Source organism: Saimiri boliviensis, chromosome 2 (genome assembly GCF_048565385.1).
Source record: "Saimiri boliviensis isolate mSaiBol1 chromosome 2, mSaiBol1.pri, whole genome shotgun sequence".
Lineage (NCBI taxonomy): Eukaryota > Metazoa > Chordata > Mammalia > Primates > Cebidae > Saimiri > Saimiri boliviensis.
In genome coordinates, this window is record NC_133450.1 from 54,763,212 (window position 1) to 55,916,644 (window position 1,153,433).

Here is a 1,153,433-nt window from a genome sequence, read left to right on the forward strand (position 1 = left end):
TATGTTGCCCAGACTGGCCTTGAATTCCTCCTGCTTTGGCCTCCCAAAGTATTGGGATTATAGGTATGAGCCACTATGCCCAGCCAGTGTGGGCATTTTAATGTGTGTGAGAATCTTCTATTATATTGCTCATAATAGACAACAGTAATTAACAACAGGTTTCATAGAATAATAACTAATGAACCTTTATTGTGTACTTACATTTGGTTGGCATTATGCATTAGCACACTCTATATTCATTGTTTCTCTTTCAGTCTTCTTAACAGCACTATGAACATAGGTACTAGAATTATCTGAAGAGGCAACTGAAGTTCAGAAAAGTGAAGTATGTTGATTAGGTTAAAACAAACTGCTCTAACACAATCCTGAAATCTCACCAAAGGGAAGATTATTTCTTTATCATGTAAAGGTTATTTTGTAATCATGTAAAATTCTATTGGCAGCACCAGTGGGGGTGGAGGTTTTCCATTTCATGCACTGATAGAGACCCTGCTGTCTTTAACACATGACTTCCAGGTTACCCTGGACATTCCTATCAAGCCAGCAGCCAGCACAGTTGAGAGACTGGAGGGCTGTGCAGTTTCTACAATCCAACCCTGGAACTGTTATAATTTCCAATCACATTTCAGTGGCAAGAGCTCAATCATGTGGTCACTGCTAACTCCAGGAAGGCTAGGAAAGAGAGTCTAGTTGTATCTTCAGAAGGAAGAGAAAAGGATTGGTAAACAGCTCACTAATTGCTGCCATGTGAGGTACTTACTAGAGATCACACACCCAGTAAGTGACAGAGCCAGGATTTGAATACAGTCAGTCGGGTTCTAAAGCTGACCATCTTAACCATAGGTCTATGCCTCCACATTGCAGAGGACTAAAAGTTTATAAACTACCTCCCTTAGTTATTAGCTTATAAAGCAGCAGATTCATTGTGTTTGAAAATGAGATATTCAACCTTTTGCTTTTACTTACTTTCAAAAAGGATGTTTTAACATTCTCTGCCAGAGTGATAAGTTCATTATAATTGATAAGCGTACACTGATACATCATAATCACCCAAAGTTCATAGTTTACATCAGAATTAATTCTTGGGGTTGTACATCACATGAGTTTGGGCAAATGTGTAATGATGTATATCTATTATTGTAGTAACTTCTGTACTCAATCTATTAATCTTCCCCCCAATTTGATAATGGGGAGGCTTTGCATGTGTGGGGGCAGGAGGTACACAGGAAATTTCTATGTTCCACCCATTTTTGTTATGAATCTAAAACTTCTCCAAAAATACAAAGTATTTCTTTAAAAAAAAATCTCAGTGAAATTTGTCTTTCTCAAGACTTAACAAAAACTAAACTTTTAATAGTAGATGTTATCTACTGTTATATTTGCTGATATATTTAGAATTTTCTATCCATTGTTCTATAACTCCAAGTTTGAAGAATACTGCTGATAGATTCTATTAATACGTAATTATTTACATTTATTAAATACCATATGTGTAACATTTTTTAAAAAAGGTTTTACTTTTTTTTCAAGTCAGATTCAAAATGAAAGGAGAAGCTGAGGTATAGCCAAGGCTAAATACTCAAGAGTGGGAAAAACATTCAAGAATTATAACTAGGATGAGCTATGTGGGGAAAAATGCTTTCAATAGTAATGTGATAGATTTTAAAATTATGTATGCAAGAAGATCAGTAGGCTATAAACTGATGACAAAGAAAAGTTAGCACATGTTCTATCAAGAACAGTATTCAAATGAGAAATAGCAGATCAAACATAAAGAAGGAACTGGAAGTGAGTGAGATGCAAAACAGCTGTGAGAGTCCAGTTCCTTGTTGTACAGAATGAGTTGCAGGACATTTGCTTCATAAAGATGGAGTGGGCATACACATTTACCTTCCATTACTCCCCAGATTCAACTAAAATAAAAAAATAGAAGTACCAAAAGGAATAAACCTATAATTGGGGAATTGGGGTTCATAAAATGAGAGATTTTAATAAGTATCTGGAAGAAGAAAAGTAGTTTACAGTGAGTTGGCAGATGAGAGGCAGGGATAAACAATAGTCTAGCATGAGTTTCAGGGGATGAGGGAGCCACCTGCCCAGTGGAGGAGGCTTTGAGTTGAGAGTCAGCAGGTCCTATGGAAGGCACATGTGAGTAATAGAACCAAAAACGGGGACAGAGGAATGTGGGGAGACAAGTACCTATATTGAAGATTCATCTGTTGACAAATTTGTTAATATTTAGTTGGGCATGGTGACAGGCACCTGTAATCTCTGCTACTCAGGGGGCTGAGACATGAGAATTACTTGAACTCAAGAGGCAGAGGTTGCAGTGAGCCAATATTGTGCCACTGCACTTCAGCCTGAGAGACAGAGCAAGACTCCAACTCGATAAAAACAAAAACAAAAAACGTGTCACTATTAAAGGCAAAATGGACTTGACACAAGGTGGGATGTAGAAGGGAGGAGGAAAGGTGGGGAGTCAAAACAGGATGTCAACTTTTGTGTAAAATGAAATACAGACTTAAATGTTATTTTATGTTATAGTGGTTATCAATAAGAAAAACTTTTAAAAATTAAAACAGAGAGGAATGAGCTAGTATAAACAAAATCCTTGTCTTTCATATTAGGAAGTCTATTAAAATTGCTTTCACTGATAAATTAAGAAATAGCAATGTTTCTTCATTTTATCTAACAAATTATTTAGAGGAGACAACTTCCAGAAGAATAAAAATAAAAATCAGAGTTTGCCATGGATACTCCATTTACCCTGATGTGATTATTATGCATTGTATATGTATATGTATCACATAGATGTGTATTAAAATATCCCAGGCACCCCATAAATATAGGCATCCTGAAAATAAAAATACCCAGTTACTTCTGCACAAATTGAAGTAGGGTTCAGTTCACACTGGATCTTCTTTCCTACTGCAATAGAATAACCAGACATGAGTATTTTTGTTAAGCTTCAATTAAAGTCTATTCTTACCACTTTGAAAATAATAAAAATAAGGAAGGTACAAGCTCTGAGCTGTAGTTGCCATTCCCTCAGCATGGAAGTGGGAAAAGGAGTTAAAAACAGAAACACGAAAAGCAAAACACTGTGAAAGAAATTCAATAATAAAACTTTTCATCTGGGGGAAAAAAAGAGTTCACCTTTGGGTAATGCCACTAGGAGTGGAGAGAAAATAGTTGATTGTAAGGTCTTCTGTACTGCATGACTTTATTCATGTATTATCTTGATGAGAAGTCAGTCAGTTCAACTCTCTAGATTATCTTACTTTAATAGTACATAATATTTTCTGAGATCCTATGAGAATGTGGATTTCTGGCCCTACTTGCAGATACTATAATTTAGCAGGGATTATATGTGGTCCATGGGCCATGCATTAGGATCCATGTTCTAAACTGTGAGAAATTATATCCATGTCACTGCCAACATCATAGACCTGAGAGCACCCTCTCCTCTCATTCTCACCACACTTTTTTGAAATGTGGTGTTCAAGTCTGGCTACTGACTTCCTGGAGTTAGAAGGGTCTTCAGGGAAAGGTCTGATGACCTGTGCCCAGAGATGAGCCTGAGAAGATGACTCCACCTTAGGGCCTTCCCTACACTTGTAGACTGAGCCTTCAGTTATAAGTACAGGGACAGTCTTGTCTGTGCCCCCTGAGAGCCACTCCACTGCACATGACCACAGTCACTTTCCTCATTTATAATGAGAAGGTGACTGCCACTTGGAGTAGACATTTGGATTGCCCTGACACATACTTTCATCTTCTGACAAAACCATTTAGAGAACCAAAGTAAATCTAGAAATGAGCTTTGTAGATGTGGAGTTAGAGTTTATTGGATGAAGAAAATGTTTCCAAGAGTATGACTCTGCTGGCCTGCCCATCTCCATAGCATAGATATGCCTAGTAGACCAGTACTTCCCAACTTTAGCTGCGCATCACATTCACAAAAGGAGCTTTTCAAAAGTACCAGCATGGGCTCCCCTTCAGATTAATTGAATCAGAATCTCTGAAGATGGGGCCCAGGCATGGGCATTTTTGTGAAGCTCCCCAGAATAGCATAATATCCAGCCAGAGAGAGGATGGTGGTATACAGGAGTCACAGGGAATGCTCACTGAGTTGTCTAGGCCTCCCTTCCCCCAACCCACGTGGGAGATAAACTAATATGTATTCCAGGGAAAGGCCTAAATGCGTGTGGCACCACTTGGGTGTTTAGTTCCTTAATATAATAGGTCCAAAAACTCAATGTTGTCTGTCATAGAAGTAAAACCTTGCTTCATATACATAAATTCAGTTAATTATCACAGCAGTCCTATGAGATAGGTACTGTTCTTATCTATATTTCATAGATGTGGAAGCTGAGAAAACAGACGCTAAGCAACTTGTCTAAAGTCAAACAATTGTCAAGTAGGAGTGCTGGAATATGAATTCAGGTGACCACAGTCTGGAGTCTCAAACATTCTGTTCTATTTCTTTACAATCACTGAATCTGACACTTCCCTGCTTTTCATTTTGGCAGATGGCCTTGATTCTTACTTCTTGAGAAAACCAAGACAATCAGAGATGAACTCCCTGCTCCCACAACCACATCTACCAGCCTACTAAATCCCTGACTCTATCTTCTATTGTACCCTAGATCTCATCTCCTCTTGTCAGCTCAGGGATGCTGTGCAAGCACTTAAACCACCTCTTCTCCATCAGTTATTTCCTTAATTGGCTCTTTCTCGCTAGCTGTATACATATTAGTTGTTACATATTTGTTGTAATGTCTCTCTGGGAGAAAAGTGTCTTCCTTGATTGCACATCTCTCTCTAATTGCCACCTCGTTTTTCTTTTCTCCTATACAGCATAGTTCCTCCAAAAGCGTGGTCTGTACTTGTCCTCACTTCTTTGTTCGTTCTCCTCCAATCAAACTTTAGAGCTCCTCTCCCCGCTGTACACAGGCTGATTAGAACAGTGCTTATCCAGTGCTCCACTCTGAGTCATACTCTCCACCTATCAGCAGCATAAGTCAGTGTTAATAACCTCACCTGGAAATTCCAGGGCTCTCTCTCAGTTGGCTCCTCCTACCTAACTGGCCATCTGTTCTTTCTCAGTTTCATTGCCAGTTGCCTTCACCCCTTTTTTCTAAGCATTGGCATGCCCTGGACCTAAGTCCTAGATTTCTTCTCCTTTTATAGTCATTCCATAGGTTTTCTTATCGAGAAAGCTAGTGTTACTCAAATTTATATTTCTGCATGTCTTTATGATCACAGGATAGGAAAATATTTCTTAAACAGAACATGAAATGTGCCAACCTTAAAGGGAAGGAAATGAACAAGTTAAACTGTATTAAAATTTAGACTGTAAATCAAAAGATACTTTTCACAGTTAAGCCATAGAGTCAGAGATATTTATAATGCATTTATCTGACAAAAGACCTGTATCTATATGATATAAACAACTCCCACAGATAATAAGAAAAAGATAAACAAAGAAATAGAAAAATGGATGAAGGGCTGGAACAGTCCAGCTCTCCTCCCCAAACTCAAGACTTGAATATACAACTACATATTCATGATCTCCATTGACTAGGTGTCTTATATTTAATGCACCCAAAACAATTTCTGCTTCCTCCTCTGTCACAACCTGCTTCTTCTCCAGTAAATGGTAACTCCAGGTGCCAGTTACACAGGCCAAAACCCATGGTGTCATCCTCGGTTATATTCTCTCTTATATCTCATGTCCAACCTATGTGAATTATCTATTGCAACAAATATCACACTTCAGTTTCTGTGGGTCAGGAATCTGAGCATGGCTTAGCTGAATCTCAGGCTCAGGGTCTCATTTAGACTGTAAATCTACAATCCTGGCATTGGCCAGGGATAGTCACCTCAAGGTTTGATAAGGGAGGATCACTTCCAAGCTCACACACGTGGCTGTGTATCAATACTTATATTGAGGTATTTTAGCCATTTTGAGTTGATTTTTGTCTTTGATGTAAAAATAGGGTCCAATTTCATTCTTTTGCATGTGAAAAACCTAGTTTTCCCAGTTCCATTTATTGAAGAGACTATCGTTTCCTCAGTTTGTCTTTTGGTGCCATTAGTTGACCATATATGTTTTGATTTATTTCTGGGCTCTCCATTCTGTTCCATTGGTTTGTTTGTTCTTATGCCAGTGCCACAGTGTTTTGTTTATTATAGCTTTGTAGGATAATTTTATATCAGGAATTGTAATGTCTCCAACTTTTTTTTCCTTTCTCAGAATTGTTTTGGCTAGTCTTTTATGTGTCCGTGCAAATTTTAGGACTTTTTTTCTATTTCTGGGAAGAATGTTATTGGGATTTTGATAGGGATTGCATTGAATCTGTATATTGCCTTTGATAGTATGGATATTTTAACAATATTAATTCTTCTAATCCATAAGCACAGGAGCTCTTCCCATTTATTTGTGTCTTATTCAACAATTTTGTTCATCCATGTTTTATGATTTTCAGTGTACATATCTTTCACCTCCTTAGTTAAATTTACCCTAGGTATTTTATTTTGTTTTTTGCTTTGGTAAATGGGATTTCTTTATTTCTTTTTCAGTTGAGGTTGTTATTCATGTATAAAAATGCTACTGATTTTTATATGTTGATTTTGTGTCTTATAAGTTTACCGAATTAATAGTTTTACTTTTTCCTTTCTGATTTAGATGTTCTTCCTTCCTTCCCTCTCTCCCTCTGCCTTCCCTTCCCTCCCCTCCCTCCTCCCTCCCTTTTCTTCTCCTCCCTCCCCTTCCCTCCCCTCCTTCCCTCTTCTCTTCTCTTCCCTCTCCTCCTTCCTTCTCTTCTCTTCCTTTCTCTCCCCTCCCCTCCCCTCCTCTTCTCTTTCTCTCCTTTCTTTCTCTTTTTTTTTGTCTGATACACTTTATTAGATATAAAAATAATTATCCCTGCTCTCTTTTGGTTACCATTTGCATAGAGTATCTTCTTGTATCCCTTCTCTTTTGGTCTGTGTGTGTCATTAAAGGTTAAGTGAGCATTTTTCAGGCAGTATGTAGTTGGACCTTATTTTTTTTTAACCATTCAGACACTCTATATCTTTTTTCTTTTCTTTTGAGACAGAGTTTTGCTCTTGTTGCCCAGGCTGGAGTGCAGTGGCATGTTCTTGGCTCATGGCAACTTCCACCTCCTGGGTTCTGCCTCAGCCTCCCAAGTAGCTGGGAACTACAGACGCCTGCCACCACTCCTAATTCTTGTGTGTGTGTGTGTGTGTGTGTGTGTGTATTTTTAGTAGAGACAGGTTTTCACTGTGTTGACCAGGCTGGTCTAGAACTCCTGACCTTGTGATTCACCCAACTCAGCCTCCCAAAGTGCTGGTATTACAGGCGTCAATCACCAAGCTGGGCCCTCTATAATCAATTTACATTCAAATTTATTATTGATAGGTAAGAACTTACTACCTACATTTTCTTATTTGTTTTCTGGTTGTTTTATAGCTCCTCTGATCCTTTCTTCCTTTCTTGTTGTCTACCTTTGTGAATTGATAATATTCTTTAGTACTAAGCTTTGATATCTTTCTTGTTCTTGTTTGCTTAACTGCTGTAGTTTTTTGTTTTCTGGTTATTATGAGGCTTACAGAAAACATAATTATAATCTACTGTTTTAAACTGATAATTTTTGTCACATACAAAAATCTCTAGACTTATTTTTCTTCACCATTTATGTTTTTGATGGGTCAACAAAAAGAATCAAACTCTATAAAGTATTTGAAGAGATTTATTCTAAGCCAAATATGAGTGACCAGTGGCTCATGCACAGCCTTCAGAAGATCCTGAAAACATGTGCCCAAGGTGGTTAGGCTTCAGCTTGGTTTCTGCATTTTAGGGAGACATAAGACATCAACCAATACTTATAAGATGTACATTGGTTTTATCTGTAAAAGCAGGACAACTCCAAGCAGGGGGCTTCCAAGTCATAGGTGGATTCAAAGATTTTCTGATTGGCAATTGGCTGAAAAAGTTATTATCTAAAGACCTGGAATCAATAGAAAGGAATGTCTGGATTAAGAGAAGAGGTTGTGGAGACCAAGGTTTTATTATGCAAGTGAAGCCACCTGGTAGCAGGCTTTAGAGCTCTTATCAGACCTAAAAAGGTGCCAGACTCAGTTAATTCTCTCGTGGATCAGGGAAAAGACATAGAAAGAAATGTTTATATGAACATTCCTCTATAAAGTATATAATGAAAATGTACTTTTTGTTGTCTACATAAAGTATATTTTCCTTACAAAAGACAGTTTGGCAAGGCCATTTCAGAATATATCAAATAAATATTATTTGGGGCAAAATACTTTGATTTTCTGTAGGGTCTGCTATCTGTCATGTGATGCTATACTAGAGTCAGGCTGAAATTTGGTGTCTTATTGCTATGAAGAGTCTGCTTTGTCAGTCTTAACATGCGTTTTAATGTTAATGCTTGTCAGCTGTGCCTGAATTCCAAAAGGGAGAAGGGAATAATGAGGCATGTCTCACCCTGCCTCCGATCATGGCCTTGAAATACTAGTTAGCTAGTTTTACAGCTTAACTTTGGAATGCCATTGGAATGAGGCATGTCTCACCCTGCTTCCCATCATGGCCATGAAAAACTAGTTAACTGGTGTTTCAGGTAAACTTTGGAATGCCATTGGCCAAGAGGAGGGTCCACTAGTTGGTTGGGGGCTTTGAATTGTATTTTTGATTTACAGATGTCACAATTTACATCTTTCATATTGTGTATCCCTTAATGACTATCATAATTATTTTTTACTGTGTCAACTTTTAACCTCCATACTGGAGGTATGTATGATTTAAACACTGCCATTACAGCATCTGAGTGTTTTGAATATGACTGTTTACCTCTACCAGTGAATTGTATACTTTCATGTATATTCATGAGTAATTTCATCCTTTTATTTCTGCTTAAATAACTCTTTCAAGCATTTGTTATAAGGCAGGTATAATGGCAATGAATTTCCCTGGCTTTTTCTTGTCTTTGAAAGTCTTTATTTTCTTTCATTTCTGAAGTACAGGTTTGCTGGGTATAATATTCTTGGTTAGCAAGTTTTTTTCTTTCATTTTTCTCTCATAATTTTGAATATATCATCCATTCTCTTCTGGGTTTCAAAGTTACTGTGAAATCCACTGATAATCTAATGGGGATTCACTTATATGTGACACTTTTTTCTTGCTGCTTTAAAAATTATCTCTGTTTTGACTTTTGACAGTTTGATTATAATGTACCTCAGAAAGGACTTCTTTGAATTGAATCTACTTGGGGACATTTGAGCTTCATCAATCTGGATGTTCATATTTCTCCCAAGACTCGAGATATTTTCAGCAATTATTTCATTAAATAAGCTTTCCCAACCTTTTTCCTGTCTCTTTTCTTTCTGAAACTCCCATAATGTAGAATTTGTTTAATTGTGTCCCATAAGTTCCATAGGCCATCTTCACTCTTTTTTATTCTCTGTTTTCTCCTGAGTCATTTTGAATGATCTAAGTTTACAGATTCTCCTCTGCTTGATCTAGTTTGCTACTGAAGCTCTCTATTGTATTTTTTATCTAATTGATTAAATTCTTCAGCTCTAAGATTTCTGTTTGGTTCTTTTGTATGATATTGGTATTGTTTGGATGTGTATCCCTGCTCATATCTCATATTGAAATGTAACCTCCAGTTTTGGAGGTGGTTATGGGTAGGAGGTGATTGGATCATGAAGGCAGATTTCTCTTAAGTGGTTTAGCACCATCTCTTTTGGTACTGTCTTCATGATAGCAAGTGAGTTCTCATTAGATCTGGTCATTTAACAGTGTATAGCACCTCTCCCCTCATTTTCTTGCTTCTGCTTTTACTATGTGATGTGTCTGTTCCCCTTTCCCTTCTGCAATGATTGTAAGCTTCCTGAAGTCTCCCCAGAAGCAGATGCTGCTGTGTTTCCTGTGCAGCCTTCAGAACCATAAACCAGTTAAGCCTCTTTTCTTTATAAGTTACCCAGTCTTGGTTATTTCTTTACAGCAATGCAAGAAAGACAAATACAGATATCTGTCTCTTAGTTGAATTTTTCATTCAGATCATGTGTTGTGTTCCTGATTTAATTGAATTGTCTGTGTTCCCTTGTATCTCATTGAATTTCTTTAAGATTATTATTTTGAATTTGTTTTCAGGCATTGTGTGAATTTCTTGGGTCAGTTGCTGGAGACTTATTGTGTACTTTTGGTGGTGTCATGTTTCCTTGTTTTTTCATGTGTCTTGTGTCCCTGCATTGATGTTTGCTCATCTAGTAGTGCAGTTGCCTATTCCAAACTTAACAGAGTGGCTTTTGTAAGGGAAGATTTTTACCTTCAGAGGGCCTAACGGAGTCACTTGGGCAGAGTGTGGTGGTTCTGGCTCTGTGTGGGTTAGTGGTGTGGTCTCTGTGTAGCTTCTTCAGTTGTTATTAATGTTAACAATAACTGTGAGTGACTCAAATGGCCTAGGCTGCAGGATTTTGTGGCAGTGATCATGGCTGAGTAGGTTATTAGGGCAAGGCTTTAGGGATCCTTTCTTCTTGTTTTCCTCATAATTGGAAATCTTAGCTGAAGGGATTTCTTGGTATTGGATCTGGCAGACTCACAGGCAGCCACAGCAGCACTGCAATCCATGGTATAGGTGTTCTAAATGACTGTGGAGCTGAGATCCTCGTCTCAAGGTCTTATGAAACCACTGTATCACCTGGGACTTGCAGTACAGGTTCACTCTCCAAGCCAAGTTGATGCAGTTCTTTCACTAAGCCAAGGTCTGTACCTCTGAGCCACACCCCAGCAGCTTGGGTCCAGAGGCCTGAGACATAGCTGTAGTTCTGACCTGGGGATCCAGGGCATATCACTGGCACAGTTCTGGTGAAGAAGGGCTATGCTTAGGAAGCTTGGGCCCTGAGGAGCAGGGAACAGTTTCAGTTTGGAACCTGGAACTAACAGGGCACAGGGTTGGCTCAGGATCAGAGAAACGAGGTACTAGGTAGTGGTGACTCTGGGCCCTGGGATGGTGGGACACAGCATTAGCCCAGGCTCTGTGAGACCAGGTATAGCAGCAGCAAGGACTAAGGAATGGCAAGATGTTGCTGTGTCTTGGGCCCCAGGAGGAGGGGAGCAGTACAGCAATGACCACTCCCTGGAGAGGTGGGGTACCTCATTAGTTGGGACTGTGGTGGGACTAATCTAGTTCCGTGTAGGTGGGGTGCTTTGGCTGCAGAATGGAGAGCAGGGTGGTACATCCCAGCCAAGTCTCTGATTTCCTGAGATGTGACACATTGCATCTTCTCAGCTCCAGAAAGCACAGCTACATGGCTCAGCAGTACCTCCTTTTGTGCTCGAAAGTACAACTGTTCCACTCTGCAGGATGCCTGTGGTCCCTGGGGGTGGGGCACTGCTTCACTGTGGCAACAGGTCAGGGGTGTGGCTGCTCCAGTAGTTCAGTGTTCCAGGTCCCCAGGGATGGGGCACTGCTTCAGCTTGGCCGTAAAAAGAAGATGCACCAATGACTGGGGTGGGTGAAAAGGAGGTCTGCAGTAGCTTGGCCCTAGCGGGTAGGGGATAGCAGCAGCTCAGCTTTGGGATGGTGAGCTATTGGTTGGGCATGGTTCAGTGATAGTTGAGCTTCAGGGATGGAGACCTGTGGTGGCTGCTTGCCTCCAGAGCAGGACACACTGTAGCAGTGGCTCTAGTTCCAAGATGGCACAGAGTAGAAGCAGCATGGGCCACAGTGGGGCAGGGCACAGTGTTGGCTCTTTCTCTGGGGTTAGCTCAGTGTGCAGACTCCAGGGACCCCCTCAGATCCTGTGAGGACTACTAGAGTCTACAGGAGTAAAGACTTGAGGTGCTCACAGTGGTAATGGGGGATGCTGGGGTCCTCTTGCTTACCTTTTCCCTGTAAGGAGTCCCTACTTCTGAGCTGATTCCACCTGGGGAGATGGGGTGGCAGAAGCAAGGTGTTTCCTTCCCTTCTCTAGGTGGCCATCCTGGGATTTGGTGCTTTATATTATTTCCCCGTTTCTTTGCTGTTCTCTGGTGCTCTCCTTTAGTTATTTTGGTCCAAATGTAGTTTATTTCTTGTTTTGTGGGGGGGTTTTGTTAAGTAGGGGAGAGCCCTTAGAGTTTCTATTTGGCCATCTTGCTTACATCCCAATGCTAATTTTTAAAGGAGTTCATATTTAGAAATGTTTAGAACAATGCCTCGCATATAGTAATGACCATTTAGTGTTTGTAAATAAATTAATATTTTTATTTTTTCCAGTATGTTAATTTTCTTAACTTTCCCTCACTCTGGAAAAACTCCCACTTTCTGTTGCCCCAGCAGTTCTGTTTAGTAAAATCACCCATCAGGCAGAGTGAGGGCAGTAAAACCTCATGAGCTGCAGCCTCAGCTGAGACCTGTGCAGATCATCAGTTCTTTAGTTGTCTCTCAGTAATGCCTGTCCTATGCCCAGTAGTTATCTCAGTCCTTCACTGCTCATGTCAAGGGCTTTGCCTTACCATGTCCTCTCTCACATTGAGTAGATGTTCTTACCTCTTATTGGACAGAAAAAAAAGGAGGTCTGGTGTATACAACATCTACTTTTAGATCCCTGCAGCTATAACTTTTTCATTTATATTCATTCTTACTCTTTTCTTTCTCCTAAGGACTCTTATCTCATCTAGGATCCTTGCAAATGCCTTACTCTCCAGCATCTTCAGCCTTTCCTGTTCTCTGCTTTTTCTGCTCATCCTGTAGGTGTGAGAGGCAGTAAAGCACAGGACTATGCAGGTACCCTTGTACCCTGAATTTTTGGGTACAGACCCTGGCGTTGCTGCTTCCTAACTCTGTGACCTTGGACAAATTACTTTGTTTAATAACTTCACTGTTGCTCACCTTCCTTTTCTGTAAAATAGGGAGAACAATGTATCTGTCTCATAGGGTACTTGGAAGGATTGTATGAATTAGTTAATGGAAAACGCATGGAACAGTGCCTGGCATGCAGCAAGTTCTCAATAATTGCATATTATTGTAAGACATTCCAATAAAAAAAAAACTCTCATACATATGTCTTCTCTTAGCAACTCCTTTATCTCTCTTCCCATCACATTCAAGATTCTTGTAAAAAATATACAGCCCTTGGTATTTCCCCATTGCTCTAGTGCTTACTTTTTTTCCTCTTTGTCAAATGCATTTCTCAACTCTCCCATTAAGCTACTTTTGCTTATAGCTTATAAAAACCAATTTGTTTGTGTGTGCATGTGTGCATATTCTTATATTGACCATTCTGGGGCATCTGACATTAAACCACATCTTCATTCTTTTTTTTTTTGAGACGGAGTTTCACTCTTGTTACCCAGGCTGGAGTGCAATGGCGCGATCTCAGCTCACCGCAACCTCGGCCTCCTGGGTTCAGGCAATTCTCCTGCCTCAGCCTCATGAGCATCTGGGACTACAGGCACGCGCCACCATGCCCAGCTAATTTTTTGTATTTTTAGTAGAGATGGAGTTACACCGTATTGACCAGGATGGTCTCGATCTCTTGACCTCGTGATCCACCTGGCTCAGCCTCCCAAAGTGCTGGGATTACAGGCTTGAGCCACTAAGTCTCTCTCATGGCCTTCCAAAATACCATTTTCTTTTCTCTCTCTTATCTTTCTGGCCCAATCTTCCTGTCTTTTTCTATGCTTCTCTTATATGGTTGTTATTCTCAGGGCTGTCATTAACCCTGCCTTCTTTTTACTTTACCTTTCATTTGTATAAATTTATGGGATACAAGTGTAATTTGGTAGTTGGATAGATTGTGTAGTGGTGAAGTCAGGGCTTTTATGGTGTTTATCACCCAAATAATGTACAATGTACGCAGTAAGAAATCTCTCACCATCCACCCGCCTCCTACTTCCTCACCTTTCTGAGACTCACTCTCTATCACTGGACACTCCACATCCATGTGAACCCTGCCTTCTTTGCAGAGTATCCATTATAATCTTACATAATCGTACCCACATCCCCTTTGTCCAGTTACATGAGAGGACTATCAAACTGAACTTTGAATTCCAGACTCATCTGTCCCAAGGCCTACTTACAATTTTACTTAGTTGTAGAATTGTAAAATTAGTTACAGGCTCCTTAAAATTTCTCATATCCAAACTTATACTATTCATCTTCCCACCAAACATATTTCCCCTTATTTATTCCATATACAAATAAATAGCACCACCATCCACCTGTTGCCAAAGCCAGAAAATGGAATGCCATCCTCCACAACACCTTACTCACACTACCTTGATACCTAGGTGATCTTAAAGTCTTGAAGATTCTGCTTCCTTGTTGCTTCTAAAATCTGTTTCTACCACTCTACTTCTACTGTCTTTTAGCTAATCTCACAATATTCAATATTTCTTGCCAGGATTCTTGCAGTTCCCTCCTGTTAACTCTCCCCACTTACACTCCAGCTGTGCCAGTCTACACTTTACAATTCTGCAGAGATGTCTTTTTAACATGCAAATATGCTTATATTATTTCTTTGCTTACACATTCCAATAACCCTCTGAATAAAACTCTCAAGTTGCTTAGACTGACACAAGGCTCTCATGAATGTGTCCCTGCCTGCCTTTCTGCCTCTCCCTTCAAGCATTCCCTTTTGTAAATCCTATGCACTTCTTTGAACACATCGTTTTCTGTCTCTTCTTTTTTTCTTTTTTTTGAGATGGGGTCTTACAACATTGCCCAGGCTGGTCTCAAACTCCTGGGCTCAAGCGATCCTCTCACCTCAACCTCCTGAGTAGCTGGGACCACAAGCACGTACCACCATGCCCTGTGATTCTTTACCTTCCTGGCTTTGCCTAGAATATCTTTTTCTGGTTCTCTGATTGAATTATACTCACCCCTAAGATTTAGCTAAGCATTATTTTCTCCTGGAAGCCTTCCCTGACCACTTCTAACTTGTGTTAAATATCCCTTTGATTCAGTTAGAAATTAGTTGCAGCTAACAATCTATTTAGCTAACTTTTTTAAAAGGCAGGGAGTGGGGAGGATTAGGTGCTTCTAAATTACTGGAAGGGTTAGAGGAGCAGGCCGTAGGCTGGGTTTCCAGTAGTGACTCCAGAATTAACACTGCAGAATTGAGTCACCAAGAGATCACTGCCTCTGCCATGATTAGGAAGTCAGAAAAGAAAAAAATATGACCACAATTCTTAGCTCTAGGTCCATACTGCCTCTGCCATGATCCATGTCAGCATAGTATCCAGGAAGCCAGGGGCCAAACAGTGGCACCACTGTCCCTGAAAAATCAAAAACCTCCACAACCATGCTTGTCAGTCGAAACAGTGCAGTAGTGATAGGTGGCCTCTCCCTCATAGTAGCCACACACATGTTCCAAGTCTTTCAGTCTTTGCTTCTGTTTGGCAGAGGCTAGGTCCATGAGCGGAAATGGAGCTGCAAGGAAACTATGAAGTGTAGTCTTTAGTTTTTCAGTCCAGAGAAGCAGAAAGGCATACTAGAAGGAGGTTGCAATAAAGTACAGGGATCCAGTACATGTGTCTGCCTCCACTTCTTTATGCTCTCATCCCATCATGCACACCTTCCATAATATTACCTACCCCTCATGTTCTACTACCTGTCTCATTACCTGTCCCTCTTGTTTGACTAGAATGTAACCTGTTTGAAGACAAAAACTATTCTTATTCATCTCTAAATTGTACCTGGCATATATTAGGTTCTCAGCAAATGCCCATTAAATGAATGAATGAACAAGAAATTTTGCCATTATCTTAGAATTCTATTTTAATCCAACAACCAGCAACTCTTATTAATTCCATCCCCAAAACAGCCTGCCAACAAGTTTGCATCATCTCACCTATTGCAATCATTTCATTATAAACTTTTATAATTTTGTTCCATGCTGTGGTATAAACTCTATCACCAAATGCCACTGATTTTAGGGAGGTTTTCTCTGTTTCCTGCTCTTAATACCATCATCCCCTCCCCATCACTCCACATCTGACCAGCAGTTACTTTCATGATCCTCTCAAGTTTTAGAGCAATGGTTGTTACCCTGTGTTGCACGGGGCCTGGGTCTCCATGTGGTGTTTCTGGGGCCTTTAAACGGAATAGAGGGAGGCTGAGCAGGTGAGGTTCTGACCCCACCTTACCCACTTTCAACCAGAGCAGCTCTGCTTCAGTCTGATTTGTGTATAGTATTCCCATAAGACTGTGAGAAAGTTTATATTGCTATGGGAAAAATTTTAAAAACACTTTAAAAAGCAGTTCCAAAGGACTTTGTATGTGGATATAGCAGTCATCTTCTTGTATTAAGTTTAATTATGTATGTCTGCTATACTGCATCATTTTGAATCTCCTATGTTTAACTTGATAGAGGTATCCAATAAGCATTTGTTCTTTTTGATTGAAGAGATAAGATTTAAAGAAGACGTTACGGTAGGCATCAACTTCATGCAGAGTTTTAAGGGAGAAGCAGGCTAGACTTTTTCTATTTCCCAAGAAAAACAAAAAGTGAGACCCAAAGGGTGTGTTACAGGGATGAATGTTTTAGATCCATCTGAACAACTTTCAGTTTGACCCAAGCAGCCATGGACTGCCTTGTAAAAGCCTCCCTGACAGTGAAATCATTTGCCCGGAGTGACCCAGAAGTGATCTCTGTGGGGTTGGCCGTACCCTCAGAAGACCCGTTGATTTTTGTACCTCCTGATCTCCTGTTTTCATTGCAAGTATTCCACACTGAAACTCCGGATGGCTCAGTATCTGAATTTTTTGAGACTATATTATCAGCAATATTTTTTTAACCTGGAAAATGAATTGGTTTGATGCTTTTATTTTATTGAATTGGTTGTTGTCTGCTTCTAACTAAAGAAAGTCCCCTAACGCTATTTTAGAAAGCCAGTCCCAGAACTGAAGTACTGTCAGATGGGGGAGCCAAGGCAGTTGCCAAAGCAATGTTGGCGTCTTTTGGTCACAGATTTGCTAGGGCAGCACATTTATAGGAAAATTTATAGCTTCTACTCCTTAGGAATAAATGAGAATTCACTTGACTGAGGTAATGAATTATGGGAGCTTCTGTAATTGTTGTCTCTGAGTGGTCAGCAGCTACTTGTCAGCAGCATTAGAAGTCAAGGGTTTACTCTGCTGCCTATTTTACCTTATGCTTTACTGCACTTTGATTGAGTCTTCCCACTTGGAGGTTGGGTAAAAGTACATTTTATTCCCAGAACAACTAACTTTTTAGTATAAACCAAAAAGATTGCTGATTTATTTCCCTGTCTTAGAATCTTTTTTGTGGTGTGTTTTCGAACATACTGGCAGGGGAGACTATCAATGACCCTGGAGTTGCCATGGTTCTCAGAGAATTTTGACACAATATACTTAGAAATGTTGAAAGAATTTACTTTCTGCTGAACCAAGTACCCATCTTTCCTGAAAATGTTTTATAAGATTGAAAAGTACCAGATGTAGCTTGATAATTCTGTTTCATTAATATTATTCTAAATAATTCCAGAAGACATGGCTAATTCCTCAGGGAAGAATAGTTAGCATAATTAATTGTATTTCTATTCACCTTTCTATTTCCAGAGGTGGTTGTTTAATTAAAGACTTGTAACATAATATTTTTCTTTATAGGGAAGACTGTTTGATTTCACGAATCTCATATATTATGCTAAGGAAACATAGTCAACAAATAAACTTTGAAGAACATGTCTTCATATCAAGACAGGCTATCCTCCTTGATCAGTTAGCCATAGAATAGAAACCAAAACAGAAGTATAATGTATGAATTATATTATAGATATTAGCTAACCTGGAAATTCATACTAAATACATGGCTTGCATACAGCACTGTGTAGTTAGTGATAGTCAGAATCATTTATTCTGTAGCTTAGTCTGTCCTGTATCACTTAGCACCTCGCACATATATGCACACATTCTGTGTTTGCTGCCCAGTCCTGTTATGTCATCCTGTTACTTATTTGAAACACCAGCTCCTAGAATGGGTATTCTTTCTCATTCAACCATTGTCCTGTAGCTAAAGATCCTCTGTCAAATTCTGGTGAAATCACTAGATGAGATGTCTCATTTTCTTAAATGCGATGCTTCATTAGCAATATAGTTTAGTTACTCAGCATTTGCAACATGATGAATAAGAAAGGAGTTTATTTGATTGTCCATGGCTTAAACTGACAGGATTAAAAACCCAGATAGAATGTGTTATAAGCATATGGCCCCTTTTCATGACTAATCACTTGAGATATGTAAATGGTGTCACCATAGAAGCAGCAGAAGGAAATATAAAAATATGTGATATAAGTATGTTTCAGAGGAGGAATAACCAATTATATTATACAGGATCAGTCCTAAAAGAATCAAACATCTTACGTATATGTGACGAAGGAACAAACAGTGCTTTATTTTATATGCTCAAATAAGTTCCAAACCAAAGTCCAGGATTAAATGGACTGTCATGAGGGATACAAAATGCTTAGTATAGACACCATCTTTGATGCAAATGTCACAGTTCTAAAAATCACTTGGTAGCGCTGGGCAGCCTTTGAAATTTGGTTCACATGTCACACTTGTCAGTATACTATCGGTTCTGCCACAGGCTTAAAATTGGTTCTTTCTTGGTTCATTTGGGGTTTGGGGGAGGGAATGAAAAATTTGTTGCTCATTCATTATATGTACAAGGCAACATCTGTTCCCTGCTAATGTTTTGGCTGCAGTTCTGCCATTAGAGTATGTTAAGTAACCATAGAAATGAACTTTCTGGTTGAAATTACTAAACCAAAGGTGAAAATAGGTAGGCACATTACTTGGGCTAATGTTCAGCTGGGATGTAACAGCTGGTGAAACACTAAGCCTTTTCATATTGTTTGGTAAATTGTTATGATCCTGATGCCTCCAAGTAAAATCTGCCCTGGCTGTCCCAGCTGCTCCCATGTGACCCTCTAGATTTTACTATAATCCAGCCACTAAAGGGATAATGCCTAGTACAGCAAGGACTCCAGGATCTTGCTGGAGCATTATGTTCAATATTTTGAATAGCACCTCTGCATATTACCAAACTTTCTGGAAAAGAGACTTCCAATAAAAGACTAGAATGTTTCTACCCCTCAATATTGAACAGTATAGAATTATCCATTCAAGTTCCTAACAGGAAAGGGATGCACACTGAAATTAAGATAATCTGATCAAAGTCTATTTATGAGGGAACTATTTACAAGATGTTCGAGTGCAGGTGCGTGTGTGGGTGGGGCAGGGAGAACCACAGGGGTAGCTCAGTAACCCAGGGCTAAGAGCAGCAAAGCTGCCCTTACTCGGTGCTAGTGGATGGAGGAGGGGTGGCTGTAATCTAGCGAAGGCTGCCTTGAGAGAAGTGACAATCAACCTGAATCAACTCTAAAGGCCAGGATTGCGATTAGCTATGGACAACTCGGAGGCCTGTTTCCTTTAAGGTCCACCATTGGCACAACCCAGTGGGAAGCTAAGAAGTAGGATAGCCCATTGACATGGTCTACAGGTTGTACCTCTTGGGGCAGTGCTCAGAGTGAAGAGGTTGGAGAATGGACCTGGGTGGGCAAAGGGAAGACACCCAGCTCACCATCCAATTATTGCCCTTCTCTTGTGGAATTTTTAAAAATAGTTCATATCCCACATGAAGTGCTCTACATTTCACAAGGATGAAATATTCAAGATTTAGCTCATTTCTTTAGGTGTATCACATTGGATTAGGATATGCATCTTTTTGTTTTGTTAACTAAGTTCATTATCCATGTTATACTTAATACCAAGCCAAATGCATTTCTCTCAAATTGATTTTTCACAATCAGATTTACACCAAGTTTTGATATTAACATGCTAAAGAACAAATATGTATGGAATTGTTCAGCAGAGATTCCTGAAAATAAAGTGACAGAAACTGACAGATGTAATTACTCCTGTAGTAGGGCAGTGTAATTATTTATTCTCCATAAGATTAAATTGAGTCCTTGTGATGTCTGCAAGTGTGAAAATACATCTCTGGGTAAAAACATACTATCTGTCTTGGAGAGATCACAGTTATTTCTGACCATACTAACTCATGTTTCTTCCCCATACCAGAACAGATGCTTACTATTTACATATTGAAAGATCAAGAGATAGATTATAGGCCAAAGAGAAGCTGTGCTGCTTTTTGCCTTTGTTCCTTTCTAGCCCCACCTTCAAAATGTTGAGCATCCAGCAGCCTTGGTCAGAATAGATTTGTGCTGCCTGCTACTTGGTGCCAGGTTCCAGTTATCCATTGCCACGTACACTCCTTTGGCACCTTTAGACTATCAGGGAACGACAGGGTAGTGGAGCACATGTGTGGCTAGCTAGCAGCAGGAGAAATGGCTTTCAAGATGTGGAACAGAAAAAATCCTATGGCGCTAATGACATAGCTAATTTGGGAATATTGCCACTGCCTTAATCCATTAAGGACCCTGAGGCATACTAAGGTGTTTGGACCAGTTACACCCAGGAGTAACATTCTTATCCCTACTGCTGGTGACAGGAGAGAGCTGAGTTCTAGATTCCAGTTAGGCAAATCATGTAATTTCTCACAAGATGGCTATCATATTTGACTTAAGAGTTTTGTGACGGCTGCTCAGCACTCTGGTGGCCTGCCCTGGCCAGTGGACACTTTTCTTTTAGCCAAGATCCTGGAATACCATTTCTACTCCTTTGTCAACTACACCTTTTGCACTCAGGGTGCTGTGAGCTCTCCTTTGTACTGTACTAAGGAAATTATAATGTCCTCACCTCTTAGGATAAAACCTAGTGCAAATATACACAGCTTTGGATTTTGAGAAGTGTTTCATCCCAGTGGAAGAGGAAAGGAAATGAGTTTTAAAATTCTCTGAAAACTGAGTTGTTTTTTGTTTAAGTGTATGCTTCAATTGGGTTGCAAGAAACTTGGATAATGAAAAAGTTACAGATAATTCTAAATCACCAAACATTAGTTAAAGGCCTACTGAGTGCCCAGCACTACACCAGGTACTAAAACATGATAGAATGTGATATCTACCTTGGCCTCAAGAGACCTGTGGTCTGATAGGAGAGCACATTTAGACTTAGGAGCACCAGGAGTACAGAGTAGGGAGTGTTTAGCTGTTAGAAGGAGAGTGACAACAGGGAAGACACCACTTTTTAGAAGAGGTGACACCTGAGCTAGACTTTGAAGGATAAATTCTTAGCAGAGGAAACAACCTAGGGAAAGGTATGGAGTATGAAAAACGCACGGTCAGTCTGGAGAAGGCATGGTTGAGGCCAATAGGTCTGGTGAGAAGCAAAGACTGTCCTGGGGATCCTGGTGCTAGGAGTTTGGACTTTACCCATTATGCAATGGGGAGGTCATTATAAGGTCTTAAACCAGGCAGGGACATGGTCAGTTGTACATGAATCATCAGCCTCGTGTGCAGGAGATTAACTAAATATTATTGTTCCAAACATTTGTATCGGACCTTAGCATACACTAAATAGCTTTCCAATGCACTTTAAATTAATAGTGAAATTAATTGTATGTCAGTCAACAGACAGAAACCACATCAATTATTTTTAACAGAGAGGATTTAATATAAAGAATTGCTAACTCAGTGTGGAAGAACTGAAAAGACAAAGAGTACATTAAAGTTTTCATGTTGGTAGTAACTGAAGGACAGCCCTAGGACTAGGGGGACATGGGAAGAGGCCAGAATTAGTAAAACTTCAAAAGTTTCTGGGGATGGGAGGATGGTGATGGGGGTTTGTACGCTATGAAGTTTGTGAATATTAGAAAGACTTCAAACTATAATCAACTGTTGCTACTGAATGAACTGCCTCTGCCAGGGCGAAGAAGTAGGCTGTGGAGGCAGTGACAAGTAGGAAGCAACCAGAAAGCAAACGAGAAAAAGCGGGTCCCTTCTCCCTTTTCCAGCCTTGCTCTTTTTGTCTAGCACTCCTTGACAAAGCCTACTCTGGAGCCACCATGCCAGAGTCCCAGCCCAGAGCCACAAGTCAAAACATAGAAGTTTAGAGATGAGAGATTATAGTTTCATAACTAGCACAATTGCCATTCCCAGGGTGAGTATCAGTGGATTACAAAAAACAGGACAGGCATCCTAGAAACTAAAGATGTCCTAAGATCTACTGCATAAGACTTATTCGCATCCCACCTCACAAGACTGTTGTCTTGCAGAGCATGGAACTTTAGGTGTAAGACAGGAATGGGCCCGGCACATCAAAAGGTGAGCAGTGTCATCTTGGGTCTACAACCTCGTGCCTCTCTTCTCAGTCGTCTTGGATTATCTGAGGCATATATATCATTGATAGAAAAATCTTTACCTCCTTTAGTTCTTCTATTCCATTAATGTCCCTGCAGGTACTTTGCTTAGAGCCTGCTTTGTGTAGGCCTTTGTACTTGTTTGTAGAGTTTAACCCAGGTGTCATGGGGTCATATGGATTAAGCATTTGGTTATGTGCTGCTTGCGTTTTTCTCCAGTTGAGTTCTGTACCTAAGTCTTGTCATACCTAGGTGGCAGTCTTTTTGAGGGCAGGTCTGTCTGGTGAGAAAGCACAGATTTAGAGTTGACAACACAAAGCTCAAATCCCAGTTCTGTCCTTACTAAATTAGTAAATGTCACTTAACTAAAGTCAGCAAGTGACTTAATCTCCCTAAGTTGTAGTTCCTCATCTGCAAAATGGTGGACAGTATCTATTTTTGTTAGGTTGCGCTAGTGAAGTGAAATGATATCATAACATAGAATCTGGTACTTAACAAGTGTTAAATGATGAACTTACCTTTTCCTTTCTTTATTTTCCATCTCTGTAACATATCCTTTTATACCAAGAATGCAGTTCTATTGGTGACCTGACTTACCAAATAGAGTAGTTTTTTCTCTCCTTTTAGGAGAGAAACTGAAATATCTTTATACAATGTCCCTTCTCAACAGGCACCTAGAACATTGGGTACACCAATAACACTTTAAAAATATATATATAATGACTGGAAGTTATTTCTAAAGAGGAAGGTCATCTTCAGTGTACGTAGACACGAGCTGCCGGATATTCTGTCAGAACAATAGCTATTCAATGTGTTAGTTTCAAAGCTGGCACCGACAAGCTAGTATTTCAGTGTTACTACCATACAAACAAATATCGAGCAAAATTTCCATGACCCAATAGATTGGTGTAAACAACTCACTGCAAGAACTTTTTACATGTAAACCTATGTCATTCATTCAAATGTTCTGTGCTTGCAGGGAGTTTTGTAAGTACCGCTTAAGAATTAATGATTTTTTAACAAAACAAAACAAAAACAAATGCTCATCAACCCCTACCCTTGTGATTGTGTTTTGCTGCAGACTATATGAGGTAAATAACTCAGTTCCTTCTACCATAGCTGTAGACGGGAGATATAGCCATCAGATAACATGGTCTGATGGGAAAATCCTTTAAAGGCATTGAAACATTAACAGGCTGCCCAAAGCATGCGGGCTGCCAGAGGTCCTGACTCCTGGGCCAAAGAATAATGACAGGCTTTCTATTTTTAAATAGTAGTTAGCGTTTGATAGCGGTTAATATTTGCAGTGACCTTTACAGCTATTGTTATTAGTTATTCCTCTCAGCAGCTCTTTGAACAAAATGACACAACTATTTTTACTCAGCTCCCCCAACTCCTTCTCCTTCCACTGCACTCACAGGATCAGTGGGATTCTCAGCACATCGTGATGACATTTGCTAAGGTGTAGGCTCCATTTCCTCACGAGCAGTGATCTCAGTGATAAAGAATCTTTTCAAGTCATAACAATATTAAATATGGTGTGTTTTAATATATTCCATGTGAGTCAGATCATGTCACTTCTCTGCTTAAAACCCTGCAATCATTCCCCATCTCACTCAGTGGAAAGCCAGCATCTTTACAGTGGCCTGGAAGACCTGTATAATCAACCCCTCCTTCACTGCTTGCACCGACCTCTCACTCCTCATCCCATCCCCAACCCTGCCCTAGTCACATAGGCCTCCTTGTAGCAACTCCAGCCACACAGACTCTTGTCTTAGGCCTTTGCACTGGGTGTTTCTTCTGCCTGAAATGTTCTTCCTTCACACCTGGCTGCCTCTGATGCCTTCAGTTTTTACTTAGATGTCATCTTTTCAATAAGGTCTCCCTGCCAACCTAATGTAACAATGCAGCTGTGATCAAGTACTTATTGCCTCTTAATGTACTATATCATTTATGCAGTTACTATGTTTACTGTTTATTTTCTCTCCTCTCACAAGACTGTAAAATCTGCAAAAGCAGAGATATTTGTTCATTTAGTTCACATCTATATATAGACTAAGCACCTAGAACAATACATGTAGAAGGCATGTAGTAAATATGTTTTAGATGAACAAATACTATTTCTCTAAAGGTTGTTGTAATAGGTTTGACCTGTAGACTTATAATGTGTCTCAATATGTGGTTTATCATTATATTCCTTAGCAGTAGTTCCTAAGCTTGTTTTCCAACTGTAGAAAACAGTTCATTTTGATAGTAATTCTGTAGAGGTTAAATGAAGCACACAAGTTCTTAAGGTTGGAAGGAAGTGCTGCAGCATACAAATGGATTTGGTAGATGTTCCAGTCCAACCACCTATCTATTCTAATCCCACAATTGCATCCCCATGGGCATTGCATCTCTCTATCTTTACAGAAAAGGAGAAGAGGACAGAGGTAAAAGAATAGGTGAGGCAGGAGGATCATGAGGTCAAGAGATCAAGGCTATCCTGGCCAACATGGTGAAACCCTGTCTCCACTAAAAATACAAAAAAATTAGCTGGGCATGGTGGCACACGCCTGTAGTCCCAGCTACTCAGGAGGCTGGAGGTTGAGGCAGGAGAATTTCTTGGACCTGGAAGGCGGAGGTTGCAGTGAGCCAAGGTTGCACCACTGCACTCCAGCCTGGTGCCCAGTGACAGAGTGAGACTCTGTCTCAAAAAATAATAATAATAAAAGAATAGGTTCTGTGATCAGGAGGCCCTATCATGTAATTCTTGTTTCACCATGCCTACTGTGTGACCTTGAACAAGATACTTTAGCCTCTTTCAGCCTCAGTTTCCACATCTGTAAAACAGTGATAAAAACAACTGCTATCTCATAGCTGTTTTTTTAACTAACATTTTTAAATTGTGGTAAAATACATATAAAATGTACCATCTTACTCAATTTTAAGTAAACAGTCTAGTAATATGATGTACATTCATAATTTTGTGCAATCATTACCACCATCCGTCTCCATAACTTTCATCTAGTAACATGGAAACTCTGTACCTGCTAAACAATAACTCCCATTTCTGCCTCATCCCAGCCACTGGCAATCACTATTCTACCTTCTGTCTTTATGGTTTAAAAAAAATTGTTTTTTTTTTTTATATTTTATTGCACTTTAGGTTCTAAGGTACATGTGAAGAACATGCAGGATTGTTGCATAGGTACATACATAGCAATGTGATTTGCTGTCTCCATCCCTGTTACCTATGTCTGGCATCTCTCCCCATGTTATCCCTCCTCATGTCCCTACCCCACACTGTCCCTCCCCTAGTCCCCCACAAGAGACCCCAGGGTGTGATGCTCCCCTCCCTGTGTCCATGTGTTCTCATTGTTCAACACCCACCTATGAGTGAGAACATGTGGTGTTTTATTTTGTACTCTTGTGCCAGTTTGCTGAGAATTATGGTTTCCAGGTTCATCCACGTCCCTACAAAGGATATCGTTTTTTATGGCTGCATAGTATTCCATGATGTATATGTGCCACATTTTCTTTATCCAGTCTATCATTGATGGCATTTGGGTTGGTTCCAGGTCTTTACTATTGTAAACAGTGCTGCAGTGAACATATGTGTGCATGTGTCTTTATAACAGAACGATTTATAATCCTTTGGATATATACCCAGTAATGGGATTGCTGGGTCAAATGGAATTTCCATTTCTAGATCCTTAAGGAATCGCCACACTGTCTTCCACAATGGTTGAACTAATTTACACTCCCATCTACAGTGTAAAAGTGTTCCTATTTCTCCACATCCTCTCCAGCATCTGTTGTCTCCAGAATTTTTTAATGATTGCCATTCTAACTGGCGTGAGATGGTTTCTCAATGTAGCTTTGATTTGCATTTGTCTAATGACCAGTAATGATGAGCATCTTTTCATATGTTTGTTGGCCTCATATATGTCTTCTTTTGAAAAGTGTCTGTTTATATCCTTTGCCCACTTTTGAATGGCTGTGTTTGTTTGTTTTTTTCTTGTAAATCTGTTTTAGTTATTTGTAGATTCTGGATATTAGCCCTTTGTCAGAGGGGTAGATAGCAAACATTTTTTCCCATTCTGTTTGTTGCTGGTTCACTTTAATGATTGTTTCTTTTGCTGTGCAGAAACTCTGGAGTTTAATTAGATCCCATTTTTTAATTTTGGCTTTTGTTGCCAATGCTTTTGGTGTTTTGGTCATGAAGTCCTTGCCTATGCCTATGTCCTGAATGGTTTTGCCTAGATTTTCTTCTAGGGTTTTTATGGTGTTAGGTCTTATGTTTAAGTCTTTAATCCATCTGGAGTTAATTTTAGTGTAAGGTGTCAGGAAGGGGTCCAGTTTCTGCTTTGTGCACATGGCTAGCCAGTTTTCCCAACACCATTTATGAAACTGGAAATCTTTTCCCCATTGCTTGTTTTTGTCAGGTTTGTCAAAGATCAGGTGGTTGTAGATGTGTGGCATTGCCCCCGAGGCCTCTGTTCTGTTCCATTGGTCTATATCTCTGTTTTGGTACCAGTACCATGCTGTTTTGATTACTTTAGCCTTGTCGTATAGTTTGAAGTCAGATAGTGTGATATCTCTGGCTTTGTTCTTTTTGCTTAGAATTGACTTGGCTATGTGGACTCTCTTTTGGTTCCATATGAAATTTAAAGTGTTTTTTTCTGGTTGTGTGAAGAGGGTCATAGGTAGCTTGATGGGGCTGGCATTGAATCTATAAATTACTGTGGGGAGCATGGCCATTTTCACAATATTGAGTCTTCCTAACCATAAGCAAGGAATGTTTTTCCATCTATTTGTGTCCTCTCTTATTTCCTTGAACAGTGGTTAGTAGTTCTCCTTGAAGAGGTCCTTTACATCCATTGTTAATTGTATTCCTAGGTATTTTATTCTCTTTGTAGAAATTGTAAATGGCAGTTCTTTCTTGATTTACCTGTCTTTAAGTCTGTTATTGGTGTATAGGAATGCTTGTGGTTTCTGCACATCAATTTTGTATCCTGAGATTGTGCTGAAGTTGCTTATCAGTTTCAGGAGATTTTGGGCTGAGGCGATGGGGTCTTCTAAATATACAGTCATGTTGTCTGCAAATAGAGACAATTTGATTTCCTCCTTTCCCAATTGAATACTCTTTCTTTCTTTCTTTCTTTTTCTTTTCTTTTTTTTTTTTTTTTTGTCTGATTGCTCTGGGTAGAACTTCCAATACTATATTCAATAGGAGTGGTGAAAGAGGGCATCCTTGTCTAGTGCCAGATTTCAAAGGGAATGCTTCCAGTTTTTGCCCATTCAATATGATATTGGCTGTGGGTTTGTCATAAATAGCTTTTATTATTTTGAGATACATTCCTTCAATACCTAGTTTATTGAGAGTTTTTAGCATAAAGGACTGTTGAATTTTGTCAAGGCCTTCTCTGCATCTATTGAGATAATCATGTGGTTTTGTCTTTGGTTCTGTTTATGTGGTGAATTATGTTTATAGACTTGCATATGTTGAACCAGCCTTGCATCCCCGGGATGAAGCATACTTGATCGTGATGGATAAGCTTTTTGATGTGCTATTGCAATTGGTTTGCCAGTATTTAATTGAAGATTTTTGCATCTATGTTCATCATGGATATTGGCCTGAAGTTTTCTTTCTTGTTGCATCTCTGCTGGGTTTTGATATCAGGATGCTCTTGGTTTCCTAAAATGATTTGGGAAGGATTCCCTCTTTTTGTATTGTTTGGAATAGATTCAGAAGGAGTGGTACCAGCTCTTCTTTGTATGTCTGGTAGAATTTGGCTGTGAACCCATCTGGACTTGGGCTTTTTTTGGGTGATAGGCTCTTAATTGGTGCCTCAACTTCAGACCTTGTTATTGGTCTATTCAGGGTTTCAGCTTCTTCCTGGTTTAGGCTTGGGAGAGTGTAAGTGTCCATGAATTTATCCATTTCTTGCAGTTTTACTGGTTTATGTGCATAGAGTAGTTTGTAGTAATCTCTGATGGTGGTTTGTATTTCTGTGGATTCGGTGGTGATATCCCCTTTATCACTTTTTATTGCATCTATTTGATTCTCTTCCCTTTTATTTTTTATTAATCTGGCTAGCAGTCTATTTTGTTGATCTTTTCAAAAAATCAGCTCCTGGATTTATTGATTTTTTTGAAGAGTTTTTTTGTGTCTCTATCTCCTTCTGTTCTGCTCTGATCTTAGTTATTTCTTGTCTTCTGCTAGCTTTAGAGTTTGTTTGATCTTGCTCCTCTAGCTCTTTCAATTTTGATGACAGGGCATTGATTTTAGATCTTTCCTCACTTCTCATGTGGGCATTTATTGCTATAAATTTTCCTCAACACAGTGCTTTAAATGTGTCCCAGAGATTCTGGTACGGGTACATTGTGTCTTCATTCTGGTTGGTTTCAAAGAACATCTTTATTTCTGCCTTCATTTCATTGTTTATCCAGTCGACATTCAAGAGCCAGTTGTTTAGTTTCCATGAAGTTTTGTGGTTTTGAGTTAGTTTCTTAATCTTGAGTTCTAAATTGATTGCACTGTGGTCTGAGAGACTGTTTTATTTCCATTCTTTTGCATTTGCTGAGGAGTGATTTACTTCCAATTATGTGGTCAATTTTAGAGTAGGTTTGATTTGGTGCTGAGATGAATGTATATTCTGTAGATTTGGGGTGGAGAGTTCTGTAAATGTCTATTGGATTTGCTTGTTCCAGGTCTGAGTTCAAGTCCTGGATATCCTTGTTAATTTTCTGTCTCGTTGATGTGTCTAATATTGACAGTGGAGTGTTAAAGTCTCCCACTATTATTCTGTGGGAGTCTAAGTCTCTTTGTAGGTCATTAAGAACTTGCTTTATGTATCTAGGTGTTCCTCTATTGGATGTGTGTATATTTAGGATCCTTAGCTCTTCTTGTTGCATTGATCCTTTTACTATTATGTAATGTCCTTCGTCTCTTTTGATATTTGTTGGTTTAAAGTCTATTTTATCAGAGACCAGAATTGCAACTCCTGCATTTTTTTGCTCTCCATTTGCTTGGTAAATCTTCCTCCATCCCTTTATTTTGAGACTATGTGTATCTTCGCATGTGAGATGGGTTTCCTGGATACGGCACACCAATGGGTTTTGACTTTTTATCCAATTTACCAGTATGTGTCTTTTGATTGGAGCATTTAGCCCATTTACATTTAAGGTTAATATTGTTATGTGTGAATTTGATCCTGCCATTTTGGTGCTGGCTGGTTGTTTTGCCTATTAGTTGATGCAGTTTCTTCATTGTGTTGATGCTCTTTACCATTTGGTACATTTTTGGAGTGGCTGGTACTGGTCGTTCCTTTCTATGTTTAGTGCTTCTTTCAGGAACTCTTGTAAGGCAGGCCTGGTGGTGATAAAATCTCTGAGCAATTGCTTGTTTGTAAAGCATTTTGTTTATCCTTTGCTTATGAAGCTTAGTTTGGCTGGATATGAAATTCTGGGTTGAAAGTTCTTTTCTTTAAGGATGTTGAATATGGGCCCCCCCCACTCTCTTCTGGCTTCTAGGGTTTCTGCCAAGAGGTCCGCTGTTAGTGTGATGGACTTCCCTTTGTGGGTAACCTAACCTTTCTCTTGGGCTGCACTTAGCATTTTTTCCTTCATTTCATCACTGATAAATCTGCTGATTATGTGCGTTGGGGTTGCTTTTCTTGAGGAATACATTTGTAGTGTTCTCTGTATTTCCTGGACTTGAATATTGGCATGGCTTGCTAGGTTGGGGAAGTTCTCCTAGGTAATACCCTTAAGAGTGTTTTCCAGCTTCGATTCATTCTCTCCATCACATTCAGGTACACCTATCAAATGTAGATTAGGTCTTTTCACATAATCCCATATTTCTTGGAGGCTTTGTTTATTTTTTTTACTCTTTTTGCTCTAATCTTGCCTTCTCGTTTTATTTCATTGAGTTGATCTTCAATCTCTGATATCCTTTCTTCTGCTTGGCCCATTTGGCTATTGAAACTTGTGTATGCTTTGTGAAGCTCTTGTGTTATGTTTTTCAGCTCCATAAATTCATTTATATTTTTCTCTAAGCTATTTATTCTTGTTAGCATTTCATCAAAGCTTTTTTCAAGGTTCTATGTTTCTTTGCATTGGCTTAGAACATGTTCTTTCAGCTCAGAGAAGTTTGTTATTATCCCCTTTCTTTCTCTTTTTTTTTTTGACACGGAGTTTCGCTCTTGTTACCCAGGCTGGAGTGCAATGGCGCGATCTTGGCTCACCGCAACCTCCGCCTCCTGGGCTCAGGCAATTCTCCTGCCTCAGCCTCCTAAGTAGCTGGGATTACAGGCACGCGCCACCACACCCAGCTAGTTTTTTGTATTTTTAGTAGAGACGGGGTTTCACCATGTTGACCAGGATGGTCTCGATCTCTTGACCTCGTGATCCACCCGCCTCAGCCTCCCAAAGTGCTGGATTACAGGCTTGAGCCACCACGCCCAGCTCTATTATCCCCTTTCTGAAGCATGTTTCTGTCAATTCATCAGACTCATTCTCTATCCAGCCTTGTTCCCTTGCTGGTGAGGAATTGTGATCCCTTGGAGGAGGAGGGGTGTTCTGGTTTTGGGTGTTTTCATCCTTTTTGCACTGGTAGCTTCCCATCTTTGTGGATTTATCTACCTGTGGTCTTTGTAGTTGTTGACTTTCAAATGGGGTCTCTGAGTAGACATCCTTTTTGTTGTTGATGAAGTTCTTTCTTTCTGTTTTTTAGTCTTCCTTCTAACAGTTAGGCCCCTCTGCTGTAGGACTGCTGGAGGTCCACTCCAGACCCTGCTTGCCTGGGGATCATCTGAAGTGGATGCAGAACAGTAAGAGTTTCTGCCAGTTTCTTCTCCTGTTATCTTTGTCCCAGAAGGATACCTGCCAGATGTCAGCCTGAGCTCTCCTTTATGAGGTGTCTTTTTGGTTATATGGGGATCAGGGAGCTGCTTGAGAAGACAGTCTTTCCCTTATGGGAGCTCAAGTGCTGATCTCTGAGCTCCGTTGTTCCATTCAGAGCAGCTGGGCAGGTACATTTAAGTCTGCTGCAGCAGAACTCATAACACCTTTTTTCTCCAGGTGCTCTGTCCCTGGAAGGTGGGGCTTCATTTTAAGTTCCTGACATGCTGCTGCTTTTTTTCAGAGATGCCCTGCCCAGCAAAGAGGTAGCCTACTCAGAGTGCCAGCAGAGGCATTGCTGAGCTGCCGTGGGCTCCGGCCAGTTGCTGTGTGAACTTCTTTGTGGTTTTGTTTATAGAGGTATAGTTAGAACTGCTTCAGTAATGGTGGAGTGTTTCTGTAATGGCAGACTGTCTCTGTTATGGCAAACTGCCTCAGTAATGGCAGATTGCCTCAGTAGTGGTAGACTGCCTCAGTAATGGCGGACACCCTTCTCCCTACAGCTGGACCATCCTGGATCCCACTGGGCTTGCTGTGAAACTCTCTATCCAGAGCGTTTCAGATTGCTGGTCTTTGTCGGGGTGGGATCTGCCAAGCCAGATCACCTGGCTCCCTGTTTCAGCCCCCTTTTTTTTTCTGTTGGAATGGGTGACTCTGTCTCCCAGGCACCAGTTGAAACAGCACCCAGATTTGTGTGAGTTTTTGCATGGAGACCCACTGAGCCAGCTGAAACAGCTGTGTTGGAGACTTGTGGTGCTTTTCCACCTGGGAATCTCCTGGTCTGTAGGCAGTAAAAATTCATTTGAAGATGCAGTGATCACTCACCCTCTGCATTCTCTCTGGGAACTGCACTCCAGAGCTGTTCCTATTTGGAAATCTTGGATTGTCCTGTCTTTATGATTTTGTTTACTCTGAGTATCTCACATACATAGAAAATAGAGTCTTTCTATGACTGGCTCATTTCACTTAGCAGAATGACTTCCAAGTTTCTCCTTTTTGTAGGATATGTCAGAATTTCCCTCCTCTTTGAGGTTGAATAGTATTCCTTTGTATATATATGCCATATTTTGTTTATCCATTTATCTATCCATATACATGGGACCAGCCTCCTCACATCCCTGATATTCTTAATCCTGCTGGTAACCCTGGATCATCAGTCTAGACTGTCTCTTGTAATGTCTCATAGTGAGTTTCCTCTTTGGAAGTTTTGGTGTCCTTTTCTCCCCCCGGCTTCTTGTGGGATCTATCCTAACCCATCAGGAAGATCTAATAATAATGTCTTCCCCAAGGAGGCTCCTTGACCTCCCTGCAATTAGTCCATGTTTCATCAGAGACCAGCTCTGCATAACAGGGACATTGGAGGGGCAGGCTTTGTCAGGCCACACGTAACTTCTACTAGACTCTCCCCTCCAAGGTAACAGAGTATAAATATCTTATAGCATCATAAGTAAGAGTGGCCACTTAATGACTCTTCACCAAATCGGGAGGATTTGTGTCCACTGAGACAGAAAAGTAACTGTCATTACCCAGCTAATTAATTTCAGGTTGCTTCCTACCAGATACTGTGTTACACTCTGTTCACTGGGTCTGGTTCTATATTTTTTTTTAAGTGATGGGATCTTGCTGTGTTGCCCAGGCTAGAGTGCAGTGGTAAGGGCATAGCTCACTAACTCCTGGGCTTAGGTGATCTTCTTGCTTCTGCCTTCCAAGTAGCTAGGACTTGGAAGGCACATGCCATAGTAACTGGCTAATTGAATTTTTTTTTTTAAGTGAAGAGGTCTCTCTGTGTTGCCCAGGCTGGTATCAAACTCCTGGCCTCAAGTGATTCTCCTACCTTGAACTTCCAAATTGGTGGGATTACAGGCATGAACCAACTCACCCAGCCTCTTTCTACTTCCTGATGTCAGTTGGAACCTCTTCTTTCTTTACCAAATAAATACCCACTGGCCTCAGATTGTTTTATTCTCTACTGGTTCCCCAGTTTACTCACTGGGTAATCTTAGTCACATTTTTAACAATCACAGTTGATGTTTATTGGCCTTACTATTTGCCCAGTACTGTGCTAAGTGCTGTAATATAGTCTAATATATTAACAAGTATAGCCTTTAAACAATCCCATCTACAAAAAGGGTAACTCAGACTTAGGAAGGCTTAGTAGTATACCTAAGGTCACATATCTGTTAGGATTTGAACACAGGCTCTCGGGCTCCAGAACCCAAAGTGATGCAATACTGTATCTCTAACTCAAAGTTGTAGAACAGATTCTTATCTCAGACTCTTGCGGTAAGGATTAGATGCAGTAAAGTATGAAAAGTGATTAGCACTGGCTCTGTAAGTGTTCAAAAAATGTTCATTTGCCACCCTTTTCCTTCTATTCAAGTGAGCATCTCATATCTTAAATACTGCACATTTTTAAAGTGCCTGACACAAAGTGGGTGCTCAGTGGGTGGTAACTACTCCCATTATTACAGTCTGTGCTTTGAAGTCCCCTCCCAGTCCTGACTGTTCTCCTCTAATTCAGTTGGATTTTTTTTTTTCTTTCTTTTTTTGAGACAAGTTCTCACTCTGTTATCCAGACTGGAGTGCAGTGGTGTGATCATGGCTCAGTACAGTCTCAAACTCCTGGGCTCAAGAGATCCTCCCACCTCAGCCTTTTAAATAGCCACCATGCTCAGCAATTTTTTTTTTTATTCTTTGTAGAAACAGGATCTCATTGTGTTACCCAAGCTGGTCCTGAACTCCTGGCCTCAAGTGATCCTCTGCCTCAGTCTCCCAGAATGCTGGGATCTGAGATCCAATCTAAGATCCAAATCAGGCATGAGCCACCACACCCAGCCTCAGTTGGATCTTAGATGTTGGTGGCCAGAACTGCACATGCTATACCAGGTGGGCTTGCATAAAGTGTAGTGGAAGGGGCCAATCACCTCCCTCCCCAAGGCACTGTGTCCTATTACCTAAGGCTTAGGAGACATTACAATTTTAGCTAGTCCATTTACACTGTCAGTATTGAAATTGTGGTCAATCAAATCCTTGACATCTCTTTACTGAAGCTGTTGCTTGTCCACACCTCACATGGCCTGCCTTTGATTTTTTTTTAGGAAAAAAAAAAGAGACATCTTTAAAAATATCCTCTTTTTTTTTTTTCTGATTAAATACTACAAGTTTGTTGTGGAAACTTTAAAAATGCAGAAAATTACAAAGAAGGAAATCAAAATCACCATGAATAGCATGATCCAGAGATAACCTCTATTAATATCTGCATATATATACTTCTAATATGGTATGTGTTTCTTTCTTACAAAATTAGGATCATGCTGTTTGCCATTCAAAATGTATTCTGAGCCTGACACTTTCCACCATTTTTTCCCAATGTAAGCTACCTCTATCTTTTTCTTAAACTATTGTAAAACTACTAAACTACTATCCCCTAAAATTGGTTTCCCTGCTTCCTTCTTAACTCCACTACACTGTATTCTCCAAAAAATAACCATGTGATCCTTTAAAATCATGATTCTCTCTTGCTTAGAGCCATCCAGTGGCTTCCCATATCACATAAAGTGAAACCCCAGTTGCTGCTTACTCTGGCCTGCAGGGTCCTGTGTGATGGTCCTTCTCCTGCTTCTTTCTTCGTTTCCTTCTGTTCTCCCCTTTGCTTACCTCCTCCATCTCCAGGGCTTTTTTCCAGTTCAAGCCCTTTCCTGTTGAGAACCTTTGCTCTTCCCAGGGCTACGTGGCTCAGTCCATTTCAGTCCCTGATGCTATACCGTCTCTCAGGGACCACCTTCCCCAAACAGTACCTCTGCCTCCATCATTCTTCTCTCCCTTTCCCTGATTCATTTTCCTTATTACAGTAATTAAATATTCTTCTGTAACATGACTCTATTTTTATTTATGTATGTATTTATTTGCTTGCTTATTCGTACCCTGTGATCTACATTTTCCTATTCTCCCACCCGTGGCCACTGGTGATGACTGTTCTACTCTCTGCCTCTATGTATTTGACCTTTTTTGGTTTTTTTTAGGTGGAGTCTTACTCTGTCGCCCAGGCTGGAGTGCAATTGTGCCATCTCGGCTCATTGCAACCTCTGCCTCCTGGGTTCAAGCGATTCTCCTGCCTTAACCTCCTGAGTAGCTGGAAGTACAGGCACCTGCCACCATGCCTGGCTAATTTTTATATTTTTATTAGAGACAGGGTTTTATCATATTGGTCAGGCTGATCTTGAACTTTTGACCTTCCAAAGTGCTGGGATTACAGGCATGAGCCACCACACTCAGCCGTATTTGATTTTTTTAAGATTCCACATATAAGTGAGATAATACAATATTCTCTCTTTGTGTTTGGCTTATTTCACTTAGCATAATTTCCTTTTTATGTTCTCACAAATGGCTGGATCTCCTTTTTTAATGGTGACAAATAGCCCATTGTATATATATACACATCACAATTTCTGTTTTTATTCATCTGTTGAAGGACAACTTTAGTTGTTCCATATCTTGACTGTTGTGAATAGTGCATTGAACATAAGAGCACAGTTATCTTTATGAGGTGGTGATTTCATTTCCTTTGGTTATATACCCAAAAGAGGATGCCAGGTCATATTATAGTTCTATCTTTAATTTATTTAGGAACTTCCATACTGTTTTCCACAATGGCTGCACCAATCTACATTCCCACCACATTGCACAGTGGTTCCTTTTCTCCATACCCTCGTCAACACTAATCTCTTGTCATCTTATAATTACCGACCTAACAGGTGTGAAATAGCTCATTGTGATTTCGATTTGCATTTCCCTATGATTAGTTATATTGAGTACCTTTTCATATACCTGTTGGCCATTTTTAAACTTTGTTTGGAGAAATGTCTATTCAGGTCCTTTGCCTATATTTTAATCTGGTTATTGATTTTTTTTTTTTTTTTTTTTTTTTGCTGTTGAGTTGTGAGTGTTCCTTATATATTTTGGATATTAACCCCTTATCAAATACATGGTTTGCAAATATTTTTCTCCCAGCCTGTAGGCTGCCTTTTCATTTAGATTGTTTCCTTTGCTGTGTAGAGCTTTTTAGTTTGATGTAGTCCACTTGTTATTTTTGCTTTTGTTGCCTGTAACATGATTTTAATGGCTGTAATATTCTACTATATGTATGTACTGTAAGTCTCCTGTTGTTAGACTTTTAGGTTGTTTTCCTTTTGGGGTAGTATAAGTTATAGTCAATATTTTATTTTTATAGCTTTCATCTTGTGAGATTCCATCATTTTAGCCTGACAGAAGTAGTTGGGATCCTATTTATAATGATAATTTCTATAATCAGGTACTGTTTTAAATGCTTTACATACTAATTTAATCTACCTCATTTAGTGAGATATATACAATTATTATCCCCATTTTCCAGATGGGGAAATTGAGTCCAAGAGTATAAGTATCGTCTTTAACATCACAAAACTAGTAAGTGGTAGAGTTGAGATTCAAACAGGTCTCTACTTCCCTCCTCCACCTCACCAGCTGCCTCCTGAGCTTTCTCCCAGCAGATGTCAGCAAACTTCCTTTGTCTTGCAGGTCAGTACTGTTTTTTGTATAGAGAAGCACTGAAGACCAAGTCATGTACTGTTCAAATCTTTGTAGAGAATAATATTATCCTGTTCTCCAATCCTTTTGGGGGATTATAGTTGAGCTCCTCTGAATGTCCCTTATTGTATTATCATGGAGCTTGTATTTCTCTACCTTGTCCATGAAGAAAGTGTGCAGGCTTGTTTGTTACCGTTTTCTAACTGGACAATGGAACAGTTACTACCTGAGGAACCCTGTCAGAGAGGAGATGAGGTTAGTCTGACCAGCATTCATCCTCCTGGGTCAACATAAGTTGTCTAACCTGTGCTAGAATTTTGCTAAAAGTCCCTGTTAATAAAATTGAGACATTTGCCCCTCTGCAAGTTTCTGTAAGGTCTGCCATGCTTCATAAAGTCTCATATATTATAATATTTCTATTTTTTCAGATAATGTCAGATATTATAAATGGATTCCTGTTATTTTAGGGTCCTAGGGCTGCTTACTTTACTGTTCCTGTTGCAGTGAGTATTGGGGTGTATGTACAAACGGTGCTGAGATGTAATTCGTCTAAGCCTGGAGACCTAAATGCAGCAGCCAGGTTCTCTCCTCCTATCTACTCACTATCACTGACTTTAATTTCCTCTTGGCTGTGTTTTTGCTCTTCTTTCTGGCTCGAAGGTCATTCCTGATAAAGATGGAAGCAAACTAAGAATTGAGTAATTCTGTTTTCACTGTATCATCTCTAAGTTAACTGTGTCATCTGCCCCAAGCAGTAGGCCAACTCTCTTGTTCTTTTTCTTGTTCCGAACCCACCCCAGTGGCTCTTATTGTTATTTTATGTATGCATTCTCCTGTGCCTCAGCATCCTATTTCCATGACTTGATTCTTTCTTTTTATGCCATTCCTTTTTATCTGCTGTTGGCAGCAAATTCCTCCTTCCTGCCTTTGTGAGTTTCCTTGTAAAATTTAAGCTCATTGGAGACAGTGATTTCTTTGGATAGTTCCCTCCCTTCCTCCTCTCCAGTAGGAATTAAATTAGGTGGAGCCTCCAATCTTTCTAGAATCAAGTTCTACATGATTAGAGTCTCTGACTGTGGAATCAAAGAGCATCTAGCCTCATGCCTTACACATAGGAAGTCCGCGATAAGGTAGCAATAGTAACAACCATAATAACCTTTCTTGAGTATTTGCCCGTAATTGTAAACCATACTAGGGGCTTTCTATATGTGATCTCATTTAATTCTTACTATTGACTTATAAGGTAGGTCTTATTATTCATGTACAGATGAGTAAATTGAGATCTGGAGAGGTGACATTTGCATAGCCGTAAGGACAGCACCAAGAGCCTGACTCAGGTCTGTCCAGATTCCTGAGCATGTACTTTAACCTTCACATTCTGCTGCCCTCTGAGATTTAATTCACTGAATCACCTTCTTTCCTCTGGACTTGTAGAGTTCTGCATTCCTACAGTCTCAGGAACATAGATGGCTCACATTTACTTCCTTGGCTCTTGAGAATCATATGGTGACAAGATCCTTTTCTGTCTAAGTGCCAGTCACTTCCATTATGTTATCCACCTAGTTCATATTCAATGGCCAAAAATAGATCCAAGCAGTAGCTCTCTTACAACATCCTTGTCCCTCTGTAACATGAAATTGTCAGTAGAGCAAGGCCTGAGTGAATTGGATGCTCTGCTTCTGACAGAGTTGGGGCTCCTAACAGACCTCTGGATTGTTCTTCCGTCATCCCTCAGCCTGCAGAGAACACAGCCTGATGATGGGAGTGACAGGTATGCCTAATGTGTGGGCCCAGGGCCAACCAGTCTCTTTTTGCCCCCTACCCACTGAGCTTTTTGTGCTCTAGGAATATTATGGGGGGCTTGAAGGTTTTTCTTTAACTACAATTTACATTCCACCTATTCTCAAAAAGAATGTAAAGTCATTTACAATAAAACATGTCTAAAACAAGACAGTTAAAACATATTTTAAAAAGAAAGGCAGATGGGGAGAGGTCGGAAATCACTTGGTTTGAATCCCTGACAAGAAATTATAGCACATGAATGTATTTTTGATCAGTTCCCAATCCAAATGTCTGGGTATATAGGAATAGGGAAAGAACTCTGCAGAAGGGGTGAACCTAGAACCTCATGGGCTCCACCCTATACCTGGAGTGAAAATCAAGTGGCATCATGCCTAGCAATGCCTGTAAAAATATTCATTCATGCTATCTGGTCTCAGGAAGCCTTGGGGAATGCAGCAGTGGAACCACCACATGAGTTAACTCTAAGTTTAGTGTAGCCAGTTTGCCCAAGGGTCAGAGCCAAGATAATTTATCATTGTCACAGACTAAAGACCTCCATAAATTTGTCTTCAAATTTTAAGACCTAAGTCACATATTATACAGATAGAACTCACACAACCCATTTATCTCTCTGTTACAATTTTTAAGGACAAAAATGGTATAAATCATAATGGAACTTGTAAAATTATCACACTTGTTTCAAGAGATGCTATGCTATGGTTTTTCTGTTAGACAGGATTCCAGTAGGAAATGGATGAGTGAAGAATGAGTGAATGAAGGAAGGAGTGTCCACATGGTCTCATGACACCAGTGAATCAGTTTCGTACTAGCTGTGACACAAACAGTTCATTCAGTAGAGTTGGGCGTGACTTCTGGCCGTACTTCCTGTTGTGATGTAGGCTGATACTGGGGGAGCTCTGAGTCAGAACTGCAGCCAGCAACATGACTCAGGGCATCGGGGTCAGGGCAGGGGAGCTCAGGCACTCCTCTGACCCTTGTCTAGATGTGCACCTACAACTCCCTTGATAGGTTTACATATGACCAACTTCATTTGATAGATGGAAAAACAGAGAAGGAATATTGGTGATGGAGGGTTGGGTTATGAATTTCTACGTCATTCGAGATGTAACAAACACAGTGACCAGATGAATCAGAAGGAAGATTCCTTGAGGTCCCTGGCAGGGATATTTCCTCTTACCTTCAATTCTATGGGGCATTTCTGTAGTTTGTTGAATGGAATCAAAGTGTTAAGGCAACCTAGAAACTAAATACTCACCAGGTTCAGTTAAAAGAAAACAAAAAATGAAATATCAGGCAACAGATTTAACTAAAACTATTCTCTTAATTCTTTCTGTTTTCTTAATGTGGAGGTTTTAAGTATATAGGTATTCATGGGAGAAATAGGCAAATACTGATACTCGCTTAGCTATAGGAAGTCATTAAAGATGGGAATGATTAGGATAGGGAAATGGCATTGGTAAGTCTGGATGTGGCTATTTTTTGTTAGCTTGATAGAATTTGATAGGCAATGATTTTTAAACTGTCTTGTAAGGGTGGGTTAAAACGTATAATTTAAAATCCTTGGGGTGATATTATACTAAAACCCAGTCTCCACAAGTGATTTTATAAGTTTACTCAATGTATCAAGTATTTGTTGATCACCTGGTTGTTTACCATCCATCCATTCATCTATCCACCTATTCATCCACCCATCCATCTACCATTTATGCATACACTACTTATTCAGCAGTGTTATGGGCTGAATTGTCTCCACCACCAACCCAAATTCATATGTTGAAGTCCTAGCCCTCAGTACCTCATAATGTGACTATATTTGGAGATACATCTATAAAGTTAATTGAAGTGAGGTAATTAGGGTGGGCTCTAATCCAATTTTACTGGTATACTTATAAGAAGGGGAAACTTGGACAGATGTGTATAGAGAGAATACAAGAAGACACAGACAGAATATGGCCTTTTACAAGCCCAGGAGAGAGGTCTTAGAAGAAATTAACCCTGCTGACACCTTGATCTCAGGCTTCTAGCCTCCAAACTTGTAAGAAAATAAATCTCTGTTGTTTAAGCCACTCAGTCTGCAGTATTTGGTTATGGTAGCTCTAGCAAACTAATATATGTATTTCCAATATGCCAGTGTACTGAGCTAGATATAAATGAAGTATCTTCTCTGCCTTCAAATAGCTTCCAGCATGGTAGGCACAAAACACTGCTAAGTGTTGGGGAAACTATTAAGCTACAGTGATGAGTCAAACCCTTAGTTTTGTGAACACTAATATTCTATAAAACCAGCCCTTGCCCTTTTTGGTTTCTATGGGGCTACAATTGGCATGTGCCTCTATTTTATTTTGAATTCTGACCAAAAGAATGTTTTTGAGGACATTGGTTGGGAGTTAAGTAAAATTTATATCAGCCACAAGAAACTAAAACCTGAAGAGGCATGAGAGGTTGTGTTTTACTTTTTAATTCATACAGCATGATTTAGGTATAAAACAGCCTTCAGAGTATTTTTGCTGCTTTCAACTCATCAAAAAACTCATTTTCGCAGTAAAATCCTATCTTTGTGGCAGATCCATTTATTCCCGGATCACACAGCTTCAGCTGATCTCCAGAGTAAGCAGAAGATATAGCAATGACAGCTGGCAGCCTGGCCCACTTAGATTCTGTTTGTGCAACTGCTGATAATATGGAGCTGCTAACCTAGGAAACAAATCATGGCTTGAACCAAGGTGGAGGACACAGAACAGGGCCCTGTGGCTTTTGGAGTAGAAGTAGTCACACAAGTCAACAAACAGCATGAAACAAAATCATAAAAACAGAATTTTGAGCACTCTAACGGACTGGGGATGTTATCTGGCCAAAGCCCTCATTTTGTAGATTTGGAGCCAGACACACAGGTAAAATGTTAAGTGGCTTGCCTAAAGTTAAAAAAAAAAAAAAAAAAAAAAATCTAGCTAGTAACAGATATGGGATGAAGATTCTTGTCTCTCGCTTTGAGTACAGCTGTCTTTTCTGCCACTGTAGGTTTGGGTTTGGGAAATTAGTAGCCCAGAGCTGATTCTCACACAAACAGTGTGTCCTGTAATTCAGATATGTTATTACTGAATAGAGAGTGTTGTCTATTCTTAGTGTTGGTCTGAACTGCTGGGCTTCCTATCTGTGTTGGAAACTAAGTCAAGCAAGTATAGCCCTCTTTTTCCATTAAAAAACAGAGCTGTTTATCCCTTACCCCCCTTCCGCCCCCTCTGCTCAGGTGACAGGTACACCAAAATCTCAGAAATCATTACTAAAGAACTTATTCATGTAACCAAACACCACCTGTTCTCCAAAAATCTATTTAAATTTAAAATATAGAGCTGTTTAATGTAACAAAGTTGGTAGGAATGCAAAGAGAAAATGAATGCCTTTTGGGTACCAACTGTGTGGCAGGCACTGTGCTGGCCCTTCACAGCAACTATGAGGAAACTGAGGGTTGAAGAGGTTGTATCTCTTGTTTAAGATCTCACAGTACCAATTGACAGTTTCAGCATTTGTTCTATTCCAGAGCCTACAAGTCTTCCACCAATCTGTGTTCTTTCCCTCTGCATAATTAATAATTGTTATATTATAAGGCTAAACTAAATTTATATCAAGATATCCCAGAGAGTTATATCTTACTTGTTAATCATTAACTTTTCCCAACCAGACACTTAATGCAGCACTAGTTCCATCTTAAGGCTAAAACAGAACACTGTGAATGATGATTTTGAACCTCTTTTGGCCAGAAATTTGTCCAGAGATCTAAACCATTGACAGCTTTGCATAAAAACCTGTTGGAGGCAGCTCTCACTGACCATATAAGTGATTCACCATCTCCATGGGGTCCTCTTTTCTTGATTATCAGCTTTGACTTTATTTACAGCTGAAGTGTGGTTTCCTTTTATGAAGATCATTTTTTATTCCAGAAAGACCTTGGTTACTATGTTCTAGTCTCATGGTCAGAAAGCTGAGTGCTTCGATGTAAAGCATTTTGCTTTTCTTTCATGGCCAAATAAAAGAGAAAGACCACAGTTATACATAGTGTGCCAGTCTGGCTCACTCAGATTATGTTTGTGAAATTCCCTTTTCTATAGCGCTAATATTTACTCAGCACTGATGTCCCAGGCACCATACTAAGCTCTTTCTATGGATGGTATCTCTTAAGACTCAGAATAACCTTTTGTTTATAAACTGACACCTAGGAGGGTCAAACAACTCAGCCTGGTTCATTCTGCCATCAAGAAGCAAAGCTGAGCTTCAAACCCAGGCTGTCTGTGCAAACCCCTGAGCTTTCAAACCACTGTACAAGCTAACTCCCAACTCTTTATTTCTTTGTGCATTTCTCTAGTCAGGAGGTTTTTCTCCACCTGCCCATTTATCTTCCGTAATTCTTGCTCTTGTGACAGATGATTTCCAAGATCCCTTCGAGTACTGAGATTCCATGACTGATATAATTTTTAATGTATGCAGTTTGATTAATTCGCACTAATGCCCAAGTTCATTCATAATGTTAATTTATTTATAAGGTTCCAACAATTTTTTAGTTTACTTACAGATCTTCTTCTGATGTTAAAGGAATCATGCTACTTTTCCTAGAATAATATTTAAATTGCCAGTTTTAAAAACATAAGGTTTAAAAACACATCTGAAAGGGTTTCACCATGCATGCAACACACTAGTTTTCCACATGGACCAAAATGGTCATTTTAAGCCCCTGCTCTCTCAGTTGTCTTTCCCAAGTCTCACAGATGCAGTGCTAATTGCATGCAGCTTCAGGTCCTTTATAAGATGAGGTAACGATTTCAGTGTCTTGGGCTTGAGTGCTTCATTTGTTAGACATGCCAGGCCTGGAATTGGTGTCAGCTCGTCAGGATGCTGAATCCATATGGAGAACAACTCATCTGAATGTTGGGAAGCTTCCTGGAGAAATTCCTGCTGTGTTCCGCTTAGGTGCAGTGTGAGAGCCAATGGTGTGACCAGTTCCTTAGCTAGGATGCCTCTTGGTCAGACTTGGCAGCACTGGGTGATGGCTCTTTTGGACCAGTGCAGGCATTTGAGTCTTTCTAGTCAGGCTGTACTTGTTGAAGAATTCCAGAAGTGACGTTTATTCACAGACTTGCTACTTGGGCTAGCTCCAAGTGTCTGAGTGGCTTTTCGCAGCTGAGGGCAGACTGCACTTGGGACACATCTAAAATTCATTCTGACTGGATTGAGAAAATAAGGAGACCAAAAAGAAAAGAAATGGCAGGTTTCAGCAATCACATCTGTAACGGAGGAGCCACGGGATATAACTTTGGAGAATATCTTGACCTGACCTTGCTTTGCAGCTTGTCTATATTTCTAGTCTTTAGAGTCAGGGAAGCCTGAATTCCCACCAAGCTCTGCTCTTAATGGCTGTGTGATAATGAAGATATCACTTGATCTTCCTGAGCCTCAGTTTCCTCTTCTGAAAATTGGGATGATATATCTTCCTTGTAGGTCTGTTGTGAGAAAAACATGTGATGATCCTGCCAAAGCTCTCTAGGCATGCTGTGCTCAGCCATGTGGCCAATGCAGTCAGCAGCTACACGATGCTATTTTTACTGCTTTCTTTCCCTCCATCCTCAACAGGACACACTCCTCTAAAAAAATAAGGTTCATGCAAACTAACATTTTAAGAGCATTTATACAGATGTGCACAATGCAATGCATATGTCTTGATGAGGTTTTGTTACATTGTATTTTAAATATACTTAGGCATATTTAGAAAAGTACCCCAGAACAGGTTGTTTCATAAAGACAATAATTTCTGAATTATTTTCATTTAAGCTTTTTATATACTGTGTATTCACAAAATGAGAGCCCCTCCCCTACTCACCGTACCCTCGGAGCTCCCCAGAGGAACAGCAGCCAGGAGTAAGCAGTACTTGCCTCCTGGCCTTCGGGTGTTTCCCCTAAAGGCTAGCTCGTTTAAGGGCTACTCTTTGTAGCCCTGTTTCTTCTTTCATGATGAGAAGAAACAAGCCCAGGCTGACAGTTGGCCAAGACGTGAAGTAGAATGTTGAAGCTGAAGAGTCGAAATGGGTCTGTGTCAGAGGACTAGCAGAGGGGAAGGGACTGTCCTCCAGGGAGCTGAGGAGTGAGAGTGGTCCTCACCTCTATCCAGCGATCAGGCTCCCCAAGTAAATCCATGTGAAGCATGAGAACAGTGGCCAGCACTTGCTAAGTGAGGAATGTTAAGAATCATTATCAGCCGGGCGCGGTGGCTCAAGCCTGTAATCTCAGCACTTTGGGAGGCCGAGGCGAGTGGATCACGAGGTCGAGAGATTGAGACCATCCTGGTCAGCATGGTGAAACCGTGTCTCTACTAAAAATACAAAACACTAGCTGGGCATGGTGGCGCGTGCCTGTAATCCCAGCTACTCAGGAGGCTGAGACAGGAGAATTGCCTGAGCCCAGGAGGCGGAGGTTGCGGTGAGCCGAGATCGCGCCATTGCACTCCAGCCTGGGTAACAAGAGCGAAACTCCGTCTCAAAGAAAAAAAAAAAAAGAATCATTATCATTACTGCTACTATTATTGTTACAGGCTTGTTCCAAGACTGAGTTTTGGCTCAGCTTGTCTAAATGTCTTCCATCTTATGGAATCAAGGGGTAGATTTTGGAACTACTAGTTCCACAGCCAAAGAAGGAGCAATCCAGCAACGTAGGCACTGATTCCGCAAGCCGTCTCAGAGCCTCTGTGTAGTCCTTACTCTCCCTAAATCGCCATGACTAGCTGGCTCCAGTTAAGCCTTTCTAATTTACCTGGACTGTTGCTGTGTCCCGTGCATGGCTGCAGGGATGAGCACCTTGTTGTGTGTTCCTCCTCTGGGCTGACTGAAATGGTTTGCAGCCAGACTGCTACGCTAAACGGTCTGGCATTTAGTCCTCAGAAATCTGATTTAGAGAACGTACACATTGCATCACAATCTAGATTTAAGAGGAAAGTTTTGGATAGAGTAACCCAGACCCAAGCCTGGGTAATTTAAAGCCTGGGTGAAATGGGGCAGAAAGAACCCAGAATATACAGGTCTGAATCTTGGCTGGGGAGATGTGGAAGACTGGAGGCGCCAGACGGCTGGCCTCCCTCCAAGTGTTTACCATGCTGGTGCCATGGGGCTGGAGCTGCGCAGCCCATGTGCTCATTCTCTCCCTTCTCTCCTCCTCCTCTTCCCCTTCCACCTTTCCCCATCCTCCTCATGTTTTCTATAGACTAGAAAAACTCAGGAACTACTGACCCAGAGGGAAGGCAAGGGGAGATATGAGAAAGGAATCAAAGGCTGCCTTGGCGAAGGACGCTGTGGGTTTACAGTGGATGATCTCTCTGCCTGTGAGATAAAACGGCTGGCTCTGTACTTTGAACCCCAGCCTCACCCAGCTCTGCCTAGGTGTGGCCCTTACTCTCTGAAAGCCTTACTTAGGAGAGAGGACAGGACAGTGTGAGGCTTGGATCTCCAGGAAATAAGAGTCTTTGGGCAGCCATTGATACTGAGTCAGAGAATAGGGTGTGCTGTTTCCTATGTGCTGTTTCTTCCCTGCCCCACTCCCCACCAGTTTGTCCTGTGGTACCCAGGGTGCCTGCACTGCTCGGATGCCACAAGCCTTGCCAGGGGCCTCCTGAGAGGTTTCTGAGGCTTGCAGCCAGGTGGTCCCATTAGTCTGCATGTTTTCAGGTCCCCCTTCCAGAGGAGAAAGCATCTGCTGCTGGGACTGATTGTAGCTCCTCACGGATGTCCCTGCCACCAGGAAATTGTTGTTCAGCCTGAGGTTGCTTTCCCTTCCCGAAGCACGATCTCACATGCAGTCCTGAGCCCTGAGCCCAGTCTAGCTTTTGAGACAGAAGATTTTGTGCTTTTATAAACCAACAGTACTGCAGGTGCTGCACAAGGGAAATGTCTCCCTTATTTCTTTCCCTCCTGGGATGCCTAAGTATCAAACTAGGAGTTACCTTAATAGGGTAAAAGGAGGGTGTGGCTGTTTTACTTCCTCTTGTCAGCAGCCAAGTGTGTCTGAGGACAGAGAGGGTGCCAGAGGCCAGGTGCGTGGTGGGCAGGCACTGCTCTGGATCACCCACGGGGTGCTCTGGCTTCCCTGAGACTTTCACAGGCAGGCTGCCGCAAGGCACCCAGATGCCAGTTGTCTTCCCGCAACCTAATCGTGCACAGCTGCTCCAGGGCCACACTTAGGATCTCTTTCCAGGGACCCTTGTAGTCTGTCCCAGGGGCATGGCAAAGGAGGGCCTTTCATCCAGGGGTCTCACACTCACAGAGACTTCACATTTGGATTTTTAAAAATTTATCTCCAAAGATATACTAATAAAACCGAAAGATGGAAATGATTGTCAGCTTTAAACTTATGCCTGATTTTGGTACCAGGCCCATGAAGTTGTAAAATTAATCCTCCTATTATCTTGTGAATAGGATGGTTATATTACCTGTGGTTTTTTTTTTTTTTTAAAGCTTACACGTGTTACAACCTCAATTTATTATATGTAAACTTCTAAAATAGAGTATATCACAATTTTTGAAACTCTATTTGGGCATTTCTTCATTTTAATATACCTGAAGCCTCAGAGAATGGAAGTGTCCCTGGTCTTTGTCCTCCAAGCAGCCCCCAGGCCACTCCCCTCTTGATGGACTGTGGAGGGAGGCTGTTCCCTTTCCACATTGTCATCTAAACTTCAGAAAAATCTCAGGTGCAATTGCCTGTTTCATTACAGCAGCCAGCCTATAATAAAAGAGGCCATCTAAGCTTAGGCACACCCAGTTCAGCCCCTTTCTTACTTCATTTTACACACTGTTTTCTCCTCCCACAGGAAGGCGTCTCTCTGCCGGTCCCAAAGCTACAGGCTGTCCACCGTAGGGGAAATGGCCAACTAATACTCTTGAGCTCTTCACTCTGAGGCAGTAAGGCTTAACCGTGGCTGCACATTGGAATCAAGTGGAGAGTTTTCCAAAACTCTGATGCCTGGGTTCTACCCCCAGAGAATCTGATTTACTTGACCTAGGTTGTGGCCTGGGCACTGGAATTTTTTAAAGCACCCCATATGATTTTAATACGCTGCCAAGTTTCAGAAACAGTGCCCTAAGACGCTGGTTCTCAAACATTAGAATTCATCAGAATAATGTCCTTGTTGGGAGGGGCTTGTTAAAACATAGATTGCTGGACACTGTTTCTGATTCAGAGTTTCTGGATGGTACCTGGTAGTTTGCATTTCTAATAAGTTATCAGGTGATGTGATGCTGCCGTTCTGGGGATCGTGTATTTAGAACAGTTGTCCTAAATGATGGACAGCTAGGGAGGTGGTCTGGGAAGAAAAATGTGAGTGGATGCATGAAAATATAGTTATTTCTTATTCTCAGTCTCTGCAGTTGGCTTCAGAGGCAGGGACACCCGTAAGTTACAGCAGTTACAGAGTATATTGGTCACCAGAGCTATCACTGTGCAGCGATCCAAGCTGGGATAGAGCTGAGCCCCAGCAGCTGGACCCTGGTTGGTGGGGTAAGGCATGGTCTGAAACAGTCTGGGGCTACAGATCAGCTCTGTCCAGTGAGAATTTAATATAGGTCACAATTGTGAGTCACTTACATAATTCCATATAACCATATTAAAAAAACTAGAAACAGATGAGATTAATTTTAATTATCTATATTGTTAACTTGACCCTCCAAAATCTTATTTTAACAGTTATCAACATAAACAATTATTAATGAGATATGTGGCATTCCTTTTTCACGTTGTCTTTGGAATCATACATGTGTTTTACTCTTACAGCATATCTCACTTCACACCAGCCACATTTCAATGTCCACATGTAGACAGTGCCAGCCTGGATAGACCTAAGTACTGGGGCCATCTGCCCCTGAAGTAGGACTGATCACAAAGGTCCTCACTTCTTGCAGCAGCACGTGGCCCCTCCTTCCACACCTGTCATTGCTCCTGGAATCTGTTCTCAGCGTCTGAGAATCTCTCTGTCGTTCTTTACCGTCGATGCTCTGGACAGCACAGATGATTAAATGGGTTTAATCAGGTCTGCAGAGCTTGTTCCCTCATGTCTGTTCATCTGAGGTCAGAATCCGAGAGGTTTTCATAGCCACTCCCACTCTTTCCTGACTTCACCATATAGAGATGAGTACCGGGTTTTTGTTGGAGAGAAATGGATGTCTGAAGTGGATTGAGGAAGAGAGTGAGGGGAAAGCTGTGGCTGGACTGAGCAGTAGAACCAGGATGGAGTTTCTTTCAAATGCTGCAAGCAAGAATAACACCGATACTTCTGGTGCCTACCCTTGCCAAAGGAGCCCAGAGCCCTGTGAGGTTTGTGACAGGACCAGCACAACAGTCACTGTGCTCTTCCAGCAGTATGCCTACCTCTCTCCAGTTAAACTCATTAAACACACAAGTATTGAATGCCCACTGGTAAGGCAGTGAGCTGTAATTATTGGAACTACACGTTTTGGTATCAGTCAATCCTGAGTTCAAATCCCCACTTTTGCAATACGTTCTTAAGCAGGTATTTAATCTCTAAGCTGTGGTTTCTTCATTTGCAAAATGTGGCTAATACCTACATAGTAAACTCCTGTAAAGATAAAGGGAAGTGATATATGTCCTTTCTTAACAGTGCCTGGCACACTCAGTGAAGTCATTCAATGAATGGTAGTAGGCTGGGACTAGGTGAGGTGAGCAAAGTGCCTCGGGTGTAGAATTTAGGGAGGCACCGACTCTCACCGTTGTGTGGGCGGCAGTGTCTGGTGCTGTCAGCACCATCATCATTGTTGCAGTTGTGTAATTACACTGTGGTAAGTGTCATGAGCATTCGTGAGCTATATAAGGTGTGGCCTTTTCTCTCAAGGAGCATAGGGTGCCTGAGGGAAGAGACAGCATGTATACAAACAAACCAAGATGGGCAGATGTGATGATTTCCTCGAGAGAGGGAGGAGATGCTGCTTCCACCAAGAGATTCAGAGACTATATCCTTGAAGAATGGACAAGATAACTATAGGCATAGATTGGAAGGAATGACAATTTATAGAGGGAATGGCTTAATCAAAGCTGTGGAGGCAAAAATCTACTCAGGGAATATAGAACGGTTGTTATACTGATGCATAGACACAGCTATAAGGGAATGTTAAGAGTCTGGTTGTAACCCAGTTGTATAGGGCTTTAAATACCAGGCAAGGCATTTAGACTGTATTTGGTTAAAAAAAAAAAATGTTGGGGGAGGTGTAGATGGCATCCCGGGAAGGAGGGACCAGAAAATGAGGAATACCTTTTCCTTTTGAGACAGAGAGGTTTTTGAGAGTCAGAATTTATTGCCATTGCCCTGACAAACACAAGGCTTCATGCACTGAGGCACATGAAACTTGTAAATTGTGTCATCTATTACTACCCCTTCTTGATCCAGTTCCCCTAGCGTAACCCCTATTACTAGTGTTTTATATATTCTTTCAGATTTCCCTCCATACATCGACAATATATGGATTCAAACTTTTTAACCAAAATTATATCGTGCTATATTTACTGTTCTGCCATTTACTTTTTTAAGTGTCATAAAATATATGTAACATAAAATTTACCATTTTAACCATCTTTAAGAGTATAGTTCAGTGGCATTAAGTACATTTCCAATGTTCTGCAACCATCACCACTATCCATGTCCACAACTTTTTTCGTTTTCCCAAACTGAAACTCGTACCTATTAAAACACCAATTCCATATTCTCCTCTCCCGCTAGCCCGTGACAATCACCATTCACTTTCTGTTTTCTATTGATTTCATTATTTTAAGTACTTCATATATGGACTTGCACAGTATTTGTTTGTAACTGGCTTATTTAGCATATTGTCTTCAAGGTTCATCCATGTTGTGGGATGTGTCAGAATTTCCTTTCTTTTCATGGTTGAATAATATTCCATTGCATGTGTATATCACATTTTGTTTACTTGTGTATCCATCATCAGACACTAGAGTTGTGTCTGCCTTTTGGCAATTATATGCTGTTTACTTTTAAATAATATATTGTGGACATTTTTCCATGTGAATTCCTGTAGATCACCTCATTCTTCTTAATGGTTAATATTTTGTTGTATGACAGTGACTAGGATAGAATCACAATACCAGCTAGTGGGATGGCAGGGGTTTGAACCCAGTTTTTTTTTCTGGCTCCAAAAGCTGAGTGTTTTTCACCACTCCAGGAGACATGAGGGGATGTGTACATTTTGAACCATCACATGGCTGGCATGGTGTTATGCATGTATAAAATAATGTGCTACAATTTAATTACATTTTGAGAGGCTTCTGATAAGTGAAGGGATGAGTGTGTGTGAGGCCACTGATTTTAGAGTCCCTACTCTGTGTACTACCATAACACAGTCATCATGAGCGTCTATACTGCTGGCCTGGCCACCTCTCAGGGTAGCTCTGGAAGGTCTTCCTTCCAGAGGACCATGGAGTTCATCTGGCTCAGCCCTTTTTTTTTTAGGAAAGGAGGAAACTGGAGCCTGAGAGATGAGCCCCAGGGCTATGTGGGAGTTTCCCTCAGCCTCCACTGAGAGGTGCGGCTGCTAAGTCCTATAAGAAGATGCTCCACACTATTATCATTCTGATTTTACTGACTCATAGTTACTCTGTTGATGCTGGAAACTCTGCCCAAGTACATGGTTTTTATTGTTTATTTCTCTTGTATACATGTATTCTTCCAGCAGCCAACCTGGGATTATTAAAAGATATTTATGTTTTCTGTTCAATTCTACTTCCTTGTTTTCCTCCTAGGAATGGAAAATCAATCTGAGTGTCATTAACAGCATATTCCCTGAAGAAGATTGCTGATGACAGTAGATTTGTCACCCAACTCAGTGTCTTTTCCTAAGCAATTGGAATTCATTCTATGGGGAACGAAACCTAGTGCAGTTTCCCTGCCTGAACCCAGGCCTTTCACTAACCTGCCAAGTTTTCATTCCATTGTCTCACTGTCATTGGCTGATCTGATTTCTACGTTGATTAATTAGTTTCAAGCCCCTTCATATTGACCTAATAAAATTGGCTTGTTTAATTTGTATCAGGAAATTTCTGAGAATGTTCTATGTAGACTCTGATAAGGTACTTTTTTTTTTTTAATGTCCTGCTGGAGACTCCCCTAGGAGGGAGAGCTTGTCCTTCCTGCTATCTCTTGAATTACACAAAGCAAACGCCAAAAGGATGGCGGGATGCTTCCTGCTGCTAGGGCTGAATGCTTTCACAACAAGCAGATCTGCCTGTTCATGGGCCAGTTTTTTATGTCCTCTCACCAGAAGCATATGAGAATGCCACCTTTCCACCTCTAGAGGTTGTCTGAACTGCTGCTAAGTGTCAAAACATAGCCGTCCAAGGCCAGGACAAAGCTACAGCCACGCCACCAGCTCCAGTCTCATGCCACTTGATTTATAAATGCCTTTTTTTAAATTGGCTGTTGTCCCCTCATCCCCTCAGGAGAGGTTGGAGTGAAAGTCTCTAAGTTGAGTGTTTGCTCTTCTGTTACAAGGAGAAATGGATGGAATGGATGGGAAGAACAATACAAATGGCCTAAAGGCGAGCAGAGGACTCGGCAGAGGCCAGCCCCATCCGGCCCGATTCAGGCACTCAGTAAGCTCAGTAAGACGCCTTCTGGGGCACAGTTGCTCACTGGCTGGGATGAGAATTCTCATAACTACTTTTCCCAATCGGCAGCTGCCAGGATGCAGGGAGCTTGTTTATTTAACACTATGAGACCACTGGATCCAACTAATCTCTATTTGCATGTCTCCCCTAAAATAGCTTTCATAAAAATGTGTAAACATGCTTTGAGGATCTTCTTAAAATTCCCTCAAAGCCTCCTGTGACAGCCTTCCGCCTGAGCTGGGGCTGTGGAGGTGGTGGCTGAGGCGCCCCCCTCCGTGGGAGGCTCCTCATACATCTCTGTCAGGAAAGGCAAGAGCCGCAGCCAGAAACAAGCTCTCCCGACGACAAAGCAGCCTTCCTGCATGCAAGGCGGGGCCCTGAGAGCTGCTGTGCAAGCTGCAGCATTTGGCTGATTCATTTGTCTTCGTTAATGTTGCTTATAGTGGAGGTCTTTGTCACATATATGATGATGTGAGATTCGATTCTCTCAAATGTGTAAACACAGAACTCTAGTTCGAGGCTCTGAGCAGGCAGCAGCTTGAAGCAGCTTTTCTGCTGTTGGGGGGATGGCTTATGTGATCAGCCCCTAGGGATGGGGCTGCACTGTTGGGGACTAGTTCTTGCAGTGATAGGGGAAGAGCTGCCTGGCTCTTCCATCCCCTGCCTCAGGACTTGCCTCTCCCTCCAGTCCCCTCACAGAGTACATCCTCCTCCCTAAGTCCCTCCCCTCCACACCACCTGCCCCAGGCTCCCTGAACATTACCACCTTAATGTCTCCTCTCTTCATTTCTTCCTGTTTCCCTTTCCAGGGTCCCACCTTCATCTCAGGCAGCCATCATCCCATGGCTGGATTCCTGCAACAGCCTCCTAATCATACTTCCTCCGGTCTTGTTTCCCTCTAACCTGTTCGACACCCTGCTGATATCTTAATCTCTAAAATGCATATCAGTTTGAGTCACCCCCTTTCTCTAGGAAAAGATCAAACTGTTTAACAGAAAGGCCTAGGAGACCCTTCGGGACTAGGCCCCCAGAATCATTTCAAGCGCTCCTCCACCAATGTGCTCATTCTTCTACCCCCCATTTTTCTCCCTGTTTCAGGGTTATGCTTTGTCACAGGATTACAAAACAATTCTAATTTGTGCCTAATATCTCAGGGCTTTTAGATAAAGCAATTTTTAAGATTTTGAATTCACCCACTCCACTGTTTCTCAGATTAAAACCAGAACTTGGGAAGCTGGACCAAGTGAATGTCCAAGTGACTGCTTTACTAGGCATCATTCTGCAGTTTTCTTTTTGAGCAGTCATACTCAGGCCACTTTAGTGCAAGAAAAAGAAGTCATTACCAGAGGAAAGAAAGAAGGGGCACTAATGAAAGGATGTGTATGTGTGGAACCCAGAGAAGTCTGGCTTCAGGAAGGGCAAAACCAGACAATACTAGCGCCCAGTTGCACCCTGCCCCCTTGGCCGCTTTGCCTCCATCCTCCTTGCTTTCTCGGGACCAGCATCCTCTGTTTACTCATCTTGTACACATCCAGAATAGCTGCCACATGCCAGGGTCTACATGAACTTCTAAATTAGCACCCACCACCCACTACAGCTTCCTATTGTCTAAGAATGGAGTGGTGCTGAGTCATCTCTCTGTGGATTGGTTGTCCTTGGCTCAGAACTCCTTCCCACTCTCTTCCCCCATAGCTTGGACCCAAGCCGGGGGCTACAAAGGTCCTCTGCCTTCTCATTAGGCTGGGAGTGGGGCAGCTTCTTAGTGGGAGGCTACAGTGGTTTGTCAGGGCTGATGTAACAAAGTACCAGACACTGGGTGGCTTGAACAACAGAAATGTATTGTCTCAGTGCTGCAGGTTAGAAGTCCGAAATCAAGGTGTCAGCAGGATTGTTTCCTTGTGAGAGCTGTGAGGGAACATTTGTTCTATATCATTCCCCTAGCTTCTTGGAGCTTCAGATGTTCCTAAGCTTATAGATGGCATTCTCCCTGTATCTTCATATTGTCTTCTTTCTATATGTGCCTATAACTGTTTTTAAATTCTTTTTTTTAAGGACACCGTAATATAGGATTAGGGGTCACACTAATAACCTCATCTTAAATAGGGTCATCTGCAAAGACCCTGTTTCCAAATAAGGTCACATTCACTGGTACTCGAGGTTAGGACTTTAGCATCTTTTGGGAAACAGAGTTCAGCTCATAAGAGAGTCTAAGGACAGGGCCAACAGACATCTCTCTAGTTCCTCTCCTGGGAGTCTGCAGGAGTTCGGTGGTTGAACCCACATTGCTAGTCCTTTAGACATGGCTGGACACTAGATGCTAGAGTCCACCGTGAGTAGAAAGAAACATTAGGTTCAAATCCAGGCTCTTATTGCAGACACAAAGAACCTTAAAAACTACTAGTTAACACATTCCACTGCACCTGTGGCCAGGAATGTAGTCTTTCTGTTTTGAAAGACCTGTAGGGAAAGATCATTTATACCAAGGATTGGTCTATAACCCTGAAAGCAAATGTGAACCTGGTCGATAATTACACTAGATGGATTGTACTGTATACCACTGTTGTGCAATGTCAAAACATATTCTCATATATTTTTTTATCCTAACAATAATTGTGTGAAGTAGGAAAAGTAGATTTTTGTTATCCTCTCTCTCTATGCCTCCATTTGCTCATCTGTGAAAAGAGGATAATAATGATATCTACTCAGAGGATTGTTGCACAAGTCAACAGCATTAATACTGTGAAGCACTGGGACCTGAATGCACCGCAGAGCTGGGGCTGGCCCTGACAGCTCAGGGGCAGGAAGATCAAATGTGAAGCCAGAAAGGAGATACCTTTCCATTCCTGTCCCCTAGTCCTGTCTTAACACCCTGGAGTTACTTGGAGTTAAAGGCTCATATAATGCTGTTTCTTTAAACTGTGTTTTCACTTATTTTATTTCCTGTCAAAGCCACAGTCATACCTTATCTTATTGCCCTTTACTTTATTGTACTTCACAGTAGATATTGCCTGCCTCAGTCTCCTGAGTAGCTGTGACTGCAGGCATGTGCCATCACCCTGACTAATTTTTGTATTTTTAGTAGAGACAGGTTTCACATGTTGGCTAGGCTGGTCTCGAACTCCGGACCTCAGGTGATCTGCCCCTCTCGGCCTCCTAAAGTGCTGGGATTATAGGTGTGAGCCACCATGCCCAGCCAAGAGTGGCTTCTTATGGATGAACAAAGAAAAGAGTTTCTTGGGATGGAAACTACTCCTGGTAAAGAGGCTGTGATCATTGTTGAAATGAAAGCAAACTATTTAGAATATTACATAAACTTAGTTGATACAGCAGTGACAAGGTTTGAGAGGATTTACTCCAATTTTGAAAGAAGTTCTATTGTAAGTGCTACCAAACAGCATCACATGCTGCAGAGAGATCTTTCCTGAAAGGAAGAGTCAATTAATGTGACAAACTTCATCACTGTCTTATTTTAAGAAATTTCCACAGTCATCCCAACGTTTAGTATCCACCACCCCGATGAGTCAGCAACCATCAATATCAAGGCAGGACCCTCCACCAGCAAAAAGATTATGGTTCACTGAAGGTTCAGATGATTGTTAACATGTTTTAGCAATAAGATATTTTTTAATTTAAGATATGTACATTTTTAGATATAATGCTGTTACACTGAATAGACTACATTATAGTGTAACGATAACTTTTATATGCACTGGGAAACCAAAAAATTTGCTTTTTGCAATATTTGCTTTACTATGGTTATCTGGAACAAAACCCACAGTATCTCTGAGGTATGCCTGTATTTGTTTTTTACCAAAATTAGGAAAATATAAATAATATGCAACTCTTTAGTTATGCCTGTATCTGAAGGGCATGCAATGCTGTCCTTTACTCATGGAAAAACATACACCCACATGTGAGTGTGTGCACACACAGCTGCCTCTTAGAAGACACAGGGATCTGGAAAATGGCACAAAGTGTTTCTTTAGTTGTCCATCAAGGCTTTCAGTCAATATGTCAAGCCCTTCACTCTCATTTTCCTCCTACATCTCCTGTCCTGCCACCTCTTGGAGATTTTTTTCTCTTCCCTCCTTGCAGCCTCTTAGCTCCATTCTAGAGTGTGTTGGATTGGGTTATTCAGAGGCTACCTCTTAAAAAAGCAATCATGTAAAAGTGATGTATTAGGTAGCATTTCCAGGCAAATTTGCTGGTGGAGTGGGATCGAGAGATGAAGTATGGTGTGATATCAAGCAGAGTCCCACAGAGGCATCTTCGAGACAGAAGACTCTGTACATCAGAGTCATCATCATTGGGAAGGGGTGAACAAAGGTGCTGATGTCATTTACGCCCCTGCAGCCAACAGTTATTTGTTGTTTAGGGTGACTCCTAGCTTCCTCCTCCACATGGAAATTCCCAGACACTTCAGCTCTCTGTGTAGGCCTAAAGGTGGTCCTTTAACAGGAGAACAGGGGCTGTCTTTTGGGAGGGAAGGCACAGCCAAAGTTTGTGTGCGAGGGGAAGGAGATCTGCTCAACTGCGTGTTTGATGAATCCCAAAGGTTCTGCATCCTGATGCCATCCAGTAAGGGATGGCATAAAGTCTCTCCCGTGCACGGCTGAGGGAGTGTTTAGATCCTTAGACTGGAGAATCTACAAAACAAACATGCCTTTCTGCTACTCACGTGTGTATGCTGTTTCTCCTGGCAAATCTTTGATGTTTTTTGGGTTAAACAGGGTCCGTTTTTTAATTTGTTTTAGAAAACTCAGAGGAGGAAAAGAAATGACCAAAGTGAAGATGAGAGAAAACCCTACAAGTCCACAAACATAAACATACTTTAGTTCCACCGTCTTGATTGTTACATAAAATCAAGGATTGATGAGCCTTATTTTCATGCCAACTAAAAACATGTCTCCGGTCCATGAGCCGACAGTCTCTGCCCTCCTTGGAACAGTTCCTGATTTAGCATCCAGTGCCCACCCCCTCACCGTGTCCTAAGATTCTCACCCCACATCTTGCTTTTTCTTTCACTCTTTCATGGTTTCCTCTCTGTCCACAACTGGCCTTAATTTCTTTACTTCCTTCTTTTTTCTTCTTTGAAAGACATGGGTTGAATAATCAGGAAGAGATGCTGAGAGAGGGGGCTCCAACACCAAGTCTGGATTATTTTCAGAACCAGGGTTTTATGTGAGGTGAGAAGAGACATGGTGAGGTAACCTTCAATGGCAGGAATAAAAAAATATGCAAATGAATGAAAGCAGGGGTCACCAAGCCCCCGGCCATGGGACCAGTTTCTAGGTCTGTCTGGAACTGGGCTGCAGAGCAGGAGATGAGTGGCAAATGAGTGAGCATTCCTGCCTAAGCTCCGCCTCCTCTCAGGTCAGCGGTGGCATTAGACTCTCACAGGAGCAGAACCCTATTGTGAGCTGTGCATGCAAATGGAGCTAGGTTGCCTTCTTCTTTTGAGAATCTAATGCCTGATGATCTGAGGTGAAACAGTTTCATTCCCAAACCATTCCCCACTGCCACCACTCCCTGTCTGTGGAAAAGCTGTCTTCCAGTCCCTGGTGCCAAATGGTTGGGGCCCATTGAATGAAAGGGAATGGGGAGGTACAGAAAGAGTCTGCTGTCCAGGCCCAGCAAGTCAGGGTGATTTCTGAAGAAAAGATATATTCACCCTAAAGAGGAAGATGGGGTTTTGGCCTCAAGAAGACAGGATGGTAGAGAAGGAAGTGCTTGGCAGGGAGGAGGCTGCTGGCAGCCAGACCTGTGGCAGGGAATTGGGCCACTCACCTTTGGTGCCTGTTGGCAGAAAGGCAAGGTACTTCCTAATGGAGATGGATGAAGCTGGAACTCAGAGAGATAATGAACTGAAACAGGATTCCTCTCTGAACTGAAAGTCAGGGCTGGCAATAATGAAAGCAGTTGTCTCTGCTGAACCCAGAAGCTCCATTATGCATGGGACTCTGTGAAATTAGGCCTTCCTTGTAGAACAACAGATTTTAAGGAGAAGAATCTGTGCTTACACTGCTGTTAAGCTGAGCTAAGAAAAGTCAAGCAATAGCCTTCCAACTCAACAGATTAATCCTGCAAGCTAGGTGCTTGGAAATCTCTAAGAGGCTTGAAGCCTTCTCAAATCTTCTGGCAACCTCTGAAAGGGAACAGGTGCAAAATTCCTCTGTCGTGAATAGGATTAAGCTGTCACTGGCAACTGACAACTCCAAGGTTGTTTCTCTGAGTGGAGAGACATCCTTAAGTTGGAAGCTTGCAAGGTTATGGGGCAAACAAAAAGAGACAGAATTTCAGGCATAAGCACTTCGGTTGGAATCTAGAGAGATGTTATCTGGGCTGGCGGTGGTATCAAAATATCCCATACTTTAAGGCACATTAAAAAAGGGACTGAATGAATGTTTATCTTTTTCTTGAAACGGCATCTTGTTTTGTCACCCAGAATGGAGTACAGTGGTGGGATCTCAGCTCACTGCCTCCTCCCCCTCCCAGGTTCAAGTGATTCTTCTGCCTCAGCCTCCTGAGTAGATGGGATTACAGTTATTTGTTACCACACCTAGCTAATTTTTAGATTTTCAATAGGGACAGCATTTCACTATATTGGCCAGGCTGATCTCAAACTCCTGACTTCAGGTGATCCGCCCACCTTGGCCTCCCAAAGTGCTGGGATTATAGGTGTGAGCCATTGTGCCCGGCCAGGAATGTTTATCTTATGACAAGGTCAGATAACAAATCTATGACCCTGGTCTCCCAGTCTAACTCCCAATATCACTAACGTTTCTACTATGCAGAACAAGAGAAGTGTGATCTGGATAGAGAGAGTTGCTTTTGAGAAATGAATGTTTTATTGACTTTTAAAAATTGATATTTATCTGTTGTTTTTTTTTTTTTTGAGACAGTCTTGCTTTGTTGCCAAGGTGGACTGCCATGGCACAATCTTGGCTCACTGTAACTTCCCCCTCCCAGGTTCAAATGATTCTCTGTCTCAGCCTCCTGAGTACCTGGGACTACAGGTGTGCACCATCATGCCCGGCTAACTTGTATTTTTTTGTAGAGACAGGGTTTTGCCATGTTAGCCAGGCTAGTCACAAACTCCCAGCCTAGAGTGATCCACCCACTTCGGCCTCCCAAAGTGCTGGAATTACAGGTGTGAGCCACCATGCCCCACCTGTACAGCATTTGGTATTTGTATTGTCATTCACTAAATTTCTAACTCCTGCCTTGCATGAATGCCAATAATATGTATAGTTTAGAAAATTCTGTATGTGTTGAATTTTTGTAAGTCAATCATAATTTTAATCCGTAAAGGGTGGTAGTAACACCATACATTTATAAATTACTTTCAAAATTTATGAAACATTTTAGTATATAGGATTTCAGTTTTCACAATGTCTTTGTGAGGAGATATTGTCATCTCTATTTACCAGATGAGGAAACTAAGACTCACAGGGATTAAGTGATGTGCTCAACCAGCTGCTGCATCCTGGCTTGTGTTTAGAAATATGTTCCCCTGACTGTAAATCTTATTTTTGTGTTTATTCTGTACCCATTAATTAAATTCCTTCATAGAGTAAATGATCATTCTGCCAAGTTAATTTTTCTGGGGTGTGTGTGTGTGTAATGTCAACAGATATTTATTTTTATTTACTAAGTTGTAAGGTGGCATATATATGCATAATGTACCCCATAATGGTCAATATACAATGTAAACTAAGACTGAAATGATTATCATCCTCATATTATGGGCTAAAAAAAATGAATAGTGAGGTTAAGTGGATTTCCTAACTCGTTGGTGAAATGTTGGTATCAGCACTGGGTATTTTAAGCCTCCTGTTTAGCACATAAAGCATCCCTGTATTTTCATGTTTTCCTTTGATAAGCTGGTTATCATAATGCCCGTAAGAATTCCTCCTGTACAGGCATAATGTTTGAGCTTAAACAAGAGTCAGGGACAGATCCAGGTTACACAGTTTGGCAGACCAATTTTAAGAAAAAGAATACAGAACTCGTGATGAATCTGAAGGTTAAACTTCCTTAGCTTCACCGTGAATCCACTTCTGCCCAAACCTGGCAGGACTCTCTAGCAGCCCTCTTTCTAGCAGTCACCACATTCCAGATCCCAGAGTCACACTGCCCCAATGGGCAGGAATAAATTGACTTTTGTTTTCCCTCATCAATGGGGACACGCCCTGGAGAGGTGGGGTGAAGCCCCAATTGAGGCAAAGATATTGACAGTAGCTAGCCATTTGAAATGTATTCAAGTCTCTAAGATCAGATAAATTTACTTTCCAGAGAACCAACATAATTTAAAGATACGACTGAATCTGGAGACAACAGATCCTGGAGAGGATGTGGAGAAATAGGAATGCCTTTACACTGTTGGTGGGAGTGTAAATTAGTGCAACTATTGTGGAAGACAGTGTGGCATTCCTGAAGGATCTAGAAATAGAAATACCATTTGACCCAGCAATCCCATTACTGAGTATATACCCAAAGGATTATAAATCGTTCTGTTATAAAGACACATGCACACGTATGTTCATTGCAGCACTGCTTACAATAGCAAAGACTTGGAACCAACTCAAATGCCCATCAAGTATAGACTGGATAAAGAAAATGTGGGACATAGATACCATGGAATACTATGCAGCCATAAAAAGGATGAGTTCATGTCCTTTGCAGGGACATGGATGAATCTGGAAACCATCATTCTCAGCAAACTGACACAAGAACAGAAAACCGAACACTGCCTGTTCTCACTTATAAGCGGGTGTTGAACAATGAGAACACTTGGACACAGGGAGAGGAAGATCACACACTGGGGTCTGTTGGGGGTGGGGGCTAGGGGAGAGATAGCAGAGGGTAGGGAGGTTGGGGAGGATAACATTTGGAGAAATACCTAATGTAGGTGACGGGGGGATGGAGGCAGCAAACCACCATGGCATGTGTATACCTATGAAACAATCCTGCAAAATCTGTATATGTACCCCCAAACTTAAAGTATAATAATTTTTTAAAAAGATATGACTAAAGAACTACTTTTAACAGTCTTTGAACAAGTTACCAAGGAATCAATATCCATAGATCAGGGAGGAGATTGTTACCTCACATTTCAAAGGTAGATTCTGGAAATTACAGGCTGATAATCTTCAGATTAGCCACCAGCAAAGTTCTAGAATGGGTTATCAAACAGTTCACTAAAATACGTGAAAAGGGGAGACATGATTATTATGTTCTAATATCGATGCACCAAAAATAAATGATCACAAATTAACTTCATTTTTACTTTTTATTGAAATTTTGTGTTAGTTTGTTTGCATTGCTATAAAGGAATGCTTGAGGTTGGGTAATTTGTAAAGAAAAGAAGTTTATGTTGGCTCATAGTTCTGCAGACTGCACAAGAAGTGTGGTACTAACATATGCTTCTGGTGAGACCTCAGGAAGCTTCCAATCATGGCAGAAGGTGAAGAGGAGCCATATGTCATGTGATGAGAGAGGGAGCAAGAAGTGAGGAGAGGTGCCATACTTTTTTTTTTTTTTTTTTTTTTGAGACAGAGTCTCACTCTGCCACCCAGCCTGGAGTGCAGTGACATGATGTCAACTCACTGCACCCTCTGTTTTCTGGGTTCAAGCGATTCTCCTGCCTCAGCCTCATGAGTAGCTGGGATTACAGGTATGTGCCGCCATGCCCAGCTAATTTTTGTATTTTTTAGTAGAGACAGGGTTTTACCATGGTGGCCAGGCTGGTCTCAATCTCCTGACTTCAAGTGATCAACCTCCCTCGGCCTCCCAAAGTGCTGGGATTACAGGCATGAGCCACTGCATCCGGCCGCTTACTCTTTTAAACAACCAGATGGCATGTGAGGTTGTAGAGTGAGATTCACTCTTTACTCTGGGGAGGACACGAAGCTATTCTTGAAGGATCTGCCCCCATGACCCAAACACCTCCCACTAGGCCTCACCTCCAACACTGAGGTCACATTTCAACATGAGATTTGGAGGGGATATACATCCAAACCATATTAAATATTAAACCCAAAGATCGGGGGATACATTTGGGTTATAAGAGGCTATTGGACAGAATCATTTATGATATGTTTATAGACAAGTCGGAGAAACGTGTTCTGAATTATGGAATAGTTAAGTAGATTGGTTTGGCTGACAGAGTGAGGTGGATTAGTGCTGAAGTAGAAAGAAGAATTGCTCATTTCTTTTCAGCATTTGTCAGGGAAAATGGAGATACAAAGATGAATAAGACAGGGCTCCTGCCATCAGGAGTTCAGCAGGGAAAAAATATATATAAACAATAGTTATGATTATCATGGAGAGAGCTGCACCAGAGATATGTGAGGAATATGAGATGACAGAAGGAGAGCCACTGCGGTGAGGGCTGGGAGACCTTTATGGCAATTAGCGATGTCCAACTGTTGCAGACTTGCATATGAAGTGTGAGGGTTTCAAGTAGAGATGAGATTACTGTCTTCTTGGGGAAGAACATTGAACTAGATGGAGCACATTTCAGGTTCCCTTCAAATGCTTAGGCCTGAATTTGCTCATGGTTAAGCCACAGCAGCTGGTCTCTGCCTACCCATGCCTACTTAGAGTTCTGATCATAGGAATCCATAGCCAGATTGGTGGAACCGAATGGTGGATAATGGAGTCTGCTTGGAGATCACAACCACATCAAGATTAGGCAGGGACTGAAAGCTTGTTAGCTTATTCAGATTATGGGGATCCTCATAAAAGGGAATATATTTGGCTATTGAAAAAATTACAAGCTAAAGCATCCCAGGAATTAAGAGAAACTTTCTGTCAAGCAAACAAAAGCTGACAAAATGGGTGAGAGGCTCTCCATTCAGAGGGATTATATTTATGTTTGCAGAGTGCTAAAACTCTCCATACACTCTTGATTTCAAGGCTTTTTCAAGCCATTGAAAAGACTGATTCTGCTTTTCTCAAGAACAAGGTGAGTTATTTAGCATTTATAAGCAATATTTCTGTAATGCCACTTCAGGGTTTGAAAATAACCTGGATGAGGCACATGCTAAATCTGAAAATCCTAATAATGTCAACCTTGTTTCCTGTGCAGAGCACGGTTTAAAATGAAATATTAAGTTGTTGAGTCATTTACGTACCAGGAAACAATTCACATTAGACTGGGAAGAATTTATTAGGAAAACACATCTCAATCCCTCAACATAGGAGCCTCATTTCACTGTGCACAGCAGTCACCAACAGAGTTCTATGAGTGTATCACCTGCAAGTGGCATGGCCTAAATTCTGACTAGGAATCTTTTCCCCACCCCAAAGTCACTGTAACAAGATAGCCACACATCTTCAAAATTCTTTATAAATGGATCTCCCTAGGGGCTCACCCTTTCTCAGATTGGCACCCGCCTCTGAGGACAAAAACTAGGCATGTGGTGTGAGTGAAGCCCTTTTCAGGAGGCCAGCTCCTAATTACGCACAGCCCTTTCTCCAGTGTTCTCAGCCTCAAAGCCCGGCAAGCACAATTAACTCATGTTGCAGGGCTCCGGATAATGCTGGTCATTTAATGTGGCTGAATATCACAGCCAGGGCCTTCCTGTTTCCAAACCAGTCAATAGAGTTGTGGGCTCTTGAGTGTGTTTCACAGCCTTTTGCCATCCCCATGGAAAACAAAGACAAGTTTGATGTGTGTGCCCTGAATACTTAGCATAAGATGCTGCAGTCTAGCCATTTACTCTGTATGGGAATGGAAGATTGTGGTATTTAGACAAATTAGGGTAGAGCTCAGTTTGCTAGGCAGCACCATGCCTCTGTATTCACAGGTCTCAACGTGACTAGAAGGATCTTTAGTCACAAAATATTATCTGTTCCCCTACATAAACACACAGCTATCATACTTCAGTTCCTTCAGAAACTTAAAAATATTTGTTGAATTTAACCATCCATTTTTGTACCCTGGTATTTCATGTTTTATTTGTAAAACCACTTGTGTTATTTAAAATTTAATGAAACAGTATTAAAGAATCCAGAAGCAGCATAATAAAACACCAGTACATCCAGACTGTGATTCCATGCTCTGAGAAATGGGTGATGTATAAATCTCTTGTCTTCTTTCTATTCAAGGAACAAACTGCCCTGCTAATCTGCACATATGAAAACCCAGCTGAGATAGGCCTTAGCCCCTTGGCTCTCAGTAATAGAAGGGAATACTGATTTGTACATAGGCAGCCTCTTCATTTTATCCATAACAGCTTGGCAGTCAGATTATTCCTACGTTTTGGTTGAAAAAGAAATACTATGGATAGCAATGGAGCATGTGGAACCAATGGACGGGAGCATACTGTGAGTGAGCATCCAATACGTTTCTCTCTCTTCCCTCTTCCTCCCCACCCTCCATTTGTAAGCAACGTGATCTCAAACATCATAGGCAGGCAGGAATGCAAACCTACAGGGATCTTACAAAAGATGTATCCTCATGCTCTTACCCAGGTTAGGTCTACCAAGTACACAGCACTTCGAGGCATATACTTAGCTAATTCAGCTCCCTCTGTCTCCATGCCACACTCCTACCCTTATTCCATTTAACTCATTTTCTCTACTGACTTCTAGTTAAGTGATAGGCATCTTTAAGTCTGCTTATATCCCCTTTTTGGAACAAAGTGGAGAATAGATGAATGGATAGACAGATAAATCGATAGAGACAGATAACTACATTACATTTACTATTTATGGCATAAAGGTACTTTAAATAAATAGAAACCAAGGTGACTTTCCTACCAAATGATCAAGCCACACTAAATCTTTCAGTTCTTTTAAGGTAGTACTCTTTTCTCATTCTCCGTAGTCCCCCTAACTAGCTAACTCATCAAAGTTTTTTTTTAAGAAACATTGATTCTGGGAAAACTTTCATAGTCTCCCAGGACTGGGTTAGGTGCCCTCATCATGTGCTCCCATGCCATGCTACCCCCAGCCACAGCATCCTCACGCCAGTCTGTACTGTAAATGCTTGTATACATACCGGTGCTCAAAGAGGGATGCTTCAAGAAGAAAGAGATGCTGCAGATGGCTGTGCCTAGTGTCATGGCAACTTCTGTATTCAGCACAGACATCCTCTGGACCACAGCTGCAGACATGGGAGCCGCCCCACATCAAAGCTGGGTGAGAAGAGACTCTCAGCTGTGATGACACTGGCTTAGGACATGCAGTAATGTAAGTAGAACCTAAAGTTCAGGTGCTTCGCAGGGAGCAAGGACTGTACCAGTGGTTGCCAGGGAAGAATTATTTTTTAAAAATATGCCAGCCTTTGACTGCCTACTCTAATATCTCATGGCTCTCCTTTCACACTTTCTTCCAGTGGTGTTTCATTGTGGTCTTAACAACCTTGACATCAACACTTACTTTAGAAGAGAAGGAGCCACTCTTCAAGTATGTGCTCAGGGAGACTAACCATTTCCTGTGCAACAACATTCCCAGCTAAGCTTTTGGTCTGGAGAACTTGGGGCCTCCTTGCCATGATTTATCATTCTGGTGTCATTCCCGGACAGCCTGTCTGCTCCCCTGGTTCAGTTTTTCTTCATCATTTCAAGGCTGTTTGCTCAGCCTTTGCTGTAGCTGTTGCAATTGTGTTTTGGATCTTATCTCCTGGCAAGCTGTAGGGCTTGGCTGAGGAAGCTGCCAGAGGCTGAGCCCAGCAGAGGGGAGCTCCCAGAGCTCATGAGGAAGGGGAGGAGCTTGGGAAGGGACTCTGAGACACGCTTGTGCTTTCTGAGCTGGGAAGATAATTCATCGAGCAAACAGCTTAGATGCTCTTTTGGAGCATTACCAGTGATGAGGGTCACCAACATGGTGTGGCTTCCTGCCAGGCTCTCCTTAATTCTTCCTTCCTCCTCAGATTTTCATAGTGTTGTCACCTCCCAACAATAATTGTAGTTCTCTCCAAATTGTGCTTCATTTGAAGTGAACCCCAAAGCAGCCTTGAGGGCAGGGTGTAGCTGGCAGCTGGGCCTTCCGCCTCCCAAGGTTCTGGCTCCCTTTAGGGCCTTGGGAGTCAGAAGGCCCATCCACTTGCTGAGTTCTGCCTCCACCCACTTCCCCTACCCATATCCTGAGCCTGCCAGCAGCTGAGATAGCAGAAAGAACAAGAAGAAGAAAGGGCTTTGGCTTGAACATCTGGAAACCTAGGAGTCCAGAATTGTCTCTTACACTGACTTCTCCTGTGTTGCCTACTTTATAGGAACAGAGCCACCAGCCTCCATCTTTGCCTAGGATGAATGGATTTAGCATTATTGGTTATGCTTGATATGTTAAGCTATTTACATATTCTGTTAATTCTCAGGACAACCCTTAAGTGAGTAGTAGTATCTCAAATGTACAGTTGCTGAGAAACTGTAATTTAAGTGATTTACAGTTGCTCAGAAAGTGAAAGTAAGCACCTAAGGCTGCACAGCTAGTAAGTGCTGAAGCGGAAATTGAGGTCTTCTTATCTTCAAACCCGGACTTTCTTGCTCTAGACTGGATTTCAGATCCAGAGCTAGGGCTCTTCCTTGAGTTCGGCTGAAATTGCCCTGAACTCACCTAACAACCTGCACAGAAAAGCTGGAGCCAACCTGATGATCTCAGCCAGCCCAGCAGACTCCTCGCAGGTTCCCTCCTCATCTTCCTTAGATGACCTCCCACTGGCTTTGTCCTGCCTACCCTCTGGCTCAGCCACAGCTAATGGGTTACATTGTGTGTATCAACACTAACCACCCAGTAGTGACTGCATGAAATACGGTATTGACAAGGAGTCCAAGGTTAAGCATCAGTTTGGTGGGAGAGAGTAGGCTAGACTTGATTAGCAGTGTCCTCACGGCCTTGGAAGGGAGAGGGCCTATATACACGCTGGGAATTTTCTCTCTCTGTACCAGCAATAAGCTTGTTTCCTTGGCCTTATGTCAAGTTTCAGTGTTTTTTTTTTTTAAATCTTTATTCAGCTCACACACTTTCCCCGTGGATGTGCAGTATCATTTTTTTCCCTGATAAGAGTAGCATATTTAAAAGTATACATTTACATTTTGTCATAATTATCCTCCTCCATACAGCAATTTTTGGAGGAAGGGTACTGTTTTTGCCACTGAGTTCTGTAGAAATCTTGGAAACAGGTCCTAGAAACATATTCACTCACTAAGTCTTTATTGAGTGGTTACTATGTGCCAGGCACTTTTAGGCACTGAAGATACCAAAATGAAAATGACATTGACTCTCCTTGCAAGAAGCCCATGTTCTATTCTGGAAAAACCGCATGTTAACCACCAACTATAGATATGACATGAAGCTTTATCACTTTCTCTAAGGGAAGCCTCCATGATGTTCCTAGAACTGGAGAACAGTTCTAAGAACATCATGGAGGCTTGAGTCATAGAAGCCTGACAGGGCCGATTCTGTAAGTCCCAGGGTGGGAAAGAGGTCAGTGATTTCTCTAGTTCTCAGGGGGATCCCCCCAAAATGGGGAAACAGACATTGCATGCAACCAGAAGAAAAAGAAAGGGTTTAGGAAAGGGGATGGAGACAGAAGAGGAAGATTCTGGGCGGGATCCTTTCATATCCAAAAATTCTGCAATTTCAAGAATTGCCTTCATTCTCGGAAAAAAAAAAAAAAGAGAGAGAGAGAGAGAGGTATCCGGTTTTATTCTTCTGCATTAAAAAAAAAAAAAAAAAGAAAGTTTCAATATATGTTGTTGGAAGTAAGTTGTTACTGTTGTTACTCTATATTTTTTTATTTGTAACAAACATAATGAGATAATTGGTCCTTTAGGATGCTCTTCTAGGCATCTGAACAGTATCTGAAGGCATGTCATGAGGAAATGAGGCACGGTATGGTGCAGGCTTACCTGTGCATCATTGGTGAAATACATTTGAAAGTGGTCAGGCAGTGAGGGATGAGAATATGTGGCTACCCTGATTTGTAGTAGCTCGTGAAGTTTATTTAGGAAATCTCAGAGAGACTGCATTTAATTCCTGTGATTTTCTGGTAGCGTTCTTAGAAAAAAAAAAAAAAAGAACTGGAGAACAGTTCTTACCAACTTTCATTTTCTGAAGAAGTTAAGCTGTTGAAGGAAGAACTACTTCCTCCAGGTTATTATCCTATCAGTGATTCTCATTTCCCAGTGTTGAAGATCCCATAGTGCCTTTAAAATGCTTTCAGGCAAAAACTGCCAAACTGGGCTAATAAATCCGACGGTGGTAGCAACAGGCTTTTTGGCAACAATTCTCAGAACAATCCTGTTCATCCTGTTCAGCCTCCACAGATTCTAGTGCTCAGTACTTGGCCACCTACCATGGCTCCTGGACCACCTTTCCCTGGGCTTGAGACCTTCAGGCTATGCCCCCTGTTCCTAGGGCAACCTTACTTCCCGGCCTTCAGATTGGGAGCTTCCTCCCAAGACAGCACTTGGTGCTTTTTCATGTGGATTCCACGGTTAATGCTGCTGCTGACTCCTCAATGCTGCCTTCTGAGACCAAGCTTGACATCCCATTATTAACCTGGGTTGCCCAAATTTCATTTCTGGTAAGAGCCATTGCACCAGAATGGGTCACCCATGCAGTTGCCAAATGGTGCCAGAGTGTGGGGAAATGCCTGAATTAATTTGGCGGTGTCCAGGTATTTCACATTTGCTTTCGTTGTGATTCTGGGCTGAATTTCAGTTCTCATCAACATGTTTGGCAATACAGAGACACAGCCTTGGCCTAGAGAAGGCTTAAGCCATCTGTTCTTTTAAGTGATAGAAAGGATGAGACAGAATTAGCTAGAACCAAGAAAATACAAGCAATGCTTTCTGACGAGTGTGACCCTGGTAGAAATTTTGCTTTGTGTGCTTATACAGAGATCCATAAAACTGTTGAATGTAAGGATCAGAAATCTATGGTCAGAGACAGAATGTAAGTTAATGTTTACCAGAGTCTGAGGAAAGGGGAGGATGAGTGCAGAGTTTTATTTGCATCGGGGGGCGGTGGGGGGCAGTGGGGAAGGTGAGGAAACTGTTCTAAAATTAGATGGTAGTAATGGCTGTACAACTCTGTGAATATACTAAAAACCACTGAATTGAACACTTTTAAAGGGTGAATTTTATGCTATGTGAAGTATTTCTCAATGAAGTTATTATTTTAAAAAAGAAATCTATGATCTATAGCAAAAAAAAAAAACCAAACAAAACCCTAATTCACATTTGACAAACACTTGTTCAGCATCTACTATGCACCAGGCTTTGTCTGAAGCATGAGAGGCATTCAGAAATAAGACAAACAAGTTTATAGCTCCAGAGATGCACTGAAATTCTCCTTGCCCACATCTAAGACTTACCTGGAAATGTGTCAGTTTAGAGACAAATGTGGGGATATCCCCCCAGCCACAGTTTTTGCCTTTGAACTTGCTAACAGAGAGACACTGCCTACTTTTGGCAACCCTGCAACCCTTGCATCTCCAGGGAGTGTTTCACTGATGAGCTGGCTTATCTCAGTGGTTACTTGATAATCACAGAAAAGAGCTGGCTGCAATGAATCTTCTTGTGAGAGTCATCCAAGCTTTTCTCTGGCTCTCCATAATGCAGAAATTCAGTAGAGAGAACTCTAAAATGAGATGTCCTCCTGAGTGGATAGCACTCCTGCGAAGTGGAATTGCCTGGTAGTTTCAAGCTTCTTAGCCATTGGACCTAATTTTCATCTTCATTTTGAGGGGTTGAGTCTGCTTGAGTGGCAGTCTTAACCTGGACACAATGAGGCCCTACTTTTACTTCCTGTCTGGGAGACTGGATCTGTCGTTGCAGTGGCAATGTGTTATTTGCATAAAATTGTTCTCAACCATGGGACCTAACCATACCTCCATCATGACCAAAATTAAAAGAGCTTGGAAGAATCCTGCTCTCCACAGGTTAATACTTTCTAGCTTCCAGAAATGTCCAACATCTGTTCTTCAACCTTCTCTCCAACCAGAGCAAGGCCAGGCCTTGAATGACTCCATTAAATATAACCCAGTTGTTCAACACCCACCTTTCTCCTGAGGAACAAAATCAATTGCAACCAGATGAGAATTTCCATATGTGCCAAATGAGCCTTCAGGCAGGAGAACAAAGAGACAGTGTTGAAAAGATGTCACCCAGTAGGAAGACAGGCAGGAGTCCACACTCTGGAGGCCCACTGGTGTAAACCACTCTGAGATATGTGGTTTTTCTCCAGGGAAGAAAAAACTATACAGGCAAGCACAGTCCTAGTGTTGCATTTGGAAACTCCAGGGGCAGAGAGGAGGGGCCAGTGGGAGGACAGGAATACTTAGGGCATCTAGAAACAAGACTCTTCCAATTTGGAAGCTATATGAGAAGCCGGATTGGGACTTGTGATGCCTTCTATAAGGACTTGGGCTAAGTGGGGAAGTTTGCTTGGCTGAGGCAATACAAACAAGACAGTTCATTTTTATTTTGGATAAAGTGAAACTTCAGCTTAAAAAAATCTCACAGAGCCCATCTCACAGCTAAACACAGAAAAGCACTGTTGACTGTAGCCATACACCCTCAGGAATTGTGTCTTGAAAGTCACAATAAGTGGTAGTTTGAAGGTCATGAACAGGTTCTGTCCAGCTGTCTTAACAGGTGGAGAAAAACAGGTGAGCAGAAGAGGAAGTGTTTAAAATAACAAGGGGGCTTTTTAAATAGAACTATAAAACTGGGTGGCAAACCTAGTCCAAGGGTTAAAAACAAGCTTTTCTCCCAAAGTTTCTATGGCAACTAGATAAAATCTACAGCAAGAGTGTAGTTAATGAAATATTTCTTCTAGACCAACATGTAGCAGTAAGTAATGAAAGCTGGCTTTGTGCAAGCTCCAGTACAGGTTACATTTTTAGCTGCTGCTTTTTTATTTTCCTGGCCAGAATTGGAAATGGAGTTTGGTGAGACTCCATTTACTATGGGCCCTGATTTATCTTTCTCATAGCATAGAGTCTTTAAAGCTGGGGCAGAAACGCTGGTCTTGATCCAAATCACTTGGGATGGAGAGAAACCTTCTCCCTCCCTCTTTCCCCATCCTCAGCAACAGTTTGGATTCATTTGACACAACTTGGAGTGTTAATTTGGACATTTAGAATGAATGCTTAGGACTAACTAATTTTATCTGTACACAAAGAATAAACACAATCTGTTGAGGTTAGTGGGAGCTGTTCATGTCGTACATGACTGAGAAGCAGTGGGAATACTTGATATAGAGGCCTTAGAGGTATTTAACTCAGCCAGTTACAAGCAGTAGGACTTGGGGCAAATTATTTAAGCTTTCTGTGTCTCAGTTTCCCATAAAAAGAGCCTCAGGATGGAATCCAACTAAAAGTGGATTTAAGGATTAAAAGAGATTATAATTTTAAGGAAGAATAAAATGTGCCTAGCTCTGTCTGGTATAGAGTAGGTATTCAATAAATACATACTGAATCTGATTAAATTCTTTTGGCTGTAAACTACTTTTGGGTTCTAGAGAAGTTTCACTATATTTCTCACCAAGAAGATTGAACCCCAAGTCTTTTCTTTTTAGGGTGGCTTATCAGAGAACAATTTCAAAGTATTAGATCATTCTACATGTGGAACATAAAATTAGAGAAATAAAAGTAGCAGTGCTTTTTTGACATTTGTTGTGTGTGAGACAATGTTCTAGGCACTTTATATCCATTTGCTTATACTCCTTATAAAACCCTATGAGGCAAGCAATATTATTGTCACTGTTTAGCAGGTAAGGAAATTGAGGCATAGAGAGGTGAAAACTCTAGATAAAGTCCTGGATTGTTTAAGTTGCCACCACCACTACCACTGTCATTATTGGCACTAACATTTCATGAATCTGTCATAGTGCTAAGCATGTTATGTGCATTACTTCATTTCATGCTCATAATTTGGTATCACCATTTTATAGCTGAGGACAAGAAAGCTTGTTATACTAAGTAATTAGGCCAAGATCTAAAAGCTAGTAAATGGTAGAGTCATGATTCAACATAAACAATTATGCCACAATGAAATAAAGACAGTTTTACATTTTCTTTCAGATCCTTGTGCTTTTTATTTCTTTTCTTGTGTTATTACACTGGTTACAATCTCTATGTCCAATGATGCCTAGAAATGATAAGAATGGACATTCTTGCCTTGTTTCTGTTCTCTACAGGGAAAGCAGCCGGTATTTCACTACTCAGTATAACATTTGTTTTAGGTTATTATGGATGTTTTTTATTATACTCAGGAAAGTTTCCTTGTAGTTCTTATTTGCTGAAAAATTCTACCACATAAGGTTGCAGAATTTGTCAAGTGTTTCGGCTGTTCTATTGAGAGGATGATATGGCTTTTCTCTTTTATTCTGTTAAAGTGATGAATTTAAGTGATTGATTTTAAATATTGTACCAATTTTAATTCTGGCATCAACCTACTTGACCATGATGTATTATCCTTTCTATATTGCTGCATTTGGTGTGCTAACATTTTATTATGAATTTTTGTGTTTATGTTTATGAGAGAGGTTGGTCTGAAATTTTCTTTTCCTTTATATTTTTGTTGCATATTGGTTTCATGGTTTTCTGGTCTCATAAGAGGTGTTAGGAGTGTCAATCAGAGTTCCACCAGAAAAAGAACCATAGGACATATGTATATATGTATAATACATGTATATACAAGTGTATGTGTGTTTGTGTGTCTGTCTGTCTCCTTGTATAGCTAGGCAGATGGACAGACAGAAAGATAGGTAGACTATAAGAAATTGGCTTATCCAATTGTGAGTATTGGCTAGTCAAGTCAAAAATTTGTATGGGAGGTCATCAGAAAGGGCAGGCTGGAAACTCTCAGGAAGGAGCTGAAGCTTCAGTCCACTGGCAGAGTTTTTCATCCTCAGAGGAACCTCAGTTCTGCTCTTAAGGTCTTTCAACTGCTTAGGTTAGGCCTACCCAAATTATTGAGGATAATCTCCTTTATTTGAAGGCAATTGTCTGAAGATGTTAAACCCACAAAACATCTTCAGAGCAATACTTACATTAGTGTTTGATTGAATAATTGGAAACTATTATTTAGTAGAGTTGGCACATAAAACACCATCACAGTCTACCCTTTGTCAGCTTAGCACCCATAACATCTTAAACCCTACTCAGTTTCCAAATAAAGACAACAGCAAAGCCACACTTCCTTCTAACATTATGCAACTATCATTCATATATATATATATATATATATATATATATATATATATATAGGTTTTTATGGATGTTCTTTATCACACATCCATTATGCAACTATCATATATATATATGATAGTTACATAAGGTTAGAAGGAAGTATGTTAGTATATATTATCAGATATATATATATCTGATAATCCACAGATCTTCCTCCAGTAAAGATGCCTTGAGTGATGTTCACTCTTCTCCATGATATCCAATAATTTAAATACTGTGGTGTAATGTTAACTATTTCTAATACATGTTATATTATATGATCTGAGGCTAAGAGAGGGAAGAAAACAAAAATATTTGAAATATATATCAAATTAGATATATGTATACACATTTATTATAACAAAATAAGAAAGAGATATAACAATTACAATCCTTATTTCTACAACTTGTCACATAGTCATAGCTGTTATTTATGACTACCTTCTTCCATGACCATTTCCATATTGCTTTAACCTGTAGCAAGCACTTCAGCTGGTTGTAGTCTTTGCCTGGTTAAGTGACCCAAACACTCATTCCTGAAGGAACTGGGACATCAGCAGTCCTGCTTGGGTTGGGTTGTTGTGGTTTTCCACAATCTCATGGAATGGTAGTTGTCTTAGCTGAGGCTGCTAAATCAAAATACCATAAACTGGGTAACTTAACAGAAATTTATTTCTCACATTTCTGGAGGCTGAGAAGTCTAAGGCTGATCTGCTTCCTGTTGAGGATCTTGTCTTGATTTGCAGATAGACACTTTCTCACTGTACCTTCACATGGCTGAGAGAGAGAGAGATCATCTCTCTTGTGTCTCTTCTTATAAAAGCTTTAATTCCATTTCTGAGGGCTCCACCTTCATGACCTAATTACCTCCCAAGTGTCTACCTCCCAATACATTACCTCAGGGATTATGAACATAGGAATTTTAGGGGAACACAAACATTCAGTCTATAGCAGTAGTACTAAGAGACATCCTAAAGGAGCTCCTTTATTCTAGACATGTTCTTCCTTGCCTCAATAGTGTAGCACCAGTTCAATTACTCCTTGATAGTCAGGACCAGTAATCCCTGTCAGCACAGTAATCATCTTCTTTGCCTGTTGATTCAGAGTTATGAGGAGCTCAAAGTGGCCAGATGGCAGTCATAACTTCCAGTTCAATTAAATCATTCTGTGTTTTCTAGTAGAAACATTTCTAACTTTGAAAACAAGATTTTTAGACCAGCGGACCATAGGGTCACAAGAATGGGAAGCAAAAATTTTGCAAGTAGAGCTATAGAGGTAATAGTGACTGATGCTATTTCCTCCCATTTATTCCCATTGATTCCTGGACCTATGAATTTTGACTGTTGGAGAAGGAGCACCACACATTGCATGCTGATTAAAAGTATATACAGCCTCCTGGAAGACATTACCACAGTCCTGCAAGATATTGCCACCTAGCTGGCACCATAACTGAGTTTTCAAGAGGCAATTCTGCCATTCTATCAATCCAAATGCTTCAGAATCATAGATGCTTCAGAATCATAGAGAACATAGAAATACTGGTGAATTAAAAAAAAAAAAAAAAAAGACTGGTGAATTCCATAAACTTAGGCCCATTGCTGTCACAGTATCCTTAGGGTGTCACTTTGCCAGCTGGAAACCCCTGTGGCTGGTGGCATCTCTGCTTGGGTTTTGCTCATGTCCCTGTACTCATTCTGCCCACTTGGCCTGGAAGGCTGTACTGGCTTGCACTACTGGCCCAGATCCTGTGCTTGCCCAGGGTGAGCCAGGCATGGAATGATGGGTGTGTGAGTGAGTAAGCACAGGGTCCAGCCACTGTGCACAGCCAGGCGTGCCTGCTGAGGTAGGGCGGGCAGCTCCAGGCACCAACACAGGTGCCCAGCTCTGTGGTGCCCAGGCTGTGGCTGGACCAGGCATACCATAGGCAGCTTCTGCTGCAGGCACTGGGCAATGTGGTGACACCCAAAAGCTCAGAGATGCCAGAAATCTCAGAACCCCAAAGAGGGTGTTATAGCATGTCATATCCCAAGCTTGGGAAGCCCCGAGATCTGGGCCCCCAGAAAGGGCTGCAGCTCTTCTCTCCTTGCTGCCTGCAGTGCAGTGAGTGGTGCAGGGGTGTGTTTGGGGGAGGCGGGAGTATTTCAGCCCTTTTGTATTATTGCTCCTTTAGTCCTGCTCAGCCCCTGTCCCCACTCCAGCCCACAGCTCCTGGAGTGGCCTGGCCCCACCACTGCTTCCTGTCATTTGGAGTGGCCACCCAGCACTGGTCAAGGGTGGGGGAGTATTACAGCAACTCTGGCTTAGGAAACCCTGAGATCTTGGCCCCAGAAGGGCTGCTACTCTTTACTCCAGCAGTCCAGGAGCATGTCACTGCCTGCAGCTCAGCTAGCCAGCAAGGAATGTGTTACTACCACTTTCACTCCCACTGTTCAGTCAGTCCTGAGCTCTTGTCCCATGTCCAGGAAGAATGAGGTTATGCAGACAACTGGTGGGTGAGGAAGGTGGAAGGAGCTTTACCGACAGAACAGCTCTCAGGAGACCTCAGTTGATAGCTCCTTCCCAAAGGCAGGTCATCCCTAGAAATGTCTGAGTCTGGCTGAGTTTGGGGTTTTAATATTCTCATAATGGAGGAAGTGCATGCTGATTGGTCCATGGGTAGCCATGGGTGGGCCTGGAAAAAGCACTATTCATTTGGCCTACAGGAATCAATGAAGTTCTCACCTGGGTGATAGACTCCACCAGAAACTGGCAGCCCAGCCCCCATGCTTTAGCTGTCCCTGGCTTGAAGGTGGGGTTTCACCAGGGACCTGCTCCTTCTGACCTAGGAACCTGTCTGCCTCCCACCACCAATAACATGCCATCTGTAGTGCCTAGGCTGTCCATGCTGAAGGGGCACTCACAGGCCTGTGCTGAGCTGCCCTCAGCACCCCCCAAGTCCCTCCCTGGGCTCATCAGCACCCAAAGATTCAGAAGGGGCTAAGGCAGCAAGGTGGGGGGGCAGGCTGGAGTGTCAGTGCCACCCCAAGTGCACACACACCCAGCTGGGTCAGGACAGTGCTCAGGCTTGGCTACAACTGTGCTCTGTACCAGAGTAAGCACCCTGAGTTGGGAGAGGCCAGGGAGCAGGAGCAGGCACCTTCAAACCCGCAGGGCCAGGGAGCTTCCTGGGTCCCCAAGAGCACAGGGATTCTTGGGTCATAGGCCCCAGCTGGGCAGCTGCAGCTGCACCCAGGAGCATGGGTTCTTGCCCCACCAACTTGGTAGGGTGTGGGGCTCCTCCTGGGATCGTCTGTTCCTGGCCCTTGCCAGTTCCACAGAGTGCACAGCCCTGGTCCATGCCTTCCCTGCTGCAGCTGGCATCTCCACAGTGGCCCTTCCAGATCAGCCACGACAGTCATCATTGCCACACTTAATTTGTTGTGAAGTGAGTTTCTTGTTTAGAAGCAATGCTGTGTAGAATACCATGATGGTGGATAAGTAATTCTTGTAAGACCATGGAGGATAGTTTTGGCAGAAGCACTGCACACAAGTAAAGCAAATCCATATCCAGAGTATTTATTCTGATAAGAAGAAATCGCTGCTCCTTCCATGGTGGAAGTGACCTAATGTAGTCGATTTGTCACCAAGTAGCTGGTTGCTCACCCCAGGAAATGGTGCCATATCAGGGACTCTGCTGCTAGCCAGTTGAGTACTCAGTGGTAACTGTATCCAGATTAGCCTTGGTGAATAGAAATGCATGTTGCTGATTCCATGCATAACCTCTTTCTCTGCTATCATGGCCACTTTGTTCATGAACTCTTTGAGCAATGGCATGAGTGGTTGGGAAAAGAGACTGACTTGCATACACAGAAAGGGTCATCCTATGTCCTTAATTATTAAAAATCTTCTCTGCTGAGGTCATCCTTCAGTGAACATTCATGTGGGACATAAATATCTTCACTTTCTCTGCCCATTCAGAGAAGACTACCCCTTTATCTCTTCCTCAGACTTTTCTTGTCACCAATTTTTCGTTCATGTTACTTCTAAATCCCTTACCATCCAGTCAAATCATTTGCTGTAGCTCATGAATCAGTATAGACTCATATCTCTAACCATTTCTTCTAAACAAAATGAACAACCAGGTGCACTGCTTGAAGTTCTGCCTACTGGGAGAATTCCCTTCACCACTATTTTTCAGTAATGTCACAGAGGGGGCCTGTAGTGCTACAGCTGTCTACTCTCAGGTGGTGCTTGCATTTCATGCAGAACAATCTGTAAGCCAGTCCTGAGTTTTCCCTGTCTCAGTCAACTTACTGTAGGGAACTCTCCATGAGGTCATAGAGGTGGGATGGGAGACAGAAGGTCATGTAGCAGGCATTGTGGGCATTGGCATTTGCACCACTTCTTCACATAACTTACTTGTGCCTTACTCAAGCCTGACCTCGTATATACCACTTCCATTTGATGATGGAGTGCTGTTGATCATATCCAACTTCATGGCTTGGTGGGTCAGATAACTCCCAGTTCATACTGGGAAGCTCAGTTTGCATAGATAGTAACATGGTGGCCCATGCTTAAGCATTCAGTCTCTACTAAGGCCCTCAAAACAGTTTTTCTCTCTTTTGAGAAAAACTGTTTCTCAAAGAGAGAGAGTAGTTATCTATTGGAGACTTGTGAAGAAATAGGAAGGTTTTTAAGTTGTTAGTGGAAGTGTAAATTAGTTCAACCATTGTGGAAGACAGTGTGACGATTCCTCAAGAATCTAGAACCAGAAATACCATTTGACCCAGCAATCCTATTGCTGGGTATATAGCCAAAGGATAATAAATCATTCTGCTATAAAGATACATGTACACATATGTTTACTGCAGCACTATTCACAATAGCAAAGACTTGGAGCCAACCCAAATGCCCATCAGTAATAGAGTGGATAAAGAAAATGTGGCAAGGCTTTGCTCCAAATTTTTGTTCCTTTTTTCTTTCCTTTACTGTAAGTTCTGGGATACATGTGCAGAATGTGCAGGTTTGTTACATAAGTGTACATGTGCCATAGTGGTTTGCTGCACCCATCAACCTGTCATCTACATTAGATATTTTTCCTAATACTATCTCTATCTCTCCCCTATCCCCCTACCCCCTGACAGGCCCTAGTGTGTGATGTTCCCCTCCCTATGTCCATGTGTTCTCACTGTTCAACTTCCACTTATGAGTGAGAACATGTGGCATTTGGTTTTCTGTTCCTGTGTTAGTTGGCTAAGAATGATGGTTTCCAGATTCATCCATGTCCCTGCAAAGGACATGAACTCATCCTTTTTATGACTGCATAGTATTTTATGGTGTATATGTGCCACGTTTTCTTTATCCAGCCTATCACTGATGGTCATTTGGGTGGGTTCCAGGTCTTTGCTATTGTGAAGAGTGCTGCAATAAACATACGTGTGCATGTGTCTTTATAGTAGAATGATTTATAATCTTTTGGTATATATCCAGTGGGATTGCTGGCACAAATGGTATTTCTGGTTCTAGATCTTTGAGGAATTGCCACACTGTATTTCACAATGAGTGAAATAATTTACACTCTCACCAACAGTGTAAAAACGTTTCTGTTTCTCCACATCCTCTCCAGTATCTGTTGTTTCCTGACTTTTTAATGATCATGATTCTAACTGGCGTGAAATGGTATCTCATTTGATTTACATTTCTCCAATGACCAGTGATGATGAGCTTTCTTTCATATGTTTGTTGGTCTCATAAATGTCTTTTGGTAAGTGTCTGTTCATATCCTTTGCCCACTTTTTGATGGGATTGTTTTTTTCTTGTAAATTTACTTAAGTTGCTTGTAGATTCTGGATATTAGCCTTTTGTCAGATGGATAGATTGCAAAAATTTTCTCCCATTCTGTAGGTTACCTTTTTACTCTGATGATCATTTATTTTGCTGGGCAGAAGCTCTTTAGTTTAATTATATCCCATTTGTCAATTTTGGCTTTTGTTGCAATTGCTTTTGATGTTTTATTCATGAAGTGTTTTCCCATGCCTATGTCCTGAATGGTATTGCCTAGGTTTTCTTCTAGGGTTTTTATGATTTTAGGTCTTACATTTAAGTCATTAATCCATCTTGAGTTAATTTTTGTATATAAAGTGTAAGAAAGGTGTCCAGTTTCAGTTTTCTGCATATGGCTAACCAGTTTTCCCAATGCCATTTATAATATAGGGAATCCTTTCCCGTTGCTTGTTTTTGTCAGGTTTGTCAAAGATCAGATGGTTGTAGATGTGTGGCATTATTTCTGAGTCCTATATTTTGTTCCATTTGTCTATTTATTTGTTTTGGTACCAGTACCATGCTGTTTTGGTACTGTAGCCTTGTAGTATAGTTTGAAGTCAGGTAGCATGATGCCTCCAGCTTTGTTCTTTTTGCTTAGGCTTGTCTTGGCTATTCAGGCTCTCTTTTGGTTCCATATGAAGTTTAAGGTGGTTTTTTCCAGTTTTGTAAAGAAGGTCAATGATACCTTGATGGGGATGGCATTGAATCTATAAGTTGCTTTGGGCAATATGGCCATTTTCATAAGAATGATTCTTCCTATCCATGAGCATGGAATATTTTTCCATTTGTGTCCTCTCTTATTTCCTTGAGCTGTGGTTTGTAGTTCTCCCTGAAGAGTTCCTTCACATCCCTTGTAAGTTGTATTCCTAGATATTTTATTCTCTTTGTAGCAATTGTGAATGGGAGTTCACTCATGTTTTGGCTGTCTATTATTTGTGCATAGAAATGCTTATGATTTTTGCACATCGATTTTGTATCCTGAGACTTTGCTGAAGTTGCTTATCAGCTTAAGGAGATTTTGGGGTGAGACTATGGGATTTTCTAAATATACAAATCATGTCATCTGCAAACAAAGACAATTTGACTTCCTTTCTTTCTATTTGAATACATTTTATTTCTTTCTCTTCCCTGGTTGCCCTGGCCAGAACTTCCCGTACCGTGTTGAATAGGAGTGGTGAGGGGGGGCATTCTTGTCTTGTGAGGGTTTTCAAAGGGAATGCTTCCAGGTTTTTCTCATTCAGTATGGTATTGGCTGTGGGTTTGTCATAAATAGGTCTTATTATTTTGAGATACATTCCATCAATATCTAGTTTATTGACAGTTTTTAGCATGAAGGGATGGTGAATTTTATCAAAGGCCTTTTCTGCATCTATTGAGATAATCATGTGGTTTTTGTCACTGGTTCTGTTTATGTGATGGATCATGTTTATTGATTTGCATATGTTGAACCAGCCTTGCATCCCAGGGATGAAGCCAACTTGATCATGGTGGATAAGCTTTTCAATGTGCTGCTGGATTCAATTTGCCAGTATTTTATTGAGGGTTTTCGCATCAATGTTCATCACGAATATTGGTCTGGAATTTCCTCTTTTTATTGCGTCTCTGCCATGTTTTGGTATGAGGATAATGCTGGCCTTATAAAATGAGTTAGGGAGAAGTCCCTCTTTTTCTATTGTTTGGAAGTTTCAGAAGGAATGGTACCAGCTCCTCTTTGTACCTCTGGTAGGATTTGACTGTGAATCCATCTGGTCCTGGGCTTTTTTGGTTGGTAGGCTATTAATTACTGCTTCAATTTCAGACCTTGTTATTGGTCTATTCAGGGAATCAACTTCTTCCTGGTTTAGTCTTGGGAGGATGCATGTGTCCAGGAATTTATTCATTTCTTCTAGATTTTCTAGTTTATTTTCATACAGGTGTTTATAGTATTCTTGGAGGGTAGTTTATATTTTGGGGGGATCAGTGGTGATATCCCCTTTATCATTTTTTATTGTGTCTATTTTATTCTTCTCTATTTTCTTCTTTTTTAGTCTGGCTAGTAATCTATCTATCTATTTTGTTAGTCTTTTTAAAAAACCAGCTCTTGGATTCACTGACTTTTTGAAGGGGTTTCATGTCTCTATCTCCTTCAATTCTGCTCTAATCTTAGTTATTTCTTGTCATCGGCTAGCTTTTGAATTTGTTTGTTCTTGCTTCTCTAGTTCTTTTAATTTTGATGTTATGGTGTTGATTTTAGATCTTTCCAGCTTTCTGATGTGGGCATTTAGTGCTATAAACTTCCCCTTAAGCACTGTTTTTACTGTGCCCCAGAGGTTCTGGTATGTTTTATCTTTGTTCTCATGAGTTTCAAATAACTTATTTATTTCTGCCTTAATTTCTTTATGTACTCAGTAGTCATTCAGGAGCAGGTTGTTCAGTTTCCATGTAGTTGTGCAGTACTTGAGTGAGTTTCTTAATCCTGAGTTCTAATTTGATTGCACTGTGGTCTGAGAGACTGTTTGTTATGACTTCTGTTCTTTTGCATTTGCCGAGGAGTGTTTTACTTCCAATTATATGGTCAATTTTAGATTAAGTGCAATATGGTTCTGAGAAGAATGTATCTTCTCTTGATTTGGGGTGGAGAGTTCTGTAGATGTCTATTAGGTTTGCTTGGTCCAGAGCTGAGTTCACATTCTGAATATCATTGTTAATTTTGTGTCTTGTTCATCTGTATAATATGGACAGTGGGATGTTAATGTCTCCCACTATTATTGTGTGGGAGTCTAAGTCTCTTTGTAGGTCTCTATGAACTTGCTTTATGAATCTGGGTGTTCCTGTATTGAGTGCATGTATATTTAGGATAGTTAGCTCTTCTTGTTGCATTGATCCTGTCACCATTATGTAATGCCCTTATTTGTCTCTTTTGATCTTTGTTGGTTTAAAGTCTGTTCTATCAGAGACTAAGTTTGCAACCCCAGCTTCTTTTTGCTTTCCATTTGCTTGGTAAATATGCCTCCATCCCTTTATGTTGAGCGTATGTGTGTATTTGTACGTGAGATGGGTCTCCTGAATACAGCACACGAATAGGTCTGGACTCTATCCAATTTGCCAGTCTGTTTCTTTTAATTGGGGCATTTAGCCCATTTATATTTAAGGTGAATATTGTTATGAGTGAATTTGATCCTGTTATTATGATGCTAGCTGATTAGTTTGCCCATTAGTTAATGCAGTTTCTTCATAGTGTCAGTGGTCTTTACAATTTGCTATGCTTTTGCAGTGGCTGGTACCAGTTTTTTCCTTCCATATTTAGTGCTTTCTCCAAGAGCTCTTGTAATGCAGGCCTGGTAGTGACAAAATCTCTTAGCATTTGCTTGTCTGTAAAGAATTTTATTTCTCCTTTACTTATGAAGCTTAAATTGGCTAGATATGAAATTCTGGGTTGAAAATTCTTTTCTTTAATAATGTTGAATATTGGCCTCTACTCTCCTGGCTCTTAGGGTTTCTGCAGAGAGATCCACTGTTAGTCTGATGAGCTTCCCTTTGTAGGTAACCCAACTTTTCTCTCTGGCTGCCCTTAACATTTTTTCCTTCTATTTAACCTTTGTGAATCTGACGAACATGTGTCTTGGGGTTACTCTTCTTAAGGAGTATCTTAGTGGTGTTCTCTGTATTTCCTTAATTTGAATGTTGGCCTGTTTTGCTAGGTTGGAGAACTTCTGGATAATATCCTGAAGAGTGTTTTCTAACTTGGTTTCATTCTCCCTGTCACTTTCAGGTAAACCAATCAAAAGTGTGTTTGGTCTTTTCACGTAGTCCTGTAATTTTTGGAGTCTTTGTTCATTCCCTTCATTCTTTTTTCTCTAATCTTGTCTTCATACTTTATTTCATTAGTTGATCTTCAGTTTCTAATGTCCTTTTTTCTAGTTGATTAATTCAGCTGTTGATACTTGAGTATGCTTCATGAAGTTCTCATGCTGTGTTTATCAGCTTCATCAGATCATTTATGTTCTTCCCTAAACTGGTTATTCTAGTTAGCAATTCTTCTAATGTTTTTTCAAAGTTCCTAGCTTCCTTGCATAGTGTTAGAACGTGCTTTTTTAGATTGGGGGAGTTTGTTATTACCCACCTTCTGGAGCCTACTTCTGTCAATTCATCAAACTCATTGTCTGCCTGGTTTTGTTCCCTTGCTGGTGAGGAGTTGTGATCCTTGGGAGGAGAAGAGGCATTCTGGATTTTGGAATTTTCAGCCTTTTGCACTGTTTTTTCCTCATCTTTGTGGATTTATCTACCTTTGCTTTTTAATGTTAGTAACCTTTGGATGTGGTTTTTGTGTGGACATACTTTTTGTTGATGTTCATGTTATCCCTTTCTGTTTGTTTTCCTTCTAACAGTCAGGCCCCTCTGCTTGCAGGTCTGCTGGAGTCTGCTGGAGGTTCACTCCAGACCCTGTTTTCCTGGGTATTACCAGTGGAGGCCGCAGAACAGCAAAGATTGCTGCTTGCTTCTTTCTCTGGAAGCTTTGTACCAGAGGGGCACCTGCCAGATGCCAGCTAGATCTCTCCTGTATGAGGTGTCTGTCAACCCCTGCTGGGAGGTGCCTCCTTGTCAGGAGACACAGGGTCAGGGACCTGCTTGAGGAGGCAGTCTGTCCCTTAGCAAAGCTCAAGTGCTGGCTGGGAGATCTAGTGTTCTCTTCAGAGCTGGCAGGCAGGAATGTTTATGTCTGCTGAAGCTGTGCCCGCAGCTGCCCCTTCCCCCGGATGTTCTGTCCCAGGAAGATGGGAGTTTATCTAAAGCCCCTAACTGGGCCTGCTGCCATTCTTTCAGAGATGTCCTGGCCAGAGAGGAGGAATGTAGGGAGGCAGTCTGGCTACAACAGTTTTGCTGAGCTGTGGTGGGTTCCACCCAGTTTGAACTTCCTTTTGGCTTTGTTTACACTATGAGGGGAAAACTGCCTACTCAAGCTTCAGTAATGGCAGATGCCCTTTCCCCCACCAAGCTTGTTTGTCCCAGTCCAACTTCAGACTATTGTGCTGGCAACAAGAATTTCAAGACAGTGGATATTAGCTTGCTAGCTCCATGTGGGTGGGATCCACTTAGCTAAACCACTTGGCTCTCTGACTTCAGCCCCTTTTCTAGGGGAGTGAATGGTTCTGTCTTGCTGGTGTTCCAGGCACCACTGGGGTATAAAAAAAACTCCTGCAGCTAGCTCAGTATTTGCCCAAACAGCCACCCAGTTTTGTGCTTGAAACCTCGGGCTCTGGTGATATAGGCTCCCAAGGTATCTCCTGGCCTGCAGGTTGCTTAGACTGTGGGAAAAGTATAGTATCTGGGTTGGAATGCACCATTTCTCATGGCACAGTCTCTCACAGCTTCTCTTGCCTCAGGGAGAGAGTTCTTTGACTCCTTGTGCTTCCCAAGTGAGGGAAGCCTCACCTTGCTTCGGCTTGCTTTCTGTGGGCTGCACACACTGTCTATCTATTCCCAATGAGATGAGCTGGGTACCTCAGTTGGAAATGCAGAAATCACCTGCTTTGTGTGTTGATCTTGCTGGGAGCTGCAGACCAGAGCTATTTCTATTCGGCCATCTTCTCTTCTTTTCATAATCCTGCTCTGAAGTTTTAAGATTCTGTTGTAATTCACCTATATGGGGCTGTCAAAGACCCCAAACAGCATCTCTATCAGCCATTGACACTTTGAGCACCATTAGATCTGCTAGATCATATGGCCTAACTGGCAGAGCAGCTTACACAGTGACCTGGACCACTACACAGCCTTCTTTTGTTCTGATCCCACTGAAAACTAGCTGCTCTTTAGTTTCAGTCAGTAAATAGGTTAAAGTAGTGCACGGAAATGAGTAATATGTTGCCTGCATGATCCAAAGAGACCCACTAGGTATTATGCTTCTGTTGCAGTTGTAGGAGGGGCTAGATGCAACAAATTTCTTTCACCTTTCATGGGATATCTCTCAGCATGCCCCACACTATTAGAAATTTCAGTGAGGTGGAAGGTCCCTGAATTTTTGTCAGATTTATTTCCACGTTCTGACACTCAAATGTCTCACCATTAAGTCTAGAGTAGTTGCTATTTCTTGCTCAGTAGATCCAGTGAGTATAATGTCATCAATGTAATGAACTGATGTGATATCATTTGGAAGGGAAAGATAATCACATTATGTACTAAATTATGACACGGGTCTGGAGAATTGATATATCCCTGAGATAGGACAGTGAAGGTACATTGCTTACCATTCCAGTTGAAAGCAAACTGCTTCTGGTTGTCCTTATTGACAGGAATAGAGAAAAAGGCATTTGCCCGTTCAATAGCTGCATACCAGGTACCAGTGGTTAATTTGCTTAAACAATGAAACTACATCTGGAATAGCTGCTGCAATTAGAATCACCATCTGGTTAAGATTACAGTAATTGAGTATCATTATCTAATATTCATCTGATTTCTATACAGCCAAATAGGCAAGTTGAATGGAGATGTGGTAGGAATCATTACTCTGCATCTTTAAAGTCCTTGATAGTTGTAATACAGCTTTCTCAAAGATTTAAGAGAAATTTTTGTAAAAAATTTCATGCCCTACCTGGGCCTTAGGTTTCCTTTGTGGAAAAGTTTTAAATTACAAATTCAATTTCTTTAATAGGCACAGAACTAGTAAAATTTTTCTTTTTGTTTTTGTTTTTCTTTTGGCAATTGGGGTTTTTAAAAAGAAATTTTTCCAGTACTTCTAAATTGCCAAATGTATTAGCATGAAAATTTTGTCATACTACATTATCTTTAAATGTCTTTAAGATCTACAGTGCTATCTCTCTTCTATTCTTTTTTTGTTATTGCTGTTGTTACTTTTTAAATTTTTTTTCAAATTTTTTTTTCAATTTTTTTTTTTTTTTTTTTTTTTTTTTTTTTTGATACAGGATCTCACTCTGTCGCCCAGGCTGGAGTGCAGTGGCATGATCTTAGCTCACTACAACCTCCACCTCCTGGGTTCAAGAGATTGTCCTGCCTCAGCCTCCTGATTAATTGGGATTACAGACTCCTACCACCACACCTGGCTAGTTATTTTGTATTTTCAGTAGAGATGGAGTTTCCCCGTGTTGGCCACACTGATTTCAAACTCCTGACCTCAAGTGCTCCATCCTCCTGGGCCTCCCAAAGTGTTAGGATTACAGGCGTGAGCCACCACACCTGGCTGTTGTTGTTACTTCTTTCTGTTTCTTTTTTTCTCTCTCTTTCATTCTTAATTTGAATTCTTTTTATTTTCTCATTTTTTTCTTTATCAATTGTGTTAGGGTATTATTACTTTTACTAACCTTTTCTAAGAACCAATTTTGGCTTTATTAATTTTATTGTTTCTTTGCTTTCTATTTCATTGATTGTTTTTTTCTTGTTTCTCTGTTTCAAATTACTTTGGTTTAGCTAACTCCTTTTTTCTCTCTTTAAAAGGTGAAAACAGATTTTTGAATTTAATTCATTCTTATTTTCTGTGTAAGCTAAATTTAAGGCTATAAATTTCCTTCTATGCACTGCCTTATCTGCATCGTGCAAATTTTGATGTGTTGTATATCATAATTATTCACTTTGGAACATTTTTAAATGTTCTTTGTGACTTTTTCTTTGACTCTGTGAGTTACTTTAAAGTGTGTTGTTTCATTTCAAAATATTTAGGCATTTTTCCAGGTAATATTCTTCTAAAAGCTTCTAACTGAATTCCATTATAGTTGCAGAACATGCTCTGTAACATAGATTCCAATCTTTTGTATTTATTGAGAGTTATTTTATGACCCATCATATGGTCTTTCAAAGTGAACATTACATGAACTATTGAGAAAACATGTATTTTTAGTTGTGTGGACTGGTTTCCCAATTGCAATTGGGTTAAGTTAGTTTTGTTGAAGTTATTTTTATCCATTCTGATTTCTGTATCTAGTTGCTCTACACTGAGAGAAGGGCATTAAAATATCCAACCATGATCACCTATTTCTGCCTTTAGTTCTGCTTATTGTTGCTTCAAGTATTTTGAAGCTCTGTAATTGGATAAATACACATGTAGAATTTATATGTCTTTCTGATTAGAACAACGTTTTTATCATTAAGGAGTGTCCTTTTTTATCTCCTCACCTTTCCTGATATTAATAAACCACAATTGTTTTCTTATGATTACTCTTTATGTATCTATCTTTCTCTATCCATTCACTTTTAGCCTATCTCTGTCTTTATATTTCAGGTTGATCTTTTATGGATAATATATAGTTGGGTCTCACTTTTTTTTCAACTTTTGTGTAGGATTCAGAGGATACATGTGTCATTGTGTTCCATGGATATATTACATGATGCTGAAGTTTGGGGTGCAGATGATCCCATTTCCCAAGTACTGAGTATGGTATCCAGTAGCTAGTTTTAAGCCCACACCCAACTCCCTCCCCTCTCTAGTAGTCCCTAGTGTCTGCTGTTCTCATCTGTACATCTATGTGTACTCATTGTTTAGCTCCTACTTGTAAGTAAGAACATGCAGTATTCGGTTTTCTGTTCCTGCATTAATTCACTTAGGATAATGGTCCTCTATTTACGACTATGTTGCTGCAAAGGACATGATTTCATTGTTTTTTTTTGTGTGGCTGTGTAGTAGTCCATAATGTATATGTACCACATTTTGTTTATCCAGTTTACCATTGATGGGTACTTAGGTTGATTCCATATCTTTGCTATTGTGAATAGCACTGCAATGAATGCATGAGTACATATGTCTTTTTGGTAGAATGATTTGTTTTCCTTCGGGTATATACCGAGTAATGGGACTGCTGGGTCAAAAGGTAGCTCTGTTTTAAGTTATCTGAGAAACCTGACAACACAGTAAAATGTTAGCCTGTAGTACTCTTTTTGCGTTGTGCCTCTGCCAGATTTTGGTTATCAGGATGATGCTGGCTTCACAGAATAAGTTAGAGAAGAGCTTCTCCTCCTCCATTTTTGGGTATAGTTTCAGTAGGATTGGTAACAGTTCTTTGTACATCTGGTAGAATTTTGCTGTGAACTCGTCTGGTCCAGAGGTTTTTTTGGTTAGTAGGTTTTTTAAGTTACTGATTCAGTTTTAAAACTTGTTATTGGTCTGTTCAGGTTTTCACTTTGTTCCCGGAAGGTTGTGTGTTTCCAGGAATGTATCCATTTCCCCTACATTTTCAAATTTGTCTGTATAGAGTTGTTTATAATAGTCTCTGGAGATCTTCTTTATTTCTATGGGATCAGTTGTAATGTCATCATTGTCATTTCTGATTGCTCTTATTTGGATCTTCTCTTTTTCTTTTTTTGTTAATCTAGCTAGTGGTCTAAATCTTGTTTATTCTTTCAAGAATCAACTTTTGGTTTCATTGATGATTTGTATGGATTTTTGCATCTCAATTTCATTCAGTTCTTGTTTTAGTTATTTTCTTCTGGTAGCTTTAGAATTGTTTTATTTTTTTCTAGTTCTTCTAAGTACAATGTTAGGTTATTAATTTGAGATCTTTCTAACTTCTCGATGATGGCATTTAGCACCATAAACTTTCCTCTTAATACTGTTTTAGCTGCATTCCAAAGATTTTTGGTAAGTTGTGTATTGTGTCAAAGAATTTTTTGATTTCTGCCTAAATTTAAGTTTTCACTCATGAGTTATTCAGGAGCAAGTTATTTAATTTCCATGTTCTTGTGTAGTTTTGAGAGATCTTCTTGGTATTGATTTCTATTTTTATTACACTGTGGTTTGAGAGTGTGCTGGGTATGATTTCAATATTTTTTAATTTATTGAGACTTGCTTTATGACTGAACATGTGGTCAATCTTAGAATATATTCTGTGTGCTGATAAGAAGAATGCATATTTTGTGGTTGTTGGGTTGGAGTCTGTAGATGTCCATTAGGTCTGATATGGCTTGGCTGTGTCCCCAACGAAATCTCATCTTGAATAGTAGTTCCCATAATCCCCACATGTCGTGGGAGAGACCAGGTGGGAGACAATTTAATCATGGCAGCAGTTTCCCCTATACCGTGCCCATGATAGTCAGTTCTTATGAGATCTGGTGGTTTTTATAAGGGGCTTCCCCCTTCACTCAGCTCTCATCTCTCTCCTGCCACCCTGTGAAGAGATGCCTTCTGCCGTGATTGTAAGTTTCATGAGGCATCCCCAGCCATGTAGAACTGTGAGTCGTTTAAACTTCTTTTCTTTATATATTGCCCAGTCTCAGGTGTGTCTTCATAGCAGCATAAGAATGGACTAATACGGTAAATTGGTATGGTAGAGAATGGGGTGCTGCTATAAAGATGCCCAAAAATGTAAAAGCAACTTTGGAACTGGGTAATAGTCAGAGGTTGGAACACTCAGAAGAAGAGGGGAAATTGTGGGAAAGTATGGAAGCTTTCTAGATACTTGTTGAATGGTTTTGACCAAAATGCTGACAGTGATAGGGACAATGAAGTCCAGGCTAAAGTGGTCTTAGATGGAAAAGAGGAACTTGTTGAGAACCGGAGTAAAGGTGACTCTTGCTATGATTTTGCAAAGATACTGGTGGTATTTTGCCCCTGCTCTAGAGATCTGTGGAACTTTGAACTTGAGAAAGGTGATTTAGAGTATCTGGCAGAAGAAATTTCTAAGCAGCAAAGCATTCAGAGGAAGCAGAGCATAAAATTTCAAAAATTTGAACCCTATGATACAATAGAAAACAAAAACCCATTTTCTGGGGAGAAAGTCAAGCCTGCTGCAGAAATTTGCATAAGTAATGAAACAAGTGAGATGTGTGATATGTGAGATTTGATCCTGTAGTCATGTTGTTAGCTGGTTGTTTTGTAGATTTTATTGTATATTGCTTTATATTGTCTGTGGGCTCTGTGCTTAAGTGTGTTTTTGTGGTAGCAGGTATCAATCTTTCACTTCCATGTTTAGTACTCCTGTAAGGACCTCTTGTGAGACTGGTCTGGTGATAATGAATTCTTTTTGTATTTGCTTGCCTGAGAAGGATTGTATTTTTCCTTTGCTTATGAAGCTTAGTTTGGTGGAATATGAAATTCTTGATTGCAATTGCTTTTCTTTGAAGATGCTGAAAACAGGTCCCCAGCCTCTTCTGTGTGTAAGGTTTCTGCTGAGAGGTCTTCTGCTAGCCTGATGGGGTTCCCTCAGTGAGTGATCTGACCTTTTTCTCAAGCTGCCTTTAAGAATTGTTTCTTGGCCAGGCACTGTGGCTCACAACTGTAATGCCACCACTTTGGGAGGCCAAGGCAGGTGGATCACAAGGTCAAGAGACTGAGACCATCTTGGCCAACATGGTGAAACCCTATCTCTACTAAAAATACCAAAATTAGCCAAGCATGGTGTTGTGTGCTTGTAGTCCCAGCTACTCAGGAGGCTGAGGCAGAAGAATCGCTTGAATCAGGAGGCAGAGGTTGCAGTGAGTAGAGATTGTGCCACTGCACTCCACCCTAGCAACAGAGCAAGACTCTGTCTCCAAAAAAAGACTTTTTTCTTTTGTGTTCACCTTGGTGAATCTCATGACCTATGCGTTAGTGATGGTTGTTTTGCATATTATCTCACAGAGGTTCTCTGTATTTCTTGAATTTGCATATCAACCTCTTCAGCAAAATTGGGAGATTTTTCATGGACTTTGTCCTCAAAAATGTTTTCCAAATTGCTTACTCTCTCTCCTTCTTCTCAAGAATGCCAGTGAGTCATAGATTTGTGCACTTTACATAATCTCAAATTTCTCAGAGGTTTTGTTCATTTTTAAAAAATTCTTTTTTTTTTAAAAATTTTTGTCTGGACTGAGTTGATTCAAAGACCCAGTCTTCAACCTCTGAGATTCCTTCCTCAGCTTAGTCAGTTCTACTGTTAATGCTTCTGACTGTATTATGAAATTATTATTGTGAATTTTTCATTTCCAGCAGTTTAGTTTAGTTCTTTCTTAAAATGGCTATTTCATCTTTTGGTTCTTGGATTGTTTTTACTGTATTATTTGGATTCTATATCGGTTCTCAACTTTCTTCTGGATCTTGATGAGCTACCTTGCCATTTAGATTCTGAATTCTATATCTGACAGTTAGTCATTTCTTTTTTCTTTCTTTCTTTCTTTTTTCCTTTTTTTTTTTTTTTTTTTGAGATGGAATCTCAATCTGGAGTGCTATGGCACAGTCTTGACTCACTGCAACATCTGCCTCCAGAGTTTAGCAATTCTCCTGCCTCAGCCTCCCGAGAATCTGGGACTGACTACAGGTGCGTGCTACCACACCCAGCTGATTTTTGTATTTTTAGTAGAAAATACAAAAATCACTATGTTTCACTATGTTGGCCAGGCTGATCTTGAGCTCCTGACCTTGTGATCTGTCCACCTCAGCCTCCCAAAATGCTGGGAGGACAAGTGTGAGCCACCAGTCATTTCAATCTGGTTAAGAACCATTGCTGGGGGGGGGGGCTAGAGTGCTCATTTGGTGATAAGGAGACAGCTTGGCTTTTTGAATTACCAGAGTTCTTGTGCTGGTTCTTTCTCATCTGAGAGGGCTGTTCCTTTAACTGTGGTATAAGTTGAATATAGTTAGTTGTTTTCATTTCTGGTTGCTTTCAGAGGGCCAAGGCTCTGTACAGGATCTTTATTTGTGCCTGGATTCTTGCTTTAGGTTCACAGGTGCTATATATTGTCAAAATATTTTTGGTGTTTTAATTAGGGCTGTGATCTAGTATGGTAGATGGCATTTAAGAGTGATGGCTAGGAGGCAGGCCCCTAGCCATGTGGCTCTTTTGTATTTTGGCACATTTGCTGTAGTGCACTGTGGTGAGGCAGAGGAGAGAGGTGACTCCGTCACTGGGTTCACTCCTGGGCTTTGGAGTAGCCCCCTCTAATCACTGGAACCACATCTGTATTTCTTTTGTTAGACATTCTGGGTCACAGGGCTCTCTTGGGGAAAGGCCATGGCTGACAGCCAGCCTACCCTCTTCCTGGGCTGGCCCTGTCAAGGAAGGCATACCCTGGTCCTGCACCAGTCCAAGATCCCAAGCGTCTAACCTCTCTCAGTGTTCTGAGAGTGAAGGCTCTTTCCCCACTTGGGCACCACCAAGCCAGTGGGTCTCACCTGGCTAGTAGTAGTGGGGGACAAGATGCACAGTTTGCCATCCAGGAAGTTCCCTGGGGAACATAGAGCTGTGCCCATCTGTAGAATTCAGGTTGGGGTGGAACTCCCTGAACCCACACTGGAAGTCCAATTCAGAAAGACTTGCCTGACTAGGCACAGTGGGGGAAGGGGAGTCACAAGATTTGCCACCAGGGTGTTTCTCAGGGAACACAGAGCTGTGCCCACCCATAGAGTTTAAGCAGGGGGCACAGTTGCTGGGCTGGAAGCTGAATGGAGCCTTCTCTGGCAAGGAGGAGTGGGGCAGTCTGACTGCTTTTCCAACACCATGACTGTAGCCTCCATTGGCATTATGGCAGCTGGTGTTGGGCTGCTCAGAGATTCAGGGCCTGTGGGGCTCCCTGTGGTCTTGAGCAGTGCCTCTGCAAAAACTCCAGGTGGCTGTCTCTGTCAGCCTGGAGACTGAGAGGAGGTTGTCAAAGGGCTTCTTCCATTCCTAGAATTGCAAATGTTCCAATGGGAAGTGCGGATCCCCCAGGAACTCTTACTGTTTCACTCTTTCCATGTGTTAGGGAGCTTCTCCTAACTCTCCACTAGTCCCAGGTGAGTAGCTGCTCAGAGTATTTAGTTCATTTACATGTAACATAATTATTGGTTTTAAGTATACTGTCCCATTTTTTTTTTATCTTTAGCAGTGGCATTTATTTTCTGTTCCTGTTTGTCACTTTCAGACTCCTTTTAAGTTAATAATGGAATGCTTTTTAATATTCCATTTCAATTCTCCTACTGACTTTTTACTTTTTAAAGCTGTGTGTTTGTGTGTGTGTGTGTGTTGTTGTTTTTGTTGTTGTTGTTTTTATTGTTTGGTTTAGTGATTGCTCCGGGAATTACAATATGAATCCTTAATTTTCACAGTCTCTTTGGAGTAATATTGTACCACTTCATGTAAAATGTGAGAATCTTATCAGAGTAAAATTCCATTTTTCATGCTGCTATCCTTTGTACTATTCTTGTCATATATTTTGCATCCACCTCGGATATAAACTCTATGATAAAATTATTTATTTTTTGTTTTAAATAGTCTGTGGCCTTTCAAATAAGTCAAGGGAAAATGTTAAACGATGATATTTTTTATTTACCCATATATTTATAGCTATTAGTGTTCTTTATTCCTTCCTACAGATTTAAATTTCCATCTGATATCATTTCTCTTTAGCCTAAAAAACTTTCTTTAGCATTTTTTATTAGTACATATTTGCTGGTATCCAATTCTTTCCATTCTTATTTATAAAATTTATTTCAGTCTTATTTATGGGGAATATTTTTGCATGGTATAAAATTCTGAGTTGATAATGTTTCTTTTTTCTGTACTCTATGGATAGCATTCCATTGTCTGTTGGCCTCTAATATTTTTTATGAGAAGTTGGTAATCATAGGTATAATTTCCCCCCATATGTAATTGTCTTAGTCAGTTTAGGCTGCTATAGCAAATTACCATAGACTGGATGACTTAAATAACAGACATTTATTTTTCATATTTCTGGAGGCTAGGAAGTCTAAGATCAAGGCTCTGGCAAATCTAGTATCTGGTGAGGGCCCACTTGGTTGCAGGTGCTGACTTCTCATTTTATCCTCACGTGGCAGAAAAAGAGCAAGCTAGCTCTCTGGCTTCTTCTTATAAAGACACTAATCTCCTCCATCAGGGCTCCACCCTCATGTCTAATGATCTCAAAAAAAACCAAAAAACAAAAAACCAAAAAAAAAAACCATGTACAAATACTGCCACGCTAGAGATTAGATTTTAACCTATAAATTTGGGGGGGAGACACAAACATCCCATCCATAACAGTAATATATCTCTTTTTTCCTTGGCTGCTTTTAATATTGTCTCTTTATCTTTGGATTTTAGAGTTTGACTATGATGTTCCCAGATGTAGTTCTCTTTTCATCCTGTTTGGAGTTTCTGAGTTTCTTAAATCTGTAGTTTGATACTAGACACCAGATTTGGAGAAATTTTGGCTATTATTTCTTCAAATTTTTTTTCCTCCTCCATTATTTCTATCAATTTCCCATGGAACTCCAGTTATATTAGATGTGATTGCCCCATAGACCAGTGAGGTCAGTTCATTTTTAAAGCCTATCCTTTATTTGCAAATTGGATGACTTATATTTGTCTTTCTTCAAGTATATTTATCATTTAATCTGAAGTCTCTAATCTGCTGCTAAACTCATCTGGTAAAATTTTCATTTCATATATGTACTTTCAGTTTTTGAATTTTCATTTTCTGTTTCCATGCTGACAGTTCACATCTGTATACTCATTTTGACTATTTTTTACTTTAAGTCTTCGATCCTATTTGTAGTCACTGCTTTAAAGTCATAGTCTAATAATTCCCACATCTGGATCATCTTGGATTCTGTTCCTATTTTTTTCTTCATTTCTTTAATTTGGGTAGAGCTTTCTGTTTCTTTGTGTGTCTAGTAAAATTTATTGTAGCCTGAACATTGTAGGTGATACATTATAGGAATGCTAGGTTATGTGTTCAGTATTGAATTTTATTGTGGATTGTTAAATCACTGGTAGATTCTTTTTGGTTCTGTCAGCCTCACTTTGGTTCTACATTAGGGGAGGTCTATTTTGATTTTGATTTAGTCCAAGGTATGTTCTTTCTCTGTGATGCAGTCCTTACTCCTAAGGTTCCTATTTCTAAAATAGAGACATTCTTGTGGCACCATTTTTCTGCAATGTTGACTGAATTCTAGACTGGAAACTCCAGTATCTTCCAGCACCATACAGCCTCTGGTATTACCGTTTACCTTTCAACCTTGCGGCAGTTGATCTCTGCCAAGCCTCGTGAAGATTTGACCTGTTCAAGGACCCATGGTGCATTCTCCTTCAGACTTTTGAGACTTCCCCTCTGCACAATTTGCACAATTGCTTCTCTAGCACCCAGGATCACAAATTACAAGTGTTTTAGCAGCCTGGAATTTCTGCCTCATCTGTTCACTCTGCTTTGATTTCATTTCCTTATGCTGTGGCAAGAATATGTCCCAGGCAGAAAGCAGGGGCAATATTGGAGCTTACCTCATGCTTCCCTTCTTTCAAGAATTACAGTCCTATGCTGCTAATATGGTTTAGATCTGTGTTCTCACCAAATATCATGTGAAATGTAATCCCCAGTATTGGAGGTGGGGCCCAGCAGGAGGTATTTTGATCATGGGAGCAGATCCCTCATGAATGGCTTTGCTTCATTCCCTTGGTGGTGAATGAGTTCACATGAGATCTGATTGTTTAAAAGTGTGCGGCATCTCCCACTCTCTCTTTCTCTTACTCCACTCAAACCATGTGAGCTGTGTGCTCCCCCTTCACCTTCTATCATGATTGTAAGCTTCCTGAGGCCTCCCCATAAGCAAATGCTGATGCCGTGCTTTCTGTACAGCCTACAAAACTGTGAGTCAATTAAGCCTTTTTTTAAAATAAATTATCCAGTCTCAGGTATTTCTTTATAGCAACGTAAGAGTGGTCTACACAGAAAATTGGTACTGAGGAATAGAGAATTGCTGTGAGGATACCTACAAATATGGAAGCAGCTTTAGAACTGGGTAATGAGCAAAGATTGGAAGAGTTTGGAGGGCTCAGCAGAAGATGGGAAGATAACGGAAAGTTTGGAACTTCTTAGAGACTGGCTAAATGGTTGTGACCAAAATCCTCATAGTGACATGGACAATGAAGGCCAGGCTGATGAGGTACCAGATGGAGATGAGAAACTTATTTGTGAATGGGAGCAAAGGTTATATGTGTTATGTCTCAGCAAAGTGCTTGGCTGCATTCCGTTCATGCTCCAGGGATCTGTGGAAGTTTAAACTTAAGAGTGGTGATTTAGAGTATCTGGCAGTGGAAACGTCTAAGCAGCCTGAAGAACTGTGAGCCAATTAAACCTCTTATAAATTATTCAGTCTCTGTGTTTCTTTTAGCAATGCAAGAACAGCCTAATACAGATGCCTGTTTTTCTTTTTCCAAAACAATTGCCTCATATATTTTGTTCATCGTTATAGTTTATTTCAGGGGAAAGAAAAGTCAGGTATAAGTTACTCTGTCATTGGGGGAAGCTAAAGTCTCTGAACACATTATCTTAAAACCGTTTTTGAAATGTGGTTAAACATACATACACATTTGCTTGTATGTGATGCTTGCCAATGAGAAGACCAAACTTCTATGAAGAAAAATATGGTTATCTGTGATCTTTAATAAATGTTTTTAAAATATTGCAATTGAAAATGTAACACCATTAATTCACTCATCAAATAGCTAAATAATGTCTACATTTTGTATTTATTATATGCCAAAGAAAGGTAAAATTGATTCAAGAGATATTCTTGATAACCCATTTATAAGGCTCTGAAAGTGGCATAAAGAAAACAAGGCAGAGCCTAAGATCAAGAGGCCTCTGTTTTATCAGGAAAGATAGGTCACACATACAAAATGAGTTAAATACAAAAGCAAGGCAGAATATGATTATATGGTAAGACTGGTTGGAATAAATAAATGAGGCAAAACTGACTTAATTTCCCCTTCTAGCTGGAGGGGTACCTTTGCATCATATGCGATTCACCACACACACCCAAGTTATAAGAGCTGGACTAAAATTGAATACCTAACCCCAAGGGTACCAATCTATAGATAGAGCTTAACCAGTGAGATTTCCCACTAAGGATTTGAATTAAGAGGCTCAGAGACTGCAGTCAGTTGGTAGTAGATGTTTGGCCAGTAATATCATGGCAAGCTGGCAATGGAAGGGGCACTAGGTAAAGCCTACGTCATGGCCAACTTGTGGCTATAGAGGAGTAAGAACCATAGTAGTGAGCCGTCTGCAGAGAGACTCAGGTAGATACACCAAGAGAAAGAGAAATATTCCAGAGGCAGAGGGAAAACTATAGAATCCTACCTGATAATTTTACAGTTAAGTCTTCTTTGTGCTTCTAATATTAAATTCCTATAATAGTCTATAGTATCCTTTCAATAACTCTCTTTTTACTTGAGATGGCTTTAGTGTTTGTTTTTCCTCCCATATAGTGAAATACACTAACTAGAATCACCGTTTAGATGAAGAGTGCTGTAGGAGTTCAGCCAAGATAGAAATTATTCCAGGCTATACAAGTCAAAGATGGCTTCATGGAGATCAAACTGAAGGTTTATCTCAAAGAAAAGCTAGTTTGAGTGGAGTAGTGTGTGGGTAGCTTTTGCATGCCTCAAAAATGCCCTTTGTAGTCCATATTACACAGCTTTAAAAATAAACCACTAACTTAAATTTTGCACTATGCTCCCATCAATCATTGATGATTTCTCCTTCATTTACTTTCTATGTGAAAGAGTGAACCATCTAGTTCAGGCATCCCCAAACTTTTTACACAGGGAGCCAGTTCACTGTCCCTCTGACCGTTGGAGGGCCGCCACATACAGTGCTCCTCTCACTGACCACCAATGAAAGAGGTGCCCCTTCCTGAAGTGCGGTGGGGGGCCGGACAAATGACCTCAGGGGGCCGCATGCAGCCCGCGGGGCCGTAGTTTGGGGATGCCTGATAGTTCTTTGAGAGGTGTCAAGGTTTCAGTCTGCTTTGTTTTACTCTGCTTTGGTTTTGTATGTGACACTTTAGGCAACAGTCAAAAGCTACAGTCAAAGCTACAGTGAAAAGTTACAGAAAAGCTATTAAAACTCCATGGAATTATTTTTATTTTCACTCCATCCTGGCTGGTCCTCCTGTATTTACTATGTACTTGTAAAATTTAGAATCATTTAGGGTAGCACTGTCACAAAATGAGCATTAGAACACTAGGTTTTGATTCCAGCTTGGATAATTGCTTTCCCGCTTCCCAGAATTTTGACTCACTTTCCCCATCTGTAAAGAGAGTGAGTATTGAAGTTCTTAGTCCTTGCTTCATATTAGAATAACGTGTCACTATGGGAACTAATGAGATCATGTTCATAAGATTATTTGATTTCTTCATTGTGGTAAAACATCAGGGATTACAAATCCACCCAGCAATTGTTGTCATAATAATTACAGTAAGCAATAAAAAAGTAAAACAGGATCCGACTTTCAAGATGGCCGCCTAAGAACAGCTCAGGACTTCAGCTCCCAGTGAAAGTGCAGAGGGTGAGTGGACGCCGCATTTCCAGATGAACTCTTATTGCCCACAGACCAGGAGATACCCAGGCAGAGGGGTCGCCAGCGTCGCAGTCCCAGCCGGTGCGGCTGTTTTGGCCCCCGCGGGGCTGATTCCGCCCGCGCGGCTGCTGTGACCACTCCCTGTTGCTGCGGTTCTCCGTACAAAAGCCACTGGTCTGGGAGCCCTCTTAGCTGGCGAGCAGAGCCTTGAGACGGCAGAATAGCCCATTCATCTGAAATAGCGAGTCAGGCCAGGAGATTCCTAGGCAAAAAATCCGCCAGGAGCCGGCGCCGCGGTTCGAGCCGACTCCGTGAGTCGCAGCACGGGAGATCCCGGCGCCTTTTCAACAAGCGACCGGAACGCGGGGTCGGGGTCGTTCAACTTAAAAGAAAAGACTCTGAGTCAGGGAGCCAGGTGATCAGGCTCGGTTGGTCCCACCCCTCCACCCCCAACAACAACGAAAACAAAAACAGTAATTGGAAACCCTCTGGGTTGAGCCCTTCAAACCAAGCACAGCTGAACCGGGACGGGTCCAGCTCCGTGGGGGAGGGGCTTCCGCCATTACTGAGACTCTCCACCGCTACAGCCGAGGCAACCCGCCGTTGCCGAGGCAACCTGCCACAACAGAGAGAGTCCGCCATAACAGAGGCGGGGCCACCATTGCCCAGACAGTTCTAACTACGCCCATATAAAAAGGACTGCAGGGAAGAGCTCAGGGCAGCTGGGCGGAGCCCACAGCAGCTCAGCAAAGCCCCTGCGGGCAGGCAGAGGCTAGGCGTGCTGCTAGCTGGGCGGGTCCGACCTGAAAAAAAAAATCAAAAAAGGCAGTAGTGCAACGGAAACTCATAAAGCTCCAACTCCCTGGGACAGAGACAGACAACAGGTGGATAAACCCACAAAAATGGGTAGAAACCAGCGTAAAAAGGATGAAAACTCCCGAAACCAGAACACCTCTCCTCCTAAAAGTGATCACAACTCCTCACCAGCAAGGGAACCAGACCGGATGGAGAAGGAGGGTGATGAAATGACAGAATCAGACTTCAGAAGGTGGGTAGTAAGAAACTACAATGAGCTAAAAGAACATGTTCTAACCCATCGCAAAGAAAATAGAAACCTTGAAAAAAGATTGGACGAACTGCTGACGAGAATGGACAGCATAGAGAGGAGAATAAGTGAATTGATGGAGCTGAAAAACGCAATACGAGAACTTCGTGAAGCATGCACAAGCTTCAACAGCCGAATTGACCAAGCAGAAGAAAGGATATCAGAGGTCGAAGACCAACTCAATGAAATAAAAAGAGAAGGCAAGAACAGAGAAAAAAGCGCAAAAAGGAATGAACAAAATCTTCAAGAAATGTGGGACTATGTGAAAAGACCTAATCTACGTCTGATAGGTGTACCTGAATGTGATGAAGAGAATGAATCCAAGCTGGAAAATACTCTTCAGGATATTATCCAGGAAAACTTCCCTAACCTAGCAAGGCAGGCCAATATTCAAATCCAGGAAATACAGAGAACACCACAAAGATATTCCTCAAGAAGAGCAACCCCAAGGCACATAATCGTCAGATTCACCAGGGTTGAAATGAAAGAGAAAATGCTAAGGGCAGCCAGAGAGAAAGGTCGGGTTACCCACAAAGGGAAGCCCATTAGACTCACAGCAGATCTCTCAGCAGAAACCCTACAAGCCAGAAGAGACTGGGGGCCAATATTCAACATCCTTAAAGAAAAGAACTTTCAACCCAGAATCTCCTATCCAGCCAAACTCAGCTTCATAAGTGAAGGAAAAATAAAATCCTTTGTGAACAAGCAAGCACTCAGAGATTTCATCACCACCAAACCTGCTCTACAAGAACTCCTGAAAGAGGCTCTACACTTATAAAGGAACAACCAGTACCAGCCACTCCAAAAACACACCAAATGGTAAAAAAGCAGCAACACAATCAAGAATCTGCATCAACTAACCAACAAAACAGCCAGGTAGCATCAAAATGACAGCATCAAATTCACACATAACAATACTATCCCTAAATGTCAATGGACTAAATGCCCCAATCAAAAGACACAGACTGGCAAATTGGATAAAAAGCCAAAACCCATCAGTGTGCTGTATCCAGGAAACCCATCTTACATGCAAGGATACACAAAGGCTCAAAATAAAGGGATGGAGGAAGATCTACCAAGCAAATGGAGAGCAAAAAAAGGCAGGAGTTGCAATTCTCATCTCTGATAAAATAGACTTTAAAGCAACAAAGATCAAAAGAGACAAAGAAGGACATTACATAATGGTAAAAGGATCACTGCAACAAGAAGAACTAATGATCCTAAATATATACGCACCCAATACAGGAGCACCCAGATACATAAGGCAAGTTCTTAATGACTTACAAAGAGACTTAGACTCCCACACAATAATAGTGGGAGACTTTAACACCCCATTGTCAATATTAGACAGATCAACCAGACAGAAAATCAACAAGGATATCCAGGACCTGAATACAGACCTGGAACGAGCAAACCTAATAGACATTTACAGAACTCTCCACCCCAAATCCACAGAATATACATTCTTCTCAGCACCACATCACACCTACTCTAAAATTGACCACATAATTGGCAATAAATCACTCCTCAGCAAATGCAAAAGAACAGAAATCATAACAAACAGTCTCTCAGACCACAGTGCAATCGAGTTAGAACTCAGAATGCAGAAACTAACTCAGAACCGCACAGCTTCATGGAAACTGAACAACTTGCTCTTGAATGTTGACTGGATAAACAATGAAATGAAGGCAGAAATAAAGATGTTCTTCGAAACCAATGAGAACGAAGACACAACATACCAGAATCTCTGGGACACATTTAAAGCAGTCTCTAGAGGAAAATATATAGCAATGAGTGCCCACATGAGAAGAAAGGAGAGATCTAAAATTGACACCCTATCATCAAAATTGAAAGAGCTAGAGGAGCAAGATCAAAAAAACTCAAAACCTAGCAGAAGACAGGAAATAACTAAGATCAGAGCAGAACTGAAGGAAATAGAGACACAAAAAACTCTTCAAAAAATCAATAAATCCAGGAGCTGGTTTTTTGAAAAGATCAACAAAATAGACAGACCACTAGCCAGATTAATAAAAAAGAAAAGAGAGAATAACCAAATTGATGCAATAAAAAACGATAAAGGGGATATCACCACAGATTCCACAGAAATCCAAACCATCATCAGAGATTATTACAAACAACTCTATGCACATAAACTAGTAAACCTGGAAGAAATGGATAAATTCCTGGACACCTGCAACCTCCCAAGCCTAAACCTGGAAGAAGCCGAAACCCTGAATAGACCAATAACATGGTCTGAAGTCGAGGCAGCAATAAAGAGCCTACCACCCAAAAAAAGCCCAGGTCCAGATGGGTTCACAGCTGAATTCTACCAGACATACAAGGAGGAGCTGATACCATTCCTTCTGAAACTATTCCAGACAATCCAAAAAGAGGGAATCCTTCCCAAATCATTTTACGAGACAAACATCATCCTGATACCAAAACCCGGCAGAGACTCAACAAGAAAAGAAAATTTCAGGCCAATATCCATGATGAACATAGATGCAAAAATCTTCAATAAAATACTGGCAAACCGATTGCAACAGCATATCAAAAAGCTCATCCACCATGATCAAGTAGGATTCATCCCGGGGATGCAAGGCTGGTTCAACATACGCAAGTCCATAAACGTAATTCACCACATAAACAGAACCAAAGACAAAAACCACATGATTATCTCGATTGATGCAGAGAAGGCTTTTGACAAAATTCAACAACCCTTTATGCTAAAAACCCTCAATAAACTAGGTATTGACGGAACGTATCTCAAAACAATAAAAGCTATTTACGACAAACCAACAGCCAATATCATACTGAATGGGCAAAAACTGGAAGCATTCCCTTTGAAATCTGGCACTAGACAAGGATGCCCTCTCTCACCACTCCTATTCAATATAGTACTGGAAGTTCTAGCCAGAGCAATCAGGCAAGAAAAAGAAATAAAGGGTATCCAAATTGGAAAGGAGGAAATCAAATTGTCTCTATTTGCAGATGACATGATTGTATATCTGGAAGACCCCATCATCTCAGCCCAAAATCTCCTGAAACTGATAAACAACTTCAGCAAAGTCTCAGGATACAAAATCAACGTGCAAAAATCACAAGCATTCCTATACACCAGTAATAGACTTCAAGAGAGCCAAATCAAGAACGAACTGCCATTCACAATTGCTACAAAGAGAATAAAGTACCTAGGAATACAACTAACAAGGAACGTAAAGGACCTCTTCAAGGAGAACTACAAGCCATTGCTCAACGAAATAAGAGAGGATACAAACAGATGGAGAAACATTCCATGTTCATGGTTAGGAAGAATCAACATCGTGAAAATGGCCATACTGCCCAAAGTAATTTACAGATTCAACGCTATTCCCATCAAGCTACCAATGACCTTCTTCACAGAACTGGAAAAAAACACCTTAAACTTCATATGGAACCAAAAGAGAGCCCGCATAGCCAAGTCAATTCTAAGCAAAAAGAACAAAGCGGGAGGCATCACACTACCGGACTTCAAACTATACTACAAGGCTACAGTAATCAAAACAGCATGGTACTGGTACCAAAACAGAGATATAGACCAATGGAACAGAACAGAGGCCTCACAGGAAATACAACATACCCACAACCATCTGATCTTCGACAAACCTGACAAAAACAAGCAATGGGGAAAGGACTCCCTGTTTAATAAATGGTGTTGGGAAAACTGGCTAGCCATGTGCAGAAAGCAGAAACAGGACCCCTTCCTGACACCTTACACCAAAATTAACTCCAGATGGATTAAAGACTTAAACATCAGACCTAATACCATAAAAACCTTAGAAGAAAATCTAGGCAAAACCATTCAGGACATAGGTGTAGGCAAGGACTTCATGACCAAAACGCCAAAAGCAATGGCAACAAAAGCCAAAATAGACAAATGGGACCTAATCAAACTCCACAGCTTCTGCACGGCAAAAGAAACAGTCATTAGAGTGAATCGGCAACCAACAGAATGGGGAAAAAATTTTTGCAGTCTACCCATCTGACAAGGGGCTGATATCCAGAATTTACAAAGAACTAAAGCAGATCTACAAGAAAAAAACAAACAAGCCCATTCAAAAATGGGCAAAGGATATGAACAGATACTTTACAAAAGAAGACATACAGGAGGCCAACAAACATATGAAAAAATGCTCATCATCACTGGTCATCAGAGAAATGTAAATCAAAACCACATTGAGATACCATCTCACACCAGTTAGAATGGCGATCATTAAAAAATCGGGAAACAACAGATGCTGGAGAGGATGTGGAGAAATAGGAACACATTTACACTGTTGGTGGGAATGTAAATTAATTCAACCATTGTGGAAGACAGTGTGGCGATTCCTCAAGGACCTAAAAATAGAAATCCCATTTGACCCAGCAATCCCATTACTGGGTATATATCCAAAGGATTATAAATCATTCTACTACAAGGACACGTGCACACGAATGTTCATTGCAGCACTGTTTACAATAGCAAAGACCTGGAACCAACCCAAATGCCCAAAGATGATAGACTGGATAGGGAAAACGTGGTACATATACACCATGGAATATTATGCAGCCATCAAAAACGATGAGTTCACGTCCTTTATAGGGACATGGATGAACCTGGAAACCATCATTCTCAGCAAACTGACACAAGAGCAGAAAATCAAACACCGTATATTCTCGCTCATAGGCGGGTGTTGAACAATGAGAACACATGGACACAGGGAGGGGAGCACTACACACTGGGGTCCGTTGGGGGGAAATGGGGGAGGGGTGGGGGGTGGGGAGGTGGGAAGAGATAGCATGGGGAGAAATGACAGATACAGGTGAGGGGACGGAAGGCAGCAAAGCACACTGCCATGTGTGTACCTATGCAACAATCTTGCATGTTCATCACATGTACCCCAAAACCTAAAATGCAATAAAAAATAAAAATAAAAAATAAAAAATAAAACAGTGGTGGTTTTCTACTTTTTCTGTAATTATAAAGAAGATTGGGAAGGGAGAAGGAAGGGTTGAGAAATGAAAACTGGACTTGCTTTGAATGAGATAGCATCTGACTTTCCTTTGGAGTTAGATGCAGACAAGCAGAATCTCTGAAGGAATAATTTCCTAATCCTTTACCCTGCATCACCACAACCTTCTCACTGTCTTCTTTGAGAGAGCACCAGTGAAAACAGCTCTGTCCTTAACTAATGCTTTTCTATTTGTTGGGATAAATGGTGACATTTGGTGTAATGGTAGTGCAGGTTGGTTTGAACAATTGCTTGCTGTGAAGAGATCCTGAAGTAGAAGGCAGAAACTGTAAGCAACACAAGATAGGAACTGTATGAAATTTGCAATGCCCAAAGAAATAAGGGCTTCATTTTGCAGGTTTTGGATGGTCTGTGTTTATGTACAGAGAGCATTCTGACATGTGTTGGCAGAAATATAAGGCAAGGCTGCATGAGTGATAATGTTCCTGGAAGAGAAAAACTAGGAACTAGAAGGCAACCAACTATCATAAAAGTAATTAATTGTTTTACTTTTTAATGGTCTGGCAAGATTGCCTTTTAAAAAAATGAATCATACAAATGGGACCGTGATGTCAGACAGACTGTCCATTGAGACTTAAGAGACTAGTACCTGCTATAAATTATTGTAATGAGTTCATTTTTAAAATGTTTTATGAGATTGAGAAGTGTAGTGTCAAATTATTTTTCTTAAATCTCTCATTGCTTTAAATGCCTTCCAGAGTACATTTCAGGGTAACATTTCCTTTCAGAAATCCCTTCCAAGTTTAGTGGCTGTTGTTTTACCAATCAGGTCTTTCTCCAAGGATGGTTTTAGTGCACGATTTTTCATGACTCAGCTTAAAACGAACAAGACCTCATTGTTGGCTTTCTTGTTTTCGCACCAGCATTATTGACAAGATCTGCATAACTCTTGGAGAAAGGTCTGTTGTCTAACCAAGCTACTATGGAAACCTGATCCAGGCCATTTAGAAGCCTGATGCCTTTTCCTCTTGAATTTGTGAAGAAGTTTGAGGCTGGTCAAACTTCCCTTAGAAAATATTCATCAAGGCAGAGGGGCACAGCTTGTTCTCTGCATTTCACTTTTCATCTTAAATAAGCTTTGCAAATAGACTCACTGGCCTGGGTGAAGGGGGCACTGCCCGTGAGGGCATGATAAAGCATGAAGATTTCACTGATTGTTTTCCTTATGTTCTGCCTGGGCAGGAGCAGGGAGGAGTAACAGCTTGGCTTCTTTTCTTTTCTTTTTCTTTAAGTACATTCACAAAAGTGATAGTTGGCAAAAAAAAATTGTAGACGCCTGCTGTACATCAGTAAATAATTCTATATTCATTAGAACTGTTGAAGTTTTACCTCAAACCTGCAAATTCTAAAGAGAAGCCCAGAACTGTAGTCTACACTCCACTTTCCCATGAGAATCTTTCTCCCTCCACCCCTTTCCTTAAATACCAAATTGAAAAAGGACAGAACGCTTGCGGAAGATGAAGAAGGAGTCCATGCGTTACCTTGGGAGCCTGCTCTGCCTTCTAGAGAGAGAAGCACTAGGAATGCCCTAAACTCTGTCTGGTCAGAGGCTTTGCTCAATAAATTCTTCAGGCTATTTCCTTTCCTTGTTTATTGCCAAGTCTTCTGAGGTCTTAAAGGGTAGAGGGAGACTTCACTGGCAGTATCTTCAGGTATAAATCTCATCTCAGTAAAACAAGGCTTGCACAATTTATAATGTGGCTATTCATCACTATTTATGATTCATATGTACTTAACACTTTATGATGATTCTGACCACAGCCATCTCTCATGGAACATATGCCAGAGGAGAAGAGCCTTGGGGATGTCTCCTGTTAACACTGCCAGGATTCCTTACTGGAACTGAGTGTCTGTGACTGAGCAATGGCCTCCTTCCTGAGGTTGAGGTGCATCATGTGCCTGTGGTGTGCTTGGGTACAGAAACTGAGGAGATCACAGGTTTTTCACAGTTTTCTTTCATCCTTCCTAGAGGTGATGATAATATGACCCCACCGTTATCTGGGGTAAATGTGTTAACTCACAGACTCTACTGCTAATTCTTGTCAATATTTCAAACTCCTTTTCCAGCCAGATCTTTTATGCAAGATGGAAAATTACTGCTATTGAGGTTTGTCTTTCTCCACTTCTTTGCTCAAGTTATGCAGATCTTGTCAATAATGCTGGTGCAAAAACAAAGCCAATGAAAGAGTTTGAATAGTCTAATGCTGGATTATCCTCTCTCAGTGAGCAGGAACTGCAGTTGTTTCTGTACCAGAGGGTACAGTTGTCTCTGGAGTGCAGTTTGGGCTTTCTCAGATTTCCCTGAGGAAGAGGAAGTTTTCCTCACTGTTTCCTTTATAGTTTCCTCTGTAGACTAAGCCATTGGCACAAAGACTTCGAGAAGGTGGTCAGATTCCTGGCAGACTCAATGAGAGGCAGATTCTGGGTCTAGGGAAAAAACTGTTGTATTATAAAATATTAGATCATTAACTATCAATCACCAAATTTTATTGGGTGCCTATCAGGCACTGTTTTAGATGCTTGGGATACATCATTGAACAAAAGAGACAAAAATTCCTACCCTCCTGGTGCTGTCATTTGAATGGGAACAAACAATAAAAACACAATAAATAAATGAGTAATAAAGCAAGGGATATTGGAATATTGGGAGGGTACAGTTCTGACCGTAAGCAGCACTGATTAACCAGAGTGGCCAAGATAGATCTCATCGAAGAGTGAAATTTGAGGAAAGACTTGAAGGAGGTGAGGAAGTTAACCTCAGAGATATCTAGAGGGAGAGCGTCCAGATGTAAGGGACAGACCAGACAAAGGCCCTAGACAAGAGACTGCTGGTGCATTTGAGGACAGCAAAGAGGCGCTATAGCTGGAGCACAGTGAGCAATGGGGAGGGTAACAGGAGAGGAGGTCAAAGGCAGTGGGATGGGACAGAGCAGGTAGAGAGTTGTGAGCCATCGTAAGGACCTTGGCTTTCACTCTGCATGAGATGGTCAGCCACTGGACAGTTTGCGCAGAGGAGTGATGTGATCTGACCTTTTTAAAGGGTCATTCTAGCTGCTATACTAAGAATAGGCTCTGGGAGAATGAAGGTGGAAGCAGAGAGACCAGTTAGAAGGATGAGGCAATAATCAAAGTGAGAGATGATAGAGTTCCTCAGAGCAGAGTCGTAGGAATGGCAGAGGAGAAAGAAAGGGAGGACTCTGGATATGTTGTTAAAGGTAAATCCAAAAGGATTTCCTGACTGATGAGTGAGTGAATCAATGGCTTCTAGTTTCAGACAGTACTATGATAAGCTTGAGCAGGAGGAAAAAATCTCAGTGTCCAGTGCTAGCCAAGCCCCATTCCTCCGTTGGCCCTAGGGAGCAAGAGTAGAAACAGCAACAGATCCATGACTGGTCTGGCTCTACTTGGGACTGACCCATCCTGGACTTCTGGCTTGTCTCATTGACTGCTTGGCCCCAGACACCTTCAGAATGATAAAATATTAAATTTACACTCTACAGTTTATTTCTCTCTCTCTGTCTCTCTCTCTCTCTCTCTCTCTCTCTCTCACACACACACACACACACACACACACACACACACACACACACACACGTAGCACCTGTTTTGTGCCAACTGCCGATCTGGAAGCTGAGAATAAGAGACTTGCAATCACGCACTGGTTTATTCAGTGGTGCTTAGTGCTTCGTGATGATCTCGTTCAATTTCTCCCAACAACTATTTGAGGTACAGACTCTTTTCATCCATTTTACAGATGAGGAAACTGGGACTTAGAAAAAGTAAATAGTTTTCCAAGGTCACACAGGTAGGAAAGCGTGTATGATTTGAATCTAGGTGTGGGTGACCCAGGCTCCATGCTCAAAATCAGAAGTTGGCAACCTCTTTCTGTAAACCGACAGAAAATGTGTTTAGGCTTTGTGGACCATGTAATCTCTGTCCCAGCTACTCTGTCATTGTGCTAAAGCAGTCATAGGCAATATATAAACCAATGAGAATGGCTGTGTTCCAGTAAAACACTTTATTTACGGACACTGAAATTAAAATTTCATATAATTTTTGTTACAAAATATTATTTTTTTATTATTTCCAACTATTTAAAAGTGCAAACACCCTTCTTAGATCATAGCTCATTAAAAAACAGAAAGTGAGCTGCCCTTGGCCCTGGACCATAGTTGTCAATCCCTGCTCTAGAAGATAAAGTCCCTTACCTGATAAGTTTAAAACCAGAATTTTCCACACAACATGTGTCACCTAGATTTTGATCGTGATAACACTGAGATTTAGAGATGAGGAAGCTGATGCCCAGAGGGCCTATCACTTGTGAGAGCCGCAGAATGGGAGTGAATGGCAGGTCTGCTGAATGCACCTGTGGGCTTCCAGGGGTCATTGCCCTGTCTCCCATTGTTGCTTGCTTTCTGCAGAGCACTGAAGACAACAGCCAGGAACATCATCAGGGTCCATACTGGCCCTCAGTGTGCTTAGCTCAGAATCCCCCACTATACACTCTTGAGACCAGAAAGGAAAACAAATCCTGGGCTTGAGAGGAAATTTAAAGAGGACATGTAAGGGATTAATCATACACCTTTCAAGAGACAGTTCCCAACATCTGAGCCGAACAAAATAATTGTCTCCTGTAAGGCTCTTTGCTTTAAATACAGCTGTCTCAGTGTATTCCTTCTCCCAAGCTCAGACAGTCCTCCTAAGTGGGAAGACAAGCATGCCTCTTAGATATGGCATTTCTGACCCATTGTATCTGTGACAGCCTCTCAGCCCAGGAATGATGCAGGACCTGCCACATCAGCTGTACTTGTCAGATTCCTTCGAGAATCTGCCCGTGAAGCCCCAGACAAAAAGAGCATCCATGTGATACTTGGTTCCACATTAGCTATAAGACTTTAACACATATTATAATTTTAAAAGCACTTTTGAGCGAAACTAATCGATTTAAAACATCAATCAAACAAATGTAAAAAATGCAGTGAGCCTCCTATAGCCTTTAAAGGAAAATGTAGGAGTTGAAAGAGCATCCCGGAGAAAGAGGAGGAGGATGTTATGTGGAGGTCAATGGCCTGCTCCTTTTAGAAGTTGTCCCTCAAGTGATCTCTGAATGAGGAGCAGACCACATGCTGTCTGTGCCACAGCACAGGTGAGTGGACCCAGGCAAAGCAGCTGCCCATCAGGTGAGAATCTAGAGACTAGGAACCACCAGCTAGGCCTGTAGAGATGATCTGAGATCACTGGTTCCTTTTTTGGTAAACTGAGACTGAGAGAGCCAATAGAGAGGTGATGAGGCAGACTCAAAGCTGGGACTGTCATGTGGCATGGTACAAGCTGAAGTTCAAGGAAACAGGCAGCCAACAAGAGGAGAAGGTGTGCAATGTGATAATGGCACAGTGTTGGAAGCAAGATCTTCCCCACCCTTCCATTGAAGCCCTGGTGGCTCTCTCTAGATCCTGCCTCCAGGATGCCCAGCCCTACCCAGGAGGCTGTCAACGTTTCTTTTGTTTTGCTTTGTTTTTGTTTTTTTCTGTTTCTTTGTTTCTCTCTCTCTCTCTCTCTCTCTCTCTCTCTCTCTTTGTGTGTGTGTGTGTGTGTGTGTGTGTGTGTGTGTGTGTATGTGTGTATTTTGAGATGGAGTCTCACTCTGTGGCCCAGGCTGGAGTACAGTGGCACCATCTCAGCTCACTGCAACCTGGCACCATCTCACTTTACTGCAATCTCTGCATCCTGGTTTCAAGCGATTCTGCCTCAGCCACTGGAGCAGCTGGGATTACAGGTGCGCATCGCCACATCCAGCTAATTTTTGTATTTTTAGTAGAGGTGGGGTTTCACCATGTTGGCCAGGTTGGTCTAGAACTTCTGACCTCAAGTGAGCCAACCCCCTTGGCCTCCCAAAGTGCTGGGATTACAGGCATGAGCTGTCATGCCTGGACTCTGTGTGTATGTGTCTGTGGTTTTTTTTTTTTTTTTTTTTTTTTTTTTGGAGTCGGAGTTTCTCTCTGTCTCCCATCCTAGAGTGCAATGGCACAATCTCAGCTCACTGCAACCTCTGCTTTCCAGGTTCAAGTGATTCTCCTGCCTCAGCCTCCTGAGTAGCTAGAATTACAGGCACCTGCTACCATGCCTGGCTAATTTTTTGTATTACAGACCATGTTGACCAGGCTGATCTTGAACTCCTGACCTCAAGTGATCTACCTGCCTCGGTCTCCCAAAGTGCTGAGATTACAGGTGTGGGCCACTGCACCCGCTGATATTCCTATTCTTGGATTTATGTAAGATTCTTCCTATTAAGTTGAATCCCCTTTACCTGAGCTTGCTTGAGTGAGTGTTTCTATTAACTAGAGGAATCATGACTAAAACACCTGTTCAATCATTTGTTCATTCACTCAGTCAATATTTGTTGCTAAACTCTGGGTATCCAGCAATGAATAAGACAAAGTCGCTGCTCCTATGGAGCTCACACTTTAGTGGGAGGATGAAGATGTTAAATAAACAGGTGAATAGATACTATATCAGTCACTGGTAAGTATGATGAAAGAATGTGGGGAATTGGTGAGGATGAAGGAAATGACAAGTTCTCACTGATGAGGTGACATTTCAACAGAGATCTTAGGAAGTGGAGGAGCCAATCCCACAAATACATAGGATAAACATTCCAGGCCCAAAACATAGTGAATGCAAAAAGAGACACATGATTTCATGTGTCTGAGCACCAGCCAGGGCACCCATGTGGCTGGGCTGGGCTGAGTGAGTGAAGGTAAAAGCAGTGGAAGATACATCAGAGAAGGTGTAGTAGGTTTCTGATTATTATTATTCATTCAACAACCTTTCCTGGCAACAACCTACTGTGTGCCAAGTATCCTGACAGTTACTGGAGCTGGGAATTAGGATACAAGTATATTCTGTCTTCAAAGGCTCTAAATTTCACTCCAGCCTGTGACACTAAAATAATCTACACCTTGTAGTTTGTACTTGGAAAATGAAACAAGTGCATTAGGAGAGATAAAGCAATTGAATGATTCACTTACTTCCTGGGGCCAGTATGTCACAGGGAAAAAAAAATTACAGAATTGCAGAATTGAAATGAGATGTTATAGTTTTCTTGATCACTTCAGCCCCTGCCTTTGTGAGGGAGTGTCCTCAAGTTGCCCAGAAGTACAGCCCTCTCTCCTTTGCTTTGAAGTATCCAAATGAGGAATTTCCATAGCTTTCTCTGGAAGTGCCTTGTACAAACCCAACACATTGAACCTGTGCAATTCTGCCTGAAAATATAAAGGCTTTCTCCCACAATCTTGTGCTACTACCAAAAATGTCACCAGGTGACCCAGTTCCTTCATTCAAATGTTATTTTTAGTGAATGTCAGATACAGGAAGAGTATCATTATGAAGCTGAGAACAAATCCCCTGCATGTGCCTCCTCTTTTCATCAGCACCGCCCGTGGGGGAAAAGACTGACATTTGGCCAGTCTTATACAAGAAGATGATATCCAGCTAGAACCCAAAATAGTTGTGCTTCAGCCAAAGGATGACTCTGTCTTTTCTCTTACAAAGAAAATGAAAACTGTCCCTAAATTAAGTTCCTAAATGCATAATAACTCTTCTAAGTAATGGACTTGAATGCAATTTATCTTTCCCCAGAGACAGAAATACCACTAATAACTATAATTTGGATACAACTGCTTCTCAGATTTACAATCAATCTTAACAGATTGTATTTGTTTCTATGAAAAGTCTAGACTTTGACCTGTGATCCCATAAAGAAAATGCATGAAAATGGAATATTACCAAATCTCCCACTGTGTTCTTGTGATAGACAAATCGCTGGTCACTTGTCTGCTGTTCTGCTATTGGTGGCTGTGTGTGTGTGTGTGTGTGTCTACACACAGGACACGTGAGAGTATTTGTGTGTATGTGTGTCTGTGTGTTTGTGTGTATGAGAGAGACTCTGTATATGTAGGGTTTGAAGCATCTACATTAGAAATCTGTCTTCTACTCATCCTAGTGAATTTCCCTTTTCTATTCCTTTGCTCTTGCAAGCTAAGAAAGGCAAAAAGAAAGTTTGCTCAATTGTCAGAAACACAGATTCTTGCCATCTGTTTGCCAGGGTACAAAAAATGAAATTGCTCAAGTTAACACTTTGGATTTGACGAAGGCAATTTGTTTCTTTGGATAAAGTACATGGTAAATTCGATTAGAGCATAGGTTCAATCCCTTATGTGCCATCAGCTTAACAGTCAGTATTTTTACCACCTGAACTTCAGCCAGCTGTCCTCTAAATGTTTGCTGTTGGTCACATATAGGAAGCCACATTGAGTTTGGCTTCATGAAAATTATGAGGAAATTGATCCAAGGTCTGGCTCTTCCAATGGGAAATACTGTCTATATGACATAACAATTAAGTAACACAAGAATGCCAACACCAGTGTTTATGTAATTTTCAGTATGATTATTTTTATACCCAGCAGAGCCTAATGGTATAAAAGATCTTGAGCTTCCAAGTCAAATAATTTTTAATTCAAAATCCTTCTTCACTTCTTACTATCTGTGGTCACCTTGGACAAATTAATGGGCCTCTCTAAGCCTCAACTTTCTGTTAAATAGAGGTTTCGTAAGACTTGGTGTATTATTATAAGGATTATATGAAATGATGCACTTAAAGCTCTTGCCATAATATCCCCTCATGGTAATAAATATTGGCTGTTGACCTCCAGTATTATTTGCTTCTGTGGATAGTAACATGCTCACTACATCAGGTTGTTGTGAGCTTTAAATGAGATAATCCTAGCAAAGAGCTAAGCACAGTGCCTAACCCATAGAACAAGCTCATAAATGCTGGCCACGATGGCAGTGATGGTGATGACAGTGACCAGAGAGGCGAAGTAACTGTCCCAAATTCACACAGCTGGCTAGTAGATGAACAGGAAATAGAATCTGAGTCTAATGTCGCGTCTGCTATACTATCCCTCTGTGTTAAAGTGTCAGCTAAGAACTGGTAGTGAAAATAATTCTACCTGAATCTTAATTTTTTAAAACTCAGAACCAGCAGACAACTTCTTTTTTGTTATTTTAATTTTTATGGATACATAATAGTTGTACATATATATGGAATATATGTGATGTTTTGAGAAAATCATATGATGCATAATGATTAAATCAGGGTAACTGGGATATCCATCATCTCAAGCATTTATCATTTCTTTGTCTTAGGAACATTCCAATTCTAATGGGAATGGTAGGAATATTCCAATTATTCTAGTTATTTTGAAATATACAATAAATTACTATTAACTATAGTCACCTATTGTGCTACTAGATATTATTCCTTCTACTTAACTGTATTTTTGTACCCATTAACTTCCCTTCCTAGCCTCTGATAGCCACTGTTCTATTCACCATCTCCATGAGATCAGTTATTTTAGCTTTCACATGTGAGAAAGGACATGCAACATTGTCTTTCTGTGCCTGCCTTATTTTACTTAACATCATGTCCTCCAGTCCCATCTATGTTGCTGCAAATGACAAGACTTCATTCTTTCTATGGTGGAATAATATTCCATTGTGTATATATACCACATTTTCTTTATCCATTCATCCATTGATGGATGTTTAGGTTCTAGGCTATTATGAATAGTGCTGCAATAAACTTGGGAGTACAGGTATCTCTTCAATAGACTGATTTTCTTTCTTTGGGATGTGCACCTAGCAGTGGCATTGCTGGATCATATAGTTGTTCTATTTTTAGTTTTTGAAGGGACCTTCATACTGTTTTCCATAGTGGCTATACTAATTTGCATTTCTACCAACAGCATACCAAAAATATTTACCTTTCTTTGCATCCTCCACAGCATTTGTTATTTTCTGTCTTTTTGATAACAGTCATTTTAACTGCAGTGAGATGATAACACATTATGGTTTTGATTTGCATTTCCCAGATGATTAGTGATATTGAGCATTTTTTCCATATACCTGTTGGCCATTTGTATGTCTTCTTTTGAGAAATGCAGACAACCTCTTAATATTTGAAGTGATTGCTTCTCTTTACTTTGGGGAATCCAGGTTTTTCTAGAACCACATTTCCAATGATAGTCTGTTTCCCGTACCTTCCTTCATATCATAAATTAACTACCTTTTCAATTTTCAAGAAACTTTATCATTTCTAGAAAGTTATTGAGTAGCAGAGCAGTAGAGAACAACAGAGCCATGTTAAGATGAGGTTCAAAATGACAAATTTGTCTCTGTCATCAACTCCAGGGTCACTTATAAGTAGCAGATATTACAGACTGTAAGTATGCCACTGTTAAATCCTCAAATGCCAGAGGTCTATTCTCCCCATTTATCTTCCATGATATTGTTCTAGGAAAAATCTTAGGGGAATTTGGAGAAAAGCCTGAAATAATTTTAAAGAATGTTAACTTTAAACTATCTCTTGGTATTCAAGTTTCCCATCAGTTTAAATTTAATCAAATTCCTTTTTAAAGGTTTAAATAAAGAGATATGATAAAGGACACTTATTATCATAGTCAATGGTGGGGAGAGAGTTACTGTTTTAATCACAGTAATCCATCATAGTGGTTGAGATGGTTGGAGATGGAAAAAGCACATTTCTTCAGTGATCGAAAAGATTTTTTTTAACATAACTCATTTGAAGTTTTAGATGTTGTCATAACTTCTTATCATATTTATTTATACCAATTATTACTTTGGATTCAAGATAAGCCCTTTTCAAAAGCCATTCTAACCTATACTAAACTGGGCCTTGCAAAAGACAATAATAGATTTCCTAAGTGACAATCCTGGGTCTAAATGTCTCAGAGATTATGGGAATAATTAAACAGCTTTCTCATCTTCTTGTTTTTCTCTTCCTAGCACAACCTTTTATTTTTCATAATAGTGGAAATTATTGAAGACATTATAAACAATGGGAGAGGAGGATAATGAGAAGGCTTGAAAGAAAAAAACAAGTCTCTCTCTCTCTCTTTTTTAAGTTCCAGGATACATGTACAGGATGTGCAGTTTTGTTACATAGTTAAATATAGTTAGCCATGGTGGTTTGCTGCACCTATCAACCTGTCACCTAGCATTAAGCCCAGCATGCATTAGCTTAGCTACTTTTTTCCTGATGCTCTCCCTCCCTCTGATGCCCTCCAAAGAAAAAACAAGTCTTGAGCAATATCAGACACCAATGAAGTAGGTCATTCCTTACCATGATTAGATGCCAGTGGGATCAAACAAAACCCATCCCTTATGTGCAGGGTATACTCCATGCTAACCAAACATTCCTGGAGTTGGGGGAGAGGGGAAAGGAGGAGGTGGTATCTCTGGCTCTTGGTTCCTGCTTCAAGCAAAATAGTTTATGGATCATCTAACCATCATGTGTGCAGTCTTTGCTCATTGGATGTTTCCCTCACATGAAACTCAGCACTTTTCACTGTCTGCCACTAAGCAAATAAAGCAATGGAAAGGCCTCACTTGAGACCTTTGTGTGTGTGGCAGACTTCATATAATTATGGGAAAATGGAGGTATTTATGTCCCTGAAACATAAACAATTTAAAACTGGTTTCAGTACATGCCTGAGTTTAAATATCCATTCCTGTTTCCTGAAGTGTTGTTTAACCTTCTCACTCTTCCTTTTCTCTTGGATTCCCGACCTCAGGTGATCCACCTGCCTTGGCCTCCAAAGTGCTTGGATTACAAGCATGAGCCATCATGCCCAGCCCACTCTTCCTTTTCTCTTCTCTCAAAAAGACCAGTCCCTTCTATTTTCATATGTATAACCATTTAGCTTTTCCTTTGTTCTGCTGTCTCCTTCCAGATGATGTATTTTGTCTATCCAAAGGGCCCATTGATATGTTTTTTTATGCATTCATTTCTTTCAACAAGTATTTTTTGAGCACCTACTATGTGCCCAATGCTTTGCTAGACACTGGGTATTCAAAGAACTCCCTACCTTTATGGAACTTACCAGTTAGTTCTCTTCATCAAAGGAGTTCTAGTAGCAAGAGTTATTTTAGTAATACTTCTTAAACCTCGCTACATTATAAATTGGCATCTGAACTTCGTAATTTATCATAGCATCTAATATTCTGTTATCACAATTTTTAAATGTGTTAAGCCCTCATGGGAATATGGCAGTGGGCTATTCATGTCCCAAGTAAGTTTCTTTATTTTAAAACCAACAAAGGGAGAACCGGATCCAGAATAGATATTTAAGATACTAAGCCCAGAGATTATTACAAACCCTCCCTGAAGACCTGGTCACAGGCATAGCTCCTGACCTCAGGAGCCATCATGAAGAAGGAGAAGGTAAAAGAGCCCAGTCATCACTGCTTAGCCTCCTTCTTTGGAAAAAAAAATACAAAAGAAATACCCACAATGTTCCTAAGAGTATAGGTCAAAATAAACAGTGCATTGTGGAGGCATGAAAACAGCATTCTTTAAACATGCTTAGGCTTTACATTAGAGATTCCCGAGACACACAAGAGTGGAACAAGTGTGAGGGCCAGAAGTTTGAATTAGCTCAATGGGAGCTCTTTCTCTTCTGTTACAAGTGCCATGCAGGTGCAACTGAAAGGGATCAATTGGGGACAGCTAGAGACATGCAAAATTAGAGTCTAAGCCAGGAGACTGTGGTACTTGGAACTGGAAAAGAAGGCCAGCAGTCAATGGGCAGATTGTGCTGACTTCTTATCAGGCCTCACAAGCTAAATAGTGCAGGACTTGTCCAATATGCAGATGGGGTAAGAGCAGATTCTTGTTTTCTACTAATGGCCTCATAACTGCTGTCAAGTAAGAAGCAATAGCAACAGACAGACAGTGAGGATCTATTTAGAGAAGGAGTGGAAGGGCTCGTTTGGCCCAGTGTCATGCAACTAACCCTTCAGCCGCATGCATGGGTCAGGCCTGTCCACCAGGAGCCCAGCTGCTGCGCAGCCTCAGAACACTGACATGGCAGGTAGTCTTTGTTACATGGAGCAGGATATGCTTCTCCGGTGTTTCTGCTCATGTATCCCACCTGCAGGAGCAAGGAAATCCAACTGTCTGGAAGCCTGGAACTTAGCAGAAGAGTTACTTCAGTGGGAAAATCTGGGTGTACTCTATGCCCCCTGCCCCTGACTTTTTTTGAGACCGAGTCTCGCTCTGTCATCCAGGCTGGAGTACAGTGGTGCGACCTTTGCCTCCCAGGTTCAAGCAGTTCTCCTGTCTCAGCCTCCTCAGTAGCTGGGACTACAGGCATGCACCACCATGCCTAGCTAATTTTTGTATTTTTAGTAGCGACATATTGGTTAGGCTGGTCTTGAACTCCTGACCTCAGGTGATCCATCTGCCTCAGCCTCCCAAAGTGCTGGGATTAAAGGCATAAGCCACCGTGACTGGCCCAGACTCCACTTTTGTGTTAAAAATACATTAGCATGCTATACTTTACTCCATAATATATTGTTTTTAAATATAAAAGGATTTAATTCACCAATTAAGTCACTTTATATGTATCAACCCCTGAATTCAACTTTTTCCCTGAGGAAAAAGTTGTATTTCAGGAAAATGGACTTGTTTACCCCTTGGCTACCAGTACCTGACACACGGCTACATATTCTCAAGAGGGGGCAGTGCTGCGCTCTGATTTGAGAAGCAGAGCATCATGGAAATGAGTAGTGCTACCAATAGAAATGTGGTCTTGTGTCTGTGGGGAGAAGGATGCAGTCGGTCTAATGAGTCGTCGCTCTATTTCTGCCACCACCACTGCTCCTCCTTTCCATCCTGTGTGCTCATAGTGGGGTCATTTGGATGGCAGTACCTGCCAATTCTCAGTCGTTTAGATATGATAAACAATTACGAGGCTACCTCCTTAATAGATTGAAAAGCTGCACATTATTGAAAACCTACTTGTCTCAGTTTTTCACAGACAGAATCAACACAGCCTCTGTTCTCTCTGGATAGAACAACACAGAACGTTCTGAGACAGAAAAGATCAAAAGCATTTGGTCACCAACTCCTTCCTTTTTCATTTTGGCGTGGAAATAATGACCATAAAAGAAGATGGGTAGTTTCCATCTTTCCTAAAATAGGATAAAAACTGAGAAAAAAGTAAAGTAAATCAAGCAGGAAACTAATCCCTTCTCAACTTCATAATATGACCACCTTGGTTCAGGTAATCCATGTGAGATAGATCTGGGAGACTCCAGTTGTTTCTAAAAAGCCATGTCTTCAAAGTAAAACAGAACCTAGAGACAGGTATCAGGTAAAATTCTAGCCTATTCCTAAATTAACCTAAATGACTCAGACACAAGTGAGATTTTGCCCAAATGGCCTAATTACCCAATTTCCCATGTCAACTGAGATGACCACAGACTGCTTGCCCAAAATGAAGAATGTGAATGCAACTATTTGAAACATACCATGGCCAGAAGAATAATTGGCCAATTCCCTGAAAAACTTAGTTACAGAAGAAAAGAATTACGAATGTGTTTCTCATTCCATTACTTTTGTCCTCTCTAGTTTGAAATGCCACTTGAACCCCCTGGCAAATTCTAGGAGGCATTCCACCACAAGGCTGAGGATTCATGTGGGAATTTCCAATTTGAGAGGAAATAATAACACCCACCAAAGCTGAAGACAAATGGCTATCATTTAACCTATAGGTTTGCCTATAGGCTGATTCATGGAAGACTTGCTCTTTTAAATGAAGCGAGAGACATAGCTCAGGAGGGGATTGCCTCATTTTGAAATGCTCACCAGCAGGGGTAAGGACTAGCAGGTGAAAACACTGTCAGGAATGCTGGCATGCCAAAATCCATAGAAAATCAGAACTCAGCAATCAAACTTGAAATCACTTCTGAAATTACAGCCTTAAAATCAAGAAGAGAGTTCACATGCTGTGTTTTGGAAGTTGCCAATTGGACACTCTATTGGAATTTGGGGTATAAAGGAGGCTTCCAGGCCATGCAGCCTGTTCAGGATTAAGTGAGTAGGGCTAAGACTTCACAGGGTAAATAGTTCCTACTCACCCAAAAGGTAGATGGGCAGGTATCAACTTTCCTTTTTATTTTTCTTTAATCTTTTTCCTTTTGCAAAGCTAAGCCTCAAAGGGTAAATCTCAGAATTGCCAAGGTACCAGAAATGAGATTCTATTGACCTAACTTGACATCGTACCCAGGGAAAGCCCATACTGAAAACCTAGGGCCGCAGATCAAGATTGTAAGGGATGCATTCTGAGAGCAGAACTGTTCTGAGTGTGTATAAATGATGTGCTAGTCTAACAGGCCAGTGAGGAGAAACTAGTCACGGAGTCTTAGAAACCATTGACTGGCTGGACGGAGAAGAGAGACCTGGATGCCTGCCCCCACTCCTTCCATAGCTCCAGTCTGCATCCTCTTACTTGGGGCTTGGGCAACATTGCTGATGGACACCTGTATGCCCTCCCACCTTTGTTCCCCACGTCCAGCAGCTCGGGCACCTGAGAGCAAATCTGGCACCTGGGAGCACCTCCTGCCTCTGCCCACCAACTTCCAGAGGGATTGAACTAATCAGCGAATTCCCACTGGCTTGTTAATGATTCACTGTGTGGCTTGTTCCAGGAGATACAAGGCAAAGAATCTCTAATGACAGCATTTCACAGGTGCTGCTGAGCCTGGGAAGCAGTGTTGTTTGGGGATAGGGCCTTTTCATCTCCCCGCAGTCTCTACCACTTTCTCTGACTCGGAGATGGTCTGCTCACACTCCCACACTCAGCTTCACACTTTCTGTTCTGACGTGGGTTTGGGCATCTGCTTCCCTGACCTAGTCTTGCCTGGCGGGCTTCTGTCTAGGATGAGGGAAAAGGAACGGAGTGCCTTTTCTGTAGGCACCTGCACGTCCTAGGAGCTTAGGAAGTCTGTGCAAAGGTAAACAGTTACATAAGGAAAGAAAGACTTACTTTAGTCCTGGGTCTTGTGTGGGGCCTGCAATAGCACATGGAATATTAAAAAATAATGTGGGGATTACTGCCATCTCTTCCCTGTTTGTTCTTCTGAGTCATGCTCTAGTTTAAGCACAAAAAAGACCATGACCTTTCTCTTCATTTTACCTTAAACAGCAGCTGGTGCTTAACGGAAAATTTTGAGAAAGTTGTTGTTATGAACCAATTCAATGGCTCAAGCATTTCCTGCAAAGCCTCTTTTCTGGAGAAAGAGGATTTCAGGGTAAAAAAGCTGGCCTGATGGGAGGATGAGTTGGGAGGTAGAGGGAAGAGTTAGAGTGGCCGAGGGAGCAGGAACAAGCTCCCTGTTGTCGCTGTGGCTCTCAGATTTTCCTTGAGATTTTTCTGGGCTTTTAACTTAAAGACATGCTCATTTTGAAAGAGAATTTTTCTTTCTTAAGGATATTTTGGGCTGCAGGCAGGGCAAGAAATTTCAAGCCCAGACACTGAAGGGGGAGTGAGGGTCTCCTGGCTGTGCTAATGACCTACTAGGGAAAGAAACAGTTCTATTTTCTTCCCTAATGTGGAGGTGATAATTCCTGCCTGGATCAGTCTTATAAAAATGTTTGGAAGATTATGTGGTTGATGTTTGGGTGATAATCTATACCAAATGTTTAAGAAACATGAAGTTAATTCTTAATCTGAAATTTTTTTGTTGTGATTCTCTTCCCCATGGCAGGTCCATGATGCTGTGTATTAGAATGTGTTAGAAAAGGGCAGCAGGAACAGGTCTCATTACCTATTTAGTTATTTTTCAAAGCCTTCCTCAAGGCTAATGAATGAGTAAAGACTGTAAAGGAATATACTGTACAGAAGATAGACCCTAACTAATCTCCTCCTCTGATGAGGCTGGAGAGGACAAAAGGAACTTGTATTAAAGCAAGAGAGTTATAGGTTAGACATAATGAAGAACTTGCTGATTATGAGCATTTTATGTTGCTGAGCAGGGCAGGCAAAACCATAATCCTGGCTGTGGCCAGTATAGAAAGCAGTGATACCAGCCAAATTTCACAGACAAAAATAAAAGGCTATAGTATCTGAATAAGTTAGGTCTGCTTTCTGGCATAAGCAGACTTTAGCACTCTAATCTGTGGGTGTGACAATTATTTTAGAGTCTCTCTCTAGAAAAATCACTTTTGGAAGCTAGAGCCTTTCCTATCACTATGAAAGTAAACTCCCTCACAGTTCTAGAAAGACTACAGATTTTTTAACTCAAGAGGGTTTTCTTTCTCTCTCTCTCTCTCTCTTTTTTTTTCTTACTTTTAACCTTTTTATTTGGTCTGTTAAACCACCAGGGACACAGATTCTTCCCAAAGGGCTATTTCTTCTTTTCATTTATTGAGACTACCAGGTCATATCACTTGTTTTCGATTAACTCAGAGCTATTTAAAGCTGCTTTTAGGCCATTAATTGCTTTACTAGATGCCTGCTCTTCCAAGTTACCCTCCTCTTTTCAGCCTGGCCACTGCCCCCCACCCTTCTTTCCTCTTATATTGTCCCCGGTCCCTCCTGACTGTCTGCAACCCCTTTTGTTTTTCCTGTCCCTTATCTTCTCCTAATAGCTCACTCCCTCCCTCTCCCCGCCACCCCCTCACCTTGGATCTTGCTTTGTGACCCAGGCTGGAGTGCAGTGGCATGATCATAGCTCACTGCAGCCTCCAACTCCTGGGCCCAAGTGATCCTCCTACCTCAGTCTCCTGAGTAGCTGGGACTACAGCCACACACTACCGCACCAGCTAATTTTTAAATTTATCTTTATTTTTATAGAGATAGGGTTTCACTCTGTTGCCCAGGCTGGTCTTGAGCAATCCTCCTGCCTTAGCCTCGCAAAGTACTGGTGATTACAAGCATGAGCCAACATGCCCAGTCTCGCTCTCTTTCTTTTTTCTTTCTTCTCTCTTTCTCTTCCTTCCTCCCTTCCCTTCCCCTCCCTTCCTTCTTCCTTTCCCTTCCCCTCTTCCCTCCCTCCCTTTCTCCATTCCTTTTTCCTTTCTTCCTTTCTCTCTCTCTCTGTGTCACTTTCTCTCTCCTTGTTTTTTCTTTCTTTTTCCGTTATAAACCATGTTCTCTGCACCTTCCAGAGCCATGGCTGGAAAAATTAGATTGCCTCTTGGAATCTGCAGTAGAATGTCTGGTTGAAAATCACTTCTGGGAAAGCCAGGAAAGCCAGAACAGGCCTTCAGATTTGTTTATTCATTCAACAAATATTTATTGTGCAGCATTTATGTGCAGACCCCTGAGATTAAAGTTATTGGCAACCTATAAGGCGGAAGAGAAATAGTTTTACTGATTTGACATAAAGGCTTAATGGAAGATTAAGGGTTGTCTTAAATAACCTTGTTTTATTCCCTGGTCCTATGTTCATAATCACTGATTATTGCTATAAAACAAAGTGCCCTCAGAGAACTTTTACAAATGTAAACATCTTAATGGTCATACTGGTTTGCCTTGAATGTCACTAGATTGTGAATGGTAGTTTTATTTTTCCAGCTGAGGACCCCTTTGGCATTGCAGTGTCTGGCTCTTTCAAATTCTTTCTGAGGAATTGGTTTCTAGATAATTGTAATCAATCGTTTCCTATGGGTAAACCCTTCTCAATTAATGAGCTCATTGTCCCATCAGGTGAAAATGCAGCAGCACAATTAATATTTTGGGGATAAAAACAAATTGCTGTTTGCTGAATACTGAGCCTTGAGTCCTGTTTTAGAGCTGGGTATGCAGTGCAAGACCAAATGTAATTATTTTCGTGAGAACTGACAGACTTTACTTCAAATCAACTACACTTCATTAAAACTGTGATAACAGTCTGCAAAGCAGCATAGAAACATTGCAGCTGTGGGCTCTGAGAGAGAAGGAAAGAATCCTTATATTGTTCAAGTATGACACAATGTGTTTGTAATGGAGTCACTCCATCCCAGATATATTCGGATTCAATGCACTGATTCTCCTCCCCTGCCACTCGGGTTCACTTAATGGTGAAAAGGGGGCAGCAGCCAAAGCAGCTGATTTTCTTACTTGCTTTAGATTGTACAAAATCGAGCCACCCGAGTTGGGGATGCAAGGGTGCAGAAGGATAAGAAGGGTAAGTCCCTCTGAAGAAGAGTCTGGTACCAAGACCAGCAGCAATTTGGGCAGGTCATGTGCAGCCAAGACGTGGAGGCGGGAAATGTGTGTCGAGACTCAATGGGCTTCATGAAGGTAGAGGTGATGACCACCCTTTGTGACTGCATGAGTCACTCTGCCCTTGGACTGGGGATTTGAGGCCTGAGGCCACTCAGAGACCATCTCTTCCAGGAAGCCTTTTTTAACTTCCCAGAGTGTGAGATGACCTTTCTGTGCTGCTCAGGTGCCTTGTACACACTCCTCTACAGTTCTTACCACCTGCCAAAATTGTCTACTTTTTCACAGTGGTTGGCACCGTGGTCTTTGGGGGAAAAGGTAGTGTGGCTTTGTCACTAATTAGCTGTGTGACCTTGGGCAAGTCACATAACCTATCTGAACCTCAGCTTCCATACAATAATAATATTTAATAGACTGGATGTGGGAATTAAAATGAGGTAGTAAAAGGCCTGATATATACTAATCCTTACTATCATCATCATTAATTATATCATATTTTCTGCTTATCATAAGTTTCTCAAATGCAGGGTTCATGTTATTTATCTTCATCTACTAAGAGTTCAGCACATAGATGCTCTCAATAAAGGTCTGTTCAATGGAGTTCACATCAGTGCCTGCTAGATCTTAGTAAGAGGATAGATGTGCCTCTTGGGAAGATGATTGCCCTGGAGAAAGCTAACAGTCAACAGTGACTCAGACATAGTCACCTCCTCTCCTGCCTGTTCACAGTGGTCCATGAGAAGTGATAACAATGGCCTTTCCTGTGAGAAGTTAGAATAGGAAAGACTTCTTGATCAGAAGATGATATGACAAATTCAAAGAGTCTTTCACTAGATACAAGCTCCAAGGCACACCTGGGGTGTGTCCATTTAGAAGGATGTGACTGTTCAGGCATATCTCCCAGGAAAAGCTTCCTGATAGAGCCCAGCATCATGTGTGTAGAAAATGTTGCTGTGTGTTAACTTTCTAGCCTTCTCCATCTGCACTGCCATTAGCAGGCTTCCAGTGGTGGTGGCGGTTCTCTGATTACCTTGGCCACCTACAGTGTGCCTGTGTGTGCTGTGCACTCACGCGGGACCTCACTCCTAGTGAGAGTTATTAGAAGCTGAGGGCGCTTCTGAGGGAGGATTTCTTTGTATAAACAGCCAAATTTGCTCATATCTGAGATGTACAGGTGTGGTACAACATAGATAATTTTCCAGGCTCCTTTTTAGACCTTTGAAGGCAGGAAATAATTGGGGTGTGTGTGTTTGTGTGTGATGAGAGAGAGAGAGAGAAAATAAGAAGAGAAGAGAGGCTCACGGTATTTCTAACCAAACAGTTTCCACAATAGTGTTGCCCCTCTTAAGAGTAGCATAGTTTGCGAAATGAAGAGCTATGTTGTGACTCAGAAATATTTCAGACAGCAGTGTTTCTACCAATTCATCAGAGATGTTATTAAGTCAGAGAATGACTAAAATCTGGTGAAAGAAGGTAAAATAAAAACTTCTTTCAGTATCCTTTCTCAAGGAGTGAGACTGACTTGCCTTTGGAACACTGAACTTCAAAATTAAAGGGGGAGACATTCGTGTAACATGTTAGCCAAAATACATTTAAGGAGAAAGCTTCATTATGAGTAAGGAATAGAAGGGAAAATGCCAGTATGCATTTAGATGTCTGGGCAGTGGTCCAGAATCTGCTACTCACTAATGTGTGACCTTGGCCGAGTCACTGCATTTCTTTGGACATCAGTTTTTGCATCTGGCAAATCTCCTCCAGCTCTGATATTGTAACTTATTGAAGCACAGAAGTACATCCAAATGAAATGATAAGTAAGTCATAGCTATGTTCTTTCCCTCTTTGTACATTGGAATTGTGACCATGTGTTAGTCCATGTTTATCAATGTCTAAACAAATATTCAGATGGGCTGTATGTCAATTCTCTTTCCAAAATTTCCTACAATGAAAATTTCTCTATCATTAAAAAAAAGGAAAGATCCCCAGATCATGGCATCTAATTCAAGAGGTAATTTTTACCACTACTTCTTTCATCCAGTTCTTTATTAAGCATGTTTAATACGAACTGTGTGCCCAGTGCTGTTGAAAGGAAGATGGCAATAAGACCACTGCATTTAAGAAACCACCACAGAATCATGGCCTCATAAAACAATATTAGCAGCATCTTGGCATCTATCCCAGGATTGGACCTGCACATACATTTTGAAGTGAGCATTTACATGAGTATTTTAGCTAAAGGCAGCTAAAAGTCCAGGACACACCTACCTGCAGCAGCATATAAAATGCTTTCTTCAATAGTGTGTCAGCCAGGTTTGTATTGACTAACTTAAATCATGGCTGACATAAAATTCCATTTCCTTTGTCCAGGGGACAACAGAAATGCAAAGGGGAAGTTCCCACCCAAAGTCTAAAATGACAGGGCCTGAGATCCATGATAACTTGTAGGGAACAATAAGATCTCCTTTGTGTTGGGACCATCCATTGTGTTTCATCTCCTAAGAGGCGGTGATGGCAGGTGATGACTGGCACCTGGGCTTGAAGGGTGTCCATTGCACATTTTCCTGTAGACCTTTCTCGGCTTCCCTGATCTCTGTGTATCACAAAGACCCAAATATTTTCACTTGAGTGGTACCAAAAACCCATGAGGGAGTGATTATAAAAGTGGGAACACTAGGAAAGGATGTTACGCAAATACAAAAGCTTTGTAAACATTTAATAGGAGTTTTTAAAAAACATGGCTTCCAACTTAAACCTATATGTCACTCACTTGCTACTGAGAGAGAGAGTGTGTGTGTAAGAGATAGTTTCTCTGTTTTCTTTTCCTAAGAATTAGGAAGCTCTAGGGTTAGGCCAGAGCTGAGGGTCAGATATGATTGGTGGGAGGATTTAGGGCAGTAGTGTATCCCTAAAAGAGTCATTGACTGGTGTACATGGCAAATCAATATACAGAGACACTTGATTGCAGCAGAGAAAGAGGTTGAATTGTAGGGTCACTGAATGACGAGATGGTAGACAGCCTCAAATCCATCTTCCCTGGGAATTTGGGGTTTGGGTTTTTAGGAGCTTGGGAGTGGGCTGAAATATGGAGATTGCTGAGTGGTCGAAGAATGCAGAGTGGCATCATGGAACAGGGAGATGAAGAAGCCGTGTTCCCATGCTGATCCCATTCCTGAAGTTCCTGAGGACTCATAAACTAGGACTACTAAGGACTGGGGTTCTACTGAAACTGCCCACACAGGGTTGACAAGAATTGTATGCTGGGTTCTGGACAGAAATGTAGTAAGACCCTATGGGAGTCTTCAAACTGGTGCTGGAATTCAGATCTGAAAAAAAAATCTTAAGTGATCCTTCAACAAAAGCCTTATGAGTCTAATGTTAGAGATCCTGTCTGTGGGAACAATGGGGATGCAAATTAATTTTCAAACAGTCTTATGACCCTGATGTCAGAAATCCTATCTATAGAGACAATGAGAATGCAAATGGTCATTATCTAGTGACTTTTACTGGAAGTGGCCCACAGTACAGCCTGATTGATGCTTAATTATAACTATATTTCTGTCCACAACCTACCATGCAATTCTTATCAACCCTGTGGGGGCAGTTTCAGTAGCACCCCATCCCTCAGCAGTTCTGGTTTATAAAAGTCCTCAGGAATCTCCCATATAAAAAATTTGTATGATGTCCTCTAGCAAACTGAAGGAGATTGGAGGGAAAAAGATACATCAAATGCTACATTGCAAGAGCTGTGCAATTCCTGGGAGAAAATTTATCCTAGGGGAAGAAAAATTCTGGCACAACAAGCTGGGCTTAGCAATAGGACTTAAGGATCAAAAGGAGTAATGACCCTTGGTTCAGCACAAAGGCTGTTATTTGAATCCACCCTGGCCCAATTATCTTTGTGTTATATGCTAGCCCTGGAGAGAAGAAAAAAAAAATTGGCAATGCTGTGTTACCAAAGTTTGTAACACTGTGGAACCCAAACAACTCCAGTGCAGGAGCAGGCCTCTCCCTTGCCATAGCATGATGCAAGAGAGAACACTATTTTCTTTCTTTGTAGATGTAAGCTACATGACCAAGGCACTTAGCAAGGCTGGCCTCTAGAGCAGAGCACTGGCAGCAGCAGAGGATCAAGCTGGAGGGGCCAAGGCTGGCAGTGTAGAAGCAGGACAATGTAGAGGCATTGTCACTGTAAGCATAGGCCTAGAAGGAATCTTAAACACTTTTGAGACATCCCCTGAGGCTTCCAAGATTACCTACTGGGTGAGGGGCTATGGAGAAGGAGTAATACAGATGGAGTCCTATGAGCTAGCAAAACTCCATAATAAGGACAAAATTGCTTCATTGATTTCTATATCCTGGAGACAGTTGGGTCACACTCCTATGGAAGTGTGCTTTTGAGAGGTATTTCCAACACTTATGTTTCACTTCAGATATTTTCAGCCTCACTTGTCTTGTTCTAGCTGCTAGAGCAATGACCAGATCTGCATGGGCTAACACTGTCTAGCTCCATAACTACACTGTAAACCCTTCATCTTTTTCCTGGGCTTTCCAGATGACACAAAGACTTAGGACTCCACTTGGTGTCCAGGTATGAGCAACAACTTAGAAATGGAAGACAGTTAACAATCTTGTGGATTAAACCTTTGACCAGTGGGAAAGAAGAGCTGTGGAGCAATCTGTCCCTCTTTTTTCCCCCCATCCCAAGATATAAGACAGTCCTCGAGAGGTAATTTATACTGTTTCTTAGAGGATGGTCCCCCAGATGGAGCAAGAAGATATGGAGAAGAGACATATTGCTCAGCCTTTGAGACTGGATGTAAATTGTGCAGATCTTTGTGTATAATATTAATGATTACTAAAGAGTATCCACCACAGAGGAGGATTTCAACAACCAAGGGCACAGATGCCTGATCTGGTGAAGATAAGCAAGTGTCTCTCCTCAACTTCCCCAGCATTTGTGCAGCAATCTCATAAGCAGAGTGACCAAGGTAGCAAGGTTGTAGCCTATGCAGGAGCCCAGAAGTATGGGCTGCTTCTCATCAAGGCTGCTGATACCATCCCCACCATCACTGCCAGAAGTACAGACTGACACTGATTCCTTAACATGATGCTATTCTTCAGTAAGACCAGCCATTTCATGACCAGGAGGTTATGTTTTATTCCTTCTACTCTAATGGGCAGCAATTCATCTTTACTGGAATTGATACCTATTTTACATATCAGTTCTTTGTTTTCCTTTCCCATAGTGTCTCCACCAGCATAATCATCTAAAGCCTTTCACAGTGCCTGATAAATATAGGTGTGGTAGCCTTCAACAACATTACCTGTGAACAGGAGACCCATTTTACAGCAACAGCAAAAGAGTTGTGAAAATAGGCACATAACTATAACATCTACCATGGACCTCACCAACCAGAAGCAACAGTCTAATAGAATGGTGGAATGGCCTATTGAAAGCTCAGCCAAGACTCCAGCTCAAGGAAAATAGCCCACAGAGTTGGAGCACTCTCCTTTGCGCATGCAATATATGTGTAGAACTAACAGTTGATATATGGGCCCCAGTAGTTAGAATACATGGCTCTGAAAAAAAACGCATGGCTTTGCTCATCATTACTCAGTGACCTTCTTATGGAATTTGTGTTTTCCATTCCTACAAACAGAATTTTCCAGGTTTAGAAGCACATGTTCCCAGAGATCAGTAAGGTTTATGGAACTTAAAACTGCGACTGCCATTGGTTTACTTTGAACTCCTCATACTGGCGAATCAGCAAGCAAAGAGAGTTTCTGTCCTTAACAGCACATGACCTCTAGGAGCTATGGTTGCTCTGCACAATGTAAGCAGGGGAAACTATGTCTGGAATCCACCTGATTCACAAGGATGTGTTTTGTTGTATCCATAGAAAATAGGTACTTGTTGCAATTACAGACCAGGGACAAAGCAATACCGACCTCAGGCCTTTTGATGATGTAGGTGTTGATCATATTACTGGGCAAGCAGTGCAGATCAATGACAAACTGCTGACCAAGGGTGATAGAAATCTAAAACGGGAGGAAGAAGTGAGGAATGGCAAATGCCAATTATGGCCTTAGGATCAGCTATAATGGAGGGACTGCATCTTACTTCACTAATCCTTTTACCTTTAACCTTTGTGGAAATTCAACTACCACCATCTTGAAGGAGACTCTGTGACAGATTATACTCATACTTCCTCCTTCAGGGAAAAAAGGCCATCTTCTTCTCAGAAAAATAGAGGCTCCAGAATGTACCAAGTGAACCAGATAATGGAGGGCATGAGCAGGCTGCATGGTGTGAGGGGTAGGCTCATTAGACTGTTCTCCCTCACCACTTTAGACCTCTCAGCTTCACTCATCCCTTGTTCCAGCTGTCACCTCAGCAAGCAGCCTCCCAAAGCCACAACCAGATGGCACATTACCTCATGCTCACCCCATGCACTCTTACCTGTTACTCTTAGACTTCTCTGTTTGATAACAAGGCATAGAAATTCACAACAACCTTCACTCATGTACAATCTGGGAGTGCAGGAGAATGGACCCATTAGAATGAGCCTTTGACCAATGGGATATGGGAGCAGAAGATAAATTCTTCCCCTTTTTTCACCCAAAGAGACATTCCTGAGATATTGTTTACGTGGCTTCATTGAAGATAACTCTGTGATATCAAACAATGAGTTATGCTTAGTGGTAGCCAGTTAAATACACTTCCTTGTACCTGTATTGGTTTTATCTTCTTCTCTGTCTCATATTATTTATCCTTCCCTCCTGGTCCTTAATGTATGCTCTCTAACAAAATTGTGGCACATAACCCCTTGCCTCAGACTCTACTTTTTGAAGAAACCAGCTAAGAAAAAGGTGTCTCTAAAGAAAGAAAAATAGACAAATTGTGCAAAAATGAAAATAGCCAGGCACAGTGGCTCACGCCTGTAATCCCAGTACTTTGAGAGGCTAAGACAGGAGGATTGCTGGAGCCTAGGAGATCGAGACCAGTCTGGGCAACAAAGTGAGACCCCACCTCTACAACAGATTAAAAAAATAATCAGGTGTGGTGGCACATGCCTGTAGTCCCAGCTACTCAGGAGGCTGAAGCTGCAGGATTGCTTAAGCCAGGGAAATCAAGGCTGCAGGGATCTGTGGTCACAACATTGCACTCCAGCCTGGGCAACAGAGCAAGACTCTGTCTCAAAAAAGGAGGAAAGAAAATATTCCCCTCCATAGAGGGAAAGTAATCCAGTCAAAGTTTAAACCTAACCATAGATGAACAGCCCATGGTCCACAGCATCCCCTGTGGAATAAGATTTGGGCTTAAGTCCTTAGTATCAAGTAGCAAGAACGACAGAAAGGCAGTTTAAGAGCCTTCTTAAAGTGCTGCAGGATACCTTCATTGCAGCTTCAGAAATTCTAAATACGGAATTCAAGAGCGGCAAACACTAATGTCAGGATTTAGTTTGGCCCAGAGTGACCTTGTAAAGAAGGTGAAGTTGATCCTAACGGCTCTGCAGATCTCCTTTCAGCGTCCCCCATCCCTCCCCTAAGACTTTGGGTGCTATGTTCTCTTTTCCCTCTCCTTTATTCCATACTTTTTAGCTCTATATTATTTGGAAGTGATCACTTAAATTGATTTGCAGTTGAGTATTAATGACTAATTGAGTAGTTTTCTAATCTGGTAGTTTTCCAAGAATGCCAAGAGGTTTTTACAGAATAAGCCCTTAACTCAAAACACTGTTTCTAATAGTGGAATACCTAGCATCAACAGTTGGCTAATTGAGACAGATTTGAGGGTTCTTTAAACAAATAACACACACAATTATTACTTTTCATTTATGTCTAGGACTTAGTCCAAGCTGTTTTATTTCTGTGTCCTTTCAGATAATGATTTTTACCTATTAGAAGAAAGGGCAAGACAAAGCAAACCTTAATTCAGTTTTTTCCCACCATATTATTATGACATTTTTTGTAGTAAAGTTGGAAATTAAAACGATTTTACATGCACAGCCTTATATTTATTGCCTAGATTTTTTCATTAATATATTTCTATATTTGCTTTATCACATATCTACGTATCTATGCCTCTTTATCCACCTAATAATCCATCTTTTTTATAGATTTCAAAGCAAATTGCAGGCATCAGCATTCTTCTCTAAATACTTCCCTGACTTGATTTTCCTCTTAGATTGTGTGCATGTCAGGACAAAGCAAAGAATTCAGCAACTGCTGCTTTCAACTCATTCACTACTTTAGAAATCAAGACAAAGTGAAAGACATGGATAAAATGAATTCAAGCCTCTCCTGTTTTTTCTCTAGCAAGTAGGTGACCAAAGCTATGAATGTTTCCTGAAAACTAAAGTCCTGACTTGTCATCTTCATACTGAAAAGGCCCCAAACATAATACTTCTTGTGGAACCACATGCTGTATTTAAACCAGCTCTCAACTGTTTAAATACTCAAATCGTTTTGTTGGTGTCTTTGTGTTTATAGATAAGTGTTTGAAGCTATAAATCATATCTTTACGTACAAAGTTTGAGTCAAACCAACACAAGTTGTCTGATTGCATTCCTGACCCACATGGACATCCGTTGTATATAAAACAAGTTGCCCATCTTGATCCTTTCTAATTTGTGATCTCCCTAACAGGGCATCAGCCATGGGGGTTGTGGCTTCTCCACAAGCCATCTCTTATCAAGTTCAGCACCAGTGGTCTCTCATATCCACCTGGCATAACTCTACTTACAACCACACAGTCAAACATTTAATTGTTTAATTGTTTTTCATAGAATGATTCTGTCTCTCCCGGAGTCTAAGCTCTAGGAGGGAGTGAGGAAGGCAGGAAGCATGTCTTCTGAGTCTTCTTCTACATCCAGTGCTCAAGGGCTGGGCACAGTATGAGGCACACACCTAAGACTTTATAGGTCTTAAAGCATTTTTACAGACATGTTCTCATTTAAACTTTATGTATAGTAGACTACTTGGCCTACTTGCTTCCAAAAAACTGGCTCTGGGTTCTTTGAAAGTGTTTCTCCCGGGATACGTGATTGTGGCAGTTAATATCAGCCAGAATACTTTTCTGACAAGTCCCCAGGCAATCATCATGAGCAGGGACTTAGAGACAGGGCTTTTCTGTGTCAGAGCCAGAATTCAGAAATGCTCTGCTTTTCTTGGTTAAAAGAGAGCCAGGGTTTTTTTCTTTTCAGCACCCGTTTGCGCTGACCTCTTTTTCTGGCTTCTCAGTAAAAGGAATAAGGACTCAGGAAGCGCTGGGGGGAAAAGGATTGTTTAGCTAGAGGGAGGGCTTAGGCAAGGCTAACACTGTGGGCTGGAAAAACCACCAACGAGCTTCCATTTCTTTTTCTGATTGTTCTAAAAACCCAGGTTACTGTCCAACCCTGAGTCACCTCACAGTACACAGAAATATATCGATTAAGTACATTGAGTTAAACTGTTCCTGGCTCAGGAAGCCCAGCCAGGGAATTATCAGGCACATAGGGTGCCCAACCATTAGGTCAATTCATTAACCAGCACCCTAATAACCTAAATTATTGATGTCAGCTTGGACCCCAAAATGGTCCATTCTCTTCTGAGAATGAGGCCCATGGCAATATGCTGATCCTTTCATTTGACATCGTGTGGGTGCTTAGTTAAATAATAAATACATTGATATGCTTAAAAAATAAGAACAGATTCAGGCAATAAATGAATGTACCTTTCTTCTAAATTTCTCTAGATAAACTTTTTTGTCATTCTGAATTTTATGTGATAGAAAACCATCTACAGGTCTACACTGGAAATACTGAAAATAATTTTATTGAAGCCTGATAATGGGTGAAAATTACTGGATCTCATGGTTCATTCCTGACCTGACCTGGATTTAATTATAGAACCTAGGTAGGCTATGAAGTGATCCTCTCTTCATTATCCTTGTTTTTTTTTTTTTTTTTTTTTTTTTTTTTTTTTACTGTAATTCGTAAAGGTTTCAGTGAAGAACAGAATGACAGAAATCCTTAGGGACTTATCATCTAACCTATATATAGAAACAGAAAAGTAAGGCACCCAGAAAGAATCCAATTGTCTAGAGGAAATTGTCCCAGAGTTCCTACTTTTGTAATTCTTCCTTCCTCTATCATTCTACAAGATCATTGTCTTCAACATTTTTCAGAACAGTCTGCCCAGGCATGATCTGGAAAACAAAGAAGCATGGAGAACAAACTTTGCCATAAGAAACATAAGTGCACTGGGGGGCATGGGTGGAGTAGCTTTGCTGTGATCTTGGCAAGAAAGCACTTGGGATCAATCCTCCCCTCCATACCCACACATGGTGGCCTTGGATTCCTAGCAGAGTCTGTGAGCCATGGCACCTGGAGATTGAATATGTTATAGTCTCACCAGTGCACCACAATGTTGCAGTCTTTCTTTGCGAGGTATCACCTGGAGTTCTTTGTCTCACAACCAAGAGAATTAAGGAGCAAGGACACAAAGGGTGATGTTGGAGCAAAACTTTAATAAGTGAAAGAATAAAGCTCTCCACTGCGGAGATAGGGCCTGGAAGAGGGTTGCTGCTTTTACATTTGAATGTAAAAGCTTTTATAAGAAACTGATGATGGTTGGGTGTCTCATTTGCATAAAAGGTAGCTCCACCCTGTCTTCCTAGTGGACATGCAGGCCCTTAGCTTGAGTTACTCTATATTGCTTTGTTCCCTTTACTGAGCATGTGTTAGGGGACAGGGTTTTCCATTGCTGGCATGTCTGGGCAAGTCACCTGTGTAGCCTGTCTTATCCGTGCAGCTGTGGGCATGTCTTAGGCAAGCCCCCCTGTGCAAGTTCCCTTATCTGTGCCTGCAGCTTGAATTTTCAGGCTGTTCTTTTGTTTGAAAGAATTCAGCTGAGGACTAACCCTAACTGCCTGCTTGACCAGTTTCTTACTTTTTCCTCTCTCAAGGAGACCCCCATAGCAGCCTCAGACATGACCTCTGGGTTGCCAGATTGGGACCCCTGCCTCCCAATAAGATGCTTACATACTGCAGCCAGCCCTATGGGAGCCAAAAAGGCCTGCAACTAGATCCTGCTCAGTTGAAGTAGGACGAGGGCTTAATTACACACCCTCCTCCATTAAACCCTGATTTCTACACATGAGGCTGTGATCAGGACCACAGTCTATATAAGAGAGAGCTCCCAGGGCAGATTAAAGAAAATCAGTCTAAACCTCTAGGAGAATAGGAGGCTTCTCCTAGAGGAGGAAGGAGTACATGGTGAACAAAGCCAACAAAGCAGCTAGAGTCGAAGAAGGCAGGGCTTAAAACCTGGCTTAATAATGACAAGATGACTGAGTTCAGTGGCTCATGCCTATTATCCCCCATTTTAGGACTCTGTGGTGAAAGGATTGCTTGAGTCCAGGAGTTTGAGACCAGGCTGGACAACATAGTGAGACCTCATCTCTACAAAAAAATAAAATAAAAATTAGCTGGGCATGGTAGCTCACACTGTAATCTCAGCTACTTGGGAAGCTGAGGTGGGAGATCACCTGAGCCCGGAAGGTGGAGACTGCAGTGAGCTGTGAGCATGCCACTATATCTTGGGTGACAGAGTGAGACCTTGTCTCAAATAAATATATATTAGATGGGATTGTTCAGCAGCTAGTAACAGAAAATCCACTATATTTACAATTTGTTTTCTTAAGAAAATCTTGAGGTAGGTGGTCCCAGGGCTGAGCCAGCATCTCTGCAATGCAGGGACACTGAGTCAGAGCCATTGCAATTCTCTTGCTCTTCCCCTTTTGATCACAAAATGATTGCCATAACTCCAGCCATCCTACCTCACAAAGCCGTTTCCAAAAGCAGGAAGCAGAATGCTCATCACATGCCTTCTTTTCTTTTACTAATTATAATAGTAACTAACATTTTCTTAGCATTTACTGTATGCCAGGTGCTATCCTGAGCACTTTGTAGGTATTCATTTAATTCTATAGCCGATTAAAAAAAACAAAGATACAAAAAATTAGCTAGGCATGGTGGCATGTGTCTGTAATCCCAGCTACTCAGGAGGCTGAGGCAGGAGAATTGCCTGAACCCAGGAGGCGGAAGTTGCGGTGAGCCGAGATCGCGCCATTGCACTCCAGCCTGGGTAACAAGAGTGAAACTCCGTCTCAAAAACAACAACAACAACAATAACAACAACAACAGAAAAAAGCACAGAAAGGAGAATTAACTTTCTCAGTACTACACAGATAAGAAGAGGTGGAACTGGGACTTTGGCAATTCAGCTTCAGAGCCCTTACAGTGCCAAACCACCTCTCCATTAGGGAAGAAGAGGTTTCCCAGAAGCACCTCAACAGACCTTACCTTATGTGTCATTGTTTAGACCTGGGTCACATGAATGCCAGACAGCAAGGGAGGCTGAGGGAATACAAGTAACTGCCTATTTCAAGCTTACGGAAGATGAGGGCTGTGAAGGTCAGTTGAGTAGCCAACGAATAGTGTCCACCATGGTTACAAAAGAAGCAGTGGACCTTGTTACAAGGGAAAGATCCTGTTGCACTAAGGACCCTTAAGTGAAAGGCCTAGATCACTGGGCTATTTGGCTCACTGCCTTTGAGAGAAAAACCAAGATTCTACTCACAACCAGTTAGAAGTAATGAAAATGCCAGCAGCCTCGTAGTCTTATCTTCCATGCAGTTACTGGAGTATCTATGTATAAGCAGTTCTTATTAAATTATTCATCCTGATTTAATGGGAAGGAAATCAGATGCAACAGGTATGGTTCTTTGTGCTTGTTGAATGGCTTTAAAACAAGCTTTCAGATACTGGTTGCCATAGAGGAAGGCAGCAGGAGGACAAATCAGCGACATTTTAAGCTAATTACCAAAATGTTACAATACCTGTCAAATAGGGACATTTTGTTCCAGTGCCAGTGGTCGTGGAATAAAATGCTAGGAAGGAAAGAGGAGTATTACATAAGCAATTTGTTCTGCATACGCTCAAAAAAAGCCTCTCAGTTACCTGACACAGTTACATTCAGAGTGTTATTGTACCTGCTTATAAACTTGGGTTGAATCTCATTTTGTAAGCTTAAAGAAACTTCCAAATTGCTACATTAGACCCAAAGCTCATTAAACTTGAAGCCTATTGCTATAATATACTAAAACATATTGTATTTCCTGGGTTTAAAATTCACTTGCACAAAGCAAATGTTAGGTGTACAATTCATTCGCAAATGACATGTTGGGGGATGGAGGAAGAAGTGGGCGCCAAGGGATGTGCTTGGCTTGTTCCAACACATTAGAGCCAGAGAAAGTAAATGATGCTGCACCCTTCTGCAATGACTGTATTTCACTGCAACACAATATCTTAATAAAATATGGCACATTTTTCAAATGTTTAGGTGGTTATGTCAGAGGCATGTGAATCAGAGCAACTCCACCTTAAACAGGAGGTGGGTAAAAAGGCTGAAACCTATTGGGCTGCATTCCAAGATGGTTGAGGCATTCTAAGTCACAGGATGAGATAGGAGGTCAGCACAAAACACAGGTCATAAAGACCTTGCTGAGAAAACAGGTTGCAGTAAAGGAGCCGGCCAAAAGGCACCAAAACCAAAATGGCGATGAGAGTGACCTCTGGTCATCCTCACTGCTATATTTCTACCAGTGCCATGACAGTTTACAAATGCCATGGCATTGTCAGGAAGTTGCCCTGTATGGTCCAAAAAGAGGAGGCATGAATAATCCACCCCTTGTTTGGCATATCATCAAGAAATAACCATGAAAATGGGCAACCAGCAGCCCTCAGGGCTGCTCTGTCTGTGGAGTAGCCATTCTTTTATTCCTTTACTTTCTTAATAAACATGCTTTCACTTTGCACTGTGGAGTCACCCTGAATTCCTTCTTGGCAAGATCCAGAAACCCTCTCTTGGGGTCTGGATTGGGACCCCTTTCCTGTAACAGTTATCTTTTGCAAAAATTGCAAGGTTGTTCATTTTTGCCCCAAATTTTCTTTCTCTTTTTTGGTCAAGAGTTCATTGTGGTAGCATTAACAGTTAAGAAATGCTGTAAAATGAGCAGAGTTTTAAACTGCCATTGTCTATTCAGACAATAACTGAAGGTACCTTGAAGACCGTCTGTACCTAGAAGACACAGAGCTCACAAAGCAAACCTATCCAGCTCTGTTTTCTCTCCTAGGCTCTGGTGAGCTATCACCTCCACTGTCACTAATTTCCCTGAGACTCAGTTTTCTCATCTGCAAAATAGGCATCCATAATCCTATGGACTCCATGATCTCTGAAGCTTGTGATCTCCAGGACCTTTGAAGTTCTGAAGTTCTAACATTCAATGATGCTATACACTGAGTCAGGATTTAACTAAGTTTTCAAATTTTACTGACATGCTTTTCTATATGTTGCTTAGAATGTGTAACAAAGAGATAAAACACTATATAATTTTAAAAATCTTCATTCAAGAAATAGACTATGAAAAGGATAAATGTTTTGTGTGGCTAAGACTTTTCTTCTTCCTACTATTTTCTGTATCCTTACTGATAAATAATGCTAATATGTGAAACCCTTTCAAGGCATGGAAATAGGCTTGTTCAGTTGGATGTTAAAATGGCATTTTTCGTACATTATGCTTTATGAATGGAAGGTTAATGAAATTGTGCATGTCTCAGTTTTCACTCTGCAGGTTATTTTGTAATAGGGACGAGACTGTCCTTCCTTTAATTTCCTATTTTATTAAATTAAATGCATTTCAAAGAAAGGGCCATTTTATCCCACTATTCTGTCTTTTTTACTAGCAAAATGGCATGCTAAATGCTTTTTCCTGTTGATTCTTTTAAAAGTCTGGTTTCCAGTGAATTTGATATAAGCACATATTTTCGACATAGAAGAAAAAACTATGAATTTATTTGAGTCAGAAGACCACCTTAAACTGAGAGAGGAGCTTCCTTTTGGACTTTAAACATATCCCTTATCTCAATGGTTCTCACCTAGGGGGCTATTTGCACTGGGTAGGACAACACTCAGTCTGTATGATGGTCCCATGCATTGTATGGGATGAGCATCCCTGACTCCTACCCACTAATAATTGCCGGAAGCACTCCCTAATCATTGTGACCACCATCCCAGTTCCACACAGATTTCCAAATGCAATTATATGAAAGAGTCCAAATTGGGAGAGTCCCTCTCAAGGAAAGAGGTCTAAGAATAAGAGGTTGATTTTCAAAAGCCTAAAGAGACTCTATGTGTATATGTGGAGAAATGTGGCTTCAAACATTCCAGCCCACATCTCCAGTTAATGCATTTTGACCATGTCATTGCTCCCTGTATGATGACACTTACATGAAGAGAAAAATCATAAGAGTGGACATTTGAGAATCACATGATTTATAGCAAATCAAACACTTCTTCTAGACCTAAGAATGGAACCTCTTGTCATGTTACTTTACGGAAAATGGAGACTAGTTTCTCTTTCACACTCTGTAGAATAGATTGTGGTTGACCATAAAATGATTCTTCAGAAGTAAAGATCCTGCATAGGAAACCACACAGGAGAAGGAGTGGATTTTGTTTTCATGTTCCAGATCCCTCTGTGGCAGCAGGGTTTTGAGTCCCAATAAAATTTAACATCCAGGTATTGGGGGCTAAAGAAGACAGACATGCCCTTGGGCCCTGGCAATGTAAAAGAGGAATAAATCATGTTTCCCGTCTTTGAGGCTCACAGTTGTGCCTGGGAGACTGACACTCAGATAACCAGGATGTAAAATAATCAACACCACCAAGGGGGTCTCTGTATGGTGTATGGGGATCTGGTGAAGGATGAAATCAGGTGATTTCACCCAGGCATAGGGGCATGTTATGGGAGGGGGAGGGCAGAGACTGACAGATCCAGGGAAAGCTTCTGAGAGAAGGTATCCATTGAGTTGGGCCTTGAAGGATAGATGGGCATTTGTGGGAGTGATGGGATAGGGAATAGCATTCCAACCAGAGAACAGCAGATGTGTGATCACAAAAGTGTGAAAGAGAATAGAGAAAATTCAGTGTGATGGGACACTGGTGGAAGGTAGTGGAGAGGAAGGTAGAAGATGAGTAAGGGCAGCAGGCTCAGAAGTCAGGGCTTTATATTACACCTAGAAGGGAACCAATTTAGAGTTTTAAACAAGAAAGCAAAATAACCAATTTATGTGGGGATAAGAACTCTGGTAGAAATGTGGAAGTTGGGTAGATGCAGACAAACTTTGGCCAGGATACCAGTTAAGTGAGAGTGACTTGCATACTTCACTTCGTTTTTCCTTTTTCAGATAGGGTAAAAAGGTATATACTTCATGTTTAAGCACTCATCCTAAGAAGATTTAGGAAACCAAGCAAATCCATAGCAAATTGAAGGCAGATAATAAATTCGAAGATTTTCACCAATGAAATGTTTAATGATTTACCCTATTCCTCATATTCTGAGTGCCAGCTCCAAGCACTGTTCCTTTCTGAACAAAGAGCCATAGATGCATTTTCTTATACCACGTCACCAGGTTTATATGCTATATATCCCCACTGTTGTAGTCACAGCTGGTTGACTCAGATTTACACTGGTAAGAAAAGTAGCAATTGATATCCTGGTTGGATTAGTTCTGGGTTCTGACCAATGACAGGTGCCCTTTATTGTTTGTATAAGGTCTATCTAACAGTTAGATCCTCTCAGAGCATCTGAGCATAAGACATCAACAGAGACTCACAGAAAACACAATGGCAAAGAAGCCAGGATACACAAAAAGAAAAGTTCACAGAAGTTATGGGTAAGAAGAAACCTGGAAATGCTGAGAAAAGCAGAGAGGCTGGTCAGAAGCAGCAGGAAAGAAAGATGCTGAGCCAGTGAGGAGTTGAGTCCTGTGGATGGGGCAGCCAATGTCCCTCCAGACAGGTGCTCTTGAGCTTCCAGGACTGTTGTTCCACAATTAGAGCCCTTCACGTCACCTGTGCAATGTTCTGATGCCAAGAAACTGGCTGTTTGGCTGCTCACATTTTTTTTCCTGCTCTTTCTTATTTTCTGTGTCTCTAAAAAAAAAATTCAAATTAACTGAGATAACTTGTGTACTATCTCTTGAAAACCAAAGGAAACTGATGCATGTCACTGAGTGAGATAGCAGCATTGCTTCATAGTTAATAATGAAAACAGACCAAGTGCAGTGTCTCATGCCTATAATCCTAGCACTTTGGGAGGCCAAGGCGGGAGGATCAGTTAAGGACAGAAGTTCAAGACCAGCCTAGGCAACATAACAAGACCCCCATCTCTACAAAAAATTTAAAAATGTAGCTAGACATGGTGATGTATGTCTATAGTTCCAGCTTCTTAGGAGAGTGAGGCAGGAGGATGACTTGAGCCCAGGAGTTCAAGAGTACAGTGAGCTATGATTACCCCATTGCACTCCAGCCTGTGTGACAGAGTGAGACCTCGTCTCTAATAATAATAATAGTAAACAGCCACCATTTACTGAGTGCTTATTATGTGCCAGGTATTGTGACAAGAGTTATACGTACATGATCTCATTTAAACCCATGACAACCCTGTGAGACAGATTCTTCTATTATCATCATTTTACAGATGAGGAGACGGAGTCAGAGAAGTGAAATAACGTGCCCACATTCACAGGGCTAGTCAGTGGCAAACTGGGATCTGAATACAGGTCCTCCGGGCTCTAGAACAGGCATTCCTGACAACTGTACCTGGCAGATGACTAGATGCTCCCCTGCAGTGGTGCTTCACCTTCCACAGAACGTAGTTGTTGCTGGGAAGTCTCTACCTAGCTGGTCATTCCATTTACCAACCCTCCTTGCTTCCAGGGGGAGCCATGTGACTAGTTTTTGCCAGCGGAATATGTGTTTTGGTTTTGAGGGTCACCTGTGGGCTGAGAATGCTTGTTCCACAACTTTCTCTTTTGCTAGCTCAATGCCGAGACCACAAGTCTCCAGAGAACAATAGAAGCACATTGTGGAAAGGCTCATGTCCCTGAGTCACAACAGAAGAAAACTCCTGAACAAGAGCACCTGGATTGTATTATCACATGAGCTAGAAATAAACTGGAATTTGGTGGTCTATTTGTTCCCTCAGTTTAACTACTACAGCAACATTGCCTCCCTTTCTTGCCTTGGGAGCTGAGAGCAGCAAACAGCCTTAAAGCTCGAAGCTGTGGTGCTCTGGTAGGTTACCCAATGAGTCGCTGAAACATTGTGGAAACTATCTCAGCTTGCACTGTGTTCCCAAACCAAGAGTAGCTCCCTCTTTTCATTCAGCCTAACAGAAAAACCAGGCATCATAAACACACAGTATGTTTGTAAACACATTGTACTCATGCCTTCCCCAAATCCTTGAAAACTCAGGAGGAAAAAAATCAACAGAGCACTGAGCCTCGTAACACCTCTCATCTGTTAGAAGCCTTCTCCATTCTAGTCCAATTTATATTTAGATGTTATTTCCCATTTTACACCCCCGCCTGCCGAATCGCAGCCACCTTTGGTGTGAAACATGGCACCTGTTTAATGGGCTCACAAGAGATGACACAGCTGTTTTCAGTAGTAAGCTAAAGAGTAACACACCTGGGAAAAGGCAGCATAACTGGAAAGGAGAAAAGCGAGGAATTTGGAGAGTTTGCCTATAGTGACATGTTGCTCAGTTTTGGCCTATGTCAATGATATGGGCAACTGGGATTGATCCTACCGGGACCCTCAAAGGACACAGAATGCATCGCTGAGTTATCTGCCTGTAGAAGAGGAGAAAGCTTTTACCCATTAGCTTTCATCCTCTTCTGGCCAAGAGTTGCCCTGTAGGGTGTTAAGACCCTTCCACTTCCAGGTTACACATTCCTGAAGGCCGGTTCCACTAGGTATATTATGCTCAGGTGTCAAAGAGTCCCCCATTAAGGAAAGACAGGATATGAGGTGGGTCAGCAGTAGTGTCTGATACAGACCTCAATGCTAGAAAATGCAGATGATTTAAATTCAATACCTTCTAATGCTGATGTACAATGTCACTGTCAACACACGACTGTTCACGTGGCCTGGGTAAAGACACGGTCTCAGGAAATGGGAGATTTGCCTCTAGTTTTGAAATTTCTGCTGCTGGTTACTTAAGCAAACCATTTAATATCTGGGCCTCTTACCTCTAAAATAGGTACATTAGGCTAATTCATGATTTCCCTAAGTATGTTAAACAGTACACTAATGTTGCAGAATGTTAATTAACAGATATAGCTGGGAAGAAGGGGTTTTTATGGCCAAATAAGATGGGTATATGGAGCTAAAAATAAGTTATACAAATTCCTTCCCTCAAGGATATCTTAGTCTTTTTAATATATAACTACACAAATCCTTTATTTGCAAAACATCTCACAGAAGTAGGTTGTTGTTTGTTTTGCTAATATTTATTGAGCATATACTATTTATCAGGCATCATGCTAGGAACATTTCATACATTAGTTCATTTGTGTATTTTAAAAATATTTGTTGAACTCTGCTGTGTACACCTCATTGTTCCTGGCATAGGGTATACCTCCATGAAAAAGATAAAGTTCTTGATTTTTACCTTGAGAGTGAGGTAGAGGAAAGACAGACAAAAAACAAGTCAACAAATACATGAAAAAAAAATTGACATACATCATCTTATTCTCACAACAACTAGCAAGACAGGGACTGTTTTTATCATGCTTATTTTATAAATAATGAGACTAAGGATTAGAGAGGGTACCTTATTTAAAATCAGAGTTGGAAGTGCCAGAGCTAGGACAATATCTACATTAAAGTTTACAAATGTTTTTGACATCATGTTCATGGAATTGGATTAATCAGTATCCTAGGTCCACTGCATACCTTGTCATTGATCCATCTAAAGCTCGTGCCCATAACCAATATGGTCTCAATCACTCGGATCTATGTCACTTCCACCATCCTGAAGGCTAGTACTCTGCATAATATCAGTTGAGAAACAATGTCCCAGAGAGTCTGGAGAAAGGACCTCTGGCTCTAATAGGACAGTCAGTCGCAAAAGATTTTAATCATACACAGGCTGGAGAACCGGAACTCAAATGATTGAGAAGTGATGGAGTTGCAAAGTACCACATAATATCTTGTAAATTATGCCTCTCAACAATTCCAAATAGTCTTACACCATTATTTTCCTCTTACCATAACAATGAAATTTTTTCTAGAAACAGTAAAAGACGTTTGTGGAAGTTCTTGCAACTTGAACAGTCTAAAGAGTGACTTGTCAGTGATAAGCTGATTTTAAAAGCATAAACTTTATCTAGACATCTCCCTTTGAAGAATATAAAAAAATCCAGGGCCCAATTTTGATGATCCTTTGGTCTGTGTTATCACTAGCAGAAATAATAAAGTAGGGAAAGGAGGATTGTAATTTCTGCATATGGCCTATTGAAATGGTCAGGATTGTTGAATGTTAGAACAAAATAGCCTTTGAAGGTATAAACCATTTGTATGAAGATATGCTTTCATAAATGCTTTGTTATATTTTAGCATTGGAAGACTCCTTTTAAAACTCAATCTAGATTTAATTTGACTTTAAAACTTTCCAACCAGAAGGAACTCGGGAGTGTTATAGCTTATGTAATATTCCTACAAAAGAGAGAAACATTTTACACACACACACGCACGCCATTATTTTTCTTTCCACTTCCACTGACTGACTGTTGGCTGGGTCGTATTCTTTAGGCACACATTAGGGAAATGGAAAAAAAAAAAAAAAAGAGCAAGAGTCAATGTACTGACCAACCACTATAGACCATGTGCTTTTAAATATATCATCTTGTTTAATAGAGCTGAGGCAGGAATCATGTATCTTTGATTTCTGACTGAGATACAATGAGGCTGACTTAAAATATGTTACAGGCCTTGCTGGGAGAATGTCAAAAGCCAGCATTTTTATGACTTGCCACTAGCTCCTAATGCAAACCTCAGAAACTAGTTCCCTGCTTCCCTATAAGAAAACATTGAAATCTGTGTCCACCTATTTTTTAAAACATAGGTTTCATCAAACACAGAGTAAGTATATACTATTCAAGAAGACGATCAATGGATCTAAATAGAGCATAACAGAAGACTAATTGTCGATTATTGCAAAAAAAAATAGCAAGGTATATGGATAGTGAAATAGAAAAACACATTATAGAGCAAAGGCCATCTCATTTAGTCTTTGAAATAATTGACTCAGGATTTCCAGGCTCTGAGTAAGAGAGAGTAAGCATCAGAGTCTTAGTTCTCATCTGGAACAAGAAGACCATTTGCTACCTCTACAAAAATTCTTTGGATACTCACCCAAGCCAGAAAGAAGAGGACAAATCCTTGCAAAGGAAACATTTATTCTACTAGAATAAAATCAGAATTAGTCCCAGCACATTGAGAGACTAAGACAGGAGGAACATTTGAGACCAAGAGTTTAATACTAGCCTGGCAAACAGAGCAAGACCCCAACTCTACAAACATATTTTAAAATTAGCCAGGCATGATAGCACATGCCCAGAGTCCTAGCTACTTGGAAGGCTGAGGCAGGAGGACCACTGGAGCTCAGGTTTGAGGGTGCAGTGAACTATGATCATGCCACTGCACTCTTGCCTGGGTGACAATAGCGAGACCCTGCCTCTAAAACAGCAACAAACAAATACATGATAAAATCAGAATGAGAACCACTTTTCAGCCATGACTGGGATAATAGAGATTTGATATTCTCTATTTTAAAGAAGATTTAGTCCAACTAGGCCACCTATGCGTTGATCCTTTCTACCGCATTGCCACTAAGCTTAGGCCTCCCCAGGGTAAGACACCTACTTCTAGTCTGAAACAGCCTACATTTTCATCAGGATAACATAAACAGAACTCTTCCCACTCTAAAAGTCTCCCTTGGTCATTAAAAAGAACTAAAGGAACTACCTGTGACCGTTGCAGGTAGCTAATTTTTCCTTCATCGATTCATCAAACATATGGAATAGCTGCCATGTCTCTGCTAGGCCTTGGGAATACCAAAGTGGATTAATCCTTATCCTCATAGAGTTTCAGTTTAGTGTGAGTGATGGATAAAATCATAGGAAACCAGAGCCTGGTGGTTAATGGGGGGATGTCTGGGAACTCAGAGGGAAATGCCTAAGAAGACCTTAGGAAGTTAGTGATAGCTCCTACAAGTTGCCAAGCAACAATGACTTGTGATGATTCAGAATGGAGTAAAATTTTCCCCTTTATGCATGTTGTTTTTTGGTGTCCAAGTGCACAGAAACCCCTTTTAGAAGCTACTAGATTTTTCTCCCTGAATACCACCACCCTGTGCTATGATGAGTTGGATGACTAGCCCAAGGACTTGTTGGTGGCCCCTTGCTTACCTTCACTTAATCTTACAGATCATATTGGTGGCATGCTGCTCTGACTCCTTTTCTAGGCTTGTTACAAAGCAGTCCTGGACACAGGTCCAGTTGAAAAGTATGACCTTCATCATTGTCTTTTAACCAAAACACATCAGCTTTGTGTCTTTTATTATGCCAGAAGCCTGCACTAATCAAATATAACATTTTTGTCCTTCCTTTCATTTTCTAGTGCTATCATTCTTTTGCTACTTGGTTACCTACTTATTCAGAAGGAAGTTTTTAATCCATGACAGCAGGAGTGGTGGTATAAAATGAGCTGATTGTAAAAGATTTACTAAAAGAATAATATAAAAGCATTTAATATTAATGCAATAAAAATGGAGTCTATTATGTGCCAAGTATAGGGAATTTAAATTTGGGATACATAATTTAACATATATGCAAATAAATGAATGTATGGTTGGATGGATGGAAGAACAGTCAGATAAGGTAAGCGCCTCAGCCCTCTAGAATCTCACCAGAAGGAAAATAATTCCCACTCCTCTTGGGATATATGCCATAACTACAGTTGCCATGTTGTCTAAATCAAGACTGCCAAGTACTGGCATGCTTATATGGATGCGCTGACAGGATATTTAAAACTGAAGTTGCCAGAGAGCTAGGTCTGAAGTTCATTCTATCGGTAACACAGAACAAAACAAAATCTTAACAGAAGAAACTAATTCTTACCAGGAAAAGAGTGGTCTTTACAAAGAAGTTGCTGCTCTGTGGGTTGTCTCTGAATGGTGAGCAGGATTATTCCTTTGAACCAAGAAGGGCAGAGCATTGAGACAAACACTGAGCAAGGGCATGGACCTCAAAACACGTGTTACCTAGTGGACTAGAGGTTGTGGGGGTGTGCCCTGAGGCGCTGGGAGCCAAAACTCCAGAGAGGGGTTAGGGCTAGTCTGAAGGAGTTTTTGCTCTGTGGAGAATGAAGAGCCATAGGTGAAGTGGTGCTTTAAACCTAAAATGGGAAGAAGCTTACTTAACAATGCCTGTTTAACTCCAGCAGCCTACAACCCAGGTCTTCTAGTTCAATTCCAGATTTGAACATTAGAGCTGCAAGGAAGCTTGGATGTGATCTAGTGTGCAGTTCAATGCCCCTCATCTCCAAATGAGAAAACTTAATGATTTAAATGAGTCACCTAACTACTTAAATGACCTGCACATTACTCAGTGATAAAACCAAATTCCTGCTTTTGCCACTCACTATCTCTGTAGCTTTAGGCAAATTACTTAACCTCTCCAAGTCTTAATTTTCTCATTCACAAGATGAAAGGCTATTTTGATAATTCTGTGATAATGCATGTAAAGTGCTTAGTCTGACAAATGTCTGACAGAAAATTAATATTAAAAAACATTAACAGCAAAATAGTAACTACAATATTATTGAAGTTCCCTGATTCTATCCAATGTTCTTTTATGTAGTGCCCAAACCTAGCTGAACAGCTGAGTCACATGGGATGTTCTGAATTTCCTGGCCTATCCCAGACCAGCTGAATCTGAATCTTGACATGGTTGGGGAATCCGAACTTTTAGAAAGCTCCCTAGAACAAGCTCTAATTATTGTTCTCTAATAAGAACAATAATTAGAAACAACTGTCCATATTTACTGCTGTTCAAATTTTATTTTCTTAGTCTTTAAATGAAAACATGAAACTGATCCAGTGGTTAGTCCTTGAAATGTAGATGTAGGTACAGAAGCTAGTGGTGGAGGAAGAGGTATTTTATCTAACGTTGGCATCCCAGGAGGTTAGAAACACACATGTCTATGCTCAAAAGAAAGGGAAGATTGGATGCCAAGATTGGGAAATGAGATATTTGTCATTGGTAGAAATGATTAATTATGCCCAATTGTATGTAGTTTTGCACATACATTTGCATGCTTCTTAATATAACATATGTAAATACATCTCTAATAGCATGACTTGTTTGCCAATGTTAAATGCTAACTGTAAATAATTTTTATTTTCTGTAGTGTTTAGGAAACTTCAATATGGCACTTGCTGGCAGACGGTTTCTGTCTTCAGGATTTAGCAACATATTAAGTAATCATTACAAAAATATTTTTCACTTGCCATTAACAAAAGCAGTCTAGACAACAATTTGTGATTTTCTATAGAACAGAGGATAGGTAAGACAGAAAAATTTAAGTCTATGGAAATTTTTTAAAACATCACCTTCAGTTTCCATTTTATTTTCCCCTACTAATTTTTGGCTAATGCAGAGTAAAACAGATCATTCGAAGTTTCACACTTTTTTTTTTAAAATTTTTAAGACAGGGTTTTGCTCTGTTGACTAGGCTGAAGTGCAATGGCACCGTATTAGCTCACTGCAACCTCCACCTCCCAGGTTCAAGCGATTATCCTGACTCAGCCTCCTGAGTAGCTGGGACTACAGGCAAGCACCACCATGCCTGGCTTTTTTTTTTTTTTTTTTTTTTGAGATGAAGTCTCACTCTGTCGCCCATGCTGGAGTGCAGTGGTGGGACAATCTTGGCTCACTGCAACCTCTGCCTCCCGGGTTCAAGCTATTCTCTTGCCCCAGCCTCCTCCCAAGTAGTTGGGATTACAGGCGCACACCATCATGCCCAGATAATTTTTGTTTTGTTTTTTTGGAGAGGCAGGGTTTCACCATGTTGGCCAGGTGGGTCTCAAACTCCTGACTTCATGATCCACCCGACTTGGCTTCTCAAAATGCTGGGATTACAGGCATGAGCCACCGCGCCTGGCCTCACCCTTTCTTTTAAAATTCTCTTTGTCTTTTCTGGTGATGTCATCAACGGCCAATAAATAAATAAATAGTAGAAGGAATAACCGAGGGAAAATAACTAGGGCCCTAAGTAGTCAGTGCCTAGAAATACTGATCTCTTAATATCCACCTGTTGATGTCCTGCACCCGTCTCTTGTTCTCTCTCAATCTGTATAAGAATGTTAGAAACTCTTGTTTGACATGCAGATTCCTAGACTCTGCCTATAGAGTTTCTGATGCAGTATATCTAGGGGTGGACCTAGGAATCAGTACTAATAACAATCCCCTTCACTCCCCCAAGCAACCCTATTCTTTTCTTATAAATAGTTCTCAGGATATACTTTGAGAAACATTCCCCTGATTAATGTGGAGCCTTGAAACTCAGTGTGGTTCCTGGGTCAGCAGCATCAATAACAGTATCACCTGAGAGTTTTGTTAGGGCTGTAGAATTTCAGGACCATCCCATGCCTGTCAGTCAGAATCTGCATTCCTAGGCACCTTCAAGTTTAGAAAGCACAGATCTAGAGGAGGCATCTTCTTCCCTCTTTGCATACATGAACATATCAGGTTTTCCCCCCACAGCATTCTCCTCTTAAATTGCCTAGGATTGCTTAGATCAGCTGTTCTCATGGTGGTCCCCAGATCTACTGGGTCAGAAACTCTTAGGGGAGGACCCAGCAATGTGTGTTCTAGCATGCCCTCCAGTCCAGGTGATTCTGTTGGATACTAAAGTGTGAGAATCACTGGCACAGTAAATACTATTGGCCTGCATTTAAAAACAGAGTTCACTAGAATACTCTGTATATTCTGGTGTGAATAACAAACAGGTCAATGCCCCCAGATATAGAACGAATCACATGAACTCTTGCTTCATATTGTCAATCGCCAGAATCAGTATATCCTACACTATCTCTACCTACTGCTTCACTGGTGAAGAGCATGCCTTGTCAAATGAAAGTGTACAAGGCAATCATCTCTTGTAGTAATTAATGAAATGCCAGGATCTGAGAGCCACGGGGCACATACGTCCTATATAATGGTATTAAGGATAAGTAGCTCAGGCTGTTGAGGTTTCAAATGAAAAATAACTTCCTCACCCAAATATCTGGGAGGTTATAAGTTAGTATTCTTCACTTCCTGGAGACTGACCTTACAGGAACATGGTGAGTGAAAACTCCAAGGTTGGATGCTCTTCCTCAGAAGAGAGACCCTGAGCGTGAACTGAGAGCATGTGGTGGAAAAGTCAGGGAAAATATGACTGGACTTCTGAGCAAATCAGTTTCAGCTGAGTACATCCGTCTTCTTTTCACTGTTTCTTGGACTTCCCAATAGATTATTACTCAACTCCTAACCTAATACTAACTAGCTCTAAATTAGAAGTTTTAATTATCTCTACGCACCTCTTTCCACATCATCTGTCTTGGGCTCTGTCTGCTTCTGTGTCTCTCCCCTTTGTCTCTGCATCTCTCTGTCTCTTGATCACCGTCTACGTCCTCTGAATCGATTTCTTTCTCCCTCCCTATTCCAATCTCCTTAATGAAACATCCAGCATACCTCCCAGGGGATAGGGGTCAGCAGGATTTTAAAAGGGATGAAAGCAAAGAGGCTGCCAGTAAATTTTTGTTGATACTGTTGATTACTTTTTCTGATGCTGGAGAGTTCTGTGTTATCCAGCTATTTGCTCCTTTTTAAAAATTTGTGTGTGTTTGTCATAGATTATCATGCTATTTCTCGATGGAACTGGAGTACTAGTTTGTCAAAATGTCAGCATAAAAACCAAAAGTCAAGCAACTCTGCTGCCATAAGACTGTAAATTTGCAGTCAGTTAAGAAATTTCCTCTAATTCAAAGTGCAAGCCCAGCTGAAAGCACTTTTTAGTAATTGTGACTGAATGAGTGTAAAGCACAGGGCACAGTAAATGGGTGTGTGTCATGATATAAGGACACACTAGACACAAGCCGTGTACCTTCTGTAATGTCCTTATCTGTCTCCTCTTCCCAGCAACACCCCCGACCCCAATCCCCAGCATCCTACCCGAATCAGTTCACAGGGAGACCAGCCCAGAAGTTAGCCCAGTGTGTGTGCACTGTGATCTTGTGCCTTGTTAAATTTCTTGGTGTTAATAATTGGGGCCATTACTTATTCCATGACTCCAGCAGCTATCAGGAAATATCTAAAATATTAAATCAGGTTCATATTGCTAATTTCATTTGTTGAAACTCACATCTATCCCCCTTTTATTCTTTTTGAATGTAAATAATGATGTATCCCGGAATAATTTTCTTCTTCAAGTCTTAATTATAGTTTGGTTGAAAAACTGAAGCATTTAACATTGTAAATATTTGGTAAATAAGCTTAAGAGAAAATTTATGAAAATTCTCATCATAACGTCTTGGATATAAGTGCAAAGAGATGAAGCACAAGGAGAAAGGCCTCTGCCTCCTTAGACTGTTAAGTCTTTTTGCAATACATACAGCAGTGGAATCACAAAAGAAAAGATTTCCTCAAATCTAATTATCAAAAAACAATTCATCTTGCTTGAGTATCTCAATCAATGTAGCCCTGAAGCCACTTTCTCACTTCACCTTCCTGTCTAGGGTATGGATTTTTGTGTGTGTGTTATCATTTAGTGAAACCTCTTAGCATATGGTGGCGGGGGCGGGGATGCTGTTTTGGTAATCTTATGTTTTATTTTTTAATGACCTACTTCTCTGCAGCAGCTTTAGTGGAGTGCTTTAAGCTTGGTTTGATTTTTTTTGTGAGTCTTTTACTCTGTGGCAGTGACTCAGCTGGGATAGAGCCAAGATGTTTACATGATGGGGTTTGGGGGTTTCGGGGGGGATGCTGCAGCCTCAGCTTTTGCTGCTTTTGCAGAGAGCTTACAAATTGTAGGCACTCAGAATAAGTGGTATCATTAGTGGGCGTTAAATGCCTTAAGGGTATGGGAGTGATTTAGAACTCTGGGATTCCACAGAGAGAAGATAGGGGCTCAGGTGTCAGAGGGAACTGGATCCAGAAGTAGCACTGAAATGTGACCTTGGGTAAATCACTTGACCTTGATTCTTCACCACTAAAAGAAGGGGAATATACTTTATTGAAATGCTGCAATTTATCAGGACAGTAGTTGCCAAGCACATGGACATCTTTTCATTTTAAGAGACTTATTTTAGGTTGAGTTTTGCAAAAGATTATTTAACCTAAGCAGCTTCACATCTAAAATTTTGTATGACTTGTGTGTGTCATAGAGGACTTCAGCTCCTAACTGAAGAGGTCAATAACAGAATAATTATTGCATTATCCTAAAAAGGAAAGATGGGCTCAGCTTTTTGGAAATTTAGTCCTTGAAGTCCAAAGCTAAAATTGGGTGAATGATTTAATCAATCAGTAATTTGCAGTCTAGGTCAAAAGATCATGCACACATTAGGATTTACATCAAATGTGAAGCCCCTTGGTGAATCAATGAAACAAAACACAAGCACTCAACAAAGTTCCTCCTATGTAGTCACTGGGTTATCCGCTGCTGGTTTTCCAGAACTTTAGCTGTAGTTCTTGCCCTCATTTACATTTTAGACAAGCACTCAATAGAACTTTCTATAGTGAAGGCAATTCTGGATAGTAGTGCTATCCAAATAGCTGATACCAGCCATGGGAGCACTTGAAATGTGGCTAGTGCAACTGAGAAAGGGCTTTTTTTTTTTAAAAAGACAGTCTTGCCCTGTCACCTAGGCTGGAGTGCAGTGGTGCAATCTCAGCTCACTGTAACTTCCCCCTCCCAGATTAAAGTGATTCTCCTGCCTCAGCCTCCTGAGTAGCTAGGATTACAGGTACCCACCCCACGTCTGGCTAATTTTTATATTTTTAGTGGAGCTGAGGTTTCACCATGTTGGTCAGGCTGAGCTCAGGTGATCTGCCTACCTCGGCCTCCCAAAGAGCTGGGATGAGCCACTGCACCCAGCAAGAAAGTACATTTTTAATTTATTTCATTTTAATTAATTTAAATTTAAATAACTACATGAGGCTACTGACTACTTTATTGGATGACCATTTTAATCAAAGACAAAATTAATGCCCATTAAATTGTTTGTGACCACTTGGAAGTATATGAAGCAATGTCGTTTTGGATGGAGGGGAACTTGAGCTAAACCTTGCAGGACAGGGCAAGACAGAAGGTATCTTAAAGAGAAGGGAGGATATTCTGGGCTGAGGGAATAATACGCCAGTGATCCTGAGGTAAAAAGAGCCTGGTGCTGTTACTGAACAGTTAGGAAATCACCTTGATGGAAGCTGAAGGTTCTTGCTACACCTGAAGAAGGAAGAAGACTTGGAGCTGGGTTGTGGGATTGATGAAACACTTATTATGTACCAGGTACTTCACAGGTATAATATAATTTAATCCTCCTAAACAACTGATGCAGTAGTTACTACTATTATCCTTATTTTATTCTCTGGAAACAGATAAGTAATTTCCCAAGATCCTACAACTAAAGGGAGCCAAGCTTTAGAACCCAGGCAGCTTTCCTCCAGATGCCATGCTCCTTCACCACCTCACTTCACTACAGTGGTTGAGAATTTAGACTCTGGAATTATCCAACCTCTGTCTCTATTAGCTTGTGACCATGGGCATCTATAAATTGAAGACAAAAAACGTACAACATTTAAGGTTGCTGTGTTAGAGATGCATAAGATACTGCATGTAGAATACCTGGCAGTGCCTAGCACATATAAGAGCTCAATAAATCTTTGTTTAATCTTATTACTATCTCAGAAATAGACTCAAATGGCAGCAAAGAAATTAGGGAATGCTTGAGAAGGCCTTTGGCAACAATTGCAGCTTCTTGAACTGATGAATTGATATGTGGAAACCATTATAAAGGATAAAGAACAGGAGGGAAAATGGAAGGGAAACTGGAATCCAAGAGTCTCCAAGAGGCAGTTGCCATCTTCACTAGGTCTGGAGGTTCACATTCAATATGTGAAGGGAATGCAACTTTATTTTCCCTGTAGAAACAAAAATAATATCTATTGTTTGGGAATCATTTAAAAATTCCATAAAAGGACAAGGAAGAAAATTAAAATAATGAATAATATCATCTCTAAGAGATAAACACCATCCGTTTTTTGGCATATAAACTTTTACGTTTGTAAAAGTTTTGGAAATTTGTAAAATTTGTGCTAATCTGTGTGTGCGCTAATTCACTTTTTAAGTTTACTGTATTTACTAATTCACACTTTTAGGGTACCATTCTATGAGTTTAGACAAACACACATATGCTGTCATGTAAGCACCAGCACAGTCAAGATACGGAAAAGTTCTATAACCCTTAAAAAATTCCTTTCACTGCCCTTGTAGTCAACTCTTTCTCTTATTCCTACCTTCAGCCCGCTGGTGGCCACCAATCTATTTTCTGTTCCTGTAACTGCCTTTTCTGGAATGTCACATAAGTGGAATTATATAGGATGTAGCCCTTTGAGTCTGGCTTATTTCACTTAGCATAAGGCATTTGAGATCCATCTATGCTATTGCACATGTAAGTAGTTCATTTCTTTTTATTGCTGAGTAATATTTCATTGTATACATGTTCCACAGCTTGTTTCCATTTGTCAATTGAAGAACATTTGCGTTGTCTCCAGTTTTTAGCAATTATGAATAAAGCCACTATGACAATAAAGTAAAGAATTTGTTTGGACCTAAGTTTTTCTCTTGAGTAATAGGAATGTGATTTCTATATCATATGTTAAGTACATGTTTAATTTTATAAGAAAATGTCAAACTGTTTTTCAGAGTAGCTGTACCATCTATATCCCACCAGCAAGTATAGGGTTTCAGTTGTTCCACACCCTGACCAACACTTGATATGCTCATTTTTTGAAAAACAATTCTAATAGGTATGTAGGTATATAATATGGTAGTTTTAATTGCACTTCCCCCAATAACTAATATCATTGAACATCTTTACATGTGTTCATTTATCTTCAGAGAAAATTTTATTATTTCCAATCCATATGTATTTTTTTTCTTACCTTACTTAATTGGCTAGGACCTTCAGTATCATGTTGAATAGAAGTGGTGGGAGTCTTTATCTGGTTTCTTTTCTTGAGGGGAAAGCATTTAGTCTTTCACCATTCAGTATGAGGTTAGCTGTAGGTTTTTTTGTAAACATCTTTTATTAATCGGTGAAGGTTACATAATTTCCCTTCATTTTCTAGTTTGCTGAGAGTATCATAAAGAGATGTAGAATTTTCTCAAATGCTTTTGTATGAATATTGAGATGATCATGTGATTTTTCTTTAGTCTGTTGATATGGCTGATTATATTAATTAATTTTTCAGTGTTAAACCAGGTTTGCATTCCCAGGTTAAATCCCACTTAGCCATGATATATTGCCCTTCTATATGTTGCTGTATTTGACTTGTATATCTTTCAAAACAAGCAGCATTTTTTCAAAACAAAAACAGAATGGTGCTATACATACTGATTTGTAATCTCTTTTTGAAAAATCATATTTTTAATCTAAAATTTATAATTTTAAGAAAAGCTCTTTCTGGTTATGCCAGTAGATTTATTTCTTCACTGTGTTTTCTTATAGTAGGGGAGTAGATAGTTATTATGCATATTTTGGTTCAGGTTCATGAAATTCAAAAACTGGAATGATAAATTTTCAACCCCCACTCACCAACTCTTCTAATTAGCTGATAAACTCTGAAATAATTTGTGTCTTTGACAAAATGTGAAGAGGTAACTGCTCTGAGTTTTGAAGGTCATTATAAATGCTAAGAGCAAAGGGATGAGCACCAATCTTCAAAATCCAGGCACTCACCAGATGTGTGGCAAGTCCAAAATCTGTCTTATAATGATAACCTTAAGTAATAACCTTAAATATACATCAGATAGCTCTGATATTTGTAAAGAAAGTTTTCTTTATTCCATTAAAAAATACTATATAGATAGATACAGTTGTGTGTGTACACGTACACACACACACACACACACACACACACACGGAGAGCAGCATCAACAATCTTTTGAAAACTGTTATTTTGAAACATTTTTTACTGTGAGGTGTTTCTTCCTGGACAAGTAATCTTTTCTTTTCTTTTTATATAGAAATATGAGTGTTCCCTACTCCAGAAACATGCATTCAAGATTGATTCTCTCTAGGTACCCACTTAAGGCTTATGTTTAGAATTCCAGCAGTCTAATTTTTTTTTACTCACAACTTTTACTTTAGAAAAGGCAGTCTATTTACTCTTCACATCCTCACACGGAAATGGATGTTGCCTTATTTTATGTGAGCCAAGCTCAAGATAATGATAAATCTTGCCAGAGGCCTCAAGGATACTAAGCATGAACTCCGGGAAAAAAATTTTTTGTTTGTTTTGTTTTTGGAGGGTGTCCCTCATTCCCAGCCTTGGGTTAAGATGATTCTGGGTTTCTCAAAATGTTTGTACGAGAGGATGAACTTCAATGTTTGTATCACTTCCCCTGTTTTATACTCTCCTCGCATAGACCACAGCTGAGAGTCTTAGAGAAAAGGCGCTTTCGGCAAGTGCAAAGTGGTATTGTCATGTTGCTACTGGAGCTGTCTGTGAAAGCCAAGAAAATAGGACAGAATCAAAAGGAAGTAAAATAAGTCATAGTGAAACCTTCTCCCTCAGAGGAAGGAAAGCAAACATTGAAATATTGCTTTTTTCCTGGCTACTTATTAAAGGGGAAATTTGCCTACTGTGCTGGAAGAGTCTTTTATTCATTGTTTTGTTGATGGGAAGTCTCCAACTTGAAGTTTGTTTTTGTCTGTGTAGCCCATTCTGTTTCTTAAGGTGAACTTTACTGAGATAGGTATTGAACACATTCAGCATTTCTCTGATTAGAAAATATGTTGATTTGCCTTAATCGTTCAATAATTTAAACTAGACCCAATTTCCTGAAACAGTTTAAATGTTTGCTGCAAATTAATTCACATTTCTGAAATATCTGAAGTCATTATTTATATGAGAATCTTATTTTACTTCTAATATGGCTCAGTTTGTTTGAAACAAGGTGCTATTTAGATCTTTTGTAAAACTTACATTGGTCACTTTCAGAAATGTTTAGGTTCAGGGTATTGTAAATTAATCAACGAATATAAAAAACTCGAGTTTATAGGTATAGAATTGTAGTGCCACATTATGCAATTAAATACCCCACATTCTATTTTCATAAGTCCAAGGTCATTGGTCTAAATTACAATTATATGATTTCTGTTATGATTGCTAGTGATTGCTATAATTTGACTAATTATTGCCTAAACAATGAAAGTTGGCTGGGACTCAAATTGCAACAAATGCTTTTTTATGTGAGAAGAACAAGGAAACTGAATGCTTTTTTCTTCCGTCATTCATTCGTAGGGGCTACAATTAATCATAAATATTGCACAGGACCAGGGCACGGAAAGTAGAAAGCTTCCCTTATTTTCCAGGATCATCTTTCTTGAACGAGATGGAAGGCAACCCTCTAGAGAAAAATAAATGATCATGTTTAGAGAAACATCATTTTGACTAATTGGAAGGATAGTGGGAAAATCCCATAGGAAATGGTCCAGGGTCTATGACTTTTATAGTCAATTCTCTTCTTATGCAGGGCAAATATTGCATTTAAATTGAGGGTACCATCTGCCTAACCTCCTAAACTGACCACAGGTTCAAAAGCAACCACTGCCAGATAAGGAAATAGTAAAATATTTCATGAAATATAGGATGAACTTGTGTCTAACAATAAGAATGTGATCACAAACGAGGATGCTATCTTTTGAAAAGGCACATGCAACTTTTAGGCAATTTAATATATAATTTCTAAAACCTTCTTAACCTTCCTTTTCAGCCTTTTTCAGTCATTTCTTTGTCTATTTTGACTGAAAGCTTTAAATGAATAGATGGTAAGATAAATTGGTCATTATCACTTTTCAAGGCTTGAAATCTGCATGATTGCAGATAACAGAACTCCAAAATTCAGAAGAGAAAGGTTATGGAAGAAAATAGTGTTTACTATTTAGCTTTGCCCCTAAGATGTTAGGAATTACACAGGGTTGCTGGGATTCCTTAGCATCTCTACTCAGGCTGAAAAACACTGGTCCTTAAAGGTTAGACATGAACTGTAAGGTCACCACTGCTGAAGGGGTGCTGCTGGGATAACCAAGCTCACTGGTCAGATTTGGCAAGAAGTTTCTTCTAGGCACCTCCAGGCAGTGAGATTTTCACAGTCAGAGTCATATGAATGAGAATTCTATTTGTCTTAAGGCCAATTCCCCCAAATTTTAGGTAGAGAGTTTCCCTGTCTTTCCTACCCCTTTGCAAGCAGCTTACAACTTGAAATGTGTTCACAGAGGCTGTAATTCCATCCCCCTGAAATTTGGAACTTCATTGCTAGAGAAATAACTATCAAAAAGGTAACAGATTGAATAGGGCAAGTAAAGCTTCAATGATAATTTAATGTTACAAAATTAATAGTATGACTTCTGAAGTACTGAATGAAATAAACTGCCTTTAGTAAAGCACAATGTAGCATAAACTAAAAATATAAGTTTCTTATTTAAATCTCCTTTAAACATTATATGATGCTTACCTTGGAGATTGTCTCATTTACTTGGCAACTAATGATGTGTAGGCAGAGATAAGCTAACTATTGTACAGCTGGACTTATGTAAACAGAAGAGGAATTTCCTTTCTATCCTTCACTCTTGGAAGGTAGTATATCTTACTTTTTAAGTGTGTCAGATCTGGAACCCAGCTGCCTGGGTTAAATTCTGATTCTGGGCTGGGTGTGATGGCACATGTCTATAATCTCAGCACTTTGGGAGGCCAAGAAGGCAGGATCCCTTGAGCCCAGAAGTTCAAGACCAGCCTGGCTAATATAGGGATAGCCCTGTCTCTACAAAAAAATTTTAAAATTAGATGGGTGTGGTGGCAAGTGCCTGTAGTCCCAGCTACTTGGGCAGCTGAGGCAGGAGGTTCACTTGAACCCAGAGAATTGAGGCTGCAGTGAGCCAAGATCATGCCTCTGATTCCAGCCTGTGTGGAAGAACAGGACCTTGCCTCAAAAAAAAAAAAAAAAAAAAAAAGCTGATTCTGCTGTTACCATGTTACCAGATGTGAATCCTTAGACAAGCTACTTAACCTCTTTGGGCCTCAGTTTCCTTCTCTGTAAAACAGAATATATACTTATTCTTAGCTCAAAGGATTACCATTAGGATTAATCAAGATCATTCATGTCAAACATTTTGATAAATTTTAGCTGCCATTATAATTAATTCATTTTTTCTACTTTGATAGTCCTTCTGGCCTTTCAGACACCAGAATTACTTAGAATTATTCCTTAGAATTACTTAGTCTACCAATTTACACTTTAGGTATAAAATAGACACATTACCAGCAAAGGCTTGTCTCTCTGTGTTTCCCTCAGCATTGATAGGATATCCTTAGACCATAATTATACCCCAAATTGTTTAAGTGGGCCAGAGTCTCTAAGAAATTAGGTAATTAAATGCAAATTTTGCAGGCCAAGTTGCATTCCAATGATTTCTGAAAGTCATAATTATAGAAGTCCTTGGTCCACTGAGGGCATACTCATCTAATTTGTCTTGGTAAAGAGAGCTCTGCAGTCCCACCAGCTCCTTTCAGGCTCACAGAACTGTTTTCTCTCTTTAGAAGATGCAGAAAAATGTGAAGGAGGAAGGTGCTTAAGCATCTACAGAGCCTGGTGCCTTGCTGGTCTTTGATGGCTTGTCAGTGGTTCGGTTCTCATGTTTCATATTTTGGGTTGTGTGTGAATTAGAGGTTATTGGCTGGAATTTTTTTTAAGTCAGGAAAACATTCAGTTGCTTTGATTTTTTAAGGCTTAGAATTCATGGATATTATTAAAGATTAATATACATATTTTAAAAATTGTTTTTCTTAGAATTGTTGACCTAAGACAGCAATCTTTTCATTTTAACTTCTGAGCTTACCTTGCAAGTAAATAGACTATAGCAATATCGTACTCCTTAGCTGCAGCAGAAAACATTTTATCTTTCATAGATGCTGCAAAATCATAAACTGAAGAAGTCAAAGTCAATTTATGAATTCTCCAAGATCTTGCTAAAGAAATCACTAGAAAATACATCGAAAAATATATTTTTTATCCCTGTGATACATGCAAAATAATCTCGGTATACTTCCCTAAATGACTTTACTATGCTATACAGGCTATGTGAGATTATGAATGCATTGAGTTTACTTAATAGAATGCTTTTGGGAATGTGGTATAATTGAAAGCATTGAATATAAAACTGGCATTGATGGAGTTGAAAAGTTCCTTTTTAAATAAGAGCTGTTAAATTATACTGCAAAATGTTGGAGAAAATATTATACACTCTCTAAATGTGAAATTAATGTTTTCCTCAACATTGCTATAAGTAGTGCATCTTAACTTCATAATTGAGTGAATTGTTTCTTTCATTTCTGGTAATTCAGATTTCCTATGTAAAAATACATCTTTTTATTGTCTCTTTTGGCAGCCATATTCTGCTGCCAAATTAGGATGTTTGAAGAAGCAAATTAGTGCCTCCTGGGAAGGTATTAATAAGTCACACAGCAAAGAGGAATATTTCAAGGGAGGTAAATATATATACAATTTTCTGAAGGTGCAGCAAGTTCACTTTGTGGTTTTCCTCATTGAGTTAGAACTACATATTTTTGGCATCAGTGGCCTGCCTTCTGCTTTATAACTTGTGACTTCATTTGTGTGACTCATTTCACTAAGTTGGTTTCCATGGACATTAACCACCCAATATGCCATATTGTGAGCATTTTTATCTAGCATATAAATGAGCAGTTCTTAACCTGTGTTTTTAATATCCAGGAGTGTATTAATATAAATTAAGAGGAGAGGTATCTTTAGTTTTTTTTAAACAAGCTCAAAATAGCTTTAAACTTCAAGATGATATTGAAAATTAGAATGAATGATTATGCAAAAACTTGATTTTTTTGCCTTTAAAAATTATTTTATGCAGGATTTTTTTTTTTATTTCTTAAGATGACCAAAAACTTGATTTTTAAGATTTGAAATACTATATACTTGAAACATTCTTAGTTACAGATGCAGCTACCTGATTGAGGAAATCCATTGCTAAGCAAAAAAAAAAAAGAATTGCCTTTATGATATAGTTTAAGCTTTATCTGCTTTCATCTTCGGATTCCCATTTCCTTCTCCCAAACCTACGATATTTGGAAGCACTTTGTTGATATTACAAATTTATAAAGAAAGTAGATTCTGCTTCTTACATGTTACCGTTGAAATGTTTAGACTCTATGAATTGTTATCATTTAAAAATTTGGCTTACTTCAGCTGAATAAAATCATAGGTGTGTGAAACACTTCATTTTACATGTGAGAAAGCAAAAAGCCCACAAAATTTAAAGAAATTATTTGAGTTTTCCCAACTGGTTAGCAACAGAGTTTTACCTAGAATCCTAGGCTTCTGTCTACCAGTGTTGTACTTTTTCCAGCTACGCTAGACTATCTCATTGGCAGAGCTTCATATATGTTAGAATGAAGTGGCTGAGACAAAGGAATGGTAAATTGAGAATTGGCAATTTGGAGTAAAATTGAAGTATGATCAGAGGATCACCTCTGTTAATCATATGGATGCCTTTTGAAAATTTAGATTCCTAGACTCTTCCTAGATTCCCAGACAGACTGAATCTCAGTCTCCAAGGGTGGGATCCAGGAACATGCTGTTTAAACAAGCTCCCTAGATAACTTTTATGTACACTAAGGTTTGCATTTGATAGGCTAATTATATCCTATGTATTCCTCTAGGATGTTATTTAGTATGTTTTAAACTGATGTACTAATATTTTCCCATTTGGAGACGAGATTCTAAGGACTGGTGCAGAGGAGACCTACGGTGAAAGTGAAGGGTATTGAATCTGGATTCCAATCCAGGCTAGCCTTGCTATGTGGGCCTGGGCAAGGTACTAAACATTCTAAGTCTTTAACTTTTCTTCTTTAAAATAACTATAATGCCACCCTTGCAGAACTGCTGAGAGATCATAGAAATAAAATACGATGCAGGCACTGGGCCTGGCCTAGTAAAAGCATGCTACTACTAATTACTGTCATTACCTAAGCTAATATAACTGTTATTTTCCTCTTTCCTTACCTTGAAAAGTAGAAATACACTGAATTCTTCATTGTTCATTGTTTCAGACCTAGTGGATTATTTCTGTTGTTCCCTTCTGCTCCTCACCTCTGTGGCTTCCTGCCTACCTCTCGGCCATTTCATTGTTCATTAGACGCCTCCACTAGAAGAAGGAAAGAGAAAATAAGAAGTGCAATTCATAACACTTATTTTCTTCGTTTGTTATTACTCTTGGTAAAAGATTTGATTTGAAGTGATGAGGCTGAATCACTGGCCAAAATAACATTTTTGTGTTTTCTAAGATCTTAATTTACCCACTTTTTAGACAGTTTCCATTCTGGCTCTTATAATGAAATATCCTTGCTTAAAAACAGTAATTTTAATCAACATTGCATGAGAAAAAAATATACTAAATGAATCATTTTGAATCTTGTTTCCTTCCTTAATTTTTAGGGGAAGTGAGAAGATTTGGTTGAACAAAGCTCATTAAGATCCTACAGAGATGGAATCTGAGTATGAAGTAGGTCAAATTTAATCTCCCTGATAATGCCCTTCAGGCATTGCTGACATGGGCTTCTTACTCAGCAGAGGTGGGTTGTGTGTGAATGGATTCCTAGACTGCAGCATGGGCTCTAACCTAATGAGAAGGTGCCTGCACAAGGGCTACAGCTACAAGTCCTGATTTTCATGTAAAATGCCCTCAGCTCCTTCAAATCTTCAGATTTTTCCTCAGGTAAAGCTTTGTGTCCTAGGTACTTGGTATTAGGCATCTGCCAGTTGGAAAGTAAGAGAGCCACATCTGCAACTGCAAGAATTGGGAGACTCCAGAGTCAGTAACAACCCAAAGGATCACACAAAGGTGAGTGTGGCAAGAGGGAAAATTTTTCTTAACCTCTGGCATTCTGGTTTGTAGCCAGACTCTGGCAGGAGGGTGCAGGCAGGGACTGGGGGCTATCTAGAGGGTGCGTCTTTTGTCCTCTCACTTTTCTCCTGTTGCCAGTACTGGGTCCTGAAAGAATGTCTGACACATGCCCTCAGGTTGACTGACAATCTGATGTGTGGCATGACCAATGCAATAGAATAGCAGCTTCCTGAGGACAGGTCTTTTTGTCTGCTTTATCCACTGCATTTGGAACTGGGTCTAGCCTGGAATAGGTACCCAATAAATATTTATTGAATAAACAGATGAAGTAAACATCAGGGTTAAAAGATACTCGTTGAAAGAAAGGAAGAGGGGGAAAATTGAAAGAGGGAAATCATATCATGGAATGATATTTGCCTGATTGAGCCAATCTGAAGAAAATGCCCTTTTCAGATAAAAGAAGATATTTCTTTGTGCAAAGGCATATGGAATTCCTGCTACAGCTACACCCTCCAAACAAGGTGTTAGGGTCTACTCCTGGTAGTACTAATGCTGGTGGATTTGAAAAGTAATAGTAATGATAATGATGGTGAGTAACCAAAATAGCAACAGGAGCAATTAACAGTTACATAGCACTTACACAATGTGGACTATCTTCCCCAATCTATTTGTGAAACTTGATGAATGATAATAAGTGTGATGGCAATTTGCCACAGGAATGTGAAACTTGATATACTGTGGTCTCAAGGGCATTCAGTTACAGGAATGTGTTCTTGCAAACAGGTCCTAAGGGCAGTGGGCTAGTATGGTTTCCCTAAATAGACACTGTGTGTATATGTGCATGCAAATGCTTTGTGTGTGTGTGTGTGTGTGTGTGTGTGTGTGTGTGTGTATAAATGCACAAAGCCTATTCAAAATCATTTCGGTAGTAACTTTGACTCTGGGAATTGGGGTGCTAGGTAAAGCTAAGTGTAATTTTTACCCGAATACTACATCCTTTTATTCAAATCACAGTTTTCTGGGAAGTTTCCAAAACTATGAATGCAAATGACATATTCATCTGTAGAAATTCCCCTTTTAGGAGGATGGCAATATGCCAACAAAGATGAAATATAAAGCACATTTTTAAAAAGAGTTTTAACTAGTCTTGTGTTTTATAGATCTGCTATGTGACCCTTACTTTATCACATCCGTTTGCTGCTTTAATACTTTGGCTTTTGAAGACAATTTATTTAAATTCAGTGTAGGCAAACTGGAATGAATGGAACCATTAAACTGGAGTGTCCTTGAACATGTTCTCTGTGGAAAGGCCATGGGACTGTGGAGGTAGACAGACTTGGGTGGTTTAGATTTCAGCTCAGCTAGTGATCACATATAGGACCATAGATCACTTTCTTAATGATCAGATTGCTCCTCTGCAAAATGGAGAAAGAAATAACTTCTTGGGGTTGTTGTGAGGGTCAACTGGAATCATATATGTATAAATGATTAGCAAAATAACATGGAATGTATAAAGTGTGAACATAATTAAACAAAGCTTGCCTTATTACCTAGTTTTATTTGCCCTCTCAGCATCCTGCACAGTATGGACAGCCTGAATACCTGGACATCTCCAGAACTAGGATCTCAGGTAGCATACAGGTAAACTTTGTATGCTAGCCAGCTCTCGACATTGCCATAACAATTATTTACAGATATGTGCATACTCACACACACAAATACACACACCCACACTTTAACATTTTTTTAATTTAAGTTCCAGGATATATGTATGCACAGGACATGCAGGTTTGTTACATAGGTAAATGTGTGCCATGGTGGTTTGCTGCACCTATCAACCCATCACCTATTTCTTAAGCCCCACATGCATTAGCTGTTTATCCTGATGCTCTCCCTCCCCCTGCTCCACTGACAGGCCCCAGTGTGTGTTGTGCCCTTCCCTGTGTTCATGTGTTCTCACTGTTCAGCTCCCACTTATAATCTGTGGGATTACACACACACACACAGACACACACACACACACACATTTTTTATTCTACTTGATTAGTTTTTTGCAGGCTTGAAGATAAAGCCCAAGCTCCTTGTTGAAGCCTGAAAAATCTTCCACATCCAGCTTTTGATCTATTCATTTTTTACAGATCCTGAACTGTTTCTTCAACCTTGCTGTGCTCTTTTACACCTCTGTGCCTTAGAATATATATATACATATACATATACATATACATATATATATATATATATATATATATATATATTTTTTTTTTGAGATGGAGTTTTGTTCTTGTTGCCCAGGCTGGAGTGCAATGGTGTGATCTCAGCTCACTACAACTTCCACCTCCAGGTTCAAGCTATTCTCCTGCCTCAGCCTCCCGAGTAGCTAGGATTACAGGCATGGGCCATGACGCCCAGCTAATTTTGCATTTTTAGTAGAGACAGGGTTTCTCCATGTTGGTCAGGCTGGTCTTGAACTCCTGACATAGGGTGATCTGTCCACCTCGGCCTCCCAAAGTGCTGGGATTACAGGCATGAGCCATCACTCCCGGCCTAGCATATCTTTTTTTGACAACCTGGAATACTCTTCTCTTCTCCACCCATTGAATATCTACTATTTCTTTTTTCAAAGTAAAGCTCAAATATGGGATCCTCTGTAAAGCATCTCTGGACTGCCTGGAAGCCAAGTCCCCTTTAGGCCTTTCTGGCTCCCTTAGCTCTTTTGTTTATATCTCTATTAAAACAGCATCTTGTAGTAATTAAAATACAAACACACAGAGCAATGCCACCCTATGGATATGTGATCTTGGGCAAGTACTTAACCTCTGTTGACTTTATTGTCCTCATTTGTAAGAGGGAGACAATATTAATAACCACCTAAACAGAACTGTTTCATGTATTAAATAAAATAATCCATGTAAAACACATAGTACAGTGTCTAGAAGATGGCAACTGTGGTGACTGCTCAATAGTACCTCTACTATCGTATAATAAACTCTTTGTAGATCTATCTTTGTTAGGCTGTGAGATATTTCATTTTTATACATACAATATCTAGCATAAAGCCCAGAACACAGGAGACGTTTAATATATGTTTGTTGTAAGGAAAGAAGAAAGCAGGCAAGGTACCTTTCATCTATATTTAAAAAGAAGAAAAAATGTTAAACTACATTATATTTAGGAGACAGGTTCATTAACTGTCCTTTCTTTCACCTTTTAGTTAATACTCTTAGCTCTTCACTTTTACCAGCTATAAAATGCCAGCCCCAACTTCCAAAAAAGCTTATAAGATATAATATGCAAGCAATTACAGGGCCTTAAGGCCTCTGGATACTTCTTGGCTATAGAAACTATACCAGTACTGCTCCCCAAAAGGAAGAAAAATTATCTCCCATTTTAAAGATGCATGTAAACTGTGAAATTAAAGAATGTTGGTAAAATGGAGACCAGATAGGCCATCTGTGTGTCTGTTTTACATTGCTGTAAAGGAATATCTGAGATTGCATAATTTATAAAGAATGGTTTATTTGACTCATGGTTCTGCAGACTATACAAGAAGCATGGGACCAGCATCTACTCAACTTCTGGTGAGGCCTTAGGAAGCTTTTACTCTTAATGGAAGGCAAGAAAAGCTAGCATGTCATATGGTGAGAAAGGGAGCAAGAAAAAAGGAAGAGAGAGGTATCAGAATCTTGACAATCAGATATTACATGAACTAATAAAACAAGAACTCACTTATTACAGCAGTGAGAGCACTATGCCATTCAGGAGGGATCCTCCCCCATGACCCAAACACCTCCCACTTGGCCCCACCTCCAATGTTGGAGATTACATTACGACATGAGATTTGGAGAGGACAAATACTCAAACTATATCATCATTTGATAGCATTTCTAGAGTCCTCTGTTTTCCATATAGAGTATCAGTGTTTTTGTCTTCAGGAAAATTTAGTTACCCAATTATCAATTCATTTCTATTCTTAGTTAATTATTAATAAAATGATACTATTGTCTTCTTATACTTGAAGTATAAAATTAAATGATTAAAACGAATACTGTATTTCCTTGCAATGAACTATAGCAGCCTCTTTCTGTCTGTCTAAAAGTGAGCTTTAACAATGTGCTCTAGTTCAGGAGCAAGTGTTGACAAACCAATTAATCAAGCCAAGTTTATAGTTTACATCCTAATAGTACCTCTGATTATTTGTTAGATGCTTGGAAATTTTTTAACACAATTTATGATTTTTGAAATTCAATTTCCTCATTTGCCAAAAGAAGGTAAAAATACTTATGTGAAGGTATGAAGGTTAAGTGTGAAGGCTAAGTGAATAATGAACATAAACCATCTTAGGTTCAGAGCAACTGGTGCTATTAATAATAATAAAAAAAAATCTAACTTGGTGTGTGGCATGCCCAATAAATATTATTCTGTTTCTCCTCAAGATTTTGTTTATGACAGCATGTTTATTCAGATTTACCTGTTTACATATGTGACTACCCCACTGCAGTGTAAAATCATCTAAGGCAGAGATTATGTTATACTCATCTTCGAATTCCCAGCACCCAGTGTACTACTTGATGCATAATAGATATATAAGACATATTTATGGAAAGAAGGAAGGCAGGAAGACAGGCTAGGAGGTGATATGGTTTGGCTGTGTCTCCACCCAAATTTCATCTTGAATTATAACTCCCACAATTCCCATGTGTCATGGGAGAAACCTGGTGGGAGGTGATTGAATTATGGGGGCAGGTTTTTCCTGCGCTGTTCTCTTGATAGTAAATGAGTCTCATTAGATCTGATGGTTTTGAAAACGGGAGTTTCCCTGCACATTCTCTCCCTCTGCCTGCTGCCATCTATCTAAGACATGACTCGCTCCTCCTTGCCTTCTGCCATCATTGTGAGGCCTCCCCAGCCATGTGGATCTGTGAGTTCTCCATTAAACCTCTTTCTTTCTCTTCCAAGTCCCAGGTATGTCTTTACCAGCAGCATGAAAATGGACTAATACTCACAATGTTGTCTGGGCTGGCATTGAACTCTTGGCCTCAAGCGATCCTCCTGCCTTGGCCTTCCAAAGTGCTGGGACTAATACAAGAGGGGGAAAAAAAAAAGGGAGGAAATGAGGGAATTAAGTACTAGGTACAATTGGGAACCATGGAATAAAAATCCCTACATAAGTTATTATAGTTTAGTTATTTATGTTTTATCATATTAATTCTAATAATTCTAAGAAATGACCAACTTTATATGATATATAGTTGTATACTCCTTTACAATTATGAATGAAAAAAACTGTTATATGTCTCCTTTTGTTTTATGCAAATATACATGAACAAGCATTACTGAATGAAACTTGCTTGTCAAAAATGTAACATATGTGAGATGGGGCCATGATTTTGATGGTATGTGTCATTTATGTCAGCAAAATGAGAGAAGTGTCACTAAGTTTCAGGGCTCTTACATGGCACTTAGAAAACTCCGCAGTATGCAATCTACTTCTTCTGTAACCTAGTCAAGGTGATTTACCACAGGTAAAATGCATGTGTTTTATGACTTTTCAGTGACATACTTGACACATAATACAAAATGATACAATCTGTATCGTATAAAGTTGCAATGCATACCAATCAGAGATGTTATGCTTTTGGGTTACCTAATTCAGTGTTTGAAAATAGCTTACCCGGCAGGTACGAAGGTAGTGAATTATCTCAATTAATTGTTCACTGTCAGTTACAGATCGAACTCCTTGTTCTACTCTTGCCCTGTTCTTCTCACTACTGCACTTGACTAGTCTTAAAAAAAAAAAAAAAAAAAAAAAAAAAGAAAGAAAGAAAGAAAAAAAGAAAATAGCTTACCCGATAGCAAGAAAAGAACAAGAAGCTGCTACCAAGATAGTTTTCAACCTTTTCCAACAGACTTCTAGTACCCCTTCCCTAATGTGTACTATGGACCCTAACTTTCTTTGTGTTAGGCTTTTTGTTACTTCTGTTCTGTTTTGTTAAGAGTGCATGCGTGTGTGTGTGTGTGTGTGTGTGTATGTGTATGTGTATGCGTAGAGACAGTGTCTCACGATATTGTCCAGGCTGATGTTGAACTCTTAGCCTCAAGCAATCCTCCCACCTTGGCCTCCCAAAGTGCAGGGGCCAGTTTGGGTTTTTTTTTTTTAACAGATTTTAGGGCAGAGTTCAGGGCTACAGAGCTCTGGCCTATACCCTGATGAGTTATTGAATCTAAACGAGACTCTATTTATGCATTTCCATTTATCAGTTTGTTACTGATATTTTTTTATTTGAGACAGGGTCTCACTCTGTCACCCAAGCTGAAGTGCAGTGGCACAATCACACCTCACTGTGGCCTCTACCTCCCAGGCTTGACTGATCCTCCTGCCTCAATCTTTGGAGTAGCTGGGACTACAGGTGCAAGCCACCATGTCTGGTAATGTTGTCCTTTTCTCTTGATTAATAATTGATGCATACTGGTTTGATGTGTTTTGTTTTTTCTTTCTTTCTTTTTTTTTTTAAGACAGGGTCTTGCTCTGTTCCTCAGGCTGAAGTGCAGTGGTGCAATCATGACTCCCAACCTTAGTTTTTGTTTGTTTGTTTGTTTTATGGTTTTTAATTTTAAACAAGTTTTAATCATAAAAATTTAAACAGCATAAAAGCCTGTTACAAATTCCTCTTTGCCATCTCCTTACCCCTTTTTCTTGCACTCTATCCACTTTCCTCTACAAATGTGCATCCATCCAAACCTTTTCCCATATATTACATTTATAGATATGAGTACATATACATATAATTACTCACATAAATGGTTAAAGGACATAACAATTTTTTGAGTGCCTGAACTGTCTATTGCAACACTTAGTAACAATGGCCCTTTGTTTTGTTATTCTTCCCTGTTTAATAGGAGGTTGAAATTCCACTCTGGTTTAACTGATCCCTCAAATACATTGAGATGTCATCATAAAGAAACTTTAGCTTCATAAAGAAGGAAGACAAAGGAAAAATTGTGCCACTTCTGTTAATTTAATCAGAAAGTTTTAGTGATGTCTTATTACTTGGGTTTTTATCATAATGATTTGTTTTAATGCTGAGTTCAGTTTCAGTTTTATATTTATTCTATCTTGTACTACATCCAAGGATAATTTAACTATTCAAATGAAGTAGTCCCTTAAAATATTATTCCATGGCATGGATTTGAGGGTGACAGGCAAAAATGGAATTTCAGTAGATTAGAAAATTTCAGCTTCAGTTCCACTGAAGCTCCGTGACATGATTGCTGCTAAACTTAATGTATATTTTCTGGGTTTTTTTTTTTTTATTGTTGTTTGATTGGTTGTTTTTTGCTTTTGAGATGAAGTCTTGCTCTGTTGCCCAGGCTGGAGTGCAATGGTACAATCTTAGCTCACTGCAACCTTCACCTCCTGGGTTCAAGTGATTCTCCTGCCTCAGTCTCCTAAGTAACTGGAATTACAGATGCGCACCCCTGTGCCATGCTAATTTTTTGAATTTTCGTAGAGACAGGATTTCACTATGTTGGCCAGACTTGTCTTGAACTCCTGAGCTCAGGCAATCCGCCACCTTGGCCTCCCAAAGTGCTGGGATTACAGACATGAGCCTTTTTTTAAAAAAATGACCAAATGCTTGCATTATTTCATTTCTAATAGATGAAGAGAGACATCTAAAAAGTCTGAAGTTTAAAGTGTTGAAAAAATGAGAAATTCAGGCTACAAGTATAGGGGTCATGTTTTGAATTCTATTTTTAAATGGCTATGGAGTTTTCTAAGAATGGGGTGTATTGCAACCTCTCACATGGGAAGTTATAACTAATGTTCAAAGGGGACTAAGGAACTAGGTCCATATAGTTTTGGAAAAATATTGGATGATGACTTAAACTGTAGGCCATTTGGCCATGCTTCCTGGACTTCCTCCTGTATTATCCCTGTATCCTCTCCTACCTAACCTGTCTGCTTTAGTCATAAATGCAAATCAATCTTCTTTATCACTTTTATCGTTAGGCCTGTGCTACAGCTTCAAAAATCAGAAAATTTTAAAATAGAAAAGGAGTCTTTGGAGACCACTAATTTCTTTCTCTGGCCTGAAGCAATAAAACTGTGTTCTGAAGTTCAGTGCAATCACAGTTCGTCTTTCCAAATGCTTCCTACTAAGTTTCTTTCTTTTACCTTTTTTTTTTTTTTTTTTTTTTCATTAAAAAAGGATGGATACGCTGGGCATGGTGGCTCATGCCTGTAATCCCAGCACTTTGGGAGGCCAAGGCAAGTAGATCATGAGGTCAGGAGTTTGAGACCAGCCTGGCCAGCATAGTGAAACCCCCATCTCTACTGAAAATACAAAAATTAGCTGGGCATGGTGGTAGGCACCTGTAACCTCAGCTACTCAGGAGGCTGAGGCAGGAGAATCGCTTGAACCCAGAAGGTGGAGGTTGCAGTGAGCCAAGATCACAGCACTGCACTCCAGCCTGGGCAGCAAGAGCAAAACTCCGTCTAAAAAAAAAAAGAAGGATAGATAATGAGAACAGAATGAAATTAAATCAAAACTAACAACTGTATATACCGCTCTGTATACCCTCTGGAGAAGTGCCTGTCCCTTGGCCCTTCCCTACTCTGTTCAATCTGATGACTCTTTCTCCTCCTTCAGAGTCTGGCTAGTCTTCACCTCCTCAGGGAGGCCTTCCTCAGTGCACCTTCATGCCCAGGAAAAGTGTCCTAGCATGATTCTCACTATAGTTTGAAGTTTTCCTCTTTGCCTGTCACATTAAATGACAAGGATAGGAGATTTGTCTCTATCTTAACATCTTCAGCACCAAGCACAACATCCAACAGTCAGTAAATGTTGGTTAAAGAAATGGATGAATGAACAACTGACTGAATAAACTAATTGGACAAATTGTTAATTCTTAGATGTCATACATGTATTTCAACCTAAAGGAAGAAGAATGGTTTAGAGATCCCCATCTGAATCTATATTAAAGCTATAGTCATTTTACTTATATATCTTTTTAAGACTTTGTATAGAGGGGAATAACCATTACCTTGGAAAATGACTTCTGCATGATCTACCATTGCTGATGGGCTAAAAGGCATCATGACAGCAATTGTCCATCCTTCATTTGGTAATTTGCTGTATTCCCCCTCAGCCCATAGAATTGATTTTAGAGGCTTATTGCAGTGTCCTCTGATCAATTGGGCTGGGCCTAACTGATGTTTAAAAATGGAAATTTTCTGAGGCATCTATACCAGGAAGCATTTCAAAATTTGTGTGTGATTGTGTTTAGGTTTGATTGTCCTTTTTATTTGTTAAGATTACTGTAAGAATGATAAGGTCTGTATCAGAACTAAATATGTTGTGAAAACTGCTAAACAGTGACATTTGGAAAACATGGATAAGTGTGTGTGCTTTTGAAAGGTAATTAAAGTAAAACAGGATTAGCAAAAACTTGGGGTTCAAGATTAGCATAGAAATTAATTTCTGAACAAGCAGGTTGTCTCATTTCATTTAATTGCTTCCTGTGTGATTATATAAAGCTGAAGTTAATTTCTGAACTTTTCTCTTTTAGCCTTAAAAACTATAGTAGCGTTTCTCAACTAAAGAGTTGGAAAGTTTTATTTGTGTTTATATCTAGAATCCCATTTGGCTTCCTCTTCATGGTGCAGTGGCCAATCAAGGGCCTATTTATACCCTTGTGAGTTTCTAATGAGTTTCTTCTGACCCTACTTATCTCATGCAGCACTTTTCAGTTTGTATCTGAACCATCCCTATTCAGTATATTTTTGAAGAAAATCCTCCTCTGCTGATTCTGCCAAGCAATCCTGGGAAAGCTTCTTGAAGAGACTGCTCAGCAGACTTAAATCGGCAAGTGCTTAATCGGTATGCAAAGCCTGCTCCTCTGGTTTGGAGAGTCAGTTTCCATAAATGCATCTATCTCCACACAAGAGTGAGTGTAAAGGGGGCTGACCCCATATAGGACCTACAATGTGGTCCAGTCTTTCTACTTCATTCAGAAATGAGATAACATAAAAAGAAGGGCAGGCTGAGGTGACAAATGTCTCAATGCCATACTCACTGGCTTGGTGGAATTGTTCTAGGTTTAAGTTCCTCATTTCTTAGGCTCTAGTTTTCTCCTTGCCATGGCCAGCTAAACCCCTGGACCTTTATCATGCTTATCTTAGCTTGACGTGACTTCTTAGCTTCCTAATGCAGTGTATTATACCTTAGTGTGAAATATAAACACACTAAGCCTTTGTTAAACTGGTACTGGTTTATTCCGAACAGTAGTTCCATTGCTCCAAATTGAAAGCTACTCTTCTTCCCTGTACATTGAGTGCTTTTAAAATACTGGCTATCCCAAATTTCTGAGTAAAAATCTCTTCACTTCTAGACTCCCAGTATTTTAAAACAAAATATGCTTTCCTGTTAGGTTTTACAGTGACACAGCAAATGTATTCCTGTGGGTGCCTGACTATCCACTGAGGGTTCAAAATGATCAAGAAAAAGAAGAAATCTGTGCATGGCATTTAGATATTAAATATGTATGTTTGTGTATAAAGTTACATTCAATTTGTATATAAACTCACTTTGAGAAAAACATGGTAAGAAAGATAAAATAAATGCTAGTGATAACTATGGAATCATATTGCTGAAGGAAAGTAAACATATGAAATAGGTCTGTAAACATTAGAATTAAATGCAACTTGATATTTTTAAATTAAAAAGTATAATAATTTCTTGAAATTTACTAAGAAAGCACTTATTAGAATTTTGTGAACTAATTCACTCTCAAAATTTTCCTGCAAATGCTATTTACATAAGTAATAATAATATTAAATCAATATTTTAAGGTATAGTTCAACTTCAGTGTTTAAAAAACATAGACAACCCTGATACAGCAACATTATAATATTTTAATACATTTTAATCAAATAGCATAAGCTAGAAAATACTGTTAATAATAATCAGTAATTATGAAAATATTAATTTTAGAGAAGAAAATCACCAATTATTATTTAAATTTATTACTGTGAAGAGGATAAACAAATACTTTTAGCATTCTTTGCAGAAATCACATCCTAATGAGAGCCCTGTTCTGATCTCTGTCACTGACTTTCGGTGTGATCCTTTGGACAGACTTCAATGTTTCCATCTAAAATATAAGGATAAAAATGTTGAAACCCAATTTTAAGGTGTACTGACTGTTATGGTCCGATGTTTGTGTCCCATCAAAGTTCCTATGTAGACTTAAGTAGTGGGTCCTTTTGGAGGTGATTAGTTCATGAGGGTGGAATCCTCACAAATGGGATTAATCCCTTTTAAAAGAGATCCAAGGGAGCTTGTTTGACCCTTCTGCCATGTAAGGACATAGTGAGAAGGTGCCATCTATGAGGAATGAGCCCACATCAGACACCAAATCTGCTGGCATACTGATCTGGGACTCCCCTGCCTCTAGAATTGTAGAGAATAATCTGTTAATAATTATCCAGTCAATGGTATTTTTGTTAATAGTAGCCCAAATGGACTAAGACATTGCCTAAATGAAAAATAAAAGATAAAGCATCATTTAAGAATAGTCATGTTTGGCCAGGCGAGATGGTTTATGCCTATAATCCCAGCACTTTCAGAGGCCGAGGCAGGCAGATTACCTGAGGTCAGGAATTTGAGACTAGCCTGGCCAACATGGTGAAACTGTTTCTCTACTAAAAATACAAAAATTAGCCAGGCATGGTGGTGCATGCCTGTAATCCCAGCTACTCATGAGGCTGAGGAAGGAGAATCTCCTGAACCCTGGAGGCAGAGGTTGCAGTGGCCTGAGATCACGCTGCTGCCCTCCAGCCTGGGCAACAGAGCGAGACTCAATCTCAAAAAAAAAGAATAGTCATGCTTAATATTTATGGGTTCACTTAAATTAATGGGTTCACTAAGCATGAATGTATAGGAGTATTGATAGATTTTTAATAAGAAATCTCCTAGCATGAAAAACATTAATATTGGCACATATTGATGTTTACATCCATATATAACATTTAAATTCACTTGTGTGTGGTTGCTAAATAAAGGGCTTGGTATAATCAAAGAATTTTTAGAGCTCAAAGGATTCTGAAAGAGCAGCTAGTCCATTCAACCTCCTTATTTTATGTATGAGAAAATTAAGATTCAGAGAGAAGATACATTCATATGTGTTTAGGGAGTTACTGCAGATCCAGGTCTCCTCAGCTCTGGTTATTTCTAACCTGTTGATCCAGATCCCTGAGACTTTTGCTAGCAATCCTTATATATGCCTACCAAGCATTGGAGACTTAACATATAGTGTCCCAAAGACACTATTTTTCAAATGTACCTAAATGTCACTAGAGTGAACAAAATCTGCTCATTTGTAAAATAAGAAATTTGTGGGTTTTTTGTCATTTTGTATTTGTCCTATATTTTGTCAAAATACAAAATTTCACATGGTAACTACTGAAATTTCTTGAAGTGAATATGAAAAGTTTGGTAGCTATGGCACAGCATCCCTTCTCTTGACTATTTATTCAACTTTGGATGATTCAAAATGCCACAAATAGTGTAGGTTTTTTAAAAAAAAGTTACAAATGTGGAATGGGATGATTACTTAGTCCCTCATTTATTACTATTATTTATCATTATTATTATTAACTATGGGAACAGAGGACCTGTAGTACTGTTGCAAAGGTGAATCTGAGACCAAGAACTCAGACAACCCAATGAAATGTTATAATATGACAAGTACTTTGATATCAGTATGTACAATGTGTCACTACAGCACTATTTACCATGAGCTCACACCAAGTGAAAGGTAATGTCCTTGTTTTATAGGCATGTTAAGATACAAACATTTGATTTTAATGGGATTTTTCACTTAAGTGTCTATCATAGGAACATACACCATCTTTTATCCTGACTTACCAGCAGCACACCTGATTTTCTCTGACTTTTTAAAAACACCTCTGCAGAAGCCTACAAAACACTAAGGAATCTAATTTTTATACTTAGCACTGTCAGGACATTCTTTTCTCTTTAACTTTATGGCATGTAAGCTCATTTTCTTTTGTTCATCAGAGTATCCTTTATATGCTTAAAAATAGTTTTCTTTTCCTCAAGCAAAAGAATTCAATTTGCTTGAGTTCTTATAGAACATATTTCCCACAAATTACTGTACTCGGAAGTATTTGTATTAAATTGTGTTCAATTCTGGGTGTGGTGTCTCACACCTGTAATCTCAGCACTTGGGAGACAAAGGCTCAAGGATCACTTGAGCTCAGGAGTTCAAGACCAGCCTCAGCAACGTAGTGAGACCTTCATCTCTACAAAAAATTTAAAAATTAGTCAGGTATGGTGGTACACGCCTGTGGTTTCAGCTATTTGGGAAGCTGAGGTGGGAGAATCACTTGAGCCCAGGAGGTCCAGGTACAGTGAGCTCTAATTGTGCCACTGCACTTCAGCCTGGGCAACAGAGGAAGACTTTGTCTCAAAAATAATAAAAATAAATTGTGTTCAGTGAAGAGACAGTGAGCAGCAGCACATCACCACAACAAAACATCCTGCCACGAACCTGCACAAAGACAGAAATGGAAAAACATGCCAAGGCTTTTTCCTAGATGAAACAAGGACCAGAATAAAACATTTATTACCATTCAGTAAACCAATTAGACATTCACAATCGGAATGTTCTCAGTATCTCCTCTGCTATTATATTCTGTGGATTCCATGCTTACCTTGATGTACATGCCTCATACCCATTAATATTCATGAGTTTCACTAGAACATCAGAAGAGACTGACTCCCATGTGGGGAGCTGCCACTAGCAGAATTTCTCAGGAAACAGGATGCCACAGGAGTAATGATACATTGAAATATAGCCAGAGTTTTCTTTTTTCCTAATTAAAAAAATGTTTTTAATTGACAAGGTCTCATTCTGTTGCCAAGGCTGAATCTCAGTGGTATAATCATAGTTCACTGTAGCCTTGAACTTGTGGGCTCAAGAGATCCCTCTACCTCAAACTCCTGTGTAGCTGGGACTATAGGCATACACCACAGTACCCAGATGATTTTATTTATTTATTTTTTGGTAGAGATGAGGAGTCTCACTTTGTTGCCCAGGTTGGTCTCAAACTCCTTGCCTCAAGCAGTCCTCCCACTTTGGTCTTCTGAAGTGCCAGAATGATAGATATGATCCACCACACCCAGCCAAGGTCTTCTTTAAGGCTTTCTCCCCATAGCAGAATATGTCCCTCCATTTCTCTTTGCATTGATTGAGACAGAGTCTTACTCAGTCACCCAGGTTGGAATGCAGTGGCACTATCATGGCTCACTGCAGCCTCGACCTCCCTGGACTCAGGTGATTCTCCTGCCTCAGCCTCTCAGGTAGCTAGGACTACAGGTGTGTACCACCACACTTGAATAATTTTTGAATTTTTTATACAGACAGGGTTTTACCATGTTGCCCAGGCTGGTCTTAAACTGCTGGGCTCAAGAGATTCTCCCACCTCAGCCTACAAAAGTGCTGGAATTACAGGTGTGAGCCACCAAAACTGGCCTCTCCTTGCATTTAGTGTTTAGAGTTCAGATAAATTGTTGCACTTAAAAGAAAAACAGGCCGAGTACGGTGGCTCACACCTGTAATCCCAGCACTTTGGGAGGCTGAGGTAGACAGATCATCTGAGGTCAGGAGTTCGAGATCAGCCTGGCCAACATGGTGAAACCCTATCTCTACTAAAAATAAAAAAATTAGCCGGGCATGGTGGTGTACACCTGTAGTCCCAGGTACTCAGGAGGCTGAGGCAGGAGAATTGCTTGAATCTGGGAGGCGGAGGTTGCAGTGAGCTGAGTTCATTCCACTGTACTCCAGCCTGGGTGACAGAATAAGACTCTGTGACACACACACACACACACACACACACACACACACTAAATAAAAACAGATTTTTAGGCTAAAAGTTTGGGAATATAGAAACACAGTTTTTGTGTAAACAGTTTGAGAAATAGCACATATTACTAAAGAATTATGAATATTATTTTTATTAAGTCAACCAATACATGTACATGTGTTGATATTTTTAATTCTGGAATTTCCTAAAGTCATTTAAAAAGGTTGATGTTTTAAGTGTTTGACTGTATTACTATTTTTATTTTCTATACTAATATTACCACTGATTCTACTGCTACAACTGTACTATTAACACTACCAGGAAGACTTGTGGATAAAATCTGTGTTTTACTCATCTTAAAACACCTTCCCTCATAACTTTTCTTAGAATGTTCTGCTAAACATTTAGTTACACTGAAAGAAATTGAAACAGTATATGAAGGAGGGATGGCTTTTAGGAAACGGAATTTGTGGAATGCTCTTATTTTAGATGAGTTGCAGACTTTCAAATTCCACAGGAACCCAAATAAAAACAGTTATATGCTAGTTAAAACAATATTTCACTCAGTCTCAGAATGGCCTCTATGTCATTTGGTGGCATGGCGCTAACCCTAATGACTACAGAAAACAAAACCATGAGATTACAAATCTGAAAGTAGAAAAGAAAAACAACAGAGTTGATTCAAAGCGCTTCTAACATTCAGAATGTGAGTTTTAAAAACACACTAATAAGTAATTTGAGCAAGTTAGTTGGTCAGTTTGTTAAAGTATTATTTTCCATTCAAGTTTGTCACTCTCCAAGACTCTACTATCTATCTATCTATCTATCTGTCTATCTATCTATCTATCTATCTATCTATCTATCTACCTACCTACCTACCTACCTATCATCTATCTATCTTTTTTATGCTTGTCATATTTAAATGAGAAATTATAAATGATGACGCTATTATACTGTAACAGAAATGTAATCTATTGGCCAGTTTCTCGGTTAAGATCCAATCCTAGAACACGAAAATGAGCTTGCTGCAGGCAAATACATACTGTGCTCAAATACTTGTTTGAGCATAGTATTTGGCACACAGTGGATGCAAACTGGTAATTGTTGAATGAGAGAATGTCTCAAAGTAGTATTCTAAAGAGAAAGTCTACCTAGAATTCCAAACTCATGTTAATTGTATTCTACCAATCATTGTAATTTTAGGAATGTTTTAAATGAGAAGACATGATTAACATGTGCAGCATTAAAAAATACACTCTTTTAAAATTTAAAAAAGTATAAAGATGTATAAGAATGCAAAATGAATATAAAAGAAAACATATAAGGTAAATGTATTTTAAAGAAAATTACCCAGAGATAGCCACTGTTAATATTTTGATTTATTTCCTTTCTGGCTATTTAACCTTTTTGTTTTGTTTTGAGACACTCCCATCACCCAGACTGGAATGCAGTGGCGTGATCTCAGCTCACTGCAGCCTCAACCTCCTGGCTCAATCCATCTTCTTACCCAGCCTCCTGAGTTGCTGGGAGTACAGGCACATACCACCAGTCCTGACTAATTTTTATATTTTTTTGTAGAGATGAGGATTTGCTGTGTTTCCCAGGCCATACTTGTTTTTAATATTTGTATAAATTTGGGACCATACTGAATGTCCAGAATATATAAAACCACAAGTAGATCTCATATATAAAATAATGCAGAATAAACTAAAACTAATTACCCTGTGACCAGTTTATACTTAATACATAGCACTGTAAATTAAGAACTCTCAACAAAATTAAAGTAAAAACTAAAACAAAATAAGATTTGGATCGATGTGATAGAACTAGGGGGGACAGGAGTGTTTCTGGAGCTCTAGATTGTCAGTATTCCTAAAGTGTTTCTACTTTGTAAGAAGATTCCACTTTCAAATGAGGACATTTTTTCTTTTCTTTTTCTTTCTTTCTTTTTTTTTTTTAACTTGTGTTTTGATTTATTTTTTTCCACTGTTTTGCTGTGCATTTCCCTATGGATATTTAAAAATGTAAGGCAGTATTTATAATGCATTTTCTTTATTTATTTATTTATTTATTTATTTATTTTTTTGAGACGGAGTTTCGCTCTTGTTGCCCAGGCTGGAGTGCAATGGCGCGATCTCGGCTCACCGCAACCTCCGCCTCCTGGGTTCAGGCAATTCTCCTGCCTCAGCCTCCTGAGTAGCTGGGATTACAGGCACACGCCACCATGCCCAGCTAATTTTTAGTATTTTTAGTAGAGACAGGGTTTCACCATGTTGACCAGGATGGTCTCGATCTCTCGACCTCGTGATCCACCCGCCTCGGCCTCCCAAAGTGCTGGGATTACAGGCTTGAGCCACCGCGCCCGGCACATTTTCTTATTTATTTATTTATTTATTGCATTTTATGTTTTGGGGTACATGTGAACATGCAAGATTGTTGCATAGATACACACAGGGCAGTGTGATTTGCTGCCTTCCTCCCCTTCACCTATATCTGACATTTCTCCCCATGCTCTCTCCCCACCTCCCCACCTCCACCCCTCCCCCATTTCCCCCCAACAGACCCCAGTGTGTAGTGCTCCATTCCCTGTGTCCATGTGTTCTTATTGTTCAACGCCCACCTATGAGTGAGAATATGTGGTGTTTGATTGTCTGCTCTTGTGTCAGTTTGCTGAGAATGATGGTTTCCAGGTTCATCCATGTCCCTACAAAGGACACGAACTCATCGTTTTTTATGGCTGCATAACATTCCATGGTGTATATGTACCACATTTTCCCTGTCCAGTCTATCATCGATGGGCACTTGGGTTGGTTCCAGGTCTTTGCTATTGTAAACAGTGCTGCTATGAACATTCATGTGCATGTGTCCTTATAGTAGAATGATTTATAATCCTTTGGATATATACCCAGTAATGGGATTGCTGGGTCAAATGGAATTTCTATTTCTAGGTCCTTAAGGAATTGCCACACTGTCTTCCACAACGGTTGAACTAATTTACAGTCTCACCAACAGTGTAAAAGTGTTCCTATTTCTCCACATCCTCTCCAGCATCTGTTGTCTCCAGATTTTTTAATGATTGCCATTCGAACTGGCATGAGATGGTATCTCAATGTAGTTTTGATTTGCATTTCTCTAATGACCAGTGATGATGAGCATTTTTTCATATATTTGTTGGCCTCCTGTATCTCTTCTTTTGTAAAGTGTCTGTTCATATCCTTCACCCACTTTTAAATGGGCTTGTTTGTTTTTTTCTTGTAAACCTGTTTTAGTTCTTTGTAAGTTCTGGATATCAGCCCTTTGTCAGATGGGTAGACTGCAAAAAATTTTTCCCATTCTGTTTGTTGCTGATTAACTCTAATGACTGTTTCTTTTGCCATGCAGAAGCTGTGGAGTTTGATTAGGTCCCATTTGTCTATTTTGGCTTTTGTTGCCAATGCTTTTAGTGTTTTGGTCATGAAGTCCTTGCCTGCGCCTATGTCCTGAATGGTTTTGCCTAGATTTTCTTCTAAGATTTTTATGGTTTTAGGTCTTATGTTTAAATCTTTAATCCATCTAGAGTTAATTTTAGTGTAACGTGTCAGGAAGGGGCCCAGTTTCTGCTTTCTGCACATGGCTAGCCGGTTTTCCCAACACCATCTATGAAACAGGGAATCCTTTCCCCATTGCTTGTTTTTGTCAAGTTTGTCAAAAATCGGATGGTTGTAGATATGTTGTGTTTCCTCCAAGGCCTCTGTTCTGTTCCATTGGTCCATATCTCTGTTTTGGTACCAGCACCATGCTGTTTTGATTACTGTAGCCTTGTAGTATAGTTTGAAGTCCGGTAGTGTGATGCCTCCTGCTTTGTTGTTTTTGCTTAGAATTGACTTGGCTATGCAGGTTCCATATGAAGCTATTTGGTTCCATATGAAGTTTAAGGTGCTTTTTCTCCAGTTCTGTAAAGAAAGTCATTGGTAGCTTGATGGGAATAGCGTTGAATCTGTAAATTACTTTGGGCAGTATGACCATTTTCATGATATTGATTCTTCTTAGACATGAGCATGGAATGTTTTTCCATCTGTTTGTGTCCTCTCTTATTTCGTTGAGCAGTGGCTTGTAGTTCTCCTTGAAGAGGTCCTTTACATTCCTTGTTAGTTGTATTCCTAGGTATTTTATTCTCTTCGTAGCAATTGTGAATGGCAGTTCATTCTTGATTTGGCTCTCTTTAAGTCTGTTACTGGTGTATAGGAATGCTTGTGGTTTCTGCACATTAATTTTGTATCCTGAGATTGTACTGAAGTTGCTTATCAGTTTCAGGAGATTTTGGGCTGAGACGATGGCATCTTCTAGATATACAATCATGTCACCTGCAAATAGAGACAATTTGATTTCCTTCTTTCAAATGAGGACTTTTTTCTTAGTAACTTACAGAGTATTTATTCTCTGAGTTTTAGGTGAGATTGATAGACAAGGGTTCTCACTAAATTGCAGGTGTACAAAATGGCATCTGATCAAAAAATACCTTTGCAAATACTTATTGTAATGATTTAGCTAAAAAAGCTTATCTGAATGGTGGATTGCAACAGTTGATTACACTGAGTTAACTGATGAAGTGACTGGTAGAGAAGTGGGGTAGGGTGAAGAGTTTTACTCTCAGGTAAGTTCAAAGAATTGTCAGTAGCCTATTCCATTATGAAGCAAACATACAGAACACTGTCAAAGCCAGAGCTCTTTTATTAGAATTAGGATGACACTTGGGATGCTAAACACAATAATATGAACCTGCGGGCCACACTGTGGATGTACACACAGTAAATCAGAAGTGAGTATCCAAACTGCGGTAACCTCTTTTCTTTCTAATCCCTAAATCATTGTGGCACATGACTTCTTTGGGGCCAAGAAGTTGCCTTGCACTGCAAAATATTAAAAGGCATGGCATTATTTTGAGGTATCAAATGAAAAGATTACTTTGAACTACTACTAAATTTATATTCTCTTGGCTTAAAAGAGTTAACTCACTTTCAGAGACATTTACTAACTGAAAATGAATTAGGCATCAAGGAGAAGAAGGCTAGTGGTAGTCATTCACTTTTGATTGATATGCCTCAAAAGTTCTGCTCAAGGCTCATGTTAATGCGATGAAGAACCCAATTATAAGTGGATCAGGTAGCATATTGCTTACTGTTTAATAGTTCTTAACCTAGATTTTCTGATAGAATGAATGCACTACTTCTACAACAAAATCAAATAGGATAACTAGCGTGAAGCTATCCTGTTTGAGGAAGGAAAGATAACAGAAAGTCTTAAGAACTGCGTGTTATCAGTGAAGTAGAATGACTGTGAGATGCCCTCATAGAGAGCATTTTACTCAATGACCTTGTATCTATCTTTAATAACTTTTTGCAGTTTGGGAAAAAGAAGTACTGCTAATACAAGCAATGATTCTTGGGAAGTGGTACAAGGAAAATATTCAAATAAAGTCATCAGTGGGGCACAGTGGCTCAAGCCTGTAATCCCAGCACTTTGGGAGACTGAGGTGGGCAGATCACTTGAGGTCAGAAGTTTGAGACCAATCTGGCCAACATGGTGAAACCCTGTCTCTACTAAAAATACAAAAATTAGCCAGCGTGGTGGTGTGCACCTGTAATCCCAGCTACTCAGGAGGCTGAGACAGGTGAATCACTTGAACCTGAGAGATGGAGGTTGAAGTGAGCTGAGATTGCACCACTGCACTCCAGCCTGGGCAACACAGTGAGACTCTATCTCAAAAAATTTTTTAAAAATTAAAAAATAAGTCATAATTGCATTAAGAAAAAAAATGAAGGATTTGTTTAAAGAATTCAATCAATTTACAATTCAAGGAAGCCCAGCTCAACTTCCCAATTTTGAACTGGGCAAAAGATTTGGATAGATACCTTATGGAAAAAGAGATACCAATGGCTAATAGTCATATAAAAAGATGCCAAACATCATTTGTCATATAGGGAAATATGAATTTGAACTACAATGAGAGGCTGGGTGCTGTGGCTTACACCTGTAGTCCTGGTACTTCAGGAGGCTGAGGTGGGAGGATCACTTGAGGCCAGGAGGTCAAGACCAACTTGGGCAACATAAGCAAGACCTTGTCTCTACACAAAAACAATTTTTTTTTTAAAGTTAGCCAGATGTGGCAGCACATGCCTATAGTCCTAGCTACTCAGTAGACCAAGGTGAGAAGACCATGTGAGCCCAGGAGTTTGAGGCTGCAGTGAGCTATGATCATGCCACTGCACACCAGCCTGGGCAACAGAGGGAGACCCTGTCTCTAAGATAGATAGATAGATAGACAGATAGATAGATAGATGATAGAACTACAATGAGATACCACTGCATATCCACTAGAATGGCTAACATAAAAAAGACAACAACAAGTCTTGGCCATATTATATTATAGATGATAGAAGAAGTAGGTCCTTTATACATTGCTGGTGGTAATATAAAATGATGCAGCTATTTTGAAAAAATGTTTGGCATCTTCTTATAAGGTTAAACATAAATTGACTATATGATCCATCAATTCTACCTGTAAGTATCTACTCAAGAGAAATTAAAACATATGTACACAAATATTTGGTTGCTCATAGCAACATTATCCATAATTGCCAAAAAATGGAAATAAGCTAAACATCAGTTGAGTGGTGAATGGATAAACAAACTATTTATCCATGCAATGGACTACTATTCAGCAGTGAAAAGGAAGAAACCACTGAAGCATCCTAAAACATACATTAACTTAAACGTATTATGCTAAGTAAAATAAGCCAAATCCAAAAGATCATGTATTGTATGATTCAATTTATATGAAATGTCCAGAATAGGCAAATCTCTCGAGACAGCAAGAGTAGTGGTTGCCTGGGGCTAAGGATAAAAATGGGACTAGCTGTAAATACGCATAAGGGAAAAAAGATACAACCTGAATAGATTACTAAACAGGGTTATATAGGGGGCCCAGGATGGGCTGTTGGATGCTCTGGATTGTACTGTGGGGCAGGGTGGGGATGCAAAGTGATGATTAAATTTTGAAAATTTAAAGAACCATGGGTTAGAAAGTACAAGGCAACCTTTTAGCAAGGAAGGTGCAAAATCACAAGCCTTATAATGTGAATGGGACAGGCATGTTATGGGAAATCCAGAGATCCAAACCTAATGAAATAGACTTTAGGAATGAGATTTAGATGAATATCGATTTACTTGGGTTCCATGCATATGGCGTTAAAAAATTATCTTTGTGGAGGGGGATGGGGTAAGGGCCATAGACAAAACCAAACTTGGAGCAAAAAGTAATAGTTTTGTTACAGGTGTGGTGGTGGGTATGGGTGAGTGTTAAATTTAGGGTAATCCAGGAAGAAGGGAAGCCTGGTCTTTGGGCAAAATCACTTCAAACTAAATAATGTTAGAGCAGCAAAGGGACCATTTTGTGGATGAGGAAACTAGCCCAGGGAGATTCAGTAACTTCTGAAGATCACACAGTATTTGCATTTGAAGAAAATGCAGAAGTGTGAATTGGCAAAACAAGTATTTGCCATCTATTGTAGCTTAAAATAATAGGGATAACTAACAGAGACTTAACTGTGAAGTGAACACCTTATTGTTGGTTTCAGAACCTGAGATAAAATTCAGATTTCTTGACTCCCCAGTTCAGTGGTCTTTCCACTACAGACTACTGTATACATAATAATTCCTTTGCAGGAATTATTATAAAAGGAATAAAATAATAATTATATAAAAATAAAAATATTATAAAAGGAATAAAATAATTCCTCATAAATAATTGCTTCCTTTTAAATTTAATTTTATAAAAATTTAATTTATAGGATACATATAGCTCTTTATCAGCTTTTGCTATATCACTTTTACATTTAGCATGTTTGTAAAATCTCAGAATAACTGTAGTAAGACAGTTTTAACTTTTCTTTACGCTGGTAATTGATTGTGCTCTGCTAAGGAGAATGTAGTAGAGGAGGAGCACTATTGAAGAAATGCCACAACCATTAGTTACCAATGTGGTGGAATTCAAGGGTAATTTAAGTGTCAGCAAATCTAGATGGGACACATTTTATCATAAACCTTGTGGTCCAAAAGGGAAAGACTAAAGCAGATGGAAAGATCAGCTCAGCTTTATTAGCACTGGAGAAAACTACCTATTGTCTGTATCTGAAAGCTTTTTAACACAGTCACAGTGAGGCCACCTACAATATAGGCAATGCTACTGATTGGCACATTTACATAATTAAAAATAAAAGGAGAGTCATTAAATATAATAAAATGTGTGTTTTTGCTTGGTATGTTTTGCTGTGAAAGAACTTTTTAAAAAGTCATTAAAGGCAAAAGAATTCAGTGGCAAGAAGATGTTTGCATAGATTATTTCATTCCAGGCAGTATCACAGATTGCTGCAAACGGAACTGGGCAATACCTAAGAGGCCCAAGAGATAATTAAGAAAGAAGGAAAAGAAGACAGAGAATTAAAAAGTAAAAAGAAAGGAAGAAGGAAGAAACACCTAAAGTAGGAGTAAGAGGGAAAAAAAGAGAGAAGAAAAGAGAAGGATAAAAGAGAAAATAGAGATACACATGGTAGGCCCGCAGTTTCTTCAAGACAATTTACTTTATCCTGCTTAACACAATGTCTCTTTGTCTTTCTCAATTTTCAACCCCACTGTAATTCAAATTTTTATTGTACAAGAAATACTATGTTCATTGTAGAAAATTGAAAACACGGAGAAAAAAGTAAGCATTAGCTATGATCTCACCATCTAGTTAAAATCTATTGACATATTGGTCAATAATACTGTCATCTTGTTTTCAGACATTTTCTTTTTATAAGGATCATACAGCTTGTATTGTTTTGTACCTTTTTTTCACATAAATATTAAAACTATTTTTCTACCTCAATAAATACATGTTTCTAAAATATCATTTTAAATAATTGCTTCCTTCTAAATTTAATTTTATAAGAATTTAATTTATAGGATATATATAGCTCTTTGTAAGTTTTTGCTGCATCTCTTTTACATTATTATCATGTTTGGAAAGTCTCAGAATAACTAATGTAAATATTTTTTGTGGCACAGCATAAAAAACATTATTTAATGTCTATTTCTGTAAGTATCAGAACCAGAAAAAAATGATGTATGTGATATAGGCCTGTCCTGGGTTGTGCTGAAGAGGAGTAAGAAGCCTACTTGGAGAAAGCAGGTGAGTACTCTTATTTATCACTGTATAACAGATCTATATGAAAGAAGGTATGTGTCCATCTAAAGAATCACATTGTAGTTTGAGACATACAGAAGTACAGATGCACCTCGACTTACGATGGTGTTACTTCCAAATAAACACATCATACATTGAAAATACTGTAAAGTCAAAAATGCATTTAATTCACCTAACCTACCAAACATCATAGTTTAGCCTACCCTAACTTAAACATACTCAGAACACTTACATTAGCCTACAGTCAGGCAAAATCATCTAACACAAAATCTATTTTACAATAAAATGTTGAACATTTCATGTAATGTATTGAATAGTGTCCTGAAAGTGAAAAACAAAAATGGTTGTATGTGTGCTTAAAGTACAGTTTGTACCAAATGCTGTTACTATTGCTTTTATACCATCATAAAGACAAAACATCTTAAGTTGGACCGTAGTAAGTCAGGGACCATCTGTATTTTAAAGTATGTATGTATTTATTGAACTAGAAAAATAGCTATAATTTTGCCTTTTTAAAGAAAATGCAAAGTGTGAATTGGCAAACAAGTATTTACCATCTATTGCAGTTTGAAATAATAGGGAAAACTGACAGAGACTTAATTGCAAAGTGATTAGCCTTCTTATTGTTGGTTTTAGGAATTATACTGTACCAGTTCTTTAGAATGTTTCCAGATGTTTCAGACCCATAGTTATTTGTTATTAGTCACTCACATTTACCTACTAGAGAGATGTTATGTGGAGATGTGTCGATTGTACTTGAGGAAGGACATCTAACTCAACTTTCACAGGTAAATTCAGTGATACCTTTAAGTGATTTCTGTTTTCCAAAGTGATTATCTCAGCTGGTATTTCAAAATATAATCGAAAGCCTTCTGTTAGCAACAAATCCACAGAAATCCATAAAACCTTTCATGTTATTATTATCAAACATTTTATTCAACTTTCTACTAATGATCTTCCAGTTATATAGAGCCAAACATTCATTTTGTTATTCCTACCTCGAGAGACTCACAATCTAAATTTGGTCTAAAGAGAGTGGGAAATTCACAAAAAGTATGTTCTTGAGGTTAAATAGTCAAACAATACAAGTTCTTGTTTCCCATTGTAATGATTTACAAATGACAGTGGTAACAATCTCAAAGAGAAAATTCAAATCCTTCAGATACCAACCCTTGCAATTATTTTTTAGCTTTGGGGTTAACTTTATTGGGGTTGATTAAATTCAAGCTGTGATCTTTCATAAAAACTCAATAGAGGGTCCAGATGGCCCAACAATACCTCCTTTTGTGAGAGGAAATAACTTGAAGATTTTTGTCTAATTAAAGTATTTGTGATGGTGGGATCTGAATGAATTGTTTTTCCTTTAAAATGAGTCTGCATTACAAATAATCTTTACAAAATACTAATTATTTAAAAATAGTGTGCTGCTTTCACTGTTTCAGTTATGGCCCAGGACTAGAGCTCCATGAGCCTGGCATTTTGAAGCTAGACTCTGATACCACTTTGGGATTTCGGTCTGAAAATACAGTTTTAGGAAATCAACAGAACAAGGCTCTGTGGAACAAAATGCCAAGAAGTCCATGCACTACTTTCCTCCTGTTCCAGTCCCATGCTCACAATTACCTTAACTCTTGTCAAAATATTTTCTACAGTAACAGCCAAGACATAATTAGCACCTTTTCTTCATGTTGAAAATATCATTGGTAAACATATAAGAAATTTGGGGAAAGCTCTTAAACACCTTAACTCAGCAAGTGGCTACTGGGGATTGATACACCATTATTTGCCTACCTGAAGGATTAACATCCCATCTTATCCTGCCTTCTTCCAAGTAGCCCAGTTTTATGAGATAGAAAAAGAGAAGTCTAGGCAGGAGATGGGGATAAGGTAAAGAGTGGAAACACAGTTGGAAATTAAGCAAATAGCTTACAAGTGTTTTGGCTATTTAGTGATTTACATCATTATTCTCCATCCTCTTTGTGTATTTTGTCTGTAATCAAGGTGGTATTCTGAGATAGTTTGTTCTCCAAAAGCCTGTCCTGTAATAGATAGGCAAAAGTATTGGAAATTCTGTCATGAGTGGAAAGACCCTTTATTTGGTTTTTCATATGTTCTTGGTTAAGACTGCAGAAGCCAAAGTTGTTATGATTGAAGATTTCCAGCAGGGGGTGTAGCCGCCTCCATAGGGTAAGTTCTTTTGAAGCCACATCATATGAAACATTTGAATACTGCAGTATTACCACTAATGGTAGAAGCTGGAATTATGGTAACATTTTTTATGACTGTCATGTCTTTTGATTGTAAAAGACCATGCATATTAATACTTTATTAGGATGTGATGAAGAACTAGAGATTTATGAAGAAAATTTTAATTAAAAACCTAAACTGACAAATCTTATTCTAATTTTTTCAAAGTAAACGAGGAACAAAGCTTCTAGTGATTTTAATTACCCAAAACAGCAGTACACATGCTTAACTTTTTTATTCTAGATACGAAAAGTAGTTTATTTGAGAGGGCTTGGTAATATTCCATTTCTCTCCCATATTTGTGTGTGTGTGTGTGTGTCTGCGTGTGTAAATAGTAAGTTCCCTATTTTCTTAAAAATTCTCCTTTTGAGTAGGGAAGGTGAGTGTTTTAAAGCTTTTTCTCTGAAGTCATGGCTCCTAATAAATTTTTATAGAAGCCATCTTAAATCTTTTCTCCTCCTGCTCTTTAATGCCTTTTATAGATAAATACGCATTATTAGCCACAGAATTGTGGCCTCAAATTCCCATGTCAGATTTTTATTGATACAGAAAACTCTGCTTTTTGAGAAGAGTAAATTACATACAATAACTTATTTGTACTGGTAAGCACCTTTAGACTATTAATATTAGTAAGAAACAAAGTCCTAAATTTCCAAGCTCCCTAAATCGAGATAAAGAACTAAAAATAATGTCGACTATAATGGAAATCATGACTTTTTTTTTTTTAACCATCTTCTGGTGTCTTCATTATGAGAAAATGAGATTTCAAGTCTTCTCTGCCTCTAATATCATGTCCTATAACTGAATATTACAACTTTTTAATGTTTTCTTTAAAAGCCCTGATATATTTGGCTTTGGTTTATGTTGATACATGTTCATGGTTATTAAAATTTCTGATTATTTGGGACATAATTTTTAAGGTATCTTTAAGGTATACACTCTATAGTACTTAACATTTTATTCAGGTTATGACTTTGAACTGGCTTCATGTATTCCTAAGGGCTTTTAGTACAAAGATAAAAACATGCGTTGGAATGCATTAACTTTCCAAGCTATGTAAGTGGTGTAGATACCTATGACATTAGTACCATATTTTGATGGTTAGACTACCCATCAAATTCCCTTCTCTCCTTTTTTACTTCTTTTTCTCCCTTCTGTTTACTTTCATTGTTAAAGTTTCCTTCCGCATCCTTCCTTCCTACCTACAATTTGTAACTGAAAGAAAGAAGTACCTACAGACCTTACTTAACCTACTCTTAACCTACTTGGTAGGCAGCATTCAGATTCAAGCAAGCGACTTGAGTAAGGGATTATAGTCATGGCTTTTAGAAATTAGGGAGCAAGAGACATATAGAAAAATTAGAAATGTCTCTTTTGCCTTTATCTATTAAGTTTACCTTTGAGAAATATGAAGAGGGGCAGGAGGATGGAAAAATGAACAGAACTTCTGCTGGAATATTGTGACAGATTTACTGAAAAATATTTTCTAACAGATTTTTACCAACAGGCAGTTTTTGTTTTCTTTACTAACAGACCGTAAATGTACTTCTGGTTGGCAGCAGCTGCATCATTATAACACTAAAAAGCAACGTTGGCTAACTTCAGTACCTTATGTGACATAAAGAATAACTTGAATTTAAAATACTTTTTATATGTTAACTTAACTGACAATAAACTATTCTCAATGCAGGAAATAAATCTTTCCCCAAAGAGGAATTCCCCCTCAATTACTTTCTTTTAGACCTAACAAATTGGAATAGATGTGGTTTTGCTCATTCTCTTATCTGCTGGCAACTATTTTAAGTCTCCTGTGTAATGCAGATTCCGATGACCTCGGGAAAGTCACAGGACCTCAGTTTCTTCAATGGTAAAAGCAAAGGCAGCCGTTTCCACCGTCCTTTCTCTCTGTACCATTCAGCGTCAGTGTCCTCGTGAGAAACACACCCAAAGCCCAGTGTGCTCAACCCCCAAATTTATGAAATTTCTAGAAGTCTCAAAAAAGTAAATATGTTTAAGGCAGTATAATAAAAACCAGGTGGCCGACAGTTCCTAAAGTTGGGCTCTTCTGGGCCACCCTGAAACCCGCCCCAAGTCTTGGCTTCTCGCTCCACGTCTTGGCTTCTCAGTCCACTTCCACAGAACCTAGTGAATCAGGGGCCTGCATCCCCGTGCCGCGCCGACAGAGAAATGGACTCCTCGTTCCCGTGGAGTTTCGTCTTCTGGGTGAGTGTGGCACCAGGTCCTGGGCGGGTGATGTCTGTAGTTGGTGAGCGATCCTCAGCCAGAAAACTGGCTGCACACAGGCGCAGACAAGCGAACGTGTCCCTGCGAACAAGCTTGGGCGCTTGTTTTCTTCCTTTGCATTCTCTAATGCTCAGAGACTACAAGGGGATTTATCGAGAAGCATTCGGTGCCCCTGCCCAGTTTGGAACGGCTAGCACAATATCAGGTTCCTTTGCAGTACAGTGGCTTGCTCTCAATTACCACCAGAAACCGGAACAGAAGGAAGGGAGAAAGCAGACGAGGTTCAGGGACGGCGGCGCTCCGGGCAGCACGGCAGCAGCTTTCAAAGCCGGGAGGATGGCACTGAAGAGGAGCGGAATACGGAGAAAGAGGGAAGCTGAGGAAAAATACTCACGCCAATGGGTAAAAGGGAAAAGGTGAGAAGGAATGGAGTAGGAGAGGGAACCAATGGGTGGGAGAGGCGGAGGAAGAAGGGGGAGGGGCAGAAGCCAATGGGGGAGCGGAGGGGAGGAGGGGGACACGGAGGGGAGGAGGGAGCGGGGACGCGAGCGAGGACGCGGCCTCGCGCGCTCGCTCCCCTCCCTCCGGCGGGATCGCTTGCGCCTTCCCAGGCTCCCGGGAGACGAGGGCAGGGGCGGGCCGTGCCGGGCGCGCGGCGCGGGAGGCGTCGCGAGGTGAGGGGGCGGGGGCGGAGGATTGTGGGGCGGGCGACGCGGGTGCGCGCGCGCGCGCGCGCGTCCCGTCCAGGCTGCGCCGCCGCTCCGCCCCCGGTCGGGTGTGTGGCTGCGCGCGCCGGGAGAGATGCTGAGGTAAAGTTCGGGAGAGAGGGAGAGAAATCCGTCAGCGCGAGGGAGCCCGAGTGGCCGCCATTACTGAGCCCGGCGCGGCGGCGGGCGCTGGGGAAGGGGGGAGGGACGGGGCCGCCGCTGGTGGCGGGGAGGGAGGGAGGGTGGGTGAGCAGGCTGCTGGAGCCGTGGGGCTCAGGGTTTCGGGGCGTGTGTGTCGGGGAGGGCGGGGGGAGGTGGCTGAAGGGACGCGCGGTTCGGTGAGCGCGCCGGGGAAGAGAGGCGAGCAGAGAGTGGAGGAGGAGGTGGCGGCGGCGGGAGCGCTCCCCAGGAATGTCGCTGCCGCCGCCACCGCCGGGGCCGCTGCCGTTGAGGAGGAGACGGAGGAGACCGACGTTGTTAGGTAGGACCTTGAGGCCCCCGCTCCTCCGAGCCTGCCCGCCCCCTCCCGGACGGGGACCCTCCCGCCTCTAGCTGCCCCGCTCAGTCGCCGCCGCCGGTTGTAACCAGTTGAAGGGGCTGGGGCCCCGCGGCCGCCGAGGGGAGCCTGGCGCCGCGCTAGGTTTTCGCAGGCCAGGCGGGCAGCAGCTGCCGCGTTAGGGATACGGTCGGCGTGAAGGGCAGAGAGGCCGGGGGAGGGGTGCTTTCTCCACAGGTGACGGGGCCGGGGTCGGCAAAGGCCTAGTGCTGGCCTCGGATGGCCGGCCCCGCCAGGCGTCCGCTCTCGCCCGCCGCCCTCACTTGCCCGGGTCTCGAGTGGTCCGTGGGGAAGGGAGGTGGCGGTGTCAGTTGGCCGGGTTGCTGCTGTTAACGAGTTCCACCTGGAAGGGGGGACAAGGGGCGGGTGCAGATTCGCGGAAACACAGTCTCGGTTGCAAACTTAAACGCCTTTTAGGAGGATCGGCCCTTTCACTTTCCCTCGTCTCCCCGACTCCTCCCTGGGTTCTCTTCACCAATTTTCCATCTGTTCTTGAAGCTTGGAGTAAGATATGAGAAGTTGGGCTGCGCAACCGGAGCCCAGAGTCCTGTGGGTTAACTGCGACTGGGTTGAGGATTTGATACTGAGTTTTCGCTAGAATAACGTCCAGATTCTTCTTCTCTTTCCACTGAAGAAAAGTATCGGGGTGGGGGTGGGGAGCCGCGCGGGAGCGCGCGCGCACTTATCCACACAGAAATACTCCCTCTCCCTCCCTCTACAGCGTTATTAGAAATGCAAGTGAGCTGGAGGCTCGGGGTGTAGCTGAGGCTGAAAGGTGCACGGAAGTAAGGGCAAACTGTTATTAGGACGTTTAGTAAAATTCCGAGAAAGTTGTAGAGTAGACGGTTATACTTCTACCATGTGATAGAAATTCGGCTTTGACCATTGCTTAATAAATGGGAATAAATATTTTGAGACAGAGCAAGATAGGCATATAGATGGGTTTGTGCTCACAATTTTAAGTTTAAATTCTCATCGATCTTTTGCTTTTTCCTTTGTGATGGGTAGGAAACGGAATTTTTTTTTTAATGTTCAAGTGTGAAACAGTAAAATGCTTCTCTGTAGTTAGTAGTATTGTATTTGCTTATGTTGCCTTCTACAGGTGTGTGTGGGCGGGGGGTGGGAGTGCAGGGGAGGGCGGGTTTGTCAGTTCCACTTAAATCCAGAACCAGTATTCAGTTAGAACAGAATGTTAGGTGGTGGTTATCCGCATGAAAGATCTCGTTCACTTCATGGGAGATTGCTCTACATTTCCATTTAAAATGGTTCTCCTAACAAAAATTTTATCTAGATGCAATGATTAGACATTTGGAATAATGTTTGGTTTAAAAATATGTTAATGAAACGTTTTGCTGTCAATTACAGTTTATTTGTACTGTAATACGATAAAACAGTATTCTTATTCAGTGTTTGTAGATGAACATGCTTACCGTGTAGGTAACCTACTAGACAGTTTCCTGAGTAAGATTTTGCTTTCATTTTAAATTCCTTTCTCATTTTTTCCTTTCATCTAACCTTTGTATAATTGGCCTCCATTACTTTTATCTATAGTACAAAAAGAATGGTAAGTGCGGGTCACCAAAAACTTGCAAAGGCACTGGAGCAGGTTTATGACTAAACACACTGGAGTGAAAGGCTGCGCATACCTATGCTTTTAACTTTCAAGAGATAGCACTATTGATCTAATTGACTTAAAACAGAATTAGACCGTTCAGATGATTAAATAACTATTGATTTGGTTGTCTTGTTTAGGCTACATTTTAAAACTCAGATCAGCATGTCTTATTTTGTCATTCTTTGTACATTAATTATTAAGAGCACTGGGGAGTGAGGTGGGTTACACTTTGATGTAAGAATTGTGGCAGAATTCTGTTACCTTTGTCAGTTTTGTAGTGTCCCTCATTTAAACAACTTTATCCATTTTTAAAATGCGTTGCAAAATTACCTTAATTCTGTCACCTGATACTTATCCTAAATGTTTTGAAAATCGTCTCCCTTTCTTGTGTTTGAAAAGCATATTAGTACAGTCATTTTTTTAGAGACTGTAGTTAAGATTATTTAAGGAATTAATATTGAAGTTAAGATTATTTAAGGATGTATTTGCATTCCTGTTTTGGATTTGAAGTTGTGATAACAGCTTATAATAAGTTTTCTAACTTACTTTTTTAATTGAAGAAAAAGTTATGTCTTATAAAGACTTTACTAAACTTTTCCAACATTAGCAGGATGTAAGATGAGTGTTGCCTTTTAGTGGTCATTTCTTAAATATGAAATGGCATAATTAGAGATTTTCTTGGTAGTTACAGAATAAGTTTTGTCACAACTGTAGCTTCCATAGATACTATTTTAAGAACTATGTCTTTGGGTATAGTCCACAGTTTTTTCTTTGCCTACCAAGAAGGTGTGCAGTAATATAGTTGACTGAAGAAGCATTGTAGTGTTCTAACGATGTGTTCCTAAAATATATTTGTAATATATATTTCAAGTACCCCAAAGGAATTTAATTTCTAAGAGAACTGTGAAGAAACATCAATAAAGTGATTCATCATTCAGTAATTTGAGTAATCAAGCTCTTAAGTGCAGACTATTGTCGATCATTTTGTTGAAGTAGGAAAAACTGTGTTAGAAATTAAGAGAGATACTTCTATGCTAAAAATTTTAAGTATGAATTTTAATTGGTTTTCAAACTCTGCTCCTTGGATTCCTATAGTTTTTTTTCCTAGATGCCTTGAGACTTGCTATGATAACCCACCCTCCCAAACCAGGACAGCTTCTATTTTTATGTATTGTATGTATTGTATTTAAGTATAAGAATTCTAAAAATAACTAATGGGTACTAGGCTTAATACCTGGGTGACAACAAACATCCATGATAGGAGTTTACCTTTATAATAAACCTGCACATGGACCCCTGAACTTAAAAAAAAAAAAGTCCTCTTTTTAAAAAATTTCATCTGCATTAAAATTTTTTTAAGTCTCTACTTTGTTATTCGTTAGTTAAGATTACCTTTATTTAGCACATACTATGTGCCTAGCCCTGGAAATACCAAGATAAATCATAGATAGATATAATAGCTCAAGCTGTACAAAGGAGTAAATAGTTAAAAAGTACAAAGACGTGCAGAAAAAGAGAATGCCTGTTTTTCTCTGGACCTCTGGGAATCTTTCACAGAAGAAACATTTTAATTTGACTTTTAACTGCAAGTAGGAATTTAAATGTAAGAGAGACCAAAAAAGATCATCTTTTTTTTTTTTTTTTTGCTGTGTTTTGGAAGCTGTCTACAATACTTTAGCTTTGCAGTGAAATGAAACGGATTGTTAATGTTTAGTCATATATGTATGTTTTACTTCTTAGAATTACTACTTGGGAAAAAGAGCATAACTTTGTAATTTCATGGTTAAAATATGACTATTATGTCACTTGCTTAAGCGAGTCTCAAGCTTTTCATCATGAAGAGTTAATGGTAAAAATGGATATTCATTTTTCTAATGTTAGATTAGATTTAGCCTATTATCCCTGACCAGTATTTTATTGAGCAGCTAGGCACTGTGAGTGATATAAAAAGTGTAAATTATTGCCCCCTTGAAAGATCTTATAACTTCTGTGGAGAGACTGCAAGCATGACACTTTAAGAATCTGAGCTGGCCGGGCGCGGTGGCTCAAGCCTGTAATCCCAGCACTTTGGGAGGCCGAGGCGGGTGGATCACGAGGTCGAGAGATCGAGACCATCCTGGTCAACATGGTGAAACCCCGTCTCTACTAAAAATACAAAAAATTAGCTGGGCATGGTGGCACGTGCCTGTAATCCCAGCTACTCAGGAGGCTGAGGCAGGAGAATTGCCTGAACCCAGGAGGCGGAGGTTGCGGTGAGCCAAGATCGCGCCATTGCACTCCAGCCTGGGTAACAAGAGTGAAACTCCGTCTCAAAAAAAAAAAAAAAAAAAAAAAAAAAAGAATCTGAGCTATATATACTGATTTAAAAGTTAGTATAAAGGAATTTAGCTAAAGGAAGTATTACCTGGAAGTAGCATACAATTGGGATAGTGAAGGAAAAAAAAAACATTTAGGAAAATTAATGACAGTGTGGATTAAAAGCACAGGTAAGTAGAGGACGGATTAACAGGTGGGGAGAAAACATAAGATAAAAATGTAAGAGCATCAGTTTTGTGCCTTATGAGCCAGAGTGAAAGATTTGGGGAAGGTATTAATGCAAGAGTGATAGAAGGGGTGATGTGGAAATAAACATGTAATACTGGCATAAGTTTGTCTAGTTACTGTATTTGGCTTGTCAAACAGCCTTGGAAAAACTCTTACCTTGGCTTCTGATATGGCATGATTTGTTCATTTTCTTCTTGTTGATCATTTTCTTTTACTGATTCAGAATTGTGTGATTCTTTTTATACTTACCTTTTCAGAGCCATAGTGATACGTCTTTTTTTTTTAGATAACTATTAAAAAAAATAACATCACTATAATCTAGAGCAGCGATCCCCAACCTATTTGGTACCAGGGGCTGGTTTTGTGGAAGACAGTTTTTTCATGGAAGTAGGGGTGTGGTTTTGGGATGAAACTGTTCCACTTCAGATCATCAGGCATTAATTAGGTTCTCAAAGGGAGCAAAGAACCTACAGTTTTGGCTCCTCTGAAAATCTGTTGCTGCTGTGGAGGCAGAGCTCAGGCCCTAATTCTCCCGTTCCAGCCCACCTCTCACCTCCTGCTATGTGGCCTGGTTCCTAACAGGCCACAGATAGGTACCAGTGTGGGGTTGGGGACCCCTGATCCAGAGAATTTAAGATCTGGATTTCTACTCTTCTGTATTAACCAAGTATCTAATTCTTTTCTTTAGAAAATAAGAATATTTACCAAATGGTCTCATAGGTAATTTTCTGAAGTTTATGATGCTGAAATTTATGTTACTAATCCTGACTTTGCATTGTTTCATTACTGAAGTTTCATTTGTCTTTGGAAATAACACCTGTAACACTCGAAAGTCAGATGAACCACCATCTGTTGCTAAAACTGATTTTTTTTCATTAAGAAACACTGGCTTAATGTGTTGTCTTTTATTTCTTATGTCCAGTAGCCAGTTACCAAGCTCTCTTTGTCTTTTATTGCTCTTTTATTTATTTTTATTTCTTTATTTTTTTGAGATGGCATCTTGCTCTGTCGCACAGGCTAGAGTGCAGTGGCATGATCTTGGCTCACTGCAACCTCCGCCTTCTGGGTTCAAGCGATTCTTCTCTCTCAGCCTCCTGAGTAGTTGGGATTACAGGTGTGTGCCATCATGCCCGGTTAATATTTGTATTTTTAGTAGAGATGGCGTTTCACCATGTTGGCAGGGCCGGTCTCAAACTTGTTACCTCAAGTGATCCGCCTGCCTCAGCCTCCCGAAGTGCTGGGATTACAGCCATGAGCCACTGTGCCCTGCTGGATTGCATTTTTAAATTCTGTGATAGTTCAGGTGCTTTTAGCCTGCAGTATTTGTCTGTCTTTTGGCCTTTGTGCCCAATATTATATTCCTCTTCTGGACTAATCTGTAGTGGCTTCTCTATTGCTTATGACAAAGTCTAACTCTTATTTTCCCTTTAGACCTAAGTCATAGCTTATATGTTCAAAACAGTGTTTGTTTCCAACATGGCTGCTATGCTCGACCATTCTACCATAATCCTATACCTGGAGAGACTTCTTTACAATCTAAATCTAGTCTGTTTTTTAAGGTTCATTCAAATCCTCCCTCTTTATTGAAACCATTTATCTGTTTCAGGGGTCTGCAAACTATGGCATCTGGGCCAAATCTTGCCTGCTGTCTATTTTTGTAAAATAACTTTCTGCATTTTGAAATGGTTGGAGGTAGGGAATTAAAAGAATAATACTTTGTGATATGTGAAAATTATATGAAATTCAAATTTTCCTAAATAAAGTTTTACTGTAACATAATCATGATCATTCATTGAAGTATAGTCTGTGACTGCTTTTGCAGTATGACAGCAGAGTTGAGTAGTGTGGCAGATACTGTGCAGCATGCAAAGCCTAAAATATTTACTGCCTGGCCCTTTACAGAAAAGGCTTTCCAAATTCTGATTTATTTCAACTTGTACTTTCATTTCTTTGAATTGCTGTTGCGTTTATCAGTACCATGGTATAGCCCTGTTGCATTTATCAGTACCATGGTATAGCACATTGCCTTTATCTCCTCAGTTATAGTACTATAAAGTTTCTTAAGAATATAGTATGGAAAGTGCTTTTCAGTCTTTTAAAAAAAAATCTTAATCTGTGCTTTCTTTTTAAAGCTTATACCTCTTGCTGAGATTCTTACTCAGTCAGGTGCTCTCATTATTTTAAAAATTAAGGCTTTCCTAAAGTTTGTGTAATGAAAATGATGGTTCATCTACTATATAGCATTATAATATTGAATATCAAATTACGCCCTTCACGGTTTTCCAAGGTGTAGAGAAAAGGACCCAGGCACTGGAAGGGAGGTGAACTACCAAGCCATACTTTTGGTTGGCAGACTTCCCTATGTGTACTTTTATACCTTCAAAATATCTAACAAAGTTAAGCTGATAGTAGCTAAGTACAGCAAATGAATAGTTATGGGTTGTTTACCTAGGTTGATGAACATGACCTTTGGTCCTTCTATTTTCCATACAGAAATGAAAGAATTTAGAATGACTTGCACACCAAGTCCTCTGGGACATAATGCGCTATCGGAGATGAGTGTAGATTAAATAATAGGGTAGGCAGTTCATGTGTTTGGGAGAAGTTTTGGTCACTGGTTTTTCACGTATTTTCAGCAGTGAAGTTTTTTTTAAAACAAATTGAATTATTAGAAGATAAGAATGGGTAAAAGTACAATTATGTTCGCTGCGTGGATTTGCGGAGTCCCAGAGTACTGTCTGCTTGGCAGCACTTCATTCAAACCTTTAGGTGTACTGTTTATATACCCGTCATGTGTGTTAATGATCACATTATAATCTTGGGGAAAAAAACTGGACTTTTTACGTCTGTTTTGCTGTACTAGACGTAATGGGCCCAAAGAAATACGTGATTTTTGTTAATTGTGTTTACAAATGTGACTTCAGGATTACCTAGTGGTTTAGAAGCTGAGTATTCTGAGTCTGGAGATTGATTCATTTATTCATCAAATATTTACTGAGCACTCACTGTGTGTCAGGCACTGTTGCTGGAGATACAATTCCCAAACAAAATCCCAGTGCTTCTAGGTTATTTAGTCACTAAAGTGTTCAAATTTTTCGTAGGTTCTCTCTTCATTTGCCTGATTGTAGTCTTGTTTCAAGGCCAATTCATAGGAATAATGACTTTTTAGGGCTCATTTCAGCATAAAGATTGTGTGCTTTGTGGTATAAACTTTGGTTCAAAGATGAAGTATTATTTTGAGTTCAGGACTTTGACACCACAACATAGTGAGACTCTCATCTCTACAACAAATTTAAAAACTAGCTATGTGTGGTGGTGCACGTCTGTAGTCCCAGCCGCTTAGAAGGCTGAGGAAGGTGGATCGTTTGAGCCCAGGTGTTTGAGGCTGCATTAAGCTGTGATCCCACTACTACACTCCAAACTGGGCAACAGAATGAGACCCTGTTTTTTAAAAAAGAGAAAAGATTGTGGAATATGACTTACTCTCCTACAAGTATTGTTGAATTACTTAGCTATTTTACGTGTGTCACAGTGACTTTTTGATTTCTTCTCACTTTTCACAGCATTGATAAATTTTCCAGAATTAGCAACATTAAGAAAAGGTAGGCTGGGAGGTGGCTCACGCCTGTAATTCCCATATCTTTGGAGGCTGATGGAAGAGGATTGCTTGAGCCTAGGAGTTTGAGACCAGCCTGGGGAACATAAGGTGACCCCTCTCTACAAAATAATTTTAAAAATACTAGTGGAAGTGGTGTTGCATACCTGTAGTCCTAACTAGTCAGGAGACTGAGATGAGAGGATCACCTGAGCCCAGGAGTTCAAGGGTGCAGTGAGCTATGATCTTGCCACTTCAATCCAGCCCAGATGACAGGTTAAGAGACCTATCTCAAAAACAAAAAACAGAAAAGTAATGCATTAGCATTACACTCTATTCATCTTTTTTTTTTTTTTTTTCTGTTGGGGTTGAACAAATTATTCATTGTTTAGTGTGCAGTTGATTTTTTTATTCGTAAACTGATTTAGACAAGTTTGCCTAAGACTGTAGAATATATGATCATCTTTGGGCTTTGTTCTTGTTTCTTTTGAATACTTGTTTACATAAGGGATATTTATTTGATTTAAAGAAGATAGAGCATGTAATTACAAAGTTTCTTCCTTGTAATTAGGTCTTAGAAATGTAATTTCTTATAATAAATTTTGTGATTTTACAAAAGTCTTTAAACAGCCAAAAATTTTGAATTAACTATATTTGGGGTTAATTTGACTTTTGAAAAAAATTTTTTTAAGATGTCATAAATAAAAATTAGAGTGTTATGCTGGCTAAATGCATTATTATACATTATAGTTAGCTTTCATTCTGATGATTGCATTTTTCACTAAATATTTGAATTTAAATTAGGATTCATGCATTAATTAGTAGCTGTTATGTGGGAGGCACTGTTGTAGGCTTTGATATGCTGGTGAAATAAAGATTTGTGCCTTGTGGCTCTTTTATTAAGAGTGGGATGCAGAGACAGATAGAGTTAATAACATAAATAAGATGTGTAGTAAGTTAGGAGAGTAAAGAGTTAGCAATGGGGGTCTCCGGGGTTATTGTGAAAAGTTAAGTAAAAAGGCAAGAACATGTCTTAGCATGTTTTCCCCAGTGTGATTGAAGCAGAATGAGAAGGGGAGAGAATAGTATAAGGGTAGGCCAGAGAGGTGAGAGAGGGTTGGAGAAGATGTTGTAGTAGGCCATTGAAAGGACTTGCCTTGTACTTTTAGCAGTATTCTAGAGTTTTAAACAAAAAAATGGGAAGCTTTGATTTATGTTTTAAAAGGAATACTCTGGCCGCTCTGATATGAATAGACTGGGAAAAGGGAGCAGGAGTGAAGCATAGGAGTTAGTTTAGAAGATTTTGGTGCAATCTTGGGACAGAGATATTGATGAGGGAGAACAGTAAAAGTAGAAAAAAACTGAAAAGTTATGGATATATTTTGAAGATAGGACCATTAGGAATTTCCTGGCATGGTGTAATAATTTAAAAACCTAAAATATTTTTAAATATATACCTTTTATTAATGCATCAGTTTTGTGAAAAGGTACAAGTTTTAATTTGTTCTGGTTTACTGATAGTATATATTTTTTAGGTTCCTTGTAGAACTTTTTTTTTTCTTGATTTGCAAAGGAGGATGCAGTGTTGAAATGGTCTAGTAAAATATCTTAGGAAACTTAGTTGTGAAGATAGTTTCATTTTGACACAATTTTAATTTCTGTAAGGATACTTAACTATTTCATTGAAATATTAGTGTATAAGATAATCTTAAAGGCAGAGTGAGAGACTGCATTGCAGACTTAAAAGTAGCACTATTGCTTAACAAGGTAAAGATTAGGCATGAAGAGATTTTTTTTTTCCTAACCTTATAATTTCTAGTAAGTTATTGCTACTTTTATCTTGGTTTCTTCATCAGTAAAAATAAATACGGTGCTGGATATTATATGAACAAGTTACGTAAAAGTAAGCTTAGGTCAAAAATAGAAAAGATGTGCATGATTGACGTAGATATTAAGCCTATTTGAAAGGAATTTTTAAATTAAACAGCCTACTTAACGATTGAAGACATTGGCCATTAGTTTATTAGTGAGAACATGAAAAAAATGATGATTTTTTGTTGTTGTTGTTCTTAGCACTGAAAAAAAAAATTCCTTGGTTAATAGAGGACAGTTTTGATCTGGATGTTAGGGGCCAATGGATAATTCATGTATATATAAACTATCCTGGTGTTTGAAATGAAATTCCCTTAAAACCACAGCCAACTTCACATGAGATCTTTTGTCCCTTGAGGTGGTAATACCATAGTCATCCAAACAAATAGCCAAATCGTTTTGAGGGTTAGGTGACAACAATTTTTCCCCCCTATTCTGGGCCTTCTCAAACTTTTTTAAATTTGAAACTCTCCTTTCCCCCACCCCCTGTCCCCCGCTTCCCCAAACCAAAGCCTCCTGAGTTAAATAAAGCTATAAATCAGATAAGGAAGACACTCCTCTGGTGAGAGTTGGAAGGACTCTTCCAGTACCCTTCCCACCTCTAGGTGGAAGAATTTTTCTGTCACAGTTTGAAAATCACTGTATAGTGACTCATGACGTAAGCTCTGGAGTTGATTTCAAAATACCAGCGGGTAGTCTGCCTAACAGCCTTGTTAGAAGGATAAGAATGTTCCTCCCTGTATCTAATGGGCATTTTACTGTTAATTGTTGTGGAAACCATAAAAGTCATGTGAAACCACCTTATTTTTAATTTGAACTTTAACATTTAAGATTCAAACTGCCACTGTCAAATAGGATGTGTTGAAGCCTTAGTATTTTAACCTCATTCCAGTTTTATTTCACTCAAATAAAAACCCTTACAGTTTTCAGTGACCCAATGGCACTGAAAAGGTGATGACTTTATGCCTCCACTCTTCATTTAAGACCCTTTTCTTTCTGAAACTTAAAAAATGTATTTTATGGTAGAGTGTTTTCATTTCTACTCTACCTTTTTATCTTATATAGAGCACATCTCAGTATTTTGGGGTTTATGCTGTTGAAGAGCAGAAGTGAGTCTTAATGAATAATAGGATTCAGAACTACATTATGTGTATAAGCATATATAAGAAATTAATAAAGATGTGGTTGTTAGGGTAAGGATTAGGTTTGTAATTGAAAATTTTGTACGATTCTCAAGTCCTCACTATATCGTATCGTTACTCTTCTGTTAACCAGTCCGTATTTCTTAAACTGGAAAACAAGGGACAGTTTTACTTTTACACATCTTTGAATTGCTCTTAGTTTTCAGAATAGATGTTTATTTAATAAAGAGTTATATTTCATTATGTAACTGAAGTGTTTTTACTGTACTGTAAAAATTCCCCACGGTAATACCAGATAAATGTTCTTTCAATGTACCTTTTAAAGCATATCGTCTGCAGATTTTGCTTTAATAAAAAAGAATAGATCTTGTATTCTCTTGTGTTTTCAATGTTTTCCATAATTGTTAGCTATGGAATCATTGTGCTATTTTCATGTACTAAGTTCCCTTTCTATCACTCTGTATATAACTTTGTTGTCCAGTTAATGTACTGTGTTTTGTTCTCTGTAAATATCTATAAATAAAGTATTAACTTTATCTTTTACACAGTTTAGGCGAAGAATGTTAAATTTGATGCTGTGTACAAATTTTCAATTTGGCCAGATTATAAAAATTTTGCTTAATTAAAAAAAAGTTAATAGGATTGGATATGACTGCCCTAGTTTCCTTTACTGCATATATACACTGCTGCCACATAAATGTTTGTACGTCACAAGTCTCATCACATTATTTTTCGTAAATCTTCAACAGCTTTCCATGGTTCCAAGAATCAAATAAAGAACTGGAACTAATATTTGTTAAGCCCTTCACTAGGCACTTCACATTTTAAAAAATGATTTATAGAAAAAGCTCTATTTTATAGATGAGGGAACTATGTCTTAAGAGGTTTAGGGCTTAGCTAGGAAATGATGGGAATCGGATTTTGAAATTAGTTCTGTTTACACATGGTTTTTACATCCTTGTATTTCTGCTTCAATATAGTAATATGTATGGCAAAAGTGAACCTAATATATGTTTTTGTTTGACTGTCAGATGGCTATTAAAGTTAATATTTAGTTGATGTTGATGGAATAAACTTCTAAAATATGAGAATAAATCTGAAATTTTATTTAAAAAATGTATTATAATTTTACTGGAAATACTAGTCAAGATTTTAAATTAAGAACAGCCTATCTTTACCATTAGTATAACATATTTGATGTAGTTGAAACAGATACTTGCTTGAAACAAGTCAGTGGACCAGCAGTTATTTGTGGGAGAGGGGAGGAAGTAGTCCCTTCTTACTTATCTTAGATTTTTTTGTTCCTTATTTTATTTGGATTGAAGATACTTTTCATATGTACTAATGTACATTTCTAGAGATTTGTTTCCCATATTATGAAATTTGGAGGTGGTAGAAATGATGTAGTGCTTTTAATTTGGCCTCAAAAGAATGTGAAGAATCTCTAAAAACTTTTTTTAAATGACTTATTTATTGCTTACATGAAAATAAATAATCAAAATTAAATTTTATGCAATTCTTAAAAGTTATTTTGTGTTGCTGGTATATCAAATATTTCTAAAAGATTGACTCAGGTAAATCATTTTAAAATTATTTAGCTTGGTGCTACTCAAAATGTGGTTCTTGTGTCCTTTGTAACTATTTTGAGAGGAAATATATCCAGAAATTAAGAGCATTCAGGAACAGTTTGGCAATTTTATGTTTCTTGAATCTAATTAAAAAATCAAGGCTTGGATGTAAAAATAAATTTCATTATATTTTGCAATTGGTCTTGTAGGTTTGAAATAAAATTTGGTCCTTAGAGAGTTTAAGAGGCAGTGATCCATGTAAATGCTGTCATTAGTCATATTAACTGTTCACTTATTTCTGTTTTCTCTGTTTAAGTATTTAAATGTTTTTGTTTTGAGGCGTAACATTTGATAGATTTTAAAAACAAGACTGGTGAAATTTATTTAAAAAATTTTTATGTTGTAAAATCTTGTCAAGTTTTAACGAAATTCTGTTTTAAGGAATATGTTTTGAGGAACCCTCAAATAGAAATAGCAGGTAATAGAAGAAGCAGGTTGTTTTGTATTTTTAAGTTGTGAGAGAGTTGCAAGGCAACTAATACATTTTAGTTATCACCAGCATAGCCTCCAGTGACAGAAGGCAGGAAAATTAAGGGAGTAGAAAGGACTAGCTGTTTCTTCAAACTCATAGGAAGGGGTAATTAGAAGCAAAATGCACATTTGGTTTAATAGAGGTTTATTTTAAGGTTTGTGAGATATTACATTAGATTTTGTATTTTTTAGGTTTGTCTTACATTTTGAGGTCATCTTGTATTTATAACAGTAAATCATAAACTGTTCATGTAGTTATGTCTTAAAATATACATATCATTATTAACTTGCATGGTGCTTTGTTGAAAACATCTTTCTTTGTAATTCAGTGTATGTAATTTGCGATTATGATTTGTTCTTTTTTCCCCTCTTTCTAGGAAGATGATCCCTATGATCTTGAAGATGTTTCTGCACAGAAATGAGGGAAATACAAAGAACCAAATACAGTTCTGAAATTTGGGATCTGTATTTTGAGATGATTTTGTTTTCAGAATGAGAAGCGTATCTAGTTACCTTTATGAATGTAGAGACAAGAGAAGAGAGTTATGATGGCAAAAAACAAAGAGCCTCGTCCCCCGTCCTATACTATCAGTGTAGTTGGACTCTCTGGGACTGAAAAAGACAAAGGTAACTGTGGTGTTGGAAAGTCTTGTTTGTGCAATAGATTTGTACGCTCAAAAGCAGATGAATATTATCCAGAGCATACTTCTGTGCTTAGCACCATTGACTTTGGAGGACGAGTAGTAAACAATGATCACTTTTTGTACTGGGGTGACATAACACAAAATGGTGAAGATGGAGTAGAATGCAAAATTCATGTCATTGAACAAACAGAGTTCATTGATGACCAGACTTTCTTGCCTCATCGGAGTACGAATTTGCAACCATATATAAAACGTGCAGCTGCATCTAAACTGCAGTCAGCAGAAAAACTAATGTACATTTGCACTGATCAACTAGGTTTAGAACAAGACTTTGAACAGAAGCAGATGCCTGAAGGGAAGCTCAATGTAGATGGATTTTTATTATGCATTGACGTAAGTCAGGGATGCAATAGGAAGTTTGATGATCAACTTAAATTTGTGAATAACCTTTTTGTCCAGTTATCAAAATCAAAAAAACCTGTAATAATAGCGGCAACTAAATGTGATGAATGTGTGGATCATTATCTTAGAGAAGTTCAGGCATTTGCTTCAAACAAAAAGAATCTTCTTGTAGTGGAAACATCAGCACGATTTAATGTCAACATTGAAACATGTTTCACTGCACTGGTACAAATGTTGGATAAAACTCGTAGCAAGCCTAAAATTATTCCCTATTTGGATGCTTATAAAACACAGAGACAACTTGTTGTCACAGCAACAGATAAGTTTGAAAAACTTGTACAGACTGTGAGAGATTATCATGCAACTTGGAAAACTGTTAGTAATAAATTAAAAAATCATCCCGATTACGAAGAATACATCAACTTAGAGGGAACAAGAAAGGCCAGAAATACATTCTCTAAACATATAGAACAACTTAAACAGGAACATATAAGAAAAAGGAGAGAAGAGTATATAAATACTTTACCAAGAGCTTTTAATACTCTTTTGCCAAATCTAGAAGAGATTGAACATTTGAATTGGTCAGAAGCTTTGAAGTTAATGGAAAAGAGAGCAGATTTCCAGTTATGTTTTGTGGTGCTAGAAAAAACACCTTGGGATGAAACTGACCATATAGACAAAATTAATGATAGGCGGATTCCATTTGACCTCCTGAGCACTTTAGAAGCTGAAAAAGTCTATCAGAACCATGTACAACATCTTATATCTGAGAAGAGGAGGGTAGAAATGAAGGAAAAATTCAAAAAGACTTTGGAAAAAATTCAGTTCATTTCACCTGGGCAGCCGTGGGAGGAAGTTATGTGCTTTGTTATGGAGGATGAAGCCTTCAAATATATCACTGAAGCTGATAGCAAAGAGGTATATGGTAGGCATCAGCGAGAAATAGTTGAAAAAGCCAAAGAAGAGTTTCAAGAAATGCTTTTTGAGCATTCCGAACTTTTTTATGATTTAGATCTTAATGCAACACCTAGTTCAGATAAAATGAGTGAAATTCATACAGTTCTGAGTGAAGAACCTAGATATAAAGCTTTACAGAAACTTGCACCTGATAGAGAATCTCTTCTACTTAAGCATATAGGATTTGTTTATCATCCCACTAAAGAAACATGTCTTAGTGGCCAAAATTGTACTGACATTAAAGTGGAGCAGTTACTTGCTAGTAGTCTTTTACAGTTGGATCGTGGCCGCTTAAGATTATATCATGATAGTACCAATATAGATAAAGTTAACCTTTTCATTTTAGGGAAGGATGGCCTTGCCCAAGAACTAGCAAATGAGATAAGGACACAATCCACTGATGACGAGTATGCCTTAGATGGAAAAATTTATGAACTTGATCTTCGGCCGGTTGATGCCAAATCGCCTTACTTTTTGAGTCAATTATGGACTGCCGCCTTTAAACCACATGGGTGCTTCTGTGTGTTTAATTCCATTGAGTCATTGAGTTTTATTGGGGAATTTATTGGGAAAATAAGAACTGAAGCTTCTCAGATCAGAAAAGATAAATACATGGCTAATCTTCCATTTACATTAATTTTGGCTAATCAGAGAGATTCTGTTAGTAAGAATCTACCAATTCTCAGGCACCAAGGGCAGCAGTTGGCAAACAAGTTACAATGTCCTTTTGTAGATGTACCTACTGGGACATATCCTCGTAAATTTAATGAAACTCAAATAAAGCAAGCTCTAAGAGGAGTATTGGAATCAGTTAAACACAATTTGGATGTGGTGAGCCCGGTTCCTGCCAATAAGGACATAGCAGAAGCTGACTTGAGAATTGTCATGTGTGCCATGTGTGGAGATCCATTTAGTGTGGATCTTATTCTTTCACCCTTCCTTGATTCTCATTCTTGCAGTGCTGCTCAAGCTGGACAGAATAATTCCCTAATGCTTGATAAAATCATTGGTGAAAAAAGGAGACGAATACAGATCACAATATTATCATACCACTCTTCAATTGGAGTAAGAAAAGATGAACTAGTTCATGGGTATATATTAGTTTACTCTGCAAAACGGAAAGCATCAATGGGAATGCTTCGAGCATTTCTATCAGAAGTTCAAGACACCATTCCTGTACAGCTGGTGGCAGTTACTGACAGCCAAGCAGATTTTTTTGAAAATGAGGCTATCAAAGAGTTAATGACTGAAGGAGAACACATTGCAACTGAGATCACTGCTAAATTTACAGCATTGTATTCTTTATCTCAGTATCATAGGCAAACTGAGGTCTTTACTTTGTTTTTTAGTGATGTTCTAGAGAAAAAAAACATGATAGAAAATTCTTACTTGTCTGATAATACAAGGGATTCAACCCATCAAAGTGAAGATGTTTTTCTACCATCTCCCAGAGATTGTTTTCCCTATAACAACTACCCTGATTCAGATGATGACACAGAAGCACCACCTCCTTATAGTCCAATTGGGGATGATGTACAGTTGCTTCCAACACCTAGTGACCGTTCCAGATATAAATTAGATTTGGAAGGAAATGAATATCCTATTCATAGTACCCCAAACTGTCATGACCATGAACGCAACCATAAAGTGCCTCCACCTATTAAACCTAAACCAGTTGTACCTAAGACAAATGTGAAAAAACTGGATCCAAACCTTTTAAAAACAATTGAAGCTGGTATTGGTAAAAACCCAAGAAAGCAGACTTCCCGGGTGCCTTTGGCACATCCTGAAGACATGGATCCTTCAGATAACTATGCGGAACCCATTGATACAATTTTCAAACAGAAGGGCTATTCTGATGAGATTTATGTTGTCCCAGATGATAGTCAAAATCGTATTAAAATTCGAAACTCATTTGTAAATAACACTCAAGGAGATGAAGAAAATGGGTTTTCTGATAGAACCTCAAAAAGTCATGGGGAACGGAGGCCTTCAAAATACAAATATAAATCTAAAACCTTGTTTAGTAAAGCCAAGTCATACTATAGAAGAACACATTCAGATGCAAGTGATGATGAGGCTTTCACCACTTCTAAAACAAAAAGAAAAGGAAGACATCGTGGAAGTGAAGAAGATCCACTTCTTTCTCCTGTTGAAACTTGGAAAGGTGGCATTGATAATCCTGCAATCACTTCTGACCAGGAGTTAGATGATAAGAAGATAAAGAAGAAAACCCACAAAGTGAAAGAAGATAAAAAGGTAAGGTTAATTTATGGTCAGTGATGTTTATAAAAATGCTTGTTGTTTTTTAAAATGTTGACATCAGTGTTAGAATTTAGTATCATTTGTTCCATATAACTTGTAGCCCTTTTTAATTTTCTGAATATTTTGTGGAGATAAGTTATTTTTGTACTTTGTTGGGGTAGAGTTTGATTTCATATTCTTCAGCATAAAAAGTCTGGTTGAATGGTTTTTCTTTTTACAGAAACCCAGATATGAAGTGATTTGGTTCTTAATTTTTCCATTTGTAATCATCCTATTTTTCTGTTTTTCTCTTCTGACCTACCAGTTTTGCAGTATTAATTTGATACCTGTCTCACTCAAGGATACTAATAATACGATAAAATTATGACAGTTTATAGTCTTGGATATTTATTAACTTTCTCAGGCAGCTTCTTTGTGGATAGTGGTTTAGTGACTGAAAAGGTATACAGAAAGGTTTCTGAAATTTGAATTGCAGAATTCTAACCAGATAGCAAACATTCTTTCATTTTTTACATTTTCAGTAGGTATTAATCCATCTGATGGTAGTAAGCATTTGAAACCTAAATATAAATGCTGTTTAAGTTGTATTTAATAATTTTAACTTTTATTGGATATTTTTCATGGGGTATTTCAGCAACTTCACTTTTTTTTTTTTTCAGCAACTTCACTTTTAATACTGTTTAATTGTACACAAACTTTTATTCAAGGATTTTATGGTCTTATGATAGCATTCAGTAGGCTTTTATGCTAATGTATTGGTAATTTCTTCATAGGTTAAGTCCATAATCTTGTAGATTACCAATATTTATTTTCTACAGCTGACTGCTATTTATCAGACCCAATTAAAGATATTTTGAGTAAGCTTATTCTGGGTAATTTTCCTACATACAGTAACTGCCCACTGTAGTTGGATAGACTCTGCTTTATTTTCTTAAGTTTGAGTATTACCTTTTTTTGTCTTTAGCAAATTTTCTGGATGAGGCATGTAAACTTTTAAAGTAATGCTAATCTAGACTTAACAGCACATACTCAAGTCATAACATGCTGCTCCCTGGAATCTCTTCACACTTATCCTGTTATCACTAGTCCCATCTATACATTTTATCACTGACAGAAAACTTTAATATTTTGATCTTAATTGGTTTAAATTTTTAAAACTGCTTAATATAACACAGGCTATCCATTTTTAAATTGCTTTTATTTTTGTGTTATTTTTCCATTTTTGTTCACAGGCCTAATTGCTATTGTAACTTTTTATTTTGATGTAATTTCAGTGAAAGTTGGAAGAATAGTAAAAGGGGAATCCATATATTTTTTACCTAGATTTACGAGTTTTCTACATTTTACCCCACTTGATGGAGCGCTCTGTGTGTGTGTGTGTGTGTGTGTGTGTGTGTGTGTGTTTTCATGTCTATTGCTTTTTTTTTTTTTAAGCCCTCTGAGATTAAGCTGGAGATATTGGACTCATTTTGCTATTAAATATTTTATCGTGTGTTTCCTAAGAACAGGAACATTCTCCTTAATAGCAGTAGTACAGTCATATTTTTTCGTATTGCTGCATAGTCTTTCTAATTACAGTATTTGTATAATTTTATATACTTTTAGTCAGGAGGCAGATGTAAAGAGTTACAGAGAGCATATCAAAAATCAAGGCTAAAAGGTGATTATTTGAAAAGACTAAAAAATAGAATAGACAAACCTCTGGTAAAAAAGGAAAAGGCATAAATAAACACTGAATAAAAAGAATCTAATTACAGACAGATCAGATTAAAAGATGAAAGAGAATACTATCAACAATTCTGTGCCACAAATTTGAAAGTTTAAACAAAATGAACAAAGTCCTGGAAAAATGTAATTTAAGCAAAAATGCTTTGAATAATCCTGTAAGTATTAAATAAATTGTGAAGTAGTAAATTTTCTCACCAAGGAAATACTAGTCCCAGACAGTTTTGCAGATTTTTCAAGAAACAGGTCATTCCAGTGTTAAAGTTGTTTCAGAGAATCGGTCATTCCAGTGTTAAAGTTGTTTCAGAGAATAGAAGACAAGGGAATACATTCTTAAATTTATTCTCTAAGTCATCTATCCTTAATTCTGAAACCAGACAAGAATAGCTTAAAAAAGGAAAATTATAGGCCTATTTTACTTATGAGTGTATGTACCAAAGTCTTAAATGAAATACAGGTCTACAGACCCTTAAGCACAATTTTGAAATCGTCTAACCTGAAAACCAAAGATTTCGGAACTTAGCAATGTAACCTGATTTGGCCTATTCTCATTGATGGGAAAACCTGACTTGAATGGATATAAGTCTGCTTACAATCATTGTTTACAGTGAACATCTACACAGTTCACTGTGAATGTGTTTGAATACTGGAGACTGACCCTCGGCTTACTAAGGTTGTTACAAAATACAGTTTTTGCACCATGCATTATTGCTAGTGACTAGAAGTGTTTGATTTCTGAAACAGCTTATTCCTAGGGTGTAAATAAGGGATTTGTGGCCTGTAATAGCAGAAAAACATTGAACAGTATGGAAAGGAAAATCATATCCATGTTCGATTTATATCATATGTGCAAAGGGTAGCTCTTAATAGAAAAAGCTCTACATGTAGTTTACCTCATCAACAAACTAAATGAGAAAAATACTATAGTGGCAATAGATGCAGAAGAAGCACTTGATAAAATTTAGCAATTCATGGGAAATTTAATAAATTAAGAACAAGTAAGAACTTTCTTGAAAATACATGTGTACACAGATAAAATTTATAGTAAACATCTGTCATCCTAAATGGGGAAATAAATTCTCTTTTTAATAAAAAACAAGACAGATAAAACATCACCACTTCAATTCAGTGTTATATGGAGATCCTACTCAAAAGATAAGAAAAAGAAAAGCATGAGTGTTGGAAAGGAAGAAACAAAATTATCATTATTAGCTCATAATGATGATTATGAATGTAAAAGCCAAAAAGGATTAGTATTAATAAAGTAGTATTTATCTACTGATAAACTATTAGAATTAAGAAACTAACTTGATACAAGATCAGTAATAAAAAATAGGTTGCATTTCTATGCATTAGCAACAGATAACTAGCAAAAGTAATTATAGAAGACATCATTTACAAAAACATGGCAGTTTATCAAGTTCCTAGGAATAATTAATACATGTGTAACTTCTCTGAAAAGTACAAAATGTTACTGAAAGACATTTAAAAGACCTAAATAAATGACAGAGCTGTTTCCTTCCTGTCCATGAATATGGGATATCATAGAGAAGTCACTGTTGTTCAGACTGGGCTCCACATTCAGTGTTGTTTCATTGGAAGTTTCAAAAGTTTTTAAGAAATATTGCATGCTGGTTTGATAAATGAAAGAGTAAAAGACTTATTAATAGAATAGCATGGACACCTCTGAAGAAGAAAGGCAGGTTGGAATGGTGGTGTGTGTGCTCATTCTATCATAGAAAACTTTAAGACATTGTGATGTTGGGACAGAGATAGGCATATTGAACAACAGAATAAAGTCTGGAAACAAACAGACCTCTGGTTTATAGCCATCTTTTGAACATATTAGCCACATGGGTCTACTGAACACTTGAAATGTGGCTAGTTTGAATTCAGATGTGCTAGTCTAAATGGTGAGGAAAGGCCTTCTTGAAAAGTCATTTTTAGTCACATCTGATAGCTAAATAGTTAACTAAGCGGTTGGTGGCATAGAATGGAGAGTACTTAATGCTGAATAAATAGTATGTACGCATGGTAGGAGGGGAACATAGTATGTTCTTAAAGGAGTTCAATGTGTTTAGTCATTGATCTAGGGCAGACATTGATAAACTTTCTGTAAAGGGCCTGATAGTAAATATTTCAGGCTTTGAGGGTCATACAGTCTGTTGTAACTGGTCATGTCTGTTGTATTGTGAAGGCAGCCATAGACCATATGTAAACTGATGAACATAGCTATGTTATAATAAACCATTTTCAAAAAAGATGACAGGCTGGATTTGCCCCCCAGGCCATATAATTTGCTAACTCTCTAGGGGGAAGAGTAGTGTAAGGAGAGATGAGAGACTTGTTACCTATGTTAGAAATTCTTGTTATTTAATTTAAGAGTAATTTGAACATAGAGAGTGAGTAGATTTGTTTCTTGTGGTCACTTAGTTAACGGTATGAAGAATGGTTTGAGTGAGGGCTAGAGAGACTGTGGAAGACTATTTAGTATATTACAGTAATCTTAGTGAACCATGATGAAAACTTGAAACAGTTGGAGTTGGGAGGGAGAGTGGTGACAATGGAGAATGGAGTGGATATGAGAGATACTTAAAATGCATAAGGCGTGCTGCATATAGGGGGAGGTAAGGTTAATGAATAAGATGGGAAAAATGTCTCCTAGGTTTCTAGCTTGTTAGGTTTCTAGCTTGTTCAGCTTCATGAGTTAGGATGCTGTTCAAGAGACAGAGCATTAGAAATTTGCCAAGTTTGGAATTGGGGAGTGGAAATTACAACTTTGGTTTTAGAGTTAAAGTGGAGATGTCAGTCAGGTAGGCAGTTATGGGTCTTCAGCAGAGGTCTGAATTGAAGATACATAGGAGACAGCGAACTAAAAATGGTAATAGATGAAATCTCCTAGAGAGTGAATATAGACACTTGCTTAACACAGACCTTTGAGGATCTGTTAATATTGAATGGCCAAATAGCAGAGAGATGATCCTTAAAAACAGTAGACAGAATAAACCATTTACCCTTTCTTAGCTGATTCCCTCACCTATAAATTAGGAATTATAATACTTTCCTTGGAGTTGTGGTAGACATTAGAAATGAGTGTTGTGTCTAACAGAGCAGTGCTCAATAAATAGTATTATAATGTGTATCAGGCCTGAAATATCTTAATATACTTAGCCTGTATCTCAGCACAGTTTTTTGCCCCATTTGCTGGATTCATTTTCTTGACTCATTTTTAAGTTAAATACTCGGGTAATTTTTCGTTTTAAGTTTATGCGCTTCGCTTGAGTCATAGTTTAGGAATCTTTTCTCAGACTCTTTGAAACCTGGATAATAACCATAGCTTTTGGGCATTAGTAGCATCTAAGGAAGATTCAGATATGTTGCTCTTAAACTGAGCTTCATTGTCATTCTTACTAGTCAGAAGCCTTTAGTTTTGGCTGTCTTTTGTTTTATACCCAAAGGAAGTTAGTGTTAGTTACGGTAACAAAACCTCTAAGATGTTTGTGATTGCAACTGGCAATGAGGATTATTTTTTAAAATCATGACCCATTATACACACAAATATTTCTACATAATTGAAATGCAATTTCATAAGATAATACTTAACTTTATTATACATTGTGCCCTCTGTATCCATGGGGTTCACATTCACAGATTCCAGAAACTGCAGATTGAAAAATTCATGAAAAAAACTACCAAAAATAACAATACAATAACAGAAATGGATGTTTATGAGATATAATCTCACTCTGTTGCCCATGCTGGAGTGCACTGGTACCCCCAGAGCTCACTGCAGTCTCAAACTCCTGAGCTCAAGTGATCATCCTGCCTCAGCCTCCTGAGTAGCCAGGACTACCGATATTAGTAGTAATAATGCCCAGCTAATTTTTTGTTGTTGTAGAGATGGGGGTCTCACTATATTGCCTAGGCTGATCTAAACTCCTGGCCTCAAGCCATCCTCTACCTTGGCCTCCCAAGCTACTAGGACTACATGTGTGTGCCGCCATGCCTGGCTTGATAATACAAATTTAAAAAACAGTGTAGCAACTGTTTACACAGCATTTATACTGTTTTAGGTATTATAAGTAATCTAGAGATGATTTAAGTATATGCAAGGATAGGCATAGATAATATGCAACTACTATACCATTTTATATAAGGGACTTGAGTGTCCTCGGATTTTAGTGCCCACAGAGGTCCTGAAAGCAATCCCCTTTGGATGCTGTGAGACAAATGTGTATGTTTTAATTTTCTAGTCTATTACAGTAAAAAAAAGAACTTTTTTGCTTCTTAAAATCTACTGAATTAGTAACCTGCTAGTATTTGAAAAGCAGCCCTTTAAAAGAACTGCTTGAAATTTTCTGAGAAAATTTGACTTGTATTATTAAAATTGCCAATTTTTAACACATTCAGTGAATGTGTTAAACACTTGTGTTTAAGCTGGTTTGATTTTTCTTCAGTATCTATTTTGTCCATTTTAATTTTAGCTTGATTCAGATAAATAGTAAAATATTTGGTGAATTTTATGGTGTGTTAGTGTAAATGGGTGTTCTGTTATGTTTTTCGAGGCCCTGAATATTTTACTCCTCTTTATATTAGCAATTACCAACTTGCATTCCTTTGAGTCAGTGTTTTTTTCTTTGTATTTTACTGCTTCCTTTTTATCTAAATCCACCATCAATTAGTGTCTCAAAAGATTTTGCTGCTTTAGCCATTGTAATGGGGTTTGGAGACTGGCAGAAGAATGAAACCAAAATAAGTACATTTTCTTAAAAAACCGAAGATAGATATTAATATGTATGTATAGAGTCACAAGGTATTAATTTGATATTAGCAAATCATGACTTGATACCATGCCATTATATTAATGTAGTAAATCTTAGGTTTAGCATTATTTGACTTCTGATTTCTACACCCTCACTCTGTAAATTGTTCATTCAAGATATAAAAGTAATGAAATATATGAAAATGTTTCGGTTGTTGTTTGTCTATATCAGAATGCATAAGTTATGAGAAAAACATGCTTTTTGTTTTTTTAGTGTGTATCATTTAACCTCTTGATAATCGTTAGATTGACTATTAGTGTTCATATCTGAGAGAAATAAGGTTTTCTAAATAATTTTAATGAAGGCAAAAAAAAAAAATTGGATGTAAAAAGCTTACTGTATAGAAAGAGCAGGCCAGGTGTATGGCTCACAGGTGCAATCCCAGCGCTTTGGGAGGGCGAGGCAGGTGGATCACCTGAGGGTAGGAGTTCAAGAGCAGCCTGGCCAACATGGTCAGTCCTCTACTAAAAATGCAAAAATTAGTCAGGCGTGGTGGTGTGTGTCTGTAATCCCAGCTAACTTGGGAGACTGAGGCAGGAGGATTGTTTGAACCCAGAAGGTGGAGGTTTCATTGAGCAAAGATCATGCCATTGCACTTCTTCCAGCCTGGGTGACAGAGCGAGACCTCTAAAAAAAAATTTAAAAATTAAAAACTTACTATAGGAAGAACAATATTTACAGATCTGATGGGGTAGGCTTATACCTTGTTTAATGAGCAAAGATTCTTTCTTCAACAAAGTCTTGAACTGCTTGATAGTTTTAGATTTTCTTTTTTGTACCTATTTTCTTGGTTAATTTCTTCAGAGTTGATATGGAATATTCATTTTATCCATGGTTACCTTGAAAACATCCCCTTAGAATAGAAAGTGAGAGTCACCTTTGTATAGGAAGTGTGTTTAGAAGAATGATAAATGAGAAAGCTTCTTTTCTAGACCCTTCAACCAGCATCTTTTCTAGTATGCCTTGAGTTAGGTTCTGCATCTATTCCTAACCAGTACAGTCTGTCCAGGGGAGTAGAACTGTGCAATTGAATTTAGATCTGATCAGTCTGGGCAACATAGTGGGACACTATCCCTACAAAAATTTAAAACTTCAGCTAGGCATGGTGATAAGCCCTGGAGGATCACTTGAACCCAAAAGTTTGAGATTGCAGCGAACTGTAACTGTATCACTGCGTTCCAACCTGTGCAATACAGCAAGACCCTATCTTAAAAAAAGAAAAGAAAAATGAGTTTTGGTTTGTGCCTTTATCCAGAGAGCTCTGGGTGAAATTCTTTTTCTTTGAAATTAAAGTAATTTCTAAGGTGGGAAAAACACACAGGCAAGATTTGTATCTTGTTTATAGTTGATCTCCGTGGCCTACTCTGTGTTGTACTGTGATCAGTTGAAGTCAGCATAAAGGTATGGCCTTTGTTTTTGTAGTGGTGATGAAAAGAACTGTTCATGGGTTTGTTTAATAATTACAATTTCTTTTGACTCAAGAAAACTGTCATTTTATTCAACAAGCGTTTTGGTAAATGCAAGCGTTTTGGTAAATGCCTGCTATGCCTGAACACTGTTAGAAACTAATACGGGATGACTTGGTCATTCATTGGCTCTGCTTTCAAGAAATTCAGTCCAGTAAAATTGATTTTGATGAAAATTAAATATGTTTTATATTTTCAACAAGGTTTAGGAAAACTTCTGGTTCTTTCTCATATCTCAGCTTTCCTGAAAACAATTTATTTAGGCTTTCTTTATTTCTATTGCTTTCTTCCAGGCTAACTGGCTAACTTGGTCCACCTGATTAACTAGATCTATGGTGTTTCTATAATTTCTCATAAAGTTAAAATTTTGTTTCTTCAGTAGTATTTTGGTGCTGGCTACACCAATTTATAACATGGATATATAGTGCAGGTATTTCTGGCAGTATTTTACTATTTGTCTTTTCTTTGAATTCTGTGTTGTACATTGAGCATGATTTATTGCTTTTCAAATTCAGAAATATAATTAGATGGTTAATTTTTAAAGTATATTTCTGATTTATATATTTTGTTTAGACTTAATTTAAAAGATTATGTCGGTGACATACATTTTTACTAAATTAAATTTGTCAAATTTCTTCAGTGTGGCTTTCTATACAAACTTTTTCTTAGTGTTTATAGCAGCATACTGAATATTTAGCAAAAGCTAGCATAGTACAAATTATTGAAGTTACTCATTTTTGCAGCAGATTAATAGTAATTCTTAAATATGTATCAAGGATGCACTTCTATAACATAGATCAGGCGTCCCCAGACTTTTTACACAGGGGGCCAGTTCACTGTCCCTCAGACCGTTAGAGGGCCGCTACATACTGTGCTCCTCTCACTGACCACCAATGAAAGATGTGCCCCTTCCTGAAGTGTGGCGGAGGGCCGGATAAATGGCCTCAGGGGGCTGCAGTTTGGGGATGCCTGACATAGATAATTGTATTCTTATATTAATGGACAGTTGTTACTATTGCAAGACTATAGGTAAATTTATAGGTTTGCCAGTTTATGTACACCCAAATTTTGTATACTACAAAATGTGTCAGTCCTACAAGAGGTATTTTACAGTAGATACACTTTTATGATTTCTTGCTCTGTAATGTTTTTCTGTCATCTCAGCTAATGTTTGGAGTACTCAAGTAAATAGGGCTTAATCTGTGACTTTTAAAGAAAAACTCTGGAGCATAAGAGAGTTGCTGTTTAAAAAGTTATAATAATTTCCAGTGTTTAGAATCCTTACAACAAAATATAAGGATATGACAAAAGAGATTTTATGATTGTATCTTAGTCAACATAAAGGGTACGACTTGCATGCATTGTGTAACATAATTGTTTTGAACTTTTTGGAGATTGTTCTTACCCTTTGAAGATCTGAGAAAAGATCTGGATATTTTCCCTAGAAAAATGCACATGCACAGAATTTTACGGGAGTTTTAACAGTTTCAAATACGTCCTAAAGGCCTGTGGACCCCAGTTTAAGAAACTCCTGTTGTAAGATGAGAGGGAGGAGGAAGATACTGAAATTTGGGGAAGCTGGGAAAACCCACTCCTTCATTTAAATAGCGAGTTGCTTTGCTAGAACTTTCTCCAAGTGACTCCAGGTTTATTTTTTGTTAGGTTGTTAATGGCATTAATAAAATATCTGCCACATATATATGTTGAAATTCTTTTTAGGAAGATGTTATCTTAGAGAATAAAGGTTCCTGAGTCAAGGTTGTAATTAGTTTGCTTGATAAGTATATACAAAAACCTAGACTACATTTATTTACTCGCTGTTATTTTTTATTTCCTCTTTTCATCGATGTTAGCATAAAGAGTGTGAGAGAGTCTTCACAAAGTATGTTTTCCAAAGTATGTTTGGACTTTGAGCCAGCACTTACAGCTTTTATAGGCTTAAAAGGGGGATTAAATAAGCCTTTAGAGTGCTGGGTCCCCTAAAGGCTTCTTTCTTACCACCTGTGTGTTAAACCATAATGTAGTGCTGCTTCTCATTGCCTACTCACTTTATATTGTAGTTTTTTTGTTTTACTCACTATGTCAGAGGTCCCCAAACTACGGCTGCATGCGGCCCCCTGAGGCCATTTATCCAGCCCCCGCCCTCCGCCGCACTTCAGGAAGGGGCACCTCTTTCATTCTTTCATTGGTGGTCAGTGAGAGGAGCACAGTATGTGGCGGCCCTCCCAACGATCTGAGGGACTGTGAACTGGCCCCCTGTGTAAAAAGTTTGGGGACGCCTGCACTATGTTACAACCTTTTGTAGGGCAATTATCGTTATCATTCACCTTTGTATAACCTGCAGTAGTGTTTCTCAGTCTTGAGTCATGTGTGGACCTTTTTTAAAGTAAAAATTCTCAGACTTTTCAGCAATATATCTGTAGCCATTTTCCAAACTTGAGTTATTGGTCCTTGTTTTTACCAGTCTACCACAATGGCTATCAAACAGGGTCAGTTTTGCCCTCCAGGAAGCAAATGGCAATGGCTAGAGACATTTTTGTGATCACTACTGTAGGTAGGAGGTTGCTACTAGCGTCTGATGGGTAGAAGCCAGGGTTACTGCTAAACATTGCAGATTTCACAGACCATCTCCCACAACAAAGGATTATACAGCTCAAAGTGCCAATAATCCTGAAGTTGAGAAACCCTGGTGTAGGAAAATAATGTCTTTAAGAAAATATGAAGTTCTAGAAGTCAGTCATATAAGGCATGTTTGTATCTGTTCAATAAGAAAGGCAGGGTTTTCCTTACAGTTCATAGTGTTTTCTTTCCTAGCATCACCATGATTTGGTAGGAATTTATTTTCAGGAGTATGTTAGCTGTGGGCCAGAGCTGCATGCTGTTGTCATTTATCATACTCAACTGTATATCATTCTTTATTCTGCTATAAAATATGTTGCTTCCATTCCATTTTCATAATCCTAGTTGAGGTTGTCGTTACTTCTTACCTGCATTATCACAAAGACTTATTTTTAAATAAATATTTTATTTTGAGCTAATTGTAGATTCACATGCTATAGTTTAAAAAAAAAAAAAAAGGCGGAGAGACCCATGTACTCTTTGCCCATTTTCCCACAGTAGTAACTTCCTGCAAAACTGTAGTACAGTGTCACAACCAGGACATCAGATCAACGTGACGTTAATATGATCTACAGATCTCCTTCAGATTTTCCTAGTTGTGCTGATTTGTACATGTATATATTTCGTTCTTTGCAGTTTTTCATGTGTATAAGTTTATGTGTCCCCCACCATAGTCAAGATGTAAAACAATTCCATCACTAGCAAATTACTTGTTTTGTCTTTTTATAACTACATGATTTTTTTTTCTCCTCACCCATCCCTAACTCCTGACAGCCACTAATCTGTTTTTCATTTATGTAATTTTGTCATTTCAAGAATGTTATATAAACGAAATCACAAGGCATATAACTTTCTGGGATTGACTTTCATTTAGAATAATGCCCTTGAGAGTCACTCAAGTTGTTGCATGTATCAACAGTTTGTTCTTTTTATTGCCGAATAATATTCCATAATATGGATATAGTTATTTAACCTGTTGAAGGACGTCAGGTTGTTCCAGTTTTTGTCCATCTTGAATAAAGTTGCCATGAACATTCAAATACAGTTTTTCATATGAACCTAAGTTCATGTGTCTGAGATAAAAGTTGTCATGTGTCTGAGATAAAAGCCCAAGATTGCAGTTTCTGGGTTGGATAATAATCTCGTACTTAGTCTTATAAGAAATTGCCAAACGGTTTTCCTTAGTGGGTATACTATTTTAAATCCCTACTAGCAATGTATGATGGATCCAGTTTTCTCCACATCCTCACCTATATTTGTGGTGCAGTAAATTTTTAATTAAATTTCTGTGTTCCATTCACCATTTTTTTCAAACTGTTATTTTTATTATTATTAGTTTTTTTTTTAAGATGGAGTCTCGCTCTGTCGCCCAGGCTGAATTGCAGTGGCATGACCTTGGCTCACTGCAACCTCTGCCTCCTGGGTTCAAGCGATTCTTCTGCCTCAACCTCCCAAGTAGGTGGGATTACAGGCACACACACCACACCCAGCTAAGTTTTGATCTTTAATAGAGACGGGGTTTCACCATGTTGGTCAGACAGGTCTCGAACTCCTGACCTCGTAATCCACCCACCTCAGCCCCCCAAAGTGCTGGGATCTCAGGTGTGAGCCAGGGTGCATGGCCCCACCAACTGTTGTTTATGTTGCTTTCTTGAGGGTAATGTTAAAATAGAAGTGTCTGATCCCTCTCCCTACGAAGTGTATTTGTAACTTCTGTATAAAGTTCAAATTCCTCAGTTAGGCATCTAAAGCCATTTGCAACGTGGCCCTTGCCAAACTTTTTATCCTTACTCATTCACACACATATTCTTAAGTTCCAGGTATGTCAAAACAGATAGAAAATAGTAGCTGGCTCAGAGCTGTTGTGAAGGTTAAGATTTTGCACATAGTATTAGCCACTGCCTAATATATAGTAAGCAGTAAATAAATGGCAATTTCTGGTGATTTCTTAGTCTTCATCCTGACATACAGTAGGCACTCAAATGTTTAGATGAGTAAATGACTTACAGCCTAGATCCTTTTTTAACTTTCCAGAATGTCCCTGACCTCATCCCTTCATATATAAGTTCCACCCTTTGAATCCAGGTTTAAGTCTTATATTTAGTTATTTTGACATTTAACCACATACTATTTCATTTGTGCTATTAATAAAATGACTGGTAGGTGTTTTTTCATTATATCAGATTATATGTTCCTCAAGGACATTAAATCCCACTGATTTTAATATCCTTTACAGTAACCTAACATGCTATGCACATAGTAATTTCTCAGTTCTTACAGACTATTGAAAGTACACCACCCTTTTTCCAAGTGAATTCACATAGAGTTAGCTATTCTTCCTCTAACTTGATGATGTGAGTAATCATTATTTTATATGAATCCTGATTAGGTTAGAATGCTTAAGCTTAGACATACCTGTCTAATAACTCCTGCAGGAATTAAGAAATAGGTAAATGAAACTGTTACCATAAATGGTACATAAACCAATAGTACTTTGTATATTAACAGAAATCTTATATGGTAAAGGCTTTCCTCTGGTGCCTGTCTTTAGTTGCTTGCTTCTGTCAACGTTTACTGAGTGTCTACCACGTGCTGGATATTGTGCCTATTACAGGTAACAAAAAGAAATAGGAACAGATTTTTGGAAGTTGTACCAATAGGGCTTGTGATGACATTTGCTGTGCAGAGTAAAGGAAAAAGGACAATCAAGGTTGGACTCTTAGATTTATGGTTTGAACACTTGTGTAGATTTATTAAGATAGCAAAGACTAAGGGTGAAAGAATTCAGACTAGAAAGAATAAAGACATCTGTTCTGTGCTTTTTATGTTTAAAATATATATGTTGACATGCAAGTGGAAGTGACAAAATCTAAAAATTAGATGTATGAGTCTGGTACTCAGAGGAAGAGTTATCAGTATGTATAAATGATTTAAAGTTTTGGGAGTAGATAAATTCACATAAGGGCAGAGTACAGCTAGAGAAGAAGAGAGAGCTCAGGACTGAGTTTGGGTGAAAGAGTTGTTGGTAGATGAGACTGAAAAGGAAATCCTTAGTGGAAAAAGAGAAAAGCCACTGAAGAGTATGATATGGGAGCCAACAGAGCAAGTGTTTAAGGAGTAAGTTCAAGAAAGAATGTTGCTGAGAGCTCAAGGATGAAGAAAAAAGTTTCTTATTCATTTCATATTACCCGATCTTGACAAGCAGTTTAAGGGACGGTTGGGAAAGCCAGATGGAAGTGGGTTGAAGAGTGAATGTGATGGGGAAAGTAGAGACAATGGATGTAGATGACATATTCAAGAAGCTTTGCTGTGAAAGGAAGCAAGAATTGAGTCAGTAACTAGAAGACAATGTGGGATCAAAGGAGGGTTTTTGTGTTTGTTTTTAAAGATGAGAGAGATTGGAGAGTATTTATATGTTCCAAGAATGATGCAGGAGAGGGACACATTGATGCTATAGGAGAAAAGTGATGGGGAATAGGAGTGATTCTGGAGGAAGAAAGAGAGGAAGGAGAATCAGGATTTAGGTGATGTGTATAATAACTGTACTGTGTTTATTATAGAGGGAAAAGATGAAATAGAGTAGGGTTATAGTTAGATTAGTCCTGGCAGTAAAAGAGGGAGTTCATATTTTTTCTACTTCTCAGTTAAATGTGATTTCAGGCTATTATGAAGGGAGGGGAAAGTAGGTAGTGCATGTATTACTTGGGTTTTTAAAATACTCTAGCAGAATATGAGAGAAATCTTAAAATTTATCGAGTTTATGTGTGAATCTATTAAGTTAACCTTCATTCAGTGCTTATACTTAATTTGGGCATACTTGAGCTGACAAAGTAAAGGAGATTCTTTAAAATTTTTGACTGTTTGTTTCCATCCATGTTTACTTATTTCTGCTATAGTTTGTTACTCCTTGATAGATTGAATTCTAGATCTTTGTCAAGTGAGTCTGTTTGTATGGTTAAAGGCCTTTTGCCTTAACAAACTCCAATGTTAACATTGCTCTTTTAAAATATATGTATATGTTACTTTTGCCTATTGATTTTTAATTCTTTGGAGTTCTTTGTTTAAATGGCACATGGTTGGTTGAGTTTACTTTTTCACCAAGCCTGAGAATCTTTTTGTTATATCTGATCCTGTTACATATATATTTATTTTATAAATTTTGGCTTGCTTGTTCTTGTTCTTTAGTTTGTTTTTTTTTTCCAGTGGCCAAAAAAAAGGGAAGGAGCTATTAATTTATGTGCTTCATATTTTTATCTTTAAATATATTGCACTCCTATTTCAGTTTATCATCCCTACTTCACCTTCCAAATAGTACATCATTGTACCTGTCGTGCATAATTACATTATCTCTCACATCTCATTCCTCCTCATCCTTTATATACAGTAGGTTGAGGCTTTTGGTTCTGGCCTGTTACCAAATTATTTTTACATTTTATAGCTTTACCTACAAAATTATAAATTATATTAGCCCTACCCTACCACTGTTAATTAGAATTAGTTTTACAATATTCAGTGTTTACTCTTACATTTTTCATAACATAAATTCTCCAGTGTAAGTTTTTTTAATTGATGATGTGTCATGTAGTTAAGATTTTTCAGGAGTTTGAGACTGCTATAATTTAAATATAATTATTACATATCTGTAAGCTTTTAAAAAAATGTTATAAATTGCGAGTTATACACACCTGAATGACATATTGGCTAAGAATTCTTGAACTCTTACGTTTCCCATTAATATTCCTGTAGATGAATCTTCTGGCTTCCAGTTTTCCAGAGAACTCTGAGGCTGTCCTGCTATTTTTCCCCCCATTGTTGGTCACTTGTTTCTTCTGCTTAGATGCTTTTAAGAGTCTTCATAGCTTACGAAGTTCAGCATGATTTGCCCCTTACTTGGTGATTCACTCTTATTCGTTGTTCGTTTTTCCTAGTACATAGTAAGGTTGTTTAATCTACAAATTAAGCTCATTATTTTAGAAGAGACCTCCAGTATCTCTTTCTGGACCATTTTGTACTAATTTACCATTTGTACTGATTTCATAGTGTTCCAGACGTTTGAGGTATATTTATGAACAGAGCAGATAAAAATTCCTGCCCTTGTGTGGAGAGCTTAAATTACAGCAAGGGGAGAACAACAACAACAACAAAAATGATACATTGATACATGAGTAATTACATAGTGTTGTAGGACGAAGAAGCAGAGTAAAAGGAACAGAGTACTGGGAGGGGCTGGGAAAGACAGTAGTAGGATTGCTTTTTTTAAAAAAATAATTTATTTTTTGAGATGCGATATTGCTTTGTTGCCCAGGCTAGAATTTAAACTCCTGGGCTCAAGCTGTCCTTCCATCTCAGCCTCCCAAGTACCTGGGACTGGATTACAGTTTTTAATAGGGTGTTCAGTATAGGCCTCATTGAGAAGGTAAAGGGAAAGGCCAGTACAAACGTGCTAAGGCAGGAGCATTCCTGGCATATTAAAATAGCAAAGAAACCATGTGACTTGAAGGGAGTAAGTGATGAGGGAAATTAGGTCAAAATATAAAGGAGCAGAGTCCAAAGCGTGCAAATTGTGTATGTCTTTTCAAGGAGCCAGCTTGCTCTCTGTGGCCAGTAGGGAATGATGGTAGAAGTAGGGGATATTAAGCAGTTGATGCAATAATCCATGTATGTGAAATGATGATAGCTTTATGGGCCAGGGAGTTAACTTCTATGAAGAGGGTAAAGAGTAGACAGATTTTATGTCTATCTATTTGCTTAACAGTTCGAAGTAGGGTATGAGAGAAAAAGAAGAAAGATCGAAGATGATTGAAGATTTTTATTCCAAGCAACTGAAAGGAGAGAATCCCAAAAACTGAGATGGAAAAGGCTGCAGATAGATTACATTTCAAGGAAAACCTGAGAGGTTTTTCTTAAACTTTCAACTGTTGTTTGGATGTTTTATGTTAGTTTAGGCTTCAGAAGAAGGAGCTGAGCTGGAAATAATAATTTAGCTTATCAGCATATAGATGATGTTACCATGAGGGTGAGTATAGTTGGAGAAAAGAGGACAATCAGGCCTGGCACAGTGGCACAACCTGTAATCCTAGCACTTTAGGGGACCAAGGCAGGAGGATTACTTAAGGCCAAGGTGTTTGAGGCTATAGTGAGCTGTAATCGTGCCACTGCACTATAGCCTGAATACACAGCAAGATGCTGTCTCAAACAGGAGCAGCAAAAGACAGACTGATTAGGATATTCACAACATTACAGTGTTGAGGAGGAGGGACTAGAAAAACAGACTAAAAAGGGAAGAGCAAGTGAAGTGAGATAATAGGGGTGGTGTCTTTCGTAGTGCCTTGAAGAAGTGACTGCTGAAAGGTCAAGATGAGAACTGAAAGCTAGTTATGGAAAACAATCTTTGGTGACTTTAATAAGAGCAGATTCATTTAGTGGAGTTTTGAGGGTGATAACTAATTTGAGCATATTTAGAAATGAATGGAAGGAGAGGAATTGGTGACATCTTACATAGATTACTTCTACATAGTTTGTCTGCAAAAGGTAGTAAAAGATTGAGACTTTTTAAAATGAGAGCAAAACCCAGTCTTTTGTGACGTATTTAATAGAAATGATATCGTAGGCAGAGAAACTGGTGGTCTTTTCCATTTTATTTTGATCTTTTTAATCATATTCAATCTTTTATTTACTACTTCTAAAAAGGTTTTTGTTTCTGTGATGGATTTTTTTCTTTCAGTTTGTTTACATTTCATCTCCTGTTGTCATGTTTCTTCTTTGATTTTTTTTTTTTTAATTTCTCAAGAATCACATGTAAGAAAATAGAGATCCAATTTTCTTGTTTCCAGAATTGGTTCTTTGAGAGCCTAGTCAACTGTATTTAAGTTTTGTTCAATTTTTGGTTACTGGTGAAGCATTTGAGGTGGTGGTGGTGTTTTTTTTTTATGTTACTATAATATTTATTTGAAGATGTTACTTAGGTGACCCCTTGTGTTGCTGATATTGCTAAAGAAGGAAGAGCAGTTTCTGGAAAGGGCTGTTTTCTTCCTAGTCCTATTTACTTATACAAATGACAGTTTTTAATATGTTGGACACTTATGTAATTGCTGAATGGAATGTTTTTTGCACTGTGATGTGCTTTTGAAGGTAGGAAATCTGCTTAAGTGGCTGGAAAAAAGACTGCAGCCATTTGCATTTAAGTAGAAGTTCAGATATGAATGAATAAAAAATTGGATTTTCATATATCAGAATTTGTTTTCCACTGGCACAATTATTTAATTGTAGGTACCATTTCTAACTAAAGGTTTATCAAAAACTAGATATAAACAGAATACCATGCTACTAATTTTTCTTTTGCACTTCAGAACTTTGATGGCATTTTCTAGCAGTTGTAATCATCTAGTCTTAGATACTTGATGAAATAGGTTTCTAGTTATATAATTCATTTTGGGTTGTCTTAACCAAAGGGTGCATATCAGAATTTTGTGGAGAGTTTTTCAAAAATCACCTGCTTTAAAAGAGCACCTTGAAGTGATTTTATGATGATTAAGAACTATGACTTACAGAAAAAAGGAATTGTATACACTTTTGTTCATTATAAAAGCTAGTATAGGGGTATCTAATCCCAAACTATTTTTCTGCATAGAATTTTCCTTTGTGACAGTGTCATTAATTAGTGGAAAAAATAGAAGTCACGTGGGCTCCCCTCCCCTTGTTATGTATATGGATTGTAACTTGACTGTCAGAGCAGTTCTGTGCTTCTAAAGTATCTCTTTTGAGTTGGCCAGAAATTCCTTACTATAGGCTGCTTAGCCTTTCATTACATTGGATTGCTGGCTCTGAATCCTTGGTGTAACTGCAGATTTAAGTAATTTGCCCTTATAACTTTATGGACCTTGAGACATATTTACTGGCATAAGCCAGATAATCTATCATTTTGCTTTCCTGTTACAACCCCCTAATTTTAATTAAGTATTCAGGGCTGTCTGGATTAGGTTTAGATTTCACTTTTTCCTCTTTCCTATGACCCCATGGATAGGGATAGACTTATTCCAGAATCATTGGAAAGTTTAAATTGACTCCTAAATGCTAGTACTAAAAAGAGGATGATTTAAGAGGAGATTGGAACATGTAAGGCTGGCTAGCTAGTTTGCTTTTCTTAAAACTTTATATTCCTCAGATAGTATTGCAGACTGTTAGATCTCTTCCTTCCTTTTGTTCCCACCATAGTCTAGTCATTGCTATTTTCATTAATCTACCTAAGTGTCATCTCTTTCACCACTGCATTTATCTCCAAACAGAAAACATATTTGCTTGTTTTCATTTTTCTAATCAAATGATAATGCAGCTAATAGTAAGCAGGCTGCAAAGCACCTTTGTGTTCCTGAGAAAAAAAATAACTCAGCAACCATACCCCTACCTCAGCTTTGAGGTTACAGTCTCTTCATTTCCACTTCCTTGTACATTTTTCTGTTTTATTGATGGTGGAAGTGGAGGGATAATTTAAGGAATAAAGATCGACACCACTTGACTTGGCACTTGGCTTGTTAAGTCTTGAGCCAGAAACAAACACTCCAGTGCCCCCTTGATAACATTCCAGACACTAGTTGTATTTGGTCTAATCTGCGTTATACAGAGTTGCATGTAATCTATATTACCAGAGAATGATAGTATAAGAGGACTTAGAAGTTAGATTTCATGAGCTCTTGAGAGTTTGCTGGGTGGAATGACCTGAAATCGAAAGGATTTTATTATTTAAGATATCCAGAGACTCAGAAGACTACATTGAATTATCCATTCAAAAGAAGGACTTCTAGAAATAATGAGAAAGTAAGATGAAGACCATTGTTTTCAGGCATTGAAAGCCTTGCCTGTGCTCCTTCCCATGCCCACACATGCATATTTTTCTGATTAAAAATGATACATTGTCCAATTTGTAACCCCTTAATGATACTTAGGACAAGTAATAGATTTGTGATTTATGCCAGAGAAAATAAAAATTTGTAGATAAGAGGAAACTGAAAAACGAATCAAGTCTGTCAATAAAAGTGCCCTAATATCCTTTGAATTTCTGACAACTTTCCCATCTTTGTATACTTCAGAAATTCTCAATGGGATGTGCACAGTAGAGTCATCTGTTGGAATCCTTGCTATACCCTACTTTAGAAGAGTCAATCAGAATCTCCTCAGTAGTTTGAGTCCCAAAAATACTTCCTTAAATTTATGAGATGTTCACTCTTTGGTTAATAATCATTTTCCCTTTAATGCTACCTTGAAACTAAACTGTGACAATACGTATTTAATTTTGTTTTTTACTGTTGTGAAAACGTTTTGTAAATTACTTGAGAATGTTATCCTAACATTTAAGAAAGCGTCAGTAGGTAGGAAGAAAATGGAAAATTAAGAAGGGACAATTAATGGAACTAATGGTTCATGGAGTTACATAACATCATTATATAATCAGTAATTAGAGCTCTTATGTTCTTACAAATATAGACACAAACTCACTTGGACCTGCCTCAAAGACCAAATGAAATTAATATATGACACCTAAACTGAATCAAGTATTGTTTACTCCTAGTTTGTTCCTTGTGTTGGCATTGAAAAGTGATATTTTCTATTCTCTCCTGACCTATCAAGTTTTCTGTTACTTTCCAAAGAGAACATTTTTTTCCTCGTAAGCCATTTTTTTCTGTTCACTTATGTCTCCAATCAAGTTGCTACTTCTGGCAGAATTTATTTATTGAGTCATCGGTGGATATTTAGGTTGGATGTGGCTTTAAAATTTTTCTTTTGATCCAAACTGTGTGTTTACATTGCTTAAACTATTATTCTGAAAGAAAATAATTTTAATAGTGTTAACTTAAATATGTTTTCTTATAACAGAAAAAGAAAACTAAGAACTTCAATCCACCAACACGTAGAAATTGGGAAAGTAATTACTTTGGGATGCCCCTCCAGGATCTGGTTACAGCTGAGAAGCCCGTACCACTGTTTGTTGAGAAATGTGTGGAATTTATTGAAGATACAGGTAGGATAGAAGAAAAATCATTGCAAGAGATTGAAGTTTCACTTTTGCTACACCAACAGTCTGTCAAATGTTTGTGATTTGTTAAAAGTAAATTTTGAAAGCGGTATATAGTTCTCATTAGGATTGTCTTATATTAACTCCATCTGCTATTTGAAAGCAGTTTTTGTTGTTGAACAACAATGCTTGTATTGGACTTCTCTTGAAGTAATAAAGTTGAATACAAAAATGTTAAACTTACCTTATTCTGGAATTCAGAATAACTTTATTAAGTTATGCTGTTAAATGAAGAGATACAGTTATGGTTTAAATAATTTTTAAGTTTTCAATATTTTTAAGTTCAATACTGTTTATTTGCATTACCCATTTTATACATGGATTTTTCTTTTAAAACTTACAGCAATAGTTGTAAAAGGCAACTTGTTCTATTTGTGATGTTACTATTCAACAGTTCGAGCTTGACATGATTTATATGATTTGAGTTGTATTTTTAAGGAATGCATAGATAGCCTCACTGTTTTCAGCACAAGCATGCTCTTATGTCTACTTTGCCTAATGTAATCCCTTCAAACAAACAAACAAAAAAATAGGCAAGTTAGAGGTGGGAAATAGTGACAGAAAATTGTTGTTTTTGAGTGCATTTAAAATGAACATGAGTTAAGTATGAAACCTTGGTGAATGAATGTACTACACATTTTAATGTTTTAAAAACATGAGCTAAGTCAGTTTTGGCTTTATTTGTTACTAATGATCCCTTGATAGATAAGCATTATTTAAAAAACGAAGTAGGATACTCCTGTCCTTGCTAAAAAATCATGCTCATTTTTACTCACATGTACACCCTGCCCTTCAGTCTATCAGCTAAGTTGTATACATACTGAGTTGTCTATTTGGTGAGGAGTGTTGACTTTCAGTTTTAATAAGAAGGTAGAATGCACGGTGGCTCATACCTGTAATCCCAGCACTTCGGGAGGCCATGGTGGGCAGATAACAAGGTCAAGAGATCGAGACTATCCTGACTAACATGGTGAAACCCCGTTGCTACTAACAATTGAGCGTGGTGGCGTGTGCCTGTAGTCCCAGCTACTCAGGAGGCTGAGGCAGGAGAATCACTTGAACCCAGGAGGTGAAGGTTCCAGTGAGCTGAGATCATGTTACCGCACTCCAGCCTGGTGACAGAGCGAGACTCCATCTCAAAAAAAAAAAAAAAGGAAATTCCGTTATCCACTAGTGATGTAGTTGAAATAGCATGTGTCTTCTGCCTTCAGTTAATTAGTGTTGATGTATACAGGCTACATTTGGATATGCTCTTTATCGTTTATTTTTGCTTTCCACAAATACTTGAGAAGTGTTATTAGATGAATTAAAGATTCTGTCTGTCTTTAATGTAACAAATGCAAAGGTTATTAAAATATTAATTTCCTGCTTTGGACTTAAAGAATTATCATTTTCTTTAGGATTATAATTAGGCCTGTGGCTACAACTGAACAATTAGAAAATACTCTCCTTTAGTGATTGAAAAGCAATAATAAAATAATGATCAATTAGCATTTTGTACATTTATTATTTAAATTTTCCATTTCTTGAATATTTCATAGTAGAGTGATTTGGTTGGAGGAAAATAAATGAATTTCAAAGAGAGAATAAAATGCAGGTTTAGTCTAATTCTTAACACAACTTGAATTAGTTTAGGTCAACCCTCAGGTGACATATATTTAAATGCTTTGATAGAAAGATAATGTAGATCATAAAATCGAGTAAAAGATTAATCTAGTTCTTCTGTTGTCATTGTAGTAGTTTGCTTGATTTTATTGCTGATTTTAAAAGTTACCAAGCAGTTTTAGCCGAAATTCCTAATTGCCTATGAGCTTAATTTACAACTCTCAAAATGGACTATAGCATAACCTTCTTAATATTTAAGGTTCAACTTGTAAATATATTGCAGATAGCCATTATTTTTAAATTGTGATATTTTGCTGTTTATAGAACCTTAGAAAAGTGTTGTAAATGATTAGTAATTGTGTTGTTACAATCAGTTCTCTTGTTCAAAAGACTAAACTTTTTAAAACAATCCTGAAGAATATATTGATAGTTTTTAAAATTAGGTTTATTGTTATAATTTACATACAGTAAAATTCGCTAATTTGAATTGTATAGTATGAATTTGATAATCCATAGTTTTATAACTGCTACCACAATCAAGATTTAAGTTATTTTCATCACCTCAAAAGGCATCTAGTCTTTTATTACTAAGTATACAATTAGCTGTTGGATTTTTGTAGATGAATTTTATTTGGTTGAGAAAGTACTGTAACATTCCTAGTTTGCTGAGTTTGTATGCAAAATAGGTGTTGATTTTGTCATGTGATTTTCTGCATCTGTTGAGGCGATCTTATGATTCCTTTTTTACTGTGGAGGGTGAATTACATTAGTTGATTTTCACATGTTAAACTAACCTTGCATTCCTAGAATAAATACCACTTGGTCATGTTTCATCCTTTTTATGTATTGCTGGATTTAGTTTTCTAAAATGTTAAGGATTTTTGCATACTGAAGTATTTTAGTCTGCAGTTTTCTTGCAGTGTCTTTGTCTGGTTGGTATCAGAGTAGAAAGCTGGCATCATAGATTGAGTTTATTTACTAGAAGAGTTTGTGTAGAATTGGTAATATTTATTTCTTTAATTTTAGTAGAATTCCATCAATGAAACAATTTTGACCTGGAATTTTGTTTGTGAGGAGGTTTTTAACTTAAATTTATTTAGTAGATATAGGGCTATTCAGATTTTTTATTTCTTCTTGAGAACCGTTGGTTGTGTCTTTTGAGGAATTTGTTCATTACATCTAAGTTGACCAAAGGATTTTAATAAAATTCCTTATTATCCTTTTAGTGCCTTGTAGCATCTGTAGTGATGTCTTTCTTTCCGAAATTGTCTTTTGTTATAGTCGAGGTTTCTTAATTTTACTGATCAAAGAACCAGCTTTTGCTTTTATTGATTTTCCTTTTTTTCCATATTTTAATTCGTTGAATTCTACTTCTTCTTTCTTCTTTCATTTCTCTGAAGTTTCTTAAAATAGAAGCCTAGATCACTGTGTTAGACCAGTTTTCTGCTGTAAATATTTAATGATTCAGATTTTCCTCTAAGCATTGTTTTAGCTGTATTCCATAGATACTGATATGTTGTGCTCCACTTTTAATTTAAAATAATTTGTAATTTCCCTTTTTTAAATTTAACCAATCGGTTATTAGATTTCTAAATATTTGGTGGTTTTCCACATCTTTTTTGTTAATTTCTAGTTTAATTCTTTTGCACTTGAAAAAGAGTTTGATTCCAGGTTAGTATACTTGTTTTACAGCCTGGAATATGGTCTCTTTTGAAGAATCTCATGAGACCTTGAACTGAATGTTTATTATATTATAGTGTGAAGGGTTTTATAAATGTCAGCTAGATCAATTCTTTGAGAGTATTGGTCAAGTCTTGTGTATCCTATTTTTCTTGTTTACTTTTTTAAATTAAAGAATACTGTTGAAATTTGCAATAATGATTATAGATTTTTGTTTCTCCTTTCAGTTCTATTAAATTTTGCATCATGTATTTTGAAGATCATTTCATACACATTAGGATTATGGTTTTATTGTTTTTTTTTGTTTTTTTTTGTTTTTCTTTTTCTTTTTCTAAAAAGAAGATTCTCTGACACTCAGGCTGGAGTGCAGAGGTGTAATCTCAGCTCACTGCAACTTCTACCTCCCAGTCTTCGGTGATCCTCCCAACTCAGCCTCCCAAGAACTACAGGAGTATGCCACCACACCCAGCCAACTTTTCTGCTTTTAGTAAGAGACAGGGTTTTGGCATTTTGCCCAGCCTCATCCCAGCTCAGCCCCTCAGTGTGCTGGTGGGATTATAGGTGTGAGCCACCATGCTTGGCCAGGATTATCTTATGAACTGACCTATTATCATTTTAAAGCATTTTTTTTTTAATGCTTTGTCATATTCTTTGTTCTGAAGTCTACTTTGCCTGGTATTAATATAGCCAATGTTTTTTCCTTTGAGTAGTGTTCATGGTATATCTTTTTCTTTGCTTATTTATGGTTTTATATATCTTCATTTCTAATGTGGTATACATCTTCATAGTTTACTTTCAAGTAATATACCACTTTAATGTGTTTTATAAGAATCTTAGAACGGTATACTTCCCCCATGCCTTGTTGTATTGTTATATATTTTAAATCTATAATGTTTTAAAATCACAAGACATGTTTATAATTTTTGCTTTAAACAGATTGGTGTCCTTGTTTTTGAAAGATTCTTTCTTAGATTAGAATTCTCTTTTATGTAATAGCTTTATTGAAATATAATTCACATTATACAATACACCTATTTAAAGTGTATAGTTTATTCACAGAGTTGTGCCAGCATCAACACAATCAATTTTAGAACATTTTAATCATCCCAAGAAGAAATACTATACCGATTATGCAGTCACTTCCTATTTCCCACTCTCACTCCCCATTAACTTTTTGCTTTTATAGACTTTCCTATTCTTGGATATTTCATAGAAATTGAGTCATATATAATGTGGTCTTTTGTGACTGGCTTCTTTCATTTAACAAAGTTTTCAAGTCATTCATATTGTAGCATCTATCAGCATTTAATTTCTTTTTATTGCTGAATAATTTTCCATTGATGGACACTTGGTTTGTTTCTACTTTTTAACTCTTGTGAAGAGTGCTGTTGTGAACATTACTGTCAGAGTTTGTATATAGACATGTTTTCACCTCTTGGGTATATACTTAGAGTGGAATTGTTGGATCTATGTTTAGCCTTTTAAGGAACTGCCAGACTGGTTTATTATTATTAAGTTCTGGGGTACATGTGCAGAACATACAGGTTTGTTACATAGGTATACATGTGCCATGGTGGTTTGCTGCATCCATCCTGTCACTTACATTAGATGTTTCTCCTGATGTTATCCCTCCCCTACCCCCCACCCCCCTGTTATCCCTCCCCTAGCCCCCGTCCCCCGACAAGCCCTACTGTATGATGTTCCCCTCCCTGTGTCCATGTGTTCTTAATTGTTCAACACCTACTTAAGTGAGAATATGAAGTGTTTGGTTTTCTGTTCTTGTGTCAGTTTGCTGAGAATGATGGTTTCTAGCTTCATCCATTCCTTGCAAAGGACATGAACTCATCCTTTTTTATGGCTACATAGTATTCCTATTCCATGGTGTATATGTGCCACAGTTCCTTAAAGAGGTGGCACCATTTGACATTCCCATCGGCAAAGTGAGTTCCAATTTTTCCACAGTTTGCCAACGTTTATTTTTCTCTTGTTGATTATCGCCATATAAGCAGTGATGTGAAATGTATCTCATAGGATTTTGATTTGCATTTCCCTGATGACTAATGATGCAGAACATCTTTTTAAGTGCTTATTGGCTTTTTGTATACATCTTTGAAGAAATATCTATTTAGATCCTTTGCCCACTTTTTAGCTGGGTTGTCTTACTGTTGAATTTAAGGGCTATTTGTATATTTTGGAGACAAATTGTTTTCAAATATGATTTGCTAAAATTTTCCCCATTCTTTGGGTAGTTTTTTTTTAATACAATTTCTTGATAATATGCTTCGAAACAAAGTTTTCAGTTTTGATGAAGTACATTTTGTCTATTTCTAAAATTTATAATGGTGTGCATGGTGTCATGTCTCAGAAGGTTTTTGTCTAATCTAAGGGCACAAAGATTTATTCCATATATCTCCTAAGAGTTTTATGGTTTTAGCCCATACGTTTAGGTCTACTATCCATTTTTACTTAATTTTTGTGTGTGGTTTGAGGAAAGGTTCTAGCTTGATTCTTTTGTACGTGAAAAGACTATTCTACTGAATTGCCTCAGCACAATTGTTCAAAATCAGTTGACCATAAATGTGGAGGTTTATTTCTGGACTGACTTACATTCTATTGATCTATATGTCTATCTATGTATGCTATTATTTGTCTGTTTTCATTATTTTTGTAGTAAGTTTTGAAATCGAGAAGTGTGACTATTTCAACTTGTTCTTCTGGGTACAGAGTTTTAGGCTGACGGTTTGTTTTCTTCCTTTTCATTCATCTCCGTAAAGACTGCTTGTTATGATATCTCATCATACCTAATGAGTTGTTTGCTATAATTCTTAATCTGTATTCTTCTGAATGTGATTTATTTTCTTTTCTCCCTCAACCCCCAACTACTTTAAGTTTATTCTCTCTAGTTTTAAGCAATTTTATTAAAAATAAAATTATTACTTAATTTTAATAATCTTAGAATATGTGTTTTAAAAACTATTTCTGCTTGAGGTTTCTGGAATATCTTAGCTCTTAGTTTATAATTTTCAAATTTGGAAAATTTGGAGCCATTATTTCTTGAAGTATTATTTTCTCTTCTCCCATTTCCCACTTCTTACTCATGTATTAGACCTCTAGGAGTTGTTTAAAACTTCTTTTCCTGTATGACCAAATGTAGAAATGCCATTTGAGTTTTCTTTTTATATATTCATTTCTGTACCCATTATATCGATAGTCTCCTGTGTATATATATGTCTTTGGATATCTAAGATTTATAATAGCTGTTTTAAGGTTTTTGGTTTACTCATTCTGTCATATATCGTTTCTGGGTCTCTTTTTTTTCTCGTATGGGCTGTGTTTTTCTACTTGCTTTGATTTGATGTCAGAATTCTGAATTGTACATTATTTAGTCTTCTGAATTTTTACTGGGTGATGTTTCTAGTGTTTCTTTAAAGAATGTTAGATTTGCTTGGTGCTTCTGCTTGGCTGGTGGAGAAAAAAAAAGTTACAAGTATTTGATTTTTTTTTTTCATGTGTTAAGTATTTTGTGAGTTAGTTGGTCCTTTCTAAGCTGCATTGTAAGTTTGTTATGGCAGTTCTAAAGCAGCCTTTGTTATGATACTTGTATACTTACAGTAAAGCTTGAGATTTGACCCTGTGCCCCATATGTTGAAAGATATTCTGAGAATAAAACTTAAACTATTCGCAGCTCTTGGCCTCAGGAAGTTTTCTCTCATACGTGTGCAGTATTCAGCCAAAGACCCCAGAGCCTCTTCTGCATATCTGATACTCTTTCTCTGTGTATTTCTTCATCTTTTTGGTGTTCTACCCCACAAATTTTAGCCTTCTCAGCTTTTCTGAACTCTTAGCTCTCCTCAGCTCTTGTAGACCATTGTAATCTATTGGGATTCCACCTTCCATCACTACCACCTCAAAACTCTACAGGCTCTGCGTTGGAGCATTCAAACTGCTTTCCTCATTTGCTGCTTTTTCAATCATGGATCGTGGTTTTGAACTGTAATTGATGTTCCTGTTCAGTGATCAATGTTCAGTGTCTGGAAACTGGTGTTTTTCGAGTTTTTGGTTTTTTACTGTGGGAGGGCAGTTTCCATAGCAGTTAATCAGGGCATCGTGGTGGAAGCAGATGTCCCTATTTTTATAAGAATACTATCTTAATAAGTTGTACTAGGTTCCATTTGGGAAGTGATTCTTGAAATATTAATATAAGTTAAAATAGACAGGAGGAGTATGGAAGAGAGAGACTGAAGAGAAAGGGAATAGGTCTTTTTGAGGAGTTAATACGGATGATAAACCTGATAGATGTGGGGTAGAAAGAGGGCTCAGAAGTGCCTCTCAGATTGCTGTATTAGGGTGACTGTAGATGGTATTCCCTTAATGAAAATAGAAATTATAATATGAAATGGCAGTTTCTTAGTGAATTCATGTTTGGACATGTTAAATCTTCAGAGGTGCCTATGGAACATATAAAAGCCTGATACTCAGTTGTATATATGGCTGTGGATCTCTGGAAAGTGGTTTGGTCTTTAGATATGATTTTGGAAATTGTCAGTGTCAAGATACTAATGTAAGCTATATGTTGATATAATTCAGGGTAAATATCTAGTGTGGGAAGAAAAGTTCACAATGCAAACAGGCTATACAAGAGTGGAGCCCTAAAACACTACAGAGAAGAAAAATTTTAAGAGAGAAGGGTGATTTTCAACATTTGAATGAGAATGATTTTTTTGCATTGCCTTTTCTCAGGTGTAATTCATAAATAACATAAAACTAACCATTTTGAAGTGTACAATTCAGTGGCAGGTAGTATATTCACAGTGTTGTGTAACCACCACCTCATCCAGTTCCAAAACATTTTCATTTCTTCAAAGAAAACCCTGTACACATTAAGCAGTTACTTATTTCCGCCTTACTCTAGTCCCTGGCAGTAGCTAATCTGCTCTGTGAATTTACTAATTCTGTATATTTCATATCAGTAGAATCATACAAAGTATGACCTTTTGTTCTGCTTCTTAGCATTATTGTTTTGAGGTTCATCTGTGTTGCAACATGTATCATTATGTGTGTATACATACATACATATACACACAACATATTCTGCTTATTCAGTCATTGTTTGGTGGACATTCAGGTTGTTTCCACTTTTTGGCTATTGTGAACCGTCTGCTGTGAACACTTGTGTACAACTATTCAAGTACCAGTTTGCAGTTATTTTGGGTATCTTTCTAGGGAGTAGAATACTGGATTATATATAGTAATTCTGTGTTTAACTTTCTGAGGAACTTTCAGTTGTTTCCACAGTGTATGCACCATTTTACTTCCCACCAGCAATGTGCAAGGGTTCAAATGTCTCCACATTTTTTTTTTTATTGCATTTTAGGTTTTGGGGTACATGTGATGAACATGCAAGATTGTTGCATAGGTACACACATGGCAGTGTGCTTTGCTGCCTTCCGTCCCCTCACCTGTATCTGTCATTTCTCCCCATGCTATCTCTTCCCACCTCCCCACCCCCCGCCCCTCCCCCATTCCCCCCAACGGACCCCAGTGTGTAGTGCTCCCTTCCCTGTGTCCATATGTTCTCATTGTTCAACACCCGCCTATGAGTGAGAATATACGGTGTTTGATTTTCTGCTCTTGTGTCAGTTTGCTGAGAATGATGGTTTCCAGGTTCATCCATGTCCCTACAAAGGACGTGAACTCATCGTTTTTGATGGCTGCGTAATATTCCATGGTGTATATGTACCACATTTTCCCTATCCAGTCTATCATCGTTGGGCATTTGGGTTGGTTCCAGGTCTTTGCTATTGTAAACAGTGCTGCAATGAACATTCGTGTGCACGTGTCCTTGTAGTAGAATGATTTATAATCCTTTGGATATATACCCAGTAATGGGATTGCTGGGTCAAATGGGATTTCTATTTTTAGGTCCTTAAGGAATCGCCACACTGTCTTCCACAATGGTTGAATTAATTTACATTCCCACCAACAGTGTAAAAGTGTTCCTATTTCTCCACATCCTCTCCAGCATCTGTTGTTTCCTGATTTTTTAATGATCGCCATTCTAACTGGTGTGAGATGGTATCTCAATGTGGTTTTGATTTGCATTTCTCTGATGACCAGTGATGATGAGCATTTTTTCATATGTTTGTTGGCCTCCTGTATGTCTTCTTTTGTAAAGTATCTGTTCATATCCTTCGCGCATTTTTGAATGGGCTTGTTTGTTTTTTTCTTGTAGATCTGCTTTAGTTCTTTGTAAATTCTGGATATCAGCCCCTTGTCAGATGGGTAGGCTGCAAAAATTTTTTCCCATTCTGTTGGTTGCCGATTCACTCTACTGACTGTTTCTTTTGCCGTGCAGAAGCTGTGGAGTTTGATTAGGTCCCATTTGTCTATTTTGGCTTTTGTTGCCATTGCTTTTGGCGTTTTGGTCATGAAGTCCTTGCCTACACCTATGTCCTGAATGGTTTTGCCTAGATTTTCTTCTATGGTTTTTATGGTATTAGGTCTGATGTTTAAGTCTTTAATCCATCTGGAGTTAATTTTGATGTAAGGTGTCAGGAAGGTGTCCTGTTTCTGCTTTCTGCACATGGCAAGCCAGTTTTCCCAACACCATTTATTAAACAGTGAGTCCTTTCCCCATTGCTTGTTTTTGTCAGGTTTGTCGAAGATCAGATGGTTGTGGGTATGTTGTATTTCCTCTGAGGCCTCTGTTCTGTTCCATTGGTCTATATCTCTGTTTTGGTACCAGTACCATGCTGTTTTGATTACTGTAGCCTTGTAGTATAGTTTGAAGTCCGGTAGTGTGATGCCTCCTGCTTTGTTCTTTTTGCTTAGAATTGACTTGGCTATGCGGGCTCTCTTTTGGTTCCATATGAAGTTTAAGGTGTTTTTTTCCAGTTCTGTGAAGAAGGTCATTGGTAGCTTGATGGGAATAGCGTTGAATCTGTAAATTACTTTGGGCAGTATGGCCATTTTCACGATGTTGATTCTTCCTAACCATGAACATGGAATGTTTCTCCATCTGTTTGTATCCTCTCTTATTTCGTTGAGCAATGGCTTGTAGTTCTCCTTGAAGAGGTCCTTTACGTTCCTTGTTAGTTGTATTCCTAGGTACTTTATTCTCTTTGTAGCAATTGTGAATGGCAGTTCGTTCTTGATTTGGCTCTCTTGAAGTCTATTACTGGTGTATAGGAATGCTTGTGATTTTTGCACATTGATTTTGTATCCTGAGACTTTGCTGAAGTTGTTTATCAGTTTCAGGAGATTTTGGGCTGAGATGATGGGGTCTTCCAGATATATAATCATGTAATCTGCAAATAGAGACAATTTGATTTCCTCCTTTCCAATTTGGATACCCTTTATTTCTTTTTCTTGCCTGATTGCTCTGGCTAGAACTTCCAGTACTATATTGAATAGGAGTGGTGAGAGAGGGCACCCTTGTCTCGTGCCAGATTTCAAAGGGAATGCTTCCAGTTTTTGCCCATTCAGTATGATATTGGCTGTTGGTTTGTCGTAAATAGCTTTTATTGTTTTGAGATACATCCCGTCAATACCTAGTTTATTGAGGGTTTTTAGCATAAAGGGTTGTTGAATTTTGTCAAAAGCCTTCTCTGCATCAATTGAGATAATCATGTGGTTTTTGTCTTTGGTTCTGTTTATGTGGTGAATTATGTTTATGGATTTGCGTATGTTGAACCAGCCTTGCATCCCCGGGATGAATCCTACTTGATCATGGTGGATGAGCTTTTTGATATGCTGTTGCAATCGGTTTGCCAGAATTTTATTGAAGATTTTTGCATCTATGTTCATCATGGATATTGGCCTGAAATTTTCTTTTCTTGTTGAGTCTCTGCCGGGTTTTGGTATCAGGATGATGTTTGTCTCGTAAAATGATTTGGGAAGGATTCCCTCTTTTTGGATTGTCTGGAATAGTTTCAGAAGGAATGGTATCAGCTCCTCTTTGTATGTCTGGTAGAATTCAGCTGTGAACCCATCTGGACCTGGGCTTTTTTTGGGTGGTAGGCTCTTTATTGCTGCCTCGACTTCAGACCATGTTATTGGTCTATTCAGGGTTTCGGCTTCTTCCAGGTTTAGGCTTGGGAGGTTGCAGGTGTCCAGGAATTTATCCATTTCTTCCAGGTTTACTAGTTTATGTGCATAGAGTTGTTTGTAATAATCTCTGATGATGGTTTGGATTTCTGTGGAATCTGTGGTGATATCCCCTTTATCGTTTTTTATTGCATCAATTTGGTTATTCTCTCTTTTCTTTTTTATTAATCTGGCTAGTGGTCTGTCTATTTTGTTGATCTTTTCAAAAAACCAGCTCTTGGTTTTATTGATTTTTTGAAGAGTTTTTTGTGTCTCTATTTCCTTCAGTTCTGCTCTGATCTTAGTTATTTCCTGTCTTCTGCTAGGTTTTGAGTTTTTTTGATCTTGCTCCTCTAGCTCTTTCAATTTTGATGATAGGGTGTCAATTTTAGATCTCTCCTTTCTTCTCATGTGGACACTCATTGCTATATATTTTCCTCTAGAGACTGCTTTAAATGTGTCCCAGAGATTCTGGTATGTTGTGTCTTCGTTCTCATTGGTTTCGAAGAACATCTTTATTTCTGCCTTCATTTCATTGTTTATCCAGTCAACATTCAAGAGCAAGTTATTCAGTTTCCATGAAGCTGTGCGGTTCTGAGTTAGTTTCTGCATTCTGAGTTCTAACTCGATTGCACTGTGGTCTGAGAGACTGTTTGTTATGATTTCTGTTCTTTTGCATTTGCTGAGGAGTGATTTATTGCCAATTATGTGGTCAATTTTAGAGTAGGTGTGATGTGGTGCTGAGAAGAATGTATATTCTGTGGATTTGGGGTGGAGAGTTCTGTAAATGTCTATTAGGTTTGCTTGTTCCAGGTCTGTATTCAGGTCCTGGATATCCTTGTTGATTTTCTGTCTGGTTGATCTGTCTAATATTGACAATGGGGTGTTAAAGTCTCCCACTATTATTGTGTGGGAGTCTAAGTCTCTTTGTAAGTCATTGAGAACTTGCCTTATGTATCTGGGTGCTCCTGTCTTGGGTGCGTATATATTTAGGATCGTTAGCTCTTCTTGTTGCAGTGATCCTTTTACCATTATGTAATGTCCTTCTTTGTCTCTTTTGATCTTTGTTGCTTTAAAGTCTATTTTATCAGAGATGAGAATTGCAACTCCTGCCTTTTTTTGCTCTCCATTTGCTTGGTAGATCTTCCTCCATCCCTTTATATTGAGCCTTTGTGTATCCTTGCATGTAAGATGGGTTTCCTGGATACAGCACACTGATGAGTTTTGGCTTTTTATCCAATTTGCCAGTCTGTGTCTTTTGTTTGGGGCATTTAGTCCATTGACATTTAGGGATAGTATTGTTATGTGTGAATTTGATACTGTCATTTTGATGCTACTTGGCTGTTTTGTTGGTTAGTTGATGCAGATTCTTGATTGTGTTGCTGCTCTTTTACCATTTGGTGTGTTTTTGGAGTGGCTGGTACTGGTTGTTCCTTTATATGTGTAGAGCCTCTTTCAGGAGTTGTAGGGCAGGTTTGGTGGTGATGAAATCTCTGCGTGCTTGCTTGTTCACAAAGGATTTTATTTTTCCTTCACTTATGAAGCTTAGTTTGGCTGGATAGGAGATTCTGGGTTGAAAGTTCTTTTCTTTGAGGATGTTGAATATTGGCCCCCAATCTCTTCTGGCTTGTAGGGTTTCTGCTGAGAGATCTGCTGTGAGTCTAATGGGCTTCCCTTTGTGGGTAACCCAACCTTCCTCTCTGGCTGCCCTTAGCATTTTCTCTTTCATTTCAACCCTGGTGAATCTGACGATTATGTGCCTTGGGGTTGCTCTTCTTGAGGAATATCTTTGTGGTGTTCTCTGTATTTCCTGGATTTGAATATTGGTCTGCCTTGCTAGGTTGGGGAAGTTTTCCTGGATAACATCCTGAAGAGTATTTTCCAGCTTGGATTCATTCTCTTCATCACATTCAGGTACACCTATCAGACGTAGATTAGGTCTTTTCACATAGTCCCACATTTCTTGAAGATTTTGTTCATTCCTTTTTGCACTTTTTTCTCTGTTCTTGCCTTCTCTTTTTATTTCATTGAGTTGATCTTCGACCTCTGATATCCTTTCTTCTGCTTGGTCAATTCGGCTGTTGAAGCTTGTGCATGCTTCACGAAGTTCTCGTGTTGCGTTTTTCAGCTCCATCAATTCACTTATACTCCTCTCTATGCTGTCCATTCTCGTTAGCAGTTCGTCCAATCTTTTTTGAAGGTTCCTCTTTTCTTTGTGTTCGGTTAGAACATGTTCTTTTAGCTCACTGTAGTTTCTTACTACCCACCTTCTGAAGTCTGATTCTGTCATTTCATCACCCTCCTTCTCCATCCAGTCTGGTTCCCTTGCTGGTGAGAGTTGTGATCCCTTTTAGGAGGAGAGGTGTTCTGGTTTCGTGAGTTTTCATCCTTTTTGCGCTGGTTTCTTCCCATTTTTGTGGGTTTATCCACCTGTTGTCTGTCTATGTCCCAGGGAGTTGGAGCTTTATGAGTTTCCGTTGCACTACTGCCTTTTTTGATTTTTCTTTCAGGTCTGACCCGCCTAGCTAGCAGCAGGCCTAGCCACTGCCTGCCCGCAGGGGCTTTGCTGAGCTGCTGTGGGCTCCGCCCAGCTGCCCTGAGCTCTTCCCTGTAGTCCTTTTTATATGGGCGTAGTTAGAACTGTCTTGGCAATGGTGGCCCCGCCTCTGTTATGGCGGACTCTCTGGACTCTCTCTGTTGTGGCAGGTTGCCTTGGCAATGGCGGGTTGCCTCGGCAGCGGCAGCCTGCCTCGGAAGTGGTGGAGAGTCTCAGTAATGGCGGAAGCCCCTCCCCCACGGAGCCGGACCGTCCCGGTTCAGCTGTGCTTGGTTTGTCAAAGATCAGATAGTTGTAGATGTGTGGTGTTGCCTCCAAGGCCTCTGCTGTGTTCTATTGGTCTGTGTCTGTTTTGGTACCAGTACCATGCTGTTTTGATTACTGTAGCCTTGTAGTATAGTTTGAAGTCCAGTAGCATGGTGCCTCCAGCTTTGTTCTTTTTGCTTAGAATTGACTAGACTATGCGGGCTCTCTTTTGGTTCCATGTGAAGCTTAAGGTGGTTTTTTCCAGTTTTTTGAAGAAGGTCATTGTTGGCTTGATGGGGATAGCATTGAATCTGTAAATTACTTTGGGCAATATGGCCATTTTCACAATATTGATTCTTCCTAACCATGAGCATGGAATGTTTCTCCATCTGTTTGTGTCCTCTCTTATTTCGTCGAGCAGTGGCTTGTAGTTCTCCTTGAAGAGGTCCTTTACGTTCTTTGTTAGTTGTATTCCTAGGTATTTTATTCTCTTTGTAGCAATTGTAAATGGCAGTTTGTTCTTAATTTGGCTCTCTTTAAGTCTGTTATTGGTGTATAGGAATGTTTGTGATTTTTGTACATTGATTTTGTATCCTGAGACTTTGCTGAAGTTGCTTATCAGTTTCAGGAGATTTGGGCTAAGACAATGGGGTCTTCTAAATATACAATCATGTCATCTGCAAATAGAGACAGTTTGACTTTCTCCTTTCCTAATTAAATACCCTTTATTTCTTTTTCTTGCCTGATTTCTCTGGCTAGAACTTCCAATACTGTATTGAATAGGAGTGGTGAGAGAGGGCATCCTTGTCTAGTACCAGATTTCAAAGGGAATGCTTCCAGTTTTTGCCCATTCAGTATGATATTGGCTGTTGATTTGTCGTAAATAGCTTTTATTATTTTACGATACTTTCCATCAATACCTAGTTTTTGAGGGTTTTTAACATAAAGCGCTGTTGAATTTTGTCAAAGGTCTTCTCTGAATCTATTGAGATAATATGGTTTTTGTCTTTGGTTCTCTTTGTGATTTTTTAAAAAAAATCTTTTGATTTAAAGTCTTTGCCTACTAAGTGCAACAACTGGGCTTCATTGTGGACAGTTTCTCTGAATTTCTTTTTTTCCTGTAATAAACTCTACCCTCTTGTTTCTTTATATGCCTCTTTTTTGTCGAAAATAAAGACACTTAAAATATTACAATATGGCAGCCCTGAAAAATGAGATTCTTTACCCTCACCAGGGTCTGCTTTTGCTGTGTGTCGATTTTGTTGTTTGCTTGTTTAGAGACTTCTGTAAACTATTTTTGTAAAGTCTGCATTTTTTGTCATTTGTTGCCACTGAAGTCAGTTCTGTTCACTTGGTGGTGATTTGTTGGTGTCTTTAAATAACACTTTCCAAGTCTTGTGGGTGAAACAAAGGCAAGCCCTTGTACTTTTCCTTCAGAGACCAACAGACAGGTTGAAATCCACGACGACAGTTCTTTGAGAATAAGGTTCATATTGCTCTGTCTGGCATCTGTAACCTGCACCCACAGTGCAGACTACTGTCCTCATAATTGTCACTAATCTGGGGTATAGGGAATGGCAGGTAATTTAAACCTTCTTTCTTCACCAAGACTACAGTTGGCTTAATTTTTTTAGTGGATTCCAGAGTTCTGCAAACATTGATTCCTACCCTTTTGGCAGCTCATTAGTCACTTTTGTTGGGGGACTGAGCCCTCTTCTCTACCACCTTTGATGACATCATGCCCCATGGACATGTTTATCAAATTTGTGGATTATTTACACACCTTGCGTCTCTGTTAACCTTTGTAATCTATTAAATGACTTAAATAATTATTGCAACCTGAAGGTGAAAGGGAACAGGCAGTGAAACCCTGGTTTTATATGTTAGCAACTCAAACAGAACTTAGGCCATTCTGAAACTTCAGATAACAGTAATATTCTGGGTTACTTAAGGTATAGTGACCTTTTCTAATGAAAGGGAAAAACGATGGTTAAAATACAACATTTTAAGTTACTAAAATTTTATATTTAGTTTGGGAATATTTGGATAGGTTTATAATCCCTTTATTGCTTGGAGGTTCAGGATAGATACTTTGGGTGATTTAAGGCCACATAAAACTTAGATAATTCACATCTGTATAATTTAGTCTATGTTTTTGTTTTTTCAAATCACTGTTAATGGTGAGTAAAGGGCAAGGTTTTAGTGTGGATAGGGCCTTATAGTTTCCATTTAACAAATAATAAGTGTTTATCACGATGGAAGGGGTTTCCCAATGTCAGCATTATTGACATGTGAGACGATTTAATTATTTGCTGTTAGAGGCTGTCCTGTGCATTCTAGGATGATGTTTAACATCGTCCTGTCCTCTGCTGTTAGATGGCCCTCCTCCAGTTTTGACAACCAAAAGTGTCTCTAGGCATTACCAAGTGTTCCCTGAGGTGCAGTATGCCTCCAGCTGAGAACCTCTGCACTGTGTGAAGAACCCTGGGAATGTAAAGGTACTGCTGTGACTTTTACTGAGTGGTAATAGAGCTATAGATAAAGTGCTACAAGAGTTCAAAGGAAAAAAAAATTGCTTCTAATTGGAGATAGCAGGGAATGTGTCAATGAGGAAGAAATGTTTTAATAAGAAGTTTTCATTCTTATTACTTAATGTGAAAGAATACATACACAAAGTCAGGATAAATATTATATAGAGAACAGTGAGGTATAGTTATTTTGTAGGTAAGATTACAGGTGTGATCTACCGTGCCTGGCTTTAAATTGGGTAATTCTTAAAGATTTATATTCAAGTTCAGTTTTTTTGTTTGTTTGTTTGTTTGTTTTGTTCATCTTTATCTCACTGTTGGGCACATTTGGTGAGTTGTGTCTGTCACTGTGTTTCTTCTAAAATTTCCATTTATTTATTTATTTTGAGAATAGGTTTCACTCTGTTGCCCAGGTTAGAGTGCAGTGGTGTGATCGCGGCTCACTGCACCCTATGCTTCTTGGGTTCAGGTGATTCTCCTGCCTCAGCTTCCCAAGCAGCTGAGATTATACGCACCTACCACCACACCCAGCTAATTTTTGTATTTTTAGTAGAGGTGGGGTTTCACCATGTTGGCTAGGCTGATCTCGAACTCCTGACCTCAAGTGATCTACCCATCTCAGCCTCCCAAAGTGCTAGGATTGCAGGTGGGAGCCACCACTCCTGGTCTAAAATTTCCATTTAGGCTGAAACTTCCAGTTTTTTCATGTTTGTGTTTATAATTGTTCATTGAAGTATTTTATAACAGCTGCTTTAAAGTCCTGTTCAATAATTCCATAACGGCCACCTTTGTGTTTCGTGTCTGTTAAATGTCATTTATCATTCAAGTTGACTTTTTTTTTTTTTTTTTGGTTTTTGATGTGAGGGATTTTGGTTTTATTACTGTATCATAGACACTATGGATATCATGTTCTGAGACTTTTGAATATTACTTAAATCTCTTTTAGCAGGCCTCCTCTGACATTACACCTGAAGGTGTAAGGGAGAGGGTCTGCAGTGTGGGAGTGGAAGTTCAGACTCCCTGTTGGCTTCCACTGGCCTTCACTAATAATAGCATGGTGGGGTAGGTAAGGCATCTCTTTTTGTTGTTGTTGAGACAGTGTCTCACTTTTGTCACCCAGGCTGGAGTGCAGTAGCATAATCTTGGCTCACTGCAACCTCTGCCTCCCAGGTTCAAGCAATTCTCCTGCCTCAGCCTCCCAAGTAGCTGGAATTATAGGCACCCACAACCACATCCAGCTAATTTTATTTTATTTTATTTTTTGCTGGGGGGTAGAGACAAGGTTTTACTGTGTTGACCAGGCTGGTCTCGAACTCCTGACCTCAGGTGATCCACCCAGCTCGCCCTCCCGAAGGGCTGGGATTACAGGCATGAGTCACTGTGCTTGGCTGGTAGGGCATTTCTTACCTGGGATTGGTGATAGAAGTTTAGACTCTCCACTCAGCTGCTGCTGACAGTTGAGAAAGGGTAAATAGCTCCTTGTTACTGAGTAGCAGAAGTAGAAGTCTAGGCTTCCAAGTTGGCCTCCACTGACAAGAGTGAGGAGGGATTCCATGCTTTGTGGCTTAAGTAGGTCAATTACAGTTAAAAAGCGTTTTTTGTCTTGCTAGTCTATACCTCTTCTAATCCTTTCACTAGGGAAAGCAAACTTTTCTTATTGCTGTTGTTGTTAAGTTTTTTGTTTTTGTTAGTTTGAGATGTTTCGTTGTTGTTGTTCATTAGTATTTCTGGTTTGCAGGCCTCTCTAGTGCCCAGTCATGATATGAGCGTCTCCCTGACCCCCCAAAAATGAGGGAACTAACTGTCATGTCTTTCCTACTAGGTCATTAGCCTTGTCCACCTTCTCTCCACCATTCACAGACTACTTAGGTTTGATTTTTTTACATGTTGGGTTCAGGATTTTTAGCTGTATTTAGTGGGAGAGTAGGAAGAAATAAGTCTATTCATTTTGTCTGGAGCTGAATGTCCTAAATGGTTTAAAATAGAAAGTAGTCCATTAAGAACTTGCTTTTTTTAAATGCTCAAAAAATATTATCTTAAAAATATTTTACCCCTATAAATTTGTAACTGAGGTATACGTAAGATTAAGTGCATTCGTTATTATAGGTAATTTATGGGGTTTTTTTGTTTGGTTGGTTGGGTGTTTTTTGGGAGACAGGTCTTGATCTCTTGCCTTGACCTTTCAGGCTCAGGTGATCCCCCTGCCTCAGCCTCCCGAGTAACTGGGCTACAGGTACCACCATGCTCAGCTAAGTTTTTGTTTATTGTTTGTGTTTTTGCCCAGGCTGGGTTCAAACTCCTGGACCAAGCAGTTGTCCCACCGCAGCCTCCCAAAGTGTTGGGATTATAAGCATGAGCCACTGCACCCAGCCATGTATATGTGTTTATTAAAGTATGTATATTTCTTCATTCTCTTAGGGTTATGTACCGAAGGACTCTACCGTGTTAGCGGGAACAAAACTGACCAAGACAATATTCAAAAGCAGTTTGATCAGGGTAAGAAGATAATTACGTGAAATAAAATTGTTGTTTTATGTTTCCCTTATTAGAATTCATGGTTGGAAGATTGATTTTCATTTGAAAACTTCCTAAGGATATGGATGTTGAAGAGAGAGGGTTTCAAAGTGGGATTAGAAGCATTAAGTCTAATAGATATCACAATAAAGGTACAGAACAGCTAGGGAAAGTCTATTGTTTTTACACTAGCAAGGAAGTCACTGATTACTTTAGAGCCTTTGAATTAAGGGGCGTCGGTACTAGGGACTTATAAGAGGAAGTAGATGATATGAAACTTTTAAAATACATTTGCAATAGAAGAAAAGATTGAAAACAAAAGACAGTTGAATCATGAAAATACAATACTATATGTGTTTTTAATGTAAATATGAAGACAGAAAAGGATTTAGTAAATAAGAAAGGAGGTACTAGAAAAGCAGGCATTCATTATTGAAGCAAAGTCCATCAGGCCCAGAAGGAATGGAATGCAGTAGAATAGATTTTGTTTTTGAAATAATGAGAAACTAAAAAAATTAAAAAACAAAATAAAAAAAGAAATAATGAGAAACTGTCTTTTACCAAGACTGAAGGGAATACTGTAAAATATTTTGATGTAAGATTAGATATTTTATGGCCCAGATACTCTTAGTTTCTTTCCAAATTTCATATTCCTAATACATTAAACTATTACACAAATAAGAGACTGTGAATGTACCTATATAAATCTGTTAGATTTAGAAAAGCAATAATTTGACTTATAATTGACATCTTAGCCATTAGGGATAAAAAAGACGAATTTTCTACTTATATTAAAGTGCATTCTATATACAATTAAAGATTTAAATGTAAAAAATGAAAACCGTAAGTACTAGGGAGAAAAATGAGTGAATATTTTTATAGTCTTGGAGTAGAGAAAAGCCTAAACTTGATATGAAACCTAAAAAGCATGAACTAGATGATAGACTGGACTATGTACATGTTAAAATTTTATAAAAAATGTAAAAATTCTGTATCACAGTGTGGCTAAAACAGGGTGTGACATACCTAGCTTAAGTAATTCACATCAGAAGAGAGCAACCAATAAATAAATGAAAATATGCTTAGCCTCTATTAATTATAAAAATTAAAACAAAAAGATTATATTTATTCATTTTATTAGAATGAAGAGAATTGTTAGTAGAGCATGGGTAAACATGTATCTTGTACACTGTTGGTTGTAGGTGCCTTTGAGAGGCAGTTGTAAATATCAAGATTCAGATAGCTTTGCTAGACAAATTTCACTTCTCAGAATTTGTTACAGAAGTTTTTGCATAAATATGCCAAGATATACTTACAAGACTCTTCCTTGCAGTATTGTTAGTTTTTTTTAAAAAGGGTTTTGGTGGAATACCACTCAGTTTTAATAAGTAGAATGAATACTAAGAAGCCATGTAAAATAAAGATGATTGTCTCTTGAAATGGCAAAACGTCAGTTGTTGAGTAATGCGTGTCTGAGTGTATACAGCAATGCATCTTGTTGCCAAAGAGTATTGTATAGTCTGGTATCCCATTTTTTAAAAATTTGGCCAGGCATGGTGTCTTACACCTGTAATTCTAGCACTTTGAGAGGCAGAGGTGGGTGAATTGCCTGAGCTCAGGAGTTGAGGATCAGCCTGGGCAACATAGTGAAACCCTATCTCTAGTAAAATGCAAAAAATTAGCCAGCCTTGGTGGTGCACGCCTGTAATCCCAGTGACTTACGAGGCTGAAGTGGGAGAATCACTTGAACCTAGGAGGCGGAGGTTTCAGTGAAATGAGGTCATACCACTGCACTCCAGCCTGGGTGACAGAGCGAGACACCATCTCAAAAAAAAGAAAAAATATATATAGAGAGAGAAAGAGTGTATGTGTTTAAAAAACTGTTTAGACTTAATGATATTAAGTTCATAGAACAGGCATCCCCAAACTTTTTACACAGGGGGCCAGTTCACTGTCCCTCAGACCGTTGGAGGGCTGCCACATACTGTGCTCCTCTCACTGACCACCAATGAAGGAGGTGCCCCTTCCTGAAGTGCGGCGGGGGGGCCAGATAAATGGCCTCGGGGCCACAGTTTGGGGACGCCTGTCAAAGAATTTCACTTCCAATAATGAATGCATGGTTGTAGTTAATACCAAGGCTCTTGCATTTGATTTTGTTTTTTCTGGTCCTGCCACTATTTTTGTGCCCCTGGCAAATTAATCTTTCTAAATCTCAGTTTCTTCATATCTAGTATGGGAGTGATGAGAGTAACTATGAGGATAATGAGGTAATGCATATGAAGGGTTTTCTGTCCAAGCACCATATTAATATGTTCATTGGTTAGCTATTACCACAAAGAATGTAGCCTAAGGAAACAAGCTTATATGTATTAAAGCATAGTGTCATATCATTTTTATATTATTGTAATATATTTAAATGAAATCTAAATGTTCTGTAATAGAATATTATGTAAATTATATAATCTAAGGAAATATTTTACAGCCATTAAAATTGTTTATACAGGACAAAATGTTAATAATTGGTTTGGCAATTTTTTTAATGAGCAGAAAAGGGCTGAAAGGAAACATGCTAACATGTAAACATTTCTCTCTAGGTGACGGGAAAATTTTTTTTCTTTTCCCTGATCTATATTTTTATATTCAAATGACTTACTGATAGGAAATTAACCTTATGATACACCTTTAGTATGTTCCATTCTTGATTTTTTTTTTTAGTCAGAACTTCACTAACTACTTCAATTTAAACCATTTTACATAAAATTTTAAACTGTTCAGTTAAAAGGTGCTAATTTAAATTTATACAAATTGAGTATCCCTTATTCAAAATTCTTGGGGCCCAGAAGTAGTTTGGATTTTGGATTTTTTTCAAATTTTGGAATATGTCCATTTTACTTAGCAGTTATCATCCCAGATACAAAATGGACCAGTGAACAAGTTTCGGATCAACCCATATGCATATTTCTTTTGTCTCTCTAGTTACATATGGCCTCTTTTTTTTTTTTTCGGTCCCAAAGAGACAGGGTCTCACTATGTTGCCCAGGCTGAACTTAAACTTCTGGACTCAAGTGATTCTCTCGCCTTAGTTTCCTGAGTAGCTGGGACTATAAGTACTCATCATTTGCCTCTTGCGGCCTCTTTTAAATAGCTATATATACAAACAAAGATAGGTATTGGTAAAGTTCCCCAATATACTAATAAGCCTAGCAGCATTTTTTTTTTTAGTAACAGAAAAGGCTTCTTGCTTGGTTGTCTTTTCCCTGATCTCTGTAGTTTGTCAGCCTAAAAAGAAAAGTGGGGCCTGGTACGGTGGCTCACCCCTGTAATTTTAGCAATTTGAGACGCCAAGACAGGTGAGTCACCTGAGGTCAGGAGTGCGAGACCAGCCTGGGCAACAATGGTGAAACCCTGTCTCTAATAAAAATACAAAAAATTAGCTGGGCATGGTAGTGGGTGCCTGTAATCCCAGCTACTTGGGAGGCTGAGGCTGTAGAATCACTTGAACCTGGAATGTGGAGGTTGCAATGAGGTGAGATCGCACCACTGCAGTCCAGCTTGGGCAACAAGAGTGAAAGTTCCTCCCAAAAGAAAAAGGAAAAAGAAAAGTGGCCAAGACTTAAATTTATCTTTTGATTGAGAAGTAACCGTTAAACTTACTTTTATAATAAAGTTTTATTATATAATTTATTTAATTTTTGTCTTGTAGATCATAATATCAATCTCGTGTCAATGGAAGTAACAGTAAATGCTGTAGCTGGAGCTCTTAAAGCTTTCTTTGCAGATCTGCCAGATCCTTTAATTCCATATTCTCTTCATCCAGAGCTATTGGAAGCAGCAAGTAAGTATAAACTTCCTTTTTATGAGAGGGATGATAATGACAGTTTTGGATATTGATTGCTAAGTGTTAAAATTGTCATGTACTAGAATATGTAGCAAATAAAAATTAGCTTACCAGAACTCTATTTCTTAAAGGTATTTTCCTCTAAATTTAAATCAGAATCCCTGGAGATTGCCTCCAAGAATACTCTGTTTTACCTAGCCACCTAGGTGACTTAAATGCTCCTAGAGGTTAGAAAATCATTGTACTAGAAGTTTGATGTTTGTGTTTTTAATTCAAACTTGAGGACATTGTAAGAAAATTAAACAAATCCTTCAAATTATAAGTCAAAGAAATTTACTTTGGCCTTGTCTTAACTGTTTTGTGTTGCTGTAACAGAATACTACAGACTGCATAATTTATAAAGTAATTTATTTCTTACAGTTCTAGAGGCTGGTAAGTTCAGGATCAAGGAGGCCTCATCTGGTGAGGGCCTTTTATCAGGAACTCATTCCCAAAATAGCCAACTCACTCTAGAGATAACAGCATTAATCCATTCATGAAGACAAAATCCTCATGATGTAGTCACTTAAAGATCCCATCTCTCAACACTGTTGCCTTGGGGATTAAGTTTCCCACACAAGAACTTTGGGGAACACATTCAAACCATAGCAGACCACATGTTGTAAGTCATTTGGGGAAAGAACATGAATACTTATTTATTATTTATTCCTACTTTGGCATCATTCATTTAGATGTTTCCAGTAAACAGATAGTCATTTACCTGGAAAATGAGACCTAAAGTCTGTTTGGGCATCGGTTTCATCCACATGATTTCTCAGTGGCAAAAACTTAAGGTAGTTGCTGAATACTTCACTCTCCTATTTCCTTTTGGTTGCAAGTCTTCAGGTTCTTTTAAGTGAGACTACTTCACTTAGTTTCATTATAGTTCTGATTATGTTACAGTTCTCAGTGATTTTTTTTGTTAATTCAGTATATTGTCATAAGGTATAGTTGCCTTACACATACACTCAGGTAAAGTGGGAAAATGATTTAATCGATAGCTTAGATTTTCTTAGCTATTGACCATTAATAGGAACCTCAGAACTTTCCTACTTAGGAAATTTTTGAGGGCTGATTTAGAAATAATATGTAACAAATGAGATTTTGTTAGTAGTACTCAGTTATGTTATCATCATGATGTGGGGTATACACACTGGTCTCCAAAATAAGGAAAAGGAGGAAAACACTCTATCTCATTTATTTCAGTGTCCCATTTCAGTTACTGTGTTTCATAATTGCATAGATTTGGAGAGTAACTAAGTTAAATACTTACCCTGCCTGTAAAGGAAAATCTTTTATAAGCAAAATGGATTACAAGTAATTGTAGTATAGACAAACCTATGGCCCAAGGGCCATATTTAGGATATTGCCAGTTTGTGGCAGACTTTTGAGCTGAGAATTGGTTTTACACCAAGAAAAAAAGAAAATTTTATGACACATTAAAATTATATGGAATTCAAATTTCAGAAGTTTTATTGGAATATAGCCACTCCCATTTGTTGCATGTTTATTACTGCTTTTGTGCTGCAGCACAGGGTTGAGTAAGTGTGCCCATAAAGCCTGCAGTAGTTACTCTCTGTAGCATGACTGTTAAGAGCCTAACAGATTTGTAAGTAGTTAATTCTGAATCAATATTTAGTTATGTAAATTGCCAGTATACCATTTCTCATTTTGTTAGTGCTGAGTCACTTTGATCTTCAGTGATTAGCTTTCCTTATTAAAAAGCTATAGTAATAAACAATAACATTAATAGAAATAATGTTAGTTGAAATGATTTCTTAATTTAGATAATTTAGCAGATTCTTTAGAACAGGGCTTCCCAACCCCTAGGCCACACAGCCTGGCTTGTTAGGAACCACATCACACAGCAAGAGGTGAGCAGGTGGGTGAGTGAAGCCAACCTCGACCTCCTGTCAAATCAGGAGCGGCATAGGAGTAGGAACCCTACCTACTGTGAAGTGTACATGCAAGGGATCTAGGTTGTACACTTCCTATGAGAATCTAATTATAAATGTAATACACTTGAATCATCCTAAAACCATCTCCCCACCCATCTGTGGAAAAACTGTCTTCCACGAAACTGGTTCCTGGTGCCAAAAAGGTTGGGGACTGCTGCCTTAGAACATGTTACGTGATTTTGCTTACCTGTCTTAATATGCTTCAAACACATTTTTGATTGTTATAGTAAATACAGCAGGAAGCTTTATCAGATATTTTTGATAAAAATTATTCACTGTTTTAATTCTACAGAAATCCTGGATAAAACAGAACGTCTTCATGCCTTGAAAGAAATTGTTAAGAAATTTCATCCTGTAAACTATGATGTATTCAGATACGTGATAACACATCTAAACAGGTATTTTTCTTTTTTGGGGGTTTTTTTTGGCAAATAAACTGCACTACACATTTCAAACATGTAAACTTTATAAATTGGATAATTAACAGAAAAGAGGACTCAGACTAAGCATACAGTTGAATTTTAGTTTTCTAATTTATATCTAAAAAGATGTGATTAGTTTTGTACATGTAATGATTATATAAATAGTATGTGTGGCAAGTATATTTTCTTTTTTTACCACATTCTCTGTAGGATCTTAGAATTTTAGTTATGAAATGACACTTTGATAATTAACCAGATCAACCTATTTGGAATTGGAAAAGGGTTTGGTTTGAAAAATTGCTAGTTCTGTGACCTTGGGCAAATTACGTATTCTTGCTAAGTCTCAATTGTCTAATTGTAAAGATGAGAATAACAACACTTCACAAAGTTGTTCTGAGGACTAAATGGAATTATTAGTATTTATACTAATTTTTTCAAAAGTCTCCTCTTCATAGTATTTTCTACTGGCATTTTAATGAACTGTAGTTTAAGTTTTTTTCTAACTAATAGTATCAACACCGAAACCAAGTACATTTTAGCCTGTACCTCTTAAAAGAGGATTAACCAATGTTTAAAGCTTACTATTACTAGCAATGTACTATAAAATTGTGTTAACATTTCTTACAACGTTTCCCTGAGAAAATACCAGCATACATAATACTGTAGTATAGTTAGTGGAATTTTCATTTTTGAAAAGTACAATGCTGTATGAGAGGTTGGTGGTGTGGCAACAGATGTGCACAGGGTACTATAAATAGGAGACCTTGTCCAATATGGATTGTAGGGATGGTTTATTGTCTAACTGAAAGAAGAGTGTCTGACTTCATCGGCAAAGGGCTAAGCATGTTCAAAGAATCAGTACTGGTCACCATCAGCATTATTTTTACATACTGACTATTCCAGAAGGGCTCTAATGTCACAGCAGTTAACAATACAGCCAGAAGCATATTTGATGCATTGAGGAACAGCAGAGGCCTCTGTGACTGGAACAGAGTGAAGGATGGGCAGAGTAAAAGATAAGGGTCAGTATGGGAAGAGGGACAGAACTATTCAGAGTGTGGTCCATACCACCAACCAGTCATACAGCATTGTACTTTTTTTAAAAGGAAATTTCACTACAATATTATATATGCTGGTATTTTCGTAGGGAAAGGTTATAAGAAATGTTAACAATTTTATACTATATTGATAGTAAACAGTATAGCTATAAACATTGGTTAATATTCCTTAAAATTGTGTATTAACAAGATAAAGAGATTGCTTCAGAATGCAAAATGTAAATCACATATCCCTAAGTATACTGTTGAGTTCAGCTGACATTTTATTGGGCAGGGAAAGGCAGGCTTTCTTTTTTTCTTTTTTTCTTTTTTCTTTGAGATGAAGTCTCATTCTGTCACCCAGGCTGGAGTGTAACCTCTGCCTAAAGTGATCCTCCTGCCCCAGCCTCGCGAGTAGCTGGGACCACAGACAGGTGCCACCACACACGGCTTATTTTTGTATTTTTGTTTGAGACGGGGTTTCGCCATGTTGCCCAGAACTCCTGAGCTCAAGCGATCTGTGGGCCTCAACCTCCCAAAGTGCTAGGGAGGGGAAGGCTTTCTTAATGGAAGAAGCATAGTATGATTCTCTCTGTTACTCTGAGTGGTATGGGATACTGGAGAGTAGAACAATGGAATATATAATCAGACTTAAATTTTAGAAAGAACATTCAAGCAGACTGTAATTGGATAATACCAGGCACTGTGCTAAGTGCTTAGGGACACAGCAGTGAAGCAAATACTCATGAGTTTACATTCTAGTATGGGAGAAAAACAAATATAAATGTATAATGGATGACTGGCAAATCAAAAAGGTTGTAAAAATTAATGGGTGTTATTATTCTTCAGTATATTCTCTTTTACTCTTCACATCCAGTGAGTGTCAAATCAGTTTTTTCTCCTAATTATTTTTCTACTTTATTTCCCTTGCCACTGCTTTAGTTCAAGCTTTATCATTTCTCATTTAGGGGCCTCCAGTTTAGTTGTAATGGAGTTCTTTCTCTGCCAACTTTCTCTTCTGATCTTCCCTTGATCCTGACGCTAGAATGATCTTTGTAAAAGATCTTTCTGTAAAGATCACATCTGATTAGATAGCACCCTATTTCCTTAAGATAAAATCCAAATTATTTAATACTGAGTGATCTGGTTCTGACTTCGTTTACATCTCTTTACCTTTTCCCCTACACAACAAGTAAGCTCTGCTATATTAAACTAATAACAGTTAACCAGAAGTTTCTCCACAGTAAGCTGTTTTAACAAGCCCTCCAGGAAGTTCTGATACACACTAACCACTGTTTTTACCGAATTTCCCTTTCTTCCTACCATTCTTCTCATGCCTGTCATCCTTGACTCAATTGAAACATTACCTCTTTCAGGAAACCTTTCCTAGCCACCCTCATCTTTAACTGATTTAGTACCCCTTTTTTGTACTTTCTGACTCTTTAGTTAGACCTGATGCCCATACCCTTACATCTTTCAACTTTATAGGTATTTGCAGAAACTAGCACTTGTGTACTACATAGAAACACCAAACTGGGCCTAGTAGTCACTTTGCATCTTTAAACAAAAAGTTATTTTTATTCTGAATATTCTAATTTAGTCTTTTAACAAATAGCTATGACTTTTATCATATAATACATGTTTGTAAGCCACATACTTGACCTTAGATGAGCAACTTCTGTATTTGCGGGTTTTCTATTGCTTTCAAGTGAAAAATTTTTTGAACCATAAAACGTAAGATTTTTCATGCTTCCCTGCATGCTTTCTTTTGGCAGGGGGCAGGGGGTGGAGACAGAGTCTTGCTTTGTCGCCCAGACTGGAGTGCGGTGGCATAATCTCCACTCACTGCAACCTCTGCCTCCTGGGTTCAAGAGATTCTCCTGCCTCAGCCTCCTGAGTAGCTGGGATTACAGGTGCGCACCACCATGCCTGGCTAATTTTTGTGTTTTTAGGAGAGACAGGGTTTCACCACTTCTGGCCAGGCTGAGCTCGAACTCCTGACCTCAGGCAGTCCACCTGACTTGGCCTCCCAAAATGCTGGAATTATAAGCATGAGTCACCATGCGTGGTTCCTGCATACTTCTGATTGTGGTCTTTATGTGTGAGATGAAGGGGCTGGATAAACTCACTAAGATCCTTCTCAGTGTAATAATTTGTAATTATAGTCCAAGATTTGCCTCTTATGTTTCTTGTTTATTAAAGATAATGGTAGAAATTCTTTCTCAGGTTTAAAGGACTAGATGTAAATCGGTTCATAAATGTATAACCACTTATAAATTGTTAGTCCATAAGAATTTTAAGGTGGCAAGTGTTAGAAACTCAGAGTTATCCTTCAGATGAAATTGATAAACAAGATACTGAAAGATTTAAAAAATTGTTCTGGCCAGGCACTGTGGCTCACACCTGACATGGGTGGATCACTTGATGTCAGGACTTTGAGACCAAGGCCAACATGATGAAACCCCATCACCACTAAAAATACAAAAGTTAACTGGGCATGGTGGTTAGCACGTGTAATCCTAGCTACTCTGGAGGCCGGGGCGGGAGAATTGCTTGAATTGCCAGGAGGGGTAGATTTCAGTGAGCAGAAATCATGCTGTTGCACTTTAGCCAGGCTGATAGAGCAAGACTTGGTGTCAAAAAAAAGAAAAAAGAAAAAAAAAAAAAGATTGTCTTATGGAATGCCGACAACCAGTTGTTGGTTTTTGTTTTTGTTTAAGTTAAAAATTATTGGCTGGGTGTGGTGGCTCACTCCTGTAATCCCAACACTTTGGGAGGCTGGAGGATCACTTGAGACCAGGATTTGAGACCAGTCTGAGCAACTAGACTCAATTCAAAGCAAGGGAGGGAGGGAGGGAAAGAGTGGAAGAGGGAGGAAAGAGAGAGAGGGGAAGAAAGGAGGGAGGGAGGGAGGGAAGGAATGGAGAAGAGAGAGGGAGGGAAAGAAAGAAGGGAGAGAGGGATGGGACAAAAGGAAGGAGAGAAAGAAAGGAAGGAAGGAGAGAAAGAGAGAAAGGAAGGAAGGAGGGAAGGGAGGGCAGGAAGGAAGGAAGGAAAGGTAGGAAGGAAAATTAGCCTGATACTAGTGTTAAATACCTATGATAGTAATTTTTCCAAAGCTGGTTGAGAGAGATGGCTTACTCCGGTTTATCTTTTCATCTCCCACAGTAGTCAAAGAAGTTGCATATACGATTAGAGTTTGTTGTTTCTGTTTCCAGAAATTCATTAAAATCTGTCACATCAGGAAAAGTTTTTTACATACGAATTAAAGATGCTTCCTTGCGTAAATTTTTAAATCCCATGTTTGAAGTAGGATAAAAGGTAACACTAAATTTGAGATCATATCTAGCTCTGGAATTCTGTGATTGTAATGAGTTTTGATTTCTAAATGTTTTTTCCTTTCATAATTTCAGGGTTAGTCAGCAAAATAAAATCAACCTAATGACAGCAGACAACTTATCCATCTGTTTTTGGCCAACTTTGATGAGACCTGATTTTGAAAATCGAGAGTTTCTGTCTACTACTAAGATTCATCAGTCTGTTGTTGAAACATTCATTCAACAGTGTCAGTTTTTCTTTTACAATGGAGAAATTGTAGAAACAACCAACATTGTGGCTCCACCACCACCTTCGAATCCAGGACAGTTGGTGGAACCAATGGTACCACTTCAGTTGCCGCCACCATTGCAACCTCAGCTGATACAACCACAATTACAAACGGATCCTCTTGGTATTATATGAGTAGGAATTGATTGCAAACAGGCTGGATTTGGACAAAAAGCAAATCTAGACATGCATGTTTCAGGGTTCAAGTAGTATACTTCATGTTTCATACAGATAATTCACATTCAAAATGATGACATTTTCTCTTTGAACTAGATGGTATTCCTTATTCACTTACATTACAAATCTAAGAACATGTGAAAAGCATGACTGGAGAGGTTTAATTTTTATAAACAAAAATAGCTATAAAATACAAAGCTGCTGCTGCATGCAACCTTATTGCAATCAGTATATCATTCCTGTGGCAATTTCTGTCACATTATATTGTGAATAAAATTTTTCTATAGAAATTAAATGATTTAAAAACTCACCTATATGAAACATTTAATGCTTTTCAGCCTGCTTTCTGGCTGATTTTGTTATTTGATGTGCTAATTTGGGCAACTTAATTTACCTTCTGGCAGTCAGTGTAGATAACTAAAAGCCCAGTTAAGCATTTAAAATTTCAGGCTACTGAGGCCATGCTTGGGATGTTGTTTGAAAGAACGGAAAAATACACTTGACATATTTCACATTTCTGTACCTTCATCTTTACTTCCAAATAAACCTGTGGTTGATTTGATGAGGGATAAATGAACCTAATTCTTTTATACACATACCAAGGACATGCTTGTGGCTAAAGTAAGTTGATGATGTTGTGCAAAGGATAGTTGTCACCAACTCGTTTCTTTATGGTCCATAATGAGATAAACATTTTGTATACTGTTAATTCTGTAAACAGATGCATGTTCAAAAGATCTATGATGGTCTTGTAATCTTAATCTAATATATTTTAGATATTTTAATTTTTTCCCTCTTGGGGAATACGTTTAGTATAGTGTAGAAAATACTTCATGACATTTTCATATAAGGTTATATAACTTTTCATACATAAACATGAAATTTGTTGTAGAAAATTCTTTAAACCAAACATTTAAATCTAGAACTTCAATTTAATTTGTTCCTTGAATCTATTTTTATGTGGCCCTTAAAAACATATCCAAAAAACCCATTGCTAATACAGCAATAAAAATACTTTGGGTACTGACAGACTCTTTGGAGTGTTTATATTACAAATTTGTATTCATGTTCTTTTCTGTGATGTGTTGTACTAAAATCTAAAACGGCTTTTGCACCATTTTTAAGCCAATTTTTTTCCTTTGATGTTGGTACCAGAATTACTATAAATGACTGCTGCTTTTGGGGGTAAACATTTTGTTAGTGCAGATAAAACCAGAACACTAAATTGTGGATAAAATTTTCAGAATAGGTGGCACAGGTAAATTTTGCTAGGTTATATTTTGTGTAGTAAAGAAAAAAATCTTTGGTCAATGTTATAATCTTAATTGAGACTACAATTTTAATATTATCTTACATGTATTATAGTAAATAGATGATTTTCAGATTCAAGGCTCCTAAGAGTTTGATTTGCTCCATTTTTTTCTAAAATAAATATTGTCTTTCCCAACCATTATGTTCTAGGTATTGTACTTCCAATTTTAACTTCAGAACGAAGATGTTGACGTGCACCAAGCTGCTGTTGAAGTACATGTATATTATAAATTATCTTATTTGTGTTATACTCTTACATGTTATCTTTTCTAAGAAAACAAAGTCCCTATTATTCCTATTGCAAAGCACACAGGAATTAAGAAAATACAGTAATTTAAAAAAAATCCGGTAAATGTAGTATTCTTAACCTGTTCTATATTACTTATGCCTATTGTCTATATAGCTTTAATTTATAGTTGTCAGTTTAACTATTGGCATGTCTGGCAAAGAAAATTAAACTTTAAGAGTTTTATAAACTGTTTCTAGGTTGCTAAAGAATTTATTTTTCTACTATATATGGTATAGACAAAGCATCAAACTATGTACAGGAAAAAAGCCTGACTATTTCTATTGGAAGTAGGCTGAAAAAGAGAATTTTCAAAACTGTTCATGTCTTCAGTTCATTCTGTCATAACTTTGCTATTGTAATATGTGAATACCAGTTTATTTAAGCTGTTCTTTTATACTGTATTAATTTAATGTTCATCTGCATTTATTACCATTTTTGTTATTAAAACTAGCATTTACCATTTTTCACATTAACCCACCTTGCACCTTCCCCCAAACTTACCTCCACTTTTCTATGCATTCTATCATTGATTGGATACACTTCATAGTGAGTCATTTAAATATTCTACATTTGGTTCAGTTAACCAGTAGGTAACAGTTATTGAAAATTAAAGTACAGTTTAAAGCTCAGTCTGTTACACTGAATTGATTGTGTTTGTTTTTGCCAAGGGTTTAGATATGTTTTTAAATACTAGAAACATCTAAAAACAGAATAACATAATTAAACTTTTTTCTGGTAAGTGACTGGAAGGTTTCACTGTTTAGGGACCTGTCATGTGAGACTTCTTAAAGGTTTAAAAGACTAGTAGGATAGTCTCATAATTGTGCATAAACATCAAGGCATTATATTTTACAATACTGAATAAAATTTCATCTACACACATGTTGCCATTGTTTCATTTAAGGTTCAGTGCTTATAGTTAATACAATATTGGACCTAACAGGATCTAGATTAGCAATATAAAGAAGCATAGTGGTACTCTGTTTCACATTTTCAGTAGATTTATTAGAAGTCAAATTCTATTCAACAGACACTTACTAGGATATACAACTAATTTAAGATAAAATTCCAGGCACAGTGTATTTTCTTTTGAAATGGTATATGTTAGTAGTGCATCTTCCCCTTAACATTTACTGTGTAAATACTGCAGGTAACAGCAATCTAAGTTAGCCAAAAAGCAGCTTTTTTTCATACTGTATGTAAATAATGTAGACCTGTTTTTTTGTTTCGTTTTGTTTTGTTTTGTTTTTGAGGTACTGGAATCTAATTAATAATATCTCTTAGATATAAACAAAAGGGAACAATTGGAATAAGAATTTAGGCCTTAGCTTCCATGGTGATTTTTAGTTTTTTATACAGTAATAATTGTGATGCTATTTGTCAACTGGATATAAATATATATATAATTTTAAAAAGTCAAAAGTGCTTTTGTTTCTTTGTTTATAATTAATGTAATTTTTGTGCTTCACCCACAGGATGCTGCAGTAAATTAAATATCAGTGAAGCTTCTGATGTATAAAGAATGCTATGAATAAAACATTAAGAAGCTGTGTAATTTTAAGTTATAGTTGCCTCTATTTTTACCATTTCATTGGTAAAAATTAGCTAATTTTTTCAAGTAAAATATGAAAAATAAAAATGCAAATTTATCAATATGGAAATTTTATTAAGAAGATGTATTATTGAGTTTTCACTGTATCTGGAAAGGAGATTCAAAATTTTTTCTCGGGATGTATGTAGGTGAAAATTCAATTTTTTTTAATTGTTAGGAAAACAAGGTAATGCACGAATTTGTAAGACTCAAATTTTACCTGGATCTGATTTTTGAGCTGTGGCTAGACATTCTTTTGAGCCACTGGAAATATTTTGAAGACTTTTAGTTATAGCAGAGCTGCTAATATTAAAGAATGTATGTCTTCTCTTCATGGTTTGTGATTATGAATCCAAATTTTATGCTATATGTTGTCAATTTGTGGATCTGGTGAGGTCTGTTTGACTTGAATCTTTGTGTTGTCTTGAATTTAATAGTTTTAAGTTACTTAAATTCTTAGACTTAATAGTCTCTAATTTGTTTCAGTGCATATGGAACATGCTTCATTTTTTTTTTATTGTATTAGAACTCTTGAGGCCTTTTCAGGTTATCAAATATCTGAAAGTATAATTTTCTAAGATTTAATAACGGAAGGTACTATTCAAAATCATTTTCTCATGATAGCATCTTTACATAGTATGTAAAGCATTAATATAATATATTCCAACATCCAGTTATTTGATGTGATCCAAGCACCCTGGTCTTTTCAAAGCAGTTAAAATATAATTAACTCTGGGAGTCTCCACTAGTCAGTTGAACTTTGTCATTGTCCTATTTGCATGACTCCATTTTTTTCCTTCACTGTGAATTTTCTTTGTCGGGGGAGAGAGGTGGGGAGAGCCACAGAATCTCATATTCACATCTTATTTAATTGTGTTATATTAGTCTTTTGTGGAAATTCTGTAGGCAGTTAGAATTGAAAAACTAACCAATGTTAATTAGCATTTTAGTTATTACTAAATGCATAGAATTATAATACTTGAAATTAATTTGGTGCTGGCAGTTCTGGTTTAGTCATTGTTACCAGTACTTAGTAGTATTAAGACCTGCAGTGTATGCACGTTTTGAGTAGCTGTCAAAGAATTGTAGTTGAGAAACACCTTGTTTATTCTCACAATTCAGATTTTCTATTCAATTTTGTCTCAAGTAGTAAAAGTTGTTGTGTACAATTTAATAATGGCCCTCCTGTTCTAGTTTCCCTAATAGTTAAGATTTTCTTAGCGTTTTAACCTATTTTTTCAAGTTTATTTTTGTATTAGATTTTATTTGAATAAGTGATGTGGGTTTAGTAATTGACTTATCTGTTCATTGCTCCACTAATTCATACAGATTAGTTTTAATTGTGTATCTGTATTTGCTCGCCAGATCATTTTCTTGGGACCTTGAACTGTGAATGTTTTGTCCTAACCATTTAATATTTTTTAGGTACTTCCTGCAAGTTCTTGAACTACTTTACCAGCTTTAACTTTGGAGCTCTTAGTTTCTTTTCTCCAGATTCTTGGTATTTTATTTTATCCAAATAAACATTTAGCTGTTCTAAGAAGAAGACTTCTTTTTAATTCCCTAAAATAAGTAAAATCAGAAGCAGTACACACTATTATACTGTTATTATTTGTGTAGGACTTGGGTTATTTTTAAGTGTGTAGGTGAAAGGATAAAAAAATACCTATCAGAATGTAGTCTTTAGATACCCTTCTTGGAAATTTTACTTCAAGATTTTTCATTCGTTGGCAATCACAGGCATAGCTGCCAAAACTTTTTTGGTTTATAATATTTGAAGTGAGAGAAACCATTACCAGCAATGTACTTTTAAAATACAAACTAAAACCAGGCATAGTGGCTCATGCTTGTAATCCCAGCATTTTGGGAGGGTGAGGTGGGCACATCACTTGAGGTCTGGGGTTTGAGACCAGTCGGCCAATATGGCAAGACCCCGTATCTACTAAAAATATAAAATCTAGCCCAGCATGGTGTGGGTGCTTATAGTTCCAGCTACTCAGGAGGCTGAGGCATGAAAATCGCTTGCACCTGGTTAGGGGAGGTGACACTGAACCAAAATGAAACCACTTCATTCCAGCCTGGGAGATAAAGGGAGACCCCTGTCTCAAAAAAATACCCACTAAAATGTTTTATCCGGTACTTTATAATTACAAAGTGACTATTGTGTAAAATTTTTATGGCATTAGCAGACTTTTTGGGGGGAAAGACAGTGTCTTTGGCTTTGCAGGCCATATGATCTCTGTGGCACTTAACTCCGTTGTAGTGCACAAACAGCCATAATGCAGAAATGAAAGGAATATGACTGTTCCAATAAAACTGTCTATAAAAAACTAGCAGCAGATCAGATTTGGTCCACAGACATTATTGACTGATCCTGGTATAGATTGTTAGTAAAATTAGCTTCTCCAACTTTTATCTATGGAATATTTTATGATAGATTAACTCAATATAGGTTGGAGTAAAATTTTACACAGAATAATTACCGTCTGTTCCTTTTATTCTTGTTTCCAATGGAAATTCTCTTTTAGTTTACTTAGTACTAAGTAAATGAGAGCTACGTGAAATGGTTATTTTAAAAGCTCTTATTAAAAACTGCATCTGAAAGGTAGGACTGGTGATACAGTTATACACATCAGAACTGATTTGTTTTCAACAGCCTTATTAAGGATAACTTAATGATTTTTCCAGGCAGTAATTACATCTCCGCATTCTATACATCATGACCACATAGTATTTCAATAAATTATGGCATAGATTAATGAAGTTATTAACACTTAACAAAATCATGTCCATAATTAATCTAAAAGTATGTGATCATTATTTAATGGGTGGTCTCTCCAATGTTGTAGGCTTCACTCACCAGGCAAATTCCTTTGGAGAATGCATATAGAAGGGAAACTATGTGTACTGATGGTTAGCAGGCCTTTATTCAGAAGATAAATTTGAAAGAGAATTCATAATGGAGAGAAACATAAATTTGGTAATTGTGGGAAGTTCTTCCAAGTCACACCTCAGTGAATGTCGGCGAACATCCCAGAGAAAGAAATTTTATAATGCTCCCAACTTCGAATGATTTGACTCAAGGTTTTTCCAACTTTACAATGGTGAGAAAGCCATATACACTCAGTGCACTGCTTGACTTACAATGGGTTTATCAGGACTTGGTCTAATCATAAAGTGAGGAATATATATGTGTTAAATATTGCAGGGGAAAGGGTCAGTAGAAGATTACATATCTGTACCATAATGCTTGTGCTATAGAGACCTATGAATGTATTAAAATGGCTTTCACCTATAAATTGGTCTCATTGCACATCAGAGCATTCACACTGGCAAGTCACAATTCATTGTACACCAGAATGTCATACTGAAGACAGCAGACTCTCACATAGTGTGGAAAGGCTGTCAACCGCAAATTAAACTTGCTTATTGAATGGTAGCCATCCTCTATAATGGCCCCAAATGATCCTAGCTCCTAGTTAACTACTTGCATGGTCCCCTACTTCAGTGTACCAAAATTGGTTATGACCTCAAGCATTTTTTGTGAATACTTAAATGGAATTTAAAAGAAGCCAAAATTGTTTATGCATGTTTTTTTGTTTGTTTGTTTGTTTTTTAACCACAGCTCCCAGATACTTACACCTGTCTCAGACGACCTTTACTTGCAGAAAGCCAAATTCCTATGTAGTTAGAATATAAGTGGCTTACAGCAACAAGAAGGGATTTCCACTTACAGTAATGTAAGATGATTTGGACCAACCCTCCAACCGAAGGCATCTAGACAAAATGGAGAAAATGGTTTCCCCCAAAAAATCCATTTGAAGGCCATTAGAAAGCTAGTGAGACAGCACAAAGTTACGACCAGAAGTTGGGAGAGAACACCCAGGATAGATGAGCATGTTTTGGGGGCCATTTTCTCCTTGGGTTTTTTGGAGAATGCTGGAGGAGCTATCCCAGAGGATCACAGCACATCTGATGGCGTCCTACAGACATAAGTGAATAGGAATTGGAGTTCTTTTAAAGCTTTAAAGTGTTTCTACAGTTTTGCAAATTGGATGTTTACCACAAAATAAGGCATGTGTGGAGACAAGACAACATGAATCAAAGACAATACCGATTTTAAAATATGCTTACTTAGTCCAACGAGATAAAAGTCAAAATGAAGAATTTAACATATCTGGAAAATACAGAAAAGTTGCCAATATTTAAGAACCAAACATAATATGAGCTGAAATCAGGAACTCATTATTGTGATGGATTACTTAAAGCTGAAGATAGAATTCTTGAACTGAAAGACTGGCGAGAAGAAAATAGAACAAGAAATGAAAGAACATAAAATATAGAAGATAAGAAATGTTTATCATAAATTTCACATTCCAGCAAAACAGAGTAAGGCAGAAGTAATATATTAATAGATAATTAGATCTTTCCATAGCTGTCAAGATAAGCAACTGATCTGGGGAGACTTCTGAATGAATCCCAAGCAAGAAAGAAAAATCCATACCTAAGCATATTATAATAAAACTGAAAAATAGGAAAAAAAAGTTTAAAAGCAACCAGAGAGAAATTATCTTCAAAATTGTACCTTCACTGAAAGATACTTAATAACAGAAACCAAAAAATAATGAAGTGGTGTCTTTACCTAGAATTTAATGCCTAACAAAAATAATCTTTAACATATGGACACAGGAAGGGGAGCATCACACACTAGGGTCTGTTGGGGGGAAATAGGGGAGGGACAGCGGGGAGTGGGGAGTTGGAGAGAGAGAGTTTGGGGAGAAATGCCAGATACAGGTGAAAGGGAGGAAGGCAGCAAATCACACTGCCCTGTGTGTACCTATGCAACTATCTTGTATGTTCTTGACATGTACCCCAAAACCTAGAATGCAACAAAATATATATATATAAATTTTAAAAATGTAAAATAAAAGATGTTTTTAAGAAAAGTAGAAAATTCTGCAATGAAATACTAAATTATGCCTTTATAAATCCGAGGGTTTATTAGGAATAAGAGATTTTCAGGCAAGAGAACTACCCCCAGGTGGAATGTTGATATTTAAAAATGAATAAAAAGCAACAGAAATGGCAAATATGTGGTTAAATCTAAGTGTTAATGTTAAAAACAATTTCTTATGGATTTAAATATATAATGAATTAAAGTATCTAAATCAGAAGAGATGTAACTAGTTCATGTTCAAAAGTCTTTAGGAAGGTATTAAAAGGAAAAAATAGTTGGTTTAACTTCAAAAATCAATCATTGTAACTCATCACATTTACAGAATAAGGAGAAAGTATGGTGCTGACAGACAAAAGCATTTTATTAAAAAATTACACAGATACTAGTAAACTGGTATTGCCATACCATTATGACACAGAGTCGAATACCTCATAATAGTGAAGCAAAAAGCATCACTAGTGATAGAGAATATTTGATAATGATGAAAGTATCAACTAAGGAGGAAGAAACAGCAGTTCTAAATTTGTAGCATCTGATAACAGCATTAAAATAAATAAAGCAAAAACTGAAATACAAGATGAGAGAAAAGTCCACATAGGAGATTAACACATCTCATGACTGGAACAAGCAATTTTTAAAAAGTCAGTAATGATATAAAAGATTTAAACCAGACAGCAAACATGACATAATGGATTTATATTAGACAATGCATTTCCATGATTTGTAGCAATAATGATAATTGTAGCAATTTCCATTAAAAAAATTACAAAATTGATCATATTCTGAACCACAAAAAAATTGAATAGTTTGAGATCTGCACAGTTCTCTGGTCATGTTAGAATTAAGATAAAAATCAGTCACAAGAAGATAAAATTCCCAATGTTTGGAAATCAGGCATCAAACAGAAAATGAAAAATAGAAATGCTTGGAACTAAAAGATAGTGAAAACAATCTTGTGTGAGTTAAAATTGTGGGAGGTAGCTATAGCCATGCTTAGGAGAATGCATGGCTTTGAATGCATATATTAGGAAATCTGAAAAAATTATCAGAAAATAAAGATGAAGGAAATAGAAAATAAATGTACAGAATAAAGACATCACCCTTACTTTTGAAAAGAAAAATAAGGAGAGTTACCTATATTGTTACCTACGACAGCATAATAAATGGTACTGGAGCTTATGGCAGTCCCCAATAAAATGACATAGATTTGAGTTGTGTAGCAGTCTGTGCCATCTGCAGCTGAGAATTATATACCTTTTGAAAAACAGTTATTGGCATGTTTCTTTCTGTCCCCTGGAAAACACAGCATGAACATGGGCTATCAAGTGACCATGAGCTAGAACTACCTATGATGAGCTTAGTTCCTTCAAATTCATTAAGTCATAATTTCAGATAGATCGAGCAACAGTCTATCAGAAGACTGAAATTTTATTTATTGCATTTTAGGTTTTGGGGTACATGTGAAGAACATGCAAGATTGTTGCATAGGTACACACATGGCAGTGTGATTTGTTAAGACTGAAATATTAATCTGTGACTGGGCAATTGCAGGGACACAGAACCCAATTAAACTGCATGAGCAAGTAGTTTGGACCCCCATCTCATCAATCACTGTTGCACTAGTGCCTCTTCCTCAGCTCAAAACCACATCCGTGGGGCAGACTTGGAAGTGCACTGTTCAGATCTCCTTTTGAGAAAAAGCTGCTTACTGGATTGCAGTCAGTTGCAGTCTTCAGCTGCAGCCCTTTCAGAATCCACTGTGACATTTAAACTCAAGACATACTATACCTGAGCACCTATAGCCAATAATCAAGCATGGGGTGGGAGTGGGACAGGTATTAAGATCTCAACATTTTTGCCCACCATGGTCTTGTTTTTGGGAAATTCTTATGCTTAAATTCCTTTTGGATTGGCCAAGATTTTCTCAGAGCTGCACTGAGAAATCTCTCCAATCCTCTCTTTCCCACTATCACATGTATCAGTCTTGCATTGTTATCTAAAGGATTTTGCTAACTATTCCTGCTTCCTCTTACTTTTATTTTTCACAGACATTTTCACAGATACATTTCTTGTACCTCTTACTCTACCTTGGTGTCTGCTTCTCTGTACTAGGAGTGTTCTGAGAAAGCAGGTGCTAAAATGAGGCTTTGGGGGCATGGATCACTTACCACCCACCTGGCAAGGAAGACCCTATTTTGAGTGGTATGTTGGATATGAACAGATCCTAGCATAAGATGGCAGGCCACTTTCACCCATGGTGACTTGGGAAAATGTTCCAGTGGAGAATGCCATGTTGGATTTAATGACTCTAGTGTTTGAAAGATACATAGAAAACAAAGCATACTAGTTCAATGAGACTGGCAGGCTATTATAGACAATTGGCCCTACAAAACGATAGTGAGAAGCTGAATATGGATAACAAACAAAGGCTAAGAGCCTTTAGCAATTTACAAAGAGACTAGTCTCCCACAGTGAAAGAGTGGACACAGCTAAGAAGTAAATTCAGGATTTAATACTTAGGATCACAGACTTTCAAAGGAAATTAAATGCTCAACCAAATAAAAATCTGTTATGCTAAGGCCAGCATCCTGGTTGTTAATGACAGGAAACCCAGAAAATAGAATGGAGACATCTGGATGGATGACCAAAGAATTGTGGCTGTGCAGATTCCCTGAACTCACAGAGGTGACAGAGGTATCTCAACCTTCCTGATTAAGAATTAATGTTCTGCCTTTGCAAGAAGACACCACAAAAATATTACCCCTGTAAAGCAACAGGTATTCTCCTCAGAAGCAGCTCCCACCTCCTGTCAGTTGTCAGGCCAATAGCCAGTGTCACATCTCTGCACTACCTGGCTAGGGACTTGTGGGCCTGAAAGAGGACAGATTATACCCCAAAAGAGCTGCAAAAATTACCTTGCACGTACAAGCAAGAGCTAGGTGAGTACCTTTAGCTGTGTGCTTTATATAAAGGAAGCTAGATCATAAAACTGGATAAGCAGTAATTCATTGACAGGGCACTCTGTAGCAATATGGGATTTAATACTCTGGCAGGCCCCAGGGGATGGGGCAAACTAAGGTTGGCTGTTAGAAGCCCAAAGAAAGCAATAACCCACAGTGAGCAAAATTGAAATGCCTGAGTTGCCATGGCAGACAGTGGAGGAAATGATTAAAAGGTTGAGGAGCATAAACATGCTGGAAAAGATTATTTATGTAAGGCCAGACCCGCAAAAAGAATGTTTCACGAGAGGGTCCAGAGAACACATTATTCACCTGGGCCTAATTCTCCATCAGACACAGTAGGCACAGTGCCTAGGACCCACAGCAATTTAGGGGTCCACAAAAATGTTTCCTTTTAAAATCAGAAGAAAAAAACAACTTTTAGATTAAAGAAAATGCTTTAATATATAATACTAGTATTTTTATATTTATATGAGTAAAAATATAATTTTTAATACTTTACTATTTTTAATAAAGTATTAAAGATAATATTTTTAATTGTTATATTTATTATTTTAAATATAATAATTATATTATTTTTAATAAAGTATTAAAATTATATTTTTACTGGTATAAATACAAAAATTAATATAAATACAATAAATATAAATACAAAAATAAATATAAATACAATAAAGAACTACATTATGATTTTCATGGGTCCATGATGCAGTTTTTCATTGTGAGCTGAGAATGATGATAGAGATGATCACAGCATTGTGTTCATTAATAGCAATAGGAACAATGGTGCTGCAAAGCAGGTGGCACACTAAATTACCAAAGGCACAGGCCATAATTATTATAATAACCTACAAAGTTGGAGGAATAGCCACAAAGCGTGACCTGTAGGGAATTGTGGAGACAGTTAATAGAATATGGGATCCCTAGGGCAAAAGGGATGGACATTCAATATTGGTACTGTTTAAGGTCTCAAATTTTATTATTGTTATTTTTGTATATCTATTTTTTTTATTATACTTTAAGTTCTGGGGTCATGTGCAGATCTTGCAGGATTGTTACATAGGTGTACACATGCCATTATGGTTTGCTGCCTCCATACCCCTGTCACCTACATTAGGTTTTTCTCCCAGTGTTATCCCTCCCCAATATCCCATACCCCTGCTATCCCTGCCCTAGCCCTCCACACCCCAACAGACTCCAGTGTATGATGTTCCCCTCCTTGTGTCCCTGTGTTCTCATTGTTCAGCACCCACCTATGAATGAGAACATACAGTGTTTGGTTTTCTCTTCTTGTGTCAGTTTGCTGAGAATGATGGTTTCCAGCTTCATCTATCTTCCTGCAAAGGATATGAACTCATTGTTTTTTTACTGCTGCATAGTATTCCATGGTGTATATATGCCACATTTTCTTTATCCAGTCTATCATTGATGGGCATTTGGGTTGGTTCCAGGTCTTTGCTATTGTAAACAGTGCTACAATGAACATACCTGTGCATGTGTCTTTATAATAGAACGATTTATAATCCTCTGGGTATATACTCAGTAATGGGATTGCTGGGTTAAACGGTATTTCTATTTCTAGATCCTTGAGGAATCACCACATTGTCTTCCACAATGGTTGAACTAATTTACACTTCCACCAACAGTGTAAAAGTGTTCCTACTTCTCCACATCTTCTCCAGCATCTGTTGTCTCCAGATTTTTTTTTTTTTTTTTTTTTTTTGAGACGGAGTTTCGCTCTTGTTACTCAGGCTGGAGTGCAATGGCGCGATCTCTGCTCACCACAACCTCCGCCTCCTGGGTTCAAGCAATTCTCCTGCCTCAGACTCCGTAGTAGCTGGGACTACAGGTGCGCGCCACCATGCCCAGCTAATTTTCATATTTTTTTAGTAGAGACGGGGTTTCACCTAGTTGACCAGGATGGTCTCGATCTCTTGACCTCATGATCCACCCACCTCGGCCTCCCAAAGTGCCGGGACTATAGGCATGAGCCACCGTGCCTGGCCCAGATTTTTTAATGATCACCATTTTAACTGGCATGAAATGGTATCTCAAGGTGGTTTTGATTTGCATTTTTCTAATGACCAGCATTTTTTCATGTTTTTTGGCCACATAAATGTCTTCTTTTGAAAAGTATCTGTTCATATCCTTTGCTTTTGATGGGATTCTTTCTTGTAAATTTGTTTTAGTTCTTTAAAGATTCTGGATATTAGCCCTTTGTCAGATGGGTAGCTTGCAAAAATTTTTTCCCATTCTGTTGGTTGACAGTTCACTCTAATGATTGTTTCTTTTGCTGTGCAGAAACTCTTAAGTTTAAGTAGATCCCATTTGTCTACTTTGGCTTTTGTTGCCATTGCTTTTGGTGTTTTAGTCATGAAGTCCTTGCCTATGCCTATGTCCTGAATAGTATTGCCTACATTTTCTTCTAGGGTTTTTATGGTGTTAGGTCTTATGTTTAAATCTTTAATCTACCTGGAGTTAATTTTTGAATAAGGTGTCAGGAAGGGGTCCAGTTTCAGCTTTCTGCACATGGCTAGCCAGTTTTCCCAATACCATTTATGAAATAGGGAATCCTTTCCCCATTGCTTGTTTTTGTCAGGTTTGTCAAAGATCAGATGGTTGTAGATGTGTGGTGTTAATTCCGAGGCCTCTGATCTATTCCATTGGTCTATATCTCTGTTTTGGTACCAGTACCATGGTGTTTTGATTACTGTAGCCTTTTAGTATAGTTTGAAGTCAGGTAGCATGATGCCTCCAGCTTTGTTCTTTTTGCTTAGGATTGTCTTGGCTATTTGTGCTCTCTTTAGGTTCCATATGAAGTTTAAGGTGGTTTTTTCCAGTTCTGTGAAGAAGGTCAATGGTAGCTTCTTCACAGAACTGGAAGAAGGGGGAAGAAGATGGGGATGGCATTGAATCTATAAGTCGCTTTGGGCAATATGGCGATTTTCACAATATTGATTCTTCCTAACCATGAGCATGTTTTTCCATTTGTGTCCTTTCTTATTACCTTGAGCAGTGGTTTATAGTTCTCCTTGAAGAGGTCCTTCACATCCTTTGTTAGTTGTATTCCTAGGTATTTTATTCTCTTTGTAGCAATTGTGAATGGGAGTTTGCTCATGATTTGGCTTTCTGTTTGTCTGTTATTGGTGTATAGGAATGCTTGTGATTTTTGCACATTGATTTTGTATCCTGAGAGTTTGCTGAAGTTGCTTATCAACTTAAGGAGATTTTGGGCTGAGACAATGGGGTCTTCTAAATATACAATCATGTCATCTGCAAATAGAGACGATTTGACTTCCTCTTTTCCTAATTGAATATGCTTTATTTATTTTTCTTCCCTGATTGCTCTGGTTAGAACTTCCAATACTATATTGAATAGTAGTGGTGAGAGAGGGCATCCTTGTCTAGTGCCAGTTTTTAAGTGGAATGCTTCTAATTTTTGCCCATTCAGTATGATATTGGCTGTGGGTTTGTTGTAAATAGCTTTTATTGTTTTGAGATACATCCCATCAATACCTAGTTTATTGAGATATTTGTTGGTTTGAAGTCCGTTTTATCAGAGACTAGGATTACAATCCCTGCTTTTTTTGCTTTCTATTTGCCTGGTAAATCTTCCTCCATCCCTTTATTTTGAGTGTATGTGTGTCTTTACATGTGAAATGGGTCTCCTGAATACAGCACACCAAAAAATTGGTCTTGATTTTTTATCCAATTTGCCAGTCTGTGTCTTTTGATTGGGGCATTAGCCTGTTTACATTTAAGGATAATATTGTTATGTGTGAATTTGATCCTGCCATTTCGATACTAGCTGGTTGTTTTGCCCATTCATTGACACAGTTTCTTCTTTGTGTCGATGGTCTTTGTGGCTGCCCAAATTTGTACTGGAAACCCATGGCATTGGCTGAAATGGCTGCTCAGATTTGTGCTGGAAACCCACGGCACTTGATGGTCTAGTGGTAATCTCCTGGTCTGTGGTCTGTAAAGACCATGGGCAAAGCACAATATCTGAACTGGAGCACTGAAGTGGCTGGAAAAGTCCCTGATGGCCTCCATTGGGTAGGTGTGGGGTTTCTCTGGCCCATTGCACTTCCTGGGTGGGGCAGCATCCTATCCTGCCTCAGTTTGCCCTCCTTGGGCTACACTCATTGTCCAACCAGTCCCATTGAGATGAACCTGGTGCCTCAGTTGGAAATGTAGAGATCACTCGCCTTCTGCATCACTCTTGCTGGGAACTGCGCTCCAGAGCTGTTCCTATTCGGCTGTCTTGGCAGTAGTCCTTATGATGATGATGTTGATGATGATGATGATGACTATTTTTGAGACAGAGTCTCACTCTGTCACCCAGGCTGGAGTGCAGTGGTGCGATCTCAGCTCACTCTAACCTCTGCCTGCTGGGTTCAAGTTATTCTTGTGCCTCAGCCTCCTGAGTAGTTGAGAATCCAGGTGTGCGTCACCATGCCTAATTTTTGTATCTTTAGTAGAGATGGGGTTTCACCATACTGACCAAGCTGGTCTCAAACTCCTGGCCTCAAGTTATCTGCTTGCCTCAGCCTCCCAGATCGCTGGGATTATAGGCATGAAGCACTATGCCCAGCCAAACATCTGAAATTTTAAAAAGAGCAAGTGTGGAGAAGAAAGAGGCCAAGGGTAACTGCTGCAATAAAAGTTAAAATCTCTTGCTCAGTTCCCTAACCTGAGCCAGTGTTCAGACTCAGCCAATTGAAAAGGTGAACAGTTGCTGGTGTTCTCTTTCTTGTGGCATTTGTATTATACAAACTTGGTGTAGAGAGGAGGGCAGAGCTCCAGCCTGCTGAACCTCTACCAGTTAAGATGGTGTCGGGTTAGGTTACAACTAGTTACTGTCCTGGGAAAATCACTTTTACAGAGATGCCCTTCCAAGTGGTTTTAAAATTTATCCTTCTAATGAAGTTTTTAGCTATGTTGACTAAATTTACAAATAAACTTGTTTATCCAAAAAAAAAGAAAGAAAGAAAGAAAGAAAAAAAGCTGAACAAGTCTCAAGGAAAGATCATGCAACACTCCAGCAAATATATACTGTAAGATTTTTCTAGGCCTTTTCCAAAGTGATCTAGGCCTTCAGATGCTTATATACTTGGGACAGAGGAGTATATTACATTTTGAGGAATATTGGACATAGGGACTGAGTTGGTGTTCAATACCTGGAAACCCAAAGTATTATCAACACCCATTTATTGAAATGGAGATATCTAGGGGCCAAGTAATACATGGATTCCTGGCCAAAATCCAGCTTATAGTGGGTTCATTGTTTCCACAAACCCATCCCATGGTTATTTGACCAGTTCTAAGTGTTGAAGCAACCTCCACATGGTCATTGCCTGTTGGGGGAAGAGCCATTATAGTGGGGATGGCCAAGTGGAAACCTATGATATTATCTTCAAGACCCAGCCAAGAACATAAGCCAGAAACATTACATCTCACAGACAGGGGCGGCAGAGATTAGTGCTACCCATAAAATGCAAAGACTGCAGAGGGAGTAGTGTCTGCCATATCTCTGTTTAATTCACTAGTCTGGGTCCTGAAGAAATGATATGGATCCTGGATAATGATTATAAACCTGTAAGCTCAGCCAAGTGGTAGCACTAATCACAGATGCAATGACAGACATGATATCATTGACAGAACAGATTAATGAGGCCTCAGGTACATGTTACACGGTCACTGATTTGGCAAGTAAGAGAATACATTTCAATTAGGAAAGAAAATCAGAAACAGTTTGACATCATGTGGAGCAGACAACAATATTCATTTATAGTTTTGCCTCATAACTTATGCTAACTCTCCTATCATAATATGTTTTGAAGAGATAGGAGTGTCTAAGCATTCCATGGAACATCACTTTGATCTATTAAATTGTTGATATGCTCATCAGGCAGAATGATCAAGAGGTAGCTAGCATTCTGGAGTCCTTGATAAGACAATGCACTCCAGAGATGGAGGGAAAGTCCTATGAAGATCAGGGAGCTGCCACGTTAGTAGAGCTTTTAGGGGGGTCAGTGGTCAGGCACATGCCAGGAGAGACCCTCTAAAATATGAAAGATGTGCTGCATCTTGCATCCCCTTCTGTAAATAAGGAAACAGCACCTCACAGGCTTCTTCAGGCCTCGAAAGCAACACATTCTACCTCAGGCTTTTTCAGCTTTGGTGCTACTGGCATTTTGGGCCAGATAGTTCTTTGTGTAGAGAGTCATCCTGTGCATTGTAGAATGGGATGTTGTCTCAGTCTGTGTTGTGTTGCTATAACAAAAATACCTGAGACTGGGTAATTTATAAAGAGAAGAGGTTTATTTAGCTTGTGGTTCTTTAGGCTGGGAAGTTTAAGGGGCATGGTGCTGGAATCTGCTCAGCTTTTGGTGAGGGGCTTCACATTGTGTCATAACATGGGTGGAAAGTCAAAGGGGAAGTGGACACATGCAAAGAGGCCCTTGTGGGAACCAGCCCATGAGATGAATGAGAACACATGTGAAGAAGCAAAAACTGGCTCTTGTGGGAACTAATCCATTCCCTTCAGAACTAATCCAGTCTTTCCACAGCAAGAACTTAGTCAGTCCCCCGAGAATGGCACCAAGACATTCATGAGGATTCATCCTTACACCTCCCACTAGTCTCCACCTCCCAACTTTGTTACATTGGCAATTAAATTTCAACATGAGGTTTTGCAGGGACAAACCACATCCAAACCATAGAAGACGTTTAGCAGCATCCTCAGCCTCTACCCAAATTTATGCCAATAGCTCTCCCTCTACCTCAGTCATAAAAATAAAAAATGGCCCCAGACTTTGCCAGATGTCTCTTGGGGAACAAAATTATGTCTGGTTTAGAATCAGTATTCCACACCTAGGAATTCTGCTTTGACCCATATACCAAGTGACGGGAAGGCTGCCAGATTTCAGGGTGGTCCAGACAGGAAAAGAACTCTGCAGAAGGTCAGGGGTTTTAGTACAAGCAACTCTACTGCCTGGACCATATAATCCAGCTGACCCTAAGGTGTTTTAAGTGTCAGTAATGGAAAGATATAATGTAGAAATCATGGAAAGCCCCATGGGGACAATTACAATGAAGGCCCCTGGGGTTCTGGAGGAAGCCTACACCAGCTGCAGTGGAGATTCTTATGGCTTTGAAAAACAGTTCCTGGTATGTTCCTGGACCCTAACAGAAAGGAACATTGGCCATGTGTCTGGAGTGGCCCATAATGACTGGGTTTTGTTAGACCCATCAATTCACAAAAATAGGCAGGCCCAGCAGCAATCCATTGTAAGATGGAAATCATGCATCTGGGATTGCATCTATACAGGACTACCCAGCACGAGTAAGCTATTTAGGTTGGTGCAAAAGTAATTGCAGCTTTCACCATTAGCTGGGAGTGTTGGTGTGCCCCCATAATCACAATTACTCCGGAGGCTGAGGCAGGAGGATTGCTTAAACCTGGGAGGTAGAGGTTGCAATGAGCCAAGATCATGGCACTACACCCTGGGCAGGAGAGCAAGATTGTCTCAAAAAAAGAAAAAGAAAAAGAAAAGTAATGGTGAAAACTGTCTTTTTCTATACCCAGAATCTCAGCAGCACCACTATCTGAGGACTTAGGAGTGCTAGGTCAATAAACATGAAATCCCATATAACATAGCATCCAGTGAAAGAGGTGCAGGAATGCACCCATGACCAGGGACCCACTAGTTCTATCACTTATCACATCATCCAGAAGCTACAGGCCTAACAGGCTTTTCCTGCCTACTCTTGCACCCTCTTTTTATCTTTCACAGAGTTACCCCCAATCAATACCTTGCATTTCCAACTCTTTCTTGGTGTCCACTTCCTAGAAACCTCACACTAACATAGGCTGCTTAAGGAGGACCCACGTAACCAGAGCATGGAATAGGAAAAAAAAATCTAGGCTTGTTTCATAAGTGGGCTGTCTTTGTATGTAGGTACAAACCAATAGTGAATGGAAACTTCCTTTCAGCTTCGCTTAGGAGTGGCATTTATAGGTAGCAGTGAGAGGAAATCCTCTTGGTGGGCAGAGGTTCAGATAGGTGGTTTACCTGGTTATCCATTTTCATAAAAGAAGTGGCTCAAGTTCAGCATATATACAGACCCATGGGCAATGACAAATGATCAAGAATTAAAATATTAGGAACACAGATGCCTGGGGCAGAGAATTGTGGATGGACTTATTGAAGTGAACACAAAATGTGAAGATCTTTGTATTGGGTGTTGATGTCCATCAGAGTGCATATGCCATGGAAGAGGCACTGAACAACCAATTAGACAGAATGATTTGACTGGTTAACATCCGCCAGGCTCTGACATTGGCCACTCCAGTCTGGCACAATGGACACACAAACAGAATTGCTGTGATGGCGGTGCTGGAGGCTGTTCATGGGTCTGACCACACATGATCCCAATTATCAAGTTTGATGTAATTACCACCTCTTCCAAATGTCCTTCCTGTCCAGTCTTCTAGCCACAGAGTCCCCATTCCCATTTTTCAAGGAGATCATCTCTCAAAAAGACCAATCAACTACTTTGTAGCATATTGATTATTTTGTATCACTCTGAAAGGGGTAGTGACTCATTTTGATTAGAAAAGACACATTTTCTTAGAATGGATTCACTGAGTGATACAGAGTGTTTGATCCACCTGTTGTTAGAATGCATGAGTTCAGAAACCTTGGTGTTATTCCTAGTGATCTTGGGGAGTTTGTGCTTCCTATTTCTATAACTTTGGGCTCTGTGAATTTAGAGGTTGTGTTTCCCAAAGAGGAATGCTTACATTGTTGAAATGTGAGCTATGGCTACCACCAGTGACCATGTTTCAGTGCCAAGTGATCCAGCAGACAAGAAAATTAATCCCTATCCTGACAGAGAAAGGAGAGCGGCTCTTATACAGTGAGATCTGGAAGGAATATGTTTGGCACTCAAGAGATCTACCCGGGTGTCTCTTGGTACTCCTTTTTTAGTAACACCTGAGTACTAGTACTACCTGAGGTGCTATCTCAGGGTGAGGGCAATCTGCAGTGGAATGTAGATGAGAAAGACTATGATGATAATTTGTGGCTTCAAGAATGGCTGTAGTTACAAATACTACAGTCCCCCTGCTAATCTTCTTATAAGTTTTCCCCAGAAAAAGAAGCCCTCTGCAAAGGAAGAATAGATGCTCTTAGAACTTACCAGAAAATATGGTCTGAACTGTGAAAGTGTGGGCTGTGGTGGATACCATGCCACACTGCCCACATCCCCATTGTAGCAGTGATGCCGAGCAACAAGATTTCACCTTCACTCCAACTTGGGATAATACTGAAGGGCCATGTTGGTTTCAGACCTCCTGGTGCAGTTGGCTGAGGCCTGTGTTGTGATTGCATCATTACCCACCTCCTCCCTCTGTTCAATCCTGCTTTCTTCTTTTTCATCATTGGCAACGGCATCCTGGAGCTGGTTTGTACTGGATTATGGGAGCCGATTGTTAATTTTGCCAGCTGGTTGATGTCAAGTTGGCAGCTTAAAATCAGTCATGGTATTTATACCATGGCCATCAGCAAGCCCTGCAAATCAGCAAAACCAACATGCCGCTGCACACAGGTGTTGATCACAAGAGCACTCCATAGTAAAATTCCTATATGCTAATCAGTGTCTGGGTCTGCAATCCAGGGAATCTGTTTTCTGACACAAATATTCAGGTGGTAATGGATCTTTATATCAACAACCTCATACATAGCAATGAGGCACAAGAAGAGGTCCTTGATTGAATGGACAAATTCAAATCAGAATTTGTTAGTAAGAAGGCAAAGTGGTTTGCAAAATCAGCAAGACAAACTCATTCTGGTTTGCCCAAGACTTCCTTGGATTTAGCGTGGAAAGTCCCACATTCCAGGAAGATCCCACATCCTTGCGGTCCCAGGTAAACTGGGACTGTTGGTCACCCTAGTACATAAGTAAGAACCTAGAGCAGGGAAAGCAAAGCCTCAGGTGTGGGACTGATTGCTAAGTAGGGCAGGTGTTTTGAGGTAGCAAGGAAAAGATGCATTTGGAGAGACTAGGGATGGCTGTAGGTAGTAGTCTGATCAAATGGGCCTAGACTTCTAAGAAGAATGCATGTGGGCATGGGGCTGGGTTCAAGGTCAGGACTCTAGTACCCTAGAGTATTAGCAAGGGTAAGATAAGGGCCAAGTGAAGGAGTAGTAGAGCAGGAAATTGAAAAAAAAAATGACACATTGCAGCCTTTTAGATACTGGAACTAGAATTCAGGCAATGGCTTAATCACAAGGAACTATATGTGAGCCTAATGTCTAGAAGCCATGGATAGTTTGAGGTAGGACAATATCCTAAACTGGGTCGATTCAGAGCTGCTTGAGTCTGGAGCAAAGCTGAACTTATAGGAGAAACTAAATGGCCCTGGCTTTAGATTTTTTTTTTTTTTTTTTTTTTTTTTTTTTTTTTTTTTTTGAGACGGAGTTTCGCTCTTGCTGCCCAGGCTGGAGTGCAACGGCGCGATCTCGGCTCACCGCAACCTCCGCCTCCTGGGTTCAGGCAATTCTCCTGCCTCAGCCTCCTGAGTAGCTGGGATTACAGGCACGCGCCACCATGCCCAGCTAATTTTTAGTATTTTTAGTAGAGATGGGGTTTCACCATGTTGACCAGGATGGTCTCGATCTCTTGATCTCGTGATCCACCCGCCTCGGCCTCCCAAAGTGCAGGGATTACAGGCTTCAGCCACCGCGCCCGGCCCTGGCTTTAGATTTTAGATAGCTTTGGTAACTGCAAATAAGTACTGAAGTTCTTTTTCACAACGTCCAGAGATCTAAGTGTACCTATTCTATGAGAGTGGAAACTGAGACCCTGTCTTAAGTAATAAGTCCAGAGTCTGAGACTCAAGTTTGTACAGAATACAATTCATGTCATAAATCCAAATGCATCATCTATTGCAGTGAGGCCATGGCCAAATCAGAATGAATTCTCAATGTTGTAATCAGCAACAAGGCACGCTATCTCTTTACAACAATCTTCTCTCCAACAGGAAACACCAGCCAGGCTGGAGGCTTGGAAGACATTTCCTTCATCATCTTTGTTCTTATTCTCCCTTTTTAAGCTTTCCCAACTCCTTGCTAACAGAATATTTCAAATTTTGACACCTGGCATTTTAATTTTCATTTTCCCAGTCTAGAATAATAACTCTGGTCAAATGCAAGTAACATTTGTAAGTATCAATATTCAAAAGCATTTTATAATATTATGGCTAAATTGATTATTATTCTCTATATTGAACGATAGTCTCTTGAGTCAGAAATTTATTTTGTCTTGGTAGTAATAAAACTCAGGATTGTTCTGGGATAGCAAAGAGTGAAACTAACTAACCAATGACAGTGGATGTAGAAAGTGGCTCATAATTAATGCATTAAGTTTGTGTTCTTCCCTCTACCCATATACTAGACTCTATTGTGGGGAGGAAGTCTGCACAGTAAGATGTTGGACTGTCATAGAGAGAAAAGAAACATTAAGGATCTCCAATATTTCACCGCAAGAGAGCTGAGTCCAGAGACATAACTGCTTTAAGCAGCTATCACCAGGTTAGTGTGTCTCTCACTTCATAAATTGAAAATGATTGCATTGTCCCTATGGAACATTGCTGCACATTGTTCTTGGGGTATTTACTACTATTGCGGCAGCACATTTTAGTTTAAAGAGGCTTTTGTGGGCTCCTTCAGTAAGACTTTCTCTTTTATAAGGTATTCTGAGCACCCCAAAACTCCCCTACAAACAAATTTGAACACTGGAAACTGCCTACTGTATGTTCAGGTATGTGTGTGAAGTATGTGTTGAGGGCTGTCAGCCACAGGAGACAATCTTACTCCCTGGCTCATATACTAGGCAAGAAACCCAAATCTTTCTACCAGTTCACACAAAACAAAAAATGCAAAATTCCTGGAAACTGAAACTTTTGTCCAAATAATAGGATTACTAAATATGTGATGTTTAGAATTTCCTAGGCAAGATCCTATGAGAAGGATCCACTTAGAAACATGTTCATCTCCACCAAGACTGAGAAGTGGCAGGGACAAGAACTTATGTAGAACATCTACAGGCTAAACACTTTCTCTTCTGAGTTTAGTAATCCTATCAACAATGCTATCTTCATACAACCATGCAAAATACGTGGTGGGTGTCAACCCTGGTTTTTCTAACGTCAAAACCCATGTTTTGCACAGCCGCATCCACTTCTCCAATCATTTGATTCGTTAATTGGGTAGAGGTGATAGAAACCTCAGTCATGTGATAATGTCTACAATGCTACGAATTCTTACTGCATCAGGAAGTGACAGGTAAGCCTGCAAAGGTGATATTGCTTCAGTTTTGATGAAATTGGAAAAGAAGTCCAACTCTAAAAATAAATTAAGGCTGAAACTTTTGAATTTCTGAGGTTGCACAAAATAATGAAAAGAAAACGAGCAGTAGGATATTCTTTCACTAAGAACACTAATATAATTCTTATATTGCTTTTCATGGTTGAGGGGGTGGGCGCTGATATTTAGCCCTTTCCCACCTCACTCTCAGATAATATTTGGGGTGTGTGTGTGTGTGTGTGTGTGTTTGAGACAGAGCCTTGCTCTGTCGCCCAGGCTGGAGCCCAGTGGCGAGATCTCGGCTCACTACAACCTCCGCCTCCCGAGTTCAAATGATTCTCCTGCATCAGCCTCCTGAGTAGCTAGGATTACAGGTATGTGCCACCATGCCTGCTAATTTTTTTTTTTTTTTTTTGTATTTTTAGTAGAGACAGACTTTCACCATATTGACCAGCCTGCTCTTGAAGTCCTGATCTGTGATCCCCTGCCTCCCGCCTGCTTCAGCCTCCCAAAGTGCTGGGATTACAGGTGTGAGCCACTGCGTTCGTCTTTCAATACCCTAAGAGAGGCTTACAGTAAATTTGAGAATTCAGTCAATCCTTTTTCTCAGAAATTATTCAAACAATCTTAGAAGATCATCTAAGTGATAACTGAAGATCTCTTCTTTGGTGTGAGCCTGAACATTCTTAAGTGAACTTCCAATTTACACCATTCTGTAGTCATGTCAATCTGATATGATTAAGAATCTTTTTTCCGAAATATTCACCTCAGCCACAGGAGAGAATCTTATCCCTGGCCCACAAACTGGGCAAGAAACTCAAATCTTTCTGCTAGTTCACACGAAGCTGCAACTTTCATTTCGATCAAGATTCAAAAGTTCCGAAAGTATACTTTGACATTATGACCCAGTGTGCATATGTGCACACACACCTATACACTCATACATACAACACATATGTGAAAGTTTCCTTCATCTAGGGAAGAAAATAGTCCTTCATCTAAGTTTTCAAATTTTTTGGCACAAAATTTTTCATAATAATTTGTATTATTGCTAAATCTGCAATGCACTCCCTTATATTCTAAACATGATTATCTGTGGCTGAGCACAGTAGCTCATGCCTATAATCCCAGCACTTTGGGAGGCTGAGGCAGGCAGATCACGTGAGGTGAGGAGTTCAAGACCAGCTTTGCCAACATGGTGAAACCCCATCTCTACTAAATATACAAAAATTAGCCAGGTGTGGTGGTGGGCGCCTGTAATCTCAACTGCTTGGGAGGCTGAGGCAGAATCGCTTGAACCCAGGGGGCAGAAGTTGCAGTGAGCTGAGGTTGCACCACTGCACTCCAGCCTGAAAAAAAAGGAGAAAAAATTATTTGTGCCTATTCTCTCTTTTTGTCTCACCAAAACTGTGCTGATGTTATTAATGTTTCTATTTATCTATTTACTCATTTTTAGACCAGCGTCTTTTTCTGAGCTCAGGATATAGTGCAGTTGACTCAAATTCCTGACTTCAAGTGATCCTCCCACCTTAACCTCCCAAAGTGCTTGGATTACAGGTGTCAGCCCTCATGCTCAGCCTATTAATGTTTTTAAAAACTCGACCTTTCACTTTCTAGGTTCTTGCTACTGTGTCTTTGTTTTCATTTAATTATTTTCTGCTTTTACCTTATCATTTCCCTCCTACTGGCTTCCAGGTTGTCATGTTATTTTTCTAATTCCTCAAGTTGTTTGCTTAAACAATTAATTTTTAGTTCTTCTATTTTCTTTAATATGCACTTAAAATAAGTCTTCCTGTGGGTAGCACACTAGCTGTATCTCATAAATTTTGACATAAGTGTTTTAAGTCATTATTTTAAAATATTTTCTAATTTTGTATTTGTTGGAAGCATTTTAATGTTTTGTGTACAGAAAATTTGTAGTTATATTTTTTTGCGGTTTGTACTTTAATATTTTAGAGATCACAGTGTTTTTAATATCAGTTCTTTGAAATTAGTTGAGATATATTTTGCGTATGTGGTCACTTTTCTTTCCACGGGCACTTGGGAAGATATGAGATGTCTAATTCTTGGATGCAGTGGTCTATACATGTTCATTATACTAAGTTCATTCAATTGTGATATTCTTCCATCTTTGATACTTTTACAGATTTTTTTGGTCTGTTGCTAGCAATTACCAAGATAAGTCTGCTAAAGTTTTCGTGTAATTACAGAACTGGAGTTTGCCAGTTGCTCCTTCAGTTTTTTCAGTTTTTACTTTATGTAATTTGAAGTCCTTTTGTTAGGTACATAAAAGGTCATAATTGTTAAACCTTCTTGGTAGATAATAATATTATCCTATAATGTCTTTCCATAGACCTGTGTCTGACTTTCGGCACAAAATCTGTTTTGTTCATTATTAAGTTCTACTGCTTTCTTTTGGTTAACATTTGCTAGGTATGTCTTTGTTCACCCTTTACTTTCAACCATAGTGTGTCCTCAAACTTTAGATGCTGCTTGTGTAAATGGCATAGAGATGAATTGTTTTTTAACCAAGGGTAACAGTTTTTTTGTGTTTGGATTAAAAGTCTTGTTTATATGTTCTGTAATCATTTATGTGCTTGAATTTATATTTATCATTTCCTTTTATGCTCTCCACTTGTTCCATGTTCTCTCTCTCCCTCTTTGTCTTTCTTCTTTTCTCGCTTTCTTTTGGCTTTGACTGAATTTTTGTTATTGTTTTTTTTCCCTCCTTTATTAATTGTAAATTTTTGCACTCTATGTCTATTCTTTTGTGTTATTCTTGGAATTTTAACATTTTCTTAACAAATTCCAAAGTTTGTCAATACATTTATCCTTTTCTTGATCATTATAAAAGCTTAGAGTTATAATCTATAACTCTGATCATCCCCATCTCCACCTATATATTATTGTTTTCCAGTGTTTTGGCTTTAATTTATAATCTTGTACGGTAATCCATATTTTGTTTATCCATTAATCTGTCTATGAACACTTAGCCTACTTCCAAATCTTGGCTATTGTGAACAGTGCTGCAATAAACATGAGAGTTCAGCTATCTCTTTGATATACAGATTTCCTTTCTTTTGGGTATATACCTAGGAGTGGGATTGCTGGGTTGTATGGTAGCTCTATTTTTAGTTTTTTGGGGGAACATTCAAACTGTTCTCCATTGTAGTTGTATGAATTTACATTCCCACCAACAGGATACAAGAGTTCCCTTTTCTTCACATCCTCACCAGCATGTATTATTGCCTGTCTTTTGAATATAAGACATTTTGACTGGGGTAAGATGATATCTCATTGTAGTTTTGATTTGGATTTCTCTGATGATCAGTGATGATGAGCACTTTTTAATATAACTGTTTGACATTTTTATATCTTCTTTTGAGAAATGTCTATTCAGGTCTTTTGCTGATTTTTAATTGGATTATTGGGATTTTTTTCTGGTAGTGTTGTTTGAACTCCTTAATATTCTAGTTACTAATTTCTTTCAGATGGATAGTTTGCAAATATCTTCTCCCATTCTGTGGATTGTGTCTTCACTTTGTTTATCGCTTCCTTTGCTGTGAAGAAGCTTTTTAACCTGATTTGATCCCATTTGTCCATTTTTTCTTTAGCTCTCTGTGCTTGTGGGACAGAAGACCCATTCAAGAAATCTTTGTTCAGTTCAGTGTCATGGAGAGTGTCCCAAATGTTTTCTCATAGTTGTTTTATAGTTTGAGGTCTTAGATTTAAGTCTTCAATCCATTTGGGTTTGATTTTTATGTACTGTGAGAGACAGGGGTAAGTTTCATTCATTTACATGTGGATATCTAATATTCTCAGCACCATTTATTGAAGAGACTGTCCTTTCCCCAATGTATGTTTTTAGCATATTTGTCAAAAATGAGTTCACTGTAGATGTATGTATTTTTCTCTGGTTCTCTATTCTGTTCCATTGATCTGTCTGTTTTTGTACCAGTTCTATGCTGTTTTGGTGATGATAGCTCTGTAGTATAATTTAAAGTCAGGTAATATAAATTCTCTGCTTTTATTGTTTTTGCCTAGGATAGATTTAGCTATTCTGAGTTTTTTTGTGTGTATGTGTGGTTTCATATAAATTTTGTGATTTTTTTTCTATTTCTGCAAACAATGCCATTTACCAATTTTGATAGGGATTGCATTAAATCTGTAGATTGATTTGGGTAGTATGATCATTTTTAACAATACTGATTTTTTCCATTCATGAACATGGACTATCTTACCAATTTTATGTGCCTTTTTCAATTTCTTGCATTGTGTTTTATAGTTTTCATTGTAGAGCTTTTTCACTTTTTTGGTTAATTTAATTCCTAGCTCTTTTATTTTATTTATATCCATTGTAAATTGGATTACTTTATTTCTATTTCAGATTGTTTGCTGTTGGCATATAGAAAGGCTACTGATTTTGCATGTTGATTTTGTGTCCTGCAACTTTACTGGATTTATTCACCAGTTCTAATAGTTTTTTTTTTTTTTTTTTTTTTTTTTTTTTTTTTTTTTTTTTGCTGGAGTCTTTAGGTTTTTCCAAATATAAGGTCACCTCATCCACAAACAAGAATAATTTGACTTCTTCCTTCCCAGTTTTGATGACTTTTATTTCATTCTCTTGTCTGATTGATCTAGGTAGGACTTTCAGTATCATGTTGAATAATAGTGGTGAAAATGGACATATTTGTCAGTTCTAGATCTTAGAAGAAAGGATTTTACTTTCTCTCCATTCAATATGATACTAACTGTAGGTCTGTCATATATGGCTGTGGTATATTCCTTCTATATCCAGGGATCTTTTTAAGGGTTTTTATCATAAAGGGATGTTGAATTTTATTAAATGCTTTTGTGGTATCAATTGAAATGATCACATGGTTTTTGTCCTTCATTCTGTTGCTATAAAGTATCACATTAATTAATTTGCATATGTTGAACCATCCTTAGATCCTAGGAATAAACTCCACTTGGTTATAATGAATGAGCTTTGTAGTGTGTTGTTGAATTCAGTTTGCTAGAGTTTTGCTGAGAATATGTGCATCAATATTTATCGTTGATATTGGCCTACAGTTTTCTTTTTTTGATGTGTTTTGGTTTTGACATTGGTGTAACACTGGCCTTGAAGATTCAAGTTTTGAAATTCTTTTAGTCCATTCTGCCAATTATATATTTGAAGTGGAACATTTAATCAACTATATTCAGGTTTAATATTGATATGTGAAGCTTTAATCCTGTCATAATGTTATTATCTAGTTGCTTCCTAGAATCTTTGTTTCCTTTTTTTCTTTCTGTTTATCTTTGTGGTTTGATGGAATTCTCTTGTGTTGATATATGATTTCTTTCTCAACCTCCTTTGTAAAATTGTTTTGTAAGACCTGTGAGTTTTATACTTTAATTTTTTTTTTAAATTAGAGTCAGAGTTTAACTCTGTCACCAAGGCTGGAGTGCAATTGTGAGATCCTAATTCACTGCAGCCTTGAACTCCTGGACTTAAGGGATCCTCCTACTTCGGCCTCAGGACTAAGTAAGATCACAGGCACAAACTATGATGCTCAGCTAATTTTTTTTAGAGATGGGGTCTCACTGTGTTGCTTAGGCCGGTCTTGAGCTACTGGGTTTAATCAATCTTTCAACCTCTGACTCCCAAAGTGTTGGTATTACAGGCGTGAGCCACCACAACCAAGCTTCATTTTTTTTTTTTTTTTTTGGCAGTGAATTTTGAAGATAATATATCATTATTTTTTACTTCTATTGAAAGTGATAATAAGTTGGCTGTCCTAATAATGCTTCCTTTGTAGATAATCTGTCTTCGTTATTTGTTCTTAATATTATTTTTGTCTTTGGTATTCTATTTGTTTCAGTATGATGTGTCAAAGCAAGTATTTCTTTTCATTTATACTGCTTTAAGTTTCTTAAGTTTGTGGAACATCAGTTTTTAATCATGTCTTTAAATATTGTCTTTTTTCCTGTTCTATCTAGTTTTGTCTATTGTTATAGACTAAATTTTGGCAATAGGCTTTTAGGAAGATATAATAATTAAGGTTAAATGAAGACATAAGAGTGGGGCCTCATCCAATAGCACGGGTGACCTTATAAGACGAATAAGAGAGAACAGAGTATGCTTGTGCTCACTCTCCCTCCAATCCCTCCACATGAACAGAGGAAAGGCCAGGTGAGGGCACAATGAGAAGACAGCTTGTTGATACTCTAGAGAAGCCTCACCAGAAACCAGCCTCCTTGACAGCACCTTGATCTTGGACTTCTAGCTTTTGGAACTATGAGAACATTTCTGTTGTTTAAAACACCCAGTCTGTGGCATTTCATTATGGCAATCCTAGCAGACTAATATACCTATATTCTAAAAATGTATTTTTGACTTGTCACTTTATTCTCCAGGTTGTATAACCTCTCTTTTATATAAGTTTCAATATCTTTGTGCTACATTCTGTGTACTTTTTTCATTCTAATTTCTATTTTAGTAATTCTCTTTTTAATTATAGACAATTTGATATTTTAATCTAATCATTGAGTGTCTGATCTTAGTTTCACATCTTATTTCTAGATGTTGTCTTTAATTTTTTTTTTACTAGATCTATTTACTTGATAATTTTTTATTGTCTGTTGTTCCTTGGGCATAGCCTTGATACCCACTTAATTTTTCAAACATAGTCACTGTCAACCTGGCAGCACTTTAAACTGAAAAGTTAGTTTATCTAATATGAATTCAGTCCTGGAACCCATACTCAAGAGAACATTTTTTTTCCCCATTCTATTTATAAATAAGGCTAAGATTGACATGTTTTCTAATCATCTTCTACTATGTGGTGAGAGTTTCCCCCAATTTCATCCTTACACTAAAATGATGCCTTTTAGAATCTCAGATTATGCCAAGGTTTTATTTTGACTTCCCACATTCTACAAGCCTTCAGTTTTGTCTCCTGACTCTTACATGCAGTTGGTTAAAACCAAAAGCTTCATTCCACCAGAGACTGCCAGATGCTTCAGGCATATATCATCTTCAATGTTCATTATCTGTCTGGAGGTAACTTTCTTGCCAGATCATCTCTGCATTCATAGAAACTTTTAAATAATACTTATGTATCTTTCCCCCCATGGTGTTTTGTTCTAAGAGAATTCCTCAGGGTATCTGGTTCTCATATTGCCAAAACAGAAGTCTAATTTTATATGATTAGCAGTCAATACCCTCTCATATTCTGCTTCCGAGATGTTCAGTTTAATTATACTATTAAACACCTCACTAAAAATTCAGATTTGTGAGTTAATAATCTCCAGGCATGGCTAAATATTAACAATGGAGCCTTGTTTAAGTTAGGAATGTGACAGATCAAGTCTGCAGTTAATACTTGCATTTGTAATGTGTAATTCTAGTAAATGCCAACTTTGTTCCAGGTACAATGCTAGGAATTCGAGAAATTTTTTAAAAGACATGATCCCCAAGATCCTCATGATCTAGAGAGGGAGATGGACCAATAAAGAGAAAATTACAGTTCAGTATTGTTTCCCCGGGGGGTGAGGAAGCTCAGAAAAAGTCACATAACCCACACTCCAGTAAAAGTGAGAGGACTCTCTTAGAGGGCCTGGTTGCACAAAAAGTTGCTGCCAGCAACGTAATTAACAAAATCTGATTTGGCCAATTGATTAGGATAAGTTGTATTTGAGGCCAACTTCTTGTTTTCCTTTCTGCAGAGACGGAGTCTCTCTGTCACCCAGGCTGGAGTGCAGTGGACAATCTTGGCTCACTGCAACCTCTGCCTCTCGGGTTCAATGATTCTCCTGCCTCAGCCTCCAGAGTAGCTGGGACTACAGGCATGTGCCACCATGCCCAGCTATTTTTTTACATTTTTAGTAGAGATGGGGTTTCACCATGTTAGCCAGGATGGTCTTGATTTCCTGACCTCGTGATCCGCCTGCCTTAGTCTCCCAAAGTGCTGGGATTAGAAGTGTGAGCCACAGTGCCCAGCCGAAGCATCCTATTTTATCGTGTGTGTGTGTGTGTGTGTGTGTGTGTGTGTGTGTGTGTGTGTGTATGCAACATGTTACAGAAGCTTCTTATCTTAGCTATAGCTTGTGGTCACAAATGTTACTCTTTTCCTACATCAGACTTCCTGCAAACACATGCAACATATGATAACCATAGGCCTAGAAAAAGAGAGATGGATGTATCCATCACATTTTTACTCTTACTAGAAGAAATAGGTTAGAGCAGATGGCCTTGTGGTGCAGTGTGGATAGGAACATCTTTTTAAGTGAAGAATAAAAGATATTTATTCTAGTGAACAGACAGTTTGGCTTTTCAGTAAAGCATTTAGATACATATTTAATATTCTGACAATTAAAAATTATTTTGCTGCTGTCCCTGACTTCTGTACATGGACAAATCATACCCATAGATCATATACACCCACTGGTCCATGACCCAGAAAAAAATTTACAAAACTTAGAGAAACTTCTTCAAAAGAGTTATGTTCCAAAGCAATAGTAATAGATTCTTTAGTGTTTGTGGATGCTCATCTCATTTCAGGACATTATAATGGAGAGATCAGTTGGTGAAGAAAGATGAATCAGCAGTAATTGTTTGATAACATGCTTGCCTAAAACTTCCCAGAGAGAGTTCCAATATATTGTTTTAAAATTTCAATTCAGTAAACATTTATTAAACACCTGTTGTGTGCAAAGACCCACAGAAAATCGGAAGGCAAGTAACACTCATCCTCTAATCTCATATTTGCAATTAGAAGAACAAGATTAATAGAGAAATGACTAGATATATAAGTAAGATAAATAGAAAAGTACAAAATGTTTATGTGGATGATGCTGTTTATGACAATAGATAGCTTTAATTTTTCACAATGAACATTGTAATCAAAGTTTAACACATATATAGAAAACTGCACAAATCAGAAGTATATAGCTTGATGAATTATTGAAGAATAAACACACAAACACACCAGTATAACTACCACATAGTTAAATAGATTGAATATTACAATTCCTGAAGCCCACCTTATGCCTAGTCATTTTCTACACTCCTCATTAAAAGATAATGGCTATTCTGATTTCCAACAGAGTAGACTATTTTTGCACAGTAGACTAGTTTTGGAACGTCATAAAAATGGGGCAGAAAGAGTCTTTTGTGTTTGGCTTCTTTTACTCAATGTTATGTTTGTATGATTCATCTATGTTGTTGTGGTATTGTATACTTTTTTTTTTTTTTGAGATGGAGTCTCACTCTTTCGCCATGCTGGTGTGCAGTGGCACTATCTTGGCTCACTGCAACCTCTGCCTCACAGGTTCAAGCGATTCTCCTGCCTCAGCCTCCCGAGTAGCTAGAACTACAGGCATGTACCACTACACCCAGCTAATTTTTGCATTTTTAGTAGAGACAGGGTTTCACCATGGTGGTCAGGTTGGTCTTGATCTCCTGACCTCATGATCTGCTTGCCTCAGCTTCCTAAAGTGCTAGGATTACAGGCATGAGCCACCGTTCCTGGCCTGTATACATATTTCTTAATTAATTTATTAATTCTCTTTCTGAAGACATGATACTTGGGTTATTAGGAACAATGCTTCTATGAATAAACATCTGTAAATGTAAATGTGGGTTGCTGGATCACAGAGTATGTGTACATTCAGCTTTAACAGATACTGACAGTTTTCAAAGTGGTTGCATCAATTTATACTTACTGCAATTGTATGAAAATTAGAATACTCTACATCTCTGCCAACCCTGGGTTACCAGTATTTTAAGATAGTTTTAATATGCATTTCACTTATGACCAGTGACAATGAAACTTTTTCATACGTGTACTGGCCATTTGGATATCTTCTTCTGTAAAGTGCCTAATCAGGTGTTTTGCCTACTTTTCTATTCAGTTGTCTTTTTCTTACCAATTTGCTAGAATTCTTTATATCTGAACCCTTTGTTGGTTATATGTATTACAAATATCTTCTACTCTTGAGTTTGCCTTTCCATCTTAATGGTGATTTTTTTTTTGAAGGAACATAAATTCCCAATTTTAATGTAGCTAATCTTTTCCTTATCAATAGTTAATACTTTTTGCTTTCAGTCTAAGGAAACATTCCCTACTTCAAAGTCACTAAGATATTTTCTTATGTTATGATAATCTAGAAGCTTTATTACCTTTTATCTTTAGATACACATTCTATTTGGAAATGACTTTCAAGTGTTGCATGAGGTATCAATCAAAATTTCTACAGATACAGAGGTGAGCCAATATTGTTTTTGTTTGTTTGTTTGCTTTTTGAGACGGAGGCTTGCTCTGTCACCTAGGCTGGAGTGCAGTTGCCCCATTTCAGCTCACCACAACCTCTGCTTCCAGGGTCCAAGTGATTCTCCTGCCTTAGCCTTCCGAATAGCTGGGATTACAGGCATGTGCCACTACACCCTGCTGATTTTTTTGTATTTTTAGTAGAAACAGGGTTTCACCATGTTGGCCAGGCTTGTGTTGAACTCCTGACCTCGGGTGATCCACCCACTTCAGCTTCCCAAAGTGCTGGGATTACAGGTGTGAGCCACCGTACCTGGCCGCTAATATTGTTTATTGAAGGAACTGCCCTTTCCCCGTTGCCCTTCAGTGCTATCTTGTCATAAATCAGGTGGCTTTTTGGTTCTATTAATCTATTTGTCTATCTTTTGTGCCAATACCAAGTGGTCTTAATAAAGAATGTATAGCTTTTTGAGAGACAAAGGAAAGGAGATGTATCCCAGGGTGGTGTAACAAAGGCAAGAGAAAGAGTAGATTTGCCCTGTCATCCAGTCTCCATCCCACCTCCTAAGGAACCTGGCTCCATCAGTGATCTCCCCTTATTCCTGAATCTTCAGTCTCTGCTCTACTTTTTGCCGTCAGCATATAAGCATGCTCAAGTTTCTCTGCCGTCACCACCACCACCACCACCACCACCAAAGGTCTCTTTTACTTTATATCTGTTTCTACAGCTTTCATTTCCTTCATGACCAGGCTTATTGAAAGAATGATTTCATTTTCACTTTCTATCTCTCATTAACTGAACATCCCACCTTTATGATTTGCGCCTCCAGCTTGTACTTCCACCCATTCCCCTAGTCAAGGTCATCAGTAATTAAGTCTTACGTCCAACCAAAGGAACTAGGGAACCACAAGTAACTTACCCAGAGCTACACTAGTAAACGGCACACTGAGATTCAAATCCATGTATGTCCTGCTGCAAAGCATGTGTTTCTAACAACTCCAAAGGTTTAAGGGCCTTGTGATCTACCAAAAGGGGGTCATTTATTGACCATGTTTCTCAGAATGATGAGAAAGGACCAAGGAGGATAAAACATTCTATGATGATTTCAGACATCATCATGTGTGCCTTCCAAGGAGGGCAACCTGGAGTTATTTTCTCAGTTTAGAGTGTGACACATTTCAACTGGAAAACATGGAGCAAGATCTGATTAATGGGCATTTTCATGCGTCTGCCATCAGCTTCAAACTCTGCTTTAAAAAGACACAAGTGATTGCTTTTCATGTGATTACCAACATGCTGAATATGTTTTCATAAAATAGAGGAAAAAAACCCAACTCAGCCTTCCTGTATAAATTGTAGGGGTCCATTTTCATTTTCATTGTTATATAAGGGGCCATTTTGACTCTTAATTTTCTTTTTGTTCAGGTGACTGTGCAGCCTGAGTGTCCGTCTCTGTTCAATTGCTTGCCTTCACTTGAACACCTGTTTTATGGTTTCTCAAGAGCTACCATCACTGTCATCATTTTGCAAGGCAAATGAAATAAATATAGATTTTCATCATGTATAGAATCAGCTAACAATCAGCAACAGTTTCTCTTCCATGAGTTCTGTGGCACAGAAGGGATGATAGAAGATTAGCCCAGAAAGGACAACTCAGCACTCTGGCTTAACTTCAGTTCTACTAGTAAGCCACTAGGCTGACGATGTTGCCTTCTGGTAACGTCTCTGTTTCTAAGCAGGCAATGACTAATGATGCTTGTCACCTGTTGTCTTCCATGAAATGCTCATAGAGTTTAACTAATAAAAGATAACACCATTTTTCAAAATGGTATAAACCATAGTAGAAATTAAAATAGGAAATAATCTCACCAATATTTTGCCTTGCACCAATTTGCTTGGCTTTGAGAAAGCTGGTTTTATTATGAGATTTGAGATCTTAGTCAAGATTACTACAATTTTAGCTTTTCAATGAAGTTAAACATAGCTAAAATTTTAATGTCTGGAATCTCTGTTTCTACTTCCATGTGAACCAATATAAATATTAAAAGATCAAAAGCAACAATACTATTGAGTGGTAATAGATGCATAAGCTGGTGAAATAGTGTGGGACAACTGTATGTCTCTCAAACAATTCTAATGTGCTAGGTGCTAATAAGACTTCTAGAGTCTGAAACCTTTATTCTCTATACTATGCATGTTATGAATGAGGGGTTGGTATGTAGTCTGATTTTCATGAGCTATCTCAAGCCAGTAGGTTTTAAATACCTCTAGTCACAAGTATAACTCTCTAAATACTTGAGCCCTGAAGAAAAAGTGAGGGTTCCCAGTGAAATTGAGGGATGATATTGGATCTTAACACTGTGGTGTGCTTTAGTTAAATACACAGTCCATATGCTCTTAATTTGTGTGTAATGATCTGGTGAATTGTCAATCTGTCCTTTTTATTTATTTTTTATTTATTTTTTTTTTTTTGAGACGGAGTTTCGCTCTTGTTACCCAGGCTGGAGTGCAATGGCGCGATCTCGGCTCACTGCAACCTCTGCCTCCTGGGTTCAGGCAATTCTCCTGCCTCAGCCTCCTGAGTAGCTGGGATTACAGGCATGCGCCACGATGCCCAGCTAAGTTTTTGTATTTTTAGTAGAGACGGGGTTTCACCATGTTGACCAGGATGGTCTCGATCTCTTGACCTCGTGATCCACCCGCCTCGGCCTCCCAAAGTGCTGGGATTACAGGCTTGAGCCACCGCGCCCGGCTAATCTGTCCTTTTTAAAAAAGCATGTAAGAAAATAAGATGTACATAAATGTGCACTGGTAAAATATGGCCTCATGTTCTCATTCTGAGACTGTTTTTATTGCACAGTGAGAATAAAAGTAGAGTTGATCTTTGAAATCAATGGCACTAAGTATAACATTACAAGCAAATATGTGATTCACACACCCTCAGAAATGAGTAAAATATGATCAAATGTTTCATTTTCTAAATATTTTATTTTCTTCAATGTATTTTTCACCAACTGAAATTATCTCATATTTATTTGTATCTTTTTTTTTTTTTTTTCAGACAGAGTCTGGCTCTGTTGCCCAGGCTGGAGTGCTGTGGTGCTATCTTGGCTCACTGCAGCCTCTGCCTCCCAGGTTCAAGCTATTCTCGAGCCTCAGCCTCCTGAGTAACTGGGTTTACAGGTGTGCACCACTGAGCCCTATTTTTTTGCGTTTTTAGTAGAGATAGGGATTCACCATGTTGGCCAGGTTGGTCTTGAACTCCTAACCTCAGGTGATTCACCCATCTCGGCTTCCCAAAACGTTGGGACTACAGGCATGAGCCACTGTGCTGGGTCTATTTGTATACTTTTAAATTATCTGTCTATTCCATACTCAAGTGAAACTCCATGAGGCACGGGGTGTAGTATCTTGGTCATTGCTGAACCCCTGGTGCCTAGAATATTGCCTGACATATAAATAGGTGCTCAGTAAATACTTATTAAATAAAGGAATTAATATGAAATAAAAAGCCTTCCATGAACTACTTTAGAAGTTTATTTATATGTTTCTTGACTTGACTGACGCCTCCACAGACACAATGTCTACCAGCTTAGCTAAATGTTTTCCAATGATGGGATCAATACACGTTCAGTGAAGGGGTACAGGTAGAGTATAAAGTTCCAAAAACCGTGGTACTCTGATTAGAAACAGTAAATCCTTTGGCATCATTAGACTTCAGCAACAGATTTGTTTTTTGTTTTTGATGCTTTCTTCTTTTTGTTTAAGCATGCTTTTTTGGTGATATAATTTATAATGGTGAGATGCACAGATCTCAAGTATATAGTTGATGTGTTTTGACAAATGAATATACCCAACACCCACATGTAACCTACATGCTGATCCAGATATACAGCTTTAAGTCATTTCAGAAAGTTCCTCTGTACCATTTTCTAGTCAATTCATTTCCCCCCTCCCTTTTAAGCAATTGCTGTTCTGTTCTGTGAAATCCATCCATGTTGTGCATACCACGAATGTGTTTCTTTTTATTGCTGAGTATCATTCCCTTCTATCAATATATCACAATTTATTCATTCTCCTGTTGATGGACATTTAGCTTGTTTCCAGATTGAGACTATTAGAAATAAAGCAGTTGTAAACGTTAATATGTGAATCTTTGTGGACATGTGTCTTAATTTATCCTGGACAAATATGTAGGAGTAGAATTGCTAGGGCACAGTGTCAGTGTATGTTTATCTTTATAAAAACATGCCAAATAGTTCTTCAAAAGTTTTACCATTTTACAAGCCTACCAACAATGTATGAAAGTTCTAGTTATTCCATGTAATTTACAGTATTTGGTATTATCAGTCTTTTAAATTTTAGCCATTCTAGCAGGTGTTGTATTCATTGCACTAACTAGCAGTTTCCTGATGATTAATGACGTTATCTTTTCATTTTCTTCTTAACCATTTGTGTATTTTTGATAAAGTGTCTGTTTAAGACTTTTGGCCTTATTTTCTTTGGGTTCTGCTTTTTATTGTTGAGTTGTGAAAGTTCCTGATTTATTCTTGATATAGTTCCTTTTTCTGATATTTGATTATGATTTTCTCCAAGTCTCTAGCTTGCCTTTTTTTCTTTTTTGTGGGGTATCTTTTAATGAGCAGAGTTTGAAGTTTTGTGTGAAGTCAATTTACTAACTTTTTAATGGTTTCTGCTTTCTGTGTCTTGTCTTAGAAATCTTTGCTAAGCCCTAAGTTGCACAATTATTTTCCTATGTTTTCTTTTAGAATTTCCATCTCAAATTAATTTTTGTGCATTTACAAAAAAAGGTGAACAGTTTTATCTATCTTTGTAGAAGCTCTCAGAAATGCTGGGAGACTATGTAACTATACTGGGATCCTGTAATGAAAACTATTTTAGTAAAACAAAAGTTTATTGCCTAAAATAAAGGTGATTTTGATTGATGAAACTGCATTCAAAAAATCAAATTATTATTTAGTCACTTTGAGAACTGAACAGTAAGTCAATTCTGAATCATTTGTATTAATGGAGACTAACGTGGGTACAGATGATGTGTAGGATAATTTCATTATTGTTGTTTATAGTTGCAGGGTTTTTTCCTTTGTTTTTATTTCTATGACAATTATATTACCTTTGATTTCATGTGTAAGCATCAGTGGTTTGAAGAAGGTAGCCCAGAAACATTTTGGAAATCTGAGATTGGCCTTCATAATCTAGAACACCTAGACTTGACTGAAGTTTTCCTTTTTTATTATGTATTGATTGAATTTCAAATCAGTTCATAAAGGTTTTGTTGGGGAGAGATAGCATGGGGAGAAATGCCAGATATAGGTGATTGGGAGGAAGGCAGCAAATCACACTGCTATGTGTGTACCTATGCAACAATCTTGCATGTTCTTCACATGTACCCCAAAACCTAAAATGCAATGCAATAAAATAAATAAAAATAAAAAAGACTTTCCTTGTAAAACGTGTATTTGGTTATCTTTAATGTTAAATTAAATCACAGAATAATAGAAAAAGCTTGAGATTAGGATTTTGAAGTTCCTTAGTTTGAACGTTGTCTTTCTTCTAACCTCCTTTTATAACCAGTATGCATTTAAGCAAGGTACATAATTCTTTTGAGCATCAGTTTCTGCAGCTGTAGAATGAGTAATAACTAGGTCAGAAGTATTGCAAATACTGAATGCAATCTTGTATGTAAAATACCTGTCAAGTATTTGATGTTTCATAAATATTACACCTTTCTGCCACAGTTTCTATTTCTAATTCTTGAGTAATTCCAGGAATTAAAATTTTCTGTATCAGCCTATACAGTGTTCCTCAGGCTAGGATCTAGAACCTGTTGGAGTCTTCAGACAGATTCTTAAGGGTTAGAGGGTTATCTAGAGGATTTTTAGAAAGAAATTGTTTTTATTGAGATGATCATCTTAAAATATTAAAATAGGCAGTGTCTAAAACATCTGAATATTCACCTTATAGCTAAATATTGCCATGAGATTTCAATATGAATCTGCATTGTTTGCCATGTCATCTTACTTAGCTAAAGGACCGTCAATGTGACAGTGTTTGTAACTGGCTGCTCTTAGGTTGGCATGTACTGCTATCTAAATGACAGCAATGGCTAGTTTCTGCTACTGTGTTACTATGCTTACATTGAATTACTTGTTAATGAAGTCAAAATTTCTTTTTCTCAGTGATGATGCACACATGAATAACATTTTCAATTACAAAGACTTTAGTTTCTTATTGTTTGTGAAACCAATACTTTGGTTTGTGAAATCAATACTTTGATTTCACATGATGAAAATAACATACGATTGAGTAATGTATTACTTTGTAGGGGCTAATAAGAAATGAACAGAGACAGACTGAATAATGGGTAAGTGATGTATTTGCACCAAGCAAAAGCCAAATGCTTTCAGACATGTACCAATAAAGGTATAACAGTAATTTGAATATTCTAAGATGAAAACAGAACAGAAATAATAATAAAATTTGATTTATGATTAATTTTGAAATGGTGTAAATGAGTGACTTTCAATATCTACTAATCATCTTTATGAAATTCTGCCCTCTCAAGCCTCATTCAAATGGCAGACATGGTGCTGAGCCTGTTTGAAAAACCACAAGCTGTGTGATGACTGTGTCAGAATTGTTTCACTACAGAAACCTGTCTACCCTGTTTTGAGAGTGAGAGGGAATGTTTGAGGACACAGACTATCCCCATTAATCTTTTTGTCTTTTGCCAACTATTGTTGCAGTATTGGCCAAATAGAGTCCCACACAGATATAAATAAAACACAATGAGAAGCATTGTTTCTTCTTTACCTTCAGTGGTCTAACTATAAATTCAAGGCTGAAACTTTTAAAATAGCTTAAAAATAGTACTAATAATTAAAACTAATTTCAGATAATCTTTCCTATTCCAAATTTTGGCAAAATTTGATTGGATATATAGTTAGTGGTGATTCAAATTATATTGTTATACTAACTCCATGTCGAATTAAGTGACACAGCTTTAGGCTGGGCATGGTGGCTTACACCTGTAATCCCAGCACTTTGGGAAGCCAAGGTGAGCAGGTCACTTGAAGCCAGGGGTTTGAGACCAGCATGGCCACCATGGTGAAACCCTGTCTCTACTAAAAATACAAAAATCAGTGGGGTGTGGTGGTGCATGCCCAGCATGGCCACCATGGTGAAACTTTGTCTCTACTAAAAATACAAAAATCAGTGGGGTGTGGTGGTGCATGCCTGTAATCTCAGCTATTCGAGAGGCTGAAGCAGGAGAATTGCCAGAGGCTTGGAGGTAGAGGTTGCAGTGAGCCTGGGTGACAGAACAAGACTCTGTCTCCAAAAAAATAATAATAATAATAATAAAAGACACTGCTAATATGTTGGCAAACTCAACAGTGTTGATATAGTTTCAGCCAAATGCATTATCTACTGCAATAAATTAATAATACTGTTAATTTGAATTTTACTGATTTGTACTTTTGTGTCAAATTTGTAAATCTTCTTTTGTTTTAGAGCTGTATAACAGGTAAAAGAAAAAGGAGTTTATGGTATTTTGTGTTTATATTTATTTAAAGAACAATAGAAGGAATTTAAGGAACACTGGAGACCTTGGGAGAATTTTGTGCTTTAAAAGAGGACATATATAAATCACCTGTGAAAAATTCCATTCTAGCTCTTTCAACATTGCATTTTTCAGTAATACCATGACTCTAAAATTAAGTTTTCTTATTATTTCTTCTTTCAACATTGCCTTTTTCAGTAATACCATGACTCTAAAATTAAGTTTTCTTATTATTTCTGTACACATCTGAACATTTAAAACCACTTACTTCATTTTTTCCTTTAAGAGACAGAGTTCTCACTCTGTTACCCAGGCTGGAGTGTTGTAGCTTGATCATAGCTCACTGCAGCATTGAACTCCTGGGCTCAAGCTATCCTCCTGCCTCAGCCTCCCAAATAGCTAGGACTACAGGAGCATGCCACTGGGCTCAGTATGTATATGTTGTGTGTGTGTGTGTGTGTGTGTGTGTGTGTGTAGAGGGGGGGAGGGGCTGGTGTTTCACTAAGTTGCTCAGATGGTCTTGAACACTTGGCCTCAAGGGGTCTCCTCCCATCTTGGCCTCCCAAAACACTGGGACCTCACCAGGCCTACAACCATTTATAAAGATATTTTTCCCAATGGATTTATCTCCTGCCAATCTTCAACCATTGTTTTTTTTTTTCTTGTATGTGCTAAGTCTTTTCCCTCTTTTTAGAATGGAAAGGGGTTGAGTGGTCATCTGTGAGTGCAGCCTAACTCTGAAGGCGCATATAGGTTGTAGGGACATCAAGTTCATGACTCTGTAACTCAGAACATCTTTCTAACTATAGATTCTTCTAACAATGTATTCTAGATTCTTCCAACCGTGTATTCTTTAATTAGTTGTAAAGTTTTTAAGAGATTAGTTGTAAAGTTTTTAAAAGAGAACATGAAAGAATTTTGATGTACTTCTTCAAAACAATGAAATTGAACATCAATTTACTGCTTCCTAATAGCTTTGAAGTCACAAAGCAGAAATAGGTTATTGGAAGGACAGGGCGTTAGAAAAAATATACCAAAGCACATTTTGTTTGTAATCGGGCAATTTAACTCAACAGGAATATCATTTTTGCCTAATTATTTTGAGTGAGGAAAGAACGTAGTGTTTTATTATTTTTCAAAAGCTGTTCAAGAAAAGAATTATAACCACAAACACAGAATAAGACAGGTTTAGCAGTGATTCCTGTCTTTCCTTTCTGTTCCTTTTTCTGGTTCTGGATCAGCAATACCAGGAACCCTTAAATGATTTCACACTATTTTGGTACATTAGAAAATTGGATACCAATTAAAGTTTTTCTCAAAATTACTGATTTTTTAGCAGGTTTTTACATCAAAGTATTGTTACAGGAAGGGGTAAAAGGACCATATGAAGGAGAAAAAGCAGCAAAACTCCAGCTATTGGTAAATGTGCCATATTCCTCATTCAAGGTGCCGTTTTAATACAACACCGGCAAACATTTGCCCTTCACTTACTTCAATAAATGAAATACTGTAACCAAATAAATACCAGAGGCTTTGATCTTTGGGCCCTCATCTCACAACGGTCAGGTATATGAACAATATGATTTTTGCTGTAGTTAAAAATCAGAATATTTAGCACTAACAGCGTATTTCTTGCTAGTAGGTCTGTCCCGTACGTTTGGATCCTAATGGGGTTAGGATTAGAGTGCCAGGAGGTAATGGGTCGTACAATAATGCTTCACCAGTTCTCTAAGTGAACTATTGTTAATTCCTCAAATCCACCTGTCAGCCGGTTTTTCAGCGTTCCGGGGCGAAAGTAGCGGTCAGGGGAAGACACCTGTGAAGAGGCGTGGCTACTTCAGCGCCGAAAGGAAGACACCTGTGAAGGGGCGTGGCTGAAGAGCCCTGACCTCCGAGGCGCCTGCGTAGAAAGGTGTACCATCTGGAGGCCAGGGGAAGTGGGGGAGGCGGGGGTGGCCGTCTTGTGCTAGGTGCTCAGCCCCCAACCCGACCGGCTGGAAAGAGTCGCGGAGATGCCAGCGGAGTCCACGGCAACCTCGAATGTGGTGCTGACCGCTCCAGAACTGAGTGGTTGAATCGTTGGAAGGTCTCTCTCGGAGGGCTGAACTCTGGTCTCACTTCAGAAAAGTCTGTTGGCACAGGCCCCAATGTCACCAGCGAAATATCGGTGAAACCTTCCTTGTATTGGGGCGGACCCCTACTCGACCCAGGGCCCTAGTGACCTAGCGGGCCAACCACCTCCTCAGCTCCCACAGTGACTTCGGAGAGACGCCAAGTGCTCCACTGCAGCCGCGAGGGCTGCAGGCTCCCGGCATGCTCTGCGGGCTGAGCTCCGCGGCCCAAAAACTCAAAGCCCGGGGCCTGGGTCCCTCGCGGGGCCCCTTACCCAAGGTGCCCCGGGCGCTCATTTGCATGTCCCACCCAACAAGTAAACCTCACAGGTCAGTCGTGGCCGCCTACGGCCTGGCGGTCAGAGCACCAAACGTACAAGCCTGGTAATGAGGTTCCGTTGCATGAAATTTCCCTAAAGGCTCCAAGGTGTATAGGAAAGCGCACGGTTCGGTCACCGTAAGTAAAGCAGGCGAGAGCGTTCCGGTGCCTTATAAGGCCTGTGGACGGAGGTCTAGACGTGCTCGCTTCGGCAGCACATATACTAAAATTGGAACGATACAGAGAAGATTAGCATGGCCCCTGCGCAAGGATGACACGCAAATTCGTGAAGCGTTCCATATTTTGCGCGGTTCACGAAGGTCGCTGGACTCAACACAGCGGAGTTTGGAGCGGTTGCTAGAAATCTCTTCTGTTCCTGCGCTTTCCTGCCCGCGGCCTCGGCTGCGTGGACACCTACGATGCCTTCTTGGCCTCCCACCAGTCCCGTCGCCCAGTGGGCGCCCTTCCTCGACAGCCTCCACCTTCAAGGCGCCCAGCCATTCGCGTTACCAGTAAGTTAGCTAGGTGATCCTCGCATCTGTGTCCAAATACTTGTTTTTATTGATTAAAATCTGCTTTCAGTTTGGGCAATGAACATTCCTCATAATCAAATTTCCCGTCACACAATCTGTCCGATTTATGTAAACTGGCCTTTCTAAGTACTTCTTAGAGGCTACATGAAAACAGAAGACTCGTGAAAACAGATCATCCAAATGGGCTTGCTGCGTCTGCCCAGTACTCAAATGGGTCCTAGAACTCTTGAATCCATAGGCAAAGACCAACAGTGATCTCCAATAATACCAGCCCTTAGTCACATTCCTTTCCTCTGTGCAGCTCGCAGTCTAAGAAAAAAGAGGGTGTAAGCAACTCCGCTCTAAGATGACGAAGAATGGCACAAAGTAGGCGCAAGAAATGAGCTCTAATGTTTCCTTCCTCTAGTAGAGATTTATTAATTTAGAAAAGATTTAGTGAGGATTCGTTGAACAATTCTTGTGCCAGGTGGTCTTCTACTGAACAAAAGCCAGACAAACTGGGGCTCTGGAGTTTGTGTTGTTGGGGGAGACAAGACCGTAAGTCTATTTCAGAATGAAAAGTTCTATTGAGGCACAACGGCCGGGCGTGGTGGTTTAGGCCTGTAATCCAAGCACTTTGGAGGCCAAGGCGGGTGGATCACCTGAGGTCGGGAGTTCAAGAACAGCCTGACCAACATGGTGAAACCCCGTCTTTATAAAAAAAAAAAAAAAAAAGGCACAAGATGATCGACCTTTTTCCATTTCCAAAATGCATATTAACGATGTATTTGCACACAACATTCCAAGTGTGACTGTGCTCCGTTCGCAGGTCATAGATCTCCTTAGACAAATATTTTTGTAATGAAAATCGCAATTTCGTTATTGGGTGTCGCCGTTTTTGCTTAACCTATTTCTTTAGTGGTAAATTTCTTCGCAGGCTGCGCAAAATATGGAACGCTTCACGAATTTGCGTGTCATCCTTGCGCAGGGGCCATGCTAATCTTCTCTGTATCGTTCCAATTTTAGTATATGTGCTGCCGAAGCGAGCACGTCTGGACCTCCGTCCACAGGCCTTATAAGGCACCGGAACGCTCTCGCCTGCTTTACTTACGGTGACCGAACCGTGCGCTTTCCTATACACCTTGGAGCCTTTAGGGAAATTTCATGCAACGGAACCTCATCACGAGGCTTGCACGTTTGGTGCTCTGACCGCCAGGCCGTAGGCGGCCGCGACTGACCTGTGAGGTTTACTTGTTGGGTGGGACATGCAAATGAGCGCCCGGGGCACCTTGGGTAAGGAGCCCCGCGCGGGACCCAGGCCAGGTGCTTTGAGTTCTGGAGCCCACGAGCTCAGCCCGCGGAGCATGCCGGGGGCTACCCGCGCTGCGGCCGTCTCAGAGCGCGCTGGCGGGGTTCAGCGCCCAGGCGAGCTGGAGACGCCCTGACAGAGAGGCTGCCGCGGCACCGAGAGGGCCGGCCCGGGGTCGGCGTGACAGCTTTAGAACAGGTCGTTTCACCATAAACTTCCTCTAATGAGTAATTTTTATAAAAATGTAATTAACGGACCATTATCACACCTAAAAAAGTTAAGGTAATTCCTTCATGACACCTAATAGTCCGTCTACTTTCAAGTTTCCTTATTTCAGAAATTCCTTACTATAGTCGAATCGTCATGGAGCTCCAAACAAGGTCCCACGTTGTGTTCGGTTGCTAGGACCCCTGGTCTCGGTTGTCCTCTAATTGCCCGCGCCTCGTTTTTCTTCTTGTTATTCATATGTTGAGGGATATTTGCCCTGTGGAATGTCACAAATCTTGGATTTGGCTCATTACTTACTGATGGTGTCGTTTAACCTGTTTCTCTAGCCTCTGTGTTTCTTGAAAATTTACAGTTAAGCGTAATGGCCTCATTAGATTCTGGTTCAGTTGTGCTGTGTTTTTGTTTTGAAGCTCGCACGGCTTCAGAGTGGTAGGGGGTGTGCTGACTGCACCTCAGCACGAGTCGTGTGTCCGCTGACTGTCCCGGTGTGAGTGATGCCTACCCCTGAGCCGTGGATGCAGGTGGGGTCAGCAGTCTGACCCCTCACACTATAAAGTCTCCCAGAAATCTTTCCTTTAATGGTTTTAGAATATGTCCGTGAACGGTATCCAGTTAGACGTTCTGGTGGTTTGTTTTGAATGGACACATTATAATTGTACATATTTATGGGGTGCAGTTTGATGTTTCAATACGTATTTATGTTGTATAACGATCCAGTAGGTAGTGTATCACCACCCCATGCATTTATCCGTTCTCTGTGATAAGAACATTCAATAGCCTCTCTTCTAGTTATTTTGTGGCATACAAAATTTCACCGTTTAACCATCCTTACCCTAGTGTGCAATAGAACATCAGAATTTTTTTCCCTCTTCTTTAATTGTAACTTTGTACCCTAACCAATGTTTATAAACAAACATTGTGAGTTTGTGAGTTATAAGGTTTACTTGTGAGTTTACTTGTGAGTTATAAGGATGTAACCCCAGGGCCTATGGTGGCCAATTTCTGTATCACATGGAAGACTGAGAGAATAATAAGATCAGGGAAAGAAGTTAGGAAAGAGCGTTGATGTCATTTGAGTCTCTGGATCATCTGATAACATTACCAGGTGCTTTCCATAGTTGTTTGGTTACTTGTTCTAATAAATTATTTTTAGGATAGATTAAAATTGTTTTAGCCAAAATGCAATTATGCGATCTTAAACATTTTTGCGTTTAGTATGTCTTCACACTGCACACTTGAGACATTAAAACACTATTGACTTCTGCTAAACTAAAAAACATTTAAGATCCTATATTTGCATTTTGACAAAAATATTTAAGCTCCTGTATTTGCATTTTGACAAAAACAACTCTTGTATCATGATTAAGTATATATGAATTTCCAATCATGTTTTTTTTTTAAGAAGAAACAGTGTTCTTTATCACATCTTTATAGGAAATTTATGAGGTACGTGGCTGTTTAATTAAATAATATTTTGTATGATTTGACTCATTTGAGAAGGATGAGTGTTTTTTTTTTTGAGATGGAGTCTCTCTGTCACCTAGGCTGGAGTGCAGTGGCACCATCTTGGCTCAGTTAAACCTCCGCCTTCCGGGTTCAAGTTCTTCTCCTGCCTCAGCTTCCAGAGGGAGCTGGGACTACAGGTGCATGCCACCACACCCTGGCTAATTTTTCTTTTGGTAGAGATGGGGTTTTGCCATGTTGGCCAGGCTGGTCTCGATCTCTTGACCTCATATCCACCCGCTTGGCCTCCTAAAGTGCTAGGATTACAGGCGTGAGCCACCGCGCCCCTTCTGCCATAAGTCTTAATAGGAATTATTAACAAATTGGTTTTAAGAAATTTATTTAAAGGATTTTTTCAATGAGAAGTTTTATTTTTATATTCTGGAACATTTTAACTCGTCAGTAAACATAGTAAGTTCAAGTATTTACATTAACTGAAATAAAACAACTACCTTTTCTTTGTGATATGTAAAACTGGTGAATTTTGCAGTCAGTGACATTTTAGATCAAAAGAGATGCATCTTATTTTTCAGTAAAGGGAACTGAGGCTGAGGTAGGTGTAGTTTATACACTTATATAAACTACACTTATGCACTTATATAAAGCGTATATATACTTTTACACTTACATAAACTACACTTATGTCAGTGTATTTTAATACACTGATTAAACTACAGTGTATTTTAATCCCTGGGCAAGATTGGCACTGGTCCTACCATCTTCTGATGCCAAATTCATTGCTATTTTTACTGCACCACTTGTAGTATTATTAGGTCATACTATTTGCAGTAAACTACAAAGAAAAAGATAAAGACCTCAAGCCTGCCATTTTACAATAATATTTCTGAGTTCTGCTCATTTGACTGCAACGACTGAACAGCACACACTAAGTAGAAAGTTGACCTTGTTCTTTTTCTTTTTACTCACAGAAAGGGCACATTCGATGATGTGACACAATTGAAAGTCAAAAACCACAGGTCATTTCCTCTTCATGAATTTTGCTCTAATTAAAAAGAAGAAGAAACTCATCCTAAATCCTCACATCCTCTTTAGCAAGGAACAGAGGAGTCATTTAGAACCACAGCATCAATGACCAGCGTCACCTGATGTGCAGTTGGTGAACAAAGGTTATCAACCCGGGCTGCAGGTTGCAATCACAAGAGCTTTTAAAAACACCAGTGACTGAGTCCTCCCCTGGAGATTCTGCCTTTGTTATTTTTGTTGTTTTTAGATAGGGTCTTCACTCGGCTTCACTTGGTTACTTAGGCTGATCTGGAACTCCTGGGTTCAAGTGATCTGCCTGCCTCAGCTTCTCAAGTAGCTGGGATTACAGGTGCTCACCACTGTGTCTGGCAAGAGATTCTGATTTAATTGTCCTGAGTGTGGCCAGGGTGTCTGTGAGATCTCTCTTTGCATTCTCTCTCTCTCTCTGTGTCTCTCTCTGTGTCTCTCTCTCTGTCTCTCTCTCTCTCTGTCTGTTTCTCTGTCTCTCTCTCTCCTCTCTCTCCTCTCTCTCCATGCCTCCTGTGAGCTCTTAGCCTTTACAAGATCTTTGGGCTTGTCAGCACCCTTCTTTCTTTCCTGTTTTCCATCAGACACGCTGTTTATCAGGTGAAGCTTGTTTCAAGTTCCCCACCAGGCTCCTTTCTTTGCTACTACCTTCCTTTTATGGCCATACTACGTTTCTTCATAATGTGCTCACTGGCTCCCCAAGACCCTTTCTAAATGTCCCATTTACAATTCCAAGGATGTTTAAAGACTCACCAGTCCGGGTTTTATTTCTTCAGGGCTCTGCTAACTCCACAAACTAAAATATACTTCAACAGTGTTTCTCAAGCTTTCTTAGTGATAGATTCCCAGACTCAACTTCTTAAAGTTTCCAGAGGATTGGCCTATGCCTGTGTGTTCAAAGGATCGTCTGGCATATCAACCATATGACCAATCTGTGTTTTAATAGCTACTTTTTTTTTTTGTTTTTTTTGAGACAGAGTTTTGCTCTTGTTACCCAGGCTGGAGTGCAATGGCGCGATCTCGGCTCACCGCAGCCTCTGCCTCCTGGGTTCAGGCAATTCTCCTGCCTCAGCCTCCTGAGTAGCTGGGATTACAGGCACGCACCACCATGCCCAGCTAATTTTTTAATTTTTAGTAGGGACAGGGTTTCACCATGTTGACCAGGATGGTCTCGCTTTCTTAACTTTGTGATCCACCCGTCTCGGCCTCCCAAAGTGCCGGGATTACAGGCTTGAGCTACCGTGCCCGGCCAATAGCTGCTTTTAATGAAATGAGAAAGTCACTCTGATAAAGCTGATGTGAGATATTTTGGTGCTTGGAGCCCTTTCACAGCAACCAGTTCCCTAATTTTCATGTTTTCTTTTATGGTAGGGAAAAAACCATGTCAGAGATGAACTTCTTAATTTCTTGTAATTACTACACATTTACCTCTATATACACTCATCCTCTTTTCTGGTATCAGAGAAGAGATGTTATTTGTATGGAAAAAACTTGTGCCCATTTGGAAAACTGGATTGTCTGGAAAAACCAAAAGCTGATTCCCATTCAATGGAAACTATTTTACAACTCTGTAAATTGCAGATAACTGATGGCAGTTAATAATTCCTATTTATAGCTGTCCAGATTCTCTCCTGACCAGACGTTCAATTCACTTCTCTTCACCACTGTGGAAGAACCCAGTTTTTCTCCTATTTGCACATTGAATCTTTTTTTCCATATAATTTTTTTATTTCTCTTTTGAATTAGTTGTAACATCTACCATGTTTCTACATTGATTCATGATAAATAAAATGTTTAACGTGCTCATTTTAATCTGTATGAGAGGCATGATTTTACCTGCTTTTTAAGGAATTTTCTTTTTGGCTGAGTGCGGTGGCTCACGCTTATAATCCCAGCACTTTGGGAGGCTGAGGCTGGCGGATCACCTGAGGTCTAGAGTTCAAGACCAGCCTGAGTAACATGGAAAAACCCCATCTCTACGAAAAAGACAAAATTAGTCAGGTATGGTGTTGAATGCCTTTAATCTCAGCTACTCAGGAAGCTGAGGCAGAAGAATCGCTTGAACCCGGGAGGAGGAGGCGGTTGTTGCACTGAGCTGAGATTGTGCCATTGCACTCCAGCCTGGGCAAGAAGAGCGAGACTCCATCTCAAAAAAAAAAAAAAAATTAATTAATTAAAAATTGTCTTTTAAAAAGTTTGGAGGTCTTCCACTGAGTTGTCTGTGGATTCATCTAACAAAACTGGATATACTTTTCACCACAGAAGTTTGTGGGCTGCTTAAAGCCCAGACACATTTTTTTTCTTGGCTCCCAAATGATAATAGAACTCTGCTGACTCTTGTTTTTCTAATTTTAATATTTTTCTCTATGAAGTTTGTGGTTTGTCTTTGCTTTGCTTCCAGCCAGTACATCTGCAGTACTGGCTGGAAGCAATGATTGGGAATTTCATGTCAGAGTCTGATCATTTGGTAAACTCTGTGAATGGATTAATATTTATAAAGATCTGGTCTTTGTTGGGTGAGAGACTATAGATAAATTAGTTTATTAGTCTTGTTTGTATACCTTTTGTCCATTTTGGGCTCAAATCAATTAAGAATATTGTGCCCACCAAGAAGAAGAATAGTTCTTTGATATCTGAATTGGTAAATTTTTTGTGCTTCTGTGTTTATTGACCTATGAGTGAAATTTTAGAATTGAAGCTATAACCTCTATGTCTGAGTGTCTGTAATTCAGAAAAGTCTTTATCTCTCATTATATGAGTGTGTATTGGTTTCCTAAATCCAGAGGGTGTTAATAACTTAGATTATAAAATCTCCTACATTAAAGGAGTCTGGTTCTGATTGGCTTAAGACAAGGGTCCCCAAGCGCAGGCTATGGACTGGTACCTGTCTGTGACCTGTTTGGAACTGTCTGCACAGCAGGAGGTTAACAGATGGCAGTCGAGCATTACAACCTGAGCTCTGCCTCCTGGCAGATCAGCGGCAGCATTAGACTCTCATAGAAGTACAAACCCTATTGTGAACTACGCATGGGAAGGATCTAGGTTGGACCCTCCTTATGGGAATCTAATCCATGATGATCTGAGGTGGAACGGGTTCATCCCCAAGCCATCTACCCTGCCAACCCAAGGGAAAAATTATCTTCCAGGAAACCAGTCCCTGGTGCCAAAAAGGTTGGAGACTGCTGGTTTAAGAGATGTATAAATGCTTACATATGCATAGGAGGCCAGTAATTCCCAGAAAATAAGAAATAGAATTTCTAAAAATTTGAATGTGCTAGATTTAAAAAGTATTCTGAAAGCAGCCAGCTTAGGAACATTTTAAGAATTCAGATTCACATAATTTAGGTAAATCTTTGGTAAACTAGACTGTTTTATTAATTTGGTTTAGTAAAAACAGCGATGTCTTCTTTGATTTATCAGTGTTATCATATATAATACAAGTATACTTGGGTATGTTATTCTAAGTGTATGCAGGTTTACTGATCAAATAAACTAGCATTACTTCTGCTTAATGCTTGCTTATGAAAAATGTAAATTTGTGTTTGACTAAAGTGCACACTTGCTTTGGTGAACTTCTTTTTGTTAGTCATGGTCTGTAGTATGTCGGATTGAGGCAAGTTTTCAAGATTGAGGTAAAGTCTTGGATCCATTTTAAATTGGGCTAATTAATGGAAAAATCAGTGCATACGTAGATAAATTCTAAGTAATAACTAAAACACTAGTTATTAAGCATAATTATAGCTTAACTTCTGCTTTTTATTTTTATATGCTATAGACAGGCTGCCTCTTTGGGTCATATTAAGGAACATGTTTATTTTTGCCACTTTGAGAAGTTGTATTAGGGATATTAGCTACTGTAGAAAGTTGTTTTATGCATATTGATGAGCTCTGCTAATCTGATAAAATGCTGGGGTGTGATAGTTCACAATTCTCCAACCCCCCATTTTTCTCTGCAAAATAGAAGTTACTTTGGTTAAAAGTGATAGTTATTATAATTGGTTGACTAAGAAACAGTTATTTCAAAGAACTATAACTCTGTATGTGCTTCTGTCTTTTTCAGGAAAGAAGTGGTTTTGTCATAAAGTAGCAGCATGAAAATTTTTCATATTATTTTCTTTTAATCTTTGTCGTATTTGCAGTATGGTCTTCTCTTTCATTTCTGATGTTGGCATTTTGTATTTTCTCTCTTATTTTCTTGATCCATCTGAGTAGACATTTATCAGTTTTTTTACATTTTTTGAAAAGCTAGTTTTTGGGTTTTTTTGAAACCCAAAATAGAATTGTTCATTTTCTGTTGATTTCTGCTCTTTTTTATTTCCTTCCTTTTGTTTACTTTTGGTTTAATTTCCCCTTCTTTCTTTAGTTTTTTACGGTAGAAGTTTAGATTGTTAATGTTAGACCTTTTTTCTTTCCTAATACAAACATTTAAAGCCATACGTTTCTTTCTAGGCACTGCTTTAGCTGTATCCTACAAATTTTATTGTGCTGTGTTTATATTTAAAAATATAAACTTGTTGATAATGTTCAAATCATGCATATCCTTACTGATTTTCTGTACTTCTTTCATCAGTTATTCAGAGAGGACTGTTTCAATTTCCAGCTGTAATTTCAGAGTTCTCAATCTGAACTTTCAGTTCCGATGCTTTTTTTCTTCATGTATTTTGAATTTCTCATGTTATATACATATTTAGGATTGCCATGTTTTCCTGATGAATTGATTCTATTATCATTATGAAATGATCCTCAACATTCACAACTACTAAGAGTATTCAAATGGATTTTCAATGATTTATAAAAACAGATTTAAAGCAGAAACACTTGTACTTTGCCAAGTCACATTCCCTTTTTCCTGCTTCACTTTTTTCATGGCAGCTCTTTCCATCACACACATATTTATTTGTTTGCTTGCTCTCTGTCTTCCCCAAGTAGAATAACACTTCGAAAGAGCAGGACTTCGTCTGTTCTGTTTATTGCTATATTCCAGCTGTGTACAACAATGCCTGCCACAAAGTCTGACCTCAGTGCTTTCTGAATAAATGAATGTGTAATAAAGTCACACAATCGTAACAACATGTTTCCATGACTCTGCCTCACTTACTTCATGGTAAGGCAGCTTCTGCTTGCATGGGGGCGATTTCAGAAATAGCTTCTACACCGTGGTGTCTTCTCATGCTGTTCTTCAGTGCACCCAGTATCACAACAATGTTGTCTTGGGTTCTCAGGATCTCAGGAAGCTATTAATGAGACAATTCTTTTTAATCTTAGCCACTTCTACTCTAGCTAGGTTTATTCCTGAATCATTCTACAACAGTGGATGAGTTTGTCTGAGTGACAAACACACTTCCCCTAGGCTCCCATTATGAGCATCCACTTACTTCTTCCTCCAGAGGCTGTACAGGCCATCATACACGATTGCCTCAATGGGCCAGCCTTCACTGCTTCTAGGAAAGGCTCTGTATATTCCTGGGTTGTAAAGGTGGGTAGGAGTTAAATTCTCATGCTAAAACCCAAGTTGTGTAAAGCTTTTACATTTCATATCTCTTTATTGATGCTGTGGTTTCACTTCCACTATCAACTCTGTTCATTCACACAGCTGAAGGTTTTTGTTTCCCACAAGTCTAAGCTTCAATCTACCAAAAAGACTTTGGCTGCCCCTGTTGTAGTATTTGATAGTGTTAAATGCAAGTAAAACATTTATATCAAATCTTCCTCTCCAATTATTTTTCAAGAGGGGAAAAAATATCTTTTTAATTAATTGTGTGTTTTGTGTGTCATGGAATGATATTAGGTCTAATGGTCAGAGTTCCAACCCAGTTCCAGCCTTTCGACAACCCACATTCTCTTGTGAAATGGAGATGATAACGTCTACCCTGCTTGCCTTTTAGGGTTGACAGAAAGATCTGTGAGAAATGCTTGGGAAAGTGCCTTGCACATTGCAAAGCATGGCAGCTGTATAAGTTGCTGTTGTGGTGGTGAAAAGCTTTTCACTTTTAAGATTTGTGATGATTGAATTTTTAAAATCTTATTTATTTATTTTTGAGATGGAGTCTTGCTCTGTCACCAGGCTGGAGTGCACTGGCACGATCTCAGCTCGCTGTCACCGCCGCCTCCCGGGTCCAAGCAATTCTCCTGCCTCAGTCTCCTGAGTAGCTGGGGCTACACGTATGTCACCACACCCAGCTAATTTTTCCATTTTTAGTAGAGACAGATTTTCACCACGTTGGCCAGAATGGTCTTGATCTCTTGACCTCGTGATTCACCCACCCTGGCCTCCCAAAGTGCTGGGGATTACAGGTGTGAGCCACTGCGCCTGGCCAGATTTTAAAAATTCATTAATTCAAGAAGAACATTTGGGCATTTGTATTAGAGACCTTCATTACATCCTGAAGAGCACTTGCCTACAATTCTTAAGCTGAGGAATACAACCCAGTAGTTAGCTGTTGTCTTGAAAATTATGACCAGTTAAAAACAACACTGGAAAGGAAAAAGTGTAACTTTAAGGGACAGCAGACGTAGGGCCAGTCACTTTTACCCCGCCAAAGCTTAGAATATTAGGTATTATCTGTTTAAACATGTTTCTTAATTTTTTTAACACAAAAGTTTTGTACACTTGAGTCCTCTTTGTTAAATACATGATGAAAATGAGAGAGGTAAGATCTGCCGTCCCTTTGAGGGAATTAAGACTTAAATGTCTTGCTACTTATGCCTACTATTAGCCAGTTGATTTTTGTTATTGTCTAGAGTATTGGCAGGCTCAAACTGTATTCTTGGTCATCTGTTAAGGTTCCAGTATAATCACAAAGTACTTCAGAGGGGGGAAATAATCCCCAACATTCAACTATCCAATAATGTTTCCACTAGAAATGTCTTCATTCTTGTGATACTGTATAATACTGGTTCATGCTAAGTTTATAAACTACTTGTTTTCTATATCCTTTGTTGGCTACTCCACCCGTGATCTATAACCACTGAGACTCCCAGCCTTAGTGCTTGGATCCTGCTTCCACTTCAGTAACCTTGGGTGAGCTTAGGCATTTGGGATTTGGTCTATAGAGTGTGCATACGTGCATCTCTGGTTCAATAGAGGATACACTCCAGTAGATGCCCCTTTTGTGAATTCATGTGATCTAGATTCCTGGGCCCCAACACTGGGAACTGTGATTTAGTAGGTCTGGAAAGGAAGCCTGGAATCTGTATTTGAGTAGGTACCCAGGGGATTCTGGTGCAGGGCTCTGTGGGCTACCCTTTGTGAATCACCGTGTTCTCCAACTGCTTGCCCAGTTTTTAATCTGCTTTTTTCTTGTCTTTTTTCGTACATTCGAGGAGCCTACAACTGACTAACCTTCCACAAGTCAATACAGGTTTCTTTTCCCTTGTCACCTTGCCTGGACCAAAGCTTTGAAAATGTAGTCATCTTCTTTCTCCTCCATCCTGCCTTCCTCCTTTCTTCTCCTCCTCTTCCTCCTCTCTCATCTAATTATTCACAAAGTCTAATTGGTTCCTCTTCTTCAGGCTTCATTCACATTACATCTCATTCTTTTGGCCTTCTAAATGCCCATCCCCACCAGTTTCATACCTAACTATCCAAAAGTCTTCTAGCTTTAAGGCTGGGCGTGATAGCTTATGCTTATAATCCTAGCACTTTGGGAGGCTGAGGTGGATAGGTTGCCTGAGCTCATGAGTTGGAGACCAGCCTAGGCAACATGGTGAAATCCCATCTCTACTAAAATACAGAAAGCCAGGCTTAGTGACGTGCACCTGTATAATCCCACCTACTCGGGAGGCTGAGGCATAAGAATTGCTTGAAACCGGAAGGCAGAGGTTGAAGTGAGTTGAGATTGTGCCACTGCATTCCAGCCTGGGTGACAGAACAAGACTGTGTCTCTAAAAAGAAAAAGAAAAATCGATGATAGACTGGACAGGGAAAATGTGGTACATATACACCATGGAATACTATGCAGCCATAAAAAACGATGAGTTTGTGTCCTTTGTAGGGACATGGATGAACCTGGAAACCATCATTCTCAGCAAACTGACACAAGAACAGAAAATCAAACACCACATGTTCTCACTCATAGGTGGGTGTTGAACAATGAGAACACATGGACACAGGGAGGGGAGCATCATACACTGGGGTCTGTTGGGGGGACATAGGGGAGGGACAGTAGGGGGGTGGGGAGTTGGGGAGAGATAGCATGGGGAGAAATGTCAGATATAGGTGATGGGGAGGAAGGCAGCAAATCACACTGCCATATGTGTACCTATGCAACAATCTTGTATGTTCTTCACATGTACCCCCAAACCTAAAATGCAATTAAAAAAAAAGAAAAAAAGGCCAGGCCAGGTTTGGTGGCTCATGCTTGTAATCTGAGCACTTTGGGAGGCCAAGATGGGTGGATCACAAGGTCAGGAGTTCAAGATCAGCCTGGCCAACACGGTGAAAACCCATCTCTACTAGAAATACAAAAATTAGCTGGGCATGGTGGCAGGTGCTTATAATTCCAGCTACTCAGGAGGCTAAGGCAGGAGAATTACTTGAACTGGGAAGGTGGAGGTTGCAGTGAGCTGAGATCACGCCACTGCACTCCAGCTTTGGTGACAGAGCAAGACACTGTCTCGAAAAACAAACAAAAAGCCCATCAAAACAGAAGCCTTCTAGCTTCTCTCTTCTTCCTGTAATCCTTTTTGTGCATAATTGTCTGTCACATGTACAAAAACCATTTTCACCATGTCACTCATCTATTTAAGAAACAGTAGTGATTCTCTGCCTTCCACATTAGAATTTTGTTTTCTATCAACTGCACTCCTCATTACTCCAAAATAATGCCTCCAGTCCATCGTTTGCACACATTTTCTTTACTCCTGCCTTTGATTATATATTCTCAAAATATATTCATTAGAAACTTCAATTGTCATAGAACTTACTTTGGTATAGGAGAATTTTGCTGTATTGACTACATTATTATAAATCTCTTCCCATAAGCAACAAGTAGAGTTGAGTTGAAATAGAAGGTAAACCAAATGGACTGCTGCTGATTAGAGGAGGACCTTACGTTCTTCTGTTTTGTCACCGAGTTAAACTGCCCTTGGTGGTTTCCTTAGACTAAATTAGATTTCTTTTGTTCAATGTACTTTCACCTTGAACTTTTAAAGGGAACGGAGTACCTTTTAAAACATTATCTATTGGTAAAATTTTTCAGTAGATACATAGTCAATTTACAGATTGTTTTGAACAACTTAAAAAATATTTCCCGTTCTGAGCCATTCTTATTTAGTTAAACTGAATCTATAATAATAAGACAACGCTTTGGCCTATTTTGAATTTTAGGAACAATTATCCAGAAATTCAGGAGAGATAACTGATCACTGTTATAACAGATGCTTTATTCTTCTTATTCCGGTCCTTTCATATCCCTGGTAGCCATGCAGAAATTCCTGTTGGAAACTATTTAAATACTTGGTAAATCAACATATGTTTCTTCTCAAAGCACTTATCATTGAGATTGACTGTTGTTTCCCTCCTCAAGAAAGACAGTTCTTAACTTTTTTTTTTTTTTTTTTTTTTTTTTTAAATCACAGCTGCTATGGTTTGAATGCGTCCATAGCTAACGTGATGCTATTAAGGGTGAGATCTTTAAGAGGTGATTAGGTCATGAGGGCTCCATCCCTTGTGAATGGGATTAGTGCCTTTATAAAAAGGCTTCAAGGAGGGCTTAACATTGTACCATATGAGGACACAACATTCAAGATGCCATCTTAGAAGCAGAGACCAGACTGTTCTAGACAACTGAACCTGCCGATGCCTTGATCTTAGACTTTGCAGCCTCCAGAACGGTGACAGAATAAATCGCTCTTCTTTATAGATTACCCAGTCTTAGGTATTTTGTTATAGTAGCACAAAACATATGAAGACAATAGCATAAGACCCCTAAGGTATATGTGTCTTCCACAATCAAAGAGATATACTGAATCAGTTGTTCTCAAAGGATCTCTCCTTTTTCTCCTCTCTGGGTAAGGTGGGCAGTGTATATATTATTTGAGTAAGTCCCTCAGGTGGTTCTGAAACCCTCACCTTTTCTCTAACAGCTTTCAAATCTTTTAACTGCTGCTGCTTTAACCAAAATTTGTTGGTTTATCAGTTTCTGAAATATTTGTGGTAAAATTTACCACTTTATTTATAGTTCTGAAAAAGTTGCCATTGTAACTCTTATTTTTGCTTTGTGTAATGAGGTACTTATAAGTTCAAGATTGTTATATTTTGTGGGTATATCTTTTTATTTTTATATAGTTTACTTTTTATTTTTTAATGTCGTTTACTTCTTTATCCATATTAACACGTTTGCATTAACTTTTATATTGTATTAATATTGCTAAGTATGTTTCCTTTTGGTTAATATTTGCTTGGAATACTTTCATTCTTCTGTTTATTTTCCAATCTTCAGTGCGATTTTTCAAAATGATGTTTTTCATAAATGGCATTATTTGGATCTTAAAAATTAAACCAATCTCATTTCATTTAAAAATACATAGGTTTAATCTGGGGGTTGGCAACTTTTTTCTGACAGGCAGTAAATATTTTAGGCTCTGCAGGTCATATAGTATCTGTTAAGGGTATTCAAAAGCAGCCTCAGACCAAATGAATAAATGGGCATGGCTAGATTTGCTCTGCCAGCTATAGTTTGCCAACCCCTGGCTTAATCCATTTACATTTTTGTGATTGTTGATATATTGACTTATTTTGTGTTTTCTGTTTACCATTTATATTACTTAAGGCAGTGTTAGCTGAGGTTGCAGATTAATCCAGAGACCTCAGTGGCTCAGCACACTGAAGATTAGATTTTATATTATAAATAATTATATTTAATATTTACATATTTTATAATACTTATATAGTTTATAAAATAATTATACTTTATATATCCATTATAAAATATAAAACAGTTTTTTTATCATATGAAATCCAATGAGTGGCACAGATAGGATAGATGGCCTGCCCCTTGCAGTCATTCAGGAACCCAGGCTCCTTCCTTCCATCTAGTGGCTCTGTCACATAATGTGTGGGTTTCATAATCACCATTGAAAGGGAAAAAGGTAGTGGAGTAGATACACCTGCTTCTTTAACTACATCAGCCTGGAAGTCATTTATGTCACCTCTCACATTTCATAGATGAGAAGTAGTCACATGGTCCCACCTAGATGCAAGGGGGACCTAGGGAATAAAGTTAATGTGATAGCTACTTCCCAATGACACTTCATCATGTGGTAGAGGAACACAGACCTTTGACAGACATCTGGACACTTCTACCACAATCACCCTTTCTTCTTGCTGCTTTTTTTCCTTTTCTACCTTCTGTAGGATTGATCTTTTTCTCTCTCTCTCTATTCCCCTTTATTCCCTCTGTTGGCTTGGAATATATATGATGTATTTTTCTTGTTTAAGTAGGTGCCCTTACAGTCTTAACACATATTTAATTTTTGAACTGCCGAAAAGGCCTGTGTTTATTCAGTACATCTCTTCTACTATGGATAAGAAAAGAATCTATTGATTCCTCCCTTCCCCCTGTACAGATACTCCACATATTTTTCTTCTTATTGTCTAGGGTTTTATTTTACCTTTTAAAAATATACAAAAAAATCCCCCAAAATAGTTATTTTTATGGTTAGGGATTAAATATACCACTATTATATTTTTGTCAATTTCTCTGCTCATTGTCCTCTGGATTGTTTCTTCCTGAAATACATTCTTCAGTTTTTAAATGTTTTTTCAGTGAGAGTCTGTGGGTAGTAAACTCTCTTAGTCTATTATACCTAATAGCTACATATAGAATTCAAGTTAGATAATTATTTTCTCTCAGTATGTGGGAGATATTACTCCATTTTCTTTTGGTATTGATTGTAGCTGATGATAAATCCATTGTCAGTCTAATTGACATTCCTTCATAGGAATTTGTCTTTTCTTTAGTGGTTTTTACAATGTTTTGTAGTTTGACAACACACTATAGTTGTGGATTTATTTTTATTGATTCACCTTGCTTTACAGAATACATTTTCAAAATGTGGATGCTTGTGTTTCTTCAGTTCTTACAGATTATTAGCCATCCTTTGAATACTGCTTTTCTTTGAATTCTGTTTTTCTGTGATTGATTTTATTTTGAAGTGTATCTATATATTCTTCATGTCTCTTAACTGCCCAGTCATAATTTTTTGTCCTTCTCAGTAGTATACTCAGCATAGTTTTTCAATTTTCTAATCTTTTTTTGAGAGTGTACAGACTAGAGGTGACCTCATTCATTAAGCTTTTTAGTTTCTGTATTTTTCATTTATTTTATTTTCCATCTACCTCTTCTAATTTCATTTGTGCATGTTTTCATTTCACCTTTTAAATGAATATTATTCCTTCCATTATCTCTGTGAAGATCCTGAAAATATATAAACCCTTTTTAGATTATTATTTCCATTGCATTTGCTGTGCTGGCTGACATTCATTGTTTTTTTTTTTTTTTTTTTCATATAGAGAGTGTCCCTCTTTCCCTCTTTCTTCACTCATTCCTTCCTAAATGGTTGTCTCCCCCCTAGTCGCCCTGGAATGTCAGCTCAGAACCAGGTATTATATTTGTAGTAGGGACTGAATATGTCACAAGTCCAGTCCCTGCATTTGTGGCAGCTTGCCCAGGACAAGTTATTTTAATATCGGGACTGTGACAGTTTCCTTCTGTCTCCCTTTGTTTGCAGCTTCACAGGAGGCTTAACATTCGGCAGCAGCTGTAGTAGCTCTTATGTCACTGGTGGGGTGGAGGGGAGACAGTGGTCTAGTCCTGATTTCTCGTAGTGAGCTTGGCTCAGGGTCCTCCACCATGTGTGAAATTTCCCATGAATCCTGAAGAGCTGAAATCAGTTGGGTCCAAAGAGATCCTAATCTTGATTTAGAGCCTACCTTTTATGTATCTATTCACATATTTTCTGTTCTTTATGTTTGGAGTAGTGGTAGGATGGGTATAGTCCCATTCCTCTTCTTTTAGAATCCATTAGATCCTGATTTGAGTAACTTTCCCTATTTGTTTTTTCATATATCATTGTTGGATCCCCAAATGTATCCCAGAATAAGCAAGCATGAGTTGTTCTTGATAATATTCCTCAGGTATACATGGTGGTGTGACTGAGCTGATGATCGATATGTGTTGGGCCTCAGTGGCTGTATCAAAGTATGGCTAGGACATGCCTGTCTTGCGTGAGTCCTGGAAGGGCCACCGTGTCCCCTTTACTCTTGCTCCTCCAACACCCTCTTCTCTCAGCTAGCATGGCACAGACTAATGCCCCAGAGGAGTCTGCAGAAGAATATGAGAAGGCTGCTTTTGGGTTGGGCTGATCCAGATATGAGACCTGTTGTCTCTTTCAACACTGCCTTGATCCTAATTTATTTCTAGTTCATGAACTATGGAATGGGGCAACTCTGCATGGCTGTGTGTTGTGCACTGTTCTGGAGTATAGAAAGCTGTGGGGGCTAAAATCCAGCTAGAGCTCCATCCAAGCTGTGCACACATGGTGTTGTGTGCACCCAGAGCAAGGGCCTTTTTTGTTGTTGTTTTGGAGAAGGAGTCTTGCTCTGTCACACAGGCTGAAGTGCAGTCGTGTGATCTTGGCTCACAGAAACCTCCGCATCCCCAGTTCAAGCAATTTTCCTGCCTCGGTCTTCCGAGTAGCTGGGACTACAAGCGCATGCCACCATGCCTGGCTAATTTTTTGTATTTTGATAGAGACAGAGTTTCACCTTGTTGCCCAGGCTGGTCTCATATTCCTGAGCTTGGGCAATTTGCCCACTTCGGCCTCCCAAAGTGCTAGGATTACAGGTGTGAGCCACTACACCCGGCCCAGAATGAGGCCTTCTAATTCACACAAAGACATCAATTAGACAAGTGTGGCCATCCAAGGACACATTGCCTGCCTCTTCCCAGGTCTCCCTTTACCTCAGTTAAAATGGTCAGGCTGTAAACCTCTTGTTTGTCACCCTTAGAGACAAGAGTGTTGTTGAACCCTGTACTAGGGATACTTTCCCACTGGGGTAAAGGATTATTAGGGTCTGGCAGTAGGGTCAAGCCACCCTACTGACTGCTGGAAGAAGTGTCAGAAGCTGGGCTTCATTTATTTCTTCAGTGCAGAGCTGACAGGTGAGGTGCCAGCTACCCCTTAATTGGGTTAGACTTCAGACATTTTATCCAACTAATGACATCTTCAAATTGCCAAGTATTCAGATAAGCTTTGATCTTTATTCCCTCTAGGAGTCAGTTGTTCATGCACAATGCCACTGACACTTTGGACCTGGATCTAATTCCTGCCTTTATCTCTTTTGACTTGTCGTGCAACTTCTTCTGGCCGTAAAAATATTAGACATTGGCACCAGGGAAGTAGTTGCTAGAAATTCAGCCCTTGGTATAGAGAAAGTCATGGTAAATATCACTTTGCAGTCCTGCCTTGAAACTCAGTATTAAATAATATTGTAGCCTGATTCCTCGTCAAAGAACCCTTCTATGCTAGTGGTTAAGATAGCATAAAAGCATGTGGTTTCCAGAACCAAATGCACATTTACTTTCATTTTTTTAAAAGCTGATCTTTAGCATCCTTGCTACTTTTTATAATTGCCAGAGCTCATCAGAGAATTCCTTCCGGGAGGTTTAGGAGATGACAGAAGGAAGGAGTGGCTCATTTGCAAGCAAGAGGAAAAATAGTAATTATGAGGACACAAGAAGCTAGAGAAAGAAAATCAAGGGAAAGAAACTGGGAACAAATTTAATCAATACAAGGGTTTCATGTAGTGGTTGGTAGATCTGAGTTGAGAGTCTCAGTTCAAGAATATCTTGTACCAGACACTGTCCTTGAAACCAGCTTATAGGGACAAGGAGATGAGATTCAGGGACCACTAGGAATCTACCTTATATAACTGGGGTGGGGGTAGGGGGACATCAGCCTAGCAAGACTAGTGTTTAGAGTTGTGAGGGCTTTTGATGAACTTGTCTTTGCAGAAGCATTTTATTTGGCTAAAAAGATTTTACCAGCAGGGTGGGGGATAGGGGAAAGCACTGATACTTGGAGTAGGACAATTTTTGTGTGGGAAGCTGTTTTCAGCTAGTCACAGAACAAATGCTATAGTCTATATATGCCTTCCATAATTACCATGAAGAAAATATCAAACATGGGCTGTCGAATGCAGGAGAGCAGTGGTGGATACAGTTCCTGGAGAATTAGATGGGCATGGGCCCTGACATTATGGAAGTTGCCAAATTACCTGTAAAATAGAATCTCAGGTATCCGTTTCTACTGAGATCACAGAAATCAAATATAGAGATATGAATGCTCTTGGTACTGTGGGGGAGATGGAGAAATTATGCATAAGAACTAGGGGGCAAAGAGTGTGTTCTTATGACCACTACATTTAGAGAGCAGAAAGGGGAAGTTTGTTGGCATATTACAGACTCTGTAATGAGGTTGGAATTTGGGACCCACCAGAAAGTAAAGTTTTCATGAATGTGCCATTTGAGATGTTGAAAACCTGGAGTCTGGGAGAACTTTCCTACATGGTATTCATGGTTTATTCTACATCTGTTCCTATTGGCTTCTACTTTTCTGTCTACATAAGCATCCATTCCTTCTTTCCTACCCCTACCATTTTACCACCTATTCACAATAATCCTTCCCCACCATCATCAAAAGAGCTTCTGCAATCTACCTCCTCTAAGGTAACTTTCCTATACTCTGGAAAAAAAAATGAGTTCCTGTATTGCAGGTTTTGTGTGCTTTAAATACATCATATTGGCCGGGCGTGGTGGCTTATGCCTGTAATCCCAGTACTTTGGGAGACCGAGGTGGGCGGATCACGAGGTCAAGAAATTGAGACCATCCTGGCCAACATGGTGAAACCCCATCTCTACTAAAAATACAAAAATTAGCTGGGCACGCGCCTGTGGTCCCAGCTACTCGGGAGGCTGAGGCGGAATAATCACCTGAACCCAGGAGGCAGAGGTTGCAGAGAGCCGAGATTGCGCCACTGCACTCCAGCCTGGCGACAGAGCAAGACTCCATCTCAAATAATAATAATAAAATAAATATATCATCTTATTTCACAGTCCCCACAATTCCAACAAGTAGTACTCTGAAGGATCTTTCAGGAAATATCCAAGAGGTGTTTAAAATCCCTGGGCCTGACTATGTAAGTGTTTCCACCTCATAGGAGCAGAGGCTACTAGCAAATTGTGACCACCATTTTCAAACCAGGTTGACAAAGATCACTGCAGAAGATCCTGGAAGATCTACTCTCACTAATGGAAAATGAATAACCTAGGCTTTGCTTAGACTTTTTAAAATAAACACATCTAAGAGTCAGGTTTGAATCAATGGGTGTAAGTAGTAAGTCAGGGAATGTTGGCACCTTTCTGGGCACAGAAAGTATATGAAGTAATATTCTTTACTGAGGAGGAGAGGGGTTGAAATTGTTATATTGGTGAATCCACTGAATATACATTGGAAGACATGGAAGACTGAGCAATTTATTTCTCAGTAGTCGAGAAATAAATTGAGCTGACCAATTTGTAGTAAACTTGGTTATTCAAGCTTTATTTTCTAGCTAAAGACAGATGGACTCTTTGATCTAAAATATTTTGCTGTGCTCAGAGAGCTCATAGCCAAGGTATAGCCAGGCACAGTGAGTTTTCATTTATCAGAAGTCACTCTGACGGAATTGTGTAATCCGAAGCATCAGATTCAGGGAAAGATTGGGGCATTGAAAGAACATAGAGATCCTAGGGGATATTTTTATATATCTTTGGAGACATAAAACTTTGTTACCCAGGCTGGAGTGCAGTGATGCGATCTTGGCTCACTATGACCTCTGACCCCAAGACTCCCACCTCAACCTCTGGAGTTCCTGGGATTACAGGCACGTGCCATCATGCCTGGCTGATTTTTGTATTTTTTGTAGAGCCAGAGTTTTGCTGTGTTGCCCAGGTTGGTCTCAAACTCATGGGCTTAAGCTGTCTATCTACCTCAGTCTCCAAAAGTGCTAGAATTACAGTCATGAGCCTCCATGCCCCTACCATGGGCCATTTTTAAGGATGTTAGAAGATGACTAGTAGCATGTGGGCAGAGGGAATGGGAACAAACTATTTTCTCTAAAGGGTTGATGGGAGAAAGAAATTCTTACTGACAAAATGATCAAGTCATAGACTCAGAGAGCTTCAGTGATGGATGGAGCTTTAGCAGGTAACTCTAATTGTGCAGATGAGAAACTGAGGCTCCAAGATATTTGCCCAAGGCCACATGGGAATAGACAGTAGAATTCCAAACCATGTCTTCAGAGTCTAATTTTATGCTGTACTTTGTGAAGTCAAATTTATTTTTTCAAGGTTTCTAATTCAGTTCTGCATCTGATGTGGCCAAATGAATCTTGTGCTTTGTTTTCTTAAGAAAGAAAATACTATTTTCTTGTTAGCAATCATACCAGAAGCTCACAGGAGGTTTCCACACCAGATAATAAACTCCTACTTATGGTATGAGAGAAAGGTTGAAAAAATTCATGTAAAATATAAAAGGTAAAAAATATAAAAATCCTAATCCATTAGTGGATCCAATTCCTATTAACATTCCTTTTTCCTGCTACTTTTCTTTATTTTTGTGATTTTTTACACTTCCCAGAGTGAACGATTATTTGTCTTTAACAAAATAGAACTGTTCTTGAATCCTGCTGGTGTAAACTCTAAGCTAAATAAATGGAAATAGATATAAGTCCCAGGAATAAATCAGACTGCTTCCTTTAAAAAGCAAGCATATAAGTTAATACTTTTTTTCTGGTAGTAGGAAAAATTCAGAGAGCTGAAAGTCTATCTCCTTACTCACATGTAGACCTTACTCAAGCTATTTTTTCATTTATTCATTTGTAGAAAGATAGGTTTTCTATTTTCTTCCTTCTCTTTATTATGACTCATTTTTAGCTGAGGTCTTCTGTAAGTCAAAAACTGACACACTTTTGCACATGAAAGGGAGCATTATCAATTACATTGATACAAAGTTATGGGACTGTCAGATCTGAACATTTGGTCACGGACTATACCTATACATCCTCCCAGACCTCATGGACATAACTGAGAGGTTAGACTTTTATTCATTCAAAAAACAGTTATTAAGTATGGATGCATTTGGCACTACATTAGGTACTGAGAATGTAAAGCTGACAGCTTCTGTTTTTGTACCATATGAGCTGTTCTTAGTTCAGCCCAGACTTTCATAACATGGAAAAGTAAGGCAAAACCTTCAGAGCTGAGTCCACCAATTATGATTCTTCTTAGCAGGGTGTGTGCATGTATGGCTTCTACCTGGTCTTGGCCCCCTGGTGGTGGCTGCACACGCTGAAGCTTGATGAGTCAGAGCTGTGTGATTTCTGTTCTACCTCTGCCCTGCATAGGCTGGTTTTAATCAAATGAAAGCCTAATCCTGTAGTGAATCTTATTAAACCCTTTGCCATTCCCCATTCCATCTGTTACATGTCTTAATTTCTATCCCCCAAATGGAATATGCTGTGTGTGCGTGTGTGTTTTTTTTCTCAAGACTCTTTTTTTCTTTTTGTGTTTGATGTCTTTCAGTGATAGGCCTGGAGTCAACGATTACAATCAAGCTGAATTTGATGTGGCAGAGGATTTTCAGTATCCCAAGTTACTTTCAATGCTCCTCTTGTCTTATCAGCAAAGCCGCTTATTTTCAGATGTAGTGTACTGGGAAGCTCTGAAGTTGGTTTCACATATTTTCCTGCCAGGACCACAATTACTGTCTTCCCAGGGTGTAAAATATTGACAGAGCCTTGGGGCACACAGTTATGGTGCCATCTTCTTGGATCAATAGGTATGTGTCCTTCCTAGCCCTGCTGTACAACACAGGTAACTGCTGGCAGATGGATCACAATCTTGCCTTAGTGGGCCTTTCTTATCCTTTTGATCTGTTGCTTAATTTGTCTTGTGAACCATATCGTTCACACACATTATAACCAACTTAATTTGAAAATAGGCCTCCGGGTCTCTGTCCAGGGAATAGCAAAAGAGTACAGACAAATCTTCCCCAAGGCACATATTTCTGTTTATTGTAGTTTCTCTTTTTGGCAGCTAAGGAGAGATAAGGTTTTACTCTGGAGGAATGAAAAATATGTAAAAGGTGTTAATGATAAGACAAATTCCAAATTTTGTTCTCTTTCAGCAATCACAGTCCTTGACATCTGGACTCTGTTCCTGTCTTGTTATCTACTGGTATTAAGGCCTATTTCTTTCCTTTGTAAAGTTCCTTGAGGGGAGTGTTCTTGTGTCTCTGTCATCTTTAAAGCTCTTCATCACCTTAGTGCTAAGTACATTGTTTTCCACAGAGAATATAATTGATAAATGTTTCTAAACTCAGTAAATATCTTTGGTCTGTAAATCAGTAGTTCCTTTATTTGATGCTTTCTTATAGTGAAAGACTCATACTCACTCGAAGTTTCTTAGATGGAATGCAGTATAACCACTTGAGCGTTAACCACTCAAATGTCCTTTGAGCAATAAGGCCTTGCCAAAAAGTGTGGAAAATATGAAAATCACTCCATATGTAGTCCTATAGAGTTGTTTTTTGATACCCTGGGTGAAGAATCTTCAGTGTCCTAAAGTTGCAGGTAAAACATGGAATTGGCGCCACATGTAATCTTTTCACTCTCCTGCTTACTGCTGTTGCTACCTAATATATACACACAACCCCACTTTGCAATGGATGGTAGGAAAGGTATCTTAGACCCAGGAACACTCAGCTAAACTGGGGCCTGGGACCTGCCTTAACAGAAGCATCTGGCAACCTTGGTTGGCTCCCAAATCAAATTAGGCTAGTATGTGTCCCACCCTGAACTGTATAGTAATCAATCAAGACTAACAAAAAGCAAAGAAAGTAAGACATAGGACAGTTTGCCACTTGATTCTATCCCTAATAATTTAGTGTTTCAACCCAGCTGTAGCTTGCATTCTACCCTATTTGACACTTTCATATTGCTTCTCTCTATTAATAGTCATTGGGCTTCTTGTCAGCTGGAGATTATTATGCTTCATTACTGTCTCTGGATAAAACTCTGGTTGCTGGGAATTCTATTTGTGTTGTATTTGAGAACAATACAAATTTCTGCTTCACTGATGGAGATGGTGAGAGATTGGCCATTATGAACAAATGAAGATCGTGCAGTATTAGGGAACTTCAAATGAGTTTCCAAGTACATAACATATAGGCAAAAATGTATATAGCCACTTTCTCTATTTGGAAAATAGACTCCCTCTTTTTCAGGCCTGAGTGTTAAGAAACTAGAGATCGTATTTTATGTATTTACATAGTAAAAGCCATGAATTTGGTAGACAAAGTGGTGTCATACAGGGCCAACTCTGTGTCCTTGCAGAAGGCCCATCTCCAGTCACCCAAGTATGTGCCCCTGCCCTTAGGAGGAAGGGGAGACTTTTTATTTCCCCAGAGTGGTTGCCTTTTTTCAATAGTAGTAATATTAAGCCTACCAAGAGGAAGGAAAACTACCACCAAGATCTGTGTCTCCATTATCAAGCCACATTCCTGAATCAGCAAAGACACAGAATACAGTCATTTGATTCCAGATAGCTGATCTTTGCCTAGCTCCATCACTTTGTCTGTCACGAGGAGCAATACAGAAATGCTGGCTATTAAATTTCTTCTGGTTGGCTCTTCCCTCCACGCCCTTTTCTGGGCCTCATAATTTTAAACTTAGAAATCCTATTTAGCCCTGACTGATACCACACCGCACATAGCTACTAAATACAGAGTTTCTGGTCCCTGAGAATCCCTGGCAATTGATGCCAATTTTAGTGCTTCTAGCAATAGCTGAGAAAGCCACAGAAACTTAGAGAGTTTTTAATGTAAGCCTAAACAGTCAGGTGAGGCTATGTTGGGAGCTGTTTAATGCATGCCTAAACAGCTAGGTGAGGCTTGCAGATTGGGAGGAGATATGTGGGCTCTGGATTGATAGTGAAGTTTTATTCTGGTAAAACTCTATATAGGCTCAAGCCAGGTTAGTCAAGAACAGGTAGTTTCCTGGTGTAACTTGAATTTAGATTTGAGGAAGGGAGCTAAATTTCAGGAACTTGAACTTTTAAACTCAAGTTTAAGAAAAGTATTGAGATTGCAAACTCATTAAGTGTCTTTGTGGCTACTAAGATAGTGTTTTACTCTCGGGGGACGCTCAATAAATAATAAATTATATTGAGTTTTCTGAAGATAAGAAGCTAATTGGTGGAGAGTCCTGATTTTGTTATTTTTCAGTCCCTTTCGTCTCTAAAATTCTATGATTCTGGCAAGGCCAGGATGCAATAGAGAAAGCAGCGGGTTTGAGAATAGGAAAGAGATTCAGTGTGGCTGAAACATGGAATGTGAAGGAATTCTGGTGAGAGATGAGGCTGGAGAGGTATATAAATGCCAAATTGTTATCATTATTATTTTGAGATGGAGTCTTGCTCTGTTGCCCAGGCTGGAGTGCAGTAGGACGATCTTGGCTCACTGAAACCTCTGCCTCCCGGATTCCAGTGATTCTCCTTCTTCAGACTCCTGAGTAGAGTAGCTGGGACCACAGGTGTGCACTGCCACACTCAACTAATTTTTATATTTTTAGTAGACATGGGGTTTTATCATGTTGGCCATGCTGGTCTCGAACTCCTGACCTTAATTAATCTACCCACCTTGGCCTCCCAAATTGCTGGCATTACAGGCTTGAGCCATCACGCCCAGCCTGAAAGCCGGCTTATGGAGGTCTTTTCAGTTGGTGAAGCATTTGGGCTTCACCCTAAAAGCAGAGTGGAGTAACAAGGGATTTTAGCATGGGGTATGACATGCTTCTATGTATACATTATAAAGATTACTGGGATTAATGTAAAGAATGGATTGGAAGAGCGCAAGTAGGGACAGGTGAGGAGGCTGTTATTGCAATTTGGGGAAATAATAATTTTGGCCTGGACCAGGCTAGTGAGTGGAGAAAAGTGGACGTATTCAAGAGAGGGAGTTGGCAGGATGTGAGGAAGTTTGGTGAGGAGGAGTGAAGGGTGAAGCATGATTCCTGTGTCTTTGATTTGGGCAATAAGGGAATGTGGTGCTATCAATAAGACAGGGACCATAGAAAGAAAAATTGGTGAGGAAAGGTGGTAGAGAAAACAGTGGGTTCAGTTTTTTACAGTTTGAGTTTGAGGAGCTTGTGGGACATCCTAGAGATATGTAGGTGGCAGTTGGATGAAGGGACCTGAAATTCTGAAGAGCACTATCAATCGAATTTCAGATTTGGGAGTTTATGATGTGGATATGGGAATAGATACGGGAGTAGATGAATACCCACATTTATTTGCTTGGCAAAGAGGGAGGTGCAAAATTAAACCTGACTGTGAGTGGTCAGAGAGCTAGGAGGGAAACACAGAGAGGCATGCTCGGGGAATAGAGAATAAAAAGATAGAGGGAATGGTCCGCCTTCCTTACCTTTGGGTCATCCAGTGTCTAGGTTTCCAAATATTTCAGTTTACTTTTGGTTAGTAAGTCCTAGATTTGGAAGAAAAAAAAAAAAAAAAAAAAAAAAAGCATATCAAACCACTACTGTGTGAATGCTATAGCCCTAGGTCATTGGTCTGTTTTATTTAAACATATCTAGGTTCTGTTCCCTCTGAGGATTTTACCTAATGCTAAAGAGAATGAGAAGAAATACTCTTTATACATTATAAAACTGTGCTAATAGTAGCCAGCAGGGAAATTGACCTATAAATACTCTGAGCACATTAAGGTAAGTACATTTTTTTTCCAATTTATGTCTTTTGGCTATGATCTAATGTGATGATTAGTGAAAATGGAACTGAAGAGTGACAGGAAATATTAATGGCAGGCAGCACAAGTCTTTTGGCTTTTGAACAGTGAACTTTATCTGTTCCCAGAGGGAAAGTTTAATGAGTAATGGCCTTGATATACATTTTAAACACTCTGACAATGAAGTAATGGGTGCTGCTTTTACTCTTTGACCAGCAGAGTCTCCTTTGCTGAGGTTAGGTCTACTACTTAAAGCTTGTTTAGAGGGCCCCACCTAAGGTTACAAGCAGAAGCATCACAATATCTGTATTTCCGTTATAGTCAGTGGTGAGTACTATGAGTCTCTTGTAGGAGGATGCAAGTGGTTGCTGTATCATCAGGCCTACTTTCCCTGCAGAAGGAAGAAAGCAAGTCCAAGGTGCTCAAGAAGGTGCACTCTCCCAAAACATCTCACTCCCCTGGTTGCTGATTAAGAGCTAATGATTCACATTTAGATGCCCTTCCATCCCCATCCCCATCCTGACAGCACAACAGTTGAGTCAAGCCTCAATTTGCTAAGTAAACAGATTTGCACTTGTTAGTCTTAGCAGCACTGGAATCTAAAGACAGACTCTGTGGGAAGGCAGATCTTTAGTTACCTCCTCCCCAAGCTGTTGCAGGAATTTCAGATCCCTGCGTGCCAAAGCACTTTTATGAAGTCAAGAAATTTTGTGTGTGTATTGCAGGTAGAGGAATATACAGCCTTGAGTGACTCAGGCCCTTCACTGGCCCCAGTTTTTCTTGTTAGGAGGGAAAAAGGAGCTGGATTAGGGGATCCTTGAGTTTCCCTAAGCCTGGCCTGTATCCTTGCCCCCCAAGCTGAGTCCACCAGCCAGAGCCTGCCTTCAGCCAGGCCCTTCTCTGGTTGGCCTGGCTGGCTTTAGAGGGTTGCATAGAGGCAAATTACTATTTGTCAGTCTGTAGAGAGGAAGCTTGTTTGCAGTGGGAACACCATAGGAGGAGATTTCTAAGTTGAAAATACAGGTACTCCTCCTCTGGGAAATGGAAGAAAGACAAAGAGCTCACTAAGGGGTCTAGAAATTAGAATGGTTAGATTCTCCCTGGCCCTATCAATGTTTGCTTGATACCCTGGCCTCATCAGTTTGTATTTACTTGTGTGAAGAGGTTCCGGGTTTAGAGAAAGGGTGTTGGAGGCAGACAAACCTAGCTCTGTCACTTGCTTGTTGTGTGATCTGTAGGAATTGTTGGAATTTCTGCATCCCGTTTTCTTTGTTAAGGATGTTTCATAGGCTTGCAGGAGGATTAAATGAGATACATAATATATATAATACAGGAACACAGAGTCTGGCTTGGGAAGGGGTTACCTCACTCCTCCCACAGTGCTTCTCTTTACTTTCAACTTTGCTCACATGTTGTTCTCCCTACCAGAAACTCACCTTCAGTGCTCAGTGAGGTCCTCCTGCCTGTCCCAGTGCTCACATCTTCCTGTACCCCAGCATGCACTGCTGATTTCACATTTTAGTAACAGCCTTTTTATATTCTTTTACTGCTTTTGCCCATCTCATTACTGCTCTCTGAGGGAGGTATCCTGCCAAATACTGGTAATCTTTCTTCAATTCCTGGTAAGATGTTAGGTACATAGTAGGGACCTAAGCAATATTTGAATGAATGATTATAGAAAGAACCAAGTTACAGAGAGAAAGAGGAAGCAGTATGTGCAGTGTTTAAAGCCTATATGGATGCCAAAACCAGCCTGCCTGAATTTGAATTCTGGTACTGCCAATTATTGGCTTTGTAACTTTAAAAAAGTTGCTGAACTCTACTCCTTAGTTTTCTCGTCTGTATAATGGCAGTGGTAAAAATAGTACCTCTCTTCTAGGGTTATTGTGAAGATTAAATAATTTAGAGTGTTCAGACCAGTGCTATATAAGAACCTACCATTATTATTTTAAAGATCAGACAAGCTTGAGTTGAAAACCTGCTTTACTACTACTTACTAATGATGTGACCATAGGCAGAAATTATTAAATTTCTCCGTGCTCAGTCTTCCTTCTCTGTAAAATAGGGAAAACTTATTAGCATAAATAGAGATAAATAGAAATAAACTATCAACATAATATGTACTTGATAATTGGTGGCTACTAGAAGCCTGCTTCAGTCTCCTGGTAGCAAGAGTTTAGTCATGACTGCATGAAGGATCATTGTAGTAGCCCAGGCCCTATTTAGGAAACTGAATACCTAGGTCTTACCCTGACTAGGAAAGAGTGAGAAGACCTGAATTAGGAGTTGTGGGTGTATTGCAAGAAGGGATAGGGAAGTTACTTCGTGCTGGTTGCTAAGCTGTATCACCAAAATCCTGACCAAATTAAGTCATTAAAAACATACTTGGAAGGAAGTGGAGACTTCTGCCCATGTGAAATTCCATCACAGGTCCATACCTGCCACCTTTCTGCATATCTCTGATTGAATAAAGTGTTTCTCGTGTTTTGTCCTTATGTAGCTAGCTGTGTTACTGTCATGGTGATGCTCCTGGTGTAAGAGAGTGGAAATATGTCATCTTATGCAGGCCAAGTGGGTCTGTTATTCTCATTCTCAGAGTAGGTGAAATTTGCCATTGCAGAGCTTTCATATCTGAGAGGTGCCACTTGCCCTCTTCTTCTGAAGCTACACTGGGACTCAGAGAATCCTGATTTCTAGGGTTCAGTCTATTGATTCTCACTTCTGAAATCTGATTTGGTCTTGAGTGATGTTTTAGATTCCAGGGGGGACCTAACGTCTGCCGGCAGTGAGGGGCTGACTGTTTTCCACTGCTGAGGGCAGAGGCAATCTGAGGGGTTATGATCTCAGTAAGGAACCCTGCTTAGCCCATTGGCTTTTCAGGGAGATGTGGGTAGGGAAGAATAAGCAAAGGAAAGGCAGGCAAGTCTTGGTACTAATGGCTTCTTTCTCAGGTTATTTGCTGTTCATCTCGATCTGTGCTTCGACATTTCATGGTCCAATCTTCTCACATCCCTTCTTCTCTCTGTCCCTCTACTGTTTCTTTGTTTGAATTTAATGCTAAATTTTGCAATGCAGTAAATTCTTTGGTAAGGAGATGTAATATATTTCTACCTCAAAATTACAGATTTGCTGCATGCTTGCTGTATAATCTCACCATTATCAAAATCTTGTGGTTTCATCGTCAGCAATGCCAACAGTTGGTTTCAGATATCAAGATAATAGTAACCACTTGCTTTTTTCCTATTACTTCAGAGTTCTTTATTATTATAGTTTTATTTTAACTATATTCAGTCAGGAGAATTGACCTTTGATTAATGTCATTTTGCGGAATGAAATTCAGATATGGGGAAATTTAAAGAAGGCAGCTAATTATGTTCAGATGATGGGCCTGAATTCAGTTCTTTTTCTGTATTGGTTTGGTGATACTGAACCTAGCTGTACATGTGAGGAGTTTGAAAAAAATACCAATAGCCATGTCCTGCCTCAGGCTAATTAAAAATGATGATCTATCGGAGTAGTGTCAGGACAAGGGTATTTTAATCTTTTCATTTGAGTCTGCTGAGCAAACAGGGTTAAGAATCACTGCTGAATTTACCAAGAAGGCAAGACTTAATTTTCACTGTTTGGATGAGGAAATTATAAGAATAAAAGCAGATTTAAAAAATGTAGCTGATAAGGTTAAAACCTGTTTTCTGCCATTAATTTTCAAATCAACTGGCTTTTTGCAAATGAAGGTTTCTAGACAGCAGTAGTTTCTAGAAAGCAGTAGTGTTTTTCATTTTAAAGAGTAAAACTTCGGGGTACTAATGTTAGCAGTGGCAAATCTGTACAGGTCAGTATCAGCTGGATTCTTGCCTCTTTAAAGGAAAGAATTTGTCTAAGGGGTATAAGGGAGAGTGAGAAAGTAAGGCAAATTTTTGAGCAGGAGTGAGAGTTTATTAAAAAGTTTTAGAGTAGGAATGAAAGGAAGTAAATATACTTAGAAGAGGGCCAAGTTGGTAACTTGAAAGATCCAAGTGCCCTGTTTGACCTTTGACTTGGGGTTTTATATGTTGGCATGCTCTGGGGTTTTGCATCTCTCCTCTCTTGAGTTTTCCTTGGGGTGGGCTGTCTGCATTTGCAGATGAGAGGGGCTGCATGCACAGTGTGTTTATTGAAGTTGTGCACATGCTGATTTGAGGTGGTTTTCCCTTATCAGTTGAGTGTTCCTAGAGGAAGGTCATATACCAGTTAAACTCAGCCATTTTGCCTCTTTATTTGCATGCTTACACCCACTTGCCCAACTCCTGAGATCTTACAGGAAGCTGCTGATCACCAGCTTCAGGTTTTTTCTATCTGTTGAGAGACTGCCTTTCCCTGCATTGGCTATGACCAATTATTTTTTTAGAGAGTCAGTTTAACAACTGCCTGACTATCAACTGATAGTTGCCTGACATTCATTGGTGTGTGGGGGTGGGTGGGTGAGGGAAGCAGGGGTGGTCTTGCCCTGCCTATGTCTGCTTAGCCATCTACTTTTCCCCCAAAGAGTCCAAGACCCAATTCTTTGAGAGAATGGTTAAAGATGAGTCTTCTGTAACTGCTTTCTCCTGACAGAGGGGCAATGATGGTTTTTCTGTGGGTCTTGGCCTTTTGCTAGCTGTCAGGGCAGGGTGGCTCCATGGGTTGGCAAAAGTGGTATCCAGACAGGTCTAAGGGATACTGGCAGAATTTTGCCTCCATCATCCCACTGATGGGCAGTCTAGGGCTCTTCTGTAGAAGGGTGACTCTTAAATATTGAGAGGACAGTATCTGTCACTGAGGATCATCTGGAGCTTGATGGCTTAAAGAAGAAAGGAGACAAATCGGGTTATTAGATTTAAAAGACATGGACCAAAAAGGAGCAGAAGTAGGAGACTAAAAAGTGGGCCTAAAAAGTGAAGAATCCAGTCAAACCATTTCCAAGTTCCTTCCCAATTGAATGAATCCTGAGAAACTTGTTCTCATAAACTGGAGGTTGGATTTGGGAGTTTTCTTTCTGTTTTTTTTTTTTTTTTTGGTCTTTTTTTAAAAATTGCATTTTAGGTTTTGTGGTACATGTGAAGAACATGTAAGATTGTTGCATAGGTACACACATGTCAGTGTGATTTGCTGCCTTCCTCCCCATCACCTGTATCTGGCATTTCTCCCCATGCTATCTATCCCCAACTTCCCACCCCCTACTGTCCCTCCCCTATGTCCCCCCTAACAGACCCCAGTGTGTGATGCTCCCCTCCCTGTGTCCATGTGTTCTCATTGTTCAACACCCGCCTATGACCGAGAACATGCAGTGTTTGATTCTCTGTTCTTGTATCTGTTTGCTGAAAATGATGTTTCCAGGTTCATCCATGTCCCTACAAAGGACACAAACTCATCGTTTTTTATGGCTACATAGTATTCCATGGTGTGTATGTGCCACATTTTTCCTGTCCAGTCTATCATCGATGGGCATTTGGGTTGGTTCCAGGTCTTTGCTATTGTAAACAGTGCTGCAGTGAACATTCGTGTGCATGTGTCCTTATAGTAGAATGATTTATAATCCTTTGGATATATACCCAGTAATGGGATTGCTGGGTCACATGGAATTTCTATGTCTTAAGTCCTTGAGGAATCGCCACATTGTCTTCCATAATGGCTCAACTAATTTACACTCCCACCAACAGTGTAAAAGGGTTCCTATTTCTCCACATCTTCTCCAGCATCTGTTGTCTCCAGATTTTTAATGATCGCCATTCTAACGGGCATGAGATGGTATCTCAGTGTAATTCTGATTTGCGTTTCTCTAATGACCAGTGATGATGAGCATTTTTTCATATGTTTTTTGGCCTCATATATGTCTTCTTTTGTAAAGGGTCTGTTCATGTCCTTTGCCCACTTTTGAATGGGCTTGTTTTTTTCTTGTAAATCTGTTTTAGTTCTTTGTAGATTCTGGATATTAGCCCTTTGTCAGATGGATAGATTGCACATTTTTTTTTCCATTCTGTTGGTTGCCAGTTCACTCTAATGACTGTTTCTTTTGCTGTGCAGAAGCTCTGGAGTTTGATTAGGTCCCATTTTTTAATTTTGGCTTTTGTTGCCAATGGTTTTGGTGTTTTGGCCATGAAGTCCTTGCATATGCCTATGGCCTGAATGGTCTTGCCTAGATTTTCTTCTAGGTTTTTTATGATGTTAGGTCTTATGTTGAAGTCTTTAATCCATCTGGAGTTAATTTTAGTGTAAGGTGTCAGGAAGGGGTCCAGTTTCTGCTTTCTGCACATGGCTAGCCAGTTTTACCAACACCATTTACGAAACATAGAATCTTTTCCCCGTTGCTTGTTTTTGTCAGATTTGTCAAAGATCAGATGGTTATAGATGTGTGGTGTTGCCTCCGAGGCCTCTGTTATGTTCTGTTCTATATCTCTGTTTTGGTACCAGTACCATGCTGTTTTGATTATTGTAGCTTTTTAGTATAGTTTGGAGTCTGGTAGTGTGATGCCTCCAGCTTTGTTACTTTTGCTTAGAGTTGACTTGGCTATGCAGGCCCTCTTTTGGTTCCATATGAAGTTTAAGGTGTTTTTTTCCAGTTCTGTGAAGGAGGTCATTGGTAACTTGATAGGGATAGCATTGAATCTGTAAATTACTTTGGGCAGTATGGCCATTTTCACAATATTGATTCTTCCTAACCATGAGCATGGAATGTTTCACCATCTGTCTGTTTGTGTCCTCTCTCATTTTGTTAAGCAGTGGTTTGTAGTTTTGTGAGTTTTCTGATGTTGCCTTTTACTTTTCTTGATTGTTTTACCCCAGATCGACATTTTTCATCTAAGGCTAGACAATTTACTCCCTGTGCTACCATTAACTTATCTAGTCCTTGATGATTTTGGAGGAATGTAGCTGCTAAAGAGTTTGTTTGTTCTTGCATGGTTGTTAAGGTTTTACCCATGGCATCAGTGTTGTTGGCTATTTCCTTTGAGAATGGGCTATGGATTAAGGAGGCTTTTATGATTCTTACAATTACAGTTCTTGTACCAGCTATAATGCCAAGTCCCATAAGAAGGGGAGTTAATTGGATAGCCCTCCTCACCCTGGGCAAGATGAAATGACCATGGATTGCTACTGAAAGAGACAGATTGCCAGGGACTCTGAAGACGTCTAGGCATATATAGCCTATGGTTTAAGTTTCAGTTCGGTTAGTGGGGAGGCATTGGTGAATAGATTGGCCACAAATACAGAAGGCTTCCTGAGTTTTAAGACAAATATAGAGAGAAAAACAAAATAAGGGGGTAAAGACAGTTCCCAAAAAATCCCAAGGCTGCTAACACACCCAGGTAGCTGGTGCTATAGTCATGCCTGCCAAGAGTGGGATGCAGATTTGGCTCTGGTTAGCTCCTTTGGTTTTATTTTCCCTTAAAAGAGAATTTCGAGTTTGGTCCAGTAGAACTGATTCTGCTATAGAGCTGAGGTTGCAATTTGCAGACATTAGTTATAATCATCATATCAAAACCAGAAATTTTGAGTACTGCATGAGCTTGGGCATCCCTGGGAAAACTGGGTGGACTTATCTAGCAAGGTTTCCTGAGGAAAGATAATATTTGGAGGTTTGGGAATCTTGGCTGATGACAGAACTGTTGTAAATGTATGTTTGGCAAATTTGTTGGTTAGGATCTACAGTGAGAATAACATTATAAACTCTACTGGGGAGAACACCTGTATCCATTCCATTTTTCCATGTGCCTGTAACACAAATAGGTGCTATTCCCATGTGCCCGTAACACAAATAGGTGCTATTCCCATTAAAGTTATATTAGAAAAGATGGGTCTGAAAATGGGAGATTCCTTGTGGATATCAGGGAAATCTTGCTTTACTTTTGCAAGGTACTACAAAAGTAAGTACTTTTGCAGGCCTGAACATCCCTTTTAGATTAGGTTCCCACTGATAGAAAATTTGTAATTCTGCTTCTATGCTTGTCTACTCTCTGGGCAACGCTGCGTAAGCTCTTCCCAGTGTTTTAGGAAAAGAGCTAGTACATAATCAGCACTTGGTGGAGTAAGGGTATTCTGTGCTTGGGAGCAGCTGCTGAGCTTTTGCCAATAACAGGAAATCAAGATGGTAATACACTGCTAGTAAAGGAGAACCTGCAGGAACAGGCCCATGGTGACCTACGGTGATTGTAAAAGATAAATTGGTCACAAAGGAAGCTGCCACTGGAACTCCTGGTGGGTGGTGTAGAAGTTAGGGTGAAAATAGTGATAACAATCAGAGCTGTTGTGAGTAAAATTCATAATATTGAGATCACCTTACTCTGAGATGAAAGGATGTTTGGGGGTATTACTTATCTTTTTGCTTAAAGAGGAATTTCAGATCTTCCAGTGCCTCTCAAGTATATTGTATGTCTGAGTGTGTTGGTTCCAGTTCTGGTGTTTTGGGGCTTTTCCGCAGCTTCACTTGGTTATGATATATCCAGCTGGCAATCTCTGGTACTTTAATGACTGTGGGGGCAGATGATAGAATAGTGAAGGGGCCCTTCCAGATTGTAGTTAGTTGGGAATTCGGGGTTCCATCTTTCCAAGCTTTAATGAGAACTAGTGAGCCTGGAGGTTGTAGGGGTGGAGATTTTTTCCCTTCTGATTTTGGGGTTTTTTGTAACTCATATTCCCAGAGAGTCTATTGGAAGCCTGCTAAAGAGACATACTGGATGATTATGGCAGTTTCTTCATTTAGTAATAAGTCTAAATATAGGAGTGGCCTACCATATAAGGCTTTGAAGGGGCTTACTTGAAGGGAGACTTAGGGGCAATATGAATCTGAAGGAGGGCTAAAGGTAGGAGGTCTACCCATGGCTGTGTTATTTCCTGACAGAGTATATTGAGGGTGCATTTGAGGGTTGGTTAGTTCTTTCCACTTTTCCTGAAGATTGTGGTCTTCAGGCAGAATGAATTTATCACTTTATGCCTACGGCATTACTAACCTGTTGAGTTACTTGGGAAATGAAGGTTAGTATTAATGGGGTTATAGGTAGTAGGAAAGTGGAAAAAGTAATGAGTGGGAGGAGAAATGATATAAGTATTTCTCATTCCCCAATTTGGGCTCCCCAGGTCATTGCAGAGGACAATCCCCAGGTATTGTCCTCTGCAATGACCTGGATTGTCCTCTGCAATGACCTGGGGAGCCCAAATTGGGGAACGAGTTCCTTTAGGGGGAATTTAACTACCTCCTGTACATTTTTGGTTCTTGTGGGGCAAGCTTCTACTCCTCCTGTGAAGGTGTCTACACAGGACAAGAGGTACTTATACCCAGCATGCGGGGAGCTGAGTGAAATTTATCTGCCAGTCCTCCCCGGGGTATGTACCTCTCTTTTGGATTGGATTTATTAATGGAGAAGGCTTCTGTTTCTGGGGATTATTTATAGTGCACAAGGTGCAGCTTTGACAAGCCTGTTGAATAGTTTTATTTAGTCCCTTCCCACTGAGCACCTGTTTACAAATTTGCCCTAGACTGTCTTTTCCAAGGTGGCAAAAGTCATGTCAACTCTTGCTGACTTTGCATTTGGAGTCTTTAGGTACATAGAGAAGTTCTCCCAACCTGTATTATTCCACTGGTTTCATTTTTATACCCACGTCAGATGGCCCAATGTCTTTCTTCCTTAGTATATTGGAGAGGGGGCAGTTCACTGGGGAGAGAGGGGAGCAAGGCTCCCATAAAGGTATCTTTTGAGATAGCTGGCTCTAAAACTTCCTGGTCAGCTAAACTGTGTCTTCATAGAGTTTCATTGGAGCCCCTCTGGTGTCCTGTACAATGCACTACTGCCACTTTCTGGGGCAAAAGAACAGCCTCTAGGAGCTCTAAGATTTGAGGCCTGTACTTAATAGGAGTATCCCAAGTTATTAGGTACCCCCTTTCCTTCCAGATAGCCAGGTGGGTGTGAAGCACCAGAAAGGTGTATTTGGAATTTGTGGAGATGGTTATTCTTTTCCTTTCCCTTAATTCTGGGGCTCTGGTCAGTGTGATGAGTTTGGCTAGTGCGCTGAGGCCACCAGGGTCAGAGCGTCAGCCTCTGTAATTTGGTGAAGGGACACTATAGCATACTCTGCATATCTAATTCCATTCCTGACAAAGATGCTCCCATCTGAAAACCATATTTTGTCCAGATTATCTAGGGGCTGATCTCTTCAGTCTTCCTGGCTGACATAAATTTGATTAAGTACCTCACAACATGCATGTGTTGAGCTATCCTCTCCTGATAGTGGCAGTAAGGAGGCTAGGTTAAGGGTGGAACACTGCTTAACTGTGGGTTTTCTAACAAGACTCAGGACTTTAGCAGTCTGTTGTCAGTGAGCCATTGTGGTCCTTTTATGTCCAATAAGGGGCCTATTTGGTGGGACATCAGGAGCCAGATTGTGATTTTGAGGGCTTCCTGGAGTAGGATGGCTGCTGCAGCCACTACCTTGTGGCAATGTAACCATCCTTGTACTACTGGGTCTAGGTTCTTTGAAAAGTAACTTATAGGATGTTTGAATGGCCCAATGGTTTGAGTTAGAACTCCTAGGGCTACACCTTGTCTTTCAGTGATGAGAAGATGAAATGGTTTGGTTAGTATGAGCAGCCCAAGGGCTGGGGCTTGTGAGAGGGCAGTTTTCAGCTGTCTAAAGGTTTGCTCCTGATCCTTTCCCCAGAGAAATGGGTCTCTATCAGTCCCTTCTTTTAGAGCCTGATATAAAGACTTAACAATTCCACCATATTTCAGCACCCAAAGTCTGCAATATCCTGTGATCCCCAGAAAAGTGGAAAGTTACTTTCAGGTGGTTGGAGTAAGTATTCTAAGAATGGCCTACATATATCTTTTCTAGGGAGAGCTTACGTTCTCTGGGGGTCAGGATTATCTCCAGGTATTGGACCTCTCGTCTTGGTAGCTGTGCCTTGGCCTTGGATACCTTGTCCTTGGATACCCTCCATCTGTGAGGAAATTTAGTGTCTGGGCTAAATGTTGGATTCCTAACTCTCTTGTTGGGGAACAGATTAATAGATCATCCATGTGCTATAGGAGAGGCCTTCCCTACCTCAAGAGTTAGGTCCTGCAAATCTCTAGCTAAGACTTACCAAAACAAATGGGGACTATCTCTGAAACCTTGTAGAAGGACTATCCAGGTGAACAGTTGACTCCTTCTTTTTTCATTTTCCCACTAAAATGCAAATAGAAATTGGGAAGATGGATCTTTTGGGGGATGGTACAAAAGAAAGTGTCTCTGAGATCTAAGAATGAAAACCACTGAGTATGTGGAGGTACTTCTACTAGAATTACATATGGGTTGGGGACCATTGAGTATATTGGGACTACTACCTCATTTTTGACTTGCAGGTCCTGGACTATCCTATATTCTCCATTGCCCTTTTTAACAGGTAAGATAGGCATGTTACAGGGTGAGTTACAGGGTATAATTAATTCATGTTTTAGGAATTTTTCAGTTAGCAACCAGAGTTACTCTGGCCTCTTGCTAAAAAGGAAACTGCCTTCTACAAGGATAGCTAGAAGGATCTTTGAGCTGAATTACTACAGGCATTGCCATTATGGCCTTTCCTAGTATTCCTGAGGCGGACCTCTAGATTAATGGGAAGGTCTGTGGGCAGCTCTTCCTTGTATGTGGTTTCCCTGAGGCATAAGATTGCATTTGGAAAAGGAAGTGTTGGCCCTGGAAAAAGATTAACTGAGCCTTGAGTCTAAACAAAATATCATTACCCAAAAGGGGCAGAGGACATTCTGGCATCCCTAAAAATGAATAAGCAAAGACAGTTTTCCCCCACAGATAGCACAGAGGAAAAGTAAACCTCTGGGTTATGGGTACTCCATTTACCCCCATCACCTGGCAGGATTTGGAGGATAATTGCACAGGAAAAGAGGTAAGCATTAGGTAGACTACTTTCATGTCCAGAAGAAAATGCATAGTACTACCTGCCACATTCAAAGCAGCCCTTGGCTCCATCTCTTCAGTAGTGATGTTCGATCTGGGAGCAGACTAGAGCATATGGCCCCCTTAGTTCAAGGCAATCGGGGGGTTGGGATTTTGTCCCTGGGACCCTTTAGCCCTCAGGGCAGTTCTGTTTCCAGTGGCAGAACTTGTGGCAGAGGGGCAAGCCATGCAGGGCTTCTTCCGTCTGTCCCATTGGAGCAGTTTGCCTTCCAGTGGCCTGGCTTCCCATACTGATGGCAGTTACCTGGGAGAGTATTCTGAGTGTAACCTGGAAGGGGCTGGCAGACTTGCAGGGCAGCCAGTAGAGCTTTTCCTTTTGCCTCTCACTTTGTTGAGCCCTTTCATTTTCCTCCTGGTCCTGATTATAAAAGACCAAAGAACCTATTTTTAAGGATGTCAGGCATGGGGTGTTGCCATCCAGTGCTAGTTTTTGGAGTTTCTTCTGAATATTTCAGACTGCTTGAGTTAGGAAACGGTCCTATAGGACCAGTTACCTTTCTTGTCTCTCTAGGTCTAGTTTAGTATGTTTCACTAGGGCCTCTTGTAGCCTCTCTAGGAAAGTGGTAGGGTTTTCAAGAAGACCTTGTTCTATTAAGGAAAATTTAGTATAGTTCAAAGACTTTGCTCTGCTAGTTTTCATTCTGCCAGACAGAGGAACATGTGGTTCCTTGCCCATATACCCCACTGGGTATTTTATTCCCAACTGGGGTTGACCTGGGAAACTTTGATGACCCCACAGGGTAGCCACCAGAGTCGGTCATGTATATTGTGTTTGTGAATTGTTGGGCTGCCTCCGTAATGGAGTTGTGTTCTCCCTTAGACACTGTTTGCCATAGTATGACTGAGAAGTCCCTCCAGGTGAGTTCAAATATTGAGTACAATTTACAGAACCCTTTGATGTATTTGCCAGGGTCCTCCAGAAACTTCCCGAATTCCATTTTAATTTGGCTGAGGTCTTGCATAGTGAATGGAGTCTGGACTCTAGTGGGTACACTGGGGTCGTTAACCTCTTGAAAGTTAAGAGGGTGGGGTCCAAAGGATGGCCCTGAGTAGGGAGGGGAGAGCACCAGGGCTGGGAGACTTGGGTATAATAGCATAGAAGGGGCAGTGGGCTTTGTGGTAAGCTCTGCCCTTGGGTAAACCTTATATGGGGTTTCCCAAACCAACCAGAGTGGGCTGCCTGACTAAGGCTGCTATCATGGCTGGATCCATTTTACAAGCCCAGCCAAGGTCAGGATTGTTTCTTAGGGCCATAAAGGACTGTACATAGGGGATTTTTGTCCATTTTCTGTTAGTGACAAAACAAATCTAGTTGATAGATCATACTAAAATGTATACTTTCATTTTCTAGCCAAGATTCCTAGTCCTGGAGCTTGTATTCAACCCAGGCTGTGTTACAGAAAAATAACCTTTTCCTTTTTAGTGTTTGGGGTCAAACTTTTCCCAGTTCTTGAGGATGCATCTGAGGGAGGTGTCCTGTGGTATGGAGACATGATTACCCATCTGTGAAGAGAGAACAGAGGAGACAAAAAGGAAAAAGAAGGTGTACTATCTTATTTCTCTATTATCCTTTCCTAAACAGGGCATCTCCCATTCATCTTTAGGGTTCTGAAATGAACCAGTCTCACCAGGTACCCTTAACCTTGATCCCATCTCATCATAATTACTCACTTGAGAACAGAGAAGATAGCAGATTGAATAGGGGCCCTATTCATCTTTGGGGTTATGAAATGAACTGTTCTTACCATGTACGCCTAACCTTGCCTTCACCTCTGTTCTAATCGTAATTTGTTCTGTGTCTGTAGCGTGGGACCAGCTTTCATCTCTGTCCTATGGGTACTTTTGTCTCTTGTACCTACTGCCTTGAGCTGGCCTATATCCTTGTCTCCATGACGTTATAGTGACTCTCGCATGGAGCACTCTAGCACAAAATGATTATCTCTTTTCTTATAATCCCATTTCCCATTTTTTTTTTTTTTTTTTTTGTAGATGAGAAACCTGCTTTTCAACTAACTGCTACGAGGGGCTGGATTTTCCTTTCTTTGAATATGACCTTGAAGGTCTTAACGTATATTGAGAGAGCATGGAAGTGATTAGAGCAATGGAGGAAAATTTGTATTTGGGGTTTTTCATTTTCCCTGGGAAATATGCAGAACAAATGCTTAAGTAGATGGGAAAATCTCTCTGCTACAGGAGGAAGCAGGAGAAAGTATGAGGGATACTCATGGAAAGCCTCCTCTGCTAGCAAAAACAGCAGCCCTTGAACTGAGATATTTATGTACCTTCTTGACATAAAGGAGGAACCTCTAGAGGACATGGTTGGGATAAGGGTTCACAGATGGCAAAGGAAGAATTTTTCTTCATTCCAAAGAGTTGCTAACTCAAAAAAGCAAGTAGCTGGGGTCATTAAAGGTCCACAGAGCAAGGTCCTATGCAGGTAGGCAAACTGGTTCAAAAGCTACCAAAAACTTGGCCCTGGAGCATAACAGGAATGAAAAGCATATGGTAAATCATAAGGAGCCAGCAGAGCTGGGGTTCCAATTAGTGTCTGTCCCATCAGTGAGCCAACAGACATCTGCAAGGGAGCCCATTTCTTTGCAGAGCCGCAGGTACACGAATAATAGGGAGTGTGTGTTTAGGGCAGAGAAGGACGTCATGTGACATGTGAAGTAAAAACAGAGAAGAGGGAGACTTGCCCCCAAGGCGGACAGTCCAGTAGGTGTAGAAGGCCATTTCAGAAAATACACAGAGAAAACAGGAGAGTAGGTGGTGTGGGCTTTTGGAAAAGAGCCAGTTTTAGTTGAAAAAGCAGAGGAAACCCTAGACATTGCATAGTCTTAGGCTTTAGCCCTATGACTCTTTCAAGCCTTCTGTTGAGGAAGGCTTTTAGTGTTTCAGGTCTACTTGATGCAGACTTCCCACCCCCATGAACCATCCATCAACGTGAGCTGAGAGATCAGCCCAGTGGGGACCAGAGCATCTGTGGCTGAGAGAACTCGATCTTGGGGTTGGTTAGTGAGAAAGAAAGAAAGAGGAGAGGGAAACCATGTATAGGAGTTGAATGCCTTCAGCTGAAGATGGTGAGACATAGAGGTATCTTACCAGTACAAAAGATATCTGAGCCACACATCAAAGTATTTTAGCAGTGACAAATCCATACAGGTCTGCAGCAACTTGATTCGTGCCTCCTTGAAGGAAAGAATTCATCCGAGGAGCAAAGGCAGAGTGAGAGACTGAGGCAAGTTTTTGAGCAGGAGTGAGAATTTAAAAAGTTTCAGGGCAGGAATGAAAGGAAGTAAAGTACACTTGGAAGAGGGCCAAGTGAGCAACTTGAGAGATCCAGGTGCCCTGTTTGACCTTTGACTTGGGGTTTTATACACTGGCATGATTCTGGGGTGCATCTCTCCTCCCTTGAGTTTTCCATGCGGTGGGCTGTCCACATGCGAAATGGCCTGCCAGCTCTTGGGAGGGGTTGCCTGGAGGGTGTTTACTGAAGTTGTGCACATGCTCATTTGAGTCCTTACCAGTTGAGTGTTCCTAGAGGATGGTTATATACCAGTTAAACTCTGCCATTTGCCTCTTAGTGCACATGCCTGAACCCATTTGCCCAACTCCTGAGATCTTATCAGGAAGCTGCTGATACCAGCTTCAGGTGTCTTTTTAATCTGTTGGGAAACTGGCTTTCCCTGTCACTGACTGTGACCAATTATTATTTTAGAGTCAGTTTAACAATTGCCTGACATTGGGGATGGTGGGGGACCTCTCCTGACGTGCTCATGTGTGCCTAGCTACATACTGTAGCACTAAGACTGGAAATACCTACCTGCCATTTATCAGGACCTTGGACCATGAATATATTGGTGTCAACCATCTGTGTGCTCTCTTTGGTATATGATTATGTTAACTTTAGTGATTCCCAATGAAGTTGAGCAGAGTGCCCCTAAAGGACTTTTCTGAGTAGCTATTTCAGAGTTAAGATTTTTTCAAACTATACCTTCCAGCACACCCACCAACCTCCCCCATTGTAATCTGCTCTCTAGGTTGATGTGGGCCTGGGTTATGTAACTGAAGTAATCAGCCCTGGTAGCTGATGGAGTGTATCTTTAGGGTATCTGAAGGCAGAAATTATGTTGAGAGCCACAAGTTCCCTTGACTCTTAAGTGTGGCATATTAATTTTGTTTTTAGAGCTTTATGTGGAAATATCAATCTAGTAGTTACGGAAAACCTAGGCTCAGAAATTCCTTGCATTTCATTTGAAAGTATGATGCAGCTACAGCTGGGATTCTGTCTCTTTTAGGGATAGGATTCAGGGCAAAAGGAAAACCATTATGTGTAAGAATTGCCCTGGAATAGCACCTTTGTCTTAGTTCCTCTTGAGTTACTTTGGGATCCTTCAAGTTTCTAGCTTGGCTGGGTTGCTTTTGGAGCCAAAGATAGTTCCAATTCAATTATTAGCATTAGCGAGTTCTTATAAGCATTTTGTGAGGAGTACTGAAATCACAAAGGATGTGAAACCCTGGCTGATGAGGTAGGGAGGGTGAGCTGGATTGTTTCTTCTTGAATTAATACCAGACATATTTCTCTTGGTGCAGATCCATTCTTTTTTGTTTGGGAATGTTTATTGTTCAAACTGTTAGGTGAGGGTCTCATTTAGATAATTTTTTAAAAATACACATTTTAAGACTTACTTTAAAAAATCCACAAACCCAACAAAATAATTCATTTGTCATGATGCCTGTTCAAAAATTTGAAAAGACTTTTTGATGGTTGTGAGAGTTTTCCCTGTCATATTGGTCTACCGGTCATTTGAGCAAAGAGTTAACTGAGGCCAAGGAGGCTTCTCTGGCAGGTTGGAAGCTTTGTGCAATAGCCAAGCTGTAGGCTGAGAGATGTTGATATTCATTTGTTTGTATATAAAGCTTTTATTCCCCAAGTCTTAGATATCACACACCAGGAAAGATGATTGTGAAAAGCAGGGACAAACTCAAGTATTTCCTGGCTGTTAGGGTTGCATTTGATGTATCCAATTCTGCCTGACAGTGTTTGCCACTTGATTGTCTAAACAGAGTTTTAACTCTGGTGGCAGGGTGAGCATTTATTATTCACATCCAGCAGTTGTCATAAATATGATAGTGTATGCCCTTGTATGTTAATGAGTCTTACATTAAAGCCTTTTGCTTGGAGATCTTGCGCCCCTCCTATCTTTTGTACCATTTGTGAGCTTCATTCTGGAATTGTGTGGCTTGGTAAGGTGTAATGTTCTTTGTTACTGAGGAACCGTGCCGGAGGGTTTGTGCAGAGAGTGGCCCATCTAGAAATGTCTCCGAGGACCCGAAAAGCTCCCTTGTTTCCTTTTTCTGTTTCCAATCTGGTTATAGCAACTGGGTCTGGATACAGCAACAGCACCCCCTAGTGTATTATAGGGTGAGGATTGGTTCCTGCTTAACTCAATAGGGTGAGGTATTCTGGTTTCACAGTGTGGAGTGTGAAAAACTGGCAACTTGGCATTTACTAAACAATATAGTTGAGGCTAAACATGCAACAGCAGCATATCTTCCAGGTTTTGACAGCTGATAAAGGAAGATAGAGCAGGAAGATAGAGTTTTAGATTACAAGGATGTGAAGGCTAAGAAGAGCTGCAGTAGGGAATCAAGAGATCACTGGGGAAGAGAGCTGTTCCAATAACAGTTTGCTATTCTTCCAAAGAATCCAAAGCTTGGCCATGTGCACACAAACGCTTGGCTACAAAGGCCTTCCATTGTTGCCTGAAACTGGGGGCCTGCCATGAGGGTCAAAGCCTTTTGTTAGATGTGAAACTGAAATTCCAAAGACTCCAAGTAGTGACTTAAAGGCTAAGAAGGTATAAATGACAGGTAGATATTTACCTCGTAACAGAGTTTTGATTAAAGAAACTAGGCCTTAAGAGAACAAAATGGGGATGGAGATGGACTATAGAGAGAAGAAAAGAGGGATGCTTTTTTTCTTCATTTTGTTGATTTTACAAATATTTGCTGTTGAGCTGCTCTTCAGTGTCAGCTTCTGTTCTACATACTGGAAATACAGATGTGAATAAAACAGAGTTTCTCTCCTTATAGAGCTTATATTCTTTACAGTTGCCAAGAGGCAGGTCACCATGGCTCAGTTCTTATGTTTGTATTTTCAAAGTGTGATTTATTTACAGGCAGAATGTGATTTGAGGACATGGAAAGTACCCATTGTTCAAAAGTGTCCCCCACCCTGCCAACCAGTTTTATATGAAATTTCTAAACCAAAACCCCTGTTGATTAAATATCTGTTTTCTGAGAGAAGTAATAATAAATCCAGTTGCTTTGACCCACACTTACTTTCTAGTGAAAAGGAATGACCCGATAAGACCTAGAGGAATGGAACACTGAGGGGTGGAGTTACATTGGGACTAACAAGCTGTAGCCTTGGGGAGTTTGTGTCAGGACCAAGTTTTCCTTATCTATAGAAGTAGCTGTATTCCTGTCTGGTCCTTCTAGATCTTATTCTGTCTTGTGTAGCAGATCGCCTCCGAGAAGGTGTAGAGCATGGGGTACCCCTGGGAACCCTGGATAATTGTTTGGGGGTAGGAGTAGGACCAGATTAGACACTGGAAAAAAAAACATGGAGAAGGAACATGATTTGACCGTCAAATTTAGGCTATTTAAAAAAAATATTTCTGGGGCACTTATTCTTGGTTTTAATTTCTGGCTATAAATAATCTGGAAGGGAGGGTGGTACTATGAATATGGTTGTTGCAGATTTTTTGGGAAAGACCAATTAGTTTTACTTTTGTGGGTCAAATTAGTTTTGAATATTATCTATAAAGCTTAGAGTGGTAGACCTGACCCCCAAGCCACAGCTGTTTAAAGAGCTGTGTGCTGTGGATTTTCTTGTTTTGCAGTGTTTCCTTTTAACTTTCCTGTTCAGGGCAGAAATAGAGTGATGCAGGCCCATATTCTTTGAATCCTAGAGAGCAAGTGACCTACTTACTATTGTACCTGAAACATTCAACTAGAGTATATTTTAGGAAATACTTTTTCAGCTTGAAACATGACTTTGCTTTTGTGAATAAACACTTCAATTCAGAGACACTGACAGGTATTATGGCCTATTCTCCTGACCCATTGTGTGACTTTGGATACTGTATGACTTTTCTCCTTGGAAAGAGGCAATGTAAAATCTGTAGGTTTTTTTTTTTTTTTTTTTTTTAGAAAAGACAGTTTATAACTATGCCCTTATTGGTGCATGTGATGAAGATTAGTGAAAGCTTTCACTGGGTTTAGACATTTTAGAAATGCAGGAGGCTGGGTGTGGTGGCTCATGCCTGTAATCCCAGTACTTTGGGAGGCTGAGACAGGAGGATTGTTTGAGCCCAGGAATTTGAGACCAGCGTGGGCAACACAGTGAGACCTCATCGCTACAAAAATTATATGAAATTAGCTGAGAGTGGTAACACACACTTGTAGTCCCAGCTACTCAGGAGCCTGAGGTGGGAGGATCTCTTGAGTCTGGGCGATTGAGGCTGCAGTGAGCTGTAGTCATGCCACTGAACTCCAGTGTGGCTGACAGAGTGAAATACAGGAGTTATTTGCTGGGATCTTTAACAGCTGGCAAATGTGGGTTCTGGTCTTCATATGTTATTGGCCAGGCTTTTCTTTATTTTGTGGTCCTCCTCTTTGCAGAGTTTCAACCTCTCTGTAAGACCAAAGTACCTGTGTAAACAGGATTCCAGAATTTAATATATGTAGGTTTTTTGTTTGCAAAATTTCTTACTCTACATGGCTCACTTTTAAAGAAATAACACAGTGGACCAACTGAGACAGAAACCTTGGGTGGCTTCGTAATTTTCTATGTGTGTGTTCTGCCACCTGCTGGAAAAGGATCACCACACTTGGGAAGCTGGCTGGCAAAGCAGAGAAGGGTGTACAATCTGGCTCCTTCAGACCTCTCCTAGGGCTGGGCAGAGTACAGGAAAACTAACAAAATGCTGTGGTGTGCTTGGTTTTTTGTTGAGTCTCCCTAACTGGCAACTAGAGTTATCCCACAGGAACTTCCCCTTCAGCCTGCTGAGCTCACAGCCAGCCACCTCAGACCCAGATTACTTTGTGAGGCCCGCTCACATTATACTCTGGCCTCATTCCTCTGAGTATCCAGTATGGGATTACCTTGAAATACTTTTCACTGGTTGGAAGTGGAAACAAAACAAAACAAAACAAAACAAAACAAAACAAAACAAAACAAAACAAAACATCCAAAGTAGTGGGCAGGGTGGCCGCCTTTGTTGCGACATCAGTATAAGAGGAACAACTGACTTGTTTAGGAAAGGAATGGCCTTTTTTCCCCTGAGATTATAGTCTTCCCTGCTTTTTAGTGTTAAAATGCATTTTTACAAAATAATACTGAAAGGTGAGAGTTATCACTGTCAATGTATATTTGTTTGGCAAAAGAAAAAGTTAGCAAATGGAAATCAGTTCCCTAATTCTTTTAAAATATTTTTCTATCTGTAAAATGCCAAAGTCTGGGCAAATGCAGTTTGCTATTCCCTATGGTCAATCTTACCTTTCCCTTCATGTGACAACTTGAGCGGAAAAGTGGGGTCAACAATCCTCAGTTGTAAATTCCTTATTTTCCTTGTCAAATTCTCCATAGATTTTCCTGTGCTGTGACCCACATAGAAACACAAAAATAATAGTGTGGAGGAATGAGGATAATGTTTCTTCACTAACTGGGTCACTGCTTTATACATAAATTTTGGTCTAGAGTAAAAGCTTGGCCTGGTTTTACACCCCTTTGGATCATTTTCTTCCTCTGGAGTTCTGGATGGAATGTGACCTTCCTGGATGGATGTGTATGTGGGACTCCCATGGGCAAGACTTAGATTTTTGGCAGCCAGACCCTCAAGGCAACTGGGACAGGATGTGGAGGCTCATCCTCCCTGTTATTTGAAATTTCTCAGAGGCACACAATACTTTTGAAAGATATTTACATGGGAATAAGACATTTTAATATCTGTGATTAATTAAAACAATTTTATCAACTGAAGTAATAAAACATACTTTCTTCTGATTAAGGGATATAGTTACAGAAAAATATTATTTTAAAAAAATGTTTTACAGCCTCAGTTCAAATAAAATTGTAAAGTTTAAATTAAAAAATGTAGGTCTACTGTGATTGAGACAGGTTTTGTGGTTGGCTTTGTGGAGTCTGAATTGAAAATGGCTAGTGTAGAAAACCTAAATTGAGATTTATTTTTGAGAAGATATTTAAAGAGAGCAGACAGTTGAGATCTAAGTAGGTAGAGGCTGGAAAAATGAGTTTGTACTGAAGCCAGAACACATGGTGTCTTCACTGGAAATAAATGTTTCCAAAGAATAAACTTTTTTCATGTGTGTATTTATCTATTAGTAGTAATAACTGCTTTTGAATGAGCAAGGACATTTGAGATTATAGGATGTGGGTTTCTTATGGGCATACACAGAGATTGTGAGTTAAAGGCCATGTGAAGAAGGTGGGAAGATCTTCCCCAATTAATTTTCATGGTCCAGATTGTTAGAAATATGTCCAAGAAGTGATTTCATAAAACTTTGAAACTTGGCTGAAAACCCTGGCAGATCTGTATCATCTGGTAAATATTTAGGACCTTGTGTATATTATTTTCAAGGAAAGGCAATCAACTGTAAAATTTTTTTTCAACAAAAACAAAACACTGTGGGGTTGTTAGCTTTTGCATCATAACTTTGGTAAGATAATGCGTTTGTTTTGGTTTTGGGTTTTTGTTTACCCCCAGAGGAGAAGAAAAGCGATCTCATTTCTGATAGATTTAGGTCAGTTTAAATTCTCTTCCACTGAGGTTGACCTGATCAAAGTTTGCCTAGTGACTCAGCAAAGTCTTGTCATGTGGAACCTTCTTTTTTTTTTTTTTTTTAATCACCTGTTGGGTTTTCCTTTTCCTGAAAGTTTATTTCTTTACAGAGACATTTTGATATCATTTTAAAATCTCAGCATGTGATGCATAGCAATTGAAAATGTGAATTCTCATATAGTAGGAAAATGAGAAAGCTGACAAATATCAAGGCCATCTTTCCTTAGGTGATGCCTTCTGTTAATGACATCATGTGGGTTTCCTCAGGTGATAGCCTAATTAATGACATCATTTTGTATTTCTGTCCTAATGAAGTTCACTTCTGTCATCTCAGGTAAATGATAAAGAACTTATTGATAAAGGTAAATGGGTAGAGTACTCATGTTCCTATTTTAAAACTTGAGAAATAGAGTCACAAATCAAGAATGGCTTTCCTGTCTCCTTTTTTCTCAATTCATTGTTCTACTGGTAATAAGGATAACACAGATGTTAAAACTTACTTTATGCCAAAACACTTTACATGTATTATTTTATTATCTCTTGTGAGATAGGTATATTCCTATGTTTTTCAGATGAGGAAAGAGTGACTTACAGATTTTTTTTTTTTTTGAGACAGAGTCTCACTCTGTCACCAGGCTGGAGTGCAGTGGCATGATTTTGGCTCACTGCAGCCTCCGCCTCTTTGGTTCAAGCTATTCTCCTGCCTCAGCTTCCCTAGTAGCTGTGACTACAGGTATACACCACCATGCCCAGCTAATTTTTATATTCTCAGTAGAGACGGGGTTTCACCATGTTGGCTAGGATTGTCTTGATCTCTTGACCTTGTGATCTACCCGCCTGGGCCTCCCAAAGTGCTGGGATTACAGGTGTGAGCCACTGTGCCTGACCAACTTACAGTAAACATTACTGAAATTCACAAAGCTAGTAAGTGACAGAACTGGGAACTGATCCATCTCTGACTTAATGACCTGTGCTTGAAACTGTTATACCATACGTCTGTCTAGTTATACGCTACAAAGAAAGCAACTTTCACAGGCCAATTGAATTCAGCAGCCTTTTGCTGGGGTCCCAGCCTGTTACTGTCCTCCTATTTCTGACATTAAGAGAAGCAAAGGGTTGATTTAGACCTTCCAGAAAAGGGTTCTGGAAAAGTAACAGGACCCTGCTCTTGAGCTCAGGGTCATCTATCACAGGTAAGACCCATCTCTAAGATGGTTTAAAACAGCATGTCAGAGACATGATAAATGAATATATCCTCTATGTAGAGGGTCAGTAATTGGCCAAAGTATATGCAGGCAAGCCAGAGGGCTCAAACTGGACACGCCTGCCCAGTGTGTAGACAGGCATTATCTCATAAGCTTTATTCCCACCCTTGCCTCTTCCCTTTTCTGTTGACTTGGACAGAGTCTCAACTTTTCCTTACAAAAAATGAAAACTAAGACTTCTTGGCTACTCAAATCAGATCATCACTAGAGTTTGGCATAAAGACAGTAAAGACAAGCTGGGTTGGCCTGAATTTTCCTCCTTTGGCATTCCAGGAAATTGAAACTGCTGAAAGACCTTAAAACCAACAATTGTCTGTCTCATACCATAGACATAGCTTTGACTCAAAAACTGGACGTTCCTGATGCCATGTAAATAGTATCTCAGAGGATGCCATCCAGACTCCCCAGCTTTTAACCCATTTATCTTTAGAAATGTAGCTTTTCTCTTTTCAGACCCTTGGTCTGTAAACATAAAGTTGTATTTGGGTACAAAGCTAATTCCAAAGAGGGGATCCTTTCTGGACTGCTTCTGTTTTTGCATCACAGTAGCCATCTATTGTTACTTTGTTGATTATGAATTTTCCAAAAGGAATAATTTTGTAGAACACATACTCTAGACCCTGTTTGTGCAAAATTCACCGTAATTGAAGGTGCCTTAAATGCCTGACTCTGTACTGTTTGTTTTAGAAGGGCAAAAGACCTTTAAACTGTTTATTTATCTTTGTGCTTGGTTCTGTGAGCTAGTGAGATTTAACTCTTCAATTTCCCCATGACTCGAAAATTCAAATATCTCAGCCAACAACCACCACAAAATATCACAAGCGTTCTTCAAGTTTTAGGAGGAGGAAGAGTGTGGCCAGAATGCTGCCTTCTTTCTAATATCATAGTCAAAAAACATCTTTTCACTTACTAATTCACTACGGAAAACTGACCTTTCATTTTAGCTTTTGCATATTAAGAGCATGATTTCTAACATTCCATTTATTACAGAAAAAGCTCATTATTTTAAATGTCTCTGATGTTCATTATCATGCCATGTTTTCTCTTTTGCTTCCTTAGAGAGGAGGTAGTGTCAATCACATCTGGCAAATGGGAAAGAGTTAAATAGATAAGCTATGACTCATCAACCAGCTCAGCTCTGGCCCCAGGCAGCAGGTGGTTCTTGTGATCTTTCACTAAACTGGGACTTTCACAGGAAATAGTCCTTGAAGAAGGCAGTTTAAGTAACTTGACAGTTTTGTAAGCAGCATGCATGTAAACTAGAAGGTAATCTTTTCATGCCCAAACATATTATAAATTAGTGATGGAACCAGTTGCAAAAGGAACCCAAACTTGATATTTCTGTATTGCACATATTATTCAGTCATGAGCCATGGAAATGTAATTGGTGATGTCCTGCTTGTTTTTTGAATCCCAAATTGAAGAATGGGAATGAGAGGCTCTGTATTTAGAAGGTTGCGTATGATACCAAAGACAATGGCCAACATGAGATCAAGGAGTGAACAAATCAGTTTTAAACTGAGCAAGAAGATGGATATATCACCAGGAGGATAAAAGAGAGGATCAAGACTTATAACATTTGGCTGGGGAATATGCAGCTATTTCTGTGAGGTGGGAAGGGTAGTTAACACTAGAACTATACTATAGTTACAACCAGGTATCCAATATGTGGATATTTATATTAAAGATGACAAATATTTTAGTTTTTCTTTCTCTCTCTCTCTCTCTTTTTTTTTTCTTTCTTTTTTTTTTTTTTTTTGAGATGAAGTCTTGCTGTGTTGCCCAGGCTGGAGTGTAGTGGTGAGATCTCAACTCACTACAGCCTCTGCCTCCCAGGTTCAAGCAATTCTCCTGCGTCAGCCTCCCGAGTAACTGGGACTACAGGTGCATGCCACCAAGCCTGGCTAATTTTTTTGTATTTTTAATAGAGATGGGGTTTCACCATGTCAGCCAGGATGTTCTTGATCTCTTGACCTTGTGATCCACTCACCTCGGCCTCCGAAAGTACTGGGATTATAGGCGTGAGCCACCTTGCCCAGCCTATTTTAGTTTTTCTTAACTTCCTTTATTATTCCTTGAAAGAAGTCTTGTGACTTTAAGTACCTTCATGGGCCATGCAGTTAACATCCTAGTGAACCACACCAGATGTAAGATGATAGGAGATGGTAGGCCCTATAGCAACTGGACACTGATATAAACACACACATGCAGAGACACACACACATTCACACCCTATAGCAAGTGAGCATTGATATGAAGACACACACACACACTCTCACGCATATACACATCTACCTTCAGGAATTCTGTAGGTCATATTTCAGCTATTATTATTGTCACTAACCTGGTTCCCAGAGAGTGTTTCACAATGCCATGGAAGGGCAGGAAAAGAGGGGCTTCAGGACCTACATTTATAGGGGAGCAGCCATGTTTAAGTCTCCTAGTAAGCTCTCATCCAGCAGCATTGAGATAAACTAAATCAAATGGTTTCTAATGTTGGCTGTGGTAGATTCCACGGGATGGTGCCTCAGGTGGTATTATTTGGATAATCTATTCCCATTGAATGTTTACAAAAAATAGAAAGTTCCTCACAGGTAAGGGAGTTTAAGGAGTTATACAAAGTAAGCTGAGAGTACTTTGGATATTATCTATTATATATTTTATGTATTGTCAATAAAACAACCATTTGCATCTTCTCTTCAAACTACTAACTTTCCCTTCCTCATCCTTGCTTTTAGTTCATGACATTGCATCCTATTTCACTGAGAATGCTGAAGCAGCCAAGAAGGATGCCCACAGACTCATGCTCTCAATCATGTACTTACCAGCATCTGCACCCCTGCATTCTGTTTTCACTTTTCTTATTACAGATGGACTATTCATTGTCTTGTCAAAAATCAGTTCCTTATCTTCTGCATTGGATTCTACCACCTCTCACCTAGTCAAGAACATGACTCCAGAGAGTCTCCTCTCTTCACTACATCATCAGTTTCTTCCTCTCTAGTAGGACACCTACATCAGCACACAAACTTATCTCTCATCTTAAAAAATCCTTTTTAGAGTCACTTTCCACTCCAGAAATAAACCCATTTTTGACTCCCCATTTGCAGCAAAATTCCTTGGAAAAGTAGTCTACTTTTGGTGGTTTCTGTTCCCCTTTCTCTATTCTTTATAAACTGCATTCAAGTTTTTCACTTTCCCCATGGCCCACAGCCCTGATATTGCTCTTGCCAAGATCACAGGTAGTCTCCAATTTGTTAAATCCAATGGTCAATTCCTTGATGCCAACTAATTTTATGTATCAGTTGCATTTTTTTTTTTTTTTTTGAGACGGAATTTCGCTCTTGTTACCCAGGCTGGAGTGCAATGGCGCGATCTTGGCTCACCTCAACCTCCGCCTCCTGGGTTCAGGCAATTCTCCTGCCTCGCCTCCTGAGTAGCTGGGATTACAGGCACGCGCCTCCATGCCCAGCTAATTTTTTGTAATTTTAGTAGAGACGGGGTTTCACTAAGTTGATCAGGATGGTCTCGATCTCTTAACCTCGTGATCCACCCGCCTCGGCCTCCCAAAGTGCTGGGATTACAGGCTTGAGCCACCGCGCCCGGCTGTATCAGTTGCATTTTATGTGATTAATTCCTCCCTTCTCCTTGATACAGTGTCTTTGCTTGGCTTTCAGGATGTCACATTCTTGGATTTCTTCTACCTCATTTGTCACTGTTTTTGGTCACTGTTTTTTTGATTACTCTTCTTATTGGACTCTTAAATTGTGCTCAAGACTCAGTCCTAAGGCTTCTTTATCTATATTTACTCCCATGTGATATCCTGTGGCTTCAAATACTACCTATATGTTGATGGATCCTAAATTTATGTATCTCAACCAAACATCACTCCTTAAGTCTCCTTGTATATCTAACTTGACGTCTCCACTTGTATGTCTAGTAGGTACCTCAAAATTACCATATCTAAAACTGAATTTTAAAATCTCCCTTCCTGGGTCAGTTCAGATTGTTTGGGAATATATGCCAAGATGGAATTAGAATTCAAGAGATTTACTGGGGGAGAATAGAGAGTCATGTCAACAAGATGGTAGAGTCCCAGCCTTTGTCCTTCCCCAACACAACAATTAGCTATCCATGAATGAAAATAGCTTTAGGAGAGCCCAGGAGTCCAATTAAGAAGCTGCAGCAACATAGTGGAGATTTTTTTAAAAAGGGTTTGGGGAGAATAACTGCACTGCACAGAAAGGGTAGAAAGAACAGTTTCATTTTGCCAACATTATTTCATCCCCCAGGCCTGCAGAGCTCAGTACCAGGAGAGTACTCCCAGGCCTGTGAGTTCCCCTCATGGATCAAAGTAGAGCAGGGGAGCAACCTGCTTCCCTAGCCTTTTGGAGGTGCTGCCTAAAGGACCTTCTTTGGTTTCACTCCACTAGTATTGATGAGATCAGCATAACTGAGGCATTTACAGACAGATAACAAAATAGAAGGGTGGGTGCTATCAGTATCACTATCAGCCATTGAGTGGGTGCCACCGTGGTTCCCAGTGGACTGCTCTGCAAAGGACCTCAGCAGCCATCACAGTTGCTCTTAACCTCCTAGAGAAGGAGACACTGCTGCAGGCCTCCCCTCCTGCCCCCTGAGAAGGAGTTGCTGCTACATAACTCAGGCTGGAGACATAACTGTACCCCCTTGGCAACTGCATGCATGCCTGTACCATAGAGCCAAGGTTTTTCTGCATACACCTGTGCTCCAGACCCTGACTCTCAGTTGCTTCATGAATGTCTGTGTCTTGCACACCGGCATCACTACTGCAATGGACATGCTTGCACCCTGGACACAGGTACAACTGCTATAGCAGGTGTGCTTCCACTCCTTGGCTTCATAGTTTTTCTGAGAGCACCTGTGCTTCACACTCTGGTGATGCCACCATAGTGGGCACACCTGGATTTAAGAGCCATAGTCACTGCATGCATGCCTCTGCTCCAGACCCTGGATGCAGCTCCAAGAAGGATTCCCTTGCCTATGAGGATAAACAGAACAGGAAGACTCCAGCAGCCTTCACCACTGAAGATCTCAATAGCCTTTGCTGCCATTGAGGACATCACCTGCAATCTTAGCTGACACCAACCTCAGGTGATGGAGCTGCAAGAGATTATATTGCTATGACCTCCTCAGTGCTGGAACTGCCATGCCCCACCCAGGCAATACCCTCACACTCATCCATGGGTGAAAGTTCTTTCCCACTGAAACCAGGCAAAGCCTGGAAGAGGTGACATCTCCCTCAAATGTATAGACATGAACACAAAGCTATGAAAAACAAAAAATCAAGGAAACATATCACCACCAAGGGAACACAGTAATTTTCCAGTAACTGACCCCAAAGAAATTGAGATCTACAAATTACCTAAAAAGAATTCAAAGTCATCGTAAACTCTGAGCTACAAGAGAATACATATAGACAATGAAACAAAAATCAGGAAAATAATACATAAACAAAATGAGAAGTTTAACAAAGAGATAGAAACCATAGAAGAGAACCAAATGAATTCTGGAACTGAAGAATACAATGATTGAAGTGAAAAATTCAATAGAGAGCTTCAACAACAGACTCTATAAAATAGAAGAAAGAATTAGTAAACTTGACAGATCATTTGAAATGACTAAGACAGATGAATGAAATGAAAAAATAAATCTGAAGGGACTTTTAGGGCAATTGTAAGCAAAACAACATATATATGGGAGTCCCAGAAGGAGCAGAGAAAGAGGCAGAAGGCTTAATTAAGGAAGTAATGAGAAAAAATTTCTCAAATCTGTTTAGAGAAATGTCCATCTAGAGCCATGATGCCCAAAACACCCCAAATAGGCTGAATGCTAAGAGATTTTCACCAGGACATATTATACTATAATTGTTTAAAGTCAAGAGCAAAGAATTTTTTTTTTTTTTTATTGCATTTTAGGTTTTGGGGTACATGTGATGAACATGCAAGATTGTTGCATAGGTACACACATGGCAGTGTGCTTTGCTGCCTTCCGTCCCCTCACCTGTATCTGTCATTTCTCCCCATGCTATCTCTTCCCACCTCCCCACCCCCCTCCCCTCCCCCATTTCCCCCCAACAGACCCCAGTGTGTAGTGCTCCCCTCCCTGTGTCCATGTGTTCTCATTGTTCAACACCCGCCTATGAGCGAGAATATACGGTGTTTGATTTTCTGCTCTTGTGTCAGTTTGCTGAGAATGATGGTTTCCAGGTTCATCCATGTCCCTATAAAGGACGTGAACTCATCGTTTTTGATGGCTGCATAATATTCCATGGTGTATATGTACCACATTTTCCCTATCCAGTCTATCATCGTTGGGCATTTGGGTTGGTTCCAGGTCTTTGCTATTGTAAACAGTGCTGCAATGAACATTCGTGTGCACGTGTCCTTGTAGTAGAATGATTTATAATCCTTTGGATATATACCCAGTAATGGGATTGCTGGGTCAAATGGGATTTCTATTTTTAGGTCCTTGAGGAATCGCCACACTGTCTTCCACAATGGTTGAATTAATTTACATTCCCACCAACAGTGTAAAAGTGTTCCTATTTCTCCACATCCTCTCCAGCATCTGTTGTTTCCCGATTTTTTAATGATCGCCATTCTAACTGGTGTGAGATGGTATCTCAATGTGGTTTTGATTTGCATTTCTCTGATGACCAGTGATGATGAGCATTTTTTCATATGTTTGTTGGCCTCCTGTATGTCTTCTTTTGTAAAGTATCTGTTCATATCCTTTGCCCATTTTTGAATGGGCTTGTTTGTTTTTTTCTTGTAGATCTGCTTTAGTTCTTTGTAAATTCTGGATATCAGCCCCTTGTCAGATGGGTAGACTGCAAAAATTTTTTCCCATTCTGTTGGTTGCCGATTCACTCTACTGACTGTTTCTTTTGCCGTGCAGAAGCTGTGGAGTTTGATTAGGTCCCATTTGTCTATTTTGGCTTTTGTTGCCATTGCTTTTGGCATTTTGGTCATGAAGTCCTTGCCTACACCTATGTCCTGAATGGTTTTGCCTAGATTTTCTTCTAAGGTTTTTATGGTATTAGGTCTGATGTTTAAGTCTTTAATCCATCTGGAGTTAATTTTGGTGTAAGGTGTCAGGAAGGGGTCCTGTTTCTGCTTTCTGCACATGGCTAGCCAGTTTTCCCAACACCATTTATTAAACAGGGAGTCCTTTCCCCATTGCTTGTTTTTGTCAGGTTTGTCGAAGATCAGATGGTTGTGGGTATGTTGTATTTCCTGTGAGGCCTCTGTTCTGTTCCATTGGTCTATATCTCTGTTTTGGTACCAGTACCATGCTGTTTTGATTACTGTAGCCTTGTAGTATAGTTTGAAGTCCGGTAGTGTGATGCCTCCCGCTTTGTTCTTTTTGCTTAGAATTGACTTGGCTATGCGGGCTCTCTTTTGGTTCCATATGAAGTTTAAGGTGTTTTTTTCCAGTTCTGTGAAGAAGGTCATTGGTAGCTTGATGGGAATAGCATTGAATCTGTAAATTACTTTGGGCAGTATGGCCATTTTCACGATGTTGATTCTTCCTAACCATGAACATGGAATGTTTCTCCATCTGTTTGTATCCTCTCTTATTTCGTTGAGCAATGGCTTGTAGTTCTCCTTGAAGAGGTCCTTTACGTTCCTTGTTAGTTGTATTCCTAGGTACTTTATTCTCTTTGTAGCAATTGTGAATGGCAGTTCGTTCTTGATTTGGCTCTCTTGAAGTCTATTACTGGTGTATAGGAATGCTTGTGATTTTTGCACGTTGATTTTGTATCCTGAGACTTTGCTGAAGTTGTTTATCAGTTTCAGGAGATTTTGGGCTGAGATGATGGGGTCTTCCAGATATACAATCATGTCATCTGCAAATAGAGACAATTTGATTTCCTCCTTTCCAATTTGGATACCCTTTATTTCTTTTTCTTGCCTGATTGCTCTGGCTAGAACTTCCAGTACTATATTGAATAGGAGTGGTGAGAGAGGGCATCCTTGTCTAGTGCCAGATTTCAAAGGGAATGCTTCCAGTTTTTGCCCATTCAGTATGATATTGGCTGTTGGTTTGTCATAAATAGCTTTTATTGTTTTGAGATACGTTCCGTCAATACCTAGTTTATTGAGGGTTTTTAGCATAAAGGGTTGTTGAATTTTGTCAAAAGCCTTCTCTGCATCAATCGAGATAATCATGTGGTTTTTGTCTTTGGTTCTGTTTATGTGGCGAATTACGTTTATGGACTTGCGTATGTTGAACCAACCTTGCATCCCCGGGATGAATCCTACTTGATCATGGTGGATGAGCTTTTTGATATGCTGTTGCAATCGGTTTGCCAGTATTTTATTGAAGATTTTTGCATCTATGTTCATCATGGATATTGGCCTGAAATTTTCTTTTCTTGTTGAGTCTCTGCCGGGTTTTGGTATCAGGATGATGTTTGTCTCGTAAAATGATTTGGGAAGGATTCCCTCTTTTTGGATTGTCTGGAATAGTTTCAGAAGGAATGGTATCAGCTCCTCCTTGTATGTCTGGTAGAATTCAGCTGTGAACCCATCTGGACCTGGGCTTTTTTTGGGTGGTAGGCTCTTTATTGCTGCCTCGACTTCAGACCATGTTATTGGTCTATTCAGGGTTTCCGCTTCTTCCAGGTTTAGGCTTGGGAGGTTGCAGGTGTCCAGGAATTTATCCATTTCTTCCAGGTTTACTAGTTTATGTGCATAGAGTTGTTTGTAATAATCTCTGATGATGGTTTGGATTTCTGTGGAATCTGTGGTGATATCCCCTTTATCGTTTTTTATTGCATCAATTTGGTTATTCTCTCTTTTCTTTTTTATTAATCTGGCTAGTGGTCTGTCTGTTTTGTTGATCTTTTCAAAAAACCAGCTCCTGGATTTATTGATTTTTTGAAGAGTTTTTTGTGTCTCTATTTCCTTCAGTTCTGCTCTGATCTTAGTTATTTCCTGTCTTCTGCTAGGTTTTGAGTTTTTTTGATCTTGCTCCTCTAGCTCTTTCAATTTTGATGATAGGGTGTCAATTTTCGATCTCTCCTTTCTTCTCATGTGGGCACTCATTGCTATATATTTTCCTCTAGAGACTGCTTTAAATGTGTCCCAGAGATTCTGGTATGTTGTGTCTTCGTTCTCATTGGTTTCGAAGAACATCTTTATTTCTGCCTTCATTTCATTGTTTATCCAGTCAACATTCAAGAGCAAGTTGTTCAGTTTCCATGAAGCTGTGCGGTTCTGAGTTAGTTTCTGCATTCTGAGTTCTAACTCGATTGCACTGTGGTCTGAGAGACTGTTTGTTATGATTTCTGTTCTTTTGCATTTGCTGAGGAGTGATTTATTGCCAATTATGTGGTCAATTTTAGAGTAGGTGTGATGTGGTGCTGAGAAGAATGTATATTCTGTGGATTTGGGGTGGAGAGTTCTGTAAATGTCTATTAGGTTTGCTCGTTCCAGGTCTGTGTTCAGGTCCTGGATATCCTTGTTGATTTTCTGTCTGGTTGATCTGTCTAATATTGACAATGGGGTGTTAAAGTCTCCCACTATTATTGTGTGGGAGTCTAAGTCTCTTTGTAAGTCATTAAGAACTTGCCTTATGTATCTGGGTGCTCCTGTATTGGGTGCATATATATTTAGGATCGTTAGCTCTTCTTGTTGCAGTGATCCTTTTACCATTATGTAATGTCCTTCTTTGTCTCTTTTGATCTTTGTTGCTTTAAAGTCTATTTTATCAGAGATGAGAATTGCAACTCCTGCCTTTTTTTGCTCTCCATTTGCTTGGTAGATCTTCCTCCATCCCTTTATTTTGAGCCTTTGTGTATCCTTGCATGTAAGATGGGTTTCCTGGATACAGCACACTGATGGGTTTTGGCTTTTTATCCAATTTGCCAGTCTGTGTCTTTTGATTGGGGCATTTAGTCCATTGACATTTAGGGATAGTATTGTTATGTGTGAATTTGATGCTGTCATTTTGATGCTACCTGGCTGTTTTGTTGGTTAGTTGATGCAGATTCTTGATTGTGTTGCTGCTTTTTTACCATTTGGTGTGTTTTTGGAGTGGCTGGTACTGGTTTTTCCTTTATGTGTGTAGAGCCTCTTTCAGGAGTTCTTGTAGAGCAGGTTTGGTGGTGATGAAATCTCTGAGTGCTTGCTTGTTCACAAAGGATTTTATTTTTCCTTCACTTATGAAGCTGAGTTTGGCTGGATAGGAGATTCTGGGTTGAAAGTTCTTTTCCTTAAGGATGTTGAATATTGGCCCCCAGTCTCTTCTGGCTTGTAGGGTTTCTGCTGAGAGATCTGCTGTGAGTCTAATGGGCTTCCCTTTGTGGGTAACCCGACCTTTCTCTCTGGCTGCCCTTAGCATTTTCTCTTTCATTTCAACCCTGGTGAATCTGACGATTATGTGCCTTGGGGTTGCTCTTCTTGAGGAATATCTCTGTGTTGTTCTCTGTATTTCCTGGATTTGAATATTGGTCTGCCTTGCTAGGTTGGGGAAGTTTTCCTGGATAATATCCTGAAGAGTATTTTCCAGCTTGGATTCATTCTCTTCATCACATTCAGGTACACCTATCAGACGTAGATTAGGTCTTTTCACATAGTCCCACATTTCTTGAAGATTTTGTTCATTCCTTTTTGCGCTTTTTTCTCTGTTCTTGCCTTCTCTTTTTATTTCATTGAGTTGGTCTTCGACCTCTGATATCCTTTCTTCTGCTTGGTCAATTCGGCTGTTGAAGCTTGTGCATGCTTCACGAAGTTCTCGTGTTGCGTTTTTCAGCTCCATCAATTCACTTATTCTCCTCTCTATGCTGTCCATTCTCGTCAGCAGTTCGTCCAATCTTTTTTCAAGGTTCCTATTTTCTTTGCGATGGGTTAGAACATGTTCTTTTAGCTCATTGTAGTTTCTTACTACCCATCTTCTGAAGTCTGATTCTGTCATTTCATCACCCTCCTTCTCCATCCGGTCTGGTTCCCTTGCTGGTGAGGAGTTGTGATCACTTTTAGGAGGAGAAGTGTTCTGGTTTCGGGAGTTTTCATCCTTTTTACGCTGGTTTCTACCCATTTTTGTGGGTTTATCCACCTGTTGTCTGTCTCTGTCCCAGGGAGTTGGAGCTTTATGAGTTTCCGTTGCACTACTGCCTTTTTTTGATTTTTTTTTTTTTTTCAGGTCGGACCCGCCCAGCTAGCAGCACGCCTAGCCTCTGCCTGCCCGCAGGGGCTTTGCTGAGCTGCTGTGGGCTCCGCCCAGCTGCCCTGAGCTCTTCCCTGTAGTCCTTTTTATATGGGCGTAGTTAGAACTGTCTGGGCAATGGTGGCCCCGCCTCTGTTATGGCAGACTCTCTCTGTTGTGGCAGGTTGCCTCGGCAATGGCAGGTTGCCTCGGCAACGGCAGCCTGCCTCGGAAGTGGTGGAGAGTCTCAGTAATGGCGGAAGCCCCTCCCCCACGGAGCCGGACCCGTCCTGGTTCAGCTGTGCTTGGTTTGAAGGGCTCAACCCAGAGGGTTTCCAATTACTGTTTTTGTTTTCGTTGTTGTTGGGGGTGGAGGGGTGGGACCAACCGAGCCTGATCACCTGGCTCCCTGACTCAGAGTCTTTTCTTTTAAGTTGAACGACCCCGCGTTCCGGTCGCTTGTTGAAAAGGCGCCGGGATCTCCCGTGCTGCGACTCATGGAGTCGGCTCGAACCGCGGCGCCGGCTCCTGGCGGATTTTTTGCCTAGGAATCTCCTGGCCTGGCTCGCTGTTTCAGATGAATGGGCTATTCTGCCGTCTCAAGGCTCTGCTCGCCAGCTAAGAGGGCTCCCAGACCAGTGGCTTTTGTACGGAGAACCGCAGGAACAGGGAGTGGTCACAGTAGCCGCGCGGGCGGAATCAGCCCCGCGGGGGCCAAAACAGCCGCACCGGCTGGGACTGCGACACTGGCGACCCCTCTGCCTGGGTATCTCCTGGTCTGTGGGCAATAAGAGTTCATCTGGAAATGCGGCGTCCACTCACCCTCTGCACTTTCACTGGGAGCTGAAGTCCTGAGCTGTTCTTAGGCGGCCATCTTCAAAGTCAGGCCAAGAGCAAAGAATTTTTAAAGCAAAAAGATAAAAGCAACTCATTGTAAATAAGGAAATCCCCATCAAGTTTTATGGCAGAAGATTGTTTCTTTCTTTTTTTGAACTGTTACCTTTATTTATTTATTGTTCTAAATTATCTATATCTATCTATCTATCTGTCTATTTATATAATTGCACTTTAGGTTCTGGGGTACATGTGCAGAACATGCAGGATTGTTGCATAGCTACATACATGGCAATGTGGTTTGCATGGCAGCAGATTTCTTTGTGTGTGTGTGTGTGTGTGTGTGTGCGTGTGCGTGTGTGTGTGTTTTGTTTTTTATTTTTGTTTCTTATGGCAGCAGATTTCTAAACAGAAACTTTGTGAGCTGAAAGAGAGTGGGATGGTGTATTCAAAGTACTGAAAGAAGAAAAACTGTCATCCAAGAATACTATACCTGGGAAAATTGTCCTTTAAAAAGAAGAGATTAATGTCTTTCTCAGAAAAACAAAAATTGAGTTTGTCACCACTAGATGTATCTTACAAGAAATTCCAAAGAGGATTTTAAAAATAGTAATCGAGCTGGTTGGGGAGAAGGGCATCCGCCATTACTGAGGCTTTAGTAGGTGGTTTTCCTGAGGCTGGGAAGTCTGGACTGGGTGGGATTCACGATAGCACAGCAAAGTTGCTATGGCCAGACTATTTCTCTAGATTCCTCCTCATTGGGCAGGGCATCTCTGAAGGAAAGGCAGCAGCCCCAGTCAGGGACTTACAGATATAACTCTCATCTCTCTGAGACAAAGCACCTGGGGGACGGCAGCTATGGGCACAGATTCAGCAGCTCTGAAGGGAGCAGCTGGTCCTGACAAGAGGGATCCTCAGCATAGCACACCAGCTCTGCTAAGGGACAGACTGCCTCCTCATGTGGGTCCCTGACCCCTATTCCTCCTGACTGGGAGGGACTTCCCAATAGGGGTCAACAGACACCTCATAGAGGAGACCTTCAGCTGGCATCAGCTGGTGCCCCTCTGCGAGGAAGCTTCCAGAGGAAGGAGGAGGCAGCAATCTTTGCTGTTCTGCCGCCTCCACTGGTGATACAGGCAAACAGGGTCTGAAGTGGACCTCCAGCAAGCAGCAGACCTGAAGAAGATGGGCCTGACTGTTAGAAGAAAAACTAACAGCAACAACATCAACGTTAACATAAAGGACCCCACACAAAAACCCCATTTAACTGTTATCAGCCTCAAACATCAAAGGTAGATAAATCCATGAAAATGAGAAAAAACTAGCATGAAAACACTGAAAATCCCAAAACCAGAATGCCTCTTCACCTCCAAATGATTGTGACTCCTTTCCAGCAAGGGCACAAAACTGGATGAATGAGACTGATGAATTGACAGAAGTAAGCTTCAGAAAGGTGGGTAATAATAAACTCCTCTGAGCTAAAGGAGCATGCTCTAACTTCCAGTACAAGGAAGCTAAGAACCTTGATAAAAGGTTACAGGAAGTGCTAACTAGAATAACCAGTTTAGAGAAGAACATAAATGACCTGATAGAGCTGAAAAACACAGCACGAGACCTTCATGAAGCATACACAAGTATCAATAGCCCAATCGATCAAGCAGAAGAAAAGATGTCAGAGACTGAAGATCAACTTACTGAAATAAGGCATGAAGACAAGATTAGAGAAAAAAGAATAAAAAGGAATGAACAAAACCTCCAAGAAATATGGGACTATGTGAAAAGACCAAACCTACGATTGATTGGTGTACCTGAAAGTGATGGGGAGAATGGAACCAAACTGAAAAACACATTTTAGGATATTATCCAGGAGAACTTCCCCAACCTAGCAAGACAGACCAACATCCAAATTCAGGAAATACAGAGAACACCACTAAGATACTCCTCGAGAAGAGCAACCCCCAGACACAATAATCATCAGATTTTCTAAGGTTGAAATGAAGGAAAAATGTTAAGGGCAGCCAGAGAGAAAAGGTTAGATTACCTACAAAGGAAAGCTCATGAGACTAACTGTGGATCTCTCTGCAGAAACCCTAGAAACCAGAAGAGAGTGGAGGCCAATATTCAACGTTCTTAAAGAAAAGGAATTTTCAACCCAGAATTTCATATTCAGCCAAACTAAGCTTCATAAGCAAAGGAGAAGTAAAATCCTTTACAGACAAGCAAATGCTGAAGGATATTTGTCACCACTAGGTCTGCCTTACAAGAGCTCCTGAAGGAAGCACTAATATGGAAAGGAAAAATCAGTACCAGCCACTGCCAAAACACACCAAAATATAAAGACCAATGACACTATGAAGAAACTGCATCAACTAATGTGCAAAACAACCAGCTAGCATCATGATGTTAGGGTCAAATTCACACCTAACAATGTTAATCTTAAACAGAAATGGGCTACATGCCCCAATTAAAATACACAGACTGGGAAATAGGATAAAGTCCAGCCCATTGGTATGCTGTATTCAGGAGACCCATCTCACGTGCAAAGACACACATAGGCTCAAAAGAAAGGGATGGAGGAATATCAGGCAAATTGAAAGCAAAAAACAAGTAAACATTGCCATCCTAGTCTTTGATAAAACAGACTTTAAACCAACAAAGGTAAAAAAAGACAAAGAAGGGTATTACATAATGGTGAAAGGATCAATGCAACAAAAAGACTAACTATCCTAAATATGTATGTACCTAATACAGGAACACCCAGATTCATAAAACAAGTTCTTAGTGACCTACGAAGAGACTTAGACTCCCACACAATAATAGTGGGAGAGTTTAACACCCTACTGTCAATATTAGATCAATGAGACAGGAATATTCAGGCCTTGAACCCAGCTCTTGACTAAGCAGACCAATAGACATCTACATAACTCTCCTGCCCAAATCAACAGGATATACATTCTTCTCAGCATCACAGACCACCTTATTCTAAAATCAACCACATAATTGGAAGTAAAACATTCTTCAGCAAATACAGAGAATGGAAATCATAAGTCTCTCAGACCCCAGTGCAATCAAATTAGAACTCAGGATTCAGAAACTCACTCAAAACCATAATACTATGTAGATATCGAAAAACCTTCTCCTGAGTAACTACTGGGTAAATAATGAAATTGAGGCAGAAATAAATAAGTTATTTGAAACCAATGAGAACAAAGATACAATGTACTAGAATCTCTGGGACACAGCTAAGCAGTGTTAAGAGGGAAATTTATAGCACTAAATGCCCACGTCAGAAAGCTGGAAAGATTTAAAATTGACACCCTAACATCACAATTAGAAGAACTACAGAAGCAAGAGTAGACACATTCAAAAGCTAGCAGAAGACAAGAAATAACTAAGATCAGAGCAGAACTGAAAGAGGCAGAGACATGAAAAACCATTCAAAACATCAATGAATCCTGGAGCTGTTTTTTTTTTTGAAGATTAACAAAATAGATAGACCACTAGCCATACTAATAAAGAAGAAAAGAGAGAAGAATCAAATAGACATTATAAAAAATGACAAAGGGGATATTACCACTGATCCCACAGAAATACAAACTACCATCCGAGAATACTATAAACATCTCTACACAAATTAAAATCTAGAAGAAACAAATAAATTCCTGAATACATACACCCTCCCAAGACTAAACCAGGAAAAAGGTGAATCACGAATAGATCAAATAAGTTCTGAAATTGAGTTAGTAATTAGTAGCCTACCAACCAAAAAAAACCCAGGACCAGACGGATTCACAGACGGATTCACAGAGTTACCATTCCTTCTGAAATGACTCCAAACATAGAAAAAGAGGGACTCCTCCCTAACTCATTTTATGAGGCCAGCATTACCCTGATACCACAACCTGGCAGAGGTACAACATTTTTTTCTGTTTTCAGACCAATATCCCTGATGAACTTTGATACGAAAATCCTCAATAAACTACTGGCAAACCGAATCCAATCCAGTAGCACATCAAAAAGCTTATCCACCATAATCAGGTTGGTTTCATTCCTGGGATGCAAGGTTGGTTCAACATATGCAAATCAGTAAACATAATCTACCACATAAACAGAATCAATGATGAAAACCACACGATTATCTTAATAGATGCATAAAAGACCTTTGATAAAATTCAACATCTCTTTATGCTAAAAACTCTCAATAAACTAGTTATTGATGAAACATATCTCAAAATGTTAAGAGCTATTTATGAAAAAGTGATAGCCAGTATCATACTGAATGGGCCAAAGGTGGAAGCATTCTCTTTGAAAATCAGCACAAGACAAGGATGCCGTCTCCCACTACTCCTATTCAACATAGTATTGCAAGTTCTGGCCAGGGCAATCAGGCAAGAGAAAGAAATAAAGAATATTCAGATAGGAAGAGATGAAGTCAAATTGTCTCTGTTTGCATATGACAGGATTGTATATTTAGAAATATACCTCATCTCAGCCTGAAAACTCCTTAAGCTGATAAGCAACTTCAGCAAAGTCTTAGGATACAAAATCAGTGTGCAAAAATCACAAGCATTCCTATATACCAATAACAGACAAGTAGAAAGCCAAATCATGAGTGAACTCCCATTTTCAATTGCTACAAAAAGAATAAAATACTTAGGAATACAACTTACAAGGGACATGAAAGACCTCTTCAAAGAGAGCTACAAACCACTGCTCAGAGAAATAAGAGGGGACACAAACAAATGGGAAAATATTCTATCCTCATGGATAGGAAGAATCAGTATCATGAAAATGGCCATACTGCCCAAAGTAATTTATAGAGTCAATGCTATTCCCATCAAACTAACATTGACTTCCATTACAGAATTAGAAAAAACTACTTTAAATTTCCTATGAAACCAGTAAAGATCCTGTGTAGCCAAGACAATTTTAAGCAAAAAGAGCAAAGCTGGAGGCATCATGCTACCTGATTTCAAACTATACTACAAGTCTACAGTAACCAAAACAGCATGGTACTGGTACCAAAGCAGATATATAGACCAATGGAACAAAAGCAGACCTCAGAAATAACATCACACATTCTACAACCATCTGATCTTCAATAAACCTGACAAAAACAAGCAATGGGGAAAGGAATGGATCCCCCCAACCTTTTTTTTTTTTTTGGAGACAGAGTCTCACTTTGACACCAATCTGGAGTGCAGTGGTGCAAACTTGGCTCACTGCAACCTCTGCCTTCCGGTTCAAGTGATTCTCCTGCCTCAGCCTCCCAAGTAGCTGGGACGACAGGTGCATGCCACCATGCCTAGCTAATTTTGGTATTTTATTAGAGATAGGATTTCACCATGTTGGCCAGAATGGTCTCAATCTCTTGACCTTGTGATCCACCTGCCTCTGCTTCCCAAAGTGCTGGGATTACAGGTGTGAGTCACCATGCCCGGCCAGATTCCCTATTTAATAAATGGTTTTGGGAAAACTGGCTAGCCATATACAGAAAACAGAAACTGGACCCTTTCTTACACCCTATACAAAAATTAATTCAAGATGGATTAAAGTCTTAAATGTAAGACCTGAAACCATAAAAACCCTAGAAGAACACCTAGGCAGTACCATTCAGGACATTGGATTGGGCAAAGACTTCATGACTAAAACACCAAAAGCAATTGCAACAAAAGCCAAAATTGACAAATGGGATCTAATCAAATTAAAGAGCTTTTGTACAGTGAAAGAAACTATCATCAAAGTGACCAGGCAACCTACAGATGAGAAAAAATTTTTGCAATCTACCCATATGACAAAGGTCTAATATCCAGAATCTACAAGGAACCTAAACAAATGTACAAGAAAAAAAAACCCATAAAAAAGTGGGCAAAGAATATGAACAAACACTTCTCAAAAAAAGACATTCATGTGGCCAGCAAACATCGAAAAAACCTCATCATTACTGGTTATTAGAGAGATGCAATTCAAAACCACACTGAGATACCATTTCATATCAGTTAGGATGGTGATTAATAAAAATTCAGGAAACAACAGATGCTAGTGAGGCTGTTGAGAAATAGGAATGCTTCTACAGTTTTGGTGGAAGAGTAAATTATTTCAACCATTGTCGAAGACAGTGTGGCAATTCCTCAAGAATCTAGAACCAGAAATACCATTTTACCCAACAATTCCATTACTAGGTATATATCCAAAGGATTATAAATCTTTCTACTATAAAGACATGCACATGTATGTTCATTACAACACTATTTACAATAGCATATACTTGGAACCAACCCAAGTGCCCATCAGTGATAGACTGGATAAAGAAAATGTGGCATATAGACACCATAGAATACCATGCAGCCATAAAAAGGAATGAGATCATGTCCTTTGCAGGGACATAGATGAAGCTGGAAGCCATAATTCTCAGCAAACTGACAGAACAGAAAACCAAACACTGCATGTTCTCATTCATAAGTGTGCACTGACAATGAGAACACATGGACACAGGGAGGGGAACATCACATACCAGGGCCTGTTGTGGGTTGGGAGGCAAGAGGGGAAGCATTAGGACAAATACCTAATGCATGCATGGCTTAAAACCTAGATGACAGGTTGATAGGTACAGGAAACCATCATGGCACATGTAACAAACCTGCAGCTTTTGCACATGTATTCCAGAACTTAAAATTAAAAAAAAAAAAAAAAACACACGAAGAGAATAAAATACAGGTTGTATATCTCTTACCTGAAATATTTGGGACTAGAAGTGTTTTTAGGATTCAGGACTTTTTTGTTTTTTGATTGTGGAATATTTGCATATACATAATGAAATATCTCATTGATGGGACCCAAGTGTAAACATGAAATTCATTTATTTTATATACACATAGGCTAAAAGTATTTTATACAATATTTTAAATAATTTTGTATATGAAACAAAGTTTTGACAGCCAGCGTACAAGGCAGGGCAGCTCCTAAAAGTTGCATGTGTTGCCTTGGGGTAGAGAGGGTTCTGTAGTCTTCCTGTATGGGGCATGTGTTAGATCCTGGAGTGGTGGGCCACCTCTGCAGGCTCAGAGGATTCATGGGAGTCTGTAGAGTCAAAATCATCAGGAGCATTGATCCAGATGCCCTGTCTGGGTTGCAAATTTTTTCAGCTATAACTTTTGTCTAACAGACCTGCCTTGGCTAAGTGTTTAAATATTTATAGAGCAAGCCCAGGGATTATTGGCCCCTGGGCTTGCTCCTTAGCTGTGTCTACTACTGCAAGAGATAAGAGACACTTTGGAAACCACCAAAAGACTTTTTGATTTTTGTATTTTGTCTTTAACTGTTAGTGACTGCTCTCAGGTTGTTCATTGTCTGCAGGGCAATACAACTTACTAATATCCAGCCAGCTTCACTGTCCTTTTATGCATTGTTCCCCCCTTATCTTTCAAATGCTTGAGTCTTACTGGCAAGGGAATTCCCTCCAATGGGACATGTTCCCACATTACTACCAGTAAAATATTCAGCTGCTGGCACACTACTTTGGGCCAGAGTCTATCTGTGCCTCACAAACCATTTGGGACGTAGTCCTTTTTGCCGGATGATCCAGTCCTAAAATCTCATCTTTGTGCCTGCTTTCTCAGACCACCCCTGCTTCCAATTTTAAGAGTCCATGTTCTTGAGTTGTAGATGCCCAGATGGAATTAGAAGTGCAAGGTATTTATAGGAGGAAACACCTGTGAAAGATAAAGGGGAGAGAGAGCAGGAGTAGAATGGAGAGCCTTTGGATGGCATTGTCAATTTTATACCTGTGAAAGGAGGAAAGGAAGAGCCTCAGATTCATTGCAGCTCTGGGAAAATCTCAGCAGGGAGACGAGGAGCCAGAGCAAAGATTGTGCTTAGAAGCATCTACCTTGACAGGTATAGCCCCCTCTAGAACCCTTGCTGAGAGCAGGCCGGGGAGTTCATGGCCTTGGCCTGAATGCTCCCTCAGAAGCTGGAGCTGCATCTGTTGGAGACCTCAATGGTGCACCTCCATGGCTGTCACATCCCCACTTCTGTCTGTAGTCTTCCCTATCTTAATGACATCTTCTGTTGCTTAGGTGAAAATCATGGAATCATCTTTAATTTTTTTTTCTTTTTTACATTCCCTGAATTAAATCTGTCATGACAACCTGTGGCCAAACCTTCAAATCCTATCTAGTATCACCTCTCACTCTTCTTACTGCTCTTATTGATAAGAGGAGACACAGGGAACTGAGCGTGGTGGCTCATGCCTGTAATCCCAGCACTTTGGGAGGCTGAGGCAGACAGGATCACTTGAGGTTGGGAGTTCGACACCAGCTTGACCAACATGGAGAAACCCCGTCTCTACCAAAAATACAAAATTAGCTGGGCATGGTGGCGCATGCCTGTACTCCCAGCTACTCAGGAGACTGAGGCAGAATTGCTTAAACCCAGGAGGTGGAGGCTGCAGTGAGCCCAGATTGTGCCATTCCACTCCAGCCTGGGCAACAAGAGTGAAACTCCGTCTCAAAAAAAAAAAAAAAAAAGGGACACAAGGATGGCCATCTCCAAGCCAAGGGATGCCTGAAGCTACCAGAAGCTAGGGGAAAGGCCTGGAGCAGATACTTCCCTAGAGCCTTCAGAGGGAGCATTGCCCTACCAGCACCTTGATTTCAAACTTCTTGCCTCCAGAATTGTGAGACAATAAACTCCTGTTCTTTAGGCCACCTAGTTTGTTGTGTACTTTGTCACAGCAGCCCTAGTGAACTAATCAGATGTCATTTCTCATTTGGATTATCAGTAGAACCTGTTGATCTCTCTGCTTCAGTCTTTTCCAACAGAGCAGCAGAAATGATCTTGCTTAACATAAGTCAGATTATGCCATTTCTCAGGTCGAAATCATCCAGAGGATTTCCGTTTTAGAGTAAAATCCAAAGTCTTTACAAAGGCTCCCATTACACAGTCTGTCCTCTTCGTCTGATCTCAACTCTCTCTTTGCCCCACTTTACTAGCTTTCTACCTTTAGTCTTCAGGAAGGCCAAGCTCTCTGCCATCTAAAAGCCTTTGCATTAGCTGTTTCCTCCTGCTGCCTTTCCCACAAATATTCTCACAGCTCATTCTCTCACTTTTTCTGTGTCTTCGTTCAGATGTGACCTTAAGGAAGCCTACTCTGACTAACCTATTTAAAACCACAGTCATTTCCCTCTGCATACCTGATCCCCTTTAACCTGCTTTATTCTGTTATTTTTCCATAGCACTTATAATTTCACATAGGATATAAATGATTATACTTAGTTTTTATTATCTGTCTTCCTCCAATAGAATGCAGGCTATTGGGGAAAAGAATTTTATTGTCTTATGTATCTGAAGCAATGTAATGTAACAGTGCCTGGTTCAAGAAGATGCTTAATGCTTGACAGATGAAAGAACAGGCTTTCCAGGTTAGAAAACTAAATAGAATATTAAACCCTATTGCCTGGGACCACAACAAATGTCCTCACAATTTAATGTCTGGTTTGAATTTTGCATTCAGAACTGACCGATCTTCATTCACTCGAGCTAAATCAAAGCATCCTTTTGTCAGGGCCTTTTCTCAGGGCCAGGATCAAAGAGAATCATGTTTGCTTTGTGCCTTCAAGGACTCAGTCTAGTGGCTGGAGGCAGGCAAATACATGCCTTAGATTGTCTTTTTTATCACCCCCCTTTTTGTATGGTAGAGTTAAGGCAAGGGATGCCCCTGAATGACGACAGGGACAGGTAGATTTATCTTGCTTCATTTAGTACCAGAAGGCTTTTTTGAGGTGATGTGGAAGCCTATTTCAGGTATCATACTTAGAATTAAAATATTCCTTCCCTCACATGATATCTAACCTAACAGAGTAGATGTAAGATAACAAAAATAATGTTATTGTCTGGAATATAATGATTAACCTATTTAAAAATGTGGGGACATTTCTATTGATAAAAAATTATGGTAATTGTGCAAGCTTTTGACTAGTCCTAATTGTCTCTAGGCCAGTTTACAAAACTTGTAAATAAAAAGTGTTCCCAGCAGCATTATTCAAAAAGGAGCCTCTAACTGGGATTTAACTAAGGCTGGTGAATACAGTGAAAGATAAAAATGAATTAGGTGGTATCCTGTTTCTAATCTTAAGTAAGAAAATGGATGTTTGTATTCCTGTTCAGTAATAGCCAGGATTTTAATTCTGAAATTTCTTTTCATGATCTGTCAAAATATAATATTTAAAAAAATTGATCCGTGTTTGAGAAGGTTTGCATTTTGTTTAATTGAATTGTATTTTCTTTTAGTTGAAAATGTAATTTAGTTCGTTTAGTTGAAAATAGTTCTTGCTATTCTTTGATGTGGTGGAAATCTTGAGTGATATCTCAAGGAAAAAGTAGCATTTTAGGTATATGTCTATTTTTCCATTCATTTGATTTCTTATTTATTCATTGTTGAGTGCCTATTATGTACTGGTCCAGATTACAAAGATGAGTATCTTTTCGTTTATGAACAGGGCAGACAGAAGGAATTGCATACCTTGCATTAGTTTTGGTAACTTAGAGGGAAATAGTTTTTATACGTCTTTTGGTTCAAAATTATTATTATTTTTGTTGTGGTAAGAACACTTAACATGAGATGTACCCTCTTAACAAAATTTTAACTGTACAATACGGTATTAACTATGGGCATAATGTTGTACAGCAGATCTCTAGAACTTACTCATCTTGTGTAACTGAAATTCTGTACCCATTGAATAGAAACTATCCATTTCCTCCTCCTCTCAAGTCCTGGAAACAACCATTTTTTTTCTGTTTCCATGAGTTTCAATTCACTCTTTTAGATACCTCACATAAGTGGAATCATGCAGTATTTCCTTCTGCAAGTAAGACTACAGACAAAAATACTTCTACACAGCAAAGGAAAGAATCAACAGAATGCATTGGTTGAAGATTTGGGGCTGCAAAGGAAAAAAAAACCTTATATATAATTGAGGTAAAGAATAAACATTGTCAATCTGCGTAATTTGTGGTAGTGGGGAACTTTCCCCTGATTTTTTGCTGAAAGAAAAATAAATTTTAAAAAAATTGTCAGATTTCAAAGTTGGAGAAAAACATCTATACCTCTAAGTGACGATTATTATTTGCTTTAAACTATCAATTTCTCCATTTTTAAAATTAAATTAATTAATTAATTTATTTGAGACAGAGTCTCACTTATTGCCTAGGTTGGAGTGCAGTGGCATGATCTCGGCTCGCTGCAACTTCTGCCTCCTGGGTTCAAGTGATTCTTCTTCCTCGGCCTCCTGAGTAGCTGGGACTAGAGGCACGCGCCACCACTCTGGGCTAATGTTTGTACTTTTTGATAGAGAAGGACTTCTACCATGTTGCCAGGCTGGTCTCGAACTCCTGCTCCTGTCCTCAAGTGATCCACCTGCTTGGGTCTTCAAAAGTGCTGGGATTATAGGCATGAACCACCATACCCAGACTTCATTTCTATTCATTTCTATTTTCCTCCAAAATATCAGCTACCGTTTTTCTTAGTGATAATTTTAATTGATGTTATTTCCCTCTCTTCTTCAAGTTGATAATTTCTCACAAAGTTTTCTTTACCTATATTTCCTAATCATTTTGACATTTTTACATTTACTGTCTATATTCTAACTTTTAAAAAGCTGTAGATGCTCATGTCAACCTTTCCTTGAGTAAATGAAATGATTCTCAAATTATTCCCCTACACCCCTGCTGTTTTTACTTCCATCTTTTCTTCTTTGGCTCCTCTCTCCAAAGACATCATCCTATTTTTACTTCCCTTTCTTCCTTCTGGTATATAGTTAACCTACCTCTTGTTGAAAATATTTTTGGTCTCATTGATTTTATGTGTTTGGGAAATCTTTCAATAGATTTCAAAGCATTGTCTAGTCTATTATATTTCTAAGAAAGATATTTTTTACTGAAACTTTATTTTTTCATCTTTCTGGATGTCTCCTTTATTTTAATTCTATCTTATTCTCTTTTTACCTTGTTGTCCTTCCTAGAGTGTTCAAAACTTTCCTCTTTCTGAATTATCTCTGATTTATCAAAAGAGTGATTCTAACACAAAATGTCAGAATTTCTCCTCTTATTTTTGGAAGATGACCCTAACATATCTTCTTCTCTGGGCCTTTGGTAGGTCCCTTTTCTTCAATTCCATTTTCTAGTTTTCCTTAAAGGGTATACAGACAGACAGGGCATGGTGGCTCATGCCAGTAATCCCAGCACTTTGGGAGGCCAAGGCGGGTGGATCACCTGAGGTCAGGAATTTGAGACCTGCCTGGCCACCATAGTGAAACTCTGTCTCTACTAAAATTACAAAATTAGCCAGGCGTGGTGTTGCATGCCTGTAATCCCAGCTACTCAGAAGGCTGAGGCAGGAGAAGGCTGAGGCAGGAGAATCGCTTGAACCTGAGAGGTGGAGGTACAGTGAGCCAAGATGGCACCATTGCACTCCAGCCTGGGTGACAAGAATGAAACTTACCTCAAAAAAACAAAAAACAAAAAACAAGAAAACAAGTGAGAGTATATAAACAGTCAGCTGTGAAAACTGATTTTTCAAAGTTTGCCTTCTCTTTTGGGAGACCAGATGGCTTACCCTGTATTCTCATGTTAGAGAGGCTCACCTAGTTAAGCACTACATCAAGGATGTCAAAATCTGGTGGTATTGGGATGTTTGAGTTTGTTCTGTCAGTTTATCTGAATTAGACAGTTTATGTTATAGTTAAACTCAATCAAACTTAGATTTCCCTAAATATTGATTTTAAAATTTCTCTGAGTCCTTTTCCAACCTTTTGGCACACCAAAACACTACAGCGACACTTTGGAATTCTTTTCTCTAGACAACTTAAGAGTTTCGATGGTATCTCCTTTCTGTTAATTCAGTTTCAGACTCTTCAGTTACAACTTTAGTAAGAAATGTTTCAAAACGCAAATGTTACCTACTACACCTATCTACCTACCCACCAATTCCTTCCATCCCTGGTTTCTGTCAGTTAAATTTAGGAGTTTTCTGCTCATTTTGACACGATTTTATTGAATAGTTTTTGGGAGTAAAAGTTTTTATTCGGTGTAATTCTTTGGTATCAAATTATGACCAAAAGACATACCTACCCTATTTTCTCATACTCTTCACCTTTTTTTCTTTACAGGACAGATTCTTAAATACGTTTTTGTTCCTGAAAACCATCTTGACTGTCCCTCACATTAAAAAAAATTTCACCTTAATTTTTGAAGTGTGAAATAATTTGTTCTCGCTTCAAAAGTATCTTCTCTCCTTACTTTCAGCAGTAAAGGCCCAAGAAAAATGATTTGTCTGCATACTAAAGAGTCATTGTTAGAAATGCAAATCATGACCACAATGAGATACCACTTCACACCCACTGGGGTAGCTAGAATAAAAAAGACAGAAAATAGCAAGGGTTGGTAAGGCTGTAGATAAATTCAAAGTCTTTACACTGTTGGTGGGAATGTAAATTGGTGCAAACATTTGGAAAAACAGTCTGGTAGTTTCTCAAAAGTGTAAACATAGAATTACTATATGACCTAAAGATTACACATCTAGGTATATAAATAAGAGTAGTAAAAGCATATATCTACCCAAAAACTTAATGTTTATAGTGGCACTATTTACAATTGCCAAAAGGTAGAAATAACCTGAATGCCTATCAGCTGATGAATAGGTAAATGAAATGTCATATGTCTATACAATGGAATATTATTTTGTCCTAAAAAGGAGTATGTATTATAATACAATATAGATGAACCTTCAAAATATGCTAGGCGAAAGAACCAGATACCACACACACAAAAAACCCCCACATGTTGTGTGATTCTATTTATGTTAAGTGTTCATGATGGATAGGTAAATCCAGAATACAGAGAGTTGTTGCCTAGGGCTGGGATGGCAAAGAGAGAGTGATGATAATGACCGCTAATGGGTATTGGGCTTCTTTTAGGGGTGATTGCATTTCTTATGTTTCTTTTAATCTGTGATCCCACTTCCATGTCTTTTTCTCCCCTTGCAATTTTTTTTGTTGTTGTTGAAGTAATCAGGCTGAAGAGTTCCCATGGTCTGTATTTTCTGATTGCATCTCCATGGTGTTGCTGTCATGTACCCCTCTGTGCCCTGTTTTTACTATATATTTGTAGTTAAGGCCAGGCGTAAAGGCTCACACCTGTAATCCCAGCACTTTGGGAAGCCAAGACAGGTGGATCACTTGGAGTCAGGAGTTCGAGACCAGCTTGGCCAATATGGCGAAACCCCATCTTTACTCAAAGTATGAAAGTTAGCCAGGCATGGTGTGTGTGCCTATAATCCTAGCTACTCGGGAAGCTTTGGCCCAAGAATCACTTGAACCCAGGAGGCAGAGATTGCAGTGAGCTGAGGATGTGCTACTGCACTCTAGCCTGGATAACAGGGTGAGACTCTTTCTCAAAAAAAGAAAAAGTTGGTAGTTAAGTTTAGTAGTTAATCAGATTCAGTTACTTTATAGATTATTGTGTTGGGTACTCTAGTAGGAGGTACGCCATGTTTGATATTGACTCTTAGTAACTGCTGCTGATTATTTTCTACATTCACAAGACATATCTCCATATTCTAAAGGGGGATATTCTGTTTTTACTTCTTCCTTTATTAGCTGGAATACTTACTTACAGGTACAGAAAAACTTCCCCTCAATTACTACTACTAGTGTTCTCTGAGCTACAATTCACAAAGGAAGGGCAGGAGAGACGCTTGATTCTTTCGCTTTACTGACAAGCTTAAAAAATAGGAAGTGGTTTCCTAGCATGCAGCAGTAATCACCAGAGCTTTTTTTTTTTTTTACCTTGAGGCAATCCAGTACACCAGAGCTTTTTAAAGTGTCCTTATGAACTTACAGATTTAACCATATGTGTTTTGTTCTAATCTATTGCTAGTATAATCCTTATTGGTGCCTAAACTTCCTATATTTTGCCAGTGGGAACATTCAGGTTGGCTCCTGGGTCCTTTAGCTACAACTGTAGTAGTGTTTAAGGACTTGCTTATTTTCTGGTGTAACAAATTGTTACAGGCTCATCTTTTACATTTCCTGCCCTAGACCTGAATCTGCCATTTCTCCAGGGAAGGTATTTCAGAGACCACTACCTGGGTACAGTGGTTACCTGTAGTTTCTAGTTTGGTCATTACTTCTAAGTCTTTTCAGTGGGCAGATAGAGGGAAAAAAATTAAGATAAAATGCATTACTTTGTTGTACTTAGAGCCATTATGATGCTTCTAATTAAAAAAATGGGGTTTTTCCTTAATTTTGTTGATCCATATTTCCTTTCTGCTATATTGAAATATTTTCTTAACACCAACTTAAGTATGCATTTTCCTTATCCCATACTGAACGCACAGGTGTCTGAGAGTAATGTTACAAATGCTACTCCCAACAATATAATTGGTTTAAACATTTTTAAATTGTTTGCGGTTATTTTTCTAATTTGAGTATATCACCCAAAGAATGACCAGGTACATTACTATGTTTTAAAGTTACTTGGAACGCTTTGTTTCTCATCACTATGCCACCAACTGTACATAGCTTTAGGTTCTTTTTTTTACTTTTTATTATTAAGGATTGCTTTTTCATACTTGTTTCATTAAGGTATAATTTATATACCATAAAACTAATCATTTTTAATGTATAATTCTACAAGTTTTGACAAATGCATAAATATAACTTCCACCAAAAATCGAGATATAGAACAATTTATCACTCCCAAAATTGCCCTGAGCCTCTTTGTAATCACTCTTCTCCCCACCCTCAAGTCTCTGGCAACTTCAAATCTGTTTTCCTTCCCTGTAGTTTTACTTTGTTCCAGAATGTCATATAAATGGAATCTCATGGAATATACCTTTTAAAGTACAGACTCTTAGCATAAAAGAACTGCTTTTAAAAATTTAAATTTTTCTTATAATGATATAAAATGTTTACATGATTCCACAGTCAAATCAACAAAGTATATGCAAAGAAGTCTAGCTTTTATTCTTATCTTCTCAACTTTATTCTTTTCTTCCTTCTATAGGCAACCATTTTGTATTTTTGTTCTTTTGAGACAGGGTTTCACTCTGATGCCCAGGCTGGAGTATAGTGGCTTGATCTTAGCTCACTGTAGCCTCAATCTTCAAGGAAAGTGATTCTTCCACCTCAGCTGGAAAGCTGGAATTAGAGGCACATGCCACCACACCTGGCTAATCTTTTGTATTTTTTTGTAGAGATGGGTTTTTGCTGTGTTACCCAGGCTGGCCTTGAACTCCTGGGATTAAGTGATCTGCCCACCTTGGCCTCCCAAAGTGCTTGAGTTGTAGGCTTGAGTCACTATACCTGGCCCATTTTATATTTTTTGATCTCTCTCTATATATCTTACTGTCTATATATCTTACATCTCCTTGTTCATTCTTAGATAAGCAGTTATCATACTACACTCATTTTTCTTAAGTGGTATATTTTAATTTAAATTAATTTTAAGGACCAATTAAAAGGCCTAAGGATAACAATTTATTTGACTAGGCTCTAGTTTTAGCTTGGAATTTTTTGCTTAATAACAAGGAGTAAATCATCTTTCCTTTCTTTTCTCCCTTTCTTACTCCCAAATGTTAGGAGTCAGTGCTAGAGATGTGTCTGCTGCTGTGGACTCGGAGTATGTTAGGAGTCAGTGCTAGAGATGTGTCTGCTGCTGTGGACTCGGAGTATGGTGTCTGTACTGCAGTTTTTCAGGATTGGCTAAACTTTGAGTCCTGCATGTCAAAATGGGTTTTGTGCAAGCTTATGCAAGCAAAAAACAACAAATATTACTGAGTACCTCCTTAAGGCAAATAGTCAAGATATGGGTATAAGGCTGGGAACAAATCAGATACTTTCCCTGACCTCATTATCCTACAGTTCCAAAAAGAAAAATAAAAGGGCCAGGAATGTTCACCATGTTAAGAGATAGGAGAAGCTGGGTCTTCCAATTTTCTGGTATGGTGGCCAAAGCTTACTGCAAGAGTAGTCCCAATAGGTGGCCGTTTACCTTGATACCTCCTATTGCCATCAAGCCTGATCTGGTGACTGAAATTTCCATTTCTACGGAAGTCATTACTTTCAGCTGTTGTTATCTTTAGAAACACTTGTTTACATGAATAGGAAGGGGCAGTAAATTAATATATTAGATCTCATTCCATTATTGTCCAATGCCTTTAATAGATTGCTAGGAGATGGAGTTACCTGCCGAAGTATTAATAAGAAGAGAATGAGGAAGACAGAGAGAAATCAGATTATAGCTATAACAAAGCTTAGGTAGCTAATGTACACAATGACAGATAATCAAAATGATTTTGATGGGCTTGGGGGATGGGTCTAGTATCAACAGGATGAAATAATATATAGATAAAAGTAACATTTAGAATTGTCACACAGCTAAACAGATACACCTGGCCCAGGAATTGGAACAGCTGAAGAAAGATCCATGGGAAAGTAGAGCAAGTTTTAGGTGCAGCTGCTGCTTCATACCAATGAAGTGCAACGACAGAGATAAGCAGCAACCTGTGTGAGCAAAAAATGACTGCTCCATCATTTCTGCACACTAAATTGTCCACAGGAATCATTCTGTCTCTGAACCTCATCAGAAATACACAGGAGAGGGAATTCTGGGAAATGTTCAGCACAGCCAATTTGATACATTACAAAGCCCACTAAAGATGTGTGCTACTGATATTGTTTTGGTGCCAGGAAACAGACTCCAAAACTAGTTAAGGAAAAAACAATTGTCAAAATACAGGGGCAACTCAAGTAATCCAGAGTAAGAATGCATCTAGGTCTATGGAGAGCCTGGAATCACATTATTGCTGCCTCTCGGCATAGCTTCTTCATTCTCTCTGTAAGCCTGTTTTCTTTGCCTTTTTGATAAACATAGCAAGTGGCAGATGGCCAGCCCACAGGTCCCAAGGTTATGTTTATGGTAACTAGAGGAGGCATCCCGAGAGACTAAGCCAGTTTGTCTCTCTGTCTTTCCCTTCTTGACTATTTCAGTTCAAATATTGGTAAATGGATTCTGATTGGTCCATCTTAGACATCCTTCTTATTCTTGTCCAGTTAGTGGATAGAGTCATATTATACAAAATTCTTCCAGGAGCAGTATCTACCACTGTGAGAGAAGCAGACCAGTAATGAGAGTTCACTCAAGGAGTTTCTAGAATTGGTTTATCAGCTAAATTTGTTCTTCAGCAAGCTGCTATAACACAAGAGAAGTCCAGATAACACTGTGGTTTTGAATAGTGCAGTTTTTTTTTTTCCCCACTTTTCACCCTTTTCTCTTCTGCAGTACTCAGAGCTTTGATGCCCCAGTCCCTCCAGGACTAGGAAAGTAATTAATAAGTTATCTTCTGACCCCCACTTTGAACTAGAGTAATCTGCATTTTTAGAGAGAAATAAGAAAACGCAATTATATGGTTTGGTTCTGTGTCCCCACTCAAATATCCCGTTAAATTGTAATAATCCCCACATGTCAAGGGCAGGACAAGGGGGAGATAATTGAATCATGGAGGGTGGTTTCCCCCATGCTGTTCTCTTGATAGTGAGTGAGTTCCCACAAGATCTGATGGCTTTATAAGGGGCTTCCCCACTTCACTTGGCTCTCATTTTCTCTCCTGCCACTCAGTGAAGAGGTGCTTTTCACCTTGATTTCCACCAAGTTTCCTGAGGCCTCCCCAGCCATGGGGAACTGTGTCAATTAAACCTCTTTTCTTTAAAAATTACCCAGTCTTAAGTATTTCTTTATAGCAGCATGAGAACATACTAATACAGTAAATTGGTGCCACAGAGGGTGGGGTGCTTCTATAGATACCTTAAAATGTGGCAGCGACTTTGGAATTGGGTAACAGGCAGAAGTTGGAACAGTTTGGAGGGCTCATAAGAAGACAGGAAGATGGGGGAAAGTTTGGACCTTCCTAGAGACCTGCCAAATGGTTTTGACCAGAATGATGAGAGCGATACGGATGATACGGTCCAGCTGAGGTGGTCTCAGAGATGAGGAACTTGTTGGGAACTGGAATAAAGGTGACTCTTGCTATGCTTTAGCAAAGAGATTGGCAGCATTTTGCCCCTGCCATAGAGATCTGTGGAACTTTGAACTTGAGAGGGATGACTTAGGATATCTGGCAGAAGAAATTTCTTTTTAAAAATTTTTAAATTACTTATTTATTTTACTTTAAGTTCCAAGATACAAGTGCAGAACATGTAGGCTTTTTACATAGGTATATGTGTGCCATGATGGTTTGCTGCACCTGTTAACCTGTCATCTAGGTTTTAGGCCCCACAGGCATTAGCATTTTGTCCTAATGCTCACTCTCCCCTCAGCCCCCTAACCCCCAACTGACTCTGATGTGTGCTGTTCCCCTGTCTGTGTCCGTGTGTTCTCACTGTTTGACTCCCACGTATGAGTGAGAACATGTGGTATTTGGGTTTCTGTTTCTGTGTAAGTTTGCTGAGGATAATGGCTTCCAGCTTCATCTATGTCCCTGCAAAGGGTGTGATCTCATTCCTTTTTATGGCTGCACACTATTCCATGGCATATATGTGCCATATTTTCTTTATCCAGACTATCATTGATGGGCATTTGGGTTGGTTCCATGTTTTTGCTATTGTAAATAGTGTGCAATAAACATACATGTGCATGTGTCTTTATAGTAGAATGATATATAATCTTTTAGGTATATACCCGGTAATGGGATTGCTGGGGCAAATGATATTTCTGGTTCTAGATTCTTGAGGAATTTTGCCACACTGTCTTCCACAATGGTAGAACTAATTTACATCCCCACCCATAGTATAAAAGTATTCCTATTTCTCCTCCCCTTGCCAGTATATATTGTTTCTTGATTTTTTAATAATCACCATTCTAACTGGCCATGAGATAGTATCTCATTATAGTTTTAATTTGTATTTCCTTAATGATCAGTGATGTTGAGCTTTTTCGTGTTTCTTGGCCACATAAAAGTCTTTTTTTGAGAAGTGTCTATTCATATCAGTTACCCAATTTTTGATGGGGTTATTTCCTGTAAATTTGTTTAAGGTCCGTGTAGATTCTGGATATTAGACCTTTGTCAGATAGGTAGATTGCAGAAAATTTCTCTCATTCTGTAGGCTGCCTGTTCACTATGATGATACTTTCTGTTGATGTGCAGAAACTATTTAGTTTAATTAGATCTCATTTGTCACTTTTGGTTTTTGTTGCAATTGCTTTTGGCTTTTTTTTTTCTTCATGAAGTCTTTGCTTATGCCAACGGCATGAATGGTATTGCCTAGGTTTTCTTCTAGGGATTTTATGCCTTTGGGTTTTACATTTAAGTCTTTAAGCCATCTTGAGTTAATTTTTCCATAAGACGTAAGGAAGGGGTTCAGTTTCAGTTTTTTCTTGTATATGGCTAGCCAGTTTTCCCAGTATCATTTATTAAATAGGGAATCATTTCCCATTGCTTGTTTTTGTCAGGTTTGTCAAAGATCAGATGGTTGTAGATGTGTGGTGATATTTCTGGGGTCTCTGTTCTGTTCCATTGATCTATATGTATGTTTTGCTACCAATACCATGCTGTTTTGTTCACTGTAGCCTTGAAGTCAGGTTGCATGATGCCTCTAGCTTTGTTTGTTTGTTTGTTTTTTTCTAAGATTTTCTTGTGTGTACAAGCTCTTTTTTGGTTCCATAAGAAATTTAAAGTAGTTTTTATAATTCTATGAAGAATGTCAATGGTATTTTGATGAGGATAACGTTGAATCTAAAAATTACTTTGGGCAGTATGGCCATTTTCATGATATTGATTCCTTCTATCCATGAGGATGGAATTTTTTCCATTTGTTTGTGTCCTGTCCTATTTCCTTTAGCAGTGGTTTGTAGTGCTCCTGAAAGAGGTCCTTCACATCTCTTGTTAGCTGTATTCCTAGGTATTTTATTCTCTTTATAGCAATTGTAAATGGAAGTTCATTCATGATTTGGTTCTCTGCTTGTCTGTTGTTGGTCTGTAGGAATGCTTGTGATTTTTGCACATTGATTTTTGTCTCCTGAGACTGCTGAAGTCGCTTATCAGCTTAAGGAGTTCTTTTTTCTTTTTTCTTTTCCTTTCCTTTTTAGTAAGTAGAATAACCAGCTTATCAGCTTAAGGAGTTTTTGGGCTGAGACGATGGTGTTTTCTAAATATAGAATCATGTCATCTGCAAACAGAAACAATTTGATTTCCTCTGTTCCTATTTGACTATCCTTTATTTATTTCTCTTGCCTGATTGCCCTGGCCAGAGCTTGCAATACTACGTTGAATAGGAGTGGTGAGAGAGGGCATCTTTGTCTTGTGCCAGTTTTCAACGGGAATGCTTCCAGCTTTTGCCCATTCAGTATGATATTGGCTATGGGTTTGTCATAAATTGCTCTTATTATTTTGAGATGTGTTTCATCAATACCTAGTTTATTGGGAGTTTTTAACATGAAAGGATCTTGAATGTTATCAGTGGTCTTTTCTGCAACTATTGAGATAAACGTGGTTTTTATGATTGGTTCTATTTATGTGATGGATTATGTTTGTTAAGTTGCATATATTGAACCAACCTTGCATTCCAGGGATGAAACCTACTTGATTGTGGTGAATAAGCTTTTTGATGTGCTGTTGGATTGATTTGCCAGTATTTTACTGAGGATTTTCACATCAACGTTTATCAGGAATATTGGCTTAAAGTTTTCTTTTCTTTTCTTTTCTTTTTTTTTTTTGAGTCAGAGTCTTACACTGTCACCTGGACTGGAGTGCAGTGAGGAAATCTCAACTAACTGCAACCTCCACCTCCTGGGCTCAGGTGATTCTCCTGCCTCAGCTTCCAGAGTAGCTGGGATTACAGGTGCCCACCACCACACCTGGCTAATGTTTTATATTTTTAGTAGAGATGGGATTTCTCTATGTTGGCCAGCCTGGTCTCGAACTCCTAACCTTGAGATCCGCCCTTCTTGGCCTCCCAAAGTGCTGGAATTATAGGTATGAGCTACTGTGCCTGGCCAGGAGAAGACATTTTTTGTTTGTTTGTTTGAATATATATTTTATTGCACATTAGGTTCTGGGGTACACATGCAGAACATGCAGGATTGTTGCATAGGTACATACATGGCAATGTGGTTTGCTGCCTCCATCCCCCTGTCACCTATATCTGGCATTTCTCCCATGTTATCCATGTTATCCCTCTTCAACTCCCTACCCACTGCTGTCCCTCCCTATTCCCCCCTCAACAGACCCCAGTATATGATGTTCCCCTCCTTGTGTCCATGTGTTCTCATTGTTCAATACCCGCCTGAGTGAGAACATGTGGTGTTTGATTTTCTGTTGTTGTGTCAGTTTGCTGAGAATGATGGTTTCCGGATTCATCCATGTCCCTGCAAAGGACACAGACTTATCATTTTTTATGGCTGCATAGTATTCCATGGTGTATATGTGCTACATTTTCTTTGTCCAGTCTATCATTGATGGGCATTTGGGTTGGTTCCAGGTCTTTGCTATTGTAAACAGTGCCACAATGAACATATGTGTACATGTGTCTTTATAATAGAACAATTTATAATCCATTGGATATATACCCAGTAATGGGATTGCTGGGTCAAATTCTATCTCTAGGCCTTTGAGAAATCACCACACTGTCTTCCACAATGGTTGAACTAATTTACATTCCCACCAACAGTGTAAAAGTGTTCCTATTTCTCCAGATCCTCTCCAGCATCTGTTGTCTCCAGATTTTTTAATGATTGTCATTCTAACTGGCATGAGATGGTATCTCAGTGTGGTTTTGATTTGCATTTCTCTAATGACCAGTGATGATGAACATCTTTTCATATGTTTGTTGGCCTCATATATGTCTTCTTTTGGAAAGTGTGTGTTCATACCCTTCACTCACTTTTGGGTGAAGGGATTTTTTTTTTTTTTGGGTGAATGGGTTTGTTTTTTTCTTGTAAATCTGTTTTAGTTATTTGTAGATTCTGGATATTAGCCCTTTGTCAGATGGATAGATTGCAAAAATGTTTTCCCATTCTTTTGGTTGCTGGTTCACTCTAATGATTGTTGCTTTTGCTGTACAGAAGCTCTGGAGTTTAATTAGATTCCATTTTTTTATTTTGGCTTTTGTTGCCAATGCTTTTGGTGGTTTAGTCATGAAGTTCTCGCCTATGCTGATGTCCTGAATGGTTTTGCCTAGGTTTCCTTCTAGGGTTTTTATGGTGTTAGGTCTTATGTTTGTCTTTAATCCATCTGGAGTTAATTTTAGTGTAAGGTGTCAGGAAGGGGCCCAGTTTCTGCTTTCTGCACATGGCTAGCCAGTTTTCCCAACCCCATTTATGAAACAGGGAATCCTTTCCCCATTGCTTGTTTTTTGTCAGGTTTGTCAAAGATCAGATGGTTGAACATGTGTGGTGTTGCCTCCGAGGCCTCTGTTCTGTTCCATTGGTCTATGTCTCTGTTTTGGTACCAGTACCATGGTGTTTCGATTACTGGAGCCTTGTAGTATAGTTTGAAGTAAGGTAGCATGATGCCTCCAGCTTTGTTCTTTTTGCTTAGGGTTGTCTTGGCTATGTGGGCTCTCTTTTGGTTCCATATGAAGTTTACGGTCGTTTTTTCCAGTTCTGTCAAGAGGGTTATATGTAGCTTGATGGGGATGGCATTGAATCTGTAAATTACTTTGGGCAATGTGGCCATTTTCACAATACTGATTCTTCCTAACCATGAGCATAGAATGTTTTTCCATCTGTTTGTGTCCTCTCTTGTTTCCTTGAGCAGTGGTTTGTAGTTCCAGGAGAAGAAATTTCTAAGCAGCAAAGTATTCAAGAGGTGACTTGGGAGCTCTTAAAAGCATTCAGTTTTGGCCAGGTGCAGTGGCTGACACCTGTAGTCACAGCACTTTGGGAGGCTGAGGTGAGCAGATCACCTGAGGTCAGGAGTTCAAGATCAGCCTGGCCAACAGGGTGAAACCTTGTTTCTACTAAAAAACAAAAATCTGGGTTAGGTGGTGGGTGCCTATAAGCCCAGCCACTCAAGAGGCTGAGGCAGGAGAATTGCATGAACCCAGAGGCGGAGGTTTCAGTGAGCCAAAGTGCTGGGATTACAGGTGTGAGCTACCACACCCAGCCTAAACCACCTATCTTTATAAATCACCCATTCATGGATATTTCTTCATAGCAGGGTGAGTATGGACTAATACAGACAACTTAATATTTAATCTGAGAGATCTGAAAGTAATGTCTGGGCCTGAAACAAAACAAAACAAAATTGAAAATAACAAAAAGCCTCTGAATCAGAAGAGTATTGGATTTGGGAGAACCGAAAGGGCAAAACAAGGCATGGAAACTGGACAGGCCAACAAATCAGCATTGTCATTTGATTTAGCCCTCAATGGAAGTATTGAAAAGAGTCCTAATGTTGGGGCAAACACAAAGATACAGTTCAATCTTATCACCACCAAATATTACTTGTTAAGCAATTCATTGTTTTGTCTTCACTGGAGGATTACACAGAATGATGAATAACTAGGTTTGATTGATGTGTGACCACTGGTTTGAAACCATCTGAGGGGTAACAAAATAAATTTTGTAGAGGAGATGAATTTTGCAATGTACAACTTACACCTCCAAGTCTATCATCTTAGTCCATTTGGGCTAATAATAACAAAATACCATAACCTGGGTAGCTTATAAATAACAGAAATTTATTTCCTACAGTTCTGGAGGCTGGGAAGTCTAATATCAAGGCACCAGCAGATTTGGTCTCTGGTGATGTCACACTTTCTGGTTCATAGATGGCATTTTCTAGCTATGTCCTCATGTGGAAAGGGAAGGGAAGCCTGTTTAAGCTAGCTTGGGCTGATTTTATGAGGGTACTAATGTTGTTCATGAGCACTTTTACCTCATGACTTACCTTCCCAAAGGCCTCACCTTCTAATACTATCACTTTGAGGGGTTTTGGGGGGGACACATTCAGACCATAATAACTACTTCACTCAATTATTCAACACAATTATGTAGTACTTACTAGATGCTAGGGACTGTGCTACTCTTTAAAATTCTCATTTAAAAGATACATCAATAGAGCCTTAGATTTAGGAGGGATTTTAGAAGAGATAATTGAGACCCACTGTATCTAAAAGTCTCTTCCAGTGACACTGAGTACTCCATATTCAAAGGCAACACTCTCCGACAGTGCTCATCCCTTACTGATAAAAATCTTTTCCATATATTGTGATGGAACTTGATTCCTCTATTTCCACCAGTGAGTTCTATTCTCTCCCATGGAGAACATAGGCTCAGTTCCATTTTCACACGATAGCCTCATAAGGCTTGCAGATATGACCACCTTCCTTCAAGCCTCCTCCAAGATGAGCATCCTCAGGGTTGTCATGTTCCTGTGATGTCACATGAGCACTTTAGTTTGTAAGTGTTCCTCTTCAACATGGTGCTCAGAACTGGACATAGCAATCCATAAGTGCGGAATTTAGTGGGAGTGCTACACTGGGCTAGTAATGTGGTCTGTGTTTTCTTTAGTAATTATTTTGAATGTACTGAATTTGGATCAACTAGGGCCCAAAGGAGAAGTCAGATCTATTCTATCTTATCTTACACCTGCCACTGATTTCTTGAATTCTACTGGAACAGCATTGTAGTCAATGAGTGCTATATTACTTTTCTATTGCTGTTGAAACAAATTAGCAGAAATTTAGTGTCTTAAAACAGTATAAGTTTATTATATTTCTGTAGGTTGGATGTTTGACATGGGTCTCATTTGGCCAAAATCAAGGTGTCACCGTGTTTTCATTATTTTTTGGAGTCTCTAAGAGAGAATCCATTTTCTTGCTTTTCTAGCTCCTAAACGCTATCCACATCCCTTGGCTTGTGGCCCATTTCCTCCATTTTCAAGGCCATCAGTGTTGCATTTCTCTGTGCCCTTCTTTCGTAGTCACATCTCCCTGTGACTTTCCTCTTCTACTTTCTTCTTTCATTTTTAAGGATCCTGGTGATTACAGTGGGCCCATCTGGATAAACCAGGATACTCTGTCTATTTTAAGGTCAGCCGATTGGCAACCTTAACTCCATTTGCATCCTTAATTTTCCTTTGCCATGTAACCTAATTATTCACAGGTCCTGAGGATTAGAATGAGGACATCTTTGGGGGTCATTTGCCTACCATAAGAGCTACAGTACATCCAGATACCATCTCCTCACACAATAACATCTAAAGACTGAACAGGGGCCGATTCTTCTTTTAAGAAGAAGTAGGGGAAATTTTCCTAAAGCTTTACCATCATTTTACTCTCCAGAGCTATGTCACATACTTATCTCTAACCTAATCTCTGACAAAGAAAATATATTATCATGGCTTGGTCTAATCAAGATCTATTTCCTGGGGCTGAGGAGGGCCCAGCCTCTTGTGAGGAAAGTAAGCCTCTGACACCTGAATCATATTGAGTTTCTGGTAACAAGAATGGTAGAAAATTGCTTTAGGGTATATTTTATTCTGTAATGTCATCATGATAATGGCTGCTAATTATCCACTAATTGATGAAATAAACTGAAGGACAGAGAGGGGGAGAGAGAGATTCAGAGAGAGAGAGAGAGAGAGAGAGAGAGAGAGGTGGTTTTGGTTTAATTATTTAGCCCTCACCTCATGTTGAAGAGGGCAAAAAGATTTGAGATTAGATATCTAGAGAAAAGAAAGGAAAGAAAAATAATATATTTTAAATATATAGGTGTTAGTCAGGGTTCTATCAGATAAGTGTACCTATATCTTTATTCCCAGATCCCCCAGTTATATGAGGTCACATCCCTATAATAAGTCCCTTCATATATATGTATATATACTATGCGTATGTATGTACATATGCATACAAGTACATATGTATGCACATACACATAAATGGCGGGATTTGTTATAGGGTTGTGACTTTATGTAATTGTGGTAGCTGGTCAAATAGTCTCTGGAAGGCTGTCATCTTCAAGTCTGGTACTGAAGCTTGTGGATACAATGTAGGCAGGGAAGGAAAGATGGCTACAAAGCATGAAATGTAAGAGAGCAAGAATCACAAGCCTGAGTGGGATCCAGATCCATCAGGGAGGAATAGAACTGGTGCAAGTTCTCATTGCCTCTTATCTTTCTTTAAGGTCTATTCAGTCATACTCATATTCCAGTATTTGAGGTACTCAGTATCTATTGCTATTCCTGACTTTTTATCTCCCTACATTTGAACTTTTTAACATTTAACAACACTGGCATATTTAAACATTAGAATTGGTAATGTGCATTGATTAGGGGCCTGAACTAAAACGTCAAGGGCTTGGTTTTCTGGAAGCATATTGGGGAAAGGGAAAGTATTAATTCAAAAATCATATATTTCAGGTGTTTTCTTAGGTGGTTTCCTTTGTTTACCTTTTTTTTTTTTTTTTGCTGTTGTAAGGCATGTGAATGATTTAAAAATCAGCTCTCTGAATAATTTGTTTCTCTTCAGTGAACAGAAATGATACATAATACTTTAACAATCCTAGTTACAGTCCATTTTACATTTGATATTGCTTTTTGGTCACTGAATAAAAAGACTATAGTTAGGATAAACTCCCTCTCTCTGAGTTATTTTGGTTGGTAAATGCAACACAATATAGTGCTAAAGGTTAAATGGCTATATATTTAGCTTAGAGTAATGCTCTCACAAGACAAATATTGCAAAATTTCATGTTGTGTTTATTAACAGTATTAACTGTAGTCACTTATTAATAAATGTACCATGTAGAACTTAGAAAGCATTTTTGCAAAAATCATGTTTGAATTAAAGGGAAGGGAAATATCTATTGAATGCCTTGGATTTGTCTGGCACGTTTTAGGTGTGTCCTCCTCTCACTAATTCACATCACAAGCTTGTGGGGAGTAACTCTCCAATGTACAACAGAGAAAACCATGCCTTAGAGTCTTCCTTTATATTCCCAAATGCACTCATTTGTCTCGTGTCCTGAAGAGTAAATGGTGAGGCTGGGTGCAGTGGCTCACACCTGTAATCCCAGGACTTTGGGAGGCCAAGGTGGGTGGATCACCTAAAGTCAGGAGTTCAAGACCAGCCTGGCCAACATGGTGAAATCCCATCTCTACTAAAAATACAAAAATTAGCCAAAAGTGGTGACACACACCCATAGTCCCAGCTACTCTGTAGGCTGAGGTATGAGAATTGCTTGAGGTTCTAAGAGAGAATCCATTTCCTTGCTTTTCTAGCTCCTAAAGGCTATCCACATCCCTTGGCTTGTGGCCCATTTCTTCCATTTTCAAGGCCATCAGTGTTGCATTTCTCTGTGACCTTTTTTTATAGTCACATCTCCTTGTGACTTTCAAGATTATGCCATTGCCCTCCAGCCTGGGTGACAGAGTGGGACTCCATCACACACTCACACACACACACACACACACACACACACATACACACACACAAAAGTAAATTGTGGAACTGGGATTTCAACATGGTTCTGTATGATTCCAGAACCCTTTTATTTTGTTTAGAAAAATTAGGACTGATCCTAGTAAACTTGGATTTCCTTAGTAAAGTTCATTGTAGGTATATTACAAGATAATACATTTGAAATAAAACAATAAGGTGTGTTTATGTATGTATACATACATATTCACACGCTCACATATTTTCTGTTAGGGAGAGGGATTATCCAAGTTGTCTCTACATTAAACAAAATAAGCCTATGTTAAGAGGGCATGATGGTAAAACAGTAGTTTTTCTTTCCTTTTTTTTTTAAGGGAGTTATTTGTAAGGTATATGTTTATATACATAAACTGTTACATTAGCATTTGTATGCTAACATGGATATCTGCTCATGGCATTCAGAATACTGTTCTCTTTTAAAATCTATATATTAAATTTAACTTGTAACAAACCATGATTATCAGCATTCTTGTCAAATTATATCAACTCCAAGAAATTAATTATTTGTATCTTATTTCTAATTTGAAAATGAAGAAAAGTACTGACTACCCAAATTAACTTATTCAAAACCTAAGTGTATCCACTCTTAGAAGTTTCCTTTCATTCTCCTTCTCTTTTTTTTTTTTTTTTTTTTTTTTGAGACAGAGTTTCGCTCTTGTTACCCAGGCTGGAGTGCAATGGCGTGATCTTGGCTCATCGCAACCTCCGCCTCCTGGGTTCAGGCAATTCTCCTGCCTCAGCCTCCTGAGTAGCTGGGATTACAGGCATGCGCTACCATGCCCAGCTACGTTCTCCTTCTTTTTGACTTTTTGTTCTATTATCTTGAATTTACACAGAACTTCAGTATAATCAGTAGTCATTACTTTTGCACCACACTTTAAAACGTTTACATTTTGAGTAGAAAAAGTAAATATATAAGGCTAAATAAATTGATAATTGCTATTTTCCAAACACATCCATACAGCATATTATTCTGTTTTCCTGTTATTACAATACTACAATTTTTATGGTGTATAAAGACTGAAACATGCTTGGATGAGAGTAGATGCACCAATTGTTTCTTCCATGGTGATACCTGGCTCCTGTGATGTCAAAAGTTGCCATACTGACTGACCTCTGTACTAGTCACACACACCAATTGGGATTGGATCCAGGCCACTGTGTATTGGGGAAAGTAGTTCAGCAGTGATTTAGGAAAGTGAGGATACAGACCTGCCCCATTGTTTATGGAGCGAGGGAAGTAAATGAGGCAAAAAAAAAAATGCTGGATTTTGGGAGAGTTGCAGATTTGTGGTCCCAAGAAGCAGCAGTGTGGGGCTCATTCTCTTGGTTTCTTTTCTCCATCAGTTACAATGTAAAGACAGAAATATCATGGACACCCTGATCCCATGTCCAGAGCAGGAACATCTAGCTTCTACCTCAGTGAAGTGTTTGTCAGGTAGAGGACCCTTCCCATTTCACATTTATTTTATTTCAGAGGACCCGCTCTGTATTTCATGCTATGAGCAAGGAATATGATCTTTTTTTCCTTATAGATCCTGTTCTATTTCTAGTTTCCAAATTAACCGGAACTGAATTTGTTATAGAAACATAGAGGGGCAGGATTTGTATTTTAAAAGGACTTAAACATTGTACAATTGTGAATATTTTCCAGGATCAGAAATTGAATATAAAATTATACAAATGATTTTTCTGTTCACATAGACATTTATAGCTCTGTCTATTTTGAGTGGATTCTCTGCTTATGGTCATGCTGGCTGTTTCCATAGCCACATGCCTAGATGTTGAAAACAGTTAACTTATCTAGGCAGGAACTTTTTATTTTATTATTATTTTTATTTCAATAGGGTTTTGGGGAGACAGGTGGCGTTTGGTTGCATGAATAATCTCTTTATTGGTGATTTCTGAGATTTTGGTGCACCCATCATCTTAGCAGTGAACATTGTACCCATTTGTTGTTTTTTCTCTCTCAATTCCCTCCCACTCTTTCTCCCAAGTTCCCTAAGTCCATTGTATCATTCTTATTAGGCAGAAAGTTTTCTGATGATTTTATTTCATGACTAAATGATTCAAATAACTTGCCCTAGAGTTGATTCAGAAACACAGTGAACAAGATATTAAAATTTTACAATTTGGCAATCTCTATTAAAATAGAAATACACACACACACACACACACACACACAACTATATAATCCCTTGACCTAGCAATTCCTCTATCAAGAATTTATTCTACTAAAACCATATGAAAAGTGTTCGATGATACTACTAGTTGGTAAAAGATTGGTCAAACAAAGGCAGAAACTTAGAATCAGACACTAGCTATTGAAGTGAAAGAGATAGAGCTGTAAGTAACTATAACAACTGCAAAAAAGCAAGTTGCAAAAGAGTATATCATATGGTCAATTTTGTCTTAAATATCTAATTTATGTATAGAATAACACACACAGGTATCTTTAGAAAAGCTAAATAAACACAATTGTCATCCTCTGGGGAGGTAGGTTTATGGGGCAAATTTTCTTTCTCTGTAATATATTTTTAAAGTGTTTTTTGATTTCTAATAATTATGTGTTCTTTTTGAAATAAAAAACATACTTAAAAATACCCTATTCATTTCTTCTTGGCTCCATCAAAACAGGAGGTCTAATCAGGGGGAATATTGGGTCTGAGATCCTGAGGGATCTGATGAATTAGGCCTTGGACATCCCTGCTCACTATGACAGTTTATCTAGAAAGTCTTATTCTGACTAGACCATCAGGCCTAATTAAAAATGGAAAATTCATAGAAGGAGAGGCCTCTCTGTATGCCTCAGGGGACCCATTCTTCCTTGGCTCCCTTTGGATCCTTCCAGTTCATTAGCTAAGAAGGAATTAGAGGAGCTGGCTCTAACCACAGCTGCTGCCTTCTCGAGTGTTGCTCTGATCTGGTCAGCAAAACCCCTGGTGTAAAGCAGCAGGCTCTGAGTGGCTGCCAGCCCAGCCCGCTGGCTGCCTCCAAAGCAGGCCTGCTGGCCTGGACCACCCTACCTTGGTCTTTCCCTTTCTCTCCCTCTAAGTTATTGTGCGACAGCTCATCAATAGAAAATACAGGGAATTGGGAGGCTTTATTCTTTAGGGTGTGGTGTGCCATGAGAGAGGCATTCAGACCCTGGGTTGTTACTAGGATAATCTCAGACCTGAGATCTTAGAGATGACCAGAGCCAAAGATCTTATTTGAGTGAGAAACATCATGTACTCCCTAGCAACTTGACTAGATACTCCTGGGTGTTTAGATTATAAAAGAGAACTGCTCTTCTTTGCTACTCTTTCCTGTGGATCCAAGGCCCCCATTATAGGATGCTCTCACATTCACCACAGCCCATGAGAAGCCCAAGGAAGAACACAAGACAGAGAACAAGGATCTTACTCATTTGAAGGTGGCAGAGCAGAATGAGTTACATAGCAATTAGTCACATAAGGAACATCTGAATCTGGTTTAGTATAGTGGCTGCCCACAGGACAATGGAAATAGAAGAAGGAGATTCAGAGGGTCTATTACAAGAGAGGAAGTTCTGCTCGTAAGTTTCCTCTCTGCTCCTTAACTCCTGAATTGTGCTCCCTTAAACTGCCTTATATCACAGTTGGAAAACTGTAGCTTACTATAGTCATTTTCTGACTACACAGTTTCTATGGTTTTGATTCTCTGCCCCCACCCCTTTTATTGGTAAGCAAAACCAAACTGGCTCTGTGAAAATAGCCTTTTTCTCCAGTTGAGGCCTAATCATTCAGCTTTCCTTAGATTCTAGTAAGGTTTTGCTTTTGCTGTTTAATAAGAAAAACTTGCATTTTTTTTTCTTTCCATGTTTTAGGTTCAGGGGTACATGTTCAGGTTTGTTACATGGGTAAATTGCATGTTGTGGGAGTTTGGTGTACAGATAATTTTGTCACACAGCTAATCAGTATAATACCTGATAGGTAGTTTTTCCATCCTACTCTGGTCCCACCCTCTACCTTCAAGTTGGTCCTGGCATCTGTTGTTCCCTTCTTTGTGTCCACGTGTACTCAACAAAACTGCATACCTTGATTGCTGAGATTGTTTTTCTTGTGTCATTGTAAAAATAAGTATTTTAAAAAGCATCTGTGTATAGCTAATTCAAGTAGAGAAATCTGCGTTTTAGTAGGGATGAATTACACTGAAGAAATTTATCTCAGATAGTTTCCCCCTCACCTCCTTTTTCAAACCAAGAAATTTTCTGCTTATGGCAAATATCACTGGAACTCAGTAATACCGGCATACAGTTAGACTTTCAGGGACTGTTTATAGTAGAGTGCTGTTAGTCTCAAGGACAAAAATATTGACTTTCCATATATTGGGGCTAAAAACAGTTAAAGTAATTTTCTTTAATTGCAACATAATGGTTAGAGGTTAGGGACATTGTTATTAAGTTATTTCTAAGATGCCTTCCAGATATGATGCTCTGATCCTCTAAGTTTGCTTGTAACTGAAATTGACTAACTTTAAAAAATAAATTTGTTAAATAGATTTGTGTAGCTCACATAGTAACAGAAAACAGAATCTCACAAATGTAGAAGCCATGGTAGCTCCAGGTAATTCTTTTGGTGGAAATCACAGAAAGTGATTGCTGCCGTCAGAATGGGTGAACTCCACTAACCTTCCATCTGTTTCTTCCTTGGCCCAATATTCAAATTCCCGGGGGAGAGGATCAGATCTCGATTGTCTATATACCTACCCCTTGGCCAGGATAGGCTGTCAAGGCAGAGAGTATTACACAGAAGATGGAAGGGCAACATCCTCCAAAGAAAGACAGGATTCTAAAATATCCCTTTAGAAACATAAAAAGTGGTAGCAGGAAAAGCAGCAGCGAAGTTAGATGGCTATTACTCTATTTCACCTTGTTGTGTCCTCTGAAGGATCTGTGTCCCCTTTCTTTGTCTAATATCTGAAAAGATGATGTTAGCTCAACACATAAAACTTTAATAGGGTAGAACCCACATGGTGTACCACCTAAAGGTACCATCTTTTAATGCTATCACCTTGGGTCTTAGGTTCCAACATATGAATTTTGGGGAGACACATTCAAACCATAGCATCACCCCAAAAGCTTAAATGTTTTACATTATTCAGTTGCTTTTAATATGAATGACATTCCTAGGTACCTCTCTCTCTCTCTCTCTCTCTCTCTCTCTCTTACTTTTATGTGTGTATGTGATAGATAGAATCTCTCTTTGTTGCCTAGGCTGGAATGCAGTGGCATGATCTCTGCTTACCTCTGCCTCCCCTGGTTCAAGCGATTCTCCTGCCTCAGCCTCCCAAGTAGCTGGGACTACAGGCGTGCACCACCATGCCTGGCTAAATTTTGTAGTTTTTAGTAGAGATAGGGTTTCACCATGTTGGCCAGGCTGGTCTTGCACTCCTGACTTCAGGTGTTCCACCTGCCACAGCCTCCCAAAGTGCTAGGATTACAGGCATGAGCTACTACAGGCACCCAGCCCCTGGGCATATATCTCAAAGCAGTGAGGTATAATCATTATATGCATGTGGCATTGTAAATAATTGCAGTTTTTAATACTATGTTTAAATTAGCAACATAAACAGGTTTAGTTAGGAAATATCTTAAGATTCAGAGCAGTTTTAAAAGCATTTATTTTATCTTACTGAGAAGAAACATTTAGGCTTATTAGCATCTGAGGTCAAAAAGACAGTAAGTAAATTATATAATGTCTGTTTATTGATCCTTGAGTCACTGGACTTTTAATCCACAATACCGCCAGCTCCTTGTGTGGGCTACATATGCTCTGTGAAATGCAGTTACTTCATTAAAATAAAAACTATTTTGCAATAATTTTAGATTTACAGAAGAGTTGCAAAGCTATTAGAGTTCCAAAAAATGCTTCACTCAGTTTCCTCTAAATGTTAACATTTTCTGTATCCAGACTTATATTCATTTTTCAGTGGCTTAGGATGAACAATCATTTAGACTTGAGAGTGAAAGTGATTCATTAAAAAGAAAGAGATTTCGTGTAGCCCATGCTTGAAGTTAGGTCCTATATCATATTTATTAGCAAAATTAAACAATTCCCATTTTACTTTTCTGTAAAAATGGGGTGCTATCTTTCTTATGAGGTGCCAGTAGGGATTAAACATACATGGAATCATCTTGTAAGGTTTTGTGTACTGTAAGGAACACAGTAGATGCTTAGTAAATGTTTATTTCTTCTTCCCTTTCCCTCTCTTACCATTCTTTTTGCTCCCTTCTATCCCTTCCTTCTCTCCTTTCTTTCTTCATATCATTGGACAATGTTAGTTTTTTCCGGGCTTTTGGTCTCTGCTTCTGTGTCTGCCGTCCACCATACTGCCTTGTCAGTCCTTCAGTTCCAGCACTTTCTGATGCTGAGTGAAGAGATGATCTTTTTGACCTCACTGTGTCCCAGCCTCTTGCTGATTTAGCCTGAAGGCTTCCATATTCATCAACCTGAGTCTGAAGTACAAAATGTTTTCACTTCAGTACCAAAGACACAGATAAATTGTAAGGAAAAAAATGAAGTCAACTATAGGTTGCAAAATGTGTGTGTATAGGGGGCAACCAGACAAGGATATAAACTTTGAAAGACAACTCAAGCCCCACTACACTTTAACACTGGAAGGGATCCCTGGTACATGAAGTTTAAGATGCTTGATATAAATAATCAAAATTTTAGCCAGTGGAACTCAGATCCTTAATGGTCTAATCTACTCTTGTCATTTACCCTGACAAATGTCCACAGGGAAGGGAAACAGTACAATACTGGCACCATTTCACCTCTCAACAAAAATCTGCTTAAAACCAGATGCCTAGTGGCCATATGACAGACGTTCCACCCTGAGGATGAGGCTCCCCTCAGGGATCCAGGAGAAGCAGGGATGATTATGCTGCACGCCTGCTTCCAAGCATAATAGGCAGGCGGGAAGGGAGAGATGGAGCCCTGAACATCTTGGAGGTGACACCCTCTGGGCCATAAGTACACCATACAGGATTTAGCCACAGCTCAGCAGCTGTCCCATGGCAGCAGCCCTTTCTGCCATATGGGGGGAGGAAGATTGGGCATGGAATTGGCATCCTCAAGCTGGTACTAACACCATTGTCTATGTGAAAATGTGGGGAAGAGATCTCATTTGAGAATGAGAGGGGAAAAGAGAGGAGAATAGGTACTGTCAATAATCCCCAATTGGTTCTTAAAAAAAAATTTTTTTTTTTAAATTCAAGGACTGTTATTCTGGTCCCTAAGCCACAACAGATGAGAGGAGTAAGTGTTACTTTGTCATCATCAAGGACTACAATAAGGAAAAACAATAATAAGTGTCAGGCTGGCAAGATGTTTCACGGTATGGAAATGTTTGCCAATGGTAGGTTTGTTCAGAATGCTACCAGGAATCACTGGAAAGGTCACCAAGTGAAAGCTCGACCACTTAATAAAGAAAATGGAAGGTGGACGTGAGGACAGTAGGATTTGTGTAATTGTCACATGTTTGAATATGTAGCAGGGCAGGAAGCAGGGTACTGAGGCCTGAAAGTATCCTTGTACTGTGGAGGCTGTGGCTGGGCCAGGAGGACCAGAAGACTCCTCCTTTTACTGAGTGATGCTGGAGGAAAAAAGGGGCAATCAGGTACCTAATTTTTTATGGTTAGAGATTAAGTTATTAGCTTTAAAACATATTGCATATTTGAACTTCGTAGGGTTGTAGAAATATAATCATTTTTACTAAGGGCTCAGTGTTAGGAATATTCAAGTTTGTGGAAATATAATTTGTTGTTTTTTATTTTAGAAGAAAAACACTAACATGTCATTTTAGTACACCCATATGACCTGGTGGAAAAATGCCTGAGAAACAACAAATCTTGATTTATGGTCTAGATTATTTAACTGATTTATCTTAGTTTCTTTACCCATCACTGGGGATGGCAATAATAGGTACTTAGTCATGCCAGGTACTTGCTATGTATTAGCTCATTTAATCCTCCAGAAATCCTTTGATATAAGTGCTATGATCATCCTCTTTATTTTATAGTGAAGAAGGTGAGCCCTGAGTTAAGTAACTTACCCAGTGTCATATAGCTAATGAATGATAGAGCTTGCCATTGGATCCTAGGTTGCCTGACTCCAGAGCCTGTATATGCAACTCCCTTATGATATTGTCCACTCTATTTACCTAAGAGAGTAGGGCAAAGATAAAATTAGGTAATAGTAAAGGAACAGACTAGTTTTGAGAAGGCTACTAGAATTGAAAGAGCTTACCCCTTGGAGCCTGAAAAAGGTGGATTTGAATTCTTACCATTGTCCAGTAACTAGCTGCACATTCCTTAATTTTATAATTTTTTTTTTTATTAAAAAACTTTAAATGGGAATAGTAGTACCTATTTTGCTGGTGGCTCAGAAAACACTATAGTGTTCAATTTGTAGAAGAAACTAAACATTGGTGGCTATCATTGTTTGCTCCTGTTTTCATATATTAGTATTGAGGACCAGGGCCACCCATATATTTTGATACCCAACTTTATTTATAATGGGACTGAGCACAAAGTTGTCATTCAACTATTAATAACAGTGGCTAATGGCTAATGCTTACTGGGGGATTACCATGGGCCAGGTGCTTGGCTCCTGGAAGTTTCTTTATATACATTAACTTATTTTACCACCGTAAGATGAAGAAGATACTGTTAATGCCACAGTTTTACAAATAAGGAAACTGATGAAGAGGTGTTAAGTAACTTGCTCATAATTACGTAGCTTGTAAATGACAGAGCTGGAATTTGAAACCAGTAGTCTGGTTCTTAATTATTGGTAAGTGATAGAATCATAATGTTGGAAGAAGAAAAAGATTTTATAGTTCAACCTTATGCACCACAGTGGGAGTTAATTAATATTAAGTAACTTAATATTTTTGAGAGTTCCTTATTCATGTTCTGCTAGTCTGTCTTCAGTAACAAAGTACTCATTGGCCCAATGAGACAACCCTGTTACTTGTGGGCAGCTCTTTGTGTCAGCTTTCCAATGTTAACCTGAAACCAGCTTTATCCTTTCATTTTTCATTGATCTTGTTTTTGAGGTACCCAGAACAAGATTAGCTCCCTATTGAACATGACATCCCTTTGCTACTTGAAAACAACTACCTCCCCTTTTCTAAGCCAGCACCTCCAGTTTTCATCAGTGGTGTCCCATCACCCTGGTTGGCCTACTGACTGTCTTCTTCTTATGGCTGGTACAGTAAAATATGATTATTATTGTCCATCAATAGTACTTTATTCCTTTCTCAGTGCAGGTAGAAATGAGATTGCATTAGCTTTTTGGACAACTTGTTCTCAGTTTGCTTCCATCAGCTTTAGGTAACTACAGCAGTCCCCCCTCATCTGAGGGGAATATGATCCAAGACCCCCAGTGGATGCCTGAAACTGTACCTTATACAGTATATGCTATATGCTATGTTTTTTCCTATACATACATACCTATGATAAAGTTTAATTTATAAATCAGGCACAGTAAGATATTAACAATAACTAATAAAATAGAATAATTATAACAATATACTGTAATAAAAGTTATGTAAATGTGGTCTCTTTGTCTCAAAATATGGTATTTTGGGCTGAGCTTGACTGCAGGTGATTGAAACTGCAAAATACAAAACTACAGATAAAGGGGCTACTGTGTAACCTCCTATGTATTAATTGGCTTCAGCTGCCATAACAAAATACCATACATAGGATACTTAAACAACAGAAATTTATTTTGTCACAGTTCTGGAGGCTAGGAGTCCAAGACTAAGATTCCGACTGATTTGGTTTTTGGTAACAACTCTCCTTCTAGTTTGTGGACAGTTGCTTTCTTGCTACGTCCTCACGTGGCCATTTCCAGGGTGTTTCTCCTTCTTTTATAAGGACACAAATCTTAGTGGATTAGGTCCCCACCCTGATGACTGTACTTAACTTTTATTACTTCCTTCTAGGCCCCATCTCCACATACAGTTTACACTGGGGGTAGGGCTTCAACATATGATTTTGAGTGGACACAGTTCAGCCCCTAGCATCCTCTGATCATAGACTCTGCTAGCGATCTGTGATGGAAAACTGAAGGAAAAAGGGCCATGGTTGTTTAATCTTGGGCTGCAGTGCAGTGTAAGAGGAGTTGAAACTGCCCCTCTGCCTTCAGGGAATGTGCTCCTGGTTTCTGTAATCCTACTGGGTCCCTAATGTTCTTGTTTCTTGATTTTTAGTAGCTGTGATACTGACAGGGTGGGGACAGAAAGAGCTGAAATCTGTTATTGCAACAGTAACTGAGCTTCGAGTCTAGGAATTTCCCCAGTTATCTCATATTGGGCATTTGCCTTCCTGCCATAGGAAACAGATGCAGGGAGGGCAAGTTGTAACCTGGAGCCTTTAATCATAAAGGCATAGGGAGCCCTACCCAAGACATTCACTGATGGCAGGATGACTAGTGATCTGCCAGAGAAATCCCAGCAGCCCTTACTGAGAGGCATAAGGCAGTGAGAGCCATGGCTCCTGTAACCCAACCTGTTTCAGCTTGGAAGAGAGTGGAGGACAGAGCAAGCAAGGCATGTGTTCATTAGTATTTTTTAGAATGCAAGTGCTAGAAAAACCCACCCAAAGTGCTGTAAGCAAAATGGGAATTTACTGGTTCACGTAAATGTATTGCTTCCAGTGTAGTTCGGTCCAGCACTCAAATATTATCACCAGGATCTCTCTATGCTTGCTTTGTCTAGCTGTCAGCATTACTGGCTCACTTTGTAGTTTAATACTCACATTACGAATTTCAGAAGAAAAGTAAATATATTTTCTTGGCTGTGACTGGGTTATGTGCCATGCTGGAACTAATCAATGTAGTCACAGGGATGGGATATGGTATTATTATAAGCCAGTCCAGGACTTCCCTGTTGCTAGGGGTAGAATCAGTTCCATGGAAACCATATGACTGGAGAATGGTGGAGGATGGTTTCCCAAAGGAAATTTTAGATCCTCTTTTCCAAAGGAAACTTTGAATCCCTTGGAAACTTTGGAAATGATTGTTGGAAAGAAATAGGTGTTTATTACAGAGCATTTTTTTTACATGGCTCCACAAACAAATCACAGTCTAATGTTACTGGAATGTCCCTGGGAATTACAATAAGATGTCACTTTCTCTTCATATTTTTATTACAACAACTTTGTGTTTTTCTATGCTGAAGTAAGGACTATAGTCACCTCAGATTATCTTCCACTTATTTCTGAGGTTTATTCTCTGGTCTTGTCACTGTGCCCATCTATTCATCCATCAAACAAATACATATTGAATGTCCCCTTAGATGTAGCAATGAACAAGAGATTGTCTTTGCCTTCATGGGGCTTTTAGTCTAGTGTTCCAGTCTCCTCATCAAGCTGCCATCTGGCTCTTGCCACTGTGTCTTGTAACACTGGAATCTCTGATCTCCTTCATGCTGTGGGTGCCCCCACCAGCATATTGGCCTTGCCCCTTCTTTACTATGCCACACAGGGAGCAGCATCTTCCCTTAATTCTGCACAGCATGGCAGCGATTACTGTGTGCTCTCACATGTGCAGGGAACATTTCTCTTGTAGTACTTGTCACAGTTGTCATGACTTACTTGTATATATTTGTTTAATATCTTTCTCTCTAGACCTCTCATAAGGTTAGAAACTGTGACTCTCTTATTTATCATTGTTTTCCCTTGTATAGTGCAGTACCTGGAGCATACTAACTATTCAAATATTTGAATGGTCTGCTATAATGTCAGATTTAACAGGAACCCTTAAGGTGAAGGAATAATAAAACCAATACAACAGAAAAAGCATCCTGAAACAGTTACTATATGTGTGTCTTAGTTTGCTCAAGCTGCTTTTACAAAGTATCATAAACTGGGTGGCTATGCAACAGAAATTAATTTTCTCACTGTTCTAGAGTCTGGGAAGTCTAAGACCAAGGTGCTGGACAGCTCAGTTTTTTAGTGAGGTTCCTCCTCTTCATTTGCACACAGCTGCTTTCTCCTTGTGTCCTCATATGGTGAAGAAAGAGTGAACTCTGGTGACAAAAGGACACTAATCTTATTGGATCAGGGCCCCAATCTTAAGACACCATTTAACCTTAATTATTTCTTTATAGGCTCTCTCTCCAAATATAGTTACACTGGAGATTAAGGCTTCAACTTATTAATTGGCAGTGGTGGGGAACAGTTCAGTCCATAGCACTTGTGGCTACCTTCAGCATACATAGCTAGGACACCTTCAGATACCTTTTTAGTGCCTGCCTGCTTAGTTTTCTGCATGTTTCTATGTGGCAGAGGCCAGCTGATGACACATATATTCAGTGCTCTGAGTATGTCTACTCATAAGAATCTAAACACACCTACAAGTTCTCCTCCAAGTCTAAGGTTGGCTTTATGAGTCCCTATTTTTTGTCCAACTCTCTGTCTCATCCAAGGATTGCAAATTTACTTTAGGGGAACTTTAGTCTCAATCCATAACTCCCCTCCAAAATAAGGACAAAAATGTCTCTAAAAAAAAAACACTCAAGCTCAACCCCAAATGAAAATGTTCTCTACCAAACAGAATATTTATATTTTTAGTTTGAAACAACTGCATTTAGGTAATTTCACATTTTTCTCCAAGAAAAATTGGTATACGTAACCAGGTTTTTTTTTTTTTTTTTTTTTTTTTTAAACAATAGTTCTTCCTATTCCAAAGAGAAAGGATTTAAGTCCCTGTATCTGAGCAGGTAGAATTGCCTCCAGTACTCACATGCTGGCCTTCCTTCCATCATTCCCTACACTCAGATTTACTCATCAAATATTGAATAATGTTAGGAGCAGGCAGAACTCATTATGCTTTATGTTGCCTGAGTCTAGTACTGAGTCACATAGTACACTGTTTTAGTCCCTAAAGCTGGATCTCTGCATGTCTGAACTGGCTGGAATGAAGGACAAAACTCCTGTACTAAAGCTTCCGTAACTGTGTTTTCTGTGTAGGTAATGGGTGGAAGCAGGAATGATATTCAGAGCACAGTTGTTCTTTTGTAAGCCCTCTAGGTCATAGAGCTGTAATTAAAGAACTGACTCCTTGTTGCTTGGAATAGCCTTGAATATTGGTAAAGTCATCCACATATAAATATTTCAGGCTGTGTGATAAGTGTTCTGTTTAGTAATGGAAATTTAATGTCTTTTGGAGGGAAAGACACATTTTTAAAAGTGTTTTCCTCCTTTACTGATTTATTGATTGTTCTAGAATTTCTGTAGAGACTATTTAACATGACTAATAAATGCTCCAAAGTTCAATAAAGAAACCACCTAGATCATTAAGAGCTTCAAAACAAAAATGAGTAAAATATAATTTCCAAATAGTTGAGTCTGGGTATTGCCTCTTTGGTAACAGTAGTAAAGATAACAAGTATATTTATATGGTGCTTTAGAGTTTACACAACGTTCTGTGGGTTATCACCAGGTCTATTTTAGACATAAGCATTTTGCTTTAGCCCAAGCTGGTCACTCCAAATCTCATCATTCAGATAACTAGTGGATGTTATGGGGTGAGCATAATTTTCCTCATCATATCCTCCAGTGTTACCTCAGCTTTTACTGGTTACTTTATTCTCTCTGCCCTGCCATTAGTTGCCTTTGGGAACAACAAGGGATGAGGGGGTCTTTGACACCAATGAAGAATGCGCTGTCTATGAGACAACCATGTTACTAGATGAACTTGGAACTGTTAATCCAGATCCTTGTACTTATGTATTCATCCTGGCTCACAGTTAGCCATTTGATGGATATTTGCCAGTACATATGCATTTGATGCCACCACATTCTGTATTTTTCCATTACCCAGCTGAGGCCCACTGTTGGCAAATACTGAGCTTGAGAAAGGAATCTAGAATCAGGAAGTCCATTCCAGGGTGGGCCGCAGGAAGTTTCCAGATCTGTGAGCCCTTACTGACCTTGGGGATGTGATGATGGGATAGAGATGGCAGGTTTTGTTCTGTGAACACTTTCTTTGCCACTTCCAGGATCGCTACTCATGTGTGTCCACTACAGAACAGGAGAGAACTGGAGCTTTCTGTCCCTTGGTCTGGCTGCTCAGAGTGTTCTGAGCAGAACTGCTCCTCTCTTTGGTGTTCAGCCAAATGGACCCTTCTTTGTGATCTCAGTTTCCTATTGCTGAGGGAAGAGGAAGATGCAAGGTAATGGAGAACTCATTGGCCTGCACAGAAAACAGGGCTTCTGACTTGTTTGTTCTCAAAAGGAAAACTGTTGTTTCTCATCTGCATGTTAATAAAAATACTATCCAGTAGTGGTGAGAGTTTTCCTGATATATTTTGTTTGAATTAATTTATTTCATTAGGATATTTATTTCATGGTGTGTTGTCATTTTTCATGTGCTGTATTTCCCGTGCTGAGCCTAGTGTCTTTATATGTACGTTTGCTAAGCAGAAAGTGTGTTTTTCCTTTTGGAATTGCCCTTATTGGAAGGATTTTAAAAAAATATGTGGCTTATCATCAAGCTTTGCTCACATTTGGCTCTTTGCAGTTGTTTTCTTTTAAAACATATAGCCATGTATATATTGTTAAATAAACTTCCTCCCCTCCCCCATTTTCCCTAAGGAAAACTGTATATAAAAGGAATGCAAGAAAAAGAGAAAATTCCAGTGCATAGGTGCATCTATGTTCTTGGTTACTTTCTCAAGCAATGATTAAAATCTTCCCCATAGAAAGAAAACTTTGCATGGGAGGATGGACGGAGGAATCATCCAGTATTTTATGTTCTTGTCTGCACTCTGGTCACTCTCCCAACCGCTTTGTCATTTTCCCCAAAGTACTCAGGACCAACTTGGGCCTCTCTTTCTGCTGGTGATCTGGGCCTTTCTGTTCCTTTTCTGACATTTGAAAAGTGACTTCGAACCTGCAGGAATATAGCCTCTTAAGATTTGGGGATTTTGAAAATCAGAAAAGAAAGATTCGATCTAGGTTGAAGTTTGAGAGCACAAGTGCCAGGGTTCTTTTCTTTTCACATATTAAATAAATCAGGTTTGCCATTCTGTTCAAAATTCTACCAGCTTCTTTCATTATTGCTTTCTACATTTAATAATGGCATAAAAATGCTGCATTTGATACTAGTGGGAATGACAACTCTCTAGATTAGTATGGAGAAACCTGTAGTTAACATCCATTAGCATTTGAGCTTCCTCAACTTGTAGGGTTTGCTCAATTTCTTATTGATCAAAGTGCCTATGGATCAATGCTTATTTGCATGGAAGACTTTATCTTCTTGGTATGGGGATAGATAATCCATAGCATAACAAGGAACAAGCTGTGACAGCATTGCAATTATTAAAACTGTTATTATTGCTGCCGTACTATGATTGCTACTGCTATTATTGTTGCTGCTATCTGCCGTGCTAATAATGATTGTTGCTGATGCTGCTATGGCTGATTCTGTTGCACCAAATACTGCTCCTTTTGCTGCTGCTACCAGTTACCGTTCACATTTTCAGTTCTATGCTAGATGCTGTAGGGATTTAAAACAATTCATTGCCTAAGTCTTCAAGATGTTCAGTCTATATAAAACTAAACTAATGGCTGGCAAACAATAATTATCATTTATATAGCCAGATGCTTTATATAATTAGCTCATTTAGTTGTCTTGACAACCCCAGGAGATAGATCTATCTCTTTTCAATAGATGGAGAATCTAGATTCCGAGAGGGTAAACAACTTGCCCATGTTCACACAGCAAGTGAATGGCAGAGCTGGGATTTAAACCTAGGTCTGTTGGGCTCTGAAACCTACCCCATTTTCATTAGGCTGTCCTTAAATTCAGAAAGTACATTTCGGGCAGGGTGCAGTGGCTCACGCCTGTAATCCCAGCACTTTGGGAGACTGAGAAGGGTGGATCACAAGGTCAGGAGTTCGAGACCAACCTGGCCAACATGGTGAAACCCCATCTCTACTAAAAATACAAAAATTAGCTGGGCATGGTGGCACATGCCTATAATCCCAGCTGCTCCGGAGGCTGAGGCAGGAGAATCGCTTGAAACCAGAAGGCAGAGGTTGGAGTAGCTGAGATCAGGCCACTGCACTCCAGCCTGAGTGAAAGAGCGAAATTCTCTCTCAAAAAAAAAAAAAAAAAGAAAGAAAGAAAGTACATTTCCCTTTGCAATACTCCCCAGAAATGGCAGGGCATGTGTCATGAAAAAACAAACACATGCAAAGAGAGAATATGGATGAACCTCAGAGCTAGTTACAGGAGCGAGACTCAGGGCTCCCAATTCCTTGCCCTGTGCTCTGCTTCTCTATGGAGCAGCAACAGTTTTACTGACTCTGTCTTTACACATTAATCTTGCAAATTAACACAGGCCCAAATCCTGCAAACTGCACCAGGACAACATAGCAATTATTGGGATTGTATTTCCTTGTCTGCTTGCCATGTTATATACTTTGTACAGCCATCCTGACTTTGATTAACAGCATCATGTTTACAGCATCTTTGTCCTTTGAGCAGTATTGGTACTATTATATGGAAATAAATACCCAGTGGGAATTGGTCTGGTGGCTGAATAGTTTGGAAATCTGCCGATTGCTTTGATCAATACGAATTTACTGAAAGCTTAGTAGGTGTCCACCAGTGTCTGATTGTACCAACAGAGTTTTCTTCAGCAAGGTTTATTTCAGTTGGTGGCCTCTAAAATGTGAGGATTCATTGGAAGATGTTTAAGACACAGTATTCTCTCCGTGATCTGTATGTAGCTCACATATTGTGAATTACTAGAGTGAGTGTGTCTCTTCTTTCCACTACTAGCTGAATTCTGTGCTGCTGCTGGGGAATAGAGGTGGTGAGGGCAAGATGCCTGGACAGATGTTAATGAGGGTGGGTAATAAGGGTGAATTCCAAAGGTGAATACAGTTTGGGGATTATATGTGGTGTCTTGGAGGTTAAGAATATAGGCTCTGTAGTTAGCACATCTGGGTTCGAATTCTGACTCTATTGCTTATAGCAGCAAGATCTTGGGCAGCTCTGGGGGCCTCTGTTCCTTTTCTGTAAAATGAGGTTCAATACTTCTTTCACAGGATTAAGGATTAAATAAGCTAATACATATCCTGACTGTGCCTATTATATACATAGCTTTAATAATAATTAATAATACTTTTAAAAAATCTTATTTATGATTCCTTTCTCAAAAGATATTTTACCCTGTGGTTTAATGGCTAGGATTCTGCACCTTCACTACCATAGTGTGGGTTTGATTCCTGGTTCAGAGTACTCACATTTGATTAAAATATTTGAATGCCTTACTCTTCTACCTCTTCTCTGTATATGCTTCCTTAGTAGTTTCAGCTGAGGGTTTGTCTTTAAAAGATGGCTGTTATTTTGTATTTTTATTATTTTTTAATTTTTATACTAGGTACATAGTAGGTATATATATTTACTGGTTACATGAGATATTCTGATACAGGCATGCAATGTGTAATAATCACATCGGGGTAAATGGGGTATCCATCCCCTCAAGCATTTATCCTTTCTGTTACAAACAATCTAACTGTACTTTTTTAGTTATTTTAAAATGTACAATGAAATCATTTTCAGCTGTAGTTACTCAGTTGTACTAGCATATACTAAGTTTTATTCATTCTTTACAAGTATTTTTTGTACCCATTAACCATCCCCATTTCCCTTCAACCCCTCACTATCCTTCTCAGCCTCTGGCAACCATCATTCTACTCTTCATCTCCAGGAAGTTCAATTCTTTTAATTTTTAGCTCCCACAAGTAAGTGAGAACATGTGAAGTCTGTTTTTCTGTGCCTGACTTATTTCACTTAACATAACAACCTCCAGTTCCATACATGTTGCTGTAAATGACAGGATCTTATTTTCTATGGCTGAATAGTACTCTATTGTGTATTTTTATATATAGCACATTGTATTTATCCATTCATCTGTAGACAGACACTTAGGTTGCTTCCAAATCTTGGCTATTGTGAATAGCACTGCATTAAACATGGGAGTGCAGATATCTCTTTGATATACTGATTTCTTTTCTTTTGGGTGTATACCTAGGAATGGAATGGCTGGATTGTACAGTAACTCTATTTTTAGTTTATTGAGGAAGCTTAAAACTCTTCTCCACAGTGATTATATTAATTTACTTTCCCATCAACAGTGAATGAGGATTCCCTTTTCTCCACATCCTTGCCAGCATTTGTTATTGCCTGTCTTTTGGATAAAAGCCATTTTAACAGGTGAGATGAGATCTCATTGTATTTGCATTTCTCTGATGACCAGTAATATTAAGCACCTCTTCATATACCTGTTTGCCATGTGCATACCTTCTTGTAAGAAATATCTGTTCGGGTCTTTTGCCCATTTTAAAATCAGATTCTTAGATTTTTTTTCCTACAGAGTTATTTGAACTCCTTATATATTCTGGTTATTAATCCCTTGTCAGATGGGTAGTTTACAAGTATTTTTTCTCATTCTGTGGGTTCTCTCTTCACTTTGTTGATTGTTTCCTTTACTGTGAAGAAGCTTTTTAACTTGATGTAATCCCATTGTCTATTTTTTCTTTGGTTGCCTGTGTTTGTGGGGTATTACTCAAGAAATCTTTGCCCACTACAATTAAAAGATAGCTTCTAGATAAAATTAAAAATGAGAGAAACACATCAATTTAGACATTAATAGAAGAGCCCGGCTGGGTGTGGTGGCTCATGCCTGTAATCCCAGCGGTTTGGGAGGCCAAGGCAGGTGGATCAACTGAGGTCAGGAGTTCGAGACCAGCCTAGCCAACATGGTGAGACCCTGTTTCTACTTAAAATACAAAAATTAGCTGGGCACGGTAGTGCACTCTGGTAACCCCTGTGGCTTGGGAGGCTGGGGCAGGAGAATTGCTTGAACCTGAGAGGTGGAGATTGCAGTCAGCTGAGATCGTGTCACTTTACTCCAACCTGGGCAACAGAGAGAGACACCGTCTCAAACAAACAAACAAACAAACAAGAACTCATTTCTAGGAATCCTAGATGAGAAGGAAATATTTGGAAACTTTATTATGAGAATAGTATTCATATTATGCCTTTTCCTGGTTTAAATGCTAAATGTCTCCCCTTAGAAATGAGCCCTCTGTGAGGCACATTTAAGATCCATTCTGCCCCACTGTCTAGCCTCATCCTGCACACTCTGCCTCACCTTTAGTAAGTCAAGTGAACAAAGAAAGTACGTCGATGCAAATATGTCATGCTTAGTAGAAAACCTCAAAAGCTCCTGTTCTAGCCAAACAGAGTTTGTGGTGATTCTTCGTGTACATTATCTTCATGTAATTACCTACTTATACTTCACATAGTGTACCATAGTAACTCAATTATTCACACATTAATTATTTAGTTCAATGTTTCTCAGTCATGATTAATCTTTAGAATAACCCAGAGGTCTAGGAAAATAAATATAGCAGCTCAGATACAGCTGGTCTTCTACTTAATGATGGTTTTACTATTTTTCAGCTTTGGGATGGTGTTAAAGTGGTGTATATTCAGTAGAAACTACTTTGAATACCCATACAGCCATTCTGTTTCTCACTTTCAGTACTGTATTTGATAAATTACATGAGATAGTCAACACTTTATTATAAAATAGGCTTTGTGTTAGATGATTTTGCTCAACTGTATGCCCATGTAAGTGTTCTGAGCATGTTTAACGTAATCTAGCTAAGCTAGGTTGTTTGGTAGTTGAGTGTATTAAATGCATTTTCTATTTATGATATTTTCAATTTACAGTGAATTTATTGGAGTGTGACCTTATTGTAAGTCAAGGATCATCTGTATTATGGTAGTTTATTTCTCTTCATTTAATTGTCCACAGTGGATGTTTCTGGTGGAAGAGGAGTTTTCTCCTACTGATGATGCAGGGCTGTCCTTCCTGGGGATACACAGGACTCTACCTCAGTCTCTCTCCAGACACTATTCCCACCTAAAATCTGCCCTTGGGCAAAGAATTTATCTGGGTTTTATATTTTTTCCCTCTGGGAAATGGGGCTAATACCTGCCTTACAAGATTATTATAAAGATTAGCAATCATTCAGCCATTCAACAAATCTTTATTGAGCATCTACTATGTACCAGTCACTATTCCAGGTTAGGTGGGAAAGGTCTGGCACCATCTGGTTTGCCAGACCTTTCTTCCCCTGCACATCAAAGTTTACCTCTTCTAAATTTCATTTCTCCATAGGAATGAAATCCGGCTAATCTGATTAATTTGGGCTAAAAATAATATTTTACATTTTATAACATCTTACATGTTATTAGTATCATTGAAAATATTAACCAATATCTGTTGCATGTCTGATATATGTCAGGCACCATGCTGGATACTTTAACTTATACTAGAATATGAGCTCCCCAAGAGCAGGGATCATGGCCTGTTTTGTTCACCGATGTATCCCAAGCACCTGGAACAGTGACTGGTACATAGTAGATGCTCAATAAAGATTTGTTGAATGGCTGAATGATTGCTAATCTTTATTTTATATATATATATATATATAATCTTGCTAATCTTTATAATATGTATATCTTTATAATATGCAATATATATAATATATATAATATTGCTAATCTTTATTTTATATATATATATATATATATAAAATCTTGTAAGGCAGGTATTAGCCCCATTTCCCAGAGGGGAAAAAAACATAAAATCCAGATAAATTCTTTGCCCAAGAGCAGATTTTAGGTGGGAGTAGTGTCTAGATAGGAATTGAGGTTTTAAAGCCTACATTCTTTGATTCCTCCCCCAACCTTCACCTCTTTCCTTTCTCTTTGTTTCTTCCCTTACATTTTCCCCTTCCCCACCTTTTCTTCTCCCTCCTTCCTCCCTTTTCCCTGTACTTTTTTCCTCCTTTTTTGCCCAATCCTTTTCAGTCTTCTTTCTCCCTCTTTTTTTCCCTTCTTTTCTCTTCACTTTTCTCTTCTCCTTTACTGGTTTCCTTTTTCCCTTAAAACACAAATACGGCCTTTTACTTCTTAGTAGATGATAGCAATGTTAGGTTAGCAGAGCAGTTATTTTTATTTCCCATGGCTAGTTAGTGCTGGGGCTCCAACCTAATTATCTTCCCACAAGTCTAGTTAGTATCTTTCCCACAGCATGTGCCGCTTTGCAGGTATCAGTGGTTGTGGATGGCTGACGGTGATACCTCTCTTTCAAAACGTTCATTAGCTTCCAACTGAGTGGACTAAATTCTGAGGTAATTTAGGAACTAAAGCAGGTTTGTTGTGAGGGAGACCATGAGGCAAACTAGACTCATTCACCTCAGATCCTACCATCTGAGTGACAGTTACTTATAAGGCTGGTGTCTGCAGAGGAAGAGGACTCCAAAGCTAATTTTAAAGTCTGCAGTGCATGGGAGCCTTACAGAGCATCAGAAACAGTGCTTTCTTAGGAACTCAGAGTGGCCCCTTTTTGGGTGGGAGTGGGGATTTAGTATTTACCTGTTAATAAGATCAACACTTGAAATCTCACATATGTGAACAGTGCTGGCTCATTTTCACCTTGGGGCATCATCTTTTTCTTCAGTCGAACTCATCTGCTGTAGTATATTGTGATATTCTGCAGCATTTCATTAACAATTCAAATCCTGAACCACACATTATCCTAATGCTGGTCAACCACAGTGGGTATGGTTCGGTTATGCCACACTTCTTGGGTGGTTTAAGACATTAATCCAAGCCTGGTTATGGTAGCTCACGCCTGTAATTCTATCACTTTGGGAAGCTGAAGCTGGTGGATCACTTGAGGTCAGGAGTTTGAGACTAGCCTGGCCAACATAGTGAAACCCCATCTCTACTAACAATACGAAAATGAGCCTGGTGTGGTGGTGAATGCCTATAGGCCCAGCTACTTGGGAGGCTGAGGCAGGAGAATTGCTTGCACCCTGGAGGGGGAGACTGTGATATCAGGCTATTACACTCCAGCCTGGGCAACAAAGCAAGGCTCTATCTCAAAAAAAGAAAAAAAAGAAAGAAAGAAAGAAAGAAAGACATTAAGCCAAGTCAACATGCCAATAAAACAGGTCCTGAATTGTTTTCATCTTATATTGTTGGGAAAAAGGTTGATCTCTTTGGCCAACTTCCAAAAAAGAGCTGGGTAAGTAAGCACTATTAACAGAGAACTGAGTAAAGCAATGATTTTATTACTTGATTTTGTTCTTTTTATATCTCAATGTATATATTATTGTGTGTGTTCTTTTTGTGACATGTATACTTATGAATATTATGTATTTACTTTTATGCTTGTGTCTGTGTAATCTAATTCAGAAGAATTCTATGAAGCAATAATATTTTGTATTATGAAATGTTTTCATAATAAATACATTAATAGAATGTTTATTTCAGTAGTAAATTAGTAAATAAATATAAAATGATGTCATTGACTAGTATAAGAAGGAAAGAGTCATATTATATGCAAAAATTCATTCTCACCTATGTTTTTAAATTTATATGTGTATGTGTGTGTATTTATATGCACACATGTTTATGTTTGACTGTTGGTTTTGGAATTTTATTATTTTTTTTGAGACAGAATCTTGCTCTGTTGCCCAGGCTGGAGTACAGTGGCATGATCTCAGCTTACTGCAATCTCTGCCTCCTGGGTTCAAGCAATTCTCCTGCCTCAGCCTCCCAAGTAGATGGGATTACAGGTATGTGCCACAATGCCCAGCTAATATTTATATTTTTAGTAGAGATGGGGTTTCACCATGTTGGCCAGGCTGGTTTCAAACACCTGACCTCAGGTGATCCACCCACCCTGGCCTCCCAAAGTGCTGGGATTACAGGCATGAGCCACTCCGCCTGGCTGGTTTTGGAATTTTTCGTTGCATGTCTTTAACTGGCCAGGGTTGGAGAATGGGAAGGAGGATTAAGTTGCTGAGTTTGACAAACTGAGATAAAAAGCATTTACCAGACAAGGTACCCAACAGGTGCTTGCTACACAACCTATGTTATTATGGAAGACATAGTTCTTGATCCAAAGGAGCTTGAAGTTGTTTCTATGACAGACGAACATCTGTTTAGTGGAATACAAGGCAGGCTGATGTAAAGGCTCGGCTAGAGGTGAAAGGAAGTTGGTACTATAATAGGATATAGGATTTCAGCTCTTGTTTGTTTCACAGAACCCTAGCAAATACAAAGACCTGTGAATGGTGTATAATCCTACACTTTATAGAGCTGATTTTTAAAAGCGTATTTGTCAAACTAAATCATTCACTGAAGAAAATGTTTCTACCCCATAAATAAATCTTTTTTGTTAGAGCTGTTGTGATTTCGTTATAGTGTACCCTTTAATATATTATTTACTGAAGGATTTTCTACCTTGTAAGCATGATATCATTAGCTTCTTTTCCTTAGAAAAAGGAACAACTTTAAAATTATCTTGGAAATTTCCGTTTTTCTAGAATGTATTATGTTTATCCTGGGAGAATATTTGTAAATGAGGATTATTAATATTATTTTCTTGGGTAAGGGGCAGAGATTAAATTAAAAGAACTTGTGACCTGAAATTGCTGTGTTAGTTAAAAGACAGTTGTAAATAACTTGAAAACAGGTTTAATGAACACCACTTTATTTCCTGCAAATAAAAACTCTGATGACACATGGTAGGTGTTTTCTTGCTGACTCTCTTTGTAATTTTAGGTCCGATCTTTTCAGTAGCAAATTACATTTTAGTATTTCGGGCAGCAAAGGAAGGGATAAAGATTTACACATGTAAACCTCAGTAGAATTTTACAACATTTCAAACACTAGGGTGATAAAGAGAAAGTTTGTAGGAAGTTTATCATTGCCTGGAATGGAAAGAATGTTATTTTTAACAAAAAAATTAAGAATTAAGAAGGACTTACTAAGAAATTACTTATGCCTAAGAGTGTGACCAAAATAGCAGTACCGTAAAAAGCTGCCTACTTGAGTAGGCAAGATTAAGACCTATGAAAACATCAAATGCTGAAACAGGAAAGTCCCAGTGCAGGGTTCAAACAGCTTGTAAACTCCTACCTAATATGTTCATCCTCAGTGTCTTGCCTGTATAAAGCAGCACAGTTATGTTTCCACTGACACATTAAAGCCACTTGGTTTCATGTCAAATGTTTGTGTTTGGAGCTAAAATAAAAATGAAACAGCAAAACACTGGTTGGCCAGGTGTGGTGCCTCATGCCTGTAATCCCAGCACTTTGGGAAGCCAAGATAGGCAGATTGCTTAAGCCCAAAAGTTAAAGACCAGCTTGGGCAACATGGTGAAACCCTGCTCTCCAAAATATACAAAAATTAGCTGAGCATGCTGCTGCACTTACAGTCCCAGCTACTGAGGAAACTGAGGTGGGAGGATCACCTGAGTCTAGGAGGTTGAGGGCGCAGCGAAGTGTGATTGCGACACTGCACTTCGGCCTCGGCAACAGGGTGAGATCCTGTCTCAAAACAACAAAACAAAAACAAAAACAAACAAACAGAAACACTATAAAGTCAGACAAGAGAAAATCTTGAATTCAGAAGGATGTCAGGGAAATCTTTGAACAGGTTAGAGTAAGTTTCTGTGGGCAGAATCACCCCAAGATCCACTTCAGATTCCAAATCTAATGTTCATTTAAGATCTGACCTACCCTCACTCAGGTTGTTGAGGTTTTCATCTTTGCTTATGGGAATTTTGCCTGGGAAAGGAGAGGAATGGAGCTCAGGCTCATTGAGATGGTGGTCACTGAAAAATTTGGAAATGTTCAGGAGTAAAGGAGTAATGTCCTGAATCTTCCTTGTGAGGTCTTACCGGTTCTGGCCCTGAACCTAACCCTTTGAAGGGGTCTCACCTCTGAGGCTGTGAGCCCTTCTGGGACCTAAGAACTTTTCTTTTCCCTTCCTAGGAAGCTGCATGCTACTGGTGCCTACTTATACATTACACAGTTTCTCAGATGACTTTATGGATCAGTTAGGCCTCTGTTTACTATTACTTAACCTGCAAGCCATACACTGCATTAAGCAGAAACAGGGACTTTTGGACTCATAGCCAACAGAACCAGAGTAAGGTTGATTTCTGGCTCAAGTGGTGAGAGAAAAGTATTACTTTCTCTCAACTCAGCTCTGCTCTTCTCCTTGTATTGGCTTTACTCTTAGACAGGTTCTTTATTCGTGAATATAAAAGGAATCAGTGCCGGGTGTGGTGGCTCATGCTTGTAATCCTGGCACTTTGGGAGGCCGAGGTGGGTAGATCACCTGAAGTTGGGAGTTTGAGACCAGCCTGACCAACATGGAGAAACCTCGTCTCTACTAAAAAATACAAAATTAGCCGGACGTGGAGGCACATGTCTGTAATCCCAGCTACTTAGGGGGTTGAGGCAGGAGAATCGCTTGAACCCAGGAGGCAGACGTTGTGGTGAGCTGAGATTGTGCCATTGCTCTCCAGCCTGGGCAACAAGAGTGAAACTCTGTCTCCAAAAAAAAAAAAAGGAAAGAAGAAAGAAAATAAAAGGGTAAGCAGCTTCAGACTTGACATCCTTTCCTGTTCAAAATCAGGAGCCAATAGTGATTTTCAGTAAAATATTTCACTGCATCTCAGTGGCTTCAATGGAATCCCATGTACACCTCTGAACTAATTTTTGTGGGTCAGGGGAATGTAATAAACTGATTAGCTTAAGACCGACTGGGTCATATACTCCATTCCTTAGGTTAGATTCCCACCCAAAGCATATAAGTTTGAATGTAGAAAAGGTAATATCTAAGAGGAAATAATAAATGCAAACATTAGGTAACAAAATAACTGAATTTATATACCATTATTATAGCCGCAGGTTCTGTTCTGATTGCCAGTGATTAACAATCATCAGGCAATAATTTCTGCTTTGCATGGTTACCTACATGAAGCAGAGGGATGCTGAGCATTCAACAATGGCAGCCACACATGTGCACTGTGCCTAAATATCTGATGTCCAAATACTTTTGGCCTCCAAATCTCTCAGAAAGTATATAAAGTATACTGATTGAAGCAGCATCCATGGTCATCATGGGTATATGATCATATAGGCATGTGGTTACAGTGTTTGAATACTTTTCTATTTTGTGAATGAAGGTCTTCTTTAAAGCCAGAATTGGGCACTGTTGGTAGAGGATTCACTAAACCCTTTCTCCTTCTGCATAAGATTTTGACCTTTGGTTAACTCTGTAGCTCTGTTTCCTTGAAAACAGTAAAATGTCAATCAGATTGTTGAGATAACATTGGTTAGGGTAAAAATGACCATTGGTTAGTGAAAATGACTGCCTTGGAGAAGGGGAATTTACCTGGTCTGGCCCTGACTCTGCTCTCCAAGAGGGGCTGTTTGTTCACTCTGTCATTCACTATATTCCCTTGTTACATCTGAAATGGGAGATGAGGAGTAAGCCCTCCTTAGTAGGTAGTTTGAGATAAATATAAATTCTTTTTTTTTTTTTTTTTGAGACGGAGTTTCGCTCTTGTTACCCAGGCTGGAGTGCAATGGCACAATCTTGGCTCACCGCAACCTCCGCCTCCTGGGCTCAGGCAATTCTCCTGCCTCAGCCTCCTGAGTAGCTGGGATTACAGGCATGTGCCACCATGCCCAGCTAATTTTTTTTTGTATTTTTAGTAGAGACGGGGTTTCACCATGTTGACCAGGATGGTCTCGATCTCTTGACCTCGTGATCCACCCACCTCGGCCTCCCAAAGTGCTGGGATTGCAGGCTTGAGCCACCGTGCCCGGCCGAGATAACTATAAATTCTAAGAGGAAGCTGTAGCTCTGGGTTTCTCTGAGTGCAGTGACTCTTGTAACCAGGTGTGTCTCTTGGAGGGATCTTGGAAGTTATGCCTATGAAGTTGTTACAAAGATATTGGTTCCTGTGAGGAATGAGGCTTTCAAGGCTGGATGCTCTTGAACTTGTCTAATGTGTTTTTACCTCTGTTCTTGAACTGTCACTTGGGGGCCAGATAGAAAGCTTTGGACACTGTATAGATTGTTCCATGGATTATTGCAAGACTCCAGAGAAGAGGAATGCCTGATGCTGCTCTGTTGGCAAACTCTCTGAGTAGGCTGGTGCCAAATATCGACTGTGGTATTCTTATACACCTGTATGTTCAGTTGGGCTCAAGAAGACTCACTGAAGGTATTGCAGACACATATGTAAAATGCAGCCTGAAGCAAGGATCAGATTCCTGATCTCATGATGTGGCAGAACTGGATAACTACACATTTTAGCTGTTTCCTTTTCTCTCAGGGCACAAAGCTGAATTCTGTTTTCCAGCTTATCTTGCAATAGATGTGGCCATTTGACAAAGTTCTAATCAGGAGAATGTGGGGGTGAAAGTAAAAAAAGGTACTTCCAGACCTAGTCTCTGAAGACCTCTTCTGTACTGTCTCCCATCTTTCCTCACTGGTCAACTGATGCCCAAGAATCTAAGACATTAGAAGAAGGTGAAACTTCAAGAGAGGTCATCTGCAGTCAGGAGTATTCAGTTAAAGTTCAAATAAATATGGCATACACAATTATATTTAGCCAGAGTAATTTGGGGGCTTAGCTGTGAAATCTATTAGTACTTCCTTAACTAACACATTCCTCAGATCTATACATTTTGTCATTGTGTACCAGGAGATACAGGCCTGCTGTGTTTTCAGGAATGACTTTAAGATTTTTTAAAACCCTAACATGCAAACACAAGATGTTTGTTTACATCATGAACTGATGATTTGAAAATAATACTAATTTGCTTTTGGAATCATAAGAATTTGGGATACAACTTTGTCTTAGTTTATATTTTGCTGCTATAGCAATATCTAAGACTTGGTGATCTATAAGCAATAGAAGCTTATTTGGCTAACAGTTATGGAGTTCCGAACCCCAAGATCAAGGGGTTGCATCTTGTGAGGACCTTCTCGCTAAATTATAACATTGTGGAAGACATCACATGGTGAGAGAAGGTGAGAGTGCAGGAGATGGAAAAAGGGGGCTGAACTCCTGCAGTCACTAACTTACTCCTAAGGTAGTGGTATTAGTCTATTCATGAGGGCCCTACCTCTTAATATAATCACAATAACAATTAAGTTTCAACATGAGCCTATAGTTTCAGCTACTTGGGAAGCTGAGGCAGAAGGATTGATAGAGCTCAGGAGTTTGAATCCAGCCTGAGCAGCATATTGAGATACTATCTCTTTAAAAAAAAAAAAAACACCCAGAAAGAAAAACAAAACAAAACAAAAAGCCATGAATTTTGGAGGGAACACTCAAACTATAGCCAAAACTTACTTACAAATAGAAAAAAAAATAGCAAGGAGGAAACATTTCTATAAATGTTGCTGTCTGCAAATGATACTACCAGATTTCTGTCTTATCAGTTCAGGATGGCAGAGAAAGATTGGAGACAGACTGAGTTGTGTGCTAAAGGTGAGAGAAGTTTTATTATTTTTGCTTTCTTCTGCAGCCCTAGGCTGAATGGAGGTTTAGTGGTGTTTTAGCTCATTGCTGTTTACAGTCATATTTACTACGCTGTAGATGGACAGCCAATGGAACACAAGTCCATGAGAAAAGGATTCTGTGGTTATGTATAAATTAGGAAAATACTGCATACTATATTTCTACAGGAGAGTCTCAATACATATTAGCAGATTCAAAACTGTTAGAAAATCTTGAGTCTATTTAATAAATGGTGCTGGGAAAACTGGCTAGTCATATGCAAAAAACAGAAACTGGACCCCTTCCCTACACCTTATACAAAAGTTGACTCAAGATGGATTAAGGACTTAAATGTAAATCCAAAACCATAACCTAGAAGAAAACCTAGGTAATACCATTCAGGACATAGGCATGGGCGAAGACTTCATTACTAAAACATCAAAAGCAATTGCCAAATTGCTTTTGGTAAAAGGCAGAATTGACAAATGGGATCTAATCAAACTAAAGAGCTTCTGTACAGCAAAAGAAACTACCATCAGAGTGAACAGGCAACCTACAGAATGGGAGAAAATTTTGCAGTCTACTCATCTGACAAAGGTCTAATATCCAGACTCTAAAAGGAACTTACACAAATTCACAAGAATAAAAAATCCCATCAAAAAGTGGGCAAAGGATATGAACAGACACTTCTCAAAAGAAGACATTTATGTGGCCAACAAACATATGAAAAAAATGCTCGTCATCACTGGTCATTAGAGAAGTGCAAATCAAAACTGCAATGAGATACCACCTCACACCAGTTAGAATGGCAGTTGTTAAAAAGTCAGGAAACAACAATGTTGGCAAGGCTGTGGAGAAATAGGAATGCTTTACACTGTTAGTGATAGTGTAAATTAGTTCAACCATTGTGGAAGACAGTGTGGCGATTCCTCAAGGATCTAGAACCAGAAATACCATTTTACCTAGCAATCCCATTACTGGACATGTATCCAAAGGATTATAAATCATTGTTATAAAGACACATGCATACTATTTTTATTGTATGCATGTGTCTTTATAACAGAATGATGTTTATTGCAGCACTATTTACAATAGCAAAGACTTGGAACCAACCCAAATACCCATCAATGATAGTCTGGATAAAGAAAATGTGGCACATATACACCATGGAGTACTAAGCAGCCTTAAAAGAGAATGAAGCTGGAAGCCATCTTTCTCATCAAATTAACACAGGAAGAGAAAACCAAATACCACATGTTCTCACTCATAAATAGGAGTTGAACAGTGAGAACGCATGGACACAGGGAGGGGAACATCACAAACTGGGGCCTGTCAGTGGTTCAGGGGCAAGAGGAGGAAGAGCATTAGCACAGATAGCTAATTCATGCAGGGCTTAAAACCTGGATGACAGGTTGATAGGTGCAGCAAACCACCATGGCACATGTATACCTGTGTAACAAACCTACATGTTCTGCACATGTATCCCAGAACTTAAAGTAAAATAAAATTTTTTTAAAAGCCTGCAATAAAGGAACTTGTTTTTAATACTGTCATTTTATCATAAATAATGATATATAATATAATCTCATTATAAAATTTATATTTCACTAAATTGTTATAATTTTATCTACAAATAGATAATTTATTCAGAATAAACTACCCCCAAATCTCGGTGATTGTTTGTTCTCACTCATTGCAGCCTACTGTAGGTCAGCGGGTGGTTGGGAGAGGATGGTTGAGCTCCATTTAAGGACTCCGGTTCCATCCACAATGTGTGGCCATTATCTTTCTGGGCTTCAGAGTTCCACTGGATTCTTTGCATCCAGCTAGCAGCAGGAAAATATGAAGAAGAAACACTTGGTCTTAGCCACCTTCGGAAGTGATGGTTTCCACTTCTCCTTCTGTTTCATTATTGAGTGCTATTTTGTGGACCAGCAATTTAGCTAGTTCAGGTTGCCAAAGGTTTGATCTGGCCTCAGGTTTTATGAGCCATCCATTTTTTCCCACCAAACAATTGACTTACTTCTGGCAAAGAATATTAAGATTCTTACCATCTTGAGAAGCCATATTCAAATCTGGAACATCTGCTCCTACTCTGTCCTCTCCTCTTTATAGCATGTGAATTTCAGCTCTGGAAAGATTAATCTTTTTCTATAGTAGATCCATGTCTCTTTATCTTCTCCAGAGGCTGAGAGGTTCTTCAAGATACCTTAAAAAGTCAGCTTATAACAAATTAGGTTGGAGGCAGTGGTTGAGAAGGGCTCATCAGTCTTGGCTCTGGGCTTCTTATCTCACCTCAACCAAGGCAGTCCAGCTTTGATATGTATGGTTAAAAGAAAGGGTTATACTACGAGTGAAAAAACTGAAAACTATGGCTATTAGCTAAATCAATCATTTCTCAGATGAAAAACTGGAGGCCCAAAGTAGTTTATCAATTGGCCTGACGTCACACAGATACTCTAGGAGGACCTGGCATTTACAGTTGAGTTTCCTGACTCTCTGATCAGTGCTCTTTGCACTGGGGTAGCTGCCTGTTACTTCTCTCCTTGTGTGTGGCATGTGATCTGAGGTCTCAGATAAAGGGAGGGGAGTCAGGCTCTGCTGATGACACTAAGGACCTAGGCAGGCAGATTCACTTCCTGCTTTTGGTCTCTTAATTCCCTCTAGGTGAAGCAAGAACAAGCCTGTCTTCCCATCTAGGGCAGGGCTGCTCTGTGAGAGGCTGATGGTGCACCCTGCTGTGATCTTGGCACTTCTCAGGCATTTTATTAGCCCCTATTTACAGAGACACTGCCTGAATTCCTTCTGCCACTCCATCCCGCACTCCCTATGCTGGTGGTGAACAGTGCCATTTTAAAATCTCAAGCAGGAGAAAACATAATTGTCTCATTATATTTAAGCTTTTGGAATGTTGTTCTTTTTCAGAGTTGTGAAGACAGAGTGGATACAGGTCAGCTTGATTCTATTTTTCTCTGTCAGTGGACTGCAAATATTAAATATGCAAAACATGGGGCACTCTGTTCATGTCTTCTTCCCCCCAGTTCTCGCCACATGACGTTTGTTTCTGCTCAGGACTGGAAAGAAGTGATTGCTTTAGATTTGCTTTTCTTTTACCGACTGAAGAAATACCTTACTGTGTCTTGTTTAAATGTGGCTTTTCACACTGTTCCAGCTTTTGGGGGCAGAGAGAGATACAAATAATCTATGTGGTAGGCAATTTTATTGCTCAGAAAAGAAGAAAACAGACCCCAATGTTTGGAATGCCAGTGACTTAGGAAGTTTCTAGCAGGTTTGCTGCTTGTTCCAACCCCAGAAAAGACTCACATGAATTTTGGCCATGAGAGGGAAGGGTTCCCTGTAGGCCAAAGGAAGAGTCACTAGAAGTTGCGGGGGATATGGTATGCCCCTCTAGATTCCAAACTTTCCTTTGCTGCCTATCTGGTAGCCAGGTGAAAGCTGAGATTACTTTGTATGAGAAGGTTTTGTGGGTTGGTGTTCATCAGGGAAAATGATCAGGACAGACTTTGTTGGCCAGGGGTTTGCCCATGTTTTGAGAATGAAAACTCATTTACTTGAGAGTGAGAGTCACTTGGTCAGCTGTTTATATTCCATTTTTAAATATTTTTGTGATCACTGTTTTTTTCTTTTGGTGTTTGACAGATGAGCAAAAATTCTTTTTAATAACTAAAAAAGCTATCCCAGTGCTGACCAGGAAAGGAAAAAGTGATCAAATTGTCTAAAATGGAAACATTATACATTTGAGTTTTTATTTGCTTAGTACTAATTCTATTTTCTCCTCCCACCTTTTTTTTCTAAATGTGTAACAACAAAGGGGGAGATAATTTTTATTTTTTCCAAAATACTTTCAGGGAAATCCCTTTTAAACCTATGGATTTTAGTCCAATGAGGAATCCTCTTCCTTTGGTCTAAATTTTGCATATCGTCTGTTTCTTACAGGGCTTCCGTATTGTCTCAGCCTCCACTGGAAATGCAGCAAGGATTCCTAGCACATCCCAGTTGCCATAGCAACAGCAGTCTTTCCCATAATGAGCTGCATCATCTGAACTGATGTCACAGCATCATGCAGCAGGTCAAACAAGGCATCTCCTAGTATTGCATCCTACAGATGTGCTGTAAACATCAAAAGAAGACGGTGGGATCAGGAAATGGTGAGTGTTAAATGTCTGGGCCTTAATTGCACGGCTGTTTTGTTGGTTAGTCGCTGTCTGCTAAGGCGGAGATTGGGGGATGTTGTCTCTGCTTAAAATGGACTGGGGAAAGAAGGGCTGTTTTACCTAAATCTGTTTTTCAGGCTGCCGGGTTAAGACAAAGGCCTGTAAGAGTCATATAGGAATTAAAATATGTAGAATTATTCTTGCTCCAGCTCTGTCTGTATTTTTAAGTGTTCTTACAGAATTTTTCATAAGCATAAGATGATTTTCAATTGCAAAACCCCAAATAAGCTTTAAAAGGAGTAGTTAACAGTATTTAAGCATTGTAAAAATATAGATTTCTTTTTGGGAGGCAGAGCTAATTGGCCCCCTCTTTGCTCTTGTGAGTTATGAAATATTCAGTGATTTGCAATATGAAATACAGTATTTACCTTGGTTGGGTTTCAGTTTCTTCATGGCAAGGAACAAATGCTGAATAAGCATTTGACATAACCCTGATGTGAAAGGGATCTCTTGCATATTCAAGACACAATTTATTAAAAGCATAAAGACCAAAACCAAATGAAATTATTTGAGCCTTTTGATTTATATGGTAGTTCTTCAACCCATGTCCTTCACAGTTAGTTGAAAGACTGCCACATATTTTTCCATCTCTAGCTAGTCTCTGAAATAGCTGGAGTTGTTTGCAGACTGACTTGTAACTGAGAAAGGAACAAGTCTCCTCTCTGCGGCAGTTGCAGTGAAGGGTAACCCTGGGGAGAGCCTCTGAAGTGACAGTGGTGTTGCCATGCCTTGCTTAACTTTAACAAAAATCTGGTATGATGAATAAATGTCAGGGTTCTCAGTGGTTGTAGGGAATACAGATCTCTGGACTCAGTCATAACCTCAACTCAATTCCAAAACTCTAGATAAACATGTATTATTTTCATTTCAACTCCTAGCTCTGTTTTTAGGCATCTTCGCTATTACTATTTTTTTCTAAAAAATGTAGTCTGACAGTGTCAGATAAGGAGCAGTATGTTGCCTTTTGTTTTGGGAAATGAAATGGATTTCCCTGGTGCAGCTGATTACTACTAGGGGAGAGAAAGGAGCAGGCACATGTCAGTTCAATTGATCAATATGTCCACTTAGAATCAGGGAGTGGTCTGGTGGCTTAGTGCTGCCAAATTGATAGTTTTTACTCAAAAAGTATTAGAGGAAAGAATGGCAACCATTGAGTTCCTCTTCTTTTAGTCTGATTATTGAGGCTAAAGAAGAAAAGCAATACCTTTAGCTAGCTTGGAGTGATTTTTTTTTTTTTCACAGAGTTGAGCATATTAGGCACCAGCCAGAGGAAAGGCCTCAGATTTTAATTTGTTTATACCACATCACGCACATGCTTCCTACCCTCAGTCCTTTAAGCTTATGTTTCTCACATGCAGCTGTATAGGATGGGAGAGGTCAGCTCAGCCTCGCTTTATCACAAGCACTTAGGAGCATGAATTGTTCATTGCCTGCTTTTTTATGTCATATAATGTGAGCAGAAAGCTCTGCTGGGGCTGCTGGGTATGAACGCATCTAAGTCAGAAGCTCTAAGGTGACAGGGAAGAGTGCTAGATGGTGATGGGGGAAGGGAAAGTATCTTGTAGCTAGATTATAAATCTGGAGAAAATAACTTAGTGCCTTTTAGAATTCTCTTAAATTATTATTTCTGAAGAAAAGCCACGAAGAAAGACTTGTTTAGTAACATGAATTTCTAGGAGCAAAAAAAAAAAGCAAAAGGCAGCGTTTTAATGAGTTTTCTATTTGCTTAATTCTTGTCTCTTTTGTCTAAAGTGCTCTCAGCTGCTTCATCATGGGTGATTTGTTCAATTACTGGAAGTTACAAAAGCTAGATTCCTTAAGGGCAGTGTTAGAAAAAGTGGAGTCATGCTTCGAGGGTGGGGAAGGGCGCTGGTGGGTGTGGACTGACGCAGTTATCTAGTGGAACATCCTCCCAGTTCAGACAAGCCTGTAATTTCTCCCCTTCGAAAATGTTCAAAATGCAATTACAGTTCTCCAACTTTATGCTTTTGTGCTCTTTTTGCTCCAGGAGAACAAAGCCCTGGTAATGGGATCTGTCATCCTAATGCTCTGTTTCTTCGTTTCTTTGCAGAGGGCCACAGCCTGCACTGCTCTCTGATTAGTTGCATGTCTTAATTACTGGCTAAGGTTATTTCAGTTGTCTTAGTTTTAATATATCCCCAAAGGGTGGATGGGGTGTGTGTGTGTGTGTGTGTGTGTGTGTATGTGTGTGTGTAGGGGAAGGGAGAAATTTCTCTATGGCTGTATATATTGGTGCCTCACTGAAACTTTCTACAATGTAAAGAATTACATTTCACAGTAATGATAGATCAAGACCATGTTTATTGGATCAAGTTTAGACTATGGAAGCCTCACAAGAAGTTAATGTCATCTATACTTTTGGTTATGGCTTTTATAAATAAGTCACAAAGTTACAAAGAAGTCAATTCTTTGTCGATAACTAGGCCACAGTGGGGGGGATGAGAAAAATAATTATCATAATAACAATCATAGCTATCAGTTATTCAGTTCTTACTGTGTATCAGGTACTGAATTAAGTTTTGTGTATATCTTATTTGGCCCTTATTATTATGAAGTAGAGAGTAATGATCTTACTTTATAGGATTAGGCGTTATTCACATTTTGCAAAAACCAGTCCTTAGCCAGGCGAATAAATTTGGCTAAGGTTATGTAGTTAATAAGTGATTGGGCCAGGATTCCAAACCGACACAATCTGGTCATTCAGCACACATGTTTACCCATGGTCATCTCAGTTTTATGACACCTTAACTGTGTGTACCATACAGACCAGTCATCTATACTCTATCATATGTATCCCACCCCTTCTCATTCTAATTGAAAAATCAGATTTCACATGTAGAATGAAATCTCATTTGCAACACTAAGATTGATTTCACTGTAAGGATGAGCATGAATCTTGATCAGATGTGAATATTTACTTTGTAACTAGAGATTTCAGTAATGAAGAATTGATGCTTAGACCTTTGCCACTACCCTTGCTTGACCTAAGTTTGTAGCAGGATGTCTGTATGAAAAATGTTATATCAGTAAGTGTGGGTGTGATGGATTTGAACTCAAAGCAGGTTTTTACCCGAGCCAGTAATGATTCAGCTCTGTTACATACCTGTCTTACCAGCTATATTTGTGGTGCTTTGTTAACTTTAAGGTGTTTGTATGCCTAGGCAACACCAGGGCATACAAACAGAACAGAAGCAGAAACTTCTCTTACAGTCTGGAAAGTGTAATCTGAATCTATCTTTTATGTTAAGAAGATAAATAGAGGATTTATTTTGCTGAATTTATCAGTGGCTGAAACCAAATTCTGTCTACTCTGACAAAGTACAAGAATGGTGGTCTTGGAAGGAATTATATCCTGGAAACCTTGTGTTTGAGAAGAGTTGATTCAGTCATTTCTGTATCATTTTGCTCATCCCCAGCTCTCCACGCCAAGTGTCATTATTGGGCTCTAAGGGCTGTTCTTTGTTTGAGTGTGGGGCTAATGCACATACTGACAGCATGTTGATATTGATTCCAGTATGGTGAATACTTAGAAATATTATTCCACAGGGCTCATTAGCCTTTTCTAGGTTCCAGGAAGACGTTAACCTTTGTCCTAACCTACTGCAAAGAAGCCCAAGCTTGTGTCTGCATGAGGTACAGGAATGAGAGGCTGAACAGAAAGCATCAAAGCTGCTAGGTGCAATGACTACAGGAGTTAGGTTCCAATTAGGAAATAAAATAGCCGGTGGAATTTGGGGAAGTTGGTGGTCCTCCTACGTGTCTCTGATTCTTTTTTTCTATTTACAATCCTAGAACCCATGAAAGGCAATTTGTTTTGATCCCATGGATTCAATTCAATTCAATAAGTATTTATTGAATATCTCCTATATGCCAGACATTGTCAGAGAATCTATAGCAATGAGCAAGACAGATGCAAATCGCTTCAAAGACTACATTCCAGAGGGGAAGGCAAAAATGGGTAAATCTCTAAAATAATTTATTCCCTCTAATACTGCAATACTATTTCTTTTTACTTTGTATCCCTCATGCTATTAGATAAGCCCATTATCAGTACATATTTGTATAGGTGCATATACATATATGGTTTATATATGGAGATAAACCTACTACATTAAATAACAACATTTTAAATTCTTACTTGGGTTTGGATTAGAATCTTTCTGGATGTGGACAAGACCAAATAGGCAACTACCATTTTTTGGGTATAAGCTATTTTGAGAAATATAATTAGTCAAATAGTGCATGTCTATCTCAGTTGACAAACTTGACATATGAAAATATGAAATGTATATGGCAGATCAGTTAAGGAGACATATTTTCATTTTTCTTTCTTTTTTTAAAATATATTTTATTGTACTTTAGGTTCTGGGGTACATGTACAGAACATGCAGGATTGTTGCATAGGTACATACATGGCAATGTAGTTTGCTGCCTCCATCCCCATCACCTATATCTGGCATTTCTCCCCATGTTATCCCTCTCCAACTCCCTAACCCCCCACTGTCCCTCCCCTAGTCCCCACCAACAGACCCCAGTGTGTGATGCTCCCCTTCCTGTGTCCATGTATTCTCATTGTTCAACACCCACCTATGAGTGAGAACATGTGGTGTTTGCTTTTCTGTTCTTGTGTCAGATTGCTGAGAATGATGGTTTCCAGATTCATCCATATCCCTACAAAGGACACGAATTCATCGTTTTTGATGGCTGCATAGTATTCCATGGTGTATATGTGCCACGTTTTCCTTGCCCAGTCTATCATCGATGGGCATTTGAGTTGGTTCCAGGTCCTTGCTATTGTAAACAGTGCCACAATGAACATATGTGTACATGTGTCTTTACAATAGAATGATTTATAATCCTTTGGGTATATACCTGGTAATGGGATTGCTGGGTCAAATGGAATTTCTATTTCTAGGTCCTTGAGGAATCGCCACACTGTCTTCCACAATGGTTGAACTAATTTACACTCCCACCAACAGTGTAAAAGTGTTTCTATTTCTCCACATCCTCTCCAGCATCTGTTGTCTCCAGATTTTTTAATGATTGCCATTCTAACTGGCGTGAGATGGTATCTCAATGTGGTTTTGATTTGCATTTCTCTAATAACCAGTGATGATGAGCATCTTTTCATATGTTTGTTGGACTCATATATGTCTTCTTTTGCAAAGTGTCTGTTCATATCCTTCTTCCACTTTTGGATGGGTTTTTTTTTTTTTTCTTGTAATCTGTTTTAGTTCTTTGTAGATTCTGGATCTGCATATTTGCTCTTTGTCAGATGGGTAGATTGCAAAAATGTTTTCCCATTCTGTTGGTTGCCAGTTCATTCTAATGATTGTTTCTTTTGCTGTGCAGAAGCTCTGGAGTTTGATTAGGTCCCATTTGTCTATTTTGGCTTTTGTTGCCAATGCTTTTGGTGTTTTGGTCATGAAGTCCTTGCCTATGCCTATGTCCTGGATGGTTTTGCCTAGGTTTCCTTCTAGGGTTTTTATGGTGTTAGGTCTTATGTTTAAGTCTTTAATCCATCTGGAGTTAATTTTAGTGTAAGGTGTCAGGAAGGGGGTCCAGTTTCTGCTTTCTGCACATGACTAGCCAGTTTTCCCAACACCATTTATTAAACAGGGAATCCTTTCCCCATTGCTTGTTTTTTGTCAGGTTTGTCAAAGATCAGATGGTTTTAGATGTGTGGCATTGCCTCCGAGGCCTCTGTTCTGTTCCATTGGTCTCTATCTCTGTTTTGGTACCAGTACTACGCTGTTTTGATTACTGTAGCCTTATAGTATAGTTTGAAGTCAGGTAGCGTGATGCCTCCAGCTTTGTTCTTTTTGCTTAGAATTGACTTGGCTATGCAGGCTCTCTCTAAACTTCTCCATAGGAAGTTTAAGGTGGTTTTTTCCAGTTTTGTGAAGAGAGTTAAATGTAGCTTGATGAGGATAGCATTGAATCTATAAATTACTTTGGGCTGTATGGCCATTTTCACAATATTGATTCTTCCTAACCATGAGCAAGGAATGTTTTTCCATCTGTTTGTGTCCTTTCTTATTTCCTTGAGCAGTGATTTGTAGTTCTCCTTGAGGAGGACCTTTACATCCTTTGTTAGTTGTATTCTCAGGTATTTTATTCCCTTTGTAGCAATTGTGAATGGCAGTTTGTTCTTGATTTGGCTCTCTTTTAAGTCTGTTATTGGTGTATAGGAATGCTTGTGATTTCAGCACATTGATTTTGTATCCTGAGACTTTGCTGAAGTTGCTTATCAGTTTCAGGAGATTTGGGACTGAGATGAAGGGGTCTTCTAAATATACAGTCATGTCATCTGCAAATAGAGACAATTTGACTTCCACCTTTTCTGATTGAATACCCTTTATTTCTTTTTCTTGCCTGATTGCTCTGACTAGAACTTCCAATATTATATTGAATAGGAGTGGTGAGAGAGGGCATCCTTGTCTAGTGCCAGATTTCAAAGGGAATGCTTCCAATTTTTGCCCATTCAATATGATATTGGCTGTGGGTTTGTCGTAAGTAGGTTTTATTATTTTGAGATATGTTCCGTTGATACCTAGTTTATTGAGAGTTTTCAGCATGAGGAGCTATTGAATTTTGTCAAAGGCCTTCTCTGCATCAATTGAGATAATCATGTGGTTTTTGTCCTTGGCTCTGTTTATATGGTGAATTACATTTATAGACTTGTGTATGTGGAACCCAGCCTTGCATCCCTGAGATGAAACCTACTTAATAGTGAGGGATAAGCTTTTTGATGTGCTGTTGCAATCGGTTTGCCATTATTTTATTGAAGATTTTTGCATCTCTGTTCATCATGGATATTTACCTGAAGTTTTCTTTTCTTGTTGAGTCTCTGCCGGGTTTTGGTATCAGGATGATGATGGTCTCATAAAATGATTTAGGAAGGATTCCCTCTTTTTGGATTGCTTGGAATAGTTTCACAAGGAGTGGTACCAGCTCCTCTTTGTATGTCTGGTAGAATTCAGCTGTGAACCCATCTGGACCTGGGCTTTTTTTTGGTTGGTAGACTATTAATTGCTGCCTCAACTTCAGCCTTTGTTATCGGTCTATTCAGGGTTTTGACGTCTTTCTGGTTTAGTCTTGGAAGGGTGCATATGTCCAGGAATTCATCTCTTTCTTCCAGGTGTACCAGTTTATGTGCATAGAATTGTTTGTAGTAATCTCTGATTGTAGTTTGTATTTCTCTGGAATCAGTGGTGATATCCCCTTTATCATTTTTTATTGCATCTATTTGATTCTTCTCCCTTTTCTTTTTTATTAATCTGGCTAGTGGTCTGTCTATTTTGTTGATCTTTAAAAAAAAAACAGCTCCTGGATTTATTGAGTTTTTGAGTGCCTATCTCCTTCAGTTCTGCTCTGATCTTAGTTATTTCTTGTCTTCCACTAGCTTTTGAATTTTTTTGATCTTGCTCCTCTAGCTCTTTCAATTTTGATGATAGGGTATTGATGTTAGATTATTCCTTCCTTCTCATGTGGGCAGTTATTGCTATAAATTTTCCTCTAAACACTGCTTTAAATATGTGCCAGAGATTCTGGTATGTTGTGTCTTCGTTCTCGATGGTTTTGAAGAATATGTTTATTTCTGCCTTCATTTCATTGTTTATCCAGTCAACATTCAAGAGCCAGTTGTTCAGCTTCCATGAAGTTGTGTGGTTCTGAGTGAGCTTCTTAATCCTGAGTTCTAATTTGATTGCACTGTGGTCTGAGAGATTCCTGTTATTTTGCATTTGCTGAGGAGTGATTTACTTCCAATTATGATTCCTGTTATTTTGCATTTGCTGAGGAGTGATTTACTTCCAATTATGTGGTCAGTTTTAGAGTAGGTGTGATGTGGTGCTGAGAAGAATGTGTATTCTGTCGATTTGGGGTGGAGAGTTCTGTAAATGTCTATTAGGTTTGCTTGGTCTAAATCTGAGTTCAGGTCCTGGATATCCTTGCTAATTTTCTGTCTCATTCATCTAATATTAACAATGGAGTGTTATAGTCTCCTACTATTATTGTGTGGGAGCCTAAGTCTCTTTGTAGGTCATTAAGAACTTGCTTTATGTATCTGGGTTCTCCTGTATTGGGTGCATATATATTTAGGATTGTTAGCTCTTCTTGTTGCCTTGATCCTTTTACCATTATGTTATGCCCTTCTTTGTTGCTTTTAATCTTTGTTGGCTTAAAGTCTGTTTTATCAGAGACTAGGATTGCATCTCCTGCTTTTTTTTTTTTCCTCTCTATTTGTTTGATAAATGTTCCTTCAATCCTTTATTTTGAGCCTGGGTGTGTCCTTGCATGTCAGATGGGTTTCCTAGATACAGCACACCGATGGGTTTTGTCTTTTTATCCAATTTGCCAGTCTGTTTCTTTTAATTGGGGCATTTAACCTACTTACATTTAAGGTTAATATTGTTATGTGTGAATTTGATCCTGCCGTTTTGATGCTACCTGGTTGTTTTGCTCATTAGTTGACACAGTTTCTTCATTGCTTCCATGGTCTTTACCATTTGGTACATTTTTGGAGTGGCTGGTACTGGTTCTTCCTTTCTATGTTTCATGCTGCTTTCAGGAGCTTTTGTAAGGCAGTCCTGGTAGTGACAAAATCTGAGCAATTGCTTGTTCATAAAGGATTTTATTTCTCCTTCACTTATGAAGCTTAGTTTGGGTGCATATGAAATTCTAGGTTGAAAGTTCTTTTCTTTAAGGATGTTGAATATTGACCTCCTCCACTCTCTTCTGGCTTGTAGGGTTTCTGCTGAGAGATCTGCTGTGAGTCTGATGGGCTTCCCTTTGTGGGTAACCTGACCTTTCTCTCTGGCTGCCCTTAGCATTTTTTCCTTCATTTCAACCCTGGTGAATCTGATGATTATGTGCTTTGGGGTTGCTCTTCTTGAGGAATATCTTTGTGGTATTCTCTGTATTTCCTGGACTTGAATGTTGGCCTGCCTTGCTAGGTTGGGGAAGTTCTGGATAACATCCTGAAGAGTTTTTTCCAGCTTGGATTCATTCTCTCCGTCACATTCAGGTACACCTATCAAAAGTAGATTAGGTCTTTTCACATAATCCCATATTTCTTGGAGGGTTTGTTCATTTATTTTACTCTTTTTTCTCTAATGTTGCCTTCTGATTTTATTTCATTGAGTTGATTTTCAATCTTGTGTATGATTTTCAATCTTGAAACTTGTGTATGCTTCATGAAGTTCTCGTGTTGTGTTTTTCAGCTCCATCAATTCATTTATATTCTTCTCTAAGCTGTTTATTCTTGTTAGCATTTTGTCTATCCTTTTTTCAAAGTTCTTAGTTTCTTTGCATTGAGTTAGAACATGTTCTTTTAGCTTAGAGAAGTTGGTTATTACCCACTTTCTGAAGCCTGTTTCTGTCAATTCATCTGACTCATTCTCCAGCCAGCCTTGTTCCCTTGCTAGTGAGGAATTGTGATCCCTTGGAGGAGGAGAGGCGTTCTGGTTTTGGGTGTTTTCATCCTTTTTGTGCTGATTTCATTCCATCTTTGTGGACTTATCTACCTGTGGTCTTTGTAGTTGGTGACTTTCGGATGCTGGTCTCTGAGGGCATGTCCTTTTGGTTGATGTTGAAGTTATTTCTTTCTGTTTTTTAGTTTTCCTTCTTACAGGCCCCTCTGCTGTAGGACTGCTGGAGGTCCACTCCAGACCCTGCTTGCCAGGGGATTACCTGCAGTGGCTGCAGAACAGTAAGGGTTGCTGCCAGTTTCTTCTTCTGTTATCTTTGTCCCAGAAGGATACCTGCCAGATGTCAGCCTGAGCTCTCCTTTATGAGATGTCTCTTTGTTTATATGGGGGCTGAGGAGTTGCTTAAGGAGAGAGTCTGCCCCTTATAGGAGCTCAAGTGCTGAACTGTGAGCTCTGTTGTTCCACTCACAGCTGCTGGACAGGTATGTTTTAGTCTGCTACAGAGGAACTAATAACCGCCTTTTTTCCCAGATGCCCTCTCCTGGGAAGATGGGGCTTTATTTATAAGTTCCTGACATGCTGCTGCCTTTTTTCAGAGATGCCCTGCCCAGCGAGTAGGTAGCCTAGTCACAGTCTGCCAGCAGAGGTGTTGCTAAGCTGCTGTGGGCTCTGCCCAGCTGCTGTGTGAACTTCCTTGTGGTTTTGTTTATAGAGGTATAGTTATAACTGCCACAGTAATGGCGGTCTGCTTCAGTAATGGTGGACTGCCTCAGTAATGGCAGACTGCCTTGGTAGTGGTGGACTGCCTCAGTAATGCTGGACGTCCCTTCCAGGACGACCATCCTGGGTCCAGCTGTGCTTGCTGTGAAACTCTCAGTCCAGAGCATTTCAGATTGCTGGTCTTTGTGGGGGTGGGACCCACTGAATCAGATCACCTGGCTCCTTGTTTCAGCCCTCTTTTTTTTCAGTTGAATGAGCAACTCTGTCTCCTAGGCATTACAGCACCAGTTAAAATGGCTGCCCAGATTTGTGTGAGTTTTTTTGCAGAGATCTGCTGCACTGGCTGAAACAGCCATGATGGAGAGTCATGGCACTTTTCTGTCCAGGAACCTCCTGGTCTGTGGGCAGTAAAAACTCATTTGGAATTGTGTTGATCACTCACCCTCTATGTTCTCGCTGCGAACTGCACTGCACTCCAGAGCTGTTCCTATCAGCCGTCTTCCATCTCTTCCATATTTTTATTTTTATAAAAGATACTTATTGCCTTTAAAAACTGTTTGTCCAAAGAACCCTCTCAATTGAGCATTACAGCCAGCCTGCTGATGGAGGTGTGTACCATAGAAGGGCAGGTATACCAATTACCTTCAGCCTCATCTAATCACTCTAGTGTGCCTTACAATATCACTTTAAATGGGAAGCATTTCTCTAAATAATCATATTGACTGAACTCTGTAGATGGGCCATGAGTGTGGTTTTTCAGAGGAATAGCAATCCTTATAGGACTTTGGCCATGGCAACAGAGTTTTGGGTACAGTAGCCCCTCTCCCACCCTTATTGGTGATTTAGCCTTTTGTGGTTATAGTCATCCATGGTCTGAAAATAGTCAGTGGAAGATTGCAGATATAAACAAGTTTTAAATTATAACAAGTGCTGTTCTGCTGTTCTGCATAGTGCAATGAAATCTCACACCATTCTGTTCTGTCCTACCTGGGACGTGAATAATCTCTTTTTCCAGCATATCTATGCTGTATAAGCTACCCACCTGTTAAGTCACTTAATAGCCATCTTGATTTTCAGATCAACTATCTTGCTGTCATAATGCTTATGTTCAAGTAACCTTTATTTTACTTAATAATGATACCAAAGCTCAAGATTAGAGGCGTATTGTTACAATATGCTGGCATATAAGATACTGGCATACTATTATAATTATTCTGTTTTATTATTAGTTATTGTTAATCTCTTACTGTGCCTAATCTATAAATTAAATTTAATCATAGGTATATATGTATAGGAAAAAACATAGTATCGATAGGGTTTGGTGCTATCCATGGTTTCAGGGATCCACTGGAGGTCTTGGAACATCAGTATCCGCTGAAGATGAGGGGGGACTATTGCATTTTGAATTAATAAGGCATACAGTTTCCTTTCCACAAGCACATACCAGTCAGCAAGTGAATTCCTGAGCTGGTTTTAAGACTTGGTGAAATAAAGGACAGACTTTGTTTTCCTCATAAGCCACCAGCTGTATTTTTCTCTGCTCTTCAGTCATGGGACATTCTCCAGACTCTTCCAGCCATCTTGCAGTGGTGTGCTTTGAGTCACAAGGGGAAATAGGGAGAGAATTTGGAACGTTTGTTTTATTTTCAGTGTTTTTTTTTTTTTTTTTTTTGAGACAAGGTTTCACTCTGTTGCGCAGGCTAGATTGCAGTAATGCAATCACTGTTCCCTGCAGCCTCGAAATTCTGGGCTCAAACGATCATTTCCCATTTCAGCCTCTCAAGTGATTAGGATTGCAGGTACACATTGCCGAACCTGGCTAGTAGAGCCTTTAGAATAGTATCTCAAACTGGCTGATACATGAGCTAAACCTGGCCAGCAGCTTGTTTTGTATGGCTGCTGGGCAGGCTTTATGGGTGTACAACCTGCGTAGTTGAGAAAGGTCCACACTTAATTTAATACTCTGCTGTAACCATCTTGAAATTCTTAATAAGTTTTGAATAAGAGGCTCCATATATTTATTTTACAATAGACATTATGTAGTCAGTCCCATATGGCCCTTTTGGTGCCCCCACTGATACTGCCTGAGCCTGGTAGGTATTTGAGTTTGAGACTCCCTCCTTCTTCCTACTCTGGAACAATTCAAAGAGAAATTATAGTGCTTAGAAAAACTAAGGGACCATCGTCAGAACAACCCAGAGCAAGGCCCTCGTACATGGTAATTCAGTGGCATGTATAGGAACTCAGAGGCATTTATTTTATAGGCAATGGGAATATATTACATTATACTTGAAGATATTTAGTAGGTTATGTTTATTTGTCACCACCATTGCTTTCAGGGGAGAAATCAAATCTTTGCAAAGCAAGCTAATTAACCATCCTGTTGGTTCCTGTTGGTATTAATTTTCTTTTCCTTTGTTTACTACTTGATTACTTTTATCACCTTCTTTGTTTAACTGTCATTTAAATTACACAACATATTTATGCTGTATGGGTATTTTTTTTTTTTGGTACTATCCTTTTTTCTTTTTTTAAATTTTCTCTCTCCAGAAGGCTAGAGGGCCTATAATTTGAGGTTATATTACGACAGGAAAAGTTCATTTTTTTTTAATTTAAAAGGAAATTATAGTCAATATTTGTAATGAATCCTTCTCTAGCAAGGCAGTTCCAGCCATGCTAATCTTCAGAAGTCCGGATCTGCCATTACTGTTAATAATGAGATGCTGGTGACTGACTCCTGGCCCTTATGGTAGGTGAAGCATTCCCACTCATCATGTCACAGTGAGAAGTGGCTGTGTTAATCTATTAATCTACAGATTTGCAGAGAGTTGTTAGAAAATGAATATGAATGATGGCATTTGCTACACAGGAAAAAGGTAAAATATTTTTTGACTCTGTGAGTAAAAAGGAACCTGACAAATCCAGAAAGAGCTCTTGTTACCTTTTAAAAGCCTAACAATAGTCTTCTTCAAGGATCAAGCCCCTGGAACTCAAGACCTTGTACCCATAACAATTCTATGCTTACTGTGTCTACCACTCTACAAGCTGTAAAACTAGCTGTTTCAGATAATTTCACCAGTAGTCAACAATTGACAAATGCATCAAATGTTTATCATGCACAATATCATATGCTAAGGGGAACAAACATTTTACAAATAAGAATAACTATAGGCACACACATGTATTTTACTTGGAGAGCTTGACATAGATTTAACATTGTGTTGTCTGGACTGTGTCTATAGATGGTCACAATTAGTTCTTCATTTTTTCTGAACATACCTGGACATGGAGCTCCACGCATATCTGCAGAGGCCCTCTCATATTCTGTTTTCATCCAATTTCTTGATTTAATTGTCTTTCTAATAACTTACTACTTTTGCTGGCCCACTCAAAATTCTTGTTTCTCGGCCCTCTCTCAGTTTTCGCAGTCTTGAGTGCTCACAGTTTACTACCCCACATAGTCTCTCATCAACGTTACCTTCTGGAACAGTTCTGAACTCATCACAGTCCTCCCCACCAGCAGCCCGGAGGCTCTCATCTCCCTGCCACTGTTTATTCCTATTGCATTAGCATAAAAATAGCCCATGGAAAACCAAGTGACACTGCAGTTCCTCTGATATGTCCCTTGGAAGTAATCTGCTTGCATTTAGCTTTTAATAGTTAACTCAAATACTGCCTTGTATTTAATCTGTTTTTGTCTTTGTGTGAATTGAAAGGGAATGACCCTTTAAAACTTATATTACTCAGTCATGCAGGCAGCTTATATGGAGGATCAACTAGAAATAACTGAAACAGCAGGGGGCCGTATGTGGTAGAAGACTATATGCAACAGTGAAAATAGGTGTGCAAGTGTAGTTTAAAAAATTTGTCTCTTAGTATTACTGGTACATTTCATTTTAAATTAAAATAAAAATAAGGAGGTGGTGATGAGAAGATGGGCAGCACAAGAAGAAGCCAAAGGATGCACATTTCTTCAGGCTTGGCTAGTAGGAACATACAGCTTCTAGAACATTGTAGAGTAACACCTGCCTCAGAAGGGCAGCTGCTCCAAGAAAAAGAGATCTGAAAACAAAGGTAAAAATAAAAACTACCAGAAAAAGAGGTATGAGTCCTCTTAGAACAAATAAAGGACCAGGTTGGTAAATTAAGATGTTATGGCTTATATTAATTTAGTAAATTAATTGTAATTAATTGCAAATTAATTATATTAATTTACTAAATTAATAATAAATAATTGATAACATAATTTTTAATCATTTGAATTTTGATTAAACCAAAAATTGATTGAAAGGTAGAGGATGGAGAAAAAGGTAACATAACCAGCTTAAGAAGAGAAACAGGCCTGGCATGGTGGCTCATGCTTTTAGTTTCAGCTCCTCAGGAGGCTGATGGAGGAGGATTGCTTGAGCATAGGAGGTTCAGGCTACAATGAGCCAAGGTTGCACCACTGCACTCCAACCTGGGCATCAGAGCAAGACCCTGACTCAGACAAACCAAACCAAACCAAACCAAAACAAGGCACATTATGCTCTGGGTTTTGTTGTTGTTGTTGCTGTTGTTTACTTAGAGAGTTTTTCCTTTTGTTTTTTGCTTTAGTTAATATCATTTGGTTGATTTGTTGTAAACGTGAATATATCCATATATTTTGTTTTTCTTTAAAAAATTATTCTTTAAGAAAATAACAGAAATTATTATCTTTGGTGTGATAATAATTTTGTGTGATGTTTTTCTCTGGTTCTTAGACCTTAACACCATCCTGTCTAAATGCCATATATGCTCAGATACCCAACAAGAAGTAGTAAATTGAGTGCTATTAACCAGCTTGAGGAGAAAAGAAGCTTTCAAAAAAAGTTTATCTACTTTGAACCTTAAATGGTGATGGAAATGTCACATACCCAAATCTAAAGTCATTTTTTTTTTTTTTTTTTTTTTTTTGCAATAGCTTGCATCAAATAGGAGGTTTCCATTTTGAGTTTGGAATCCAGCAATTTACGCATAGATAGATAGATAGATAGATAGATAGATAGATAGATATTCTCTGAGAAGAGATTACTGGTGGGGAGGTGGGCAGGTAGTAGGCAAAACCAAGAGAATAATAGTCTTGTTTCCCTTCTTGACTTACTCCATCTCCTGCACCCTATGCCTCAACGCTGAACAAAAACAGAGGCTGGTAGGATGGATTTTGGAGCTAGGTATATTTACCTTTGAATCTTAGCTCTACCATAAAATTATTGGAGCTCTTATCTTAAGGTTTTTAGAGCCTCATTTTCCCCATGTGTAAGGAGAATATCTGTTTTACAAGATGAAATGAAGTATTTTATGTAAAGTTATTGGCACAAAGTGAGCATTTGATAAATGAAAGTTATTATTTCACCTATTTAGAAGTAGTAGGATAAGATTATCACTCCCTCAAGAAGAAAATGCAATTTCTCCTCAACTCCAGCCCTGAAACCAAGAAAATCATTTTTAGAGCTTTTATTAGAGAAGAAATTCTTTAATATATTTTAAATGCTTGTACTATGTCAAGCCTGTATATTGTTTCCTTTATTTTCTTTCTCTGCTTAAATTTTGTCCGTAACACTTATCACCTTCTTCAAACAAAATGTTTTACTTGTTGTTTGTTTGTTTCTCCCTGGTATAATATTACTTGACCAAGGACAGAGATTTTTGTCTATTTCGTTCAATGACATTTCCTTAGCTCCCAGAATAGTGCCTGGCATGTGGTAGGTGCTCAATAAATATTTGTTACAAGAGTTTAAATGAATCCACATAACCCTGTGGGCAACATGATTGTATTTAGTATTGAAAAATTAGTTCTCCTTTGCAGTGGTCCTTTTCAAGGTACTGAACACCCTTGAGTTGTTCTTGCTATTCCAGATAGTGTGCCAAGAAATACTTGTGGCTGATAGTTAGGTTATCATGTACCATCCAATTATTCTAAATTCTTCTATTGCAAACAGGAATGTTGCCTGGGAAACTCTGATGTCCTCCTTTCTAAAGGGTTTCTGTAAGGGAGCTGGGGTTTCACAGGCCATTTGAAAGATATATTGATTCTTTTACTGGTGGTTGTCTCGATCTTTCTCTCTTTAGTAAATTTGGGTCCCCTTCAGGAACAGGGTTATTTATTCTCCTTTAAATCATGAATTCTCAGCTATAAATCTCAGATTGATGAATTGGTGGAATTTGAAAGACAATTTGATGAAAGTGTCAGATAGAGGGGGTGATAAGCCATAAGCCATGACAGTCAGCCCTTCTCTGTTACTATTAAAAATGCTCTAATGAGAAATAAAGCAAAGCACAGGAACACAATGATACAGTTGTTTGGCCAGAAGAACATACAGCTTCATAAATGAAGGGAATAATTAAGACAGCCTAATTCTGATACTTACTTTGAATTAGAATCAAAACAATCTTATAGTAGTGGATATCTGCAGCTGAATTTTGTACCAAAGGCATATTGTAAATGTCATGCTTTCGAACGAGTATTTGTTTCTCAGGGAGCAGGTGTGAGGTGTTTTCTTTCTTTTTTTTTTTTTTTCTTCTCCTTGAAATCCAAACCATTTTGACAGCATACTATTTTGAGAATGCCTTCCTCTTTAAAAAGACAAACAATATCCAAAAGCAGTAGAAAGACACCTTGGAAGAAGGCAGTATTCTGGTTATACCATGATCATAATAAGCTGAATAAGAAAAGTAATTCTGTTAAAATTTAAAACTCACAGTGTCGTTATTTTAGGATAATAAAAATATTTGCTATACTAACAAACATCAAAAATAAAAATTATACCTCACAAAAATTTTCTTACATCTACAGTGTATGGCATGGTCAGTTGCAGTATATAAAGACATTATTTTGTTCAAATGGCATGTTATTCTAATCTATTTCAGAGAGCACTGGACTGGAAGTAAGGCACCCGAATTTTTAGTCCCTGCTGAAATACTCTTCCTGAATCTTGGTTTCCTCCACTGTAAAACAAGAGGGTAAAATTTAAATAATTTTTGTTTTCTGATAGCTGTAGTATTTTATGCCTCATTTATAGGATTCTTCATATTTCTCCATTGTTTATTTATTCTTATGATTTTCCAAAAATCTGTTCCATAGAATATTTTAAATTTCCTTAGTGTGCTCATGTAGATGAAAACATATTTTATTATCTTAGTCCATTTGGAGTGCAATAACAAAATACCATAAACTGGGTAGCTTGCAAAGAACAGAAATTTATTTCTCAGTGCTGGAAGCTGGGAAGCTGAAGGTCAAGTCACCACAGATTTGGTGTCAGGTAAGTCCACGTTCTGGTTCACAGCTGTTACCTTCTAGCTGTGTGTTCACATAATGGAAGGGATGATAAAGAGTCTCTCTTGGGCCTCTTTTATTAGGGTAGTAATCCCATTCATGAGCGTTTCACCCTATGATCTAATCACTTCCCAAAGGCCCTACCTCCTAATATGATCACCTTGGGGTTAGGATTTTAACATATAAATTTTGGCAGCACACAAAATTCAGACAATAGTGTTTATATACCATTTATATTTCACACTTCCGTGTTTTATTAGCTTGTATTTCACAGTACTCTTGGTTGTCAGCCTATAGTCAACACATAAAGTTTCACTTAAACTAACAAGCTATTGTCTTTCACAATATATTTTTTTTTAGAGTTTCCTTATCTTGCAAATTTGTGTTTTTACATGTTTTTTCTCTTTTTAGCCACAACATATTTTTGCTGTTAATGTTGGGTGAAGTATTTGGTTATCTTCTACCCTTTCTATTGGGTATAGGATTTCCTCAGAAATTTATACTGCTGCTCTACACGTTCACATAAAATACAAGTGAATGTGCTGTTGTTAGGTCAAACCATGTGGAATTTCCATTTTTGTTGTCAAAAAAGTCCAAATATTAAGAGTTTCATGATACTTTGATAACAGTTTCCAATAATTTCTTCATTATTATAACAGTGTTAGTCTTTACTATTTTTATAACTCAGTGGTAAGAGCCAGTCCCTCAATAAACTAGTGAAATAGTGCAAAGAACACACAGGGTCCTTGGTGAAAGATATATTTGGGATTGAATTCTGCTTCTCTACTGCCAACATCGTGACCATAGGCAAGTTGCTGAGTTTTGTTGAGCTTCAGTGTCCTTGTTTGTAAAATAAAAATAATAATGCCTACCTCTCAAGCTCGCTGAGAAGAATATCCCAAGCTCCTAGAATGGTGCCTGATATGTACTTGACAATAAATAATCATGATATTGTTACTAGTAAACGTCCTAGTGTTCCTCAGTCATAAATATCTAAATTTTAGCTATGAAAACAAACAAGTGGATCTGAATGGATTAGAAGAGAAGTAGTTACAAGAAATGGCAGATTCCTGGAAAGAAGGGTCCTTCCTGGTAGCATGGCACTGTGTCATATCTGCTAAAGCAGTGTATGCTTTTGACAGTTTACAAGGACATTTTTGGGGTGGATAGGAAGGTTTTCTTTTATGTCAGCCTCAAGTAACTTTCAGGAGCAATAAATCCATAATTCATCTGACATCTGCAAATTTAACTCCTCTTTTTTATATACTGTTTTTTTGAGAGTAACAACAAATTTATATTAAGAAAACTACAAGCTATTAAATTGCATGTATTTAAAACAAATAGATTTCAAGATTTACAGAACTCCAAGTTCTGTAAAATTCTTGGAGCTAAATAAAGTTGTTGAGGTTAAATATTCACAAATGTTCTATATGTTTAATGCCTACTAGGTAAACAAATTTAATGTTTTATTTGGTCTAAAATGACTCTCAGGCTGGGAATGGTGGCTCAGGCCTGGCCTTTATTTTAGAAAAGCTCAGGAGGAAGGATTGCTTGAGGCCAGGAGTTAGAGACCACCCTGAGCAAGGTAGCAAGACACTGTTCCTAAAAAAAAAAAGGGTAAAAAATTAGCTGGGTATAGTGGTGTAAAACTGTAATTCTAGCTACTAGGGAGGCTGAGGCAAGAGGACTGCTTGAACGCAGGAGTTTAAGGCTATAGTTAGCTGTGATCATGTCACTGCACTCCATCCTGGGTGATGGAGCAAAACCTTGTCTCCAAAAATAAATACATAAATAATTCTCTTGAGTCCATGAGCCTGGTACCAGACTGGAAGGGACAAATCTTTGACTCTCTGCCTTTTCTCTGGATGATCTATGCTTGTTGATGGCTTCTCCTAATGCCATGTACTGATGACTCATAGATTTAGATTTCTAGCCTTTGGTTATTTTCTTCCAGATTCAGACTTGTATTTCTCCTGGTTTCTGTATGTCTTCTGAATCTTCCACAGGTACTTTTCACTTAGCACACCTGAAATGATCTCATCTTTTTTGAACTTCCTGTCTGGAATTAAGCATTGTCTTTAGTCCCTGCCCTTAGGGTGGAGACTGGGAGTCATTCTAAGCCCTTTCTTTCAGGTCAGTCCTCACCTCAGTCCTTTTGAGTCACCAAGTTCTGTTTTGTTTCTAAGTGTCTGGGATTTGGTAAAAATGAGCTTAAGATCACCCTGTATAATTTTTGATTGTGTGATAGATCTAGGTCATGCTCTTCTACTTCCTGGCTCCATTTCTCTAAACCATAAAACTAATATTATTAGACATTCTCTCATGAAGCCCCTCCTATCTGCATGATCTTTCTAGCTTCTCTTTGAACCTTTTCCAGCTTTGTTAAAACCTATGTCTAGGACAGCCTCAAGTATCCACTGTGGTGAAGAGATGGAGAAAATGCAGTGTCAGCACTGGATGGGGACTCTACTGAATGAGAGAGATGTTACCCTAGATAGAAAGGGTTTTTTTTTTTTTAATTTTAAAATAAACATCTGTCTGATTAGAGAGTTACCCAAGTTGATATGTAAAATCACCACATCCTAATTCAAGGGGATTACATAGTGCTGACTTCAGCCCCAGAATGTATTTATTTTTGCAGGCATAATTATCATTTGTCTTTGGAATTAATTTCAGTAGACAGGAGCCAGTTTTAACTCCATGGCCTGCAACACTGGCATTGTTGTTCACACTAATGTTTGCGATAGAACAAAGCAGCAACCTTTTTCCCCTTGAGGATTCAAAAGATTGGTTCCCTCGAGGAAGGCAGATAGGATGTTGGTAAGCTTGGACTTGGGGTCAGTTACATTTTCTGGGTTTAAATTTCAGTCCCACCACCTACTAGCTCTGTGCCTAGGGAAAATTGCCTGACTTTTCTGAGGCCTGTTTTCTTCACAGTACCTTCCTTGTCAAGTATAGTGAGACTTAGAAATAATGTGTGTAAAGTACCTAGCAGAGTGCCTAGGATACAGGAGGTGCTCCAGAATAGTCAGTGGAGACCAAGACTATTCATAATGTAAGCAGAAGGCTAACTGGTGATCAGCCTCCTTGCCTGGCCCTGGTTTTGGGACAGTTTCTGTTCCAATTCCAGACCAGTGGGTTATCAGTGGTCAATAATTCTTGTACTATAATCTAATCCAACTGCCCTGCTTCCTCCTTAAGTTGGACAGGAACAACTGTATCAACTGTAAAGAACTGGGGAGGCTAGCAGTATCTCTGCTTGTTTTGGCCCATGCTTCACGGCCCATTACAGCCCCAGTTTCCTCCTAAAACCTTTGCCTTTTCTCTAGCTCTATATTGTTATAACTTCTCTGAATTCCTAAAGCAATAATGCTTTAGGATAATGAGTTACTACTTGTAAATCATTACAATAATTATTTACTACTTGTTCATTTACTCTGAGGTTGTTTCACATGTGTAAGTATGTCTCCTCAAGCAATTGGAAGCATCTCTGGCAAAAACTCTGTTGTATTCCCCAAGGAGTCTGGCACAGTGTTGCTCACAGCTGGCCCCTGTGTGAAACTGGGGACAGGTGCAGTTTGACCTATTCTCCCTGTGTTCCTGGTCCCTTTTGCTACTCATGGATGTTTGGAAGCTGTTCCTGGAGCCTGCCATCAGGCATTGCTTGCCCAAGGCAGTGTTCTGTGATCCATCCATACACCATTGTCATCATTCTAGGTATGATGTTTTGGAAGCTGTCCAGATAAGTAGTAAATTATAAGACCAAGAGATTCTTGCAGTGTCCTGAATATAACACCAATCCAACATGCATTGATCAAATGCCTACACAGTGGCATGATTATGCCATGATTGTGCAGGACATATGTAGCTGAGCAAGATAATGCGGGGGGGCAGAGAAATTATAAAACCATCTAATTAGTCCCAGTAAGTACAAAGAGCTATGGGAAGGTAGATGAAAGTCCAGTTAATTCAGTCAGGATTCAGGGTCTAAAGAGGTGGTAAAATCTGACCTGAGCCTTGAGGAGAGACTGAGGATTTTGGCTGGGTATAGATAAGGGCATTCCTGAGTATGAGTGCTCACTGTGTTAAGCAAGTGGAGTATAAGAGTATATCTAAGGAGATGGGGCACGGTGGCGTACACCTGTAATCCCAGCACTTTGGGTGGCTGAGGCAGGCATATCACTTGAGGTCAGGAGATTGAGACCAGCCTGGTCAAAATGGCGAAACCCTGTCTCTACTAAAATTACAAAAATTAATTAGATGTGGTGGCATGTGCCTGTAATTCCAGCTACTCAATAGGCTGAGGCACAAGAATTGCTTGAACCCTGGAGGCAGAGGTTGCAGTGAGCTGAGATCGTGCCACTGCACTCCAGCCTGGGCAATAGAGTGAGACTCTGTCTTGAAAAAAAAAAAAAGAGGCTATATAAGGAGAATGATGGTATAGAGAGTATGTGTTTAGGATGAGGCTCAGAGGAGGCTTGGATGGGATTTGGAAGGACATGTCAAAAAATGGCTGTGTAAAATGAATATGTATCAAATTTTGTTTTTCCTATGATTCCTTTCTAATTTGGGGAAATGTTTTCATAGGAAGGATTTTAGGGCCAATGAATATTAAAACTCATAGTTAAAACACAATGTTGTCAAGGGAACAAGGGAAATTCCGTATTTTAAAATGTGCATTTACTTCTCTAATACAGATTCAGTTCACACAGTCTTTCACACACACAGGTGTTAAAATGCTTTTCTATTTAACTTCACATTTTTTTTCCCACAGGTATTGAATATCTAAGCAGACACTGGGGTAACTCTCAAGGAACAAAATTGCCCAAGGGCTTTTTTCCGGGTGCAGGCAAAGCATTGCCTTGGAAATGATTACATGACTTAGCAATGAGGGGTTAGTATTTCTTTAGGCTGTCAGCTGTGATGTAGCCATTATCGTCTGAGCTTGAATTGTCTCCATCACTGAACTTCAAACACATTTGGGCATGTCTGCTGAATGTCTGCCCTGTGTCTATGATGAGTTGGTGGTCTGTCCCATCAGTGTATTGGTACTAGAGTCAAAAGCGGTTCCTAGAGAGAAGGCATACTGAGAAAGGTGGAGTCAGCCACAGTAGGCTCTGGTCACCAGAGGGTGGTGTGATTCTGAGGCCAGTTTCTATGTGGGTCCTGAGGAAGTGTCCTGTCTCAGCCATTCCCTGGACTCTGTCTGGGCTGAGTCCTAGAAAAGCTGGGGAGGGATGAGTGGGCTGCATGTAAGAGCTCTTCCATTAAAGCATCTGTGTGTCATTTGAGCACAAGACCATTGCTGCAATAGCCCTCAGGAGAGTATACTGTATTAGAGGTAGAAAGGCATATTTCCCTCTATCCACAGATGCTCGAAACCAGAGGTTTCCAAACTATTTTGATTGACATATTTATCTGTTTAAAAATGGCTGAGCTCTCTCATGTGTTAATATCTTACATATTTTATAAAACATATAGAAGTAAAAATTTTTAAGGTTAAAATAAAAATTAAACAGAAGTTCTAATATTTCATCATACCTCCAAAGGTTTGCCTTACATCCCCTTTTCTGACAAGTCCCCCATCCTGAAAACCACTGCTCTAAAGCATTAGTAGGAGGGGCCTGGCTGTGCTCAGAAATAGTAGCTCTTCCTGGTAAAGGTGCCCATGTTGCAGTGAGTGTGCATACATGTGAAATTCATACTGGAACTTCATGAAATTCTACATAGGGCCCTGTTTTCAGGGAGACTCTGATGAGGCAGTTAAAATAAAGATGCATGGAAATGTAGTACATTACCAAAAATGTCACTCCATTTGAACCTCCAGGCTGGTGAGCCATGGAGGAACTTGAGTCGTACAAATTAAAAATCTTTCTGAGACAGTATGTTTGTACTGTATTTCAGAATTTACCAAGCACTTTCACTTGTGGCTTCCCAGCAACTCTGTGGGATATGAAAGATGGAAATTGAGAATTTCTTTAAGGCAATTTGATTACACTGAGATTTCAGCTTAATTTTGGAAATCGTAGTAATCACACAAAAAGTTTGGTGTGGTAACAGTTACTTCCTCTATAGTCTTGATACCAAGTTGTAATGAATTTAAGGCTTAGACCAAAATCTCACACATATAAAGATACTTATTAGACTAGCCTTAATTAGCAAAGCAGGTACAAAATATTTCATAGTCTGGTAGGTTGATGAACTCTCAGCTCTATTTTGTTTTAGGTGCTCTAACTATATATTAAATTTAAAAAACTTTGCTCTATGTGGGATTCTACATCCTTTGTATGTAAATCAGAAATCCTTTTAAATCAATGGTTGGAGGCAAGGACAGATTAGGGATTAAGTCTCAGGCAGTATCACTCAAGGGTACGAAGTTGAGGCATCAGAGAAGTCTTATCCTTTTTTCTTACATGTTTCTAAATTATTTTAGCTAACCCACAGGTCTTGGATACCTTCAATTTCACCAAGTAAAACCGATTTCTAACTTTCAGCTTGCTAAATGGTAAAGTAATGGTTATTGATTGAAGTAGGAGTGAGTCCATCTCCTTTCTGATGTAATGTTGCCCGACACCTACTCTTACTTTTAGACTGTACATTTCAGGCATTGCTTTAACTGATTTGGCTTAGAAATGAGACTTTAAAAATTGTCACATATATCATACCAATTATAATGAAGTATTTAAAAATAAATTATAGAGCTTGTAATGCTGGATTATCATTTTACAGACATTGAAGCTTATAATCTATGATTTGCCTGAAGTTTTTCTACTAGTGAGTGAGGCTAAGACATTGAACCCAGATGTAAACGACTGTCAATTCTACGCTGTCTTTGTAATACCAATGCTCCTGACTATATGCCTACTTCCAGTGCCAGCCTCTTGGGACTGAGGCACTCTGCCCCTTGGCCACTTTTTAAAAAGTCTAAAATTTAATTAATAGTCATAGTCCAGTGTTTAAAAGTAATAAATTTGTGTTTTCTATTGATTCTGTTCCTCTTGTACCTCTTTCTGAAGGGAGGAAAGATAATCCCTACCAGATTTATGAGGCTTTGCTTAGATTTCCTAAAGGTGACTTCAGTTGCTTTGGTTCTTATAACTCTTTTCCTCAAGGAAATCGGGATACATTTTCTAGGCCCTGAGGGACATTTGTGTATAGCCACATGGTGCCCCAAAGCCATGACCCAAGGGCAGGGGCTGATGTGGATAGAGAGATAGAGATGAAGTGCTGGGCAGGTCAAGAACCTGGAAGACCTAGCTGGGTGGGACCATGCCAAGAGCAAAAGTGAGAAGTTCAAGGTGGGCCAGACCAGAAATATGCTAGACAGGTGCCACGGGATTTTAGAGGTTCCAGCCTATGTCAGGGATCACCTGGCCTTGCTCAGAAGAATGTAGGTTTTAGGATAGAGCAAGAATAACCAACATAAAATTAGCATATTTTAAGATACTGAGCGCAAAAAGCAGGAATCCCAAACTAAGAATGTTTAGTAAGAAGAATGTGGATACTGAAGAACTCATGAGACTTTTTCTGAATGCGGAACTTCTGTTTCTTTTCATTCTCTTGTGTTTCTTTTTCTTTTCTTTTTTGAGGTGGAGTTTCTCTCTTGATGCCCAGGCTGGAGTGCAGTGGCGCGATCTCGGTCCACTGCAACCTCCGCCTCCTGGGTTTAAGCAGTTCTCCTGCCACAACCTCCTGAGTAACTGGGATTACAGGCATGTGTCACCATGTGCACTAATTTTATATTTTTAGTAGAGATGGAGTTTCACCATGTTGGTCAGGCTGGTCTTGAACTCCTGATGTCAAGTGATCCACCTGCCTTGGCCTCCCAAAGTGCTGGGATTACAAGTATGAGCCACCATGCCTAACCCCCTCATGTTTCTTTTTTCTTTTTTTAAAATACTTTAAGTTCTGGGGTACATGTGCACATCATGCAGGATTGTTACAAACGAATACACATGCCATGGTGGTTTGCTGCATCCATCCCCCTGTCACCTACATTAGATATTTTTTCCTAATGCTATCTATCCCCAATTCCCCCACCCATTGCTATCCCTCCCTTAGCTCCTCTATCCCACCCTCAACAGGCCCCAGTGTGTGACATTCCCCTCCTGTGTCCATATGTTCTCATTGTTCAACACCCACTTATGAGTGAGAACATGTGGTGTTTGGTTTTCTCTTCTTGTGTCAGTTTGCTGAGAATGGTGGTTTCCAGATTCATCCATGTCCCTGCAAAGGACATGAACATATCCTTTTTTATGGCTGCATAGTATTCCATGGTATACATATGCCACATTTTCTTTGTCCAGTCTATCACTGATGGGCATTTGGGTTGGTTCCAAGTCTTTGCTATTGTGAACATTGCTGCAGTGAACACATATGTGCATGTGTCTTTATAATAGAACGATTTATAATCCTTTGGGTATATACCCAGTAATGGGATTGCTGGGTCAAATGGTATTTCTATTTCTTGATCCTTGAGGGATTCCCACACTGTCTTTAACAATGGTTGAACTAATTTACACTCCCACCAACAGTGTAAAAGCATTCCTATTTCTCCAGATCCTCTCTAGCATCTGTTGTCTCCAGATTTTTTAATGACTGCCATTCTAACTGGCATGAGATGGTATCTCAATGTGGTTTTGATTTGCATTTCTCTAATGACCAGTGATGATGAGCATTTTTTCATGTTTGTTAGCTGCATAAATGTCTTCTATTGAAAAGTGTCTGTTGGACCCTCAAGGTTTCTGATACATGCTAAACCAGGGTGCTTTTTCCACATTGCTCCCCACCCAACATTCTGCAGGGCCCAGATAACTCCCTGAGAGGTGCAAGTGGCCCTAAATTTTTCACTTATTTCTATTCTTGTTTCCTGATGCCAACCTGTCAGTCCCAGGATCCTCTTCACAGATCTCTCAGGACTCTCATCTGATTCCTGTGTCATGGGAGTCCTGGCAGCCACTCTAACCAGACAGAGTGCTTGAGGTAGAGGCACCATTTAAGTCACCCTCTTAGGATCCTTATTACTGGTTTATAATTCATAAAAGAGACTCTCTAGTACCTGTTACTCAATAAGAAAAATGGCATTGATGTTTGACATACAGGATTTGTTTAAAGGGGCATTTTATAGATCTATAGGGCAATGGCCATTTCCAAAGCAACGACACTGAGCACTTCAAAACAAAAGCTATTTTGGGAAGGAATTCAAAACTGAACCTTATAGATCCAAAGTGAGTTTGACTTGTATACAGGAGGGTTTTTTTTTTTTAGTATCTTTCAAAACATTTCATTTAAACTTAAAAACTAAAAGATCACAGATGTTTTCCACACTCTTTTGATTTTATTGTTCTGCATAGATGCTTGGAAAGGAGGGAAACTGTTCTATGGTGAAAGAATGCAGACTTCTGGCCCAGAGGATGGAGAGTGTCTGTTTCTTGGCCTTATGCGGTCCTGAGCCTCAGAAATAGAGATATAGAAAGATATGTGGTCATATTAGGGCTTGATGCAATGAGTAATGGGATACAATTTTGGATTAGCAGTTGGAATTCCAAATTTATTACAAATGTGCATAAAAATAATAAAAACAATGATGGATTTTTCATTTATTGAGTGTTTACTATGTGTCAGGCTCTGTGTTAAGAAGTGCGTTAATATACGCTAACTCGCAGCTTCAACAAACTTTGAGGATAGTTGAAGGAACACATTAATGCCCAGATACTGGTTTCTATAAACCTTTCATCAATAAAAGGAATCAGGGCTCCTTGGAGTAATGGTGAATACTAGGGGCAGGGAAAAATTTTAGATGAGCGTGAGTGAGTATGATGTAGTTCAAGGAGGTAAGGAAGTGTTTAAAAACAAAAGGATGGGACTGTCGAAGAGACATAGGAGCCAAGCCGAAAGAGCTTCTACTGCGCAACCTTATAAATAATGTAGTATTAAGTTAAAATATAAAATAAATATACAAGTTTCTGACAGAAACTTCCAAATAATATATACAAATACTTCCATTTCTAGGAGGAAGAGCTTAACCCACTCCTAAGGGTGGGCTGGACTTAGTGACATGCTCTCAGAAAACAGGATATGGAAAGTGAACAATAGTAGCTTTACAGTGGTGAAACCTGGTAAATGTAACCTTACCCAAGTGATGAAGGTTGATGTCACCATTGATATTGTGTGGATATTATATATCCCTAATGTGATGTGGTGAGAAGAGTACTACTTCACCTCTATGGTATTCTTCACAAATATTCATAATCCATTTTAATCATCAGAAAAATACCATATAAACACAGACTGGGGACATTCTAGGGATACTTGGCCTGTATTCCTCCAGACTATCAAGGTCATGAGAAACAAGGAAAGCCTAAAAGGCTGTTATAGACCAGAGGAGACTAAGGACATATGACAACTAAATGCGGTGTGGTATTCTAGATTGGGTCCTGGGACTGCAAGAGGACATTAATGGAAAAACTGGTGAAATACAAATAAAGCCTGGAGTTTAATTAATAGTTTTATACTAAGATCAGCTTTATACTTTTTCATATGTGCCTTGGTAACATGAGATGTTAACAATGGAGGAAACAGGGTGAGAGGTATGGGAACTCTGTACTATCTTTGCAACTTTTCTCTAAATACAAAATTATAACAAAATTAAAAAATGTATAAAATGAATAAATAAAAATATAAATAGTTAGAGATTTAACAGGATAATACAGATTTATTTTTTAAAAATCAGAGTATGGTAGGATGAAAAATAGAAATGCCCTTCCCTGACTGGAAACTCCAAGTCTCCCATTCTAATAGCACAGGTAGATAGCTTAACAGTTTGGCATGTGTTTTCCCTGATATTTTTATGATGTATAGATACATAGTTTAAATATGGAGCCTTGCTTTTCATTCTGTCCTGTGGGTCATATTTTGTCTACTAAACCCTAAATCTTGAACTTGGTTTTCAGACATAATATAGTGATTTTCCAGGTTATTTTTAAATGTCCGTGAGAGACTGTTGTTTCCACAAAGATATTAAACCATTGAGTCCACATCTTACTTTATTTTTAAGCATTTTAGATGTACATCTTTTTTTTTTTTTTTTTGAGATGCAGTCTTACTCTGTTGCCCAGGCTGGAGTGCAGTGCCATGATCTCGGCTCACTGCAACAACCTCAGTGTCCTGAGTTCAAGTGATTTTCCTGTTTCAGCCTCCCGAGTAGCTGTGACTACAGATTCGTGCCACCGTGCCCAGCTAATTTTTGTATTTTAAGTAAAGATGGGTTTCACCATGTTGGCCAGGATGGTCTCCATCTCTTGACCTTGTGATCTGCCCACCTCGGCCTCCCACAGTGCTGGGATTATAAGTGTGAGCCATCACACCCTGCCTAGATGTACCTCTTAGAGATGTTAAATTGTTTTTCCTTTCTTTCTTCTAACCTAGAGGTCTAAAAGAATCATTTAGGTGTTCCTAAATTTTTGTTATACTGTATTAGTCAAAATTATTACCTAGCCCAGGCATGGTGGCCCACGTCTGTAATCCTAGCACTTCAGGAGGCCGAGGCAGGTGGATCACCTGAGGTCAGAAGTTCGAGACCAGCCTGGCCAACATGGTGAAACCCTGTCTCTACAATACAAAATTAGCTGGGTATGGTGGCACACACCTCTAGTCCCAGCTATTTGAGAGACTGAGGCAAGAGAATCACTTGAACCCTGGAGGCAGAAGCTGCAGTGAGTCGAGATGGCCCCACTGCACAGCCTGGACAAGATAAAGCAAGACTCCATCTCAAAAAAAAAAATTATTACCTGCTCTGTTCTAAAAATTTGGAATGGTACATTTTTAGTAAAGACTAAGAAAATAAATGTATTAATCTTTAAATAAATAGAATTATGTAAGATGTTGCTAGTTGACCGTAACTTTGTTGATGAATGCTATCTAGCTGAAGTTGTTAGTGACAGAAATTGGATATATATGTGTGTGTGTACATGTGTGTGTATACACACTATAATTATACCTATAAAATTTAAAAGCATTAGTTTGCTACTGGCTCAGACAGAATAAGAATGGTAAACACTGATTATCTGATCTCATATTTAAATAAATTACTAATGTAATAATTATAGGTTTTCTTTATTTTTCATTTCTCCTTATAACAGGCAAAGCTGAGATTTGAGCTTGGGTCTGTCTCCAATACTCCCACGCCCACTGGGTAGCCCTGCTGTAGAAGCCGTAGAGAGCTTCACAGCTGTGGGCACTAGTTTTGTGCAGTCTTGGGGAACTGTGTGTGGGGGTGGGTTGGGGGCAGGTATTTAGGCCCTTTCTCCTTTCTAGCCAGTTGTCTCTCATTCTTAGCCCAGATTTTAACAGTCCCTCATTGACTAGCTTCACTGTGCCTTTCTCAACCTCTCATTTCTTTTTTTTTCCAGTTTTTAATTTATACAATAACTACATATTTTTAGGATACATTGTGATGTTTCAGTATAAGTATGCATTGTGTACTCTTCAAATCAGGGTATTTAATGCATCCATCATCTCAAACGTTTATAATTTCCTTGTGGTAAGAACATTCAAAATCTTTTCTTCTAATTATTAGGAAATATACAAGATTCTATAGTCACTGTACTGTGCAATAGCATATTAGAACTTACTCCTTTTATGTAACTGTGATTTTACACACCTTGACCAATCTCTCTCCATCTTTCCCTCCCTCTTTCTGTCCTCAGACTCGTATTCACCATCCTATGCTGTACTTCTATGAGACAAGCTTTCTTAGATTCCACAAATGAGTGTGATCACGTGGTATTTGTCTTTCTGAGCCTGGCTTACTTCACTTAACAATGCCCTCCAGGTTCATCTATATTGCTGGAAATGACAAGATTTCCTTTTTAATGGCTGAATAATATTCCATTGCATATGTATGCCACGTCTTTATTTATCCATTGATGGACACTTAGGTTCATTCCATTTCTTGGCTATTGTGAATAGTGATACAATAAACATGGGAGTGCAGATGTCTCTTTGACATACTGATTTCATTTCATTTAGATGAATAACCAATAGTGGAATTGCTGGAATGGTAGTTCTATTTTTAAGTTTTTGAGGAACTTCCATACTGTTTTCCATAATAGCTGTGCTAATTTATTTTCCTACCAACAGTGTATCAGGGTTTCCTTTCTCCACATTCATACCAGTGTTTGTTATTTTTTGTCTTTTTGATAATAGCCATTCTAGTTGGAGTCCCATTTCTCCACCAATGGCTGGCACTTCCCTATAAAGAAAAGTGAAGCTAAGTGATAGGAATCCCTTCTATGTCCTCCCTCCTTGGTACAAACCTACAAATTGGTATACCCTTCTTTACCTCTTCTCTCTGAGTTTTATAAAAAGTGGAAAAATATTGTTAAAAATATGGATTTTTGTAGGGAAAGGTACCTGTTTCCTGTTCTGCCACTATAGTGGTGTGACTTTGGATAATTTACTTAAAACTAGCTACCCCATTCTGTGAAATGGGGATAATTATATGACCTAACAGGCAGTATTAAAAGATAATGCAGGCGAAGTCTGTTTAGCATGGTGTCTGGCACAATAAGTGCCTGGCATGCTAAGCAACAATGATAATTTCTTTCTGTTCAAATTTAACCCATCTTCCAGGGCTTACCCAGATCTGAAACTTCTCTATCTATAAGTATGCTTAAATTTTTATTTCAGCCCTCCCTTGAACTTGTGTTCATTTCTTATCATTATTCCATTTCTCTTTCTTGTAATCAAGTTTTTTGACCTAGTGGGATACTCTTCTTCACTTTAAGTCAGCTTGTAGACCAAAGCAATCCAGATTTCACACCCACTTAACACTGAAACTGTTGTCATAAAGTTGCCAGTAGGACCCCCTGAAGTGATCAGGTGCTTCTGTTTGCCTAGTGTCCTTTTTCTTTCTGACAGCATGACATCCCAGAGAGCTGCCCTCCTCTGTAGATCTTGGTATAACTGTCAGTTCAGGTGCCCCGCTGTCTCCCAGCCCAGGGGTGGACATATGACCCTGAGTCAGGCCAAGTAGACAAGTCAGGGGAATGACAGATGGTGACATTTCTTTCTTGCTACCCAGGTCCTCCTGGACATCCTCATTTCCTGTCCTTTCTATGGACTAATTCTTTGATTTTTTTTTTTTTTTGAGTCTGTGGTCTACCTCATATTCCTTCAGTACATTTCTTTTTATGTACCTTAGATGGCTGTGTTGCTTACAACCAAAAGACTCTAACTGGTATAAGCTATAATTGGTAAATTAAAGGGAAACATTTCAATACTGATATAATTTGCTTTCTGATACTATGGACTATATCATCCTTGAAATTTTCTGTTCTTGTATGTAAATCCTTCAATGATGCACAGTTTTGGTTCTTCTCGTAACTCTCTACCTGACTATTCTTAGTTCCACCCCACTCCAAGCCCCACTATATAAATGTTTGTTCTCTAAGTTTTCTCTCTTGGTCTTGTTCTCATGCTATCCCAGGTGTTCTTGAATTGTGCCACAGACCCTCTGGCAGGAGGGGGAGGCCTCTGAATCCCTCCAGTGTTTCTAAATGTTTTGAGTGAAATGCATAGGATGACAAAAAATCAAAATATGCTGAAATGTAATTACAAAAATATTTTTAAAATTGTGATGTAGTAATATGTGTGCTTCTTTATTAACATAATAGACAAGATCTACTGGTAGGCCTAATAACTACCATAATTTTGAAGCAATAATGAGTACAAATGCTATTTCAAGATATCTTTAGTAACTTTAATGTAATATGAAAATATCTGAGATATTCTATTGGTGATATGGCCTCCCAAAGTGCTAGGATTATAGGTGTGAGCCACCATACCTGGCAGGTATTGTGATTTAATCACAAGTGCTGCTGATACTTCTTTGACTTGTTTCCTATATTTAGAATTGAGAGAAATTTCAGTTCATGAAAATGAGAATGTAATTTTTTCCCTATTCTTGTTCTCAGACTTCCTGCGTTCTATCCACAGAATCCTGAGAAGTCTTGGGACTCTAGGCAAAGAATCTCTGCCTAAGTCCCCTGCTTAGGGTTTCTCATTCATACCAGGGCTTGCTCCTACTATCTATGTCTTGAGGATTCACAGGTTTATATCCCCAGCTTGGACATCTGTATATGGAGACCTTCCTCTCTTTGTCTCATAGGCATCTCCTGCTCTACATGTCTACCCCTGAATTTCCTTCTTACATTTCTTCTTCTTGGTGGTTTCTCACCTCTCATCTGCTCTATGGTTAACTTCTAATATTGTTCCCTTCAGTACACCCTTAATACTGCTGCCAGAATAATTCTAAAAATCTGATACGTTCTAAAATCTGAGTGTATCCTTTCCTTACATAAGATTCTTCAGTGACTCTCCTTTGCCTACAGCTTGAAATTCAAAGTCCATTGTATGTCATAAAAAGCCCTCCACAGGCAATGTGATGGGTTCCGTCTCTTGCCACTTTCCTCTTTCCATACTCCCTTTACTCGATACCTTCTGCTTGCACAACTTGCTTTAATCATTTAAACATGTTTAAACTTTTTGAATATCCCTTGATTTTTCATGCCCTAAACCTTTGCATAGGCTATTTATTGTATGCCCTAGCCTTGCTCACTTGCCAATTTGTACTCATCTGTCAAGATGGGCCTGAGTGCTGTCTCCTAGGGGAACTTCTTTGATGCCTCACGTATAGCTGACTGTCCTTCTTCATTCACATGCTTGAACCTGACATATGCCTCTAGTAAAGTTCATATGACAGTGAATTACAATCACGTGTTCATGTATTTCTCTTTCCCACTAAAGCATAAAATTCTTGAGGAAAAGAACCATATTCTATTTATTTATGTGTTTCCAGTTTTTAGCATAATAAGAACTCTTACTATATACAGTCATTGTTACCCACAGATATTTTTGACATATTTAGAGTTACAAAAAAATCACTATCATATAGTTCACACAGAGAGTACATTTGTTTTAAGGATGAGAGCAAATTAATGAGTCTCTTTCATTATGAATTTAGGACAAATTTTTAGCCTTACTGTGTAAAATAATTGGACTTCTTTAGTGGAGAAACTAGTTCAAGGAACTGTTGCTGTGGAGAGAAAATGAAAACGTAGACATCTTTAAAAAGCTGGTATGAGTTTCTATATATAAAAGCTCAGTCAACCATGTCTGTTTTAGGGTTGTTGCTTAGCTAGATATAGTGGAAACACTTAGATAAATAGCCAGAAAAGTCAAGAATATTTGCAAATCTTTACTGTGGACTGATGTTTAAAAACTTAAAGATTGAATTAGTGAATAGAAGACAATCTTACAACATAAAATCAAATCATGGCTGCTACTAACCCATTTGGCACCTATATGAAAATTAGAAAAAGACATTCCTTTCTTGAAACACCTAACATCCACCTTTACTAAATAGTCATAATAGATTGACTTAATTGGAATAGGGTACTTTCAACTGCCATCTCCTGGAAAGTCACACTAATAAATATGCAAATCTGTGGTATTTGTGATATGAAGGACACCCATTGGTAGTGGTGCCCATGTGTAATGCACAACCTGTATTGTAGCATCTATGACTGCCTTAGCCGGGGGATGGAGCATTCTCTCCTTGTATGTAGTTTTGCTACCAGTTATTTATTGTTCAAATGATAGTGAAGGTTTTCAGTTGAAAAAGAAAAAGTACCAGCTGCACTTTACTGAGAGGGAGAAGAAGCTAACTTTGAGCACATCCAGGTGACTTTGAAACCACATCCAGACCATTGTGTCCTACAGAATTGAAAGGGGGTATCAAAGAGCACTGTGTTTAGGCTGTTGCTTTCTTAGCTTGAAAAGTATTAAAGCCTCAAGGGTTCTGAAACAGCGTGTGTGTTAGCTATGGCTCCACAGAGGGTATACCTTCAGCTCTCTACTTCCGATTCTGGAACTCTGGGATATATTCCCAATTACAAATTTCAGGGCTGTGATAAAGCACCAAAAGTTGTGGCTAGAATTTGGTTTTTGCCACTTCTTAGACTTGCTTAGTTCAGAACTTGGGATCCCTGTTCTTATGCAAATCTTGTGATTGATACTCAACATATAAAGCCAAAAACTATTTGTTCTCTGCATAAAAATGAACTCTGCTTATTTTCTTATAAAGAATGAAGTTTTAGATCTAAAGGAATTTGGATATACTTTGTTTCTCTTGTTTTTTCCCTTCTGTGTTTGGTTTTTGACCTGTGCTGAATGGGAGGTTAGGTACGCAGTGAGCCAGAGCAGTTTACTCTAGGTGTAGTCTGGTTTTTAGCCTCTCAAGAGGACTGCCATAACAGGATAGCCATGATTCCAGTAACACTGGGAGGTGGATGAAACATTCTGAGCATAGGTGCCGGTTGTAGGTGGGCTTGCTTACTTTGGAGCCAGCATGGTGGGTGGGGTTCCCCAGGGGATAGTGAGAAGGGAGGGAAAACTTTGAGATGTGGATTAGATTAAAACATACCTGCATCAGCATGAGAAGCCTACTGTCTAAGGATTAATCATTATGCAGGATGTATTTTCAATGTTAAGCACATATGGTAGAGATTTGAATCACTGTTGGACTGTTTGGCCTTAGAGCTCTGGTATAACGCTGCATCAGAGCAGAGCAGACACCTGCTGAGGTTCCAGGTGCAGAAGAGGTCTGGAGAAATGAGCATCTGGAAGGCTGTTCCCAAAGCCGGGATTGGCTCAGAGATTGGCCTTAGATGGATGTAGGCTTCCTTCCATGACAAAAACTCAGCTAACACATTGGATTCTAAGTGCTGGGTGGGATTAAAAGGTACATAACAACTATAAAATAAAGTAGGATGAACTGAGTGTTATAGTAGGATTTTTGAACAAAAAAAATTTGAGGAAGTACAGGATAAAGAGCAATTTATCCTCCTGAGAGGAGCCTTCTCCAAAAAAATTGGTCTTTAAAAATAAATATTTTTTCTGTTTCTGATTTTTGAAGAAAAACATGCTAAATTAAAAAAAATTTAAATAGAAGTGTTAAATACATATAAAAAGCAGAAAAAGAAAAGGCATACTTTAAAAAATTTTTATTTTGAAATAATTTTAGATTTATAAAGGAATTATAAAACTAATAATGAATGCTCTCATATGTACCCTTTACCCATCTTCCTTTAATTTTGACATAGACATAATCAAGGTATATTTATCAAAACTAAGAAATTAATATTAATACATTACTATTAACTACTGTATAGACTTTTTTTTCCATTAATACCCTCTTTTCTGTTCCAGTATCCAATCCAGACTCCTACACTGCATTTAGTCATCCTATGTACTTAGTTTCTTCAAGTTTATAGTTTATGGTAATTTGTCTGTCTTTCCTTGTCTTTTTTTTTTTTTTTTAATAGAGACGAGGTTTCACTATGTTTGTCAGGCTGGTTTTGAACTCCTAACCTTGTGATCCACCCACCTCAGCCTCCCAAAGTGCTGAGATTACAGGCCTGAGCCACCTTGCCTAGCCTTTTCCTTGACTTTTAATGCCCTTCACACTTTTGAAAACTAATGGTCAGGTATTTTGTAAAATGTCCCTCAATTTGAGTCTGTCTTGTGTTTCCTCCTGTATAGGCTGATGTTACCAGTTTTCAGGAGAGTATCACAAAAGTGATGTACCTTTCTCATCATATTTGATTAGAGGGCTTGTGATAGCCATAGAACAGATTACTGGTGATTTTAACCTTGATCACATGGTAAACATGGTATTTGTCATTATAATTCATATTTTTCCCATTCTGTTAACTGTCCCTTAGAAGCAAGTCACTAAGTTCAGTCGCACTCAAGGGGAGAGAAATTAAGTTCTACCTATTGGAGGGAGGTCTATCAAAGAATGTGTGGATGCTTGTTACAATCATCATAGTCATTAGTAAATCTAGGGTAGATATTTTGAGGCTATGAAATTACCCTCTTTTTTTCTCCTTCCCTCCCTCCCTCCCTCCCTCCCTGCCTTCCTTCCTTCATTCCTTCGACAGAGTCTTGCTCTGTCACCTAAGCTGGAGTGCAGTGCACAATCTTGGCTCACTGCAACCTCCACCTCCTGGGTTCAAGCAATTCTCCTGCCTCAGCCTCCCGAGTAGCTGGGATTACAGGCACCTACCACCATACCCAGCTAATTTTGTGTCTTCAGTAGAGATCGGGTTTCACCATGTTGGCCAGGCTGATCTTGAACTTCTGACCTCATGTGATCCACCCACCTGGGCTTCTCAAAGTGTTGGGATTACAGGCTTGAGCCACCGTGCCTGACCTGTTCTCTTTTTCCTAAAAATTTTACGCATCGATTGTAGCGTTTATCAGTAGATCTTGCCTGTAGCAATCACCTGTTACATTGATGATTTTCTATTTCCCTCATTCCCCTACATTTATTAATTGAGCTTTTTTTTTGTAAGGAATTTGTCACTCCTGCATTTATTTATTCAATCATTTATATCAGTATAGACTCATGGATATTTATTTTATTCTTGAATTATACTCCAATGCTATGGTTATTTATTATTTAATACAGTGCTCAAATTGTTCCAGTTTTGGCCACTGAATATGTGTGTGTGTGTGTGTGCGCGCGCGCGTGTGTGTCTGTGTACGTGCGCACGCACAGCATTTTTTGAGACATGTTTTTGCTCTTTTGCCTGGGCTGGAATGCAGTGGCATGATCACAACTCACTGTAGCCCAAGCTCCTGGGCTCAAGCGATATTCTCCTTTCAGCCTCCTGAGTATTTGGGACCATAATCATGTGCCACCATGCCTAATTAAAAGAAATTTTTTTTGTAGAGATGGGGGTCTCACTATATTGCCCAGGCTAGTCTCAAACTCCTGGGGTCATGTGATTCTTCCACCTCAGCCTCCTAAAGTACTGGGATTACAGATGTGAACCAGGCCTGAATATATATATGTGAGAAGCTGTGGACGGTCATCTTACACGGAAGGCGTGGAACCTAGTGAGATCAAGGAATCAGTGTAAGGCTGTGCTATAAATGGCATAGGATAAGGGGAATGCGGAGGGTAGGGATAGTGAAAAACAGAGTTCAGGAGCCCAGTGCTGGAAAGGAGACAGCAAACAGGCAAAGTGGTAGCTGTTTCAAAGCACAGTAACTAGTAAATCAGGGACCATTAAAGGGAGGCCAATTAGTTTTTTGTGTTGGATTTTGCTAAGTATGATGTGAGGGAGTAATTAGCTTTCTTCGTTGCCTCTGAAATCTTTCTCCTTCCTATAGGGGATATTTCTACCTGCAGTTATGATTAGAATTGAATTTGTGTTGGTTTTTATTAAAGTTGCTTTGCACGTTATAAGGCTCTATTCCAACAGAGACCAGAGCTCACTTAGGCTACAGGAAAAATCATTAGATTTCTGTTTGTTCATTTATTATCAGTTGATTGCTCTTTCCCATCCATTGAGGGTCAGTAGGGTATTACCATCCTTCAGTGCTTAAAAAGGGCTCCTTCCTGTTGTTCAGGCTTATTGTTGAATTGTATGTCAGTTGGGGGGGCTCTGGTGCTGAGTGAGTGCAGGAACTCAGGCAAGTCTTTTCTCTGAATTTTTATTCTTCAGCATTGAAATGGAAATAATCTGCCTACCTCTTAGGTTTGTTATAAGAAATGATTGATTTTAAACGATTACCTAGCACAGTGCTTGGCCTATTTTAGGTATTCAGGAAATGCTATGAGAATCAGACTAGAACTGAGAGGTTCCTTGAAGGATTGTCTAGTCTTTCCCTCTACCTGTGGACCAGTGAGCATCCCCAGGCTTCATGTTAAATGTTTTATATTTTCCTTTTGCATAATTCCAGTCATGAAGACTCCATAACCATCTCCAGCAGTGCGTTTATTAAGAACCTCCTATATGTCAGTACGACGTGACTTGTGTGCATTACAAAGATAAATAAAGTATATAATGGGTGCCAGTGAGTTTACAGTACTCTTAAGAGATTCAGGGTGATAGACAGAATTAAAATATAGCACATTAATACAACGTAATGTGGGTACATTGTGAAAGAAGCAAATTAACTCTGTTAGACTCTGGGAAAGCTTCAGAGAGAAAGCAACATTTGAGCTGGACTCTTATCCTACATAGTAATTTTCCAGGAAAGTATGTATGTTTGAGGAGGAGAGGGAATAGACTAGTGGTAGTGCTATTCCAGGCAGGATGAACAGCATGTGTAAAGGCATGGAAGCATGAGAAAACATGGCATGTACCAGCTGATGGAACTGAGGTATTAGGTAAATAAGTAGCTGGTGGGAACAGGGAAGTCACAGAGAGAAGGTAGGACATGGGGCTGGAGAGGTGACTTGGAGCCGTCCTAAGAAGTTAAGACTTTATCCTATTGAATAGGGAAGTTACACAATCAGATCCATGTTTTTAAAAAAATCACTTTTTCGACAACTTGAAAGATCAGTCAGTTGGGGGAGGGCTGAAAGTGGGGAATGTTATAGGTCAGGTGAGAAAAGACAAGGGCTGACCTGAGACTGTGACTGCGGAGCTGGAGAGCAGAAAAGAGAGTCAGTATTTCTGAGGCGTAAGTCAAGACTTCAGTCCAAGTAGGACCTAAAAGGATGAGCCAAAGATGACTTTGGGGTTTGTAGCTTTTGCTCTTCTGGGCACTGGAGCTACAGAGAGAAAACACATGTTCTCTCCCTTACAGAATCTACTTCACTTATGATTAAGCAGAAGCACAAAAACAAACTAACAAAACCCCTACCAATAACTGACTATATAATGTGTGCGTTGGGTGGTCAGTGAACCCTCTTACTACTGATCCCAGGTTGACTGTGTACTAAGTGCTGTGAAAACACAGGAAAACAAGCATTTAAATCTACCAGAGGGAGATTTCACAGCAGAGGTATGTATTAGTCAGGGTTCTCCAGAGGGACAGAACTAATAGGATAGATGTATATATGAAGGGGAGTTTACTAAGGAATATTGGCTCACACAATCACAAGGTGAAGTTTCATAATAGGCTGCCTGCAAGCTGAGAGCAAGGAAGCCAGTTTGAGAACCAAAATCCCAAAGATAGGAAAGCCGACAGTGTAGCATTCTGCCTGTGGCTGAAGGCCCAAGAGCCACTGGCAAACGACGGGTGTAAGTCCAAGAGTCCAGAAAGCTGAAGGACTTGGAGTCTGATGTTCAAGGGCAGGAAGCATCTAGCACTGGAGAAAGATGAAGGCCAGAAGACTCAGCAAGTCTGCTCTTTCCACCTTTTTCTGCCTGCTTTATTCTATCTGTGCTGGTAGCTGATTAAATGGTACCCACTCAGACTAAGGGTGGGTCTGCCTTTCCCAGTCCACTGACTGAAATGTTAGTCTGCTTTGGCAGCACTCTCACAGACACACCCAAGAACAATACTTTGCATCCTTCAATCCAATCAACTTGACAGTATTAACCATCACAAGGTGCCATCTGAGCTTCAGCTGAAAAGGTGAATAGGTGTTTGCTAGGGAGAGAAGAGGGCAGTGGGCATTTATTCCATGGTGAGGGAGTAACATTTGTATAGGAAAGAAAGTAATGCAAGGATAAATAAAGATTGTAAAGGAATTAGCTGGTTTCCCCCATTAAGTTTTAAGAAGTTATGAAGTCAGGGGCTGTGTCTCTCACTCCGTTTCAGATCTCCAGTCTGAGTGGTAGGAGTGAGAACAGGAGAAGCAAGAGTGGAGTGGTAAGCTGCTTTATACTTGGGTGAGGATGTAGACACAATGAATCTGGATCATTTTTTGTAAAAGCTGAACAGAAAAAGGAAGGAATGAAAAAGAAGGCAGGTTTTGGGGGGAAATAAATTGATGTAAAAAGTGAAATGGATTTGGACCCATTCATTATAGTACTTTCTGGGATTCTTCTAGCCATTGATACAGAGAAGATTCCATTGTAACTTTGTATTACATTTTACCACAACCAGGACCATTGGAGAATTTGATTGGCTTGTAGATTGTGGTTGCTGCTGGTGGGCAGGGGCAGAGTAGTCTGTCTGACTATAGGCTGGCAGCTGTAATGTCAGTGTTCCTCAGTTCCCTACCCAATCTGTTGAAAGAGGGATGGTGGTAAGAGGGAGTGGGATTATTTTGGTGGATCTATATAATTAAATACTTATCTCTGTGTCTAAGGTAAATTGTCATAATTTTTTTGATCTTTCACATTGGAGGTATTTTTTAGCCTTTTGTATACTTAGACCACATCCTCCCTCTCCATTCCAATACTACCCATCCCTCCCCTACTGAAGTGTAGGTGTTTCAAGGAAAGGAGATAAGATTTTTATTCCAAAGAAAAATCTTGAGGAGAAGGATTTTTAAATCATTTCCCACAGTTTATATTCTAGAAGTCCCAATTAGGAAGACTACTTTTTTAGATGACATTTGACAACATGAACAACAAACCATGACAGCTACATTGAGGTCCCAGTCAGAATGTTTCTGTTTTGTTGCTAACTGGTAGATTTAGTTGCCAGAGTTGCTTTGATTCTGGAATCAGGCATGTAATTTATAAGAAAAGAGTTAATGATGAAATTATAGATAATAATAGAATCAGGGAATGGCTTAGAAATTAGCTAGACCCTAGACCAACTCCCTTACTTTACATCAGAGGAAGCTGACACTCAAAGAGTCAAAGCTATGTGCACAAGTCAGCATATTGAAACAAGGTAAGCTCTCACTGACTCCCCACCTGGACTTCCTCACTGCTCGCCTGATGCTACAGATGACAGGACACAGTGCCGTGTTGTCTAATTGCTTCCAGGGTTAATCTTATCTCTCCCATGATTTCCTGGGCTACAGGATGGCAGTAACTGTGTCAAGTGAGTCATGTCTGGACAATGAAATTACTTTATCTAATGATTAAGTCATAGGAGAGAAGGAGAGAGATTCTCCAATTAGGAGTCTAGAATGCATTTCCACACTGTGTCTTTATGCTGGGTCCCTCCCTTTTGTATAGCACTGACAGGAACACTTGCCATCGAAGGTATCTGATGTCTCACCAGGACTTAACTGACAGCCCCAGGAGCTGTCAAGCATTTCTTTGGAAACAACCATATATTGTATGCTTTGGGTGGTCAGTTAAACCCTCTTGGTTACTGATCCCAATTCTTTCCTATTTGTATAACCTCCTCTGAATAGCTTCCTTCTTCTGCCCTGGCCCCCAGGGACTGCATTCTCTTCCTGTATTGTAATCTCTCACGGGTACCACTCCTGGGCCACTTCTACCCAGGCCGACTGTCAGAAGGGCCTCTGTTCTCTCAGCAACCAGTCCAAACCTTTGCCTCAACCCCCACCGCCACATTATCTCACCTCCCCACTTCTCCTGGAGGAAGACCATGCCCCCTACTTCAACAAGCAGCTTTTGATCATTGAGTGAGAACATATCAGCTTCCAGGCTGACCCAAACTTGGTAACCACCATTTTTACCTACTATTTCCTTCTTTCTTAGGGGACAGGTGTCACTGTCCTGTTGACAGTTAATCCACCCCTCTCCCACTTCCTGGGTTTTTTGCCCACTGGTCAGACCCTTTTCTACTCTTTGTGTCTTCAAACCTCTCTTTTTCTTTATTAGTCCTGCCCCTTAAGATGTAAACCCTCTCATGGTTTCTCCCACTAAAATAAACAAACAGATAAGCAAAACCACACTCATTAAATAGCAATCCATTGTTCCTATCTTTTCTCCATCACCATTTCCTCTCTTTCCTACCCTTCCTTGTTTGCACCTCTTCCATGAAGAGAGCCACCTGTGTTCAGGCTCTATACCATCTCTTCCCTGTTCATCCTGTCACTGCCCATTTGCAGTGAGCTGATGCCTGATAGACAGACTTCATTATTTTATTAGCTAACAAGCCCTCCTTCACTTAGAACACTACATTTGAACTAAGCTTCATGCTGAGGATTTCTGGGAGTTAATTCTTTGTAGGGGAGTCCCTCATGGGGCAGAAGTCTCCTCCAGATGGGTTCCCAGACTGTGTGCTGATAGCCTGTCTCCTACACCACCCAGTGACTTATAGTGACTGTGGGTGCAGTGGGTTGTGGGGGAAGGCTGTGATCCTTGGCAGATACTCTCTGACTTCAGTCCAAGGTCTTTAGAAAACCATTGTGAGAGTAAGGCAATCTGGCCTGAGAACCAAGCCCTCTAAGTTTTAGAATGTTGACTTTAACTGGCGTTGCATATTTTATCTCTTGCTGTGCTTCTTTTCTAACTAGAGAGTGAAATATTTCTCTCTTTGTATTTGGATTTGAAAATGCTCTCTCTGTGTGTGTGTGTATGTGCGCGTGCGTGTGTGTGTGTGTGTGTGTGTGTATGTTTTTATTGGGAAGTAGTAGTGGAACGTGATATGGTCATCAAAGCTGTAAAAAGCATTTTCATTTATGTTTAGCCAAAATATTAATTATGAAAATTGAGGTGTTCAAATCTGAGATTTGTCCCCTCAGAGAAAGAGAGACTTATGCAAGGTCATAGCACAGCTCAGAGGAGGCTGGGGGGAAATAAGTTCCAGGGCATACTCCAGTATAGTTTTATAAACCAACCAACATCCCTCTTCATGAAGCTATGGAGTAAGTTCTTGAAAAGGGCCTGCATGATAGTCCAACATGAGGGCATTATAAAATTCCTTACTACAGGCTGCTCTAGTTCAGACCATGAATTATTCAAAAGGTGTTTTGGAAGCCTTCCTGGGAACAGTGGTCTACTCTCCTGGACTGGCTCCCATGAATGAGAGAAGCCCACTCACTTCTTCAGACTTCAGAGCTGGGAATTTATTTTTTGTTCCACTAAGTCAACAAAACAACAGAGCCTCCAAAACATAAATCAGTGTTATCAGTTTGCCTCCTGGAGTCTTAACTCAGGGCTCAATAATTCATGCACTTCTACACCAGTGACTCAAAGCACGAGTTAAGAATATGAAGTGGTTAGAAGTGTTCATGCTCATAGAATTAAATGGATGTCAACTCCATCTCCTTGCTTTTTTTTTTAAAAAAAATTATTAATTGTTCAGGAGCTAAGTTTATAAACATAAGCATTATCGATAAATAGTACTTATTTTGAAAAAGATCGGATCTTTCTTTTCACCTAGAATTAAAGTGAACAGATTTGTCTTTTTCTTTGTTATTTTTAAAAGATGACTGCTGATTTCAATATCTATTTGCACATTTTTATTGTAAACAGAAATGGATTGCCATCAACTGCATTTTTATGATTCATATTTTCTCTTCAGCGACTACATCACCATTAGCCTGCTTACTAAGCCTTCCTTTTTGTTCTACTTGATCCAGCCTATTTTCCTTCAAAGACATGTGGAATAGGGACAGGATGAATTCCCAGGTAGCTCAGTGAGGTATGTACTGGGGCTTTTTTTGGATTTCCTTTCCAATCTGAACAAGCTGCTTAGCTACTTCAGTCTTTTTACTACTAAAAATAGTCCAACTTCACATCTCTACCAACTCACAGTTTGGCCTATTGTGAATGCCTCTGGAGACAGGAAACTCAGTGCCTCATAGACAGCACATTTACCTCCAGGTAGCTTTGACTGTTAAAAAGCCCAAACGTCTTGTCTTCGAATTTCCTTCTATGGTCCTGCCAGAGAATTATATGAAAAGTGCTTAATTTTTTTTTTTTTCTAGAAATTTGAAGGCAGTTCATCCTTCATTTCTTCTCTCTCTCTTTCTCTCTCTCTCTCATCTCCATTTCTGGTTAGCACTCTATTAATCCTCCTGATTCTTTTCTCTGAGAAGGCAAGAGCTATGTTACCTTATCACATAGTACCCAGAACTGAACATAATCCATTGCAGAGTGAGGGAAGACTATTATCCCATTTTATCTTTATATTGTACCTTTAAGATCATATCAGCCTATTTCATTAATTCAGCAGTTATTTATTAATTGTGTCTTAGGTGGTAGACATTGTACTGGGTGCTGGAAGTATGTGTAAGTGTGATCACAGAATAAACAGACTACTGGAGTGAGAGACCAAAAATTGTTAACTGTAAAGTATGGTGAGTATTAGTCTAGAAGTGCAGAGCGATGTGGGCATACACAGTGGGAGGACATTTCCTAACTAGAGGGTTGGGGAAGGCCTCCCAAAGGAAGTGACTCTAAAGGAATTAGGCAGGAGACTGGGGAAGCTAGAGGTGGGGGTGGGGGTGGGAAGGAGGAACATGTACCAACATAGGCAAAGACCTAGAAGTGAGAAAGTAACTGAATACAGTACAATCTGACTGAAGATTAGACTGTGAATAGAGGGCAGAGATGAAGTTGGATAGGTAGGCAGTACCCAAACTGTAGACATCTTACAAGCTAATTATTCAACCTGTGTTTGAGCACCTACTATGTTCTAGGTGCTATTATGTACCCTGGGGTTTTGGTAGTTATCAAATAAGACCAGATAATCCCTGCCTTCATGGAACTTACAGTTTAGTGGATATTAAGAAGTTTAAAAAGATGCTGAATAAATGTGGGCTTTAAGGACAGGGATAAGCCACTGAAAGGGTTAAGTGGGGGAGAGATACGGTTAGAATCATGCTCTTAAAGATAGACATATAATTTCACTCAGTGAAGGCATTTTTGAGAATGAATGGGCTCTATTAATAATTATTCTGGGACAATTGGCATAAACCGGGAAAATCAGGAAAGATGGACATTCTTTTCAAATGTGGTTAAAAACCAGAGGAAAGCAAGACTGAAGGCAGAGATTGGCCATTGCAGGGACCCGGATGAAAGATAGCCAGGACTGCTACCAAGTTATGCAGTGAGGTGGACGGAAATGAATGGACCTGAGAAGCGCTTAGAGAAAAGACCTGTTGTCCACAATAAGCAAGGGACAATTAGAAAAAACCTCCTTTTAAATTGATAAAGACCCAGAAACCAGTAACTGCTAGACAGTGTCATTAGATCACGTTTCCTGTTGTCCATTATCTTTTACACATCACAATCAACTTAATTAAAATCTTTGATAAAATTTAGATAGGTATACTATGGATTACATTTTCTAAATTGTTAATTTAGCCAACTTGTTAAAAACAAAGAAGTAGGAGGTAGTTAGCTTGATACAACTTACAGTTATCATCCTTTTGATCCTGGATCACTGTTTCCTTCCAAGTGCTGGCTTGTGGTTAGTGCATAGTACATTTAAATTCATTTAAAGAATCTTTTCCTCAACAGATGTGGGAGAAAACAATCCATTTTAAGCACTGTGTTTATTCCTTTAGTAGTTGGCTTTCTCCAAATATGAATAACAGTTCTTTTTGTTGCTCTCCATGATTTAAACAAAACAAAATATCTAAGTTACTGTTAAATCATAACCTCCTTGGGAGGCCGAGGTGGGCGGATCAACTGAGGTCAGGAGCTCGAGACCAGCCTAGCCAACATGGTGGAACCTGTCTCTACTAAAAATTCAAAAATTAGCCAGATGTGGTGGCAGACACTTGTAATCCCAGCTACTTGGGAGGCTGAGGCAGGAGAATCACTTAAACCCAGGAGGCAGAGGTTGCAGTGAGCTGAGACCATGCCATTGCACTCCAGCCTGAACAACAAGAGTGAAACCCCATCTCAAAAAAAAAAAAAAAAAAAAAAAAGAAAAACAATCATAACCCGCTAGAGCAGCTTAACATGTGGCCATTATATGACCATTATTTCTAAGTCAGTATGTTGTATTCCACTTTGGCTGTATGATGCTGGGTATTTGCAGGACAGGGTCAAAGGTTCTGAAACACCTGCCATCTGTCAAGAGAAGACCTGGTAAAAGAAAGACTGTTGACAAATTAGCACAAGCCAGAAACTCCTGTTGGAAAAAAAGTTTAGTGGTTTCCCTAATGGGTGGAGCATCACCTTCACACAGAAGGAAGAAGCTTTCTTGGTCCTTAGCCAGCATCAGTTTATGCCTTATAAAGATGGTGCTATTGATCTGATGGTGTTCTAGGTTCTTAAGAGGAATGCTTATAAAAATGGTTGCTGAATGTCAAGTGCTATTTAAATGCTTAATTACAAGAAGTGAACACAAATAACGACCGAGTTTGACTCCCTACAAACCAGAACCGTTGTTCCTAATATGTGACCATTAGCAGAGCTCTGCAGTGTCTTTTATTGCACAGTTCTGAGATGCAGCCATTAATATTAACTGATCAGGGAAGAAACCAGTGGCTCTATTAGTTCTGGTGCAATGGAAGAAAGACTGAGTAACTTGCGTAAAATAAATCTTTTGCTACACTGTAAACAATGGAGGAGTAGTAAATTCTCTTAAAGCTATAAAAAAAAATACTGTTAGGAAGGCTCTGAAAGTGATTGAAAGATCTTTTTTGGGTTAGTATTTTTTAGGTTTGTTGGCATGCAAAGACTTGGGCAGATTTCATTACTGGAGGGACCTGCCTCATTTGTTGTATATCCCATTCATGATTGCTCTTTCCTTGTGTAAGAGGAAGAGGAGTGACTCATTATGACTCCTGGTTTTAATTTCAGTAGATTCCTGAAGGTGCAAAACTGAGTCAACAAATCATCCTTTTAAAACTCACTCTGGTTGATTTCTTTTGAGGGATATTATTTGTTAGTTTAAATGGTAATACGGAGAAGTAGAGGAGTAAATATTAAACTATGGCAAGAGAACTTCAGAAATATGAAAATTAAATAAGTCCTAAAAATAAATTCTGTCTTGTTTTCTATGACGGATAAAATGTTATAAGCAAGATACATATACCATAACCCCAACCCCTAATGAATATTCATGTATTTTAGAGAGCCAGAACATGCATATGTAAAAAGTCACCATATAATCTTTCTGAGAAAAGGATAGGTAAATAAATAAAATGTAAACATGAAGACTACTCTTTGTTTTTATTTAAGTGTTAACATGTTTATATATTTGGGAGGCCAAGTTAGGAGGATCACTTGAGGCCAAGGGTTCGAGACCAGCCTGGGCAACATAGTGAGACCCCTGTCTCTACAAAAACAAAACAAAGAAACAAAAACAAAAGAATTAGCTGGGCATGGGGGTGCTCACCTGTAGTTCTAGCTACTCAGCAGGCTACAGCTGGGGGTTCACTTGAGCCCAGACGTTTGAGGCTGCAGAGAGTTATGATCATTGCACTCCAGCCTTAGTGACAGAGCAAGACCCTGTTTCTAAATAAAATAAAATGCTTGTATAAAAATTGGTGACATTGGTCTTCAATGGAGGGAAAAATCATGGGGAGTTGAAGTAGGTGAGGAAAGCTTTATGAAAAAGGTGGAATTAACTGTTGTGTTTTGAAGAATGAGCTGGTAAGAGGAAGTTAGAAAGAGGCAGATACTTCAAATGTGGAGAACAGAAAGAACCGAGGTATAGCTTGGAGTCAAAGATTCCAGGTGAAGTGGGATGGAGTAGAAGCTCCTTAGGCAAGTCACTTACCTGATTTGAAGAGTGGTTTTCGTATCTGCAAGACATGAAGATTATAACTCTTTTCACTCCTATTTCTCTTTCTCTCTCTCATTCTCTTTTCTTTCTTCTCTCCCTCTTCCTCTCTTCCTTTTCTTTTTCTCCTACACATATTTACTGAGTTCCAACTTTATTCCTTCACTGTACTGTGCCCTGGGGATGCAGAATGCCCCACAAGGGTCAGGCCCTTGCAGAGGAGATGAACAAATAAATTGCCATACAGAAGGATGCACATAATCCTGGGAAGGCTAGCTTGAGGAAGCACGGACTAACAGGATGGGAACTGGGGAAAACTAGTTATGCAAATCAAAATTGTAACCACTTTGTAAACACTAAGCGTTTATTAATGTAACATTTTTCTTTTACTTTTGATGCATTCTTTGTGGGCTTCTGTGACTCTTCTGTAAATGAGTTATGAGTCACTATTTAGACTTTTATAAAGAAATATGCCCGAGGTCAAGAGATCGAGACCATCCCGGTCAACATGGTGAAACCCGGTCTCTACTAAAAATACAAAAAATGAGCTGGGCATGGTGGCGCGTGCCTATAATCCCAGCTACTCAGGAGGCTGAGGCAGGAGAATTGCCTGAACTCAGGAGGTGGAGGTTGCGGTGAGCCGAGATCGTGCCACTGCACTCCAGCCTGGGTGACAAGAGTGAAACTCCGTCTCGAAAAAAAAAAAAAAAAAAAAGAAATACACCATTAGCAGCCAGAGGAGGGGATGTTTTAGTTTAGTAAAACTTGGACCGATGTCAATTTAATGGGTCAGATGTAGTGTTTGTAATGGGTGAGAAGTACAAGTCATCCAAATCAAATGGCCGTAACAATGAACTCTGAAAACAGTTATATATATTTTTTAACAGATTAAAGCTTCTTGATAATATAATTCTTTAAGATCACATTTAAAAAAAAATTTAGACGCTAGAGACAAAGTAGAGGAACTGGCAAGATTCAGATTTTTGGAATCAAGCATTGAATTATTAACTGGCAAGAATTTTTCTAAAAACACTAGGATGAGGAATTAGGACCCCCACAAGCAAAATAACATTACCTTTCTTTTCTTTTTTGTTTCTTCTTTTTTTTTTTTTAGAGAAAGAGAGGAGGGGGCAGAAAAGGGAGAGAGAGGGAGAGAAAGAGAAAGAGAGAGGGGGAGGGGGAGAAAGGGAGGGGAGAGAGAGAGATTGATCTACAGTGTTCTTGTAGTCATACATACATGTAAAAAAAATACTTGTCCTGCATTGTGTCCTGCCTTGTGGATCAAAGCAATTGAATGAGTGACAGAGAATGAGAATGGAATGAATAATGGAGGCCAAATTGTGTAATCACTGGTAAAGCAGATTATTTGAGTTTTTTGGTTTTTGGTTTTTGGTTTTTTTTTTTTTTTTTTTTTTGCTCTATTGTACATTTATTCTATTGTATTATTTTCAAGGAATAATTCAGTAATATGGCTCCTTGGCCTCTAGTTAAATGGTGTTTAGTGGAGAGGCTGTGCTTGCCATTCTCCAAACTCCTTTAAAGGGATCATCTGGTTTCAGGGATTCTGCTCTACCTTCTCCTTCATGTGCAAAATTATCTCTAAGCAGAATTCACAGTTGTCTCAGAGAACCTGGAAGCAGATGTCTAAAAAATTCATAATGAAATCAAATAATAAAATGGAGCTAGGCAGATGCTTCCCTGGAAGAGCAAGAGAAGGAGATGACTGGCCACCAAGGGTTATTAATAATACTTTTTACTTTGATGGTGTCTTGCATCTGAGTCTCAAAGAACCATGTAAATAATACAGGGAGTTATTTCCTTGGATAGAATCTTTAAATCCAATAGGTCTTTTGAAAGTTTGATGCTTTGAATGTTTTACTCTTTTTTTTTTTTTTTCATTTCCCAATTTATTTGTAGCATTTTGAGACTCCAAGGCTTTTTTATGGCATACATATATTGCTATAGTTACATATTTTTTTTTCATTTCCCAATTTATTTGTAGCATTTTGAGACTCCAAGGCTTTTTTATGGCATACATATATTGCTATAGTTACATAAAAGTCACATTTTATTCTAATGCAAAGATGGATGATAGATAGCCTGTCAATCTCCATTCCCCCCAGTGAAAGTAGAACGTGGAGTATGGGCTTACCAATATAATTTGAGATAGCAATTAAAGTGAGATTAAGAGTAGTTTAGTGTGTATCAGAATACTAAATACTAAATCAGGAGGCAGAAATGTATTCCTAAAATTCATGGTGTAACCTTGAACATGTTAATTTTTTACTATTCTTATTCCTTTATGGTAAAACAAGAATGATATTCACATCTTATCTATCTTATGAGAATGTGCCAGTGCTGTAGATGAGACCAGAGACAGAGGAAACAGCAGAGATGATGAAGGTTTCTGCCAATTTCCATTGTCAAATCTCTCATCATAACAATAAATGTCAACATTGAAGTGCATAAGTACATAAGGCAAATATTATCAGATTTGAAGGGAGACAGATGGCAATACAATAATAGTAGAGAACTTACACATCTCACTTTCAACAACATATAAGTCATCCAGACAGAAAATAGTAAGGACCCAGCAGACTTAAATAACACTATTGACCAAATAAACTTAAGAAATATATAGCTAACATTGCAGTGAATTGAAACATTAGATTACAAAATAAGTCTTAATCAATTTAAGTAGACTGAAATCGTGAATTTGATCCTGCCATTTTGATACTAGCTGGCTATTTTGCCCGTTAGTTGATGCAGTTTCTTCATTGTGTTGATGCTCTTTACCATTTGGTGTGTTTTTGGAGTGACTGGTACTGGTTGTTCCTTTCTATGTTTAGTGCCTCTTTCAGGAGCTCTTGTAAAGCAGGCCTGGTGGTGATGAAATCTCTGAGTACTTGCCTGTTCGCAAAGGATTTTATTTTTCCTTCACTTATGAAGCTTAATTTGGCTGGATATGAATTCTGGGTTGAAAGTTCTTTTCTTTAAAGATGTTGAATATTGGCCCCACTCTCTTCTGGCATATAAGGTTTCTGCTGAGAGGTCTGCTGTCAGTCTAATGGGCTTCCGTTTGTGGGTAACCAGACCTTTCTCTCTGGCTGTCCTTAGCATTTTCTCCTTCATTTCAATCCTGGTGAATCTGATGATTATGTGCCTTGTTGTTGCTTTATCTTTGTGGGGTTCTCTGTATTTCCTGAATTTGAATATTGGCCTGCCTTGCTAGGTTAGGGAAGTTTTCCTGGATGATGTCCTGAAGAGTATTTTCCAGCTTGGATTCATTCTCTCCATCACATTCAGGTACTCCTATCAAATGTAGATTAGGTCTTTTCACATAGTCCCATATTTCGTGGAGACTTTGTTCATTCCGTTTTACCCTTTTTTTCTCTAGTCTTGCCTTCTCATTTTATTTCATTGAATTGATCTTCGACCTCTGATATCCTTTCTTCTGCTTGGTCAATTCAGCTGTTGAAACTTGTGCATGCTTCGCGAAGTTCTCGTGTTGTGTTTTTCAGCTCCATCAATTCACTTATATTCCTCTCTAAGTTGTCCATTCCTGTTAGCATTTCATCAAATCTTTTTTCAAGGTTCTTAGTTTCTTTGCATTGGGTTAGAACATGTTCTTTTAGCTTACAGAAGTTTCTTATTACCCACCCCTGATTTTGTCATTTCATCAGACTCGTTTTCTGTCCAGCTTTGTTCCTTTGCTGGTGAGGACTTGTGATCCCTTGTAGGAGGAGAGGTGTTCTGGTTTGGGTTGCTTTCATCCTTTTTGCGCTGGTTTCTCCCCATCTTTGTGGATTTATCTACCTGTCGTCTTTGAAGTTGTTGACTTTCAGATTGGGTCTCTGGACGTCCAGTTTTTTGACGATTTAGTTATTTCCTTCTGTTTCTTAGTTTTCCTTCTAACAGTCTGGCCCCTCTGCTGTAGGACTGCTGAGGTCCACTCCAGGCCCTGCTTGCCTGGGGATCACCTGCAGTGGCTGCAGAACATTAAGGGTTGCTGCTAGTTTCTTCTGCTGCTCTCTTTGTCCCAGAAGGATACCCGCCAAATGTCAGTCTGAGCTCTCCTTTCTGATGTGGCTCTTTGGATATGCAGGGGTCAGGGAGCTGCTTGAGTAGACAGTCTGTCCTTTATAGGAGCTCAAGTGCAGAGCTGTGATCTCCATTGTTCATTTAGTGTTGCTGGGCAGGTACGTTTACGTCTGCTGCAGTAGAACTCATAAACCCTCCCCCCGCTTTTTTTCCCCAGGTGCTCTGTCCTGGGTAGTTAGAGCTTTATTTATGAGTTTCCATTGTGCTGCTGCCTTTTTATCAGGGCTGCCCTGCCCAGCAAGGAGGCAGCCTAGTCACTGTCTGCCTGCAGAGGCTTTGCTGAGCTGCTGTGGGCTCCGTCCAGCTGCCCTGTGAACTTCCCTGCAGTCCTGTGTTTATATGGGTATACTTAGAACTGCCTCGGCAAAGTCGGCCCACCTCTGTAATGGCAGACTCTCTCTGTTGTGGTGGATTGCCTCAGCAACGGCGGGCTGCCTCAGCAATGGCTGACTACCTCCGTAGCGGTGGAGTACCTCAGTAATGGCGGATGCCCCTCCTCCACAGAGCTGGACCTTCCCTGGTTCAGCTGTGTTTGCTGTGAAACTCTCAGCCCAGAGCATTTCCAATTGCTGTTTTTTTTTTTGTGGGGGTGGGATTAGCCGAGCCTGATTACATGGCTCCCTGACTCAGAGCCCTTTTTTTTTTTTATTTGAATGGTTGACTCTCCCAGGTGTTTCAGTCGCCTATTGAAAAGGTGCCATGATCTGTGTGATTTCCCGTGTGGCAACCCACTGCACCAGCTGAAACAGCGGTGCTGATCCACGGCGTTTTTTTGTCCTGGAATCTCCTGGCCTGGCTCCCTGTTTCAGTCCCCCTTTTAATCAGATGAATAGGCGGCTCTGCCTTCCTGGAGCTCCAATCGCCAGCTAAAATGGTGCCTGGGCCCATGCATTTTGTATGGAGAACTGCCACCCCGGGGCACCGGCAAAGCAGCCGTGCCAGCCAAACCAGCCATGCTGGCGACCCATGGGGCTCTTCCACCTGGGAATCTCCTGGTGTGTGGGCAATAAAAATCCGTCTGGAAATGCTGCGTCCACTCACCCTCTGCGCTTTCACTGGGAGCTGCAATCCTGAGCTCCTCCTAATCGGCCATCTTGGTTCTCTCTTAACCTTTCAAGAATTAATGGTGTATTCCATTTTACCTCTACATCTTTTTGTTACTCTGTATGTGTGTGTGTGTGTGTTCACATGTGCTTGTAAGCATGTCTGAAAGAGGAGAGAAAGAAAAAGAAAGAGAGAGAGCAAGCAATATGAGATTTGGGTAGTTTTGGAACCTTTCTTTTGAGAACACTGAGAATGATTAGGGGGAAATTAAATGAGTGGTTGAAGTGCTATTGCTAGTTGTTGCCTGTTTTAGGAAACGGTGATGTTAGACAAAATCCTTGGTAGAAATTTTGAGAGAATTTTTAGTGACTCCGAGTCTGATGGTTCTAGCTCTTTATAATATAAATTTCATTTCAAAACAGCCTTTTTTTTTTTTTTTTGGTATAAGTGTAACCCTCCAAAGGTTCACCTTGCTGGCTGCCTAGACAGAGCCAATTCATCAGGATAGGAGAATTGCAATAGAAAATTCATGCAGAGCCAGCTGTGCAGGACACCAGAGTTTTATTATTACTCAAATCAGTCTCTCCGAGTATTCAGGGAAGAGAGTTTTTAAGGATAACTTGATGGGTGGAGGAGCCAATGAGCCAGGAGTGCTACTTGGTCAGAGATGAAATCACAGGGAGTCGGAGCTGTCTTACTGTGCTGAATCAGTTACTGGGTGGGTGTCCCGAAAATCAGCTGAGCCAGTTTATTGATCTAGGTGGTGCCAGTTGATCCATCAAGTGCAGGGGCTGCAAAATTTCTCAAGCACTGATCTTAGAGCAGTTTAGGGAGGGTCAGAATCTTGTAGCCTCCAATTGCATGACTCCTAAACAGTAATTTTTAATCTTCTGGCTAATGTTAGTCCTACAAAGGTAATCTAGTCCCCAGGCAAGAAGGAGGTCTGCTTTGGGAAAGGGTTGTTACTATCATTGTTTAAACTATAAACTAATTTCTCCCAAAGTTAATTAAGCCTATGCCCAGGAATGAACAAGGATAGCTTGGAGGTTAGAAGCAAGATGGAGTCAGCTAAGTTAGATCGCTTTCACTGTCTGTCATAATTTTGCAAAGGCAGTTTCATAAGGTCATTTTTAGCACTTCTAGAGATAGACCAAGTATTAGCTAATTGTCAGTGAGCTTCTCCTCACTCACATGTTAAAGTCTTTATAGAAGTAGCATACTTCTTGGTCTGGTGTTCAGTTTAATTCAGGGATATATATTGAGGACTTAGAATGTGTTGGGAGGGTATTGTGTATACAAAGACTGGGAGATAGTCATTAAGGAGCAGCTAGTGCAGTTGGGAAAAACATATAGATAGGTATTAATCACAGCTCAACACAGTAAGTGCTACAATGCAGTTGAGAGAGAGAATATCAATCAGTTAACTTTGTCCAGGAAGTCATCCCAGAGGGGATGCTGCTGCTTTAAGAGTGATTAGATGTTTGCCAGATAGAAAAATAATGAAAGATTCTTCCAGGCAGAGATAGAAAGATGACAAAGCCTTAGCCACTGAAGAGTCTATAAGGCATTAAGGGGATGTTGATTCATTCCACTGTTTAGAACATAGAGTGAAATCAGTAGGAGAATGGAAGACTGGAGTGTTAGATTGGAGCCAGGTTGTGAAGGGCCCACCTAAGGTATTTGGATGGTCTCCTGTAGATGACAGGGAGCCTTCATAGTCTTACTCCTGCTTCCCCAACATTTTGTTATGAATAGTTTTAAAGCATAGATTTTATTTTTAAATTGTAGCAGGAGTGGCCGTGGGAAACAGATCTCTCAGACACTGAATACAGGAAGAAGGAGTTTATTCAGCTGGGAGCAAGGTGGCATATTTGCCTAACAGCCAAGCTCCCCTAACAAAGGAGGTTCCTTCTTTATATAGGCTTATACTTTAGATGTTACACCTGGAAGAATCTTATGTTTATAGCTTAACATATGAAAAGGGTCTCAGTTTACAGTCTTAGGAATTACATATGAAAAGGGCTTCAGTTTACAGTGTTAGGAATTACATATGAAAAGGGCTTCGGTTTACAGTCTTAGGAATGAAAAGGAGAAGTTTACAGTCTTAGGAATGAAAAGTGGAAGTAGATCTGAGATGCCTGGGTCTCCCTCTTCAAAATAAAGTGGAAAGACTTCTACAATGAATGCTAGCATTAGATTGTACTGTTAACGTTTTGCTATGCTTGTTTAATCACCACTCTATCCCTTTATAATCTAAAAATTCATTTTATTTTTTATACATTTCAGAACAAATTATAGATTTCAGTTCATTCCTCTCTAAATACTTCACCATGGCTATCATTAACTAGTGTTCATTGTTTAAGGTATTTGATATAAAAATCATATTTATAGGTTTTAAGATATGAAAATAAGATAATCAATATTGTATTTGAGAAACATCATAGTATGAAGGATCGATTGTAAGAGTGAAACAAACTAGAAGGCTGTTTCATAATCTAAATGAGAGATGATAAGAATATGATGATGAGAGCCAGTAGTAGGAATGAAACAATACTGATTAATTCAAGAAATAATCTGGAAATGGAATCAGTGGATCAGGTGACCACTGGAATGTGGGAAGGGAAGTAGTGGATGCAAAGGCAGGATTGGGAGAGTAGAAAAAGTAAAAAATGAATTCAAGGTTTTCTAGCCTTGACTATTGGTGTTTGATAATGACACATGTCATATAGAAGGGAAAGGAAGTATATGGAGGTATAATGCAACGTAAGATATTATGTACAGGTTCGAACATGATGAGCTCAAAGCGCCTATAGGGCATTTCAGGTACACATGTTCAGGTGTTGTTTGGAAGCACTCTCTGGAATTTTAGAGAAATATCAGGGCTGGGTTTGTAGATATGGGATGTATCAGGCTAGGGAATTGAAGTGATTATTAAAGGAGAACATTTAAACTAAGCAAAAAATTAAAAAAAAAAAGTGGCTAAAGGAATTCTAAGTAAAGCCTATATTTAAGGAACCTGAAGAAAATGCTCTATCAATTAGGGAGACAGAGGGCAATATTCAGGAGGCAGGAAAGGGAATTGCCCCAGCTGAAAAGATAGGTAACGTTTATTATTTGTCAGGTATGATAAGGAGTTTATATTCATAGACTTATTGAATCCTTCCTCATATTAACCCTATTTATAGGTGTGGAAAGAAGGAAACTCAGAGAAATAAAAGTAATATGCTGAAGGTCTTAAGATTAGTAAATGAGTGGTAAAGCAGTTTTTGAACCAAAGTCATTCAGACTTGCCTTATCAAGGTGGCTAAGGAAAGGGAGTTTCCAGGAGAGAGTAGTCAGCAGGTCACAGCCATCGTGATCTGACTTCAATCTACCTTCCCAACTTTGTCTTCTTCACTTACTTAAGACTGGTCAGTTTAAAATGCTCCGTTTTCTGCACAAGCTCAAACTCTACTAGGATTTACAAAGTGTTTGGTAGACACTAGTTCCATCAGATGCTCTGAAAAAAAATGGCCTGTAGTCAAATGAGTTTGAGAAATGTTGCCAACTCTACTATCCTCTTGGAAATTTGCAAGTTTAGTTAGCTCTTCAAAGGTATTGGGAAGTCTTAGAGTAAAGAACATATTCTAACTTATTTACCAAGTGTTTCCCAAAGTTATATGAACTTATTTGACCTCGGGGCACCCCCTCACTCCCTTAGAAAATCTATAAACTTCCCTCAGAACTAGGGTTCTGAAAGGAAAATTAGTTTTTACCTTTATTTAGTTACTTTTAAGTGAGATATAATAAGCTTTATCTGTATCTTATTCCTGATGGTCATAAAATACATTCTCCCCTGCAATATTATTATTCGTGCCCTGTAGTAGCCTTCCTGTGGCCCCAGAAAAATGGAATCTAAGGGAATCTACATCTGTTTCATTTTGGGCTCTTACATAGGACCTATTGCAGTGCCTTTCATATAATAAATGTTTGGTCAGTTTCTACTGAATGAATAAATAAAATACATAAAGCACAGAGAAAATTATTACTTTAAAAAAAAATAAAACTATGTTCTCTATTAAAACCAGATAAAAGAACTTATCTGGTTCAAAATGTAGATGTAAATTTAGATTCAAACCAGGCTTTCATTTGAGAATAAGGAGAATATATGGATGGAGTCTTAAACTCTGTCACCCAGGCTGGAGTGAAGTGGCATGGTATCAGCGCACTGCAACCTCCACTTTCTGGGTTCAAGCAATTCTCCTGCCTCAGCCTGCTGAGTAGCTGGGATTACAGGTACCTACCACCATGCCCAGCTGAGTTTTGTATTTTTAGTAGAGATGAGGTTTCACCGTGTTAACCAGGCAGGCTAGTCTTACTCCTGACCTCAGGTGATTCACCCACCTCAGCCTCTCAAAGTGCTGGGATTACAGGCATGAACCACCACACCCAGCCCGCAGTTTTTGTTTTCCTTCGAACTATTTGCTTTTGGGTTCCGTTGAGGAGTAAATTGAGGAAGGCAACATTTTGGTTATTTCTGTCATGACTGCATGTGGAATATACCAGTAGGTTGTGGAAACTTCATTTTTTCTGAGTGGTTCTGGTCTTGTCTTAGTTACTTTTAAGTTAATTTAAAGTCAGACTTGGATTCCCTAACTAATTCAGTGCCTGTGTTCCCTTTGAACCTTTCTTATTGGTTTGATGCAATTATTTCTCTCACTCATTCTAGCTTACTATTGGCAGCAGTTCTACTAGTTTCATTATTTCTATTGTGAGGCCTTATATGGAATTTAGTCAAACATGATGTTGTGTCTGATCTTTTTCTCCTTTAAATTGTATAACACATTCAGCCATACCCTCCTTTGTTTTCCCCGTGACAACAGAAGAGAGCCTTCTCTGACTCCCTCCCACATTATTTTTTGCATCATGTGGCTCATCACTCCCATGTGTGGTTAAGTCATGTAGAAGTGTATATATATGTACGTGTGTGTGTGTGTGTGTGTGTGTGTGTGTGTGTGTGTGAGAGAGAGAGAGAGAGAGAGAGAGAGAGAGAGAGAGAGAGAGAGAAAGAAAGCTAGGGTGTCATGCTGAGGGAAAGGCCAGCTATGAGTGCAGACAGTCACAGGAGCATGTAGATTCCTAGAAAAGAGCTGCACATTTGGGAAAAAATTGCTGCTTTCCTCCTACATAGACATAAGCTCCACCTGTGTTCAAGTTTCATTTGCTTGTTTGTTAGCTGGATGCCCTACTTCTGTAGCAGAACACCAGACTCCTTGTGAGTTCAGAGGGCTCTGTAGGAGTTTTTATTAACTTACAATACTTGTTTAAGAGCCCTTAATTAATCATAATTATTATTTTAGAATGAGTCTGATATTTTTTATGGAGAACATAATCTGTACTTGAAGTATGTTTTCCTGTTTTCAGAGTCTCTTCACTGCTATGAAGAGTAAATTATTTAAATTTGCATATGTTAAGGTGATAGTAGTGATATATTGACAATTATCATGCAGAGAGGAAGTAGACATGGTGAACACTTATACTGAAAATTCTAAATTTATTATATTATTTGCATTTGGGGAGAGAAAGAGAGTCTTGAGAATCTGACTGTGTATACTAAAAGAACATTATGCTCTGAAGAGTAACTCTCAAAATGTTTCATAGTGACATTATGGTATGTAATTAAAATGACAATATTTTACATGGTGTGACAAAACCTAATTGTCATGGCTGCCATATTATATAGGGAGAATTAGTTAGTTTTCTCCTGACCTCAGGGAGAAAATTAACATTTAGCATCATTATAATAATACTGAAATATTTAGAGCAAGTATTAGATTTTGTTCTAGAATGAGCAACTATTATGATGTCATCAAAATGGAAAGTGTTGCAAAGGGAAGAAATACACTTTGGCTGAATACATGGAAAATGCTGATGGTATTCATTAAGCGTGGAATAGTAAGAGGGACAAAATTTCCATCTTCATCCCCTCCTGCATGAAATATCTTCTGTGTGTTCAGAGCTCCCTTTGAAGTCGATATATGATCTTTGCTTTAATCCATTTTTAAAGCTGCCTTTGAAGTCAGTGGGAGCTCGTGCCTGGAAGAGAGGAAGGTGGCTGAGGATTGGGTACCTGCTGGGGAACAGGGACCAGCCTAATCATCACCAGAAAATAATATTTATTGATTGCCCTCATGTGCATGATCTATTAGACTGCACACCAAAGTGACTTTCAAATTGGTTTGATTTATTTTCTAGTGTTATAAAGCTATTAAGATGACCAAAACCAGTAACTTCTTTTTAGGGTAGTGTATTTTGTTTCAAATCGCTAAGGAAAAAAAATAATACTTATAAATGAAAATAATTCTTTTATCTTGACATTGTCACAAACATTTTGTCCATGTGAATTTTCTGGATAACTGAAACTAATATGTATCTAATAGAGCAATGAGAAATTTCTTTAAGGACAATTGAAGAGTGTAGGATTCTCTTCTTTCTTTTTTTTTTTTTTGGGTCAGAGTTGCACTCTTGTTACCCAGGCTAGAATGAGGTAGTACAGTCTTGGCTCACTTCAATCTCCACCTCTTGGGTTCAAGTGATTCTCATGCCTCAGCCTCCAAAATGAATGGGATTACAGGCATGTACCATCACACCTGGCTGATTTTTTTTTTTTTTTTTTTTTTTTTTTTGTATTTTTAGTAGAGACAGGATTTCACCATGTTTGCCAGGCTGGTCTCAAACTCCTGACCTCAGGTGATCTGCCCCCTTGGCCTCCCAAAGTGCTGGGATTGCAGGCATGAGCCACCATGTCCGGCCATGATTGTAGGATTATTTTCAATATGAAATTACCTCAGACTACTTAGCTTTTTAAAGAAAATCTCATTAAATACTTTGGAACAAGGTAGAAAGTTATTTTAATTTTTCCTGCATCTTCTTTGCTGCTGTCAACTGTCCTCTGTAATAGAGGTTCTCTGTTTCTATTCTGCTCTCTTATTTTACACAGAGTTGCCTGAAGAAGAGCCAGGAGTCCTGAGATAAATTTATAGCTTTCCATTAGAGTAAAGCATAATGATTATTTCTTCTCTCATTTCCTTTTTCTTACCTCATCTCATTCTATTCTTCACTTCCTGTCCCTCCTCTCCTTGGGCTTCCTGCTTCTTTTCCTCTTTAATGATGTTAGCCCTACCTATGAGGAGAGGGTGTCTCCATCATTATTTGGTCTGTAGACTTTGATCATAGGCTTGAGCTCTGGATCTCTGACTGGATCTTGTGACCTGGATGCCTCTAAGCATCTCAAACTCAACACTTCAGAACTAAGCTCAGCAACTTCTGCCAAGAACTTTGTTTTTAATCTCTATATATGGCATCACCTTCCATCTAGTTTCTGTCTATCCTGGTAATCTCTGAATTGCCATTGACAGTGTCTCCTCCCTATCACTTCACCTCTAATCATGTATCAAACCCTGTCACATCTGCCTTAGAAATTCACAGTCGGCCCATCTTCTCCACTCCTCCCTGCTTCTGTCTCATCTAGTCACTTATCACATCTTGGAGATGACCACAGCAGCCTTCTCTCTGGCTACGTTCTTATATAAATTTCTCTTTACAATGTTGCAAGTTTTTTTCTTCAAACCTGAAGCTCACCATGTCATTCTCAGACTTAAGAAACACATTTGTCTCTGCTGAGCATCTAAACACTTTTATTATCTGATTTGAATCTCTAGCTCCTTTTCTATCCTGTGAACCTATTTCTCCTGGCATTGAAAATGTACTTGGAAAATGTCTGTGTATCCTTCAAGACTAGAGGGATTATCTTTTCTATGAAGGCTTCTCCAGTGTCTTCAGGCATTAAGACAGGGCTTCAGGGAAGCCCTTTTCTGAGTTCTCGACCCCTTGTTCTTTCCTCACTTATAGTATGTGATGGAGTGACCTGTGATAAATTGTTTTTATATGTCTCCTGCACCAGAATGAAAGATCCTAGAGACATTTTATAGTTTATTTCTCTGTCAATATCCACCTCAGTGCCTACCTCAGATCAAGTACAAACAAGTACGTGTTTGGTGAATGAATGAATAAATAAATGAAGATTTTGAAAGGTCTTTTTTACTTACATTTTGTCTTGAAGTTACGTTTTATGTTATCGAAATTGGAAGTTCAGACGCTAGTAAAATATTTTTAAATAGGTTCTCCCTTCAAGAGGCATACAGATAGAAAATATATAAAAATTCTGCCTCTCATGAGGGAAAGCAATGCCAACACACAGAAGGATAGAAAGTGCTGGTCCTTATTAATTTCCCCAAGCCACTGTACCACCTCCAGAATTTTGTTGCTAGAGTCCTGTCACATGAGAAAAGCAACTTGCTACCATTAAAACCACTTGTAGTCAGTTATAGAGAGCAACCATTTGCTTTAGAACTACTTCTCAAGATTTCTCAGATTTCAGTGAAGATTTCACTTAAGACCCTCTTACAAAAGAGTTTTTTTCCCCCTTGGTGTTTCTAGCAGGGCGTATACATAAAATACATCTCCAAAGTCTTATTTTTAAAAATGGCAGTTCGGTGGAAGAAACATGGACTCAAAGCTCCCAGTCTATGGTAGGAATAAGACAAATGTAAAGGTATGTATTAATAGAAAATATTGGCTGGGTGTGGTGGCTCTTGCTTGTAATCCTAGCACTTTGTGAGGCTAAGGCAGGCAAATCACCTGAGGTCAGGGAGTTTGAGACCAGCCTGGTCAACGTGGTAAAACCCCGTCTCTACTAAAAATACAACAACAACAACAACAACAACAACAACAACAACAACAAATTAGCTGGGCATGATGATGTGTGCCTGTAATCCCAGCTACTCAGGAGGCTGAGGCAGGAGATTGCTTTAATCTGGGAGGCAGAGGTTGCATTGAGCCCAGATTGCGCCACCACACTTCAGCCTTGGCTACAGAGTGAGACTCCATTTATAAAAAAACAAAAAACAAAAACAAAAAAACAGAGAGCATATAACTTTATTCAATCAACATATAAAATAAAAGTATACTTTGGTTCCATTGTTTGGGCAATTAAAGGAGAGGGAAAAAAAAATAAGACTAAGATCTAGAGGTAGAGCAGTGGGTGAACCAGGAGACAGAGTTAAGTTTATGTTAGAGGGAAAGGCTGGGAGGGAGAGTAGAGGAGGAAGACGAGACCAACATTTCTGCTTTTCAGGTCATTCCTTTAGTTACCCCTATTCCTCCTTAAACCTTCTGTTTTAGTTCTCTGCTTCATTGTGCCTCCTTTTCTTTTAACTTACCTCATCTGGCCCAAGCTGCCCCCCACCAATGACTTGTTTACCCAAGGCTCCTCAGGTTCTTCCTTTGGTTTTTAATCAGTGTCTCTCTTCACCTCTGTCCTTAAACCCTCACCTGACTCAGGTCCAGGGTCCTACTCACTGTAAGATCTCATCTCTTCCCTCTCTTTTCCTAGATGAATGAAAATTTCTGCCTGCTCATCTCTAGTTTGGTGGAGTCCTAACTTAACTTACCTTTGGTGTGTTATTTAACTTTCTGGGCCTCAGTAATCTTATCTGTGGAAAAGGGATTAGTAATACCTTACAAGATTGTGAGTCACCTGCTAGGTCCTTAACAAATGTTTATTTCCCTTTCCGGCTTTGCTTTTGCTGCTGTTTCCATTCCTTCACTTCTCTGCTGGTAATAGTGCTTTTCAGTCCTTTCACCAGTTAAGGCATCTGCTGGGAATTTGCCTCTTTAATTCTGCCTGAATCCTACCCCTCTGAGAGTAAGGATAGAGAGGGAGGCTCTGAAATGAGGACATTTCTGTACCAGCATCAGAGTAAGACATCACGGGTTCAAGTCCTGGTCCCACCACGTTCTCACTGTGTTAACTTTGAGCACGTTGCGTCGAACACTCTCTTTGAGGCCTAGTTTTCTTATCTATCATTTGAAGATAATAATGATTTCTACTGCATAGGGTTATAATAAGGATTAAGTGAGCTATTTCACGAAAATGTTTAGTATAATGCCCAACACATTGTAAGTGCTCAATAAATGTTAGCTATCATTGGTAGATACTTCAATTTAGAAAATTTGTTGAGTGCTTTGTGCCCAATGACATGATGCCCTAATGCTCTGGCTTCATCTTTTTATCTCAGAAGGAAAAATTGGTAAGATTCAAGTGCCAGTTACAATGGCATGTCTAGAGGAGATCCTTGAGAGATGCTTGCTGGGTTTTACTGCCTGTGGTGGAGGGGAGCGTGGAAGTGCATACTTGCTTTGTCTTTCATGGGAAAGAAACTGTACCAATAGGAGGAAACTGTGGTACAGGGGAAGGATGCAGTGATTTGAATGTGGTTGCCTGGAACAGGAGAGATGTGGTAGCAGCTGGGCAGAGGAGAGTGGGCCTGCAAAGGGTGCTGCTGCCACCACCTGCACACTCTTGGTATCTCCACTAGCCTTACCCTCTAGACACTAGCTTCAAAATTCCTAAAACCATCAGAGCCTTACACCCCTGCTTTAAAAAAAATAATAATAACTGCTTTAGAAATATTATGCTTCATTCTAAAATTAGAGGTAGAATCTTGAGGTTCTAATCAGGAGGGCAGATTTTATGTTTGTGTTTTTTCTGTCCCAGTGAAAAGTGAGAGAGGCTGAAGATGAAACTACTTCAATATATTAGCAAAATGTTTAGTTGTATAAAAATGGAATTGTGTTAAAACAACTTTAGAAGAATATCTTTAACTGTCAAAAAGAATATATACTTGTCACAGTAATAGATTAATGTTTTTTAATAGAAAACAAGATAGAACTGTGTGTGTGTATCAAGGTACAATGTCATTTCCTAATCTATTCTGAATTAGGAAATGAATTATCTCTCAAGGGACGATATTATTTTCAAGAATGACTGCAGTCTCTGAAACCTATAATATATCACATATTCTGAGGCTGAGACAAAATATCTGAATTTGGCCCATCCCAGAAAATTCAGTATGCTTGCCTTAGTGACATTACCGTGGAGTTACATCATGTGATATTAAACATATATAAATTCAACTGGGAGCATTTGGAAATAAATTTAAATATTGTGAGTAATTCTGCATGTCAATTTAGTCAGTGAGCCTAGGCCTACTCTTGGAGCTCTCTGGGGCTAGGAGGTATGCATTTGCTTTTCCTTGGTTGATCTCAGTTCCCTTGGTCCTCTCCTTGTGGGAGCATCTCCCTGAACTCAAGGTAATTCTGGTGTTTAAACATGGCTCTTGATTGAAAGCCAACTTTGTTTTGCTTAACGCAGGAAAGGGTCATCATCTATTCCAATCCTAGAGGAAAACAGCATTATTGAGAGGCCAAGTATCAATCTCTAATGTGGCACTTTGCTAATGGATTTCAAAGTGAGCATCTTTGACCATGTCTGCTGCCTTGAGAACTTAAAGCTCTGATGAACACTCCAGTGTTCTCTGCTTTGCCATTGTGCATATAAGTGACCAAAGTAGGCTGTTGATGGACTGGTTCATGACAAGCAAACAGTCACCAGTAATGTGGTGTACAGTGCTGGAATTAGGAGCACCTGATTAAGACTTAGCAGCATGCTAACTAAAGGCTTAGGTTTGGTAAATGCTATGATTGAGCAAAATCCCTTGCCTGTCTAAAGGAGGCTATAGGCCCAAGAGGAATCTTTGGTCAGTGTGTTTCCTTCTTGCTAGAATAATGGGAGGAGGGCTTTCTTTCTTTACTAGGTTAATTTTCATGATACCAGAGCAATAGGTAAAGTCTCAAGGATAGAGATGCTATGTCTTACATTGCCCTAATCTGCAGAGTATTCAGGATGATCTTAATACCACTAGAAAAATTCTCGTGAGGGAGTGGCAGCTAAAATTTGGGAAATTCTACAGTTGTCACCTCATGTTTTGTTGTTGTTGCTTAGTAATACGGGGAGGAGAGAAGCAAAGGAGAGCTGATAATGGCTACCTACAAGAAGTCATAGAATCATAGAATTTTGGTAATGGAGGGGACCTTAATTCTATTTCTTTAATTTTGGAGGATAAATGATTTGTTTAATACATGGCAGAGCTAAGACCAGAACCTTAGTTTCCTAGCCTCAGGCTGGTGTTTACTTGTGCTATTTCAGCATCTCTGATGCATTGGTTTAATAGAAACTGGTTAATCCTGTTTCTCATGGTGGTTCAGCTCCACCCTACAATGAGCTCCCTGAAAAGAACAAAGTCCATATTATTATTACTTGGTTTAGTTTTAGGGGTCATGATTGTCACTGGCAAGGTGTCAAGTGTACAAAGACAAAAATATTCTGTGCTTGTATGTGCAGGGGTGGGAAGGGATTAAAATGGGGTCTGTTAGGATTGGTGAAGGGGTACGGATGATGCCTGTAATGAAAGCTGCAGTTACAAAATTGATTCCTCTTATGGTAATGGATGCCTATGGAATTAATGGGGTTTTATGAATATTCCATGCTTTGATCTGCTTGGCATTAGGGAGACCTGCTAGGAGAAAATTTGAAATAGGGATAAAAAGCTCTGGAATACTTTATTGGTGCTTCACCTGTCGTGATGCTGTCACTTGTCTTGCTTGGACTTCACCTTCAATAAGAAACTCCATCTAGCCTCATGACACTCTGGGAAAAAAAAGAGGGTAGGCCTAAGAGACATTTTTTTTTTTGAGAGGGAAAGGCAGCATCTGTTACACAGCTTGGCAGCATTTACTGAAGTGTTTACTCTGATTCAAGCTTTGAAGCCCCAGAGTTCAGGTCGGATGGCCATAAATGGAGAGAAATTCTTCCCCTTTATGTTTTGATGGCATTGGTTTGAACAGAAATTCTGTTTTTACTGAGATTGTTATTTTTTACTTGCAACTAGAGGTCTCTGTTTTTTATTTTATATCTTTTTTTTTTTTTTTTTTTGATTTCCATAGGTTACTGGGGAACAGGTAGTGTATGGTTATGCGCGTAAGTTCTTTGTTGGTGATTTGTGAGATTTTGTTGCACCTATCACCCTAGCAATATACACTGCACCCTTTTTGTAGTCTTTTATCCCTCAACCCCTTCCCACCCTTTCCCCTGAGTCCCCCAAAGTCCATTGTGTCATTCTTATGCCTTTGCATCCTCATAGCTTTGCACCCACTATGAGTGAGAACAAACAATGTTTGGTTTTCCCTTCTTGAGTTACTTCACTTAGAATTATAGCCTCCAATCTCATCCAAATCTCTGTGAATGCTATTAACTCTTTCCTTTTTATGGCTGAGTAGTATTCATCGTATATGTGTGTGTGTGTGTGTGTGTGTGTGTGTGTGTGTAATATTCATCATATACATATGTGTGTAAGTATGTAAAAATATATATGTGTGGGTCACACACACACACACACACACCAGTTTATTTGGGTTGGTTCCACTTTTTGCAATTAGGAATTGTGCTGCTATAAACGTGTGTGTGCAAGTATCTTTTTCATATAATTACTTCTTTTCCTCTGGGTAAATACACGGTAGTGGGATTGCTGAATCAAATGGTAGTTCTACTTTTAGTTCCTTAAGGAATCTCCACACTGTTTTTCACAGTGGTTGTACTAGTTTACATTCCCACCAGCAGTGTAGAAGTGTTCCTGTTCACCGCATCCATGCCAATGTCTATTTTTTTATTTTTAAATTATGGCCATTCTAATAGGAGTAAGGTGGTATTGCATTGTGGTTTGATTTGCATTTTCCTGATCATTAGTGCTGTTGAACATATTTTCATATGTATATTGGCCATTTGTATATCTTCTTTTGAGAATTGTCTCTTCATGTCCTTTGCCCACTTTTTAATGGGATTTTTTTTCTTACTAATTTTTTTGAATTCATTGTAGATTCTGGATATTAGTCCTTTATATTAGTGGTAACATTGTGTTACCACTCTGTGGGTTGTCTGTTTACTCTGCTGACTGTTCCTTTTGCCATGCAAAGTCTCTTTAGTTTAATTAAGTCCCAGCTGTTTATCTTTGTTTTTATTGCATTTGCTTTTGAGTTCTTGGTCATGAAACCCTTGCCTAAGCCAATGTCTAGAAGGGATTTTCTTTCTTTTTTTTTGTGATAATAAATGTTTATTTCTATTTTATGCCACTAAATTTCGTGATACTTTATCATATGGCAATAGATAAAATAAAATATTAGTATAATTGCTATATTAAGGGGATGCACTTTTTTTTGGACCAAACACTAGCAACCTCCTCAGGAAAGCCTTAATGGAGTCTATCAGGGAGGGAGTTGTTCCTTCTTCTGTGTCCTGGCTCCTTTCTCCTGCCATATGTCACTTAAAACTGAAGTTTGTATTTTAACAAGTCAGTTTCCTTCTTTAGACTCTACATTTCCCTATAACAGTAAACAAATATTGTGTTTCAGTTCATCTCCCCCATGCCTAATAGTGCTGAATTAAAGTTATGTTTAAATGGATAACTAAAACCCACTTATCTTTCAACTCATTTGGTTTATAATATTATGTACGTATATTCTTTAGATATTGGCTCTAAAAACATTGTGTTGCCTTTTACATGAAACCTCTCAATTACTTCTTAGCCTCAGTAACAAGCATTCAAAAATACTCTGTATAAATAAAAGATAAATCTCCTAAGGGCTAGAGATCATGCTGTTTTAGAAGCTTTTACAAACATTTGGCATCTCCTTATTCTTGAAAATCAGGCTCAAAATCTCACCAAAACAAACATTCCCTGGAGACTCCCAGAGCTAAGAGAATGTGTTTGTTGTTGTTGTTGTTGTTGTTGTTGTTATGTTTTCTTTTTAGAAGGGGTTTTCTAATGTTATCTTCTATAATTTTTATAGTTTCAGGTAGTCCTTAATCCATCTTGAGTTGATATTGGCATAATATCAAATTATACAGAGAGATAATTGAGGATCTCATACAGTGAGAGATGAGGATCCAGTTGTATTCTCCTACATGTGGCTAACCAATTATATCCCAGCACCATTTTTTGAAAAGGGTGTCCTTTCCCTACTTTACTTTTTTGTTTGATTTGTGGAAGATAAGTTGGCTGTAAGTATTTGGGTTTATTTCTCTGTTCTCTATTCTGTTCCATTAGTGTATGTGCCTATTTTTATACCAGTACCATGCTGTTTTGGTGACTGTGGCCTTACAGTGTAGTTTGAAATCAGGTAATGTGATGCTTCCAGCTATTGTGAAAGAGTTGAGTTCTTGAGTTTATTCTTGGTTTGGTCACTGTTGATGTATAGAATAGCTACTGATTTGTGTATATTAATTTTGTATCTGGAAACTGTGCTGAATTCTTTCATCAGTTCTAGGACCTTTCTGGAGGAGTCTTTAGGGTTACTAGATAAACAATCATAACATCAGCAAACAGTGACAGTTTGAATTCCTCTTTACCAACATGGATGCTCTTTCTTTCTTTCTTTCTTTTTTTTTTTTAATTTTTATTTATTTATTTATTTATTTTTGTCTGATTGCTCTGGCTAAGACTTCCAGTACTATGTTGAAGAGGAGAGGTGAGAGTAGGTATCCTTGTCTTGTTCCTGTTCTCAGAGGGAATGCTTTCAACTTTTCCTCTTTCAGTATTATGTTAGCTGTGTGTTTTTCATAGATGACTTTTAGTATATTGAGGTATGTCATTTGCTGATTTTGCTGAAAGTTTTAATCATAAAGAGATGCTGGATTTTGTCAAATGTTTTTTCTGCATTTATGAGATGATCATTTGATTTTTGTTTTTAATTTGGTCTATGTGGTGTATCACATTTATTGACTTGCATATGTTAAACCATCCCAGAATCCCTGGTATGAAACCCACTTGATCATATTGGATTATCTTTTTGATATGTTGTTGGATTCAGTTAGCTTGTATTTTGTTAAGGATTTTAGTATCTGTGTATCTATGTTGATCAGGGATATTGGTCTGTAGTTGTTTTTTGTTTTGTTTTGTTTTGTTTTATGTCCTTTCCTAGTGTTGGTATTAAGATGATACTGGCTTCATAGAATGATTTAGGGAGGGTTCCCTCTTTACCTATCTGTGGAATAGTGTCAATAGGATTGGTACCAATTCTTCTTTGAATATCTGGTAGAATTCTGCTGTAAATCAATCTGGTCCTGGACTTGTTTTGTTGGTATTTTAAATTACCATTTCAATCTTACTGCTTATTATTGGTTTGTTCAGGATATCTAATTCTTCCTGATTTAAGCTAGGAGGGTTGCATCTCTCCAGAAATTTATCCATCTCTTCTAGGTTTTCTAGTACATGTGCATAAAGGTGTTCATAGTAACCTTGTATTTCTTTGGTGTCAGTTGTAGTATCTTCTATTTTGTTTCTTATTCAGTTTATTTGTATTTTCTCTCTTCTTTTCTTGGCTAATCTTACTAATGGTCTATCAGTTTTATTTGTGTTTTCAAAGAAACAGCTTTTTGTTTCATTTATCTTTTGTATTTTGTTGTTGTTTGTTTCTTTCAATTTAATTTAGTTCTGCCCTGATCTTGGTTACTTCCTTTCTTCTGCTGGGTTTGGGTTTGGCTTTTTCTTGTTTCTCTAGTTCTTTGAGATGTAACCTTAGATTGCCTATGCTCTTTCAGACTTTTTGATATAGCTGTTTAGGGCTATCAGCTTTCCTCTTAGCATTGCCTTAGCCATGCCCCAGAGGTTTTGATAGGTTGTGTCACTATTGTTGTTCAGTTCGAAGAATTTTTAAATTTTAATTTTGATTTCAATTTTGACCCAATGATCGATCATTCGGGAGCAGCTTATTTAACTTCCATGTATTTGCATGGTCTTAAAGGTTCCTTTTGGAGTTGATTTCCAGTTTTATTCCACTGTGGTCTGACAGAGTGCTTGGTATAATTTCAACTTTGTTGGATAGAATGTTCTGTATATATCTGTTAAGTCCATTTGTTCCAGGATATAGTTTAAATTTGAAATATAGTTTCTTTGTTGACTTTCTGTCTTGATGACCTGTCTAGTGCTGTCAGTGGAGTATTGAAGTCCCCCACTATTATTGTGTTGCTGTCTATCTCATTTCTTAGGTCTATTAGTAATTGTTTTATAAATTTGAGAACTCCAGTGTTAGGTGCATATGGGTTTAGGATTGTGATATCAAGGCCTTTTATCATTATATAATTGTTCCTCTTTGTCTTTTTTAACTGCTGTTGCTTTAAAGTTTGTTTTGCCTGATATAAGAATAGCTACTCCTGCTTACTTTTGGTGTCCATTTGCCTGAAATGTCCTTTTCCACCCCTTTACCTTAAGTTTGTGCAAGTCCTTATGTGTTAGGTGAATCTCTTGAAGGCAATAGACAGTTGGTGAATTCTTATCCAATCTGCAATTCTGTATCTTTTAAGTGGAGTATTTAGGCCTTTTACATTCAATGTTAGTATTGAGATTTGAGGTACCATTCCATTCATTGTGCTATTTATTGTTTGTATACCTTGTTTTTTGTTTTATAGGTCCTGTGAGGCTTATGCTTTAAAGAGGTTCTGTTTTGATTTGTTTCCAGGATTTGTTTGAAGATTTGGAGCTCCTGTTAGCAGTTCTTCTACTGGTAGTTGGCAGTAGTGAATTCTCTTAGCATTTGTTTGAAAATGACTGTATCTTTCCTTCATATATGAAGCTTAGTTTCACTGGATATAAAATTTTTGGTTGCTAATTGTTTAGTTTGAGGAGGCTGAAGATAGGGCCCCCATTCCTTGTAGCTTGTAGGGTTTCTGCTGATAAATCTGCTGTTAATATGATAGGTTTTCCTTTATAGGTTACCTGGTGTTTTTGTCTCACAGCTCTTAGGATTCTTTCCTTTGTCTTGACTTTAGAAACATGAAGACAATGTACCTTGGCAACGATCTTTTTGTGATAAATTTTCCACGTGTTCTTTGTGCTTCTTATATTTGGATGTCTAGGTCTCTAGCAAGGCCAGAAAAATTTTTCTTGATTATTCTCCCAAACATGTTTTCCAAACTTTCAGATTTCTATTCTTCCTCAGGAACATCGATTATCTTAGGTTTGGTTGTTTAACATAATCCCAGACTTCCTGGAGGCTTTCTTCATATTTTCTCATTTTTTGCTTTGTCTTTGTTGGATTGGGTTAATTTGAAGACCTTGTCTTTGAACTCTAAATTTCTTTCTTCCACCTGTTCAATTATGTCACTGATACTTTTCAGAGCATTTTATATTTCTAGAAGTGTGTTCATTGTTTCCTGAAGTTTTGATTGTTTCTTATTTATGATACCTATTTTCTTGAATATTTCTCCCTTCACTTCTTGTATCATTTTTTTTTTAATTTCTTTACATTGGGCTTCACCTTTATTTAGTGCCTCCCTGATTAGCTTAATAACTAAACTGAATTCTTTTTCAGGTAAATCAGAGATTTCTTTTTGATTTGAGTCCATTGCTGGTGAGTTGGTGTGATTTTTTGGAGGTGTTAAAGAACTTTGTTTTGTCATATTACTAGAGTTGATTTCCTGGTTCATTCTCATTTGGGTAGGCTCTGTCAGAGGGAAGGTCTAGGGCTGAAGGCTGTTGTTCAGATTCTTTTGTCCCGTAGTGTGTTCCCTTGATGTAGTACTTTCCCCGTTTTATTTTTTTTTATAGATGTGGCTTCCTGAGAGCTGAGTTGTAGTGATTGTTCTCTCTCTTCCAGATCTAGCCAGCCAGCAAGTCTACCAGGTTCTGGGCTGGTACTGGGGTTGTCTGCACAGAGTCCTGTGATGTGAACTATTTGTTAGTCTCTCTGCCATGAATACCAGCACAGTATTTGAGGTGTTTCCTGGGTCCTGCAAAGCAATCCTTTTCCTTCAGGGGGTTTGTGGGTCCTTTCAGGTTTTCTGATTTATTCCTGCAGTCACTCTGGAGCAAAAATTCATGATGCAAGCCTCCACATGTTGCTCTGTCCATCAGTCAGAGTTTCAATGTAGTCCTGCCTTCCATCTGCCATAATCCCCCAAGAATCTAGTTGTCTCTGTTTATTAAATGTTGCATTTGCTACTAATGTAGAATGTGCCACACCCAGCAGGAAAATATTTAGGTACCAGGGTAGGCTACTTGTCTGTAATATGGGTACAGGATCTACAATTGTTCCCTGAGACCTAGGTGTCTCTCCTCAATGACACATGACCAGGTGCTTTAATAGGAACTTTGTTAGAGTAGCTGAGGGATTAAGTGCAAAGAACCTCAGATTGCTTAATGTCAGCTTAAAGCAAATGGCAGATAACATGCAATAGCATTCTCATATTCAATCTTCAATACCTCCTGATTTGGAAGTTGCAAAACTCCTTTGCTGGAGTGTCTCTGCTCTTGTCTTATTTCAGTGTTTTTCTCTGATGTCCTGGTCTTGAAACTTCAGCTTTTCCCACTCCCAGGCTTTTATTACCAACTGGGAAATCTTGTGGTGCCTTCAATAGCAGTAGGTGGAAGTTCACACTCTTTTTTGGTTTTAATTATCTCTGTTCCTACATGTTTCTGCACAAATATGTGAAAATCCAGCATATTAAGAGGTTTGCTTTCCTTCAAAGCATATTCTTCGGAATTGGCTCTTCCCTGACCATTGGGCAGTTGAGAGAGCAGCTCTATGGTCTACCTGGACTCTGCTTGGGACAAAAGCAACTTTTCAATGGGCTCTGACCTAAAACCTCTTCCTCTTCACAGAAGTCATTGAGTCTATATATGATACCCTCGGGCTACAACCAGAAAATATCCATATAGATCTAGTGGGAGTCACCTGGGGATGGGGACAACTCTTCAACTCATTTTTGAGTGAGCTAAATCAGAATAAATTACTATTAGTATACAAATGGCTTTGTCATGAATCTTATTCCCAAATATAGTTCAGCATGTTTACTAGCTTTCTAATTTTGTCTCTGCTGCTTTATTCATGATGTCTGTGAGTGAGTAAAGAGAGGGAAGGAGAGGTAGAAAGAAGCATGAGTTGTGGGCAGTGATAATTTAAAGGAGTTTTAATTGAGTAATGAATGATTTGCAAATCTCCAGCCCCCAGAATCACAGCAGATTCACAGAGCTCCCAGTGCAGCCACATGGTGGAAGAAGGTTTATAGACCAAAAAAAGGGGAAATGACATACAGAAACTGAAAGTGAGGTACAGAGTGGCTAGATTGGTTATAGCTCAGCATTTGCTTTATTTGAACTCAATTTGAGCACTCAGCAGTTTATGAATGATTGAAGTCTGGCTGCTGTGATTGGCCAAGACTTAGTTATTGTTACAGGTGCATACTACTAAGTTAGGTTTCCAGTTTTGTCTGCCTATTAAGTTAGTTTACCATTCATCCACAGGGATTCAAATATAGAGGTACAGAGTCCTTCTCAGGCCATATTTAGTTTGCTTTAACAACAGGATGAGAGTAAAGAGGGTAGGGAGAGAGACAGGCAGAGATAATATCTGTTTGAAGATAGGAAAAAGATGAAAAAGGAGATTTTATCTTCTACAAGTGTATGTTAATTTGGGAATTGACCCTATTATTCAACAATGATCCTGAAAATAAAGATGATAGATTTCAAGTACTTTTTTAAAGACAAAAATATATATGCTAGACTTTCAGATATACCACAGGTAGACTTCGGCTTTATTCCAGAATGTCATTAAAGAGCAGAAGGTAGCTGGTTACGGTGGCTCACACTTGTAATCCAAGCACTTTGAGAGGCCAGGGCAGGTGGATCACCTGAGGTCAGGAGTTCAAGACCAGCCTGGCTAACATGGTGAAACCCCGTCTCTACTAAAAGTACAAAACTCAGCTGGGTGTTGTGGCAGATGCCTGTAATCCCAGCTGCTTAGGAAGCTGAGGCAAGAGAATTGCTTGAACCCAGGAAGCAGAGGTTGCAGTGAACTGAGATTGTGCCATTGCACTCCAGCCTGGGTGACAGAAGGAGACTCCATTTGAAAAAAATAAAAATAAAAAAATAAAAAAAAAAATAAAAAACACCAAAGAAGAACAGAAAGTATCTCTAGAATTTTGGCATAATTGCTGGAAAAGATTTTAATTTAGCTTTTTATTTATCAGAAACAGAAATTGAAGCATAGCAATGCTAAGTGATTTTACCAGAGGTCACCAGCTTGTCAGAGACAGAGTAGGGAGTACACACAAGTCCTCTCCCATCCCAGTGCTAACCAGGCTCAACCCTGCTTATCTTCTAAGACTAGATGAGATTGACTAATTCTTCTGACCTGTATTCTGTGGGCTTTCTATTGTACCTTGGATTTATGTGCATACATGAGCGAGGAAACCAACAATGGTTGAGAGACCAGAAAAAGAAAAAAAAAAAGATTAATTGGAATTGAGGTGAAGGCAGGAGACACTAAAATGTTCTGTAGTAAGAACAAGTTTGAGATAAAGGAGATTTTCAGGGAAAGAACCCCTTTAAGAAGGCTGTGATGGGGCAGGGTGAGATTTTAGTTCTGGAAGAGGAGTCTGTTGAAAAGTGATCCACTGGCTTGAAATTCTCACAGCCAGCACAGCAGTCTGAGCTGGACTTGGGATGTTCAAACTTGGTGTGGGGAGGGGCATCTGCCATTGCTGAGGCTCGGGTAGGTGGTTTTAACCTTACCTGTGTAAACAAAGTCACCGAGAAGTTGACACAGTGATTGGGTGGAGCCCATGGCTGCTCAGCAAGGCCACTGCTGGCAGACTGTCACTAGACTCCCTCCCCACTGGGCAGGGCATCTCTGAAAAAAGGCAGCAGCCTGTCAGGGACTTATAAATAAAGCCCCCACCTTCCTGGGACAGTGCACCTGGGAAAAGGGACAGTTGCGAGTGCAGCTTCAGCAGACTTCAATGTCCCTGCCCAGCAGCTCTGAAGGGAGCAATGGATCTCCCAGCATAATGCTTGACCTCTGATAAGGGACAGACTGCCTCCTGAAGTGGCTCCCTGACCCCTGTATATCCTGACTGGAAGACATATCCAAGCAGGGGCTGACAGACAGCTCAAATAGGAGAGCTCTGGCTGGCATCTGGCAGGTACCCTCCTGGGACAAAGCTACCAGAGGAAGGAAAAGGCAGCAGTCTTTGCTGTTCTGCAGCTCCCACTAGTGATTCCCAGGCAAGCAGGGTCTGGATTGGACCTCCAGCAAATTCCAGCAGACCTCCAGCACAGGGGCCTGACTGTTAGAAGTCCACTCAGAAACCCCATCCAAAGGTCACCAACTTCAAACACCAAAGGTAGATAAATCTATGAAGATGGGAAGAAGGTGGTGCAAAATGGCTGAAAACTCCAAAAACTAGAATGCCTCTTCTCCAAGGGATCACAACACCTCACCAGCAAGGGAACAAAACTGAATGGAGAATGTGTTTGATGAATTGATAGAAGCAGGCTTCAGAAGGTGGTTAATAACAAACTTCTCTGAGCTAAAGGAGCATGTCCTAACCCAATGCAAGGAAGCTAAGAACCTTGAAAAAAGGTTATATGAAATGCTAACTAGAATAACCAGTATAGAGAAGCACATAAACGACTTGATGGAGCTGAAAAAAAACAGCATGAGAACTTCATGAAGCATACACAAATTTCAATAGCCAAATAGATCAATCTGAAGGAAGGATATCAGAGATTCAAGATCAACTCAATGAAATAAAGGAAGAAGGCAAGATTGGAGAAAAAAGAATGAAAAGAAACAAACAAAGCCTCCAAGAAATCTGGGATTATGTGAAAAGACCAAATCTGTGTTTGATCAGTGTACCTGAAAGTGACAGGGAGAATGAAATCAAGTTGGAAAACACTCTTCAGGATATTATCCAGGAGAACTTCCCCAGCCTAGCAAGGCAGGCCAGTATTCAAATTCAGGAAATACAGAGAACACCACAAAAATACTCATTGAAGAGAGCAACCCCAACACAGATGATTGTCAGGTTCACCAGGGTTGAAATGAAGGAAAGAAATGCTAAGGACAGCCAGAGAAAAGGATCAGGCTACCCAAAAGGAAAGCCCATCAGAGTCACAATGGATCTCTCAGCAGAAACCCTACAAGCCAGAAGACAGTGGGGGTCAATATTCAACATCTGTAAAGAAAAGAATTTTCAACCCAGAATTTCATATCCAGCCAAACTACGCTTCATAAGTGAAGGAGAAATAAAATCCTTTATGGACAAGAAAATGCTGAGAGATTTTGTTATCACCAGGCCTTCCTTACAGGAGCTCCTGAAGGAAGTACTAAACCTGGAAAGGAACAACCAGTACCAGCCACTGTAAAAACATACCAAATTGTAAAGACCATCGACACTATGAAGAAATTGTGTCAACTAACAGAACAACTAGCTAGTGTCAAAATGGCAATATCAAATTCACACATAACAATATTAATCTTAAATGTAAATGGGCTACCTGCCCTAATTAAAAGACACAGACTAGGATAAGGAGTCAAGACCCATCGGTGTGCTGCACTCAGGAGGCCTATCTCACTTGCAGAGATACACATAGGCTCAAAATAAAGGGATGGAGGAAGATTTACTAAGCAAATGGAAAGCAAAAAAAAAAAAAAAAAAAAAAAAAAAAAAAAAAAAAAAAGCAGGGGTTGCAATCCTAGTCTCTGATAAAACACACTTTAAACCAACAAAGATCAAAAGAGAGAAAGAAGGACATTACATAATGGTAAAGGGATTAATGCAGTAAGAAGAGCTAACTATTCTAAATATATATGCACCCAATACAGGAGCACCCAGATACAAAAAACAAGTTCGTAATGACCAACAAAGAGACTTAGGTGTCCACACAATAATAATGGGAGACTTTAACACCCCACTGTCAATATTAGACAGATCAACGAGACAGAAAATTAACAAGGTTATCCAGGACTTGAACTCAGATCTGGACTAAGCAGACCTAATAGACATCTACAGAACTCTCCACCCCCCAAATCAACAGAATATACATTCTTCTCAGCACCACATCACACTTATTCTAAAATTGACCACATAATTAGACATAAAACACTCCTCAGCACATGCAAATAAACAGAAATCATAACAATCTCTCAGATCACAGTGCAATCAAATTAGAACTCAGGATTAAGAAGCTCACTCAAAACTGCACAACTGTGTGGGAACTGAACAACCTTCTCCTGAATGACTACTGGATAAATAATGAAATGAAGGCAGAAATAAAGATGTTCTTTGAAACCAATGAGAATGAAGCCAAAATGTACCAGAATCTCATTTAATGCAGTGTGTAGAGGGAAATTTATAACACTAAATGCTCACAAGAGAAATGAGTAAATATTTAAAATCCACACCCTAACATCACAATTAAAAGAACTAGAGCAGCAAGATCAAACAAATATATAAAACCTAGTAGAAGACAAGAAATAACTGTGATCAGGGCAGAACTGAAGAAGATAGAGACACAAAAAACCCTTCCAAAAATCAATGAATCTGGGAGCTAGTTTTTTTGAAAAGATCAACAGAATAGATAGACCATTAGCCAGACTAATGAAGAAAAGAGAGAAGAATCAAATAGATGCAATAAAAAATTATAAAGGGGATATCACCACCAATCCCACAGACATACAGACTACCATCAGAGAATTCTACAAATACTTCTATGCAAATAAACCAGTAAATCTAGAAGAAATGGTTAAATTCCTGGACACTTATACACCCTCCCAAGACTAACCCAGAAAGTAGTCGAGTCCCTGAATAGACCAATAACAAGGTCTGAAATTGAGGCAGCAATTAATAGCCTACCAACCAAAAAAAGTCCAGGACCAGACAGGTTCACAGCCAAATCCTATAAGAGGCACAAAGAAGAGCTGGTACCATTATTGCTGAAACTATTCTAAACAATAGAAAAAGAGGGAATCCTCCCTAACTAATTTTATGAGAACAACATTATCTTAATACCAAAACCTAGCTGAGACACAGTCAGAAAAGAAAATTTTTGGCAAATATCCATGATGAACATTGATGCAATCCTCAATAAAATACTGGCAAACAGAATCTAACAGGACATCAAAAAGCTTATCTATCATGATCAAGTCAGCTTTATCCCTGGTATGCAAGGCTTGTTCAACATATGCAAATCTATAAATGTAATCTATCACATAAACAGAACCAAAGACAAAAACCACATGATTGTTTCAATAGATGCAGAGAAAACCTTTGACAAAATCGACAACCCTTCTTGCTAAAAACTCTCAATAAACTAGTTATCAATGGAATATATCTCAAAATAATAAGAGCTATTTATGATATACCCACAGCCAATATCATAATGAATGGTCAAAAGCTGAAAGCATTCCCTTTAAAAATCGGCACAAGACAAGGATGCCCTCTCTTACCACTCCTATTCAACTTAGTATTGGAAATTCTGGCCAGGCCAATCAGGCAAGAAAAAAAAATAAAGGTATTCAGTTAGGAAAAGAGGAAGTCAAATTGTCTCTATTTGTAAGTGACGTGATTGTATATTTAGAAGACCCCATCGTCTCAGCCCAAAATCTCCTGAAGCTGATAAATAACTTCAGCAAAGTCTCTGTATCAAAATCAATGTGCAAAAATCACAAGCATTCCTATACACCAATTAACAGACAAACAGAGAGCCAAACTCCCATTCACAATTGCTACGAAGAAAATAAAATACCTAGAAATAAAACTAACAAGGTATGTGAAGGTCCTTTTCAAGGAGATACAAACCACTGCTCAAGGAAATAAGAGAGGACACAAACAGATGGAAACACATTCCATGCTCATAGTAAGGAAGAGTCAATATTGTGAAAATGGCCATTCTGTTCAAAGTAATTTATAGATTCAATGCTATCCCCATTAAGCTACCCTGACTTTCTTCATAGAACTGGGGAAAAAAAAAACACCATAAATTTTATATGGAACCAACAAAGAGCCTGCATAGCCAAGATAATCTTAAGCAAAACAAAAACAAAAACAAAACAAAGCTGGAGGCATCATGCTACTTGTCTTCAAACTATACTACAAGGCAACAGTAATCAAAAGAGCATGGTACTGGTACAAAAACAGTGATATAGACCAATGGAACAGAACAGAGGCCCCAGAAATAACACCACACATCTACAACCATCTGATCTTTGACAAACCTCACAAAAACAAGTAATGGGGAAAGGATTCCCTATTTAATAAAGGATTTGGGGGAAACTGACTAGCCATATGCAGAAAGCTGAAACTGGATCCCTTCCTATACCTTATACAAAAATTAACTTCAGGTGGATTAAAGATTTAAAGATAAGACCTAACACCATAAAAACCCTAGAAGAAAACCTAGGCAGTACCATTCAGGACATAGGCATACACAAGGACTTCATGACTAAAATGCCAAAGCTATGGCAACAAAAGCCAAAATTGACAAATGGGATCTAATTAAACTAAAGAGCTTCTGCACAGCAAAAGAAACTATCATTAGAGTGAATCTGCAACCAACAGAATGGGAAAAAATTTTTGCAATCTACCCATTTGACTAAGGGATAATATTCAGAATCTATAAAGAACTTAAAACAAATTTACAAGAAAAAAAAACATCAAAAAGTGGGTGAAGGATGTGAACAGACACTTTTCAAAAGAAGATATTTATGCAGCCAGCAAACATATGAAAAGTCAAAACCACATTGAGATACTATCTCATGCCAGTTAGAATGGTGATCATTAAAAAACCAGGAGACAACAGACGCTGGAGAGGATGTGGAGAAATAGGAAAGCCTTTACACTGTTGGTGGGAGTGTAAATTAGTCCAACCATTGTGGAAGAGTGTGGCAATTTCTCAAGGATCTAGAACTAGAAATACCATTTCAGCAAGTGATCCCATTACTGGGTAAATACCCAAAGAACTACAAATCATTCTATTATAAAGACACATGCACATGTATGTTTATTGTGGCACTGTTCGCAATAGCCAAGACTTGGAACCAACCCAGATGCCCATCAATGATAGACTGGATAAAGAAGATGTGGCACATATACACCATGGAATACTATGCAGCCATAAAAAAGGATGAGTTCATGTCCTTTGCAGGGACATGGATAAATCTGGAAACCATAATTCTCAGCAAATTGACATAACAGAAAACCAAACACCACATGTTCTCACTCATAAGGGGGTGTTGAACAATGAGAACACATCGACACAGAGAGGAGAACATCACACACCCGGGCTGTCAGGGAGTCAGAGGCTAGGGGAGGGATAGCAGGCGGTTGAGGGACAGGGAATGGATAGCATTAGGAAAAATACCTAATGTAGATGATGGGGTGATGGATATAGCAAACCATCATGGCATGTGTATGCCTATGTAACAAAACTGCATATTCTGCACATGTACCTCAGAACTTAAAGTATAATAATAAAAAATTCTTTTTCATACAACACTGTATAAAAATCCTAAATATTATAAAGCTAAGCATTAAAGTCTTAATTAGTTCTTCTAGAAAACAGAACCCAAGGCAAGAAATTCAGGTGCTTTACTCAAAGGTGCAAACCCAGGTCCTGAGGATTGGGAGTAAAAGGAAAATGAAGCAAAGAAAAATGCTAAACTATACAACGCAAAGCATTTCTCTACTAGCTGGCACTTGACGATGAAAAGCAGGTCATTCAGCAGGCGGTTGTTCTTAAGACTCCTCCAAAAGAACTGGAAGAAAGACCTGTACCTTCAAGTATTTCATGGAGTTTTAAAGTGGAGGAACAACCAAATAGCTAAGGGCATATGAAGACATGCAGGTTTTGTGAACCAGTATATTAAGGAGGAAAGAAAGAGGAAAGTGTAGGAAGAAGTGGCATGAAAAAGTGAGTAAGAACAGTAGGTGACTATAGAAAGGTCCTGGACCCATGGTGGAACAAGGAATTTAATTTTGGGCTTAGACCTGGATCTAACTCCATGTTCCATCATCTTGTGTGACCCTTATGAGTTAGATCACCTTTCTAAGCAATGTTTTTCTCATGTTACAATGAAGTGAAATATCACCTCATGAGGTAGTTTTAAAAAATAAATATACTAACTTAATGAAATTGCTTGGCACTCAGTGTACACTGCTTTTCTCTATTCCAATTCTGATATCTTATTTTGATTTCACAAATGTTGATTATACCAGCTCCTCCCCAGCATTTGTTTCTAGGGAGATTGGGACACTAGGAGGGAAAGATCAATATGTTTCCCCAGTTTATTGGGAAATGACTGTCTTGAATTCCTCTTAGCTTCTTCTGTCCTCAGCATGACTAATGCTAAAAAGAATCCCCTAATTTTATCATTTCATAATTATTATTTTTTTTAAGAAAGAGAAAGAGAAAGGGGGAGAGAGAACAGGAGTCTTGCTCTATTGCCCAGGCTGGAATGCAATCTAAAAATAGGTATTAAAAACTTCTTTTATGCCAATAATTGTGCTTAACAGCAGAGACACGAAGGAATAAGGGAAGAAAATAACAAACGAACAACCAACCAATATTTCATTTAAGTCTGTGAAATGCTATGCAAATGCTGAAGAGTGATTTACTTTCAATTATGTGGTCGCTTTCAAAATAGGTGTAATATGATACTGAGAAAAATGTATGTTCTGTGGACCTGGGGTGAAGAATTCTATAAATATTCACTGAGTTTACTTGTTCCAGGTCTGAGTTCAAATCATAGATGTCCCTGTTAATTTTCTATCTCATTGATCCTTCAAATATTAACAATGTAGTATCAAAGTCTCCAACTATTATTGTGTGGGAGTCCAAGTCTCTTTACAAGTCATTAAGAACTTGTCTTATGTATCTGGGTGTTCCTATATTGGGTGCATATATATTTATGATCATTGACTCCTGTTGTTACATTGATCCTTTTACCATTATGTAATGTCCTTCTTTGTTTCTTTTAGTCTTTGTTACTATTAAAGTCTATTTTGTCAGAGATGAAAGTTACAATTCCTGTTTTCTTTCTTTCTTTCTTTTTTTTCCTGCTCTCCATTTAATTGGTAAGTCTTCCACCAACCCTTTGTTTTGAGTCTTTGTGTGTCCTTGCTTATGAGATGGATCTGGATACAGTGAACCAATGGGTTTTGACTTTTTATTCAATATGCCTTTCTGTGTCTTTGATTGGGGCATTTAATCCATTTAAATTTAGGATTAATATTGATATTTGTGAGTTTAATATTGTCATTTAATGCTAGCTGGCTTTTTTGCCCATTAGTTGATATAGATTCTTCATTATGGAGTTACTCTTTACCTTTTGGTAAGTTTTTAGGATGACTGATACTGGTTGTTCCTTTCTGTGTATAGTGTTTCTTTCAGAAGCTCTTGTAAAGCAGGCCTGGTGGTGATGAAATCTCTGAGTGCTTGCTTGTTCATGAAAAATTTTATTTTTCTTTCATTTATGAAGCTTAATTTGGCAGGATATGAGATTCTGGGTTGAAAAGTCTTTTCTTTGAGGATATTGAATATTGACCCCCACTGTCTTCTAGTTTGTAGGGTTTCAGCTGAAAGATCTGCTATGAGTCTGATATGCTTCCCTTTATGGGTAACCTGACCTTTCTGTCTAGCTGCCCTTAGAATTTTCTCCTTTATTTCAACCCTGGTGAATCTAATGATTATGTGTCTTGGGGTTGCTCTACTTGAGGAATATCTTTGTGGTGGTCTCTGTATTACCTAAAGTTGAGTATTTTCCTGCCTTACTAGGTTAGGAAAGTTTTCCTGAATAGTATCCTGAAGAATATTTTCTGGCTTGAATTCATTCTCTTCATGACATTCGGGTACACCTATCAAACGTAAATTAGGTCTTTTCACGTAGTCCCATATTTCTTGGAGACTTTGCTGATTCCTTTTTACTCTTTCTTCTCTAATCCTGTCTTCTCGTTTCATTTCATTAAGTTGGTCTTTGACCTCTGATATCCTTTCTTCTGCTTGATCAATTCGACTGTTAAAACCTGTGCATACTTTGTGGAGTTCTCGTATTGTATTCTTCAGTTCCATTAATTCACTTATATTGTCTAGATTGTCTGTTCTTGTTACGATCTCATCAAACCTTTTTTCAAGGTTCTTAGTTTCTTTACATTGGGCTAGAACATGTTCTTTTAACTCACAGAAGTTTCTTATTATCTACCTACTGAAGCCTAAATCTGTTAATGGAACATACTCATTCTCCATCAGGCCTTGTTCCCTTGTTGATGAGGAACTGTGATCCCCTGTAGAGGGAGAAGCATTCTGATTTTGGGTATTCTCAGCCTTTTTACACTGGTTTCTTCCCATCATTGTAAATTTATCCACCTGTCGTCTTTGTAATTACCGACTTTCAAATTAGGTCTCTGAGTGAACATCCAACTTGTTGATTCCCAGCACCGGAATCTGAGCAACCCACTGCACCAGCCAGAACAGCTGCATTAAGATTTGTGGTGCTTTTCTGCCCTGGAATCTCCGGTCTGGCTTCCTTTGAGTCCCTTTTTCAATCAGCTGAATAGGCGACTCTGCCTTCCCGGAGCTCCAAACATCAACCAAAAGGGGACCCAGTCCCATTTACTCTGCACCAAGAACCACCGAGCCAGAGTGCCGGCAAAACCACTGTACAGCCACAAGAGTCACGCTGGCTACCCTTGGGGCTTCTCTGCTGGGAATCTCCTGGTCCGTGAGCAACAAAAATGCATCTGAAAGTGTGGCGTCCTCTCCTTCTCTGCTCTTTCCCTGGGAGCTACAATCCTGAGCTGCTAGTAATCAGCCATCTTGGATCTCTCCTTCATAATTTTTTAAAAAACCTACATGCTTCCTTTTCAAAAGTGAGTCATTTATTATCAAATTACCTTCTTTAGGTCAAATTTTACAATCTCTGATAAAATGATTCTTTTCTGAGAATTATCTTAAAAAGGTGAATTAATTTGCTTGCTTATTAACTTTTCTCTGATAGTAAGGCCATGAGTGACATAGCTAAATATGAGTCAAAGCTAGAAGATTTGGTGTTTACTGTCCTTGGAAAGTGGAACCGCAGTTTTATTAGTGAGGACAGCTTTCTTTAATAGTGAAATATGAGGTTCGGCTTTGGCAAAGCCAGCTAAATTTACCATGTAGTCACTTAAAACTCCTGTGGAGTCTTATTAATGCAGAAATCTGTTTTTATTTATCCCTGATTATATTTGAATTATAGTTTTATTTTAACTTTTTGAGACAGGATCTCTCTCTGTCACCCAGGCTAGAGTGCAGTGGTACAGTCTTGGCTCACTGCAGCCTCTGCTTCCTGGGCTCAGGCAATACTCCTACCTTAGTCTCCTGAGGATCTGAGACTACAGGCCCTCCCAACCATGTCCAGCTAATTTTTGCTTTTTTTTTTTTTTTTTTTTTTTTTGTAGAGATGAGGTTTCGCCATGTTACTGGGGGCTGGTCTCAAACTCCTGAGCTCAAGTTATCCTCCTGCCTGGGCCTCCCAGAGTTCTGGGATTACAGGCATGAGCCACTGCATTCAGCCTATTATTTTCCATGGTTAGCTATTTTCTTCTACTTCTTATTTGTTGCTCTGTGGTTTGACACTTACTTGGTCATTTCTCATATATACTCATTTTGGAGATGAAAGAGTTTTAAACAGGAAATGGTTTTATGGAGAGTATCTAGAGCCTGCATCCTCACAGGGGCAGTATTGCCCCCAAATGGGTGAAAATTGGTTCTTAGGGAGCAAAACATATTCTACTTTTTAAATATATAAAGCACAGATATACATATGTACAGTAGATATATTGTATATCTGTGGTATTACAATTTTACAAGGGGTGATTACAAAAAATATGTCTAAAACAGTACCTGAGGTGCATTGGTAATATAAAAAAGGCTGAGAAACACTAGTTTATAACTGAGAAAGATAATTTTTAAGAGGTAAAACTCGAAGGATTCAGAATAACTCCTCCACCAACACTGCGTTATCTGTGTTAATGACCATCAGACCATAGAAAAGCTGACTGTGTGGGGGTTTAGTTGTTGTTCATGTCCTTCCTTTTGCTTTCGAGCCTGTTGATGTTTGTGTTTTCTTTCTAGCCTGTTGGTTCTTGTGATTGTTTTTCATTGTTTTCTAGTGATGATTAAGTTATATATTAAAAAGATCAAGTCAGAGTACATTGAGTTGTTAGATTAATTTGGACTTTAGAATCATCTGTTACCATTACATTCTGCCACAGGTGGCAGAATAGCTTATTTTTCAGATCTATAATATTTCATTAGTAAAACAACAATAACAACAAAACACCGTTGGTCCAATAATATTAGTAACAAACACAAATTTGCTGGTGTCTCTAACCAATCTATTGAGCATATGTCTGTCCATCTGAATTTCTACGGCACTTTTAACATCACTTTCTGGGCATATAGCTGGGCTTTAGATAATCAGAACACTTTCTTCTAGAAAGTAAAATAGAGCTTCTTATTTTCCTAGCTATAGAGTGTCTTAGCCCATAATTACAAGCATTAGGAAGGTTTTCAGTAAGTATTCTTTAATAATTTGTTAAATTACCAGGCTGTTAAAATATACCTCAAAAGAGAGATAGCCAAAATAAAAACGTGCTTGAAAGTCTGTGTGGAATACTGTTTTAAGTGAGATGCTTTATTGTAGATGAGTAGGAGATGTTTTGTGCAATAAATGTGGAATTCTGCCTTATCTGTGCCAGTGGTGTTTTAAGAAACATTTTCTTCTGAGAAATATTCGTTCAAATATTACAGAATTTGAATAAGCTGTCATATTATTTTCCTCTATCTGTCTGAAGAAAATTTTATCCCCAAAACAAAAGACTTAAAAATAAATTGTAATCTCTATGAGCTGGTATGGAATGATTTCCTTGATATATCAAGTGAAAAAAAGCAAAGTGTAAGTGACTAACTGTAGTATGGTGCCTTTCTTGTAAGAGAGACAGGCAACTAAGAAATGTACATTCATGAACAGAGAAACACAGGATGGAGAAGCCAGAAACAAATGAGGCTGGTTATATATGGGAAGTGATATGGTTTGGATCTGTGTCCGATTCCAAATCTGTGTCAAATTGTAAGTCCCAATGTTGGGGGTGGGGCCTGGTGGGAGGTGATTGGATTATGGAGGCGGTTTCTTTTGGTTAACACCGTCCCCCTTGGGGCTGTTGTGGTGACAGGGAGTTCTCATGAGATCTGGTTGTTTGAAAGTGTGTGGAACCTCTGTCCCCACTGCCTTGCTTCTGCTCTGGCCATGTAAGATGTGCCTGCTACCCCTTCACATCTTCTGCCATGATTGTAAGTTTACTGACACTCCCCAGAAGCAGAAGCCACTATGCTTCCTATACAGCCTGCAGAACTATGAGCCAATTAAAGCTCTTTTCTTTATATATTACTCAGTCTTAGGTATTTCTTTATAGCAGTGTGAGAATGAACTAATATGGGAGGGAAAAGTGAAGGAGAATGGAAATAAAGAAGAGATGAAGCAGGAGTGAGTCTTAATATATCTTTTTATATATTTCTGACTTTTAGAACCACGTTAGTATTTCATTTACTTAAAAAAATTATTCAGGATGTGGAGAAACCCAAAGTGGAAAACAAATAGTAATAAATCAACCTAACTATTACACATGAGTAATGTAACAACTCTGAGTAGAATAGTGAAGGAAATAATTCATCGAAGCAACTTGGAAAAACAGTTTTTGATTACATATTAAAAGGTGAAAGAACTGCACACAATGCTTTTTAGTTAATGGCTTGTTTTTCACAGGGTTAGCAATTTTGAAATTATGTGTCCTTTAGAGCAATTAAGTAAAGATACTGCAGATAATGAAAACTAAGTTTCTCATTTTCAGAGGAAGAAAGTACAAATAAGGGAAGAAGGAAGGCTGGAATGACCTCTGTGATGGATTAGAATTGTAGGTATGAATATGAACTAATATATACACACAATTAATACAACTAACATATACACACAATTCCTAATATATACACACAAATATAAAGAAATAGATACAAATGCTTGCGTATGCATGGCTTTAGTATACATACATATATTTTCCAGTTCTGTCCACTGAGAGGCCTAGAAACAGTAAAAGCCCAGTAGCCATGAGCTCTCCCAGCTCAGATCTTGGTTTCTAAATATCCTTCCCAAATAGAGGAAACCACCTTTTCAGAGAAATGGCTGATTGCAGGACTGAGGCTGAGGAAGTATAAGATGACCCTAGAGCATCTTATTACACTGGAAAATAAGGCTGTGCTCATGAAATGATTGGGACATGTCAAGTGGATATAGAAGCCCAGTTAAAAGAGCAACCACTGGCCAAATTGAGAACAAATTTGAGCAACAAAATAAGTTATGATGGTAATGAATTATAATTCATAGACTAAAATAAATGTCCATATGTTCATAGAGTTAAAATTAATAAACTGAGAGAATGGAAATCTCTTCTTACAGCAGAAATCTAACAAATGTAGAAGTAGTGATGGAAATAGAAAATCACTATTATTTTTGAATATTTAAATTTTTTCTTTTGTACATTACCCTTAAAACTCCCTACCATTTATTAAATACTGTAATGATAAGAGTTATAGGCAAGAATCATCACTCAGTGCTAAAACAATTGGACAGAAGTATTTGGATAATCTCAAAGTATAGCTCTACAAAATACCTAGTAATTTCAAAGAGAGATATGGTAACTTTTTATTGGATCAGCCTGGCAGACACCCCATAACCAAGTGACCAAAGTTAACATCATCAATATTGAGACATATCGACATGTTTGCCTTGATACACTGAAAAAGGATAGTCTTGCCAAAAATGTATAACCTGATTTTAATGATGAGCAAACCTCAAACCCAAATAGAGGAATTCTGTATTTATTCTATAAAATTCTATATTTATTCTATAAAATAACAGGCTAGTACACTTCAAAACTGTCATGGTTATAAAAGACAAAGAAAGACTGAAGAAATGTCCTGGATTGGGGCAGACTAAGGAGGCATGACAAATAAACACAGTGAATGACCCTGAGTAGATTTTAGACCAGAAAAAGCACCTTAGTGGGACAAATGGCAAAATCGGAGTAAGATTTGTAGGTGAGTTTATAATATTTCAGGTACTGTGGTTATGTAAGATGTTGCATTCAGGTAAACTAGGTGAAGAGTTTACTAGACTTGTTTTATTTTGCAACTCCTGTTACTTAAAATGAAAAGTTAAAATTCAAAAAAATTAAGAAGAAAATTTATAATGGGGAGAGATTTAAGGGCAAATACAGGTTCTAGTTATCTTCTTGGCTATTATTATTTTTTGACATAACTAATAAAAAAAAGAAAGTGCTCATTTTCTAAAGAGAGTGATACATTTGTAAACACTTCAGGTTTGTCATGTATTTAAAGTTATTTGTTTTAATTCTAACTGGCAAATTTGAATATAACCAAAGAATAGAATTAGGTGTGGAAATTAAATGGAAAGAAATGAAAAGAAATCACATAGCAAATTTTGACCTTCATACTTAAAATCAATAATAATCATCAAATACTCTCACCTACAGAGTCACATTAAATGATTATACATAACACAGTGTATGAATTTTGCCTTTTTGAGTATATAATTAACAACTGGCACTATACATTCATTAATGTGAGATCTGAGTAAAGTATTAAATTCAAAGCTATTTGGTAGTTATCTGTCAGGAGGTGTTTTTCTGATGCTCTTCTTCCAAGGGACATTTTCTGCTACCGGCATCAGTAAAATTGATTGAACATTCATAATGTGTTGAGCGTCACTCAGAAGAGATATGTTCTCTGATTGCTTGAGGCAAATGCTTTATGCTTCCAAAGATTTAAGATTCCAAAAGAGCCTGGCAAGTATGATTATAACTTTAGGGAGTTAAAGGTCCAAAACTGGGACCATGGGGTGGAGTAGAGTATGATATATGGCCTTGTACTTCCACAGGGTGAAATGGAGCATCAGTGTCAGAGAAAATAAAAGAATAAAATTAAAAATGTGGGGACCCTGATGCACATGACAAATAGACCTAAGAGCAATCAAGGTTATCTACTCTTAACAGAAATTTATGTTCACATCAGATAGTAGTTTTCTTTCCATTTCTCTTCTCTGTACCTAAATATACACACTCATGTACAGATACACATACAGTTACTTGTGAACTTGGCTATGCTGCATTTGTTTGTTGCATGTGTCTGTTTTTACTGGGGTGACCACTTCCTAGTCAGTGAAAACATGTAGTTTTACCTTGATTTTTGGTTATATTGTTAAGATGGAGAAGTAGTTCCTGACCTGTAGCTATGGGTTTACTTTTATTTTAAGGGCTATATATTTCCATTCATCAAAACTAAAGGAAAAGGAGGAAAATATCTCTGCAAAATTATGGAGCAAAACAAATTGTGCATATAAAAAATCGTGTCTGCTAAATAGCATCATCATTCATCACTGAGTGGATCCTGGAAAAATTTAGGGCCACCTTGGTGTCCTTTTCAGGGGTCTTGGTTATCACAATTTAGGAGCTGACTTCAGGAATTAAGTAGTAATATGGCATTATCCTACAGCTGTCCCGTAGCCTTTTCCTACTGGGCCTTTAGACCCTATTTATCCCCATGTATACAATAATGGGAAACCCAGGAATATGTTCAGTTCCAAGCAGGCTAAATATAACTCCACCTTCTTTCTCTTCCACCTCTGAATGCAAATTACAATGCAGAGGATAATAATAAGATTATAGTGATAAGCTTGAACCTGCTGTAAGTTATTAATTAATTATTATCAGAACCTGCTCTGAATTATTTGTGTAATCTATTCTAGTGTTTTATCATTAGTAGCAAATTATTTCCAACACATCTCATAACAGATAGATAGAGCCCTTGAACCTGCACATGAAAGTGGAGCATGCTGCTCCGGGACAGTTCCCTTGCTTTGTTATACAGAATTAATCTTACGCTGTCTATGCCTTGTTTTCTATGTTGATGTCTAAGGATTATCTAAAAACTTAAACTCCTTTTCCCACCTATTTATCCCTCAAAACTTTCCTGGGTTATCTATCACCTTCATACCTTATACCGCAGATGAGGTTCATTACTTTGGCATTTGTAACATATATATAGTGTTGGCATGCTTCTATTATTGCCCACTGCATACTGCATTATGTCGACTTGTTCATGTGTCTGTCTCCTGACTATTCTGTGAGTTCTGGAGATGAGGACCCACTGTTACTTATCATTGTATATCCTTTACTTAACACTGTGCCTGGCTTAGAATTGCTGCTATACTTAATGTCTGGTAATCTATGGAAATAGTTCTAGGATACACTTTTTGTGAAAGAAATATGTCATTAATGATCTATAATGTGTATATATATCAGTGAAGAAATGACCAAAAGACTGCCACTATTTAGTATAAAATTAAACTATTTTGGGATGGGAGAAGAGGGAGAATGATGGGAGGAGAAAGAAAAAAAAAATAGTTTTTCCTTTTCACTTCCCTGAGTTTGCTTGTGAAATATGACAAATTTCACTCCAGACTGATTGCCATTCAACGCTAAGGGGTTTGTGGTCTTGGCTTGCCAGCCCCATGGTGTTTACCTTTCACTGCCATGCCAAGAGAAGATGACTTCCTTTCCTAAAAGCATGTTCTTAGAAACTCATTAACTTTGGGGTTGTATACCTATCAGTCATTCTTCCTTTCTTCTTTCTGACTGAACCCTGACTCGTTTTTTTGCCATCCACCCTCTTTGTACATGGAGCAGGGGCCTCTGTGGGTGGACTCCACCCCTAGATGCAGGTATGGACCTGATTGATCAATCCAGTCCTGCCAGTGATCAGTTCAGGAATGTGTATGTGCTGCAGTTTGATAACATAGGAAAGGTGGCTGCGGAGTTCTGGTAAAGTTTTCCCTCTCTCTTTTGGAGAGTTTCCAGAAGTAAGCTCTCTCTCTTCCTCTGGAGGCTTTTGTATGCAGATGTGAGACTGAACTGCCACTGCCATCTCACTGAGAGCCTGAGGGTGAAGTTAACCCTCAGAAGAGGGCAGAATTGATGGAATATGGGGGAAATCAAGCCAGGGCTGGTAGATTAAGTCAACCATAGAACCTGCCCTTATGCTAGTTTTCCAGTTACATGAGTCAATAAATGTTCTCACTTTTTAAGCTAGTTTGATAAGTGCCTGCTCTGACTTATAGCCTAAAGTGTTCTAACTTGTTAAACAGAGAAACAAAAAAAACACTTCTCTAATGTTGAATAGATGGACAGTAGAAACTAGGGCCAGTGAAAGACAATTTGGCAGGTAGGAGGACAAAAAAGTAGTTTCTTTAGACCAATGCTTATTGAAACACAAATTGCTGGTGTTTAGTCTCAGAGCTTCCAATTCAGTAGCTCTGCAGAAGGCCTGAGAATTTGCACCTTTAAAAAGTTTCGCAGTGGTGATGACGCTGCTGATCCAAGGACTTTGAGAACCATTACCTTAGACTTCCAAGCATTCTGCCTTTTATGCCAGGATAGTCAAGGGTGGTGGGCAGGGCCACAGTGTTGAAAAGTGAGCAGTATCTGTTCATTGGAAGAGCCATTGGGCTCCTCAAAGCAGGTTGAACAGGTAAACCCACATAAAGGTACAAAACTTATCAAAAATACTTTTTATTGTCTTTTTTTTTTGAGATGGAGGTCTCACTTTGTCACCCAGGCTAGAGTGCAGTGACATGATCTTGGCTCACTGCAATCTCCGCCTCCCAGGTTCAAACAATCCTCCCACCTCAGCTTCCTGAGTACCTGGGACTATAGGTGCTTGCCACCTGGGACTATAGGTGCTTGCCACCATGCCTGGATAAACTTTTTATTGTCTTCTTAAACTGTAAATTCCATGAGGAGTGAGCATATGACTTGAAAATCTTTATTCCCCATGAGATTTAACACACACGTGTAAGCACACTGTAGGCACTCAGTAATATAGAGTTAACTCACTGGAAATAATACTTGGTTAACTCACTGGAAAGAAAGCACTGTTTGCCAAATTTTGTGATTGGACGTTTTAAGGCAAGGGTAAGTACAATATAGGGAAGGCTAAAAGTAGCCCAGGATGATGATTATGTGCATAAGAGCTCACCTCCTTGCTAAGAAGCTCCAGTAACTTTTCCTTTAGGGAAAATGCAACACTGAGGTCTCCTCTTTGAAGACTTTGGCTTTGCTCCTAAAAACTCTCATCACCTGTGTCTTTTCTTCATACTAACCACAAAATAAATCTCTGATAGTGCTCTACTGGTCAGGCAATATTGCTTCTTCCTTCAAGAATTTACTCCCACTGTGGACACATCAATTCCAAGATTACAATCAGGAAAACCTCCTGTATTTCAGATAAATAACAAACTATAACTCTGTAATAGAAGAGAACACCCTCTGCCTTTTATGTAGTTTGCATTCAGACAAATAACTGTTTCTTAAATGAGAAACATAATTGGTATTTGTCCAATGGCTGGGAGTGCTCCCATGCTTTCTTCCAAGCAGCAAACAGTGGCCCCAAATGCAGTGAGGCGCTGCCTCTGACTTGTGACGGAAGGAAATTGGCAGGTATGGGACCTTCTACCTGGCTGGAAGGATCTGCTTCCTCCAAGCCTCTGTTTAAACCAGGTTTTTGTTTACCTTGAAGCAAGGCCAAACAAGCGCTTCTTGACTTTGTTACTCTTTGCATTTCTTTTAACATCGCATTTTGCCAAGTGATTCATACATGCTGGAAATGCAGAGAGGAACCCAAAGGAGTGGCATTTCCCTTAGCCAGGAAAGGATTAAGACAGAAACATCAAACGTGATGGATGTGGTTTGACACATTCCTGCCCTTTCCAACCACCCACACCGTGTACTGATGCCTCTCCCATGGTTCCAGGCTTCTATGGTTCCAGGCTTCTCCTGGGTCTAGCCAGCAGAAAGGGAGGGGACAGTCTCTGTGAATATGTAAATACACTATAGTATCAAACCGTAGGCCTTTATAGTGGCATTTCTCCAACAATATAATTGAATTTTGATTTGGAGCAAATTGATGGTACTCATTGCACACTATATGTTTGCCCTTATATTTCTACAAGTTACTAGAAATAAATTTTAAATAAACACTTCTTATTTAGGAAATCAGCAAAAACTGTAATAAGTTTCATTAAGAAGACTCATTCAAATACACAAAGGTATGAGTTTAATATGGTACTATTGACAGATGGGACTTTGTTGTGAAGTATAAAATATAACTATTAAGCTGAAAGGTTAAAACATGATAAAGAGTTTCTGCAGATAAAGAGATTTCACAGAGCTTTTTCTAAGATGCTCTCCCCATACTCTCAAAAATACCATCAGCAGTCATTTAGTTGTCATCTAATGTCTTGCCACATTACAGCGGAGAATGGGGATAAATCTCTTCATGTCTTAGTAGGAGTAAGCATTGGATATCACTGCTAGCAGGGCCTTCTGGGGACTCCCCACCTAGATACCCAAATTATAGAACACTTTACGAAGTGTGGAGAATAACCTCAAGCTTCCTCAGGTTCTCTGACAATTTCTTTTCCAGCCCAGGCTGATTTCTTATTGAGGTCATACCTTTCTTGTTGAGGATGATAGAAGCTGACTATTTCCCTTTTGTATCTCTTCTAAATCTGCTTGGTTATTTTTTTAAAAAAATCTTATTCCTTTCTCCTGCTTTTAATTTCCTGATATAAAACTTATAAAAATGGGTTAAAACCAGCTTGTCTTATAGCCCTTCCTGATAATTCTCTTATGTGAAGTTCATATTTTGCTGTTTTCTGCTGAGCCTTGATTATGATGCTGTTTCCCCAAGTGTTTTGTGAGTTAGGGTTGCAAACTTTTGTTATCTGTTAGAATCCTGTATGACCTTATTTGAGAATGTGTTTTTACCGAGAGGCTTCTTGTTTTCTTCAACCAGGACCTCAGCAATGACATCTGGGAATACATTTTTATGTTAATTTATCTGCTTGGGGATTATCTGTCCTTGTAGTAGTGTAAGTCGGTATGTCAAACCCACAAGAGGGCAGTCATGTGGTTATAAATTCTCAGGGGCAATTTTTTCCCTTCACCCAGATCTCAGCCTGAGCTAGAGGAGGTTCCTTGTTGCTTACTTCTGTGGGTTTGTTTTTTCTTTTTTCCAGTCCACCTGTTTTCCGAGGATATAGACCTCTATAGTCCTGGTTCAACATAAGAATCTCAGTTTTATCATCCTATCTTGCGGCCACTCCATGTGTCAGTTACACATAAAACCTTTTTTTACTTAGACTGGCAATGACGTTTAGAGTAACAAAAATTTGAGTACCTGTTTTAAAGATTTCTTTTTGTTTTGGGCCTTTGAGGGTTTCACTTTTCGTTCCTGAGAGTTTATACATTTTAAAAATCATTGATTATATTTTATGCAGCACTTCCAGGTGTTTGGTGGCAGGAGTATTTCAAGATATTTGGTCCACTTTTAGCAAAAAAAAAAAAAAAAAAAAAAAGGAAGAAAAAGAAGGGAGTAAGCATTCATAAATATCATAAATGCAGATTTGATGTGACTCTGGTTATTTTAATAGTTGTGGTCTTCCCAATTGCTGACTCCTTGGCCAGTGTCCTAATTGTGGTTGAGAATCCAACATCCATTCCACTCTGCTCTAAACCAGTGGTTCACAAAGTTAAGTGCATTGGAAACACCTGGAATTCTTGTTAAAAATACAGATTTCTGTGCTTCAACTCTATAGAGATTCTGATCCAGTAAGTCTGGAGTGGGTCCTAATAGTTTGCATTTTTTCTGAAGTGCTGCTGGTGGCCTGGGAACTACCAGATATAAGAATCAGTCATGGTAATCCTATTCTTTCCACTTGAGATGAGTTTAGGAATGGGCATATGATCTAAATCTACCAGAACAGATGAGGGGAAAGTCTGCTGGAGGCCTCCAGGAAAGGTTACCTCAATCCTGAGAAAAAGGCATAGGGAAAAAATGGTTCTGTTTTCCTCTGGACATTGTCATGTAAGGACATGATGCTTAGAACTGTCACAGGCCTCTTACCTTCCTCATAAGAATGAAGCTAATCTAGGGTAGAGGGCAGAGCCAAGAGAATCTCAGGGCAGCAGAGAAGGAATCTTCATAGCTATTCCTTGGCTAGGTTCTGACCTACTTCTGTTATTTCATTATGTGTGATACTCCATAAATAGAAAAAAATTAGAAAATTGAAATAAGTCAGCGTTTTCTGGTTACCTATAGCCCCAAAGATTCTAAAGTGTTACAGCTATCATGTAGGTATGTTGAGCCTTATTATCTGCCACTCCAGCTGCAGAGTACCAAAGTGAGTTCATTTCAAATTATGTTTTAATTTCTTTTTTCAAACGACTAGTTTTCTGTAACACTTTTTTCTCTGCTTTACCCCACCATACACACAGTCTCACCCAGCCCTCTGGGAATATGCTATAACAACTTCAAAATTGTGACTCTCTTGACAGGTACTCCAAACTTGCATCTCATTTCCACCTATGGGACTGCAGGATCCATTTCTAGTTGAATGCATGATGACAGTTTTACAGGAAGTCTTCTTCCTTGTATTCTCTTTCTATATATTGCTGTTTTCTGGCAACCCTGGCTAATAAATGACTTAATCTGTCTCTCTTTAGACTTTAATTCTAATTTTTAGAATTTCCCTATCAAGTCAACATTGATTTTATCAGAATTTCAAATGTATCCTCTCCTACTGTGTTGTATGTTTGCTGGAAAAAACTATAGCAGAAATCAAGCCTCATGATGCAAATGCCTGAATCCTTAATTGTGACCAGGACTGCAAAGCAAATAAAAAGGTAGCTCTCACGGCAGTTGAACTAGCTCAGCACTTCCACGTGGAATCTCAGAATGAGAACAGTGGTTTTTTTTTCCTTCTCTTCTGAATAATTCTAGTTTGGACAGCTCTTTATTCAGAACATCAAGGACTGTTGACAGTTGAATGAAAAGGGCAGAGGCTCATGGGATTGTTAATGAGATACAAAGCCACCTTGGAATAAAAATAAATTTCTCTCTGTTGGCTTCTCCAGCCAAGGAGAAGTGAGTTAAGAAACTCGAACTGACCAGGTACGATGGCTCACGCCTGTAATCCCAGCCCTTTGGGAGGCCGAGGCGGGTGGATCAGAAGGTCAAGAGATCAAGACCATCCTGGCCAATACTGTGAAACCTTGTCTCTACTAAAAATACAAAAGTTAGCTGGGTATGGTGGCGTGCCCCTGTAGTCCCAGCTACTCGGGAGGCTGAAGCAGGAGAATTGCTGAAACCTGGGAAACAGAGGTTGCAGTGAGCCAAGATTCACGCCACTGCACTCCAGCCTGGTGACCTGGTGACACAGTGAGACTCCATCTCAAAAAAAAAAAAAAAGAACCTCAAGCCAATTTCTATAAACAGGTATTCTTATCATGGTTAACAGTGCAATGCACATTTTAGTTGGCTTCTGAGGAGGGAGGACAAGGGCTTCCAGTTGTGTGATATCCTCCCATCAGGTAGCTGGGCTAAAGTGAACAAATTGTACTGATGTGGCATGAAGCACACTCTCTGATCAGGAAATAAAGTTTTTAGTTACAGTTAACATACAGCATTTTTTATAAAATTAAAATTTTCAGCCCACAAATTCAGGCAAGTATTAAAATGAAGAATTTTGTTATTTCCTGATACCAAATGTCTTTTTCTACTTTTTCTCCAATTCTAGTAATTTATCTAGACTAGTTCATAGTGCACATCCTCTTTTGCAGCCTTGCCTGACAAGCCAAGCTAGAAATGATATTTCTTTTGAGTACCTGAAGAACTAATATCCCTATTCTTGTCTTATTTTGCAAACTTGACTATACAGCTCTTTAAAGGCAGGGATTATATAATATCTTTTATTGTATTCTCCACACAAGATCCACTACAGTGTTTTGCACATAGTAGTTGCTCAATAAATGTTGGTTGGTTGGTTGATTCTTTTTTTTTTTTTTTTTTTTTGAGACAGAGTTTTGCTCTGTCACCCAGGCTGAAGTGCAGTGTCATGATCTCAGCTTACTACAGCCTGCAGCCTCTGTTTTCTGGGCTCAGGCGATTCTCCTGCCTCCTGAGTAGCTGGGACTACAGGCATATTCCACCATGCCTGGCTAAGTTTTTTGTATTTTTAGTAGAGACGGGGTTTCATCATGTTGGCTAGGCTGGTCTTGAACTCCTGACCTCAAGTGATCTGCCCACCTTGGCCTCCCAAAGAGCTGGGATTATAGGTGTGAGCCACCCCACTCAGCCGGTTGGTTGATTCTTTATTCCTGTGAAATACACAGCACTGTAGACTTCGAAATCATCTAAAAAGAGGGTTTTTGCACATAAAACATGTGGATGGGCATCAGGGCTTCTGGAAATCTATTGAAATTGAATTCAAAGTAGACATTTTATTGGGAGAGAGACCACAGTTGTCAACAGAATCACAAAGGGGTTCTTGATTCCTTTCCAAATGAGGAGAATTACTGAACTAGGTTACTCATTTTCTTTTCTTCTTGACAAAACTATTAATAGATCTCCACATGTTGATGATACTGTCATGACCTCACAAATATTGTAGAAGTAAGAGTTCTCTTGGGATACCTAAGTTCCCATTTTTAACTGTTGTTCCTAAAAGAGAAACAGAGATTAAATTGAATTCATGTGCTGTGATTAAATCGATTGTATTTTTTAAATTGCACACCATTAAAAGCACTGTGTTCTCAAGTTCTGGTAGACATTATATCATGGTGGTTAGATGTGTGAGCTCAGGACCAAGCCTGTGCTGTATTCTGGCTCTGTTACTTACTAGCTGTGTGACCTTGGGCAAATTACTTAAACCTTCTGAGTCTCAGTTTCTTCATCTGTAAGACAGAAATACTTATAGTGATCTAATGCTTGGGGTTGCTCTGAAAATTAAATGAATCAATGCATGAAAAACATTTAAAACAGTGCTTTGCACACATGTTAATAGTAAACAATGTAAGTGTTAGCTATTAATACTGTTGATGCTTTTGTTGTTGTTCAACTCTAGCTCTCATTTTCATGAATGCAGATTAGCCATGGTAAATGTGTCTTCTGCAGCCCTTCTCACCACCCAATTCTCTTCTGAGTAATCACATCGGGGTCAGATCAGATTGCTGAATTATTTTGCAGAAATTACGTGGTTTTGTTGTCTGCTAGGTATAATTCTAAGTTTCCTTGCTTGAGTTTGCTTGGCACTTTGAGATCAAGTTCTCACACTCTGAGGGTATTTAAGTCATTTAAAGATTGCCAGACTGGAGAATCAAGATCTTTTGAATTTCAATGAATGTACTTTTTTATGCCACAAATTTTTTTTTTGAAAAATACTAACAAAAATATTCTTTATTCTAAGAAAAACTTTTATTAGAGTCTTTTAGTCGTCTTTATAGCTGGAGTTAACTTGAAAAAAGATAAAAGGAATTTGGACAGATTGAAGTCATGACTGCCTGGAATTAATTCTTTCCATTAGCTTTAAGATTAACCCCTTTAAAATAATGAAAGGTTTTGATTAATCCTAGAATTCTTAATCCCCACCTTTGGGAGAAGCAGAAAAAATTACTGAAGTGATTTTTGTCTGGGGAGGGGTTCTGCTAAATGAGGCAATTTGTCAGATTTTATTTTTATGAGTTGACTGACAAACATTTGAGAAGGGAGGGTGTTTTTTAGAAGGCTGTGCTGCAGCAGATTCCTTAGCTATGTGCACATCCCGTGATATTTCCGCCACTCTTCCCTGATCAGTGAAATTGCAATTAAGTAACTAATATCAACTGCTCCATTTCCATGATCCTCAGAGCCTATGGAATTAAAATACACATATTTAAGGAGGACAAAATTTTCCATTTGATGTCTAGGATAATGAAAAGTGATGGAAATTGGGGTTATGAGGAGTCAGGATATATATATATATATATATATATATATATATAAGTCAGGATGTCAGCAGGAAATAGTTGATAGATGAAACTTGGGTAATTTTTGAGAGTTAAAATAAAACTAAATTTATAAAGATATGGGCATGGTATAGGAAAAGTACAAAGGGTAGTGCAATATTCTTAGGCTAGTAAGGTGAGGGCAGTGTCGTTCCATCCCCGGGTCTGAATTGACAAGACAGATGGGCAAGCATTAACTATATTCCAGGAGAGAGGGATGAAGGGTCGAAAAGAGAAGAGAGAGACTGTTGAGAACCAGCTGTATGGGAAGGGCCTCTGATGAGAGCTGTGACCTCTGGTCTAAGTCGAAGGATGTTGCCAAATTAGAGCAAGCCGGCAGGGAGGAGAAGGGATAGATGCCCTAACCTCATTCTTCTCTTTTCCTGATCTCAAGCCAGTGGTCTCATATGAACCCAATCAGAAGCCAGAGGGCAGAGTGCAGAGCTTGTAGCAAATGCCATTCTGGTTTCATTTTGTACCACACTTTATTCATATTCTCCTTCCCTGGATGACTCCAACTCTCACCCAAGTGTCTCTATTTATGTGCCTTCCTCTTGTTCCTGCTTTTACCCAGTCTCCTGTATTTCTTCATAGCAGCGTGAGAATGGATTAATATACAACTGTTTTAAATTTTAAACATAAATTAAAAATCCCAAGTGTCCATAAAGAATGACACAATTGATGTAACTCAAGTTTTGGTTCTTCCTTTTGACACTCAGTTTCTAATCTACTGTTTAAACAAGGAATAGGTAGCACTCTGGAGGCCAGAGGCAGGAACTGCTCCTGCAGCAAACTTGAATGGGTCTAGACCCATAGAATGTGTACTGGGAAGGAATGTAGCTGACTTTAAGTGTGTTAGAACTGACAGTATAACTAGCTCTCTGAATTAACTTCCATGTAGTATACAAGGGTTTTTTGTTGTTGTTGTTTATTTGTTTGTTTTTGAGATGGAGTCTCGCTCTGTTGCCTAGGCTGGAGTGCAGTGGCATGATCTTGGCTCACAACCACCTCCGCCTCCTGGGTTCAAGTGATTCTCCTGCCTCAGCCTCCCGAGTACTGGGACTACAGGCATGGGCCACCATGCCTGGATAAGTTTTGTATTTTTAGTAGAGACAGGGTTTCACTATGTTGGCCAGGCTGGTCTCAAACTCCCGACCTCGTGATCCAGCCATCTCAGCCTCCCAAAGTGCTAGGATTACAGACGTGAGCCATCGAGGCCAGCAAATAAAATGTTTTTAAAAAGAACATTTAAAAAGAGAGAGAATTGGAGGCTTACATATATATGTTGTTAAAACTGCAGTAATTCTTACTTTAAGAATTTTAGCCATGGTGTTAATATAAAGCAGGTTGAATATTGGTCGGTTTATTATTATTTTAAAATTCTCCTTAAACAATTCACTCCCTGATTGTCTGTACCCTGGAGATAGCAGAGTAAAGTAGAAAAGAAAGAGAGTGATTCTAGGGGCAACAGGGAGGCAGCTTACCCAGGACGTTAAGTTATAAATTGAGAACTTTCCAAGGCATTCCTTATCTGTTTTCATGAAATTGTCAAGCCCATTTGTTTCTTATCCTTACAGATTTTTGTGACAGCCTTTTACTTGTGGTGAATGCTTAAGTGGGGATGATTATAACAAAATGGAAGAAGGATCAAAATTTTTACATAAGCAAATGAAAACCTTAGAAGTTCTCTTTCTGTTGTAAGACTGCTTCCTAGAGCTTGCAACAAATGCCATTCTGGATCATTTTGTACCACACTTGGTTCATATTTTCCTTCCTTGGATGCCTCCAGCTCTCACCCAAGTGCCTCCATTTATGTGCCTTCCTCTTCCTCCTGCTTCTATGTGTCAAAAGGACAAGCTAATTCCTTTTCCCATCTTGGCTTTTCTTTCCCACCCCCTTTCTTGGCTACCTCTGTTTCCTTCTTCTTTCTTCACTGGACCAGACATGAATTTGTTTTGGGAACTTTTACTAATCTATGGAAAAGGTTGTTAAAAGGCTTCATGTCAGATGTTCAGTTGCTTAGTAACTCAAAGAACCTCCTGCCAAGTTTATGTTCAGAAAATTAGACAAACTGTCCAGTCCCCGCTGTTCTCAGGCCTGGTCTGCATCAGCTCTCCAGTTCGGCTATGTCTGAGGAAATCCCCACACAGCCTCAGAAAAGAGCCTCAGCCTCCACAGAGCAATGAGTGTGAGGGCAGAGGCTGAGCCTACCTGGCCCAATCTGAAGAGGAACCTGAGGAGGCTGACCTGAACAGAGGTGCAGGCATGTTTGCAGTGCTCCTAAAACTGATATTTACTATATGTTAGTGAGATGGTTTGAAATTTTTTCAGTTTCTCTGCTTCTTCCTTTGTTTCACTTCCTGATCTATCTCTCCTTCTCATTTCCGTTACCAATATTTTTCAGAAAACCCATAGTTTTAGACTTATAAACTCTCTATCATATGGTACCATGCAACCTTAGAGCAGTGGTATAGTACTCATCTCTTGTTGCCAACCTCCACAAACACACAAAAACCACACAAAATCCCGAAGGATTCTGGATTGGGAGATACCATCCTGGAGGAAAAGGGTTTCTACACTGGTAGGTAGAAGGAATCTGGATGAAATAATTGCTTTTAATCACCACTAGGGGTTCAGAAACTTCCTAAGGCACAGCAACGAGTTTCTTTGCTGGACTGCAGATGGTGTTTATTACCAGATGATGTGCAGAAAAGTGCCAGATGATTAGGCTCTTTCTAGGGGATGTCAGAACTTCTATACCCCACGCAAATCATTGGCCTTGTAACACCCCCAAGCTGTAACACAAGGGAGGTTGGAAAACTTCTAAGAAGGTAGTTGTCATGGCATGTGTAAAAATTTCTGTTTGGCACACCATGGCTAGCAGTGGGGAGTGGGTGGCTGAATAAGAACTCCTCCAAGACTCTGGCTGGCTGGGAGCCAGGCGTTTTCAACTGGGAATGAATAGGGAAGGAGGGGAAGAAAATAAAATTCTGCTGAGGGATAATAAAAAATTTAATGATTCTTCAAATGTTGTATTGTCTTGTAAAAGCAGTTGTAAATTTAACTTCAAAATGACTTTTACTCAGTTGGGTCAGAGACTTAAAAATGATTAAAAGAAAGGAATAGGTTTCAGATTAGCCATAATATTTGTACAAAAAGTTTTCAGTGTTCAGAGTTAACTGATGGCCTCTGGTTTTGGGTGATAATTTTAATTACTGGAAGCTCATATAATTTTCAGTTAGCAACCCCTCTAAACATACGGATGAGAACTCAGGTATCAGCTCTGTAGTTTTTCCTAAGAATACAAGTAAATTGAGTGTGACCTGACCTTAGTTTGTTATTGTAATCAGAGTTACTACACTTTGCTCTAGTCTAGAAATATCTCCAAGTAGATATGTGTAGGGAAGGTAGATGATCTTTGTGCCTTCACTCTAATGGTCTTGGAGTAGGTTGTAGATCATGGTTTGGTAGAGGGATATTGGTGAAAGGTGGAGCTTTCTTATCCATGGCAAGGAAAGTGCTGGTGAAAGGCTTCATGTGTGGGATAATTAGTTAATATAACCCATTAAGATTGGTTTATATAAGCTGGGCGCAGTGGCTCATGCCTATATCGCCTGTAATCCCAGCACTTTGGGAAGCTGATGCAGGTGGATCATCTGAGGTCAGGAGTTTGATACCAGCCTGACCAACATGGTAAAAGGGTATAGTGGTGCACGCTTGTAATCCTAGCAACTCAGGAGGCTAAGGCAGGAGAATCACCTGAACCTGGGAGGCACAGGTTGGGGTGAGCCAAGATCGTGCCACTGCACTCCGGCCTGGACCACAGAGCAAGACTCTGTCTCAAAAAAAAAAAAAAAAAAAAAGATTAGTTCATATGTCCAATACCCAATTTCATACAAGATGCCCTTCACCTTCAAAAATGCCAGCTACCCACTGTTTACAATAGCAAAGACCTGGAACCAACCCAAATTTCCAACGATGATAGACTGGATAGGGAAAATGTGGTACATATACAACATGGAATATTACGCAGCCATCAAAAACGATGAGTTCACATCCTTTGTAGGGACATGGATGAACCTGGAAACCATCATTCTCAGCAAACTGACACAAGAGCAGAAAATCAAACACTGCATATTCTCACTCATAGGCGGGTGTTGAACAATGAGAACACATGGACACAGGGAGGAAAGCACTACACACTGGGGTCAGTTGGGGGGAAATGGGGGAGGGACGGGGGGGTGGCGAGGTGGGAAGAGATAGTATGGGGAGAAATGACAGTTACAGGCGAGGGGACGGAAGGCAGAAAACCACACTACCATGAGTGTACCTATGCAACAATCTTGCATGTTCTTCACATGTACCCCAAAACCTAAAATGCAATTAAAAAAAAAGAAAATAAAAAATAAAAAAAAATGCCAGCTACCTAGATGACTAGGATGTGTTTGATGGGCGTTAGATACAGGCTTAGACATATCTTAGGGTCTGCAGAACTACATAGATGACAAAGGAGCCCAGAATTCTTGAACTGAAACTGATGGATTAGAGAGAAAAACGCTTTTTTCCCCTTTGAAGACTAGACTAGTATATAAAAGTTATACAAGCAGACTTGGGTACCTTTCTAGGTTATTAACAAGTGAACCATCTTCTTCAAAAAAACAGTGGCCCCTTATCCTTGAACATGTTCCAGGAATCTTCAAGTGGTGATTCCTTCCTTGGGCAGGAGATTGACAGATGGCTTCTGAGGTTCCTTTCCATCTGAAATTGTATGGTTCTCATTAAAAAGTTTTTCCTTACATTCAAAATGTATTTCACATAGTGATATGGCCTAATAACAAAGGTTTTCTTCCTCTTTTAATTTGAAACTGGCATTAAAACTTGTAAACAGTGTGAAAGGTAATAAAGTTCCACATGTTCCAACTGATGTCAGATGCTCATCTCTCTCTCTTTTTTTTGAGATGGAATCTTGCTCTATCACCCATGCTGTGGTGCAGTGGCATGATCTTGGCTCATGGCATTCTCTGCTACCCAGGTTCAAGAAATTCCCCAGCCTCAACCTCCTGAGTAGCTGGGACTACAGGCACGTGCCACCATGCCCCACTAATTTTTTTGTATTTTAGACTGGGTTTCACCATGTTGGCCAAGTTGGTCTCAATCTCCTGACCTCGTGATCTGCCTACCTCGGCCTCCCAAAGTGCTGGGATTACAGAAGTGAGCCACCGCACTGGATTAGAGGCTCATCTCTTAAAGACCAGAACCTCAGAGGCATTTCAGGAGAGTACACTTAGTTTATTCACTTCTGTTGATTATGTATGAGGACTAAACTCTGACTTTTTTTTCTTATCTTGCCCAAATCCTACCTAAGGGACCTAGGGAATCATGCCCTGCGAATCATAAAGTGTTATCAGAGGGGTTTTATTTAACCCTGTATAATATGACCTACTTTCCAACCTGACTCTGGCATAACATCACATAACAAATAAGAATGGAAATAAAAATATTTTAACCCCAAACATATTTCCTTGTTGTATCTTGAAGTTTCCCTGCAAAGTCATCTCTTGTGGGAAAAATCTACATTCTGTAGAAAAGAATACCCTTCTTTTCCCTCTTTTTTTTTCTTTCCGGATCCAGCAGATAATTAACTAAGAGTTAGGCACATTTTTAAGTCAATAACAAGCCTTTTGTAACCATTCTCTCTGAAGTCTGCTATCTGAACGTTTCCTCTACACAATAAAACTTTGATCTCCCTACTCCTTTATCTTAATCCAGCATTTCCTTTCTATTGATCCCAGGTCTTTAGATAAACTCAACCGTCAACCAGAAAATTTTTAAATTTACCTATAGCCTGGAAACTCACTACTTTGAGTTGTCCTGCCTTTCCAAACCAGTGTGTATTTTACACGTATTTGATTGATGTCTTATGTCTCCCCCAAACCTATAAAACCAGCTGTGTCCTAACCACCTCAGGCATATGTTCTTGGGATCTTCTGAGGGCTGTGTTGTGGGCCATGGTCACTCACATTTGGCTCAGAATAAATCTCTTCAACTATTTTGTAGAGTTTGACTCTTTTCATTGACATGTATAATGAGATTTTTTTAAAATATTGTTATTATTATTATTATTATTAAGATAACAAATGTTCCTTGAGTGCGAAAGAGTAAACTATTTAGATGTTTATGGGGTAAAGTAAATCCCAATTTATTGCCCATAGGTATACCATGTTAATAGTTTTGTTTTGTTTTTGTTTTTTACTTTTTAGTTTTTTTGAGATACTCTTAACTTTTTAGATGATATGTGTTAGAAAGATATTTTAAATATTTAGATTTCATAAAATCATCTTACTTGAAAACAACTAAATCACACTATGCTTTTTAAATGGTTCGTTCGAGCATAAATTGTAAGTGCATTTGCATAACTTCAACTAGTATTATGCATAACACCATGCATAACTTCAACTAGTATCCATTAATATCTAAGAAGCTGATTTGAAACTCTGAGTATATGAGAGGGAATTGTCAAATATGAGTCTCACTATAAAGCAGTGATTTTCAATTAAGAGTGATTTTGCTCCTTATAGGACATTTGGCAATATCTAGAGACATTTCTGTTTGTCATGACTGGAGAGGTTGGGAGTACTACTTGGCATCTAGTGGGTAGAGGCCACAGGTACTACTACTAGACATTCTACAATGCACAGCTCTCCATAACAAAGAATTTTCTGGTCCCAAATGTCAAAAGTGCCAAGGTTGAGAGATCCTGCTATATGGGTTGACAGGGCTGTTTATTGATGAAAAATCCTTCTGCATCAATATCTTTAGGTCTTTCCTATAGATTTGATGAGATTCCAACATGCTGATTGCACTCCGGGAATTGAATAGGGGAAGAAGAAAAGATTTAAACATTTAATAAGCATATGGTGACCTAACTTCTCAGTTTAAGATAAGGTGTCCCTGCCTTCAACTTTGGTATATGTTAGTCTAGAAACCCTCCATTTTATTCTCTGTAGAGAGAGGTAGACTCCCAAGAGAGGGAATCTGGGGTTTTAGCTAGTTCTTAAATTGGCTTCTAGGTGATTATCTTATTTTTAGGTCCACCTTCACCCTTCATCCAGGGGAACAAGATATCATAATTTTTGGGCATTTGGGAGCTCTACCTGTAAATTTGATTGACTCTCAGTTTCCCCACTGCCAGTTTAGGATTTAACTTTCTTAGATCTGCTAAATCAATTACTTCTTGCCCATTTATTTTCTGGTTTTACAGTCTTCTTGCTGTTACCATCTCTCTTATTCTCTCTCTTTTTTTCTTTTTCAATTCTTTAGTGATATTTTTAAGGGTTTTGGGAGGGAGCAGAAGCTAATGAGAACATTTGATCTTCTGTCTTTACCATAAGTATAAAATTAGTTTTTCTTCCCTAATATGTTTTCCATAATGCTAGCTGCTTCATTGACAAGCTAGTAACCAGGAAATGGCTTTAACAAAACACATTGGTAAGTAGAAGGGATTCGTCAGGATCTTGGTTTTTGTGAGACAGGGTCCAGATTGAGTGCTACCTCAAGTTTCCCTTATGACTTAAAACAAACAAGAAAACAAAAAAAAAATTTCCAGTAGTTGCTTTCAGCTTTTCTGGATTTTTTTTTCTCTTTAATTATTTCACACCCTCCTATTTAGTGGGTAGCATACGAGTGTCTACCAGCTTATTTATATGAAGACTTTATTGCATTTTTATTTCCTCACTATTTGAATCATTCACGCACTCAATGTCTTACTCACTTCTTAACTCATTTACATATTCAGTACAAGTTTGTCACATGCTTACTGTGCCCAAGGGTCTGCATGAGATACTATGTAGGATGCAAAATTATGCCACACAATCCTAGTTTTTAAGGAATTTATAACCTCTTTTGTATCTTTAGAAAATAAATTACATGACATGTTTCCATGATAATTGGACATACGTCAGAACTTTTATACATAATATTGACACAATGCTACTCTCTCCTTTTGTAACAACTCTGAAGAGCATCTTTTGGCAAGGCTATGTCTACAAAAATAATTCAGGCATTATGCATTCTATGAAGGGACTCTGTATTATCAGATGTCATAACCAAAAGAAATTTACTATTCACTTTCATTGTGGCTCTACTGAGTCCATAGGAAGTGAAGCTAAAAATTCATTGCTGCACACTTCAAAGGAGCTTCTAATAGTTACACAAGGTAATCAATCTCACAATGTGCCATTTTATATACATGTCTCCTAGATTGCTACTCTAGAGGCTATCCAGAGGTCCTTAGGAGTGGAGATACTGATTTAAAAATGCTTTTCTTTTTATTTTAATTTTTAATTTTTATTTTTTGAGATGGAGTCTCATTCTGTCACCCAGGCTGTTGTGCAATGGCATGATCTCAGCTCACTGCAACCTCCACCTCCTGGGTTCAAGTGATTCTCTTGCCTCAGCTTCCTGAGTAGCTGGGATTACAGGTGACCACCACAATGCCAGGCTAATTTTTTTTGTATTTTTTAGTAGAGATGGAGTTTCACCATGTTGGCCAGGCTGGTCTCAAACTGCTGACCTCAGGTGATCTGCCCGGCTTGACCTCCCAAAGTGCTGGGATAATAGGCATGAGCCACTACACCTCACCTAAAAATGCCTTTCTTTTTTAACAGCATGTTGCATGTTGTTTTTATCACCAAAAGATGTCATGAAGAATAACATCAAACAGGTCAGGGACAGTCTTAGGGACAAAAAGAAAATATTCGGTTAAAATCTTTTTTTCTTTTTTTGAGACAGGGTCTTGCTCTGTCACCCAGCCTGTAGTGCAGTGGTGGGATCATGATTCACTGAAGCCTTGACCTCTCAAGGTCCAAGTGATTCTCCCACCTCAGCCTCCTGAGTAGCTGGGACCACAAGCATGCACCACCACATCTGGCTATTTTGAAAATTTTTTGCAGCAACAGGTCTCACTCCGTTGCCCAGGCTGCTCTCAAACTCCTGGGATCGAGATCTCCTGCGTTGGCCTTCCAAAGTGCTGGGGTTACAGGCATGAGCTGCTGTACCTGGCCTAAAACCATTCTTAAAACCTTGTAATATACAGTCATAGAAGGGGGAACCTCAAGTTATTGAATCACAGATTTCTCTCTTGCTTCCTGGGCCAATTTCTTCCCAAAACATAACTCAGAATGAAGTGCCCTGCCATGGTGCTATTCTCCATAGCTCTTAGCATAATGTCTTGAGGACAGAAGGAGCTCTTTGAGCATTTCTTCATTGATTGGTGGAGGAATCCAAGCTGCAAGAAACATCATTGGATTTTTCTGTCTCTATGGAGCATATCCTCCTTGTCACAGTTTGAGGTTTGCCTTTATTCACAGGCAGGAGGGAGGATGTTCCCAAAATAGAGACACATTTAAATTGACTGGCTTCTGCACAGGATCAAAGGTAAAAGCTGTACACTGAGTAAAAAAAGAATCCAGTATCAGAAGGTAGTCATGGATTTAGCTAGCCAGAATCTAGACTGCCAGAAATAGAATCCCAGCCTGAAACTAAGAGAACATAGAAAAGGACATAAGCTTATTAAAAACAGAGCAGGAGACTGAATAGAAATTAGAAGGTAAATTAAATGGGAAACCAGCACAACTTTCAGTATTTTCTCCTTTTCATAGCGGTAGCTTGAGGTTGAGTAAGCTTGGCCATGAAGTGGGGACTGCTGAAGACAAAGCTTTCAAAGGATAAGAAAGGCCTCGAGACTGTATGTTAACTTTGCTGATAAGTTTTAGATCTACAGATATTTTGATCTGTCCATACTTATATTGCTAACAACGTTCCTATTTCCTAGTGCTTTTTTCTTCTACTTTTAAAAAATTGTGGTAAAATGCACATAACATAAAATTTATTACTTTAGCCATGTTAAAGTATGCAGTTCAATGGTATTAACTACATTCATCACCACCATTATTTTCATAACTTGTTTCATCTTATAAAACTGAAGTATATACCATTAAACAATAATTCCCCATTTCATTCTCCCCTCAGCCCCTGGAAAGCAAAATTTTACTGTCTTTGACTACTCTAAGTACCTCGTATCAGTGGAAACATACAGTATTTATCTTTTTATAGACTGTCTTATTTACTTTAGCATAATGTCCTCAAGGTTCATCCATCTTGTAGCCTGTATCAGATTTTCCTTCCTTTTGAAGGCTGAATAATATTCTGTCAAATGTATATACCAGATTTTGCTTATCTGCTTTGCCATTCATCTATTAATGGATACTTGGATTGCTTTCATTTTTTAACTATTGTGAATAATGCTGCTTATGAACATTGGGGTACAAATATCTCTTTAAGACCCTATTTTCAGTCTATTTGGGTATATACCCAAAGGGGAATTGCTGGCCCATATGTGAATTGCAGTTTTAATCGTTTGAGGAACTGCCATACTGTTTTTTACAGTCGCTGTACTATTTTACATTCCCACCAACAGTGCACAAAAGTTCCAGTTTCTCTACATTCTTATCAACACTTATTTTTCTCTGTTCATATGTTTTTGATAGTACTCATACCAATCAGTATGAGGCAATACCTTGTAGTTTTGATTTTCATTTTTCCCTAATGATTAGTGATATTGAGCATCTTTTTATGTGCTTATCGGCCATTTGTACATCTTCTTTGAAGAAATGTTTATTTAAGTCCTTTGCCCACTTTTGAGTTGGGTCTTTTGTTGTTGTTGAGTTTTAGGAGTTTTTGCTATATTCTTGATATTCATCGCCTATCAGATATATGCAAATATTCTTACCCATTCTACAGATTGTCTTTTTACTTTGTTGATATGGTCTTTTGATGCACAAAATTTTAAAACTTTCTTGAAGTCCAATTTGTCTGTTTATTCTTTTCCTTTTTTGTGATGGAATCTCTCTCTGTTGCCCAGGCTAGAGTACAGTGGTATGATATTGGCTCACTGCAACCTCTGCCTCCCAGATTCAAGTGATTTTCCTGCCTCAGCCTCCTGAGTAGCTGGGATTACAGGTACCTACCACCATGCTGAGCTAATTTTTATATTTTTGGTAGAGATGGGGTTTCACCATGTTGGCCAGGCTGTACTTGAACTCCTGACCTCAAGTGATCTGCCCACCTCAGCCTCACAAAGTGCATATTTAAAAAGTACTTCTTTTTGTCTTGTTTTGAGACAAAGTCTTGCTCCATCATCCAGGCTGGAGTGCAGTGGTGTGATCTTGGCTCACTGCAACTTCTGCCTCCTGAGTTCAACTGCTTCTCATGCCTCAGCCTCTCCAGTAGCCAGGATTACAGTCATGTGCCACTATACCCAGCTAATTTTTTGTATTTTTAGTAGAGATGGAGTTTGATCGTGTTTGCTAGACTGGTCTTGAACCACTGTTTTCAAATGATCTGCCTGCCTTACTGCCCAAAGTGCTGGGATTACCTTGATTACTTTTTTTTTTTAAATTTATTTATTTAACTTTAGGTGCATACTGTATCTGACATTTCTCCCCATGTTATCCTTTCCCACCCTCTCCTCCCTCCCCACCCCACCGTTGTCTTTCCCCTACCCCCTCAACTGCCCCCAGTGTGTGATGCTCCTCTCCCTGAGTCCATGTGCTCTCATTGTTCAACACCCACCTATGAGTGAGAACGTATGGTGTTTGGCTTTCTGTTTTGTGTCAGTTTGCTGAGAATGATGGTTTCCAGATTCATCCAAGTCCCTACAAAGGATGTGAACTCATCATTTTTTATGGCTGTGTAGTATTCCATGGTGTATATGTACCACATTTTCTTTGTCCAGTCTATCATTGATGGGCATTTGGGTTGGTTCCAAGTCTTTGCCATTGTATACAGGGCTGCAATGAACATACATGTGCACGTGTCTTTAGTAGAATGATTTATAGTTCTTTGGGTATATACCCAGTAATGGGATTGCTGGGTCAAATGGAATTTCTATTTCTAGATCCTTGAGAAGTCGCCACACTGTCTTCTACAATGGTTGAACTAATTTACACTCCCACCAACTGTGTAAGAGTATTCCTATTTCTCCACATCCTCTCCAACACCAAGATGCTATTTTTAAAAGTTCTGTCCTCATAAAGATAAATACTCTAAATTTGGTAGTAACCTTGCTTGAACACAGAGATCCTGTTATAAACCTTGTTATATTTAAGTATATCTAAATTTTGTCATAGTTTAACAAGGTTAAAAAGAAATCTCGTTAGGTGATCCCTGTGAAGCAATCGGCAGATACTGTTTTTGTTTTAAATATAGATTGAGAAACTCAGTTTAAAAGTACAGAGACTTCTTTGGGTTCAAGATCAGTTTTTCTCCACATATTTCTCTGTAAAATTCAGTTGAGAAGTAAATGCACAAGGAAGCTGCCAGTTCCTTCTTTCCTGTACTTGGCATTTCTGAAGGGTGGAGGGACAAAAAATATTGACTGGCTTGTTAGCCAGAGCTCAACATGTGAGTGCTAAACAAAGTGAGATGCTTAATAAATAACTTATATTCTGCTTAACTGTAGTGTACACAAAACTGAGGCCAGTGTACTCCTCTGCCTCCTTATAAACCTATCTAAGTTTTTCTTTAAAATTTTTATGTTATTTTGCACATCAACACAGAGAAAAACCTTATTCTTTGAGCTGTCTTTATTTTACATTATGTTAAAAAAAATTAAATACATAAATAAAACTCTTACCTTATAGATTCCAGTTTAATCGAAGGCAATCCCAAATGCTCTTATTTAAAACTAGTCAGCTGAATTGTTAATGCAATTATTCTAGATTATTCATTTTCAGGCATATGAAGTATCATTTCTTAGTAAGGAAACTCAGTCAAAGGACCCTGAGTATCCAAATCAGTGTCTAAATCATACGGAACCATTAACAATGATAAGATCACACCAAAGAGCACAATGAATAGAGTTATAGCAAGCGAAATATGTCTGAGATTCATTTGCATTTGGCTGCAAATGACTAAGAAAGACCAACAGTTGCAATGTCATGTGATAGTTATGATTGTGAAGCATTAACTGGAAAATTATAAATAGACTATTTCTAGAGCCCATTGAAAAGGACCAATTGTTTCTGAGTGTCATGTCAATTATGAGAAACTATTGCTAACAAAAAGAATGAAAAATTAAATAGCATAGGGGACAATTCCTTCCAAACATCTGAATCACTCTTGGATGGCAGCCAGCTGCTCAAATGCTGGAATGTTAAAGTCTTGTCCAAGACTTACCTAAAGAGGGCAAAAAGTGAAAGGCTCAGAAATCGTGACCACTCTTAGAAATTGCTGCTCCCTTCCTTTCACATCAAGGCTAGACTTTGGTTAGTGGTAAGTAATAAAAGCAAATGGCTAATGGGTCTTTGCTTTAACTTAGGCCTTAGCACTCTCATGGCAGAGGGGAGAGAGTATGGGTGGACCTATTATAATGTTCAGTTTTCTGTCCCTTATATTCCTGTGACTTAGAGATACTCCTAAATTAAAAAAAAAATCTTGTTTCTGTCTTTGCTGAATGGAAGAGTTGGCAAAGTATCTGGTAATATTTAATCTGTAACTAATTTTCTAGGGTTGATGAAGGATCTACTAGTTTCTTTTTAGAGGCATTTAAGTCATTAGCTCTTACTCAGCAGTTTTCATTGTTGCTATGTATTTCATTGAGCAAGACAGTAAATAATTATATTAAAAGAGACAAATTCAATGAAGGTGAATTTGTATTGAGCTAGTTTGTGTCCCATGCTTTTATTATCTACCAGCTTAAACAGAACAAAAATATTTATAAACTTGTACTATCTACCTTCCACCAGAAAATACGCATTTTATGTAACTTAAATTATTTATCTATGATATGTAACTTAAATTATTTGTTCTAGGGATTATTTTTCAGAAAACCAATTCATCTTGAAACAATTCATACTTTATCAATAAACACTCACCTTTAATTTAGATGGCTAATTAGGCTGAAATGCTTGACCGTAAAGAACTTGATGCATTTTAAGCAAAACCAATATAAAATATTTGCAATAATAGGTTCTACCATGCTGAAATTGTTTCTTTTAAAAGCTGACATAGTAGAAGACCTTTATTATTCTTTCTATAATAACGAATATTCAGCAGGATTATCTCTGATCACATCAAATCTTTGGATATTAAGAGCCCTTGCTATCTCTCATTAGTATTTTAAAACTGGCATCGAGTCTTCTAAAGCAAACTCTTTTTACATGTCTGGGAGTCTATAGTGAGTAGGAAATAATGGTGAATAAGAATAATGCTTTGGAAAATCCTGCTCTTTATGAAAGTTCATCACCCGTAAAATGCCTTCTGTTTATGAAAGAACAGCAGTATGAGTAGTTATTTGATGTGTTCTCATGTTGCAGCATGAACAGCAAAAACAAATGTAGTATTAGTTGGAAGATTTGTCTTAATATGTTATTTGATATCTCAGTCTGATTCAGTTGTCTTAAAAAATAAAAGTTATTTACTCCACAATATATCTACTAATGGGGCAAATACTGAAATAACACTTTCAACTTGATCACTTAATCACCTGTGGTTTTAATCCTGAGATCAGGTTTATTTCATAGGAAGCAGTCCCTCCCCTTCCCCTTTCCCTTCCCCTTCCCTTTCCTCTTCCTTTTCCCCTTCCCCTTCCCCTTCCCTTCGGTGTGTATGTGTTTTCGATTTATTCATTTCTTGGCTGCAATTCTCTTTAAGTCCCTCTCTCTTTTATTTTTTTAAAATGTATTATACTTTAAGTTCTGGGGAACATGTGCAGAACGTGCAGGTGTGTTACATAGGTATACATGTGCCATAGTAGTTTACTGCATCCATCACCCCATTATCTATATTATGTATTTCTCCTAATGCTATCCCTCCCCAATCCCCAAACCCCCTGCTATTCCTCCCCTAGTCCTCCACATCCCCCCAACCACAGGCCCTGGTATGTGATGTTCCCCTCCCTGTGTCCATGTGTTCTCATTGTAAGCAGTTCATTCTTAAAGGGATTAAATGAAGCAAATGCAACCTCATTATTGAATTGAGTCACAGGGAGCATTTTGTATTTTTAAAAATACAATGTTTTAGGAGTGGATAGGCACAATTTAGAACTTTCAGCATTTTAAATTTAGCATCAACTAAGTTGTACCCCACCCAGTCTTATGACATTCTCTACAAAAAAAAAAAAAAAAAAAAAAAAAGAGAGAGAGAAAAAAGAAAAAGAAAACAAAAAATAATTATTGTCACAGTCAAATCGGTTTAGGAACTAATGCACTCTATCTTCCTATCCCCCATTTGGAAATACTCAATGTACACAAGAGTGTTAAAACCCCGTCTGGTAATTAAATTGTTTCATTTTTTAATCTAGATTTTTTTTTTAGTTTTATGTTTCCATACAAATAGTTAAGTGAAGTAGTTCTGAGGTTTCTTAACACACAACAGTCCCCAGCCTCTCTTCTTTTCCATTTCCCATTCACCAGAGGCAACCAGTTTGCATCTTTCAGCCGATTCTTTCAGTAGCTACCTCTATCTTGAAATAATAGGATGATATGGCTACTCCCTGAGTATTCTTTTTTCTTAGCTTTTATCTATTTACCTGTCACTTTAAAAGATTAAATTGTTTTTCACCTGTCACTTTAAAAGAATAAATTCTCATTTATTTGGCTCATTTTCCTACCCTGTCTCTCTCTTTCTCCTACTTTCTTATAGGTAAGTACATGCACATACACACAATTCCCATCCCTCCTTACTTCCTATAAAATTATGTCATGATTTTGGGTTATTGTAGCATTTAGTGTTTAAATTATTAAGACTATTTAAGTGCAGTTTGTAGCTAAACTGCACAGAGGAACATGATTTTTGTTCTATTTTTGAACAACCTTTTGTTTCTTTCTGGAATTTAGAATTATTATTGTTTGCTTAGTTTTCTATGTGTTTATCTCCAGTTCAATCCCCAATTTTCTACTAGTTGGGTAAATCTTTTCTGGGTTTGTTTATTTACATCAGATCTTCTCTCAACATCATCTGTTTGAAGCAGTCTTGACAGGAGCCTTTTGACCTGTTGTAGTCTGGACTGGAAGCCCTTTCTTCCCTGGTATGCAGCTGCCATTTTGGGATTTCCCTTTCTTTTCATCCTGGGGCGGTATACCTCCTGTTGCTTAATCCTGTGAATATTTCTTTCTTGCTTTACTCCTTTGTTTTGGTAGAGCATAGCCTCTGGATTTTTTAAGTAAAGTGTGGGAGATTAATGCTTTTCTGGAGGTTTGTTTTTGTTTTTGTTTTTGTTTTGTTTTGTTTTTGGTGTCTGAAGATGCCTTTATTCTACCCTCTCATTGATTATTAGTCTATATGATTCTTGATATAAAATTTTAGGTTAGAATTATTTTTCCTTCTTATGTAAAACAAATTGTCATCTGGCTTTCAATGTTGCTGTTGAGAAATCCAAACCAATCTGATTTATCATCCTTTGTACATGTCTCTACATCTACCCCAAAGCTTACTTCCCTGGATATTCTGAGGTTTCAAATAATGTGTCTTTGGTGTGTGTCTATTTTGAATAACTAGGCAGCTGTTTTAGTTCTGGAAATGCATGTCCTTCATTTTCTTGAAAGATTTCATTGATGATTCTTCCTTTCTCTTTCTTCTTGCCTTCAGGAACTCCCTTCCTCTAGATGTTGGACCTCCTGCAGTGGTCACTAATTATCTTACCTTTTCTCTCTGAATTTATATCTATTTACCTTTTTACTTTGCATTGTGTGAGATTTCCTCAACTTTATTTTTAGCTATTGTGGTTTTCATTTTTGCAATTATATTTGCTTTTATTTTCCCAGAATATATTTTTTTGTTCTACAAATATTTCTTTTGAAATATAGGATCTTTTTCTTATTTTGTGGATATAATGTCTTATCTCTGGTTATCTTTCTTTTTTACTCAAATCATATTTTCCATGCATAGTGTGTTTCCTCCACATTGAGATTTTTGTTGCTTGCTGTGACTCTATTATACAAATTGGAGCTTTCCCTAAATCTCTGCTAATCCTCTACTGTCTGCTGATATTTAGGAGTAAAAGACTAGAAAGCTGATTGGATGCTCTGAATGTGTATGTGGGCCTGTTGACTGAATAACACTATAGGGTAATCTGGATGTGCCAGTTTCAGTATCTTGTCTTCTTGGACTGATCAGGTCTCCTATAGAGGGACTCTCTAGTCTCTTTACTGGAGGGTAAAGGAATTGGTCCCAGTGTATGAGGAGCCAAGTCAGGGAAGAGGGCTGGGGATCCCAACATCCAGAATGTTTATATTATTTGAATTTTCCTATTGTCAGAATACTCCTCAACTGCCTGGCATCTGTCAGTCCAAAGACTCTGTGATTCATTCTTTCTAGGGAATAAACCTCCAGTCTTCTGTCTGAACTGGGGGAGTGAAAGCAACTTGCCAGCAACACAGAGTAAAGAGAGACCTGTAGTTCTAACTGATTTGTAAACATTTTAAAAATCAAGATTAATCTTCTTAACATATCATTGTCTTTTTATCTGGAGTTGGGCCAAGCTTGAGGTTAAGGGCACAGACCTCCAAGACTGACAGTTCTGCCCAAGATTTTTGATGACACTTGCAAATTTGGGGGTCTCCAGGGCCATCCTCACTTCAGACCAGTTGGCTATAAATTTGAGAGTTCACACAGACTCTCTCGGATTTGATAATACACTAGAACAACTCATTGAACTCAGGAAAGCACTATACGTATCATTACAGTTTTATTGTAGCAGAAGGATACAAATAAGAACCAGCCACAGGAATAAACATGTAGGGAACAATCCAGAGTAGGACAAATCTTCCAGGTCCTCAGGAATGTATTACCCTTCTGTTGTTAATAGGTGACAGTGCACATAGAATACTGACAATTTGGGAAGCTTATCCAAGCTTCGTTGTCCAGAGTTTTTATTGGGGCTTCATTACGTAGATATGATTGAATCACCACCTACATGGTTGCCCAAAGCCTCACGTTTTGATCACATGGTTAGTCTTTTTGTCTGGCCATCCCTCATTCTGAGTCACCTCATTAGCATACACTTATCAGGTGTGGTCTCAGGGGCCCATCTTAAATAATACAGATATTTCTAACACTTGGGAAATTCCAGTGGTTTAGAGGTTAATTCCTGGGAGCTGGGGCAAAGGGCAGACTTTTCTCTGGATAAAGGTAATGCTTCCCTACACACCCCTCCACCTCTACTTCCAGAGGTAACTGGGTCCACCAATTTCAAAATACTTTCAGGATTCTGAAGTAAAAATCAGGTTGGTTCTTTGTTCTCTGCACTGCTGACTTAGGATTTAGTTTTTGTGAGCTGGTTAAGTCATTATCATTTATTCATCTAATTTCTAGCTTAACAAAAAACCTTCTTGAGTAGCGTTTGTAGGGTTTCTGAAAGGAGAAAAATTAGGTTTGTATATTCAGTTGGCTGTCTTTACTCAGAAATTGCCCAGTCTTCTCCCAACTATTTTTTTTTTTTTTTTGAGATAGGGTTTCACTCTGTCACCCAGGCTGGAATACAGTGGTGAGATCACAGTTTGTTGCAGTCTTGACCTCCTGGGATGGAGTGATCCTCCCGCCTCAGCCTCCCTGGTAGCTGGGACTGCAGGTGCATACCACCATGGCTGGCTAAGTTTTTGTATTTTTTTGTGGTGATGGGGTTTTATTATGTTTCCCAGACTCGTCTTGAACTCCTGGGCTTAATCAATCCCCCACCTCCATCTCCTGAAGTGCTGGGATTACAGGCATGAGCCACTGTGCCAGACCCCAACTTATTTTTATTAGCAACTTCTTTGTAGGATACCTATTAATAACTGGTAAATGCTAAATTAGCAAATACTTCTGTATTGCTGAATTAATACAAGTAACTAATTCAGACTTCAGAATCTTCCAAGATGACCCTTCCCTCAGGGCTCATTTCCTTCCTACTTTACATATTGAGGTCACAAAAGTATAGATAGCTTCTGATAACTTGTTGACTGGGCATAAGAATGTGGAGCTAAAGAGGGATCTTTTATCTTCAATCTTGCCTATTTTTTATAATGTTTGAACTAATATATATATTCCTTTTTAATTAAAAATAATTTTAGAACAAGAAAGAAAGTAAAAACATTGCATGAAATGATCCTTAAAATTTTTCCACTTCAAATCTATAATGCTAAGATTGTGAGTAGGGATAATGGAGAACTAAAAATGGAGAACTCTTTTTATATTTAATGGAGTAGGTAGGACAGAGCACAGAACTCTTTTAATCATTCTGATTCAAAAGTCAGGCTTGTATTCATTCTCTCTCTCTATTTTCCTTTTCTGCCTAGAAAGAGGTTTTAAGGTTACATTTTGTTAATGAAGTCTTTTCTTGGAAAAGAGGATGTTGATCCTCTCATAATGCTGGTTTCTTACTTCATTTTTTTTGGTAAATAAGAGTGCATGTATTGACTTTCCTATACCATTCTAGGATACAACTGTAATTGAATTATTCTTTTTTGAAAATCTTTTTAGAATTCTTGCTCTCTGCAAGATTCATTCCAACCTCCATAATGTGGCATTCTCATCCCACTTATAATATGGCAGCAACTTACCTTGTAGCTTATTATGTTTCTGGGTCCCATCAAGTTCCTGTTCACTTCAGCCCTCAATTATTTGCTGAATCTTCCAGCTTCTTGGTGTTGAGGTATCTTTGTCAATGCAGTTTCCTCAACCTTGAATTCCTTCACCTCCCTTCTATCTCTGCCTATTTAAATCATACCCTTTTTAAAATTTTTGTTTTGTTTATTTTTAACTTTTATTTTAAGCTCAGGGATACAAGTGCAGGTTTGTTATATAAGAAAACTTGTGTCATTGGGGTTTGTTGTACAGATTATTTCATCACCCATATATTAAGCTTAATATCCATTAGTTATTTTTCCTGATCCTCTCCCTTCTCTTACCCTCCGCCTTCCAAAAGGCCCCAGTGTGTATTATTCTCCTTTATGTATCTATGTGTTCACATCATTTAGCTCCCACTTACAAGTGAGAACATGTAGTGTTTGGTTTTCTGTTCATGTGTTAGCTTGCTAAGGATAATGACTTCCACCTCCATGCATATCCCTGCAAAGGACATGATCTCATTCTTTTCTCTGGCTGCAAAATATTCCATGATGTACATGTACCAGATTTTCTGTATCCAGTCTACCATTGAAGGGCATTTAGTTTGATTCCATGTCTTTGCTATTGTGAATAGTGATGCAATGAACATATGCATGTGTCTTTATAATAGGATGAATTATATTCTTTTGAGTATGAGATTGCTGGGTCAAATAGTATTTCTATTATTAGGTCTTTGAGGAATTACCACACTGACTTCCACAATGGCTGAACTAATTTACCACCAACAGTGTATAAGCATTCCTTTTTTTCAACTACCTCGCCAGCATCTGTTATTTTTTTGACTTTTTAGTAGCCATTCTGACTGGTGTTAAATGGTATCTCATTGTGGTTTTGATTTACATTTCTCTAATGATCAGTGATGTTTAGCTTTTTTTCATATGATTGTTGGCCACATGTATGCCTTCTTTTGAAAAGTATCTGTTCATTGGCTGGCTGCAGTGGCTCATGCCTGTAATTCCAGCACTTTGGGAAGTTAAGGTGGGCCAATAGCTAGGAATTTGAGACGAGCCTGGGTAACATGGTGATACCCCATCTTTACAAAAAAACATAAAAAGTAGCCAGATGTGGTGGCATGCACCTATGGTCATAGCTACTTGGGAGGCTGAGGTGGGAGGATCACCTGAACCCAGGAGTAAGAGGTGCAGTGAGCCAAGATTGTGTCACTGCATTCCAGCCAAGATAACAGAGTGAGACCCTGTTTCAAAAAAAAAAAAGAAAAGAAAAGAAAAGAAAGAAAGAAGAAGAAAGAAAAGTAGCTGTTCATATCCTTTTCCCACTTTTTTATGGGGTTGTTTTTCTCTTGTAAATTTATTTAAGTTTCTTATAAATGCTGGATATTAGACCTTAGTTAGATGCATAGTTTGCATAGATTTTATCTGTAGGCTGTTGATAGTTTCTTTTGCTGTGCAGATGCTCTTTAGTTTAATTTGATCTCATTTGTCAATTTTTGCTTTTGTTGAAATTGCTTCTGGTGTCTTCGTCATGAAATCTTTGCCTGTGCCTATGTCCTGAATAGTATTGCCTAGATTGTCTCCAGTGTTTTTAGAGTTTTAGGTTTTATATTTAAGTCTTTAATTCATCTTGAGTCAATTTTTGAATATTAGGAAGTGTTAGGAAGGGTCCAATTTTGATCTTCTGCATATGGCCAGCCAGTTATCTCAGCACCATTTACTGAGTAGGGAATCTCAGGCCCATTTTTATAAGCTCATCTGAAATGTACCTTCTCTAGAAAGGGTTCCCACTTATCTTTCCTCCACTCAGGATTAATGATACTCCTGGGCCTTACTGGAGTTTTGTTTGTATTTGCCCTCCATATATTTGACCATAGCCTGCTGGTGCAGTAGGCATGAGTATGTGTGGGGGTTGGGGGAAGGGGAAACAGGAGAGACATGGGAGAGATTGTTTCTATAAAGTTATAATGTCCTTGAGGGTGAATATGATGAGTCATATATACATAGAATGTCTTTGAATGCTCACTAGTGTTCACTGCATCCAGGTCTACATACTGATGACCATGGATGCCACTGCAGCTGCCTGCCTGAAGCAGCCAAATGAATCTCTGTGTGATAGGAACTGACTGCTATGGGGGAGGAAAGAAAGCACAGGGAGGCATAATGAGTATCTGAGTCAGTCTGGGTATCCCTGTCACAGGAAGGTCTGAATAATTGGGGAGAGGGGTAGGAGGAAGGTTTGAAGGGAGAAGATGATTGATTAAGTGTGTTATGGTTGACAGAAGACTGTGCTCTAGGCAAAAGAGTTAGTGGGTATTTGAGGGAAGACCCAGGAGAAGGTCTCTAAGTGATTAGTAGAATGTAATCACCCATCTGCCCTGCCGAGGGGCACAGCTGTACAAAAGGAATTATTCAAGGGGGAAAAAAGAGAGAGAGAAACACCAATGATAACGCCAAGAAGATCTTTTAAATTATGGAAATCTGTTTGGGCTCCCCTACTGACAGGCTGTTTCCCCCTGGGGCACTTGCAGTCCTTCTCCCCGCTGATATCACTTGTAGGCTGGCCTGTTATTGCAGGAGGATTAGAAAGTGAGATTAATCTGGAGCTACTGCAGTGATCTCACTAAACAGTGTTATTCTGTGTGAGTGCTGGAGGGCATTGGGGTTGGCAGGGAAAGAGAGCAAAGGAGAAGGAGGCATCAGGCAGCAATTATGGACATTTTCTTAGACCCATCTTACAGAAGCCACTTTAGCTTTTTCCCTAAGTACAAATTTAACTTAACACTTGGCAGCAACTCTTTGCCTCTTCTATTTAAGAGCTTAAAGCCATTTAAAGTTTCCCAGCTCTGGACCCAACAAGAGGCCTGGGAGGTAGACAGGCAGCAAGATTTAAAACTAAGTGATGAATTAGATCCTCATTCATCTTCCTAGGCAGTGGCATTTAATTAACCAATTTATTAAACTTGTTTTTGTGTTTTATTTACAGAGCCCAGTTTTGGTATCCTGGAATCAGATACAGGGTACACCTCTCGAGTCTCTTTGTTTTTCCTTAATATAATAAAATTATAAGAGCCAGCCTTAGACAAAAATTGAAACAGGCCAGAGGGTTTTTTTTCTTTCTAAATTCAGTGTCTATATGAATAGGTTCTATGAAGAGTGGTTATAAGAATATAAGAGAAGAAATGTAGGATGAGAAAAAGGAAATTTATGTAATGCTTAATATAATTTTTCTACTTCTGTAATAAGTGCTACATAGCAAGCACATCTGTTAATTTGACTGGAATTATTCTTTAATCATTGGCTTATGTTTTAAGGAGTAAGCAAGGCACAGAAAGACTGAGAATAAGAATTTAGGCTTAGGATTGATAAGATGAAAAGACTGCCTCTCAAACTGTACTCATGATAATGTTCTTACATGGAAAAAACAGTTTCTTGAGGCAGAGCAGGAATCTATTTGGCTGAAGTTGGCTTTGTCGGCTGGTCATGTTAACACAGTACTACTGATTTATCCTGCTTTAAGATTGCCTGTTTTTTTGAGAGTATAGTCTTGATTCTTCTGAACCATGCCTGGAAGTTCTCTGTCTACCCAAACACTCTTTTCCACAGTGATCCTTGTTTTGGCAACTGTCTCCTTTTTCTCAGCACACTCATCACTGCTTGTTTGCAAAAGGTTTGCCTATAACTGCACAATCCTGGAGCTTATACATTAGCTTCCAAATAGGGACTGCATAGCAGCCCTCTCTGAGCAAGAGATTTAGGCCACTAAGGGAGTATGAAGCTGGCGCTCTACTGGCACCAGTGTCCTGCCAGCATGGTGCAGCCCCGACACTGGCCTTTGTATTGTTTGGCCACAAGAAGATAAACAGCGGGAGAGAGGAGGAGCCAGATGATTAATCCTAAAGGACCATTAGAGACAAAAGCATTTACAGTGAGTATAGTCGGCAAGATACCCGGCTTTTCTGTTATTTTGTTTAAGAGAGAAAATTGTCAAAGAAAGGAGAGAGGTGGGAAGCTTTATGGCGATGTAGCTGAACTTTTGTCTCCTGATTTGGCCGAATCAACTTTTCTGATTTAAATATGTCTGTTTATTCAAGTCAAATGGATTCTGCTAACATCAGTCTCCAACCCAAACTTGTGGACACAAGATCATGGAAACAGTCCTTGTTAGTAAGCCATCCATGGAATGTTTCTATAGGATGATAGAGTAAGGTAGAAAAACCCTTTTATAATTTTTTTAAATGCCTTAAAATCATTACTGCTTTCAGCTATTGCACTTTAATTGTTGCCTCTCCTTTGAATTCGTGTAAAGGAAAGGATTTGATGGATGTTATTTTTAACAGCAGCTGGGATAAAGGTGGTATTATCGCCAATGCTGGAAAGGTGGCTGCAGACAAGAATTTGATGTATGGGGAGGGAGATGAGAGGTCACTGAGTTGCAAAAAGCTGGCCGATCACTCCTTTCACACCATCTTGGAGCCAGATTTGTAACTCGGTGGGTACCTGAGTGCACTTGGTCAAAATTTTTTATTTTCACCATCAGAAGTTGAGCTGTAGTCTAAGCTTTTTAAAAAATATCACTGACTAGAAAGGAATATTATTACAAGATGACTTATAAAAAAGAATTCAAAACTTATATTATTTAGAAATAAAGACTTGTGTTCAATTTCTTGCTTTCTGTTTGCATTCAAATGGATTAATTAGCTTAATAGGAAGGAAACTTGAATAGTCCTGATAAGGGCAGGAAGAATATTCACAAAGACTGTTACTATAGGTTTCCACATTGGAAGGATTTTTTTTGAATTATAATTTATCTTTAAAATCAGATGTGATTTTGTTAAAATCAGAGATAAAGTATGACTATCCATGTATGCTATGTTTAAATGCGAACTACTATAATTGAAAAAATGTTTGTAGTAATTGCTTTTCATGAAAATGGGCAATTAATCTATTTTATGCTACTACCCAGGCTTGCTGTTCTTAATGACACATGTAGCATTCCTTTTCTAGTGGCAAAGGTATATGTGACGGAAACTAAATAGAAGTTGAAGTGAAACTTGAGTAAAGCACACTTTGCTTTATTTTTATGAGTTATAGAAATTCTTTTGTGTATAGTCTGATCAGTTAAATGTGGAAACATCACATCCAGGTTGAAGTTTTATAGTTACAGAAAAATTTTGCTTTGCTAGCCTGAATGTAAGATTTCTTTGTACTTCACTAATGTAGGATGCACACCCTCTCCTCTCCACGCTTTTATTTCATATTTTTATTTTTATTCTGGTTTGTCTTCTACATATATATCTGTTTGTCAGTCTTAGTGACAAATTTCTAGAGGGGAGAATCTCCCATGTTTGTTTCTCTGGGAAGAATTAACAACAGAAAATGTGTAAATAATGACTTACAAAATGCTTTTTTCATAATCATAATTTATTCCTTTTCATTAAGTAGGACACATTTATCAATAATGCTTGTGTGCTTTGATAAAATAGAGAACCATCATTTAGTAGCTCACAGCTCTCAGGATAGGCAGGAAGCTTCTAAGAGCTTTGAAATCTCTGGATAAATTATCCTAGGCAGTCACAGATTCTTAGGGTAAATGGGATCTTACTATCTAGTTCAATTTACCATTTTACAGATGAAGAAACTGAGGCCAAGAAATGTGTGGAGTGTTTTGCCCCAAATCATATAAAACTGCAGTGTGCTTAGTGCACAGACTGATGGTATATATGGAAATGTTGCAGGTTGGGGCATAAATTGCATTGAGCTAATTCTTCGGTGTGCTTTTTAGTTTACAGTAGGATGCGTATTCCAAAGAAGGCTCTGCCTTCATTTAGGACTTTCAGAGAAAACACAGTTACTAAGCACTGTTTTTCAGTTGTGCAGGGCTTATGGACAGGGTTTTGTGGGTGAGTATGTATGTGTGAGTGTAGCTTAAACAGTTCATTGTATAATGGCCTGGCTCAGCATTCAGTTTTCTAGTTTCAATGACTCTGGTTTTCTAGAAGAGGGAACCACTGTGACACCAGTCTCTTCATTTGTAACCAGTTCCATATTCTTGAACTAGAAATCTTATTAACCTTTATGTATCAGATTCCTTCTCTGGGATTGTGCTTCTAAACTTACCCCAGAGGACAGTGAGTTTTGGGGAAATTGGAATCAGCCTGCCTGAGGCTGTGGTATGAAGAAGTGATACGGTAGCTCACTCTTCTTGGAGTTTTATCCCTGTCAATGAAATTTTGTTATCTTCTATTTTTTTTTAATAACCAGGTTTACTATTATTGCTACTTTTAAAACTGAATATAAGTATGGTTAAAAATGTGGTGTATCTGCCTTATATTCATGGGAAAGAAAAATGTGTGGGTTATGGATTTCTGTCTTTTGCAGTCAGGTGGAGAAAGCTGTTGTATTGAAGCCTGAAGCCATTTTCTAAGACAGTTATCAAAGGGATAAATCTACTTTATGATATATATTTTGCTTTTTCCAAGTAAAAATATTTTTTAATTTATTTTAAAAATTTTTTAAAATTTATCTGTAATTCTCATCATCATTTAACTCAAAAGTTAGATGCCCAAGAAATTAGGGAAAGGGATTATGCTGCAGTATTGGAAAGATTCTGAAAAACTATGTCATAGGAGTAACTTAGTCTTCAGGCTTTTGTCAACTCAACAAGCCTTTTTTATTTCCATTCCTCATTCCTACATGAAAAGATACATGTTTCTAGCCAAATTGGAAGCATTTTTAAAAGTTTCCCCTCTATTTTGGTATGTAAAAATAATTTTGCTGAATATTTGTTACTCTACAAATATGAGCTACTTTTTGACAATCACATTTAATTTCCTATCTTTTGGTCAGTCACCTTTCATCTTTGGGGGAATAATGGTTTAAACTACCTTGAATATGTAGAACCAGAAAAAAAAATTATAAAAGAAAAAGAAATTCATTACCTTGAGTAGAAGAAGCTGCTCCTGAGACCAAAAATAGTGCTTATTCGGGCAAGGACTTCATGATTAAAACACCAAAAGCAATGGCAACAAAAGCCAAAACAGACAAATGGGATCTAATTAAACTTAAGAGTTTCTGCACAGCAAAATAAACAATCAGAGTAAACCAGCAACCAACAGAAGGGGAAAAACTTTTTGCAATCTACCCATCAGACAAAGGGCTAATATCCAGAATCTACAAAGAACTAAAGCAGATTTACAAGAAAACAAACAAACAAACAAACAAACCCATTCAAAAGTGGGCAAAGGATATGAACAGACACTTCTCAAAAGAAGACATATATGAGGCCAACAAACATATGAAAAGATGCTCATCATCATTGGTCATTAGAGAAATGCAAATAAAAACCACATTGAGATACCACCTCACGCCAGTTAGAATGGCAATCATTAAAAAATCTGCAGACAACAGATGCTGGAGAGGATATGGAGAAATAGGAACACTTTTACACTGTTGGTAGGAATGTAAATTAGTTCAACCATTATGGAAGACTGTGGTGATTCCTCAAGGATCTAGAAATAGAAATTCCATTTGACCCAGCAATCCCATTACTGGGTATATACCCAAAGGATTATAAATCGTTCTGTTATAAAGATACATGCACAGGTATGTTCATTGCGGTGCTGTTTTCGATAGCAAAGACCTGGAACCAACCCAAATGCCCATCGATGATAGACTGAACAAAAAAATATGGCACATACATACACCATGGAATACTTTGCAACCATAAAAAACGAAGAGTTCATGTCCTTTGTATGGATGAATCTAGAAACCATCATTCTAAGCAAACTGACACAAGAACAGAAAGCCAAATACTGCATGTTTTCACTCATAGGCGGGTAATGAACAATGAGAACACTTGGGCACAGGGGAGGGAACAACACTCACAAGGCTAGGTGGGGGAGGGGTGGGGAGGGGAGGAACAGCGAGGGGGGCGAGGAAGATTGGGAGGGATAACTCCGGGAGAAATGCCTGATGTAGGTGACGGGGCGGGGGGGGCGGGGGGTCAAGGGGGATGGGGATAGCAAACCACCATGGCATGTACCTATGCAACAATCCTACAGGATGCAGGATGTGCACAAGATGTACCCCAGAGCCCAAATAAAATTTAAAAAATTTTGTTGGCCGGGCACGGTGGCTCAAGCCTGTAATCCCAGCACTTTGGGAGGCCGAGGCGGGTGGATCACGAGGTCAAGAGATCGAGACCATCCCGGTCAACATAGTGAAACCCCGTCTCTACTAAAAATACAAAAAATTAGCCGAGCATGGTGGCACGTGCCTGTAATCCCAGCTACTCAGGAGGCTGAGGCAGGAGAATTGCCTGAACCCAGGAGGTGGAGGTTGCGGTGAGCCGAGATCGTGCCATTGCACTCCAGCCTGGGTAACAAGAGTGAAACTACGTCTCAAAAAAAAAAAAAAAAAAAAAAAAATTTGTTAAAGTCTAAAAAAAATAAAAATAGTGCTTATTTATTTTAAAGTACAAGAGGCTAAAAGTTGTTATTTTATACTAGATTGGTTCCAGAAGAAAGAGAAATTGAATAGCTGGATAATTAAACTAATATAATTTATCATAAAAAGCAACCTTATTTTATAATGAATTATACTTATGTTATTTTAACATATTTGTGATATTTTACTGTTTATGTATTTAGAGCAATTTGTTACCCTTAAAATTCCAGAAGCCTCTAAAAATTCCATATAACTGTTAATATTTATTAATATAATTTAGATTGAGAGTTAATTAGATCTATTCAGTACAAGCCATGATTTACACTTTCTAGGAAAGTAAAGATTTGGGATTGTCACAGGTTTTTATTTAACTAACACATGTCTTGAATTCAGTTCAGGGTTTTTTGTAATTAGAACATGTTCCCTCTGTTGTAGCTATCCTATGTATTGAATATGTTGGTTTTACAGTCAAAATGATGTTTGGATACTTACAATAGAAAAGCCCAATATAATCCTGGCTTGAACAAGATAAAAGTTTGGATTTTTTCTCACATAAAAGAAGTCCAGGGCAGCAATCAGACCTGGTGCAGTAGCTCCTTGTTATCATTTGGGGTCGATATTTCTACCCCCATGCGCCACCATCCTCTACCCATCATACTCAAAGGCCTTTCTGGGTCTGAGTTACCAGCTGCTGCCTATCAAGTTCAAATTATAGGCTGGAAGAAGGGGAAGAAAGTAGAAGGTCATAAAGGGGGGCCCTTCCTAATTGAGTCAGTTCCCTGTAAGCAGCTCTCCCAGAATCTCAACACAGCAATTCCGCTTATGTCTCATTGGCCAGAATATGGCTACACGTAGCTGCAAAGGACATAGGGAATGCAGTTTTAAGTTCTGGTCAGGAACATGAATAGCTAGCAACCAGGATTTTGTTACCAAGAAATGTAGGAAGAATAGATGAGGGTAGTGGGGGGAGATTAGTCAATATCACAATGGTTTTGTGTTCATGTTATTTCCTGGCTCTTGGGACTACCATGCAGAAAATCAAAACACCTCCTTCTGTTTTTATTATGAGCTAAGGTTTCTTAATTTAGAAATCTGGCTTAATTTAGAAATCCTGTTTCTTCTGTGAAGTATCATTTCTTTATTTGGCAATCTTGACTGACTCTTGCTTTCTTCTTTCCTCTTGCCTTTCAGCTGTTTTGGAAAGAAGTAAGGTTTAGACTTCTCCATGTTAACCATGAGCGTGACACTTTCCCCACTGAGGTCACAGGACCTGGATCCCATGGCTACTGATGCTTCACCCATGGCCATCAACATGACACCCACTGTGGAGCAGGGTGAGGGAGAAGAGGCAATGAAGGACATGGACTCTGACCAGCAGTATGAAAAGCCACCCCCACTACACACAGGGGCTGACTGGAAGATTGTCCTCCACTTACCGGAAATTGAGACCTGGCTCCGGATGACCTCAGAGAGGGTCCGAGACCTAACTTATTCAGTCCAGCAGGATTCAGACAGCAAGCATGTGGATGCTCATCTAGTTCAACTAAAGGTAAGGCAAGGTCTGTGATACTCTCAGGAAAAAAGTGTTCAAAAGGCTGTGGCACCTACAGCCTGAGTTCTGTAATTTCCAGTGAGGAATTGTTCAGGAAGAAAAGTACAGTAACAGGTTTCAAACCGTTATCTTTATAGGTAAACATGGAAAGAAATAATTCTTTTCTGATTTTACTTCATGTGCTGATTATCTAGAATACAAACTGGCCTTTGGTGATAGTACAGAGAAATGGGGAAAGGGAGGGGCATTTTGTGCATATCAAAATAAGTTATAAAGAATAAAAGTATTTAAAACTCTTACAAAGGGTTTGATAAAAGATTTTCACAGGTAAAATGTCAAACTCAGCTGCGATTGTATGTGTATATGATTATTATCTTCTGTTAAAGCTGATGCTGCCTTTGTGGAAAGCAATGAATGCTGGCAGAGTGGGAAAAGGCAATGTTCTCCTTTTAGAATGAGTAGTTTCATCCACGCTCAATGAATCATGTAGAACAAACGTGATTTTATAGCAACTCCTCTAAAGTTCAGACATTAAAAAAAATGTCTGTGGCCTCTGAAGCCCTTTAAAAGCCTGACTGTTGGCCATGATGAAATGGAGGTGCTAGTAAAGAGTATTATTAATAGAGTTTTTAGCCTAGGGACCTCAAGATAAGGTGAACCTTTCCCTGCCATAGTCAGTCCTCTCTCCCAGGTCTTTGAGGGAAATACATACTCAGGTCAGTTACCTGCAGAGCAAAACAAGTTTATAACCAATCAGGGCACTAGCCACACACCCCATGGTAAATTTCTAGTTGATTAGAAATGATACTAAGGAAACTTCCTTTACCTAAACTGATTTGTCCTAAATAATTTAAAATGAAAGGTCAAACATTCTTGGATCTTAACGCTTAAATGATTTATAGGATGCAGCCATCAGCCTGAGTGGGAAAGATGGGCACTTAAAACGAAGCATAGATCCTAGAGCAGAGCAGGTTCAGCCTTCTCTCGCTGATTCAGCAGATCCTGAGCCCAGCTCCTCCATTACAGAAAGTGTTCAAATGTGTGGGGTTGGGGGAGAGAACAAAAGAGCCAAAATCTTAAAGATGACTGAGCTTCTCCCAGGTTGATCAGGCCTGGTGTCTCTTTTCTACAGGTTTTTGTGAAAAAAAGCAGAAAAAAGAGAAAGATGGTTAGGAGTTAGCGTCAACAGAATGCAAACCCCAGCCATCTTTCTGCTGTGGCAACAGGGAGTGATTTGACTCTCTGTGAAACATGGTTTGTATAATCAGAATAGCAGCTCTCCAACTCCTTGAGGTTAGAGTGAAATGGAAATCTGGGGGCTCTTCTTTGTCCCCGTACCTTCTCTGTCCCCTCTCAGGCTACACATACATGTGGCTCCCATAAGTAGATAGAGGGTTAGGCTTATAAGGAAAGTCTGCTGGTCTCTAGAATCTTTCAGACTTAACACAGAAAAGGTGGTGAACAATAAAGGAGAATGGGGACAAAATGGAAACATCTTTAGAAGTCTCAGAAAAAAAAGTGTTGTTAAGGGCTATTAAAAACATTAATGGGTCAATTAACTTTAATTACATTAATAATTTGGACCTGAAAATTTAAATTTTAGTTCCAAATAAGAATATAAAGTTTTTGTGCAATTAACATAGAGTTATATTTAGTGTTTGAGAAACCAACTCTAGGGTTATTTGTCTTTTTCTCATTGGAACTGCCTATCACCTTCTTAACTTGGTCAAAAGATATTTCACATACACCCCATCAGCTCCCTCCCTTAGTATGGTCTGTCTCCTCTGCCGAGAAAGGAGCCCCAAGTGGGCATGAAGTCAACACAGTAATCACATAATAGTTACTCAATCAACAACTATTAAGAGGATAAATATAAATTGTCCTATGTTCCTTTTATTCTAGGAAATTGATCGTGACTTTTTGGGGGGCTAATTTCATTAGGTTACTTAACCAATAGAGCCCTTCCACATTGAGTATAAAGTCAGGGAGCCCCGGTTATTGTATGCGGCCTTGAAAAAGTTCTACACAGGTATTCCATTCTGTCCCTTAATATGCTTAGTTGAGTTTCTCTTTTATTTGTGTAATATTTCTTTATTCCACCAAATAAGCACTGTCATGCATTTTTTTCAAAAATATTTTGAATAAATGTCACTTTTCTTGATTTCCATGTTGATCCATAAGAATAAAGGGGAACTTGGGCACAGAGTTTCATTGTTTTTAGAAACACAACAAAACGACCTGTAGAAGCAGCTCTCAGTGGAGGCCTTTGGCAATGCAGACAGGCAGGTCTAGCCTGGGCACGGCCAGCTGTGATGGGGCATCTTAGCTTGGCTCTCACTATCTTGATAAGTTATTCAATTTATTCAATTACAGTGAAAAATAACCATCTCAAGGATGGGAATGCCTACGGATTTGAAGACTATCTAGGCACAGATGATTTTCAAATTTTACAATTTATATATTTATCTCAATGTTTTCCCAGGAGCCCCAGCTGCCTAACTTGCATATCTGCTGGTGTTTCTTCTGGTGGGCATCTCAAGCCCATCAAAGAGTTGTTAATCCTCTCCCAATCTTACCAGTTTCAGTAATTGTTACCACTCTGCTAAGCCAAAGCATGACTCTCTACCCCACATATATGTCTATCAACAAGTCCTGGGAATCCGTCTCCAAAATATGCCCTAAATTTACTCTCTTCTCCCCAGAATTTCTGCTGCCATCCTACTCAAGTCACATCACTGCTTGCCTAGGCTACTTTTAGAACTTTCTAACTAATCTTGCTGTTTCGTTTACCTTTAGCCCTGCAGTTTATTCTCCACCCAGTAGCAAATGGGATCTTTTAAATATGTAAACTAGCATGGTGGCTCAAGACTATAATTCTAGCACTTTGGGAGGCTGAGGTGGGTGGATTGCTTGAGCCAGGAATTTGAGACCAGCCTGGGCAGCACGGTGAAGCCTTCTCTCTACTAAAATAAAAAAATTAGTGGGCATAATGGCGTGCACCTGTAATCCCAGCTTCTCTGGAGGCTGAAGTGAGAGAATTACCTGAGCCTGGGAAGTTGAGGCTGCTCATGTTCCACTGCACTACAGCCTGGGTGACAAAGTGAGACTCTGTCTCACAAAATAAAAAATGTGTAAATGAGGTCATGTCACTTCTTGCTTCCTGTTGGACTTACAATAAAACTCAAAGGTTTTTCCTGTGACTCTGTTCTTTGCTGCTTCTCTGGTCCTGGCTTCTGTACTTTTGTCCTTGTTCATAAAGCTCCAGGTTCACTGTAAGTTCCAAAGAAATGTTGGGTTTGCTCTCGTCTGACAGCTTTTCCTATTCCCTCTGCGGAGAAACTCTCTTTCCCCATTGTTACATGGCAGAGTCTGGATCCTCTATCAGGACCAAGCTATTAGCCAGAGGCACAGTCATGTTTAACATCTGGAGGTGCAAGCCTGGGAGAGGTTTGGGCAGGGATTGGCAGTGAGGAAGTAGGGCCTGTTCTGTGCATGATGAAGGGCTAGCACAGAAAAAGAAGCTACCCATTATCTAACTTGTCTACACACTTCACACTCCCTTTCACATGGCTGGTTCTAAGTCTTCATCATGTTCTTCTCTACCATCATGTCAATACATAACCTTTTAAAAAAACATAGTTGGAAAATGCTCAGGGTAGGCTCTGTCCCTGCTTTTATATTAAATGTCACTTTTTCAAATAAGCTATTTCTGATCCCTCTTCTTGAAACACTTACCACCCAGCCATCATCTAGTCCATTACCTAGCTTTATCATTATTATCATTATTATTATTTGAGACAGGGTCTTACTCTGTCACCCAGACTGGAGTGCAGTGGTGCAATCTGGGCTCACCGCCATCTTTGACTCCCAGGCTCGAGAGATCCTCCTGCCTCAGTCTCCCAAGTAGCTGGGACTACAAGTGCATGCCACCATGCCCAGCTAATGTTTATATTTTGTGTGATAGAGATGGGATGTTACCATGTTGCCCAGGCTGGTCTTGAAGATCTTGACTCAAGTGATCTTCCAGCCTCTGCCTCCCAAAGTGCTGGGATTACAGGTGTGAGCCACCATGTCTGGCCTTTATTATTTTTTTAGTGGTTCTTATCACTAAATGCGGTTATTTATTTATTTGCTTGTTTGTGTTTTCCCTAAGGACCTGAAATGTCGAATTTTCCACTGTATGTCTGTTGTCTAGGACAGGGTAAGGCACTTAGAGAAGACTCAGTTCACATCTGTGGTTGTATAGGTGAGTCCAAGCCTATGTGATCAGTGCCCTCTTTCCCCACATAAGGAAGGCTGCTCAATGAGGACTGAATTAGGACAAAGGGATTGGATGAATCAAAGCCTGGTGTGTTTGGGGCATTGCTCTCCCATTAGAAAGGATCTGTGAGTGGTTCAGAAGTCTGGGAGATCTTGCCTGGGGAGTCTGCCCAGGAAAATCTATTCTTCTGTAGATGGTTGTGCCTGGCCCCTCTCACATCCCCTTTTTTGTTGTACTCCTTCTTTGGTAATGCTTTTGGTTAATAAGCATACTCTCAGTTCTTCTAAACCCAGAGCCACTCTTTTACTTTAAAAGTGATTTTATCTTCTGGTCTTTGTGTTGATCCTCAAGTTTATTTCCCAGAGACCACTCTTATCTCCCTTATTTCCAAGTTCTTAGGGGAAATTTTACCTCCAGAATGAACTACAGACAAGTGTTATAAAGATCCCACTGGGGAATGATTGTTCTTGAGAGTTAATAGAAACAGAGACTAAAAATTGGAAACAATGAAATATACTATACTGAGTATTTTTTCCCATTATTTTTAAAACTGAAAATGCAACCTACATATTTTGCTTCTTAGCTTCCAGACATCCTTCAGTAAGAAGTATGAGAAACCCACTGAACCAGATTTAGAATCTCTCCCCCTTCTTTCGATTCAGAAGCTGTGCTGTACAGAAAAGCCAGATAAAGAACCTTAAAAGGTTTTTATTTTAACTGAGACCTCTGGTTTGGTTGAGGTATATTTGGGTGCTAAAGAGGCAAAGTAGGTACCTCTGCTTCCTGATTAACAGTCTTCTTAGGGAGAATATTATTTGTTTTACTGGAAATGTGATAGCAGGAAAAAGGCAAGATGTAGACTAGCTAGCACAGGCTAAATCATGTGACTGAATAACAGACAGAAGTCTTGAAGTGACTTTCTGGAATCAGCTCACCCCAAACCTACATTAGATTGGTTCTATTCTAAGCCACCTCCATGTGAGATTGGGGTCTGTACCTTTGATTTTGACGTGATCCTCAAAGTTAGAGTAGTCAACAGAGACTCTGTTTACAAGATGTTCTGACTGGACTGTACCTAGGCTGAGATGCCTCTGACATCTGAATGCACATACCCAATGATCACATGGGGTCTGGAGGGCATACTGGGAAAAAGGATTGAATCCTCTCCACAACTGGGATATGGCATATCAGATGGACCTGATGGACTAAAGATGATGGAAATTCAAGGTTGATGGGGCTCCTGGGAGAGGATTCTCTGTTATCATGGGACACGGAGTCTGCTCCAGTGTGAGGAGAGGAAAGGGGATGGTGAGTTGTGGTACAGTATGTTCCTAGCCCTGGAACCTGGGCTGGCATCAGGACAGCATGGATAGCTAATGAGGGGAAAGCGCTATGGATGTGACTTGGAGGACCTCCCCAGTGGCTGAAGCCTTGTTCAGTAGGTACAAAGGGAAAGATTATTCTTTCTCTCACTGCTGGAACATAACTAATAAGCTCTGCCTAAGATGGCAGTGGTGCCACCAAGGTGACAATGGTTGAGTCTAGGCTCCATAGTTGTGACAGTGACCAACAACCAGGGTTGATTCATGTGCATATCTAAACACACCCTTGGATTCTCATAAATTCTTGATAAGGGAATGAACTCTGAGTAAAAGTAAATTTCTGACATTAAAAGTTACTGGCTTGGAGGATTCTGATCTTAATGTTAAATTGACTGTGTGTTAAAGCCTGAAGCATTCAATTTATACCATCTTTGAGTGGTTTCCAGCACATCTTAAATATAATATGCCCTGGTTTAAGATTGAAGGCAAAATATCTTTCTTTTCTGGAAAGAGTAGTTGTTTTCCTTTTTGTCCTTTAGACCACTGTTTTTCAACAAATAGGTCTTAACCCATTTAGCAGGTTGTGAAATCAATTTAGTGAATTAAAAAGCTAAACAATGAATTAGAATAGGATTACATGAATAATGATAAGTGCTATGTTGTACAACTTGGTTTAATTAAAACTAAGTTCTTGGTCATGGTGTAAAAATGTATTTCTTTCAGTCAAGGCCAGAATGGTTTCATAGTGACTGCTGTAGGCCATTCCCAACTTTCCTTAAGATCTTTGATATGTACTTTAATTTTGAAACATATTATGCAAGGAAATGTAATATGGTGCTGTTTTGTGTAACATTGTTATTTTAATTCTTATATGGGATTAAAATTTACATGAAATATCCATTAAATTGGCAACCCCAAAAGCATATCCCAAATCTCTACAAATTGGAAGATGAGGCTGATGTATTTGATGATGGGTATGAGGATGTTAACATTTATAATATTCCCAAACCCCAGATTTGTGGCTATAATCCGTTTTTTTGGTTGGTGGGTACTATGATCTCAAAATTTATATGTTGAAACTTATTTGCCAATGTGATAGTATTTAAGAGGTGGGGTCTTCAGGAGCTGATTAAATAATAAGTGGTCTACACTCATGAATGAAATTAGTAACATCATAAAGAAAGGTTCCAGGGAGCTAAGGCAGCAACAAAGTGCTATCTTGGAGGTAGAGAGTAAGCCCTCACCAGACACAGAATTTGGTGGTGCCTTGATCCTAGGCTTTCCAGCCTCCAGAACCATGAGAAATAAATTTCTAGTGTTCATAAATTATCAGGTCTAAAGTGTTTTGTTATAGTAGTCTGAATGATTGACTGTATGTTTTCCTTATGAAGTGTCTTATGGAAGCTGGATACTAGTGGTCAAGTATATAGGCAGTGTGGTTTTATTATGGTGCTTACTAGTCGAAATGCTTTTTATACAATTAGTGCTAAGAGTGTGTAAGAATATTTGGTATCATCAACTAATAAAAATGGTTACAATAAAAAGGATATCTGATATTTGGCTAATTTTATATATTTAGAATACCTCATTATGGGGAAAAATCTATCTCAGTTAATTGTTGAGTAATTATATCTCTATCTTTCCCATCTAATGCTGGAAAGCAGGTTGAGTGCTAAACAAATCCGTTTTTGATTGTTGAATCATTAATGTATTTTCATCATGATTTGGGGAGATGATCTAAGCCTCAGACCTAGCACCTGTTTTGGACTACTTATGAGCTCTCTTGGTTAAGATATAGAAAAATTAATGTTGGTGGTTCTTGGCACATTATTATGGAAGATCTTTGGCTATACATGAATCTTAGCCATATGCACTCTGTATTTAGAGCTCAGAATGGAAGCATTAATTGTCAGAGTGGCTCAATCAGTCTAACAGATTTTCTAGCTGTGTAATTTTTCATTAGCAAAAGTAGCATGGAAACTGATGATTATCACAGATTATACAATTTGAAAGAAATAATGAAAACAGTTTAGAGAAAAGTATATATTTCATAAAAGGATTTTGAGAAAAATCTAAAGAAACTAGCATTACTTTTTTACGGAAGTGTTACTGGGTTTTGTTACTAAAAGATGTTTGTTTAATAATGTCACATGAGCTCTCACTGAACAACAATAGTCATCTGTTTTTATGGTCCCACAGAATTAGATATTTGTAGGAGCATCCACCAGAAGTAGGATATGAGTTAACTCTTCCCTTGCCTTGAGAGTTTTCACTTCAATTGCATTCATAGAGTATCTAATATATATGAGGAGTTTTACTTACAATATCTTATGTAATCCTCACAACAACCCTCTGCTAGAAATGAGGAGACTGAGTCTCAAAAGGTTTGACAACTTGGAAGTCAAACCATGTATTTTGAGCCTCAACTCTCATATTTTTACTTTGGTGCACTGGCTTCATACCCTTCTACAGGTGTGAGAAATTTGAGTGGCTATAAAGTATAAGATAATAGTTCTGGCTAGCTACAGTGGCATGTGCTATAGTCCAAGCTACTGGGGAGGCTGAGGCAGGAGGATTACTTGAGTCCAGGAGTTCTGAGCAGTAATGCTCTATGCCAATTGGATGTCCACACCAAGTTCGGCATCAATATCGTGACCTCCTGGAGGCAGAAGACCATCTGGTTGCCTAAGAAGGGGTAAACTGAACCAGACTGGAAATGGAGCGGTTCAAAACTCCCATGCTAATAAGTGTTGGGATCACATCTGTGAATAGCCACTTCATAGACAGTTAAGAGGAATGGATGTGAAGGTTGGGGCTTATTTTATTAAGAAGATCCCACCTATGTGTATTTTAATTCATCATAAGTAGGAATGTGAGCAATTTGAAATAGGGACCTAGATGAAGTCCTGGGGTCCCTTTGATTAGGGATGTCATAGCTACCTTGAATAAGGTACCTATGCTGCTATCTTGCCCACTCTGCTATCTTCAAAATTTTACATCTCAAAAGAGGGGAAACATGATCTAATTAAAGTGAAAAGGAAGTAAAGTGTGAACGTGAATGACTAGTATCCTAACGTGGAGGTGAGTGAAACATGAAATGAACATTTTTAATGAGAACTGTTAACATATCCATTGATTTCAAGCTATGGCATATGTAGAGACCATGGTCTCACCCTTGGCTGCATAGTGGTATCTTCTGGGAAGCTTTAAAAAACCCATTGCCCCGGCCGTGTTCCAGAGCAGCCACCTCAGAATCTGAGTTTGGACCCAGACATCAGTCTTTTAAAGACTCCCAGGTGATTCCATTGGATAGCCAAAGCTGACAACACCTGGAAGGAGATGCTTCAGAGCAGAGGGTTTTGGGATACATCTTGCTTATTCCATTCATTCTCCCTTTCCTTCCAAAGAGACAACCAAGTATTTAAATGCACTTTTTTTCCTCAGGAGCAAGGGCTTCTACCTGATTTGTTTGAACTTCTTCAGTTTTTTAAGTAACTTCATAAAGTCAGTATAAGCAAAGGGAAGGATGGAAATAAGTACATGCCAACCACTTGCCTATATACTTTAAATGTACTATCTATGTTATTATCTTAGCTTTTTAAATACAAAAGCAAAAACCAGTCTAGATAAAGCAAATATTTCTCTCTCATTTGATTCTCACAGCAACTCATTGAACTGGAAATCATCTTACAGAGCAGTCCAGGCACAGGAGGGCTGCCCATCTGTGGTTTTGCAGGTTTCATATGAATGGCACCTGTTGAAATTGTGCAGTGTACTACCTGCAGGGCCTTGTGTGGTTACTTTGTATAGGTATGGGAGATACAAAACATCTTTGTATAGGCAAAGGTGTTTTGAATATGAAAGACAGAATTGTCCTTTTCTTGTCTGGAGCCAAGGAATGATGGGAGGTACACACACACACACACACACACACACACACACACACACATATATATATATATATATATATATATATATATATATATATATATGGGCTTGATACCGTAGTCATAAAGACATCCATAAACAAAGTAATAATGTGGTAAAAACCTGTGTCTTAGGATGATTTTGCAAGTGTGTGTGGGTTCATCTGGAAAGGGGAGAGATGTGAGACAGTTACGAGGCTGCTGAGTAAGTGATGCAGAGTAGCTGGACTTGGGTGGTTGAAGTGGGAAGCAAGACAAAGTTTGTCAGACCACAGGGCAAGCAGGGGAGTTAGAGGCGATTGGTCTTCTCAGTTCTAATTGCTCTCATCAGGCTCAAACTGAACTTATATGTCTCTTGTCACTTGGTATTAGGGCTGAGGGTTGTTTTTCTTTGTATAAATGTGAATAGAATAAAAAAGAACAGAATAGAAATCTCCTCTGTGTCCACTTTAACAATGTGGCTGTTATCAGTGGGTTTTTTGGTGTAAGCTGCTTCTATTTTTCTGTGATACTTTAGTGTATCAATTTTCTTCAATATCTGAATAAGGAAGGTTTGCCAAATATTAAATGGAAAAGGAATATGTGAAATGTAGTATGAGAAGTGATCTGCTGTTCTCTCAAGAAAGAAGGAATGATTCTAAGTTCTACTGGAGAATTAGTAAGTCTGACCAACTGGCCTTTGGCAAATTATGAAGGTCTTCAGTGCTTCTTGCATTTTTTCTTCTTTCCAAAAACGTAATTTCTATCAAAAGGGTCCATAAAGTAATTCAAGCAATAGTTTAACAATGGCTGCATCTTCAACATTCATCTCTGCAAAGGGAAAATGGAATCCATTTCTGTAATGGTGAGAGTCAGGCATTAGTTATATGATGAGGAGAGAGATTGTCACCAAGAGTGATTCTTGAGTCCTTCAAATGATATCACGTAGGAGACTATCTCTTATGTATGCATCTATGCTCCCATCCAGGAAATAAATAGGAATAAAGTGTGGTTTCATAAAACATTTAAGTGCAGTATTTACTTCCATTAGCTTCTATCTATCCTCCCAGAGTCCAAATGCTTGGACATGGCCTCTAATTTCCTTCAAAATCTAGACCAGCTGGCCCATTGTTCCTTCTCTTAACACTTCCCTTCCTGCACCTCTAACAAGCCATGCCTATTCAGAAATCCGTATCTTGGAATATGATTTCTTCTGTCTCTGGGAAATTACCTCATTTTTTGCCCCAAACTTCTCTGCCTGTAAAAATTGCTGTACATCCTCTGAATCATACCTAAAATGTCATCTGCTTCATTAAAACATCTTGCCAGCCAAGCTGGTTAATCCTTCAATGTGTTTCCCAGTTCTTTCCTTTTTTTTTTTTTTTTTTTTTTTTTTTTTAAGATGGAGTCTTACTCTATTGCCCTGGCTGGAGTGCAGTGGCATAGTCTTGGCTCACTACAACCTCTGCCTCCCCAGGTTCAAACAATTCTTCTGCCTCAGTCTCCTGAGTAGCTGGGATTATAGGCATGTGACACCACATCCGTCTAATTTTTTGTATTTTTAGTAGAGATGGGGTTTCGCCATGTTGGCCAGGCTGGTCTTGAACTCCTGACCTCAAGTGATCTGCCCACCTTGGCCTCCCAAAGTGCTGGGATACAGGCGTGAGCCACTGCACCCAGCTGATTCTCCCCTTATTTTCATTTGGCGTCTATCATATCATAATCATGGACACAACATTCAATTTGAGATATTACTACTCCAGCTGTTTTTTACTGTTCTGTAAGTATGTATTTGTGTTGATACATTTATATGACTTTGAAATCCAGAGAAGAAAACAATTAGCATAAAACATATTTCCTTTATTTTATTTATTAAATACATAGAAACTAATAGACTTGTAAATAATTGACAGATCTTCCTTAGGGAAAGTTAGTTCCCATACCTATACTGGAAATCTGAGCGTTTGAATCAGATTCCTGGATGTGCTAGACATTTCGTATTTAGGGATGATTTGAGAAAGAAATCCTTGCCTCAAAAGTTCTATTTGCAATTTTATATGTAATGCATCAAAGAATATTTAAATGTAAATTATATTGGCTAATAACTTGATGTCATTACTATGAGATTCAAAGACGATGTATTTTAGCTTATTTGAATTTTCTGTGCAGTATTTTGTATTGACAAATGTGAGATTTGTATAAGTGGGTAAGCAGTTACCTCATTATAATGGCAAAAACTATTTGTTAAATATCATATGGACTTGATATGTTCAATTCTATATAAATGTGTTAATTCTGGTAGTTCTCCCTTGTGTGTATATATATTTATAAACATATCTTTTGGATTGTGTTCTTTTATAATGAGTAATGAGCTAGGTAAATAAAAAATGAATCTAAACTTTCTATAGATTAATTAATACAGAAGATATCATTTTGTGTATGTAGGATACAAGATTTCCTTTTCATTTTTCTTCTTTCTGCTTCTTTTGATCTACATATATCTCTTCTTAGTAGCTATAAACCTGAGATGTCTGTATTTTTTAAAATAATATTTCTTTTTACTGTCATAGATTAAGTTCTAGACATGTAAGAATCGATTGTTAGAAAATGGTAAATTTTCTCAGCTAATAGACATCTTGCTTTTTTTTTTTTTTAATTTTCAAGATTGTTGGGCTTAGCATTTCCTATAGCTCTACAAGTAACTGTTTTTTTGTTTTTTGTTTTTTGTTTTTTGTTTTTTTTGTCTACCACAGGATCAAAAGTATAAATATTTTTTAACTGTTTAATGTGGTTATTTTAAAATTCAGTACACCTTTAGAAATGCAATTCCATGAATGTGTTGCAGGTTTCCAGAATAAGTTTATTGACACTTAAAGCACAAGACTTTATAAAGACAGTGTATTTATTTGACAGAATTTTATGGTTTCTGCTTTTATTTTGAAAGGCAAACGTCGTATATGTTTTACTCCACACACTTAAATTATTTGTTTGTTTGTGGTCTTTTACTGATTTTTTTTTATAGATTTGTTAGCCAAATATAGCAAAAAAGTCTTATTCTGAAATGAAACTATTTAAGATGATTATGTTTCCCTTTCCTCGTGTTATGACCCAGCTAGACATCACTGCATGAATTCTACATTCACAACTGTTCTCAGCCATATTTGACTTAAAACTAGTGATTCAAGGCCTAGCAAACAACTTGTCTCTCTGCTGAAAAAGGTTCATGCACACTCAGCCCACACTGCTCTGAGAGTACTTTGTTTCTTCATACATAATTTAGCACCAGTGTTTACTACCTCCCATTCTTACTTGCTTTTTTCATATGTTGTTTTCTAGTTTCCTCAAACAAAGCTAAATGCTTTTTAAGGGCAGTTTCTCCTACTTTTTTCGTATAAAATTACATCTATTTTGGTTAACTAATTGACTGAATCCTCGTGTTATGATTTAAAATTTTTCTTCTGCTCTTTCTAAGTGGCATTGGCATACTAAGGAAACCATAACTTCCCAAGGACATTTCAGCAAATAATAAAATGTATTCACAAGTATTTAAAAATTATTGTAATTGTTCATAGAAGCGTTGGGGTTAGCTCTTGGCCAAAAAAGCAGAATTTTGCTGGAATTAACCCAGAGCAAAATTTGACATTAAAAAAAAATAAGAATGGATGTTAAAGAACTTTAAGTTTCTTCAAAGACAGCAGACTCCAGTTAATATAACCTAAAGTTTTGGTCAAGTTAAATCTTGAAACCCTTTGAAAGTCTTTCATTAATTCAGTTCTTCAAAATTATCAATGTATCACATAATCATGTTTGAGAAAAAGTAGAGTTATGCCTCTCCCTCTATCTTGGACTAGTTGGAAGCTTAATATTCATTTACATCCATTCTCTGTTCAAGTGAGAGGATGTGCTCACTCATGGCATTCTCTAACAGCTCCTACAGTGAGACTCTTGGTTTCAAAGGTGAAAACAAGTGCACCAACATATTTAAATCAGTCACAAATCTACCCACACACACTGCTTTTTCTGTAGTAAGGAGAGCAAATGGGAAGAACTAGAAATGCACTGGACATTGTGATTAATGATGCCTAGGATGAAAGGTCTTTTTTCAGGGAAGCATCTATAAATGAGGTGAAGCTGAGTGATTTTCATTTGTAGTTGGATAACAATACCTCACTGGCAGTTTCTCTTTGTCCTTAATTGCCTGGGCTAGAACCAAAATCTAGTATCCACATTTTATTACTAACTTTATAATGTGGCAGTGTCTCTCTTTTCTGGGTCTCAGCTTCTTTATTATAAACAGAGGGAACTATAGAGTACCTTATAACCCTAACATTTTGTGACAATAATCAGGTATACCCTAAGTAAACTGTAAATTTTGCCAAGTTTGTGGCATTGATCCCCAGTCTACTCTTTCTGCATCTGAAAGACCTTTTTTTCGTCTTAAAGTCTCTCAAGTCCTTTACTCTTCTAGGAACAATGCAAACGAGCTACCTATCCTTTATGCTTTCTTTTCCTCAAAGTACATGGATTATCTCAGTTAATCTTTAAAATAATACTTGGCCCTCTAGTGTGGGACTGGAGGTACAGAGAGGGTAATTGACTTGCCTAAAGTCACACGACTACAAAGTGACAGAGCTAGGAATAAAAACTAGGTCTTTCTAACCCTAAAGTCTGTGTTAACCTTTTTAGATTGGTAATTTTTTAAGAATATGATGAAAACTATAAACAATCTTCTGAAGATATTGCACACACATGCCAATAATATTTTGCATACTACATCAGGAGACCCTTTGAAGCCCATTCATGGGGGACTCCGGCTTAATACCTGTAGTATACTATATTATATTGCTTTTTTGGTTCACTTTTTTCCTGATTTCAAAATGGAAAGATTCTGAGAGAGAAAGGGAGATATTAACAATCATACTTGATTCCACTATCTTATGTTTAAAAAAGATAGACACCTAGATTCTTGTTTGCATTAGGTTTCCTCACATATATGAGCATCAGGAGCTTTGGGGAAGCTGTTATTCCCAGGTAAAAGATGAGATTACAGGAGAGATCTTTACCTTGAAAAATTCACTCTCCAGTCTGCTCTTTAATGACTCAATTTCTTTTACCCTCCACAAAGGCTTTCTATAATCAGAGGTTAGGCATTAAAAATCAGTATCATTGGGATATGTAATGCATTCACTTCCATTTACATCAATACCAGGCTGGTCACGGTGATTTATGCCTGTAATCCCAGCACTTTGGGAGGCCAAGGCAGGTGGATCATTTGAGGTCAGGAGTTTGAGACTGGCCTTGCCAACATGGTAAAACCCCATCTCTACTTAAAAAAAAAAATACCTGGACATGGTGGTGTACACCTGTAATCCCAGCTACTTGGGAGGCTGAGGCAGGAGAATTGCTTGAACCCAGGAGGCAGAGGTTGCAGTGAGCCAAGTTAGCACCACTGCACTCCAGCCTGGGTGACAGAGCTAGACTCCATCAGAAAGAAAGAAAGAAAGTAAGAAAGAAAGAAAGAAAGAAGGAAGGAAGGAAGGAAGGAAGGAAGGAGAGAGAAAGAAAGAGAGAAAGAGAAAGAAAGAAGAAAGAAAAGAAGGAAAGAAAGAAAGAAAGAAAAACCTGAGACTTCCATAAAAGAGGTTTTTTGATGGAGGAGAAAGCTCTGGTCCCATAAAAAGGGAAGGGAAAGGCTTCAGAAAGAGGCCATGCCAATAAGCTGCCATTTTTACCTGGAGTCAAATGGCCTGAAGACTGATAGTCTAATTTAAGTAGAACAAACTAGATTCCAAGCAAGTAGGTAGTAACTGCTAAAATAGTTGAAGGTATTCTTGAAACTGGATTGGGGCTGTCTTCTAGAATTTATAGGGTATATTGAGATGTTCTGGCCCCTTTTCTTGATAGTGGTTAATTTAGTTCAAACTGCCTCAGATTTCAGAAGCACACTGAGAGCAATAAAAGCTTGATGCCTCTTTAGTATCAGCCAGCTTTTAATGCTGGAATAGGAGTTCTTCAAATTAGTGATAGTCAGTTGTCATGCCTACCCTCATGCCTCCGTTTCGCCTGCTGGCTGGTTCCAGGAGTGAGGCAGAGTGGGAAGCATCCAGGATTTGGAGATGGCAGGCCTAATTCTGCTCCTGTTTCTGCTACTTACTTGAAGTTGGACACCAGGCAATTCAGTAATTTCTATTAGCCTTAATTTCCATAGCTGTAAACATTCACTTCTGAAGGCTATTGTAAAAATCAAGTAAGATCATTCTTTAGAAGAATTTTGAAATTTCTCTAATGCTACATGAAATGTTAGTGGTTCTGATTGTGATTCTATACCAATCCAAATACTGCTTGCTGATTTTGTGATGATGGTAGGGTGAGCTGGATGTCTCTCTCTCTCTCTCTCTCTCTCTCTCTCTCTCTCTCTCTCTCTGTGTGTGTGTGTGTGTGTGTGTAAGAGAGAGAGAGAGAGAGATTGATTTGTGCCAACTTATATATACCACCAGTCAAAATACACTCTTCTATAATTTGGTTTTGGTTATTAAAACACCAAGAAATATAGGAAATACAGCCTCAATTAACAAGGCCTGCAAGGGGCAGGGCATATTTTGTTTGAAATTTTTAGTTAACAGAATGAGATAAAAATAAATTTGATTTCCCATTATACTATTTTGTTTTTACTGCGTATAGTACACTTTCCATCCCAAAATTCAAGCGCATAGTACTGAACATACCTAAAGCTTTCTCAGAATTAAATATCCTGAAGTTTTTGAAGTTGTCGCTTGAAATACCATTTTCATGTAAGAGCAACAGATTTGGATGTATTAAGAAATTTACACAGCAAGTTTGCTCCTTCTTTCAATATCTTTTCTTGAGGTTTCTTTTTTTCCTCCTAAAAAGTAGAGGGAGGGGGAATCCAATTAATTGAGGGCTTTGGTTAATTATAGTTTCATTGTTAGGAATGCTACAATTTGGGCCAATTCAGTCTTTAAGAAAGCTTCTTTAAATCCCAAATATAGGGAAAAAAAATCCCTTCTATATGAATATGTTTACTGGATCTTGTTTATAATAGTAAAATGTTGAAGATAACATAAATGAGGAAAGTGGTTTTATTATGTTTTATCTAGCTAATATCTGGTAGTGGAGAAAATTATTGCTTTATATTTACAAGTGGATTGGAATTGGGAAATACTTAAGAACAAACACACATGCCTCCTACTTTGTGCAGGTCTGAAAGTCAGATTAGCATTTAGCTAGTTTGCATGACTCCTCAAGACTAAATTTTATACTGGCTCGCATACGAGAAAATTAGATATTTTGTTGCTTTAGTAATTTTGATATAATCAAAACTTGTCAAAAGAAATGAGCTTTCTAATTACTACATATCCACTCAGTGAGTTAAATAATTTATTATCCTTAAAAAAAAAACTTGATCCTGTTTTTGGTGTTCCAGATCCTGTTTTCTGCTTTTTTCCATTTATCATTTTTTCTTTCTGGCCTGTTCTGCAGCATTAGCACAAAAGTTATAGCTTATTTGTATACGGCTATTTATTTGCTAGTAATGGACTAGTATCTAGGAAACTTGCCAAATTAGCATAATTATGCCAAAGTATAGAAACTATGTTTATAAAGTGTGCACTTGGCCCTAACATTGCAGGCATTGCAGCTTTTTAGGTAAAGTTGTTGTTGACCAGTTTATTCCTGTATCTTCTAGTTATCTGCTAGACACAGTTGGTTGTTGTTATTGTTGTTTAAGCAGAACATTTAATTTTTTTTTATTTTAAAGTAACACATAAAATAACTATGTTGACTGCGTTGCCCTATATGGTAGTTACATGTGACTATTTAGATGTAAATAAATTAAAATAAAACTGAAAAAAAATTCTTAGTCACACTAGGCACTTTTTTTTTTTTTAATTGTACTTTAGGTTCTGGGATACATATATAGGCCATGCAGGAACTGCTGCATAGGTACACACATGGCAATCTGGTTTGCTGCCTCCATTCCCCCATCACCTACATCTGGCATTTCTCCCCATGTTATCCCTCCCCAACCTCCTCACCACCCCCGCCCCGCTGTCCCTCTCTTGGTCCCCCCAACAGACCCCAGTGTGTGATGCTCCCCTCCCTCTATCCATGTATTCTTCTTGTTCAACACCCGTCGATGAGTGAGAACCTGTGGTGTTTGATTTTCTGTTTTTGTGTCAGATTGCTGAGAATGATGGTTTCCAGATTCATCCATGTCCCTACAAAGGACACGAACTCATCATTTCTTAAGGCTGCATAGTATTTAATGGTGTGTATGTACCACATTTTCCTTGTCCAGACTATCATCTATGGGCATTTGGGTTGGTTCCAGGTCTTTGCTATTGTAAACAGTGCTGCTATGAACATACTTGTGCATGTGTCTTTATAATAGAACGATTTATAATCCTTTGGGTATATACCCAGTAATGGGATTGCTGGGTCAAATGGAATTTCTATTTCTAGAACCTTGAGGAAGCGTCACACTGTCTTCCACAATGGTTGAACTTGTTTACACTCCCACCAACAGTGTAAAAGTGTTCCTTTTTCTCCACATCCTCTCCGGCATCTGTTGCCTCCAGATTTTTTAATGCTTGCCATTCTAGCTGGCATGAGGTTACCACCTCTCAATGTGGTTTGATTTGCATTTGTCTAATAATCAGTGATGATGAGCATTTTTGATATGTTTTTTGGCCTCATATATGTCTTCTTTTGAGAAGTGTCTGTTCATATCCTTCTCCCACTTTTGGATGTTTTTTTTTTTTTCTTGTAAAACTGCTTTAGTTCTTTGCAGATTCTGGATATTAGCCATTTGTCAGATGGGTAGACTGCAAAAATTTTTTCCCATTCTGTTGGTTGCCGGTTCATTCTAATGATCATTTCCTTTGCTGTACAGAAGCTCTGGAGTTTAATTAGGAACCGTTTGTCTATTTTGGCTTTTGTTGCCAGTGCTTTTGGTGATTTAGTCATGAAGTTCTTGCCCATGACAATGCACTGAATTGTTTTGTCTAGGTTTTCCTCTCAGGTTTTTATGGTGTTAGGTCTTATGTTTAAGTCTTTAATCCATCTGGAGTTAATTTTAGTGTAAGGTGTCAAGAAGGGGTCCAGTTTCTGCTTTCTGCACACTGCTAGCCAATTTTCCCAACACCATTTATGAAACAGGAAATTCTTTCCCCATTGCTTGTTTTTGTCAGGTTTGTCAAAGATCAGATGGTTATTAGATGTGTGGTGTTGCCTCCAAGGACTCTGTTCTGTTCCATTGGTCTCTATCTCTGTTTTGGCACCAGTACTATGCTGTTTTGATTACGGTAGCTTTGTAGTATAGTTTGAAATCAGATAGCATGATGCCTCTAGCTTTGTTCTTTTTGCTTAGGATTGTCTTGGCTATGCTGGCTCTCTTTTGCTTCCATATGAAGTTTAAGGTGGTTTTTTCCAGTTCTGTGAAGGAGGTCACTGGTAGCTTGATGGGGATAGCATTGAATCTATAAATTACTTTGGGTAGTATGGCCATTTTCATCATATTGATTCTTCCTAACCATGAACATGGAATGTTTCTCCATTTGTTTGTGTCCTCTCTTACTTCTTTGAGCAGTGGTTTGTAGTTCTCCTTGAAGAGGTCCTTCACATCCTTTGTTAGTTGTATTCGTAGGTATTTTATTCTCTTTGTAGCAATTGTGAATGGGAGTTTGCTCATGATTTGGCTCTCTGTTAGTCTGTTATTGATGGATAGAAATGCTTGTGATTTCTGCACATTGATTTTGTATCCTGAGACTTTGCTGAAGTTGCTTATCAGTTTAAGGAAATTTTGGGCTGAGATGATATGGTCTTCTAAATATACAATCATGCCATCTGCAGATAGAGACAATTTGACTTCCTCTTTTCCTAATTGAATATGCTTTAATTTTTTTTCTTTCCTAATTGCTCTGGCTAGAACTTCCAATACCATATTGAATAAGAGTGGTGAGAGAGGGCATCCTTGTCTAGTGCCAGATTTCAAAGGGAATGCTTTCAGTTTTTGCCCGTTCAGTATGATGTTAGCTCTTGGTTTGTCATAAATAGCATTTATTATTTTGAGATATGTTCCTTCGATACCTAGTTTATTTTGAGTTTTTAGCATAAAGGGCTGTTGAAGTTTGTAGAAGACCTTCTCTACATCTATGGAGATAATCATGTGGTTTTTGTCTTTGGTTCTGTTTATGTGGTGGATTACATTTATAGACTTGCATATGTTGAACCAGCCTTGCATCCCCAGGATGAAGCCTACTTGATTGTGATGGATAAGCTTTTTGATGTGCTATTGCAATCAGTTTGCCAGTATTTTATTGAAGATTTTTGCATCTATGTTCATCATGGATATTATGGATATTAGCCTGAAGTTTACTTTTCTTGTTGAGTCTCTGCTGGGCATTGGTATCAGGATGATATTGGTCTCATAAAATGATTTGGGAAGGATTCCCTCTTTTTGTATTGTTTGGAATAGTTTTAGAAGGAACGATACCAGCTTCTCTTTGTACATCTGGTAGAATTCAGCTGTGAACCCACCTGGAACTGGGCTCTTTTTGGTTGGTAGGCTATTAATTGCTGCCTCAACTTCAGCCTTTGTTATTAGTCTGTTCAAGGTTTCAACTTCTTCCTATTTTAGGCTTGGGAGCGTGCAAGTGTCCAGGAATTTATCCATTTCTTCCAGGTTTACTGGTTTATGTGCATAGAGTTGTTTGTAGTAATCTCTGATTGTAGTTTGTATTTCTGTGGAGTCAGTGGTATCCCCTTTATTGTTTTTTATTGCATCAATTTGATTCTTCTCCCTTTTCTTTTTTTATTAATCTGGCTAGTGGTCTATTTTGTTGATCTTTTCAAAAAACCAGCTCCTGTATTTATTGATTTTTTTGAAGGATTTTTTTGTGTCTCTGCCTCCTTCAGTTCTGCTCTGATCTTAGTTATTTTTTGTCTTCTGCTAGGTTTTGAGTTTTTTTGATCTTGCTCCTCTAGCTCTTTCCATTTTGATGATAGGGTGTCAATTTTAGATCTTTCCTCACTTCTCTGGTGGGCATATATTGCTACAAATTTCCCTCTAGACACTGCTTTAAATGTGTCCCAGAGATTCTGGTACATTGTGTCTTCATTCTCGTTGGTTTCAAAGAACATCTTTATTTCTGCCTTCATTTCATTGTTTATCCAGTTGACATTCAGGAGCCAGTTGTTCAGTTTCCATGAAGTTGTGTGGTACTGAGTTAGTTTCTTAATCCTGAGTTCTAATTTGATTGTCCTGTGGTCTGAAAGATTGTTTGTTATGATTTCTGTTATTTTGCATTTGCTGAGGAGTGATTTACTTCCAATTATGTGGTCAATTTTAGAGTAGGTACCATGTGGTGCTGAGAAGAATGTATAATCTGTGGATTTGGATGGAGAGTTGTAGATGTCTGTTAGGTCCACTTGGTCCAGATCTGAGTTCAAGTCCTGGATATCCTTGTTAATTTTCTGTCTCGTTGATCTGTCTACTATCGACAGTGGAGTGTTAAAGTCTCCCAGTATTATTGTGTGGGAGTCTAAGTGTCTTTATAGGTCATTAAGAACTTGCTTTATGTACCTGGGTGCTCCTGTATTGGGTGTGTATATATTTAGTATCGTTAGCTCTTCTTGATGCATTGATCCTTTTACCATTATGTAATGTCCTTCTTTGTCTCTTTTGATCTTTGTTGGTTTAAAGTCCATTTTATCAGAGACTAGCATTGCAAGTCCTGCCTTTTTTTTTTTTTCCTCTCCATTTGCTTGATAAATCTTCCTCCATCCCTTTATTTTTAGCCTATGTGTGCTCTTGCACATGAGGTGGGTTTCCTGAATACAGCCCATCGATTGGTTTTGACTTTATCCAATTTTCCAGTCTGTTTCTTTTGATTGGGTCAGTTCTTCTATTTACATTTAAGGTTAATATTGTTACATTTGAATTTGATACTGTGATTTTGATGCTAGCTGGATGTTTTGCCCATTAGTTGACACATTTTCTTCATTGTGTCAATACTCTTTACCATTTGGTATGTTTTTGGAGTGGCTGGTACTGGTTGTTCCTTTCCTTGTTTAGTACTTCTTTCAGGAGCTCTTGTAAGGCAGGCCTGGTGGTGAAGAAATCTCTCAGCAATTGCTTGTCCATAAACGATTTTATTTATCCTTCGCTTATGAAGCTTAGTTTGGTTGGATATGAAATTCCAGGTTGAAAGTTCTTTTCTTTAAGGATGTTGAATATGGGCCCCCACTCTCTTCTGCCTTGTAGGGTTTCTGCCGAGAGATCTGCTGTGAGTCTGATGGGCTTCCCTTTGTGGGTAACCTAACCTTCTCAAGGAATATCTTTGTGGTGTTCTCTGTATTTCCTATGTTAGCCTGCCTTGCTAGGTTGGGGAAGTTCTCCTGGATAATATACCGAAGAGTGTTTTCCAGCTTGGATTTATTCTCTCCGTCACATTCAGGTACACCTATCAAACATAGATTAGGTCTTTTCACATAATCCCGTGTTTCTTGGAGGCTTTGTTCATTTCTTTTCACTCTTTTTTCTCTATTTTTGCCTTCTTGTTTTATTTCATTGAGTTGATCTTCATTCTCTCATATCCTTTCTTCTGCTTGGTTGATTTGGTTATTGAAGCATGTGTATGTTTCATGAAGTTCTCATGCTATGTTTTTCAAGTCCATCAAGTCATTTATATTCTTCTCTAAGCTGTTTATTCTAGTTAGCATCTCATCTAATCCTTTTTCTACGTTCTTAGTTTCTTTGCTTTGGGTTAGCACATGTTCTTTTAGCTCTGAGAAGTTTGTTATTACCCACCTTCTGAAGCCTGTTTCTGTCAATTCATCTGATTCATTCTCCATCCATCTTTGATCCGTTGCTGGTGAGGTATTGTGATCCCTTGGAGGAGGAGAGGCGTTCTGGTTTTTGGTTTTTTCATCCTTTTTGCACTGGTTTCTCCCCATCTTTGTGGCTTTATCTACCTGTGGTCTTCGTAGTTGGTGACTTTCAGATGGGGTCTCTGAGTGGACGTTCTTTTTGTTGATGTTGAAGCTATTTCTTTCTGCTTCTTAATTTTCCTTCTAACAGTCAGGCGCCTCTGCTGCAGCACTGCTGGAGGTCCACTCCAGACCTCACTAGCCTGGGAAATCACCCTCAGGGTCTGCAGAACAGCAAGAGTTGCCGCCAGTTTCTTCCTTTGCTATCCTCATCTCAGAAGGGTACCCCTCAGATGTCAGCCTGAGCTCTCCTTTATAAGGTGTCTCTTAGGGTACACAGGGGTCAGGAAGTTGCTTGAGGAGACAGTCTGTCCCTTTTAGAAGCTCAAGTGCTGCTGTGCTGGGAGCCCCACTGTTCTGTGCAGAGCTGCTGGGCACGTACCTTTAAGACTGCTGCAGCTGAACTCATAACCGCCTGTTTTCCCAGGTGCTCTATCTTAGGAAGGTCAGCTTTATTTGTAAGTTCCTGTCATGGTGCTGCCATTTTTCATAAATCCCCTGCCCTGCACAGAGTAGTCTAGTCACAGTCTGCCAGCAGAGGCATTGCTGAGCTGCCTCAGGCTCTGCCCAGGTGCTGTATGAACTGCCTCTGTAGTGGGGGACGCCCTTCCCCCCACTGATCTGGACTATACTGGGTCCAGCTACACTTGCTGCAAAACTCTCAATCCAGAGCGTTTCAGATTGCTTGTTTTGGGGGGTTGTACCCAGTGAGCCAGATTGCCTGGCTCCCTGTCACAGACCCCTCCCTTTCAGTTGAATGGGTGGCTCTGTCTCCCAGGCGTTCCAGGTGCCAGTTGAAATGGCCACCCAGACTTGTGTGAGTTTCTCTGCGGCCACCTGGCACCGGCTGAAACTGCCGTGCTGAAAACTCATCTTGCTTTTCGGCCTGGAAATCTCCTGGTCTGTGGGCAGTGAAAACTTGTTTGGAAATGCAGTATTCACTCACTCTCTGCACTGTTCTGGCTGTGAGCAGCACTCGAGCTGTTCCTGTTTGGCCATCTAGGATCCCTCCTGACACACTAGCCACATTTCAATATTTGTTAGTAGCAACTGTACTGGACAGCAAAGATTTCTAAATTGTATAGAATTCTATTGGATAGTGATGATTGATGTTTTTAACCTACTTCCTCCATCCCTTTTCTCTAAATCAAAGGTAAATTGTGGCCATATTTCTACTTCATTAACTATAACTCTATGCTACCATTTTTTTTTTTTTTTTGAGATACGGTATTGTTCTGTTGCCCAGGCTGGAGTCCAGTGGTATAATCTGAGCTCACTGCGGGCTCCACTTCTGGAGCTCCAGCAATCCTCCCACTTCAGCCTCCCAGCTGGGACTTCAATCGTGCACCACCATGCACAGGCCACCATGCTTAGCTAATTTTTCTGTATTTTTTGTAGAGATGGGGTTTCACCTTTTTGCTCAGACTAGTCTCAAACTCCTGTGCTCAAGTAATCTGCTGACCTCGGCCTCTCAAAGTGCTGGGATTATAGGTGTGGGCCACTATGCACAGCCTATGCTATAATTATTAATGCTACATATTAATCCACTGCCTGGATGTATTTTATTTTCCTAGTCTCCTATTATTGGATATATAGGTTGCTTCTGTTTTTTTCTATTATAAAAAGTGTTGAGATTATTTTATTTGAGAATACATCTTTATATACTTGTCTAAAGTATTTAAAATTGGAACTGCTCAGTCAGGCTGGGCACAGTGGCTTATACCTGTAATTCCAGCACTTGGGGAGGCTGGTGAGGGACAATTACTCGAGGCCAGGAGTTTGTATCCAGCCTGGGAAAAACAGTGAGACCCTGTTACTATAGAAAAAAAAAAAAAAAGAAAATAAATTGCTTGGTCAAAGGCTATGCATGTTTTACATTTTAGTAGTCGAACTGTGCTCCAGAGACCATATTACTAAACATTTCCTTGGTTGATTGTGAATATTCACATGTACTAGGGTAAGTCACTGAAATTTTCTAAGTCTCAATTAATTTTTCTGTTTAAAATAGGAATAATAGTGTCTACCATTTACCTTACTAGGTACTTAGGAGATACAAATGAAATAATATATGTAAATACTTTGTGTGTGTGTGTGTGTTTTTGGTAGAGACAGGGTTTCACCATGTTGGCTAGGATGGCCTCGATCTCTTGACCTTGTGATCTGCCCGCCTTGGCCTCCCAAAGTGCAGGAATTACAGGCATGAGCCACTGTGCCCAGCCGTAAATACTTTTAAAAATGCAAGTGCCACTGTCATATATAGTATTCATACTACTAAGCCATCTGTTATTGGAAGGATGAAAGTCAGAGACCCTTAATCTTCTATGATCTTAGTTTAACACCCAAAATAAAGAATGCTGGTGGTGGTGGTGGTAACATGAGCTTTAAAGATTTCCTTATGGGAAAGAGCATCCTAGCTTTAGAAACATAATTTATTATTGTAGAAATAAGCACACCAATATGAATGTAGGCTTTTCCATACAAGGACATATAGAGAAGTGGGATAATTTTTGTTCTAATCTTAGAATGGGGTAAGATATCATCCAACTCCATTCCTCATTCTACAGATTAGAAAGCAAAGGCCCTGAGAAGTTGAATTCTCAGGTTCAAACTGCTTACATGTGGCAGAATCTAGGTTAGACCTCAGCCCTCTGACCCTCCATGCAGTGACCTTTCCTCTATACCCTGCAGCTCTAATGATACAGTCAGGAGGTGGCAGTATTTTTTCTTTTTCTTTTTTTTTTTTTTTTTTTTTGAGACAGAGTTTCGCTCTTGTTACCCAGGCTGGAGTGCAATGGCACAATCTTGGCTTACGGCAACCTCCGCCTCCTGGGTTCAGGCAATTCTCTTGCCTCAGCCTCCTGAGTAGCTGGGATTACAGGCACGCACCACCATGCCCAGCTAATTTTTTGTATTTTTAGTAGAGACAGGGTTTCACCATGTTGACCAGGATGGTCTCAATCTCTTGATCTCATGATCCACCCGCCTTGGCCTCCCAAAGTGCTGGGATTACAAGCATGAGCCACCATGCCCAGCCCAGTGGCAGTATTTGTTCTAGCCCTTAGATGACAATTTAGCTAGTATTGTAATCTAGTTTAATAACTAATAGTTATTTAGAAGTTTGTTCTTAAAATCAATGCCTGAATAGGCTTACTGGGCTATTTGAGAGTCAGGCTACTAGATTATTATTAGCCTGTAGAGATAATAGAATTTTTCAAACTGACTCTTTAAGCCAAATTAGAAATAAAATCTTTTTTTTCATGAATGATACCCATGTTAGACAGCATTCCTTAGAAGTGAATTATTTAGTAAAGCTCTCAGAGTCTCTTTGTCTTTGGCTCATCTCTAAACTTACTTCATTTTATGACTTTATGTGAAGAAACTATGAGTACGGATGGCCTCAAGTTATGTGGGAGATTTCAATCAGCCTGCAAAACAAACCAGATGACCAAGTCCTCCAGAACTGTCTGAACATGTCTCAAAGTCCAGGTACCTTCCTCAGGATCTCTCTTTTTTACTGTCATTTTAAAAAAATGTCTGATAGAAGCTAGCAATAAATAACAAAGAGAAATTGAGGTTGATGGCCCTTCTATTTCTTTGTATCTGGGTCTTCTATGAAGCAGAAGAGCTTTTATATTTAGAAAGGTAACGCCCCCTCCAGCAAATCATGTGCTAGAGCACAACCTTTGAGAATGCTTGTCCTTCTGTAGGAACAGAGGCTTGCAGGGTTTCTGGGTAAAGCTCAGCTTCTCATGTGACCATGCCTGACTTCTGTGCCACAGGGCTTTACATGCAAAGCAATACTTAGTCTTGCACTTGCTAATATTTTCAACTATGAAATAGTAGAAAATGGGGTCACATGAAGCAAGGACTAACAGTTTGCTGGAGCAGACCAGTAGGAAGATAAATTGCAGTGAAAACATGATTTTTCTTCTTCTTTTCTTTTCTTTTCTCTTTTCTTTTCCCTCCCTCCCTCCCTCCCTCGCTCCCTCCCTCCCTCCCTCCCTCCCTCGCTCCTTCCCTTCTTCCCTTCCTCCCTTCCTCCTTTCCTTCCTCCCTCACTCCCTCCCTTCCTCCCTTCCTCCCTTCCTCCCTTTCTCCCTTCCTTGTTTTTTTTTTTTTGTCATGGTCTTGTTTTTTTGCCTAGTCTTGAATCCAGTATTATAACCATGGCTCATTGCAGCTTCAACCTCCTGGGCTCAAGCTATCCTCACACTTTAGCCTCTTGAGTATCTGGGACTACAGGTGTGTGCCACCATGCCTGGCTATTTTTGTTTCAACTAAAAATACATATATTTTTAGAGATGGGCTGCATTATGTTGCCCAGTCTGGTCTCAAACTGCTGGGCTCACGCGATCCTTCCACCTTGGCCTCCCAAATTGCTGGGATTACAAGCGTGAGCCACCATGTCTGGCCAAAAACTTGATTTGTACATAATATGAAAATATGCAGATAATACACATATTTAGGTCTTTAAAGAGTTGCTTTTTAAATTTCAGATTTCTCTTTTGCCGTATATAGTTAGACAGGCTTATAATTATAGATTTGAAATGGGTAAGATTATTTTCCCTAAGTGCTTCTTTATGTTAAATGGTTTTCTTTCTTTTATTCATTTAAAAATTAGGTTGTCTATATTTCTTGAACATGCAGCAATTAGATAGTGTGATGATTTGAATGAATTGGAATACTGTCTCAGTGTATTTGCAAAATTGTCATGAAGCATAATTTACTCAAAATCCTAAGACATTTTTCCTTGAAAATAAATTTGCTTTCCCTATCCCCCTTTTTTTGAAGCAAAATTGGTTCATTTAAAAATTTTCCTTTGTGATGTTGTTGCTAGGGGAACAATATGGTAAACCTTGTAATATCTGTCCCCTTTATTTTCCTTAGATCTACTCTGATCTGTTTTTATCAGTTCTGTCCTATTTTAAAATTATATAACACTTATAATCGGCCTCAAACCTACTTTGAAAGTACTGCAGTATAAATCCTAAACAAATGACTGAATTTACTGACTATGCATTTGCCTAGCTAAAATGGTTTTGGGGGAAAGATGATTGACCAAAGAAGGACATTCCGGAGTGTCTACTTTAATTAGAGGAAGGGATTTTATTGTAATCTTTACCTGGTGATTTTTTTAAGAGCTAAAGATTTTATTTGTTTCTGTTTTTTCAGTGGTAGAAGAGCATATGTAGTAAAGGGCAGATATATATATGCATTAAAAAAATTTAGAAATGCCTAAGAGTTGATAAATACATGAGTATAGTCAATTACAAAGCAGATACAATAATAGTGCTAATGCCGATGGGATCTATGGAAATTGTCCTAAATATTATCATGGTACCTTATGTGAAAAGCAACATTCACCGTGGTTTAATTTTAATGTGGAACAATCTTATAGTACTTTCAGTGTCATTCGTGCCATGTACTTTTCGTGTCATTCGTACTTAATTTGCCAAATCTTTCAAAATGAAGAAAAAATAGAAATATTGTCTTTAGATCTCAGAAATATAGTTCAATTTTGACTTCAAAAAAGATCAAAATCTTCCTTTTTTTTTTTTTACAAAATACAAAATACAAAGCTATAATACTATTTAAACAAATCACCAAATAGAACTGTTTCCAGAAGTAAACACACATAATTTTTTTGTTTTATTATCAAATAACAAAAATTAACTGATGACAAGCCTTTTAAAATGTATTATGCTATCAAATTGAAATTTTGGTGGATGTGAAATGTAAGTTAATCAAGTTTATATTATGGTTCAATAATGGTTTTTCAAATGGCTGGGTCAAAATATCTGTCTCAAAATAGGTACCTTAAATTATCATGTATGTGTGGTTGGCAGGTAGGACTGGTTGTGACCAGAATCAGAGAAGTGGATCTTGCCCTTGGACCCCAAATATAACTCTTAATGGACTTGCTATTTCTTTAGTACTAATAATTTTATGCATTTTTAATCAAAGAAAGATACTAACCTACCCGAGATGTGGAAATTACATGCATTAGGAGAAATAATTTATTATGAAAAAATCAATGATCTTCAACTTATGATATTCAAATAAATGATAGTCTTCAAAGTACTTTTAAAACTTTAAAGTATGGAATGGTAATTATGAATTTAGCTAAGACATAATTTCACAGACTGACTTAATTTGTCAGATTGGCATAATAGAAGTTTCTTGGTGAAGACAAGGTTGAGTTACTACTAAATTGTATCTACTGAGTAGGGCCTGAGGAAATCTAATACAGAAGAGGTAGATATTGATCAAATGGGAGAGGGGGAAAGGCTGAAGCTCCCTTGGCAATGACATTTTTAGCAGTATCAGGTAAGGTCTCGAGGATTCTGAACCCTATCATATCTCCTTCACTGTTTTGCTTTACATGGCCCTGGTGTGGAATAGAAGTAACTCAGAATTAGAAACTTGCCTTGGGTAACTGAGGATTCTTGATGTAACGAATACAGTAAGAATATTCCCTCTCCCATCATCCCCAGCAATGTGCTAGGGCAGGCTAAACTAAAAAAAAAAATCTTATTGTTAATTAAAGGGTCAACTTTAGTATTTCAACACAGTAATAGATGAGAGAGTAAAACCAAACGGATACTTGAGTGATGACCACTGGAAATTCCTCCCTGTGTGCTGCTGTCACTGATAAAGTTCAGGCACCTGGTGAAGCTGTGCAGACAATGCCTGGTCTCCAGACCACATGCTTTTCATCTATGTCATTAACATGAAATTTTTGAATTGTTCCATTGGCATTTTCATCTCTGTTTAGAGGCCATAAACCTTAGTTTTATAATTGGAACCCTTATCATGCTAAAATAAAAAATTTAAATATTTCTCTTCCATTCACTTGCCTGAGACCTCCTTCTCCTAATTTTGCAAGGCTGACTTGGTCATTTCAGTAACTCACAGTTATTTACTTTGCCATCTGGGGATGACATCAGACGTCCTATGCTACAGTTATTATCCAATGACCAAACTCATAACTTACTCTACCTGCCTACTTGATAGCAAGTTAGTGTGAGCGAAAAGCCTTGGCAAATACATGTTAAGTATATAAAAGAAAGTTAACTTGCTTGGGATTGTAAATTCTTTTACTATCCTAGAACTGTATTGGCATCAGAAATATTTCAAATTTGCTTTCATTTTTTAAAAGGGAACCCAAAGTAGAGAAAAGTCTACTGACAAAAAGCAATTTTTTAGACTAAGATAATGATCTTTGTTCTAATTATGTACATCTTTAATATATACTTTGATAATTAGGAGCTTAGAGTTGTAATGTTGTCTCCTTATAAACTTGAAGAAGCTTTTAACTTTTGGTATGTTGTTTTTTTCTTCGATAAAGTAAGGATAAATATTTACTTCATAAAATTCCTGAGCAGTAATGATGCTATCTAATTTCCACAGATGACAGAAGCTATATAATTATATATGTTGCTGATGCTATATTTAGTTTTATATTCTTAGGAAGTTTTCCTATATTATTTGTAATTGTAAATGTCCCTGAAAGTATTATTAGTAGTCATAACAGTAATGAAGAAAATAAACAACATAAAGAGTTGATTACCATACAAGGTTATTGTTTTTTTTAAAATAGAGGTTAAGGAGCAGAATAACATCTTTGCAGACAATAAAAGCATGCCAGAAATAAATGCCCATAAAATAAGGGAAAATGATGCCCAATATTGCCAACTGAGCCAAAAACAATTGAGAAAATGATAGAAGCCATGAAATAAAAACATGAATCAGAATTTTAAAAACTCAGTAATATAATAATTGAAGAGAAGGAAGACTTTAACAGGGAGGTAAAGTCAGGAAAAAATTAGAAATAAAAGGAAAAAAGAATTTCAGGAATAAAGACTATGCTAGATGGAAGGAATGCAAGGACAACTAAATTCAGCAGATATTAGTTTAAGAAAAACAGGGTGTGGATAGGAAGAAAGACATTCATAATAGCCCCAAACTAGAAACAATCCAGATATCCATCAATTGGTAAAAAGATACAGAAAATTTCATTCATAAAGGAATACTACTTGTCAATAAAAATAATTAAACTATGTATACATACAACAATATGATTCTCAAAAGCATTATGCTACATGAGATAAGTCAGACATAAGAAAGACTGTGCAGTGGAGTTCATTTAGATGGCATTATTAAAAAAGGCAAAACATAGGGACAAAATACATATCAGTGGTTGCTAGAGATGGAATGATGTATATGGGGGTAAGGGGGAGGCAACTGACTGCAAAGAGGCATGAGAGAACTTTTTGGGGCAATGAAAATGTTCTAGAGTTTGATTATACTGCTGTTTATATTTGTAAATATTTGCCAAGCTATATTCTTATAAAAGGATGAACTCTTTTGTATGTTAACCACACTTCAGTAAAAAATAAATAATAAAGGGATAAAGTTTTGAGAAAAAGTTATAGATATAGGCAGATTGCTAAGAAGATTCAACACATGCATAATAGGGATCCTAAAGAACAAAAACAAAAACAGTGGAATGGAACCAATATTAACCTCTCTACCTCATGAAAACTTCCCTGAAATAAAATTTTAAGTGATTAAAATTACATATTGGAAAGGCAATATGCATATGAGAAAAAAAAATCTACCCAGAAAAGTAAAAACCATTGGACTACACAAAGAAAAAAAGAAGAAAAAATTCAGTTGTCATCTAATCTAAACCGCCAAGTCATTAATAAGAAAAAGAATATCAAATTGTCACCAAAATTTATTAACTGATTTTTTTTTTCCAGAAGACAATGGAGTGATATATGTAGGAATTCAAGGAAGAAAAATAGGAGCTAAGGGTTCAGCCACATAGAACTTCAGGTATAAAGGCCACAGACAAACTTGCAAGAAATCAGGACATGCTGTTCTCATAAATAGTCACTGTAGAATCTCCTGGAGAATATATGTTAGGTAATCAGAGTCATGGGAGAAATATCCATGTAAGGACTGCTGGCAGTGATTGGCTGATAAAAATACACAAAAATAAAGACAACTATGCAAGTCTTGACAAAATCACACAACACCATCAGTGAGTTAGTCTTTCCAAAAAAGAAAAGAAAAATAAAACTGAATATAATCAAGCTTTTAGAGCTAACTGTCAATTTCCAGGAGAATTGGACATAGGGGAATGTGAATTAGTGATTTAGATAAATAAGATCATGGTGCTACAATCAGCAAAACCCATACTGTGTGAAACTCTACAGGACAAACAACCTGTTTCTTCAGCAAAACTTCCAGGATAGAGAGGGAGTCAGAGAGAGATGAAATGTACAGGTTAAAAGATCTAAGAGATATATTAACCAGCCATGGCCGAATAGGAACAGCTCTGGTCTTCAGCTCCCAGAGAGAACAATGCAGAAGGCAAATGATTTCTGCATTTCCAACTGAGGTATCCAGTTCATCTCACTGGGACTGGTTAGGCAGTGAGTCCAACCCATAAGAGGGTGAGCAGAAACAGGGTGGGGTGCTGCTTCACCCAGGAAGTGCAAGGAGATGGGAGTACTTTTCTCCCCAAGCCAAGAGAAGCCGTGATTGACTCTGCTGCATGGCTAGTTACTATCCTTTTCCCATGGTTTTTGCAATCTGCAGATCAGGAGATTCCCTCGAATGCCTACATCACCAGGGCCCTGGGTTTCAAGCACAAAGCTGGGCAGCTGTTTGGGCAGACACCAAGCTAGTGGCAGGAGTTTCTTTTTATACCCCACAGTTTCTTTTTGGAACCACAGTGAGACAGAACAGTTCACTCCCCTGAAAAGGGTTTTGAAGTCAGAGAGCCAAGTGGTCTCACTCAGTGGGTCCCACTCCCATGGAGCCCAGCAAACTAAGAACCACTGGCTTGAAATTCTTGCTGCCAGCACAGGAGTCTGACATGGATCTGGGATGATCAAGCTTAATGCAGGGAGGTACATCCACCATTACTGAGGCTTTAATAGGCAGTTTTCCCCTGACAGTGCTAAGGAGGCTAGAAGGTCTGAACTGGGTGGAACATACCACAGTGCAGCAAAGTGACTGTGGCCAGAGTACCTCTCTGAATTCCTCCTCAATGGATGGGGCATCTTTGAAGGAAAGGTAACAGCCCCTGTTAGGGGCTTACAGACACAACCCCCATGTCCCTGGGATGAAGCACCAGGGGGAAGGGGCAGCTGTGGATGCTGCTTCAGCAGATTTAATTGTTCCTGCCTACCTGCCTGCCACCTCTCAAGAGAGCAGCCAGTCCTGATAAGAGGGATTCTCCTAGCAAAGCACACAAGCTCTGCTAAGGGAAAGACTGCCTCCTCACGTGGGTCCTGTGCCTCCTGATGGGAGACACCTCCCAACAGGAATTGACAGACACCTCATATAGCAGAGCTCTGACTGGCATCAGGCCAGTGCCCCTCTGGGACGAAGCTTCCAGAGGAAGAAGTAGACAGCAGTCTTTGCTGTTCTGCAGCCTCCACTGGTGATACCCAGGAAACAGAGTTTGGAGTGACCTCCAGCAAACTTCAGCAGATCTGCAGAAGAGGAGCCTGACTGTTAGAAAAAAATTAACAAACAGAAAGCAACAACATCAACATCAATGTAAAAACTCCATCACACAAACTCCATCCAAAGGCCATCAGCCTCAAAGATCACAGGTAGATAAATCCACAGAGATGAGGAAAAACCAGTGCAAAAATGCTAAAAATTCCCAAATCCAGAATGCCTGTTTTCCTCCAAACGATCACAACTCCTCTCCAACAAGCGCACAAAACTAGATGGAGAATGAGATTGACGAATTGATGGAAGTAGGCTTCAGAAGATAGGTAACAGCAAACTCCTCTGAGCTAAAGGAGCATGTTGTAACCCAGTGCAAGGAAGCTAAGAACCTTGATAACAGGTTTCAGAAACTGCTAACTAGAATAACTAGTTTAGAGGGGAACATAAATGACCTGATTGAGCTGAAAAACATAGCACAAGAACTTTGTGACACATACACAAGTATCAATAGTCGAATCAATCAAGCAGAAGAAAGGGTATCAGAGATTGAAGATCAACTTACTGAAATAAGATGTGAAGATAAGATTAGAGGATAAAGAATGAAAAGGAACTAACAAAGCCTCCAAGAAATATGGGACTATGTGAAAAGACCAAACCTATGATTGATTGGTGTACTTGAAGTGACAGGGAGAATGGAACAAAGTTGGAAAACACACTTCAGGATGTTATCTAGGAGAGCTTCCACAACCTAGCAAAATAAGCCCACATTCAAATTCAGAAAATACAGAGAACACCACTATCATACTCCTCGAGAAGAGCAACCCCAAGACACATAATCATAGATTTTTCCAAGATTGGAATGAAGGAAAAAATGTTAAGGGCAGCCAGAGAGAAAGGTCAGGTTACCTACAAAGGGAAGCCCATCAGACTAATAGTAGATCTCTCTGCAGAAAGAAACTCTGCATGCCGGAAGAGATTGGAGGCCAATACTCAACATTCTTAAAGAAAAGAATTTTCAACCTAGAGTTTCATATCCAGCCAAACTAAGCTTCATAAGCAAAGGAGAAATAAAATCCTTTACAGACAAGCAAATGCTGAGGGATTTTGTCACCACCAGGCCTGCCTTACAAGAGCTCCTGAAGATAGCACTAAATATGGAAAGGAAAAAACCAGTACCAGCCACTGCAACAACACACCAAAATATAAAGACCAATGACATTACGAAGAAACTGCATCAACTAGTGTGCAAAATAAACAGTTAACATCATGATGACAGGATCAGATTCACACCTAACAGTATCAATCTTAAATGCAAATGGGCTAATTGCCCCAATTAAAAGACACAGACTAGCCAGTTGGATAAAGAGTCGAGACCCATCATATGCTGTATTCAGGAGATCCATCTGACATGCAAAAACACACATAGGGTCAAAATAAAGGGATGGAGGAATACTTACCAAGTAAATGGAAAGAAAAAAAAAGGAAAGCAGGGGTTGCAATGCTAGTCTCTGATAAAATAGATTTTATACCTACAAAGATAAAAAAGACAAAGAAGGTCATTACATAATAGTAAAGTGATCAATACAACAAGAAGAGCTGACTATCCTAAATACATATGCAACTAATGCAGGAGCGCCCAGAATCATAAAACAAGTTTTTAGAGACCTAAAAAGAGACTTAGACTCTCACACAATAATAGTGGGAGACTTTAATGCCCCACTGTCTGTATTACACAGATCAACAAGACAGAAAATTAGCAAGGATATTCAGGACTTGAAATCAACTCTGGACCAAGCAAACTTGATAGACATCTACAGAACTCTTCACCTCAAATCAATAGAACATACATTCTTCTGAGCACCACATAGCGCTTATTCTAAAATTGACCACATAATTGGAAGTAAAACACTCCTCAGCTAATGCAAAAGAATTGCAATCATAATAAACTGTCTCTCAGGTGACAGTGCAATTAAATCAGAACTCAGGATTAGGAATCTCACTCAAAACTGCACAACTACATGGAAATTGAACAACCTGCTCCTGAATGACTACTGGTTAAATAATGAAATTAAGACAGAAATAAAGATGTTATTTGAAACCAACAAGAACAAAGAGACAATATACCAGAATCTCTGGAACACAGCTAGAGCAGTGTTTAGAGGGAAATTTATAGCACTAAATGCCCAAATCAGAAAGCTGGAAATATCTAAAATCAACACCCTCACATCACAGTGAAACAAACTAGAGAAACAAGAGCAAACAAAGTCAAAAGCTAGCAGAAGACAAGAAATAACTAAGATCAGAGCAGAACTGTAGGAGATAGAGAAACGAAAAACCCTTCCAGAAAATGTATACAGGAGCTGTTTTTTTTTGTTTGTTTGTTTTTGTTTTTTGAAAAGATTGACAAAATAGACCACTAGCCAAACTCATGAAGAAAAGGGAGAAGAATCAAATAGACATAATAAAAATGATAAAAGGGATATCACCACTGATCCCCACAGAAATACAAACTACCATCAGAGAATACTATAAACACCTCTACACAAATAAACTAGAAAATCTAAAAGAAATGGGTAAATTCCTGGACACATACACCCTCCCAAGACTAAACCAGGAAGAAGTTGAATCCCTGATTACATCAATAACAAGTTCTGAAATTGAGGCAGTAAATAATAGCCTACCAACAAAATAAAGCCCAGGATCAGGCAGATTCACAGATGAATTCTACCAGAGGTACAAAAAGGATCTGGTATAATTTCTTCTGAAACTATTCCAAACAATAGAAAAAGAGGGACTCCTCCCTAATTCATTTTATGAAGCCAGAATCATCTTGATACCAAAACTTGGCAGAGACACAACAAAAAAAGAAAATTTCAGGCCAATATTTCTGATAAACATCTATGTTAAAATCTTCAATAAAATACTGGCAAACTGAATCCAGCAGCACATCAAAAATCTTATCCATCACAATCAAGTGGTTTCATCCCTGGAATGCAAGGCTGTTTCAAAATATGCAAATCAGTAAAGATAATCCATCACATAAATAGAACCAATGACAAAAACCACATGATTATCTCAGTAGATGCAGAAAAGTCCTTTGATAAAATTCCACATCGCTTCATGCTAAAAACTCTCAATAAACTAGGTGTTGAGGGAACATATCTTACAATAAGAGCTATTTATGACAAACCCATAGCCAATATTATGCTGAATGGGCAAAAGCTGTGAGTGAGCACTCCCTTTGAAAACCAGTGCAAGACAAGAATGCCCTCTCTCACCACTCCTATTCAACATAATATTGGAAGTTCTGGCAATGGCAATCAGGCAAGAGGAAGAAATAAAGGGTATTCACATAGGAAGAGAGGAATGCAAATTGTCTCTGTTTGCAGATGACATGATTATGTATTTGTAAAACCCCATCATCTCAGTGTAAAAATACCTTAAGCTGTCAAGTAACTTCAGCAAAGACTCAGGATACAAAAATCAATGTGCAAAAATCACAACAATTTCTATATACCAACAATAGAGAGCCAAGTCATAACCATGAGTGAACTCCCATTCACAATTGCTACAAAGAGAATAAAATACATAGGATACAACTTACAAGGGATGTGAAGGACCTCTTCAAGGAGAACTACAAACCACTGCTCAAGGAAATAAGAGAGGACACAAACAAATGGAAAAATATTCCATGCTCACAGAGAAGAATCAGTATCATGAAAATGGCCATACTGCTCAAAGTAAATTATAGATTCAATGCTGTCTCCATCAAGCTACCATTGACTTTCTTCATAGAATTAGAAAAAAACTGTTTTAAATTTCATATGGCACCAAAAAAGGGCCTGTACAGCCAAGACAATCCTAAGCAAAAAGAGCAAAGCTGGAGGCATTACGTTACCTGACATCAAACTATACTACAAGTTTATAGTAACCAAAACAGCATAATACTGGTACCAAAACAGATATATAGTTCAATGGAACAGAACAGAGACCTCAGAAATAACACCACACATCCACAGTCATCTGATCTTCAACAACCTGACAAAAGCAGTGGGGAAAGGATTCCCGATTTAATAAATGGTGTGGGGAAAACTGGCTAGCCATATGCAGAAAACAGAAACTGCACCCCTTCCTTACACCTTATACAAAAATTAACTCAAGATGGCTTAAAGACTTAAATGTAAAGCCCAAAATCATAAAAACCCCAGAAGAAAACCTAAGCAATACCATTCAGGATATAGGCATGGGCAAAGACTTCATGACTAAAACACTGGAAGCAATTACAACAAAAGCCAAAATTGACAAATGGGATACAATCAAAATAAAGAGCTTCTGCACAGCAAAAGAAACTACTGTCAGAGTGAACAGGCAACCTAGAGCATGGAGACATTTTTTGCAATCTGTCCATCTGACAAAGTTCTAATGTCCAGAATCTTAAACAATTTTACATGAAAAAAACAGCCCCATCTAAAAGTGGGTGAAGGATATGAACAGACACTTCTCAAAATTAGACATTTATGTGGACAACAAACATATGAAAAAAAGCTCATCATCACTGGTCATTAGAGAAGTTCAAATCAAAACCAAAATGAGATTCATGCCAGTTAGAATGGCAATCATTAAAAAGTCAGGAAACAGCAGATGCTGGCAAGGCTGTGGAGAAACAGGAACACGTCCACATTGTTGGTGGGAGTGTAAATTAGCTCAACTGTGTGGAAGACAGTGTGATGATTCCTCAAGGATATAGAACAAGAAATAGCCATTTGACCCAGCAATCCCATTTCTGGGTATATACCCAAAGTATTATCAGTCATTCTACTATAAAGACACATGCACACGTATGTTTACTGCAGCACTATTTATAATAGCAAAGACTTGGAAGCAACCCAAATGCCCATCAATGATCGACTGGATAAAGAAAATGTGGCACATATACACCATGGAATACTATGCAGCCATAAAAAAGGGGTTCATGTCCTTTTCAGGGACATGGATGAAGCTGGAAGCCATCATTCTTGGCAAACAAACACAGGAACAGAAAAGCAAACACCACATGTTCTTACTCATAAGTGGCAGTTGAACAGTGAGAACCCGTAGACACAGGGAGGGGAACATCACACACCAGGGCCTGTCAGGGGGTGGGGGACAAGGGGAGGGAGAGCATTAGAACAAATACCTAATGCATCGAGGGCTTAAACCTAGATGACAGGTTGATACATGCAGCAAACCACCATGCTCCATGTATATGTGTGTAACAAACCTGCACATTCTGCACATGTATCCCAGAACTTAAAGTAAAAAAAAAAAAAAGATATTAGCTAATCAATGTGTAGACCCTGTTTGGATCCTGATGCAAAATATAAGCTGTAAAAACAAGATGTGTGTGTGTGTATATATATACATATGTATATATGTGTGTGTGTATATATCTACATATGTATATACACACACACATATCTTGTTTTTGGCAAGACTGACTTATTGATATATGTGTGTATGTATATATATAAAACACAAAACAATTGAAGTAATGTATACATATATTGAACATTTGATAATATAAAGACATTAATTTTTATGGAATTATAATGGTAATGTGGTTATATTTGAAAAGAGTGTACAATAGACCCCAGAGTCTACTTGAGGTGAAGAGTAGGAGGAAGGTGAGGATGGGAAAACTACCTGTTGGTTACTGTGATCATTACCTGGTGACAAAATAATTTGTACACCAAATGAATCCAAATTGCTGTGACACACAATTTACCTATGTAACAAATCTGCACATGTACCTCTGAACCTAAAATCAAAGGAGATAAGAACAAAAAGAAAGGTTCTTATCTTTTAGCAATAGGTACTGAAATATTATTTAGATGGAATGTCAGGATGCTTAGAATTTGCTTCAAATCAATTTGAGGTTGGGGGAATAAGTGGGAACAAAGACGAAACAAGATTGGTTGAGTTAATACCTGTTATTGCTGGGTATTGGGTATATGAGAGTTCATTATACTCTTCTCTCTGCTTTTGTATGTTTGAAAATTTCCATAAAATAGTTTAAAAATAGAATGACTAACATTTATATAGAGATTTTCGTAAGCCTGTAGTGAAACATTGTTCCTCTCTTGGACAAGAAATAGAATCTTAGACAGGTGATGATTTGCCCCAGGACATGTAACTAAATTGTCAGAATCAGGAATCCAGTCCCGATCCTCTGACACCGTCTTGTCTCTGCTTGTCTAAATCATGTTGTCCTAAAAAACAGGATTGTTCTTTTCTTTGGTTTTATGGGTAACTCTTTGTCCTCTGATCTTCAGTGTGGAAGAGGTCAGAATCCCAAGAAGTTGGTCTGTAATTCCTGCAGTATCATGCTTTTTACTTTTCAATGAGACACCCGATATTTCCTCAGCTTTCATTCAGAATGCACCTCTCTGTTTATTTTCTTTTGCCCTTGCATATTAAATTTTCCTGGTTTTATTTGCATTTAATTTCCATTTTCTTTTTTTTTCATCCCCTTCTTCTATATTCCCTTTCCTCTGTAGTCTTTCTCATCAAGGGACTTTTCAACTGCTGATTACAGCCCTTCTCTTCGTGGATGTGCTATTGATAATGTTACTTCTCCCTCATTTTCACCCTAATTATTATCTGCCTTTCAAGGAGTCTGATAAACTAAACCAGCAAAGGGAACTCTCACAAGGCAGTCGTGGGATAGGAACCCAGACAGTACCATTCAGAATCTAGAAAAACTTATTATTTTTCTACTGAAAAATTATTAACACTTGCACCTTGAACATAGTAGGTAGATACTCTGTTGATATTTACTGGTGACATCAATGAAGAGGATATTAAATGACATATTCAGAAGAGGTAGTTTCATGCCAAAAATATTTCTTACTCTGTGACTTTCGAGGTATAGGACTTAGTTTTCATCCCTGAATGACTTGCTTTCTATATCTAGGAAGTGAATACACCAAAGTCCTGTGAGACAGTGCCTTTCACTTTCATGTAGTAAAGGTTAGCCCACCTCTGTCGGTATAGCATAGAAACATTAGATTGGGAGCTTCTTGAAGGCAGGGACTTTGTTGATTCAAGTTTAGATATCTGTTCTTAGACATCCTGTAATTGCAGGATGTTGCAGGATGTTACCTTTCTTGCAACAGATCAAGTGTTACAAAGGACTTGGTAATTTACACATCTATGCTACCATGACTTAAGACAAAAAACTCAAATCAGGACTTTTGTTTTTGTTGTTTTATTGTCCTCCCTCCTCACATCTTTGTCCCTCCAGTCTCTCTCCCAGGTACTCCATATCCTTATGTTGCTTTCTCCTCATCAAAGTCCTGGTAGGACCACAACCACTTGCAAAGACTTGCCAGTCCTCAAATGTCCTGCATTCTAATTGGACTTGCCCCCCTTTGCTCTAACAATCCTATTCTACCTTCATCAGAATTATTTCTGAGTACTGATTTTAGAGCATCTATTTTAAGTGATGCTTAATAATATACAAATAATAGGCAGGTTTAGTCCAAATTAATCTCTGCCTAGTGGATGTGTAAAAAACTGTCCTAAACTCAACAGTGACACTATTGGAAGAGGTATTATCTAGGCATTCCACTATAAAGTTTGTGATCCCTCATCTGTTTTGTCATACTTCCCTGAAAAATGGGGTGTACTGTGAGAACTGTTGCAACTCTGGGGAAGCGTTTTGCTGTCCTGCCACTAGACTTTGTGCCAAAAAATAATTTCTAGGCATTTCCTGGTAAAGTTCATCAACTTGCTTTGAAGAAGTCCTGTGAAAGCAATAGAGGGTTTTGTGTTGCTTTTCAACAATCTCCAATGGAGATTTTCACAACCTCCTTGGTATGCCAGTGTATAACAAACTATGATCACTAGCATTCCCCCAAGTAACTTAAGAAGAATTAAAAATAAGATAGGCACACAAAAGTTTATACATTAAAAAAAATTAGATTATGTAATGTACTAAACTACCAATAGATTCCTAGTGTGTCTTGGTAGTAAGAAACTTTTGAAAACATGTCCAATAATCTGTGTAAATAAACTCAAGACAGTTTGATCTTCCTCTATAAGAAAGTAGGCAAGATCTAGTAATGAAATCACTATTTGCTGACAAGGAAAGTACTTGCTGTACATTTACTCTTTACTTGTATTGTAGCACCACCTACTGTTGATAGAGAAACAACAGCTTTCTCATTTTTTCTTCCCTTGCTAGTTAAAGGAGTATCTTGGCGTATTAGCCAGACAAGCTGCTCGGAGGTGTTTCTAAAGTTATGATATAGAGATTGTATTATGCCCGTTTCCAGAATGAAAGATTATACCTTCAGTTACCTAAAGATCAGAATTGACACTTATTGACATGCATATATGACATATTTTTTCGCATTCCAAATCAGATTTTTATTTTCTAATAAAATAGCCTGTAGATGTTGGGAAATTACTGATTTGCTTTAACTGCAGTTGCTCTTTCAGTGAACAAATACTTGAATGGCAAAACATCATTTCCTCCTAATATAATTACTAACATAAAATGATGTCATATTAGATCCAGGATTAGCACTTACCTACCATCACTCCCTTTCCTCCACCCTCAACAGAATCTTAATCACTAAAAAATCCACAAAACATCAACTAGGATATTTGATGTTTAGATCTTTACTACTCAAAGTGTGATCTGTGGACGGGTTGCTTGGGTGACACCTGGAAACTGTTAGAACTGCAGGATTACTGTCTCCCTGCAGTTTAACAAGATCCACAGGTGATTCGTATGCACATTAATATTTGAGAAGCAATGTTTCAGGCATTTCTTGTATTCCACCCTACTCACCCCCGCTGGAAGACTGAACAGCAGTCAAACCAAGAGTAAGGTCTTTCATTACAACTTTGAATTTACAATATCTTATTCTCAGAAAAAGTTAGATGATGTTCTTCTCTGACTCATGGCTTATTTAATGTAAATTGTATCACTGCTGTCATTGGAGCTCACATAAGCAACTGAACAAAGAAGGCACAGTCCTTTCCCACTGGATCTGTCAGCTTCATCTCTGGGGAAAGTAATCAGGGAGCCATTTAAAACAGCTGAGAGGAGAACTGCCAACTCTGAAATTTTAGGGCATGTAAATGCTAACCAAATATTTAAGTTTGGTATAATAGAAACAGCTTGAACAGACAGTAGAGGTAGGCTTACTTCTGACACTTGAAGTAGAAAGAAACACATAGAGCTAGAATTATTAATAATTTGGAAAATTTAAAGCTTTTTCTTAAATCTGCATTTTTTTAACCCATCTCTTTCTTCTATTTAAAAATTCTAGTAAGTTTACCATGAGAACAGTAACAGCCATTTGTTTTTTGGGTGTTGAATTAGTTCATAAGTTTAACAAATGAATGTCATTCACAAATTGAGTTAATTTTTCTAAGACATTTAATCCATCTAATAATCTAAAATACTTTAGATACGTAAGAGGATAGACTTAGAAACCCAACTAGGCTAAATATTTCAGGGAACTTATACCAGTTTTGAAAATGTAATAAACCAAATTTATAACTATGATAAACTAGGTTCTTTCATATTACAAAATTAATCAAATTCTTTATTAAAATGATGACTGATGTCTGTTTAAACATTTCAAATTAAAACTTCAAGGCAATTTTGTATTTTAGAGTTTTAAAAAACATTTCAGTAATTTCAAATGGAAACACCAAGATATCTCCATAATCATAAAATGTACTATCTAATTTAGCACAAAGTACAATGGATTAGGCTTATGTCATCTCTGTATTTCTACATTTTCCTAGTGTTTCATAGTCACATAACTAAACAAAGTGAAGTCATTTGATCCATGACCAGCTCTGTAATACATTTATGGACAAACTATAAGACACTGTGGACCAAAAGCAAGATCATGGTGCTGCTTCCTAAACTGAATTACCAGCCTGAACCTTTTTATAGTTTAAGTCTTTCTTGTCAGTGGGGGAAACCAAGCCCATGCCAAGAGCTGAGACTTTGTTTCACAGACCATTGCCTTGTCTCCTAATTGTACTATACCTTAACTCAATTTCTACTGTAAACCCTTTCAACACTCTCTCACCCAATTTGGGTGGATGAAATCCTGTATCCCCCACCAGAGCTATAGCTAATGTCCTCATTGCAGATATTGAGACCTGTACCTCCATCCATGGTATAAACTGTTTTTATTTTATTATCTGTCTCATTTACCTCCATTTTAACAGTAATTCTGTTGACATTGCTTCCAGACTGGAGTTTGGCTAATAAGACACTGGACACTCTGTTACTGTACTCTACTAAGGAAGCACAGATAATGCAGTTTGTTAAGCATTCTGGGTGTTGATTTCTGTGCTGGCACAATTGTGAGTAAACCAAGAAAAATAGTCCTAAAGAGATTTCTTTCAGACCTCAATACAAAGGAACCTAGTGGATTGTTTCTTAAAATAAATGAGAAGTTTGAGAATTTAGTTTTTGTCATAGGCTGAATTCCCAGGAATTAGATTCTGAGGCTCGGAGATATGCATGCTGGAGGTTTATTAGGGTGAGTTCTTGGGAAAAGCATCTCTGAGAAATGAGAGAAGTCAGTCAACCAGAGGGAGGAGTTGAACTACAGCTGTGACAGAGATGGCAATCATTCCTACCCAGAACTCTAAAGTGGCTCCCCCATTCCCCCAGGCTTTATACCCTTCCGTTGAGCAGACATTGGATGTGGAAAGCTCCCAGGGAAGGGCATGACCCTAGATGAGGCAGCTGAGGGCAATTCTCAGGGAGGGTCTCAGCTGAGAGCAATAATTAGCCAACACTGCTTGGCAGCTGGGGAAATAAGTGTCTTGATCATAAGGTGCGGTAGGAGGAAGGCAAGTATGAATGCTGTCCACCGCATTCAGTGCAAATGTTTTTTGTATTATTATTAAAGAATGGTTTGACCAGAAAAGATCATGGTCTTTAGCCATGGAACTTAATTTTGGGAGAGGCGATATTAAGGCAGACTGATCCCTTTAATGCAAATGGCAATATCCCTCTTTGCGGAGGGGCATTGTGGAGAATGCATGAAAACATGGCAGTGATGTTGGCAGGGAGATCGAAACAAGGTTCTCTGCACCAACTGTCTCCTGCAGCTGTGAAAAGACACACAGCCTGGCTGCCAACTGTTGGGCTCATTGTGCTCTGGCTGAATTTAGTTCCCTCTTATGTCAGCTTTGAATTCTATGTTGAAGAAAATGAGTCTGGTCTGCCACCATCTCCATCTCTTAGCAACTAAGGGAAATTGAAACAACAGCTGGGTAATTTGATATTGGGAACTTAAAGGTCGTGAAAATGGAATATAATGGCTGTTTGTATTAAGGAAAAAAAAAGAAAATGATGTAATCCTAATGCTTAGAAATGTTTGGAATGCCACATGGGTTACAAAGAGTGAAAATCTAGTTTAAACTGGTTGGATTCTTCCTCTCTCAGAATGATTAAAGTTGAGCCCAGAAGCTCACCCAAACACACATATCTGGCTAAATATAAATCCCTATGGAATGTTGGAACTATAATGTGGAAAACAGTTTCTGTGTTTTTTAGTTTGTCCAAGACTGACCTATAGCTTTCTTACCACAAGTTTTGAAGCAATTCTTCTAATATAATATAGGTGATAATTTGGAGTTATTTTTTACTTTGCTTTTTGTGGGCAATGGGGATGGAGACTGTGGTGAAGATGGGAGAGAATGAGGTGTGGCTCTCAGACATAGTGCTGTGCAGGAAGCCTACTTCAGAGGCTGCTCACAGCCTGTGAAGCCTGCGGGGCGCACATACAACAGGTAATAATAGAACTGAATGTTTGAAAACCAGAAAATGAGAAGTAGAAGCCAGATGAAATTGTTAAAACAAGTTTTTCTTTTTTCCCCTAGGGCCAGTGAGACCATCTGTTTTTCAAATTAGAAAAGCCAGAAAATATAATGTTTGCTCTCAGAATGAGTCAAATGTCATACTCCAATGAAAATTCCGAAGCAGAAAGAGAGAAAGGAATGATAGCTTGAAATGCCAAATTAGTGGGGTGAGGTGCTTGCTCCTTGCATTCCTGCAGATCCAAGCATTTCGCAACTCTAGTAAACCTGCCGGGACAACGTTCATTTGAAGGGGTGTGGATTACTGAGGGTAGTGCGGACTGACAGTCTAGTGTTTTAGACGATAGGTAACTGCCTGGTCTTGTTTCTCAGAATAACTTGTTCATCCACCACATATGTGGCTTTCATCCCAGCACAGTGGGCAGGAAGCCATTGTTTTCTTTGTTTGGTTAGTAGTTACACTTCCTTGACACCTTCTCATGCAGCTGGGTCACGGATCTGCTGCTGCTCTCAATGTGAGCATCACTGTCTTTTTTCTTTTTCTTTTTCTTTCTTTCTTTGTGTGTGTGTGTGTGTGTGTGTGTGTGTGTGTGTGTGTGAGAGAGAGAGAGAGAGAGAGAGAGAGAGAGAGAGAGAGACAGGGTCTCTGTTGCCCAGGCTGGAGTATAGTGGCATGATCTCAGCTCACTGCAGCCTCTGCCTCCCAGGTTCAAGTGATTGTTTTGCCTCAGTTTCTTGAGTATCTGAGATTACAGGCATGCACCACCATGCCTGGCTAACCCTTATATTTTTAGTAGAGATGGAGTTTCACCATGTTGGTCAGGCTGGTCTCAAACATCTGACCTCAGGTGATCCACACACCTTGGCCTCCCAAAGTGCTGAGATTACAGGCATGAGCCACCTCGCCCAGCGCACTGTCTTGTATCATCAATGCTGATAATTTAATTCTTTCCACATGAAGTGATTCTACTTCCTCAACATGTGTTTTGTGACACAGCAACTTGGAGGAGGTGAAATTCATTAACAAAGAATAAATCTCTTCTCCTTATCCATCCACTTCCTTAACCCCTCAACACTTCCTAGACCACATCCATCCAATGTAGAATAAGTGAAGTGGAACCATATGAAATTTCTATTTTTGTGGGTCAAAGACAATTGAATTGTAGTCTCCCGTTATTCAACATCTGTGTATACAAACAAGTTCTCGGATGAAAAAGCTGAGTGACTGCGAGTACCATCCTTAGAATTCTCTAAGGAGGGAAGAAAGATTTCAAGATAAATCTTTTTGATAAACTTACTGGTAATCAAACTATATACCAGGTGGGGCTGGCTTACAGTTCACACACATAAAAGAAATAGGGATTGCATCATGCAGGAAACTAGCACTTTTCCCCAAGGGGGATAAGGATTTAAGTTTCCTTCTTGGAATATGTTTCCAGTTCATTTGGTCCCTGCATTTATTTTAGAAATTCTGTTTGATATTTGCACTTCACTCATCTTCCAAAATTTGTTCTGAGTCCAGATGTCTGTGTTAAATTTCTATAAATCTGTTTATTTGCTATTTGCTTTGGAGAATAGGAAGTATATCAATTTCCTGGCAAAACGAATGAAAATTCTAACCTACCATTTATTTGGGAGAGGTGTACATATGTTCACTTCCACAACTCTAATACATTTGTTTTCAGTTTTGTACTTTTATTTGAGACACAGGAAGGGAAGTATATTTCTTTAAATTTTCTCTCTGGAAATACATACATAGAGCTACAACCTCATGAACATTCCTTACACAAAGAAATGTACATCTCAATGTAGCACTCATCTATAATTTACTTTCAATGGTTTAAGTATACATAATCACAGTCAACGTTTGTTTAGCACTTACTATATGTCAGATACTTTGCGTGCCCTATCATGTTTCATTCTTATCCTGTGATTTGGGTCCTAGTCCTAACACACAACACAGGAAGAATACTGAGGCACAGAGGTAAAGCTTCTCTTTCAAAGACCCACATTTGTTATTATAATACTGCTAAGGCTGATATTCAGGCCATGTCTAAGGCCTTCTGCTCTCTTAGTTGCAACACCATTCTACCTTCACATTGGCTACAGCTGATTCAGGCATCCCCTCCATTAATCTTTTTTAGCGAATGTTTTTGTTGTGGGTTGTTATTTTGAAGGTGACATTTTTGGCAAGGTGTCTTGAAGGACTGATGGCAGGTGCACACTGACAATTCTCTGCAGAGCAAAGCTTCCTAAAAAGCATCCTATGAATTCTATCAGTGTGGAGGATCAAGCAAAACCAGCTTCTCTTTGCAGCACTGGCATGCAACCAGCCCACTCACCTGCATCCTTACATCTTAATCTGATGAACAGAGTCTGCAGACAGAAATCATTTTCAGCTCTTTTAACTACTCATAAAAATGTTTCAGGTACACTTTTAACTAGCAGTGCTTATGTAGTATTATAAATATTATCTATTTGGTGCCTTTAACTTTTTCTGTTTATATGCAGAAATAAACATTTAATATATTGTTCTTAAACATATTTCTGTGATACATTTTCTAGGATCTTATTTTTAATCAATTCAATAAATATTTATTGAATGCCTACCATATGTCAGAAACTATTCTTGGCATAGCAGTAACACAATTGACAAAAATTCTGACCTTGTGCTGCTAACGTTTTTGTAATGATTCGTTTTAAAAATATCCATAGATGATGAGGGAAGGAGGGTGGATCTATATAGAAGCACTTCCTTAGATAGAGCTGAGAGGCTTGGTGAGAAATGCATAGTGCCGTGCCTCCTTATTCGGAAGCCCCCAAAGTCATCTCAGACCCTACTTGGACATGAGTAAAGAGCAAAATAGGGTCTGGAAGAGGTTTAAGTTGAACTTTCCTCATGTGCAACATCCTCAAAGATATATTGCCTTAAGATTTTTGTATAGAAATGCAAATCTTCTTCTGGATTTCAGCCCTGTTTTCCATAGAATTTTATCTAGTCATGTTTGACTTGTGTCAAATAAAGATTAAAACCTTTAGACTCTAGGCCTCAAGTTGAAGATCTTTCTGAGTCACAATGCTAAAATAATAGAGAGGGAGGGAATTTCCATAAGTGTTACCAAACCAAACTGGGATCTCCTTGCCTGGTATAGCAAAAGGATCACGAGTTCAAGAGATTGAGACCATCCTGGTCAACATGGTGAAACCCCGTCTCTACTAAAAATACAAAAATTAGCTGAGTGTGGTGGCGCGCACCTATAGTCCCACCTACTCAGGAGGCTAAGGCAGGAGAATTGCTTGAACCCAGGAGGTGGAGGTTGCAGTGAGCCAAGATTGTGTCACTGCACTCCAGCCTGGGTAACAAGAGCGAAACTCCATCTCAAAACAAAACAAAACAAAACAAAACAAAAAAACCCACCAGACACTGACATAGGGATTGCAGCAAGAGAAAGTAAATTATTTATAGCAGGATGCCAAGCAAGGAGAATCAGTAGCTCACACTTAAAACCCAACCTCCCCAATGGGCTTATAGGTAAGGACTTTGAAAGATGAGGAGGCAGAGGTTATAGGCAAAGTCATAAATCAATACATGGAAGCTATACATTGGTTTGGCCTAAAGAAGGGGCATATCTTAGAGCAGGGGCTTACAAGTCAGAGGTAGATTCAAAGGTTTCCTGATTTGCATTTGGTTAAGGAGATGAAGCTTTGTCTAAAAACTTGTGATCAGCAGAAAAGAAAGTTCGCTCTGGCTCATGGATATGATCTCTTCCAGGCTCCTCAAGAAGAAATTTAGAACAAAAACCAGTAGTCAGGGTTCAGTCCTCAGTTCCCTTCTATATGAGGTCTGCATGCCAGTGGATCCATTTGGCAGGGGTCTAGGGTTCTGAAAAACAACTCATGTTAAGATGTTATCTTTAATTTCTGTAGGAAACATCTCATGACTCTAACTTCCTTGGCTATTGTTTTAGGCTACTGTTACCTTCTTGCTTATCAAGTTGCTCATTTACTTCTCAGGGATAGCTAGGTGCCTGGACTTTCCATTGAAGGAGTTCAGGATTTTCCTTTATTTCTATGCCTGGTGGTGTTGGAGGGGGTGTGGAAGGGAGGACAGCAGGCTCTTACAAGGGTTCCCAAGTTCATCTTATACATAGAAGTAACTGAAGAGGGAAGCTGAAGCTGGGGTTCACAGTTCTCCCAAGCAGTGGCTGAAGCTGGCAGGTTGGAGCTCAGCTCTTAGGCAACTTGGCTGTTATATGTATGTGAATGTCTGTCCTAACAAATGAATTTAGTGCTGCAATTTCAAGATGATGTTGTATCACTGACTTGCAAAAGTGCCTTCTGGCATATTTATTACTTTGGTTCCAAAAATCATATTTAGCCAGATCTTTTCAGTAACGAAGCATTTTTATTTATAGCGATCTTGCTACAGCTGAACCCAACTGTCTGGGTTCAGATTCCAGCTTCACTTCTTACAGGGCCACATAAGGCAGCTCACTATGCCTCATTTTCTTCTGTAAAATGATGGTCATGATAATAGCATCTACCTCATGGGGCTGCAATGAGCCTTAAGTTAGATAGTATTTGTGAAATGCTTAGAATGATGCCTGGCCATAGTGAGCACTATAAATATAGCTAGAATGATGAGAGAGTCTTAGATTCTCCTGTCAACAAGCATTGCATGTCTGGGGTTTAGCCTCCCTAGTGAATCTTTCACATAGCTTGATAGTGGGCATCAGCCCTAAATGCCAAAAGCAAACTCGAAGATAAAGCATAGGCATGTGCTGGGCATTTGCCTTGTATGGAGTTTTGGGTGTTCTTATTCAGTGATTAAGAGCCAACATTAGTGAAGGTTGTTGCCAAGAAGTAAGATACACACACACACACACACACATACACATACACACACACACACACACGTGCCCACAAGCCAAGTCCCTGTGTGATTGCCATCGGATGTGTCAGGAAGACATCATGCCCAGATCTGTGAAACTATGGACTAGATGTCAGGGAAATGAGGGTCCATCTGCTAAACAGATGACTGAATAATTAAGTGAATAGTGAGAAGGAAAATTCCAAGCTCCAACTGGAGTCAAGATGTGAAGCAGCAGGATTAACACTAACAGCCCATGGGTGACAAGGATAAAAGATGGGTTGAATGTCCTCCAAGGGAAAAGCTAAATGCTGTAAAAGACACATCAGAGGAGACCTCTATCAAAAAAAACAAAAACAAAAAACACATACACACACACACACACACACACACACACACACGCGCGCGCGCGCGTATTTCGATGCCAGAAAGAGATAATCAGCAAGTAGAAAACTAGATTTAGTTCCACAGATAGGTCTGCTGAAGGTACTGGTTAGGAGAAAGATGAACATTCCGGGTGACTTTATAGAGAGCTCCTAGAACACATAAACTACATTGTGATGACTAAATATAAAGAATTATGATTACAGCTCTTTTAGGCAGGAAATGGGGTTGGATAGAGACTGTATAGGTAGAGGGAGCAAAAATGGTTGGTGTAAGATAGGAAATGGAAGAGAAGAATAAACAGGATCCCTTGGTATAATGTCCAATTCCTGATTTCCGCTGTGTCCTCTTTGGCTCTGAATAAAATTAGTATCCAGGAAGAAAGAGATAGTCTTAAATTAGAGGGAGCTGAAGAAAATATATTAGGAGGAGAGGAGATGAGAATTTGACATATTAAAGGACTCCTAGGAATAAGAGGAGAACACTTTCTGAGAAGGAATTCCATTGACCCAGGGTTTAGACTTAGAAAGATGTGACTTATTACAAGTAAACATTAACTCCTCACTTTGGTTGATTTTCAGCATTGTATACAATTACTTTTAAAAATCACTTCTATTGTTTTTCTGAATTGTATGACTAATACATATTCTTATAAAAATGAGGAGAAAATAAAAATCAGTGGACCACTAGACATATCTACTTTTACCATTTTTGATATATTTCCTTTTTCTAGTTATTTACATATAATAAAAAATTAGACCTGTAACAGTTTTCTACATTGTTTCTTTAACTTAATATTATTCCCTAAATATTTGTGTGTGTGTGTGTGTGTGTGTGTGTGTGTGTGTGTGTGTCATATATATGGGCCTATGTATTTATTTTTCTCACTTATGCTCAGAAAATCTCTACTAAATTAATTACTAAAGGGTTTTGCTATGGTATGAATGTTTGTGTCTCCTGACAAATTTATGTGTTGAAATCCTAACCTCTGAGGTGATATATTAGAAGGTGGGGACTTTGGGAGGAGATCAGGTCATGAAGGTGGAGCCCTCATAAATGGGATTAGTGCTCTTTTAAGGTCTGAGAGAGACCCCTTGCCTTTCTGTCACATGAGGACACAAGAAAACACCATTTATGAATCAGAAAGAGGGACCTTGCCAGACATGGAATCTACTGGCACCTTGATCTGGGACTCCCCAGCCTCCAGAATTATGATAAACACATTTCTATTGTTTATAATCTACTCAGTTTGTGGTATTTTATTATAGTTGTCCAGATGGGGCAAGACAGATTACAAATCTTTACCTTCCTCATACTGGTGTGTGATGGTTTAGGCCCTGTGGGGCCATTTTAGGATTTGCTGGGTGCCTTAAGTTGTGAGAAAAAAAAATGTCTCTGCAAATGTAAGGGAATTGGATCTTGGAGTTGGGGTTTGTGTCTCTTACTAGTATGTCTTTGAGATATTTTACTAAATGCCTGTTTCCAAATTCAAACAAATGATAAGGAGCTGCTTGATTGAGAGAAAAATATTGACTAGTATGCCAGATATTTAGAAGAAGCAGTTGAACAATTCTTTAGAGTTGGGTGAAGAAAAATAGCCCCAACTAAAAATGCTGGGGTCACAGTTAAAGAGGAAAAAATTCACTGTTGACCTGACTAGTAAATTCTCTAATGTGGGATCTTGCAGAATGAGCTGGGTTAAGCCCTGAGGTCTGATGATTCAAACAGTATCCAAAGGACCTTCTTAAAAAGTTGTGCCCTAGTCATAATGAAGGTGTCCGCTGATGGTCAGTTATGTGCTCTGATGTTGAATTTCCTACCAGGATTTGTAGTTATTTGTGTAAAGTGACTCATGCCACTATTCTGAGGGAAGGAAGTAGTTTGGTCATTTAGTATAAACCAGAATAGAGCTAAAAGATTTTTGGAACCCAAAGATTTTTTAAAATACATTTTCATTTATCATTTATTTGAGTTTAGGTATCACTATGGTAGGTAAGGTTTGATATGTAAAGTGGTGTAAGACATACTCTCAGCAGTCATACTTTTATGCCATCAGCTGAGGTCTGATTCTTCTTATTCTCCTTGGGCCTCCGTCTCTGCCCACCCAAACCTGAAGATCCTACTGGTCCAGGAAAATGCCTAGTTGGTTTTCTTGCTGCTTCAATACACAAATAATTCATTCATATTTATAGATTAATATATGGTAAAGATACTTTAAAATATGAAATACATATTTCTTTCTGAGATATAAGATTCTTATAAAAAATCATCATAACTGAGAATTCTCCTTTCATGTTCTGATAACTCCTATTGACAACTTGGTTTGTATTCTTCTAGACTTTTAGTCCATATTTAAATTCATATTTATATAATTTTAAAAAACATTTATTACTATTACATAGCCAACTCTCTTTATATATTTTAGGATCTGTTTCTGCATCCATATATAAAGATCTACTTTATCTGTTCAATATTGATTGGTCTATAACCCATGATTTGCTAAGCCATGCAAAGAAATAAAATTCCAAGATAGTAAACACTGAAAGGACACTTCTCCCTACCCCTGTTCTCTTGCCTCTTAGTTCCCAGATCCAATGATCCAGAGGCAATCATTGCTATCAATTTCGTATACATCCTTCCAGAGCAAATATAAACGACATCATTCCTGTATTCCTGTATTAGTTTGTTCTTATGCTGCTAATAAAGACATACCCAAGACTGGGTAATTTATAAAGAAAAAGAGCTTTAATGGACTCACAGTTCCACATGGCTGGGGAGGCTCCACAATCATGACAGAAGGCAAGGGAGAAGCAAAGGCACGTCTTGCATGGTAACAGGCAGGAAAGCATGTGCAGGGGAACTGCCTTTTTGTAAAACCATCAGATCTTGTTAGACTTATTCATTATCACTGGAACAGTACAGGAAAAACTGCCCCCATGATTCAGTTACCTCCCAACAGGTCCCTCCCATGACATGTGGGGATTATGGGAGCTACAATTCAACATGAGATTTGGGTGGGGATACAGCCAAACCGTATCAATTTCCTTCTGTATACAAGCAAGCTGTAACATCTCCCAGCCTGAAAGAGGAGGAACTCTTCTTTGACTTGTATATTCCTTTCCAGATACCACCCAGTTTCTTTGTTCCTCTTAGAGCAGTAATCCTTGAAAAGTTATCTCCAATTACTGTTTCCACTTCCTCTTTTCTCACTGTGATCTGTTTTCATCCCATATTTAAGAACTCATTGTTATGGGAGCTATACAAGTCTGGCTCCTTTATTCCAACTTAGAACAAATTGAAAGGCCACCTCAGTTTCAAAGTTCCATATGTGGGTGGACTGGTACATTAGTTGAGACCGCCTTACAGCCCATCTTTCCTCAGCCCTGCTTACTTCCTTTCCCTTGCTTAGGAGGTCATCCCAAGATAACTCCTTAATAAACTTCCCGCACCCTAATCTCCATATTTCAGTCTGCTTCTCAGGAAAACAACCTGTGACATTCTCTGGTGGTGTCCTATCTGAGAATAAAAGCCTGAAGTCCTTGCAATGGCTCTGTGTGAACTTCCCACTGCCAGCATTTCTGGCTACATCTATACTCTCCCTTTTGTTTAGTTTTGTTTAGCCATTCCCTAAATATATTAAGACTAGCCACATTTTTGAGCTTTTGCACTTGCTCTTCTGATGTCCTGGGATACATTTCACCCAGACACCCTCCTATCTCAACCTTCACTTCCTTAAGTCTCAATTCAAATATCACCTGTCAGAGATTCTTTCCTGACCACTCTGTATAAAGCAGCATTCTTACTACTGTTCTGCTTTTCTTTTCCTTTAAAGCAGTCAACACTGTTGGACACGTGCTGTATTTTATTTACTTACTGTCTTTTCTTATTTTGTTCTCTGCTGTGTTCTAAGGGCCTAGAAAAGTGCTTGGCACAGAAAATGTGTTCAAGTAATATTTATGAGTGAATGAGTTTTCTTTTTTTCATGGAAATGTATCTTCTACATAAATGTATTACAGATTTTTAATATAATAATACATCTCAGAAAACATCCCAAATCAGAATACATTCCCAATCAGAATACTAAGAGCTGTCTTATTCATTTAAGCAACTGCATAGTTTTCTACCATATGTAAAATAACAATTTAATTAGTCCTCTATTAATGGAGGTTTTATGTTATTTCCAATAATGCAGTTAATAACTTTGTAATGTCATCTTCTATAATGTGATTATAACTGTGAGAAAAAAATTCTAGAATTGTTTTTCTCTGGGTCAAAGGGAGTGTGTGTGTGTGTGTGTGTGTGTGTGTATAAATACACAGAATTTTGTTAGATACAACCAAATTACATTCTATAATCTTAAACTAATTTATATTCTTCCCAGAAAGAATTTTGTTAGATACAACCAAATTATTTTCTATAATCTTACACTAATTTATATTCTTCCCAGCAAGATAAGAGCATGCCTCTTTGAACACATCCTCACCAATATTTTAATGTGTGGGTTCAGTGGTAATATCACCCTTATCTTTTTTTTTATTGTGTCTATTTGGTTTCTTCTTTTTTTTTTTTTTTTTTTTTTTTTTTTTTGAGATGGAGTCTCCCTCTGTCATCCAGGCTGGGTGCAGTGGTGCAGTCTTGGCTCACTGCAACCTCCACCTCCTTGGTTCAAGCGTTTCTCCTGCCTCAGCCTCCTGGAGTAGCTGGAACTATAGGCATGCACCACCAGGCCCAGCTTTTTTTGTTTGTTTGTTTTGTATTTTTAGTAGAGACAGGGATTCACCATTTTGGCCAGGCTGTTCTCAAACTCTTGACCTCAGGTGATCGATCAGCCTTGGCCTCCCAAAGTGCTAGGATTACAGGTATGAGCAACTGCACCTGGCCTTATTGTGTCTATTTGATTCTTCTCTTTTTTCTTCTTTATTAGTCTGGCTAGAGATCTTATTTTGTTAATCTTTTCAAAAAACCAGCTCCTGGATTCATTGATTTTTTGAAGGATTTTTCATGTCTCTCCTTCAGTTCTCCTCTGATCTTAGTTATTTCTTGTCTTCTGCTAGCTTTTGAATTTGTTTGCTCTTGCTTCTCTAGTTCTTTTAATTGTGATGTTAAGGTGTCAATTTTAGTTCTTTCCCACTTTCTCCTGTGGGCAATTAGTGCTATAAATTTCCCTCTAAACACTGCTTTAGCTGTGTCCCAGAGATTCTGGTATGTTGTGTCTTTGTTCTCACTGGTTTCAAAGAACTTCTTTATTTCTGCCTCAATTTCGTTATTTACTCAGTAGTCTTTCAGGAGCAGATTGTTCAGTTTCCATGTAGTTGTGTGGTTTTGAGTGAGTTTCTTAATCCTGAGTTCTAATTTGATTGCACTGTGGTCTGAGAGACATTTATAATTTCTGTTCTTTTGCATTTGCTAAGGAGTGTTATGTGGTCAATTTTGGAATAAGTGCTATGTAGCACTGACAATGTATATTCTGTTGATTTGGGGTGAAGAGTTCTGTAGATGTCTATTAGGTTTGTTTGGTCCAGAGATGAGTTCAAGTCCTCAGTATTCTTGTTAATTTTCTGTCTCGTTGATCTGTCTAATATTGATAGTGAGGTGTTAAATTCTCCCACTATTATTGTCTGGGAGTCTAAGTCTTTTTGTAGGTCTGTGAGAACTTGCTTTATGAATCTGAGTGCTCCTATATTGGGTGCATATATATATTTAGGATAGTTAGCTTTTCTTGTTGCATTGATCACTTTACCATTATGTAATGCCCTTCTTTGTTGTTTTTGAGCTTTGTTGGTTTAAAATCTGTATTATCAGAGAGTAGAATTACAACTCTGCTTTTTTTTTCTCTTTGCTTTTTCCATTTGCTTGGCAAATATTCCTTCATCCCTTTATTTTGAGCCTATGTATGTTTTTGCACATGAGATGGTTCTCCTGAGTATAGCACATGGATGGGTCTTGACTATTTATCCAATCTGTCAGTCTGTGTCTTTTAAATAGGGCATTTATCCCATTTATATTTAGGGTTAATATTGTTATGTGTGAATTTGATCCTATTATCATGGTGTTAGCTGGTTGTTTTGCACATTAGTTGATGCAGTTTCTTCATAGTGTCAGTAGTCTTAACGTTTTGGTATGTTTTTACAGTGGCTGTTTTTCCTTTCCATATTTCATGCTTCCTTCAGGAGCTCTTGTAAGGCAGGCCAGGTAGTGATAAAAATCCCTCAACATTTGTTTATCTGTAAAGGCTTTCATTTCTCCTTCATTTATGAAGCTTAGTTTGGCTGGATATGAAATTCTGGGTTGAAAATTCTTCTTTTTTAAGAATGTTAAGTATTGGCCCCCACATTCTTCAGGCTTGCAGGGTTTCTGCAGAGAGATCTGTTCTTAGTCTGATGGGGTTTCCCTTGTGGGTAACTGGACCATTATCTCTGGCTGCTCTTAACATTTTTTCCTTCATTTCAACCATGGTGGATCTGATGATAATGTGTCTTGGGGTTGCTCTTCTGGAGGAGTATGATAGTGGTGTTCTCTGTATTTCCTGAATTTGCATATGGGCCTGTTTTGCTAGGTTGGGAAGTTCTCCTGGATAATAAATATCCTGAAGTATGTTTTCCAACTTGGTTTCATTCTCCCCATCACTTTCAGGTACACCTGTCAATCATAGGTATAGGTACACCTGTCAAATGTAGGTTTGGTCTTTTCGCATGGTCCCATATTTCTTACAGGCTTTGTTCATTCCTTTTCATTCTTTTTTCTCTAATCTTGTCTTCACACTTTATTTCTTTAAGTTGATCTTCAATCTCTGATACGCTTTCTTCTGCTTAATTGATTTGGCTATTGATCTTGTGTATTTTTCAGGAAGTCCTTATGCTGTGTTTTTCAGCTCCATCAGGCCATTTATGTTCATCCTTTTTTTAAATTTATTTTTTATTTTTTTATTTTTATTTTTTATTGCATTTTAGGTTATGGAGTACATGTGAAGAACATGCAAGGTTGTTGCATAGGTACAAACATGGCAGTGTGATTTGCTGCCTTCCTCGCCATCACCTATATCTGGCATTTCTCCCCATACTCTCTCTCCCCAACTCCCTACCCCCTGCTGTCCCTCCCCTATTTCCCCCCAACATACCCCGGTATGTGATGCTCCCCTCCCTGTGTCCATGTGTTCTCATTGTTCAACACCCACCTATGAGTGAGAACATGCAGTGTTTGATTTTCTGTTGTTGTGTCAGTTTGCTGAGAATAATGGTTTCCAGGTTCATCCATGTTCCTACAAAGGACACAAACTCATCGTTTTTGATGGCTGCATAGTAGTCCATGGTGTATATGTGCCACATTTTCCCTGTCCAGTCTATCATCAATGGACATTTGGGTTCGTTCCAGGTCTTTGCTATTATAAACAGTACTGCAGTGAACATTCGTGTGCATGTGTCCTTATAGTAGAACGATTTACAATCCTTTGGATATATACCCTGTAATGGGATTGCTGGATCAAATGGAATTTCTATTTCTAGGTCCTTGAGGAATCGCCACACTGTCTTCCACAATGGTTGAACTAATTTACACTCCCACCAACAGTGTAAAAGTGTTCCTATTTCTCCACATCCTCTCCAGCATCTGTTGTCTGCAGATTTTTTAATGATCGACATTCTAACTGGAGTGAGATGGTATCTCAATGTGGTTTTGATTTGCATTTCTCTAATGACCAATGATGATGAGCTTTTTTTCATATGTTTGTTGGCCTCATGTATGTCTTCTTTTGTAAAGTGTCTGTTCACATCCTTTGCCCATTTTTGAATGGGTTTGTTTGTTTTTTTCTTGTAAATCTGTTTTAGTTCTTTGTAGATTCTGGATATTAGCCCTTTGTCAGATGGGTAGATTACAAAATTTTTTTCCCATTCTGTTGGTTGCCAATTCACTCTAATGACTGTTTCTTTTGCTGTGCAGAAGCTGTGGAGTTTGATTAGGAACCATTTGTCTATTTTGGCTTTTGTTGCCAATGCTTTTGGTGTTTTGGTCATGAAGTCCTTGCCTACGCCTATGCCCTGAATGGTTTTGCCTAGATTTTCTTCTAGGGTTTTTATGGTGTTAGGTCTTATGTTGAAGTCTTTAATCCATCTGGAGTTAATTTTAGTGTAAGGTGTCAGGAAGGGGTCCAGTTTCTGCTTTCTGCACATGGCTAGCTAGTTTTCCCAACACAATTTATTAAACAGGGAATCCTTTCCCTATTGCTTGTTTTGGTCACGTTTGTCAAAGATCAGATAGTTGTATATGTGTGGTGTTGCCTCCAAGGCCTCTGTTCTGTTCCATTGGTCTCTATCTCTGTTTTGGTAACAGTACCATGCTGTTTTGATTACTGTAGCCTTGTAGTATAGTTTGAAGTCCGGTAGTGTGATGCCTCCTGCTTTGTTCTTTTTGCTTAGAATTGACTTGGCTATATGGGCTCTCTTTTGGTTCCATAAAAAATTTAAGGTATTTTTTTCCAGTTCTGTGAAGAAGGTCATAGGTAGCTTGATGGAGATAGTGTTTAATCTGTAAATTACTTTGGGTAGTATGGCCATTTTTATGATATTGATTTTTCCTAACCATGAACATGGAATGTGTCTCCATCTGTGTCCTTCCTTATTTCGTTGAGCAGTGGTTTGTAGTTTTCCTTGAAGTGGTTCTTTACATCCTTTATTAGTTGTATTTCCAGGTATTTAATTCTCTTTGTAGCAATTGTGAATGGCAGTTCATTCTTGATGTGTCTCTCTTTAAGTCTGTTATTGGTGTATAGAAATGCTTGTGATTTTTGCACATAATTTTGTATCCTGAGAATTTGCTGAAGTTGCTTATCAGTTTCAGGAGATTTTGGGCTGAGACGATGGGGTCTTCTGGATATACAATCATGTCGTCTGCAAATAGAGACAATTTGACTTCTTCCTTTTCTATTTGAATACCTTTATGTGTTTTTCTTGCCTGATTTCTCTGGCTAGAACTTCCAATAATATATTGAATAGGAGTGGTGAGAGAGGACATCTTTGTCTAGTGCCAGATTTCAAAGGGAATGCTTCCAGTTTTTGCCCATTCAGTATGATATTGGCTGTTGGTTTGTCATAAATAGCTTTTATTATTTTGAGATATGTTTTGTCAATACCTAGTTTATTGATGGTTTTTAGCATAAAGGGTTGCTGAATTTATTCAAAGGCCTCCTGTGCATCAATTGAGATAATCATGTGGTTTTTCTTTTTGGTTCTGTTTATGTGGTGAATTACATTTACAGACTTGTTTATGTTGAACCAGCCTTGCATCCCCGGGATGAAACCTACTTCATTGTGGTGGATAAGCTTTTTGATGTGCTGTTGCAATCAGGTTGTCAGTATTTTATTGAAGATTTTTGCGTCTATGTTCATCATGGATATTGGCCTGAAGTTTTCTTTTCTTGCTGAGTTTCTGCCAGGTTTTGGTATAAGGATTATATTGATCTCATAAAATTATTCAGGAAGGATTCCTTCTTTTTGTATTGTTTGGAATAGTTTCAGAAGGAATGGTACCAGCTCCTCTTTGTATGCCTGGTTGAATTCGGCTGTGAACCCCTGACCTGGGTTTTTTGGGGTGGTAGGCTATTAATTGCTGCCTCAACTTCAGGCCTTGTTATTGGTCTATTCAGGGTTTCGACTTCTTCCTGGTTTAGGCTTGGGAGGATGCAACTGTTCAGGAATTTATCTATTTCTTCCAGGTTTACTCATTTATGTGCATAGAATTGTTTGTAATAATCTCTGATGATGGTTTGTATTTCTGTGGAATCTGTGGTGATATCCCCTTTATTGTTTTTTATTGCATCTTTTTGATTAATCTCTCTTTTGTTTTTTATTAATCTGGCTAGTGGTCTGTCTATTTTGTTGATCTTTTCAAAAAACCAGCTCCTGGATTTATTGATTTTTTGAAGGGTTTTTTGTGTCTCTATCTCCTTCAGTTCTGCTCTGATCTTAGTTATTTCTTGTCTTCTGCTAGGTTTTGAGGTTTTTTTTTTTTTATCTTGCCCCTCTAGCTCTTTCGATTTTGATGATAGGGTACCAATTTTAGATCTTTCCTTGTTTCTTATGTGGGCATTTATTGCTATATATTTTCCTCTAGACACTGTTTTAAATGTGTCCCAGAGATTCTGGTATGTTGTGTCTTCATTCTTGTCGATTTCAATGAACATCTTTACTTCTGCCTTCATTTCATTGTTTGTCCAGTCATCATTCAAGACCCAGTTGTTCAGTTTCCATGAGGCTGTGTAGTTCTGAGTTAGTTTCTCAATTCTGAGTTCTAACTTGATTGCACTTTGGTCTGAGAGACTGTTTGCTATGATTTCTGTTCTTTTGCATTTGCTGAGGAGTGATTTACTTCCAATTATGTGGTCAGTTTTAGAGTAGGTGTGATGTGGTGCCGAGAAGAATGTATATTCTGTGGATGTGGGGTGGAGAGTTCTGTAAATGTCTGTTAGGTTTGCTTGGTCCAGGTCTGAGTTCAAGTCCTGGATATCCTTGTTAATTTTCTGTCTTGTTGATCTAATATTGACAATGGGGCGTTAAAGTCTCCCACTATTGTTGTATGGAAGTCTAAGCGTCTTTGTAAGTTATTAAGAACTTCCCTTATGTATCTGGGTGCTTCTGTATTGGGTGCATATATTTTTAGGATTGTTAGCTCTTCTTGTTGCATTGATCCTTTTACCATTATTTAATGTCCTTCTTTGTCTCTTTTGATCTTTGTTGGTTTAAAGTCTATTTTATCAGAGATGAAAATGGCAACTCCTGCTTTTTTTTTGCTCTCCATTTGCTTGGTAAATCTTCTTCCATCCCTTTATTTTGAGCCTTTATGTAGCCTTGCATGTGAGATGGGTTTCCTGAATACAGCACACCAATGGGTTTTGGCTTTTTATCCAATTTGCCAGTCTGTGTCTTTTGATTGGGGCATTTAGCTCATTTACATTTAGGGTTAATATTGTTATATGTGAATTTGATCCTGCCATTTTGATGCTAGCTGGCTGTTTTGCCTATTACTTGAGGCAGTTTCTTCATTGTGTTGATGCTCTTTACCATTTGGTATGTTTTTGGAGTGGCTGGCACTGGTTGTTCCTTTCTATTTTTAGTGCCTCTTTCAGGAGCTCTTGTAAAGCAGGCCTGGTGGTGATGAAATCTCTGAGTACTTGCTTGTTTGTAAAGGTTTTTTTTCCCCTTCACTTATAAAGCTTAGTTTGGCTGGATATGAAATTCTGGGTTGAAAGTTCTTTTCTTTAAGGATGTTGAATATTGGCCCCCACTCTCTTCTGGCTTTTAGGGTTTCTGCTGAGAGATCTGCTGTGAGTCTAATGGGCTTCCCTTTTTGGGTAACCCGACCTTTCTCTCTGGCTGCCCTTAGCATTTTCTCCTTCATTTCAACCCTGGTGAATCTGACAATTATGTGCCTTGGGGTTGCTCTTCTTGAGGAATAGCTTTGTGGTGTTCTCTGTATTACCTGGACTTGAATATTGACCTGCCTTGCTAGGTTGTGGAAGTTCTCCTGGATAATATCATGAAGAGTATTTTCCAGCTTGGATTCATTCTCTCCATCACATTCAGGTACACCTATCAAACATAGATTAGGTCTTTTCACATAGTCCCATATTTCTTGGAGACTTTGTTCATCCCTTTTTACCCTTTTTTCTCTAATCTTGCCTTCTCGTTTTATTTCATTGAGTTGATCTTTGACCTCTGATATCCTTTCTTCTGCTTGGTCAATTCAGCTGTTGAAAATTGTGTATGCTTCACAAAGTTCTTGTGTTGTGTTTTTCAGCTCCATCAATTCACTTATATTCCTCTCTAAGTTGTTTATTCTCGTTAACATTTCATCAAATCTTTTTTCAGTGTTCTTAGTTTCTTTGCATTGGGTTAGAACATGTTCTTTTAGGTCATAGAAGTTTCTTATTGTCCACCTTCTGACACCTGATTCTATCAAGTCATCACACTTATTCTCCATCCAGCCTTGTTCCCTTGCTGGTGAGGAGTTGTGACCCCTTGTAGGAGGAGAGGTGTTCTGTTTTGGGGTGTTTTCATCCTTTTGCACTGGTTTCTTCTCATCTTTGTGGATTTGTCCACCTGTTTTCTTTGTAGTTGTTGACTTTGAGATTGGGTCTCTGAGTGGACGTCCAGTTTGTTGATGATGAAGTTATTTCTTTCTGTTTCTTAGTTTTCCTTCTAACATTCAGGCCCCTCTGCTGTAGGACCACTGAGGTCGACTCCAGGCCATGCTTGCCCAGGGATCACCTGCAATGGCTGCAGAACATTAAGGGTTGCTGCCAGCTTCTTCTTCTGCTATCTTTGTCCCTGAAGGATACTTGCCAGATGTCAGTCTGAGCTCCTCTTTATATGAGGGGGCTCTTTGGGTATATGGGGGTCAGGGAGCTGCTTGAGGAGACAGTCTGTTTTTTATAGGAGCTCAAGTGCTGAGCTGTGATCTCCATTGTTGATGCAGAGCTGCTGGGCGGTACATTTAAGTCTGCTGCAGTAGAACTCATAACCCCCCCTTTTTTTCCCCGGGTGCTCTGTCCCAGGGAGTTAGAGCTTTATTTATGAGTTTCTGTTGTACTGCTGCCTTTTTTCAGGGTTGCCCTGCCCAGTGAGGAGGCAGGCTAGTCACTGTCTGCCTGCAGACACTTTGCTAAACTGCCGTGGGCTCTGCCCTGCTGCTGTGTGAACTTCCCTGCAGTCTTGGTTATATGGGTATAGTTAGAACTGCCTTGGCAATGGTGGCCCACCTGTGTAATGGCAGACTCTCTCTGTGATGGCGGGCTACCTCAGCAATGGCAGGCTGCCTCAGCAATGGCAAACTACCACCATAGTGATGGACTACCTTGGTAATGGTGGACGCCCCTCCCTCACAGAGCTGGACTGTCCCAGGTTCAGCTGTGCTTGCTGTGAAACTCTCAATCCAGAGTGTTCCTGTTGCTGTTTTTTTGTGGGGTGGGACCAGCCAAGCGTAGTCACCTGACTCCCTGCCTCAGAGCCCCCTTTTTTTTTTTTAGTTGAATGGTCAATTATGTCTCCCAGGTGTTCCAGTCACCTGTTGAAAAGGCGCCGGGATCGGTGTGATTTCCCGTGCTGCGACCCACTGTGTCAGCTGAAACAACTGCGCTGAGATTTGTGGCACTTTTTTGCCCGGGAATCTCCTGGCCTGGCTCCCTGTTTTAGTCCCCTTTTTAATCAGTTGAATGGGTGACTCTGTCTCCCAGGAGCTCCAAACACCAGCTAAAACAGCGCCCGGACCCATGTATTTTGTATGGAGAACCGCCGCGCTGGGGTGCTGGCCAAAACAGCTGCACCAGCCAAAACAGCCAGGCTGGCCGAAACAACCACACTGGCAACCCATGGGGCTTCTCCACCTGGGAATCTCTTGGTCTGTGGTCAATAAAAATCCATCTGGAAATGTGGCATCCACTCACCCTCTGTGCTTTTGCTGGGAGCTGCAATCCTGAGCTGCTCCTAATTGGCTATCTTGGATCTGTCTCCCCTATGTTCATCTTTAAACTGTTTTTTCTAATTTAGCTGTTCCTATAACCTTTTATCGCTTCCTTGCATTGGGTTAGAACATGCTGTTTTAGCTATAAGGAGTTTATTACGCACCTTCTGATACCAATTTCTGTCAATTCGTCAATCTCATTCTTCTCCCAGTTTTTTACCCTTGCTGGTGAGTAGTTGTGATCCTTTAAAGGAGAAGAGGCATTCTGTTTTTTGGAATTTTCAGCCTTCTTGTGCTGGTTTTTCTTAACCTTCATGGATTTATCTAACTTGGTCTTTAATGTTGGTGACTTTCAGATGGGGTTTTTGTGTGGTTGTCCTTTTTGTTGATATTGATGCTATTGCTTTCTGTTTATTAGTTTCTCTTCTAACAGTCAGGACCCTCTTGTGAAGGTCTGCTGGAGTTTGCTAGAGGTTCACTCCAGACCCTATTTGCCTGAGTATCACCAGTGGAGGCTGCAGAACAGCAAAGATTGCTGTCTGCTCCTTCCTCTGGAAGCTTCATCCCAGAGGGGCACTTGCCAGATGCCAGCCGAAGTTCTCCTATATTAGGTGTCTGTCGACATCTGCTGAGAGGTGCCTCCTCATCAGAAGGCATGGGGGTCAGGGACCCACTTGAGGAGGCAGTCCATCCCTTAGTAGAGCTCAAGTGCTGTGCTGGAAGACCTGGTGCTCTCTTCAGAGCTGACAGGCAGGAACATTTAAGTCTGCTGAAGCTGTGCCCACAGCAGCCCCTAGGTGCTCTTTTCCAGGGAGATGGGAGTTTTATCTATAAGCCCCTGACTGGGGTTGCTGCCTTTCTTTCAGAGATGTCCTGCCCAAAGAGGAGGAATCTAGAGAAGCAGCCTGGCTACAGCAGCTTTTCTGAGCTATGGTGGGTTGTGCCCAGTCTGAACTTCCTGGTGGCTTTGTTTACACTGTGAGAGGAAAACCCACCTACTCAAGCCTCAGTAATGGCAGAAGCCCCTCCCCCCACCAAGCTGGAACGTCCCACGTCAACTCCAGACTGATGTGCTGGTAGCCAGAATTTCAAGCCAGTGGATCTTAGCTTGTTGGGCTTCACGGGGGTGGGAGCTACTGAGCAAGATCTCTTAGCTCCCTGGCTTCAGCCCCCTTTCCAGGGGAGTAAACAGTTCTGTCTTGCTGGCATTCCAGGGACCACTGAGATATGGGGAAAAAAAAAACAACTATGCGTCTAGCTCAGTGTCTGCCCAAACAGCTGCCCAGTTTTGTGCTTGAAACCCAGGGCCCTGGTGGTATAGGCATGCAAGGGAATCTCCTGGTCTGCAGGTTGCAAAGACTGTGGGAAAAGTGTAGTATCTGAGCTGGAGTGTACCATCCCTCACTCTTGGCTTCCCTTGGCTAGGGGAGGGAGTTCCCCGACCCCTTGTGCTTTCCATGTGAGGTGATGCCCCACCCCACTTCTGCTCACCCTCTGTGGGGTGCGCCCACTGTCTAACCAGTCCCAAAGAGATGATGAGCCAGGTACCTCAGTTGGAAATACAGAAATCACCCACCTTTTGTGTTGGTCTTGCTGGGAGTTACCAACTACAGCTGTTCCTATTTAGCCATCTTGCCCACGAATCCCCCAGTTTTGTGTTTTTATACCTTATTTTTCCATTAAAATTTTGTATTCAGCTTGTCTAGTACCAAATACAATGTTTTTGGTGTTTTTATTAGGATAATGTTACATTTAGAGATGAATTTAGGAAGACCTGACATTTCCATAATCTTGAGTCTTTACATTTAGAACATAATATATTTTACTGTTCAGGTCTTCCTTTATTTCTATCAATATGCATTCCCTTTTTCATAATTGATTGACTGATTAATTTTTAGAGATGCAGTCTCACTCTGTTACCCAAGCTGAGTACAGTGGTCATAGCTGAGTACAGTGCTCATAGCTCACTACAGTCTCAAACTCCTTGGCTTAAGCGATCCTCTTGCCTCAGCCTCTCAAGTAGCTAGGACTCTAGGCATATGCCACTATATCTAGCTAATTTTTAAAAATTTATATAGATATGATGTCTCTCTATGTTGCTGAGGCTGGTCTCAAACTCCTGGCTTCAAACAGTACTTCCACTTCAAGTCTCTCAAAGTGCTGGGATTACAGGCATGAGCCACCATGCTAAGCCCCTTTCTCATGTTTTTAAATTACTATCTATGTGATATGTGTATATATAAAATGTTTTTAATTTAAAAAAAAAGTTTAAAACAAGCACCTGACCTGTAACTACCTAAATTAAAAAATAAATAGAACTTTGTCAGAGAAAAATAAATAGAACTTTGTCAGAGAAGGGAAAATAGAAACTCTTGATCAGAATAGAGTACATGGAATACTTTTTGGCCCTTGCTAAGTAATAAACTTTTTGATTTAGTGATCATCATTTCCTTGCTTTTTACAGTCTTACTGCCCATGTAAGCATTTCTAAATAACAGTTTGCCTGATCTGGTGTTTCAGATAAATATAATCATGCCACATATATTCTTTTGCATCTGGCTTCTTTTGCTCAACTTATGTTTATGAGGTTGATCTGTGAATGTTGCCTTTTTATAAAACACTTTTTTAAAATGAATATGTTCAGATCATCATATAATTTTTAAAAATTTCTTTTTCAAACATGAAACTGATCTACCTTTCCTGCAATGAATCAATTCAATGTGGATGTATTACTTTTATTTATTGCTGGATTCATCTTGTGAGGACTGGTCTCTTTCTAGTTTACCTTTACTCCTTTGAAGTGGTCCTTTAGAGGTCCTTCTGAAAGCCTAGATTTTTACCAGGGCCTCTTCTCCTTGAGGGATTCTGAGCTCCAGTTTTTGTTCCTACAGCACTGAAAACTGCTAGAAGTTCAGCTTAGCTTCTCAACCTCTGTAAAGGCCTTGAGGGGGGAAATGGTGCCAACTAGCTTACTTCTCTAAATTTTCATTCTCTATGAAGATGTTTACTCTGTACTCACTGTTATTTGTCCAGCTGTCTAGTTGTTCTCAGTGAGGTGGTTGGTCTACATAGGCTAGTCTGCTAGAGTCAGAAGGACAAATCAAGAAGTAATATAAATTGGCAATTTAAGATACTGTTAAAGTGCAATAGTATTAGGGAATAGTGATGATAATTTTATGTCCATGTCTCTGGGAGGAACAAACATAGCACAAGCTACCTCAAATACCAGAAAAGACATTTATTATCCCAAGAGTGGTAAGGTGATCTGGCTGTGGCTTCTGTAACCCCATCAATTTCAGATTAATTCTGATCATCTCAAAAGCTGGGTAGAATCTCCCTTTGCCCTAATTGCTTCATGTGTGTCCCACCAGATGCTTCCTTCTGGTTTAATCAATTACCCATGCCAAGAAATGAGAAGTTATTTATTCTAACTTCTATGCATCCTCACCCACAATGTCCAACTGGTTACCAAATTATGTCTATTATATGCCTCTATATTATATAGTTTGTTCACTCCTTTCCATCCCCACTGCCTTTGCTTAGATATGTTATAATTTGTCTGAGTTATTGAAAAGACCTCTATTCTCACTCCTCTATCAAAACAAGCAAAGGTCTCTCTAAAATACAAATCTCACTCAAAGTTTCGGTACTGTACTTAAAAACCAAAAATGGCTCTCTATAACTCATAGAATAAAATTACATATGTTATGTAGATATCCTCCCTGCATCAGATACTGAAGGCAGGCAATGTGTGATGTGGGATACTCAGATACTTCTGTCCTTGTTCAGGGGCTACCCCTTTCCAGCATATGACTGGAGCACATGACAACCTCTCCGGACCTTGATTTCCTCCTTTACTTCATGAGGAAATTGAACCAGAATATTTCCAACTCCTGTGACTTTGTGATTCTGAATCATTGCCTTAAAAGATAGTACGTTTGCTTTCAAAAATTAATCTTATGTTTATACCAACACCCATAATAGGTTGTGCAAATTTTGGATAGCACAATCTCAGACATCAACTATGTAATTTTTATATAACAATTGATTTTATCTGCAATGATTCATGACTCAGGTGGGAAACTAAATCATTATTTGATTAAATCATTTTAATTGAAGTTCTCTACCATTAAAAGGCCTGTGGAAGTCCCTCAGGATTAAGATCCATGCAAGCTGTGATCCTAGAAATCCCTTCTTCTGGGCTATCCTGAAGTGTGAGAGGTTATCTTACTCTCTAATTATTCTCTTGCCTCTCTACTTATTCCCAGCCTTGCAAACTAAGCTCTTCTCACACTGTGGTATTTCAGCCCCCTCAGCAGAAGTGCCTCATTCTTTTGCATCTCATGTGATGCCTTTTCTTCCTTGTATGCTTTCTCCCTTTGCCAATGTCTGGCTCTCTCTTACTTGGTCTTTAGAATTCAGCTTTGCCTCACATCCTTTAGTTGGCCTCTCTGTCTTTTTCTGAATTAGGTATCCCTCCTCTTTTTCCTGTTCTCCTGACACATTCTGTAGGTATCACTGTGCTTCTCAAACTACACTGTAATTATTTACTTTTTTTCTCTCTCTCTCCCTAGATTCTAAGTTCCTGGAGGACAGGGACCATGTTCTTTTTGTTTATTAAATTCTGAGAGCTGAGCACAGAACCTAATATATAACATGTAATGTTTGTAAAATAAACAAATTATATTTAAATGAATGAATATATTTCACAGTGAGAGCTATTAAAGAAATAGATTTCCCTTATAGGAATCTTAGAAGAAACCTCCTTATAGTTAACTTTGCGAAATGCCTCTATTTTGTATATGAGTGTGTGTGTGTATATATATATATATACACACACACACACACACACAGAGAGAGAGAGAGAGAGAGAGAGAGAGAGAGAGGCATTTGGATACACACACATTCACACACATCACATAACTTTTGGTGTGTGGCAGATTTACGGAAAATTATGTTTGGATTTTTCTTAAATTCTCCTAGGAATATGTAAATTTTCAAATAAGCATAGCTTTCCAGAATAATATTAATACTTGGTTCTGGTCAGAAAATCTTGTCTTTATTTTGTCATCTTTCTTCTTTTGTGCTGGCAAGAGCTGACAGCTATTTAAATGAGAATTAAAAATAGGACCCTGTGAATTACATGTTCCTTTTTTTTCCCCTGCCAGGATATAAATGACCACAGAACTGGGATTATCTCTCTCCCTCTCTCTTAAAAAAATATCTCCATGGGCTATGCTATCTAATGTGGATAAAATCTAGTGATGAAAAAAATAACTCCTAAGAGATATTCTAGTGGTCCAAATACTTTTGCCACTTCTATTAGAAAATATGCCTTTTTCTTATTCTTAAAGGATATTCAAATAATTTAAAGGTTAAAATGCCACCAGTTTATGTCAAACTGGTGTTGAAGAAACACATACAAATACAATGCCACCATTATAATCTGTGATTAATCCACGTTGTGAATTCACTTTGACTATGGGATGTGTCTTCCCTTTCTGTATTATTATCACAAATGGAAGAACCACAGCATGTGGAAAGTAGGAACTGTGGTGGTGGAGAAAAAGGGTAACTGTACATCTGAGAAAGAAGTGTGTGTAAAAGCCTTTTGGCTTGAGGAAGTTAGATTCTTATTTATTGTCATAAGTGACTGGAGCAAACCTGGCTTAAGACTGGGGCTGGGAATGGGCTATAAGGCACAATCTTTGTTTGCTTGTATTTTGGGGTTTTTTTGAGATAGGGTCTCTTTCTGTCACCCAGGCTGGAGTACACTGGTGCAATCACAGCACATTGCAGCCTTGACTTCCAGGGCTTGGGCAATCCTCCCACCTCAGCCTTCCAAGTAGCTGGGACTACAGGCTTATGCCACTATACCTGGCTAATTTTTTATTTTAATTTTTGGGGGAGACAAGGTTTCACCATGTTGCTCAGGCTGGTTTTGTACTCCAGGGCTCAAGCGATCCTCCTCCCTCAGCCTCCCAAAGTGCTGGGATTACAGGTGTGAGCTACCACACCTGGCATAAGGCACACTCTTACTAAAAAGATTTGATATGTGATTGGATCATTTGTTTGTTCCTTCATCAAATATTCATTGAGTTTTGTAATGTGTTTTATAATGAAGTCTACATGATTATATCACCTCAGGGTTGCTGGTCACTCTGAACTAACAATATCTCGGGAAACGGGGGTGAGTGGGGATAGCCTGCTGAATGCAGAAGCAGGCTACCTATGCTCCATTGATTCTAAAACATTCCAGAATTCATTCATTTAGCAAGCATTCATTGACATTTGTTAAGGGCCCAGTGCTGTTTTAAACCAGCTTGCAGAGATGACCCTGACATAGCAACTGCCAAGTACAATTCTCTTAGTTGGGAGTGAGGGAGGTAAAGAGAACCTTAAGATGTCAGGCAGAGGCAAAGCCTGGGAGCACTGAGGAGGGGGCATTACACCAGGCCCGGAGAGTCATGAGACTTCCAGAGGAAGGGGTCACTGAACTGACTGTCAGGAAGTTTGAGAGAGTGTTAGCCAAGGAAAGAGAAGGAACTTTCAGACTTTATCCATTTTGGTGCTCTTTCTTTCAGGAGACCACTGCTATCCATTCCCAACAGACTTATTTACCCTTTTATTTAAACTTCTCTCATAATGAGGTTTGACTCATTCTTTCTACGAGTAGTTCTCAGCAAATCTCCAACCCAGGAAATTCTTCCTTGTATCTAGCTATGCCCACCCCTTCCTGGAAATCCAGACTCTCTCCTGGGGTTCTGACTTTTGTGGAAACCCTGAGTAGGGTGTTAATGACAAATTTGGAAGATTTGCGAATTTATCCTGTCTTAATTCCAGGATTCAGAATGCTCCGTGCTGGCATGGAGGAACTCACATCGTAAGGAGGCCCTATGTATTTTCCTTTTACTGTTTATTTTTTGCTAATTTCTTTTCTTTTCTACAAAAGAGTTACAGTAGCCAGTAGGTGGGGTACTTTATTAGAGGTAGCATGCTTCAGTAGCTATGTGTCAAATTGTAAAGGAGAACTACGTTTCATAATTATGAAAAATGCTTAGGGCATTCTTACATTTATAGTTTTCTCTATAATACCCTGAAGGGAGTGTATATTCTTGATGGGATCCTGGGTAGTTAGTTTCCTTTTACTAGGACTTCCTGGGGAATGATGCACTATATGAATGGATTCTGCCAGTCAGAATTTGAAATTGCTCCATAAAACAGCTGTGCAAGTCACTTGCATGCCCCTCTTGAATTCTATACTCCCTAACGATCCATCTCTCTAACAAAACTGTAGTAGTTTTATGTTTATTTGTGATGAGTCTAAGCTCTCTGTGGGTATTTAAAGATAGGTGTATAACTTCAGTGTTTTGTCAGCTAAAGTAAACTACACCCCATGTCTTGGGGTGCTGAGGAAGCACAGCACACAGATTGTAAGCTTTACATCTGAGCTTTCTATTGTAACCAAGCAACTGACACATTAGACACCCCTTTGCCATCAGCTTACATTCTCTGAGAACTTAGATCAGTGCCTAAAATAACCCCGTTAATTGTGAGGGCACATGTGGAATGAAATTCCACTTAGCAGTCTGGAAGCTGAGTGACTGAGGATTTGAAACCTTAACTATAGTACAGTTCATAACAAGCCTCTAGGCAGTTAGACCTAACGCCCTTAAGTGTTCAGGTATGGAAAGAAAGTCATATGTTGTGTTTTAGATTCTCTGTTTGTAAAGCTGGTTAACCAGTGACAGCTGATTAAAAACCAAATCGACTTGAGTTACAAGATCTGGGCTTTCTCTGCTCTGCTTTCAACCTGTTGGTTGGTGGTGGAGTAGCTGAGAAAAGAAGCGAATGGCTTGGCTGAGGGACATGAAGTTGCAGCAGCCCATTTAGGACCACACTGCATTTTGGACTTCTTGCCATGCAGTTCAGGTAGGCTATTGTTTATGTGACATTCTTTATAAGACTGACAGAAGTCATTAAACTGTTCAGTTTCAGAGTTGGGCATGAGAGTCTCAAGCTTCTCTCCTGCACATAGCACTGTGCACTGCTGGTGGACACTGCTTTACTCCCTAGCTAGACAATATGCCAAATGAAAGTCTTTGTATGGTTGTTACCCAAGTTCACTTAAATTCTAGGGCATAAGGGAGACTGATGAATCACAAAGTGTGATTTATCTGGCATGTGGTAAAATGTCTCTTTAAAATTTACCTTCCTTTTTTTCTGTTTAATTTTCCTTACTCTTGTTCCAAAAGGCAGGCTTTTGTATTTGTGGGAAACAGTGGTAGAAAATGTTAAGCCTCTTAGTATATTCCAGAACATATGGTTTTCTTATATTTTTAAACTGCTTAATAGGGTCTGGGCTTTATTTTAAGACTAAGATGAAAATCAACACTACTCTTTTCCAAATAAACTCACTTAAACTACTGTTTGTGCCCATATCCGTGTAATTAACTTAAATTGCTGCAGTATTGTTGTTCTCCTTACCCTAATGTTAACCTGTATTATAAAGTATCAAATTTAGTTTTGGCTTTAAGTGTCTGGCACATAAAATAAGTATGTAACTGCTGTATAGTAAGTGTGTGAATGCTGTAAATGATGCTTTTGAACTTCTACCTGAGGGGGTTATTTAATTCAGCATTTATTCAAAGCTCATATCACATGACAGACATATTCCTAAAACATATGTAAATGAGGTTTTGTAATTAGAATGACTTAACACATACTTAGAAAGCTGATCACTTTTAAGGAATCTATGTGTAAAATGAATAGGGAGTTGCAACTAAATTTATGCTTTGATGGTTCTTTTTTGCGTGTCAGTTTCTTAAATTGAGATTCACTGATGGTGCATAACTTTGGATAAATTTCTCAGGAACAAAAACTGCATTTTTAATATCTTGAAATGTACACACACACACACACATATATACGTGTGTGTACATGTGTATATGTATATGTATATTATATGATCACATGAAGCCCTTGGGGGTTCTTAGAAGGATGTCTAAGGGGATTTGGGAGTGGGCTATTAGATATTATTGAATGTTAAATTGTGCCTTTGGCAAGGAAAGATTTTCTGGAGACAAGGGTCATGATGTGAGATTAAAAATAAAAGTTGAAAAGAATATTATTTTACTGTTTACATTAATGTCACTTTAATATACTTGAAAAGCTACAAAATATTGCTCATCTAACACATTAACATATTGCAGCCTCAGGAAATATTAGCTTGAACCATATGAAATTGCCAGTATTTGACAATTTCTACATATAAAAATGGCAATTTTGTATAGCTCAACCTAGTTGTTTAATGAGCATTAACTCATATTAATGAAAGGTTAGTCTTAAGTTCCCAAAAATAGTAATATGAACCAAATATACTTGAATAATTAAAGTATGAGAGCGATTTAGTTAAAAGGTAGATCATTCAGGGTTACTTCCTGTGAATAAATCCAGTAGGCATGTGTTAAGTCCTTCTTTCAATTCTTAACTTCTTTGTTTGGTCTCTTAAAAAGAACTTACTGTTTCTGCCAAGTGCGGCCTACGGTGTTTATGAGATCCGGAGACTGTGGGCATACATCCTCAGTGGCTGAGAGCTGATATTTAGCAGGATTTGGGTTATCGTTGAGAAAGTTTATCCTTACCAATAATCGAATGTGTGTCACAGTGTTAGGGTTTCTCTGTGCATACTATCTTAGTGTTCTTTCTCCAGTTTTCTAGAGTGAAATCTGAAGTCATTGATTTGAAACCTTTCCTCATTTTTATATAGGTGTTTAGTGCTATAAATTATCTCCAAAGTACTGCTTTTAGTGAGAGTCTCATGTTGTATGTTTATTTTCATTCATTTAAAATGCTTTCTCATTTACATTTTGACTTGTTTTTGACTCGTGGATTATTTAGAAGTGCATTATTTATTGTCTAAATATTTGGGGATTTTCCAAAAGTCTATAATTCAGTTGTGGTCAGAGAACATACTTTTAATAAGTTGAATCTTTTAAAATTTATTGAACTTGTTTTAGGATCATAATCTATCTTGGTAAATGTTCCATGGACACTTGAAACAAATGTATATTCTACTGTTTTAGTTTACTCTCCTAATTGACCTAAACTGTCAATAGGTCAAGTTGGTTGCTAGTGTTGTTCAAATCTTCTCTCTATGCCATTAGTGACTTTATATATATATTTTCCCTATCAGCTATTGAAAGGGAGTCATTAAAATCTCCAATTATAATTGTGAATTTTTCTGTTTCTCCTTGAAGTTCTGTTTTTGTGTTACGTATTTTGAAGCTTTCTCATTAGGTGAATTAACGTTTAGGATTGCTATGCCCCTTGATGAAATCATCCCAATCCTACTGCCTTGGCCTCCCAAAGTTCTTGGATAATAGGCATGAGCCACTGTGCCCAGCCTGGGATGTCATTCTTTATACAATTAGGAAAGTTGTTCTGCTCCCTGCTTCAGTTTTTGGATGATGTTTGATTTTAATCTTATGTAGACAGATTTTTCTGTATTATAATTTAGACTGTTTAGAAGATAAATATGGTAGATAATACAAAGCAGTTTTATTGATGCTCAGAATAGAACTTGGACATTTTTGACATTTTAACAATATTAAATAAATATCACATAATGTGTTACGTGATGAATTATTACATAACATTTATTATCAATCTTATTGGTATTATGTATTTATTATAAAGCTAAAAATGATACTGAATATTATATATTTTACATGTTTAATTTTCCAAGCATTAGTCACTTTAAAAAGAGAGTGAAATTAGGCACAGTATTGTTACATGGTTTTTAACCTAAACAAGTTCATAATTTTAGTTAATGAATACTCTTTCATACCAAAGACCTATTATTAGGAGTAGAACTTGTTAAGTATGTACATATGTACCTGATTTAAAAAGCTAAAGCTGGCCTGGCACAGTGGCTCACACCTGTAATTCCAGCACTTTGGGAGGCCGAGGCAGGTGGATCATGAGTTCTGGAGATTGAAACCATCCTGGCTAACACAGTGAAACCCCATCTCTACTAAAAATACAAGAATTAGCCAGGTGTGGTGGTGGACGCCTGTAGTCCCAGCTACTCGGGAGGCTGAGGTGAGAGAGTCGTTTGAACCCGGAGGTGGAGGGGTTGCAGTGAGTTGAGATTGCGCCACTGCACTGCAGCCTGGTTGGCAGAGCAAGACTCCATCGCCAAAAAAAAAAAAAAAAAAAAAAAAAAAAGCTTTTTAAAGCTTTGCAGTAAGAATTTGTATTTGTATGTACCAAAACAATATATCTGTATCTCTTCTTTATAAAAGTTTAATTGTAATTGATATGTCTAAGAAATACCCAGAAACTCAGATTTTGATTCTTTTTTTCAGGATCTTTGTCCTTGATCCAGTTAGACTAAGTCTTTACTTTCAAGAAAAGAGAGATCAGAAGAGGGAAGGAAAACTTACTTAACATGTTTCATCAGCATGATCCATGGCGTTATCAGCAGGAAATATAAACAGATTATTTTTAGCAATGATCTTGCTAACAAAATACTTGAATGTGCTTTTTAGAGAAGTAGTTACCCACACATAACCCATGACCTGTTCATTTGGCAGATTGCCATGAAGTATTTACTTGATAAAATTATTTATTGATATTTAGCTTAAAATGAATATTGCAATATGTCTGAATGTGATTCTTATTACAAGGACAGAGGGATAATATAATAGTCAACCAATTATCATTTCCTGCACTTCAATCATTCTGTGACACTGAGCATAACTTCCCCAGTGTCCCTGGTTGGAAGGAGGGCACACTTACTATGTGGGATGCACAGGTGCCAGTGGTTAAATTTGTGTTCATGCAGCATATCTACCCAGAATTGGTATGGTGTTGCCAGTGTAGGTGCCAGTATTAGTTAGAATGGTGAAGATTTGAGTACAGAAGCTTCCCTGAGAAGTTCCGTACTTTAGTCTTCATTACCATGTATGGGGAAAAGTCTGTATCAAAAAGGCTCTGTATTCTTGGCTGATCTTTGTATCTCCCAACTTTTTCTCTTTTTATTTGCTAATTATGCCAGATGTTTCTAATGTCTAAAGGTATGATGGTCATAGTCACCATCATATCATAAGATACCTTCCCCCATTCCCTTTATCCTGACTTGGTATAAACAAATTCCTTTTTCCTTTATCTTAACTGGGATGGATATATATATACAGGGAAGTCTCAAATGGACTCTAAAGAAAAAGGGTCAAGCTCTAAAGTTGCAAGTGCATTCTAGCCTGTGGCACAGCAATGTATTTGGAGAGCTCTGCTCTATACAGTTATTCATGGACTGGGGTTCCTTCCCTCCTAAGCAATCCTGTCCAATAAAAATACAATACAAGCCACAAATGAATCATCCTTGTGATTCTTAAATGTTCTAAATCAAGAAAGTAAAAACAAACAGATAATAAATTTTAATAATATATTTTATTTAATCCAATTTGTCCAAAATATTGTTTCAACATGTAATTAATATAAAATTATTAATAAACAATTTTACATTCTTTTTTGCATGCAAAGTCTTTAAAATCCAGTGTGTATCTTAGAGTACCTCTCAATTTGAACTAGCAGCATTTCAAGTGCTACCATTTTGGACAATACAGATCTAGAGGCCCATTTTTCTAGGACCTCAAAATCTTCTGGATCTTCTGAATCCTGCCAGCAGGCAACGCAAAGAGAGGCCATAAAATACCTCAAAGAAAGTTTTAGGGATTCAACCTGGTACCAAAGTATATCACTACTACCCACATTCCATTGGCCAGTACTCAGTCGTATGACCCGATCTAACTAACTGCCAAGGGCACCTGGAAAATGTCATTTAGCCGTGTGCCCAGGAGGAAATAAAATAGGTTTGGTGAGTACATAGTAGAGTCTCTACCACAGCATATAAGATATTATTATTATTACCATATTTTACAAATCAAGAAATTGATGTCCAGGCAGATTAACTGATACTCTAGTTAATGGGAAAATGTAAGTAGATCCAGGTCTTCACTCTGGAGTGCTGTTTCCTCTGTCAGACTGTCCTGCTTTCTTTCCTTTATTTGTCCTTCAACCTTCCCTTTAACTCTGTTCATGTAGATGCAGCTCTTGCAGTAAACCTTATGTCTTTAATATTTTATCACATTGGCTTTCCTAGGCTGCTCTCTGACTTAATGAGAGTATCCTATTACTTCTGTTTTAGAAAATGACAAGTGCCCAGTATAATGAAGCAAATATGTCTTACTACTGGATAGTTCAACTAATGGTACTATTTTCAGCATTGCATTATCATTTTGAGTTGGCCTTTTCCTTCCTCATACTGAAGCTCCTTATTCAAAGCAAAGGATTAAGGTCCTCATCAAGCCATTTCAATCAATGTATAAATTGTATTTTATGTTATAATGAGCAGTCTGTTCAATTGAAGTTTTTAGCTTTTTAAAAGTGCTTAGAAGAATAGTCACTGAAGTACTCTTAATGGTGAAATTATTGAACAGAAATGCTTGGATAAGCTGTTTTATTTCTTCAATGGAAGGGGATATTTTTGATGGAGAAATGAGATAATATTCCTCAAAGGAGACTAGTGGTAAAGAGTGACTGCTGTCCATGGATTACTGATTATAACACAAGTGTCCATCAAGGGCAGCTTTTATTGAAGACAGTGTAATTCGACCACTACCCTTTAGCTTTAAATTACCCACAGCGAACTGGTTTATAGTTTTTGTTGCTGTCTTTCTTATATTTGTGAATATGAGATACATTTACAGAGCCAAAAATTTAAAAATATGAAAAGATATACAGTGAAAATGCCACCTTTTATCCTCCAGTGCAGAGTTGGCCCTTCTAACAGTTTCTCCCTTTTATAACTTGACTAGGTAGGTACTCATTTTCCTCCTCTTGCATATTCTTCTATAGTTTGTATATGGATTTATAAGCAAATGTGAATATATATTCTTAGTTTTCCTCCTGTTTTATCCTATATACATCATTCTGTACCTTCCTTTTTAAACTTTATACATCATGAAGATCTTTCTGTGTTGGAATATAAAGAGCCTTCTTATTATCCTAATTCTTTTCTTATAGTTGTGTAGTGTTCTGCATAAATGTACTATATTGATGAATATTTAAGTCATTTGACAAAAAATGGAAACATATTGCAGACATAAATTCTTGGAAGTAGAATTGCTAGTCAACGTGTACAGTATGTACATTTGGAACTTAATAGAAATGTCCAAATTGCTTTCCACAGTGGTTACACTAATTTACCCTCAACCAGGAATATTTAATAGCTCCTATTTGCTGTGCCTTTGCCCATAGACTATGTTATGATTTTTTTTGTTTTTTGCTTTGTGTTTTAAAATGATATTTTAGTGTAACTTAAATTTACATTTCTCTTACTGTGAGAAAGGTTGAACATCTTTTCATATGTTTAAGGATTCTTTGTGTTACTTTTTCTGTGAACTGTGCTCATATGCTTTCCCTATTTTTCAGTTGTGTTGTTAGTCTTTTCTTTATTGAATTATAGGAGCTCTATAATTATTAGGGAGATAAGCTGTATGGTATAAGCTGCAATATTTTTCCACCAGTTTGTCATTTATCTTTACTTACTGCATATTTTTTCATTACTATGCAGAAGTTTTCTCCTATTTCCTTTTCTTTTTCTACCGTAGTCAAATATATCTTTCTTTCAATGGCTCTGGATTTTGAATTCAGAAGGCTTTCTTCACTACAGTGTTATATATGACTTACCTATTTTTTTTAGTAATTTTTACATTTTGATCCCGTTTTAAATCTTTGATACATTTGGAATTTATCAAGATGTGTAGTGGATCCAACTTACTTTTTGTCAGTTATTTACCTAGTTGTTACTCTTCACTGATTTGAGGTACCTCTTTTATCAAATGCCCAAATACTCATGTATATATAATATATTTGAGTTTATCTCTTGGCTTATTCTTCCCAATTATCTGTCTGCATTCTTGGATCTGTATCATACAGTTTTAATTACTGAGACTTTACAATATATTTTATATTTGTTAGACTAGGTTGCCTGTATTCCTGTTGTCCATTTTTATGTTAGAATCAGACTCTTTCCCATCCTCTTTCAGTCCTTCCCTCCATAGAAAGGCAAGCTTATTATTTATATTAATGTATATTAATACATTATATTACTATATTAATTATTTTATAAATATAATACACATTACATTTATAAAGGAGCTTAGTGAAGGTTGCTATTTTAATGATGTGGATTTTTCCTATCCAAACATATATTTTATTATTGCATTTTCATCTTAAAAAATTCTTCTGTAGTACTTGAAAGTTTTCATTTAGGTCTTCCACATTTCTCTTAAGTTTATTCTAAGGCATTTTATCTTTGTTGTTGCCATATATATGTATATATTTTTTAAATTTAATTTAATGGGTTTTGTTTTTTTTTTTTTTGAGACAGAATCTCACTTTGTTGCCAGGCTGGAGTACAGTGATGCAAGCTTGGCTCACTGAAACCTCTGCCTCCCAGGTTCAAGCAATTCTCTGTCTCAGTCTCCCGAGTAGCTGAGATTACAGATACCCACCACCACACCAGCTACTTTTTGTATTTTTAGTAGAGATGGGGTTTCACCATGTTGGCCAGAATGGTCTTGATCTCTTGACCTCGCGATCCACCCACCTCCTCCTCCCAAAGTGCTGGGATTATAGATGTGAGCCACTGCATCCGGCCTGTTGTGGCTGTGTTGTTAATGGCATCTTCAGTTATAGCTAAAAAGAGCTTGTTATGTGTATGCTTTATTATTGTTGATTTTCAGGTATTAATTTTTGTTTGTTTGTTTGTTTTTGCTTGTTTTTTGAGATAAGGTCTTGCCCTGTCATCCAGGCTTGAGTGCATTGGCATGATCTTGGGTCACTGCAACTTTTGCCTCCTAGGCTGAAGCAATTCACTCACCTTAGCCACCCAGGTAGCTGGGACTACAGTCATGTGCCACCATACCTGGCTAATTTTTGTATTTTTAATGAAGACGAGGTTTCACCCTGTTCTCCAGGCTGGTCTTGAACTCCTGAGCTCAAGTGATCCACCCACCTTGGCTTCCCAGGGTGCTGGGATTACAGGCATTAGCCACCACACCTGGCCATTTGGAGGTATTACTTTTTTACTCCATTAGCTGAATGAATGTTTTTGCTTGTTGTGATTTTTAGTTAAATATTGAGTTTTCCCAAGCATACAATCATATCATCTTTGCATGAGAATAGGCTTACCTTTTTCTTCCCAATTGTTACTCCTTTGGTCCCATTAGCTTTCATTAAGTTATTTTGTCACAATAAACAACTCTCAGATCTTCATGGCTGACAACAATATACACTCATGCTCATGTTACATACCCATCATAGGGTAGGCCTCAGCTCTGGGACCACACTGAAGGAGTGGCTCCATCTGGGATATACTAGTCTTTGGTAATCAGAAAGGAAAGAAGGACAACAGAACCGATGGATGGCTTTTAAAATTCCAGCTACCTTACTTTGGCTCACATTTCATTGTGTAAAGTAAGTCATATGGCCAAGCCTGATATCAATGGGGCAAGGAAGTATAGTCCTTTCATAGTGAGGAGAACTGAATGTTAGAAATCAAGAGTATGATCTACTATAATCTCTAATTTTTCCAGATACATGGCAAACTTTGAATAATATAATCATGACTCTTAGAACCCATTAACTCCAAGTACTTATTTGTATAGACCTATAATTGTCGGTGTTACTTATCAGATGGTTTTTTCTGTATGCCAAACCACCCCAGTTGGCTGAAGGTGGCTGATGTTGACCAGGCTTAGCAGGCAAGTTCCTTTTCACGTATCTCATATCTGCTTTGAATCAGTGAGTTGGCCAAGGTAGGGCTGTGTCTAGGGTGAGGCAAGTGAGGAACTTCTCAGGCACAAAATTTAAGAGGATGACAAAAAAACTTGGTAGTCAAGATATATAATATTTTAATACAGTGTTTTTGAAAATCAAAATTAATACAGCCAAATCCATGATGAACAAAATATCAAAATTTTGAACCAAAACAGGAGTAAGAACAATGCTGTGCCAAGCCATATTGGAACCTAAGCCAAAAGGAAAAATTAGTAATACCTATTCTGTCTTTATGAACAATTATTGAAAAAGTATCTCTTGAGTGTTATGTGTAAAGTGTTATATGTTATGTGAAAAATGTGTATTTTTATTTATAAGGTATATATAAATACAAATGATTCCATTTAGGTAAGAAGTCATTAGGTATTATATCAAATAAGTGTAGTTATTTTCATAATGACAGTCTGATAATAGTTTGATAGCACAGTAGTTTGAGAATTCATTTTATAAAATCTCCTTTAGGGATTTTTGCATACTTCTTTGAAAGTCTTGCATGGTGGCTAATTTTCATGCTTTTTATGGTAGTTAAAAAAAAAAGGCAAAAATTATTAAGGGTCAAGTGTTGTGTAAGTAAGTGGGGTTGTTAAGCAGGGTCTTAATCTTTGATCAAAAATAAGAAATGGGCTAGATGACGTGGCATGCACCTGTAGTTCAAGCTACTCTGGGGGCTTAAGCAGGAGAATCACTGGAACCCAGGAGGCAGAGATTGCAGTGAGCTAAGATTGCGCCACTACACTCCAGCCTGGGTGACAGAGTGAGACTCCATCTCAAAAAAAAAATGATAATATTAAAATGAGATATTCACATAAATAAGTTAATAAACTATAAATGCCATAAAGTTGTTATTTATTATTGATATATAGGTATACAGGTTTAGGTTTGAATGTTTCTTTCTTTATATATATACATATATATGTATATGTATCTAATATATGTTATAGATATGTGTACATATATGCACATATATATTATACATATAATATATATTATATGTACATATTATATATATAATTGTACTTTAAGTTCTGGGGTATATGTTCAGATCGTGCAGGATTGTTGCATAGGTACATAAATGGCAATGTGGTTTGCTGCCATCACCTAAATCTGGCATTTCTCCCCATGTTAAACTGTCCAACCTCTCTACTCCACACTGTCCCTCCCATAGTCCCCCTAAACAGACCCCAGATTGGGAAACAGCTCTCCTCCCTGTGTCCATGTGTTCTCATTGTTCAACACTCACCTATGAGTGAGAACAGGCGGTGTTTGATTTTCTGTTCTCGTGTCAGTTAGCTGAGAATGATGGTTTCTAGATTCATCCATGTCCCTACAAAGGAGACGAACTCATTGTTTTTTATGGCTGCATTGTATTCCATGGTGTATATGTGCCACATTTTCCTTGTCAAGTCTATCATCGATGGGCATTTGGGTTGGTTCCAGGTCTTTGCTATTGTAAACAGTGCCACAGTGAACATACATGTGCATGTGTTTTTATAATAGAACAATTTATAATCCTTTGTATATATACCCAGTAATGGGATTGCTGGGTCAAATGAAATTTCTCTTTCTAGATCCTTCAGGAATTGCCACACTGTCTTCCACAGTAGTTGAACTAATTTACACTCCCGTGAACAGAGTAAAAGTGTTCCTAGTTCTCCAGTTCCGGCATCTGTTATCTCCAGATATTTTAATGATCACCATTCTAACTGGTGTGAGATGGTATCTCAATGTGGTTTTGATTTAGATTTCTATAATGACCAGTGATGAGCATTTTTTCCTATGTTTGTTGGCCTCATATATGTCTTCCTTTGAAAAGTGTCTGTTCATGTCCTTCACTCACTTTTCAGTGGGTTTGTTTTTTTCTTGTAAATTGGTTTTAGTTCTTTGTAGATTCTGGATATTAGCCTTTTGCCAAATGGGTAGATTGCAAAATTTTTTGCCCATTCTGTTAGTTGCCAGTTCACTCTAATGACTGTTCCTTTTACTGTGCAGAAGCTGTGGAGTTTGATTAGGTCATCCAAAGGATTATAAATTGTTCTACTATAAGGATACATGCACATGAATGTGTTCATTGCAGCACTGTTTACAATAGCAAAGACCTGGAACCAACCCAAATGCCCATCAGTGATAGACTGGACAGGGAAAATGTGGCACATATACACCATGAAATATTATGCAGCCATAAAAAATGATGAGTTCGTGTCCTTTGTAGGGACATGGATGAACCTGGAAACCATCATTCTCAGCAAACTGACACAAGAGCAGAAAATCAAACACTGCATATTCTCACTCATAGATGGATGTTGAACAATGAGAACACATGGACACAGGGAGGGGAGCATCACACACTGGGGTCTGTTGGGGGGAAATAGGGGAGAGACAGCAGGGGTTGGGGAGTTGGGGAGAGATAGCATGGGGCAAAATGCCAGATATAGGTGAAGGGTAGGAAGGCAGCAAATCATGCTGCCACGTGTGTACCTATGTAACAGTCTTGCATGTTCTTTACATATACCCCAAAACCTAAAATGCAATTTTAAAAAAAAGACTTAGTTTTGCTAGATATGAAATTCTAAGTTGAAAGTTCTTTTCTTTAAGGATGTTGAATATTGGCCCCCACTCTCTTCTGGCTTGTAGAGTTTCTGCTGAGAGATCCTCTGTGAGTCTGATGGGCTTCCCTTTGTGGGTAACCTGACCTTTCTCTCTGGCTGCCCTTAGCGTTTTTTTCCTTCATTTTAACCCTGATGAATCTGATGATTATGTGCCTTGAGGTTGCTCTCCTTGAGGAGTATCTTTGTGGTGTTTTCTATATTTCCTGGACTTTAATGTTGGCCTGCTTTAATAGGTTGGGAAAATTCTCCTGGATAATATCCTGAAGAGTGTTTTCCGACTTGGATTCATTCTCTCTGTCACATTCAGGTACACCTATCAAATGTAGATTAGGTCTTTTCACATAATCCCATATTTCCTGGAGGCTTTGTTCATTTCTTTTTACTCTTTTTTTCTCTATTCTTGCCTCCTCATTTTATTTCATTGAGTTGCTCATCAGTCTCTGATATCCTTTCTTCTGCTTGGTTGATTCAGCTTTTGAAATTTGTATATGCTTCGTGAAGTTCTCATGCTGGGTTTTTGAGCTCCATCAAGTCATTTACATTCTTCTTTAAGCTGTTTATTCTCATTAGCATTTCGTCTATCCTTTTTTCAGAGTTCTTAATTTCTTTGCATTGGGTTAGAACATGTTCTTTTAGCTCCAAGAAGTTTGTTATTACCTACCTTCTAAAGCCTGTTTCTGTTAATTCATCAGACTCATTCTCTATCCAGCTTTTTTCCCTTGCTGGTGAGGAGTTGTGATCCCTTAGAAGAGGAGAGTTGTTCTGGTTTTTGGTGTCTTCATCCTTTTTATACTAGTTTCTTCCCATCTTTGTGTATTTATCTACCTGTGGTCTTTGTAGTTGGTGACTTTCAGATGGCGTCTCTGAGTGCATGTCCTTTTTGTTGATGTTGAAGTTATTTCTTTTTGTTTTTTAGTTTTCCTTCTAACAGGCCCCTCTGCTGTAGGACTGCTGGAGGTCCACTCCAGACCCTGCTTGCCTGGGGATCACCTGCGGTGGCTGCAGAACAGTAAGGGTTGCTGCTGCTTTCTTCTTCTGTTGTCTTCATCCCAGAGGGATACCCGCCATATGTCAGCCTGAGCTCTCCTTTATGAAGTGTCTCTTTGGATATATGGGGGTTGAGGAGTTGCTTGAGAAGACAGTCTGTCCCTTATAGGAGCTCACGTGCTTAGCTGTGAGCTCCGTTGTTCTGTTCAGAACTGCTGGGCAGGTATGTTTAAGTCTGCTGCAGCCGAACTCATAACCGCCTCTTTCCCCAGGTGCTTTGTCCTGGGAAGGTGGGGCTTTATTTATAAGTTCCTGATGTGCTGCTGCCTTTTTTCAGAGATACCCTGCCCACAAAGGAGGTAGCATAGTCACAGTCTGCCAACAGAGACGTTGCTGAGCTGCCATGGGCTCTGCCCACCTTCTGTGTGAACTTCCTTGTGGTTTTGTTTACAGAGGTACAGTTATAACTGCCTCAGTAATGGTAGTCTGCCTCAGTAATGGTGAACTGCCTCAGTAAAGGTGGACTGCCTCAGTAATGGCAGACTGCCTCAATATTGGCAGACTGCCTTGGTAGTGGGGGACTGTCTCAGTAATGGCTGATGCCCTTCCCCGCACTGAGCTAGACTATCTGGGGTCCAGCTGCACTTGCTGCAAAACTCGCAATCCAGAACATTTCAGATTGCTGGTGTTTGTAGGGGTGGGATCTTCTGAGCCAGGTCACCTGGTTTCCTGTTTCAGCCCCCTTTTTTTCAGTTAAATGGGCAGCTCCCAGGCATTCCAGGCACCAGTTAAAATGGCCACCCAGTTTTGTGTGAGTTTTTGTGAGGAAACCCATGGCAGTGGCTGAAACAGCCATGCTGGAAACCTGTGGTGCTTTTCAGACTGGGAATTTCCTGGTCTGTGGGCAGCAAAAACTAATTTGGAAATGTGGTAATCACTCACCCTCTGCATTGTTCTGACTGTTGACTGCATTCCAGAGGTATTCCTATTCGGTCATCTTGGATCTCCTCCTCTTCATGTGTTTCCGAATCAGGGGCTGAATAACTGATCCACTCACAGATTTATTGGTTAATAATTGGACCGTCCTCACCTAATAACCAATAAGTCTAGATGTGTCTAGATACTCATATATGCGTACATAATCAAGGCCAGACCTTACAACCAAGCATGACTGAAATTCTGGAGTTAGGGACAGGGAACAGATTATGTAGATGTGGTAAGGACTGGTCACCCCATAGTAGAGCATTTGCTAATCTTTGTAGTCTTTTATTTTCAGTTTCTACAACGTGACAAAACGAATACAACTGTGACTTTTCAGTTAAGTGTGATGACTTCACACCTGTAATCCTAGTACTTTGGGAAACCAAGGAAGGAGGATTGCTTGAAGCCAGGAGTTCAAGAACTATGGCTTTTGTCATAGTTGGGATTACAGGTGCTTGCTACCACATCCGGCTAATTTTTATATTTTTAATAGAGATGGAGTTTCACCACTTGGTCAGGCTGGTCTTGAACTCTTGACCTCAAGTGATCCACCCACTTCAGCCTCCCAAACTGTTGGAATTACAGGCGTGAGCCACCATGCCCAGCCCCTCATTTTAATTCTTTTACCTCAAAAAGTTTGCCCATTTCTTTTTCTCTATGTGCGAATATAATTAAACATACCCATACACATATATACACACGTACTTCTTAGGAAAACCTTAAGAAAAAGAAAAAAAAAAGTCTAGGTAAATGCTTAAAAACCATCTTTTTCCTGTAGAACAGAGGGAGAAACTGGTGACTAGCCTAAGATATATTAAATATATTAGAAGGTCTTTGTTTGTTTGTTGGCTGGCAAAGTTGAGTAAAATTTTTGACCATCTTTTCAGCTTAGTCCGTTGTACATGTATTGTCTCTACCCATTCAACAATTGTTTGTTATTTGTCAGTGATATTAGATAATTATAGCATAGAAAACCTCAATTGGGCATTTATAGAATTATTGATAGAAAAGTAATCAGACCTATTCCAAAATTTGTAGTCTAATGTTTGCACAAAGCACAGTAGTAAACACAAGGATAAGTAAGGCACAATTCTTCCCCTAAGAGACTTTACTATCCAGTATCTCATAATGTAAGAAATAATCTTAGATTTAAGATGGAAGGCTTTACAATTAGCAAAACAGAAACAGAGGCCTCAAATTAAGTTCTACATTTAAAATAAGGATGTTGGAAACATCAAAATGGAGTGGCTGTGTAGTTGTGCTTATTAAGTGGTGTGTTCAAGCCTCAGAATGTATTTGGCTGATTGAGTACATTGTGGTGTTTTTTTCTCCATTTTCATCCTTTTTTTTCTTCCTACACATGCAGCAAGCTTTGTCACTCAGCTATGAAATATTTACCATTGCAAGGCATTGTATAATTAATTAAGTGCCGGAATGAGTGATGCAGTCAAGTGCTATTGGAGATCAGAGGACAAAGAATTCAGTGTGGCCTGGGACAAGCATTGTAGAGGAGACAGTGTTTAAATTGGACCTTGAAAGATATTTGATTGAGCACAGAAGAGGGACAGGATGATGATTCAAGCAACAATAATGCCATGAGCAAAAGGCAAGAGCCAGAATGAGTCACGCTTATTTCAGGGTTAGTATGAAAACTGTCTTCTCTGAAATGATGATCTGGGTAGGAGGTGAAACTGGCAAGGTAGACTGGGAAGCAGCTGAAAATGGTCTAAAGGAACAAGCCATGGCCTGCAAGCCCAGACACCTGAGTTCTGTCACTAACAGCCCTGTGACTTTGACAAACATTGAATCTTCTGCTTCAGTTATCTGAGATGTGAAATTATGCTTTCAGACTAAAAAAATCTCTCAGGTGCCTTTCTGTTTTAAAGCATTTTGTGATTCTTTTATGGTGGTCCTTGATAAACTAGTATTAGGACTTTTGAATCTATCCTAACAGCTCTTAAGGTTGTTCTGAACAAGAAAATCACATAATCAAAGAGGGAATTCATCACATAGTGAAAGGGGAAATTATTGATATTAAATTCAGTGAAGAATGATTGCCTTGGGAAAAGGGATTAGAGATACTGGAGGAAGGAAACCAGCTTGAAGGGTATGCCAGTAGTTCATGTGGGAACAGGGTGGTTGAAATAGAAATCAAAAGGAGACAGACACTAGAACCATTGTTTATTCATTCTTTGTTGATCATTAAAACTATACTAGGTTCTGAGGATCCAGTTGTAGAAAAAACAGAAAAGGTCCCTATTCCTCTTACATTCTAACAAAAGGAAAAATTCAGCGGGATTTGGTGATTGACCAATAGCGTATTTGTGCCTTTAAGAGAATGAAACCTGCTGCAAGGCCAGATGTCCAGCTACAATGGATTGACTACATATATGTTGTATGTTCATAAAATAAAATACTAGGCAGCCATAGGGAAATATGAGACACAGTTATTTACATGAGAGGCTATTTATATGTTTTTGAGTAAAAACACATAAATACAGACTACGAACTAGAAAATGATATTTGTTATGAACAATAGGATTATTAGTGATTTATCTAATTACTCTTCACTGGTTGTTTATTTTTTGCCATGAGTAAAAAATACTTTTATTTATCTAGTACCTACTTTTTGTTGTTGTTTGTTTGTTTTTTGTTTTGTTTTTGACAGAATCTTAGTATTGTTCTGTCTCCAAGGCTGGGGTGCAGTGGCGTGATCTTAACTCACTGCAACCTCTGGCTCCTGGGTTCAAGCCATTCTTGTGCTTCAGCCTCCTGAGTAGCTGAGACTACACATCTACGCCAACACACCGGGCTAATTTTCTTTTTTTTTTTCTTTTCTTTTTTTTTTTTTTTTTTTTTTTGTATTTTTAGTAGAGATGGTTTTCTCCATCTTGTCCAGGCTGGTCTTGAACTCCTCAGCTCAGGCAATTTGCCCACCTCAGCCTGTTTATTGAGTATCTACTTTGTACTAAGCATTGTTTGGGGCTTTTAAGGGTAAGTGGTAAACAAGATGGACACAGTCTCTGATTAATTTTTTGTCTTATCTTTTCTAACTTTTTTTTGTGATGAACTCACATGATTTCTGTTGCAGAATAATTTCTTAGAAAAGTTTTTACAAATCTTTCTATTGACCATTTGTGTGGTATGTGTGTTTTATGAATTCTCCTTGACTGTACATGTGGAGCAGAGAGTGCACTTTTTAAAATTACACTGTTCTGTCCTGCGTCTTGTCCAGGTCTTTCACAAGATAGGAGGTGGCTCCAGGACATCAGTCTCCTGCTTAGGGTAGATTAGGGCACTGTCTGCCCTTTGGCGAGCCAGCATGGTCAGAACTCCCAGATTCGGTTTGACTCCAAATAGAGTCCTGCTAGGACTCTGCTGGCTGTTTATAGTTCTTTCAGGGGTCCGGTCATTCCACCCTTGGTGTCCATTTACAATTGCTGTATGTCACTTGACGCTCCTTCATTCCTGTTAAGCTGCCTCTCCCGGAAATCTCTGTCATTCCATAAGCCCTAGCTGCTGCACCACCATGCAACTGATCTCGCGCAGATTGAAAAACAAAATGTATTCTGGCTTCATTTAAAGGAAGTTTTGAGGCCAGTTCATGGGCAAGGACTTGGCTGTAGTATCTTTGTGGGCGGAGCACTTCAAAGGGGATCTAGCACTGGCTAGCACCAGATTCCAGGGCTCTTACACAAAAGCCTTTGTGTTATTTTTTCCTCCCTCTGCCCAGCTCTTCTCCCATGACTATTAATAGTGTCTCTCTGCTATAATGCACTTATCATCGCCTCCTATTTTTAAAATGCTGGATCTTGTATATGCCAAAGAACAAACAGGCAAGCACAAAGCCACCAAATTATTTACAAATATTCCATGTTCCTATAATAAATTATAACATATAAGTAAACATATGGAGATATGTATATATGAAGAAAAAATTACCTACAATCTTATTCCCCGGAGTTTTTTTGTTATATTTTCTCTGTATACTTGTTTTTACTTTCTGTCAACATGGTTTTTTCTAAGCTTTTGTTCTGCCACTTATATAGCCTATTTTTAGATCTTAATCTGTACCAATATTTTCCACCTAAGAGAGGCTTATTCTTTCTATAGAGCACAGATGCTTTTATAATTTGGTACTTCACTACTTTTTCCAACTTCAGGATGGCCTCTTGGCCCTCATCATATAATCATGGAATATTTGTTCATTTCAAGGGAGCATTCATTTCGTTTCCATTGTTAGCTATGTGAAATCTCTGGAGTCAAGCTGGCCAATCTAATCCTTAGTCTTTGGATTTTATGATGACATGGAGGGCTCCTTGGAGTCAGTGATGATCTTGAGCTTTGCACCGACCTGAAGGAGGAAGAAGGAGAAGAGGCTCCTCTGACCAAAATCATTCCACACTTACTCTCCACCTTCGGCTTAGAGTGTGAGAACATTGTTGACATTTATGTGAGCAGTCCTAGATCACAAATCCTTGATGTAGTGTAAGTGAATGAATAAGCAACATGGACAAATTTTAATTGCAGAGTCCACTTTTTGCTAGCTTCAGAAATAAATTTTCCTTAGGAATGTCCTTGTTGTCAATGTTTTCTCCCTGATTATGGAGTTCAGCTCTTTTCAGACCAGACCTCTCTATATCCAGCTTTCTCTGTTGAATCTTGCCTCTGTCTTCCAGAGTCTGGATTACATTCACGAAGATGCCATGCAATTCTAAAGATGCAAGATCTTCCTTGTTTGGGTGTTTCAGGTATTTGTTTGCTTCATTGTGTTTATAGAAGTCATCGACTGCCACCCTCTTGTATTCACCTTTTTTTTTCTTTTTGAGATGGAGTCTCACTCTATGGTCCAGGCTGGCTGGAGTACAATGGCAGATCTCAGTTCACTGCATCCTCCACCTCCCGGTTCAAGTGATTCGCCTGCCTCAGCCTCCCAAGTACCTGGGGCTACAGGCATGAGCCACCACACTGGCTAATTTTTGTATTTTTTAGTAGAGATAGGGTTTCACCATGTTGGCCAGGCTGGTCTCAAATTCCTAACCTTAGGTGACCCATCTACCTTGTCCTCCCAAAGTGCTAGGATTACAGCTTGCTGAAGAGTAGTTATAATATGGACAGACAGTGCTAGGATTGTATTAACTATTGATAATCCCTTTGTATCTTTAATTCCCCACACCAGTTCTTTTTGTTCAGCCATCTACTTTCTGCCACACATTTTCTCCTCCTTTCACCAAGCTAAACTGAGTGCTCAGTTGCAGCAACAGTATCATTTTAAGTATCTTGTTCATCTTTCTCTTTCCTGTGTTTTGAAATTTTAACTTCAATAGAATACCTTACTATTTGTAAGTCACCTGCAATCTCCCCGCTTTTTTGGAGGCAGACAAGGTATAAATCATAGAGAGGTTATATAAATTGTCCGATCCTTGTAAATCTCTCACATAGTCTTTTCTTATCCATATTTTCTGTATTTCCAGCTCAGTTGTTCCTTTTATTTTGTTTCTTTAATTTTATTACTTATTTGTTAATTTACTTGTAAACATCTGGTTTTTCACTAGACATTCACAAGATGGTTTTTGTCTGCAGTTAAATAGTGGTGGGATGGGCATAAGATTTAGGATACTGTGGAGAGGTGCTTTTTAATCATGTTGATTAATGTTGAAAGAGATGACTTGAGGTTTGGTTGATATTTTTGTTTACTCAGAGCTTTTTTGGTCCTATTTTTCCTTTTGTTTACCTTCTGAAACTCCACTCATTGTTTGATATGAGTAGAATTCTGTGTGTATAATCAGAGAGAAGAAAGTTCTTCCTCACTAAGTTTATGGTCAATCTAAGTAAGCAATTAATTTAAAAATGACTTTATAGATAAAATTAATCTAGAGGTTTAGAAAGTGCATTGAAATTGAATTTGTTTCTTAGCTGGCAGCTGATTTCAAAACTACAGTGTCCTTTGAGGAATCTTAGTCAATGTTACAGGATTATTTTAATGGACCCTTCATCCTCCATTTTGGCATGACTTTAAGACATTAATAATGAATGATTGCTGTACTTGGTGGTCAGATATGTTATTTTGATCTATTTGTATTTCCCAGAGGGGCCTCTGGAAAAGGGCAGTGAGGGTAGATTTAAAACCACATTATTGGAATTCAATAACTTTTGTCTTGTTTTGTATGGCTAGGGCTTGCTGAAGAGTAGTTATAATATGAACAGTCAGTCAAGCATGGAGCAGGCAAAATACCAAAATAGATTTTCATTACTCAGACGTAAGCTGGATTCTGTGTTTTAATTTAGGCTCCAATGCTCAGCAATAAATTTTCCAGAAAATGTTCTAGATAGAAAATCTATCAGTACAAATTATTTGGGAATAAACATAAGTTTATATAAATCAATTAGAAAAATTATGTGTTGCAATAATGCCTAAGGAATTGTGAAGGGCTTAAATTTTAGTCATGCAAAGGGTATTCCCAAGGGAACACTAAGTTCTCAGTAATTAGTGTTACTAATTACTCCCCCAGTAATTACTCAAAGGTTGAAAGTGGAAGATTCTGCATCTTAGGGTGTTGGGGTCACTCCAGGAGGTAAACAAGATCTTGCTTTGTCAAGTGATGGACTCTGTCCATAGAACTATCTCCTGCCTTGTGGGTTTATGTGAAAATGTAGAAGAGGGTTGGTAATCTATTCAGCTATACTCTGGGGCAAAGCAATCAATCAAATTAAAAGGGAGATGGAATGAGTAAAGTTTACATTCCCACTCTTATTTCAGATTATTAAGTGTCTTTTCCTCACCTATGTCTTTATTTCAATCTGGCTAAACTTTAAAAAAAGAAAAAATCAGAGCAAACACAGTTAATAATCCTAGTAACTGGAATTAATGATGCATTATTTATCTGTATACCTGGCTAATAGTACCTAGCCACCTGACACAGAACACTAAAAGAATGAGGATGACTGTGAAGTGAGAGGCCCCTGCTTGCACTGAAAGAATGCTGAGAATCTAAGGATCCTGTCACTTTGACAATGGTCTTTTTCAGTTGCCTGTTTTGATATAACACTTTATATCCTTCTCGTGCATAGGTTGACATGCATTCCTTTACTGTTGTTTTGCCATGCAACTGACTTAACTTCTTTGTTGTTTAACTTTTTATTTTCTTTTTTTATGTCTCACAAAATAAATCTCTAGTGGAGAAAATTTTAAACATATAACAGTACAATAAAAATCATTTATAATGCTGCCACCTAGAGAAAATACTATGAACAACTTTGAAATATTTTTTACTTCAGTGTGCATAACTTTACTTTTTTCTATATAGAACTCTTTTATAACTTACTTTTTCTAAGATAACTATGCCTTGAGCATCTTCTGATGCCATTAAATATATTTTAGAACATAATTTTTAGCATCTCTGTATTGTTTTCATTATGTGAAATACCACATCGTGTTAAATTCATCTTCTTCTTATACTTCTCTTCTTATACTTTATTTTCAAATAAACGAGTATTTGGTAGCATTTCAGTAGGTAAATTAATTACTGCCTTAGAAAAGAATCCTATGAATAAAAATGTTGGGTCAATGGGTGGTAATGGGAGCTTTCTAAAGGTTAACTGACAGCTTGCATTCCCTGCATTCCCATCTACCCTACATGAAAGAAAGACACTGACTTTAGAATCCGGATTTATTGTCTAATTTTCAGAATTCTAACCAAAGGACTTTGATCCTATGAGGCTTCATTTCCTGTTCTGGACTCTCAGATGTGAGACCTAAAAACTTGTGTCTGTAATGTTAGCTTCCAACAGACGTATTGTAGGTGTTTAAATACAAATCAAGAGTCAAGCCAGTTGCTGTGGATATTTATTTATGTGGGGGAGGAAGGCATAGAAACACATCCTTAGAAGCTGTGCCATGGTCTTACTGATCTAAATATATAAAAAATACATCTAAGAGAGCTGCCCAAGGTCATACAATGAGTCAGCAATGAAATCCCAAGTAGAACTTTCATTTCTCTCACTTCTTTCTCCCAGTATAAAAGTACTAATGAATAGGAAGAGAAAGCATTTGTAAATTAACCTGTCAGGTCCTTTATACCTTGAAATGCTCCAAAATTTCAAGAGCCTTACTAGAAATTTCCATCAGATAAAACAAATCTAAATTGCTAATGGAGATTGATAGATTATTTAGAAGATAAAATCTTGAATGAAGAAAGAGCAGCGGGTAGTATAGGGAGATGAAAATGAGCCTCGAAGGAATCTGTGTGTTCCTGTTGCCTGGGAAGGGATAAGTAGGAGGGTGGAGGAGTAATGGCCTGAACCCAGCATAGCAACTAAGGAAAACTACATCCAAAAGGGCCTCTCAGAACATTAATTCTGGAGTGAAGGTGGGGATCTTAACTTTCATTCTGAATGAACCATAGACCTTTCCTCCTCAGCTTGGTGGTATGCATCTGCACTCTTATTTCAGAGCCTGTGGCAGGGCGACCTGCGGGAGTCCTAGAGTGTATTAGTCTGTTCTCACACTGCTAATAAAGATATACCTGAGACTGGATAATTCATAAAGAAAAGAGGTTTTATGGACTCAGTTTCACATGGCTAGGGAGGCCTCATAAACATGGCGGAAGGCAAAGGAGAAACAAAGGTAAGTCGTGCGTGGTGGCAGGCAAGAGAGCTTGTGCAGAACTTCCATTTATAAAACCAACAGATCAAATGAGACTTACTCACTACCAGGAGAATGGTATGGGGGAAACTGCCCTCATTATTCAGTTATCTCCACCTGGCCCCACCCTTGACACATGGGGATTATTACAATTCAAGATGAGCTTTGGGTGGGGACACAGCCAACCCATATCAGCGAGATAACTTTCAATGTCTTCAGGATTGGAATTCAAGTCTTCGGATTCCCACTTAGTACTGGTTCTACTACTGGGAAGAAATAATGGAAATTTAACAAGATTTTTCAGAGATATGCAAAAACTTCTAAGTAACTAAAGCTTGGGCTGAATTATGGGTAGAGTACACAAAATAATAGAGAAAGAAAACAAAAGAAAATCTTTGAGCTTGAGAATAGAGCTCACCCATCTAGCACTGTCTTTATAGATGAGGAAACTGAGGCTCGGCAATCTATGGGGACGCAGATAACCAATAAACCCAGGGGCCAAGAATTCAGACTCCTTGATGCCTAGCATGGTGCAAAGTGATCTGGATACATTTTTTGTTTCATTTATTCTTTTCATGATCATCTTCAAGCTTTTGTTTCATGGTTTGTGAATTCGGTGTCGGTAACATCAGCGTCTGTTAAGACTATTTGTGTGCTCACTCTGGCAACACATGAACTAAAATTGGAATGATACAGGGAAGATTAGCATGGCCCCTGTGCAAGGATGACATGCAAATTTGTGAAGTGTTTCGTATTTTTTTAAAAAAAGACTCTATTTGCATGTGGTACTATACTCTAAAAAGCAAAATAGACAGAATACTTGATCTACAAGAATTTCCTAAGGCAGAGAGACATAATAAAGATAGATAGAAATGACCTATAGACCACTGAACAAACAAAGCAAATATGTAAATTGTACAACTTTTGCCATGTGAGATAGTGAATGAAGAGATGTTCACAGTCTGTTGCTTGAAGAGAAGACCCATCTTCATAACCCTGTGACCTATAGCAATTATATTGGAAAGAAAAAAAAAAGAGTGCTTCACCTGGCATACCTAGCATTAGAGTGCAGTTTCTTTGGTATGTTGTTGATCACTACTTTCAGTGATTTTTGTCCGTTTGCATATTCTGTGATGATCTGCAAAGGATAGAAAGGTTTGCTGAGACAGAAAGCCTCTCAGGGTATGCCTTCTAAAACCAAAGGGCTTTTCCCTCTTTGGAGGAGAACTAATGATCTTAGTCATATTTTTATTGAGCCTTTTTTTGCTTCTGGATGGACCTTGAAGATGCTAAAGGAACTTATAAAATTCCCAACTTTCTAAACTGTATAATATGAACTGTGGTGAACAGTGAGCCTAGGATATAAGCTCTTTGCTCTCAAAGACCAGTTAAAGACAAATTAGAGGTGAACCTGCTCTCTTCTGTGGTGATAAAAGGCACCTTAATAAGGTTTCTTATAAATACCTGTCCTAGTCTATTGTTTCAGGACCAGCACTAGTAGTATTAAGATAGTTTTGTTATTCTGAAGCTATCATATATGTAATGTGAAATAAAACAAAAAGTAAGTATGGGATCTTCTAATTCCATCATCACAAATTTTTGGGGTAGAAGAAAGGAAATACAGATGTACTGTAGAAGATATTAGGTAAAAACCCTGTAGTTCTGAATTTGAATTGGATGTATCAATTATGAACTCATAGGTGTTTTGTTTTAAAATATACATTTTTTTCTAGCTCTATTAATTAGAAAAGCCTAGAAACAGTGACCAATTCAGTAGTAGTGAACTGAATTCATTACTACCAATTCAGTAGTAATGAACTGAATTCATTACTACCAATTCAGTAGTAATGAACAGCACTATGGCCTTGATAGTGGTCTGGAAAAACTTTTCCCATTAAAGGAAACCAAGGCTTTTTAGAAAAATATTTCATTTTACATCACATATGAGATGAGCAAAGAAGCTATCAAAGACTACTATTATAGAATACTCAACTTGAAGCTAGACTGAAGGAGATCCGACTGTCCAAAGATGGGCAGTTTGAGCCCCAGTAAGGTCAAGAACTACAGTGAATCAAACTGGATCAAAAATATTTAAATCCGTAAGTATGCAGTGACATCAAGTAAGGCAGCCAGTTGGTTACCTTCTGAGTATGACAGGACCAATTCATTTCCTCAAAAACTAGGTAAAGAGAATGGAAGAATCAAATATTTATCTTAACTTTCCTTTATGAATTGTACCTCTGTGATCAAACAATTGATAAAGGGAAGCATCTTCCACTGAAATTATTCTAGCTAATGAAAACAAAATGACAGAATATCATTATGCTAAAACTTCCAGTACATTGATAGATATAGGCACCACTGACCATCAACTACCAAAATAGTTGATATCACCAACTATCAAAAAAAGAGCAAAAATCAAAGTTAAATGCCTCTCTTTTTTTGACACAGGGTTTGGTTCTGTCGTTCAGGACAGAGTGCAGTGGTGTTAGCTCACTGCAACCTCTGCTTCCCAGAGTCAAGCCATCCTCCTACCTCAGCTTCCTGAGTAGCTGAGACCACAGGCACATACCACCACGTATGGCTAATTTTTGCATTTTTTGTAGAGATCGGGTCTCACTTTGTTGCCCAAACTGGTCTCAAACTCCTGAGCCAGGCGATCTGCTGGCCTCGGCCTCCCAAAGTGCTGGGATTACAGGTGTGAACCACCATGCCTAGCCATTAAGTTAAATACCTTTCTTGATTTAAAAAAAAATACTGTGATACAGTTTTGTCAAATAAATTGAAGCTCAGATAAATTAGGCCTCAGGATCCAGATGCCAATTTGTAGGAAGTAAAGAGGACAGAAGAACCACTAGGCTGGACCGCTTCATATGGCTTCAGTCAACAAATCCAAATTGTGAAAAACTCTGCCAACAGATAAATTGTATGAAAAAGAAATATAGATAGAAAAGGAGATTAGAAGACTTAAGCTGGGTGTGGTAACACATGTCTATAGTCCATCTACTGGGAAGGCTAAGGTGGGCAGATCATTTGAGACTAACCTAGGCAAAACAGTGAGAGCCTGTTTAAAAAAAATGGAGAAGAGACTTAAAAGATATATCAAGATAAAAACTGTAAATTATTATATTCAGGCACTCCTGTGAGGGAATGATTGCTGTGGAAATCAGGATTGTGGTCACTTTTGGAGGGATGGAGCCCCTGTGATGGGAAGGAGACAGATGAAAGCACTTCTGGGGTGGGGGTGGCTGGCAAAGTTCTAAATTTTGACCTGGATGGTTGTTATAAGAGTGTCTTCCTAATAACAGTTTGCTAAACCATATACATAAATATATATTATATATGTAAATAATACATTTACATATATGCATATATCACATACATATATTAAATATACTTGTGTGTGTGTGTGAGGGAGTCATCTGTTTCATTTGATAATAAAGTATATATATATATAAAGAAAGCATATTAGAAAAATCCACAAATCTGATGCTGCCCTAGAGATTATTACAGCACTATCAGTACTGGGTAAATAAAGTTATGGAACGTTGTTTTCTGGTGCACAAGGAATGGAAATTCTACTATAGATATATCAGTGGTGGGCTAACTTTCAAGTGCTGGGAGGTTTTGTTTTTACAGTGCATAGCAGCAGGCTTGCACATAGTTCCTATTTCAGTGTCAGTCAGCCTAGACAGATGACCCATTTCTGCCTCCTTGTTTTTCATTCTGTGGTGCATAGAACAGAGAGTACCAGCATGATGGCTACCACATGCTTAAGAAAATTCAGGTTCTTTGGCCCTAGCTGTCTTCAAAAGTAGTAGCCCAGGAATATGCATGGTTAACACACACACTGCAAGGTAAGAATCACCACTACCTTCTCTATTAATTTCTACCTAAAACATTGCTAAAGAAAATCAGTTCTATGAAGATGTCTTGGGGAAGGTATAGATAATCTGAACAATTTCCAGAAGAGCTATTGAGAGTCAAGACTATAGCCATTATTTTTTTATTGAATGAACTCAGATTTTGAATCTGTATTTAATTGTGTCATATAGAATACTGAATACAAATGTGACTAAGCAGTAACTTGCTTAGAAAAACAATTTCTTCAATGTACAATAGCATTGGTCAATTTTCCTCTAAATTTTTTGCTTAGGGTTTATTCCCCCTCAAATAAGCCAGAGCCTGAAATCAGGTATTTAAAATAATAGTTCAATCAGCAAGTCCTCTGAAGCTTTTTAATAATCATTTTAAGCAAAAGTTTACAAATCATTGAAAGAAAAGCAATCTATATTTGTATATGGCCGGGTATATCCTGACAACTTCTAATTGGTCCTTTACCAGTTGAAGGCAGAGGAGACTTTCAGAGATGTGAAGTCAGAACTATGAAGGCTTCCAAGACTGTATTCTGCATCTTTATCCACCTCTTTCTGTCATCTCTCCCGTGCTTCCAAATCTGCTTGCTTTTTCAGATCCTCTCCTAATCAAAGCAGGAGGTGACCCAGTGTTATTGACTGATGATACTACCTGCTGACTAAGTGCCAGTTAATATGAATGTACTTCAGAAAGAAAGTTAAGCTACTATTTGCTTTTTAGGGGTTTATCTCTAATTTGTAAAATATAATATTTTGTCCAATTGAATTCAATGCCACAAACATCCTTTGTCTTTGTTTGGCAGTGTCCTAATAGTGTGGCATTATAGATAGCAAAGATAAATAAGACACATTTAACAAACGTGGCATTATAGATAACAAAGGTAAATAAGACACATTTAACAAACGTGGCATTATAGATAACAAAGATAAATAAGACACATTTTCTGTTTCTAGGAAGATACCATCTAGTTAGGGAGCTAATGATAGCAAATCATTTCCACGTAAATTAGCTCATTTTAGTCATCACACTCATAATTTTAGTACTAAAAAAGATAACTACTGTTTATAGAGTTCTTCAAACTTTGGAGAGAAGTTCTGTGATGACCATAAAAAGTCTTAGCATCATTCCCATTGCTCTCCATTATAGTCATTCTTTTTTATTATTATTTTTAAATTTGAGACAGGGCCTCACTCTGTTGCACAGGCTAGAGTACAGTGGTGTGATCACAGCTCACTATAGCCTTGACTTCCTGGGCTCAAGTGGTCCTCCCACCTCAGTCTCCAAAGTAGCTGAGACTGTAGGCGCACACCACCAGGCCTGGATAACTTTTTTTGAGACAGTCTTGCTTCATCACCTAGGCTGGAGTGCAGCGGGGAGATCTTGGCTCACTGCAACTTTCTCCTCCTGGGGTCAAGTGATTCTCCTGCCTCAGCCTCCTGAGTAGCTGGGATTATGGGCACCTGCCACCATGCCCCCCTAATTTTTATATTTTTAGTAGAGATGCAGTTTCACCACATTGCCCCAGCTGGTCTCAAGCTCGTGACCTCAAGTGATTTGCCCACCTTGGCCTCCCAAAGTGCTGGAATTACAGGTATGAGCCACTGCACTGGGCCAGGCTTGGATAATTTTTATATCTTTTGTAGAGATGGGGTTTTGCCGTGTTGCCTAGGCTGGTCTCAAACTGCTGGACTCAAGAAATCCTTCCACCTTGGCATCCCAAAATGCTGGGATTGCAGGTGTAAGCCACCATGTTCAACCCATTGGAGTTATTCTTAATTTGACAAAAGAAAAAACTAGGCCTATTAGAAAAGTATATTTTCTAGAGGAAGAAGAAAAAAAGGTGTAGTCTAGTTTGTGTTTTTTTGAATGCTATTTTTATAATGAGTTTAGATTCACAGGAAAATTAAGAGGCAGGCAGAGAGACAGCCCATATATCCCCTGTTCCCACACATACATAGCTTTCCACATTATCAGCACCCCCAACTAGGGTGGTATATTTGTTATAATTGACGAGCCTACCTTGGCACATCATTATCACCCCAATTCCACAGTGTAACTTCGGTTCCCTCTGTCTTGTACATTATACAGATTTTGATATTTAATTATATGTATCCACCTTTATAGTATATAGAATAGTTTCACTGCCATAAACATCCTCTTCTCCTCTTAGTCTTCTCTTCTTGCCCCAAACGTCTGGTAGCCACACTGCTTGGCTTTTGCAGAACATCATATAAATGGAATAATACAGTTTGTCGTCTTTTCAGATTGGCTTCTTTTACTTACTAATATACATTTAAGGTTCGTCATGTCTTTTCATAGCTTGATATCTTCTTTTTAGCACTGACTAATATTCTATTGTCTAGATATACCAAAGTTTATCCATTTACCTACCGAAATCACTGGTTGCTTCCAAGTTTTGGCAATTATAAATAAAGCTGCTATAAACATCCGTTTGCAGGTTTTTGTGTGGATATGAGTCTTCAGTACCTTTGGGTAAAAACCAAGGAGTGCGACTGCTGGATTTTATGGTGAGAATATGTTTAACATTTTAAGAAACCACCATACTGCATTCCCACTACAATGAACAGGAGTGCCTGTCAATCCACATCCTCACCAGCATTTGATGTTGTTAGTATTGCATATTTTGGCAAGATGGTTATGTAATGGTATCTCACTGTTTTAATTTGCATTTCCCTGGTGACTTATGATGTGGAACCATCTTTTCATATTCTTATTTGCAATCTGTTTATCTTCTTTGGTGAGGATCTGTTAAAGCTTTTGGGCTGTTTTTTAATTGGGTGGTTTTATTTTTATTAAGCTTTAAGACTTCTTTATTTATTTTGACTAATAATCCCTCATAAGTCTTTTGCAAATATTTTCTCCAGTCTGTGGCTTGTCCTTTCATTCTCTTAACGATGTCTTTCACAGAGAAGAAATGTTTTAATGAACTCCAGCTTATTAATTCTTTCTTTCATAGATTGTGCCTTTGGTGTTGTATCTATTAATAAAAAGTCATTGCAAACCCAAGGTGACCTAAATTTTCTTCTATGATATCTTAAAGGATTCTATAGTTTTCCATTTTACTCTTAGGTCTATGGTCTATTTTGAGTTCATTTTTGTTAAGGGTATAAGGTATATGTCTAGGATTATCATTATTATTATTTGCTTGTAGATTTCCAGTTCCAGCACCATTTGTTGAAAAGACTATCTTTTCTCTATTGTGTTACCTTTGCTCCTTTATCAAAGATCAGTTAACTGTTACTTATGTGAGTCTACCTCTGGGCTGTCTATTCTGTTTATTGATCTGTTTGTCAATTCTTTTGCCAATATAACATTTTCTTGATTACTGTAGCTTCGTAGTAAATCTTGAAGTTGTGTGGTGTCAGCCCTCCTATTTTGTTCTTTTAAAATGTTGTATTGGATATTCTGGGTCTTTTGCCTCTTCACATAAACTTTATTATTATTAATTTTTTTAGATGGAGTCTCACTCTGTTGCCCAGGCTGGAGTGCAGTGGCACAATCTTGGCTCAGTGCAACGTCTACCTCCTGGGTTCAAAAGATTATCCTGCCTCAGCTTCCCGAGTAGCTGAGATTACAGGCACACACCACTACTCCCTGCTGATTTTTGTATTCATAGTAGAGACAGGGTTTTGCCATGTTGGTCAGGCTGGTCTCAAACTCCTGACCTCAGGTGATCCACCACCTTGGCCTCCCAGAGTGCTAAGATTAACAGGTGTGAGCCACTGCACCCAGCCTCATCATGTAAACTTTGGAATCAGTTTGTTATCTCTAAAATAACTTGCTGGGTTTTCTATTGAGTTGAGGCTATACAGCAAGTTAGGAAGAACCGATATCTTGGTAATATTGAGTCTTCCTATCCATGAACATGAAATACTATTGCATTTATTTACTTCTTTGATTTCTTTCATCAGAGTTTGTAGTTTTCCTCATATAGATCTTGTACATAGGTTTTTAGATTTATAACTAAGTATTTCATTGGAGGAGGGGATACTAGTATAAATGGTATTGTGTTTTTTTATTTTAAATTCCAATTGTTCTTTGCCAGTATATAGGAAAGCAATCAACTTGTGTGTATTAACCTCATATTCTGCAACCTTACTATGATTGCTTATTCATTCCAGGAGTCGGGTTTTTTTTTTTCCCATTCTTTCAGATTTTCTATGTAGAAGATTATGTCATCTTTGAACCAGACAGTTTCATATCTTCCTTCCAAATCTATGCCTTTTCTTTCCTCTTTTTATCTTATTGCAATAGCTAGGACTTCTAGTATGATGTAAAGGAGTGCTGTGAGGAGATATTCTTGCCTTGCTGTCAATCTTGGTGGGAAAACGTCTAGTTTCTCACTGTTAAGTTTGCTGTTAGCTATAGGTTTTGTGTAGATAATCTTTATCAAGTTGAAAAAGTTCCTCCCTACTTCTCCTTTACTGAGAGAGATAGTCTACTTTTAGGGAAATAAAAATATTTTGCCATAGGGAAATCTTTCAGTCTGTTTTTGGAGAAAGGAGAGTTTTGACAGTCAACTAACCTGTAATAGGAAGATTTTTTGTATAAAGTGGCAATTTCAAATGGTTTACTTGTGAGTTTTATTGCAAATAACTATGATATTTCTTTAATCTGTGTTTTAAAATATAAAGTACATATAATATGTAAGAATCTCTTTTTAGCTTTCTGAAATACACACACACACGTATGGTGAGCATATGGGTAAAGTTACTTTTTTTTTTTTTTTCGGAGATAGGTTCTTGTTTTATGACAGGTTATTTTCTTGCTCTAGCCAGGCTAGAGTACAGTGGTACAATCGTGGCTCACTACAGTCTACACCTCATGGGCTCAAGACATCTTTCCACTTCAGCCTCCCAAGTAGCTGGGACTACAGGTGGGTACCACCACACTTGGCTAATTTTTTTATATTTTTTTGTAGTGATGGAGTCTCCGGTGTTGCCCAGACTGTCTCAAACTCCTGAGTCCAAGCAATTATCCTGCCTCAGTCTCCCAAAGTGCTGGGATTATTGTCAGGAGCCACCTTACCCAGCCATTAGGGGAATTTACCATTTAAAAAAAAAAAAGGATTACATTTGTGGGACTTTGTGAAACTGAGGTGCCAAGTGTTGTTTCAGTAAGTGGGTGAGGAGGTTGCTGGGAGGGCAGAGTTCCTTCCAGATACACATGGAGCCCTGGAGATTGGCAATTTGAGGCACCTTGGCAGAATGTTTATCCATATACACTTGTAATTTCACAGGGAAACTTTTAAGATATTTTGAGAATGGCGAGAAAGGGTGTGATGGCCTCAGGATGAGGCAGCCAAGAGATCCCCTTCCAGGGACAATTAGCAGAAGCTGAGAAGTCAGACTCAAGAGTTCTTATAGTAAACAATCAGAGCAATCACAAGAAGGGTGCCTCATTTTTGTCCCTAGCTGGTGAAACCGGACATACTGGTTACATATGTAAGAGTTACCTTAACATCCCTGCATTTGTTTAGAAATAAGATGCAATGAAAAAGTATACAGTAGTATGTTTTACAAAAGGAAATAGTGCCCTCGCACATAAGCATATAATCCAATTTTAAAAAACAAAGAAAACAATAAACCAACTGACTCAGCCAACAAGAGTTTATTTGTAAACAGTCTCGGGTCACCTCAGTGTTTGTATCAGCTGCTTCAGTAACCACAGAATATTCCTGTCTCATTCACAGGAGACAGCAGCTGAAATTTTGAGACAGCAAGGTATCTGGAAGGTTGAGTGAAGTGAGCAATTGACAACATAATGCATTCAATGCGTTTTGTTCTGTGAGTACTGAATGCCACACGGCTATTGGGCTGTATGTGGATTAAACAAAGCAATGTAGAAGGTCACTTTCCCACATTAGCACAGTAATATCTGTGGAAAAAAATCTTAGGCAGTTTTGAAGATATTGTTAACCGTTGTCATTTGCATTAATTCACTTTGAGATGGGCTCCAGATTAGCTTCATTTTCCTTTATGGTTGCTAGAAAATAATGTGGAAGCGACACAGAATTACTATATAAAATTAGTACTGATGATCACAGTACTACCATGATCTTAAAGAATTGTGCTTTTTGTAATTTCCAAGAATACAAAGGCAGTGTGTGACCCAAAATGAATTTTATACATATTTTCCTGAGACTATAAACTGCTTTTCTTTTATTAGCTTAGAAATTATTGTCCGGGCATGGTGGCTCACACCTATAATCCCAGCACTTTGGGAGGCTGAAGTGGGTGGATTATGAGGTCAAGAAATTGAGACCATCCTGGCCAACACTGTGAAACCTCGTTTCTACTAAAAATACAAAAAAGCTAGGTGTGGTGGCACATGTCTATAATCCCAGCTACTAGGAGAGGCTGAGGCAGGAGAATCACTAGGACATGGGAGGCGGAGGTTGCAGTGAGCCGAGATCATGCCACTCCACTCCAACCTGGTGACAGAGTGAGACCATGTGTTAAAAGAAAAAAATTATTATACAGCAGAATTGACTTTCTTTTTTGGTGTACAGTTTAACCCATGGGTAGATTTGTGTAACACTTCCACAATCATACCAAATGGTTCCATCAATCTGCAAAACTCCCTTGTGCTATCAGTTTAGAATCATGCCCTCCCCTCCGCAACCTCTAACCACTCGTCTATTGTCTATCATTACAGTTTTGTCTTATGAGAATGTTATATAAATAGAATTATACAGTGTGTAACATTTTGAGACTGGCTTCTTTCACTTAGTATAATGCCTTTGATATTTATCCAAATTGTTACATGTATAGTGGTTCACTTTTTTTAAAACTGCTGCATATTGTATAGGCATACTGTAGTTCGTTTATCTGTTTACCCATTTAAGGACCATTTACCCATGATCAATTTACCCATTGAAGGTTTTAGCGATTGTGGGTGGATCTTCATTTTTGTGCATGTAAGTTTTTATTTCTCTTGGATAAATACCCAGCAGCGGGATTGCTGGGTAGTATGATAATTGTACGCTTAATTTTATAAGAAACTGCTAACCTGTTTTCCAGTGTGATTGTACCATTCTGAATTCCCATAAGCCGCATAGGAGAGTTCCAGTTGTTCTAGAAGTCCTTAGCAGTTTGTGCTGTCAGTAATTTTTTAATTCTAGGCATCCTAATGTGTATAAACTGGTATCTCATTGTGGTTTTAATTTAAATTTCCGTCTTGGCTTACATAGTTGAAGATGTTGTAATGTGCTTATTTGCCATCATTATATTTACACTGGTAGGTCAGCACTTGTAGAAAGGGTGTTCTCTTCCTCTTGGGGGTCCATCTGCTTCTGTGGGAATGGGGCCAATTTACCTTGTCCAGTTATGTAGGGAGTAGGGTGTGGAAACCTAAGTTAACTGACACCAGTGATACTTTAGTGCCCTTTCTATATTGTTTCCCCAGGGTGGTTTCCAGGCAATCTTTACCCGTGACCTGGTTCTGACTACATTCCTATATCTATTATGAAGGAGCCAAATCATGTATAAGAGGAACAGATGGCATGTGCTTTCATGGTGCCAAGGCTTTATGTAACATTTTATATTGATGGATGGTGTGGAGTAGATGAGAAATGCATAGATGGCTGTTCTGAGCTGGTAGCATAAGATTCTCAAGCCTTTTTCTCTCCTAGGTATGTAAGATATTCTGCATCTTTAGTGTCAAAGTGAGACTCCAGAGACAGAGGCTAGCAAATCTGAGTTAACATCAAGAGTATGAGGATGTAGAGACCACTGCTAAGAGAGTAGTTGAAGTGATCACCATAGATGCCGCCTATAGTGTTGGCATACCCCATAAATGCTAGGAGGAGGGGAGTATTTGAGGAAAATGTTTCTGGAAGAGCTGGTGGCCTGGATGGGGCTGAAGAGCATCTGTAGTGGGAGACAGGAGTGAAAAGGTTGAACAAATAGAGGTTGGTGGCATGGGGGACTTTCTGATACTGTTACACAGGTTAAGTGATGATGAAGTCCACAGTAGAGTTAGGGTAGAGAGTTATCCCAGTGGAATGGTTATGAAGGTTCTGGGAGTTGTGGAGTAAAGGAAATTTGAGGCTACCATGTTGGTTAGTTCATCAGTGTGAATATTGACATTACCAAAGATAATGCCAAGCATGGTATAGAGAGAGTAAAACGTGAACCAGTTGCATTCTTCAATATAATGTAGAGGAGTAAAAGGGAAGAAGGTAGGTAACAGCAATGAGGGAGGAAGACAGTAAGGTTTATCAAACTAGGCACATACTGGGAAAGAAAGGTGCTAGTATGAGGCTGAAAGAGTAATGATGAGGCACTGAGGCCAGCCCTTCCCCCATCATTCCTACTTCAGACTCTCAGGTGAGGACTGGGAGAATGAGCAGCCTCCCCTGGGAGGGAAGCAGGAGAAGCGGAATTCTTGGGCAGAATCAGATTTGGGTGAGACCAGGAAGTAGTTGCATTCTGTGAAGAAGTTAAGGGGTATTTCTTTTTTCTCAACAGAATGGGGCAAAATACAGAGAATTTGGAAGAACTCAGCAGTGGGAGGGAGGGAGTTTCTCAAAGTAAGATATAACAACACAGAAATGAACATCCTAAGAGGACAAAAGATACAGGCATTTGCTTTGGGGTGGTGGTCAAGAAGTGTGGGGAATACATAGAGTAGTTGTTCCAACCAGAAATCCCAGGCAATGTGGAATATCTGATGGTAGCAATGAGAGCCCTGCTCTTTTGTGATGAGGCCAGCAGAGAGGAGCTAATCTGGCTGTGATTGGTTCCCATGTCCTGGCTAATGGGGTAATAGATTTTCTTCCCTAAATTTCTTTTGGACTGCATTAGCTTGTGGGTCACATTTGGGAGAAATTTACCTAATTAGAGCTTCAAAGTTCATTTAGTTTAAACTTTTGTTCTGTTTCAAGTTATAATTACCAATTTGTACCACTGTCACCAATTAGTTCTTGGGCTTCAGGAACTAATATTGGAGCCCTTATTGTAATTGTACAACAATTAATCTTCGTGATTTAGCACAACTTTATCATCATTCTTCAACAGAATTTTTTGCCTGTTATTGTACATTTTAAATCCAGATTATGTATTTTCACTTTTCTTTTTAAAATAAAGTAACTGAATTACATGAAATAAGAAGGTTATATTTCCAGCATAGAATGAGTGTTTTGACACTGATGGCAGGGCTCAGAACTCAAATGTTATCCTAAAATTTTGGCTTTAAAAAAATCACAAATAAAAGCTCAATTTCAAAAAATCACTAATGTACAGCTAAAAATGAGTAACTGAGCCCTTTTAGCTGACACCATCATTTTGATGCTTAATGGTCTCTTAACTTGCCTAATACTACCATCGATGCCACTCACTTCATGCTGCTGGCCTCTGACGGCACAATGGAAATTTGGGGACTTGTAAGAACAAGTGACATGTCAGATACCAAATCTTCCTACCTAATATAATGTGTCAAGGAGATTGAGACTTACTTAGTGATGTTTTTGTTTAAAATGTCTGCATGTTAAAAACAAAACAAAATTTATATATTTTCTTTTTTTTTGTCTCTGGAATTTTTCTGGCTTTGCTTCATAGGAGTGTTTATGCTTGCAAAGTATGGGTTGAAAATTTAGATATCCACTGTGAACTTAGGCTGGATGCGGTGGCTCACCTCTGTAATCTCAGCACTTTGGGAGGCCGAGGTGGGTGGATCACCTGAGGTCAGTAGTTCAAAACCAGCCTGGCCAACATAACGAAACCCTGTCTTTACTAAAAATACAAAAATTAGCTGGGTGTGGTGGCTGCTGCCAATAATCCCAGCTACTCGGTAGGCTGAGGCAGGAAAATTGCTTGAACCCGGGAGGCAGAGGTTGCAGTGAGCTGAGATGCACCATTGCACTCCAGCCTTTCACAAGAGTGAAACTCCATCTCAAAAAAAAAAAAAAAAAAAAGATATCCACCTTGAATTTAGATATAAGTTGTATACTTATATCTAAGTGAGAGTAAGAGTGACAATTGCTCCTTAAATGAAATACCCCATAGCTCCCTGAGAATGGCTGAGAGTTCCTATGAAGCACACATTCTAGGTCATCTTTCTTCAAAGGTGTCTAGATGATGCTTCTAACTTGAAATATTGTGTGCCCAGTGTAGCTCACCACTAGCAAATAGAATAGCTGTTGGTTCCCTTCCAGAATCCCCAACAAACAATAAAAAAGAGAACAGACAGTGAATTGGAGAGATGCACTTCTCACCTTGGCCAAACTTTCAGTTTGGGCATCTGATGGAATCATAGGATTTTTGTGGGTTAGAAAAAGATTAATTTACCTAAATGACCAAAGGCCCAGTGCAGAGGAATATGGCCTGCAACTGTGTATTTGACCTAAAACAAAGGCCCCAGATGTCCAACGTGCTACTGTTGGCCCTGATAATTGGTGTTAGGTAAGAGTAAGCTTTTCTACCTCCCTCACCTCCTTCCAGGATAAGGCAAAGTAGTCCTCACGTATTTTGCTTTTCTTTACTGCAGGACATTTGTGAAGATATTTCTGATCATGTTGAGCAAATCCATGCCCTCCTTGAAACAGAGTTCTCCCTAAAGCTGCTGTCTTACTCCGTCAACGTGATAGTGGACATCCACGCAGTGCAGCTCCTCTGGCACCAGCTTCGAGTGTCAGTGCTGGTTCTGCGGGAGCGCATTCTGCAAGGTCTGCAGGACGCCAATGGCAACTACACAAGGCAGACAGACATTCTGCAAGCTTTCTCTGAAGAGACAAAGGAGGTGAGTGTTTTCCTTAAAGTTAAGCAATGCATTTGAGAATGTTTTCAGTTTAGATACGTGGGAAAGAAATTCTTTGTAGGTAAATAAGCAGGCCCTGATGGGCTTTGAATCTAGGCATAGTGACTAGAAGCTAGGGCACTTCCAGTATGAATGGGGCTTTAGACGAGAGTTAGCTCATAACTGGTAATTTGCGTACATACCATTCATTGTTATTGATGCTAATCTGGCTTCCTTTTCCTCTTCAATTATTTAATACATATTTATTGAGTACTTATTATGTGACAAACAGTGCTAAAATATAGTAATGATCAAAACATGGTTTCTGTCTTCAAGTAGCTTTGAGTCTAGTGGAAAATACAGCCAAGGGAACAGACATCAAAGCCAAACTGTGGTAAGTATATAAGATGACACTGGAGGACAGAGAAAGAGGCACCTAGTTCACACAGGGGAGGCTTTCCAGAAGAAGTGAGTCTACCTGAAACCTGAAGGAGAGACAGGAATAGACTAGTGAACAGAGGCAGAAAATGTTCTAGGCAGACGACATGGCTTGATCAAATACCCAGAGATAAGAAAGAGAATGGCAGGCCCAGAGAGCTACCAGTAGGACTGGAGCAAAAAGCCCAAGGAACCAGGAGGCAGGATTTGGGCTAATAGGTAAGCTGAGGTCAGATCATGAAGATAAAGAGCTTTTAAATTCTTATTAAGAGATTTGGACTTTATTTTGAAGACAAATAAGTGTTTGTTCAGGGAACTCCCATGATTCATGTTTTAGAAGAGTCATTCTAGATACAGTGAATCAAATGGACATTAGAATATTATGTAAAATATATTTGATTTTTCTTATTTATATTGAGTACCTGAAAGATTTTATTGTTATTCCTGATGAATAATTTAAAAATGGACCCTGTAAATTTGAATCCAAGTGAACTCTCTCATTCTTAAATAAAGTGGACATATAGAAAAAAAGTGTTGTGCTTGGGAAGCAGGGGCTAGACATATACATATGGATACCATATATGGATACAGTGTATGTGTGTAGCAGAATGGTTGTGTGTTTGTGTGTGGGCATGTGTGTTTAGTCCTTTGGCTCTTAATACTCAGTTTAGTCTTCTACTATTAGTTTGTGGAAAAAATATATTCCACAAGTTTAGAAGGTACTTACATTAATATATGAGATTAAAAGGCCTTATAATGAGTGTTGCATAATTCATTAATTTATTGACTTATGTTTCACTTGCTCCAACATTGTCAACAACACAGAACAAATCTGTACCTATCTCATAAATCATTTATTCTTGTTGATTTTTGTTTATACAAAATAAAGGTTCTTACTGTGGCAAACTCCCCACAGGGTCTAGAAGTCTGTAGGAATCAAAATCTACTAGGCTGACCTCTTAAGTCACAGTCTTTGTTTTCAGTTAGCTCTCCCTGTTACTGTGGCAGCGAGGAAGTGATACAGACTTCAGTAGAGTAACCATAGGATGAATATGTGAGTTGTGTGTTAGTTCCCAGATGCCATCCCTCCCAAGTTAGATCCCTAGAGGGTTCTCAACTAAGTGTTATGGGAGACTACAAAGAATCTCAAGCTGACCAACTTTGCCTTAAATCTGATCTCCATGATAGAACGTGCTAATGGAGATCAGAGATGAAGAAGGTTTGTCTAACCTCTAGAGAGATCTTTCTTTAGATATCTACCTGGCATCCTCAAGCCTATACATTCTTTTCTTCCCCCTTCCACATTTGTTGTCCAACATCCAATGCTGGTCAGTGATCAGATCTGTCTGCTTTCTACTACTAGAAGGAAATTAAAAATCATTGATTCAAATCATATATTTATTAATTCAATAAGCATGTACTGATCATCAGCTCTGTTATAGGAGCTGGAGATATAGCAGTGCTCTAGGGTTTATTGTTATCAGTTATTGTTTTGTGTAATACATTTATCATACACTTAATTGAACTTGTATCATTCGTGAAGTAGTAGTTCAAGAAATGATGAGGAGCCATGGAGGGTAATTGTTTTTACAATTGTGTTGTGAATTTACAATAAGTAGCATCTCTTCTCACAACACAAACTCAGCAATGATTAATGGATTTGATTGGAGGCAGTTTAATGCATTCTTACGTTTGAAGTCTCTTTAGGCCTGTTATAGAGATTGAAGAGTATGTTATGTGAGGGGTAAAGGAACAGTAGATTTTCAGTTACCCGCTTTGTGAATGTTTTATTAATTAAAGTTCTGCCTCTATAACCATACTTCCTGAAACTGGATTTCTGATCCTATATTTCTGTGTCTAAGTGTGACTCTATGAGAACATTTAAAAGACTGCTTAGTTTTATTTATTTCTGCCAGCACACTGGAATTGTAAAAAAAACAGGAAGAGAATTAGGGTAAAATTATCAGCTGTCTCAGAATAAATTAAGTATGAAAGATTTGTAGAATGATGAGGGAAATGGCAAAAGAAAAAGAAAAGAAACCAAATTAAAAAAAAACAACTGATAAATTAGAATACTAGATGTCCTTCCAGTGAAGAGGGATTCATCTTTCTTTCTCTGAAGGTTAGTTAAATTTCAGAGCCACATTAAAGAGTAAGTGTGAAACTCTGGAGAGTGGCAAGTTCCATCTTCTTCTCTTCTTAAAAAATACAATATATAAGTTTTATACTTTATTTAAATAAAGAGCACACCATATCTAGTAAAAAAAATGGCCAATAAATTACTAAAATAAAATGAATCAATAACCAAAAAACAAATAAAGAACACTTTAAGATAAAGGTCAAAGCTGTTTAAAAATATGTTGTTCTGTAATTTTCTATATTCCAGACATCATGATAAGCACTTTATATTTGTTTCATTTAGGAAAGAAGGTAAGGGATATTAAAAGTAGTTCCATTTTATAGATGGAAAAACTGAATTTAAGAAGAGGTTAATACTTCTATGTAACAAACCTGCACATCATGCACATGCACCCCAAACTAAAAATTAAAATTAAATTTAAATTTAAAAAAGAAGAGTTTAAGTGAATATTTAAGGATATAAATGTAGGCTTAATTAAATAAAACAAAACCAGTTTTTTAACTGATTTCTATTTTATTAATAATTGTTTCTTTTCTGCCTTACTTCCTCCTTTCTATCTTCTCTAAATATTTATTGATTTCTTTTCTTTTTTTTTTTTTTTTTTGAGATGGAGTTTCGCTGTTGTTACCCTGGCTGGAGTGCAATGGCGCGATCTCGGCTCACTGCAACCTCTGCCTCCTGGGTTCAAGCAAGTCTCCTGCCTCAGCCTCCCGAGTAGCTGGGACTACAGGCGTGCACCACCATGCCCAGTTAATTTTTGTATTTTTAGTAGAGACGGGGTTTCACCATGTTGACCAGAATGGTCTCGATCTCTTGACCTTGTGATCCACCCGCCTCGGCCTCCCAAAGTGTTGGGATTACAGGCGTGAGCCACCGCACCCGGCCCTATATTTATTGATTTCTAACTATGCATAAGACTCTGTGCATTCAAAGATAAATAACACATGTTAGGTATGAGCTTCATAATTTTGTTTGGTCCTGGGAGGTAGTTCTGGGAGGTAGGCAGAGCAAGTGCTGTTATCTTCAATTTACAGCTATTATGATTGTATTCATCTTACAGATGAGAGGAATGAAGAAGTCAAGAGAAGTAATGTCACATAGGTGATAAGAGTGGTAACTCAATAATATCGACACAATAGCAAATATTGATTGAGAACATACCATGCACTAGATAGTGTAGTAAGCACTTACCTAAATGACACTTACCTTCTGTGAAGACGCATTGGTCCTTCCAGAGTGCTCACAACATAGTACTTTGTGGGTTCCTCCACTGGCACTTATAGTGGGCCAAACTGTATCCAGCCAAAATATGTGCTGTATTTCGAACTACCCGAGAGTTAGTTTCAGATTATATTTATCTTTGTATCTCCCATAGCACCTAGTTCATATTGCTATAAAAAAGTCTGATTAGTTGGATTAAATAATGTAGGTAATCCCTGTTTTAGATGTGGAAGAGGGAGATATAATTTCAGTTTGATGGACTGGGAATTAATCATGGAGATTAATTATTTGATTCATAATTTCAGCATGTAGAATTTCAGCATGGAAGTTCTCTTCAGAATTAATATAGTATAAATAAAAATATTAAAAGATTTCTATCTATTTTCCTCTTGCCTATGAGAAACAAAACCTTTGTTGTACTTCACAGTTGCTTGCCATTACTTGCTCTTCTCAGTCCACTACTGTTCTCTGGGATGCATTTGGAATCATAGAATCCCAACATGGTAGAGCTGAAAGGAATCTGAAAAAGTCTAGTCCATGTAGGCTAACATGTAAATTGATGGGCCTCTTACTAGAATGCCACAGCCCTCCAAGGTCTGAGGACTCAGGATCTCCACAGCTCTTAAGTTATGAATACTAAATCTCATGTTCAGTTAGTAGCAAAATGTGGTGTTAAAAAAAAAAAAAAAGATGTATGAAGGCATTTGGAACTAGGCTTTAGTTAACTTAATTATGGATATGGAACAAAGCAAAATTTCTTGATTTGAATTAGAAAAAAGAAAAGGGAGGGTGTTTTTTGCTGTCTGAGACAAGATTGAGGCCAGCAATAAAGTAGAGAAATTACTACCTTTATAAAATATAACTTTCATCTGGAAAGCTGCTTCTATACATATACATATTATACATGTACATAAACATACAGATATTGTTAGGCATGCTCTGAATGAAGAGACCACCTAAACAGGCTTTGTATGAGGTCAGGTTGTTTAGAGAAGAAGGTGGCTGGGGCCTGGCTCTTGTGTAAGAACCCCAGCTGTGCAGCCTTTTACTTCTTCCATGAAGGGAGAAGGGTTGGGAGGAGTTGGGGAGTGCAAGTGTAGGGGCTGTTTCTAAGGCCTTCTTTAGTGAATGAGAGGAAGACTGGGGGAAGGATTTGGGATCTATGGGGTCAGCTAAGTTTCTTTTTGTAAATTTATAAAGTTGTTTGGTTAGAAGGGCAAAATCTGGTATCCAGAGGCAAAAGTATCCTATAATGTCTAGGAAGGAGAGAAGCTTTTGTTTAGCAGATGCGGTTGGGGTTTGGGAAATTAACTGAATATGATTGACAGGGACAGCGTGTGTATGCTGATGAAGGACTATACCAAGATAAGTAATGGATAGGGAAGAATTTGGGCTTTAGAAGGAGATACATGGTACCCCTTGGAGTATAGAAGTTGAAGAAGCAGGAGAATATCTTTCTGGGAGGATTCATAAGAGGAGCTACAAAGAAGAAGATCATCCATATATTAAATGAGGTGGGAAGCAGATTGACAGAGAAGAGTAGGCCACAGGAAAGGGCTTGACTAAAGTGGTGGAGGCTATCTCCACCTTGGGGCAGAATGGTCCAGGTGAGTTGGGTGTCGGGGTCAGTCCAAGTGAAGGCAAAAAGAGGCTAAGAGGAGGGATGTAAGGGGATGGTGGAAAAGGTATCTTTAAGGTCAAGAACAGAATAGTGAGTTGTGGAAGGGGGTATGAAGGATAGGAGGGTATAAGGGTTTAGTACAACGTGATGAATGGGAAGTACAATCTGATTGATGAGGCGAAGGTCTTGGACTAGCCTGTAGGATTTGTCTGGTTTTTGGTTAGATAGGTTAGGAGAGTTGTAAGGAGAGTTTGTAGGCTTTAAAAGGCCATGTTGTAACAGATGGGTGATAACAGGCTTCAAGCTTTTTAAGCCTGTTGTGGAATTTAAAGCCTGTTGTGGGGTTTGCTGGCACTGGGCAGGGTAAGGGTGGTTAGGTTTTAATGGGATGATAAGAGGTGGGTGGTATGTTACCAGGGATGCGGCAGATGTGTTCCATACCTTTGAGCTGAGGTAGGGAGATGTGGGGTGGGGGGTTGTGAGGGAGATTTTGAATGAGGTAGAAGGGTGGCAATGAGGTGTGGCTGTAGTCCAGGAGTAGTTAAGGAGGCAGATAATTTTGTTAAGATGTCTCAGCCTAGTAAGGGGACTGGACAGGTAGGAATAGGAAGGAGTGTGTAAAGGAGTACTGCCCAATAGGTACCAGGCTTGGGGGAGGTTAGGAGGTCTAGAAGTTTGACACTCAATACCCACAACAGTTATGAAGGCAAGGGAAATGGGCCCTTGAAAAGAAAGCATTGTGGAGTGGGTAACCCCCCTATCAATTAAGAAGGGGAGGGACTTACCCTCCACTGTAAGAGTTACCTGAAGCTTGGCATCCCTAATGGTCCAGGTGGCCTCTGAGGTGATCAGGCAGCATCAATCTTCTGCTGCTAAGCCAAGGAGATCTGGGAAGGACTTAATCAGACTTTTGGGTCCCGTACAGACAGGACATGGCTTAGGAGGAATCTCAGGCTGTGGGCATTCCTTGGCCCAGTAGCCAGTTTTCCAGCATTTGAAGCAAGGTCCTGGGGGAGGAGATCCCAAAGAAAAGCCTGGACACAGGGTTTGGGCATTCTGAAGTTTTTTTTTAAGCTGCAGGTGTAACTGGGGTTTGTCTTACAGCAGGGGCATTTGTAATTCTGAGATACGCTGTTGCTTGGCAGCTTATTCTCTATTATGGAGCACCTTAAAGGTGAGGTTGATTAGTTCCTGTTTTGGGGTTTGAGGGACAGAGTCTAGTTTTTGAAGTTTTTTCCGAATGTTAGGGGCCAACTTGGTAATAAAATGCATATTAAGAATAAGACAACCTTCTGGCCCTTCTGGGACAAGGGCAGTAAATTATCTAAGGGCGGCTGCTAAATGGGCCATGAACTGGGCTGGGATTTCATCTTTGCCCTGGGTAGTTTCTTTAAGTTTGTCATAGTTGACAGCTTTATATGCTGATTTTTTGAGTCCTTCAACTAGGCAGGAGGTCATGTAATCTTGCCTGGTTATATTGGGAACCTGCCTGGTATTTCCATTGGGGATCTTACTAGGGAACTGCCCTGGTACCTTCCTGTAGACTAGGTTCAAGGCACCACTAATCTCTAGTGTAAGATTGGGCTAGGGTGTAAACTCTTTCCCGCTCCTCTGCAGTGAGAACAGAGTTGAAGATGACATTTAAGTCACTCCAGGTTAAGTTATAGGACTGGGTTAGATATTGGAACTCTTGTATATATTTAGTAGGATCTGATGAAAAGCAGCCTAACTGTTGGCCAATTTGGGAAAGGTTGGATAAAGAGAAAGGAACATGCACCCTAACTCTGCCTTTGGCTCCAGCCACCTCTTGAAGGGGGAATTGTTGGGCAGGATTGGAGGAATTAGCCATGGGACTAAACTCTAAGCTGGACTGGGTATGAGGTGGGGAGGTGACAGGAGGGGCATAAGGAGGTGGGGTGTGGGCAGAAGAAGAGGAGAGAGACTCTAGGCGGAAGGTTAGAGGGCCTGGATTGGGGTCTGGTTCGGACAGGTGGGAGGAGAAAGATCAGAAGGGTCAATGGACAAGGATGATTCTGAGTCACTGGCAGAGGCAGGAGGGGCGGATGGAAGGGAGAGAGGAAAATTTGGGATGGGTTGCATTGAGAGCAGAGATCAGGGAGGGATTGATGTATAAAAAATGCCTGGACATATTATTTGCTCATTCGTTGACAAATATTGTGTAAGTCCTGCAGAATAGAAAAATCAAAAGTGCCATTTTCTGGCCATTGGAAGCATTGTCTAATTTGTATTGGGGCTAGGCTGTATTGCAGGAAAAAAATGAGATGTTTAGGTTTCATATTAGGCAACAGTTGAAGAGGTTTTAGGTTTTTTTTAGGATGTAGGCTAGAGGTGAAGACAGAGGAACAGAGGGTAGAATATTGCCCATAGCAAGAGAAATAGTTTTAAGGAAAGGAGTAGAGACGAGGAGAATGAGAGGAGAGCAGCTACCAGCGTTTTCAGTAGGCGTCCCTGAGTCCTGGGCTGTACCGTGGGTGAGTGGTAAAGGCAGGCCTCCCCGCTATTGACCAGACACCAAGGGAAGACTGTCTTCTCGAGTCTGTGACCAATGATGGAGTTTTTTAGCGCATGGATAAAGAGTGTCTCCTTTATTTACAAGGAGAAGGATTGGAAGGGAAAAAGAGAGAGAGGTGGCGGGAGACTTGTTTCCTTTTCTTTACTTAGAAGGAGAAGGATTTAAAGGAAGAAAGAGAGAGGAGGAGACTTGTTTCCTTTTTTCTCTCTTTAGAAGGAGGAGGATTTAAAGGAAGAGAGAGAGAGGGAGAGAGACTGCTTACCAGATCTGAAGGTGGCGAGAGGGTTGTTGGGCTGGTCCGATGTGCTGAGGTCACAGGTGGGTCTCTTCACAGAGGAAGAGGGGGAACAGGGGGTCAGTCTCCCAAAGGAGTACCCCATCCTGGGTTTTGGCAGCAAATGTTAGGCATGCTGTGAATGAAGAGACTACCTAAACAGGCTTTGTGTGAGCAACAGGCTGTTTATTCCCCCTGGGTGTGAGTGGGCTGAGTCCAAAAAGAGAGTCAGTGGAGGACGGTGGGATAGGAGTTGGCTTTTTAGGTTTGGGGTAGGCAGTGGAAAGTTACAGAAGTTACAATTCAGGGCACTTTCTGCAAGCCAGGGGTATGTTGCCCAGGGTGTGGGGGGGTGTCACAAGGTCCAGTGTCACAAGGTTGGCTTGTCAGTTAAGGCAGGAATGGTTGAGGCAGGAACAATGGCAGAATGTTGGAAGGTCAGTTAATCAGGCACTGCAGGAGCTAGCCATTCTTTTCTGGAGCTGTACGTGCAGGTCACAAGGGTCACCATGGCTTGACCATAGTGTAATCTATGGTGCAGCCAGTTCAAAGAACCTTGCACATATATATATATATATATATATATATATATATATATATATATATATATGTACACACACACACACACACACACACACACACACACACATATATGGAGAGAGAGAGAGAGAGACCAAGCCTCACTCTGTTGCCCAGGCTGGAGTATAGTGGCAGGATCTTGGGTCACTGTGACCTCTGTCTTCCAGGTTCAAGCAATTCTCATGCCTCAGCTTCCCCAGTAGCTGGGATTAGAGGCACATGCCACCATGCCTGGCTAATTTTTGTATTTTTGGTAGAGTCAGGGTTTTGCCATGTTGCCCAGATTAGTCTCCAATTTATGGGCTCAAGTGAACTACCTGCCTCACCCTCTCAAAGAGCTGGGGTTACAGGTGTAAACCACTGCACCCAGCCTGCTTCATAACATGTTAAATGGAGGTATATTTAAATGGAGTGTGGACATAACTAGGCAGCTCTCACCCAGCTATCTGTTCTACATAATTACATGTGATATTTCAGAAATAAGGGCAGTAAAACCAACATGCAACACCCCTAACTCTGTATCTTCCTGAGACTTTATTATATACACATGTTAGAAAACTATCTGGGAAGATGATCTGAAAGGAAACAATGGAACTGAAAACATTAGTATTACTAAGCAATATTTTCAGAGATCAAACTCATTCATCTGCGCTGAGAAACTTCAGTAAACTTTCTTTTCTTACAATTGCCTCTATAGGGCTAAATACTATATACTGTTTCTGTTTTTGCTTAGGTTTTTTTTCAGGGAGGGATATTTTTTGCATTAAAAATCATTTGAATAAAAAATAATTTCCCTCTGAGGGATAAAAGATTACAAAATAGGGTGCAATTTATGCTACTTAGGTGATGGGTGCACCAAAGTCTCACGGATCACTACTAAAGAACTTATTCATGTAACCAAACAACACCTGTTCCCCAATATCCTATGGAAATAAAAAAATAAATAAAAATAAAATGTAGTTACCCCTGAGTGACAATCACTCAACTATCTCACCAGTTAAGATGGTATTTACGCACTAGTTGAGATGGTTGGGTGGACTGGTATAGTGGGACAGAATGGAGAGAACGTCCTCTGAAGAATTATAAGTGTTTTTGAGTATGGTATTTTCTTTTCTAAACCAGGAACTGCCTAGAAATTCCTGAAGATTTCAAAAAATGCAGCCATACTCTATTCTCTGAAGTATATTCATTAAACAATACATTCATCATATATATATATATATATATATATATATATATACACACACACACACACACACAATATATTCATATAGCATCACTGAGCATCTCTTATTCTTGAGCAAGACAGTATCCCTTGCCTTTAGGTACTGTAACCACCAGAATGGGGATCAAATGTATTTGCAAGACTATCATGTTCCCTGTTTGTCCAAAGGCAAGTAACGGACACTTTTTGTAGACTAATTTTTTCCTGAACTCTGAAGTTTCTTTTCTGTATATATTATATAAACATTTTAACCTCGCATAAGCATTGCAGTGCAGTAATCATGATAAATGTAATCGAAAATCATGTTGCAAATTTCAGCTATGTATTTAAATAGGTTTTATGGGATAGTTTTGGAATTTAACCATTTTATAATACTATTTCTGTAAAAGAATAAGTTCTGAGTAATGAACAATCAAATTAGAAGATTAAAGAAAATACAACCTGCTTTTGAATTGGGAATCTCACTTTTACTCTTTTAAAAATTACATGAAGTATAACTTTTGTTTGGCTGACTTATTCCTAGTTCAGTTATGAAGCACAAAAGTTATGTGATTCCATTTAGATAATTTTTGTTGAGAGATTGGCGGTTAATATTGATTTCTTACTTTGTGCAGTGTAATTTAGCAGTAGCGGTAACTGTCATCTTGATGAAACTTTCCTACTCAGTGTACTTTATTACTAAAAATAATAAAAGTGAACATTCATTGGGCACCCATCCATGTACCAGACTTTTATCTTACACATATTATCTCCTTTAAGCCTCTCAACACCCCTATGATGTGGCTTATCATTTCCTTTTTACAGGTGAAGTAAATAAAGCTTAGCAACATCAAGCTACTGGCTCATGGTCACATAGCTGAGTAGCACTAGAGCCAGAAATTGAAACTTGGGCTTTTAATTATTGGAGTTAACTAAAACTACATAATCAGAGAAAAAAATTATAGGAAAGCATAGAGAGACATTCCAAAATGCCATCATTCATTCATTCAACATATGTACATACTATGTGCAGATCACTATGCCAGATGATACAGGTACCCTAGTAAGGCAACCATTTTCCATGTAATTTATACTCTCATGGTACTTACAAACTAGTGGAAAAAACAAATTAGTCAGATAATCACAATAATATTTATTGATAAATTGAGATAAATGCTTAAAGAGATACTGAGCAAGCATATAATAAAAGATTTTGCCTTATATGTGGATCTGGAATCTTGAAAAAGTAAAACTTAAGCTGAAATCTGAGTGACAAGGAAGAGTCAACTAGTCAAAGGGGTATAGGTTGGAAGCTTTCCAGGCAGAGCAAACAGCATGTGCCAAGGGCCTGAGGTAGGAGGAAACGTGGTATTTTCAAAAAGTGAAAGGAGGACACTCGCTGAGTGTGGCCAGTGCGGGGAGAAGAGCATAAGAAGGGCCTGTTTGCACCTGGCCTCTGAAGGCTTTTAGTTGTGTTTTTAAAATATTTATCTATAATATGGTTTATTTCTGTTCTCAGTCATATACGTGGAAGATTTTCAAATATTAAAGCAATGTGTCTTTGTATTTAAGAGTGTCTTTTTTTGCTTTTATTATTTTAATTGACACATAAAATTGTACGTATTTATGGGGTATATTTTGATACATGTACACAATGAAATGATCAAATCAGGGCAATTAACATACCCATCACTTCAAACATTTATCATGTTTTCATGTTGGGAACATTCAAAATTCACTCTTCTAGCTATTTGAAAATGTAGAATAAATTGCTTTTAATTAACAGTCATTTGACCCTGCTATAGAAACCAGAACTTAATCCTTCTATCTAGCTGTAATTTTTTATCCACTAACTGGCCTCTAGCTGTCCCCACTCCCTACCTTTCCCAGCCTCTAGTAACTGCTATTCTACTCTCTGCTTCTATGAGTTCAACTTTTTTAGCTTCCACATATGAGTGGGAACATGTAGTATTTGTCTTTCTGTGCCTTGCTTATTTCATTTAACATGACATCCTCCAATCTCATCCATGTTGTCACAAATGACAGAATTGTCTTCTTTTTGAAGGCAAAATAGTATCCATTGTGGATATATGCCACATTTTCTTTATCCATTCATCTCTTGATGGACACTGAGGTTGATTCCGTATCTTGGCTATCATGAAAAGTGCTGTAATAATCATGGGAGTTCAGGTATCTCTTTCACATACTGATATCCTTTTCTTTGGGTATATATACAGTAGTGGAATTGGTAGTTCAATTTTAATTTTATTTTTTTAGGGAAGTTTCGGGTTTTTAACTTAACAGCAACAGGATGCTTCTAAAGGACTTTAAACAAAGAAGTAACAATACCAGATTTGCAATTTGTAAAGGTTACTCTGGTGGCAGTGTGGAAAATAAATTGGAGTTGGGGGGATGCCAGTTTAAAGTAATATATAATGGTCAGAATACAGACTTTGGGGACAGTCTCAGTCCAAGGCTGAGCTCGCTCTTCATCTTGAGGCCATAGACTACTATGTGTCATCTTTTGGTCCAAGCTATTCTTATGTTAAGACAAGGATAATAGTACAGACCCCAGAAGACAATTTTAAGGATTAAATTAAAAAGTAATTATAGTAATCAGACATCATCTTTTATAGATGAGGACTTTGAGGCTTACAAAAGTTAAATTAGGCATTTCAGCTGTTTATCTAGATTATGGAATGAGAGTGAGTGGAGTACGAGATAAAGTCAGGGTGAAGGTCTGAAGGGAGAGAACGTTCCAAAAACACAACAGACAAATGAGCAATAAAACCCAATGTAAGATCCTGGAGAAGCCGGATCTTAGAAAAACCTGGTTGAACGGATCACAGGGTCCAGCAGCCACATAGGATCCAGCTTTAGTTGGCTCACCCCAGTTCCTTCTCCAGAAAAAAAGGAGATTTGGGGATGTAAGAACGCTTCACTTCTCAGTTTTCTTTTTTTATTTTTTAAGAGGGCTAGGATAGACCAGGATGTTACGTAGCCAGCAGTCATAATAGGATAGTTCCTGGGGCTCTTCTACGCCAAACAAAGCATCAGTAAACATCTTCCCATTGGTTGTATGAAATCAGAAACTGCATTAGTAATGAAACAAAAGCCTTAATTACGCAATTTAAAATTTAACAAGTTAAAAACAGTTACTTCTAATGCTGGTTTTTAGCATGAGGGAGTTTAAAATCAAATCAGCCTATCCAGAATTATGAATAGCAAGAAAAATGGGCCCTTATTAGCTCACCTACACCAGTGGGGGCAGGACGTGGGGAGAAACACATGCAGAGGGAGGAGATGAGGCTCTCTGGTGATAACGTTTGGACAGTCATTAATTTTCTCCTTTAAAAAAGTGAGGCCAAACAGAAACTGGTCTAAAACTGTTATCTATTTGCAAATTTAGTAGTTTACCTTCCTTTGACTTATCAATATATATTTAATATAAGCTTAATATAATTAATTATTCTACTTAAAGATATTTATTGAGCATCTACCATGAGTTAGCCACTCCGGTAAGTACTAGAATGATAGTGAAAAGCAAAACAGACATTCATGGAGATTTTACTTTTACATTATTTTGATCCCAGAAATTGTATTACTTAAGGCTTTGTTTATTAAATGAAATGCTTATTAAATGAACAATATATTATTTTTAAGTTGAAAATTACGGCAAGAATGGATATTTTTGGTTTGATGTTGACATTTTCATTAAGGCTGTATGCTCCAGATTAGTGAAAAATCTTCAGGTATTTAAGAACAAGATACTCTATAAAGCAATGTGGTAACTGATTCATATCCTTTTGTGTATGTCAAACCAGAAGCAACTGGGAGTGATAACATTTTTGACCTTTATAGTGCCCTGTACTGAGATTTCATTTAAACAGCAGCTGATGTTGTACTTGATATTACATTTACTGAAACCATTGCCATTGTCCGTTTCAGGGCCGGCTTGATTCTCTTACAGAAGTGGATGACTCAGGACAATTAACTATCAAATGTTCTCAAAATTACTTGTCTCTGGATTGTGGCATTACTGCATTTGAACTGTCTGACTACAGTCCAAGTGAGGATTTGCTCAGTGGCCTAGGTGACATGACTTCTAGCCAAGTCAAAACCAAACCCTTTGACTCTTGGAGCTACAGTGAGATGGAAAAGGAGTTTCCTGAGCTTATCCGAAGTGTTGGGTTACTTACAGTAGCTGCTGACGCTATCTCTACCAATGGCAGTGAACCAGTTAATGAGGAGGTATCTCAAGTGTCTCTCTCAGGAGATGACAGAGGTGGATGTGAGGAAGACAATGCTTCTGCAGTCGAAGAGCAACCAGGCTTAACACCGGGGGTGTCATCATCTTCAGGAGAAGCTCTGACAAATGCTGTTCAATCCTCCTCAGAGACTGTGAAGCAAGAATCCAGTTCCTCCTCTCATATTGGTGCAAAGAATCACCAGCCTGTTCCTTGTGAAAATGCAACCCCCAAGCGAACCATCAGAGATTGCTTTAATTATAATGAGGACTCTCCCACACAACCCACATTGCCAAAAAGAGGGCTTTTTCTTAAAGAGGAAACTTTTAAGAATGATCTGAAAGGCAGCGATGGAAAGAAGCAAATGGTTGATCTAAAGCCTGAGATGAGCAGAAGCACCCCTTCACTAGTAGATCCTCCTGACAGATCTAAGCTTTGCCTGGTGTTGCAATCTTCCTACTCCAACAGCCCTTCTGCTGCCAGCCAGTCTTACGAGTGTTTGCACAAAGTAGGGGTTGGGAATCTTGAAAACACAGTCAAACTTCACATTAAAGAAATTTCTTCCAGCCTGGGAAGGCTTAACGACTGCTATAAAGAGAAATCTCGACTTAAAAAGCCACACAAGACCTCAGAAGAGGTGCCTCCATGCCGAACTCCTAAACGGGGGACCAGTTCAGGCAAACAAGCTAAAAATACAAGGAGCTCAGCAGTGCCAAATGGAGAGCTTTCTTGTACTTCCAAGGCCATAGAGGGGCCAGAAACAAATTCTGCTTCCACATCCTCACTTGAGCCTTGTAATCAGAGAAGTCTGAATGCCAAATTGCTATTGCAGTCAGAAACATCCAGTTCACCACCTTTTACTCAGAGTAGTGAATCCTCTGTTGGTTCAGACAACATCATGTCTCCGGTGCCACTTCTTTCAAAACACAAAAGCAAAAAAGGTCATGCCTCATCTCCAAGTCACGTCACCAGGAATGGTCAGGTTGTGGAGGCCTGGTATGGCTCTGATGAATACCTAGCGCTGCCCTCTCACCTTAAGCAGACAGAAGTATTGGCTTTGAAGTTGGAAAACCTAACAAAGCTTCTGCCTCAGAAACCCAGAGGAGAAACCATCCAGAATATTGATGACTGGGAACTGTCTGAAATGAATTCAGATTCTGAGATCTATCCAACATATCATGTCAAAAAGAAGCATACAAGGCTAGGCAGGGTGTCTCCAAGCTCATCCAGTGACGTAGCCTCTTCACTAGGGGAGAGCATTGAATCTGGGCCCCTGAGTGACATTCTTTCTGATGAGGAGTCCTGTATGCCTCTCTCTGGCATGAAAAAACACGCTGATGAGAAGTCAGAAAGAGCTTCATCCTCTGAGAAAAATGAGAGGCATTCTGCCACTAAGTCAGCTTTAATTCAGAAACTGATGCAAGATATTCAGCACCAAGACAACTATGAAGCCATATGGGAAAAAATAGAGGTAAGATGGTTTTCTTAACCTGAATGATTTCTCATTTGATTTTTTTGAAGTAATGCTGGGAGAAAGTCACCCTCTCTACACTCTGTTATAAAATGTATGGCTATTTTTTTGTAAATCTAACTGATTTCTCAAAGAAAGAAAAGAAAAATCACAATAATCACTGCATGAGACAAAGAGTATGTATCACTAAGAACTGCCCTTGTCAATGTATTAGCTTGATATGCTCCTGCCTGGTATAGAATTCTCCATTCATATTGTTCAAATCTATCATGACTACTGCTGAATGCTGGAACCCCTTGGATCTAATACAAAATTAAATAGAACAATAGCTATGTACACACAAATAGTTCAGGAATATATGCATAGAATATTCCAGTTACCCTCAGAGTGTTTTGATTCATTTCTTCTGACTCCAGAATACGTTCCACATCTCCAATGTTAACTTCTTGTATAAATAGACTAGACATTTCTAATTAGTTAGGGATCTTTATTTTTCTTTACTCTTTCTCCTCTTTGAGAACTGTGGCTAATACCCATGTTATGTATATTATGTACCACCCAGGGACTCTGGGATGTGAAGTTGACATTTTGGGTAAATCTATATTTTTGACAAATTGCTAGATGTGATGAAATGTTTGAAGACAGACTTATCAAAATTCTCAGGACTGACAGCTTGGGCAACATAGGAAGACCCCATCTCTACATCAGACAGTAGTGGTGGCACACACCTGTAGTCCCAGCTACTCAGGAGGCTGAGGCAGGAGGATTGCTTGAGCCAAGAAGATTGAGGCTGCAGTGAGTTGTAGTCAGCCCACTGCACTCCAACCTGGGCAGCAGAGCGAGACCCTGTCTCAAAAAAGAAAAGGAAAGAACAAAAAGAAAATTTTTTGAAAAATCTAAGGACTGAGCTCCATAATATAAGTAATAATTTTGATATTTTAAGAGGCATCTGGGTAAAGAGATTCACCATGATTCCTGTGGTAATGGCCTTTTCTTCAGGAGGCCAATGGAAGTAGATCCAGTTGACTTGGTAATTATTAATGGTTCTTGTTTGATGTCATATAAATGGCCACACCTGGCTACATATAATTTGTATATGACTTAATGGTGTGTGAAGCTGTTTCACATGCATTTTTTTTTCTGAGACAGAGTTTCACTCTTGTTGCCCAGGATGTAGTACAATGGCATGATCTCAGCTCATTGCAATTTCTGCCTCCTGGGTTCAACAGATTCTCCTGCTCAGTCTCCCGTGTAGCTGGGATTACAGGCGCCTACCACCATGCCCAGCTAAGTTTTGTATTTTTAGTAGAGACAGGGTTTCACCATGTTGGCCAGGATAGTCTCAAACTCCTGACCTTAGGTGATCGACCCACCTTGGCCTCCTAAAGTGCTGGGATTAAGGTGTGAGCCACTGTACCCAGCCCATGCATTTTTGTTTGTTTGTTTTTACTCGATCTTCACAGCCATCTGTGAAGACAGCAGGTCATGCCAGATTATTCTCCCTTTACAGAGATGGAAACAGAGGGTCCATGAGCTTAAGTGATTTTTCCTAAGCTAAAATAAATATACAGATAGGTAGGTAGGTAGGTAGGTAGGTAGGTAGGTAGGTAGGTAGATAGATAGATAGATAGATAGATAGATAGATAGATGGATAGATAGAGATAAATGTAGGTAGATAGATAAATGTATGTAGATAGATAGAGACGGATAGACACAGATAGACAGAAACCAAAAGACAGGCAGAAACCAAAAGACAGGCAGAAACAGAGACAGACAAACCAGATAGACCTTTTGTGTGGGAAGCTGAGACGCAAACCCATGTCCTGTGATTCTTAGTCCAATTTTATTCTATAGCATCATGTTGCCTCCCTGAAAGGGATTGTAGTTTCTCCCACACTGGAAAACTATAAGATAGGGGAGAAGAAAGAGTTCAGGAGCCATTCAGATTGGATAGAGAATATTGATGTAATTGCCATGGGCACTCCGCCTAGTTTTTGTTTTTTGTTTTTACATCCATTCATTGTTGAACACTACTCTGAGACCAGCATTGTGCTAGACTCTGGGTAAAGATATAGTGCATATGGATAGAATAACCTGGAGGAAGAAAATACAGGTTTATTACACAAAAAGGAAAAAGTTAACAAATATATAACGGTAATAACACTTTAATTATTAACATATATCAAGTATTTGTGTATCCAATCCTCACAATAACCCTGATATTAACCTTATTTTATGGCTGAGGAGAAAGGCTGAGAGAGACCAGGCAGTCTGCTCTAGAGCCCATGCTATTAACTAAATGCCCTCATTCCTCTTCGTGAGGAAGTGATCAGTAAGTACTGAATGTAAATACTGTGATATTATAGAGAAGTAATAATAGAGCTAGAATTTTCCTGGGCAGTTCTTGTGAAGTACTAAACTTTAAGTGGAGCTTTGAAGGACGTGTAGGATTCAGACAGATAAAGGAGAAGGAAAATGGCGTTTCAGATAGGAGGAGCATAAACTAAAACACAGAGGTAGAAATGGGAATGAGCACGGATATGGGCATGCACAGAGAGCTGTCCTGAGTGGAAGGTTTCATCAGAGATCGGTGAAAGTTTCCATACCTATGGTAGGTATGGAAAGGCCCTGAAGGCCACACCAAGGCAATTAGAATTTGTTCATCAGGCATCCACAGCAACTTCTCTGAAAGGGACTGACAATAATAATTAATACTTCTTAAGCTCTTATTCTGTGTTTGGCTCTGTAGTAAGTATTTTACATGCCTTACTCTGCTTAAGTCCTAGAAGGAGGATTTTTTTCAGATGAAGAAACTAAGGCAAAATATAATTAGAAAACTTACTCAAGTCTTCACAGCTAGTAAGCACAAAGCTGGAATTTGAACCCATACCCAGCATTCTTAAAGCAGTGTGGGCCATGTTCTCCAATAGTCTTTCCAGAAGGGTTAATTGCCAATAAAAGAAAGATGGTCCTGGCACCCATGGTGGTGACCAGGGTAGAGATGTTGGCCTGTGGCATCCAATCTGAGGAACTGCTGTGATATAGATCAGGCAGGCAGAATGGAGGGGAGTGTTGAGAAAGTGAATGTGTCCAGAAAAGTGGTTCTAGACCTTGCTAGACAGATTTTGGGAGCCATTTGGTGATTAAAGCCTGGTGTGGCCCACAGATTGGCATGTTTCATTCCGAGCCTAGATTCATCTTTTATAAAAAGAGATGTTTATGACTACACTACCAACTTCCAATTCAATTCGACAGTTGTGCAAAAATGAAGCCAGGTTTTCAGCATCTGGAGACTAATCTGTCTTTCATAGAAGGAGACATTTGGATGGGTAGCTAGTTTGAGGTAGAGGTGGTACAGGTAATTTTTTAAAAACTGCACATAGATATCGAGTATCTGATGAAACTTTTAAGAAGAAATGGTTTATGGGCAGTTAGAAATCCGCACTGGAGTTGGGATATGAGAGAAGGGCTAAAAGAAGATCAAATTTCTTTCTCAGGCCAGCCTCCTTTACTACATCAGATGAGGGAAGCTGCCAACCTCCAGGTCAACTGACCTTGGCTATCACACTCTAGCTTTGGTCTCCTCCATATAGTGACAGAGAACCTGTCTGCCTGCAAAATATAATGACAGAGGATATTACTTAACATCTTTATACAAGGTATCTGCTAGGCACTTTACCTATAATAACTCTCCCATAAATTCTTATGACAGCCATCTAAGGTAGGTTTTTAATCCTATATTCACCACTTCTCTCCTGCTTTATTCTGGTCCCTGCCACCATCACCTCCTTCCTGGATTACTGCAGTAGCCTCCTAATTGGTCTCTCTGCTTCTGTTCTGCTCCCACTACGGTCTATTTCCAACAGAATAGTTAGAGTGATCCTTTTAAAAGATAAATCAGATTATGTCATCCCTCTGCTCAAAACTCTGCAATAGAGGGTTGCCAGTATCCAGAGGTCCTACATGGGCTGTTCCCCTGATTTCCTCTCTGACCTCATTTCCAACTACTTTTCTCAATGCTCACTTCAATCCCTTCCCCCGACCTCCTTCTGTTCCTAGAACATGCTTGACATGCTTCTTGCCTTTAGGACCATTGTCAGCTGCTTCTGTCTACATCCTTTCCAGAAGATGCCCTCATTTATAATTCCTTCACCAGTTCCAAGTCTCTGCTCAAATATTACCTTCTCAGAGAAGTCTTCCCTGACCGTCTTTTAAAAGGTGTAACCCAGCTGGGTGCCATGGCGCATGCCTGTAACCCCAGCACTATGGGAGGCTGAGGTGGGCAGATCACTTGAGGTCAGGAGTTTGAGACCAGCCTGGCCAACAGGGTGAAACCCCATCTCTACTAAAAATATAAAAATTAGCCAGGCTTGATGGCATGCACCTGTAATCCCAGCTACTCTGGAGGCTGAGGCAGGAGAATCACTTGAACCCAGGAGGTAGAGGTTGCAGTGAGCCGAGAGCATGCCACTATACTCCAGCCTAGGCAACAGAGCAAGACTCAGTCTCAGGAAAAAAAAAAAAAGAAAGGTGTAACCTGACTTCTTTTTCTTTTTTTTAATAGATCTCACCATATTCTGTAATTTTATATAATTTTCTAATATATTTATTATTTTTGGTCTGTCTCCCTCTGCTAGAATGGGAACTTTGTGAGGGCAGGAATATTTATCTGTTTAGTTTGCTAATGAATCTCATGTACCTAGAACAATGCCTGGTATATAGTAAGTGCTCAATAAAGACTATTGAATGAATGAATCCCCATTTTAGAGTAGAGGAAACTGAGTTTAGAAAGATGAACTATGTTTCCTATGCAGCACAGTTAGTAAGTCACAGAGCCCAGCTTCAGGCCGCCATCTGCTTTACTCCTCCCACAAGATAAAGACTTGAGAATAGATGGATTCCCTGAAAGAAGGAGGCTAGAAGCAAAAAACAAGAGGGATTGATGAATGAGATTCAAGTTGTACCCCAGTTATGAGACAGGAACAAGGAAGATATCCAGTTGTGGGGACCAGAAGGGACAGAGAGAATTCTTGGGTATTAAATAAATGGAGAGAGAAAGATATACTAAATAAAATGGTCATCAGCTTTGTTCTTTGCAAAAGGTATATCAAGAAGAATAAAGACTAAGGGGAGAAAACCTATTAACTGAAAGAGTTAATGAAGATCTTAGAAAAAAACTGACTTAATGAAGGAATGAAAGTGGAAGCTGGATTGTAGGTGATTAACAAGTGAAAAGGAATCATTCCTAATATTTCCAGGCATTAGATTGAAAACACAGTATGAGGCAAAGGGCAATAGTTGAAAGTAAAGTCAAATAAAAGTTTCTTTTTTAAAAAGTTGATGCTTGTTTGAAGGCAGAAGTGACAAGAGAGATTCAAGGAGCTAGAAAGAGTGGACACACTGAGAAAGAGGGAGGGTATGTGGAACCCGTGGGGAGAATTATGGCCTGATATAAAGAATGATCAAATACTGAAAAATATGTCCTGCTTCTAATTCCACTTCTGTCAAACGGAGAGTGGAGTCCATTCACTTGTCATGCCAAAGTGCTCTACTCTGTCTTTGAGTCACACACAGCAGAGGGCAAGAAGCACACAGAAGCCCAGTAACAGCAAGGCTGTGGGGCTATGACAGAATCTCCAGTGGGCTCCTGTCAGTCCCCACACCTCACATTTGTGTCTTTTTATAATAGGTTAATTTTGTAAACCAAAATATTTCTTTATTCTTTGGAAAAATTAATTTTTGAATAGATAATATATTCACATGATTTAAAATTATAGACATTTAAAAATACTCAGTAAATCTCCCTCTCATCCTTATCACTCCATCTTGAGTTCTCACTTCACCATACATGATCACTGTCAGTTTTAGTACTTACATATTTTTTAAGAATGCCTTTACATAGATAAGCCAATGAAAACAAAATTTTAAGGGAATATTTTTAAAACTGGGGAATCAGTTGCAGCCATTACTTCTCCACAAATAAAATCTCCTAGTAAACTCTGAGTTCCCAAGGGATGGCCCCTTTCCCAGTCTTTTTGTGTGGATTGAGGGGATTTTGCTTAACTCTGGCTGATTTACCCAGAACCCACTGTGTGAATAAATTACTAGAGCATCTTAGGTCTGAGTGTTCAACACCTACCGGAACTTCTCAAGGCCTAAAATTCAAAGTGAGAAGTTAAGTCAAGTAATGGAACCAGGCACATTTGTTCCGATACATTCAAGAAATAGACTAAAAGCAATAAGGAGATACAAGGGAAGAATATATCTGGAACAGATGAAATCAAACAGAATGGTGAAATTTTAACTTAGCATGATACCTGGATATATGTGGTATAAGTAATAGAGATTGGCAAACTATGGCCTGTGAGCCAAATCTGGCCCAATGCCTGCTTTTTAAAATGATGTTTTATTGGAACACAGCCATGCTGTTTGTCAGTGGCTGCTTTTGTGTTACAGTGATAGAGTTGAATAGAGTTGTGACAGAGACCATATGGTCTACAAAGAGTAAAGATTTACTCTTTTTCCTTTTACAGAACAAATTTTCTGGCCCCTACTCTTGAGTAAGGAAGAAGAGAGGGAAATAATTTCTGATCAGCATCTTCTGTGTGCCAGGTCCTGAAGTAGATTCTTTCATTTAACTTATATAACAACCCTATGGAAGAGCTGTTATTGGTCCCATTTTACAGATGAGGACTCCAGGCTTAAATCCAAATGACTTGCTCAGGGTTATAATGCTACTAAATGTAAGATCTGGGATTCCAGCAGGGATGCCAGAGATATCTTGGTTTTCTCTGTGAGATATAATCAAATGCCAGGGAATTTAGACGATAATCACATATGCAAATAAAACTATTTATGAAGCCCACAAACCACTACTAGGTAAGTAAATAAACAGTGTGACTTCTTCCTCATGACCTGAAGAGAAATGAACTGGTTGGTAAGTGGCCACTTGTACAAGGTGGGTAATTATTGATGCTGGGTTAATAGCTGTATAATTCCTAGGGGAGCTGGCAGAAGGCAGCACAGGGTATGCTACCTCAGTGAAGCATTTCAGTAGATCTGTCTTTGGGATACAGTGCACAGTCCGCTTCTCACATCATGAGCTTTTTGCTCCCACTAAATTCTCAAAATTTGTCCTGGAAGATATGACTTCGTTAAGTTGAATTCAGTGATATGGAGTTGATGAATGTATGATATAGCTGAGCCCATTTCTCCACAAGAGATGAAAATGTCTTCAAATGCCAAATTAGGGCATCTTGATTATAGTTCAATTACTTACCTGTTGTATATATAACCTAATTTAACAAATTTCTTTGCCATCTAAGAATGTCCCTACACATAAGTTATTTTGGACTCATTGCAGCAAATATTTAGCTGAGCACTTGCTCTTTTTAACTAGACTGTATAAAATTGCAATCAAGTGTGCTTCCAATTTTGTGGTAGCAGCACAAAGGTGGCCACCACTGCTCTTGCCAGAGATGGAGCTTGGAAGTGGTAGTTAATACCTGTACAATATGAAGGTAGAAAAGTTTTTCCCTGTGGTTAACTTGGTACTCATGTTTACATTTATTTTCCAAGAGGTAGAATAGGTCCAGAGGGACCCATCCTATCATTCACCGCTCATTTTAATTGTATATTGACATATCCATTAGTGACACCATACTGATGGGAGCAGTCATTAAGGAGTGTCATGTTCTTCTGAGTTTTCTTTATTGTGTTAAAAAATACATAACAAAATACACTATCTTAGCCATTTTTAAGTGTATAGTTTAGTAGTGTTAGGAATATTTACATGGTTGTAAAACAGATCTCCAGAACTTTTTTGTCTTGCAAACCTGAAACTCTATACCCATTAAATAACAACTACCCTTTCCCTCTCCCTACTGCTCTCTGGTAACCACCATTCTACTTTCTGTCTCTATAATTTTGACTATTCTAAATACCTCATCTAAGTGGAATCATGTAGTATTTGTCTTTTTGTATCTGGCTTGTTTCACTTAGCATGTCCTCAAGGTTCATCCACGTTGTAGCATGTGACAGGATTTCTTTCCTTTTTAGGGCTGAATAACATTTCATTAAATGTTTATTCCATTCTTTTTTTTAATCCATTCATCTGTCAGTAGACATTTGGATTGCTTCCACCTCTTCAATATTGTGAGTAATGCTGCTATGAATGTGGGTGTACAATTACCTCTTTGCTTTCAATTCTTTGGGGTATATACTAAAAAATAGGATTGCTGGATTATATGGTTGTTCTGTTTTTAATTTTTTGAGGAATCTCTTTGCTGTTTTTCAAAGTAGTTTGCACCATTTTATAATCCCACCAACAGAGTACAGAGTTCCAGTTTCTCCATATCCTTGCCAATACTTGCTACTTTCTAGTTTTTTTTTTTAATAGTAGCCATCCTAATGGGTGTGAGGTGATATATCATTGTGGTTTTGATTTCCACTTCTCTGATGAATAATGATGTTCAGCATTTTTCCATATGCTTGTTGGGTATTTGTTTATCATCTTTGGAGAAATGTCAAGTCCATTACCCATATTTTAATAGTGTTATTTGAGTTTTGTTGTTGTTCAGTGTGGGAGTTCATTATATATATTTTTTTTGTTTTTGTTTTTTAATTGAGACAGGGTCTTGCTCTGTCACCTAGGCTGGGGTGTGGTGGGATGATTACAGTTCACTATGGCCATGACCTCCCAGGCTCAATCGATCCATCTGACTCAGACTCCTGAGTAGCTGACTACAGGCATGCACCCCTATGCCTGATTAATTTTTGCACTTTTTTGTAGAGACAGGGTTTTACTCTGTTGCCCAGGCTGGTCTCAGACTCATGAGCTCAAGCAATTGCCTTGCCTCAATCCTGAAGTGCTGTGATTGCAGGCATGAGTCCCTACACCTAGCCCATTCTGACTATTAACACCTTATTATATGTATGATTTGCAAATTATTTTCTCTCGTTCTGTAGACTTTTTACTCTGTTGGTGGTGTCCTTTGAAGCACCAAGTTTTTAAGTTTGATGTAGTTTCATTTATCTATTTTTCCTTTTGTTGCCTGTGCTTTTGGAGCCATAACTGACAAATCATTGCCAAGCCCAATACCATGATGTTTTTCTTCAGGGTTTTCTTCTAGGAGTTTTATCACTTTGGGTCTTATGGTTAAGTCTTTTTGAATTTTCTTTTTTTTATTTCAGTGTAGTTACCACTCATATTTTAAGGCTCTCTGTCACTCCAGGCCTTCTTTTAGGATAGGATACAGCTACAAGGCTAAGTCATATTCTGGGATTTGTCTTGGAAAAAAAAAAATGCTTTGAGAGTCAGTCTTTTTGTTGTTGTTTGTTTGTTTGTTTGTTTTTGTTTTTTTGAGACAGGTGACTGTCATCCAGGCTGGAGTTGGTGGCATGATCGTAGCTCACTTCAAGTCTCAACCTCCTGGAGCTCAGTTGATCTTCCCAACTCAGCCTACCCAGTAGTTGGGACTACAGGTGCATACCATCGTGCCTGGATAATTTTCATATTAATTTTTGTATTTTTTGTAGAGATAGCATTTCACCATTTTGCCCAGGCTGATCTTGAATTCCTTGGCTCAGGGCATCCTCCATCTTGGCCTCCCAAAGTGCTGGGATTATTGGCATGAGCCACCGCTTGGCCCATTATAGCCTACTTTTTAAAAAAAGTCCTATCTATTATTTACTTGATTTGAGATTCAAATAAGTCCCATTTGAAACACAGCTGTATCCTTTTTTATTCACTCACAGAGTGACTTACAATCAAGGTTCTGCTATAAATTCTCACTTGCCTTTGATGTTTCCTTTATACCTACCATACACCAGTTTTCTTAGTTTTGATGGATTACTAGTGTGCTATATAATACTTAGGCATTGAAGTGATCTCTTATGAGTATACTTATTAGATAGGAAGCATTTTGAGGCTATGGAATTCCACTTTTCTTCATTGGCATTCCATTTTGCATGTGCCTTTCCCTTATGCTAACTTTTTCTTTCACAGTTGCTAGTCCTCTTGTCTCTTACTCTCTCTATTCCTTATATCTTCTTTCCCATCACTTTTCTTTACTTTTCTTCTGGACCTAGTTTTCACTCTCTGTTGCCCATTTTTTTTTTTAAAAAAACCTTTCCTTCCTTGAGAGAATCTTCTACTTTCTTCCTCCAGTATTGTCCTAGAGATTCTTAGATTCCAAATATGATGGCACTGTGAGTTGTCTCTTCATTACCGTTCCAGCTTGAGTCCTTGATCTTTTCAGTGCATTTCTTAGTTTTTGAAATATGTATACAAAAAGTCAAGGAATTGTTTAGATACAAGAATAAAGAAACTAGGATTTAATTAAATATCAAGGAAAAAGACAGATTCTTAAAGAATTGGGCAGTTTAGCTTTGTAATTAAAATGAGAAGATTGAAGCATCCTCAAGGATCACAGATTGAGTATGAATTGACAGTGCACAAAATTATTAAAAAGGAAGAATAGAAGTTGAATACTGTAGGAACTCTGAATACTTTTTATGATGCATAATCTAAAATTTTGTTTTAGATCCTGGACTTAGGACTTGAGGTAGATATGGCAACATAATTCAAGGCTCTGTGTCTATATACTTAGACAATATTTAGTAAGTGCCAAGTGAAAATTCATGCAGTGGGAGAACAGAGAAAAGGTGATAATACAAGTGTAGCTATATGAAGCATCACAGGAGAGGGATTACTTGATCTGGGCCTTGCATGATGAATAGAATTTATATAGCAGAGATGAGGAGGCATGTTAGTGACAGGTACTTTTGCATAAGCCAGGGTTGAGAGCAAGAATATTCAAGGTATGTTTGGGTAATAATAAAGAGAAATCATTGGTGTTCTGGAGTATAAGCTAAGCTACTATAAACAAAGAGACCTCAAAATACAATAAGATAGAAGTCTCTTTCTTTTTTACTTAGAAGTAGATAGTCTAGGGAAGATAGAGGTCATCCTGAGGTCCAGGTTGCCTCTCCCTGTTGCTCTTCTATGGCTCACCACCAATATATTGTCTGCATTCCAGCTTAAAAGAAGGGGAAGATGGAGGGCAGCCACCTTTGTTTTTATGGATATGACTTGGAAGTTACACATACCACTTTTGCTCACATCCCACTGACCCACTTTGTCACATAGCATTACCTGACCTCAAAAACATTTTGGAAATGAGCCTTTAAGCTATGAATATCGGGAGGAAGATGTCTCTTAAACTACTACTTAGAAAGAAATTTGTTAGAGGAAGGGGAATGTGAAGTTAAAAAGAATAGGGCCAAAATATGAGGGACTTTGAATTTCAAGTGATTCCATGGCATAGACACAATAATGAATGCATGAATAAATGAATATTTAAGGGAATGAGTAAGTGAACATATCACTGAGTTTGAACATTATTCTCTAGATCAGGGCTACAAACTAAAATTAAGAGGCCAGGCAGATAATATAAATGAATCATATAGCCAGCTGTAAATGGGGAGTGATGGGACTGAATCAACTGGAAGATATGTGACATGTCTAAGGGCAGCCACTAGTCAGCTCCAGGTAGTAGTTGTGTGGGAATGTGGGCCCTTTTTGGCAAGATCTTGGGATTTTTTTAAATAATTAGGAAATCTGGGTTTTATGTGACATCTCCCAATTTTTAGATCTTGGGTCTGAACAATTTTTAAACAAGTCAAATAAAACACATTTTTGGGATAGTTTGGCCTTTGAGTAACTAATTTGTAATCTTTGAGAAGATGGAAAACTACTTAAAATGTTTGGCCCATAGAGTTGGTAGTTTAAGAAGGTTGATCTGACTGTGGCATGCTGGGTACACCTCTAGCAGTAGTTTTCAACTGTGACTGCAAATTACAATCACAAGGGAGCTTTAAAAAAAACTTCAACCTCTATATCCACTCCAGACCAATTAAATCGGAATCCCTGGGGTTGGGTATTTTTTTTAAGTTCTTCAAGATTTGTAATGTACCGTTGTGGTTAAGAGGTAGTCTTCTAAGCCTAATCTTAAGAGTTATTGAAGTAGCCTAGACATGTGGTAAAAAGGGTCTGAACTGTGGGTTTGGAAACTGACTGAAGAAAGAAATAGATGGGGGGGGGGGGGGAAGATATTATAAAGGACAAATTGATAAAATTTTGTGGCTGTTTAAAATAAGAGAGTGGAAGAAGGGAGTCAAAAGAGTTGAAATTTCAAGCTGAAATTTGAGGACTGGGAGATAGAAGGAATTTAACAAATGTCTCCAAGGGATATGTAAAATTAAGATACACAGTAGATGAATAGGGCTCAAATCCAATTTGAGAATCTAAGTCAACATAACATTTTAAAAGGTAAGGTTGCACAAATCTTTTTAAGGATAATAAAAATTTTCTGTGTATATTATATTGGTTGTAATGCCAGGCCAAAAACTGTAACTTAACATTGCTAATGGATTTGTTGAGACAGCACGTCAGGATCATTGCTCAAGTTTGGTCCAGAAGAACCGCAGGGATCCAAAGCAAATTCCTTCCTGGTTAACAGCGTTAGGAATGTTTCAGTCCTGCCTCAGTTTGGTTTCTATAGAGCTTTCAATGGGTCTTGAGTTGTTATGAGTGATGATTTAGCACCACCGTGAGGCTGTATCCAGTCACTGCATATGGCTGTTGGACTGAAATATGTCGGGAAGATATCTGCCCTTCTGTTTGCAGCTTTAAACATCAAGATGAAAATAGTTCTTTGCAATTTTCTTGGTATGGAAGGCTATGATGCATTAATATCTTGTATTCAGGTGATACTAGTGCCTAACTGAATTTGATAGCAAATATTACTATCACGATGGAACGCAAAAAATGGGTAGTCAGCATTGCATTTTTACTTTTTATTTATTTATTTTAGCATTGCATTTTTAAATTCAACTAAAATATTCTTGGGACATTAGTGAATTATTCTTTTTCTTTAATCTAAAGTCATACTTTATGTTGTGGTAGGATGTTTTGCAAAGACAACAATTTAAAAACAAAACAAAACTTTGACATTTCATGCTCCCTTGCAACATGTCGGGCAGAGTGCTAAGGGGTTTGTTCACTTAACACATCACTCCATTTAATTCTCAAGAAAAAAATTCCCCTTGATGCAGACACTGTTATATTCTCATTTTATAAATGAGGAGAGACAGAGCGAAGTCAGTAATTTACTCAAGGATATGGAACTTAAACTTCGGGCTCAATTTAAAATTCCTCTTTTTAGTTACAAAAACTTGAGTAAGTCACTTAAAGCTTACTGTTTAAGTCTTCTAGTCTTTAAAATGAGATATTAATTATATTTGTCATGCCTTTGCACAGATTGTTATATGAAACTACAAAGAGCAAAGGGGTCATTGTAAATCTAAAGGCTACATAAATATTAGTTTTATTATTATTGTGACTTTTCCTATGAATCCAGGGAATTTGCATCATATATATTAGAAACAACTAGGATAAGAACTTTAATTCTGCCCCTAAGTAGCATTATGACCTTGGAAATGTAACCTTGCAAGCCTCAGTTTTTAAAAATAAATATTAATAAACGAATAGAATTGAATGACTTATAAATACTTACCTGTTCTGAAATTTTATGAGAAACTAGGAGGAATGACTAAGAAAAGCACTCATTTCTTTGTACAATATTCCTTGGCATATATCACTTCAACATGGCTGGCTTTGTATTCCATGGAACTTTGGGTGAACTCAAGTTCCCCTTAGAAGATTGTAATGGTAAGTGAACATGAGGCTGTGACATTAACAAGCCTGGAGGTATGAACCATTCATGCTGCATTCCTAGCACTGTAATATGACAAGAGCCAGACATCCTAGAGAATGTGGGACCTGGCTAGAGTTTATAAGAGGCCAAGAGACCAGCGCCAGTGGTGACAGTAAACAAGTGAGTTACCCAGTAGAAATTAGATATGGATTAGCCTGAATTTATGGTAAATAAGGTCAGCTAAGTGAAGCAGATTAAAAACATTTGCCTTGGCAGATTTGTGATTGTAGTGTCTTAAAATTACCCATTAAGCACTGAGGCTTGTGCTCTGTTCAGACAATAAGAGGGAAAATCATTTCAAAAGTGTGGGCTCTGTTTCAAGGTCACTCATGATGTCAGACCAGGTCTGAGGTTATAGAATTTTCTATCTCAGAATGGTTGGCTTGAATTTTGCATGGTGATTAAGCAACTGTAACCAGGAAAGGTGCTGCCTTTAATATCAGGTTCATATGCTTTACATTCTCAGGTTGATGAGGCTCAGTGCATTACTTTTTAGGAAGCCCAGTGACTTTACTATTTGCCTTCATGTTTTATCTAGGAAAAAAGGAAATTGTATTTTCTTTTTTTAATGCTTTAAGAAAATCAAAGTGGAAAGGTATCATTTGTAGGTGACACTCATATTTTTTATTTGTCTAGAGACTAGTATGACTTGCTTGAGAAAGGTGTGTGTGTGTGATAGAGGGAGGGAGTCATAATTGGGGATCTAATACTCTTTCTTTTCTTCCTACCTGAGCCCCAAAATAAAGCTGACAAGTTGAATTAACAAAAATACTTTTGCTTTTGATTTATTTTCTATAGCATAGAGAAGACTATTGGTACTCTTTTAAAGTAAAGTTTCAGGCTGGGCATGGTGGCTTACAGCTGTAATCTCAGCACTTGGTAGGCTGAGGCAGGTGGATCACTTGAGGTCAGGAGTTCAAAACCAGCCTGGCCAACATGGTGAAACCCTGTCTCTACTAAAAATATAAAAATGAGCTGGGTATGGTAGTGGGTGCCTGTAGTCCCAAATACTCAGGAGGCAAGGCAGGAGAATTGCCTGAACCTGGGAGGCCTAGGTTGCAGTGAGCTGAGATTTTGCTATTGCACTCCAGCCTGGGTGACAGAATGAGACTCCAGCTCAATAAATAAAGTCTCAGGCTGGATTCTGTAGTATAATAGTTATTACATTCACCTCACAAAGTTTCATTAAAACTATTTTATGAATTATCCTTATTACATCTGAAGTTCTATATTGTTTGGTACATGCCATTGTATTTAAAAGACTATTGACCAGAACCTTCTTAATAGGATGCAGGGTCCATGAAAAATCATATTGTTCCCACTTCACTCTCTAGACACACTTTTATACAAGGTAAACGTGGCTGGGAAGAACTCCAAGAGTAACCTTGCCCGTGATACCAAAAGGATGAATATTCAGAAAAGTAGTAGATGGAACTCCATAGTAAAGGAAAAGATACATTCATAGTAAGAGATTTCTAGAGGAATTCATGCTAATGGGTGAGGGCATTCTTTAGTACTGGATGGTTGTGAAGCATGGTGACTATGAATGTGGCTCTGGAGCCATATTGTGTAAACCATGTCCCAGCTTATCACCTGTGTTACTCTTACCACCTGTGCTATTATAAGCAGGTGACTTGACCTCTTTGTGCTCCAGTTTCCTCCTGCAAAGGAGAATTAAAAATCATATCTGCCACAGAGAGTCATGATAAAATGCCTTAAAATATATAATGAGCTCAGAATAGTACATGGCATGTAATAAGCACTCAATAAATGTTAGCTCTTATGGTTGTTATTGTTGTTCTTATTATTACTACTGTGGGAGGGAAGGGGTCAGGTCTTAGCAGCTCCTTATATAGAGATGACTGGTCTTTTGACATCAAACGCCACCACCCTGTTTTCTCCTCCCACCTTCAGCCACCTTGGTTATTATGAAACTTCAGCCTTATATACAACTCTCACCTACAATGGTTAAGGGCACCCTTCCCCCTTCGTGGGACCTATCATGGCTACCCCAGGTTCCTACACCCTCTTCTCTCTAAGACTCTGGGCTTCTTGCCTTGTTAGATGATTCTTGTATTGTATGAGAGATAATTCTCCTCTAAGTGGCCCAGTAATTTTAATTAATGTACTTCTTTGACATCTTAGGAAGTTTATGCAGGGAAATTTATGCTATGAATGTGTGTTCAGACAAATACAAACAACATTCTAATATATAATATTGTCACATAACCTTATAAATAATATATACTTATTTATTTATAATTGGTATTTATACATACATTCGTTCCTCAGTATCCATGGAGGATTCATTCCAAGACCCCCTGTGGATACCAAAATTAATGATGCTCAAGTTCCTTATGTAAAATGGTATAGTATTTGCATATAACCTACACACCCTAGTGTGTACTTTAACTCATCTGTAGATTACTTATACTATATAATGTAAATGCTAAGTAGATAGTTGTTATACTGTATTGTTTAAAGAATAACAAGAAGAAAAAGTCTGTACATGTTTAGTACAGATGTCACCATCTATTTTTTAAAAAAAATATTTTCAATCCAAACTTGGATGAATTTATGGATGTAGAACCCACAAATATGGAGGCCTGACTATATTTATAATACATATTTATGATTATATGCTTATAAATAATAATTCTTACAGCACTCTTTAACTAGAGGGAGATTCATTACAGTGTATTAAGGGATGAAAAAGGAAGGGCCCGTAAGAGGTTTTGAACTGTCCCTCAAACCCCTGACTGCCAATTATTCAAAGATTAAGAAAGTATGTTGGAAAGGCAGCAATAGATTGGGATGATTTGTTGGGGGAGGAGCATTTGAGCTTGTCCTTGAAGAATAGATATAGTGAATGGAGTAGAAGGCATTGGGGGAGTATGTAGAAGACTCCAAAAAGGTCAGTTCCCTCTCTAACTGGAAGAGAGGTGAGTTGTCTGAACATCTCAGGCTTTGGAGGAAGCTCTGTATGCAAGAACTTCAGATGTTAACAGTCAGAAGCATGAAAAATCATTCAGCTCAATGCCCTCATTTTACAAGTAGAGTCTCTCTCTCCCGAGCCACAGTACTTCCTGTTAGAGCATCCTGTCTCCTGGTTATTATCAGATCTTGCAAGCTTGTCACAAAGTGGCAGCAAATACTTTCTTTCCCAAGATCAAAACTAAATGTTCCCAGTGCTCTGCAGCTGTTGACTCTTTATCTTTCTATCCTTGAGAGACTTTGTGGAGATCTCATTTCTCTGAATTTTGCTTATCTTTTAAGAGTTTCATAGTTGATTTTGAGGCACAGCCAGTGTCAGAATCACTGAGACAGACAACAGAATGAAGGTCAGAGGGAAGAAAGTTGAGTGCATTGCATTCTTGGGCCTCATAATGTAGATGATACAAGTGGATCTTCCCTTTACATGCTGTTCTAGGTTATCTCATCTATGCCCACGGTCTTCAGTACACCCTGTATGTTGCTTTCTCTGGCTATCTTGCACTAGAGTTCCAGGCTTTTACAACTAGCTGGCTTATTAGATGCTTCAACTGAGTAAGTATAGAAACCGAATTCATGATACATAATATCATGTTCATGATCTTCCTGCAAACTATTTCTCTTTTGGAACTTTTTATTTCCTCTCTCAGGGAATGGTACTTCCAACCAAAACACAAAGTCGGCAGTCATCCCAGCTTCTTTCTCATCATCCATCAAATCCAGTGAGTCCTGTTCATGCTTCCTTTGAGTAGTCTCTATAACCTAGCAGGTTCTCTCTATGTCAACTGAGCTGCCTTAGCTTAGCCTCATCAACTCACTCCTTCGGAGTGCTGCAGCACTTCTCTGCTCTCAGCCTTACAACTGGCCATCGTTTTCCACATTGCAGCCAGAGTGACTCTTCTAAGAAGCCAATCAGATTCTCTCACTCCCTGCATCCAACCTTTAATGACCATTCCATTGTCTTCCGGATAAAATACAAACTCCAGAGCATGTTGTATGTGTCCTAGCTCCTGGCCAGACTGCAACTTCATTTCTTAGTGTTTCCTGTTTGTCTCTAGAGTGTTAGTTAGCCAGGCTCAGCTACTTAGAGTTCTCAGAATAAGCTGCTCTCTCTTGGACTTCATTTTAGGAATGCCATTCTCTGCTCTTCTTACTCCTCTCTATTCTTTTTCTGGATCACTTATGTTTATCTGTCAGGGCTAACTTCTTGTGTTTACTCCAGGAAGTCCCCCTTGATGTCCAAAGAGTGAGTTAAAGGGATTTTCGATGGCTCCTGAGCACTTGGGATGATCTACACAGACGTCCCCAAACTACGGCCTGCAGGCCGCATGCGGCCCCCTGAGGCCATTTATCCGGGCCGCCCCCGCCGCACTTCAGGAAGGGGCACCTCTTTCATTGGTGATCAGTGAGAGGAGCACAGTATGTGGCGGCCCTCCAACGGTCTGAGGGACAGTGAACTGGCCCCCTGTGTAAAAAGTTTGGGGACGCCTGACTACAGCAAGAGGTCTCACAGTATGGTCTAGGCACCTCTAGGGGCTCTCAAGACCCTTTCAGGGGGTCCACAAGGTCAAAGCTATTTTCATATCAATACTAAATGTTATTTGCCTTTTTGCTCTCATTCTGTGTGTAGCAGAGTTTTCAGAAGCTCTATAACATGTGATATTGTAACAGATTAAATGCAGAAGTAGAAATAGAAATCCAGCCATATTCTATTAAGCCAGTCATAAGATTTGCATACAGCTAAAACAATGCCATTCTTTTCACTGTTTTCAAAAACATAGTTCTTTTTAATAATATATTTATGTTAATATATATCATTTTTAGTTAATACATGGTTTTAAATTGCTAAAATGAATATTGATAAAGCCCAAAGAAGTAAAAGCTTTCTGGGGTTCTCAATAATTCTTAATAGGAGGCTACATATTAAAAGTTTGAGAACCGTGAATCTGCATTATCATACATCTCACACTTCACGGTGCTCTGAACTCTAAAAGAGAAGATTTTGTTTATATATATGTGAGTCCCAAGAACCTAGTACACTTTCTGATACATAGTAAATTCTCAATAAATGTTTTTTGAATAAACAACTTAATATACAGATGCATGAGCACTCATACACATTGAGTTTGAACCAAAAAAAAGTAAATTTAATCCTTACTTCAGCTGGCCTAATGCTATCCAACAGTGTACTCAATTGGCTAAGCCAATAGTACTCTGAAGTTTTACATTATTCTTAAAAACTCTAGTTCTGTTCGCCCACCCCCCAACCTTTTTTTTTTTTTTTTTTTTTTGGCCTCTAGAAATCTTTTCTAAAAGAGGTCTATGAAAACTTTAAAAATGCATAGTTAGGTCTCTTTACTTGATTATACAATACATAAGTTCTGGCTCAGCTATCTACTGGTGAGTGAATGTTATCTGTCAAGTACTTAACCTTTTTTTTTTTTTTTTTTTTTTTTTTTTTCCCTTAGAGACAGAGTCTTGCTCTGTCACCAGGCTAGAGTGCAGTAGTGAATCATAGCTTCTGCAGCCTGGAACTCCTGGGCTCAAGCAAGCCTTCCACCTCAGCTTCCTGAGTAGTTGGACTACAGGTGCACACCACCATGCCCAACAAATGTTTTATTTTTTGTAGAGATAGGGTCTCGCTATATTCCCCAGGCTGGTCTCAGGCTCCTAGACTCAAATGATCCTCCTGCTTTGACCTCCCAGAGTGCTGGGATGACGGGCATGAGCTACTGTGCCCTGCCTACTTACCTTTTCTGAGTGTCAGATTCCTCATCTGTAAAATGTAGGGAGCTTTGAACTAGATGAATTCTAAGAGGCTTTTGAAAATTGGGTCTGTACTTCTAATCTCTGTTGGAACTCTTCTTTCTCCTTCACCCCTTTCTAAGAAGATGTGTTTAGATAATACTGTTTTCTGTCTTCTTGGTTCTCCTGACAGCACACTGGTTGAGTTGTCACCATTTACTGACTTGCCACCCTGAGGCTCTCTGGTAGAAAGTTGGTCATGGCATTTTCTTGCTCATTCAGTACAATAAACTTTATGCATGGAATTCCATTTTTTTTCTGAAAATAATGACTTTGTTATTACTGAATAATATCTTTGTTATATGTTCCCTGGAGGAAATTTAGAATATTTACATAAACAACAACTCAACAATCATGTGTATCTTAGTATTCTACAAATACTATCATCAAGCCACATGCACTCTTGCTACAGATACCTGATTTGCAAGGAGTTCTTACTAATCAGGAAAGCATTTAGAGCTAATCTAAACAAGGAATAAAACATTTTCAGGTCTGTACTTCAGCGTCAAGGAGTCAGCCCTTTTCACTAAAACTTCACAGACGTGTCCAGAAATGTTGATGTAAAGTGATTGACTAGCCCTAACAAGGCTGCAGGAGACTTTGAACTGTAGAAAGAAGAAAGACCGAGAAAGTGAAAAAAAGAGGAGAAGTAGGGGAATAGAGGAGAGGAGTGGGGAACAAGGGAGAGGAGGGGCTGGTGAAGAGAGAAGACAAAAAAGAGGCAAAAGAGAAGCAATAGTCAAGGAAGAAAGAAAAGAAAGGCTGAAAGGAGAGAGCACAGAGTATAGGAAGAATGATCTAAAATAGGGCTCTGATAGGAATGATTGATCTATATGACAAGAGCTGGGGTTCTCACAGAAGCTTGGAAAATAGGAGCAAACAACAGAGAATGTGCCTGTTCTTTGTTTTCTCTCTGTGGACCTTGTCGGAACAAATCTGGCTAGAGAGGGAATATAGCACAGTAGTCCAGAGCTTAGACTCTGGAACAAAGCTATTTAATAACCATTTAATGTCTATATGACCTTAAATAAATTATATAACTTCTCTAGGCCTTGACCTCTTCCTCTCTGCAATAGGGAAATGTGACTATTCAATAACTTCACAAGTTATTAGAATAGCTGGTAGATAGCACCTAAATGTTTAAGTATTGTGAATTATAACACTAGATATGAAAAACCTACAATTAAACCATTAAACTATCATAATCCTAAATTCTGAGTTATGAGTATCTCAGGTCCTCATTTGAGACTTAGAGGCAGATAAAGATGATCTGATGTGCTTATCCAGAGCCTCTGGAGGATTGGGGGTGATTGAGGCAAGGTCTCACCTAGAGGAAGTCGGCAAAGCTTTGGGGCTTTCTTTCACCTGAGTGAGAGATCCCCAGCTTCATACCTGACAGTGTTTGGAGCTTGTAAGTGTTTGATCTTGCCTGTGCCTGAAGCACAGGAATATTATGTCATAGGGTTGTTGTAAGGATTATATAAGTGCCTGGTAAGTCCTCAGTTAATATTAACCTATTGTTTGTTCCGGTTTATTCCCATTTTTTATTCATAACTATTTTTATTAGACTTTGATAATATGAATTCAAATCTTGTTTTGCCCTTAGAGTGATTGATAATTTTTTTATAAACCATAGGAAGCAACTGAACTCAAAATTTCTAATTTGATAGATGAAACCCTTTCCCATCATGAGAGTTAGGAATCTTTCTGGGTTCTTCTTTTCCCAGTTGAAATCACTGTGAATAAATAGTATTTGAATAAATTGTGGATTAAGTATGATATTCCTTCTACATGATGCTGAGTTCAGAAAAGAACTTCCCACCTGGATAGCTTTAGATAATACCATTCCATTCCTTTTTTCTCTCTCTTTCCCACAGACAATGTTTACCTTTATTCTGGAACAATTTTATCAGGAATATTTTCATATTCTAAAGCCATCTCATTCAACTGTTAGAAAAGAAGCTAAATATTTCACAAGGCATTTCAGTATTTGAGTTTTCTTTTGGTGGCATCAGAGTCAACACTGACTGAAACTATTTTATTTTCTCTTCAGTCTTTGTTCTTAAAGCATACGCTATCTCTCCTCTTCTGTCAATTACTTGTACTGTGTTGGATTTTCTAGGTAGGAATGTGGGTATGTAAGTAGAGTCCAAAGCACAACTTTTAACTGTCTAGCACTTTGTCTTGAGCCTCTGGGTCTTGGTGGCACATTAAGTATAAGTGTATAGTTGGTTGGGAAAGATAAATTGCATTTGAGTGCTGGTGTGCAAAAATCTAAATCTAGCCATTTTATGTAGAAACTATGTTTATAAAGCATGTGAAAAATGGAAGATTATATATGTTGGTAAATATGTATGTAAAAATCTTAATGCATAATTTTGCTTCTAAATAAAGTTCTAATGTTACTTACTTTACTAAATAAAGTTCTAGTTTTACTTACCTTATTTAGAACCTAAACAAATCTTTACTGTGGATAAGAGGATCATGATGTCCTTTAGCTGTTACTTTTTGGTAGCCCCACTGATGATGTAAAGATAGGCTCCAAAGAATGTGGCATGTGAAGTCAGATTATTCTGAAACTTGTGACAGTAGAGAAATGTGATCCCCACCAGATCTACTAGATAAGTAGCAGGTGGTGAAATTCTTGCTTTCAGCCCCCATCATCCTGCCTCTTTGACGACGTGAGGTGGAAGCCATGTCTCCCTCTTCTAAATGCCCAGAGCAGTTGCTGCCACCCCCTATATTTTGACTGTGTGGGGACTTTTAAAATCCATCTCATTGCCAGCACCTAGTAAGTGCTGTAGACTTAGTGAATAATAAAAAAACTGTTGAGTCAGTGAGATCAAAGATCAGATTGGAACTTATTAATTGAGAATGATTATTTTAAAAAATCATTTATCAAGCCCTTGTGTTACATCAGGCTTTAAACTATGTTTTTCTTATAGTCCTCATATAACCCCACAATGAATGTAACAGTCCCTATCTTTAAGATGAAGAAACTAAGGTTCAGAGACATTAAGGTGTTCATTTAGTTTATACGTAAACTAAATGAATCAAATTCAGTTTTGTCTGGCTGTAGCAACTGTTCTCTTAACATTGTCCACACTAGCTTATGATAAGTACTTTTTCCCCTCTGTACCTTCCCATGCCCCCCAAATTGATCCTCATTTAAATTTTTTCTTCTTCTGATTTCTACCAGGGACATAGTCAAGCTGTTAAATCAGCTGACTGTTCATGATTTCATGTGGCACCAATGAGGCTCTCTGGATTCATAGTTTGCCACCTTCTAGCTGTAGGGTATTGGGCAGATTTCATTACCTCTTGGGTCACACTTTTCTCATCTGTAAAATCGGGATGACTATAGTACTTACCTCACAGGGCCATTATGAGACTTAAATGATCTATTTGTACAAAATACTTAAAACAGGTTCTGGCACACAGTGAGTACCATCTGAGGGTTATTTGTTTCAGGTAGAATTGTCCAGATGAGAGCATAATAGTTTAAAAGATTGAACAGCAGATGCTTTTTTTTTTTTTTAAATATAGTGAAATAGTCCAAGTGCAGTGGCTCATGCCTGTAATACCTTTGCTTTCTTTTCTTTGGGAGGCCAAGGTGGAAGGAATGCTTGAGGCCAGGAGTTTGAGACCAGCCTGTGCAGCATAGTGAGACCCTGTTTCTACAAAAATAAAAATAATTATCTGGGTATGATGGTGTGCACCTGTAGTCTCAGCTACTCGGGTAGCTGAGGCAGGAGAATTCCTTGAACCCAAGAGTTAGAGGCTGTGGTGATCTATGATTGTGCCACCATACTTTAGCCTTATCTCTCGAGAGACCCTGTCTCTAAAAATAGATGAATAAATAAGTAAGTACATAATAGCGAAAATTGTTTACTTTTTTGATACTCTTCAGCTTGTGGAAGCAGGTAACTTGATCTAGACTGGATCAGACATCACACCTAATTTCTCTGTCCACTAATAAATGTGAATTACGCTGAGGATGAATACACACATACTCACATACACTTCCAAATAGCAAATACCAAAAGGAATTAGCAGTTCAGGAGGGTGGCTCAACTGCCTTCTGAGAACTAGGGGCCATCTTCTGTGAGATTAAACCGAGTCAAGCCCATCTGTAACTGAGCACTGGTAGAGTGGGCTCACTCAAGCATGTAACTCCCTTAAATTTTTCATTTAAATTTTTTGTGCATTAGAAATGAACTTTAGAGTAATGTTTGTTTTCTAAAAATAAGAAATAAGTGTGTTTCTCATTAAGCATTTAGTGTCTTCACAAATCCCATTTCAGAAAAACAACAGAAAATAGTGAATGAGAAGCATAAAAGACTTAGGACTCAGGGAATTTTATCTCAGTGCCAAGACTTTAAAACTGGGAGTAAACACTACTTCTTTATTACCTGGGTCTGATAATTTGTGTACAGGAACACTTTCTAGAGGGTAGTGCGGTACTGTGGGAGGAATAGACTTTGGAGTGAAATCCATGCTAAAATCCCGTCACTTACCTTCTCTGACCTTCAGTTTCCTCATTTGCAAAATGACCATAATCAACACCGTCTTGAAGAGTTGTCGTGACAACACAGCATCTACTTCCTGCTGTATATTTCCCCTTTCCTCTTGTAGAGAAAGAGTTTTCCACTTCATTTTACTCTATAATTATGTAATCGCATGTAAAAATCACCCCTAGACTTTCAATTCCACAAGGCAGGGATCATATCTAGTTTTCCACTGTGGCTGTTCTCTGGCTCCACATATGGCACAAGGAAGGCCCTCCTTTTTGTTCTAGCTGCATATGACAGCCTTACCAGAGGGCAAAGGTCACCACCCAGTTAGTTTCTATTTAACCAAACAAGGCTTGTTGTAGAGGAGAAAGGGCTAGGAAAAGAAATAATGAGTATTCTTAACTTGTTGTGAGAATATATCACTTTGCAAGATTTGACTGTAAATTTTCACTGTGAAAATAATCTTCAAATTATTTTAGCCAGCCAAAGGCTCTAGCAGATTATTTCTCACAAGCCAGTAAGTAAGCATTTGCATGTGTTTTAACTGTGCTTCTTAGTCTTTAAGGAGATTGATGTTTTAGAAAGTTTAAAAGTAAGTTTTTACTCTCACAAAGAAACTTTCAAAATGCAAGTGATTTGAAAGTAGTATGCTGACAACTAGTAGTAGAAGGGCAACCACTGTTCCATTTTCTCCCAAGTTTGATGACCAGGATTTCTTCTTGGGGGTTGAATCCTGGCGTGGTGCCAAACAAGGGTTTACACTCTCAGAGCCTGTATAAAATAGGAGTATGACAAAGATTCACTCAGAAGGAAACCATTAATCCATGAGAGTGGACAGGAGAACAGGATCTTGTGGACTGGGTCACCCTCCCCCTCCTTGTGCTCTTGGACAGCTTGTCAGGGAGTCAAAGAAAAGTAATGGAAGAAGCAGCAGAAAGGGACAATAAGGACATTGGTAGAAAATAACAAGAAAGACACTGAACAGATACAGTGGCAGGAGTTTGAACAATGAAGGCTAAAATGCAGCCTTTCAAAGGTTTGTAATTCAGCCTGTACAGAGACTAGAATATGCATAAAATGCACTTTATATATAGTGCAGTGGTGGCATTGGATTCTGTCATGAAGAAAATCTGATTTTCATAGTCCTCTTTGGCTTTCCAGAGAAGTGAATGTGAACTCAGAATATTAGAAACACACACCAATAGGCCAATACTGAGAATAAGAACAAACTTGGATACAGACAGAATTCTGATACAGATATAATAATTTCACAATATCCAGGAGAGTGTCCCAACTCTTTATTTATTGTAAAATTCTTTTTTGACTCTTAAAATTTCTTGAATTCAGGGCTTAGACATCCTTTATGTTCTGCTGAAATTTTTGCCAGAATGATATTTACCTTATCTTTATATTTTCAACAATGTCTAGCAGTGTGCTTTTTTGCACATAGAAGGTACTTAATAAATATTTGTTAAATAAATGAATAAATGATTGATATTTGTTGCATTAGGATTTGATCTGTGTTTCAAAATAATTTTTTAAATATTTTTCTCCATTTTCCTGTGTTAGCCTTATTATCTTTCATTCACACCACAAAGATGCCAGCACAACTTCTGAAAATAGACATCAAATATTGTTGTATGTGTTCAAATGTGAATATACCTGCACATCCACATGGTCTGTATATAGAGTGGCACTTTCTTGGTCTTTCTAAGAACATCTCATGATAAGGGGAAGAGTACCTGTACGCTGCCCACTATACAGAAACCTGGTGAGAGTACACAGATATAGGGGGCTGAGTGAGGTGGAAAAATAGCAGATGATAAAGGTATCATGAATTGAATGGACTCCAATTTTGCTTGCTTTCATGATTTCTATTTCTATTCTTTTTTTTTTTTTTTTTTTTTTTTTTTGAGACGGAGTTTCGCTCTTGTTGCCCAGGCTGGAGTGCAATGGCGCGATCTCGGCTCACTGCAACCTCCGCCTCCTGGGTTCAAGCAATTCTCCTGCCTCAGCCTCCTGAGTAGCTGGGATTACAGGCACGCGCCACCATGCCCAGCTAATTTTTTGTATTTTTAATAGAGACGGGGTTTCACCATGTTGACCAGGATGGTCTCGATCTCTTAACCTCGTGATCCACCCGCCTCGGCCTCCCAAAGTGCTGGGATTACAGGCTTGAGCCACCGCGCCCGGCCTATTTCTATTCTTGAGGCTACACTTACAAGCAGGAAGGGAGGTAGAAAGCTAGATCTCCCTAAAGGGAAGGAATGCTTAGCTTTTATTGTAAGTTGGGAACACTGGGATTTCTCACGTTTCTATTGTGAGTGATGAAACTTTTTAGCATTGGAAAGAAAAGAGTTAGGAAATGTACAACAAATAAAAAGTTGTGAGGATGGGATATAACTCAGAAGAAACCCAGAGAGAATCCTTGAGAGAACTCTTGTTTCCCCTATATCAGACAGCTTAGGTTTGCTATCTGTCTGGGATACACAGAGGTGTCATCCAGAAATGTTCATCCAGGACCAATGGGTTTTAACTAATCTGCATCTCACAGATTTCAGCTAACTGTATAATCATGATAGGAAACCTGACATATTGTTTAATACTATTTGGCTAAAACTAACCTTTTATGAGGAAGCAACGGTGCATTCACATACACACACACGTCATTTTTGTTTGTTTTTGAAGGGAAAGAAGATAATGAATAGTTTATAGCTAGTTACACTTCAAATAACACCTTTCACTATTTATCTTCTTGGATTTAACTACTTGCTCCCTAAATAATGTACTTTTTGACTTAATTTTTTTCCCCAAACCAATTTATATATACAGATATAAAAACACAAGTCTAAACACAGTAGTAAATACTATTTAATGCTTTAAGAACTATAAAGTACTATTTTCATCTTCCATTTATAAACCATCTAAATTCTAGTTTTCTGATTAGCATCCACAGATGGCAAACAATATCTCTGTAAGTCCATCTGGTAAGCAAAGTATCTCTTAATTTTTTACGAAAACTTTAATTATGAGAGTATCAAAAATTAGGACTAGAGTTCTAACAGACTCTGCTCTTACTTCTGCTCACAGATTTACTGTACACATCTGAAGGAATCTATGGTAAACATCAAGTCAGATATGAATTTGATAAATATTCTGAGCCCTAGGTAGTCTATCAGACAAAGGAGATTGGGGAATAATACTTTGAACAGGTGGGACACTCTACTGAGAAGATTGAGCTTGAATAAGTGTAATTCAAGAGTCAAGTATTTGGGGGAAATGAAAAGCAAAGTAACTCAAATTTATGCAAAGTCAAGAAAGTAGAAAGAACAGACAAACTGATACCCTAAAGATAAAGGAAGGGGCAAAATGAATGATTTTGCATGGATTCTTGGCATTTAGAAAGAGTTGCAATATAGAAAATTAGAAGAAAAAAAGGTTGATTTTGGTAGATCACCAGAAAATTCATTTAGTAAGGGAATACCTTGTATGAAATTCATGAAACCTTCTCTGTTGGACATATTTTCACCTCACCTGGAAGAAAATCTTCTGAATGATGACCAATGGAAACCTCAGTGATATTATCAATCAGTTTAGGGTTGGAGTCTAGGATTGGAGGCATGTTAAACTACCTATTGTATAGGTCTCAGTTTGTGATTAAGATGTCTCTAAGATGATATTTCTCATTACTTTTATCAAATCTAACTGATTGGGATAGATTTGCAAAAGAACATAAATGAGAAATCTTGCATTTGTGAAATCTGGTTGTGATAAGTATAGTATCCCTGGGTGTCATTGTCCTTGGAGACTTGGTACAGTAGAGAGTTTTTCAATAGGAAAAGCTTTTGGAAGCATGTATGAATCTGGGAAATGGTATGATATACCACTGTGTGGGATGATAGAGTGAGCTCTGTCTACACAGGCTGACAACATACCAGAGCATGGCAGGACAGTGTGATCTGACTCTATGGGACTCTATGCCCACATCTCTGCCTTGTTCCCTTCTAATGGACTATTTGTGTCCCTGGGTGTTATTTGTCTTTTTATTTACCATTATCCACAATTACAATTTCTTTTTTTCTCATAATGTTTTTGAGGTAGTCTAATGCATGAATTAAAGGGTTATGAATCTTAAAATGTTATCTAGGAAAAACCTTAATGGCAAAAACCTAGCTTGTGAGAAGCATTATAAAGAATATGTACTTTTACCTCTTTCCACTTCCGTGTCAGGACATTCTCAGTTAAGCATTACGAATATTAATCAAGATTATTTAAAAAGCAATCTGAAGAATGGGTTAAGTTTAACAGGCAAATGACATCTCAATCTATTCCTAGTATGTGTGGAAGCCTGCACTTGCTCCTTATGACCTCCAGGTGGTGCTGTTTACCCAGACATGGAAAGCAGGAGCCCAGCCCCATTTCTTTCTCTTAGGTTTGCAGTTGGGCTTTCATTATTTTCAAAATATTTTCTGTTTCTACAGATGTATTCTTTTAAATGGCCAATAAAATTTTATAACCACTATTTGAAAAATTTCAAGATTATTGTGATTTGTGCTTCCTAGCCAAGAATATATCTTATGTCTGTACATACCTGGAGTCAAGTGTTTTATGTTTGTTCATTGGTCTCACTCTTCTATGCTTCCTTCCCTCTTAGCACACAGGCTCAGACACAGATGTCTGGGCTGTGAACAGAACTTGTCCAAGGACCTTTAAATACTTATGTAATTTTAAAATATAGTTCTAGTTCAGCTATGGCAACTGAACCCCATAGGCTTCTGAATGAAGAACACCATCTTTACAGGAATGCTTTTAATCCCCAAGGCCAGTGAGCATTCCTAGCAGACCTGACCTGATTTTTTGGAAGGGGGATGGTTGTCAGACACCAGAAATGTTTTGATGTTTTAAGGTCACCAATACAGTGACACATCACAATCCAGTCCAAATTCCTCAGAAAAGTGATCCTAGAGAAAAACTGAAAGGAAAGCATTGACAATTTCTTTCTCATTTTGATAGACTTCATGGCTAGGAATAGTGGAAATCCCATCACAGCAAAGATGAAACTAGAATCAGAGTACAGTGGGATCAATTTCATCATGGGTAAAGTTTGGGACTTTTAATATTGGCCTTTTACAGAATAACCAACTAACATGCCTTTCTTGCCTTTTTTCTCCTTTTCTTTCCTCTCACAAGGGATTTGTAAACAAGCTGGATGAATTCATTCAATGGTTAAATGAAGCCATGGAAACTACAGAGAATTGGACTCCCCCTAAAGCAGAGATGGATGGCCTTAAACTGTATCTGGAGACACACTTGGTAGGCGAGATTATGTTGTTCTTGCTGTCAGTAATCAAAGGAGTTAATGTACTGCTTGTTTGTTTATGAGGAATATCAATTTTATTTATCAAAGGTTACTATATGCCTTTGAAACCAAGTTTTAATGGGTTACAGAAGCTGAAAATTTACAGGCATTTTAAGTATTACTGTGAAATGTAAATCCTATTTCAAGCTACCTTTTCAAAGCTTTTTTGGAAGGGTAAGTAATTATTTTACAATACCTTAGAAATAGAAAATTTTATTAGATCCTTGTTCTCTAAAGCAACTGAAGGTTTTCCCTTTCTTAAAAGCAAACAAATAAAAGATATAATTTTGATGACCATTCTAAGCTTTCTAGAATTCTCGTAAAATTAATTAACCTCTCATTATCAAGAGGGTTTACATTATCTGTTCTATACTGCGTTATTTTAATAAAATATTTAAAATGATCTCCATCATTTTTGCTGCTATGTGAGTTTTTCAGCATATAATTAATACAACTGTCATTGCACTCATTCCTGTGCATAGAGAAAACCATGGAGGAGAAGTGGAAAACACTCAGATGAATTTGCTTCTGAATATGTTAAAAGCAAGAATTATAGACTGGGGGACATTCAATGAACCTCATGAGGTTTTTACTGAATGCTTCAAATGGCCGATATCAATTATGAAGGGGTGGAAACCAAGTAGTGGAGTGTGATAAAGCATGAAGAAAAAGCACGTGTCATAGGAAATGAAAATTCAAGCTTTAAGGATCTCATCTTTATTCCTTTCACTGATAGCATAAAATTGACAAAGGCAATGAACATGAATCCTTGGGTACCCAACTGTGGGGCTGATTTTCTGCCCCTCTTACACACTCAGAATTTGGATTGAATAAACATTATGTGGGAGTCCTACACGTATGCGAGTTCGCAGGCTCCCAGAACTGTTGTTCTCTGTGATGTTAAGTGAGAGAGAGTGAAGGGAGAGATGGAGAGGGAGAAAAGAGAGGAAAGAGAATGTTTCAGTTTTTGGTGTTTGTGTTTTGCAGCGTATTTTGTAAGAGAAAAATAGGCTCAAAATCCTACTGCTGCATGCAAATAGCCTTGGGGATGATAAAGAATGACAAAACTGTGTGGTCTTAGAGGATGAGTGTGTTGCTTCCCTTTTTAGAGACCTGAGTTGATGATGTGTAAAAATGCCAGTGACCCTAACCACCTCTCTTGTACTTGGGTTTTTGCATTCTGTCCTTAGTACTCATTTCCCTGTTGAGTAGAGTTTCCATTTTTTTTTAAAGAGGGCATTTCATAATAGCAAGATAAAGATATTCACTGCTTTATAATGTAAATTGTATTAATTAGAATGTCAACTTTTCACTGGCATTGTTCTGACAGAAATTCTAATCTGTGTTTAAACAGGAGTATATGAACTTTATTTCACATTAAGTGTGCTGTCTTAATTTCTCTTGACTTAATATTTTATGGAAAACACACATTTAGTTTTTAAGGTCCCAGAGGGCACAAGGGCATAAAGAGCACTTTAACTCTTGATTATTTATTGAAAGCCAGTCTAGGAGAGTATGAACCCAAGGTTCCTTTTCCCCTTCGGAGGTTGGGTGATATGGCCCCTTTATAACCAATGAGCACTCTCTTTCTCAAATATGGTATTATAGGTTCTTACTTGGCATCCTTACGTTGGCCTCTACCTCATTTTAGCCCGATACAGTTCCTAGAGTTTTTTGTGATGATGGAATATTCTATATTGCTGTGTCCTATATGGGGGCCACGAACTACATGTATCTCTTGTGCATTTGAAATGTGGCTAATGCAACTGAAGAAGTGAATTTTTAATTTTAATTGACTTATGTTTAAATTTAAATTACCACATGTGACTAGTGACTTCTGTATTCTCTCTAACCTCACAAACTGCAGAGCTTTTTACAGGTGACCATAATGAACTGTAATATCTGTACCTGACTCATATTGCCATTTTCATCCCAAAATGTGGAAGTCATTATCCAGTTTGCTGTAGGTCACCAGTATAAAGATCCACAGCAAAGAGTCCTTCTTAAGACTTTTATTTCTTAAAGAATAGTCTTGTTTCTGCCTAATGATCAACACTTTCTTGGATGAGTTTTCTCTACTGTCCCATGTCTGATTATATTGATTGGAATAGAGCTATCACAGGAACATCTTCCTTATTTCTGCTTTGCAAATAGTGAGGGACTTTGATCTCCTGACCTGTTTACTGAATGTTAAATTACAGTCTCAAGTTTCACTTCCAAAATGATGAATAATAATGTCTAACAGTTACTGAAGACCTAACGTGTGTAGATTGCCACTGAACGATATTCTTAAAGCACAATCAAGAGTCACTGTTCTACTGCATGCTTTGTCTGTTACTTTAGATACAGCCTGTGGCTCAAATATCTTTCAAGCAAATTCTTAGTTTTTCTGTTTCCATATGAGTCTATATTGTCCTCCTGATCAGTATTGTCATTTTTTATTGTATTTCTTTACTGTCATGCTGTAATATTAAGTTATTCTTTTCAATCTTCCCATAAAAGAAAATATATGAGTAAGTCTAGAGATTTATATTTCTTAGTTAACCCTGCATAAATCATTATTGCTTTTTAATGAGGGGGCAAGTGATATTTGCAAGATTGACCAGTAGTAGAGGTAGCTACATGAGTTTCTTTAAACGTCTCTCTAGATTTTATAATTTGACATTAAATCAACAGATGTGCAAGCCTGTAGGGTCTGAGTCTCCCCTGGGTTAATAATGTGTTAGACTAGCTGGCACCCTCCAATATTTATTATGAATAAAAATATAAAAATAATACCAAAAGTTGTATGTTCATATTTTGATGCTTGATTCAATTATTTTCCATGATGATTAACTAAGGGTTTTTACCAACACAAATCAGTTAAAGCTTTATAATACCTATATGAGAGATATGAAGGAACTTTATTTTAACTATAAGAAACACTGTGAAATTGCGATGATATGTCAATGATTTTCCATGATAATTAATCATCTGCTTGCAACCTGGCTGCTCCTTTCAAAAATACAATTCTTATCTTCCTAGAAAATGACATTTTCAGGAAAATATCATTCTGGAAAGGTATTTTGCAAGTATTGAATATTCCCTCTTCTTTGAAAACCACTTGTAAGATAAAACTGTATAGGTGTGTTTTTGGACAGACTTTTCTCTCTCTCTTTTCTCAGCTCTGTCTTCTTACCATGAAACAAAACAAAACAAAACAAACAGCAACAACAAAAACCACAAAGTTTTACTGAGGTATAATTGACATACAATAAATGGCACATTTTAAAGTATAGTGGTCCCTCTTATTCGAGGTGGTTATGTACCAAGCCCCACAGCGGATGCCTAAAACCTCGGATAGTGCCAAACCCCATGCATACTGTGTTTTTGATTTGGTAATCCAGATGACTACTAAGTGACTAATGGGCAGGTAGCATAGACAGCATGGAGACGCTGTACAGAGGGATGATTCATGTTCTGGGTGGGACACAGCGGGATGGTGCAAGATTTCACTATACAACTCAGAATGGCATGCAATTTAAAACTTAACGAAATGTTCATGTCTGGAGCTTTGCATTTATAATTTCACACCATGGTTAACCACAGGCAACTGAAACTGAAGAAAGCAAAACCATGCATAAAGGGAACTACTGTATACAATTTTATAAGTTTTGACAATCTGACACATATATAAACCCATGAAACAATCACTGCAATTAAGAGTGAACATACTTATCACCCAAAAGTTCTTCATTACACTTTGTAATTCTTTCCTCCACTCCTGGCCTCTCCTCCATCCCTAAGCAATCATTGATCTGCATTATGACACTATTAGGTTAGTTTGCATTTCATAGAATTGTATATAAATTGAATAAAACAATATGTACTTTTTTTCAGTTTGTCTTCTTTCATTCAGCATACTTATTTTGGGATATGTTATCTTGTTGTGTATATCAATTATTCATTTCTTCGTGTTGCTGAGAAGTAGTCTATTGTATGGATATACCACAAGTTGTTCTATCCATTGACCTGTTGATGGACATTTAAGCCATTTTCCCCATTCTTTTTTTTTTTTTCTGCCTAATGAAACAGAGTTACCAAAAGCTATATTTCAATAGAAGCATAATAGAAGCATACTAAATAACTATGATAAATAGTTCTTGGGTAACTAGTTACCCACCCCTCCCCAATTAAGAGAATTTATATATAGTATCTTTAGAATTGGAATGCCTAAGAGTAAAGCAGCAGAGCAGGTCAGCATTTTCCCCCTCTAAAGATATTATTTCATATCTATTTGCTCCTGAAACAGTAACTTTGATCTCTCAAGTTGTTATGCATACCTAATTCATCAAATGTAGTCATTCACAGGAAAACAAAGCAGCACTTCCTTTATGTGGAACCAATCAGCATATTCAGTAGGAATAAGTAAAATCAAACCAATACCAGACATCTGTGTAAGATTTAGGAAAAATAATCAACCACAAAGGGCTGGCTTAAACTTAGGAAATATAGTTGCATAGACAGCAGCACCATGTTATTTTGGACACACATTAACCAACCACATTGAAATAGCCTTGGAGAAACAAGATCCTTAATTCAATTTGATAAATGAGGGATATGGGGGGAAATGGTGACTGTGAACTAAATATATAACACAACTGTGAGTGTGAGTGCCAGGTGGTTATTTAGGTGCTAGGAATACATGATGAATGAGCTTGGTTGCTTTCTTTCAGGAATTTTCAGTCTAAGAGAGGTAATGATAGATTATATGTAGTCATCTATAGACCCATAAATGACTAACAATTTTGATCAGTAAAATTCTTGTAGGATAAGCAAGAATACTCCTATTCTGAGGAGTACAGAGAACATTTTTATTGGTTCTTTCTGGAGGTAGGGAACATTCAAAGAGGTAATTTGACATAGACCTCAAAGGCCATATGTAATTTTGTTAGGGAAGAGGGGAGGTGAGATGGGAGGAAACTTTATAAGCATGGTAAGAGAGGTATGGTGAGCTGTGTGATGTAGCTGAGACTAGGTTGGAGTCTCACAGTTTGGGGTTGGGTGGTAAAGGAGATTGAATGTCTTTTTAATAGATTAAACTTTTCTCTGAGGGCAATGGGGACTCATTGAAGGTTTGTTTTTTGTTGTTTTTGTTTTTAAACAGGAGAATAACATTAATCAACCATAATTTTGATGGGAGTAGGGTCAGCTTGCATAGATTAACTGGATGAGGTTCATGGCTTAGTTGAGAGAACAACTCTGTGTGTGAAGGAAAATGGATTTAGGTATAGTATTTGAAGGATATGCTGGTATGGGCAAGCTTTTATTAATTTTGTGAATTGTGTTTAAATTAAAAGATTAAAGGCAGTAAAAAGTTAAAGTCAACAGCAAATCCCCTTTTTACTCATGTTCCCATTGGTTCTCCTCCTTCGAGGCAACCAGTGTTTCTTGTTTCTTTATGTCATTTCCAGTTTATTTCAGGTATTTAAAAACAGGCTGAGGGAGGTGGCTGATGCCTGTAATCCCAGCAGGATTTGGGAGACCAAGGCAGGCAGATAAATTATGTGAGGCCAGGAGTTTGAGACTAACCTGGCCAATATGGTGAAACCTCGTCTCCACTCAAAACACAAAAATTAGCCAGTTGTAGCGGTGCATATCTGTAATCCCAGCTATTCAGGAGGCTGAGGCATGAAAATTTCTTGAACCTGGGAGGCAGAGGTTGCAGTGAGCTGAGATTCTGTCACTGCACTCCAGCCTGGGCGACTGAGCGAGACTGTCTCAAAAAACACAGACAGTTCTATCTATGTATTTAACTTTGTTCCTGTAGTTTCTGTTAGTAATAATTCAAAATCAATAGAACTACTTCATCCTTTTGGATGGCTGCACAGTATTCCACTTATAAATAAGCCTTAATTTACATAACCAGTTCTTTGTGATGGAAATTTAGTTTGTTCACAGTCTTTTTCTATTATAATTGTTATTTTAATGCATATTCTTGGAAATTCATCATGTTGGATAATATAAGTATATCCTTAGAATAAATACCTTACATATGAAATTTCTGGATCAAGGTTAAGCACATTTAAAACATTAGTGTATTACCAAACTGTTCTTCATAGAGGTTTTATCAGTTTATACTCAATAATGCATGAGAATGCCTATTTCTGCACATTCTTGCTATCAGAGTATGTTATCACATTTGTTGAACTTTGTCCCTCTGATAGTTAAAGATGGCATCTTACTGTAGTTCAGTTTGTATTTCTTGTATTTTAAGTGGCATTGAATATCTCTCCATGTTTTTTGGAGTCATCTGTATTTCTTTTTGAGAATTAACTTCTCATATTCTTAGCCAGTTTTTCTGTTGGCTATTGTTTTTCTGCTTTGGGATTTTTATATTGAGAAAATTAGTCTTTTTTCTGTGAAAGGGAAATTTTTTAAAAGTATTCTGGGGTTCTGTTCTAAAAGCATATAGTTATCTCAACAGTTTGAGGAATTAAGGGTTAGACAGACATGGAGGGCCAGGCTAATAAGCATGTAACAGGTTTCTACTGGTGGCAAAAGCATATTTGGTTCCAGTTCTGGAAAGATCAGTGTGTTCTAAGGAGTTTGCTTACTTAGACTTGGAAGGAACAAGCTAAAGGCCAAGGTAGCTATAATTGAATGAGTGGATTAAAAGATGTTGGAATAATGGGAGAAATGGTGGATCAGGTTTAGGTGGGGGTAGGTAAGAATAGAGAAAAGGGAATAAATTCAAGAAAGACGAACAGATTAGAGAGACACGTCAACAGTTTTCTTTTTGAGGCTCACTCTTTTCTAGTCAGAAATCTCATGACCAACGTATTTTGTCTGTCCGAATTTCCCCTAAGGCTATCCCACTGCTCTACAGCTGGGCAAGAGTTGAGGTAGTGAAGGATGCAGAAATTGCTGAGAGCTCTATCTTTTTGTGGAGCAGGATCAAGATCCTAGGACCATTCTAGGGGTGTGTGAAACCAGGAAACATGACATTATAGGTAGCATTTACATGGAAAAGAGGGAGCAAATGTGTTACAAGTACAGTGAGTACCAGGGGTATGTGCTAAAGGTAGAATGAACTGTCTTTCATATAACTTCTCTAATTATGGAACTTTACTTAGAGAAAAACATTAAATTATACTCACTGAAAAAAATTTCAAATTGTGTTAAACAGCATAAAATTAAAAGTAAAAAGTCTTATCCTCCCTTGGATAACAAATGTAAATAGTTCTATATATTTTTGAAACTTTTTATGGAAAAATACATATACTTTAAGGATTATTTAACTCATATTATACAAGCTGTTCAACAACTTGCTTTTTGTATCTAAATATATCATAGATATACTTCTATCAGCATATGGGGATCTATTGCACATTTTAGCAGCTCCTTAATATTTTTGTGGCTATTCCATAATTTATTTAATCACTTATATGATGATTGGCATTTAAACTGCCTTCTTATTTAGGCTTTGGCAAATAATACTCAATGAACTTTATTTTAGTATCAATTGAGAGTCTCCTTGTCCCATTAGTGTCTGCCTACAACAGCAACTCAGAGACTCTATGTAATATGTCTATCACAATCCAGGGACAGCTTTTTCTCTAAGTCCTAAAAAATAAGTGGGGTTTGGGTGTGTATGAGTTTTCAGGCCATGTTTATAGCAGTAGACTTTTAAAACACAACTTCCTGAACTTTGTTGTTCCTTTTAAGATTGGTACCTGCAATTCTAGGTGTCTGCCACACGGTGGCACAGGAGCACCAAAGTCCTCCAGACAGTGCTTGCAGTCTTGGTATCCAGGAAGGGTTTGAAACAATGTTTCCTTATTGTGTCATCATACTAAATATGTATAAAAACAGGTTAAATTTAATTATAAAGTGTCTAGCTAACAAATTTTCAAAAATATATATACATGTATTTATCATCTGTATTTCTTTAGATCTTCATGTTATATCATATTTCTGATTAAACAGCTTTCATTTGTCTCATAAGAAAAACCAGTATACTTCTTTTTTTAATATATATATATATATTTTATTGCACTTTAGGTTCTGGGATACATGTGCAGAACATGCAGGATTGTTGCATAAGGACATACATAGCAATGTGGTTTGCTGCCTCCATCCCCCTGTCACCTATATCTGGCATTGTTCAACACCCACCTATAAGTGAGAACATGCGGTGTTCGATTTTCTGTTCTTGTGTCAGTTTGCTGAGAATGACGGAAAAACCAGTATACTTCTTACAGAGTTTTTGGTCATACGATAAAATCTCCCCAAATACTTGCAGCTGTGTTTCTCTTCCTTGCCCTCCTGTCTCTACCTCTACTCTATTTTTCATTGCTTGAAGTTAAGAGATGACAGGGTTTTCTTTTTCTCACTTCCTGGTGCCCATCCTCCCAGCCTCTCCATAGGCAGCTATGGCCCCAGCAAGTTAAGCTTCACAAGACCAGCAGCTGACATTTGGCTGTGCTGCTCAGCTATTGGGAGCAGTGGGTCAAACTTCAAAAGCATGAGCTGTGAGAGTTTGGTTGGCCTGCCCCACCTCCCTCAACCTTGATGAGCAGGCTGGTGGCCTCACAGGGGCTTTGAAGTCCCATTTGCTTGTCCCCCTTGATTCCCACCAGTTTAAGGGTAGTTGCAGAGAGTTTAGTGGGAAGTGGCAACATTACTTCTCTTTGGGGGACTTGAAATACCATTCAACTCCCAGACTTGAGTTTCTTCCTTTGGTAGTACAGGGATGGAAGGGTCTTTCAGAGATTTTAGCAAGCAGGCATTTTGAGTTTGGCATGTGGGAACAGTAAGGTAGGAGGCTCATTCTGGATATACAAAAGTCTTGGACTATATTCCTTTATTTATGTAACTCTAATTTTGTGCATCTAGGAGACAAATAATGTTGTCTTCCCTTTTCAGTTAAATAGAATTCCTACACTGTTTAAAGCATCTGGGAATGTACTTCTGCCTGACTTAGTTTAAGGACTCTTGGGCCATGATACCCAGCAGTTATTGTTTTGAAAACTGTTAGTGCCCAGACATTTTACTAATTTATTACTTTATTTTTCTTTTTAGGAAATAACGACTGTTTTAAATTAGAATGCCAGGGAAACACTGCATTTATTAAGTACTTCCTATTTAGGGCAGTGTAATAATGAAGAGAAATTTTACAGACAAGCCTTGCACTATGAGGGTCCATGCCCAGGCTGAGGGACACTGTGTGTGGATGAAACTCACATGAGCTGGGGTGTGGTTACCTACCATCTCTCTCCATGTGTAGATTCATAAGCTTATCCTGCTTCTCCACTGCATTACATGGAATTTTGGAATCTTGAAATAATTCACCTGATACAAATAACATTAAGTTAAAGTTCCAGATCTTTATATTAGCCAGAAAAAATGCCTTATCTATTTCCATAAGGTTGTTGTGAAGGTGAAATAAACATGTTTTATGTGAAGATGAGGATGCTTTTATCATCTCGGGGAAGTTGTGCACATCTTCCTTGGAGACCTGAGAAAATTTGGTTTGAGAAGCTTCGTTCTTGGAAAAGTTGAAATTCCCCCTGCCCACCCTCCCCTCAGCTGTTCTCTTGATGTTCACCTACTTGAGGGACAGCTTTTGTCTCTCTAGTGTCTCCCACAACTCCTAGCCTTTCACATGCATGATAGATAGTAAAAAGATCTGCTGAATGAATGAGTGAACATTTATAAAAGCAGTGATAGAATCATTATGGGCAACAGATTCTAACTAATGTTCTAAATCTTCAAGCAATAACTGAGCATGTCTGCAAGTTATTTCCTCTACGACTTGCAAATCAAAGTGGACTCATCATGGGGCTTTCTAGGTTTTGTCTGGTATATTTGTGACAAAAACATCTATAGAGGGAAAAAATAGCAAGGTTTTCTTCTGTTTCAGGATGCAATTCATCCTGAAACAGAAGAAAACCTTGCTATTTTTTTAGCCAAAAAAAAAAAAAAAAAAAAAGGAAAATTAAAATGTAAACTCAGATATTTAAAAGTTAATTTTTAATTTCACAGGTTAATGTTACTGTTTCAAAATATGAAGACACTATGGCTAGACAGGATGTTAATGATTTGACATTACAAAATTTATTAAATTTATTTTTAAAGTGGTTTGGTTCCCCCTCTCAAATGCATGAAGCATGTGGGAGTTGGAATAGATCTGCCCCAGGCTGCCAAACAAATTTTTAATGGAACTGGAGTCCTTCAGGGATTGTCCTAAATCCACATAATATTCTTAAGTCCTGGTGTTTGCACTGGGACCTGTATATTAGCAGATGTACGTGTGAATAATATGCTTATATCAATCCATCACTCTCATGACTCCACATCTGTAGGGGCTGCTGCACATCAATTATTCCCCCTCAGGGGGTAGTGAAATATTTGGGCCAGCATTGACCTCCTTTTCAATCAGAGCCTCTAAGCAGTGTGTTCTGGAAGTCAAATGGTCCCTTTAGACAGAACCTCTGTTTGGGAATCCATTTGGCCTAATGTGGCCTTGCTGGGAAGTGAATGTGATAACCTGTGTCAGGTGTGGAAATGGCATCCAGAGAAGCAAATGAAAATTCTGTCACTCAGAGTTGTCATCAACATCCAGGATCTCTTCCATCTATCTAATTCTTGCATAACATATTAGCCATTCTATCAGAAAAGAATGTCAGCCTCAGTAAGATGCATCTACTTTGCACCCCCCAAAAAACCCCAACTGTTTGTTTGAAATAAATTGTAACTTGTTTGAAGAGCTAAATTCACTTTCACATTCTTGGAAATATTTTTATTGTCTGAGGTTTCAGGAAGAAAGTCCCCTCAGGAAGAAAGAGGATTTTTGTCTTCATAGCTCAGTGTTTTTTTTTTTTAAAAGGAAAACAAAGATTTTATAATGCTTATCTTTTTGATCAAAAACTTGGAACTTCTTTCTCAAGATTACAGAGTTCTTTTTTTAAAAGCTTCTGTTATTATACGTAAAGGTGTGTTACAGATTGTCATAACTGATAAATCAATGACAAATGTAGCCACTTCATTTTGTTGGGGAAATAGACAATTGTGGTAGCGGCTGACCATTTATTTAATTATGTGGTAAGTACCACATGATGAGAGGGCAAAGTTAATTGATGATTTGGGCCATCTCAGCCAGGATACAGTTTACATGGCAATTACGCTGGGATCATCTAAGTGTAATTGGTAAGTAATTTTGTAAGCAAAGGAACATGCCACCTCATTTACATGGTGTTCAATGAGTAAAATTTGGGGACATTTATCAACTACTTCCAAGTGAAGAGTGATTGTACCAGTATCTCCCAAAATGCCACAGCTGTTTAAAAGCTACGTTGGAGGTTTTTGGTACAAATCTACATGCATTCATTCCCCTGACCATTTGTTAGTTGTGTGTTATTTGCCAGGCACTGTCCTAGACACTGAGGATATAAAAATGAATGAAAAAAGGAGTTCTACTCTCAAGGAACTCATGTATGCAAAGCAGACACATTAATAACTTTACCACAATATAGTAAGTGAAGGTTTGAGCTCTGTATAAGTACTATGGGTGCCAAGGGTAGAGAAACCAATTGGGTGGAAGGTAGTCAGAGAGCTTGCTAGAGAAGGTCATTCCTGACATGGATCTTAAAGGACGCACCAGGCTTTTCAGGGGGAAGAGTTTGCAAGGCAGAAGTGCCAGCAAGAGTAGAATCTTGGAGAAGCAAGACAGCTGGTGTGAACTGGAAACTTTAAGCAATCCAGGCACATTTCAAGGCAGATATGGGGCCTGTGAAGTTGAGTTGCCTGGGATATCAGAGGGACCTGCAGGTCATGCTTGGGGCCTGGATCTTATTCTGTACCCTGGCAAGCCGTTAGATAGTCTAAAGAGGAAGAAGATCTTCATCAGAGTTATTTTGTAGGAAGGTCACTTTGTATAATACAACCATTTGCATTACTGCAATACGCCAGGCCTTGTTGTACGTGTATCAAGGTATTTCATCCTCACAGCAACCCCATGAAGTAGGCATTAACATTTCCCCTCATTTATAGTTGAGGAAACTGAGTACACAGAGGTTGGCCAAAGCTACACAGTGGGTGAAGGAGGAGCCAGGATTTGAACCCCGGCTGTCCTGCTCCAGAGCCCTTGCTTGTCAATAGCCCTGTTTCACATCATAACTCCCTTGACACAGCTGACTGCAATTCCTTGTTTATATAGTGTTCCCCCCTACCCATTCCCCCTGACACACACATACCACTGTGAGCTCTGTGAGGGCAGGGACCATGTCTATCTTGTTTATAGCCATATTCTTCAAGCTTAAGACAGTGCCTGAACCTTCATAGGCATGCAACAGATAAGGAATAAGTCTAGTTTTGATGGCTGGGACTTGAGTTAACCCGACAAGGGATGATGATGAAATCCTGAATCTAAGGCAGTGTTAGTCAATATGGAGAGGTGAAGAAGGGGAAATAAATGGTCAGGGCTTGCCGATTGATTGGATGTGTGGATTTTGTTGGAATATTCTCACAGTGCTTCTGCTTTCCAACCCATACACTGGAGGGATGACTTGGCAAAAGAATCCGAAGCAGTGGGAAGCTCTCCCTGCTCTTCACAGAGCTCTTAAATTCCTGAGAAGAAATGTGGTGGACTCAGAATGACATGTTAGAATAGACTTCCCTTGAGATGGTTAAAAATAGAATGGACACATCTGCCTGGGATGGCTGAGAGACAGAGCTGCCCTTGGGTAGATGAGTGGTTAGATAGCCTTTGGGATTCTTCCCCTTCTGAAAATTCTCTGATTTAAAATAAATAAAAATTCTCCCAAGCTGCCTATGCTTAACTGCCTGGCTTAGAGAAGATAAAACTGAAGTATTCAAGGGTTGGAAAAGATTAAGTCCAAATGCCTGGATGATAAATGAGGAAACAGAAGCCCTGATTGGTTAAATGACTCCTCCAAGAGCACACACTTGAGGCAAAAGGAATACCCAATCACTGGCTTCTCAGTCTGGACTTGCTCTTCCCTATGTCTCATACAGCAGCATTTATGTTTTGGGGGGTCCTCTGCAGGCCAACCTGTGCTGGGTAGAAGCACAACAGCAAGGAAGCCTGGCATCTTCCCTTCAGGAGTCAGATGCCTCCACAATAAAGGACACTTCGCACCTGGAAATGTCACAGAGTACCATCTATTACATACAGTATTTGGAAAATAGAGAAAACGAATTTTAAAATCCATAATGATTTTTTAGCCTCACTCATTTCCTGGCACTGCTTTAGTGCTTTACATTTATTATCTCCAATTCTCACTGTTTCATTGCTTTATATTCATTATCTCTAATTCTTATGACAACCTGGAAGTTAGATAGTATTCTTTTCACTTTATATTTTAGAAAACTAAAGCACCTAGAACTTGTTCCATAAGATCAGAACATGGTAACTCCAAGTCTAACCCTGTACAAATTATGTTAACATTTTGTTGTGTTTCTTTGCAGTCTTTTTCTATGTACTGAGACTATTTACTTACATACATGTAATTTTATCATAGATATAATTTGGAGTCTTCATTTTTTTGTAAAATATTCCATATATTTTTCATGTGATTGTATAGTCTTCATTTTGATGGCTATCTAATGCCTTATCAAATTTTAGGAGGTTCTTAAATGTTTATTCCTATAAATCTTCCAATTCTTGGCATATATGGCATTTTGAAGATATATTTTGAAGACTGGTACATCTGCCCATCCTCTATGCATGGCACTGTGGAGGGGAGAAGAGAAACAACACAGGAGATCACGGCTTTCTTTTCCCCAGGAGCCCCTCTGAGAATGGAGAGTGGTTCTGGGCACAGCTCAGAGTGGAGCCTGGGCAGAGATGGCCTGAGGCAGATAGCAGGTGACTTTTCAAGCCTTGGCTTTTCTGATTGAACACACATTCTTCCCCCTGCCCTTGTAAAAAGACAAGTTTTCATTTTCTTAGGGTAGTAAAAATCTTTTGTGTGAAGAAAAAGTGTCATCAAGTGTCTTATTCATCAGCATATATACCATCTCTTTAAAATGACAGTGGGAGTAAAAGTTCATCAGTTCAATATGTCTTTCACATTTGGAGACTCCTGACTAATAACCTCTGGTATTTATCATCAGAACAGCCAGAGAACTAAATTCTGGCACATGCTTCTCTCACGCACTGAGAAAAACTTAAAAAGACAGAAGATTTTCTCCATTTTTCCTTCTATTCATTTAGAAGGAAAAGCATACCTTTTTTAATTAAAAAAAATATGAGCATGCAGAAACATCTGGCCTGTATTACCACAGCAGCTTCCTAAATGGCTTCCTCGTCTCCAGTCTGCCCTTTAAAAATCAACACTATTTACAACAGCTAGAAAGATTTCTAGATCACAGATTTGCACACGCCACTCTCCCATGTCACTGGCATATTCTTCCCTGACTCTCTCATGGTTCTTGGGGTCAAGTCCTGTGTAGCCATAGCTGCTGTCTCTCCTGCTTGCCCCTTGCCCAAGCCACACCGAGCTGTTTGTGGCGCCCTGCTTTGCACTATAATATGGGAGTATCTTCAGAACCATGTACAAATCAGTTCCTTCTCTACAAGCTCCCTGCTGTGCTCTGCTGAACCTGGATCGCAGCATGGGCTCCCACAATCCCTATCCAGGACTTATACAGAATATAACTCTCTATCTTGTTTGCATTTTATTTCATTTTGTTTTAGAGAAAGTCTTGCTCTATTGCCCAGGCTGGAGTGCAGTGGCATGATCATAGCTCACTGCAACCTTGAACTCCTGGCCTCAAGCAGTCTTCCCACCTCAGTTTCCTGAGTAGCCAGGACTATAGGTGTGTGCCACCACACGCAGCTAATTTAGCCTTGTTTTTGCTTGGCCAGCATAACTTAAATAGGGCAAGGCATATTACTGTTTAGTTTGCATAAGGTTCCGTCACTCTGTGTTATGCACTAAACCCTAATTACACATTTGTTATATGTGGGGTCTTATAAAGCTACTTGTTTTCTTTTCTCCTTTACACAATAGAATATAAGCTCTTTGAGGACAAGGATTGTATATTGTTAACTTTTGTATCTATAGGCTTGACAAAGACTGCTCAATAAGTATTTATTATATGAATTTATGCCTTATTAGAAAAACAACAATAGGTGATGGGGAGGAAGGCAGCAAATCACACTGCCACGTGTGTACCTATGCAACAATCTTGCATGTTCTTCACATGTATCCCAAAACCTAAAATGCAATAAAAACAACAACAACAACAAAAATTAGGCCAGAAAATCCTCTAAACCAGGCGTCCCCAAACTACGGCCTGCAGGCTGCATGCGGCCCCCTGAGGCCGTTTATCTGGCCCCCTGCAGCACTTCAAGAAGGGGCACCTCTTTCATTGGTGGTCAGTGAGAGGGGCACAGTATGAAGGCGGCCCTCCAACTGTCTGAGGGACAGTGAATTGGCCCCCTGTGTAAAAAGTTTGGGGACGCCTGCTCTAAACTCTTTTTGGCCTTTCTGCTTGTTCACAAACATCACAAGACTCGTGGAACTCAGTGGACCTGGCAGAAACTAACAATATTTCCATCAGGTGATTGAAAGTCTGTGTTCATGATTTGATACTGCTAAGATTGAACCACTCTGAACATTTGAGCCTTTGAATGTGCTTATGATCTTTCCTACTTTTTCTTGTACAGGGATATCTATTTCCATCAAGGCATGTATTTCCTTGATTTTATGTACACATCACTATCAAACTGGGCTATTCAGAAATCTGAGTGGAAAGGATTAGATGTGTTATTTTATCTGCTTTGCAAGTCTGATCATGACCAAAGTACAGTCAGTGGAAATACTCAAAGTTGGTTGTGCCAATAAGTAGTAACATCCAGATATATGCAAGTTGGTGATGCTAGTGGTTATAGTAATAGAAATGCCCATTGATGAATCTTTGATAATCCCGTGCTTGTTTCAGTCATTGGTTTTCTATTTCCTTAGTTATTCTCTTCTAGTCATTCAGCTACATGCTGCTTTAAAGATGCTAAAAAAGATCTGGTGTCATCCAGGACCCAGATTACTCGTATTTATGGAATTTCATATAATCAGTGCCATGGGACTATTGTACCTGCCTATGGCAATGTTCTAGCCATAAATTTGTTCTCCAGAGAATGCTCTGCATTTTCAGGGAGTGCTATGGATATTGCAGAGGGACTGTACACTATAGGGCATTGCTGAAGAATGAAAATATGTTCAAGTATCAAGTTTAAGGAGAGAACAGTAACAAAAAAATAAAACACTTTCATCTAAGCTTCTTTCCCTTGGGAAAGGTGGGGGCAAAATGGAGAGAGCTTATTATAGAATCCTTTAGCAGCTAGAAATTTCATTGGCTATTTTGTTAATGTGCCTGCTAGTCTGCCTTCTCAGAGGTTCATTGTGAATTCCTTAGTTGATATTATTAATGGTTAATGGGTGCACCTGAAAATCAAGCAATATTGTACCATTTGGGTAATAGTTATGTTAAATGGTTCTTTTCTACAGCATCAAGCTTATCAGATTATCTTTTTCGTAATAATGAATACCTCATCTTTTCCAATTTCCTAATCAAATGCTTCCATGTCATCTTGAAGCAGAGCCAGTGCCAGCTGCATCTATTCTATACTCTTGGCTTCAATTATATCAAATTACTCAACCTACTTACAGTTCCTTAGATTCCCATTTGCTCTGAGACATAGGCCTCATGCACCTCTTTGGAAGCTCATGATTACCAACTATTCAAAACAAGTCTATTGTAAGTAAACAGTGACTCAAAGAGAGCCCTAGGCTAAATGTACAGTTATGAGGAAATTTCCAGAATAAGTTTCTTCCTAAATTTGTGCTCTTGGGTTGATCTTAGCTGTTATCTTTACCCTGTCTCTGCTCCCTAAAACACACATATATCTCATTCTGCATGGTATTTCTTCAGAGTTGAGGATCTCTGTGGCAGTGGCAAAAAGTAAGTGCAGCCATGTTTTGACTATAAAGTAACAAACATTTAATTTTTCATAGATAATACATAGTTTGGATTGATCAGGAACATGAAGCTTCCCATACATTTCCATATTTTATTTTATTCAACTAAATACCTGTAGCTAAAATAGGACAGTACAAGAAATGGTGAACAGCCTTGGGGAAACCTGATATTGTCACTTTCTGTTATATTGGCTGCTGAAACTTTATTGTATCTTATTCCTCTAGTCAGATGAAATGATTCATCATTCTGGAGTCATCTTTTAATAATGAATTATAATTATAACAGCATATAATTCTTATCTTTATAATTCAAGGCTTCATCTGCACATCTCTCTCTCCTTCATTTCTAGGTTCTTTTGATCATTGTTTCAGTCTTTTGAACTTTAAAAAGATCCATTTTCTCTGTGAAGAAAAGGAGAGTTTAGACTCATCACTGACCACCCAGGATGACTCAGGCTATACTTCCTTCTCCTAGTAACATGTTCAGTTGCCCGTTGGTGCCAGAGGCCATGCTTTATACTCCCTAAATCTCTGTTGCCCAGCACAGTGTATAGAATGGGCACAGTACGTGGTTTCTAAGTGAATGAACAAATGAATACATGATTTCACAATTTATGATTTATTTACCTCTTTAATCCAAAATTATATTCTACCTGAAACTGTATCATTTCACACTTCTATCAAATATTCTTCATACCAAGTACAGTGCAGTGCATACCTTCCCAATAAATGTTTAGTGAGAGCAAAACAAATACTATATTTTGGAGAAGGAGAAACCAAAATTTGGCCATGCAGTATTTCAAAATCTATGCTTGTTCCAATTAGTCAAGGAGGAATTTTCACCCCCTAAATTAACCACTGGTTCAATAGATTGGTTACTGTGATTACTTTCCACTAGACCTCCTGTGGTTGGAATGCCTTATGAGATTCCAGAGATGGAAAAATCTTTGGAAAGCCATCTATGTTTCTTGAAATATTTAAATGGAAGCCTTCCCCTTCAGAATGTTATTGATCAACTTCATCAGATATCCATGAAAATTTCTATCGAACAACTTGTATGTGACACGAACTGGAGATAAATGTAAAACTGGAAATTTTTCAAATTACTTATAATTTGGTAGTCAAGGATAGTAATAAAGCAGCATATAGTATGATAAATTTTAAAATAGAAGCAGACATAAGGAGCATCGAGGGGGGAGTAATTAATTCCACATAAAGCATTAGGGAAGGCACCCTGAAAGAAATGGCTCTGAGTTAGGTTTCAACCATGATAGGAGTTTTTGTCTTTTGGATAACCATCATGAGTGAAAAATGCCCCTGATTGTGCTTGAGGTATTCATTTATAAAGCAGTGTCATATTTTAGGGAATAAGCTTTTAAAAAGCAAAGATCTGAAAGACATTTAACTCCTCAGTGCAGCACCTGAATCTGCCACTATATTCTTTGTTGTGCGATATCTGAGAAACAGAGTTGAACCAAACCCTACTGTATTAATGGATTTATATATGTGCACATAAGGGTAATATATTTTATGCTGCCAATTTTTTATGGTTTCATAAATAATGCTATCACTAACATTTCTAAAAAATGAAGAAAAGAGCTCATATGTGCTAGTAGAAATTCAGTATATTTTATAGAACACTGCTACTCTTGATGTAGCCTACGGGATGTGACTTTTCATAAAAACCTAATGAATTTCTAGATTTGTCAGCTGTTTCCAAACAGATGCACTTAGCTAATCTAATGGAAACATTTTGAGCCCAGATCCCAAATATCAATAGCTCTTAGTATTGTAAATTAGTTTGTCTATTGGGTAAATTGGGCTGTGTGGTTCTTGATAAAATGTAGCAAGTAATTTTATATGGATGTTTTATGTGTAACTGCCTTGCCAGGGTTTGATGCTCATATTTTTCCTCGCAGAGTTTTAAGTTGAATGTAGACAGTCATTGTGCTCTCAAGGAAGCTGTGGAGGAGGAAGGACACCAACTTCTTGAGCTTATTGCATCTCACAAAGCAGGTAAATCCTCCTGAAATATTGCAAGTCGTTATGTCTCCAGACTATTAAGAATGAAGAAGCATTGCTGTAAATTACTGCATGTATTCACTTCCTTATGTATTATTAATATTTACATTATCAGATTGACCTTCAAGATTTATAAATGTTTCATATACTGCATACAATGCTGTGATACTTATAAGATGAAATACTGCCTCCAAATGGTCTGTTCATTTTATTTTGGACTTGCTGTTCGCCTGAGTTTCAGTTGAAATTACATTCTTGAAAACTTCACATTGACATGCTTTTTGATGTAGGTGCTCTGGAAATAACATTAAGATAATGAATGAGAATTATATACATAGTTATAATATATATGCATTAGGGTACTTATAGATACGATTATAGATATAAGGCAAGCAGTCTAGATTATTTCCCTGCTGCTTCATACACATGAACATTTTGCATGTTCTTTGCTGGTCTTTGCATTAGCAGAGTTTTTGGCCTTCAACCAGTTCTTAGCCCAGTATCAATATATTTATAAGGAACCAGATTATAAATAAAAAATAGTTTTGTCATTTGGTTATAGTTATCCTGATAATAGAAGACTGCAAGACAGGACGACTTACAGTTTGGCTCTAGGTTTGAGCTTAGCACAGATAAATAGGAAAAAGATACTATTAATTGGATTTGCCATTGTTAAAGACTATTGTCTTAATTCTGTCCTATTTACTGTAGTTCTCATTGTATTGACTTTGCCTATTTCCACATATATTTCTGATCATTATAAAGTCTCTAACATACACACAGAGTCTTCTATTTGGAATGTGAAGCGGTAATATTATTAATTTTTATGCATTGTGATTTTTGTTTCTCATGTATTTTTAAAATCAATATACTGAGTCTAAGTCAATTTCCAAGCCAGTCATCTATGTGGTTAACACATTTTTGCGTCCTTATACCTTATTTCAAGAATTGCCTTTCTCTATTCTGAGTGACAAATGCTGATATGGCAGGTGTTGTTAATGGTCATTTAAAAATATTTATATTTTTTAAAACAGCCATCTAATTTACTAAACAAAAATAATGAGTAAAGACTCATTCAGGTCCACAACTTCTGCTTTCCCCTTCTTTTGGAAAAGGACTGAAGGACATGCTGCGGATGATTGCAAGTCAATGGAAGGAGCTGCAGAGGCAAATCAAACGGCAACACAGCTGGATTCTCAGGGCTCTGGATACCATCAAAGCCGAGATACTGGCTACTGATGTGTCTGTGGAGGATGAGGAAGGGACTGGAAGCCCTAAGGTAAGTGGCTTGAAGTTTGCCTTATTTCCTCTTATTTCTGTCTTCTTTTGAACTACGCACCACTGAAGTTTTCTTTCCAACCCTAAGGCTTTTCGTTGCTACTGGGTAAACTTTATCTATCTCTCTATATAAAAACAAAATGAAATGGCTTAGTTTAAAACAATAAAGCCTTCAACTTTCAAGTTTTCTAGGAAGAGGTCTTTTTTTGAAAAGTGGCAGGGTAGATGGGGGACTGTACTTTAGGGGTGAGAGAAAGGGGAACATAAAACATTTAGTAAACAAAACATAAAGCATCTTTAACATGAATAATCAGAATGGTTTTAAATTGTTTTGTTGCAACTATAAATCACTATAATCAGTGCAATCACTCAGCTCTGACATCCATTAGCCGCTTGGTTACAGCAAATTAACAAAGAAGAGAGAAAGTGATTCATTATCTCATTCCTGTTAATGACTATCAGATGCATTGCCTAATTAGGGGATGGTCATTGTAGTGGGAAGAAGGTCATATGCTTTGCTACAAATCTTTTTGCTCTGAGTGTAAGTTCTCCATAATGGTACATGCACCGAATACAACAAGTACTTTAAAAATGAGTGTTGACATGTTTTGGTTATTTGTTTTAGATGTACAAAATAACCCATAAAACATACGCAATTGAACTTTAAATGACGCACCTTTTAATACAAACTGGCACTGTTCTAAAGGTATCTTTGGACTCCTAGTGTGGAATATAATTTTATTAATTTGATATTTTTATGTAATCACTCTTTTGTGTCTTTTCCTATATGAAAGTAAACACAGAAAACCGGTCTCATAATAAATTCAGAATAAAATATATTGTAACATGGGGAAACATATTTAGGAGTTCATGGTTTTTATTCCTGGCTTGGACAAAGTAAGTAAATCATCATCAGATCACATTTATTCAGCATCCCTGTGGATTGGCATTGTGCTAAATGTATACAGAGAAAGTTAAACAGACACTTTGCCCTCTTAGACACATGTTTTTAAATGCAGGCAGAGGAGAAATGCAACTAGCTTGGCAATGGTGAGACCCATGCAGCCAGTGAAAAGTTCAGGCAATTTTCGGCTTTTGAATCTCAAACTATGCCTTTAACTTAATTGTTAGAAACAGAAGATGGAATGATGAGCTCAGTTTCACTTAAAGAAGGCTCCATGAAGAAGGTTACATTTCAGGAAATACTTGAAGGAAGGAGGAGAGGTAGCTTGGCACACAAGCACATATTTTAGGAAGTGATGTAATGAAAGGTTCAAAGCTGGAACTAATAATATGGAATGGAGCGTACATTCAGCAGAATTCTCAGGGCAGACTTGGAGCTATTTTACGGAGTAGACTGTAGGGAGAAGTTGACTGGGCTAATGTTACGGTGTGTGTGGAAAGGGGGAGAGGAAAGATGCTGAGAAATGACACAGTGAAAAACTTACTGTAGGAGACAGAGGCAGGAGGATCATTTGTGGTCAGTAGTTGCAGACCAGCCTGGGCTACAAAGCAAGACCCCATCTCTGCAAAAAGTAAAAAGATGAGCTGGCCATGGTGGCATGTACCTACACTCTTAGTTACTCAGGAGGCTCAGGCAGGAGGATTGCTTGAGCCCAGAATTTGAGACTATAGTGATCTAGGATCACACCATTGCACCCCAGCCTGGGTAACAGACTCTGTCTCTAAAAAACAAACAAATAAAAAATCTTTATTGTAGCTGTACAATATGGTGACATTCGCCTGCAATCTGAGCTACTCTGGAGGTGGAGGTGGGAGAGTTACTTAAAAAAAGCTTCATTGTGTTTTATTTATTTAACAAGAATACACTGAGTGCTTATTATTTAAAAGCTATCCCATATTGGCTACATTCTACATGCCAGATGGTGTTCTACAGCACTTTTGTATTATCTCATTTAATTACTACAACAAATTTTTAAAGTAATTCTCTTTTAATCCCGGTTGGAGAAAATGGGGGCAAAGAGAGGTTAGGGAACTTCCTTAAGGTCACACAGCTTCTAAGTAGCAGGGCAGGGATTTGATTCTGAGCCCTTTGATCACAGAGTGTACTTAGTCTTTCACTGGCACTGCTTAGGGCCAAGTGTGGGACCAGGCATTAGAGATGAACAGTTGACCTTAGCGCCTGTTTCATGAAGCTTGTGATGAAGTTTGAGAAACAGACTTCAGTAACGCATGCCTTTACAGATTGTGATGTACTGTGAAAGAAAAGAGAAGGGAGTCACAAGAGGTTGGGCCAGGAGAAGTGATTTAGACCAGGACATCAGGGAGGGATTGACGTTTTGTGACCAGGTCAGTGTGGTTAGAAAGGGAGAAGTGTGCAAGGGAAGCTGGGTGCCCTGTTGTTGGAGGGGAGGCTTTTGGAGTAAGAAATGACATCGTTGCATTGTACTATAGAAACTCCTTACTGGCTATAGTATGGGGCATGCATGGATGGGGTGGGGTGAGAGGGGATAAGGTGGGAGTGTGCCAAAGTGGACTACAGAAATGGCACAATGACTTACATTAATGAAAGGGCTATGTTGAAAATGAGTACATTCACCAGGGCCACTTTGAAATCAGCTTATCGTTTAGGGAGGCATCGAGCTAGAATGAACTTGAGAACCCAGTGAGGTGAAAGTATTGTCAAAGGAGAAGCATTGTCAGCATTTCTTAAAAAGAGGACTTACCTGCCCAGGCTCCTCCGCAGACCATACCAGACCTCATGGTTGGGGTCCCAGAATCTGCATTCCAATAAACTCTCAGAGAACTTCTGTAATAGGCACCTAGAAAACCCTTTTCCTGCAAGGATTATATGATCCTCATCCAACATGAATAAGAGAATGTCTGTTGCATTGTTAATCATAATAGCAAACAATTGGCATCGACTGAAAAGTTTAACATAGGAACCGTTTAATTAAATTATACTAAATTTCATTCTAATGAAACGTTATGGTTGCGTAGCCACAAAAAAGTAATGATTTGGAAGAGAATTGGAAAAATTGGAGGATACCTATAATATACAATTTCATATTTTAAAAATATATTGAATTTTCCAAACCTCTCAATGCACAAGAATTATTATACATTAAAAAATAAGAATACATTTAAAAACATAAGAATTAAAAAGTGATTTAAGAGATAAAATAGGTGACATTGAGCTAAGGGACTCGAGATACGATTTTTTTTTTTTTTTTTTTTTGAGACGGAGTTTCGCACTTGTTACCCAGGCTGGAGTGCAATGGCGCGATCTCGGCTCACCGCAACCTCCGCCTCCTGGGTTCAGGCAATTCTCCTGCCTCAGCCTCCTGAGTAGCTGGGATTACAGGCACACGCCACCATGCCCAGCTAATTTTTAGTATTTTTAGTAGAGACAGGGTTTCACCAGGTTGACCAGGATGGTCTCGATCTCTCGACCTCGTGATCCACCCGCCTCGGCCTCCCAAAGTGCTGGGATTACAGGCTTGAGCCACCGCGCCCGGCCGAGATACGATTTTAAATATCAAGAAGAAAAATATATCTGGGTCTCTTTTTTTTCCTTTTTTTTTTTTGAGACTAAGTTTAACTCTGTCACCCAGGCTAGAGTCCAATGGTGCTCACTTACTAGCTGTGTGTCACTGGGACAATTATTTAACTTCCCTGTGCCTCCATTTTCTCATTTATAAAATAGAGGTAATGATAATATCCACCTCAAAGGGTTTTAAAACAGATTTAAAAGAGTCGACATACCTAAAGTGCTTAGAAGAGTGCCCAGTACATAGTAAATCCTAAGTAGGAGTAAATATACAAGGCTTCATTTTCTTATTTTATTTTATTTACAGTTCTGGGTATATGTGCTAGATGTGCAGGTTTATTACATAGCTAAACACGTGCCATGGTGATTTGCTGAACCTATCAGCCCATCACCTAGGTATTAAGCCCAGCATGCAATGGCTTCATTTCCTGATGCTCTCCTCCCCTCGCGCCCCACCGTCCCTGCATTGACAGGCCCCAGGGTGTGTTGTTTCCCTCCCTGTTTCTATCTATGTGTTCACATTGTTCACCTCCCATTTGTAAGTGAGAACTTGCGGTGTTTGGTTTTCTGTTCATATGTTAGTTTGCTGAGGATAATAGATAAGCCTTTGTTTTCTAGGGACAAATAAATACTGATAATAAATAATAAATTATAAGTAATAAATAAATATAATCTGATAAATACTGCGATAGCGATAGGAACAAAGTGCTGTGGATACACTGAGAAGGAAATAACTAACCCTACCTGGGGCTATCAAAGAACAATTTACAGGGAGGCTTTCATGTTTTAAATGAAAAGTAGACAGGATTTTTGCCAAGGTGAAAATAATGGGCATAGAGAATAGCCTATGGAAAGATGGAGAGGTATAGAAACTGTGGTGTGGCTGGAACCTGGGACCCTGTTGCAGATGCTGAGTAGGCCAGCCTTCCAGCCTGCACCAAGGCACAACAATGTGACAAAAAATGATCCTTAATAATTAGTGGTTTGACAATAATTCTTCCTATGTCTCCATTAATATAATCCAAGTCAGAGTGAGGTCTCGATACAGAATAAACCTAAACATACTGTTTAAGCTGACATTTTATTGCCATATTATAATAAATAGGGCAAGCTTAAATAGGTTACCCTAAAGTTCTCCACTACTAGAAGCTGGATTTGGCTTCTTAGCCATTATGTCAGTCCTCTTTCCATGATGTGACCTTGCACAGGTCATGTACAAATTGTGCCATGAAATGCATCTCCAAGCACAGCAGTTATGATCATCTATTTCATCTTAGACCTAAAGAGGAACTAAAATTAAAACATGAAAAAAAATAACTCCAGAATTCATCTTAGGTTTACTTCAGAAGCTACTGGGAGCTTGAGAAGCGTAATAGAAAATCTAAGGAATATATCTAGGGGGTATTTTTCTTTTTTGCCTTGTTTGAGAGACTGCAGAAAAGGACTTGGTTTTAGAAATCCTGTAAAGAAGGATAGGAGGAAATTCAAAGACTCTGAGAAACTTCTCCCCTAGGACTCGGCAGCACACCTTATTTGTTGTATTTCATTTTTTAAAGAAGTGTTTTCCCAGGACTGTGAGATCTTTTATACATGGAAATAGAGAATAGAATTCACCAGTTCTAGAAATAGAGCTTTAACACTCACATCTTAGAATTGGAAATATGCTTATAATTATAATTTTTACTTTAAGATAGATTGGTAAAAGTTTATCACCTTAGATTAGGCTTTCAGTATGTTCAATTTTTTAATGGTCTATAGCTGGAGGGATTTCAAAACATAGTGAATAATACCTAACAAAAGCTACATTCTTTTTTTGACCTTTCAAGGCAAAAAACAACAATTCTGAAAGCCAGAAAGCATCTTTAAATTTTGTACATTGCCTCCTTTAAAATGTTCTTATCCTCTCTTTCTTTACTTTTCACTTATAAAGCATGCATCATTACAGATGTCTTAGAATGGAGACCAGGATTTCCCCATATGACTTATCCAACTTTGCATCACTGAAAGCACAGAAAAACAGTTCCTTCACCCTTTTTTAAAAAACAGATAAGTTTCCAGAATGAAGAATATTTGAAGATTTTATTGTAAATTCAGAAAACTTTACAGCTCCTACAAGGGTGACCTAACCTGAGTCCCAACCAACACCTTCATTTCTTTAGTGAAAGGAGACAGAGAGTTAGCTGCTTTGAACTCTAGGATTGTGCTCATTTTATCTGCCTTCTTTGAGGTTCTTAGATTGAAGTCATCTTCCTTTGGAAATGAATATCAGACTGTGAAGGTCATCAATGTTATCTGTTCAACAATAACAGAAGAGTAAGCTTAAGGATATCCTTATATATGTTTGCTCAGCCCTACAAATGAAAGTGTTAGACATTGGCTGAGAATGTACATTTGACTTGCAAGCAATATACCCAATTGACCTTTCTTTAGATGTCAAGAGAGGCAAGTCCAGTATTAGCATGTGTTTTTGTTTGTTTACCAGATGCCCAAGTCTTAACCCAGAGTCTATGCTAATGAATTATGGGTGACTTTCTTTAACTGAAGGGATGTAAAGGAGTCAATCTGGGGAGCTTCTTGGCAAGATGTTTTCTCTGTATTTTATGGTATCTCTTGGGTAATAGCACAACTGGATAATAATTTCTTAGAATAGAACTAGATCCTGATTCTTCCACAGCATTGGTGAGACAAAGTATTGTCTCTACATTCTTTTCTTTTCTGGCTCAGAAGCTTATGTAGTTAGCATGTTCTTTAAGATCTTCAGAAACAGCATTAATGTAATCAATGAGATTTGCATTTATGTGTCGTCAGTCCCTTATATACTGATGCACATATTTATAAGAACTGCTTGAGACACTTTGCTGTCTTCCTCATGCTAAAAAAGAGTATAGGTATATGTTATCAAAAGGAACCAGAAATGATCTAGTAAGATTAAATTGTGCCTAAAGTAGTAAAAAGAAAAAGAATAGACAAAGGCCTGGCCATTATTTATTGAGTGCTGACAGAGAACTCTGCCCAGTGCTAGGCCAGACATGAGAGAAGACATGCTTTTCTGCTTAGTGGTCTTATCATTTCAGTGTAAGCACATAGTGCAACATCTTGTCTAATGTACTGTGGACTATCTTAGATCTAGAATAATAGATTACCTAAGATTCAGATCATCTTAATTAGGATGTTGGCAGATTGAAATGGAATGGGGTTCTTGATGCAAGCAAATGAGAATAAATGCATTACCAATTTTACCTCTTCTGTGTAAAAATCTTTCTAAAAGCCAGTATCCTATCTGGTTCCTTTCCCACTGAACTATATAAACATGGTCCTGATTTGCAGTACCTAGGGAGAATTCTTTCTTTTCTGTGGATTTTTCAATAGCCCCCTTTTTTTTTGTTATCAGAAGGGCAACTTTTCTTCAAAACTAGTTTTTGAAAGGCAGAAACACAAGTGAGTTACTTCTTTGAAGATCAGTGTGGTTACTAAGTCTGTGACAGAATCCAATAAAAAATAGTTACTCTAATCTCCTTGAAGCACTTAGATTTGCATATTATAAGATGTATGGTTAGATCTGAGGTGAGGAATTTTTAATAATCTGCCACTCTATTGAGATGACTAAAAAAATGATTGGAAAAATAAAAGTATTCACTACGTCAAAAGACAGCTAATGGTCACCCTTTCATGGTCTGTATGGTGTATAAGAACATAGATTATTTTGTTTTTCAGCTGTACTTCCATTGCTGGTGGCCTTGAGGATAAAAACATTTGGCTCAGCAAGAATCTGGAAGTAAAATTCTTTGGTGTTTCTAATCAACACAGAAATGTCATTGATGGGAATAGGTAGTTTACTTTTTTCCTATTTAGTCCAAGAACACCTAATCTCTGAATCTGCAATACCTAAGGTTGCAAAGATACTTGGTATTGTTTACAAACTTATAGTCTTTGGAAAGCAGCCGTCTTTTATTGGCAGATCTCACATTTTGTACCTCAGCCTGATCTGTTTTAAAGATAAATATATAGTGAACATATTAGAAGCACTTTGTGCTATATAGTGGAGGTCAAACATTTTTAAAATCTATTAATATAAGTATTTTAGCACAAAAAAGAATGCAAGATACAGAATTGCTTCTAAAAAAACACTTTAAAATTAATAAGTAAATTCTTTGAAAGTGAGAAACAATTACTTCAGTGTGTGACTTACACTTTTTCCTGGAACGTGTTGTTTCTGGCAGGGGAGCAGGCTGAGCCAGGGAGAGCCCTGCCTGCTAAAGGGATTACTCCTCTGGCTTTTGTGTTTATTGAGTCGCCTAGGACTTCTTATTAAATGTCGGCTTTCAAATGTATACACACCTGCACTCAGCACCGTAAATACTTAAAATGCTTGTTTAACTTTTCTCACACTGAGTATCTCTCCCATCTAGTGTAGTCAAATGGCATTGAGTTGTCCACATTTTGCATGTTCTTTCTCTTTGAAATTCAGTTGGAATATAGCCATGTTTGTGGTTGTGATGCTGCCAGAGACAGAGTGTTTCTTAAGGTACTGCACTGCTCTTTGCCACCAGTACTCAGAGAACATTCCCAGTCTTAGCTCCCATGGTGCCTAAATGAAGGTTCATGTTTCTCAGGAAACATTAACTAGATTGGAGGTCCTGCTGGACTAGAGCTCAGGGACCATCTCCCTGCAGGTTCCAGGCCATTTTGCATTGGGTTGGGGCAGTGGCTTCTCATCTTTATACTCAGCTGGCCTGCAGAGGCCAACACTTGTTTTGCATTGCCTCCTCCAGAACTCAGCAAGGTTGTGGACCTCACTGAGTGAGAAGAGGGAGAGGGAAAAAAGGAAGCCTAAATCAAGATACTAGACAAAAGAAAAAGACTGGAAAGAAGAGAGAGAAGGAACAGAGGAGAAAGTTAAAAGAAGGAAACATATATCCAGTGAAATGTACTAGAAGCTAAAAGAACATTTCCTCAGCTGTCTTTAGAGGCATTGATTCCACAGGCTGCCCAAGTCTGTTTCGTAGACCTTAATGTGTTCATGAGGTCTCTCTCTCTGAAACACACACGCACGCATGCACACACACGCACATGCACTCATTCGTTTCTCAGTCTCTGGAAGTCAAAACCAGAAAAACTTTCTTTACTTTTGACATCGTAGATAGTATTATGTAACCATTGTGTGTGTTTATATAACATGTTCTATTAATGGGGTTATCACTCACAACGGGCTTACTATGGTTTAGGTTCATGTGAAGACTTTTACCTAGATTTTCTCATTTATTCTTCCCAACAGTGCCAGAAGTCCTAGCTCCTATTATTATTTTCCCTTTACTGACTTAAAAAGCCTAGGTTTCAAATGCATTAGATGATCATTAAGACAGTCTTCTTAGACACCTTCCGTAACAAGGGAAGGAACAAACTTCTTAGCCCATCATTTGATTTTAGCTGCTTAGTCAAGATTTGTGTCAATGTTTTATTTTTTAGTTCTTTTAGTTTACCCACCCTTTTCCAAATACATGTTTCCTGTTCTTTGTTCTTTACTCTTGCTCATGGCTTTTCTTATTCTCTCCATCTACACGGCTTTTATTCATCCTTAGAATTAGTAAATATTTAAAATGTAACTACAATGTCGCAATGTAGCTCTGGACAGAATACTGTACCTCTCATTGCTCACTGCCTAGCATAGAGACAGATGTGCACAACAAATGTAGTTCTCAATTATGGCAGACTGTGTGATAAATACAAGAGATACAGAAACTGGGGAAGGAAACATTTTCATCTGATAAGCTCTGTGAAGACCTAAGAGAAGATGAATTTTGTGGAGTTCTCTAATATTCAATAGGAAGATGGTGGGGGAAGAGCATTCCCAACATAGGAAATAGCATGATCAAAAGTATGGAAAGGGAAAATAGGAGGGACATAGAAAGCGAACAGTGAATAGTTTGGCTTTTTTGAGCATACAGCATCCATGTGTTTATGGCAAGAGATAAGGACTTAGTGAAAGATAGATCCTGAAAAAGTTTGACTTATACCCTGGACAACTTTGGATATCAGGCTGAAGAGTTATGTTTTACTAGTGTGCCCTGAATGTTTATCATGATGGAATTTGGTCATAGAAAACAGATAGCAAAGTAGGGTGAAAGAGGAAGGACTGAAAGTCAAGATAATGAATTAGGAAACTGCTATCATAACTAAAGGCAGGCCAAGGCAAAGCGGTGGCTGTGACAATATAAAGAAAAAAAGTAAGAGCGATAGTCTCGAAGAAGAAATAATAGGATTTGGTATCTAGGGGATGGGGCCTGAGGGAAGAGTTAACAATGACTTAGAGGAATTGAGCATGAGCAGTTAGGAGAATGGCATTACCATTAACTGAGGTTGGACACATTTTGATAAGGAACAGCTTTGAAAGGGAAGATAATTAACTCTGTTTAGTACAGTGACCTTGATGCACAATTAATAGGAATATCTAGGTATGTAACCTGGGCATAGATATTTTTGTAACCTCCCCAGGTGATTCTAAAGTACAGGAAGGTTTGAGAACAAAGATTTAGAAGAAGGAGAAACCTGAAAATCAACTATGTGTTCTTGTGTAACAGTAAAAGATGCAAGCCTGAAGCTTGGAATAGAGGTCAGTGTTACGGATGTAGGTTTGGTAGTCCAAATAGAAATAATAGCTGTAACCTTGGAAGTTGATTTTAACAAGACACTATTGTGTGAGAATAAAGTAGATGTGCAATAGAACTTTAAGGAAAGCCTAGGGTACCTGAGAGCCAGGGTACCCTACTGAAACTGGGGGATTAAGTGAGAATCTGCATCCTCAGGAGTGAAACTTCAGGCCCTGCTGCCCAGAATGCTGGCAGCCAGGGAATAGTATTACAGCAGGTAAAAGGAGCTTTCCATGGAGTAAGAGTGAACTTAGCATGTTTATAGACTGATGGCTAGGACTAGTGAAAAAAGGGAAACTTGAAGAAAATAGTTTCAAGGACAAGAAAGAAGTTGAATAGTTATTGGTACCATGATTCAGATGAGGAAAGTGAATTAGTGAAGCTGTGATTTTCAGGAAAGGAGGATACATCTTCTGAGATAGGAGAGAAAGAGGGAAGGAAGCCAAAGAATTTAGAATGAAGACAAACTCAGTGAGATTAGTCAGTGGAGCAATTATTTGAGTAGAGGAAGGGTTGAAGCTGAGGAGGGCCTAGAGAACAGAGTACAAGTCAAATCCTATCCTCTCAAAAGAGATTTCCTAAAATTTTCCAGTCCGGTGTGATCACTGTGCCCTCTAAACTTTTCATTTACTGTTCGTAACATACATTTGGTGATTAATCTCACACAGCCATGTAAAACATAATCTTCATTGTTGTTTTGAACTTCCATTTTTATCTTTCATAATTATCTTTTTGGGTGATTACCATCTATCATGACCACAAACTCCTTGGGCAGCAACTACATCCTAAGCTTTGTTTTATTCACTTTACATGTTATTTGAATTTTAAAATGTATTTTAGTTAATTTTGTTTGATTATAATAATATCATGTTTAGTTATTCTTTATAAAGCTAAAGACAGAACCCTAGTTACCTTCTCATTTTTCATGATTCTTTATCTTAGCTGTGTAAATGATGACATAATCCCATCTTAGCATCTGTTTTTCCTTTCTACCCTTCTCTCGCATTTCCTTTGCTGCTTGCTTTTTCTTGTAAATAAAACATTATTTAGAAGAGCCATTTCACCTGTTTTTTTTTTCTGAACAACTAGGTATTTATAACTTAAAAATGTGATTTTATTCTACTGTGAGTTTATTATTGTATTCATACTTTCTTGAGGCAGGTGTAGTTGGTTAATTATGTTAATAGATTGTTAGATTTTTTAAAGTCTTTGTTTAAACAGCCTTGCTGAAAGGATATACTATGAGTTGCTTCTTTGAAAAAAACGCTAAAAGCATCTAACGTGACTTGGTAGCTGACCAGCACACTGGTTGATGAAATTTGTAGTCTTTGCTCCAAAGCTCTATAACAAGATTAGGTGAGGTTGAACTTGAGAAGGTAAAGGTCTCTAAATTGACATAAATTCAAAGGGCATAACTAGATCAGACCACTATTTGAATCTCTAACAAAGTCTAATTTCTGACATATTGTATTTGGTCCATTGTAATTTGTGTACATACACATCCTTCTAGTAAATGATGAATGAAGTTAGCTAATATAATATAGTTTATACACTTCTAGACCTTTGTTGGAAATACAGGGTGGGGAGCTCTCTTCTCTGTAAAATGACCTAGATTGCTTTTCTGGAACACAGTCTCTCGTTTTATACTAGACACAAACACAAACATAAACACTCAGGCGTTTTTCCAAACCAGCTTGGTTGAATTTATTTCCCTGCTGTCTTTCATTTGATACGTCTTCTATATACTCAGGCTATCGTTAGATAGATGGGGGGGAAATACCGAATTTCGCTGGATAGTTTCATCTGGCTAAAACCATTCATTTTTAAGGGAATTAGACAATTCATTTCTAATGGGAATTTTTGGTCCAGTTGTGAGACTAGAAAAGGATTAGTTAAGCTTCATCAACATATTTGAACTTACAGTGCTTGTCTGAACTTTCTGAAGGTTATTCATAACTTGAGGGACTATGCGTTTTGAGCTATGAAGAATTTTAGAAAACTTTTCTGTCTCAGTTCTTTTCTTCTTTTCTGCTGCTCATCCCTAGAGCTTTCATTTCTTTTCTAGCTGAAAGTAAACTAATAATTGTATGATATAAACTTGTAATTCTGATGCTAAGCAGGCTCAATGATAATGACTGTTGTAGGGTGATGCTAACCTGCTTCCTGTGTTGGAATTTTCCTCATTCCTTAAGATTTTGGAGGTTCTATTACCTGGCCTGTTGTACAGCTAGCAAGTACCTTTACACTGAACATCTTTTTTGATCACATGTTATTCTTCTTCTTAAAAACTCTTCTGAGAACTGTATATATATGTTTAAAGTGGCAACTTTCTGGGCCCCAGTACCCATCTTTGTTAATTAAGCTCTTGTGACACATGTTTTTTTCTCTCAAGTCAATTAGGCTAAAATGACTGAACAGAAAACAAAATATATTTTTCAATATTATCATCCAATAGTGCTGCTACTAACTTTTGCTGAATTTAGAGTAAAATCATCTCATATCCTAGTCAGAACTTTTTAACTATTACTATTCATCAGTAATTAAAAATTTCTCCTCATTTTTGGTTGAAGGCTAAGAATTATTAACTGTATAATACAGGACAAAGAGAACAGTAATGTGAACAAAGATATCACTGAATAAAAATAAATTTGATATTCCAAGTGTTTTTATTACATATTATTTCTGAATGTTTTTCAATTGTGTGTTGGTTTTCAGTTGCAGTCCTGCTTCAGACCCTTTGGCAAATGGCATCTTTTATCATTATCTACGGATACTTTTGGTTTCAGATGTACACAGAAAACTTAACAACTATTCTCCATTGGCTAATACACAAAAGGGAAATCGGATAAAAGAGTTTGAAGGTGAAATCTCGGGAAATCCTGTATTTTAAGCAGATTTTTTCTCATAACCGTCTTCTGTCAATGAATGCCTTGAAATGAAAGCTCCTGTTTTGTGTACTTTTCCAAGGCAATCAATAGTTCTTTCTTTTCGTAAGTGGTAACATTTGATATTAGGAAGTATAGATACACTTCTTGTAAAAGGAGAATATGTTGGGGATGTTGCACTAATGATACACTCAGCAACAGCAGTAACAAATATTGTTTATTAAGCTTAATTTAGCAGGTATTGTGGAATGCCTAACCAATAGCCATTTTCCTCCTTTTTCCTAACAGCACCGCCTGTTTTGTCCACACACCCACCTTCTCTCATGGTGTGTGGTTCAGGTGAAGTAGACCCTATTTTCCAGCCCAGTCAGTAAATCACAGTTAGTCCATCAGGCAACCGTAAGGGCTCCCTTTGCACAGCTAACTGATGCATTTCTGGCCATTGGATATGAAGAGAGTCTATGGGGCTTTTGGAAATGTTTTCTTTCTCATAGAAAGAGATTAAACAAGGGCAGGTGCGGTGGCCTTGATTATATGACTGAAATCTCAGCAATTTGGGAGGCCGAAGTGGACAGATCATGAGATTGAGACCATCTTGACCAGTATGGGGAAACCCCATCTCTACCAAAAATACAAAAATTAGCTGGGCATGGTGGTGGACACCTGTAGTCCCAGATACTCGGGAGGCTGAGGCAGGAGAATTGCTTGAACCTGAGAAGCAGTAATTGCAGTGAGCTGAGATCATGCCACTGGACTCCAGCCTGGCGACAACGCAAGACTCCGTCTCAAAAAAAAAAAAAAAAAAAAAAAAGACATACACAAGAAGAAAAGGTTCCCTTTCAAGCTCTGGATGTTTTCGCAAGGATAAGAAGCTGAGGTGCTATAGCCATTTTGTCACTATAAATGGAGCAAAGTTGAGGATAATGTTTAATATGCCAAGGATGACAGAGAGGAAAGATGGGTTCTTCATATCATTGAACAGCTGAATGAACCAACTTTTGAGGTGTTTGACCTTCCACATTGTTTTATTTTATTATTATTATTATACTTTAAGTTCTAGGGTACATGTGCAGAATGTGCAGGTTTGTTACATAGGTATACACATGCCATGGTGTTTTGCTGCATCTATCACCCCATCATCTACATTAGGTATTTCCCCTAATGCTGTCCCTCCCTATTTTTCTACCCTGCTATGCCTCCCCTAGTCCCTTACCCCCTGACAGGCCTGGGTGTGTGATGTCCTCCTCCCTGTGTCCATGTGTTCTCATTGTTCAACACCCACTTATGAGTGAGAATATGCAGTATTTGGGTTTCTGTTCTTGTATCAGTTTGCTGAGAATGATGGTTTCCAGCTTTATCCATGTCCCTGCAAAGGACATGAGCTCATCCTTTTTTGTGGCCGCATAGTATTCCATGGTGTATATGTGCCACATTTTCTTTATCCAGTCTATACTTGATGGGCACTTGGGTTGGTTCTAAGTCTCTGCTATTCTGAACAGTGCTGCAGTAAACACGCATGCGCATGTGTCTTTATAGTAGAATGGTTTATAATCCTTTGGGTATGTACCCAGTAGTGAGATTGCTGGGTCAAATAGTAGTCCTGTTTCTAGATCCTTGAGGAATCACCACACTGTCTTCCACAATGGCTGAATTAATTTACACTCCAGCCAACAGTGTAAAAGTGTTCCTATTTCTCCACATCCTCTCCAGCATCTGTTGTCTCCTGATTTTTTAATGATCGCCATTCTAACTGGTGTGAGATGGTATCTCAATGTAGTTTTGATTTGCATTTCTCTAATGACCAGTGATGATGAGCTTTCTTTCATGTTTGTTGGCCGCATAAATGTCTTCTTTTGGAAGTGTCTGTTCATATACTTTGCCTACTTTTTGATGGGGTTGTTTGTTTGTTTCATGTAAATTTCTTTAAGTTCTTTGTAGACTCGATATTAGCCCTTTGTCAGATGAGTAGATTGCAAATTTTTCCCCCATCCTGTTGGTTGCCAGTTCACTCTAGTTTTTTCTTTTCTTTTCTTTTTTTAACTCTCCTTTAGTTGGAGTTGGAATTTTCTGTTATTAGGGACCAAAACAAATTCTGTCTTAATGAAATATTGTAGTCTGTTGAGTATTATATAATTTGAATATTTCTCTACCTATTGAATATTGAATCTCACAGTACTTTTTAAAAAAACTTTCCCCCAAGCTAAACCATTACTTTTTAACCTCTTCTCAACTTATTGCTACATGGTGACTTTTTTTCACACTTACACTATGAAAATTATTCTAACAGTGTTCTCTCATGACTTCTTGGCTACCAAATCAGTTTCTGAGCCTCAAATTATTTTCTATAAATCATTGATTGGTGGCTTTCAATTAAAAATGATTAGCCAATTATTAAAAAGCCAAAAAATAACAGATGCTAGCAAGATTGCAGCTAAAAAGGAATACTTATACACTCTTGGTGGGAGTGTAAATTAGCTTGACCATTGTGTAAAGCAGTGGGGATTCTTCAAAGAGATAAAAACAGAACTGCCATTCAGTCCAGCAATCCCATTACTGGGTGTATATCCAAAGGAATATAAATTATTCTCTCATAAAGACACATGCACATGTATATTAATTGCAGCACTATTCACAATGGCAAAGACATGGAATCAACCTAAACACCCATTAATGGTGGACTGGATAAAGAAACTGTGGCACATATACACCATGGAATACTATGCAACCATGAAAAAGGATGAGTTCATGTCCTTTGAAGGGACATGGATAAAGCTGGAAACCATGATTCTCAGCAAACTGACACAAGAACAGAAAACCAAACACTGCATGTTCTCTCTCATGAGTGGGTGTCAAACAGTGAGAACACATGGCCACTCAGAGGGGAACAAGAGACACTGGGGCCTTTAGGAGGATGGAGGATTGGAGGAGGGAAAGGTTTAGGAAAAATAACTAATGGGGTATAAGGCTTAACACCTGGGTGGCAAAATAATCTGTACAACAAACCCCAATAACACAGATTTACCTATATAACAAACCTGCACATGTACCACTGAACTTAAATAAAAGTTAAAAAGAATTAGCCTTTCTTTTTTTTTTTTTTTTTTTTTCCCCAAAAACCCCAACATACTGGAAAAAAAAAAAAAAGAGTGGAATTTTTAAGTTAACCCAGAACCTGGGGTTTTGCCCTTTGCTTACTGCGGGACTTCTCTAGCGCTCTTTGTCCCTGACCTCTGCAAAGCTGACGGGTACCACAGGGCATAGTCCTAAAACCAGCCTCCGAATTTGACCTTATGTTGGTGCCTCTCCTGCCTCTTCTCCATTTGCACTGTATGTGCCTGTCCTGCTGAATTCTTCAGTCGCTTTGCCTACCTAAATAGTTCCTTCTTTTCTAGCCTTGCTCTTCTGACATTCCCTTTTCTTCCTTTGCGATAGCCACATGAGGCTACCCCTAGTCTCTAAAACTTCCCAGTTTCATTTTTTGCTGTGGTCTTCTCATTCAGCTCCCTATCTTCGCTCATTTCCACCTGTTTAATCCTCCCCATTATTCTTGTTTATCTCAGTGGTCTGTCTGCCACCCAGTACCCATCTATACCAAAATGACTCTCAATTGTATCAATTCCCATAGCATTTGTACCTCATTTATAGCTCTTAGCACATTCTGTCTTTGAATTTTGTGTTAAAGTTATTCCTCAAGCTGCATGCTTCTTAAGGTGGGGAACCAGTTCCTGTTCATTGTTCTACACACTGCAGTGCTCAGCACAATGTATCCCTCAGAGACTGTTCTTGAACAAAATGCTTGTTGAATGATACAAAATTTGTAACAAATGAAAACCCTTAAATGATGTGTGTTCTTTAGATTGTTTTGTTATATTTTGAGACAGGGTCTTGCTCTGTCACACAGGCTGTAGTGCAGTGGTGCAATCTCGACTCACTTTAACCTCTGCCTCCCAGGTTTCAGTGATTCTTGTGGCTTAGCCTACCAAGTAGCTGGAACTATAGGTGTGTGCCACCATGCCCAACTATTTTTTTTTTTTTATATTTTTGGTAGAGACAGGATTTCGCCCTGTTGGCCAGGCTGAACTCAAACTCCTAGCCTCAAGTGATCTCCCTGCTTCAGCCTCCTGAAGTGCTAAGATTACAGGTGTGGGCCACTGCGTCCAGCCCTGCAGGTCATTTTTTTTTTTTTAGTTCTTTAAGTGTTTGTATCATGTTTGTAAATTGATTCATACTTTTTGAAATTATGCAGGATTCAACTGATTTAAATTTCATTGATATGATGGAATCTAGAACAAGTAAAACAGAGATGAAATTACTTTTTTAGTGCAAAATATTTTATATCTTTGCATTTCACAGCTTAAAAAAGAAAAACAAAGCAGTCTACTATGTCCATACTTGAGCATTTTATTTTTACTTTTTTCTATCATTAAAAAACTTTAATAGCTTTAGGGGTACAAGCGGTTTTCGTTTACAAGGATGAATTATATAGTGGTGAAACCTGAAATTCAGTGCACCTGTCACCAGAGTAGTCTACATTGTACCCAATATGTAATTCTTTCATCCCTCTCCTTTCCTCTACCCTCCCTGCTTCTGAGTCACTAATGTTCATTATGCCACTCTGTATGCCTTTTCATACCCATAGCTTAGCTCTCGCTTATAAGTGAGAACAGAGGTATTTGGTTTTCCATTACTTCACTTGAGATAATAGCCTCCAGTTCCATTCAAGTTGGTCCAAAGGACATTAATTTTTTCATTGTTATGGCTGAGTAGTATTCCATGGTGTATACATGTCACATTTTCTTTATCCACTCATTGGTTGATGGGTACTTGGCTGGTTCCATATTTTTGCAATTGTGAATTGTGCTGTGATAAACATATTCATGCAGCTGTCTTTTTAATATACTTACTTCATTTTGTTTGAGTAGATACCCATTAGTGGGATTGCTGGATCGAATGATAGATCTACTTTTAGTTCTTTGATAAATCTCCATGCTGTTTTCCACAGGGATTGTACTAAATTATATTCTCACCAGCTGTGTTAGCAAGTGTTTCTTTTTCATCACATCCAAACCAACATTTATTATTTTTTGACTTTTTAAATAATGGCCATTCTGGTTTGGGTAAGGTGGTCTTAATTTGCATTTCCCTGATGATCAGTGATTTTGAGCATTTTTTTCGTGTTTCTTGGCCATTTGTACATCTTCTTTTGAGACATGCCTATTCATATCATTTGTCTACTTTTTAATGAGATTTTTTTTTTCTCGCTGATTTGTGTTCCTCGTAGATCCTAGACACTAGTCCTTTGTCAGATGCATAGTTTGCAAACATTTTCTCCCATTCTGTGGGTTGTCTGTTTACTCTGATGATTATTTCTTTTGCTCTGCTGGAGCTTTTTAGTTTAATTAGGTTCCATTTATTTATTTTTATTTTTGCTGTGTTTGCTTTTGGGATCTTAGTCATGCATTCTTTGCCCAAGCCAACATCCAGAAGAGTTTTTCTTCTAGAATTTTTATGGCTTCAGGTCTTATATTTAAGTCTTTAATCCATCCATCTTCAGTTGAGTTTTGTATATGGTGAAAGATAAGGATCCAGTTTCATTCTTCTACATTGGCTATACAGTTTTCCCAGCACCAATAGTATATTTCTCCAATTTATGTTTTTGAATGCTTGACAATCAGTTGATCGTAAGTATTTGCCTTTATTTCTGAATTCTCTATTCTATTCCATTGGTCTATGTACATGCTTTTATACCAGTACCATGCTATTTTGTTTACTATAGCCTTGCAGTATAATTTGATATCACATAATATGATGCCTCCAGATTTGTTCTTTTTGCATAGGATTGTTTTGTTGTTCTGGGCTCTTCTTTGGTTCCCTATGAATTTTAGGATTTTTTTTTCTGATTCTGTGAAAAATGATGTTGATATTTGATAGGAATTGCATTGATCTGTAGATTGCTTTGAGTAGTATGGTCATTTTCACAATATTGATTATTCTGCATGAGCATGGAATGTATTTTCATTTGTTTGTGTCATCTATGATTTCTTTCAGCAGTGTTTTGTAGTTTTCCTTGTAGAGATTTTTCACTTCCTTGGGTAAGTATATTCCTGGATATTTTAATTCATTTGCAGCTATTATAAAAGGGATTGAGTCCTTGATTTGATTCTCAGCTTGGTCATTGTTGGTGTTTAGCAGTGTTACTCATTTGGGTACATTGATTTTGTAACCTGAGACTTTACTGAATTCATTGGTCAAATCTAAGAGGCTTTTGGAAGAGTTTTTAGAGTTTTCTAGGTATATGATCAAAACATTGGCAAACAGAGATAGTTTAACTTCATCTTTTTCAATTTTGATGCCCTTTATTTCTTTCTCTTACCTTACTTCTCTGGGTAGGGCTTCTAATTCTGTTGAATGGACGTGGTGAAAGTGGGCATCTTTGTCTTGCTCCACTTCTCAGGGGGAATGCTTTCAGCTTTTCCCCATTCAGTATGACATTGGCTGTGGCTTTGTCACATATGGCTTTTGTTATTCTGAGATATGCTCCTTCCATGCCTAGTTTGTTGAGGGTTTGTCATAAAGGGGTGCTGGATTTTATTGAATGTTTTTTCTGCATCTATTGAGATGATCATATGGTTTTTGTTTTTATTTACATGATTAAAACACATTTATTAACTTATGTATGTTGAATCATCCTGTGTCGTTGGGATGAAACCCATTTGATCATGATGAATTATCTTTTGGATGTACAGTTGGATTCAGTTTTCTAGAATTTTGATAAGGAGTTTTACATCTATGTTCATCAGAAATACTGGTCTATAATTTTCTTTTTTGTTAAGTCCTTTTCTGGCTTTGGTATCAGAGTGATTCTGGCTTCATAGAATGAGTTAGGGAAGATTCCTTCTTTCTCAATATTTTAGAATAGTTTCATAGGATTAGGACCAGTTCCTCTTCGAATATCTGGTAGAATTTGGCTGTCAATCTATTTGACCCAGGGCTTTTTTTTTTTTTTTAATTACATTCATTCTCACTGCTTGTTATTGGTCTGTTCAGGATTTCTATTCATTCTTGATTCAAACTAGGAGGATCATATGTTCCCAGGAATTTATCTATTTCCTCTAGATTTTCTAGTTGTGTGCATCGAGGTATTCATAGTAGTCTGGAATGATTATTAGTGTTTCTGCAGTATTGATCATAATTTCTCCATTTTCGTTTCTAATTGAGCTTATTTGAATCTTTTCCTTTTCTTGATTAATCTAGCTAATAGTTTATCAATTTTGTTTATCTTTCAAAGAACAGACTTTTCATTTCATTGGTCTTTTGTGTTTTTTCTTGTTTTAATTTTATTTAGCTCTGATCTGATCTTTTTTATTTCTTTTCTTCTGCTAGGTTTGGGTTTGGTTTGTTCTTGTTTCTCTGCTTCTTTGAGGTGTGGCATTAAATTGTCAGTTTGTTCTGTTCCATTGGTCTATATCTGTGTTTTGGTACCAGTACTATGCTGTTTTGATTATGGTAGCCTTGTAATATAGTTTGAAGTCAGGTAGTGTGATGCCTTCAGCTTTCAGGTTTTCTGTTTTGTTTTGTTTTGCTTAGGATTGTCTTGGCTATATGGGCCCTTTTTTTGTTCCATATTAAGTTTAAGGTGTTTTTTTCCAATTCTGTGAAGAAAGTCATTGGTAGCTTGATGGGGTAGCATTGAATCTATAAATTACTTTGGTCAGTATGGCCATTTTCACAATATTGATTCTTCTTAACCATGAGCATGGAATGTTTTTCCATCTGTTTGTGTCCTCTCTTATTTCCTTGAGCAATGGTTTATAGTTCTCTTTGAAGAGGTCCTTCACATCCCTTGTTAGTTGTATTCCTAGGTATTTTATTCTCTTTGTAGCAATTGCGAATGGGAGTTCACTCATGGACACGGATGAAATTGGAAACCATCATTTTCAGCAAACTGACACAAGAGCATAAAACTGAACACTGCATGTTCTCACTCATAAGTGGGTGTTGAACAATGAGAACACATGGACACAGGGAAGGGAACATCATACACTGGGGCCTGGGGGTTGGGGGTCTAGGGGAGGAATAGCAGGGGTTGGGGGGATTTGAGAGATAGCAGTGGGAGAAATACCTAATACAGATGACAGGACGATGGATACAGCAAACTACTACCATGGCATGTGTATATTTATGTAACAAACCTGCACGATCTGCACATGTACTGCAGAACTTAAAGTATAATAAATACACAAATAATAAATAAATAAACAAATTGTCAATTTTTTGGAAGTGATTTCTATTTATATCTGCTGTAGTCTGAGAAGATACAGATGATAGTGTTTGGATTTTTAAAAAATTTATTGATGCTTGTTTTGTGGCCTATTGTATGGTCTATCTTGGAAAATGTTCCATGTGCTGATGAGAATGGTATGTATTAAACAGTTCATAAGCAGAGCATTGTGTAAATACCTGTTAGATAGATTTGTTCTGGTGCAGTGTAAGTCTAGTGTCTCTCTGTTGACTTTCTCCCTTAATGATTTGTCTAGTGCTATTGGTAGAGTTCAAGAGTGTTGAAGTTGCCCACTATTATTGTGTTGCTGCCTACTTGGACATTTTAAGCAGGGTTATTTATGAGTTTTTTAGCTCACTGATATCCTAGGCATACCAGTTATGATTTAATGAGCAGTGTGACAGATGTACTAATACTATAATTTTTAAACACTTAATTTTCATTTAAGTAATATAATTGTTATTGAGCTTCCAGAGGGGACAAATATGTAGTATCAATAAGGCATATATCCTTTTTTATTTATTTTCCTGTTTCCTATAACCTTTGTAAGATTATCATTCCTTAATAGAATGTGCCTGAGAATTGTATTAATTTTAATAAAAATACCAAAAGTTAGTGAAAGAAGGAATGCACCACTGTACTACTACTAGTTAGTTCCTGCTGTTTCATTTTAATTACATAGTGCTTCATAATTTTGATGTATGTCACTAATATCTCTAATTCTGATGACAAGGAAAGGGAATGTTGATTTGATGAGCTTTGAAATAAACTGTAATAAGAATATATCGTATGATATAGAAGTGATAATATAGTGATTGACATGCTTTGAAAGAAAAATTTAATGTTTTTTCAAGACCAGTATTATCAGTTATTTTCACTGGGGAGGAATTGACTAGACTAGATACAGTGATAGAGACAAATAGACATAATTCCCGAACTAGGAATTGAGAGCTTCAAATAAACCCATATAACTGTAAGCCATGAGAAAAATGTAAGGCGCTGACCCTAGGGATAAGAAGTCAAAGAATCCCTTCTCTGCATCTGTTTCATCATCTGCAAATGAATGATAATCCTCTCTCCCTCCCTCGAAGGGTTATTGAATAGATAAGATGAAATATATGAAAATATCAGAGTTGTTTCCTAAGAAGACAAACAATATTCTATATAACATTTCTAAACTTGTATAGTTACTGTCAGGGTGGGAGTCTGACTCCTTGTTCTCATGCAAAGGCAGATGGGGAACTGTGGCCATGAGCTGGGCTGCAGTGAGGAGCTTTGAGTGGGTCATAGAACAAAGGAGAATCACAGCACTGAAAGTGAAGGTGGGCCTGGGAACTAATTGTACAGTTTAAAGACTGATTTTACAACAAGAAGAGAGAATGAAGCCGAAAAGAAAAGCAGGAAGTTTTTCTTTTCAAAACAACGAACTACTTTGAGGGACCAATACTCAGAGCCAGATGCCTCACAATAGGACCAAGGGTGCTACCAGTGGTGGTGATAATGATAGGGTGTGCAAAAGATCAGTCCCAGCACAGGCCATGCCTTCCATATACTATCCTATGATTTCTGGGGCTCCTCTTCAGTGGAAAATACTGAGCCTATAGATGCCACAGGTTCAGTTTGTGACTTCCTATTTTTAAGCTCCAGCATTAAACCCTAAGGTGATGAGATCTTGAGGTTTAAAAGATACAGGATCTGAAATCTTGAAATATGTTTTCAATATTTGTTGTTATTGTTAGTAGGAAATTCTTATTATGATAATTTGAACACCTTTGATGTTAAGACCTAATAAACATGTATTTAGAGATCTAGAATAAATTGCTTCCATGATTGTGTATGGAATAAATTGCTTCCATGATTATGATTTACTCTTGTTAGTTCTAGTATCCATGGGTTAATATTTGAAACATGACAATTGGCTGGTGATTTAACAATGACTTACCTGCTAATCCCTTTTCACTTTTCACATCCCCCTACTCCTTACCCATTAATTCTGTAGGACTCAGTTTGAATTAGGAAAGGAAAATGAGTAACCTAAAATGAGTATAGTTGGGGAAGTCTCTGGACCTTATTGGCATTGCCCATAAGAGCCTCACTAAGTTCCCTTCTCCAAAATATTTGACACTTGCTGCTTAAAAGCCAGTGATACCTCTGTGGGGTCAAGCCTGGAGACAGAGAACCATGGCATAATTTGCAGGTGAAGAAGACTCAGAAGAGAGTGAGAGGAGGAAATTTTTCTAGGTAGCTCTACCTGTTTCAGCATACATGGCCAGGTCTTTAAACTTCCAGTTCATAAAGCAGTATTCCTTATCCTAATAATTTTCATATCTTGGTCTCCTAACAAGCACTGAGCAGTAAGTGTGCTCCACTGTCTGTCTGCATCTGACTTCCCTGACTGTGTTAATCATCATCTGCTCATAGAAGCATGGAAACCCTGAGGGAATAAGCGTTTGGCAGAGTCAGCAAATTGGTTGGTGTGTGCGAAGTTTTGGGAGAAGACAGTAGAGTAGCAAAGTGAATTAATAGTGATAGCATAAGTAAAAGTGGTTTTGAAAATGCAGAGGGATGGACTCCTATCTAATTGTATTATGATTTTGAATAAAAAACAGATCTTTGTGAGTACAAATTTATTTTTAGTGTTAGTTAGAAGCTATTCACATAGTGCATAATGAAAAGCAAGTCTTTGGGTGTTTGAGTCAAGGACCCACACAATTGCTAATAGCATTAGAAGATACTTGTTGTATTAGGTGGCCATAAATGACAACAAAGAATGGGACTAATAGGACAGAGGAGAATATGCTGTTCAAGAAAAATAATCTTCTTTTCTTAAAACATATGACATTTCTGCATCCTGCATTTGCCATGATATAATGACCCCATTAACAGAAAAGAAACGAAAAATAAGGAGTCAGCATGGTTGATGGTTGTTACCTAAGCCCATAATAACATTTTAAATTGCTTAAAGTTGCAGTCTCCTAAAAAGAAATTACAGTTGTTGAGTGGCCCTTTTGGCTACCTGGCAAGATCTATAATTCAAAAGATTTAAGATTTAATTCTTCTGGAATCTTATTTCAGATTTCCTATGTAAAAGAGTCAGAGAATTTTATATATTACAGAAAAGTATGAGACGATTAAGGCCAGAAAAATAGGCAGAGAAAAATAAGAAAACGTACTTCTTTCCCTGTGTCACAATAGTTTGGTAGAGTGCTAAGTAAGACAAACAACCCTATAATTAGAAAGAAAATTATGAGAAGTTATTTTTATTCTAAAAAATCACATTAATGGCTTTGTCTGCAGCTCAGTTATTACCAATTGCTATTAACTTGTTGGCACAAACAAGCTTAAAATTTATTTTATATTCTGTAGTCCTAACAATTTTTTTGAAAAAGTGTGACATTCAAATAGTGTAATTAAAACAAGTAGAATAATAAACATATATTTATGAAGGGTTTGTATATGTATTTGTTTTAAATTGAACAGATAATTCCTAGTGATTTTTGTGAGTCATACAGTGAATAATTAAAATAAATTTAAATTCAAATATTAACATTTCAATTTCCAGTTTGGTGAACATAAGCAAATTATTATAAGTTTGTTTTCAATTCCTGCAAAGCATATTAAAATTAACTTTTCCTCAATTTAAGTAATGTGTATAACTAAACTTCCTTCCCACTGTGAAAAGGTTTCATTTATTGCCATTTGTAAACTGCCTAGGATAGATTCAGAGTGGATTGGGCTAGAAACTCCTTGAACAGTTTCTTTTGAAATAACACTACATACGTTAAGCTCAATTACACATCCAAACAGCCACAGCTCACTTTTGGTAATTTATTCATTGATTTAACATAGTACCCAGAAGAGCCATGCTTGCTGTCATTTTTGTAATATATTATGTTTTAAATATACTCATGCTCACCCATGCACACCATTAAGGTGTGCATAAACCTGTGTTTTTCTCTCTTGACAGCTATAAATGTTTGTTATTATTACACAAAACATATGTTCATGTTGTTTTTGTCTAAATTATTCTATCTGGGGCTATAAAGTTTTAATGTTATTAGCTGCCCTTAGAATTTTAATGTTTCACTGCTGTAACCTTCTTAGGATTTCTGTGCAATTAAATAGAAATTATTTCACTGCAGCCTAGAAGAACAATATATTTTATACAAAAAAAAAGTCCTTCTTGCTCCATTTTCTTTCAGTGTATTAAAAATATTTCCCTGACAGTTTTTCTTTTTGGTCTATGGAAACTGCACCTCTGGTCATACCTGTGCACCAACTGTGTGTAGAACATTTCTCTTTCTGCTCCTGGCATTTGTTGGAAAGACATGAGTTAAAGCACCCTTTAAACCAAAGGGACAATATTTCACTAGCCTTTTGGGGTCATTCCAGGTACTATTTAGGTGACTGTACATTAGCCTGGCTTTAGTTTAATATATGCAGAGGCCAAAACGGACTAAATGGGAAGCCCATTATAATAGCAAAATATGTGTCTAACTTGGATTCTTACCAGCATGGGTCAAAGGTAGTTTTATTTACAAGTAAGTGGAAACACTAGCATTTGGTGGAGCCACAGAGACGTTTTTCCCTTATATTCACAGAGGTGTTTTTCCCTTATGTCTCCTCTCGCTTTCATACCTACTGGTAGTACTTGCTCCAGATCTCATAGTCCTAGTCAGCTAGGGCTGCAGACTTACTTACAGACCTAGTTTCTCACATATAGGATCATTGCATTGCAAATAATTTTTATTTTACAGATGAACTTCTGTGAGTATTCTGTCTCGTTTACTATGATCTTAATGTTGGCAGCATCTACCCCCACCCTAGTGGTATTTCATATATACAGTGTTAGGGCTGAGTTATGTCATTGACTTCATTGTCTCTGAGCTTCAATTTTCCTTTTTTTTTTTTTAAATATACTAGTTACTCTATTTCCATTGTCATCTTCCTAAAATACATGTTGGATCACTCAAACTCTAGCTCGAAAGCCTTCTCAATGAATAAACTCAAAATATTTGAAAAGATGTTTGCAGTTTTCCTTGATCTAACACCAAATCACTTCTCCAGGCTCATTGGCCCTTAATTCTATTGCATAGCCTATACCTCAGCCCACTGGACCTGCTCACAGCTTCTCCAACACTACACTCAGCCACAGGTCCAAGTCAGCACATGTGATGTTTCCTCAGGGTGGGTGTTCTTCCCTACTTTCTGTTCATCCAACCTCTGTTTCTTCCAAATTCAGCTCAAATACTGCTTCATTCATTAAGCTCTTTCTAATTCTCCCTCATTCAAAATTAATCAATCACATTTTATGCATCCCTTCAGCACATTGCTTCAGTGTGATTTCTCACATATTTCATCCTATGATGTTCACTAGATTATAAGCTCCTTGAAGGTGGGAACTATACCTTTCATCTTTATTTTCTTACCAATGCCTCACACAACATGTAATAAGTACTGCTTTATTGGCAAATGGATGAACATTTCTTTTTACTTTTTTTAACCTTGAAATAATTGGGAATCACTGAACTGTTAGGCTATCAAGTTAATTTCCCTATATTTGTGGCTTTATGAACATGGATATAGACCTAAATATACCTGACAGAGTTATGGAAGAAGAGATTATGTATTTCCTCAGAGCAACACATTATGTTAGTGGGAAAATCTTTGTTATTTTGCTTACATTTGAATGTTCCATCAAATGCTCAGTTCATCTTGTATCTGACCTTAGAGGAATCAAAGATTATTTTGCCCTTATTCTTTGAATAATCTCCTACTATAGTAAATAATCAGTGTGAAAATCAGAAGAACAAAATAAATGAACTTTGAATTGGGGTATCTCATATATCGGCATTGCTTAACTTCAATTTGTAGCCCAGTTTGACTTGTAAGAAAATTTGTGGAAATTAATCAGTATATGGCATTATTTTGTTTTTCCAAGATTGTAGGTTTGAGTTGCCATAAAAATTAGAATTATTTTTTACCAACTTAGCCCACTTTTCATTAAGAAGTAAAATTTCCGAGAATCATGAAGAGTTTATTCTTTTTCCTTAAACAGTACTCCTAAAATAATATGTATTATGGAATGAGAATTTATCAGCGTTCTCAGAAGACTTCTAAGACATTGTTTAGCAAAACATTGGATTAGTGTCCCTTCTCTTATTTCTAGCACAATTCTCAGTTCATGGCAGCTCCCAGGAAGGGAAAACAGGAAATTAAGTTCTTAAAGGATTCATGGAAGTCTCTCTCATTAAATCACTTGTTTGGACTTTTCTTTGTATCTCCCACACTTCTGAGTTTAATGCCACATGCAAAGCCCAGTCAGAAAGAGATCTAGAAAGCCACATTTAACTTCCTTTTTAAGCTTTCATTTTTTTCTTTTTTAGAGTAGTCTTAAATGGTGGGGATTAAGGCCTTTAACAGGCAGCAGTCACTTCCCACAAATAGTAGACCTCTCTAATTTACACCATTTTAATTACATCTAAAATTTCTGCCAATTATATGGCAAAGGATTATATGGCAAGAGAAATGAAGGTGGGTGGATGTGGAGCCTGAGCAGCTTTCTCTTTTAGAAATGAAAAAACCTGTAATGGGAAAATGCAACAGTTGTTGAAGACTGGAGATAACAGAAGTGGTAAGTCAAGGTACTTGATTACACAATAATCTTCCATGGAGTGCTCATTACTGCTAAGTAATTGACTGTGTTGCCAGGTTTCTCAGTGAGGAAAGGGTCAAGGAGGTCAGTTATCTGGTGGTAATGACCGTAGCGGTCATTAGAGGATATTAATGCTATTAAGAATAGAAGTTTAACTTTTTATTGAAGTTTTTATTTAAATTATATTAACTTCAATTCAACTTTTAATTGAGGTGCAACCATCCAAATTCTACAGTCGGGCACCAAGAAGTAATGAACATAAAATTACATGTTCTTTTGATAGGTTGATGGGTCTTTATTAGAATTTCAAGGGCCTCCACAGAGCTGTTATTAGACACAAACTGCTCTGAAGTCTTCTATTAGAATTAGGGCTGAGTGAATGATTCTAGGAAATAATTTTAACCTGGACCACTTAAAGGTTTAGGGAAAAAAAAGAAAGGAAGTTCTGTCCTTTGTTTTTGTCTTTATTTTTAATTTTTTTTTAAGGTGAAGAGACCTGTTTATATGGCTAGATTTATATGCATTTGCCAAGTCTTTAAACACAATATATATCTCCTTTCATCCCTTTCTCTCTTCCTTTTATTCCTTTTCGGCAACTCAATGGGAATAGAAAAAAAAATCAAAAACAGCAGAATTTTTTTCTTTAAATTTTAAGGAATGTTATCTTTTTTTAAAATTCAACACATCTGTGTGTTGCTGTTTCTATTAATGTAGCAGTATCTGTGAGAAGTCAGAATAAAATGAACACTTTGTTAAGATATTTAATCCACATAAAAATGAAAATTAATGCCAGAACGTTACCATTCATGATCTATAAATAAGCTGTTTTCTAAATAAAAACAACCAACCACCTGCAGTCATATCTCTTAGAGAAATGGGAGGGATATGCAGTTTAAGGAGGAAATCTTCTATTACTATTCCTATAGGAACAAAAGAAAGATAATTTCGAGGTTTATAATTTTACCTCTGTGAGCCAACAAGGAAGGAGCTGTGGGTAGTCAACAATTTCATAAACAAAAATCATACATACCTAAAACCCATTGTTTCTTTGTAATCATAAACTTTATGAAGATTTGCTGTTAAGTTGGTTGGCTGCCATTTACAGCAAAGAAATTTGCTAGGAGAATTGATAATGGCTTTTTTTCCTTTGGAAAATAATTTAAGCTATTTTACATTTTTGGTAGATAGCCAGCATTTTGTCATTTAAATGTGTCATATTACTATGAAAACATCATGCATCATAACACAGCATAACAATGTGATTTGCTGAAGTGCGAGTTTCTCAAAAAAAAAAGTAAATAAAAAGAAAGAATGCAGTCATGTTGTTTTCAAATTATGAAAGGCATTCAAGGATATTTTTCCCCCAAGAGCCTGTAAAACTAAGCACTTAAACTAGTCCCACATCTCTGGATGCTCAGCTGTAAGTGGGTCTCTTTCATTCATGTGAGGGCCCAACCCTAAGCTTTGTTGTTAATAGGAGAATGTATAGGTAAGATTATGACATGTTCAAGTGCAGCTAATTGCATAAAAGCTTTTTTTTTTTTTTTTTTTTTTTTTTTTTTTTTTTTTTTGTCTGGAAGCCAGAAGAATTAGAACCTGGAGTTTTCGATATAACCCAATAGTTCAGTATGACTTGAAATTATGTCTTTTCTAAGAATAAGAATACTCTGACTGGGAACAGTGGCTCATGCCTGTAATCTGAACACTTGGAGAGGCTGAGGCAGGAGAATCTCTTGAGGCTAGAACCAGCCAGGGCAACAAGCAAGATCCTGTCTTTACAGAAAATTAAATTTTAAAAAAGAATGATAGTACTCTGCTATAATTCATTGACTTACTAAAGTGTTAGTTTGGAATGATCTCATTATGAGAGGAAAAGAAAACTGCTTCCCAGTAGTTAGGTTTATATGACCATTTCTGTGTGGTATCTGGAAATTTATTCTGATACGTGAATTTCTCTTCAACAGTATACAGGCCGAAAAGCACCAGCTCTTAACTGCCTCTTCTTGATTCCATTAAATAAGTTGTTGCAATTTAACATGTAGAATTTTTAACTGATGATCTCATTTCATCTTAAACTTGGGTTTTGAAAAGATCTTATTTCATAGGCCCATTTGGTTTACTTCAAACCATTTTTAAATTGGAATTAGAAATAAGGTCCCAGATTAGAATATAAGCAGCTTATTGTATTGGTCAACATTTAGAGAATGCAGGATATTTTTTCAACTATAAAATAGTATGATGGAAATTACCTCATATTGCTATTGTGGGGGAAAAAGGCAATATAATGTGTAACTTGTAGAATTTGATGAAAAACTTGTTAATGCAATGGAATTGGGTATCAGCATTGTGATTTTATTTGCCAAGACATTTTTGCAATAATGTTTACAATAGTTCAGGTGAAAAAAGAGATACTTTTGGATGAGAGAGAAAAAAATTTCTATTGAGGCTGTTGTCTGCTAGGACTTAGCAGCAAGCAGTAATCCCAATGGAAGTGAAATTATAACCTGATATGTGAACCTCTAGTGTTCTTTGAAATCTGAGGTAAAGGGTGGGGAAGCCCTTCCACACAGCATGTGTAAAGTCTTCTTAACAATGTAACTGTTTCCTGATAGAAAGGGCTAGTTCTTCTAATGTTTTAAATAATTTATTGTTTTTTTAATATTAATTGTAATAGATGCTCATTGAAGAAAACCTGGAAAGTACAGTAAATAATACAAAAGAAATAAAATCACAACTATCTTACCATCAAATGACAAGTCTAGCTAACATTCTGATACAGTCAGCAGACGTTCTTCTGGCTTCTGATGGAGCCATTACAACAGTCTGATGTAGCATTCTGAACATCCTTCTAGTCTTTTTTCCTACTGCGAATAGTTTTATTGACATTTTTAAAACTCACAGATTATATGGTGAGATTTAAATTAGATCAGTATTTTTATACCTCACTTTTGTATTGAGAAATATTTTTTCCATGTCTCTTTTTCCACAAATAACATTTCACTTTGTTTGAGAAGTTTGTTCTCATATTTATTTTACTAAAATTTCATATGATGTATAAAATACCTCATCTATTGTTTACCATGTTATTTTTAGAAAATTATTCTTTGAGTACCCTGTATATAAGATTAAGATTTTCACCCTGTGTGTAACATTAAGATTAGCACCGCTTCTGTGTTTATGCAAACAAACTCATGATGTTATAATGACAGGTTTTATATTTATCAGATTTCCACTTTTCAGAATGCCTTTTTGGAAAGTTTATGATTTCCTGATTGGATTTCATGACTGAATAGTTTCTTATTTTTTAAGATTGAGATGGGTTATATTTTAAATAGGTTTTACAAATGTAGTAAGACAGTAAACACTGGATATTATAGTTGTGTAGTTGTACAAAACTAGGTGAAATACATTTATTGATCTCCTGAAAGCAGTAATTACAGCATAAAGAGATGGGATTCTATTTCTGTTCTTCCATTTCTTCATATTTGATTGCTATGATTTAACCTAGCACTCTAGCATTTTACCAGTAAGATGTAGCTTATGAGACTAGTTGAGTTACTCTGCAGAAAGTAGCTTTAGAATAAGCTTTTGAAGTTGGCATGTAAATAAGGTGTTTAAAATGATTTTAAAATGTACAACTACATTTTGATTGTCAATTTCAGTAAAGTCTTTAGAAAGCAAATGTAATACACTCTGGATGTGGTTAGGCTGTGAGTTGTTAATGTTCGTTCATAAGGATGGTGACATATAGTAGATCATTAAAATACAAAAGAAGCCTTTTTGGACTTTGATGACATTGTAATAGCATTCTACAGAGTTTAGGAAAAGGTATTTTAGAAGATGAATGTGAGATAACTTTCTCTTCCCAATATTAGTATTTTCAGCAGTATATTCATTATTTTCCCTCAAAGCTTATAAACATTTTTTGGTGTTTGTTTTTAATGGGAGAGGTTAGGAAGTAATGTTGTAACTGGGATGTCTGTTTTGCTATGAACCATGTACTATACTTTTCCCTTCTGGTCTAGGTAAACAATAACAAATATTTAGTGAGCATCTTATGTGAAAAACATATATTGAATTATTTTTAAATGCTTTTAAATAAAAGTTGAGGAGCTTTTGCTGTATAGGAGGAACTTAACTGTTGGAATGATCAGTCAGTTGATTTAGCCTTTGTGTATTCATTTATTCTACAAATATGTATTAAGTATTTAATGCCTACCATACATCCCAATATGTTGTCTTCCCTAGACTTTCAAGTTTTGTGTCATGGGAAATGGGCTTCTCCTATAAAACATTTGGTAGGATTGCAAGAAAGGAGAGAGACAGGCCATTTTGTAATTGTATGTCAGGCAAAATAGATCTTCAAAGAGAATGTTCTGGTATCAGCAAGCTTTATGCTCAGAGGAAGTGGTAAATTTGCAAAGATATGCATCTATATCAAAGAATCCAAACAGGAGACCTCGATGGGGAACTGAGAAGGGGATCAAAAAAACAAGGCTTTGGACCACAGAAACACTGACCTTTTTGGAAAGGACTTGAAAGCTGTAAGTGATGAGCAGGGGCAAGAGACTTGAACAGGAAAACCAATCAGATAGCATAAAGCTTAGATTCAGACTCTAACTTTATATGTTTTTTAAAATTCCAAAGATAGTCTTGGAAGTGACTCTTTCCAAGAATACTGTTATATCATTTTTATTTAATTTAATCGTTTGCACATTTGGGAGTAACTTGTTTGTACCAATATGTATTTAGATTAGTTAATTCTTAACTGTCACTCATTTGTATCACATATATTTTGTATCAGACTGGAATAATTTATTGGATCAGCAGCCATAAAGAATCAGCAAGTAAATTCATTCTAAATGTAATGCTATCTAGGATAGAAAAATCAAGAAAGTATGGGCACACATTAACTGGATCCTTTCTCTGTTTACTTTTTTTCTAATTTGATTTCATTTTAATTGTAATGAAACAGTGCAAAGGATTCATATCCACCCCATCAATTTATATAAACTGTCTTTGATTCACATTTCAATCTTTGACAGATTTTTAAGCACAAAATGATAAAAATCATACAGCATAAGGCTTTTACGTCAGAAAATATGGAAATAGAACAGCAGTTGTTCTCTTTAGGACAGAGCCCTCTATCCGGGGAAAACAAGAGATTTCATCCCCTTCTACGAAGTTTACTCATTTCGGTCTGTTGCTTTAATTTATAGTGACAGCATCTGCAAAGAGCACAGTCTTACTCTGGTAGATCACATTATTGTTCCCACGATTCACTCCCCTTTTCTGTAAGAGGATTATACACCCCTGCCTATTACCATGTGACTTGCAGGCCTCCTGTGGAGGAGGATGCACCCCTGCCCCATCAACTTTGAGCTTGGCTGGTATGAGCTTTGGACAATGGTAAGTGAACGGATGCTTTAGGAGCCATTGCATGTCTCTGCTAGCTGTTTGGCTCTTTTCACTCTGACACAACGATAGCATGTCCAAAGAGGGGCTGCATCCAGGAATGAAGAAAGAATGAAGACAGAGAAAACCCACAGCCTACTCACAGCTATCCTAAGTGGGCATGTAATGTTAAGTGAGAAGTAAACATTTGTTTTCCTATGCCTCTATCATTTCAGGTAATCTACCATTACCAAAAGCATGACCATGTATTTCCCCAACCTCATCAAACCAGTCTACACTTCTTCATGTTTCCCATCTCTAAGTCTTCCTCCAACATTGTTTGTGTCACAAATAAGAGAGCTCACAAATCTTCCATGGCTTCTTATTTTAAATGTGAAACTTGTCTGTTTCCAAGGCAAGCCTATAGTCTAATTTCTATGTCAAACTTATTTTCGTTTTTTACTCCTCCATCACTAGTTGAGCCAGTTTCCTCACTGTCTCACATATGTTTAGAGCAGTAGAATACAGTGGTTAAAACTAGCTTCTGGATTCATACAGCCTGGGATTGAACCCTGGTTTCAGTACGAACTGGCTGGGTAACCTTGAACAAGTTACTCAACCTATCTAAGCTTCAATTTTGGATAATTCAAGGAGGATAGTAAGAGTACCCAATTCCCAGGGCTGTAATATTAACTGATGTAAGGCATATAAAATGCTTAGTGTGGTACCTGTCTCAGCAAATGCTCAACAAGTATTAACTGGTTGTTGCTTTTATCTGGAATGCTTTTTTTACTTCTGACTTATCTCGGTTCTAACCAAACTTCACGTTTGAGTTCGAAGTTCATTTCTCTATGACGTCTTCCCTTACAGTTTTTTGATAATGTCTTTTATTTGCTCATTGTTGCTTCCTTGAATTAGGCTGTTTCTGGTTCTAATCTTCTTGAAGATAGTGAGTTAAACCTACTCTGTATCCTACAGACTGAGGACATCATGACTATCCAGTCTGATTAATCGATAATATTTACCCTGTTGAAGTTACTCATTTGGAGAGCCAGTTATTTTTTTTGGAGGGGTGGTGATAGGGAGTAGGGTGGAGTCAGTGCAGAAATGGCCATAGTTTTAACAGAATATTACTTTTAAACCACTCTGAAATTTGTTATCACCTGTCATGTCATTCAGTTCTTTTCCTAAATAGACCTCGAATTTGAAAGAATCCTGTAGCTATAACAAGAGGTTTCGTGTTAAGAGAGCACCAAATCCTAACCGATAGACCACCAGGGAAGCTAAGGTTTGGTGTTAAGATAAAAACATGTTAGGTGAGGCCTGTACTGGGGTTATTTAGCGGTGATTTCCGAGATTTTGGGTCACCCATCATGGGGTTAGTTTTCAGTGTAAACTCAAGAGTGACCTCAGTATTGCTGAATTTAATCGGGAATTCTGAAAGAGAAGATCATTGCTAGCTAAATGAAGTGTATGTTCTGCCAAGGTCAAGTTGTCTTATATTATTTGAGACTCACTGCTGAGTATTTTATTAATTGTTTCATATTGGAAAATAAAATTACAGCTTTTCCAGGAAACTGTGGGAATCAATTTATTTTAGTAGGGGAATAGGGGCATGGAAAATCAGCTTGCCAATTCTATGCGACTGTGAAGAACAGGGAATTGTGAAAAGCTTGCTGTATGAGTCATAGAGTGAAAATCCTTGCTTCAGGGATTAACAGGTACATAAGTTATGGACAAAATAAGTAACTGGGGCTCCATATGGATATTTTATTGTCTATTTTAATTTATGTCAATCACTAAAAAGAAAGGATCACATGATACAAGCACATCACTGATCTATCTGTAATTATTAAATCAAAAGTAATTTCAGAAAATACTACCCTAAACAGACAACTTATTTATTCATTTAGCTATGGCTAGGAAGCTGTCCTAGAGCTCGGAGCTACTGTTGTAGCTAGATTCGATGAATGAGTTACAACAAAACCTGATGGAAATAACACTGGTAAAAATAGACAGTGGATATGTTCAAGGTAATTGATAATTAGAGTGGGAGAAAAAAATGTCAAACATTTTTATGAGAAAATTATGTGTTCAATGGACATATTTTAATAAACAGGAATGTTGAAAATGAATGATTAATTGTAACTTATTTTTTTAAAGTATGAATATATGCATGAAGGGTTATAGGAATATATAGGTTAAACCAAATAATGGTGGAAGAGAAGATTACTTCAAAGAATAGGATGTTATAAAGCCATGTTTATTGGCTTTTGTGAGAGCAATCCAGCACCATTCAATTTATTCCTTGCTTTATGTTAGATAGTTCTCAAGAGACTGAAATCCACTATTAAGCTTACTGATTTACATGCAAATAGTGGTCTCTTCTCTCAGTTGTATATAGACTAATACTTGTAAGGACTTTGTATTTTGCCCAGAAATGTTTTGCACTTATTTTTAAAATTATTCAAAATAAACGTGCTCTCTATTAGACGTTTGAAACAAAAAATCTATACCTTTAAAAATAACAGATTTTGAAATGCAGCAAATGGTACATGTGCAGAAAAGTCTATACATATATAACATAATTGCTGGCAATCAAATTACTTGCCCATCAAAACAAGCAAATGATGTCTGTTTTACTCCAAATTCATGGGTGCTGTCTTCATTAGGAATGTTAACTTATCAAAACATAATTTGTCACACTGGAAAATTACTTTTTAAATTTCCTTAGGTGTATGATAGATTTTGAGAAACATTATTTTGATGTGTGAGTTCGAGTCAGGGCAGCTAAGTTCGAAGTGATGAAGTAAATACTTGAGTTCCTCTATATAGATAGGCGCCGAGAGTGGCATTCATGGTTCAAAGTTGAGAAAGTTCCTGCTGGCCCTACAGGTACTCATTGTGAGTGTGAGAGAGCAGCATATTGCTCTGTGCTGTGAGTACAATGTGGTAAGTCATAATGGTAGAGAAGGGTGTCTACACTGGGAATCACATGGCTTTCTGAAAGGCTGTGCTGGAACCAAGTTTTAAAGAATGAATAAAAATCAGTCAGTTGAAAGTGCTTTCAGGAAGTGTTCAACACAACACTGGCAGGAAACAATAAGTAAACCCACTGGGCTGTAGGAGTAGAGTAAATAGCATAAGATGAGGCCAGGAGGCAAGAGAGGAGCAGACTATGAACAGACTTGTGTGACCACTGATAGTTAAGAGGCACCTGTGAAGGTACTTTAGCAGGGGATGGCATGATCAGCTGTGCAGTTTACAGGGGTCTCTAACAGCAGTGCAGAGGATGGATGGGGGACACAAAATGGAGTCAGGGAAGGCAATGAGAAGATGAAGCTTCAAATCAGTAACAGTGGGAATGTAGAGAGGACAGGGTGGATCCAAGAGATGTTAGAGAGGTGAAAAGTCTTGGCCTAGCCCATCATCTCTGTTTATAATTTCCATATCTGTGAAATGGGAATACTGCTACTACTGTGTACTCCATAGGTTGTGTTGAAAGGATTAAATGTAAAACACCACTTATAAGGCCTGGTACATAAAATACATTTCATAAATACTAGCTTATGATATGTCATAATACATCAGCAGAACAGGGTAACTGATGGGAAGCAAGGAGGAATGTAGTCAATGTGGGCTGTTGAAGAAGTAATGAGTGAATATTCTGAGATAGGTAATTTTAGTGGAAGGATTCACTCTGAAAGCCAGAAGCCAGATTGTAGCAGGTTCAAGAATAAAATTTACAGTGAAGAATTATAGAAAAGATAGACTACTCTAACAAGACATTTAACTGTGAAGGGATGCAGGAAAATAAAATCATAGCCAAAGTGAGATGTTTGATAAGTTTTTTTTTTTTTTTTTTTGAGACAGAGTCTCACTCTGTCACCCAGGCTGGATTGCAATGGTGTGATCTCAGCTCACTGCAACCTCTGCCTCCCAGGTTTAAGTGATTCTCCTGCCTCAGCCTCTCAAGTAGCAGGATTACAGGAGCCCACCACTCTGCCCGGCTAATTTTTGTATTTGTAGTAGAGACGGGGTTTCACTATGTTGGCCAGGCTGGTTTTGAACGCCTGACCTCAGGTGATCCACCCACCTCGGCCTCCCAAAGTGCTGAGATTACAGGCGTGAGCCACCCATGTGGCCAATAAGGTTTTTTCTTTGTTATTTTATTTTTGTTTTTATATTGGGATATTTGTAACATATAACACTGTTTTCAATCAAGTCAAGAGTCCAGAAGTAGTGGCACGGGGTTGATTGGTATAATGAACCCTGAGATTTAAGTTGAAGATACAGGAAGGCAGAAGAGAGCTGATACAGAAGCAGGGATTAGAATTACTTAGAACTAGTCTGGAAGGAATATGTGCATTAACAATTAGGTGAGGTTGGAGAGTGGGAATTGGGAGAATCAGTTCATAGTCAGAGTGTGGGGCATGGGAGTTTATACTCTAGATATGGCAAAAAGATGATTATGGGAGTGGGTTGCAGAATGGTGTACGTTACTGGAATTGAGGAAACCAAGAAACTGGGATATAGGAAGAGTCAATATCACTTACATTGAAATTGTCCAAAGCAGAATGGAAGTGGGTGGAGGAGGAAGAAACAAAGATTCTGGGGCAGGTGCCATAATCCTCAACCAATAAATCGAGTAGTGAGTCACACAGAGAGACTCAGTGTGAGTTTCAAAAGACATATTTTAAAATTGAGTAAAGAAGCAATGGCTTGGAAAAGGCTGTAAGAACACAAAGACTGACTCTCTTTTGCATATTATGGTGAGTAGAGAGATGAAGACCAAGCAGCCTCTACATCTAAGGAGAGGGCTGGTGGGGATATCAAGGGAAACATGAGCTGGGAGCACTATTAGGGTGAGAGTAAGTGAAAAGACATAAGAAGGTCTCTCTCTTTGAGTACTGATGAAGAATGGCAAGGGTGAGAGGCATGGTAGAGTTAACTGGTCCCAAACTTTGATTCTGACAAAGGCAGAGGCGCTGGAGAGTGTCAGCAGCCTGTGGCCTAACAGTCAGTGTATTCAACTATGTATTTTGTATGCCAGTATTTTGTTTCTTTTTCTCTTCTTCTTCCAACATTTTTCCTGTTTCACTGTGTATTAGCATTTCAGCCAGATAATCAAGGGAGAGACATAGTGAGAAGAAATAAGCATACACTCATTAGATGATTGCATATTGTCAGGAAACCTCAAAAAATTGTTGAATTTTTGTTAAATAACTGCTGCAAAAAGTTGATATCATCTAATGGCCTGATCCAAGCAAAATGGTATTATAAGTGAGAAGACCACTTTTTGTATGTCTTCCTTTTTCTCTTTCTCTTTCCCTCTCTTTTTCTTCTCCTTTTCATTTAAGACATATTTATTGAGTTTTAACTACCAAAGCACTGCTCTTAGTTGTTGGTAGGGTAGAGGGCTAAAGGTGGTATAAAATGAACAGAACCTGGTTCCTACTCCCAAGATTGTTATAGATAAGAAAGCAGACTTGATAATATTCATAGTATACATAGCTATAATATATAACATAACTGTAATGCCAGAAAAACATGGACTAAAACAAGGGAATAAATGATATGTTATGGAAGTATAGAGGAAATAACAATGAAAGAATATGAAATGCTTTATGAATTTGTGTGTTTTAGTGGGAATTTTGGTTCTGACATAGCAAAAACACTCTCTAAATTTCAAAATTTAGCTGACTTTATATAGATAGGATTTACTTTGGTTTTCTTTTCAACAGTATGGATAATTGAACATACATACAATATATAAAATTTACATGCTGTTGCTACTAAGTGGTTCACACTAATGTTATGACCTACTAATGCTTAGGAATAAGCCCTGAAGATGATTAAAGGAATTATAGGTGATCCAGAAGTATGTATGTTGTTTTCGCATGAATGTACATGAATTTATGGTTTGTGGCTAATCATTCATATGTGCTTAAAGAATAGAGATGTTTGCTCTCAGAGAAGAGAAGATTTCAAATATATATCAAAATTTTAGAAAAAGGATGCTGTAGCCATCTTCATCTATCCCAAGACAAGAACTAATGATTGTCTATACAGCACAAATGGGGTGAGAGTAAGTGAAATGTGTCTATACAGCACAACAATCCCAATCAAAAGTGACAATCATTCATATGTTTATTATTCATTTAGCTGTCAGATGTTCATTGAGTATCTTCTATGTGCTGGAAATCCCACAAAGCTTTTGTGGAAACAATAGTGAGCAAAACCAGAGAGGATTTGTCCCCTCATGGGGACTGGGGAAGATAGAGTGTAATCATGTTTTCACAAATAAACATAAAATTGCACCTGTGAGAAATACCACAAGGGAAAATTTCAAAGTATTAGAAGAATTTGTTGTTAATTTGATCCAATCAGGGAGGTTAGGCAAGTGTTCACCAAGGAAGCAAAATGGAATGAAGATCTAAACAAAGATTAAATAGGAAGAGGGACTGGGGACTGAAAATACATTCAGGCTGAAAGAGTATTGGTGATAATGAAACTGGAGAAAGACCATGGCACTGGAAGAGAGTGCAACTAGGGCCAGATATGAGGGAAGATTTGGGATGGAGGGAGCAGCCAGGTTGCTTGGAGCCTTAAGTTCTTTGCTTTGAAGGCAAAACATGCAGCAAGTAAATTCCTTTTTTGTTCATATCTTTTACCTGAATATAGGTATATCTTAAGGCAAATGCCTTCCCAGAAAATAAAATGGAAAAGACATTATCATGATAGAATATTTTAATAAGATGTAAAAATAAAAATATTCTTTATTTTTTAATTTTCAATAAAGGCAAGAAAGCACACCTCTTCTTCACTCATAAAATAAATAAATAAGAGGAAAAATAAGATCTCTAGCTCCTATCTTGTTTATCCTAATCAGGATTAGCTTTATCCTAATCAACAATCTTATATTCAACCTTAATGATATTTCATTAGCTTCTCAGAACCACCTTTCCTGTCTAAGTCTAATTATATCTAATGTAATGTATCTCAACTCCCTATATTAAATCATTTTTTAAAAAGCATTTTAAAAGCATTTTTAAATCACTCCAGAGCTTTGATTTAGGCCTAGAGAAGATTGAGTTCTGTTATTTAGAGAGGATTGAGTTCTGTTATTTCTTTTTGGGGTCTATGATCTGCCAATTTTCTTCTCAACATGTCTTTTATTCTCATATTTTAAGGAAATGAAAATAAACAATTTTCTTTTGTAACAATTCATAAATGTCTTCGTAAATAAAATGCAAATCTAAACACCTGTTCTAATGAATTCTTAAAATAAGTCAGTTATTCAACATGCTTCATGGTGTAGAGACCAACCTGCTCTTTGCTCACACTAGCCCTCACAGATAACCCTCAATTGATTGAGAATCTTAGGCACCTCCAGTAGTATATTCTAATATCCTTTTATCCTCCAAAGAGATTAAGGTTCTAAATCTTATGAATGCTAAGCTTCAAAGAATGTGAGTCAGAAATGATACAGAAATATTACAGGGAATCTGTGTAATAGTAGCATAGGACTCTGTTACAGAAATATGCAAACAAAAATGTACAAACAAATATATAAACAAAAGTCTGACAATGTAAAATACGTAAGTGAGGAATCATTAGCTGCCACCATTTCTCTTTGATGACCTTTTGGTGATGTGTTTCTATAAACTATTGCAATTGGATGTACTACCTAGAGAATGCTCAGATTTCCTTCAAGAGACATCGTGGATACTGTACTTAACGGAACTGCAGAAGAAATAGATTAATGCTCTTCTACCCTCTGAAAGGTCCTTGTGATTTTTTTTTTCACTGAAAACGTTTTGGGACTGATAAAGAAAAACATGCCTATTCTCCATCTATGATGGTAATGAGTGATCAGGTGTGTATTCATTTAAATCTGGTATGCTTAGTGTTGACAGAGTAGATCTGAAAGCAAAAGAGTAATGCAAATTATATAAATGGAAGAAGAAATAGAATATATAATAATATGCAATACAAGAAAAAGAATCAGAAAACTAGGACCTTCTAGCCAAAGAAAAAGAAAATTTTTACTGGGCACAGTGGCTCATACCTGTAATCCCAGCACTTTGGGAGGCCAAGATGGGAGGATTGCTAAACCACAGGAGGTCAAGACCAGCCTGGACAAAATAGTGAAACCCTGCTTTAAAAAGAAGAAGAAGGAAAAAAAAGAAAAGAAATTTTCTTGCTGATTTTTTAAGTAAAAGCTGAAGGACTTATATTAACTAAGTCTATTGGACTTAAGATTTAGGCTTGTTTCTAAGAGCAATGAAGAGAAACAGTGGCTTCCAGAGGGCAATCCTTGATGACTGATGATGGAAACTGGTTGAGTTTGATGTGGTCCCTAAATTTCACTCTGTGAGAAATAAGAAGAGCTACAATTGGAACTTAGGAAAAGGTCAGTTTATCTGAGGAAACTAAAAATGGTGTCATTTTTAGGTGTTTCTTTAATAAAATTTAAAGAATAGGCACAAAAATTCCATCTAAGGAAAGTGGGGAGGAAAACATGTTTTTAGGGAATTGCATTTTAATATGGAAAGAGAAAAAAAGCAAATATGCCAGAAGCTGTTTATGAAACTGTTCTTAGTGGCTAGAGATTTGGAAATAGCAAATCAGCAAATACATGAAGGTATCTTTAAGGAAAAAGACTGTTAACATTATTTTTGCAAAAGGTAGTATCATTTACTTGGAGGAACAGAAATGATTAATATAGTCTTTTTGTTCAGGGAAGCTATTCCGCAAGATAAAAGGCTGGTAATCTAATAACTAGCATATCAGTATTATTTTATTTGCTTTTTCCTGTTTGCAAAATAACTTCTGTGCTATCTTGTTATTGTTGTTCTACTTGGCTAGTTATACATCTATGATAAGAGAACATAATTAATGTGAAAAATTATACCAAAATGGCTGTGTTTATTTTGTGTTATTTTAGCAATGCCCCTTCAGGAGTGCTGTTCTTATTTTCCACTTGCATTCAATAATAGGCTTGCAGCCAGTGGCATTGTATTTACACAGTTTTTGTCAAAACAATTTTATCTCTAATAGATTTTGATCTACATTGGCTGAAAACTTCTGTTTCTGTTTAAAACTTTAATATAATTTTGTGTGTCTGTATTTCAGGCAATATAAAAACTTTTGAACTTACATATACTTGGCAGCTGTATAGTTTTTTCTTTCACTAAATTGATTTATTTTTTAAATAGGGGGAAAATGTCCTTAAAATTAGGCATCTCATTTTTAAATGGGCTTGGAGGAAAGCAGCAAATTTGAGCATAGTCTGTTTCATTCATTCACCACAGAAAAGAACATTTAAAAAATACTCCACATGCTGTTACCTTCAGATGATTAGAATTGGTTACAAATATAAATGAATTCCCCATGTACATTAAATGATCCTCCAAGAAACCTTGTTTGAAAATATGTAGACATATATTTTCATTTTGATGCACAAGGATTTGCACATGTGATTCCCCATTAACATTACTCAGGTAAATCCCATTAAAAAGTGCATATCCCTCTGCGTGTATAAATTTACACATGAAGCACAGTTAAAGTATATCAGTATTAATACTGTACCATGGGAATACCATATGACAAGGAAATTGGCAATACAATTAGAGTTTCACATAGTATTAGAATGTTTTCATTACAATAAAAAAGTTTTTGTGACAGCATAAAAGGATACATTGTACTTACTAGGACAACTAGAAAAAATCTGTACATTTCAATATAACTCTTATGGAACAAATGTAATAAGGAAGATTAATGCTCTGAATCTCTTAAAAGGTACTCTTTTATCATTGTGTTGTCCGAACGGATGACTGAAATCTTCTAGCCCTGAAAGTATAAAGTAGGAATTGATGGTAAAACCCATCTACCAGGATGGATATTATGTTGAGAAAGGTATTCTGTTTGCCACCTTCTCTTCTTTTTTTTTCCCTCCTTCATACATTCTATTATCTCCTGCTTTTCTCCTTTTCTCTCTTCCTTTTCTCTCCCCATTTATGAGCATGTTTTCTTTGTTACTGTTTTTAAACATATGAGCTATTTAACAAGGGTTACATTGTTTTCCTTATGCCAACTGTATGTCATCAGGAAGACATAAAGACAGACACATGTCCTTTATAAAAATGGATGTGTGAACCGTAATGAACTTGATACTTAGTCTTGATTCTCTGCTCAGACTAAGCAATCTGAGATAGAAATTAAAAATGCATAGTTCTTCATCTTCTGTTAGGATTCAATCTGTAGGCTTTAATAAACTCATAATGCTGACTACAGTTATTTGCCTTTTCCCCCTATTTCTTATAGCTATGTTCACCTGACACACTGAAATATTAATGAATCCTGTGACACTCATGTGTGTACATATATAGAGCACATAATTTTGACTTACGAAAGTTACTCAGTTGCAGACCCTGGAGGATGAAACATTTGCTGGAGTAGACCATTTCCGACAGATCATTTGATGTTAAATGGTCTGATTTTGTTTGGTGCTCTTCCATTTGCCACAGAGTGATACAAAAGCACTGTAAGTCCAATGTCCACACAGAGCTTAGTTCAGATGGAGTTAGAGTTATTCTTCAGGTATTTGAAGGGGTGTTAGGAATAGGAAATTGCTACTCCAAGTGCTGTCAGATAGTATCCAGAGAAGTGACACTTTCTGTGAAGGTCATTTCTCTCTCCTATCAACTGTATCTAGGCTACCATCAGAGAGGAAAGCTGTCAGTAATTTCTGACCTAGCTAGGTTATATCTGGCAATGCTGGAGCAAATAAACTAACATGGTGCTGGTTTCTGGAGACATTTGTTAGATCTCTGTGAATACTGCCCAGGGGGAGTTGTTTCTAGGATGTTCCTGAGAGTTCTGCTGGCCTAGGAAGTAGAAAAGGTTTTAAGTACTCAAAATCTTTTTTCTTAGTTTGCTATAAAGTTGCACAAAGTCTGTATAACAAGGCCTTGGATGGCTTTATTTCTGTATTGCATTTTGGGGACCAACTTTTTTTTTAACTCCTTAGCCTCTGTTTCTCTCTGCCTCTGTTGTCTTTTCTCTCTTTTCTCTCCTCACCAACCATCACAAACTGAAATGTATTTCTCTAAATACATAAGTTATTTTTAGCCTTCTCACTTAGTGTCCCTGATTGCTTTCACAAAGAGCTCAGTAGTTCTCCATATGATTACCCAATAAAATTCCCTTCAGTTTTTGTCAAGAGAGACCTCTGCTTTTCTAAAAGCCACCATGATATTTCTGGTCTTTGATAGACTAACAGGTATATATACCATAGTCAATGGATCATTCAAATACAGAAGTTAACAATCCAGTCCTCTCTCATTTGTGGATTTATTTCTGTGACTAACCTAAATCTTTCATCATCTTTGCTGTAAAACATGCATTAATACACAGCTAAAGGTAGTGCCTTTATCTAGCTAAAGAAAAAGAATGTTTATTTTCGATAGGGACCTAATCTTAAAAGGTCCAATTCTATTTAAATTTTGACTCTGTATATAGGAAAATTAGGTTATTAAATAAAAACCCAATTATTTATTTGTATATATGGTATTAGGTAAAACTATTTTATCCTAGAATGAATACACCTAAAAGAGCAATGTAGCACTGAGGACATTTTCAACCTGGAATATTTTATTTAAATGCCGCTAAGCTATCAGTAATATCTGTTGCATTTATTTTCCCATCATTGTTGATTGTCAATATATTTGTGGGTGAATAGGCAATCTATTTCATAACTGAGCTTCTCCTATCATTTGTTTCTTTTTTTTAATTTATTACTTTTTTACGGATGGGGTCTCACTTGTTGCCCAAGCTAGACTTGAACTCCTGGGTTCACGTGATTCTCCTTCCTCAGCCTGCTGAGTAGCTGGGACTATAGGCTTATGTCACCACACCCACCTACATTGTATATTTCTTGATGGCACTGCCTTGTATGAGTGACAGGAGAACTTACTGCTGTATTGATGAGCTCACATGCCTCAAACCAGAGCTGTGTTGAATTCAAGTAAGTCTGGCAAGAGGAGCAGGTGGGTGATAAAGGAGGCAGACAGTGTTTATACACAATTCTTGGGAACCTGGCAGGAGGATCAGAGCCTGGCAGGGAAAAGGAGTCTTTGAAAGAAAAAATCACACAAGGCTGAATAGCACTTTTTAATGGAAAATTCTTATTTTGACTCTAATTTTATGCTTAGATGCTTTTAATTTGATCCACATTTAATTTGTCATTCCTTGGAGAAAACATTGATTATATGAAAAACTATCTGCTCTATTGCTAACGAAACAAGATTGGTTTCAAGGGCTACCATGATGGCATTATATTTTAACGGTTCCCACCTGGAAACATTGACGCATACACCACTAGAATCGTCTTATCGTCTCCAGGCCAACTCTTCTGGGTGTGATTGCCTGATAGCTTTGTTAAAGTCATAGTTTTGAAGAAAAGTGAGTCAATATTGAGTATTGAAAAAGTGGGTAGAAAGCTAAGTTTGGATAATGGAGCTATAAAGCATTGTAAAGGACCATTTAAAAACTAAATGTCAGGCCGGGCGCGGTGGCTCAAGCCTGTAATCCCAGCACTTTGGGAGGCCGAGGCGGGTGGATCACAAGGTCGAGAGATCGAGACCAACCTGGTCAACATGGTGAAACCCCGTCTCTACTAAAAATACAAAAAATTAGCTGGGCATGGTGGCGCGTGCCTATAATCCCAGCTACTCAGGAGGCTGAGGCAGGAGAATTGCCTGAACCCAGGAGGCGGAGGTTGCGGTGAGCTGAGATCGTGCCATTGCACTCCAGCCTGGGTAACAAGAGCGAAACTCCGTCTCAAAAGAAAAAAAAAAAAAAAAAAAAAACTAAATGTCAGTTGTGTATTTGAGAACACCTATAATAATATATAATAGATCTATACAGGTAATAGTATATAACAGATATATAGATATATAGATTCTCCCAAACTTTGATGCTGTAATGAAAAATAATGGTATTCAACACTAATATGACAAGTTTCAGAGAGACATAAATAGAGATTCTGAGTTTAGGCCAGGCGTCCCCAAACTACGGCCCGCGGGCTGCATGCGCCCCCCTGAAGCCATTTATCCAGCCCCCCGCCGCACTTCAGGAAGGGGCACCTCTTTCACTGGTGGTCAGTGAGAGGAGCACAGTATGTGGCGGCCCTCCAATGGTCTGAGGGACAGTGAACTGGCCCCCTGTGTAAAAAGTTTGGGGATGCCTGGTTTAGGCTAAGCAACTGTGTAGTAACAATTATTTTAGTTAGAAACCTGAAGCTGCTTACAAGATCTACCACAAGCATTATATAAGAAAATTCAAGTCTTTTATGTTTTAAAAATTAGGCTGCCATTATTCCTGAAATTCTAATGGCTCAACTAGCAACAGTAAAGATGTCCAGGTTTCAATGAAATATATTTCATAAATTAGCTTATCATTGCACTGATTTAGCATGCCTAGCAGGTGAGAGACAAAAACATGTGTTATCTTCCCTAGGGAACCTTCAATGAATGTCATTCTGCTTTCATATGTCTTTCTTTTCTCCCCTTCTTGAACTGATATAAAATTCTAATGTGTGCCCTCTAGTTCCATCTTCATTGAAATCTAGCAAAACTGCTGAAGGTAAGATAGTGGCAATGGTGCATGAAAAAAGGGAAAAGGAATACAGTGATTCATGGCATACTTGAGGAAAGTTGCAATTGTTAACAGCTCTACTTATATATATAGACAAGTTAAAATATGTCATATATCAGTGTTAAAAATAAAGTTACTAATCTTGGTAGTTTCTTAAAGTTCATAGGAAAGGCACTACAACTATTTTGATACCTTGAAAGCAGTACCATATGTATTTGAGGGCATACCATGTCACTATATCCCAAAACAATAGTCAAGAAAGTAAATTTATGATAGAACCATTAGTAATCTTGAAAAGTGTATGCTGTTTATATACCAGAAATAGTAGGTATTATGAAAAATCCTGCCTCATATAATATTGTAAAAATTAAATGTGACATTTTCCAAGTATTTATTAGCTCAGGTCAACAACCCTTATCTCTGAGTCCTTGTTCTGTGTAAATTTGAACCTCTGATGCAGTGATCATTTTGGAAATAGTATTCATTGGTCTTCAGATCTGCAGATGCCAGTGCTTTTAGAGCTAGAAAATTATTAGGCATTGTTTCCATTTGGTAGATGAGAAAACTGAGGTATATGCCCAAATCTGTTTCCTTTTACTGGTAAGAAAAATAAAAGCAGAGAATCCTTCTCTCTCACTTTTTGCAGTCTTCTTTTTGCTGATGAATGTGTCCAATCTTTTTCCCTTATCTTTTAGTAGGAAGACTGAGCAGAATTTAAGTGGCATCTTCAGTTTTTAAGTGCCGCTATCTGGCAAAAGCTTTGGCCAAAGTTTTCTTCTCATAATTAATAAGACAGGATAAAGATGCACCAATGATTTCTAAGTCTTTTTAAAAAATTCACAATGTTGAAATTAGACTGCTAAAATCTAGGCAACAAGTATTGGTACCACATGAGTGCTAAGTTACTATTCTTTGTAGCAATTGAAACACTGGGCTTCATGTGTATGGGACATTAGGCCACTATGATTCTAGTCTGCCCGACTCTGAAATACGCCTTGTTATTCAGAGCATAAACATAATCAGTAGCCCTTCTGAAACAATTCAAAGTATCATATAATCAGCATGACTATACTTGCTTTTCTCCATCACAAGAATATACCCTAAAAAGGTACACCATTAAGCAATATTTTTAAAAAGGCAAATTGTGCTATAGGAAAGTGTACCAAAATAAGGCTTTATCAAGAGTCTTTAGATCAGTATAATTCCCTTAATTGTCTTTCCATTTAAAGTAATACAAAAGGACACTATGAGTTCTTGTGGCCTCAGTAGTCCTAAGCATGAGAATTGCATGTGATCTCATTTCTGTGACTTCAGCAAGTTACAACTATGCGTTAAGTTCCACACTTAGCTGTAGGAGAATTTAGAAGGAATTGTTTAAAAAACAGACATTTTAGAAGAATGTTTATTTGAGCTGGATTTGCTTAAAAATTACAATAAAATATCTCATTCTTGAGTAATATTCTGTTTCTATTTGTTATCTCTCAAGTTGTAGCTTCCTTGTGAATTACGATTTGCCTATATAGAAATTAATATTTTAGCACTATTTTGTTAATAATAGTGGTCATCATTTTCAGAATTGCCTTTGTTGGTGATCCCATAGGAAAGCATTCCTCTTGGTAAAGCACCTTTGTAAGCAAGAAGGATTGGATCTTCCTTTCTTGTTTATTACACTTCTCACTCTGTCATCATCAGCTCGGAAGTTTAGTGAAAATGGTTTCCAATTGCCTAGATGTGCTTTGACAGAACTGACAGTAGAAACTGTATCTTAGCTTACTTGAATCAGTGCTGTAGGAAAGCATCCAGGCATGCTGAAGACAGCTTTTATGAGGTACATTTTGTCAGTGTAAACACTATGAAATCCAGCACACTTGGAAAAGCATACTCTGTGTTTGTTAGGATGAATGAATCACTAATAGATTAAAGAGCACAGCCAAATAAACTTAGACTAGTTATAAGCATATGTGGCCTAATATTCAAATGTAGGAAATCCAATTAAGCTCTAGCTTGCCTTAGTTTTTCATTCATGAGGCGGTACCACTACTGAAAAAGCAAATAACTAAAAAGTTTCTTTTACCAAAAAAAAGGCATTGCATTTTTAAAATATAAGTTTGAAGTTAGTCTTCCACAGATAGCCAATTTAATTATGCTAAAAATGACATTTTTAATTAAACACCAAGGTAAGCATAAATGGATTTCAAAATAATTAATCAAACATCAAAAAATTGAAACCTTTTTCTGCTTGAGCAGCAGAAATGAAAGAACCAGTCTTCGGGTCTCATAGAGATTCAATCTAATTTAATTCTCTGTCTTCTCTAAATAAACATTCCTAAAACCTTTTTTTCATCTGGGGGAATAAGGATGAGAGGGGTAATCAATATTTCTAGCATTTTAATTAAAACCGTTAGTGGAATAAATCCATTTAATTATCAGTTAATGAAATACAAGGTCATTTACCTGACAGGAACTTTGAGGGTGGATTACTAGCTGGAATAAAGCAGAAGAACCCAATGTCACAGCCATTTAACTTCTGTCAAATTTAAGGTTAAAATCCTTTTAGACTGTTTAACCTATTCTCTACCATTTTTCTATTATGTATACCGATTGGCAGGAGAAATGCATGTTAAAACTTATTTTACATTTAATTGTGCTACAAAGTTTTTATTAAATTTCTAGAAATTTCTTTGTATTTCTAAGGCATAAAGTGAAAAGTTACAATACACTTCAATGTAATTTTGTTATTTTGTTTTTATCACTTATAAAGTTAAATAGACATCTTTTTTTCTTACTGCAAATCTTATGAATTGTTTCTTTTTTATAAATATGAATTAATAAAATAGAAGTTTTAGTCTGTAAATTTAGGATGCAAACATGGAACAAATATGCAACAATAAATCACTTTACACAATTTATGGTTAATTTTATATAGCCCCTTTTTTGAAGTAAACTGCATTTCATAAGAACAATATAAAAAAGTAAGAGCTGGTTGGTCACTAAGCTAGGTTTGCAAATTGGTTTGGTAAATGGTTCAGTTTAACAAATGAGAAGGCACAAAGATTGTGTTGTAGAGGAAAGTTCCTTGTCTTTGATGGTGACACTGGATTTCTCTAAGCAGCACACACTGCTCATATTTTGTATAGATCACTTTTTTAAACAGAGCCTGAAAAGGGCTCTTGTTCTTCCTTTCCCCAATAATGATGTTGAACTAATCATCTAGGGTTTGGATTCTTATTTGAACTTTGTAGATTTGAGTTTGTCTCATACCTATACATTTCAGAGATAAAAAAGATAACTTGTTTTGGGTTCTAGTTTTTCCTTTCTAAAATGAAATTCCCTAAATACTGAAGTAGTGGGTAAAGCAAACAATGATATCCAGGTTTATCCTGTGTTACTTCCCTCTAATTCACCATAGCTGTGTACCATGCAAGAAGCCCAACATACATCACAATAGTTTGTCTTTCAGACATACCAGTGTGGCATTCTAATTTCTAGATGCTAAATACAGCCAGGCACAGTGGCTCACACCTGTAATCTCAGAATTTTGGGAGGCCAAGTTGGGTGGATTGCTTGAGGCCAGGAGTTCAATACCAGCCTGGCCAATATGAGGAAATGCTGTTTCTACTAAAAGTACAAAAATTAGCTGGGTGTGGTGGTATGTGCCTGTAATCTCAGCTACTTGGGAGGCTGAGACAGGAGAATTGCTTGACCTGGGAGGTGGAGGTTGTAGTGAGTCAACATCACACCACTGCACTCCAGCCTGGGCGACAGAGAGAAACTCTGTTTAAAAATAAATAAATAAATAAATAAAAATTAAAAATAAATACCATTAATTTATAAAAATTCATGTCACCTAAAAAAGAAAAGTAAACCAATGACCAGCTCAAATGTATATTAACTGGACTCGGGTTCCCCAAGAAGATGGAATAATAATGAAAGCAGCATTGTTCACCCTGTTTTGCATTCGTGTACCCTGTGCATAGATTTTTAATACTTTGAGAAAGTAAAAAAACCTATTTAAAAGACTAGTTTAGGCTGGTTAGTTCTGATAACTCTATTTATTTTATACACACACACACACACACACACACACACACACACATATATATATATATTTTTTTTTTGAGACGGTGTTTTGCTCTTGTTACCCAGGCTGGAGTGCAGTGGCACGATCTCGGCTCACTGCAACCTCCGCCTCCTGGGTTCAGGCAATTCTCCTGCCTCAGCCTCCTGAGTAGCTGGGATTACAGGCACGTGCCACCATGCCCAGCTAATTTTTTGTATTTTTAGTAGAGACGGGGTTTCACCATGTTGATCAGGATGGTCTCGATATCTTGACCTCGTGATCCACCCACCCACCTCAGCCTCCCAAAGTGCTGGGATTACAGGCTTGAGCCACCGCTCCCGGCCTTATTTTATATTTTTATAAATGCAATCCTTGTGACTTACCAAAGAGGATTATAAAATTTGCTTCTTTTAAGCCATAACGTAAGACATATGAAGGAAAGAAGTATCCGTGATACCTAATTGTTCCATCTTTGACTGAAATACAGAGAAACAACTAGAGATGGTGCTGCAAGAATCAGAGGGCCTTGACACTTGTATAGGTTATTTGGTGCTCTTCATACTGACAGGTCATAGGGATTGGGGTTTGTCCAGGCCTCTTTGCCTTTAACATATATTTTAATGGCTCCCATCTTGAGTACCCACTGACCCACACTTATAAACTATGCAATATCTGCCTTCAGCCACTTTCTAGTTTTTAAGCAAGGTGCTCATGATTATTATAGTATCACAGCAGCCAAGAATCATAGGTCTAATGTGTTCGTCACTCTCCTAAATTGTTTGAATGGCCCCTTATCACTACGGTGGTAGTGGAGTGTCTCATTTTTGCAGATAGTGTAGTCTATGCTATGTGGGGTTGTATTAGTTGTTTTACTATAAAAACATACCTGAGACTGAATAGTTTATAAAGAACACAGTCTGGAAGCTGAGAAGTAAAGACCAATATCAAGGCATTGGCAGGTTTGGGGTCTGATGAGGGTCAAGTCTTCACTTCCAAGATGGTGCCTGGTTGCTACATCCTCCAGAGAGGGTGAACTCTGTGTCCTTACATGGCAGAAGGAATGGAAAAGCGAGAGCACACTCCCTTTGACCTTTAGTCTTTTTACAAGAATGTTAAGCCCTCATGAATTAATCACCTCCCTAAGGCCACACTTCTTAATACTGTTGCATCAGGGAGTAAGTTTCAGCATGAATTTTGAAGGGGACACCATCATTCAAACCATAGCAGCGATTACTTGTACCTCCATGTATTGTAGAACATCCACTTATTGTTGAGATTATTAACAATATATCATTGCAGTTTTTTTTACATCTTTCCCCCTTACATCTTACACTCATTTTTTTATTGAGTGCTCTTTTTCCTGCCACCTTTTGACTGTGGATTCTAGACCATCTGTTCTTCTTTGTAGAGTATGCATATTCCCTTAGGAATCTTATCATTTAGGATGATTTTAGCCACCACTACAGGCAGTGGTATACAGGTCTACATCTATGGTTTAGTCTCCACCTACTTTGCATGCTATGGTTCCATTTTCAGTTGACTCTAGAATACTGCTAGTTCTATATACTGTTGTCACCTAAAAAAATTTCCGTAATAATTAAGTTTACCACTTCCTTTTTTTCTGCCTTTCCTGTCATTGTATCCTTCCAATGTGTCAGGCTCCTTAGCAATAGAAGCTGAAAATAAATTTCACTGTTCTTCTCTCTTTTAATTCCCAAATGGGAGCCATCAGCCACGAAGAACTGCTGCATCTTCCTTGACAAAGCCTCTTGGGATCATGTTTTTCTATTTCCCCATCTGGCCAAGGAGCCCAGGCCTTTATCTATATATGTCTAGATTACTCCACCTGACTCTTACCCAATTTTCATTCTCTTTCTTAGAAACCCAGAGTTTCAGGGAGCTGGATTATTTTACAGCATTCTTTTGCCTTCTGATCTTTATAAAAGCACAAAATTTCTTACAAGGAAATTCCATGCATTATAATCATATTGGATTAAATCAAATATATTTTGCATTTTCTTTAAAGATACTGCCAAACATCACACCAAATTAATTTTTCATTTCTAGTAAAGAAGACTCTACTCTCTATTCAAGCTTCAGCTCCACTGCTATCCACTAAACTTGTTCACCTTTCTCCTGAGTTGTTATTTTCTTCCCATTCCTCTTTCTGAATGCACATCTCTAAAATGTCCATCACTAGAGGGGCACAGTGGCTCATGCATATGATCCCAATGCTTTGGGAGGCCAACGTGGGAGGAAAGCTTGCAACCAGGAGTTAAAACCAGACTGGGCAACATAGGGAGACCCTGTCTCTACAGAACAATTTAAAAATTAGCTGGGCATGGTAGCATATGCCTGTAATTCCAGCTACTCAGGAGGCTGAGGTGGGAGGGTCACTTGAGGCCAAGAGGTTGAGGCTGCAGTGAACTGTGATTGTGCCACTAAACTCCAGCCTGGGTGATAGAGCGTGTCTCAAATAAAATTAAATAAAAATAAAAATAAATAAATCCATCACTAATTTACTGCCAGAGACAATTTTGCATGTCATAACATTTAAAGTATGGAGGAGTCGCAATTAATAGGCACGTGTTTGGCTTCAGTTTAAGTATTCCATCATCAAATGTTTAGCTACCATGTTTGACCATTTTTTTCTTCTTATTGTTTTATTTTTTAATAAATAAGTTTTGTGATATAGTTTAGATACATATGTTTGTGAGATTTGAACCCCACCCAGATATCATGTTGAATTGTAATCACGGATGCTGAAGGTAGGGCCTGGTAGGAGGTGTTTAGATTATGGGATTGGATCCCTCATGGTTTGATGTTGTCTTTCTGATAGTGATTTCTCATGAATCACTTTCTGAAAATGAAATCACTTTCTGGTCATTTAAAAATATGTGGCACTTCCCCTCCCCCCACTCTCTCACTTGCTCCTTTATTCTCCATGTGAACATTTGCTCCCCCTTCATCTTCCACCATGACTGTAAGTTTTTTGAGGCCTCCTTAGAAGCTGAGCACCATGGTTTCTGTAAAGCCTGCAGAACCATAAGCCAATTAATCCTCTTTTCTTTATAAATTACCCAGTCTTAAGTATTTATAGCAATGCAAGAATTGCCTAATACAGTTCATAATGAATTTTCTTATCTATAAAAAGGGAATAATAATAATTGTCTTGAATATAATGAAATCGAGAAGTATTAAGTAATAGATTTGTATTTGTTCATTTTCTCTCTCTGCTCTGTTAGTAAAACTAGAGCAAATATTCCCTCATTTTTATTTATAATCATAATTTGAGTTCAACAGAAAAACAATAATTGATTTCCATCATTTTACATTCTTGTAAGTTGAATGAGTGGCACTTTCCAACTTTCTGTCCATTAAAAACCTGTACAGATTTATAGTAGCAAATCAGAAGGCCCATGCCTTGGCCATTTGGGTTCTTCTGCCATTTGCACAAGTCTAATTTGAAACCATTGTACCTTAAACTCTTAACTAATTGCTCAAACTTAAAGTCATTATTTTAGATCTCTATTAAAATCAGACTTTGCCCCATAAAATGCCCATGATTTTAGCAGGTATATATCTGCTGTGTAACTTCTTCTTTCAAAAAATGTCATACTCAATTTAATATTGGTATGTTGTTTGCAACTGGCTAGGGGAGCTTTATGAAGCCATTACTCTAGTTTCAGAAGAAGTGGACTCTGAAGCCTGCACCACTGACACTCTGGGTCTGTTTTTCTGACACAGTCCCGTAGAATATTTCTCATACCCTGAGGGCTACCCTAGGGATGTTCTATCATGGAATGAAATGGCATTGACTAAAATGAAAATTTTCTTCTCTATGGGAAAATATATTGAAAGAACCCAATCACAAATACAACAAAACAATTAAATCAAACAAAACACACAATTCTGTGAATTAATTAGGTAGAGTGAAATATACTAGACTGATAGTCTTTTTAAAAGATACCTTGTACACAATTAGCAATATTATGGGCTGAGCCACCTGGCTCAGGCCTGCAATCCCAGCATGCTTTCAGAGGCCGAGGCAGGGGATTGCTTGAGCTCAGGAGTTCAAGACCAGTCTAGAAACATGGCATGACCTTGTCTCTACTAAAAATTAAAAAAAATAATAGCTGGACATGGTAGCACGTGCCTGTAATCCCAGCTACTCAGGAGACTGAGGCAGGAGAATTGCCTGAACCCAGGAGGCGGAGGTTGCGGTGAGCCGAGATCGCGCCATTGCACTCCAGCCTGGGTAACAAGAGCGAAACTCTGTCTCAAAAAAAAAAAAAAAAAGAATACTGAAAAAAAAAAAATCATGCTTTAAGGACTTCTATAAATTCACAAAATAATGTTTGCAGAATTTGCAACCACAATCTTGTTTATTAGATAATTTTTGGGTCGTAAAATATTTTCATGAGGAAATCCCGACTGAGAAGTTGCTTTCAGAAAAATTCATAAAATAAGATTAAGATATTAATGCGTAAAACTGATTAATGAACTAGAAATATTGACTATCAGGAAAAGCGTGAATATGCAGCAGATTAGGAAACAGTTGACTGTGGCAGAGAATTACTATATCACCACAGAAATGAATTTTATTTGAATTAAGTCATAAAGGCCCTACTTAATTAACATTCTGTTATTTAAGTGAGTAATTACTTAAATACTTGAATGAGTAATTAACATTCTATTATTTTCCTTATACCTTGGTGACTCCAGTAAACTCTTTGAAACTGGGTGTGGTTTCTCCCTAGAATGTAGATGAAAGATGTTAAGTGTAACTAATGCTAAGGGTTAAACTATATAGTATATTTGAACAATTCATTATTGGATGTCTTAGTAAATCTTTTTAAATGTTGAGGTCAAGTCTTCAAGTAACTCTGATGTAAGGCAGGGTCTTCTTAACTTTAAGAAGCTCATAATTCAGTTAGGAAGCTAAGACTGAGCAGATAGATCTTTGCCAATGCAAGGTGGTCAGTGATACACAGTGGATTAATAGAGACGTAGAATTGGGGAAATGAAAGAGTTGTTTGTATTGGCCCTTAGAAGACATTTTGGTTTCATCTAAGTAAGAGACCAGATTAGATAAAGTGTTTTATGCAAAAGAAGTATTTGCAAAAACTCAAGGGTAGGAAGCCCTTCTATTTGGGAGTCAGTGATAAATAGACAAATTACCTGGGGAAGGAGGTTCTGTAGAAAGTAATCAGAGAGAAAATTTTAAAAGGAGATTGGGGTCACACTGGGAAAAGCATTTCTTGCAGTCTAACTCTTTTGTATATGTAGGCAGCATGGACCATATTGTCCCAGATTTATAGTGATCATGTCATATGGAATATAATCAGAAATCTAAAGAAAAATCAGTGTAAAATCTGCCTCTCTGGAGAGATAAATCTGTCTGTTTTTCTCAAGATAAATATCTCTCATCTAAATATTTCAGTGAAAGTTGGAGTTGGTTGACATGAAACATAATAAAGATCTAGCCATCTAATGATGAAGTAAGTGTTAAAAGTAGAATACTCTACCAACATAACTAATTTGGATTTTTAAAAAGTAAATGTATTTGGAAAATCTCTTGCCTAGAATGCATTCATGAAGCAATATTTATAGCAGGTATGACTATAAAAATATATTAAACATAAACATAAATCTTTCTTGTGACTTTTATTATCCGCCCATCAAATTTTGTTAATTATCAAAGGTGACTCTCTTTAATGAAAGCTTTGTCCCAACAAAACCTATTTTCTTCTCCCACATTAATCTGTAAAGAGGTTATGAGATTAGGTACAGAATATTTTTCTCACTTTCATCACCAGTACCTGTACTATGAGAAATAGAAGACAGTGATTTATCTCTTTCTTAGCAGTTCTTGAGATTTACTCTGAGTAAACATCACGTGGGAGTGCCAGTCAAACCTGACTCACCTGGGAAATTAAGATTTGTTCACTCCTCATCAGGCCTGAGAATCTGCATTTAGTGAGCCCACCAGCTGATTCTGAAGCTGGTAATCTGATGACTACTTTCTGAGAAACATTGCCATAGGAGGAGGGGGAATACAAAGTTTAGTGTAATCTCTCACTCACAGACAATTGTCTTAAATAATATTGACAGTTAAGTAAATGCCTCAGTGTTTATATGGAGTTAAGTAAATGGCTCAGTGGTTGATGCTATTGGTCTACTCCTTTATCTTTGAAGGACTTCTCTAAGGAAGGCCCTATGAACTTAAAACCTACCACAAGGATGTTTGTGAGGGTTTGTCACACAAAGCAGGTAAAGCAGGGTTCTGTGCTTCTTAAAGCCCTGGGTGGAAATATGCTTCTCTCTGTTTATCCTGCTTATATTTTACCTTTCTTGAGTGAAAGCCCAAGTAAATTTAATTAGCAGAGCATAGGTAGTACTGACATATGGCAATCCAATATATGGAATTTTGTCATAATACAGCTTATAGAATAGTGGCAGAATTTGATAAAGACTCCTCAAATTCACTTAAACAGAATTGAAAGGTGTCCTTGTGCCTGTTTATAGGGTACTGCCCTCAGCACAGATCCAGAAAAAATGGCTAGATCCTACATGATCTCCTGGGAGCCCAGGCTCTGATTTGACATAGGGAAAAGGGCCCAAGAAAATCACTGTAACCTGGGGAATGGCTTTGCAAACCCAAGAAAAATTCATTTCCCAGTCTGTTAATTGAAAAGGAGTACAGAGAAGATGCTGACTCATGCTGACCCTGTAGTGGCAGTGATGAAATGCAGGAACCAGAGAAGTGAAGCCCAACCCTCCTTAGAGTCAATGGAAGCAAACAATTCCAATGTTAATAACAGCTTAAAGCAGCAAATCAGCCTGCAAATCAGTGCGTGCTTCTCCCTAGCTCTTTTTCTCTCATTGCACCAACATTTACCACAATGGACCTATTTTTGGGATTTTCAGTTTAGATTTAAACGAAAGCTCATGAGATCCAGGACACTTTTTGTCATAGTCTTTCAGATTTCTCTTTGTCTAAAATACTGCCTTATATCCAGTATGGGCTTACCCTGCAGACTTTGTTGTTTTTAATTTTGATCTGTCTGCAATATTATGATGATTTTTCTTAATGCTTAATCAGGATATGATTACTTTTTCTGTGAATGTACGTATGTTTTTAAAAGCTCACTATTTTTTTACTGTAATTTTATCATGTCGGGATAAAAGAATACAATGATCTGCTACATGAATCCATTTCTGCAGTACTTCTATTCCATATAATGATGATACTGTTTTCATTAAAGTAATAAAAAAATCTATACAGCATATGAGCAGGATTTGAAAGTTGGCACATCTAATTATTACAATAAGGAAAGAACATGAAAGCCAATTTTGTATTTAAAAAAGGCATCTTCAGTTGTTGGTGGTCCCACTCATGATAGATTGATTAATAAAGAACTAGTGGAACACATTTGGATCTTAAACACAAAACAAGGCAACATAGATTGTTTTAAAAGTGAAGTTTATGCTAGTCTCAGACCTCAGGTATTAAATGTCTTCAGAAATTGGTGCTTTCTTTGATTCCTGAAAAGGATAAGAAAAGGTTAGGCAGAAGATGGTCACATAGATAATGCTACTCTAGTATAGTCATTGATTTATTACATATAAGGAAGGCGATAGTCTTTGGGGATTTTTCAAGGCAAAAGTCTCCTGCCTTTCAAATTATTGTTGAGAGATTATAATGTAACTTCTGTTTAAAATGTGAAAGCTGTTGGCTCTACAATTTCTAAAGAACATTCTTTTTAATTTTGATGATGATTTCACTCATATTGTACCTCTCTCCCTGTTTAATATTTTAAATTTGATGTGTACTTTAGAAGTGATCACTGTTTTGTGATTTACAACCTTGGAGAAAAATAACATACTAGTCATAACTTAGCAGTTTTTTGTGATGCATGAAGATCAGATTTTTTAATGTTGGTTAATGCTTTGCTAATTAAAGTATGCATGTTAATTAAAGCAGAGGCTAATGTTAATTACCTATATTAATGGAATCTCATGTAGCACCTGCCTGAAGCAATGGGTTCAATTTTCAAAATATCTCAATTAAGGCTGAAACTTTTGATTTGCATCTAGTAGGGTTTCAATTAACTGCATTGAAAACTTAAATAACACTCTTAGGGGTGCAAAATATCAGTGATTATATGAAGCACAGTGGAGTTTGGTAGGTTCATTTAGAAAGTCTTCCTTTTAAAAAAAAAAAAGCCCACCTATATTTCTTTCTTGTTTACTGGCCAAAATTCTTTTTACCCACCAAGACCCGGTTAAAACACCACCTCTTTCGTTAAGTGTTTTCCAGTGCTCGACCAACTACCAGAGCTTCAGTTTGTTGTTCTTATTTATTTTATATTAATCTGTTTTGTATTATAGTTAGTTGTTAGAATTTGTGTTCTTTGCTAATTAGAAGCTCCTTGTCTTTATCACTTGCAAAGACTAGCATATTGGACAAGACACTAGCATGTTTTGTAAGCTGAAGACACTCTTTAAGTGTATGTAAAACGAGTACATTTATTGACTAAAATGGATATGAGTGAACTTTTAAAACACGATGATTACACTGTTGCTACACTTATGGCTGCTCCAAGTAAAACATGAAGTTGCTGTTAGAGATGTTATTGCTTTATCAAATAAAAGATTGATGTTTTCATTAATTTCTGTTAAATATAAGCAGAAATGGGGAAGAAGGTATCTGTTCAAGTTAAAATAGTCAGCATTATGAGACAAAAGAACATGTGTTTGTGCTGGCAGGGATGATGCTAACATCCTCTTTTGTCCTAGATTTGTAATCTGACCTTACTGCAAGCAGATCTAGCTTGTGACCATGAGCACAAATACTTTAAATAAGCTGCCCGTTTAAGAGAGCCATCAAAGGTTAGTGTTATTTTAGAAGATAAGACATGGAGTTATCATGTGGTAACAGCTCAAATCTTGAAATAATTAATTAAAAATATAGATTACTGGAGACAAGTACATTGTAATTAGTATGGACATTAGTTTTTCCAAACTTATTGTTATGTTTGCCAAAGTCCCAATAACAACCATTCCCATTGGGCCTTTGGAAGGGATTATGAGCTAAAGGTACTAACCTTTTTGACATGTAGTATAATGATGGTTTCAGAAAAATAGTTTCCATAATTGAAGGGAGCAATAATCTCCTCAATAAGTATAACAAATAGATTACACACTGATTTACAGTCCCTGCAAATCCACATTGATAGCTGCTGTGCACTGGCAGACTTTGACTCTGATAACTCACTATCAGTCTCAGAGGGCTAAGATTTGTCTTTATTCAGGTGTAGAGAATATCAAACAAACATAAGATTTCCATATGTAAGGTGTAACTGACAAGGTGACACAAAAGACACATAACTGCTTCCTATACTGATGTGCTATTGGCATACTGGTTACAAAAATAAAAAGAAAGGTAGAAGGGAATTGTATTGATTGGGCAAGAAGACGTCAGCTGTTGTTCTGATGTCAGGGCCTATGATAGCTGGAAATAAGATGTGAATGTGTCCATTAATGAAGAGTGAAGCAGGTTTGGATTTGATGGTGAGAGCTCACATATTTCATGTCACAAGCTCGTTTAGTATTGGTTAGTAGATGGAATAAATGCAACAACTAGTTGGAGAAATGTGACAAATGTGCATATCAGACTTTCCCAGGATGAGGCAATGGGCCAGGTCTTTATAACTTGAAGAGCAAAGTCACCAAAGCATCCATTCCCCATTGTGCCACCATTAAGGTAGCAGATGGCAGAGCATTAGCAAAAAGACATTGAGAACAGCTGGAAAACATCTGGTATGAAGTGACAACCTAATGGGTATGCTGGGTTGTTCCTAATTGTGGGCAATCACTCAAAAAGCTTGGAAAGAAACCTCAGTGTGTTGGCTGTTGGGAGGAAGGAGTTGGTCAGAACAATAAATTCTGGTTACGAAATTTGAGGGAATTCTGAAAAGAAGTGACTTTATAGCCTGACCAAATAAATTATGAACATTCATTTGTTTTCCCTCCAAGTTCTAAATAAGAACAAACTTTTTAAAGGAGTTTGTGAGGCCTATCTGAACCTGGAATCTACTTTAGGAAGATACTTGATTCTTAAGTACTATTTAAAATGTGAGATTCTGAGAGTATATATAAAGGTTAGATGTTCATAGAGAATATGGAAATGCTAATTAAACTGGAATGAGGGAAGTGGAGTATTTAACAACTCAATTCACCATTCCTGTTTCTTAATTTACTATCTTTTGACTTTTCTGGGACCTAGATGAAATTTTAAAAGCTTTCTGGCTATTTCTAGCTCTATATTTTTTCTTCCCCACCTTCCCCAATTCCAGCCGTTTATCCTTGCCTGTCTGTATCTCATTGCTCACTCTCCTGCTTTCTCACTAGGATCACCTAAGTTTTCATAACCTCTTTATCTTTCAAGACTCACCACAGAGAGAATAACATTTCATTTTGGGAAAGTAGAGAAATAGTGGCAAATGGGCAGAAAGGAGGTCAGAGAGAACAGGGATAGTGTCTCCAGAAAGGAATAGTAGGAAGTCAAAATGCAGAGAAGCCACGGGCTCCACATGTGCGGCAACTCTAGCCCTAAATTTCTAAATTACTACAGGACCCCCATCACGTCAATGAATCATGATAATTATATAAAAATAAATCATGCTGCTGACTGGAAACTAGCAATCAGAATTGGAAAGGAAAAATTCTCACAATGAGGCTTCATTGCTTACCACATTCTGGACATTTACAGGGAAGGTGTGACAAAGTGGTTGCATAGTAAGCTATAATAGGGCCAGGTAATCAGAGTGTGCAGACAAGGAACACACTGTGGTGCATACCACCAAAGGTGCAGAATCAGTGTCATTCTTGGAGGCAGTGGGAGCAGAGAGTTTTGATTGAGTCCAAGATTCATAAGACAAAGTATATTAGGCCTTGCAGAAAGTGACCAATGTGCATACCTTACTCAGTAGACTTGATATAATACCCAGATTCTTTTAGTTCTCTATGTCTGTGCTGACAGCCTCAGCCAGGGACTAGCTAGAGACTGGAAATTGTGGTTTCAATACTACTAACTAGAGAGAATACCTAGGATGGTTAGTAGAAAAGCACTGGAGCCAGACACCCCTGGCTCTTCTACTCATTAGCTATGTGACTTTTGGACAAACTAATTCTGCATCTGCTAAGTGGGGATAATAACATCTACCTGTGCATAGCACAAGGTTGTTAGGATTATCAAATGAGATAATATATATGAAATCACAAGCCATAAAAGTATAAATGTAATTTATTATCAAAGTATCAATATCCTGTTCCCAAGTGATTCCTCACCAAGCAGAATTTTATTCTCAATGATGATTTAAGGATTTATCCAGGTACTCAGTGAATAATGAACTGAAGTAAGTGAAACCAGGATTACCACATCCAATTAATCTGTTAATTTGCGTACTGTTGCAAGTAAGAGGACAAAATCAATACTTGTTTCTTAGTATAATAGATTATTTGGAATGAAACTATAAAATATAAATATCTAATTATATACAATATAAAATTTTATCATTATTTTTAAATGTCCTGTAAAATGGTAGAGAGGTTCATTTTGGGTGTGGGATTCTGACTAATAGTAAAATGTTTGTCGTTTTTTAAAAAATACAGTTCTCTCTTAGGACTGATTCTCAAGGTGTGAAGTAGCAGATTGCCAAAAGATGACTTCATTTCTCACTGTCGTGTTTTATTCTGACACATTTCATTCTATCTTAGAACCTCACTCAAACTGAGGTCCTCTCTGTTGTTAAATACCAGTCTGAAGAAGCCAGGTGAATCATCAGAATGTTTCATGTTCTAGATTTGTTTGATTGTTTCCTTGTGGTGTATCTTAACTTTTTTCTCTACTCACTATTTCCTATAAACTAGAAATTTGGTCCAGAGGCTTGTTTGGATTCAGATTAAACATTTTTGGCATGTGTACTTCAAATGGCATCCCATCATGCCAGCCTATCCACTGTTTGTGATGCTAATTTGCTGATGACCAGACACAGTACCTCTTTCTATAGACAAGATTTCCTTTATAATTAGTAGGTAATCTGTAGAATAATGCTTGGGCATGGTGTGAATGTTCAGTTTTCCATCAAATATTTACTTAAGATCAATTGTATTATAAATACATTGATGATTCTTGCTGGAATCAATTATTTCTTTAGGGGTTGTAAAATGATGATTTGCTAATTCTATTATTTCTTTCACATTTTTACTTGGCAGTTTTTCCTATAAGCTTTCTCTTATCAACATCAGATGAGCTATAGTTCCTCTTTTAAAAAAGCAAGTGAAATGTTTTTCTCATTGTTTACCAATTTTGGGGGTAAGGAATTAATGTAATAGTCACCCTCAATGGTGGCATGTTTTTTCTCTTTTAAGTATAATTATGGAATAACTGATTTTTATTTATTCAGTATACAACAATCACTTACAATAATTCTTCTTCGTAGTGCTTATATTTCTCATATTTGCCAAAAGGGAGCCTCTTCATGATGACACTTGTATCCTTTTGACAGCTCCCTTCTAGTCAGGGAATGCTTCTTTGTTTTCTGGCACAAGAAGATGTCTCAGGCTCACCTTATACTTTTCCTGCCTTCCCTTTGAAAAGGATTTTAAAAATCGTATCTTCAGCTCTTCTTAGATAGAAATGAGCCATATCAGACCCTCTCCTTGCCTCAATCATTCTTTCAGTACATACTTATTGAGTGTCTGCTGTGGGTCAGGAACCTGTGGGCAATGTCAAAAGAAATCTGGTTTATATTGTACTCTTGGGGATCCTAAAATCTAATAGGACAGAGGAGTCCTGAGTACTATAAGGTGAAGAGAGATATGTTTTATATTAGAGGGACAGATCATGTATCAGGGAAATGCAGGTCGGGGAAGAGGTTCTTGAGCCCAGAGGAATATGTGAGATGTAGAGTTGCTGAAATGAAGGAAAGCCTGGGAAGCAGAAATGGAAAAGCTGTGTACCTGGAAGGACACAGCTTAGTCTAATGTGAATGTAGGTGGGTTTTGCTATTTGTCAAAAAAGGAAGTCATATGGGTACATGAGAAGGTAGACTGGAATCCAACCATGACCCCAGATGTTTAAATGCTATAATATACTAAGACATTTGATTTTATTCTGAAGAAAATAGCAGCCACTAAAATGCCTTTGTTCTTCATTGTTATTATTTAATTTTGAATGAAAATGATATGCCAAGATGTGCTATGGTATGCCTCATACAGAAGCCTTTTTCATGGCGTTGGATGCTGAGTAAGCTGCCAGTGGTGGGTCTAATGACTCAAGTGCAAGGGCACTGATTACTCCTGTGATTTGTGTCTCATATACAACAAAACATCATCAAAAGAGTTGTAATGTTAATTGATAATAAGGATATTTTCAACTTCCCACGACCATGAGAAATTCTATACAGCCCAGGTATCTTTCTCCCAGGCAAAGAACTCCTTCCTTTTTGGTTCTTTCTTCAAATCTTGATAGAGTTATACCTCTACGTGTTACTTACATGGTCAACTTTAATTATGCAACTGTAGCAGAAGAACAAAATGATCTGAACAACGAAAATGCTGAGAATCCAAGCCCTAGAAACTGAAATGAGACTTCTTATGCTTTTATTCTGAGACTACTTAATTTTGTGTTTTATATACTTATTAGAACTAAATTGTCTAGTTTCTCAGCTTAATTTAACATATCATATATGAAAGATGAGACAAGCTGCTAGAGGCTGGCACATCAAGAATTGCAAGGAATAACTCTCCCATTTCCAGTGTGGTAAAGAGCATGAACTGCTAAGACAGAAATAAGAACCTTAAAATCACTGGGTCTAAAACCATGTAAAAAAAGCAGCACCCATAATACCTGTGAGTATATAATTGATGTTATATTTTGACAGTTATCCATAGAACAGATTCTGTTTAAGGATGTGAAATATCTCAGACTTGCATCCTAAATGGAAAAGATATAATTCACAAAAAGTTGTTGGCACTTCAAGTTGTAAATTGTTCCATCTGTTTCCCCTTTGTTAATTGGAAGCTGAATTAGGTGCATTTGGGAGTCACTGAGAGCCCAGTTTAGGGTGTTTGACTGTTTATTAGCATTTTCATTTTCCCTTGGTTGCTTCATGATTTGAACTTTTTTATCCTGTTGTGTGTTGTTCAACTGTTCTTCCCTATGACTTTGAGAATTCTGCTTCCCTCTGTGGTCTGGAGTGTGATATATTTTCTACATGTCTTAGCTCAACTGGGTCTTTTATCCCCAGAGTTAAAGTTTCATAGAGATTTGCTAAAATTAAACATCATCACTTTAAATTAAAATGTGTAACATGGAGGTTTAATAGCCTCCAAGGGTTTTCTGTTTGCAATTCTTAGACAATCCCAGTCCACTTCTTAAACTGAAGGAATCTCAGGAGACCTTGGTCAAAGCATCCCTTTTAAGGGTCCTTATCCTGCAGCAAATCAAGAAGTCTTTTGAATTTGACCACTCATATCTTACCTTTCAGATTGGCAACCTGAGGTGTTTGGCAGCACTGGCCAAGGATCTCTTCTTTCTATGAGGCATCACCTCTCCTTCTAGCCTTCTACTGTGATAGTTCACGAGTTTTCACTCAGCAACTCATTCATTCATTAATTCATTCAACATACGATTTCTGGGCATTAGGGATGCAATTATGGGCAAGAAAGATATGATGCCTTCCCTTATGGTATTTATGTTTCTGTGGGATATGGATCCCAGTGAAACAAGCAAGAATTAAAACAAGCAAATTTAAAAAGTAGAAATCATCCAGTTAAATAAATACAATTGTAAGTTGCAGTAAATGTTAGGAAGAAAATAAATAAGGCCTGAAAGAGAGTATAATAGGAGATACCTACCTGAGATAAGCTGATTAGGGAAAGAAAGAACTTTTAAATTGAGGCTTATGTACATGTAGATGTTCACCGTGGGAAGTAACATCTAAACTGAAACTTAAAGCATATATAGGTGCTTTGCATGTGATAGAAGATAGGAGGATAATTCCAGGCAGAAGAAACAATGTGTCTAAGGTGGGAAGGAGCTAGGCTCAGAACGGGAAAGAACCTGAGAATCTGTGTGTGGGCAAGGGCAAGAACAGCTAGGGAGGAGGATGGAGTGATGGACAGCAAGGGCCAAGGAAGATAAGCCTGGGAGATTCAGATACCCAAGGAAAGATGTGTCTGCAACACACTGGTTGAGGTTGAGGTCAGATCTTGCCTTTAAATAGATTTTGAGCGTAGCATCTAATACCTACCATTGTGTTGTCTTACTACATAAGGGGGGAAATAGTATAATAAGCAGAGCAATATTTGTTGAAATTTGTCTGCTTTGGACAATATCAATGTTGAGGAACCTTTTTATTCATCTAGTCTTTTTTTTTCATCTAGCTCTAAAATAAGTAGCAGAAAAAAATATAACTGAGATAAGTAAAACTGAGATAAAGCAGGAGGAATATCATTTTGCTTAACATGTCTCTTACTTAGAATATCAGTATGCCTAGAGGATAGGAATCGAGCCATGAAAGAACAAAAATGTATATTTGTTTTTTTTTTTTTTTTTTCAGGAACAACTAAGCAATAAGTCAAGCTTTACAAGCTCTAAGCAACAGTGATGATCAATCTATACAATGATAAAGAGGATACAAATTCAAGGGAATCGTTGTAGAGTGTGTGTGTGTGTGTGTGTGTGTGTGTGTGCGGCTTTGTCACAGGTCTACCAGAAAATACTGTAGCTTCTTTTAACATTTGATGATCTTGTAGAGAAAAGTGAAGGCTATTGGATATGTTTTTTAAATTTTAATTAGGTTCTAGAGTTTTATTTTTGAAAATATTACTGCATTGTGAGCATACGAAAGAATTTTAAATCAGATTTTGTTTAAGAACATTCCTTTCTGGGTTCTATGGGTATATTTGTGGTAATTGTTACTCACATTCATTCATCATACATGCATGCTTCTTTTCACTTGCTCTTCCATTCTGCCTTTATTCTGTTCATCCCATGTTCTTTATTGGATCTCCTCTCCAACTGACATGGATACACCAGCTTCTGAGACTCTGTGATCTTCTCTGACTATGCAAATTCGGGCCCCACAGAAAGTCCCAGCTTCACATGGTCTCCTTCTGTCTGAGACCCAGACCCCTAGGTACTAGACCAGATTGAGTCTCAAGCATAGGTAAAAGAGGTAAACACTCAAGATTTGGAGGTATTTTTTCAGGCTCTCCTCACCCCTGCTGTGTGCAAATAGATTTCCACCCATAGCTTTTCTTAAAAGTATCTTGTATATTAATGTATTTCAGTCTTTAAGTGAAGAATATTGTTATTCATGAACTTGGAAATGTTTTATGTTAGGATGTTCTATGTGTAGAGAAAACTAACTGTGCTTTCTCTCTACTTTCACATCACAACAATCATCAGTAAAGAAGACTTCTGTGACCATGTTTGGGGGTGGGGAGAATTCTCCCCATACACCAAACAGTGGACACCCACTGAGTGCCCTCTAATTCAGTTCCAACATTATCTACCTAGAGATAGTATCACATCCCACAGATTGAGGGCTCAGTCCCCAAGACTTCTCCCAACCCCCGACACACCAGTCGAAAGTTCGGCCCTCCAGAAATTCTGATCAGAGTGCCGAAATTTTGGTTTCAAGTTGGAGTTCCCACGACCTCCTCTTTGGGTTGTATTAATTTGCTGGAGCATCTCACAGAGCTCAGGAAAACACTTATTTACATTTACTGGTTTATTATAAAGGATATTGCAAAAGATACAGATGAAGAGATGCATAGGGCGAGAAATCAGGTAAGGGATGTGGGGCTTCCACACCCTTCCTTGACGTGTCACCCTCCAGTAACCTCCACGTGTTCAGCTATGTGGAAACTCACTGAACTTGGTCCTCTTGGGGTTTTATGGAATCTTCATGATGCCAGCATTCATTCCCCCACAGTATAGGGTGGGACCTTCTCATGGGAGAGTCCTAAGAGTCACAATCAGAAAGGCAGGCAACATTAGAGTCCTGCCTTGGAGCAAGTGAAAGGAGATCAGAAAATCAGAGGACTACCCTGGAGGCCTAGCATACCCAACATTATAACCAAAGAAGGGCTATGGGAGTTACAAGCCAGGAGCTCTGGATGGAAACCAGTATATATCACAATACTAAAAGCTGTTAACGCCTGTATATATTTGGCATGAAGTAGTATACAGATATCTTTTCAATTCAACAGCTAACAAGAGTGGGGATAGGTGGAGATGGACACATGTGGTGGGGAGCCTTTGTGAGATGCTTGTTACATATGACTTTGAGAATTACTAGAATATTCTTATCTAATGTTTAAGTCCTTAACTTACTCATAGTAAGCATCTTCTTCCAATAGAATTTTAAGTAAACATAATTATTTGCTCATTATTATTATGTCTTTAGTAAATTGATTAATAACCAATATATTAAAAAGCAAAGAGTTTTTCTAAGAAGAATCTTTTTGATATTTTCTACAAATATAGTTTTAAATAAAATATCTATTATAATTAAGTTTTCAAATGGATCATCTCATTTTGTCTCTTTTCATCTTTATGTATTTGTCATTTATCAGTGGCTCACATCTCAGTATAATATTTAGATAAAATGTATTTTCTCCTTTTTAAATACTTTTATATTCTCATCTGTTTTTATGGCATGTTACTGCATGTCTCCAGAGGCACACAGCATTTTTATTTTCAAGTAAATTTATATTAGTTACAGTCTCCAGCTGTTTTAGATATAGGATCATTTCCTGTTGGTACTGTTTCCAGGACAATTCTTTTTTCCCCTCACAAAAATGAAAAATGTAATTTAACAAAGACATCCTATAATTGCCTTCATATCTAGCAATCTAAATAGTTCATTTTATTTAAAACATCTGTCTACATAATATCTAGTGATTGTCCAGGGGTATATCATTCTTGAGAAAGGCAGATGCTGTCATTTTTATTTAATTTATAAGGAACCATCAAAAATGCATCCTTAATATAGAGTCATGCCACTATGTCAAATACAAGATTTTTTTTTTTAGTGAGGATATCTTACATTTTTGGTGCTTCCAATTAATTTAGGCTTTTTACAAATTGAAAAAGACTTTTATTTTTAAAATCACTCTGGAATTATGTTGTAAGAATAGTAATATTTTGCTACAGATATGAAATTCTAATAAAAATGGTGATATGCTCCTCTACTCATGTAACTAGCTTTATATAAAAATCATATTTTAATTGCTAAGCTTTTTAAATTTCATTTGTCTATAATGCATTTATTTTTCACCTATAATACAAATATCAAGCCTTTTTTTATTGTGAAGTCTTTCTGCTAATTAGAGCAGTCAGTTGATACTTTCTTGTTATTTTTCAGAAAATACATGGAGAAGTATAGCAGCTTCTATAAAAGCTCTTTGTCTTGGGGGTAATACTGAATTTTGCTTGTAGAGGAACCCATTTGTAAATTGTGTTTATTGTGCATGACCCTTGCAGCCTAAAATGAAGTGTTTAACTTTTAATAGATTGCATCACTTTCGGCTTAGCTGAATGCCAAAAACAACAGACACCCCAGTTTACAATACTGTGTCTAAATGAGAAAGTTTACCTTTTCCAAGGAAGTAATCAAAATACTCTTTATTGGAACACTAAGAGTATGAAAGGGAAATGATTATGGTTCCCTACTGACACACTGTTATGATTGACAGGAAAAACCAACATGCATGCCACCTGAGACATCTTGTTCAAGAACTTTCTGGAGGGTAGTAAATTGGTGTTGGCACAAACACAAAAAAATAAAATGACTTGATTCAGCACTTTTCAATTCTAAATCCCCAAACACTAAAGAAAGAAGTAAATATTCATCAAATGATCAAAATTTATATTGATTTTTATTCTACATTAGCAGCTCAAAGTGGAGATTCTTGACAGGGTGGATGTCGGTTTGAATGATTCTCTTTGAAATGAGGATATAGGCACTGAGCTGAGTGCTACTGTGCATTCCTGAACCATAGACCCTGATCATTAGAACCCTAGGAGGCTAAATTTTTAAAAGAACAGTATAAAGGCACACTTGTTTGGTTCTGTTTTGATAACTAAATTATTATTAGTATGTAAAGTAATTCTTGCTGTTCCTGCTTCATTCTTTTCTTTCTGTCACCATTTAAGGACAACTACTTTATAGAATTTCAAAGGAACTAGTGTGCACGTCTTGCAGTCATAGAGTTAATAGCAGCATTTGCCAGCACAATTATACTTAAGGAAGGATGTGCCAGTTCTGCAGGGCAAGAGAAACTAAGATTGTATCTTTCTATTATACATCTTTCATGTTTAGTTTCCATCAGAAAGTAAGTAAGGATTTGCTGTAGAGGAATGTAGAAGACGGAAATAAGGATGCTGCCATAGAATATAAACAGATGATGCCTATGTCATTGTGCAGAGATTTGCTAAGGAAACAGTAATGGAGTGACATCAAAAATTCTAATCATCCTATTCAGTCCACACAATATAATTGTACTCCCTTCCCACCCTAGCTAATGACATAAAATGCTGAATTTTTAATGATTTTTAACTACATGCATTATAAAAATGAGAGGGTGGTGGTAGATAAAGCGCCTCACAAATGCAATTGATTGATATATTTGTTCTTCACATTTGTTAGGTGGAGGTGTTTTGTTGCTGTTATTTTTAATAAACATTTTATCATTAAAATGGAAGAAAAGGACTTTTTTCTCTACATGCAAAGAGAAGAAATAATGAAAATGATGTTAATGTTAATTTCTCAACCTTGTGTTTAAGTGTTTACCATTTAACAAATATCATTAAGGATGCGGCTTTAAAATTGAATATTCTAAACATTATAGTGAATGTTTCTAATAATTTGCAAACACCAGGTCACTAGAAATAAAAACGAATTTTTAAAGTAATATTATATAACTTTCAGTATATTATTTTTTTAGTGAAATCATTTATCTTTTGCAGTTGTTCTGACTTTGTTAGACATGAGATCTATAAATAAACCTTGAGAATCTAGGCTAAGTTTTTTGGAACTGCCAATATGATCAGTTTTATGATTAGTTCTGTGATTATGATTAGTTTTATGATATTAGTTTTATGATATTAGTTTTATGATTAGTTTTATATCCCTAATGTACAAAGATTAGTATATGCTAAGTAATAATACTGAAATAGCTTTGAGATTCTTTGTTAAATTTTTGATATATACTTAATTTTTGACAAGGGGAGGTATTTATATTTCTTAATACTTTTATAACTCTCTTATACAACAATAAAAAGAACATTCCAACAAATTTAGTGTTTCGATGGCAACATTTTGAAGTATAATATTGGTCTTATCTTTGGATGAATATTTGAGCTACTCTTATATAGTGTAATTTTTCTGTGATTCTAGATTATACATTCCCTGAGGGTTGATACTGTGTCTGATCCAGATTTGTATCATGCACAATGTCTTACCCTAAGTGACACTCGAGATATTTTTGTTGAATGAATAAATGAAGGCCCTTAATCAACTTTATTCCAAATAAATACATTGCTTCTTTAGTCCTATGACTCCCTGCTCTGATTCTGTAGAAGGAAGCTTTGGCATCCATGCAGAACTTGAAGAATAACATGAGATTCTCATTCACTGTAATACCTAATGTTACTTGTATTTAGCCAGAATGTAGGAAATCATGGTATGTGAATAAATGCCTGTGGAGAGTTTGTTTCTGAACAAATGAAGTGCGCTTTGAATAAGGTGAGTTATTTTAGGAAATTATGAACCACCAATGACAACAAAAGCAAAAACACACAAAATAAACACTATCTTAGTAAAAGGCAGTGGAAAGGTAATAATTCTAAATCCTGGAATAAGTATGGACACTCTGGCAAAAAAAAGAGTAGATATTTCCAAGTGTATTCATTTGTTCTCGCACTGCTAATAAAGACATACCCAAGACTGAATAATTAAAGGAAAGATGTTTAATCGACTCACAGTTCAGCATGGCTGGGGAGGCTTCAGGAAACTTAAAATCATGGCAGAAAGGAAAGTAACCACATCTTTCTTCACATGGCGGCAGTAAGGAGAGGCACCAAGCAAAAAGGGGGAAAGTGGGCAGGCGCAGTGGCTCACCCTTGTAATCCCAGCATTTTGGGAGGCCGAGGTGAGCAGATCACTTGAGGTCAGGAGTTCAAGACCAGCCTGGCCAACATGGTGAGACCCCATCTCTACTAAAAATACAAAAGTTAGCCAAGTGTGGTGGCAGGGGCCTGTAATCCCAGCTACTAGGGAGGGTGAGGCAGAAGAATTACTTGATCCAGGGAGGCAGAGGTTACAGTGAGCCAAGATCACACCACTCCACAGCAGGTGGGGTGACAGAGTGAGACTCTGTCTCCAAAAAAAAATGGTCCTTATAAAACCATCAGATCTCATGAGAACTTACTCACTATCACAAGAATAGCATGAGGGTAACTGTCCCAGGATTAAATTACCTCCTACTGGGTCCCTCCCATGACACATGGGGATTGTGGGAACTACAAATCAAGATGAGATTTGGGTGGGGACATAGCCAACCATATCATCAAATGTAGATTTTAATCAACCCTGGAAGTCTTGGTGGAGCCCATGACAGTCTTGAGACCTGAATGTCTTTCTAGAAGAAAGAAGCATTCTGGGCTAGTTGCATAAAGGGGATACTATCAGGAGGAAAGAAGGGAGGCATAGTGAAGTATTTTTATAGGGAAGCAAAGGAAAAGACAGGTGCTTAGATATACTGCATTTAAGGTAAACAAAAATAGTGTAGTAAAAGAAGGAAAATGTCCCCCAGTAACAAAATTATTACCAAAAAAGTAGGGTTTCTTCCCATTATATTAAAGGATCCCTGTGATCTTGAGCAAGTGTGAACTCTTCCAAATACAAACTCTGCCATTGTTGGTGTCTCCTCCAAAAGCCCTAATGGCTTGTGAATTAAAGAAGCTTTTCTTTTCTTCTTCTTTTTTTTTTTACCTAGGAAAATAGTAAACAAGTTCTATATTTCAATTATTTTATTTTTTGTCAAAGAAAAAAGTCTCCTCCATAAGGGAAAATAAAACTAACAATTTTGTCGTTTTTGTTGAGACAGAGTCTCACTCCATTGCCCAGGCTGGAGTGCAGTGGCATGATCTTGGCTAAATGCAACCTTCTCCTCCTGGATTCCAGTAATTCTTCTGCCTCAGTCTCCCTAGTAGATGGGATTACAGGCACCCACCACCATGCCTGGCTAATTTTTGTGTTTTTGATAGAGACAGGGTTTCACCACATCCAGGCTGGTCTCAAACTCCTGATGTCAAGTGACCCACCCGTCTCGGCCTCCCAAAGTGCTGGGGTAACAGGGGTGAACCACCGAGCCTGGCAAAGTCAATAATTTTTGAAATGAAGTTGAGACTTCAGCCTTCAAACTATCTGTTTTATTTCGTTGTACATTTTACACCATTTTAGATGTTCAAACTCAGTACCATTTATTCAATTTGTATAGAGTGTCTGACACATATGCTGTGCTGGGTGCTAGGGATACAGCAGTAAACACATAAACAAAACCTCCTGCCCTCATGGAGCTTTCAATTCACCGAGGAAAGATGGACAATATTAAAAAAGTAACATGTTTGGCTACATGTGATAAGTATGTAGGAAGGAGGATGGGGATTCCTAGAGGAAATGAGTTGTAGTTGTAAGTGACAGGTCAGGAAAGACTTGGATGCAAGAGGATATTTCAGAAAAGACCTGAGAGAAGTGAGGGACTGAGCTGTCATGCAAACAAAAGCAAATGCCCCGAGAGCATACCCACTAGCCCCGCTGAATCAGGATAGACTATGTGGAGGACCAAGAACTGACCACTGCATGAGGAATGTGGATCAAAATCTGATTGATGTATGTTCAAGAGAGAAAGAGGAGAGTGTTGGAAATGGCAAGTATAAATAATGCAAGTAAAAGTGGTTTTGCTTTAATGGAGAACAGAGAAATGGAAATGACTGGAGGATAGATTAGTGCCAATGGATTATTTTTCTTTCTCTTTCTGTATTTTTTTTTAACCATTGGAAAAAACAACAGTGTTTTGGGGCTAATGTGTAATAGGAATAATACAGCAGATAAGAAAAACCTTGATGTAGGAAAGAAAGGCAATTTTGGGGGATGATCATTTTTGTGTGGGTAAGGGAAGTCTGATACAAAAGTACAAGGGATTAGCGTTAGAAACATAGACAGCTTCTGCAGAAACAGAAGGAATTGAAGAGGACATGGACCCAGATACAGATGGGCAGTAGCAGATGTGGTGGGAACCTATGAAGTCTAGTATGAGTGAACAGGGAGATCTACAATGGTATGAGTTAAGAAAAAGTAAAAATAATTTGAATATTCTCGGTATGCTTAACCCAACAAAGAATTTGAGGACATGCAGTGATAAATCAGTCAAATTAGGAAAAAGCAAACTAAAAAGTGCTTTTTAGAACAAAGATTAAGCACTATGTCTGTAAGCGATTATAAAAGTGATTATGTGTTTAATCTTTCAAGATTATTAGACTGACTGAAATTTCTTCCCCAAAATGTGTTATACACAATTTTATTATTATGTACCCACACAAGATTAGAAGGAAGTATATCACTGAGTAATGATCCAGGCATTGAATTTGGGTCACCACATACCAAGCCAAATTTCCATAAAATATTTTAGAGCACTCCATTTTGTGTCCTTATTAAATTACTAATTATTAATTTATAGACTAAATTTGAAAAGGGGTATCTCTAGTAATTTAAGTGCTAAATGCAATAAAATAAAGGGTGGGGGAACATGCCACTATTGATAAGTAGCAAAGCAATTGTATTAAATCTCAGATGAGAAAGCAGCATTTCTAACATTATTAGGCTGCCATAACAAAATACCACAGACTGGGTGATGACTACACAGTAAAAATTATTTCTCACAGTTCTGGAGGCTGGAAGTCCAAGATCAAGGTGTCTGCAGGTTTCATTTCTGGTGAAGCCTACCTCCTTGGCTCACAAATGGCCGCCTTCTTGCTGTGTTCTCATATGCTGTTCCTCTTTGCATGCACACTTCTGGTGTCTCTTCCTCTTCTTATAAGGACACCAGCCCTACTGGATTGGGACCCCACCCTTGTGACCTCATTCAACCTTTATTGGCTTCTTAAAGATTCTATCTCCAAATATAGGCACATTGGGGGTAAGGGCTTCCACATAGGACTTTGCGGGTGAGGGGATATAATTTAGTCCATAACATTGTGTTAAAAGTTTACCAGAGGTTCTAGTTACTAAAATCTCTTAGGCATTCCCATTATTTGATATGGTGGGCATCCAGCCTGAAAGGAACTGCTGATTCAACTTCTCAGTGCAGCTTTTTCTAAGTACAACAGCTGGTAGGAGCTATACCAACATATTTGCACTGATCCATTAGGCAACTATCTTGTCATGACATAAAAAGGGAGATAGAGGAAGATTAAGGCCATTACTTCTGTCATCAGAAATGACAGTAGCTTCTGCTGGCTCTTCACTGTGGCCAAGATAGTGTACAAATTTTCTAACCTGGCATCCTCTATCATCTATACACTTTAGCCTCTTCATCCAAATACCCCAAAGTCCCAGCCACCATTCTCTGAACATGCCACATCCTTTTACAACTCTGTGCCCTGAGCAAATGAGTTACTCTGTCTATGAAGATATCCATCTGTGTCTTCACCTGACAAGGTCATACCCATTATCTCAGTTTTGGCTCCAATGTCACTTCTATCAAGCCTTTGCTTCCTACCTCTCACCCCCACCTTCAGGCAATAAGTTATTTTTCTTATCCTTGTCTACAATAATTTCACTTGGATACTTGTAGTTATCTGTTGGCATGGCTCTCTCTTCTACTACACTGCAGTGCCTCAGGAGAAGTAACTATGTTTTATTCTTCCTTGTTCCCATAGTTCCTTGTACAGTTCTTGAGACATGAGAAACTCTCAGTAAACATATGAGTAATAAATGGATGAAGGCAGCCAGTGCAGTGGCTCATACCTGTAATCTCAGCACTTTGGGAGGCCAAGGCAGGCAGATCACCTGAGGTCAAGAGTTCAAAACCAGCCTGGTCAACATGGTGAAAGCCTATCTTTACTAAAAATACAAAAATTCGCTGGGCATGGTTGTAGGCACCTGGAATCCCAGCTACTTGAGAGGCTGAGGTAGGAGATTCGATTGAACCTGGGAGGTGGAGGTTGCAGTGAGCCAAGATTGTGCCACTGCACTCCAGCCTGGGCAACAGAGTGAGACTCCATCTCAAAATAATAATAATAATAATAAATGGATGAATGCAAGAATGTACATTTCATCCATTCAACAATTATTTACTGAGCCCCTCTCATGTTCCAGATATTGCCAGGGTGCTGGGAATGCAAAATGGCAAAGGAGACAAAAACAATCCTTTATGGAGTTTGGAGTCTAGAAAAAGAGAGAGGAAAAAAATGTAAACCAACAAATGCAAGAATTTCAAATTTTAACATGCGTTGTGATGGAAATTAATCTGGATCTGAAATAGAGGAAAAATAGATTTGATCTACTTTTGATAAATTAGGCAAGGCCTCTCTGAGAAGTAGCTTGTCAGCTAGGGCTGGAAAGATGAGAAGACATTAGCAAGATAATGTTCTAGAAAAAGGAAACAATATGTGTAAAGGTCCTGAGGCAAGAAAAGGCTGTTTAAAGAACTAGTATGTTTAAAGTATTGAAATAAGGAAAGGATGACAGGGACTTGGTGATCAAGAGGGAGACTCGGGAAATGTGGTCTAAGGTTAGCAGGAACCAAATATCATAGGCCATGGGGAGAAGTTTGTTTTTTGGGTCTGAAGGCAGTCTAAACCAGCTCATGTTTTATAAAGACTACTTGGGCCAGTGTAAGAGAAGTGATTAGAGGGCTAGGAATGAGTGAAGGGAGACACATATTAGAAGATATTTGCTGTAGTACAGGTGAAAGTTTATGAAAGCTTGGACCAGGCTGGCAGCAGTGCAGATTGGAGAAAGAGACTGAATAGACGTTTTAGAAGAGGAGTCAACAACTTAGGGAATAAGCTGCTAAGGAAAATGAAGAAGAGGAAGAGTCAAGACTGACTGTCAGGTTTCTGACATGAGCAATGGATAGTCCCATTTATTTAAAAGGAAAGGTTTTGTTTTTTTTTAAAGGCCTAAGTACAGAAAGGTTTGGGGAATGTGGTAAGGATGAGAAGGAGAGTTCTGTTTTAAGTTGTGCTGTCTAAAGTAACTCAAGTAGTGATGTCAGGTGATTGGTTGGATATATAAATATGGAGCTTTGAGAAGAGGATTGGAAGGCATTACTACTTGGTCGGCATTTAAAGCCATGGAAGAGAATCTAGATAGAGAAAAGTGGTCCAGAATCGGGCCCTCAAACAACTACACAGCAGTGATCTCAACTGTGATTCAAAAAGGTCATTGAACAATAAATAAAATGAATTTTGAAAGAGAGAATGACTGAGAATTGTTACATTGGTGAGCCAGTGGCAATGAAGGCCTAGACTAGAGTAAGTGAAAACTCTTTTTTTCTCTTCTCATTGTTCACTCTCTCCCATGGCATTCTCACTTTATCTCCTAATGGCACCCATTGCCTGTAGGTTTGTATTTCAATCCTACTGTTTCCACCTGCTTGCTGAACATCTCCTTCTGGGCATACCACCAGTACCTTAAATTAATAGACTCAAATAATCCAGCTGATTTCTCCCATCCACCTGAATTGCTCTTCTGACACTCCTACTCCTATTGATGTCATCATGGATCTTTTAGTGGCCTAGAAGAGGAGATTCCATCACCAATTCTTCTCCCCTAACCCCCTGTTTAATTAATAAGTTGCCAAATTTTTTGATTATACACCTTAAGTGTTATTTAATCAGGCTAAATTTCCGTTTATAAAATATAGTCACTTTTAAAAGTATCTACTGTTATAGATACTAATAAATTTTTCTTTAACCAGAGATTGTGTTACTGTTTTTAAAGAACTAAATTTTCTTCAACTCTTTCTCTTAAAAATTTATCTTTGGACTAAAATATAGTATGAGAAAACGTTTAGATAGGCTGAGAGAGATTTAGACTGGCAAAGCCATTCAACCTTAGCAGAAGGAACTACTTTGGTTCTATTTTTATCATCTCATTTAGGAATGAATCACTGAAAACAGAAATAGAAATAGAGATGGATAGGAAAGACCTGGGCTATCTAATTCATCTCCTTGTTAGTAGTGCAGGGAAGTTTCCTTTGTCAAATGCTTGTGAGATATTATGCAATAAAAGTCATAGATTATAACATTTCAATCATTTTGTAAGGTGACTAATTATTTTTCAAGTTACTCTCAGCTTTGTTCTCTGAATTTCTTTCCACATATACCTGTCATATGTGAAATATATCTCTTTGTATACAGAAATGACTGAGAATCACAGAGATAAATGCAAATTAATTTTCTGTAATGATGTTGAGTCTACAGGAAGTTGATTTCTCTCTTTATGATCCTTTTTGTGACCAGTGGCACACATCTGTGAGGTCATTGTCCAGAATGAATCATGGTCCATCTTGTTACTTAGGATGGTTAAAAACTAACAGAAACCTTTAGATATCAAACATGTCCCTTGGCACCTAATGGCACAAATGCATTGTTCTGATGGAGTCAGTGGATTATTTAGGTTGGTATAATACTCGTTAAAGTTTGTAGCTTTGCAATGTAAGTAAAGGAGTGACATTTGGGAAGAGTATTAAGTTATTTGACTATTGCTCAATATCTATGTAATCTCATTTATCTCATAAAAATTTGTATGTTCTTTTAAAAGATTTATTCTGTTATTTATTCTGTCATGTTTCTGATTGTTGACTCTTTACATTTACTTGACTTTATAAAATATTATTACATCGGTCGTTATTCTTTCAGGTTCCATGACATTTGCAAACTTCTTAGTTGGTACTCTTCTATATGTGCCGTTAACATTCCACATACCTCCTCTTCCACATCATCAATAAAGATACTAAAATCACTAGATCTGGCATTTTCTTTGTGCCTTCCCACCAGCCATACCCCCACTTCCAACTGAATGTACTCCATATAACATTATCCTTTGTTTATACTGCTTGACATAGTTCTTAATCCAATTGAGTGTCTTCTTATTCAAGTCAATTAGTTTGGGCAAGAACAATTCATATGAACCAACAAATAGATTGCAGTTTTGATCTGATTTCTGAAATTTCAATTATATAACTATAGTAATTTTAATAGTGTTTCTTTAAGTTCTTTCCCAGCAACCCAGAGCATTCATAATTAAGTACTTATAAAAAGCAACAACATAGGCATTCTAGAATGGTTTGGGACCTCATTGTTTTTCTTTTTTTTAAACTGAGACAATGTCTCACTTTGTCACCCAGGCTAAAGTGCAGTTGTGCAGGCTTCACTCACTGCAACCTCCATCTCCCAGGTACAAGTGATTCTTCTGCCTCAGCCTCCCAAATAACTGGGTCTACTCTACAGATATGCCAGGACCCTCAGCTAATTTTTGTATTTTTAGTAGAGACAGGGTTTTGCCATGTTGACCAGGCTGGTCTCGAACTCCAGACCTCAAGTGATCCACCTGCCTCAGTCTCCAAAAGTGCTGGGATAACAGGCCTGAGTCACTGCACCTGACCTGGGAGACCTCATTTTTCATAGGTTACCTATTTCCTTTATAGAGTCCTAATTTGGAATTTAAGCAGCTGCCACTTTATAATATTCACTTTTTCTTCACAGTTGAGGCTGTAAAACTAGGGATCAGGCAAAAGGCCTTGGTCAGCTGTGGATACTAAGATTAGAAGGTAATGTCAGACCTGACTTTTCTTCTTACATGTTATAGAATTCTGGTGACTATTCAACAGCTGACCCAGAAATGTTTTCTTAGAATATGTAATAGAATTGTAAAGTAGCAGTTTTAAGGTTTATCAGAAATGTTAATAGACATGCTTGGATTTAGTGAAGTATGCTAAAAGAAGAGTCCTTTGGTCTACAATGTACATAAACTCAGCATTACTTCCTTCCCTTTACCATGGCCAAGCATGCCCCTGAGAAGACATCATTCTCGGTCTCATCTGGTGTTCTAGGGAACCTGAAAGCCACAGGGATCACAACAGCTGCAATAAATAAAGCATCTATTTAATACAGTTTCATACCAAATATTATTCAGCATTCTTTTGGCCTGGGTTTGATACAAAACAGCACAATAAACTTACTATACCTCTCCTTTACTACAGTGAGCCCTAAGTATGAAAGATTTAACAGTGCAAACCTGCATGTAAGCAAAATCACTATTCACATTACTTTAAAATTATTAAGACAATAACATAGACAACAAAAAAATGTAATAAAGAACATATATTGTGATTATTGAAGAGGTGCTGGAATTAATACTAAGCTTTTTTTTATTCTCCATAGGGAAAATAATAGAGAAGCATTTAGAATATGTATCCATGCAAACGTGTGGGTTGGAAGGGGATCTTTAAAGAATAAGTGCTACGTATGTGACAAGGAAGAATATTATAGAGGAATTTCACAGAATTTTTATGTAAAGTCTTATGCAGTATTATGATCACAGGGATATTTTGTGATATTTACAGAGTCTTCTGAGGGTTCATTTATTAAGGTCATATTTTAAGGAAGAACTTATAAGATTCAGATCAAAAATATAATTCTGTAATATACTCAACTGATCCCATTAAATCCAACTCGAAAAGGAACAGTATAATGATGTGAACAATTCCCATTCTTTGAGTTGTTACACCTCACTTGAAATGCATTCCTTCTGGATTAAAACAGCAATTTCTCTTTGTTTCTCTTTCCAGGCTGAGGTTCAACTATGCTACCTGGAAGCACAAAGAGATGCTGTTGAGCAGATGTCCCTCAAGCTGTACAGTGAGCAGTATACCAGCAGCAGCAAGAGAAAAGAAGAGTTTGCTGATATGTCAAAAGTTCATTCAGTGGGAAGCAATGGGTAGGGAACTATTCTTTTTGTTGTTTTATTCTCACTAATCTACTTTTTCAATGATTTTCCACTGGTAGATGTTAGGCAGGTATTTCCTCTGTAGCTAACAGACAAGAAGCAGCTCAATAGACTAGGCATTTATGTTCTTTTCCATTTGTGCCAGAATTGAAGACTGTGGATTTCATCAGCCTCTGCCATCTAACTCAGAACTTTCTGACTTCATATTAATTTTTAAAATGGAGAGTGGTGATTTTATAAGTGTTTTCATGACTACATTGTGCCTTTAGTATTGATCTTTTTTATAAATTATTTTTTCCTTATATTTGCCATTTTTTAGATTTCACAGTTAATTTTAAAGCCTATTTGAGGAACTTTTAAACACCAGAACCACATTGGAAACTTGGTAGTACATAATTTTCCTGAATAATGTAGAAATTTAATAATTGTTTAGAGACCATGGGCTAGCCACTTAGCTTCACATGAAGTCAATTGGAATAGACTAGCTCTTGAATTATCTATCATATGTGAAAGGACCCAACACCTTCAGTGACCCATCAACAATTTCATTCAGCCTGAGACATATGGCTGTGTTTATATTATACTAATTATACTATTGAATAGTTAAGTCAGGTATTTAGATATTTCCAAATGACTTTTAAAGTTATGTGAACATTGTCTAAGCGTATATATGTATATATGCATATATATCATTTTCCAGCCCAATTGTAATATTTAATAGGTGATTTTAGACAGTAAAAGAGTAGTGATGAAATTTATTTCATAGTATTAATTACTTGATAATAGCTATACTCATAAAAATGAAAACAATAACCTATTTTACTTTTAGACTCAGACAACATGAAGGAGAAACTACTCCCCAAAGTTATATTACAGGTTAATAACATTATATAAACCTATGGGATGTAACTCTAGTCAAAATATTTCTTAAAATAACAGGAGGAAAGAAGCTTTTTTATGAACTTGTTTACACTTATTTTTTAAAGTGCTTATAGTTCTGACTGAAACTCCAATCCTCATATAAAGTTTTGGGATAAATTAAGGACACTGATGAAAAATTCTTTCTTATTATAAAAACCCAGTGTCTAAGAATACAGAAAATAACTCCTGTATTCTTAGTCATTCAGAGTCATAATTCTGTTTAAGAAATGAAAAGGGGTTTTTCAAGTTTTCACATTTACCTCTTTATATAACTTGTTGCTCTATCAGTATATTTTAATACATGAGACATGTTTTATATGTAGTCAATTCATGTTACTTGATTCTGTAGTCATTTATTCACCAGAGGAAAAACACGGTAGCAAATAAGAAAGAAAAGGTTAAATCTTGAAACATGAACAATAAACTGCTTTGAGGCTGTAATGTGCTTTAATTTCTCTAAATGCCTAAATAGCCTCTGGTGTACATGCAAGCACAAACTTTAGGTCACATTTTCATGTTTTGTAAAGCCCTGGGGATTGAGCAGCACCACGTGCTTCTGACCCCAGATTCCAGGGACCCAACCTGAGCACTCACTCTGGGCTCCACAAATCATAAATCTGCCCTGGGAATTGCTTAGTTAACAACAAGCATTGTTCTGTGAAGTGGGAGTAGCTGAACTTGCCTGATATCCTTTGTTTATGCTCCCTGGGGTGCTGAAGGCTATGCATTGTGCAGAATTTAAGAGTGCACTGAAAGAAAGCCAGCTATTTAATACTAAGGACGAAAACCATATACTCCTTTCTATTTTCTGTTTACATACAGAAAAGCATTGTTTGAGAAATACATGTGGGTGAGGTTATCTGGGGTGTCCCGCCCTTAAAACTCTCTGTTCCCACAGTCAAATCCTTAACTCTGAAGCCTTAAGAAAATAGCTTTGTAAAATTATCTGCTCCAATGATACATAAACTTCATTAATCATTCTTTTTGTTACATAGAATGAACATTGTTTCCAATAAATAATTGTGGGAATGGTGTGGGTTTTCAAGGATCTTCATTCCATATGCAGATATCCAATATACTAAAGAGAAAATTAAGTTGGTGATACAGTTCATATCATTTCATTTCCTTCTCATGCCTACAAGCATGCTAAAAATATTATATGTACTAACATACTTGTAAAATGAATAAGACTACTCCAGGGAAGACTCAGCTACTACACTGAATAGTGATCTTAAATTTCTGAGAATTTTACGTAACCAAAATATCTTTTAGAAATGAATTTATAACCTCTCTAACTTGACAAAAGAGTATGTATCAAGGTGATATATCACAGCTTATATATTATGCAACTATGAATTGTGTAGTTAGCAGTTATGAATATATGTGGTAGGAGGATTTCTCTGAACATATGTGAGGCTGTATGAGTTCTAGTAACACAGTTTGTTCACCTGTGGGAAACATTTGGCATTGGCTCCAGCATCCCAAAGTGGAACCATAGCTCCTGGAGGGTGTGAGTCTCCCGTGATTACAACAGTAGCAAAAGCAAATGCTTTTCAGTTTAGGTGAAAGCACTTATCAGTTGTCTTTTTTTCATCCAATAAGTATCCCTGAGGGCCTGCTATGTGCATAGCACGATGCTCTGGGCATTGTTTATCAAGAACACTTAACTTTCTGTATATTTTGTAAAGCGTAACCATATCTTTTTCAGATACCTTTTCCTATTGCGAGGTTGTCTGATTTTATTTTTCTAATGAATTTCAAAGATTCAGTTTAATTTGCTAAGTAGCATCATTCTTTCTGTCAGTACTGGTGTAGATTAAAGACCATGTCTTTTGTTCAGTCTATGTAAAGGAGAGAACTGAGAGGCAAGGATAGAAGGTTTAAGGTGGAGCTAAGACCGCAACTCAGAACTCTGGGTCAAGAATGCAGAAGATAATCTATAAAGTCACTCTTTGCCTTCTCTGTAAGGATTTGTGTGGACTCTTAATAACCCTTTCCCCAAAATCTGGTTTTGTACATATTCTATACTATATGATATTTAAATTAAGGTATCTTTCTACTATGGAGAAGTAGAAGTCTTAAGTAGAGTTTATTAAAACCACAAGGAAGTTAGGGCAAAACAATGCAAAGCAGGTTAAAGTCAAAACAAAATTAAATCATCCATTAATTTGACAGACTTTTCTTTTTTTAGATAGGGTCTCATTCCCATTGCCCAGACTGGACTGCAGTGGTGTGATCTTGGCTCACTGCAGCCTCAACTTCTTAGCTCAGTTGATTCTCCCACCTCAGCTTCCTGAGTCACTGGGGGTGAGGCACCATGCCAAGCTAATTTTTTGTATTTTTAGTGGAGACAAGGTTTCACCACGTTGCTCAGGCTGAATTTGATAAACATTTTAAAGTACCTTCTATATGTCAGGCTCTATGAAGTGCAGAGGTTAAAATGGTGGAAATGAAATGGTTCCTACATTTGAGAAGCTCACAGTTTGATGGGAGGAACCATATCTCTGTAAACAGCATATAATAAAGATTTTAAGTGTTGAGTTAGAAATCTGTGTGGGGAAGAGGGCAGGACTCATTGAAAGCAGAGCTCAGTTCTGACTGTGTCAAGTAGAATTGGAGCAGGTCAGGAAAGATAGTAGAGAGAGAAGGCTCTGGAGATGGTTTTTGAAAGAGGGCTAGTTCAGCAGACGTGCTTTTCAATTTAACCTGAAAAACACATATTGAGCACCGACAAAGACATACCATAGTCCCTGCCTTCATTGAATTTACAGTCTAGCAAGAGAGTGCAGCATTAAGCCAATGTTGATCTGTGCAGTGAGAGAGAAGGGGAAATAGAGAATGCTAGGGAGCTTAGAGGAAACAGGATGAGCTCTATAAGGCAGGGCTGCATCTGTTGTGTTCGCTGCACTCTCTCCTGCATCTGGTGCAGTGCCTGGCAAGTGCTAAATACCCAGCGAATGAATGGATACATGAATGAATAAATGAAACTGATCGAGGGCTAAAAGACAGGGAGAAAAGGTCTGGGATCATAAGACTGCTTACTGTTTCACAGGACTGAAGAGGAGGATTCAAGTTGGGGGGAGATGTGAAAAATAAGGATTTGGAAGAAGGTAAAGTCCAGATCCAGAAGTTAAAGATTGAATTCATGGTTCTTAAGCAAGACAGTGCATCAGAGATAACCTGTGGAGCTTTTAAGCAGAAAAAAAGCCAGCCTGCCCCACCCTACTGAAAATTTTAATTCAGTAGGCAGAATTGAATGATAGTGATTATGTTTTAATGCTCATCACCAGCTGAGAGCCATTGCTTCAGTGGTTTTCAATGTATAGTCTCTGGACCACTAGCAGCAGTGTCTCCTGGGAATTTGTTAGAAATGTCATTTCTAGGTCCCACTTCAGACCTACTGAACTGGAAAGTCTAGGAGTGGAGACCAGCAATCTTTGTTTAACAAGCATCCCAGGTGATTCTTTTTTCTTTTCTTTTCTCTTTCTTGTTTCTTTCTTTCCCTCTCTTCCTTTCTTTATTTCTTTCTCTTTTTTTTCTTTTTTTTCTTTTTTTTTTTTTTTTGACAAAGTCTTGCTCTGTTGTTTCTTTCTTTCTGGCTTTCTTTCTTTTTCTTTTTCTTTTTCTTTTTTGACAAAGTCTTGCTCTGTTGCCCAGACTGGAGTACAGTGGCACGATCTTGGCTCATTGCAAATTCCGCCTCTTGGGTTCAAGTGATTCTTGTACTTCAGTCTGTCAAGTATCTGGGATTACAGGTGCATGCCACCATGCCTGGCTAATTTTTATAGTTTTAGTAGAGACAGGATTTCGTCACATTGCCCAGGCTAGTCTCAAACTCCTGACCTCAAGTGATCCGCCCACCTCAGCCTTCCAAAGTGCTGGGATTATATAAGAGTGAGCCACTGCACCCAGAGCCTCCCATGTGAATCTAATGCTGAAGTTTGAGAAATGCCACTTAGGGCATTAAAGATTTTTTAGGTTGACAGTTAATGCAGCACATGAATACTAGGTGGAGACTGAAGCCAGAAAGTATCAGTAAACCTCAGTAACCCATGGGATGAAGAAAGTGAGGGAGAAGGAACCATTCTGATGCCCCAGTTATTGGCTCAAAGAGAAAGAAAACAGGAATATTTGGATTCAAATGACTTTGGTGTCATTCAACATGTAATATTTATTGAGCACCTATTAAGTGCGGGCTGTGTTAGGCACTGGGGACATAGAGGCAGTGGGACACAAAAGACGATAGGTATATGGAAATCAGGAAAACCTTCGAAAAGAAGTGTCATGGAGGATGGTCCAGGGTCAGAAATGACAACAAGGGTGTTTCTCACAGAGGAGGCAGTGTGTGCAAACAGCCAGAATGGCTAAAGGACGCCCAGCATGACTAGAGTGGTAGTTCGCAACAATTATCTACTAGCTGTGTGGAGAATAGATTGTTTAGGCCTAGGCTAGACAGTGCTCAATTAAGAGGCTATTCCAGTCATCCAAACAAGAAATAGGCCCTATTTCCTGTTGTGCTAAGACAACAGTGATAGAAAATGAAAGAAGCTCCATTGACAAACCTTGGTCACTGGGTACATGAGATTATTGAGGGAGGAGCTATTTGAGAATGAACCTCCATATTTCAGACTCATGTACTCTAGGAGATAGATGTGGCATTCACTGAGGAGGGGAATGCAGAGGAGGAGTAAAAGGGATGAAAAGCAGAGTATTTGAGACACAGTTTTTCCCTGCTCTCGGAAACATCCATGTAGAAAAGCCCAGGAAGCAGATCTGGAGCTCAGAAGTGTTTTGGGCTTCTCAGCCAACATTAAGAACAGCATGGTAACTGCAGGGTAGCAGAAGATGACACAGCCAAGAATTTACCTTGTGGTAAACTGTGCTCTCCCTGCAAGGTGAACCTAACATTGTCTTTAAGGAATGCTTATTTTTAAAAATATGGGTAAGCAGAACATTTTTATTTCACTTAGAGTATTTCCTGCTGTGATATTCAATAATTATAAAACAAAGACTATGCCATTGAGAATTCTGGGTAATATCTTGATTGACAGGAATTGAGGACGACAGTTGACTATTATTTTCTGGCTTGAAGCTATAGGTAAAAGCTCGTGATTCTAGATATTAGATTGCATTGAGTCTGCTCAGATTGCTTCCAACTATACAAATAATGTTTTCCTTTAGGGGTAAGTCATGCATTCACTATAGTCTAATATCCTAAGAGGAGAGAGGGCAAGTATATTAAAAATTAAGAATAGAATTCAAGTTACCTCTCTGCTACTTTGTAGCTATGGAACCTTGATTGAGACATTTAACCTTACCAAGATATAATATCTGTCTATAAAATGTGAATGATTATCCTAGTTTACTTCATGTTTTTTTTTGAGAAAGGAAATGCAATAATTGATAAGGAAATATCTAAAATACCTAGAATATAATAGATAATATGAAAAATAAGTTATTGAAATGTTTATTGTGCAACTACTGTGTTGTAGGAAGTAGTATGAGATGCTAGCAATGAAAAAGATACATAAGACTTAATCTCCATGGTCTTCAGTGTAGTGAGAGAGAGAGAGAGATACAGACCAACATTTAGATACATCCTTATAAAACAATGGACAGGGCTGGGCACAGTGGCTTATACCTGTAATCTCAGCACTTTGGGAGGCCAAGCCAAGAAGATCATTTGAGCCCAGAAGTTCAAGACCAGCCTGGGCAACACAGTAAGACCTCCCCCTCACCTACCAAAAAATGTTTTAAGTAGCTGGGCATGATGGTTTATACCTATAGTCCCAGCTGCCTAGGAATTTGAGGTGGGAGGATTACTTGAGCCCAGGAGGTTGAGGCTACAGTGAGCCATGATCACACCACTGCACTCCATCATTGGAGACAGAGTGAAACCATGTCTCAAAAAATAAATTACTTAATGAAGACTGGAGACATTTTAAGATATAGAGTGTTGTGGGGGTACTGAGAAGGGCTACCTAATTCAGCCTAGCTGAAAGGCATCATGAAGGCTTAGGGGAGGAGGGAATATCTGAGCTGTCAAAAGATGCATAGGTTTTAGACATTAGAAGAGGTCTGTGCAGTTGAATAAAATGGCTTTTATTCAAAAGTTAGGCAGTAACAAATGCTGGTGAGGATGTGAAGAAAAGGAAACCCTCCTACACTTTTGGTAGGAATCTAAATTAGTATAAACACTATGGAGAACAGTTTGGAGGTTTCTCAAAAAACTAAAAATAGGGCTACCATACAATCCAGCAATCCCACTGCTGGGCATATACTCCAAAGAGAGGAAATCAGTGTAGTGAAGAAATATCTGCACTTTCATGTTTGTTGCAGCACTGTTCACAATAGCCAAGCTTTGGAAGCAACTTAAGTGTCCATCAAACAATGAATAGATAAAGAAAATGTAGCACTTATACAGGATGGAGTACTATTCAACCATGAAAAGGAATGAGCTTCTATCATAGGCACCAACATGATGGAACTGGAGGTCATTATGTTAAGTGAAATAAGCCAGCCATAGAAAATCAGACATTACATGATCTCACTTTATTTGTGAGATCTAAAAATCAGAACAGTTGAAATCATGGAGACAGAGAAGAGAAGGATGGTTACTTGAGATGGGGAAGGGTAGTAAGGCATCAGAGTGGGGGAGATGTAGATGGTTAATGGATTAAAACAAAATAGAATATGTAAGACCTAGTACTTGATAGCACGAGTTGGGGGGGCGGGGCGATAGTCAATAATAACTTAATTGTGCATTATAAAATAGCTAGAAGAGTATAACTGGATTGTAACACAAAGGCTAAATATTGAGGGGATGGATGCCTAATTTTCCATGATGTGATTATTACTCATTGTACTGCTGTACCAAAAAAGCTCATGTACTCTGTAGATATATATACTTACTATGTACCCACAAAAATTAAAAATAAATTTTTAAAATAAATTAAAAAAAACAAAAATTAAAAGAGGAATATGTAGAGGGAGGGTGAGGATTTCAGCCATAAGACAGGAACAAGGTAAGACATAGTAAGCTTCAGCCATAAGACAGGAACGAGAGAAATATCTATATTTGTTGAGGTTTACTACAAATAATTTGATGCTATTGAAGCAGAAGGGCATGGAGGTGATTTCTGACTCTGCATCCTGGAATTAGAAGGATTTCAAGAGAGTTTTTAGAAACTTCTGCTCCTGTGGTGAAGTTCCAGAAGATACCTCAGTCTCATCAGCTGTATGCCTGACTTCCTCTGGCTGTGAATGAAATTGGGCAATGTCTACAGATGGAGCTATAGCTGAGGTTTATGCCTTGTATCTGAGATAACAGGAAGAGTTCATCCTTAATCACACAAGGTTTTAGTATAAATTTTTTCCCCAAATAGAAACAGCATATATAGGTTAATCCCAAGAACAACAGGCTGAATAAAATGAACTTTAAATTAAAATAGGATTATAGGCTAAAAATTTGGCAGGAAAGATGAGATCATTTTCTTTTAGGAAAAAGAAGTGCCTCTAGATGGGTATGAAAATACATATAAATATAACATTCCCAAAGAGGAGAGAAATTGACAAGTGAAAACAAATGAATCATTATTTAAAATATCACTTGATTAAAGACCAAATTTGTTTCTCTAAATTAATTAAGCAATAAGACATACCAGATGACTTTAACCTTAACCACATGAGAAGGGACATAACCACCCTGAATTTCCTGCCATGGGGTGATCTTTATTGTTTTCTGTTGAGCAGTAGGCCAAAATACTCATGTTCTCTCATAGTCCCTCTCTCTCTCTCTCTCTCTCTCTCTCTCTCTCTCTCTCTCTCTCTGTCTCTTTCTCTCTCTGTCTGTCTGTCTGTCTGTCTTGCATCTCTCTCTCTCTCACACAAATACACACACACTCTGACCATTTTTAATTTCTTCCCAGTGGGTATTTTTAGAACACTCCTGCATGAAGTGTTTTCTTTTTGGTGCACAGCAGCCATAAGATGATGTGCTATTCTTGTGTGTGCCAATGTTGATAACAGTCTCACATATAGATTAAATCACTGGACAACCCAAAGAAATCTTATTTCCATCCTGCATTTCTACTTCCTTCCCCTGAGTCTAATAGAAGATCAGTGTTAGATTAAGATTAAGTCACTGGACAACCCAAAGAAATCTTATTTCTATCCTGCATTTTTACTTCCTTGCCCTCAGTCTAATAGAAGATCAGTGTTCAACTCAGGCCCCTTTTGTCCCTTTCTTTGTGCTCTGGAACTGTTAAATAGTAAAATAACAATGTAGACTACAGTCAAAAGGAGCCAAATGTGCCTGGCTACTTCCTGGATAAGTGATATTCTGATCACTATGTAATTATTAAGATAGGTCTTTCTGGACTAAAACAAAAAAAAAATTCTTACCAGTAGAAATGTATTCACTTGGGCCATGATATTATACGCCTTTAATATGAAATACATTAAATGGATTGGAGACCCAGACAGTCTTCCACTTCAGTGATCTAATGCCATCCATGCCAAAAGCCAATAAAGGGCAAAGCAGAGAGGTAGAAGCATGCTTTTGGGAGAAGTATGATTTCAAAGTTAACAGTATAGTCAACTAATAAAGATACACACACACGTTTCATAACAATGATCAATTTTTGTACTGTTTTGGGGAGTTGATGGAGCCCATTGAAAAAAGTAGGAAGTTACTAACAGGGACAATGAGAAGATACCTAAGACAAATGTAATTTACTTCATTTTAATATACTAAGGTCAATTCTTTTCTTTAAAATGTGTTCCTTTATTCATTCCCCTATCCCCTTCAACCAAGGATTTCAGTCAACTTACAAAAATATTGACAGCAAAATAGAATAAATGTTTGACTAAAATAAGTTAGGCAAAAGTCAAGTACTTGTAAGAAAATTAACAAATGTCTATCCTGTGTATGTCCTCAAGAAGGGCTCTGATTTGACTCTGTGCTATCCACACCCAAAAAATAAAATGGAATCTTATCTGTCAGATATTACATAGTGTCTTATGATTAAAAATAATCTGTATCAGATGAAGCACAACTTTTTATGCTGTTGAGACCTGAGAGGAATTTCTTCTGTAGTTATTTAAGGCAAAAGCAGGTGTCTGTGATACTATATCCCTACAAGAGAAGTCAAATCCCCAAAGCAGTTTTTTGATGTAGGCTGCAGAAGTGATGTAAAACCACAATTCAGTAAGAACAGTTCTATAAGTAAGTAAAATCTTGTAGTCCAAGCATAGCACTCTCTGGGTAGGGTCAGCCTCAATAAAGGATAACTTTTCATACTAATTGTGCTACCAGGCTTTTGTCAGAATCGGGCAAGACAATTATTTCCAGGTTATTGATCTATTACCTATTACAACTTGGAAAACTAGTGAGGCCTTTTATGAAATGGTGAACTTCCCAACCTACACCAGTATGCCATTAGGTTTGGATCCAGTGCCCTCTTTTTTTTTTTTTTTTTAGACAGAGTCTCACTCTGTCACCAGGCACCAGGCTGGTGTGCGGTGGCGCGATCTCGACTCACTGCAACCTCCGCCTCCCAGGTTCAAACAATTCACCTGCCTCAGCCTCCCAAGGATCCAGTACCCTCTTAACACACAAATGATAACATAGGGAGGTTTATCTTTTTTAAAAAGTCATCTCTTTTGTCTTTTGAAGTACATTTATCCATTTGTTCTTCCAACTACTGATTTTAAAATTCTTCAGAATGTTTTCTGTTTCCCTAGATAGAATTTAGTCCAGCATATTATCTGAAAATTTGGACAAACCTTTGACTTTCTGATAGCGTAACAGAATTCTCTAAATACACCTAGAAATTTACACTGATATTTCTAATGTTATGGATTGTCTTATTGGTTAGAATTTTTAATAGATTATCTTGGTGCTTTATGCTTTTTATTTCAATAATAGGTGTTTGTAGACAGATGGTCCATGAGAAAGCGGGGCCAGTTATTAACAAGCTTGTAGGCTTGATTTATTTTTCTTAGACATATTCACATGTATGTGGGTATATATAAAAATTGAGGAAATTACTGCTCTAAACAACTCTATATTCCTTTTTATTTATTAACGGCAAAGGCAGGCTGCTTTTCTCATGAGGAAGTCGCTCATGAATTTTCATTCAAAATAGTAAATTAGTGTCCACACTTTAATATGTTTAGAGTGGAAAGGGATTCTACATGCAACTGTGCATATCAGATTCCATGTCTGGAAAGCTAAATTTTATTCTTTGATGATATTATGATTGGAGATATAATAGGCACCACTGTTATATCTCCCTTCTGTGCTTATATGACACATGGAATAGAGGATGATGGGAAATTCTGATCTATTATTGGTTTTTTACTTCAGTAAAATACTTAAACTACATTTTTGCAAGATTTTGTTGCCACTCCTTTATGTGTCTTTTTTGAAATACAGAGGCAAACTTTCCTAGGCAAATAATGTGAACAGTGAACACTTAGTGAATATTTGGGGAAGAAATCAATATGCTAAAGAAGGTAGGAAAATTGGATCATTTAATAGAACTCCCAGTATAGACAGGTGGTATTTCAGGAACCAGTCTGGTGTTTTTAGATGTCTTAGTGTGAATTAACATTAAGCATACAAAAGATGCATTATTAAGAGCCCAAGAATACACACACACACACACACACACACACACACACACACACACACACAATTACTCAGCCTTAGGTAGAAAACCTGTGAGGACTTTTAATGTTACATATTTTTTTCAACTAATAATTGCTCTATTTTGATGATTTCTTAATTTGGTTGTCTGTTTTCATCAAAATTCCTTAGTGAGCCAAGTTGAAACCTCATATATTCACACACACCTCCCATTGATTTCACTTGGGTGAAACTTTATCGTTTAAGCAAAGTTTAAGTTGAAATGTTGAGTTAATGATGCTCACTTTAAATACCAAAGGCTGAATGCATTTATGTATTCAAACACTTAGCTAGTCAAACATAACTCCCATCAGGGTTTAGAGGAAAGATTATTTCTTAAACTATGCCGGCCTTACAAGTAATATATTACCATCAAATCTGCAGAAAAATGATACTAAATAAGCTTGTTAGTATTTTATTTATTTATAAAAGCCTTGGAATCTTTTTTAACCTAAAAAGGTAAAGTAAAGTGGTGGGCAAGATGTTCTGAAATGCTTAGAGCAATTATCCATAGTAGTTAAACCCAAACTTAGAAATAAATACCAAAGACAAATTTTGCACATCTATTTCTCCATAGTCTTGTCTGTTTAGATGCTTAAACTATAAAACCAGTACATTTATAATTCTATATTTGTCTAAGAAAAACTGACTTCAAATTAGAAGTCTTTTTCTCCCTATAACATGATTAAGTTACCTACAACAGAAGGTCTAGCTCTTTTATTGTGAACCCATTTAAGATCAAGTATATGGCAATTTAAATAAAAAGTATCAAAAAGAATACATTTTGGTTAAGTGTTTGCTTTATAACACTTTCATAGAGTATATATGAGTTTGCTTTATAAAACTTTCATAGAAAATATAACATATTTAGAGTATTAAAATGGTATACTTACAGGCCTTTTAAAATCTAGATTACAAATGAGAGTGAATGTATTGACATTAACCCAAGCATAATTACAAAGAAAATTTTATGAGAAAAGTTCCTCCAAAAGGAACTCATAGTTCTGTTCCTATAAGATTATAAGCTACTTGCCACAATTTTAATCACCTCTCTCCCTTCAAAACAGAGAGGTGAGAGCAGTTGTCACTAAAAACTCAGGAGAAGATTCTGGTTCTGAATTCAGCTGATAAAATCAGCATATTCTCCAAGAGAATATAGAACTGTTAACTAGTTCTGCCCTACCCTTGATAAATTCATTTGTTTATGGTCTTTTCTGTTTTCCTGTAGAGTAGCTGGAACTTTTCCTGGAGCACATTGTCTTTTATAAAAATTGCTCAAAAACACACCTTTGCAGGTAATATAAACATAAGAAAGTGAACTATTTCCTTACTTAAGAAGTTCCCTGTAATAATGGGCACATTTAATTGTAATCATTTCAGGACCTAAATAGAAATTTGATAATTTATTTCTGATTTGCCAGTTTTTTTGTTTCTTTTGAGACAGTCTCGCTCTGTCGTCTAGGCAGTGCAGTGGCATGATCCCTGCTCACTGCAAGCTCTGGCTCCTGGGTTCAAGCGATTTGCGGGCCTCGGCCTCCCAAGTAGCTGAATCTACAGGCATGTGCCACCACACATGGCTAATTTTGGTATTTTTAGTAGGGACTGGGTTTTGCCATGTTGGCCAGACTAGTCTCAAATTCCTGACCTCAGGTAATCTATCCAGCTGGGCCTCCCAAGTTGCTGAGATTACAGGGGTTAACCACTGTGCCTGGCTGTGATTTGCCACTGTTATATGTTTGATTTCACTAAATGTGGAAAAATCTCAGGTCTTTTCCAACTTGTGGATTAACACATGGCCAAGAATCTGAAATCAGGCACAACTGCTTTTAAGAAAAAAGTTTTTGTCATCTGTTTTGAGACTTTGTAAGAATTTGTTGTTTAGGACATTGGTGTTCATCGTGTACCAATGAAACTAAATGTGGTACCAAAGTATTTACTGTATTTAACAAATCAAACATCAAATCTAAATATTCTCAGCTAGGTTGAAAACAAACTAGACTGGATAAAGGATGAATATCTGTATTAGGTTTATTTGCTACTTACAGGTCTCCAGTATAGACTGTTTGAGAGAAAGTCTTAAATGCATCTAACTAGAAAAAATGACTTTTGTTCTTAGGCCCATCATAAGGAGAATAATAGAAGGAAACAGTTCAATAGATATAAATGCATTCAGTGAAAAAATTTCCATGGTTCAGAGCATTTCATTATTTTCTATATTTTTAAATTTATTTGAAAATGTTCATTAATAATTCTCATGTTCATACACCTCCTTTATTTAGCTTTCACCATAGAAAAGAGGAGGAGGTGAAAGAAAGGGGAAGGCAATTAACAATGATTTAACATCTACTACATATAATCATTTTAAGAAAGTGAATTTACCATTTTAGTATAGTAAGAACAAAATCCCACTTAAAGAATGAGTAAAGCAGCCTGTTCATGTTGCACTGGTTGTATTGGCATTTGGTGATGAGATACTATTATGTCTGACATATTCTGCTTTTCTGAAGTTATTCTTACCCCACTGAATGTTTTTGGTTTCTTTATCTACATTCATTTATCATCATTCATTAGGGACTATGCTGGACACTGAGAATGCAAAGATAATAAATTCATCTCTTGCCCTTGAATTTCTTAGTCGTAATCAAAACTTCTTTTTCTGTTGTACACATGTATGAAAAAGAAACAAGCTTCTTTTCTCTTGCTGATTGATCATTTTTATGAGGCACCCTACACTCACACTTTACTAGAAAAGCAAGGAAGAAACTTGCTTTAAGATCAGAGTTTAGGCCTTCACACATGATATAGCCTCCCTAATAAATTAGCATTCTCTTTAGGAAATACTCCCTTGGAATCAATGCTGTTTTTTAGATTTTCGATTTGTCTGCATTCTTTTCTCCAAGATGACATCTGAGCATGTTCGGATTTATATGATCTTACAGTTCTGGGGTGTAGTGGAGTCCCCTGGCTTAACACAGTGCTTAGGTATAGGCTGGGTGGGCTTATTGAAATGGGTTTTGTCAAGGGTTTTATGACGTTACTGCCCACAGAGGGCTGTAGCTGGTCTAGCTTGTGTTGTTACCTCTTGGCTTGGTCAGGTTCTGGTGATATTTCTTGTTTACTGAGCCTCAACTCAGCCCTTACTGACCCTGCCAACTCCCTGTGGTCTGGCCTCAGAGGCCCACCTGCCTCTCCTTTTGTTGGGGAGAGGTGTCGTTGTGCTTTCGCTGTCACGGCAGTGCCTCTGTCAGATTCATCAGCTGAACTCTCAGCAACCCTGGAGTCTCTTCTTGGGAGAATGGGAGAACAACAGAGCAAAGAAAGTTCTAACCAAAGATCTCTGTCCACAACATCCCACTCCAGGTTGTTGTGGGGACACTGTATGAGGCAATTTCCTCTCAGAGTTCTGACCAGGGAATGGAGTGGACATCCTTGTGCTTTGGGCTTTCTTCTCAACCTGTCTCACATACCTCCTGTCTAGGTCTTAGACCAAGAGAGAAGAGAACATACATCTGAGCACCTGCTCCTCCTGCCTTATTCTTTCTTATTCTCTAAATCCTCTGACGTGGAAAGAGTGAGCTTTCTCTTCCTTTCCCCTTTGCTTTAATAATCCCTTGAATCATACTTTTCTAATTTTGTGTGAGGCATTCCACCTTTTGTTTCTTTATGGTTAAAATATGGGAGGGTGCAAGGAGAGAGAAATAGTGACCATAATTCAGGAAGTATTTCTAAATGGTTATACCTATCACATAAGCAAATGTTTATTAGTTATTCCTTATTAGTCAGAGTCAATGGTTTATTTTTTATTTATCCCTTTATTTATTTTATTTGTCTCTTTTACAATGGTTGGGTTTTGCTTTGTTTTAGTATTTTGAAATAGAATACTAGTTCAGATTTCACATACATGCTGGAAGCCCTTGCTACTCAAAGTGTGGTCCATGGACCAGCAGTGTTGCCAACACTTGTCAGAAATGCAGAATCTCAAGCCCTACCCTTGAGCAGTTACTGAATCAATACCTTCATTTTAACAAGATGATCAGTTACAGTATATGCACATTTTAGATTCAGACACACTGCTCTAGGCCACCATAGCTTTACTAAAGGTTTTAACTACATCAGCTATACCCATCATTGGCATTCAGTAAACATTTATTAATAAACTCCACATGTTAATCACTGATGATTCTTGCCCTTGGGTGCTTATAGTTCTAATCAAGGATCTTTATGGTAAAGTAATTAAAATAAAATAGACAATCCTCTATTCCTTCTTACCCCCATCACCAGGCACACCTTACATTTTTTTGACAGATCTATTAAGATTAAATTATAAGTTATTAAATGTAGATTTTCATTTTTGTGAAAAGCAATCATTTAATGTATAGAGACAGGAACAGGTAGTAATAAAATACGCCATTGAAAAATTAAATTCATACCTGAGGCTGCTGCCTCATTCGTACTGATGGGGTTTTGCTCAGTTAACAATTTGACAAGACTGTAGGATTTCTTTTAGTTGGGATGATTTTGGGGGTAAAGGACAAAGTCATAGTTTTTCATTCTGTACTTTCATTTTCAGATCACAGTGTTTTAGAAGAATCTGGGCTTTACTTATTCACCAGGCTTTCAATAGAGAATCACATTAATCCTTTTAAGCTCCTTATTCTAATGATTTATTTTGTTGAAAACCATAGTGATCCTCCTTTGAATTTTAATGATTGCTGGCTATTCAAAGATTCATTGTTTTGACTTCCTGTCCTTACCTTTGTTTCCTACATGTCTGTGGGGAACACCTGTCTAATACTGGATCTGCCACTGGTTCTCACTGGCTTACCAGAGTCATTCAAGCCTATCTCTTGAGTGTTAAGCTGAAATGCTGACTACTCATCCATAACAATAAATGTAGGATATATGTTTGCAGAGATAGGCAGATATACAGCAGAGGGACAGATAAATGATTGAATGATTTCTCAGTGAATATAATATGTTAGATCTGGTGGTATATATCAATATATTTGGATCTGATAGTGATCATTATAGAGAAATTAGTTAAATTGATATTCTTAATAATAAACCTATTAGGATGTAATATCTATGGAAAATCTAGTAGAGGGGAAAATGGTTCAAATTTTGAGGGTGCTGTTCCTACCCTAAATTCTGGACCATGTAACCTTCTACAAGTCACTGACTCTCTGTTATAGTCTATTAAATGGCAGTGCTCTTTTTTAAGGATGCAGTGGTGATCGTTTTGTTCAAGTGCTGCAAATCCTCAGAAAGGGTTAGAAAATGGAAATAGCCGTAACATGTCTCGGCTATGAGCATTGGAATTGCATATTATGTTTTCACAACCTAAGAGGTGGCTGTTTTGCAGGTTTGAGTTTCCATTTTGCCCACTGTGTAACAACATAGAAATTTTCTCTTCTCTTTTTATAGATATCACTAGGAACATCATGGGTTTTCAAGAATATATTATTATAATATGAGATTTTAACAACTACACTGTATTTATGCATACTGTGTTTTGTGCCTTATCTTCAGGCTTCTGGACTTTGATTCAGAATATCAGGAGCTCTGGGATTGGCTGATTGACATGGAGTCCCTTGTGATGGACAGCCACGACCTGATGATGTCAGAGGAGCAGCAGCAGCATCTTTACAAGGTTAGAGCTACCCTTCCTGCCTTTACCTTGCTGTGGAAGATCTGATTAGCCTGACAAGTCTCTCTCTCTCTCAGGATATCTTTTCGTTCATTGTATGTATCATGGTGTCTATTAGAATTCCCTTCCCTGTCCCCAAACTCATTTCCATCCCTTGTGTGCTGACAGGCTGCACCGACATCATAATTGCAAGAAAGTTCCCTTTATCACATTCTATTTGCTGTAATTCTATAGAAGGACAAAGATTTATCTTCAAGATGAATAGCAATAAATGAAACTGCATTAATAAATAGACCGAAACAAAATGAGGGATAAATGGACTAGTAACATTTAACAAAACATGGTACGATTGGAGTACTCAGGTGGATTCTATCTACCCTTCAGATTTTCCCAGAGAAAAAAGAAATTTACCTTTGGTTTGGCTTGCTGCTGTCAAAGTACAGGGCTCATCCAATTTAATGTTTATTAGTGATACATAGAGCAGACGTTGTCACATTAAGTCGATACATTTCTGTGTGATTTAAGAAAACTGGCTTGAAACTCACGTATTGATTGCAGACAATCCATCTAATAACTATCTATTTTGTTTTCCATGTCTGCTAATTCACCCTTAACCTACTGTATTTTACCAATTCTACTTAAATAGTCTTAGCAGTTCTTATAAAGCAATCATGTGATTTTGACTTAAAACAAAAATGGTTGCAGGATTCACAGTGCCTGAAAAAGCATCAGGGGGAGGGAAGAGGGACTTTCCACTGAAATATCAGACTGCAGTAAATCATCCTCATTTAGGCAATTTTTATTGGAGTAATTCTGACAGTTGTCATCCTTGAATTGCTTTGAGCATATGGCATATTTCAAAGAGCAGATTGTGAATCATAAAAAATAAAATTAATAACTAACCACAGAATCAGCAACAGTATAATGACAAGAAACAACTACCCTCTAGTTTTTTAAAATTTCTTATAGAATAAGACGTACATTCAAGGTCAAATAACAGTTGCCTTCTTTCTTCTTCAATGTTATCATTTTAAATTACTGTTCTTTAATAAATTATTTTAAGTTTTACCTCCCTTTAAGAGAGATAGTCGTACTTTTCAAGGGTCTGGTTGACTTTAATTAGTGTCCCCTAGGAATCATCTCAGTTAGGAGAAGATAGAAGCTCCCCAGGGCCCCAGCAAATGGGGACGTTTTATTCTCTAAAGAATTCAGTCCAACATTAATTGAGTTTGTTGACTGTTAGCTGTTTCCTGTATGCATAGCTGTCCACATGAACAACAAAGCTATCTAATATATCTTCTGGCATAACATATTGTTACAGTAACAATCTCAACCTAATGAAACTAAAACTAGATGACTTCACATTTCACATCATAATCAGGAATTACGTATGAAAACATGCCTATAAATCTATATTAATTTAGTGATAGAAAAATATTTTATCCTCAAGACTGAAGTATTAAAAGTTGAGCCAAATAGGAAAAATGTAAAAGGTTACCTAAAGCTAAGCCATTATCTCGGACTTTATTGCACTCATGATGCCAAATAGCATTTCTTTTCTTCTTGATACATTTTGTATTTTGCACATAAGCCACTATTTTTTCAGAAACAGTGCTATTCTTTGTCAAAATCACATTCATATAATTTACATCACAATTAATAGGAAATCATTGAACAAAAATGCAGTCTTTTTTTCTCGCAGTTTCCTTGCAAGTGCTTTGCCTGAAAATTCCCATTCTGGCATATCGAAGGCCATTATTCCACCCACTCAGAACTTCTGGTTTATAGTATTTTTCCAAACATTTTCTGTACTGTGATTTTTCATTTGTGACTCATGTCCTGTCACCATTCTTCTGCTTTTAGGTACTTAACATAGCTCTGCTCATTAGACCAGCACTAACTTTGCACTTGGCTTATAAGCAAAATTAAAGATTGAGTTAGAAACCAGTAGAAAATGCTACAAGTCTATAGGGTCTTTATGTGTGCCCCCAAATTCTTCCAGAGGCTTGGAAACCTCCAGAATAATCCTGAAGATATTGACTGAGGAGTCATGTAGAACTTCAGGTGGCTCCTAAATTAGAAAAACTGATGAGAAAAATTAATTTCAGGACTTCCCAAGAATCCTCAGGGATTTCAAGGTTAGGTCAACATTTTCTATATCCTATTCCTCTGTTCTAATCTGCTTTTCTAGGAATCAACTGAACTGATGCCTTGTGAAAGGGGCATTTATGGTCTGTTAATCATAGAGACCCCTGAAGGAGTAAAGCTTTTCAACTGGGTGCCCAGGCCTTGCTAGCTTTTAAATATGATTTGAGACTACCTTATTTATCTCTAATCTTTGTATTTGTTGACCCCAAAAGATACCAGTGCTTTATCGACATTTTTTATTAAGGGCACTGTTGACATTTAGAGCAAAACAATTTTTTGTTAGTTTGTGGACCTTTTATATTACAGAACATTTATTCTTCATGTTCCCTAGTATTGTGACAAGTCAGCAAGACCTCCCAACCCACTTTACAGCGTTTCCAATTCCATCAACCTATCTATACCATCTCCATTCTTTAAAATATTTGTATAACACCAAGGAAAATGCCTTAAACTTGTGTTGTATATGTTATTGAGCAAACACCTTATATAGTTGATATTGAACTAACAGTTGTGAGTTTAAAAATCAAGGATGTAAATGAAGCTCATCATCCCTGGTATTAAGGAAAAGGACGAGGTACGAGTTGAAACTTTTAAGGGAGATCTTCAGCTGAGTGATGGTAAAAAAAAAATCCTAGGAATCTATACTGCAGGACTGAATCTTTATTCCTTCTATTAGAGCATTTAAAACATTTGTTGTCTTCTCTCTGGGTGGCTCTCTATTTCATCACTCAACTCTTTTCCTGGAGTAGTTATGCCCAAACCCTGACTCATGCACTTACAGAGTCCTAGGTTGATCCCCAAGGTTTGCATTTGGAAAGTCAGATTAGATAAAATCTAGTAAGATGCTAGTCATTGAGAGTGAAGCTTATTTAGCCTTTTCAACATTAGGTATTACCTTCCTGGCTTTACCTATTTATTTTTATATCCTGGTCTCCACTACAAAATCACCTAGCTTTACCTCCTAAACATGAAACTACAGATTGTATGAAACACAGAAACCCTGGACTATTCACTCAGCACATATCCTGAGTAGAGCCTCTATTGTGATATTTAGGCTATTCAAAGCCAGCAAAATACACAAGGAACTTATAAAGACAAATAATTGGATTTAATGGGCAAAGACTATATTAGCATAATATGACACAATTCAGAAACCTTAATACTGCAATGGTCTATAAAGTGGACTTTAAACCATTTCTTGTTATTTTTATATTGTTAGAAATGTAAGACCATTTTTTGAGTTAATTTTAATCTGCAGTCTCAAGAGCAATCTAATTCCTATTAAAAAACTATTCCCTTAAATATACTTTCTTTGTTTTGAGACAGTGAATTCTACTGCCAAAGAGTTCCCTTCTCCCTTATCTGTCCTCTGAATAGAAGCCTTCTATATCTATTTTCTAACAAACATTGGCAATATCATCAGCCTAGAAAACACAAGTGTAGTCTTATTCTCATTTTTTTCTTCCTCAACCTGAGAATTACCTCCATGGAGAATTTGCACCCAGTCTCTTCCTTTCTTTCTCTTCATTCCTCCTGCTTTCCTAAGTAGGACAATTTAATTTGTCAAAAGTAACCACTATGATTTTGAAAGTTCAGCTCCTATTTGGACTAGAGTTACGAAGCCAGAATTCATAATCACAGGGAGCTGTCACTCTGCTGGTCTGCATGTGCATTAACTATTAATGGAGAAATATTTAAAACCCACTTGTGAAGGGAAAGCTCCATTTTTTCATTTCTACAGATCAAAGGTGGCATTATTCTTTGGCTCAAGGAAGCTCAAGATACCACCTCCCCCACCCCATAAGTGTTATAGACTGAGTGACCTAGAAGCATTTCAGTGATTGGAGAGTTATAGCGCAGACTGCTGCCATTTCTGCTGCACTATCCTCCCCAGCAGCTATAGCCGACTTTGTAGTATGGTGAGGGTGTGCTCTGTCAGGGGCTCCTTACCTATACACAAATGACTGCCGGTTTGCTGCTACCTACAGAGCACAGATGACAGAGCTCCTAGTGATCCTAGGTTGGTATGAAGTTCCAGAGTCCAAGGGTTAATTTCAAGGGCCAAATTCAGAAGTTGCAGCCTGATGATTATTGTTGTAATTGAACAAGAGTTGTTTTTAGATATTATGAAGCTCACTGAAACACCCTACAGATAGATTTGTTCCTCAAACAAATAGCTTAGCTGCTCCTCATCAATAAAAGATTATAGTCATGTTCCACATAACAATATTTTTGGTCAATGAACAATGGTTGTTCCATAAGGTTATAATACTATATTTTTACTGTACCTTTTCTATGTTTTGATACACAAATACTTACCTTTGTGGTACAGTTGCCTACAGTATTCAGTACAGTAACATGCTGTACAGATTTGTAGCCTAGGAGCAATACTGTATAGGCTATACTGTATAGCCAAGATGTATAGTAGGCTCTACCGTCTAATCTATCATCTAGGTTTATCTAAGTATACTCTAGGATGTTCACACAGTGGCAAAATCATGAAACACTGCTTGGATGGAGAGCAGAAAGTGAGGTGGGGAGAAAGGGAGAGGATATAGCAGGGATATACATTTCTTAGAACATATCCCCGTTGTTAAGCAACGTATGACTTGTACATGATTTCAAAAGGGTTAAAAATTACCCTTTGAGCTTAAAAATACTGCTAAATAAGTACCTACTTCAACTAATACCTTTGTACTTTCAGAGAATTTATACTAAAATTTTGTACTTAATTTTGAAGGTTAGTTACTCATAATATGTCTCTGTTTGTGTAAGTCCAAATGTGTTCTTGGTGTAAAAGGAAAAGGACCATTCATTTATATACTGCAATGGCTACTAAACAGATCAATTACATTTTTACCCTGCTATGAATTTGAGGTTGTTTATAAGAATCAACATGAAAATAATACAAATATTTTAAAAATATAAGTACAAATCAGACTGGAGAAAATATACATAGATTAGAGGTTGCATCTTTAAGAAGAGTTAATATGTCTGCATATAAACTGTAAAGTGCTATATAGTTACTAAAATATGATCCCAATATTATATTTTGAATTTCTTGGTAGTGAAAGCAAAGAGGGAAATATGTCCAACTGAAAAATGTATACTTTCTATTTAAAAAAAAAAAACATAATACTTCCTTTGAAGAAATTTTGTTTTGATACTTAGATATGAAAACATTTTCCTTTAGGATTTTTTAAAAAATATAAGGGCTTAGAATGGTATGGTAAATAAATTTCTAACCATAATAATAATTTTTTTTTTTGAGACAAAGTCTCGCTCGCTCTTGTCGCCCAAGCTGAAATGTAATGGTGCAATCTCTGCTCACTGCAATCTCTGCCTCCCGGGTTCAAGCCATTCTCCTGTCTTAGCCTCCCCAGGAGTTGGGATTACAGGAACCTGCCACCACACCTGGCTAATTTTGTATTTTTCGTAGAGACAGGGTTTTCCCATGTTGGCCAGGTTGGTCTTGAACTCCTGACCTCAGGCGATCTGCCTGCCTTGGCCTCCCAAAGTGCTAAGATTACAGGCATGAGCCACCAAGGTTGGCCTAACCATAATAATTCTTAAACAGAAATATGTATGGAATAGAATTAGAAATTCTGAGGAGTAGGAAATATAGAGTACAAGAAGAAAAATGGAACATAGTTGACTTGCTATTTTATAACTATTGATATCAAAATGATGTTGTCGTACATGTGAACTGATCACAGAAAACAGATTAATCACACTATTCCTGTGTTTTATAAATTCACACATTTCAGCCCTCTGGAATAGTTCTCTTTTATTTTGTTCCAGACCAATTGACATAACTAATTTCAGATGTGACTTAACATTCTTAGAACTAAACTTGAGCTCCTAAAAGTATAATGTTAGGTTGGTTGATGGTCCATGTCTCCATAGCTCGACTTGAAATAGAAGAAAATTCATTAACTTTAAAAAAAAATTACATGTTGGTGTATAGAGGTAGAAGAACATGTCAAAAAATTAAATTCTGTTAATTAGGCCTTATATTGGAATTTCAGTGTTGAGTGTTACATCTCTACCCTGATATTCAAAATGAAACAAATTACTAGTTATTGAAGCAGTCAAGGTAAAAATGTACTAGATATATCAGGCACAAGAATTTAATGATAATTTTTTACCTCTTTCCTGGTAGATTAATTGTATAGCTTAATTGTATGTTAGATTAAAACTCCATTAAGATAAGAAGAATATGCTTAAATTCATTATAATATTTCAAATAACATTGTCTAGTCATTTAAAAAGTGATCAGAATGGAAAGACTTAGACTGTCTCCACTGCTTATCTAGAAATGAATTTGTTGTTTCATTTTTATTAAAGTTTGAAAAGTCCTTGGATTAACCGTCGTATTAATTTGAGTTTTGATGCATCAGTGTTTGCTATGAATACTGGAATATGTATTTTTCCTTTTTTTTTTTCTTTTTTTGAGGGAGGGCAAAACTTACCGTGAAAATGTTTAGGGGAAGAAAAAGTAGATGAATGTGGTTTTTGAACAATGTTTGAAACACTGTTCATGCTGGAGCCTGTAATTCCTATTTGAATCACTTCTTTTAAAAGGAAAAAAAAGATGTTAAGAGAATAGGATGCCAAGAAATAGTTGGCTCTGTGCGTGGAGGGGCAAGGAAGGGAAGCCCCGCCAGCAGTTTTTGTCTCTAGCGGGTGAGCTACTGTCCGGAAGGTGCGTTGGCTCTCTGGGCTGGCCTCTGAGGCATTGTGCTGCTCCTTCTCTCCCTGGCCTAGCTGGCTCTGGCCTAGAGTGGATCAAACAAGCCGTGGGGAAAGTTCCCCTCATTTGCATCACTTCTAGACAGCCCTGTCGTACTCTTTGCTGACAGGAAATCACTGTCTTTGTCACCTTTTCTCAGGGCCCTCCTTTTGGCAGAGATGGGCCATGTGACCACGCTTAATCACAACAACAGGGCTGGCTCAGGACTCAATGACATGTTTTCCTCAGCACTTCAATAAATGGGGTAGAGGAGTCAGTAGGAAATGAGTACATTAATTTTAGAGTGAAAAGATAATTAACACTTGAAGGACTAATGCTACAACCTATGGAATTATTATTCAAATTAAAGTTAATTTATCAAAAACTTGTGAAAACTATCTGCCCTAATGCAACTGTTTAAAAAAATAAAACTTGAATAGTAAGAGTTAGGCATGTTGGAGGCAGAGTGGGAAGAAGGCGGGTAGAGGGGGGCTTGGATGGAGAGTGGAGAGTGAGGAGAGAGAAAGGGAGAGAGGGAAATCATAGCATGCATTAGCTATGTTTGAAAAAGCAACTTAAATGGGCTAAAACTTCAACATTTGGGACTGAAGGCTGGAGCACGTAAAACGCTTACTTAGATGATATGAATAGGACACTGGCAAACAAAAGCAGCAGTGTGCTCCTAGAAAACTGTGCTTAAAGGAGTTTCCTTGGCAACAGAAATGCAGTTCCAAAAGTAGACAGAACTTTCCTCAGAAAACATACTATTAATAACAACCTTCCGGAACAACTTGGAACAATTTGACGACTTGGCAATAATAATGCCAAGTGTTCTGCAAATTAATCTAACACATAACAGTTACGTTTCTCTTGCCTGTAATTCTGCTGGACCCTACCTAGAACTCATTGCTTTTAGCAGCACAAATGTGAAAAATATTTCTAAATGCTGTCATGGAAAAAGAAAACCAAAAGAAATGCTAGTGGCCAACAGTAGCCAGTGATTGTATTCAGCCTTTTGGAATCTATTAAGAACTCTGAGCCCAATGAGATAAGTTAATTCCAATAAATGTTCCTTTATTTACTATCTCATTTTAATAAAGATGCTTCCACAAACAAAACTTGATAAAGGGTTAACAGTTTGAGACTTGCTGTGACGTGAAGCACATCTGAAGCCATTGGTTATATAAACGTAATAATGCTCACTAAATATGTGCTGAGTGTTATTTTTAAAAGTATCATCCTTTCTTGTTAGTCCAGAGAATAAACGAATAAATACTTGGCCAATGGGAATCATTTGAATTCTCCTGAAGGCTATCTGTTTGCCAGCCAAGAGAGGTAGAGTATTTCCCTCCTCTGACCTTTCTTGAATCCTTGGATCTAAAGGTTAAAAGTAATCAATATCTCATTGTGCTGCTTGGTTTCAGGGTAATAAGTAATAACCACCATGTTAAAATCCAAATGATTACAGATAGCACTCAAATTAGTTGACCTGTTTGGGAGATTTTATTACTTCCATTCAGGATAATAATTAGAGTTTGCTATTAAAACTTTGGATTAAGTTGCAAAAAAATTTCAGCCTCTAATTTTTTGATACTTAATTAGATGGGAATGTGTAGTATTCCCTCTTTTGTTAAGCTGAGAGCTTTGGCTTTAGCTCCAGATATTTGTAGATTTCTTTCTAGTTTCTAGAAAAGAAATTAGAGGAACATTTAAATACCTAGTAAGAAAGGTTTTTGGATCACTGCCAACTTTGGCTCCTGAACTTCTCAATAATATGTATATGTTTCAGGTCAGGGACTTCATAGCAATGGCCATCACCTACATTTTAGCATTTCCTATTTTTAAATTACTTATCTTTAGTGGTTGTATTCATATTGGGGCTAATGTGGTTTGGGGCTGGGAAAAAAATACATGATATGTGATTAAGCTTCACAGATAGCTATGGTATGAATTGGGGTTATTTATTTTGTTTAAAAAAAAACTTGCAAAGTTTACAGATGAAAACCAAGTATTATCGTTGACAAAGGGGTATTGATATAAAAAAGATAAATGATAGACTTAATGTTCCATGTAATTACATCAGGAAGGCATTGGTTATCATAATTATAACTACAAGGAAGTATGTATATATAAGATACATATGCTATTCATTCTAAATAATTTGTCTTTATCATCATTCTAGTTTTTGTAGTTTATTAGAAAATCTTGAATGTCTTCCTAAAGCAGGAATGTGGGGCTAGAAGTTACCTAGGTAACGTTTCAGTTATTTCAGAAGTCCTGGTACCTGTTCAGAATAGATGGTAAGTCCCATGGGAAAAGTCCCATAGCGATTTCACGAATAAACTCATTAACTTCCTTCCTTTATGTCCTTATCTTATAACCATGCCTAACTTTGGAAAGAAGTAGATTTGTGATTGTCCAAGGGATATCAATTTTGGAGTATTAGGGAATTCTCCAACCTAACTAGCTCTATTACCAACACTGTCTATACTGCTTTTGTCCCATTCTCAAGATTCATTTCTTTTCGGTAAAGAAGAATGCACTCTCCTGAATGCAGATATTCTGTGGGGAGGGAGGCAGGAGGATAATATTGAATTAAATATCAATTTTAATATCTAGCTAAAATGGAAAGGCATTGGGAAAGTAAGAGAGCGGGCAGAGAGAAGAAATACAGAAAAGGGAACAAAAACAGATGTTTTCTTCAACATTTGATAAAAAGAGAAGTGTGTTTGTGTGTGTGCTATATTTGAGTGAGTATGTTTGTGTGGTATTGAGATGGGAATAGGATAGAAGGAGAAAGAAACGCATCAAAGAGTAAGATTTTACTAATTCATTTGATTGTGTCAGTGCTCCATTCACATTATCTTACTTAATGCTCACAGGAATCTTGATTATTTTCCCTAATTCATAGACACTGAGCCAAAAACAGAGAGAGGTTAAAAAGCTAGCCTGAAAGGCACGGAACTAGTCCCTTAGTTAGGTTAGGCTAGGGTATGCTGAGATAACAAACATGCCCCAAATCTCAGAGGCTTAAAGCTGCAAAGATTTATTTCTCATGCATACTACATGTCCATCACAGGTTGGCTTTTGGCTCTGCTTGGCATTGTCCTCACTCTAAGACTTAGGCTAAAGGAGCAGCCACCATCTTAAATATTCCCTTACTATGGCAGAGAGGAAAGGGAGCTCTGGAGGGTCTCACTCTGGCCTTTAAGCCTTCTACCTGAAAGAAACACATGTCAGTTCCACTCAAAATTTTGGCCAGAACTAACTGCATGGCTCCAACCAACTTCAAAGTAGATGGGGGAACTGCAGCCCTACCATGTGCCTGAAATGCAGAAAGCTAGAAATATTTGTTGAGCTGCACTAATAACTACCACAAGAACTAAGTAAGTTGGGGGTTTGAACCCAATCTGGGTGGCTCCAGTGCTCATGGTCTTTTCTTCACATTTTGCTTGCCTGCTTATTTTTGTCCCATGTCATCTTCTCTCCAACAGGTAGATTCTTTTAAGAACATTATTTTCCTCCTCTATATGCGATTTTTATGCTAAGATAGAAGAAAGAAATGTTAGATGGTACATCTGCAATGAAAAGATGATAGACTTGGGTTGGCTCGTATAGCTAATCATCAGACTGTTCTGTGAAAGCCCCCAAACTTTCTTAAGTACCTCAACCCTGGGAAAGCGTTGCCATGCTGAGCCTCACTGAGGCCTCCTGCATTTTGCTAGATTCAGGAAAGCTAAGGATGAAAATATTTATGCTTTTGGGAAGATGCACTAAAGGCTGCATTGCCCTCAGAGGATTCAACGTTCTGGATCCTGTTATGCCAAAGGAAGTTACTGAAGGAGGGTCCCCATGGAGAGATGCTCTACAGGAATATCATTTGCAGAAAAAACATTTTTCAGTCCTGTTGAGGAAGCAATTTCAGTTCTCAGAAACAAGAGCCTTCCTAAGCATATTTTTAATAATGTGGGCATTTGTGAAACTCATACATTCTTAAATTAGGCACTCCAGTGACACTCTATCCCTAATGAGGCACACTGGGGTAAGCAAAGAAGGAAGGAGTGGTCTTCCTGCTAAACCTTGATTCATTTACGTAAGACATAAAACACAGAGACACACACACACACACATGCAAGCTAGGAAAGAAACAACCAGGCTAATGCTCTTTAGCCTTTGGGTTGATTTCAATTTCACTTCTAAAGTTTCTCAAACCACAGAGCTCTAGCCTTTCTCCAGAAGGATAGCTATGCCCTACTGAAACTCATCTGAACTTACTATTTCAGCTGCTTCCCTAAGTAGTTGATTCCATATCCTTATAGACATTTACGTAAAGAAAATGTGTGAATTTTAATATTCCTCTCATCATCTCATTTTAGCCTTAAAAACTGGGAAGTTTGTGGAATACATTCACATATATAAAATGTGTTTATTCATATACATTTATGTGTATGCACATATATACATGTGTATATGTGATAAAAACTATTAACTTATTTAATTAAAAAAATATTTCACCAAGATTGAATTTGAATGAAGCCAGATTCTTTGAATCAGATATGCTATAGTCCCAAGACATTTAAATCATGCGTATATAAATAACTGTACAAAATTCCTTCATATATGCCAAGTTTCACTCTGTAGCACATTTCCATGTTATAAATCTTGGTGTATTGGAATTTACGACCTTCATTACAACAGTATTATCCCTTTTAGTACTCAAAAGTGCCTCCTTGAGAAAGTTCTCCTTGGGGATTATTTAACTACAAATATTTGTTTATTAATTAAATGCATACTTTAAAATAATGATCATAAATGTGGACTTTGTAGGACCAAATTTAATAATGAATGATTATATTTTTTGTTAGACTTCACACTACAGGCAGAGGGTTTGTGTCTATTTATTGATTAGTTATTAACGCATCTCCAGTGCCAAGCACAGTACCTGGCACATAATAGAAACTCAATAAATATATGTTGAAACACATATGTCCAACAAGGCTTATTCAATAGTTAAACTCTATTAATCAGATCTGTGCTATTAATTCATTACTTTTTCAAGAAAACAATCCTATTTTTATGCTGTGATAATTGAATGTCAATCTTTATTTTCTTTTATATTATATATAAAACAAAAATTTCTCTCCTTGCAAAATCAAAGTGCATTAAAGACAGTTCTTAATACCAAGAGTACTCAGGCTTCCTCAGGTTGATATCAGGGAGAAAGAGAAAGTGGTAGGGAGAGAAAAAAGGAAAGACAAAGACACCCATGTCTGAGACATAAATGGTACAAAAATCTACAACTAATCACCATAATTCTATGGCTAGTCTCCAGCCTCTCAAACCATAGTATTCTCTGATGTATTCTTGAATATTTAGATACATATGGGTATGATTATTTATACATGTGAAGATAACATGTGCTGTGCAAATGTGAAACCCAAAAATCAGACAATAGATGTAGGTAAATATGAATAGTAATTAGAAATGGTAGGTATAGCAGCACAATTTGTTCTTGTACCATAGCTGACAGGAGAGTTTATTGACTCATTCATTGAAGAAAGTTAGATATGAGTTCAGATGAGTGTATGCTTCTGAAAATGTAGTCAGGGAGGGGGTGAGGAAAACAAGAAGGGGCTTGGACTTCGGCTGGCTCTTTAATCCAAGCTTATAACGAGGAGAGACACGTGCACAAGTGAGAGAGAAGAAAAGAGTGACTCATCTTTCCAAAGCTATAGCTAGCTAATTCACAGTATGGAAATTTAAAAATTAAATGTCACTGCTCTAATACCGGGAGAGAGCTGAAACACTTTTGAAACTTTCTCCCACATTTTTATCTTTAAAAAGTGTTATACTATCCATAATTTTAAGAAATAATCATATATGGCCATTTGTAATTTTTTTTTTACTTAGTGATTAATTGTGAAATTTAATGATTTTAAACAATTAAGAAAATGTTACAAGATGCATCATTTAAAATTAGCATCTGACAAAGATTTGTAACCACTTCACTTCTTGGCTCCCTTTGTGTCTGCCTTGACATCCTTTTGAGTTTACTATTTTCCCAACGAACTTTGTCCTTCCTCCTCAGCATTCCTCAGCTGACGTGCTGCAATTTGAAAATATGCATGATAAACATTCCTGTCTGTATGATTTTTCTCTCCTCTTCTTCACTCTGATCTGCCTGATGGTGCTAAAGACCATTCTGTGAAGTGATGCTTATAAACCAGGAGCCAAATCCTCATGTTAACTTAAGTATAAGTGAGTCTCTAGGGTTGGGTTAATTGAAATCTTTTCTGCAACACGGAAATATTGCAAAAGATTTCAAATTTGGCTAGCATCTTATTATCCAAGTTTTGATGATAGTTTCACTAGGCTCCATCCATCCAAGTTTGGGTTAGAAAAAGAAATAAAGTATGGAAACACTGTCAGAAGCCTTTTCTGTTTGCAAAAAGATCCAGGGATACCATGAGTAATGCCAGAAATCTCATGTGACAACCAGCTCTTGTGGGAGTTTTGAGCTCACCAAGTTCAGGAAATAGTTCCAAAAAGCTGATTGGAACACAACGATTTTTTTTTAACTGAAGTGAATAATCGTGTTCCCTGTCTGCTGTCTACACCGCAGACAGGGAACTGCTCAGACCTGTACCCTGCTGGGGTAGTCACCTCCCCAGTGCTAGGTAATATTTGGCACTCAGTAAATACTTTCTGAATTGAACCATCTGCTGATTTTTCTGCTGAATATTCCAAAGTTGATCTCTAAGAGATTTTGTACAGTTACTAGTTCCATGGAAAGTGGGAATTTCAGTGATGTTTCAGGACTGCAAGTGCCTTGAAAGGACCTTCATTTTATTCCTTCTCTTTCAAGGATTGTTTTTATCCATCCATATAGGAGTGAATTTGTCCTCCATTAAAGATCTTTCCAGAGGGAATCCCACAACCTTCCATTAAAATATTTAACTCTCCCTTTCCTGAAAGTCTTCTTATATCTGGTATAAATCCTCTCTGATGTTGGGATTAATTGTCAAATCAGCCAGAACCCATGCTCTATAATTAGCTCTTCTGTTTTCTATATAGTCACATTTCTCAAGCTTTTGCAGTTTCAAGTAGGAAATTTTTTGGTGCTCAAAGCTGGTTGGTGAAAAAAAATTTTTTTAAGTAATTTATTTCAGTTTTGTCTACACTCCATCTAACTGAAACCACTTTCATCCTCTTTTCTAGCAGAAAATATGCTAATATTGAAAGACTGCTGGTAAATCTTTATATTTGAGGGGCTTTAACAAGCTCTGTGGATTTCTCCATCAGATTTTTCCACTATCTCTTATTAACAGTTAATAAAATAGTTCATGGATGGTTTGGAAGAGGAATGTAAGCTATCTGAGATGATATGACTTATATTATATATCTATAAAAAATTTTAAAAAGAAAAAGAATGTGATATAAAAAATGGACCAAAAAAACCCTCTTCCATTTAGTGACACAGCTACTTCTTCTCCCAGTGGATGTGTAATATATTATTTATGTAAGAAGGAGCATTGTGTTTTTGGCTCACATTCTATTTGGAGCATGCACAATATGACAGTTTCCTTGGCTTATTGTTGTATATATGGCTATTTTTAATACATTGCTTTTGTCTCTTTTTCTTGCTTGCTTACATCTGTTGTTATGAAAACTGACATAAAGTTTTTAAACATAAAAGAAGTGATGGAGAAAAAGATGTTAAGAGACAAACAACATTTTAAGGGAACATGAAGTGGAGAAACAGGAGCAGAGTCTCTATTGAGGGAAACCGAAAGCAGATTCTGCAAGATAAATGGGAGAAAGGGTCAGAACAAGCACATGCAATCACAGAGGGAAAAAATGGCCGTGGCGCTACACAAAGCATTTCTAATGAATGAGCTTAGCGCCTTTTCCTCCAAATTATTGAAACATTTTAGGCTTCAGTTTTAAAATCTAGGAAATAGGGATAATAACACCTGTCTTGAGAGGTTGTTGTTAGGATTTCATGAGGTAATGTATATTGGAGCTTCACCTGGTCCTTGGTAAATAGTATGTGCTCAGTAGATAAAACAGAATCAGGAGCTGACAAACTATGACCTGCGGGTTACATCCAGCCTACCACTCATTTTTAAAATAAAGTTTTATTGGAACACTGCTAGGAGAATTCATTTATGAAATATCTATGTCTGCTTTTACACAGTGGTAGAGTTGAGTAGTGTGAGCAGTGACCATGTGGCCAGCACACCTAAACTATTTACTATCTGCCTCCTCACAGAAAGTGTTTGCTAATCCCTGGAATAAATAACTATTATGGTAACACTTAGGAATAGATAATTATTTTACAGACTTGAATTATTTACCAGCTCTATTTTCTAACTGCTGTATTACAGTAATATCTGTTGATTATTGTTCTCTTGCCCCAGGTTCTAGTTTTCATTTTGTAACAACCCAAACTCTGTTTTGCTTGCTTTTCAGTATAACATTAAGTGGTTAATTGGTTCATTTCACCACCAGGTGGCCTCCTATACTCTATTGTGGTTGTGGTAACCAAAGAAAATTCAGAAAGTGGATCCTATACATTTCTTTCAACTTTGGCTGTCACCGTGTTCATATAGCACTTCTCTGGTGGCTTGAATGCTCTGAAATAGTTCTGTGAACCCTACACCTCATGTTTGACCTTGAAACATAAATAAATTCACACTGACCTTTTTATAAAATGAATTAATGCTTTTAAATGCATACATACACACACACCCCCCAAAATGGATTTTTAATAAAGAAGCTTGGTTGTCACTAACAGCTTTGCCATGATTCAGTCCCACTCTCATAGGTATACAGAGTTAACTGATCTCGAAGCTTCCTCAGGAAAAGACAAAGGCCAAAGAGGCTCAGATCTCTATATGTTAATTTCTCTCGAAGGGAATGGTTGGACCTCATCTCAGTGCCCCAGTTTATGTTATTTTATTCTATAGATCCCCTTTTGAGCTTTCTTTGATCTTATTTTTAAGCTTCAGTAAGACCAGTGTTAGCAAAGGAAGATTGAGAAGCCATGTGATAAAGCCCTGGAGAAGGAGTCCAGATTCCCCTCGGGCAATTATTCTTATCCTCTCAGGTTTCATTTTTTTTTCATCTGGAAAGTGAGGGGGATGGACTCAGTGTCTCTCAGGTCCATTTCAACTTCAATATTTTCTCTTTGGTGAAAAAAATCAAAGATTACTTCAATTAGTGATTGACTTTGCCTATAAGCAATCAGGCAAAATCAGAATTTTAAGACTTAATTTCACAGGCTAGAAGAACAAACTCATAGGTAAATATAATACAGGCATACCTCAGAGATATTGCAAGTTCAGGTCCATACCACCATAATAAAGAGAATATCACAATAAAGCAAATCACAGGAATCATTTGATTTCCCAGTGCATATAAAAGTTGTGTTTACACTATACTATAGTCTGTTAAGTGTGCAATAATAGCATTATATCTAAAAAATGTATTTAATTTAAAAATATTTTATTGCAAAAAGGTCCTAGTGATCATCTGAGCCTTCAGCAAATCATATCTTTTTGCTGGTGAAGGTCTTGCCTTAGTGTTGATGGCTACTGACTAATCTGGGTGGTGGTTGCTGAAAGTTGGTGTGGCTGCAGCGATTTCTTAAAACTATGAAGTTTGCCACATGGATTGGCTCTTTGACAAAATATTTCTCTGTACCATACAATGCTGTTTGATAGCATTTTACCCACAGTAGAACTTCTTTCAAAATTGGAGTCAATCCTTTCAAACCCTGCTGCTGCTTTATCAACTAAGTTTGTGTAATATTCTATATCCTTTATTGTTATTTCAACAGTGTTCACAGCATTTTCAACAGCAGTAAATTCTATCTCAAGAAACTACTTTCTTTGCTTATTCTTAAGAAGGAACACCTCATTTGTTTAAGTCTTGCCTTGAGATTACAGCAAATCTGTCACATCTTCAGGCTCCACTTCCAATTTTAGTTCTCTATTTCCACCACATCTGCTATTACTTCCTCCACTGAAGTATTGAACCCCTCAGTCATCCATTAGGGTTGGAATCAACTTCTTCCAAACTCCTATTAATGTTGATATTTTGATCTCCTCTCGTGAATTGCTAATGTTTTTCATGATATCTAGAATGGTGAATGCTTTTCAGAAGGTTTTCAATGGACTTTGTCTAGCTCCGTCAGAGGAATGACTATCTATGGTACCTATAGCCTTACAAAATGTATTTCTTAAATAAGACAACTTGAAAGTCAAAATTACACCTTGATCCATGGGCCACAGAATGGATGTTGTGTTCGCAGACATGAAAACAGCATTAATCTCCTTGTACATCTTCATCAGAGCTCTTGGGTGACCCAGTGCATTGTCAACAAACAGGAATATTTTGAAAGGAATCTTTTCTTCTGAGCCATAGGTCCCCACAATGGGCTTAAAATATACAGTAAACTGTGCTGTAAACAGATAAACTGTCATCCAGGCTTTGTTGTTCCACTGACAGAGCACAGGCAGAGTAGAGTTAGCATTATTCTTAAGGGCCCTAGGATTTTCAGGATAGGGAATGAGCACTGACTTCAATTTAACGTCATCAGCTGCTTTAACTTCTCATAAGAGGGTCAGCCTGTCCTTTGAAGCTTTGAAGCCAGGCATTGACTTCTCCTCTCTTGATGGCTTTTCTTTTTTCTCTGTTATTTCATGTAGCCACCTTTATCAATGATCTTAGCTAGATCTTCTGGAGAACTTGCTGCAGCTTCTCCAACAGCACTTGCTGCTTCATCTTGCACTTCTATGTTATGGAGATGGTGCCTTTCCTGAAACCTCATCAACCAACCTCTGTTAGTGTCCAGCATTTCTTCTGCAGCTTCCTCACCTCTCTTAGCCTTCACAGAATTAAAATGAGTTAGAGTCTTGCTCTGAATTAAGTTTTGGCTTGAGGGAATGTTGTGGCTGGTTTGATCTTCTATCCAGGCCACTAAAACTTTTTCCCTATCAGCAATAAGGCTATTTCACTTTCTTATCATTTATGTGCTCACTGGAGTAGCACTTTTAATCTCCTTCAAGAACTTTTCCTTTGCATTCACAACTTGGCTAACTGGCACAAGAGGCCTCATGTTCAGACTATCTCAGCTTTTTACCTGCCTTGCTCACAAAGCTTAGCTATTTCTAGCTTTTCATTTCACTTGAATACTTAGAGGCCATTGTAGGATTATTACTTGGCTGAATTTCAATATTGTTGTGTCTCAATGAATAGGGAGGCCTGAGGAACAGAGAGAACTGCTGTTAGGTGGAGCAGTGAGAACAGCTTCTCCAACACGACACTTACCAGTTAAGTTCACTGTCTTATATGGGTGTGGCTTGTGGTGCCTCAAAACAATGACAGTAGTAACCTCAAAGATCACTGGTCACAGATCATCATAACAGATAAAATAATAATGAAAATTTTGAAATATTGAGATAATTACTAAAATGTAATGCAAAGATACAAAATGAGCACATGCTGTTGGAAAAATTGTGCCAATAACCTTGCTTGACACAGGGTTGTCACAAACCTTCAATCTGTAAACATTGTAATATCTGTAAAGCATAAGAAAACGAAGTATCTGTATTTTTTTAAAACACCATAAAAAGTATATAATTTCTAAATACAACACTAGTTTGGTTCATTTCAGGCAGTAAAAATATAAATATATATTTTATGAAACTTCTTAGACATTTTCCTTTTCATTTTACTTTTTTTTTAGTGTCAGGTAACTTCCATAGGATTCTCTGCAGTGTCTTTTGCTGTCTGTCATGAAAATTCAGCTTTCTCATTGACGTCTTATTTTCCACACATTTTAATTTTTCTACCTTCTTTAGGCAGAATTACCAAATGCCCCTCAGTTTGTCTTCACAGCATAGAACAGACATATTCACTTACACTTCCATTGAAAAAAGGTCTTTTCATAACATATGAGCAACCTTTTCTTACCTTCTGCTTGCATTGTGGTACATACATTGGTAGTTTATACAGTATTTGAATTGTCACATTGGATGTCATGGCAAATACAACTAAAGGCATTTAGCTGTCTGTGAGGAAAGGACCTGAATAGTCCCTAAAGAATTTTGGTAAAGAACTGACTCACATTTGAATTCGAAGTCTACACCCTGGGAGATCTAGTGACAGCTAGATAGCTCTAATTTCAAATTCCCTACTGGGGATGCTTCTCTGGAGACCTATATGGTTGAAGGCAGATACATGTTTGCTTGAGGAAAAACTGATTACAAGTTTTTCTACCTTGCAAAGTGCAATAATTGGTATCAAATTCAACTAACAATTTATGAAGTTTGCATCACTTTCTGTGTGTCTAAGCACAAAGACATTTTCCACTTGAATTCTCTCATTTTATCACATATATTTTGAAAATTACATATGTCCATATCTCTGTCCTAATACATATATCAGGAATTAATGGTCTAATTATTTCATTAAAAAGAATAAGGAATGATGTTATCTCATTTTAGTGACTGTGAAGATGAGACAATAAGCACTTGTTAGGGTACTGTGTGGTGCTATGGAAAACCAAATAAAGAAAGGTTAACCTTCTCCTTAAGTAATTTATAATCTACTTAGAAAAACAACAACAACAAAAAAACATTAAATATTAGCAAAGATAGCAAATGTTTGTGGTATAAATAATAAGTGCTAGTCTTAGAAAGTCCTCATGGAAGAAATGATATTTGAACTGAATCTTACTAGACAGAATTTAAGTAATTGAAATGGAGATAGATGCATTGCAAAATAATGCAATTTAGGGGGAAAAAAACTCAGATCTAGAAATTAGTTTGATATGCTCCTAGAACTTTACCAAAACCAGGAAAACACACTGGAGAAGAGTGGAAAACCAGTGACAAACCATATGGCTTTTATCCTGTGTGTTCAGTGAAAGTCAATAAAAGAAAAGATTTTTTTTTAATTCTAGTGACTATTGATTCGTAGATTCAATGTTTCATATAGTGAAGAGAAATTATATACACAAATAAAGGAACTCATTGCATGAAAGAGATGAGAAAAGCTATGTCAACGGTCATATATTCTTAGCATGCAACTCTACATGCTAAGAAAAGTTTAAAAAAATATTTGTATATAGTGTTTATTAGGGAACAGAAATTGTTCTAGGATCTTTGCAGATGCTAGCTCATCAATCCTCACAGCAACCTAATAAAGTATTAGCAGTATCCCCAAATGAGCAACCAAGGCACAGGGAAGTACACAGCTAGTAAACAATGCAAGCGAAGTTTAAATATGAGCAGTCTGATTCCAGGCATGTATTTAATTTATTTTTAAATTTTCTTAACCAATATCCTTTTATCTCATTGATTTACAAATTAAATGTTTGACATGGTTCCTTTTCGGTCACCATGTTTATAGAATCACTCGTATAATGAATGATTAAATGGTTACATGTGTATAGGTTTTGAGAAGTAGTATTACTAGGTAGTATCGATAAGTTCCTTTCATTAAGGATCGAGAAAAATAGTAACATTTTGTAACTGTGTGTATAGATATATCTATATGTATATATATACATTTTATAACTGTGTGCATAGATATATCTATATGTATATATATATAGAGAGAGAGAGAGAGAATGTGTGTGTATATATATATACACACACACACACTACATGTATTATGTACTATATAGTATTAGGCTGGTGCAAAATTAATTGGGATTTTGCCATTGCTCGTAATGGCAAAAGCCACAATTACATTTAGTATATAGTATAGTATACACTATATATTTAGTATATACTACATACATGTACTATATACTATGTACTCTCTCTAAATATGTGTATATTCTGTTCTTTTAGAAAATACATAATGCTTGTTCACGCATGGCTAAGGAAAAAAGAAAAAAAGAAAATACATAATATATATAATTACATATTATATATATTATATAATGTATATTAATATATAGTATACATTAATTATCTCTCTTTATGTATATATATATTTACCTTTCTAATGACTTTACCCTGATGTGTGATTTCTTATAACTCTCCAACAGTAGTTACAATACATTATTTCTAAGGCAGAAAATAAAAATCATGAGAAATTTTCAGTCTTGCTTGCACATGAATAGCAAACCAAAAAATTTTATTACAAAACTCATATGTGTTAAAATCAAAGACTTCTTCTTAGTGATATATTTTATATAGAGATCTAAAATTTCTTACAAATATGATCTATTTACCTCTTAAAATATCTGTGTTGGACAAGTGGCAAAGATAGCTTTGTCCCTGTTTTGCAGATGAGGTGACCATGGAAATATGAAATGATGTTCCCTGAATCAGGTGGATCAGGTGGGAAGCTACCGAGAGAACAAAAGCAGAAGTAACAGTTTCAGGACTGATGGTGCCCACTGAAGGGTACTTAGGGAAAATTCTCAAAAATCACATGTTTTAGTATTCAATTCTTCTTGAAAATTTATGTATTTATTTTGGCTGTGCTGAATGGCCACATCCTTGTAACTTGTGCTTCTTTTAGTTCTAATATCCTCTTAACAAATTTTTTTCAGCCTTTATGTAAAACTTTTAAGTCATCAACATCATATTCTCTCATCTCATTATTTTGGGGAAGCCATTCACTAAGACCTTTTCTCTAGCTATAATTTCCTTACTTTTCTGCAATGCTGTTTATTTTTATGTAGTTTTTATGATTTATTCCCTGTAGACTAGTAATTGTTTTTCCTATCTGGCTAAACCTTTGTAACTTCCCCTATTTACTTATTACTTTCTCTCCATGCATCTATGCATTTTCACCATTACATTCTCCAAATCTTTGCTTCTTCCTCCTCTTTAGTTTTATCACTCTAGTTTCTTACACACACACACATACACACACACACACACACACACACACACACACACACACACATTCTGTTTCTCTCGGATGGAGCTATTCTAAGAAACTTCCTTGAATATTTATAGCAGACTCCTTAACATAGCTGAAAAAATGTTCAAAGCAGTTATAACCAAGGTTTGCTCTTATGGTCTTAGTTTATACCAATAAATTTCCACTTGTACCCCAGAGCTTCTTTAAACTGTGAGTTGTCATTCTTCTGAATGACAGGCATGACTATCAGTGAGAACTATTCTATCTGCCCTTTTAGCCTCAACCTCAGGCTATTAAAAATCTGTTGGGTTTTTGAGGATGAGCCTACACCAAATGAATCTGGCTATAGAGGCTACAAGATTAGGGTTCTTAAGTATGTGTTGGCCACTCCAATGTCACTTTGAATGGCATTCTTGGCTTTATTTACATTATATTCTTAGGGCCCACCAATTTCTTCAGACTTCTGGACTGACATCTAATGATGTATTTTCAAGAGCAGTAGTATGGCTTACCAAGCTAAGCTGAAATTCCTCCTGAAATTCTCTTTCTGGATTTTAGTAGAATCTTACTGACCTTGGGCAAGTCACTTAGCTTCTATGTATCAATTTTTAATCTGTAAGACAGAAGTAATATTACTAACTTTCCCCATGGGCTTCGCATAGGAGAACAAAAAAAGAACAATTCATTGAAATGACAGTCAAGCTTTCTGAGGCTGCCGCACCAGTGTTTAAGCCTTTAAGCCCAAAATATCTAAAATTTATTTTCTTAAAATATCTTTCTGATAAATATGGGTAGGTACCCAAAAGAAACAAAAAGGCCCAAGGGGTCAGGGGATGGGTAGAACAGAAAGATTTTTAAGTCTGTAGCATACTGGTATCAGCACTAAAAATTACACTTAGCCTTTCTCATTTTGATCAAATGTTCTTGCTATGAGAAAATACTGCCTCATAAAAGGTGCCCTTAAAATATTCAAAGAACTACTGCCACCTTTCTCTTTTCTTTGATAGATTTTTACAGAAGCTTTTCTTGTGTTAACCATTCATGGCTATGATAAACAATTAACTTTGTTCATGGTTTCTGTCTGAAAATTGAGAATAATATTTCTGTATTGGATGTTTTACCAAATGAGTTTTTCACAGAAAATGAAGCTCAAAGATAAAGCAATCACATTCTCTTCATTTCTATGTACTAATGCTATATCTGGCATATATTTCAACAGCTTTCTATATCTGCCTAGACTTTGTTTTGGGAGAAATTCAAATGAATCAATATTTTCCAACAACCTCGTACATTTAAACCATAATGTTAAGAATTACAGGGGGTAAAGGGTAAATAACACATGGTCTGTGACCTCATGCAGTCCATCGTAGAAGCTTGCAATCTAATTCTGAAACCACACTTGTCCTCATCTGAAGTGAAGGCACCAGAGATATTCTTAAAAAGTAGCCTAAGGAGTCAGCTATTTTCACTATACAGGGATTTGAGCAGTCACCAAGAAAAAGTCCATAGCATTTTGATTCTGTTAAGATTATAGATGTGAAAACCCTTTGAACACTGAAAATAGCCTGCAAAAAATAAAAAAGGCACAATGTGAATACATAAGGGTACAATGGCACTTTCATTGTGTTTTGGAAACAGGAAACCCGGAAATGCTTTGATCAGCTCTGTCTTAACACCTACTAACTAACACATGGTAAATTCTGGGTGCAGATTCTCAGTGCTAGAGTCCGTAGTCCCTGGGGAATGCCCATTTGCACGAAACTTGAAAAGTTGGTTTTTTCATGATGACAATAAAGGCAATAGTGCATTCAGTCTTTGTTTAGGTAACTGTTTCTCATAGATTTCAAAAGCTACCATGTTCTGCAGCAACACCTTTTTTGATAAACTGCAATGGCTACAGTGTTCTACCTTTCATTTTTCTTCTTATCCTCAAAGAGAATGATATCTCTTTGAGGAAATATCAACAGAGTTAACATAAGAAATACATAGTTTCTGCCTTATGAAATTAATTTGGCATTATTTTTGAGGTGTGGAGCATCCTGGCAACTGCTTTGGTTTAAAACTCTATGTGATTTGGGAAAAGCACGTTTCAGAATGTTTAATTCAGCGATACAAAGGGCCCTAATGAAATATGCATGTATGAATTTTATATCATATTAGTTCCCTCTTTCTTGAAATCTGAATAAAAGCCAAACATCTGGATTATGTCTGAAAAGCCTGAATTTCCAATTTTCAGAGAGATCCAGTCTATTTTGACATTGCACACTTAGCCTTAACATTTACAGTGTGCTATTAACATTACTTGCAATTGTAGGAAAAAAAGTTTAGATTTAAACAAACTTGGTGCCTCCTAATGCTAAAAATAAATCTATATTTGAAATGGCTGCTGCTGCTGCTGCTGCTGCTGCACAACCATACACATCCATAGTTCAGGCTTCATCAGCATTTTCATTATAAATACTTGCACTGAACAGGCCTGTAATTCAGCTATAAAGATATGTGGTAAGCTATGATATATAAATTCTCCTATGATTGTATATTAAAACAACAAACAGCAATTCATACATCACTTAGTTTGAAAACCTATTCATTGACTCAGGGCTTTCTGGAGGTCTCAGATATTCAAGATACTCTGAGATCAACCAAAGAAGACATAGCCACCATCTTTTGAAAGTTTATTCTTCAAATTTACAAGACAAATATTTCTGCTTTTATAGATATTTGGGTATATTTTGGCAGCCTAGTCTAAAGGCAAGTAAATATTTATGGTTTTGTAGTTTAGGGATGTAAATATGGATATCATTGCTTTATCTCATTTCATTATCACAGATTATTTAGGAGATAGATTGTCAATGGAGTTTTAGAAGGTAAGGCAGATATTGGTATGCCCACACAAGAGGTCAAGGAAGATAAAAGAATGTGACTGTTGTGTTTGAAGTTTGCATAATAGTAATTCTTCAGTGGACTTTTATTTACTACACTTAACTTGTTATTGGATTTCTTATAGCACATACTAGGTAAAGGTTTTCTTTGTTACGTATGGAGAACAGCCAGAGTCAAAGATTTTTCTTTTTCCTTTTCTTCTTACTTTGCATTATTAGAAAATTCTAAATTATGTAGTTGTGCTGAGTGCAGTGGCATGTACTTGTAGTTCCAGCTACGTAGGAGACTGAGGAAGGTGGATTGCTTGAGCCCAGGAGTTCAAGGTTACAGTGTGTGCTAATCATGCCTGTGAATGGCCAACTGCACTCCAGCCTGGGCAACATAACAAGAACCTGTCTCAAACCTTAAAAAATTATGTAGTGGTGCCAAATTCAACAGAAATAGCTATGTTTAGAGATGTTTGTTTAGATTGGAAAATGGAAAACAAAATAAATGAAACTTTTACATTGAAAACTTGTTTAAAGGAGAAAACTGAGTTTCATTACATTAATTGCTGCGCCTCAAGTCTTTTTTCCTTTCTACGTTGCATACTCTAACAGATATTACAAAATTGCATAACTATTTTTACTATGTGCTGACATGACATTACAACAGCCCTGATATGGTGCATCATAATGAAACCATAATTAGAGGAGTCATGATGTACTATGGCAATGATCCACCTCATCACTAAAGTGCATTGGAATGCACAGAAAACTCGTTGAGATGTGTAGATTTTCAACATAATATAACACAACCATGAAGATTCATAGCATGGAGGAGAGATTTCAGTTATGCCCATGCTGTTGGTAGCAAGAGTTTAAATGCACATCTTTGATATCTACTGAAAAATGTCTGTATAGATGAAGGAAATTTTTGAGGGTGGTATTTATCTTGAAATTCATGCCTTTTGCCGGGCGCGGTGGCTCAAGCCTGTAATCCCAGCACTTTGGGAGGCCAAGGCGGGTGGATCACGAGGTCGAGAGATCGAGACCATCCTGGTCAACAAGGTGAAACCCCGTCTCTACTAAAAATACAAAAATTTAGCTGGGCATGGTGGTGTATGCCTGTAATCCCAGCTACTCAGGAGGCTGAGGCAGGAGAATTGCCTGAACCCAGGAGGCGGAGGTTGCGGTGAGCCGAGATCGCGCCATTGCACTCCAGCCTGGGTAACAAGAGCGAAACTCCGTCTCTGAAAAAAAAAAAAAAAAGAAAAAAAAAGAAATTTATGCCTTTTAAAAAATTTAAAGGAAGGACGTTGTTGAAATATGCACCTAACCACTTGAATTCTATAGTAGAAGTCTCCTATATTTACCAAATAAAAGGACTTGAAAGGTTCCATTCTGTACCTCAGATTCAATGAAATACCTCTCTAAAGCAGGATGGATTGAAGACAGTTTTGAAATTTTCAGTTAACCCTGCCCTTTCTTTTGGTTCTCTGTATCCCATCTTGAGTTTAGATTATACAGCTTACATTTTATGTGGTTCATCGTGTCGTTGCTTCATTGTTGTTCTCTCAGATTTTTCTGCATGAGAATCTTCTTCCTGAATCTTGTTCCAGCAAGTGACAGCTTCTTCTTAACTTGGTGATTTTCAGTCTTGGCATTTCTTTTACCTGGAATAATGTGATTGTCATGGCTGATCTTATGAATCTGGATCCAAAGAAGCTCAACTTTCTAAAACAGAGAGGAACTTTAGGCTCTATCTTTCAGGCCAATCCTCATTCAGTGCTTCATTTGCCCATAATATATCCCAGCCAGGTAGACCTCCCATCTCTGCCTGAACACCTCTGGTGAATGGGAACTCACTGTCTCCCATGCTGTGTTCCTACTCATGCTTCAGCCTTTGACCCCCAGCCTGACCTCCGAGGTCTGATGGAACAAATTAATATTTTTTATGCAAAAGTCCTCTAAATATTCAAAGTCTGCTAACATGTCCTTCCTCTCTTCTCTCACCTCTAACTCTTACTTGCCCTCTTAGCTGAATACCTTTAGCTCCTTCAACATCTTGACCCTTGGGGAAGTACTGAGTCTTCTTCCTTACTTGAGCGCTTTTTTTTTTTTTTTTTTTTTTTTGGTACATTTAATACATTGTCTAGGTCCCTTTTAGAAAATGAAATACAAGCAGTATAAGATTGGTGCATAGCAAATCAGTCAAACTAATATATCCATTACCTTTCTTTCTTTCTTTTTTTTTTTTTAACTCTGTGTTTGTCTTAATTCAACCCAAAATCTTTTTTCCTTTTGATATGGACAGGAAGCAGGGAAATACTGGGTGGAAAAGGGTGGGATCCCTGGTGAGGGCTCCACCCTCAAGCCTGGACCCACAGCTCTAAATGAGAACATGCATTCCTGTTTTCCTGCCTGAATGTTGCCTGTTCCAAAACCACCCTGGTGCACCATGCCCCCCACCCCGAACCCACAAAAATCCCAAGCTCCACTGACAGAGCAGAGCAAAGCAGCAGAGAAGGAGAATAAACATCTGAATGCCAAGAGGAGTTGAGCAGCCTGGGGACAGTCAGAAAGGAGTTCAGCCGGGGATGGCCAAACTCCAGGGAGATTATCTTCTCACTCCATACCCTTTCCAGTTCCCCACTGCACTGAGAGCCTCTTCCATCACTCAATACAATCTTCTGCATACACCACCTTTCAATTCGTTTGTGTGACCTGATTCTTCCTGGACTCCAGAGAATTCAGGATGCATCAGGTGCAGGAACCCAGAAAGGCTGTCTTGCTGACTCTTCACTAAGCTGTTTACTGTTTAACACTCAAGCCATCCACAGATGGCAAATGCTAAAAGAGCATTGTTTGTAACACGTGCCCTCTGAGGCTCCAGAGGTTGTGAGCAACCCCTAGATGTGCCGAAGGCCAGTGTGGGGTTTGTGTGACCTCATTCTTTCTGGATGCCAGATAGGAATTCAAGATGTAGGAACCCAAAAAGGCTGTCTCACTGACTCTTCACTAAGGTGTTTAACACTTAAGCCATCTATGGATGGCAAATGCTAAAAGACCGTTGTTTGTAACACATGCCCTCTGAGGCTCCAGAGGTTGTGGGCAACCCCTAGATGCTGCCGCGGGCCAGTGTGGGGTTTGTTCTTGCTGGCATCAAAGTCACTTGCCTGCCTCCTGCACCCGCTCACCTGCCTCCTGCACCTGCTCACCTGCATGCTGCTCCTCCTGCAAGGGGTTTGAGCACAGGTGGCCAAGTAAATAAGCCATACCTGTATCACAAGTCTTGTGAAGGGGTCAAGGGAACTCTCCTGTCTCTCTTTTTAAAAAGATGTACCTCTACCTTCCATTATCTGTTGACTCACATTGAACCTAAAGGCAAGTGAAGCCTAGGCACCTCCATTCTTTATGCAGTTTCGAAATTTTATCTTTTTGAAGGGGTAGTGATACGGTGAAATGGGATGGTTATTAACTCTGTCTGACTTTACATTTGTCATTTCTCCTTCTTAGATTTAACTCATTATGACAGCATGTTTTGCTCCTTTTAGAGTCTATTATCATCTGAAATAGACATTATAAAGTAGTTGTCTGCAGCTTCATATCGAGAGACATAATTTGGTCTGTGTAGTGTTAAAAAGTTTTAATGCAGCATATAACAATTTTGAGACTTCACATAAATATATATAGGCTTTAAAAAATTTGTATCTGGCCGTACTGAACCCATGTTCAAGCCATATTTCCACATGGTAACAGTTGGCAGAGCTGCGTAAGGGTTGCCCCTTTTAGATTAGGCATATGCTCTCCCATCCTCCATGGTTCACACTATGCCCTCTTATCTTTTACTGATATTAGATATTAGTAATAATCATATTTATGCATTTTGTTTTTATTTTAGTAAAAAATAGTTATCTTTTTTATGACAGTAGCAATAGTTAGAATATGAAAGAGAGAAGAGGATTTATCCTTGCCCTACTCAATTCCTTGATATCATCTGCCTGGTAGTGAGGTGGAGCTGGCTAATACTGACTTATGAAAGCATATTGTTAAATATTCAGGAATTTTAGCAGCAGCAACAACCATTGGTAGGTTGGAATCAGCCACAGTGGGAGTATTTACACAAGTTAAATCAATGAACTCTACAAATCAGGTCTTTTACTTTTTTCTCCCTTTTTTCTTCCTTCTTTTGTTTTTTCTTTAGAGAGCCAGTTTACTAGCATACCTCTACCTTTAGGTATTTGAGTTTATGATCTCTGAGCTAAAATATTTATTATACATTATTGATCAATGAGATTAGTATAATCTGGTAATCTGATCAATATGCCATATTCATATTTTCCTTATCTATGTCATTAATAAAATATTTAATAAGAATGAACCAAAGAAGAGACCTATGGCATAACATCCATTAAACAGTGATCTTTACATATGATTGTTCAACAGGTCCTCAGTAAAACTCTCTGTGCTTCTTAATGATTTCATCCATCTGCTCACTTTATGCTTATGAAAATCTAATAGATGTTCGTACACCTGATCTAGGAATTCACATCCTTGCTGTAGGAATTTAAGTCATTAGATTTTGGGTGTATGTTCTCAGCAATTTAATTATGTTTAAAATCTGGTTAGTAGTGTAGTAAATAACTGGTATTGCTACAAAATTGCATTGAAAGGTAATAGGATTGAATTTCTACACAAGTTGACACTCAATTAAAATTTCCGTATATCCAGTGAGTTAGCCAGTTCTTGGCTGGAGAGTTAAGCAAATGCCTTCCTACTAAGCCAATCACTTCAAAACAGGCAAAATTTATAATAGAGTCAAATCAGGACTGAATGTATTAACTAAAACTGGAGTTCAGCTTATCAAATACAGATCAAAAGCAAGAAATAGACTAGAGAGCACATGGGATTTTTCTTCCTTAAATTTCTCTATTTTTTATTGACACTGGGGGGAAAATAGCACATTAAAACCTCCTTACTGAATTACTGTCCTAAACCAATAGATCCATGGGGCTTGTTCAGCTAAAAGCCACAACAGACTTTGTAATGCAATGATGTAATCTTGGCTTTGTGTCATTTATATTCAACCTAAAAAAAAACAATTTTCCTGAATAGACAGGCTGACAACAATATTGTTCGGTGTGGGTTTTTATTTGGATTCTTTCCAAATGGTTCACATGCCTTCACAGTAACACATCATGCCTGCTTACGTTTTTTTGCCTGAATTCTAAACTTTTCCCCTTTTACTAGCTTTCTATTTTTCTTTTAAGGTCTCAGTTATGTTTGTAAAACTAACCAGCTCCACCACAAAATTAGGATGTATCTTGCAGAGAGCATTCATTTTACTTTTTGCATATTTTTCCCGAGGTCATGTCAAGGTTAGTTTGAATTCCATCCTACATTAAGACTTCTTTCACAGCTATTTAGCTCGGCAGCCTACTCCCCGCTGGGGTCTGCCCCTTGGGCACGTCAAAGCTTCAGACCTGACAAATCACACACAGATGAAGCTGTACAGTTTTTTAAACAGTTTCATCAGTAACTTTTTTTTCTTTTTCACTATCCTCCTTCATGTTGAGATTTTTTTTTCTCTGAATTACCATTTCAGGAATGTTGATTTCTGTTTGAGACAATTTGTTTTTACATCAGAGTTGCAGACTAGCAATATCATTTATTTTATAGTAAAGGATATTAATAGCCTTCTGGTCATCAAGACTGCAGACCTGCAGACCATTCATTCCTATAATAACTGTAATTTCTTTATTAAAATCTATTTGTAACAGAAAGTGTAGTGTCAGGAATGTAGCTATATCATAGAGTCTACCAGAATCTGAAAAAAAATCAACCATAAAAATGCAGTTTATAAGGTATTATGCGTTGAGCCTGGAAATGTTTCTCAAATCATTAATAATATGCTTTTATCAGTATTTTAGCAAATTATGAAACTAACTGATGCAACTCCATTTCCTGTTTAATTGATGAAGTGAAAGTGCTTGGTTGCTAATGAGTGTATTAGCAAATAATGTCCCCTTTATAGGCTTAAGTAGATCAGGATTTTTAAAAAGCAGCTTACTATCCTTATTTTTATTGGATGAAAAATATTGACTGCCACAAAATTGCTAGACCAACTGAAGTAGTGGTGTAATTATTTCTGTACAGTTATTTTGGCAATTTCCAACAACCAGATTAAGGTCTTCTAGCTCCCATGCTAGAAAATAGTTATTTTCTTTTATAAAACATAGACTTTTCATTATATTTTTATTCAGGACAAACAACACCTGAAGATCTTTACTGCAGACTAAGCAGAAAACTTAGAAGTAAGGTGAAAATAATATTTGAATGATTCTCCTCTCCTCAGTCTTACAGTTTGCTCAGCATGAAAGTACCCAAATGAAGGGTTCTGTAAAAGGTTGCTTGGTTGAAACTAATTAAAGACAGGTCTAAATAGAAAAAGAAAAGAAAAGGGGATCAAAGGAATTACATTAGGTGTCAGGACATCGTTTGGGAGAGTTTTAATTTAATTTTTGTTATTCCAGGAAAACACTAAATTCTAAAAATGTCAATTTTTTGGCCATAATTTTATATTTATGTTATTTTTGCAAAAAGATACGTGTCAACAGGCAAACATCTTGAAGAAATCATTTCAGTATTGGCACATTAACACATTATGGTGAAAAGAGAGGCTTGTGCTTTTCACGCAGTGCATTTCAGTCTTCAATTAAGGTGAAAGCACTACAATGCCTATGCAACTTCTCTTGCCTAGTGGTGCACCATTTATCATTGCAGTTTTACATTGACCTTGACACCCACTTCATTAGAATAAAGATTGTCTACCATTTAGGTTACATTGTTCCTCTGCACAGAGACCCCATGCAAATTTCTGTTCAGATAGAAGAGCTGCGAGGCTGTCAGAGGTCATCTGCATTAAATGATTGCAGCTATTTTCCAACTGCTTCTTTTCATTCTACTCAATTCAGGCAAGGAGGATCAATCAAGTCCTCTGCCTGAAACAGTGGGACTGCTGGGAATATAACTGTTTTTGGTAGTAGTGGATATGCCCTAAACAGTATTAAATATTTAATATAAACTCATTAACGGCCATACAAAGGCTTCAGAAAGATACCAAATTTATAGAAATATCTAAGGGGATAGAGAACCTTTTTAAAAAGTAAATAGAAAAATAATGATCAATGTTATAATTTTACAGGGTATGATCAAAATAGTTCTTAAACTTACTAAGTTTTACCTATAGGAGACTTTTTTTTTCACTCTTGACATGAGTAGGAAAGAAAGGAGACAGGTAGACTTGGTTTTCTCATACAGTATTTTATCTGAAATTGACATGAAAGTTTTTAGTTATTGATGTTTTTATTTTTGTTCTATAACAATGACTTCTGCTCTAGCTATATTTATTTTTAAAGGCTTAGATATTTGTTATTTAAAAGAAATGATTGGAAAAATAAGTTGCCAGGTCTCCTACTTAAGTTTTCTGAGTGATATAATTGGAATTAAATTATTAATGGGAGATACTTTAAAAAAGATTGTTTTATGATCTTCTATTAGGGAATTTGCAATTCATTTTAATATTTGTAGTTTGATTTATATTAAAGATAATGCAATCTATGTCCAATTAACAATACATGGCCAGTGTAATGTGATTTCCAGATCATGCAAATGGAATAATCTAGAAGAGGGGGGAAAACTCAATTCTTAACCTCAGGTGTAATTTGCTGTGTGAGTTCTGGCAATTTTAAATGACATTGCACTTTTTAATTTTTCCAAAGGCTCAGCAGCAAATTTATCCCAATCAGGAAAACCTATTATTAATTTACAAGGACAATTGTAGGAGTCTTTATAATTTCTCTATGCAGTTATTCACAATAAATTCTAACGGTAAAATGCAAGGAGTTTGCAAGAAATAATGACTATTATTTGTCCTGGCCTTGAACCCTCTTCTTCAGTTTTGAACATCTTCTTGAAGTGTTGGAGATACTGATTCCATGTGCAGCATCATATGCATTGTGAGATGCTGCACACTGGTCTTCTGAAAAGGGGGGCAGCATAAGAGCTGCTGCAGAGGCAATACTGGCCTTTAGCAGATTCCTGCACTCTGCATGTACAGCTGAGCTTGGACCCTGGACTTTTATATAAAAAGACTCTTTGTTCACCACTGAATGGCATTAGGCATGGACTTGCTGAGGGGCCACCATGAAGCCTCAAATGAGGAGGGCAAACACTAGCTAGAAAACACGTGAGAGTTGTAAATAGACACATCCCTGGATTTTTTTTTGCAAAAATGCATACTTTCACACATAATTTTGCCAGTAGTCTGGTGTTTGGTATGTTCCTAGCATTTGCTTTCTTGTTGATAGACTAAGTAAGATATATTTTATTTTCTCAGTGTATTCTATCTATCTATCTATCTATCTCTCTATCTATCTATCCATCCATCCATCCATCCATCCATCCATCCATCTATCCATCCATCCATCCTATCAATCAATCAATCAGTCAATCCATCATGTGTATTTGGGGAGGGGGTTCTTGCTGGATAAACAGGTGTTTGTGGCATTATTTATTCTAGGAAAGATATTCAATCCTGTCATTCTAATAACTAGATTATTTTCCTTGCTTTAACTTTTCCTAACATAACGTCAGCTGAAGCTCAGTTAAAAGTAATATGGTGTAATATGTAAATGCTGGAACCCTGATGACACAGAATACAACAGCCCTATTCTAATAATCACGAAATGTCTTTAGTTTAATTTGTGTGTTCCTTGCAGCCAAAGCTTCACTCTCTGTTCAGCAATGTCTGGTCTCTTTTCAGCATAACCAACAGAAGTACCATACAAAAGTCTTACAATGGATGTCTTAATCTCTCTGTGTGCTTTTAGAGCATTATTTTGAATTCCATCATGCTGCCTTTTTTCTTTCCTCTTCTGAAGTTTTATTACAACAGCAGAATTCCCAGGGAGCTTTGGGGGCAAGGTTCACATAATATAGCCCTGAAGTTTTGCTTAGGTGGAAGCCATCCCCCAGTCCTGGCCATCCTTTGATGATCCTTCTATTTCAAAAAGATTCACTGGGTAGAGTCTTATAGCATTAGCTGTACATAGTTTATTTATTTTTATTTTTTTATTTATCAGACAGTGAGCATCTACAACCCTTTCATGATGTTTTCTTTCTCTGACCTCATAGTGACAAGGCATCTTGTTCCTTAACATTGAGGGAGGCAGAAAAATGCTTGAGTTGCTCAATGTGTGCCTTCTATACCAGTTTCAAAATGGCTTATTCTTCTGGTTTCCATGGTGACAATTAACACTGTTTCAAGGCATTGTTCCAGTCTCCATTTGGGCAGAATTTTCGGTGTGATTTCTAACAAAAAAAAAAAGGAGGGGGGCTTTGGTGTGGAGGGGAAGCCTTTAGCATAACTGTCAAAAAAGTTATCTCAATCAAGTCTTCATGCATTTCTACGTATATTTATTTCAGAAATTCCTGCTTTTGCTGGCTTTGCTTTATAATTCAGTTTTAGCATTTGTGTTGTTAAAAGTAAGCACTCAGTAAGAATTTTCTAAAACTTCTTTAGTTCTTAGTTAAAATGATGGGCTAGTGTTTGTAGTTGTTTTTAACTCTTTTTAAAAAATTTTCTTTATATTTATATACACAGAGATGGCATTTAGAATAGTACTAGCCTGTGTCTTTAATTTAGATCATTCACATATCTATTAGGAGGCTTCATTAGTCAAAATTGAATTGGTCAAGCAAATACACTTAATAATGTAAATATGGCCTTTCAAGAGAGTATATTTTATTTTTGACTAGACAGAGAGGCCCACAGCAGGTGCTGTAGGGAAATTAAATACTGGATGCTTATTTACCTTAGCACTCAAGAAAAGCCGTCTGACTTTAACTTTGCTAATCTCGTTTTTGCCTATTGAAGAGTAGTCTATATCATAACATCCCCAGACTACAGGACACAATGGGGCAGCCTCTGCTCACTTACTGCTGTGGGTGGAATGAATATGAAGATTAAATTATCTTCTCACCACAGGATAAAGTAGCCCTACTTGATAGGATGACCGAAAGCTGATAGAGCTGGCAGTTGATTCTCTGAACCTAATGCTTCTGAAAAGATGTTAAGAGAGAGAAGAGCAAAAAACATACTAGCATCAACAAAAAATAAGCTTCCTGACATTATTACACATACAGCTTGAGCCCCTAAATCATATTAGAGTCAAACTTCAGAGTGCTTTAAAATTTAAAATAAATATTTTCACCTTAAATTATGTAACATTTTAGTACCATTCATTCATGTATCAATACATCTAACAATTAACTAGATACTCTGAGCTTTTATATTATAGTTTGAAGGCACTGTCCATCAATCACATCTTTCATCAGGCTGTTTAGACAGTAGACTATATGGTGACAAAGACCAAGAGCATACATAAAGACATGTTTCTTTTAAATGTAATAACCTTTTATGATAGCTATTGCAGTGACTACTTATATACATTTAGCAGAGAAGATTAGTTTATTACATCCAAAATTAATTGGTTTTTATATTTGTATTTTTATGAGACTATCATTTTTGGGACACATCTAAGCTGTTTCCTTTCTTGATTGATCTGCTGTGTGAGAGCTGTTTAAAGTTGGGATGAAGAGGGGGGATGAGCTTATCACAAGCTAAAGGGATAACTGGTAGAGGCCATTCCCAAGTGGCACAGCCAGAGGACTCCCTCTGTTGATGAGTAATACCATGTGGCATAAGTAAAACATTTGAATTAGATTCTTCTGCCTGCCTAAAATACTGGTTCCCCCAATATTATGTGGAAGTCTTACCAAATTTATTATGTAACTCTTTGTCAGCTCTATCATTTTAGATGGGAATCTCATCACATAAAGCAGATGGTCCTCTCCTCCAATCATCAGTCTGACAAATAAAACACTATCTAGGTTTCTAGAATACTACTGAATATTGAATCCAGAAAACTCAAGTGAACAGTGTGTTTTCTAAGTGCTGGAGTAACATGGTCCTGGTAATTGCCTTCCATTAGAAAACACAATCAGAATTTCTCATGTATCACAGGCCAAATTCTAAAAGCGCTCTAAAGCAACCCTTGATTTTCTCTCCTATGCATATTCATGTAATTTTGGATACTCTGACACCCTGATCAACATTCATTAATAATATAAAATGCTTTAAATCACCTCATTTAGAACATTTTGTTCTGTGATCCACAAATGACTAACATTTGGAGAAGTTTACATAATACAAATGATGTGCATGTTTAGTGTAAATGAAAGATTAAAATATGAAACTAAAAGTATGCAAACATATGCACGCAAATGCTGTAGGTCTATTAACTGAAACAGTGATTTCACACCTTCTTTTCCTTTAATCTGCTTCCATTTGTATTTTTGTTTAGGATCTTATATAATATCATGTTTTCAAGGTGAATGAAATCACCCAAGTACTTGGGCATGTTTGAACTTACTGATTTACTTATTTGCCCAGAGAAAAGTTTTTCTCATTAGATCTGATAAAGGTGCTTATCTTAGGGCACCCTTGCTCAGTTAGGGTAAAGGAACAAAATGCTACCATGGAACTCAGTGACCTAAATTTGGTGCCTGAAAGAAAAAGTTTTCAAATTGCTATTTTATTTGGAAATGTGCTAAAAATGTAAAATATGTTTAATATTTTAACTAGAATCTAATTTTTCTACTCAGAGGTGTTCTTACATATACATTTATAAAGTACAGTCACAGTCATTTATAGCTATCTGTAATATAGGATTATGAAGTTATCCAAATAGAGTTATTTGAAGAGAATCACCATAGTAACTGTCATATTAAATAGCACTTACATTATCTCTAGCAAAACATCTTTTAGGAGAAACTCTCTTGGCAGTTTGTTAGAATACAATACATACTGGGGAAAGAGAGTTTTATAATTAACTATTATTTGGGGGATATTTTACAATAATCAATAAGAAAGCATAGATTTGTAACTATTCCTAAAATGTTGGCTTTCCTTTTTCTCTCTACATGTACCTTTTCCCCAAGCCCACGCAGAGTTTTTAAGGAAAAGAAAATGAAAACAAAATGTTAACTGAGAACTCAAAAACCTTACATAATCTTTATGAATAATTTTATTTCTTCCATCTTGAGATTGGGTGGGGCAGAGATGAGAGGTCGACAGCAGTCTGGAGCTAAATAATGACCAAAATTAACAATAATATTAAATCCCCATTTTAAATTAAAGATCAAATATGTGTATAATTTGAGTTTAAGACATAAATCTTAGTCAATTAAATGTAGTAACTTTGTGTGTTTGTGTAATCAGCAATATTCTTCATCTACTCAAAGTACTTAGATTTAGCCTCCCCATACATTTTATTGAGAAGAAAAACTTTTAATGCTCGTAAGCATCACAAATTCTGTGTTCAATGATTTTATAAAAATACCTCTCTCCCTAATGATATCTCTTTCTCTCTTTTCATTTTAGAGGTACAGTGTGGAAATGTCCATCAGACACCTGAAAAAGACGGAGCTGCTTAGTAAGGTTGAAGCTTTGAAGAAAGGTGGCGTTTTACTACCAAATGATCTCCTTGAAAAAGTGGATTCAATTAATGAAAAATGGGAACTGCTTGGGGTATTTGCATTTTTATTACTGTTTGTAGGTTATGTGTACATTTTTTGCGTAGTGAAGTACTCTATCTGTCTGATTTCTAATTTGAGGCACAAATATCTCTCTCTTTCAATTCACTACCTACGTTTCAAACAAGCTATTCATGCAATTATGGGAAAGACACTGCTTTTCCTCTTCTGTTGATATTTTTTTCTGAGCTTGTCTCCTCTCAGATTTTAATAATTTTGGTTCTTTAATACATGAAAAAGTAAGTAAAATATGCCATGTATAATGGGTATGCACCAAGTCAACTATAATACGGTATATCTGATATATACTGACTGTCATGCTTGAATGAATGTTAATAGAATTTATTCTGAAGGTACATATAAGAGACATCTACTGTTTAACTATTTACTGTACCCTTAAGATGAAAAGTGGAGTTGTCACTACAGCTTTCAAGTCACACTAAAGCTACCAAAACAAAGATGCAAATTTGACCCAAATCTGAATTGCAGAATTGAATCAGCCTGTGTTTTGTGCCTCAATTTCCAGCTCACTTTTAACAAAAGCCCCCCCAAAAAAAGTTTCATGTAATTCATTTCACGCAATGATGGGCTGGGTCTCAGCCAAAGACTGAGATGCAAGAATCTGGCAAAAAGGCAATATAGAGATTCTGTTACCCAGAGACCAGGATGGCACTGTGCAGGAGACAGTACTGTCCTTTTGTTGGAAGACAGCTGAGAGAGAAGTTAAACTGTGTTTTTTCATCAGCTTCTCTCCTAAATTGCCTTCACTTCAGATCAAGGGTAAGCTATATTTGTCAATTACCTAAATAATTAATTGTAACAGCCAAGTATGGGCGATGTCAGTTATGGAGCATAAATTTGCATGCCTTCCATTTTTCTACCTTTAAAAAAATTTTTAGAGAAATAATACTCCAAAAATATTTTGAATAAAAAGCTCTTCATGTACCTTGATGATTTGGAGGAATGCCAGTATTCTGTTTATGCCATGCTTAATCTAGGTGATTAAAAAACTGCAAGTTTAAGTCCTTCTCATTTAAATTCACTACACTCTGCAGTTGTACAAAGTAACTTAAAATGTTAAAAGTGTTTCAACTAATGTATTGTTGCTTTTTAATAATAATTAATGGCTTTCACTTTATAATATGGTGACTGAAATCAAAACCTGCCAAATCAAAACCTACAGCATTCATTGATCTCAGACAGGAGAAATGTGGTTAGTGTATGGCATTTTAAAAGGTTGTTTACTACACAGTTAAGAATGGCAACCTTATGTGTTTGATAAAGTAGTGATAAGTCTGTTTACATTGCATTTTAATATATCTATTGCTAATTTGATAAATAACAATAATATTTTTAGAAAATTTTTTAAGGTATGTCATGTGTATTGCTTCCTCAACAGAATTTTAAGTCAACGTTATATAGAAAAAAGAAATAATATTTAGCTGTCCTTTATGAATCAGAGACTTTAAAATTAATTGCCATTTTGACTAAAATATCATTCAAATATAACATGCAGGTTTGCAGTGAGAGAGTAGGGTGAGGGAAGATTTTTTTTTTAAAACCTATATCACGCTAACACCACCAGGCATACTGTTTTAATTGGCATGATTACATTTTAATTGGCATGAAAAAAATTAAAGACAAGGATTTTAACTTCTAACAATAGTAAAATAGAGGGATATGGTTTTTAATATTACTTTCATCTAAGGTGAACAGTGTGGAATGGAAATACATTAGAATGAAATGTCAGTGGTGCGTACAGTTTAATCTGTGAAATTTTGTCCCTTGTGCTGCATATTACTCTGTCTCAATTGCATATTAAACAACCCTATCAAGGCAGGCATTGGCATCTGCTGTGCTGACACAAATTGTGAATTAAATGAAATTGATGTCCTCTGTCGTATATTTATGAAGACGGACCATTCTCTGAAGTATTCTGTTTATGAAGAATTTATGATTGCAAACTGTTCCAGAACAAAAAAGTGGCAATAAATTCTTTTTTGTAACCCTACCCTCCAAGGGCATTGATTTCACCTCCTGCTGCTACTTTTGTTACAGCATAAAAACAATAGCTAAATCTGGATTCCACTGAGGGTCTTCAAATTATCAATATTTTCACCATGAAAATACCAGGGTGTTGCCAAGAAAGGCTATTTTTCTGTTACGATCTCCTAAAGATACTATTTACAGAACACTACACAACAGATGAATGTTTGTTGACTTAATTTTATTTGTGTTTTAAAACTTAGTTTTGTAGGTTTAATTCATCGTTATAGATTTAAATCCTATTGATTGAGAGTGCTTTCCACCAAAAAGAAAAAAAGAAAAGAGCCCTCCCCGAGAACACTCTCCTGCCATAGTGGTTAATTTAAGTAGGCTTCTAGCATAGTAAATTGAGAATTATTTTAACACATATTTGGTATTAGAAGGTCCAGCATCCACAAATGCAAAATGGAAATAATTGTGGGATTGAACAATTTACAAGTCAGGTAAAATCAACATCATCATCAAGGAGGCTACCTTTACATAAAACCCTTTAGTCATATGGTTTTGGGAATACTTCACAAAACAAAAAATGGAATTTAATTCTCCATGCTTGATCTACTCTTGGCCTCTTTAGTATATTTATTAAACTTACATTGCCTGAAAATTTCATGTGGAGACTTTTTTTTACTATAAACTCCTGTCATGAGAATTCAAATGAATTTTTCTCTGTGACCAAAAAATTCAAATCAATTTTTATTTGGCAAACTATGGGCCAAATCTCCTTTCTATTAAAGGAAAGTAAGTGAATGAGGTCTTCTTAAGTATCCTCTGGTACTCAGAACAATGTGCACTGTCTGAGAATTCAAATACTAAATAGAACAATGACCTAATCTGAACGGAATGTCAGTAGAGAGGTGGCAGGTATAGATGGACACTTCCAGGTGGCTCTTATTACCAACTAAACTGTGATGGTGTTTCTGGTATCTAAGCTAATCTATGTTTTTGTTTTTTTTGTTGTTGTTGTTGTTCGTGGTGGGTTTTTTTTTGTTTGTTTTATTTTTTGTTTTTTAATCGGATGCATTAGAAAACCCTAGGAGAGAAGATCCAGGACACAATGGCAGGGCACAGTGGGTCCAGTCCACGTGACCTGCTCTCTCCTGAAAGCGGAAGCCTGGTAAGGCAGCTGGAGGTCAGGATCAAAGAACTGAAAGGGTGGCTAAGAGATACAGAGCTTTTCATCTTCAATTCCTGTCTGAGACAAGAAAAGGAAGGAACAATGAATACTGAGAAACAACTACAATACTTTAAGGTAATAAAAAAACAATCAAAGGTGATAAAAAGCTCTTTTTATAGTAGGGATGAAATATTTATCAAGTACATAAAGTATTATGCCCATGTATCTATGTATCATTGTGCACCTAAATGTTTCCTTGAATTTATAGACAACCTCCACATTTCTTATATGCCAACATCTCTGTGTGTGTAAAGATGAACATTAAGCATATCAAATATACATTGCAAAGGGGAAATATCTGCTGCATTTGTGTTTTTTGCAGTGCTTGTTGAGGGAGGACTTTGATGAATTAAAAGCAGATCAGCAAACGCTAAAGATTACTAAGGCCTTTGAAAGACAGACCTAAATGTTCTATAAATAACTTGAATAAAAATACTTTCACAAATTGATATGATAAAAACACATGATCTAATTGAAGGCCATTACTGCTGACAAAAGGAAACATAATTTTTACATATGAAAGAGTCAACTATTTACGGAGGGAAGAAATAAAAAAGGTCTGCACATTACAGGTGTATTCCATTGTAGAATATACCAACCTCAGCAACACAATCATGTTCATATTCACTGTATGTCCATGGAGAGGCTTTCCCCTGGTTTGTTTCTATTGTTTACACAATATCTATTTAAAAGTGATTTAACATTAGAATATTTTCTCTTATTGTTCAACCTAGCCCATACTGCTGAATCTTTCCATTAATGCCTTCATTATTTGGGTTTTGGCTAGTTCAGCCTGAGGCTTTGGGGCTGCAGAATTTGAATTTGGTGGCCATAAATTTTCAGCATGAGAAATCTAAAGGAGTAGAAAAAAGTAAACCAGGAAGGAAAAAACTTTTTGAAACCAGACAACCATTTCTTCTCTAAGCATTGTAGGACCAGGTTTTATTCATCCTACCCTGTCTGCAATCATCCAGTAATCTATTAGAAAATTTAGTCGCATGTGATTCACCCTCCCTCTGCCAAACAGGCAGAATTATCTTGCTCACCTCCATAACCCAAAAGGAGTCACCCTCAAAGACAAGACTACAATATTTCCCAATAAACTATCTGCATTGCACACCTATAAATTAGCTTTCGTTGAAAATCTCCTCTTTTGCCACTTAATTGAAAAGACCAAACTAGAAGTCAGAGTATCTTGCCAAGGCAAATGGGTTTATGGTCTAAAATCTAATACCCAGATGAATTGCTGTTATAGCTCTACTTGACCCATCCTAACCTCTACTGCAGGAAGATAGAGTCTTCAGATCTTTTAATGAAACTTTTCCAACTTTTTGAGATTATAGGGGCCTGATGATTTTTCTTTATGACTTGAAACTAATTGCTTTCTAAAGTTGACCTGGAGGAGTTTGAGCAGATAAGGTAAGGGGATCTAGCATAATGGTACTTTTTTTATTGTTTTTAAAGAAAATTTTATTCTTGACTGTTGTTATAAATCTCTTTCCAAAGCAGGGTTTTAAATAATTCTGAGGTGTTTACTCTTAGTGTTTCATGTGTGATTAATCCAGTTTTCTGTGTATTACCACATTCATTGAAAGAATGGAAGCAAATGTTTGTGATATAATAATAATATAATATAATGTTTGTAACCTGTCAAAATTATAATTGGTATTAAGCATGTGCAGAGTAAAAAGTTTTTACTTCCTACAAACCCTGGGAACAGGTACATTCTGCTTTTCTAAGTGATGAAACAGCTCAGATAAGAGAATGACTGAAGAACCTTTTTACATGTGAGAAACCCTCTGCCATGCTCTGTCTCTTATGGGTTCCTAAAGGTCTCCTGCCATGACAGGTTACACAGAATCGGACAGGCCTTATCCTCAGGGTTTAGCTTTATGAGTCTTTATTCTATAAATCCTCAGGCTTTTAACAGAACTGAATTTCTTTATATGACACTAAGAGTAATGATAGATAGACTACAATGTACTCTCCAGGAGAATGGAAGGGAAGGTGCTGCATGTGAGGAGGAAAACCCATTGCTTTGTAGACAGAACTGCGTTTTTTTCTAATAGTTTGGTTTGGGATGAGACAAGGGATCAGGATCTTCAGTTTTCACAAAAAAGAACAACCAACTGTGGAACATTTTCCTTTTCTTTAAGCAGTAAGTCTGAGAAATGTGGGATTAGACACAGGAGAAAATTCTACTCAACAAAGAAAGAGTCCAAAGCCAGCAAGAGGGAAGAAACATGAAGGTGTGAACCTAAGAGCCCTGGGACAGTAATGCAGAATTATCAAGGAGCGAACACACTCTGACAACAAAATGCAGGAGAGCATGTCAGGGATTCAATAAGGCCAGCTGGCAAAGGGCCCCTTCAAGCCATGTGTGTGCAGCTTCAATGCCATTGGCTGGAAAGCACTACTTTTTAATGATGACCCTTCAGAGAGAAAATAAAATAATTACTTAATCATATGTTCCTTGTATTCCATAACCAAATTCATTATTCTGAAGACTCAAAATGGGAAGATATTATTCATTTCAGCTAAAGAAGGCCACAGCACTGGCCTGGTCCCAAAATCAGCTGAGGCAGAGCAAGTTTAGACCTATTACAAGATTTGTCATCAGGAAAGTGAATGAGTGGATTAGATTTAATAATCTTGTTGATGATTAATGCCCCAAATTTGCTTCAGTAATTTAAATCGGGCAAAGCACTTTTATGCATATTGTTATACTTGAAATATACACTAATTATATAAGAAAATTATCATTACCTTCTTATATGTGTGGGTATTTATTTTTATGAATGAAGAACTTGAGTTTTGGGAAGGTAATGTGACTTGTTTGAATCCCCATAGCAACAAGCAACAGAGACAAAGGAGAAATGATTGTCTTTCACTGACTTTTCAAATAAACTTTGAAACTTTGTTTTACTCTAAATCAGGGGTTGACAAACATTTTCTGTAAAAGCCAGATAATTTAAAAAAAAAAAAAAAAGTGGGCTTGATTTGATCTAGAGGCCATAGTTTCCTGACCCTTCTCTATATTACAAAAATTATGATAAGCATGGGAATGGATACAGTCTATGTCTTCTTTAAAGAAAGGAGACCATGCTACAATTGCATTAGGGGACAAAAAGTTATTTTAATAATTGTAACAACCACAAATAATATGTATGAGGCACACGTTCTAAATGTTTTATCTGCATTCATTTACTTATTCCTCATCACCATCCTGAGACATATTATAGTACGAACCCCTATTTATTTTTTACTTTTATTTTTTAAATTTTTAAAATTCGTGAGTACATAGTAGGCATATATATTTATGGAGCACATGAGATGTTTTGTTACAGATGTGCAATGAGTACTAATCACATCATGGAGAACAGAGTATCCATCCCCTCAAGTATGTATTCTTTATGTTATAAAGAATCCAATTATACCTTTTTAGTTATTAAGTTATTATTGACTATAGTTCCCCAGCTGTGCTATCAAATACTAAGTCTTGAATAAGTATTGAATAGAATTCATTCTATTTTTTTTGTAACCATTCACCATCCTGCTTGCTTCTACTAGCCTTCCCGGGCTCTGGTAACCATATCCCCTACTCTTTATGTCCATGAGTTCAATTGTTTTAATTTTTAGAGCCCACAAATGAGAACATGCAATGTTTGTCTTTCTGTGCCTGGCTTATTTCACATAACAAAATGATCTCTGATTCCATTCATATTGTTGTAAATGAAAGGATCTCATTATTTTTTATGGCTGAATAGTATTCCATTATATGTATGTACCACATTTTCTTTTCTTTTCTTTTTTTTTTTTTTGTCAATATTCAGTATCAAAACAGTTTCACTATTGATTTCTCTTTCTCCCAATCAGCTCTAAAGTGACCACATAAAAGAAGAGTACATTTTAAGCCAATAAGCTGTAGGATGTACACCTAACAGACCTCCTAGAAACCTTACCAGAAAATGAGGAATGGGTAGGGAAACTTTAAAAGATCAGCAAACTGCCAGCCCACAGACTGCAGAGGCTGACAGCCAGATGGGGTGGCCAGAGTGCCACAAACCCAAAGAAGCAAAATTTCAAAATAATATAATTTTAAAAGTTTTGTACATAAGCTATTCAAGATTTCTCCAGCATTGACTGCCACAAAGCACAATGAGATGGTTAGAGACAGCAGCTTCAAACTCAGAAAAGTGTAAAGAGATGAGTTTCATATGGCTAAATCAGTGGCAAAAGCATAATCTTTCTTTCTTTCAAGGAGGCAGGAAAGCAATTAAGTGGTCACCTCAACATAAGGGGCACTTGATCCATTCTGTAAGCAGTTGGGAGGGGTTAGAGATGGGACAAAAATTTGGTCTCGGAGGTCTTACCATCTTAATTCTGTCACTTCTAATGAAAAAAATAAAAAATAGAAATGTTGTCCAAAGATATCTTAAAGCTGAAAACTTGAACACCACTTGTTTTTTGTTTTTTGTTGTTTGGCTAACTCTTCCTGGAATCACCTTTCTGGTTTAGCTGGTACTTTGTACAGAGTAATGAGGATTCCCATAGTAGAGTCTTTCCCTGAGCTCTGTTTGGCTCTCAGTGAGACAGGCCTGTACCTTTTCCTCTCCTCTACGGAGAGGGTAATATGCATTAAGCTGAAAAGTCACCTTCCAAAAGTGAGAAAGGGATTAGATTGCTGCTTCAAGGCTGTAGAATTATTTGGAATGTTTTACAAATGGTTGCAATAAAACAACAAAAAAGGACATTACAAAATGTGTACATCACAACATGCTTTTAAAAGACATTATGCATTGTGCTCACATTCCCTTAAATGTTGTTTCCAAAGGTGCTCAACCTGTAACCCAGCTGGAATCTCCGGGAAGAGGAAGAGACAGTTTGGTGAAAAAGATCCAGGGAGTGGGGGCAGCAAAAGGAGAAAGCGGCCTTCCAGTTAAAGATCAGCCCTCAGTTAATGGTCAGCTTCGTGCAAGCTGGCCTCAGGTGGAGTCAGGGTCAGAGGGAGAAGCAGCAGCAGAGTGGGACTGGGGCATTCTACATCTCATTCAGATCAATCAGAGTCTGGTCAAACATCCTTTGTGTACAGAGGTGCTCTTCTTTGGTGCATTTCAGTTTATCTTCCAAGTCATCATCTTTTCCAGCTTGGCTACCAATCTCTCAACAAACTCAGCATGGGTTTCTGCCTCCTTGAGTTTATCAGTAAGAATCTTGATTTCTTCCTCATATTTGTCTTCTTTTTGAGAGTACTTTTCTCCAGGAGCGCTCAGACACTTCAGGTTCTGGTCCATCAGTCTGATCTGCTCATCTCTTGGCATCGGGGCTCTGCCAGCTCAGCTTGTTCCTCTGTACGTTCCAAGTCTCCTTCAGTGATCACCAGCTTCCAAGCCACCTCTTCATACTTCTGATCTGCTGCCTCTTCTGCAATGTGCTTAGCTTCTTTGAGTTGCATTTCCTGGAGTTCCATCTTTTCTTCATCTCTTAAGGCCTGGTTTTCAATAAACTTCATACCTTTCTCACTCTTATCGGCAGCTTTTTCCGCGTCTTCCAGCTTTTGCAGGGCAGTGGCCAGGTGCTCCTAAGCACAATCTAGCCCCTCTTCAACCAGCTGGTTGGTTCAAGGAGGCCACCTCAGTCTCAGCCTGTTCCTGGACCTGCCTTTCTCCCTCAACTTATGACTGAAGGCGCTCAGCTCACTCCTCTGCATCATCTGTCTGCTGCTGCAGCACCTGGATCTTGCGCTTCACTGCCTTGATGGTGGTGATCCCAGCCGTGGTGCCCACCCAGCTACTGCTCTCACTCGGGCTCCTGCCTCCTCTGCTCAGCTTTGCAGCCTCCTCTCACCTATACCACATCTTCTTTATCCATTCATCTGTTGGTGGATAATTGGGTTGTTCCAAATCTTGGCTATTGTGAATAGTGCTGCAACAAATATGGGAGAGCAGAAATTTCTTCAATATATTCATTTCCTTTGAGTAAATACCTAGCAGTGGGATTGTTGGATCATATGGTAGCTCTATTTTTAGTTTTTTGAGGAAACTCCAAACTGTTCTCCATAGGTTGTCCTAATTTACATTCCCACCAACAGTGAACAAGAGTTACCTTTTCTCCACATCCTCACCAATATTTGTCATTGCCTGTCTTTTGGATAAAAGCCATTTTAACTGGGATGAAATGGTATCTCACGGTAGTTTTAATTTTCATTTCTCTGATGATCAGTGGTGTTAAGTCCCTTTTCATATGCTTGTTTGCCATGTGTGTGTCTTTTTAAGAAATAACTCTTCAAACCTTTTGCCTATTTTTTGATCATATTACTAGATTTTTTTTCCTATAAAGTTGTGTGAGCTTCTCATATATTCTGGTTATTAATTCCTTATCAGATGGGTGGTTTGCAAATATTGTCTCCCTTTCTGTGGGTTGTGTCTTCACCTTGCTGATTGTTTCCTTTGTTGTGTGGTAGCTTTTTATCTTGACCTGATCTCATTTGTCCATTTTTGCTGAAGTTGCTTGTGCTTGTGAGGTATAACTCGAGAAATACCTGCCCAGATCAATGCCCTAGAGATTTCCCCAGTGTTTTCTTGTATTACTTTCATAGTTTGAGGTCTTATGTAGATTTAAGTCTTTTATCCATTTTGATTTGTTTTTTGTATATGGTGAGAGGTAGGGATCTAGTTTCATTATTCTGCTTATGGAGATCCAGTTTTCCCAGCACCATTTATTGAAAAGATTGTCTTTTCCCCAGTATATGTCCTTGTCAACTTTGTGAAAACGAGCTCACTCTAGGTGTGGGAATTTGCTTTGGGATTCTCTATTCTGTTCCATTGGTCTATGTGTCTGTTTTTAGACAAGTACCATGCTGTTTTGATTAATTACTAATTCTGTAGTATAATTTGAAGTTAGGTATACAGTTTTATTCTTTTTGTTCAGGATAGCTTTACCTATTCTGGATCTTTTGTAGTTCCATATAAATTTTAGGATTTTTTTTTTTCCATTTCTGTGAAGAATGTCATTGGTATTTTGATAGAGATTGTATTGAATCTGGAGATTGCTTTGGATAGTATGGACATTTTAACAATATTAATTCTTCCAATCCATGAAAATAAAGTATTTTTTTTTTGGTGTCCTCTTTAATTTCTTTCATCAATGCTTTATTGTTTTAATTATAGAGATTTTTCAGTTCTTTGGTTAATTCCTGGTATTTAATTTTCTTTGATGCTATTATAAATGGTATTAGTTTTATTAATCTCTTTTTCAGATTGTTCACTGCTACATATAGAAATGCTACTGATTTTGGTACGTTGATTTTGTATCCTGAAACTTTTCTGAATTTATCAGTTCGAATAGGTTTTTTAGGAGTCTAGGTTTTCAAATATAAGATAATATTATCTGCAAATAAGGATAATTTGACTTCTTCTTTTCTAATTTGGATGCCTTTTATTTCCTTCTCTTATCTGATCATTTTAGCTAGGACTTACAGAACTATGTTGGCCTGCAATGAAAGTGGACATTCTTGTCATGTCCTAAATCTTAAGGAAAAGCCTTCAGTTTTCTCCCATTCAATGTGATACTCTCTGTGGCTCAGTAATATATAGCTTTTATTATGTTGAGCTATGTTCCTTCTATCCCCAGTTTTTGTAAGGTTTTTACCATGAAGGGATGCTGCATTGTATCCGGTGCTTTTTCAGCATCAATTTAAATGATCATATATTTTTTATCTTTCATTCTGTTGATATGATGGATCATACTGATTGATTTGCATATGTTGAACCATCTTTGCATCTCTCAGAAAAATCCCCCCTTAGTCATGATGAATGATCTTTCTAATGTATTGCTGAGTTTGATTTGCTAGTATTTTGTTGAGGGTTTTTGCATCAATATTTATCAGAGATACTAGCCTGTAGGATTTTTTTTTTTTTTTTTTTTTGATGTGTCTCTGTCTGGTTTCAGTATCAGGATAATACTGACCTCATAGAATGAGTTTGGAAGTATTCCTTCCTCCTCTATTTTTTTGAATAGTTTGAGTAGGATTGGTATCAATTTTTATTTAAATGCTTGGTAGCACTCAGTGGTGAAGCCATTGGATCCCTGGCTTTTCCTTACTGAGGGACTTTTTATTATGGTTTCAATCTCATTATTTGTTATCGGTCTGTTCAGGTTTTAGATTTCTTCCTGGTTCAGTCTTGGTAGGTAGGTTGTAAGTGTCTAGGAATTTGTTCATTTCTTCTAAGTTCTCTAATGTATTGGCATATAGTTGCTCATAGTAGCCACTAATGATCCTTTGAATTTCTGAAGTATCACTTGTAATGTTTCCTTTTCATTTCTGATTGTATTTATTAGTATCTTCTCTCTTTTTCTGTTAGTCTGCCTAAAGGTTTTTCAATTTTAGACTTTTTATTTCCTTGACCTTTTGTGTTTTTTTTTCTACATTTCAATTTCTTTTATTTCTGCTCTGATTTTTATTATTCTACTAATTTTTGGTTTGCTTTGCTTATGCTTTTCTAGTTTTTTAAGATGCATTGTTAGATTGTTTATTTGAAGTTTTTCTTTTTTTTTTTGATGTAGGCACTTAGAGCTATAAAATTCCCTCTTAGTATTGCCTTTACTGTATCCCATAGGTTTTGGTATGTTGTATTTCAATTATCGTTTGTTTCAAGAAACTTTTCAATTTTCTTCTTAATTTCTTTATTGACTTACTGGTAATCGAGGAGCATCTTGTTTAATTTCCATGTATTTGTATAGTTTCCAAAATTCTTGTTATTAATTTCTAGTTTTGTTCCATTATGGTCAGAGAAGATGCTTGATATTATTTCCATTTTTTAAAATGTTTTAAGACTCATTTTGTGATATAACATATGGTCTATCCTTGAGAATGATCCATGTGCTGAGGAAAAGAATGTATTTTGCAGCTCTTGGATGAAATCTTCTGAGAATATCTGTTAGATACGTTTGGTCTATAGTTCAGGCTAAATCCACTGTTTGTTGTTTTTTTTTTCTTGATTTTATGTCTACAAGATTTTATGTTCAATGCTGAAAGTGGAGGTGTTGAAGTCTCCAGCTATTACTGTATTGGGGCCTATGTCTTTCTTTAGCTCTAATAATATTTACTTTGTTGATCTGGGTACTCTATACTGAGTACATGCATCTTTTAAATTATATCCTCTTGTTGGATTGGCCCCTTTATCATTATATAGAGACCTTCTTGGTCTCTTCTTATAGTTTTTATCTTGAAATCTATCTTGTCTGATATACATATGGCTACTCCTTGTCTTTTTAAGTTTCTGTTGGCATGGAATATCTTTTTCCATCATACTTTCAGTCTATGTATGTCTTTATAGTTGAAGTGTATTTCTTGTAGGCAACAGATCAATGAGTCTTGTTTTTTCATACATTCAGCCACTCAGTGTCTTTTGATAGGAGAGTTTAGTCTATTACATTCAGCATTATTATCAATAAGTTAGGACTCACCCCTACCATTTTGTTATTTGTTTCTTCATTGTTTTGTGGTCTTCTCTTTCTCCTTTCTTTAGTTCCTGTTCTCCTTTAATAAAGATGTTTTTCTCTAGTGATATGATTCATTTCCTGTGTTTCATTGTTTGTGTATCCATTGTATGTTTTTTGGTTTGAGGTTACCATGAGGCTTGGAAATACTATCTTATGACCCATTCTTTTAAGCTGGTAAGAACAACACTGTTTGAATAAACAAGCAAAAAGAAAACTAATAAAAACTCTACATCTTACCTTTATCACCCCACTTATTAGCCTTTTGTTTTTCTATTTATATTTTATTGTCCTGTCTGTGTCTTGAAAAGTTATTGTAGTTGTTATTTTTTATTGGTTTATCATTAAGTCTTTCTATTAGGATAAGAGTAGTTTCCACACCACAGTTGCATTGTTGAAATATTCTATTTTTCTGTGTAATTACAGTTACTGGTGAGTTTTATAACTTCAGGTGATTACTTTTTGCTCACTAAAGTCCTTTTCTAACTGAAGTATTCCCCTTAGAATGTCTTGTAGGACAGTTCTGGTGTTGATGAAATCCCTCAACTTTTGTTTGTTTTGGAAAGTCTCTATTTCTACCTCATGTTTAAAAGATATTTTTGCCAGATATACTATTCTAGGATAAAATGTTCATTCAGCACTTTAAATATGTCATGTCACTCTCTCCTGGCCTATAAGGTTTCCACTGAAAAGTCTGCTGCCAGACGTATTGGAGCTCCATTGTGCGTTATTTGCTTCTTTTCTCTTGCCACTTTTAGAATCCTTTCTTTATCCTTGACCTTTGGGAGATTATTAAATGCCTTGAGGTAGCCTTCTTTGGGTTAAATATGCTTGGTATTATATAAACTTTTTGGATATTGATATCTTTTTGGAGGTTTAACAATATCTCTGTTATTATTGCTTTGAATGAACTTTCTATCTCTTTACCTCCTCTTTAAGGCCAATAACTCTTAGATTTGCCCTTTTGAGGCTATTTTCTAGATGATCCTATAGGCATACTTTATAGTTTTTATTCTTTTTTCTTTTATCTCCTCTGACTATGTTTTCAAATAGTCTGTCTTCAAGCTCACTAATTCTGCTCGATATATTCTGCTATTAAAAGACTGATGCATTCTTCAATATGCCAGTTGCATTTTTTTCAGTTCCAGAATTTCTACTTGATTCTTCTTAATTATTTTAATATTTTCATTAAAGTTATCTGGTAGAATTCTGAATTCCTTCTCTGCATTATCTTGAATTCTTTGAGTTTCTGCAACACAACTATTTTGAATTCTTTATCTGAAATGTCACGTATCTCTGTTTCTCCTGGACTGGGCTCTCGTGCCTTATTTAGTTCATTTGATGAGGTCATGTTTTCCTGGATGGTGTTGATTCCAGTAGATGTTCTTCAGTGTCTGGGCATTGAAGAGTTAGGTATTTATTGTAATCTTTACCATCTGGGCTTGTTTGTACCTGTTCTTCTAAGGAAGGCTTTCCAGATGTTTGAAAGGACTAGGGTGCTATGATCTATGCTGTACCTGCTTCAGGGGGCACCCCAAACCCAGTAATGCTCAGTTATGCTGTAGTTCTTGCAGACTTATGGAGGTACTGCCTTGATGGTCTTGGACAACATCTAGGAGAATTCTCTGGATTACCAGGCAGATATTCTTGTTCTTTTCCCTTATTTTCTGCCAAACAAAAATAATTGTCTGTCTGTCTGTCTCTGTCTCTGTCTCTGACTCTGTCTCTCTCTGTCTCTCTCTCTCTCTCTCTCTCTCTCTCTCTCTCTCTCTCTCTCTCTTTGCTATGAGCCACTTAAAGCTGGGGGTTGAATGACACAAGCAACCTTGTGGCCACTATCACTATGACTGTGCTGGTTCAAACCTGAAACCAGCACAACACTGGGTCCAACCCAAGGCCTGCTGCAAACACTCCCTAGTTACTGCCTATATTTGCACTTGACCTTGAGGCTCTACAATCAACAGGTGGCAAAGCCAGCTTTACCTGTGTCTTTCCCTTCAGGGTGGCAATTTCTCCCAGGCCCCAGTTGGGTCCAAGAGGTGCCTTCCAGGAGTTAGGGACTAAAGTCAAAAACCTTAGAAGTCTACCAGGTGTTCTGTTTTACTGTGGCTGTGCTGGCACTGAAATCACAAAATGCAGTCCTTCCCACCCTTCTATCCCCTTTCCAAAAGTAGAGGAGCCTCACCCCATGGCCACGACTATAGACCATGAGGAGTACTGCCAGACTACCACTCATATTCCCTTAAGATTCAAGCGTTCTTAAATCAGCTTGTGGTGCCTGCTGCCTGGCCTGGGACTCACCTTTCAGGAAAGTGGGCTCCCCTCTGGCCCAGAGCAAGTCCAGAAATGCCATCTAAGAGTCAAGTCCTGGAATGCGGGACCCCAAGAGCCCACTTGGTGCTCTACCCCTCTGTGGCCAAGCTGGTACCTAAGATGCAAGACTAAGTCCCATTTACTTTTCCCTCTGCTTTCCTCAAGCAGAAGTTTTTCCCTGTAGCCACCACACCTGGGAATCTGCTAAGTCTCACCTGAAGCCAGCCAATCTCAGAGGCTCATCCATGCCCTCTACTTATCTGGTATCACTGCTGGTTTTTCAGGGCTCAAGGGGTCTTCAGTTAGCAGGTGATTAATGCTTCCAGGACTGGGATCTTCTTTGCAAGGTACTGGCCTAGGGTATGTCCAGAGATGTCATCCAGGACTAGGGCCTGAAATGGAGGCTTTAAAATTTTTTACTGGTGGTGGCCAGGCACAATGGCTTGTACCTGTAATCCTAGCACTTTGAGAGGCCAAAGTGGGAGGATCATGAGGTCAGGAGATCCAGACCATCTTGGACAACATGATGAAACCCTGTCTCTACTAAAATACAAAAAATTAGCCAGACATGGTGGTGCATGCCTCTAGTCCCAGATACTTGGGAGGCTGAGGCAGGGGAATCACTTGAACCTGGGAGGCGAAGATGGCAGTGAGCCAAGATCATGCCACTACACTCCAGCCTGGCAACAGAGCAAGACTCCACCTCAACAGCAACAGCAACAAAAAATGTGACTAGTGTCCTGTTCTGCTGTGGTTGAGCTGGTGTCTAAGATGCAGGACAGTCAGAGTGGATCTTGTTAAATTGGTGTACTTGTCAAGGGGTGCAAGAGAAACAATTAGGGAGCCTTCTATTCTGCCATCTTGCTCTGCCCATCCACTATTATGGATGAGAAAACTGAGGTGGGGAATATTGAAGTATCTTACTCAAGGTCATAAAGTTAGTAAGTGATAGAGCCATTAGTCACACCTAGAAACTGTTTCCGAATCTGCCACTTTGTAGACTCAAAAGTCCCTAGGTCAAGGATCTATTTCTTAAAAGAGAAAAACACATAGTTTACTCTATTGTTCCTTATTCCATTCTGAATACTTGACAGCCAGATGGAAGAAGTCAGTGAGTCAATGTTTGAAATCTTGGAAATTAAAATTTATAGAATAGGGCCTAAAAAGGATTTCAAATTAACAATGAAATATGCAGCATTACCAAGTAATTACTCTGAAAAGGAGTGTCACTAATGTACTTTTACAGAATAAAGAAAGAAAAGAGCTAAATAGATCATATGCTTTAAGAAATGTTTCCTAAAACCTCAGTGCATAATTTTTTGAAATAAAAATAAGACAAATTTCATCAAGGAATTTAGGGGGAATTTCTCATATCCATTGTAACCAATCTTAAATGGTATCATAAGCAATTCCATTTTCTCTGACCCCAGAACCACATTTAAAGATGAGATTGAAAGACAGGATAGAATGTTTTAGCAGTTTCGATGTATAAGAAAAGTAGCCATGATTCCTCAGGTGCCTGGATCATCTCTGATGCTCTATCCTGGAGCCGTTACAAACTTTGTAATGATGCTGTTGGCAAAGTTACAAAGAAAGAATTACACTAACTCATTCTAACCATAAAAAAAGCGTACAATACATTTTCAAAATCAGCATACATCAAACAGGACTTAATCCTTTCTACATGTCATGGATACATTTTTTAAAAAAACTATTATATTAACCATGTATGTCCATCAAAAGAAAACTGCATATATTCATCAACAGCCTTTTATCAGATTTTTTTCCCCACCACATATTAAAAATGCATCACCTAACACTTCTTTGGAAATAACTTTAAATAACTGAATATAATTCAGAACTGCCTTATAAGAAAAATTGGCTGGGTTAAGGTTGAAATTCAAAGATAGATTTATTATAAATAAATGTTATTCACACTACTGTCTGAAGGTAGAGGGAAGACCCACAGGACATCTTTATAGGCAGTCCCAGTGCAGTTTTCTAAAGTAAAAGAAAGTAGAATAGCAGCCCAATTTTTTCTGATTAAGTATTTTGCTAGAAGATGCTGAATGATTCCTATGAAATAGAGAGTTCTGCCCTTGGTTTGAGATGGCAGAGATACAGCTGTGTACTCATTTTATATGTGATGTTTGTACTGCTGCTATCAAACAGACCAGATTCATGGAAGTCAAGGGCTGTCATGCTAACCTAGAAAGAGGAAGGAGAGATCTCACCCATCTTTACTTACTGTCTTGAAAATCAGACAGAACAGCATTCTCTGAAACCAGAGAATGAATGTTTCTACTCTTAATTGATCTCTTAAATTACTTAAATGTAACTTTCTTTGTTATTAAATACAAATAAGGAAAAAAACTGGAAGAACATAATTGCAAAGGTATCTCTATTTTCTCCACTTGAGTAAATATAGGATGGGAACAGTGAATCTGATCCATCGTAGTTTAGATCCTTAAGTGTGGATTCAAGTTTCTTGTGTTTGTCCTGGCTCTACCGCTTTCTGATGGATGATCTTCCTGAAAGCTACAGGTTTCTTATCCTACAAATGGGGAGAATGATATTACCTTAAGAAGTGGTTGCAAGTGTTAAATTAGATAATATATAAATGAAGACTGCTTAAAATAGGGCCTGCCTACTAAGAGCTCAATGTATTTTAGCAGTCAGCATTATAATTGCTAAAACATGACACTGTACTTTCAAAAAAGCATTTACATTTAATAAAACAGGGTTATAGTAAATAGATAAAGCAAATTTCTTGGGGTTTCATTTACTTTGATGAGTTGTATGATCTCTAAGAACTGAATTATCTATTAATTGGATCATTGGCCTACTTACCATCTAGGTAAAACCATAAGAGAACTTTTTTCCCTTCCAAGACTTGGAAAAAAGGAGGTAGTCAGTATACCTCCCAAGTTTGCCCTTTGATCTGGGAAGGAAGAGCTCTTTTGGGGTCCTAAAAACCAAGTCCCAGTCTCTACATTTGGGCTACTTTTCTGCTTTTGAGCAAGGTGGCAAACCAGCTACTTTGAGTCCATTTTCTACCCCAACTTCTGTCTCCCTGACCTTCTTTTGTAAACCCTCCTTTTACCTTTGACTTCTCCAAAATTATTGCTTTATGTTTGCATGCATGAGCATGCACACACACAGATACACACACAATTAGACCTTCATTTAAGGAGAGAAACAAATTTCATATTTTAATATCCATATTCATTTGCTGGTTATTTTCTATAACTTTTACTACAACATTATTCTTCCAATTAATAGTATTTATTGAGTATCATCACTAGTTTCCGTTAGTTGGCAACATTATGACCTTGGACTTTCAGCTGTGTAATCTCCAGTAAGTAATTTTTCTTTGCCTGAGATTATTTATAAATTTAGGTTTTTATGAATGAAAAGATTTCCTTCAACTCTAACCTTCTGTGATACTCTAAGAACTATATTTTTCCATTGGCAATTGTATTCAATTATAGACATTTAATTTCTTTAAACACTTTCAGCTTGGCACAAAATTTTGGGTAGATCAGCCAATAGCCAATTCTGTATACCAGGATTTATATTTCCCTCATTCAAAATGATGCTTCAAAAGGAAAGAAGCATCTTTTGAACCAAAATTGCAATGTTACTGCCTTTTGGGCCACAGTAGCAAGCTTTCTCTTTGTACCCATTTCCTTTCTAATACTGCAATATTGAATACAGACACCGGCCTAAAATGGGAAAGTAAAAAATCTTCCCAGTTATGAATTTCAGTCTGAAAAGTTGTACTTTTCATGACTGAAAAAACATGAATATATTTTTATTGGCTTATAAATTAACAGAGACATGTTTGATTGAGTCATTTTTAAAGTGAAAAGAAATACACTAATAAAATGAGGGTGCAGTGATGGTAATCAAATGTACAGATCTATAAGACATGGAAGACAGAAAACTCTTGGTTAAAATTAATGACCAAGTTGAAGAGACGGAGGATTTGACTCTGGAAGAGCTAATGAGAAGCCCTACAATCATAGGCCTAGCCTCTTCCTTTCTCATCTCTTAGATAACTTGAAGTCCTTCACAGTATATGTAGAGGCTTGGTATATGCTTGCCTATCACTTTCTTATTCAATTTTTCATATTGTATTATTTTAGGTAAATTTCTTACAAATTGCATTCTAACCAAATCTGACATCGTTTGTCTTCTAATAAGAATATTAACCCCATTCATATTTATTTCCTTAAGATTACTGATCTTTTTTCATCTTATCACATTGTTTCATTTTTTTCATTTAGTAAATATTTATTGAATACCTACTATGTGGCAGACACTGGGCTAGGTTTGAGCAATACCATGAAGCTTATATCATGGGCTAGTTTAAACATTTTGTTATGTGGAATGTTGTTTTCTTTATTTTCACTAGTGAATTGGAAGGATTTTTTAAAATCACATATTTTCTTTATTTGCAGTATCAAGAGTAAAGCAGATGCCACTTTTAAAATTTAAAAATGAGCTTGTTTTTTTCTGTGTTCTCTACCCTATTTCTCCATTTTTATTGATATTATATAATTTTAGGTTTAATTTTTAGGTATTATTTTACTAATATAATGATATCCTTTTTCATACCTTCAAGAATTTCTTTTGACATTTGTGTTATATTAAAAGTAATCCAGGCCTAGCTTCGTGGCTCATTCCTGTAATCATAGCACTTTCAGAGACTGAAACAGGAGGATCACTTGATGTCAGGAGTTTGAGACCAGCCTGGGCAACATAGCAAGACCCAGACCCGTCTCTGCAAAAAAAAAAAAAAAAAAAGTTTTCAATTATCTGAGTGTGGTGGTGGTATACTTGTAGTCCTAGATACTTAGGAGACTGAGGTGGGAAGATTACTTCAGCCCAGGAGTTCAAGGGTACAGTGAGATATAATCGTGTACTCTAGCCTGGGCAAGAGAGCAGGACTGGATCACTAAATAATTTTTTTAAATAAATAAAAATAAAAGTAATTTAGAGTTAATTCTTTATATTGCACTCTATCCTGGGCAGGAGAGCCTGACTGGGTTGCTAAATAACTTTTTTAAAATAAAAAATAAGTAATTCAGAGTTAATTCTTTATACTGTTTTCATTGCTGAACTTCAGTTTTTTTCATATCACAACTTTCCATTAAAAATGCATTTTTAGTACTGGCTATTGGGTCATCTTCTAATAATTTTCACAGGAAAAGTCCATTTCTAGTATTTTTTCCAAACCCTTGTGTGTCAGAAAATGTATTTTACTTTCACCTTGCATATAAACAATAGCTTGGCTGAATATAAAATTTTTTAAAGGCAATGTAATCTTTTGTCATCAAAACTGCTAATGATTCTTTTAGAATTCATAGTCATAAAAGAGAAGATATGCTTTCTTTTATGTGTAAGTTGTAGCTTTTGTTTTAATTTCATTTATTTATATAGGACTGGGTATTTGTCTCTTTCCATTTTTTTTTTTTTCTGGGAACATGGTAGAGTCCTAATTGATTTTGAAAATCCAGCTTTATATCAGGAAAGTTTTACCCACTATTTGATTATTGCAATTTCCCGTATGTTTAGTTCCCCCTTTTGGAAGTCCTGTTCTGTGCATAATGAATCTCCTAGATCTTGCCTTCACTTTAAAAAGTCTATTTTTATTTTTATTTCTTCATCTAGAGACTTCTGGTAGAATTCTCTAGCTTGTTTTCTGTTTCTGCAGTGCCTAATTTTGCAGTTCATTGTTTTCACTATAATTTTTAGTTCAATGAAAGTTCTTTTTATTTTTATGTAATCTTTACTGATCTTAAACTGTTCTGTCTTTAAAAATGCCCACTTACCTCAGTGCCATGAATGCAGTATCTTTGTGCATATTTTCAAGACATGGATTGTTTTCTCTTTTTTGGTATTAATTTATTTCAGTATTGTTCTGAGTCTTCAAATTGGACCCTCTTTGGAACTAGTGTCTGTTGATGTGTGCGTCAATTTTTCTGTCCATTTTTAAGTTATTGTTTTCTGACACTGGGTGTTGGAATAGATTCTCTTTGAAATATTATATAAATGGCTCTCTGTACAGATATTTCAGTCTAAGACAAAAACCAAATGAAAATTTTAGTTTTTCTTCAATTTGATTAAAATTCAGGGCTGAGAAAGACCATGTATATGGAATAGCGAATTGTTTATTAACACTGAAGCATAGGGTGAACTGTCTAATGTCAAGTAGGGCTGCAAGCAGAGCAAGTAGCTGACTCTTTGCTAATTCACCAGGGCTGTCCTCAGTGTTTCAGAGCAGGAGGGTGGTCTTGCAGAGCATTATTTCAACCAGCCTGAAAGGAGAAAGTCCTATTAGGAGGTTGCTATTCTGTAACTTAGGTGATATGCCCTAAGGGCTTGATATCAGACAATTACAGTGAGAGGGAAGAGATTGGATTTCCACCCCCCACCTCCCAGCTTTATTAAGATATAATAGACAAGTAAGAATTGAACATATTTACAGTGTACAGTGTGATGTTTTAATATATGTATATGTTACGACATGATTAAATCAAGCTGATTAGCATATCCATCACCTCATATACTTATCATTTTTCTTCCTTTCTAACTGAAACTTTGTGACCCTTTGACTAATATCTCTTCACCCCTCCCTACCATACCTGGGTCTCTGGCAACTGCCATTCTAATATCTCTTCCTATCCGCCCATCCCCTACCCTGGTCTCTGGCAACTGCCATTGTAATCTCATCTCTGAGTTCAATTTATTAAAATTTTACATATAAGTAAGATATGCAGTATTTGTCTTCCTGTACCTGGCTTATTTCACTTAATATAATGTCTTCCAGTTTCATTCATGTTGTCACAAATGACAGAATTTCTTTCTTTTTAAATACTGAATAGCATTTCAGTGTGTGTGTGTGTGTGTGTCTGAATGTGTATATCCCACATTTTCTGTATCCATTTATCACTTTGGTTTTTTCCATATCTTGACTATTATGAATAATGCAATGAAAACTGGAGCACAAACATCTTTTTGACATACTGATTCTACTTTCTTAGGATATATATCCAGAAGTGGTATTGCTGGATCATGTGGTCGTTCTGCTTTTAATTTTTTTAGGACACTTCATATTGTTTCCCAAAATATTTATTTTATTTTGTTTTTATTTTTTTCCTTCCCCTCCTGTCCCCTCCTCATAATATTTATATTAATATACATTACCAACAACAGTGTACAAGGGTTCCCTTTTCTCCACATCTTTGCTAACACTTGTTATCTTTTGTCTTTTTGACAATAGCCATTCTAACAGGTGTGAGGTGATATCTCCTTGTGGCTTTAATTTGTATTTCTCTGATGATTAGTGATTTTTAGCATTGTTTTATAAAACTGTCTTTTTTTAAGAATTATCTATTCAGGTACTTTGCCCATTTGGGTTGTTTTCTTGCTGTTTGGTTGTTTAAGTTCCTTATTTAGCTGGGATATTAACCTCCTATCAGATATATGGTCTGTAAATTTTTTCTTCCGTTCTGTAGGTTCTTTTCACTCTGTTGATTGTTTCCATTCTGTGCAGAGCTTTTTGGTTTGGTGTAATTCTATAAGTCTATTTTTGTTTCTTGTGCTTTTGAGATCGTATCCCAAAACTCATTCAGACCAATGTCAATAAACTTTTTTTTTATGTTTTCTAGGAGGAAAGTTTCTAGTAATTTTGGTTTTATGTTTTACCTTCAAGTATTTAATCCATTTTGAGTTGATTCTTGGTATGAGATAAAGGTCCATTTTCATTCTTCTGCATGTGTATATTCAATTTTCCTGACAGTTTATTGAAGAGACTGTCCTTTTCCCATGGTGTGTTCTTGCTATCTTTGTTGAAAGTACATTGACCATGAATGGGCGAATTTATTTTGGAGCTCTCTGTTTCGTTCAATTGGACTACATGTGTGTGTTTTTAATGTGAGTACCATGCTGTTTAGAGTACTATACCTTTGTGGTATGTTTTGATTTCAGGGAGTGTGATCTCTCCAGCTTTTTTCTTTTTGCTTAATATTATTTTGGCTGTATAGCGTATTTTGTGGTTTATTCTACATAAATTTTGAATTTATTAAAATTTATTCTACATGAATTTTAGAATTTTTTTCTATTTATATAAAAAATGTCATTGGAATTTTAATCTGTCCATTATTGAAAGCAGGATATTAAAATCCCCTACTATAATTGTATTGCTATTTCTCCCTCTATTTCTATTAATATTTGCTTTAGATATAAAGGTGCTCTGATGTTGGGTACATATATATTTATAATTGTTATATCCTTTAGATGAATTTACCCCTTTGTCATTATAAAATGATCATCTTTGTCTCTTGTAAAAGTTTTTGATGAAGTATAGCCACCTTGCTCTCTTTTGGTTACAATTTGCATGGAGTATGCAACTACTGTTAACAACTGAACTTTGACCACATACAAAAACTAAATTTTGACTTCTCCTGCCCTCACATTTTATTGATGTCACAATTCATGTATTTTACATACATAATATAAGATGTATTCATTATCAAACTATTTTAGCTATAATTATTTTTAATGCTTAGAGACTTTTACCTTTTATACTAGAGTTACAGGTGATTTATGCACCAACACCTTATTGGAATTTTCTGAATTTGACTATGTCTTTACCTTTACACTAAGTTTTATACTTTTGTGTGTTTTCATGTTTTTAGCATCCTTTTGTTTCAACTTGATCTCCCTTTAGCATTTCTTGTAAGGCAGGCTTAGTGGTGATGAACTGCCACAACTTTTGTTTCTCTAGAAAAGTCCTTACTCCTTTATTTCTGAAGTACATTATTGCCAAATATGGTATTCTTGGTTGCCAATAATACTTTCTTTTCCTTTAGCACTTTAAATATATCTTCCCACTCTTTCCTGCCCTGCAAAGTTTCTGCTGAAAAATCTGCTGATAGTCTTAGAGCTAACCTTGTACGTGATGAGTTGCTTTTCTTATGCTGCTTTCAATATTCTCTCTTTGTCTTTGACTTCTGATAATTTGATTATAATTTGTCCTGGTGAAGATCTCTTTATATTTAATTGATTTGGGTTATTTGAGTGTCTTGGTTCTGAATGTTAATGCCCCTCTTCAGATTTTGGGAAAGTTCTCTCATTGTTTCTTTAAATAAGCTTTCTGTCCCCTTCTCTGGCTTTGCTTATTCTGAGACTCTCATATGCATACATTGGTTCACATGGTGGGGCTAAGGAAGTACTGTAGGCTTTCTTCACTCGTTTTCATTATTTTTTCTTTTTGTTCTACTTACTAGGTAATCTCAAATAACGTTTTCAAGCTCACTGTTTTATTAAGGGGGGGAGAGAAAAAAAAGAAAAACAGAAAGAAAGAAAGAGAAAAAAAGAATGAAAGAGAGAAAGAGGAAGTGAAAGAGGGAGAGAGAACGGGAGTCTTGCTTTATTGCCCAGGCTAGAATGCAGTCTAAAAATGGGTATTGAAAACCTCTTTTATGCCAATAATTGTGCTTAACGATGGAGACAGGAAGGAATAAGGGAGGAAACTAACAAGCAAGGAACCAACCAATATTTCATTTAAACCTGTGAAATGCTATGCAATTACTGAGAAGTGATTTACTTCCAATTATGTAGTCACTTTTAGAGTAGGTGTGATGTGGTACTGATAAGAACGTATGTTTTGTGAATTTGGGGTGGAGAGTTCTATAAATGTTTATTAAGTTTACTTGTTCCGGGTCTGAGTTCAAGTCCTAGATATCGTTGTTAATTTTCTGTTCCGTTGATCTGTCTAATATTGACAATGTGATGTGAAAATGTCCCACTATTATTGTGTGGGAGTCTAAGTCTCTTTTTAAGTCATTAAGAACTTGCCTTATGTATCTGGGTGCTCCTGTATTGGGTGCGTATATATTTAGGATCGTTAGCTGTTCTTGTTGCATTGATCTTTTTACCATTATGTAATGTCCTTCTTTGCCTCTTTTGATCTTTGTTGCTTTAAAGTCTATTTTATCAGAGGCGAGAATTGCAACTCCTGCTTTTTATTTATTTATTTATTTTTTGCTCTCCATTTGGTTGGTAAATCTTCCTCCATCCCTTTGTTTTGAGTTTTTGTGTATCCTTGCATGTGAGATGGGTTTTGGCTTTTTATCCAGTTTGCCTGTTTGTGTCTTTTGATTGGGGCATTTAGCTAATTTAAATTTAGGATTAATAATAATGTATGTGAGTTTAATACTGCCTTTTGATGCTAGCTGGCTGTTTTGCCCATTAGTTGATGTAGATTCTTCATTATGTTGATACTGTTTACCTTTTGATATATTTTTGGAATGGCTCATACTGGTTGTTCCTTTCTATGTGTAGTGCTTCTTTCAGAAGCTCTTGTAAAGCAGGCCTGGTGGTGATGAAATCTCTGAGTACTTGCTTGTTCACAAAAGATTTTATTTTTCCTTCATTTATGAAGCTTAGTTTGGCTGGTTATGAAATTCTGGGTTGAAAATTCTTTTCTTTAAGGATGTTGAATATTGGCCCCCACTCTCTTCTGGCTTGTAGGGTTTCTGCTGAGATCTGCTGTGAGTCTGATAGGCTTCCCTTTGTGGGTAACCTGACCTTTCTCTCTGGCTGCACTTAGCATTTTCTCCTTCATTTCAACCCTTGTGAATCTGATGATTATGTGCCTTGGGGTTGTTCTTCTTGAAGTATATCTTTGTGGTGTTCTCTGTGTTACCTGGAGTTGAATATTGTCTTGCCTTGCTAGGTTGGGAAAGTTTTCCTGAATAATATCCTGAAGAATATTTTCCAGCTTGGATTCATTCTCTTTGTCACATTCAGGTACACCTATCAAATGTAGATTAGGTCTTTTCACATAGTCCCATATTTCTTGGAAACTTTGTTCATTCCTTTTTATCCTTTTTTCTCTAATCTTGTCTTCTCATTTTATTTAATTGAGTTGGTCTTTGAGCTCTGATATCCTTTCTTCTGCTTGATCAATTAGACTGTTAAAACTTGTGCATACTTCTTGAAGTTCTCGTATTGTATTTTTCGTCTCCATTAATTCTCTTATATTCCTCTCTAAATTATCTATTCTCGTTAGCATTTCATCAAACCTTTTTTCGTGGTTCTTAATTTCTTTGCATTGGGTTAGAACATGTTCTTTTACATGACAGAAGTTTCTTATCCACCTTCTGAAGCCTGATTCTGACAATTCATCACACTCATTCTCCATCAGGCCTTGTTCCCTGGCTGATGAGGAGCTGCGATCCCCTGAAGGAGGAGAGGCTTCCTGATTTTGGATGTTTTCAGCCTTTTTGCACTGGTTTCTTTCCATCTTTGTGGATTTGTCCACCTGTCGTCTTTGTAATTGCTGACCTTCAGATTGGGTCTCTGAGTGGACGTCCAGCTTGTTGGTGGTGATGTTATTTCTGTTTGTTTTCCTTCCACGGATGCCCCTCCCCCACAGAGCTGGACCTTCCCAGGTTCAGCTGTGCTTGCCGTGAAACTCTCAACTGTCAGTGTTTCCAATTGCTGTTTTTTTGTGAAGGTGGGACCAGCTGAGCCCGATCACCTGGCTCCCTGCCTCGGAGCCTGCTTTTTTTCTTTTCCTAATTGAATGGTCAATTCTCTCCCAGGTGCCCCAGTCACCTGCTGAAAAGGCGCCAGGATCTATGCAATTTCCTGTGCAGTGACTGCGCCAGCTGAAACAGCAGAGCTGAGATTCGTGGTGCTTTTCTGCCTGGGAATTTCCCGGTCTGGCTCCCAGCTTCAGTCCCCTTTTCAATCAGCTGAATGGGTGACTCTGCCTTCCCGGAGCTCCAAATGCCAACTAAAAGGGCACCCAGTCCCACATACTCCGCTCTTCTCAGAGGCAAAACAGCCGCGCCAGGCAAAAGAGTCACACTGGCGACCCATGGGACTCCTCCACTGGGAATCTTCTGGTCCGTAGGCAACAAAAATTCATCTGTAAGTCTGGCATCCACTCACGCCCTGCACCTTCACTGAGAGCTGCAATCCTGAGCTGGTGCTAATCGGCCATCTTGGATCTCTCTCCACTCACTGTTTTTTTTTCTTCTTCTTGAGTCTGCTGTTGAAGCTCTTTATGGAATTTTTGGTTCAGTCATTGTACTATTTAGCTAAAGGTTTTCTGTTTGGTTCATTTTTATTGTTTCTCTTTGTTGAACTGTAGTTTTGTCTGTGTATTGCTTACCAGATTTTGTTTAGTTGTCTGTCTGTGTTTTCCTGTAGCCCACTGAGCTTCTTTAAGACTATTATTATTGTTGTTGTTATTGTTATTTTGAGGCAGGATTTCATGCTTTCTCCCAGACTGGAGTGTAGCAGCATGATCTTGGGTCACCGTAGCCCCAACCTATTGGGCTCAAGGATTCTTCCCACCTTAGCCTCCTGAGTTGCTGGGACTATAGGTGAATACCACCATACCCAGCTACTTTTGAATTTTTTGTAGAGACAAGATTTCACCTTGTTGCCCAGCTAATCTCAAACTCCTGGGCTCAAGTGCTCCTTTCAAAGTGCTGGGATTACAGGCATAGCCACAACACTCAGCCAAGACAATTGTTTTTAATTATTTGCCAAGAAATTTAGGGTCACTAACTCATACTTTATTTTGTTCCTTTGGTGCTGTCATGTTTCTCTGATTATTTGTGATCCTTGTGGCTAGGCATTTGTGCCTGCACATTTCAAGAAGTAGCTACATATTCCAGTTTTTACAGACTCACTTCATCAGGGAAAACTCTTTACCAGTCAACTGGTCCAAAGATTCTGAGTGCATCTGGTGGAGTCCATGGTCAGACTGGTCTGCTACCTGAGTCAGCAGGTGGGTGGGCTTGGCAGCTGGGTTCATAGGGACTGGTCTTGAGCCTGGGTCTATAGGATCATGCCTGAAGCTAGGTCTACTGGGATGAGCCTGGAGCTAGAATCTACTAGGATAGGCCTGAAGCTTGTGTCTCTAGGGGCTGGGTGTAGTCTGGGTTCTCTAGTGTCAACCTGGTACTCTGTGGGCCTTGAGCCTGAGTCTGTCAGGGCTGGCCTAACACAGGGAGGGGCCAATGCTTGGGTCCTTGGGGACAGGCCTGGAGCCTGAGGCCATGGAGGTGGACCTGGCTTCTGAAGCTATACTAGGGCCAGCCTGTAGCCTGGGCTCACAGGGGTAATCCTGGAGCCTGAATATCTGGGTGTCAGCCCAGTGCAGTATATTAGGGCAGACTGGAACCTAAGGCAACAGTGACTGGCCTGGAGCCTGGGTCCAGGAGGATTTGGTCTAGAACCTCTGTAATGGGCTCCAGCCCATGGGTTCTAGCCTGGCGCCTGGGGCTGTGGATGCTGACCTGAAGCCTAGCTCTGCAGGGGAGGGGCTAGAGGCTGCATTTGTGCATGCTGGCCTGGAGGCTATCTCTGCAGGAGCTAGCCTAAGGCCGCAGGGGCCAGCCTGATGCTGGAGTGGGCCTCCAAGGCTGGTTCCTCAGGTGCTGCCCTGGTGCTAGGGTCTCCTGGGATGGATTTTGACCCTGAGTCCATTGGAGTGTGATACTACAGGGGCTGGCCTGGAGACTGGAGCCATGGATATGAGCCAGCTGCCTGGAATCATGGGTGCCAGGCTGCTGTCTGAAGTTGTACATGCTGACCTCACATACTGGGGTGTGCATGTGCCAGCCTGACAGTGGGGAAGGCTTGGAAGCTGGGTCCGTGAATGCCAAGCTGTACTCTGGGGCTGCAGAGGCCAGACTGCAACGTGGGATTGTGGGGGCTGGTCTGGTGCTAGAGTTCCAGAAAAAGTCAGGTACTCAATTCATTTTCCTTGCCTCAAGTGATGGGTGTCCTTCCACGCTGTGCTGCCCAGTCTTGGGGAAGGAGTGACAACTGTAATGTAAAAGTGTCCTTCCTCCCCTTTTCAATACATCTTTTCTTGTTTCTGTGCTACTTTCAAGTGCTGTAATCTCTCATCTGGTTTCCTTAGCTTTTGTGAAGGTATGTTTGTATGTGAATAGTTGTTCAAACTAATGTGCCTTTCTAGGGGATGAGCACTGGAAAGTCCTAGTTTGCCATCTTGCTGACATCCTTCTAGGAAACTAGGTTAGAGATGATAGCATTCTGAACTGGTTTGTTGGTAGGGTGAGTAAGACAGAGGAGGCCTTCTTAAAAAGCCTCACTCCCATGAAGAGTTCATCTGTCCCTGGAATGGAAAATGTTGAATCAGCCCTGGCTCCCCTTTAAATAACAAAGAGAATGTCTAATGAAAGACATGGTAAGTCATAGGATGTATGTAAGAATGGAGGAATTCTAGCACTTGGAAATAAGAACCAGTTCAAGATTATTTGGGGAGTATTGGTAGAGATATTTTTAATTTATTTAATATCTTTCTCTTAAGCAAACATTTGTGCCAATCCTGGGCACTGTGGATACTGTGTCGAGCCATGTATAGTCCTCTTCCAAGGAACACACAGGCTAAAGGGAGATCAAGACAGTGAAGTATGCAAGTAGAGTAGGATGTAGCATATGGTTAGATGGGAGTTAACATAATGTGCTGTGGAAGTACACAAGACATTCCTGGGGAGGCTAGGGTGTTTTCTCATGATGAGAAGTGAGGAAATTCCTGGAAAAAGTAATTGTGAAAGGAGATCTCAACTGGAGAGAAGGGAACAGAATAATATGTGCATGTGTAGAGGCCTGGAGATAGTGATTGAAGAAATTCCTGTGTTATTTTGTGTGCTTTTTAAAATATTATTCAGATGTGTATACTTATGAGTCTGTATATCTTGTCAACAGACAAAAGAATAGAAACTATCTTGAAGTTTTATTTGCTTTGCATGCCCTTTATAGTATCATAGACAATGCCTTGGAGTCACTAGGTATTCAGTAAGTGCTTAGAAGATTGTAGAATATCCTCACTGATTGATACCTGACCTCATCTAGCTGATTCAGCCTCCTTATTTTGAAGAGAAGAAAACCAAATCTGATAAATTAAATGACTCGCCCAAGATTACACAATCAAAGCCAGATGGCAGCTTACATTGGAATGCCAATCCAGGCCACAGTCCAGTAGTGTTTCACCATTGGTTTCTTGTGGGTTATCATTGATGGCTTTGTAACTTTCATATCCCAATTTCTACTCTCTTAAATATAGGTAATAAACCTATCTCATTTGATGCATAGAAATAAAAAATGATGATCACAGGGGATACTATGATTAATAGGAGATATAGAAATGCTTATTAACACTACTAAGTACTACTTTAAACAGAATTAAAAACACATATGACAACAAACCAAGGCTCCTCTGGCATTGGAACTGAGAGATTTACCACCTTGGCTTGCAACTGTTTTTCATTCCCAGGGGCTTTACTTTTGGGAGCTCAACTCAGCTATCATTTTTCACCTTTTGTTTATGTTGCACCTCCTTACAAGGAGCTTAAAGAGCTTTATAGACATTAGCTCATTAATCCTCCCAAAACCTCTGTAAGAGAGGGTGGAGACATAAATCATTATTCCCATCTGGGAAAAAAAATAGCCTAACTTACCTCTTTCAATTTTACTGATGCTCTAAATGGTTGATTAAATCCCAAGTTATACCCTCTACATTTAGAATATCACATTCTTTTTCCCAAGTAGATTTTTCTTTCTTTTTTGAATTTAATATTGTGAAGATAAGTGTAATAATAGATTGAAAGGTCTGATGTCGAATGTTTGTTTGAGAAACACAGACTAGATAGTAACCTAGGTTCCTCTTTTCCTTCATTTCCTCCTCCTTTTCTCAAAATGTTCTTCTTTGTTTTTCTTTAGTCATGATCAGGAGAAATAACTTTTAGGAAATGGAGGGATGTTTCCAGACCCATTTACTCCTTCTCTATCAGCCAAGACCACCAGCAAGAGAGCCAGTGAGTGCCTGTTTAGTCATGCTGTATTAAGCCATTCTTGTATTGCTATAAAGAAATACCTGAGACTGGGTAATTTATAAAAAGAGGCTTAATTGGCTCACAGTTCTGCAGGTTTCACAGGAAGCATGGTGCTGTCATCTGCTCAGCTTCGAGGGAGGCCTCAGGAAGTTACAATCATAGTGGAAGGCGAAGGGGGAGCAGGCAGGACACGAAGCAAAAGCAGGAGCAAGCAAGGGGGATGGGGAGGTGCCACAGACTTTTAAATGACCATATCTTGCAATAATTCACTATCATGAAGACAGCACCAAATCATGAGGGACCTGTCCCCATGACCCAAACATCTCCCAACAGGCCCCACCTTCAGCATTGGGGTTTACACTTCAACATGAGATTTGGGCTGAGACAGATATCCGGACTGTATCACATGCCATTCTAACTCTTAATAAAATGCTGGTACAACAGATTGCAAAACTTTATCAAAGCAACAATGGAAGTTAAATTTTCAATCTTGTTTGCTTTGCTTACACATGTGGTTCTCATTATAATGTTATTTGGAGTTAGACTTTGAAGGTATTACAACATGACCAAGACATGAACAGAATCTGAGACCAAGTAAGGTTGTTTCATGCAAATTATTGCAACAACACACTTATCCAGTTAAAGCAGCTATCCACAGTTAAAGCCAACAATAAAGGCATATTGAAATTAATATTCTGTCACACCTAGAAACTAATCAAAGAAGATGAGAGCCAACTTATATCTTATTTGAGGGATATTCAAAGTTGCATTTTATAATTTTTTTTAAAGTTTACCTTAGATCACCATAGGATGTTTTTCCTGTCTCAGAATAAGGTTATATATTTGATGCCTGAAGATGTTAGAGGCTAAAGGATTAATGCATTTTAGAGAAAGAGTATTCAAGACACAACTGATTATTATCAAACTAGGATAAAACTCTCAGTTGTGGTTTGTTTTTTGATCCAAATTGCTTCTCATGTTCAACTGAAACACTTTTATGATTAGTGACTTGTGCTGCCAAATGTTGGATGGTATAAATGAAAGTACTACCCTTCCATGTATTCAATCTCCTTTGGGAGAGCAGGCAGGAGAGAGGTGTGGTATCTTTTCCCAGAAGAGAATAAAATGTATTCCTCTAAAGGAAAATTAGCTTTATTCAAGAAAATGGTCTTGAAAAATTCTCCTGGATCTTCACTTTGTTTTAGGTATGAGAGTGTTTGATGAATGAAGTTCTTATATTTCCTTTTCACGGGGTTCCAGAATATTGCTTTGAGCTAAATAATTATTATAAATTTACCAGTTGATTAATATTTAGTCATCATCTTTCTACTACCTAATATAATATTTGAAGAGTAGTTTGCTGTTATATATTGGTTAAACTTGTAAATGATCCTGAGAGTATAGTATTACTGCACATCTGGGAATACTGAAAACTGGTGAAAAAGAGTCAAGTTGCCTTGAGCTTCCACCACAAATGCAAAGGAAAGAGCTAAGCAGCAAATTCCCACTGGTCCAAACTCACAGGAAAATGTGCTATTTACTTTAGATGTTATGAAAATGAAAACAGAAATATGAGGTTTATAAAGCCGTCTATACCTTTGCCTCTGCCGAGTCAGAGAGGAGTAAATGAATAAACAGTATGTCTTTTCTAATGTTGACTTTTTCTGTTTAGTATCATTTTCCTTCTCTTTAGAGGTGTTATTCCCCATAGCTTAACTCTCTTCCTGCATTCTTGTTCTGTCCCTAGAGTTCCTGAATCCATTTATTTCCCTTCTGTACCATTCTGGAATAATAGGAACATTTTCCTAAAATATCTTTTCCTAGCTTTTATACTGCAAGTAACCCTCTGAACTTTGTGATCAGTTCTAGGAATGGCTTCTTAGAAAATAAAGAATATGTTAACCAGAGGTAAGTCTGGAAAAACAGGGCTTGATAGAGGAAAGGGATGGACAATAGCCAACTATGGATGAGAGAGCAAGAAAAATAACCATGCAGCATGGTTGAGCAAGTCATGAAACTAATTAGCAGGTAATCCATCCTCTCCCATGAGTCAGGTTGCCTGTGTGTTCTATAGTATCCCTAGGAATTTCTCTTGAGTCATCATCTTGGCTTCTGTGTTCTCTTGCTTTCTTTCTTAATGCTATTTCATTCTCCTGTTGTGGCCTTTATTATGATTCTTTTTTTTATAGATTTCACTGACTGGGTATATGGCACTGTATCCTGTCATACAGAATTATTTCCTTCCTTTTTCTCAAGACTGTCCTGGATATCCTTTGACCTGGCCAGTGAATATCCAAGATCTATTAAAAGTAATGATCATTTCAGGTATCTAGAATCAACAAATTATCTAGAGAAGAAAATCACTTTCATCCATTTCCCAGAATTACTTTGAAATAATTCCCATGGAATCAGTAAAAGATAAAAAGCCCAGTGGATGTTGTAAATAGATTTCAAAATATAATAATATAAAAATAAATGACAATTAACACTTATCTGCTTAGGAAAAGTATGATTGTGAGGTTTTAAGAAAAACTATTTTTTAGTATAATGGCTAAGTTGCGTTTACATCCAGCACCCTTTTCCCCTTATTGCTATAAGTTACCTTTCTATAATTGCAAACTAGTTTAGCATTTTAACGATAATGGATATGTTTTTAACCGATTATTGCTAAAAATGCATAATTTATTCCAGGGAGACTCTATAATAGATACCAACATTTTAGTAATGATACAAGCAATCTGTATGCTATTACAGTTTTCTTTAGAGTAACTTAATCTTCATATTGTTTTGTATGTCTAGAATTTTAATAGTTTTTAATTTAGAAAAGGAAGTATATAACATATTACTAATTACACGTGAATATGAACTAAAACATGGCCACTGAGCTTAATTCTGAAAAACAAACATATTTAAAAGTACCTAACCTAGTTTAGGGAAGTTAACAAAGAAATTAAAGAATGCCAGATGGAGATAACCACAGTTTTTGTGGGATAACTCAGTGAGGGTCTACATTTTTAGAATGGTTATTATATTTTGGCCCACAGCTAAACAAAAGCCAAGAGGAGTAGAAATGCTCCTTTTCAAGTAAAAATAATATATATATTTTTACAACAGAAAAAATGTACAAACTATTAAAAAACAAATGTGAATGTTTGTAAAAGAATGATTATTTTCCCTTAATGACAGTATTCATCCAGGGATCTTCAAGAATTACAGTATTAATTAATAATCCTGTTTGCCCTTAATAATTCATTTTGATTGGCGAATATACTAAACGGCAAGAAAAATTAAGATCTTTAGGTCAAAAGATCAGGCTAATAAGGCCATGGAGGTAAAGGTGAGTGCAGTATGTTTAGACCTCACTTATCTGCTGACTAGGTAAACAAACGGAAGATAATTTTTCTTAAAAATGAAAATATTTACTGAAAATGTTTTTATTTTAAATGGTTATAAGAAATAATTTAGTGTTTGAATCTAGACTTATAATATTATGTACAATGTTAAAACTGTTTTGGCACACTACCCAGCTCCTCTTCAAGAGCCAATAGAGATATGCTTAGTGAACCAATTCAGGGAGTCTTAATGTTATTTTTTAAATCTAGCTTTTACATTAAATAAACCAGTTTGCTATTTTGAAAGAAGTTACAATCTACTTAAAACTGTCATTCTCTGTTTCTGACTTGCAATTATCTATTTCCAAAATGTCAGACTTAGATTCTGTTTCTACCATCACCATAATAAAATGTGACAGCCAAGATATTATATCGATACCTTTTCCATAATTAGCAATAAGGATCCTGCCAAGGGTTAAATAGAAAAGTTTCATAAACATTTTTCTACAAATGGTTTTGAAGACAATGTTATGCTTTTAAAATCTGCTAATGGGGGAAAGACTCATGACAACCAGGAGACAAATCTACGAGCAAAACTGTTTGGAGAGAACAGTAGTATATGATATATGTTATGTAAATGAGCTTATTAGTACTCTCATCTATTTTATTATTGGTGACCAATTTAATAGAGGCATTTAAAAAACAATATTTCTGCCTGACTCCTAGAAATGAAGAGGATACATTGATATAATTGAGAGCAAATGATTGCATGTCGTGCCATTTAATCATGTCATTTTTCAATTGCTATTTTTTGCACTTCACTGCATGCTTATAGAATATTTAGCTTCAATATAGATTAAGTTCCACGGTTTGCAACTGAGCTGAATCTCTATATTGGCTGACGTTGTCTTTTAAGTTTGTAATCAGTTAAAATACCCAGATGTCATTTGCCTATATTTTCTTTAAAATATGCAAGTCATAATTCATACTTCATTTGAGGTATTTTAATTTTTTGCTATTTTGAAGAATTGCTTCTTACAATTCCAAGATACAAATTCTTATTTGCAACATTTATGTACAAGGTATAAACACTTAATTGGCTAGAGAATAGAGCTCTCAGGACCAAAAGAGCTTCTAAACCTTTGCTGGAAATGTTTATAATCACTTGCCTAAATGAATGTTTCCTACCTTTTAATCTCTTCTTTATTACTTATATAATTTATATCTTTCTCAGGAAAAGATTACTCCCACTGTCCGTAAGAATATGAGGTCTTTGAGAAAAGTTTTTTTTCTGTTTTGTTCACTGAAATATCTGAAGTACTTACAACACTGTTTATTCTAAAAAGTGTTCAGTAAATATTTGTTCAATTAATGAATCAGTATTTTTTCCATCTCTGTTATTATAACCACCCGGAGCTTAAATTTTGTATAGATTACTAACTGTTACATATTTGTAGGCCTGTGAATGTTTAGAAGATTGGATCTCTAAAAAGGTTCAATCTCTTTCTCTTTACAGAAAGAGATTGTTGGTTATCTTATCAATGATAACTTTATGGTTGTGGCCACTTCTAGTTAGAAGTCAGGGACAAGATTGTCTGAACATGTAGAAGTCTTACAAGCTTCTTCAGCTTTCTTATGAAAAACAATGTAACATACTGTTTTTGTGAATCAACTTTGGATTCAGGCTGCCTGGGTTAAAATCCTGCCTTTGCTGCTTATTAGCTGTGTACCTACGGTCAGTTACTTAACCTCTCTGTGTTTCCATTTCCTCATTTGTCAAATAGGTAGACAACAGTACTAGACACACACACACACACACACACACACACACACACACACACACACATATGTCAGAGTGTTGCTGTGAGGATAAAATGATTCAATACATATAAAATACCTTTTAAAATGTGTGGCACACATAAATATAAAGAAAAATGTTGGTCATTAGTACTGGAGATTAGTGAAGACAACTAAGAAAATATTAAAAACAGTGCTTCAGCAATTGATAAGTCCCAATGACTATAGGTTATTGTTTTGTATTCAAGTGAATTGTGATGAAATATTTGAAGAGAACATACCTTATTTTTATTTTGTATTGGTTCAGAAGCATATAGTCAACTCAGAATGATCTTTGGTAAAGTACATGAAGTACATCTGATATGTTAGGTCTCTCATTTTTGTACTGATACTAACACCACAATGGATCATAGTTTCATAAGGTATATATGATCACATATGAAATTAATCACTACAATAATTACATTTAGTTAACATTCTTCATTTACCACATTTGCTTTGACTCCTCTTTCATATTCATGGTCTTCTATGTTTACTTTTCTGTTTATGTTTTATGCTATTTCTAGAAGTAGGATAGCTATATTAAAAATTACACTACATTATTTTTATCATACAGCAGAATGTCTGATCTGTTGGCAGAGATTTATAGGTTTGTAGTAATGACTCTATCCCAGGACATCTCATAGTCATTACTTTAAAAAGAAAATAAGCTCTTAGTTTGCGTTTGTAAATGTATTAATCCTTATATCCATCTGTGGTTGCAGAACCATAGTGATTGGATGGTATTAGTTATATCATTAGCATCTGTTGTATGACACACCCTAGCAGAATGGCAAATTCTCTGATTATGTCATTGTTTATGGGGTTGATAATAATTTCTGGCTTACCAAAAGTTTTTTTTTTAATAATAGTTTTATTGAGATATAATTTACATACCATAAAATCTAATTTCAGAAGGTTTTCACCACTCTGAAAAGAAACCTTTACCCATGAGCTCCCTTTTTCCCCCTCACCATTATTCTACTTTCTGTTTCTAATTCGTTTGTCTGTTCTGGACATTTCATATAAATGGAATCATAAAATATGTAACCTTTTGTATGTGTCTTCTTTCACTTAATATGATGTTCTCAAGGTTCATCCATGTTATAATATGTATAAGTACTTCATTTTTAAATGCCAAATAATATTACATTGTATATATGTACTTCATTTTGTTTACTCACAGTTGATGGATGTTTGACATGTTTCTACTTTTTGGCTTTATGAGTAACGCTGTTATGAATATTTGTATGTTTTTGTGTGATTGTATGTTTTTCACTTCTCTTGGTATATATTCAAGAGGAAATTGCTGGATCATATGGTAAATCTATGTTTAACTTTTTGAGGAAATGTCATACTGTCTTCTCATGCGGCTGTACCATTTTGCAATACCACTAATGGATGAGGGTTCCAATTTCTCTACATGTTTGTTAATATGTGTTATTTCCTTTATAGACGTCCTACTATGGGGTGAATTGATATCTAATTATGGCTTAGATTTGCATTTTTCTGATGGCTGATTATGTTGAGCCTCTTTTGATATATGTATATATATGTATATATATATATATTTTGCTTTGTATATGTTTGGAGAACTGTCTATTCAAATACTTTGTCCATTTAAAAAATTGAGTTACTTGGCTGGGTGTGGTGGCTCACACCTGTAATCCCAGCACTTTGGGAGGCCAAGGCGGGCAGATCACGAGGTCAAGAGATTGAGACCATCCTGGCCAACATAGTGAAACCTCATCTCTACTAAAATACAAAAATTAGCTGAGCGTGGTGGCACACACCTGTAGTCTCAGCTACTCAGGAGGCTGAGGCAGAAGAATTGCTTGAACCAAGGAGGCAGAGGTTGCAGTGAGCCAAGATCACACCACTGCACTCTAGCCTGGTGCCTGGTGACAGAGAGAGATTCTGTCTCAAAACAAAAAACCAAAACAACAACAACAAAAAATTGAGTTACTTGTTTTGATATTTTCTCCCATTCTGTGATTTTTCTTTTCACTTTTTTACAGTATCGTTTGAAGTGCAAAAGCTTTAAGTTTTGATGAAGCTGAAAAGTTGCTTATAATTTTTTTTTTTTTTTTTGCTCTATCACCAGGTGGGAGTGCAGTGGCATGATCCTGGCTCACTGCAACTTCCATTTTCCGGTTTCAAGCAATTCTCCTGCCTCAGCCTCCTGAGTAGCTGGGATTACAGGCACACGCCACCACACCCGGCTAATTTATTTTTATATTTTTAGTAGAGATGGGGTTTCACCATGTTGGCCAGTGTGGTCTCGATCTCTTGACCTCGTAATCCACCTGCCTCGGCCTCCCAAAGTGCTGGGATTACAGGCATGAGCCACCATACCCAGCCTGCTTATATTTTTGTGTCATAAATAAGAAACCATTGCCTAAGAAGTCAAAAACTGTTTCTACTTTTGATGTCATGTCTGCAAAACCATTGTCTAACCCAACATTTTACCTATATATTTTCTTCTATGATTTTTATAGTTTTAGCTCTTACATTTAAGTATATGATCCATTTTGTATTAGTTTTGTGGATGGTATGGGATAGGGGTTCAATTTATTCTTTTGCATGTGGATATTCAGCACCATTTGTTGAAAGACTATTCTTTCCTGGCAATTATACCAGAGCTTTTAAATTTCACTTATTTTTTGGAAAAGTATCCTATATTTAATCATCAATATGCCATAGCTAACCATAAAATAAGTCTTTTATGGCATAAACTAGTCTTGGTTGTATGAACATTATCTTGTCTATACTATTACGGCATCAGACCACTAAGTGTTATTTTGTTTCTACATTGAACTTATTATGTGAGGTCACCTCCTCAGAGAAGCTTTATCAAAGACTCAAACTAATCCCCAGACATTTTCTGTCGTATCACCCTATTTTATTTTATAGCTCTTATCACTATCTGATATTATCTTGTATACTTTATGTTTTGTTTCCAGCCTCTCATCACTCACATGCATAGAAATTTGAATATAAGTTCTATAAAAGTAAACATTTTGTGTATTTTGCTCACTGCTATATCCCCACCACTGACAGCACTGTTTGGCAAATAAAAGGCACTCCAGAAGTACATTTGGATGGATAGATCAATATCTGAATAATGATTATTACCATACCTTACTTTAACTTCCATCTTGTTTTAAAATGTTACAAGTATTATGGTTTCTTGGCCTTTTAAAATGTGTGCTCCCAACTATAATGCCTATCCTCTCTTCTCTGCATTTTTCTTACCTTCAGCAACTTTCACACCTGGTTCTAGTCCCACAAATCCTAATCTGTCTTCTCCAGTTAATAATGATCTTCCTTATTCTCCAACTCAATGCCCACAGTTTAGCATATATATAATTCACATCTTACATTTGGGTCATGGCCTCACTATTCTCAAAGCACATTCATCTTCCTTACCTTATTTAGAACCTACTACAACCTGATGGGTTATATTTTATCAAAAACTTTTACTTTGTATTTATTTCTCTCACTTTGAGGAATCAGTGTCTTCTTTTGACACCAGCTCTTAATAACAGTTACAACATTTTATTGCATGCCTCTTATCCACTAATGCTAATTCTGTAATGAAAAGTATAATGTTTGGCACATAAATGATGCCCAATAAATGTTTATTGCTATGAAAATGATTGTTTGCCAACCTTGCCCCCCAAACAGTGATCCCAAACCAACCAAACAAAAGCATCTTCTGAGGAAGCATAGAGGTACCAGTATAGCCTCTCATTTTTCCCACTTGCTCTACTTATTAGACTATAGCTTCAGCCGTTAACATTATCTTCACCTGAATACCTTGTACCTTCCAAGTGATCATTATTGTTTTGCTTTATTATGTGTGCTGTCTAGCAGAGCTTCTTTTTAACTTAGCACAATGCCATATGTATTAGAGTCATTAATTAGCAAATGATTTATTTGATAAAAATGACAAAAAGGAGTAAAATCACCAAATACTGGATGCAAATGGCCTAACACAATTGCACTGGAAATTCTGAAGTTCATTAAGAAAATACTAATAACATAAAGATGTCACTGGATGAAAAGATCTATTCATTGGTTCACTCATTCTTTTCAGTCATTTGATAACAATAAGAAAATAACTGATCACCAACTATTGTGGTCCTTAGGTTCTTGGCCACCAGTTTTATTCGGGAATTAGAACCTGAAACTTCTATTAATATTTTTATACTGTAAAAAGTCTACTCAGCTAGATTAATCCCCCTATCTAAAAACTAAGTTTATTTCCTGTAGACTAGTGTTCTCAAACTTTAGCATGTATTGGAATCACCTATAGGGCTTGCTTGTTAAACCATGGTTCACTGGGCATCACCCCAGGGTTCTTGTTTCAGAAGATGTATAGTAGCATCAGAGAATTTGCAGTCCTAATGAGTTTCTTGGTGATGTGAATACTGCTTGGCCTGGGCACAGTACTTTGAGGATCCCCGTTGTAGAATATCTTATGATCAATCTGATCATAAATTGCGGATAAAGAAGAGATTGCTACCCACCTCAGGAAATGAAAATGGTAAAACAGAAAATGAGAAAACAAAAACACAGGAAAATTGTAGGAAAGTCTTACAACTAGGGGATTGAACTGCTCTCTTGACTTGTTTTGTTTGTTTGTTTGTTTGTTTGTTTGTTGAGACAGCGTTACTCTTGTAGCCCAGGCTGGAGTGCAGTGGCGCGATCTTAGCTCACTGCAATTTCCACCTCCTGAGCTCAAGCGATTCTCCTGTCTCAGCCTCCAGAGTAGCTGGGATTACAAGCACCTACCACCACACCCAGCTAATTTTTGTATTTTAGTAGACACAGGGTTTCACCATGTTGGCTAGCCTGGTCTTGAACTCCTGACCTTAGGTGATCCTCCTGACTCCGCCTCCCAAAGTGTTAGGATTACAGGCATGAGCCACTTCGCCTGTCCCCTCTTAACAATATTTGAACTAGAAGTCACTTGTGTTTGTTCACTCTTCCCTTCTCTATCTATGCTTCTTTTCCCCTCCTTTTTAAAAGTAGCATTATTTCCCAAGTAGGATACATTTTTAATTCAGAATGTACACTAAGCCCTTTGTTCATTTAAAGTAAGAGAAAACCCTGCAGAATTGTGAATATCCAAAATTCAGATATTGAATATCAACAGTAACTGCTTTCTCAGTTTTTAAACCACTGTATTCATCTTGACTGATTCATATTAAGATAGGAGTAGGGATCATCTAGACACTTAAATACTGGTTACATTCTAAATACTTTTTAAAAAATCATGGCCAATGACCTTTATGAAAATTTCTCCTAGCAACCTCAAGTGTCCTGTTTCAGAACTTTGAAAATGCCTACAAGGTGAATGAAGTCTATTTGGGGTGCTTTGCAAATCTTAGCAGATGTGGCCTGTGTTAACTCTGCACTTACGTTTAGTGCCATTCATTGCAAATTTTCATTCAGCTAAGAACTTAGGGACTTTTTGTTGGCTTAAAAAATACAGTTATTATACTGGGTAACTTTATTTTAAAGAGGGTTTTCAAAATTCAGTTCTATGGCACAGAAACATCTCTTTTGATTTTTCCAGGCCTTTACTCTTAACAAGCTAACAAAACAGACAGAAACAAAACCCCAAATCCTTAATATTAATATTTATAGAACTCATTTGGACGAATTTCATTTGGCCATAATGTTATCTTGAAGTGTTTAATATTGGGCCCCAAATTGGCAGGTATTAGGTGGCCTTCATAGTTTGACTTGCCCAATAGTTGTTCTAGAGCAAGAGATAAATTGAAGGATGTATATGGATATATGTTTCGATGTTTGTGAATATGAGTGAGAGAGAAGAAGAAACAGAGAAGGAGAGAGAATGAGAGAGAATATGCATGTGGGGTTGAGGGGAGACATTTGACAGGGTTGTAGGAGATGGAAACAATGCCTGTTGGCTTTGTAGGCTTACGTTTTATCTTTGAATGTCTTAGGGATTTCTCATCATTCAACATTGAACTAATTAATAGCATCAATAAAGAAATTTGTCAGACATGTGGTTATATCAGGACTTATCTAGGAAAATAGTAATAAACTCCAAGGAAATAAGTAAGGATAAGTTCAAGAAACGTAACTGAAACTGCTACATTGGTATAAATTGAAAATAAAATATCTAGTCATATTTTGCCATAAATAGAGGTTTGGAACTTTGTCATGCACCTTTTTTAAAATTCAGAAATATTAAAGGTACAGAATTCTCTCATTACAGAAATAATAGAATTCCAGCTATTACTGAGTTAGGGTCATTTAAATGGCTATAGCATGCATTATATCAGTAAGTGGGACATCTGTATGAAATTTTCACCTGCTGATCTACCCCCACTCCATGCACATTTCAGCGTACCACACTTAATCATTTTAAGATTTCTTCTAATGAAGCCTTATCTAGATTAACATTTTAAGCACAAATACTTTCAGGCATTAAAACTCTCACACTAAATGAAATTGCATTGTCTTGTTTACCCTTGTTGATTAATATGCAATCTGTTAACTGTTAGAAGAGTCCAATTGTGGCAGTAGAAGATTAGTAATTCAGTGATGTTCTTGGATATAATCATCATTTCTCCTGAAGGCTCTGAATTAGAATATCACTTACACACTATCTGTAGGCAGAGAAAGGATATAATATTTTTAGACATGTGTACCCACTATTTTGCTTGAATCATTCAGTTTAGGGTCACTGCAGCAATACAAATGGGCAAAACGCTATTTTGATGCATGCATATCCTTCTTAAATAGTGTGAATGTCTATTAAAAGAAACACAGCAACCAGCAAATAGTGCAGTAATAATCCAGTATCTTAATTTTTGCTTTCAGAACATTATTGATTTGTTAATCAAGATTTGGAAGAGGAATATTGCTTGTCTTTTTTTGAGATAATAGATTTTATATATAAAAAATCTTTACAATCTTATTTAACTTGTTCTCAGCCAGTAGCAAACTGAACTTTTTCCCTCCAAAGTATGTAGGAGTAAATTTGGAAAAATTATATTTCTTTTTGGAGGATTTTTAAAATATATTTTGTGTTTCCTTTGATGTTATGTCAAAGCATATCAGTCTGGCATTCATCTGACCTAAGTGATTTATTTCATTAGGCTAGAAATCATTAGTTACGTAGGTGTCAAGGGGGGACCCTACATTTCAGAGGGATAAATTAGTGAAGAAGTGTGGAGGAATGGGCTGCAGCTAAATTCTTTAGCATTTTGGGCATCCGTATAAGGCCTCCATTCTAAAAGAGACAGCAGAGCTCTTCTTCTTGTCTTATTGTTGGTAACTGAGTGTATCACTACAATTTGAAATTATGATGGAAGAGGGTGTTTCGTGTTTTAGGGAAACTGCCCTATGAACACTCATAAATTGGTCTGTCTCTATGTTGCAGTCCCTGTGTCATGAAATCAAGCAACGACGTCGAGGAGTTGCCTCCATTCTGCGACTATGCCAGCATCTTTTGGATGACCGGGAGACTTGCAATCTGAATGCAGACCACCAGCCCATGCAGCTGATCATTGTAAATCTTGAAAGAAGGTGGGAAGCCATTGTCATGCAAGCCGTCCAGTGGCAAACACGTCTACAAAAGAAGATGGGAACAGAACCTGTGAGTGATTTTTTTTTTTTAAGTGTAATGGTCTCTCATTTTCCAAGACAAAAAAAATAATTCGTTCAGGCTTGGAAACTGTTCATCTTATACATGATTTCACTAAGTAACCTAAAGTGGTTTTGCCATCTTACAAGTGGTTTTAAGTAACTAAACCTAGTAGTTTTACTACTAATTAGCTGTCCACTAAATGAAACTCCATTTGTCATAACACAGACATTTATTTGCCTTTAGTGTATCTCATTGCCTTTTTGAAAAAAAATCACATGGGGATTTTGCTTAACCTTACCAACCTAAGCCATTAATTCTTTCAAACATTCCTTCATCAACAATATTAATCATACAATAACCCATGAATATTTTTCTAGAAAATATTAGTACTACCAGAACATATGGAGCAATGTTTATGCTCTGCAAATAATACAATTAAGTCAATTATCTAGTTTACCTTTCCCTTACATGACAGGAGTTAACATCATCTGTTTGTACACTAATCTCCCACTGTTCCTTCTTAGAGCATCTTCTGATAGTTACATTGCTGAGAATTGGCAGGTTTCCTCTTGGAGTTTCAATGCAGCGCTCAAGTTGGGGAGCAGAGATTCCTTTTAAGGATTTTCCAAATTGAGTGCAGGTTTAGGCTGTTGCTAGATGAAGGAAATAGATATAATTAGAAGTTGTTTTATTGTAATATACAATGCATATTTGTCCAGAGAGCCTTCATATCCTTAAGGGAAAGAATTTATCGATTAAAAAAATTGCATTCTCCAAATGACCTTGAGGTCAGTGTCTATTAGTTGAAGGCCCAACTCTCATGTTTGACTTACGTAAATGGAATACATACGTACATAAAATGGGAAGTTTTTCTTATATGTTTATATTTTTCAATTCTATAACTTTGAAAGTTCAGGATCCTTGAAAAATCAAATGTAAAAATCATGCCACTGAAAAATTATTTCCTCCTATAAATTCCGATTTTAACAAAGCTTTAATATCTACAATCTGACATGTTTGGCATTGGGGACTGGGAACAGAAAGGACAATGAATCAGTAAGCCATCTAATTCTTTTTGCATCTGTAGATATATGGAGTCTAGGGGCTGATTTTTATCCTCAGTAGTTTTGTTTAATTGTTTTAAGCTGAAGTTGTTAAATTTCTTAAGACTTCCAAGTTATTACTAGCAATCAGAGTTGACATAATTAGATGTCTTTTCTTGAAATGACCTGTTTGTTGTAAAGCTATTTAGCTGGCATGTTTTTTGTTTGTTGGTTGGTTTTCAGAGTGTTTGGAAGGGTAGAAGAGATTATTATTACTTTCTGTACTTTTAAGCTTGTAGTTGTGGTAGTGGCCATAAGATGTATGCAGAAATCAACTGCAGCAGGCAAAGTTCTGAAATTTTGGAAGCATTCAGACTGCTTTGGAGGACACAACGTTGTGTTTGAGGATTTATTTGAAATCATATGATCAGGGGTGCTAGAGTAGTTCTCTGAAGACTAGATTATTCACATTTATAGTGTCATGCTAGGATTATAGACATTTTTATCCTATTTTTTTCTTTTGTTTAAAGAGATGGTTCTTGCTCTGTCTCTCAGGCTGGAGTGCAGTGGCCTGATCATAGCTCACTGCAACTTCAAACTCCTGGGCTCAAGTGATCCCCACACCTCAACCTCCCAAGTAGCTAGTACTACAGGCATGTGCCATCATGCCTGCCTAATTTTCATTTTACTTCTTATAGAGACATGGTCCCACTATGTTGCCCAGGTTGGCCTCAAATTCTTGGCAGTCCTCACACCTTGGCCTCCTGACATGCTGGGGTTGCAGGTATAAGCCACTGTACTCAGTCTTTTATCCTGCTTCTATGGTAAAGGGAAGCTTTAGCTTTGAGGAAACCCTGGCTGCTGCTTAGAGATTCAAACTACTATATACAAGTAGATACAAATTGCGAACAGAGAAAAGTGTTTCCTTTTGTTTACATTGGCTGCAGAATGTGTAGACTAGAAAAATGAAGATAGCAAATAAGGTCCTCTGTGCTGAAGAAAGTTGAAAATCACTGTCAGAGAAGGAATGGAAAAGAGTGAACAAATCCAACAATATTGTGAGCACAGGGTACATCATTCAGTGGGAGATATTTCTCTACTTCGTTTTTCTTTTCTTTCTTTTTTCTTTTTCTTTTTTTTTTTTTTTTGAGATGGAATCTCGCCCTATCACCCAGCATGGAGTGCAGTGGTGTGATCTCGGCTCACTGCAACCTCCCACTCTCAGGTTCAAGCAATTCTCTTGCCTTAGCCTCCTGAGTAGCTGGAATTACAGGCACCCACCACCACGCACAGCTAGTTTTTGCATTTTTAGTAGAGACAGGATTTCACCATGTTGGTCAAACTGGTCTCGGACTCCTGACCTCAGGTGATCCACCCACTTTGGCCTCCCAAATGCTGGGATTATAGGTGTAAGCCACCGTGCCCGGCCTCTCTGTTTCTTATCATTGGCTGAGTGAAGAGTCCAAGTTTCTTTAAAGTCACCAATGTGGGAGATTGCCTTCACAGAGAATCAGAATCCTCTAAGCTGGCTATACAGTTACTGTATGTCCCCATTCCCATTTTATCCTTGCTTGTGCATAGAGACTTTCTCTTCTTGATATGGTTTGTCTGTGTCTGCAACCAAATTTCACCTTGAATTGTAGCTACTATAACTCCCACGTGTTATAGGAGGGACCCAATGGGAGATAATTGAATCATGGGGGCAGTTTCCCCCATACTGTTCTCATGGTAGTGAATAAGTCTCACGAGATCTGATGGTTTTATAAGGGGAAACCCCTTTCACTTGGTTCTCATTCTCTCTTGTCTGCTTCCATCTAAGATGTGCCTTTTGCCTTCCACAATGATTGTCAGGCCTCCACAGCCACATGGAACTGTGAGTTCATTAAACGTCTTTTTCTTTATAAATTACCAAGTCTTGTGTACTTGGGTGTGTCTTCATCAGCAGTATGAAAACAGACTAATAAACTACTATTCCCCCAGGGCCTGAAATACTTGTACATAGTAGGTCTACAAATAAGTATTTGCTGAATGACTGATTACATGTGTTCATTTAATAAATTTTGTTTTAATCTGGCATTTGATTTGGAGTTACTATTGATTTGGAGTATCTATATTCTAAATTTTTACATTTTCACAAAGTAGTTGAGTGTTATGTTTCTGTAAGAACACCAAGAAGATGATCTTTAACCTTTCTTGTTTAATAAGGCCTCCCCAAGACCCCCAGACCTGTCTCGTAAACTCAAGGAGACTGCCAGTCTCTAAGTGGATTCTAAAGAGGAAAGGGCTACACAGACAGGAAAGTGCTCCGGAGATGTACAGAGGGGTGCTCTCAAGTACTCAGCAGAAACAACCACCTGAAAAGATTAGAGGGAACAGTACCTGGAGCCTGCACAGAGCCAGAAATAGTTCTCTTTTTCCTCACACATAATAGAAACCCTCATGATTCACAAGGTATATGATAAGGTACCAAGAAACGTTTTTGCCTTAGTAATGGGGTAAACTTAGACCAAATGCTGCTCTGGTCTTACCCAAAAAACTTAAAAGCAATACCTGAAAAGATCAAACTGTTTCAAAGTAATTTAACTATGCTCCCAAGACAAAGCTCAAGAATATAGGAATAAAACTACCCAGCATACAACGAGATAAAATTTATAAAAATTATAATGTCTGACATCCAACCAAAACCTACCCAGAATGGAAAGAAGCAGGAAAAGTCAGATGATGAGGAGAAAAATATTAATCAATATAAACTGATCCTGATACGTCACAGAGCACAGAATTAGTAGACAAAGACATCAAAGTTATTATGCCCATATTCCATATGTTCAAGCAGCTAGAAAAATATTGATCATATTGAGTAGAGACATTAAAGATATCTATCTAAAATCACATTATAAAGAGGAAAACTATTATTACTGAGATGAAAAATACACTGGATGAGATTAATAGGCAATTAGACATCACAGAAGAAATAATTTGTAAACCTGAAAACATAGCAATAAAAATTGTTCAAAATGAAGCAGAAAGAAAAAAAGACAAAATAAAAACAGAGTATCAGTGAGCTCTGAGGTATTTTTAGGCACCTAATTGAAGATCAGAATTAGAATCCCATAATAAAAGGAAGGTGAAAGCTGAGTGCTGTCACTCACATATGTAATTTCAACACTTTGGAAAACAAGTGGAGAACTGCTTGAGGCCCAGGGTTCAAGGCCAACCTGGGAAACACAGCAAGACCTCGTTTCTACAAAACAATACAAAAATTAGCCAGGCATGATGACACAGGTTTGCATTCCCAGCTACTTGGGAGGCTGAGGCAGTAGGATCACTTGAGCCTCAGAGGCTGTGGCTGCAGTGAGCTTTGTTTGTGCCACTGCACTCCAGCCTGGATAACAGAGTCAGATCCTGTCTCAGAAAAATAAAAATAAAGATATTGGAATAAAATAATCTAGAATTATATATACAGAGAAAATATCATTCAAAAAGGAAGACAAAATAATTTTCATTCATTAAAATCTGAAAATATTCATTATCATAGATCTGTACTACAAGAAGTGTTAAAGGGAGTCCTTCAGCCAAAGAGAAAATAACATAGGATGGAAACCTGTGTATAAACAAGAGAATGAAGAACACTGAAAACAGTAACTATGTGGGTTACTGTGAAATTTTTTTGTATTATTTAAATCTCTTTAAGTGGTAATAGGCTGCTTAAATCAAGATAATAACAGTTGTTTATTGTGCATTTATAACATATGTAGAGGTCAAATGTATGATAACAATATCACAAAGGCCAGGAAGCAGGAAATAGAACTAAGGGGTTTTTAGTCTATGTGAGGTAGTATAATATCATTTAAAGATTTTTTTTTAAAAGAACAGTAAAGAAAAAATAGATATGAGATAAGATAAAATATACTATATGCTGTTGAGTTTTTGTTTGTTTGTTTTAGATACAGGGTCTTGCTCAGTTGCTCAGGGCACAATGCAGTGGCGTGATCATGGCTCACTGCAGCCTTGATCTCCTGGGCTCAAGCAGTTCTCCTGCTTCAGTCTCCAAGTAGCTTAGAGTGCAGAAGCATGCCAGTACACCCAGCTAATTTTTTTTTTTTTTTAGAGATAGGATCTTGCTATGTTGCCCTGGCTAGTCTCAAACCCCTGGCCTCAAGCAGTCTTCCTACCTTGGCTTCCCAAAGCATTGGTATTACAGGCATGAGCCACCATGCCTAGGCTATAACTCTTTAAAAACATAACAAAAAGCTATAATTACTAGGCCAACAGAGGAAATCAATAGAATCAATTAAAACAAAACAGTAAAAGAAAAAGGGAATGAAAAACAGATCCAGTAAATAGAAGAATGGCAAGATAGAAGACTTAGAACAACTGCATAAATAATCCTGTTAAATGGGCTTGGACTGAAAGTCCCAATTAAAAGGCAACAATTATCAAACTGAGTTTATAAAGCTCTACTGAGAAACCCAACTTAGGCTAGATATGGTGGCTCACACCTGTAATTTCAGCACTTTGAGAAGATGAGGCAGGAGGATCACTTGAGCCCAGGAGTTTGAGACCAGCATGGGCAACATGGTGAAACCCCATCATTACAAAAAAAAAAAAAAAAAATAGCCGGGCGTTGTGGCAGTGTGCCTATAGTCTCAGCTACTCACTACTCATGTGGCTGAGGTAGGAGGATCACTTGAGCCCAGGAGGTTGAGGCTGCAGTAAACAGTGTTTGTGCTCCTGTACTGCAGCCTCAGGACCAAAAAAAAAAAAAAAGGAAACCCACTTTAAACATAAAGATATAATAAAGCAAAGAGATGGAAAAATGTATATTAAGCTAACACAAAGAGAGTTAGAGTGGCTATATTAATAGTAGATTTCAGAGCAAAGAATATTACATGTTACAAAGAACATATCTTAATGATAAAGATGCCAAATAATAAAAAGGACATAACATTATTGAATGTTTATGCTCTAAAACAGAGCTTAAAAATACATAAAGCAAAAATTGATACAACTGTGAGAAGACAAAAAAAAAAACAGACCATTTTGGGGAGAGATGTTTTCTCAATAGTTGACAGAGCAGAAAAGTCAGTAAAAATATAAAAGACTTTGATACTACAAAGAAATTTAATTGGCACTTAAAAACATTCTATCCAAGGCTTTTATCAAAAGAACAGTGAATAGCAATTGTTGGTAAGGGTTTAGAAAAAAGAGAACCCTTGTACACTGTTGGTAGGAATGTAGATTGGTATAGCCTCAGTGGGAAACATTATGGAGGTTCCTAAAGAAAGTGAAAATAGAACTACCATATGACCCAGAAATCTCTCTTGTGAGTCTATAACCCAAAGAAAATGAAATCCCTACCTCATAAGAATGTCTTTACTCACATGCTCATTGCATCATTATTTATCATAGCCAAGATATGGGAACAACTGAAGTGTCTATTAGATGAATGAAAAAAGAAATCAAAATACATATGTGTGTGTGTGTATCTATATATAGAGATATATATAGATATCTATACACACATATGTATCAACATATATATGTGTGTATACATATATATATCTATATATATACATATATATCTATATATGTGTGTATACATATATATCTATATATAGATACATGTGTGTGTGTATATAGATCTATATATGTGTGTGTATATAGATCTATATATACACACACACATATATATGTATATATAGATACATATACACATACATACATATAAACATACTTACACGCAATGTAATATTTGGCCTAAAATTAAAAAAAAAAAAAAGGAGATTCTGCTATTTGTGACAACGTGGATGAACCTGAAGCATATTATACCAAGTGAAAGAAACCAGACACCGAAAGAAAAGTATTATATGATCTTACTTATATATGGAATCTAAAAAGAAAAAAAAAGAAGAAACAGAGAATCTGAAGGTACCAGAAATCAGGTACAAGGGAAATGGGAAGACATAGGTCAAAAGGTACGAAGTTACAGTTATGGTAGGATTAAAAGATCTAGAGATCTAATGTATAATGTGAGATAATGGATATATAAATTGGCTTAACCATAGAAATCACTTCACTACATGTATCAAAACATCATGTTGTACACAATATATACATTTAAAAATCAGTCATGCTATCCAACAGCAGCAGAATATGCATTCAAGTTCACACATAACATCTACTAAAACTCTCTTCTGAGTCACAGAACAAGTCTTAAATTTAAAAGAATTCAGCCAAGTGCAGTGGCTTATGCATGTAAGCCCAGCACTTTGGGAGGCTGAAGCAGAAGGATGGCTTGAACCTGAGACTAGCCTGGGTAATGTAGTGAGACTCCATATCTATTTTTTTAAAAAAAATTAAAAGAATTCATATTACACAAAGTATGTTATTTGACTATAATAGAATTGTTTAGACATAAATAATAGCAATATATTTGGAAAATCCTCAAATACATGGAAGCTGAATAACACATATACAACTCATGGAACAAAGAAGAAATGTAAAGGAAAATTAGGCAGTATTATTAACTGAACAGTAATAATAATTAAATATTAAAATCTGTGGGATGCCACCGAAACAATGATCTTAGTTTTTTACCTTATGAAACTAGAAAAAGAAGACCAAATTAAATCCAAAGTAAACAGGAAAAAGATGATAATAAAATTAGAGCAGAAATCAGGGAAATAGAAGACCGAAAAAATAATAAAGAAAAAAATCAATGAAATGAAAAGCTGGGATTATTTTTGAGATTAATGAAATTGATAAACTTCTAGCCAGACTCATTAGGGCAAACAGAAGAAATAAATGATCAGTATCAGGAATAAAATATAGATATCACTACAGCTTCTACTAATATTAAAAGAAGAATATGAAGATAATTTTATGAATAATCTTTTATCTAGTAAATAGATTGAGTCATTAGTTTAAAACCTCCCCAGAAAGAAAATTTCAGGACTGGTTGGCTTTATAGGTGAATTCTACCTAACATTTACAGAATAAATAATACTAACTTTATGTAAAATTTTTCAGAAGTTGAAAAGGAAAGAATATTTTTCATTCCCATTCTTTGGGCAAGCATTACCCAGATGTCAAAAAGGCAATACAATAAAACTGCTGGTTAATATCACTTATGAATGCCAATAAAAAGATTCTTAACAAAATTTTATCAAATCAAATAAAAAATAAATAAAATAGAAACTACATCATGATCATGTGAGGTTTGTCCTAGAAATACAGAGTTGTTTAATACTAGAAAAAAGTCAATGTGATTCTCTGTATTTGTACACGGAGAGAGGAAAACCATTTGATTATCTCAATGCTGGAAAAGCATTTGCCAAAATCTAATATTCTTACTGATAAAAACTCTCAGAAACCTAAGGAAAAAATGGCTGGGCACAGTGGCTCACACATGTAATCCCAACACTTTGGGAGGCCCAGGTGGGTGGATCACTTGAGGCCAGGAGTTCAAGACCAGCCTGGCGAACGTGGTGAAACTCCATCTCCACTAAAAATACAAAAGAACTTAGCTGGGCTTGGTGGTGGTCGCCTGTAATCCCAGCTACTCGGAAGGCTGAGGCAGGAGAATTGCTTCAACCTGAGAAGTGGAGATTGCAGTAAGCTGAGATAGCATCGCTGCATTCTAGCCCGGGTGACAGCTCATGACTCTTTCTCAAAAAAACGGAAAGAAAGAAAGAAAGAGGGAAAGGGGAAAAAAAGACCTAAGGAAAAAAATAAGAACTTCCTTAACTTAACAAAGGGGATCCACAGCTAATCAACAGTTAACATTATACTTAATGGTAAAAAACAGAATGCTTCTCTTCTAAGATCAGGAATAAGGCAAAGATGTACACTTTCACTGTTTCTATTCAAAATTGTATTGGAAGTTTTAGCCCGATCAATAAAGCAAGAAAAAAGAATTAAAGACATGCTATTTGGCAATTAAGAAGCAAAATTATTTTTACTCAGAGATTCTATGACCATCTATGTGGAAAGTGCCACAGAATCTACCAAAAGATAGTAGAATGAATAAGGGTATTTAGGATACAAGATCAATGTATAAATGTTAATTATATTCCAGATACTACTGATAAATAATCAAACTTTAAATTTATAGAACTTTGAATTTATAATATTAATAGTAGTGCATGAAATGTTTAGGGATGTATCTAACAAAAGATATGGAAATATTGTATACAAACAGCTACAAATATTACCGAAATTATTAACAAATCATAACTAAATTAATAATGGACAATACTGTGTTCATGGATCAGAGGACACAACATTAAGATATCAAATCTCCCCAAATTTATCTATAAAATTAATGTAATCCCAATGAAAATCTCAGTGATTTTTTTTTGTAAAAATGTATAAACCGATTCTAAAATTCATTGGGAAATGCAAAAGACAGAGAACACCCAAAGCAATTTTTGAGAAAGATGCATTAAATTGGAGGTTTTATACCTCCTGATATCAAGAGTTACAATAAAGCCACAATAGTCAAGAAATTACGGCATTGCTGCCAAGTTCAACAAATAGATCAATGGAACAGAATAAATATTTTAGAAATAGAGTGACAAATAAATGGTCAGTAGATTTTTAACAGAAGTACAAAGGCAATTCAATAGAGAAAGGATAGTCTTTCAAAAAATGATCCTGGAACAACTGAATATTCATATGCACAGACATAGATTGATCTATGTAATATACCATATAAAAATGAAGCAAAATATATCATTGACCTAAATGTAAAATGTAGAAAATTTTAGAAAACAAATTAATCTTAGGGTAAAATCTTTGTAATCACTGGAGCAACTACAAAGGGAAATGAGAAATCTTTTGGAAGTAATAGATATATTCATGATCTTGTTTGTAGTGATCATTTTGGATGTGTATTCTTATATAAAACATATAAAATTTTGCATTGTGACATGTATAATTTACTTTATCCAAATTATATCTCAATAAAACTGTTTTTAAAAACACATATTAGAATTTTAATTACAAAGGAGTTGATAGATTACCCTGAAACCTGGCAGTGAGTATCCTTCTGTTGGATTAAGTAAATGAAAATGGGTATTCCTTTTCTAAAAAACCAAACAATACTAATAACAGTTAATACATAGCAATTGATATATATCAGGCACTGTTTTAAGTGGTTTACATGTTAAGTCCTTTAAGAGTCTTAATAACCATATAATATACATGCCATTATCCTCTATTTTACAGAAGAAAAAAAAATTGAAGCAAAGAAAATTTCAGCAACTTGTCCAAAGTTACCACCTAGTTTGTAACAGATCTGAGATTTGAAACTGGGAATTCTGGCTTTAGAGTCAGTGTCCTGAATCAACATCCTAAACTGCCTCTGTAACACAAAGCTGTCTTAAAATCAAGTAAATGAACAAGACTTTTATAAATACAAATTAAGTGACTTAGATTTGGAAGTTAGGTGATTCTAATTTTCTTATAATGTGACATACAGAAATTTTAATTGTCAAAAATTATATCTAAATGGGCTTTGAAAAGCAATAATTTCTGATGAGAACTTTAGGGAAAAGGAATAAGAAAGCGCTTTCCCTCTTAAAGTGCTGGAGAAAATAGAGAAGAGGATTTGGACTGCTGTGTGAATTGGTTGACCACTGATAGTTCACTGACACTTATTTAAGCATTTCCTCTAAGTACATGGAACTTCTATTAAATTCACACGTTTCACAGAAACTCATGACATTTATGGAATCTGTAGTAAGAAGGACAGTTTTCCAGCAGTGATTTGTATATTCAGCAAATCAAATTTCTTTTCTCAAATGCCATCTTAACAAACCTCTCTACGGAGCAGGTTCAGTCTAGTATACACAATTTCCTTAGAGGAATGTGCAAAATTGGTAACACAAGAGGGTGTTATTCATTGTGAGGAGACTTCTTTCTCCGTTTTTAATTTTTTTCCCTATTAGTTTTATCTGTCTAATTTACTTGTGAAGATCCCTCTAAAAAGCCTTGTGGCTTCAGTGTTAGTCACCAATAGAGTGGGGCTGTTGTGTTACTTGCTAACAGCATCGAACATGTACTGTTTCTCAGTTGCTGTGTTACCATTTTTAATACATTGTATTATTTAATCTTCATAACAACTGATGAAGAAACTAAATTTTTGATAGATTAAATAAATTACACCAGGTTATGCAGCCAGTAGGTGGAGAAAGGTGTGGACGCAGGCATATCTGACTTCAAGACTTACAGTTCTTTTAGCTCTTAAAGGGTTTATTGATAACAATTTCTTGCCTTTCTTCCCCCTAAGACTACTTTGGTTGGTTAGCATATCTTGTGTTAATGATTTATATTGTTATTCTTTTTATTGGAGACTGCCTGGAATTGCTTTTTGAATTTAATACAAGAAGAATCATATAAATAATTGATAGCACAGTAATTTTTGTTAATATACTGTTTTCTATTCATTAGTCAGTTCTAAGGTCTTTTGCATGACATGTTAAAGATCTGAGGACTCAAGTTAGACTGGATTGAGTTAGAGAATGCCATTTGGAAATAAATCCAGTGCTTCCCTCTATTCTTGTTCATTGGCTCTTTTTCTCTATTGCATGTCCTTCCAATGAAAATTGGCTCTTATATAAAGAGTTGGATTCATCAGAATAAATACATGAATAGAATTAACTATTGGTATTCTTTGGAAAAATTTCAAACCAAACAATGAGAAATAACTGAATAAAAAAAAGTAAATCTTGAGAGGGAAAACATTTCTTTTGAATAATTAAAATTTTAAAAATTAAATTTCCAATTGGGAAAGTTTGAATAATTGAATAACAAGTTACAGTTTAGATTTTAATATGAATTTTTATGAATGAAATGCTTTGTATAAGGTCATCATATATGATCATTCAATGTTTTTTACTTTTAAAATATTACCAAAAGTAATAGAATGAGTTCTATGTAAAACTCTCTTGAGTTTCCTGTTGTCAGTTTTCTTGAATCCAAAGACAAAAAGGAAGGGGAAAATGATCTGATAGTTAATATGTGTATGAAGCTTAGTTGGGAGAGTACTTGCAAAGTGTTGTAAATATAAGGCTTTTTGAGTATTGGTTGGAAATAGTCTGGGATTTTGCCATAAATATCCTTGCTCTGCCAATCTTTGAAAGATCTTTGTACAGTACAACTTCTTTCTCTCCCAACTTTCCCAGTTCAGATTCTTACATCATCTGCACCATATAAACAAATGCTGTACTTATTTGGAGACAGTCAAACCAAGAGATAAACTAATAAATTAGTAAAAGGACACAAATTTCTCTTTAATTGTCAGAAATCTGAGAGCGTGATTTTTTTAAGTTGGTGAAGACTCAAGTATCATTCTCAGAAAATGAAAATGGTTTGACAAAGTGCTGCATTACATTTATTGATGATGTCCCCAAGTAATGTCCAATTCACATCTAGATTTTTTAGGAAAATGTTCTGGGGTCATTCCTAACAACTGAGGACACCACTGGCATTGAATGGGTGCATCTGGGGAGACAGTAACAATGCATGAAACAACCCTGTATGCAGACAGATTTTTCCACAAATGCCCGCAGTGTCCTCATTGGGAAACACTTTGTTCTGTAACCGTTTCGGTGCACTCTTACTTTCATGTTCATGCTGAGGACAGATCTCTGGTAATATCTGTCAAGTACTCAGTACAGCTCTACTTAGCCCTCTTAGGGACCCAAACCTTTATCTTAAGAACAAGAAAAATTTGCCTTTCCTATCTGTTTCCTTACCTAACTATCATATAAGGCCTCTGAGTGGTGCTATCACTGTTTTCGTAGTTCAGACGAGTAGTTATCAGTAGCAAGTAAATTATTCTTGCTTTTCAAACAAATGTTTTAAACAGAAACAATATGAATTCCTTTGAAATCTTTTTATTTCAATGAATGTGCTTTGGAATCCTTTGTGACTTTAGAGTTTTAAGTTTTTATTCTTTGTACAAATGTATTTTTTTATTTTCTCTGGCACTCCAGAACTCCAGCATTGAAAATAGAATGCTGTGTCCAGAGAAATCTTAACACATTTATTGGCCCCAAAAGTACATAACACATCTAGTCACATAATTGAAAATAATAAGGCTACGATAAATGGGATGGCCCCAGGGTAAAACACCCAAAGGATACAATTGGTGTCACTTCGCATCAATGTCCATGCATCATGGTAATTGAGGTAACACAACCAATTACCACATTTTAATTAGAGTTCTAAGAACTCGAGAAAATTTGCAATGATGAGACAGCTCACTTTACAAAAGAAAAGAAAGAAACAGTGAAAGTAAGGGGGGGAACCCCACACTTTTTCTGCCTCTCAATCTTATTATTTGGTGATGCATATATTAAGATAAATAACATTCTTATCCTAATCTGACTAATGATTTCAGAAATGTATGGCCAAAGAAATTCTCTAGATTGTGACCTTGGCTTATAATTTCATTTCCCATCTAGTAGTACCTCACTGTTGTAACTTGGGGATTCATTCTAAGTTGTTATGTCAGTGTCTGAACATAGTGGCACATTATTAAATACATATTTATCTGGCTTTGGTTGCTGAACAAAAGTAGATCTAGATTTCACCCCCCCCCCCAATAAAAGGAAAAGCAAAAAGAATTACTACATTTAGAAAATAATTTTGACTTGTGGCAATTATTTTTATAAGGCTAGAGTTTAAGTGAAAAACCTCCTGTAAAATTTTAGTGCTGCTACATAATCAAGTAATTATGTAATTACTTGTACTTAATTACTTACAAGAGAGATCAGTGTTAAAAAAAAATCTTTACACATGTCAAAAACAGCTCTCTTCTTTAGAGTATTTCTAGGTAAGCTTCCAATACCAAAAAGCTCTTTTAAAGTAATCTCCCATAAATTTATTTTTCTTTCATAAATCCCTTACTATTTTTTCCAAATATGTGCAAGTATATTACATAGAGTTCGACATGTCCTCCCTACTGTTTCCACTTATTATAGCTAAAAACAAACCTGTAGTTCGAAATCACTGGGAGGCTGAAATAGGAGGATTGCTTGAGTCCAGGAGTTCAAGGATACAGTGAGCTGTGAATATACCAGTTCATTCTAGCCTGGACAACAGAGCGAGATCCCATCTCAAAAAAACAAAAAAAAAAAGGACGGAAGGAAGAAATAATTTTTAAATTACACATGAAGGGCTTGATATTAAATATGACAATATAAGACATGTATCCTTAATGTGACACAATAGACACAGTAGATTTTCAAGAAAGCCGGGAATTTTTTTGAGTATTATAATAGAATATAGTGATTAAGAGCTAGGGCTAGACTCTCCCATTTAGTAGCTGTGTGATCATGGCAAATTACTTAACTTTTTTGTGCCTCAGTTTCTTTATCTGTAAGACAGAGATAATAAACCATAAAACTCCTACAAAGGGGGTTCCAGATGGCCAATTAGAAGCAGCTGTGATCTGTGGCCTGTGAAACTCATGAAGAGGAATGAAAAGGGACAAGGGAATTCAGCACCTTCAACTGATATATCCAGGTTCTCACACTGGGAATAACTAAGCAAACAACGTACACAGAATGAAGAAAAGCAGGGGGTGGGGACAACAGCCTACCTGGGAGTGGCACAGAGCCAAAGGAACCCCACCCACAGCCCAGGGAAGCAGTGAGTGACTGTGCAACTCCACCCAGGAAACCATGAATCTTTGCCACCTGCAGATCAGGAGATCCCCTCGTGAGCCCACATCACCAGGGCTTTGGATCCAAGACAGAGAACTGTGTGGAGTCTCAGCAGAGCTCAGGCATATATAGAGACCTAGGAGTTTTATATATTCTGGCCTTCGCATCTCTGGCAAGGCAGGAAATCCATCCATTCATATACCGAGGAAGAGTGCTGAATCCAGGGAGCTAAGCAGCGTCATTCCATGGACCCCACTTCCACAACACCTCACAAGTTAAGACCTAGAGGCTTGGAATTCCAGCTAGCCAACAGCAACAGGCTGGAGTCTCCCTGAGACAGGACCAAGTTCTAGGGGGAGGGGCAGCCACTGTATAGTAGACTGAGTCAGTAGACTCAGTAGACTCTGAGTCAGTAGACTCAGCCATTCCAGCCTACAGCTTTTGGAGAATACAAACCATATGAACAAGGAAGATTCCCCCAGCCGCCTTGCCAGATCATAGTCAGACTGCTTCTTTAAGTGGAGCCTTGATCCATTCCTCCTCACTAGGTGAACTCTCCCTGTGGAGGCTTAAGCCACTCCAGTAAGGGTTCTACCGACAGAGCTCTGATCTCTCCCTAGGACAGAGCTCCTGTGGGGAGGGGCAGCAACCATCTCTGCAGTTCAGTCGACTCAGCCCTTCCAGCCTGCCAGCTTTGGAGAATACAACCTGTCTGGATGAGGAAGGGTCTCTCCCAGTGCAGCACACCTGTTCAACCAAAGAGCAGCCAGACTGCTTTTTTAAGTGTATCCCTGATCCCATTCTTCCTGACTGGGTGAGACCTCCCAACAGGGGTCTCCAGCCACCTTCTACAGGTGTGTGCAGGCTGGCAACAAGTCCATACCCAACTGGAACGGAGCTTCCAGAGGAAGGAGCTGGCTGTCATCTTTGCTCTTTCACAGCCTTCACTGGTGATACCTCCAGGTACAGGAAAAAAACGAGCCAATTAGAGTCTGGAATGGACCCCCAGCAAACCACAGCAGCCCTATGCTAGAGTGGCCTGTCAAAAGAAAAACAAACAGAAAACAAAAAAAAAAAAACCCACAAAAACCCTGTTCAAAGTTTAGTATCCTCAAAGATCAAAGGGAGATAAGCCCACAAAGATGAGAAAGAATCAATGCAAAAATAGTAATAACTCAAAAAGCTAGAGTGCCTTTTCTCCAAATGACTGCAGCACCTCTCTAGCAAGGGCACAGAACTGGGCTGAGGCTGAGATGGCTGAACTGACAGAATTAGGCTTCAGGAGGTTCATAACAATGAATGTCGCTGAACTACAGGGGCGTGTTGTAACCCAATGCAAAGAAGCTAAGAATCATGATAAAACAACACAGGAACTGAAAGCCAGACTAGCCAGTTTAGAGAGGAACATAACTGACCAATGGAGCTGAAAAACACGACATGATAACTTCACAATGCAATCACAAGTATCAATAGCAGAATAGACCAAGTGGAGGAAGGATCTCAGAGCTTGAAGACTATCTTTCTGAAATAATACAGGCAGACAAGAATAAAAAAAAAGAATGAAAAGGAGTGAACAAAACCTCCAAGAAATATGAGATTATGTAAAGAGCCTGAATCTACAACTGATGGTACCTGAAAGAGACAGGGAGAATGGAACCAAGTTGAAAACATGCCACAGGATATCATCCAGAACTTCCCCAACCTAGCAAGACAGGCCAAAGTTCAAATTCAAGGAATGCAGAGAACCCCAGTAAGATACTCCACAAGAATATCAGCCCCAAGACACATAATCATCAGATTCTTCAAGGTCGAAATGAAAGAAAAAAACATTAAGGGCAACCAGAGAGAAAGGCCAGGTCACTTACAAAGGGAAACCCATCAGACTACCAGTGGACCTCTCAGCAGAAACCTTACAAGCCAGAAGAGATTTGGGGCTAATATTCAACATTCTTAAAGGAAAGAATTTTTTAACTAATTAATTTATTATATATATGTTGAGATGGAGTCTTGCTCTGTCACCAGGCTGGAGTGCAGTGGTGCGATCTTGGTTCACTGCAACCTCTGCCTCCCAGGTTCAAGCGATCTTCCTGCCTCAGCCTCCTGACTACCTGGGATTACAGGCACACACTGCCACGCCCAGCTAATTTTTTTTGTATTTTAATTAAAGAAGGGGTTTCACCGTGTTGGTCAGGCTGGTGTCGAACTCCTGATCTTGTGATATGCCCACTTCGGCCTCCCAAAGTGCTAGGATTACAGGCGTGAGCCACCGCTCCCAGCCTATTATACTTTAAGTTCTGGGATACATGTGCAGAACATGCAGATTTGTTACATAGATATACATGTGCCATGGTGGTTTGCTGCACCCATCAATCTGTCATCTAGGTTTTAAGCCCTGAATCATTAGATATTTGTCCTAATGCTCTCCATCCCCTTGTGCCCCACTCCCTGACAGGCCCCAGTATGTGATGTTCCCCTCCCTGTGTCCATTTGTTCTCATTGTTCAACACCCCGTTATGAGTGAGAACATGCAGTTTTTGGTTTTCTGTTCCTGTGTTGGTCTGCTGAGAATGATGGTTTTCAGCTTCATCCACGTCCCTGCAAAGGATATGAACTCATCCTTTTTTGTGGCTGCATAGTATTCCATGGTGTTTATGTGCCACATTTTCTTTATCCAGTCTATCATTGATGGGCATTTGGGTTGGTTCCAAGTCTTTGCTATTGTGAATAGTGCTGCAGTAAACATAAGTGTGCTTGTGTCTTTATAGCAGAATGATTTATAATCCTTTGGGTATATACCCAGAAATGGGATTGCTGGGGCAAATGGTATTTCTGGTTCTAGATCCTTGAGGAATCACCACATTATCTTGCCCAATGGTTGAACTAATTTACACTATTTACACTCCCACAGTGTAAAACTGTTCCTATTTCTCCACGTCCTCTCTAGCATCTGTAGTTTCTTGACTTTTTAGTGATTGCCATTCTAACTGGTACGAGATGGTATCTCATTGTGGTTTTGATTTGTATTTCTCTAATGACAAGTGATGAACTTTTTTTCATGTGTTTGTTTGCCACAAAAAATATCTTCTTTTGAGAAGTGTTTGTTCATATCCATCACCCACTTTTTGATGGGGTTGTTTTTTTCTTGTAAATTTAAGTTCCCTGTAGACTCTGGATATTAGACCTTTACCAGATGGATAGGTAGCAAAATTTTTCTCCCATTCTGTAGTTTGCCTGTTCACTCTGATGATAATTTCTTTTTCTTTTTTCTTTCTTTTTCTTTTCTTTTTTTTTTTTTTTGAGACAGAGTTTCGCTCTTGTTACCCAGGCTGGAGTGCAATGGCGCGATCTCGGCTCACCGCAACCTCCGCCTCCTGGGTTCAGGCAATTCTCCTGCCTCAGCCTCCTGAGTAGCTGGGATTACAGGCATGCACCACCATGCCTAGCTAATTTTTTTTTTTGTATTTTTAGTAGGGATGGGGTTTCACCATGTTGACCAGGATGGTCTCAATCTCTTGACCTGTGATCCACCCGCTTCGGCCTCCCAAAGTGCTGGGATTACAGGCTTGAGCCACCGCACCCAGCTGATAATTTCTTTTGCTGTGTAGAAGCTCTTAGTTTAATTAGATCCCATTTGTCAGTTTTGGCTTTTGTTACAGTTGCTTTTTTTGTTGCCCATACCTATGTCCTGAATGGTATTGCTTCAGTTTTCTTCTAGGGTTTTTATAATTTTAGGTTTTATGTTTAAGTATTTAATCCATCTTGAGTTTATTTTTGTGTAAGGTGTAAGAAAGAGGTCTAGTTTTAGTTTTCTGTATATAGCTAGCCAGTTTTCCCAGCACCATTTATTAACTAGGGAATCATTTCTCCATTGCTTGTTTTTGTCAGATTTGTCAAAGATCAGATAGTTGTAGATGTGTGCTGTTTTCCGAGGTCTCTTTTCTGTTCCATTGGTCTATATATCTGTTTTGGTACCAGTGCCATGCTGTTTTAGGTACTGTAGCCTTGTAGTATAGTTTGAGGTCAGGTAGCACAATGCCTCCAGCTTTGTTCTTTTTGCTTAGGATTGTCTGCACTCTATAAGCTAATTTTTGGTTCAATATGAAATTTAAAGTAGTTTTTTCTAGTTCTGTGAAGAAATTCAGTGGCAGCTTGATGTGAATAGCATTGAATCTATAAATTACTTTGGGCGGTATGGCCATTTTCACAGTACTGATTTTTTTTATATATGAGTATGGAATGTTTTTCCATTTGTTTGTGTCCTCTCTTATTTCCTTGAGCAGTGGTTTGTAGTTCTCCTTAAGAGGTTCTTCACATCCCTTGTAAATTGTATTCCTAGATACTTTATTTTCTTTGTAGCAGATGTGAATGGGAGTTCTCTCATGATTTGGCTCTCTGTTTGTCTATTATTGGTATAGGGATGCTTGTGATTTTTGCACATTGATTTTGTATCCTGAGACTTTGCTGAAGTTGCTTATCAGCTTAAGGAGTTTTGGGGCTGAGACAGTGGGGTTTTCTAAATATACAATCATGCCATCTGCAAACAGACAATTTGACTTCCTCTCCTCCTATTAGAACACACTTTATTTCTTTCTCTTGCCTGATTGCCATGGCCAGAACTTCCAATACTATGTTGAATAGGAATCATGAGAAAAGGCATCTTTGTCTTCTGCCAGTTTTCAAAGGGAATGCTTCCAGCTTTTGTCCATTCAGCATGATATTGGCTATGGGTTTATCATAAATAGCTCTTATTATTTTGAGATATGTTCCATCACTACCTAGTTTATTGAGTGTTTTTAACATGAAGTGGTGTTGAATTTTATCAAAGGCCTTTTGTGTATTTATTGAGATAATCATGTGGTTTAATAAAAGAATTTTCAACCCAGAATTTCATATCTGGCCAAACTAAGCTTTATAAGCAAAGAAGAAATAAGATTCTTTTCAGACAAGCAAATGCTGAGGGAATTCATTACCACCAGGCTTGTCTTGCAAAAGATCTTGAAGGAAGCATTAACTATGGAAAGGAAAAAATGTTGCCAGCCATTACAAAAATACACTGAATTACACAGACCAGTGACACTAGGAAGCGGCTACATAAACAAGTCTGCAAAATAACTAGCTAGCAGCATGATGACAGGATCAAATTCACACATAACAATACTAACCCTAAATGTAAATAGGCTAAATGCCCCAATTTAAAAGACAGAATGGCAAGCTGGACAAATAGCCAAGACTCATCAGTATGCTGTCTTCAAGAAACCCATCTCATATGCAAAAACACACATAGGCTCAAAATAAAGGGATAGAGGAAAATCTATCAAGCAAGTGGAAAACAGAAAAAAGCAAGGATTGCAATCCTAGTTTCTGACAAAACAGAGTTTAAGCCAACAAAGATTTGAAAAGACAAAGAAGAGCATTACATAATGGTAAATGATTCAATTCAATTAAAAAATAAAATGCTATCCTAAATATGTATACTCCCAATACAGAAGCACCCAAATTCAAATAAAGCAAGATCTTGGAGACCTACAAAAAGACTTAAAAACTCCCACAGAATAATAGTGGGAGACTTTAACACCCGACTGACAATACTAGACAGATCATTGAGACAGCAAATTAGCAGAGATATTCAAGACCTGAACTCAGCTCTGGGTCAAGTGGACCTGATAGATATCTACAGAACTTTCCACCCCAATATAACAGAATATACATTCTTTTCATTGCCACATGGCACTTACTCTGAAATTGATCACAGGATCAGAGATAAAATACTCCTCAGCAAATGTAGAAGAACTGAAATCACAACAGTCTATCAGACCACAGCACAATCAAATTAAGAAATTCACTGAAAACCACACAACTGCATGGAAATTGAACAAAATGCTCCTGAATGACTCTTGGGGTAAATAATGAAATTAAGGACAAAATCAAGAAGTTATTTGCTAGCTGCGCACAGTGGCTCACAGCTGTAATCCCAGCACTTTGTGAGGCCGAGGTGGAAGGGTCATTTGAGACCAGGCGTTCAGACCAGCTGGACAACATGGTGAAAACACATCTCTACTAAAGATATAAAAATTAGCTATGCATGGTGGTACACATCTGTAATCCTCTTTAAGAGGCTGATGCATGAGAATCTCTTGAACCCAGCAGGCAGAGGATGCAGTGAGTTGAGATTATGTGTCTGCATTCCAGTCTTGGCAAAAGAATAAGACTATATCTTAAAAAAACAAACAAAAAATTCTTTGAAACTAATGAGAACAAAGCTACAACATACCAGAATCTCTGGGATGCTAAAGCAGTGTTAAGAGGGAGATTTCTAGCACTAAATGCCTAAATTAAAAATCTAGAAAGATCTCAAGGTAATCTAGCATCTCAACTGAAAGAACTTGAGAACCAAGAACAAACAAACCCAAAGCTAGCAGAAGACAAGAAATGACAAAGATCGGAGCTGAACTGAAGGGGATAAAGACATGAAAACCCCTTCAAAAAAATCAGTGAATCCAGGAGCTATTTAAAAAAAAAAAATTAATAAAATAGACCACTAGCTAAACTAATAAAGAAGAAAAGAGAAAATCAAATACACACAATCAAAAATGATAAGGGGCATATTACCACTGACCCCACAGAAATGCAACCATTAGAAAATACTATAAACACCTTTATGCACATAAACTAGAAATCTAGAAGAAATGGATAAATTCCTGGACACATGCACCCTCACAAGACTGAACCAGGAATAAATTGAATCCCTGAATAGACCAATAATGATTTCTGAAATTGAGACAGTAATAAATAGCCCACCAACCAAAAAAAGCCCAGGACCAGTTGGATTCACAGATGAATACTACCAAAGGTACAAAGAAGAGCTGGTACAATTTCTACTGAAACTCTTCCAAAAAAATTGAGAACAGGGGACTTCTCCCGAACTCCTTCTACGAGGCCAGCATAATCTTGATACCAAAACCTGTCAGAGATGCAACAAAAAAAGAAAACTTCAGACCAATATCCTTAATGAACATAGATGTAAAAATCCTCAATAAACTACTGGCAAACTGAAGCCAGCCCCACATCAAAAAACGTATCAGATACAATCAAGACAGTTTCATCCCCAAGATGCAAGGTTGGTTCAACATATGCACATCAATAAATGTGATTCATCACATAAACAGAACTAAAGACAAAAATCCACATGATTATCTCAATAGATATAGAAAAGGCCTTTGATAAAATTCAGCATACCTTCATGTTAAAAACTGTCAATAAACTACGGATTAAAGGAACATACCTTAAAATAATTAGAGCCGTTTATGACAAATCAATGTTATACTGAATGGGCAAAAGCTGGAAGCATTCTTGTTGAAAACCAGCACAAGACAAGGATGCCCTCTGTCACTACTCCTATTCAACATGGTACTGGAAGTTCTGGCCAGCACAGTCAGTCAAGAGAAAGAAAGGGCATTCAAATAGGAAGAGAGGAAGTCAAATTATCTTTGTAAATGACATGATCCTATATCTAGTTAACCCCATCATCTCAGCTCAAAAGCTCCATAAACTGATAAGCAACTTCAGCAAAGTCTCAGGATACAAAAATTGCTAGGATTTCTATACACCAACAACAGCTAAGTAGATAGACAAAATCATGGATGTACTCCCCATCACAATTACTGCAAGAAGAATAAAATATCTAGGAATATAGCTAAGGGTAGTAAAATACCTCTCAAGGAAATCTACAAACCACTGCTCAAAGAAATCAGAGAGGACACAAACAAAATGGAGAAACATTCCATGCTCATGGATAGGAAGAATCAATATGAAAATGGCCATGCCGCCCAAAGTACTTTATAGATTCAATGCTATTCTCATTAAACTACTATTTATGGCTGGGCACGGTGGCTCACGCCTGTAATCCCAGCACTTTGGGAGGCCGAGGCGGGTGGATCATGAGGTCAAGAGATCGAGACCATCCTGGTCACCATGGTGAAACCCTGTCTCTACTAAAAATACAAAAATTAGCTGGGCATGGTGGCACGTGCCTGTAATCCCAGCTACTCAGGAGGCTGAGGTAGGAGAATTGCCTGAACCCAGGAGGCAGAGGTTGCAGTGAGCGGAGATCGCGCCATTGCACTCCAGCCTGGGTAACAAAAGTGAAACTTTGTCTCAAAAAAAAACAAAACAAAACAAAACTACTATTTACATCCTTCACAGAATTGGAATTAAAACTATTTAAAAATTCATATGGAACCAAAAAAAGAGATTGAATAACCAAGACAATCCTAAGCAAATGGAACAAAGCTGGGAGCATCATGGTACCTGACTTCAAACTATATTACAAGGCTACAGTAACCAAAACAGCATCCATGGTACTGGTACAAGAACAGACAGATAGATAAATGGAACAGAATAGAGAACTCAGGAATAAGGCCTCACACCTACAACCATCTAATCTTAGACAAACTTGACAAAAATAAGCAATGGGGAAAGGACTGCCTGTTTAGTAAATGGTGCTGGGAAAGCTGGCTAGCCATACACAGAAAGTTGAAACTGGACCCCATTTTTACACCATGTACAAAAATTAACTCAAGATGGATTAAAGACTTAAATGTAAAATCCAAAACTATAAAAACCCTAGAAGAAAATCTAGTCAATACCATTCAGGATATAACCACGGGTAATGATTTCATGATGAAAACACTGAAAGCAATTGCAACTGAAGCAAAAATTCACAAATGGGGTCTAATTAAACCAGAGAGCTTCTGCACAGCGAAAGAAACTGTCATCAGAGTGAACAGACAACCTACAGAATGGGAGAAAATTTCTTCTATCTATCAATCTGACAAAGGTCTAATATCCAGAGTCTATAAGGAACTTAAAGTTACAAGAAAAATCAAACAACCCCCTTACGAAGTGAGCAAAGAACATTTCTCAAAAGAAGATATACATGTTGTAAACAAACATGAAAAAAGCTCAACATCACTGATCATTAGAGAAATGCAAATCAAAACCACAACAAGATACCATCTAATGCCAGTCAGGTTGACTATTACTAAAAATTAAAAAACAATAGTTGCTGATGAGGTTGCAGAGAAAAAGGAACGCTTTTACACTGTTGGTTGGAGTGTAAGTTAGTTCAAACATTGTGGAGGATAGCGTGGTGATTCCTCAAAGAGCTAGAGGCAGAAATACCATTTGACCTAGCAATCCCATTACTGGGTGTATACCCAAAGGAATGTATAAAGGTACATGCATGTGTATATTCATTGCAGCACTATTCACAGTAGCAAAGACATGGAATCAATCTTAATGCCCATCAGGGATAGACTAGATAAAGAATACGTGGTATTTATATACCATAGAATGCTATGGATTTAGTTGAAAGCTGTTATCCTTAGCAAACTAATGCAGGAACAGAAAAGCAAACATTACAGGTTCTCACTTGCAAGTGGGAAATGAATGACTGAATGATGAGAACACATGGACACATATGTTCATGGGAACATGGGAAGCAACACACACTGGGGCCTTTTAGAGGGTGGTAAGGTGAGAAAGAGAGCATCAGGATGAATAGCTAATGTTGCAGGGCTTAATACCTAGGTGACAGGATGATCTGTAAGGCAAACTACCATCGCACATGTTTATCTTTTTAGGTACCTGCCCATCCTGCACATGTACCTGTGAACTTAAAAGTTGAAGGAAAAAAGAACAACCCTAGAAGAAAGCATAATAAATGCTATTCTGGACATAGGCCTTTGCAAAGATACATAACTAAGACACTAAAACCAAAAATTGACAAATGGAACTGAATTAAATTACAATGCTGCATGGCAAACAAAACAAAACAAAACAAAAACAAAAACAAAAAACTATCAAAGCAAACAACCTACATAATTGGAGGAAAGATCTGCAAACTATGCATCTGACAAAGGTCCAATACCAAGGATCTAGAAGGAACTTAAACAAATCAAGAGCAAAAGAACAACCCCACTTTAAAAAATGGGCAAAAGGACATGAACAGATAGATACTTCTCAAAAGAAAGCATTTATGCAGCCAATAAGCATATAAAAAATGTTCAATATTATTAACTTTTAGAGAAATGTGACTCAAAACCACAATGGGATGCCATCTCATACCAGTCAGAATGGCTGTTCTTAAAAAGTCAAAAAATAACAGGCGATGGCAAGGTTGCAAAGAAAAGGTAATGCGTATACACTGCTGGTGGGAATGTAAGTTAGTTCAGCCACTATGGAAAGCAGTTTGGAGATTTCTCAAAGAATTTACAACAGAGCTACCATTTGACCCAGCAATCCCATTACTGGGTATATTCCCAAATCATACTACTGTAGAGATGCATATATGTGTTCACCACAGAAGTATTCACAATAGCAGACATGGAATCAACCTGAATGCCCATCAACAATAGACTGGATAAAGAAAATGTGGTACATATATACCACGGAATACTATGCAGCCATAAAAAATAATGAGATCATGTCCTTTGCAGCAACATGAAGGAGCTGGAGGCTATTATTCTACATGGATTAACACAGGAACAGAAAACCAAATACCACAATATTCTTACTTATAAGTGGAAGCTAAACATTGAGTACACAAGGACACAAGAAGGAAACAATGAACACTGGGGTCTACCTAAGGGTGGAGGGTAGAAAGAGGATAGAATTTAAAAACTACCTATCAGGTGCTGTGGTTATTACCTGACTGATGAAATAATCTGTACACCAAAATCCTGCAACATGCAATTTACCAATGTAACAAACCCACATGTACTTTCTGAACCTAAAATAAAAGTTGGAAGAAAAAAAAATACCTATTTCATAGGTAATGGGAGGTTTAAATTAATATGTAAAAAGTGTTTTGAACAGCTGCTGCCACATAATAAGTGTTAATTGCTATTATTAGTTTAGTTATGTTATTGCAGCAACTAAGTCTTATTTATATTTATAATTGCCTAGAAATAATACATTGTCTGGGATCATAAGCAATGAATATATTTTTGCTTAGTAAACATAGGAACAAATGAGAGAAGTGATAGAGGAGGAAATCCTGTCTTAAGTGATGGATTTCATGGTAGGCATCACCATTATCCTTGCTCTCCTCCTTTTCTGCAAGAGTAGGCCAAAGCTAAACCAGTCGAATTAATTCTGGTCACATCCTTTTCAGTACTGGCTGATATAGTTGATTTTCCCTGCTGTTCTCTTGTTTTCCATTTCATTGACTTTTATGCTCTTATTTTTAATATTTTTTTTTCTTCTGCTTCATTTAGGCTTAAATTGCTTTTCTTTCTCAGTTTCCTAAGGTGGGAGATTGGATTATTGACTTTAAATTTCTCTTCTTTTCAAATATATACACTTAATGCTATAAGTTTCCCTCTAAGCACTACTTTTGTTGCATCCCATCAATATTGATAAGTTATATTTTCATTTTTATTTAGGTTAAAATATTTTAAATTTTTTATCAAGACTTCGACTTGTGTTACTTAGTAATGTGTTGTTTATTTCTCAATATTTGGGAAATTTTCAGCTACTTTTCTGTTAATGATTTCTAGTTTAATTTCATTATGGTCTGAGAGCATTCATTATATGATTTCCATTCTTTTAAATTTGTTAAAGTGTATTTTATGGCCCAGGTTATGGTATGTCTTGGTGAATGTTCAATATGAGCTTGAAAAAAATGTTTGTATTCTGCTGTTGTTGAAGTATTCTATAAATGTCTGTTAAATCAAGTTGAGTGATAATGCCATTCAGTTTTCTGCCTGCCTGATCTATCACCTACCAAAAGGGGAGTGTTGAAATATCCAACAATAAGACTGGGCCTGTAATCCCAGCACTTTGGGAGGTAAAGACAGGAAGATTACCTGAGGTCAGGAGTTCGAGATTAGTCTGACCAACATGGAGAAATCCAGTCTCTATGAAAACTACAAAATTAGCCAGCCGTGCTGTTGCATGCCTGTAGTCCCAGTTACTCTGGAGGCTGAGGCAGAAGAATTGCTTGAACACAGTAGGTGGAGGCTGTCTATAGTAGCCAAGGTGATGCCATTGCACTCCAGCCTGGGCAACAAGACCAAAACTCCATCTCAAAAAGAAAGAAAGAAAGAAAGATCTCACAATAGGAGGCTAGGTGTGGTGGCTCATGCCTGTAATCCCAGTACTTTGGGAGGCTCAGGTGGGAGGATTGCTGGAGCCTAGGAGGCAGAGGTTGCAGTGAGCCGAGATCCCACCATTGCAGTCCAGCCTGGGTAGCAGAGTGAGACCCTCTCTCAAAAAAAAAGAAAAAAGAAATTTTCAGCAATAATAATGGATGTTCTGTTTCTCATTGCAGTTCTTTCCATTTTTGCTTCACATATTTTGATATGTTGCATTGTTAGGTACATACATGTTTAGAATTGTATGTCTTTTTAGAGAATTGACTCATATATTATTGTGTCATTCCCTTCATTATCCCTGATAATTTTTCTTGTTTTGAATCTGATTTTTCTGAAATTAATATAAATACTCTAGCTTCCTTTTGCTTAGTGTCAGCATGGTATCTTTTTCTTCATCTCTTTACCTTTAACATAGCAGAGTCTTTGTATTTAAAATGGGTTTGTGGACCAGGTGCTGTGGCTCATGCCTATAATCCCAGCATTTTGGAAGGCCAAAGCAGCCAGATTGCTTGAGCTCAGGAGTTCAGGACCAACCTGGGCAACATAGCAAATACCCATCTATGCAAAAAAAAAAAAAAGAAAAAAAAATGCTGGGCATGGTGATACATACCTGTGATCCCAGCTACTCAGCAGGCAGAGGTGGGAGGATCACTTGAGCCCAGGAAGTCAAGGCTACAGTGAGCCATGATTGTACTGCTACATGCCAGCCTGGGCAATAGAGTAATGCCTGCTCATAAATAAATAAATCAATAAATAGTGAGTTTGTGTAGAGAGCATATAGTTGGGTCTTATCCTTTTGTCTACTCTGACCATCTCTATATTTTAATTGTATTATTTAGACCCTTCATATTTAAAGTGATTATTAATATTGTTGGATTCATAACATGTTTATTCATTGCATTTGTTCTTTTTTCCCTCTTTTTCTGATTTTTGTAATTTTAAATGAGTATTTTATATCATTTCATTTTGTTTCCTCTTGTAATGTATCAATTATACCTCTTTTTAAACAAAATTTTAGAGATTATCCTAGAGTTTTCTGTATACATTTTAAACAACTCCAAGTTTACCTTCAAACAGTACTATACTGCTTCACATGTATAGTACAGGTAACTTAAAACAGAGTATTCTCAATTCCTCCCTCCCATTTCTTACAATATTGCTGTCATTCATTTTATTTATATATATGGCCTGATCACCCAGTACACTGTTACTGCTATTACATTAAGCAGTTTTCTTTTAGATCAATTAAGAATAAGAAAACTGAAAGATTTCATTTTTCCTTCATTTATTCCTTCTCTGAGGCTTTTTCTTTATGTTGATCCAGGTTTCTTACCTATATTATTTTCATATCCCTAAATAACTATTTTTAATATTTCTTGCAGAGCAGTTCTGCTAGCAATGAATTCACCCAAGTTTTTGTTTGTCTGAGAAAGGCTTTATTTATCCTTCACTTTTAAAGGAGAATTTTCTAGATTTGGAATTATAGGTTGGCGATTTTTTTCTTAAAACACTTTAATTATTTCACTTTACTCTCTTCTTGCTTGAATGACTTCTGATGAGAAGCCCACTATAATTCTTATCCTTGCTCCTCTATGGATACAGTTTTTTAATGCTCTGACATCTTTTCGGATTTTCTCTTTGTCTTTCATTTTCTAAAATTTGTATATGATTTGTGTAATCATAGATATTTTGGTATTTATCCTGCTTCCTGGCTCTATGATTTGTCTGTCATTAGTTTTTAATTACTGTCAACCATTTCACTTCAAATATTCTACTCCATTCTTTCTTCACTTTCTGGTATTCCGATTATATATATGTTATATCTTTAGAAATTGTCCCACAGTTCTTGGGATGTTTTATTCTTTTTTATTACTTTTTTCTCTGCATTTCAGTTTCGGAATTTTTTATTTATTGTAATTATTTTATACCACTCAGCAAGGATATGTTTTAGTTTCATTTTGCTTGTAAATCAAAGTTCATAGCCCTCCAAACCTCCATGTCTGGTCCCACTATGACTATATAAATCTTTCGCCTATCGATCCAGTTGGTTCTCAGTATCCCAGAAATGGACAAAAGATATGACCAAGTGATTCACAAAGTAATAAATATAAATGGTTACTAAACCTATGAATAAACATCCAATCCAAATAATAGTGAAAGAAATGCAAAGTAGCAGTTTGTCATTTGCTATTTTTTTATTCATCAAAAAGAGGGAAAATTAAAGACAGATTTCTGTGTTAGAGAGGTGAGAATTGGTTGCAAACTCACATAATCTTTAGCTATTTATCAGTATCCTGAAAAGTATTCACACCCTTTGGCCTAGTATTTATTTTTATTAAATTTACCCTCAGAAAATAAACTGAGCAATGCATATAAAGTTATCTATTATGCTTTATTTACAAAACCAAAAAAAGGAAATAATATGAATTTCTAACAATATGGGTTTTAAGTAAGCCTTTAAAAGTATTTTACATCCTTAAAAATTATATTTCTTACAAATATTTTAGGAAGACTGGGCACAGTGGCTCATACCTCTAATTCCAGCACTTTGAGAGGATGAGATGGGCAGATCACTTGAGGTCAGGAGTTCAAGACCAGCCTGGCCAATATGGTGAAACCCCATTTCTACAAAAATTAGCCAGGCATGGTGGTGGGTACCTGTAATCCAAACTACTCAGGAGGCTGAGGCAGGAAAATTGCTTGATCCCTGGAGGCAGAGGCTGCTGTGAGCCAAGATTGTGTCACTGCACTCCAACCTGGGCAACAGAGTGAGACTCTGTCTTTAAAAAAAATGTTTTTAAAGAAATATGTTATGAATTAAGAACTATTGTGGCAAGTCATGGTGGATCATGCCTTTAATCCCAGCACTTGGGGAGGCCAAGGTGGTCGTATCACCTGAGGTTAGGAGTTTGAGACCAGCCTGGCCAACATGGCGAAACCTCATCTCTATAAAGAAAAAAGACACACACACACAGAAATATTTGTGATGCTCAAAGAATGAAAAACAGGGTGTGCATGTAATGCTGATCATGTCATGTATGCATAATGAGGCATCAAATATTTACAGGTGTTATCTCTGGGTTATAAAGAATGATTTTTATTTTCTCCTTTATATTTTGCTAAGTTAAAAAAAATTCCTACAGAATTTTAAAATGCATTGTTTTATAGAAGAACAGTTCTCCTAAAAATCCTACCAAACCCCCAGAGACCAACTCAAATACCTCCTCTTCCCAAATTTCTCTCTGACTACTCTTTTTATTTATTTATTTATTTATTTTGTAGATACTTCTTAGAGGTCAAATCTCTGATTTCTCTTGTTTACATTGATCTTTCTATTTTCTCTGTTCATCTTTCTCTACAAAGCTTTCAAGTCTAGATGCTCTTTTCATTCTATTCTTTCTCTCTAGGCAATCTCACCCATGCCCATAACTTCAAGAACGGCTCATCTGAGCTCTAAACACATACATACAGCTCCACAGCTCTACTGAGATTTCCTAAAGGCATTTCAAACTCAGTTTGTCAAAAATAAAACTCCCAATCTTCCTTGACAAACTGATTCTTCTCCATTATTCTGGCTCTCAAGGAAAGACAGCACAATCTCTTCAATGTTTCCCAAGATCATGGGTCATCCTTGACACCTTACTCATTATCAGTCCATCTAGTCCGTTAATGGGTCTGATTGGTTTTACTTTCTAAAGAGCTCATGAATCCATCTGCTTTTCTCTAACTGCAGTATCACCACCTTAACCCAACCAACCAGAATCTCTCACAAATGAGTTAATATCTTGCTTAGGCTATTGCTTGGCGCAAAGAAAGTATCCAATAAACGTTAGTTGTTGTTCTTCCTATTCTTATCAGTACCACTTAACTGTGCCACTTACCTGTACTCTGTAATATTGCCTTCCCCACATCAACTTTTACCCACTTCCAGCTGTTCTCTACACTGAAGCCTATATAATCTTTTAAAAACACAATCTGATCATCCCATCTTGCCTTCTTCAGGAACATATTCTTCCTCATTGCCGGCCAGACCCTCTGCCTGCTGTCAGGCCCTCAAATGCAACATGCTCCCTGTGCCTAGAGGCTTCTTCCTTCTGCCTTCATCACCCACCCATACCTTGAGTTCCTTCCAAGAAAATTCTTATTATCCCAGCTCAAAGCTACTTCCTCGTGCAAACTTTACCTGGCCTCCTAGAATAGATCAAATCTACCTCTTGTATTTTATCACAAGTTCTAATCTGACCTACTCAGTTCATATCTATTTTACTCAATGCCTGGTATTTAATAAATATGTTGAATATTCATGGAATGAATGAAGTCTGAAAAGTTTGTAATAACTTGCTTTTGTCTACTTATTTAGTTTTTCTTCCTATCTCAGTCTGTCATCTATTTAGCCTTCATTGAACTACCCCTTCATCTTCTCATATATTCGTGGTTTTACCAACCAAAAAATCCTCTGCTTATCTTATGCAGAGTTTCCCAGCTATGTACCATGAATCATTTAGATGTGGACTAAGATATTGAAATTGTTATCCTGCATGTAAGACAGAGAGATGGGTGGGGAAGGGGAGACCTGGAAGAACTATGGGCTATTTGCCTTCTGCAGTGAGCAACTTCCTTCCTTCCCATTATGCAAATGTATAGTAGCATTTTCTATGTGTTATGATTTGAAAAAGGTTGAGAAACATTGGTTTAGAAATAACAGATATTAAGCCTCGGTATCACCCCTGATCATGAAACAGTAGTCACATTCAAATTTTGATTGAAGAGAAAACATTTAAGTGGAAATGCCACTGTGGTCAAATAATTTTCTTATCCCACTATAGGAAGATCAGATTTACTCTAATTTTCTTTTTTATTTAGGTCTAATATTTTAGGTCTGTTGTTTCCCTTGAATTGTGTTTGTGAGTTTTTAACTTATAAATGGGTAAGTTTGCAGAATATCAAAAAAAAGATGGTATGTTTAGTCATCTAGGGAGTTACCACTGAAATATCAATATTGAAAAAGCTAATTATTGCACAGAGGAAAGTAGCAGTGCAAAACAGTATAGTATAAGCAAACCCATAGGCCCAAGGTCTGAAAGCTATTTTAGTATTGATTAACTATTCTTCCTATAGCCTTAGTACTATTAATGTATCACTGCTGATTATGCAAGTATTGGATTCTAAATATTTAATCTATTTGCAAGGATGGTTCGTTGTATGTTTCCACGGATTGGAAGGAACTCAACCTGCAGGCAGATAATCAAGAAGTACCATTTGAGTACCCGCTGTATGCTTAGCATTGTTCTGGGATTTGCCTACACAGAAATAGACCTGGACATGAGCTTCACACTCAAGGAATTTACAAGATAATATTGATATAGATGAGATAATAATTATTCCAAACTATGTCTGGGATGAAAAATGACAGCACCAATTACAAAACTAAATACAAAACTGTAAGATACTTGAGAGGTGAGACTGCTTGATTCACCTTTATATCTGCTCAGAGCTTGGGCAATGCTATGTAATAAATATTCAGTGAGGCCCAGGGCAGTGGCTCACACCTATAATCCCAGCACTTTGGGAGGCTGAGGCAGGTGGATTGCTTGAGGCCAGGAATTAGAAACCAGCCTTAGCCAAATGACAAAACTCTTTCCCTATTAAAAATACAAAATTAAGCAGGGGCACTGGTGTGGATGTCTGTGGTCCCAGCTACTCAGAAGGCTGAGGTGGGAGGATTGCTTGAGCCTGGGAGGCAGAGGTTGCAGTGAGCCAAGATTGTGCCACTACACTCCAGTCTGGGAAACAGAGCAAAACCCTGTCCCCCTACACACACAAAAAAACTCAGTGAACATTTGTTGAATGAATAAATGAATGCAAGTGCTAAATTATATGATTCTATCTCTAGTGTAAGAATCAAATAAACTGGAAATCACTGAGGTCTGGGCTACCAGAGAAATCTTTAAAGGAGTTTAAGATTAAATTTTGAGAGATTGGGGTAAGAGAAGTAGAAACCACGTTTATGTATTCATTCATTATTCAAAAAATATTTATTGGCTGGGCATGGTGGCTCACACCTGTAACCCCAGCTGCTTGGGAGGCTGAGGTGGGAGACTAACTTGAACCTAGAAGGCAGAGGTTGTGGTGAGCCAAGGTAGCCCCACTGCACTCCAAGCCTGGGTGGCAGAGAGAGACTACATCTCAAATAAAAAACGTGTGTGTGTGTGTGTGGTGTGTGTGTGTGTGTGTGTGTGTGTGTGTGTAAGTAATCCTAAATACATTGTTGTCTCTTCTGTTTTGAAAAAAGTCTAGTGATAAGCTTTTCACAAAGTTTCATGAGACTCTATGAGAGTATTAAATTGCCTTTTTAGTAACAGATTCTTCTTGTGTATCTTACCTATTTTTTTTTGTGGCAATACCATTCCATTTCTTGAGTTTAGAGTTGTAGAAATAACAAACTTTTCCTGTCCAACAACTTTTCAAATACTGTAGAAAAAAAGTAGCCTTTTACTCACCTCATGAAATCACACCAACTCCCTTGAACCTTCTCACATGGTTTGTTTCCTGAATTTTAAGGAACATTTCTTAACTATTATACTTTAATGATACATAACTAGATTCACCTATGTGATACTGACTTATCCCTTCATTTTTACACATAAGAAAGAGTGGTCATAATGATTAAAGGTCTAGAAGCTGCCAAAATAACCACATTTCAAGAACAGTTTTGCATTTATAGAAAAGTCAAGTTTGTCCAAAGCAGGTTAAAGAATTTTTAATTTGGTGTGGACTAAAACATCTCACATTCTCTTTATGCCTCACCCTATCGTCATCATTATTTTTGTTATTTTCTTAACGCATCACCCCCAAGAATTAGAAAAGGAGTTACAGCAATAAATATCCGGAGAGATATCCCTTCTTTCCGAGAACACCTATACATCTAGCTGAGGTCAGAAAGGGTCAGTTGATTTGCATAAATCTGCACATGCAGGGATGAAGAGAGAAGACACATTAGCTAGCACTCTAAGACAACTCCTGTCTACTGGATGTTGTTTCCTGAAGGAACTTTTATGGGCCCATATTGCCTATTCCACCTCCCTAACCAATGACCTCATTCTCAATTAAAGAGCTCAGTGTTCACCTGAAATTATCAAAGGTGGAGAAAATGCTAGGTAAGAATTCAGCTGTTTTTGTATTTTAAAGGCTATTGTTATTCCTGTAAGATTACCAACTCACCTTATCAAAATTGATGCACATTAAAATTGTTTTAACTTGCAAAGCAAAAGCAGAGAATATTAAGAGATCGAAAATAATCCATGCTTTTCGCTCCTTTCTTTTCTTGTTTTACGGTCTGAAAGAACCTACTTCAAATATGGAAGGGAGTCCAATTTTTAAAAAGCAATTCCTCCATTTTTTTTCTTTCTGAGCAGCACTCATACAGTAGCAGTGGTAAAATAAACAACGATGTGTTGAATTTTGTTTCTCTTTATCTATATGACATTTGTGTCATCACCGTAGCTCTAATCCATATTCAGGTCTTCATGTTTGGTGTGCAGTAATATGTAAATTATCTCACCAGCTGCATGGAGCAGTGTTTGTTTATTCTATTTCTTTTGGCACTGCACAGAACTGAATTTCTGCCAAAATGGGGCTGCTTCAGGGAGCACTAATGCTCTAGGAGGAAGTTTTGAAAGGAAACGCACATCATAAGTCTTCACTATGTGAAGCAGCAGAATCAAAACAAACTTTTTGTTTACTAAAATATTGGTATTATGAATGTAAAATAATGTGTTTGTTAAAATATAATGAGCACGCTGCCCATCTCTAAGATGCTCAGTGTACGTGGGCTTTGGAAATGAGGACATAAAGCTGAGAATGCTGGCGCATTTTTATTCTTAGAAAGAAAGTAGGTGAAATAAAATAGACAGATACAACAGCTAGAAGTTTAAGGGAAAGAAATATTTTAACTTGCATATTAATCTCTGGAAACACATGGCATTTACATGCATTTAAATGTGGACAGCTGTGGCGTTTAAGTGTTAAAAAATTTCATTAATGATGCATAAAGCTATCTACTTCTGTTGGCAGGCCTTTCAGTCTTCAATCTGACACTTCCTTTTTTATCCAGCAAGCTAATTTCCCCTCTTTTGTGAGGAGTAACTGTTTTCACACTACTGCTTACCCAGCAAGCCTCCTTATTGTTTCATGGTTAATTATCTTCTCCAGCTTCACCTTCCCCAGAAAAAGGAGCAGGGCTGTTCCTCCCCAGCACTAATGAAAGCTAGGTTTTATGGGTACACTGTGTAAATAAATGCAAGGTCTGATCAGGCAACATAATAAATGAGTTCCTAAAGTTTATGGAGTCACACACAGCTCATCTAGTGGCTTTACCAAATAATGAAGTAAAATGTTTAATTTGGTGGTGTTGGGTTGGGGGGAACTTCAATTTTGGAGGAAAAAAAAGTCTTTGTCAGCTTAGGATGGAAACTATTTGCAGGTAAACATAAAGGATCTCCATTTATCCAAGTGTTTCTTATGCTCAGTAATCGCAGCTATGACATCTGCCAGGAAAATGTCTTGCAGAATAGGCCTTTAAGAAATATTGTTGATTTGGAAAAAAGGTAGCAGTTACCTGGTATTTTATTTGCCTCATTACTTGCTATTTATTAAGAGAAAACAGCATCCAAGCTTTATGTAGTGCAAAGTATCCTGCACTCTGCACTGAATGCAAGGAAAGCAGAGATATTCACAAATGCTACCACTGTCCAGTGCCTGGAGAGGTAAATTCAGCAGGCAGGGCCCAGGTAATTAGCTTCACTAGCAGGTCAGTGTCTTGCATCTCTGTACTATAAACTCAGTCATAGCCTCTTAGTTGCTAGCTCAAGAACCCATATCCTAGAGTTTGGGACTTGTAGTTACTTTGGTTATTTTTTGCAAAGGTTTTTAGGGGGTGAAAGTGACCCCAATCCCCTAATGCTCCTTTTTTTAAAAAAATTTACAAAATGAATTCACATTGTGAAATTATTTTTCTCTAGATTGAAATATACATTTCTTTGATTTGGAAATCTTTGATTTGGGCTACAGTTTGAATTAGGGTCCTGACATTTAAAATTCTTGAAAACCTGTGTAAGAGCCCAGGATGAGAACTTCTATTCCAGTCAAGATTTAGTTCTTAATTGTAACCGGATCTTAGGATCCTAAGGGTGCTTCCCTTGAGATCGTAAAAAGAAAATCCCCCAAGGGAGCCTATTTAGAAATCAGAGTATAAAATCTCTTGGAAACTTACTTTGGAAATGTGTATTGCCTTCCAGGAAAATTCATCCTGAAATTTCAAGCAACCTTTCTAGCATCAAGTATAACCTGTGAACTTCCCAGCCATGCTTATGGAGGGGACTCAACAGAGGTGTTCTAGCAATTCTGAGACTTTTTGGTCTCCCCTGAGTCTAGAAACAGTTATCTTTATGAGAGGCTATTAAAGCAAAGATATGTTAAATGAGATAAAATCAGAGGTAGAACAAGGGTTAAACCATCTTAAGAAAATGAATCATAGCTGACCTGCCTATTAATTAGCTTAAACCCTGGACTAATCAGATGATAGGCATGAGGAAAGCAAAACAAGTTTCCTTGACTGGATTAGTTAAGATGAAAAAGAAACTAAGGTAATGTGTGCCATTTTTGGTCATTCTTAATTTGCTAATCCAAACTGACCAACATTTTATTATTATTTTTTCTTTGAATGATAAATTATAATCATCCAATCATTTAAAAAAAAAAATCAGAGCACGGTGGCTCACACCTGTAATCCCAGCACTTTGGGAGGTGAGGCGGGTGGATCAGGAGGTCAGGAGTTTGAGACCAGCCTGGCTAACATGGTGAAACCCCGTCTCTACTAAAAATATAAAAAATTAGCCAGGCATGGTGGCACACACGTGTAATCTCAGCTACTTGGGATGCTGAGGCAGTAGAATCACTTGAACCCGGGAGTGGAGGTTTCAGTGAGCTGAGATTGCGCCACTGCACTCCAGTCTGGGTGACAGAGCAAGACTCAGTCTCAAGAAACAAAAACAAAAGCAAAAATCATACTCTATTTATCTGAGAGGAGCAAACAAGAACAGTAGTGTTATAGTGTTGGCTCCCAATGTGTCCTCATTGAAAAAGAAGACACAAAATGCTCTCAATAAATAAAATATGTACCCATGGTTTGGTTATAACTATAACTGTGGGTCAGAAGGATGGGGACTTGCGTGATTGGCATCTGAAGTGAAGGCAGTCTTGTGAGACTGAGCCCTCTCATATATGGGATCTGATACTAACTCCAGATAGATAGTGTCAAAGTTGTATTAAATAGTAAGATGCCCAGCTCATGTCTGGAGAGTGAACAGTTCCTTTTTTACTTGAAAAGCCTTATATCAGAACTGTAAAGGGCACATGAGTGAACTCTGTTATTGGATATAAGGCTTTTCAGGTAAACCCACATGTTGGCAAAGCTCTTTTGGTACATTCAACTACCTCAGAATCATGCCAAGAATCTTGTGTTCTCGAAACTGAGTCTGAAAGTTAGGACCTTAAGTCTATCTCACAGAAAAGTTCATATGTTAGAAAATTTCACTTGTTTACATGACTATTCACCTCCTCTCTTCTACCAATATGCATTATAGGTTTTAAAAAATGTAAGTTTTTATTAATGTAAGGTCATTATCATACAGGAGGGAGAAGGGTATACTTTTCCCTAAGACAAAAGTGAGGCAAAAATTATATCCAGGGGTACAAAACTCACATTTTACATCAATTCCTGAGCAATGTCAGGGGAAAAAAAATGAAACAAGATGTTATCACTGGAAGAAAAGAATGTATGCAACTTTCCATGTGCTTCTGTCATTGTCATTCAAACAGATTGACCATGTGGTAGGATGAAGAAAGTGCCACCATTTCATTGCAGTTGGGATTTTTACAACTTCATTGTTGTTATTTTTGTATTGAACTTTCTTTTTATTTGTTTCAGTTTTATGTAATACTAAAAAGGTAAGAAAGAGAAACTCTTTTTATTTGAAAAATTCTTCCTACATTTTTTAAAAATTCATTTTTAAACAATCCTAAATTTAGGTGCTTTCTTGAAACTCTGGGGAGAAATTCCAGGGAAGCACAGAGTATAAAAACTGAGAAGAAAAAAATAAACCAATTTTCCTATTCAGTTTCTTCTGAGTGTAAAAACATTTCAGTATGTTCACATGTAAAGCAACAGTCAAAATAATTTATTTGCCAGTGTGAAAAGTAGATTATTTTTCTAGTAAAACATTGAGTTGGGTGGAAAAGTAGCTTTTTTCTACAGTAGATGCTTAACAACTATGAATAATGATTTGCACAAGAATTAACTTGTTTAAGAAAAACATATGCTTGATGCAAGGCATTCCTCTGTTGCCAGCTACCTATAATGCTATCAACACTGAAGTTATTGCATTTGAGAATTATTGACAAATTATGATAGTATTTAATTCTTTAATTTATTGGCACAAATAAATTGCTTCTCTATAAAAAGTCTCTCTTTACACACTTAAAAGATTCCATGCACACACTGTGACAGCCAATGTGTGGGTTATTTTTACACCAAGCAACTGTCTACTCTCCAGACATGAGCTGAGTGTCTTACTATTTAATTCAACTTTGACACTATCTGTCTGGAGTTAGTATAAGATCCCACATGTGAAAGGGCTTAGTCCCACAAGACTACCTTCACTTCAGACGCTAGTTACGCAAGTTCCCATCCTTCTGACCCACAGGATGGGACGACCCCTCCTTAGGTTCTTCTAGCTATAAATCCTGACGACCCCTCCTTAGGTTCTTCTAGCTATAATTTGCTAGAATTGCTCAAAGAGCTTAAGGAAACACTTTACTAACATTACCAGTTTATTTAAAGATACAACCCAGGAACAGCCAGATGTAAAAGAAATGCACAGGGTAAGGGTGTGGGCAGAGTTTTCATGTTTCTCCAGGTACACTAACCACCTAGCATCTCTAGGTGTTCTGCAACCTGGAAGCTCATCAAATCTCTTTGTTCTAGAGTAGTTACAGTTTTCATTTCTAGCTCTACTCTCCTTCCCAGAGGTCCTTAGGTGGAACTGAAAGTTGCTAGCCCTCCAATCACTTTGTCTTTCTGGTGACCATCCCCAACCTGAGGCTATCTCAGGACCCTACCCTAAATTTTCTCATTAGCATAAACTCAGGTGTGATCTAAAGGGGCTATTATGAATAACAACATATATTCTATCACTTAGGAAATTCCAAGGGCTTTAGGGGTTCTGTGCCAGAGACCTGGGACAAAGACCGAATGTATTTCCTATTATACCATAGCTTTTTTTTTATTATTGTACTTTAGGTTCTGAGATATATGTGCAGATCATGCAGATACATGTGCAGATCATACATGTTGCATAGGTACATACATGGCAAGGTGGTTTGCTGCCTCCATCCCCCCATCACCTATATCTGGCATTTCTTCCCATGTTATCTTTCCCCAACCTCCACACCCTTGCTGTCCCTCCCCATCCACCCCCCCAACAGACCCTAGTGTGTGATGTTCCCTTTCTGTGTCCATGTGTTCTCAATGTTCGACACCCAGCTATGAGTGGGAACTTGTGGTGTTTGATTTTCTGTTCTTGTGTCAGTTTGCTGAGAATGATGGTTTCCAGATTCATCCATATCCCTACTAAGGACACAAACTCATCATTTTTTATGGCTGCATAGTATTCCATGGTGTGTATGTGCCACATTTTCCTTGTCCAGTCTATCATCAATGGGCATTTGGGTTGGTTCCAGGTCTTTGCTATTGTAAAGAGTTACGCAATGAACATACCTGTGCATGTGTCTTTATAGTAGAACGATTTATAATCCTTTGGATATATACCCAGTAATGGGATTGCTGGGTCAAATGAAATTTCCATTTCTAGAGCCTTCAGGAATCGCCACACTGTCTTACACAATGGTTGAACTAATTTACACTCCCACCAACAGTATAAAAGTGTTTCTATTTCTCCACATCCTCTCCAGCATCTGTTGTCTCCAGGTTTTTTAATGATCACCATTGTAACTGGTGTGAGATGGTATCTCAGTGTGGTTTTGATTTGCATTTCTCTAATGACCAGTGATAATGAGCATTTTTTCCTTCCTAATCAAAATAGCTCTTCTGTGGAGCAGCCCCTCCAGTGAAACTGAAGTTACAGTAAGACAGGGAAGAAAAGAAATGCTTATTTTTTTTTTGGTATCATTCTTTCTTCTTGGAATTCCTTTTTACAACTTGACAATCACCCTGTATTTATAGAACATCCAAGGTCTTTGCACCTTACTCTTCACACACAAAAAATGAATTCAAAAGTGTTAAATAGAATGTTTTTTCGGGGTGGGGGTGTTATGTAGAGTTGAGATATGTACCAAACTTTGAGGGTAGAAGTGTTAGAACAATTGAAGAGTTGCCTGTACATTCTATGACCTCTGTGATTTCTCCACGTCTCTTCTCCTTCCAGGACTGGTGCTAGGACAAGCAAGATGGTGAACAGCACCTGGTAGGGCCACACTCCTAATTTCAAGTGAAATTTTACCAGAGAACAGGGATTTTTTCAGGCTACTTTCTAGCATATCCTGTACTTACTTCCTCATGCACCGACCTCTAGCACCTGTCCTTTCTAAGGTTACAAATGACTATCTTTTTGTTTATTCAGTGGCTTTCCCCTTAATTCACATAAAGTTAATCATTTGAAAGTGAGCAGTTCTGTGGCATTTAGCACATTCACAATGTGGTACAACCACCACTTCTACTTCCAAACATTATCACCACTCCAAAAGGAAACCCCATGCCTGGTAAGCCATTGCATCCCATTCCTCCTTGCCCACCCCCAGGCCCTGGCAACTACCCGTCTCATTCATCTCTACAGATATATGTATTCTGGATATTTTATATAAATGGAATCATACATTATATGACTTTATTATGTCTGGCTTCTTTCATCAGACATGTTTTTGAGGCTATTAGCTTTTATAACTGAGTGTTTGCAGCAGTTTGAAAGTCAGAGATTTTCCAGGTGATTTTGCCATAACACAGTTTACCCTAAGAATCTTTCTCCAGATCCCTTCAACAGTTCATAAGACAACAGGCAAGTCTTTTTACTTTCTTCCTTCAAATAGCTCAGTAAATTTTTCCTTTCTTTCTTTTTTATTTTTTAGAGATAGGATCTCACTGTGGGATCCAGGCTAAAATGTAGTGGTACAATTGTAGCTCACTGCAGCCTTGAACTTCTGGGCTCAAGTAGTCCTCCCATCTCAGCCTTCCAGGTAACTGGATTTACAGGCATGTGCCACCATGCCTGGGCAATCAGAAATCATTTTTCAAGAACCTGCTTTATACCAGACACTATTTTAAGTGCTGGGGCTCTAGTGGAGATAGGACAGACAGAGCCCCTGTCCTCATGAAGTTGATTTATGGGAAGAAAACCCCTGCTTCCCATTACTAGACTCCCCTTTGTCCCTGATCCCTTTTGGGAACAAAGGCAATTTTTACTGTTATAAAACTTACTTTAAAGCCACATCTAATGGATTTTTTATTTTCAACTATTTCATAATTATCTGTGTAGTCAAGACTACGAAATATGTCCATGTCAGTACTCATCTTAGTGAGATTTTTGAGATGACTTAGATTTTACTTGTCTGTTTTGAGTTTCTGATCAGCTTTGTTATTGAAAAAGAGCATTCACCAGAACAGTTTTTGATCATTAGTGTGAGATAGACTTTCAAAGCGTTTTCTGAGCTGAGACAAGTTACTTTAACATTATTGTCAATCTAATAGATAGTGAGCAGGATTTGATTGCTCTAATGTGTCAGTTGTGATAGAATTTCACAGACAATAGACTTGCCTTTTTTTGGAAAAAAAAAAAAAAAGGTTATTTTCAGGAAATAGAAAATCCTTGAGCTTTGGGCCTTGCTGAGGACTGGCCAAGTGTCTTTTCTCATTTGGTTAACTATATGGGATAAATCCAGCTAGGATATGAAAAGGCAAATGTATCACCCCATTTACAGGGCAGTAGAGGTAAGTAAGGGGCCCAATCAATGTTTATTTCATTGAATCCCATGCATATGGTTGTACCAAAGAGATTAGTCAAACAACCTCCAGTCTTAAACACTGCTAAAGTTATTGGGGTTTCAGCCATACTCTTCTCTTCTCACTTCAGCATAGGGAATGTATGCTGATACCTGCCAGTCATTGCACCTCTACTGTGTACCAGGCTCTTCCCATAAGACTTTACATACATTTTAGTAATTTAATGCTCCAAACAATCTATAAGGTAGATACAATGTACTGTAATTATCCCAGATAAACAAATGATAGCAGTAAGACATATAGAAGTTAAATAACTTGTCCAGGATCACACAGCTAACATATGGGACAGCAGATACAGGATTCAAACCCAAACCTATATGAATACCTTCTCCAGTTGCGAAGTGGCTGATAAACAGTCAACATTTTTCTTTTTATCCTAATTTCTATTTCCTTGTATATTTTTTCTTGCTAACTCTGAATCCATTCTCTGCTCAATAAGAGGTAGAGTACTGCACACTCAGAGTTCTCTTAAAAGTTATCTTTCCATTTTCAGAGATAGAAGCAGTTGTTTGCTGTTGCTCTTATTTGGGTTCTTTGTTTAGAGACAGGGTATCACTCTGTTGTCCAGACTGGCATGCAGTGGCATGATCATGGCTCACTGCGGCATTGAACTCCTGGGTTCAAGCAATCCTTCCACCTCAGTTTCCAGAGTAGCTAGGACAAAAGACACATGCCACCATGCCTGGCTAATTTTTAAAAAATGTAATGTAGAAACAGTGTCTCACTATGTTTCCCAGGCTGGTCTCAAACTCTTGGGCTCAAGCAATCCTCCTGTCTCAGCCTCTCAAAGTGCAGAAATTCTAGGCATGAGCCACTGCACCTGGCCTGCTCTTGTTTTCGTTTTTATAAAATTTCTACCTAAGTCTAATTTAGGAAGATAATTATGTAACTAATGCTCAGACACTTAGGTTTTAGGTTCAGGGTGGAGGGGGTACCAAAAAAAGCAGCGTAAATATATGAATGTTGGAATTTTCCCTTATTTATCTATCCTGATCTATATGTTATTATCTCCCACCTCTCCATCACCCTCTCAAACCTCTGTGTGTTCTACTTTTCACTCTGAGGTACATCCATCTTTATTCAATTACAGTTATTGCTGTTTGTGTTTTTGTCACTTCTATTTATTTGTATGTTATTGTTGTGTTCTACTTTTCTCTAGATAAATCTCTCCTTCCTGGTTTTCGTATGTGGTGCTGCCCAATAAACTCTTGGATCTAGAATGAACAGGGGACATATATTACAAGACCTCTTAAGGGTCTGCACATTCTGAGTACCGGAAGTTTGACTGTAACATTCCGTTCATCCTAGTCTTTTTGAGATTTTTTTAGAAAAAGATCTTTCAAAAGATGCAACTTTTTAAAGGGAATTAAAGGTATTCAGAGGTAGCTATATCAGTTCTCTATTAGGTCATCATTTTTTAGATGGTCAAGTTCCTTTATCTTTACTCTTTAGCTAATAAAGTGTTTCTCTTCTTTTACACACACCCACCATTTAAGCGAAAACTTTAAGAAAATCGAAGTGCAATTATGGGAGACCTAACTTGGTTAAAGCCACACACATGCAGAGGGTGTTAATTGAGATGTGTATTACTTGCCACAGTTGGAATCTTGGTTCTTTCTTCTTTTTCATCATCATCATCATCATCGTTTCTCTAGCCACTGTTATTACTTTCTCTGTATAGTGCTAATATAAATAATGCTTTCAAGAATAAAAATAATAAACTAGCATTAATTAACTCCATTTGTTTCTTGAGCAGATCTGAATAGGGGTGTGTGTGTGTGTGTGTGTGTGTGTGTGTGTGTGTGTGTGTGTGTGTGATTATTTATATAGTGCCTGGTTTGGGTCAGCATTCTGTACCATGCAGCAAGTTTATGAATAAAAGACACTTGCATGAATTAATTCAGGATTATTTCTGGAATTACAGGCTCACTTTTGGAATCTCATTTACTACTGCTTATCCATTTGGTTTCATTCAAGTACTCTTAGATTTTGTCTAAATTTATTTAGATTTATCACTATATCAAAGACAGGAACATTCTACCTTTTAAAAAGATACCAAATAGTTCCTCTAGGAAAACAACAAAAACAAACGTTTGATTAGCTTGAGCATTATTGGCTATGTTGGGCTATCATCAAAGAGAACATTCAACCAAATCATTTTCCCATCAGTTACATCTTTGTATATGCAAATCTTTTTTTCTAAAGAGAACTTTTTTAGTTATATAAATATTCTAATGTCTTTCTTGGAAACTTTTCCCACTTTTTTCCCCAGGGGTATATTTTATGGTTGAGGCTAAATCCTGAGGAAATGGAAATTTTATTGAAAATATTGACAGAATTTAATCCACAACAGGAAGGGAGTGAGTGAGGTCAGAGTGAGTAGCATTTTTTCATATGAAAAAATATAAAGTCTAAAGTGAATGATTTTCTAATGGATCCTGTCAGATATTTCCTGGAATTGACATTTTAAAACAGAAATCACAATAAATATAAGAGGTTTATAAGAGAAGAGAGTTAAGAAAAGAACAATATTACATCCAAAAGTTTAATCTTTTCCTATGGAAATTTTCCACTCCAGCTACGGCTGTTTGTCAGCGTCCCTCCCCCACCACACACAGACACCAGAATCCTCAGATGCCCGCGTCCCCGATATAAAGTTTGCATATAACCTATGGTCATCTTCTCTCTTTACTTTAAATCATCTCTAGATTACTTATAGTAGTTAAAGACAATGGCTACAAATCACTTAACACAGGGCAAATTTAAGCTTTTCTTTTTGTAACTGTGGAAGTTTTTTTTTTTTTACAAATATATTTGATCTGCAGTTGGTTGAATTCATGAATTCGGAACCCATGGAGATGGTGAGTCAACTGTACTTCACTGAGCAAAGGATTTTTTTCCTTTAGATGCTGCTATAAGTTTTACAGTTTTTTAGACTTGAATTTGCAAAGCCATAAAGGCAGCATTTGGTCAGAAAATGACTGTGTCATGGAAGATGAGTCTGAGTTGCAGGCGTCACTTGGGCTGAGCTCCCAGCCCATCCAGATGGCACAATTCCCGCATATCCATGTGAGCTCCTAGGTTTGGGATCCTTGTGGAAAATCTGTGCTGCTAAATGTTAAAGTCAACCAGAGAGTTACAAAAAAAGCTCCTTTGAAAGACTAATTCAATTATTTATTAGCACTCTCAGAGTATAGTGTCAGCCAAGATAGTATTTGAAATTAATATACTATTTGATTAGACTGATTGATTGTTCCTACAGCTGAAGATTTTAACATTCATTAGCCATACTAACCGGTCATTAGTACTTCCTTTATCAGCAAGCAAAGAATAAACAGAAATTCTAATAAAAATTCATCACAGTGAATGTACTCCATACCTAAGCGACTGTGGTGATTGCTGGTGTACTAGATTAACTGCTGTAACATTGGCAGTGGGGAAGATTTCTCTTAGAAAATTTAAAAATATCCCTTAATTAATGTTTACCTTATAACTGGACTCTTAAGTAGGCTATACAGATAATATCTTACATACCCAAAATAATAAAGTGCTAATGGGTATTTTATACTTAATGTGTTTGTGTGGTACCCTTTAACTATTAGTTTCAGGAAGGATTGAGGGCTTCTTAGGAAAGTTTTGCTAATATGCTGCAGGTGAAGCTATTCCCCCACTACTGAAGAATAAAAGCATCATGGTCTGTTTTTCAACCAGACAGTTAATATAATTCTGACTTGTAATAGAAATATGCTAGCCTGTTGTTATGCTGTGTGATACCTCTCTCTTTCTATCATGTCATGAATCCTGTGTGGTTTTAATAGCAAATTGAAAGGTATGATGTAAAGGAGAGAATGAAGCAGGCAGAGAAAACCCTTTATGAATTGACTTAAGACCACACTAGAGCAATTCTACATGTAGTAAGAATTATAGCTACTGGCTGGATGTGGTGGCTCACACCTCTAATCCCAGCACTTTGAAAGGCCAAGGTGGGAGGATCACTTGAATCCAGGAGTTCAAGACCAGCCTGGGTAACATACTGAGACCCTGTCTCTACAAAAAAATTAAAAATTACCTAGGTGTGGTGGCACACGCTTGCAGTCCCAGGTATTTGGGAGGCTAAGGTGGGAGGATTGTTTGAGCTGGGGAGGTTGAGACTTCAGTGAGGCATGATCACACTACTGTACTCAAGACCCTGTGTCAAAAACAAACAAACAAACAATTATAGCCACTGAAAACTGCCTGCCTCCTCAGCACTTCACAGGCACTAGCTTATTTAATACTCAGAATGATCTTGAAAAATTGGTAGTGCTATCCCCATTTTACAGGTAATAAGACTGGTGCTCAGAAAGGTTAAACAACTTGCCCAAGGTCATGTATATGGTAATCTGCAAAATTAGCCCTTCAGCCAGTCTGCTAGCTCTAGTGCCATGCTCATCCGCTTGGCTACCCTGCATAAACATAAGCTGAACTAGAAGCTCTGTTTGTGTTTCTGTCTGTAGGTGAGCCTATCAAGGCCTACTATATGTATATATGACACCTTTCTTGGCTCTAGCATGAATTCAAACTGCTGGAGGGCAAGTAAGGGCAGTGAAGTAATCTGAACAGAGTCCAGGAGCCCAGCCAGCTACTGTGTCCCAGAATATGTCAAGCTCTATCTAAACAGAGGCAGAGCCAAGAAGTCCAAGGAAACATCAAGGGTCCCAGTGGGCAGGCAGAGAGCAGCATGAAGGAATATGGGCTACTTCATCCTGGGGTGGTCAGGAATATCTTCAGATAGTTATTCTGGGGCCGGTGTGGGCTGGAGTGAGAGGTTCCTGTCTATAAGAACTGGGGGCAAGACTAACAGTAGTGACCCAAATTAACAAGGACCAAAGTGAAATCTCCATCACAGAGAGAGATTGGAAAAGAAAGGGGCTGAGAGAGCTTTGGCTAAGAAATTGCCCTGGAGCACTCAGGGTCTAGGAAGACAGAGGTGAAGAAACCAGACAAGTGTTGCTGATTTTATGTCTGATTGGGAGCAGGGCCACGATCTGAAAAGACAGATCCTAAACAGAACACAGAGGAAGGGGTACACAGTCATGTGCCTCTGGCCCATGAAATGCTCTACATGGTGGCTACGACTCTATTTTAAGTTTCTAGGCAAAAGCTGCTTAAAATGGAGAACCCAGGAATAGAGGCAAGAAGGAGTTTGCCACATGTGGCTGCAGATAGTATTCTACTATGAACTCCAGAACTAAAGTATTGTCAGTGCAAATATACCTTAGCAGATGTCATAGGCTATACTCTTTTTACCTTCATTTACCTGATAGTTTCATCTTCACTGTATCCAAGATTAAAAATGTAGATGAATCAATAGGAAATGGCTAATTCCATAAATTACTGTTTTACAATAATAATCTTACATTTTAATCTCTGTTATTGCCTTCAGTAACAAATTACTATTGATAGAAAAACCTATTTCAATAATTTTTGGGTGTTATTCCAGAGAGGAACAGAGTTGATTATTAGGCTATCTTTCAAGTCCATACTTGGGGCAGTTTTCTTTCCTGACTGTTCCAAGAGATTTTCAATGGATAAAATTTTCATGCTTGTGTTCCCTAATTCTTCTCCTTTTTTTTTTCTTTCTCTCACACAGGAGTCTTTGAATGTGATTGATCCTGGCTTGATGGACCTAAATGGGATGAGTGAGGATGCCCTGGAATGGGATGAAACAGATATAAGTAACAAGTTAATTAGTTTGAATGAAGAATCAAATGACCTTGATCAAGAACCCCAACCTGTCATCTCTTCCTTGAAGCTTGGAGAGACAAGTAATGAGGACCCTGGTTATGACCAGGAGGCTGATAACCATGGAGGATCTCAGTATGCCACAAATATTACTGTCCCCTCTAGTCCACACATTTACCAGGTGTACAGCCTCCACAATGTTGAACTCTATGAGGATAACCACATGCCATTTCTGAAAAACAATCCAAAGGTCACTGGCATGACACAGCCAAATGTTTTAACTAAGAGTCTCAGTAAAGACTCTTCATTTTCATCTACCAAATCTTTGCCAGATCTTCTAGGGGGTTCCAATTTGGTAAAGCCCTGTAATACATGTCATGGAGGAGACATGAGCCAGAATTCAGGCAGTGAGAGTGGAATTGTCAGTGAAGGAGACACAGAAACCACTACCAACTCTGAAATGTGCTTGCTGAGTGCAGTGGATGGGTCCCCAAGTAACCTTGAAACTGAACATCTGGACCCACAAATGGGAGATGCAGTTAACGTGTTAAAGCAAAAATTTAAAGATGACGGGGAATGCATTAAGCTTCCAAATAGCTCTCAGTTGTCCATTTCACCAGTGGGTTGTGTAAATGGAAAAGTTGGAGATTTAAACAGTGTTACCAAACATACCCCTGATTGTTTGGGAGAAGAATTACAAGGAAAACATGATGTGTTTACGTTTTATGATTACTCATACCTCCAAGGCTCAAAACTCAAATTACCAATGATAATGAAACAGTCACAAAGCGAAAAAGCACATGTGGAGGATCCCCTGCTTCGTGGTTTTTATTTTGATAAAAAATCTTGCAAATCTAAACATCAGACTACAGAGTTACAACCAGATGTACCTCCCTATGAAAGGATTTTGGCAAGTGCATCTCATGAAATGGATCACATTTCATATAAAAGTGGCAATATAGAAAAGACATACACTGGCATGCAGAATGCCAAACAGCTCTCTCTTTTATCTCGTAGTTCATCTATTGAGTCTCTTTCTCCAGGGGGTGATTTATTTGGATTGGGCATCTTTAAAAATGGCAGTGACAGCCTCCAGCGAAGTACTTCTTTAGAAAGTTGGTTGACATCCTATAAAAGCAATGAAGATCTTTTTAGCTGTCACAGCTCTGGAGATATAAGTGTGAGCAGTGGCTCAGTTGGTGAACTAAGTAAAAGAACATTAGATCTCCTGAATCGTTTGGAGAATATCCAGAGCCCCTCAGAGCAAAAGATAAAGCGAAGTGTTTCTGATATCACTCTTCAAAGCAGTTCCCAAAAGATGTCCTTTACTGGCCAGATGTCATTGGACATAGCATCTTCTGTCAATGAAGACTCAGCGGCATCTCTAACAGAACTTAGCAGCAGTGACGAGCTCTCTCTTTGCTCAGAGGATATTGTGTTACACAAGAACAAGATCCCGGAATCGAATGCATCATTCAGGAAGCGTCTGACTCGTTCAGTGGCTGATGAAAGCGACGTCAATGTCAGCATGATTGTTAATGTCTCTTGCACCTCTGCTTGCACTGATGATGAAGATGACAGCGACCTGCTCTCCAGCTCTACTCTTACCTTGACTGAAGAAGAACTGTGCATCAAAGATGAGGATGATGACTCCAGTATTGCAACAGATGATGAAATTTATGAAGACTGCAACTTGATGTCAGGGCTGGACTATATAAAGAATGAGTTACAGACCTGGATTAGGCCAAAATTGTCTTTGACAAGAGATAAGAAAAGGTGCAGTGTCAGTGATGAGATGAAGGGCAGTAAAGATGTTAGTAGCAGTGAGATGACCAATCCTTCTGATACGCTGAACATTGAGGCTCTTCTAAATGGCTCTGTAAAACGTGCCTCTGAAAATAATGGAAATGGCAAGAATTCATTTCATACCCGTGAGTTAGGGACAAAGAGTGAAAATAAGAAAACTATTTTCAAAGTTAATAAAGATCCATACGTGGCTGACGTGGAAAATGGCAATATTGAAAGTATTCCAGAAAGACAAAAGGAGAAACCCAATGGAATTTCAAAGGTATCAAAAAATCTTGGTTCAAATGGGAAAGGGATTTCAGGGAGTGAGCACTGTAAGTGTAAAGCATTTATGGATAGTTCAGATGATTCAAATATTGCTGGCAAGGAATTTGTTTCCCAAGCTGTTAGACATCTTCCAAAGAAATGCCCAAATCACCACCATTTTGAAAATCGAAGCACTGCTTCTACTCCCACTGAGAAGTCTTGCTCAGAACTGGCTTTAGAAACCAGGGTTAACAACAAACAAGACTCTGATGCACTGAAATCATCAGATGATGCACTGAGTATGGCTGGAAAATCTGCTGGTTGTTGCCTAGCACTTGAACAAAGCAGAACAGAGGAAAATGCTTCTATCAGCGACATTTCCTGTTGCAACTGTGAGCCAGATGTTTTCCATCAAAAAGATGCCGAAGATTGTTCAGTACACAACTTTGTTAAGGAAATCATTGACATGGCTTCAACAGCCCTAAAAAGTAAATCTCAACCTGAAAACGAGGTGGCTGCTCCTACTTCATTAACTCAAATCAAGGAGAAAGTGTTGGAACATTCTCACCGGCCCATCCAGCTGAGAAAAGGGGACTTTTATTCGTACTTATCTCTCTCATCTCATGACAGTGATTGTGGGGAAGTCACTAATTACATAGAAGAGAAAAGCAGCACTCCATTGCCACTAGACACTACTGACTCAGGCTTAGATGACAAGGAAGACATTGAATGCTTCTTTGAGGCCTGTGTTGAGGATGACTCTGATGGAGAGGAGCCTTGCTTCTCTAGTGCTCCTCCAAATGAATCAGCAGTTCCCAGTGAAGCTGCAGTGCCACTACAGGCAACAGCATGTTCTTCTGAGTTCAGCGATATTTCTCTTTTAGCTGATGATACAGATACAGTGGCTCTTTCAAGTTCTTCCCCTCAGAAAGGAGTTGAGGCTGGAAAGGAAATGAATGGTTTACTCCAAACTTCCAGTGGCTGTACCGAAAACTTAGAGTTTACTTCTTCAAGGCTTGACAGTGAAAAGGAAAGTTCAGGAAAACCAGGTGAATCTGGAATGCCAGAAGAGCATAATGCTGCTTCAGCCAAATCTAAAGTTCAAGACCTCTCCTTGAAGGAACATCAGCCAACAGACAAGGCTGCATTGCATCCCAGCCCCAAAACTTTAACCTGTGAAGAAAATCTTGTAAACCGTTGTGAAGAACGACATAGAAATATGCATAGGTAGAATGTACCCCCTCCCTAAGCATGAAAATCATCTCACTAAAAGGTATGTATAGTCCTTATGCCATATACGTCTTTAAAATATTAAGTTCAGGTCAACAAAACCATGGTAGGAGAAAAAGCTAGTCAGAATGACCAATCATGGCAGATAGTTATCTGAATAAGACATTTAGGTAAAAGAAATGCCCCCAACAATGAAAGTAACTGTGAAGCAAAATAAATAAATAAATAAAAACAGGGAACATTGAGATTCTTAGTGACATTATCTTTATTACATCATTTTGGCAAGAATACAAAATTTGAGGAAGTCGTTGAACAATTTAAGGCATCAAATTCTTCCATTGAGGGAGAATAAAAAGGTTATCCAAATTGCAGTTCTACTCCATGATCAAAATGCATGCACAATAACAATACTCTCCACTTCAGTTTTCTACACAGAGAGCTGTCCATTCTCTTCAGTGCCTGGAGATGAACAATGATTAGGCTAAAGGCTGCATCTCCTGATTTGGGCCTGCCTTTTATGCTTCTGTCTAATGTAACTATCATCACATTTGCTTCCCCAGTGGAAGGCTGTGCTGTCATAACTCCTAATCATGGCCATGTCTAAGGATTCAAACAGGAGGGGAAAGTTGGTGCTAAAGAAGAGGCTCTTATTTATCCACACACAGATTGAGAACAGGCACAGAAAGCAAATGCAGAGAGAATACGTGACAAGTTAATGGCGTTTTGATAAAAACAAAATTTTTGAATTTTGCCTGAAGGTGACAGGCTGATTTCCATCAACTTTTTTAAGAAAGTCATTCCACTCTTCATATTTAATAAGACAGCTATTGATCGATAATTCCAAGATGATGATGTATCTCTAAAAGTGACACAAAGATTCTGTTATTTCCCATTTCTAAGCCCCAGTGATGAATATGCTTTCTCAATCAAGTTTAAAGAAGAAAATTTGAGCTTTCAAATGTGAGAGTCATATTTCACCCAAGTATGAGGTGCCTAATGCCACCTCCACCCCCCGCTCCAGAAGCTTAATGCCGTCACCTAAACTCGTGCTATAGGAAATGAATTACAGAAGCAATCTACTCTAATTTGTTAACTTATTCAAATAACAGTTATTATACTTAACTATGCTAAAGATTATCTTTTTTGTGGCAGATTGTTTATTTTTTGATGAGCCTAATTACTGATTTTCTAAAAGTAATTTACATTTATTACAAATACATCTTTTAAAATGTGACAGATAAATGTTGTTCCCATAATGTATTATGAAAAAAGTTACTATTTAAAAACACATTATTTAATTTGAAAGATGAATGGCAAACATCATTATTTTTTTTCCTGCAACACCTGTGCCCTAAGCTTATTAAAATGTGTGATTCTGTTTAGAGCTGCTAGAAATGGGGACTAAGGGGGGCCATCTATAACATATCCCTAAAAATAAACTCAGTATGCAAAACTGAATAAAGGCATCCCAGTTGCTAATATAGCTCAACTAATTTTCTGCATTTCAGACTCTATTTACAATTGGCTGAAAGTGAGAACAAAAGTAGGAGAGAGAGAAATGTATTTTCTGTGAAACATGTCCACCCTATCATCACATTCTCCATCAGTATGCAGTAAAACTGACCATTAAGGGAGTGTAACTGCAATTCCATACGCTGCTTCAAAACAAGTTCTATTAGAACCGATTGTACTGCTGGCTCTGCCAACCTCTGCAGAAGGGCTGGTAGAGCCTGGCTGATTTTGTTTTCTGAAAGGAGATAAAGGCTTGAAAGCAACACCATTCTGAGCATGACATCATGTGACTGTGACCCTCAAGTCACCAGTCATGCTGAGATCTGGAGCTCCAGAAGCTCTGGCACTGGAAAAGCCTTTGCGATGCACTCTCCCTTTTTTGATCCTCTGGGAATTTCTTCTCTCTCTTACATAGACGTAGAATTGAAATGAAATGTAAATGATGAGCAGTTCCATCTTTAGACTTGGAGGAAGTGAATGCGTTGATGGATCTGTGTAACCCTCACATTTTACAAGCGGGGACAGTGTAAAACTAGCAGCCAGCCCGCCTGCCAGTCAGCAGTATTTTTTGTTAAGCCCTGGTGATGCCTGGCCTTATATAGGGGAAAGGGAGAAGCAGGCAGCTTCTACTTCTGCAGAACTCACATCGCCCCCAAGTGACTTGTTATAGGCCTAGAGCCATTTAAATAGCCATATTTATTGGTCCTATTCAGGGTTTTTTTCAGTATCATGTGGACAAAACATCTGGATGTCTGAAATTTTTCACCAGACGTTAGCATTGGATAACTGGGTATAAATGGTCACATGTTGTTAAAATACTGTCAACCAGGGCAAGTTACTTAATCTCAAAATGTTGACATGCCTTCAGTATTTAATGTCAAGAACATATAGCAAAATTTCTTGGTAAATATGAGGTTTCATGTCTGTAAGAGCTTAATTGTTGTCATTGTTCTTTCTACAAGTTCAGAAAAAGAAAAAGCTGTGGTTTTTAAAGTCATTTGAAAACCATCAGTTGTCATGCTCTTTTTATCAGGACAGTAAAATTCAACAAATTCCATTTGCTGGGTTTTTTTCTCCCCAGAAATAAGTTTTCAGATTATGAAATGTTTATAATGCCATCCAGAAGAGCTATAACTTAGAATAGCAGATAGTCTACAATAGTGACAAAAAACGTTTTTCAGATTTTCAGAGGTTTTTTATTTACTGTGTTCTAATTAGAAACCCACTGAAACTGCTTGAGAAATTTTAACGTGATCTAATAGTTTGCATTTGCACTGATTTCCAGGCATACTGCTGTGCTTTTCACTATTTTCGTTTATGTGTCATGTTTCTATAAAAATAGAGGTCAGTTACAGCAAATCACATCAAAGGAAAGGTAACTGGATAGATCCAGATCTTTCTGCCTAATTTGGAGGAAGCACATAATGTGTGTCTGGAGTGCCTCCTAGGACCTGCCTAAGAGATGTACTTTGCACTAATCTTTTTGCTGTATTCTGACAGTTATTTCTTCATCATAAGCCTTCATCATAATCCTCATCATAAGCCTCTGATCTTTGATGAATGGTTTAACCCTAAACTTCAGGCTGGATAAATCCCGTGGTATAAAAATTTAACTCATCACATGCGGCCAGTGTGTGCTTTTCCTTTTCCTTTTGGTCTGCCCTAGTGGTTTGGAGTTTTGTTTTACTATGTGTATGTGTATGAGTGTGGTGTTCTGGGGGGTGGGGTGAGGAGCTGTATTTACTTACAGTGCAGGTATTTCCTTTAGAACTTTTTCGCTTTATTGCCTTTTCTACTTTATTGGTTTGTAAATGTGATAGTTGATGGCCAGTAGATTTTAGTTTTTAGGCAATTACTTGTATTTGTGAATGCTCAAGTATACACATAAAGAGTTTTAAATGCTGCTGCTCAGATTTTACAAACTGAGAAAGCTGTAAGAGAAAACATTTCTCATGTACACAGCACAATTCCCATTTTATTAATTGGATTGACATCAAGTGCTTGATATTTTCCAAAGCTGGTCAATCAAGTTTAAGAAACTGCCTTTGGCGATTGTGCATTAATTTTTCACTAGAAAATACAGGTATAATCTTATCAGACTTACCTTTAAAATCACTTTCATAAACCAAGGTTTTGCTGGATGTGAAGTGTCTTTAAATTATCCAGCACTTCTGAATAACTAGCCCTGCTATGCGAAATAACAAAGATGTTATTGGACATCGTCTATCAAACAGACACACACACACACACACACACCAGATCTGTGCTCAGCCAATCTGGCCTGCCCATTTCCAAGTGGGCCAAGTTGAAAGAATTGATTATCCAGAGAGAATTTAAATGCCAGCATTTAGTAAGACCAGATTTGCCTCACCTAAGGATTCCCTGCTCTGTGGCCAGATTTCAAATGAGTCATGTCCTCAGCATTTGAACAATGCACAAGGCTTTCTTGTGTTACTGCATTATTTTACTATACCAAATTTTGTCCCATCTGTTTCTATCTGTCTCCCCCTGTTTTTTATCTAATTTTTCTTCTTTCCTTCCCATGGCTCCAGCCAAACCACTTTTTGTTAATAACAGGTTTTTCTGGATAGTGTGGAAAAACAGAGACAAAAATAAAGAGAATATTTTGTTCTTGAAGGGCAGTAAAACAACTTGGTATCAGATGTCAGAACTCAGTTTAAGCCCAGACAAGCAAAAGCTGGCTTTCTTTGAGAGCTAGTCAGGGGACTTACCATACTTGCAGCCTGCGCTGCCTAAGTTAGAATTTAGGTGTTCCTCACATTTGACCAGTTGCTTTTAGCCATTTAGAAATAGGCAGAATAGATAGAGTTTGGAGCAAATTTATATCAAAGCAATGAGATATACAAATATAATTGAATCCATATCATTTCCACAATGCTGTATGTACCTTAAATGAAATGCATTACTATTGGAACTAGAAGCCCCAGTTAATATCTTTATATGGGCTGAAACACAGGATAATCACAATGTTATGAATATTTCACCACTATACAACAGTGGAATTGTTCGATATCATACATAAAATCACTGCAGGAAGGGGTAAGCCTGAGAGCCTATCAGTTCCCAGTCTGTGGAATCACTGTACATTGTAAATACTTTGCCACATCACTTGGTATCAGCAGCCTCACATTTTCATATTGGTTTGAAGCTATTTTGATGTTCAAAACTGAGTTCACAGGCAAAAGAGTGGATGAGATCTAGAGAAAAGGTCAAACTTGATTATTTTGCTTGTTTTCTTTGAAACCACATCTTTAAAAAAAAATCAGTGTGTTTTTCACATCTACGCTGGGACTTTGTCAGTAATCTGAAGCTTGGGCTATTACAATTATTATTTATATTTTATGTATTTTTTATTTCAGAACATTAGCAAGTAGTCCCATAGTTGCAGCCTTCAATGGTTCCTCAAAGGGCTTGGTTTTGCTAATGAAAAGACATTTCTGAAACCTTTTCTTGTCACTTTTTTGTTTCTTGTAGATACACCTGGCTGCAACTCAGGGGTGGCCTCATCCTCCTGCCCTGGGCTGGTCTCTGGTTCCATCATGTTTGTCACTGCCGTTTATTACGTTGACTTCTCCCAAGATGAATCTTCCTTCCAAATGTGTTTTCTCCACACGAGCCTTGTGATCTGAATGTGTACACTGGTTCTCTTTAGGTGATCGTCTTTGAAGTTCAGCAAAGCTGCTTGTTCTCCCATGGATTCCTGTCCCAAGCTACCTCTACCAACCCTCTCTCTCCAGCTAGACTTTTCTGTTGCCTCCTCCCCTCTCTTCCACTCTTTAAAGTTCTGCAGTTTACCAACTGGTGGTCCATTAAATTCTCCTGTCTAGAATGACCCCCACCAGTACTTGACCAATTTTATGTTTCAATCTGGATTTTTTTAGTGGTATGATGACTGTGTTTATTGAAAGTGTTTTACCTAAAAAGCCAACATTTGAATTGATTGCAGCATAGAGAAGAAACGCTGGTCCTTCTTTCAAAATTAAGCCACTATTAAAAGCGCCATTTTATTTATTTCATTTAAAAAATAATCTATGCAGCACTTCAAGAAACAACAATATGGTGTTGTATATTATAAACTGGTGACATACTACTATTGAATTATGTACAACATTTTCATTTTTTATGCTTCTTGAGGTGGTAATGAGAAAAAAGTTTTTTAAAAAAGTGTGCCTTGCTGTATTTCTTATACCATTTATTAAAAAGCTGCTTTCACGGTAAAATTATGTTGGTTTGAAAGGAAGAAATAGCAAGGTTAAGATGTGTGAATAATTTCTGTATATATGTATAACCAAGTACAAACATTGATGTATAATGACAGTATAAAATGCTTTCATGTTTGTGATGTCTAGTGATGTGGAAAATATAAGCCTTAAATCCATTAGATTGCATGGTAATTAAAATTGGCATAATAAACACAGATTATTGGGGGCAAAGGAAAATTAGTGATCTCTTCTACTGTGTTCTTTACCAAATTGTTGCATCTGGTTCTGAAAAAGTATAGCATGTAGCAGCTTCCAAAAATATTCATATTGCTTAAGAGGCTTAACATTACCTAAACTAGAGACTAGACATAAAGCCTTCAGTTTTCAAAATCTTTCTGGTCACTATAAAGATCTTGGAACAGCAAATAATTAAATGTCGGTTCCCCTAAACCAATAAAAATTTATACTAGATTTTTTATTTCTACTTATCATTAATGATGCGATGTTGGATACCAGGATACCCTGAGTGTCTTAATTTATTTTAAATATTTATTTTGAATGAATTTGATAGAAAGTTGGTAGAAAAGAAAGATGGTAGAAAAGTTGACTATTATTTATAGATTTTAAGTATATTTATATGTGTAAAAGAAATTAGCAAAGAAATATTCCATTTGGCCTTCACTGATTTCTGTTAAATGCAGTTTTAAATTTATATTGTAACACCTACTTAAGTGCCTGACACAGTAGGTATTCGATAAAAATTTACTGAATTAAAGGATTATATTAGGTGACATGGTGACATCTATCTCTTTATTTTGACACTAAAACATGGACACAACTAGAAAAAAGTACAATGCGATATAAAATCACAATAGATAATATATATCGAATTTCAAAGATAGAGAATGTTGTGGGTTCACGTAGTCACAGTAATGACAATCATTCATTTAACAGATAGTTCAGAAACACTTTTTATCTGCAAGGCACTGTTCTAGATCCAGAAGATGCAATGTTGAACAAAGAGACAAAGCCCTGTCCTCAGAAGGCTTTCCCACATTAGGTACAAGTGAACACACAGATGACATGAAGTATTTGTTGCAGAGCTGAGGAAGAGAGCAAATGTAATGATAGAGGCACAATAAGAGAAGTAGCAGCGAGGGACAAGGAGGATGAAAAAGGGCTTGGAGAGAGTGGAAAGTTGGTGGAATATTCATGAAACTTTATTGCAGGGGTAATAGGAGAAAAAGTAAATTGGGAGGACTTAATGAAAGGTTTTTTAAAAAGTTACCTTGGAACTTTTCTATGTAATATGCTAGGTAATAGGGACACTTTGTAGAGTCTGTTTCACACCTGATTTTATCATTAGTACCACACCAAGAACATTTAAATGATGCTTATCTGTAATTCTACCACTTTAATAACTATTTGTATTTTATGCCTCTTCTAATCTTTTCCATACATATTTCTAAATGGATGAATTATTCTAGGCTTTTTAATAGGTAGTGATTTGTGCAAAAGTGGTTTTAGGTAGACATCTAGTTGCAGTGTTCAAGAAGATTATAGGGGAAAGAGACTAGAGATAATTGTCTAGTTAGGGGCGGCTGGGGAAAATAAGCTCAGTTTGCAATAACAGAGCACACAAGTATAGTGGCCCAGGATGTAGAGAAAGAACAAATCCTAGAGTCTTTGAAATTCCTAAGGGCATTCTAGACCTCCGTTGGGATATGGCATCATTTTACATACTGAGTCAACCTAAATTTTCTTTGGTTAGTAACTAATGTCAAGTCTACATCTACTGGTAAAACATTCAAAAAAAAAACTGTCAATGATGTTCTACTTACTTGTTACATGCTCGTAGAAGACCTTGCGGTATTGAAAGTATTTGTTAATTATCTGCTTAGTATTAACACCAAATTTGTAGAAATGCTTTTCAGGTTTGTTGAACAAATGCCTTTTCAGGTTGGAAGAGGAAAAATAGCCTCAATCTCCCACCCCTTGTAGGCCCTACCTCCCCAGTTACCCATAGAAAACGATCGCAGCAACTCAGCCTACGCACTTCCAGTGACAGTGGCTCATTGTCTGTTAAGGCAAAGTGTTCCACTGTTGGGCATATCTCTTTGTTAGAAAGTTCTTTCTTAGGTTGCTAAAATCCGCCTGGTACCCTGCTACCCTACGTTTCATTTTGCTCATTGGTCCTAGTTCTGTCTTATGGAGCAGCCGAGAGTATCTCTACTCCCTCTTTCTTGTGGCAACCCTGAAGATAATTGAGGCCAGTTACTCATCCTCTCCCAACCCACTATTCCCTCAGCTGCCCTTCATATGTCATGGTTTTCAGATCCGTTTCAACCTGACTAAATGTTAATAGAATTTTTGAGATTAAAGAACTATCTTCATCATCATATATGTAGAAAAGTATCTGAACCTTTAAGTGCTAAGTTTTCTCTAGAAATATATTCAAGATATGTTTATTCTATTATTGTAAATTTCAACCAATAAATAAATAAGAATCCACAGCTTCCTTCAGTAGCCCAGTCCAGTGCCTAAGTCATCTTGAATCTTCTCCTTACATCAAATTCAAACCCAACCGGTTTCGGTATAAAGCAGGGCACTCCCTCCGTTTATTCATTTATTCAGCCATTCAGCAAACAGTCATTAATTGGCTGCCTATGTGAGGCACTATGTTTGGCATTAAGTATGTAAAGGCAACTAACACATGGTATCTGTTTCCAAAGGTTTACAGTTTTTCTTCTGAAAGTGCCTTTTGTGTCCTTGAATAGAGTGATCATGACTTTTCTCTAAATTAAATGATGATCTCATTTACTTTGTTTCTGATTAAATTGATCTACATTTTGAAAAATCTAGTGAGCAAAACAGTATATAAAATCCTCTGGATCTGATTGGATCAGAAAAAGTAAAGTGGTCTTAATTACAGAAGGAAAAATATTTTTTAGATTTCTGGTCACTGAATAAATATGCATCTTATACAACAACCAAACAGTCTAAATTTAGAGCATCTGGGAACTTGAGTTTGATGATTTTGTTGTGTTTGGTTCATCCAGACTAGGTTTTGCCTATTCTACAATTCCTAGGAACAAACGAGATGAAAATATCAAAACAGTGAAATGATCCAGGTATTTCTTACAAGTCAATTTGCTTTAACTCCTAAATGAAGTTGAATTTTTTTAGAGTTTTAAAGATAAACTAACTTTTCAAATATCATATAATTCTTATATTTTAAATATAACTCAAATTAAGTAAATTTACTGCTATATCTTTTTTCTACATATTCTTTTTTGAATTTTCATTTTGAAAAATTTCAGTCCTATGTAAAAGTTGAGAGCAGAACAAAGATATTTGGTACTCATTACTCAGCTTCATTTATTGTTAATATTTTGCCATATTTACTTCATCTCTCTGTATACACACACTTTTTTTGTATTATTAAATAATTTGAAATTAAAGAGTATAATACTTCATCTGCTAATACTTCAGCATGTATTAACTGAGAACAAGGGCATTATTCTACAAGTCTACGAATACCATCTTCACACTCCAGAAATGCAACATTGGCCAGACATGGCGGCTCATGCCTATAATCCCAGCACTTTGTGAGGCAGAGGCAGATGGATTATCTGAGGTCAGGAGTTCAAGATCAGTCTGGCCAACATGGCAAAACTCTGTCTCTACTAAAAATACAAAAATTAGCCAGGTGTGGTGGCAGGTGCCTGTAATCCCAGCTACTTGGGAGGCTGAGGTAGGAGAATTGCTTGAACTCGGAAGGTGGAGGTTGCAGTGAGCTGAGATTGCACCTCTGCACTCCAGCCTGGGCAACAAGAGTGAAACTCCATCTCAAAGACAAAAATGTAATAGCAATACAATATTTCTCTAAATACCCAAATTATGTCCTCTTACAGTTGCTTTTCTTTTAATCTGTGATCAAACAAAGATCACATACTGCTTTTAGTTTTTAATGCCTGTTTTAAAAAAATCTTGAACAGTTTCCCTGTGCTTTTATTCTGTTTTTCTTTGGGCTTTTATAGCATTGTCAGTTCTGAAGAGTCCAGGACAGTTTTACGGAATGATCCACAATCTTGATGGGTCCAGTTGCTTTCTCATTATTGAACTCAGGGTAAGCTTTTTTGTCAAGTAAATACACAGGTGACTTTGCATTCAAAGCCACTCTTTAATGAAGTGTGAATGAATAACTAACATTCTTGATATGTTTTAAAGTTCACAACTTACCCTTATAGCCCATGCTCTAAGGCAAGGTCAATAAACTGTGGCGCATGGGCATATTCAGCCTGTTGCCTATTTTGATTTGACCTGTTAGCTTCAAGTAATTTTTATATTTTTAAGTAGTTAAAAAAAAATCAGAAGAATACTTCATGACATGTGAAAATCATATGAAATTTAAATTTTGGTGTCTATGTATAACGTTTTATTAGCACACAACCACACACATTTGCTTTCATATTGTCTATGGATACTTTTACACTATACAAAGTTATGTAGCTGCAGCAAAAGTCATACGGCCTCAAAACCTAAAACATTTACTATCTGGATTATTGCAGAAAGTTGGCTGATCCCTGGTTTATGATATTCTAAATTCTGACATGTTTCATTAGGATTTCTATTTGCCAAGTCAATGTAATATATAAACACCTGCAATAGTTTTTTTTTTTTTTACTTTCTAGATTTTATTGCATTCTAAACTTGTTTTATATGACCTTAAAAAATAAAGTGCACTTAAAGATTGTTTCACATCCACAGTTTGTTTAAGGATTTAAATTTAGTTCACTATTACTACCTGGTTTTGATTGATTTAGAGGGTTAGTCAATTACAGACTAAATAATTAGTTCAATCAAAACCAGAAAAATTGACACAACTTAAAGTCACTTGCATGCACCAATAAACTGGAATCCTTTCATTACATGATTTTCTAGATCAGTCCAAAATTAAATTCAGTCCATTTCACAGTTTTTTTCAGATTTATTTTTCAACTCAAAGGCAAAATCATGATCAAAATATTGTATACAGTACACCTTCACTTCCCAATGCTGAATTTGCCAAGGAATTAAGTATTCACCACAAACCCTGGTGTGGTCATAGGTGGACGCTCTAATTAAAAATGTGTTCAAAAAGAATAGTTATTCTTTTCTTTTTTAAATTCACCTTTGATAGCACTGCCACCTTCTACTGCCACACATCTGAGAAGGGAACATTCAAGGAAGACTTTCAGCCACTTCTTTTTTAAAAGCAAGCACATATCTTCTACATAACAATGGCCCTTTAATTTGAGACTTGCTGCGTATTTGCATTTCCAGAGTAAAAACAGAGTGATGTGTGTGGGTTAGGCCCATGATAGCATGGTTTCTTTGGCAGAAGCATTTTGGCCAATGCCATAAGACCATTCTGGCCATTGATTAATGAATTCTCACCAAAGCAGAACTTACGCAGAGCTTATTCGTCCTTGCGTTTTGAAGTAAATCATTGCCTGCATAAAACAACTTTTTGTCTCTTTTCCATTGCAACACACAGGATTTTTTAAACTACTGAAACATGTAAAAATTATTTGAAACTAACAGGTCAAACCAGAATAGGCCCATGCATCACAGTTTGTTGACCCTTGCCTTACATGGATGAAGCATGGGCTATAAGGGTAAGTTTGAACTTGAAAGCATATCAAGAATGTCAGTTATTCATTCGCACTTCATATGTGTAAGACTGTCATAGTCCTCCCAGACTGCTTGGGCTGTGTTGTTTACAAACAACAGAATTGGGCTAGGTGTGGCAGATCTTGCATGTAATCCCAGCACTTTGGTAGGTCAAGGCAGATGGATCACAAGGTCAGAGATCAAGCATCCTGGCTAACATGGTGAAAACCCATCTCTACTAAAAATACAAGAAATTAGCCAGGAATGGTGGCATACGCCTGTACTCCCAGCTACTGGGGGAGCTGAGGCAGGAGAATCACTTGAACCCAGGAGGTGGAGGTTGCAGTGAGCTGAGATTGTGCCACTGCACTCCAGCCTGGGCGACAGAGCAAGACTCTATCTCAAAAATATATTTAAAAAAATAAAGATAATTTTTTTTTTTAAACACAGAATTTACTTTGCAAAATTCTGGGGACTGGGAAGTTCCAGATCAAAGCAGCAGCAGACTCAGTGTCTGAGGAGGGCTCACTGTTTTGTTGATGCACCTTCTTACTGCATCCTCACCTGGTGGAAGGGGCAATGAACAAGCTCCCTTGAGCCACTTTTATGAAGCACTAATCCCATTCATGAAGACTTCACAACTTAATCGCCTCCCAAAGGCCCCATCTCTTAATACTATCACATTGGGGATTCGTTTTCAACATATAAATTTTGGGGGTACACAAATATTCAGATGATAGTGAGACACTTCCAGGCTTTTGCCAAACATTACTAAACAATTTTCAGTGCAGGGGATTCTCTGCCCCCTTCTCTCTTACTCAAGCAGAGTATCTTAATGCAGCTGATTGGAGTGACATTACTCCAAGGGTTACTTCAAAGGCAATCTAATTCATACTCAAAGTAGTCCAAAATTTTGGTACTCTATTATTGATTACAAATTGCTTGTGATATATTTAAGAACCACTGCTACTGAGGCCTGCACTCTCCTGCTTGAAATGAAATGCCCTCAGACCTGGGAGAGGGTGCCCAAAGAACAAGAGAATCAACCCCATAGTTCATGTATATTGGACTCTAGAAAATCCACAGCCACAAAGAACGCAAGCTTTCTGGTATGTTCTTTAGAAAAAAAGGAATTCAAAAAGCAAATGTAAAATGCAACAGAACTTGGCCTCAAAGTTACATTGGAAAAATGGCCAGTCCTGATGAATTGGTCCAGGTAACTTGCTTTGCTCACTGTTAACTATCATATGATAATGGAACATCAAGATTTTCCTGATATACTCAAAGCCTTTTGTGTCTATACCTTGTAACCTGTCATGTTCATCAAGGTTTTAGAGTGTAACATTGTTCTTTCTCTCTTCTTTATTCATTTTATATGGGGAAGTTTGACTAGGATCAACAGATGTAAATTTGGTAATTTTTTTCATGCCATGAAGATATATGATAGTGGATTTTATTAATTTAACACAAATGCATAAAAATATGATGTAATAAGAAATAATCCTGAAATTATTAAAACATTTCTTTCCCTTAAACCTAACCTGCCATTTTAAAAGACACCTAACTCTATAAACAAATGGGCCATTACAGATGTAAAACAAATATTATTCAGTGAAATTTATTCAAGGACTTAAAATGATTGAAGGCATTAGGAACATAAAAATGCATAAGATTGTCTTTTAAATCCCAATATTCCCTAACCACTGATTTATAAAAAATACTATAAGCTTTATAGAATTAATTTGGTTCTATCAGTTGATCAAGTTACTTACACTGTCAGCAAGTCAAAACAAATAATTCCCTTTGTGTGTGTGTGTGTGTTTGCTTGCTTGCGAATATGTTTCATTTATTTTAAAGTGTCTTTTTATATAGAAAGCCAAGTTGCTGAAATTTATCTTGTCATTAAGATGATGTGAAAATCAAATCAGTCTTCATATTTGTGCTCTTATCCCTGCTGATCTCAAATAACTAATGATGCTTATGGCAAGGTTTTATAAAGTGAAAACTCCTTAACTTTTCAGGAAATAATTCCATTTTTACACATATACCATTTGCCTCTTTTCTAAACACTTCTATCAGTGTTTTAAGTTCCAAATATTCTTTTCTAATTTACCAGTGATGTCTTCCCATGCAAACCGTATTTAAAAATATTTTTTAGTAAGTTAAATTACTAATCATTTAAGGTTGAGGCATTTTTTATAGGAAAGAAAGAATGCTCTAGTGGGTAAAAAGTTTTTTAAAAAGACAAAACAGATTCTGTTTGATTCAGAATGATTGAACCACACACTATTCTTATCAAAGCTAGGGTCTGATTATTTAACTCATTTGTGACTTATTGGCAACTGAAACATTTTTAAACAAGATTTATTCCTTGATGGTTCAGCATCACCATATGATTACCAATTATTGTGTAGTGTTGTAGATGAGTAAATTACAGGAAATCAGGCTAAGTAAGTAAATACACTGTGGATATTATTCTTTAAATCAATCTAATAAATCATTATCCCTTGAGTGCTTGCTGTATGCCAGGCACTGTGCTAAGCACTTTACATACTCAATTTAATCTTCACAATGCTCTATGATTGGTGCTATCCATTCTATATAATAAGGAAATTGTCTCATTTGCCATTGAGATAAATAAAGATTTACAGTAGTCCACCCTTATCCACAGTGTCTTTTCAGTTTCAGTCACCTGCAGTTTAAAAATGTTAAGTGGAAAATTCCAGAAATAAGCAATTTATGAATTTTAAATTGCATATGGTTCTGAGTTGCTTAATGACATCTCCCTCAGTCCCTCCCCATCTCGTCTGGAGGCATATCCTCTCTCTGTCCAGTGTCTTCACACTAGATGCTACCCATCCTTAGTCGCCCAGTAACATGTTGGTTATCAGAGTGACTGTCTCGATATCACAATGCTTGAGTTCAGGTAACCCTTGAGCCTAAAGTGCCAGAGTGGTGTTGCTGGCAATTCAGACATGCCAAAGAGAAGCTGTAAAGTGTTTTCTTTAAATGAGAAGATGAAAGTTCTCAACTTAATAAGGAAAGAAAACAAAACAAATAGTATGCCTAGGTTGCTACAATCTATGGTAAGAGCAAATCTTCTTCCATTAAATTATGAAGGAAGAAAAAGAAATCCATGCTAGTTTTGCTGTTACAAACCGTAAAATTGCAGCCACAGTGTATAATTTTTATTATAGTATTATAATTGTTCTATTTTATTGTTGTTGTTAATCTCTGTGCCTAATTTACAAATTAAAGCTTATCATAGGTATGTATGTGCAGGAAAAAACATGGTGTGTGTGTGTGTGTGTGTGTATATATATATATATATATATATGTGTGTGTGTGTGTGTGTGTGTGTGTGTGTGTGTGTGATTTCATACTACCCCAGATTTCAGGCATCCATTGGGGGTCTTGGAACATACCATTCAAAGAAAAGGGAGGACTACTATTGTGAACAGTGTTCATTTAACGTCCATATATACCTTGCTAAATTTCCTGCCTATATTAAATTCTTATTGAATATATAATTCATACCAAAACTGAAGAAAGGATTTTTCATTTAAAAAGTATTTCTTATAAAAATTCTATAGGAAGAAATGATAGCTAAATTTGCACTTGAAAAAGGCCAAAGAAAATTGTATACTATATATAATTATGCCTCATTATGACCTCTGCACGTTTTCCAGAAAAGTTAGACATTAAAAACACACACAACAGGAACACCTTAAAGGTCAGAGCCTGATGAAAGAAAAATGCAATAGTTAATTAGGAAGGACAGGATCAATGTTCTAGTATGAACGTACATTTTTATCATTACATTTTGCTCAAGAAATACTTTAAAAACATGCAACTTCTCATTGTTTATTTCGTTTAATATCTGAGGTGGTAAGAGAGAGAAAATTCTATAAAGTATAATTTAAATTTCAATGTAATGAAATAAAAATGTGGGTTTTGCTACATTCCTAGCATCCTTTATGTGATTCTTCTTTACAGGAGGCTTCACCCCTCCCCTCCCAAAAATATTCTGTCTTTAAGAGTAAATACTAAAGTCTCAGTGTGCAAAAAGTTTAATTCAAAATTTCTTATTATTTTCAAGAGCTGCTTTCCAAGAATAGCATGGTTTATGCATCATGTTTGCTAGACTCACCGCTGGCAGGATACCTGCTATAAACATTTAAAATAACAAATGACAACTGTTTTTAACTTTTTGAAAATTATTTTAGATTTATAAAATATTGCAAAACCAAAAATAGTACACTTAAACCACATTCACCTATTCTTAATATTTTACCCCATTTCCTTTATTATTTCTGAACTCTTATCTGTCTACCTGTCTGTCGATGTATCTATCAATCTATGTATTTATCTGGTTTTTACTTTTCTGAACCATTTAAAGGTAAGTTGCACACATCATGTCCTTTTATCACTTAATATTTCACTGTATATTTCCTAATGGGTATACTCTCTTACATAACCATAGTACAGTTATCAACTTTATAAATTTCCACTGATGCATTATTTCTATCTAATCCTTTCACATTCCAATTTTGTGAGTTTTCCTAATAGTGTCTTTCATAACATTTTCCCCTCCTTCAGTACATGCTTTGGGTGTTAAGTTTAGGTGTCATTATCTCTTTAGCCTCCTTTAATCTGGAACCATTTTTCCAGCTTTAATTTGTCTTGTTATGACACTGAAAATTTTGAAGAATAGACCCTCCCCCCAGTTTTTTGACTAAATTTTTCTTCAGTTTTTGTTTGCCCTTTCCTCAGGATGAGATTAAAATGATGCATTCTCAGCAGCAATGTTGCATGGGTGGTGGTCTTTCCACAGACTATCATATCTGGAGAAATGCAATGCCCATCTGTCCCCCATAAGTTATGTTAATTTTGATCATTTTATGGAGAAATGCTTTAAGACCATATGAATATCCTGCCCTCTTCAAGCTTTCTCCTATATTTAACATCAATTGGTAATTCTTGTCTAATTAATCTTTACCAAGATGGTTACACAATTGTCTTTCCAACTCTGGAAAGACAATTTTTCACATTTTTCACTTGGCCCTCTGTATTCTCCAGTGGAATCCCTCCCTTCCCTCCTACTTATTTACCTCCTTATCATAGACAGAAACTTATGAATTCCTTTCCCCCAATTATTTATAATTCATTACTAAAATTATTTTGGGCTCAAATTGTTCCAGATTTGGCCAGTGGGAGCCTCTTCAATCTGGGTCTCCTGTCCTTGTGAGCTTTTTAAAATAATTTGTTAATTTCTTACAAAGTGCTCTGGTCTTATCATATACCTAAGGGTCCCAACTCTTTAATCTTTCATATCTCTGAGGATCCTTTGTTCTTTTTAATGGAGAATTAGAGGCCAAGATTTTAGTGCTAGGTGTGTTTATTGCTACTGGGATATCTTTGCTTCTCGATGCTTTCAGCCAACAGGATTAGGAAATATGTGAATGTCTCTACACATTAATATAAACATATATACAATTTTTACATGCACAAAGGAATATTCATACACATAAATGTATATACACACATATACTTATTTTAGAAATCAAGAGTTCAAACTAATGTCTCCAATTTTAGTCCATTCTCACAGGATTCTTTCTTGACTTTCCTGATTCCATATTTGTACTTCCCTTCTTTCACTATGAGAACCCTGGATAACAACATCAACATATATACCCGTTTGCTGAATAGCATAATACATTGTAAATAATGTCAGAATTGCTTCAAAACTATTATAATCAACCTACTTAAAAGAGTTCAAGATTCACTTACAAATATCCATCTTTCACCCTCCCCTTCCCAATATCCAGTGCTATTCAATACTGAGGCTCTGTGGTTAAATACTGTGTTCCAAAGTTCATAAGCTACTTCGATTGGTTTCTTTCTCCCCTCCCCTCACCTCCCTTTTTCTTTCCTTCCTTCCTTCCTTCCTTCCTTCCTCCCTCCTCTCTTTCTTCCTTCTCTCTTCCTTCCTTCCCTCATTTATTTTTTCCCTTCAATATAATTATGGAATTCATTTAAAATAAAATTAAGTGCATTTGTGCCAGTTTCCTTTCAACTTAGTTTATTTTTTTCTTCCCTCCCATTCTTTCTTATTGACGTAATTTTATTTTTGAACCTGTAGAAAATTAACATGCTGATATGATTTGAATATACATCCCCTCCAAATCTCATGTCAAAAATGTGACCTCCAATGTTGGAGGTGGGCCAGGGTGGATCCGTCCTCATGAATGGCTTGGTGGTCTCCCAGCAGAATCTCACTCTGTTAGTTCACATGAGATCTGGTTGTTAAAAAGAGCAGAGGCTCATGCTTGTAATCCCAGAACTTTGGGAGGCCAAGGGAGGATTGCTGGAGCCTAGGAGTTCAAGACCAGCATAGGTAATGCAGTGAGACCTCGTCTCAACAAAAAATTAAAAATCAGACACTGGGTGTGGTGGTACCTGCCTGTGGTCCTAGCTACTTGGGAGGCTGAATGGGGAGGATTGCTTCAGCCCAGGAGGTTGAAGCTGTAGCGATCACACTACAGTACTCCAGCCTGGGTAACAGAGTGAGATCCTGTAGAAAGAAAATAAAGAAAGAAAAGCAGAAAGAAGGAAAGAAAAGAAAAGAAAGGAAAAGAAGGAAGGAAGGAAAAGGAAAGAAAAGGAAGGAAAGAATGAAAAGAGAGAAAGAGAAAGAAAAAAGGAAGAAAGGGAGGGAGGGAGGGAGGGAGGGAAAAAACTTGTCATCTCCCTTACCCACTTTCTCGCCATGGGACACGCCTGCTCCCACTTTGCCTACTGCCATGAGTGAAAGCTTCCTGACACCTCCCCAGAAGTGGATATTGGAGCCATGCTTCTTGTGCAGACAGCAGAACGGTGAGCCAAACAAACTTTTTTTCTTTATAAATTATCCAGCCTCAGGTTAATTCCTTTATAGCAACACAAATGGAATAATACACGTTTTCCAACTTAAAGCTATACAAAAAGCTGTACTCAAACAACCATCACCCCCTCCCACTATCTCTACCATCCCATTTCCCCCCAGCCCTTGTAAATATGCAAATTCATTGTCTTCTGGCTGATTCTTCTTCTGTTTCTCACTGTAATAATAAGCAGATATATATATATATTTAATTTTGTATTTTTCCTTTCTGGCCCCAAAATTATCATACTAAATGCATTTTTTTTGTCTTTGAGTTTTAAATTTAATATCCTCTGGAAATCACTTCATATTAGTTCATAGATATCTTCCTCAGTCTTTTATAAATATATGACACACACTGGTATCACAACCTTTTTGAGGGCCTTGAAAAAATACAAAAGGAGATTGAATTTCATTCTATGCCTGTATTATGTGAGGATTAATGACATGAGAAAACCTTTTCAAGAAAGGTGTTGACATAAATGGCCATATCTGCTCTCTTCACTAAGAGCAACTGTGCTTTAAGTCCATCTTTTCATGCTTCTCTTTGACTTTCCTCTGGCAGTTACCCCTATTCTCCTGTCTCTTAATTACATCTGATGCCCCCTTCACCTCTACCAACAACTGGCAACTTTTCCTAGGCCAGTGCAGTGTGCCTGCTCTGTTAAGAGAAAGTTTTGGATGGCAGCAGATGTTTAAGCATGGACTTGCACACTGCACAGAGACTCCCAGCTGGAGAGGCCAGTCAGGATGATGTCCATCCAATATTCATCTGGCCAAGTCATGCCTGCATAGATATGGAAAAACGTCTAACAAGAGGAAGGGATGCGTTTTCTTAATTTTCAAAAAGATACTGTAAAGTCTAAAAGCAGCCGTGTCCTCAACCCTCCTTCCCTGTTGAGTTACCATCACATCTCTCCACCCTACATGATCAGACTTCTGAGTTTCATACTAGCTGTATCCCTCCCACTCATTCTTCCTCTGCAGTGTTATTCTGCCCTCTTCCCTCTAATGAAACTGCTCAACCACAATTCCTCAGGAAATCTTAATTCTACCCAACACAGGGAAGCAAACTTTTCTTGAGAGCCACTTTTGTTTTCTGAATCCTAAAATTCTCTTTTCCCTCCTTCATTTTGACAAATCTCCTTCCTCATCTACCAAATGTCTTCCTCCAGGTTTCCTTTTTAGCCTTCTTCTCTTTCCACTCTGTAGTTCCTTTCTGAGTTATTCTGTATTCCTATAATATCAATTCACCTCAAGGTGTAAAATTCTACCATTTCATCTTTAAGCTTGGCTTTTCACAGGTCTAGGTCCATCTTTCCACTTGGTGGTTTCCTTAGGACTTCTTACTGTAAAATCAAACATGATTTTCTACTCTTATATAACATGTCCTAGCTCAGATAAGGGCATTCACATTTTCCTAATTGTTCCAGATTCGAACTCTGGGATGTCTCTGATCTTTGTCTCTCTTCTTGTCCCTCTCTCTTTCTCTCTTCCTTTCTCTCATTCTAAATCCCCTAATGTGACTAGAAAGATACTGGTTGAAGTTCCTCCACACATTTTGAAACCCTTTTAAATACTTTTCATTTCCATTCCCACTCTGATGACAAGACTCCTATGACTTTTACATGGTGGCTATAACTTCCTGATTCTGGCCTGGTGTGGTGGCTCAAAACTGTAATCCTATCACTTCGGGAGACCAAGGTGGGAGGATCACTTGGGCCCAGGAGTTTGAGACCAGCTTGGGTGACACAGTGAAACCCTGTCTCAAAGGAAGGAAAGAAGGAAAGAAAGGAAAGGAAAAGAAAGAGGGAAATATATATATATATTTCACTTGTGAGTCACTGACAGTATCTTTCACTTGTGGGTCACGGATGGTGAGTATCTAAATTTGTTCCCTGCTAGAGCTATGGACAATGCTGATGAAACATAAGGTATATCCTACTCTTAAAGGAAATTTTCCAACTTGGAGACACAACTAACTTGTGGATCAATTGGAGAATGATTCTAGGCCAGTGGTTCTCAGTCTTTAGTGTACAGAGACTCACCTGAGTTGCTTGCAAAAAGGCAGATTACCAGTCTATCTTGATTCTGATTCAGTATACCTAGCATGGAGCCTAGGAATCTGCAGAACAAATATCCCAAGATATTCTTTTCTAGGTATTACACTGACAACACGGGTTGAGACAGTTCTCCAGAGAGTGTCTGCTCTAGTATCCAATCTATGTTGAAGAAATATTTTTCATATGCATCTACACACTTTCTACTTCAAAAATGATGTGTGATGTTAGGCAGCTTACAATAAAAATCATGGTTAACTGGGAAACCATTAATATAATCAAAGACACAAGCCAAGAAATAAAAGTGATGAAGGAATAATTATATGAAAATCCAGACAGAGAACAAATACTGAAACTAAGCGTAAAAATTTACTCTGAGCTTCTTAGCCATGAAAGTAAACAAGAAAACATGACTAATGAGAGTACTCTTTGTCCAGTAAAAGGAGTAACTTTGCCTTGCACCTGAACTTTGGGAGAATGCACCCTACATGTCTTTCTTTAAGAGTCACTGACATAATGAATACTATAATTTAAATTCTTTTTTAAAAAGTCCACACAGAGCTACTTTGTAGAATAAGCTTAAGGCATAATATGTTTGCATTTTGGAGAGTCTTGAAGATGAGTTATTGGTGGCCCCATTAAATAGCTTCAGCTATGCTTTTGACAGGAGATTAATAATAGACAATTCAAAATTGAGATTACTATCCATTTCTACTCACAGATAGCTCACATTGCTGACTGAGAAAAGATCCAGAGTGAAGATGACAAGGGTGTTTTTTCCTTGTGAAAATAAACAGACTTATCTGATATTTTTATTTTAATGGAAGGTCACTTCACTTCTGTCTCACAGTGAGCCAAATGAGCACTTTCAAAGGGATCAACTGCAATGCTCATAAAACACTTCAGGATCTGCACAAATTGTTGATGCAAACACCATAACTTTGTACCATAAGGCACAAAAGAGCTGACCTGTCCTGAAAGCTTTTGAGGATAAGCAGTACCACCAGTTTGTCTTGACCAGAAAAGATCCTTAACATAACTCCTGTAAAATGTAACTGCATCCCAAGGGTTAACCAGGTAAACCACCAACTGTGGTCCTTGGGAACTAACGATGGCTATCAGTTGAGTAGACTACTTTGATATTATCCATGTGGACATGAAAGTGTGTCTGCCAAAATTAATTATTTCAGTTTTAGAAAAACTAAGATTTAGCAGTTTTTCCTGATACAAGTTGGCCAATGGGTTGAATTGCTTGTCAGAGCCGTTCTGTGATCATATAGGAAGGAATGTCATCAACACATGAGAGATACTTGTCACACTGTGGCTAGGTCATCTAAAGACAACCAACTTAATTCAGCTACAAAATTAAAAGGAAGGCACTTGGGATCCAGCCCTGTTTTATGACATTTAAGATAGACATTTCATCTGTCAAAAAGAAGGCCTTTCCTATCCATGTGAATTTGTGCCATATTGCCAGCAGTAATGGCTCTGAGAGAGAATTATAAATTCTTGAATCTCTGTTGAGATCATACACTTAGGCCTCTTTATAGATTCAGTGACCAATGATGGATCAATAATTCCATGAAAATCTTAAAGTGCCCCTAACTGATTGAGAGACTGCATTTTATCCCCAGGCATGCATGCTGCCTCCTGATTTCTCACCTGTCTCCCAACTGTCCACAACCTGTTTCCTCATCTGTCCACAGGCCTCTTCTTTATACTCGCTTGTATTATAGTTAGGTTTGCACACATCTTACGGCTTGAATTATCTTTCTATTTTAGTAGATTCTTTGAAGCTTTGACAGTCATCCTATAAATATATGTCTTCTCTAAATGTTTTTTGATGAAAGATTGAATGACTAGTAGATGAATGAATAAATGGATAAATATTTCCTTCTTCTAGTTGTGATTAAATATGAAGTTTCTAACCAGACAATTTGGAAACACAGAAGAAAGAGGCAAACATTCAAAGAACATGATGAATGTGATCTGTGTCCTTCAGCTCAACAAGTTGTTTTGGCTTTCTGTCAAGGAAATATGGAATCATATCACCTGAGACTTTCAAAGTATGAATTTTCGAAAATGGTTTAGCTCTAGCAGCCCTTGACATGGAGATACAGGCCTTGTCACTTTGGCCAAGTCATTGCAATGTTCCGGTTGGATTCCTCTAATGTTTATTTCCTGAGAAAAATACAAAGAACACCTAGATGGTCTGAATAATGAAAGCTATAAATTCATTAATTTTCTCATTTCTGTCCTGGCTCCCATATGTATACCAAATGATTGTATTTGGCCTCCAAATAGCTTTCAGTTGATTGGTGATATATTTGAATTTAGACACCAGCTACTTTTCAGTACGTTACACATCCAGGTCTATGATTCCTTATGCTTTTGGCCTCATGGCATACATAAGACATGGTATCACACACCGGGGTAAATGGAGGAGGCTGCTTGTGGTGGCTGGCCCTGTGGGCCTAAGAAGGTCCAACCTCAGCACAACAGTAACGCCGCATTCTGGTGTCCCACAAAACTCAGTTTGGGATGCTCTGGTCTGTGACATACAAAATCAAAATTTTAGAGTAGAAAGTGGTTATCAGTTCCAGTATTTCATGTCCGGAAATTAGATTTTATTACTAAACATTCAGAACAGTGGTTGTTAATCCCATGTTTAAAGATTTCTAGAGGCCGTTATTATACTCTCTCTGTTGAGAGATTGTCCTGCTGTGGGAACATTATTTGTCTAAAAGTCCTTAGTGGCCCAACTTGATCTCCACTGTCTCCAGTCAACACTTTTATCTTCTCATAAATTAAAGTCAACATTCTCAGAAAAACTATTCTTTGAAGCCTTGAGCAGGTCACTTGTCAGTCTCTTTTCATGTAAATGAGGCTGCTTCTTTCCATCATTTATTTCAGGGCTGGTTTCCTATTTCCTAAATATTTCATTTTATTTTGTCTTATCTACTCTTCTTTTAATTTTTGGTTCTATAAATTCACTGTGATTTATCCACATATTTTTAAAAATACAGAAATCAAAGTGTGACAAATTATGTTATAAAAATCTGTCTATCACTCTGTATGTATATATGGGCTTCTTCAATTCTTACGGTGGTCCACTATCACTCTTGTGTATTTTTCCATTGTAAGCTGAGTCAATGATACTATTTACAATTGTTCTTAAAAGACAGACGAGAAAAGCATGTGAACAACGGCCTCAAATAATAAAACTATCAATACTAATATTGATCACAGCTGTTATTAAATTAATAGTGCTTAACAAATATGATCTCATTTGATTCTCATAACAACCTAACAGGTAGATTTGGGAACATTTGGGAACTTGTCCAAGTGACATTGGATTTAAGCAGATTAATTATCTGACCACTGCCCCTTGCTGCTTTCAAGAACTGAAGTTCAGAATAATGATGGTCATATAGACTTGCACTGTGTATCTTACTCTGGTTCTTTCTGCAGTTACCCTGCTGTGGATGTCAATTCACTTTATTTTACTTTTTTTTAATCTTTAATTTTTATGGGTATGTAGTAGGTGTATATATTTATGGGATACCTGAAATATTTTGATACAGGCATACAATCACATCAGGGTAAATGGGGTATCCATCCTGTCTTTGTGTTACTAACAATCCAATTATTTTTTTTTGTAATTTTTAAATGTACAATAAATTATTGTTGCCTGTAGTTATCCTTTTGTGCTATCAAATACTAGACCACATTCAAACTATATTTTTGTATCTATTATATATTATATATAAAATAATATAAACAACATGCACTATGCAATATATACATTGTATATAATATATACAAATAGGTATATATTTATACCTATTAGCTATCTCCCCTTCCCTGCCCCCCATTATATTTCCCAGCCTCTGATAACCATTGTTCCACTCTCTATCGCCATGAGTTCAATTGTTTTAATTTTTAGCTTCCACACGAGTGAGAACATGCAATGTTTGTCTTTCTGTGTCTGCCTTATTTCACTTAACATAATGACCTCCAATTTTATCCATGTTGTTGCAAATAACAAGATCTGATTTTTTTTTTATGGCCAAATAGTGCTGCATTGTGTATATGTACCACATTTTCTTTATCCATTGGTCTGTTGATGAACACTTAGGTTGCCTCCAAATCTTGGCTACTGTAAATAGTGCTTCAATAAATGTAGGAGTGCAGACATCTCTTGGATACACTGATTTCCTTTTGGGGGCAATATGTACCTGGCAGTGTGATTGCTGGGTCATATGGCAGTACTATTTTTAATTCTTTGAGGAGCCTCCAAATTAGTCTCCATAGTGGTTGTACAAATTTATATTCTAGCCAACAGTGGACAAGAGTTCCCTTTTCTCCACATCCTCACCAGCATTTGTTATTGCCTGTCTTTTGGATAGAAGCCATTTTAACTGGGTGAGATGAGATCTCATTGTAGTTTTTCTTTGCATTTCTCTGATGATCAATGATGCTGAGCACCTTTTCATATACTTGTTTGCCATTTGTATGTCTTCTTTTGATAAATACCTATTCAGATATTTTGCCCATTTTTTAATCAGATCATATATTTTTCTATAGAGTTGTTTGAGCTCCTTATGCATTCTGGTTGTTAACTCCTTGTCAAATGGGTACTTTGAAAATATTTTCTCCATTCTGTGGGTTGTCTCTTTACCTTGCTGCTTGTTTCCTTTGCTGTACAGAAGCTTTTTAACTTGTTGTGATCCCATTTGTCCATTTTTGCTTTGCTTGCTGTGCTGGTAAGGTACTACTCAAAAAGTCTGTGCCCAGTCCAAAGTCCTGGAGAGTTTCCCCAGTGTTTTCCTGTAGTAGTTTCATAGTTGAGATCTTAGATTTAAGTTTTTAGCCATTTTGATTTTATATTTTTATGTGGCAAGAGAGAGGTCTAGTTTTATTCTTCTGCATATAGATACCCAGTTTTCCTGATGTATGTCTTGGTAACTTTGTCAAAAATGAGCTTACTGGAGATGGATGGATTTGTTTCTTCATTCTCTATTTTGTTCTGTTGGTCTATGTGTCTGTTTATATGCCCGTACCATGATGTTTGGGTTAAGTACTAACTCTTAGTATATTTCGAGGTCAGGTAATGTGATTCCTCCAGTTTTGTTATTTTTGCTCAGAATAGCTTTGGCTATTCTGAGTCTTTTGTGGTTCCATACAAATTTTAGAATTGTTTTTTCCTATTTCTGTAAAGAATATCACTGGTGTTTTGATAGAGATTGCATTGACTCTGTAGATTGTTTTGGATAGCATGAACATTTTAACAATATTGAATTGAAAAAAACTCATGGATTGAAAAAAATCCATGTTTCTCAAAAATATGGTTTTAAACATATTATCCTAATCCACTATACTTATATTGCTCTAGAAGAAAGCTTCATTTATTAAGCACCTAGTTCCATAGCACTACTATGTGTCCAAATATTCTTCAAGGTACTTTATAAATATAAACCCACAGCCACACGTAGAGGCTCACCACCTGTAATCCCAGCACTTCGGGAGGCTGAGGCAGGCAGATGACCTGAGGTCAGGAGTTTGAGACCAGCCTGGTCAACATGGTAAAACCCCATCTCTACTGAAAATACAAAAAATTAGCTGGGTGTGTTGGCGGGTGCCTGTAATCCCAACTACTCAGGAGGCTGAGGCAGGAACATTGCTTGAACCTGGGAGGTGAAGGTTGCAGTGAGCTGAGATGCGCCATTGCACTGTAGCCTGGACAACAAGAGCGAAATTCAGTCTCAAAAAACAAAAAACAAAACAAAACAAAAAAATACATATATAAACTCGTATAAGCCTATGAATTAGATACCACTCTAAAAATGGAGAAATTGATGGACAGAAAAGTTGGGAACTTGCCCAAGATCCCAGAAATAGTGTGGAGTGACAACTGGAATCTGAACCTAGGCACCAGAAATCAAGTGTGTAGCCACTGTACAGTCCTCTACTGCCTGCTGAGCAAAGCATTATGTAAAGAAAGTATGGTGACCATTTTTAATTCTACGAGGGAATTTAAATCCATAAAGTGTCCATTTGTTGATAGGTGGGTGTAGGTAGACATATGTATACAGATACACCTTTTAAATTTTTAAATGAAACAAAAACAATCCCTATTATCAAGAGATGGCTTTATTTATAGAAATATAAGCCAAGAAACCTATAATCAAACACATATACAAACCTCAAATTTCAAAGCTTCCAGAGCAGTAACAGAAATAGGAACTGTCACCAAGACCCTTCCTCTTGTGTGGTATACATGTTTTCAAGTGGATCTGAAATGTGGTGTCTTGACCTTAACACCAAGCAGCAGAGCCACGTTAGGACAGAGAGTTCTGCAAATATCCTGAACTTTCTACACTCAAGGAAAACCGAGGGGCCTTGAAAATATTTCAGCCTCGAGCCCATGGAAGTGTCAATGCTGCCTCTTTTTCATCATTGAAGAGGATATTATTCAGCTATGCATACCTGTCATTTTTTAATGGCAACTGCATAAATACATCACTATTATTTTATATTCTCAAATGTTGGTTATTGTATCTGTCATAAAAATGCTGTTCAATTCAGTTTAAACAAGAAATTTTCATCACATGACACCCTCCACCTAGTTAATTTTAAATAATGTAATTTGGAAGATATTTGGGAGTTCCTTTACATCTAATTTTCCTTTAAGAAGCCTGAGACGTTTTGACCTTTGTTGAAATCAGCATAGATTTCAACTGGGGAAAGGAAAGAATGTTCCCCCTTACAGTTTACATTTGTTGTGTGCTACTGTACCTAAAATAAGACACTAACAGTTAGGTATCAAGAGTAATTTTAAAAGATACCATATATAAATATTGACATTTTCCTGGCAAATAGTAAAAGCTATAGGCCACACTGCTAAAAGCTGGGTAAACCTGATGCCTTTTGGACACACACACCAGCCACAATAAAGAAAAGTTGGAGTCACAGGGCCTCTGTAGGAGTCCCAGCTCTGCCACTAGCTGTCTGTATGTCTTTAGGCAAATTGCTTCCTCCTTCAGAGCCTCAGCCCTCCATTATATAATGAAGATGCAAATAATTTACAAGATCACTTTGAATATGAGAGGTAAGGCCAGTTCCTGTCATTTTGTAGGTATAGTTATAAAAATGGCATTATTTTTTATTATGAAGATCTATGTTCTTATTTATAATTTTGATATGGGACATTAACAAAGAGAGAAAGGAAATGCTGTGGCATCATCAAAATGGCAAAAGAGGGCCTTGGCTCCCTTCTAGTGCTCAAAACCTGAATGCTTTGTTGTGAGGTGTCTCATATTAGGCGACCAACTCATGGTAGTCTAATACACTATATTCAGGCGTCCCCAAACTACGGCCCGCGGGCCGCATGCGGCCCCCTGAGGTCATTTATCCGGCCCCCCGCCGCACTTCAGGAAGGGGCACCTCTTTCATTGGTGGTCAGTGAGAGGAGCACAGTATGTGGCGGCCCTCCAACAGTCTGAGGGACAGTGAACTGGCCCCCTGTGTAAAAAGTATGGGGACACCTGCAGTATACACAATAATGCAGAGCCAAATAGTTTGCCCTATCACTCTGGTTCACTGTGAGATATGTTATTAAAAAAAAAAAAACACAGCGGCAATTATGAGATAGGTTTCCATGATAGAGACAAACTTACCCAAGATAGGATTATCTTGCCCAGGCTTAGAGCTGCACAAAGTATTATACTATAGACAGCATGTAGAGACTAGGTACACTTTCCCAGATGTAGCAAACTGATAAATTATATCTCAACAAAGAAACCACTTTTATTCAAAGCAAGTTTGGAAACAATATTTCAGGAGTCTAACCCTTCTTTAATCATATACTTTGATGGAAGAATGTTCTTATGCACATCCGCTCAGCTCAATTCCTTCCAGAAGGACTGACATCTTAAACTGCACTAAACAATGAATCACCTTGTCAAATAAAGTGCAAAATGGAAAACCTGTTACCAAACTCATCTGATATAATGACATTTACAACAACATGTTTGAGGTGATAAACCGACAATAATAATTATATTTCCTTTAGACTTTGATTGTACTTGGAAAGTTTGATGCAATCATACTTTCTTCCTTCAAGAGAATTTTACACCCCGACATTTAATTTCTGAAACTTCAAACCTTCTATGAACATGCAAATCACAGTTGGCATTAAAAGAAGCACTCTCTGCTCCCTTTCAGGAGCCTGAAATAATGATGACGATGATGATGCAAACAATAGCTAAGTATAGGAGACTTTTCCTGTAATTCAAGGTTGATGGAAGCATTTTAGTTCAGAAATGACAAATAGAGCACTTTTCTCCCCCTAACAAGATTTTGCTGGTAGACTCTCTCAAGGAGAATAAAAGTAGACTCAAGGTCACATGCAATGCTAGATTAGTGCACAGGTTAGAGTTTTTGCCCATAGTAGGCACGTAATTATTACCAAATGAGTAATCACTTCCAGGAATTTTCTATATAATATTGTGAGCATGCAGAAGTTCGGGTCCCTTCTCCCAGAGGGGTTTTAATTATCTTCACGGAGCATGCTGGACATTCTCCCTCAGGTTGTAAAACTGAGTTACCGGATCTCACAGATATTCCTGGCTCCCTCTGTTGCTCTGTCATCCTGCTTGAAGACCAGGTCCCCCTACAGGGTCCTGGGCAAATACCTCACTTCCCTCTGGGGTGGCCAAGCCTTGGATCCGCTCTGTGATGGTTAATATTAGGTATCAACTTGATTGAAGGGTGCCTAGATGGCTGATAGAGTATTGTTTCTGGGCGTGCCTGTGAAGGTGTTGCCAGAGGAGAGTAAGGTCTGAGTTAGCGGACTGGGAGAGGAAGGCCCGCCCTCAGTCTGGGCGGTCGCCATTCAATCGGCTGCTAGCGCGGCTGGAACGAGGCAGGCGGAAGAAGGTGGGGTAAGCTGGCTTTCATCTTTCTCCCGTGCTGGGTGCTTCCTGCCTTTGAACGTCAGATTCTAGGTTCTTTGGCCTTTGGACTCTTGGACTTACACAAGTGGTTTGCCAGGGACTCTTGGGCCTCGGCCACAGACTCAAGGCTGCCCTATTAGCTTCCCTACTTTTGAGGCTTTTGGACTCGGACGGAACCACTACTGGCTTTCTTGCTCCTCAGCTTGCAGACAGAGTATCTTGGGACTTCGCCTTGATATTGGGTAAGTCAGTTCTCCTTAACAAGCTCCCTTTCATATACATATATCCTATTAGTTATTTCCTTTTGGAGAACCCTAATACACTACCCTATAGTCCTAAACTCTCACTGCCACAGCAGTTGTGTTCAGACACCTGTGGGTTCATGATCACTAACGTTCTGCATCTGTTTTGCTGCTTGTCAGTAGCTCTGATGGGGGTAGAAAGTTCACTAGAGGTAAACATTAAAACTATCAATTAAAATGGCCTTGGAGATACTATTTACAGGTAACAATTGTCCCAGAACTACCCAGGGAATCAAGCATGGGGCTACAATATCTTCCTCCCAGAATATTTATAATTACAAAAATCGATTTATGACCCAAAAGTTCAGAGATTAAGGGACACCATAAAAACTGAGTAACATGTAGAAATAGTACTTTTATTTCTAGATGTAACTGAGGATCCAACTGTTTCTGATTCTCCATTGAACAAAAAAATTGTGTATTTTGTATTGTTTACGAAATTGTAATCTTGCATAAAGTGGAGGACATTCTGTATACACATTTATTTTTTTATTTACTTTTAAATTTTTAGGTTCAGGGGTACATGCGCAGGTTGTTATATAGGTAAATTTCATGACATGGGGGTTTGGTGTATAGATTATTTTGCCACTCAGTTCATAAGCATAGTACTGTACCTGATAGGTAGTTTTTCGGTCCTCAGCCTCCTCTCACCCTCCACCCTCAAGGTAGGTCCTGGTGTCTGTTCTTCTCTTCTTGGTGTCCTTGGACTCAGTGTTTAGCTCCCACTTATCAGTGAGAATATGCAGAATTTGTTTTTCTGTTCTTGTGTTAGTCTGCTTAGGATAATGGCCTCCAGCTTCATCCGTGTTGCTGCAAAGAACATAATCTTGGGCTGGGCACTCATGCCTGTAATCCCAGCACTTTGGGAGGCTGAGGCAGGTAGATCACCAGAGGTCGGGAATTCATGACCAGCCTGGCCAGCTTGGTGAAACCCCGTCTCTACTAAAATTACAAAAATTAGCTGGGCGTTGTGGCAGGTGCCTGTAATCCCAGTTACTTAGGAAGCTGAGTCTGGAGAATCACTTTAACCTGGGGGGCGGAGGTTGCAGTGCGCTGAGATCACACCACTTCACCTCTGTGCTGGACAACAGAGTGAGAGAGACTCTGTCTCAAAAAAAAAAAAAAAAGATGATTTTGTTTTTTTTAATGGCTGCGTCGTATTCTGTGGCGTATATGTAGCACATTTTAAAAATTCAGTCTACTATTGATAAGCATGTAGGTTGATTCCATGTCTTTGCTATTGTGAATAGTGCTATAATGAACATACCCATGCATGTGTCTTTATGGTACAACTATTATATTCCTTTGGGCATATACTCAGTAATGGGATTGCTGCATTGAATGGTAATTCTAACCGGGTTGAACCCTGAGAAATGAGAAATGTCAAACTGCTTTCCACAATGGCTGAACTAATTTATATTCTCATCAGCAGTGTATTAGCATTCCCTTTTCTCCACAACCTCACCAGCATCTGTTATTTTTTGACCTTTTAATAACAGCCATTCTGACTGGTGTGAGATGGCATCTCATTGTGATTTTGAGTTGTTTTTCTCTAATGATTAGTGATGTTGAGCATTTTTTTCATATGCTTGTTGGCCATGTGTATTTTTTTTTTTTCAAAAAGTGTTTGTTCATGTCCTTTGCCCACTTTTTAATGGGCTGTTTGGGATTTGTTTGTAAATTTGCTTAAGTTCCCTCTAGATTTGGGATATTAGACCTTTGTCCAATGCATAGTTTGCAAATATGTTTTCCCATACTTATTATTATTGTCTGTTTACTATATTGGTAGTTTATTATTATTTAGGTTGTCTGTTTACTTTGTTGATAGTTTCTTTTGCTGTACAGGAGCTTCCTAGAACCACCGCTGGGTCCCATTTGTCGATTTTTATTTTTGTTGCAATTGTTTTTGCTGTTTTCATAATGAAATCTTTGCCAAGTCCTACATCCAGAATGGCATTTCTTCCAGGGTCATCTTCCAGGGTTTTTAGTTTTAGGTTTTACGTGTAAGTCTTTAGTTCATCTGCTGAAAGGAAGGGGTCCAGTTTCAATCTATTGTATATGGCTAGCCAGTTATGCCAATACCATTTACTGAATAGGGAGTCCTTTCTCCATTGCTTGTTTTTGTCAGTTTTGTTGAAGATCAGATGGTTGTCGGTGTGAGATATTATTTCTGGATTCTCTATTATGTTCTCTTGTTCTATGTGTCTGTTTTTGTGCCAGCATCATACTGTTTTGGTTACTGCAGCCTTGCAGTATAGTTTGAAGTCAGGAAATATGATGTCTCCAGCTGTATTCTTTTTTCTTAGGATTGCCTTGGCTATTCAGGCTCTTTTTAAAATTCCATATAAATCTTAAAATATTTTTTCTACTTCTATGAAGAATGTCATTTGTAGTTTGATAGGAATAGCATTGAAATCTATAAACTTCTTTGGGCAGTATGGCCATTTTAACAATATTGATTATTCCCATGCATGAGCATGGAATGTTTTTCTATTTCTGTCATCTCTGATTTCTTTGAGCAGTGTTTTGTAATTCTCATTGTAGAGTTCTTTCACCTTCTTTGTTCGCTATATTCCTGGGATTTTATATAATGAAACCTTGCTGAATTTGTTTATCAGATCGAGGAGCTTTTGGCCAGAGACTATGGGGTTTTCTAGGTACAGAATCATATCAACTGCAAGCAGAGATAGTTGCACTTCTCTTCTTTTTTAGATGTGTTTTATTTATTTTTCTTACCTGATTGCTCTGGCTAGGAATTCCAGTGCTATGTTGAATAGGACTGGTGAAAGGGGGCATCCTTGTCTTGTTCTGGTTTTCAAGGGGGATGCTTCCAGCTTCTGCCTATTCAGTATGATGTTGGCTATGGGATTTTCATAGGTGGCTCTTATTATTTAGAGGTATGTTCCTTCAGTGCCTAGTTTGTTGAGGGTTTTTAACAAATGGGTTGAATGGATGTTTAATTTTATTGTAAGCTTGTTATGCATCTATTGAGATAATCATGTGGTTTTTGTTTTCAGTTCTGTTTATGTGGTGAATTACATTTTTTAATTTGTGCATGTTAAACCAAACTTGCATCCTAGGAATAAAGCCTACTAGATTGTGATGGATTAAGTTTTTGATGTGCTGCTGGATTTGATTTCCTAGTATTTTGTCAAGTACTTTGCATCTGTGTTCATGAAGGATATTGGTCTGACATTTTCTTTTTGTGTGTGTCTCTAGGAGGTTTTGGCATTAGGATGATGCTGGCCTCATAGAATGACTTAGGAAAGAATCACCCCTCCCCACCTTGCCACTTGATTGTTTGGAATAGTTTCAGTAGAAATGGTATCATTTCTTCCTTGAGTATCTGGTAGAGTTCAGCTGTGAATCCATCTGAACCTGGACCCTGTATTTTGTTTTATCCATTTCTTCTAGGTTTTCTAGCTTGTGTGCATAGAAGTGTTCATAATGGGCTCTGAGAGTTTTTTGTATTTCTGTGGGGTTGGTGCCAATGACTGCTTTGTCATTTCTGATTGTGTTTATTTGGATCTTACTCTCTTTTTTCTTTATTAGTCTAGCTAGTGGTCTACCTATATTATAAATTCTTTCTAAGAACTAGCTCCTGGACTCCTTGATTTTTCGTATGGTTTTTCACATCTCAATTTACTTCAATTCATCTCTGATTTGGGTCATTTCTTGTCTTTTGCTAGCCTCATGGTTGATTTGCTCTTGTTTCTCTAGTTCCTCTAATTGTAATATTTAGCTGTTAATTTCAGATCTTTTTAATTTTTTGATGTGGGCATTTAGTGCTGTAAACTTCCTGCTGAACACTGCTTTGGCTGAGTCCCAGATATTCTAATGTGTTGTATCTTTTTTTCTCATTAGTGTCAAAGAATTTCTTGATTTCTGACTCAATGTCATTATTTACTGAGAAGTTATTCAGGGGCAGGTTGTTTAATTTCCATTAAATTGTATGGTTTTAAGTGATTTTCTTAGCCTTGATTTTTATATTTATTGCACTATGGTGTGAGAGGATGGTTGGTATGATTTTGTTTGTTTTTTAATTTGCTGAGAATTGTTTTACACCTCATTGTATGGTTGATTTAGAGTATGTTCCATGTGTGGATGAGGAAAATGTATATTATTTATTTATTTGAGACACAGTCTCGCTCTGTTACCCAGGCTGGAGTGCAGTGGTGTGATCTTGGCTCACTGCAGCCTCCTTCTCCTAGGTTCAAGTGATTCTCCTGTCTCAGCCTCCCAAGTAGCTGGGACTACAGGTGCCTGCTACCACACCCAGCTAATTTTTGTGTTTTTAGTAGAGGCAGAGTTTCACCATATCAGCCACGCTGATCTCAAACTCCTGACCTCAAATGATCCACCAACCTTGGCCTCCCAAAATTCTGGGCTTATACGCATGAGCCACTGCCCCTGGGCTGTATTCCAAATTTTGTTTTTGACATTTCAGCCACTTTAGCCTGGTTAAAAATTATTGCTGGTGAACTAGTATGATTGTCTGGAAGTAAGAAGACACTCTGGCTTTTTCAGTTCTTGAAGTTCTTCTGCTAGTTCCTTCTCATTTATGTGGGCATTATCTTCCTTCAGTCTTTTAAGTTGCTATCTTGGAGGAGGCCCTTCCAATTACTGTCTCTGTCTCTTTTGTTGGATATTCCAGTTCACAGAGCTCCCTTAAGCAGGGGCCACAGTTGGCAGAGAAGTTGTATCCTTGCCAGATCGGCCTTAATCTGCTTTCCCTGTGCTTCCTGGGAAAACACAAGGTTGTGCCTGCCTGCAGAATTCAAGTAGCAGTGGAACTGCTGGGTTGGAAGCTCCAGTGGGTGTGGATTGCCTGGCTACTAGAAGCAAGGGTGGGTGGAATTATCCGCCCTGCTCTCTGGGTGTTTCTAGGGCAAGAGGAGGCTGTCTCCCCTCAGCAAATTCAGGCAGAAGTAGGACTTCTGGGACAAAAGCTTTAGCAGGCCTGGCTCACCTGGCTAACAGCAGAGGCGGGGGTGGGGATACCTGTCCTGCCATATGGTTGTTTGCCAGGACAACTGGAGGCTGTACCCTCCAGCTGAGTTTCCATAGAACAGGACCACTGGGCCAGAAGCTCTGATAGGCATTGCTCACCCACTATCAGCAGCAGGGTTGGGTAGGGTCATCGGCCCTGCCATGTGGGTGCTTTCTGGGACAACAGAAGGTTGTGTCCACTGTCCATTGCCTGAATTTACACAGGAGTGGGACTGCTGGGCCAGAAGCTCTAGCAGGTGTTGTCCACCAGGTTGCCTGTGGCAGGGTTCGGTGGAGTGTCACACACCCTGCCATCCATGTGTTTTCTGGGACAACAGGAGGCTGTGACATTTAGCCAAGTTCACACAGAAGTGGGGCCACTAGGCCAGAAGCTGTAGCAGGCATTGACTGCCTGGCTACCAGTAGCAGGGGTGGGTGGAGTAGCTGGACGTGTTTAGGAAACGTGGGATTGCTGGGCCAAAAATCTGACACCAAGCGCAATCTTACTGCTTCTGAGCACCTGGACTGTGGCTTCTATTGGTGTTATGGCACAGGTGCTGGTTTGTTCTGGAGCCCAAGTCTAGTAGAGATCCTCTTAGTTGACCCTGCAAAACAGCTGGATGGCCCTCTGCATGAGGCTAGAAGTGCAGTGGGTGATGGAGTGTGTTCAGAGGGATTCTCCCATTCCCAGTGTTGCACAGGTCCCTGTGGAGAGCATGATTTCCCCTGAGGGCTCTCGCTCACTGACTCTCTCCTGTGTTGGAGAGGTTTTCCTGGCTCTGCACTGAGCCCAGACTAGCTGGTGCCCAGCTTGGCTTCTTTCTGCTCTCTGTGTCCTCTTGCTGCCTTGATGGATCCCCAGGTATTTTCCCAGGTTATCGGCCTGCAGGGTCAGTGTTCACTAGCTCTTTTGTTTCCTCTCTGAGAGAGCTTTGCACCAGAGCTGCTTCTAGTCTGCCATCTTGGCTCTGCCCCTTCACATTTTGTTCCCCGATTCCTTAGATCTTACATGGCCTCCCGCAATAGAGATAATAAACTGTAATATTCCAGACCTAAGTTATGAACATGTTTACTAAGTTACTTGTTTGAAATACTTTACGCACAGCTGCATCAACTATTAGAATACAAATTCCTAGTGGTCTGTATCTCAGCCTTCTGATGCCTTCCAAAGTAGTAGCATCCAATAAATAAATTGGTGCTAACATTGAAATGCAGGTAAATATTTAAATTAAAATGCTGTGGATTTTTTTTATATGCAAAAACATGGTTTGACACAGTTTTTCAAAAGGCAGGGAGATTTCCAGAGCAGTTTGACTGATGTCAGACTTGGACATCATAATTCCACAGTTCATATTTGTGAAATGAATAAATGAGGAAAGACAGGGAGATGCTCAATGTATGGAAGAGAAGAGACAGTTTCACAGTATAGAACTGAAGGGAAGATGGTTGTGTTGATAAATGAGCAAATCAGAGTGCAGTGAGAATTTAGGCCATGGTATAGGCAGCAACAGTGACAGCTTTGATCCCTTAGTACATCGCAGAAACTTCTTATATACGATCTCTAATACATGTTCAATTTCTAATGCTCACCTTTCAAGATGTTTAATACATGTACAATCTCTAATACTCACTTTACAAGATGTTTATTATTAAACCCACTCCACAGATTATGACAGGCAATGTTCCTGAGGTCAAACAGCAATGATGAGGATGAGCCAATATTTGAAGTCAGGCCTATCTCTTCTAAAGCCTCTTATTTTCCATGTACCCTGAACTGCCCTGCTTGCCACCTGAAGTGCACAGAAGTAATGAGCGTAGGGAGCATGGAGGAGTGGGAAAATGATATCAGGTTTACAGCTTCTAAGGATTATTACAGGCAATGAAGTTTCGATGTAGTGAGGCCACTTGGGAGAAGACAGTGTGATACTGTTGGTTTGAAGAATGAAACTTTTCTGCTTATGCGTGCATACGACTCTAGCAAATTTTTTAAAATTTCTTTTGACCCAAAGTGTAGAATAACACTTGCCCATTCTTTGTAAACAATAAGAGATGATTGGTGGCTACATGCTGGAATGGTTATCTTCCCTCTGCTCTACACATCATTATTTGTAAAATCAAAAGGGGAAAAATGATAAAGACTCCATATTGTGTAAGATACTGCTGTACTCAAATAGCTTTGTCTCTTTCTTAAGAAATCAGGCAAGAAAACATGGCTAATTGGAGGACCAACAGGCCCATGAAGCCCACATAATGAATTTCAGGGGCAAGGACACATCAACTATCACATTCTAGTAAATGGCTTGAGTAGCAGTGAGCCCAGGAGGTTGTCTCCCTATGTGTGGTGTCCACACGAACAAGAGCTGTGTGGAACCTGCCAACATCACACACGTGGAGTCTGGGCTAATGTCTGTATTAATTTCACGTTTTGCTGGAATTGCTGTTTAACTTTTTTCTTTTAAATGAGTCACTGCTTTACAAAATGGAAAATCCATAAAATGTAACAAGGACTCTATGACAGTTAGTGCCTAATACTCTTTTTTATTCCTTCTCTGGAAACAGAATTTTTCATGGTTCAGATACCGTTCCAATAATTAATTTGAAAATTTGCCATATTTTTCTGAATTTGTGTTCTTCATTTTCACCAGGGAACAAGATGGGGAACTGCAAACCACTCACCTTTATAACAACCTGGTGAAGACCACAAGTTAGGATAGCAACGGCAATGTACCACCTCTGTGTCTCTCTCTAGGCCAGTGAGGTTCAACAAGCTGCCACTCAGCAGCCTCTGCCTTCGTAGTTCAGTCACTGTGAGGAGAATGTGAGCCTCAAATGTCAGTGGTGTGGGCAGACTTGAGAAAATCATATCCAGAATTCTCACAGGTACTTCTCAATTTCATACCTACTAATTTAATCTATCGAAGTTGAAGCTCAGCGCAATTCACTAATTTGACAAGAATTTGGGTGTCACCTATTATGTGTAAGGCTAGATGATATTTAGTACTATTGTGTCTTGCTGAAGATATGAAAGTTTCTCAAGCCAGAACCCTGGAGGTCACCCTTATTAATAACATTCCCTCATCTTCCAATAGTGCTTCCTTTAGCTAGTCCTATTGACTCTATATGCAAACAAAACCTTTTTTTTTTCTTTGCAAAAGTCCAAGTCACCATCGTTCCTTGCCTGTACTACAGTTGTATTTATCTGTTGATCTATCTGCCCATCTACTCAGCAAACATTAACAGGACATCCACAATGTGCCAGTTACTTTTCTGGGCTTGAGAGTCGTGTCTATTGAACAAGACAGACAAGAGTCCTTATTCCCATGGAAGAACGTTCTAAACAAAGAACACAGAAAATTGTAAGAACATGGAAAAACCAATTAGTTATGAGTAGAGTAATGATCATACAATTGCAGTAGGTAGTGAGGCATTACATTTTTTTTTTATTGCATTTTAGGTTTGGGGGTACATGTGAAGAACATGCAAGATTGTTGCATAGGTACACACATGGCAGTGTGGTTTGCTGTGTTCCGTCCCCTCACCTGTATCTGTCATTTCTCCCCATGCTATCTCTTCCCACCTCCCCACCCCCCATCCCTCCCCCATTTCCCCCCAACGGACCCCAGTGTGTAGTGCTCCCCTCCCTGTGTCCATGTGTTCTCATTGTTCAACACCCGCCTATGAGCGAGAATATACGGTGTTTGATTTTCTGCTCTTGTGTCAGTTTGCTGAGAATGATGGTTTCCAGGTTCATCCATGTCCCTATAAAGGACGTGAACTTATCGTTTTTGATGGCTGTGTAATATTCCATGGTGTATGTGTACCACATTTTCCCTATCCAGTCTATCATTGTTGGGCATTTGGGTTGGTTCGAGGTCTTTGCTATTGTAAACAGTGCTGCAATGAACATTCGTGTGCACGTGTCCTTGTAGTAGAATGATTTATAATCCTTTGGATATATGCCCAGTAATGGGATTGCTGGGTCAAATGGGATTTCTATTTTTAGGTCCTTGAGGAATCGCCACACTGTCTTCCACAATGGTTGAATTAATTTACATTCCCACCAACAGTGTAAAATTGTTCCTATTTCTCCACATCCTCTCCAGCATCTGTTGTTTCCCGATTTTTTAATGATCGCCATTCTAACTGGTGTGAGATGGTATCTCAATGTGGTTTTGATTTGCATTTCTCTGATGACCAATGATGATGAGCATTTTTTCATATGTTTGTTGGCCTCCTGTATGTCTTCTTTTGTAAAGTATCTGTTCATTTCCTTTGCCCATTTTTGAATGGGCTCATTTGTTTTTTTCTTGTAGATCTGCTTTAGTTCTTTGTAAATTCTGGATATCAGCCCCTTGTCAGATGGGTAGGCTGCAAAAATTTTTTCCCATTCTGTTGGTTGCCGATTCACTCTACTGACTGTTTCTTTTGCCGTGCAGAAGCTGTGGAGTTTGATTAGGTCCCATTTGTCTATTTTGGTTTTTGTTGCCATTGCTTTTGGCATTTTGGTCATGAAGTCCTTGCCTACACCTATGTCCTGAATGGTTTTGCCTAGATTTTCTTCTAGGGTTTTTATGGTGTTAGGTCTGATATTTAAGTCTTTAATCCATCTGGAGTTAATTTTGGTGTAAGGTGTCAGGAAGGGGTCCTGTTTCTGCTTTCTGCACACGGCTAGCCAGTTTTCCCAACACCATTTATTAAACAGGGAGTCCTTTCCCCATTGCTTGTTTTTGTCTGGTTTGTCGAAGATCAGATGGTTGTGGGTATGTTGTATTTCCTGTGAGGCCTCTGTTCTGTTCCATTGGTCTATATCTCTGTTTTGGTACCAGTACCATGCTGTTTTGATTACTGTAGCCTTGTAGTATAGTTTGAAGTCCGGTAGTGTGATGCCTCCCGCTTTGTTCTTTTTGCTTAGAATTGACTTGGCTATGCGGGCTCTCTTTTGGTTCCATATGAAGTTTAAGGTGTTTTTTTCCAGTTCTGTGAAGAAGGTCATTGGTAGCTTGATGGGAATAGCGTTGAATCTGTAAATTACTTTGGGCAGTATGGCCATTTTCACGATGTTGATTCTTCCTAACCATGAACATGGAAAGTTTCTCCATCTGTTTGTATCCTCTCTTATTTCGTTGAGCAATGGCTTGTAGTTCTCCTTGAAGAGGTCCTTTATGTTCCTTGTTAGTTGTAGTCCTAGGTATTTTATTCTCTTTGTAGCAATTGTGAATGGCAGTTCATTCTTGATTTGGCTCTCTTTAAGTCTATTACTGGTGTATAGGAATGCTTGTGATTTTTGCACGTTGATTTTGTATCCTGAGACTTTGCTGAAGTTGTTTATCAGTTTCAGGAGACTTTGGGCTGAGATGATGGGGTCTTCCAGATATACAATCATGTCATCTGCAAATAGAGACAATTTGATTTCCTCCTTTCCAATTTGGATACCCTTTATTTCTTTTTCTTGCCTGATTGCTCTGGCTAGAACTTCCAGTACTATATTGAATAGGAGTGGTGAGAGAGGGCATCCTTGTCTAGTGCCAGATTTCAAAGGGAATGCTTCCAGTTTTTGCCCATTCAGTATGATATTGGCTGTTGGTTTGTCGTAAATAGCTTTTATTGTTTTGAGATACGTTTCGTCAATACCTAGTTTATTGAGGGTTTTTAGCATAAAGCGTTGTTGAATTTTGTCAAAAGCCTTCTCTGCATCAGTTGAGATAATCATGTGGTTTTTGTCTTTGGTTCTGTTTATGTGGTGAATTACGTTTATGGACTTGCGTATGTTGAACCAGCCTTGCATCCCCGGGATGAATCCTACTTGATCATGGTGGATGAGCTTTTTGATATGCTGTTGCAGTCGGTTTGCCAGCATTTTATTGAAGATTTTTGCATCTATGTTCATCATGGATATTGGCCTGAAATTTTCTTTTCTTGTTGAGTCTCTGCCGGGTTTTGGTATCAGGATGGTGTTTGTCTCGTAAAATGATTTGGGAAGGATTCCCTCTTTTTGGATTGTCTGGAATAGTTTCAGAAGGAATGGTATCAGCTCCTCTTTGTATGTCTGGTAGAATTCAGCTGTGAACCCATCTGGACCTGGGCTTTTTTTGGGTGGTAGGCTCTTTATTGCTGCCTCGACTTCAGACCATGTTATTGGTCTATTCAGGGTTTCAGCTTCTTCCAGGTTTAGGCTTGGGAGGATGCAGGTGTCCAGGAATTTATCCATTTCTTCCAGGTTTACTAGTTTATATGCATAGAGTTGTTTGTAATAATCTCTGATGATGGTTTGGATTTCTGTGGAATCTGTGGTGATATCACCTTTATCGTTTTTTATTGCATCAATTTGGTTATTCTCTCTTTTCTTTTTTATTAATCTGGCCAGTGGTCTGTCTATTTTGTTGATCTTTTCAAAAAACCAGCTCCTGGATTTATTGATTTTTTGAAGAGTTTTTTGTGTCTCTATTTCCTTCAGTTCTGCTCTGATCTTAGTTATTTCCTGTCTTCTGCTAGGTTTTGAGTTTTTTTGATCTTGCTCCTCTAGCTCTTTCAATTTTGATGATAGGGTGTCAATTTTAGATCTCTCCTTTCTTCTCATGTGGGCACTCATTGCTATATATTTTCCTCTAGAGACTGCTTTAAATGTGTCCCAGAGATTCTGGTATGTTGTGTCTTCGTTCTCATTGGTTTCGAAGAACATCTTTATTTCTGCCTTCATTTCATTGTTTATCCAGTCAACATTCAAGAGCAGGTTGTTCAGTTTCCATGAAGCTGTGCGATTCTGAGTTAGTTTCTGAATTCTGAGTTCTAACTTGATTGCACTGTGGTCTGAGAGACTGTTTGTTTTGATTTCTGTTCTTTTGCATTTGCTGAGGAGTGATTTATTGCCAATTATGTGGTCAATTTTAGAGTAGGTGTGATGTGGTGCTGAGAAGAATGTATATTCTGTGGATTTGGGGTGGAGAGTTCTGTAAATGTCTATTAGGTTTGCTTGTTCCAGGTCTGAGTTCAGGTCCTGGTTATCCTTGTTGATTTTCTGTCTGGTTGATCTGTCTAATGTTGACAATGGGGTGTTAAAGTCTCCCACTATTATTGTGTGGGAGTCTAAGTCTCTTTGTAAGTCATTAAGAACTTGCCTTATGTATCTGGGTGCTCCTGTATTGGGTGCGTATATATTTAGGATCGTTAGCTCTTCTTGTTGCAGTGATCCTTTTACCATTATGTAATGTCCTTCTTTGTCTCTTTTGATCTTTGTTGCTTTAAAGTCTATTTTATCAGAGATGAGAATTGCAACTCCTGCTTTTTTTTGCTCTCCATTTGCTTGGTAGATCTTCCTCCATCCCTTTATTTTGAGCCTTTATGTATCCTTGCATGTAAGATGGGTTACCTGGATACAGCACACTGATGGGTTTTGGCTTTTTTATCCAATTTGCCAGTCTGTGTCTTTTGATTGGGGCATTTAGTCCATTGACATTTAGGGATAGTATTGTTATGTGTGAATTTGATACTGTCATTTTGATGCTACCTGGCTGTTTTGTTGGTTAGTTGATGCAGCTTCTTGATTGTGTTGATGCTCTTTTACCATTTAGTGTGTTTTTGGAGTGGCTGGTACTGGTTTTTCCATTATATGTGTAGAGCCTCATTCAGGAGTTCTTGTAGAGCAGGTTTGGTGGTGATGAAATCTCTGAGTGCTTGCTTGTTCACAAAGAATTTTATTTTTCCTTCATTTATGAAGCTTAGTTTGGCTGGATAGGAGATTCTGGGTTGAAAGTTCTTTTCTTTAAGGATGTTGAATATTGGCCCCCAATCTCTTCTGGCTTGTAGGATTTCTGCTGAGAGATCTGCTGTGAGTCTAATGGGCTTCCCTTTGTGGGTAACCCGACCTTTCTCTCTGGCTGCCCTTAGCATTTTCTCTTTCATTTCAACCCTGGTGAATCTGACAATTATGTGCCTTGGGGTTGCTCTTCTTGAGGAATATCTTTGTGGTGTTCTCTGTATTTCCTGGATTTGAATATTGGTCTGCCTTGCTAGGTTGGGGAAGTTTTCCTGGATAATATCCTGAAGAGTATTTTCCAGCTTGGATTCATTCTCTTCATCACATTCAGGTACACCTATCAGACGTAGATTGAGTCTTTTCACATAGTCCCACATTTCTTGAAGACTTTGTTCATTCCTTTTTGCGATTTTTTCTCTGTTCTTGCCTTCTCTTTTTATTTCATTGAGTTGATCTTCGACCTCTGATATCCTTTCTTCTGCTTGGTCAATTCGGCTGTTGAAGCTTGTGCATGCTTCACGAAGTTCTCGTGTTGCATTTTTCAGCTCCATCAATTCATTTATACTGCTCTCTATGCTGTCCATTCTCGTCAGCAGTTCGTCCAATCTTTTTTCAAGATTCCTATTTTCTTTACGTTGGGTTAGAACATGTTCTTTTAGTTCACTGTAGCTTCTTACTACCCACCTTCTGAAGTCTGATTCTGTCATTTCATCACCCTCCTTCTCCATCCGGTCTGGTTCCCTTGCTGGTGAGGAGTTGTGATCCCTTTTAGGAGGAGAGGTGTTCTGGTTTTGGGAGTTTTCATCCTTTTTGCACTGGTTTCTTCCCATTTTTGTGGGTTTATCCACCTGTTGTCTTTGTAATTACTGTCTTTCAGATTGGGTCTCTGAGTGAGCTTCTAGTTCTTGGATGCTGAAGTTACTTCTTCTTTTTTTTTTTTTTTTTTTAAGCTTTCCTTCTAACAGTCTGGCCCCTCTGCTGTAGGACTGCTGAGGTCCTCTCCAGGCCCTGCTTGCCTGAGGGTCACCTGCAGCAGCTGCAGAACAGTAAGGGTTGCTGCCTGTTTCCTCTTCTGCTATCTTTGTCCCAGAAGGATGCTCGCCTACTGTCAGTCCGTTCTCTCCTTTATGAGGTGAGTCTTTGGATCTATGGGGGTCAGGGAGCTACTTGAGGAGACAGTCTATCTTTTATTGGAGCTTAAGTCCTGAGTTGTGAGCTCCGTTGTTCGTTCAGAGCTGCTGGGCAGGTATGTTTAGGTCTGCTGCAGCTGAACTCATAAAGCACTTTTTGTTCCCAGGTGCTCTGTCCTAGGGAGTTGGAGCTTTATGAGTTTCCGTTACACTACTGCCTTTTTCGATTTTTCTTTCAGGTCTGACCTGCCCAGCTAGCAGCATGCCTAGCCACTGCCTGCCCACAGGGGCTTTGCTGAGCTGCTGTGGGGTCTGCCCAGCTGCCCTGAGCTCTTCCCTGCAGTCCTGTTTATATGGGCGTAGTTAGAACTGTCTTGGCAATGGTGGCCCCGCCTCTGTTATGGTGGACTCTCTCTGTTGTGGCAGGTTGCCTCGGCAATGGTGGGTTGCCTCGACAACGGCGGCCTGCCTCCATAGCGGTGGAGAGTCTCAGTAATGGCGGAAACCCCTCCCCCACCGAGCCGGACTGTCCCGATTCCGCTGTGCTTGGTTTGAAGGGCTCAACCCAGAGGGTTTCCAATTACTGTTTTTGTTTTCGTTGTTGTTGGGGGTGGAGGGTTGGGACCAACCGAGCCTGATCACCTGGCTCCCTGACTCAGAGTCTTTTCTTTTAAGTTGAACGACCCCGCGTTCTGGTCGCTTGTTGAAAAGGCGCCGGGATCTCCCGTGCTGTGACTCACGGAGTCGGCTCGAACTGCGACGCCGGCTCCTGGCGGATTTTTTGCCTAGGAATATCCTGGCCTGTCTCGCTATTTCAGATGAATGCGCAACTCTGCTGTCTCAGGGCTCTGATCGCCAGCTAAGAGGGCTCCCAGACCAGTGGCTTTTGTTCGGAGAACCGCAGCAACAGGGCGTGGTCACAGCAGCCGCGCGGGCGGAATCAGCCCCACGGGGGCCAAAACAGCCGCACCGGCTGGGACTGCAACGCTGGCGACCCCTCTGCCTGGGTATCTCCTGGTCTGTGGGCAATAAGAGTTCGTCTGGAAATGCGGGGTCCACTCACCCTCTGCACTTTCACTGGGAGCTGAAGTCCTGAGCTGTTCTTAGGCGGCCATCTTCCCGGAAGTTGAGGCATTACATTTTTGTCTGGGTTTTCACATTGTACTCTGTGATTGACCTCAGCCTTTGGAAAGGCCAAATAGCTGACCTGCTTCCAGGTCATTTTTGGCATCCCCAAACTTGTCAATAGTTACTGATTGGGTGATCATGTAGATATTCCACATTACTAACCTGAGTAACAATATCGGTGACAGAAAAAGGTCTATCATTAGAACATTGTTAGTATTTGAATATTCATTTTATTTTTATTTATTTATTTTTATTTGTACAAATGTATGGGGTACATGAGAAATTTTCTTACATATCTACAATGTGCAGTGATCAAGTCAGAGTATTTTGGGTGTACTCTTTAACCCACTTATCTTCATCCTCCTCTCTGACCTCCACTTACTCTTCCCAGTTTCTTTTATCTATCTTTCCACTCTCTGCTTCTATGTGATCAAATTTTATAGCTCCCACATATAAGTGAGAACATGAGATATTTGTCTTTGTGTGCTTGGCATATGTGCCACATTTTCTTTCTCTATTCATCTGTTAGTGAATACTTAGGTTGATTCCATACCTTTGTTATTGTGGAAAGAGCAGCAATAAATATGCAAGTACCAGGTATCCCTTTGATAAATTTACTTTCCTTTGCATGAATACCTAGTAGTGGGACTCCTGGACTGAATAGTAATTCTATTTTTATTTTTTATCTTTTTAAATGCAGGATCTTGCTCTGTCACCAGGCTGGAGTGCAATGGCATAATCATACTCACTGTAACCTTAACCTCCTGGACTCAAGCTATCCTCCTGCCTTGCACATAGTTACGACTACAGGCATGAACCACCATGCTTGGCTAATTTTTAAATTTTTTATAGAGATAGAGTATTGCCATGTTTCCCAGGCTGGTCTTCAATTCCTGGCCTCATGTGATCCTCCTGCCTTGGTTTCCCAAAGCACTGGGATTACAGGTGTGAGCCACTGTACCTGGCCTATTTTCAGTTTTGTGGAGGAATCTTTTTCAGTTTTTATACATGTAAGATCATAGCATCAGCAGAGAGGGACAATTTGACTTCCTTTCTTCCAATTTGGATGCCTTTTATTTTTTCTTTTGCCCAATTGATCTGGCCAGGACTCCTGGTACTATGTTGAATAGGAGTGGTGAAAGTAGTCATCCTTGTTTTGTTTCAGTTCTTAAAGGAAACACTTTCAACTATTCCCCATTCCGTATTATATTGGCTGTGGTGTGTGGTATATGACCTTTATTATTTTGAGATATGTTCCTTCCATGCCTACTTTTTTGAGAGTTTTTATGTTGAAGGGAGGGTTGAATTTTGTCAAATGCTTTTTCTGCATCTATTGAGATGATTCTATACATGGTTTTTGTCCTTCATTCTGTTGAAGTGGTGTGTCATGTTTATTGATTTGTGTATGTTGAACCATCCTTGCATCTCTGGAATAAAACCCACTTGATTGTGTTATATTACCTTTCTGATGTGCTGTTGGATTTGGTTTGCTAGTATTTTATTGAAGATTTTTGTGTATATGTTTATCAAGTTTACTGGCCTTTGATTTTCTTTTCTTTGTTGTATCCTTGTCTGACTTTGGTATCAGGGTGATGTTGGCTTCATTTGGTGTTAGTTCTTCTTTGTACCTTTAGTAGACTTTAGCTGCGAATCCATCTGGTCCTGGGCTTTTCTTTGTTGGAAAACTTTGTATTGCTAATTCAATCTTGCTACTTGTTATAGGTTTGCTCGGGTTTTCTATTTCTTCTGGATTCAATCTTAGAAGGCTGTACAAACATAGCAGTCTGTGTGTTTTCAGGAATTTATCCATTTCCTCTAGGTTTTTCCAGTTTCTCAGCATATAGTTGTTCATAATAGTCTCTGATGATCTTTTATATTTAAAATTTAAAAAATTTTTATTTCAATAGGTTTTTGGGAACAGGTGGTGTTTGGTTACTTTAGTGGTGACCTCTGAGATTTTGGTGCACTCATCACCCGAGCAGTGTACATTGTATCTAATGTGTAGCTTTTTACTCTCTTACTACCCCTCACCCTTTCCTGAGTGCCCAAAGTCCAGTGTATTGTTCTTATGCCTTTGGGTCCTCATAGCTTAGCTGCTGCATATGAGTGAGAACATACAATGTTTGGTTTTCCATTCTTGAGTTACCTCACTTAGAGTAATCATCTCCAGGTTGCTGCGAATGCCATTATTTTGTTCCTTTTTATGAGTGAGTAGTATTCCATTTTATATATGTATACACACACACACACACACACACACACCACATTTTAGCTGTCCACTGATGGATCAATGGGCATTTCGGCTGGTTACATATTTTTGCAATTGCAAATTGTGCTGCTATAAACATGTGTGTATCTTTTTTGTATAATGACTTATCTGCTTCTGGGTAGATACCTAGTGGTGAGATTGCTGAATCAAATGGTAGCTCTATTTTTGGGTCTTTAAGGTATTCTCCAGTGTTTTCCATAGTTGTTGTAATAGTTTACATTCCCACTAACAGTGTAAAGTGTTCCATTTTTACCACATCCATGCCAACATTTATAATTTTTTTGATTATGATCATTCTTGCAGGGGTGAGGTGGTATTGCATTGCGGCCCTGATTTGCATTTCCCTGATAATTAGTGATGTTGAGCATTTTTCCATATGCTTAGTTGGCTATTTGTGTATCTTGAGAATTGACTATTCATGTTTTTGGCCCACTTTTTGATGAGATTGTTTGAGTTCTTTTCTTGCTGATTTTTTGAGTTCTTTGTAGATTCTGGATGTTAGTCCTTTGTCAGATGTATAAATTGTGAAGATTTTTTTCCTACTCTGTGGATTGTCTGTTAACTCTGCTAATTATTTATTTTGCTGTGCAGACACTTTTTAGTTTCATTAAGTCTCATCTATTTATCTTTGTTTTTGGTGCATGTGTTTTTGGGTTCTTGGTCATGAAGTCTTTGCCTAAGCCAATGTCTAGAAGGTTTTTTCCTGAGGTTGTCTTCCAGAATCTTTATGATTTCAGGTCTTAAGTCTTTGATCCATCTTGAATTGATTTTTATATATGGTGAAAGATGAGGATCCGGTTTCATTCTTCTACATGTAGCTTGCCAAGTATCCCAGCACCATTTGTTGAATAAGGTATCCTTTCCCCACTTTACGTGTTTGTTTGCTTTGTTGAAGATCATTGGCTGTAAGTATTTGGCTTTATTTCTGGGTTCTCTATTCTGTGACGTTGGTCTGTGTGCCTGTTTTTATATCAGTACCATGCTGTTTTGATGACTATGGCCTTATACTATAGTTTGAAGTCAGGTAATGTGATGCCTCCAAATTTGCTCTTTTTGCTTAGTCTTACTTTGGCTATCTGGGCTCTTTTTTGATTCCATATGAAGTTTTTTTTCCATAAAAACATTGATTTTTTCTATTTCTGTGAAGAAGGAGGTAGTATTTTGATGGGAATTGCATTGAATTTGTAGACTGCTTTTGACAGCATAGTCATTTTTACAATATTGATTCTACCCATGCATGAGCATGGGATGTGCTTCCATTTGTGTTGTCTATGACTTCTTTCAGCAGTGTTCTATAGTTTTCCTTCTACAGGTCTTTTACGTCCTTGGTTAGGCATATTCCTATGTCTTTTATTTTTTGCAACTGTTGTTAAAGGAGTTGAGTTCTTGATTTGATTCTCAGCTTGGTCTCTATTGGTATATAGCAAATTTATGGATTTATATACATTTATTTTGTGTCCTGAAACTTTGCTAAATTCATTTACCAGTTCTAGGAGTTTTTAGATGAGTCTTTGGGGTTTTCTAGGTATACAATCATATCATCAGCACAGTGACAGGTTGACTTCCTCTTTACTGGTTGGGATGTCCATTATTTCTTTCTCTTGTCTGATTGCTCTGGCTAGGACTTTCAGTACTATGTTGAATAGAAGTGGTGAAAGTAGGGATTCTTGTCTTGTTCCAATTCTCAGGGGGAATTATTTCAACTTTTACCTGTTCAGTATAATGTTGGCTATGGGTTTGTCATAGACAGCTTTTATAACTTTAAGGTGTATCCTTTCTATGCTGATTTTGCTGAGGGTTTTAATCATAAAGGAATGCTGGAGTTTGTCAAATGCTTTTCTGCATCTATTGAGATGATCATGTGATTTTTGTTTTTAATTCTGTTTATGTGGTGTATCACATTTATTGACTTACCTATGTTAAACCATCTCTGCATCCCTGGTATGAAACCCACTTGATCGTGGTGAATTATCTTTTTGATATGCTGTTGGATTCAGTTAGCTAGTAGTATTTTGTTGAGGATTTTTGCATCTATGTTCATCAGGAATATTAGTCTAAAGTTTTCTTTTTTTGTCTTGTCTTTCCCTGATTTTGATATTAGGGTGATACTGGCTTCATAGAATGGTTTATGGATGATTTCCTCTTTCTCTATAGTTTGGAATAGTGTCAATAGGATTGGTACCAATTCTTTGAATGTCTGATAGAATTCAGCTGTGAATCCATCTGGTCCTGGACTTTTTTTCTTGGCAATTTTGTTTTTATTAGCATTTCAGTCTTGCTGCTTGTTATTGGTCTGTGCAGAGATTCTATACCTTACTGGTTTAATCTTGGAGGGTTGTGTATTTCCAGGAATTTATCCATCTTCTTTAGGTTTTCTATTTATGCAAATAAAGATGTTCATAGTAGCCTTGAATGTTCTTTTGAATTTCTGTGGTGTCAGTTGTAACAGCTCCCATTTGTTTCTAATTGAGTTTATCTGGACCTTCTGTCTTCTTTTCTTGGTTAATTGCACTAATGGTCTATCAATTTTATTTATCTTTTCAAAGAACCAGCTTTTTGTTTCATTTATATTTTGTATTTTTTGTTTGTTTCAATTTCATTTAGTTCTGAACTTCATTATTTCTTTTCCTCTGCTGGGTTTGAGTTTGGATTGTTCTTGTTTCTCCAGTTTTATGAGTTATGACCTTAGGTTGTCTGTTTGTGCTGTTTCACACTTTTTGATGTAGGCATTTAATGCTATGAAAATTTCTCTTAACACAACTTTTGCTGTATTTCAGAGGTTTGAGTAGGCTGGGTTACCATTATAGTTCAGTTCAAAGAATTTTTAAATTTCCATCTTGATTTCATTGTTGATCCAACAATCATTCAGGAGCAGGTTATTTAACTGCCGTGTATTTGCATGGTTTTGAGGGTTCCTTTTGGAGTTGATTTCCAATTTTATTCCACTGTGGTCTGAAACAGTATTTGATATACTTGATATAATTTCAGTTTTCTTAAATTTATTGAGACTCGTTTTGTGGCTGAGTGTATAGTCTATCTTGGAGAATGTTCCTTGTGCTGATAAATAGAATGTATATTCTGCAGGTATTGGGTAGAATATTCTGTAAATATCTGTTAAGCTCATGTGTTCTAGGGTATAGTTTAAGTCCAGTGTTTCTTTGACTTTCTGTCTTGATGATGTGTCTAGCACTGTCAGTGGCATATTAAAGTGTCCCAATATTATTATGTTGCCATGTATCTCATTTCTTAGGTCTACTAGTAATTGTTTTATAAACTCGGGAGTACCAGTATTAGATGCATATGTATTTAGTATTGTGATATTTTTCTGGTGGACTAGTCCTTTTATCATTATATAATGTCTTTCTTTGTCTTTTTTAACTGCTGTTGCTCTAAAGTTTGTTTTGTCTTACGTAAGAATAGCTATTCCTGCTCACTTTTGGTGTCCATTTGGATGCGATATCTTTTTCTACCCCTTTACCTTAAGTTTATGTGATTTCTTATGTGTTAAGTGATTCTCCTAAAAACAGCGGAAACTTAGTTGGCGAATTCTTATACATTCAGCCATTCTGTATCTTTTAAGTAGGGCTGTTTGTTGCCTGAGTACCTTGTTGTTTTTGTTTTTGTTTTTAATTGTGTTGTTGTTATATAGATCCTGTAAGATTTATGCTTTAAGAAGTCCTATTTTCATATATTTTTGTGGATGTGTTTTGTGGATTTCAAGATTTAGAGCTCCTTTTAACAGTTCTTGTAGTGCTGGCTTGGTAGTGTTGAATTCTCTCAGCATTTGTCTGGAAATAACTCTATCTTTCCTTCATTTATGAAGCTTAGTTTCACTAGATACAAAATTCTTGGCTGATAATTGTTTTGTTTAAGGAGGCTAAAACAGGACCCCAATCCCTTCTAGCTTGTAGAGTTTCTGCTGAGTAATCTGCTGTTAATCTGATGAGCTTTCCTTTATAGGTTACCTGATGCTTTTGCCTCACAGCTGTTAAGATTCTTTCCTTTGTCTTGACTTTAGATAACCTGATGACTATGTGCCTAAGTGATGATCATTTTGCAATGAATTTCCCAGGTATTCTATGAACTTGTATTTGGATGTCTAGCTTTCTAGCAAGGATGTGGAAGTTTTCCTTGATTATTCCCTGAAATATGTTTTCCAAACTTTTAGACTTCTCTTCTTCCTTGAGGACACCAATTATTCTTAGGTTTGGATGTCTAACATCATCCCAAACTTCTTGGAGGCTTTGTTCATTTTTTAAAATTTCTTTTTCTTTGCCTTTGATGGACTGAGTTAATTTAAAAGCCTGTCTTCAAGCTCTGAAGTTCTTTCTTCTGCTTGTTCAGTTCTATTGCTGAGACTTTCCAGTGTGTCCTTGATTTCCAGAAGTTGAGATTGCTTTTTATTTATGCTATGTCACTGAAGAATTTTCCTTTTATATAGTTTACCATATTTTTTTATTTTTTTAAGTTGGACTTCACCTTTCTCTTGTGCCTCTTTGATTAGCTTAATAATCAAACTTCTAATTTTTTTCCTGGCATTTCGGAGGGTTTTTTCCTTGGTTTGGATCCATTGCTGATGAGCTTTATGATCTTTTGGGGGTGTTAAAGAATTTTGTTTTATCATATTACCAGAATTGTTTTTCTGGTTCCTTCTCATTTTGGTAGACTATGTCAGAGGGAAGATCAGGGACTCCAGGGCTGCTATTCAGATTTTTTTGTCCCCCAGAGCGCTCCCTTGATGGGATGTACTCCCAATTTCCCTAGGAATGGACTTCCTGAAAGCTGAACTGTAGTGAATATTTTTGCTCTTCTGGGTCTAGACACCCAGTGGAGCTACCAGCTCCAAGCTGGTACTGGGGATTGTCTGCAGAGTCCTGTGATGTGATCCATCTTCAGGTCTTTTGATCATGGATACCAGCACCTGCTGTAGTGGAGATAGCAGGGGAGTGCAGTGACCTCTGTAAGTGTCCTTGGTTCTGTTTTTGTTTAGTGTACTGGTTTTGCGTTGGTTGGCCTCCAGCTGGGAGGTGATGCTTTCAAAAGCGCATCAGTTGCCATGCTATAGGGAGAATGCAAACTTACCCTTGGGACACCTGGTAACAGGTTTCTCAGGCAGTGGGCAGGGCCACAGAGCTCCCAACAGGTTATGAGCTTTGTCATCCACTACCAAGGCAGGTAGAGAAAGACCACCATGGGTAGGCAGGGATATGAGTGTCTGAACTCAGTGTCTCATTGGGTGGAGCTTGCTGTGTCTGCTGTGTGAAATGGGGATGTGGGTCCCAGTCCAATGGAGTTATATTCCCAGGGGTATTATGGCTGCCTTTGCTGAGTCATACAGGTCACCAGGAAAGTCGGGGAAAGCTGGCAGTCACAGGACTCAGCCTGCTTCCACGCAGCCCATCGTCCTAAAGGCTGGCCTCACTCCCATACTTCCCCCTCAATAGCACCGAGTTTATTTCCAGGCAGCTGCTGAACAGGGCTGAGAACTTGGCCGAGATTACAAGCCTCCAGGTTGAGAAAGCAAGCAGACTAACTTTCGGCATCTCAGGGAGTCTGCAGTGGTACTCCATTTCCTTCAGAGGGTCTGTGGATTCTCTTGGCTTTCCTGGTATATTCCTGCAGTAGTTCCTGGAACAAAAATTTACAGTGTGAGTCTCCATATGCTGCTTTGTTCATCCAAACAGGAGCTACAAGCTGGCACTGCCTCCTATCTACCATCTTCCGCAGGCACCAGATCTTTCGTATTTCTGTGGTATCAGTTGTAACATCTCCTTTTTCATTTCTGATTTTGCTTATTTGGATCTTCTCTCTTCTTGGTTAGTCTAGCTAGCAGACTATGAATTTTATCTTTTCAAAAAACCAGCTTTTCATTTATTTGATTCTTTGTATTATTATTATTTATTTAGTCTCCATTTTATTTAGTTCTGCTCTGATCTTTATTATTTCTTTTCAACTGCTAATTTGGGGTTTGGTTTGTTCTTGGTTTTCTAGTTCTTTAAGGTATGTTGTAGATCATTAATTTGTAATTCTTTTTTTGGTTTTGAGACAGAGTCACTCTGCTGCCCATGCTGGAGAGCAGTGATGCGATCTTGGCTCACTTGCAACCTGTGCCTCCTGGGTTCAAGCTATTCTCCTGCTTCAGATTCCCAAGTAAATTACAGGTGCCTGCCAATATGCATAGATAATTTTTTTTATTTTTAGTAGAGAAGGGGTTTCCCCACGTTGGCCAGGCTGGTCTTGAATTCCCGACCTCAGGTGACCCGCCCACCTCGGCCTCCCAAAGTGCTGGGATTACAGGCATGATCTTTCTTTTTGATATAGGCATTTATTGCTATAAACTTTCCTCTTAGCACTGCTTTTCCTGTATCCCACAGGTTTTGGTATATTTTGTTTCCATTTTTACTTGTTTTTCAAGGAATTTTACAATTTCTTACTTAATTTCTTTGTTAACCCAATGGTCGATTGGGAGTATGTTGTTCAATTTCCATGTATTTATATAGTTTTCAGAGTTTTTCTTGGTATTGATTTCTAGTTCTTTTCCATTGTGGTCTGAGAAGATACTTGATATAATTTCAATTTTTAAAAATTTGTTGAAAATTGTTTTGTGGCCTAACACATGGTCTATTCTGAAGAATGTTCTATGTGCTAATGGAAAGAATGTATATTCTGCAGTTATTGGATAGAATGTTCTGTAAATGTTTCCTGGGTCCATTTGGTCTAAAATCCAATTTAAATCTAATGTTTCTTTTTTGATTTTCTGCCTAGATAATCTGTCTAATGCTGAAAGTAGAGTGTTGAATATGTGCTTTCTCACTATTATTGTATTGCAATCTAACTGTCTCTTTAGATCTAGTAGTAATATTTGCTTTATGAATCCGAGTGCTCTAGATTTGGCCCTACCCAACATACTCTATAGTCACATCTCTCAGGGAGGCAGGTGAAAGAACTCCTGCAATTCCAGCTAGTCAGGAGGCTGAGTCAGGAGGATCGCTTGAACCTGGGAGGTGGAGGTTGCACTGAGATCATGCCACTGCACTCCAGCCTGGGCAACAGAGCGAGACCCTGTCTCAAAAAAAGAGATTGGTCATACCAAGTGTTGTCAAAGATTTGAAGCAAGTGGAACTTTCATACACTGTTGGTAGGCACATTCAGTGGGTTTTCACTTTGGAAAAACAGTGTGGTAGTTTCCGTTAATATCAAGAGTCCAGTTACCATATCACTAAGAAATCCTACTCCTAGGCGTATGCCCTGAAGAAATGAAAGCCTCATATGAAACCCTGTAAGCAAATGTTCATAGCGGTTTTATTCAAGACACCCCAAACCTAAAACAACACAAATATTCCAAAGGGAGAAAGAATAAACAAATTGTGAATCCAACACTCAACAAGAAAAAACTCAGCAACAATGAACTTGTCACAAATAACAACTTGGATGGATAGCAAAGTTATTAAGCCGAATCAGAAAAGCCAAACCCAAGAGCATATACACTGTGTAATTCCACTAACAGGAAATTCCAGAATAGACATAAGTTATTTAGTGACAGATCAATGGTTCCCCAGGGCAGGGAAGTGAAGGACATTAAGGGACATTTGTCTGATTGGAATACTCTATGTTCTAACTACGATCGTAATTGCACGGCATATGTATTACAAACTCCTTGAAATAAAACTTTAAAAGATTGTTTGTATTATATTATAAGCAAATTATAGCTAAATAAATCTGATTAATAAAAAATATTTTTTTTTCAACCCAGTGGGATTTTTTTACATTATTGAAACTGAGAAAGCAAAAAATAAAAGTTGAAAAGGAATTTTGCTCTGTAAAAGAAAGCTTTGTTAAAGTAATAATGGCATAGCCCCATGTTGAAGTATTATACATTTATTCTTCAGTGTGAATAATATTTAATGACATATGAAAATGATGAAAATGGATTTTTAAGGAAAGAGTCACACAACAGTATGTGAATTATACCTGTCTTTAATATTTTCAAGTCAGTCCTTACAGCTTAAAATTTAATTTCTTTGTGCTTTAATGCTCCTTCGTTCATTTTTCAAATCTTAGCAAAATGCTTGTGTAACTGCATAGCCTTTTCACAAAATATTGTGTGCTCAAAGATACACTTTTGTGTGCCTGCATTTCTATTTCTAATAGAGAATATGGAAAAACATATATACATAATCTGTTTCTTCACAACCTGAGAATGTATCTAGCCACATGGGAAAATATATTTTGCAGTCTTTTTTGTTGTTGTTGAACAGGCCTGAACCAGGCCAGACACACTAAAATTATTTTATATTTAAAAATGTGGTATAAATTATAATGTGTTATGTTAAAAACACATTTAGGAAGGGAGTATAGTGATTATGCGATTTTTCCCTCTTGAAAATTAGTTTGTGAATTTTTGCACAGAACACAATTTTATGTCACAAAGTAATCATAAACATGCAGAAGAAATTGTTTGACTTTCTTTCCCATTTAACCTGACATTTTATCATTTTAATTGTCCTTGTGATTATTTGTGTGTCAGAGGAGAATTTTACATACAAAAAGTTAACCCAATTCTCTTTAATTGAGGGAGTAGAATCAGAAATTGAGTCCTTGGGCAAACCCTGGGAAAGAAACTGAATATCAGCTCCATTTAGGTTTCAGAGAGGGTAAAACTACCAATTGGCTATTCTAATTCAGGGCATGAATACTTCTGATAATATATCTTAAGAATTATTTTACTTTGCTCAGAACACCCTCAGTTCCTCCCAGATATCAATTAAATCAAGTCTTCATTCTCAGTATGGAATTCAAAGCCTTCTACAACCAACACCTGGTTCTATCACTTACCAACTATGACTCTGGGCCAGGTACTTTTTTTATCTGAGCTTCTGGTTTCTTAGTTGTTTATTTTTTAAGTTTTTGTGGGTACATAGTAGGTATATATATTTATGGGGTACCAGATATATTTGGATACAGGCGTGCAATATGTAATAATCAACATGGAAAACTGTGTATCTATGCCCTCAATCATTTATTCTTTGTGTTTCAAATAATCTAATTATACTCTTTCAGTTATTGTAAACATACAATTAAATTCTTATTGACTACAATCCCTTTGTTGTGCTAGCAAATACTAGCCCTTATTCATTCTTCTATGTATTTTTTATACCCATTAACCATCCCTGCCTCCCCTCCACACCCCCACTATCTTTCACAGCCTCTGGTAACCATCGTTCTATTTTCTGTCTCCATGAGTTCAAATTTTAGGTGAATTGAAAATCCAAATCTAACATTGAGGAAAAATAAATTAAATAGCATGGCAATCCTTATTTGCCACATTCTACTGGTTAAAAGCAAGTCATGGGTTCCACCCATGCTCAAGGGAGGGGTTTATGAAAGGATGTGGTTCATTAGAGTCACCTTAGTGTGTGTCCAGCAGGTTGATTGATGCCTGCAACAACACAGATGACCCTCAAAATCATTGTATTGAGCAGAAAAAAAAAGGATAAAAGAGAGCATTTACTTTGCAATTTAAATTACTATTTATGTATATATACAACTGTAAATACTAGCAATTTAAGTTACTATTTACATATATACACAACTGTAAATACTAGCAATTTAAATTACTATTTACATATATGCACAACTGTAAATAGTATTATCTGTGATCGATCCCTTTCCCTCAAATCTGAGTGGGCTTCTAAAGCTTCAAAAAGGTGAAAAGGTCAGAAGTGAGGCTGTGTGACTTCAGAGGCTAAGTCATCAAAGGGCATACGGTTTCTTCCTTGGTCTCTGGAACATACGTTTGGAGCTGGAAACCATCATTCTCAGCAAACTGACACAAGCAGAAAACCAAACCCTGCATGTTCTCACTCATAAGTGGGTATTGAACAATGAGAACCCATGGACACAGGGAGGGGAACATCACACACCAGGGCCTGTCAAGGGGTAGGGGGCATAGGGGAGGGATAGCAGGGGTGGGGGAATTGGGGAGGGAATAGCATTAGGGGAAATAAGTAATGTAGATGATGGGGGGGATAGATGCAGCAAACCACCATGGCACGTGTATACCTACGTAACAAACCTGCATGTTCTGCACATGTACCCCAGAACTTAAAGTATAATTTAAAAATAGTAATAAAAATAAAAAAAATTTTAAAAAGAAAAAATACACATAAATTACTCACCAAAAGAATGAAAATGGAAATATCAGCTGGGCATGATGGCTAAGGCTTATAATCCCAGCACTTTGGGAGGCTAAGGTGTTTGGATCACTTGAGCCCCAGTTTGACACCAGCCTGGAAAACATGGCAAGACCCTGTCTTTACAAGAAAATACAAAAATTAGCTGGGCCCACTTGTAGTCCCAGCTACTCAGGAGGCTGAGATTGGAGAATCATCTCAGCCTGGTAGGTGGAGCCTGCAATGAGCTGTGATCATGCCACTGCACTCCAGCCTAGGTGACAGAGCAAGACCTGAGGTTTAAAAAAAAAAAAAAAAAAAGAAAAAGAAAAGAAAAGAAAAAATAAAATAAAATATGACTACGGATACTTTAAAAAATATTATGAAGGAATAGTGTAAATAGCTTGATGCCAATAAAGCTTAGATGAAAACATAGATGAAATAGATAAATTTTTTGAAGATACAAATGCTCAAAACTTACTCAAGAAGAAATATGTAACCTGAATAACCCCATATTTTTCAAAGAAATTGAATTTGTAACACAGAAAAACATTGAACAGACCAAGATGGCTTTATCAGTGAATCCTACAAAGCATATAAGAAAGAAGTAATACGAATATATACACCTCTTCTTCCAGAAGATATAACTGTAAGAAAACTTTCAGATACATATTATGAGATCATCATTACCCTCATATTAAAACCACACAAAGATATTATAATAAAGTTCTTCGTCAATATTCCTCATGAACACGAACAAAAAAATTCTTAAATTGTAGCAGTCAAATTCAGCAATATATAAAAAGGATAATATAAAATGACTAATTGAAGTATTCCAGGAATTCAAGGTTAGTTTAATATTTGAAAATAAATTAAGATGATTCAACAAATTAATAGACTTAAGTAGAAAAATTGTATGACCATTCTAATAGACACAGAAAAAGCATCTGACAACATTCAACATCCATTCATGTTAATAACTTCGAGCAAGCTATGAATAGAAGGGAACTTCCTTCATCTGATAAAGGGCATCTAGAAAAGCACTACAATTCTTGTCACTTCTTTTCACAGTTATTCTGGAGGTCCTGGCCAATGCAATAAAATAAAATGGCATACGAATTGGAAAAGAAAAAAAATGTCAACAATCTGCAAAAAAGCTACTTGAGCAAATTTAGCAAGGCTGTAGAAGAAACATAAAAATCAATTGCATTTCTACATACTAGCAACAAATAATTAGAAATTAAAACTGGAAAATACCACTTACAATGGGATCATAAAATAAAATATTTAGGTATAAATTTGACAAACATAAGAATTGTACATTTAAAACATTAAAAAATTGCTGAATTTTAAAAATGACCTAAGTACAAGGAGATATTTACTGTGTTAATGGATCAGAAGATTCAACACTGGCAAGGCATTCTTTCCCCAGAACTTTGCTTTGTGATATAATCCCAATAACACATATAATAAAAACTCCATTGGGATTTTCTTTCAGAAATTGGCAAGCTGATTCTATGTAGATGTGTTAAAAACCTAGAATAAGTAAAACAATACTGATAAAGAACAAAGTTGAATTTTTACTGACTTCAAGACTTATTTTTAAACTATAGTAATCAAGATAGTGTCACACTGTTGTAAAGATAGAAAAATAGATCAGTGGAATAGAATTCCATAGATTCTCCTTGCACATTTACCATCTCTGCAAATTTGCTTCCTAGTATTTTTCTTTACAGAACATTTATCTTATTTCCAGTCTGCCTTTCTTACTGTGCTATAAGCTGTATCCAGGGTCCATCTTGCACACTGATCTGTTCCTAGATTCCAGCATGATGACTGTCATGCAGTCGGTGCTTACTGTACATAGTTCAACGTAATATAAAGGGTACAAATCTACAACAATAACTTTAGTATGTAAGGCATGTCACATATTTTTGTTTTCTTTAAATCTAGTTAAACTGAACCTTAAGTCCACACCCTCACTATCTCACCATCACTGATTTCTCACATGGACAGTGAGAAATTATTGGTTGTTCATGGGGGGTGAGGGGATAGGTTTCTGGGAAGGTATCCTACCAACTCTTAAGCATCCCTTAAATTCTTCAGCTGTGGGACTCCCAAAACACCACTGTGACATCATTTTACTATCCCTTGAAATCTTCTGCTTGGCTCTGACCCCAACTGACCCTAATCCTTGCAGGCACTGCCATCTCCTCCTTTCCACTCTAGGATAAAATAATTTAATATAATAATCTCTTTAAAAAAAAAAAAAGGAGGGCAGATTTGTTTGTTTTTGCTTTTGTTTTTGTTTTTCTTGAGACAGGGGAGACAGGGTCTTGCTCTGTCACCCAGGCTGGAGTGCAGTGGCATGATCGTGGCTCACTGCAGCCTTCAGCCCCTGGGCTCGAGAAATCCTTCTGGGACCACAGGTGCCCACCACCACAGCCAGCTAATGGTTTCGTATTTGTTTGTAGAAAAGAGGTCTTAATATGTTGCCCAGGCTGAACTCCTGGGCTTAAGGCATTCTTCTGTCTTAGCTTCTGAAAGTGTTGGGATTACAGGGGTGAGCCACTGAGCCTGGCCTGAAGAGCATTTACTTCAACTTTGACACAAGAGGTTGAAGTAGAAGTGAAGGATTTAAAAATACAGGAGGAAAAGGCCAGGCATGGTCTCAGCCACCATCATATTTGCATATTCATTTTTTACATGCTCTTTCAAAGGCTTCTACTTGCTCTTAGCTTAAAAGCCGAAAACTTTGACAAGGTGCTCAAGATTTTACATGGTCTAACCCCAAGCTTTTTCTTTGCCACACTCCCTCTAACTCTAAGGCAGTAGCTCTGAATTTTGGCTATGCATTGGATTCAGCTGGGAACTTTTAAAACAATACCAGAATCCTGGCTCGCCCCCTAATGACGATATCTAAATCTTGGGGGATGGGGTCCAGGTGTCTGCATTTTTTAAAAGCGTCCAAGTGCAGCCAAGGTTGGGAATTACTGCTTCAAAGTCTTTAGCTACACTGGTCTTGTTTCTGCTTACTTCAAAGTAGAATGATTCTTCTCAATTTTTGAAACTAGATCAGTAAATTGCATTCTCTTCCAGCCTTTTTCATCATTAATGACTCATCAGTAATCTTCATACCGGAACCCATCTCTCCTTCTCACCGAAGTCTCTGCATAACCACCAAACCAGGTCAGATCCCCTGCTCTTTGCTCTCATCACACCTAACGCATTTCCTCAGAGCATCTACCATGGTGTACAATTATTTATCTTCTATGATTTTTTATCTACATCTCTCTCCCATATTAGATTGCAAACCCCACAAAGGCAGTGAGTACTGGGGCATTTGTTCATAATTATATCCAGAGCTTAGGGCATAATAGGAGAACAACAAAATTTTTCAAAATGGACACGAATGAAAAAAATCAATGTGTGAATATAAATTTGTACATTCAGAGGAATGTATGAACTTACTTGGAGTATGTGATCAAGTATATACTACATAACAGAGACGAGAAATGATATTCTCTTTTTTTGATGAAGTTTGAAAGATCTTGAAAGTACTTTCACAGATGGTAAATTGACAAGCCTAATTGTCAAATATTTTCTGCTTCTGATATCTATACCCAACAACTTTAGTGAATAGTTTCAGAGTTTATGAGAAATATTTAATATTTTAATTATTTTAGTTTAATTTTCCAACTTGAATGAAGAAAACTTAGTCTTGTGTTAAGAGAGAAAGAAAACCTTGGCATGCCACTGAATGAAGAAACAAATAACTTTCAAAGCCTTGCAAACTACAGTATTTGTACCTAGGTGCAAAAGTCATCCCCACAAGCACCAAAAACACATCAAAATGAAATTAGAGTTTCCTCTTCAGGAATTTCTTAGGGGATAGAAACAGAAATTCTGAAGTGTATAACATGGCATTTTGATCATTTATTTGCTGGAAAAAAAATCTCAGTGCAGTTGTGCTATGGGTTTTCAGTGAAGACTGACTTAATTTGAAGTATTTCTTTTAGAATTTAATAGACTTGTCAAAAATCCTTTATTAAAAAAAGAATTCTCCTTCAATATGTTTTCTTTCTTTAAGATGTGTTGGTATTAAAGGACTATAGTTCACAATTCAAACTCTTTAAGTATGAAAAATATTTAGCACTATTTCTCAACAACTTGCAGTTTAAGAAACTGGCCAGATACCATTGTAATTTAGAGATTGAGTCATTATTTAGTTCTTAGGGTGTTTTTTAAATAATCGATAATTTAATTGCCTTCGTATGTGGGTTTCCTAATTGTAATGCCTGTGGTAGTTATATTAGAATATGTAAGATACCATTTGGTTTCTTTTAAAGATCATGGCTGGGTGTCTCTGCTCTGTTCTTTGCAGGGACCAGTACATACGTATTTCACCATGGCACGTTTAAGGATAAGCGATATTTATGAAGTCCTTAAACAGCTGTTTCTAATGTTCTGCCCTGTGTGTTGTGTTGATTAGTGGCACGTGGCATGGCGATCACACATGGTTCAGAAGAGAGGCCTTCAGAGACTCTCACCAAGTTCCCCAACACTCGCTCTATCACAGATGCACAGTGACGTTTCTTCAACTGTTCTGGTAGCTTTTGTCCCCCTCAGTTGACCACTGAAACGGCTGATCTGTTTGCATTGATAGGGGTCGTTTAAAGCAACAGTTATGAGACACATTATTGAGTAGCTGTTGTGCAGCTACTCTGCACAAAACTGCATGGAGCCCTGGAAAAGCAAAGGTAATGCATTCAGTGTTTTCAGCAATGAAAAATAAGTATTTGATCAGTGAATTGTTGGGGTTTTTGTCGTCAAGGAGTTCTTTACCCATCTGGCACCTTTTTAGTGGAAGAAAGCTAACATTTCTTGGCCATTTATTAAGTGCCTGATTTTTTTTCACTTAACAAATCCAATTCTATGCCTCAAAGCACTGCTCTGGGCTGAGAATGATTTTAGCTTCATTTTGCAGATGGGAAAACTGGGGCTCTGAAAGGTGAAGTCACTTGCCTGTGAGTGAGTGGTAGAACTTCACTTGATCACAGCCAAAAGGCCGAGAAGCAATGAGTGGTAGAACTTCAAAATGCTGCCAAGGATACTACCTAGTCCCTGGATACTAAGAACTTGGAAAGAATGGCAGAAAATGAGTCCACATATCCCTTGCTGAAGAATTGTTCCCTTAGAGGGTCAAAGCAAAATAACATGAATATTAGAGGAAGCAAATTTTGTGACATCAGAGCATAAGGAGAAATAGACGCTCGTGCAAGTAGTAGAGGGGTAAAAAAGTCTTTTATTAAAAAACCTTGAAACCGCAATCACACTTTCCAAGTGCTGGGCATTAGTAATTTGTTCACCACCCTTCCCTGCAGGCCTGTGTGTTTTAACACAGGCAGTTCTTTTGTATTACAGGCGTGACACCCATTTTTCTGCTACTCGGACAGAGTCACTTAACAATGATACGATGCAAATATTTGTCCCCGGGTGCTAGGCACACTGTATTTCAATCTGAGATCCGTGAGGAGCAGCTTATGAGCCACCTCTAATGGCACTGAGCAGCTTCCCCCAATCTACATTCACATCAGTTCCATTTTCAAATGAGTCAAATGGGAAGCTGAAGTTAGCCAGTCAGAGCTTAACACCTCTGATTTATGGTCAGAAGTATCTTAATAGGATCATTCATTTTCCTTTGCTTGTTCAGAACATCTGATGTTACAAGTTTCTAGAAATGTTCGTGTATCCTCTGGTTCTGCAAAAATATAATCTTTATCTCCAAAAGTGACCTTCAAATGAGCAGGAAATGAAAGCCAGCCGCTCTTTCTCAGTCACCTTGCCTTGCTTTATTGATGTGTCATAATGGAAATCTTGAGAGCTAGGAATCCCAGAATTATTATGATATTTTAATCTTTTTGGGTTAAGTGTAAATGTGAAGGTGTAGGGCAAAAAGCATTAGTTTAGGCCTGGCTTTATGAAGGATTTTTTTCTTGCCCTTTTTCTCCTTGTTCAATTCTTTTAGAGAGTATGTCTCTCATGCAAATCCTCAATTTCTGGACTTTCATGAACTTGGTCTTTACTTCTTATACCTTCATCAGTGGCTTGATTTATGAAATTTGTTGGAACAACTCTAAGCATCCCCTTGCCTCTCGCCCTTCATTCCCCCTCTCCTTCTTCACCTCAGCACCTCAGCACTAGATCCTTTGTTTCTACTACATATTAAAAAAATACTGGCAAACAAATCTAACTGCACTTTGGTTATTAGTCTCCATTCTCACAGGGAATGTGTGTATTTAAACACCTGCTTTGTTCAGTGTGAGACTGTACATGTCAAGATACAGAGGGCTCCAGGCCCCAAACATTCCAGCTTTCTAAGTAGCTTAGTGTTGATGATGATTTTGCACAAAAGCTACGGTCTTGCTGCTGTTCTACTTCTTGACCGTGAGCTTCCAATCCCAAACCATTGGTGTGTATCTATTTACAGCATGCATCTCTAGAATTGGTACTCTAAAATGTTCTTTGCTTGAGATGAACCCTTAGTAATGGTTCTGACTTGCTTTACCTAGAATAATAATTTATCCTCCTGAGGCAGAAATAATTGCTAACTACTTGAATCTAAATGAATCTCAAAGGCAATAAAAATTAGGACAAATTAGTGAATTTATAGAGATGTTCTAGTAAATATAAAAATAACCTTTCTAACATCATGATTATTTAGACACATGATCACCCCAAAATAATTAGTTTTACCTGTACACTGAACTTGTCTGAGACAATCAGATTTTTTTTTTTGTTCTCCTATTAGCTAATACGTTTTTTAGGAAAAAAATTGTATTGACTTCAATTTTAATTGCTAAATCAATAAATTCTCACTGTAAAAAAAATCTAATACAGTAGTGTACAAAATAAAAAGTAAAGACTGCTTACCAATCTCACACTCCATAGATAACCACTTAAAAATGTAGTTTCTATCTTTCCAGGTCTTATATAGAAAAGTGGATATATAGGTGTAATATTCAGGTACACTTAATAAATATATAATGAAAGGATATTTCTATCCTAATATTTGTAATATTTCATTGGCTTGATAGTTTGCATCCTTTTTCTGAAGGCTGTATAATGTGGCAATAGTATCAGAAGGACTGCCTTGGAATTGGGGGGAGCTGGCATCTTATCTGTCCAATTGGCCCACACCGAATGGATTGAGCATCTGACACATTACATTTGAAGGCCTCAAGGAGATATTTTATGACCAGATTTAACAGACCACATACTCTTTCCTTTAGGGAGGTCATAAAATTCCCAGATTATGGGAACAGATCTTGTGCTCAATTTTCAGTTCTCTGTCTTAAGCTTGAATTCTTTAAGTTCCCTCCTGTGGCCAAAGATTTCTTTCTTACATATTTGTTTTTATAATAATGTGGTTGTTTTTAAGAAGATGGACTTCCCAAATACAATAAGGGTCATATTTTTTTGTTGTTGCTGAAAATATCTAGCTGAGCTAATGAGACTTAATAGAAACGGATGAAGTCAAAATGTTTGTGATAGTTCAATAATAATCATAAACCCAACAGGATGTTTCCTCGGGATAGAAAAGTACCTCTTGTAACAGATAATGCACTGCAAAGAGAAGAGTCTGGTTCAGGCTCCTTTTTATTGACGAGGAAGGGAGGGAGATGGCATCCTCATATGTTAATTTGGCATAAAAGTGAAGTTCAGGTAGTCAAGGTCAATCCTATGTCTTCTGTTTCAAAAACATTTTGCAAACTGAAAGAAAAGTCAGCATGAAAGACTGTTTTGGGTTTTATTTTCTACTGGTAGCCACTTTTAGTTAGGTGTTCCATTTCACAAAGTAGGATTTCAAAACTTCTGTTCCTCTGGACGTACAATTGTCCTAGTCCAGCTACTTTTGGTCAGCTCCTTTCTGTGGTTAGAAACTTTCAGTCAAAAACGGTCACACCACAGCTTTTTTTTTTTTATTGTCTTTTTTTCCATTTTATTTCTACTGACTATAATCTTAAGGCACTAGAATCAGTTGCTTGCCTTCCTGTTGTTAACGTTCACTAGAATTGGTCAAGTTTCTCACTTTCCCGTAAATAGGGACGTAACAGGAATCTGGTCTAGATTTGCTTTCTCTTTTCTCCTCTTGTCAAAATCAGAGTCAACAGTCAGCAGTTTGCACTAACATAAATCTTGTTATTGTTTATACCAACTCACCCTTTCTAATGCTATTAGAACCACAGTGGACATAGACCCCAGAGATTTGCTCATCTTAAAGCTCTAAAACTGCACCACTTTTATGACAACAATAAAACCTTGAGCTGTCACTTTACCCCTACGACTGTTATTCACCATGATTACTGGCATTTCTTTCTCGTTCATTCCCTCCTGCTCCCATCCCCCATTTGATTGTCTGAAAAAAAAAAATGTTTGGAACAAATAAGGTAACAGAGGAATTATTAGCAATTCTTAGTTGAGCTACGTGAAACCCCATGGCTTCCTGTACGGAATCTCTATTCTGTTAGTGATATAACCATATATACCTCCTTTTCCCCAAGAACTCATCTCGTTATTCTGGAGGGTTTTAATGTGACTCTGGAAATGAGAGGAATAAACAAAAGCATGGCCTTCTTCTCCCTAATGAGGAACTGGCTGTGTCCTTCCAGAAACCTGCGCAAACTGCATGACGATTTGACCCCACAGACTTAGATTCAAGGCTGACCTCCACTGCCGCCAGGTTATGAGGTTCAGTCAAGATAGTAGCTTCTCTGTCCTTCAGTTCCTCACTGAAAAAAATCGCATCTACCTCACAGAGCTCTGTTGAGGAGCAAATGAAATAATGTATGTAGAAGTGCATCAAAGACTCGTGAGAACAGAGTAAATATCCAAACTTAATTAGCTTGCTGATTAACAGAAAGGAGGGAAAAAGCTTTGGATGTTCAAAAGAACTAGCACTCACCTGCTCGGGCATTTAAAAGTTACAGTCAGGCCAGACACGGTGGATCACACCTGTAATCCCAGTATTTTGGGAGATTGAGGCAGGCAGATCACGAGGTCAGGAGTTCAAGACCAGACTGGCCAACATGATGAAACCCCATCTCTACTAAAAATACAAAAATTAGGTGAGCATGGTGGCTTGTGCCTGTAATCCCAGCTACTTCAGAGGCTGAGGTAGAAGAATTGCTTAAACCGGAACCCGGGAGGCAGAGGTTGCAGTGAGCCAAGATTGCGCCACTGCACTCCAGCCTGGGCTACAGAGAGAGGCTCCATCTCAAAAAAAAAAAAGAAAAAAAAAAAAAGTTACAGTCCAATGGTCCTGTAGTCTTTGAATTTAAAGACTGATATTTTAGAATATACCTCTATAAAATTGGAACTACTTCTTTATTTTTAATTTTCAGTTTTTACTATGTTGTAGAGCAGGAAGGTGGTATTATCCTCATTTTAGAAATAAACGGTATAAAAAATATATCATTTGCCTTGGGCCTCATAGCAAAAGCTTTCTGATTTTGACAGCCAAGATATTTGTTGCATAGCCTTCAGAGGAAGAGGAGGATTTATGTGGGAAGTCCATCCTGAGAAAGGTTACATTTTCTCTAATGTATGTTCATTTTGCATTAACACTTTGCTCCATCCCAGAAGTGTATTAATGGTGTCTTAAATTTTGTTCTGTTGCTTCTCTATTAAAATAAATCTGTTTTTAAAATATTCAGTATAAAAATACATTGAGAAGCAACATTCATAAATAGAGAAAATAGAGCAGACAAACTTCTTAAGTGCCAAAGTCAGCCACACATCTTCAGATTGAAGCTCCCTTTTCCATTTCCTTTTTCTTCTCTACAAGTACAAAATGTGCAAAACATGGAGTTTAAAATAATGTTTATTTGAACACTGGGTTGGTGGCAGTAGTGTTAGATCTGATTCTTTCCATTGAGTCATGGAAAAATTCAGTTAAAATCTACTGTCCTGCCTACCCAAAATGATTTTTTTTGATGTTCACATTTAAAATTTCACTTGGAGCAATGCTTTGGCTCATTTTTTTCTAACAAGTAAGTCTATATAAGAACAAAATAACAATCTGCAGGATAAATGAGGTAAATAATATGTAGAAGAGACATGTCTACAAATTTCTCGTTTTTGGTCTCTCAAACTTTTGCAGAAATTACTCAGCCTAACTTTAGTTTCAGCCTAACTTCAGTTTCTCAACTAAACTGGCAAATAATTCACCTCAGAAGAATAATCCTAGATGCTTCTGATTTACAAGTGGGCCACTTCCAAGAGTTAGTGTATATGTAATTGTCTGAAATGTTGTATTTACTCTCTCCTTGGCAGTGTTTTTAGGAATGCAGTTCACTTCCCCAGCTAGTCTACAAAAACTTCATTGACAGTGAATCAGCAGGTCTATTTTTTTTTTAATTTAAAAATTTTCGTGGGTACTTAGTTGATGTATACCTTTAGGAGCTCTAATAATATTCTAAGAGCAACAAGCACTCCAGCATCCCACACATCTCTCTGCTTCAGTGGCATCAGCTTTAAAGGGAACAAATTCAAAGGACAACAACTCCTTCAAAGAGCAGACGGATAAATATTTTTGAGGTCCAGTGACTCTGTTACTATGTTTTTTAGATAAAGTATTCCACTGAATGGGTTACTTTCAATTATGACTAAGAAATAAAGGGATAGTACCCATAGGAACTACGGGTTTGGAGTTTGCTTCCTCTGATAACTTTTTCTGCATGTAATTTGTTAAGTATTTATTTCTTGGCAAATCACTGTTGGGACGCCATGATCACAGGGCATGGGTATGCAGGTGAATATGTTGGAAGATGGATTTGCACAAAGAAGAGTCTTTGAGATTTAGTCTCTCATGAGCAGTTCTTATTTTCAAAACAGAAATAATGTCCTTAGACTTTAAAATGGCGATTAATAAGCTGTTTGTAAGCTAAATCACCTAAAAAACCCCTGAAATTTGACTTGGGAAACAAACTTTAATCTTTTATTTTGGGTTGAAAAAAATTATATCATTTAGTGTCTTATAGAAACTTCTTTGCATTTAAATAAAGGAAAACATTCACAATTTAACTTAGATGTTATGAAGATTTACTTTCAGCAGATGGTTCCTAAAAGAGGATGAATTAAAATTTACTGGTCTCCAAATGGATATGTAAAGTTAAACATTGGTTTTACATAACCTTTTTAGTAAAATACTTTTTAGTCAAAAAGTAAAACTTGAAGGTTTAGTCTAATTATCTGAATGAAAATAAAGCCTTACACTCAACCCCAATACCCTCTCTTTATCAAGGACCACGGATATGGTATAAAGTCCTTAAACCGAAAAGGAAATTGATTCCTAGGGCAGTAACAGCAAAGTAAGTGAATCCTATTATTAGATTATTATCCTATGCAAGATTTGGAATATATGCCATTATATTTACATTATCTTTCCTTTTAGCCTGCCAGCATGCCAGAACTGGGTTCTTGTCAGTCTCTGGAATGACTTCCTAGGGGCTGGGGGAGGTGGGGCACATGGCCACGTATGAAGTAGTCTTATCCCAACATTCGGATCTTTGTGCTTCAGAGTATTAACCAGATTACAGGTCATAATCTGTAAAAGCTCCCCTGCTAGTGCCCTGTTTGACTTCTTTCCAGATGAAATCTCTTCAAACAAATCCTGGATCACAGTGATACCCTGTTTTGTGTCTGGAGCCAAAGAGAAAAAAATATATGCATATAGAAAGACAAGTATCCGCCAAGGGTAAAGAGCTAGATTGATGAGGTTCTGCATCACCTCTGGAAAAAAGATTGTTCCTGTAAAAGAAGCCAATTGCAACATTTAGGATGAGGTAATTCATCTGGTGATTCTTCTTCCATTTGAACTTTTCATTTCCTTGGGCTTTTTTTTTTTTTTTTTTTTTATGGATGCCCAGTTTGAATGTGTCTAGATAAGGACATGACTTATTTATTGGCACTAAGAGCTTTTTATAAATTTAATATGATTTATGGATTTTTAATAATCCCTCTAATTGTTTCTTTACATGAGTTATCACTTTTTTTAAGAGCCAAATTTCATTTGCTTTATGACAGCACATGAATGAATAAGAAATTTGGGGTTTAAATAAAAAGTTATCCCACTTGGCAGCCCAAATCTATTGTCTAGCTCATAAAACACTACTGATGGGGACACCCCATTATTTTTAAGGCGTTCATGAAATGGACAGAATTCAGCTGTTCTCATTTGTTCTCTTTGCATGTAGACAGGATATTTATGGGAAAGTACTCTAAAAAAAATAGCCTCCATTCTCATTGGAGAGGTCTGGGGTAAAGCTGCTGTAATCAAGCTTGCTTGCTAAATACCCTCAATTTTTCAGAAGCAATTTTCTGTATCTTTTACAAAGCTATTTTTTCCCAGAGAATAGCTTTCTAACTCAATCTATGTTTACTAGCATTGTTCGTGGCTTGGAGCTTTGTTCTAACATCATTTAGTAGCTTGGAGCTTGCTTCTAGATCAAATAATCTGTTGACATCTTTAGAATAATTCCAAGGAGACTAGCCTGCAAAAGAGGCCATTGGTCTCTGGACAAACGTCCTTTAGACTGGAAAGTATTCTCTTCCTTCCCAGGACATCCCTCAGCTGAACACCACACATGCCCATACTGGGATGCCACTCTGCATGTTACTGTCGTCTACTTCAGCCCTTCCTGGTCCACACCTCCTATGTTACTATGTTCCTGTCAGTGAGAAAATTCCAGAGATCTTGATCGCCTTCAGGTAGAGCTTCGGGCCTCCTCTAGGTCTGATCGGTATGGCACTGAAGCTGACAAGCAACATAAGACAAGGCAAAATGAGGAAGCTGCCACCCCAAGAGAAGAGTTTCACCCTCTTCTCCTCTAAGTCGCCAGGGTGTTGCCTTTGCTGGGAGCTGCCCAGATCTCCAGGCCTAGACCATTTCCCCAGATGGCAGCCCATGCCACTGCAGACTGTTCCTTGTTTCCTGCTTCTGCTCTGATAAAGTCTGTTCTCGCTCCATTTAAATTTCACTTTTTAATAATACTTTTCATGAAGTATAATTTACACATATAATACAATTCGCTAAATTGAGATGTATAATTTCATACATTTTTGTAATTACACACAGTCATGAAACCGCCTCCCCAAGCAAGAGATGGAACAATCCCGTCCCCTTAAAATGTTTCCTTGTGCGTCTTTATAGTGGATGCCTTCTCCTGACTCGTAAATTTGAGTAACTAGCAACCTGCTTTCTCTCATAGTTTTGACTTTTCCAGAACTTCCTACAGGACTCATACTTCATGTACTCTACTGTGTTTGGATTATTTTACTTAGCCCCATTTTATTTTAGATTCATCAGTATAGTTGTTTGTTTCTCTTGTTTTTTGCTCACTATATAATGTGATATATTTATCTGTGGACTCACTGACAGAGTCATGTTGATTTTGCTCCATATATTCCATCTCCTCTGACACTGGTTTGAAAGTGAATTCTTTGAGTTTCAAAATGTCTGTTCCAAAAACTGAGCTAATTAAGCATATCTGTATTGAAATGTAATAGAAAACACCCAGAGAAGCAGAAGGATCCATGGTGTCCTCAAAAAGGGAGGATATTTTCTTGTACTGATGCTCTTAAGAAATGAAGAATTATTCATGTGTGGGAAATTCATGCCACATTGGAAAGGTATAGTTTTTATTCAGCATTGGAAAGGTATAGTTTATTCAACATTGGAAAGAACAAAGGCACAGCATGGTCTTTGTCTCTACTGCAGTCTCCCTTGATTCTGGTACGTTTTAAAGATAAAATTAATTTTTTCTCCTACCTTATCTGCCACTGGTCCTGAATGTTCCTGAACCTTGTGTCTGGTAGAAGTCTGTTTCTTCTAATGGCCACTTAGATTGCAGGTAAAATGTAGTCAGGAACTTCTGCAGTTTTTTAAACATGTACAGTTCCTTCACATAGGCCCTTGAGTATTTAGTTTGTATTTACATCAATGCTGACATGTAAAAATCTGATGATTAATTATTTGAAAAGAATTGCCATTTGGCTGACCTCACAGGTCACTTTGATTAAAAAAAAAGAATATCTAGTTGATCTGGAGTTGCTATGAAGTCATGACCTTGGCAGTGGTTTTCAAATTTTAGTGTGCAATCACCAGAGATATCTTGTCAAATATGAGGGCCCTGAGCCTCACCTGTATAGATTCTGATAAGATATGTGGGTTACAGCCTAACAATCTGCATTTTGTAAGCACCCCAGGTAATCTGAAGTGATTGATATATAGTTCTCACATTAAGCCCTGGAATGCAAAAGATTTGATACAAAAGCTGGTAAAACTTATTATTTGGCCAACTACATACATCATTAAGGACTTTGTCACTTGCAAGTGACACGTATCCAAACTGGTTTAAACAAAAACAGACATACATTGACTCGTATAAGTGGAAAGTATGGGAATAGAACTGGCTTCGATAAAATACAACCATCTGCTAGCTTTTGGAGGATGTTGTCAGGTCTTGATTTCTCTGTCCATCTTCTGGATTTCTTTTCCTCTATGTTGCTCTTTTCAGGCAAACTCCAAGAGGTGGCAAGACGGCTACCAGTGGTTCTATCATTTTATGAAATCTCAGGACTTAATTGGAAAGACAGTACTTTTACAACTGAGTCCCAGTTGGACTGAGTTGTATCACATTCCAATCCCAAAGACAATTTCCACGGCCAGTGGGTAGAATGCTCTGAATGGCCAGGCCAGGGTAAAATTCCTCTTCTTCCAGCCCTCCCCTTCTTCCAGATGAGTTTGTGTGGATCATGTATGAGCATATGTTTTTGTGGTTTGGGAGGTGTGGGTCATGGACAGTTCCAATGACATGCCATGAATTGACTATGGAGTAGGGAGTGATCCCACCCTCCTAACAAAAAAATCAGTATGTTGGTCGTGTTAAACAACCCAAATCTACTACATTACATATTTCGCATAAATAAATGTTAGTAAAATACTGTTTCCCTCCAACTAGCTATTCATGGACAATCTTAGATTTCCACCTCCTAGTGACAGAGCACTAAGCTAACTTGTTCTATATGCAGCTTAGGCATAAATGCTTAATAAATACATTTTAATCTTGATAATTAGTATTGCTATGACTGAGTAGCTTTTGGAGAGCTTGGCTGTTCAAGGAAGGATGGAGGAGCCCTAACAAAACTGTTTCTGAATTAGAGCCTGTTGGATGGTTAGGATTACATTTTGTTGACTTGTGCTTTGAAATTCATGACTTAAACTGACACCACTAACTATGATGATGAGATGATGAATTATCATTAAGAAAAAAATGTCTGCTAAAACATCATCAGTGAGAGGTGAGAGATAAAATAAGAGGCATTAAAAAAAATAACAGAAATAACTGATAGAACCTAGGTAAAGGAGATGACTTCTAAAAGCTGTGTGTACTAATTAAGCCATAACTATGAAAGTGAGATGATTCTGTGTACATAAATATGGGCAGGTAAGAGGATGGGGTGATGGAAATGAGTAATCAAAACTTTGCTTTCCATTAGAAAGAGCAGACTTAGTATTACTGTGGGCACGAGACCTACAAATATAACACAGTTTTATCAGTAATGTTATCCTGTGGAATAATTTCATAAAGGCTCATCTAGGAACAAGTTTAATCTGTTTATGCTGGAGGTTGCAAAATTTTGTGTGAAAAATCAAACCTTGGTGATGACCTTAAACAGTAGGATATAATATAGTAGTTATATATATATATATATATATATATATATATATATATATATATATATAAAACGGAGATATAAATAACTTCCAATAATGGAACACTAAGCATAAAGGTGTAAGGCTAGGGTGAGCGGTACAGGAGAAAAAAGCAAACCTAAACAGTTGTGTGAAAGACTGGCAGGAGATAGAGAGCTAATGACTCTTGATCTCAGTTTTCTATTATTCCAGACCAAGTGTGTCTCATTTGTGAATTATTTCTAAGCAATAACAATTCAAGTTTCAGTTGGATATTAAACATATAGGGTCCCCTTCCAGGCCTGCAGGCTGATATAGGTGTGACAGGACCAGTGTATACATATGGCTTGTGACTCAGCAGATTCAGGCAGTAGCAACAGACAGCTTTTCAGTTATAGCTTATTACCAATGCCTCCGATGACCTAAAATTTTAAACCAAAATGTCCAAAAGTGACCATCTTCAGCTCAGAGTAAATATGACTCAAAAGAACTTGATTTATTGGTTCAAAATTTGAAAGTTCAAGAAATATGGTAAAATTTGGTGGTGATTTTCAAAAAATTTGCCAAGGGGAATCTATCATTCTGTAAGGATTGCATGCTTTTAAAAAATATACAGTATTTTTAAAAATTATATAATTATATACAAATGTATATTTAAAAATTTTCCCCAATGAATACTACACGGTATTATTGTGGATACTTACGTTTTGTTTCTTGACACTTTTTCTAAGATGAATTGACCATGTATCCCATTTAGAGAAAAGCAAGTCCAGTGAAACTATAGTAAATTAGACATCAAGAAAAAGACAAAAGACACGAATGTGACTCGAAGTGATGTTAAGGGCTAGATACAGGATGACATCAGCATGTTGGCAAGAAAGGGAGATACGCAGCAAGGCGAGACTGTCTGATGTCCTGCCTGGGGTGGAACAAATGAAGGCAAATACAAAGCTACAGCAATAAATACAACTGTCTGAAACGTGCCCATCATGGTTATTAGTATATTTATTTTCTGATGCAGAGGGGCCTGTTTAATGTATATGATTCATATTTAACCTTTCTCTTTTTCCTTTTATCCTTTCATCTGTCTCAGTCCTGCTCTTGCCCTGACCTTCCACCCGTTCCAGGAGGATTCGCTTGTTACTTGTGTTCTGTAAAAACCTCCTCTCTGTCTTTCAAGGCTCCTTTCTCCTCTACTTAACTGAAAGTTGGCTTTTACTTGACCATGAAACCTTCCTTATTACTCACTCAATGGCTTCATTTACAGATAAGGGGTCTTGGGTTTCTCCAAGATAGCAGGTTTGCAACTAGGGCTTGCATTCTGATAAGATATTTGGGGAAGCAATCCAGAGCACAGGGTGGGGAACTGGAAGAGTGAATCAGGAAGGAGGGAAAGCCAATACAAAGATGTGCTTCAAACTGATCTCTGTGTTGGACAGCTGAAGTGCAATCCATCTGGGATGCTCTGAGGAACCTTAAAGAAAGCATCTCCCTTGTTTGCTTAAGAGACGGAAGAGGGGAGTATTTATCCACCAGCTAAGTGTTGGTCAAGTGTCATTCTAACCAGCCTTACCTCCTGGTTTTCAGATCGCAAATAAGTGAGTGCCACATGAGTGCATTGTCAGGAAAGCTCTGGAACAGGAGACAAGAACCGAGTGGTGTAGTTAAGCTGAGACGCTGACTGCTTACACTTACTTGAAGCTGGTTGCTGCAATAGTTCCTGCAGTAAGCAGTGGCTCACGAGGATATAAAGAGAGGCACATGAAGTGTCCTATACAACAGGCAACCAGTCCCCTATAACAATTGTTACCCAGTCAACAGTCATCTTCTGGAATCCATGACATCTCTCTAAACCACTCTCTCCCTCACTTCTGCTTCCAAGATGCTGTTCCAACTTCCTCAGTGATGGTGGCATTAAAGCCTCCATCTTCCTCTGTCACCTGGGCTCTGTCACTGTTCTCCGTGGCTTCAGTACACACGGTGATGACTATGTAACACCCTGGCATCACAATTCCTCATCTTCTTAGTCATCAACCAACTTCAGTGAGTCCCAGCACAGCCGTATCTGTGGTAACAGAATCACCCAGGGCTTCTGTACCGTAAAGCTTGAACACAGGAATTTATAATGATGATTTTGGTACACAACATTTTCCTTTCTTGTCTCCTCTACTCTTCTTGTTCTGCTGTGCCCTCTAATGCATTTCTTCTTCCCAGCCCATGTCCTAGCAACTCTGATTTGTCTTGCTTTCATACCTAGCTTGGACTGCTTGAAATGAACAACCATGTCAATAATATACAGATATTACCTTAAAATCCTATATCACATTTTCCTACTGTCTGTATTCTTGGTTCTATATTCTTGGTTATTATCAAGGTGCTGGAAAAAATTCTCAAAACCATAATGCCACACTCAGCTACAAATTCATACTCCTTCATCTTTGCTTAAACAACAATTGTATTTATGTGTTTTTGAATCCCTGTACTAGTGGATGCCTTGCCTGCCTTTTCTGCGTTCCCTGAACTTCAACCCTTCATCTTATGTACCCATTCTCAGTAGAAGCCCTTGCTTTCTACTTAACTGGAAAAACAAAACAGTGACATTATGACATAAGCCACCTCAACTTCTCTTATTTTCATCTCAAATTTTGTAGCCTTACTCAAACTCTCTTTGCGTCTGTCTCTGAAGAAAAATGAGCTCATTTCTTGTGGGGCAAATTCTACCCTTTAAGGCTGTGTTATCAAATGAAATGCAACAGGTCCAATATGAACTCTTTTTTAAACTATCTGTCAGCATGTTCACAGTCTTCTATACATTTTTTTATTGCATTTTAGGTTTTGGGGTACATGTGAAGAACATACAAGATTGTTGCATAGGTACACACATGGCAGTGTGATTTGCTGCCTTCCTCCCCGTCACTTATATCTGGCATTTCTCCCCATGCTATCTCTCCCCAACTCCCCACCCCCCCGTCCCTCCTCTATTTCCCCCCTACAGACCCAGACCCCAGTGTGTGATGCTCCCCTCCCTGTGTCCATGTGTTCTCATTGTTCAACACCCACCTAGGAGTGAGAACATTCAGTGTTTGATTTTCTGTTCTTGTGTCAGTTTGCTGAGAATGATGGTTTCCAGGTTCATCCATGTCCCTACAAAGGACACAAACTCATCGTTTTTGATGGCTGCATAGTATTCCATGGTGTGTATGTGCCACATTTTCCCTGTCCAGTCTATCATTGATGGGCATTTGGGTTGGTTCCAGATCTTTGCCTATTGTAAACAGTGCTGCAGTGAACATTCGTGTGCATGTGTCCTTATGGTAGAACAATTTATAATCCTTTGGATACATACCCAGTAATGGGATTGCTGGGTCAAATGGAATTTCTATGTCTAGGTCCTTGAGGAATCGCCACACTGTCTTCCACAATGGTTGAACTAATTTACACTCCCACCAACAGTGTAAAAGTGTTCCTATTTTTCCACATCCTCTCCAGCATCTGTTGTCTCCAGATTTTTTAATGATCGCCATTCTAACTGGCGTGAGATGGTATCTCAACGTGGTTTTGATTTGCATTTCTCTAATGACCAATGATGATGAGCATTTTTTTCATATGTTTGTTGGCCTCATGTATGTCTTCTTTTGTAAGATGTCTGTTCATGTCCTTTGCCCACTTTTGAATGGGCTTGTTTGTTTTTTTCTTGTAAATCTGTTTTGGTTCTTTGTAGATTCTGGATATCAGCCCTTTGTCAGATGGGTAGATTGCAAAATTTTTTTCCCATTCTGATGGTTGCTGATTCACTCTAATGACTGTTGCTTTTGCTATGCAGAAGCTGTAGAGTTTGATTAAGTCCCATTTGTCTATTTTGGCTTTTGTTGCCATGGCTTTTGGCATTTTGGTCATGAAGTCCTTGCCTACGCCTATGTCCTGAATGGTTTTGCCTAGGTTTTCTTCTAGGGTTTTTATGGTGTTAGGTCTTATGGTTTAAGTCTTTAATCCATCTGTAGTTAATTTTAGTGTAAGGTGTCAGGAAGGGATCCAGTTTCTACTTTCTGCACATGGCTAGCCAGTTTTCCCAACACCATTTATTAAATAGGGACTCCTTTCCCCATTGCTTGTTTTTGTTAGGTTTGTCAAAGATTGGATGGTTGTAGATGTGTGGTGTTGCCTCTGAGGTCTCTGTTCTGTTCCGTTGGTCTCTATCTCTGTTTTGGTACCAGTACCATGCTGTTTTGATTGTCGTAGCCTTGTAGTATAGTTTGAAGTCTAGTAGTGTGATGCCTCCTGCTGGTTTTTTTTTTTTTTTTTTTTTTTTTTTTTCGCTTAGAACTGACTTTACTATGCATGCTCTCTTTTGGTTCCATATGAAGTTTATGGTGGTTTTTTGCAGTTCCGTGAAGAAGGTCATTGGTAGCTGATGGGGATAGTGTTGAATCTGTAAATTACTTTGGGTAGTATGGCCATTTTCATGATATTCATTCCTCCTAACCATGAGCATTGAATGTTTCTTCATCTGTTTGTGTCCTCTCTTATTTCGTTGAGCAGTGGTTTGTAGTTCTCCTTGAAGAGGTCCTTTACATACTTTGTTGGCTGTATTTCCAGGTATTTTATTCTCTTTGTAGCAGTTGTGAATGGCAGTTCATTCTTGATGTGGCTCTCTTTAAGTCTGTTATTAGTGTATAGGAATGCTTGTGATTTTTGCACATTGATTTTGTATCCTGAGACTTTGCTGAGTTGCTTATCAGTTTCAGGAGATTTTGGGCTGAGATGATGGGGTCTTCTAGATATACAATCATGTTGTCTGCAGATAGAGACAATTTGACTTCCTCCTTTCCTATTTGAATACCCTTTATTTCTTTTTCTTGCCTGATTGCTCTGGCTCTTCTATACTTTAAATGGCATTTCTCTTGGATGTGTCACTATCATGCTACACCAATCCATGGCCTCCCACACAACACATCCACATATGGAAATAAATCATATTTCCCCTTCTGTGCCTTCCTGGAGGAGTCCTCTCATGCCCACCTGAATCAGGGCCCTGGCCTCCTTGCTGGTCTTTCAGATATTGTCACATTCATGATCTCATATCATCTCTTTCATCAATCACTAAAGCAGTGCTCAAGTATGCAACCTTGCATAGTGTTCATGACCTCTATAATCAAGCTCCCCACATACCCACATCAAGTAGGAGGGGTATGTTTCTTAGCGCATGCTGTATCTGTTACTTGGAACATTACCCCCTCCTTTGGATCATCCACATTGTATTTGTTCTCCACAAATTGCATCAGTTTGTGATCATCCTCCCTTTCTCCCAACGTCGATCATATATATAATCTGGAGTGTATTAAACTATGCACTATTTTTATTATATTTGTCTTTGTGGCTTTTCTTTAATGAGGGAGTCTGCTCCTTAGGAGCGGAGACTTACCTTATGTATCTTTTGTAGTCCCAACAATGGTGGCCACTTATGAAGCACTTACTATGAATATGCTTTGACTTCATTTCAGTGAGTCAGAGCTTTGAAAGAGGAACCTACACAAGTGCAGCTGAATCTCAGATAGTATAAACCAGCACTTTGGAATTCATAATTGGAATGAATTGGCATGATGAAGATTATCTTCTTGTTCTTTACTGAATGTTGGTTGTGAATGACTAAGCTTTGTGTGAGTCTTGGACCATAAGGCTCATCCCTAAATTTACAGTTCCAACTAAGCACAGTGCCTAAGTGTTCATTCACAACAATGTCAATGATAAAATATCACAAATATAGCCTGTGTCTACACATCACAAATGCCCTAATTAAAGCACAGTATAAGTGTCTAAAAACATAACATCAGATTTAAAAAAAAATTATAGAGCTATTTGACAGCAATAATTTTGAAGTTTGATTTAAATATTTGGAATTTATATCAAAAACCTAACACAAGAATTTTGCAGGTTGTGTACTTATGGATTTTAAGAGTCATTAAAGCAAAAAAGAATTTAAGCAAAAACACTGCATGTCTCTTCTTTTTATTTTTTTATTTTTATTTTTTGAGACAGAGTTTTGCTCTTGTTACCCAGGCTGGAGTGCAATGGCGTGATCTCGGCTCACCACAACCTCCGCCTCCTGGGTTCAGGCAATTCTCCTGTCTCAGCCTCCTGAGTAGCTGGGATTACAGGCACGCGCCACCATGCCCAGCTAATTTTTTGTATTTTTAGTAGAGACGGGGTTTCACCATGTTGACCACGATGGTTTCGATCTCTTGACCTTGTGATCCACCCGCCTCGGCCTCCCAAAGTGCTGGGATTACAGGCTTGAGCCACCGCGCCCGGCCAAGTCTCTTCTTTTAAAAAGAAATTTGAGAGCCAGGGGTAGTGGCTTGTGTCTGTAATCTCATCTACCTCAGAGGCTAAGGTAGGAGGGCTACTGGGTCCAGGACTTAAAGGCTGCAGTGAGCTATGATCAGGCCACTGAACTCCAGCTTCAGTGACAGAGAAAGACCCCATCTCAAAAAATAAAACAAATAAAATGGAGTTTGATAAACATTGATCTAGTCTAACCTCTGGCCCCATGCAGGACTCTTCTCTAACAGCCACATTGTATTCCTCAACAGTGCTGCCCTCCATGATAGGAAGCTCACTTCCTCTCAAGGGCACCCACTGTGTTTGGAGACAGATTGCATTTTTTCAGGAAAATTGAATTTTACAGGAATAGCACAAATTTAAAAGCTGAGGGACTGGGCACATAGAGAAAGCAGGCCAGGTGTAAAACAGTAGCAAGTGGTGGGGGCTGTGTGGACCTGACGGTACAGGCCTGGCCTCAGGGGAATGGGTGGTATTATATCCCAGTGGTATACTCCAGGGGGAGTCAGGGGCCCATGTCACGAGCACTACTGTGACTCAAGAGAAGCTGAAAATCCAATGTTTATGTGAAAGCGTGGGATTTTTCAATGTGAGCAACTAATTAAAAAGGTTAAGTAAAACACTACATGGAGGGTAGTAAATGGAACCCATCTATGGACTAAATCTGGCATGTGGTTCTTCAGTTTTTATAACTGGGGATTTAAAATTCTCCCTTACAACTTCACCTCTGGAAAAAAATGTATTAAACTCAATAAAAAATGTTAAATATCTAGGACTATTTTTTTCTATACTTACCCCAGTCTTCTTTATATTCATTGACTCTTTTGAAGCCTAAATACAGTTAGGTTAAAAAATCAGTTACTCATATCAATATTGAGAGAACCATGATTTGACAGCTCTGTTAATGCAGAGGATCAATTTCTTTTATGAGGCCGCGTGCAGTGGCTCATGCCTGTAATCCTAGCACTTTGGAAGGCCGAGACAGGCAGATTACCTGAGCTCAGGAGTTCGAGACTAGCCTGGCCAGCATGGGGAAACCCAATCTCTACTAAAAATACAAAAATATTACCCTGGTATGTGGTGCATGCCTGTAGTCACAGCTACTCGGTGGAGGTTGCAGTGAGCTGAGATAGCACCACTTCATGCACTCCAACGTGGGAGACAGAGCAACACTCTGTCTCAAAAAAAAAAAAAAAAAATCTGTTAATGATTGTTTTGCTTACTTTTGGTCCTTTGTTAAAATTTTCATGTGGCAACCATAGCTGGTATTCTCTAGTCTTGCCAGTTTTACATCATAAGCAAATTTGATAATCATGGTATCTATGTCCTCATTTAGATCATGGATTAAAACTTAGCTAAGCTCTCCTGGACCAAGATAATCGTTTGGTGGTAGGCCACTTGTCCTACCGTCGTGACCCCCAACCAGCTGGCATCCATCCTTGAGTCCATGATCCTTAAATCTTTGGAAAAAATTACTCAATCTGCTGAAATCAGTATATTAACATCCAACCTATATTTCTCTTTCTTGATATGAAGATATCAAGGCTGAGTTTGTTAGTCTGCTAAAATAAAAATACATTGTGTAAATTATTGTTCTCATTTACTAAGTTGTTTCTACTTAAAATGGAGCTGAGGTCAGTGCTACTGTTTTTGCACAATTTAAGGGGCTTGGTTCATCTTGTCTTTTGCCCAAAAGGCAACCCCTAAGCGTAACTCATATGCATGAAATATAATACAGCTGGTTGCCCTGGAGCTGTGCAGCCCTGCAGCCTGAATGAGGTTAACTTGACAATAATATCCTCGAACCTTCTCTGCATCTCTGCTAGCTCCTGGTGACTATGTTCATAGGCCAGACTTCAACACAAAACTAAACAGTCCCCGACTAACAATTTGCTGGCATCAGATGTCAGACATACTTCAGAATGATTTTCTTTGATAAATACTTTGGTCACATGTGAAGTTATAGAAGAAACTATAATCTGGTTATATAATCAATTTTTAATCTTAGTAAATGCTATGTAACCCCAGAGAAAATCTAAATGTTGGTGGTTTTCCATGTATATTATTCACTTACACTTAATCAACATACCCACTGTGGTCAAGATGGTCTTTTAGAGCAGGGGTTGGTAAACACTCTTGTAAAGGGCCACATAGTAAATAGTTTAGGCTTTGTAGGCCTCCTATGGCCTGTCACACCTTCTTTTTACTTTTTCTAGCAGTTATAAATGTTTTAATAGCTTGTAGTTATATAAACAGTAAGTATCGTCTCGCTGTCTTAGGTTTTTTTCTCTTTATTTTTGACACTGTGAGCATATAGTGGGCTAAGTAATTTTTAGGTATCAACTCATCAAATCCTCATACTAACTCAAGTAGCAGGTACTCTATTGTCTCCATTTTTTTAGATTGGAAAACTAAAGCATAGTATGGTTCTGGGGGGAGGGATTAAGTAACTTGGCCAAGATTAGATGATGATTTTGCTCTTGCAAAGAATTTCCTCATATTGTACCTTACATATGTTAGAGGGTGCAAATAAATGCAAAGTAGATACAAAGAATGGTTATTTATTTCTATATAAGGTAAAGTGGCCTCTGCCTTTGACTTTTTTTCTTTATACCACAGAATATAACTGCAGAAGTGTGTTTTTACTATATTTTGGAATGACAAACTGATATGAAAATATTTTAAATAGTATGCCAAAAATGTCTTCACTGTGCACAAAATGGACAAGGTCCAAATGTTAGTTTAAATTTCATATTATCTACCAATCTTCCCAGAAGAATGTGAAAGATGTTATTGTTTAAGTCACGTAGTCCTTCTGAATAATCTTTTCTTTGTAAACAGTTGGCAATCCCAACTCTGGGTTTTTCCATTTAATGTTCGAGGGAAGCTCATTTTTAAGATCATTTTTAATCAGCGTATCTGTCAGCTTCTTTTTTAACCTTTACTTTGCCACTACTTTCTGTACTGGTGGTTATTTGACTTGAAACTGCTGATCCCTTTTTTCTTTAACACTGCAATTTCCTATTACTAAGACTTGCATTTCCCCCACATTTTCTCTAACACTGAAAATGAATGGTTTTTTCTAAAAGTTGTAATTTTTACATTAACATTTTTCTTCTTTGAATTATTGTTTTTCTGTAAGACAATGGTAGGGAGCTAATGAAGAGTGTTATTTATTTTGGGAATCCAAAAGTTTAAAAAAGAGAAAATAACATAATAAGTTTTGTTGTGAAACAAAGGCTTGAAACAAAAATACCCCATGAAGACTCTAACCATGGGATGAATAAAGAAAAGGAGAAGAGGAAGGAGAAGTTGTTTGGGAAGAATCAGGGATGACACTAGAGATGTCCTCACCAAGTCAGAAGTTAGAGGACAGTCAGAAGCAGGCAACCAAAGGATTTCTTCAAATTTAAATGAAAAGCCATATCCAGGTACCTGTAAATCCAAGTTACTAAAAATGCCTCCAGACCAATCCACTGATCCCTGAACATGAGGACAGCTGGATAGCAGAATGTTTCATACAGAATGCTTGTATGACACGCATTCGAGAAGAAGACCCGTGGCCAGCAGGAGGTGACCATATTAAAACTTCTTTTAGGCAAACAGGTATTCACATTTCTTGTTTTTCTTGTGTTGGTTTTCCTCTCTGTGGGATATTGTGCAGCTACCTCTGTCACCACTAATTGTCCCTTTTTTTGGGATATATTGCAGTTAAATTATTTATCTCCTGCAAGAAACCTAAAATTATACTTTTTCAGGAGGGTACCTCTTTTTTTTTCTGTTTCCTTCTCCTTTATTATACTTTAGGTTCTGGGGTACATGTGCAGATCATGCAGGATTGTTACATAGGTACACACATGGCAATGTGGTTTCCTGCCTCCATTCCCCCTGTCACCTATATCAGGCATTTCTCCCCATGTTATCCCTCCCTGACCTCCCCACCTCCCCGCTGTCCCTCCCTTGGCCCCCTGCAACAGAACCCAGTGTGTGATGTTCCCCTCCCTGTGTCCATGTATTCTCATTGTTCAATACCCCCTTATGAGTGAGAACATGCAGTGTTTGATTTTCTGTTCTTGTGTCAGTTTGCTGAGAATTATAATTTCCAGATTCATCTATGTCCCTGCAAAGGACACAAACTCATCATTTTTTATGGCTGCATAGTATTCCATGGTGTATATGTGCCACATTTTCCTTGTCCAATCTATAGTCGATGGGCATTTGGGTTGGTTAAAGGTCTCTGCTATTGTAAACAGTGCCACTATGAACATTTGTGTGCGTATGTCTTTATAATAGAACGATTTATAATACTTTGGGTATATACCCAGTAATGCGATGGCTGGGTCAAATGGAATTTTTATTTCTAGATCCTTGAGAAAGCACCATACTGTCTTCCACAATGGTTGAACTAGTTTACACTCCCACCAACAGTGTAAAAGTGTTCTTATTTCTTCATATCCTCTCCAGCATCTGTTGTCTCCAGATTTTTTAATGATTGCCATTCTAACTGGCATAAGGTGATATCTCAATGTGGTTTTGATTTGCATTTCTCTAATGACCCGTGGTGATGAGCATTTTTCATATGTTTGTTGGCCTCATATATGTCTTATTTTGAAAAGTGTCTGTTCATATCTTTCTCCCACTTTTGGATGGGTTTATTTGTTTCTTTTAAATCTGTTTTAGTTCTTTATAGATTCTGGATATTAGCCCTTTGTCAGATTAGTAGATTGCAAAAAATTTTTCCCATTCTGTTGGTTGCCAGTTCACTCTAATGATTCTTTCTTTTGCTGTACAGAAGCTCTGGAGTTTAATTAGGTCCCATTTGTCCATATTGGCTTTTGTTGCCAATGCTTTTCGTGCAGTCCTTACATATGCCTCTGTCCTGAATGGTTCTGCCTAGGTTTTTGTCTAGAGTTTTTATGGTGTTAGGTCTTAAGTTTAAGTCTTTAATCCATCTGGAGTTAATTTTAGTGTAAGGTGTCAGGAAGGGGTCCAGTTTCTGCTTTCCGCACATGGCTAGCCAGTTTTCCCAACACCATTTATTAAACGGGGAATCCTTTCCCCATTGCTTGTTTTTGTCAGGTTTGTCAAAGATCAGATGGTTGTAGATGTATTTTGTCTCCAGAGCCTCTGTTCTGTTGCATTCGTCTATATCTCTGTTTTGGTACCAGTACCATGCTGTTTTGATTACTGTAGCCTTGTAGTACTGTTCGAAATCAGGTAGCATGATGCCTCCATCTTTGTTCTTTTTGCTTAGGATTGTCTTGGCTACTCTCTTTTGCTTCCATATGAAGTTTAAGGTGGTTTTATCCAGTTCTGGAAAGAAGGTCATTGGTAGCTTAATGGGGATAGTGTTGAATCTATAAATTACTTTGGGCAACACGGCCATTTTCACGATATTGATTCTTCCTAATCATGAGCATGGAATGTTTCTCCATCTGTTTGTGTCCTCTTTTATTTCACAACCAAAGAAAGTCCAGGTCCAGATGGCTTCACAGCTGAATTCTACCAGACATACAAAGAGGAGGTGGTATCATTCCTTCTGAAACTATTCCAAACAACACAAAAAGAGGGAATCCTTCCCAAATCATTGTATGATACCAACATCATTCTGATACCAAAACCCAGCAGAGACTCAACAAAAAAAGAAAACTTCAGGTCAATATCCATGATGAACATAGATGCAAAAATCTTCAATAAAATACTGGCAAACCCATTGCAACAGCACATCAAAAAGCTTATCCATAATGATCAAGTAGGCTTCATTCCAGGGATGCAAGGCTGGTTCAATGTATGCAAGTCTATAAATGTAATCTACCACATAAACATAACCAAAGACAAAAAACATTATTACCTCAATGGATGCAGAGAGGGCCTTCAACAAAATTCAACAGTCCTTTATGCTAAAAATTCTCAATAAACTAGATATCAAATGAACATATCTCAAAACAATAAAAGCTATTTATGACAAACATATAGCCAATATCATACAGAATGGGCAAAAACTGGAAGCATTCCCTTTGAAATCTGGCACTAGACAAGGATGCCCTCTCTCACCACTCCTATTCAATATAGTATTGGAAGTCCTAGACAGAGCAATAGGCAAGATAACAAAATAAAGGGTATTCAATTAAGAAAGGAGGAAGTCAAATTGTCTCTATTTGCAGATAACATGATTGTATATTTAGAAGAACCTAGCATCTCAGCCCAAAATCTCCTTAAACTGATAAACAACTTCAGCAAAGTCTCAGGATACGAAATCAATGTGCAAAAATCACAAGCATTCCTATACACCAATAACAGACTAACAGAACGAAATCATGAGCAAACTCCCATTCACAATTGCTACAAAGAGAATAAAATAACCAGGAATATAGCTAACAAAGGATGTAAAGGACCTCATCAAGGGGAACTACAAACCATTGCTCAAAGAAGTAAGAGAGGACACAAACAGGAGGATTCCTCTTACTGGAGATGATTTTTAAATATAAAGCAATGTAACTAAAGAACTCATGTGGGATTTCAAACCTAGAATCCTTTTTTATTTCAATTTGGACCAGGAAAATGGGCCAAAGAATTAGTAGATTTTGGTATTATCATACTCCATCCTTGAATCTTAATTCATCTAACAAATGTTAAGCTTTCTTTCAAGTTTGACAGATAAGTTTCCAGTCTTGGTTCGTTAATCTTATACTAAACTAAAGTCAAAGTAAAACATGTTAAACACCTGAAGAAAATTCAATTAGAAACCTGGATGATTTTTTAATGTCATCACAAAAATGCAACATATGACATTTTAAAATAATCTTCTTTCCCTAGTTTTCATGGCTTTAAACCTCTGACAGTGTTAAACTTTTAAAAACTATCTAATTTTAAGTATTGGTTCTCCTGCCTCAATATTTTAATTAGTAAAACTTCATGTTATTTTTAGCATGGTAATCTAATAAATAGGACAGCTTCTGCCAGGATACAATGATGAGAAAGCATCTTTTACAGTAGAATCAACATTAATTTTCTATGATATAAATTATGATGAAAATAAAATAAGAGTATACAAGTAGGATTAGAGCATGGAGTGTATTTATTCATATGGTGCTTTCAAATCAACTCTTAAAAATGATTCAATTGCCAATTCATTCAAGAACCTAGTTGGTTATGGTTTTACCCGTTTTTATGTTCAGGAACAAATTTTTCATAGCCCCTGAGCTGGTATATATTAAGCTAAGTTTTATATGCAAGGCCCTGAGCAGGGTGTTTTCACATAGTTCACTGCAAACACTGTATGGTGTATCAGTTTGGCACGTGTCCACTAGGAAGCATTGCCGGTCACAATCTGTGAGAAAAAAAATGGACGTTTTTCCACACTGCAACAAACCATTGATTGTACAGAAAGGACTGACCCAATCAGAAAGGCATGCTGACCTAATCTGAAGGTAGATGGATGCCTAGAAGGTAAATACATAGCTATATCTAAAAACATTTACTCATACAGAATGTTACTCATGTGTTAGACACTGGGAAGATATTTTAAAACCTTTTATGGAAGTATCACATACATGCAAACAAAATCTATGTGTAGAGCTCCATGAATTTTTATAAATTATACTTGTAAAATCAGCACCCAAATCAAGAAACAGAATATTAGCAGCACCCCTGAAGCTATTCATTCTTCCACTTTGCAAGTAACCCCTTCCTGTCCCCTAACAGCACAGTATAATTTTTCCTGTTTTGAAACTATTTCTATAAATTGAAATGTTATGTATATACTATTTTGTGTGACTTCTTTCGTTGTTGTGATCTAGCCATATTGTATGGAATTATGTTCCTTTTCTTCTCATTCTATCATGAATGTACCTTGATTTATTTATCCATTCTACTGTTGATGGGCGTTTGGGAAATTTCCAGTTTGGGGCTTGCAGTGTGGCCATGAACATTCTTAGGCATGACTTTCAGTTAACAGATGTATTTGAGAAAAAAACCCACGTTCCATGATCTGGCATTCAAGTCTTTAAAATATGACTCCTGCTAAGCTTGCAAACCCAAGTCTAATTTCCTGTTGCTCATTTTGCTCTGTTGCTTCACCTCTGCAGCCCACCACAACCCCGTCTTCTCTCATTGTGCTCCATTCCCTGCATGAGACATGCGTGCTCCCACTCACCTGCTAGAATCTACTGATCTAGAATGCCCTTTGTTTCCATGCCTGTGCAATTGTGACTGATTTTCTCCTCCATGAAGGCTGCTTCTGTCCTCCCTTCCATTTGCCCAAGTCACATTCCCCTTCGCGTCTGTTTTCACGTCAGTCATCCCTAAGTTCTGCAGCCACCTGTCTACATGGTCCTCTAGAGGTTAGTTTATGCATCCAGCCTCCCTGCTTCTTTGAGTTCCTCGGGGGTGAGTGACAATCTAGTATGTTCATATTTTCATTGTTGAATTTAGATGCTCAGTGAATATTTATTGAATGTATAAAAGAATTTCTTGAATCCTAGGAGGCAAAAAAACGGGCTTTCTTAATAGTGTAATAGGAATATACTACTTTTCTCATTTCTACTACTATAATCAAGTTTTGTTTCTTTGCTTTTTTTTTTTTTTTTTTTTGAAACAGTGTCTCAGTCTTGTTGCCCAGGCTGGAGTGCAGTGGCACCATCTCTGAAGTTGCTCACTGCAACCTCCGCCTCCTGGGTTCAAGCGATTCTCCTTCCTCAGCTTCCCGAGTAGCTGGTACTACAGGCGCTAGCCACCACGCCCAGCTGATTTTTGTATTGTTAGTAGAGACGGGGTTTCACCATGTTGGCTAGGATGGTCTCGATCTCTTGACCTCATGATCCGCCCACCTCAGCCTCCCAAAGTGCTGGGATTACAGGCGTGAGCCACTGCGCCTAGCCATCTTACGAGTATTTTTTAACTAGGTGTTTGCAATGATAGTGTTTCTGTATACATTTTAAAGTGCCATCTCTTTGCAGTTATCACGTTCATGAATATGAAGACTTGGGATATGGTGACACTGAACAATAGGCTTTGAATAAAAGATCATAGACAAAATTCCTGAAATTAAATTTATTTTAAAACATAGAAGCACAGAGAGTTCCAAATGGAGCGTGCATAAAGGCATGTACTGTCTTCATTGCCACTCCTCAGCCTTTGCCTGCTCCTGCTTCCATTCCACAGTGTGTAAACTGGTGCACTAACCTCATTATGCAGGAGTGAGGTGTAACTGGTCATAACGTTGCTTTCAGAAAAATCTGGACAATTCCCTCAAAATTTGGTATATTTAAAAAAAAAATCCTTGTAAATGTTAAAATTAGAAATAATGTTAAAAATACAATGCCTAGGTAAAACAAATGAAAATCTACAAATAAATCTCTGAACTATAAAACCCCAAATGATTCATAAACCCTTTTCTAGAAAATAAAAAAAAATTGTAAAGGAATCAATTGTTTATAAGTGAGTAAATTCTTCACCTTTTCCTGAAGGTGTTTTATGTGGACGCAGTCATCACTCAAAAATTTAGGTTTTAATTTAACCTTTAAAATCTAGGAAGGCTGATTTTTAAAAAATCAGTTATAAGAATATACTATAAAAACAAGATAGTGGCACTATTAAGACAGAAAAGTCTCCCTTAAGTGCTTTGCGATAATTAAGTAAATAACAATGCACTAGAAAAAGTTAATTTTCCAAACAGTTTTACTCTGACAGCATTCCAGATTTTATCACCAAGTTCTAAAGAACAGAAATGTGCTGAACAAAGGGAAGAAACACTTTCAGACAAGTTGCAAAAAAGAAAATAAGGATTAAACATTTTTCACACTTTGTTCAAAAGTGCATATTTTGATTTTGTTCTTGCTGAAATAATGCTAAATGATAGTATGAAGCCTGTGTCAGTAACTGCTCTTCAGTAGCCCCATTATCCAGGATTATTGGCATTAATAGTAAATTAGCATTAGCTGGCTGCTGTTGTTTATAATTTTTTCCACTTTTTGTGAGTTGCATGAATGTAAACATTGTGTAATCCCCCTCTTTCTCTCAAGGGACATAACGCTTTACAGTGAAAAAACCTGTGGCCTAGAAACCTGCAGACTTTAAATCAAAATGTGATTCGATACCAAGTGGTTTTGTGATCTTAGACAAGTTATTCACCTTTCACTGACTCTTGTTTAAAGGGATTGGGCTGGACTAGGGCTGTGTAAGGTCTTTTCCAGCTCTAATATGAAATCACTTTTCTCTGGACCTGTTTTAAAGAGTATTATGCCTTATAACATACCCCTGTTCCAGACTCAACCCTTTCTCTACCAGTTTTGAATTAAGAATCTTCTAGTTGAAAGTAAACCCATCTCCAACAGCCAAATAAACACTTTATTGGCTCACATAATTGAAAAGTCCTGGAGTAGATTTAGATTTTTGAAGTCTGGGGGGATCAAAGGGCTCCAAATGTGTCCTCAAAATCCAGCTGCTCAAGTTCTCCTCCACTCTGCTTTCTTTTCCCTTGGCTTCATTCTCAGGTAGGTTTTCTCCCTGTGCTGCGGCTTGCCTCATCTTTCATTTATTTATTTTCTTTCTTTTCGTTCTGAGACAGAGTCTTGCTCTGTCACCCAGGCTGGAGCGCAGTGGTGCAATCTCAGTTCACTGCTACCTCCACCTCCCAGTTTCAAGCAATTCTCTTGTCTCAGCCTCCTGAGTATCTGGGACTACAGGCGCCTGCCACCACATCACGCTAATTTTTGTATTTTTAGTAGAGATGGGGTTTCCCCATGTTGGCCAGCCTGGTCTCAATCTCCTTACCTTTAGGGATCCACCCATCTCGGCCTCCCAAAGTGCTGAGATTACAGGTGTGAGCCACCAAGTCTGACCCCATCACTGTTTTCTGAAGTGAGAAATAAATATTTGTTCATTAAATAAGTGTGACACTCAGATTGCAATTGGCTGACCTCTATCTTCATTGACTTCAGGATCCACCACAGTACCCCGGCTCAGACCATATTCTTCCTGCACAGCCCCATCTTCATGACTTAGCATGGCGGGGTTCTGCGGCCTGATACTTCTGCCCAATGCTGTGCTCCTCTATGGACAATCTTTGATTGGAAGCTTCCCATTGGGTTGACCAAGGCTCGGATAGGTCTGCATGGCAGTCTGAGGCTCTCCAATTTGCTTCCTCCCATTTTCCTTATACACTTTCAGAGTGCGTCTGCAAGTCTGAAAGTTTTCTCTGTCTAATCCCGCTTTCTTGCCCTGTATCTTTCACAGGTGTTACCGCCTCCCATTAACCTCGTGCATTCCTGGCTCTGTCTCAGCATCTGCCTCCTGGGCGACCTACACTGGTGGTGAGATGGACTTTCAGGCTGGGTCATTCAGCACTCATCTAGCCATGAGGACCTCATTGTGTGTGGTAAACAGAGCACACATAGTTCCTGGCACGAGGTGCTGACCCTACTGCTCATACCTTCACAGGCAGTAACCTAGGACAGTGTTGGAGTGGAAGGGAACACCGGGCTTGCTATAATGATTCAGGACTTTGAAAAAGGCTGAGTAGATGAGAAGGGAATAATGCATATGAGGACAGTAAAGTTGGCTTGCTGTTATTAGATTGAATCAAAACCCTGCAGAAGAATAATGAAAAACTAAGGGAATTTAACAAACTGAAAACTCAGTGAGTGGTCCAGGGGGTCTCTTTGGCAGCTTAAAAAGCAGTCTTTACCATCAGAAAAATCTGAAAACCAACCTCAGGGCTTGGAATCACTGAGATTCAGAGATGATGAGATGTTTAGTAGAGCCATGACTAATAATTGAGCACTCGGTGGGAATATTAGGAAGCTTGAATATTGGATAGGGATATCTGAGTTGATATCTTTGAAGAGTCTGGTTTCCCAGATTCCTTAGAGCCTATGTAGGGAGCCCACTCGTCTCTGTTAAGAGCTAGAACTCTGCATGTGAGGGGACACTGTAAGGGCTTCTTCCAGCAAGGCATCAGGGTTGACTCAGGGTTTGCCAGCACTTCTGGTTACATGTTGATACCTAGGATTAAGTTTCTTCATAATTCACATCTGCACTGGCCTGATAATGAGATAGCAATCATGTCCAAAAGTTGCTACAAAAAATAGTCAGCATCTTCCAGCAGAAGCTGGGAAGTACTCCTGGGATTGGATTTTAAGGGTGCTAGACAAAGGAGACCAGAACATAAGATTGGAAGAAGGAGAGTTTATGGACTTAGTGGTACTTACTCTTGGAATATAGGATTTCACCCTGGCAAGGACCTCAGGTACATGATATGTAGCCTTTGATTTAGCAAATATGCTACTTTTGATTCTCATCAAGAAAGGGGAACAGAAAAAGTCAACATATCTATGGTATGGAGAGCAGAATGCATTTACACTTTTGCCTCAGGGATGTGTTAACTCTGCCATAATATAGTCCTAAGTGATATGAACTCTTCATCTTCATCTGAAGAGCCCTCAGAATATCATGTGTATCCATTGCACTGATGATATTATGCTGATGAGACACACAGATTGAGTAAGGTACATGTACTACAGAGGAAAGGAAATAAACCCTTTGAAGATTCAGGGGCCTGACACATGGGTAAACTTTTTAGGGACCCAACAGTCGGAGACATGCTGAGACATCTGAGACATCCCCTCTAAAGTAAAAAACAAAGAAACAAATTGTGGCATCTTGTATACCCTACAGGAAAAAGAAAGGAGCACAATGCCTTGTAAGCTGCTTTGGGTTCTGTAGACAACACATTCCATACCTAGAAATACTACCTCAGCTGATATATCAGGTGATAGGTATCAGATCCACACTTCATGTGCAAGCCACCCTGCTGCTTGGACCACGTGATCAGGCAGCCCCTATGATTTTGTTCAGTGGTGGGAAAAGATAAATTGGTATTTAACGAAATGTCCAGTTGGAGAATCTCAATCCAGACCTGTGGGATTTTGAAACAAATCCAAGTCATCTGCAAAAGAAATACACACTTTTTCAGAAACCATCAAAACCAATAGAGATGATAAGGGAGGACAAAGAGAATGGAGAGGAGAAGGGAAGGGAATATCAGCTGCAACAAGGACTGCCTTCACAAGAATAACCCTTGGGAAGCCTGCAGGGCTGCTCCTGAATGTTTATGGAGAAGTACATCCTCACTATTCAGGAATGTCCTGTGGCCGCCAGGCAGGTGGGCTGGATGCAACTCTCCTCCAGAAGGAGCCTGCTGCTCAGCTGTGAGGCACACAGATGGTTGAGAGCTTTCTGAAGCAGTATCTTTGGGGTATGTTACAACTTTTGAACCAGGCTCACACTCTTCTCTGAGGGTCCTCAAACAATGACCAAACATGATGTGAGTGCCAGGGCCAGCCACTTTTGCCTGGCATGGGGGGATTCCTTTAACACACTATCTAACTCCCTACTTTTCTAGCATCTGAGACTCTCTTTGCTCAATTCTCCCCACTTCCCTTTCATAAATCTTGACTCTATAGTGGGTCTAAAACACCTTCCCCCTAAATCCTCTTGTGCTCCTGTCTCCTGAATGAACTGGGGTGATAAGGTAACCTCCAGGAACCCTTTCTTTACTATTTTCACATTTGTAAGAAAATAAAATATTTTGCTCTCCTCCAGTTATATCATGCAACAGGTCTGTTTCAGGACAGTTTCTGATTGCATGGTGAGAAGGGCATCAACACCATGGAAGGGCAGGTGCTTGTGTAAGAATTATGACCTCTTTTAATGGTAAGCATATTTTTGCATCCTTAGCTCCTGTTTCCTATATCATTTTGAATTCAAGTCTCAAAATATTACTTGAATTAATTGTTAGTCTCTTCCTCTGTCTCAACAGTACCTTTGTAAGAACTTTAAAGGCATTTTCTTTCACCGGTATTTAACAAATGCTGATTTTAAGGGGCATCTAGTTTCTTTTTTTTCTCATGCTTTATTTTTTTCTTCCTCTGGTATTAGTCTTTTCTGTTGCTTTTATGAAGCTATCTTTGAGTTCAGAAGGCAGAGAGAATTTTTTTTTTTAAAAGAAAGCTTGCCTACCAGCTAGTTTTATATTTTTTCCCCAAGCACTCAACAGTCTAATCTTTTTCCCATTTAAAATGAGAATGAGTTTAGCAAGAAATTGACTTGATATTAGGACAGGAGCTCCGGGAAGCTCTAATCTCAGTGACAGCCTTAACAAACCAATCCCGCTCTCTGGCCTCGTACATATTGAACAGGACCTGTTCTTTCTGGCCCTCCAGGTAGGAAAGTAAGCCTCTAAAACATGTTGGTGAGGGCTTTCTACTCACTCTTTTGGTTTGCCCTTCTGTACTTTTAGGATCTTGGGTCTTTGCAATATGTTCCTTACCCTTTTAGAAGCAGAAGAATATAAAACAGAAACTGGACTTCAGTTGCCTTTGAAATGTTTGCTCTAATTTTACTATCAGAGCAGCTCTCAAATCGGTGATGTTTAGAAATTTCTTGAAATTTGAGTCTTTAAAGGAATATCTTGTTTTTTGTTTTCTCTTTTCACAGGTAAAAATAAATGACATGCTTTTTTTTTTTTTTTTTTTTTTTTTTAGATGGAGTTTCGCTCTTGTTACTCAGGCTGGACTGCAATGGCGCGATTTCGGCTCACTGCAACCTCCACCTCCTGGGTTCAAGCAATTCTCCTACCTCAACCTCCTGAGTAGCTGAGATTACAGGCACGCCCCACCATGCCCAGCTAATTTTTGTATTTTTAGTAGAGACTGGGTTTCACCATGTTGACCAGATGGTCTCGATCTCTTGACCTTGTGATTCACCTGCCTCAGCCTCCCAAAGTGCTGGGATTACAGGCGTGAGCCACCGCGCCTGGCCATGACATGCATTTTGTGGGCTAGGGAGAAGGAGTCTTGCCTCAGAGAAAATAGTATTATAATGATCTGTAACACTGCTTATTGGTTACCAGTAAGCGTCCATGCCAGTGACCCTCAAACTCTGGAGCACATCATAATCACCTAGAGGATATTTAAAAATACAGATTTCTGACCCCACTCTCAGCATGTTTTATTCAATAGGGGAAGGCCAAGAATTCGCATTTCTGACAAGTTCCCAGGTGATGATGATAATGCTGGTCCCGGGACCACTCTTTGAGAACTACTGATCTATGCCATTGCTGTCATTACCCAATAGGAAAAAACAAAACAAAACCAAAAAACCCTCACATTTCTAAGAGCAGGTTAATTGAACTAGGGGATTATGACTGTTTTATATCATATCTGAATTAACGGGAAAGTTACAAAGTCTGATTCAGTTTAGGACAAATAATTATTCAGATAAAACTGCCATTTATCTTCTCAGTCTGGTGAGTGATATTGCATTCCTTTGCTTTTTGCAAAAAAGTATATGTTTTTTCTAAAACAAAAACTGGAAACTAAAAAGTGTAAGCTATGTTGAACACTCTTTAGTTGTCTCAAATACTTATTGAAGTCAATAGTAGTTTCTGAAGTTTTTTCTGTAAAACTAAGGCTTACTAAGATGCACTGTGGAGGATTGTTACGAACATTAAAACAGAGAGTCTGTACGGAATGCCTAACAGTGTCTGACAGCAGCAGATAACCAAGAAATACTAATTTTTCATTTCTTTAACCATTTCAATACCATTAATTCTCTATCTTTTTTTTTTGAGACAGAGTCTCATTCTGTTGTCCAGGCTGGCGTGCAGTGGCGTGAGCTCTGCTCACTGCAACCCCCACCTCCCGGGTTCAAGCCATTCTCCTGCCTTGGCCTCCCTGGTAGCTAGAATTATAGGCACATGGCACTACGCTAGCTAATTTTTGTTCTTTGTCTTATTCATTTTGTTGAGACAGAGTTTCATTCTTGTTGCCCAGGCAGGAGTGCAATGGCGTGGTCTCACCTCACTATAACCTCTGCCTCCCAGGTTCAAGTGATTGTCCTACTTCAGCCTCCCAAGTAGCTGGGATTGCAGGAACATGCAACTATGCCCAGCTAATTTTTGTATTTTTAGTAGAGACAGGGTTTCAGCATGTTGGCCAGGCTGGTCTTGAACTCCTGACCTCAGGTGACCCATCTGCCTTGGCTTCCCGAAGAACTGGGATTATAGGCGTGAGCCACCACACCCGGCCCCATTAATTCTTTATGGTCATATTTTAAAAAATATATTTTGTACTAAAAGTGAGAGAAATAGAGGGGAAGTTACAAATTTTATTAAATGTTAGATTATGTTTCATTATATATTGTAAGAATTGGAATTGGAGATTTTTAAAAATTTTTTATCAAAAAAATAGATAATAGGAACAATGCTTTCATACAGACTAGGCACGTTAGTTTAGACTATTATTAAAAATTCAATTTTTAATTGATTCTATAGCCAAATCCATGTAATACTACCAATAATAGCTTTTCCATGGAAGTATGTTTACATGTTAGAGACAGTGCTAAACACTTTATATTGCTTACCTTGTTTCATCCTTATATAATAACCCTGTGAGGTATCTTTTCTGACTTTTACACATATTTGTTCATTGCTATCTCCTCTTACCTCTAATGAAAGCTGTGATGAACAGGGGCTTTGTTTTATACCTTGTGGTTGCCCTGCTGCTTAAAAGAATACTTGGCATACAGTAGGTGCTTAAGGAGATTTTATCGAAATAAATTCATGCGTCAATGAAAGGAAATCTTGAAGTTAAGCAATTTGTCCCAATACCCTGGCCAATATTAAAATCCAGGAGCTCTAACTCAAGTTTTCCCCCACCGACCCTTCATATACCCTGCTGAAGATGAAGTTTTCTCAACTATTTAAAAAATATCTGAGGGATTTGTATTACTTTCTTTGCAGCTTTCAAATGCTAAGAATAGTGTATGTCATATCAAAATGTGGTTGAAAAGAAATGTGTAGTTTAGATAAAAGCTTAAAATAAACTCAGGGTGAAGGTAAGAGCATCTTTCATGGAAAAAAACGGAGGAAGCAAGTTACTCTGAGACCTGTCTTTTTGTAAAACTGGACTGAAAATGGTAAGACATCTGGTATCACCAACGGGGGTTTCTCTCTTTCCCAACTTGTTAAGTGCCTGCAGTGTCTCCTGCAATGAAGGGTGTGGTTGAGGCTTGGTTGAAGCCATTTCTCTAAATCCCACAATGTATAAACGTGGTGATGGAATAAACTTGATTCTTGATATCTCTCCCTCATATTACGGATATAGGCCGAAGGAACAATATACGACCACAGTATTACTGATGTGTACAGTTACCTGAATTTAAGTTCTAAATCATAAATCAAATGAAAATCATACCTCATAATACAAAACTTCTTATTATACTAGAATTCTTAGAAATGTATTATCTTTTTGCTTTTAATAAAAGGAAAAATGTCACCACATTTTACTCCTATATCCCTTCCCCTTTGGCTTCATTGAAAATCAGAACCATCTTTATTTCCTTCACTGGCGAATACTTTCAAATTTGGTTATTTCAAATAAACACTGTTGAACTTAGTCCTCATAAGCATCAATGAAGTGTTACTTCTATTATTTTCATTTCAGATTAAGTGGATTTCTATTTGTCTCCTAATTTTAAGTGGATTTTTGAATTGAACTCTCTCCTTCTACAATAATGGAACTCTTGGTTTTTATCTGGCCACATCATCTATAATATAGACTTAATTTCCCAGCTTATTCCAGCTATTTGTGGCCATGTGACTAGATTGTGCCCAATGAGATTTGAGAGCAGTGCATGTCATGAGCAAAACATGTTCTGAAGGGCAGTGTAGATGCCCTTCTCTCCCTTGCTCCCAGTACTTCTGCCCTGCAATGTGGATGTGGTAGCTGATCATCTTGGACTCTGTGGACTAGCCCAACACCCCTGACATGGTGAAACAAGAAGACAGAAGGAGCCCAGGCTCCTGAATAAGAATATGTCTGACTTGAATCATCTACTTTTAAATATTAGCATGAGAGAGAAACAAACTTCTGTCTTATATAAGCAACTGTTAATTTGGGTCTGTGTTACACAAAGCTAAGGTAACGTTACGTACAGTATATTTTCCTTCCATATTGTTTAATATATCTTTTAAGAAAAAAGGTTAAAAATAAGGAAATCATAAAGAGCCAAGATCTTTAGCAACAGTGAAATCTCCAAGCGAAAATACTTAATATCACTTTTCAAAAATCAAACAAAATAACACTGTGGGCATGGTGGCTCACGCCGGTAATCCCAGCACTTTGGGAGGCTGAGGTGGGTGGATCACCTGAGGTTAGGAGTTCCAGATTAGCCTGGCCAACATGATGAAACCCCGTCTCTACTAAAAATACAAAAATTAGCTGGGAGTGGTTGCATGTGCCTACAATCCCAGCTACTTGGGAGGGTGAGGCAGGACAATTGATTGAACACAGAAGGTGGAGGTTGCAGTGAGCCAAGATCATGCCACTGCACTGTGGACACCATCTCAACAGCACCAAAAAAAAAAAAAAAAAAAAAATTGACAAAACTTTGGTTTAGATGTTTTCCCTTATATATAATAAGTTGTAATTCTCAGTGAATCTTCTACAAGTTTATAGTTTTTGTTGGCCATAACCACACAAGTAACTTTTTAGGAGGGATCATTTATCAGTCAAAATAGAATGAAAAGTTTCGTTAGTGTATTAGCTTTGTGCAAAGGTACACAGATAAAATTTCTATACACTTCCTTTCTTGATCGCTCCAGACACAGACACTGAAAAGTTGTCTCTATAAATAAACCAGGAAGCATATTCTTCTAGAACTTTCCATTAAGTATATATCTGACAGGGTATAATTTTGGGGCAAGATTATATTCATTTCTATGTTAGCTGATTAATTCTTCAGTGGTTTATTACCTGTTTCAAATATATTCTTGATTTGAATGTGAGTCACTGATAATAGGTAGTGACCTAACTTTAAAAGGTTCCCTTACCCTATTTGGTGTGTACCTTGAGCAGCTGTCCAGGGTACTTAAATAAAATTAATTATTGGAAATACTTAACTTACAGATCTTTTTCCTTATTCTTTTCAGTAAGTAAAGATGCTTTGCATAACAATTCAGTTTTTCCATTTTGAACAAGAACTTGAAATCATCCTGCCTTAGAATAATGATAAACATAAAGGAATTATTTGTGGTTGTCTGTGGAAAACATGTTAGAAAGATCGCACACTTTGAAAACAGTGTTGTGATGTGTTGTTTATGATATAGAGATGATGTGGTTAAAGATTATATCTATATAAGTTACACATTTAGAGGAAATTGGCTCTCATTGACCCCCAGTGCAAAAATTTCTAAATACCCAGAAGGCAGTCCTCTTGTCTGCTAAAATATGTGCCTGGTAAGGGAGGCTCGGCTCTTTCAGAGGTGGCACTCTTCACATTATGAATGATGGGAAACTTCTTTCTGATCTGAAACTTAATCTAGCTCCTTATATGTTTCATTTTTCCAGCCTTCTGGAATATCATTCTCACTTATGCATTCTCATGCCTTTCTCAGAAAATAGAGAAAAACCAAAATCCTTCACCTGAGATCTTCAACATTAAGCAATTGAATTCCTTTTATCAAAATGGTAGTCACTTCCTGGATGATAATAATAGTATTATTACCTGTTTCAAAGAAATCCTAATAATGAAAATGTGGTACATATACACAATGGAGTACTATTCATCCATGAAAAGGAATGAGATCCTGTCATTTGCAATAACATGGATGGAACTGAAGGTGATTATGTTAAGTGAAATAAGCCAGGCACAGAAGGACAAAGTTGGCATATTCTCATTCATTTGTGAGAGCTGAAAAAATTAAAACAATTTAACTCATGGAGTTAGAGAGAGAATGGTGGTTACCAGAGTGTAGGGAGGATAGGGCAGTGATGGTAGTGGGGATGGTTAGTGGGTACAAAAATATAGTTAGAATGAATAAGACTCAGTTTTTGCTAGTGCAACAGGGTGACTATAGTCAACAATAATTTATTATACATTTAAAAATAACTAAAAGAGTATAACTGAATTGTTCGTAATGCAAAGAAAGAATAGATGCTTGAGGTGATGGATATCCTATTTATCCTGAAGTGACTATGATGCATCATATGCCTGTATCAAAATATTGTGTGTACCCCGTAAATAGATACACCTACTCTGCACCCGTGAAAATAAAAACTAGAAGAAATAGAAATTCTAAGTACAACATTGGTAATAACTCATTTATAATTTGATAGTAAATCAATATAGAATTGTAAAGTACATGTTAACTCTTTAAAAAATATATAGCACAAAGAGAATTTAAATCTTTTATTAGTAATAATAACAACTTGAGAATTGCATTGTATTAAGGCATCAGTTCTTGAAGTGTGGCTGAGGACCCTTTTGGGGTGCCTGTGAGGGCAACACTATTTTATAATAAAACTAAGATATTATTTCCCCTTTTTAGCCAGCCACAGTGGTGTATGACTATAGTCCTAGCTAATTGGGAGGCTAAGGCAAGAGCATCGCTTTGGAGTTCCAGGCTACAGTGAGCTATAATTTTGCCACTGTACTCCAGCCTGGGTGGCAGAGTGAGACCCTTTCTCAAAAAAAAAAAAAAAACATAGACAAAAAATCCATGGATATGTAATGGCCACAGTTATGAATATCTTATTACTACAATTTCAGATTCCATATTACAATTAACTTTTAAGAAAATACTACTTGTTGAGTTTTGGTGTAATAGCAAAGAATATCCAAAATTATCTGAAAAGACTGTTATAGTTGAACTTATCTGTTTTCTAACTCCATATCTGTGTGAAGCTGGATTTTCTTCATGCACAATCAAAACAACATGGCATTATAAGAGACTGAATACAGAAGAGATATCTGTCTTCTACTAAGCCAGATATTAAAGAGCATCAATAGTATAAAACAGTATCACAGTTCTATTTTTTTGTTTGGGATAAAATATATTTTATAAAAAGTGGTATGCTGCGTGATGAGTTTATCACTGTTATTTTTATTTATTTATTTATTTTATTTTTGAGATAGGGTCTCACTCTGTCACCAGGCTGGAGTGCAGTGGTGCAATTTCAGCTCACTGAAACCTCTGCCTCCCAGGTTCAAGCAGTTCTCTTGTTTCAGCCTCCTAAGTAGCTGTGACTGCAGGTATGTGCCACCATGCCCAGCTAATTTTTGTATTTTTAGTGGATATGGGGTTTCACCATGTTGGCCAGACTGGTCTCAAACTCCTGACCTTGTGATCCACCTGCCTTGCCTCCCAAAGTACAGGGATGACGGGCGTCAGCCACAGCAACTGGCCTATCATTGTTATTTTTAAATGAAATAATAAGTTTATGTAGATAGGTTTTAACTTTGAATACAGTAAATATTTATAGATGTGATGTATATAATCCAAGTCTCTTTAGTGGCTCAAAAATATTAAAGGGGGCTTGAGACAAAAATGTGAATCATTGCACTATGGGATACTTTAGTGAAAGATTTCAGTTATCCTTACCCTAATTGATTCAAAAAGATTTGGAATGAAACCCAAATATTCTTATTTCCAATAATAACCAATGTAGAATCTATTATCCAAATTGTATTTATACTTTGTGAAGCTATGTTATTTTATGTCTCTACATTTCTTGTATATGATTGATACCAGAAGATTACTGCCCTTTGTATAAAGCAAAACCACAAGTCTCCAGAAAAGTGCTCCTGACTTCAGGGAACACTTGAAATTCTTTTATGTGGCATCTTTCCTGACTTTGGTGAAAAAGTCACTCATAATTCCAGGTATATTATATTGTAAGTTCAGAATAAATAACTGTTTAGACTTGTCAACCTTCATAAAAAGAACACGTAAATATTTCATAAGTTGTCTGAATAATCACCAAGACCTTTTCCATCACCATGAAAAAAATATATGGAAGAGAACTTAGATGTTGTTCTTCTGGGAATGATTGCCTTACATTGAGTAATTAATATGAGTTCAGCACTGAACTAAGTACTTTACATACTTCGTATCAATTAATGCCTACAACAATCCTTTAAGATCTATATTATTAGTTGTTTTTTTTTTTTTTTTTTTTTTTTTTTTTTTTTTTTTTTAGATGGATTCTTACTCTGTCACCTAGCCTGGAGTGCAGTGGCATGATCTTGGCTCACTGTAACCTCTGCCTCCCTGGTTCAAGCAATTCTCTTGCCTCAGCCTCCGGAGTAGCTGGGATTACAGGCACATGCCCCCATGCCCAGCTAATTTTTGTATTTTTAGTAGAGATGGGGTTTCACCATGTGGGCCAGGCTGGTCTCAAACTCCTGACCTCAGGTGATCCACCTGCCTCAGCCTCCCAAAGTACTGGGGTTACAGGTGTGAGCCACCATAGCTAGTCTATATTATTAGTTTTAAAAATAAAGGAACTGAGACTTGGAGAAAGAAAGCAAATTGCTTGAAGTCACTTAGCTTGTAAATGATAGAATCACCTTCAACCCCGAGAACAATTCACACGCTGTGCTCTTGACCATGTTTGATTACTCTTCTCATCTGGCTTGGCTCCCAACCCCATGCCAGTTTTGTATATTTTACATAAATCTGTTGTTGCCCTTATGATATTTTATTGTAATTTATTTATTTACATATCTACCTCTTCTAATAAACTCTTGGCTCACTAAAGGAGGAAACTGTGACTGGATCCCCACCACACAGGACAAATCTATTTTTGCTGGATTGAATTAATACTAAGTTGCAGACACAAAGAGTGTTTAAATAATATGCCCTTGACTGCTCAGTGTGTGTAGCAAAATTGGGATCTTCTGTCATAAACACTCAAGGTCAGTGGTTCTCCAATATGATGCGTGGACCAACTGTGTCAGCATCACCTAGGAACTTCTTAGAAATGCAAATTATTGGTATTGCTCCAGATTTGCAGAATAAGATTTTGTAGAGGAAAAGCCCAGAAGTTTGTGTTTTCAAAGACCCTTCTTGTAATTCTGATACACCCTAAAGTCTGAGAATCATCTCTCTAGGGTGAAGGAACATAACAGTTTAATGAAAACAGAAAGGTTGACTCAGCATCTAGCTTAATAAAACCATTTGTTTGATTTGCTGTATTATTAAGTTTATGCAATATTCTATCTTACTGAAAAATGAAAAATTAATCCTAGAACTCTAGTTTTATTGTTTTTTTTTTTAATTCAATCCAAAGCAATTAGCTATTTTTTCAATTGGGCAGGAATAATTTTATAAGCAATAAGAAAATTTAGTGAAGAACAGAGTCCAATGGCTACCTGGAAGAGTAGCCTACCTGGAAGTATGCCTACCTGGAAGAACCAAGTAGAAATTGCACTGTGTGCAATTTCCAGTGAAACATATGCTAGCTATGATCTACGGATCTGTGGTCCATGTACCAAGTTATATCTTAGTAGTTCCATGGAAGCTCTAATTATGCTGATAGTAAAAGCTGCAGCAAACTACTAGAAGCAACATTTAGGAATCTTATATTCACAGGAAAATTTCAAATTAGTTTTCAAGAAATTAGAAATATTTTAATCCCCAAATCAAATCCACTATCATGAGAAAAATAAGCAAATGAAACTTAAAAGAGTGTTGTTTAAAGACAAATTTGTATTTTAAATATGTTAAGAGTAGTTATTTTGCATTTAAATCTAAGTTCATTTATAGTTATATTGATTTGCACATACTTTGGGATTATGTGTGCCACAATGTGTAAATATTTTAACAACTAAAATCTTCATATGGATTTCTAAAACCCTTCCCTACTCACACTAATTTTTCTAAACAATGTCTCCTTCATAATGCCTGCTACCGAGTTTAAAAGCTAAAAGACTTTTCTAACTCTACCTCTTCTTTTTCTAGCTGTATTTATAAAGTCCTCTGAGAATTAGTTTAGCATAATCGCTTGAGATATTTCAGTTTGCAATATGTAGTACTAACATGAAAAAATCCTCAAGAACTCTTTATATATTATATATGGATACACATATATAACAAAAATTTATTAGCAATTATCTCTTAATTCCTTAGTTTCTCTTTTGGAATAGCAAGAATGATTATATTGTTAAGTTTATGGGTTTTTTTTTTCTCCCCTGACATTATTGTTTTGCTTTTGAATGTACTAAGGACATACTAATAGCATGGCAGATTTAGCAGTAAGAGCTAGAATTCAATTTGGATTGAGGAGCAAAAATGGAAAATTGGTTAAATCAAAGAATTAAGTTCTCTCGGAATATACAAATCTTCTTCCCAAGATATGATGGAGGGATTGTGTAATACTAGTTCATGGCTTCTCTTATAATAAAGACAGCTCTCAGGTTGTTGGAAATTATATGAGTTTCTTTATAGAATAAAATCCCCTTTTGCTGTATAATTACTTCAGTACAAATATCTAACATTTCAGAGAAAAGCATTTCTTACTTTATTCATTACCTATAGTATTTTTATTCTACTTATGTTGTTTTACTTTACCTTATCCTGATCTCTGTATATTCTTTTTTCTGCCTAAATGTGTGACCAAATTAAAGCAAAAATTCGATACATTCAGGCTTTGTGGCCTCTCTCTCCTACCTGTCACTGGCGCCTTCTGATAGTAAATAGTGAAAATTCAAAGTCAAACAATTTAAGTAAATGGAAATGAATTTTCAGAAAATAGCTGTTTGTATTGTATGAGTAAAAGGCAGAGTTGTACACTGACAACAAGGATAAAGATTTAAATATGTAATTGTGATCGCTGTGTGTCTATATATCATATGCATGTATTTGGGGTTAAAATATCATATAATCTTTTCCCAAGTCTCTACATGCACTAAAATGTAGATGTGGCAGGGGTATAAAATGAGAGAGTATACAGTTTAGTGCTAACTGGAGTCCTTTTGGTTGGGTGAATGCCAAAGCAACTTTCAAAATATTTCAAAACAGCTGCCAGCATGTAAAGATTTTAACTGAAGGAGCGGAGTAATGAAATCTGAATTACTAATGAGAGAATAAACTTATATTTTGCTTAAGGTCCTTAATGAACATGGAGATAAGCAGATCCAATAAGGAATTTGTCTCTCATGCATGCAGACAGACTTTCTGAAACTATATATGTAAGGATAAAATACTGAACCAGACTTAACATGTGCTTGTAAGGTAACCTGTGCAAATCTTCTTTGAGTATTTTGTGTATTCCTGTTTTAGAAAAGAAAGTTTCTGGAGGGCAGGAGCCATATTAATTCTCGTAAAGATGGGTAATTGAAAGCTTGGAACTTTGAAGTTGAATGTGCTCATTAAACTATTTTAATAACAACATATAATTGAAAAGGCTTCAGCTTATGTAGTTTTAAATGTCTAACAACAAATCTCACATTTTCTTTCCATTGGGGCAGTTTTGCCCTTTGGGCTTCCAAGAAAAAATTGCCCTCCAAACGGGAAGAGTAACAGGGTGCTACATTTTCAAGTCAAAAATTTTGTAAAATAAGTAGTGAATAAAATGTTGTAAAATAAGTAGTGAATAAAATAATAATTGCTGGCCTCTTCTAGTCATAGAATTGGTATTGAAATGAAGAGCTGTAATATTCTTTGTAAATACAACTCATTGTTGACTGTGCAGAAAGCCTTTAAAAGGAAAACTAATCTTCTAAAAGTTCTGCTCTTTTGGCAACAGAGGGCTATTCCCTCCTTTGACTCACTTGGCACATTGAGGCTGCCTCTGGATGCACAGAATCAAGGAGGAATGTTGCATTACATTCCTGGAGTACACATGGGTCCAGGAGCCACTTGCTGGAAGCCTCCATCAACTGGTTGGCCTAGACATCTGTGGCAGGCCCAGCACTACCCCACAATGGGCCAATAATTTAAACAAAAGCTATTTTATAGAAAGGTACTATCTGGATTGGAGTTCATTTTCAGCCTCTTTCATGAGTTATTTACATACTAGACTTCCTTTGGCCTACAATACCACCGGCCTTGCCCAATGCAGTCAGAGAAAGACACTTTTCCCAACTCCTAAAACATTCCTGACCTCTCTCGAATTGGCACAAACTCCCATTTCTCGTCCTGAGAAAGCCTGCACAGAGCCAGGGGCGGGGGTGGGGGAGCGGGTATTTGTGATCTTTTCAGAGCAAGAGAAGTAGGGAGGAGGGCGCGATGAGATCCAAGTCAACCTGCGACGCCCAGCGCTGTGTGCTCCTCGTGGGATGAGGACCCACTTCTGTGATCAAATGTTTTCCACCAACCGGGCCTCTGCCCCCATGTCCATAATTCCGGCCCAAAAGACTTTGCGTTTGGCCTCTGCACAATAAGCATCCCCCGAAATGCCGTTAAGCTAGAAAATGACCTCTTCCCGGGAAGGAGGGAGTCAGGACCTCGGTTAGGTCTTCAACAAACTCGTGGGATCCCTCGCACAAGGCACAGATGCTCATTACGATTCTTTTTACGTGCAACACGTGGGGGACGAAGCAGTTTCATATCTCCTGGTATTATCTGCCGTCCAAAGCATTTTCTTTGAAAGGAAAATGGAAACGCAGCTGCGCCGTGGGCCCGGCCAGCGAGAGCTGGGGCTCCCTCCCTCTGTTTCCCAGCGGCTGCCGGGCGCAGGAGGCGCCTCCGGAAACTGACTTGGGTTAGGGGAGTTCAGAGGTTGCCCCGGCAGGCGCGGGACGCCGCCAGGGTAAAGGCTCGCCTTTGTGCTGCTTGGCTGTTTCCCGAGAGCCATCAGGGTGGGAGGGGACGCCCGGGTCTGCAGCAAGGGCAGGCGTCTGGCCCCTAGACCCTGTGGGAGGACGCTGGGCTAGGCGGCCTCTGCCACTTTCGGCCTTGGCAACTTCTGGCCAATCCGCCCTGCCCCTCTAGGTCCCGGCGGGCCTGCTGTGCCCTAGGCTCAAGGGGTTAAGCAGGTGCCTCGCCGGGCGAGGCGCTATTGGCCGAGGGCTGGGGCGGCTCGGCCGCGGTCACCACGCTTCGCCGATCTCAACTTGCGTTCCCGCAGAAAGCAAGGCGGCCACTGGTCCCCTGGCTGCGGCTGCGGGGCCCGGGCCTTGGCGCGCAGGGAGTGGGTAGGAGAAAAAGACGAGAAGGGGCAAGTACGAGCCGCACCAGCAAAGGGGGCATGGGTGGCGCGCACAAGATGAAGGGAGCCGGAGCCCTGCATCCCGAAGGGGGCTGCGCCCGCCGCCCGCAACTTCACTTCAGGCTCGCGAGCCGGAAGGAAGAGGAGGAAGTGGGACAACGGGGGTCCTGGGCAGGGGGTGGGGGAAACGATCAACTCTCACCGCCCCCACCCACTAGCCGAGTGAAAAGGAATGCAAGTCGTCACTTAAAAAGGCTCGCCCAAACCACAGGCAGCCCTCCATACCCCTTAAAGAAACACTGATATAACAGTGTGGAGAAGTAACTGAGAGACGCGAGGAAATAAATGCACGTGTTTTCTCTTTTTGTTTCCCTGGTGGTTGGAATTTGCAGAGTTCGTCTCAGTTGAGGCTGCTAATTTATTCGTTTCATCGGTCGAAAGGGGCGTATGGAGGTGGGTCATCGGGGCACAACCGGATCCCTCTAGCCGGACCTACAGTCCTCACCTCACAAGTTTGTCCAGGACCAGCCCGCCCGCCCACCAGCAGCAGGAAGAGCCCATTCTTATAAAGGGAACAAACTCTCCATTGCACAAAAGCGGCTTCTTTTTTTCTCTCCGCCTTTGCACACCATCCCTCCTCGATAAGTATCAAGTTCTCGAGGAGCCCAACTTGCGCTTGGCAGCCCTCGCGCTGCCCGATGTGCATAAGACGGGCAGAGAGGGGTTCCGGCCAGGAAGGGAGGCTCTACGCCCCCATTCCTGCACACGCGGGCTGGCTTCCAGGTTGCTGGAAGCCGCGGGAGGCGCGAGATTGCCTGGATGGTGGTTATTTCTCCAGAGAAAGGAGGGGAGAGAGAGCGCGCCTGAGTCTTACACTTTGGGTCGGAAGTACGCGGCGTGTGTGTGTGTGTGTGTGTGTGTGTGTGTAGAGGGGGGCGGGAAAGAAACGCACTCTCCGCTGCCCGTCATTCCCTTGCACCGGCCAAGTCCTCGCCAAGCCTCCCGGTGCATCCTTCCTCCGCCACCCCCTCCCCTTCTTCCCTCAGCTGGGCTCGCGCGGCGCAGCCGGAGCAGCCAGTGAGAGCAACATCCTGGAAAGAGGGGGGAGCACCGCCGCCCCCCAAAAGGGAAAAAAGGCCCCACCCTGACACGTTTTGCTGTTTGCAAGTCCCTCGCACGCCCCCCGCACCTCCTCCTCGCGCTCCCGGCCCCCCCCCCCCCGCCCCAGCCCGCTGCGCGCACATCAAAGCGCCTCTCAGCCGCGCACAGTGGCCGCGGCTCACTAATGGGATTGCAGGCTGGTGCCTGGCTCCGCTGCTGCCGCCGCCGCTGCTCGCGCTGCTGCTGCTGCCGCCGCCCGAGCCCGAGCCCGAGCCCCCGCCAGCCCGAGCCCAGAGCCGCCGCGCCCGGGGGCCGAAGCCGCGGCGATGATCCGAATCTTTCCGGATTTCAGCGTGCAGGTGACGGCCGCGGCGGCCGGCGGGGCGGCCGCGGGGGTGCCGGCCGGCGCGGGCATGGGGAGGGCCGGCGCAGCGGCCAACGGCACCCCGCAGAACGTCCAGGGCATCACCTCCTACCAGCAGCGGTGAGTAGTCCCGCCTGGGCTGGGATAGTGCCCCCGCCCCGGGGTGCTGGGGTGGGACTCACTTTGCCTCCTGTTTTGGGTCTTACAACACACATGCACATTGTCAGGGTTCACTTTGCCTGCCCCTCGTTCTACAGATGAGGAAGAAAAACACACTTCACTTTGGTGGATTGAAAAGCACTCCAGTGCACTGGCGAAGTGAAATCATGCTTTGCCCTTTGCCTGGCTCCCAAATCCAGAGCCTCAGCCCTGAGTAGCGGAGGAGTTGCAGCGAAGTCTGAGACGCCGCACAAGGTGCTTTTGCAAAGTTTAGGATCCTCTTCCCTTTCCAGTGGAATTTTCTCAATGCCTCAGCCGGATGCGGACCCACGCAGACGGACAGCCAGGGGGGCAATTGATCACTAGAGGCTGATTGATCATTTGTTTCCAAACAGAATAGGAACGATTTTCACGTGTAGCTGCAGACTTGCAATTCTACATAATAGTGTTATCAAATCACCTGTTACTAAAGGGAAAAACAGCAGGAAATACGAGTCTCTTCGGCGCTGTTAAGTATTCATCTTAAACACATTATAATGCAAATGGTTAAGATTCAGGGATACAAGTTGGGAAGCAATTTTTACAAAGTCAGGCTAGGTGATGAGAAGCAAGTTTTAAAGTATTGTTTGTATTTCTCCTAAAAGTATTTATAGATTTTTATTAAAAATTATGGATATGACATTAAAATAGTAATTTGATTCAATTACGAAAGAAAGGGAAAGCAACTTACCACCACCAATAGCTTTAGAACCCTGAAGTTTTTCTTGAAGGACAACTTTTGATGTTCCAAGATTTTATTGAAAATGTAATCCACGAAAATGCTCTGAGAAAAACTAACAATGTACTATGAAAGGTAAACTCCCCATTTGTGGGGCTTGGTTTTATAAAAGATGGAAGAAAAAAGAACACATGAAAGTGTGAAATTAAATATTTGTGTTTCCCAGATTGCACAAGATTAAACATCTGAGAGATTTGCCAGTGGATATTTAACTTAAAATATACACAATGCATAATTCAAATAACAGTTCCTATTTTTACCTTGTATTTCAAACTTCATTGATCTGAGAACCTTTGATTTGAACTAACAGTATTTAAACTGAAAAGGTTAAGATAATCTATCACTGCCATATTTTGTGCCAACCAATGGCCCAGTGACCAGAGCAGATTTTGCATAACACATTGAGTGTTTTCCAAGTTGATGCCCAGTATTGCAAATATTCTGTAGAAGACTTCATTATATGCTCTGTGTACTGTCTAAAGTGTGTTTATTTTTTTTAAGAGTTTGGAAAATAACTCAAAAGAGGCTATTCCTTGTCAAAGAGATTTTTGATTTATATTATTTTAGTCTTGTTTTACTTCAGTGATTACAGGAACCTTTAATACAAAAGATCTGGGAATCTTTCAAACATAAAAGATTAGAAAATAATTAGATTTTTCCTTTTCATGGTTCAGTTTTTTTTTTTTTTTTTTTTTTTTTTGCCACTTACACAACATTTAAATGACAATGGAATCTGGCGGTCACTTTAACTAGGAAGTGCAGGCAATGGTCACAAAAGTAAGGTCTGTGAAGTAGGGAGTCAAGGGTTAGAAATGTCAGCTGACCTTTGGACGATTTCAGGGAACTGAGCTAACATAAATCGGGCATAAATGGGTGGGGAATTAGGAATTTTCTGCCATCAGGTTTGCTCTGAGGGTTGTTGTCCTTTACCATAAAGATTGCCTCAGAGATAATTTTCCCTCAAGGCAGGAGCACGAGGGGCAGTCCCCTATAGTCTGCCACCTCAACACTGAGAGCTGCACTGGTGCTTTCCACTTTCAACTTTGCATTTGGGCCCCTTACTAAGTCTCTGAATCCCACTGCAGTTCTAAAGACTAAGGCTAGTTATTTATTTATTTTTAGCATCTCTAAACTTCAGCCTTTGGGGTGTATTATTCCCTCCTTCGATTTTTATGTTAAGAAGAGAAGATGATAGCTGTGAAAAATGTAGCCTTCTTTGATTTAGTTAATCAGACATAATGATACCTGTTACTGTCTTTTGGTTAAATTTGGGGGCTGGGGGTGCAGAGAATGAGCCGTGTAGGGCAAGAAGGTCATCAGCAGGTGTTGGAGATATGGTCTGAGTCAGGAGTCCCCTGTCCTCTGGCACCTCAACAGGATTGTGGGGTTCTGAGGGGCAGACTTAGTTTCTGCTTGGATTTGTTTCCATCTGGATTTGTTAAGTGAATGGTGACATATCATTTTACCAAAAATTTATTTTTAAGTACTTTTGAGGAGTCTGCCAAGGGAGTGACAGCAGTGGGGGTTTTTCAAGCAAAGAGTGGCCTGTTGGGAGAATGCAAGCTTCTCTCATTTGCCATTTTCGGGCAGAAACGCCCTAGACTGGGTGTCCTGGAGCCAAAACTTTGAACTGGCAACTTTCCCCCTTCTCTGCCAGCTCATGTATGTCTTGTACATAACACTCTCCACCCCAGTTCATTTCTCATTCTCATTTTCTCCTACCTGTAGAGTGTACTTCAGAGAGAACTTAAACACCATCACGCAGATTAAACACCTCTACCACAAAAAACATTTACGTGTTCGTTGCAAGTTTCCAACTCTCAGCCTTACTTTACTGGAGTCGTAGAGACCGAATGGAAGACCCTTTTTCAGGTCTTTTTTTCTTAAGTTTAAAGTCAAATGCAAAACCTCACCCAGGACTGATGCTTTCCATCAGGCTCTTTCATTCATTCAAAGTGGAAGTGCTTTGGGAGTCTTACTACTTGCCTGGTTGACACATGGCAGACCCAAGTCTCTACGTAAAAGGCTGTCCACACGCTTCTGATTGGTTTAGTGGAGAAAACGCTCTGACCAGGGTCTACCCAGGTAACAGGATTCTAGCGCGGGCCCTGCACTGAATAGCCAAGCCTTTCTCTAGGCCTTGGTGAACTGTCAAATGCGGGTGCGGCTGGGCTAGATCCCAGAGGGCGGTGGTCCAGTCCAAGGTCCCGGGACCGGAGTCGGGAGGGCTTCCGTATGCGGGTTTAAACACGTGGGGGTTCACCTGTGAACCCCGGGGTCTGCACTCCTGTACGTCCGTGACTGAAGCAGATGCTCTGGCTTTGGAAACGCTGCTGAGCGCGCCGGAGCCGCAAGGAGCTCGTGTTGCTGCTTCTGCGCCGCCCATGGGACTCTGGGGCCCGCTCGCTCGGGCCAGCGCGCCCCCCACCCGCATTGATTGCCGCTGCCGGCAAGGCGCTCCCGGGACTGCGTCCTGCCCCAGCTCGCTCCGGAGGCCTCCCAGTTCCTTTTTCTGTTTCTTTCTTTTCTCCTGGCTGCAATACTCCAGAGAAGGAAAGTGTTTGAAACTGCAACTGAGTGGCGTTGTTGCGCCGGCAGCCGAGCCTCCCAGTTCCCCAACGAGTGAGGGGGGGGGAGAGGGGGGGAGAGAGAGAAAGAGAGAGAGAGAGAGAGAGAGAGAGAGAGAGAGAGAGAGAAGAGAGAAGAGAGGAGAGAAGAGAGAGATAGAGAGACAAGAGAGAAGAAGGGGGGGGTGTGTCTGCGGGCGAGAGAGCGCTCTGGAGCAAAGCAGCTGGAAAATGCCCAGAAATACTTTCACAGCGGTCAAGCTGGAACCCCCTGCTTGTCCTCCCCCTCCCAGCTCCTCCCGGCTTAGGCCCCGCGCCCCCCGCCGGGAGGGTGTGCGCCCCACCTGCCACCGGGCAGCTCCGGATGGTGGAGGGGGTGGCGGGGCGGGCGCGGGGATGAGAACCTGGAGGCGGCGGGGCCCTGGGCCGGGCTGCCCGCGGGACCGCGCGGCCGCCTCCCCCCTCCGCCGCCTCCCCCTCCTCCTCCTCCTCCGCCGCCGCCGCCGCCGGTCGCCTGTCTCCGCGCCGGGCAAGCCTCGGGAGCCGGGGCCGCCCGGGCCGCGGGCGCTCTGCGGCGCATGGACGGCGGCGGCGCCGGGCGAGCAGCGGGAGAAGGCGCAGGCGGCGGAGGAGGCGGCGAGCCGCGGCGTGGAGCACCGGCGGCGCGAGGGGACCACCGGCCGCCTGCGAGGCTCCGGCCCTACTACTTTTCCGTAGCCTCCCCGCCTCAGCAGCACGGCCGCCGCCGCCGCCGCCGCCGCCACGGCCACGGCCACGGCCCCGGCCCCGGCCCCGGCCTCGGCCGCCGCCCGCCGGGCAGCCCCGAGCGCCGCGCACGGCCGCACTCTCCCGCCACCCCACGCACACGCACACCCCCGCCCGCCCACGCCCCCCACCCGGGAGGGGGGAGAGAGGCAAAAAGTAAGAGAGGAAAAAAAATAGCAGGAAGATGGCGCCCACCAAGCCCAGCTTTCAGCAGGATCCTTCCAGGCGAGAACGGTAACACTTTTCTGTTTATTGAACCTGCCGCCCGGCCGCTGCTCCCGCCGCCGCCGCCGCCGCCGCCGAGGGCCCGGCTCCGCCGCCCGCCCGCCTCCTGGGCCGCGAGCCCGCGGGGACCTCGTCTGGGCGCAGCGCTCGCTCGGGGCCCCGCGCATTGTCCCCGCGGCGGCTGCGGCAGCGAGCGGCTCCGGCGGCGGCCGGGCTCTCAGAGCAGTCGCACCTCCTCGGCTCGGCGAATAGAGTGACTCGCTGACAAAAAAAAAAAAAAAAAAAAAAAGAAAAAGAAAAAGAAGAAACAGAAAAGAGAAAAAGAAAAAGAGAAACAAACAGATGCGAAAGCGCTGCCGTGTGACGGGAGCAGCGGCGAGGGTGGGGGGCCGGGGATCCCCGGGGCCGCCGCCGGTCCCCTGGCAGCTGCTCTCGAGGAAGGGAATGAGGCTGGGGAGGGGGAGGGAAGGCGCGAGGAGGGGGAGGAGGCGAGGAGCGGGAGGAGGAGGCCGGGGGCGGGGAGCGCAGAGCTCGCGCCAGGCCCGGAATGTGTCGCGGAGGGGCCGGCTCCGGCTCCGGCTCGGTCTCCGCGCGAGCAGCTAGGCCGGGCCGAGCCCAGAGGAGCGCGGTCGCCGCCTCCCCGCCTCCGGGGCTGCGCCCTCAGCTCTGCAACTTGTGGGTCCCGGCTCTGCCCTCCGTTCTCATCTTTACCTGCTCTCCATACCCCTCCCAAAGGAAAAAGAAAAATAAAGCAGAAAACCCTCCAATCCAAATAAGCAAACAAACAGCGAGATCCAAAATGTGTCAGCAGTTTGAGCATCTATTCCCCGTTAGTTACTGTTTGGGGATCTGTGTTTTAAAAAGTTCCTGGTGAGAATTGCATATCCAGGCGAGGGGCTCAGTCGAGCATGTCTGTTTGAAGTTAGTTAAACTAGTACAGCCACAGGGAAAGGGAGTTTGTGTTCAAAATACCCTTAACTGTCCTACGTGAGTAGCATTAATAGCTTTTCAGAGTTAACTCAGCACCCCTCCCCGTCACCACCAGCGTGGTTTTCCCTCCTGCTGTCCACCCAGCCTACTTTCTTTGGAATCCTATTTACTATTAATTGGTAGCCTTAATGACATTAATTGCATATAGCATATTGGTTTGAGCAAAGTGGATGTCTCTTTCTGTCTCCGAAGAGGAAAGGCGCAGTAGGAAGTATGAAACGCTACCCATTGATTCATAAGGAAAACAAATAATCAGAAATATGCACCCCAACCCGCAGCAGGCGCGTCGATTTTCCTCAGAGGCTTAAGTGAACTTGAAAAGAAGCCAAGAGGTGTGCTTAGTTGCAAGTTTTAATTATTATAACATAGTTTTATTTTTGGTGCGACATAGTATTTAACCTATAGCTTACATCAGAAGACAATAAGGAGATATTCACATATCCATTCATTTAAAAAGCTTCTGTTGTACTGTTGCTTATTTCTTTCATACAATAGGGAAGGCAGAATTGTCAGGTTTAAGGAAATACTTTGGTTAAGTAGATACATAATTGACTAATTTTAAACTCTAGATGATTCTGTAAACATCATATATCAGAGGGTAAATCATACATGATCTAGTTTTTAAATATGTTAAATGTGTACAGCATTAACAATTGCTCCCAAACTGTTGAAAATCTGACAACTCATATAGCTAAAATGAGCACTTACTTAAGAAGTATTAGTGTTTCATGAAGAATTCACATATTACTTTACTCTTGTAGTAGAAAAATAATTTCTCAGAGCATCGTGCACGGATTTTAAAAATTATTTATTATCTAACATGATGAGGAGTACTTTTTGAAATCAGGTTTATAATTGATTTTCTTCTCTATCCCCTCTCCTCCCCTCCTCCTTCCCTCCATCCTTCTCTCCCTTCTTGCCTGCCTGCCTTCCTGCCTTCCTTCCTGCCTTCCTGCCTGCCTTCCTTCCTTCCTTCCTTCTTTCCCTCCTTCCCTTTCTTCCGGCCTTCTTCCCAGTTCTGTTGTTAATAAATGTATTTACTGGGATGGCCCCAGTAATCTCTCTAGCAGAGGCCTATTTGTGTGCCATTTTGGGAATTTCTCTGAGATAAGAATCTCGGAGATAGAATTAATTTCTAGGAGAAACTTCATAGCCTGTGCATGAGTGCCTTCTTTATCACCTGTCTCCATTTGGCATTCGAAGAAGGTAAATCAAAGTGTGCGATTTGTTATTCTGCTCCACTTGAGAGCTGAACTAAATAACACTTGGTCTGAAATTCTGATTGAAGTTGTAGGAGGATATACTGTATTTAATTTAATGCCCTTTAATAGCATCTTCTTGTTCAGCTTGGATGCTGTCATTTTAAAGGTTGGATCTGAGAAGGTTTAACCTGTGTGGAGAAGGAGGAGTAATACAGAGGGGTAGGGGGCCGAAGGGGCCTTGTAGAAGATAGGAAGGAAGGAGTTATAAACTAACCCTTTCAAAAGGCAATAACCACAAACTTGGCCGGTTATCCAAACAGTTGTTTTATGCCCCAAGGGTTCACTTTTTTATCAGGGTTTTAGATGCTCTTAACACTTTAAGTATAAACATTACACATGTAAGTTGATTTGGTTTTGTAATGAGAAATGGGAAATCAGATGGTTTGTTCAGGAGGGGGCTGTTTTTCATACTTACTTGCTTCAAGTAAGTGAGTAATTCCACCTCTATTTGCACATTGTGCCTAGAACTTGTTGGTTAATAGTATTTCCCTGTAGCAGTTGAATACAAATATGTTTATAAAAGATGACTTTCTGTGGATATGTTTTAAATAGTATCCTCCTATTTGTTTTTAAAAAATCATTTCCAAATCATTGATTTTACAGAGGCATTTGTGGACAGTTTATTCTTTACTGCTTTTCACATATATTAGTAATCAGAAACTTACAGAGAAAAATATATCTTTTGAATTCTCTCATTATTTATGAAATGTCTAACCTGTGTATAGTAATACAGTACCAAAGTCGTTTCCTTATAGTAATGTTTATAATGTACATTTCAGAAAAAGAAGCTTGTTCTGGATAATGTCTTTGGTTACTATTTAGTGCTCCTTAAATTTCTCTGAATGATATATACAGAAAGTGCCTCTTTAGAGTCTGAAAGAACAAGTTGAAAACCTTGTGTACATAAACTTGTTTGATTTTCTTTAAACTCCAATAGACTGCAAATTATATAGCACTACCATGAAGTTTTTGTACCATGTGGATGTATAACCAAGAAAATTAGAGAAGTGTCAAGCATGTGATTTGCCCATGCTGATTTGCAGACCATATCCTATTAGCACAAGGCTTTTGGTTTAAAAAGTAAAGGTCGTGGTGGAGACTGTTTTTTGGAGGTATTTCTATTTACAGTATAAGCTTAAACAGGGTGATAAATGATTATATGCATTGTCTAACACTTGCTTATATATATAAATAGCTCCACAAGACTGCTTAAATGATAATCGAAAATATGAAATAGGATGGCCTTCATATCACAAGGCCAAGGGTCTACAAATGGAAAAACTGATATAATGAAATATTTCCAAGGCAACAGACTGTCAACAAGAACTGTAATGCATGGGCATATCATAGATCCACCAGAGAGGATATTAGATCGTATAGCTCCACAGCCAGGAGTTATAATGACCTTTATTATGTAAGACCCTCCCACATTCCAACATCCTTTCAGCTTTACAATTTCTGATTTATGAATTGAAAGGCATATGACTACTCCACACATGCAATATGCCAGTCACTAGATTTGATTCGTTACAAGGAGCAAATGAGCAAACTTGAATTCAGCATTATTTGATGCTTTGTTTTTTAAGTTACATGAAGTATTTACAGCAACTAGTGATATTATTGGTAAGGTTTTGGTTCCTGGGTCTTTATATCATCTTAAAAATATGGCAAAAATTATGTGTAATCAATATCTCAGCAATGAATTGGTAAGACTTATACTGTACTTCAAATATAATCCACAAATTGGAGAAGTTTGGTAATTTCAGTCATGTGAATTTTGATTTCCCCTGCAATTCTTCTACCCAATGGCTGCCCTTATACTGTAACATAGCCATTTTGTGAGAATGCCAGAATAGCTATGAATCACTTGACTCCTTTTCTCTGCGCCAAATCCTGGTCTGGGATTCAGTGGTATGTCAAAATTGTGTCTGTTTAAAGTGTGACCTGCTGCTAAGATCCCCTGCTCTGTGGTCAGGTCTTCTATGGCTTCTGTAAAGCAGCACTTTTGGGGAAGTATTATTTATTTTCTTAAGCTATAGGTGATTATTTATTTATTCATTTATTTAAGACAGAGTCTTGCTCTGTCGCCCAGGCACGCTGGAAAGCAGTGGTGCAATCTTGCACCTCCGCCCTTCATGTTCCGGCAATTCTCACTGCAACCTCCACCCTTCAGATTCCAGTGATTCTCCTGTCTCAGCCTCCCAGCCACCCAAATAGCTGGGATTACAAGTGCATGCCACAATACTCAGCTAATTTTTGTATGTTTAGTAGAGATGGAGTTTTACCACATTGGCCAGGCTGATCTTAAACTCCTGAGCTCAGATGACCCACCCACCTCGGCCTCCCAAAGTGTTGGGATTACAGGTGTGAGCCACTGTGCCTGGCCTTTATTTGGGGAATATATTATAGAAGTTTCAAAATCCTATTAATGCTTTCAGTTACTAACTTCCTTAAGTGCTTTACTATTAATAATGACCCTAGTGTAACCTTAGTCTGTTTTTGTTTTTCTATAATTCTAGTGATACCATGTCTTATGCAGAATTTCACTAAATTTAAAGAAAATTAAGCACACATGAAAGCAGAACTAGCCCCCACCTCCTCCATGCTATGTTTACACAGTCACTTTTTCTGCTTAAAACAGTTAATCATTCTAATTGATTTTTTAAAGTTCTGCATTGTATTTGGGCTATAGCCTAACTTCAGGTGTTTTATAACCATGTCTTTAATTGCTTAGGATGAATAAGGCTGAAACTTAGTAAATAAGTTATTATGTTAAATTTTAGTTCACTAAATATTATTCTTTAAATTTTAAATGCTATCAAAATTATACATAATGGAATTTGTGAAACTTTAAATATATAAATCTATGACTAGTAAGAATTAGAATTTATGGGAGAATCCAGTTGTTTGCATTCGATGATGTTAGTATTTTCCAGTAAATAGTGGCCTTTTTTTCCTCCTCATTGGTCAGTGTAATAAACCAACTGTAACTGAATGGTATTTTTACTGCCCTGGGCCTCATTAGTGTGAATAGGATGTTTGCACTATTAAGTTTGATAGAATAGTTAGAATAATGTGTAGTAATATTAGTACTGTTACAGTGCATAAACAGGACATGGCTTAGTAAGAATAAAGTAACTGCTACTGTGTCTGCAATGACTAGGGCAGTGACAGCATTAAACAATACTTGAAGTTTTTTGTATACATTTGTAGAACATGTCTTGATGAATTAATTGAAATACAGTGGTCTTGTAGTATATGAAATCAGGAGAAGCAAGATGAAGATTTTATGTTACTGTGGCCCACAGTTCTACTGGCCCTAGACTGTAATGATTGATTGGCTCTTTCATTCAGCTTCATTTATTGAACCTCCACCATGGACCATGGTGGAGGTGCCAGGTACAGTACTAAATATATACCTTGTAAGAGCAGTTGCTTTGGTTATAGGCTTGCTGTTCTATTGGATATACAAAATATTGTAGAGAGCCAGAAAACACCTAAAAGAGTAAGAAGTAATGAATTCATAGAAATATATGTCTTTCTATGTTTTTTCCCTTCTGTTAGCTTAGTGTTCTGGGAGGATAGTTATTCAGCTTGTAAAATATTTGTAATTAGTGACTGTAAAGTGATTAGAGGCTCTTGGAGGAAAAAGAGAGAAAAGATGGTATGTAAATTGAAGTGAAATTATAGTAAAATTTATAAAGATGGGATTTAAAAATAAAAATAGATTATGTATGATGATTATAATAAACATTGGACAGTGCCATGTTTCAGACACTATATTACATGCTTCACAATAATTTTCTTTTGAGTTTTTCCACTGACCTACAAGGCAAGTGCTAATATCCCCATTTATGCATGAGAAAATAGAGGTTTAGCGTTCCCAAGGAATGATCGTTAGAGACTTAATTCAGGTTTATCTCTGAGGTGAACCCGGGCAGTACAGTCTTTGTAGAAATGAACCTTAACACCAGTGTAGAAGGGTCTGCATTTTCAGACTGTCCAAACTCAGAGATTTCTGAGCCAACATCAGAGAGTTCCAGTGGTAGAAAGACTGGTTCACTGTGGGTAGTGAACGATAGCCCTCTGTTTTGGTCCTTTATCAGATGTTTGGAGAAATATAGTGTTTATGAAGTTAGAGAAAGAATCAGTACTGAAAGCATTCTCACCTCACCCTTTACTATTCCAGTAGTTTTGTGGGCAAGCTCCATAGCTATGCATACTTTAGGGCAGATTTGTAGCTGAATAGTGTCAGAAGAATCAGTTTGGCACGTACGTATGCCTCTTTGGTCACAGCATATGAAGTTCTCAAGGCCCTCTTCTGCTCGTATAATTCATGGCTCAGAGTGTGCCACAAGTTTGTCTAAAGATTATAGTTGAAGCATTTTTATTTTGTAATAGTTTTGCCACTGGTTGTGGAGAAATAGTTTCATAAAGCTTTCTGAATAACTCACTTTAGTACCTAACGGTATTTCTGGACATTGTCTTTTGAAATATATGAGGATTTGTACATGTTGGCCTCCTGCCAAATTATCTGGCATTATAATGGCAGCAAGAATTTATATAGTACCATGGGCTAATAGACAGGTACTCTTCTAAGAGCTTTACATGCATTAATTCATTTAATTAAAAACATAACGTGTTAAAATGGACCACAATAAATACATAAATGGTAAGTTATTATTTAGTCCCCCATCCCCACAACACACACACACACACACACACACACACACACACACAGAGTCATCTTCAAGAAGGGAAAGTCAGCCTTTGGTAACATTTTTTCCTCTATGCCAGGAACCCTAGGGGTTGGTCTGATATGTAACAGTTGTTTAACAAAAACTATAGGGAACTTCATAGCATCTTACGTGGCTGCTCATTGCAGAATATATGCAAGAGTGCAGTAGTAGACAAACATGCCACATTTATCTTTATGTTTTTGGATGTAATTTTATCAACTCAATAGCTTCTTTAAAAAATAACATGTATAATAGAAATTTCAGGCTTGAAAAGACTAGATAAGCAGTGCTTGAGTATTTGTGCTTACAAGGTAATTTGCTTGTGTATCGGATTCATTTCTACATTCAGCAAATATCTTGTTTACCAAAGGATAAGTTGCCTTATAAAATGTTGCAAAGGACTTAAAACTTAGAGGAATGTTTTACTGAAATATTGAAAATAAAAAACAAAAGTCAATAGGAAATATAAGTGAAAAATAGACTATTTAAAAAATTTTAAACAGCCATCAGATCATCTTAAAATAAATGACATCTGAATCCAGTATTATGTTATCACCAGTATGCTAATGCAGAGTTAAAGGACTGTGACTTGGGTACCTAGTATAAAACATTAAACTTACAAATCTTAATTGCACATTTTGGAAAGTTAGTGTCCCACAACATATTAAGAGCACTTTATAAACTTATAGGTCATTTCAGTAATAGTTCATTATATCTGATGAACTAGGGCATTTTCATTTGTAAGATTTATAAAAAGAATTTTATTATAAAGAAAAATTTAATATAGCATTAAGGGTCATCTGTGTATAAATCTAGCTGTAATTAACACTGTCTTCCTCAAATCTCCGAATTTTCCTTTCTGCTAAAGTAACACTGCAGAAAATGATGCTGGATGCTAGTTCTAAACTTCTTTCAGAAGCACTTTAACTCAGAAAGATGGCAGTAGTTTGGTGGTGGCAAGTGGAATGGTTCAAGCTGTTTGAAGAACATCTCTCTCTGGTCCTAGAAAATGGAGACATCAATGAATAAGGATATTTTATTAACTAGTATGTATTATACTGATTGAGGGGGCATTTTCCCTTTACAAAGATAATTTATTCATCAGAATCCACTTCTAAAAACATATATTCTATTCATGTATATGAATGGTTTAAAATAATTATACAAGATTTATATATATAGTGTGTACAATTTATATATAAGTCAAATATATACACATTGTTTACAACATAAATTATATATAAAACATATACCAGATATACCATGTTTGTGTTTGTATATCTAAAATGGAAAAATGTTACAAAGATATCTTGAACATTATGTCTTACTTTAGATCAAGTTAAATTTAAATGTTTGCAGTGGATTGGTGACTTTTTTGTTTTCCTAATGCTGTAAGGAAAAGTAGGCTCATCATTTTTTTTTGCACATTTTTATTGTTCTGTGTAAATGTAATTTGTTAATCCTGTGAAATTTGTCATAGATAAATTTGCTTGGATTATCTTGTCACCACCGTATCTGCATTCTTTTGTTCATTGCTTATTCATAATTTAACAGTCTGGCAGTGAGCCTTTTTGGGATGCTCACAAAAGATATATGACCTCTACCAGCTGCTACTATAACCTGCAGAATGCACAGCAAGACATTAGAAACGTGAGGATTCCTCTACTGATTAAAGTGCTCTTCATTTAAACAGTCTGTTCCTAAGAATCTCAGGAATCTCTTGCTACCAGCAGTTTTGATTTTCTTCCTCCTAACAAAATTAGTTCTAACAATTGAATCTTCATTTGATACGAATTTTTCAGATTATCCAAAGAAAGTTAATTCCTTGGATGGTGTTTCTTCTTTATAAGTAAATACTTAAAAAAAAAATTATATTTGGAGGATGTAAAAGTTGTCCAAAAATGGTTTTATTGGGCAACGAAGAATGTAGAGTAGATATATTGCATCCTAATCTTAGAAGAAATGGTTGGTTTAATCCTGTCTGAATCTAAGCACTTTACAGTTTACTCTAAACACTCCATATTGTGTAGTATGTTGCAGATTTTAAAAATAAAATGTTACTGGAAGTATAACCAGATCTTTAGGTTTTCAGTATTCTGAATTAGTTTAGCATGTGAATTTCTTTTCTCTGTCTTTGCCTCTCTCTTTCTGTCTCTGGAAATCAGCAGATCAGTTTATGAGCAGTGGTTAGTTTTTGCCTCTCTCCTGTGCAGGCATATGATTACAGTTCAAAATAATTCATCGCTAATCCATGCAGTATTGGTTCATCTCCATCACTCTGTTCTGTGATTAGAGCCTCAGGCCTGCTGCCTTGCTTTCTGCCCTGATTTTCTTTAACTGCAACCCTTGTTTTAATATAGTTCTGTAGTCACCACTCTCCTACCAGCCTCTCTCCATTCCTCATATATATCGATTGCAGTAGATTAATATTTATTTGAAGCCATTTTTCCAGACTTTGTGAAAAATGTATTCATTTCTTACTGTGACTCTTCATCTAAAGGGAGGGGGAAGAGGGAAAATGTAGGATTCAGGTATGCAACTCTTAGACAATAAAACTCTTGGATTTCCAGTCTTGATTCTTTGCTATGGTCAGTGTATTTTTCTTTTTACAGAAATCAGGAACTTTAGTTTCTTTGAAAAATTTTATACAGAGTAAGGCACAATGTCAACAATTTAACTCTGTTTGTTTGTAACAATTCTAGAATGGCTTTCTTTATTTTCTATGTGCATACTACAGCCAATGCAATCACCATAATATACATTGATCAGCTTGCATTGAATATTTCCAGACAGGGACACTAAGTGATCATTTTCCTTAGCATCAAAATTTGTCAATTTTGCCAGAAGGTCATCTAACAGATTTTTAAAAGACTTTGTTTCAGATCTCAGTAGTCCTGTGTTCCTTTTTAATAATTACTTTAGTCTCATTGTAGCTGTGTGTTTGAAAGTGTAGGTCAATGAGGATGATTGCATTCAGAATTTCATGATCTGTGTAGTGGAACAAATTGAAAGCAAAGCCTGTATCAATCACTGTGAAGGGAGGGTTAATTGTTACCGCTTCTCAAGCCTCTGGACAGATAAACCAGTAATGAAATACTTATTGCTCTGATATGTGAATGCTAAAGCATGAAACAATGGAAACAGAAGCAGTCTTCAGAGATAACCAAAAAGGCAAAGAGAAAAGAATAAACTAGATGAAAGTAGGAAACTGTGTACTGCATTAACTCTCTTAAAGTAATATTATTTTTAGTCTCCTACCCATCTTTTACTGGCAGGTTAGGGCAGTATCATACATCAGGTTGATAAAGCCAAATAAGAATATAAATGGAAACCACTCTTTCTGTAAATGAAAAAAAGAAAAAGAAAATAGAAAAGTCCAGCCCTATACTTTATATGAACACTATATATCTTATAAAAATAATTACTTTATATTACTAATTATATCACTGTTTAAGGTATTCTTTAAAATATTTTGTTATGCTGTATATATTAAATTTATATATGTATAGATGCCTGACATTCTAGAACGTTTTAAAGGAAAGATTGTTATCTTTGAAGGGATTTTGGAATTTTTGGTTTATTGTACACCAAAGTATAGAGGAAATTGTGTAATACATAAAGAAATAGTAAAATAAGAATTAGTGTGAAAAGAAATCATGAGATTAAACATACATTTAACCATTTCTTCCATACGAACTTAACATTTAAACATCTGTTACTTATATGTTGAAATATATGCAAAAATATTTAGCCAAATTGAAGTCTTAGGTCCATGACAATCATCTCAACACAGTGGGTAGTTCTGAAAATTAATGAGAATGATAATACTGTAAAGACTGTTCCAGAGTTTGCCCAAATTCATTATCTAAGACTCTTGTTAAGAACATCTCAAAGAATTTTAACCAGGAAAATATATTAATGGTTCAAAAGCATTTTCAAAACCCTGAATTATAAAAGTATAATGGAATTATATATGCAAGAGTTATAGTTAGCAGCACAGATAACAGAAGACATTATAAAGGCATTTTTTTCCATAACTTATATTGCTCTTGCATGTGGTTTCATCCATAGGGTTTAATTTCATACAGCACATATATTATTGTTTTTAGGACAAGAAAAATCAGGATCATTTAAAAAATAAAATGTAGGGAAGCTTATAACTATAAAAATTTAGGTGTATCTACGTTTCAGCATCCATTTCAGAAGTGATACAACTGCTAGCAAGGTAGAACAGTCTTAACAAAAAGATATAATCTTCCCACATCTTTGTATTTGCTTCAGAATGTTCAGAATTTCCTGAGGCCTTAATCTGTGCCGTATTGATGTGGCTGCATAGCAACTGAAACAAATGATTGGGACATAGTCCTTTTTATGATAGTGACACCATCTTCTAGCTAATGTGGTTCTGTATATTTTAAACGATAGCTGTGATAGTATTGCCATACCATTGCTGAATCAGGATTTTTAAACTGCCGGTAATATATACCAGGACAGAAGTTAGTAGAGAGCCCTCAAAGTCAAGATGCACCAAAGGGTGTCAATCTTTGTGTACAACAATGGGCAGGCAAAAAGCAAGAGTTCCATTACTCAGTAATAAATGTGTACTTAAGACAGAAGCCCATGGATATCGAGATTGTCAGGGCAATACATTATGAATTACCACTGGTTACTTGCTGCTTGGGAACTAGTGCAGCATCATAGAGTGGCGTAAATCCTGGTCACCAGTGTCAGTCTTCCATTATCTTTGTAGGCAGTTGTATTCTACACAGGTTCTTTAACCTTTTAGAGCCTCAGTTTCTTCATTTGCATATTGAGTTGCTAATACCTACTTTCAGCTACAAAAATCTATGATTATGTGCTTTGAATTATGTGGATATATAACACAAAATAGTGAGATGAGGTACTATAAATGGCAGATTGTTTTTCCAATGGCATTAACATTTACAAAAATTCCATATTTATAAAATGATTAAACTTTTTTATGTCAAATATGCTTGTCATACAGGTTTCAGTCCGTAAAATACAGAGTATATCAATATTTTTCTTTATGAAAACATCTTTGAAAGGAAACATCTTATTTCAAGAAGGTCCAGAGGACTTGGCAGTGGAAGCAATAGGATACCTTAAGTTAAATTTTTAAAGTGACATATGATGCACATGACTCAATGTTAACACTAAAGAAAAATACCAAAAATGTTTGGAGAAAAGTACATTTGTTGGTTAAATTCAATTGAGACAGTAGAATAACTCTGAAAATATTGGAAAACTAGATGATACACCATGAAGAAGGAAGTTAACAATATAATATTTGATGGACAGGCAACTGCTTAAGGGAATAACTAATCTCCCAAGATTTTGTGTGTTCCTAAAACATTTATAGAGGAATAAATTTCTGTAGTGAGATATTTATCCAGACTGCAACAGTTATTTACTTCTTTTTAACCTTGTTTTTAAAAAGCACTTTCTTCTAATTCTGCTCCCTTACTTGTAAAGGTGAACTGATTCAGTGTTTGCAGTGCAGACAGATTTAAAGATTTAATAGTGGATAAGATTTCTTACATCTAGTAGATTAATAACTTTTAAAATAGAGGTATCACTTATTTATGTTTTCTTGAAATTTTCCAATGATGATACTTAACAGGTATTGCAAGTATATTTTTGTTAGATAATTAACTTTTTTGCTTAATTTCTGTATGTGTGTGGATTATCTATATAGATATTCTCAATATTTGCATATTGAGTTGCTAATACCTACTTGCAGCTACAAAAATCTATGATTATGTGATTCGAATTATGTGGATATATAACATAAAATAATGAGATGAGGTGCTATGAATGGCAGATTGTTTTTCCAATGACATTAGATTACATTAGATTAATCATATGTAGATCATATCATATGTGGATTAAGAGTATTTTATCCCTATAACTATATAGTGCTCTTGTCAGTAATAATTGAATATACCACTGATAAATATTGTTCCTTAAAGAAATACTCAGTTCTATAAAAGGTAATTTTCTATTTTTCTTTTATGAAAACAGGAAAATGTTTTAAAATGTTCCAATGTGGACTAGACTTCCGTAACTCCATTTTCCCCCCTCATCACTCATCAAAACTCTATTTTCTTGAAGCTAATTTTGGCTAGGATTAGATTATCTGATTAGAACACTTCTGAGTTAGAGGTGAAATTTGTTTGAATTTTTAAAAGGAGCCTATCATAACAAACATGTTTTCAATTAATAGAACATGAAAAACCTTGAGGGTGCCCTTGCTTGTCTCCCATACCACACATATAGATAACGTTAGTCAACACTTTGAAGTACTTCCCCTGGAAACAATGTCTCATAGTGACATTATTTTAGAAAAATAATTTCTTCACAACATCGAATATAAAAATGGATAAATGTCATGAATTTGGTTAAATACATTTGTTGTACATATTTTCATTGGTAACCATTTTTTTTATCGAGTTAAAAATCACTAACTGTGGTAACAATTATCAGCAACTGAAGAAATTTAGAACTGAGTGATATGCGGTATCAACCAAAGTTGGAAATAGCGGTGACTCATGCCTGTAATACCAGCACTTAGTGGGAGGCCTAGGCAGGAGGGTAGCTTGAGCCCAGGTGGCATAGGCCCTGACTGAATGAGGTGTCTCCTGTCCTGTGGTCTATCAGTGTTGCAGCAATCAGTGAATGGGCTTCAGGAAATCCGGTAATCTATTGAAACAGCATCTTCATACCATTTTGTCAGTTACTTGAGTGGGTCTGTTTTCCCTAAAGATCTGTGCCAAGAACTGTGAAGGATCTTAGATTTTTCTCAACTTGCAAGCCAACAAGTTGGCCTGTCACACTTTAATGAATGCCAGGCCAGAGATGAAGGACAGTTTATTACTCATAGCATAACGGTAGCCAGGATATTGGCATGTAAGTTAATTATCTAAGCCCCAGTTCCCACACGGTGATAAAAAGAGGGTCAAATAATACCTGCATATGCAGTAGTGCAGTGGGTTGTGTTACAAGAGGACCCTTGAGTTTAGGGAACCTGAAACTTTTAGAACAGGCAGTAAACATACCTTCCTTTTACTCTGGAGGAAGACACTGTGTCTTCCAAGGCTATTCTCTGTACAACCTTAATTAGTCTTTAACAAAGAACAGTTAATGGTACGTTTTCTGCAAGATGTGCAGAAATGTGAGAGACATAGAGACCTGTCTCTCAGCAGTCTGAACCGCTAAAATGGAGATTGTTATAGAGGTGTGAGAGGATCTAGTGGTGGCATAGTCCTGTAGTTGAGACCTGCCTTGAGCTTAATGCAGAACAAAGTTAACAACTTGGAGAGGAAATGATAAATGTTCCAAATATGTAATCTTCTCCACATTTCTTAAGCATTAATCGTGTGATGGAGTACACCAGGCTTGTTTTGGTTTAGCTGATTCAGTAGTGGAGGGGTCCTAATGATGTTAATGTATTCCTGTTCTCACGTCTTCTATTTTATCATAGTAGGTGTTTGTTCTCTTTTGTAAGCATTCTCGCTTCCTGGTTTGTTCATAAACTTTAACTTGTTTAAAGTTTACTTTTTGATCTTTATATTAGATCACTTAAATTTCTCCATAACCTAATAAGATAGGTCCTGTAATATTTCTCCTTTGTAGATGAGGTCATAGCTAATAAAGTTTTGAAACTGTATTTAAGCCTCAGTCTGGATTGATGAGATGACATTATTTTACCATGTTAGCTTCCTTCTGACTCTTGTAAAGTTGTTTTCTAGTTCATTCTTTCTTCTGGGGCTCCTTCATTTCCCAACATAACCTTTCTGCATCATAGTGTTTTTCTCTTCCCCATACCCTTCTTCTCATCCCAGTATGAAGCTAGCTGACCCTGTAGCTCTCCTCTACTATCTTGCCTTTTCATACCTCCCAGAGACATTGTAGGTATTAAGCATTTTTGCACTCTCAAATTGTACTAAATCGTCACCTTCCTTATCTTCTGAATTCATAGTAACTGTCCTGTAAAGCTAATCATTGCAGTTGTTACATAAATAGGTTGACCAAAAGTTTGATCACGCCTAGCATAATGCTGAGGTATTACATGAAAAGACAGTTATGAGGAGATTAAAATCTTGCTTAGCAAGTTGTAATCTGTAGTTCTGTTTCCTGCATAGTTTATACAATCTTTTCAATTGTGAATAGGCATACATTTTGTGAATTATGGTGGCAAGGGCATTCTTATGGTCATAATATATTCCTATCTTTTGCATGGTATCACACTTTTGTATATACCATAATTTGTTATTGTAGCTCACTTAAAAGGCTTGGTCAAAAGAACCTGTGGCATCTGGTCAGCTCAGATTCTATTTTAAAATTAAGCATTCACCTGCATCAATGCCCATTGATTTGACATTTTGCTTTTTCCCTTTCTAGTCTTCTAGCTCAATGTTTATTTCAATCGAATATAACAATATGTATTAACATAATTTAATGCAAATTATCAAAGTGTACTCTAATAAATAGTGAGATTACACAGACCAAAATACTCTTTGTTGGATACATTGCAGTCTTTCATTGCAATGGGACTACTTACATAAATGTCAGCCCAATATTTTTACAGAATATGCTAAGACATCACACTGTAAGATGTTGATGAAGAGGTGACAACATAACATAGAAATTACCTGTCTTTTGAGAAGCTGATTATAGTTCACTATCAGAACCTATTGCTAAAACTCAAGAAATCCATAACCAGTATCGAGGACCATTAACCAAAATGATGGATGATGAAGACATCTTCTATATGTGTCTTTCTACATAAATTGTGACCTCTTTAGAAGGGAACAGATTGTCTCTATTTTGCACCTTTAGTGCTGAAACGCCTTCCTGGAACAGATTAGAAAATGAAGGAATAAAATGAATTTCAGTTCTAATTCTGCCTATTGATATTTACATTTTACCCCAGGAATTTCCCATATCTGTCAAAAATCTACAACTACATTTAACATACTCCATGATCTCAGATGTAAAAAAGAAAATAATGAAGAAATATAAGCATTTTTCGATATATTTTTTAACCAATGCTTAGTAAATCCTGGTGTATTTTGGGTTTCGAAGTTGAATTGTTTATATCCTATGTTGTGGATTTCCTGAAGATTATACCCCTGTAACTCTATGGAGAATAGTTTTAGATTCAAGATGTGCCACAACTCTCTATTAAGCAAGGAATCAGGAAAATCAGTTACGACCAAATATACCATTGATGGTTTTTTTTTTTTTAAACCTCCAAATGATACCACAAAATACATGAATTCTGGAACAATGAACGATTTCAAATTAGAATCATATTAAACCCATTTTATAGTCAATTATAATACCATAAAATTTGAATTCCATTAATTCTATATTTCACAAAATTGTACCAATAATAATTTAAGTTTATTAGGCCAAAATTGAAAAATTCAATCATGTAAAATAGAACAGGTTACAGAGAGGGCTGACAGCTTTTCTAGGGATTTCTTCTTTGGTGACACAATTCAGTCATCACATGACCTTGTGTATATAGTACCTATAGCACAAATCTTTGCACTGAAAATATCATGCAAGAATACATTAAATAACTGCAAAGTAATTTAGGTCCTTACCATGATTGATTGATAGTGGTGAATGTTGTTATTTCATACAAACCAGTAGTGAGCTAACCTTGATAAACTTGCTTGAACTTAATATATTAAAAGAAATGAAATCATTAATAGCTCCAGGGAAGGAGTGGATCAGTAGTTCAAATATACTTATCCCTTTCTCTCTTTACTCTGGACAGAGCTTACTTTCTCCAAAGTTTATAATCTGTAGACACTGAATTTTGTCTTTAATGCATATTAGCCTTATTCAGACATGTTGACATATATCTTGAATACATTTTGGAATAAAATTTAAATACCGATTTATTAATGTGCAGGTAAGGAAACACATCCACTTTTCTGAAACCCAAATTACTTTTGTTACGTTTATGTATATACCTAAGTATGTCTGAAAAGACATCTAAAATATGCCCCCTCTATGTAACATGCAGTTACAGACAGAGGTCTACTCTGTAACACAGTTAGAAATTCTATTCAGTGTTAATAATGAAAACTCAATCTAATGGTCAAAACCTTTTTGTTTTTCCAGTGAGAGCACTGAGTTCCAGAAACAAATATAACCATGAATAGCCATTTGTATAAGCTCCATTTTAACATGCAGACATGAACATAGAAGACCAGTTTCATCTGGACCTGGGAAACCAGAATTAATTTGGACAAATTAACTAAAATCATCATCATGCTAAGGCACCACATTTTAGCATGATGATGATTTTAGTTAATTTGTCCATATTAATTCTGGTTTCTCAGGTCCAGATGAAACTGGTCTTCTATGTTCAAGGTCTTCTATGTTCAAAGATTGAGCTTTTTTCTGAAAAACATATGCCATCTCTGTACTATGCTCTTCTTCCTGGAAAAAATTGTGTAAATATATATGTTTTATAGTTTCGAAAATAAGATTTTAATAATTACTGGTTATTTCACTGTTATTGTATATCAAACATAGTGATAAAGTCTTAATTAACTTTCTAACATTTGAATTTGTTATTTGTAACTTATCTTTGGTATCTTTTAAGTTTGCCTTATTATAAGAAGTATTCATTTTCTATTCTAGCATTTTATTTTACATTTGCCTATTCTCTTAAAATTTTTGAAAGCTAAAATTTTTCAGGTTTTTGTTTTTTTGTTTATTTTTTGAGGCGAAGTCTCACTCTGTCACCCAAGCTGAAGTGCAATGGCATGATCTCAGCTCACTACAACCTCCGTGTCCCAGGTTCAAGTGATTCTTCTGCCTCAGCCTCCGGAGGAGCTGGGATTACAGGCGCGTGCCATCACATCTGGCTAATTTTTGTATGTTTTGTAGAGACGGGGTTTCACCTTGTTGGTCAGGCTGGTCCCAAACTCCTGACCTTGTGATCCACCCGCCTTGGCCTTCCAAAATGCTGGGATTACAGGCGTGAGCCATCGTGCCCGGCCTAATTTTCAGATTTGTTTAACAGAGTTACTTCCTTATCCTTTGGACTGACTTCTGTCTCTTAGTGTGGGGACTATGCACTTCTTAATTCTGAATTTGGTAGTAAAATCACAGTAAGCATTATGGGCTTACAGGAAGTTCTCACTGTCTCTGAGATTTATAGGATAGGACATTTTGTAGCATAAGTGTAGAAAAACTAGCTTTGGAATTATTGCAGTTATTTTCACTGTCTGCCACTCCAGCTCAGTACAGAATAGCTCCAGTTTAGCTTTTACATTATAACCACTTTTTGCTGTACTCCTTTATCTCAGACCCACTCAGCGATTCCTTAAATATATTTCATCAATTCCCCTCAAAGTTGGCCCTTTCCATTTTTAATTGCCACCTAAAGATTTATTTCTCTTTTAAAAAAAAGCCTGTGATCCCTATGGTCTACCTTGGTTTTTTTCTGCGCTCCCTCCAGGACCCTGGAATTCACTCTCATGACTTCATAAAAAAGAGTGCAGATGCTGACAACGCCAGTTTCTCATTTCCAATCAAGATCTCTCTCCTGGTCTCTAAACCCATGTACACAGCTGTGTATTGTCCATGGGCATTCAAACTTCCCATGGATACCCCAAACTCAGTGGTATCCAAAACTGAATTATACAATATTTAGCACATAGTACCTGCTCAGTATATTATGCATCAAATGAGTGAGTGGGTAAATAAATAAATACATGGGCTGGAAGAAACACTAAACTCTGGAAAATGGAGTACTACAGAACAGGCTTGTAACAAAATGGAGATGGTGGTAGTGTTATTTTGCTGTACCAGACTATGATATGTAAGTCAGGGGTGTCCAATCTTTTGGCTTCCCTAGGCCACCTGAAAGAAGAATTGACTTGGACCACACGTAAAATACTCTAATAATAACAATAGCTGATGAACTAAAAAGAAATTGCAAAAAAAAAAATCTCATAATGCTGTAAGAAAGTTTGCGAATTTGTGTTGGGCCGTGGGTTGAACAAGCTTGATGTAAGTCTTGTCTGCCTTGACCACTGAAATTTATCCTGTCTTTCTCTCTTTGACCTCCTGGTTTTTTAGACACACTATTTGCTTATTCTGACTGATTTTTTAACTTCTTTACGTATTTCTGCCTCAGTGTTCTTGCTCTAAACCTTTGCTTTGCTTCTTATGCCCCAGAAATCACAAAACCTTTAATCCCACACCTGGCCTGATTGTTACTAGGGGCTGCCTGGTATTCAATACATTTGTGAGGTGGTGTGTGTGCACATGTGTGCATGTGTGTGTTCACACTTTAACTGTAGTTCAAGATTCCAAACATAAGTAATGACCTTGAGTCTAATAATATTAAAGTTAGACAAGTAAAATAAGCTAAGTCTTCAGAAAACTATGTTTACATTTATGTGAGTAAATATTTCATGTACTTTGATTTTATTTTAATTTTGCCAGTTTAAAACTTCTTTTCTGTGTTGAAACCTTCTGCAGCCTGCATGAATTGTGTTCAAGTTTTGGGTAGACGTAGAATTAATTACAACTGTGATGTAAGAGTGAGCACTTTCATGTAGCTGCATGAATATACACATTGTGCTGGTTTTAAAAGTGTCAGATGTACTTCATTTCCTCAGTACAATCATCACTACCTCGTGTGGAGATTCCTGAGTATTTTTGGGTTTACTGAGGGGGAAAACTCTATTTGCTGAATTTATCAAGTAGTAAGCATTCATTTAGTGATTCTGTGTTCTTTCTGTGCCCAACTATACCCACAAAAAGGAGACATGCTGACTGAAGTCAGGTAGCTGATGTCAGTTGGCATAGACATTTATGAATGTTACATAAGAGACACACCATGTCTAACAATGTTTTATGTGAATTTCCATTTTCATTTGTTTTTTTTTGGTGAGTAATGTATACTTAATTGTTGAATTAGGCAGAATCTATAGTTCTTCCTATCCTTCCAAGTATGTGTTAGGGAACTTTGGAAGAGAAGGGTAATATATTGGTTATATGATAGTAATTAAAACCTGTGGAATAATTTTAAAAGAGAGATAACTCAAGAGGATTTACTTACTTTTATGTTTTCTTTGTATTTATATAGTTTTTTTTTCATTGACTTAAATATTCTTTACAGACTCTTTATAGTGATTGCCAAACTCATGTAATGAGTTCTGGAGAGAAGGAGGAAAAATAGTATTTATTAGAGTAGACATGGAGAAGCCACGTCTTATGTTTGTATCCTTGAACATTTCTGGGAACAGTAGGAGAAAAGTAAAAGTAATATCAGATTTTAATGTAAAAAGAGTCATTTTTGAATACAAATGGCAACTAAAAAGACATACCTGTACTTCTTTTTGTGCCCTAATGGTGGCTGGCTGAGAGAGCATCTCCAACAGATCACCAAGAACACCACAGTGGAATGTCAAATTGTCGACCATTTTTTAAAGGGAAGGGTGAGCAGCTATTTCATGCACTATTACAGCTTTCATTAATTCAGAAGTAATAAAAACGGGGTTTCTTCATTACTCTACCAATTAGTCAAATGCAGTCATACATTTATTTGTTTTTTAAAACATTATTTGGCTCTCTTACTATAGAACGGAATCACATCATGTCCATGAATTTCATTCATAGTACATATGTACTTATACGTTTAATAATGGATTTAGAAAAAAGGAAATAACTTACATAAAACCCAGTAGTGATCATTTAAGAAATAATAGCAGATGGAAACTTGCAATAAGACAGCTTCATTTAATCATAAGAACCCTGGCAGTAGCGTTTTGTGTTTGTGTTTGTTTTGTTTTCCTCAGCACATGTGTTTAAACATGTTCACTAACCTCTGGAAGTATTTAGAGAAGTGTTTGTGCTGCTTAATTCTCCATGTAAATGGTAATTTCATGGTAGTTCTTGAAATAAACATTTTTATATTTGAAAATATTTTGTGACTATTTCCATTACAGAAACAAATATTTAAAACTCAAAGTAATATTTGACCAGTAATTTGAAACCTAATAACATTTCCCTGAAAAATATGTGAATTCGTATTGGATTGTAGTACTGCCACCTCATATTGGTCCTGCTGTCTCTCACAGTGAATCTCAGTAACATGTTGTGATCAGTCACTCCATATCTCCAATTGAGGATGCTTCTTGGTCATCGATAGTATGCTTATCATGTGATATCCTACAGGGACACACCCTCCATCATCATCATCCGCATTCTCATCATCCTTGTCATCATGAATGCAACATTTCTTGAGCTTCGTCTCAGTCACCATGTTGAGAGCTTTGCATACATTATCTCATTTATTTACCCCAGTAACCCTCTGAGGAAGGTCTATCTGCATTTTATAGATGAGGAACAAGGTCTTTTAGAAGCTATGAACTCTGTAATCAGTCATAGTCTCATTTAGATTATTTTTAGGAAGCTAAATTTTACGGGTAAATAAAATATTAAAGAGTGAATACAGTGGCTTGAAGGTTCAAATACAGAATAGAGTTTGATATTATACAAATTAACACAAGTTAATTATTTACTCTAAGTAAATAATTAAACACAAATATAAAAGTCCTCAAATAATGTTCATTTGCAGTTATAAAGTCAAAACAAGTGATTAGAAAAAAAGGAAGCTGAATTAACTAATATTTTGGTACAATGTTGGGTTGCTTTTTGATGTTAGTAAGAATCTGTTTCTATGTGGGTTTAGGGTCTTACTGTATTAAAGGGACAGAGAGGACATGTGGGTGATATTCTGAAGAATTTTCTGCCTGTAGAGTAGGATGCCAAAAAGTGAGTTGGTTTATTAATATTGGTTTAAATTGAAAAATACAAGACTAGATTTTTGTTATTGAAATGAATTTTGAAACTATTAAGCACTACTGAGTTATTTATTTCAAACTGTAATAACATTAGCATAAAGCTAGAACAAGAGAAACCACTTAATAAACCATTATTTAGTGATAAAAATGTCTTAATAAGAAGATATTGTGTTTACAAATGACAGTGTATTAAATGCAAGTATTAACAGGAGATAGATTACTAACAAATATGAAATCTAAGAAAATGCTAAAATTTTGGAGTTTATACCACAAACTTTTGGAGGGGGGGTGGTTTGTCTGTCTGCCTTTCTTTCTTTCTTTTCTTTTCTTTCATTTTTTTGAGACCAAGTCTTGCTCTGTTGCCCAGGCTGGAGTACAGTGGTGCAATCTTGGCCCACTGCAACCTCTACCTCCTGAGTTCAAGCCATTCTCCTGCCTTAGCCTCCCTCCTGAGTAGCTGGGATTGCAGGGATGTACTCTCATGCCTGGCTAATTTTTGTATTTTTAGTAGAGACAGGGTTTCACCCTGTTGGTCAGGCTGATTTTGAACTTCTGACCTCAGAAGATCTGCCTGCCTTGGCTGACCTCAAGTGATCTGCCCTCTTTGGCCTCCCAGAGTGCTGTGATTACAGGCGTGAGCCACCACACTTGGCCAGGGGTAGCTTTCCTTTTTCTTTTTCTTTTTTAAAGCAGTGGGTTCTCGCTATATTGCCCAGGCTGGCCTTAGGCTCCTGGGTTCAAGTGATCCTTCTGCCTCAGCTGCCTGACCACAGTTTTAAAGTGCACATTTCCTTCTAATTCAAGATCCCTTCATCTCCTTTCTTTCAGAAAGCTATTTGTTGTTTAAGTGGGTACTATCCAGTGGCTTTTCTCATAGTGGTGATAGCTGACTATTCTGAAGAAAGTCTAGATAGAATTTAATGATAAAAACTATACCTTCTGAGGCTAAAGAACTTGCTTCAGAAACGAAGGTAGTTCTGAATGCAAATAAATAATGGCAAAATTCGTTTTTTTCTGTGTTTTCTGTAATAGGCCCCACATTAGCTGTCTTTCAGATTCTAAATACAGAGTAACATTTGATAAGAGGAGCTTTGCCAAGTGGAAAGAGACAGCAGATAAGGACGTTAAATTGAAATAATGAGCTGCTAAAAAAGATAATGGATCAGGCTGTTCCAAAGAAAATCATGGGGGAAAAAAGAAGAGAGAAACTTTGAAACTGGGTTCTCCAGTCTTTTTCAATGACAGGTTCTCCTTTTACCTCAACAAAGTACTGGCTGTGAGGAGAGGGAATGGACTGGGTATTCCCTGTATAATTGATGCTGAGGAGGGTAGATCGCAACCCTTGCACGTACTTACTGACATGGTGGTCCACAGTTTCCACCTAGTTTGTCCCCTTCTTCTCCTGGACAAATAATCCAAGAGACAGAGGCAGTCATTAGTGCCATGATTGACTTTGAAGTTAGACAGAATTGGACTCCCTATTTTAATGTTTAAATTAATTTTTCATTTAAAATTAATCTTTAGTATTCAACTAGAACTTAGTAGATGATTCAATTAGGTAATGCACTGGAAAATGCTTTATAAATTCTAAAGTTCTCTGTAAGTACCAAGTAATACGATAATTGCCTGGCATGAATCACCCTGATCCTCAGTAGTAGGATTTTTGTTATTGTTACAGGATAAAGAAAAATACACTGAGGAGAAGCCATGATTTGGGAGGTCTGAGACACCACTAATTAATAGAAGATTCAGTTTTTCACTATTCTTCCTTGGTATACCTTAAAACGATATTCAAGGAATAATTATTTTGCCCTTACTAAAGTGAAAAATCCAGTGATCACATTTACAAAAACTACTGATCAGAGTACAGACAAAACGATAATTTTCAAAACAGTATTTTTCCCAGTTGGGAAAGTTTCTTTAGTTCTTTTGTTCCACATTTTGCTACACTAAAAACAAAACAAAACAAAAAAACCCAACATGATTGATTTAATATTTTCTATATACTATACTCTGTGCTAAGAATGTTTTATGCATTCTTCATTTCTTACTCAACTCTATGGGGTAGGTGTTGTAGCCACTTAATAAATGAGGATGTGAGGAACAGAGAGGTTAAGTAAATTGCCAAGATCACACAACTAGCAAATTTGACAGCCAGGACTGCAGCTCTGTCTCCTGGATTCCAGGTCCCACATTCCTGTCCAATATACCATATTTATGAAAACTGTGCTGAACTCTTCCCCCACCTCCTATTTCTCTTTTTTCTTTTTCTTTTTTTGACTATTTCTTTAAGTTCAAAAAGTCCAATGGTTACATATATACATATAATATGATATGAATAATGAAATATATCAATGAGGATTTAAAAAATTCTATATGAGTAGAAGAAATTCTAAAGATTTAATAGATACATGTGTTGTAAATAGGCAGCCATATATTCTGCAGAGAAAGTTTATATATTTTAAAATGTGTAATTAGAGAAGCCTAAAAAAATGACAGTTTGAGGCCTGGTACAGTGGCTCACACATGTAATCCTAGCACTTTGGGAGGACGAGGTGGGAGGGTTGCTTGAAACTGAGTTCAAGACCAACTTGGGCAACATAGCAAGACCCCTATCTCAACAAGAACAAAAAAAATTTAAAAGGTTAGCTGGATGTGGTGGTGCTGAGCAACTGGGGAGGCTAAGGTGGGAGGATCTGAGCCCAGGAGTTGGAGGCTGCAATGAGCTAGGATCACACCACTGCATTCTAGCTTGGTGACAGAGCAAGACCCTGTCTCTAAAACACAAAAAGAAAGAAATGGTAGTTTTGAAAGTCTAACAAAACAAAATATTGAACCATGAAAAATAGAAAACCTGAGCAGATCAATAACAAGTAACAAAATTGAATCAGTACTAAAAGTCTCCCAGCAAAGAAAAGCCCAGGACCTGATGGAGTCATTGCTGAATTCCACCAAACATTTGAAGAACTAATACCAATTATTAATCAAACTATTCAAAAAATTGAAGTAGAGGAAGTTCATTCAGATTTATTCTACAAGGCTAATATTACCTTGATACCAAAACCAAAGACACAACAAAAAGCAAAAAGGCCAATATCACAAATGAACATAGATGCAAAAATTTCTAACAAAATACTAGCAAACCAAATTCAACAGCACATCTAAAAAGATCATTCATTGTGATCAAGTGGGATTCATCCTAGATGCAAGAATGGTTCAACATATACAAATCAATCAATGTGATGTATAACATTAACAAAATGAAGAACAAAAGCCATTTGATCATTTCAATAGATGAAGAAAAATCATTGGAAAAAATTCAATGTTTCTTTATTATAAAATCCCTCAACAAAGTAGGTATAAAAAGAACATATCTCAACACAATAAAGACCAGAAATGACAAACCCACAGCTAACATCATACTGAATGGGGAAAAGTTGAAACCTTTTTCTCTAAAAATCTGGAACAAGACAAAGATGCCCACTTTCACCGCTTCTATTTGATACAGGACTGAAGTCCTAGCCAGAGCAATTGGGTAAGAGAAAGAAAAACAGTTCATCCAAATTGGAAATAATGAAGTCAAATTGTTCTTGTTTGCAGATGGCATGATCTTATATATAGGAAACTCTACAGACTCCATTTAAAAATAGCTGCTGGAGCTAAAAAATAAATTAGTAAAATTGCAGGATACAAAATCAATGTACAAAAACTAGTGGTGGTTCTATAGACCAAGGGCAAACTATCTGAAAAAGAAATAACCCACATTTACAATAGATTAAAAATACCTAAGAATATAACTAAGGAAGTGAAAGACTTTATACAATGAAAACTATAAAACACTGATTAAATAAATTCAAGAGGACACTAACAAATGGAAAGATATTTCATGTTCAGAGATTGGAAGAATTAATGTTGTTAAAATGGCCATACTGCTCAAGGCAATCTACAGAATCAGTGCAATACCCATAGAAATACCAATGCGATTCTTTATAAAAATAGAAAAAGCAATTCTAAAATCTGTGTGGAACCACATAAAGTCCCTGAATAGCTAAAGAAATCTTGAGAAGAAAGAAACAGCTGAAGACACCGTACTACCGAACTTTAAAATATATTACAAAATAGTAGTAACCAAACAGCATGGTAATTGCATGAAAACAGGCACGTAGACCAATGAAGGAGAATAGAGAAGTTAGAAATAAACCTATGCTTTTATAACCAACTGATTTTTGACAAAGGTGCCAAATATACTTATTAGGGAAAGGACAATCTTTTTAATAAGTGGTACTAGGAAAACTGGATATCTACATGCAGAAGAATAAAACTAGACCACTATCTCTCACCACTTACGAAAATTAACTGAAAATGGATTAAGGTCTTAACCGCAAGAACCCAAACTATGAAACTGCCAGATGAAAGCATAGGGGAAACACTTCATGACATTGGCCTGAGCAAGGATTTTTGGAATAAGACCTCAAAAGAGCAGGCAACAAAAACAAAAATAGACAAATGGGATTACATCAAACTGAAAAGCTTCTGAACAGGAAAGAAAACAACAGAGTGAACAGACAGCCTACAAAATGGGAGAACATAGTCACAGACTATGCATTTGACAAGGGGCTAATATCCAGAAGATACAGTCAAACCTTGAAAAACATGGGTTTGAACTGCACAAGTCCACTTATATGAGAATTTTCTGCCACCCCTGAGACAAGACGACCAACCCCTTCTCTTCCTCTTCCTCCTCAGCCTACTCAATGAGAAGATGATGTTTACCTTTATCATGATCCACTTCCATTTAATTAATATTAAATATATTTTCTTTTTCTTAGAATATTCTTAATAACATTTTCTCCTGCTTTATTATAAGAATACAGTATATAATACATATAATTTACAAAGTATGTGGTGATCAACTGTTTATGTTATTGTCAAGGCTTCTCATCAACATGGGCTATTAATAGTTAAGTTTTTGGAGAGTCAGAAATTATACACAAGATTTTCAGCTTTGTCAGGGCTTGTTGACCCCAACCCCAGCATTATTTTAAGGTTCAACTGTATAAGGAACTCAACTCAATAGAAAAAAAATCTGATTAAAGAATGGACAAGAGATCTGAATAGACATTTCCTAAAAGAAGACATACAGGTGGTTAACAGGTACAGGAAAAAATGTTCTGTGTCACCAATCATCAGGGAAATGCACATCAAAACCATAATGAGACGTCATCTTATTATCAAAAAGACAAAAAATAACAAATACTGGCAAGGATGTAGAGAAAGGGGAACTTATACACTATTGGTGGGAACAGTATAACCATTATGGACAACAGCATGGGGGGGGTCCTAAAAAATTAAAAACAGTAGTACTGTATGATCTAACAATTCCAGTACTGGATATATATCAACAGTAAATGAAATTAATATGTTGAGGAGATACCATTGCGCATATAGTATTACATTGTGAGTGTGTCATTTGCAACAACATGGATGAACCTAGAGGACATTGTATTATGCAAAGTAAGCTAAGCACAGAGAAACAAATACCGCATTTCTCGCTAGTGTGGAATCTGAAAAAGCTGACTTCATAGAAGTAGAGAGTAGACTAGTGGTTACCAGAGGCTGGGTGACTGGAGGGGCAGGGCGATAGAGAGAGGTTGGTCAGTGGGTGCAGAGTGAGAGGTAGGATGAATAAGTTCTGGTTTTCTATTGCACAGTAGAGTGACTACAGTCAATAATAATGTATTTTGTACTTCAAAATAGCTAGAAGAGAGGATTTTGGATGTTCTCACCACAAAGAAATAACAAGTGTTTGAGGTCACGGATATGCTAAGTACCCTGACTTTATCATTAACTAGTGTGTATATATATGTTGGAAATCACACTATGCCTTATAATTGTTATCATTATGTGTCAATTAAAAATAAAATAAAACATTAAAAAACTTTTTAATGTACCTGTCATATAATGTAAATATATGTAAAATGTTTTGATTTGAACTATTAGTATTAAAATTCTGAAGGTGATGTAGGTTGGTGTCTTATATAGAAATTTAACTGTATCAATGGATTCATCAGTTTTGTTCTTGGAATATGAATTACATGTTTTCTAAATACAGTAATAAAGTTTAATAATAGTATATTTCCACACTTTAAATCATAATACTTTGCATAATAACATGCTTGTGCAACAACATTATTTAACACAGTCTATGAGGGGCAGGAATCTTGGAGTGCTTTCCTGGGTGGTTCTAGCTCAAGGTCTGTCAGGAAGTTGGAGTCAAATACTTTCTTTCTTTTTTTTTTTTCCAGCTTTTATTTTGAGCTCCAGGGTAGCTATGGAAGATGTGCAGGTTTGTTTCATAGGTGACCATGTGCCGTGGTGGTTTGCTGCACAGATCAACCCATCACCTAGGTATTAAGCCCCAGTATACATTAGCTGTTCTTCCTGATGCTGCTCATCCCTCTGCCCCCCACCCTTCACCGTTGGGCCCAGTGTGTGTTGTACCCTCCATGTGTCCATGTGTTCTCAGCATTCAGCTTCCACTTAAAAGTGAGAACATGCGGTGTTTGGTTTTTTGTTCCTGTGTTAGTTTGCTGAGGTTAACGAAAGCCGCTGCTTTCTAAGATGGCTCAACTCATGTGGTTGTGGACAGGCCTTAGTTCCTTGTGGCTGTTCCGGTAGTCTTAGTCCCCTACCTCCTAGGCCACACCCCAGAGGCTGCCTGAGTGTCGTCCTAATGGCAGTTTACTTACATCAGAGTACAGTGGTGAGAGAGAGAGAGAACCCCCCACAGAAGTTGTAGTCTCTTAGAACTTAATCTTGGAAATGTCAGACCACATTCTATTGGACTCAGAGACCCAACTCTGGTGTAGTGTGGGTGGGGAGTACATGAAGGTGCCAGTTACTAGGAGGTGGGGATTATTGCAAACCATTTCAGGGACTGTCACAACAAGTATTAGGAAAAAAAAAATGTACTAACAATGTGCCAATGTTTTCATGAGGAAATATTGCCCATATTGCGACATAAATATTGCATTTTGTATCAAAAGGTCTGGACCAAATCCTCTTTCTGCATTGCAAATGGATAGGATAGATTCTTTTCTATCATTTTACCCTAAACTAGAGATAGATTAAATTCATATCTGAAAATTCTCAATTTTTGAGAAAAGACGAAATATTTGTCCTTAACAGTTTTGTTGTTGCTGACTTTTGTTGCTTGTATTACCCTCAAATTCTGTAACTTGATTAATTTTCCAAGTCAGAGACCTAACATAATATGTTCCTTTTGATTCTTGCACCTTTTCATGGTTTTCTCTTGCCTTTCTCAAAGAAATGGCTTTCCTTTTTGCTTTTTACTGCTAATTAAAAAATACATTCAGAAATATTCACACAGCACACATATATAGTTTGAAAGTAATTATAAAAAATAATTACCCTACTGTATTCATTTATTGGGGATGTTGTAATGAAGTGTTGCAGACTGTGTGGCTTAAACAACGCAGCTTTATGTGTTTTCATTCTAGAGGCTAGAATTCCGAGATCAAGGTGTTGGCAGCATTAATCCCTTCTGAAGGCTGTAAGGGAGAAACTGTTCCTTGCCTCCCTCTTACCTTCTTCTGGATGTTTGCTGGCAATCCCTGGCACTCCTTGGCTTGTTGATGCCCCATCCCAGTCTCTATCTTCATCTTCACATGGTGTTTTTCCTGTGTGTGTGTGTATCTGTAACACAGTTTTCCTTGCTTAAGAACACTGGCCATATTGGATTAGAACCCACCTTAATGACCTCCTTTTAAAGGCATTTGCAAAACCCCTATTTCTAAGTAGGTACTGAGGGGTTAGAACTTCAACATACCTTTTTGGGGAAACCACAGTCCAACCCATGACACCTACCCAAGGTATTATTATCATTTCAGAAATGACCACCTGGAAGTATGTGCTCTCTCTCTTCTCTATGGTAATCAAGATTGGACTTTAGTAAAAATGATTTCTGCGTCTTTCTTTTTTCTTATTTTGTTGAGACAGAATCTTGCTCTGTCACCCATGCTGGAGTGCAGTGACACAATCTCGGCTCACTGCAACCTCTGCTCACTGCCACCTCTGTCTTCCGGGTTCAGACAAATCTGCCTCAGCCTTCTGAGTAGCTGGGATTATAGGCATGAGCCACCATGCCTGGCTAATTTTTCTATTTTTAGTAGAAACAGCGTTTCACCTTGTTGGCCAGGCTGATCTTGAATTCCTGACCTCAAGTGATCCACCTGCCTCAGTCTCCCAAAGTGCTAGAATTACAGGCATGAGCCACTATGCCCGGCCTTTGTTTTTCTTCGGAGTCTTACTACCTGTGCACCATCTCTAACTTAAAGATATTTTTAAAGACTTTTTAAAATGAAATGGATAAGCTTTGAACAGCAGGACTGTAAATTATAAATCATTTATAATGTTACCTTCAATTTTCTGAGATAATATTTATTAAAAGTACTTACTTTTATAAGTGAAGATAAATAATACTGATAGCTTTCGGCAGGCATAATAGTAGATGTGATATTGTGTGAACTCCATTTTGGATCACATTTTAATTTTTTTATACATAGATAATACCTCCTCAGTTGATGACTGATATCCATATATGCTTTTCTAGAATATGTTTTATTTCTGCAGTTTATTCATATTGTAACAAAATCCATGATCATGGTCTCCAAACAGTTTATTACTAAGAACTCAAATTACCATGTTCCTTCTAAATCCATTTGAAATATTTTAATCTGGTAAACAGCATTTATTAAGATATATTCAAATCTTGTCATTCTTTATTAGTGACAGATATCTATTAAATCAGTGGGACTGTTGATCAGCCTGAGTTATCCTATATAGTAAAACACTGCCGATACAATACTAGTTAAAAGAAAAGAAACTTGAAGTTCCAGTGACCCTTTTAAGCTTTATTAAGGAATGAATGTAAGATTTAGTTTTTAAAATATTGAAAGTAATTCATGTCTGTTCTATCTTTGAAGATTCCTAAAATCAAGTTTGCTCAATGTAACATATACACACATGCACATGCACACACAGCTTTTGCTAAATTCTGCAGCATAAAAGAACAGTTAAACTAAATTCTTTGAAATAACATTTTTGTAGCTGGGCGCGGTGGCTCAAGCCTGTAATCCCAGCACTTTGGGAGGCTGAGGCAGGTGGATCACGAGGTCAAGAGATCGAGACCATCCTGGTCAACATGGTGAAACCCCGTCTCTACTAAAGATACAGAAAAATTAGCTGGGCATGGTGGCACATGCCTGTAATCCCAGCTACTCAGGAGACTGAGGCAGGAGAATTGCTCGAACCCAGGAGGTGGAGGTTGCGGTGAGCCAAGATCGCGCCATTGCACTCCAGCCTGGGTAACAAGAGCGAAACTCTGTCTCAAAATAAAAAAAAAGAAAAAAGAAAAAAAAGAAATAACATTTTTGTTTTAATTGAAGTCTTCAACCCTGTAAGTACAGATGGTTTCCAAATTTCAAATGACCCGTGCTGAATCCAACAGTTTGCCCCTGCTCACCCATTGCTCTCCCCCTTATTAAAATCTTTGCTTTGCCTGCTGTGGAACCTGCTGTAGGAAAGGGGAAAAGCAAAACACTTTGTCACAGAGTAGATCCTTCATATTTCTTTGTTGAACAAAATACATTTTTTTAGAAGAGTCATCAAGAACTGAGAGTTCAGGAGCTGGAAATGGGTAGAAGTGACAGAAGGATTGGAATTGGATAGTTTACCCTCAGATTCCATTCATTTCAGGATTACTCACAAGAAAGCACCCTCTTTCACACACGCAATGGAAAACCACTACTCTACCTGAAATACTCAGCTCATTTTAATGGTTAGCACATATTCTACTTTTATTAGGTAGATAGTGCTGGAAGGCATTCGTGCAGATTAGTTTGGTCACGTTGCCTTCTTTCTTATATATGAGGTAAAGAGAGTTTTGCGTTGGCTGTTAGGGTGGGGAAAATGATTTTGGTGGTGGTGGGGCTTTGTGATGTAGAGAATGGAAATGGTGATTAAAATTTGAATAAAGGCACTTTCAGCTTAGTATCAGAAGGACAAGACTCTAAATAAAGGAGGCATTCTAAGGACACATTCATCTGTTTGGAGGTTTTGCCTTGAGCTAACACCAAGCCCAAACAAGGAGTGGGGTAGAATGGGGTTGTTGTCTCTTATTAATTTTTTAATATTTTTAAAAATTAATTTTTAAAATTTGATTTTAAAAAATTTAATTATTATTTTTTTAATTTCCTTTTTACTGACTTAGTCTTCATGCTGGTAATATGTAGTCCATTATTTTACCATGTTAAGGTTTAACAGGTATCTGGGGCTCATCAGACACCTAACTACAACCTAAAAAGTTGTTTATTTGAAACAAGTGTTCCAAGTTTCATCTAAAAATGTACTTTTAGAATTTTATTTGTTTGTAAGTTTGGAATTGCTTTAAATGAAATTCTGTTTCTAGTTCTATGAGAAGTTCTTTCTACACTCTGTAGAGCCATTCGTGTACGAATTTCTCAATATTAACTGATCACTTCCTATGTATCAAGGAAACAGAAATTCATTTAATATAGCTCTTGATTTCAAATAGTTTCTAGAAAATAAAATGTTACATAGAAAATGAAAGTATATTCACTAAAGTTATGCCTTATGGGCTATTTCAGATGTCAGCACTTGAAATAGTTTAAGTAACTATTTAGACTTTTTTTTTTTTTTTCCGAGACAGAGTTTTGCTCTATTGCCCAGGGTGGAGTGCAGTGGTGCTACCTCGGCTCACTACAACATCTGCTTCCTGAGTTCAAATGATTCTCCAGCCTCAGCCTCATGAGTAGCTGGGATTACAGGTGCACGCCACCATGCCAGACTAATTTTTTTGTGTTTTTCGTAGAGATGGGGTTTTACCATGTTGGCCAGGCTGGTTTCAAACTCCTGACTTCAAGTGATCTGGCTGCTATGGCCTCCCAAATTGCTAGGATTACAGGTGTAAGCCACCATGCATGGCCACATTTTGAATTTTGAATGTCATTTCTATCACAGGGAAACCTAGTTTAAGTAACTATTTCAAGTGCTGACATCTGAAATAGCCCATAAGGCATAACTTTAGTGAATATATTTTTATTTTCTATATAATATTGTATTTTCTAGAAACTATTTGAAATTAAGAACTGTATTAAATGAATGTCTGTTCTGTTCCTTTGATACATAGGGAAGTGATCAGTTAAAATTGAGGAATTAGTACATGAATGGCTCTATAGAGTGTAGAAAGAACCTTCCAAGAGGTCATTTACATGAGGAGACCTATAAATGAGTTTGATTATTGACATCTAAGTGATGAAAGAAGTTATTTATTATCAAATAATTCAATAAATATTTATTTGAACACTTACGATTGCTAGTCGCTGAGTGCTCTGTGGGGAACCAAGATAAGTGAAACAAACTCCATTCTCTAAGAGTTTGCTCTCCATTGGAAAAATGGTGATAATAAAGACATACAAAAACGTGATGACGGTCACAGCTAAGTTACAGATAATGCTTTTGTAATTCAGCAGAGTGTAAGGATTGTTGAGGTGTTTGGTGATACCTGAATTTGAATTTGGAAATGTGATGAAAGAAAAGAAAGCATTACCAGCAAGGGATGCTTTCCACTGCAGAGATCATAAAAATTGGCCAATAGTGGCTTAAACAAAAATTAGATTTTTTTTTTCAAATAATTGGAAGTATAGATGTGGGTGACTGTTAACATTGGTTTAACAACCAAAGACAGAGCTAATGTCTCTCTTGGTTCTCTTGTTCTCTTCTCCATGGATACCTCAGCTCCATCATGTCTGCTCTCAAGGCAGGAAGGGTGAGGGCACCTGTAGGTCTAGCCACTCTCAAACTTTTTATCAGAAAAGCAAAGGCTTTCTCAGAAGCCCCAAGCTGACTTCTTACATCTCATTGGTCAGAACAGAGCCACTTGCCTACCTTTAATTATCATAGTAGCATCCAGACTATACTAGGAAGGTCTAAAAATATCAGTCTGAAACAAAAACCAAACACAAGTAGAAAAGCACAAACTAAAGAAGTTTTTCTTTATTGTTACTAGTGAGAATCAATGTGGAGTATCTGATTAATAAAGTAGTCTGTCAGAATTTAGTGGGTAATCAATCATGATCTTTAGATTTGTCTATATTAGAGGATGCTATTGGTTGAATAGTTTTACAGAATAGCATACTAGTAAAAATGTGACATAAAAGTCTACAACAAGCACTTGTATGATTAAAGACTCCTTTAATCACAGAGCTGGATATCTGAATAAAGAACCTGTCACCTGCAGATCAAGTCTTTTAATACTACCAGCATAGAGAACTTGCATTAACTGTTGGCTGATTTCTTGTCTCCATTTGAGAAAGTATGGTTGTTTTTTTCTTTGCCTGCCCTTCCTTTCCTTCCCTTCTATTCTCTCCCACCCTCCCTCCTTTGTTAGACTGAGTCTTACTCTGTTGCCCAGGCTGGAGTGCACTGGCACCATTATAGCTCATTGCAGCCTTGAACTTCTGGGCTCAAGCAGTCCTCCTGCCTCAGCGTCCTGAATAGCATGAGCCACCACAGATGTGAACTATGGTGTCTGGCTTCTTTCAGTTTCTAGAAGTGACTTTTTTCTGTTATTCTTTTCAAATGGTCATTGCCACCTTTGCTGATGTTGCCAACAGAGAAGATTTATAAGGAAACACCTTTGCTGTCTTTAAGTCATTAGACCAGTGTGATGGAGCAAAAGTTGCTCACAGTTTTTTATTAGTCTAACATCAGTTAAAAACAATTTTTTAGTAGAGGAATATGAAGTGCTTTATAGTCCAGCAGATCATGGAGGACTGATAGTTCTGGCAGTTAATAAAACAAAACAACACAAAACAACAGGAACAAACAGCTCTGCATGTTTTACAGCATTTCTACTTTTTAAAGGTAATTTTCTTCCTTGATAATTTGTGGTGAGGGGCATGTGTGTGTGTGTGTGTGTGGAGTGAGAGAGAGCGAGCGAGAGCACACATACGTGTGTTTTACCCGAATCACCCTAACCGTAGCCTTTTTCTTTCTCTGGCCTCCTTGGGGACCACAACTATGAAGGAGCAAAGATAATCAACTCCTGGTGATTGGTGTACATCAGTGGCTTTTAAACATTAGTGTGTGTGAAAATCCTTCAGGGAACTTGATAAACATGAAGGCTTACAGGCCTGCTGATTTATTAAGTCAGGCAAGTGTGGAGATTGGGAACCTAAAGGTACTCCAAACAATTTTGTTGTAGGTAGTCCCTGGACTCCGCTTTAAGAAGCACTCCTGCAGCCAGTGAGCGAGGTGCTAGGGGCAGCTAGGAAGACAGCTCTCACGCTGGGCCTCAGTGTGTCTCACCTGCTGTGGTCTCTGAAATCTGAGGTCTCCGAAGTGCTGTGTGAGCACTCCAGGTGGTTTGTAGGGAGACTCATTTTGATTCAGAAAAGAAATAATGAAACTTCTATTTCTATTTATTTTAAACTTTGTTGTTTAAAGTTTATTTTTTGTATGTGTTTTGTAACATACATGCTGTATTCGAAAAGTTTTATGTATTCGTACTTTAGAAATAGAGTGGTACACATTTATTAAGGGCCCGGTCTAGAAAATGTCTCACTCATAGTGGTGCATGATCAAAGAAGTTTGGCGAGCACTGCTTTGAATGATTTCGAAGGCCAAAATCTATATCTCTTTCCAACTGTTTGCAAGAGTTGATTGTTCCTTAGTTGTTTTTCATTTAGGTATCAACATGAGTGAATGCTTCTTTTACTACAGTATACATACACACAGCACAGAGCAAAATATTGGGAGGACAAAAAGGGTTTGCAATTTATGGCAACTAGAAATATCTGTGTGCTAAGGTTAGTTACCTGACTTAACACCTTTATTTGAACAAACTCCTGAGAAATTAGAAAAATCAAGATATTTTCAGTCTCTCAGATTCTGGCTCTCACTTCAGCTGTGAATAGAGCTTACCTTCTAGTAACGGTGACTCAGTGACTCAAGTGGATATAAATAAATGTGGGTTTTCTAGAGAGTCTCCTCATTCTTTGTCTTTAAAACCTGATTTAACCCCTTCTGTTCACACAGAACGTTTTCCTATAAAGTATTATTTGGTCAAGGTACACACACACACACACACACACACACACACACACACACACACGCTGTTTTCATGGTATAATTTTGTTTTTAAAATATACCTTTAGATGGCAACAACTAAAAACACTGATTTGTCACTAAAATGACTAATATATTCCAATGGGTAAACTCTTATTTTTCTTATACTGAAGCTAGTATCAAGACTCTGCCTCCTCATATTTTTTATTATTTAAAACAGTCTATAGAATCCAAAGATGCCATGTCTTTTTATCTAGGTTTTTCTAGTCAGTATTTCTAGACATAAGAACATTATTACCTTTCCCTCTAAGTTTTTCTTTTTCTGTGTTTTTAGACGGGGTTTTGCTCTTGTTGCCCAGACTGGAGTGCAATGGCCTGATCTGGGCTCACTGCAACCTCCACCTCCTGGGTTCAAGTGATTCTCTTGCCTCAGCCTCCCGAGTAGCTGGGACTTCAGGCATTCACCACCACGCCTGGCTAATTTTTGCATTTTTAGTAGAGACATGGTTTCTTCATGTTGGTCAGGCTGGTCTCGAACTCCTGACCTCAGGTAGTCAGTCCACCTTGGCCTCTCGAAGTGCTGGGGTAACAGGCATGAGTCACTGTGCCCAGCTCTATGAGTTTTTCTCTGACACATGCACACACACACACACACACACACACACACACACACACCACCCAATCTATTTAATGGAATTGTAAATAAAGAAGAAAAGGCACATGTAAACATGTACAATTTCTGGGTTGAGGCTGGGCATGGTGGCTCATGCCTATAATCCTAGCACTTTGAAGGGCTGAAGTAGGTGGATTGCTTGAGCCCAGGAGTTTGAGATTAACCTGGGCAACACAGAAAGACTGTATCTCTACTAAAAATTAAAAAAAAAAAAATTAGCTGGGCATGGTGATGTGCATCTACAGTCCCACCTCTTCAGGAGGCTGAGGTGGGAGGATTGCTTGAGCCCAGGAGGTGGAGGCTGCAGTGAACCATAATTGCACCACTCTCCTCTAGCCTAGGTGACAGCAAGAGCCTGTCTCTAAATAAATAAATAAATTTCTGGTTTGAAAAACTTCAGCAGTTTCTCTTAATATTGTTAATATTTTAGTAGCCACATAGCACAGGCAGTGTCTGAAGATCGGAAATCTATTTTGGTTTCTTATTTTTAAAATCATCTTTTATTTTAATGCCATTTATTACTGATATTTCTCACAATTATTGTTTCGTGGGTCTGGGTAACTTGAAGAGGACCAGCAAAATTGGACTTAAAATGATAGTAAATATAGCTGCTACTACTCCTATTTATTGAGCCTGCCTGTGCCTGGCACTGTGCAAGGCACTGTATTATCTCATTTAATCCTTATAATAACCCTGTAAGGTGAGTGCTGTCATTATTATTCTACTTTACAAATGAGGAAGTGAAGATGTGGGGACATGAGAAAACTTGCCTTCAACACTCAGCTAGTCAGCTGGAGAAGAGGCAGGACTCCAAATGTCACGGGTCTGTTTTTTTAATCATGTGTATGTATTCTGCCTCTTAGTGTATATTATTATACATAGTGCCTCTTATGTGTATATTATTCTGCCTTTCTATTGTGACTGGAGGGTTGGCTCTTTTATAAGATTGGAAGTTGGGATGGGGATCGACGTCTTTGGGGAAAACAAACACAGCCTACCCTGCCCCACAGAAGAAGCCCAAACACACAGTTACGAGAAAAGCTCTCCGTATACAACTCAGAAAGCATCATTCACTTCTATTTGCACGAAGGGTTCCCCAGAGCTCTGCAACGTGGTAGTACTGGCTGGGATCTTCTTTCTCAAGCACAACAAGTTGGAAGGGGTTATGGAGTTTCTATATTTATAAATATTAGCAGCTTTTTGTAGATTTGGGAGCAAGGAAGCTAGGTGGAGGAAGGGCCACCTAGACTCCTTGGGTAGGAGATTGGGTCTCTGACACTTGTGGGGCTCACTAGGTGTCTAGGTTCCATTCTCTCTGAAACATTTTATTTTCACTGACGTAACTGTTTTCCATCATTTGATCCAAGAATATTAGTATTTCTGCATCTCAGTTTACTCCTCTCTGAAATGGAAATGATAATTTCTTTGTATATTAGAGAAACATTGGATGGATTGGTGAGAAAGGTCTTCAAGTTGTTGGTTGCTGTCTCTCTTATGAGAGTGTCAGATAATGACTACTTGCAGTTTTAGGCTGATATTTTCCTTTGTCTCTAAGATGACACCCTTTGAAGATTTCTTAGGTGTGATGTTTTTCAAGTCAAGAGGTCAGAAATACCATCTGTCCACTTGTGTTTTTATCTCCCATACCTGGGACATTATAAGGGCTCAAAAAATAACTGCTGAGTAATTTAAAGTTGCTCAACCATTGCGAGCCTCAGTTTTCCTTATCTATGAAATGGGGATAATAGTGTGAATCTCACAGTATTCTTAAGAGGATTAAATTGGATAACACATTAAATAGCTTAGTATAGTACCTACTACACTGTAGGTATACAATAAATGCTTTCTTATGATAGTTATTCTTCTGATTATTGTGGTTTGTCTTTAAAAGATGACTCCTGACTCTGCTGCTTAAAACTTTTATGCCTTCAAACAAACTAATTGAGCTCTCTGAGTCTTATTATATAAAAAAAGGGATACTACTAATACCTCCCTCACTGATTGCTGTAAAGTTTAAATAAGATTTAGAATTTACAGTTACTTAGTGTGTATTATATGCACCACTGAATTAGACACACTATCTCATTTAATCCTTGCAAAAAATCCTTTGAGGTGGGTAGCAGTGTTCTCATTTTACATCTTTGCATACCAGGTCTTGGGTAATGAAGGTCTTAGTCTAAGGTCACATAGATAGTAACAGCAAGTGTCTATCTGAAGCCACTGTTCTGTACTTTACAATCTCTAAGGCCATTTTTAAAAGGGCCATACGTATCTGTGGGCCATTATTGTTGCATCTCTTTCTTTGGGTCTGAGGGCTGTAATATAATAGAGTCCTTATGTGCCCTGTTTAGGGATTTAAATGAATCATAGTAAAATAAATATTTAAAGAAATTATACTTTCCCAAACTTCTCTTTGGTTTTGAAATTTTAACTTTTTTTTTTTTTTTCTAATAATGATCAATCTAAAAATACTGAATCCTGTATTTCCAAGATCATGAAAGGGTAAAACTACTTGGCCAGAATTTGAAATTAGGTTTTTTTGTATGTATGTTACATTACCCATTTTGTGGGGTTTGAAGTGGTTATTTTATTTTATTTTTTATTTTTTTTTCAATTTTTCATTTTTTTTTTTTTTAAAGACGGGGTTTCACCATATTAGTCAGGCTGGTCTTGAACTCCCAACCTCAGGTGATCTGCCCGTCTTGGCCTCCAAAGTGCTTGGATTACAGAAGTGAGCCACCATGCCCGGCCTGAAGTGGTTATAAAGTAAAATCAGCTACTAAACTGGGAGGTCACTTTGTTTTAGGATTATGCCAAATGACTTGTCAAAAACTTTTGTTGTAAAGAAAAGAAATGACCTATCATTCATTACGAATTCTAAAGCAGCTAGACAGACTTTGAGTGTTACAATGTTGCCAGAGAATCATGATTTTGAACATACATCCAGAGACCTGGTAGTTAAAATAACTACTATGTTTCCTCTTGTATGTCTTAATTAAAAACTAATGTAAGAAATAAGAATTGGTTCCTACCTTGAAATATTGTTTCCCTGACAGGTCTTTCCATCCTGGAAGTCATTCCAAAGTTGTTTGGAGTGTTAGGTTCAGAGTTAATTGAATTTTTCTATCTAGTGAAAAGAGGCGGCTCTCTTATTTTGGTTGGTTGTTCTCAGGGTTTTGAGCTTTGAAAAGGTTTGACTTGGAAACCGTGAGGTACTAACACAAGCACTGTATTTTTGAGTTACTGTTGATTGACATGTCTCTGTTCAATGTAAATAGCTTAAACAAACTGCAGTGATAGAAATGGAATTTTTATTTGGGTACCTTCTCTTGTATGATATAATGATTGTTTCATATTAAAAGAATACAAGGGAGATATTAATTTTTTTGTAATGAGTTGTAAATTAGAATAATTAAATTATATTTTGCTTAGATTTTTCTTCTTGGATGCTACAATTTTAAAAAACATACAGTTCATGTGAAAGTCTCAATAAAATTCACGGAGTAGCATCAAGGACCTCTGAGTCCAGGAAACTGAGTTTGGCAGTGCTAATTTGTATTAAAGTTGTTGTTGCATGACAGCCGGAAAAAGATTTAATGCTTGCCACCTGAATCAAGGCACGGAACATTGGTTTCTATAACTGCTGTGAATTTGAATCGAGGCCAGTATCTCTAAATTTGAAATAAACTGATACTCTGTCTTGAAAGATGATACAGGCCACTTATGTTGTGTAAGGTATTTAGAAAATAGTATTTCAGTTTAATTTTTTAGCTATATATACACCCACACACGTATACACACACACACGTACACACACACACACACACACACACACAAACACACACACACACATCTTTCAAATTGTTAGGCTTCTCAGCACTGTGACCTCCAGTGGTTCTTGGTGTTAGAGGCTCACACAGAAGAACTCAGAAATGCCTACAGCCATTTATTATCCACTTTCAGCCAGGAGTTAGCAGTGAGTTTGCACCAGGTTCCAGGTTTGGCATTTCTCCTCATACCATGGAGGAGCTGCTCACTTCATCAGAAAGTCATTATCCCTCTTGGATGTCACTATGGTTCAAAGTATTACAGTATTGCTTTAGGAATTTAGATTTTAACCGAGCCACCAGATGCAAAATCCATTCACATGCCTAGCACAATAAAAATGATGATGATGGCAATAATTCATATTTTGCATTTGCAAAAACATCTTTCATCTGAAGAGCTTTTGTAAATGGAACATGCATCTTGAGACTACTTTATAGAAAGTGATCTTTGAGTCCAATATGGAAATGAAATGAATCTACCTCTGGAGTAAAATGTGGCAGCCATTTAATTATTTTTAACAAGCTACATATTAAGCACAGTTGTATCGTTATGCAATAAATGTTTTGCTGAGGAACTTTATAAATTATGTATCACATGAAAATTTTCAGACTTTATTTTTATTCTTACTAAAAAATAACATGTTCTTTTGATTAGAAAAATACTTAGAAAGTTAAGTATTTAAAAATAAATCTCTGTTGAGTCTTTCTGTCAACCCAAAAAAGATTCCTTAATATATCACATAGATGTGTCTCGGGTGTTCTTACAGCAGTCTAAGTCTTACTTCACCATCTTGGGGTGGTGTGGAGCGGGGGGTGATAAGCACTTCAGCAGCATACTATCTTGATGGACAGAACCAATGCACACTCAACTCTTAATTGCACAAATGCAAATAATCCAGGCTATTTTCTTTTCCCTTTAGGCTTCTTCCCTAGATGATCTCATCCACTCCTAGGGTGTCGAATAGCAGCTCTGCTGATGGCCCATTCCTTTTCATGTCTTCTTCTCATCTCTTGCCTCATTTTCTGCTTAATCTTTCAAACTGTCTGATGAACTCCTTTCTCAAGATATCTCACCAGGAATTCTGTCTTAGTTTTATGTTGCTGTAACAGAATATCACAGGCTGGATAACCTATAAAGAAGAGAAATTTAAATCTGTTAGTTCTGGAGTCTGGCAAGTTCAGTATCAAGACGCTGGCATCTAGCGAGGGAGATCTTTACTATATCATTTCATGATAGAAGGTGGAAGGGCAAGAGCTTGAGAGAGCAAGAGATCAAACTTGCAGTTTCAGACCCTTTAATAATCAGCATTAATCCATTCATGAAGATGGAGCCCTTATGGCCTAAACACCTCCTACCAAGCCCTACCTCCCAACACTGTTGTATTAGGGATTAAGTTTACAGCACATGCATTTTGGGAAACATGTTGAACCTGTAGCAGTTTCAAATTCCAAAATAAGATACCCCTTACAATAATATCTTATGAACACAGTGGCTCATGCCTGTAATCCAGCACTTACGGAGGCAGAGGCAGGAGGGTTGCTGGAACCCAGGAGTTTAAGGCTAACCTGGGCAACATAGCGAGATCTCATCTCTACCAGAAGAAAAAAAAATATCTCTATATTGTCCTACTTAAATAACTGATCTCTTATGTTCATGCTCTTACTTCTGTTATAAATGTTCAAGACTTGAGACAACTTCTTCCTTCTAAAATCCAATTAGTTCCTAAATTCTATACACTTATCTTCAGCGTGGCCCCTTGCATCTGTCCACTGCATTATATGAACCAGTCAGTGGGGATTTTGTTGCTAGCTGTAGGATAAAGGAACAGAAAGAAGGTAAAACTCACATCACTCAATTTCTCAGTTGCTAATATCACTCAGATGTTGGAGGCAGAGTTAAAACTGTTGTCTAAAATAAAGCTGTAGGTAACTTGCAGCTTTTGCTTATTGTTCTGTAATGATAGGAATAACTTAAAAGTTTGAGGCTATACAGAAATGATGTGTGTCTGATTTGGCCAGTTGTAACAGTGTGGCATGCAATTATAAGTTATCTTAAGTGAAGAGGAAAGGAAAAAAAGTTTGTTAGGTATAATTAGAGAAGAAAAACCTATTTCAACACAAAGAATTGTAAATGTTTGAGTATCATATTGCCATCATACAAAGGTAGCAAGTGGTATTTTCACTGCCTTCAACTAGTAACAATAGAGATTATATTTTCCATCAAAGACTATTTTTTAAAAAATCCTAAATTTCTGTTTTTAGTAGAGTATTTTGTAGGGTTTACATACCTGAAAAAAATTCCTTGTGCAATGTTGTATTTTTCTTTAGACTATAAAAATTCCCCCACTCCTTACTTCACCAAATTGTGTATGTGTGCATGCATATGTACACGCATGCTTTATATTGATGGAATGATTTAGTACATAAATAACCTGTTTATTTTCCCACTATTCAGGGTAGGACACTCACTTGTATTAAATCATTTATTTTTTAGATAAGCCCTTTCTTTTGTCATTGTAGGTTTCCACTCAGTTTTGTTCCTTTAACAATAATATTTAGTGCAAAATTTCCCTTTATAGATGAAAAAATAATATGCACTAGTATTCATTCCAAAAGTTTTTGCTAAATAGTCTAAATTTAAATCTTTGGCTAAAACTATGTGATATATGCTGGTTTCCCTTCTTTTTCAATAATGGCTATATATTATTGATGCTGAGCTATATTCATGCAATTTATAACACATATTGAATGAAATAGAATTATTATTATTATATATTTTTAAATATAGTTTTGCTCTTTTGCCCAGGCTGGAGTGCAGTGGCCTGATCTCAGCTCATTGCAACCTCTCCCTCCCGGGTTCAAGTGATTCTCCTGTTTCAGCCTCCCTAATAGCTGAGACTACAGGCACGCGCCATCATGCCTGGCTAATTTTTGTATTTTTAGACGAGTCTTGCTCTGTCACCCACACTGGAGTGCAATGGTGCAATCTTGGCTCACTGCAACCTCTGCTTCCTGGGTTCAGGCAGTTCTCCTACCTCAGCCTCCCAAGTAGCTGGAATTACAGGCACATGCCACCACACCTGGCTAATTATTGTATTTTTAGTAGAGACCAGGTTTCACCACATTGGTCAAGCTGGTCTCGAACTCCAAACTTCAAGTAATCTGCCCACCTTGGCCTCCAAAAGTGCTGGGATTATAGGTGTGAGCCACTGTGCCCTGCCAAATAGAGTTATTAAGTGCTGTACAGAAAAACTCATTTAGATGAGAAGTCATTTAATGCGGTTTGGTAAAGTGAAGCTTAACTGACTAGATTTAGTGCATGTAACACATTATATGTTGTCCCATGTTGTGAAAGAGAGTAGCCAATCTTTAGATGCAACCTGGGTCTGTTACAATGGCTCAATCTTATTTTGTTTGGTTTTAATCCCTGCTGTATCTTAGAATTTTATATGGAATTAGAAGCAGAGCAAGGATTCTTTCTCCAACTGTTCTTCAAGGATGTTCCACTTAGATTGGAGTAATGTGGTCATATAAATCTTGCCACATTTTTGGTGCTTCTGTAAGGTTGAAAATGCTCAAATAGGGTTATGTAAATACAAACTTACTTTGGGAAAAAAAAAGTAAGAGGGAAAGGGATGAGCTGTAACAGAGATCTGGTTTTCTTTCATCAACATTTTGTTTCATGAGTCTTTGGAGATGTGGCTCAGTTGAGTAACTACCTAAATACTTAAGTTTCAGTTCTCTATAAGCCTTTCTTGTGGTGTATTTTGAATGAAAATAATATTTAAAGCATTTTATTTCTTCTGGTATTCACAAAATTCTTTCCAACAACATTATCTGTGAATTGGATAACATTGAGATAGCAGGAGTACTATTGTGTTTTTTAGAGATGAAAACTCCTTAAAAAAGCACAATGGAACCGAAATAATGTCTTTATTGTTCATTCCTAACAGAAGCTCCATTTTCTTTTGTAGGGTGGAAATGGTTGACTTTAATTATCCATAGTCATGTGAATATTCTGTGAATTTTTGCCCTGTCTTCTAAAAGAGTTTGTGGAGAACGGCCACCTAGTCTACAGCTCCAGTGTAGTCATTTCCTGTGTTCTAAAAGCTCAGTATTTGATTTAATCGCTAAGGAAAATTGCATCAATGGAGATTTTCTGATTTGATATCTACACTGCAAACTAATTAAGTCCTGGGTATAATGTGCATAAAAATGTAAATAATTTGAGGGCCAAATTATATGTATTCTCTCATACTGGGAGCTCTTTAAATTGTGGTAATGATTATGTGTTGATATTCATGGGAGCCATATGATATGACACATTGTAACACTGTCTCAGCACGATATGCTTATAGTCAGATAACAAGCAATTTATATATATTGACAGAAAATGGTGAACAAAGAAAGGAATCCTACAGATGGGCTTGGTAACTGTGGTCTTTATGTATGCTGGTGTCTCATTTTTAACTTAATTTAGGTAGGGCTTGTGTGATAATGTCTTGAAGGACAGAGGTGTAGCTACACAATTTAGAGGCTGTGGAACATTTTTGAAATATCAGAAATCTATAGTACACATAAATTTTAATTATCCAAATAACACAGAGAGGGGACCTTTGGTTATTAAAATAGTCTGCCTTGTTGATGTTAGGCTATTCTTTTGCAAATGGGAACTTTTAGTGTTTCAAGAATTAATCTTTATGCTTGTTTTCTGTAAAGAGTTTAATCTAATATCAAAATATATGTCTAGTAAAGAAATGTAGCTTCTTTTGGAATTTTCAGTGCAGACATTCTAGGGAAGATTTTTTTTTTTAATGTGTGCCAGCTAGGGATTATGTTTTAAAAACAAACAAAACAAAACACAAGAATCAACAAACTCATAAGAAAAGATATATCATTGGAAGGGAAAAGAAAGCAGAAAAAAAGAACTCAGGCCTGTAGAAGTGCAAAGAGTCGATTTCTGTAAGTATTTTACAAAGATGTTTAGGTTTCAGATTCTGAACATGGATGGAAGCAGCCTGATTCTCCATAATGCAAGGAAATAGCTTAGAAGAAGCTATAAAGTTCTGTCATGTCATGGCTTGGTGAGCAAGGATGGATTTACACGATCAAGGATATAAATGGCTTTGAGTGAGTTGTTAGTCATAAGGTCCACGATTCTTCATAATTGACATGACTTCCCCTTGTCATTCAGACAGACAGCAGTAAGGACATGGGGCTGCAGCCATTGTCACAGCAGCCTTAGGAGTCCACATGGGTACCGCTGTGAGGATTCTGAACTCTCCATGCAGGAGAACACTGTGTGCCTCGTGAACCGTCTGTGTGCAGCTGTGGTTTTGGATGTGTCACATCATTTTAGAAATCATGGCCAGAGCTCCAGCTTTAAGTTTCTCACTTTCATTTGTATGATTTAGGGGAGAGAATATGAAAACTGGTTTTGTTTCCCTCCAAGTGTGACCTGTGTTCACACTTTAGCTTGTGTTTTGAGGAAAGGGTGGGAATGTTTTCATGTCATTCATTATGATTCAGCCTTAAAGGGCATATTTTAATGAGGAAAAAGGAAAGTGTATTCTCTTTAATTTTAAATATTTTGGAGAGACTACTGGGTGCCTTCCTTCCAAGGAACCATGGATATCTGACACATTCTGAAAGAGTTGGATACAGTTGATTTCTTTTGACTATCAGGAAAAATACGGAGACCGAGAAAGGAAAACCTCTGTGTGCGTGGGTATTCATGTGTTGATGTCAGTGGGGAGGGTGAGGTTTTGATTACCTTACGTCAACTATATTTTAAAATGTGACCTAAATCTAGAGGTAATGCTAGTGCCAATCAAGACTTTTCTATTAAAATTTAAAGTTATTTTTGGTATCTCGTTTGACATTTTTAATAGTGGCATAGTTGTAAAAATTATTTAATGGTAGTTTAAAAAGTTAGCAGTTCCACTGCATAACGTTTAGTTAACAGCAGCATCGTAGCTTTGATTGAGCTGGACTGTGGGAATGCAAGTCTTTAGCTAAGGATGGATATGATTTTACTTTATTTTTTTTTAAGGTGGAGAAATGAATGAGGCATGCATTCATGTTTTTCACCTAGGCCAAATGGAAGACTTTTCAGTGATGTAACCCATTAGGCTGGAGAAGCTTTTCTGTGGAGCTGCCCCGCAGTGCTGAGAATAAGTTATGAATGCTGCACTGTTTTCAGTGCAGAGGGCCTTGCCGGGAAGAGAGCGGTGTGCCTGGGCCCCAGCTATTGAGAAGATGCCAGTCAGGGATGAAAACGTCTTTCATGAAACTATAGCTAACTTCCCTGTGACACATTACCATAGAGCAGAGAGTATTTTTTAAACCAATAGTGTGAAAATAAGCACAATACCTTATAAATGTCGGAAGGCTTTATTTTAAAGTATGCACGTTGAGTGACTAAAAATATACAAGTTTGTGTCGGAATTTTTTTTTAGTGAATCGGTCTAAGCAATTTTCCTTCTCTCCCCCTCTCTCCCTGTTCACAGCTCTGATTTCTTTTGCCTTTTGGTTACAACTACAAAAGATGTCTTCTGAGACAAATGCTGGTCCATGACATCAGGATGAAGGAATGCTCAGCCCAGTCCTGCATGTTTGAAAGCATCAGCTGCTTGAAAACAATGTTACATTTTCCAGGATGGATTAAAAAATTAAGGATGATCCCTGAGAGCAGGGAGTTAGTTTCAGAACTTTACAGAAGTTTTCTTATTTTTTATTTCCAGTGATTAGAAACATAACAAAATTGGATTTTGAACATTAGTAATATGACATTTTTTTGAAACAGGAAATGTGCTGTAGTCTTTATGAAACAAATGATAATTGTTGACAGTAACAACAATTGGACAACATATAATTATATATTTTATAAAAATTACCAACTTAAAACTGTAAGTTTTAAAGATCAAATCTTTCCTTTTATTTTATGCAGTATAATTTTATGAACTTACAAGACTTGCATTAAATGATTATATGCAAAAAATACTTTACATTTCTTTTTACTCTTCTTAGCTATTACCATGACTTAATTTGGAGCATTTTCATGAAATTTCTTATACTTGGATAAAGTACATACTAATTAAGATAACAACTAAATATTCTGTCATGTTTCAACATATGAAAGAAACATGCTTCTTTTATTTCCTTTTTAATGTTGGTATCCATATAAAGTTCATTATTATTATTAATTTCTACTCCTGATTCCCCATCAATAGAAGAAAATGGAAGTTATGGAAAACATTTTAAAAAAAACAATTTCAGTAAAATATATTAAAATGCCAATATGTAAAATATGTAAATAAGATTTCAGAAAACATTGATTTGGTAATTTGTTGCATATATATTTAGGAATCATAATATCTGAGTATTGTAATTCTCCATTAAATTATGGCTTGAAGTATTAATCATTATGTAATAGATGGTAAAGTTGTTTACACTAAGAAGAGTATAAATAAATCAAAGGATTTCTGTCGTCATGGAAAGAAAGAACATTAAACATTAAGAAAAAGAAAAACAGAGAAAACAAATGGCTGGATCACGTGGGCTGAACATGGGCAAGAGCAGGGAGTGTCTCCTCTCTATCCCATGGCCCTTCAAAGTGTGCCTTGTGAGTGGGAAAGAGGAGTTTGTGAAAAGGGAGTTTTCTTGCTTAACTAGATATTAGAGTCTCAGTTGACAGAGGCTGGCAAAAGGCAACTTTTGTCTACTTTTTATATGTGCTTTCTGGAAATTGAGCTATGAGAAATGATTTTTTAAAAATGAAAGGATAGCACAGAACTGTCACTTGTGCCGCGTATCTTAGGTGCCTGCCTACTAATGGCTCTTTCTTGGGAGCAGGCATTTAGCTGCTTTAATATTAGAACAAATGAGAGAAGTTTATAAATGCAGACGGCAGAGCACGTAACTTTGATACACTTCGGAATATGCGTTCCACTTGAACTATGGATTTAAGCCATTTATTCCTCAATAGTTGTTGCCCTTTTGACTTTATTTCTTTTAACACATTTTTCTGGTAATTAATTTCTTCATAAGTATGTGCTTACAGTTTTTGTAGGTACATTATAAATAATTTAGAAAGTTTGTAGTTGTATATAGCATTTAGGATACTTTGGTAGCAACAGATTGAAGCCTTTCTAGTTGAGCAGTTGGCATAGTTGATCTGGTCAGCATGTAACTCAAAAAACGCTTATTTTTGCCTTCTAAGACTGCCTTTTCTGTGTGTCCACAGCAGACCTACGTCAAAGCAAAAGGACAATTTTCTTTATTTTTTTATCTTCTTAGTAAAACTAAATTATAAAAAGTAATTCTTTTGGTATATGATAGTAGTTTAGAAACAGATACATCCTATACATTAAAATGAAAACCTTTTCTCCGTTAAGATGAAAATTTAAAAAAGGAAACAAAAAGATTGATTAAAATGTAGTGATAAGAAACTAATTAATCCAAAAGCACGTTTAGGATTTGGTCTTTCAACTGGTCTGTTGTTATATGAGAGAAATGAAAAAATACTGTATTTGTATGATACCTTTTTTATGAGGACCCTGGAGGTTGAATCTGGTTTTATACCACCAATGGGGTGTGTCATCTTTGAGTCTCACTAGCCACAGTGGCAACTAAGTAGACTGGACACATGTCCTTTTGTCTTCACATTCATACACTGATGTCACTTGACTAACATTCTCCAAAACTTCTTTAGGTCTTACTTAATCTCTGGAATACTCAATTTGTATCTCTCAAGAAGACCTTCCAATTTATACTTTTCTCTAGGTTTATTTATTCTGTATCTCCAGTTATGTAACCCATGGCACAACTCCTGTAGAATCTTCCCTATCATCTAGTCACTCAGCACATTATTTAATGAGTACCACTATAGCATACCCACTAAGCAGGGTGGGAGAGATCACAGATGACCTAGATATGGTATCTTCCATCTAGGATCTCCCCGTCTGAGTGTGGAGGGGCAGGAGTGGAACTCTGTGCAAAGAAATATGTGCGAAGAAACAGTCACCACTATTGTGATGGATGCTGTGCAAGAGGCAGGTAGAGGATATTCTGGTGGCATAGAGCTGGGCTACTGGCTACATTGTGGATGTTCAGGAGTGAATGTCAAGTGCAAGGAACCCTGTAAGTCTTGAATAATGAGAAAGAACTAAGCAGGTAGATAAAGTTGGGAAGGACATTCCTGGTACAGAGGCAGAAATGTCAGGGAAATCTGTACAGGCTGTTGTGACTGGACAGATGTAGCCATATACAGGAAATGAGGCTGACAAACTGTATTTTGAGAAGTTATTAAAGCTTCGTATTCTGTGCAATGAATTTTGACCATTACTTTCTACTTCCTGTCACAATACCTATGAATTGAATTAAGCTAAAAGAAAGGAATTAAGAATTAAGCTGAAAGGAAGGATCCGCTTGAGAGTTAGCTAGTTAGATTTGACTTTCAGAAAGATGACTCTGGTGGTGATGTGGAGGAGAAAGGAAGTGGGTGAGACTGGCGGAAAGGGCTAACAGTGTGAAGCTCCTGCAGTGCTCCAGGCAGGCCTTGGTGCTCCCATTGAAAGCACTGTGAATAGCGATGGACTTAATAAGTTATCGAAGGCAAATCTACACAAAGTAATTAGTGAATGGATGTGAGGGGTGTGTGTAAAGGAGGAGTAAGGATAAGCAAAGGTTGGGTTCTGACTCCATATGCTGTGTTTCTATTCCCTGAAACAGAATGTAGGGAAAGGAGCAAATTTGTGCCAGAAGATCATGAGTCCTATTTTGGATGCTTTCAGACCAAGGTCTTCCATCAAAACATGAAATGACAGAAACCTAGATATTTGTAGACTAATCGAGAATATGAAAATAATAGAATGTATTTGACAAGCAAATGCTTATTGAATGATTGAGTGGATGTGATTAGCCTTCAATCATTACATTTTAAATGACTGTTATTGACTTGCTATGATTATCTTTAAATCATACAGCACAATAGGAAGCATTCTAATTATTATAAAAGTGAACAGATGAGTCATGCAAACAATTCTTTTTGTTGCTTTAAAGTTTCCATATAGGTTGATGTAACTATACAAAACTCTGTACTTAAAGTTGATTAATCTAGATGCTGCCATTATTCCTCCTTCCCTCATTGCCCAGTTTTTGAATGTTTTAGTAACAACGGAAGGCTACCAGTGGGCAAATCCAGTCGGTAGAGGAATAACTCGAAAAGAAATGACCAATAAACTAGGAGTAAGTACAGATTTTAAAAAGTCAGGCCGGGTACGGTAGTTCACGCCTATAATCCCAGCACTTTGGGAGGCCAAGGCAGGAGCATTGCTTGAGTTCAGAAGTTTGAGACTAGCCTGGGCAACATAGTGAGACCCTGTGTCTATAGAAAATTTTAAAAAATAATCAGGCATGGTAGGACACGCCAGTAGTCCCAGCTACTTGGGAGGCTAAAGCGAGAGGATCACTTGATCCCAGGAGGTCGAGGATACCCCGAGCTATGATCATGCCACTGCACTACAGCTTGGGTAAAAGAATGAGATGCCATATTAAAAAAAAAAGTCACTGATTGCAGGATTAATCCATAAGTCAAAGTTTGTTCTTGACAAAGTTTATTACTGGAGGCTTATCGGGACCAATGAGATAGATACAGGATGGTTATATACAGTCCTGGGCTCAAGTGACCCTCCTGCTTCAGCCTTCCAAGTAGCTGGGACTACAGGCATGTGCCACCATACCTGATTTAAATTTTTTTTTTTTTTTGTAGACACAGGGTCTCACTATGTTTGTTGTCCAGGCTAGTCTCAAACTCCTGCTTTATGTTCTTGATGCTTCCCCAGAAAGCCTTTCTAGGTATTGGGCTGTAATTCCAGTAGAATCAAGTCCCATGTAAGCTGTCATCTGGACATGGAGGGTAATATCCTCCTGTAAGACTACCTTAGAGTTCTTCACTCTGGAGAATGAAGATTCTCAAGGGGTACCTGGCCCTTTGGCAAAACACAGCATTGATGTCTTTAGCTTTCTGTCCATTTTCCATAGTTTGCCCAATAACACTAGTAGCCTCTGCCTTTGAAGCTATACAAGGTAGTGGTGTCCTGGATCTCTCATATATGTCCTTGTAATGGCAGTGGAGATCAAATATAGGTAGAAATCTTTCCCCGGCTCTCCAAAGCTATACAAATAATACACGTAATTCATTTAATGACTAGATAACAAATAATATGACAGTTACTTTACTGTCCCTCTCTTAATTTGGATCATTTAGATCATAACCCATGATTAGTTTAAAGCAATTTGGATTGTAAATGCTATCCCATACATTCACATTTGAAAATATCATTCAAGGTTGGTTAAAAAAAATACTGTTGTATCTCTCTTTGGGCCTCACAGTAAGGCATCTGTTGCCTTGGTAATTTGACTGTGTCTGGTGCAGGGTCTGTCATTCAGCTTTGCCAACTCAGGAGTCTGATGTTGTCAGCACTCAGAGGGCAGATCTGTCTCTCTCGGGTGAACTCACATTAACTACATTCATGAGGCTAATAAAACCAGAATGCCAAATTATTCACTTACCATTAGAAATACAGTCACACAGATGGAATGCTTGTCTTAGCTAGACTCAAACATCCTTTTTCAAAATGGAAGAGCCAGATTACACTTAGAAGGGGCCCAGTGAACATGGAGTCAGAATGGGAGAGTTGGAGGAATCAAACTGTGATGGTCTGATGCTGCCATCTGCACATGGACTGACTGGTCAGTAAACTGGACTCCTAAAAGTCTATTAACCAAAGCTGCTCCTCCATGGAGAATGGTATGGAAGGGCACATCTCGAATTTGTATCTGTTGTTGTCATTTTCCAGGTAATACCTGTGGTTAAGGAATATTTTTTCTGCCATATTCTTTCTTTAGGTCATCAGGTAGTAAATTTTAATGGTTTAGAATCCATTCTGTTTCCTTAAGATGACTTTGCCTACTTCTGCTCTGATATGTTCTAGTTATGGTAGAAATTTCATAGGTATTTAATGTCTACATGTTTAGGGTATGCACTGCCTAGCATCCAGGTCCAGGTAGTGTCTAGACCTGAGCAACCAAGGCTAATTTTCTGCTTGTCCTTGGCCTAGAAACCACACTTGTCCTAAAGCCTGGCATGAAGCTGTCTGATAGGTAAGTTACTGAAGTTATTGATGTTTTGGAAGTATAAGAGAAAGTAGGGAATCGGGGAGTATAGTGACCATATATTCCGATGCAAATATCAAGACTCAGGCTGGTTTATATCTTCATGTGAAGGTACTAAATATTATCCTTATTGAAAAAATTATATGAAATATATATAAACTCATGATTAAATTTAGAATGAAGGAGAGCATTGCATCAAAGATAACTCCAAAGTTTTGCATAACAAGAAGAATGGTAATATGAATACTCAAAATAGGAAGATTGTGATACAGAGCTGGTTTGGCTTAGCTGGGTGTGGTGGCAGATGCCTGTAATCCCAGCTACTTGGGAGGCTGAGGCAGGAGAATGGCTTGAACCCAGGAGGTGGAGGTTGGAGTGAGCCGAGATTGCACCACTGCACTCCAGCCTGGGCAATAAGAGCACAACTTCGTCTCAAAAAAAAAAAAAAAAAAAAAAGAAAGAAAATGATGGTGTCTTGAGATTATGCTGCATTTGATTGATGTTGCTGTGTTAAAGTAAAAATGCCTTGTGGACCCTTAAAGCAAGAACGGGAGCTGTGTGAGAACAGGGATAAATATGTAGGTTTGGGACTGACCAGTTTTAGAGATTTGACAGTAGGAAGAACAAGAGAAATATTTCATATTTCCAGGAAGGAAATATGAAATAAACTTTCAAGGAGGCAGTTGAAAACAGGGTCAGGAAATCCAAAGAGGTGAGAAATTCCAGAGGGAAATATAATCAAATACAATCAAATTCCCTCCTTTGTGTAGGGACAGAAGATCTAGGTGATGAGAAATTTAGGAAAAAATTGTAAGCAAATGCACGAAGTGAAAAGATTTTAAACCTAGAAATAGTCACTGAATTTGATCAGTGGCAAAAGATACATTTATTAATATCATTCATTTTGTATTTTTATATTAGTTCAAATAACTAAGGGTTATTTTCCATTTGATAGGCAGAAGTACTGGGCTTTACTGACAGATTGTGTTTTTTGTTTTCCACAATTAAGCATTCTTTCCAATGAATTTTTATGGAAATTGACTTCAATTTTGAATGAAGGTGAAGTTAGTTTAAGAAATGGAAAAAATTAAGATATTGTTACCCTTTTAAAGATATATCTTCGTGGTTCTGTAGATATACTCAAATTTTTATCAATAAAATGGCAGCATGAAAATATTTCCAGGTCTTTTTGGTACTTTCACATACTCTGTTTAATTAAGCACTTTTGTTTACATAAACAGGATCTTAGCTTATCTAGCCCAGAAAGAATTTGAAGAGGAGGATTTTTAAGTCAAATTAATTACCTTCTGCCCCAGGGAAAGGGAACCAGTAAATATGCAGAGATATCATCCTTTGAGTTTTGTAGGTTAAAAGGTGATAGAGCGGCTGGTGTTTTCTGGGGGAGTTGGAGGAAGCGGGTATAGATGATAGACTGGGATAGGATGTTATCTGTTATTTTGTTTGAAATACTTTATTATGAATTCCATAAATACTTTAACTGTGCAAGTGTACTTAATGTACACTATAATAGTGAGAACAAAATGTAAATGAGCATTCTATGGCACTTCACTGTTCTATCTGTTACAATGAATACTTGCCAACTGACTTCCTGTGTATTAAATGAATATCCTGTTAGCAAAAATTATGACAAATTAATACTACTCATACTTCTTTTTGTCCTTTCAGCAAAAGATAAAAATAACATATCAAACTAAAAATAACATACTAAACTCTTGTAAATTTTAGATTAGAGGGCAAAATATTTTTCCATGATAGATGTTAATTTAAATTAATAAAAATGATTTTATTTAAAGAGAAGCTAATCTTTGATGAGGTTTGTAAGATAACTGCTTGCTATTGGGACCTTAAATTGAAAAAAACAATTGATATTCTTTTTTTTTTTTTTTTTTTGGAGGCAGAGTCTTGCTTCATTGTGTAGGCTGAAGTGCAGTGACACAATCCTGGCTTACTGCAACCTCTGCCTCCTGGTCTCAGGCAATTCTCCTGTCTTGGCCTCCTAACTAGCTGGGATTACAGGAGTGTGCCACCACACCCAGCCAATTTTTGTATTTTTAGTAGAGATGGAGTTTGCCATGTTGGCCAGGCTGTTCTCAAACTCCTGACCTGTGCTCATCCACCCACTTTGGCTTCCCAAAGTGCTGGGATTACAGGCGTGAGTCACCATGCCCAGCCCATTCTAGTATTTCTATTTTAAATATTTAAGCACTTTGAGTTCCTTGAATCAAGATTCTTTCTTTGGAGCAATTGTTATTTTACTAAAGAAACAAGTGGCTCTTGGGAATGTTATAGAGAAGACAGGAAAGAAAGAGGACTATTTCAGTAGGAAACTGAAGCTGGGCAGCTCAGCACAGAAAAAGGAATATGGACTCAAACTTTCATCCCTTGACCAGAATTCTTGATGACACATTGGACATCTTTGGTAGATAATTCAGCTTGTCTAAATCAGCCCATCTAACTCCCTCCCTTCAATACAATTTTATCCTTTTTGTTCTGTAAACTAGCTAATGGTTGAATCATCCATCCAGTTACTTAAGCCAGAAGCAGTCATGTTTGGCTCTTCCTTACATGGTATTTCTGCCTCCTGTTTACCCCTCACTGTGCCTACTTCTCTGATTCCCAAAACAGTGGTCCTAGCAGAGGCCCTCCCATCTTTCATCCAGATAACCAGAAGAGCCTCTTAACTGCCTTGTTTGTTCTATGGCATGAACTCTCTAAAAGCTTTCACTGATAGAAATGTGATACATTTTGGCTCTGTGTCCCCACTCAAATCTCATCTTGTAAATCCTATTATTTCCACGTATTGTGGGAGATGATTGAATCAGGGGGCAGGTCTTTCCCATGCTGTTCTCACGATAGCAAATGGATCTCACAAGAGCTGATGGTTTTAAACATGGGAGTTTCTCTGCACAAGCTCTCTCTTTTCCTGCTACCATCCATGTAAGATGTGACTTGCTCCTCCTTGCCTTCCATTTATGATTGTGAGGCTACTCCAGCCACGTGGAACTGTGAGTTCTCCATTAAACCTCTTTCCTTTGTAAATTGTCCGGTCTTGGATATATCTTTATCGGCAGTGTGAAAATGGACTAATATATCAAATTGGTACCAGTAGAGTGGGGTGTTGCTGAAGATTCTTAGAAATGTGGAAGCGACTTTGAAATTGGTAAGAGGGATACCTGTTAGTATCAATTTGGAACAGTTTGGAGGCTTGGAAGAAGACAGGAAAATGTGCAAAAGTTCAGAACTTGTTAGAGACTTGTTGAATGGCTTTGACCAAAAGCTTGTAACAATATGGACAATAAGGTCCAGACTGAGGTGGTCTCAAATGAAGATGAAGAATTTGTTGTGAACTGGAGCAAAGGTGACTCTTGTTATGTTTTAGCAAAGAGACTGGTGGCATTTTGTCCCCGCCATAAAGATTTGTAACTTTGAACTTGAGAGAGATGATTTAGGGTATCTAGTGGAAGAAATTTCTAAGCAATAGAACATCCAAGAGGTGATATGGGTTCTTTTAAAGATATTCAGTTCTATAAGGGAAGCAGAGTATAAGAATTCAGAAAATTTTCAGCTGTATAATGCAATAGAAAATAAAATCCCATTTTCTGAGGAGAAATTCAAGCCAGCTGCAGAAATTTGTGGAAGTAACAAGGAGTCGAATATTAATCCACAAGTCAATGGGAAAATGTATCCAGGCCATGTCAGAGGTCTTCATGGCAGCCTATCCCGTCACAGGCTCAGAGGCTTAGGAGGAAAAATTGATTTTGTGGGCCAGGCCCAGGGTCCCTGTGCTATGCGCAGCCTAGGGACATGGTACCCTACGTCCCAGCCACTGCTGCCATAGCCGAAAGGAGCCAATGTAGAGCTCTGGTTGTGTCATCAGAGGGTGCAAGCCTCAAGTTTTGACAGCTTCCATGTGGTGTTGAGCCTGCTAGTCCACAGAAATCAAGAAATGGGGTTTGGGAACCTCCATCTAGATTTCAAAGGATATATGGAAATTCCTGGATGTCCAGGCAGAAGTTTGCTGCAGGGGCAGGGTTATCATGGAGAACCTCTACCAAGGCAGTGCATAAGGGAAATGTGAGATCAGAGCCCCTACACAGAGTCACTACCAGGGCACTGCCTAGTGGACCTGTGAGGAGAGGGCCACCATCCTCCAGACCCCAGAATGGTAGATCCACTGACAGCTTGCACTGTGTGCCTGAAAAGCCGCAGACACTCAATGCCAGCCCATGAAGGCAGCTGGGAGAGAGGTTGTACCCTGCAAAGCCACAGGGTTGGAGCTGCCCAAGACCATGGGAGCCCACCTCATGCATCAGCGTGACCTGGATGTGAGGCATGAAGTTAACGAAGATCATTTTGGAGCTGTTAGATTTGACTGCCCTGCTGGATTTTAGATGTGCATGGGGTCTGTAGCCCCTTTGTTATGGCCAATTTCTCCCATTTGGAATGACTGTTTACCCAGTGCCTGTATTTCATTGTATCTAGGAAGTAACTAACTTGCATTCGATTTTACAGGCTCATAGGTGGAAGGAACTTGCCTTTTCTCAAATGAGACTTTGGACTGTGAACTTTTTTGAGTTAATGCTGAAATGAGTTGAGACTTTGGGGGACTATTGGGAAGGCATGACTAGTTTTGAAATGTGAAGACAAGAGATTTAGGAGGGCCGGGGTGGAATAATATGGTTTCACATTGCGTCCATCACCTGAATTTCATTTTGCAAGTCCCACAATTCCCACGTATTGTGGGAGATGATTGAATCATGGGTGTGGATCTTTTTCCATGCTGTTCTCTTGAGAGTGAATGGGTCTTACAAGATCTGATGATTTTTAAAATCGGAGTTTCTCTGCACAAGCGCTCTCTTTTCCTACTACCATCCATGTAAGATATGACTTGCTCCTCCTTGTCTTCCATCTTGATTGTGAGGCTTCTTCAGCCACGTGGAACTGTGAATTCTCCATTAAGCCTCTTTCCTTTGTAAACTGCCCAGTCTTGGGTACGTCTTTATCAGCAGCATGAAAGCAAACTAATAAAAAATGTAAAGTGGTTCAGCCATTATGGGAAATAGGTTTGTGGTTTGTCAAAAAGTCAAACATAGAATTATCTTATTACCCAGCAATTCCACTCCATGGTATATATATACCTGAAAGGTTTGAAAATGGATCCTCAAACAAGTACGTGCTCATGCATGCTCATAGCAGCACTGTTTACAATAGCCACAAGGACAAAATAGCCCAAATGCCATTAACAGGTGGTTAGATAAAGAAATTGTGTTATAAATGTACACTAGACTATTATTCAGCAATGAAAAGGTATGAAGTACTTATCCATGTACCAATGGGGATGAACCTCAAAACCATGCTAAGTGAAAGAAGCCAGACACAAAAGGTCACATATGCTATGATTTTATTTATATGAAATATTCAGAATAGGTAAATCCATAGAGACAGAACACAGATTGGTGGTTGCCAGGTGATGGGAGAAGCAAAAAATGGAAGCAAGTGCTTAATGGGCATGGGGTTTTCTTTTGGGGTGATGAAAATATTTTGGAATTAGAGAGAGATAGTGGTTTTACATCTCCTTCAGTAAACACCACTGAATTGTTCACTTTAAAATGATTAATACTGTATCATGTGAATTTCACTTCAATTTAAACAATTCACCAAACTTTCACTGGCTCCCCCTTGTGTACAGAATGAAGCTCCAGTTTCTCTAGTTTCCTTCACAATTCACCTGCAACCTAATTTTGCATTTTCTATCCTGCTTTTCCTTCCCCTGTAGTCTCCTCTCAGCCATAGGGGAATAGTTGCTGTTGCCTAAACACTTTTTTTGTTGTTGTGTTTAATCATTCTCTACTTCTGCTGATGCTCTTCCTCCTGTCTCCTTTCTTGGTGAAGAACAACAGTGCTGGCTCCTCTGTGAAGTGCATACCCCTGCCTTGCTCCTCCCCAGGCAGTAACATTCTTTCTTGGCCCCCTCGCCTTGCTCATCCTTGCTCTGGAGGCCTCCTCAGAGCCTCTTCGCACTGTGCTGAGGGTTGTGATGGTCCTGCCTCTTCCCATCATTACACTGCGTGCTCCCTCAGGGCTGGAACCACATCCTATTCATGTTTCTATTTCTCATGCCCAGTATAGTGTAGGGAACATAGTGGGCACTCAGAATTTGCTTTTAAACAGTAATTTACTTTTGTAAACAGTAATTTTTGTTTCTTTAATTTCAGCTGTTGATTGTGGTAAAAAGAAATCCAGTTGAACTTCTTTTCTATACCTTGATTTACAGCAGGAGTACTGTGAGGAATTAGATGGGTATTATTATAAATGTTATACTCCTTAGCTAACACAGTTGCATTTTCTAAATGATTACCCCGTCTATATTTCCCTACTGAAGTGTTTTTATTTTTAATAATTACATATATACTTTTCTAATTATTTCCTTTGGTATTTTGGAGGAAAACAGTTTCAAACATAAGCTTCTTACCTTTGGTAAAGATGCTCCAGAAATTACATATAGCCGGGGGGAAATCTGTTAGTGATATATTTTCTTAGACCCAGTTATCCTTAGTCTTACATGATTCTTTTTTTCCCCTTAAGATTGCTTAGCTTGTGTTTCTGTTGCTTGTAATAAAAAACATCCTGAATGTTATAGCTTAGGATGGTACAAGTGTTGCATAGGCTTTGGAGATATGAAAAGGAAAAAGATTTGGTCCTTGTCTCCAAGGTATTTGTAGTGGATTGGGATGAAGTGGAAAGAAAGGCTCACAGTTGCCATGTAGAATGATGCTGCTGCAATTGACATTTATACAAAATGACCTAGTACACAAAGAGAACCCCTCACTCTGCTGGGGGAATAGAGGAGGTGCCACCATGCCATGTGGAGTTGAGTCTCAAAGAAGGAGTTGCTGGTGTCTGGAGACGATTTAATGGTGTCTGGAGAGTGTCAACAGCCTCTTAAATAAAATACTTTTTTTTTTTTACCCGTTGTTGTCCAGGTTGCACAAGTGTAAACTAATTTTGACCAGTTTGAACTTGTTTGCTATCAAGTCTAGTAGGGATCTATTTTAATGACTATTGACAAAATGTGATTTACTAGAGAGTATTTCAGGCTCAGATGCCGACTAAGTGTGGTAGGTTGTTTAGCCACTGTGTTTCTCCTTACTGCATTATATTTGATAGCCAAGATTAACTCTGTGGGTCAGCTGACTGCCTGATGTGCTGGCCACTGCAAGACTGTGCATGTATTTATGTTATAGACACAGATTTTGTGAGTTGTTATGCATCTGGTGCAAGTATATGAGTAGAAGTTTGAACTTCAATTAGTTGGGTTTATGAAGCACTGACAGTGTAGGGCAATATATGAGGCATGTAGGAAATTACAAAGGAAATAGGAAACACAATCTTTGTTCATATTGAGTTTATAATCTAATGAAACAAATATAAATGGAGATACATGATAACAGATAAAATAAACATAAAAACATAGTCATAACCAGTTACAGATGGATGGAGATATTTGCACAAGTGCTGTGGAGTTGGGAAAATTATTGCAGTGACTATTGTCAGCTGGGGAAAGTCAGGAACTGTTTTAATACAGGATGTAAAACTTATGCAAAAATATTTAAGGCCAGGAAGGACAAGGATTAGGGTGGGGAAAATCATTCTAGGAAGTAAAAATGAAATGAAAATACAGAGGGAGCAGGCAGGCTATTGTAGATGACAGTAAGGTTTGCTGGAACAGCTGAGTGTTTTTAGGACATACATTTCTTTTGGAAAACCAGCTATACTACAGTAGGCTAACTGTTGTAACAAACAGTGCCAAGTATAGATATCTTAATAAAATAAAAGTTTACTTTTTTATATCAGAGCCAATGGGAATCTTTGTGTTTGTGGGTCTCTGTTACTCAGGGATGCAGGTTTGTAATAGCTAAATTCTGGGTTCTAGGAGTCTTCCTGTAGGTTCTAAGAGCCTCTGTCATTCAGCTGGTGAAATGGACAGAAAATGGAGGTATATATGGGCCAGGCTTGGAGGTAACACTTCCCGCATTCTACTGACCAGAATTCAGTCTTGTGGCCCCACTTCCATGCAGGAGCCTAGGAAAGGTAGTGTAGATGGGTGCTTCTTAAAAAAAGGCATGGGCTTTGGGGACACATCATCTCTTGCCATCACTTTTATGCTAGCATCTTATGAATCTAGAGTACGTCCTTCTTTTTCACCCAAAATGTAGATGATTTGAGCCTCTCCAATTTTTCTACGGAGCTTAGGTGCCCTGCCATCACCTCATACTCACCACTCTCTCCTTGCCTGGCTTCATTATTTTTTTAAATCAACGGTCTCTCCATTCTTTTATTACCTTAGCATGTACCTCACAGTCATGGTTAACAGTGTTCCTTCAGGATGCTGCTTTAGCCTGTTCTTTCTTTTCTTCTTCCAACTATGAATCCTCTTGTTAGTGACCTTATCTCCCAATGGTGGCATGGGTATAATAAGTCCGTACCTAGAACTCCACCCCGAATATTGCTGCTTCATAAATAATCATTTTCTTCTTGCTCCATTCTCATTTAGTAATCCCTTTTCCTTCCTTTTGTGTGTGGATGGATTCCAGATTCCTCGGCCTGTACCTAAAGAATCACTGATACCTTGCCTCACCTTCTTCCTACCTTCATTTCTGACAACTAATCACGGGAAAGCTCTACTCCAGGCAGACTGGTCACATTAGTCTCTGAATTTAGAGGATGCTAATTCTGACCCTGGAGAATGTACTGTTTTGTACCTTTCTGGAGCAAGTCTCAGCTCATGTCACGTGTAACCCATGAAACCTTACACACAAACACATTGGCTCCCAGTAATATTTGACTTGTGTGTTTTACTCATTTCTCTGGGTGCTTAGACTTATCTAGCCTCATTTTGCTATAAAAATGTTTATGTGCATGTTTTGTTTCTTCACATTGAGAGTTTAAATCCGTAAGAGCAGGGACTGTGTCATATAGCTCATAATTTCCTACAGAGCCTAGCATATAGCTAGGCACAAAATGATTACTCAATAAATACTTGCTGAATAAATTGTATTGAATGGAGATGAAGACACTTAGGTGTAAAGATAATAATTTGGATAGGAGTTTTCATTTGATTCAAGAGGCAATTGGGAGCCATTGATGGCTTTTGAGAACAGGCATCAAAAATTACTCAGGGACAAGAATTCTCATGGTTATTTGTAGGATCCTGTCAAGTTGCAAATAGACAAATAAACATGTTAGAGATGGAGTCAAAGCAAAGAGCCTTCTTTTTTTCAGACAGCAAAGTGGCCCTGTGCCCTACAGAATTAGAGAAGGTGGAAGTCTGAAGCCAGAGATTTCTAATAGGCTTTTGGGTTGTGAAACATAGGTATAAAAGTAACTGATAGGACTTACTGATACCTGGAGACTGAAGGAAGTAGGTGGCTTCTGCAGATTCTGGTAACGGTGTAATATTGATGGTAACAAATTGGGAATAAGTGATAATTTGAATGACCGTATGTGTTGATTTAATAGATGTTCAGGTTTAGGTTGAAACAGGATTTCAGATGCAGGTGTTTTACAGACATTGGTAGGATGGTATATTTGAAAGAGCTCTGATTGTGGAGTTAGGAGACCAGTGATCTAATCCCAACTTTGTTATTGTTGGTGCTTGTGACATTGGGCAAGTCATTCACACTCTGTGTATTATTAAGTGAGTGTGGCTAAAGCATCTTCATGGGGCAGATCATTGAGAGTCTCCCTGTATAGGAATGCATCATAGCAACTTGAGAGTTTTAATACAAATAATGATTTCATTCATAATTTTTTTTGCAGAATTGAAGACAAACATTTCCTTCTCTTTTTTTGCTATAAATATATTTCAGTGTTAGTCCTTTTTAAACCCTTCCACCCTTTAACTGCATCCAAAAAATAAATACTTATCAGTTACTGAGAAATTGGAATGTAAACTCAATTATGCTAAAAACTAATGGGTAGCACTAACACATAGTAACAGCTTCTTTTGCAGTATTTATTCTCTTGTTGATAAAAAAAAAAAAATAAGCCTAACAGGCCGTTGCTGCAGAAAGAATTTAGCTACAAGTTTATCAATTTGAGCAGGCCAGCTGCACAACTAAATGCATGTGAAACTTAACAAATCCCTTGGGGAAGCTGACTGTAAGAATTTTCTAGTCTGTGTTGAGTTACTGAGGTGCGACATGGTGGATTGGACTTAATGCCCTAGGCAAGCACAATCAAATAGAGACAGTTTAAGATTTTTTCTGTGTCCATGAAGGGATCTCTGGTAGGTGTCTAAATGAAACATTCAGAAAGAACTATAACACCATCATGAATTATCTGCCCTGAATATTTTGGCAGGTTATTTGGTTTAGAAGAAATCCAAGTAAGATTTTCACAGTGTAAGCTTTGCAACAGTTGAACGATTTAAGATTATTATGTGATTCATAGGAGTAGGGGAAAGTACAAAGCATTGTCCCTTACACTTTAATTTTAATTTTCAAGGGAGAAATTCAAGAATAGTTTGTGTGATTTGCTGGACTTACGTCGGGTTAGGGCAGTTTGATATTCTAGTCTCTTAAAGTTGAACATTAAAACTGCTTTTAAGACCGCACTCACCCTGAAATTTCAGCAGAATTTGATATAAAAGAGGTATTGTAGTAAAGTGGTTGACTGGTTAGGGTTCGGAGCCTCGGTACACTGATTTGAATCTTGGTCATAACACCTATTAGCATGTGACTTAGGGAAAATTAGCTAACCTCAGTTTTCTAATCTGTAAAATGGGAGTTATGCCATTGTTATTAGGGGTGTGTGAAGATTAAATAAATTATTAATAGTTACTGTGAACAGAGCCTGACATGTAGAGAACACTCTTATCATTGGCTGTGCAACAACTATAATAATAATTTTTAGTAGTGTGTGTTACTTAATGATGGGGATATATTTTAAAAAGAATATATTTTAAGAAGATCATCATTAGGCTATTTTGTCGTCATGCGAACCTCATAGAGTACATTTACACAAACATAGACAGTATAGCCTACTACATACTAGGCTATGTGGTATAGCCTGTTTCTCAAAGCCTACCAACCTGTACAACATATTACTGTACTGACTGTTGTAGGCAGTTGTAACACAATAATGAGTATTTGTGTATCTAAAAATAGAAAAGGTAAGTAAAAATACAGAGAAAAGTTGAGAAATGGTGCCCCTGTATAGGGCATTTACTGTGAATGGAGCTTGCAGGACTAGAAGTTTCCCTGGGTGAGTCAGTGAGTGAGTGGTGAGTGCATGTGAGGGCCTAGGGCATTGCTATACACTACTGTAGACTTTAGAAACACTGTTCACTTCTGCTACACTGAATTTGTTTTAATAATATTTTTCTTCAATAATAAATTAACTTTAGCTTACTGTAACTTTTACTGTATATATTTTTGTTTTTTGAAAATGTTTTGACTCATAATAACAGCTTAAAATGTGAATACATTGTATAGGTGTACAAAAATATATTTTTCTTTATCTGTATTCTATAAGATATTTTTCTATTGTAAAAAGGTTTTTTTTTTTTCTTTTAAAACTTTTTTTTTTGTTAAAAAAGACACAAAGCCTCACATTAGCCTAGGACTAGATAGTATTAAGGTCACCAATATCACTGTCTTCCACCTCCACATTTTGTCCCACCGGAAGGTGTTCAGGGGTAATAACATGGTTGGAGCTGTCATGTCCTATGTTAACAGTGTCTTCTTTTGGATACCTCCTGAAGGACCTGCCTGAGGCTATTTTATAGTTAACTTCTTTCTGCAAGTAGATGGAGTACACTCTAAAATAATTATGAAAAATATAGTATAATATTATGCAGCCATCAAAAACAATGAGTTCGTGTCCTTTGTAGGGACATGGATGAACCTGGAAACCATTATTCTCAGCAAACTGACACAAGAGCAGAAAATCAAACACCGCATGTTCTCACTCATAGGTGGGTGTTGAACAATGAGAACACATGGACACAGGGAGGGGAGCATCACACACTGGGGTCTCTAGAGGGGAAATAGGGGAGTGACAGTGGCGGGGTAGGGAGTTAGGGAGAGAGAGCATGGGGAGAAATGCCAGATATAGGTGAAGGGGAGGAAGGCAGCACATCACACTGCCATGTGTGTACCTATGCAACAATCTTGCATGTTCTTCACATGTACCCCAAAACCTAAAATGCAATTAAAAAAAAAGAAATGCCTAAACCAGTAACTTAGTCACTTATTATCATTTTCAAACATCATGTACTATGCATAATTGTATGTACCATGATTTTATGTGACTGGCAGCACAGTCGGTTTGTCTCCAGGGCTGTCCAGTCTTTTGGCTTCCCTGGGCCATGTTGGGAGCATTGTTTTGGGCCACACATAAAACACACTAACACTAACAATAGCTGATGAGCTGTTAGTTTTTTAAAAAATAATAAAAAACTCATAATGTTTTAAGAAAGTTTACAGATTTTTGTTGGGTTGCATTCAAAGCCATCCTGGGCTGCATGTGGCTTGTGGGCCATGGGTTGGACAAGCTTGGTTTACACCATCATCACCACAAACACATGTGTATTGTGTTATGATGATAGCTTCAATGTCACTAGGTGATAGGATTTTTTTTTCAACTCCATTATAATTTTAGGGGACCACTTACATATATGTGCTCTGCCTTTGACTGAAAAATTCTTTCTGTGGCACATGACTGTGTTGTTATTCTGTGATCACTTAGTGCATCTATGTAGTTTTTTTGGGAGCACAAGTCACATGACGTCACAGTTCTTCAGCTGTCCAGTACTCAGCTGATGACAATATGAGAGGTAGGTTTGAGAGTTGGGTCCCTAGCCCCTGAGAGAGTTGGAACCCCAACCAGATGACATATTCCACCTAGGGAAGGCATCCTTCTAGAGGAAACTCAGTCTGAAATAATCTGTGCTGGAAAATAGGAAAAAACCTTTAGTTTAGAGGAGAGGATGAGGCAGACTGGGGTTGAAGTGGGGAGTTGTTCTAAATTTATGGACAGTGGAAGTCTCGAAGTTATTAAAGCTACTGCTCCTTGGACATTACTTGGTGCTTGGATCCTCAGGATTCAGAGAGCTTTTCTCATTTGTTTCACGTATCAGCTTTCATGATAGCACTTGGGAGTCTTCAGTCTGATTTTAGACCTTTGGACAAGGATCTTCTTTTCAGTTTTTTCCTACAACCCGTCCTCATGAAACTGACCTGTGTCCTTATGATTATGACAACAGGCCTTCCACAGAAACTCTGCCCCTCACACTTAACCTTCAGCAGCCAAACTTGGAAGCATGTAACTCCCTCCCCATGAACCAGCTGGCTGACCAGAAGCCTGGGAGCCATTGACATTGACCTCAGCCTCCTCCCCTGACTCGGCACATTGACCGCTTCCTTCATCTCCTCTTGCTCTCTGGAGCCAGCTTGTCTCTGGCTCTATTGATTTTTCCAACCCAGTGCTTCTCTGCTTCTCCCTTCAGAACCTTTCTAATCAGAACTCTCAAAGAAAAGATGGAGAGGAGGGACTAGAGAAGGCAAGCCTGAAGGGAGAAAAGCTGGACCTAGAGAGAATGATCACATAATTTGTGGTTCTGCCTGGGACATTTTGAGGGAAAAGTGTGGGGCAATTCATAATAACACTAGGACAACCTGGTATAAAATGAGAAATGTGGAAAAAAACATTTATGTCAGGCAATGGCTGGAAGCATTATTCCTTTTTTCCTACAAGCATAACACAACCTGGCAAGCCAAGATGAAAACAATGAGAATGTTTGTAATTCTAATAGTACAAATTCATCTATGCATGTTTTGGGTCTCCTTGTATTATTTTAAATAAGTGGTAGAATCTGTTAGTAATTAATTGTGTAAACACTAGTTTATTGTACATGAGCATAGAGTAAGCTTAAATTATGACTTTTGTTACCCATTAGCACCTGTTTTCCAACATTAACGTAAATATCACAGTCAGTGGCAACATATGATAAAGAGCTTGTCAGTTAATGTTGTCATAATTTTAAGTGTTGACTTAAATAAATGAGGTTCCTATTATAAGCACCCCCTTTTGAGTGTGGATTGTAGGAGCCACATAATGTGAGGACTGGGAAGGGTCTTAGTAGCATCTGGCGCAAGCATCCCAGGTGCCACAGGTGCAGGGAAGCCCCGAAGCACGAGTTACTTGGCTTAAGTCGTTGCCTCATTCTGTAATTTTGTTTCGTATCTTAAATATTACTAAATACTACTAGGCTATAACAGGTACATCATTTTAAAAAAAAATTGTATATATATTTTTTCAAAATGTTGACCTAAATCAGCAGTCAGACTGAGGGATAACTTCCTATTTTAAAGGGAAATTTCTAATTTAATTAATTTACTCAATATCTCAAAAGTTATGAAGGATCCAAAGCAGATATGGCTTTATACTGCATAGTTTCAGTTGTGGAATTCAAAAGTAATATTGTTTTGTTCTGCAGATGTGAACTTTTTGTTTGGTTTTTAGAAACAAGTACTACTACATGCTTTACACTTAAAATATAAAGATACCCTTTAACTTATACTTTATACAAACAGAAGAAAAATTTCAGAGGGAAGTGTTTCATATTCTAGTATAGGGATTGGTAAAGTATTAATATTTTGGAAAGGGGACAGATAGTAAAAATTTCTGGCTTTGAGGGCCATATGGTCTCTGTAACAACCACTCAGCTCTGAGTAGGCAAAGAAAATATGTAAAAAAATGAGCGTGGCTGTGTTCTAATAAAACTTTTTTTCCAGAAACAGACAATGAGTGAGATTAGCCTGTTGGCCAAAGTTGCCAACTCCTGTTCTAGTGTGAGGATAGAGCTCTAAATTTAACGTAGATGAAAGCCATAGTTTAAATTTATTCCAGTTAAAGAAGAAAGAAAAAAAAATACCCCGGATCTTATTGTTTACCAAGAAATTGTATGTAATTAGGATATATGCTTAATTAAAATAATTCCTAATAAAATGCTAAGAATAATAGAGAAACACTAGCAAAGATTATTACTGCAACATTATTCATAAAAGCAAGAAAGAGAAACAGCCCAAATGTTCATTGATTGAGAACTGGTTAAACAAATTTTGGAAATCTGCACCGTTAAAAAAATGAACTACATTTATTATTTTACTGACAAGGAAATTTGTACCCAGCATAATTTCTTGAGGGTTAAAAAAGCAAGTTCCAGAGTGACATATACAATACAACACTGTTTATGCTAAACAAAAAAGTCACGAAAGAATACAGTATATTTTCTGTAGATAAAAATATATGTTTGTGAATTTATAGAAAGAAACTGTAGGGAAATATATACCAACTTGATAACAGTGACTATCTCTGAGCAGAGACAGTCAAAGTTTAAAGAGAACGTAAAATCACAAAATTTAAAAAGATGTTAGAGAATGACACATACAGAAAAGCTAGACAGACATTTACATTCTGAAACAGTGTAAAAGATAAGGACTTATGATTTTTAGGTTTAAAATTGTAGCACATGAAACTTATAGTCTTTGTAATTTTAAGGGTTTTATAGGAAATACAGGAAATGAACATTAGGTAAGGATTCTGTCTCCCATAGAATGGGCATGTGATTTATTTATTGTGTAGGCCTTGGATGTACAGAAAATCTTTGAACATTATGAAATTTGAGAAACTCAATAACTTAGCAAACGTAATAGACTGACCACTGTGGTCAGCAGTTTATGAGCTGTATGTCAGTGTTATGGTCAGTCTGGCCTTAGGAATTTACACTTCTGCTTGTGTCACATTTTGATAGCGAAACTTATTTTGCAACATGCAACCTTCTGAAGTGAAATCTGTGAGAATCTGATGCCAGTGTACCTTAATTTAGCATCACATTGTTTTAAAATGTGACTGTTATAAACTAGTGTAGTATGTGATTCCTGACACAGACTGAATAACAGCATAAAAAGAATCTTGTTTATAGGTTGAGAAGAGGCTCTGTTTTCAAGCTAGCAAGTATTTGTTGAGGGCCGACTATGAGCTGCTCACTGTATTAGAAAAAATAAATGGTAATAAAAGAAATGTGAATGACAGCTCCTTTCCTGAAAGAGCAAGCCGCCTCACTGGGGAATAAGAAGAAATTAAATAGAACCGAAAGACATCACAGTTTTAAACACCAGTGAAGCATACAGTAATATAGAAAGCAGTTCAGGGGACCAATGTGGGCCAGTTGAGGGCCAACTTCTTGAGAGAATTGTGTCTTGATTTGGGACTCAGTGTAAATTTTGGATTGATATGGGGAGACAGAAAGGCTTATTTCAGGAGGAAGAGTGATTGCAGGCAACGACTGAGGCAGAGAGCATCTTTAGGCATCTCTTTGGAAGAGGAGCCTAATGTAAGTAATGATGACAGTGGCAACAATAATGTCATTAATGCTGGTGCTGGTATAATGGCAGCAGCAGTAGCATAGATAGTGATAGTAGTAATCCTAGAGTCTTGTGTTTTTTACCAGGAGTTTTATGCCAGACAAGATGCTAAGTGTTTCACACCATTATCTTTTCCATCTCATTAAGCCCAAGGCCATAGTACTACTTTTTCTTCATCATAAAGGTGAGGATTCTAGGTTTACAGAGGTAACAAAACTGGCCCAAGAACGTTTGGTTGGTGAGTGCCAAAAGCAGGTATGTAAATACTTTCTATCTAACTACAGAGCCACAAACCTCTAAGACCAGTCTGGCCTGGAGGATAACCACAGTCTAGTGCTGGTTCTGACTCTAAGTAACTCCTTGTTTCATTTTTCTCCATCATAAAATAAAGGCCCCAGACAGTATAATCTTCAAGATTCATTGCATTCATTCCATGATTCAGTTACTTTGTCAGAGAATGGGGCTAATAATTGTATGTGTGGATTGGATGAGACAATGAGCTAATGCAGTGTCAGGCAAATAGTAGACATTCGGTAAAATTTTAGAGCCCAATATGTAAAATGTGATTATCATCTTAGCCTCAAACAGCCAGTTTAATTAATTGCCTCAACATTTTTTCCACTGGTTGCACCCTGAACTCTGGATGAAGGAGATATTGCATAGTTAGCGTAAACCTCTCTGTTTACATCCAGGCTAGAGAACGTCCCTACAGATGTGAGTCATAACCAGAGGGATAGGTTGTGAGAGATCCTTTTTTCATTGAAATGTAACTGCATATCTATTATATTTGGCAGTAGCGTTCTAAAAGCACCAACATTTATAGTTTCAGTAGTCAAAGTGAGAAGTGTACAAGCCAATTCTCCTTTAAACTAACTTCAAGCCAATCTATATAAGAAGGTACATACTTACAAATACAGTAAGCCCATCACTTAATGTTATTGATACATTCTTGGAAGCTGTAACTTTAAGCAAAATGATACATAATAAAAACAATTTTACTATAGGCTAATTGATAGAAATAAGAATTAAGTTCCTATGAGATATTTCTGGTTGCAAAAACATCACCAAGCTTCTAAATAAGGATCCCAAACTCTTCTAATGTTAAACATTGAAGTATGCTGGTCATAGTGCCTCATGCCTGTAATTTCAGTGCTTCGGGAGGCCAAGGTGGGAGAATCACTTAAGGTCAGGAGTTTCAAGACCAGCCTGGGCAAAAACAAACAAACAAACAAACAAAAAACCTGGGAGTAGTGTTATGCACCTGTTGTTGAGCTCCTTGAGAGGCTGAAACAGGGAGATCGCTTGTATCCAGGAGTTTGAGGCTGCAGTGAGCTAGGACCATGCCACTTCACTCCAGCTTGAGTGACAGAGCCAAACACTGTCTCTTAAAAAAAAAAAAAAAAGAAGAGAGAGAAACATTGACATAAATGTGAGCTCTAAATAAATTTAAGAAAGACTGATACAAACAAGTAAGATAATTAAATTATGAAACTTTTGTTGAATCAGTGAGTAACCGCAGTTATCATGGTGGTGAGTTCAATCAAGGAATAGACGTTTGCAAAAGTGAAAATTGTAAGAAGCACTTCCAACCATCATGCAGTTCAAAAATAAACAATAACCAATATGGTGGCACATTGAACGATTTTGTACTGCATCATTTTTCGCCATGTATTTGTGTGATTATTGCATACTTTTTAATTTTTATTTCACAATTATTTGTATCCATTCATTTTCTAACCCAATTATTCCAATTCAGGTTTATGAGTGGCCAGAGCCTATCTTGGCAGCTCAGCTCAGGGTGCAATGTGGTGACCAGCCCTGGAGAGGACATCATCCCATCACAGGGCACATTCACTCAGACTGGGACCATTTGGACATGCCAGGTCACTTAATGTGCACAGCCTTGGGATGTGGATGGAAATCAGAGAATCTGGAGAAAACCCACAAAGAGTTGGGGAGAACTTGCAAACTCCACACAGACAGGGACCCTGGCTAGAAATCAGCTTTTTTTTACCTCATCAGTGTTACAAGGAAATGAGGTTGAACAAAATGACATTATTGGAGGACCTGCTGTAATTCGTGAGAAATCAGCAATTTCTAAAGCAGAGTCCTGCTTTTCCTACTTCTTTTTCCATTGTCAGTAGTCTTTCTGTCCTACTTACGCTTAGAACATAATTTACTTATAAACTAGATGTGCCCTTCCCTTCCTTGTTTTGCTCTTGTACCTTTTTCTCCACTTTAGTGTTGCTTCGAATTGCAGACTGTGAGAAGTGAGATGGCCTGCCCAAGGTGTACTCTTGGTTTGTGGCAGACATGAATAAAAAATTCAGACTTCTGGGTTAGAAAGACCAGGGTTCATGTGCTTTTTTGAAATTTTTAATTTTTATTTTTTTAATTAATTAATTTATTTACTTTGTGTCTTCCTTTTTGTTTTTTCATTGTACTTTAAGTTCTGGGGAACATGTGCAGAACGTGCACGTTTGTTACATGGGTATACATGTGCCATAGTGGTTGGCTGCGTCCGTCACCCCATAATCTACGTTAGATATTTCTCCTAATGCTATCCTTCCCCTAACACCCCAACCATCAACAGGCCCCAGTGTGTGATGTTCCTCTTCCTATGTCCATGTGTTGTTCTCTTTGTTCAACTCCCACTTATGAGTGAGAACAAGTGGTGTTTGGTTTTCTGTTCTTGTGTCAGTTTGCTGGGAATGATGGTTTCCAGTTTCATCCATGTCCCTGAAAAGGGCATGAACTCATCCTTTTTAATGGCTGCATAGTGCTCCATGGTGTATATGTGCCACATTTTCTTTCTCCAGTCCATCATTGATAGGCATTTGGGTGGGTTCCAAGTCTTTGTTATTGTGAACAGTGCTGCAATAAACATAATGTCTGCATATGTCTTTATAATAGAATGATTTCTAATCCTTTGGGTGTGTACCCAGTAATGGGATTGCTGGATCAAATGGTATTTCTAATTCTAGATCCTTGAGGAATTGCCATATTGTCTTCCACAATGGTTGAACTAATTTATACTCCCACCAATGGTGTAAAAGCATTCCTATTTCTCTACATCTTCTATAGCATCTGTTGTTTCCTGAATTTTAATGGTTGCCATTCTAACTGGTGTTGAGATGGTATCTCATTGTGGTTTTGATTTGGATTTCTCTAACGATCAGTGATTCTGAGCTTTTTTTCATATATTTGTTGGCTGCGTAAATGTCTCCTTTTGAGAAGTATCTGTTGATATACTTTGCCCACTTTTTGATGGGGTTGTTTGTTTGCCCACTTTTTGATGGGGTTGCTTCTTGTAAATTTGTTTAAATTGTTTGAAGATTCTGGATATTAGCCCTTTGTCAGATGGGTAGACTGCAACAATTTTCTCCCATTCTGTGGGTTGCCTGTTCATGCTGCTTTGCTATGCAGAAGCTTTATAGTTTAATTAGATCCCATTTTTCTATTTGGCTTTTGTTGTCATTGCTTTTGATGTTTTAGTCATGAGGCCTTTGCCCATGCCTGTGTCCTGAATGGTATTGCCTAGGTTTTCTTCTAGGATTTTTGTGGTGTTAAGTCTTACACTTAAATCTTTAATCCATCTGGAGTTAATTTTTGTATAAGGTGTAAGGAAAGGGTCCAGTTAGGTGGATGTAACTTTCTGCATATGGCTAGCCAGTTTTCCCAACACCATTTATTAAATAGGGAATCCTTTCCCAATTGCTTGTTTTTGTCAGGTTTGTCAAAGATCAGCATGTGCTTTTTCACCTCAAAGGGTTTTTTCTTTTCGTTCTTTCTTTTTTTTTCTTCTCCCTTTCCCCTCTAAGCAATAGGCCTGTTTCTCCAAATGAAAGCATACATAGAAGCCCAGCATGTACAACTGATAGGAGCAGTGCTGCTCAGGTTGAGTGACGCCTGGGGCCTGCCTTTACTTCCCTTCCTCTCTCCAGCCCGTGTCCTCCATCCAGGGCTGTGTACAGAACAATTATAAAGAGCCTTACCCTATCCCTTATAATTTCACTAATTATATAGGAATACTGTGAGTTTTATCACACTTCTTATAGGTTTTAACTTTTCTCATCTCAAGTGGTAGGGGTATAGAGTGGAAGATAATTGAGACCCTACTTGCACAAAGCAAAGTTACTAGTTGCTATCTACTTCAAATATTCAGTCAGTTTCTAACAAATTGCCTGAAGGCGTGTATTGGTGGATGTAACTAAAGTTTAAAGAAAACTATTAAATTGCTAAATAGCAGGAATCATGTTTTTTGTTTTCTGTCTTTTAACTAACTTAGAGTTCCACTTTTCAGATTTAGAGCCTATGAGAATCTTCAAACTAAACAGTATCAGGAAAAGTGTATAATATTTTTGGCCTCAAAGTCATATCTTTTGATGAACATATTTGTATATAAACCGTGGCAAAGCATGATAGAGGATTCACTGTCCAGCTTTTTTGATTAGCATCATGAGCAGTGGAATGTGAGCGTTTTGGGGACTGAGAAAGCAGTGGGGATAGATGGGTTTTCTGACTGAAAATGTTCCATACTCTTGTGGGATAGCAAATCCCAACAGTCTGCTCCGCTGGACCTTTGTCTGCTTGGTAATAAGATGTGCTGATTAAGTGAGTAAAATAGTCAGAAAAAGTATTGTATTCTTCATTCACTTTCTCCATACCTAAAGAATACATGCACATCAGATTAGATGTTTTCATCATACAACAAATGAGAATGTTTGCCATTATTTCATGAATACATGTATCTCTTTACCCCTGGAGGTTGTCTTGTCTGTTTCTCTGGTTATTAAAGGTTTACGACAGATTCCCTTATAAATGTTTTAAAATGATCCAGACCTAGCATCTCTATTCAAAGAAAAAGTCTTAAATGGAATTCAGAATCATGTATTTTGGCTCATTTAATTGTTTAAGATAATGAGTTTAAAGGAAATTTTATGTTTTAGATAGTTTTACTGTCTCCCTTTTTTGATTTTAAATGTAATACATACTTATTGTATGCTACACAGAGTACAGAAATTTAAAGACAAAAACAGTTGCCTGTGATCCCACCTCATAGAAATAGCCATTTAAAAATACTTGGTGATCATCTTGAAAAATTTTTATACATCTATCCATTTAAAATATATTTTACTGTACACATTGATCTTCATACACTTTTAAAATTAATACTGTAATTTAGAAATCTTTACATCAACATTTTCTATAGTTGTGTACTATTTTAACTGCATATTATTTCCTGTAAGCAGTTCCTTATTAATGGATGTTTAACCTGATTTCAATATTTTGTTTTTATAAACAATGCTGTGGATATCTTTTTGCATTTGTGTACATATTTGTCAGTTACTAGATTTGTTAGGATAAATTTAGCGAGGTGGGACATGCATTTAAATTTGGATAAATATTGTCAAACTACTCTCCAGAATTTTTGTCATTTTCTTTTCATGTCAGTAACAACATGGTAATATCACAACAAAATAAGCTGAAAAAGGAAATAAAACTATTTACACTTTTCTATATATGTCCAACTGAACAACAAAAAAATTTAGTCTAAAACATCTTAAGTGCAGGATCAGTCTAATTGACCTTATTTTTTCTGGTAAGGTGTAACTCAAATTAGAAAAGCTTATTTAAAAAATTATTCCCAGAATTTGTTTAGAATAGACAAAGAAAAATATGTTAATCTTTAGATAATATTAAAATGTTACATTGTCATATTATTTGGGGATGATGCTAAGATGCATTTTTATGGCAGAGACAGAAGAAAGGGAATCATTTATTTATCAAATATACTATTTTTTCAAGGATTCTATTTTATAACATAATGCTTTTAGTATGAAAAATATATAAATAATTGTAGAGAAATATAAATTTGTTTTTTGTTCCTTCTAAAGTTGTAGAGATATATTTCTAATCCTGAATATAAAATAAGCTACTCAAATGCCACAATTATGACAAAATATTAAACCATTCATTTGAACTAATCTTAAGATAATGATCACATCCTTATATGAATGTAATTATTAATATAAGTCTTTGAAATGTGATATAGGACATATCTTAAATGACCAAACAATGAAAACTTAGTATATTAAATCACAAATTATATTTGTTCTTTTTAGTAAATAAATTTGTTGAACCACGGAGAGAGAGAGAGAGGGTTTGCTTGTTTTAGGTAATTACCTGGGTAATAACATTACTTCTTAGATTATTTTTTGATGAGAGCAAAGTGAATGGAATAAACATTCCAAGAAGAAAAGAACATCAGTGGGAAATTATAAACCAACATCAAGAGGTTGGTGAGCATAGGAACTTGATTCCACATAGAAGAGAAGAGGCACCTCTGCCTCACCAGACCTGCGCAGCGGCTGTGGGATACTCCCTGGGAGCGTGAGACCAGGCCTTCGGAGGAAGCACTGTTCTGTACTATGCCCAACTGTTAGGAGTATTCACAGGTGCTGAGTTGTGGAAGACTCTTAGTGTACTCCAGATACAGTACAGTAATCTGTCTTGGAAAGGGGCAGGAAGTTGTATGTAGATCAGAAATTGCTTTATGAAAGATAGACCATATTCTTGGAGTGAGAATATTAGAATTAATGACTGGTCTTTTTTTTTTTTTTTTTTTTTTTTTTTTTTTTTGAGATGGAGTTTCGCTCTTGTTACCCAGGCTGGAGTGCAATGGCGCGATCTCGGCTCACCGCAACCTCCGCCTCCTGGGTTCAGGCAATTCTCCTGCCTCAGCCTCCTGAGTAGCTGGGATTACAGGCACGCACCACCATGCCCAGCTAACTTTTTGTATTTTTAGTAGAGACGGGGTTTCACCTTGTTGACCAGGATGGTCTCCATCTCTTGACCTCGTGATCCACCCACCTCGGCCTCCCAAAGTGCTGGGATTACAGGCTTGAGCCACCGCGCCCGGCCAATGACTGGTCTTTTAAATCTCTTTCAAGCCAAGGGCTGCTACCCGTTCTGCTGATCAATGTGTTTAGGTGTGACATGGTTAGAAAGACCTGAGAATGTATCTCTAAAGTTCTACATTCTAGCTTACAAGGTTTGAGACACACTGTCTTCATCTGTTTTTCAAGTTTTCAGGATTGGGAAGAATGACCTTCACAAGTGGCTTGTTGTTAGGACCAAGAGGGCTTTAAATTGAAACTTTGGGCTAGTAAAGAGAAGAAAATAAAAGTAAATGAGCAAAACATGAAATTAATATCTGACCAACAAAAAGGGATGGCGAATGAAGGTCCTGAAAATTCTCTGGAAACCGTAGTAATATGGGAATGAAATTAATACCATCAGATCTGTATGCTGAGTACAAACTCGAGGTTTTAAGCAGAAAACTGAATTATGGCATAAGGAGTGTGAGCTAATCTTGTCCCAAGGATTTAGGGGAAGGACTTACAATGTAAGGACTAACCTTTCTCCTTTCAAGAAGCAGATTACAAAATACAGAGGACCAGCTATGTATTACATAGATGTATACACAGTACTCATACATACATGCACACACAAACAGGATATATATGCATACTCAGACAAGTGTGTGTATTCACATACACACGCTACATATTCTGAAGTAGGAAATACACTAACATGCTAAATAAATTACCTGCAGGCAGTAAAATTGTGGGTGATTGTTTTTCTATTTCTCTGTATTTTTTTTTTTTTTTTGAGACGGAGTTTCACTCTTGTTACCCAGGCTGGAGTGCAATGGCGCGATCTCGGCTCACTGCAACCTCCGCCTCCTGGGCTCAGGCAATTCTCCTGCCTCAGCCTCCTGAGTAGCTGGGATTACAGGCATGCACCACCATGTCCAGCTAATTTTTTGTATTTTTAGTAGAGACGGGGTTTCACTATGTTGACCAGGATGGTCTCGATCTCTTGACCTTGTGATCCACCCGCCTCGGCCTCCCAAAGTGCTGGGATTACAGGCTTGAGCCACCGCGCCCGGCTGTTTCTCTATATTTTTAGATGTTTCAGCAGTAAACATATATTACTTTGACAATATAAATAATATTTAAGTAATAGTTTGAAATTCCAGAAATATCAAAACATATTTGAGTAGAAAGCACTTGGGTATGTATAAAATAATTGAAAAGAGTAGTTCTTGGCCACTTTTTGAAATGAATAAAGTTTTTTAATTACTGGGATTGTTAAACTGTTAATTGTGTAGGTATAGTAATGTTGGGGAATTTCATCTCTACAGATTATCTCCCAAAATCTGAAAAATTGATGCTTTGCCTTGAAAAACAATCTCTCAAATGATTGAGGAAACAATGGAATAAATGAAAATCCTCAATTTAATTTGAAATTAAGGGAGACTTTGTTGGTTACGTGGAGATTGTATATAGCCAGAACTGTAACTGAGAATTTAGGAAGCAAAATTTTAAGCAATCCAAATAAAAAAGTTTTTTGTTCCTTAAATACAGAGCTTGTGGCTCTGTAGCACTTGGCCCATAGTATATAATCTAAAAATATGATATGTGTAATCCCATGACTTAAGACTGTAAAAGACTGAGTGGTATTCAGTGGACATAGCAATATTCATAGAATGAGTCAATGAATGAATGAATGAGTGAAAAGGTGATTGAGTGATGGCCTGTGGGCATGGGAGGCTCTAATAATAAAATTCTGACTATAATTGATAACCAAAGAAGAAGAGAATGGTTGCCTAAAACATATTACACACCAGTTTTAAGGGTACACATGTAAAATATAGAACCATGAAAAAAGATTTAAAGTTGTGTATGGAAACAGATGAAAAGGAAAAGAAAAGACCTAGCCCATTGCTTAGTTGGCTCCTTCTCTATGGGATCCTGTAGCAGTTTGTTTGTTCTCCTATGTGTTCATTTCTTTCTCTTTTATAAAATACTTAATCCATTTATTTCTCTATAACTTCCTTTTCAGCTTTCTGCCCCACTTCCTTCCTAATTTTTAAGCACACTGTGTCATCTTTGTGTTCCTTTCATTCTCATAAAAAATATTTGCACATTCCAGCCGTTTCATAAATATTTGCCGATTTGCATTGTTTGGAACAGATGGTATAATGTTAAAAGATGACTACAGAGAAAGAAACACTACTAAATTCTATTTAACTTCTGTTTTCTCTGTAAAGGATAATGGTTTTTCAAATTAGAAAGGGCAGCACAACCATAACTAAAAGAACCTGAAAACCACAAGGAGGTGTAGAGATTCTAAATGAGCTCCTAGCTGCCTTAAATTGCTACAGATTCATCTCATGGCACTAATGGAATTTTCAGCTGGGATTGTGGAGTCACTCTTGGAAAACTTTGCAAAAATCCAGAGAAGAGGAGAGATGAGCCAATTTTCTGATATTTTGGAAAAAGCAGATGCCTAAAATTAGACATGTTCTGTGATGGGAAGTACTGAATGGATGAATTGACAGCTGTTGAAAAAAGACAGTAGTTATTAATTGCCAGCCAGGATGCCAGGCTAACCTCATTTCTTTTTTAAAAAATTGATTACTGAACCTAGAGTAGAAAAATTCCCAGTTTATAGTGTATCTCAGTTTATGAAAGTCACTTGAGAAATGAGAAATTATATTATGATTGTGGGCATTTTTGTTGATACATGTATTGTGTGATGAGGGATGTATGGGTTTTTGAGCCAATTGATCTCCCAGAGATAAATTAATCAAATAGAAGTTTGGTTTTTAAGGAGATATACTGCTTTAATATATATGGTTCTGTTCAACAGTTTATCACAGTCCCATTTATTCATGTTTTACAAGTCAGAACATTAAGAGGAATGGTCATTGATGGTGGGGGTGTTAAGAGTAGTCCAAGCTTAAAGCTTGGCCCTTTCATTAGCTGAGTGAGCTTGAGCAAATTACTGAACCTCTCTGTCCCTTAGATTTTTCATTTGTGAAATACTTAAATGGTAGCCAGTGCCTATTTAGAATTTACTGTACTAAGCGTTTTATACATGAAAAAACTAAGCCTCAGAGAGATTAAATAGCATCAAGTGGAAGGAAATAGATTTTATCAAGATTAATAATGGACAAAGAAAAATGAAATCTAAGAACAATAAATGTAAAGTTTATAAAATTTGTATTAACAAATCCTTTGCATAAAATTGATCTAAATGTTTTAGTTCACTGTTAGATGAATGATTCATTGTCACATCATGGCTTTAAAAATTAGAAACAGAAAAAACAAGCAAACAAAAAATGAAACTGGTTCTATTACTCTTGAATAATTTGATCATATCTAGAATATGTATCTTTTTCTTTTTCTCCAAAAATATGTTAAGAGGCACAGATGGTGGAGGTGGATGCAAGGGTACAAAGGGACTAGCTGGAAGAACTAGAGTTAATAAGTTTGGAACAGTGGAAACTTTGAGGGAAGCATGAATGCTGTCTTAAAACATTTGAAGGGTGTCATTTGGAAGAGGGATCGATTTATCTTGTGATGCTCCAGTGGCAGAATGTGCTCCAGAGGTAGAAGTGATGGGAAGTCCAATTTGACCTTTACATTTTTGCTGACCTTCAGAACCATTTTAAGTGGGATGGTCTTTTCAGGGTGATAAACATCATCTCCCCCAAGTCATAGCAGAGGCAGGACTTTCTGAGAGATACAATAGAAGAAGTTTCCAAATTGGATGGGGGTAAATGAACTCTCATTTCTTGTATAAATCTAAAAAGGTATCATTCTGTGAGAGACTGAATCTTTGAAAAGAATGCATTTTCTAATGATGAGTGTTCCTAATTAAAAGTACCTACTCTCCTTTAACTTTATGAATTTAATTGAAATTTTTAGAACATAGACAAGTTGAAAATATAAGAAATATATTTTTTATTTTCAAAAATGATGACTATTTCAGTGTTATTGGGAAAACGATAATTTTAGTTAGTAATATTTAAAGCACTGAATTCATTAGGTTACATGAAAGGCAATTTCCTCTTCACAATTAATTGTAAGACATTTCTTCCCTTATTGAAGAGAAATTGTCTGTGTTTAAAGAGCATTTATGTTGAGTTAAGAAGGTGACATTTCTTTGACGTTTGTATGCACATAAAGGTAACTGGTAGAGAGATCTAAGAACACAGGAAGTGCAAATTTATTAAAAAAATAACTTTCATGTGAAAAGCTACTTGATACGTATCAAATACACTCTTAGACTTCATAAGGTTATTCATTTTAGAACTTGGATTTTCTTTCTTTCTTTTTAATCTCTTAAGATTACTGGCTACAGTATTATCTTGCCCAGATTTATAACATTCTGTTAGAATTTTGCTGAATAAAAATGAGTCTGATTTTAGTAATGAAGTGTGTTTGATTCATACCTCGCCTCCCCACCCAGGTGTCAGGCCA

At 38.2% G+C, this 1,153,433-nt stretch overlaps 3 protein-coding genes, 3 non-coding genes and 1 pseudogene across 23 annotated transcripts in view; 5 read left to right on the top strand and 2 right to left on the bottom strand.

The window, feature by feature from the left end:
- The first annotated feature begins 192,152 nt into the window (after nt 1–192,152).
- ARHGAP5 (Rho GTPase activating protein 5) lies at nt 192,153–263,827 on the top strand. Of its 2 annotated transcripts, none has more exons than XM_039469069.2 (7): nt 192,153–192,222; nt 205,921–209,805; nt 230,315–230,459; nt 249,633–249,710; nt 253,432–253,563; nt 255,856–255,961; nt 260,436–263,827. In XM_039469069.2, the coding sequence occupies exons 2-7, from the start codon at nt 206,089–206,091 to the stop codon at nt 260,761–260,763; spliced, it is 4,506 nt and encodes a 1,501-aa protein (XP_039325003.1). In that variant the 5' UTR covers nt 192,153–192,222; nt 205,921–206,088; the 3' UTR covers nt 260,764–263,827. The 2 variants fall into 2 exon arrangements, with proteins under 2 accessions (XP_039325003.1, XP_003924269.1); XM_003924220.4 differs by lacking the exon at nt 192,153–192,222 and adding an exon at nt 192,425–192,601.
- A 40,925-nt stretch (nt 263,828–304,752) lies between these two features.
- LOC120364068 (U6 spliceosomal RNA) lies at nt 304,753–304,859 on the top strand. The gene has a single exon (XR_005579421.1). It is a non-coding gene; the product is annotated as a U6 spliceosomal RNA (small nuclear RNA).
- A 1,149-nt stretch (nt 304,860–306,008) lies between these two features.
- LOC120364067 (U6 spliceosomal RNA) lies at nt 306,009–306,115 on the bottom strand. Its single transcript, XR_005579420.1, has one exon. It is a non-coding gene; the product is annotated as a U6 spliceosomal RNA (small nuclear RNA).
- A 345-nt stretch (nt 306,116–306,460) lies between these two features.
- Nucleotides 306,461–969,078, top strand: AKAP6 (A-kinase anchoring protein 6). 4 transcript variants are annotated; one of them, XM_074393336.1, is made up of 15 exons: nt 306,461–306,656; nt 427,980–428,191; nt 556,247–556,604; nt 664,638–664,889; nt 678,845–680,614; nt 709,893–710,015; nt 728,966–729,062; nt 730,184–730,347; nt 811,385–811,533; nt 828,683–828,803; nt 865,942–866,088; nt 869,164–869,388; nt 909,612–909,827; nt 957,452–960,868; nt 965,833–969,078. In XM_074393336.1, exons 3-14 carry the CDS (start codon nt 556,281–556,283, stop codon nt 960,824–960,826), a joined length of 6,963 nt encoding a protein of 2,320 aa, XP_074249437.1. In that variant the 5' UTR covers nt 306,461–306,656; nt 427,980–428,191; nt 556,247–556,280; the 3' UTR covers nt 960,827–960,868; nt 965,833–969,078. The 4 variants fall into 4 exon arrangements, with proteins under 4 accessions (XP_074249437.1, XP_003924268.1, XP_074249438.1 ...); XM_003924219.4 differs by having other exon boundaries at nt 306,461–306,572; XM_074393337.1 differs by lacking the exons at nt 306,461–306,656; nt 427,980–428,191 and adding an exon at nt 549,992–550,535.
- Nucleotides 650,905–651,011, top strand: LOC120364090 (U6 spliceosomal RNA). Its single transcript, XR_005579443.1, has one exon. It is a non-coding gene; the product is annotated as a U6 spliceosomal RNA (small nuclear RNA).
- LOC104650802 (tropomyosin-like) lies at nt 874,354–874,825 on the bottom strand (annotated as a pseudogene).
- A 99,154-nt stretch (nt 969,079–1,068,232) lies between the features above and the next one.
- The window catches only part of NPAS3 (neuronal PAS domain protein 3), an 856,499-nt gene continuing 771,298 nt past the window's right edge, over nt 1,068,233–1,153,433 (top strand). For 6 of the 14 annotated variants that reach the window (XM_039469321.2, XM_074393346.1, XM_074393347.1 and 3 more), the window contains exon 1: nt 1,072,461–1,072,954. In XM_039469321.2, coding sequence (XP_039325255.1) covers nt 1,072,905–1,072,954 — 50 coding nt within the window. In that variant the 5' untranslated portion in view covers nt 1,072,461–1,072,904. Of the gene's footprint in view, nt 1,068,572–1,072,460; nt 1,072,955–1,153,433 lie in introns of those variants that run through there. The other 8 variants (XM_074393339.1, XM_074393341.1, XM_074393340.1 and 5 more) reach the window with 3 other exon arrangements.

Excerpts from the sequence above, each read along its gene's own strand:
- ARHGAP5 (XM_039469069.2), top strand. The coding sequence starts at position 206,089 with ATGATGGCAAAAAACAAAGAGCCTCGTCCCCCGTCCTATACTATCAGT. Across the intron at positions 230,460-249,632 it reads GGAATTTATTGAAGATACAG|GGTTATGTACCGAAGGACTC; the intron begins GTAGGATAGAAG and ends TCATTCTCTTAG. Across the intron at positions 255,962-260,435 it reads GTGATAACACATCTAAACAG|GGTTAGTCAGCAAAATAAAA; the intron begins GTATTTTTCTTT and ends TCATAATTTCAG.
- AKAP6 (XM_074393336.1), top strand. The coding sequence starts at position 556,281 with ATGTTAACCATGAGCGTGACACTTTCCCCACTGAGGTCACAGGACCTG. Across the intron at positions 680,615-709,892 it reads CCATATGGGAAAAAATAGAG|GGATTTGTAAACAAGCTGGA; the intron begins GTAAGATGGTTT and ends TCCTCTCACAAG. Across the intron at positions 730,348-811,384 it reads AAGGGACTGGAAGCCCTAAG|GCTGAGGTTCAACTATGCTA; the intron begins GTAAGTGGCTTG and ends TTCTCTTTCCAG.